Source organism: Dromiciops gliroides, chromosome 4, assembly GCF_019393635.1.
Source record: "Dromiciops gliroides isolate mDroGli1 chromosome 4, mDroGli1.pri, whole genome shotgun sequence".
Taxonomy (NCBI): Eukaryota; Metazoa; Chordata; class Mammalia; order Microbiotheria; family Microbiotheriidae; genus Dromiciops; species Dromiciops gliroides.
The window spans coordinates 8,373,186-9,526,618 of record NC_057864.1 but is presented as its reverse complement, the minus strand read 5'-3'; the positions used below and the strand labels follow the sequence as shown (position 1 = coordinate 9,526,618).

Here is a 1,153,433-nt window from a genome sequence, read left to right as displayed (position 1 = left end):
TCAAACGATAAAAAAGCTCAAACATTCTGCATCATTTCCAGATGTTATGAGGAGAGAGCTAAAGCTAAAAGCAGAGCCTTAGAGGTCATTTAGTCCAGAACCCTAATTGTGTACAGGGCAAGAAACTGAGGCTGGGAGATAATTGTTGTAGAGCTGAAAGGGAACGTTTTTACAAACATTTTCCTTTACAAATGGGGAAATTGAGGCTGAAGGAGCTCAGGGATTTCCTAGGGTCAGGGAACCAGTGAGTGTCTGAGGCAAGATTTGAATTCCAGTCTTTCTAACTTCAAGTGAGTAAAAAGTGTTTACTTTGTGCCAGTCATTGTACTACTAGATGTTGATGTAATTTGAGACAACTACAGGGCAGTCTCTGGCCTCAAGGAGGTCACATATAAATGGGGACAAGTAAAGAAAAAGAGCATGGGGCAGCTAGGTGGTGCAGTGGATAAAGCACTGGCCTTGGATTCAGGAGGACCTGAGTTCAAATCTAGCCTCAGATAATTGCTACTTACTAGCTATGTGACCTTGGGCAAGTCACTTAACCCTCATTTCCCCACAAAAATTTTAAAAAATCATTATAAATCTTGGGGCAGCTAGGTGATACAGTGGATAAAGCACGAGCCCTGGATTCAGGAAGACCTAAGTTCAAATCCGGCATCTGACACTTGACACTTACTAGCTGTGTGACCGTGGGCAAGTCACTTAACCCCAATTTCCTCACAAAAAAAAAGATTAAAAAGAAAAAGAGCTAAAGGGGGCTGCAAGGATGAAGGAAGGAATCCATGCGGGGACACAGTGAGAACATTTGGCGTCAAGGGCAGAGCCAAGGAGAAGTGAAGGCCTGAGTACAGCTGTCCTGAGCCTTCCTTATCCATGGGAGGCAGGGCTGATGAGAGGACCGACAATCTGAAAGGAGAGGGTCCCAAGACAGGGGCATTTTGGAGCATGGAGGGGAAGGCTGGAGATCCAGAAGCAGAGCTGGGACAGAAGAGAGGGAGGGTCCAGCAAAGAAGCAGTGACTAGCCCAAGGTCATCAGGTCATGGAGTCATAGCTTTCCATCTATAAAGGACCTCAGAAGCATCATGTCCAATTGTGCTTATTGAACAGAAGAGGAAACTGAGGCACAGGGGATTCTGTGACTTGCCCAAGGATATGCACATCAAAGATTGGGCTTGAAAGTAGGCATGTTAACTTTAGGAGCAGCCGGTTATAGATCACTGGGTCTGGAGTCAGGAAGACTTATCTTCCTGAGTTCAGATCTGGCCTTAGACATTTACTGGCTGTGTGATCCTAGTCAAGTCACTTCACCCTGTTTGCCTCAGTTTCCTCATCTATAAAATGAGCTGGGGAAGTAAATGACAAAATAATGCAAGATCTCTGCCAAGAAAACCCCAAGGGGCCTCACAAAAAGTCGGACACAACTGAACCACAATTCTGACTTTGTGGCCTTTGCCCTTGTTGCTGTACTATTCTCCCACCATCGAAATATCTCACCAAGATACTGGTGAATGGGAGCAGCTAGGTGGAACAGTGGATAGAGCACTGGCCCTGGATTCAGGAGTACCTGAGTCCAAATCCAGCCTCAGACACTTGACACTTAATAGTTGTGTGACCTTGGGCAAGTCACATGACCCTCGTTGCCCCACAAAAAAGAAAGAAAGAAAGAAAGAAAGAAAGAAAGAAAGAAAGAAAGAAAGAAAGAAAGAAAGAAAGAAAGAAAGAAAGAAAGAAAAGATATGGGTAAATGGCATGTGTCTGTGTTAAGGTAATTCATCTGCATTCCTCATGTTAGATGATAAAGAGCAAAGAGGAGACAGAAAAGAAGAAAGACAAGAGAGTATACAGAAAGTGAAAAGAGATGAAGAAAGAATAGAAAGAGGAAAGGGAGAGAGAAGAAAACAGAGATAGAGTGGGAGACATGAAGAAAGGGTAGAAGGGTGAGGAGAGAGAGAGAGACAGAGACAGAGAGAAACAGAGAGAGAGAAGAGAGGGAGGAGGAGAGAAGAGAGAGACAACAACAGAGACACAAAGAAAAATATAGAGACAGAGAGACAGAGGAGAGAGAGACAGACAGAGAGAGAAGAGAGGGAGGAGGAGAGAAGAGAGACGAGAAGACAGAGGCAGAGAGAGACAGAGACAGAGGAGAGAGAGAGACAGAGAGACAGAGAAAGAGAGACAGAGAGAGATGTTCATATGCTCTAATTTACCAATGTATACAACAATCTTCAAGGTACATTCAGCTTTTGAATCCAACCTTGAGCTAGCGGTCTTTCCCCTCTATAACCCTGCCACCCTAGAAGAGGGCTGGCAAGCAGGAGATGGATTGGTCTGGACACACTATTCATGCTGTTGACCATCAACTCATCATGGTGTAGGGGATGTGGCTTTGGGGACTGTAAGGGATGCCATCTACACAAGTGCAGAGAGAGAGAGTACCTCACTCTGTGATTTCATCACCTGCCCTTGAGGTTTTGATGCATTCAGGGTAGTACAAGGTCATTTAATTAAAGCCAATTGAATCAGATATAGAGAAAATGATATTCCGCTGTATCATTGATTAGCTTTCCAAATAACTCTTCTCTTGTTATAGTGGGAGATCATTTAGAAGGAGGCCCTTGTAGACAGAGTATCCCAGGGATTAAAGGACATTCTAAGAGGCCCTGACTAACTGTATGATCTCAGACATCCGTAACTAATTTTTGCATTGCCTCTACAATGCTCTCTACAAAAACAAAGCTTAATACTTTCCCATTTTTATCTTAGAAGAGCCTAATTAAGGTAAAAAATCATTTGCTCTTCCTCCCATACAAAGATGAGGCCCCAACAGCCATTAGTATCATGGGTCTGTCAGCTGTTTATCCATCAGAGGAAATGGCCCAGACCTGCTGTCCTGCCCAGTGTCCTTGGTGAGCCCTAGCAGCAGAAGCCCAGGAGCACAGAGGGGCAATATGGAGCAGAGTCAAGCTCTCTGATCCAGTGGAGGATTGTGTCCACGCCCTTGACCTCGAGGCCTCAGATCTAATAAATGCTGTTAATTTGAAAAAGCCAAGTGGAGCACATGCTCTCTTCTACTCATTATATTCCCTGCTGGACTGATAGGAAAAGCATGGAAACCAGGCTGGAGTTTCCATGATGGGGTAGCCAGATCTCAGATACTAGTAGCATGTTTGGGCTCTAAAGAAAAGTTGGCCTTGAAATAAGGAAATATAGAAAAAATGAAAGTACTGCCCCTGATCTTTTAAAAAGGAAGTGTCCCCCCCTCCAGTCCTAACCTCTTAGCAAGGTGAAGATGAGGAATTTGGGGAATTTTGACATGGATTAGGAAACAATAAACTTTTTTTTAAAAGAAATTATTTTGTTTGGGAGACCCTGATATCTCAATCACCCTTTTTGTAGGGAAAGAGACCCCAGAACAGGGAGGACTTCACCTGGAGGTGGGACAATCACAAATTTAGATCTGGAACAAAACTGAGAGGTCATCACATCCAACTACTCACTTTATAGATGAAGAACTGAAGAGATGAAATGACTTGCCTGAGGCTCCCCAGTTTATAACTGGCCAAACCTGTAATTCCACTTGGCTTCCCTGATTCCAAACCTAGCCCTCATTTCCCTGTTCTGTGCATCCTTGGCCTGGAGGACCTGTCCCCCAGGGCCCCTCCTAACCCCAGGGTCCATCCTCCATGCATAGGGTCATGCATTTAAACCCCTCATGTTCCTGGAGAGTAGGAACCTCCTCCATAAATGGAGGAACCTCCTCCATAAATTAATCAGTCAATGAGTGCTTACTATGTGCCAGACCCTTTTCTAGGCCCTGAGGATATAAGGACAAAAAATGAAACAGTCTCAGATTGCCAGAAACTTACATTGCACAGGGACATAAAGCAAGGGCCTATAAAATCAGAATAAATAGGAAGTAGTTAAACATAAGAGGGTCTGGGAGGGAAAGCAGGAGAGGCTTCATGTATAAGATAATGCATGATCTCTTCACATGGAAGGAAGAGGATTCAGTGAGGTGGAGGTAAGGAATGAGCTCATTCCAGGCATGAGGCACAGCCAATGCAAAGCCAGGAAGGCAGGAAATGAAACAAGGAGAGTGAAGGACAAAGAGGAGACTGGTTTGGTCTGGGTGTACTAAGCTAAGTAATGTCCAGTAAGGTTGGACACATTGACTGGGACATGGAGCACTGTCTGACCCTACATTCCCTCCTCACATTCCAGCTAAAAGCTCTCAGTGTCCTTAACTGTTCTGAGAATACTTTGTCTGGAGCTCTCTCTTGCCTTTAAAATGGCCTACCTAATATCCTACACATTGGGGACACGCTCTCTTTCTTCTTCTCAATGGTATTACAAATTCCTTGAGAGCAGGGACTGAGGTCCCAGACCTCAGTCCAGCACCTGATACATAGTATGTGCTTAATAAATAGGTATTAAATCAATTTGACTCATCTCTCAAAACTGATACTGAGGATAAAGTGCTGGATTTGAAGCAGGAAAATCTGCATTTGAAACCACCCTCCAGGACTTTTTAGCCATATGCCCATGAGCCATTTATTTGTATGAGCATTTCAACTTCCTTAGACTCAGTTTCTACATCAATAAAAAGTATATGATGGTATATTACTTATCTCAGGGCTTGTTGTGGGATTTAAATCTTTCAGCATTAATTTTGGACCACTTACTATGTGCCCTGTACTGAGCCAGGCAATGGAAATGCAAAGTCAGAAATGTAACAGTTCTTGGTCCTCAAGTAACTTCCATTTTATCAAGATAAACATTATGTAAAACAAAGTATATGTAATAGATAACAAGGTAAATATAATATAATTTGGGGGATGTACTCAGGGATTAGAATCTAATATTACATAAATATAACTCATATGTGTGGACATATATCCGCATCTATCTATCCATGCAACCATCTATCTATCTATCCATCTATCCATCATCTATCTATCTCAGTAACTCTCTATCTTACTATCATCTATTGTGGTAAAAAGTTTTTAACAGTCGGTTAGTGAATACGGAAAGACGCCAGTTTTTGAAGTACCACCCTTTTGGGGAGGAGACTGACGGCCGTGCATGGGCTACGCATGCCAGCCCGGCTGCCAAGCACTTCACTTCCGGGGTGTGAGCTTAAAGGCAAGGAGAGAACGGAAGTGAGCATTCTTTTCGGCTCTCCTGGTTTGCTGGCCGCGCGGCACAGACAGACGCTGACTGGAGTTCGACTCGGCCTGGCTCGCCGTAGCATGTGCCTGACTCGGCTCTACCCCCCAAAGGTGGCCTTGGGCTTTTGGTGAGTTTTATACGGAATATAGACTAAGCTTAGACTTAAGACTATTTGTTTTGTATTTCTACTTTCCTGTCCCTCTAATCAACATCACCTTGTAACTACCAAACAATAAAAGCTCTAACTAGAGACCAGAGGCTTCTTCCATTTACTAGTCTGGGAGATAAATTAAGGGAAAGGTTAAAGAGGGGAGATTAATGCTCTAGTATCCAATTTTAAATCTCACACTATCTACCTATCTATATTATCTATCTATCCACATCCACAAATCATATATATATATATATATATATATATATATATATATATACATATATATATATACATATGAGTCATTGTTTGTACACATGTGTATATATGTATCCACACATATGAGAACTTCTGCATATCCATGTATGTGTATATGTAAGTATCTACACATGAGTCATTGTAGAAGAGATATTTTGTTAAGATTCTGTGGGTGTATAGTGTTTCATTAACCAGAAAGCACTATCTAAATATCAGCAATGCCTTACTCCTCACCTTCCCTATAAGTCAATAATTCTAATATTGCTTTGCACATAATAGGCACTTAATTATCATTTGTTGATAGCTCAATTGATGTGACCTAGTAACATCTGTGCCTTGCTGGTTAATGTCAATATTATCCTGGCTATCTATGCAGATTCCCAAGAGGGCCCATACTGGTGGCTTGTATGGAGTCCAGCTCCACTTGGACCCAGCTGCACTCTGGGAGGCCTGGACAAGGCAGTTAATTTCTCCCTTCCACTACTGTCCATCTTGGCTCTCACGGTAGTATACATGATCTCAGAATAATAACAAAAACCTTCATCTCTTCCAGAAATTTTGCCACATCTGTCAGACAAGCATCATTGATGAAAAGATTCTATTGATTGAGTAGCTTATTAGCTAGGATTATATCAGCTTAGCAAGAAATCCCCACTGGGAGAATTAAAAGTTGCTCCATGATTTATTGCAATTCGTTATTCTATGAATATGAATATAATAATCCCTATTTACCCAGCATCCTAACAAGCTTTCAACATCTGTCAACAAAAAGTATTGACCTTATTGAATAATTGACAAAAGTGAATCCCAGGGAGATTCACCACTTACAATACCACAAATTAGGAGAAGAAATTAACTGGGGTATACACACTGTCAGCTCAGGACCTTGCCCAGCTTATGCTCCCTTACCATTAAAAAGTGTAATATAAGGAGAATGGCTCCTAGTTCTAGAGGTGGAAGAAATTTCTGAGTTTGTTTCATCTAACACCCTCATTCCAAGGTCGTGTACATTATCTGAGTTAGGGTTCAAACTTGGTACTATACTACCAAGCCCTTTGAACACATTGATCTTTGATTATTTGAAAGTTGTGTTTCTTTGCTTTTCCCCTTCACATCAAGTCAACATTTCATCTCTCTATGATGACCAATTCTATCTATCAAAGTTCTGAGCTACATAGTGAAACAGAGAAAATCTTATCATTCTTCAGAGGCAGCGAGATGATAATGCTTCAGATAGATTGCTGGATCTGGAGTCAGGAAAACCTGAGTTCAGATCCAGCCTTGGTGGTTGTGGGACCCCCAAATTTCAGACACCCCCCATATGGGGTTGTGACCCACAGCTTTGCTCTAGGCAATGACCCTGTAAGGAATAAGACAGCTATTATGTCCCATTTGACTTAGCCAGAGTAAACATTCCTGTTTCCTTCAATGGATTTCCATGTGACATGGAATTGAAGCCCTTCAACATAGCTTGAGAGGCAGCATGGCTTAGTAGAAAGGATCTGGAGTCAGTAGTCTCTGGTACTTACTACCTCTTTAACCTTGGGCAACTCCATGAACCTCAGTTTACTCAATTGTAAAATGAAAGGGCCTTGAAGGCCCCTTCCAGATCTAAATCTATGCAATAACAATGATGATGATGGCTAGCTTTCATATACATCTTCAAAGTTCACAAAATACGGATAATTCATTATCTGACCCTCAAAACAACCCTGGGCTGAGGTGTTCCAGAGCTGGTCACTACCCACTCTAGAATGCTGATTGTTAAATTGTAACGGGAACATTTACTCAGAAATCTATTCGTAGCAGTTTTAGCAATCCTACAAACCAGGGCTTGATTTATTGTTTTGTTGATGAAAATTAGGGAGAAAATTTTAATAATACTGTAGATTAAACTTTAAAATGTGTACTGTGTACATTTTTCCAGAGAGCTGATTGTTAAATATTTATCAGGGTGCCCCTAACTGAAAGGTAGGTAATATTATTTTTCTCTATTTTTTAGATAAGGAAACTAATGGTAAAGACTTGCTCCAGGGTTTTGCAGCTAGTAAGTTTCTGAGGCAGGGCTTGAGTTTGAGTCTTTCGGACTATAATTCCAGTACTCTAACTACTATATGGCCTACTGATTGATTACTTTCCTCTGCATGTTAGTGATCAATGTCTCTGCTAGGTTTTAGCCCAGAGAATTGTCATAGTCCTCACCCTTTGACCTGACCACAGAAGTGGGGATTGTCCAAATGTCTGCTTGGGAACAAAGGTGGGCCTGTGGGTTTATGCATTAGTTTTTCCATCATGCATTTCTTGGAACTCCCTCCTTCCTTCAAGTACATGCTTGTTAATAAAGAACTGTGATGTCCAAAACAATCTATGTGTAAGCAGGAAATCACTGATGTCTCCTTACCAACTGTCCCCACCAAAACCACCTCACACCCTTTCCACAATGATTCTGTCTCACTGAAAGAGAAGCATCCATAAGAGTCACATCTCAGACTTCTGGTTAAATTAGCAGTGAGGGGAAATTAGGGCCCAGTGAGTGACACCTGACATTGCATTCACATGCCTTGTCAGGTGTAGATGAAAAAAATGCATAACCAGGGTAATGACAATCATGTGAAGACTCACCATTTTTCATGCTCAAATGGGATAATTTCCATATAGCACAGCAGAATTCAAGGGTGACTTAGCCAGAAAGTTTCTGAGCCTAAAAACAAGAGAAGACTTAAGGTTGACATGAAAACCATATTTAAATAGAATGAAGGTATGTGCCTGGAGCCCTGGCCTTGAAGTCAGCAGGATCCACATTCAGGCTTCTCCAGAAGTACTTAGTGGGTGTGAGACCCTGGACAAATCACTTTAACCCTCTGAGTCTTAGCTTCCTTATCTGTAAAACAAGTGGATCAGAATCTATGCTATCTGAGGGCTTTCTGGTTCTGCATCCTATGAGTGAATGACTCCTTTGAGGAGACATGTCTAAGGGAAGAGATGGAATGGGAGCTCCTTCGGGGCAGGGATTATTTTAACTCTGTCTTTGTACCTTCAGCAGCTAGCACTCCATAAATGCTTTGGGATTGGTCAAGGTCAGTTAAAAAAATAGCAACATAAGGTCTTTAATTTGTTTTCTGTTTTTTGATGTCTAACAACTCGGTTTTGATTGGTACTGTCCAAGCAGTCCTCTGGGTCAGTTACTCAACAGCTGGAATGGATGGACTTCAGCAAGATGCTTGGAGAATTCTATTCTTCACATCTGCCCCAGGGCCTTTGAAATCGAAGAGAAGGACAAAGGCTGCCCTTCTGAGAAGCAAAGCCCCATCAATACCATCTACCCTGTGGTACTCTAGCTGCCTCAATGGGCCCTTAGGCTCCACAGCCCATCTGGCCTCTGAAGACCTTTGGGAAATCAGGGACAGGGACTGTGACTGTTTAACTCTGCTCACATTCTATCATATCTTGGTCTATTTCAGGGCATTAGCTCATGGAAGGAAGGGGCCAAAGATGGCTCTTCGAGAGTCAAACAGGGACCCTAACATAGGCTGCCATATTAGATGGGAAAGCCAGAGATGAGTGAATTAAATATCAATATCAATAAAGTAAATCATATGGGGGACATAATACGAATAAAGAAATGGGGGGTAAGTAGTTAAGTAAGAAGATACATCAGTAGAGAGCCAAAGTGGTGCATGGGATGGCATTCTGAACTCCAAGGGAAGAAAAGCTCCCTCTAACAAGTGCTCACTGTGTAACTTTGGACATGTCGCTTAACTTCTCTGAGTCCAAAGCCACTCTTCAGAACTACAGTTTGAAGACTAGAAGCTGATCTGCATGTGGGGTGGGGAGGGAAGGCCCCTCATTGGGAATCCTCTTCACCAATGCCATCCCAGTTTGGGTTTAAACACAATCCCAGAGGATTTGAAGGTTTGCCGCCTTTTTGCCGCCATCCTCTGAAAAAGGGCATTCACAAACTTTCTTTTTTTTTTTCCATTTTGCAGAATGGGGTCTGGACTATAATTTCCTTGATCTAGAGAGATCCCAGTGAGCAAACTTCTTTTACCAATATGAACCAACATGCCCAAGACTCCAGCTTCTCTTTCTCAAATTGAATCTTGTTAGATAGAGCTTCATGCTCCAGCAGCCAAGAACCTCCTAATGCTGTCACCCACTGCTTCTTCAGGTCGCGGGTTTAGAAAGCTACCTGGAGACCCAGAGAAGGGCAGACATTTGCACATGGTCACCCAGCTAGGAGGTGTCAAAAAGGAGGCAGAGGCAGGGGGCTTGACCTCTGAGACCAGCTCACTTGGAAGCTGCTACACTGCTCCTATTTCTAGATGAAGAAGAGGACATTGAGGGAAGGGGAATTGCTTCCCCGACATCCCCCAGTTCTGTGATTGTCACAGGACTTAGAGATCATCAAAATATACAGTAGAAAGGACAATGGGCTGGGTCAGCTTCAACTCCTCCATCTGTTAAATGAGGAAATTGGATAAGAGAGCTCCCCGCCCCCAAGGTGCTTCCAGATATACTTCTGTCATTTGATGACCCCAGGTCAACCTCATTATCTTACTCTTAAGGGAAAACTGAGACCCAAGATCAAGTAGGGGGTAACGGAAGGATTTGAATCAAGGTCCTCAGTAGCCAAAGGGATGCTTCTTTTCACCACAGTGGGCAGTTATCATGATGCCAACCCCCAACAATTTATAATGATTCAGAAAAGTCAGTTTCAGGCCAATGGAAGAGAAGTCTATTTGTTGACAATAAGAGGCGTCCAACTGTGGAAATGGGCTCATTTTTAAGGTAGTAAGATGCCTTCACTAAAGGTATTCAAGTGAATCAGTGATGATTGCTGGGCAAGGATGTTCTAGAAGGAAGGCTTGCTTCAGGTAGAGGTTGGAATAGATGGCAATTCACAAAGCAAACCTTTCATTCTCTCTAGCTTCCAAATATCTATTTCCCCAAATCCTGACAATTCAATTCAGCATCTAGGACTGCCAAATTTGTGTGTGTGTGTAAATATGCACACATACGCACACACATATATATATACATACATATGATATTTATTATCTAAATAGAATAGAGAGTATATGCAATATAGAAATATATATTATATAAATAGTATATGCATATTTGTGTATGTGTGTATTCATTTTCGCTGAAACTGGAGAAAAAATATTTTTCCTTTGTGGACATATACTGACCTCACCCTGTAGGGACTAACTTTTTTTTCTTCAAAGGGTTCCTATAAAATTGAGGTACAGAGACATCAGGAGACTTGCCTAAGGTTGCACTGATAGTAAGTGGGATCTGAACTCAGCTCTTCCTGACAGCAGGTTCAGTGGGAAGTTCAATCAAGCCAGTAAGCATTTATGAAGTGCAGGCACCATGGTGCTAAATGCAGGGGACAAAATGAAAGTCAAAACCAAACCCAACCAAATAAAAACAAGTAAAACGTTTTGTCCCCTTTGCCACTGCTTCACACAGTTGTACAGCATACACATTTGAAGTTGGGATTCTTTGCCCTTTGGAATAATGAGCCCATTTGGCCACAGTCTGCCTTCTCAGAACAGTGTTTTTAAATGCAGAAAACAAGCTGCATAAGATTACAAAGGATACCAAGATTACCAAAAAATTTAGATGTCTTTTATTTACTACCCAAGATCACAACTCCCTGAAATCTATCCATGAACCTCAGATTAATTCCCCCTTTATTTAGTGACACAAGGGACCTTTGAGAATATATTCAAAAACTCTATCATTTTACAGATGAGTAAAATGAGTCCAGAAATATAATTTCCGGAAAGTTTCCAGGTTAATGAGCTTGATTCAAACCTAGATCATAAAGCAGATAATCTCAGAGTTTGCCTTGTTCATCTTTTATATGAACAAACTTCCACTTTATATCTCCAACCACTGGTCATTCAGCCTCAACTTGAGGCTCACTACTTTGTAAAAATAAAGTAATTTATATTCCATTTTTGTCCGGAGTATCTAAGCTATCTAAGATCAGATATGGAAAGACTTGGGTTAAAGTCCTCCCTATGGCATCCAATGGCAATGGGACCCTGGGAAAATCTTTTCACTTCTCAGTACCCCGAAACAACTCTCTAAGATTATCAAACAGGACAGGTGCTATTTGGATTGGTAGATGGGGTGTCATCACTACTTGTTGTCTATACCAATGAAATTAAACAAAATGGTCCTAAATCCTGATGTTAAAGAATTACATGAAATGATTCTCTTCCAAGTCCATTCTTATGACTTTGATAGAAAAAGGAAGTAGGCTATTCAGTTGGGGAATCCAGGATTTGTGATCATTATTCAGTGGCCTGACACAGCATTGGAGCCACCTCTATATGTGAAGCACAGCAGAGGTCGAGTGACAGACAAAGTCATTACTAAGTCAAAGGAAGAGATTGGAATAGTCACCAGGGATCTTGGCTCTCAGCCCTATATACTTTTCTTGGTAACATGCTGAAGGGAGGGTAATTTAATGCCCTCCCAAAATGTCGGTGAAGTGATGGGAGAAAAAAGTTGATGTGAGGAAGAAAATGCTATTTTAAAAAATTCCTGGTCTTAGAATATTGCTTTGTCAAACTTAAAGGACAGTTGAATCAAATCAGCAAGTATTAATTAACCACCTCCTATGTGCCAGGAGAAGAAGAAAGCCAGGTAGAAAGACTGAGGACAATATTATTTTATTGTACATTGGTAGATATAGATAGATAGATAGATAGATAGATAGATAGATAGATAGATAGATAGATAGATAGATAGATAGATAGATAGATGGAGATACAGATTGATAGATGAAAAGCTAAATAGATAGATATTCAGATAGTTAGACGCTAGATAAACAGAACATTTTTAAAGCATTTATTATGTGCTGACTACTGTATGAAGCATTTGGAGACAGAAATACAAGAAAGCAAGAAAATTCCTGCCCTCAAGAAGCTTATATATTAACAATGGAGATATAATATAGTGGGGAGCAGGAAAGGAGTGTGAAAGGAAAAAAAAACTTGTTCAGAGCATGATATGGAGATAGCATATAATAAGAGTGGAGTTCAGGATCTCAGAGCATAGTGAAAGCTTTGTGATTGTTGGAAGTTTGGTACTGAGGGGCCCTCTTCCCTTTCATTAGATTTCCTCTCAACATGTTTCCCCATTTCTTCTTCTAAATGTTTGCCATTATTTTTCTAGCTCTAGAAATCATTTTTTTTGGCATTTTAATTAGTATGAAACTGAATAAGTAAATGAATTTAGGTCACCTGTCAGAGTTTAGAAACTGAGGGGCAGAGTCCAAGTTTCCAGATGAGGAAATTGGGTGTTTATTTATCTGTTTTAATGCAACTATATCTAACCATGCTTGTACCATATTGAATATCATTCCATTAAAATGTAAGGTCCTTTTGAACTGATCCAACCATTCTGGAGAGCAATTTGGAATTATGCCCAAAGGGCTATAAAGCTGTGAATACCCTTTGACCCAACAATACCACTTTTGGGTATTTTTCCCAAAGAAATCATAAAAAAGGGGAAAGGACCCACATGTACAAAAATATTTATAGCTGCTCTTTTTGTGGTGGCAAGGAATTGGAAATTGAGGGGATGTTCATCAATTGGGGTATGGCTGAACAAGTTGTGGTATATGAATGTAATGGAATTCTATTGTGCTGTAAGAAACAATGAGCTGGAGGAGTTCAGAGAAACCTGGAAGGACTTGCATGAACTGATGATGAGTGAGATGAGCAGAACCAGAAGAACATTATACACAGTGTCGTCAAAATTATGTGTTGATCAACTGTGATAGACTAGATTCTTCTCACCAAGCCAAGGGTACAAGAAAATTCCAAAGGACTCATGGTGGAAAAGGCTCTCCAAATCCAGAAAAAAAAGGAACTGTGGAATATGGATGCTGATTGGACCATACTATTTCTTTTGTTTTTGGTGCTGTTGGTTTTCTGTTTTGAGGTTTTTCCTTTTTGTTCTGATTCTTCTCTTAAAACATGACTAATGCAGAAATATGTTTAATGTTATTATGTATATATAACCTATATCAGATTACCTGCTGTCTAGGGGAGAGGGGAGGGAGGGGAGGGAGGGATAAAAATTTGAAATTGGAAATCTTATATAAACAAATATTGAAAACTATTTCTACATGTAACTGGAAAATAATAAAATACTTTTATTTTAAAAAAATGCAAGCTCCTTTGGGGCAGCTAGGTGGCACAGTGGATAAAGCATCAGCCCTGGATTCTGGAGGACATGAGTTTAAATCCAGCCTCAGATACTTGACATTTACTAGCTGTGTGACCCTAGGCAAGTCACTTTACCCTCATTTCCCCACGAAAAAGAAAAATAAAATGTAAGCTCCTTGGCGACATAGACTGTCATTCTTTTTGTTTATGTTTGTATCCCTAACATTTAGTGCAGTTCCTGACACATAAGAAGTATTTAATGAATAATTGTTCCCTCCCTCTCTCCCTATTTCCTTCATTTCTTCCTTCCTTCTTCCTTATGCATGTGAAGTTGTAAAAATTTACATTACCTCTATTAAATTCCATCTTAGTTTCAGTCCAAATTTCTGACCAGTCAAGATCTTTTTAAATCCTGACTCCATCATCTAACCCATTAGCTCTGACTCCCAGGTTTGTGTCACTTGCACATTTTATAAGCAGGCCATGTGTGTCTTTATTCTTTTGGGTCTTCGATAAAAAATGTTAAACAGTATAGGTCCCAGGTCAGAGTGTCCCTAGGATACTCAACTGGTAATCTCTCCCCAAGATGACATCAAACCATTAAATTCTCCACTTTAGTTCTGACTATTGAATCAGTTTCAAATCTACCTTAAATGAAAGATTATATATTGCTTTGTTAAGGCACAATTTAGGTGGCAGCTACTGATGTTTGTTATTATTGTTGTTATCTTCTTATGAACTTGAGAGTTATGAGCAGGGCAGTCCAAATTAATTACAAACCTGGAAGCCAATAAAGAGACTTGTATCATTCCCAGGCAGTAAGAAAGGAAAAAGATTATGTTTTTTTTTTTACTTCTAGAATCTTAAAAAATAACTTAAATAATAATTATTATCATTACAGCATCATTTTATACAAGTCATCCAACACCTCTCTAGTTTTTTATATTCATCACAGAAAATACTTTTATGAAAATAAATGCCATTTTGAGTCTTTTGTAGTGATTCCTAAGGTGGAAACTGTCATTCAGCTTTCACAGGGATAGGTTGTAGGACTTGGCTGACCATAACTCATATAAGAAAATTTGATACCTAATTATTTCCTCTTGCATCTCAATTTGAACTTTAAACTTGTCAGAGGAAAAGAGTTTTCTTTGGCACAGTTTGCCAGTTTACCAAAAAAAGCTCAGTTAAATGGGAATGTATGATACAGCTAATTACTGACACTTTGATTCCCATTAATAAACTCACTCTTTGTTAATTACCAAAATAAGTGATTAATTTAGAAGAAAGGAGAACTAATGACAGCCTTGAGACCTTTGTTTTGTTGTGTGTGTGTGTTTTTTTTCCTGATTGATTGCTGTGAGAGAGGATTGTCTTGAAAATAGAAATACAAATCTAATTGAGAAAAGGGTCTGGTACTTGACATCTGAAGCATCTTCTTACTTTATAAGGGCAGTACCTGGTTGTCTGCTGAGGGACACTGCTCTCAAGCTTGAGGTGCAGGCTCCAAACTCAGAATGTTTAGTGATAGAAATTGGGAGTGTTGAGGGTATCAGATGAGATGATGCACTTCTAGTTCTTCCTGCTGGTGTCATAATGCAAGGGGTTTAGCTCATCCTTGAGATCAGGGACTGCTTTTCCTTTTTGTCTTTTTTATCTCCTGACATGTGGCATTTGTTTAAAAATATTTGTTTACTTGTATTTCTATGTCTGCCATTGTCTGTTGCCTAATCCTCAACTTAACTCTCCGACCTCCAACTCCTAAGGATCTTGGAATCAGAAGGGCCATTTAGAGGTCAACCCATCTAATTCCCTTTTTCGGGATGATTTCCTTACAGCATTCCCAGTAAGTGCTCATGCAGTGCCTTCTTGGAAACCTCTGGTAACATGGAAAGAAATGCAGCACAGAGCAACCTCTCCTCTTTCCACCACAATCAGAGTTAGGATGGGGACTGAGGCCATTCAGCTTGCTTAAGAGAAGAGTAAAATGGAAGAATAGACTTAATCTTCTTGTGGGCAGGAATGCTTTTTCATTTGAGCTCGTATACCCCTGGGGGCACAGGACAGACCTCTGATTTCATTGGTAAATGGACAGATTGATGACAAAGCACACTTCTTCTAGCCACACCTATTCCACGGTGAAAGGCTACAAGAATCCCTAAGTCTTGGAGAGATCTAGCAGCTTGCCTAGTTACAGGCAGCATGTTCCAGAGTCAGGACTTCACTCCCTACGGACTACATCATCACACTGTGCATCCATTAGGAGCTTAACTCTTTCCTGTTCCACTGACGTTAGGAACAGATTCATTTAACCAGAGGTCAGCTAGTCTAAGTTTCTTATTTTGCAGATAAGGAAACTGAAGCAAAGGGAGTTTATTTGAAGCCAAAACTTGCTTGATGAGTAAGTATCATAGACAGGATTTGAACCATGGTCCACTGTGACCCTATAATTGTTTTCTTTAGATCTCCAGAGAACTGTCATATAGAAGATGGAGCATTTTTTCCTGTGAAGTTCCAAATATGAGACTTATACCCAATGAATCAGTCACCAGAAAGCAGGCATGGCATAAATAGAAGAAAATCATACGAGTGGATATTATAATCCCAAAATGCAATGAAATACTTTCTTCGCTAGTGAGTTCTCCATCAATGGAAGTGTCCAAGCAGAGACTGGAGGCCCACTTCTCAGGATGTTGAATAGGAACATAATTGTTTCAGGTGTGAGGTTGGAATAAGAGGCCTCTAAAATCTTTCAAATTATGCTCATTGAAGGCACTGAGGTGTGTTTCCTGTATTATTGTTTTACGTTTTTCCTCTAACATTTAGGTTTACTTTGAAGCAAGTGATGGCATCTTCATCTTAGTCAGATGCATTCAATCAATGATGACTGCACGTGTAAGAAGTATCCATTCTATGGAAAACTGGAGGTCAAACCAAAGGGGATAAAATTAGAACAGGCTCAAAAAAGAAACTTCACTGGTAGATATTGATCTGCTCATTAGTGGGCCCTCCATTTTCAGACATAATTAGAAGTGACTAAGCTGAGAAACCTCATTAGTGGAGGAAAGATATGTTGGAATGAGGAATATATGTGGTCAAAACCATATGTCAGCACTTTGCTGTCAAATTGGAAGTATCTTGTATCCTCTCAGAAAGGGCAGGTAAGTGACTGATCTCAGAGATACATGCCCACTTGAAGATCCTCCTCGGACTCTGTACAAATAACTCATCTAAATTCAGGTCCCAAGCAAAAGTCTTTGAAGAAGTTCTTGTCATCAGTCTGTAGAATCTAATTGTTATATTCTAGAGGCCAAGAACTATCTTCCCTTTATGCCTCTATGTCTCCCTTGCCTAATACAATACTTTGCCCCAGTAGATGTTTAGTAATTACTTTTTATTTGAATTGTATTGAGTATATCACATTAAGCATATGCTGACATAGTGAGGTTATAAGGCAAACACTTAGGAGGGAGAAGGGCAATTTTCACATTGATCAAAAGAGGAAGAGTTCATAGCTGCTCTTTTTGAAGTAGCAAAGAATTGGAAATTGAGGGGATATCCATCAATTGGGGAATGGCTAAACAAATTGTGGTATATGAATGTAATAGAATACTATTGTACTGTAAGAAATGAAAACCAGATAGGTTTCGGAAAAAACCTGGAAAGATTTACATGAATTGATGCTGAATGAATTAAGCAGAACCAAGAGAACATTGTACACAGTATCAACAACATTGTGTGATGATCATCTGTGATAGACTGAACTCTTCTTAATAATACAATGATCCAAGATAATACCAAAAAACTTATGGTGGAAAATGCTCTCCACATTCAGAAAAAGAACTATGGAGTCAGAATGCAGATGGAGGGGCAGCTAGGTGGCGCGGTGGATAGAGCACGGGCCCTGGAGTCAGGAGTACCTGAGTTCAAATCCGGCCTCAGACACTTAACACTAGCTGTGTGACCCCGGGCAAGTCACTTAACCCCAATTGCCTCACTAAAAAAAAACAAAAACAAAAACAAAAACAAACAAACAAACAAACAAACGGAATGCAGATGGAAACATACAATTTTCACTTTTGTTGTTGCTTTTTGGTTATTGTCCTTGTTTATACTTTCTTGCACTTTTCCCTTTGGTTCTGTTTAATGTGGAAGTATGTTTATTGTGGTAGTAATGTATAACCTATATCAAATTACTTGCTGGCCTCAAGAGAGGGGAGGGACAGGAGGGTGGGAGAAAAAATTGGAACTCAAAAATATATTTATATGTAACTAAGAAAAATTAAAAGTTAAAAAATAAAAAATAAAATAAAATAAAAAGAGGAAGAGTCTATATTGGAAAGGAAGGATGTATAAAATTAAAATGTAGTACAGTTTGGTACCAGGGGCCACCAAAATATAAACAACTGAAGTGAACCTTTTATCAGAATTAAGGGGATTATATGCTGTTCAGCCCTTTCAATTTGTCCATCATTCTACTACTGACTCATTGCCTAGAGGGGTTTTCATTATAAATGCTCCTCCATACTGGGGCATAGTAATAAATTAGCTTTGGTTTTATTTTGTTTTATTTTATTCAGCTTCTAGACCCCAGCCAGAGATAGTACATCTGGCAAAACACATGAGCTTCAGGTTTATCTATTTCTATTTTGTAAGGATGTGTATCACTCATCTCCCTTCTCTCAACTGTTTTTCCTGTGTATCAAGTGATGGTGATTAATGAACACCTTCTAAGCGCCAGCGTCCTCCATTTCCATGTTTGCCTCATCCCGTCAGGAGCTGGCTACTTCAAACCTGTTTCTTGTGTAACAGAGACTGGTGAACAGGTGTCAGAATTCTCAAATTAGGTTGTTGTTCATCCTCTGTTTTTCAAGAGGACCAGTGAAATCGCACATAATGCCTTGATTTATAGTGAATGGGATGTAAGTGAGGCAGAGTTGCACAAAATCAAAAAGCCTTCCTCTCTCTTCCAGACTCATCAAAATCAGGTGACAAAACAAAAGTCAAGATAATTGGCAATGTCGTGGGATTCAGTGGATTACCTTGGTGTCTTTGATGTCTCATGAAACTCTAGACACTCCACAGTGCTTGCTTCAGCCACTTTCAGGGCCATTGGAACAAATTGCTTTCATCTTCCCATTCTATCAGGGGAGGTATTCACATGCTTTAGGTAGGTATTCCGTTAACTCACCAATGAGTTTCAGGCCTGTTGGTTACTTTCAACCTGGTTTAGTCCAGATGTTCTTCACCAGTGTATGGCCACTGTGCATGCTACAGCTTCTTGGAGTCACAGGTGAGAATTTAATAATAGTTAGACATCAAAGGTGGATGAGTAGCCCTGAAAATGGCTTAGCAAATCTTCACACCAAAGGTGTTATTTCTCCCTGAACAGCACATATACCCTATCATATGGTGTTATACCACACATAAAAGAGTCTGGAGAACCTGCTACTAGAGAGTCGTGAGGACAGGTAGTTGAAAAACATGAGAGTGATTTAAAGCACATGCCAACATTTTATAACTTGCTCTTATTTGTTTCCCCATGATGAAGGGGGGGTCTCTTTGATTGTCATTACAGCCAAGACTGGGGGATGTTGTTTCTATCCTTTTTCATGTCCATTCTTTCCTGCTTCTAGAGGAAGAAGATTGGAGATGGCTATGAGCTTGTGAGATCTGAAGGGTGAGGAGAGAAAGCCACCAGAAGACTCAAGAGCAGAGTCCGTGCCATGTTTGGCAGCATCAGAGACTCAAGGAGTGACCCTGGGTATCTACTCATCCAGTGTCTATGAATCTTTTGCATGTAAACCTGGTGGGGCCAGTACCATGTAGAAATTCCACTAAGTCTGAGACCACTCTCCACAAATCTGTAATATATATATATATATTCTTCATTAAGAATAAAACTAGGAACCAGCTAGGTGGCACAGTGGATAAAGCACTGGCAGGGGACCTGAGTTCAAATCCGGCCTCAGACACTTGACACTTACCCTGAGCAAGTCACTTAACCCTCATTGCCCTGCAAAAAAAAAAAGAAGAAGAAACCAAAAGGGGAGAATCATAACTAATGAAGGGACCCAGGATTCTATTGATGTTTTCCAGAAGTAGAAACTAAAGCCCATGGAGGAGACACAATTTGTACAAGGTCACATGCTCATTCAGTGTAAGGGGGAAGTTTTGAATTCATATTGTCTGACTTGAGAGCCAGTGTTTTTCCCCTTGTTCTGAGCTGTTTCCTGAGAAACCTTGGAATCAAGCAACAACAGAACCTTCCACCTAATTAGATCCAGTAATTTGGACAATAATGTGCAAAGGTCATAGTAACTCACATTTCTGTTGTGCTCACTATGTTCCAGGCACTGTGCTGACAACTTTGCAAGCATTATCTCATTTGTTCCTCAAAACAACCCTGAGAGGTAGACGCTATCATTACCCTGATTTTATAGTTTAGGAAACTGAGGCAGATGGAGGTTAAGTGATGCTGTCCACAGTCCCATAGTAATAACAGCTAATTATTACTATCTAAGGCTGGATTTGAACTCACATTTTCCTGACTCCAAGACGAGAGCTCTATCTATTGTGCCATCTAGCTACTCCTTTGATGTTACAAAGCTGATAGTGAATAAAGGCACATTTCTCTCTGTTCAGCCCATCCTGATACCTGAAACACCACAACCAAGATGGCTTGACTGGATCAGAGAATCTCAGAGTCACCTCAAAGGTCACCTGTTCCAACCCATACTCAAATATCAATCTCTTCTATAATATCCTTGACAAGTCATCATCCAGTCTCTCCTTGAATACCTCCAAGGGTGAGGAACTCACTCTATTCAAGTTATTTAGAGGCAATTCTAATTGTTAGGACGATTTCTTTTTTTTTAAATTGAGCTGGAATTCACTTCTTTTTTGAATTCACTTCTTCCCTTTCCCCTTATTATACTCATCTCCCTTGGGGCCCAGCAGAAATAGTTGAATCCCTCTTGCATGTGACAATCTATCAAATACTTATAGACAGCTATTCTATGTCTTCTAAATCTGTTCATGGCTAGGCTAAACATAACATGTTTCTTTAAACAATGTGGGGATGACTCCTGTTTGTGACCATTTGGTCACTCAGAATCTCTAGGCCTCAATCTTCTCGTCGAAAAATGGCTTGATGAAGGGGCAGCTAGGTGGCACAGTGGATAAATCCAGTCCTGGATTCAGGAGGACCTGAGTTCAAATCTGACCTCAGACACTTGACACTTACTAGCTGTGTGACCCTGGGCAAGTCACTTAACCCCAATTGCCTTACCAAAAAAAAATGGCTTGATGGTTTCCATTACAGGTCAGAAGTATGTGAAACAAAAGCAGAACAGCTCGAGTCAACCCCTTCTCCCTCCCAGCCTCTTCTGTGTTGTTGTGAGCCAGGACACTGTTAGTGGTGGTACTGCTGGTACTCCTTCATTCTCAAAGAGGACCAATGACATCATGAGGGCAATGTTTTGACTTTCAAGAATACAGATCAGGGGAAGTTGGAGTTTGCTGATGAACCAGATGGATCAACGTGAAGCTGATGTGAATCCTTCTTGTTGTTCTATACCCTACTGCACAAAGTCATATTTCCTCTGGCCAGAGGAATCAATCATTTTTCACTTCTCTACACATTTACTATACATTTACCCTGGGGAGATTGTCAATCCACAACTGTACAGTTACCACCCTGCCCAGTTCATTGCTTCCCTGATTCCCAAGAATTCATTAAAGGAAAAAAATCGTATGTGTGTATGTATTTGTATGTGTACATATGTCTGTGTGCATAGGTATATACACGTATATGTGTGTTATATTGTTTTGTTTTTTCACTCTCTATTCTTTTATGTTAGTCTGTTTTCCAGTGTGTTCTCTTTACAGAACAGACCAGTTCCTTTGATATGACTTGTGTTTGAATACTTATTTATGTACTGATCTCTGTTGTTTTTACAGTACCCAGTTGATCAAAATGACCTAACTACTAGGTAGTGGTTTACAGCTAATATTTGAGATTTACAAAATAATGGTGACAACTGGATGACACAGTGGATAGAGTGCTGGGTCTGTTTGCCTTAGTTTCCTCATCAAAGAAAAAGCCAAAGAAAGAAATGACAAACTGCTTCAGGATCTTTGCCAAGAAAATGCCAAATAGGGTCATGAAGAGTAGGGCAGAACTGAAACGATTGAATAAGAACTAAAAAATAACAAGTATGAGCACTTTTTCTTGAGCACACATTAGTTAATCAATAATTTTTTCTTCTCCTTTGTTTTTAATCAGACTTAGACAGCTTGACTTATTTTGAGACCCTAAAGATCCATAGGATAAAGTTTTACTGCTGGCCTAGAAAACATGACCAATCAGCCTCAAGGGTTTAATCTCTTTGGGGAGCCCCCGGCATGTTCAGGGTTTAGCTAATCTTTTTTTTTATTTCTTTAGAACTCAACCTGACTGACCTGTGGAATGAGAGAGGAACTCTTTTTGAGTTGCCCTGCGTGTGGGTAAGAATCCATTTGAGAAATTTGGGGTAAGCCTTAGTATTCTCGGAACCTAGTGGAATTTTTCAGGATTAAACCAAGTCTACAAACATGGGTCCTGAGCAGGGGGTGAGTAGGCATTTAATGGAAGGAGAAGGCAGTGTCAAGGAATAGATGCCTCCTTAACAGCTTTAATGGGAAAAACCCCCATGTGAAATCTCCACTTGTGGTCAAATGTTACCTGACAACTCACAGCCCAGGAAGTCCTTTGTGCTGGACCCCCAAGGGCCCTTGATTCTAAGCCCAGCATTTCTGAGGGAGGGGAATGTGAGGGCTTCTCCCTAATGCCATCTCCCCTTCAGTCCTTGTTCATCTGGCAGATGATTCTCTGCTCCTTCTGCAGGTAGTGATGCTCCAAGGACTCCTTAGCCCTAATTCAGATTGGACCTCTGGTGGAATGTCTGAAGGAACTCACCAGATCTCTGAAGTCCACTCCTAAAATGAGGGAAGAAGAGTGCCAAGGAGGCAGGAGTGGTCTTGGGTGCCCCAGGCTGCCTTGGCTGGGGGCAGAGTCTGACACCCCTCCCCCACCAACCTCTCTACTGCTTTCCATAGTTCTGCCTCCTCAAAGCCATGAAGGAAGAATGAGGATGCAAGGGGGAGTTGCCCCCCTTTAGAACTCCTTGGGTCCAACTTAGGGCTTTTGGCCCCCACATCCAATTAAAAGACTTTGTTTTCACTCAGTACAAGCCTCTCAGCCATGCATGGAGGAAATTTAGGCTTCCCCTAATTTTCCATATGGTGGCTTGGACTGAAACCATCCAGGGAATATATGTACATTCTAAGTACTGCTCCCCTCCCCCATAAGTGAGTTTACCCATGTTCCTTGGGATTTGGCTTTCTCTCTTTAAATCCCCACTCCTACATTCTGCTCCCAGTCTCTTTCACTCATCTCAAAAACCTCAAGACACTGAGGAAATTCACTGCTGAGAGGGTTTATTTTTAGGATGTCACATTATGTAAGGTCGCATGATGGTGTCATACCTCTCAAAAACCTCTGTTTTCAGCAAGACTTGGGATTCCAAGTGACATTCAGTCGATTTAAGCCAGAGAGAGTCAAACCCAGCTCTGAGGACTCCTTAGAAAAACCCAACTGTGTCTCTCGAAGAATTCCTTTTATTTTTTTCCATTAACAAATAAAAAGTCTATGAGTCTCAGTTTATTTTCAAAGTTGATAGCTTGCACCTCTGTTTCTAGCATAGGGATATGTTAATTAACAATACTGAGGAAAGGGGAAGGGAAGAGAGAAATGTATGGGATGCAGTCACTTTGCGGAGACTTATTTTCATCGAGGATTTTCAACACAGAGATCTGGTAGCATCCCACTACCCTCTGTTAAATGCTTCTTCAGGTCCAAAGTGCCACTGACAACATGATCAATGTCAGACTCAAAAAAAGAAGGTGCTTCTGACTATGAATTTGCATAAAGCCAAAATGAGATCAACCTATCAGAGGGACATTTTTTTTAAATGTATTTATTTTGAGGGGTTTTTTCTGAATAAGTGGAGTTATTTTCACAAGGAGCTGACTTGAAAAAAAAGATTCCTTTTCAGCTGTCAATCACATCCCCACTGTATCTTCAGTAACACTGCTGCTTGGATATCAGACTGGATATGTAATAGGAGGGAGGGTGGGGCAGAGATCCTTGAGCACTACCAAAATACCCATGGAAAAGCTAAACTACTTATTAGCTTTATTGCCAGCCAAGGGACAATTCTTGTGTATAATTATATGTCTTACCAAGTTAGCAGTGGGAACTGGCAAAGACACTGAGGGACTGCTTTTCTGGTCCTCATGTCCTCAAGATCAGAAATGGCCTGTTCCTCCCCAAATAAATATGGAATTGGAGATGAAATGGGAGCATTTTCTTCCTTCTGTCTTACTCCCACAGGGCCCATTTAAACTGTCTTGCTTGATGGATTTAAAAAAAATCTGAAAAGACTTACATGAATTGATGCTGAGTGAAATGAGCAGAACCAAGAGAACAGTGTACCCAGTATCAACAATGTTGTATGATGATCAGCCGTGATAGACTTAACTCTTCTCAGCAATACAATGATCCAAGACAATGCCAAAAGACTTATGGTAGAAAAAGCTCTCCACATTCTGAAAAAGAATTATGGAGTCTGAAGGCAGATTGAAGCATACTCTTTTCACTTTTGTTGTTTTGTTGTTGTTGCTGTTGCTGTTACTGTTGTTGTTGTTTCTTCTTTCTTGTGTTTTTTTTTCCTTTTGTTCTGATTCTTCTCATATGATATGACTAATGTGGAAATATGTTTAACATGATTATAATGTATAACCTACATCAGATTGCTTGCTAACTTTGGGAGGGGGAAGGAAAGAAAGGTGGGAGAAAATGTGGAATTCAAAAATTATCTTTACATGTAATTGAAAAGAAAATTTAAAAATAAAATAAAATAAAATTTAAATAAATAAATATATAGATGATAGGTAGGTAGATAAACTGTTTTACTCATGTGTTCCTGCTACCTCCATCTTGCAGAATTGTGTGTGTACAGGGGGCACCTTTGGGGGACCCTATCTTGTGTCAGGAACTGCTTCCAACCCCCAATAGGATCTAACCAAGAGTGAAGGGAATGACAGTGGTCAGGTATGCACTAATTGATCATCAGTGACTCTTGTATTCTTCTCAGCTTATTTCTATCACTCAAAAATAAGTAGACCACCAGCAATTCCTTAGAGGTTCCTCATTCTCCTTCAATATGTGTATGATTGTAGGTTTAGAGCTAGAAAGGGGATGGAAGGTAATTAACCTTGATCATTCCATCTTACAAAGGAGCAAACTAAAGCTAAGGAGGTCAAATGATTTCTCCAAGATCATATAGGAGTAAGTGGGGGAACAAAAGTCTGGTCTTCTCATAAATATAGTGTTTCTCCCACTGTACTAATATCGCCCACCTACTGTGCTTTATATCCATGAATGGGCTGGAGCTGGCTAGAAGTGGCCAGTGAGAGCTTATTCTTAAATTTTCTGTATGATTATTTCTATCTCAAAAATGGAGAAACACTATAAATCAGGGCTTGATTCATTGTTTTGCTGATTGTTTAGCCTTAAGAAATTGATGGAGAAAATGTTAATGCTGTTTCAACTTAAAAAGTTAATCATGGGGACATTTTTAAGGGAGATAGTTGTTAAACCTTTACAAGCACATTCCTTTTATAGCTTGCCTCAGGTTAGCACATAGTCCACACATAATAATAGCCAGTAACTACAAAGTGCTTTATAAATATGATTGCTTTTGAGCCTCACAATAAGCCTAGCAGGAAGGTGCCATTAGTATTTCCATTTTACAGATAAGGAAACTTAAGCAAACAGAGGCTGAGTGACTTGCTGAGGGTCATTCAGCTAGTAAATATCTGAGTCCAGATCTGAATTTAAGCATACTTGTCTCCAGGCTCAGCACTTTATCCTTTATATTGTGCCACTGCTATATTTTGATATAAATGTGAGTGTGTACATATTTATATATGTGCATCCACATATATAGCACAAGTATAGCACATAGCATATACAATATACCTATATATTGTGTATATAGCATTTAGACATGCATATTTTATTACACGTATACTTAAATACATGTGTATGTATACATACACATGTTTATGCATTTTCTTTCTTTACCTTTTCAATAAAATGTAAGATTTTTGAGGATAAGGACTCTTTATTTATGTTTTTTGATACCTAGTGCCCAACAAAGTCCTTGGTATGTACTAGTAACTTAACAATTACTTGTTGATTGATTGATTCATTTAGGGTAGGGTCTGTTTTTTCATTCTGTCCTTGTAGCATTCGAACCTTGCAAATAATGTCCACTTAATAAATGCTGTGGGATTGATTGGGAAGAGGGGCAGAGGCTTGTTTTTCAGAGGGGATGGAAGTGAATAAATAGAGCCACTGATTATCCCCCAGCCCATAGCTTTGTGTGTCTCAGCTCATTCTTTATGCTCTAGAAGTGCTTGACTCCCATCTCCATTGACCATTCCTTCTTGGGAGCTTTGGTTTTTGATAAGCCTGGGTGTCTTTTATATGATCTCTCTGATGCCCTGAAAGCTGAATCAAAAGTCACATCTTCATTGTATCCCATCCCCTCAGAGCATTCCTGAAATCACAGATATGTTTGGGTAGTTAAGGTCTTCATCATCATTGATGTCTTTTAGCAAGTTTCAGTTTCTGTTGGTTGTAAAATGCCTTTTCCAGAAATTGTGGTGCCTTGATATTTTAACCAAAGTCAATAAAAGTTACTGGGGGTCCATTTTCTGGCAGTCTGGATATAGTATTCAGGTGAAATATAATTTGTGCATAGCTAAGGGAAATTCCAGATCAACAGGAGCAGATTCAAGGATGACACAAATCAAGTTTCCTAGATGTAGCCATGGGAAAAAAAAAAAAAAACAAAACAAAGCATTCATGATAATTAGGCTATTTGCAGTCCATTATCATTACTAGTGGTCTGTGATACATGAAATGTAGGTCAAAACATTCAGTCCAATGCAATATTTCTCTCTCAAAGGGGAATCATGATGGGGTTGTCCCTTCAATGGAAATAAGAACCAAAAATGCTTAAAACACCATTAGGGTGATTGAAAGCACAATGTGACTGACTCCTAGAGACCTGCAGCATATGTGTTGATGTCGCTTGGATTAGGGTTGTTTGGCTCTTCCCCCCAAAATGGGAGATTAAAGGAACAATACACAGAGCATCTATTCATCTTACGCCTCCTGGCCTCACTTCTTATCCACGCTTATTTTTTTAGAAGAATTATAAAAGATTCCATTTATACAGGGCCATATGGTATACAGAACAATTAACTCACAAGTATTGCATTTGGTAGGAAGTGCCAGCCCAGGTAACATTATCTACACCATGTAAATGGGGAAACTGAGGCTAAGAAAAGTCAACTTTTCCCAGGTCAAAGAGTTAATAAGTGATGGTGCTAAGATGCTAGACCAAATCCAGGTCTCTTTCTACAAGTCAAATTAATGAATTAATCAATAAGTATTTATTATTCACCCACTCTGTGTTAGGCACTGTTCTAGACCTTGTCTATTTGTTCTTAGGGACATCCAAAAATGTCACTACAGTCATCGGTACGGCGGTGGACTCTTCAAACATCAGTCTGCTGTGACCATCAACTCTAATAGATCTCAGGACCTCCCAAAAGCACCCAATTACCTGGGCATGCCAATCCTAGGATATCCATTTACCAACGATGAGGAAATAATAAATAAATAAATAAATAATAAATAAAAATAGGCAGCATGTGTTTGTTCATATATATATATATATATATATATAAATATGGGACAATGGGTTAAGTGACTTGCCCAGGGTCACACATCTAGTGTCAAGTATCTGACGCTGGATTGGAACTTAGGTCCTCTTGAATTGAGGGCCAGTGCTTTATCCACTGCACCCCAATAAATATCATTTTAATAAAAACTACTCCATGCCATCTGGTTGACAAATATCGGACAGCACCCTGGATGTGGTCACAGGAACTATAGTGTTAGAAAGCATAGCACTTCAGTGTTACCCCCAGAAACCTAAGGGAGAAGCAATGAGAGTGGGAATTGGTAGATTGAGTCCAGAGGGAGGTTTACATATTATCTCCCCAGATAGCATATACGCAGCTGGAAGGAGGGAGTATTCTTGTGATGTATTCAGCTTCTCAGTACCTAGCAGAGTTCCAGGGTCACACCATGGGTCAAAGACAGGAAAGTAGAGGATGGACAAGGAAATGAGGGCTTTGTATTTGTTTTTGTTTTTCAGGAACAAAGGAACAGAGGATCGGCGAAAAGCACAGTAACATTTACTGAAGATGAAACAAGCCAGGGGATTTGCAGGGAAAGGAAATCCAAGAGCTTGTGTTGGGCACACACTGATGGAGGGGAAAGAGACTGAATGTAGTTCTGGAATAAGTGAACAAGTTAAAAGAAGCCAGAAGAGAGAGAATTTGTTGAATCAAAAAGTTGATGAAGGGGGTTGTTCTAGTATATTCCATTTTAAATGTCATAGCACAAAGAAACATTTGGAATTAAGTTAAGGGTTTCAACTATAGAATTTAAGAGAAGCAGCAGGGAAACAATGACTGGAGGGATTAGTGACAAGCCAGAATGTAATTATAAGGGAAATACGGCAGCTTTAATGGCAAAGAGCTATGGTTAGGGATATGGAGAATCCTTTGAGCTAAAACAACTAAATTCACCTGGTTGGAAAGGAGGCAGCAGGAGCTTCAGGAAAAGGACAGGGTTTGGACCTAGAAGATGAAGCTAACGCATCCATGGGCTCTTGGCCAGGAAGGGTCTGTGCAGTGCATCACGTAGCAGATGTCTAAGGGAAGCAGTGACAAATGGTGCCTTCAGAAGGCTGAAGGCCCCCTCATCTATCTCTTGGCAAATAGCAGATGGATTAGAGATACTGAAAGAGACATGCATTCTTATACACGGGCAATATGTTGATTGGAATATATGCATGTATACACATATATATACATGTATATACATTCATATGTACACGTGCATACACATGTGTGTGCATAGGCCCGTATATGTGCACATACACATATGTCTTCAGTACACATCCACATACATATACATACATTTTTATTTTCAATCAACAGGGAAGAAAAGAATATAGAAAGGGATGCAAAAATACAGCAATTTTGTTACCACCAAAACCCTAAGAACCTCATCATACTGCAAGATCATATTGGTCTTGGTATTGGCATCTCCTAGTGCACTCTGACCTGGGACCTAGTGGTTGGAAAATGGAGTGGAGAGCTCCTCCCAAAACCTCCATTTAACGGGGGGGGGGGGGGAACCCTGCTTAAGCATCCCAATCACCATCTGGCTAAACTGCTTTGCTCTTCCCCATAATGCTCCCATGATGAATGCTTTCCTTATCTCCCCCTCCCCCCACCCCCGCCCCCACCGAGTTTAATTTTTTTTATGAGTTGTCTTTCCCCTTCAGACTGCGAGTGACTTGAGGGCCGGGCCTGTCTTTATTTTTCTTATATGTATCCTCAGCACTTAGCAAGGGGCCTGGGACATAATAAATATTAATCAGCATTCCTTTACTGATGGGCTGACTGAATTATAATACATATAACTTGTATGTAGGTACTAATATGCCTCTTTATATTACATAGAGAGATATTTATAAATATATAGATATACCTTCTTAAATTATATAAGCATTTAAAACTTTAAAGACTTTCATAGTCCTTAATGTAATTATTTTTATTGCTCATGTTTGTATATTACAATGTTTTAGTGCAGTCCCTGGAACATAGTTGGCAGTTTAATAAATATTTACTAAGGGACTATGTTAATAATAATTATTAAGTTCATTAAAATTGGTTTTTAGAAATTAAAGGAACTAACATTCAATCATTTGATGCCTTTGAGAATCCCTACCTACTCAATTCCTACCCTGTGCAGAGAACCTTGTGTTTCCAAACTTATCTAAATCTTGTATTTCAGGCTATTTGGGGGAAAAATCTGAGGAAGTAATGGGAAATTTTCATATATTTTTTTCCTATTAGAATCAGACACTTTCCAGGATGAATTGGTTGCTGCAAGAAAACATTAAACTATGGTGAAATGATGTGAATTGAGGGGCAATATACCACAAGGAAATGAGTGGCAGCCTGGAGTCAGTAGAGTCCTGGGTTCAAATCCTCCTGATGCTGAATAGTTGTGTGGCCATTGGCAAGTCCCTTAACTTCTCTGTTATTCAGTCTCTTCAGCCATAGATTAAAGACTGTAACAATAGTCTCTCACACAAGCCTGTAGTGAGGATTACAGGGAATAAACTGCTTTGCAAATCTTAGAATCCTAAGTAAAATATTATCATCGACTACTATTTAGAGTTGGAAAACCTAGGTCACCCACTTAACACTTGTGTAATATTAGGCAAATCATTTTATCTTTGATGGAGTCCTTTTCCTCATCTGTAGAATGAGATTATATTCCATGAACTCTGAGGTCTCTTCTAGGTTTAAAACCCAAGGATGCTTTTACTAGGTCCAGGAGGTCAGAATGTCTGATTTTAGCCATGTGGGAGTATTTCTGGTATGGAAATATCATCTACAGATGCACATAACCACTCATATGTAACTTAAAGTTTTAGAAAGTTTCCTGGACACAGTCAAACATTGTGACTTTCCCAGGGTCACAGAGTTGTGTGTATCCTGGGTGGGACTTGGACCAAGGTCTTCCTGACTCTAAAGTCCTTTACACTTGATACTATTCCACAACTTATGGGCTTACTATCTAATCTATCTATCTATCTATCTATCTATCTATCTATCTATCTATCTATCTATCTATCTATCTATCTATCATTATCCAAATATCTAAATCTATGTCAGCTAACCCCCCAATAAAGAAAAAAATGAAAGAAAAAGCAAAATATAAGATTCTGTCCATGCCCCCCATTAGTTAAGCTTCATAGTAGGTTTCATATAAGCAAAAACATATCTTCGAAACTGATTTTATTGAGTTCAAACTGTTGGGGTTGTTTTGTTTTGCTTTGTTTTGATTTTTGTTGAACTCAATGAAACTGGGTTTTCAAAGTACAGTATCTATATAAAGCCTTAAAAATCTGGGTAGTAGAATCGACAGTGGTCAAGCATGGGATTTTGGATACTCTTAAATCTCCAAAAGAACAATTTATTGGAAGGGGGTAGCCAAGTGGTAGAGTTATTATTACATTATATCTAAGCTTGTACCTTTCCTGTCTAAATTATTATCATCTCCGGAAGTAGAGCATTAGAGTAGGCAATTTCTTGAAATCCCATCAGGATATACAATCCTATTTTGGTATTACAACCTTAGTTAAAATCAAATTTTTATCTTTACAGAAAGTGCCTGGCATCATGGAAGAATGGGTGGAGGGTTTAATTTGGAGAAGGAAAGCCTGGATTCTAATCTTGCCTCTTATACTAAGTAGGTGTGTGAAAATGAGCAGGTTCCTTTACTTCTCTTGAGATATTCACTCTAAGCTTGACAGGTTGAAGTTGGGATCTGCACTGACAAAAGGACTTGTAGCAGCAAGAAAATTCAGTATTAGAGGATCATAAATTTAGAGGTAGAAAAGACCTGCCAGGTCCTTTAGCTGAATCTCCTTACCTAATGTTTGGAGAAATTAGGTTTATGCATGGGAAACATCTTTCCCAAGGTCATACAAATAGGAAGCATCAGAAATGGGATCACTGATGTTAAAAATGACAGCAGCAGCAACAACAACAATAAGAGCAACAGGGGCAAAAATCCCAACAAAGCTACAGCCTAAGATGGGGATGAAGATAGGCCTCCAAAAGGATTGGTACATTTTTAGCGGACTTATTCGAGCATAAGTTGATTTCCCTTCTGTGTGTGTGTGTGTATGTGTGTGTGTGTGTGTGTGTGTGTGTGTGTGTGTGTGTGTGTGGTATGTGTGTGTGTTTGTATACACACACACAACAACACCAAGCAGAGTACCTGGAACATAGTAAATGCTAAATAAATATTTGTTGGATTATATTGGTTAAAATATGAGAATCAAGCATCATCTTTAACTTTTCATTGCAGATAGAGACTAGCTTTTCAAAGGTGAAAACCAGATTGAAGTTTATGGATGGCATGGGCTTCTGTGATTTGGAATTCTATTTCTCCTTCAATTAACTTTCCCCAGATCCATATTATTATGCTTGGCTCTAGCCTTACACAATAATAAGATTGCTAATTAGCTTATATATGTATATGTGTATATGTGTGTATGTATGTATGTGTGTATATATATATATATATATATATATATATATATATATATATATATAATTGAGCAAAATGCTTCAGAGCAGAGTCCAGAGAAGATTCATGTTCTGAGATTTTCAGTAAAGCTGAGAAAAAGAGCTTTTTCTCTCTTCCTAGATATGTGTGTCTAAATACATGCCAATTTCGGTTCATGTTTAACATTTTATGTCAAGCAATGTTGGATAAGAGATTACTGAAATTCTAATCCTAGCTCTCCCTATTATCTGTGTAACCTTGAGCAAGTTACATAACCTTATCTGGTTCTCAGTTTCCTTATTTGTAAAATGTGATTATAAGTGATGATTGTAAATTCCAGCCTTAAAGTCAGGGGTGGGAGGGAGAGAAGAAAAAACAAAACAAAACAAAACAAAAATATCCTTCCATGGTTGCTATAAAAGATGGTCATAGCCTAACTTAAATTAATACAATGATTGTAATTTATTGGAGATGCTAAGAGGAAAAATGGAGAAAACAGTGAATTGTTTTGTGAGGTTCCAAGGCATTGATTCCTGTGGAAAATAATTAAATATCTTCATTAGATTGCTATAATATAATGGTAAATTACAATTAACCTGTGTGGCAACTTCATATTTGTTCCAGTAAATTTTAATTACCTAAATAAGCCCAAGTGGTTTACCTAAGCATCAAGAACCAGCCCTTTTCAGTTAAGAAAAGATATATTATAGATCTGTCCAATAGTCCAATCAATGGAGAATAGTAAAGAGGCAACACATACAGAAAAAAAAATCAATATTTATTGTCAAAGAGTTAAATTAAATGCATTTTAATACATATACATTACAGATTAAACCCAAATTCCACCTAATGTCCTCATTAGCCAGATATTCTTGACATTATTCTGAAAGGACTTTAACATTGTTATCACAATAAGAGACACTAAAGACCAATTAGCACTTCAATTGTGTGGATAGCACAATTGAAGACAAGACCAGTTAATGAGCAAATTCCAGATTCTTTATTATATTGCCATTTGGTAGACTTGTCTGGCTAATATTAACATTATCTAGCTAATATTCATATCATAGAATTATGGTCTAAATTTAGAGTTGGAAAGAACATTGGAAATGACTTATTCAGTCCACTTTTTTTTACAAATGAAGAAACTAAAGGCCAAAGATGTCATATGGCCAAGATCACTACAAATATAGTAGGTTACAGGTCTCTCCTTTTTCTACCTTTTCTATTGTTGTTGAGGGTACCACACTCCTTCCAGTCACCCAGGTTTGCAAGTATAGAATGCCCCTCAACTCTTCATTACCTTCACCTTCCCCTCTTGATTTTAAATCAGTTTTAAAGTCTTATCTTTTCTTTTTAACCTCTTCTCTCTACTCTTAAGGGTGCAACCTTAGTTAGTCTTACCTAGACTATTGCAGCAGGCTCCTCACTGGTCTCCTTGCCTCTAGTTTCTCCCCTGCCTCCCATCTATCCTCCATACAATAGCCAAAGTGACATTTCTACAGCACAAACCTGATCACATCATTCTCCTGCATGTCACACTGAAAAACATGGAAATCCATTTGCTTACCACGTAGAGGATATTATGTTCTGGCCGAAGCCCACATTTCCATATAACTCGCCTTCTCACTTTCTAGGTCTTATCTTAATTATCTTATTGACCACTCTCATTTAAGACATTCCAGGTTCCTTCTCAGTGACTTGGCACAAGCTCACCATGGTGCTTGCAATGCTTTTCCTCCTCACCTCCAACCTTCCTTCCGGACTTACTCCAGAGTGATTGCCGTCACAAGGTCTAACCTCCCCCAATTGCTAACACAAGCCCCACCTCCTGAAATGATTTTCTTCTTCAATATATGTGTGAAGACACGTACATCTCCGTGCATATTTGTTTTATGCATTTATTTATATAGTATCTAAAGATGCATAACATATATCTATCTAGATACATGTGCTTGTTACATTTATTTATGTCCATGTTGTTTCTTTGATGGAATGTAAGTTTTTAATGTAAGAAGGGCAAAGATTGTTTCTTTCCTTATTTGTATATACATATACACATATACATCTATACAAATATATACATACACATCAAATATACATATACATATAACACTAACCAGGCACAGTTCTTGCTTAATATGTTTGTTGGATGACTGTTGGAGCAGCTGGAGTGACTTCCACACCATGATAAGGCATTGTAGTAGGATTTCAGCAGAGGCAAAGAAAATCTCACTTGAGCAAACTCAAAAGATTATGCTCTCCAAGAGAACACTCTGTGAATTTGCTCATTGCTGGGTTGACTACAGAATTCACTTCATACATTGCCTTTAATGTCAACATACATAAACAAGTGCAACAAAAGGAGAAAAAAAGACAATCTGTTCTTGGAGTACCTAGCAACCAGAAGAACTGAAATTATATATATATATATATATATATATACACACATACATATGTATGTATGTATGTGTATATAAAATCAACCTCAACCCTAGCTTAGGCTTTCCTTATTAAAAGTAAATGCAGCTAGGTGGTAGAGTGGGTAAAGCACTGGCCCTGGATTCAGGAGGACCTGAGCTCAAATCCGGCCTCAGACACTTGACACTTACTAGCTGTGTGACCCTGGGCAGGTCACTTAACCCTCATTGCCCCCCCAAAAAAAACAAACAAACAAAAACAAAACTAAAGGCAAGGCTGAAGACCAATGTTTCCAGGAAGCTGGAGATTGAGGGGAATAGAGTACTAGTCCTGGAGGCAAAAAAAAAGACGGTTCCAATCCTGCCTCAGACTCTGCCTAGCTGCATGACCCTGGGCAAGTCACTAGATTCCTGGCAAATTTTGTTACTCAGTAGAATTGTCTTGTTGATGTTAAGAAAAAAACAAACTCATTGTCTTTCCCTCCAAACTTCCTTATTACTATTGAGCGTGCCCTTTATGATATGTATCACCCCCCTTCATTTTCTTTCTCATCCCACCATTTCCAATCTGCTGCCAAGCTTTGTCACATCCCACATCTATGCCCTGGTCTCTTTTCTGACACCTCCACCTCTCCGGTATAGACCCTCACCAACTTATGCCTCGACTACCCCAGTAGCTTGGTGGCGTGCCTCCCTATCACAAATCCTTCTCCCTTCTGGTTCATCCTCACCTCCACAATCCAAATTTTCTTCCTAAATTGCAAGCTTAGCCGTGTCATCTCCCTGCCCAATAAATTCCTGCGGCTCCAAAATCAAATATAAAATCCTCTATTTGGCACTTGAAACCTTCAGTAATTTAACCCCTTCTTACGTTCCCAGTTTTTTGACACCTCTCCACCACACACTCCTCAATGCAGTGACACTGGCCTCTTTGCTGTTCCTTGAATAAAACACTCCATCTCCAGCCTCCCGGTATTTTCTTTTATTTATTTTGTTTGTTTGTGTTTGTGTTTTGATTTGTTTTTACAGGGCAACTGGGGTTAAGTGACTTGTCTGGGGTCACACAGCTAGTAAGTGTCAAGTTTTTGAGGCCAAATTTGAACTCAGGTCATCCTGACCCCAGGGCTAGTGCTGTATCCACTGCACCACCTAGCGGCCCCTCCAGGTATTTTCACTGGCTATCCCTTATGCATGCCTGGAATGCTCTCCCTCCTCATATCCACCTCCTGGATTCCTTCGCATCTTAGCTACCATCCCATCTTCTACAAGCATCCCTCCTAATCCTATTGCTTTCTTTCCCTGGGTTGAGGGAAACAAGCATGTGGCTTGTTTGTACACAGTTTTTTCTTGTTATCTCTTCCATTAGTCCTTTAGCTACTTGAGGGAAGGGACTATCCTTTGCATTCTTTGTATCTTCAGCGCTTAGCACAATGCCTGGTACATAGAGGATGCATAATAACCCCATATTGACTGATGGACTTTATATACATTCTCTCCTTTGATAGTCCTTATGAATCTGTGAGGTAGGTATTACTATTGTCATTATGTTACAGATTAGGAAACTGAGGCTCAGAGAGTTTAAAGGAGTGACTTTCCCAGTATTGCACTGCTGGTCAGTGTCTGATCTCCCTGGACCTAAGCCCCAAATCATCCCCTGTGTCCCCATTCTCTTTTATGGTCTGCATGCACATGTCCTTTTGTCATTAAAACCGAATTAGTTTCCCTGGGGTCTTAAATTCAAACACTGTAGGAAGGAAACTTTTTTTTTTAATTGGCCAATGTTTGGAGCTATTTGGGGAAAATTCCAATGATGGTAGGAAGGTATTTCATTTAAGAAGACAAATTTCTATTTACTTGTATTGATTTTTGTTCAGTGATATAAGAAGAATGAAGCATTGGAAAGCAAGGTTGGGTGAGGATCTCTTCCCAGGACCGCTGTAATGACTAGAGCTTTGAGAGTCGTACCTCTCAGCCCCAATAAATCGTTAAAGCTGTTTAGGGGAGGCAGCTTTAGACACTTAGCTTAATGGGATGTTGGATACTCCGGAGACTTTATCTACTGGACTGCATCACTGTCAATTTTTGATCATGTCTATTTCTTTATTCATTGGATTACAAAGAAAACTTATTATCTCAGCCAGAATTAATACACCATTACCTTCCCCTCTCTTAAAATTTGTACAATTTAAAGAAAAAGATGTAATGGCATGGTCTGCATTGGTCCTATCCGAGAATGAGGAGGTCTACATGAACCAAGTGTGTGTCTCAAAACAGTAAGGGGGAAGATGAAGTTGATTGTGACAATATCATCTTAAATGTCCTGATTGATATACTCTAAATTCCATGAAGGCAGGTACTTGAAACATCGCACCTAGACATAGTATAGAGGTTATCTTGGTGTCTGACATCCACCGGCTGTGTGACTCTGGGCAAGTTACTTAGGTTTTCTGTATTCTAAGCAAATCTCTAATCCTCTAAGTAACAAGTAACTTAATGAATTTTAAACTGGTCACTGCCCTTACATAGCAACCTCTAGTCTTTAATGGCTATCTCACTACTATTGTAGCATCACCAGCAGGAGCTGAGTCAGAGCACTGTGTTCTGCACTTGGTGGGCACTTCATTAATGCTAAACTGAATTTTACATGGAGCATAGAAATCATAGTTTGAGAATAGCCAAGGAGCTTTCTTAGGCTTGTTGCTTCTAGACTGTTTTTGTGTCATTGCCCTTTGGGCAGTTAGTCTGCTGAAGATTAGTTCTATTTTTGGAATCACATATTTGAATGCAAAAAATAAAATACATAGAATTACGAATGAAACCAATTGTATATCATTGCCCACAGGTTATTCCAATGATGCAAGGTTCCTGGAATCACATTAAGCAGGTCCCTTTAACCAGTAATGAGAAATATGTCTGGGGCCAGGCAGCAGAGAATGAATCTCTCTTTGCTATGACAATTCTCCAAGTACTTGCAAACAGCTTTCATGTCCCCAGGAGTCTTCTTGTTGGGATGGAGTAGATGAGAGAAGCATGACCTGTTTCTTTAGTCAATCAGTGAGCACTTTTAAGCTTTCTTGGACTCATCTTCAGGTGGCATGAATTCAAAGCCCTTCACTGTCCTAGTTGCCCTCTCCAAACACTGTCCAGTGTGTTAACATCCTTCCTAAAATACAAATTCTGTATTTTTAGTGTTAACATCAAAGAGAAATGGCCTTTGTTATCATCCCAGGAAGTTAAACTGTAAGAATCTAAAAGTAAATACTGATCAAATTTGCAATAAGCTGTAATTATAATAGAAAACTAGAGCCCAACAATTAAATATCATTTAGGGAAGTGAATATATTTAACCATGGTATGTTTAATATAACGTTGCTATAATTAAATCTTACACTTACCATCAAAAATCAATATGGTTTAATTTATGTGTTTTTTAATTAGTACCTTTTTGCATTCTAATTGGCAGATTGTTTCTTTTCAAGTGCCAGAAAAATTCACTTGAACAATTTAGCCCCTATTAACTATTAATGTTTTTCATTTATGGTGTGATGATGTGACATATATTACCATGCTTTGACACAATGCCATGCTCAATGTCTCTATATTTTTACCGGGACTCATCTCAACTCCCATATCAAAATCTTTTTTTTTTTTATCAAAAAAGGAAAATAATATATTTTTATTTCATTTGACTTTCATTTGCTTTTTTAAATCATAATTATCTTTTTTTAAATGTTCCATTCCTATAGGGTATATACCTTTACCACAATGGACAATTCACATTATAATATATTAATTTTTAATTTATTTTAAATTAATAAGCTTTTATTATCTCCTCTCTTGATCCTCATTGCAAAAAAAGAAAAAAATATAAATTATGTGATGATAATATCTTAATAATGTGCATAGATAGTTATTACCTAAGTATGAAAGACAGCTTAGAGTAGCATATAGTATATAATATGGATAGTATAAATGTTAAATATTATATTTTATATAATATTATAACTATATTTTCATTTAATTACTAATTTTTATATAGCACTCACTCTATGCCAGGAACTGTGCTGGGTGCTTTACAAATATTATCTCTTTATCCTCCCAAGCCTGGGGAGGGGGTGATAGGTGATATTGTTATCCCCAATTTATAGTTGAGGAAACTGGGGCAGACAAAGGGTGAGACTTGCCTAGAGTCATATAACTATAGCTAGTGAGTGTTTGAAGTCAAATTTGAACTCAAGTTTTCCCGACTCCAGGCTCAGCTCTCTATCCATTGTACCACTATATAAATATAAAGCTAATATTGCAATGTTGGCTCTGGCACTTTAGTTGTGTAACCCTGGACAAGTTACTTAACCTCTCAGCCCTCTGGCTAACTCTCTATGACTGTAAGTGGTAGAGAAGTGATGGCTTACATCGGGAAAGAAAGATCCTCAATGGGAGCTCTCAATAACTCTGGTTTGCAATAAGAAGGAAGGAAAGAAAGAAAGAGAAAGCTTGTGAATATAAAATAAGCATAATCAATGAAACAAGATTTTGATAAGCACCTACCACGTGTCAGTTGCAATATAGGTAATGGACATACAGGCAAAAATGAAACAGTTCCTGCCTTAAGGCAATGATCATGGCATTGTTTTGCATCATCTTCCTTCTGGAGCCTCCTCACCAGCATGAAGTCTTTGATCCCCAAGGAAGGGAACAACACTTTAATGGTGTTCACACCTTCCTTACATTCCTCCTCCACTATGAGTTATCTAAGGTTAAATGAAAACTAAAGAATGAGTGACAGTTTGAACACATTTCTTGTATTCAAAAGGTTTCTTTCTTCTGTGAATCCTAGGTGTTAGGAAAGCCTGAGTTTCACTCACATACAAACAGATGTGATGTTCAGAACACAATACAAAGTCAACAATACAGGGGCATGATTTTCTGGTCATACTAATTTCTGACATCTTCCACAACAGTTCTTGTACACAATTTGAATCTTACTTTACTCATCTGTAAAATGGAGACAGTGGTGTCTCTTGACAAATCTACAGGGCTATTGTGCCAATAAGATAATAGAATGAATGAAGGTACTTTTTGAAATGTGCTATAGAAATATAAGCAATTAGTTTGTAGCTTCTATCAAAATCCTCCTTTGATCTTGACAGGGAGATCAGTTTGAAGTTTTGTAGGCTGTGAAAGTAGAGTATGAATTATGGACAGCTCTAACAAGCTGGAGAGTCTTTAGGTACAGGGCCCAGAATAAAGTGTGTGCTAGCTATCCAAGGAGCAGCCTAGCTAAATCCGGAGCGGCTCAGATCCAGCACTGAAGGAACAAATGCAATAAATAAAACAATCCCTACTGATGAGGAATCTGTAATTCTATGCCATTCTATATCTCTGACTATTCGGAGTAATAACAATATGTCCTGTTTCAGGGCTTGTGTTCACAGACAATGACTTTCTGTTGGATCCAACTCTTAGCAGAGGGCTACAGAGGAGACAATTGAACTTAGAGGTATGCTGGGAAATGTTTTGCAAAGGGTTCTCTGAAAAGACCATGTATATTTTTAAAATTCAATTTGTATCAGTAACATTTTCACCATCACTTTCTTAAATCTAGGCAATCGACAAAACACAATAAATTAAGCTAGGTGTGTAGAATTGCTAATTTCTGAGGTATAAATGCTCAAACTGAAAATTTAATAACCAGCTCTGGCATACTCTGGAAGCAAGCCAGGGTCTTTGATCTCAATGACCTTATCAGGAAAGTCCCTAAGAGACAATCAAGAAAACAACAACTGATTTCTAGAGAAGTTATCACCAAAGACTAGGGAAGTTAAGTTACGCAGTTATCCCTTCCACATTGTGACTTTCCCTATATTGGTTTTGATATAGATCTGGTCAGCATAAGATATCAAATGCAAATTTTGGGGGGAGTTTTATGGAAGGCCAGCAAATGACACAAAGCCTATGATCGAATACTTAATCCAAATTTACAATAAGGTACTGTAAACACCCCATGAAAGGAAAAGGAAAAATTCAGACTTCTCTGGTATGAGGGAAACATCAAATTTTTACTCGGATTTTCTAGATGACAGGGGCATTGTGCCCATAATCCCCATGATGTGGAAGTGATAAGTGTAGTGAAAAGAGAGCTGGATTTCAATTTGGACAGACCCAGGTTCAGATCCCACTTTTACTATTTACTACCTATGTGATTTTGGTAAGCTACTTAACATCACCAGGGCTCAGTTTCTTAATTTGTAAAATAAGTGGGTTGAAGTTCCTTTTCACCTCTAAATGTGTAATCCTTTTGGAGATGTTGTAGGAAATCACATAAAAGAGAAATATTATGGGATCTTTAGGAAAGGCCTTGGGAGAATGTCAGACTTGGGCTGAGCTTCAAGGGATGGTATATTTTAGATACGGGAATGGGGAATGACATTGGGAATCCTAGAGGGAGGTTGCAATAGAAGGGGAAAGAGAAAATGAGCACAGTCAAGAGGACTGTGCCACTGAGCAAGCATGAGCTTATGAGTAAGACACCCTGGGTTCAAATCCTGGCTCTATTAATTACTGTCTGGTGGACTTGACTTCTTGACCTTCTCTCAGGCTCAGTTTCATCATATAGAAAGTGAAAGGTTTGGATTAGATGCCATCTGAGGCCTCTTATGGCATTCTATCTCCGATCCTTTGATCAGGGGAGAATGATGAGCACTGGAGAATTAAAAGTCAAGTACAGCAAACTTTGACAATCAAATGGAGGAGTATGTAAAAGGTCATGCAATTTCCTTCACTTTACATGCATCAATCGAGCAATGCCAGCATGATGCCAGGTGGTGTGGTTAGTTATGGTTCTATAAAGCTCGAGACTAAAGCAGACCCTACCCTTAAGGAACTTATGTTCTGCTGTGAAAGAAAAACACTCAGATTGACTATTTGAGTTTAATGTATATGGATCAAATTGCAATTTCCTTTCAAGAGTAATTCCTAGGGGGCAGCTAGGTGGCACAGTGGATAAAGCACTGGCCCTGGATTCAGGAAGACCTAAGTTCAAATCTGGCCTCAGACACTTGACACTTACTAGCTGTGTGCCCCTGGTCAAGTCATAAACCCCCATTTCCCCAGAAAAAAGAGTAGATCATAAATCTGGTTTTAGAAAAGTAGAACATAATGTGTTGGAAAATCATCAAAGTGAAGAAGGCCTTTGTGTTCAGAATCACTCAACCTTTTGTTCCAATCCTCACCCCAAACCTAACTGGTCAGATGCATTGCCAGGGACATAGATTTTAATGACTTTGTGTCATGCAACCATCATGGAAGTTTCCTTGCTTTTTCCCATGCCTTAGACTTCATGACATTCCCATGCCCTAGACAGCATGACCTTCTGAGAGAGAGAGAGAGAGAGAGAGAGAGAGAGAGAGAGAGAGAGAGAGAGAGAGAGAGAGAGCACGCAGGGGAAACACATTCATAGACAAAAAGGGAAAGACACTGCAACACCTTTCTCTAATAACTTCATTGTTCTAACATAGTGGGCTCCTGTTTCATAGGCAATTTGATGAGGTATAGTCTCACAAATAGCAGCAATGGAGATACTGTTTGTGCCTGCTTTTCTGTATTGGATGAAAGTAATTCTGGTGAGGGAGAGAAGTTTGTGCCCTCCTCAGAGGCACTGACCATAGATACTACCCTCCTACCCGTAAAACTCAACAGAACTCTCTTCTTTGTTGAATTATCAATTATATATGTTGGATTGAATAATCAGAGAGAAATAGAGGGAGAGAGATAGAGAGACAGAGACAGAGACAGAGACCGAAGAGTTATAGTTATTACTTGGAAGTCAAATGCAGAACAGAGATAAGGGAAACTATTAGTAAGTGAGAATACATACAGAGAGGTTAGAAAGGATGAAGAGATGAAGATCAATGGACCATGCCACACACCTACACTTGGGTGCTCTGAAAGGGAAGAGGTATGGTAAAATATTGGAGTTTGGCAGACTGATTGGGATGGGCCACACCTGTCCTGTCCTGAGTGAAGTATGCTGCTGATGTCAGCAGGAGAAACCACTCTCCACAGGCAGTTTTAAGGACCTCCCCTTTGTGGGGAGGGAGAGTAAAAGCTCACTCAGGGGAGCTCAATCTCTTTCCAGAGTCACTTTCCTTCTGGTGGTGCGAGTTGCAGGAGCAGGCAGAAAGAAGTTTTTTACTGGCAGTTTATTCTGTGGGCCCTGACTGCAAAGCTGTTTCCCACTGAAGCTACGGACTCCAGGTGGTAAGTTAAAATATGAGTCCCACTCTTTTTAATTAGCTGAAATGAAAGTGAGTTTGGGGATTGTATAGACTTAGGTTGGAGTTAGGAGGATTATCTGTATTTATTTTTCCCTATTCCCTTGTCTTTGATTTTATTAATTTCACCTTTGCTGTTTATTTCATTCCCATTAATAAAACCTGATTCATTTGTGGAAAATAGGCTGTTAGGCTCCTTTCTTATTGGCCTGGGAGAAATATCTAAAAGGGCAGTTCAGGGGGGAGGGAGCTCTGGGCCTAGAGGTCCTTCATTATTTCCAGGACCCCAATATTATGGTGAGCCACTCAATTAACTCTCCGTATATCAAATCTGGCCCCAACAGAGAAGCCAGCAATGAAAGTAGAACAGAGAGCAGAAGAAAAGGGAGGACGGTTAATTAGAAGACTATTTTCATGAAAATCGACGGTAAGAAATTTTAGTAAGTACTGTGATTACTGGTGCTGAAGATGGGATTTGAGAGACTTGGTTAAAAAGCTGGGGTATAAAAAGGCCAAAAGTAAAATGGAGGGAAAAAGAAAAAGGTATTTTTAAATGAGTGTTGGCAGTAGGTGATAGATTTATTTTTTAAATCAGTGATGAAAGTTAATAAAGGAAAGAATGCAATGGAGCCTTATTGTTTTGTTTTTGTTTGGTTAGTTTCCTGAAGCTTTAGGAAGACTTCAAGAGTTAGACTGAGTAACCAAAAAGTTAGGGCATAGTAAGTTGTCACTCCTCCACCCTTCTCCCTCAACAAAGAAAAAGAAAAAGAAAAAACTATAAAAAGTTTATCACCTCTTCCCTTGTTTTGCCCTTTCTTATATTGACATTTTTCCTGATCTTGTGACAGAAAGGCAGGGATTGAGGGGTGGACTACAATAGAGAGGAAACAAGTTAGTGGCAGGTTATGTTCCATCTAATGTAAAGGACTGGATCCACCCTTCAACATCATTTCCTAAGTACCTAGCACATATAAAGCATTGACTTAAATACTAGGAATACAAAGACAAAACCCACTTTCCTTCCCTTCTGAGCTCAAATCTTGAGCCCTATTTCTTATGTAGTACAGTTGATGTTTGTAGTAGTTATAACTTGTATATATGTATATATACATATAGGCAAAAATATTTTATATTTTATTCATGTGTGTATATATACAAGCATATATATGTATGTGTGTGTATGTGTGTATATATATACGTATGTATGTGTGGTAAAAAAATATGAAAGTTTTTTAACAGTTGGTTAGGATAACTGAAAGACGCCAGTTTTTTTTTAAGGACCACCCTTTCGGGGAGGAGACCAATGGCATGAGCTATGCACGCCAGTGTGCCTGCTGCGCATGTCAGACTGCCTGCTATGCACTCGACTTCCGGGGTGCGAGCTGAAAAGGCAAGGAGAGAACGGAAGTGGCGCTTTTTCCTGCTCCGCTGGTCTCCTGGCTGCGCTGCACAGACAGACGCGGACTGGAGTTTGACTCGGCCTGGCTCTTGGTTAACAGCACGCGCTTGACTCGGTCTCTCTCCCCAAAAGTGGCCTTGGGTTTTGGTGAGTTTTATACAGAATATAGACTAAGCCTAGATTTAAGACGATTTGTATTGTATTTCTACTTTCCTATCCTTCTAATCAACATCACCTTGTGACTACCATACAATAAAGGCTCTATCTAGAAAGCCAGAAGCTTCTTCCATTTACTAGTCTGGGAGATAAATTAAGGGAAAGGTTAAGTAGGGGAGATTTATGATCTAATATCCAATTTTAATCTCACATATGTATGTATGTACATATATATATATATATATATATATGCATATATATATATATATATATATATAAACACACACCTATTTTATCTTTCCCTTTTGTTTGGGAATTCTTTTCTTCAGATCTCATTGACTGTAACCCTCTTCATCATTCCAAGATTAGAACAACTCCCATTTGCTACGGAAAACTTTTCCTGACTCCTCCCTCTGAATTCCTAGAGTTCTCAGAGTTTAGTGTAGTGAATAGAGTACCTTACCTGGGGACAAGAAAACCTGAGTTCCAATCCAGCCTCAGACATTTAGCCAAGTCACTTAACCCTTGTTTGCCTCTGTTTCCTTAAACATAAAATAAAGATAATAATAGCACCAATCTCTTAGGATTCTTATAAGGATCAAATGATATTTTTATAAAACAATTATCACAAGGCCTGGCACATAGTAGACACTTGATTAAAATGACAGTTATTAGTAGTATTAGTATTAGCATTACTATTAGTCTTACTGAATACAAAATAATTACAAGCAGGAGAAGGTGATTGCTGTTAGAAGATGAGGAAAGTCTTCCTCTAGGAAGATGAGCTTGACCTATACTTTGGAGCCCAAGGATTCTATTATGTGGGGTTGAGGGAAGTGTGGTTATGCTCTGTTCTTACTCTTCTCCTCTAACTCAGGATGCAGTGGGGATAGGAGGATTTTGTGCATAAATTCCCTACTATATATATATATATATATATATATATATATATATATATATATATATATATATATATATATACAGGAGCAAGCTTTATTCTGATGATTAGCGTTCCATGGTTACTTTAGTCTCCAATACATATTTATCACTTTGACAAGTCTGGTAATGACTTCAGTAAATAGTTCTCCCTCTGCCTTTCAACAAAATATGTGCTAGCTTCATGGGCTTGAGTTTTGGAGTTTTTAGAAATTTGCCAATTCTATGCCATGTCTCAGTTCCAAGTGACACATCTGTCATTGTTTTTACTGAATGTTTTCTTTAGTCTCATCAGGGATGAAATTAATTGAGACTCAGTGACCATAACATTCACGCTTACAATCCTCACATGAAGCAGTGTACATTTAACCTGGGGACTCAAGAGAGCACCTATGTTGTCCTTTGCTACACAGCCATCATGGGCTTTGACTTGGCTCATTGGTGCTTAGAGGGGTCATTGCCTTCCAATCTTAGCCTCCCATGGTAATTTCTTCCAAGTATTGTTGGCCTTGACCTTCTTTCACACTGATCTTGGAGCACTTAGCAAAACAAAGCGAGATTCGAAATCATTTCTTCAGAATTTTCAAGAATGTCTCGCCTCTGGAGGTGTCGCTCTCCTGTAAGTGAAAGGGGAAATAACTTCTGGCTATTAAAGGCTGATATAGACTAGGAGGTGCAGTGTGAAAAGAACTGGGGGAGGAGGAGAAGACTTGCTTCACTCTTATTTTTGATGTCTGTCTTCTCTTATGTTCATGGGATCAAGAGATCCTACATAGAGGGCTGGAAGAATTTGACGATCACCTATTTTACCCTCTTCATTTGGCCACTGAGAAAATCAAAAGCCAGAGGGATTAAATGATCCACCTTAGATGACAAAGTAGTATAACAAGGATTTAAACTCGGAACTTTTAGAATTCGAAATGGAAGGAATGCCCATCAATTGGGGAATGACTAAACAAACTGTGATATGTGATTGTAATGGAATATTGTACTATAAGAAAGGACAAGCAGGATGATTTCAGAAAAACCTAGAAAGACTCATATGAACTGATGTATAGTGAAGTGAGAATAACAAGAAAATTATGCACAGACAGCAGTATTGTTCTATCAGCAATTGTGAGTGACTCAACAACTCTCAGCAATACAATGATCCAAGACAATCCCAACAGACTATTGATGAAGCAGACTATCCACCTCCAGAGAAAGAACTGATATTGATTGAATACAGACTGAAGCATCTTTTTTTAACTTGAGTCTGTTTTACACGTAGAACCTATATCTGATTGCTTACAACCTCAGGGAGGAAGGAGGGAAGGGAGGGAGGGAATGAGAGAGAGATAGATTTTGGAACTCAAAACTGTAAATAAACTCAGAACTTTTGGATCAAAGAGGTATTTGAATGTGCTTAGTATAGTGACTGCCACATATTGTTGTGCAGTTGTGTTTGATTTCATAACCCTACTTTCTTGGCAAAGATACATGAGTGGTTGGTTTATCATTTCCTTCTCCAGATCTCTTTTTAGATAAGAAAACAAAAGCAAACAGGGTAAAGTGACTTGTCCAAGCTCACACAGCTTCTAGTAAGTGTCTGAGTCCAGATTTGAACTCAGGAAGTAAGTCTTCCTGACTCCAGGCATGGCACTCTATCCACTGCACCAGCTAGCTGCACCCGACATCTAGTACGCCTCAAAAAATGTCTATTCCTTTCATTCTTCCCTCCTTATTTCTGACACTAAATATTGAGCCTTAGTAGAGTTGACTTTTTCTAGCAGCTACTGCTTGTATATTTTAACTTTTCAATCTGTTTGAAAATTTCTTCTTCCAGAGTTCATCATTCTAATGCCTACTCATCATTCCAGGCCTAGAACAAGTTCCATTTTCTTTGGGAAGCCTTCCCTGGATGGGCCCTCACTGCTCTCTCTGCTCTAAATGCCTATATTCTAGTAGGCACAATACATATAGAGTGTCATCTGGAGTCAGGAAGATCTGAGTTCAAATTTGACTTCAGAAACTTCCTAGCTGTATGAACCTAATTAAGTCACTTTACTGCTGATTGCCTCAGTCATACCATCTGAACAGTGGGAATAATGCTAGCCCCCACATCTCAGGGTTGTGAAGATCTAATGAAGTGACTTTTTGTTTGCAGGGCAATGAAGGTTAAGTGACTTGCCTAGGGTCACACAGCTAGTAAGTGTCAAGTGTCTGAGGCTGGATTTGAACTCAGGTACTCCTGAATCCAGGGCTGGTGCTCTATCCACTGCACCACCTAACTGCCTCCATAAAGTGACCTTTTTAAAGTGGTTTGCTATATAAATGCTCTCTAGGGCCGAGTTTTACCCTGTATTATGTTTGTTTTGTTTCCCCACTGCCCCTGTAGACTCCTTGAGAATATGGTCTTATATCACAGAGTGGAAGCCACTTGACAGGTGCTCAATAAATAGTCTGTGTGCTTGACTTCACAATTTAACAGTGGAAATGAGGGCCACCAAAGATCTTTATGATAACAACAGACAATTGATAAACAAGAATTTATTAAGTGCTTGCTAGGTGCTAGGCACCGTGTCCTCCCAGGTCAGCTTCTGACTCTCCAGTCTTGGATGGCATGCCTCAGCTGCCTCTCCACCCTGGGCCTTCCCTGTCATCTACCTCTTTTTCATCCCAGAACATTCTTCCACTTCCTCCAGGGGTGAGGTCCTCCATTGGGAGGAAAGGCTCTGACCAGCTTTCCTTTCTGCCCTTCCCACCCTGATTTTCAGTACCATTTTTATGTATGATCTTCTCCCATGAGAACATTAGCCCCTTGAGGTCAGGGACAGTCTTTCTTTGGGTTTGTATTTGTTTCCCTGACAGCACAAAATCAAGCACATAGCTAGTACTTAACTCATTATAAGACTTTACCCTGCTTCATTCAGGGCTACACATTTTGTTTTGTAAATGGTTTATACTTGTGAATCTATATAATTATGTGTAAACTAATATATCTTACAAATGTATATGTATGTGTATAATATGTAAGTACAATAGAATATATATGCCATTATATGTATAATTGTAGACATACATATATATTCTAATGCAATTAATATATCATATAAAACACATATTATATTATACATTGTTATATGTAATATAATAAACATTATATGATGCATTATATAGAAAAAGGAAGAGAATATTATTTTATATAGAATATAAAATACTTTAGAACATTTGACTATGCATTATATATGAATATTCATGTTCTAATATATTTAAGCATATGTAAATACATTAGAATATATGTCCTAAGTAGAGATATACATATATGCACATACTCTAATGTCCTTTTATAAATATAAATATATTAGAATGTATATGTGTTGATGTATTTTCACATTAATATGTTAGAATGCATATATTGGAACACATATATGTGTATGCATGTATCTATAATTATCTTTTCCCAGAGCCCTCTATATTAAAAAGTATAGTTAGCAAAACAAAGCAGCATATTGCATTTCAAATTTTCTGCCAAGAGCTGGGAAGCAGGTTTAATAAGTCATTCTTCGGAAATCCAGATTGTCCATTGTTGAAAGGAGATCTGAGGTCTTTCTGTTATTTTTCTTTCCATCAATCACTGTGATCATTGTACAAATTGTTTTCCTGGTTCTTCTGACTATACTCTGTATTGGCTTGGATACAACTCTCCAAGTTTCTCTCCATCCTTCAGATTCATCATTTCTTTCAGTACTATAATATCCCATTATGTTCGTGAGCTAGTAGTAATCTTTTAAGAATACACTGCTCATGTCAGGGGAAATGAATCTTCTAGGGAACAGGAGTAAACAACTTCTTCTTGCTCTTAAATGGGATCTCACATGGAGAAGCATCTGTTTGATTGAGAAAACATTTTCTTCTTCTCCCACAGTAGAAGGTCAGCCCCTCGGGGCCATGGATTGTTTTGGTTTTGTCTTTGTCACCCTCTTGTGCTGGTATGATGTAGTGGAAGAGGTTCTGAGTTGACACAGAGGATGTGGTTCCCTTCCTGGCTCTGCTGCTTCCCACCTGTGTGACCTTGGGCAACTCATTCACCACAGGAGAAAGAGATTTGGGGATGAGATAGCCTCCCAAGGTTTTTGCAGCTTGAGATTGATGGCCCAATTTCATTTTCTAAATGTTTCCCATATTCAATTTACTTTCATTGCTTACCAATCCATCCCTGACAGATTACAGGAACCTCAGTGTCCAAGGCTGTATTTTGTGTACAAATTTTTTGAATGTACATCCTATCTATTTCTGAGTCACCATCAGCAGGTACACATGTACACAGAAAGAGACATCATTGATGGAAGACTGCTGTCAGCATTAGGAAGTTCAAGGTTCATGTCCTGCCTCAGATGCACATAGGCTGTGTGACCATGAACAAGTCACCTAACCTCTTAGTGTCTCCAGCAACTCTTTGAGATTCCAAGTGATAGATGTGTCACTGACCTGCACTGGAAGATGCTGTGTTCATACTGTAAAACATATTTAACTAACTGGTGGACCTAATCTGTGAACTCCTGTCTGGTTATCTAACTGCTTTTAGTTTAGTATGGGCCCTTTAAAATTTCTCCCACTGCTTTTCCCAAATTGATGAGCAAACAGCCTCTTCCAATTTAACAGCACAACAATTTATTTATATGAATAAATGTAAGAGATAAGGGTAAAGAAATGCAAAGTATATGACCTGAAACCCTGGCCAAGGAACTCTCTAACTTTCTCTTTTAACTTTCTCTCCTTCTGCCTGCTCTTCTCTCGCCTGAGGGTAAGCTGGCCCCTGCCACCTCTGCCTGTTTACAACCTCGAGCCACTTCTTCCCTGCTCTCGCTCTTTCACTGTCAGCCTCGCCTACAACTCTCTTAGGGTCCCCCTGTGTCTCCTTTCTCCATAGCATCTCTGTAGTTTACTCCTCCACCATCTTACTGCAAGCCCCCTATGTCCTGAAAAGCCCCCTTTCTTCTAGCGTCCTCCCTCAGTTCCTCCTCTCTCTCACTGTCCCCTGCTTCCTCTGACTGAAAGCCCCCTTCTTCTAACTCAAAGCCCCCCCTTCTTTTTGTACCCTCCCCCTCAATTCTCTCTCTCCCCAGACTATATAACACTTATCTCCCCATAACCCTCTGGCCACACAAGCCAAACTAATTGGTTGTCGCCACCAGGGCTGGGCCCAAGGCTGGCCATGGCACTAAGCGTTCTTGCAACATGTGCCCAGGAACCAGGGGCTGGGCAGAGCAAGCTCCAGCATGCCCAAGGCCTCTTGTAAAGTATCCCCCTGAGCCCGGGGCCAGGGTTTTCATCCACATTGTTTAGCCCAGCTCTGAAGCCCCTGCATATGAAACAGAGGAGGAGGGGTGGCTCCATCTCACGTGGAGAAAAAAACCTTGAGAGCCCAGAGCTATTTTTTTTCTGCCCACAATACTAAGAGTGCCCTAGATCCTGATCATTGATTTGTACAAAAAAAAAAAAGACTGGAAAAGAAAATGGACTAGTAATGTAGTAAAAGCAAGGTTTTATAGACACCAATCCCACCTTCCCTGGAGCCCATGGCCTGCCCTCCATCAAGAGGATCCAGTCAGAGAGGCTGAAGGTACAGATTAGATGTGAACACCAGGCAGATGCAATCTTGCAGCATAATGAGATTTCCCCAATCATGAATTTCCTGGGGAAGGAGTTATTTTTCCTTTATTAGTAGCTTTTGATTTGCTTAGGGTACATCATTTGCTCTCCCTTATATCCTCTTCCTCTAATCCCCTCTTTTATTTGACCTCCAATTCTGTAATTTAGCTCATTAAGAAAAAAATAGACTCATGTGTATGTAGGGTGCTCTGAAGTTTAGTTTAGGATATTTGAAGGCTGTGTCTCTGCCATCATTTTTATTTGATTTAAGAAGACATCTTAAGCTAAATATGTCCAAAAATCCAACATTATTGCTCCCCCAATGCTTACCACTTACTTCACATATCAACACTATCTTCCCAGTCACTGAGGTTCACAAACTAGGAGTTATCCTCAATTCCTTACTATCTCTCACTCTCCCATTTCCAATCTATTACCAAGGCCTGTTGATTTGACCTTCCCAACACCTCTTATGTATATAGTCCCTTCTCTCTGGCACTGACCCCACCCTGGTATAGGCCCTCACCACCTCATGTTTGACCATTGCAATAGTTTGATGGTGGGTCTGCCTAACTCTTGCCAAGACATACTACATTCAGTCATCAAAAGATTTTGCTACAGGGCAGGTCATGAGACACTCCCTACTCAATAAATTCCAGTGACTTCCTATCACCTCCATGGTCAAATACAAAATGCTCTTTCTGTCATTCAAAGCCCTTCATAACCTACCCCTCCTGTCTTCCCAGTCTGCTTACACCTTCCTCCCCATCATGTGCTACTTTGAGTCAGTGACACTGGCCTTGATCCAGTGACTCCCATCTCCATATTCATGGTGGTTTTTACTGGCTATCTCCCATACCTGAATCTTTTCCCTGCTTAACTCTTTTTGATGACTTCCCTAAATTTATTGAAGTCCCCAAATAAAATCCCACCTCTTGCAGGAAGACTTTCCCAACTTCTCTTAATTCTAGATCCCTTACTATCTTAATAAATTGTTTTGTATAAAGCTTGCTTTTGTACCTATTTGTTTGCATGCTGCTTCCTATTAGATTGTAAGCTTTTTGAAGGCAGGGACGGCCTTTTTTATCCCCAATGTTTAGTGTAGTGTCTGATACATAGTAGGTTCTTAATCAATGTTATTGATTGATTATATTTTCACCTTTTTCTCTATTTACCATATAGAAAGAAATATCTTAGTGATGTCTCTATACTTTTGTTGTTGTCTTTGGTTGATGCCTGACTTTACTTTTGTATTCATTTTTTCCATAGTAATTGAAAAGTAAATAATTTTTTCACATCTGGCTTTCTTTCTAATAACTTCGTGAACCCTTATTTTTGAGTGTCTATCTTTTTGCATTAATATTTGAGCTTAGATTTGCAAGGCAGGTCCTTTAATATTCAAAGTATACTATTCCATTACCTCATTTGCTATCTGTCGAGTCTAGAATAGTTCTGGGTCATTCGAATTTTCTTTCCTTTATATTTGAAGGTTTTTCTCCTTCTTGATTGTAGGATTTTTGTTTGTCAGTGGAATTATTAGAGTAAAACACTATTTCTTGGTGATTGTAACTTAAAATTGGTTTGGCTTGGTCTTCCAGAAACAATCAGTGGGTTCTTTCAATTGGTGTTTTTTCTATGTTCAGAAATTCTGGGCCATTTTCTTTTATTATTTCTTGCATTTTGGTCTTTAGGTTTTTTGATATGTCTAAGAAAAATATAATCCTTAAGTTTTCTCTATCTTCCATTGTGGAGATCCATGTTTTATTTGCATGGAGATCATGCTTTCATTTAATGCCATTGATTTTTGCCTCCTTTTCCTGCAGACGTCATTTACTTCTGTGTATTTATATTCCCAACTGGTCATTCTATGTTTTGTTTCTTTGGTGAGAATTACCATTATGGATTCAAGATTTTTTCCCATTCTGCCAATTATTTCTGCTATACAGGAGCAGCAAATTCTCTTTTCACATCTCTTTTAAAGTAGTCAGGAACATTCAGCTGGGGTTCCATGCTGTTTGGGGAATCTACAGGGTCTTTGAACTCAGCAGGTGTTCATTTTCCTTTGCCTTGAAATATGTATTCATAGATGTCTGAACTATTTTACCTGATCTGGAGATCATATTCCATTTGGCTATTAATATCTTCTGTGTTGGTTAAGCTACTTATGCTTAAGGTCTTTAATTGAATTTTCATTCTCTTGAGATTTTTGGTAATTTCTGTCTTTTCCCTTTACTTTATCTATTTGCTCACTTCCTTGCTCCCTCCCATTAGAAGGGGTGCTGGGATTGGAGTCAGTGAGACCAAAGTACAAATTCATTCTCAGACATTTACCAGGTCTATGACCTCTGAGCATGTCATTTTTCCTCAATTTCCTCATCTGTAAGATGGGTATTATAATGATAGACACCATCTCCCAAGGTTGTTATAAGGAATAATATTTATAAAGATCTTTGCCAATCTCAAAGTGTTATAGAAATGCTGGTGATTATTATGACATTTCACATGAACCTGGTGCTTCAGGGTTTGCCCAGTGTTTTAAGTACCCTATCTCTTTAGTTCTTACAACTTTCTTATGCTTTGAAGACTATTATGTATTGCAGATGTGTAAACTGAGGCTCATAGAGGTAAAGTGATTTTCCGCAGTGTCATACCATTGGTAAGTGATTGAAATTTGGACCCAGAACCTTTACTATAAGTCCAAACCCTCTATGCCACAATACCATGCTACTATGCTGCTATTCATATATTTGGGGGATGGAGAGAGAGAGAGAGAGAGAGAGAGAGAGAGAGAGAGAGAGAGAGAGAGAGAGAGAGAGCAAGAGCGCCCAAAAGAATGCTTTGAAGTACTGAAATAGTATTCCAGTCACTGTTTCGTTAAATTCTTGCCAAAGGAGCCCAATGATTTGATCCTCCTCTTCCTCAGATTTCTATTTCAGTGGCTGACCTGATCTGTACTTCCAGGTAATTTTATGTTAGTATGGAATGATATGGAAATGCCTTGAACATGGTTATGGTTCATTGCCAGTCAGTCAAGAAATATTATGAAGCCATTATAATGTGCCAGGCACTGCACTAATTTTTGAGGATACAAAGAAAGAAAAAAACAGTCCCTACCCTTCAAGGAGCTTCCAATCTATTGGGAGAGTCAACATAGAAATAATACTGTATACACAACAAATCCACTGTAAATGAGAGAGAATCTCAGGGGAAGAACACTAGCAACATGTTTCTTATGACTTTTTTTTTTACACAGAGAATTTGTAAGAAAGTAAACAGTGCAGAAGCTGCAAGTAGAGCTTCTTACTTTGTGGAAAGTGTTTTGGAAACCAAGTAAAGATTTGTTTTCCACCATTTAATGGGAATTATCTGAGAATAGAAGCGAATGGACTAACCACATGCTGAGGACCCAGGGGTTAGAAGGAGCAGATGGTAAGAGTGGCTCTCTCAACACATGAAATGCTTGTGTTCCCACTTCAGAGATGAAAGATGGTGGGAAAGATTCTATGCTCCTATTTTTAAAGAGTAGGGTAGCTCTCAACCCCTTAATGAATGACTTCTCTGGTGAGATGCAAACTAAACTTTCCAGATGCCCAAGAACATCATAAAAATGAAATTTCCAATAATTGTACACAGCAGGGCTTCAAGTTATTTAAATCTCAATATAGTTAAATCTAAACTCAGCAAAATATTAGCTAGTTAAGTCCCCATAATAATTATGACAAATGGATGTTTCTTTTTTTTTTTGGAGGAAAGAACATTAATTTCCCATTGGGAGTCCCCAAATTTAGTTTCTAAAATATTTATGATTTACTCTCTTTTGTTACACAGTGCCTTGTATATACCAGTTCATTAATTTTTTTTGTTTTTATTCATATTTATCCTGAAGTTATAAACATCAAATAAAATAAATGTTTTCTCTCTATATGGACTTTCCTTATGCATCTAATATATGTGTATTTATATATGTATATATTTATACATGATATGTACATAGATGTATATAATTGAAAAGAAAAGAGGGTTGTAGAGAAAAGTGCCAATTTTATGTATAACTTGTTGATGCTTTTAAATATGGAAGCTCAACCTTTTTCTTCCAAAGCTATCCTGCTTGTCTGGCCTTAGTTCTGGTCTTACTTCTTTTCATTAATAAAGGGTTTGTTAATTGAAAATGAACTGATGATATCCTATGTCAACCTACATAAGGCTGACAGATTCACTATGATGACTGAAGAAATGTGAAAATTCAATGAAACTGAGGCCTATGCTTAGTAAAACTAGGGTTTGTGGCAGGTTTGAGGTGTTTCAGTTTTTGTTTGTTTGTTTTTACTTTGTTTCCACAGAACTGGCCTAACCTAATCCTTCTAGAATCACCATCAAGAAACAAGTCATGACAAACTAAGCAATTTCTCTTTAAGAAGAATAATTTAACTTTAGGGATCAGACAAAAGCTTTAAAAAAAACTTGAAAAGTATTTTGGAAAGTTTCTATTGTGAAAAAAATGGAGAACTGTGGATGAGAAAATATAACATTTAGATGTATTCAGAACTGGATGAATATACGGATTCAAAGAGTAGTCTTCCATATGTCAAGTGATTTGGATAGGAAGTACCTAATATAATACTCCAGGCATCTATACTTGGCCTTGTGCAATTTGGCATGCTTATCAATGATTACATGAATCTATCTACATTTTATTTATCAAATGACAGATGATGTAAAGCAAGAGGGGTAGGTCATGTATTGGGTGACAGGGTCAGTAACCAAGTTTATTTCTTGATGTGCTGGACTATAGACTTGAATAGAATCAAATAACATTTATTCAAATATTGCATGGATTTGTATCTCCTTGATAGGGATGGTCCCTGCCATGAGGCAGAATGCAGCCCAGCCATGCTGACATATCTTGGGCAAATTTTGTCTTTAAAATCCACCTCTAGGGACCTACTCAACATGCTAGAGACCATCTGATTTTTTTCCAAGTTTCAAGATAGCAGTGACTTGCACAGTCCCTTAGTTGGTTATACATTCCTCTTTCCTCATGACCAACATAGCTTCTTTTTTTAGTATGCATTTCTTTGGTTATTTCCTTTATTCAAGTTTGTATTCACAGTTGCTCTATTATGTATTACTGCCTGCTCACTCCCATCATATGCCTCTCCATTGTTCCCATTTTTAATGCTTCAGTGTTCCATGACTATGAATCCAAAATAAAGAATTCAACAAACAAACAAATAAGGACAAATAAATTAAAAAGTCTTGTATATGAGTTGAAAAATTAACTTCTCAGGGGAAAGATAGAAGAACAATGGCTATATACCAATTCCTCTGAAAGTGATACGGGGTTCTTAGTGGACTTTAAGCTCAATAAAAACTATCTATATTAGGAAACAATGAGAGGAATGAAATCTCATATTAAGTCCAGGATGGTCATTCTATATTCTATCTTGATCACATTATATTTGGAGTTTTATGTCCAGTCCTGTTTGCCATATGTTAGGGAGTGAAAATAATTTGGAGAATATCATGGAATGGGAACTCAGGATCATGGAGATCATGGCAATCATGTCATATGTCACCATCTTAAGGAACTAGGGATGTTTAGAATTGGAAGGTATATGAAATTTGTCTTCTAATATTTCAGAACAGTCCAGTGGAAGAAAAATCAACGTTTTTCTGCCTGGCTCTAGAGGGAAGACCCATTCGGACAAATGGGTTTTCAGGATAAAAAGGCAAGTGAAGCTTGATGATAGGAAAGACTTTCTAAGAACTAGATGTGCCTAAGCTGGATAGGCTGCCTTGATGTAGTAGATTTCCTTTCAGTAGAGGTCTTTAAACAAAGATGGCACAGCCAGTTGGTAGCTTTGTGATAGAGGAAATTGCTCTTCAGATCTGAGTTGAATTAGATGGCCAATGAAATCCCTTTTAACTCTCGGATTGGGGATTGGGCCAGATAATTGATGCAGTGAATGGAGTGATAGGTCTGGAGTCAGGAAGACTGAGTTCAAATTTAGCTTCATACACTTATTAGCTGTGTGACCCTGGGAAGTCACTTAACTTCTCTTTGCCTCAGTTTCCTCATCTACAAAATGGAAATTATAATAGAACCTACCTCCCAAGGTTGTTGTGAGGATCAAATGAGATAATAATTTTAAAGTACTTCGCACAGTGCCTTTATCATTATGTAAGGTAATCATTTTGAAAATGCTAGTTATGGTTATCATTGTTGTTATTCTGCAATTCTATCGATGTAAATGTGAGTGAATTTCTGAAACTATCCAAGAAAACTATGTTTTGTAAATGCTTTCTCATCTCTAAGGAAATGCTGAAGGAAGTTGGGCATCTGCTGCTTTGTGACAAGAAAAATCCCTTGATTCCCAAACTGCTACTGTCTTAATTTCCTGTCCTCTTTTTTGTTATTGTTAGCTTATTTAACCTACAACTTTATAATTAAATGACAATGTTTGCAGCTCACTGAAAATAACCTTATCTAACCTCTTTCTCTTTGCATTAATTCTAAGCAATTTGTTGACATGGTAATATTTTAGGTGAATTTCTTCCTTTTTTAATACAAGCTCTTGCATTCTATAGTGACTTTTGAAACAGAATGTTCCATCCAACTTTCCATTAGTAACTACAGTGGATCTCCTTTATTATTCTTGTTGGGGAGGACAGATTCAACTGTTGTCTTCTGAGCCAACTAGGTCACATCAGGCTTTATGGGATGCAATTACTATGTTTCGGGGAACATGGTCCGACCCACCATATCTAAATGCGATAATGAATCATTATGTAAGGATTCCACTATAATTATACCAGACATTTCTGTTGACTTTTGAATTTGAGTCTCTTGATTTTACTGAAAAAAAAATGGAGAAAATGAGAAATGTTTAGAATTTTAGTGGAATGGGAAATAGACGAAACTTGGACTCAAGGACAGCCTATGTTTGGCAAGGGGCAGGTCACAGCATGGATTAGCCTCACTTTCCTTCTTTGTAAATTGAGAATGTTGGGTTAGATCACCTCTGAGGCCCCTAGAAGCTCTAATCCTATGCTTCTTTTGTCACTCTGAAGAGCTTAAAGAAGCTATGTCAGTCAGTTGTCTTTTTTGCCATTCTCCATCCAATGCTCTATCTTGCCACTAGAAAACCTTTGCAAAGGTTCTCCCTCATGGCTTGATTGCTCTTCCTCCTAATGCCTGCTTTGCAGAATATTGAGCCACCTTCATTACTTAGCTCAAATTCTCTTTCAGACTAAGACCTTGCTGATGTCATCAGGTATTCTCTCTAAGGTTCATACAGCTGGTAAGTGTCTGAACCAGATTTGAACTTAGGTCCGCCTGACTCTAGGGCTGGTGCTTTAGCCACTGCAGCACCTATCTGGCCTGGCCCAGCCTTAATATAACTGAATGTATCTACCTAACATTTGGTGGCATTTTAGTAACATGAACCTGGTGTATTAAAAAGAGAGTCAGAAGAGGTCTGTTATAATTTCACACTTGATATGTGTCAAGATAATGGAATGTGGTAGATAAGGGGATTTAGCAGATACTCAAAGGCCCACCTGGAGATTAATCTAAACTGATTTAAGTGAGAGTGACTGACTGCTGACTAGCTTACTTCCATTTAACTAGATTGTAAACACATCTGGCTGGCCCTTAAGAGGGTATTGTTCTCAGAAGCTAAACACTTTGAACTTAACTCTAGACCACCTTCAGGTCCAGTGAACCAATGAATTTGAATGATGCTAGTCAATCAGCTTGAAGAACCTCCCATTTCTGGGAGGAGAACACGAAGTAGGAAGCTAATGCTGTGGGAGGGTTGAGGCCCTCTTTTGGTGTGAGACATAGGCTTGGTGGCAGAGGACTTCAGAAGCAAGGGGTTTAAGAAGACTAGAATTAGGGCAGCTAGATGGCGCAGTGGATAAAGCACTGGCCAGGGATTCAGGAGTACCTGAGTTCAAAGCTGGCCTCAGACACTTGACACTTACTAGCTGTGTGACCCTGGGCCAGTCACTTAACCCCAATTGCCCAGCCCCCCCCCCAAAAAAAAAGACGACTAGAATTTCCACGCTATAAGAAATGTGTTCTCGATCTTTCTCTTTCTTTACTATCTTATATCTTTTAACAAACCCTTAAAAACCTAAACTTATTTATTAGCGATTTTAGCCAGTTTCCCACCAAAACAGGGGGGGACCGATTAGAACCCACATTTAGAATTTTAAAATACACAATATTTGTCAGCTGTATGGCCCAGACAGGTCACTTCACTTTGGTGAGTCTAAGGGCAAAGACTGAACGACCATTGGTTAATATGTTGTAGAACTTTCAGTCAGGTATAGCTGGGTTAAATGAGAGGGCGGCTGAGTTCTTTTCTGATTTTGAGCTTCTTTGGCTCTTGGAGTTTTAGCCATGATGATTCACTAAATATCACTTCCCATGTTGAGTCACAAATCTTTTTGCAGCTCAAAACGACGGCTGGATGATTTTGCAGAACTTTCTTATGGAACATCAATGCTATGAGCCATCCAAAGCTCATTTCTTTATTTCCAAGCTCAAAACACTGAATCCTGATGATGGCAAGCTCTGAGACACCCATCAGTCTAGGGAAGAGTGAGAAAAGTTTCAAAATGAGTGCACTGGGGAAGGGCTACTCCTTCTCACAGCTAAGATACAAGATGCCCATGGCCTATTAAATTAAAATACATTTTGGGTTATTCAGAAACTGTCAAAAATTAACAGTCTAGAAACTAATTACAATAACAATAGCTACAACAATAATAATCCTTCTTATTACATTTGGAAAAGCAAATATGTAACCCATCTGTAGACAACTATGAAAGAAAACTAGTATATAGTGATTTGTCCTGTAACCATTTCTACATTAATTTCATTGTAAAGTAAGGATAAAATGATGATGATGATGTTAATAACAAAAATATAAAGCAGTCCCTTTATCTACCTGCATAGATCCAACAAACATTAAATGTAAAAGCAGGATTAAACATGTGTAATCTACCATATTTACCTTAATTTCATTAGCATGATTAAAATGATAAAACAGCAGTGGCGATGGTAGTTAATAAGTATAATAGCAACAATGATGAAAATGATGCTGTAACAAAATGAGTTACATTCATGTAGTACTTCATAATTTCCAAGGTTGATGAAATCTGTTATCTCATTTGCTTTGGAAAACAAACCTGTGAGGTAGGGGCTCTTATTATTGGCATTTTACAGGTAAGGAAAGTCAGCCTGAAAGAGGTTAAACAGAGAGAGGTGGTGGGTAGCACAGTGTTTAGAGAATTGGGCCTAGAATCAGGATGAACTGAATTCAAATCAGACCTCAGACACTTATAAGATGTAACCATGGGCAAGTCACTTGACCTCTATTTGTCTCAATAAAATGGGGGCAATAAGAGCTCCTACCTCACAAGGGTGTTACAGGAATTAAATCAATCAATACATATTAATATATAAATCTTTATAAGCTTTATAATCCTATATAAATGCTAGTCTTTTTCAACAAATGGATAATCCCTCAGGATACTTGACAAAAGCTTTTATAGTATGGATTTGAAAGAAACAAATTATTACTTGCTTTCATAATACAAACACATTCACACATACACATATTTGACTAAGTATAATTTGACATTCTTTAAGCAAAACTAAGTAAAATAAAAGCCATGATTACTTTGGTATTATTATTAACAGTACAGTGTTATTATTAGTCATTGTAGTAAGAATTATTAGGCATCTATTTATATATGCCTATATATGTATTTATACATTGTATGTATTGTATATTATATATTATACATTAGGCATATATTTATATATAATGTCCCACATAATATGACCCAATATATATTCATATAAATACTGCATATGTCTTTTAAAACTTATTTTATTTTTAATTTATGGAATAAAACAAGCATTTCCATAATATGATATAATTAAAAAGATGATTGAGCATGAAAATGCCAATCTATTACATACAACTTCCTATTATTTTTTAAAAATTAATACGATATTCTATTTTCCTCCAATAATATGTTAAACATAATTGTTTAACATTTTGTTTGTTTGGTTTTTTATTGTTTGGTTTTTTTTTTAGTGAGGCAATTGGGGTTAATTGACTTGCCAAGGGTCACACAGCTAGTAAGTGTTAAGTGTCTGATTTGAACTCAGGTACTCCTGACTCCAGGGCCAGTGTTCTATCCACTGAGCCACCTAGCTGCCCCTGTTTAACATTTTTTTAAAGGATTGAATTCCAATTTTATCTGTCCCTCCTTCCCCTCACCCCTCTCCATGAGACAATAAGCAATCTGATATAGCTCATGCACGTGCAATCATGTAAAACATTTCCATATTAGTAATTTTGTACAAGAAGACTCAAATTAAAAAAAGAATGAAAGGAAGTAAAAATAGCATGCTTCAGTCAGTATTCAAATAATATCAGGTTTTTTTTTTCCTTCTGGAGGCAAATAGTATGCTTCATCATGATCCTTTTCATCACAGGTTTCTATCACAGTTTAATTATCATACTTCATATATTCAGCAAACATTTAATAACTAGGTAGTATGCACCAGGCACAGTGTTAAGCAATGAAGATACACAAATGAAACAGCTCTTGTCTTCAAAGAGTTTACATTCTAGAGGAGTTAGTTCTTTATGGAGGTGAGATTGATTGATACAAAGAATTTTAACTGAGGAAAGGAGTAAAACTGAAAACCAGGTACAGGGGATCAGGAAAGGCTATGCTGGAAGCCTCACTTTGAGCTAATCTTTGAGAGAAGCTATCAATTCCCAGAACTAGAGATTAAGGTGGGATCCCAAGCCAGGTATTGAGGACAGTCTGTCCAAAGACATGGAGGCTAGAGAAAGAATATCCTGGATGAGTAATGTCTAGTAGGAGAGCCATAGTACTTATGGTATGAAAAACACATTAGCCTGTATCATTTTATTTGATCCCCAATACAAATTTACTAGCTGGGCATGACAGTAATTATGAGCATTCTAATTTTATAGGTAAAGCTTAGAAACATTAAATGACCTGCCCAAGGTCAATCAACTAGTAAACTTTTGGGATGGGATTTGAACCCAAGTCTTTCCAGATTTCAAGCCCAGTACTGTTCCTTTAACCCACATTGACTCTCGTAAATAACTCTGCCCCAACTCTGTGGGTGAGATAGTTAGGCATCGTATTGATCATGAGTTGGTTCAATTCCTTGTTAAAACATTTATAAAAGGGTTTGATTATATAAATGGAATTCCTAGTTGTAAAATGTACCTCATTCTTTCCATTAAGCCTAGGAAGACAAATTGTACCCTGGGTTCATCCTGCCATCCGAAAATGGGAGAGGGAGGTGCATGCCTAAGCTAGGATGTAAGAATAGCTGATAACCACCAATGGTCAGAAGATTAGTAGATTTTATCTAGGTTGACATTTTTGTTCTTAAGCTAATGGTTTGTTTAACCAATGGCTACAGGTTTTCATTATGCTAGTTCACAAATCAGGGCTGTGTTTGTGAAGAATGTCCAAATAATAAGTTGTGTTTGTGTTTACCATTTTGAAGCCAAACTGATGGGGTTTTAAAACATTTTTTCCTGCATTTACATTCCCATGTTCTGAATTCCTTCCACTAAAGATACCTTTGAATTGCACACAGAATTTCAGAATGTCTGATCTACAAAGAAGCACAGAGACCACTTAGTCCAACCTATTTCTTGTACAGAATCCTCTCTCTGACATCCCCAGCTTTGGTTTGGAGACCTCTAAGGATGTTTCTACACCTCATTACATCATGGACGAGGATATGGGTTCTCAAGGGTAATCATGTCAGAGGAGGAAAAACTCTGACAGTTTCCTAATGAACCAGAAAGGCTTTGAGGATGAACCTGTCTGTCTGGTGCCCAAGGACCAAACTGGATCACTTGGAAGAAGCCAAAATTGGGACACAAATTCCTCACAGCCCAGTGCCTCTGTTTCTCATTGTACCTAAGAGACAAGATGGCATAGATCCACTGATTAAGTCATATGTTATGAATGTTAGAAAAAGTCTCAGTGGACAGAATAACTCAGTTAAATAAACCTTTGCATGGAGAACAGACATCTCAGTCATACAGTTCCAATCTGCTCATTACGTTCTTGTTGATGTATAACATTAATGGAATAATTAAAGTTATCTTCATGCCTAAGGACTTACTCTGCTTGGCTTCAGAGGACAGAACTAAGAACAATGGGTGGGAGTTTAAAGGGGAAAATTTTGACTTCTAAGGAAAAATGTTCTAAAAATTAGAGCTCTATGAAAAAAGGTACGGTCTGCCATGGGAGGGACTAAATTCCCCACTTGAAAGACCATCAAGTCTTCCAACGCGCTGAATGACAATGACTTTTTGTTCAAGTATGGGTTGGACTCAGTGGTTTAGGCATCTAGATGGAACAGTGGATAGAGGATTTGATTTGTATCAGAAAGATTAGGATTCAAATCCTACCTCAAAACCTTACTACAATCTGTGTGACCATGATAAAGTCACTTAACCTTGATCTCAGCTTTCTCATCTTTAAAATGGGGATGATGATAGTGCCAAATTTACAGGGTTGTTGTAAGGGCCAAACAAGACAACATATATAAAGATGCTTCACAAATCTTAAAACTGTTCTCATGAGTTCCTGCCAAGTGAAGCACTCTAGGATTCTTTCATTCTAAACCATAGTATGTATTTTTACAACTGACTGAGAGGGAAATCCCATTAAGATACTACTGTGTGTGTGTGTGTGTGTGTGTGTGTGTGTGTGTGTTAAATCAACAAGAAATAGACATGGCAGTATAGTATATAAATTTTTAGGATGGATTTCTTAGCAAAAATACTGGAATGGTTTGATACTTTCTTCTCCAGATCATTTTACAGATGAAGAAACTGAGGCAAAAAAGTGAAGTGACTTTTCCATGGATCACACAGCAAGTAATTTCTGAGGCCAGATTTGAACTTGGGAAGATGAATCTTACTGACTCCATACCTTGCACGCTATTCACTAAGCATCAAGACCCAAAAGAATAGAATAAATCCATAACAAGCAAGACATAGAAAAAATTCATTCTACTTACAGAAGACCTACAATAATACTTGGAAGAAATTAAAAAGATTTTTGAAAAGTAAATAAGAGCAAAAAAAGTAAATAAGAGTTCTTGAGGAGAAACAAATGGATGAAGAATAAATAACTTAGAATCAGATGATGGAAAACTTTCCCTAAGTAGCAGATGCCTTGAAATTTAGAACTAAGGCAATAGAACTTAATGATTCTTGGTGACAAGACATATTAGATTAAAATTAAAAGAGCGAAAAATAGAAAATGCAAACTATTATCAAGTATGCCCTGAAAAGATGTCAAAGAGTGAGAATTTAGGAATCATTGCATTTCCTGATGATCACAATCTTACATGCCATCTAAAAAAATACCTGAGTACCAAATTTTAAGAAATAGAAATGGACATTTCTCATCTACAGTACAGTGAAAAGGTGACGTAAAAATGTAAAGGATTCATGGGTTGACTCCTGAAAGACCAAAAATAAAACTTCCAAGAATGTCATATCCTGAATCCAGAGCTTGCAGTTCAAAGAAAAAATACATCAAGCATCCAGAAACAAAGTGATTAAGTAAATAGCAAAGTACCACAATCAAGTTCACACTGCGATGAGCATGCAGTAGTAAGCATTTGACACAAGACTTGATAACAGAATATAAAGGAAAGAAAAACCTTAGAACTTGATCTAGATGTGCCCCATTTTATTGCTTTCTACTCTGTTGTGCTTTGCATGTTTTCCAAATTGAAGGTTTGTGACAAGCCTTCATTTAGCAAATCTATAGATGCTATTTTTCCAACAGCATGTGCTCACATCATGTCTCTGTCACATTGTCACATTTTGGTAATCCTCAACCTATGTCAAAATTCTTGTTATTATTATGTCTATCATAATGATCTGTGATCAGCAATCTTTGATGTTACTGTTGTCATTGTTTTGGGGGTTCCACAAACTGAGCCTGTAAAAGATGGAAAACTTAACCCATAAAAGTTGTGTGTGTTCTGACCATTTTTCTTACCATCCATTACTAGTCTCTCTTCCTCTCCTGAAGCCTTTCTATTCTCTGAAACTGAACGATATTGAAATTAGGCCAATTGATAGCCTTACAATGGCCTCTAAGTGTTCAAGTGAAAGGAAGCTTCAATAGATGTAGCAAACTCCATTGCTGTCTTGTTTTAAGAAATTTTCACAGCCACCCCAACATTCAGTAACCATCAACCAACGTCCATCAACATCAAGGCAAGACCTTCCAACAGCAAAAAGAATGACTCACTGAAGGCTCAGATGATGGTTAGCATTTTTTAGCAATAAAGTATTTTAACTAAGGTGTATACCTTGGTTTTTAGACATAATAATATTGCACACTTAATAAGCTACAGTATAATGTAAACATAACTTTTAAACGCACTGGGAAGCCAAAAAATTTGTGTGATCCACTTTATTGCAGGTGTCTGGAACCAAATTTGCAATATCTCCAAAGTATGCCTGTTTTTAAAAATCAAAAGATAATGTCTTATAACTAAGAATAACCTACCCAGTAAGGCTTAGTATAATAATACAGAAACTTTTAATGGAATTAATTCCCAAGCATGTCTGATGAAAATAAAAAGGCTGAATAGAAAGTCATGTCAACTGTTAGGAGAACTGAGGAAAAACAGGCACATCAATTCACTGTTGATTGAGCTTGGAATTGGTCCAATCATTCTGGAAAGTAGTTTTGAACTATGCCTTCAAATTATGCATAACCTTTGACCCAGCAATATCATTACTAGACCAACATTCCTCAAAAGATTAAAGAATGAGGGACATGACCCATATTTACAGAAACATCTGTCAGCTTCTTTTAGTGGCAGAAAACTATAGGATACATGAATGTAATGGTGTGATATTCTGCCATAAGAAACAGTGAAAGAAGTGATTTAAGAGAAATCCATAAAATCTTGTCTGAACTGATTCAGAGCAAAGTGAGCAAAATCAGGAGAAAACTTTGCACAATCAAAACAAGAGTGCAAAAACAAATTTGAAAGGTATAAGATCTTTATGAGTGCAATGACCAATCATGGTACCAGAATACAGAGATAAAGAGGATTACTTCTCTCTTGAAAGAACATTGCAGGGGCAGCTAGGTTGCACAGTGGATAAAGCAGTGGCCCTGGATTCAGGAGGACCTAAATTCAAATCTGGCCTCAGACACTTGACACTTATGGGCGGTGTGACCCTAGGCAAGTCACTTAACTCCCATTGTCCGAGAAAAAATCAAGAAAGAACATTGTTATACTAAATATTCAGAATAAGACACATTTTTAAACAGATCCAATGTGGTGATGTCTTTTGCTTGAATTCGTATATTTATTCCAAGGATTTTATTTTTCTTTTCTTTTTTTTCAGTTGGAGGGCATATAGTAAGATGAAATAGATGTTTGTTAATTGAAAAAATTAAAGTAAATAAATAAAACAAAAAAGAAAACAGAAGGTCAGAAGAAGATATCAAAAAGCAGGATAGGTAATTTGAAACTATTATATTGAATATTTAATATGCATTTGAAAAAAGCTGAACCTAATAGAGATTCTGTTTCATATATAATCTTATTTTTCTTTTGTTTTATATATAGAAATGATCAAAATAACAAATAAAAGATCATTAAGAGAATATGAAAGATGATGCATCTTTCATTAAAAAGAGACAGAGACAGAGAAATAACAGGCAGATCATTCCAGTCCAATATTGTTATCTTGAAAATATTTCTAAGAGAGTGGAAGGTCTCTAGTTTATCCAGTTGATCCTCCATGGAGAACCCCTGAACATGTATCAAAAAGCTGGGGTCCTCAAATAAGTTGTGACCCACACCAACAGAGGGAACCCTTACTTATAAGATTTTGAATCTATCGGTTTCCAAAACATCCAGAGGGAGTGTATTTGAGAGATGCTGCAGAGGTCAAGATGACAGGACTTTACATCTGCTTGGATGGGGGGGAGGGGATGAGAGAGAGAACCCAGTACAACTCTGAAGGAGTGAGCCTGAGGGACTGGAAAGATGGCAGTGTCCTCAAGAATAATAGGGGAATAGTGGGAACAGGTTAGAAGGAGAGGCAGTGAACTCTGTTGTTGACTTGTGTTTCAGATGTCTGTTAGATACCACGTTCCCAATGCCTTCTCTATGGCATTTTGTTCAATTATCCCCATGTTTAATTGAATTTCTTCCTCACTTGTAGCTCCTTGTTCCCGTGACTTCCTTCAAGACCAACTCAAACACGATGTTGTAAAGAAAGCCTCTCTGAGTTCCCCCTTGTTATTGAAGCCAAATGCCTCCCGTGTACTTTGAATGTGTTTTGTATGAGTCTGGTTGTTTATATACCCCCCCCCATTCTAATATGAACTTCCTGTGGCCCAGACTATTTTTGACTTTCTTTGTATCCTCACATCTTAGCATAGTGCCTGGCACGTAGTAAGTGATTAATATATTATTGGTGACTGACTGCCTAAATATGCGATATTATGGGAGAGATCCAAAACATTTACAAAAAGTCCCAATACTTGGATTTCAATAAAACAAAAAGAAAAACTAAAAGAGAGATGAAAACATCTATTGAAATTCCTTGAACAAGAATGTTGGTCTTTGTTTGATGTCATTACCACCAACTTCTACCAACAGATAATTGTCTTGGCCATGCTGATCTCCCCAAGCAGAGCGATTTGTGCATTTCATTTTGGCATCCTCATATGTGGTCACACTTTTGATAATGAGAGAGTGAGTGGGGGGGGTGAGCTGTATTCACTATGAGCTGCACCTGTTTGGAACAGCCACACTAACTGGGCTGCAGAGATGGCTTCTGCCTTAGCCTCCTTAACATAGCGTTTCACTAGCTGAACACACTAGCCTCAGGAGACTGAGTCTTTTAGCACTTCTAAGCTAGAAATGCTCTTTAGCCAAATCAGGGTGAATTATTTAGGATTCTAAAAGGCATGGGCTCCATCAACCTCTGCCCACTGGCTGGGGAGCTCCACAGAGGAACGCAGGAGCGTTTCTGGAGTCTGTTCGTGTGTCATATGTGTGTTTAAGGCTCTATTCAGGCAGTTCTCTATTGCAGATCTCCAGACTCTTCATTCAGAGCCCTGATGCCATGGATAAAGCACTGGACTTGGAGTCATGAATACCTAAGTGCCTTGCCAGCCTTAAAGCTCTGTGTCAACATTGGCAATAATTGAGGTAGGTCCCTGAGTGACCAACCACAGATGTGCACAGTGTACTGGAAAACCTTTGGACTTGGAGTCAGAAGGAGCCTGGGCTTGACACACCTCTGCTGCTCATGAGCTAGGAAACCCTAGGGAAATCACTTTTTTCTGTGCCTCATTTTCCTTATTTGTAAAATACGGCAGAGAGGAGTGCCATAGTGCACAAAGTCAAGAAGACTCATCCTCCTGAGTTCAAATCTGGCCTCAGACACTTATTAGCTGAATGACCCTGGGCAAGTCATTTAAACCCTTGGGCCTTAGTTTCCTTATCTGTAAAATGATCTGGAGAAGGAAATGGCAAACCCCTCCAGCATCTCTGCCAAGAAAACCCCAAATGCGGTCAAGAAGTCTGAAACAACTGAACAAGAATATCAGCAACAACAACAAAGTGCAGCTCATGATACTTGTAGTGCCTACCTCCTAAGGCTGTCACGCAGCTAAAATGAGATAATATATGAAAATGTTTTGAAACTTTAAAGATACCATGTGTATATTAGCTATTTTTATTATGCAAATAACAGTCTTATCCAAATGGTCAGTCATGGTTTGTTCTTTCCCAAACCCTTCCCTCACTCAGGACACTAACCCAGCTGTCTAGCTCAGGGACCAGCCTGGTCTCCTGCCTCTTGAATACCTTTGCCTTTGCCCTCCCAAGAACCTTTCACATGCTTTCATAATTTTTTCCTGCCACAGCCTCTGAGCTCCAACTATCTTTTCATCTCTCTCCCAGTGAGCTCCCTGAGAGCAGGTGTTTATTTTATTTTTTATTTGTTTCCTTTTTAATTTCTTTGTATTCTCAGCACTTAACATAAATGCATTCCACATAGTAGGTACATTAAAAATAGTTGACTCAATTTTCTTTGTAGATCTGGATGCTAGCATATAGAGGATCCTTCTAACTCTGAGTCTATCATTTGGTGATTCCTACTTTGGTGCTTGGTTGTGATCTTGACACCAAGTGACTGTGGTTTTCGATGGCTCATAAATAGCTGTGTAGCACAAATTCTCACAGTCCATATGAAGCTAGTGACATTTTAGCATGGAATAGACTACATGTAGCCTAGATGTTACTTAAGAATTAGCCTTAATTAGTTCATAGAAGGAGGCTGGCTAATAGCAGATCATGTAGCCGTTGTGGCACAGAGCAGTTATATTCACTTATGAATAAGCATAAAAAGACCCAACTGCTCCCATTAACTATCTAGTAATATATTCATGTCATGATTTTGCTTTTCTGGTACTTTTTGTTCCACACAAATTAACTTCTGGTTTTGCTACCAGACGTAGGGTAGGTAAGTATAATTTCCTTTAATTCTTGGTTCCTGATATTTTCTTATTTCATAAATTGCAGAAACATTTTTTATTTAGTCAATTATATCTTTATATCAAAATGGGCATTTAGGTTGCTCAGTTGATAGACTGCCAGGCCTAAAATCAAGAAGATTCCTCTTCATGAGTTCAAATGTAGCTATGTGACCCTGGGCAAGTCAGTTAATTCTGATTGCCTCAGTTTCCTCACCTATAAAATAAACTAGAGAAGAAAATGGCAAACCATTCTAGTATCTTTGCCAAGAACACCTCAAATAAGGTTACAAAGACTTATACATGACTGAAAAATGACTGAACAACAATATATCAAAATATTAAATAAGAACCTTAAATAAATGTTTAAGTTATCTGGTTATTCCATGTATTAAAAATAACCTATATTAACACAAAGACCTAATTAATATTTGTTGTATTTAAATTACAAGGAAATCATCTTTTAACCCTCACTCCAACTTGTACTTCTTTGCACTTATAGAATACAGTCCTACCAGTTCAGAAATTGCAAGAAACTAAGTAAAATCTTTTTCTAAGGAATATCTTCATCTTCTTCATGAGTAAGGTTTTTATATATAATTACATTTTTCCAATTAACAAACATTTATTTCCTCTATGTCTTCTCTACTTGGAAAAAAAAAAACCTTATAGTAAATATGCACAGTATTGCCTTACAGTATTCCGGTTAAAGCCATTCTATAAAGAGAGAAGTCCTCTTCATTTTTTTCTCTACTCTTAACCTCATTCATTCTTTCTCTCTGGCCAGAGAGGCAAAAGGCTCTTTGCAGATGACATCTCACAGAATGGCAATTAAACTGTCACTTAAAGATTCCATATTCTATCTTAGAGATAAAATAACAATAACTATATTATCTGTGGGAGCGATTTTTGAAGTTGCTATTATACAGATAGATGGATGGATGTATGGATGGATAGATAGGTAGGTGGATGGATAGATTAGGTAGGTAGATGGATGGATACATGGATGCACGGATACATGGATGGATGGATGGATGGATGGATGCTTGGATGGCTTAATGGTTAGATGAATGGAGAGATGGACAGACATGATGGATGGACAGAAAGATGGACAGACAGAATTGATGGATAGATAGATAGATAAATAAATAGATGATAGGTAGATATGCCTTTTGTTTTCACATCACAGTAATTTGTAGATAGCCTTTTTCCCAACTTGACCTTGCCATATAACAAAAAAAAAGATTGAAGAAAAACCAAATGACTCAGTGACCCAGTCTGAAAGTGTCTTTGACGTTTCCTACTTGCCACCCTCACCTGAGTATATCAGACCCTACCATCAAAAAGAACTGATTTACAATCCCATTTTAAACTTTTATTGGACTTGAGTCCCTGGGAAAACACTTGCCATGTGGTGCACCTCATCTTTAAATGGAGATGTGGGATCAGTGGTTTTCTAAACATCCCTTACAATAATAATTCATATGATCTTATGACTTCTGGACCAAAAGGAGGAATGTCCTTCAGCATCTCATCTCTGGGCTGGCTGTTATCATGACTGGTCAGCCTTTGGCTCCATTTCAGAGTTAGGTTCTTTTACACTGTGGTAATCCTCCTCATTTTTCCCTAATTCCCCTTGTAAATCAGTGAGGGCAGATTTGATCTTGAAATCATGATAAGGCCCCAGGCATGATCTGAGATTCCACTGCCTTCCTCATTTGGGGAAAATAATCAGGTTCGTGAAAAAAGACAGGGATGTCAGGTACTTTTCCACCCAGCCCTGCATCTTGCCCTTTGACCTCAATGATATATTCTGAGAGAGTCATAAAGAACAAAGAGCTGCCCCTTCGCCAAGTATTTTCATAATAGTCTATTATGTGCAATTGGAAAATCCTGGGAACAAGCTAACTGTGCAGCCATAGGGGAATGGCTAAAGAAAGTTTAGTGCATGCATGGAATGGATGCCAATAAATGAGGTACATCCTATAGGTATAGATTTTCCCTATTTCACAAATGTGGAAATTCAGAGAGGATAAGTAGTTTGCCCAGGGTCACATAGTCGTATATATGTTAGAAGCAAGATTCAAACGCAAGTCTTCCTGTCTCTGGGTCTTTTACTCTATTTCTAATGATATGTCCACTCCAAGAAACGAGAGTAGGTAGGGTTCCTGGACCATTCAGAGGAGGCTGACTCCTTTGTCTAGCATGGCACCCCTTGGTATCTTCAAATCCCTAGCTTCCTCTTACTGAACTCCCTGCATCCCCATAACTTTGCATTTCCTGGACATTATTACACATCAACTCTTTAACAAATCTATGAGGTCACTGTTTTTGCTGTCCCCATTTGACAGATGAGGAAATAGACATAGAGGTGTTAAGTGACTTGTCAAGAGTTAAACAGCTATGTGTCTAAGGCAAGATTCAGACTTGTGTCTTTTTTACTCCTATTCTATTTCCCCTAGGGTAGTGACTGATGTGGCTTTCTTTGGTGGAGTTGGCATGGTTTGGTTTTGTATCTCCCATGACTAGTACAGTGCCAGGCACATAGGTAGTGGGTGCTGTACTGGTGCATTCCTACTCATTATGCCAAGGCCTTGGGCCCTCAGGGCTAACTAGGCCCCATCGTGCTAATGCTTTAGAGCACATGTGTAGCCTGTTGTCATGGAGATGCAGAGTGGGACTAGGTTAAATGGTATAAGGCCTGCTTTGTGCTGCATCCTACATAAACCAGTGACATTTTTCAGACCTGGCAGGTCATTGAGCCTCATTAGCACTGTTCTTGTGACTAAGCTGGAGGTGTCTTTGCTCACAGAAGGCCTGAAGTGCAGCCCCTGCCAGCATAGACAGCCTTGCAAGGGTTTGTATTTAGTAAAACAGTTACTTCTGCTCTGTTGTTATCGCTTTTAAATCTGCCTCATTGATTCGGTCTTCCCAATCTTCACCTTACACTCTGAACCCACATGCACTAGGACAAAACCATTGCTGACTAAATGCTTGGAGGTTGATTGATTAAGCAAGCAGAAGAGGCCCTGGGTCAGGAAGAGTTTCTGGATGCAGAGAAGTCCCTGGATGAAGGGGATGCATTCTAGACCAGGCTCTGCTCACTGTATGGAAAAATGAAAGTTGAGAAGGACCCTAGAGGCCTTCTCTTCCAACTACCACATTCTTAGATGGGGACACTGATGCCAGGAGGTGAAGCTGAGCCAGCTGAGTGGCTCAGTGGGTATAGTGCTAGAATTAGAATCAAAAAGATATGAGTTTGAATCCTGTCTGAGATGCTTTCTAACAAGATGATCCTTGGCAAATCAATTCATTTCCCTGAATTAGTTTTCTCATCATTAAAAAACGACCCTTTTTTCTAGATTTAATTTCCTCAACCCTAAAATTGTTGTTTGTCCTGCGTTTTCAAAGAGGATCAGTGATGTCATGGGTGATGTCTTGACTTATGCATGAATTGAATTGAAGTGAGGTAGAGATGCACTAACTCATCAACCTTGTTCTCTTTCCCAAAGTAATGGAAGTCCAATGGTGAGAAAAAGTCAGGAAAATTGGCAATGGCCTGGTATGCAATGGATGATCTTGACATCTTTGATGTCTGACCAAGTTCTAAACACTCCACATTCCCTGCTTCAGCAACCTCCACGGTCATTGAAATCAATGGTTCTCTTCTGCCCATTCCACTGGGAGAAGGCATCACATGTGTGGAGTAGACACTCCCCTAACTCACTGATGGGTTTGAATCCTGTCAGTTACCCTCAACTCTAAAATGCCCTTATTTTACATATGAGGAAACCGAGGTTGGGAAAGATCAATCGACTTGCCCAGGAGGTTGGATTGGGTGTTCTACCTTCCATCTCTAAAAAGATGATCCTATAAGTGAATGCCCAAGGTCACAAAGAAGTTATGGATCAGATATAAAATTTGAACACAGGTCCCTTGACTCTAGGGCCAGTGATCTTTTCACTGTGTCACATCATCTTCTACACAGGCAAAAGAACCTGTTAATTGTGAAGTGAGAATTAAGTCCAATAAGAAAGTGCAGCCATCCATATCCATAAACCCTTGAAACTGCCCTTCACCATGACCACAAATTTCCCAGTCCCTCTGCATCCCCCAGACCGCTTTTTGCCTCAAAGCATGAATGGGGCATGATAAACCTGCACATTCATATCCAAGTTGCATTGCTTTTCTCTTTTGTTGAATTGCTAGTTGAGGGGAGAGCGAATTGTTTCCCACTATCTTTCACTGCCACATGTGTAGTAATTCAGTTGTGTTAATGTGCCAATAGAGCTTTTAAGGGCTGCCCTGGGAACCTGCCCACAGTGTGCAACTTATTTATATGGGAAACTACATTTGAAATGACAAAGAATTGATGTGAAAATTAACTTTGGTAACATGAACTCTTTGCAAGTTAGGCACTGATTTGTCTTGTAGCTGTTTTCTTGCCAACTCTTTTTTCTTCATCCAATCTAATTGGAGTCAAATATTTCTAGATCTGGATTATGAAATTGGAAGGGTTGAAAGGGGCTTAAGAGATCGTGGAATCCAATGCCTTTATGTGACAGATAAGGAAGGAAAACAAGGTATAGAAGGGTACAATAATTTATCCAAGTGAGCATAGTCAGGATTTGAACCTGGGCCTTCTTCCTAACTCAAATCTAATAACCGTGACTGGAAGAATCCTAGAATTTTAGAGGTAATAAGACCATTAGTGGCCATCTAGTCCAACCTCTTTCTGAAGTCTCCATTCTTTTATTTTTTTAATAAAGTATTTTATTTTTTTTCTGTTACATGTAAAGATAGTTCTCAACTTTTATTTATACAAGCTTTCCAATTTCAGATTCTTCTCCCTCCCTCCCCTCCCTCCTCCCTCCCCTAGACAGCAGGTAATCTGATATAGGTTTATATATTTATAGATACATATATATATATACACATATATATGCATATATTACATAATAACATTAAACATATTCTACATTAGTCCATGTTTATAAGCGAAAAATCAGAGCAGATGATGAAAAACCTCAAAATAGAAAGAACAACAACACCAAAAAACAAAAAAAAATAGTATGGTTCATGCAGCATTCTATACTCCACAGGTTTTTTTTTCGTGATTTGGAGATCCTCTTCTATCATGAGTTCCCTGGAACTCTTCTGTAACCATTGCATTGGTGAAAGAATATAATCCATCACAGTAGATCAACACCCAATGTTGATGATACTGTGTACAATGTTCTTCTGGGTTCTGCTCTCTCACTCATCATCACCTATGCAGATACCCTCCAGTTTCTGCTGAACTTCTCCTGCTCATCATTTCTTAACGTACAATAGTATTCCATTATTCATATACCACAACTTGTGCAGGCCATTCCTCAATTGATGTGAACCCTCCATTCTTTCTGCAACATACCCTAGCAAGTAAACAGTTAGTCAACAAGCATTTGTTAAGGTGCCTACTGTGTGCAGGTACTTATGCTAAGTACTGGGAACACACAGAAAAAACAAAAACTTGGTCCTTGTCCTTCAAAAGGTTGATCATCTAATGAAAAGCATAAAACTCTTCTGAATCTTTATTAATAGGAAACCCATTACCCACCCAAAGTAGTATATCCCATTGCTAGCCAACCCTAATCACATTATCTTGTCACCATTCCGCATGGCCTTTCTGGGTAAATTCTAACTTTTTCTGTCCTGAAGTTCAAGTATATGATTTACTGAGTCATTCTTTACAGAATGACAAAAGTCTCCATGTTGGAAGGAAGATCTGAGATCCACTAGCCCGTCATAACCTGAAGTGTATTCTTCTCCTCTCTGCTCCTTTAAAGTATGAGCACAAAACAGTGCCATCGGTCATTTTACACATGAGGTAAAGGAGACTGAGCAATTGTTGACTCGCCAAAGGGCTCAGAAGAAATAGCTGATGTGGAACTTGAGGCTAAGGTCCCCTGACTCTTGGTCCAACGCTCATTCAACTATGCCCAGGTTGTCACGCAAGCATGAAACAGTCCCAATGGACTAAGCTTTAGGAAGATGAAGCTTCATGAGAATAAATGGAAAGGGCCTCGATTTAACTTTGGAAACTTGAGCCAGGTTAGGCCAACATAGCAAAATGGAGGACAAGGAAATGAACGTGATCTTCAACAGCATTAAGGAGAAGATAATGCCCAGAAAGAGGGAGGTGATAGGCTTTCTCTATTTTGCCCTAATCATATAACATTTGAGTCTTATATTTAGTTATAGTTATACTAGGTGGTTTAGGATGACACAATTCAGGAGTCTTAATAATATAAATAATAATAATAATAATATAATAATATAAGGGAGCCAGCTAGGTGGTGCAGTGGATTGAACACTGGTCCTGGATTCAGGAGGACCTGAGTTCAGAATGCAGGCCTCAGACACTTAACACTTACTACGCTTGTGGCCCTGGGAAAGTCACTTAACCCCAATTGCCTCACCAAAGATAACAATAATAATAATAATACCCAGTATTTATGAAAGTGCTTTTATGTTTGCAAGGCACTTTATATTTTTCAAACTCCTTTGATCCTGAAAATAATGTTGTAAGTTAGGTACTATTAGTATTGTTGTTCTGATTTTTCAGATGAGGAAACTGAGGCAGAAAAGATGTTAATGGATTTTCTCAGGGTCAGACAGATAATAAGTGTCTGATACCGATTTAAAAGGTTTGTCTTCTGACTCACAAGTCCTGTGTTTCCATTCCCTGTACCACCATGGATGCCTTTTGGATGACAGTGATATGTTTGGGAGAACAGCGATAAGTATGACCAGGGTATGAAGATGCTTAGATTATGACATGGAAGGTCCTGCTCAAGGAGATCCCTTTTTTGTATGAGACCCACAATTTCATCTTAGTAAAGAAATCACAGTGTGGAAATGCTCCCCACCTATGTGGGCCTGCAAGTTGCCTGGAATTTACAGGATCTGAACGTAGACTCACCAACGTTTCATAGGTACCAGATATCAAAAGCAAGACTTAATTTCAGTCTTTCTGATGCCAAGATCACCCCTTTGAAAACCTCATGCTTTTATTCCAGCCCTGATAATAGTATCTCAGTATATATACTCTGTTTTACCCCCTATACATTTCATCTTGGAGCACTTAGGGGGACCATAGTGAACAGAGTAATAGGCCTGGAGTTGGGAAGAATCATCTTGGGAGTTCATCATCTGGCCTCAGATAACAACTATCTGTGTTACCCTGGACAAGTCACTTAACCCTGTTATCTTTGTTTCCTCAGCTGTAGAAATGAGCTGGAGAAGCGAAATGTTAAACCCTTCCAATATCTCGCCAAGAAAACTCCAAATAGGGTCACAGAGAGTAGGATATAACTGAAATGGCTGAACCGCAATCCTCTCCACCTTTCCTTTTAATCTTAATTTTTCGGCATCAGCCTTTTCCCCGAGATGGCTTCATCAGACCACATCTGATCAGTGCTGGGTCCCTCAGTTTATGAACCAGAGATTGGCCAGGGGACATTGCCACGGGATGCTCCATTGAAGGAACCTCAGGATATTAAGTTTGAATAACATGCCTGACTCCCTTCAAGTTCTTAAAAGGTAGGCTTGTGGGAGAGGGATTAACATTTTGTGCTTGGCCCCAGAGGGCCGAATTAGAAGCAAGGGGGTGGGGAAATTGCAAAGAAGCAATTTAGGCAGAAGTCAGGAAACACTTTCTAATAATAGAACTATCTGAAATGGATGTGCATCCTAGGGTGGTAGCTACCTCACTGAAAACCTTCCAGCAGAGCCTGAAGAACACCTGCTGGTTGCCTTGTAGTGGAATGCTTTCTTGCTATGGCTTAGACTGGAGGGCCACTGGGGGTCCTTTCTGATACTGAAATCCACCTGCTTCTTTGAACATTTTCCCCATTTCTATCTCACGTGCTTCTGTCTTCGTTGCTCTCCTCAGATTCCTTCCCCTTCCAGGGAGCCTTCAGTGATTGCCTTCCCCCTGTTATCAATCCATTAGAATTAATCTTAAGTCATTTGGCAAGCAGTTATTCAGTACCCAAGACAGGGGCAAGCTAGGTGGCTTGTGGATAGAGCTACTGGAGTCAGAAGACCTGAGTTCAAATCTGGCTTCAGACACTCACTAGTTATATGACCTTAGAATAGTCACTTAACCTCTCTTCAACACTGAAAAAGGAAATGGGAAACCACTCCAGTATTTTTGCCAAGAAAACCCATTCAAGGTCACTAAGAATCAGACACAGTTGAACAACATAAAAAGAGGAACAAAGAGGGGACAAGGGAAAGAAGTTAAGAAAAACTTTATCTGTGTCATATGCATATTGAACCCATTGTGGTCTCATAGGACCATAAACACTGTAGTGTGGAGGAACATTGAGGCACATTGTCCAATCACATATAGTAGGTGTTTAATAAACACTATCTCTTTTAAATATTATCTTACGTATGAGGAAGCCACAGGTGACATAATCAAAGATGACTGGATTTGGATTCAATGACCTTAGTTTGACCCCCATCTCTGCCAATGGAATCTGGGACTAGGGATTTCTTCTGTCTGTGCCTCAGTATCCTCTTTTGTAATATGATGTGATAAAAATGAGAGACAGTTTTGGGGTCATTTAATCATTTTATTCAGGCAACCATCAGGTTATCAATAAAATGAGGTCTGTGGGCGTTTCTCTCAGACCAGATTCCCTTGGTGGTGGGGCACAGAGCTTATGTACCCTTGAAATAGTCCATGGGGCCTAGAACTGACCCAGCACAGAGGGATTATCTCCAGGCTTGGGCTATCAGTTCAAAGAAGGCCCTTCTTTTCAATGGAAGTCCCTGTGTGATCTGGCTCACCGCAGATTCCTTATGAGCTTGGGCTGGGCCTGACCAAGATGACAAGATTTGATAGAGGCTCTCAAGGAGAGCTTGCCTTTGAGTGGAGGGAAGGTAGAACAAGATGGAGCAAGATAACCAGGTCTAACCCAGTTGTCATCCTTTGAAAGCTCTGAGACAGCAAATGCAGCTACCAAGTAACCAAGCTGACATTCTTGAACCCAGGTCTCCTCGCTTTCCCTTCCTCCTGGCTGCCTCCTGAGGAGGAGGTGCCCAGTAAAATGACCAGTAGCCCCTAAGATCATATGAATGATGAATCTTAATGATAAGACAAAAGACAAATGTTCTCTTTGGGAATACATTTGATTCAAATGATGCATTTCATCTTATAGGTTTAATATTTAAAACCTTCATTTTGGGTGTGTGTTTGCAGGCCATTCCATTCTTGTACAGTTCATTTCAAATCCTCTAAGGCTAGATAAAGAAGGCTGTTGTCAGCTTTCATCTACAGAAACCATTTTCATGTTTGATAATTTAAAATCAGCAGAATTGCCAGGGTCATTATGGATTCCAGGGCAAAGATTTTTGTGACCATCATGTTAGCAAAATTGTGGCAGTGGCAAATGTTGGGGGTGTCATGGAAAACAAACAAGCAGATGGCCAAAACCTCAACTACATTTGCAATCAGAGCCTGGGTTCCAATCCTGTGTCTTTCCACTTCCTTTGTTTATGACCTTGAGCAAATCTCCTAATCTCCAGGGGTCTCAGTTTTCTGATCTGTGCAAAGTGGGAGGTGGTCTAGATAACTTCTAAGGTCCCTTCTAGATATAAATCTATGATACTATGATCTTGTTAGGAGAGACCTTGGTGAAGGTCCCATCTCTGTAATTTATCAGCAGTGTGATCATGGGCAAATCCCTTCAATTCTCAGCATCGCAGCTGCTCATCTAGAAATTGATGACAGTAATAACTGCAATGCCCAATTCGCCGGGCTATTTGAAGAGATCTAATGAGATAATGTACCTGAATATGCTCTTACAAACCTTATCTAAAGCACTCTCTTAATGCCAGCTGCTATTACCATTATGTTGGAGTGGGCAGATCAGTTGGGCTGGGACACGATCCTGGCTTTTAATCCCGACTTTGGCCCTAAATAGTTGCATGATGCTAGGCAAAATGATTTAATTTTTCTGAGCTTTAGTTTTCTCATATGTAAAATGATATTTGAACAAGAAAAATATATGATGGTGTGATACAGTGAAATGAGGCATTGGATTCTGGAGTTAAATATCCTGGGTCCCAACCTGCTTTATCAGGTAGTACCTACCTGGCATCTCTGGGCCTCAGTTTCCTCACCTATAAAATGTAGGGTTCAAGTAGGGAACCTTTCTAATTGATTCCCTATCTCATTCCGCTATAGAAAGCTCTCCCAATCTTGTCTTCTTGCCTCTAGCCTCCCACTCCTCTCAATACTGTCAGGCTAAAAAATCTCACTTTACTGAAAAAATGGGGTCATTCACTGTTTGCTCCCCTTCTTTTTCCATCTCAGAACCCCTTGACAGTGAACTTCCACATACTCTCCTTAATAATGAGTGACAGGAAAATGGTGGGAAATGTTTTGTTTTTTCTTGCAGGGAACTCCATTTAGATATGGGTTTCCTCTCTGGTCATCCTATAGACTATGTCTGCTAGACGCCCCCCCCACCCTAATACAATGAAAGGAAGGCTTACTTTTTATCCTGAATTATTCATAGGTCAGGTAAGATCTTGCTAGACAATTTCCATGTTAGTAAAAAAAAAAACACACTCATATTTCCAATATAAAATAGTATCCCACTTGATTTCTTTTCTTGGGTAGCAGGAAATATATCTGAATCTTGCTTCATTTCACTGAACAAGATGAAAGCCATTCACTGAGACTCCCTCTTCCTTCCATTCCATATCTCATATCACCCCAGATGACTTCTTTGCCCCTTCATTTCTATGCTAAGACACAACCCTTATCACACATGCTCCTATTTCTTTCCACCATCTTCCACAATGGGACTCATCAACTTTCTCAGTCTTTCAATAATATTTAATCTATCCCTATCTAGTGACTGCTTTCCTGATACCTTCAAGCATATGCATTTTTCTTTGTCCTCCAAAGACATAATAATATATCTCTGCTAGCTATTGTATTATATCTATTTTATTTTCTCCTCAATAATGAGGACTATCAGAGAATAATAGCTCCAAGATAATCTTCCTCATCCAGAAGGCTAGAGTTAGGGCATTTAGGTGGTACAGTGATAAAGCACTGGCCTGGATTCAGGAGGACCTGAGTTCAAATGCCAGCCTCATACACTTGAGCTGTGTGACCCAGGGCAAGTCACTTAACCCTTATACCCTGCCAAAAAAAAAAGAAGGCTAGAGTTAAAGGGGAGGTAAAAAGAAAAGAGAGAGGAAAAGAGGGGGAGGGAGGAGGGAGAGACTTTAGAATTTTAACGATGTGCCAGAGATTTGCTTCTAAGATCATTGGGAGACATGGCTGAACAAATTACAGTTTATGAATATAATAAAATTACACAATAGGAAATTATGAAAAAGATGATCTGAAAAAATTGAGCATTATGAACTGATAAAAGTGAAGGGAGCTGAACCAAGAGAATAGCTTTTTACAGGAACAAAAACATTGTAAAGAAAAACAATTTTGAAAGTTCTGAGAACTCAGGTCATTGCAATAACCAGCAATGTCTCTGGACCTGGGGTGAAGCATACTACCCACGTTCCTAATAGGCGTGATGGATACCAGATCCAGAACATGATATATCTTTTGACATGGCCTCTGGATGGATTACTTTTGTTTGACTATAATTATTTATTCCACTTTTTTTTCTTTCTCTAAGTTAATTGTGGGCAGAGTGGTGGTGGAAAGGGGGTGAGCAATTGCCCCAAAATAAAAAAAGGTCATTAAAAAATAATTTAATTGCATAGAAGGAAAAAAAGAAGTTCAAAATGATAAGGAACAGAGATTCTCAGTTTGATATAGAATCTCCTTTTTTGATGTTTTAGTTCAAAAACAAAAATTAAGAATGAATTAGAAAAAAGAATGAATTAGAAAGAAATGAGGAAGTGCTAATCCTTTTCTATTATTCTCTGATCAGAGACCCCAACTGAAGAATCTTGTTAGATTCTGGGGCCTACAAATTAGAAAGGCCTTCGTAAAGCCCGAAGTGTACAGAGAGAGTGACGAGAACATCTAAGGGCCTGCAGCTCTTGCCAGAAGAGAGAATAGACTGAAAAGAGCTGAGGATTTTGAGGCTTGGAAGGGAAAACTTTGGGGGAATTTATGCTTTTCTCCCAGTATTTGAAGGGCTTTTCATATGTAATTGGATAATCCACCTGTTAGTCTGACCCCTATCCACCTGTCCATTGCCAGCTTCCATTCAGCTGTTTTGTCTACTTGTATTATATCTAAATGGGACCCTCCAGGGGCAGGCTATTGGCACAGTGGATAAACCACCGGCCCTGGATTCAGGAGTACCTGGGTTCAAATCCGGCCTCAGGACACTTGACACTACTAGCTGGTGTGACCCTGGCAAGTCACTTACCCCCTATGGCCCTGCCAAAAAAAAAAAAAAAAGGGACACTCCATCTCCCAGCAGTCCCTTGCTTTGTGGAAATTTGTTTTCCATGCTTCTGCCTCTTAATCTCCTGGATTCCTTCAAGACTCAATTCCAAAGTCATATTTTTATATCCTCTCTCTGTTCTCCAATTCCTAATGCTTTTCCCTTTCAGATCATTTTCATCTGTGACATATCGATCTTAGATTTCCCTACTTATTTCGATATTGTCTCCCCCGTTAGGAGGTGAGCTCCTGGAGATTGAAGGATATTGCTGTGCATTTTTCCTTCCTTTGTGTCCTTAGTACTTATCGCAGCACCCAACACATTATAGATATTAAAAAAATTCTTGTGGACAACAATTGATGCAAACAAATGGCATCCCCAGTCAGATCTGAGAGTGAAATTGGCAAAAAGAAAACTTAGATTTGTTGTAAGGAATCGTTTCCTAGCAGTTGGGATTCCCACAAGTGAGATAGACAACCCAGGAGGAAAAGAGACTTCTTTTCACCAGAGATCTTCAAGCAAGGCTGGACATCTGCCTCATGGTGTCTGTTTGGAGCCAGAAGCCTTATTCTAGATCTTTCCACAAGTCACCAGCAAGATGGATGGCAGTCATCTGTCATTCTCACTCTTTGAGTCTCCTCTTATGAGTATGTTATGGAAAAGAGGATGGATGTATGCATTTAAACAGTACCTACTATGTGCCAGGCACCATGTTGAGTGCTTTAACAAATATTATATTATCTGAGCCCCAAAGAACCCTGGGAGGGAGATGCCTTTATTATCCCCATTTTATAGTTGAAGAAACTGAGGCAGGTAGAGGTTAAGGCTCATACAGTTTGTCTTTTGATTGAAGGCTAAATATTATTTTTGAATTCACACACACACAACACATACACACACACACACACACACACACCACACAAACACACATACACTGAGCACTTCTATAAAAAAAGATTTGAACTCGTCTCCCTTACTCCCAGTTCAGCGCTCTAGCCATTGGGCCACCTATCGGCCTCAATGATTCATGTGCAAAGCATGAATCACAAAAAATAGGTGTCAAATAAAAATACATGTTTATTCTGAGGTTTTATTTTGTTAATTCAAAGAAAAATCATTCCTTTTTTCAGTCATGGTTGCTTACAGTATTCACTTCTACAGTCGTTCACACTCTACCTTCTTTTCCCACTCAGATGCCAATTATCAGCCCCACTTGGGCTTTATACAAACCTTAGAGCAGAGAAAAATGTGGCCTATAATGAGACCAAGATGGGAACTCTCTGTCTTTAGTTTTTGTTTGGTTTGTTTTGTTTGTTTTATTCTTTTAAATATTGACCTCAAGAATGCTTTCAATGAACCAGTCTGGGCCAACTTCTGACCTGATCCCAATGTTTCCTTCTGGAGTTTGCTTTTCCAGGAACTCCACACAAACAAATTCAACTCACATAGGTCAATGCCCTTCCAAGGAGGAGAGCAGACAGCTGTGAGCACGGGGTAAGAGGCCAAATGTCAAAGATGGGGAGGGGAGTTATCCAGATAGATAAGATTGTGAATATTTAAAGAGACTAAATTTAAAATTGGCTGATGCCAAAGAACATCTTAAAACTTGAGTTAGCAACTTGGCTATTGGGATAAAGGGTGAATGAAGCATTTATAGAAAGTTTTGGACAGTAGTTGGGTTGGCCTCTGCCTGGCATTGAATGCCCTTCCCCTTCTGGCTGTAGGATCACTGTACTGTGTACAACAAATATCTGGTGTACTGGGTATTTACTGTCCAGGGTCAATCCACTGGATCTCCAGCTTTTGCATAGTTTGTATCCTACATCCCTGAAATGCATCCCTTCCTAGTCCCTACTGCTCAAAACCCCTTTGTTTTCTACCAAATGCAGCCCAAGTGCCCTTGCTACAATATGGCCACTAAGTGGCACTGGAGGTAGAACACGGACCTAGACTCAGGAAGGCATGAATTAATCACTGTCACAAACAACTAGCTCTTGTGACCTTCGGCAACTCCCTTAACCTCTCTGCCTCAGTTACCTCATTTGTAAAATGACAATAATAGTAACATCTACTTCCCAGTATTGTTGCAAGGATAAAATGGGAATATTTATAAGGCATTCCCCAAACCTTAAAGAACTAGATAAGTGTTAGCTATCATCATCAATATAATTATTATTATTATTTATTATATAAATGATTTCCTCTTCTCCTCAGCTTGCTCCTGTCCCCCCATTCCAAGGATACTTTTTGTATTTAATTTGTATATTGTTTTATATCTACTTTTATTTTGTACACATAATTCCTGCCTACTTCCTGCCACCGATAGACCAATAGCCCCTTTGTGGCCAGGGACTCTTGTTTTTTTCTTTCTTAGGTACAGGCTCACTGCTTGCACGTAATAGGTATTCTTTTGTTTTTCAGAGCAATTAGTGTTAAATGACTTGCCCAGGTTACACAGCTAGTAAGTGTCAAGTCTCTGAGGATGGATTTGAACTCAGGTCCTCCTAAATGCAGGGCTGTACTTTATCCACTGTGCCACCTAACTGCCCCCATAAGAGGTAATTAACAATTTGCTCATGATTGAAGGAATGAATAGGTCTAGGCAAAGCAGCTTCCTTGATGAGGGCATGCCACCTATACAGAAAGGGATGGAAACATTAGACATTGGCAAGAGATGAAAAATATTCATTTGAAAGTACACACAAGGAAATAAGGAAATGTTTGGCACAGCAGATCGCAGACTCTTATACTAAGAGTCGAAAGCTTTATATCCTTTTAATTTTTTTGTTATTTAATATGTATTATTTTATTTCAAATATAGTAATTTGGTAACCATTAGCAAAAACAAATAAGCAAATAAGCCTATACGTTATGGAATTGAGTCTTTCATAAACACCTAGCATTGAGCAAATTTGCTCTGACCTTCTCTGATACTTCTGTGAGGCATCTCATTTTGTCCTTCACTCATTTTCTTCCTATGCATTGTATCTGATAGCCAATAATATTCCTTTAAATTAAATTTATCAAATTATTTAGATGACCTGATAATGAATTTATGGTTTTGCTAATATGGATACAATAAGTAATTTTTATTCAAAACAGCACTGCCCTGACTCTCCCACCTTACAGTATTTTTAGGATAACAGTCCACCATGGGTCCAAGGGGTAGAAATCTTGAATGGCCCTTGCAATCTTCCATGACACAATGTTTCTCACCAGAGGCTATGTTTTAATAAGTAGCTATTTCTCTGGTGAGCAAGGAAAGGAAGGGAAAATGAACCCCAGTATTGCGTTTGCTATCTATGGTTGGCTGGTTATTGTTCTTCATTCTGGAAGAGGACTACAGTGACATCACTAGTGGTGGGGTCACGGTACAGTGTGCCCCACTATGGCTGAGACCAATATGAGCTTGGAAGGCTCTAACCCCAGGTCAGGCTCAAAGAGTTCATGTGACATTTGGAGAAAGATGTCTAATATTTGTGCAGCTCACATTTCTTTTGAGCTACTGTAATTCTGCTTTGCCCATAGAGCATAGCAGCTTCCTTGATGAGGGCATGCCAATCTGGGCAGTCCTGGACCATTTTCTCCCATTCTCACAATTGATCCAAAAGTCTCTTCAGAGAGACCTTGAAAGTTTCTGTCGGCCTTCTTCTGACCTCAGTGTGAGCACTTTTCTTGAGTGAGTTCTTCTTATAATAATCTTTTAGGGCAAACGCACTCTTGGCATCTGAACAAACATGGCTAATTGAGCTCTTTGTAGCAGAATTTGATGCTTGGCAGTTTAGCTCAAGAAAGGACCTCCTTGTCTGGTACCTTATTTTACCAGTGGTCTTCAGAATCTTCCTAAGAAAATTCAAATGGGAAATGATTTAGTTTATTATTAAGGATCATAATTGTAACAACAGGCACTCTTTATCCACTTGTTTTTTTCCTGTATGCATTTCTAAGCCTTACTGTTATAAGCTATCATAAATGAAGCTATGTGCATGACATTGAGCGATTCACTTAACTTCCCTAGCTTTAGTTCTCCATGTGTAAGGAGATCAAACTACATGCTTCTGAGGTCCCTTCTAGCTCTAGATATTGAAGTAATGAATGATCAGCAGGTTCTGGATATTCCGATGCTGATGCAACCAGATCAATGCATCTATAACTAGGACTTTCTAGGTATACTCCTTATCATATTTTCTTCCATTTGGACTCTGCACTGTACATGTTTAGTGAATACACTGCTCCCTGTTTTAAAATCTCAGGGATTCACCAAAAAACATCAAACATTTTAGAAGCTCTTCAGATTGTCAATAGTATATGACATGTGTAATATGCTGCTCTCAGCAAACACTTCTTGCTTCTTGGGATGATGGCCAATTGTGTTGACTTTGGGTGATATGCTGGCAGAGCAGAGTATGTCCAAAAGGCAGCCAAGATACAGATTAACAAGCAAGACCCGCAGAGCTCTGCTTTCTCCCTTGGTTTGACATCCAATTAGATCTTGGGGAATCCAGCCCTTGGAGTAATGGGGTTTATCCCTTTCCCAAAGTGGCCATTTACTAGAAAAGAGAACTATGTTATCTAGAGCTTCCTATGAATAGTAAAGATGATGAGAAACCATGGCCTCTGCCCCAACATCCAAGCATCACTTCAAACCTCCATAACCAGATTTGCTAATGAGGATCATGCATTTTCTCCGGGAAGAAGAGTGGTATAATCCTGTTAAACTTTATAACCAATTAATAGGGTTTGTTAGAAGCAACTTCCTCTGCAATTGAAAAGAAAAATAGCAAGCCCTTACCATGGTAACAAAACCAACATTTGCAAATTATCACAGGAAAAACCCCAGCATGCTCATTGCAAGTATTCCTTCATCAGGCATGTCTGTGCTTCAGGACTTCCATAAAGAAGTAAGTCTCGAAGGTTCCTCCACTAATGGCAAGCAATATGTTACCCAATTAAATGCTAGCAACCCAGCATTAGTCACAGCAATTTGTACATCACCACGTTGATTGATATTTTGCTTATTTATGTAAACCATGACATCTCACATCCATTTTCCAGAAAGCAGGGACCCACTCAACTCTGCCCTAAACATGTTAATCAGACAATAAAAACAGCTTCGAATTCCACTGATGACACTGATTTCCATTTGTGATGCGATATCTATCTTTAACAAAGAAAATAAGTGCAAATTGGTTACATATCTAGAAATTGCAGACTATAGCTATTAGTACACTTAATATTTACATTAGGCAGCGGCATGTGAGTTGATTTCTTTTTCCTTCCCTCTAAGAAATAGAGAAAGTACTGTTCACACCCAGTACGGAGAGTCTCTACACCTGTAATTTCTCTCTACTAACGAAGTCACAAGTCTAGTCATTACACCTAGTCTCAGTGTATCTGAATAATGTTCTAGAATAGAAAAAGCATGGGTTTGTGTATTCTTTACCAAAGAGAGAAACCAAGGCACAGATATGTAAAGTGATTTTATATAAGGTCACAGTGTAATCTCAGAAGAAATCCTGGACAGATACCATATCTCCTGAAATCTCTACCTCCCCTCTTTCCTCCAGAGCACTTTCCTGAATGCTTGGCTAAACAATATTCCTATGCACCAGAAACTCTTAGAGACATGACATTCTCTCCACTTTCATTCTGCTCAGTGTACATGTTCTGTTTGAAGCTTCTTATTCCCTTGTCTTCCTCTGCAGGTTTTCATTCCCTCTTTACCCATAGGTGATTAACATTTTCTTTTCCACATTCCCCCTTGTGACAGATTTGAACATTCATCTGCTATTCTTACAAGGTCCCATTACTAATTAATTCTGCAAACTATGTGCATGAGCCCTGTGTTACAACCTCAGAGAGATTGAAGGTAATTGCCGCATAACACCTGCCCTCATGGAGTTTATAATCAATGTGATATACTCTTTGCTATAATTCTACTCATTCAATCAATGAACAACTGACTACATAGTCAAAGCACCTTGATATTTGCTTATTTGTGTATTTCACCTTAAAAGGAAGCTGTGTTCCAGAAAAGAACAATTTTCTGGGTTAAAGGATAAACCAAGAAAATGTCTATGTCAACATAACTGATAGGATACTAGAAGTTGAAATGAATGGAGCACATAAGACATCAAATCCAAGCCTCCAACTTTATAGATAAGATGATGAAACCTGGGGAGGTTAACTTCATTTAACAAGGTCCCACTGACCATTAAGCCAGAGGGGAAGTTTCAATCCAAATCTTCTGACATTTGAGTCAGTGCTCATTCCTATGGATAATTTGCAAGCTTCTTATGGCCTGTGTGCCCTAAATAATGCAATGTTCTCCTGGCTTCCTGGAAGCAAGGGTCTCTCTGAGACCTGTTATGGACTGAGTAAGTAATGCATTCCTATAGTTTAGAAGTGTTACATAAAAATATAAATTAAACACATTTACTGGAAAAGGAATAAACTGTGTTTAGCAGGAATCTACTAAATTGTAGGTTCTAGTGAGAAAAATGATGGTCTGAGAGGAGAGATCTGGGATCATAATCCTAGTTCAGGACACTTACTATGTGACCCTGGACAAGCCACTGGACATCTCTGAGCTTCAGTTTTCTCATCAGTAAAGTGAAAATAGCCTTGTACTTCCTAGCTCATACAGTTGTGAGGAAGGTGCTAATTGAGGCTTTAAATGCTATAAGAATATGAGATCTCATTTTTCCAAGTCTAGTCAATGTCTTTAAAATTGATTTATATAAGACTATCTTCACCCATATAAATCAGTTTAAATATAAGACCATCCTCACCCATGGTGCAGCTAGATAGCAGAGTAGATAGAGTGCCTGGCCTGAAGGTCAAGAAGACTCCTCTTCCGGAGTTCAAATCGGGCCCCAATCATTTAATAGCTGTATAACCCTGGGCAAGTCACTTAACCTCTTTTGGCCTTAGTTTCCTTATCTGTAAAATGAGGTGGAGAAGGAAATCGAAAAGCACTCCAGTATCTTTGCCAAGAAAACTCCAAAGGTGGTCACAAATAGGTGAACATGACTGAATCCTTGCCCATGACATCCACTAAACCACCACCTGGATTTTGGACACATCATTCATCCACTCTAGGTCTAGATTTTCTCAATTTAAATAAAGTGTTTGGATTAGATGCCTGGTAAGGAACTTTTCTGAGGCTAAAGATTCTGAACACTGTGTGACTATCTGTGGTGAGGATTCCCAAGGCTCTCCCCTGATGATTGACCTGTAGAAAAGATACAAGATGCATGAGATGTAAGAAAAGGAAATCCTGACTGGCTCCACACAAGAGTCCCAGTAGTTAGGTATTCCCTGAATTAGAATCTCTATTTTACCTATAAAGAACCTGAGTGCCCAGAGTCCGTTAAGCGATGAACTGAGGTCACACGGTATCAGACTCAGGATTTGTACCCAGATTCTATGATTCCTAGATATGAATCCATTTCCTTCGAGTCAAAGGGAGAGAGTGAGACATAACAAGCAAAAGAAGAAAAAGCCTCTAAATTTAGATACCCCTTCCACAGTACAACCTTCATTGCAAGTTTTGATTCATCACTGGACAGCATAATAAATGAAATAGGGATTTGGGGGGGATTTTGCAGTAGTTGTAGATGACATGCAGAAGGAAACATGACACAGAAAAAGTTCATAAACTCAGAAATGCATAAAATATCTGCATTGTATTGTATAATATCAACATATTTAAAATTAATACCTTAATAATTCAGACTTCTCTGATATGAAGGGAGGGCCAAAAAACTTTCCATGGACTTTCCAGATCATGGGGGCACCATGCCCTAAACCCTGTGATGGAGAAGGAATAACTGTAGAGGATTGCCTACTTCATGAGAACATTTTCTATATACAAATTATGTTTTTTATTCCCTGAGTGGGTAGGTTTTAAAACATATACATATATGCATATACATATACATATGCATATGCTATATATATATATGTGGATATATACATGTTTGTGCCTGCACATATGCGTGTATAACAACTTAGCCATTCAGGAGGCTCCCAGCTAAGGACCCCCAGCTCTGGGCTGTGCAGCCTATACATAGTCCCTGGTGGACCCGGACCCTTTATCAAGGAGTCAGACTGTCCTTATACTCTCCTTGCAAAGGAGACAACCACTGAGGGACATATTCTGGGCAAAAGTATTAGGCAACTAGTATCAATAATGAATCAACTCAAGGAGGGGTATAAGAGATGTTAACAGTCGGGGTAGCTATAAAAGAACCAGGAAGCCAGGAAGCTCATGTAATAATTGTCAGAGACAACAGATGGACAACCCAAATGCTACATGGTTACCCAAGAAATGCGAAAGGTCGGCCTCCCTCTAGTCTGTGGGGTGGATGGATGGTTCCCCTATGGAATGTTTATCAGAAGACATGGTTGAGAATCAGGGGGAAACACAAGCCAATGAATCATGGCTCTCCGAAAGTATCAAAGTGTGTCCCTAATTACCAATGCTAGGGTTCAAATGACATTTCTGAAATGATCATGACAGCATGATATAGCTCTTGCCCCTTATAGAGCTTATTTATCTACAGGTAGACAAGATAAAATATGGACACATCAAACTCTAATAAAAGATAGAGCACCATCCTTCAATGTCTAAGCATTCATTGAAAACTATATGCAGGGGCCGCTAGATGGCACAGTGAATAGAGCACCAGCCCTGGAGTCAGGAGTACCTGAGTTCAATATCCGGCCTCAGACACTTAAACACTTACTAGCTGTGTGACCCTGGGCAAGTCACTTAACCCCAATTGCCTCACCAAAGAAAAAAAAAAAGAAACTATATGCAAAGCACTTCTGCCAGGCATTGGGAATCACCTAAGGCATCAACTCCAACCACCCCATTTTACTTGTGCCTAGAGATTAAGTGATTATTCCAAACTGTGAGATTTTGGACAAGTCACAACTCAGGTCTTCCTGACTGACAAGTCCAACACCATATCCATTACAGCTTACCATCTCATCTTTTTTATTTCAATTATGCAGGTGAGCCCAAAAATCATTGTAACTGAGTAAGTTCAAAGGACTTCCTTCAGTATGAAAATAGTTATTGATAGACTTGTTTTAAAATAAAACCATCACTGATGCCTCTCCTGGGCTTCCTAACTAGACTCAAAAGTCATCGTCATTGTTATCTTCATTATCTTCATTATCTTCATTCATCATCTCCTCCTTCTCCTCCTTCTCCTCCTCCTTCTTCTTCTCCTTCTCCTTCTCCTTCTCCTTCTCCTTCTCCTTCTCCTTCTCCTTCTCCTTCTCCTTCTCCTTCTCCTTCTCCTTCTCCTTCTCCTTCTCCTTCTCCTTCTCCTCCTCCTTCTCCTCCTCCTCCTTCTTCTTCTCCTTCTTCTCCTTCTTCTCTTGGTGTCTCTGTCTCTTCTTTCTCTCTGTCTCTGTCTCTGTATGTCTGTCTCCTCACCCCAACCCCCAGGAGTTAGAGTTATTATTTTCAAAGGCCAACTCCCTAATTTTCCAGAAGTGGATTTGCTGCCATCCTGGTTAAAGAAAATCATATTGTCACAATGGTATTATGGCCTTTCCAAGTTGTCAATCTCTTGTCATTTGATTCAGTCCAAAAGCAGCAAGGAATAGTGGCTAAGGTACTGGATTTGGAGTAAAAAAAACAGAGCTCAAATCTCACCTCATGTAAATGCTACCTTGGTGGCCCAGGTAACATCACTACATCTTTCTGAGAATTCGTTTTCTTACTTGTAGGAGGGGGTAAATAATAGCACCTCCCCGCATGAGGTTACTGAGTGGGTCAAAAGCTAAATGATTACAAATTGGTTTGCAAATCATAAAGCACTTTCCAAATGTCAGCCATTCTTTTTAGTGCCTAAAGTATGCAGACACAAATTCAGGAGAACTTGGGTTAAATTACTGAGGAATTAACTTACTTTGTAACCCTGGGCAAACCATTCACCTCTCTGTCACTTGCCCATCTGTGAAGTGGGAATAATAATTACACTTTCCTCCTAGGATGCTGTTTTTCTACCTCCAGACTGCTAAGCCTATACACTCCCAAGTTCATGCCTTCATTATCTCCTCTATAGACTATTGCAATAGTCTGTTAATTGCTCCTGCATTCCTCCACACACACAAATTCACATCATCCATTCTCCACAAAGCTGCCAAGGAAGTTTTCATGAACCTCTAGACTGACCATTCCAACCCCTGCTTGATTGACTTAGGTGATTCCCTGATGCCTCTGAAATGAGTTAAATGTAAACTCATCTCTTGGATCCGTAAATGTTTTTTCACCCCTCCTCTCTTGCCAGTCTTCTTTCCCATAACTCCCACTATGTGCCCTCTGCAAGGCAGCCAGACCCTGCTACACATGATGGCATGCCTCCCATCTCTCCACGCCTTACAGTGGCTGTGCCCTATACCTGGGATGCCCTGCCTCCTCAACTCTGCCTCCTGGAATCCCTGGTTGCCTTTAAGTCCACAAGTAGTGATTAAGTAGCTGCTTTGTGTCAATCACTGAGCTAAGAACTGCAGACACACACATTAAAAAGACAGTGCTTCCTCTCAAGGAATTCACAATTCAATAGGGGAAACCATGTACAAATGGTGATGTTCAAACGAGATATAGACAGGATAAAATGGACAGAATCAGAGCAGGAAAGCCCCGAATTAAGTGGGATCAGGAATGGTTTCATGCAGAAGATTGGATTAATCTTGGGATTTTAAGGAAGACAAGGAAGCCAGGAAGTGGAGATGACAGTTGAGAGAGTTCCAGGCATGGGAAGAGACACAGAAAATGCAAGGGGGCACAGCTAGGTGGCACAGTGGATAACGCACCAACCCTGGATTCAGGAGGACCTGAGTTCAAATTTGACCTCAAATACTTGACATTTACTAGCTGGGTAACCCTAGGAAAGTCACTTAACCCTCATTGCCCTGCGGGAAAAAAAAAAAGGAAAAGAAAAAGAAAGATAAAAAATGCAAGGGCTCAGGAGACTTAGTGTATTGTCTAAGGAACAAAAAGAAGACCAGGGTCACTTGAGATCCACATAAACCCTTTACACAAAACCTGTCCTTTTGCCCAAGTACAAATGAAGGCCCCAAACTATCATGTGTTCATTTTGTTACATGAGGGATATATGTGTGTTTATGAGCATATGCATGCATATGTGTATATGTCCATATAAACACATACACGCATATATGCAGTGCATATACACAATTGTAGTAGGCCTCCATCAGTCGTGGACAACCATGGATCAGCGCCTTGAAGAGCCACAGGCCACAGTGTGGCTGTGCAGTCCGATACCACAGCTCCTGAGTGATTTATAACCGGTAACTGCCGTATCCCGTGTTATATCTACCCCATGAGGAGTAGCTGGAGTGTCCTCTCCAGGGCGCTGGCCTGGGCAGATCAATATAGAAAACAATCTGTTGCCCATGCAACAGGTTTTCCCTCTCCGCGACATTGGTGGATCCAAAGGAGAGGCAGAGCCAATACAGTTTGGCACCAGTGCCGCCACAGGAGTTGCCAGAAGGATGTGATGTCCAACATCCAACTGCCTAAGGGACTCCGGCTCCTGATTTTTCCTCGGGGTTAACTCCGAAGCCTTTCTCATATATGGGTATAGCTGCAAGGCAGCATAGGTTTAAAATCAGGGTTTCCTTCCCCTAGGTGGGTTGCCTGCCAAGGCAAACGAGCCAGACCCACCTGCTGGAAGCAGGTATATTGTATATACAATTGTATAAATACACTTATATTCATATATATATATACATACATACGATATAGATATACATTATTTTGCTATGGGTATATCTATGTGGACATTTCTCTCTATTCACACATATGTGGTCTCCCCTCATCAGATGTAAGCCCTTTGAGGGCAAAGTGGTTTTACTTCTGTCTTTGTATCCCAGGGACCCAACAGAGTACCTGGCATACAGTTAGTGCTTAATAAATGCTGATTGCTTGATGCAAAGAGTTTTGAAAACCTTAAAATGCCATATAAATGATAGGTATTATTGCTATTAATAAATGTAGGTGATCTATCTTCATATGTATGCTATATATGTTTATTGTCACCCTAAGTACTTATTTCTTTTTTCTTTTTTTTTTTTTTTTGCGGGGCAATGTGGGATAAGTGACTTGCCTAGGGTCATACAGCTAGTAAGTGTCAAGTGTCTGAGGCCAGATTTGAACTCAGGTACTCCTGAATCCAGGGCTGGTGCTTTATCCACTGTGCCACCTAGCTGCCCCTTGAAGTACTTATTTCATCTGAGAGTTTGGCTATATATTTATGTGTTCCCCTCTAGGCACTTGAATTTGATATAAAATCAGTTTAAAATACTCCGCACCACCATTCAAACGACAGGCTGAGTGGTGAATAGTATTATCACTGTTAGGAAACGTGCTAGGCAGGTTTGGCCTTAGGTAAAATGACTTTCTCCTGGGCCTTTTCTGCTATCATACATCTCAACTTGTTATCTGGATGTCAAGTTTGGAAGACGGGCCACTTCCAAATTACTCTTTCTCCCACATTTAGTCAAATAGATTTACTTGCAAGCCAGGAAATATTGCCGCCATTTATATTCCCGCCCGACATGCTAGCCCAGTCTATCATTCACCAAACCCTGAAAGTAATAATAAAACTTTATAGTTTGGGGGCGCTTTCCAGTTTTCAAAGTACTGGCCCACACATTATTTCATTTGACTTGAGCCCTAGAGCAGCCCTCTGAGATCACCATGGCAGGCATTTTTTTATCTCTAGCTTACAGAGGAGTGGAAGAAAGTAAAGAAAACTCCCAAGATATAGATTAGTCCCACTGTGGCAGAACTATGGGAGGCTATGGACAGGATTTACACAAGATTGGCAGGAAGGAATGGGTTCCATCTGCTTCATTGGAGGGCAGACACCCACAATGATGACATCACATATCCATTGGAGGATGCATAGTTGATAAAGCTGTTGGGATGAAGACCCATAGCTTGGAAAAAGCTAACACACGACAAAACAAGTCAGAATTCTAAAGGATCTCAACAGGCCAAACCTTATAATATGAAATTTTATAGGGATGAATCTAAAGCTTTATAGTCAGGAAAAAAATTCAATTTGCCAGAACATAGACCAAAGGGCATTTAGCATGTTATCAAAGAAAGATTCGAACTGTGGGGGTGGTGTGGTTCAGGCAGAAAAAGCTGCAAGAAGAGACCTGGTATAACTTGGGGACAGAGGAAGCCAAGGTTCTCCCTGTCCACTGCCCCACTAAGACCAAGTGTTGAACACTGTGTCTGGTTCTAAAACACCCATCTTTGGAAAGACCATGAAAAGCTGGAGAAGGTTTGGAGGAGAGCAAGTAGGACTAGGGAAGGATGGAGTCCATGTAATATGAGAAGGCTAAGAAGAATCAGCAAAGCTATCTAGCACTCAATAAATAGTATTTAGAGAGCTATTTAAAGTTTGCAAAATGCTTTACCATCATTTTATTTCATCCTTACAATAACTCTCTGAGATAGATGCTTTTATTATGCCCATTTTCCATTTTTCTCATCTGTTAAAAGAGGATAATAGCTATCTACCTAGCAAGATTGTTTGAAGGATTAAATGAGATAATATTTGTAAAGTACACAGCACTGCATGGCATAAGGTAGACACCATATGAATGCTTATTCTCCTTTTACAGAAAAGAAAACTGAGGCAGGTGGAAGTTAATTGACTGATCAATGGTCAACAAAGCTGGTAAGGGGGTGAGACCAGATTTGAATTCAGGTCTTATTAACTCCAAGTCCAATGCTCTATCCACTGTGAAACCAGGTTTTCTAGAGAAATATTTATTGAATGACAGATTGGCTGATGGTTGTTGCCCTTTTACTCAAAAGACCAAAATGACACCATGCTGTTAGGGTCTGACTGCAACTGATCCAACCAATGTGAGCTCAGCAGGTTCTATCCCAGGTGGGGCACACATAATCCATATAACCATTTGAGAGGGGGATATCTCTAAATTTTTGCATCTCACATTCCTTTTGAGCTATTACAATCTGCTTTGGTCAGAGAACAGTGCCTTCTTTGATGTGGGCACACCATGCTGGGTGGTCCTGTGCCAGCAACTCCCATGTCTCATAATTGATTCCAATGTTCTTTAGAGAACTCTTGAGAGTGTCCTCATGTCAATTCTCATCTCGGTGTGAGTGCCTTCCTTGTGTGAGTTCTTCATAAAATAGTATTTTAGGCAAACATACATTTGGCATTTGAAAACATGGTCAGCACACTGGGGTAGCTTCCTCTGCATTAAGGTTGGAATGCTTGGCATTTCAGCTCAAGAAAGGACTTCCTTTTCTGGGATCAATCTGAAAAAGAGGAGATTCAAAATGAATGCAATAGCCATCTTCAAGCATATGAAAAGCAATAATATAAAGCTGTGTCTAATCTGAGCCTCACAACACCTGGTGAAGTAGAAAACCCAAGTATCGTTGTCCCATTTCATAGTTGAGGAAAGCAAGGCTCAGAGAGGATCATTGACTTGGCCGTAGAGCTTCAAATTTTCAGAAGCAGGATAGAGCCCCAGTTCTCTTTTTTTCTTCCAAATGCATGTAAAATTGTCAAATAAAAACCCAAATATGACACATTATTTAAATATGTAAAGTGTGTATTTGGGTAAATATATGAAATTGGGGCTTTGAAGGATGCCCAGATTGTCTAACATGGGGGCATCTTCTTCTGAGAAGAGACATCCTGCATTTTCCAACTGCGTAGGTGGGATTGGCTATAAGGCCAGTATGCAATATCTTTAAAACTACCAAAATGGGACAGTCTCCTCTCTTCCGTACTTGGAGCAGAGAGTGCAGAGATGAACTCTCAGCCTGGGCACTATGAACTGCACTGGCCAAGAAGGAAGGTCTCCCTGCACCTGCTTTTGGCCCTGGCACCTCTGCTCTGTTTCATTTTTCCTTCTCAATTTTGGATCGAGGTGATAATCCTTCCCAACACAGAGATAAACCAGAGTCACCTCAGAGCCAGCATTCCAGGAGACATTGGGCAGCCAGCCATTCTGTCAGGGAAGTACAGTGAGGCCAGCATGCCTCAGACTCCAGCTTAAGGGGAGCTTTGACCTTGGAGCTGGGACCATGCTGTTCTTGGAACTGGAACCTCCACTATTCTTTGAATCTACTTCTCTTCCCTTACCCATTAACTGTGCTAGAATGGAGAAAGGTTGGATGTTGGTACAGTTGTTATTAAACCTCTGAATTAAATAGTCCTTTGTAAAAGCTAATCTTTTAGTGACTAAAATTAAACTGAAATGCAGGGGGCCCCCTTATAATTAGGGAAAACCATTGGTGGAGACTGGAGCCAATGGCAGAGCCCAGATGCCCATAGTCCCTTTAACAGTGTCAGAGAACCCTAGAGGAGGTAAGAAATGGGACTGTCATGCCCAGCCTTTAGACAGTGGGGACAGGATGGTCAATGGTAAATAAATAAAGGCTTTCCTTGACTTTTCGCATTCTACAACTCAACTCCTAGATTTTTATTGAGAAAAATGTTTCCTTAAAGGTCAATGAAGAGGTTAAAGTATCATAAAGAAATATGTGTATAAAATTAAAGTTTAAGAAATCTCAAAGCACTCCAAGTATCTAACATGCAAAAAACTGAGGGGAAGAAGAGTCTACCTTTCCTTGTCATTCCTAAATTGTTGCTTGGGTTTAGTTTTTAAAAAAATGAAGAAGAGTCAAATGTTTAAGTTGTTATATGTGTGTGTGTGGATGTATGTGTGTGTGTGTGGATGTATGTGTGTGTATATGTATATATATATATGTACACACACATGAATACATTGTATGATTATATTATATTAGTATATAACATAGATAGTGTTGTATACACATATCATATATACACATATAGGTAATATATCAAATAGATCATATATTACAATTATATGTATATGTGTGTTGTACAAGAGTGAACATTGTAAGATTTGATGTAAGAATTTTTAAGCTTTAAGAAATTTCAACTAGAGCTAATTCATAATGATTGTAATTTATGCAGAATCCAAAGTCTACAACCCAAAGCTTTCTGCAAAGGACCATATGATCTTTTCATCTGATTTGCAGATGAAACCCTCTCTATATATTCTTTTTCTCATTAGAGTGTAGTTATTTGACAAGGGCAGGTAGGTGGTGCAGTGGATCTGACCCTGGAGTCAAGAGGACCTAAGTTCAATTCTTACCTCAGACACTTTCTAGCTGTGTGACCCTGGGCTAGTCACTTGAACCCCAATTACCTTAAATATCTGGGACCATCTCTAGTCATCCTGATATGTCTTGCCACTGGAACCAGATGGCTATGGAGGAGAGGGTGAGGTTGGTGACTGCATAGCCCTCCTACACTTAAATCCAATTCACAGAAAGTCATGATGTCACCCAGATTTCTTGGTCTTCTTATAGAATGAAGAACAAACAACACCAAATTCCTTGAGAATAGGAACTGTCTTACTTTTCTATTTGTATTCCCTGCCCTTAATATAGTGTTTTGCATCATCCATTATCTTATGAGGATAAAAGCAAAACTTGTTCCCATTTTCCAGATGGAGAAACTGAAGCCCAGAAAGGCCACCTGACTTAGGATAATAGAAACAAATGGCTAGAAATGAGAGAGATCTTAATGGCCATGGCCATGTAGCATAACCCTTTATAGATAAAGAATTGAAGCTTGTGGAAATTAAATGACTTGACTTAATTTTACCAATGGTTAAGTTACAGAACTAGAATTCAAGACCAGAACCACTGGCTCCAAATCGAGAGTATTACAATTAGTCAGTGTTTGAAACAGGATATGAACCCAGCTTTCTCCTGTCCATAAGTCCAGTGCTTATTGCACACTAGTAGGCTGCTACTTTGAAACATCTTTCCACAGAAACACTCAGTAGGCTCCAAAAAATGTTCCTCTCCACAAAAGTTACACCATCTGCAGCTCAAGCTCCTTAAAATCCAGGACTTATTTTTTTTTTCATCCTTGTAGTTGCCTGTGCAAAAAGAGAGGCTCAGTGTATGGAAGAGTTCAGTATTTCCATGTAATTGCCATTTGTAAGATTATAGATTCAGAAGCCTAGACCTCTCATTTTACAGTTGAGAAAACTGAGGCCCAAGATAGTTAAAGTCCAGGATCACACAGTTAGTAAATATGTGACACAGGATTTGAACCTAGATCTTCCTGACTTCAAGTCATATACTCTATCAACCATTCCTGTTCCCCTCTCACACAAACTAGAATTATTCTACCATGCCTTATTAGATATTCTATGCTGAAAAGAAATAAAATAAAAAATCACAATCCTATGGCAAACCTAGCGATGTGCTTTTGTGTCCTTAATTTGGTCTTTAGATGAAACCAATTGTCAGTAAATAGACCCATCCCGGAAGCCTTTCCAACTTGGAGTTTGGGTTCTACTCTCAAAGTAAGCTCCTTGAGGGCAGGGACTGTTTTTGTTTTTCTTTGATTATTGTTTAGTATGGCGTTTGGGCACATAGTTTAGAAATTAGCAAATGCTTATTTATTGATTAATTGATCCTGGCATAACTTTCATGAACCTGGGATAATCTCCAAACAAACAAGCATTTATTAAGCACCTATGATGTTCCAGGCCCCATAAATAAGAATTACAGAAATAAACACAAACAGAAAACAGAACTTGCCCTTGAGGCATGTATGTGAGCAGGTATGTGGAATTCCACATATGAACATATAAATATTTCTGTGAACACAAGAGGGAGGGTTAGAGTATTAACAATGGTCTGATCAGGGAAGGCTTCTGATTTTTTAAAACCTCAGAAACCCACTGAAGAAATCAAGGTTTTCTAAGAGGAAGAGATGGGGAGGATATGCATTCTTAGAATAGAGACACCTGTGCAAAAGTTTACAAAACAACTGGGGTTAGGAGATGTAATGCCCAGCTGAGGGAACAGCAGATAGGGCAGATTGGCCAGAAGTTAGAACATGTGAAAGGGAGTATTTACAAAAGTCCCAGAAAAATAGAATTGAGACACATTGTGAAGAACTTCAAATGTCATACTGAGAAAGAACTTGCATTTTCCTTGAAGGGAATAGGGAACCACTGAAGGTTTTTGAACAAGGGAATAACATGGTCTCATGTGCTTTTGACAGGTGGGTGGAGAATGAATTGGGGAGAGGAAAAAACATAAATGGAACCTTGATTGAGGAGTGGGTGGATGGATGAATTAGTGAACAAACACATGAATAAATTATATATTTTAATTCATTTTATGAGATTTTCTCCATGGAAATAATTCTCTGTTTTCATAGGAATAGCAATAGAAAAACAGGATTTGCTTTCCAGTCAAAGTGAACATAACACTTCTATTCTTTATGGGCCATCTGTGTTCCTTGGATTTAGTGTGTGCAGTAACAGGTACGATGCTCTCTCTGAGGCTGTCCTTGACAAAGAGAAAGAGGGTGATCCAAAACTACCTGCACAGTCCAAACATCTTGGGGATTCATAGTTTCTGGAAGGCTGCAATGATTACCTCTGAGCCAGGTTTTGTTTTGTTTTTCTCTGTGTGGTGCTTTCCTGGCCCTGGAGCTGAGTCACTGTGAAAACTCTTCCACTGGGCACTTTAACCAACAGATCATGAGTTTCTAGGTTCCAGAAGAGTGTATTTTCAAGGCTAGTTGGAAGGGAAAGAGGGGACTTACCAAGTACTAAGAGGGAGAAAGTTCTCATTTTATAAAAATGCAACAGATTGAGCCACCCCATGTTTCTATGGCTACCCAAGTTCCCCATCAAAACTGATAGCACACAAACAGATTGCTGAATAATACAATTGAGGATCAAAGTGGGATTATTTTATTCATCTGTTAACAGGTAGGTGACAAAGTGGGTGATAAAAATCACCCAGAAGATAAAGGGGGAGTGGCAAGCAGCCCAATGCTGAGTGTCTTGATAGAAGAATATGGATGTTGGAAAGGTTTACTTCCCTCCAGACAATGGCTCTCAAATAGGACCTAACATTTTTATAAAGTAGTTCACTTTGATAAAGAATTTTATAAGGTTTACAAAGCATTTTGTAAATATGATCTCATTTGCTCCTTACCACAACCCTGGGCAGGTTGGGGGATAGGAGTCATAATTATCTCCATTTTACATATTGAGGAACCTGAGGCAAACAGTAGTAAAGAGAGTTGGATCACACAACTAGTAAATGCCTTAGGTAGGATTCAAACTCTTTTTTTCAGCCTAAATCCAAACCCAGTTCTCAGTCCAATAAGCCACATAATAAAGGGGGCTTTCCAGATCATCATCCCAATCAGTCACCAAAAAGTAAGGCACCTGCAATCCAATGTCCCTTTGGAATTGTTTCCCCTCCTCCCACCAAAAAAAAAAATGAGTCAGTAGAGAAATCATAAAATTTCTGCCCTTAAAAAAAATCTTTAGCCTAATAGTGAAGGAATGACCACTGGGTGCTGGAAAAGAGGAAAAAGAATTTCCTTCTCGGGAGGTAACTAGATGGCGCAGTGGATAAAGCTCCAGTCCTGGATTCAGGAGGACCTGAGTTCAAATCCGGCATCAGACACTTGACACTCACTAGCTGTGTCACCCTGGGCAAGTCAGTTAACCCTCATTGCCCCACCAAAAAAAAAGAAAGAATGAAAGAAAAAGAAAATAACAGAAAGAAAAAAAAAAGAATTTCCTTCCCCTCCCCATCCACTGCCCCCCCTATTAAAAAAGAAAATACTCTGGCCCGGGCTTCAATGGGTTACTGGGGATGTATATGTAAACAGAACTAAAGCTAGGCTGACTAGGAATCTTAGAAACTTTTCAGTCAAAATTTATTCCTTTGTTTCTTTATTTAATGGTATATAGGCTTATGTTGAATTCTGTCAGAGCTGCACACTATAGGACAGAAAACATGCATTGAAGAGACAACTATAGAGACAATTTTGATGATAATACATAAATATCTTTCCCCATTTATCTCTCTCCATAATATACACACCCCTAATATCTGATACACAATATATTTATATGTATAAATAGATTTCTATAAATAGAAAGGAACAGAAAAATGTGTCTATGTTTATGAAAATAAATGTACATAAGTCTAAATGAAGTAAACACAAACCTATATAAATATAAAGAAATGGACGTACCTCTGGGGGTCAGGGACAGAGTTTAGTGGCACAGCAAATTTCTGGTGTGGAAGCTTCCCAAGGGCAACATGAATCTCCATCCTCTCTGCCTTTATAGTATTATTGAGTTATCTGGGGACATTCTCAATATTTGGGGTCAGTCAGTCAGTCAATAAGCATTGATTATGGGTCTACTGTAAGCCAGGCACTTTGCTAAGCCCTGGAGAGGTCACAGAGTGGTTGCCAAAGGCTAGGCTTAAAGCCAAGTAACCAGATGATGAGCTTCTTAGGCAAGTCCCACATTGGTACATCTGCTTGGAGTTTCCATGAATTATCTCACAAGAGCTTTACAACACTCCCAGAAGTAAGGAGGGGCTAGCCCTGCATTTTCCCCTAGTACTTATCTTGCATTTCCTTCTCCATGCACATGCTGTTTCTCTGAGGACAACATAAGCTATAAATGTTGACGGTAAACACAGTGCCTGATACATACTTTCACTTAATAAATGCTTGTTGAATGAATAAATTAATTCCCATTTTACAAATGAGGAAATGAGGCTCAGTGAAAGTATATGCCTTACCCAAGGCTACAGACCTAACAAGTATCCAAGGCAGGATTTGAACCCCAGGTCTTCCAGACAAGTCCAGCGCTCTCTTCAAGACAAACTATTCCAAGGCATTATTATGCTTTGCTTATTGATGAATGCAAAAAGAGAAACAGAATGGTCTCAAAAAGAGCAAAAGTTTCCTTGAGAAATGGATAAAGGCCAAGGTTTTATTGTTCCAGAGAGTATCTGTTCAGTGGCTTGAAGACTGATCAATCAATCAACAGGCATTCAAATTGCTCTTGTGAAAAAACAGAAAAATCAAAAGACATAATCTCTGCCGCCTTCTAGGAATTTACCAGTACTTGTTGGCACTTCCAATTCAAAATTCCCTTCTCCCTGTCTCCTCCTGCACAGCTTCCTGCTCATCTACCACTCTACTTTCAATAAAGACCAGGTCCAAGAGCAAAGGGGCCGCCTCTTCTAATTGGTGACTGACTCTCTCCAACACTGTTCCAGTAAAGTCCCAATCATGCTTCATTTTATTCCCTCCTCTCTTGCCAGATCTTTAACACCTCCCTTTCCACCAATGTGTCTTTTCCTCACCCTTTCTACTTCTGGAACCATGAACTTTATGAAATCAACTCTGCAATTGTTCCTGGATGGGATGTGTCAAAATTTCCCTATAGGCTCATCATCCCTATAACCTTCTGACCCAAGTGTCCCTGGACACTATTCCCTGATTTTTGTTAACTAAACAACTGATAGAGGGTATTACAAAGATGAAATATCTATTGTTTCAATTACATGAAATTAAAAAGCTTTTTTGCATGAATGAAATTAATGTAAGAAAGTTAAAAAGAGAAGGTATTGACAGGGAAAAAATCTTAGAGCTATGCTAAGAGTCTGATATCCAAGATATACAGACAGCTTCCTCACCATTTCCAAACTAAGCAACCTGCACTCTATCTATCTTCCTCATCCTCCTCACACTGGAACTCAGACTCTGCCCTTGGAAACATGTCCTCTCATAGGTGGGGAATAGAGTTGACAGAAAATCAATAATGCCAATAGAGGACTAGGGTTTTAGGGCCTGAAGATACCTTAGAGGTCATCCATCTGAAAGTTTCATTATATACCTGAGGCCATAAGGATTGTGTGGTCCACCTAAGGTTGCAAAAGTTGGTGGTAAGACTAAGCGCTAGGGGCAACTAGGTGACACAGTGGATAAAGCACCAGCCCTGGATTCAGGAGGGCCTGAGTCAAATCCGGCCTCAGACACTTGACACCTATTAGCTTTGTGACCCTGGACAAGTCACTTAACCCTCACTGCCCCACAAAAAAGACTAAGTGCCAATACCTAAATTCATATCCAGATCCTCTAATTTAAAACTGAACTCTTTTTACTCTACTACACTTCCTCCTTTGATGATTTGCTGATTTGAATATATTGCATTTATAAATGAATGAATGGATGAAAAGTCATTTACTAAACATGTACAATGTGTCAAAGATTGTTCTAAGAGCCAAAAATGCAATGACAAAAACAAAGACCATTAGTACCTTACAGGGAACTTCCATTTTAATGGAGGAAACAATGAAATATTGGCACTCCAGGGCAGAGATTGATGTGAGCAGTTATGGGTCTAGAATGAAATATAGAAGCAAGACCTGAAGGGTGACAAAGTCTCAAGGCATAGCAGGACAGTGAGTCAGAATCATGTATCATGAATCAGAATTAAGCACACCCATGAAGGCCAGAGTGAGAACAAGGAGCAGGTCAGAGACCCAGAGACATTCATGATACAGGGCAGATGAAAATAACTGCAGAAAGGACTGAGGTTCAGGCACAGATAAGCAAGAGGCAGGAGACCTGGAGAATCTGAAAGGGCAGAGAAAAGCTGGCTGGTGAATGCATACAAAAGCCCAGGAATGTAAAGGACCTGCTTTGGATTTACAAAGAAAAGACATATACCCTCTGATAAGGTGACAGCAAATAGCTCAATGTGCCTTCACCTAGTGTTTGTGTGACACTGGGCAAAGTCACTGAATTCCCATTTGCCTCAGTTCCTCATCTGTAAAGTTATTGTTTATCCTTTGTTCTCTAAGCAGTCCGTGACATCGGGAGGTAATGTCATGACTTGCTATGAATTTAATTTAAGTGAGGGTTTGCAAAGTCATCCACCTCATTCTCCCCTCCAGAGCCAACTGGATGCAGTGGCAAGATATAAATCAGGATGACTGGAGGTGGAACCAGATGTTTAAGGCAATTGGGGTTAAGTGACTTGTCCAAGGTCACACAACCAATAAGTGCCTGAGGTCAGATTTGAACTCAGGTCCCCCCAACTGCAGTGCCAGGCTCTATCCACTGTGCCACCAAGCTATTCTATCTACGGATACTGGAGAAGGGAATAGCAAACCACTTCACTATCTTGCCAGGAAAACCCCAAATGCAGTCATGAAGAGTCAGACATGACTGAAACAACTTTACAACATTGTTATGTTACATGATATTATATATTCTATTTACCTGTTAGATCTGAAGCTGAGTGTACTTAAAAGTGGAGCGGATTGCCTATAGCCTAAATTTGCTAAATGCCATGGGTGTTTAGGATCATCTTATCACTGGACAGAGGATAAATGGATAAGTAAATATATAAACACTTATTATGTGCTTACTGCATGCCAGACACCATTCTTTCTTCTAGGGATACAAACCCAAGCCAATAAAATGGTCCCTATCCACAAGGAGCTTACATTCTTTTTTTAATTAAAGTATTTTATTTTTTTCCTGTTACATGTAAAGATAGTTCTCAACTTTTCTTTATACAAGCTTTCAATTTCAATTTTTTCTCCCTTCCTCCCCTCCCTCCCACCTCCCCTAGACAGCAGGTAATCTGATAATAACATTACACATATTTCTGTAATAGTCATGTTATAAAAGAAAAATCAGATCAATGACAAAAAACCTCAAAATAGAAAAATAAAAGGACCCAAAAAAAAAAAGAAATAGTATGGGTCATTCAGAATCTATACTCCACAGTTTGTTTTTTCGTGGATTTGGAGATCCTCTTCTATCATGAATTCCCTGGAACTCTTCTGTACCATTGCATTGGTGAGAAGAATATAGTCCATCACAGTAGATCAACACCCAGTGTTGATGATACTGTGTACAATGTTCTTCTGGTTCTGCTCATCTCACTCATCATCAGCCCACGCGAGAACCTCCAGGTTTCTCTGAATTCCTCCTGCTCTTCGTTTCTTATAGCACAATAATATTCCATTACATTCATATACCACAACTTGTGCAGCCATTCCCCAATTGATGGGCACCCCCTCAACTTCCAATTCCTTGCCACCACATAAAGAGCAGCTATAAATATTTTGTTACATGTGGGTCACTTTCCCCTTTCCATGATTTCTTTGGGAAAAAGACCCAAAAGTGGTATTGCTGGGTCAAAGGGTATGGACAGCTTTATCGCCCTTTGGGCATAATTCCAAATTGCTCTCCAGAATGGTTGGATCAGTTCACAGCTCCACCAACAATGCATTAGTGTTCCAATTTTCCCACAGCTTCTCCAACATTTATTATCTTCCTTTTTTGTCATTTTAGCCAATCTGATAGGTGTCAGGTGGTACCTCCAAGTTGTTTTAATTTGCATCTCTCTAATCATTAGAGATTTAGAGCATTTTTTCAAATGGGAATAGATAGCTTTGGTTTCTTCATCAGAAAACTGCCTGTTCATATCCTTTGACCATTTCTCAATCAGGGAATGACTTGGATTCCTATAAATTTGATTTAGTTCCCTATATATTTTAGAAAGAAGGCCTTTATCAGAAGTACTGGCCATAAAAATTGTTTCCCAGCTTTCTGCCTCCCTTCTAATTTTGGATGCATTACTTCTGTTTGTACAAAAATTTTTTAATTTAATGTAATCAAAGCCATCCATTTTGCATTTTATAGTATTCTCTATATCTTGTTTGGTCATAAACTGTTTTTCTTTCCAAAGATCTGAAAGGTAGACTATTCCTTTCTCTCCTAATTTACCTATGGTATCACCTCTTATATCTAAATCATATATCCATTTTGACCTTATTTTAGTATAAGGTGTCAGATGTTGGTCTATGCCTAATTTCTGCTATACTATCTTCCAGTTTTCCCAGCAGTTTTTGTCAAATACTATGTTCCTATCCCAGAGGCTGGAGACTTTGGGTTTATGAAACACTACATTAGTAGTGCCATTTACTACTGTGTTTCCTGTGCCTAGCCTATTCCATTGATCCTCCACTCTATTTCTTAGCCAGTACCAGATAGTTTTGATGACTGCCACTTCATAGTAAAGCTCCGGGTTTGGTACCGCTAACCCACTTTCCTGTGAATTTTTTTTTCATTATTTCCCTGGATATTCTTGATTTTTTGTTTTTCCAGATGAATTTTGTTATTATTTTTTCTAGCTCTATAAAATAATTTTTATGTAGTCTGATTGTTATGGCACTGAATAAGTAAATTATTTTAGGTATTATTGTCATTTTTACTATATTAGCTCTGCCTATCCATGAGCAATTGATATATTTCCAATTATTTAGATCTGATTTGATTTGTGTGAAGAGTGTTTGTAGTTGTGTTAATAGAATTCCTGGGTTTGTCTTGGCAAGTTGACTCCCAGGTATTTTATATTATCTACTGTTATTTTAAGTGGAATTTCTCTTTCTATCTCTTGCTGCTGGACTTTGTTGGTCATGTATAGAAACGCTGATGATTTATGTGTATTTATTTTATATCCTGCTACTTTGCTAAAGTTGTTAATTGTTTCAAGTAATTTTTGAGTTGATTCTCTAGGATTCTTTAAGTATACCATCATATCATCTGCAAAGAGTGATAGTTTTGTTTCCTCCTTGCCTATTCTAATTCCTTCAATTCCTTTCTCTTCTCTGATTGCTAAAGCTAACATTTCTAGGACAATATTAAATAATAGGGGTGATAATGGACATCCCTGTTTCACCCCTGATCTTATTGGGAAGGCCTCTAATTTATCTCCATTGCATATAATACTTGCTGATGGTTTTAGGCAGATACTGTTTATTATTTTAAGTAAAGCTACACCTATTCCTAAACTCTCTAGTGTTTTTATTAGGAATGGGTGCTGTATTTTGTCAAAAGCTTTCTCTGCATCTATTGAGATAATCATATGATTTTGGTTGGTTTTCTTATTGATGTGCTTGATTATGTTAATAGTTTTCCTAATGTTGAAAAAGCCCTGTATTCCTGGTATAAATCCCATATGGTCATAGTGTATAATTCTGGTTATCACTTTCTGTAATCTCCTTGATAATATCTTATTTAAGATTTTAGCATCATTATTCATTAGGGAAATTGGTTTATAATTTTCTTTCTCTGTTTTTGCCTTGCCTGGTTTTGGTATCACCACCATATTTGTGTCATAAAACAAATTTGGTAGAACTCCTTCTTCACCTATTTTTCCAAATAATTTGTATAATATTGGAATTAATTGTTCTTTAAATGTTTGGTAAAATTCACCTGTAAACCCATCTGGCCCTGGGGATGTTTTCTTAGGGAGTTCATTAATGGCTTGTTCAATTTCTTTTTCTAATATGGGTTTATTTAAGGATTTTATTTCCTCTTCAGTTAACCTGGGCAGTTTGTATTTTTGTAAATATTCATCGATTTCATTTATATTGTCAAATTTATTGGCATACAGTTGGGCAAAATAATTCCTAATTAATAATTTAATTTCCACTTCATTGGTGGTAACACCATCCTTTTCATTTTTGATACTGGTAATTTGGTTTTCTTCTTCCTTTTTTAAATTAAATTAACCAATATTTTATCTATTTTATTGGTTTTTTCATAAAACCAGCTCTCAGTTTTATTGATTGATTCTATAGTTTTTTTTGCTTTCAATCTTATTAATTTCTCCTTTAATGTTCAGGATCTCTAGTTTAGTATCTAATTGGGGATTTCTAATTTGTTCTTTTTCTAGCTTTTTAAGTTGCATGCCCAATTCATTAATCTCCTCTTTCTCTTTTTTATTCATGTAAGCATTTAGAGCTATAAATTTTCCCCTAAGCACTGCTTTGGCTGCATCCCATAGATTTTGGTATGTTGTCTCATTATTGTCATTCACTTGGATATAGTTATTGATTGTTTCTATTATTTGTTATTTGGCCCATTCATTCTTTAGAATGAAATTATTTAGTTTCCAATTGATTTTCATTCTACTTTTCCCTGGCTCTTTCTTACATGTAATTTTTATTGCATCATGATATGTGAAGGATGCATTTACTATTTCTGCCTTTCTACATTTGACTATAATGTTTTTGTGACCTAATACATGGTCAATTTTTGAAAATGTGCCATGTACTGCTGAGGAAAAGGTATATTCCTTTCTATCCCCATTCAATTTTCTCCAGACATCTATCATGTCTAACTTTTCTAGTAATCTATTCACCTCTTTCACTTCTTTCTTATTTATTTTTTGGCTAGATTCATCTAATTCTGAGAGGGGGAGATTCAGATCACCCACTAGTATAGTATTACTGTCTAATTCCTCTTGTAACTCATTTAGCTTCTCCTCTAAGAATTTGGATGCTATACCACTTGGCACATACATATTTAATATTGATATTACTTCATTATCTATAGTACCTTTTAGCAAGATGTAGTTTCCTTCCTTATCTCTTTGAATGAGATCTATTTTTGCCTGCACTTTGTCTGAGATAGGGATTGCTACCGCTGCTTTTTTTTTTACATTAGCTGAAGTTTAATATATTCAGCTCCAGCATTTTACCTTTACTCTGTGTGTATCCCTCTGCTTCAGATGTGTTTCTTGGAAACAGCATATTGTAGGATTCTGGTTTTTAATCCACTCTGCAATTCACTTCTGTTTTATAGCAGAGTTCATTCCCTTCACATTCACAGTTATTATTACTAACTGTCTATTCCCCTCCATTCTATTTACCCTCTTTGTACTTTTTCCCCCTTCTTTCACCCTATTCTTCCTCACCGACGTTTCACTTCTTACCCCTGCCTCCACCAATCTACCCTCCCTTTTTATCACCCCCCCTCTCTTTTCTTTACCCTTTTCTTTCTTGCTTTTTTCCTCCCTTCTATCAGTCCTCCCCCTTTCCCTTCCCCTTTTGCTTCCCTAAAGAATGAGCTAAGTTTCTTTATCCCAGTGAACGTATATGTTATTCCCTCTTTGAATCAAATCTAATGAGAGTAGGGTTGAAACAATGTTCACCCCTCCTTTCTTTCTCTCTATTGTAATAGCTTCTTTCCACCTCTTCATATGATATAATTCACCCCATTCCACCTCCCCTTTCCTCTCCTTCCCATAGATTCCCTCTTTAATCCCTTAATTTTATTTGTATCATCGCATCAAACACAATTTACATTTATACCCTCTGTGTAAAGTCCTTCTCTCTGCCCAAATACATTTACAGTTCTTAAGAGTTATGAGTATTATCTTCCCATGTAGGGATATAAACAATTTAACTTAATTGAGTAACTTTTTTCCCTCTGTTTACCTTTTTAAACTTCTCTTGAGTCCTGTCTGTTAAGATCGAATTTTCTGTTCAATTCTGGTCTTTTCCTCAGGAAAAATTGAAAGTTCCCAATGTCAGTGAATGTCTACCTTTTCCCCTGAAAGAGAATGCACATTTTTGCTGGGTAATAGATTCTTGGTTGTAATCCAAGCTCCTTTGCCTTCAGAAATGTCATATTCTAAGCCTTGCGGTCCTTTAATGTTGAAGCTGCCAGGTCCTGAGCAATCCTGACTGTGACTCCATGATATTTAAATTGCTTCTTTCTGGCTGTTTGGAGTATTTTCTCCTTCACCTGTTAATTCTGGAATTTGGCTACAATATTCCTTGGAGTTTTCCTTTTGGAGTCTCTTTCAGGAGGTGATCTGTGGATTCTTTCAGTGATGATTTTATCCTCTGATTCTATGATATCAGGGCAGTTCACCTTAATAATTTCCTGGAATATGGTGTCTAGATTCTTTTTCTGGTCATGGCTTTCAGGCAGTCCAATGATTCTCAAATTGTCTCTCCTCAATCTGTTTTCCAGATCAGTTGGCTTTCCAATGAGGTATTTCACATTTTCTTCTATTTTTTCATTCTTTTGATTTTGCTTGACTGATTCCTATTGTCTCATGGATTCCTTATCTTCCAACTGTCCAATTTTAATTTTTAAGGCATTGTTTTCTTCAGTGAGATTATGCACCTTTTTTCCATCTTGCCAGATGAATTTTTTAAGGCAATATTTTCTTCAGCGAAATTGTGCACCTTTTTTTTTCCATTTGGCCAGATGAATTTTTTAAAGAATTGTTTTCTGCAGTCAATCTTTGTGCTTCCTTTTCCAAGCTGCTGATTCTTTTTTCATAGTTTTCTTGTTTTGCTTTCATTTCTCTCCCCATTTTTTCTTCTACCTCTCTCAATTGATTTTTAAAATCCTTTTTGAGCTCTTCCAGGAAGGCTTTTTGTTCTTGAGACCATTTCACCTTCCCTCCTGAGGCTTCACATGTATGCAATTTGAGGGTATTGTTCTCATCTGAGTTTGTGTTGGCTTCTTCCCTATTGATACAGAAGCTCTCAATGGAGAGGGCTCTTTTTTGCTTCTTACTCATTATTGCAGCTTATTTATTTATTTTTTAAGTTGAGGTCTGCTCTGGGGGCACTAGGGTCCCTGTTATGGTCTTCTTGTGCAGGGGTATAGGTGCTGTGTGACCGGCTTTTTACTCTGAGGCCGTTATAGTGTGTGCAGTTCGCCTCCCTGCACTTCCTGTCTGAGTGCACTATATCAGTTTGCCTAGTCTCGCCTGTCCTGTTCATGGCCCTACAGCTGGCAACTTTCCCTCTTGGCTGGTGCAGGTAGGTTTTTCCACTGCCCTACTAGGCCACCAGATTTTTGAGTCATGTTCCTGGGGCCTCAGTTGTTCAGCTGTGGCCCGTAACTTCCTACTCACTTGCCCCGACCCCCTCGGTGCTGGGCTGCTGCCCTGCATTGCACCTCCCTTTTGCCCGAGTCAGGCCAACCTTTTCCTGAGGTCTTCTAAATTATCTCTGGTTGGAAGACTGTGTCTCTCTGTCTCTTTGCAGGTTTTGTGGTTTCAGAATCTGTCCAGAGGCTTGATTTAATGTTCTTTTGGAGGGAACAGAAGCTTGCTGATTCCTCTCCACCATCTTGGCTCCCAGGAGCTTACGTTCTAAGGGAAGAAATGCTATATAAAACATACAAAGCTGAAAAATAGAGGTTATGGACAAGGAGAAGGAGAAGGTGAGGGAGAAAGAGAAGGAGGAGAAGGGGAAAGTCGAAGGGTTGATTTGGGAGTAAAGAAGAGCATGGCTGCTCCCCAATGCTGCCTGGCAAGGCAGGCACCAAGCCAAAGAGCTCAGCTTAGGGATGGAGTAGGCAGGGGAGTAGCAGAAGAAATCCAGAGAGTGGAGTCAGTAGTGGAGAGTGCCTGTGAACTGGAATTCTACCATATAAATACACAATTTTGCTGAGAAAGAAAATGATTTAATGGGAATGCTCAGTCCCATAGATTACAGAGGGAAATCGCATATTCTCATAACAAAATGAATATATAAAATTACCATCCACATAGGCTAACTGGCCTAGCCCAGGACAAATACACCACTCTATCAAAAATGCCTCCTACGTAATAAAATCAGAATGAACAACAATCCTAAAGTGCTAGACACTCAGCTATCCACAGAATGAAGTTTACCATGAAATTATGTCTACCATGGGCACAACAGCATGTGGTTAAACAGGAAGTCACATGGAATCCCCAGCTCCTAGGTTAAGACAAAGGAGAAAATGGAGGAAAAGGTGAGAGCAGCACCAAGACCACTCCCCATTAACCTGCAGGAGGAGGAAGAGAATTTCAGAGAGGAAAATAAGAGTCACTTTCTTGTAGATGATTGAAAAGCAAAGAGAAAGAAAGAGTGAGTAGAAATTCCAGGAGATACCTCAGGAAGGATATGATTCTGTTCTAGCAAGAGGTTTGCTCCCATTCATGGACAGGCAGTCCCCAGGACTCAGTGGGTGTCATGTATGTTGATGTGCTACTCTTTTTCTAATGGCAAATTTCTCCTTCACTTCTGTTACCCACTTGGGGACTCTACTTGTATTGCCTAACTACACCTAAGTAAGAAAGGATCACCTTACACCCACCCTATTCAAACAGCTGGCTGATCTTGCACATAGAGGGTTGGACTTGGAGTCAGATAGATCTGAATATGAATCTAAATACCTAATAGCTATATCATTTTGGGAAAGTTATTCAACCCTTCTCAGCCTCAGTTTTCTCATCTATAAAATAGGCATCATAATAATCGACCCTACTTCACATGGTTGTTATGAGGATCAAATGCAATAGTATAATGAAGTGCTTAGTAAACATAGTAATTACATTAGCAAAAATGTAATAAAATATGACAAGGTTTTAGGATAATAGATTTAGAGCAGAGAAGAACCTCAGATTTTGGAATCTAACTTCCTCCCCACCCCATTAATTTATAGGTTTCTCCCAACACCCTCATTTCACAGGAGCCTGTGGCACAGAGATTTTTAAGTGACCTCCCAATATTCACGTCACATAGTGAGAACAGCAGGATTCAATCTCAAGTCCTTAGATCCCAGAATCAGGGCACTTTTTAGTGTATCCCTTATGAACCCTGACATTGCCAGCGATGCCAGAAATACAGTAGGCTATATGACAAGTCTATTGGAAGGAGCAAAACATTATATAATTTTGAATTTCACAATGATTAGTGTTACCCAACAGAGTAAATTATTGATTGAATTATCAGAAGAGGAAGACAAGGCATCCTATGCCTAACAAGTGATATGGGATGAAACAAGGTAGAGTGGGAAGTGATGTACTTGAAGTCAGCAGACTTCAGTTCAAATCCTGGCTCTGGGAAATGTGGATATAATAAGTCTCAGGGCTTTCTTATCTCTAGAATTCGGAGGGCTTTAAAACTCTTCTCTTGGAGTAAATCTAAGATTCTGTGAGAGGACACCTCCAAAGTTCCTTTAAGTTCTAAATTTCTGCTGCTAATAATGGAACCTCTCCTGAAGGGGACACTTGTCTCTGTGGTTGCAAGGTTACCCTGAATTTGGGGGAGGGGAAGGGAAGATTTTCAGTTCAGATCAGCTTTCACAGGTGCCCAAAGGCTGAAACTAGCAATCCAAAATGGAGAAATTTGCTCTTCTCCTGCCTTCCTTGGCAGCAACTCCTCTGTGCTCCATAACCCTCAAATTGTGTCAAGTGTGGGTGTTCGATGTACCTTTCTCACTCTCACATGGATCCCTTGCATGGTGCATTCATTTCAGCTTTCTAATACCTAACCAAAATAAAACACTCAGAATCTGAGAGCACAGTGTGGGATGAGGGTTCTGCTTAAGGTATCTGTTATTGAGATCTGGAAGCAGATCTTAGCCTCCTTCAGGAATTGGGGATCGGAAGCTCAGTCATCTTATGAGGATTGGGGGGAAAGTCTGTTCCTAAGAGGAATGGGGGTGATTTGGGCTATAACTGAAATAAGGTGTATATATATATATATATATATATATATATATATATATATATATATATATATATATATATATATATATATACACACACATATATATACATATATACACACACATAGATAGATAGAGATAGAAATAGAGATAGAGATAGAGATTACTTCAGAACATCCTTCCCCCAACCAGCCTTAAGTCTGATCTTAACTGCTTCTATCAAATGGGAATGTTGTATTTGTTGTTCAGAGCCCTTTGAAACCCAGTCTCCTTCTACCTTTTCAGTCTTTTAACACCTTACTCCCCTCCATATACTCTGGGGACTCAGTGATACCGGCCACCTGGCTCTTCCACAAACAATGCCCTCCATCTCTCTGGCTCTGGACATGCTCCCTGCTGACCCCCTGCCTGGACTGCTCTCCCTCCTCTGCTCTGACCACTGACCTCCCTGGCTTCTTTTGAAGCCCCACTAAAATGTCATCTTCTATAGGAAGCTTTTCCCAACCCCTCTTCATTCCAGCACCTTCCTTCTGAGATTATCTCCAATCTGTCTTGTTTACATCTAGGTTGTACATACTTGTCTGCATGTTCCCTCCCCCTTTAGACTGAAAAGGGCATGGTCTATATTTTGTCTTTCTTTCTCCAGTGCTTAGCACTGTGTCTGGCACATAGTCATTCTTTAATAAATGCTTATTGATAAAGAGTACACAAAAGAAAACGAACAAGAAACAAAATGTAAAAAGATGGGCATATTTGAAAATAATGCACAGTGTTTACTTTATAGGTTTCATGAAATGGAAATTAATTGTGTTATACTGAATATTCTACTATGTTCTGCTGTGTACATGGTAACTTTTTTTATCTTTTTGCATTTTCTATTTAAGTCTAAAATGAATTTTTAAAATTACCCAAGAAAATGCTTATTGATTGACTAATTGTTCTAAAGCATTTATTAAGCAACACGAAGGAAATGGCAAGCCACTCCAGTAACTCTGCCAAGAAAACCCCAAATTGGGGTCACACGGAGTCAGATACAACTGAAATGATTTAACAACAGTTGTTCTAAAATGCTGAGCAAAGCCATAAGCAGGGTAGGGCAATTGATCTTTTAACCAGGGAACAAAAATTGAGAAGGGGTGGATGACACCTCAATTTCTTCACTTGTAGATAAACAAATTAGCTTAGCACATAGTTAACAACAACAACATAAAAAGGATTGTGAGGTTCTTTCGGATTGTGTGTGTGTGTGTGTGTGTGTGTGTGTGTGTGTGAGAGAGAGAGAGAGAGAGAGAGAGAGAGAGAGAGAGAGAGAGAGAGAGAGAGAGAGAGAGATTTTCTGAGAATAAAGTGTGAAGCTGGATCTGTGTCGGCACAACCATGGGGTTGAACTCCACTCCCAGGCCAGCACAGCAGCTCCCTCCCTCCAAACTTCTAAGCAGTCTTTGGCTGGAAAATAATCTCATCCCATCTTTTTTGTGGTTCTGTTGTTCCAGGAGTTGTCTTATGGCTATGTTTGGAGATTTTTGGAGTAATTGTGTCAGGAGCTCAGTTCAGTTAAATGACCATACATTAAACACTAACTATATGTATTGCACTGTTCTCAATGTTGGTAATACCAAGAAAAAAATGATAAGCAATGCCTGCCCTCAAGGTTCTTACATCTTAGAGAAGGATATAGCAGATATGTATAGAAGTACATCAGTATATATAAATTTTAAGATGGAGGGAACAACCTTCCATCCTTATCTTCACCCTACTTTCCCTGTGTCTGTATTCCAACTTGCTTCACTTCACCATTAAAATTGTTACTATAACATTAACTAGCCCACTTCTTCCTTCAATCCTCTTTCTTCTTCTTCTTGGAATTAACAGTACCTCAATTTTCCCATCATTATTTAATTTTCTAGCTAACATTTCTCACTAAATTAGAATGTAAGCTCATTTCATGTAAGAATTCATCTAGTGCCTGGAACACAGTTGGTACGTAAGAAATACTTGTTATTGATTGTTTGATAATGATGGCCAACCATTTTCTTATTTTCTTGTGTCACATGGCTGGAAGATAGCTTTTTCATTGATTCAAAGAACTATAAAAGATATCAGAAGCCATGCTGTTCAACCTGTTCATTTTATAGTTGAGGAAACAAAGGCCTAGGGAAGCTCAATGAGTTGCCCAAAGTCACACAACTAGTTAGCATCAGAGGAGGTTATGGAAGTTTCTTGTAGTTTTTGTTCAGTTGTTGAGTCATGAACAACTCTTTGTGACCTCATGAAGCACAGTACCCTAGTCCCTTCTATCATCCACTATCTCTCAAAGTCTGTCCAAATTCATGTTTATGTTTTTATATAGATAATATGATTCCGTCTATCTATCTCTTACTATGTTGTCCCTCATGCCTTTTGCCTTTGGTCTTCCCCAACATCAGGTCTTCTACAATGAGTCCTGTCTTCTCATGCACCCCAAGCTTCAACTTCAGTACTTTACCTTCCACTGAATTAATTTCTTTGGGTATTGGCTGATTTGATCTTCTTGCTGTCCAAGGAAATCTGCAAAGTCTTCTCCAGAACCACAATTAGCAAGAGTCAAATCTGGGGCTCTCAGTTTTCCTTATAAGTCTAGCTCTCAACAGGCATACATTGCTATTAGAAAAAAACATAGCTTTGACTATATGGACCTTTGTCAGCAAGGTGATGTCTCTTCTTTTTACCCTGCTGTCCAGACTAGCCATAGCTTTCCTTCCAAGCATCTTTTAATTTCATGGCTACAGTCGTGTCTGCAGTGGTCTTTGACACTGCTTCCCTTCCTTCTCCCTCTATTTACCAGGAATTAAAGGGACCAGTTTTCATAATCTTAGTTTTTTGATGTTAAGCTTCAAGCTATGGCTATGCCAAATGTCAGGCTGGATGGATTAAACCCTGAATTGAAGTTTCCAGGAGAAATATCAAGAATTTCAGATATGCAGATGATACTACTCTGATGCCAGAAAGTGAAGAGGAATTAAAAAGGGTGAAAGAGGAGAGTGTAAAAGGAAGGTTTTTGGGAAGGGGTCAGGCCTAAATTCGGTTTGAAGGTTGGGAGAAGAGAATGGTTATGGCAGAGGGAATGGTGTTATGCGCTCTAGCCTTTGGCGTTTTTCTTGGTGAAGAAACTAAAATTGTTGGCCATTTCCTTCTCCAGCTCATTTCACTGATAATGAAACTGAGTCATATAAAGTTAAGTGACTTGTCCTGGGACAAGTTAATGTGTCTGAGGCTAGCATTGAACTCAGGTACTCCTGACTTCAGGGCACTATGGTCCCACCAGGGTGCTCAATATATGCTACTTCTAACTATTTCCTTTAGGGATCTCATCAGCTTAAATTTAACATATCCAAAGCAGAACTCATTTTCTTTCCCCATAAACCCTCCTCCCTACACACACCTTCCCTGTTATTGTAGAGAGCTCCACCATTGTCCCAGGGGCTCAAATTCACAACCTAGGAGTCATTCTGGACTCCTCACTGTATCCCAAAACCTGCCCCCCACCATTTAATTTGTTGCCAAGGCTCTCCCCCTTCCTCCCTCTGATACTGGCCCCACTCTTGTGCAGGCTCTCATCGCCTCACAGCTGGATTATTGCCGTAATTGCTGGGGGAGGGGGGCTTCCTCAGTCTTTCCCCATTCTAGTCCATCCTCCATCCAGTCACCAATATGATTTTCCTAAAGTGCAGGTCCCATCCCATAATCCCCTACTCACTAAACTTTATTGGCTCCCTAGGCCTCCGGGATACAATATGAAATGCTCTGCTTGGCATTCAAAGCCCCTCCTCCATTTCCCGTTGTTGGATAGCTCACTTCTTGCTACATAGCCTTGGATCCAGTGACAACGGCCTCCTGGCTGTCGTTCCAGGAACAAATGACCCCATCTCTCCTTCCCAGGCTTTTTCTCGGGCTGTCTCCCATGACTGAAATTCTCTCCCTCCCCACCTCTGCTTGCAGGCTTCCCAGGGAAAAGCTTAAATCCCAGACAAAATCCCATCTGCCCCAGAAAGCCTTCCCCAATCTCTCTGAATCCCCATGTCTTCCCTCTGCTAATTACTTCCTATGTCTCCTGTATGTAACTTGTTTGTTGTATATCTGTCTGCATGTTGTGTCCCCCACTTGATTGTAAGCTCCTTGAGGGCAGGCACTGTCTTTTGCTTTTTTGTGTCCCCAGTGTTGAGAATAGTTCCTGGAACATAGTAGGCAGTAAATAAATATTTATGGATTGATTGCTAGAATGTGGACCCCTGTTTAGCTTGTAATCTACTATGACCTCAATCATTTTCAGCAGCTCCACCATATAGCCACAGTTATTTCCCACTTTATGCTAATTACTGGGCATAAACAGCATATTGACGATGGTACAAACACAGGAAAATGGGTGTATTTCTCTGCACAGTGATATGTATAAATCTATTTGCTCATAAAGTGTGGTTTCCTTTCAATTACAAATCTACTCTTCTGTTTGTTTATAATGCACACTCTTCATCATAGATTATTATAGAGAGGTGAGGTTGATGTTCTGCTTTCTATTCTCAGTACAGATTTCCTTGGTAGTAATAAAGCATTTTTAAAATAGCAAAGCTCTGAACATAATCCTCTTGGGAACCTTGGGACTACTATTATTGCGAACTCCAGTTTATATCTGGAAAGGTAGAAAAATTGATCCAGGCTGGAACAGGCACTCAGAAAAGGCCTTGGATTACAAGACAGAAACAAAGAACTGTTTCTATTACTCAAATCAATTTGCTTTTTCTATAATCTATTTTTGCTAGCTTTATTCATTATCATTTGGGGATTTTAAAAGGTATTGATCAAATGCCCTCCAGTGCTCAGAATTCCATTAGAAGTACCCTGGCATGATAGAAAGAACACTAGACCCAAGTCTAAGCTCACTTAAAAAATAGATAATTTTTTTTCTAAATTGTCTTTGTTTTAAAATCACCTTCATTTCCAAAACATTTTCCCTCCCCGCTTTCAGTAAACCATCCCTTAAAATAAAACAAAAACTTAGAAAAGGCAGAAGAGTCCATCAAGATGAACCCACACCTAAATCAAGTCCAATATGATATGCACTGTCCCCTCTCATATCCTGACATTTCTGCAAAGAAGAGATAGGATCACAATTTCATATTTCTTTTTGGAGATCTAAGCCATAGATTCAAAACTAACTTGTAACACTAGGTGTGTGACCACTAAGTCACTTCACCTTGTTCCTCAGTTTCCTCATCTGTAAAATGGGGATAATAATATCTGTAATACAGACCTAACAGGATGGTGTCAAGGTACAAATAAGATAAAATGTGTAAAGTATTTTGCAAACTGCAAGATGCCCTGTAAATGTCAGCTATTTGTAAATATATATTATTTATATTTGCTTTTACATCATAATCATTGCCAGATGCCCTCACCTTCTCTTCAGATTGAGCCTTCTCTTTTAACAAAGAAAAGCAGTCCAACCAAAACAACTAGCTCAAGGAGTAAATCTGACATTGTATACAATATTCTGTCTCTGTAGTCCCCTACCTTGCTTCTAAAAGACTACTCAAAAGGCATCAGTTCTTCCAGAGAGAGGCATTCATTTGTAACAAGAGGAATCTGTCCCCTATTTGCTGGACAAATAGATGCCTCCCTCAATCTAGTCCAGATGACTTGTGTTGAACTAGGTGACTTCTAAACAGTCATCTCTCTAATGCACTCCTCTCCCACCCTCACATCCATCCCCAGCCCCTCTGCTCTGATCTGTAAGAGAACCTATTCCTACTGGTGAAGCCAGGGAGATTGGAGGATTGCAGCATTGTATCCATGGAGTAGAAAGAGCTCTTTGAGATCCTGCAGTTCAGGGATTCTTAACCTTTGCAATGTTATGGATCCTTTGGCAATCTGTGAGAGCTTATGGACAGACTCCTTCACAGAATCAGTCTTTGGAAGTGTATAAAATAAAATACATGTGGGTAGAGAGGAAACCAACAATAATGAGATACATTTATAAAAATAATTTTTTTAAGGAAACAAATTCACAGATCCAAGATTAATGACCCCTGGTACTAGTCTGACCCCTCAATTTATAGATGAAGAAACTGAGATCCAGGCACTTTAAGCAACTTTCCCCAAGATCACTCAGTTTATTTGACCTCCAAAAATGCCTCCCCCACCCCCCAAAAAACTAAACTAAACTAAATAAAACAAACAAAAACTAAACTAAAAAGCTTGGAGTGCACAAGGAAGCTGACAATGATCATATTTCTTCATGGGAATAGTAATGGTAATAATAAATAGTATTTGCTGGATTTATAATTTCAGAGATACTATTCTGCTTTTGGATTGAGATATCAGTTGGTAAATGGAAGAGATGACATTTAATACTGATGATAGCTCACATTTATATAGCACATACAGTATGTCCGGCACTGCACTAATTGGTTTAAAAATATTATCTCTGGGGGCAGCTAGGTGGCACAGTGGATGGAGCACTGGCCCTGGATTCAGGAGGACCTGAGTTTCAAATCCAGCCTCAGACACTTGACACTTACTAGCTGTGTGACCCTGGGCAGGTCACTTAACACTCATTGACCCACCGAAAAAACAAGTCTTTCGCAGGCACACATTGCACCATGTCACTTCATGGCTTAATAAGAATGAGAAATAGAAGGAAGAGGAGGAAGAAGAGGAAGAGGAGGTGATGATGATGATGATGAACAAGAACAAGAATCATTTATATAGAGAACTTTGAGTTTGCAAAATACTTTTCATATATAAATCTCATCTGAGCCCCATTATAATCCTTGGAGATAGGTTCTATTCTATTCCTAGTTTTCGGTTGCTCAAATTGAAGTTAAGTGACTTGCCCCCAGGTTACATAATCAATAAGCCTATTAGGAAGGATTTGAACTCAGGTCTTCCTAATTCAAAGTCTGGTACTCTATGCATTGCACCACCAAGCTGCTTATTAAAAACAAAGACAAAAACAAAAACTAAACACAATCACAAAAATGACCCAAGCACTGTGGCCAGGAGGATAAAATACAAATTCCAGAGTATAAGGACCTTTACAATCTGGCTCCAACCTTCCTTTCTTTGATTGAAGGCCATGGTATATACAGTCACTTAATTCCTCTGAATCTTGATATGAAAAGTAGGATGTACATTATCATAAGTAGACTAGCCTCTGGAAGATGGATTTTTTGGAGTTAATAATAGAGGAAACTTTGACCTTCAGTTGTACATCACCCTCAAGTGCTTCTCAAGGCATTGTTGTAGAATGGCAATAACAGGGCAAAGAATCACTTTTAAGATCACCTATACACATAGAAATTGGTACCTTGAGATCCCTGTCCAATGACCAACGAATGACCATACCACTGGATTACCTGAATTTTATCAATATTGACATTCTCAGTACAATAAAAAACTGAAAACAGAAAGAAATAGAAGCCAAATACACTGATGTCTAGAAGGTTCACCTTGAATTGATCAATTAAAGGGTTGTAGGAGTCAAATTTATCCTGTTCTAAAAGGAAACAAGAAACAACATTTCATGGGGTTTGGGGTCATCTCCTGTTGAAGTGACCGTATTTTGGGGGAGGGTTAAAATAATCAATTTACTCATTAGAAGGAACTGTTCCATTTTTATTTATGTGTAAATGACTATAATAATCTAAGGTTTGATAAACCGAAAGACTCCAGCTTCTGAGATAAGAATGCACTATTGGGGGCAGCTAGGTGGCACAGTGGATAGAGCACCAGCCCTGGAGTCAGGAGTACCTGAGTTCAAATCCGGCCTCAGACAGTTAACACTTGCTAGCTATGTGACCCTGGGCAAGTCACCTAACCCCAATTGCCTCACTAAACAAAAAAGAATGCACTATTTTACAAAACTGCTGGGAAAACTAGAAGATAATGTGGCATAAACTAGGCATAGACCAATATCTTACACTGTATACCAAAATAAGGTCTAAATGGGTACATGATTTGGACCTGAAGGGCAATACTATAGGCAAATTAGGAGAGGAAGGAATAGTTTACCTCTCAGATCTATGGATAGGAAAAGAATTTATGAGCAAACAAGAGATAGAGAATATTATGAAAGTAAAATGGTTCATTTTGATTAAATTAAATTAAAAAGTTTTGTACAAACAGAAGCAATGCAGCCAAGATTGAAAGTGAAGCACAAAGCTAGGAAACAAGTTTTACAGCCAGTGTTTCTTAGAAAGTTCTCATTTATAAAATATATAGAGAAATGAATCAAAATTAAAAGAATACAAGTTATTCTCCTATTGAGAAATGGTCAAAGGATATGAACAGGCAGTTTTCAGATTAAGAAAGCAAACCTATTTATTGCCATATGAAAAAAAAATGTTCTAAATCAATATTTTTTTTTGGTGAGGCAATTGGGGTGAAGTGACTTTCCCAGGGTCATACAGCCAGTAAGTGTCAAGTGTCTGAGGCCAGATTTGAACTCAGGACCTCCTGAATCCAGGGCCAGTACTCTATCCACTGTGCCACCTAGGTGCCTCCTAAATCACTATTGATTAAAGAAATGCAAATTGAAACAACTCTGAGGTACCACCTCACACCAATCATATTTCTAATATGACAAAAAAGTAAAATAATAAATGTTGGAGAAGATGTGGAAAAATTGGAACACTAATGGATAGTTGGTGGACTTGTGAACTGATACAACCATTCTGGAAAGTAATTTGGAACTGTGCCCAAAGGGCTATAAAACTGTACATACCCTTTCACCTAGTAATACCACTACTAGGTCTGTATCTCAAAGAGATCATAAAAAATGAATCACATATACAAAAAGATTTATAGCAGCTCTCTTTGTGGTAGCAAAGAATTGGAAATTGAGGGGATGATCATTAATTGGGGAATGACTGAACAAGATGTGGTATAAAATTGTAATGGAATACTATTGTGCTATAAGAAACTATGAGCAGGCAGATTTCAGAAAAACCTGGAAAGCTTTAAATGGACTAATGCTCAGTGAAGTTAGCAGAACCAGGAGAAAATTGGACAAGATAACAGCAACCTTGTGTAATGATCAACTGTGATAGACTTAACTCTTCTCAGCAATACAATGATCCAAGACAATGCCAAAGGACTGCTGGTGGAAAATATTCGCCACATGCAGAGAAGGAATTGTGGAATCTGGATGCAGATTGAACCATACTAATTTTACTTTTTTTTTTCTTTCTTGAAGTTTTTACCTTTTGTTCTGATTCTTCTTTCATAGCATGACTACTGTGGACATATGTTTAATATGATTATACATATATAATCTATATCAGGTTGCTTGCCATCTTGTGGAGGGAGGGAAGGGAGAGAAGGAGAAAAATTTGAAACTCAAAATCTTATAAAATACAAATGTTGAAAACTACCTTTACGTGTAACTGGAAAAAACAAAATACTAAGAAAAAAGCCATTAATTGGAGCAAATATAATATTGACTTAAAATATAAGAAGAGACTGAGAAAGATTATGAAAGAAATCAAAAACATTTTCCAGATAAAATAACCATAAGTACAAAAGTGGGAATAGGTGAGGAGAGTGAATCATATAAGAGAAAATGTGCCTTGTAGAAGGAGATACAGCATAGACCTAGAAACCACACAGAAGCCTCATGTCAATGCAATATATCATCAGTACTGCTTTTGCAAAAGGAATAACAAGGACTGAGGCTGAGCAGAGAGCAGAGAATGGAATCCTAGACTTGGACTCCAAAAGACCTGGACCTGAATTCTGCCTCATATACTTGCTTTTTGTGTGACGCTGGGCAGATTCTATAAACTTGGAGAATCACAGGAGCACAGAATTTAAGTTTGGCAAAGGACCTTGGCAGCCATTTAGTCTGATCCATGTAAGAAAGACATGCCTATGTTAATATACATGACAAGTATGGGACATCTTCTTGAAGACATGGAGAAGGAACCTCACTAGTTCTCTAGGCAATCAAGTCTAACCTGAGGCAACTCTCATTGTTTAGAAGCTTCCCTGACATTGAACCTGAACTGGCATCTGTACAAATCCAACCCATTACTCCTGGTTCTCCTTCTGGGAGCAAAAAGAATAAATGGAATGCTCCTCCACAAAATGGCCCTTCAAAATAATTGAAGAGCCCTATCTTGCTGTCTTGAGCCTTCCCTTTCCTGAGCTAGATATGCTTAGTTCCTTCAAGCAATCCACTCTGAGCCGAATTTCCTCATCTCTAAAAATGGGATAATAATGGAACCTAATTCATAGGGTTGTTACAAGGACTGAGCAAGATGATCAATGGAAAACACTTTGCAAACTTTGACATACTCAGTGATTTCCAGTGGTTACTGTTATTTTTATTATTAACCTCTGCAAAATCAATATTTGGACAATTTTATTGAAGAATCTTTTAAGCCATTGTATCATCTTACTTTTAGTGGAAAGGCATTTTGAAGAAAAGAACACAAGCACAGGAGTGGGGTTGAAGGATGTGGGCAGCAGCTGTTTCCCAACAGAGCTCTGAACCCATTCAAATATTTATGCAAGTATAATGAACACTCATTCACCACTGCATGGGCAGACACCATTTGCTTGATCCCTCACTCTAGAAAGGTGATGCCCTCTTTCTTGCCGGGCTCAGTCTGCTGGTTTCCAAAAGAGAGATAAATGGGAAAACAAAAAGTCAATTCTCCCACCTCATCAAACCAGGTGTGCTAAGCCTGCCTGATCTTATTGAGTCTCTAAGGTTCCTAAAACAACATCTGTGGAGGATCCAGACTCCAACCAGAATGAAAATGTCAGTAGAGGGGTCCCTTAGGATCTCAGATTTAGAACTGGAAAGCACCCTAGAGACCATAAAGGCCAGCCCTCTCATTTTATAGAAGAGGAAACCAAGTCTTAGAGAAATGGCATGTAACTTGGCCAGTGTCACTCTGCCAATAAGTATCAGAGGTGTCTCCCCAACTCCAAGCCCAGCACCCAATCCACTCTGCTATGTCAATGCTCTCTGGGGCACCAGTCCCTGAAGGAATGGAAAAGGCATGGCTATTCCAAGCCCTACCTGTGGAATCATAGAGCTAGAAGGAACCTCAAAGGTTATCTTACATAATGCTCCCCTCCCTTCATTTTACAGATGATGAAACTGAGGCATACAAAGGCTAAGTGATTTATCAAATATCATAAAAATAATAAATGTCATAGGCTAGATTTGGACTCACGTCCTTTTGTTTCTATAACTGTGCCACACTGCCTCCCATTTCTCTAGGGCCCTTCCCCTCTATAGCTCAATATTCATAGCAACTAATTTGCTTTTCATTTCTTTGTAAGTCTCACAGTATAAGGTCTGGGGTAAGCTCTGAAAACTCACCTTTGAGATCTGAGGAGAAAGAAATGTAGACCCACGAGGTATTAACAATGCAGGAGCTTTAAATAGCTCATTATTTCTCTGATTGAGCTGGAGGACGCATTGAATGAGGTTGGCAAGATCATACAACTGGGTTGCACCCAATTAGTGAGAGCCTCCTTTGACAATGGCTATCTGCCCCAAAGCAGCCTCTCCCATTTGCATGTTGCTGTCCAGTAGACAAGATCTTTTCCCAATGATCTAGTTTCATTTGATTCATCTCTTAAATGTGGAATTATTAAAAATGGCATCTCGGGGCAGCTAGGTGGCGCAGTGGATGGAGCACCAGCCCTGGATTCAGGAGTACCTGAGTTCAGATCCGGCCTCAGACACTTAAACACTTACTAGCTGTGTGACCCTGGGCAAGTCACTTAGCCCCAATTGCCTCACTAAAAAAAAAAACAAACAAAAAAAAAAATGGCATCTCAAGTCAAGTCACTGGTCTGTTTGCCTTTGACATATTTTTATAGTAACCTGAGTTCTAAAATCTCACAATGAGAACGTATCTGTGAGTATTTGAAATTCAAAAAAAACTTCCCATTTGAACATTGCTGCCCATTGCACAACGAAGTTTCATATAAATTGGTTCTATTTGGCTATCACAATATACCTGGGATTGGACCAAAGTTCAGGAATTACTTTCACTTCCACTTTCCAGATAAGGAAACTTAGCCTCAGATAGAGTCCTGCATTCAAATCAATACTAATGACACATTTATCTAGTAATTCAGCCCTTGAAGTACTAAATAAAATAAAATACTAGTTGTTTAGCACTTAGGAAAGTTGCTGGCACATAGTAGATACTTATATAAATGCTTGTTTCCTTCCTTCCTTCCATTATTGTGAGGACAGACGTTAGAGAGCTCAGTGGATAGAGTAAGAAACCTGGAGTCAAAAAGACCTGAGTTTGAATCCTTCCTCAGGCATTTATTAACTATGTGAACAGATTGCTGTACCTCTCTCAAACTTAGTTTCCTTATTTGAAAAATGGAGGTACTAATAGGACTTACTTCATGTGGTTATTGCAAGGATCAAAGGAGATGACATGCAAAGAGTTTTGCAAACCTTAAGGTGATGTGTAAATGCTTTCTCTTCTCATCAAATCACCTACTATGGGCAGTGTTCTCTTCTGTGCACTTAGGGAGATAGGATGTTATGGTAAGACTTGGACCTTAGCATGGGTCTAAAATTTACTAGGAGTCAAAACCACAAACAAAAGCAGTAAAGGATTTGTCACGCACCACTGTGAGTATCTAGGGTTACATGTCCTGAATGTATGTGATTTTAGATAATCTTGGAAGTTAAGCAGGGTTGGGATAATTAGCCTTGGGTGGGATATTACCTGGAAATACCTGGTGCCATTTTTCAAAAGGATTAATTTTTCATGGCTATTTAGCTACTTGTTGGAAAAAAGGTTTTTTTTAAATTTAATGTATCATCTTTTAAGTAATTTCTTTGGTCTTAAGTAGAAAGGATCAAAAAAGGACTTTTCCAAGGTCGCATGAGGTAGATTAAAGAGTCAAAGTTGCTGATTTCCTGTGGATTAGATTAAACCCACAAGATGTTGGCTCCATCTCCCCAAATAATACAAGCAGCCAAAGCCAGGGCTTCTAAGTGGTGGCCCCTTAGAGAGGGAGGAAGATTTCACTTTATTGCAGCTAATAGTTGCAACTAGTCAAAAAATGCACAGTAAGGCAGACACTTTTAAAAATAAAAAATAAAATAAAACACCCAACCTTTCAAAATTGTGTTTTCCCTTTAAGACATCTGAACATGAAAGTGTATTGAGAGGATGCACAGAACTGGATAAAAATCAGTCGATAGAGGCCTAGTCTGCCACTCTCCTCCTGACAAGAAATCGAATTGTTGGATTCAGGACAATGAGAAAACAAGTCTTATTTGCCTGCTCTGGCCCTAGCCTGCCTCTCTCAACCCCCTAGGTGATCAGCCACCTGCTGTGACTGGGAGCTTTTGATTTCTTTTTGCTGAGATATTCTTTCCACTTTTGTCACTAAAAGGATTTTCAAAAAATACAGAGCAGCCCAGCCTATCTTCTAATTTCCTATCCTTTTGACTTCCCATTTCTACCATTAGTAAAACACATACACATTTCATTTTCTAAGTGGGAAAAAGCATTAAGCAAACATTGATTTTTTTTCCCCCTTTCCCATTCTCTGGGCACACTGAGTACTTTTGAGAATTCATTACATTTCCATGTAGGAAATCCAGGTTGAAGATACTTTCTTCAGTATAGTAGGAGCTAATATGTAATTGTGGCAATTGAAAAGATTCACAAGACATACTTGCTGGGTAACTTAATTATTTTATCACTATGGCCAGTTTGTTTTAATAAAAGGGTGGTCATTTGGCGGTGACCAAAGACAATCATGGCAGTGGCTCACAGTTTATATACCCTTCAAAGAATAGGGTAGCAATGAGCTCTGATTGGTTAACACAAAGGAAGGTGAGCTATATTAAACTGAAGGGCTGAGAGGGACATCATGTCAACCTACGAGAGAGAAACCATGTCTATCAAAGACCACCTCCGGCCTTAGGCTATCTAGATCAGGGCTCTTAAACTTTTTCTACTTGTGACCATTTTTGCCTGATAAATTTCTAAGTGACTCTGGGTATATAGGAATATAAAATAGATAAATATAACTTTTTATTGTTTCCAATTTTTTTCACAACACCCACATTCAGTTATGTGACCCACAGTTTAAGAAGCTAGGATCTAGACAAAAGGATTGTCCCCCTCCAAGCTTGATTGAATGGAATTCACCTAAGATTCGAGCTTCCATGTAGAGTTGGGTTGGGTCAGATAGAGGAGAAGTTTAACTTGGCCTTCAGAGACTAAGATCTTGAAAATCAAAAAGAAAGGGAGAACTCTGAATGTTCCTGAGTCATTGGTTAATAATCATTTCTCTCATCACAATGTTCCAGGAGGTACTTCCCAGTATATTATAAGGACTAAGCACAGCTGTAACTAGAGCAGAGTGATTGGGACTCTATCTCCAGGTACCAAAATTTAGAAAGTAAGAACACTGGTATTCCATCATCAAGTAAAATAACTGAGCCTAGTGCTGAATTAGTGAGAATAACTTGTTAAATCAGGAATCTTCCAGATGTAATACCTTCTTCTCCTTCGTATCTGAAGTTTGAGGATTTATCCTCTTCCCCTCCCTCTACTGAATATTTCTTGCTCCAGGTACATTTTGTATTATTTTACCCAAGTTCCAAAATTCCTACTTATGCCTCAGAAATAGGACCTGGAAGTTCTTCTCCTGAGCAAAGGTCAATTGAGAAATTTTAGAGGAAATTAGAACCAACCCTATTTTATCTATATGTTAAGGTATCATGACATGTAGATCAAAGGGAAAAAAACAAATATAATTAGAGTTATGTCTAGGGACTCTAAAGCAAAAAGATACATGAAGTTTAATAAAAGTCCCATACATACTTGTAGAGCCAAGTAATAAGGCCCGCATGCAGAGCAAGCTAATTTAATAGGATGAACTGCTGCTGATAAAAGTCATGTGCATTGGTTCAATGTCAAGAGCATTACTGTAATTGACTAATATTGAACAGAAAAATACCATAGTGGTGAAAAGACTGGGTTTGGCATCAGAGAACTTAGATCCAAAATTTAGCTCTATTACCAGGTATGTTAATTTCTCCAGTTAATGGTGAGGTGTAAAATGTGTCTTGTCATTTACAAAATGAGAGGATTGGCCAGATGACCTCTAAGGACTCCTTCTAACCCTAAATCCTTTTGCTCTACTAGGATTATGCCCCTGTCCAAATAAAACAAAAAGACAAGGGCATATGTACCAAAGATTATGATTTAGTTTACAACTCTCCAGGATAGCATTAGATTGGTTTCTTTTTTAAATGTTGATGTATCTTATTTTTATAACATATTAATATCAAATATATTCCTTCCATCCCCCCTTCTCAGGGACTCATCCTTTGCAAGAAAGACTAAAGTAGCAATTGATCAAAACTAATCAACACATCAATCTATTCCAATAGTTTATTCATTGATCCACACTCCCCTGCAAAGGAGGGAGGAAGGTGTATTTCCGCATCTCTTGTTCAGGATGGAATGTCATCATTATAATTACAAAAAAAATTCAGTTTCTTTTTTCCCTGCTTTCCATTTACATTGTTCTAAGCCCTATTTATATAATATCACTATTTATCTCATTCCACATTGGGCTGTAAAAGCCTTCCCATGCATCTCTGAAATCTGCATGTCCAATCTTGCTTAAGGAACAGTAATATTTCATTACAATCATATACCAGCACCTGGTCAGTGTTTGCTTAGTTAATGGGAATAACCCTTGTTTCTATTTTTTGTTGCTGGAACAAGAACTTCTCTGACTATTTGGATGTGTATGGGTCTCATCCCTTCTACCTTCTAGGGAGTCTAAAGGTTTCAGAGAGTAGAGATACCAGAAACACCTGGCCCCAAACTGACAAATCTTACATCAAATTCTCCTCCATGAAATTAATAGGACGGTTTTGTCTCCTGAATCAAGGCCTTCCTGAAAACTGACTCATACATTCAATAAATACTTCTGAATTCCATGAGGTACGTATACCTCTGTGCTGAGCTCTGGGTATACATGAATATAGAAGGTATATGCACTACTTTCAAGGCATTTATAACCTAATGGGGAAGGAATGGCATTTGCAGAATGAGCTACTATCCAAGGGAGAGTGAGCTAGAAGCAACAGAAGAAAGAGAGGCAAAATGTCAAGAAACTGGAGAATAGAAAGAACACTTTCCCATCAATGAATCAGGGTTAGTTTTGTGGAGGTCAAGGCTCTCGAATTTGAGCTTTGAAAGGGAGGAAATTCAAAGGAAAACTATGGGAGCAGAGGGTGTCCATTCTAGGTAAGAAGCATAGCATGGACAAAGACTAGGCAATAGGGGAAGACAGCATGACAATTGAGGCAATCTAACCATCTCATTACCCTACTCAGTGAACTGCAGTGGCTCCCTATAACCTCCAGATCAAAAAGAACCCCCTTCACTTTTCACTAGAAGCTCTTCAGGACCTGGTCCCTGCCTATTCCTCCTGACTAACTGCATGTGACTCCTTTCCGTGCCCACTGAGACCCAGCCCAAATGGCCTGATTTTTGTTCCCTATTTATAGCTCTTCATATTCTACCTCAATGTCTTCCCACTGGCTTTCTCCAAGGCCTGGAATCACCTCCTTTTTCAAGCATGGAGAAAGGCTATAGACACACTTGGACGTACTCAATCCATATAGTATGTACACAGTGTCAGAGGCCAGGCCGAGTGACAAAGGTAAACACGACATGACCTGTACTCAGGTGCTCAGAATAGAGGTGGGGAGGTAAGCTATGTAAACAAATGGAGTCTGAGTCCTTCCTTCAATCATTCCACACTTAAGGGTCCCTTCCTGTACAAGGCACTGGGGAAAAACAAGGTGAGACAGGGCTGACCCAGATCTTGAGGATCTTATAATCAAAGTATAGCCCTTGGTAAGTAAAACAGGTGCCATAGGAATAGATAAGTAAAATTCAGCCAGCAGAGTCCATGGAAGAGTGGTTTGGGGGTGGAAAGAATATGGCAGGAAGAGGGCCTAAAATATCAATAGGTGGAAATGGAAGACTGGAAAGAGTGAAGGCAGTCCAGGAATAGGGAAAGACATGGACAAATGAATAGTCAGAAAAGCACTAAGCATTTTTACATAATCATGAATTCATTTAAAAAAGAGAGAGTACATGAAGAGAAAGGGGAAAGTGAGATATGATTTGAAAGGTTGGCTATTGTTGGTATTTGTCCTTTTTTTCTGAAAGAGAACCATGACATCAGGGTGATGTCATGACTTGCAGTGAATTAGACTTAAATGAAGGAGGACTGAGGCTCACTCTCTCCTCCAGAGCCATCTGGTTCCAGTGACAAGATATACATCATGATGCCTGGAGATAGCCAAGGATGTTTGAGGCAATCAGGGTTAAATGACTTGACCAAGGTCACATGGCTGGTCATGTCAAATATCTGAGGCTTGATTTGAACTTGGGTCCTCCTGACTCCAGGGCCAGTGCTATATCCATTGGGCAACCTAGGTCCTCCTGCTTTATATATAGTACAGAGAAGAGTTATGTGATCTGATTCCAAATTCTGAGCTCTTTCCCCTAAGAAAGTCCAGCAGACGTCTTCGAGGCCTAGAATTCATTGCATATTCCTCTCTTCCCAAACTTATTTATTATTTCTCCCCAACTTGGAGTCTCCTCTCTAATCAGACAAATCTGCCTGCTTATCTGTTCCTATTCTCTTCACCTAGGTAATTCTAAACATCTGGTCCAGGGGTGCTTAATCTTCTATCTATGGATCCTCAGGTGGTCAGTGGATAGATTTCAGTGGGCCCTTGAACTTGGATGTGGGTAAAAATTACGTCTTATTTTCACTAAGCCCATTTTCTTCAGTTAATTAAATCATTATTCTAAGAAAGGGTCCATAGGCTTTACCAATGTGCCAAAAAAATCCATGATGCAAAGGTTAAGAACACCTATGCCAGAGTATCTATCCTCTTCCATTCCTGAATTCAAAATTCAGAAATATCTTTAGCTCATTTCCTGGGAAATGCCTGTGGATGCAATTCAAAATGGAGCCTGGAATGCTAGGAAAACCTTCCTGGATTACTGTCTTGTCATGGCAGGCAGGCTTGCAAAGCTCGATAAAATGATGTGCTATGCTGTGTAAGATTACTCAAGCTGGACAAGTCATAGTGGAGTCTTCTGACAACAGATGACCCCCTGGAGAAGGAAATGGCAAACAATTCCAGTAACTTTGCCAAGAAAACCCCATGGGCAGTATTAAAATGATAAAAGATATGACACCAGAAAATGAGCACCTCAGGTCAAAAGGTGTCCAACACATCATTGGGGAAGAGCAAAGGACAACTATAAGTAGCTTCAGAAAGAATGAAGTGGCTGGGCCAAAGCCAAAATGAAGCTCAATTGCCAATATGTGTCCAGTGACAAAAGGAACATCCAATGCTGTGAAGATCAATATTTCACAGGAGCCTGGAATTTAAGATTTGTGAACCAAGGTAAGCTGGGTGTAGTCAAAGAGAAGATGGAAAAATTAAACATCTATATCTTTTTTTTTAAATTTTGTTGAGGCAATTGGGGTTAAGTGACTTGCCCAGGGTCACACAGCTAGTAAGAATTAAGTGTCTGAGGCTGGATTTGAACTCAGGTTCTCCTGAATCCAAGGCCAGTACTCTATCCACTGCGCCACCTAGCTGCCCCAAACATCTATATCTTGAGTGTCAGTGAACTTAAATGGACAGGAATTTAATTCAGATAATCATTAAATATACTACAATGTGCAAGAATCCCTTAGAAGAAAAGCCCTAAAAAAGGGAAAAAAAAGAAAGAAGAGAAGCCCTCAAAGTTAATAAGAGGGTGAGAAAAGCAGTACTGGGGTATCATCTCAAAAACAATGATGATATTTGCTCGACTCCAAAGCAAAGCAGTCCAGATCACAATAATACAATCTATTCTCCATCCACTGTAGGTGAAGAGGCCAAAGTTGACCAGTTCTATGCAAACCTACAATATCTTTTAGAAATAACAAGAAAAATATGTTACATTCATCCTAAGGGATTGAAATGCTAAACTAGGAAATTAAAAAAATTGGAATTATTATTCCAATAAAAATAATTTAGGCAAGTTTGGCTTTGGTATACAAAATGAAACAGGGCAGAAACTAATAGACTTAAGTGGTTAACTCACTGGACATAGCAAACATTCTTTTTTAATAACCCAAAGGGTGATCCTACATATGGATATCACTATATGATCAATATTGAAGCCAGATTGATTGTATGCTTTGCAGCCAAATGTGTAAAAGTTATATACAGTCAGTTAAACAAGACCTGGAGGTGACTGTGGCTCATCACGAGCTTCTTATTGAAAAATTCAGACTTAAATTGAAGAAAGGGAAAACTACAGACCTTATAGGTATGACCTAAATAACATCCCTTATGAATATGAAGTGGAATTGAGGAGTAGGCTTAAGAGATTAGATCTGGTAGATAGAGTACCCGAAGAACTACGGAGAGAGGTTTGCTATATTGTAGATGAGGGAGCAACAAAAAAATCCCAAAGTAAAAAAAAAAAGAAAGCCAAATCATTATTTAATGAGGTTTTACCAATATCTGAGGGAAAAAAAAGAAAGAAAGGAAAAGATATACTTGACTGAACGCAAAATTCTAGAGAATAGCAAAGGGGCCGAAGAAGATTTTCTTAAATGGGCAATGGCAAGAAAAAGAAGAATACAATAGAATGGGAAAGACAAGAAATCTCTTCAGAAAAATGAAAGATATCAAGGAAATGTTTCATGTAAAAATGGGAATAATAAAAGACAAAAATAGCAGGGGCTTAAAAGAAGTAGAAGATATTAAGAAAAAATCTCAAGAATATATGAAGAAAATATATGAGAAAGATCCTAACATCATCAATAATTTTTATGAGTGGTTACTGATCTAGAGCCCTTAGAGAATGGAGTCAAGTGGACCTTAGGAAGCAAACAATAAGAGTAATAAAGATGCCAGGATTCCAAGTAAGCTATTTCAAATCCTAAAAAATGTGGCTGTTGAAATTTTGTATTCAATATGCCTGCAAATTTGGGAAACTCAACAGTGGCCCCTGGATTACATCCCAATCCTAAAGAAGGCCAATGCCCAAGAAGTTTCAAACGACCCTAAAAATTACATTCATCTCACATTCCAGCAACATTATGCTTAAGTTTCTACAAACTAGGCTTCTGCAATATGTGAACTGAGAATTCCCAGAAAAGCAGACTGGTTTTTGAAGTGGCAGAGGAACTAGAGACCAAATTACCAACATTAACTGGATTATGGAGAAAACAAAGGAATGTCAGAAAAAATATCTACTTCTGCTTCATAGACTACACTAAAGCTTTCGACTGTGTGGACCACAACAAAATGTGGCAAGACTTCAGAGATGGGAGGACTAGATCATCTTACTTGTCCCTTGAGGAACATATATGCAGGCCAATAACCAAGAGTTAGAATTGTACGTGGAACCAATGATTGGTTTAAGACTGGGAAAGGAGTATGAAAAAGCTATATATTGTCAACTTATTTATTTAGCTTATATGATGAGTATACGATGTGAAATGTGAGGCTGCATGAATCAAAAGGTTGCCTTGAGAAATAGCAACAATCTCAGACATGATGGTGGTAGAAAGTGGAGAGGAATTTAGAAGCCTCTTCATGAGGGTGAAAGAGAAGAGTCACTTGATATTAAACAAACAAAAACAACTGGGCCCATCACTTCCTGGCCAAAAAAAAAAAAAAAAAAGATGGAGAAGAAAGGGAAATAGTATCAGATTTTATATTATTGAGTTCAAACAGCACTGCAGATGGTTATGGTAGCCATGAAATTAAACGACGCTCATTAGAAAGAAAGCTATGACAAATCTGGACAGCAGACTAAAAAGAGACAGCACCTTGCCAACAAAGGTCTGTATCGTCAAAGCTATGCTTTTTCCAGTAGCAATATATGACATCTATATCTTGGACTATAAAAAAGCTGAGAGCTAGAAAATTGACACTCAAATTTTCATTGCTGGAAAATACTTTTAAAAGTCACTTGGGAGCAGCTAGATGGCGCAGTGGATAGAGCACCGGCCCTGGAGTCAGGAGTACCTGAGTTCAAATCCGGCCTCAGACACTTAACACTTATTGGCTGTGTGACCCTGGGCAAGTCACTTAACAAAAACAAAAGTCACTTGAACAGCAAAGAGATCAAATCAAACTTAGAGAAATTAGTTTAGACTACTCTTTGGAAGTTCAAATACTGAACCTGAAGCTTATATACTTTGGCCACATAGTGTGACAAAACAGGACTCACTGTAAAAGACCCTGATGTGGGGGAAAAAAAAGATTGATGGAAAAAGGAAAAGGGGGCAGCAGATGATGAGATGGATAGTGTCATAGAAGCAATAAACATGAACTTGGACAGATCTGGGGAAATAGTGAAGGATAGAAGAGACTGTAGTACTATGGGCCATGAGATGCTAGAGAGTCAGACATAGCTGAATGAATGAACAACAAAATAATAGGCAAGGTTTTAGTCAGAAGGAGTAGTTGATATAGTAATGTACTTAGAGTCAGGAGGAGCTAGGTTCAAGTTTCACACCCAAAACTTATTAGTTCTGTGATCCTGGTCAAGTCATTTAACCTCTCTGTGCTTCAAGTTTTCTCATCTGCAAAGTGAGGAAGTTGGATTCAATAGCCTCTAACGTCTCTTTCAATTCTCTCTGACTAAAGTTAAGTGACATAGTAGATAGATTATTGCTCTTGAGGTCAACAAGACTTGAGTTGAAATCCTATCTCAGAAACTTAATTGGGGGGGGGGCGCTAGATGGTGCAGTGGATAAAGCACTGGACCTGGATTCAGGAGAACCTGAGTTCAAATCTGGTCTCAGACACTTGACACTTAATAGCTGTGTGACCCTGGGCAAGTCATTTAACCCACATTGTCCCACCAAAAAAAAAAGGAAAAAGAAAAGAGAAACTTACTAGAAGTGTGACATTGGTATCAGTTTTCTCATGTGTAAGCTAATAAGATAATAATATCTCCTAACTCACAGATTTATTGTGATGCTTAAATAAGGTAACATGGAAAGGTTTTTACAAATCTTAAAGCTCCATATACATGCTAGCAATTAGAATTATTAAATCAATGACCTTATAACCCTTTGACATGAATCACAAGGTTTACATCTAGAAGGGACCTTGTTGCTCCAATTGGGTTATACAGTACACACCATGATGTACTCTACAATTCACACAAAATGGCCAGCTTAAGGTATATGACATGCCATTTCCCAGCACCCCTCACCAAATTCTAAACCTCTAAAAGCTTAGAGTTCTGGAGGTCACCCAGAATTGTCTGCATGCCTCAGCACATGCTGACCCCAAGCCTGGAATGCTCATTCTCCTCACCTCTGTCTGTCTCTGGCTCCTGTCATGCTTCAAGATTAAGCACATCCTTCAACATGACATCTTTCTTACTTCCCCCTCTTGACATACTCCTTCCACCATGGAATATTATTTTTATTCATTTTCTATACATTTTGCATATGTTTATTGGAGTAAATATTTCCTCCTTATTCAAATGTAAGCCTTTTGAGGGCACAGACTGTTTCTATACACGAAACTGCCTCTCTGAGAGGCACTCTGTGTCCTAAAACCCCCAGTTCAAACTTTCTTCTTCCTCTTCAAATTACCATAAGTATATGAAATGACTTAGATGTTATATCCCATTTGCTTGAATGGACAACTTCCTTGTGGGCAGTATTTTTATTATTTTGTCTTTGTATCCCAAGATCCTAGCATGAGTGCTGTGTCCGAGCATGTAATAGGAGCTTGATAATTGCTTACTGAATTGAACCGAATCCAGTCCAACCCCCCCATTTTAAAAATGAATCATAATAGTATTAGATAGCACTTCAAAGATTTCACAGAAGTTATGTCATTCAATCCTCACAACAACCCTCCAAAGTAAGGACTATTATTATCCCCATTTTACAGATGAGGAAACTGGGATAAAAGAAAGGTACCAACTTGCCCAGGATTATGCAGGTGGCAATTGTCTGAAATATGATTTGAACTCAAATCTTCCCAGCTCCAGTTCCAGTACTCTATGTACCGCATAGCTGCTTCATGAAGGAAATGAAGTAATCAAGGCTCATAGAGGGTAATTAATTGTCCAAAGTCTTTCAGCTACTAAATAGCATCTATATTATGAATGATCTCTTTTGTCTTTCCACCACCCCCACAAGGACACTCTTGAGGTCCCTCTGAAGAACGTTGAAATGAGTTGTGAGACATGGGAGACACTGGCAAAGAAATGTCCAGCATGACATGTCCACATCAAAGAAGACACCATGCTCTGTGAGCAAAACAGAACTGCAGTAGCTTAGAGACAGCTGCATACCAGATGTTCATGTGGACTATCTGTACCTAACCTGTGGTTAGAACCGTGCAAGCCCATATTGGTCTAATCAGCCACAATTGGACACACTGTACCTCCACTCCTACATAGTGATGTCATTTTGATCCTCTTCAAGAATGAAGGAAAATCTTCACCAGCATCTATAGCTGGGATTTGAACTCACATCTTCAGCCCCACTCTTCGAACCCAAGGGCAATGATCTTTTCATACTGTCTCATGGCCTTTTCATTTTTTGATAGCAAACCTTCTTAGCTGGTCAGTTTAGGGAAGTTATCTCAGAACTTCTGGCTTGGTGATTCACCTTGCTATTGGCAGCAAAAGTGAGACTCAAGTATGACATATTTTGATCCCAATCCAGGGACAAATGACTAGTTCAGTATCCCATGTGAGAGACTGACATGGCTCTGATTTTGACAGCACCATGGTTTCAGAGAGGTCTGGTCTGTCTAGAAAACTGAAGCTTATTTGAGCATAACTCCACCTAATAGTCATCCAAAGAATCTTCTGGCTCTGAGACTGTCATGTTCTCATTCTTGTTTATCAAGGCATTGTTTGGAGTTGATACACAGTGTCAACACTGTTAGGCTAAACTTAATCTAATTATTCATAGAGTCTGTGTCTTTGGGAAGAGAAAAGACTGCAGCATAGGCTGGGAGAAAGAGCCCTGGAGAAAGCTGTAACTTCTTGTTGTTCAGCCATTTCAGTCATGGCCAACTCTTTGTGACACCATTTGGGGTTTTCTTGGCAAAGATACTGGAGGAATCCGCCATTTCCTTTTCCAGCTCATTTTACAGATGAGGATGAGGCAATCAGTACTTTCCCCACAGGTATTGAAATTTCAAGGCTGATGCCTGGGCAGAGGATATTTTTCAGAAGGGTTTCAGAAGGGGTAAGGGAATGTGCATTTTACAATGCCTTCCAAGTGTCAGGTGCTGTGCTGAGATTTTTACAAATATCTTCTCACTGCTGTGGAAAAATTGGAACACAATGCATTAGTTGTGAACTGATCCAGCCATTGCGGAGAGCAATTTGGAACTATGCCCAAAAGGCTATGGGACTGTGCATATCCTTTGACCCAGTAATGCAACTACTAGGTCTGTATCCCAAAGAGATCATAGAAAAGGGAAAAAGACCCACATGTACAAAAATATTTATAGCAGCTCTCTTTGTGGTGGGAAAGAATTGGAAATCGAGGGAATGCCCATCAACTGGGGAATGACTTAACAAGTGGTTTATGAATGTAATGAAATACTATTGTGCTGTAAGAAATGATGAGCAAGAGGATTTCAGAGAAACCTGGAAGGACTTAGGTGGACTGATGCTGAGTGAAGGGAGAAGAACCAAGGGAACATTGTACACAGTAACAGCAGCATTATGTTATGGTCAACTGTGATAGACTTTTCTCAGCAGTTCAATGATCTAAGATATTATAATGAATTCATAATGGAAAGTGTTCTCTACATTCAGAAAAAAGAACTGTGAATTCTGAATGCAGATTGAACCCCACTGTTTCTACTTTTTGTTTTGTTATTTTCTTTTTTTAAGGTTTTTCCCTTGTGTTCTGATTCTACTTTCACAACATGACTAATGCAGAAATATGTTTAATGTGATGGTGTCTATATAACATATATTGAAGTGCTTTCTGTCTTGGGGAGGTGGGGAGGGAATGGGGGGAGGGAGAAAAATTTGGAACTAAAAATCTTATGAAAACAAATGTTTAAAACTATCTTTATATGTAACTGGAAACAATAAAATACTTTTATGATAAAAAAATCCAAAACCAAAACAAAGCAAATATCTTCTCACTGATCTTCATGCAAACTTATTAGATAGCTACTGTTATTATTCCTTTTACAATTTAGGAAACTGAAGCAGTAAGATGTTAAATGACTTGCCTAGGGGCATATAGCTAGTAAGTGTCTAAGTTGGATTTGAATTTTCCTGACTTCTGATCCAACATTCTATCCACTCCTTAAAATAAATACAAGGTGATTTTGAAGAGGAGGCAATGGTAGCTTGGCTATTAGAAAAGGGTTCATGTAGAAGGGGGAACTTGAGTTAGATTTGAAGGAAACTAGGAATTACTATCTATATTATCTTGAACAATTTATCTTCCCCTCAGTTTGCTCACCTATAAATTCAAGGAGCTCTATGAGGTTATTGCCACTGGTTCCTTACAGCTCTAAGCCTATAAACCCCTAGAATTTCGATTTCTGATACTTCCTTAGTTAGCAGTTTACTGCTGTGGTTCATCTCTTGGACAATTTCCAATGATGCTTCTTTCCTTTTGAAATTCTGCCTCTCCAGAACCCAGCTGTGCTTCCCTGAAGAAGCCCAATGGAATATTGATGAAGATGCTGCATTACCAGGGCTCTATCTATGCAACTGTCACACTTTTAAAAATTAAACATGGCACCACTGGCCAAAGGGAAAACTGTACAGAAGATTACTCCACATCAAAAGCCCAGCCCAAGGTTCTTCACTTTTGAAGTTGGATAAAGGGCAAGTATAGATGCCCTTAAAGTTCAAACAGCCCTACATTCAAAGAAATATCTTCTACTACATCTTCCGACTCAGTGATTTTTTTTATGCTCTTCCTGTCTATAGTCTGAATGTTTATTGTAGCATCCTCCTTTCCTCTCACTAGCTTTGATGCAAAGATTCTCTTCAGAAACACATGTGACTTTCTGAGGATCCCAACTAAAATCCCAGCTACCAGAGTGCTTGACATTTCTTCCTTCCTTCAACAACAAAGGCTGCTCCAAAGTTGATGAACTTGTAATAAGTAGGTTTTTTTATTTCTAAAAATCTGGGAAATTATTTCAGTTGAGTGAAAGTTTATCATTTCATGGAATAGTAAAATTTTAGAGATCAGTCAGATCACAGTTGGTATATAGTCCGGTGTATACCTAAATGGCATAGTTGAAAAAATAAGTGGCTTTGGGGTATGACCTGGATTCTCATCCTGTTTCTGATATAAACACTTCATCCTTTGGATCTGAACTTTCTTTCATGTACAGTGAAGGGGTGGGGCTAGATGGTTGTACAGCTGTGTTCCTTCCCTCCTTCACTCCCTCTGTGCACAGAAGGGTTTAGCTCCCAAGTGAATAAGGAATAGCTATAGGAGACAGACAGATTTTGCACCTTGCAACTTCTCTACTTGCTCAAAAGACACTGAGATGAAAAGTGTCAAGACATCACCTCCAGTTAACAACACAAAAGTGAAAATGAGATTTCTGGTAAAATCACAAAATGATTGAAGTTGTAAAAGTTAAACATGCAAATGTTAAAGATCAGCTGCACAAATAAAATATCTACAAAATCATCATAAGACCATTTTAAAGAAGCACTGGCAGTTGGAGGTACCAGAAAGGATTGATGTAAGAGGCAGGAATGCATGTTTCTATAGTTGAGCTCAGCTCAGGGATTCTATGATGTAGAAATGAAGGGGAAAGTTTATTACAGGCATGAGAGATAGCCCATACAAAGACACATGGAATACCCTATGTGGTCAATAACAGAAAGTTTGCTTTGAATGGAGTGTGAGAAGTCTTGATTTAATTTGTTGTCATTTCCACCAATTGTTCCTACTTCTGCCCTCTGGAGTAAACAAACAAACAAACAAAAAACTTAGGAAACTATCTTCTGTGTGATAGCTTTTAGAAAATCAATTGCATTTTATCTTCATGAAGAAACATATTAACTCACTCTATCCTATGAATCCACATCCCTATCCAGGCCAGAGGAACAAAACCCCTCTTACAAACATATAGTCAAGCAAAGGAAATCCCTGCATTGCGAAAGCAAATATTTCATTCTGCATTCTAAACCCATCACGTCACTATTAGAAATTCAATAGCCTGTTTCATTCAGAAAGCTCTGGAACTGTGGCTGGTCATTTGCTGACTAGAGTTCCTAAGTCTTTTAAAGTTATTTGTCAACTCTGACTTTAAGTATGAATAAACTATAGCTACAACTGTAACTACAACTAGTACTGTAGTTATTACATAAATTTGTCCTCTTGGTGCTGCTCATTTCACTGCATCAGCTCAAAGAAGTCATCTTCCCATAGTTGTCATTTTGTACAAGCAAACTTGATTTTTTTTTTAAATGAAAGATTAAAATAGCATGCTTCAGTCTGTTCCATCAATATCAGTTCTTTCTTTGGAGGCATATAGTATGTTTCATCAATAGTCCTTTGGGATTGTCTTAGATCATTGTATTGTTAAGAATCATACATGTATAACCCATATCTGGTTGTTTGCCACATCAGAGATGGGGGAGGGGAGGGAGGGAAAGAGGGATAAAAATTGGAACCCAAAACTATAAATAACAATGTTTATTATTTAAAAAATCAAAGAAGTCTTCCCAGGTTTCCCTGAAATCACCCCCATTCAAACTTTCTTACAGAAAAAATATTTTTTTCCTCATCTACTTCTCTTTGAATTTTAGTTTGATTTTTTATTCATACAAATTTATATTTTATAAAGTCAAAACTGTCCATTCTACCTTCTTCACCTATCTACTTCTTATTTAGTTAAAAAATTCTTCACCTAACCATAGATCTGACAGGAGATTCATTTCTTCTTCTTCTAATTTGTTTATGATGTCACCATTTATGATCTGGGCTTAAATCATGCATCCATTGGAGCTTTTCTTTTAATACAGTATAAGATGTTCACCTACATTTAGTTTCTGCCAAATTGCCTTCCATATTTCCCAATAGTTTTTCCCAAGTGTGGCTTTTCCCCCAATAGTTGAGATTATTGAGTTTATCACATACTATGATACTGTGCTCATTCACTTCTATATACTGTGTATATTAAGCTGTTCCAGTGATCAACTTTTCTATTTCTTAACTAGTAGCAAATTGTTTTGATGATTACTGCTTTGTAGCAAATTTGGAGATATAGAACTGCTAGATTCCCTTCCTTCTCACTTTTTTCTTTAATTCCTTTGATATTTTTGACCTTTTGTTCCTCATTTTCTCTGTCTCCATAAAATAATCCTTTGGTACTTTGATTAATATGACACTAAGTAAATTAACTTATTTGGTACTTAACATTTATATTATAATAGTTCATCCTATCTATAAACAATTAAGATTTCTACAGTTATATAGTTCTTTTAGTGCAGAGTGTTTTACAATTGTGTTTATATAGTTCCGGTGTACATTTTGACAAATAGACTCCCAAGTAGTTTATACTTTTTGTAATTATTTTAAGGGGAATTTCTCTTTCTCCTAGATTTTGTTGCATATATATAATCATACATAAATATTAAAATATGTATGTATGTATATTACGTACACACATAAATGCTGATAGCTTAATGTGATTTTATTTTGTATCCTGTAACTTTATTGAAGTTGATAAATGTTTGAATTAGTTTTTTTTTAATTGACATTCTAGATTTCTCCATATAAACAATCTTATTTGTGAAAAAGTGACTATTTTGTTTTGTCTTTCACGTGTTTATTCTTTTAATTTATTTTACTTGTCTTACTGTTTTAGCTAACATTTCAATCATAATATTAAATTGTAAGTGTTATAATCGACACTCATGCTTTATTCCTGATCTTATGGGGAAAGTCTCTAGTTCATATTTATTACAAACAATGATGGCTTTTGGTTTTAGAAATATTCTCACCATATTAAAGAAAGATCCAGGGACAGCTAGGAGGCTCAGTGGATAGAGCACCGGCCCTGGAGTCAGGAGGACCTGAGTTCAAATCTGGCCTCAGACACTTGACACTTACTGGCCATGTGACCCTGGGCAAGTCACTTAACCCCAATTGCCTCACAAAAAAAGATCCATTTATTCCTATTCTTTTTAGTGTTTTTTTTCAAAAGCAAGACTGGTTATTATAGCCCATCAAAATAGTTTTCCCATATCTATAGATATAATTACACTTTTGTTGTTCTTGACATAGTGTGCACTTAATCTATTCCATTAATTAACTATTCTATTTCTTATCCAGGATCAAAATGTTTTGATGATTACCAATTTGTGGTATGGTTTGAGATCTGGTACTCCAGGCCCCCTTAATTATTGTTGATTTCCTTGATATTGTTGACCTTTTGCTTCTCTATATGAATGTTATTATTTGTTCTAGCTTTATAAAAGAAATATTTAATAGTTTGATGATGTGGTACCAAATACATTAATTTAGATAGTGTTATTTTTATCATATTGCATTAGCCTCCACATGAACAATTAACTTTTCTCCAATTATTTAAATTTCTCTTTATGTATATGTGAAGATTGTTTTATATTTGTATTCACATAATTTCTGTGTGTGTCATGGCAGGTACACTAATTCTGCACTTCTGTTATAAATACTGCCAGTTCTTGGTATAGATAATCTTTTTAATGGCATAGTCTCCTTCCTAAAATTTAAGTGAAAATTGCTACACAATTTTTATTTCTCTACTTTGACTTTCCTTGGTTCAGGTATTTAAGTTGTTGATGATGATGGTGGTGGTGGTGGTGGTGGTGGTAATGTTGAGTTGTATCCAACTCTCTGTGACCTCATTTAGCCTTTTCTTGGTAAAGATACTGGAGCAATTTGCTGTTTCTTTCTCCATCTCATTTTCAGGTAAAAAACAAATTAAAAACAACTACAATAAAAAATGGAGACAAATAATGTCAAGTAACTTGTCTACAGTCACATAGCTAATAAGTGTCTGAGGCTGGCTTTGAACTCAGATCTTCCTGAATCCAGGCTTATCACTCTTTCCAGTGTACCACATAGCTGCCCCAGGCATAAAACTACATTTCTGTTAAAGAAGGGATTTAATAACAGCTCTTATTGTCCTAATTTTTGAAAGTGATTTTGCAGTATTATAATGTATTATTCTTTAAATGTCTAAAAGCTAGAGCTTACTTGTGAAGTCCATCTCATCCTGGGTTTTTATTTTCCCATTTGGCTTCGTTTGTGGTTTATTTACATTTTTTTCTTTTTTTCTCTATTTTTTTTAAGTGAGGCAATTGGGGTCACGTGACTTGCCCAGGGTCACACAGCTAGTGTCAAGCCTCTGAGGATGGATTTGAACTCAGTTCATCCTGAATCTAGTGCTGGTGCTCTATCCTCTGCACCACCTAGCTGCCCCTAAATTATTTTTCTAAGACAAGATTGTCTCTTATTCTTTGTTTTATTAATTTAAGTGTTTTCTATTTTCTTAAACTATCTATTCCATTTAGATTGCCAATTTTATTGGCATATAAATGGGCAAAATAGTTTCTGAAAATTTCTTTTTATTTCTTCTTCACTGGTTGTGAATTCTTATTTTTCATTTTTGATGCACATAACATTTTCCTTTTTTAACATCAGCTAATGACATCTTGTTTTAAAAATAGTCATTTTATTTCTAATTCAACTTTTTGATTTTTTGATTTTATTAAGTTCTTCTTTGATTTTTTAGTATTTATATTTTATTCTCCAGATATCTGTTATACTTAACTTTTCTAAAATTCTAATCTGCTCCTTCATTTCATTTTTATTTTAAGTAGATTTATCAAAGCCTCAAGAGTCATTGCATTATTTTTCCCAGTCACTCATTTACCTTTTGGTTTTTGTTTCTTAAGAATTTAGAACCATTCAGTCTATATATGTAAATAGTGGTATTAATTCATCATCTGTGTAAGATCAGTTGTAGCAAAGGTTTCCCTATTGATCTCTTTTAATTAAGTCTTTTGCTGTTGCTTTGTCTAAGATTATGATTGTTAACTATACTTTTTTTTACTTCAAATGAATTATAATATGTTTTGTTCTAGAAACTTATTTTAAATTGGTGTATCTTTCTCTTTCAAATGTATTTCTTAAATTTCTATTAATTGATTCCCCCCTTTTCCCTCCTGTTTCCTTGTTGAGGGAAATGTATCTATTATATATATGTATATATATATATATATATATATGTATAGAGAGAGATAGAAAGATACACACACATATATGTGTGTGTATTTTGCATATGTATAATCTCTATATATATGTGTGTGTGTATGTGTATATGTGGTCTTTATATATATGTGTGTGCATGTGTATGTATACATATAAACATTTGTATAAACACAGAGTAAATCTCAAGTATTGCCTTTCCCCATGTTGCTTTACTTCAAGTGAAATTCCTCCAAGATTTTTTATTTTTGTTGCAAGGGATGTTTCACTGGTAAGGGGTGGAGGGACGGGTGTGTGTGTGTGTGTGTGTGTGTGTGTGTGTGTGTGTGTGTGTTGTAAAAATAGAAGATGACAAAAATCAGATATTTAAAAAATCAAAGACAAGGAGAATGGGAATGGTAAAATGAAGTGAGCTTCAGGAGTTGAGGAGAAGGGATGGCATCAACATGAAAATTAAAGGGGTTAGGTTTTTTTTTTTAAGAAAAAGGAACATTCTTCAGCAAAGACTATAGCAAAGGAGGAAAGAATGGGATTCAAGAATCATGGTGTAGTGAATAGAGCACCTGCTTTGGCATCAACAGATCTGCATTCAAATCTCACTTGTCATTTTCCCTCACTTTGTGACTTTGCACAAATCATTTCATGTCTCTGGGCTTCAGTTTCTTTGTCTATAACAAGAAGACACTGGACTAGAGGAGGTCTGAACTTCCTTCTAGCTTTAGGTCTATGATCCCATGACCATTTAATAGAGAAATACAATGTTATACCTCCTCATCCTACAGAAATGATCATCTGATGGTACTCTGCCCTGATAGAACTGCACCTTGGATGTTGAGATTAGGTCTGCGGTTTCTTTTAGAAAATATGATGCTAAGCCAGAGCACATGGAGTAGGGAGCACTCAGGGAAATGGTGGCCCTGAAGATCATCAAATAGAAGCATCAGCTGAAAAAAAACAGAGATGTTTAACCTTATGAAAAGCAGGTTTAAGAGTCTGGGATAGAAGAAGTGCTAGCTGACTATAAAATAACTGAAAGGCTATTATAGGGAATAGGAATTAGCTTTTTATTTTTTCCCACTGGGCCCCAGAGGCTAAAATCATGAATGGATAGAAATTATACAGAAGTAGATTTCAGCTTGATGCAAAGAAAAATCTCCTGACAGTTTCACTATCCAAACAACTCCCCAAAGCTAAATAGACTCTGTTGGTTGACTGTTGTCCTTTTTTCTTGAAGAGAACCAAAATGACATCATTATGTTGAGGTCAAGATACAGTGTGTTAGATCAGACCACTAGAAGCTCATAAGGCTTTACCACAGGTTGGGCACAAATAGTCCCCATGAACATTTGAAGTGGAGATGGCTCTAAATTTGCACATCTCCTGTTTGTTTTTGCTCATAGAGTACAGTGTCTTCTTTGATGCAGGCATGTGATGCTGGGCAGTCCTGTGCTAGTGTCTCCCATGTCTTACAATACATTCCAAAGTTCTTCAGAGAAACCTTGAGAATGTCCTAGTATTGCTTCTTCTAACCTCCTTTTGAGCATTTGTCTTGGTGGAGTTTTTCATAAAATAATCTTTTGGGCAAACATACTTTTGGCATTCAAACAACATGACTAACCCAGCAGAGTTGCATTCTCTGTAGTATAGTTTGAATGCTTAACAGTTCATGGTGAGAATGGACCTCAGTGCCTAGTACCTTATCTTGCCAGAATCTTCCTAAATCAATTCAAATGTTTCTTGGCAAGGTGCTAATTTCACAGGCATACACAGTGAGGTCAGCACAACAGCCCTGAAGACCTTTGGTTTGGTAGAAAGTCTAATAACTTTTCTCTTCTACACTTTTCTTTGGAGCCTCCCAAACATTGAGCTCATCACCTGTGTGGACAACCCTAGAAAGTATACTGCCAAGGTAAGTGAACTTATCTACAGCATTCGAAGTTTCTCCATGTGCTCTAATGAATGGTCTTATGTATAGATGGTATGGTGCTGGCTTCTGGAGAACCTGTTTTCCTAGTATTAATTGTTAGAGCAAAATTAACATAAGCAACAGAGAATCAGTTCATATTTTGTTTCATCTCAGCTTTAGAGGCTGCAATGGGTGCACAGTCATCTGTAAACAAAAAGTCATGAATCAACTCTCCCTTCACTTTAGTCTTGGTTTGTATCCTTTTCAAGTTAAATGATTTACCATCCATGTGGCATCTGACCTTAATTCTGTTTTCATCCTCATTGAAGGCAACCAACAACATTGCAGAAAACATCCTGATAAAAATCATGGGTGCAAGCACACAGCCCTGCTTCATTGCAGTGATGATAGGTAAAGTACAAGAGCATCATGCATTATCTAGAACCCGTGCAAACATGCCATCATGAAACTTCTATACAATACTTATGAACTTCTCTGGGCAACCAAATTTTGACAGGATTTTCCATAAGTCCTCCTGTTGTTTGTCATTTGTCCTCAAAGAGGAAAGCAGAGAGGTGCTGTCATCATTTTCAACAAATTGGATTTAAGTGAGGAAGGGCTGTGCATATGCATCAGCCTCACTCTCTTGTCCAGAGGCATCTGGGTCCAATAGCAAGATATATATCAGAACAACTGTAGATGGCCCCGGATGCATTGGGAGACCTTGGCCTTTTAAGCTAAGGCTTTTCACAGGTCTCCATATGCCTGAGGCAATGCCCATTCCTTGATTAAGGCTAAGTAACAAAGGAGGCAAAAAAGACCTCTTTTACATAGTCAAAAGAAAATAAATGGAGAACTAAAATGGTGGCAAGCAGGAGGTGGGGACTGAGGGCAAGATCTTCAGGGTTTCTGTCCAAATAGATGCAATTGCTATTTAGGCCCACACTGAGACATCAAGAGGCCAAACAATGGTAACATGAGGCCTGGGCTTGGGATCTATTGTTAACCAATGGGGAAAAAAAGTCCCTCAGGACTGACAGTATCGAAGACCTTGGTCAGTGACAAATGTTGTGTATAGACCCATTTTGCTCCTTAAATTTCTCCTGAAGTTGTTAGGCAGCAAACACCATATTGACCCTTCCTTGTCCCTTTCCATAGTCACACTCTGAGGTATATGAGCATCTCCAGTAAAGGATCAGCCTATTAAAAAAGACTCTAGGGGCAGCTAGGTGGCGCAGTGGATAGAGCACCGGCCCTGGAGTCAGGAGTACCTGAGTTCAAATCCGACCTCAGGCATTTAACACTTACTAGCTATGTGACCCTGGGCAAGTCACTTAACCCCAATTGCCTCACTAAAAAAAAAAAAGACTCTAACAAGAATCTTTCAGACAATAACTAAGAGAGAGTGCTTTCTATAATTGTCATGGAATAACATATTTCCTTCTTCTTTATAGATATGTACAATGGAGGCATCCTTGAATTCTGGGGATAAGCTCCTCTTGCCTTATAACCTAAAGCTTCTTAAACAGTGGGTTTCAACACCATATGGGGTCACATAACTGAATGTGGGGTCATGAAAATTTTGGCAGCTGAGAAAGGTTATGCATACCTATTTTATATACCTATGCAGCTGGGGTTGCATAAAAATTTCTTGGGTGAAAAGAGGTTGCAAGTGGAAAAACTTTAACCTTTGGTATGAGCAATGAACTCCCTCCCTTGTAAATCTCAGCTGGAACAGAATAAGCACCAGGTGTTCTGCCATAGGAGAGGAGCCTAATGGCATTCAAAACCTCTTCTTCAGTTGGAAGTTCAGCTAGATGGGGATTGACTTCAACCTGAGGTAAATGGTCAATACCTTCAGCATTGATCGATGATGGTCTGTTGAGAACACTATGGAAGTGTTCAGCACATCTCTCCAGGATCATGCTCTTATCAGTAATCAATGTGACTCCATCAGCACTGAGCAGTTGAGATGTTGCAGAATTGTTATTATCAGTAAAACTGTATTTCTTCTGCCTTGTAACTGAGCCTAGAATCCTGCATCTCTCTAAGCTTCACTTGTACATTACTTTTGAGGGAGTTAAAAGCTGCCTTATAATACAAACTATTCTTCTGGTAAACCCTATGGAATTCTTGTTTTTCATTTAGCAACTTCTGAAATCCCCCATCATTTTCATCAAACCAGTATTGGCAAGTGTTCTGGCCTAAATGAGTAAATGTGGTAGTGTCCATAAAATCTCTGAAATCTGAACTTCTTTTCCGCTCCACTGTTGTCAACCATGTGTTGATTCAGTTTTCTCTCCAACTTAGCAAGAAACTTCCCACTCAGAGAAGCACTCTCATCTGTACACATTGAGTATTCTGGTAGTCATTTTGCCTTGGCACTGCTGTTTTTGTTGAATGCAAATATTTAGCTTAGAGAGAATAAGTCTTTGATCAGTCCAGCACTCTGCACCACACATTACCTTCCTCACTCTCACAACCTGTCTCTCTCTTCTACCTACAATGATATAGTATCTTGAATGCCAATATTTGTTGTAAGGGTCATCCATGAAGTTTCATTGCATTTAGATAAAAGGAAAAACCTGTTGGTGATGAGAAGATCATGAGATGCCCAAGTCTTCAGTAGTAAGTGACAATTACTGTTGCTATTTATAAATCCATTTCTCCCAAGGCCTTTCTGCCATTTCTGTAGTCTGTGACCACCCTTGCTTTAAAGTCATCCAGACTTACAAGCTTTTCCTCTTTCAATACATTGATGATGAACATCTCCAGATCTTCATAAAATTTTTCTTTGAATTCATTAGGATTCATCATGGTGTTAGCACTCACACTGATGTTGGCATGGAATTTTCCTGCAAGGGGAAATTGAATTGTCATGAGTCTGTCATTCATCCCTTTGGGGAGACATTAAAACTTATTAACTTGATTAGTTTTGATTGCAAAACTTGTGCCACCTTCATGGAATTCCTCTTCTCTAGAGCCACTTCAGAAACACATGTATCCAGTTTAATCTTCTGGTCTTCATTTGTTCAATTAGGATTATACATTGGATGCAATACATGCTGAGTTCTCTTACAACAAGAGCTATTTTATTTATCTTTCAGATCTACTGAATTTTACATTGTCCATAAGCATGTGCACATTTCATATACTGATGGTGAATGGAATTATCTTTACAAAATATTTTGTGCAATGTGTGTGTGTGTGTGTGTGTGTGTGTGTGTGTGTGTGTGCGCTTTGACTGCAGAATTGGATCTTCACCTACCATGGCAAGCAGGTTGGCTGGTTGGGTGAAGCAGACATTTTTAGGGCACCTTTTCTAGCCCCTTGCTAACACCAGGAGGTGAGCAGTGAGGTCCTACAAAAAGTCTGCTCAGATACATAGGGGGCTGCAATACAACTGCTGCTTCAGGCTAGTGAGAGGATGACCCTATGGCCTGGGCTGCCTGTGTACTGGGCTGGAACTACAGCTCCCAATGTGTCTGCACCTGTTGCTTTGTCACTTGCCTGTCACAACAGGCCTTTATCTAGATGAAATGGTAAGATAGTATGGCTGATGTATTTTGATCATAGATTTAAGTGAGGAAGAGTTGCCTGAAGATTTCAGCCTCACTCTCTTTTCTAGAGTCATAGGTGTTCTGAGATTTAAAATTGGATACTAGAGCATTAATTTCCCCTCTTTAACCTTTCCCTTAATTTATCTCCCAGACTAGTAAATGGAAGATGCTTCTGGTCTCTAGTTAGAGCTTTTATTGTGTGGTAGTTACAAGGTGATATTGATTAGAGGGATAGGGAAGTAGAAATACAAAACAAATAGTCTTAAGTCTAAGCTTAGTCTATATTCCGTATAAAACTCACCAAAAGCCCAAGGCCACCTTTGGGGAGGAAAGCCGCGTCAGGCACATGCTACTAACGGCGAGCTGGGCCGCATCCAACTCGTCAGTGTCTGTCTGTGTGTCTCGCCAGTCATCGGACCAGGAGAGCAGGCAAGAGAGCCCACTTCCAATCTCCCCTTGTCTTTTAAGCTCGCACCCTGGAAGTGGAGTGCTTAGCAGCCAGACTGACCTGCATAGCCCATGCACAGCCATTGGTCTCCTCCCTGAAAGGGTCGTCCTTTAAAAACTGGCGTCTTTTTACCACATTCACTAACCGACAGTTAAAAACTTTTTACCACAGTGTCCAGTAACAAGACAAGAGTAAAGACACTGGGTGATGGCCAGGATGCAGTGGCTGAGCCTGGCATCTTCAGTGTTTAACCAAGCCAGAGGAGCTCCACAGCACCTGCTTCAGCCAGCTTCATGGCCATGGGAAAAAATTGTTCCCATTTGCCTGGTTTACTAAGGGAAGTCTTCACATACTTGGGGTAGATACCCTCCTAAATTACCAACAGGCTTGGAACCCCTTGGTTACCCTCAAAAGAGGTTTAAGAGGTTGGGGTTGGAGAATATGTCTACAAGGTGATTGATAGGCAGTTATAAGGAAGTTATAAGGAAGAGGGGTTAGCTTGGAATTTTCCCCCACTGAGCCCCAGAGGCTAGGACCTTGAATGTGTGGAAATTACACAGAGGGAGATTTGCAAAGAAAAATCTTCTAACAGTTCCACTATACAGAAAACTCTTCAGAGTGAAATCAGCCCTCGGAGCAGGTGGTGGTGAGTAGCTGATTACTGGGCTTCTTGTGGTAGAGGTTGTATGACCACTTTTGGGGGTAATGTCATAAAGGGGAATCCTGTTCAATCATAGATTAAACCAGGTAGTCTTTGACATCCCTTCCAACTCTGTGATCCATGATTCTTTGGTGTCTACTTTACTGTTGACAGCAAAAATATCTCCCTCAGTGCCCAGCACAGTGTTCAACACCCTGTGGAAGCCTAAAGGATTGCGGTTTTTGAATTGAATAGTAATACATGCAGATAAGATGCTAACACAGAGATTAGTGCATTCCCTGGATTTCTATACTAAAGGTTCATCAGTTTCTTATAAATGAACCTTTCAACTGATAGGCACAGAGCTAACCATGTTTATCACCCCCACTCCATTCACCTGGAAAAGTAGCAGAGGAAAAAAATGACATTTCTATAATTCTTTAAAATTTACAGCATAACTTACAAACATTAACTCTTTTCAGTCAATCATCAAATATTTATTAGATACCTATTATATTTGAGGACCCTCACCACAATTCAGTGCCATAGTGGAGAGGGCATTAGACTTAAAGTCCAGAAAACCTGAGTTCAAATTTTGCTTCAGATACTTATTAGCTAGGTGATTCTGGACAAGTCACCTAATCTCCAAGCTCAATTTCCTCAACTGTAAAATGGGAGAAATAATAACCCCTACTCCCCCCAGGTTTGTTGTGAGGATCAAATGAGATAATATAAGTAATGTGCTCTGCAAAATGTAAAGCAATATGTAAATGATTGAATAATAATAATATTTATTATCATCTTATTATGCTCCAGATACTGTTAGGCACTGGGGTTACAAATTCCCTGAGACCTAACATTCTATTGAGGGAGGAAATCTTGTACCACCAACACCATACTTCATGACCATCATCATTTTCTTCATGATAGCTGACATTTACATGGTGTTTTAAGATTTTAAAGGTGATTTGAATATACAGGTTGTCCCAAAAGTCATTAATGTAAAAATAATCTTCAATCCTCACCACAACCCTATGAGGTAGATGGTATTTTTTCTCATGTTATAGATTAGGAAACATAAATACTCCAAATAAATACAAGATTGGATATTGGGGGCAGGGTTAGCAGCAGTTGGGGGGTGAAGGTGGATATCAAAAAAGACCTCATGCAGAAGCTGTCCCTTGATTCTTGGGAAATGTAGACAATCAACCTTCAAGAATATGCTAAAGAACCAATGCTGAGTGAAATGAACAGAACCAGGAGAACATTGTACACAGTAACAGCAACACTGTGTGATGATCAACTGTGATAGACTCGACTCTTTTCAGCAGTGCAATGATCCAAGGCAATTCCAAAGAACTCATGATGGAAAATGTTTTCCACATCCAAATAAAAGAACTGTGGAATCTGAATGCATATTGAACTCTAATGTTTCTACTTTATTGTGTTTTTTTCTTTTTTGTGGTTTTTACCTTTGTTCTGATTCTTCTTTCACAATATGACTAATGCAGAAATAAGTTTAATGTGATTGTATATATGTAACATACCAGATTGCTTTGTCTCTTGGGGAGGGGAGAGGGAAGGGAGGAAGGGAGAAAAATTTGGAAGTAAAAATATTATGAAAAAAATGTTGAAAACTATCTTTACATGTAACAGAAAAATAATAAAATACTTTTTATGGTGAAAAAATAATATGTCAAAGAATTGAAATGGAAATATGAAACAACATGGCAGCAAAAATGACAATTGCCAAATAAACCAGTGCAGCAAATACTTTACCAGTTCTCCCCTTGCTTCATGTTCCCTCTTTTCCCCCTTCCTTTTTTTCTATCTCTAGAGACTGGGCATGGTGAATAACACAAACTCCCTTAGGCTTTTCACTTCTCACCACTCTTTCCAACAAGCTCCCTGACACCCCCTGCTTAGCCTGATTGCTGTAATTTATGCAGATGTGAAAGGGAGATAGAACTGCTGGTGGGGAAAATTAGTTTGCAGCATTGGGATAAGAAGATGAAAGTCTCCCGTGAAAATATGAGAACAGAACAGAGGCACTTCAGGGGGACAAAGAAGCCAAGAAATTCATCTGATCTTGTGTCAGATGTCACAGAGCCCCCATTAACGTGTCAGATTACCACAAATGCCAGCTGTCTGTTTGAAGCCTGACTCTTGATGAGAAGGCAGGATGACAAATGTTGCAAATCCGAAAAAAGAAAAAAACATATTTGTGGGTTTATGCTGAATAGTAGAAATTGAAGGCTTTTTGTGTTAAAAATGGGATTACTTTGACACTGTGTTATGCACATTAAAGTCCCTTCATATTAATTCACCAGGGGGCGGAGCCAAGCACCATCACAATGACTCTTATTTCCATGTTCACCCCCTGCCCAGTAGAAGAGTGTCTAAAATATATTATCACAGCCTTTCTGTGAATTTTTATTCCTTTTTTATAGTTGAGAAACAGGCTCAGGGATGTTAAATAACCTCCATAGTGACATAGAGTCTAAAGGAGAAGTTAAGGCTAGAATTGGACTCCCCTGTTTCAGGACAATTTCCATTTTAATAAGCTGTTGCTCATCTGGTTATCCAGCTAAGGCTGTTCAATGGGACTTTAATATTCATGAAGCAGAGCTCAGGAGGGTTCATGTCCTGGGACAGAGGAAGGATCTGGAAGCCTCTCAGCTCAGATTCATTGGTGCCAGCGATGTCATTTCTGGGAACAGGGGAAAAGTGTAGCTTATGTATCTTAGAGGTATGATCTCAGAGCAGAATCAAGTGCCTTCTAGAGCTGTTGAGAGAACTTCTGAGAATGGGTCCATTCTCATTCACACCCCTGCTTCCTTTGTCATTGGTGTTCCTCTGTGGGTAGACAAGCACCATCATCAGGGTATCCTGCTGGCAAACCTGCTGGTGTAAAATGGGCAATGTGCACAATTGGAATGGCTCTGCCCAAAAGCTTAGGGGAGCATCCATCACATACCTCTAATGGAGGAAGCCAGTGAAGGAGGGACTAGAATGTGAATATCTGTACAGCATCCTCAAACCAACCTCCAACATTTGGTTGAACATGGCTAGTACAAGGAGGTCCACTACCTCATAAAACAGCCCATGATCCTTGGGGATAAGGTATATCATGATCACCTTCAGTCAATTAATTGAAAAACATTTCTCAAATGCTCACTATGTACTGTGCCTTGGGCTAAGCACTGGAGGTATCAAGAAAGGTAAAAATTGTCCGTACTGCCAATGAAGAAGGCTCTAATGGGGGAGACAACATTTAAATAACTAGTTACATGCAAGATATAAAAATAAAGAGATCAGTGGTCACTGATTTGGGGAAGAAACTCATATATATCTAGAAGGACCAGGAAAGGTCTTTTCCAGAAAGTTGAATTGGAGCAAAATTGAAAGGAATTCTGGGAAACTACAAAGTAGAAGTGGAGAGGGAGAGCATTCCAAGGCATTCCTTTCAGTAAATATTCATAGATGGGAGTTGGAACAGTGTATGTAAAGCAAAGCAGGTGTAGCTGGATTGTCAGATGCATGGAGGGGCATTATGTAAACATATTGTAAAGATATTAAGTGAAATAGATTGGGAAAAGTGGTTAATATTAAATAGACAATTAAATAGAAAAGTTCATATTGATCCTAAGAGTAATGGGAGCCACTGGAGTTTATTGAGTAGGAGCAAGGAATGACAAAGTCAGATCTCTACGCTAAGAAAATCGCTTTGCCCTATGAATTGAGAATAGATTGGAGACTTGAGTGCCCTCTTGTTATTCTCTAGGTTTGCCAACCAGTGTGCCACTCAGGGTGCAGGTGCTCTAATAAGAGACAAAAATAATGATTCTCTCTTGAAGGTCATTTTCCCATAATTCTAGTCCTAAAGTTCCCTACAGAGATTTCTAGGTGAGGTGCACTAAATTCCACAAGTACTGAGTCTCATTGGTCATTCATTCTTCTTGATTATCTGGATTAGGCTGATAAAAGTCTGCCATAGCATTAAAACTCTTTGGCATATATCCCTCTAGCTTTACCTCATGTGGGACTTACCCCACATCAGAGACTTTAGCTGCTTTTTCCCGATAAGATTGTCTAGTCTAACTTCCCTGGGATGCACCATTTCATTATAGAAACCAGTGATTCCATTTTACCAAAGAAAAGCACTCTGATGATATTTATTATTGATTGAGCCAAATCACACTCACCAGCATTCAGTGACAGAACTTGACCTACACACCACAGTTAGACTGAGTTAAAAAGAAGAGAAAATACCATTCCATGGGGCAGAGACTTCATCAGTATGGACATGCCATTCACTGATTCAGGTTATGACTTTAACGTGGGTCAATTAAGTCTAATGCAGTCTGAAATGAAATAATTCACATGTTCTTATTGACTTTTTGCTGTGGAATCCTGAGCTATAGTATCATTTTCTATGATATTATGGAGACGTTTTCATTCTAATCAATAACTCACTAAATCAATATAAATTGGGTAGTTACTGTATATATGACCCTGTGCTAGGGACAGGAAAGATACAAATGAGGCTAAGACAGAGTCTCTGGCCTTCACAAGATTGTAATAAAGTTTGGAAGACAAGACGCAAGCTATCAAGTATGATAGATAACATCAAGGAATTGAAACACATTTTCTTGGACAGCTCCAATGTCCAAATCCCCTCTGGTATTTCATTGTAGGGGGCAGTTTAGCCTGGGGTCTCAAAGAGCATGCCAGCTGAATAGCAACTCTAGTGAGTTATCTCAAAGACCATCTTCCCTGACTACAGAAAAGCTCATAATAAGAAGGTTGGTCACAAGATGATGATTGGTTTTTGTTCTATTCTAATGTGTTTTATTGTTTCCTTGACCTTTTTCTTGAGGTAATTTCGAACACCCCCTTCCAGAAATCTATACAATGTTCTGTCCTAGTCTCTCATCTTGTGATCTAAAGGAGAAAGGATATTTCATCATTTTTTTCCAGAAACTTCCATGTCTCCATTTCACTCAGAGATTAACTTACTCTTTGATTTGTATTTTTGGTTGCTGTTTCATCAGACCAACACATGAATCCATCGAGGCATTATGGTACAGCAGAAAGAATAGTGAATCTGGAGTTGAAAGATTGGGGCTCAAATTCCACTTTTGATACTTACAAAGTGTATGACCCTGGTAAGGCAGAGTGATGAGGTAGAGAGAATGCTGGACCTGGAGCCTCCAGCAGAGAATTCTGGACCTAGATGTTCCCTTCAATAATAACTATTTGTGTGACCCTGGAGAAATCATTTCATCTCTCTGGACCTCCATTTCCTTATCTCTGGAAGGGAACAGAATAAGCATTTATTAAACACCTACTAAATGCATTGCAATTATTTTTTGATGCTGCCAATTTAAGAATGAAGGTGTTTTCAACAAGATTGCCTCTGAGATAACAATATTAATGATAGCCAGCATTTACAAAGCACTTTACGGCTTCCAAAGCACTATGCAAGTATTCAGTCATTTGGCCCTCACAACAAGTCTGGAAGGCAGGTGCTATTATTATCCACAATTTACAAATGAGGAAACTAAGACTAACAGAGGTTAAGTGATTTGATCAGGGACACAGGATTAGGGTCTGAGATAGTATTTGAACTCAGATCTTCCTGACTGGGGTCCGGTGTTCTATCATCTGCAGCACCTAAATGCCTTCAAAGAGATTCCCTTCCTGCTCTAGCACTTTAAGCTAAGATCACCAAAAGCTTGGAAGGCCCCAGGCTGCATCACTGAATGGCATGTACCCTCAGGAAATCTCCAGCACATTGCCATTTTAGAGTCTTCTTTGACTAGAAACCAACCTGTAGAACACCGGAGTCTTCAGAATTTACAAATTGAGTACTTGATTGTGCTTCCTTTCTGGGACAATTACAGAAATCATTATTTTGGGCTCACAGAGTCTGATCTCATTCAGAAGATTTATAGATGTGATTAAAAACCCTTTGATATTCTCTGCCATACAGTGACTCCTTGGAAGTGATGTTTACTGTGGGTAATGCAAATGCTTCATCATCCTTTATCTGAGCTTTCATGGAGGTAGACAGCAAGGTACCTCCCACCCCAAGAGTCAACCTGAAAGTGGAAGTCAAACTGGAGAAACAACAACTGCAAATTGAATTTCAGAATTCTCCTACAGCAGCCAAGTGGAAGATGGGAACCAGTGGCAATATCATTGGGGTAGGGAGCACTTAAAAGGGGGCTGCAAGTATCAGGTGCTGTAAAATTGAACTGGAACAAAAACAAGAGGAACATGACTAAACCATTGTGGCTGGAATATAGAAGCACTAATTCGTGCTTTTAACAAGAGCTTCTTAATATTTGGCAAACACAGAATTATCCTCTATTTTCTCTCAGCTGTTACTTTGGAATCATTGTCATTTCAGTACAGATTTGTCAAATGCTTTCACAGCCTCTCCTGCAGATCCTCATCTCCCTCACCTCACATGGCCCCCAGCCTAGTTTAGGTCTTACTTGGACTACTGAACTATCCTGCTTTTGTGATCTCTCCTTCCAGTCATCCCCTTTTCTAAGGTATCCTTAACATAGCTGCCAAAGGATTATTCCTAAGGCACTGGTCTGACCATGTCACACTCCTGCTCTAAAATCTTCAGTAGCTCTCTATTGCTTCTAACATAAAATACAAACTCATCACCTTAATATTCAAAACCCTACACACTCTCACCTTAGTCTGCCTTTACATATTATCAATCCCTTATGGGAACTGGCCACTAGCTGATCAACAAACTCAAGGTTCAATTCAAAGCTTTGATGCCTTTGTCAATTCTGTCCTATGCTCAAAACACAGTCCCTCCTCATGTCTAAACCTGTCTTCAAGACTCAACTCACATGCTACCTACTTTGAGAAACTTTTCCTGATTCTGCTAGTTCTTAAAGCTCTCCTTCCCTTAATGACTTGGTGTTTATTTCTGTACATGTTATGCCTTAGCCTCTAGTAGAATGTTAGCTCTTTAAGAGGAGAGAATACTGGTGTTTGTTTTGTTTTACCCAGTAGTCCAACTACCTTGTACATACTCAGCACTTAGTAGATATCTGTGGAATTAAAAAATAATTGTGTTTGAGGATTTAGAGTTGGATGAGATAATCTTGTGTAATCCCTCTTTTTATAGGACAGGATACTGAAGCTCAGGGGAGGGAAATGACTTATCCAAAGTCACACAGACTATATTTGAATGGAAATTACATTTGACTCAGAATTTGAATCTTAGCACTGTATTTCAAAATCACTTCTTTGCAATTCAGACATCCCTTAAGAATGGTCTCTGAGGTGTTTTAGTCCAGTGATGTTGTAAGGGAAGGCAAGAGCTCCTGGCTTAAATCCCAGGGGACCATGACCTGAACCAAAAAGGGGTGTGGCCAATGAGAGAGTGAAAAGATGGGTCACAATCCTTAGGATAGCCAACCTTGAGGATTTCTTTATCCTCCCTTAACATTCCCCCACCTTATCTTCTCCCTCCACAACATAAACCTCAATCTACCTGCCACTGATCCAGGTGGTGGCTCCTCAGGACAACTGCAGCAACTGTAGCATAATTATTATCGAAGCAACCATGGCAACAGCTATGCAGGTGCCCTTAGAACAATCCTTCTTCCACCCAGCATTCTAATCCACTGTCCTGAGAAGGAGGAGGACAAAGAATAAGGGGAAGAGGAGGAGGAAGAGGAGATGGAGAAGGAAGAGCAGGAGGAGGAGGAGAGGGAGGAGAGGGAGAAGGAGGAAGAGAAGCAGGAAGAGGAAGAGGAGAGAGAGGAGGAGGAGGCAAAGGAGGAGAAGGAGGGGGAGGAGGAGGGGGAGAGGGAGGAGATGGAGAAGGAGGAAGAGAAGCAGGAAGAGGAGGAGGAGAGAGAGGAGGAGGAGGTAGAGGAGGAGAAGGAGGAAGGAGAGGAGGAGGAGGAGGAGGAGGAGAAGGAGGAGGAGGGGGAGGAGGAGGAGGAGGGGGAGGAGAACTAGTGTCCATAGAGTGCTTTAAGTTTTGCAAAATGCTCACATGTATTACATCACTCCATCCTCCTAAGAACCATGTGAGGTAGGTATCATTGTTATCCCTCCAGTTGTTTTCAGCCTACAGGTATCTGAGGGGGATTAGAAGTCAGCTCTTCCTGAGTCCAAGTCCAAGGCTTTTTCCATTATGCTAAGCCCTTTTCCTTATTCAGAGGACAGTACCTGGGGGCCAGAATTGGGAAGCTCCTTTAAGTTCTTTAGTTTTCATTCTAAGGTTCCTTTTCTTTAATGACTAGCAAATCATATGTTAAAAATGGAAAAGAAAATGACTATGGGTCATGATCTCAGTGGGAGTACCCAGGCTAAGTAAATCATAGAACTTAGAAAGCATTGTAGTATTATTTTCTTCTGAAAACTGTCAAACACCTAGTTTTCTACAGTATTTAAGTCCGGTTATTTAAGAACAATGTCAGGAACTTTAAAGCTGAGAACAATCTTGGGCTGGAAGTGGATACCAAGCAGAGAAATAAATATTTGAATGGGATTGGGTTTTGTTTGTTTCTTTCTTCAGCAGAATTGTTGACAAAAGAAAGATCCAATAAAGGCTGGAACCACCAAATGGGGAGATAGCAGAACTACCGAATTTTTACTTTGATTTCTCTGTCAATAAAGATGATCTTTTGATATGAATGAATAGTTAACAGTGCAGATAAAAGATAACTTGAGCAAAATCTATAGGAAGAGATTGTTTAGCTGCCCTCGATAAATTCAAGTCCCTAGTTCCGAGTGGACTATCATCCTGGGGAATGAAGAAATAATGGAGTCACTTTCAGTGATCTTGGAAACTCAAGGAAAATGGTACAATGTGCCCAGGACTGGAGATGGGCAAATGTTACACCCAACATTTTCTATTTATTACACCAAAACTGTGATGTTTAGCAATCCATATAATATTTACTTCTGCAAGCATCAGGCATGCCCCTATGAGTCAACAGAAGAGGAGAGTAATTGCTCTGCTTGATAGGCCTTAAACGGTTAATGTCATGCCCCCAAATACATGTGGTAGACCCCTTTGTTCTTGTTATGAGATCAATATAAAGCTGCTTCAGTGCCTTTCAGCAAGGAATTACCTAGCATTGACAGTGGTTAGAAGCACATACTTATGTTAGTAGTAGGGAGTGAAAATTCAGGATGAGAGGATGGAACGGCATTGTTTCAGGGGTACTGTATGACTACAAGCCAGAAAACTCCTTTCATTGAAGATTTCAAGTTGTAAGTGCCCAAAAGGGCAAGGGAGAGGTATGTGGCCAATCAATTAATGTAAAAAGCATCAATTCACTATGTTTTAGTTCCTGTGATAAGGGCTGAAAATGCAAAGGCAAAAGTAGTCCATGCCCTCAAGGAGTTGACATTAAACATGGTTTAAAGAATATCATCAAAAAAATTAAAATAAAATAAAGGTCACCATCAGGAAATGTATGATGTGAAAAGGTGGTCAAGTCATGGAGTGAGACAATCTGTAAGTTCTGTTGTTATCTATACAGTGCCAAGACACATAGAAAAGATGCCCTGAAATGTTGGGTGGGCCTTTGGTGGAGAATTGGAGAATTTATTTTGGGGGGAGGGTTTGGTGGAGAATGTAAAAGAAGCCATGGACAAGAGCTGCAGGAACATATGCATTGCTGGAAGAAGTAGCTATAGATATAAGACAACAGATCCATTGAAGTATCCAGAAAAAGCTGAGGTACACCAATCCAATTAGCTAATATAACAGAAAAAAGGATAATGATAAATGTTGGAGATGTAGGAAATTGTAACACTAATGCACTGTTAGTAGAGCTGTGAACTGATGCAACCATTCTGAAGAACAATTTGGAATGATGCCCAAAGGACTAAAAACTGTGCATACCATTTGACCCAGAAATATAACTACTAGGTCTGTATCCCAAAGAAGTCATGGAAAAGGGAAAAGGACCCACATGTACAAAAATATTTATAGCTGTTTCTGTGGTAGCAAAGAATTGGAAATTGAGGGGATGCCCATCAATTGGGGAATGGCTGAACAAGTCATGGTATGTGAATGTAGTGGAACACTATTTCACTATAAGAAATGATAAGCAGATGGATTTCAGAAACACCTGGAAATACCTACATGAATTGATGCTGAGTGAAATGAGCAAAAACAAGAGAACATTGTACACATTGTGTGATGCTCAACTGTGATGGACTTGGTTCTTCTTAACAATGCAATGATCCAAGACAATGCCAAAAGACTTAAGGTAGGAAATGCTCTCCACATTCAGGAAAAGAACTATGGAGTCTGAATTCAAAGAGAAGCAGAATATATTCATTTTTGTTGTGGCTTTTTTGTTATTATTCTTGTTTGTTTTTACTTGCATTTTTTTCTTTCTGTTACAATTGATGTGGAAATATGTTTAACATGATTTTAATGTTTAACCTATATCAAATTGTTTACTGGCTTTGAGGGGGAGGGAGAGGGAGAAATCTGGGACTCAAAAAATATATTTACATGTAATAGAGAAAAATTAAAATAAAAAATTTAAGTAAAAAATACTAAAAGAAGAAGAAGAAGAAAAGACGAAGTATCCAGAAAAAGGATTAGATTCAGTTTGAAGATGCATTGGTAAAAATTAATTTCCTTTTTAGTTGTTCCTCACAAAGATGAAATTACAAGCCCTAACTCCCCCCCAAAGTGCACTTGTTTAATATCTTAATATGTATGTATTTGTATCTGTGTATAGTTTATATATTGCATTTGGAACCAGTAGAAATATCTCAGAGGCAGATCTTGGCTTGAGACAGAGAGAGAGGAAGGGTCAGAGGTGTGATGTTTAAAATCTAGATTGTGTGATTGCCTTAAATTAGAAGCTTCAGCACCAGTCTTTGGGCATTAAACATTTATTAAAGTATACAGATATTCACAAGGAATTCAGAAAGTTAAGAAAAAAGAAATCCTACCTAGCCTAGAGTTCCAGCCTGGTTGGGTTCTTCCTCAAGTCCTCCTCCATGAGCCTGCTTTAATCAGGAACTCTCTAACAAGCTGATTGTGGAAGCTTTTTATAGGTCTGGAACAGAGGCAGTCCTTACACACTGCTTCAAGCTGATTGGTTGGTGTCATCCAAATCCATTGGCTTTGAAGGTGTTCTCAAGTTGAATTCACAGTCTAGCTTCTGAAAACAATACCTTCTTAAGGGCTAGCCAGGTGTGATTACAATCCAGTTAACTAATTATCAGTCAATCACTTTCACTTGATTCAATCAGTCTAGATTAATCTCCAGGTGGGACTTTGAGTATCTGCTAAGTCCCATTATTTCATCACATTACCCCCTTTGTTTCTTCTAGGAACAGGTGTTCCTTGATGAAACAGTAAAAAATAATTAAGTCTTTGGAAGTCTTTTCTCAGTTCTCTTGTCTTCTTGTAGTGGTAAGATGTCATCAGGAGGAAGCTGTATTCTGCTCTGGAAAGCTGGGCTCTGGATTCTAATCAATCATTCTCACTTGATTCAATCAGTCTAGATTAATCTCCAGGTGGGTCTTTGAGTATCTGCTAAGTCCCATTATTTCATCACAAAGGCAAAGAGAAAGAGAAAGGGAGACAGAGAAAGAGAGACCAACGGAGACAGAATCAGAGAAAGAAAGGGAGATACACACACACAGAGACAGAGAGAGACACAGAGACAGAGAAACAGAGCCAGAGAGATAGCAACAAAGAGACAGAACCAGATAAAGGACACACACACAGAGAAAGAGAGAGAGAGAGAGAGAGACCGAGAGACCGAGAGACCGAGAGACCAAGAGACAGAGGCAGAGAGACAGAGAAAGAGACAGAATCAGAGAGACACAGAGAGACAGAGAGACAGAGACAGAGAGACACAGAGAGACAGAAACAGAGAGAGGCAGAGAGACACCCCTCATCATATATATTACAGAGGTGATCTTGTTTAGCTCTAGGTTGGGGCAGATGGCCTCTGAGGTTTCTTCCAACTCTGAAGGGCTGTGATTCTGACATCCTTTATAATGGCCTTCACTTGTTTTTTGTGGAGCCATAAGCATCTTCCCTACTTTGAATTCAATTCATTTGTTATAGATTTAGGCCTGATGAGATTTCTTACATTGACTAGGAGTCGATCTAGGTGGAAAGAGCACAGCACGAAAATAAATTTCAGAAAGTCACCAAATCCTCGAGTATGAAGACAAGGACGTTTTTCAGCAGAGACAAGCTGACTACGCACTGGATTTTTTCTCCATATGATTCTTGCCCAGAAAGAGCAGTGTAAAGGAAGTCTGTAAAGGAATAGAAGACCAGAAAATCCAGACCAATCATATAGTGGGAGCAAAGCTATGCCCAATGGACATACTGCTACTAGTAAAAATGGGGGTTTTACTACATGACCAATGAGCTCCCTTCCAACTTGGTGATTCCTGATTATCTGTGACTTGAAATTTGTCATCAGACACAGAAGCTTCTTTATTTCCTCCTCCTACACAACAAAAAAGTATGTTTTCTCTGATGGGAAAGTGAATTCCTCTCACCAGTCCATGATCTAGTGTTAATGTAAGAATCATAACAGTGGACTGCCTAGTGGGCTTCCCTAGGAACCAGGAAAGCTTGGGTTAAAGGTCTGCCTCAGATATACCATCATTATATAACCCTAGAACAGGAGCAACTTCTCGATTCTCCCTCTAAAGGACTGACACTCTGAGTTTCAGACAAGGTGGCACCTGCAAGAGTAGAGAGAACTTCTTCTTGTGGAAGATCCTTATATCCAGGAAATCCCTGGTCTAGTCCTTATCCCTACCTCATCATGTTGTTGTAAATCTAGCAACTGACAAGCAATGAATATGTGCTGAACACAGTTCTGAGTGCTAGGGTTCCAAAAATAGAGATAAAGTATTTGCTCTGAGGGAGCATACATTCTATTGTGGATGAAGTAGCATGTAGACATATGGAATGATGCATGCAATATGTTTTCTAGGGCAATGATATAAGGCATTTTTACTCTACCCATCTCATCTATCCCTCACCCCCCCAATCTGGAAACTTGGACTCCACTCTAATACTAATAGCTAACATTTATGCAGTACTTACTATGTTTCAGGTACAGTTATAAGTGCCTTATGATTATCATATATGAGATTCACAACAACCCTGAAGGTAGGTTCTACTAATATCCCCATTTTAAAGATGAGGAAACTGAGGCAAACATGTTAAGTGACTTACCTGGGGATGGGGGGTGCCTAGCATGCCTAGGCATGTGGGATGCTAGGCTTGGGGAATGCAAATAGAATGAATTAAACAATCTCTCTTTGCCAAGAGCTTGTGACTAGGAACAAATATGTTGGAATGCATGGTCATCTTTGGACCAGAATGAGACATCAAGGAAGTAATTTAATGGGAATCCTTGGTCATAAAAATATCTACCCCCTGCCTGCCCAAAATTCAATGAAGAAAATAAATGAGATTGATGTATGCAGTACTTTGAGTCTTTTGCTATTTTTTTATCATTTTATTGGTAAGTATGTCATAAATTATTGGAGGTAGGAGGGAATGGTTTGCCCCAATTGATTTTTCTCTCATCAAAGGTCTTCAAGCAATAGAGCTGGATGACCATGGACTGAATTTGATATACAGAGAATTTTCAATGAGTTAGATGAAATGCATTTTACTTGTGAGATTTGGGAGTTAAGTAATTCCAGAATCTTAGAAGTTATCTTGTTTTATCCCCTGATTCTTATCAATAAGCATATTATGGCCATATTATTCACATGATTTGCCCAATGTCACACAGCTAATTAGGGGCAAAACTGGGATAAGAATGCAGACCTGTAGTCTTGTAGACTCTTTCCACTTCAAACCAGCAAAGGGCTTGCCTTCCACAGATGATGATGAGAAATGTTTGCAGGAATACTGGGCATAGATATCAATGTTGTATATGATTGCAGTGTTCCGGGTGTAACAATTATCATTTTCACAAACCTCTGTTTGTGATCTGCTTTGTCATTACTTTTGTTGACTTGTCTTTGATCAAACCAGAAAGGTAGGATCAAATTTGGAAAGACACAAGGCGGCATGCATCATTCTTGGGGAAAAATGCTCCCGTTATTAAGTGAATAGGCATGGCTTGAGATAGCTTTACTTACCCCCCCCCACCTCCCGGCCATTGGGAACTAAATATAGAACACGGATCTATTTTAAAATCAAGCCATTAGATTGAAAAGGAAACCACAGCTGCCAGGCTTTCGAAGGGGTTACATATTCTGGAGACCCTGTTAAGTCAGCAATACTTAAGTTGATGCTTGGCACTTAGCATGTAGGTACATGTCATTGCCACTTACTGTTTCTCAGCCACAGAGTTAAATCTTGTCATCTGATTTGGGTTTTATTTTTTTTTAATTGTATGTGAATCCTCCTAGGTAGCCAGATGACTATAGGCATAAGAGCAAAGTAGAGGGGAGAAAGTGATAGATAATGAAAGGGGCATTTTACCAACCAACCTCCAGAAGCTGTGGCTTGAAGGGAGAGTAAGTTAGATTCATGTCAGTCATGGCTAAATATAACAGAAATCAGTGTTCTGAAGGAGGGGGTTTAAAATAGAAAGGCTTGTATGGAATTGCTAGCAGGCAGCAGAGCCAGGCTTCCACTCAGGGCTGGTAAAGTGGGATTTGTTTTGCTGTATTTCAGCTCATGTCATGCCTTTTATCTCTCTAGCATTTTGTTTTTCTTTTAGAACATATTTTTTCTACCATTGCCTTTGTCGTTAGTGTTCCTCTCTCTCTCTCTCTCTCTCTCTCTCTCTCTCTCTCTCTCTCTCTCTCTCACACACACACACACACACACACACACACACACACACACACATGCACACATGACACTCCTTAGGTTTATGTGTTTGCTTTGCATCTATTTTGTATATATGCAAATATTGCCTTCCCAACTACCTGACTCCTAAACACAGACATTGAATGCAAGCAACTTGAGGAGAATGACTGTCTTCACATTTTTTTTTTGTCTCTGGTTTCTGGCAAAATGTCTGGCACATACAATGTACCACTTCAGAGCCCACAAGTCTCTTCCTATTTTTTCCTGTCAGCTTATGATGTGGTGATGAAGTCTTTTAATTTGCTGCTGGCCTTTCCTCCAGTGATCTAGCTCATGATACCATAGTCCCTTGCCAAATCATTCTCATGAATTGCCATGGCCCCAGACTCTCTCCACTAGTGGATAACAATAACAATAGTAGTTGAAATAATAATGATAATAATTACCACTTATATGACTCACTATATGCCAAGCATGATACTAAGCACTTTATAAATAAATATATATCACTTGATTCTCAGCCCAACCCTGGGAGGCAGGTGCCATTATCAGCAGAATGGCTATCAGCATTCTGAGGATAAGCTTCTTTGCAGAGCAGTAACTGGAAAATTTTTGTACTCCTAACAATCACAACAAACCATGCCTGAGGCAAGAAACTTGAAGCAGTAAATCCTTCAAGTTATCTGGATGCTGCCGAAGAGGAACTCACTCAAGGGTACCTTCTTATAGCGTCCTATTAAAACTAATTATTCTTAGTAAGTAGGTGCTAATCACTGTCATTTGTACAGAGCTGAATTATTCTCGATGCTGTCAAGATCTTTTCATTTTTGCATCATATAAATTAATCCTACTGGGGCAAAGTCCTGCTTTTTTCTCTCTAGTTGTAGCACTGCTTCTGAATGGTCCATAGGTAGTGTCTAGGCTGGTCCTCAGATGAGATTCATTCAATTCATCCATTACTGAATTCCACACACCTTTAATAAGCACCTGCTATATTCAGAACGGTCCATTACAAGGTCTTTACTCAACATCTTCTCTACTTCATACAATCTTTCAGAGCTTTTCCCTGGCATAAATCTTAGAAAACTCACCTCCGTTATCTACAATAAGGAATTAAGTAGTTGCTTTGATCATGTCAAGTGATATATATTTATTTATAAAGTGCTTAGCATTTTGTTTGGCATATAGTAAGAGTCATATAAATAGTAATTATTATCATTATTATTTCAACTGCTATTGTTATTGTTATCCAATAGGGGAGAGAGTAGTTCCTGCCTTTTGGAGAACCAACCTATAAGATCAAGCCCATGTCAGGGAAAGAGGACCAGAAGAAACATGACACATAACTACATAAGCTTCAGATTTGTGGTTAATTAATCAGATTCTAATCAAAAGCATTAAGTATGAGAGAATAAAGGTTCTAGACCTGAAGGATACTCCAGATGCCTGAAGAAAACAGTGAGAAATTGTAAAAATGTGAGATAAAATCAAAGATCTTGAGGGAGAATTTCCCCTCAACATTAAGAAAAGCCAGAAATGATGTAAAGGGCCCCAGTCTTTGGTTTCATTTTATTTCCCAGGGGGTCTTTTGAAGATTTGTTCTTGCTTCAAGGTAGATAAACTGCCTTCCTGAACTGGTGAAGTGTATGGGTTACATTTCATGGGCATCTAAGTCTCCCTGATGAATTTTCTTATTCTTAGAAAATCTTGATCAAAACTAGAAGCATGATTTCTTAAATTAATAAATCCCTCTGTAAAACATCATCATATTCAAAGTTTTTCCCCCCACCCTTTTACACTAAGTAACAGTTAATAATGATAATACTACTGCTATCACCACCACCATTCCTACTACTATTACATCAAGTAACAAATTTAGTGTTTTGACATATACTTTCCTCCCAACTTTCCTCAGGAGATGGTGACTCCCAGGGCCATTACCCCATTTTACACAAGGAGAAAATGAGACTCTAAAAGTTTAAGAGGTACACATTTTCTGGCAGTCTCTGGCACCTTCGTAAGACTTGACCATGTATTAAGCATAAAAACCTCACCACCTAATGCATAAAAGCAAAAATATTTAATGCATCATTTTCAAATCATAATGCAATAAAAGTTACATTCTAGTAAGAATGACTAAAAATTCATTGGAAATTAAATAATCTAATCCTAAAGAATAAGTGAGTCAAAGCACACTTCATAGAAACAATAAATTGTTGTAGTTTGTCCTTCATTCTCCAAGAGGATCATGACATTGGGGTACGGTCATGACTTGAAGGGAATTGGACTTAAATGAAGGAGGGCTGTGAAAGGTCACCAACCTCACCTTCTCCTCAAGAGCTATCTGGGTCAAGTGGCAAGATATATACCAGGACAAAACTAGTTGAAATAATTAACAACTTTAGGAAAGTTGCAGGATACAAAATAAATATAAATCATCAGCATGTCTATATATTACCAACAAAGTACAGCATCAAGAAATAGAAAGAGAAAATCTATTTAATATAACTGCAGATGAAATAAAACACTTGGTAGTCTACCCACCAAGATAAATCCAGAAACTATATGAACACAATGACAAAACATTTTTCACATGAAAACGTCAGATCTTAACAAGTGGAAAAATGTTAATTGCTCATAGGTAGGCAGATCCAATGTAATAAAAATGATAATACTACCTAAATTAATCTACATATTAAGTGTCATACCATTCAAACTACTAAAGCAATATTTTATAGAGCCAGAAACAATAATCAGAAAATTAATTTGAAAGAACTAAAGGTCAAGAAAATGGAATCAATTAAAGAAAAATGTTAAGTAAGGTAGCCTAGCTGTACCAGATCTCAAACTGTATTAAAGAGTGGTAGTAATCTGGTACTGGTTAAGAAATAGAGTGGTAGAACAGTAGAATAGATTAGGTACACAATACATTGTAGTAAATAGCCATAGTAATTTAGTATTTGATAAACCCAAAGATCCAAGCTTTTAGGACAAAAACTAATTATCTGACAAATAAAATGTTGTAAAACATCATGGCAGAAACTAGGTATAAACAAACATTTCACTCTACATACCAACATAAGGTCTAAATAGATACAAGATTTACAAATAAATAGCGATACCATAAGCAAATTAGGAGAATATGGAATAGTTCACCTATCATGAATATGGATAAGGGAAAGCATTAAGGCCAACCAAGATATAGATAGCATTACAAAATGTAAATGGATAATTTTAATTATGTAAAATTAAAAATATTTTGTACAAACAAAACCAATGCAATAAAAATTAGTAAAAGAAGACCAGAAAACTAAGAAACACATTTTTCTAATGTCTCATTTCTCAAATATATAGAGAACTGAGTTAAATTTATAAGAACAAAATTCATTCCACAATTGTTAAATTGTCAAAAGATATGAACTGGTAGTTTTCAGACAAAGAAATCAAAGCTATCTAGAGTTATGTAAAAATTCTCTACATCAGTACTTTTATTTTAACAAACATTTTTATTTAAAGTTTTGAGTTCCAAATTCTATCCCTCCTTCCTCATCTCCCTTCTTCCTGAAATGGTAAACAATCAGATATAGGCAATTATGTAAAACATTGCCATATTAGTCATTTTGTATAAGAAAGCTAAAATAAAAGGATAAAGTAAAAGAAATAAAATAAAAAATAAATCACCATCAATTAGAGAAATGCAAATTAAAACAATCCTAAGGTATATTTCATACATATCAGATTGGCTAATAGGACAGAAAAAGGAGAATGATAAACATTGGAGGGGATGTGGGAAACTGGTACACTAATGTACTACTGGCAGAGTTATGAAGTGATCCAACCATACTGGAGAACAATTTGAAATGATGCCCAAAAGACTAAAAACCTGTGCATATCATTTGATCTAGCAATACTACTACTAGGTCTGTATCCCAAAGAGATATTTGTAGCAGCTCTTTTTTGTTATTGTTGTGGTTAAAAAATGATGATCAGGGGCATGCCCATCAGTTGGGGAATGACTGAACAAGTTAGGGAGTATTATTGTGCTATAAGAGTTGACAAGCAGGATGATTTCAGAAAAACATGGAAAGACTTACATCATAAACTGATACAAAGTCAAATGAAAACAACCAGAAAAACATTGTACACAGTAACAGCAAGAGTGTAAGATGAAGTATGAATGATTTAGATATTCTCAGCAATACAATGATCCAAGACAATCCCAAAGGACTAATGATAAAAAATGTTATCTGCCTCCAGAGGAAGAACTGATGTTGTCTGAATATAGACTAAAGCATACTATTTTTTTCTTTCTTCCTTTCTGTATCCCTCTCTCACTTGCCCTCTACCTCTCTCCCTCCCTTCCTTCCTTTCTTCCTTCCTTCTTTCATTCCTTCCTTTTTTCTGAGTTTTTTCCCATAAAAGACTAATATGAAAATATTTTACATGATTACACATGTATAACATATATGATTATTTACTGTCTCAGGGAGTGGGGAGGGAAGGAGGGAGGGATAGAATTTAGAACTCAGAAAAAAAACAAGTGTTAATTTTTTTACAAGTAATTGGGGAAATAAAATATTATTTTAAAAACCAGCCATAATATAGATAATATTTTTACTCACAGTTTAAAAAAATTAATATCAAATTATAGAATCAAAACCATAACTGGAATTCATATTGCCTGAGTCTTACACCAATCTGAAAAGAATGACAATAATCACTATTAAAAAAATCAACTGTTTTGATGGGGAATCACCAATTACTTGATGATTAGAAGGCCTAATTGTTAATCCTATTGTCTTAAATTCTCAAACAATGGTAACTAGTCATCTTATTTTATCTATCTGTCTGTCTGTCTGTTTTTTTGTGGGGCAGTGAGGGTTAAGTGACTTGCCCAGGATCACAAAGCTAGTAAGTGTCAAGTGTCTGAGGTTGGATTTGAAATTAGGTACTCTTGAATCCAAGGCCAGTGTTTATCCACTGCATCACCTAGCTGCCCCATAGCTTATTTTAAACATTAAAACAGCTAGGCCTGTTGGAATTTGATCTGTTGCCATATTATAACCCAAAAATTGTATACCCCGTTTCCCAACCCAAGTCAGGTCAAAACAGAGCAACAAATCTACCTGAAACAAATCTGATTGTCTTAGCAATAAAAAATAAGCAGTCTAGTTCCAACTACTTGAGCTTTTAAGGTGATTAGGACAAATAGTTTGGGATCTGGCAAGGTTAGGGTTACCCTAATCCTTGCCAAATCATTTCTGGGTCAAAAACATGGCAAAACAGAATAGAGATTCAGGATAATTCCCATCTGTATAATCTGTATAAAATCTCTTTGAGAGCATTTTTTGTTCAATCATTCTTGTAGTCAGCAAAAACCCCAAATTTACAATTGTCCTTGACTCTTTTTGTCTCCCTCCCTTCCTATATACAATCAGTTGCCAAGCCTTGTTGATTCAACTTCCCCAAATCTCCAGCATTTATCATTTTCCATGTACTCATATGATCATTACTACAGGTGAGCTCACCATTACCTTTCACCTGGATGTTTGGAATAGACTCCTAACTGGTCTCCTTCCTTTGAGTGTCTCCTGGTTCCAATTCATCTTTTGCAAAGCTGCCACAATAATCCCCTAAATTCCAGGTCTGACCATGACCAAGACAAAAATACCTCAATGAAACCTAATAGTAAAATAAAATACTATCTAACCAGTCTCACAGTTTTTCATGATCAGATCCCAACCTACCTTTCCTGATAATTCAAACACTCTATACTGAGCCTAATTGTGTGATCACTCATTTCTTGAATTTAGTTCATCTCCTGTCTCCATGCCTTTGGAAGGAAATCTCCCTTGCTTTATGGAATGTGCCCTTTCCTCATCTCAATATCTCAGAATCTCTGGTTTTTGTGAAGACTCAGATACTACCCCTTACCCCAATATTTGCTTTATCTTCTTAGCTGTTAGTGCTTTCTCCCTACTCTATCTATTATTGTGTGTATATCCATGTAAATGGAATTCATTCCCTCAAGACAAGTGTAAGCTCCTGGAGGGAAGGGAAATTTTGGTATTTATGGGCTGTCTAACTCTAACATAGAGCACATTTTTGTTGCACATAGGAAGTGCTTAATACATATATTTTTTAATTAACTGGAATTTTGCAAATCTAATAAAAGGATTTAACTGAGTAGAAAACTGCCAATGTATAACAAACCAATTAAATACCATAAAAAATGGCTATGTTGCAAGAAGACTGAGGCAGCTAGATATTCAGTGGAAAGAGTATTAGATTTGGAGTCTAGAAGATCAGCATTTAAATCCTGCTTCAGATATGTATTAGCCCCATGATCCTGGACAAATCACTTAAACTGTGTCCATCTCAGTACATCTGTTTAATGAGGAGGTTGGACTCTATGGTCCTATGAATCAACTGCTATTCTGCTCAGTATACTGAGGGCAACATTCAGGAAAGAAGCAATTTTTTAAAATCCATGACCTTAGATGTTCACACACAAACTATGGTCACAACCAAAATGGATAAGAGTTGCTAAGTCAAGAAAGCCAAATTGACCTCAATATCAAGATTCAAAAAGATTTTGAAATACCAAAACACTGGTCCCAATTAAATGAAATCAAACACTATAAGGATAACTATGCCTTAAATTGCGATTTTAAAAATACAAGACGTAGCTTAGTAGTTCAATATAAGTGAACAATATAACGGTCAAGAAAGCTAACAAAAACTCAGGTTATATTAAGAGAAACAGTGACAGTAGTTACAAGAGGTGAATGGAATGGAATATTGCTATGCCATGAAAAAATTATAAAGATCATTACAGAGAAGCATGGAAGATTTCTATGAACTTCGGCAAACTGAAATGAACAAAACAAGGAAAACATCATTCGTTAGGCCTACTCTAATGTAAATTAAAGAAAAACAACAGCAAAGCAATTGAAACTGAATGTTATGATATTATAATGTCCAACCTTGACCCAAAGAAAATATCAGAGAAGGCACCTCTTTCTTAATTCTTTTCAGAGTTGGACTAGGTATGGAATAATTCAGCAAATGTCCGTTTTTGTTTTTTTGCATGTGTTGATTAGTTTTAATAAGTTTCTGTGGTTTTTCCCCTTTTATTTACTCCTTATTATAAAGGATAATTCCCCCTCCCACCAAGGGGAAGAGAAAAGTATACAAAAGGAATGGTGGATTAAATAAAAACAGACTCTATCAGTGTTTAAATAGTCCAAGAACCCAGGGTGATAGGGATGATCATAGTACTTTCTTCTTCCTTGGTCAGATGGTTTCCATAGTCTTGTGTTCACTACTGAGCTCTAGAATTTAGGAAAAAAACAGTCAACAAGGATTTACTAAGGACTAAGTGGTGGTGATTCAAAGAAAGAGAAAAATTAGTCCTTTCCCTCAAGGATTTTTGCAGGGGAGAGGGGAGACATGCTCTGTGTGTGTGTGTGTGTGTGTGTGTGTGTGCACAAGCACACATGCAAAAACAATCATTGCTCTCAAGGAACTCCCATTGTTCACATTCTAATGAGAGAGATCATATGTGAACACCTATGTACATACCAGATATAGGCTGGATAAATTGGATATCACCTCAAAAGAAAGGCACTAGCAGTGGGAGATAAAGGGGAAATTCTTAAGACCTCCTATAGGAGGTGAACTCTGAGCTGACTCCTGAAGAAAGCCAGAGCAGCCCAGTGGTGAAGATAAAGAAAGAATATCCAGAAAAGAGGCTCCAAAATAGTGATTTTAAGCTCATTCCATATAAGCCCTACGAGGCATAGTTCCCTTGGAAAAGATAAGATTTAACAGGGACCTGACCACCACAGTCACAGGGAAGAGGGAATGAATGCTCTATTTTACTCCCAGGATAGAACTGGGACCAATATATGGAAGGTGCCAAGAGGCAAATTCCAATTTGATACAGAAAAAATTGCCTAATGACTTGAACTTTCCTAAAGAGGGATCTGGTGCTTTGAAAGTAGCAGGTTTTCTGTTGCTGGAGAATTGAAAGCAAAGGCTAAATGTGTATTTGTCAGAAATATCAGATATATGAGCCATTTTTAGGTAAAGGGTGGACTAAGCCTTTGGAAGGTCTCTTCCAATGCTGAAATTCTGTTTTCAGTCCAATTATGATTTCACGATTGGGCAAAGGTAAATCATGTGTGTCTTTGGGTTGATGTGCATTGTAGAATTCACATTATTGAGCTGGATTGTAGAAATGTATTTCTAGGCTTTATAATTCTTTGATATTTCCAATGGACTCTTTAATGAAGATTGAAACCCATCAGTATCTTCTATATTGTATTATTTTTAATCAGATCCTCTTATAAATCCTTCTCAGAGTATTGGCTCAAGGATCCTAGCCTTTGAGCTGGACGGGGCATAGGCAGCTAGGTGGTGCAATGGCCAGTATTCTGGACTGGGAGGTGGGAAGACTTGAGGTCAAATTCAGGCTTACACTTATTAGCTGTGTGAACCTGGACAAGTCACTCAACCTATGTCTGCCTCTGTTTCCTCATCTGTAAAATGGAGATAATAATAGCACCAACCTCTTATGCTTGTTGTGAAGATAAAGAGGAGATATTTGAATGTGTTTTGCCACCTTCAACATATATAAATGCTAACTGTCATGTTGTTAATATTAAAGGCCACCAATTTAACCCCCTAACATTACAGATAAGGAAACCAAGGGAAAGAGAGATTCAATGATTTGTCGAGATATATATCTGAGGTGGAATTCTGACTCCAAAAAAGAACTAATCTCATTTTTCATTGCTTTGTGTTTTAAACATGCATGGTTACCAGTTTCATTTTCATTCTTGCTATTTATTCTCTCCTTCTTTGGCTTGACCAACCATCCCATTCCCTTTGCTGTCCCTGCTGACATCTCTTATATCATGTCTTTCATTCAAATAATCATTGGTCATATGCTGTAGCCTACATAAGGCACCTCATGTGGGTTATATTCCCTCAGAATATTCCTCTTTGCCTTCAAAATGAAATCCAAGCATCACCTTCTGCAGAAAGTCTTTCCTGACTCCCCGCTCAATAGGAAGTGTCTTTGGAATTATTTTGTACTTAATCTCTTTATAGTACAAATATGATATATATCATATATATGCATGTGTGTGGTCGTATATGCTGCCTTGCCTATTAAAATATAAGTTCAGCAAAAAAAGTGATTGTTTCATTACTTGTATGTGTATCCCTTGTACCTGACATGTCTAGTAAATAGTCAGCACTTTATAAATATTGAGGGATTGTTGGGGTTTTATAAGCATTTAAAAGCATCTTCTATATGCTGGGCATCATTCTTCTCTCTCCATTGGCCTTTGGGCCACCTGTAACCTTGGTTCTTCAAAGATAATGGTGTCCTTTGACTCATACCTATACACTCTTAAGAGAAAACCCTTTTTTCTTGGGGGGGGGGAGGAGTGCAGAAAATGTAGTTCTGACCTCATGATTTCATCAATGGTTTAAACTCCTATTATGGAAACTACCTCTACCCATGCCTGTTGTTAGGTTCTCTGTGACTTATTGCCTTAGAGCAAGGGTTCTTAACCTGAGATCCATCAACTGGCTTTTAAAAATACTTGGATAACTGCAATTCCATAGAATTGGTTTCCTATGCAATCTTAGGTATTTATGATATGCATTTTATGACCCAATCTCAATCAGGGGCTCTAGGCTTCAGCAGACTGCTAAAAGGGTCTGTGACACACCACGAAGATGAAGACCCACTTCCAAAGGTTGCTGTCCATTCCTTTCTTTGCCAATCTGAATCCAACTCATTGATGATCTGCAGGGCTCCCTGAAATAAGGGCCAACAGACCAGTTCTCTGGGCTGCCTATTTAACTGCATGTCAATGTATTCTAATTCTTCATTAAAAATCCACAAAGGTAATCTTATTTCTTTCTCTTGGCATAGAAAATAATCATCAAATCACATTCTGGCATCTTTTGAGGAAGGGGTGAGAAAGAGTAGCAGGCCTTTATTAGTTAGCTCATTGTCATCTGCCAATGAGGGGACTACAGAAGAAATTGGTCTTGAAACACGCACAGCATCTGAATTGACATTAACATGCAGAGAGGAGATGGAACAACATGAAGGACACAGATAATGCTCCAGGACTAAGGACTGAAATGAGAATATAACAATGCATAGCAGGCCCCAATGGAAATTGGTTCTTCCCTCTTATTTTCCCTACACAAAGGCTGATTTCAGTTTAACTCATCTTATTTAGAACAAGGTGTTAGGGAAGGATTATTTCAGGGTGTCATGAATAGGACAAGCAGTTTGGAAATGAACCCACATAAAGTACCAGTTCCTTGTGTAGGTACCAGCACGCACCTCCAAAATTATTGGCTTAAGCACTGTTGCAATTATGCGAATACTGAAGAAAATCAGCAGCAATTCCTTATTATTTCTACTTGCCTCAGATTGTCTGCCCAAAAGTACATTAAAAAGCAACCAATGATGTCATCCTGCAGCCCCCCCCATATATGCGCAATTAGTATTAAGACTAAAGTCAAAAACATAGGGTGAAACACATTGTTTTCTTTAAGCAGCTGACCTGGAGGTCTGTGGAACATAGCTTGTGGTTTACCTTACCTTCCTACTCAGGTAATAGGAGAAAGATACTTGGAAGTGTAAGAGATTTCAAAGGCAATACATGAAGAGCATGTTAAATCTGGATCTATCAGTGACCTTAGAGGTGACTGAATTCAGACCATTCATTTTACAATTGAGAGAGGCCTTGGGTAACTTGTTCAAGTTCAGCCAGATAGTGAGGGGCATATTAGGGCTAGGAACCTAATTCCTCTGATGTCAAAGGAAGTGTTGTTGTTTTTCTACTGCACTGATCATTTCATCAATGACCATTAATTAAATGCCAACAGTATTCCTGATGCGAAGGACTGGAGATACAAAGAAAAAGACAGATCCAACCCCACCTCTCAAGGAGCTGGTATTCTAAGGGAATACCAATTTCTTGCACAAGGGATTCCCCTTTTCATGGACTTTAAAGATGTCCAGGGAATGTAGAGGCAGGAACCAGGAGATGGGACCTAAAACAAGACGGGGAATCTTTTCTCAGAGTCATTGAGAAGTCATGCTGTTTATTTATTGTGCTCCTGGTGGGCTATGCCACAAACATTTAGCAACCTTCCTGCAGTGTGACATTGAAAGAAGGAAGTGTATTCTCCAACACTGCAGGCTTCCCAGATCTTGAAGAAATTAAAATCTCTATGAACATGGAGCTAGAGAAAGAAAGGACTTCAGAGGTTCTCAAAATGTAGTCCAGGCTCCCTGGCCTTTCCCTTTTAGGGAGTCTGTGACGTCAAAACTATTTTTTTAATAATACTGACATTTTTTTAAATTTGTGAGGACAGTAAATAGCAATAGCTATAGATAACAGAAATCAAAGCTCCTTGGGAGATCCTCAAAAAATTTTATAGTGTAAAGGGGTCTGGAGATTTTGGGAATCTGGACTAGTCCAGTTCCTGACTTTAAAGATAAAGAAGATAGAGCTACAAGAGGTCACACTGTAAATGACAGAACTGGGATCTGAATGCTTCTCCTTATTGCAGTCTTACCAATGCACCACATAACCTCCCCACTCCCCCACCTCCCAAGGAGAGTTCCTAATTTTCTCTTGTTTTAGAATTGAGATCTACTGCTGAGAAATGATCACTTGGAGATCTCCAAAGAGGGTAGGGACCTCACATGGACAATGGGTGATGTTTGACTTGACACAGAAAGCATTTTGAAACAAAAAAGAAAATAAAGTCACTAGACCTTTATTAAGCACCTACCAGGTATTATGTTAATATAGGCAAAGATATAAGGAAAGGAGTCTCTGCTCCCAAGGAGCGGACAATCTAATGGAACAGAGTGAATTCTCCTTTGAATGCATTAATTCCATTCAAGCTCAGTCAAGGGAGCATCTTTAAGAGCCTACAGTATACCACCCACTGTGCCAGGCACTGAGGATATTATCTCATCAGATCTTCACAACCACCCTGGGAGGCAGGTGCAATTATGAGCCCTATTTTACAGTTGAGGAAACTAAGGCAAACAGGTTAAGTGACTTACCCAAGGTCACACCATTCATAAATGTCTGAGGCCAGATTTAAACTCAGGTCTCCCTGATTCCAGGTGCAGATTCTACCCACTTCACCACTTAACTGCACATAACGAGATATTTTACATGTAAAGGGAAAGTATTGGCATAGGGAGAGGCCCCCTTATTTATTGAATTTTCTACTTTTATTAATGCAGCCCAAAATCACATGAGCTTTTCTGGCTGCCCTACACCCACACCTGACAAATATCGATCTGGTTGGCATTAAAATCTCTAGATGACAGATGTGACATTTCTCTTTCCCTCTTTGCATAAACCCTGTTGAATTTTGAGATAATGTACAAGATTTTCATTGGATTTGGAGATGCTTCTCATTTGATTGATTTTTTTCAAATCAATAGCAATTAAAATAAATATGAGATATGGGGAAGCCCAAAGAAGGTCTACAATACAATTGGATAACTTGACCTAATTATTATAACTTTTTTTTAAATTTCCCAGTCAGTTTTGAGACAGTCTTGCAGCAAAGTATTTAGGTTTTCTGTAGCATAGGGCATGAAACAATAGCATATCCATGTAAATTACTTCTGCCTGCATCCCCTTATTTCCTCCAAGAGTGAATTCATGCCAGGTACTTACCTATTATGAGAAGGGACAGATCCATAATTCATGTTGCCCATATAAATAGATTGGTAGTTCATTCAGACCTGGAGGAAATTGTTCAAGGAGCTATAAGTTGTTACTTGATAGGAGCACACACCTGATAACGAAAATCCTAGAAATATGAATACTATACTAACTGGCAAAGTATTGGAAGAAATTTAGCTCAACTCAGTTCTCATCAGAACCTACTGTCCTTTTTCGAGACAATGATATTGTGACCCACTTGTCACCAACAGAACATAGTTTTAAGTTTCGGGGTTTTTTTTGGTTTTTTTGTTTTTTATCATATTTGTATAGTGCAGGAGTTCTTAACCTGGGTTCCATGAATTGAGAGCTGTATTTCAATATATTTGATTCTTTCTAGCCCTATGTTGTTATTTTTTTTAATTTTGTGCATCGAAGTCCATCATTCTGAGCAGGGGTCCACAAATTTCAACAGACTACAAAAGGTGGCCATGAAAGGAAAGGGAATAAGCATGTTGTGCCTGCTATGTGCCAACTGTGGCACTAATATTCTCTCAAATGATCCACACAAGAACCCCCAAGAGGTAGGGACTATTATTATCCTCATTTTATAGATGAGGAAACTCAGGCAGACAAAGGTTAAAGATCTTGTCCGGGATCCAAAAGCTAGAGGCAGAAATCAAACTCAAGTCTGCTTACTCCAAATTTAACAACCTACCCTCTATACCACCTTACTCCCCTAAACAATGGACCTCTCTGGGAAGAAAACCTGTTTCAAGGCAGAGACTGTTAGGTTTTTGTCTCTGGGTTCTTGGTGCCAATCATAGAACACAGGTGACCTTTTAATAAGTGTCTCTTAATTGATTGAATATCTTTACTTGGGTTGTTGTGTGGAAAGAGCTGGCTAAGTCCTAAAAATGGCTTTCTAAATATGGACTTAATTAATCTCCTTCACTTTTACAAGGTAAAAAGAACTTTAGATCAGGACTAGGTTTTACTCAATCCAAGCCCTCTGTTTATTGTTCCTTCTACTATAATTTTCTACTAATGAATTTTGAAGAAGGGAGCATTCATTACTTGGCTCCCACAGGCATCATCCTAATGTAGACTCTCACCACATATCCCCTGGATTAACACAAATGCTTTCTAATTGGCCTCCTGGCCTCATCTTTCCTCACTCCAATTCTGAGGGTCTTCCCCAACCAGACGGATTATTTTGTGAAGGCAAACTAGGCCATGTTTGACCTCAATCCTTACCTAGCCTTAAACTACTGAATGGGCATTGCCTCAGACAAACTGAGACCTGGGAAATACCTTACCTTAAAAAGGCCAAGGTCTTTCGGTGCATTAGAGTCTTCTCCAGTTGTAGTGACTTATGTCTTGCCACTTGACTCAGATGACTCTGGAGAAGAGAACAAGACTGATGTAACGATTGGAATGATGCCACCTGCTGGAGACTTACTGTAGCAAAGCTCCGCCATGAATAAAAGGCATCTGAGGGCAAGCCAGGTGGTCAAGGTCCTTGGCATCAAGAAGTGATGTTTGCTTGTGGGTACTATCTATCAAGGCTACTAGCCAATCAACTTGAGAAGCCTCCCATTTCTGGGAGGAGGACACCAAGTAGGAAGTGGACGTGGGTGAAGGGGTTCTGTCTCTTTTTGGTTCCTGACCTCACCATGGTGGGTCGGATGATAGGGTCTCTTAGAAATAGTTAGATTTTTACCTTTCTCTCTGATCCTAATGCTTTATAATAAATAGTTAAAAACTTAAATACTCTTGCTAAAGCTTATAATTTATTGTCAACCACTCATTAGATTTTAGATAATATAGCTAGAATTTTAGCTCCTTACACTGATGATTCTGCACAGCTTTTGCTCATTTAAATCTAATTCACCTATAAGTCAAGATAGCACCCCCCTCCCCATGTCATTACTCCTCTTGGAGAACAAAGGACAAATAACAATATTCTCCAAATACTTCTCAAAGTGAAGTCATTGGCTTGACCGCACCTCTTTTCACTAAATAAATTATCAAATGTAAAGCCCTTTCTTTAGCATTATAACTCTTTTCAACCCCATTTTTGTCTTTCCATATTTCTCATTCCCTTCATGTGTTCTATAATCCAAACATATTGGCTGAAATACCGTTCCTCTCCTACAACCCTCCACCTCCCATCTCCATGCCTTTGTACTGCCAGTCCTTCAGACTACAAATGCTTTCCTTATTTCTGTCTACTTCTCAGAATGTCTGGGTTCTTTCAAGACTCAGTTCAAATGCTCCCTTCTGATGGAGCACTTACCATCTCTCTTCCATCATTTCCACCTGGTAAGACTTTTGTTTCAAGGCTACCTGCCACATCTTGTATGTAGCTATTTTTATGCATGTTGGCCCCTCCAATTGAAGTGTAAGGGTGGGGCATGGAGGCAGAGGCTGTTACAGCACAGCACCTGGCACATAGTAAGCACTTAATAAATTGTTCTAGATGGATCGATTCCTTGGGTGTGTTGTTTTTGTTTTTGTTTTTACAATTTATGAAGTGAAGGCAAAGAAAAATAGTTAATAGCTTAAGATTACTCAAGAAATCAACAGTTATAATAAAATAAGGAAAGTTATCATATATCCTGATTTTAGCAAATTCTACTACATCAGGCCAATAAAGAAATATGCATTCTTTTAAAAAAGAGATCATAGAGTCAAGGGAAAAAAACATCAATTCGTTGAGACTAATGTTTCTACAGGACACTTCTTATAATTAGTTCATTTTCTCATTTGTCCCAATCAGCAGTTCCTTCTTCTTTTGTTTCTCCATTTTTATTTATACCCATTCATTCAAGGAGCACATATTACACAACTTCTACTTGACAAACACTTGCGTGACCATTCAAAAGCTGATGCTTGATCAGGAAGCACTTACGTGACAACAAGAAAAGATGTTCTGGTCTTAAAGTTAAGATGCTAGGTTCAAAGGTCAACCCTACCTAATGACCTGTGTGCCCTAGAATAATGTTTCATTTCTCTATGTCTGTTTTCTAAGTTGTACTATAAGTGATTTTGGAGTCACAAATACCTAGTTTCAAATCTCCTCTCTGACATTTGCTGATTTTGTGACTATGGAAAAATCACTTAAGCTCTCTGGACCTCTGTTTTGCCATCAGTAAAAAAAGTTGGAAGTGATAACCTCTTAAGTTGCTTCTACTTCAAAATCTATGATCCAGTGACCAGATGATGTCAAAGGTCCTTTCTCACTCTAAGATGGACACTCTATAAAGATACTTTCTTCTGAAGCTGCAGGTGGATATAATGATACTCTATTGATTGGGTTCCTAATGTATTTTTGATCTCCAGACCTACGCTGATTCAAGATCACCTTTTGTTTCCCTATTACCCCTTATATGATAATTTACTCTCTATCAAATTTTTAACAGTGACTATTCCAACCTTCCTTTCTTTCTTTGAGCTTCTGACTCTATGCCCTTCTCACTAACTCTGAGCAGATCTTTATTTAGGATCACAGATTTAAAGATGCAAGGGATCTTGGATCTCATCATTTTATGAGGGCCCAGTTAAATGAAGGAGCCAAGGTCCCAGAATTAATAAACAGCGGAGCTGGGATTTAAACCCAGCTTCTTTGATTCTAAATGCCCTGTTCTTTCAACTGTCTCATTCTCTACTTTCCTCAGAAGTTTGAGGTTGACAGAGTTTAACTCTTTCAATTCCTCTTAACTGGCCCTCAAAATATCTCAGTGTATTCTCCACTGTCTCTCTCCTCTAGGGTGAAGCTGACCTCTTACTTGCTAAAACTAAGCTCTCTATCTGTGCCTCAAATCCTGTCTCCTTCATGACCTCATTCTATCAATCATGTCTGTCTTCTTGTGCTTCATCAATCCCTCACTTTTTATGGCTGCCTTCTCTTTCCTTATGGCTGCTTGAATCCTACAAGCTCTTTTTCCATCACAAGGAAAGTCTTCCCTTGACTTCACTACTCCCTCCAAATATTGCCCATTCTCTCTCCACCTCCACATGGTCAAAATTCTACCTAAAAAAAATGTACCTGCTTCCAGGGAACTCACGATAGAATACAATCTCCAAATCCAGGGGAAAAAAAGAACTGTGGAGTAGACGTTGAATGAACTATACTATTTCTTTTGTTTTTGGTGCTGATGTTTTTCTATTTTGAGGTTTTTCATCATTGCTCTGTTTTTTCTCTTATAACATGACTAATGCAGAAATATGTTTAATGTTATTACGTGTGTATATATATAAAACCTATATTACATTACCTATTGTCTAGGGGAGGGGGAGGGAGGGGAGAGAGGGAGAAAAATCTAAAATTGGAAAGCTTGTATAAACAAAAGTTGAGAACTATCTTTACATGTAATGGGAAAAAAATAAAATACTTTATTAATTTTAAAAAAATGTACCTGCATTGTTTCCCCTTCCTCACCACTCTACTAAAACAGCTCTCTCCATTTTTCCAGTTATTTTCTAATCAGGAAATATTATGATGGTGTTGTTGGTTTTTTCCTGTCCTAATGACCCCTTGATCTTTGTATAATCTTGTAGCATTGAATAGCTCAATACTTCTCAATACTTGTTCCACCCTTTTCTTCTTTAACACTGCACTTTTATAGTTGTCCTTTGTCTCCAAATGTCCCTTTGGGCTCCTTTGCTGTCTCCTTTGCTGACTCTTCTTTTGCTCACACCCTTTAAACCTCTTTATCTCCCAAAGCTCTTGCCTTAGACTCTATTTCTTCCTTATTTTTATTCTCTACCTTCAAGACCACATCCATTCCCTTTACTGCAGAGTCACCTCAAAAATAACTCCAAACCCTTCAGTTTCTACTTTCCAAATGTGTTTTTTTTAATCATTGGTGCTATTTGTTTTTTAATTATGGCTACTTATACATTAAAGATGTTATATAATAATGGCTATTATACCCATTTTGATAGTAATTATTTATTATTAATTAATATTGAATATCTGTAAAGAATTGAGGGGCAGCTAGATGGCACAGTGGATAGAGCACCAGCCCTGGATTCAGGAGGACCTGAGTTAAAATCTGGCCTCGGACACTTAACACTAGCTGTGTGACCCTGGGCAAATCACTTAACCCCAATTGTCTCACTAAAAAAAAAAAAAAGAAAGAAAAAAAAAGAATTGACCACATGGCATTTAATACAAGCAGAAGGAAAGACCAGCATCATGTTGTCTCTCAGAGAGAGCACATGGCCTCAAGGAGAATTCAGAAGTCCTACCATGGGGCAGCTAGGTGGATAAAGCACCAGCCCTGGATTCAGAAGGACCTGAGCTCAAATCCGGCTTCAGACACATGACACTTAATAGCTGTGTGACTCTGGGCAAATCACTTAACCCTCATTGCCTCCCTCCCCAACCCCCCCCAAAAAACAAACAACAATCAGAAGCCCTACCATACCTACACTGTCCTAAGAGGAGAGCACTCACCAGAGTTGAGTGGGAGCCAAGATGGTGCCAATCTCTCAACCCCCATGGGCCAAGGCATTTATCCCCTTTTATAGAGGCAGGTCACTATACAAGCATCAAAGCTAATTGGCTAGTATCATTCAATTCCATTGGTTGACATGCCTTGAGAGAGGGGTCCAAATTAAAATGAGCTATATGATAACATCAGGGGTAAGGGTGCAAAAAGACTCTTCCCCAAGTTGTTCAAGGCAAAGTCCATGATCTGGTGTTGTTTAATCCCATCAGTCCTTCAAGGAGCTAGACAAAAGGATCTATCTCCATTCCTATAGTACACCTGGGGCTGGTCCCAAACCAGCTAAAGTTCCTCAAGAAATGGACTATCTAAAGTGTGTGTGTGTGGGCGGGGGGTGCTAAAACTGATCTGGGTCCCCCAGAAAACTCATTATTCATCATTATTTTCTCACACAAATAACTCCAGTCACATCAGCCCCAAACCTCAGTCTTCTTTGACTCACCTTTCTTTCTCACACCAAACATCCCATAAGTTACAAGTCTTATTTTTTCCATCATGGCAATATCTCTTATATTATTATTTTTTTTTTGGTGAGACAAATGTGGTTAAGTGACTTGCCCAGGGTCACACAGCTAGTAGGTGTCAAGGGTCTGAGGCCAAATTTGAACTCAGGTCCTCCTGAAATCAGGGCTGGTGCCACTGTGCCACCTAGCTGCCCCCTAATATCTCTTATATTCTTAAGCTCTCTTTCCTTCTCCCTTTTGCTACTCTAATTTAGGCCTTCATTGCCTTTAACTCAGACTACTAGAATACCTTATAAAGCCTGTCCTGTTTCTTCTCTATGCCCTTTTCAATCCACATTTATTGCCATGGAAAATTCTAATTTCTCACATCATATCATTCCTCTAATCAAAATGTTTCTGACTCCCTATTACTTACTAAATTTTATATATGCATATTTATGCAACTATATTCTATATGTGTATATGAAATGTATGCATGTGTATATATAAACACATACATGTAGAATATATAATATTATATAATATATGCAATTTATATGTTATATTACATAGTATATATTACACATAACATAACCTGTAATATGAAGTGTATGTGTAATGTATAATATGCATAATATCATACAATAAGATATGCTATGATATGCTACACTATGATACAATATGATATGAAACGTTATGTTATGGTATGGTGTGATACATTGTGATGCGGTACATTATATGCAATATGTTACGATATGATGCAATATGATATGTTACAATGTGGTACATTATGATGCAATATGTTATGATGTCTTACATTATGATACAATGTGATGCAATGAGATATGGTATGGTACAATACAGTACGATATGGTATGTACGGTATAGTACAATACGATATAATACAATGCAATGCATTACAATATGATATAATATAATATATATGCATATGTATGTTGTTGTTGTTTGTCCTTTGTTTTCAAAGAGGTCCATGAAATTGGCAGATTATGTCTTGACTTTCAGTGAATTGGATTTTTAAGTGAGGGAGGGCTATACAAGGTCACCAACCTCATTCTCTTTTTCAGAGTCATCTGAGTCCAGTGGCAAGATAGATAGATGATAGATAGATAGATAGATAGATAGATAGATAGATAGATAGATAGATAGATAGATAGATAGATAGATAGATAGAGATAGAAACAAAGAAAGAAAAAGAAAGAATTAAATCAGGATGACTAGAGATGGCTCCAGGAATTATTTTTTTTTTAAGGCAAACAGGGTTAAGTGATTTGCCCAGGGTCACACAGCTAGTAAGTGTCTAAGGTAAGATTTGAACTCTGGTCCTCCTGACTCTTGGGCCAGTGCTCTATCCATTGCACCATCTAGCTGCACCATATACATATACATATGTACATACAAAGACATATATGTGTGTATTCCAGATTCTGGCCTTCAAAACTCTTCACATTGCTACAAACTGTCTCTAATCTATCTATTAAAAATTATCTTTTGCTAATTCTCCTCACAAATTCTTTGTTACAATCACAATTAACTACTTTATTTTCCATTTTTCATTCTGCCCTCTTCCATTTCCAAGTCTGGTCTTATTCCTTTCTCTAGGCCTGGAATAGATTTCGCTGACATCAAGTTTCTGTCTTCTGAAACCCTTCTCTTTTATAGATGCATATATGTGTGTGTGATCATATAAATCTTCCCATGCCTCTCTGTATTCATCATATGCAAGTTTTTAACATCAGAGTAATATTCTATTACACTCATGTCATAATAGCATTTCATTATCTTTTTTTATATGGTGAATATTTGTTTATACCTTGTCTCATAGCATAATTACAACTCTAGATTTTTTGGATTCACTCAGACCATAATTTCTAATTTGTCTATGTCTTTCCTTTTCATTTCTTTTTCTTGTAAATACTAGAGTCTAATTTTGTTTTCTTTTTTGTTTTTCTAAAATGTAACTTCATTTTATTGGATTATTCAACCCATTCACATTTAAAATTTTAAGATATGGTTTTGCATTTCCTCCCTTTATCTTTAATATTGTTTTGCCTTTCTCAATTAGAATTTTGTTGTTTCTTCTCTTCCTCTGTAAATACAGTACTTTGTTCATATGTTTGTTTTGCTTAATTTTAAGGCAAATCTATTCCCATACACTCTCTTCTCAAACCTTCAATACTCACTCCATTCTCATTTGTCAATCCTTTCCCTAATTTTGAATTTTTCATTATTTTTTTCTTCCTTTTATCTAGTTATTTGTTTTTTTCTCTCATTTTTCCAGTTAAGTAATTCAATAAAGTCTCTTTTTCTCTCCCTTAAATTTATTGTGTTAGATTTTTATGTTAATTTTTCCAAATTATTATTATTATTATTATTATTATTTTGCATGGGGCAGTGAGGGTTAAGTGACTAGGCTAGGGTCACACAGCTAGTAAGTGTCAAATGTCTGAAGCCAGATTTGAACTTAGGTCCTCCTGAATCCAGGACCAGTGCTTTACCCACTGAACCACCTGGCTGCCCCCCAAACTATTTTTAATAAAATGGATTTCCCCTCCATTTTACCAATTCTTTCCCCTTTCTGTCTTTTCTAGATTTATCTTTTAATTTATAATCCTTATATTTATTTCCTTTTTTTTCACTTCTTTCTCACAGAACTAAAGTTCATAAGGTATCTATTTTGAGTTCCCTTTTCTAAATAGTTTCTACTTTATTTCCTTGTAAATCTTGATTTCTTTTGATTTTTGTTTGTTTGTTTTGCCTTTCTCTTAAAAGTATTAGTGTTCACCCCTATAGAAAGAACTGATAAAAAGAACATTTGTGGATTGTACATATATAACCTGGTTGTGATCTTGTAGAGGGGGGAAGGAAAGGAAGTGAGGGAGGGAGAAAAATTTGGAACTCTATATCATATGAAAATGAATGTTGAAAACTACCCTTACATGTAACTGGAAAATAAAATAAATATTTGTTGCTAAAAAAAAAGAGAGAATTATTAGTGTCCTGGGTAAAGCCAGAGACGGTAGAAGTATTTGGCCATGGTACAAATTTTCCTGTGACCCGGATTCTGCAGTTCTTTACTACCACCTGCCCTCCCCATGATCATTTCCCCTAATTTTGAATAACATTTCCTCCCTGGATTCATGATCTCTGATACGTCTGAATATCTGTTGATCCCAGGAATCTTTATTCTCCTTTTCATAAAGGCACTCTCAGGAGGGAAGGTAGGTGACACAGTAGATAGAACAGAGAGCCTGGAGTCAGAAAAGTCTCATCTTTGTGAGTTCAAATCTGCCTTCAGATACTTGCTAGCAGTGTGACCCGAGGCAAGTCACTTAACCCTGTTTGTCTCATTTTCCTTATATGTAGAATGAGCTGGAGAAGGACATGGCAAACCAGTTTCTTTGCCAAGAAAACCCTAAATAATGTTACAAAAAGTTTGACATGAAATTACTGAACAACAATCTCTCTGAGGTAGTTTTCCCTCTGAGCAATAAATTCCACCTTACTGTACCCATTTAAGGTCACCATATTTCTCTCTCACCATGTGAGTGTTTTTAGTGGGATATTGTTCCACCACTCAATAAAGATTTCTCCTTTTCTTTTCTCCCCATTTAAATTAAACCTTTTGCTATTGCATCCCTTACAACTTCTCCTGAGAAATAACATGTTATCTTCTCTCATTGCTAACCATTTACTTAATATTATCATTATATTCTCTCTTCTTCCTCCCTTTCCACTTTCATGAACCTCCTATTCTGTAATATAATCCCATTCTTCCACCACAATAATAAAATATGCAGTATATGCATGATATAATAAGATACAATACGATACAATACGCTACCTGTTCTTCCACCATAATTTCTTTTCTTTAAGATAGACTTTTGCCCTTGACTGAGTACTTTTAGAAAGAAATCTCTTAATAGTCCCTCTTTTATTCTGTTATTGATGTTGTTGTTTTAACCCCAGAAGTGTCTATTTATTTTTTTTTCTCCTTTGTTAATTTATTTCATTCCTTGTGCCTTATATTTGTCTTATTTGCTTACTTGTTATTCTGTTGTCTGGGATGTTTAACAATTGAATAAACAGTTCATGGATTTTTGTGAGATACTAAGGATGCTTTAAATGTCTCTTATTGGGCATCTTTTTGTTGATGATCGTGATGATACTGATGATTTGGTTCCAGTTTGCAAGCTATAGTATTTTGGAATATATCCTGAGTAGCTAGGCTTTTTAGTTCACATTCTATGCCTTTCTGCAGTTTCTGTTGTATATGGAAAAGTTGTGAGTTAATTAAATTTGCTTTCCTTAATATTTGAATTTTTTCTTTTGGTTAGTTAAATTCTTTGTTTTCTGGCATTGCAATTGTTAAATTTCACCACTGTATGTGTTGGACTTAGCAGCAGAGGTTCCCCCCTCCCCCCCCTCCCCCCGCCCCTTTTGAGAGGAACCTGTGAATTCTTTTGATTAGCACTTCATTTTCTGTGCTCAGAGGTTCTGGGAAGATTTCTTGTTTTATTTCTTTCATTATCATGTTTAGGTTTTTTGACATTTCATGTTCTTCGGGGAAACTTGTTATTCTTCAGTTGTACCTACACATTCTTTCTTCAAGATTGGTATTTTTTGCTTGCATAGAGCACCTGTGTTCTTTTAACATTAATGTTTGTTTCTTTTTCTGTGCTTCTTCCAGACTGTCCTTCACTCATGTGTATTGGCATTCCAAAACACTTATTCTCTCCTCCATTTCTTTGGAGATATTTATCACCATAGCTTCAAGTATTTCTAACCTGACAATTATTCTGCTAGGCAAGCCATCAATGCTGCTTTCACATTTGCTTTCTTATTTCTCTCCGGATGTCTTTTGGGAATATCTTGTTTTGGCTCCATGATCTGGGAATCCACAGGGTCCTTTACCTCAACAAGCAGAGATTCATTTGCTTTTGTCTGCCAATGTTTATTCAGAGATGCTAAGATATTAATTTGAATGGCAGGTAGGTCATCTTCTTTTTATCCATAGCTTTCCTGTTGTTTTATCTGTTTGTGCTCAAAGATTTGAAGTGAGATCACTTTTTCCTCCTAGACCTTTGGTAAATACAGTCTTTTCCCCTCGATATTCTGCTATCCCTCACACTCTTGATCCTCCTCCTTTGATTGTGAATGCCTCAAGGGCTGAAGCTCAAAGATCTTACTCCCCCCTCCAGTGGGGAATTTTTTTTTTTTTTTTGCGGGGCAATGGGGGTTAAGTGACTTGCCCCGGGTCACACAGCTAGTAAGTGTCAAGTGTCTGAGGCTGCATTTGAACTCAGGAACTCCTGAATCCAGGGACGGTGCTTTATCCACTGTGCCACCTAGCCACCCCTGGGAATTTACTTTTAATAGCCTCAATACCTATCTAAAATGATTTCCAAGGAAGAATTGACCCCAGATAGATATCAGTCTCCTTTTCCCTTTTCTTTGGATCTATTGGAATGCTACCTAGACGTTCCATCTCTTTATGTTCTTTGGTCTGTGTATATCATATGTATGCATATGTGCATACACATATTTGCATGTGTGTGCATATATGCATATGTGAATATACACCTTTATATTCACATCCACCTGTTTGAATAATCAGATTCAAGAAACGTATTCAGTGTGAGTATTGAAACAAGTGGATCCAAGAAAATCTCATATAGTATATAGATCTGCTTATTTCACTTTCATCAGTTCAGATAAGTCTTTCCATACTTCTCTGTATTCACCCTTTTCATGCCATGCAGTGTTCTAAGCATTACTGATATAAATACAAAGACTGAAACAATTCTTATTCTCAAGGAGAGTTTTTTTTAGATGACAAATGCATAAATAACTAAATAAAAGATAAGCATAAAGGGGATAAGTATGAATGCAAGCAAGGTAATTTATTAGCAGTTGAAGGATCATTTGATCATTTATTCATTTAACAAATATCTCTTATCTTTACTTGGAGTTCTTCAAAGAAAAACAGAATTTTCAATTGTCCAACATGATATAGTGGGTGTTAACCTTTAGATAGATAGATAGAGAGAGAGATAGAGAGATAGATAGAGATAGAGATAGAGGTATAGGTATAGGTATAGATATAGATACAGATACAGATACAGATATAGATAAAGATATAGATATATAAATATATATATTAGATTAGATGGTCACTGAGGTGTCTTCCAAATCTCAAATTCTGTGATTCTGTGACCCTTACAGACAAATTCATCAAAAACAAAGTCTATAGGGGCAGCTAGGTGGTGTAGTAGATAAAGCACTGGCCCTGGATTCAGGAGGACCTGAGTTCAAATGTAGCCTCAGATGACCCTGGGCAAGTCACTTAACCCTCATTGCTGTAAAAAAAAAAAAAGTCTATGTAAGGTAATATGTGTATTGGAAAAAAATCATGACATGGTCATAATTCCACCAGTATTCATTGCTGATAATTAACTCCTTAGAAGTGTCATAGGTTCTTCAGCTGATAGAGTAAGTTCCCACTTAATTGTTATTTTTAGTTAGGATATGGAACAGGCTATTTTGGGTGCTCTAAACTACAGAATATAGCTTAAAACACTTCATTTTACATGAATATCCATAGGAATATTTAGAACAAAAATACTTTTCATATTTTTAATAAAATAGTACTGGAGACCAAATAGCAGTGAAATGAAAACCTAAGATTTTACACACTCTGTTTTGCTTCATTCTACATTCAGATTTCAAAATTGTATTCTCTAAAAGCAAAATAGAAACCTTGAATCCCAGAAAACATCCACTGCAGAAAGAAAGAAAAGGAAACACCAAGATGACCCTTGGACCAAATTACAAGATGGGAAAGGGAAAAGAAAATGGTGATTCATAATGGGGAAAAATTAGGAAAGGCAGTGAGACTTAGTGGATGGAGTGTTGCCCTTGAAATTAGGAAGCCCTCTGTATGAATCCCACCTCAGATTCTTACTAGCAATGGCCAAGTCATTCAATTTCTCTTGTACTTCAATTTTCTCATCTTTAAAATTAGGAAATTGGACTGGATTGTCTCTATGTTCTCTCGAGGGACTAAAAGTACAATGTTATGAAGTCAACCCATTTGTAAAGTTTCTTCTATTATGGGTCTCCTAAAATGACTCAGAAATGACTCTGGGGGGTTGATAATTTGCCAGTGGCCTGTGGTCCATGGCAAAAGTGCTTTGACTCTTGGCCTGGTAAGAGGACCAATGACATGATGGTACACTCTTGACTTGTATAAGAATTGGATTTATGGGAGACAAAGTTGTACAAAACCATCAGCCTCACTTTCTCTTCCAGGGTCATTGAAGTATAGTGGCAAGACAAAAGTCAGAATGATTGGCCATGGCCTGGGATACAGAGGATGACACTGGCATCTTCGATGTCTAACCAATGTCTAAGCACTCCACAACACCCGCCTAAGCCACCTTTGTGGACATTGGAACACATTGTTCTCATATACCCATTCTACCAGAGGAATTCTTCACATGCTCATGGTAGACATCCCCCCAACTCACGGATGGGGGTTAGCCACCATGTATGCTACACCTTCTTGGAGCCACAGGTGAGAGTTGGGTGAATCAGATGGATGCCAAAGGTAGATGAGCAGTCCTGAAAAGGGCTTGGCAAGCCCTCACACCAGCAGTACTAGTCTTTCCTGAACATTCCCCACGCCCCATGGTTATAGATTACAGTCCAAAGACCAAGTTCTCTGTGTTTGGAGATCATTATTCATACATAAGATACAAGGTGATAGATTTCATAGATTTTGGGGCCAACACACTTTATGAAATCATCAACAGAGATGTGGCCCGGATCACCACTGCATTGATGAAATGGCTATATCAGTAGAATCATAGCCCTTTGGGGGGCAACTAGGTGACAGAGTGCATAATCCACCTTCCCTGAATTCAGGAGGACCTGAGTTCAAATCTGGCCTCAGACACTTGACACTTACTAGCTGTGTGACCCTGGGCAAGTCACTTAACCCCCCCCCCAACAAAAAAAAAATCACATCCCTTTCAAAGCTGATCTGAACTTGAAGAGTGAGAAGGGTGATTCAAAGAAAATGGCCAAGTAAGCAAAGAGAGAGCATTTCACTTCTCTGACAGAAAAGAACCATGAGGAGATGAACACAAACCTCTGACTACCTTTCACATTTTTGACAAGAAAGGAGAGAATGAGGACCATGCAGGAGGAGTTTAGAGAATCAAATAACTACGCAGGCAAAGCAACATCAATCAATCTTTCTGACTCCCCTTCCTGATCACAGTTTTCCACATACCTTGCCAAAATTGCCTCCTCTGTGGGGGGGGGGGAATTATAGCATGAAACTATTCTAGGATTTTTTTTTTCACTAAGAGGGGCATAAGCCATCATTCTTTATCCTGTAAGCCTTTGTGTGATACTGAATAGGAAAAAAGTGAAAAAAGTGTTTTGAGAAATGGTGTCAGCAGAAAAGCCTTTAGACGAACAGCAGAAAACTAATAATGCCAAGAAATGAAACCATTTTAGTGAATGTTTTGTGCTTTAGATGTCTCCCCTTTCCCTGCCAAAGTTCTGTCATCTGAATGACTCTAAACCTCTAAAGAAAAGTATAATTGGAGCTTCACCAAGACATTTGGCATGATAAGAGTTTGTCACTTGCTGAAAAATAGAGTCTGGTCCTGATGGAAAGATTGTCTAAAGTCAAAAGGACTTGGGTTCAAATCCAACTTCTTATATTTATTACTTTTGGCAAGTCACTGTCCTCATCAAAAAACTGAGGTAAATAGATGGTATCTGAAGTCGCCTCCAACCCTAGATCAGTGAGCCAATGGATTGAAAAATTATGGAATCCTGGTTCTGCTTAACAAGCTGTGAGGTTCTTGAAGTGCTCACCACCCCCAAAAGGGCAAAGATTTAAAAATACAAACTGTCCACTGTTAATGGAAGCTGAGACCTACAGGCAGTGATACAATCCAGGTCTTGAATTCTACTCATGCTGATTCAATGTGATATGGAGAAAAGAGCACTGTTTTGAGAATTTGCTGGCCTGAGTTCAAATGCCAGATCTGTCACCTGTGTGACCATGGGTGAGCCATTTAACTTCAATGGAACTCAGCATTTTCAACTGTCCTTGTAAGTAGGAATTGATTCATTTATATTTGTATTCCCAACCCTTAGCAGAGTGACTAGCACATGGGAGGAGCTTCATAAAGACTGTGGATTTATTGATTGCACTAGGAGGTCTCTGGAGTCTCTGATGGACATTTTTCCCCCAAAGGCCTTTTGTCATTGACTCAAGTTCGTGCTTTAATGCATGCTGCCCCAATCTTTCTTCCAGATAAAGTAGCTAATGTGGATGGGGAGGGGTGGGCTGTTAAGGGAATCCTCTCACCTCCACATCCAAGATATTTACTTGGGCCTAATGGGTTATATCAATGCCCAACTGTTATATTCAACCCATTCCTCTTTGGGATCTCTCCCCCTCATGGTCAGACTGAAAAGATGTAAATTTGAAAAGCAAAGATGGAGTCATGGAAACAGCAAATCACAATTAATTCCTTACAGATGCAATATCTGAAAACAAGTAAGGGATTCTCAACCTTAAATGTGTGTATATCTATATGTATATATGTGTGTGTATATATTATATATTTTATTTATATATATACATATACATATATACATACATATGTGTGTGTGTGTGTATCATGGTCCCCTTTGGCCATCTGGTGAAGCTCTTCTCAGAATCATATTTTTAAATGCAAAACTGAAATACATAGGCTTTCAAAAAAAACCCAATTATATTAAATCAACACACAGAGTCACATGAGAAGCTGGGTGGCATGGTGGATAGTGTACCTGGCCTGGAGTCAAAAAGATTCATCTTCCTGAGTTCAACTCTGGCCTCAAATGTTTAATAACAGTATTATCCTGAGCAAATCCGTCAACCCTGTTTGCCTCAGTTTCTTCATCTGTAAGATGAGCTGGAGAAGGAAATGGCAAACTACTCTAGTGTCTTTGCCAAGAAAACCTGAAATGGGGTCATGAAGAGTAGGAATGACACAAAACAACACACATGATTTTTCTGGTCTGATTTATGGACTTATCATATAGTAAATGCTCAATAAGCATTTACTGAATGGAATGGAATTATACCCCAGACTTCTTACATTCAGTCAGCTTGTTGTTCTTCAATATCCTTTATTACTTACCCCCAGAGATTCTCTTTAAAGGCATTTGTAGAGATGGAGGAGTCTTATTGTCTTACACCCAAGTGCTGCTTCCTGCGGAGTGTAGATCACTTGCAATTGGGAGAGGCTTTCCCAAAGTGCAAAATCTTACCTGGAGAGGTAGTGGACTCCCCTCACTCCAGGTCCATAAGCAGAAGCCAGAGAACCACTTTCCAGACATGCCATAGAGAGTGTTACTTTGGGCATGGGTTGAACCTGATGGCTATGAAGCTTCCTTCTAACTCTCTAAGCCTGTGATTCTGCATTTCACTATCCAGTGCAATTAATGATGGATTAATTGGACCTGGGTTCAAATCCCCACCGTGCCACTTATTCAAGTCACTTAATCTCCCTAGACCTCAGTTTCCATAACTGCTAAATGAGAGAGTTAGATTCACTGGTTTCCAAAATTCCTTCCACTTCTAAATCTTATGAGTTGTCTGGTCCATGTGACAGCCACTGTTTTGTCTGTAGCAGAAAGCACTATGGAAAGAATGTTGCTTTTTTTGTTTTTTTTTTAGTGAGGCAATTGGGGTTAAGTGACTTACCCAGGGTCACACAGCTAGTAAGTGTTAAGTGTCTGAGGCTGGATTTGAACTCAGGTATTCCCGACTCCAAGGCCAGTGCTCTATCCACTGCACCACCTAGCTGCTCCGAATGTTGCATTATTTTTAAACTTTTCCCTAAAATAGCAAAGACCAACAAAAGATTAAAATCTCACCTTCTTTTGTTCAGCAAAAGCCAAACAAAAGGCTGAATGATAAAGCTTATCTTAAAAAATCATAACTTCTTATGAAAAGATGTTTCACATGTTGGATGAAGAGCTAGCCTTAGGAGCCGGAAGACCAGGCACTGAGTCTCACCTCTTACTCATCCTGCTGTGTGACCTTAGGCAAATTGCTTAATTCCCCAATGCCCCAAAGGAACTAAGACTCTTAAATTGGAGGGGAGGTGCAGTTCTACATTGAATAGGGAGTTCCTCATCTGAGAGTTCCCTATGTTATTAAAATCATTAGTCCAGTCAAAATTAAACATCATCATAATAGCTCACATTATCTAGAGATTTAGGATTTACACAGCCCTTTCCTCACAAAGAATGGCTAGACATAAGGAAAACCTGGCTAATGATTATAGTCGTCCAAAAGTGGAACAGTCTGTTCTAGGGGGCAGTGAGCCCCTCCTCATTTGAAGTCTTCAGGCTGCAGCTGGAGGACCCCTTTGCTCAGATACCCATTGGACTAGATGAATATCAGTTGTTGCTCAGTCATTTCAGTTATGCCCAACTCTTCATGACCTTATTTAGGGTTTTCTTGTCAGAGATACAGTAGTGATTTGCCATTTCCTTCTTCAGCTCATTTAACAGATGAGAAAACTGAGGCACACAGGATTAAGTGACTTGCCTAGTATCACACATCTTGTGAATGTCTGAGTCCAAAATTTAACTCAGGAAGATGAATCTCCCTGACTTCAGGCCTGGCACTCTATTCACTGTGCCATCGAGCTACCCCAGATGGCCATAAATGTCTATTCCAAATGGAAGTTGAAATATTAATGCCCCACTAAGGTATTTAAAGAAACACTTGTTTTTAATAGCAAAAAAAGGAAGTAAAGTGAGTCCTCATTCATTGGATAATGACAATCAATTCTAGTATACAGATGCAATGTTATGTTGTTGTGTCAGGAGGAATGAATAAGAGAAATTGGGAGAAACTTGGGAAGACTTTTCTGGACTGACAAAGAGCAAAGGAGGCAAAACATTCCTGCATAGGAGGCAGACCAGAAGCAAAAAATCTTGTGTACGGTTGATTTGGTTTAGTTTTCTTTGTTAGAAGGGAGGATTTGATGAAGGAAGAGATATTTTGATAAATGACAGTGATTAAAAAATCAAAAGAAGGGGAAGGAGGAGAGGAATTAGGCAGATACTGATTGGTACCAGAGTACTGAACTAGGATCAGTGGAGATCTAGGGTTTCAGCTGCAGAATCCAGTGAAGATTTTAAAAAGGGTAAGTTTGCTGAGAATCAGAGATCCCTAAAAGTGGGTCAAGTTCTGTAAGTAGTGAGTCCCACATTGCAGGAAGTCTTCCAACAAAAGAAGGATAATCATTTATCAGGAATGCTTAAATGAGTATTCTTCTTAGACTTTAGGTCAGCCTAGACAGCCCACACCAAAAGCTTTCACTCACAGTTCAGAACTTATGGGAAGCTCTGAATAGGTGAACTACCATCACTGATTGTTTCCCTTTATCATTAAGTATTAAGATGATTTCACTCAGGTGTGTGTGTGTGTGTGTGTGTGTGGTCTGTGTTTTCTTTTACAACATAACTGATGTGGAAATATGTTTTGCATGATTGCACATGTAAAACATATCAAATTGTTTACTGTTTCATGGGGGTTGAGAGAATTTGGAATTTCAAATTTTAAAAAAAGGAATGTTAATTTTTTACATATAATTGGGGAAAATAATAAAATAATATTACAAAAAGAAATCCTCACTCAGGTAGAAACAGCAAAATAACTGTTAATATCAGTGTTGTTTACCTTTTTATGCAAAAAAAAGCCTTTTAAATTCTTTTGAAAATGTGGGCAAATAACATTTTAGTCCTGCTGAGCTGAGTTCTACCTTTAGACAGTTCTTTTCAAACAAATTGTAAGGTCTTTCAAAAGCAAGTCATGTATTTAATTACTATCACAAGAGCACCTGTTCTGTCATGTGACTTCAGTAATAAATACTATCAACCCAACTGGATTCTTGGAGCATTTTCTTTTTCAGAATTGGCTGAGGTCATGCACAGGCTGCCTTGAATATTCTTCCAAGGGCATAAGTGCACAATACATGTAGTCCTGCTCTGAAGAATCCCTTCTGTGAATTGACCTTGAGTCCAGATTGAGGATGGAAAGATATGCAGCCTGGGACAATGGCTAGAGGTAGGAAGCAAGCGCCGGCATAGAGAAGACTGCCTTTCTTTCTCCTAACAAGGTGCAAGCTGCAGCAATTTTGGCTATGACCTGAATAATCAGGAAAACTTTGCATAAATTTTCACCTTGAATAAGTGTGCTGAACTTTGATTCATCAAAGAAATTGTGCAGAAAGTCTTCTCTTCATTAATGCTCAGTCAAGTAAATTACTTTGAAAATAGAACCAATTCTAAAATAATTTTTTCCACATTAAGATGGCCATGAGTCTCTACCATGAAGGTTACCTGGAAGAGGTAACCATTATAAAGAGAAGGAAATAAACCCAGGTTTCTCTTGGTATTGGTGACCCAGTGGAAGAAATAGACAGGATATTAGGTCCAGAGACAGAAGTGAAGATGGAGCCACAGGATGTTCTTAATTATTGACATTTTTGTCAAAAATCTCCTTTTTCATTCTTCCTCAGTGGGTAGAGAGACTGGGGGATTGTTCAATGCCAAACCATTTAGTAGATCAGTTTTCTCTAGGCATCTAGGTAGCACAATACATAGAAAGCTGAGAACTATTTATTTGCCTTACCACCCAAGCCCTATGTTTATAGAATGAATCAAGATGACCTGAGTTCAAATCCTATCTTAGATCTATATTAAGTGTATGACCCTAGGAAAGTTGTTTGACCTTTCTTAGCTTCAGTTTCTTCATCCTGCAATAATGATAATAGCATCTTTCTCACGGGGCTATTGTGGGGACCAAATGACATAATACACAGTGTTTGCAAAACTGGAAGCCCTCTAGAAATGCAAGCTGTTGTAATTATGAGGATAATAGCAGAAATCACATTATAGTAGAAAGCATGGAGCACAGAATTTGGATAAAAGAACAGGGGTTTAGATCCCAGCTCTCTTACTTCCATTCTGTGTATGACCTTGGGCAAATATTTTCACTCCTCTGGGCTGCAATTCCACCATGGGTAACATTGAACTAGGTTACTTACTGCTGAGGTCTTTGGGGCTGCCAATCAATGAATCTATGGTCAATTGTTTGCCTCTACTTTCTACCTCAGTGTGCCATAAGTGGGAGAGCCAAGGAGAGCTGTATTCTATGGATGCTTAAGTACTTGGGCACCATCCTTCCTAACTTTCCTGCCCATCATGGCCCTTTTTTGGACTTAGACATCTTTGCTTTTCACTTCCACCCACTACCTTAGCTGGCTACATGCATATGGAGTTGTTATAATGATAGTGATAATAGCTAGCATTTTATATAGCAATGACTGTATGGAAGGTACTCTGCCAAGCAATTCACAAACATTATCTCATTTGATCTTCACAATAGCCCTGGGAGGGAGGTGCTATTATTATCCATATTTTACAATTGAGGCAAATGAGACAGACATAAGTTAAGTGACTTTCTCAAGAACACACAGTTAGGAAGTAGCTAAGGCTAGATGTGAACCCAGGTAGGTCTTTCTGACTCCAGGTCCAGAGCTCAATGCACTTTGCCACCTAGATACCTCCCCATTGGACTACAGGGAGAAAAAATACTGAGAATGATTTGTTTCCCTTACTGTCTAAATCTTATGTTGACTGAAAATACTTTGAGCATTCTACTTCTAAGATCCTCTTCTAAAGCCTCCTCTTTGGTTTGGAAGTGACTTCAGAATCTCCAAGGCTCAGCCAGAAGAGAGCAAAGCTTGGAGGTTCTACCAAGTAAGAAAAAAAATGCCATTACAAGTGGGGCAATTGTCTCTAGGCAGGGCGATCTAGTGGTGAGGGCACAGTATCTGTCCTCAGAGGACCTTAGTTTAAGAGCCACCTCTTCCTCTTAGTAATCATACATCATTGCTCAAGTCACTCAGACTCCCTGGGCCTCAGTATCCTCTTCTATAAAAGGAGGAGATTGGCCCAGTTGCCTCAAATGTCCCTTCCATCTCAAAATATATGATCCTTTGTTCCCTGAGGAGAGGCCTGCTAAACTCAATGAGGCTCATCAAGCAATCAAGACTATTCATTAAGCACCAATCATCTGTCAAGTACTTTGCTGGGGATAAAAAGGCAAAAAAGAAACATTGCCCCTTCTTAAGGAGTTGGCATTGGGCAGTCAATTATTTGCAAAGGCCTTTCCAACCTAAAGACAATAAAGAAAAGGAAAGGAAAAAGTTTTCAACAGGGACAGGACACCTAAGGCTGATTGCAAGTCAACAACTACCCTTTGGATGAAAAACTCGATAGTCTTCATGAAAATGTGTGGTGGGTCCCTGCAGTATCTAAGAAGGAAAAAAGGCCAGAGCAGGACCCCACGCAGCCTCAGCCACAGGCAGCATCTGGTCAAGCAGAAAACAAGGTCATATAACAGCCACAAAACCTCAAGCTCAAGAAGCATTTATCCCCATGAATCAGGAGGAGGGAAGAAGAGTTTGATTATATCAAAAGCCCCCAGTTGAGGAACTGATCTGGAGGTAGGAGTCAGGAAAAGAAAATGCTGAATTCAAAGAAGAAACAGGTTGAACTGAAAGAAGCCAAAGGAGTAAACACATTATCAAAGGGCAATTCCAAAAGACCAAGGAACTCTCAGAGAAAAGAATGTTCTGGCCACAAGGACTACATGAGAACAACAACAACAACAACAACAACTTAAACAAAAAACACAAAATGAAGATCTGGGGACCAAAGAAGGGCAACCAGGTGTGCAGTGGATAGAGCACTGGGCTTAGAGTAAGGAAGTTTCCTCTTGAGTTCAAATCCAGCCTCAGACACTTACTAGATACATATCCCTAGGCAAGTCACTTAACCTTCTTTAGTTCAATTTCTTCATCTGCAAAATGAACTGGAGGAGGACATGACAAATTATTGCTGTATCTGTGCCAAGAAAACCCCAAATGAAGTCAAGAAGAGTCAGATACAATGGAAATAACTGAGCAACAGGGATCAAAGAATGACTAGGAAAATTAATACTTTAGTACAGATGGTAGGAAATCTTACCCAACAACTTAATTCACTGAAAATTAGAGTAGGTCACACAGAAAATAATTATTCCATGAGACAACACAAATATTAAAAACAAAATCAAAAGATTTTTGTTGTTGTTTTTTTTAAAAGAAGAAAATGTAAGGTTTATTTTTTTAAATTTACCTGGAGAACAGGTCAAAGAAGAATCATCTAAGAATTGGTATTGGTAAAGGAGTAGCAAGATGTTAACTCTTTTTGAGTTATCTGAGCTTAAACTCTATAGGAGTGAGGTGTTAATGAACTGTTCAAAAACTACCCTCCTGCATATATGTATGTGAATGTATATTATCCAATCCTTATTACAGACCTGGGATCTCAAGGATTTAATTATAACCACGTTAGAGACAAGTAAACCGAGGTGGGGAGATACAGAAGTGGTTTAGAATCATAATTAATCAGTTTTGAAGGGAGGACTTGAATCCATGTCTCTCCTTCCATCTAGTCTATTGTTTTTCCCCAGGATGCCACAAATCAGAGATTCCTGAAGCATAGAAATTTTAGGAGAATATTAATCTTATGGTTGCTATTCAGTTGTTTTACTCATGTCTGACTCTTCATGACCTCATTTGGGCTTTTCATGGCAAAAATACTGGAGTGGTTTGCCATTTCCTTCTTCAGCTCATTTGGCAGATGAGGAAACTGAGGTAAACAGGGTAAAATGACCTACCCACGATCACCCAGCTAGAATCTTTTTTTGCAGGGCAATGAGGCTTAAGTGACTTGCCCAGATTCACACAGCTAGTAAGTGCCAAGTGTCTGAGGCCAGATTTGAACTCAGGTACTCCTGAATCCAGGGCCAGTGCTTTAGCCACTGCACCACCTAGCTGCCCCACACAGCTAGAATCTTAACCTCTAAGTGGACTATTTCATCCATTTTTCTACTTTTTAAACGGGTATTTCCCATTAATTCTGGTCTTACCCTCTCCACTCTGCTTTTCTTTTTGCTCTTTGACTTGTTTTTCTTCATTGACAAGAATCTATAGAGGACAACAGTACGATAGAGTTTAATTCTTTTCCTATAATGTTTACCAATATTTTGGAAAGTTTTTTGTCCAAAAAAACAAACAAAAAATAACTTTCACCTTCATCTTCACTTATGAGGTTTCAGCCAATGTTGAGTGTAAGCAAGGTTATAGTTGAGATCTTGACTATTCAAAAGGAATAAAATAAAAATTAAAAAAAAATATGTAAGAGCCAGGAGCTAGTGACAGATACAGGTGGAAACCATAGACAGAAAATTGGTGTGGAAGTCACAATTGTATAGAGAGGGAGCCAGAATCCATGGCGGTGGGGGCGGGGAATGGAAAATTCATGACTGATTCATTAAGGTACCTTCAATTCAGCTTTTAAATTCTAGAAATGTATGTGTTTTCTACACATATTGTCTGACTATATAGTAACATTAGGTTCCAAGACAATTATTCTCCTAATGATCCATGTGCATCAGCATTCTAAAAATTCTAGGAAACAATTAAAATTCTATTTTGGTTTCTTGATTTCCCATTCTAGTAAAATAAAATGGTGACAGAGGTATATGGGAGATTGTGGCCAACTTATTCAGTCATTTATGACTTTTCATTACCCATGTGGGATTTTCTTGGCAAAGATATTGGAGTGTTTTGCCATTTCCTTCTCTAGCTCATTTTTCAGTTGAAGAAACTGAGGCAATCAAGGTTAAGTGACTTGCCCAGAATAACACAGCTAGTAGGTATCTGAAGTCATATTTGAATTCAGGTTTTTCTGACTCCAGGTCCCATGCTCTATCCATTGTGCCACCTTGCTTCCCATGGCTCTTAACCAGAGGTACTGGCTATTAAGGGGTGGGGGTTTGGAGGGTGACAAGATTGGAGTTGACATGGTTGTGGCTGCTAAAGGAAAGAAGCTACAATCTGGTAGCCTCCTCTTTTAACCAATTATTCTTACTAAGTGGATATGAAGTTCAGTTGTTTCCATGCTGATGAAGGACTGACAGTGTAATTAGTAGCCCCCTTTAACACTAAATCCCCAACAGCAAAGGCTCTGTCACTCCACCTTCATTATAACTCTCTGGGGGGAACTCTAAGGTGGACTGTACAAATTGATTTCCTTGGGTGTGGACTAGTGTTTCATTCAACCAAACAACTGGATTATTTACTTAATGTAAACAGTTTGAAGCTTGACATAATAAAATCTATTGCATGCATACAGTTAATAATGTTATACTTCTTCATACTCCAAGGATTTGGAATTTCAACAGGGTAGGTACTCTCACTGACAACTCCATCAACTTCAAAAGTTGCTATTGCCAAAGCTGATCACCCTGGAAACCAATGTGTTGTAGAGGCTTTCGAGCTATGCTAGTCTGACCTTCTGCACAGAACACTGTCATTAGGCCCACACATGAACTTTCCTCTTTGTTCAGAACTCTCAGCTCTTATGGCCCCATCAGTCTATTTTTTAGGACCCAGGAACAATATCACTATGTAAATATGACCTTTGAGTAGTCTTGAGTGAATATCCAAACCTTCAACATTGACCTAAGCAACCCCAAATAATTAAGTGATGTCATCTTTATTTCATTAGTCCGGTGTAGGTAGTTAGACCAGATTGGTAGTAGAATGTTATATTTGGAATCAGAGAGCTAGAATCTCAACTCCACCTCAGATACTCCTTAGATGTATAGACTTGGGCAAATCACTTCATCATTCTGGAGCTCAGTTTCCTGATTATTAAAATGAGGTCCCTTGGCTCAATGGCCTCTAAAGTGTTCAAACTCTAAATCTATGACCTGTAATTCAATTCAACAAGCCCTTATTAAGTGCTTATTATGTGTCAAACACCATGACCAGCTCTGGGAATAGAAGGATAAAAAATGAAAACAATCCCAACCCCCCAGGAGCCCATGTTCTCTTGAGAGGAAATGATACACACAATGTCTACAAAGTAATTTGGGTAGGACTTTGAGACTTTGCCTTCAAGCAGCAGAGGCAGTCCCACCCTGTAACATCCCTTTGCCCTCTCAGCCACTTTCTCCTATGGGCAAGATCCTCCAGGGGTTCCATTTTTTTGGAGCAATCTAGGTTAACCATATTTCATTTCCTTCTTACTCTGCTTCTTGCCTCATCAGACTTGGAGGCCATGCCCCACTAGGGTACCTTCCCCATCTCCCATCCTTTCTCAGCTCCCTTTTGTGTCTTGTCTTCCCCCACTACAATGTAAGCTCATTGAGGGCATAAACTACCTTATTGCTTGCATATGTAACCTGTAAGGGGCTAAAATTCTAGCTAGGCTGTCTAAAAATCTAATGAGTGGTGGCCAATAAATTAGAAGCTTTCGCAAGAGTTAGACTTTTAAGCCTTGATTAAGGAGCATAAGAATTTGGTGAAGAGAGAGAAAGAGGCCTAGATGCCTACATCTATCTATCTCAGGAACCAGCATTTCTAGCTCCACCCTCCATGAGGTCTGGACAAAAGAGAGAGAGCCTCACCCCCTTCTTCATCCCACAAGCCTCCTGTCTAAACTGGAAACATTAAATGTCACTTCCTGATGGCCAAGGAACTGATCTTCCAGCTACATGGCTTGACCTCAGATGACTTCTCCTCATGGTGGAGCTTTCCTACAGTATCTCTCCAGCAGGGGGCATCACTCCAATTGCCACAAACCCCAGCACTTAGGACAGTGCCTGGCATGGAGAAATGAGACTAATAATGTTTGTCATCTTGCCTTGATTTTACCTTAAGAAAGGATTCCTGTAATATATGGCTCTGGATGTGATCCTTGAATGGATTTAAGGATTCAACAGTCTGGAGGTAGGAATAATGATCATTACAGGTAGGCATGGAGTATTGATACAAAGGCATAAAGGTTGGAGATGAAAGGCATTATATTTGTAACAGCTAGCAGGACAAGCTACTATTTGGGCACAATACATGCACTATGTCCCAAGGCCAAGCTCATAATACTGAATACATTCTGTGACATGGGGCTACTTTAGTAAACCTGGGGTCCCATTCCAAGGGCTTCCCAAATACCAATCTCACATATAGTCCTATAGTAGCCAGTGGTAACCGGATCCATTCATTGGAGTTTTGGTGTATTGCCTCCTCTTTTAAATTCAGTTATTTCAATGCTGCTGAAAGTCTAGCAGTGCATTAATATCATCTCCAAAATTTAAGCACCTAGAAGCTAAGTTTCTTTTTATCCCACCCTACTTACAGCTCTCATGGGGGCATTCCAGGGCTTTTTTATTTCATAAATAGCTTCATAGCAGTAACATTATTCTAGCCTCAAAGCCCCATGGGTAGTGTTCTATAAGCACTGTTTTACTCATTAGACATTTCCTCTCTTGTATGTGCTTATTGATCAGCCTTCATCCAATGGAGCATGGCAACATCTGCAGCTGCTCCCACCAAAGCATTACCAGTAATGGGCCTATGCTAAATAAAGCAGATGCAGCAAAACTGGAGATGTGTAAATCAGGATGTTAATGAAGAACTGAAAGCTTTCCTCAAATGTGAGAGTTTGTGGGGACGTGCCTAATAGAGCCGAAATAGGGCAGTGCAACTTATAGTCAATTTTGTTGGAGAAATAAATCATAGAGCTTCTTAGCAAACCAAGAAATTTCTCACTGGGGTAACAGTTAAAATAGTATTCAAACAGATATAGAATGCAATAATTTAAACCAAGAAAACAAAACCCCTTCTAATGGCAAGGGATTCATGCAAGGTCAAAATGACATTGGCATCTCTTCTTTTTGTCAACACATGCTTACCACCTCCATTAAGACTCAGATTTTATTAAGAGCTAATATGACATTGTGACCCTTTATTTCTTGTTTATTTTATAGTTGGCCTTATTAATGTTTATCAACTTTATATATCCTCATTTTATGTTGTTTGTCCTTTGTTCTCTCTCTTTTTAAAATGTATTTAAAGTTTTGAGTTCCAAATCTATCCCTCTCTCATTCTCTCCCTCCCTACAACTCCCCCCTCCCTGAGGTGGTAAGCAATCAGATATAGGTTATACATGTGCAATTACGTAAAATATTATCATATATGTTATTTTGTATAAAAAGACTCAAGTTAAAAAAGAAAACACAAAATAGCATACTTCACTCTGTGTTCAATTAATACCAGTTATTTCTCTGGAGGAGGATAATATGCTTTATCATTAGTCCTTTGGGATTGTCTTGGATCATTGTATTCCTGAGAGTCATTAAGTCATTCACAATTGCTCATAGAATAATAATTCTGTCACTGTGCACAGTGTTCTCCTGGTTCTGTTCACTTCACTATACATCAGTTCATATAACTCTTTCCAGATTTTTCTGAAATCACCCTGCTTTTCATTTCTTATAGCACAATAATATTCCATTATAATCATATATCACAGCTTGTTTAGTCATTCCCCATTTGATGAGCATTCCTTTGACTTCCAATTCTTAGCCACCACAAAGAGTTGCTGTAAATATTATTTTTTTGTACAATTTTCCCCCTTTTCCCTTTTGCAGGATTACTATTGCTAATTGTTTCCCTCCATCCTATCCCTTCCTTCACCCTACCCCTCCTCAAAGTAGATTTGCTTCTGACTGCCCCCTCCCCCAATCTGCTCTCCCTTCTTTCACTCCTCCCTCCTTATCCCCTTCCCCTCCTACTTTACTGCAGGGTTAGATAGATTACTCCACCCAATTCAGTGTGAATGTTCATCACTCCTTGAGACAACTCAGATGAGATTAAAGTCTTTGAACCAATTCTGATGAATATAAGGTTCATTCACTACCCTGCTCCTCCCTGATCTTTCTCCCTACTCCATAAGTCATTTCCTGTTTCTTTCATGTGGGATTTCACTGCATTCGAACTCTCCCCTTCCCCCAACCCCAGTGTAATCCTCTCATCCCTCAATTTTACCCTAAAGATGTCATCATGGGGCAGCTAGGTGACACAGTGGACAAAGCACCCTCCCTGGACCCAAGAGGACTCAAGCTCAAATCTGGCCCCAATTACAAAACACTCACCCACTGTTCATCCCCAGGTACATCACCCAACTCCAACCACCCCACAAAGAAAAGATGAACAAAAAATAAATGTTTTGCAGATATCATCCCTTCACAATCAATTCCATCTGTGCCCTCTTTCTAACTTTATTTCTATCATCTGCCTTAATACTTAATAAGAAATTATTTATGAGTTAGACATATCTTCCCATGTAGGAATGTAAGCAGTTTTACCTTTTAACATCCCTCTTAATTTATTTGTTCCTGTTACCTTTTTATGTTTCTCTAAGGTCTTATATTTGAAAGTCAAATTTTCCACTCAGTTTAGGGCATTTTTCATCATGAATACCTGAAAGTCTGCTTTTTTATTGAAGTCCTATTTTTTCCCCCTGAAAGATTATACTCAGTTTTGCTTGGTAGGTGATTTTGGGTTGTAATCCCAATTCCTTTGCCCTCTGGAATATCATATTCTATGCCCTCCAATCCTGTAATATGGAAGCTGCTAGATCTTGTGCTATCCTGACTGTGGCTTGATAGTACTTGTTTTTCCCCTTTCTGGCTGCTCACAATTATTATCTCCTTGATCTGGGAGCTGTGGAATTTGGCTATGATATTCCTGGGAGTTTTCATTTTGGGATCTCTTTCAGGAGGTGATAGGTGAATCCTTTCAATTTCTATTTTACTTTCTGCTTCTAGAATATCAATTTTCCCTGATAATTTCCTGGAAGATGATGTCTAAGCTCTTTCCTTGATCATGGTTTTCAGGTAGTCCAATAATTTTCTAATTTTCTAATTATTTCTCCTGGATCTATTTCCAGGTCAGCTGTTTTTGCAAGGAGACATTTCACATTGCCCTCTATTTTTTTTAATTATTCATTTGGATTTGCTTGATCATCTCTTGATTTGTCATAAATTCATTTGCTTCTATTTGCTCAATCCTAATTTTTAAGCAATGATTTTCTTCAGAGAGCTTTTGTACCGCCTTTTCCATTTGGTCAATTTGGCTTTTCAAGCTATTGACCTTTTTTTCAGGACCCTCCTTCATCACTCTCATTTCTCTTTCCATTTTTTCATCTACCTCTCTTACTTTATCTCAAAAGTCCTTTTTGACTGCTTCTATGGTGTGAGAGCAATTCACATTTTTCTTGGAAGCTTTGGATGTAGAAGCCCTGACATTGACATTCTCTTCTGAGGGTGTACATCAATCTTCCTTGTCACTAAAGAAACTTTCTATAGTATTCATCTTTCTCTGTCTGTTCATCTTGCCTCTCTATTACTTGACTTTTTACTCCTTCTTAAAGTGAGGCACTACTTCCAGCATGTACTGTCCCAAGCTTCAGGGAGTCTAAGGTAATATTTAAGAAGGGACAGGTACTTCACTTGCCTGGCCTTTTCTCTGGTCTGTAGATAACTTGCTAATTGACCAAGCAGCAAAACTTTGTGTGCTGTGTTGTTAGCTCTGATGAGCCTGCTCCCTTCCCCCACCTGGGGCACCACCACTCAAGCCTACTTCCTGGTTCTCAGCAGGTGTGAAATACCCAAGTTCTGCCTCAGTGCCAGCAGAGACACCTGTAATCTCCCCCTGGCCAAGCATTCGGCCCTCTTACCAGACCATGAGCTTAGTTCCAGATGACACTGGCATTGCAGCTGATTCAGAGGCTCTGGGAGTCTCTTTCTCTGGCAAGGTCTGCCCAGGACTGGATCTGTGTTAGTGTGACCTCAGGATTGGGCTCCACTCCCACCCTGCCACAGCAACTCCCTCCTGCTGACTTTCTAAGCTGTCTTTGGCTAGTAATAATCTCAGCCTGTTCTTTTGTGGGTTCTGCTGGTCCAGGAATTGTCCTATGGCATTATTTGGAGGGTTTTTTTGTAGTGATTGTGTTGTGATTTCCGAGAGCTTACTGCCTTTCCTCCACCATCTTGGCCCTGCCCCAGAAATGTGAATCAGTTCCTTGTCCTTTGTTCTCAAAGAGAACCAATAACATCAGAAGGGTGATATCTTGACTCACAGGTGAATTGGATCTAAGTGAAGCAGAGCTATCCAAGGTATCAGTCTCAAACTCTCGTCCATAGTCATTGAAGTCCATTGTCAAAACATAAGTTGAGATGACTGGTGATGGCCCAGGATGTAGTGGGAAACCTTATCCTTTTTAAGCCAGGGTCATTCTCAGGCCTCTGAGGCAACACCTATTCATTGATTAAAGGAATTTCTTGTTCTAAAATATTTTCAAACATACCATATTATAAGTGGGGGAAATGACAAAAACGGGATTTAATTCAATGTTGGTGGTGCTGTGGGCAAACAGACACTCTCTTACATTGTTTGAGGGACTGAGGTCTAAGGAACAATCTGGAAAGTGTACTCAGAATCAGTCCATTGAGAAAATAACCATAACTTTTTTTTTTTTTTTTTGCGGGGCAATGCGGGTTAAGTGACTTGCTCAGGGTCACACAGCTAGTAAGTGTCAAGTGTCTGAGGCTGGATTTGAACTCAGGTACTCCTGAATCCAGGGCCGGTGCTTTATCCACTGTGCCACCTAGCTACCCCATGACCATAACTTTTAACCTCTTGCTGGGGTGGGGTGGGAGGAGAAAGAGGGATTCTACTCTACTTGTAAGAAATGTAAAAAGGTAACCTGGAAACAGCCTCCATTTCTAAGAATGGCTGAAAAGTGGCTGCATTGTTTTTTGTGGGGCAATGAGGGTTAAGTGACTTGCCCAGGGTCACACAGCTAGTAAGTGTCAAATGTCTGAGGCCAGATTTAAACTCACATCCTCCTGAATCCAGGGCCAGTGCTTTATCCACTGTGCCACCTAGCTGCCCTGGCAGTATTTTAATATTACAACATTCCAAAGAAGTTCATAGCTCAAGAATTTTCCTCTATGACTTTGTGGGTAATAATAACAGCTAATAAAAACTAAGATGTATATATTCCTTTAAGGTTTGTCAAGAGCTCTCAATCTCTGTCTCTGCCTGTCTCTGTCTCTCTGTCACTCTATGTCTTTCGCTCTGTATCTCTGTTTCTGTCTCTGTCTCTGTCTGTCTCTCTGTGTCTCTGTCTTTGTCTATTTCTCTATGTATCTCTGTCTCTCTGTTTCTCTTTCTTTGTCTCTATCTCTCTGTCTTTCTGTCTCTGTTTCTGTTTCTCTGTCTGTCTCTTTCTTTCCATCTATCTATCTATCTATCTATCTATCTATCTATCTATTTATCTATCTATACACTCCCACTTTCTCATTTATTATCTCTGTTTTACAGTGAGGAAACTGATACTGAGAGAGATTGAGTGATTTGCTCGGGGTTACACAGCTAGTAAATATTTCAAACAGAATTTGAACTTGGGTCTTCCTGGTATCAGGCCCAACATTCTAATGCAAGTTGCTTCAACCTCAGAGCAAACAGTACCAACTTCTAATGAGGGAGATTGCAGGCACACACAGGATCTTCCCACTTATCACAGGAACAAGATGCACTCTTAGCTCTGTTACTCTTTTAGAGATGCCTCCACAAATCTTTGACTGATCCTTCTCTGTAGACTTGATGCAAACGAATGGTTCTGATCCACCCTAACTCAAGTCAGACAAGTCTTCTCTCAATGAGATTATCAATGATAAGCCATGCCCTAAGCCCCTCCTCACATGGGAAAATGGAATTCCGGTGCCAAAAGAAAAGACTCACATCTATAACAGAAATCACACCCAATTGATCAGAGATCTCTCCTAATCAATCTCCTACAATAATAAGTCAAGATTCTGACTACACAGACAGTTGATGTAGTAATGACATTTACATCTATAATTAGTTGTTTCCTGTCTACTAAAACAAAATTAACTTCATTTTATATTATTTTTGCTCATCATACCTAGTACCTTTCCATTTCTTAAAGATGGAACTTAGCATGAACATTAAAATGGGAGATAACTAAATGCCTCATTCCATTCCTTGCACCTATATCCCCAGGGCCTAGCACAACATCTGACACATGGTAGGTGCTTAATAAATACCTCTAATTAATTAATGTAAGGATTCTTCAAGTTACTTTTTTTGTTTGTTTTGTTTTTGTTTTTGTGGGGCAATGGGGGTTAAGTAACTTGCCCAGGGTCACACAGCTAGTAAGTGTCAAGTGTCTGAGGCCAGATTTGAATTAAGGTCCTCCTGAATTCAGGGCCAGTGCTTTATCTATTACACCACCTAGCTACTACCCCCTCAAGTTACTTTTGTATGCACAATAGTATCAACTTCACAAGTTCCTTTTATTGTCTTTTCTAGGAGAACCTCTCAACTGACCTGCCACTTAGCTGAACCTTTCCTTCCGTCTTATAGGATCATATGTTTAATGTGCTACACTGTCTGTAAGGAATTTTGTGGACTATAGGTTGGGCTGGGTGGCTTGTGAGGTAGTTTCCAACTCCAAAATTCTCTGATTCTGTACTTAGAATCCATGCATAGCAGGATATAATCAATTGTATAATGTATGGTATGATGTATTCTCTTAATTAAATTCTGAGATCATTGATTCATCTATCTGTTTGGTTGGAGATTTACCCCATGTTACATTGATTGTTGATAAATGGTCTGCTTCCTTATCGTTATGTGTATCCTAGGGGGCCAATAAACTTAAGAAATTCTTCAAAACTAACCCTATCTCAATTAGGAGATTTCATTTTCCCCAAACCCACTCAGCAGTTACATATCTGCTTTCTCCTCTAATATTTTTCACTGTTTGTCCCATGATTTTGTACTCAGCTTAGTTTTCCTTCTGGTGTCAACTACAGTTGTCCACCAAAGGAAAGTAGCAGAATATGATGGTGAGGCTTGGCCTTAGAGTCAAGAAGCCATGAATTCCAAATCCCACCTTGGAAATGCAATGGCTGTGTAAGCCCGGGTAACAATGATGAGAAGGAGGAGAAGAGAAAGAGGAGAAGTGTGATAATCATGATCTAGTATGTCTAGAGATCTTTCTGGTCTGCATAGTGTTTGATATAACATATCTATCACCTCACCTTTCTGGACCATATTTTTCTCATCAATACTATGAAATGGATGGATTAGATAATCTCCAGAGTCCTGTCTAGCTCTAGGGTTCTAAAATATCATGAAGGATTACTCTTGTCATTGACCACCTAAGAGTCCCTGAGCAAGTCACTTCACTTCTAATTCTCAGTTTCCCCATTTGTAAAGTGAGAGACTTGGACTCAGTGACCTCTCAGGTCCCTTACAGGTTCAAACCTCTGATCTTGTTAGTCTAGGTTTGTACTCCCAAACCTCCTTTTCATATGAAAGTAACACTTCATCCTTGAAGTCCAGCCCAGCTAAGTTCAAATTCGAACAGGTTTCACTGATGAAGAAATGTTCTGAATTTGCTTCTGGAGATGTGCTGTGTCTCTATTACCTGGGGAGTAGCCTAGTTCAAAGAGTCTCAACATCAGATTGCTTTCAGTGACCATTTTTTTTCTATCACAGTAACTTAAAAGATATCTACCAGGGCAACTAAGTGGTACAGTGGGTAGAACACTAGCCATGAAGTCAGGAGGATCTGGGCTCAAATATAGACTCAGACACTCCTTAGCTGTGTGACATTGGGCAAGTCATTGTATCGATTGGAATGACGCCACCTGCTAGAAACTTACTGTAGAAAAGCTGCGTCCATGAGGTGAAGGTCTTTGAGACAAGACCATGTATCTTTTCTTTGGCGTCAGGAAGTGACATTTGCTTGTGATAGGAAGAAGGGGGGAACCTGGTGCTCTGACTCGGGGTCTTTCCTGTGGACTCTGGTGGAGAGGGGAGCTAGAAATGTGCTCTCCCTTTAATAGCTAGATGAATGTAGGCCTTTCTCTCTCTCTTTACCAAATTCTTATTCTCCTTAATAAATGCTTAAAAGCCTAACTCTTGCTAAAGCTTATAATCTATTGGTGACCACTCATTAGATATTTTGGACAGTTTAGCTAGAATTTTAGCCTTAACATCACTTAACTCTGATTGCCTCTGAAGAAAAACAAAAACAAATGTCATCCACCAAGTCTAGCAGAGTTTTGATTTTCTTTACAGTAATGAATGACAGTAGATAGTAGACAGGATAGATAGATAGATAGATAGATAGATAGATAGATAGATAGATAGATAGATAGATAGATAGATAGATAGATAGATAGATGATAGATAGAGCAAGTATTCTTTAAGTGTTTATGCTTACTATGAGAAGGGGATTGTGCTAAGTGATGGAAACTGTTATGAAGGCATGCAAGACTGTTTCTGATCTCAGTAAGCTCATATTTTCATGAATAAAGACAATCTATAAGATGGGTCTCAAAAAAAGGGATTGATGTGGCACACTCATGGCCATGTGTTATGAGGTTTTCATACCAATGACATTCATGGTCCTTGGATGCCTAAAGTATTCCTGAACAATATTTTCAGGCTTCAAAGGGAAAAGTCTGTCTCGTCTTTCCTTTGAAAGTTCTTTCTTCCTCCTCACCTACAGGTACCTAATACAGGCCTCCACTCCCAGGCAGCTCTCAAGAAATGATCATTTGCAGTCGCCTACTTACAGGTGGCTCTAGAACATCCTACACTCTCAGAGGAAAAGATAGTATCCACCCTCCCTTGCCTTGTGGCCTCTGTTATTTATCATATGGGATCAGTGAGTGGGCCAGACTTTTAATTAAATGGCAAAGAATCTCCATTCTCTGATGACTTTTGTTTAGGACACTAGGGTCCTTTCCCCCATCAACATGGTGATGGCCCTGATGTGACCATGGGGAAGAGCAATGACCAATATCTCCTTCTTGCACTGGGTAGAGCAGAGAATTTTACTGGGTCTCAAGTGACCACATAGTGAAGTCAGATAAAGAATGATCCTATCTCCTGTTCTAATCCTCTAGTCACAAGAACTGTATTTATTTTTTTTTTACAAGAACTGTATTTAAATAGGAGACATAAGCATTCTGTCTATAAGCCTAAATTTTATGTGCAAACCTTTTCTGGTTGGAGTTGGACACAGGGCTACCTCCCATTGACCACAGGATGGTAGGTATGTTCTACTCAAAATGACATACGACTCTAACACCCTCCTCCTCCTTTCCAATGTCATGCCTATCCCCTTAGCTCCCCTCCACCTCATTGCAGCTTTCTATACACTGCACTCCAACCTCCCTCCTTCCTTACCCCCTCACATCTGCCCCTTCCCACCTCCTTCATCAAACAACATACAACATGGTGTCCTGCTTCCTTCCTCCTCCTTCCTAATTTGTCCCTGTCTCCCCATGCTCCTCCTTTCCACCATCACACTCATTCTTTCCTTTCATAATTATTTTTTTTCTTTTCTTTTTGATTTCATCAGTCCCACAATTGGCATTCATGATGGAGTCTATTAAAGGGGGAGCAACTATGATAGTGAAGGAACTCAGTTTCATGCAATCAGAAGGAACCAGATATGTTTAGGCTATGGAAGAGAAGGTTGGGGGTGGTGCAGAGGGACATGAATGCTGTCTTCAAATATCTCAAGCATTGTCATGGAAAGAGGGCTTAGAGTTGCCTGTTTGCCCAGCAGGGCAGAACCAGGGACTATAGGTGAAAGTCACAAAGCAGTCAGTTTGGGCTTAAGTCAAACTTCCTAAGAATTCAAGCAGTCCCAAAGTGGTGGGGGTCATCTTAGAAGGGAATGAGTACCCCCTCACTAGAAATCTTCAAAGTTAAGTCTGGATAACCTATTGTTAGGTATATTGTAGTAAGGATGTCTGGGGGATAGAGATTAGACTGTGCCCTCAGGAATCCTTGCCAATTCTGAGATTTCATGTCTCTGTCTTGAGCAGATCCTTCTCATGGTAGCCAAGATACAAGCAGTATTTGTAAGTGGGTATTTCTAGAACTTGGCAGAAAGTTCTTAATTCACAGAGAACCACTTGTATTGATCCCAAGACATATGAGAGTAGTTTGGCATGCATACTTCCCAAAGGTATGTGTCAGAGTTAGTCATTTCCAAGGTCCACTAGGAAGGAAGAAGATTTTACTTTTTCTCCGTCTAAATGTTATTTCTTTTATTCTTGTTTGGGCCTCAGTTTAATGTGCAAAAATGGGACAGATCTGTGATTTTGTAAGTCCAGGAGATCTCTCCCAAGAAAGAATGCAATCCAACTATGACATAGTCTACAGCAGGATGTTAAATTGAAAGTTGGAAGGGCTTTGAGAGGCTATCTCCTCCATTTTTCAGAAGAAGAAAGTGATGCCCATCCAGGTAATCCAATCTACCTAAAGTCACACAGGGATTAAATGTCAGAACTGGAATTGGAATCTATGTCCTCTGACTCCAAATCATCACTGTACCATAAGATCAATTTAAGGATGTAATTTAAAGTACATGCAGGCTAAAACACTTGCCTTGGGTCATACAGCTAACAAATGTCAGAAATAAAATTTGAACTCGGGATTTCCTGATTCTAAACCATGCATCCTATTATACCACAATGATTCACTATTCCATGGTGTCTATAGAGAAAAACTATCTGTCCTTTCTCACATATGGGTAGCCTGGCTACTCTTAGAGGTAAGTCCTACAGGTACTATCCTTCTCATTGGACAAATGAGGAAAGTGAGGCTGAGAGGCTAAGTGGGGTACCAATGATCACATGGCTAGTGTCAGAGGAGAGGTTTGAACAGACTTCTCCTACCTCTAAAACCATCTCTCTCTCCACTACAGAAAGCTAACACATATAACAGTAATTAATGGAAAGTTGTTGTTTTCTATAACTAGAAATGTATTTTTTATTTCGTAATTTTGCCAATGTATAATGTACTATGTGTAATTTGAGAGAAGGTACTTTTATGCACATAACACATATACATTTCATGTCTCAGGCGAGGTAAGCGTAATATGACTCCAGTTTCCCTAAGTATCAATGAAAGAAACCAAAAATTTTAAGAAATGCTTTTAAAATCTGATCTATCTCACCACAATTATTCTCAAGTACTTTAGAAACTAGGGTCAGCCTCTTAAAATATGCCCCAGGGTAAAATATGATATTTAGAAACCATTCATCAAAGAAGAAAGGAGAACAGTTAAATGCTACATCTGTCTGAGCCCTCTATTGCTATACATAGCACTTCGTATGAAACAAATTTCCCTACCTCAATGAGAGCAGGCTCTCAACTCGTTGCTGGGATACTCAAAGGATTAAAGCTGGGTACGTTATACTGGGAACTGGGAGGCTTTCATCGATGTTTCAGCCAAGAAGGAGAAATATTTGGATTTTTTCTTGGATATGCGTCACAACCCTACAGAATTCATTAAGATTCAGGCCATGTCTGTGTGAGGCCAAGCAAGTCGATCAAGTGGAAACATTTGTTTAATTCCTATGACCTTAGGGCAGAGTAATGTCTACTTATCATCAGCTGTTCCATTCTAGATCTTTTTTTTTCTTTTTTTTTGCGGTCAATGGAATGTGCTTTTCAGTTGCACTAATTGCATCCTAGCCAATCAAGGTGGAAGCTGTTGATTTGCTCTTATTCTTTGTGTCAGAGGCCAAGACTTGTGTGGGTCAGTCATTCTTATCGCAAGTATTCTACCTGAGCCACCCTCACAGATCTCTGTGTCTGCACTTTGGAATAGACTGTTCCCTATAAGTGAAATGCTTCTTGTCCTCTCCATCTTCACCCCTTGGCATCCCACCCATCCTTCAAGGTTTTGGTCAATTGCTCCCCTCTTCCAGGATATTTCTATCTACCAAATTAGAAGTAACATCACTATTGTCTGAGCTCTGAGAATTTGGCTTATGATTCTTATTTCATTTCAACTAACATTTATTAATTGCCTATATTGGGCACTGGATGCTCAAAAAGTAGTGCTTGCCCTCAAGGAGATAAAGATAAATAAATATAGATGGCACTTACTTTCCTGGGCTATTGTGAAAAAATTCTTTGTCAGATATAAGGTACTATGTAGATGTTGGCTATAATTGCTGTTGCAATAATCAACCTCATGGGCATTTTGTAAAGAAATCTCCCTTTAAAGTACGAAATACATGTAGTCTACTATTAAAAGAAATAAGATGAGCAGAATGCTATCAGAAAAAACTTGGAAAGACTTATATGAGCTGAAGCAAAGTGAAATATACTGTATACAAAATAACAGCAATATTATAGGATGAGCTGTTGTGAATGACTTAGTTATTCTCAGCAGTGCCATGATCCAAGACAACTCTAAAGAACTTATGAAAATAAATGCAATTCATCTACAGAGAAAGAACTGATGGTATCTGAATACAGGTGGAAGTATATTTTGTTGTTGTTGTTAGTTCCTATTTCTAAAGTGGTTTTTGTGTGTATGTGAGTATGTGTGTGTGTGTGTGTGTGTGTGTGATGTTTTGCATGACTGCTAAAGTATAGATTATGTTAAGTTACTTGGGTTCTTAAGAGGGGTAGGGAGGAAGGAAGAGAATTTGGAACACAAAGTTATAAAAATTAATGTTACAATGTGTTTTTACATGTAAGGGGGGATTCTTCATTCATTCATTCATTCATTACAAAAAAAGGATAAGTAAATATGGAACATGTGAAAGAAATTCAAGGGTATTTTGGGCTGGGGAGAGCACAACCAAGAGAATTTCCTGACATACATCTCATCTGTCTTACTAAGTTCTGTGAGTGAGATTTTCCCCACCCCTTAAATATAAGTGATTTAATTGTGATAGAAATCAGTATAATAGACTACAAATGGTGATTTACTCAGGTTTAAGTGTTCTTTAGTTTCTTTTTTTTTTTCAGGGCAATAAGGGTTAAGTGACTTGCCCAGGGTCAGACAGCTAATAAGTATCAAGTGTCTGAGGCCGGATTTGAACTCAGGTACTCCTGAATCCAGAGCTGGTGCTTTATCCACTGCACCACCTAGCTGCCCTGTTCTTTAGTTTCTTAATAATACTATAGCACAGAGCAAATATATTATGTAATTATTCTTTATGAACGCTAATATATTCCTTATGTATCAATAAATTGTGAACTTGCTCTTGGTCTGGATAACTAAATCCCTTTTACTGTGTTCACTGTGTTACACTGTGCTAAAGCAAGGCCCTAAAGATAGTATCTTCTAAACTGAAGAAACCAATCAGCATTAGAGATCATAACCAACCAGGACACCTTGTCACATACATGGACACTTATTCTTTAAACTGATGTCCTAGATGGTCAACCAGTCAGCTTAAAGGGCAGGACCTTTGTATTTAGAGTCCATGTTCTCTCTGTCCTTTAACAGCTATAAGAATATCTGTAAGAGTTCCAGGACCATCTATTGATTCATGAGTTGAACCATTTGACTTTGTTATGTAGATGCAATGGGAGGAGGTATGTCTTAAAATAGTAAGATATAATAAGCATTTAAGCCTCATAGGGGTATAAAAGTCCAAGACCAGTACTGACTGGCTTTATTGTGAGACAGGTACCCTCTCTCAATAAACCCATTTTCTATGGCTTAGACACTTCACTGTTTCTTTTCTTCATGGGACTTAGAAATTTTTGTGACAGTTGGAAGCAACTTGATAGGAAGAATGACAGTTTGTTTTTTTAATTGTCCACTGCGTAGTGCAGGGGTAGGACCCATGATTTTATTCATGTAGAGAATACCAGGGTGAGGAAATTTTCCTTATCAACATAGACTACCCACTTCTTTGCAACTTATCATCTCTGAGAGTCATAAACACTGTAGGTGAAGTGCCAAGGATTATATAGTTAATCTATCTCAGAGACAACATTTGAACGTGGGTTTTCCTGCCTCAGAAGCCAGCAGTCCACTATAAGCTAACTTCTACAGAGTAACTAGGCAGCACAGTGCATAGATTTCCGTGTCTGGAGTGAGGAAGACTTGAGTTCAAATCTGGATCCAGACACGTACAAGCTGGGTAAAATCTAGGCAAGTTACTTAACCTCTTTCTGCTTTAATTTCCTCATTTACAAACCTCTCAGGGTTTTTGTGAGGATCCAATGAGACAATAATTGTAAAGTGCTTAGTACTGTGCCTGACAAAGAGCAGACATTTCATAAATGCTTGTTTCTCCCCAATTCTCCATTTTCTCTTTATGCTTAAATTCCAATAACATTCCTTAGCAGCAGAATTGCATTCACTCTTTCAGCAGGAGACACAAAGATAACATTTGGTTCAACTGGAATGCAGGGAGAATAAGAAATCATTAGTTCTAGCTATTCATATAAACATAAACACATAAATCTATGTGTATATCCAGCTCTCTCTCCACTGCCCCGAAGGTGTCACTCTGAGTAGAAGTTAGGGTAGAAACATGATGTTGGGAAAAGAACAGACTTTGCCATCAGGGGACTTGGGTTCAAATCTAGTTCTTGACATATAATCTGTATGACCTTAGATAAGTCCCTTAACCTGAGGGCCTTATGTTCTTCTGCTAGAAAATGAGGACATTGTGCTGGATGGCCTCTAAGGTCTATTCCAGCTCTCACATTACTGTCATGTCATTGAGTTCAGTCTGTCCTGACTCAGGACATGATCTGAAAGATATTTTCACAAAGTTTAGGTTATAACTTCCTCTCATATTTTGTCTCTGGAAAGTAACAAATGAAAGCCCAATTATATGATTATTCCAATTACCTCAGCATCCTAACTGTTCATTAGGTGGGTCCTGTTATAAAAACTTCTTCCAATTGGTTTTAGCCCCTCAGAAAGTAAACTAGCACCTATTAAGCCCTCACTATGTGCCAGCTATAACTAAGTGGTAAGTGCTGGGGCAAACAAAAAAGGGGAAAAAATAGTCCTTGCCCTCAAAGAGCTTACATTCTAATGGGGGAAGATAATCCCCAAAAAAGGGAGCAGAAGAGGAAGGAGGGGAATGTGGCAAAGTCCTGAGAGTCAGAAGCAGAGGAAGGAGAAAAATGAAGGATGGCTGGTCTGGGCCCTTCTCTAAATGGAGGTTTGAGGAAGAATTCACCAAAGGAACAAGGGAGTTTGGGAGATAAAGAAATGTTCCAGGATGAGAAGGCCACAGGGGTAGAGGCACTGTTTGCTTCACTCACAATACACCAAAGCAGATATTGCCAGCTCTGCATTGACTGGCAACAAAACTCTTCTTCTTTCAGTTGACCAGGCCCACCCAACCTGGATTTCCTTTGGATCCAGAATCATTGACTATTAGAGATGACTGAGTTAGAGGATTCTTCATGCAATATGACTCAGAACACCCTACACAGGGTGTTTGTTGTACATCCAGTAATTGGGATTTTTAAATAGTTCCTGGGGGTGTATGAAACTTGTGTTACTCATTATATTTAAAATGCATTAATGTGATGAGATTTGTGGAGGAACAATACAGCAGACGACAAATCCCTTCATATTCCCCAAGACCTAGACAACCCCTCCACTTTCTCTTGTCCAAATTACAAAATCACAAAATTTCAGGTGTTGATGGGAATGTAGAGGGCATATCTTTCCAGAGTGATATCTAAACAAGAGCATAAGACATGAAGACAGAAAGATTCAAGTATGCATCTTGCCTTTGACATTTATTAGCCATGTGAACTTGGGCAAAGTCATTTTAATCACCATCAGTCTCAGTTTCCTCATTTGTAAAATGGGGCAACAACAACAATAATAGTAATAATAGCCTACTGCACAGAGTTTTGAGAATCAGATGAGTTAACATCTGTAAAAAGCTTAATGAAGGGGGCAGCTAGATGGTGCAATGGATAAAGCACTGGCCCTGGATTCAGGAGGACCTGAGTTCAAATCCAGCCTCAGACACTTGACACTTACTAGCTGTGTGACCCTGGGCAAGTCACTTAACCCTCATTGCCCTGCCAAAACAAAACAAAAATAGCTTAGTGAAGCTTAAGGAACTTTATAAATGCTAGATATTGCCCTCAACACCACCACCATCATCAGACAATATCAATGACAAGTGTTTTCAGAGTCTTTATTCATGAACCTCCAGCAAAGATGAGCCTACTACCTTTGGAGGCTTCACCTTCCACTTTTGGACAGCTCTAATAATTGGGGAAAACTCATTTTTTCTAACTCTTTTATATTTTTCTCATTTCATTTTTCACTCTTGTTCCTACTTCTGCTTTCTTGGGCATAAGAGAACAGGCTTAATCTAGGCTCCACATGACAGTCCTTAAAACAACTTGAAAAAATCCGCCATATTATCCCCAATTCTTTTGTTTATTGTGGGGGGGGGTTGTTGGTTTTTTTTGGGGGGGGGGCAATGAGGGGTAAGTGACTTGCCCAGGGTCACAAGTGTCAAGTGTCTGAGGCCAGATTTGAACTCAGGTCCTCTTGAATCCAGAGCCAGTGCTTTATCCACTTCACCACCTAGCTCCCCACCCCAATTCTTTTAATATCCAAGACAAAATTCCTCAGTTCCTTCAACTGATCCTTCTATGACATAATCTCTAGGCCTTCCACCAGTTTATCCATGTGTTCTTCAAACAGTGGTACACAGAACCAAACGCAAAACTCCCAGTGTAATCAAATTAATGTAGAGTGCAACCAAATTATCTTTCCTCTTCCTGGATGCTCTGCCTCTCTTAACGATGCCCAAGATCTCATTCACATTTGTCCCAGTCATATCACACTGGAGTCAGGAGGACCTGAATTCAAATCTGGCCTCAGACACTTGACTCTTACTAGCTGTGTGACCCTGGGCAAGTCACTTAATCCCAATTACCTCACTAAAAAAAAAAAAAAAAAAAAAGTCCCAGAGTGGGAAATGACTGAAAAATTACTTAATTGAATGAGCCACTTCCCCATGTTTCTGCTCATAGCTGTTTCTACTAGTTTTTAATTAAAATATAAGAAAAATAAGATGTTTATGTTTTCTTCTATTTGACTTTTGTCCAGTTTCAATGCAAATGCTGTGCTTTGTGAATGGGGGCAATGAGGGTAATTACAGCTTGATAGTTCAGTCACTGGTGCTTTTCTATGGATATTTAGAAAAAAGCCACAGCTCATCATCATCATCTTTTTAATGAAAAAATAATTCTTCTGAATTAACAATGAAAGGAAAAATGGAAAAGGATAATGACTAGAACTCTGTGGCCCCAAATCAACTCTGGGGTTTCTTTCAATTCCACTGGGGAAGGTATCTCAATAGAAAACCCAGGCCATGCTGTGCAAAATGTATCTTTAGTGTCCTTAATTCAACATGAAATCAATTGCATTATCATTAATAGAGCATTGCTTTTGTACACATGCTAGATGCTGAGCAAGACACAATACTAAATAATGCATGTTCTCCTTCTTCATGGAGCTTGCAATCAAATGCTAACCTTCCATCTCCTCTTTCAATGACCTTGCTCATCTTGAGAGAAATGGAGGGTATAAGCATTTATATAGCACCTACTATGTGCCAGGCACACTACGCTAGGCACTTTAGGTAACAATTGGAATGAAGCCACCTGCAAGAGACTTACTGTAGGAAAGCTCCACCATGAGGAGAAGGCGCCTGAGGGCAAGACCATGTGTCTTTTCTTTGGTGTTAGGAAGTGACATTTGCTTGTGGGAGGAAGAGGGGGTGAGGCTGGTGCTCTCACTCTCTTTTGTGAGGACTCTGGTGGAGAGTGGAGCTAAAAATGCACTCTCCTTTTGATAGATACATGAATCTAGGCCTTTCTCTCTTCACCAAATTCTTATTCTCCTTAATAAATGCTTAAAAGTCTAACTTATTGCTAAAGCTTATGATTTATTGGCAACCACTCATTAGATATTTTAGGCAGACTAGCTAGAATTTTAGCCCCTTACATTTATAAATATGCTCTCACGTAACATCCTACCAACCCTATGATGTAAGTATTACTATTTTTTTTTGCAGGGCAATGAGGGCAAAGTGACTTGCCCAAGGTCACACAGCTAGTACATGTCAACTCAGTTCTTCCTGAATTCAGGGCTGGTGCTTTATCCACTGTACCACCTAGCTGCCCCTTGGTACTACAATTATCTCCACTTTAGAGTTGGGGAAACTGAGGCAAACAGAGGGTAAATTATTTTCCCAAAGTGATATCTAGTTAGGTTCTGAGATCAAATATGAACTAAGGTCTTCCTGACTCCAGACCTAGCATTCTATCCATTGGCCCACTAGCTGCCTCCATTTTCCTTCCTTCACCATTGTCCTATTGCTTCCCAGCAGTCTAGAAATATCCATTGTGACCTCCAAATTGGCAGTTCCCTGGATTGGGCTTCTTTTACACATGCTTCTCTTCTCTCATCATATTTTCTCTGTGATCTTATCGGCCCCCTGGTTTCAATGATCATTTCCATACTAATGATTCTCAGATCTCCTTGTATAGCCCTAACTTTCTCCTGATCTCCATTCTTGTATATTTGCTCAACATCTCAAGCAGATTCTCACAGATATTTTAAATTGAACATGTCCCAAACTGAACTCATTATTTCCCCCTAAATCATCCCTAAATTCTCTACTTTTGCTGAGGGGATCACAACCCTCCTACTCACCCAGGCTCACAACTTAGGTGTCATCAACTCTAAACTCTCTTTTCCCAGATATCTCATCTAATTGCCTAGTATAGTCACATTTGTTTTCCTACCATATCTCATATTATATGTATTTCTCTTCTCTAACTCTGCCACCACCCTGAAACAGGTACTTCTCACTTTATACCGGGTCTTTGAAAGAGTCTTCTAGTTGGTCTCATTGCCGGAAGTCTCTCCTCATTCCAATTTATCTTTTACTGAGTCATCAAATTGATCTTCCCCATGTCCCCTCCCCTACTCAGCTAATTTCAGTGGATCCTTATTGTGTCAAGGATCAAATATAAAGGCTTTCTTTGGCTTTTTTAGGGGGGCTAGACAATGAGGGTTAAGTGACTTGCCCAGGGTCACACAGCTATTAAGTGTCAAGCATCTCAGGCCAGATTTGAACTCAGTTCCTTTTGAATCCAGGGCCAGTGCTTTATCTACTGTGCCACCTAGCTGCCCCACCTCTGTTTGACTTTTAAAGCCCTCTGTACCATAACCCCTTTCTACATTTTCAGATTTCTCATATATAACATCATCTCTACAGTGTAGGCTGTGAACCAGCGACACTATACTCCTTCCTCTTCCTTGCACCAGATACTCTGTCACCTGATTCCTGGCATCTCTACTTGTCTCCCATGCTAAAAAGCTCTCCCTCCTCATTTCTGTTTCCTAGATTCACTGGCTTTGTTCAGGTCTCAAGAAAAGCATTATCTTCTACAAGGAGCCTTTCCCAACCCCCCTAAATGCTCACGTCTTCTCTCTATTGATTATTAATTCTTGATCCTGCATATAGCTTTGCTTGGGCATGATTGTCTGCATATTGTCTTCACAATTACACTGTGAACTTTTTAATAGCAGGAACAGCTTTTGTTTTTCTCTGAGTCCCCATAAATTAGGAGTGTGCCTGGAACATAATAGTTTCTTAAGAAATACTTCTTCTTATACAGCTAAGACAAACAATTTTGACAATATTCAATCCATTACGAAAGGGAGTGTCACACAGTGGACTTTAGATAGACATGTTAAGGGCTAAAATTCTAGCTAGTCTGTCTAAAATATTTAATGAGTGGTCGCCAATAAATTATAAGCTTTAGCAAGAGTTAGACTTTTAAGCATTTATTAAGGAGAATAAGAATTTGGTAAAGAGAGAGAGAAAGGTCTAGATTCCTATCTATTAAAGGGAGAGCGCATTTCTAGCTCCCTTCTCCGCCAGAGTCCAGAGGAAAAAAGCCTGAGACTGAGCGCCAGTCTCTTCCTTCCTCCTCCCACTAGTCCGCGTCACTTCCTGATACCAAAGACAAGACTCCTGGTCTTGCCCTCAAAGACCTTCGCTTCATGGGCAGAACTCTTCTACAGTTAGTATCCAGCAGGTGGCATTATTCCAATCGTTACAGTCCCCCCTGTTGTTCCTCAAGAAACAAAATGTTTCCTTGACGGAACAGTAAAAAGAATATAATAACTATTGATAACTAATAATATGTGAACAACAATATAGAAAAGGAAGAGAGGAAAGTTTTGTTCAGAGGGGCGATTTTTTTTTTTTGTCCTCATGTCCTAATTTAACTGAACTTATTTATCTTTTTATCTCAGTTGAATTCACCTGTGGCCTAGCACAATCACTGGCTGTCTCAGAACCATGAGATATGGTATGATAACCTTTCCATAACATTTTCAGGTGTCATGAACACATACTAAATTTGGCTTTGATCCAGACACATGGTGGTAAAAAGTGTTACACATTGCATAACTACCTCAACCCTCTATTACAAGTCTAACCATATAAAGGAGGGAATGTAATGGAATTTATTAATTTGATCATTGACAATGCTATGCTAAGGTTTTAAAAATACTGCAATTCAAACAGTTAAAGAAGATAATCCAGCTTTCCAGACCAGAGTCCAGAGTCCAGAATCCAGACCAGAATCCAGAATCCAGACCAGAGTCCAGAATCCAGTTTTCCAGACCAGAATCCAGTTTCCTCCTGATGACATCTTACCACTTCAAGAAGACAAGAGAACTCAGAGACTTTATATGAACTGTTTTGCTTTATTAGCTTTTACTATCTCCTTTCTGTTATATACTATCTGTAACATGTACTCTCTGCAGAGGCTCTCCCTTTGCAAGACTAATGTCAAAGCGTCGGTTCATGAGGAAAAAAAAAAAAAAATCGCCCCTCTGGACAAAAACTTTCCTCTCTTCCTTTTCTGTATTGTTGTTCGCATATTATTAGTCAGCAAAAGTTATGATGTTCTTTTTACTGTTCCATCAAGGAAACATTCCGTTTCTTGAGGAAGCAAAGGGGGGAAATGTGGTAAAATATGAAAGTTTTTAACAGTCGGTTAGGATAACTGAAAGACGCCAGTTTTTCAAGGACCACCCTTTTGGGGAGGAGATGAACAGTCTGCCTGCTGCGCATGTCAGACTGCCTGCCGGGTACAGTGCGCCTGCTGCGCATGTCAGACTGCCTGCGGGGTTTTTTGGGACTTCTGGGGTGGAGAGAAGCAGAGGAGCGCTTTTTGCCTGCTTGGCGGGACTCCTGACGGCGCGGCACAGACTCTCTCTCCAAAGGTGGCCTTGTCGGTTGGTGGCCTTGTCGGTTTGGTGAGTTGTTATAAGGAATATAGACTAAGCTTAGACTTAAGACGATTTGTATTGTGTTTCTACTTTCCTATCCTTCTAACCAACATCACCTTGTGACTATCATAACTATAAATAAAAAAGGTCTATCTAGAAAACCAAAAGCTGCTTCCATTTACTAGTTTGGGAGATAAATTAAGGGAAAGGTTAAGTAGGGGAGATTTATGATCTAATATCCAATTTTAAATCTCACAGACAGAAGGTACAGAAGTCTAGATGAAAAGTTAATTGGGAATTAATCTAATACTACAGAATAGGTGGATCATAGAACCAATCACAGAAACAATCCATAATGTCATAAAAAAAAAAAAACCAATGAGACAGCATGCTAAAATTTGTGGGATGCCACCAAAGCAGTACTTAGTGGAAAATTTGTATCTATAAATGTGTACACCAATAAAAGAGAGAAAGAACTGATCAATGAATTGGGCATGCAACTAAAAACAAATAGAAAAAGAAAAAAATTAAATCTCCAATTAACTGTGAAAATTTTAATCCTAAAAATGAAAGGAAAGATGAATCAGATTGAAAGTGTAAAAGAAATTGGACTAATAAATACACAGAAGAGAATAATTTAACCATTTGGTTCAATTTATTTTTTAAAGAAATAAACCAAATTTACCAATATCAAAAATGTAAAGGGTTAATGTACCACCAGTGAAGATGAAATTAAAATAATTATTAAGAGTTATTTTGCCCAATTATATGCCAATAAAACTGATGATCTAAGTGAAATAGTTGGATGTTTACAAAAACACAAATTTCATAGATTAACAGAAGAGGAAATAAAATACTCAAATAACTATTTTAGATTGAAAGAAATTGATGAAACTGTAAATGAGCTCCCTATGAAAAAATGCCTAGGACCAGATGGATTTAAAATTTAATTCTACCTAACTGGAAAAAAACACAATTAATCTCAATACTGCAGCATATATAATAAAATAAGCTATTTGAAAAAAATAGGTAAAGGAGTCATATCAAATTTCTTTTGTGACACAAATATAGTTTTCATACCCAAACCTGGGAGAGCAAAAACAGAAAAAGAAAACCATAGACCAATTTTCCTAAGTAATAATGATACAAAAATTTATATAAAATATCAGCAAGGAGATTAAAGCAATATATCACAGAAATCATCCACTATGACCGGGTGGAATTTATACCAGGAATACAGGGCTGGTTCAATATTAGGAAAATCATAAGCAAATCAATAATGAAAATAATGACCAAATCAATAATGAAAATAAGAAAAGTACACAATTATCTCAATAGATGCAGAAAAATCTTTGATAAAATACAACACCCATTCCTTTTAGAAAAACTAGAAAGCATAGAAATAAATGGAGCTTTTCTTAAAATAAGAAGTATTTATCTAAAACTAAGAACAAGCATCATCTGTAATGAGGATCAATAAGAAGCTTTCCCAGTAAGATTAAGGGTAATCAAGGAAGGCCACTATCACCATTATTATTCAATGTGGTATTAGAAATGCTAGCTGTGGGGCAGCTAGGTGGCGCAGTGGATAGAGCACCAGCACTAGATTCAGGATGAACTGAGTTCAAATCCATCCTCAGAGGCTTGACACTAGCTGTGTGACCCTGGGCAAGTCACTGGACCCCAATTGCCACACAAAAACAAACAAACAAAACAAAGAAATTCTAGCTGTAGGGGGCAGCTAGGTGGTGCAGTAGATAAAGCACAGGCCTTGGATTCAGGAGGACTTGAGTTCAAATCCGGCCTCAGACACTTGACACTTACTAGCTGTGTGACCCTGGGCAAGTCACTTAACCCTCATTGCAATAATAATAATAATACTAATAATAACTGTAGTAATAAGACAAGAAAAAGAAATTAAGTAACTAACAAAAGTCAAGGAGGTAACACAATTATCATTCTTTGAAGGTGATGTGATGGTATACTTAGCAGAGAATCAACTATAAAACTAGTAGAAACAATTAATGACTTTAGGAATGTGTCAAGATAATGTAATGTGATAGATGAGATTTAGCAGCTACTCAGGAGCCCACCTGGAGATTAATTTAAACTGATTGAATTGGATAAGGCGACTGACTGCTGACTGGATTACTGGCTGACTTGACTGGATTACTGCCTGACTAGATTCTAAGCACATCTGGTTGGTACTTAAGGGTACTTAATAAAGCATGGTTCTCAGAAGCTAACAGCTTTGAACTTTGACCACCTTCGGACCCAGTCAACCAATCAGCTTGAAGAACATCCCATTTCTGCGAGGAGAACAGGAAGGAGGAAGTGGAGGCTGAGCAGGGAGCTCAGTCTTTTGGGCTCTGAGGAGACTTCAGGAGGAGGAGATTAGGAAAGCTAGGACTGCCAGGTTATAGGAATTCTGTTCTCAATCTTTCTGTTTCTTTTACTATCTTTCAATAAACCCTTAAAAACCTAAACTCAGTTATCAGGTATTTTAGTCAGTTTTCCCCCAAAACTGGGGGGACAGATTAGAACCAACATTTAGAGATTTAAATTACACACCAAAGTTTTGTAATATAAAAGAAAATCATGTAAATCATCAGCAATTCATAAAGAAATGGAAAAAAAGAAATTCCATGTAAAATAACTACAGGCAATATAAAATACTTGGGATTCTACCTTCCAGGGCAAACCCAGGGTCTCCAGGACTACAATTACACAACACTTTTCACACAAAGAAAGACAAATTTTAACATTTGGAGAAACATAAATTGCTCATTGGTAGGCCAAGCCAATAACATAAAATGAAAATTCTACTTAACTCAATTTACTTACTTGGTTCCATACCAAAGTGCCAAAGAAGTATTTTATACAGCTAGAAAAAATGATAACAAAATTTATCTGGAAGGAAAAGGTCAAAAATATCACAGAAATCAATAAAAATGTGATGGAAGGCAATCTAACAATATCAAATTTTAAACTATATTACAAAATAATACAGTACTGTCCAAGAAATAGAGTGGTGGATCAGTAGAATGGATTAGGTACTTGATGCAAAGTAGTAAATGATGATATTAACCTAGTGTTTAATAAACCTGAATATCAAAGCTCGGAGGCAGAAGCTCACCATTTGACAACAATTGCTTGGAAAACTGGAAAGCAGTTTGGAAAAACTAATCATAGTCCAAGATCTGATACCATATACCAAAAAAGGCCAAAATAAATACATGATTGAGACATATAATATAATATGATAAGTAAAGTTAAGGGAGCATGAAAATAATGTGAGATCTATGGATAAGGGAAGATTTTATGACCAAATAAGAGATAGAAAAGTTCACAGGAAGTAAAATGGATCATACTGTTACATGAGGTTAAAAGTGTTTTGCACAAACAAAACTAACAGAGCCCAAATTGAATGCAAAGCAGGTGCAAAAAAAGCTAAGTCAAATTTCTCTGATAGGGGCAACTAGGTGGCTCAGTGGATAGAGCACCGGCCCTGGAGTCAGGAGGATCTGAGTTCAAATCCAGATTCAGACACTAGACACTTACTAGCTGTGTGACTCTGGGCAAGTCACTTAACCCCAACTGCCTCACTAAAAAAAAAAATTATCTGATAAAGGCAACATTTCTCAAATACATAAGGAACTGGGCCAAATTTATAAAAGTAAGAGCTCTTCTCCATTGTTAAATTGTCAAAGGCTATAAATAGGTAGTTTTCAGAAGAAGAAATCAAAGTTATCAATGGTCACATAAAAATGTTCTAAATCACTATTGATTAAAGAAATACTAACTAAACAACTCTGAGATATCACCTCACATCTATCAGATTGGTTAACATGACACAAAAGGAAAATCACAAATGCTGGAAAGGATGTGGAAAAATAAAGACAGTAATGCACCATTGGTGGATTTGTGAACTGATCAAACCACTATGCAGAACAATTTGGCCCTATGCCAAAAGGATGATCAAACTGTATATACCCTTTGCCCCATAGTACCATTACTAAGTCTGTACCCCCAAAGAGATTAAAGAAAAAGGGAAAAGGACCTATGTGTACAAAAATATTTATAGCAGCTCCTTCTGTGGTGGCAAAGAATTGGAATTTGAGGGGACGCCCATCAAATGGGGAATGGTTAAACAAGATGTTTTATATGATTTTGATGGAATACTATTATACATGAGCAGGATGGTTTCAGAGAAACCTAGGAAGACATATAAACTGATGCAAAGCGAAATGAGCAGAACTAGAAAAACAATGTACACAGTGACAGAAGCATAATTATGATCAACTATGAAATACTTATCTACTTTGATCAATACAGTGGCCCAAGAGAATTCCAAAAGACCCATGATGAAAAATGTTCTCCACATACAGAGAGAACTTTCGAATTTTGAGTGCATATTGAAATTTACTTTTTATCTCCTTAATGTTTTTTTCCTAATATGACTAATACAGAAATATGTATAAGTGACATTGCTTGTCTTTTCATTGGGTAGGTAAGGGCAGAAGGGAGAGAGAGAATTTGGAACTCAAACATTGTTTTAATTAACGTAAAAAAGAAAATAATTTGTTTGTCTAAAACAACGAGCCATTTTTTTCAATAGCATGTGAAACCAAATATCATCACCCAGGATCCTTCCCTCAAACTACTAGTCCTTAGGTCGAAGGTGAGAAAAATAGTTCCAAGTTTAAAAAAAAACAGAACCCTAAAGCTAACTAGGAAATTAGCCCTTCTGACTTCATTATTCTTTGATAAAGACAGAGTCATGATTACCCAGATCACCTTTACTCTTCTTGCTGCATCATTGTCATCATCTTCACCATCAGCAGCAGCACCATCATTGCTAATATTAATATAGGGCTCACTATGTGTCAGTCACTGTGCTAAATACTTTAAAATCATTATTTCATTTGATCCTCACAACAATCCTGAGAAATGGGTGCTATCTCAAGGACTTTAGAATCCAAGTACTAATCCTTTTAATTCATACACACAAACACACACATGTACTCATGCAGGCAAACACACAATTTACAAAAACCTTTGAGCCCACCACAAATTTTTCTTATTTTACTTTTCTATTTTTTTTTCCTATTCATTAGGCCCTGTGTCTCCATTCCACGCTCTAAAGAGAAAAAGATACCTTGTACCCTTCCAGGCATTAGCTTACGAGTATCCTTCTCCCAGTTGCAATTTAAACCAGGTACCCTTTTTCTAATTTGGCTTCTTGTATGATCCCATGATATAACTGAACATAAATTGTCACAATAGGCCAATCTCTGAAATATTCTGCTTTCCAGATGATCACAAATGTGCATGCAGACTCCCAATGCACTGGCCTGAGAATTGCATCTTCAACCTAGTATGTACTATTATGTTCTTGTAGCTAGTATAGTGAATTTTACATGCCAGGCCCAACAATAATATTATGGTATGTGACTCTCTGAAAATGTGGGAAGCAGTTAATTCTATAGTTTGAAGTAAAGTTTACTGGTGGAGGTCATTCAAGACATCTATCTCTAAATGTCCTTCAAAAGCCCAGGTGTTCGGAACCTTGTACATCATGGTGAATGCAATGTATCTCTTCTTTTTTTTAGAATTATACTTCAATCTGTATTGAAATACCATCAGTTCTTCCTCTGTTGATGGTCTGCATTTTTCATATGTCCTTCTGATAGCATCCTGCTCATCATTTCTTTCACAGGATGGACTGTCTCAAGCTACAGTGTGGCTCAGGGGGTGATTAGGCTTGTTCTCAGCTTGCCTGGCCTGTAAGTAAACACAGACCACATTCTCTTTGACTGGGAACCAGATGTCTGATTGAAATCTGATTATCTATGGTAAGAAACTTGGCATGCCTGTGCCCCTCCCGCACTGGGTGGCTGCCACTCTAGTTTGCTTTGCTGGTTCAGAACATGGGTGCCCCACCCCAGTTCCAGAAGAAACCACAGCTATTCCCCCCAACTGCTGGACCCCCTTACCAGTCTTCAAGCCAATCTTCAGGAGAAGCAGCTGAAGATTCCAAAGCTCTGGAGGCACAGCCTGCCCAAGGCTGGTCCTGCTCTGCTTACTGCACTCCTCTCCCAGCCTGAAGAGCAGGTGATCCCAGTCACCTAATTAAGCCATGTTTTGCTTTTGTTTTTGTATTTTTGGCGGGGCAATGAGGGTTAAGTGACTTGCCCAGGGTCATACAGCTAGTAAGTGTCAAGTGTCTGAGGACAGATTTGAACTCAGGTCCTCCTGAATCCAGGGCCAGTGCTTTATCCACTGTGATACCTAGCTGCCCCCTAATTAAGCCATTTTTGACTGGAAAATAGTCTTACTCTATTCTTTTGTGGGTTATGCTGCTCCAGGAGTTGTCTTATGGCATTATTTTTGGAGTGTGTGGACAGGTTTGTTGGGAGTGGGGAGAGTCACAGCCTTTCTTCCACCATGTTAGTAATGTATCCAATGTATCCCTTCTAAGAATAATGATTTTAAATTCCTAAAATAAAATACATGGTGTTACAAAGGATATGGACCGTGTTGAAATAAAGAAAGATATACTTCCCCATCCAAATTTACAGTCCCTCTAAAATCTATCCATGGTTCCCAGGTCAAGCCTAGCATGATAGGTAGGGTGCTCAGTATTGAGTCAAGCAGAATTTATTTTGCATCCCATTCTGACATTGATTAGCTGTATGACTTAGGGCACATTGCAATTCCTGGGTGCCTTGAGTATCTTACAAAGGGGAGGCAGTGTGGTGCAAAAGAAAGAGCTCTGAAGTCAAAGTACATGGGTTCAGATCCCACCTCTGACACTATCTCTGTTCCCTTGGGTAAATTACTTAATTAGCCCAGGTTCAGTTTCCTCCCCTGCTACATAAAGTGTTAGATTAAATGACATCTAAGGTTCCTTACAGTGTCAAATACATGATGCTAAGATAGACTGGATACAATCTGCTAGGCAGAGAGGGCTTCCTGTGCTCTATAGAAGACCATCCCTTGTTTCTCATTTTATCTTTATATCTTCAATTCAATTCCAGAAACATGTATTCAGTACTTATAGTGTGCAAGGGACTGTGCTAGGTGTTGGGCACACAAAAACCCCAAAGCAGCCCCTACTTTCAAGCAGTCTACATTTTATGGAGAAAGAAGGAGAGGTCAACAGATTCCCAGATAAATACGGACTATATGAGAGTCAAGTCAACAAGCATTTACTATTTGGCAGACACTGTGCTAAGTGCTGGGAGTGTGAAGAAAGGCAAAAAACATAGTCTCTGCCCTCAAGTAGATTGCATTTTGATTTGAGAACACAACTTGAAAAAGCAAGGATAGGCTGTAAGAGGGTTCCTAAGCAAGAACATGGTGGACAAATCATCAAGTCAGAACCAGAGCTGGAAGAGGATTGAAGGATGGATGGCCTGGGATCGTCCTCCACATGGAGTTTCTGGGAGAACCACATGAGAGAAGGGGATCACAGGTGTGGAGGGAATGTCCAGGGTGAGAAGGCTCTAGGCACTGAAGGAATTTACATAGTGACAGTTTCATCTTGGTAAAGTGTGACAGAGGAAAGGAGCTGGGCTGGAGGCAACTTCAAGATCTGTGACTAAGCAGTCTTCCTCTGGGCACTCGGAAGGAGACATGAGCAGCTGGTACAATCAGGCAGGATCTTAGGTAGGAGGTGATTCTTGATCTGAACCTTGAAGGAAGCTCAGAATCCTCAAAGGTAGAAGGGAAGGCAGAGTAAACATCAAGAGTGGCTATGGTTTGTGAAAATGTAAGACCGTGCCTTCCACATCATCACACGTACTTACTAAGTTCTTATATGATTGAATTAGGAAGAAAGAAAATAAATCATCTTCCACTAATATCTTTTGACATCTTTTCTCTCTAAGTACTGTGTCTTCTCTCATTTTCCAATCCCTCTCACATCCTAGGGAACTGGTATTTTCATGTTCTTCTGCCTTCTCCCTATTAAAACCAGCTCAGAGTAAATTATCTGATAAGCTGTTATGTACCAAGTGTGGAGAGATGAGGGAGTGGGGTAACATGACTATATTTGAAATATAAAATATTGTCCCTGTCAGGAATATTTGCATTATGAAAGAGAGCCAAGCCTTAAGGAATTGGTATCTAATTTCAGTGAGTTGTGAACCAGCACATGCAGATATTTCTGGGTAATGGAGACTTCCTATTGTCAGGGAATTACTCTTTCAACCAACACTTAAAACTGGCTCTATCCATATATATACTAGAATGATTATCCAGCACTTTGATGGAGCCATGATTAAATCTTTAGCTATATTCCCTTCATTCTTAGAGATCCTAAATCCCAATGTATAATTCGTGTTTTTGTATTTCTATAAATCTTCCATAGGCGTTCCTCCAATATTCTGGAGATCTTGTTCCTTTGTAGGGGGAGGAAGAATTGCTTTTTTAAACAATTAAAAATATTTAATGGAAAGCACTTAAGCACCCAAAATCCCCATCTATAAGCTCGCACTCTCATTTTAATACTGGCCCACCTCCATTGTGAGCCATATGGATTCTTAAACGTGTGCAAACCTACATTCTCTTTTTTTATAACTTTTTTTTTTTTTGGTGGGGCAATGAGGGTTAAGTGACTTGCCCAGGGTCACACAGCTAGTGTCGAGTGTCTGAGGCCAGATTTGAACTCAGGTCCTCCTGAGTGCTCTACCCACTGTGCCACCCAGCTGCCCCTACAAACCTACATCCTCATAAAGAGCATGCCTCAGCTTGATTAACGTTGTCATTCCTCTTTTCTCTCAGTTTTGATAGATGGCTTTTGATTGAGATTCTTCTAAAATTTGATTGTTCCATGATTCATAAACTTGTAGCATCACTTAGAGAATATATGTGTGGAAAAAAACCTGACATATCTTCACGAAAAGGGAGCCAGCCTTGAAGCCAGAAATACCTAGATTCAAGTCCCCACTTGGACACAAATTGGCTGTTTCACCCTGGACAAGTCATGTAACCCCTCAATATCCAGTCTAGGTGATTCTATAAATATAAATCAGAAGTTTCAACCTATATTAGCAAAAAAGAGGAGCCCATCCAGGAATTTCTTACACCACTAAAATCACAACTCTAATACTTATTTCTATTCCCATACACACCACACATAAACATATGTATTTAAACACTTATGTGTGGCTTATTTTTATATATTTGCATATGTGTATATTCACAGATAATATTAATGATATGATTTATGCATGTGATGTATGATATGTGTGTATATAGTGGTTTTATGGTTTTATATAATCTAGTGTACTTGTGCAAATATTGGGGAAAAACACACAACTTTACTAATCTACACTCCAGAGAGAATCAGTACTTAATATAAACAAGTGCTAAGTCATACACGTGGACTCCAAAAGTGAACTGTATGGGTAAAGGAACACATGGTATAGCTAGAGAAGAGTCTGTCCAAAGAACAACTTCAGATTTTGAATAAACCTCCAAATCAAGATGAGCTGACATTATAAAATAGCTTCCAAAACAAATTAACATCCTCAGGTAAAATGAAGAGAAGTACATTGACTAGAATGAGAAAGGTGATAATCCTGTTGTACTCTGTCCTGACCAGACCATATCCACAGTATTTTGTTCCATGCTGGGTGGGTGTCCCATTTTAGGAAGGACATTGACAAACTGGAAAAGCTTCAGAAAATGGCACCCAGGATGCTGGAAGGACTCAAGAAGAAGGCTGTACAAAAACTAGTTGAAGGAATTCAGAATATTTAGCAGGGAAAAGATACAGTTGATTAGGACATGACAGGTATCTTCAAGTATTTGAAGGGCAGTCATGTGAGAAAAGGATTTGATTTGTTCTTCTTGACCTCAGAATTATAGAGGCAGATTCCAGGCACATGAAAACTTATCTAACAATGAGAGCTGTCTAAAAGAGGGATGAGTTACCTTGGAGACAGGCTGCTTCATCAAGAAGAAGCTGGGGAAGTACTTGAAAACTATGTTATAGGGAGGATTCTCACTCAACTGCAGCTTGGGCTAGTTGGCCTTGAGGTCTCTTGTAAATCTGAGATTATGTGATTCTGTTCAACATCTTAGTTTATTCAACACATTTGATTCAACTATCCATCAGTGTCCGTATTTTTCTGTTGCATAGCCAGTCTTTTGGAATATACTTGGATATCTGACAATTCCTCTTCTCTGTAGGTTGGAAGGCTGCCTTGCCAAGGAAACAGTGGTAGCTGTCACCTGTGGCAGTGTCTCCCGGGTTCTATGACTGTATCTCAAGAAATAAATGGTGGGTTGCCTATCCTTGTTAGTTCATGTTCCAGCCAGTCTGGCCATGCCATTACCCTCTGATCCTGACCTGCTATCTCCCACTTCTCTGCCAAGACAGTCCTAATCACCTTTACTGAGAATCACAACCTTCCTTAAGGCTGAGTTCAAATATCACCTTCCTATGCTGTCTGTGACAGCACATTTATGAAAATTGGAATGATGCAGAAAATCTTAGTGTGGCTTCTGCAAAAAGAAGGACATGCCATTTGGGGAAGTATCCCATACTTTTTTGTTTCAGGAGATGGTTTTAGTAAGGAGAGAGAGATGGACCAATAGATGGAAAAATTTGGTGGATAGTAGTAGAGATGGTGATGTTGAAAAAAAGAAGAAAAAAGTGTCAGTGAAGCAGATGTTTAAAGAGACAGGAGATTTAGAAGGAAAGACAAGCAGAAATATTTTAGAATTAATATGTAGACTGTGTTATATACCTTATGTAATATACATTCTTAGTTACATATGCAATGTTTTCTCATTCTTTGTATATAAAAATTCTCATATTATTTTCTATGTATCAAGTTGATAATTATTTAAAAATAACATTCTGCCAAGTACCACAGAAGGCTCTTCCTGACACCTACCTCCAATTGTTATTGCTCTCTTCCCTCTTCAAATTATTTATATTTACTTATATATGTAAATGTGTATATCCCCAGGTTAATGTAAACTCCTTGAAGGCAGGGGTTGTTTTGAATTTTGTCTTTTGTGCCCTCAGAACATGGTTTTCAAAAAGTATTTTAATAATTATTTGTTGAATTGAATTAAAAGGCATCATGAGCAATAGACTTGGCAATGAAAGTCAGGATTGGGAGTTGAGTGCAAAACAGATAGCACATGCAGCAAAAGCATAGAACTATGTGCTGTCAGACCAGTTGAGTGCAACAGAATGGCTGGAATTTGAAACTGGGATTTACTGATATTTCTTATCTCAACCCAAGCCTGGCTTAGCAACTTACCATGCCCAGTTCTGACTGCAGGCTCCTGGAATGGTTCCAATCCCCTTCAGGGACTAACGAGGAAAGAAAGGTAAGGAAAGAAAATGGGGACTTTAGTAAGGGAATCAAATCAGAAAAACCAAAACCAGTTTATAAGAGAGAAAGGAAAGGAAAAAACCAAAGGTGAAAAGCATGAATGTGAATTAGACAATGTTGGCAAATCTCAGACTCTGCTTCTCTCTGTCCATTTGTTTTCTTTTCTTTGCCTCAAGAATCAGAGATTTCGATATGGAAGGGGCTTCAGAGATGGTTTACTATAACATGTTTATTTTGTAGGTAAAGGAGTTGAGGCCCAGAGAAACCAAGACCATATAAGAACCAGAAAGCAAAGTCAGGATTTGAACTTCAGTCTTCTTATGCTAAATTCAGTATACTTACCATTGTATCAGACTGCTTCCAGTGGTCAAAGTCTTCTCTTTAGATCATCCAGGATTTGTAGTAAGCTGGTCAAAAGTCTAATTGGAATGCTGATTGGCCATTTCTCCTGTAGACCCAGTCAAAGCCATTTTTACAGAAGAAATTTCATATACAAAGAGAGACACAGAGAGAGAGAGAGAGAGAGAGAGAGAGAGAGAGAGAGAGAGAGAGAGAGAGAGAGAGAGAGAGAGAGATTTTTCTCAGTTCCTTTTTACCCACTATACTTTGGAAATTGAAACATGCTTGTGTTATGATGATTTGGTATTACTAATTTGGTGCTTTGTGCATAGTCTCCCTGGCATTCACATTAGAACATTTTAGGATGATAGGAATATGATTTGGGAAAAAAGAAGAAAAATAAATTTGTTTAGAAGGACCAAATGGTATGATATTTTCTTCTTCTTCTATATTCACTACTCTCACTTATATATGAGGAAATTAGACACTTAAGGGATAAACGACTTGTCCCAGGGCATTTAAGTCATAAGCAGCAGAATCTAGATATGAAATATCTTTCTGACTCAAAACTGGGGACTCTTTCCATGGTACCCCATAGACTTAGTATCTACTATATTCAATATTCATATTTGTCTATCATTGTAACCTATAGACAATGCTATCAAAAAAGACTTAACTCACCCAAATAACATGATGGCAATTTTTGGACTAGATCTGGAATTTCATCACCATAAAGAAATTTCTTGTGAAGAAATTTTCTCAATCAAGATATATTTGCATCTGCTCTGCAGCATGTCATCTTCAATGATTGCCAGGGACCCTGAGATGTTAAGTAACTTGACAATGGTTGATAGTAGGACTTAAAGCCAAGTCTTCCTGAGTCCAAGGTTGCTCTTTTATTCCCTATACCTTACTTCTGCCTTCTTAAAACTACAGCCTTATAATTCATTACAGGAGGAAAAGAAAGGAAGAAAGAAAGAAAGAATAAAGGAAGGAAGCAAGGAAGGAAGGAAGCAAGGAAGGAAGGAAGGACAAAAGAATATATAAGAAATGCATGAATTCTATGTTTCTTTTATATCCCCAATTAGAATGTGAACTCCTTGATGGGAAATTTCATTTCTATCTTTCTTTACATTCCCAATGTCTAGCACAGTGCATGGCACATTCTAAGTATGAACTAAATGATTGTTGACTGACTGAATACTGGGGTTTCTATTATGGGTTCTGATCTTGGCCATAGAGTAGAATTAATGGTTTTATGTTAGATATCTATATGAAGGAACAATTCTTTGGGAAAATCATTCCAAATCAACAGAATTATATTAAAACAGTAAGCACAATTGGGGGCTGAGGGTAGAGATTTGACAGTTTGATGGCCTCGCAAATGGGACCTGGTGAATAAATGTTCATCCAGTAATATAATAACAATAGAAGACTTTTTATAAGCCCTTTTCAAAGTTTGCCTAATTGTTTACATAAATCAATGTATTTCACAAGAACTTTGTGATGGGGATACTACCTTCATAATTTAAAAATGAAGAAAGCAAAGCTCAGTAAAATGACTTGTGTACAGTCAATTAGCTAATAAGTGTCTGAGTGGGGAGTCAAAGTGAGACCAGTCTCCTTCTACAAAATAGAAGGAGGGACACAGAAGAGGCAGTGGTTTAATTAAGGTGACAGTTTGTACTGAAGCTAGGACCCAAACCAATGTCTTTTTTCTCTTAGGTTGGTATTCCTTTCACTCATTTTACAGACGAGCAAGTTAAGGTCCAGAGATATTCAAAATATCCATTCCTAATTTTAAGATGGGGAGATATGACCATATGCCAGTTCTTCCCGCAAAAAAAATATTTTAGTGTTTTAATGAAGTGCAAGCTAAATATAAGTCAATAGGAGATACAACTGTCCAGAAAAGTGAATGGGGCATATGGTTGGCTGAAGAGAACTAGAAAATCTAAAACTAGGGAAGACAAGGCCAGCAGACTTCATTTGAAGTACTGTCCTCAGTTTGGGACGTCACATTTGCAGAAAGGGGACAGATGTTGGTGGGAATGGTAATTAGAAAAGGTTGACCAGGATTGTGAGAGGATTGTAAACCACAAGGTACAATGATAAGTTCACAAAAGTAAGTGTGTTTAGCTTGGAGGAAGGATGACTTAAAAGGGACAGGGGAACACTTTCCAAGTATTTTGGGGATTCCCATGTAAAAGAGGAATTCAGCTTTGTCTACTTGGTCTATGAGCACAGAACTAGTAATAACCAGCAGAAATTACAGGAGCGAAGAGCTGACTTTTGTGGTAGAAGAAAATTCCCAAGGATTGGGGCTGCCCCAAAGTGGGAAGAGATGCCACAGGAGGTGGTGGGCTTCCCTGCTCCTAGAGGTCTTCAAGGCTAGATGACCAATTCTGGGCAAGTGCGGAGAAAGAATTCTTGCTCATGCGCAGACTGAAGCATATGACCTCGAAGCTCCTTCCTGAGATTCTGTCATTTGGAAACTGAGAACCAGGCCAAGTAGGCATCTCCCCACCCTGCCAAGGGTTCACTCTCTTCTCTTCTTTTCTCCTATTCTCTTTTCCTTTTCATTGCTTTCCTTTCCTTTCCCTTTTCTCCCCTCCTCTACTCTCCTTTCTTTTGCCCTCTTCTCTCCTCCTCTTTGGAATCAGGTATAAGTGAGCTAAAATCATAATTCTACTACCTACAGCTTTCATTATTTAGAGTTCCAGATCACTTACATAGAGTATTTTTCAGTATCCTAGGATATGATTACCAAATTGCTATCATTGATTAAGAATCATAGAAAATGATAGAGGAGCTATACAATTAGAGAAAGACATATGTTCCTATTTCCAACATAGATTAAGTAGATAGATTCTACAAGCTGTGGATTTTTGCTCTTGGCTCCCATTCTTAGGGGGGAAAAACATAATAGATTATCAATAGAATATGATTACTGAATGTTTTGAAAAGAAAGTGACAATCACCAAAAGTTATTTATAAGTTCACTAAAATGAATTCATTATAGATTAACATGATTTCCTTTTTATTTTCCAAATTGAAAATATTTATTTTATTTTATTTTTAAATGTAATAAATATTTTTATTTCTATTTTGTGGTTCCAATTTTTATTTCTCCTTCCCTCCCTCCCCTCCCCTCTCCCTGAGGCAACAAGTAATCAAACATGGGTTATACATATATGATTATGCAAAGTATTACTATATTTGTCATTTTGTACAAGAAAACTTGATCAAAAGAAAAAAATGAAAGAAAGTGAAAAATTGCTTGCTTCAGTCTGTTCCATCAATATCAGTTCTTTCTTTGGAGGTGGATAGTATGTTTCATCAAGAGTCCTTTGGGATTGTCTTGGATCATTTTAATAAGATTGCAAGATCAGGGGAAGGCTACAGATATAGTACATCTGATTTCGGCAAATATTTGACAAAATATCTTACAACATTTTTTTCTGGTCAAGATGATAAGAGTCGATGTGGGAAGTATTGGTATAGATTGCCGTTGAGATCCTACCAAACCCTAAAACCACGAGATTCAGTTATTGCGAACTAAGATTTGGATGATAATATATGTAAATTTCTTATATATTAAAGAATTACCCTATAGAAACAAAATTAGACATCTATATTCTGCTTCATCTCATAATACAAAAAAATGGGTGAAAACTACCCAGTGAGGCAGCTCTCATTTCAAATTTGGGGTGGGAGATAATTATTTTCATCTATAACCATAGATTTCATCCAGTATAGGGAACTCCATGGGATGGAATACCTTTTACTTTTGCAGATCAGCAACTTATCTGTAATTTTGCATCCTAGACAGTTTCCAGGGGTACTGAGAGATTCAAAGACTCCCCCAGGGCCACACAGTTGGTATGGTTCAGAGACAGGATTTTGAATAATTAATGACATTAGACCTCACTGTCTCTCCTAAGTTCCAAAGTAAAGCATTGCTTAACAATTTGAGCTACCCCCAAACCTGCAATAAGCTGTCTCCAGAGGTAATGGGTCTCCTATGCCAGGAACATTAAAGAAAGGCAGGATGGCCATTTGTTGGGGATATTATAGAAGATATTCCTCATAAATGTTGGGCAAGATGATATCTGAATGCCTTTCTATCTATAAAACTACAGGATTCTAGATGATTTCTGAGGTTCCTTTTTAGTTCTAAATTCTACAAAAAACAGATTCCTGTAGCAGTGCTTTCAGTAAAATCCCTGAACAAGAAATTTGCATACAGTAAAGTTCTATATCTAGGGTTTTTTTTTAAATAAAAGTCCAGAAGACTTTATTGAAATTGGAAACATAAAAATTCTACTTTTAGTAAAGAAGTTTTCCAATTTTCTGGGATTTAGTTGAAAAGATTTCAGTGATTTGCAAAAATATGTTAATATATTTAATAGCTGACAGTCTGTTCATCATATATACTCCTCTACCTCAGCCATTTTGAAAGGTGGCTCCAGGCTAAACTTTAGCAGGAAGAGAATTTGATGTAAATCTATTTTAAAGTGTAAGTAGAGGGTGTTTTTTCCCTCTTTTTAGTATAATGGAACAAATAGTTAAGGCAATTCTGTCGTTTAAAATAGAGAATGTGCACATGATATTTTGGAAAAAGCTCATGGTCCCAACTTCTCTCCCACTTTGTCAAGAAATTAAATCATATTTGTTGGGAAAAAGTAAAAATCCAGCTTTTTTTTTGTCCTTGACCTTAAAAATGCAAGGCATCACTTTTGTGCCAGACATCATTTTGACTCTTGCCTTTTATGTGCCTGTCACTGTGCTAGGTTCCGGGGGTTCAAAGAATTGCAAAAGACGTTCCTGGGTCTTAAGAAAATCACATTCTAATGGGAGACAACTGAAAACAGCTATGCACAAGCAAATGCATATGTATATATACATTACATGTATGTATACACATACATATACATGTCTATATACATTTACCTATAGGGGTGTGTGTGTATACATGCATGGTACATGTGTATATAATGACAAATTGGAGATAAGCAATAGAGGAAAAGCATTAGTTATGTTAAGAGGAATCAGAAAGACTTCTTTTAGGATGTGGGAATTTAGCTGGGATGTGAAGGAAGCCAGGAGGCAGACATGAAAAGGAAGAGTATTCCAAGCATGGAGGATGGCTAGGCAAATGCCTAGAGGCTAGAACTGAAGGTGATTGTGTGAGGAGCACCAGGCACATCAGAGTCAAAGGGTCACTAGATCATGCTCATTAATGATGAAGGGCTTTATATGGTTTGATATAGATACTGGAGATGATAGGGATCCACTGGAAGTTATTGAATGGGGGGTGGGGGAATGATATGGTTGAATCTGAAGCTTTAAGATGAATTTGACAGCTGAGTGAAGGATGCACCAGAGTAGGGAGACACCTGAGGTAGGAAGACTGACCAATAGGTTATTGCAATAATCTAGGCATTAAGTGATGAAGGCATGCACTAGGAGGATGGCTTCCTTATAGGGAAAAAATGAGAATATATGAGAGATATGGCAAAGGCAAAATCAAGGCCTTTATAAAGACTTTTGGAGCACCCTGTATATAACTGTATATCTATATACATAGATGAGAGATAGATGGAAATAGATGATAGATAATTGATAGGTGAACCATTATAGAAAGATAATTGATGGATGATAGATGGATAGATAGATGATAGGTAGATAGACAGATATATGATAGATAGATAACTATCAATAGGAGTATGTGTGATGTATGCATCTATATGTTTATACCTGACTTTCATGGCTGCTATGAGGATCAAATGTAAAGGACTTTGTACTAAATGTTACATCTAAAATATCAACTATTGTGAAACAATTGATAGCCTCATTTATAAAAGATATAGGGAACTAAATCAAATTTTTAAAAATTTATAAAAATGCAAGTTATTCCCTAATTGAGAAATGGTCAAAGAATATAAACAGGCAATTTTCAGATAAAGAAATCAAAGCTATTTATTGCCATATGAAAAAATGCTCTAAATCACTACTGATTAGAGAAATGCAAAACAAAACAACTCTGAGGTACCACCTCACACCAATCAGATTGACTAATATGACAAAAATGGAAAATAATAAATGTTGGAGAAGCTGTGGAACACTAATGCGTTGTTAGTGGAGTTGTGAACTGATCCAACCATTATGGAGAGCAATTTGGAACTATGAACACACGGCTATGGGGCTGTGAATACCCTTTGACCTAGAAATACCACTACTAGGTCAGTAAACCCAAAGAGATCATAAAAAAGGGAAAAAGGACACATGTGGTGGCAAGGAATTAGAAACTGAGGAATTACCCATCAACTGGGGAATGTTTGAACAAGTCGTAGTATATGAATGTAAAGGAATACTATTGTGCTATAAGAAATGATGAGCAGGCAGATTTCAGAAAAACCTGAAAAGACTTAAGTGGACTGATGCTGAGTGAAGTGAGCAGAACCAGGAGAACATTATATACAGTAACAACAACATTGTGCAATGATCAACTGTGGTAGACAGCTCTCTCAGCGATACAATGATCTAAGACAATTCCAAAAGACTCATGATGGAAAATGCGCTCCACATCCAAATAAAAAAAAAAAGAATTATGGAATCTGAATGCAGATTGATACATGCTGTTTCTACTTTTTTTGAGGTTTTTCACTTTTTCTCTTTTCACAACATGACTAATGTAAAAATATGTTTAATATTATTGAACATATATAGCCTATGTCAAATTGTTTTCTGCCTTGGGGAGGGGGGAGGGAAGAGAGAGAAAGAGAAAAATTTGGAACTTAAAATCTTATAAAAACAAATGTTAAAAAGTATATTTACATGTAACAGGAAAATCATAAAATATTCCTATGATTAAAAAAAGAAACATATATGAAAATGAAAACCCAACTTCACTATGTTAAAAAAAGAAATATCATCATAGTTACTGCTTCCTCTTTTAACATATCTCTTTAAATGAAAGATCAAATAAGACAAAGAAATGAGCAGGAAGTGTTTTGTTTAATCAATATTTTTTTGGTTTTTGTGTTTTTTAATGTATGACTAACCTGGGGTCATTTATATGTCAAATTTTAAGTATATTTTTTCTTCAAAAACATAGACTTTGGGTGGAAATAGTACACTTCCTAACCATTATAACTATCCAAAATAGAATGTCCTGCTTTGGTCATCAATGAGTCATCCATCATTGGAGGGCTTCTAGAAAGAGTTGAAATACTGCTTGTTAAACATGTTGTGTAGAGGCCTCTTGTATCAATACAGGCTGAACTAGATGGCTTCTGACATTCCTTCCAAGTTTGAGATTTGGAGATTCTTCAGTTCTCACCTTCAACCCCCCAATCCATTATTTCTATATGGTAGTCAAGAAAAAAAGAAAAAGAAAAAATACTAATATGATTTTGGGTTACATGGAAATGCATGATATCTAGGTAATAGGAGGTAATAATCCTACTGTTCTCTACCTTAGTCAGACCTCATCTATAGTATTGTGTTCAGTCCAGGGCACCACAACTTACAGACACCATTGATATCCTGGAGATCATCCAAATGAGACAACCAGGTTAGAGAAAACTCTAGAGATCATTCAATAGGAAGATAAGTTAAAAGATAGAGATAGATAGATAGATAGATAGATAGATAGATAGATAGATAGATAGATAGATAGATAGATAGCTGATAGATAGATAGCTGATAGATAGATAGCTAGATAGATAGATAGATAGCTAGATAGATAGATGATAGATAGATAGATAGATAGATAGATAGATAGATAGATAGATAGATAGATAGATAGCTGATAGATAGATAGATAGCTGATAGATAGATAGCTGATAGATAGATAGATAGATAGATTGATAGATAGATAGATAGCTGATAGATAGATAGATAGATAGATAGCTGATAGATAGATAGATAGATAGATAGATAGATAGATAGATAGATAGATAGATGATAGGTAGATGATAGATAGATAGATAGATAGATAGATAGATAGATAGATGATAGATAGATAGATAGATAGATAGATAGATAGATAGATAGAGGGGCAATGAAGGTTAAGTGACATGCCCAGGGTCACACTGCTAGTAAGTGTCAAGTGTCTGAGGCCAGATTTGAACTCAGGTCATCCTGAATCCAGGGCCAGTGCTTTATCCACTGTGCCACCTAGCTGCCCCCAAGAACTAGATATATTTAGATTAGAGATGACTAAATGGGAGTATCTTAGTTGTCTTCAATCAGCCAACCAATTAATCATCAAATATTTATTGTTTTTGTTTGAGTTATTTCATTAATGTCCAACTCTTTGTGAACCCTTATGGGATTTTCTTGGCAAAGATGCTGAAGCAGTTTGCCATTTCCTTGTCCAGTAAGCATTTATTAACCATCTAGTGTAAGACAGGTACTGCGACAGTTTTGGGGATCCAAACACAAAAATTAGAAGCCCTGCCTGCTTCTTGCCTTCCTTTTCTCCCTGCCCTTAAGAAGATTATTTGAAACACTGCCACATGGTTTTGTTTTCCCTTAGAGGTCAAAATCAGGAGTAATGGGTGGAAGCTGCCAAGGAGTAAATGTAACTTTCGTGTCAGAAAAGTCTTCTGAATGCTAAAAAGTACCATAAATAAAGCAGGCTGACTTGGCAGGGCATGGCTATTGGCACGTCTTGCAAAGTCTGGCTGACCACTTAGCAGGTAAAATGGAGCAGGGACTCGTTTTCTGGTAGGGGTTGGACCAGTTGGCACAGAGGACCCTTCTAACTCAAAACTGTCATTTGGTGGTTCATGATTTTTCCTCACTCCCCATATCCTTTTTTCTGGGAAAACAACCAATGTGTTAAAATGCTAGCCCCTTCAGTTAACCATGGTTTTAATGTACTATGGCTTCTTCAAGACCATTACCAGGCCCTTATTGAAAGAGACAGTTATTTTTAGTTGTATAGTTTCCAAAGATTGAGCAGAGTATTCCCTCTTGCCAATAAATATGCCTTTTAAAAATGCATTGTTTCTCATTACACATCCCTGTATCAACTTTGGGGAATTTATTATTCATTGTTTTCTAAAATATGGGAAAAACATTGAACATTTTAAAACTTTAATTATTCAAATGTATATTTTGTAACTCCATTGTTTATTTCTTTTGTGTGTCATGTCTCCATTCTTACCATGTATCTGCATCTTTGGTTATCACACTTCAAGTTGCAGAGAATAACTATAATAATTCAAATCTTCTTAGATCATTAAATTTTCATAGTGTACAATCTCAAAGTTAAAGGACTTTAAATATCAACCAGATATCAACCATGGTGTTCTTTCTAAAGGGGGTAAATCTGAATTGTGCAAAATTCATAGGGAATATAACATAAAAACAAAGTTGGTCTATATTATAGGACAAAGTAAATAACATAACTTTTAAATGCTTGACATCTTCAAGAGAAATATTTTAATTAATTTGAAATACAGCCTTTTAAAATATATTAATTCAAGTTTTGCAGTATCCTATAGTTTGGTCCCAACCTAGGAAGAGCAGAATCACAAGCATACCATGAATATGGCATTGGGCTGAGTGCAAGGTTGAGCTTACCAAATTGTGGGCCAGGATTCCTGGGAGTAGGATGTCCTGTCAGAGAGGTCATGAAGCAATGGCGAGAAGTGGATTCTCTCAGTTACCATTCCCATCATGTAAATAGATTCACTCTTTTTTCAAAGAAAAAATGCTCAAAGTCTACAAAGGTGAAACCAACAAAGAGAATTCGCTCCAATGCAAATGCAGTGTGGTGCTTATTTAACATGGTCTGTACAAATTAAGAGAAAATAGTCAAACACAACTGTGCAGTCTTGCCCTGAGCTCTAGCCACCATCATCACCACCAGTCACTAGTTCATGCTGTACATGATGGGTGTTCTTAAGCTAATTCTGATGTCAGAACAGTAAGTGTGAAAAACAGAAGTTAGTCTTCATGTATAAATGAAAAGAATCAAATAAAAAGATACATATGTGAAGGGAGGTTGTTGTAAAAATTGTAATAAATTATTTTACTTGAGTAAAAAAATGTTATGGAAATTTTTTTGCAGATTGTTGTGAGAAACGATTGAGGGCCCATTTTTTTTTAAAGTAAGCAGCATTTTCCTCTCTTTGCAGAGGTGGGGACCAAAGGTTTGGAATACAGAATGCAATGTCATACTTGTATGACTCATTGATTCATTTTGTTCAACTGATTTAATTTTCTTATATTTCTTCTTTGTTATAAAGGATGATATTCTGGCTTACAGAAGGAAAGGAAGCTCTTGTGAAAAGAAAGTGATATAAAAACAAAAATGTGGGGAGAGACAGAGAAAGGGAGTGATACAAGGACAGAGACAGAGAGATTGAGAAAGAGGAGAATGAGACACTATCCTTCCTATCTATCTATCTATCAATCATTCCATCTATCTATCTTTCATCTATCATCTATCTATTTTCTTTCTCATTTTCTTTCTTTCTGATTGTTCTCTCTTTTTCTTTTTGTCTATGTCTCTGTCTCTCTCAGATCTATCCATTTATTCAGTATCCACTATGGCAACACCTACATAGTAATGTAGGAAAGCAGTGGTACAAGGGAAATAGAATTGTATCCAGAGCAAGGTGACCTGGGAAGAAATCTTGCCTCTGCCATCCACTACCTTTGAGACCTTGGGCAAGTCTTTAAAATAAATATGTTGGTCTAGATGACCTGCAAGTCTTCATCTGCAAATATGTAATACACATTTATACACATTTGTGACCTTGGGCCAGTCACTCTCCTCTCCGGACTTCTGCTTCGTCTTCTGGTAAATGAAGGTCTAATTTGTCTAATTCCAAACACCTATAAAAGCATTATGCAAATATTGCTAGAAAACCACTTGGCCTGCCTTAAGACACTAAATAAATGTAAGTGATTATGCCTATAATTTTTCTTATGATGTCTTATCATGTTCAAAGGTAGAGAATTTTCCAAGTTATAAGTCTTTAATAGTATCCACCTCCCCATCTTGTCTTCAGGAAGATAGTGGGGAGAGTTCTTAATTCTGGGACTGGGGGCCAGAGTAAAGATGAGCACTGTGACTGCCTTCCCACAATGTAGCTTAAAATTCCTTTTTCCCATAGGAACGATGTGATAAATGTTAATTAGACACAGCCAAAATGCCGGAAAATGGTATATCTTGAAATACATCATTTATTTAATCTGTGTAACTATATTTAGGAACATCACAAAGTCAATTGGTGAGCCATCCTTACTGATCCATGGTGTTTTGAATGGCAAACTAGTAGGCAAGTGGCCTTTCGTAACACAACCTGTTCAGAATTTGTGGCTAACCCTAACTGCTTCTTTTTAAATTATTAATACATAATATTTGCATAGTTTATCACAGTTTACTCAGCACTATCCCATAATAATTCATTTTATTTGACAATGAAGATTAAATATCACTGGGATGACATCTGAGAAGGAATTGCTGTCCCCTTTTTTCAGATAAGGAAAGTAAGGACAAGAGATGACTAAGCTATCGTATTCAAGATCTATGTCTTAAAAGCTCTGCTAGATAGGTAGGAGACCCTTCGTCCTTCAAAGCAGACTCCCAGAGACCAGGTTCTGAAAGAGAACTATGAATCATGTGACCTGTCCAGATCCAATTGGCCCATTGGCTTTTCAGGGTCTCTGACTCATCCCCAACTTTTGTTCTTTCCCCTTGAAGAGGGTCCTCTCAAGGCAGCATCATAAGTTTTGAGGAATATTTTTAGGTACCTGGTGAGGTGAAGACACATCAGAGTGGATGCTTCCTTGATTACTTATTAGTCATGTGTTCTTTCCTCCAATAGTGGGGATGTTGACCTGCCTACATAATGACAAGAACTGAAAGATTGCTAGAAGTCCATCAGGAAGGGATGGGAATCACAGGAAATTGCCTAACTCTGCAGCAGCCTTTCCATCTTTCCTTACAAAGGTTGGGGCCAAGAGGGAATACCTACCCACATGACTATTACAATCTTAGCAGACTGTGTAATTTAAGATTCTAAATGTGGAATCTAATCTGTTCCCCCAGTTTTGGGGGGAAACTGACTAAAATCACTGATAAAACGAGTTTAGGTTTTTAAGGGTTTATTGGAAAATAGAAAGAAAAAGATTGAGAACAGAATTCCAACAGCCTGGCATTCCTATCTTTCCTCAAATTTCCTGTGAAGTCCTCTGTCGCCACCACCACCAAGTCAGGAACCCAAAAAAAAAAGCCCAAGAGCTCTCCGTGCAGGCTCCCTCTCCTCCTTCCTGTCTCCTCCCAAAAAATAGGAGGCTCCTCAAGTTGATTGGCTGGTAGCCTTGATAGACAACACCCATGAGCAAACATCATTTCCTGATGCCAAGGAAAAGCCACAATGCCTCTGAGGCATTTTCCTCATGGTGGAGCTTTCCCACAGCAAGTCTCCAGTAGGTGGCATCATTCCAATCATTACAAGACCATCTAGGGTGCCCTAAAACTTAGTTAAAACAGTAAGTTTAAGTCTGAATAAGACCTTCCAGTATATTAAAGGTATTTATCCTTTTTATGACTTGGAGTAAGCCCTTTGCATTTATGTTGAATGAACAAAAATCTGCAACATTAAAATATAACTTTTTGGATCCAAGTCAATGGTAGATGAGACAAGTACTCATATCAGTCATGCCACATCTGGGCATGAACTTGATGGGGAAAATGTTATTGTGGGTACTGGGCTATGTTTTGAGTATGCTGCCCTCAGATACTAAAGTGGAATAGAGAAGAGCCCTGCCCTTGAGTTTGTTGGGGAAAATATTATATCTCCAGTGATTTCTTTGTAAAATCTAATTGGTGTTAAGTGATTAAATACAATGGGGACCTATTCACTTGCACCTAATAATATGAGGAGGGAAAAATACAGCTGGTGGAGCTCTAAGAAATATTGGTAGAGAGAGAGAACTCCAAATCTCTCAAGGTAGTTTAGAATCCTGTAGAGCAAATGTAGCCTGGTTCTAAAAGAGTGAGTTGAAACATACTTGCTATCTTAACATTTATAACAAGTCTAAGACTGTCATCTTATAATGAACATTTTACATTCTACCCAGAAAAAAAACTATACAAAGGTCAATGTCTTCTGGCCAGCTAGGGTATGACATTGGTTCAACTTCCCATTAATAGTCATCTCCAGGAAGTGTATAGTTGAAGAAAACTTCTGACACCAGTCAGCTCTAAATGAGGAATCCAAGAGTTCCCAAACTCTCAAATTCACAATGTTGACTCCAAGGCTGGAAATGTATGTCTCAGGGTAACTGTTCAGTCACCTATGCTCAAGGAAAGAAATGCAAAGCAGAGCAGGCAGGCAGCATCCCAAGATCCAGGCTCAGAATGACCTGTGCAGCACAAGTGTTTCATGACATGGGAGCAGCTTCCAGATTTGCTGGGGCTGAGGGGAATCTCTTTCACCCATGCTAAGTCCCAGAGAGAAAAGTCCATGCCCCATGTGGAGGGAGGAAGAAGAGAATGAAAGTGGAAGTTGTCTCACTTTGAAATCAATTCTGTGAATTTCTCTTCTTGGCTTAGTGGCCAATCCTCTTTGAGGTCATCTCCTCCCCTTGCTGCATCATCCCAATGTCCTTCAGCCCTGAGCCAGCCAGGTAGCTGAGTGCATAGAGCACTAGACTTAGAATCAGGAAACCTGAGTTCACATCTTATCTCACAAACTTATTAGCCATGTGGGCAAGTCACTTAACCTCTGTCTGCCTCAGTTTTCTCATCTGTAAAATGGGGACAACAATAAGCAAAAAGATAATGTCTCCAAGTTTTTTACAAACCTTAAAGCACCACACCAATATTTCTCAGCATCATCATCTTGAACCTTGTGTTGGGAAGTCAGAAGAAGAAAGCTTACCTCAAGCCCATGGATGCTCCATGGGATGTGCTTTGCCATCACATTTTAATATTCTATGCAAATTTTCAAGTGCTGAGTAATATCTTCTTAACCACTCCTCAGTGAGCATAATCTGAGTCTGTGCTTTCTGCAACATTCCCATCTCAAGTCCAGGGATTCAAAACCTGTTAGCATGAAAGAAAGACTTTGCTCACAAAGAGAGCTATTTTCTGCCTCTTTAACTTGACCTTACCTAGCCTTTGGGGGACCCATATACCCTGGAGGATAGAAAGCAGACCCTGAATGATTTCACTAAGAAACCTCCTGACCCAAACTTCTTACACCATTTCTGAGGTTAATGCTAAGTGTCTGAAATACTCTGAGTATCCTTGCAGTCAATGGATGTTACTGCTAACCATTAGTGGGCTGCTCATCTTTCTTACTGATGACCCTCAAACTTCCTAATGCCCTCAGTGTCTGAGGACAAAGACATAAGTGCATCAGAGAAGGTCAAAACACAGTGCTGTGCAAGGTCTAGTGGAGATCCCAGGGGATAGAGCAGAGAAGGTTTCCTAGAGGAAGTGGTATGAAGGTGAGCATTGAAGGATGAGTAGAAATGAAAAATAAGAGCCAGCATTGCTATGACACTGAGGTTTGCAAAGCCCTTTATGTGTGTTTTCTTCTTTGATGTCCACAACCACACGATGAGGGAAGGGATATTATCATCCCCATTTGACAGATGAGAAATCTGCTAGCTTAAGTGATTTCTCCAGTCACACAGCTAGTAAGAACTTTGAGGTAGGATTTGAGCTCAAGGCTAACTGTCTCCAAACCTGGCTCCCTAGTAGTCTACAAAGATGAACAGGGAAAGTACATTTCAGGCATGAGATACAGTGAGAAAAAGATGTGGAGGCTGAAAATTACAGAGGGTAAGGGCAGGGAACAGATAATTAATTCTGATTTAAATGGAGAGTACTTTGCTGAAATAAGCATAAAGCAGGGTTGGAATGTCAAGGTGGTGGAATACAGAGAGCTCAAAACTGGCAGTTTTGTTTGTGGGGAGCAGGTAGTGAGTGGACAAAAAAGTGGCAGGGGGGATAAGAGAACAGAATTTCCACATTCTGAATTCTGGGGTAGGTGCCATACCAAGAGTACTAGAATGAACTAGGAACTTGTCATGGTGTGTAACTAATGGAGAATGGAAAAGACCAGAGAAGATGAGAAGACTGAGGAACCTGATCATTGGGATGATAAAAAGGGCACCAGCATAAATGCTATCATCCCTCAAGGTGGTGACCAAAGATGAGCTGGAGACAAAGGCCATGAGCCACATGCTGAAGTGATAAGAAACTTAGGAAGGTGACCTGTAAAGTGGATAATTCCAAGAACAATGGTGGCAAGTGTGGCCTTCATGGATTGCATGTATTTCAAAAAAGGAAAGAATGTAGAAGCAAAGGAATGGTATTAAATTGGCATTGGAGATTAATAATTATGATCATAAGTCCAGAATGAAAGGAGACCGCAGGGGCCACCTCATTTAATCCCCTTCTCATTTTACAGCTGAGGAAAATGATGTCTAGAAAGATTAAGTTACACAGTTAGTGAGCTTTCAAGGCTGAATTTGAACCCAGGCCTTTATCTTCCTGGGAAGTGCATTTTCAATTGTACCATAATGTTCTCTGTGACATCCTCTTCTCATAATCCTTCAAGCCAGGGTGGGGATGGGAGAAACATCCTGTACTGGAGAAGATAGGTGAGGTCCTCTGGGGACTGCCATGTTTTAATTAAAACAAAAATTTGGGAAAGAACTGGATGCAGAATTTGAGGATAATGGGGAAGGTTACGTCTCCTGAAATTTCAAAATGGATTCAATAAGGCCCAGTGGATTGAGCTAGAAGAGAAGTGAACCAGGTAGCAATCTGATTAGGGTTGATCAAAATAAGAATGAGATTTGAGAGGGAGGCGGTATATTGAAGTCAGTGAGACTGCATGACTGAGATTAGGAAACTATTACACTGGGAAGCTGATTAGAGTGGTGTATGTCAGTAAGGTAGAGGGATGATGAATGCTTATTGAATGTGGTTGAATGAAATGGGTGGGACTTATGGAGCAGGGTGGTAAATGGAGCAAGGAATGTTTGACACAGTTTAATAGGCTTTGTTTTGCAAGCTTAGCCCTATAGAGATTGATCCTTTCACCCTAGGCACTGTGCCTGCAATTCTTGTTGCTTTCTAAAGTGAGGGGAGGGGTGGTTAATGGGTGGACAATATGCCATGGAAAAGCTATGATAAATCAGAGACCATCATAAGGCTGTCGAGCTGGAAGGGCCTTAAGAGATCACAGAATCACCCAACCTCAGTGTCAGAAAGGAAGTCAAAGGCCAGCTTATCCATACCATACCTGAACAAGAGTTTCCTCTCTAACATACTTGACAAGTGGCTAGGAAGGCTATAGGAGAAGATTTTCAGAGGAGGAAAATGCCACCTCTGGAGCTGTGCATTCCATATTGGAGCAAGGAGAAGGGGTTTTCTCCATCTTCCTCTCTGCCTTCTAGAAGAATCCTTAGCTTCTCTCAAAGCAGAACTCAGGGTCATCTCCGATACAAGGCCCCAACACAGATGAAGCCTGTTTTCTGTGAGCCAGCCTTGCTTTTATAAGGAAGGCTCTATGCCAGTGTGTTGCCCACTTGGTAGAATTTCTTGGCTTTTCATAGTAAGTTACCTTTTGGTTCTCAGTCTTATCTCTGCAATGAGTATAGCAGAGGGGCAAAAAAGGGGGATCCAGTCTATTAAGCTTCTCAAGTTGTTAGACCATCTATGGATATTAACTGATCTATTGGTACTCTAAATGTGAATGGATGAATGAAACAAAATTTACTAAAGACTTATTCTTTCAAGCACTGTGCGAAGTATTTGGGATTCAAAGACAAAGCAAATAAATTCCCTGGCCTTAAGGAGCTTACATTCTAGTGAGCTAGCCCAAATATTTAGGGACATGTTGGTCAGGAAAGGGGCAGAAAAACATGGAAAGACCTATATGAACTGATTCACATTGAAGTGATAACTGGGAGATCGCTATGCATAGTAACAGCAATGTTCTAAAGATAATCAACTATGAAAGACTTGGCTATGTATGCTGATCAATACAATCATCCAAGACAATTCCAAAGTATTCCTGATGAAAAAGCACTGTCCACATCCAGAGAAAACTCAGCACAAATTGAAGTAAATTTTCTCACTTATTTTCCTTGCTTTAGAAAAAAATCATGGCTAATATGAAAATGGTTTGCATTATTTCACATGTATAATTGATGTCATATTGCTCTCCTCAATGGGTATGGGAAGTGGGGAGAAGGAGGGGGAGAATTTGGTACTCAAAATTTTAAAAGAAAATATGTTTAAAAAAAAATAAAAATTTAAATGTTTTTAAGAGTTAAAAATAGTATCTCATGTGGGAAAATCCTGAGAAAGAAATCACGTTTAAAAAAAGCATTGAAGACAATATTAATGGAGCCAGAAAGAAGGGTGAAATTGTCATCAGAGCATACTACAGACCACCTAACCAGAAAGAAAAAATAGACGGGTAATTTGGGGGAGAGATCAAAAGCCTAGAATCAAGGTATTAAATAACACTGAAGTATACAGCTCAATTATCCAATCATCTCTCCTCTCTCTCTCTCTCTCTCTCTCTCTCTCTCTCTCTCTCTCTCTCTCTCTCTCTCTCTCTCTCTCTCTCTCTCTCTTTCTCTCTCTCTCTCTCTCTCTCTTTCTCTTTCTCCTCCAGAAGAGGAACATCTAATGCTATTATTTTCCTGAATTTCATTCTTTAAAAAGAAAAGGAAAGAAGAGGAAATTCTCTTATGGATCTGATTCTACTACTATTGATTGGATACTGAGTAGAAATGATGGCAACTATCAGAGAAAATAACTATCCCTTCTTAGAATTTGTAGTAGAGAAAAATGTTGTGAACAATCTGACATTGGCATATACCCTGCATTTGGGGAAAACTGAATTCCAATTATTCAGAGAAAGAAGAGATAGGATCCCATGAACTAAAATTCTACAAAGGAAGTCAGTCTATGGGGTATAGGAATGTGGTAAAGATTAATATTCCCATTTTTAGCTAACTCATTTGGGAAGGGCCACACCTGGCCCACACTGAGGTTACAAAGGCAGCTTTTTGAGGGACCTCCCCTTTTGGGGGAGGGGAGATTGAACACTCTAGGAAGGGAGGCAGGCTGCTTCCGGAACGCTCGAGGGTTTTTCTGGAACTCGGCCTTTCTGTTTGGGCCCTTGTGGTGGTGGTGCCCGTCGTGTGTTCATGCTCTGTCTCAAGCGACTGCTCTCTCTGGTCAGCAACTGTAAATTTTCATGTTCAGTGAGTTACTTATGGAAAACCCTAAATTCCATTGAACTAACTAAATTTGAAAGGTTATGGGTTAAGCTTAGAGTTAAGAATATCTATCTGTATTTCTATTTTCCTATTCCCTTATCTTTAATTTTTATTAGTTTCACCTTTGTTGTTTAATTAATTCCCAAGTAATAAAATCTGATCCATTTGTGGACTAAAGCTTAGAGGCTCCTTTCTTATTAGCCTGAGAGAAATATCTAAAAAGGGCAGTTCAGAGGGGAGGGTTAAACCTCAAAGGTCCATCATATTTCCGGGACCCCAATATTAAGCCGAGTCACTTAAATAACGCTCCGTATATCAAATTTTGGCCCTCACAAGAAGCTCTCAAGAGAGAATTTCTGTAGGCATAAAGAGAAACAATTCTGATAAAGAGGCAAAGAAGGGGAGAGGGGAAGTGTCTTAAGAGATTGATAAGGATGCCCACATAACTTACCAAACAATTGAGGTTTTTAAAAGATATATTCAAAAGATAAAGCAAGTAGGGGCAGCTAGGAGGCACAGTGGATAGAGCACCAGCCCTGAATTCAGGAGGACCTGAGTTCAAATCCAGCCTCAGACACTTAACAATTACTAGCTATGTAACTCTAGGCAAGTCACTTAACCCCAATTGCCTCACAAAGAAAAAAAAAAAGATAAAGCAAGTAACTGAGAGCACATACAGAAGCATGGCTTGGCTCTAGAGAAATATTAGGAGTGCTCAAGTGCAGAATGAGAGTAGTAAGAGTAGTGAGGCAAGTGAAGGCCAACAGAAAGAATATATAATGTATATGTATATACTAGCAGTACTGAATGAAAGAGGAGGATCAAAAAAGAGACACAACTGTCAGGCTAGGGATGGGAGAAGAGGCAGAAGTCTTCCATTGTTATTCAGTTCCTTTTATCCTCTACTGAGAATGATCTTTTGTAGAGAATGGATAAAATATGGTTTCTAAGGAGTTGATATTCAAGATAAGTAAGAAGTAAATGAGAGTACCTGTAGGCCTTTGACGAGTTAAAGTCAACCACCCCATATGAAAAACATCCTAGGGTATCCAAAAGAACTAGAAAGTAAGAATTCTGAGCCTCTGGCAGTGATCTTTAGAAGTTTGTGGATGAAAGAAGAAGAATCATAGATTCACTCCTCATGAGAGGAGGGGACAGGAATCCTATTGGTATAGTAGATAGAGAAGTGGCTTTGGAGTCAGGAATACCTGAGTTCAAATCCTGCCTTGGACCTTTCCTTAGCTTTGTGATCAGTAAGTCACTAAAGACATCTCATCTTTAGACTCCTCATCTGTAAAATGGGAATACTAATAGTATCTACCTCACAGGATAGATGTGAAGATCAAATAACATCAAATATGCAAGTACTTTGCAGAATGTGATAGTGCTGTATAAAGGCTAGCCAATGTTGTTGTTGTTAAATGGCATAATTTTCAAAAAGCAGACTATAATGATCTGGAAAAATACTAGGATATAGTTTTAGAGGAATAGGCACCAAATTGCCAACATCCACTGGATTCTAGACAAAGCAAAGGAGTTCTCAAAAAATAATCTGCTTCTACTTTGTTGTCTACACTAAAGCCTTTCTCTGTGTGGATCACAATAAACTGGCAATTCACAAAAGAAATAATAATGCCAGGTAATCTTACTTGTATCCTGAGGAACCTGTATGTGGCTCAAGAAAGAACAGTTAGAACCAAACATGGAACAACTGATTGGTTTAAGATTTGAAAAGGATTATGTAAAGGCTCTATGTTGTCACCTTATTTATTTAACTTATATGAAGAGTACATCATTTGAAATGCCATTCTGGATGAATCAAAAGCTGAAATTGAGGTTACCAGGAGTAATATCAGCAATCTCAGGGGTACACATGATACCACTCCGATGACAGAAAGTCAAGAGGAATTAAGAAGCCTCTTGATGAGGGTGAAAGAAGAGTATAAAAGCTGTCTTGAAACTTCACACACACACACACACACACACACACACACACATACACACAAACCCTAAGATCTTGGCAACTGGCTCCATCACTCCCTGGCAAGGAGAGGGACAAAAAATGGAAATAGTGTCAGATTTTATATTTGTAGGCTCAAAGATCACTGTAGACAGCAACTACAGCCGTGCCATGAAAAGATGCTGGCTCTTTGGAAAAGAAGGTATGGCAAGTCTGGACAGCATGCTAAAGAACAGAAACATCACTTTGCCAACAAAGCTATGGTTTTTCCAGTAGCAATACATGGGCTGTGAGAATTGGCCATAAGGAAAGCTGAGCAGTGCAGAATCAATGCTTTCAAACTGTGGAGCTTGAGAAGACTTTTTTGTTTTGGTTTGGGTTTTTGTTGGGTTTTTGTTGTTGTTGTTGGTTTGGGGATTTTTGTTTGTTTGTTTTGTTTTATGTTTTTGTTTTCTTTTTTGCAAGGTATTGAGGATTAAATGACTTGCCCAGGATCACACAGCTAGTAAGCATCAAGTGTCTGAACCAGATTTGAACTCAGGTCCTCCTGAATCCAGGACTGGTGCTTTATCTACTGTGCTCCCTAACTGCCCCATGGAGAAGACTTTTGAAAGTTCCTTGTATACCAAGGAGGTCATAACAGTAGGTTCTTAAAGAAATTAATTCAGGTTATTCACTGGAAGGTCAAATACTGAAGCTGGAGCTTAAATACTTTGACCACATGATAAGAAGACAGGACTCATTGGTCAAAGTCCCTGATGTTGGGAAAGATTGAAGGCAAAAGGAAAAGGGAGTGGCAAAGAATGAGATGGATAGATATTGTCATGAAAACAATGAGCATACTTTGGACAGACTTTGAGAGATAGTGGAGGATAGAAGGGCCCAGTGTGCTATGGAGTCATGAAGAGTCAGACATGACTGGATGACTAAACAACAAAGAGCTCATATAGCAATAGTCATCAGAAAGACTCAGAAGGATTTCAATAAGAACATTTCACCTTGTAACAACCTCATTGATTTTGGAATCAGATTAGTAAAGATAAAAGATCAGGTAGATGTGTTCAACATAATCTACCTAGATTTTTAGCAAAGCATTTAATAAAACCGTTCACTTTTTGTGGGAAAGGTGAAGAAATAGAGGCTGAAGAATAGAATGATTGGATAGATTTGGAACTGCTGGGTTGTACTCAAGGAATAGTCATTCATTGCAACTTTGATCAATGTAATGGTAAACCAGAAATCCAGAGGACTGAAGATTAAGCATGTTGCCCATCTCCTGTCAGAGAAGCGATGTATTTCAAATGCTAAACGAAATTCCCGATTTTGATTGAGCCTGGATAACCAGGAGAAGACATAAAGGGATGTGATAATCTTCTTTAGGCACATGATGAGATGTCACCAGGAAGAGGCTCGTTTTGATGGACTCTAGAAGGCAGAATGAGGAGCAATGGGTAGAAGTCATAGGGAGGTACATATAGACTTGATATAAGTTAAAATTCTTCAAAATTTAGCAGTACATAATAATGGAATAGATTGCTTCAGGAGATAGTAGGATCCCTTTCACAAAAGACCTTCGAGCAAAGACTGCAGGATAGTCAGTTATGCATAGTGTAGAAAGCATTTCTATTCAGTTTTGGTCTGGACTTAATGCCCTTCAAGTCTGAAATTCTGTAACCTCCGATATAATGTTGTGTTTGTGGTTGGGGACCACTACCAACTTTATCTTTGTATCTCTAGCACCTCCTACAGTGCCTGGAGTGTAATGGGTCCTTAGTTGATGCTTGTTGGTGGATTGGATGAATAATTGACCTGGAAAACTATAAATCCATAAATGGTAAACTATAGTATTAATGTTCCCAGTATAATAATGTCAATACTTTTAAATCTGGTAGGAGAAATTAATTGAATAAATGTAATTTAAATCATAGATTTGGCATCAAATGACCTAGATCTGCTACTTATTACCTATGTTATCTCTTTACCTTCCCTGGATATCAGTTTTCTCACATTTAAAATAAGGGAGTAAAATTAAGTGATCTCTGAATTCTCTTCCTCCTGTAAATTACATGAAATTATAATTCAATAAACATTTATTAATAGCCAACATTTAAATAATGTTTTAAGATGTTAATGCTTGGATAAAGCACTGACCCTGGATTCAGGAGTACCTGAGTTCAAATCCGGCCTCAGACACTTAACACTTACTAGCTGTGTGACCCTGGGCAAGTCACTTAACCCCAATTGCCTCACTAAAAAAAAAAAAAAAAAAAAAAAAAAAAAAAGATGTTAATGCTTTACATATCTCCAACAGTCCTGTGAGATGTGAGAACCAGGGGCCCTGCCCCCTGCTGAGAAAGACATGAGGTGACCTTGCTGAGGTTTCTAAGGTCAGATTGGCATCCTGTAAGTTGCCTCTATTCATAGACTGCCTCTAAGTCACGTCAATCAATGGACTTGAATGCAACCAGTCAATTAGCTTGGAGCTGTGTGTGGGGACTGCCCCTCTTCTGATCCCACCTGAAACTTCCTTGCAAACTGACTCAGCCTCTCCCTCTTCAGAAGCATGAGTGGCTAGGTGAAGGAGCTCTCTCTCTCTCTCTCTCTCTCTCTCTCTCTCTCTCTCTCTCTCTCTCTCTCTCTCTCTCTCTCTCTCTCTCTCTCTCTCTCTCTCTCTCTCTCGTAGGTCTGAGCTAGTTTTTTTTTCCTATTCTTTCAGAGATATGTGCTCTATCTACATTAATTTCTAATATTCTTTAATAAAAGCTTAAAGCCTAAACTGTTGCTGAAACTCCTGAGTCTATAATTAAATCCTAACTAGTTTCCCCCCTACTGGGGAGGTGGGGCAGGTAAGGACAGACACACAGCAGATTTTAATCATCACAGAGATAAATGCCCCATTTGACATCTGAGGAAAGTGAGGGTGAGAGGAGTTACATCACTTGTCCAGGGTCACACAGATAGTGTCTATGGCAGGTTTTGAACTCACATCTTCCTCTTTCAAAGACTAGCATTCCATCTACTATGCCACCAAGTTTCCTCTCCCTTACTTCATTAAATGACTTCTACATACAAAGTCTGAACCTGTCCCCAAGGCATTGACAGTCTAGAAGCATTTTAAACATAATCTAGATGAAATTCCTTTGTTGTCTTATAAGAGGCAAGGCTAGGTTTGCCATAAATTCCAAGAATAACGCAAGTGTGGGGTTTTTTTCTATTTTTGACTCTATATTTAGAAGTTACGATGGCCTAGCCATTGTCTTTGGGACCATAGCTCAGGTGAACAATGATAAGTATCAGCATCACTTAGTGGAAAGACCTATAAAAATGTGCCTAGAGAATAATGAAGAACCAAAGATTTAATAAGAGACGTTTCATCTTTTCAATTAAAAGTTCTTTCAAGGCTGGTGTGTATATGTGTGTGAGTGACATCACAAACACTCAGTGGCTGCCAAGATTAATTATGGGTATGTGACTCAAGTGGGGACCTCTAGAGGATACCTGGTATTATAAGAGTCACTGTGCAACATTAATTATCAAAATAGAATCAGCCTGATTCTTTACCCCAAGGAGTGAAAAGTGAGCTGTCATCATGGAGGCAAAAAGCTTCTGTGGCACAAGGAGAGTGTAAATAATACCTTCATCTAATAATAATAATAATAATGCTTTAAGGTTTACACAGCATTTTCCTTATTTCTGAAATTTTTATGGACATCTTTGGTTTTTATAGAATCCATCATTTATAAATATATCCTACAAATTCTACTGCCAAAAAATAACATTAGGTGAGAGGGGAGAGGAAGGCAGGGAGGGGGGGGGGAGGGAGGGAGAGAGAGAGAGGAGAGGGAGAGGGGGGAGGGAGAGAGAGAAAGCAATTTAGCAAAGTAACCAACCCAAAAACTGAGTCTGACAGCATATTTGATGTTAAGTTCCAGGTTCACAATTTCCTACCTTTCCATTTAAGGGAGAAGGGTATATTTTCTCATCTCTTCTTCAGGGATAAGTTTGATCATTTTAATTACATAGCTCTCAATTTCATATTTGTTTTGGTGGTTATTGTTCCACAGGGAGGTGGTAGAGGTTATAAAAATGGGGGAGGACAAGAGGAAGGTTGTAGAATCTTAGAATTGGAAGATGTCAGAAATATTATCCCTTCAAGTCATACCAGCAAAATTTCAGACCTGTGGTCACTTGGTTTCCACATGAAGGTCTCTATTGGGGGAGCAGCATTTCTCCAAAGACCCCACAGCCACTGCCATCAAGTTGGCTATTCTACCCTCTGAAACATGAACCCTGACCATCTGGCCAAACACTACACAGTAACGACCACTGTGTCTTACCAGCTACCCTGCCACTGCAGCCTCCTATTGTGTTCAGGAAGATCTGAGTTAAAGGTTTCCTCTGACAAATATTGGCCACATGACTTTTTGTAACCCATTTAAGATCTTAGTATCTCTAAGCAACTCTCTAAGTTGAGAGAAGGTGCTACTCTAATTTGATTTTTTAAAAAAGGCAACTAGATGGCTCTGTGGATAGAATGCTAGGTCAAGCCTGGATCCAGAAGACTAGATTCAATTCCAGTTTGAAATCCTTCCTTGCTGTGCAACACTGGGGAAAGAACTTCCCCCCTGCTTCAGATTCCTCAATTGTAAGATGAAGATCATAATAGCACCTCCCTCCCAGGGGTGTTGTGAAGATCCAATGAGATAGTCTGGGGAAGTGCTTAGCACAGTGACTGGTACCTAAAGAAAGAAATGCTTGTTCCCCCTCTCCCTTTCTTCCTTTCAATCGTTGGGGGGGGGTTGTAGTTTATTTTTTATTTCATAATCATAAACTTGACTCTGTTGTCTAGCCAACATGTGGAAGGAAAAAAGGAAATGAAATTTAAAGAGAACTGCAGCAAGTGAGAGCACAAGGATTATAAGGTATAAGAGAAGATGGCGTTCAGGGGTGCTCTTTCCAGCCGCAGAGGAATGGTTCGATGGTTAAGACAAAAAATGGAACAAAAAAACTTATGAGGGTTGTCCACAGTCAGCAATGGTGATCTTGCTGGTCTTGCCATCCTGAGAACCCAATGCTCCATGACTTCCACAATACTCATGTCTTCTTTCATTTGGCCGAAGACAACATGCTTGCCATGCAACCAATCAGTCATAGCAGTACAGATAAAAAATTGAAGCCATTTGTTGGGTCCAGCATTTGCCATGGACAAGTTACCAGGACCAGTATGCTTCAGGATGAAGTTCTCATCAGCAAATTTCTCCTCACAGATGGAGCTGCCACCAGTGCCATTATGGCATGTGAAGTCACCACCCTTGCACATGAACCCAGGAATGATTCCATGAAAGCAGGATCCCTTGTAGCCAAATTCCCTCTCTCCAGTGCTCAGAGCTTGGAAGTTTTCTTCTTTCTTTGGAATCTTGTCTGCAAAGAACTCACAAGTAACCTGGCCCAGGGGCGTGTTATCAACGGTGATGTCAAAGTACATGCTGGGATTTGCCATGGCCATAGATGCCTGGGCTGGGGGCAATGGTAGAGGCAGAGGTGGTGTGGATCAGTGTCCAGCAGGTGGACAAAGACTCCCGGTGGCAGCTTCTGCAAAGCCTTCCTTTCATTAGTTTCAACCATCCTCCACGGGTCATGGCCACCAAAGAACACCCTTTCAAACCATATTTTTTTCCTTGCAATGCTATATAGCTGTAGATCATGAAGCACCACAGTATCAAAAAAAGATCCAAATTCCAAAGAACCTGGTGACTCCCAATGGAGAAATGCACTGTGTATGCATGGAAGATGCAGTATTTTAGCAACAAAGACTTGCACACAAGAAATATCTTCAAGCACATAATGGTGATAAATGGATCCTAGATTTAGATGTGCTAATAGAGGGCAACTGGGTGGCACAGTGGATAAAGTACTGGCCTTGGATTCAGAAGGACCTGAGTTCAAATCTGACCTCAGACACTTGACACTTAGTAGCTGTGTGACCCTGAGCAAGTCACTTAGCCCTCATTGCCCCGGGGTGAAAAAACAGGATAGATATGAAAATATAGTGTAGAGGCCATCAACACCAATGTCCTCACTTACAAATAAGAAAAGTGAGGCCCAGAAAAGTGAAGTGACTTGTAGACTCAGTAGCACAGCTACCCTGATGCACAATCCGAAGTTAGGCCTTCTTTACTCAAAGACCAGGACCTTGGCCAGTGTAATATGCTGTCTTTTGGTCACAAAGCAACAATGAAAGGAGGGGAGAGAGCGAGGAGAGAGAGAGAGAGAGAGAGAGAGAGAGAGAGAGAGAGAGAGAGAGAGAGAGAGAGAGAGAGAGAGAGAGAGAGAGAGAGAGAGAGAGAGAGAGAGGAACAAAAGGAGGGAGGAAGGGAGGGAGAGTCAGAGATTGGATCTTGGATCTCTTGGATCTGTGACTATCTTACAGGTGTGGTTTCAGTCTGGCTGGATCTCTCAGGCTCTCAGATGGATCATTGCTTTGCAAAGCTGTAGAGAAGCTAGTGGGTTTGAGAAGGGGATGATGTGGAGTGTTTTGGGGAGCATCTAGTATTGATTTTCTTGACCATTAGGATCTCATGGAGGTGGATCAGTGGAATAGGTTAGGCTCAGGAGACACAGTAGTAAATGACTATAATAATCTACTGTTTGATAAACCCAAAGACTTCAGATACTGGGATAAGAACTCACTATTTGACAAAAACTCCTTGGAAAACTGGAAAATAGTATGGCATAAACTAGGCATAGACCAACACCTTACAACATATACCAAAATAAGGTCAAAATGAGTATATGATTTAGACATAAAAGTTGATACCATAGGTATATTAGGAGAGGAATGAATAGTTTACCTGCCAGGTCTATGGAGAAGGGGAGAATTTATCACGAAACAAGAGTTAGAGAACATTATGAAATGCAAAATGGAGTAATTTGATTACATTAAATTAAAAAGATTTTGTGCAAATAAAACCAATGCAACCAAGATTATAAAGAAAGTAGAAAACTGGGGAACAATTGTTATAACCAATGTTTCTGATAAAGGCCTCATTTTTAAAATATAGAGAGAACTGAATCAAATTTATAAGAAAAGTCATTCCCCAATTGATAAATGGTCAAAGGCTATGAACAGTCCGTTTTCAGATGAAGAAATTAATCTATAGTCATATGAAAAAAATGCTCTAAATCTCTGCTCTAACCAATGTTAGAGAAATGCAAATTAAAACAATTTTGAGGTACCACCTCACACCTATCTGATTGGTTATGACAAAAATGGAAAATGATAAATGTCACAGAACATGTGGTGAAACTGGAATGTTATATATTGTTGGTGGAGTTGTGAACTGATCCAATAATTCTGGAGAACAAGTTGTAACTAAGCCCAAAGGACTATAAAGGTGTGCATACCCTTTGACTCAGCAATATCACTACTGGGTCTGTACCTCAAGAGATCATAAAAAAGGGAAAAGGACTCACACATACAAAAATATCTATATCAGTTCTTTTTGTGGTGGCAAAGAATTAGAAATTGAAGGGATGCCCATAAATTAGGGAATGGCTAAACAAGTTGTGGTATATGAATGTGATGGAATAATATTGTGCTATAAGAAATGATGAGCAAGCAGATTTCAGAAAAACCTGGAAAGACTTACATGAACTTATGCTGAATGAAGTGAGCAGAATCAGGAGAACATTGTACACAGTAACAGCAACATTTTGTGATGATCAGCTGTGAAAGACTTAGTTCTCAGCAATACAATGATCATAGGCAATTCCAAAAGACTTATGATGCAAAATGCTCTCCACATCCAGAAAAAAAAAAAACTTTCGAGTCTAAATGCAAATCAAAGCATACTATTTTTACATTATTTGTTGTTGGTATTTCTTTTTTCTTGTGATTTTCCCTTTTGTTCTTTTACAACATTACTAATATGGAAATATGTATAGCATGATTGTGTGTGTACGTGATTCCATGAACAAGATGTATGACCCTTAACATGTCACTTAACCGTTTTAATCAGATTTCCTCATCTGTAAAATGAGCTAGAGAAGGATATGGCAAACTACTCTAGTATCTTTGCCAAGAAAACCCCCAAATGGGATCATGAAGAGTTGGACATGGCTGAAAACCAACAGCTTAGATGTGTCCAATATGGGGTCACAGACCACTCAGGGATGTAAGCCTAATCAAATTAAAATGTATAGGGAAAATAATTAACAAAATAAAGTTAAAAATACAATAAAATTTATGACATCCCACTTAAAATTATTATTAACATTTACTTTTATTTTTTAAATTGAATTCCAGGGGCCAGCTAGGTGGCACAGTGGATAAAGCACTGGCCCTGGATTCAGAAGGACCTGAGTTCAAATTTGGCCTCAGACACTTGACACTTGCTAGCTGTGTAACCTTAGGCAAGTCACTTGACCCTCATTGTCCTGCAAAAAAAAAAAAAAATGAGTTCCAAATTTTCTCCCTCCCACCCATTGAGAAGGCAAGCACTAGGAGATACATTATACAATATATATATTTGATCACTTGCTGTCTTGGTGAGGGAGGGAGAAAAATTTGGAACTTAAAATCTTACAAAGATGTATGTTGAAAACAATCCTTACATGTAATTGGAAAATAAAATAATATACTACTGACAATATTTTTTTAAAAAAGATCTCTTGGCACTTTTCCCCCTACAAACACATAACTGATTCTCCCCATGGCTTAAGCCTTATTGTAAGGTCATAGGTTTAGGTTACAGAGGAAGTTTAGACATCATTGAATACAACCCTTCACTTTATAGATGAAGAAACTGAGTTTCAGAGAATGTAAGTGACCTGCCCAGGGTCATATAGAAATCACCAGAAGCAAGATTTGAATCCAGAGTTTCTTGCTTCCAAATTCAACACTCCATGTACTACTACACCCTGCTGCCTCTAGAAAACATCCTACCAACCATGAAATAGGGAGGTGAATTGGTGAGGTGGTGGGATCTGCCCAGGGACCAAACATGATGGAGTCAGAAAGCGTGTGCTAAAAAATGTGTCTAATCGATTAGGCAGCTCACATGTTCAGTGGCCCTAATAGGTTTCTTTCCCCTTGAACTGAATACTACATAGCTGTCATTCAATTGACTGGTTCAGCTAATGAAGGATGCTCTGGCCTTTTTATTCACCTGAAAAGTCTCTGTCAAAGGATTTCTGTGCATTAGTGATAGTATGTTTCACATCTTAGTGTAATCCAGTCAAACAATTGCAAAGGATGTATCAGGAGGCTTTGAAGGCCTAAGAGTCTGAGTTAAAGTCCCAGCTATGATACTTAGCTAATATGGGACTCACTTACCCTCCTTCAGTCTTGGTCTGCTCATCTTTAAAATGGGGATCGTATCAGACTTACATTATCTGCCTCAAAAACCATACATTGCTAGAGAAATATGTGTATCATCATAAGAACTCATGGCAAAGAGCTCATATTTCAACAACAGTGTAAAAAGTGCTAGTTTTGGAATTGAGATTTGAGTTCAAATCCCAACTCTGACAGTAACTGCCTGTGTGGATTTATGCAAGTCACCTAACTTCTCTGGTTCTCAGTATCCTCATCTGTAAAGTGAATGTAGAGGACTAAATAGCCTTGAGGGTCCCTCCTAGGTCTATTTCAAAGATCCTTTGATCATAGGGCATCTAAGACCCCTTCCACTTCCAATCTATGATCATCCGTATGGAAAATACCAAGTCAAGTGAAAAGTCAATGTTAGACAATGGATTTATCTTCTTCTCTCTCTCCCTGAAGACAACTCCCAACTCTCATCCTTCAGCCCTCAGCTCTCCCCTAAGCTCCATTACTGACTTTTCAAGTGCCCTAGTTATATCCATCTGAAAGTCCAGCCACATCCTAAACCCAGGTCATGATCAGCATGGCCTGGAAGAATGAGAAAACCTGATTTCAAATTCCACTTCTTCTGTATCTTTGCCATTGAGTCATTTTTCAGTCATGCCAGACTCTTTGCTACCACACTGGGGGGATTCTTGGCAGAGATACTAGAGAGGTTTGCCATTTCCTTCTCCAGTTCATTTGATAGACAAGGAAACTGAGGCAAGTGGAGTGAAGTGACTTGCCCCGGACCACACAGCTAGGAAGTATCTGAGGCCAGATTTGAAATCAGGAAGATGAGTCTTCCTGGCTTCATACCCAGCACTCTATCCACATGCCACCTAGCAGCTGTTAGACATACCTGTCTGTGTCTCATTGACTGTTGAAGCCTTGAACAAGCCTCTGGGGTTCAATTTTTCACTTGCAAAAAGATGTGGTTATGCTCCAATTTCCAATATCTTTAAATAAGACAATTTGTGATCTCCCCTCAACTATTTTTAATGTCTCATCATAATCCAAAAAATACTTGCTTTGGAATCAAGAGACCTGGGTTCATATTCCCCCTCTGACACTACCTGTGTGACCATTGGCACATCACTTCCCTTCACTCTGGTCCTCTTTTTCCTCATTTACATATAGAAACAAGGAGATAGGGTGAGATGATGTCAGATGTCCCTTTCATCTCTGTTTGGACAGAAAATAAGCTCCTTAGATAGAGTTTGAGCTCCTGTGCCAGGGCAGGCACAGTTGGGTGTGTGCCTGTCCCTGTAGCCAATACCAATGAAAGCTCTCTTGCATTTGTAACCAGGTTTTGGACAGGCCCATCTCACCTAAGGTGGAGGTACCCACATAGGAGATGCCAGAGACCTGCTTCTGGGTTGATACATTCTGCCATGCCCCACCAAGTGGGTGGGAGCACCCTTCACCCCTCCCCCCTTGGCTGGAAAGCCACAACAGGCTGTGTCTTTAAAAACTATGACCTTAAAAAACAAAACAAACAAAAAAAAAAACCTATGACCTTACAGATTCTCTCTCTCTCTCTCTCTCTCTCTCTCTCTCTCTCTCTCTCTCTCTCTCTCTCTCTCTCTTTCTCTCTCTCCTCTCTGTCTTTCTCTGTCTCTCTGTTTCTCTCTCGGTCTTTATCTCTCTCTGTCTCTCTTGCTCTGTCTCTGTCTCTATCCATCTCTGTGTCTCTCTGTCTCTCTCTCTGTCTCTGTCTCTGTCTCTCTGTCTCTGTCTCTCTCTCTCTCCCTCTCTCTCTTCCCTCTCTCTGTCTTTCTCTGTCTCTCTGTTTCTCTCTCGGTCTTTGTCTCTCTCTGTCTCTCTGTCTCTGTCTCTGTCTCTATCCATCTCTGTCTCTCTCGGTCTCTCTGTGTCTCTGTCTCTGTCTTTGTCTCTGTCTCTCGCTCTCTCTCTCCTCTCTCATTTTAGGTCCTGTGAGACTCTTGAGATTTGGACTTGGAGTTTTAGTCTATTTTATTTGTCCCTTATGCTTCTACACACAGGCAACATAGTCTCTGGCCCAAAGCTTAAGTCAGGCTATACTTGGAGACAGGATTCCAGGTGAGATATTTCTGCCAGCCCAAGGAGGTGGGGTGGAGGTGGCCTTGGAACTTGGACCATGCTACATAGAAACTAAGATAAATTATGAACCTAATCCTTCTCTTCTCTCCCAGAGACTGAGGTCATTTAAGGGAGAATCATACCTACCCCCCCCCTTTAGCTATTGGGGAAGGATGTTTGTAGGATTGTTCGTGCTATATCTTTGAAGTAAATATTTCTTTTTAAAAGTTAATCTGGGGAGTGGCTAGCTGGCGCAGTGGATAAAGCACCGGCCCTGGATTCAGGAGGACTTGAGTTCAAATCCAGCCTTACACACTTGACACTTACTAGCTGTGTGACCCTGGGCAAGCCAATTAACCCCCATTGCCCTGCAAAAAAAAAAGTTAATCTGACTGTTAAATGACTAAATGGAATTGGGGTGTGAGGAACCCTAAAATGAGGAAATACAATTGTTGGAGACTTGAGCAAATAGCAGAGGGACTATGCAATCCCCAAGCCCCCTTAAGGGTATTAGACAACCTGGGGTGGCATGGGGTGGGGGGTTGAACAGATCTGCCCTTTAAAAAGTCACTGTTACATGTATAGCCAACCCCTTCTGTTCCTACCATCTCTCCCTAGCTGAGGCCCTTAGTTCCCTCATTTGGACTATTGTCACGGCCTTTTAATGGGTCTGCCCATCTCCATTTTCTGCAGCTCCAATCCAGCTGCCAAGACAACCTTCCCTAATACACAGGCCAGACCATGTCACTCCCTCCCTCCAATATCTTAAATGACTACATCTCATCCCACTTGACAATGCCTGACAACCCAATTATGATGGCAGCTCCTTAGCTGGACAATCAAAACCTCCACAGGGTGATGCTACTTTGGCTGTCCAGTCTCATTACATATCGCTCTTCCTGGTGCACTCTACATACCAGTCAGACTGCCCCCCCATTCCTCAGCCATTGAAATTCTTTTTGTTCAACGTCCAGATCTCCTGGGGTCATGCAGCACATCATGAGAAAATGTAGCAAGGTTGGATTCACTCACTTGCCATGGAGCAGCCCATGAGAGAAGGATATAAGCTCAGGCTCCTTGATAAATGCATGTAGCTAGAAGGAATCCTTCCCTCATTCTGTTGGAACTCACATCTGTGCTTACCTTATATGAACTGGAATTATTGTTACTTATGAGCACATCTTGTCTCCCATTAGATTGCAATTTGGTCCAATAAACATTATTCTTAAATTTATTGTTCTTTTTATTTTATATCCCTTTATTAGCCAGTGTACCCCCATCTACCTTTTCCAGAAAGCCACCCTTTTATGATGAAAATAAAAAAGAGGAAAAATTATTTTCAAAGAATTTGACAAACAAAACTAATTACTTGTATTCCATTGAGACATAGGTGATGGCTAAATTTGACAATGGATATATATACCCAGGTCTCAAAACCCCTTAGATGTACAATTTGCTCAATAAGAAGCTCCCATGCCCAAGGAACCACCAATAGCCATGTAGTTTCTCTGGAAAGTTTTGCAGTCACATGGCAAAGGAAGGTAGGGTTATTTGTCATGAACCCTTTCAAATGGTGTCCAGAAAGTAAAGTGACTTCATCCCTCCTGGCAGTTCTCTTCAGTTAGAATTCATCAAAAATAACCTTCCTGGTAGGGGGTGGCATTTTAAATTTAGGCCACACTTCAGAAATAGGGTTGCCAACTTAGTGTAATACTGAAACAGAAGCAGCTGGGGTGGAAAGTATGTGGGGCCGTGCATGAGTAAGGAGCTGGTCAAAGTCAGAGAGGAAAGAGAAACTCAGGCAAACAGAAGTCTTCCCTTCCTTTGGCTGAAAAAAAAATTGAATCATATAGGGGAACTGGGCTTTTGAGCACACACGTATGTTTTAGAAAGAAAAGAGATGCCAAGAAATGAATGACTAAACAAAACCATCAGTGAACCATCAATGATCATTTATTTAGCAATTAAAATGTGCCAAGTGCTAGGGGTGCAAAAAAAGGCAAAAACATGGTTGTTGCCCTCAAGGAACTCATGTTTTAATGGGGATAGGGATGTAAAGAATGTTTTGGTATCTAGAAATGCTCACACATAGTGTGCGTGTGTGTGTATGTATGTATGTATGTAGAGACAGACAAAGATAGAGAAAAAGAGACAGAAAGATAGTTGGGAGATAATCTGAGAGGTAAGGATTTAGTGTCTTTGCCTAATAACTACAATTTAGACACAAGGAATTGAGCTAATAAAAATAATGATTCCCATCAAAACTGTCTGGTACTGGCTAAGAAATATAATGATAGAGGCAGCTAGGTGACCCAGTGGATAGAGCACTGGCCCTGGAGTCAGGAGTACCTGAGTTCAAATCTGGCCTCAGACACTTAACACTTACTAGCTGTGTGACCCTGGGCAAGTCACTTAACCCCAATTGCCTCACTAAAAAAAAAAAGAGAGAGAGAGAGAAATAGATTGGTAGATCAGTAGAATAGATTAGTTGCAAAAGACACAGCAGTCAATGACCACAGTAACCAAGTGACCCCAGCCTTTGGGATAAGAACTCTCTATTTGACAAAACTGCTGGGAAACTGGAAAAACAATAGGACACAAATTAGGTACAGACCAACATCTCATACCATATTTCAAGATATGGTCAAAATGGGTCCATGATTTAGACATAAAGGGTGAAACCAAAAGCAAATTAGAAGAGAAAGAAATAGTCTATCTGTTAGATACATGAGGAATAGAATAATACATGCCCAAACAAAAGATAGAGAGCATTAAGAACTGTAACATAGATAATTTTGATTGTACTCAAATAAAAAAATCTTTTGTACAAATAAAACCAATGCAAACAAAATTAGAAAGAAAACAGAAAGCTGGGAAACAATCTTTGTGGCAAGTATCTCGAATAAAGGCCTAATTTCTCAAATATATAGAGAACTGAGTCAAATGTATAATAATGCAAGCCATTCCCCAAATGATAAATGGTCAAAGGCTGTGAACAGTCAATTTTCAGATAAAGAAATCAAAGCTCTGTAGGCATACGAGGAAGTGCTCTAAATCACCTTTGATTAGAGAAATGCAAATTAAAACAACTCTGAGGTACCACCTCACACCTATCTGATTGTCTAATATGACAAAAAAGGAAACTGATAAATGTTGGATAATATGGGGGGAAATTAATGCACTGTTGGTGGAGTTATGAACTGATCCAATCATTCTGGAGAGAAATTTGGAACTATGCCCAATTGGCAACTAAACTGTGCATACACTTTGATCCAGCAAAAACACTACTAGTTCTGCATACCAAAGAGATCATGAAAAAGGGGAAAGGACCAGCATGTGCAAAACTATTTATAGCAGCTCTTTTCATGGTGGCAAAATATTGGAAATTGAGGAGTTGCCCATCAATAGGGGAATAGTTGAACACATATATTATATAAATATAATAGAACACAATTGTTCAATAAGAAATAATGAACTGGCAGATTTCAGTAAAAACCTGGAAAGACTTGTATGAACTGGTGCAAAATGAAATGAGAAGAAGCCATAAAACATTGTGCACTTTATCAGCAACACTGTCTGATGATCAACTATGAATGACAGCTCTTCTCAGCAACACAATGATCTGAAAAAAAGGGCTCAGGAAGGAAAATGGTAGCCACATCCAGATAAAGAACTGATAGAATCTTAAAGCAGATTGAAGCATGGTTTGTTTGGGTTTTTTTCACTTTTTTCTTTTTCAGGTTTTTTCCCCTTTTTTGATGTTTCTTCTTTCACAATGATGACTAATATGGAAACATATTTTACAAGATAGCACATATATAACCTATATCAAATTGCTTACCATTTTCAGAAGAGGAGAGGGGAGGAAGGGAGAAAAATTTGGAACTCAAAATCTTGTGAAAATGAATGCTAAAAATTGTCTTGACATGTAATGGGGGATAAATAGTATTTTTAAAAATAACAAATAATAAAAAAATATTCAGAGGAAACATGATCTACATAGTAAAGAGTGCTAAGGCTTTGAGTTCAAATTCTCTTTCAGAAATTTCCCATCTACATAATGTTGAAAGTCACTTTCCTAGGCCTCAGTTTTCTCATCAGTAAAATGAAGGGGTTAGCTGATAGCCCCTAAGTTCCCTTTTAGGTTTAGAATCTATGACCCTAGAAATCACAGGTTTGCAAGGGACCTCAGTGGCCATCTAGTCTTCATTGAAAAAAAAACCTCATGAGATTCTCACAGCTACAATAAGTAGGCACATAGGCATTGTTTAAAGAACCCCAGTTGGGAGAAACTCCTGTGCACCTTGAGCAGAACACTCATTTTTACAAATCGGCAGCTAGGTGGCGCCATAGTTCACAAAGCACCAGGAGTCAAGAAGACTCCTCTTCCTGAATTCAAATCCAGCCTCAGACACTTACTGTCCTTGTGACCCTGGGCAAGTCACTTAACATTTTTTGCCTCCTTTTCCTCATCTGTAAAATGAGCTGGAGAAGAAAATGGCAAAGCATTTTCTCTATCCAGTATTTCTGCCAAGAAAACCCCAAATGCAGTCACAAAGAATCAGACATGACTGAAACAACTGAACAACAACAAGAAAACTGCTTCTATATAAATTCACCCAATCTCAGAGTGGAAAGAAACATCAGAAGCCAACTGGTCCTGGACCTGATCAAGAATCTCTTCTATGACTGACCCAACAAGTGGTTATTCAGTGTTTGCTTAACCTTCATCAGGGGTAATCCCACTACTACATAAAGCAGCCCAACTGGGAGGGAAGGAGAAAGGGATGAAAAGAAGGTGGGAGAATTTTCTTGATATCAAGTCTAAATATGTCTCTCAGTTACTTCCATGTTCCTAGTACTACCCTATGAGACCAAACATGCCTCTGCCCTCCTCCATATGGCATTAATTCAGGGCAGCTAGGTGGCACAGTAGATAGAGCACCAGCCCTGGAGTCAGGAGTATCTGAGTTCAAATCTGACCTCAGACACTTAACACTTACTATTTACTAGCTGTGTGACCCTACAAGTAACTTAACCCCAATTGTCTCACTAAAAAACAAAACAAAACAAAACAAAAAACCAAAAACATATGACATTAATTCAAGTGCTTTAAGTCAGTTACTATGTCTCTCTGTCTTCTCCAGGCTGAGTACCCCCAGTTCTTTTCATTGCTCATTGTGTCCTATGGATGGTCCTCTACTTAGTGGCAGTCTAGGTTTTGTTCATTTTGTTTGTTTTGCAGGGCAATGAGTGACTTGCTCAGGGTCACAGCTAGTAAGTGGCAAGTATCTGAGGCCAGATTTGAACTCAGGTCCTCCTGAATTCAGGGCCAGTGTTTTATCCACTGTGCCACGTAGCTGCCCTTCCCCAGTTTTGTTTAAATCAATTTGTTGCTTTCTCCTTTTTGCTCTTTCCCAAGCTCTTCCATTGCTCTTCCAATACAAGTGCATATGCAATTTGGGCTGTTGATGTCAGTTTGTGGCAGTGTGGACAGAACCCTGGGCTTGGGACCAGGAAGCTCTGGATTCTAGTCCACATTAGATGTTCAATGGCTGTGTGAACAGGTGGTTTAGCTCTCTACACCTTGGTTTGCTCATCCATAAAACCAAGGAGGCTGTACTCAGTGCCTCCTACAATCCCTTAAACTTCTGATCCCAGGATCTGGTGACCTGGAGCTATTTATTATCCACCCACTTTCCTTCCACAATAGGTTCCTTATCATCCATTCAAATCTACTTCTGGAAATCAAGAACCTTTTCTAATCCCACTCTCCTCTTCCCTGATCATACTACATCTGGGGTATTGAGTTCATGTCCACACATGGCACATTAGGACAGTCACTGAAAACTAAAAAACTTTAAAGGGCGAGTCGCTAGGATTTTATCACATTCAGACTTGCAAAGAGAAAAACAGGAGGAGGGGGATCAGAATCATCAAGTATAATTGACAGGTAATTTTCATATGGACTAGACTTATTCTACATGGGTCAAGAGGGAAGATCTAGGAATTAGTAATTGAAGTTGCAATAAGGAAAATTTAAGTGTAATATTTGGAAATGTTTTCTAAGCACTGAAACTTCCCAAAAGTGGAGAGAAATCCAAAACTAAGGTTGGTGTAAAAACAAAAAGTATCAATAAAAGTAAGATTCAAATTGTAAAGTGAAAAATCAATGCTAGCTCTTCCATGGAGGCATTTCTGATTTCCCTAGTTACCTCTACCCCCAATGCCATAATCTGACATAGCATTTTCTTTTGGAATTCTCTGATGCTTTGGTTGTCTAAAAGTGTGCATTGAATCTGTCCTGTGTCTGTGCTTTATCATCTTTTTAGATTGTAAACTCCCTTAAGCAAGCCCTATTTTATCTATCTGTCTATCTGTTCATCCATCTCTCTCTCTCTCTCCCTCTGTGTATATATATATATATATATATATATATATATATATATATACACACACACACACACACATATATATACATCCATCTATCATCTATCTACCTATCATTTATCTATCATCTACCTACCTACCTACCTACCTACCTATCTATCTATCTATCCCCTTTGCCTAGCACAGTAGTATGCATACAGAATGAATGAAATCTAGAAGGCCTGACTTTAAATCCTGGTTCTGCAACTTACTAGTTCTATGACCTTAGGTAAGCCATTCTCTCTCTTATAGGATTGTAAACCATAAAGTGCTTACAACCCTGTTAGGGACAGTATGGCTTACCTAAGGTCACAGAGATAGTAAGTGTGTGTGTGTGTGTGTGTGTGTGTGTGTGTGTGAATACAAGTATCCATATATATGCATGTATATGTGTGCATGTGTGTATGTATATGCATGTATGCCATTACTGGCATTGGTTCTCTTTTCTTCAGGGTTCAGTACATGTTTTCTTCCCAGAATCTTATAAACACATTTTGCTTCCCAGAATCATAAAATCATAGATTTTGAGGTGAAGGGAACTCAAAGGTTATTCAGTCTGACCCCCTCATTTTACAGGCAAGGAAACCAAGAATCAAAAAAGTTGAATAATTCAACCAATGTCATACAAGCAGTCCTTGGTAGAGCAGTTTCCACTTTAACAGGGAACATTGAAAAAGACCCTCTGACCATGTGAATGAATTCCTAATCGTGGATTTTGAAGCATCCTGTCAGGTAGGTCAGGGATGTATTTTGGGAAAGGAGTGCCATTTCCAGTGTCACTTTATCACAGCTATAGTTTTGCCTATATTGGAAACAGATGTTGACAGCTTTAAAGGAACTGAGGAGTTTATCAGCCTGCTCTCCAGATTCTTGCCTTTCTGGATATATGCATGCTGTCATGCAACACTGTATCAAGCTGCCCTGGACTTGATCCAATGAGAGCTTGTTAAAACTTTCTTGGTCCCACTTCCTAAATTGTGGACCTTTTTTCTTGACTCTTAGGCTTTGCAGGAGCCTAAGGGCATTTCCACATTCATCTGTGGCTGACTTTAAGACAACCATGTGTCCTTTGGAAGAATCGGTGCCAGGGTAATCCTGAGTTAGATTAAAGACAGCATCCCCATTTGCATTTCAATAGTTCGATTCTAAGAGACCACTGGAATTGTTATAATATGAGACATTGTTCAAAAAGCAGAGGTAGCCACATTCCATAAGAGATTCATCAATCTTGTTCAAAATCGGGCTGGTTTGCTCAGGGCCTATCTTGAAAAAGAATGTTTTTCTTCTTTTGCCTTGTTTTATACTGAAATCACATCTGTCTAAATACCTAAGAGTTCACAGTATCCATGCATGCTTTCCAAAGCTCTCTCCACTTAGTTCTTTGCTGATTCACATGTCTGAGGTCCAAAGCTAGAATTAGAGAAAGGGAGGTGTAGGAATAATATCACCTCCCTTAGGGTTCAGGGAAAGATAAAGAGGGAATGGCTCCAAAAGGCATTGCAAATCCTATCTACTGCTCATATTTCCCAGGATCCTCCAGGCATTCAGTGTGGACATTTGTTCATTTTTAGGAGGAAACAATACAGAAAAATGTTGTTGATAGAAGGCAATCCTATCAGATTTGCTAAATGTATATTAAGCACCCCCCATCTTCTGTTTATTCATTCAGCAGTCATTTATTAACCTTTTATGCACCAGTCACTGTTCTAGACCCTGGGGGTAAAAAGACAAAACTTTAACAGTCCATAACCTGCAGGAGTTTAAATTTGTACTAGGGGAAAAACCACATGGTCTCACTGAGCCTAACACCACTGTGGTAGGTCCTACAGTTAGTAACTTCATCTTCATGAAGTGACTTGCTGATGCTCATACGCCCAGTAAATGTCTGAGACAGGATTCAAATCTAGGTGTTCCTGATGCTGAGGCTCATGGATACTGAGCTGGAAGGGATGCCAAAGGCCATCTCATCTAAACCTCCCATTTCAGAGATGAGGAAACAAAGGTGTCCAGAGACTAAGTGATTGGTCAGAGATCACCCCGTGGAACAAGCATAGGACACCAGCACTGGGGCTGGGACTCCCATCAGCGGCCTTCCCCCGTGAGGCATGCCTAGCCCAGGTCCACCAATCTATTGGCTGTGTCGTTCTGCTCCTCTCTTTGTTCACTGTTTCCTCATTTTAATCCCAAGACCGAAAGCTGCCCAAGTCGCCATTTTTTCCAATTTTCCCATAGTCTGTTCCCCGTGGTACTGCTAAGGAGCTAAGGAATCTTTGAGGAATAAGGCCAGAAGCACATTTTCCCAAGCATTGTGTAGAGGTGTTCCACACAATTCGGTGGCACTGTTACAGCTCCATACCCTTCTGTAGGCTATGGACAGGAACAAAAGTGAATCCATCCCTGTCCTCCAGAGAGTTAGTATACCGTGGGAAACACAAAATACATACAAAGTAATTCTTGGGGTGAGGGAGGAGCTCTAACAACAGGGTGAATAAGAAAAGGGCTCCTGTGGAAGGCAGCACCTGAAACAAACATTAAAGGAAGCCAAGAGTAGAGAGGAGTTGCCCATAGAAAACAATTCGATTCAATTTAATAAGCATTACTTCTGGGCAGCTAGATGGCGAAGTGGTTACAGCACCGGCCCTAGATTCGGGAGGACCTGAGTTCAAATCCGACCTCAGACACTTGACACTTGCTAGCTGTGTGACCCTGGACAAGTCACTTAACCCCCCCCCCATTGCCTGCAAAAAAAAAAAAAAAGCATTAATTAAGCCCACACTATAGCCTCCAAGCACCAAGCTAACCCCCAGGGGTGGGGGTGGGGATGAAAGGCATTCATTCCCGACATGCTGGACGGAAGCAAACAAGAAGGCAGATGGAATGCCTCTTTATGGGACCAAGGAGGAGGTCAATATGCCTGGGGGGGGAGGGGGGCGGGGACGGTGGTTGAAGGGCAGCCGGGTAAAGGCTGCAAATGCTAAGCTAAGGACTAGCAATATTGAGTAAATTTTCCAAAGTCGTTTTTAATTTGCTCTCTCTATTTCCCCGGTCCTCATTTGCACATCCCACTCTGGGTTATCCACTGGGGTCCTGCAGGTGTAGGGAAATGTGGCATGGCCCTACCAGGGAAAAAAGGAAGCCCGGCTCTACTTTGACCTTTGAAATAATTTCTTGCCTCCTCCTGACTGTTCAGTTCCTTTACAACCAACAGCCCTTTCCAGTACTTAAAAAGTCTACTTTGGTATTTCTTCAGATGATGAAGCTTTCCAGCTTCTCGCTCTTCTTCCCTTCCTCAGTAGAATGAAACAACAGTTTCTCTGTCATCAGCCAGCTGTTCCCTGCAAACTCCACCTTCCCTGCCTGGTTACCCTCCGATTAGTTACCCATGGCCCGAATTCCTTTCCAGGTAGTTCCTACCCAGAGAGAGAAGATGATGTTTGACCTTGAAGGGCTTATCCTCCCAGACCCACAATTGGGAGAACGTGCCTAGGGTTGGGATGTTGTGTGCACTGCACTGGGGGGTATGCACTGAACGCTTGAATCGACTCCCACACCACTCACTCCACTTGGAGGTAGTTCAAAAGATGAACGGTCTGCCTTTAGCTTGCTTAGCACGAAGGGAAAAGTAAAAGCTTAACCACTTCTCCCACGGACCGCTCAGCAATATTCCAAAAAGACAATTTCTAGGTATGTAAGCATGTATGTATATATGCATGTAGGTAGGTAGGTAGCTATTGTATGGAAACATTCCTATCTCACACCAGTCACTGAGAAGATAAAGAAAAATAAGAAATATATCAAACGGGGGAGTAACAAAAGATGTGTGCAGAATAAGATTAATTTCAAAATCCCACTTCCCATCACTTCTCCCCCCCTTCCTCCCCCGTAGTTGTTGTTGGGGAGGGCGACGGGCGGGGGGGGGGATTCTAGTGCTACGTGGCCCGCAGACACTTCCAAGAGTTTGACAACAAGTCAGTGGCCCACGAGACTGGAGAGGTGCCTTTGTGTGCTTTTGCGATAAGAGCGAACCGAGAAGGATGGGTAAATCCTTAATGCTGCAAGTCCTTTGTCGCTAGGAAGTGGCCACTCCCAAGGTGGGCTTGGAAGATGGGGCGCGTTACACCGACTGCATCGGGACAAGAGACGCATCCCCTTCCATCTCCCGGACAGCCTGGGAGGGCGGGTGCCCGGGGAGGCAGCAGCAGGGAAGAGGAGATGCGCTGCCCCCGCTGAAAGCCCTGCGGCCAGCGGCGGTAGTAAAAGCAGCGGCAGCAACAGCAGCCGCAGCCGCATCCCCAGCAGCAGCAGCCTCCGCAACATCCCCAGCAGCAGCAGCAGCAGCAGCAGCAGCAGCAGCAGCAGCAGCAGCAGCCTCCGCTGGAGCCCCGAGCCCAGAACTGAGCTCAGCGCTGCGCTGCTTGTCACCGAACCTGCGGGGGCGGCTCTCCTCGCACGCACGCGGAGGCAGGCTGGCAGCGCTTGGCGCGGGCACGGGCCACTCTGCGAGAAGGCGCAGGGCGGCGTGAGCCTGTGGCTGTGGCCCCGCCGCGGGGGGCCCCGCGCGCCCGTGCCGGGGTGGGAACCCCAGGCGGCGGCGGGCTGGGACTACGGCTCAGAAGGAGGCTCGGCTCGGCCCGGCCCACGGAGCAGCAGCCGGCGTCTGCCCCTTCCAGCGTCTACCCCTGTCCCTGCCACTGCTGCTGCCGCCGCCGCCGCGCGCCCGACTCGGCGAGCCCCAGCCGGCCAAGAGGCGGGTCACCCTCCTCCCCAGGAAGCCCCAGGCCTCGGCAGCAGCGGATGGCCTCTAGCCTGGGCATCCTCCGCTTTCCCCGCTGGGTTTTTAGCCGAGGAGGGGGCGGGGGCTAGCTCCGAGGGGAGGGGCGCGGGGCGCGTAAGGGCTCAGTCTCCACCCCTCTCTGGTTGGGGAGGGGGGAGAAAATCTCCTTGACATTTTTCACACTTTGAAGCCGTTGCTGCAGCCGGTGTAGTCCGTCCTACCAGGGGGGTGGGGAGCACGGGCCGGAGGAAGAAGAGGAGGAAGAGGAGGAGGAGGAGGAGGAGGAAGAAAGCCAAGAGGACAAGGGGGAGGGGGTCGAGTAAGCCAGCGAGCGAGCGGGGCAGCCAGCCACATGCCTCGCCTTGCAGCCTGCCCACCCCGGCACCTGTGAGCCGAGCCGCCGCACCGAGGAGAGGCGAGGTGGGCAAGGCGGGCGAGGCCCCTGTCCTCCCGGCCGGCTGCCCAGATCCCCCAGGCAACAGCTTCTAGCCACGCTCGGCTACTGCTACTGCCACCGGCTTTTAGCCCCGGGTTCGCCTCGGTGCTCTCTGCACACCCAGCGTTCGCTCCTCGGGGATCTTCCCCCCGCCCCAGCCCCGCCCCGCCTGGCACGGGCACGCCGAGGCTACGAGTCGGGGGGCACCGTTAGGCTTGCCTCCTCGTCTTTCCTTTTCCCACCAGGATTTATTGTCTGTGGAGCCTCCTGGGGGTGGGGAAGGAGGTGCCGCTACCACTGCTGCTGCCGCTGCTGGTGATTGGGTGGCCGGCCAGGCTTGGCACAGACTAGGAGAGTTACCGCTCTGCTCCCACCCCCAGCCTGCTGCTGGTCGTTGCCCGGGTTTCCCCTCTCCACTGCTTCCCATGGGAACACATCCAGCAGTCCACCTGAAGGGCATCAGCATCATGGTCTAGCCTTGGACCTTCCTGGAATCCCCTTTCTTGCTTATCCTTTCCTCTCTAAGAAAAGGATTAAAAAAAAAATTCTCCACTCCCACTCTACTGCGGACCCGGGAACACACACACTTTAAGGAATAACCATTTGCAGCTGAACGTCTGGAGCCCTTGGGAGACTCATGGATAGTTCCTCCAGGAGCCTGCAATGTGAGTACCCCACTTCTCTCCCTGACCCGTTCCCTTCCTTTGGAGAGGGGCTACTGCAGTGGCCAGCCTCAGCTCGATGCCTTCTTGCTCCAGGCGCAGGGAGAAGGCGTGAGAGCAGCCCGGCTTCCTCTTGGGCGGCGAGTCCCGGGGAGGAGAGGGTAGGCAGATCCATCCCTGGGCTTCCCACGATCGCCCGGTGCCAGCTGCTCTGGTGCTGGTGCACTGGCTGCTTCTCTCGGGGGCTGGCCCCTAGATCGGTAGCAGATTGCAGGGGGGAGGGGGCGGCGTTTAAAAGGTCTTGGCTTGCGGTGGTAGGGGTAAGTGGGTGGACTTCATGGCCAGAGTAAGTCTAGTAAAGGGTTACATACTGCGAAAAGGGTGTGGGGAGAGGTAACCAGAAGGAGACACTGCTGGAACAGTTAGCAGTAAGGAGGTCCAAGGTAGGGGTTCTTAACATCAGCTTGGAGATCGCACCGGCAGCTGTTTCAGGGATTTGCCCCAAAAGGCTGGAGTGGCTGTTGTGATAGCTGCGGGCACACACTCGCTCACTCGCGCTCACGCGCGCGCACACACACACACACACACACACACACACACTTGTAGCAAGGGAACATTAACCCTAGCTGCTCACCCCTCTGTTGGTCCCTGAGGTGCTGTTACTGATTTGGTGCTTGGGTTGTAAAGAAAATGTTTCAAAGCTCTTTGTTTGGCCTGGGAGCTGAAAGGGAAGGGGTTCGGGTGCAGGGGTGCAGAGGGGCGAGGGAGAAAAGATAGGGGGTAGTGGGGTGCAGGCATGCATTCAGAGGCAGAAGGATTTCCCCCTCCCCAACCCAGGGACCTTTCCAAACTCGAGCTTCGGTTCCCATTGGGCCTCGATCCTGAAGCTGAAGAGAGTGGGTAATCCTGGACTCTTTCGATTTCAGCGCTTTTGTGCCCTTTCAATATCTCTGCGTCCGTTCTCCCAGCTGGACTCCTCAGCAAGCCGGCTGTGTTTTATAGCCTCCACTGAAAGAGTGAGAAAAGGAATAACAATAGTATTAATAACTGCACCCTGAATGCCAGCCCATTGCATTCATTACTATCTATCTCTGGTCTTTCTGTGTCTGCACAGAGTCGGCAGTCTCGAGAGGGCTGCGTTATTATCTTTTTAAATAGCTTTAATATGTGTCTGTTTTTATTAGTTGGGGGATTGCTTTCCACATTACAGCACTCAACTGCAAAGGGGGGCGGGGGGAGGCTGAGAAAGAGCCCAGCCTCCACCCTCCCTCTCCTCCTGCTCTGTCTCCTCTCCATACAAAGCAATTGGGGGAGGCGGGGTGAAGTGCAGCTGAGGTGGGGGCTAAAGGAAGGTGGAGATGCGCTTGCCTAACTCATGGAAATAAACGTCAACCGAGCCTTCTCTTTAGAAAAAGGGATGATGGAAACTCTCCCAGGTCCCATCCTTCCAAGGAGAGAGGGAGGATTGCTAAGACATCTGCTTGTGTCTTCTGCTTACTTTAGCAAGATACCTTCAATTTGTTGAAATCACCTGAGGTGGTAACTGGGTTACTCTGCTTTCCTCTGTACTTCAACCCCCGGTTCAGCGTGCCGGGTGCAATTTGGACCTCTGGATGGGAGAGAAGTGGTATTGTAGACCAGAGCCTTCGAACCTGGGGAAAGTGTCTAGGCACAATAGAGATATCAGAGCGTGGGCGGGAGGAGTGGAAGCAGACCACGTGATCCCTCCGGTGGGCAAGATGCACTGCTGGGAACTTGATTTTCTTTGTTCCTGCCTGAGCCTGTGAAATGTCATGCGTCCAGGCGGCTTTATTCCGCCTACAGAGGAAGAATAAAGTTTACCGCCTGTAACAACGGAAAGATATAGATGCGCAAGGAGATGGTTATTTTGAGGTGGTGGCGGGGGAATCCATTCAGCACCTTTTGAATAAGGCTTGCCCTTCTGGAAAGGCAGTCGAGAAGTTCCACAGCTCCCCCCACACACGTGGGTATCTCCCGTGGTCCTGAACCTCCTACCTCCTTCTGTTAGATGTAGGCATCACGAGCTTCCCTAGACTGAAAGGCACATCCATTCCCAGAGCCAAAGGAAGGCTTCTGAACTCTTCCAGGTTACAAGGAGGGACCTGCCCTGCTGGGCAATGTCACTAGGCGGCAGATGCTGATGCTGCTAGGTTCTAGGGTACTCAAGATGCAAGAAGATGCAGACTTCAGCACTGGGTTTTGCTTTTGTTTCTAATGAGCTAGGACGGGAACGTGGTTGAGGATTGATCTTTAGGAATTCCTCTGTCTGGACAAGTGAAACAGCAGCTAGCATACTACCAGACCGTGCTGAGGTTGAATTTGGACGTTCTCCAAAATGGGGTTGTCCAAGGGGCCGCTCTCACTAATTGGGTATATATATATATATATATATATATATATATATATATATATATATATATATATACCCATACATATATTGCACAAGAAGTTTGAATGGCTGGGCGATGACTCCCATTTTTTATTTCATCATTTTATGAACAATCCTAGTGAATCGAAGTTTTATCATTATTAAAATAGGAGCCTTTGTGCTCTGAAGCAAATGTTGGTGTTTCCCAAGAAAAAGGCAGCCATCGCTGGCACATTCTGGGGGTGAGTTGTTCATGCACCTTTTTAGTCAGTTATTCGTGAAAAGACGTGAATTTACCATGGCAACCCCTACATTTTCCAGCACATGTGACTGCACACATGCAGTGTCAAAAATAGAAGCACCTCCTTAAAGGCACACAGACTCATTCATTAAAGTGAACAGCCCTGAGCACAAGTTGTCCAAAATTGCAGAGCTGTTTGTGACTTGTTCTATTTAATTAATCAAAATTCCAACGAATACCATGCTTTTATCTTTTATTTGGTTTTCTTCTACAAATGCAAAACTCAAAGCAATCGATTTTAGTTGATAGGCTGTTCTTCATTTTCTTTTAAAATGCCTTTTTCATCTAAGTGAATCAACACACTTAAGGATACAGGGATTAATCCCAATATACTAAGGACAGGGAAGAAGAAAAGTTGTCAGCCTTCAAAGAGCTCATAGTAAGAAAAGATGCTGATGGATAATTATAATGTACCTTTTTGGGGAGGAAAGGGAGCTTGGGATTTCCTTGGTGTAAAGCATTTCCCCCAACCAATGCACATCCCCACTTTCTTTCCCAATTTAGATTCTTAGCTCTGAGAGATTGAGGCTTTTAAGGGTCAGAGTATTTGTCAGAGTACTGACTGGAACTCAGGTCTTATTGATTCAAAGGCTGGCTCTCTATCCACCAAACAAAACTGTCTCTCCTAATATACAGCATTATATCATAATTAAAACTGGCATGTATAATATATATCCATGTGTATATGGGGGGGATAAGGTTTTAAATATATTATCTTTTGGGATCTTTACAAAAACCCTCTTGTTATGGATAAATAGCACAAGCATTTCTATCCTGATTTGACAAATGTGAAAACTGAGGGTGAAGGAGGTTGAGACACTTGCCCATGAGCACACAGTTAGTAAATATCAGAGACAGGATTTGAATCCTGCTCTCCCTGACTCTAGAATATCTTTGCACCACACTAGCCTTCTTCTCAAGTATATATATTTTAAAAGTATGATATATTACATTTGAGGGTAAAATTCATGTACAACCTTAAATGAACAAATGTGGGATCCTTGATTAGCAATATAAATTGAGGTGCCAACTCATTGAGCTGCATGTTTTTGTCTGCAGAGTCTTTTCCCACCTGGTGATTGCCACAGTGTCTTGCTTAGGGAACAGAACTTTGTCTCACTGGGTGCCACCCAAAGCATTGCTTTCAGAACTTTCCCTTGCTGTGATCTTCTAGCAGAGGCTGAATAACCTCCTGCTGAGGATGTGAGAGAGTCCAATTTTACTCTGGCTCTCTTCTGAAATGCTCGCCTCTGGGGATTCTTGTAGTTTTCAGGCTCTGTACTCCTGCTTCTCTCAAGTTTTTCCTACTTCCATCAACACACATTTGAACTTTGAGTATGCATCTGCATAATTTTGTGAGGTTAGGGGTCTTCTATTGGCAGCCTCCCCTCAATTTCTGCCAATCAGCAGCTGCTTCTGGGGCAGTGGGTGGCCACCCAATCCATATGGATCAAAGGCAGGATTTGACCTCAAGGCTTCTTGAATCCAAGACTGGCTTTCTAGCCACTATCCCCCAATGTCTCCCTAGGGCTTTCCAAAGAAAGCAAGAAAGCAAAATAATAGAAAAGCAAACAAACAAGAAATCCCCAAAAGGTCTCTCTTACACTCAACCATGTTCCATTTTGACAAGATTTAGGAAAAGATAAAGATGCTTTTTATTAAAAAAAAGAATTAAAAGAGTAATAACAGTTCATTTTTTGTTTTTCTTTAGCTATTCACTACTTTGACATGATAGGGTATCCCAAAAGCCTAAGGCATTTTCAAGTTCTTATTAACTTCATACTATACTAAGACTTTTTGCTTATCCTGTATATTCAGTTCATTTAAACACGTATCAAGGGACAGCTAGATGGCACAGTGGTTAAAGCACCAGGACTGGATTCAGGAGTACCTGAGTTCAAATCCAGCCTCAGACACTTGACACTAGCTGTGTGACACTGGGCAAGTCACTTAACCCTCATTGCCCCGCAAAAAAAAAAAAAAAAAACAAACCCAAAAAACACCTCCGAACATTTAAACACGTATCCAATTTCATCTGTGTTATGTACCAAATAATGTTATAGTGGGTTCAGCCAGTTCCAAAGGATTGTAAGATTTAGAACAGAAATGGACCTTAGGGATGAATTAATTAATTAATCAAAAGATACTTATTAGGGGCAGCTAGGTGGTGCAGTGGATAGAGCACCGGCCCTGGATTCAGGAGGACCTGAGTACAAATCCAGCCTCAGACACTTGACACTTACTAGCTGTGTGACCTTGGGCAAGTCACTTAATCCCCATTGCCCCACTCTCCAGAAAAGTTACTTATTAAATACTATGTGCAAAATATTATGTAAAGATATAAATAGAAAAATGGAGACAGTTCCTAAAGTCAACATGTGTCCCCCATGAGAATGGGTGGCACCATACTTCTAGAAGATCTCAACTGCAAGTCAGATGGAATGTTCCCATGTTCCTTAGGGTGAAATGGTAAAAACACATGATGATGCACGTTCTTTAATGTTATCTCCATTGTTAAAACTCTATCTGGGATCTCTGAGGATTCTAGCTAGCTCTGGGAGCCTCTGGTGGTAGAACTCAGTTCCTTCATTTTGCGGGTGAAGAAATTGACCTTCCTCATAAGATTGTCCTTTCTCTCCATTAAGAAAAATTGCTTGGCATGCAATGAATAACTACTTGGAGGGAGAACCCATATTCCTTAATGTCATTTAATTATAAGTAACCATATTGCCATTATACTTCTTGAAATACATTTTTGGGGAGAATTCTTTTTCTTTGGGGGGATGAGTAAGCTGGACTTATATGCAAAGGTACTACTACTAAAGGGACATTATGATAGTCATGCTCTGCTCTGGTGTTCTGGCTCTAACCTAGGATCTGGCCATGCAGATTTGGCTAGTAGGCATACATGTGTTCAGTGGCAAAGTGGATAATGTACTGGGCTTATAATCAACAAGATTCATCTTTTTGAGTCCAAATCTGGCCTCAGACACGTGCTTGCTGTGTGATGCTGGGCAAGCCACTGCCTGTTTGTCTCAGTTTCCTCATCTGTAAAATGATTTGGAGAAGGGGGCGGCTAGGTGGCGCAGTGGATAAAGCACCGGCCCTGGATTCAGGAGTACCTGAGTTCAAATCTGGCCTCAGACATTTGACACTTACTAGCTGTGTGACCCTGGGCAAGTCACTTAACCCCAATTGCCCTGCAAAAAAAAAAAAATGATTTGGAGGAGAAAATGTCAAACCACTCTAATATTTTGGCAAGAAACCCTAAGATGGGATTGTGATGAGTCACACATGACTGAAACAAAACCATATGATTTCAAACTGGCTTATCTGGAGTAGAAGCCCTTCCCTGTCTTATCATACATGCACACAAGCCATCTTCCTAGAGCCATAACATTCCCCCTATTCATCTATGCCTATTGAAATATGTGACTCTTCTTTGAAGGCTCAGTTTTGCTGCCACCTCTTTCATGAAGCTTCTCCTGATCGCCTGCCTGTTCTCGAACTAGCTCTTCAATTTTCTGAAAATACATTGTCTTGCTCTCTCTTTTGCCATGATCTCCTCTCTTTAATCAACTGAGAGGGCCCATTGATTGTATCTCTACAATTCTTACACATCTGCTCATTTCCTTCCACTCATGAAGACCTCACACTGTCACCTAGATTTGTAATATCCTCCTCATTGTTCTTCCTGAATGGCCTCTCCCCTTTCCAACCCATCCTACTCACAAGTGCCAAAGTCATCATAAGCCCACAGCACAGGTTGGAGCATGTCATTCCCCTGCTTACAAAGCTTCACTGGATTCCTCTTGCTTCTAGCACAAAAATAAAAAGAACCCTTTGGGCCATTTATAGCCCTTCATTATCAGACTCCAGCCCACCTTTCCAGATGTGTGTTACTATGTTCCCTGGACTCTCGGGTTTAATCAAGCTGGCCTACATGTTCCTCATACTTGATATCCCATTTACCATCTCTGTGTATTTGCACAGACTGTGACCCATGTCTGGAATTCTTCCTCTATCAAAGTCCTTTGAGAGCAAGGACTGTCTTTTTGCCTTTCTTTGCTATCCCAGCTCTTTGCACAGAGCCTGGGAAGGACTAAGTGCTTCATAAATTACTTGTTCACTTTTTCTCCTTGTCTCTGTCTTAGAATCAGCAGCTTCCTTTACATGACAAATAAACTACTACTGCCTATATGAGTCCTTTTCTCTTTCTTTTGGGCACTAATGCCCTGTGCACCCAGACATCCTTTTGCATTTATTTTGCATCTGTTTGGGATTAGAATATGTATATGTATGTTGTTTCTCCTGATAAGATGTAAGTTCCTTGAGGGGAGGTAGTTTTTTTTTTCTTTTTTTCTTTTTTGTCTTTGTGTAGCCAATGCCTCACATAAGTACATAACTAATATGGCTGGATGCTTGTTTTATTGATTATCACACACTACCTTGTTTCCTACTTGTTTATATGTCACATCTTTCCCTACCATTTTTTTTTAGATTGTAAGCTTCCTGAAGGCAGGGACTATGTTTCTTCATCTTTGCCTCCCTAGCAGCTAGCAAAATACATTTCACATGAGAAGCATTTTATGAAGTGTTATTGAATCACTGAATCTCTTTTGGGTTAACATATAGATAAAGTGAATTAAACTTACCTTCATAAACTCACTAGCATCATTCTGTTATATGAATTTAATAATTCATCAACTAATATTTATAATTGAGAATTATCACAATCAAGAGAAAGTACATTTTAATTGTACTTTTCTGCCTTTGAGAATTGATGAAAAAAAAAATCACCTAAATCCCATCTTTGGTGAAATGTTATCCTACATTATTCATTTTGTCTTTAGCTTTGTCTTTAGCAAGCATACGCATTGAAAAATATTTAACTGATATTTAGTTTGATCACCCATGATAGGCTTAATACACATATTTTCTTACATTTAGTATATGTAAAACCAAAAATGGTGCTAAAAATAAATCATGTTGAGAAGATGACACAAGTTCATTAATGCCCCAGAATGCCTTCCCCTTACACATGTTTTCAACCAAGATTTAAAATTTAGGCCTAAAACAGAAAATCTCTATTCTTACAGGGAACATCAGATGGAATTATTATAAAGTAGGGAAGAAAGAAGAATGAAACCCTTGGTTTCAGCACTAGACCTGTTACTTGTTATATGATGTTGATAAAATAATAATAATAATAATACCTAAATTTTATATAGCATTTTAAGGTTTGTGAAGCACTTTATAAATATTGATTTCATTAATCATTATAACAACCAGGAGAGGGAGGTTGTATTATTATCCCCATTTCCCAAATGAGGAAACTGAGTCAGAGAGAGATTAAGTGCCTTGCCAAATCAGGCAGATAGTAAGTGGTGTGAAGACTCAATTGAATACCTGTCCTCCTGACTCCAAGCTCTAGTGCTCTCCTCTCTGTGATCCCCAGCTGCCTAAAGGAAGAGAGCTTCTTTTTGCTATGTGTGCCTCATTAAGTATCTTGGAAGGGCTATTAGGTCACATTTGAAAAAAGTGTTTAAGGACAATGGCACTACTTTCCATAACAAACACACCAACACAAAATAGCATATATTGAAGCAGGAATAAAATGTGATTAAAGTAGACATAAAATAATATTATTAAAGTAGGTATATATTGCTATTCTGAAGCTAGGGTGTGCACTGATACTTTTACTATATTAGAAACCTCTTCAGTGATGCCAGAGCACTTTAACAGTCTTCAACCTTGATTCTTCTCTTGGGATTCTCTCATCTTGTCCAGAAATGGGCAGCTGTTTGGGATATTTCTTAATGGACACAAAAGGACTGATAATTCCAATAGCCCATCTCTATTCAAAGGAACATTTAGTGTTTTGTTTGACAATAATGCATCATATGAGTTCTATGACAGTTATTTAATATGGGTGCAGAAAAGACAGTGGCTTATCTTCATGGAATAATTAATCCATGACAGAAATCCCTAATATGCTATTAGAATCTGTCATGTAGAGGAATGTCAAGGTTATTTTAAATAAAGCCTATTTTTTTTAATTCAGAAGGCTCTTGTGACTTTTTTGAAATTCTGATGATTTTCTTTATAAAGAGACACCTGAGGAATTGTAAGAAAAGCACCTTGCAAGGGCTAACTGTAACAGAACCAGAACCAGAACAGAACCATTTTGGTGTCCCTTTAAAAACAGAGAGAATAAGTGCAAGCAATGATGCTGAGGATTCCAATCAAATCCCCTAGCTTGCTTACTGTGTCAAGCATGTACAGACAGACCTCAAAAGTCTCTATCATGCCATGGTTTTCATATAGAACTTCAATGTTGGCTACAATTGGGACAACCACATCCAATCCAGTGAGCATATAAGTGCCTACTATGGGCCAGACACAACTGGTGTTAGAGATGCAAAGACAAAATTTAAAAAAAAATCCTTGTCTTCAGAGAGTTTACATTTCACTTGATTACAATGTGTATGTGAGTTTAATTTTTTTTTTGCTCCTCAGGTGGACAAGGTGTTAAGAACATTTTAGAGAAGTAGTTCACTACAGTTATCTCCTGCACCATTAGTATCTGGTCTACAAGTGGCTCATAAACCTTACTTGTGCATAAAAGACTATTGAGCACAAAGAAAACTGTGGCATGCTTTAGGAGATACCTGTAGAAATAATCACAATAAGCATAATGGTGCTGGTTGAGGTCAAAGGCTGTATTGAGTAAATAAGGGACAATATTTTATAATTTAATTGGCAGGGATGCCTAGACATTTACTGGTGAAATAAATAGGAAGAGGAGATGAAAATGTGTGCTATGACAGAAGATGCTGGAGGAGGTAGGGAAATTGGTTGAAATTATCAAAGAAGATTATGGGTTAAATTTTTTTTTGCAGGGCAATGGGGGTTAAGTGACTTGCCTATGGTCACACAGCTAGTAAGTGTCAAGTGTCTGAGGCTGGATTTAAACTCAGGTACTCCTGAATCCAAGACCAGTGCTCTACCCACTGTGCTACCTAGCTGTCCCAATTATGGGTTAATTTTAATCACCCAGAAAAAGGTTTCCTGACCCTGACTCTTGACCAGAAATTTAATGAGTAAATGTGATTTGGTTTAATATTAGATTATGAAATTGATCTGTTTCCCAATTTTTGTATGATATTAGGAATGTGAGAAAAGGGCAGGGTAAGGTACTCTCTAGGTGTCAAGGAAGTTTGTGTATGTGTGTGTTTGTGTGTGTGTGTGTGTGCATTCATGCAAAATATATGAGTAATGAGTATGATGCTATAAAATTCCCAGGTAGAATTTTTAAAATTAAATAAACCACCACAGATGATGCAGTTAAAATACTTTAAAAGTGGAATTAAGTGGACTTCCTAACAACTATTGGGAGTAAGATTTCAGATTTTATGATATTTAATCACCATAGTTTGGAAACAGATAACTAGTTCTGAAGTCATCTGGCATGATTGGTGCATCTGGTTTTACATTAGTGGGGGAAAAAAAAGAGACAATTTGCCATGTTGAATCAGAGTCAAAGGGAATGGATAATATTTAGTGTAAAATCAAATCCATAGATGAAATCACCTCCCATGTCCTCCATGTGAACAGTTGGTTATTTTACCTTTCCCCAAATTACCATGTCTGTTTTGTTTAAAGCTAGCGTATACCTACACATACACATACACATACACATACACATACACATACACATACACATACACATACACATACACATACACATACACATACACATATACTGCCTACTTCCCCATCCTCTCACCCTTCTATGTACTGAATACAAGCTTCTTTGGTGCAGATATTTTTTCACTTTTGAATATATGGAAACTAGAATAGTTGCTGGCAGAGAATATGCATTTAATAAATGCTTGTTGATTGCCTAATTGCATCATAAAAGAGAAGGTGGTGAAACTGAACATATATTTTCATAATTGTTTCTTGATTTTTAGTTCTGTGTTTTTGGGTAGCATTATCTGTGCATAATCTAGATAATGTTAGACAATGGCCTACCAGTGTTATTTACAATGCTATGGTTTCAATATTTTAAAATCTAGTTTTACAAACATTAGAATTCAGGCTATACAGAACAAGCAGGGAGATGAGCAGTAATACAGTGAATTGGATCAATGTCAATAGCCAGCATTGATGATATTGCATTTTGTCATGTCTGATCTAAATTTGGGTTGGAATTTTCAGGTATTTTACCTTGTCTTTTTGCTTCCATTTGACTACCTCTGGGCATAGTGATGCCCTGACAGAAATTCCCTAATGCATCCAAATGAGGATACATGTATTTATGCAAGAAAATTGGCTTTAATTCTGGTACATATGATATCATTCTCAACCTGCATTATGTGATACCAACTTTTTAATAAACATGAGAATATTATTTTAATTTCTCCAGAATTTATTGAGTAATTATGGTGTTTAGAGAAACCTAATGTAAAATGAATGTTAATTGATAGAAAAATGTCACAACTCCTTAAACCTTTAAAGCTTGATATATCCCTTTCTTTATTTTGGGGGTCACCACTGTTATTTCAGTGGGGTCAGAATTTTCCTGAAGAGGAAACTCCTTCCAGCAATGAGCATCTTTAAATAGTCTGTAACTTATCATTTTACACAGTTGCCTGCAGCACCAAATGGTTAAGTAATTTACCCTGAGTCCTACAACCATGATGAGACAGGTATTCCTGCTTCCAAGGACCTTTCACTAATTGATCATTTTAACTTCCTCTTAAGTGAGATTATTCAAAATGTTGCCCTCCCCACCTTAAAAACATCAATTCAATTCAACAAGTATTTATCTAGAGAACATCTACTATTTATGGGAAAGGCACAGAGAGGGAGAGGTGATAGGGATGCTAAGACAATAATAAAACAGGGCCTGCCCTCAAGAAGCTTACATGCTGCTGAAGTGAAACATTATGTACACTAAGTAAAGATGAAGTAGATCTAAAGCAAAGGAAAATGGAGACTGAGGTGGAGAACACTAATAGTTGGGGAAATCCGCAAAGGTCCCAAGTAGGAGATAGCACTTGAGATGAGCCTTGAGGGGATCTAAGAATTCCAAGGAGAAAAACCATCCTTGATTGCCAGTGGCCTAATGATGGGACTGTAGAGTGTGACATTTGGGACAGATCTTAGAGTCTAGGTTTCTCAGTTTACAGAAGATATTCAAGTCTCCACATAATATTTGATATCAAATCTCATTCCAAAACCCTAACCCATGTATACTAGAACCCATTGACTCTTGATATGAATACTTATCCATATCTAATTCTATATCAAGTATTTATCAAGAAAAAGCATGTTGTTAAGAAAATGCAAATTGCCAAAATTAGAATTTAGAAAACACATACATTTGAGAGTGATTAGAGAAAGGAGGCTACTCCAGAAAGCTCTGCCTCTGGAGACAGAGTCTCCACTTACTTTTCATCTATTACACTTACTATTAGTGTGACCTTCTGTTAGTAACTTAACAACCCTCGGGCTCCCTTTCCTCATTTATAATATGAGAGTTGACACAAATGGCCTCAGAGCTTCCTAGTTCTATTATTATTTCTCTTTACATTAAAATGTAATTCAATGGAAAAAAAACCAAACATGGTTTATTCTCACTCAGGTGAGTTATATCCAGCTTTTCAGGAATACACATATTTCTTTAAATGAGGAGCACCTGAATTTGCCCCAGTGACCATTGTCTTAGGATAGTGAGGTCAATCCTAAGATGGCCAGAAGCAGCTAGGAAGAACCTCAGAATGTATCTAGTCTACTGGTACCTGAAAAAGAACATTCATTTGTATAGCAACAAATGCTTAAGACTTTTTTAAATGACCAAATGGCTATATTGTCTATTGGTACATTTGCTAAGCTTTTAATTTGAAGAATAATTTTCTTCATCCCAGCATTCAGCATACTGTTCCAGGACTGGTGGGTGGAAAGGAACAGAACATATTCCTGTATGAATGTGAACCCACTCACCATTTTTCAGGAAAGAATCTGAATGTCCTAGGAGGAGAGAGGATGGTATCTCTCCATACTGCTCTAGGCAGTGGGACCCACTATCACAACCTCCAAATGAGGGAGATCAAGACCCAAGCTTTCCTTCAACAGCAACTCATTCCATTTTGTCATATGCATTTTGGACAAGCAATAGGGTGAGGGTGCCTTACCTTCCCCTTTTTTCAAACAGACCAACTCTTAGGAATGGGATCTATGCCATGGATGCTGTCACAGGCATTCAGGAAGCTTGGCGCAACCCTGCTTGCCATAGAGTTAAACATTGATCTATCTTGAACCTCAGCCAGGGGCATTAGATACTTATGGATCAATAAAGCAACTGTAAGATACTCAAATCTGTAAGTCCCATGGGATGATCCTCAATGTATCAGAGCTTTGTCTTTCCATAACAAAAAAAGTGTTTATCATGTGTGATACAAAATCAATGTTCACACTATAACTCATTTATAAATGTAAGATCACATAATCAATAAATTAAAATGTATTAACTCCCTACTATGTGCCAGGCACTATGCCAATCATTGGGGTTATAAAAAGGAGGGCAAAAACAGTCCTTGCCCTCAGGGAACTCACAGTCTAATGGGGAAGACAACAAATACACATATACACACATATGTACATACATATATACATACATGCCTATATGTATGTGTGTGTATGAACATGCTGTATATGGGATAAGTAGGCTAAAATTAATGGTGGGGAGGCACTCAGATGAAGATGGGCTGGGAAAGGTTGCCTGTTGCCAACATAACTTGAGTTGCAGTTTAAAGAAAGCCAGGGAAGTGAATAGGTGGAGATGAGGCGGGAGAGCACCCCAGGAACAGCCAAAGGAAATGCCCAGAGCCAGCAATGGAGAGTCTTGCTTAGGAAACAGGCAGGAGGTCGATGTCACTGGATCAAAGAATGTGGGTCAGGGAGGGAGGAATAAGAATACTGGACAGGGAGGAGGAGGCATATTATGAAGGACTTGGAATGCCAAAGAGAGCATCTTGTGTTGGATCCTGGAGGTGATAGGGAACCACTGCAGTTTATTAGTAGCGGGCTGAACATGGTTAGCCCTGCAGCTTAGCAGAATCTTTGTGGAGGCTAAATGGAGAATGCATTGGACTCAGGGGAGATTTGAGGCAGTCTCTCCCAACAGTGGACTATCAATCAATCAATCAATCATTCAATCACTATAACACTTGTGCTAATAGCTTAGCACAGTGCTAAGCTATTACAGTAGTCAAGGCATGAGGCAATGGTGACTTGTACCAAATTGGTGTCAGTGTCTGAGAAGAGAAGAATGTGGATATAAGACATGTGGCAAAACTGAAGTTGACGGGTAATGGCATGTGGCAGGGAGAGATACGGAGGAATAAAGGATGACTCCTGGCTTGTGAGCCTACAGGTCTAGGAGGATGGTGTTCCTCTCTAAAGTAATAGAGAAGTTAAGGGGGTACTTTTGGGGGAAAGATAATGAGTTCTATTTTGGACATTTTGAGTTTGAGATCTTTACTGGACATCTAGTTCAAGATATCAGAAAGGCAGTTGAAGATGCAAGATTGGAGAGGAGTAGAGAGGTTAGGGCAGGATAGGTGGATATTTGAGAATCATCAGCATAGAGATGGTCATTAAGTCCACAGGAGCTATTGTTGTTGCTCATCTTTTGTTTTTGTTTGCTTGTTTCACCTTGTCCACATTCCTTTTTTATTTTTTTGGCGAGGCAATTGGGGTGAAGTGACTTGCCCAGGGTCACACAGCTAGTAAAGTGTCTGAGGTGGATTTGAACTCAGGTCCTCCTGACTCCAGGGCCAGTGCTCTATCCACTGTGCCACCTAGTTGCCCCTCATCTTTTGTTTTTGAAGAGAACCAATGACGACACATATGATGTCTTGACTTGCACATGAATTGGATTGAAGTGAGGCAGAGTTGCACAAAAGTCATTACCTTCACTCTGTCTTCATGAGTCATGGAAGTCCAGTGGCAGGACAAAAGTCAAGCCAGCTGGCCGTGGCCTCAGCTGTAGTGAATAACCTTTACTTTCAGATGAGGCCCATCAGTTGCCCTCAGCCTGGTTTGGCCTGTCTGCCAAGATAGTTTACTGGGGTGCAGTCACTGCACATGGGCTATGGGGGGAATGCTCCCCCAAAAGGAATTTATAAGAAAATGGCACAAGAGTAAAATCAAGTGTGTCTGGAGCCTGTCTAGACATAGCAGGGCACACTGGCCAAGCAGAACAATGGTCCCCTAATCAGGAGTTCCAGAACTGAAAGCATCAAGTCTTCCAGGGCATGGTGTCTGCCTTGGTGGTGAGGCAGCTGGCCAGTCATAAAAGAGATCAGGAAGGACAAAGTGGCTAAAGTCTTAGACCAGACTCTATTCCCTCCTCTCTAATCTACTAACCCTGTGGTGTAGGTGCTATTTTAGCCCCATTTGTACATGTAATTAATGAATGTAGCCCCGTTTATGGTTAAGGAAACTGAAGCAGACCAGGGTTAAGTGACTTATTCAGGATCACACAGCTATTAAATGTGTAAGACCAGATTTGAAGTTGGATCTTTCTGAGTCCAAGCAAAGTGCTTTATCTGCTGCTACCTATTCTTATACACTTTAAACTGCTAAATGTGTCCCTTACTGGTTGTATGTTCACCAAATCTATTCCTCTGATTGTTAGGAAGGTTTTGTTTCTTCACATCAATGTTCTATTTGCCTCTTTGTAACTCCACCCATGATGCCTCTAGTTCTTGGCTTTAGGGTCAAAGAAAACAAATCAAATCTTGCTTCTATGTAATCATGCTATAGATACTTAAGGGCAACTATGTTTTCTCTTCTCCAGCAAAACCAACCCCCATTCCTTCAACTAATACTATGTAATGTACTCCAGACCTTTCATCATCCTGGATTTGATAATAAAACTATAAAGAATTTGTACAAGAGAAGACTGTACCTTGGTATAGTGATCAACCTAGTCATTCAAAAATCCATGTGTACCCTACCTTAAAACCATCTATTTCAGCAGTGATTGGATTCATTCAACCAACAAGCATTTATTAAACACCTGCTATATGTCAAACATCATGGTTGTTCCTGGAGAGCAATGTAAATCAAAGGACTTACATCGTTGCAAGAGGAAACAAAATGTACACATAAATAAAGATGAAATGTATGCCCAGTAAATACACATGAAATTTTTTGTGGGGGGGTGGTGTGGAGTTGAGTACACTAGAAGCTGGAAGAAGCATCAGGAAAACCTTCATTTGGAGGAAATTCTTGAGCAGAGTTAAAGGGAGCTCAAGATTATAAGAGAAGAAGAGAATGAATGAGTGAGTGAAGGAATGAATGGATGGAAGGGAGGAACATTTAAATATTGCTTTGTGCAAAGTACTGGTCTAAACACTGTAAAATTAAAATTAAAAACATTTCCTACTCTCAAGGAGCTGACAAGAATACAGACTGTATAAAGACAAAGAGCGAGAAGATAAAATTCTGTGTATGAAGAATAGCAGCTTTACTCTTCAGAAAAATGATGATGATGATATAGCTAGCATGCTTATGGTGCCTTATAGTTTGCAAAGAATTTTACAAATGTTATTTCATATGCTACTCACAACAACCCTGGGAGAAGTTATTGTTCAGTCAAATTTGACACTTTCTGACACCATTTGGGGTTTTCTTGGAAGAAATACTGGAGTTTTTTTTTGCCATTTCCTTTTCCATCTTATTTTACAGATGAGGAAACTGAGGCAAATAGGGTTAGGTGACTTGCCCAGTGTCACATAGCTGGTAAGTGTCTGAGACCAGATTTGAACTCAAGATGATGAGTCTTCCTGAATCCAGACTTAGGACTCTATCCACTGTGCGATCTAGCCATTCCATGGGAGATGGGTGTTTTTATTATCCCGATCTTAGAGATGAGGAAATTGAGACACAGGTTAAGTGACTTGCCCAGAGTCACAAAGATAGTAAGCTTCTGAGAGTAGACTTGAACTCAGGTCTTCCTGCCTCAGCTTCCCACCCTCTGCCTTTGGATGAAAGGTAGAGTAAATACATAAATAGGAGTAATGTGTATTAAGTCTAAAGAGGCAGCTAATGCCCGAGTTGTAAATGGACTGTGTTTACCCAACAGAGGAATTTGTACTTGTTCCTAGGAGCACCAAGGAAGCCCTGGAACTTTCTGAGCAGAGGGAGTGATGTTACCAGACTTGTTCTTTAGAAAACTCCCTTTGGCAGACCTGTGCAGGATAGTTTGGACTTTAGATAAGAAAGTGGCCTGAGTCAGGGAGACCACTTAGCAGGTTATTACAGTATCCCAGGCAATAGGTGACATGTTGGATTAGACCTGATCTATGAATGGAGAAGGAATAGGAGCTCTCAAAGCAGAATGCACAAAATCTGCCAATTTACTGGACAGATTGGGGGAGGGAGATGGAAGGTGACTCCTGTGCTTATTAGTACAGGGTGTGTACTCATTTATTGCACACTTGTTGACCAGCTCTCAGACCACCAACCTAAGTGCCAACCAGGGGGATGGTAGACAGTGAGATCAGAAAGAAGCATGGGTTTATGGGGCAAAGAATAGTTCTACCTTGGACATATTTTGAAGCCTCTGAAAGCAGGCATCTTATTGACCATTGAGATGTGCTACCTGAGAGTAAACCTGCCAGCCTCCCTGAGGCAGAACACCTGGGGTAGAAACCAGGCTTGGGGTGAAGTATTCCCATTCACTTCAGCAAACAGAAGATGTGAATCTACTGTCCTGGACATTGTATACTTGGGATACTAAGCCAAAGAGGAAACTGTCAGCATACTTGACAGATTAATCAAGCTGCCTAGCAGGACAATTTGCAAAGCAAACACAAAATCCATACAAATAAATTATGTGGGGGAGAAACACCATTTATGTGGAGGAGGGGGATATCAGGAATAGCATCTGGGAGAAGGAGTTGATCACTGAGCCACGACTGGAAAGGTTCAGGGGTTTCCAAGAGACAGAGCTTTCAAGGGTACTGAATGTTTAATATCTTGTTCCCAATCCCGGCTCTTATATTGATGTTGGACTTGAGCTTCTCAAACACGAGCCAAAACAGTATCTTTTGGCTTTGAATCACATGATTCCTTGAAGTCAGTTGCCTCCCTGCCATAGGAGGTGACATTGCCACCATTCTCACTATTGCTTAATCTAGGAATTCCATTATTTGTTTAGACATAAATGACAAGAGCAAATATAATTGTTAGCTTATGGGGGGAACCTTCCTTTGGAGTATGCTGTGGACCTCTGACTATAAGTTCCAGTGGAATAGGACATTGGAGAATTCTCACTGTGATTGAGCTTGCTAACATGAGGAAAAGTCAGCAAAGAAGACCAGAAAATAATTTTGGGAATAACAGATCGATGAGAGATTAAAGAAATTGGTATGATCCAGGGGTGGGGGAGGCAGAAACTGAAAGAATAAAGGAAATCAGTCTTGATTCTGTTTTTTGTTTTTTTTGTTTTTGCAGGGCAATGAGGGTTAAGTGACTTGCCCAGGGTCACACAGCTAGCTAAGTGTCTGAATCTGGATTTGAACTCAGGTCCTCCTGAATCCAAGGCCAGTGCTTTATCCACTGCACCACCTAGCTGCCCCCAATCAGTCTTGATTCTGAAAAATATCTCCCAGGATTGTGAAACTGTGGGCTTTAAAGCATTACAGGCCCTATTTTTAGATAAATTTAAAATGTCTGAATGAGTTGGTTCAGGCCCAAGAAGAACTGGCAATTGTGTACGTATACAAATAGCCATAAACCCCAAACCTCACAGGCCTGGGAAAAAGGAGACAAACTAGAAAGGGAGGGAGGCAGAAAGAAAAGATCTGGGTTCAGATCTTTGCTTTGCCACTAAATGACTGTGACAAATCACTGGCCTCTTGGGGCTTTGAGCTCTTTTTCTGTAAAGAGGTGAGTGTGGGGGCAACTAGGTGGTGCGATGGATAAAGCACTGGCCCTGGATTCAGGAGGTCCTGAGTTCAAGTCCGACCACAGACACTTGACACTTACTAGCTGTGTGACCCTGGGCAAGTCACAAAACCCTCATTGCCCTGCAGAAAGAAAGAAAGAAAGAAAGAAAGAAAGAAAGAAAGGAAGGAAGGAAGGAAGGAAGGAAGGAAGGAAGGAAGGAAGGAAGGAAGGAAGGAAGGAAGGAAGGAAGGAAGAAAGAAGAGGTAAGTGTGAAGGGGATGATCTCCAAAGTCCCTTGACCCTCTTAATCTATACTCCTTGCTAAAGTGAGACTGTTTTGTGTAATAAAAGGAGTCCCAAGATTTTTTTCTGGGATGTAATGGGGGGGCAAATGCCAAACCTGAATGGATTTGACTTCAATTTTCTACTTACAGATGGTACTGGTAGTAGGACATCATTTTAGGAGAGGGCTAGAGAAGGCTCATACCCTTTTGTATTCATCCCCTTGTCTAAGCTGAGGAAGAAAAGCATTCCTTAGGCATGAGCATCTTTCACAGAAGCTACTAGTGAGATAGAGCTGCTACCTCATTAAAAAAACAATGACTTCAGGGGGCAGCTAGGTGGTGCAGTGGATAGATCACTGGCCTTGAAGTCAAGAGGACCTGAGTTCAAATCCAGACACTTAATACTTACTAGCTGTGTGACCCTGGGCAAGTCACTTAACCCCATTTGCCTCACCAAAAAAAAAAATTACTTCATTCACAACAATGTAGTCTTGGGGGTGGGAGGTATATATGCTTAATACAGACAAATTAGACAAGAACAGTGCCCCCAGATCTCCAGGGACTTAGATTCACTGGGGATTTAGGACACAATCTAGTCCCATTTCTTCATTTTTTATCATACAACCAAGGCTCAGCCAGAAAAGTAAAGGCAAAAACAATTGACAAGTATTTGTGAAGAGCCTACTATGTGCCAGGCACTGGGATTGCAAAGACAAAACTGAAATAGGATCTTATGTTGCTGCCTGAGCTCAGGTAGGGATGTTTGCATGGACATGAATCCACATAACCAAAGCCATTTACAGGCACAAGCATCAGGGTCACAGAGTAAATGATGGACCTGTGATTTAAATAAAGTTCTTCTCATTCCCAAACTTGTGTTCTCTCCAGTGCTGCCTCTCTCCAGGATGCAGCCCTGAATCCTAGATCAGGAAGGAGCCTCGGATGTCCTCCCATCCAACTTTTTACCCCAAGTCCCTCACTTCCACATCTTCATTAGCAGTTAACTCATCATTTGCCAGTGGAATTCATCCTATTTTCAGAAGCTGCCTCCTAGCACTTGCCCCTTGGGCTCATCTTTGTCCTTTGTAGCCAAGTAAAATCAACCTAAATCCCCCTTCCACAATACCACCCCACACATAACTAACTTCAGAAATGACCAAATCATATCAGAATCCAATAAGATAAAGTGAGTTAAAGCACTTTGCCAAGCTTAAAAGCCACCATAAAGCCAGCTGGCAAATACTCCAGCCAGACACATACTAATTTTCTTTTCTCCAGGTCAAATAGCAGTTCCTTCAACAGATCCTCCTTTAAGGTATGGGAATAGGACACACACCCCAACAACAATGAATGGAACTAACAATGCTTTACACTTGATTCTTTCATCAGGTGAGAATAGCTTTTCTATTGATTTACAGAATCAATACATCAAAGGCATAAACTAGGTGTGAACTGCCTGGTTCATCAAGTGAAAGTAAGATTCAAGTTCAAACCTAGAGGGAATAACATGGATGAAGTCCCAGAAAAGACAGAAGGGAAAGGGATCAAGGACATAAAGCAAAGACTTAGAGTTGGCCAAGGAAGGCATTGTAATTAGCAATCTCCTTTCTCTCAGCAATCTTGCAAGATATGCAGTACATATAGGGTCATTCCCATTTTGCTGATAAGGAAGTTAAAGCTTATAAAGATTATGTGACTTATCCAGGGTCACACTTCTAATAAATTTGAGAGCTGTAACTTAAACTCAAGTGTTTTGACTCTAAGCCCAATGTTCTTTTTAGGACATGACACCAGAGAAATGTATATTTATGTAATATACAAGTTATTTGTCATGTATAGTTTTGAGGATAGTTTGTAATACTTCCTAAGCCTTATAGTCATCTATAAACATATGATAACAATAATATTTAGCATTTACATAATAAGTGCTTTAAGGTTTCCAAGGTGTCTTACATATATTATGTCATGGCATCTTCATAACATTGCTATAAAGTAGTGCTTATTATTATTCCCATTTTTTTGGTAAGGCAATTGGGGTTAAGTGACTTGCCCAGGGTCACACAGCTAGTACATGTCAAGTGTCTGAGACTGGATTTGAACTCAGGTCCTCCTGAATCCAGGGCCAGTGCTGTATCCACTGTGCCACCTAGCTGCCCCTATTATTTCCATTTTAAAGTGACTTGCTTGGGGTCACATAGCTACTGAGTGCCTAAGGCTGGATTTGAACTTCAGTCTCCCTAACTCCAAATCTAGTGACTCTATCATTATGCCTTATTATTCATATGCTACTTGGTCATTACAACCAGACTGTGAGTATAATTCTTTCCATTGCAAAGAGTAGGAAACTAAGGGTCAAAAATCTTAAGAGACCTGTTCAGAGTCTGAAGGCATAAGCAGCAGAGTCTCCTGAGTGTAAGGCTTGGGCTTGTCCCACTTGTCCCATGGTAGCTTCCTCCATTTCATATCATTCTTCCCTCATTTAGACCAGAGACAAATGAGGGGTATCTAACCAGGTATAATAAGTAAAACTTCTTAAATGGACAGCTCCTTACTAAGTACTTATTCAAGGTATCCATTTGGAAAGGCCTTTTATATAAAGAAGGCTTTGTAGGGCCTCTTTTAAAAAGTGGCCTAGAAGCAGCTAGGTGACAGAGTGGATAGAGCACCGGCCCTGGATTCAGGAGGACTTGAGTTCAAATCTAGCCTCAGACACTTGACACTTACTAGCTGTGTGACCCAGGGCAAGTCACTTAACTCTAATCGCCTTACACACACACACAAAGAGGTCTCCAAGATATTAAGGATACTACCAGCAAAAATGATTGCTGGGATGGTCCTTTGGGGACCTCTGATTCCTGAGGCTTCTGACCTTGCCAGGTTGCTGGCCACCTGCTCCATGGATGTTGATGTCTTTCTCTAAGGAGTCACCAAACCCTGGGGAAATGGGAGTTTTAGTCAAAAGCTTCCTCCTTCTCTCCTCAATCAGCTGCATCAAAGGACACATTTGGGTGCTCATCTTACAAATGTGTTGTGTGGCAAGTTTTGTACTATGAGTGTTGGATCAATGATGTCATTTAAAAGGAAGTGAAGCTGTTTATTTGTTTTAATCACTTATGACTATGAAATGGGTACATTTTCCCACATCAGTACTGTGACTGTGGCCTGCAGACTAGCCTCTCTGGGATCTGAGGTATTGTCCCTCAGCAGGATAACTCCAGAAAAGCAGCACAGTCTGAGGGGGAAAGCTCTGGATTGGATTTGGTGGGTATGGGTTTGAAAAGCTGTCTCTGCCACTTCCTGGCTCTGAGGCCTTAGAAAAATCATTTCAGCTCTGTGACCTCCTTTCCTCCTCTCTTAAAAAAAGGCATTTTACTTTTTCATTAAAATATGTAGGGTTAGATTGGGTAAGTCTGTTTCTCTGCCTCTGTCACTGTTTCTCTCTGTGTCTATCTCCATCTCTGACTTTTTATGTATCTCTGTCTCTATCTCTCCCTCTCTCTCCTCTCTTTCTGTCTCTCTGTCTCTGTCTCTCTATTTCTCTCTGACTCTCTCTGTCTCTGTCTCTGTCTCTCTCTGCCTCTCTCTCTCTCTCTATATATATATATATATATGTATATATTATGTTAGATATTATTATTATCACACTTATAGAAGACTCTAAGGCAAGGAGGTATTTCCTCACAACTATACATAAGAAATCACTTTCTTACATAAATGTACATTTCTCTGCTGTGATATAGTGAAAAAGAACATTTGGCTTAGAGTCACAACACTTGAGTTTAAGTTACAGTACTCAAATTTATTTGCTGTGTGATCCTGGCTAAGTCACATACTTTTTATTTGCTTCAGTTTCTTCATCAGAAAAATAGGACTGATAATATAAATATACATACATATATATATACATATGTGTGCATGGAGGGAGAGAGAGAGAGAGAGAGAGAGAGAGAGAGAGAGAGAGAGAGAGAAACAGAGACAGAGAGTTGCAGTCCTGAATGGCTGGCATGTCCTCATTGGCTAGGTTGCTCAGTTGGTTTCTTTTCCATTGTACATGAGACGTGCAGTTTTCTGTGCTAGCATGTCAGGAGGATACAAACATGCTATCCTTTCTTTAGGAGGTCAGATGATTATCACTCAAGCATATCTTGGTGTTGGACACAAATCAATCCTAAGGGATGTGAAAAGCCTCCAAGTGCCTCATCCTCAGGAAGCATGAACGGACACATCAGTCTGTGCAACTCAGCTCTGATGTGCTATTACAACCTTAGGAAAATTATTGAATTCATGGTGGAACGTGCCAAGGGCTGTGCTGAAGGAGAAAAGTAGAAGAAGAAAAGCTCAGCAGAAATCAGCTGCTGCCTGGTGTGCTCTGAGCATTTGGGGTCTAATGGAAAAGCAGTTATGAAGTGCCGACTTTGTGCCAGGAGCCATCATAAGTGTTTTAAAATATTCATCCTCACAATAATCCTGGGAGGGAGTTGCTGTTGTTATCCCCATTTTATAGTTGAAGAAACTGAGCCAGAGATTGGCTTGTCCAGGTTTCCACAGCTAATAAGTGCCTCTGAGGCTCGGATTGAACTCAGGTCTTTCTGACTTTCTGCCTAAGAAAAGAGAACATATTGACTGAAAGGACCTAGGTTCAAATCTAGGCAATACCATTTATTACATCTGGGATCATAGTCAAAGTTTGTTATCCCAGTTTTCAGGTCTGTGAAGCCTGGTTGAGCACCTAGCTTGATGTACTAGGCCAGGTACATGGCTCTCTCAATTAGGAAAGCCACAAGGCAGGGGAGTTCTGGAGTTGAAAAGGGAGCTCTCCAGGTCCTGATCTCTGGTCTGTGTGGCAAAACAAGCAAACAGGTGAAAACACGAGAGGAAACTCTAGAGACTATCATACAGGAATCGAAGCATCACCAAAACAAATGTTATCATTGGAATGTCTTTTTAGGTTTGTTGAGTCTCATCCTTAACACAACCCTGTGAGGCCACTAGCATCCATGCGATTATCTCTATTTGGCAGAAAGAGAAACTGAAGCTCAGAGAGGCAAAGCGGGGCATGGTGAGGGCCATGAGTCCAGCTCAGTTAGTTTCCCTAAGGTCTTCTCTTCTGTGCTACGACCCACACGTGTGAGCATGAAGATGGGCTAGATGGGCTGTTGACAGTATGATGCTGGAAGTTTAGAAAGATTATATTTGTCCAGTAATCACTGAATTACAGAATCTCAGGGTTGAAAGAACTGTGGAAATCACCTCATCCAACACCATGACCAAGAATCCCCTGCACTAGCTCCCCAACTTTTGCTTGTCAGCATCCAATGGAGGACCAGGAAACCCAATCCACTCTTGGATAGGCCTGTTTTCTAGGAGGATTTACCTTGCCTTCAGTATAAATCTATAACCTCCACCCATTGCTTCTAGTTTTACCGTCTAGGGGAAAGTGAGGGAGTGAATACCTACTACAAGCCAGGCACTGCACTAAGAACTCTAAAATAGCTCTTTTGAGCCTCATGGCAACCTGGTACTGTTATTGTACAGTTGAGGAAACTAAGGTAGACAGTCACTTTCCCAGGATCACACAATTGCAAATAGTCTGAGGCTAGATTTGGACTCAAGTTTTCTGTCTACTAGCCACCTAACAACCTCTGGGGCTCCTCTAGGACCAAGCAAAACAAATCTAATCTGCATACTCCCCCCCACCCCAAAGAAAAGCCTTCTGTTCAGCCTAATCATCACCAGTTCCTTCAATAAACCCCATGAATAGTGTAATCTTGAAGCTATTCCTCTATTATTGCCAGTTTTGAGTTGTGCATGCATGCATTTATATGTATGTTTGTATTCACACATGTGTTTATACATATACACATAAAATATCCAATTGACCCTGACTCTTGCATATATATATATCCATATATATTGTATATATGTATATGTGTGTGTTTGGAGAGAGAGGGGGAGGGAGGGAGGGAGGGAGAGAGAGAGAGAAATAAAGAGAGAGAGAGAGAGAGAAAATCTATCCAATTGACTTTTGCACAGACTTCACCACTAGATTTTGCTTTTCCTTTGGGTGAAATTTGGTTTGAATTCCAATTTCCTTGACCTTTTCCATTCTGCCTTACTGTCTAGAAGAGCTCTTTCTGGTCCAGGTAACTTATTTTGGTGATACAGAGGAAAAATGAAGGCTTCAGACAAGTCCCAGGAAATTTCTATGATTTTATTTTTCTTCAGCCTCCCATACCCTTTTACCTAGTGACCCTCTGTTAGTCTCCTGTGACTACCTCTGGTCCCCTTGAGCTGTGGGACTATGGTGTGGCCTGATGTTCCCTAGATACTCAAGGGAAGCCCATTTGGAGGTACTTGAGAGGGAGATTTGCAAGATATCTATAGGATGGAAGCAAAGATATGGAAATAATAAAAAAATAAAAAGACAAGAAGGGATAGGAGTACTGCCTGGATAGGAGTAGAGAAGAGAGAGCAGTTTCTTTGGCCTGGAAGAGGCTATGAAAGAGTAGGATGAGAGGAATGAAAAAGAGAGACTGGCCTGGGAGGAGGCATGATGGAGATTGGTTTCATTTCCTGAAAGGGGAAAAAGATGCCGTTAAAGGACATTTGCAAAAAGAATAAGGCAGATTGAAGGGGCTATTTTGGTTTTCCTTGTTTTTTTTTTTTTATCACCCCTCCATTGTGTGGAATGGGTCTTAAAACTGTGATATAAAACTTAAAAAATAAACAGAGGCCACTAAACTATACATAAGGATCCCTGCCCTGCTTGTTGACTTAGAAAACCACATATTAGCATTATCTATATTTTATTGTGTTGCTTTTTTCCAATACTTCCCAATTACATTTTAATATGGTTTGTGCCCCACTGAATATTGTGGGCCAGTTGAGGCCCATGTAGAAAACCATTTAAGCTAGGGCTCTACAGCCTCTCACTTAATTTAAAGGTAATAGCAGTCCTTAGGGTGGCCAGCATGCAGGGTGGGAGGGAGAATGTTAAGCTAGAAATAGGCTATATTGGCCCTGAGAGAGGCAAATAGTCATATTAAAGGTAGAGAATAGGACCAAGGCTCACACCTTGAGACAGTGATGCCAATCACTCATCAATAAATATTCTCTCTTCATGAATGGATATTTCTAAGAGTGAAGCAAAGCAGGAAAAAGACACAGTCCTTCTCTTTCCCCCCCAAAAAACCCCTATAACTAAGACAAAACAAAAAACGTAAAAAGCATTTCATCTGGGCAATTAAGTGCCACAATGGATAGAATACCGGCCCTGGAGTCAGGAGGACCTGAGTTCAAATTTGGCCTCAGACACTTAACACTTACTAGCTGTGTGACCCTGGGCAAGTCATTTAACCCCAATTGCCTCACCAAAAAATAAAAACAAAAACAAAACAAACAAACAAACAAAAAACATTTAATCTAGATAATCAAAACTCTCTTAAGGGTCCTCTTTCAGCAAGGTGCCACCCATGAACATGTCAAAATTAAATGTCAACACCTTGACATAGATGACACTCATATTAACTTTGATGACCCTCTAATTATTAATGTAACAAGAGTAATAACACAGAATTATACATCATCCAAGGGTATTTGTCAGGGTCATGGAGGATACCCTGCACAGAATCCCAAAGAAGGGGAATTCCTCAGGTAAAAACCAGATATTTCTATTTGTGGAGGACATTTTACTGATTCCTTGAATAATGAGGTGCCTCCTCCTGCTCCCAAATGTTACATTATTCTTCAACACTCCCAGCATTCTCAGAATTCTCCATAACATCATCATTTTCTTGTCCTGTTTCCCATCTTCCTAGGGCTAGAATGTAAAGCAAATAATAGATGGTAGGTAGATAATTTGCCATGGTGTTCATAAAGGCTAATGCATGAATATGTCACCCTTTCCCAGCAATGTAAGGGCATTTTTAGCAGGGACCTTCTGGAAACTAAATGCCTTATGCCAAAGGAATGCTTGGAGCAATTCTGATCCCATAGCAGGCCAGTCCGATGGATTCAAAACCTTGCTAGCAATTTCAGCTCTCACTCACTCCACATACAATACTCAGTTACCAGCTCTTGTTTTTATCTCCCCAACCCTTTTACTATATGCCCCCTTTTCTCATCTTCCTGAGACAGCACCCAGGTGGGTTCATCATCACCTTTTGCTTAAGTTATTTTAAGTCTCCAAATGGTTCTCCAAGTTTGCCCTCTCCCACCACAATCCAAATGGCTCCCAAAGAGATTTTCCTGAAGTACATGTCTCAACATCTCCCTATTCAATGAAGTACAGTGACTGGCCATTACATAGAGAATAAAATTTCAACTCCTCTGTTTTACTTTTTTCAGTTTTACTTATTTTATTTTTAATTAGTGGAATAAAACAAGAATTTCCATAACATAGCATAATTTTAAAAATGCGATTGCACATGAAACTACAAATCTATCATGTACAACTTGCTTTTCTTTAAAATATATGATAAAATTATCATGTACATTTCTTTTTTTTCTTGTTTTCCCCTTCCCCTCCCATCCTAGAGATGGCTACCATTAGACACAAATATGTGTGTATATGTGTGTGCATGCACATGCATGTGTGTATGTTTGTAAAACCATTCCATACCTACTTCTATTTATCAGTTCTTTCTCTGAATGCATTGTCTTCCTTCATATGTCCTTTGTAGTTAATAAGGGTATTTATAATAGTCAAAATGATGTATTTGCTCAAAGTCATTCTTAAAACAATATTGCTGTTACCATATACAACATTTTCTTGGTTATCATTTTGTTCTTCATTATTTAATGCAAGGTGATCCACATTGTAATAAGATCATTGAGCACCTCATTTCTTATAGCACAGCAGTATTCCATCACAATCATATACCACAACTTATTCAGCCCTTCCCCAATTGATGAGCATCTCCAACATTTCCAATTCTTTGCTGCTTCAGAGAGAAGTGCTATAAATATTTTAGAATGTATAGGTTCTTTTCCTTGTTTCTATTTCATTTTAAAAGTTTTCACAACCTCCTAATATTTCCATGTTTCTTGTGTTATTCACTTTCACACACCATAGTACATAATAATGGCTAGCATATAGACACATACTTGGAACAAAGTATGTACCTAATAAATACTCATTAATTATTCAATTATCTCATCTACCTACTTACAGGAACTCCTCAGACTATAGTAACTGTCTCTATACTCCATAAATCATTAGTATGACAAATCCAAACTGACTTATACTGTTGGCCCAACCAAGATGGTCTACTAGCTATTCCTAGCATTTCATCTGTCATTATTGTGAATCAATTTCCCAAAATGCATTGGACTATGCTAACTCTTTATTTCAGCCTCAGACTCATAGGGAAAACTTTCAGCATTCTGTCCCTTCTCACATCACCTGGGACCCTTTCTTATCCATATATACTTTGTATCCCTTTTCATCCCCTTTGAGTGGAATATGAGCTCCAAGAGGGTAGGGATTCTTCTGTTTGTGAATGGGTATCCCTAGTGCCTGGCATAGTACCCAGCATATTGGGCCCTCAATAACTCTTTGTTGTACTGTATCAAATTTACCTGAGTGTTTCCCCCCAGAACCATCCTCTCTTCTCTCCCCAATTTCAAAAAGTAAATACAAGATGTTTTCCTCTACCTAACACCCCCCAGTGGGCAGCTGTTGGCAAAGGCAGCAGGAATGGAGTCATAATACCTTGCCTCTGATTATTTTTGTTTCTTTGAAGCTCAGATTAGCCCATCAGTCCAATTTGGTAGGGTTTTTGTGAAGGTGAATATGTGAATATGATTCGATTTTTCCTTTTCAAGGAACTTTAAAAAAAACACATTTTCAAACATCCTCCAGTTGGTTCTGATGTGATTTTTGACCATCTGAGGCAAAATACCCTAGCCAGGCTCCTGTTATTTCCCTAGGGCCCAGACACATCAGACAAAGTTATCACTGCTGTTTGAAGTACTAATTAGTTCAAAGAAAAGTCCCTGAATCCCTGACCATTTCACAAGAGCTCCAGGAACCAAAATGTCTGATTGTATTTTTAAACTTCAACATTTACCATCCCCCCCTTTAAATACCAGTTTATTTTCTCATGGATGCTTTTTTTTTTCAGGGCAATGAGGGTTAAGTGACTTGCCCAGAGTCACACAGCTAGTAAGTGTCAAGTGTCTAAAGCCAAATTTGAACTCAGGTCCTCCTGAATCCAAGGCCAGTGCTCTATCCACTGCACCACCTAGCTGCCCTCATGGATGCTTTAATGATGTATGAAATTAGCATCTGCTTCTAAAACTCAGTTCTTATCACTTAGGCTATTCTTCAAGTTGTGAAATGGAAGGAACTCTGCATTTCAGGCCTGTTTCTTTCTTCCTTGTGGGACCTTGGGAAGTTACTTCATCTCTCCTGGCCTCAGTTTCATCATCCATAAAAGAAAGGACCAGACAAAACGGTGTCCAAGGTCTCTTTCTCTATATGTCTCGATTCTGGAAAACCTGTCTCTCCGAAGTCCTTTATTTTTTATTTTTTGCCAACAACAAATCCTTACCCATTTTATGTTCTGAAGGCTGCATTTTGTATTAGGTTATTTTGTAAGCATGTATTTCATTCTTTTGAACGTTTTTCTCCCAAAATAAAATTTCAGTTGCGGTTGCTTCAACCCAGTAGGGCTAAAGAAGAAGGTGAAATTCAAATCAATGCATAAATAAAGGCTTAATGAGAAAATATTCACTTTGGGGAAAAATAGGATGTTATCCAAAATCTCTTGAACTTTTCCTGCCTTGTATTTAATTCAGCATTTTTATGTAAAATTTGACATTTAAGTGTTTTCTTTCATTATCTTATTTGACCTTCAGAGAAATCTTTGTACAGTAGAAAAGGTATTATTATCCTCATTTGGGGTTAAGAAATGGAATTACACTTGCCCAGGGTCACTAATCTATGTAAATGTCAGCACATAGCACAGTGCCTAGCACATAGTAGGTACTTAATAAAGGTTTATTGATTGAGGCCAGAACCAGGTCTTCATGACTCCAAGTGTAGCACTTTACCCCAGGTCAGTATCTGCAGGCTTGTCTTTTAGTCTCTGTGCTTGCTGGACACAGGAGACACAAGGGCAAAGAGCAAATCACACAATCCCAATAGAATCCCTTATGAAGGGTATCTTTTTCACTGGAGGAATGCATGCAGGTGCCCAGATAAGTCCAATCGAAGGTTAGAGGGGAAGGAGATGAAGAAGAGATCGGACAGCATGCTTGAGGAAGGTTTAAGGAGTATCACTGGTGTGGAGGGGATCCAGAAAAATCTGAAATGTTTGACAGAAGAAACCACACCTGAACTGAGCTGTGGAAGAGTTGAGGAATTTCCAAGGGGTAGAGGAGAAGATTATACATTCCATCATTGTTAAGTTGTTTTTCAGTCATAGTCAACTCTTCATGACCCCATTTTGATTTGCCATTTTCTCCTCCAGCTCATTTTACAGATGAGGAAACTGAAGCAAACAGGGTTAAATGACTTGCCCAGGGTCCCATAACTAGTAAGTATCTTAGGCCAGATTTGAATTTAGGAAGAAAAGTCTTCCTGATTCCAGGCCTGGCACTCTAGAGAGAATGACTATTGTTGGAGGAGAGACTTCATGGATTAGTTCAGAAAATGGCTAATTGGGTTGGAATGTAGAATATGAAGGGGAAGAGAAAAAGTTGGAGAGGGAGTTTGAAGCCAGATTGTATTTGGAAAGCTAAGACTTTGCCAGTTCTGTAACTGTCTCCAGAGGGCAGCCCTGAACCCAAAATAGAGAAACTAGGAGGCAGATTTTGTCTTAAGGTAGATAAGGAAGGGGACAGCTAGATGGCTCGGTGGATGGAGTGCCAAGCCTGGAGTCAGGAAGACTCATCTTCCTGTATTCAAATCTTCCTTCAGATACTTATTAACCATGTGGCCCTGGGTAAGTCCCTTAACCCTATTTGCCTCAGTTTCCTCATCTTTAAAATGAGCTAGAGATGGAAATGGAAAAGCACTCCAGTATCTTTTCCAAGAAAACTCCATATGGGGTCATAAAGAATCAGACACAAATGGAAAATAACTGAATAACAAAAAGATAAGGAAGAAATTTCTAACAATTACCTTCATGGAAGGTATATTCTAAATTGCGTTTACATTTTTACCACTAAATAAACAGTAAACACCTTTAACATTCTTAAGGGCATGAATAGTCCTACACCCAGTGGCTTTAGAATTCTCTCAGATGGTGATATTCCCCAGATAAAGGCTCCTAACATTGCTTACCAGAGTGTATATGGCCTTTCTGAGACTCGTTTTTGGGAATGAGAGTCTGGCTTCTCCCTTGCCTGGCTAAATAAGAGATATAGAAGTATAAACAAAGTGATCTGAAACTAATTTAAGGCAAATGAAGAACAGAAGCCATAAGAATGAATTCAGCCCCATCCCTAATTTGTTTAGTGTCCAGTATCTGATAGCACATTGTCCTGTGATGATGCTCTGGCCATCAGTTGAGAATGTTCATTACTTTACAAGGGAGTTTTGTTTGTTTGCATTTTTTTTTACCAAATTGCAAAAACATTAAAATAAATGAAATAACATTTTTCTCCAAATTTGCTTGTCTGACCAGAAGGATGGCATAGTCAATTCAATTCAACAAACATTCCCTAAGTGACAGTACAAAACTCTGTGCTAGACATTAGATGCAAAGATGAAAACAAATCATCCCTTCCCTCAAGGATCTTAAATTCTAATGGGAGATCCAATATGTACCTAGAGAATTAATTGTATAGAATAGACAAAACAATATAAAGTAACTGAAGAGCAGAGATAAAGAGAAAGTGTGCATGTGTGTGTGTGTATGTGTGAGTGTGTGTGTGTGTGTGAGAGAGAGAGAGAGAGGGAGAGAGGGAGAGAGGGAGAGGGAGAGAGGGAGAGAGGGAGAGAGGGAGAGAGGGAGAGAGGGAGAGAGGGAGAGAGAGAGAGAGAGAGAGAGAGAGAGAGAGAGAGAGAGAGAGAGAGAGAGAGAGAGAGAGAGAGAGAGAACAGCAACAAATTAACAGCTGGGGTGGGGTGTTTTCTAAAAAGCTAGACATTCTGTGAACAGAGGCAAAAAGGGAGTGCATTGGAGAGTTCTCAAGAAGTTTTAACTATTTGATATTGAGGTGCAGTAAATGAAGGAACAATATTTTCTCTTTAGAACACTTTGAATTTTAAGAGGAACATTGATTAGCTTGAGTTATTTGGGGGAAAGGTAACCAAGAGATTAAGGGAACTTGAAATCTTAATATATGATTGATTGGTAGGAATGAACATGTTTATCCTCTATACTCTGTGCATGCCTCAAGAGCAGTTTCACCCTGAAACCTCCCTTAGTCTTTAAGGCATTCTTACCCTGGAACATTCCTCTATAATGCTGCCTCCCTTCTCCCATTGGGGAGTCCCTTCTTGGGCCTCCATTTTGGGGAGTGCTGTGTTTCTGACTTTCTGGATTAAAGACCATATCTCTACTACAGGCACTTGGAAACTTCCTTAACACATGGAGCCTCTTCACCATGGAATATCCATCAATCCCTATGCCCTTTTCCTTCAGGTGCATCCTTCTGCTCTGCCAGCTCTATTGTCTTTTCTCCCATCAGTCAGTTCTTTCAAGGGCCCTCTATTTTGGGAAGGGACACAGACTGGCCAATCTTGATTCCCCTTCCAGCACTGCTTCTGACTTTTGTAACTTAGCATCATCTTCCCTCTCCAGGTACTTTCACCCCATCTCTGTTTTTTGGCTCTTTTGTGTCCTCCCCACCCCCTGCCCCCATAACTTTAAAATGTAAGCTCCTTGAGGACAAGGATTATCTTTTGCTTATATTTCTATTTCCAGAACTTAGTACAATTCCTAGCACACAGTGATCACTTACTAAAATTTGTTGCCTTGACTTCTTTCTATAAAGAAGTCACAGGAGGGGCAGCTAGGTGGCACAGTGGATAGAGCACCAGCCCTGGAGTCAGGAGTACCTGGGTTCAAATCTGGCCTCAGACACTTAACACTTACTAGCTTTGTGACCCTGGGCAAGTCACTTAACCCCAATTGCCTCACTAAAAAAAAGTCACAGGGAATATAAATTTCTTCACATATTTTCAGGGGTATCAGGTAGGAGAGAAATTATACTTAGTCTACATAATTCCAGCAGGAAATACTAGGACTGTTGGACCATTTGCATTACAGAAAGGCAAAGTTTAACTTAATATATTAATTTCCTATCAATTAGATATGTATACACATGGAATGGTTGCCTGCTGAAGAATTGAATTCCCTCTCATTTGATTCATTTATCCATTCATTGGTTCGTTCATACGTTCATCCATTCATTTATTTGTTTATTTATTTATTTTCAGGGCAATGAGGGTTAAGTGACTTGCCCAAGGTCACATAGCTACTAAGTATCAAGTGTCTGAGGCCACAATTGAACTCAGGGCCACCTGAATCCAGGACCAGTGCTTTATCCACTGTACCACCTAGCTGCCCCCAAGCCATTTGATTTATTAAGCAAGTTCAGTAACTGTTTGTCAGAGATGTCATAAGGATGTAGCAAAGAGCATCTGGAGTAAATCAACCAGGAGACTACACTAGACAAATAAGCTAAAATTCCTTTTATGTTGAAGATTTTAGAGTTCTATGGTCATAACTAGTGAAAAATATTTTAAAGTGTGATTTTTATAATAATTTCTTTTTAGGAATATAGATATTACCTTTAATACTGATACAATACTCAAAAGAATCAAAGTAAGGGATTAAATAAAGGGAAAAAAACAAATGAAAATTTCGGGAACATTAGATACCCAATTCAAGAACAGTTTTCTTAGAGGTGGAGTTTTTAGAGTAGTAATAATATTAATAATAGCTAACCTTACATCCATTGTCTCATTTGATCTTCACAGCACTACAGGGTAGCTATTCAAGTTATTACTAGTTCCATTTTACAGATAGGGAAACTGAGGCTCAGACAGGTTAAATGATTTGTGCAAGACCAGACAGAGAGAGAAGAGAGTGTCAGAGGCATGATTTTAACCTAAATCACCTAGATTTTAAATCCTCAAGAAATAGTAATGCTTTATGATTTGTCTTAAATGATAAAACATTTTTTAATGAATATCACTAGTCATAGTGTAAACCCTAGACATATGTTGCACAATTTTAATGCCAAAATCCCAATTCCCAACATAGAGGGGACACTCAACAGTTAAGTTATATACATGGGGTGGGCACACTATATAAATTCCATAAATGTGACTTCAACGTGCTGTTGATAATACTTTGAAATGACAAATAATTTCTGGACAGGAAAGAGTATTGACTTAAGATTGATACTGTATTTTACACATATGTTCCTTTTTTTTTCAACTAAGTTTTAAGCCTTTGGAAGCCCAAGACATCATTAAACACGTCTCTTTGTCGCATACCCTATATAAATTATGAGCTCAAAAAATGTTTCTGCTTTATAATGAGGGTGATGATGGAGGTGGGATGATGATGGCCTACTAACGTGTCTTTTTTTACTTTTTTTCCTTTGGGCTTCTTCTAAATAAAATGGAATTCAATGAAAAATCTTATGCTTAGGTTAAAAAAAATTAACTTCCCAAATATAAGGTGGAGGTAGAATAGAGAGCAATTTATGTGAAAAAAAAATATCTAGAAGTTTTAATGGTCTTTAAGTTCCACATGAGTCAGGAATGTGGTCCTTCCCCAAAAGTCAAGGTCATCTTGAAGCATGTTAAGAGAGATAAAGCTGGGGAAGCTAGGTGGTGCAGTGGGTAGAGCATTGACCCTAGAATCAGGAGGACCGGAGTTCAAATTCGACCTCAGACACTTGACACTTACTAGCTGTGTGACCCTGGGCAAGTCACTTAACCCCAATTGCCTCACCAAAATAGAAAAGAGAGAGAGAGAGAGAGAGAGAGAGAGAGAGAGAGAGAGAGAGAGAGAGAGAGAGAGAGAGAGAGAGGTATAGCTGTCAGGAATAAGGAGGGGATAGTCCTTCTGTATTCGGCCTTGTTCAGACCATATCTGGAGTATTGTGTACAGTTTAGGAAGACAGCTGGTAATCGGTAAGCTTTTCCAGAGGAAAACAATCAGGAAAAATGTTAACCCTGACTACACATCACAGTAATTGATTGAAGAAAATGCGAATGTTCAACCTGAAGAAGGGAAAATGACAGGGGTCCTGATAGCTCTGTTCAAGTATTTGAAAGAATATCTGGTAGAAGAGGAATTAAACATCTTTTGTTTGGACCCCAGAGGAGTGAACCCAGAATAGTGGGGGAACATTGCAAGAAGGCAGATTTAGGTTTGGTGTCAGGAAAAGACTTCCTGCCAGTGAGAGCTGCCCTAAAGTGGAAGGAGCTGCCTCATGAGGTAAGAGGTTCCCCCCTCATTGGAAGTCTTCATTCCAAGCCTGGATGACCACTTGGCAGATATGGAGCTGAGGATATTCTCGTTCAGGGGGCATGGGTTGGTCTAGATGACCTCTGAGGATCCTTCTAACTCTGAATTTTGCTGATTTGCCCTCATGTCTGCCTGAATAATCACCCTAATGCTGTATCCAGCTGGGGCCATGCCTCTTTTCAGAACATTTATGTGGTTCCAGATTACCTAAAAAGAAAGGCTAAATTCTCAGTCCTGATATTCAAATGGTAAAAAAAAAGATTGAATACTCTTCATTCCGTGTTTCATTGATATATTTTATTCAAACAGTTTTAAAGAATGAAAGAGATTACCAAAACATTAGCAGAAGCCAAAGCTTCCCATCTTTCATGTAGGTTTGAGAAGACAAGGAGACAAGAATATAGAAGGGTGATGATAGACATATGAGAGTTAGGTCAGCTGGTTACTGTGACCAAGTTGTGGGTAGAATCTTGTTGTCTGAGAACTAGAGACATGTTAATAGTGTATGATTACAGCACTTAGATCAGGTGTTCTTTATTGCTCTGCCTAGAGACAAGTGATGTTTCCCATTGGAAATATGATTTCCTACAGCTCTTTGCAGCAATTTCAGGCTCTAGACATATAATAGCAAGAGATTGGCCTAAAATCCTATTTGCACATAATGGTTTCCACCTTCCTGCTCCAGTATCCTCTTATCTCAAAGCCACCCCCCCTTAATTTACTTTTTTATTTCTGTGAAATCGAACAATTCTCTACAGTCCTTACCTATTGTCCTCCATTCCTCTCCTAAAGCAGGCCTTTGCTTGCCTTATCTACCATGCCTAGAATGGACTCTTCCCATCTCCATCCCTTTCTATTCAAGTTCCTTCCTTCCTCCTTCCTTCCTTCCTTCCTTCCTTCCTTCCTCCTTCCTTCCTTCCTTCCTTCCTTCCTTCCTTCCTTCCTTCCTTCCTTCCTTCCTTCCTTCCTTCTGCCAAAGTTCAACTCAAGTGCTACTTCCTCCATGAAGTCTTCCTGGCGCACTCCTTCGCTCCTCACCCCAAAGAAACACAGAAACTTCAGTGAAAGTGATCTCTCCCATCTCATGTTTCTCCATTCACTTTACCTCATCTTCTCCTTTACACTTATCTTCTCATTTATATCATTGTTATTTAGGAATTTGTCCTTCCCTCTCATTAGACAAAATTATTTGAGAAAAGGAGCTGTGTCCTATCTACTTTTGTATTCTTAGTGTCTTGCATCCATATTCACTTAACCAATGGTTGTTGAATTTTCTGTTGAAAATCAGAGAACAATAGGATGGCATAATTTGGAAAAAATGGATATCATGGTTTAAATCCTGGAAATAGCACTTCCCAGGAGAAATGTGATATTATAAGGATAACTAATTTAACTTTTAACACATTTCTTACTATGTGGCAGGCATTGTGCTGGGGCCTGGAGGAAGCAACCTTTGCCCCAAAAGAACTTATATCCTTTTGGAGAGAGTGAAGGAATGAATGAAAATATACTTACTATGTACTGTATGTATAAAAGCATGGGACTAAGTAAGAGAGATAGAAATAGAAAGACAAGACACTCCCTGCTCTTAAGAAGCTCCCAAAGCCCGAAAACTTGATTCAAGATATTTCCAGAGTAAATATGTAGTGATTTGGGGGAATAGTAGCAACTAAGGGAGTAGGGTAACATATTTATTTTTAAATAATTATATGTACATGGGATGATTTGTTTGTGGACTAGCACAGGGATAAAGCTTGTTCACAAAGAAATAGAAGTGTCCTTCTGCATGATAAATGTACAAATAAAGTGTTTAGATGGTCCCAAAGAGGAAAATATCACTTTCAAATGACCAGTGTTGAAACTCCAGCTAGACTGGAAATTATTTGAAGGGTCTCTATCTTCTGTTTATGTTTCTCTCCAACTCCAGCACAATTCTACTCAAGTTCTGCCTTCTATAGGAATTCCAACATGTTACATTCAATCTCACCCCCCAATTTAATTATATCTATTTTATGTAGTTTGTGTTTAGTTTTCTGTGTTTACATATTCTTTTCCCTAACCCCAATCTCACATACATATTCATACCAGTAAAATATAAGGTCCTCAACATCATAAATGATCATGTTTTGTCTTTGAATCTCCATCTCCAATATAATGCCTAGCATGTAGTAGGTTTTTTTAAATGTTTTGAATAAATGAGTTGGTACTCAAGAACTGTTAACTGTATCAACTTTGCAAAATTTAGAAAGCACGAAGAGTTAAATGTCAACTCACAGGTGATTGAAAGCATTGGTCTAAATATATCAAGAAAATCTTACTAGAAACAAAAAATATTGGTAGTAAAATGTGTCCCTAAACTTAGCAACTGTGACAATGAACATGCAATTAGAACAATCACATGAAGAGGGCTATGCCAATTTCTTTTTTAATTTTTACAAAGCTAACACTAATTAGGTACTTTGTTCCAGGTTTTATAAACTATTAATAGTGTTTTCCAGCCTCTCATGCAGATGGTAACTGGGACAATAGGATTCTAAATTCTGAGCTGAAAGGTAGATTATAACTCATAAGGTCAAGCCCATTCATTTTAAAGATCAGGAAATTGGTCCACATAGATGAGACAACTAACATAAGACTTGTAGGTATCGATGGGAGATCTGAGATTTGAGCCCAAGCACTCTGACTCCAAAGCCATCATTCCTCAGCAAATCCTGGGTTCCGCTTCCCAGGGCTGTTGTGAGGATAAGATGAGATAGTATTTGTAAAGTTCTTTGGGAGTTTTAAAGCACCATATAAATGTTAGTGGTGGTGGTGGTGATGTTGATAATGCTGCTGATGACAACAATGATGCTGCTGCTGCTGGACATGGATGATGTACTTGTCACAGACATCTCTTTGATTTCTGTGGTCAATTTCAGTAGTGATACCTATCAAGTAGACAACACACACACACACACACACAATTTAGGCACTGGTAATAAGAGCCTGCAAAAAATCATTTTACTCTGTATAAGAGAAGGATATATATAAGAAGATACCTAAGCATTTAGAATGGATAGTTTTCCCACAAAGCCAAAGAACATGTCTTTCTGTCTTGGATATAGTGTAAAGCCAACTAAAATGTCATCTAAAGGTTGACATTTACTCTGAATATAATTTTATTTCCTTATTTACATACATGATGTTCCTTCTGCTGGCTCCTTCCTTCTTCACAATAGAATGCAAATCCTTTGAGGACAAGATATTCCATTTCTCTATTCGTGTCCCTGGTATTTAGCTCAGAGCTGGGCACATTGTAGTTGCTTGGTAAGTACTTGTTGCTCACTGAATGGAAATTTAATCCATGTTATTTGAAGAAAGTAAGAAATGAGAATTGAAATTAAGAAGTACAGTCAGGATTAACTGAAGAAACACTGAAAGTTCTGTGTAAAGAAATGACATGGTTATTGATTTCTGGTTAGCAAACAGATGTTGCTTGAGTATTTTTTGTTGTTTTTTTTAGCAAAGGAAATCGCACTACCACCACCACCACCAAATTCTAGCCCTAAAATTAACATGAAGGCTAACAAAAGGACACACTTCTCATTTATCAATTGAGGGGTTTCAGGTTTCACATATGACTTACCCATGTAATTGTGAGCATGGGCAATCATTATGACATTTGATGCCACTGAGAATATGGTTGAATGTGTTGAGCAGAATGTTAGTAGACAGACAGACAGATGTGTATGCATATGTGTCATTCTATATTTGAAATTACATATAATTATATAGACAGGCAGAAGCAGAAAGAGATACTTTGGATGGAATATCTTAGAAAGGAGGATGAGCAATGAAGCATCCCAGCATTTGGAGTTAGAGGATTTAGATTGTCTAGGAACAGGGACTCACATTATGTCCTAAAGCAGGATACCAGACACAAGAATACGGATGCACATGGGGCTGATATTTGAAACAAACTGAAGGGTTAGGCTGGCACTCTCAGAACTAAGGTAATGCCACTAGGTTCCCAGCAAGCACTGGTTGATTTAGCCTTTAATTAATATCACAGATGAGGTAAGCAGCATGGGTCTAATGAAAAAAAAGGGCTTGAAATAGAGTCTCAAGACCTGTATTCTAATACATCTCTCTCATTTCTTCCCTTTATGACTCTGAACAAATTACTGTCCCTATAAAGCGCTTTAGCTACAGCTGAATCATTGCTTAGATCAGAGATTTTTAACCATTTTGTGTCATGGTTCCCTTCAGCTCGGGACTGGTGAAGCCTGTGGACTCCTCAGAATAATGTTTTAAATGCATAAAATGAAATGCATAAAGTCACTTAACCCAAACTGCCTCACCAAAAAAAAAACAACTCAAAAAATGTTAAAAAAAATGAAATGCATAGGATTACAAAGGTAATTGTATTGAATTGTACAATTGTACTGAAATGATGATATAAATATTTCCCCATTCAAATTCCCAGATTCCCCCCCCCTCCCTAACCCCCCCCCAGGGGCATCTGTGGAACTAGTTAAGAACGGTTGGCCTGGAGGGATCTAGCTCTAAGTATCCTTTCTCTGCTTTGGGACTTTGTAAAAGGAATCAATAACTCTCTTCTTTAGCTCTAAAGTCCCAGCTAGCAAGTCCCTGGCAAAACCAATGAAATAAGAACCCTAGAGCTCATTATAAACCACCCTCTCTCCTTCTAAGTGCTCCTCAATTGCCCCCTCCCCCCCATACTTCATTTGAGCAATGATATGTAATGGTTAACCACCTCCATTGCCTGCTTAGGGGACAAAGTAACAGAAAACGAAGATAACACTAAGAAATAGAGGTAAAGCTTCCCAGATCAGAGGAAGGCTATGCACGAGAAAAAGGAGCCCAATGGAAGACGCAGTCTTAGGGTCTGCTGAGATGGCAGATGGATGCTCAGTGACATAACATCCATCTCAATTTATGTTGTGCATGATCTGCCCACAGGGCCCTAGCCTTGGAATCCAGCACTGGGGGACACAAGGCTACTTGTTGTACATCGCTGCTTGCAGCTCCCATTTCTATGTGCTCACAGGACTTTTTGGCTTTGCAGATTCTGTCTCCTGCTGCTTGCTTCCTCCTGAAGCCTCTTCCTCCCTAATCCCATAGAATGGGAAGGACTAGTTTGGCAGTCAACATCTGGTCCTATCAGTCATTAGTGGCAGGGCTAGGACAAATTCCCTGGAGAATTGATGAGAGAGAAGACTCCAAATCATTGGGTGTTCATCTCTAATCTTGGCAACGCCAAGCAACACCCAATAAGAAAAGCACCCTCCCATTCCTTAAAGTACTATGCAGATATGAACTTTCTTTGTGTCTTTGTTTTTGCTGGATCTCTGTGTGATTTCTCAGTGTAGGGAGCTAATAGTGAGAAATGTCTTCCACCAGTGCAGAGATCTGCAATTCAGAGAGTTGCTTAGAGCTCTGAGAAACTAAGTGACTTGGACAGGATCACAAAGCCTGTCTGAGTCATAGACAGGACTTGAACACTGGTCTTCCTGATTTCAAGACTAGCTGTCAATCTACTCTCTCAAGAGTTATTAACAATTATAAATAATAAGATTTTACTACATAATTATTAAATGAACTTAATGGAATCAAGCCCAAATCGACATCTTTGTCATTTCCCCCCATAGCTCCTAGTTCAATTGTTTGGGGCCAAACAGAATAAATATAGCCCCTCTTAACTCATGGAAGTCCTTCAGGTACTCAGAGGCAACTGTAGCAACTATTCAGGTCTTCTTGCCTCTAAGCTAACCATTTCTTTTTTTGATGCTGTTGCCTCTGACATAGCATCCATATTTTATGCACATGGTTCTAGGGAATGTTTCTACACTATGTAAGTGTCATTGTTCCAGACAATAGTCTAGATGAAGAACTGATGAGGAACTAATCCATATTCTATTTTTCATCAAGTAATCTGCTTTGGCCATGAATCTGTCAGTTTCACCCTGCATCCCCGCCCACCCAAACCCCTTTAATTTCCTTATACTAGCTGGGTGGAGGGCATCACCCACCATTATATCACACCTCAGTTTCCACAGGTTTCCCAGCATATTTGATCTAGTGAAAAGAATTTAGCCCATTATTCAGGCTGACAAAGAACTCTGCCAGATGGCACCACAATAATATTGAATGCTGACTTAGGAAATCTTTGTGTATTACCTGCAATATGGCCCTTTTGAAAATTACTCCTTTACTGCAGCTTTTAGGGTCATACTGGGTTTCCCTCTAACTTACTCATGAAGTATATTTTTTAATGAAAACTATATTAATATATTAGCTAAGTAATTTTCTGTCCTTAGGATATTAAATTGTCTCCCACATGAGAGACAAATGTATGATTAGGTGGAAGCACTTTATGCCATTTTGCCCCAATCTTTATCATTTCTTCAATTATAAGAAGTCTTTGGCAAAGTATAGGCAGCAACATATCTAGCACATGATGACTCTCCTCCTTGCTGGGACTCCTATGTCAATAAATAGAACCAATCTCTGACTCTGACTCTGTCTCTCATCAAGTAAGCATAGAGAGCTGCTCTCGAATCATTCAAAGAGGTCAATACAAAAATGGACAACTTGCTAGCCCTCAGTAGGGCTTTGGGATTTTGAGGAAAGAACAGTGGACTTGGGATCTGAAAACCTGGGTCATTTTTCTGGTGGAGCAATGAGGGTTAAGTGACTTGTCCAAGGCTACACAGCTAGTAAGGGTCAAATGTCTGAAGCTGAATTTGAACTCAGGTCCTCCTGAATTTAGGGCCTGTGCTTTATCCACTGACCACCTAGCTGCCCCCAAACCTGAGTTCTAATACTCCTAACTGCCCACCCATGTCAACTTTGACAAACCACTGCAGTCAAGCCCCAGTTTCCATTTAAATAAGCTGAACTCTATGTACTCTTCCTATTCCAAAACTGAGTTGTCTTACATGTTTTGTGTTCCTAGGACTCAAGATCCCTGGGAACAGCAGTACCCTGTAGATCATCAAGCTCTGTTTTCAGTTCAGCTCTCCACCAGTAATCATGGAGGGAGCAACTCCAGTAGAGATGTTACCTGACCATAAGCCACACACACACACACACACACACACACACACACACACAGGCACAGGTCCCTAACACCCAAAACCAAAGTTCTTGGCACTTTCAAATGGCTCAATATCAGAAAGGGATGTGTTTTTTTTTCCACTGGACATGACACTCAAAACAATTCCTTCGGCAGCTAGATGGTGCAGTGGATAGAGCACCGGCCCTGGAGTCAGGAGGACCTGAGTTCAAATCTGGCCTCAGACACTTAACACTTACTAGCTGTGTGACCCTGAGCAAGTCACTTAACCCCAATTGCCTCACTAAAAACAACAACAACAAAAAAAACAACCAAAAAATTCCTTCATATTTGTTTTGCTGCTAAAGGTTAAGGATCAAATGTGCTGGCAAATATTTAGCCACTGACTCTGGGGAAAGTGTGTGCAGGACATACTTTGAGGTTTAACCTGTATTATTCATATTTTCCCATCACTTTCTTTAGTCTGGACAGTCAACAAAACAATCAATCCAGCCTTGGTTTGTAGCCTTTGGGGCTCTCTGAGGGGTAAATTCCCCAGATTGACAAAAGACCAATGAGGGGCCTGGCGGAGCTGGCACCTGTGTGCTCCTAATGTTCTCTGTGGGACAGCATAAGCTTCTAGTGAGCAGAATTCTCTTCCCTTTAAACCTGGATTGAGAGCTGAGCACAAGGCTCTGCACACAGTAAGTGCTTAGTGAATGCTTTGTTTGATTCTTTCATTAAAATATTTATCAAATTCCTGTAATACATAAGGTTCTGTGATATTAACTAGGGGGATAAAGACAAAAGGTCTCTTGCCCTCAAGGAATTTCCCTTCAATGACTTCCTTGAGCTCTCTGGAGTGGTGCCACTTTGGGCCACCTTTTCCTCCGGGACATTCTTTCCTTTCCAGACTTTCATGGAACTTTGCTCAGTCCTCCTCCTACTGATAGGAGTCTTTCTTCTCAATCTCTGTCATTGAATCATCATCAGCATCATGTTTCTAATCTGTTGGTGCATGCTTAGCCCCTGTCTTGGGCTCCCTTCTTTTTTCTCTGCACTCTCTTGGCAACCTCCTTAGCTCTCATGGCTTCCATTATCATCCCTATGCAGATGACTCCCAGTTCAATATATCTATCCCTAATATCTACCCTGAACTTTAGTTCAAAATCATCAACTGCCTAAAGGACATTAAAAACTAGATGTTTTGTTGACTGCTCCAGCACAAGCTGTTCCAACCTGAATTCCTTGTTTTCTTCTCCACCCTCACCCCCAACCTACCTTTCTTCTGGACTTCTCTATTTCCATCAAGGGTATGACCATTTTTCCAGTTACCCAGGTACACATCTTTGATGTCACCCTCAATTTATCACTCTTCCTAATGCTACATGTTCAAACAGGTGACATTTTTATATTCTCCCTCCTCAACATCTCTTACAAGTGTCACTTCTTTACAGTCACATAGACACCACTCTCATTCAGAACCACATCTTTTTGTTTTGTTTGGTTTGGTTTTGGGTGTTTTGTGGGTCACCAAGGTTTAAGTGACTTGCCCAGGGTCATACAAGTAGTAATTGTCAAGGGTCTTAAGCTGGATTTGAACTCATGTCCTCATGAATCCAGGGCCCGTGCTTTATCTACTGCACCACCTAGCTTCCCCACATCACTTTTTTTCTTCACTATTCTTATCTTTTCCCCTAATTGTACTCCATGCCTCAAGTCTTTCCAGACTCCAATCTCTCCTTCATAGAGCTGCCAAAGTAATTATTCTAAAGTACAGCTTGACAATGCTACATAGCCAACTCAATAAACTGTAGTGTTGCCTATTTTCTCTGGAATCAGATATAAATATTTTGTTTGGCATTTAAAAGACTTTACAACATGACTCTCAGCCTACCTTTCAATGCTTATTGCACATCTCTCTCTCATATACTTTTTTCAAAAGTTGTGGGCTCATTCTCTCAACCCCACTCATACTAGGAAGTTGGATCTCCAAGGTAAGCAGGATGAGTAGTTTGGGTCCCCAGAGCCCAGTTACATATTCTCTCTGAGTTTAAGGAGTAGCCTGGATAAATTGATAGGGCACCTAATTGGAAGGGGGCAGCTAGGTGGCACAGTGGATAGAGGGCTAAGCCTAGAGTGAGGGAGACTCCCTTTCCTGAGTTTAAATCTAGCCTCAGATTCTTAGCTGCGTGAACCTGGGAAAGTCACTTGGCACTGCTTGCCTCAGTTTCCTCATCTGTAAAATGAGCTGAATAAGGAAATGGCAAACCACTTCAGTATCCCCCAAAGGAGGTCACAAAGAGTTAGACATAACTTAAAATTGATTGAACAAGACTAATAACTAATGTTATTATTCAAAAGCCTCCATTCATATGTCATGTATTCATGTATACTGATTATAAATAAAATGTGTTTAAAGCATTTTGTAAATGAAAGTTCTTGGCATTATTAACAATATTTATAAACAAGTATAAAGTTACTGAATGTTTATATAATATGTCACAATATGTGATGAGTACTGTACTACCTATGAAAGTATTTATTTGAATTATGAACTGAAGCATTTGTCCTTTATCAGAGACTAACTCAATAAGCCTGGTAAGCTTTCTTTTGTCAGAGATATTGCTTGCCTATAGTGTTTGTATTCCTGTGCACACAAAGCCCTTTCTCATCTCCCTCCCACCAAAGTTCTTAATCACTTCATATTTTTTTGAAATTACTTTCTATAGGTGGTTCAATGGATAGAGTGCCAGCTCTGGAGTCAGGAGGACCAGAGTTCAAATGAGGGGTCAGACAGTTACTAGCTGTGTGACCCTAGGCAAGTCACTTCACTCTGTTTGTTTTACTTTCCTTATCTTTAAAAGGAGATGGAGAAGGAAATGTCAAACTATTCCAATATCTCTGCCAAGAAAACCCCAAATGGGACCGTGAAGAGTTGGATATAACTAAAATGATTCAACAAAAAAAAAATGGTGTATACTTTCTATGCATTTATCTTTCTAGTGTTTTATCTCCTCTTTGTAAGAAGAAAATGGTCTTTGCGGGAGAGCTTTTAATATTTTGTTTTGAGTGGGAGCTTTTGTATCATTAGTAGCTAACATAGTACCTTGGTCAGAATAGAGATGACTGTAAGATATGTTAGATGTTACCTAATCCAACCCCTTTATTTTAAGAGTGTGGATATTGAATGTCAGATAAATTCTTTCCCCCAAGGTCAAATGGATATTAAGTGGCAGAGCTGAGATTTGGAGCCACATCCTTTGACTCTTGAGTCCAAAGCCCATTGCACCACAGGACTTATTATATGCTTTGTTTCTTGAACTGAATATGTAGTATTCAAATTTTTCCAGTGTCAGGCTGGAAAGTTTTCTGTTCATGTGTTTAAAATATTCCTTTGTGTTGGCTATCTCTCATGCCTGGAATGAACTCTCTCCCTCCCTCTTCTTAGAATCATTCATTTCCTTCAAGAATCATTATCAATAGCTCAATTATCACCTTCTACATGAAATATTTCATGATCCTCCCAGTGGCTAAAGCCATCCTCACCAAATTACCTTGTATCTTTTTCAATTAACCCTACATACATGTATGTAAGGACATATTACACATATATGTATCCAATTATCTATTTGTACATGTATGTATAAAAGTACATATTCACACATAGCTATATAGAAGTTCATATTTAGACACGTATCTTTTCTCTCTATGAAGATATAGCTGGAGATAGATGCACATAGATATGCCCACATAAACATATCTCTTGTCTCCTCCAGGTAGACTGTAAACTCCTTGTGAGCCGGGATTGCTTCATTTGTCTTTGTATCCTGAGTGTCTATCACCCGGGCACTAGCATATAGTTGGTAATTTCTAAGTGTTTCTTAACTGATTACCAACTATACGCCAGTGCCTGTGTGATAGGATGGCAACTAATAAATGCTTCTTGGTTGGTTATTTATGCTTCAATTACTGTCTTATGTCATATAATGTTCAATGCTAAGTATTGGAAAATGCTGCCAATCATCCTTCTGGATTTGGGGGGATCCTGTCTTTGGAGAGAGCAGTAGAAAGCTTTAGAGCTCTTTGGATCACCTTCCTCTTTATTTGCAGTTAACATTTGTTTATTTGAAATACTTACTCAAACTCATTTTGGTGTATTGAAATGGAAGTTAAATGTCAATGGTGGAAATTTCATGAGATTCATCTTAAAATCCTTATCTTGATTCAATTATGGAAACTTCTTGGTGCCTGCCCGAGTGAGCTTCATTTGTAGAGTTCTGCTCCATTTTCACTCACTGCTCTGGTGCTGAAGCTGAACATTGCCTATGCATAGAATTATTTTGTGTATATTGATTCTGAACAGTTGGGTGCCAGTCTTTTAGTAACCTGGATGAGAATGAAAAGGAATGATTAGCCCCTAAAATTGATTTAAATTTTCACTGAATAATAAATTGGATAAAGAAAGCCAAGAAGAATCCATTTTCTGATACCCTTTTCTCTTTAATTAATGTAATACTTGACTGAACAGTCAAATTCAAGGCACAAGAAATAATAAAATGCTAAACAATTGTGATTTTATGCTTTCCCTTTTGGATCATGGTTTTTTCCTGAAATATTGTCATCATTTTGTAGCAATGTTAAAGCTGGAATGCATTCAGAACAAGACAACCAGCATCATAATGCACCTCAAATTTAGCCTAGAGAAGAGAAGGCTGTGGGGTAGTGGAGGGAGAAAGGAGACATGATAGCTGCCTCCAAGTGACTTGAAGGCTGTGATGTGAAAGAGTGAGTGGATATGTTCTCATTGGGCCCACCGAATTCCAAGGAAATAAGGAGTGGCTGGAAGTTTCCAAGAGGCCAGTTTGGGGATCGATGTCAAAAACAATTTAATAGCAATTGGAGCTACCAAAAGGTCATATTTGTGATATCAGGGACCTTAATGGACTTTGGGGACCATGGAGGCCAAGCCCTTTATTTTACAAACTATAAGACTAAGATCCTGATGCAATAAAGGCCTTGTCACCCAACCAATATACATCCGAGGTAGGAGTTGGACATCGGTCCTCTTTCTACAAAGACAGTACAGACATATTTCATTTTCTCATGTTTCGCTGGTTGTGCTTCACAGATATGGTATTTTTATGAATTGAAGGTTTGTGGCAACCCTGCTTGGGGCAAGTCCATCAGAGTAATTTTTTCAACAGCATGTGCTTACATGGTGTCTCTGTGTCATATTTTAATGATTATCATAACATTTCAAACTTTTTCATTATTATTATAGCTGTTATGGTGATCTGTGATCTTTGATGTTATTATTGTGATTTAAATGGGGCACCACAAACCATGCCCATGTAAGATAGTGAATGTAATTGATAAATGTTGTGTATGTCCTGACTCCTCCATCGACTGTTCACAGTCTCTCCCTGTCCTCAGTCCTCGCTATTCCCTGTGACACAACAATATTGAAATGAGGTCAATTAATAACTCTACAACAGCTTCTAAGTGTCCAAGTGAAGAGGAGAGGCAATTGATGCCACAAACCTCATCACTGTCTTATTTTAAGAAATTTCCACAGCCACCCCAACCTTCAGCATCTGCCACCTTGATCAGTCAGCATCCATCAACATCAAGGCAATACCCTACACCAGCAAAACAATTACAGCTCACCAAAGGCTCAGATGATGATTAGCATTCTTTGCAATAAAGTATTTTTAATTAAAGTGTAAACATTATTTTTAGATATAATATTATTGCACACTTAATAGACTACAGTTTAGTGTGAACATAACTTTTATATGCACTGTGAAACCACAAAATTCATGTGACTTGCTTTACTGAGATATTCACTTTATTGCAATGGTCTATAACTGAACCCTCAAAATCTCTGGGGTATGTCTATAATCTTTCCATTCAAGCATGCTGATCAGAAGGTTCAGGTTCTCCCACCAAAAAAACAAGGACTGGATGACAGACAACTTGTTGGGCATGTAGCAATGGAGATTCATGTAGGAACTGAGTTGGGCTCGATAGTAACTGAGGTCCCTGCTGTGATACTGAATTACCTAATCCATATCAGTCCCCTGCCTCATTTTCAGATTTTGAAATATTGCATATTAGTAGAAGTTCTTGTCTTCCAGAGTCCATTATCTCCTCATATGTTCTTTGTTCCCATTTCCTTAAAGGCAGAGAAGATGGAAATGAGATAGAGAAGGAAACTAAACAACAATTCATTTTTTGCTTTTTGTTTGTTTTTTGTTTTGTTTTTAAGTGAGGCAATTGGGGTTAAGTGACTTGCCCAGGGTCACACAGCTAGTAAGTGTTAAGTGTCTGAGGCCAGATTTGAACTCAGGTACTCCTGACTCCAGGGCCAGTGCTCTATCCACTGCACCACCTAGCTGCCCCCAATTCATTGTTTCTTAATTTTGCATAGATGTATACAGTGAACAAATCAAGAAAACAAAACAAAGTAGAAAGGTAAGTGTGCTGAACTTGAAAATAAAGAGCCAGTTCTTAAGAATGGAAAGCAGGAGTGGGGGCGGGGCGCAGCTAGGTGGCACAGTAGATAGAGCACTGTCCCTGGATTCAGGAGGTCCTGAGTTCAAATCAGGCCTCAGCCCCTTGACACTAGCTGTGTGACCCCGGGCAATTCACTTAACCCTCATTGCCCAGAAAAAAAAAAAAAGTGGAAAGCAGAAGGCCTTCCTCTGGCAGTATAGTTCCCAGCTAAGGTGAAAGAATTTGGGGCTTTCTCACTCAGCTATTTAAATTTGACTCTGGAAACTTACTAGTTCTGTGAACTTAGCCAAATCCTTAACCTTTCAGAGCCACAGGTGGCACACATAAAAGGGGGACGACGACGATGACGATGATGATTTGTTGTTCAGGTAGCTGTGTCCAAGTCTTTGTGACCCCATTGGGGTTTTCTTGGCAGAAATACTGGAGTGGTTTGCTATTTCCTTCCCTAGCTCATTTGACAGATGAGGAAACTGAGGCAACCAGGGTTAAGTGAGTCGCCCAGAGTCATACAGCTAGTAAGTGTCTGAGGACAGATTTGAACTCAGAAAGATGAGTCTTTTTGACATCAGGCCCAGTACTCTATCCACTGCATCACTTACCTATCCTATATGATTCTGTGTGTTATTATTCTTATTATTAAACAGCAATAATAAAGCCAACATTCATACAACACTTTTACCTTCCCAGAGTACTTAACATATATTACCTCATTTGATGTGAACATCAACCGCATGAGGTTGCTATTATTATTTTGAGGAAACTGAGACTGATTAGGGTTAAGTGACTTGCCTAGGACCTCACAACTCAATTCTTCCATACTCCACATTCAACTGCCTCTATTTACTAGAAGTTGTTGAGAGAAAAGCATTTAAAGCATCCTTCAAAGTGGATCCTCATAGCACTGTCACCATCCAGAATGCCAGAAAATAACCTAACTCTCTTCTAGGTTGCATGACATCTGCTCAGTTTGTCCCAACAAACATTCAGATAAATTTTGCTTGGCCAAAATGTGTGCCAAAGCATCTCATATCTATTTGTTGCTAGGGAAAAATAGAGATTTTTTTCAAGTAGCTTTTCATTACTTAATAACTCAGGGACCTATTATTATATTGGTATAGGTATCATTCAAATCAATGCACATTATATATATTTTTACTGATTTGTTGCAGTGAAAATCATTTAGTCAGTAATCTCCTAGAAAGAAGCTTTTCTTAATCTAATTGGGCTTCCTTTCCCTCTGATAACAGATACAGGGGCTGTCTCTGGGTCTCTCTTTGAGATCTTTGAACTTTGGAAGAGCTAACTAAACTGATGTTTAGCTGCCTAGGATGGCCTTTGAGGATCTAGGGTCATCACCACACAACAATGAAGACTTGAAGGATATTTGGGGAGAAGGCTTGTCATTGTATTTGGAGAGAAAAAATCTGTATTGGAAACTCTTACTTGTCTGAACAAAAAGCACATGGGATCATAGTATCAAGGATTTGAAGCTAAGTGATCATATAATCCAATGGCCTCATTTTACAGTTGAAGACACTGACTCTGGAAGAGATGCTATCAGTATATGGAGAGGAAGTAGAAGAGTTGGGATTTGAACCTATCTCCTGACTAAATTCAGATCTCTCCCTCTGCCACATCACAAGAGCTTTCAGGACTAGGAGAGTCTGTGAATACTGCTCCCCCCTCCCCTCATAAAGATGAAAAAGGAACAGGGGTTGGGGGAGCTATGGAGTGAGATCCAGGGGGATAGGGTATACTCTCTACTTTCTCTTCCTCATCCTTTCCCTCCCTTCTGTTACCCAATCAAACCTGAGGCTAATCTCAGCTAGGTGTTGATCTAATTAAAGCAATTAGCATGAAGTTGTGAATGATCATTAGACTGAAGGCTTAATCTCAGCTAGGTGTCGATTTAATTAAAGCAATTGAAACAAAGCTTCAGAGTGTCCGAGAGAATAACCTTCCCAGGATGCATTTGCAGCCTACAGGATACCATGTCAACCCAAAGGGAATCTCCAGCTGGTGGGGAAATCACTGGTAAAATGTTTAGGAACACTTGGCCTTCTCATGAGCCTTGCTTAGCACAGGTTTTGTTGTACCCTCACACTCACCAAGACACACTTATACATGACTAGTTCACTAGCAAAATAGGTGGAATTATGGTAGTCCTGTGTATTATTGAGCAGCTGTCTACCACTTCACTGCTTCCTCATGAGCAATTTTTAGGTAAGTAGGTTAAGACATAGATCTTAACCCCACCCAAAAAGCATTCCTGGCTGCCTCTTCTCTTTAGAATCAAACTCTTCGGTCTGTATTGGGTAGGTCTTCTCCATTTAGCACCTTCCTTCCTTCCAAGATGTTTTATATTATTTACCTATTCTTTTCATATTATTCCTTCCTTTTCAGTCACACTGGGCTATTGCTCAGATTCCAAATTCCACCTCTCCTCTTGATGCTTTACACAAGACCATAGTGCTAATGTTTCCCCCCTTCACCTCCAGTCCTAGAATCCTTTATTTTCACTCAAGGGCCAGTTCAAAATGGTACCACTTAAATGAGCCCTCTTCTGCACCACCACTTTCTCAAGCCATTGGTCTTTTCTCCTCCAATTAAATTCTATTGATTTATTTATCTATATGTAGCCTCCTCCAGTAAATTGTAAATTCCTTAAAGACAGGAGCTGTTTCATGTTTGTCTTTATATCCCAACTTAGCATGGTACTTTGCACATAGTAGGTGTTTGTTTCATGTTGGTTGAATTGGACTGAACTTTGAAAGTGGACTTGTGGGTCTCTGGGCTCATTAACAAGGTTCTCATAGTAGGAAGACAATGTGGGTTGTCAAGACAGAATATATTACTGGTATGAATAATCTTCAAATTCATGTAGAGGACCAAAACATTGAAACATTATATTATTTATAATTCATTTAAAGGCTAAAAATCTGTGTAGTGAATGGATAAACTGCATTGATAATTTGTTTCTCAAATTTCTAGTTTTTTTCCCATACTGATTGCTGCTGCTAGTGCATGAAGTATTTTTTTCCAGCTATTATTGCTCAAAGATTACGGCAAAAAATGCTATGATCTTTTTCTTAGGATTATAGGCTTAGAACTAAAATGACTTCCAGAATCATCTAGTCAGACTCATCCCTCTCATTTTTCTGGTTAGGGAACAGAAGCTGTAGAGATTCAGTGGGTTGCTGAAGATCACAGAGGTCAGAAATGGAAGATGGGGGAAATTAAAAGCTAGGTTCCCTGATACCAAATCCAGTGTATCCCCCAAAATTCTCTGCCCTATTACAGTGGAATTTCTAGTTGCCAGGCTATGTTTCCCTTAGAAAAGGGCATTTCAAACTCATATACACCTTTACTTATCTGGCCATTGATAGGAGTAAGAAGGGACAAGTGTTGAGCTGATAGTGTAGAAATTGATGCAATTCTAAAGGGCAAAATGAGAGGAGAACCTCAAGGTCATGGGAATTTGGGTTCTTTCATCCCATAGTAGGGATAAGTGGGCAGCTGGGTGATAGAGTGGGAGCTCTGGTCTTGGAATCAGCAAAACGCATCTTCATGAGTTCCAATATAACCTCAGACACTTACTTTGTGACCCTAAGCAAGTTATTTAACTCCTATTTGTCTGAGTTTCCTCATTTGTAAAATGAGCTGGAAAAGGAAATGGCAAATCACTCCAGATTCTTTGCCAAAAATACCTAAATGGGATCAAAATTACAACAAGAGGGATAAGTAGCTGTGAAGCCCAAACTAAGTCCTGAGGGCATTACTGTCTTGGAGCATAGAGTAGAAATTGGTGTCCTTCATAATGACCATTAATTGTTTGAAAAAAAATGGTCACAGAACCACAAAAACTCTTAAGAGTTGGAAGAGACTAGCTGGTCCAATCGGTGCATGTTGTAAGGATGTACAATAGATACTGTAAAAGCAATCTCCCTGATTTGGGCTTTTCCAGCCTGGGCTTGAAGACTTATTTGGGGTCACTGCATTCAACCTTGGAAAAACTCCAACTGTTAGACAACTTTCTCTTACATGGATACTATATTGGCTTTTGTTTCAAATTCTTCCCCTGTCCCTATTTCTCCTTGTTTCTGCTTCTGAAGCCAAGCCAAGAAAATCTAAGATCTCTTCTCCTTGAGTGGTCTTAATATACTTGGAAATATTTATCAAGTCCCACTTCTCCAACCCAATCCCCCATATCTCTTCTCAGCTAAACAGCCCCATTCTCTTCAACCTATTAATATTATCACCCTCATGTAGTTACTCCCCATTTTATCAAGGCCTTCCTTAAAACGTACCACCCCAAAAATGGAAACAGTGGTCCAGGTAGGATTGGACCAGGTCAGAAGGTAGGGCTGTCTCCTCCCCAGTGCTGCATGGATACTTTGTCTCTCTTATGACATCCTAACTTTGCACTGCAATTTTGGCTACCACACTACACTGTTTTATACCCTATTTTAAATGGAAAAAAACCCCCACTTCTAAATGATACCTTTTAACAATACTTTGGTACTTAAAAGTATAAGAGATTACAGTACCTAGAAAATTCACTAATGTGGGATATTTCATTGATTTATATAAATAGATAAAATATAAGTATACATAATATAAAAGTAATATAACTAGCATTTAAGGTTTACAAAGTCCTTTACAGATATTTCATTTTCACAACCCTGGGAGATAGGGGCTATTATCATCATTTCACAGATGAGGAAACTGAGGCAGTCTGGTTAAGTGACCTGCCATGATAGAAGCATACTCAAATGTAAGCATGTATAGAGATGAATATTTTTATATATGCATTGTACAAGTCTGGGGGGGGAGAGAGACAGAGACAGAGAGAGAGAGAGAGAGAGAGAGAGAGAGAGAGAGAGAGAGAGAGGTGGAGAATATGCTGGAAGGAACATTAGCTATCACATGAGTATGAATTCCCATCCTTATTGTATAGAAGGCAACTGAGGTCCAGACGCATTAAGTGACTAATTCAAGGTCACACAGATAAGTAGTATGGTTGGGATACAAATGCTAGGCCCAATTAAAAAAATAAATGCTAGGCCCTCTAATTTCAAATCAAATGCTCTTTAAAAAGATTTAAATTGGGGCGGCTAGGTGGCGCAGTAGATAAAGCACCTGCCCTGGATTCAGGAGTACCTGAGTTCAAATCCAGCCTCAGACACTTGACACTTACTAGCTGTGTGACCCTGGGCAAGTCACTTAACCCCCATTGCCCCACAAAAATAAACAAAAAACAAACAAAAAGATTTAAATTTATCTTATTTATAGTTTTCAGTTCCAATCTCCATCCCTCCTTTGCTTCTTCCCCTTGCCCCTCCCTATGGCAGAAAATAATCTGATATGGATTATACAAGTATGATCATGCAAAATATCACCATATTTGTCACTTTTACAAGCAAATTAAATAATAAAAAATATCATGCTTCAGTCTATTCCATCAATATCAGTTTTTTCTTTGGAAGGGGATAGTATGTTTCATCAATAATCCTTTAGGATTGCCTTGGATCATTGTATTGCTGCGAATAGTCAAGACATTCACGGTTCTTCATCAAACATTATTGCTGTCTCTGTGTGCAGTATTATTTTAGTTCTGCTCACTTCCCAATACATCGTTTCATACATGTCTTTCCAAGCTTTTCTAAATCATCCTGCTTGTCATTTCTTATAGCACAATAATATTCCATCACCATCATATACCACAATTTGTTTAGCCATTCCCCAATGGATGGGCATTCCTTTGATTTCCAATTCTCAGCCACCACAAAAAGAGCTGCCATAAATATTTTTGTACAAATAGGTCTTTTTCTCTCTATTGGGATGTCTTAGGGATATAAACCTAGTAGTGGTATTGATGGATCAAAGGGTATACACAATTCTATAGTCCTTTGGGCATAATTCCAAATTGCTCTCCAGAATGGTTGGCTCTTTTTCTGACAATGGATTAGCATCCCACCTTTCCCACATCCCCTTCAACAACAAATATTTTCCATTTTTGTTATATTTGCCACTCATAGGTATTAGGTGATACCTTAGAGTTGTTTTAATTTGAATTTCTCTGATCAATAATGATCTGGAGCTTTTTTCATATAATAAGGGATAGCTTTGATTTCTTCATCTGAATACTGCCTGTTCAAATCCTTTGACTATTTATCAATTGGGGAATGACTTGTATTTTTATAAATTTGATGCAGTTCTTTATATATTTGAGAAATGAGGCCTTTTTTTCAGAGATAATTGTTTCAAAAATTCTTTCCCATTTTTCTGTTTCCCTCGTAATCTTGGTTATAGTAGTTTTGTTTTTGCAAAAGCTTTTTAATTTTATATAATCAAACTGATCTATTTTACATTTAATTTTATTCTCTATATTTTCTTTGGTCTTAAATTCTTCCCCTGTTCATAAATCTGACAGATAAACAATTTGATACTCCCTTAATTTTCTTATGGTATCATCCTTTATGTATAAATTATATACCCATTTTGACCTTATTTTTGTATACAGTGTGAGATATTGGTCTATACCTAGTTTCTACCATACTGCTTTTCAGTTTTCCCAGCAGAGTTTGTTAAATAATGAGTTTTTGTTCCAAAAGCTTGGATCTTTGGGTTTATCATATACTAAATTACTATAGGCATTAACTATAGTGTAGTTTCTATCTATTCTATTCCACTGATCTTCCTATTTCTTAGCCAGTACCAGATTGTTTTGATAATTACCACTTTACAGTACTATTTGAAAGGCTCTTTTGACTACTATCTTTCTGAAAATGCCCTATAAAAACATTTTGCTAATCCTGGCAAAATTGAAAAAGAAAGAATCATCTAATACTATTCCTCTTAATTTTATATAATTACTCTTAGAAGGTTTCCAAAACTAGCAGCACTCGGTTGGGTGAGTTTTTTAATATCTCAAATCAATCCTTCAATAAGCATGTATTAAGTCCCAACTAGGTACTAAGTTCTAAGAATGCCTAATAAACAAACAGCAAACAAATAAATGAGTTCCTGCTCTCCAGGAGTTTACATTCTATCTGAGGGAAACAATATGTATGTATGTATGTACATACATATATATGTATGTGTATCTATGTCTGTAAAGGTAAGATAAGTAATGAAAAAAGTCAAAAGTGGTCTTAGGAGTTAGGGAGCTAAAGTATCTAGCGTGATAGTGATGGGGAGAGGGGAATCAAGAGTGACCTCAAGGAAGAGGCATTGCTTGAAGTGAGCTTTGGAAGAAGCTAGGGATTGCTGAAAATACTTTCTCTCCCAAGTTAACTCGAGATTGTGTCATTACCCATGTGTTTCCCTCCTGCCCCCACCTGATGCACTCCAATATTTGACTTTATTCTTTTTTTTGACAATGCTCTTTTCTAAAATTTCATTCTTAGCATCAAAGATTAGACTTTTAAAAAAGGCTTCCTTGGGTTTTTGCTTGTTTTTTCTGGGACTGACCCAGATCAGAGGAACCACTTTCTCCCCTATCTGCTTTGGCAAACCGTCACCCTGGGGTCTAGCTAAGACATCTGATGCTTGATCTAAATGGCAGATGAAAGGCTTTGTCCCTATTTAGAGCCATTACATAATTGAAACATGAAAATGCTCCTCTTGCACACCAGCTTAACCAATATTGGCTGATTCAGAGAATAAAGAGGTTGGGCATTTGCCCTACTTAGCCTAAGTTCTCAAAGGGAGATCTGGGTGGTTGTCCTTCCTACCCCCATAGGCCCATGGGGAGGGCCAGATGAGATGATGAGTATGGGTGCAAAGTGCTCTAGCAAACCTAATTCACCTCATCTCCCTTTGAAAGCCTTCCCTGAGTCCTCTAGTTGGTAATAACATTTCCCTTCAGACTCTACAGAATGCCTTGCATTGTAGCTCTACTTAGCACATCATCTTCTGCATTATAGAAACTATCTTTGGTGATGATTTGTCCCCCTGATAGACTCTAAGGAATTAGAAGGTAGGCTTTATATCTTCATGAGTATTTTGTACACATTGAGCAATTAGCTCAACATGTATCTGGTTTTGTACTGTTTACATATCCACAGTGGGGGCAGCAAGGTGGTGAAGTGAATAGAGCTCTGGACATGAATTTGAGAAGATATCTTCCTGAGTTCAAATGTGGCCTCAGACACTTACTAGCTGGGTGACACTGTGCAAGTCACTTAATACTGTTTGCCTCAGTTTCCTCATATGTCAAATGAACTGGAGAAGGAAATGGCAAACGACTCCAGTATCTTTGCCGAGAAAACACAAAATGGGGTTACAAAGAGTTGGATCAGATGGAAAAAACTGTATAACAGCAACACATATCCATAAATTTAACAAATGTAAGGTGATGATTACAAAGTAGATACATGGATAAAGAGAGAATTGATTAAATTCTTATTAAGTGTCAGGTACTGTACAAAGCACTGAAGGTATAAAAAGCAGTGAGCAAGGCAAACCCTGCCCTCAAGGAGCTTAAATTCTATTGGGAGAAAATAATGAGTCCACATATAAGTCAATGCAAAATAAATGGCTAGAGATTAGACATATCATTTAATTAGAACAGAGAACTCCCAGAAGAAAAAAGTACCTCTAAAGGTTGATAGCTTCTCCATAACTTAGAGTCTTAGAAATTTGTCCTAGATAATTGAACAGTTAAAGACATGCCCTGGGTCACACAGCCAGTATATGTTAGGGGCAGGACTTGAACCACGGCCAGTTGAACTTGAACTGAGGCTAATTCTCTCTCCACTTTTCCATCTAGCCTCTCTATATATGCAAAAATATGTATGTATAGAAATAGATATATAGACAAAAAAGAAGAGAAGGGGAGATAGATAGATAGATAGATAGATAGATAGATAGATAGATAGATAGATAGATAGATAGATAGATAGATAGATAGATGGCAGACAGACATAAATAGGACAAATCATAAGTCAAGGAGGTGCCAACAGCTGAAGGGATGAAGAAGGGTCTGGTTTAGGCTTTGAACTATATTGGGCATGAAGAAAGCTAAAAGATGCTCAGATTTGGAAGGAAAGAGGGAGAGCATTGCAAGTGCAGGAGACAGAAAACCTGTGCAAAGGCAGAGATGGGAGGTGGAATGTCATGTGTGAAGGACAACAAATAGGCCAGTTTGGAATGACAATTGAGTACATTAGTGGGAATCTAGTTGATAACGTCTACTGTTAATCTAAAAACACTATATAAATGTGAGCTATTCCACAATACTAACAACTGAGAATGGTTTGAGTTGTTCCCTATTGGATACAATAAGTAATACCATCATCCAGTGTATCATGCAAAGGGCCCATATAATCTAATGAAAAAGAAGAAAATCTAGTCAGCCTTTGAAACAGTTGAGAATTGTTTCCTGGCAGCTTTATGCTTCTCTAATATTTTGCAGCATGGGTAGAAGTGAGGACTCTTCTGTTGGCATTGCTGTTTGGAGGGTGGGACTATTGAAGATGGCACTGGTCAAGGGCTGACTTCCTATTTGCTATCTTGTTGGCTTCCATGCCAATGTTCAGTTGCCAGCCCAACTTCCTGTGGAATGTTGGGTGGGGGAGCCACCGTGCCATATGCAGATTGCATGCCTAATTCCTGAGCATGGAAATGAGCCCTAAAGTTTCAAAGGTCATTTACTTCTTGAATGGGTCCCACTTTTTGGCTTGGTTTTCTCTAATTCAGTTCATTCTTTGCTTGAGTTGTCTTTCTTGTTTAAATAAACTTTTGCACTGTGTTGCTTATCTTCATTTTACCTAAAAGGCTCATTAGTTTAATCTTCCACAGCAACTTTTTGAAATGTAGAATTGAGAGTTGGCAGTGACCTCAGATATGTTCTATTCTGGCCCTCTCATCTTTAGAGTAGGATACAGGCCCAGAGGAGTTGAGACTTGTCACATGGGTAGGATGGAACAGACCCAAAATTCAAATGTTGATCCTCAGAGTACAAATCTAATGCTTTTTCTATCACAGCACTTTAAATCATTAATCTGGAAAACTTTCCTTAAATAGACTTTGCCAGAAAACTTAATGGAACTTACATTTTCAAAGGACTTTTCACACATAGCAAAATAAGCATGGAGAGATGGAAAAATGGATGGAGTCTGGCTATGTGATTTTATCAGTTGTTTGGAAGCTCCCTCTATCAAGAAATTAACAGCTTATCCCTACTTTATGATCTTTGAGAGTTCTTTGGGGGAACTGAGAAGTCAAATCACTGGTTTCTGGTCATGCATTCAGGATGCTATGGGTCTTCTGACTTGTAAGCCAACACACTACCAATTAGGACAAGCTTCTCTACTCCCACAAATAATAAACATTTTCATATTTTAATGGGTTTTGTATTTTTGCTTTCTTTTAATGGGTAGGAGAAGATTTGGGATGATGGAGAGAATTTGCAACTGAAAATAAAATGAAGCATAATTTATAACAATAAACATTATCCTTCTTTAATATTGTGGTTTTTTGCAGTTCAAAAATTCTTTCATTACATTATCTCATTTGGAAGCTCCTAAATTAATGAAACAAGCTCAACATTTTGGGCAGTGATAAAAACAAACTTTACAAAAGAATATTTACATATTTTGTTTTTAATTTATTTAAATATTTATGCAAATATTTTTCAATAAAACTTTAATAGGCAATTTTCCATAAGCAGATCTACATAAGAAACTAAAATTGCCTAATATAACTCACTCTTTGTTTCTTTGTTTATTCTTAAATTGGAAGGGGAATGAACTTTCCTGACTTTTCAGTTCCCAAGTGATTATCAATTAGAATGAATTAGAATGGATTAATCAAAATGGGAGAAAATGGTCTTGTTCAACTTTTCTGGAGAAGTGCTCAAGCTGTTGGAAATCGCCCTATTGTTCATTCATCTTTGTTCATTTCAGAGACTTAAATGATCATTTCCAAGTTCACTGGTATGAAGTCTTTCATCAAGACTTATCAGCAAACATATTTTCCTTGTATGGTTAACACTTAGCTCCCAGTTGTCATATTTGTTATTCTGAAGAGTCAGTTTCTGTATGTTCATGGTCATAGTGAGTTCTGTCTTTTTTCATAGTAATTTTGTTGTTGTTGAGTCTTTTGTAGTCATGTCTCAGTCTCTTGATCCCATTTTTGGGCTTTTCTAGGAACAGATACTGGAGCAATTTGTCATTTCCTTCTCTAGCTCATTTTACAGATGAAGAATTGAGGCAAACAGGGTTAAGTGACTTTCCCAGGATCATATAAGCACTAAATATTTAAGGCCAAATTTGAACTCAGGAAAATGAGTCTTCCTGACTCCGGTCCAGCACTCTATCCACTGTACCACCTACCTGTCCCTAAGGAACTTAAGAGTTGGGTATTGAGATTGTTGGCAAGAAGAAGAAATGGTGATAGATAATGGCCTGTTAAAACCTTTTCATAAAACTTTTCTTTAATGATTATATGAATGTTATTGCCATAAAATACTAGATAATGAGAAGTTACAATCCCTATCCCAATTATTATATCTTTGAGTTTTTACATATCTTAAATGACTATTATTTATATCTATCTCTGCTTTGTATTTTATAGAATGAATTTTACTTTAACAAATCCAATTTATATCAAAAATCAAATTCATCTTATGAGCTTTTAATGATGGGTTTCCCTCTTCCACAGTTCTTTGATTTATTGTTCAGAAAGTGAAACAGACAGATAATAGTCTACAGATTGTATCACTTAGGAGATAGCCTGGCAATATCTGGTTGTTGATGAAAGTGGACCAGGTTAACTTAATAATGAGTCATTTACTAAGATGGGATAATGGAAGTATTTAAAAATCATTTTTGATACAATACTAGTTATTGTTTTTATTAACATATCATCAAAGGGAAGAGTCAGTCAACCAGTCAATAAACATTTGTTAAGTGCTTATTCTGTGAAAAGCATTGTACTAGGTCTTGGGAACACAAGAATTACCCTCAAGGAGGGTAATTCCAGTAGGGGTGATAACATTAAATAACCAGGAACATGGACAATTTATGCAGAGAATATCAAAATAATCTGAAAGAAAAAGACACTAGTAGGAGATATGATACTTTATGTAGTAAGGAATGTTGTACCTTTTTACATATGAAGAAACTGAGCATCACAAAGTAGAGCTGACTTATCCAAAATTGCACAGCAAGTAAGTTTAAGGACAGGGACTCTACAATATATAACAAACGAATAGAGTGTACTAATAATATTTTGTTAGTATAAGTCACTTAAGCGTAGGCATTTTCTATCATTTACCAAATTGGCTCAATTTCATTCTAAAGAGGCAAAAAGAGGTAGAAGTTTAAGAAAAAGGAAGTAGAAAGAAAAATTGTTTCATTTCATTGTTGCTGGGATCAAAATAGTGTGCTAAAGGGAATGATAAATGCAAGAAGACAAAGGCCATTTAGCCAATATCTTAAAATTGCTAGACTTTTAAAATGTTTTTTTTCTTTCCCTTATCCTCATTTGTACCTTTTTCCCTATTTTCTTTCCTTGATCTCTTAAGTTATCTGAGGGATTCCTTTTTTAAAGTACCTTTCTTTTGAGAGAGGGAACATCAGTTTGAGATACTTTTTCTGGTTCCCAATTGCCTGATGGAGTTCACTTTGAAAAATGTTGCTTGAATCCCTTTGTGGCCTGGAAGTGATCATGAACCACTGAAGGCTCTATCAGGATAGTGAATATAAGTTCTCTCAAGCTGGACAGGATTCAGATAGAAGTTCAATGATGAACTCAAGAACATGTATGGCTGTTTAAAAGTAGAATGAATGGCCTCAAAAGATGATGGGTAGCCCTTCTTGTAGGTCTTGCAGAGGAAGCTGGCTGAGCACTTGTCAAATATGTGATAGTAAGAGTTTTCTTCAGAAATGTATTATACTCAGTAGCTACTGAAATTCCTTGCAGAAAAATTCCAAGATTCTGCAACTCCATGCACATTATTTTCAAATAATTTCTCTACACAGACTGTGACTATACTATTACCTATAGTCAGTGGTCTGTTGTCTTGGTTGCAATCTTGATAAATTAAGGTTAGCTCACCAGCAGGTTGACCACACAGTGATAAAGGTTTCAGTTCTAATCCCTCTTATTAAAGAGGGCTTATAGTCTGCTTTAACCATGGAAGTATCCACATGGACAAAATCACAAGTCCTTCTCATGTGAAAGCATCACAGAGCATTGTTCCATTGTTCTTTTTTTGTTTGGGCAATGAGGGTTAAGTGACTTGCCCAAGGTCACACAGCTAGTAAGTGTCAAGTGTCTGAGGCCAGATTTGAACTCAGGTCCTCCTGACTCTAGACCGGTGCTCTATCCACTGCACCACCAGCTGCCCCGTTCCATTGTTCTTAATGTTGTTGTTGTTTGTCCTTTGTACTCAAAGAGGACCAATACCATCATGTTGGGGTCAAGGTACAGTGTGTTCAACTATGGTTGATCAGTCCAATAGGACCTTGGACAGCTCTATCACCACTTGGCCACAAATAGTTCATCTGAACATCTGGGATGGAGATGTCTCTAGATTTGTGCATCTCATGTTTTCTTTGTACTACTGAGATTCTGCTTTGCTCATTGAGTACTGCATCTTCTTTGATGCAGACTCACAATACTGGATTATATAGTTGTAGCATCTCCCACATCTCACAATCAATAGAAATCAACTGATGGGCTGGCCACATAGCCCAAATGCCAAATATACATTTACCTAAAAGACTATTTCATGAAGAACTTACCCAAGTCACATGTTCACACAGAGCTCAAAAGGAGTGATACAAGGACACTCATGGTCTCTGAAGAAACTTAGTTCCTAATATAAATGAAAGAAAGACCCTTTGGATTAACATGGACTCAGTCAACCCAAGCCAACAAGCATTTATTAAGCAGTTAATATCTTCCAGAAACTGTGCTGTTCTCCTAGTTAATCCCTAAATATGATGCTCAGAAATAAGTGATTCCCCCAAATCTGGAATATTCTCCCTCCTCACCTTCACCTCTTAGACTCAGCTCCTAGCTTTTTATAAAGTTCAGTTCAAGGGCTAATGCCTCGATGTGAGTCTTTTCCCAGTGTGCCTTCTTCCCAGTAATTAGTTCCAATTATCCATTATTACTAATAATACTTGATCATATGTCCCTATTTCCTTTGCATACTTTGTATTAACTTTTCTGCACTTCTATTGTGTCATCTCAATTGAATTTTATTTTTTCAAAGGCAGGGATTATTTCATTGTAATCTTTTCCTCTTCTGAAACTGGCATAGTGCCTTGTCCATAGTAGGCATTTAATACATATTCATTGACTTGAATTTAAGCCATTTTATTGAATTCCCAAAAAAAGTAATTTTAGAGTTTCATTAGAAATTATTTTGTTTACCCACCTCTCAACATTCATCTGCTGTAGTTGACACTTGATAAAAATTTTCAGGCCTTCTTTTTACTCTCAGGTGTTTTGTGAAAACACATAGACATTTGCCAAAGGCTAGAGGTATGCCATTTCTTCTGCTAGCTCAAACACACTGTTGACAAGCACCATTTACCTTCCTTAAGTTTTGGCATCCTTTCAGATCTCCTTTCTTTAGATTTGGGATGGTAGGGTTCACTTTAAATTTGTTCATATTCAGGCTAGGGACTTTTATACATGGCCTTGCATTCATGGATATACAATGTTGATATGAAATGTCAAAAAGAGAATGCTCCTAACTTGTAAAACTATAGAAATGATTCTTCATCCCACCTACCCACCATGGATTTTATATCATTCTTGGGAATCATTATAGATGAATACCCATATTACAAGGCTGAAAATATCCTAATTTATAAAGTAAAAACAAACCCTCAACTAGAAAAAAATATGGGCAATAATCCATTCTATGGACTGTATTTTCCTTTTGAAAAGATTTTTAATTATTGTGTCAAACCATTTTTGTATGAAATAAACTTCAAAATGTATAGGTGTCAAAATATTTTTTCTTCAAAAATCTTCATTGTTTTATTCCACAAACATTTGTTAATGTCTGACATGTTAGAATACTGGTAGATATAAAAATTTCAAAATTATATAGCCCCTGCCCTCATGGAGCTCTTAGTCCAATAAAGTGATAAGACACAAAGCAAGTATTTATTAAGTATCTACTATATATAAGGCACTATGTGGCATTTGGAGGACATAATGACAAGATTTAAAATAATAGAAATGTGCTGCTAAAAATTACCAAGCAAGTAAACATGGTATGCAATATTACCTTAGTACATGAGAAAATTGGAAAATATAGAGTCATATGAAGCTGAAGGGCAAAAGTTATTGCCTGGAGGAAAAGGTGAGGAAATGGGGACATCAAGGAATGCTTCCCTAAGGAGGTAACTTCCTCCTCCTCCTCCTCCTCCTCCTCCTCCTCCTCCTTCTTTATCATTGTTATTATCTATTCAGCTTTTTAAGGTTCACAAAGGACTTTGCATTACCCCTGGGATGTAGATGTTATTATTACCTTCATTTTATAGATGAGGAAACTGAAGCAGACAGAGGTTAAGTATCTTGTCAAAGATCATTCAGGTAGTGGATGTTTGAAGCAAGATTTGAGCTCAGCTCTTCCTGACTCCAAGCACAACACTCAGTCCACTTTGTCAACTAGCTGATCTGCATTCAAACTGGACTTTATAGGATGAATGGGCACAAATAAATAAGGAGGGTGTGAGTACCTATTTTGGGCATGAGGAATAGTGTGAAGAAAGTGATAGGGAAAGGAGAACAGTGCTTGTTCAATTGAATTGAGTGGAATTGAGTTGAACGTTGTGCTGCATATAGGGTAATACCAGGAAATAAAGTTCAAAAGACAGCTCGGGGCCTAGGGCCTGGAAGAGCACAGAGGACAGTGTAGACACTACTCAGGTTGATAGAGAAGCACTGAGTAATTTGAGGATCTTCAATTTGGACCAAGAAGGAGCTATGTATATCGTCTAGTCTTTAATTTGCAAACAGACAATAGAACTAGTATTTTATATGTAAGCCTTTTTGTATTTAAAAAAGATATATATGCACAAATCAGACATGGTACATATAAACTATATGTATATGTATATGTATATGTATATGTATATGTATATAGGGAATAGTGGCTGCCAGGCATTTGTGCAGCAATGATGGAGCAGAGTGGCCACTTCAGAATTTGTATGAACCAAATGCGGAGAAATAAAGTTAATTACAAACTGAGGACTTCCTGCTGTATAAAAAAGTTTATGTGTTATGTCAGTAACACTGAGTAATTAATAAATGTGATGAATATGAAATATCCAGGAAAGAAAACAATAAAATATCAAAAACATTGAGTCAACAAATATTCTTTAGTCACACACTGTGCAGGTGGCCATAGATAAGGCATCATGGGAGCCAGGGATATACTGGGCTAGGCTTCATGGGAGCCTAGGATACATTTGGGATACAGGGACTGGTTTTAAAACATTTCAGTGTAGAGGTGATATGATGTGCACAGAAGCCTGCACCACGTATGGGCAGCTCGCCATACATTCTTGAGTACATTATGCAACTGCATATAATTAAGAATGAAAGAAGGCAAAACCAAACCAGAAGGAGTAAGGTTATTAGGGCAGTTGTCCTGGAGTTAGGGAACTTCATGATTTCAAACTTGGGGGACACCTCAGCCGCCATTTATTCCAATTCTTCCCTGAACAAGATGCACTAATGTATCAGTAATGAGTGGCCAGCCATTAACCTAAGCTGGTACAAAGTGAAATCAGCAGAACCAGGAAAGCAACCTATACAAAGAAAATGGGCAACACAAAAAAGGAACAAAACACCTCCACCAGCAGCATCATCAGCATCAACAACAACAACAACAACAACAACAACAACAACAACAACAACAACAACAACAAGGCATGCACACTAAATACTGACCAAGCTTGACTCCTAAGAAAAGATTTGAGAAGGAACTTGCCCCTCCCCAACCCGATCTCCAGCTTCTTTGCAGAAGTAGGGGGAGGCCTCTGGATATACAAAGCAACATATAATATCAATGTTATTTTTGATAGGTTGGTTAGTTTTACTGAACTGTTTTCCCCCTTCTTTTAAAATTCTTTATGATAAGGGATGAATTGAGGGAGGAAGAGGAATGGAAATTGTAGATGATGTATAAAATAAAAGATTATAGAAAAGTTGATTTTAATTGTGTAAAGATGTCATCTGGCCTCTGTTGGAAGACTTGTAGTATAATTTAGTGAGACAAACAATCTCCTTTGATGGATAACTCTGATTGTTAAGAAGTTTTTCCTAAGTCCAGTTCCACTTTATCCCTTTGGCTATATGACCCTGGGCAAATCACTCAACTTCTCAATGCCCTCGTCATCTCTAAAAATACACGTTAAAGGGCAGTAGCTGATAATAACACCAGTCATCATCATCATCATACCATCATAATAATTATGATCACTATTATCATCATTGTCATCATCGCCATCATCAACATGGCAGCTAGAATTTCTCTAGTGCTTTTAGGTTTGCAAAACTCTTTCCAAATATCATCCCACGAGGGACAACAATCCTCTGTCTATCCCTCCACCTTGTCTACTATAGAACTATACTAGCTTTCTTGCTCTAGCTCTCAGCCCACACCCTATCTCCTGACTCCATGCCTTTGTTTTAGCTGTCCCCCCAGACCTAGAATACTCTTTTCCCTTATCCACCTCCTTCCTACCTTCCATGGCTTCCTTCAGATCCGAGCTGAAATCCTACCTTTGGTAAAAGGCCTTTGTGACTCCACTGTTGCCCAGAGTCTTATCTTCAGTACCAGTCATCATTATTTGCATGTCACCCCCCTTATTAGAATGTAAATTCCTTGAGGGCTAGGACCAGGGTTTTGCCTTTTGGTGTATCCCCAGTGGCGAGCACAGTTCTAGTCACATAGTAAATATCAAACAAATGCCCATTGACTGCCTGACCACCTTACAGATTTGTTCATTTGTCATCTGCCTGCTGTTTGCAGAGCCAAAGCTGTCACCATGTCCCTTTCACTCCATCCCATTGATCTTACTGACCAAACTGAGCAGGCTGCCTTCCTCTGAATGGAATGAAACAGAAACAATTTAAAACCTCCCTAGGCAACTTTCATTGTCTTTCTTCTTGGTAGTGATTTCTTATCTTGGCTCTTCTATTAACTTCTGGGTGACTGTAAGGATAAGAAAATTAGCAATTTGTCTGATCTATCTCATTTGTAAAATGCAGCTAACCTAGCCTACTGTGAGGCTTAGTTTGTGGAAAATGATCAGGATACATTAACTATAAATATTGAGCTAATAAAACATTGGCTCAAATTGGGTTTTGTGGGGGAGGGGGGAAGGGCAAGGTGGGGGTTGTTTGTCCCACAAAGTCTTTTTGTATTTGGTGCACAAATACTTCCCCAAACCATTGCCATGAGGTATAAGGACCTTCAGAGTCCAACCATGTCATGTCCCTGCTAAAGAAGAAGTGGAATTAAGTTTGGTGAGACCAGGAAGAGTTGCCATGTTGTGTCTTTGTATCTCAGTACCTAGCATGTACCTGTATAGGCCTGTAAAATGTTTTAAGGTGTGCGTACCCTTTGAGGATAGCTTGCCTCCTAGACATGTAGAAGGGAGGTCCTATAGATACCTCTAACACATGTCCAAAACAAAATTCATCGACTTTATTCCTCACTCCCCCTAACTCTCCCATCTTCCCATCTTCCCTATCATAGTCCCAGGCACCCAGGCTTACAACCAAGCAGTCATCTCAAATCCTTCCTTGCAACCAACCCCACAAATCCAATCTGTTGGCAAGTCCTGCAGTAGATAGAGGACTAGCCCTGGAGTCAGGAGGACCTGAGTTAAAATTCAGCCTCAGACACTTACTACATGTTTGATGATAGGCAAGTCACAACCCACTTTGCCTCATTTCTTCATCTATAAAATGAGCTGGAAAAGGAAATGGCAAATCTCTCCAGTATTTTTTCCAAGAAAACCCCAAATGGGATGATAGAGAGTCAGATGTGACTGAAATGACTCAACAACAAATACATTTCTCTTATTCACCCCTTTCTCTGCCAGCACCTTGAATTGAAAAGGCTGAAAGCCGTCATCTCCTCTGTTGAGATAGCCTGATGCTTAGTCTCTAGTGAGATGAACTGCAGTCTAGCCTCTATTCAAGTATCAAAGTAATCTTCTAAAGTATAGGTCTGGCCATGTCGCTCACACACACCCCTCCCAACTTAGTGGTTGACTACTATTGTGTCCTATTGGCTACTCTTACTGGTATTACCTCCAGCACCTTATATAAAATCTCCTGTTTGTCTTTTAGAGTCCTTTACAGCTTGGACGCTTGCTTCTTTTCCTGTATTCTTAAAATTCTCTCTCCTATACACTCTCCATTCCATTGACACCTTGCTTTTTCTTTCAGACAGCATTCTCCCAACTCTGTTCATTTTCACTGGCTCCCCTTGCTTAAAGTACTCTCATTTCACCTTCAGCTACTGGCTGCCTTCAAGATTCAAATCCCCCACCCTCTTTTGTAAGAATCCTTTCCCAGTCCTCTTCCCAATCCCATGCTAGTTTCTTCCTGAATGCATAAACTGAATATGTCATTTATACACATTTTGCATGTTGTTTTCTTATTAACTTATATGTTACTTGAGGGAATGCACCATGTTTTTATCTTGCTTTCTATCCCAAGCATTTAGCATATTGCTTAGTACACAGGAAATACTTAGTAAATGTCAGTTGACCAATTGACTTACTGACTAGACTTCCATGTGTGGAAATATTTTATTAACTAGGGCTAATTTTGGGGGGCTAAACTATGGAGGACTAATCTGGGGACTTTTGACTATTTGGCTATCTGACTTCGTTAATTTAATGTGGGCCGTTTATAAAGTTCCACCATACTGCTCCATTCCCAAGTTAATAAGCAAAATATTAAGTAGCCTCTTTACTAAATAATCAAAGCAGAGTTTATTTATGAGATACTATTTAAAATTAAGAATACAGGGAAATAAAATGTACAACCTGACTGCTTTCCTGTGGTCTCTTTCCACTGCATCTCTTTCCCACCTGCTGTACTTTGAACTTCTTGAATACAATAAGGGCCTTAGCCGAGTCTGGCCTCAGGGCACGTTACACTTTCCCTGGTTTGTATTAAGGCCTGTAACCTTGGCAGACCCATCTCTCCTTTTCTGAACTGAACTCTCCTCTGTCTTTTTCCGTGCTCCCCTCTAGTCAGCCTCTCTCCTTAATCTTGTCTCTCTATCTAGTCCATCCTCGTTCCTCCTTTATCTAGTCCGTCTTCCTCTTGTCAGCCCCCCCCCCCCCCCCCCCCCCCCCCCCCCCCCCCCCCCCCCCGCTTCTTTCTAGTCCGTCCTTGCTCCTTTTCTATCTAGTCCGTCCCCCTCCTGTCTCACTCCCAGGTCTATATATACCTTTTCTTCTCTCCACTCAAATCTCGGAGCTTCCTTCACCCCCACAGACCAAGCTAATCCACCAGCCAGGGCTGCGGCTGGTTGGGGGGGGGAAGCGCGCCAAGTTTCATGTGCCTCAGCACAGGCCATCCAGGATCCCCTCAGGTCAGAGGAAGCTGGGGGCTTTTTCCCCCCAGCCCTCCAGCTGTCTGACCTGGTGTCTTGTATAGCCCATGGGGCTTTTTCTCTCAGCCAAAGATGAGGAGGAGGGGGAGAGACCCTGAGGGCCTAAGGCTTTCTAATCTCAGCATAAAGGTAGGGTCCCCAAATCAAAATAAATTTCCACACATGACAAACTTAGGGACACAGAGGTAATATTTGTAACTTTGCTTTTTGCTTTGATCCACTAATTGCCATAACACCTGGGCTCAAGGTAAATATGTTGGCAAATGGACTAGAATAATTCAGAAATCTGTGATTTAGTTATTGCAGATTCTCTGTCCAAATGACAATTATCACAAACCCTCCACACTTTATTAGTGGGCTCTAAGGATTGCTGTAGCCAAAAAGTCCTTATTACCTTGTCGCCATTCTCTTGATGAGATACATGAATATCAGTCCAAGTGCCATCTCCTACACAAAGCCTTTCTGATTCTGTTGGTTGTTGGAATCAGGGGCAAGCTGCATTCAACTCTTTCCTTTGATACTAACCAGCTCACTGACTCTGGACAAGATACTGAACCTCTATGTGCCCTGGACAATTCCCCAGGACTTATCTACTAAGTGATAGATGGATTGTGTCCAATTATTATTCAGTATCTATAAAGTTTAGCTAACTTAACAAAATAAAATTTTAATATGGAGAAACATAAAATCTTACTTTAGGGATTAAAAATCATCTTTGGGGGCAGCTAGGTGGCACAGTGGATAAAGCACCAGCCCTGGAGTCAGGAGTACCTGAATTCAAATCCAGCCTCAGACACTTGACACTTACTAGCTGCCTGACCCTGGGCAAGTCACTTAATCCCAACTGCCTCACCAAAAAAAAAAAAAAAAGTAAAAGTAAAAGATGGAAGAGGCTTAAACAAACACTCTAAAAAAAAAAGAGCTGGGTAATAAGTAGAATGCAACATCAGAATAAGGCAACAGTGAGATAAAAGAATTGAAAAAGTAGTAATAAAATCTCCTACCATCAGGGACAACTACCTTGATTGGACAATGCCTCCCTAACCCCCTCTGTATCTGGGCTGGCTCTAGTCATGTTTCATTTTATGCCTTAGCCATGTGTCCGCCATCTTCCTTCACACCTATTATGTGCCCTTCTATTATGTCATCCACTTTCTTCTTTTGGAGCCATAATCAAATAAGTATCACTATTGCTATTAGAAAGAATGTGTCAAGCCACTTTCCTGTGGCTCTATACATTCTCTATTGGTGTTGTGCACCATATTAGACTGTAAGCCTATTGAAGGCAGGGCCTAGCTTAGCTTTTATATTTTTGCCTCCAAGGCTTGGCTTTCCATTGTTGTTCAGTTATTTTTCAGTCATGTCTGACTCTCTGTGACCCCTTTTAGAGGTTTTCTTGGCAAAGATCCTGGAGTGGTTTTCCATTTCCTTCATCAGCTCATTTTACAGATGAGGAAACTGAAGCAAACAGGGCTAAGTGGCTTGTCCAGGGTTTCACAGCTAGCAAGTATCTCAGGCTGGATTTGAACTCACAAAGATTAGTCTTCCTATCTCCAGGACTGGTGCTCTATCTGCTGTGCCACCTAGCTGCCCAGTCTTAGCCTAGGACTTGCAGAAATGGGAGACTTAGTTACAGTGTTAAGTTTTATAGTACTGCTGCATCCTTCCCTGCTCAGGATGCATGGAGAATAGTATGTTACAGTTCTAGGGAGAATCTTATTTAAAGCTTTAAAATGACCCATTGAAAATAACCAAGATGTAGCATTTTGAAATGCCCAGAAGGCTACAGACTCTTTGAGGGAAGAGGTTATTTCTGTTTACACTCCCCTAAATTCACTGTGCCTTGAAAGGTGATTGTTCTGCCACCCATTTTTTCATTGATTGTAGGAACTGTAAAAAATTCTGTTGAATGGCATGAATGACAAAGGCTAATTTTGTGACCATGTAAGGATATTCTCAAGGAGATAGAAAACATCTCAGAGGCCAGCAATTGCAACTCTGTCATTTTTATGGATGAAAAAACCAAAGCCCAGTTTATACAGGTAGCAGTAGTAGATGTGGCACTTAAACTCAGAGCTTCAATTTTAAAACCAATGCTCTAGTTTAGAGATAGAGCATCAAGAGGCTCAGGTTTGATCAGGATTTCAAAGAATGAGGAAGTCTAATTTTGATGGGCCTGGTCACATCCAAAACTTCTCTTTTCCTGGAAAAAAAGATGGCCAGAGGATCGATGAAATAGAGTTGGAGGGGTAAATCATGCCACCCTTCTCCACCCCTCTCACATCAAGTTTAGGATATACTCTTACTGGGTAGCTACGTGGTGCTGTTGTGGAAAGAGCACTGGGATGGCGATAGGAAGACTCCTCTTCCCAAATTCAAATCCAGCCTCAGACACTTATTAGCTCTATGACCCTGAGCAAGTCACATAATCCTGTTTGCCTCAGTTTTCTCATCTATAAAATGAGCTGGAGAAGGAAATGGAAAACCACTCCAGTATCTTTGCCAAGAAAACACCAAATGGGGTCATGAAGAGTCAGACACGACTGAAATGAATGAACAACTTAGTGAGCAGGGCAAAGGAGAACAAACCCATCTGAAGAATCTCTAAAGGGGAGAGTATGCGCAACTTTAATCAGATATTATTGCCATAGTCTATGTCAAGGTTATTTCACTGTCATATGAAGAAGCTAAATTAGATTTCCATACTGTATTTGCATTTTAATTTTACATCTAATTATTCTAATTTTCCTAGAAATGTAATTCAATTTCTTAATCAGTAACAGAATTGGTAAATTGATGATGTGCCATTTCTTTGTTAAATTCCCTTTTGAATTTATGTTCCAGCCAAATTGGCCTACTTTCAGTTTAACAAACTCAGAAGACCATCTTGGATCTCCATGCCTTTTCTGTTCCCCATGCCCTTCACGTTTACCTCTTAGAATGCTTAGCTTCCTTCATGGCTCAGTTCAAGTGCCACCTTGTAGGGGAAGTTTTTTTTAGTGCTCCCTCTCTCTGATTCAAGTCATTGTGCATATAGTTTTCTGTCTAGATGCTGAATCTTCCTAGTAGAATGCAAGTCCCTAGGAGACAGGTAGTGTTTTTCATTTTCTCTGTATCCCTAAAATATGCTAGAATAATTTGGTGCATTCAAAATGTTGATCCACAGTTTCATTGGAATAGTAAGCAAACAGATGATAAAATCTTCTACCAATGCACATGTGTACCTGTTTTACTCATAGCTTTATGGGATTGACTCAGCTGATGAAAGCAGGGTCTACTACCTATATTACTTCTACCTGTATGTGTGACACCAGTATATGTCAGAGGAAGGACTTTAACCCATGCCTTCCTACTCTGAGGCCCCTTCTTTATTTTTGAATCCATATTCCCTTTCTTCCTTGGACTGAGTAGGTACTTAATAATTGCTTGCTGAATTACATGTATTGCTTATTTCCATGTGGTTTTATGTTTGTTTAATTAATTATAATAAATACTAATGATAATAATGATAATAGTAGCAGCAGTAGTAGTAGCAACTGTTGTTGTTTATTCATTTCAGTCCTGTCTGACTCTTCATGATCCCATTTGGAGGTTTTCTTGGCAGAGATAGTTTTAGATCAGTTTGCCATTTCCTTCTCCCATTCATTTTATAGATGAGGAAACTGAGGCAAACAGGATGAAGTGACTTGCTCAGGGTCATCCAGCTAAGAAGTGTCTGAGGCTGGATTTGAATTTAGGAATTCCAAACCCAGGGCTCTATCTATTGTGCCACCTGGCGGCCTGAATAATAGTAAACTACATTATATTGTGCCTTTGGGTTTGCAAAGTATTTTTACAAATATCTCATTCAATCTCTTCTCATGTCATCCCTGGAGTCCTATGCCTAGGGCAGCTACTGGACAGTGTTGGCGAAGGTTGTCTAAAATGAGAAATTCAAACTAGACCCAAAAGGGGACAGGCAGGCACCATAAATCAGGAATGCCATTCATGAGAACCAGCAAAGAGGAAGAGCAGTCAAATAATATGAGCAGCTCATGTTTATATTGCTTCACAGTCTGTTGGGCACTGCCCTGGACTAGAGGTTAGGAGATCTGGCTTTGAGGACTGTGGCTGCCACTAACTGCCTTTGTTAATCTAGGCGAGTTACAGTCCTTCACTGGGCCCCAGTTACTTTACTATAAAATAAGATCTATGCCAGGAATTCTTAACCTAGGAACCATTAAAGGTTGTTGTTGTTGAATTAGGTATATTTGGTTTCTCTTCCCATCCTCTGTATTTTATTTACCCATTGAAAAAGATTTCTTTGGATACCACAGATTTCCCTAGGCTATCAAGAAGAGTCACACACAGATGCATATTCTCTCTCTCTCTCTCTCCTCTCTCTCTCTCTCTCTCTCTCTCCGCGTCGCGCGCTGCGTGCACACACATATACAAGTTAAGAACCTTTGATGAAATCTAAGTTTCTTTCCCTCTCTAATGGTTTATCATCCTGCAGTGAAAAGAGCCCAGAACACCTGAGTTAAACTCCTAGCTCTGTGACATGTTACTTGTATGGCCTTGGAGGAAGAAGTCCCTTAAACTTTCTGGCCTCAGTTTCCCAACTACAAAACAACTGATAGACTAGCTGGCTTCTAAGTCTCTTCCAACTCTAAAACTCCAGCCCCAAGATACTTTGAAGGGCAGAGGAATGTCATTGGTAGTTCAGAGATAACAGCCCTGGGCCTCTAAGAATCTCTTTTTAGGAGATGGGGCATACAATTTACAGCATCAATAGAAGGACCAGGTGCTAAAACCTCAGACACTGTCTTAGAAGAGCCAGGCTGCCCAGAACCAGAGGTAAAAATAGCAAAGAGCTTCAAGGGCTAGGTGCATTGATAGAAGGTTCCAGAATCATGTGACATAAAGAAAGCATGTCTGGCAGATAGACTGAGTATGGAGCCAGAAAACGTGATGGAGGTAAAGAGTACCAGAGGAAAAGGAGGCTGGCCAGTGATAAGGCTCTCACCAACTCTGGTAATCTTTTGAAAAGCAACCCAGCTTAGGCAGACTCTGGTTTGTGGGGGTTTCATGACCGTCCTTCTTAGGCCCAAATTCAGAGCCTAGCATGTTGCCCCTCTGGGAAGGACTTGGAAAGAGAAAAGATGGAACTAATCAGAAGGGGCAAGGACCTATAGGTTCAACTAGCCAAGAGAGGGGCTAACAGGCTCTATAAGGTGACTAAGCTGTAGGTCACATCCAGATAACAGTAATAGAGAGGAGCAAGAAGGTAGCACAGATCTCAGCAGAAGAAAAAAAGGATCTGAGCCTCAATGGGACAGCAGCATTAAACAATAAGTAGACCTGCTGCAGGTCAGAAACCAGAGAAGTGTTCAAAATAACAAAGATGGAACCTGTAACTAAGCCAAAGATTCTTTAAAATACAAAATGGCAGGGCTACAGTGGTTTCGGAGGTCATGCCAGTTAATTCATGACTCAATGAACTATACCAATATGTCTAGGCCAAATGAACATAATGACCCTCAATGGCTACTGAAATCCCTCCTACCTCTGAATTATGGTCTTCTTGGCCTTCTCTTCAAGATCTACAATAATGGGTAACTCATGACCTCCTGAAACATTCCATTCCACTTTGGAATGGCTCTAATTCTTGGAAAGTCCATTACTTACATCAGAACTTCAAAAAGTCCATCTCCCTCACTTCTCCTTCCCCTCATTTGCTCTCTGAGGCCAGGTAGAACAAAATTTATTCCTCTTCTACAAGACAAGCCCTTCAAATACCTGAAGGCATTTCTCACATCTCTCTAAATGTTTATCTTCTTCCTATCCAATTTATTATACAATGTCATGGTCTCCAACTCCTTTTCCCAACCCATTGACCCACCTCTCTTCTCTTTGATGCTCTCTAACATGTCTTTTTTTGGACAAGGCAATGAGGGTTAAGTGACTTGCCCAGGGTCACACAGCTAATGTCAAATTTTCAAATGTCTGAGGCTGGATTTGAACTCAGGTCCCTCTGAATCCAAGGCCAGTGTTTTATCCACTGTGCCACCTAGCTGCCCCCTGGCATGTCCTTTTTAACATGTGGTGCACCACAAAATTGAAGAGCTGACCACAATACTCCATATCTGGCCTTAACCAAGTCAGAATATAGTAAAACTGTCACATGCCTTCTTTGGAAAAGTCTGCCTATCAATGCAGGCAATGCATTTTATTCAATGGACATTTACAAGGGATTTGGCTAGTTGCCATAGTCTGTCTGTCTGTCTGTCTGTCTCTCTCTCTCCTATAGATTTTAAAGGACTTCTTATGTTTGAGATACAAGGTCCCCCCTAGTGATACAGATCACAGTCTACCCACCCCTGCCCAACTGGAACAACTCTGTCTTCCCAAATGTTTGCTACAAGGAGTCCACCCAATATGCTGGTGACCTTTCCACCTTTTTCTTGATATTTTTAGCATACCAGTGGGTGCTCTGGCTTTACACAGGCCATACAGGATATGAAAACAAAAATGAACACACCCTTTTATTAAGAGCTTTTCCATATACTGGGAGGAGAGAACATTATCTATTTTCAGATAAAAACATGCAATGTAATTTGAAAAGAGAAAGTACCATGAACTGTGTTGCAAGGAGGGATCAAGAAAGGTTTCATGTAGGTGGTCTGAGCTGATCCCTTGAAAAAAAAGCTAAGGATGCTAAGAGGTAGAGGTAAAGGTGGGTTACTTTCCAAAGACTGGGAACAGAAGTGAAGTGAAAGAAAGCCAGATTCTGGCAACAATTAGTAGTTCAGTTTGAGTGGACCATAGAGCACATAGAACAGAGTAATATTTATTAAATTTGGAAGGGTCAGTTTTAGACAGATTGGGAGGGGTTTTAAATGGTAAACTCAGGATTATCTCTTTTATTTTACAGGAAATAGTGAGCGTCTGAAGGTTTTTGAGCAAGCAAATGATGTTAACTTATTGTTCTGTTCTAATTACTTTTCGGCATTTAATTCCAGGCCCTTAAACAACATGAGTAGTCTAACGGCCTTCCTTCTTCCCCAAGGTTAGCACAGTTCTCAGGACATGAACCAGTCTGAGCCTGCTGGTAGGGGGAAATACAAATGTGTAGGCTGGAGTAGAAGAATGACGACCTAGAGAGCAAAGTAGTTTCTGATAGTGTCATTGGTAAAATGACTTTTTCTGTTGTTTTTAAGTTCAGTGTACTCTTTTATTTATTTTTTTTTTTGGTGGGGCATTGAGGGTTAAGTGACTTGCCCAATTTCACACAGCTAGTACATGTAAAGTGTCTGAGACCAGATTTGAACTCAGCTCCTCCTGAATCCAGGGCTGCACCACCTAGCTGCCCCTTGAGTTCAGTGTATGCTTAAGAAACCAAATGAAATTGGAAAACGTTGATTTTTAAAAGCTTTCAACTTAGTTCAACAAACATCTTTTAGGCACCTCATATGTTCAGAACACCATGCTAGGCACTCAAGAAGACAGAAAATTTAAATAAGGTTTAGAACTGCCCTCATGAAGCTTATACTCTGATTGGGAGGCTATGGCACATAGACAACTATAATGTAGAAAGTACATGACAAACGCATTTAAGCGGTCTGAAACAAAGTGCTGTGAGAGTTCTGAGATGGGAGATCATAGAAACCATTTGCAAAGGTTTTATAATGTAGGTGGCATTTGAACTTGACTTGATTAGGAATAGGGATTCAATGGGGGAAGATATGAGGGAGGGCATGCCAAACAAGCAACGCTCAAGTCAAAGGCATGGAGGTGGGAAATCACTGTGTAAGGGGGACAAAAAGAAACCACTTTAGCTAACCCATGAAGGGAAATAGTTTGGAAATAAAGTCTGGAAAGGTAAGGACAAATTTGTGGAATCCTTTAATGCTAAACAATTGTGTACTTGTACCTCTCGGTTTAGAGAGAATAACAACAACAACTACAACATCAAGAGAAAAAACATTGAACCCAAAATTGGAAGATCTCAGTCTGAATCCTGACTTTTAAGCTTACTGGGGATATTTGATTTTAGGTAAGGGAACTGAAGTGGCGCTAGGTGGTGCAGTGAGTATTGGGCCTAGAATCAGGAAGATCTGAGTTTGAATCTGGCCTCAGACACTTCCCAGGTTTGTGATCCTGGGCAAGTCACTTAACCCTGTTTGCCTCATATAAAACAAGCTAGAGAAGGAAATACAAACAACTCTAGAATCTTTGCCAAAAAATCCTATGAACCAAAAAACAAACAAACAAACAAAAACCATGGTGTCACTTATGATATGACTGAATGACTAAACAACAAGAAGTAACATGAACTCTCTAAGCCTCCATTTCACAATCTTTGAAATGGGGATAATAGCATATGTATATATGGTCCTATAAAGAAAGCACTTGGTAAACACTGAAGTGTTATAGAAACATGGGTTATTACTTAGTCAGTGATAGGGTGACACAGGTTTTCTGAATGGAACAAGGACCTAACAGTTCTGTGTATGTCAAACTATTTTATTTAAAGATGGAGCTGAGATAGGAGTAGGGGTGCTATGAACAGATAAGAGGGAATTCCCTGTAATGGGGGGATGGGAATGGGAAGTGAAAAAATGGGATGGATGAGAGAGACATTGCAGAGGACCAATCAACAAGACTTTGCTTCTCTGTGGAAAAGCACATTTCAGTGGATTATATTACCTTAGTAATCGTTACAACCTGAAACTCACCAGGTTGGAGCTGGCATGATCTCATTTACAGTGAGTGCAGCCGAGTAATCAAGCTTTGCAGCACTTAGCCGACAGGCAGCTCTCAGTGACTTCAGGTTTTCCTAGCATTTTGTTCGGCTGAAATATTTATGAACAGAAAAGTATTTTCTGTCAAAGAGATTTTTAAGAAATGTTTTTATGCAGCCTTTTTTTCTTTTAATTTTTAGAGGCAATGATGAAAATGAAGATGAAACATGAGACTTGTATAGATGCCAAACGAGACTAAAGATTTCATGTTTGCCCCAAGGAAGGAACTTACGAACACAAGAAGCTTAGAAGTATTCAACAATGTATGGGCTGAATTAAAAGCAGCCTTAATCTGCATTGTGGCCTTTACCAAAAGGCAGCAAGGTACAGGGTCAAGAGTGCTGGATTTGCAGTCAAGGAACCTGGGTTCGAGCCTCAACTTTGCTAGCCCTTTGTGCCCTTGGACTATGTGTATTGTAGCTTCCTCTTTTATAAAAGAGTGTCTTTGAGGCCTTGGCAGCTCTTCTACCTCTGTTTGTGAAAATTGTATATATATATATATATATATATATATATATATATGTGTGTGTGTGTGTGTGTGTGTGTGTGTGTGTGTATGTGTATGTGTATGTGCATCTGTATGTGTATGTGTTTTTGTATTGTATGTGTAGGTATAGATGTAGGTGTTGGTGTATATGTATGCACATACATATATATACATATACACATATATGATACTTATATATTATATAAATATATTGTATTTATACACATATAAATGTATATATGCACATATGTATGTATATATAGGCATATATACACACATATATATCTCTGTCTCCATGTGTGTGTCTGTCTGTCTGTCTGTCTGTCTGTCTGTCTCTCTCTCTCTCTCTCTCTCTCTATATATATATATATACACACACATCTACATCTACATATATAATTATTGTGGCTTTTTGGTTATTTCAGTTGTATCTGATTCTTTGTGACCCCATTTTGGGGTTTCCTTGGCAAAGATATTGGAGCAGCTTGTCATTTCTTTCTCTAGCTAATATTACAGATGAGGAAACTGACACACACAAGATAAAGTGACTAGGGTCACACAGCTAGTGTCTAAAGCCAGATTTTAACACACAAAGATGAGTCATCCTGATTCCAGGCCCAGTACTCTATCCATTGCACCACTTAGCTGTCCCTATATATAGATATAGATATGACATATAGTTATATACATATAAATATGACATAATCTCTCCATCTCTCTAAATAGATAGATATAAATATCTATCTATATAGAGAGAGATATATATGTATATATTGATATATCTGTATCTCTATATCCTTAAATAAAGGTGCATAACATGTCACATACATAAAAGTAGTTGTCATTAAACTGTTTCAATTTAGCAATACTGAACACATAGAATAAAATGTTGGTATAATTAGACATTTTAATATCAAATTTGTGAAAATCAGTACATTTAATTTCAGCCTTGCTATGTGAACCAAGAATGCATTAGGAAGGAAAGTTACTTTGTTGGCATCACCAACTCAAAGTCAGAAAGGACCTTAGAGATAATTTAGTCCAAGATTACACTTAGATCTATTGTGAAGATAAAGAAACTGAGTCCTAGAAAGAGAATATGACTTCTCCAAGATCACACAGGTAATAAGATAAAGAACTAGGATTGGAACCCAGGTTTTCTTAGCCCAAATGGCATGCTTTTCCCCACTGTACCAGGCTACCTTATTTTTCTGAAGGTTTTTAAAAATCTTCTGAAATGGTCTAATTGGAATCCTAGTCAAAAGTATGGGACTGAGAGAGGTGATGCATCAAGATCCCTTTCACTCTGACATGCACAAACCATATGACATGCATACATACATAAATACACACATCACAGGACAATTACTGTAAAGCAATAATTTAGTTATCAATCGATCATTAACCATTTCTTAAGTGCCTATTATGTGCCAGTTACTATTTTAAGTGCTGGGGATACAAAGACATTCAATCTTTATGTCCCTGACTTCAAGGAGTTTCTGGTCTAATAGGGGAGATGGCATGAACTTGTAACGGTATATAAAAGAAACAAGTAGAGGAAGTGGACTTGTGATTTCCTTGAGAGAGGGAATTCCTAGATGAAGAAACTCCCTGTACCAATGCAGCTTGGTGAATTTCTGTAACTTATCATCTTAGAGAATTACCTATAACCTTAAGAGGTCAAGTGATTTGCCCAGAGCCACACAGCCAGTATGTGTCATGGATGGGACCTGAATCCAGGTCTTCTTGGCTCTTAGGTCATCTCTCCATAAGATACACCAGCCTGCCCCTTCATAGAAAGCAGATATAAATCAAATGCAAGAGAACCTTGGAAAGGATGATAGTTATGTATTTAGGATAGCAATAGTGTTTCTGGAGTGTTTGTATTAATAAACATAATTAATAATAACAACAGTAATAATGAACAATAAGAGTAAGCTAGAATTTATATAGAACTTGAAGAATTTTATAAATATTATCTGACTTAATTCTCACAATAGTCCTATAAGGTAGTTACTATTATTATCACCGTTTACAGATGTGGAAGTTGTAGAGAGGCTAGGTACCTAATAGAATTATTTTGATGTGTTCCTAGCTCTGAACAATACGAAATGTATATGTGAAAAGATACCTCCCTTCAAGGGGCTTGAAATTTAATTAAAAGGCAAAACTTATATAAACCAAAGAAAATAAAATTAATTCTCTATTTAATCCTGATATTTGCTGGGCAACTCACAAGTATAAAAGGAAAAATATGAGTACCCTCAGTCCTACGAATCCCACATATATGCCTTTGGATAGCCCTCTCTTCTCTTAATGATAATTTGAACGTTTTTCTCTATGCAGTCTTGTTACATGTGTATGGAAATAAAAAGAACAAATTTTAAAAATGTCATGGAGGTAAATTTGGCAAATCTTGGAACCGAATTTTTATTGGTATGAGAGGCTTACTTGAATCAGCTGTCAGTTGGGCTGCTGCCTTAGAACAAATTACCAGAATGAATGTAAATCTAGAAGAAAAGAGTAAGAAAAGAAGAAAGATGCAACATGCAATTAAGTTAAAGTGACCTATTTTAACAAGTGATTGAAGTTGAAAAGTGGATGAAGCAAAGCGCATCTATTCCAATTATAACAATTTCATACTGATGTTTAACTGATGTCAATCAATTACAAGGAGATCATGAGAATATAAAAGCTGCTTTAGTTCATAGACATTTGAGCTTATTGTCAAGCAGGGAGAAAAGACAAAAGAGGGCAAGACCAGTTTGGAATAGAAACATATTTGTAAAATCTTATGGAGAAGGATGGTGGGAAATTATGACCAGAATCTCTTCACTGAACAGTAAAATGCAGCAGAAGGAAAAAAATCAATTTAAAGATATGTTGGTGAGAGACCTGACTAAGCAAAGTTCTGCAAAGATCATGTAAAAATGAAGCTGGGTTTGTCAAAGTATCATAAAACCAGATATTGTGAGCTGGGAAGTGCTGGAGATCAAATCTAGCCCATCATTTTGGACAAGTTACTTAGCATCAGTTTCCTCACCTGCAATGAGCTAATATAAATAAAGTACTTTGCAAACCTTAATATCCTATGCAAATGGCAGGTGTTGTAATTGTGATTATTACCTATAAAATGAAGGAATTTGATTAGATGACCCCTAAAATCCTTTCCAGAGATAGTGCTATGATCCTATGATAGCCAAGGAGATTACGGGGCTTTTTTTCTTCAGGTCACCTATGTATGAATTTGCAGAGCCCAGTATTCAAATTCAGATCAAGTAATTACAAGTTCCATATTTTTTCAGAGGAAAACAGACCAAAAAATGAAAAGAGATTGGCAAAGGTTTTATATAAAACTCTTTTCACCATCCAGTCAGTAAAATCATTGCAGTCCTGAACACTGGCTGTAATATAAACAAAAAGGAAATGAAACAAACTAAAAATGAAAAAATAAATCCCCAAATCCCCAAAGTGGGAAAAGCAGCTATAGCCCAGTAAACACAGAGAAGAGCTATGCTGGATCCATAGGAGATGGGAAGCATCAAAGGCTTGATTTTCTTAAGTATCCTGATGAAGGAAAGATACTATTGATGTAAGATGCATTTCAGCCTTTATTATGACAAGAACAGGCACCTTAGGAAACGTATCATAATCAACATATAGTCAACTGTTCTATCTCTAGAAAATGTTATAATCTACACAAATGCTGAGGATTTCTTTGATGAGAAAGCAAAAGGAAACAAGAAAGGGTTTAAAAAGGGTATTTTACATCAAGCCATATTAGAGCATGGGGTTGTGGATTTGAAGCTATACGCCATAGTAGAGACCATCCAGTCCCAGCCCCATTTTTTTTTCTTTTTGCGCGGGGCAATGGGGGTTAAGTGACTTGCCCAGGGTCACACAGCTAGTAAGTGTCAAGTGTCTGAGGTCAGATTTGAACTCAGGTACTCCTGAATCCAGGGCCGGTGCTTTATCCACTGCGCCACCTAGCCGCCCCCCCAGCCCCATTTTTTAAAGATGAGAAAATTGAGGCCCAGAGAAGTGAAGTGAATTGCCTTGACCAATTGTATTCAGATGGTATATGAACCCAGATTATCCTGATTCCACTGTGCTCATTCCTCTTACTGTGACTGAAAGAATACAAGATTCTACTTTTGTAAGTGATATTCCAGGGTAGAAAACACCATCACCATCATGTCATCAATTATGTGTGTTTGTTGACTGTTAAAAACAAAATATTTGACTTGGTACAGCAAAATACTAGCTTAAGAGTTCTCTTACAACAAAATGTCTCCCATTCATACATTGCAATTATTCAAGCTTCCTTGTGTGACAGCAGACATTGACATCTCTGTAACCATTATATCAAAAAGGGACTTGTTGGCCCAGAGCACTGACTACCATCACAGAGAAGATCTGTCCCAGAATTCAAGTTGAAATAAGATTGGTGAAGTCCTGCATGTGCTTTGTTGTTGTTGTTGTTTTGTTGTTGTTGTTGCTGCTGCTGCTGTTGTTGAGTTGTTTCAGTCATGTCCAATTCTTCTTGATCCCACTTGGGGTTTTATTGGCAGAGATCCTGGAGTCATTTTTCATTTTCTTCTCCAGCTCATTTTTGAAATGAGAAAACTGAGGTAAACAGCATTAAGTGAGTTGTCCAGGCTCATATAACTAGTACATGCCTAAGGCCAGATTTGAAGTCAGGAAGACTTTTCCTGATGCCAGGCTACTTTATCCACTGCACCACATAGCTGCCCAGATTGAGGGGCTTACATCAAATCTTTAATATCAAGCTTCCTGTCCTTAATTTTTTTCAACTCATTTTCTATTTACTATGACTAGGCAAGAGAAATATACAGATATATTCAAATATACACACATGTGGATTCATGCACATCCTGATGAGCGAGCTCTCTTGATTTTCTGGACTGAATACTCTAGTCTAGACAACATTCTTCATTTACTTTTATTTTCCTGCATAAATAGTTAGGGCAAAGTTGTATAAATGCTGGAAGCCCTATAGTAATCCAGGGCTTGATATAATCATTATGATGTCATCTGCAAACAGGAGATCTAGTTTAGAGTCAAAGAAAGATTGCCTGTAGATAGTGAGGTCCTTTCAATGTCAGTAATTATTCTGTCCAATATCCTGGTGATTTCCTTTACAATTACTGCCAGGACAAAATTAACCAGCATGCTCTGGATGCCTGGGGAGGCACTGAAATGTCACAACACCCAAGAAAGAAGGATCTTGGTTCAGACTTTAAAATGTGCCATGTAAGATATGAGGGCAAAACAATTACAAGGCAATTCAAGGCTATATATATGCATACAAAATTATATTGTAGTCATGAGAGTACCTCGGCGGGTCTGTGATTTTATCATCAAAATAGATCTTGACTTTTCCAAGCTTACCAGTTGAATGAATGTGTATCTGTGTGTATCTATAACATATAGGAGAACTGCATACATATGTGTGTGTGTATATATATTTATATATACACACATACACATGTATGTATATATACATGTATATATATACACACACACATACACATGTATGCATCCATTAACAAGAATTTATTAGGTGCTGACTATCTTCCAATTACTCTGCCAGACAGTGGGGATACATGTACAAAGAATAAAGCAATCCCTTCCTTCTAGGGGTTTAGATTCTAATAAAGAAAGCAAGAAGTACATATATAAGCACATACAGAAAAAATATAAAGAAGATAAATGGAAATAGATACCAAAGAGTTGGATATCAAATGATTAGAAAGGTAGCACTGGGTGTTAGGTGAACCAGGGATGGCTTCCTATAGAAGGTGGTGCTTGAGCTGCATCTTGGAGAAAGAAAAGGATTCTGTGGGGTAAAGATGAAGAAGGAATGCATTGCAGGAATTGGGGGACAGCCATATGTTGTCTGAATGTAAAACAGAATGATAACTACATCTGACCATGGGCTGGCTGACTATTGTCTGTCCATGGATGGATCTATCCAAAAATCTATCTATTTGTACATCAATTTATATATCTGCCTCTGTGTGTGTGTATATATGTATATATACACAGATACAAATATGTAGATATATGTAGAAATATACATGCATGCATGCATACCGTCAGCCAGTCAATAAACATTTACTAAGCACCAATTATGTGTCAGGTACAATGCCAAGTCCTGGGGATACAAAGAGAGTCCCTACTTTTGAGGAGTACACAACCCAATGAGGGAGATAACATGCAAAGAATTATGGATAAACAAGATATTTGCATGATAAAATTGGAAAAAATCAACAAAGAGAAGGGAATGGAATTAAGAGAAATCAGGAATTGGAAATTGAGGGGATGCCCATCAATTGGGGAATGGCTGAACAAGTTGTGGTGTCTGAATGTAATGGAATACTATTGTGCTGTAAGAAATGATGAGTGGGAGGGGTTCAGAGAAACCTGGAAAGACTTAGTGGACTGATGCTGACTGAGAAGAACAGAACCAGGAGAACATTGTATACAGTAACAGCGACACTGTGTGATAATCAACTGTGAAAGATTTTGCTCTTCTCAGCAATATGATCCAAGACAATTCCAAAGGACTCATGATGGAAAATATTTTCCACATCCAGAAAAAAGAACTGTGGATTCTTAATGTAGATTGATCCATACTACTACTTTTTTTTGAGGTTTTTCCATTTTGTTCTTATTCTTCTTTCACAACATGACTAATACAGAAATAAGTTTAATGTGATTGTACATATATAACCTATATTAGATTGCTTTCTGTCTTGGGGAAGGAAGGGAAGTGAGGAAAGGAGAAAAAATTTAAAAATCAAAATCTTATAAAAACAAATGTTGAAAACTATCTTTACTTGTAACTAGAAAATAATAAAATACTTTTAAGATTGAAATAAAAAAAAATAAATCAAGAAGGCTTCCTGTTGAAATGAGATTTTAGATAGGACTTGAATGAAAACAGGGCAGACAGGAGGTGAAGATGAGGACAGAGGGCATATATATGAATTTGCATTTTTTTTGAACTAATACTGGAAATGGACAATGAATTGGACCCACTCTTGAATATGAGGAGAAGATAAGACAGGATTGCCTTTGGGAAAATGCAAAGTTATTTTAATGATCACAACCTTCTGCATGAAACAAATGTCCATCTGTTTAATACCAATACTCTTCTGGTGTTGTTTGGATTTAAGACATGGAACACTGCTGTCTTTGAAAAATTGAAACTGAATATACAAGTGAGGACAACAGAAAGGTTTGTTGTGGGCAGGAGTAGGCTGCAACACATTACAAATAGGGAATTATGAAAAAGAAGGGGAGTAAAGGATGCCATCAAAAATATGAGATAAAAGAAGTTGGGTTGTTTTGTGTAGAGAGGGAGGAACAGTTCACTTAATCCATAGGTATCCTTACAATGTTAAGAAAATCAGGAGGATTTCAGCATTCAAGGTCGCCCTCCTGTGCAGAATATTACACAAGAAGAGCCCAGAATCGGCAGGCATGGATGGGTTATAATCTGTATCATTGATGGAATATTCTCATTAATAGAGTTAGAGCTATGGGATATTAACATCCTGCTGAATGCAATAAAATTGGGCAGAGGTCAATGCATGTTAGATCTTAAAATATCCTTAGTGTCTTAAACTCATGTCTTGAATGGCAAGGCTTAATGTCTGAACAAAGAACCTTTTCTCTTCTGTACTGTAACATTGTGATCACCTGAGATAGGGACAGTGCCTGACACATCGTATTAGTATGTAAATATTGGTAGTTATTATTGTTATTATTATTATTTATTATAGTAGTGATGGTGGTGGAGTTTCTACAGACATACAGAAAATGCTTGTTAACTTTGACCTGGCAGTAATTGCGCATTTTACTGGATCTCATGATCAGCCCATAAGGTAGATAATTGAAGTAATGTAATTCACATTTTATAAACGCAGAACCTGGGGCAGGTAGAGATAAAATGATAGGAAGTCTGAGAGCCAAACTTGACCTGTATATATGTAGTTTGTGATGTATAATCTAGTGGAACTGAACTGAACATATATCACCCATATAAATGTCTCTGATATTTCTCCTATGCCATGCTTATTCCTACTATACCAGCAACAAAGTCTTGGGTATGATATTCCAAAACTGCCACTGAGTGACACTTCTAAAGGCTGGAGAACACAGGGCTATACTTTCAGAATGGAAGGAACCCTGGTAATGAAGGACAATGGGAAGCTATAACCACAGAAGGGACTTAGCAGACATTTAAAGAATAACAGGAACAGATAATTGCTAAAGGGATGTGAAATCAATACATCAATCAATCCAAATGTATAGTAAGCACTTATTATGTACTAAGCATTATGTTAAACACTGGAATTACAAGGAAAGGGAAAAAGCAAATAATTTCTGCCTTTAAGAAGCTTCCATATGAATAAAAGAGATGACATGTAACTAACTAATTATGTACAGACAAGATATATACCAAGTAGAAGGAAAGTAACCTTCTAGAGGAAATCACCGAGGCATAGATTGGCTTTGAACTTGAAGGAAGCCAGGGATGTGAGGAGGGAGGGCATTCAAGACCTAGGAGACAATCAGTGCAAAAGGAGAGATTGGAAAGGGCAACAGCATAGGGATGGAAAATGGCTTAATGAGCATAAGGAATATATAGTACAAATGACTTTTGTAGAGAAAAGTCAGGTCTGAAAAGCCTGGAAAGGTGGGAAGGATGAAAAGCCTTGATGACAAACTTAAGGTTTTTTTTCTCTCCTAGAGGAGATGAAAGGGAACCACTAGAATTTATTGAGCTGAAGGTGTGGGGCAGATATCCTGGTTAGACCTGTACTTCAGAAAATGACAAGCTATCACTTAGAAAGTAGTTGCTTTGTGGAGCTTTGGTGAGGGTGCAGGAAAACTTGAAGCTAGGGGACCAGTTATAAGGCTATTGCAATAGTGTAGGTGAGATGGGATGAGGGGGCAAAAGTGGCAAAATAATTTAGACTCAACCAGTAAATCAATAAAAAAGAATAGTAAACAGTATTCTTAGGCACTGTTTTGAGCACTGGGGATACAAAGAAAGGCAAAAAATATAAAATAGAGCAATGGCTACATGACTGGAAAGGAGACATACATGAGAGATGAAGGTAGAAACAATATTTGGCAACCAATTAGATATGTACAGTAATTAGAAGTGAATAGACCCAGATAATGCCAAGATTGTGAACCTCAGTGACTAGGAGGGTGGTTGTGCTCTCAAAAGAAATAGATAATTTTGAGATAGTGAAGGGTTTTGAAAGAAAGTTCAATAGTGTTTTACACACTGTGTTCAGGATAGAAGTAAAGAGGATTGAGGCAGTTCAAAGAATCACAGACTATTACGGTTGGAAGTGACCTTCATGATCATAGAATCCCACCTGTACTTTTAATGGGATTCCTTTCTACATCCTGATTGAATGTTTATGTATGCATTTGTTTACACACATCCACGGAAGGGGAGTGGAGTCTCCTAGGTGGCCCATTGCCTATTTGGATAGCACAGAAGTTTTTCCTGACATTGTCTACCAATTTGCCTCTTTGAAACTTTCTACTATTGCTTCTAGCACTAGAATGAGTGGTCATTGGCAAATTCCTCAATTTGCAGTTTGAATTGGAGCTCTCATTCCAAGCTAGCTCTACTCTTTCAAGTCCTCAGAGACCAAATCTCAGGATCTCCTCAGGGAACAGAGCAAGAGTTGGAGGAATAGACCAGCAACCATCATGACAAATATTCCTTCTGTTTAGGGACACAGCATCTGCATGAGTAGGTCACTTACATTAAATAATACACAAAGGCTAAAGAACCTGATGAAATATTCACCCTAATGTATTCCTGGACATGGCACCTTCCAGATGATTTGCAGAAGCAATCCTATAAGATGAAATTCTATCATAAAGTTACAATAAAGATTGGGTTATACTGTATATTAGGTGGCATAGAATTGCATATTGAATGTTTCCTCATTATAGATGTGGAAAGTCTATACATTTATTATGGTATTATTAGTTCTATACCACTAGCAGTATGATGGCATTTTTAATATTTAATTATTTTATGTTTTCTGCCATTATAATGACATGGTAATCATGATTACAACAATAATAATCACTAAACTATAAAAATTATCTTAGAAATACAACCTGACATGATAAGGAGAAAGTCAGCTTTTATATGAAAGATCCAATCCAATCCATTAATTAATTTAAAAATTAATTAGTTCATGTATTTATTTATTTTATTCATGCATGCATGCATGCATTTATTTGTTGATTCATTCATTTATTCATCTATTTACTTATTTGTTTGTCTGCTTGCTCATTCCATTTATATCTTTATTTATATATCTATTTGTTTATCTATTTACTTCTTTGTTTGTTTGCTTGTTTGCTTTTGGTGGGGCAATTAGGATTAAGTGACTTGCCCAGGGTCTTACAGCTAGTAAGTATCAAGTGTCTGAGACAGAATTTGAACTCAGGTTCTCCTGAATCCAGGGCAGGTGTTTCATTCACTGCACCACCTAGTTGCCCCCCCACACACCAATTTATTTCAACAAGCATTTATTAAGTGCCTACTAAGTTCTTGGTACTGTGCTAGGAACAGGGGATTAAAAAGGAAAAGGAAAGGAAGAGACAAAAAGAAATTAAATGATCCTTTGTCCTTGAGGTTACAATATACTTGGAAGGAAAAAAAAAGATGTCTGCTAATAGTGAAACAGGACAATAGAATCATAACTTTAGAGCTAGAAAGGACCACAGAGATCATTTAACCACAAACTCTTACTTTACAAATGAGGAAACTGAGGTACAGAGATGTCAAAGCCACTGATCCAACAGCTCAAAGGGAGTAGGAAGATCCATCTGGAACTGCAAAATATGAAATGGATCCAAAATATATCTGAGGTAGTTGTGAAGGAACAGTCACTAGGAGGGAATTGGTGACAACTTTAGGAGGTAGCATTGAGCTGAGCACCTGGCCTGGAGACATGCTTCTAAAATGTCCTTGCTCCATCACCTTGAACATGTGACTTTGCACCCTAGCACCCCAAGCAATGCTTAAAGATTATTCATTACATATATAGTAGATTACATATTCTATACATATTTTATATAGGGATTAATCTTAACATCATTAGTGAAATGAGTTAACACAGTGATAGCTCTCTATGCTTAATGAAGATACCTATCTGAGTCACACACACATATACACATGCATATGCACATATTATTCATGTGTAGCAGTGCAATATTAAACATGTATATATGTAAATGCATACGCAACACAATCATATAGATATGTATGTATACATATATACATATAATAACATGCATAAATATGTAGGAGAGAAATAGCTTCAAGGTTCACAAAGACATTGTGTATTTATTATCTCATTTGATACAGCTAGAAATAAAAAAAACCTCATTATCCTTTTTGTACAGTTGAGAAAACTGGGCCTGAGAGGATTTAAGTGACTTGTCCAGTTTCCCAAAGCTAATAAGTGTCAGGGGTAGGATGCATGCCTATGTCTTACTGACTCTAGGTTCAGGGTAATGCCAATGCTTTCACAAACATTTCTGCATTTGATCTTCTCAAAAATTGTCCTGTACCCTCTAAGTCATACCTTCTCCCAAAGCACAAAATTATGTACTATTAAAATGAAGGAAGACATTCTCTGTGGCATCCCTTAATGTTTGGTGTCTCTTTCACATGCAAATTCATAGGCTAGGGCAAAATATTTGTCATGTATGCTTCAACTAGGATGTCAGAAAAACATAACAGTGTTCACACACAGCTGTTGTTTCCTTCCCAAATTGGACTATGTATTGTTATTTTTCAATTATTTATATAAATGCACCATATTATTTATGTTTGTACATATTATATAATGAGAGAGAGAGAGAAGATAAGAGTGACAGCAAAAAAGTTTCCCTAATGCAATAAGGCCCTCAGAAAACAGAATAACAAAGATTACTTATTCTCTCCTGCCTCCAACAGACTGGAAACTAAACCAAAGACGATAGGGTATTCTTAAAAATCTCATAGGAAGAAGATAGACTACCTTCCATTTTGATAACCTGCTCTAATATCTTAAAAACTCTCAAAAGGGTAGAAGGACAGAATATCCACTGAATCCCTCTTGATTGTAGTGGCAAAAGCTTTGCTTGTGAGCAATATGATGAAAGAGCACTCCATTTGGATTCAGAGACTGAGGGTTTGAATCCATTCTCACTCATCCATTCAACTCTATGGCATCTTGAGTATCCCACTTAACATCTTGAGGTTAACCTCTGCTCCTTTACCTGTAAAATGGAGGGTTCCCAAAGAAAAGCTCTGGATTCCTTCAAGTTTTCAAGCCTATTAGTTATACATGAAGCTTTTGGAACTTTCCTAAGAGCTTCACTGCGGTTGGCTGCCAAGCCACTGCCAGTTCTTCCTTATAGGGGATTAGCCTGCCATAGCAGGAGAGCTGAATACAAAGACAACATCTGCTTTATTGGCTCCTTTGCTGTGTTAGGACAGATGCCTTGCATGTCACCATGGATGTATCCACAGTGTAATTGATTTGTAAGGTGCTTTATATGGTGTTGGCTGTATTCTTCAAATACAAAATACCCTCTGTGCTTTTGTCAAACACTGAATCTTCTGGCATCATTTATAAAATTAGTGTCAGAAAACTCAACATTTTATGGGAAATGTACAATGAAGAGCTGGTCACACTGGCCCTGTGCTTCTCCATGGCCCTCATGGTACTCATTTCTATTACTTTCCTCTAATCAAGGATAGGATGGAGGAAGGACAGAATCAAAGCAGAAGATCTGTAAGGATGCTATTGTAGAAGGCCAAACAGGTAATATGGCAACCAATTAAAAGGAAAACTAGGAATGTTCATCTTGGAGAACAGATCTGAAAGGGAAATGGGATGGGGTTGGGTACTAAATTAATCATGATTGGCCCTGAGGGCAGATTTAGGAATATTGGATAAAAGTTGAAGCCTCAGTTTTAGGCATAAGGCAAAGAAAAGTTGCTAACAACCCAAATTTATCCCCCCAAATGGAATGGTTTGACTTCAAAGATAGTGGGTGCCCCTCAGTCAAGATCTTAAAGTAAAAAAATAATAGATGACAAAAGCTGAATTATTCAAATGAGAGAATATTTTAATAAGCAATTAGCACAGTTCCTGGCACAAAATAAGCCCTTAACAAATACTTATTCCTCTCCATTCCATCACCCGTTTGGGGAAAACTTCTAGAGGAGATTCATGTTTCTTTGGACTAGATTATTTTTGAGCTTCCTTCCATTTCTGGGTTTTTGTGACACTATTGTTTTGAAGTCTATACTGAGTGCTCACAGTGGAAAGAAAGATATAATAGATATGAAAAAGGTAAGATATAGACTATCTGGATATTGGTGAGATAGGAGAAATGAAGAAAAGGGAAAAGAGTCAAAGATAATGCTCAGGCTTCAAACTTGGGTCACTGGGAGAAAGATGGTACCACTAGACATACTCAGATACTTAAACACTCCAATGGATTTCACCCATTTGAGAGCACCCTAAAACAATGTAAATCACCATTCATCAATGCCTGCCATCTGGTGTGACTTTTTCCCATGTCCTCTCATAAATTCACCATAAGGGGTCCACCCAACCAACTAGATGCTTCCCCATGTTCTTCTGACAACATAAGGATGTCAGTAGAAGCACTCTGACTATCCATATTTTATCCTTTGTTCTTCCCACATGAGTAGCCCATCATCTATGTCCCCAAAGATAGTCCTTGCTCTTGTTCTTCATAATTCATTAGTGGTTACATGTCACCTCCTACTCATATTCAGCATGGGCCTCTCCATTGCCTTTATGTCCTTATTTTTAATTCTTGGAGACTCCCATACAAGAATAGTGGCAGAATGCATTTGGATGGGTAACCTATAGAGTTCATCCATTAGCACAAATATTTGTGACACAAATACTTTAATTGGTTATCATTGGTTTTCATCAGAAATTTCATAAATTGGATACATAATTACACAGGAAGACAAGAGTGGGTTTACCTTTAGGAAATACAAGATCTCATTACTGACCCAAAGTTTCCCAGGAAAACAAAAACCTACCTTTGTTTTAAAATTGAGGAAATATGGCAGAGTAGATAGAATTGGAATTAGGAAAAAGATTTTAATTCAAATTCTACTCCATATTCCTACTAACTATACTATCCTGGAAAAGTCATTTAACTTCTTTTAGGTTCAGTTTCTTCATCTGTGAAATGGGGATAAGAACATGTACTTCACAGGGTCATTATGAAAATCAAATGATATTATGTATGTAAAGCATCAAGCAAATTTTAGACCACTATATGTTAGCTAACATCCTACCTGTGTTTTCACTAGCCACAGATATATTATACCACAAAACACACACCACTTTCCACCTTTTTGCTAGCTATAACTCTGCCATATTACTATTTCTTTGAAGTGTAATTTTTAGTTATTCAGTTGCAATGCTTTCCACTCAATTGTTTTTTGTCTTTTCTCTGCTGAAAAGTCTTCATTGACTCTCTATTATGTAGCAAGACAAGTTGAAGCATCTTTGCCCAGTATTTACATGTTTCATAAGTTAATAATGCTCTACTTTCCATTATCTCCTATATATCCTCTCCTCTAACTCTGACCTCATACTTTTCTATCTGTGCACCTTTGTTCACTGTCTGGCATAAATATCTGCCTTCCTTTTCTCTGTTCTTAGATTGTATTCCTATCCATCCTTTAAAGTAGATGTTCCTAACCTTTTTTTCCATGGATACCTTGGGCATTCTGGTGAAGACCATGGACCCTTTCTCTAAATCATGTTTCTTTCTTTCACAATTGAAGGAAATGATAAGTTTCAGTTAAAAATTAGTGAAAGTAATGGTGTCTTTTTTTAATAGCCAAGTTAATGGGCCACCTGAAATCATCCCCAGGTTAGGAAATCCTGTTTTAAAGTCTTGCTCAAATGCAGCCTCCTCCAGGAAGTCTTCCTGGATTTCCCCATCCAACCCCCATTGCTAAAGACCTCCCCATTCAGGTTTTCTTTTGCAACTTGCTCCTTTCAGAATAGTCTTCTCATTTTTTGCTCCATGTACTTATATGCTCATATTCCTTACTCTTCTACTGGAGTGTACACTCCTATATCAGAAATCACGATGTCCAAAATGTATAATCTCTCCCAATACCTATTAAAGGGATTTGTGTGTATGGAGTTTTGTCTTAATAGTCACTCAACTGAATTCCACCCCAAGAAAGGTTTATTAAGGAGGTTGAGAAGAGGATCACAATCTAGTAGAAATTGTGTTGGGTTTGGAATGTAAAGGACTTGGATTCGTCTTGTCTTTGATATTTAAAAACTTTGTGACAGTGGGCAAGGCACATCATTCATCCAAGTATTAGTTGCATCCTCAGTAAAATGGAGGGAATAATAATTGTACTATTCAACTCATGAGGTTGTTATAGAAATAATATTTATTTGAGTACCTAGGTGGCTGAGTGGATAAAACACTGGCCCTGGATTCAGGAGGACATGAGTTCAAATCTGGCCTCAGACACTTGACACTTACTAACTGTGTGAACCTGGGCAAGTCACTTAACCCTTATTTCCCCCCCAAAAAAATTATGAACCATTATGTTCCATATAAATGTGAATTATTCTGAGCTGGTATACTGTATTTGCACAATGAGGGTGATGACAACAATAATAATATCTCAAATGTATATAGTGCTTTGAAATTGGAAAAATGCTTTGATCCTCATAACAATCCTCTGAGATCATGTTATTATTTCTCCATTTTACAGTTGAAGAAACTGGAGAACAGAGAGAGAAAGAGAGAGATTAAGTGACTTGCCCAGTGTTACACAGCTAGGAAGTATCTAAAGCATGATTGTATTTCAACTCTTCCTGACTCCAAGTTCCGCATTTCATTTACTATGGAATCAATATAAAACTTTCAGTTATCTTCATTCGAATAGAGAAAAATCAGGATAAATAATAACAAATCTAAGTGCTTTGAATATCACAGAAACTCAGACATGGAAGGGATTTCCATAGCCAGCTAGTGACATTCAGGACATGAAAGCAATTCCCATTCCAGCAGACATGAACATCTGCTCAACCCTTCTGTATTAAAAAAGCCCCAGGAAAAGGGAAGCCGTTCCCTTAAACTCCATAGTTGGAATCATACCTTTTATGAACATGTCAGTCCTGTAAAAGATGAATAGTTTTATTAACAAGGACACTTCCGGGGAAGCTAGGTGGCACAGTGGATAGAGCACCGGCCCTGGAGTCAGGAGTACCTGAGTTCAAATCCGGCCTCAGACACTTAACACACACTTACTAGCTGTGTGACCCTGGGCAAGTCACTTAACCCCAATTGCCTCGCTAAAAAAATATATAAAAAAAAAAACAAGGACACTTCCCACTCTTGGTATTTGGATCTTATGAATTGCTGCAGCCAATCAATTAAACACACACACACACACACACACACACACACACACACAACATTGTAGGTGGCCAACTTTCTGGTAATGATCAGCTCTCCTCTTGGCAAAGAATATCTCTGGGCTTGTACTCAGTGTCATTCTAGTTTTATCATACCTGCTAGAACTTGGGTTACACTGGAAGGATCAGGAAATGGATGAAGGTTTCAGTGATGAGCCTCATTTTAATTTATATCACAAATTAGTAAATCATCATGATAAATCAAATAAATGTGGTACCTAATGACTATAATCTATTCCAAGCTTATTTCCTCTTAGCTTGATGGGCAGCTTCTCAAGAGTAAAGATGGTCTTGTCTTTGTCTTTATATCTCCAGCACTTGACACAACATTTGGCACTTAATAGCTGGCACATAGTAGGCACTTAATAAATTTGTGAACAAATGAATAAAAGGAAAGAGAGTGTGAATCATTAGGACAGAAGAGTGGCGTCCTTGGTCAGCGTAAGTGAGGACAAGCAAACTTTCTGTATTGTCCATTTTTTTCACAGATTTAACATGTTTTTCTACAATGACTTGTCTTATTGAATAGTGCACATGCTACATTACCCTAGTATGCATTTAGGTAATAAACTAGGTCAGAAATTTCACAGACAAATTATTTTTAAAAGAAGACATTTGTGAAGGTGCCCAAGGTTTGAAAATGTTTTTGCTTATTCTGTTTCCCAAGGTTAGCTGTGTAGAAAAATAACCTTGGTGCTGTCTAATTGATTCAATTAACCTACAGTCTTTTAGAATAAGCTATAAATCCAATTTTGTCCCATGGGTTAAAATGAGGTTTCAGTTAGGGGTTCCTTGATGAATTACCGCAACATGGAATTATGGGATCTCAGAGTTGGAATAGTCCTTAGAGGCTATTTAGTTCAACTGATACCTGAATAAATATCTTCTCTAAAAGACACCTATCAAGGGGTCATGTAGCCAGATCAAAGATAACACTACCTTGCAAGGGAGCCAAGGGCATGTTTTTGGTTTTGAATTTATATCCCCCAGGACTTATCATTACACATTAAATATATGATTATTCATCCATCCATCCAAGTTCCCATTGTACTTTGGAATATCTATAATTTTGAATAACTTCTCCAATTCATCATATCTAAATTGGCTTTTTGAGGCTTCCACCTATTGCTTCTAGTTCTGCCTTCAAGGGTCAAGTAGAAGAGATCTTCCTTCTTCCTTCTTCCATATGAATGTAATTCAGATAATTGAAGACAGAGATCATGTACTCTTTAGATCTTCTCCAGGCTAAACATCATCTGGCCCTTCAATTGACCCTCATATAACCTGAACTTAAGACTCTTGACCCTCCTCTTGGTGCTCCTCCTCTGATTCTCTAAGCTTCTCAATCTCACTTCTAAAAAGCAGTGCCCAGAACTGAGCACAATAGTCCAGATGTGACTGAAGCCGAGCACAATACAATGGGACTATCACTTCTCTAATCTTGCTTCTCTTACTGGGTCCTAAAACCACCTTGCCTTTCTTGGCTTCCATGGCAGACTGCTTATTCCTATTGAACCTGCACTCATTAAAACCTCAAGGTCTTTTTAAAATGAATTACTATCTAGTGAAGCCTTCCTCCATCTTATTAATGTGGCACTTTATTTTGTACCCAAGTGTAAAACAATAATTTTCTCTATTGAATTCAATATTATTAGATTTTGCCCAGTATTTTAGTCCATCAAGATCTCTTTGGATCTTGACTTTGTCTTGAGTTATCACTGCCTGAATAACACTTATTGATAACAGCTAAAATATCTCTATTTGGGGATAATAAATAAAATTCGCAGGAGGTGTGTACCACTTGGGGGTTGTAATTTACAAATCTCACCTGTACACTTTGAAGAATGCCCTATACATAAAAAAGCCATTAGACCTGTTCATCAGGTGGACCTCATCATCGATCATTGTATTGATTCCCTCTAGAAATGAAATAGTAAAGTTGTCCCTTTAACTTGATGGGTGTGGTCTTATATTATGGCATCTTATGGAATGATTCTATAAATCAAGGAAAGGAAAATCAATTCCAATCAACAAGGCTTGAGTACCAATCTTACATTTTATTTTATGTAGTTCTTCTTGCTTGGGGAGACTTATATGTCAAAATCTAAGTGAGAAGGACTGGCATAAAATTAAACAAATCATGGATAGAGGAAGAATTTTATGAAGATGAAGTCTTATTGATTATAGCATATATGCTAGTGGAACAATGTTTATAGCAATCTATCAGCAGGACTTTATTGAGCACTTATTTTGCTGTTTTATTTTTGTATGGCCCCAGGAAAGGGTTCTTTTGTTGTTGTTGTAGCCATAGCACTTTGCATAGTGCCTTCCCCTTCTTATTAAATATTCAAATAGAACTGAGATTTCATTGATTAATTTGTTCCCTCCAAATATGTGCATCTCCTTCATACCATGCACATCCTATGTAATAGCTGTCTATGTCCTATAAGCTCCTGTCAGGGAGTTTTACTAATTTGTTGAGGTCTTTACTTAGTTTCTGTTGGCATTGAACAAATACTGCCTAATCTGGCCAGCAATTATCTCTAAAACTCATTGGAGATGCTTAATAAATGCTGATTGCATTATATTTTAAAAGGCTAATGTTGACACATGTTGGGAAAGAAAATTTAAGTTTACAATAAAAGTAAAGTTACAATTTGTTACATGCTTTAAAATGGTATTTTAGCAGAAGGAAAAAAGAGAAAGGAAAAGGAATGGCTATCTACTGTCTCAGTGAATTTTTTGGAAAGTCGTTGTTGCTATTGTTTGGTAATTTTTTCAGTAATGACCCCATTTGTGTTTTCTTGGCAGAGATACTAGAGTAGTTTGCCATTTCCTTCTTCAGCTCATTTTACCGATGAGGAAGGGAATCTAGATATCTCAGTGGATAGATTACTGACCTGAATTTGAGAGGAACTAAATTGAAATCTCACCTCAGACACTTACTAGCTGTGATACCCTGATCAAGTCACTTAATCCCAACTGATTTAAACATCCAGAGCCATCTCCAGTCATCCTGATACATATCTTGCCAATGGATCCAGATGGTTCTAGAAGAGAGAGCGAGGATGGTGACTTTGCATGGCCCTGCCTCACTTGAATCCAATTGACTTCAAGTAATGACATCACCCAAATGTCACAGTCCTCTTTGAGAACAAAGAACAAACAATAACAACAGATGAGGAAACCAGGGCAAACAGTGTGAAATGACTTGCCCAGGGTCATACAGTTAGTAAGTGACTAAGGGTGGGTTCAAACTCAGAAAGATGAGTCTTCCTGACTCCAGGCCCAGCATTCTATCTACTGGGCCACCCAGATGCCTTGAAAAGTGTTATTCTTCTCTATTACTGATAGATGACTACAGGATTTGAATGAATAGGTAAGTGCCTCTTAGGGATATACAATGTTTGTTAGCTAGTAGCAAGTTTCATTTTCTCTGATTTTTAAATTCTATGGGGATATTTGCACAGATGAGGAGCAATCTCTTCATGGGATTGAGGTTTTCATATTTGTTTATATTTTATGTGTTAAGTCATAGAGCTGGGAGAAACCTCAGGAGGTCATTCATTTGCTTACTCTGCCTTCAGGCAAACAGTATTCCGGAAATTTCCCAGAGTGATTCCTCCTTTGCTTTTCTGACAATGTTTAAAAAGACTACAGATCCCACTGCTAAAACACCACTGTGGTTGGGGCAGCTAGGTAGCGCAGTGGATAGAGCACTGGCCCTGGAGTCAGGAGTACCTGAATTCAAATCCAGCCTCAGACACTTAACACTTACTAGCTGTGTGACCCTGGGCAAATCACTTAATCCCAATTGCCTCACTAAAAAAACAAAAAACAAAAACAAAAAAACCCACCACTGTGGTGGACATCATGGACTCGACAACCCACTGACCTCTGAAAGTCAGTACTGAACTCATTGCCTTTCTCTTGAATTCCTCCCCTCTTCCAAACTTATATTACTGTTGAGGGCACTCAAGCTTAGAACCTAAATGTCCTGCCTGATTCCTAACTCTCTTTCATCCCTTATCCCCAGAACAATCTGGTGCTAAGACCTCTGGATTTTACCTTTGTAACATCTCTCATATATACCTTCTGCTCTCCTCTGACACTGATACTGCCCTGGTTCAGGTCCTCATAACCTAACATCTGAACTACTACAATGGCCTATTGCTTAGCCTCTCTGGCTCAAGTTTCTCCCTCAATCCAATCTATTTCTCCCAACTAGTGGTCAAAATATTCTTCCTAAACTACAGGTCTGTGCATGTTACCCCATATTCTATCAATTCTTATAGCCCCCTATTACTTTCATGATCAAATATAAAATCCTTTATTTAGCATTCAAAGTCCCTCAGAAGCTAGCCCAATAAACCCTTCCAGTTTTTTCGTACCTTACACACACTCCAGAGCCCTCAAGTCTCGCTTGCATACATCCCTGTAGTGAAGCTGAGGGCATCCAGCAGGTCTTTGGCCTGAGGCTAACTCACCATAGAGTAGGTCTTTAGGAATGCGCCGGTCTTGCTTGTGGTGCACATGACCAAGCCAGCACAGCCATCTGTTTCAGTAGCGTGTAGATGCTCATAAGTTGCGCGTGTTGGAGGACTTCTGTGTTGGTGATCCTATCTGACCAAGATATGCCAAGGATGCGCTGAAGGCAGCGCATGTGGAAGCTGTTAAGCTTCTTCTGGGAAGAGACACTGGCAGCTGGGAGGAGATGGCCAAGGACGGCTCCTGATGGAGTTCAGTAATCAGGAGCAGCTTGCGCGCAGCTGAGATAGGCCTCCAAGCTCTGGAGGAACCGATGGGCAACAGAGAGTGCAGTTTTCTGATGTCCTCGCTGTGGCAGGAGCTGCGGCTCTCATATCGGACTGCACAGCCACACTGTGGCCTGTGGCTCTTCAAGGCACTGATCCATGATCGTCTGCGACTGGTAGAAGCCTACTACCTACTACACACCCCATATACTCTGCAATTCAGTGACACTGGACCCCCTTCTTTTCCTTGAATATGAGACCCCATCTCTAGGTTCCAAGGATTTCCACTGGATGTCTCCTGTACTTGGAATTCTCTCTCTCCTTATCTCTACTTCCTGGGTTTCCTGGGTTCCTTTAAGTTCTAGCTCAAATCTCACCTTCTAAAGAAACCTATATGTATTTTCCATTGCTTTTCAGTCATTGCCAACTTTTAGTGACCCCTTTTGGGATATTCTTAGTCAAGATACTGAAGTATTTTGCCATTTTCATCTCATTTTACAATTGAGGAAACCAAGGCAAATAGGGTTAAGTGACTTGCCCAGGGTTCCACAGCTAGCAAGTATCTGAGGCCAGATTCTCTCTCTCTCTCTCTCTCTCTCTCTGTCTCTCTCTGTCTCTCTGTCTCTGTCTCTCTCTCTCTCTCTCTGTCTCTCTCTCTCTCTCTCTCTCTCTCTGTCTCTCTCTCTCTCTCTGTCTCTCTGTCTCTCTCTCTCTGTCTCTCTCTGTCTCTGTGTGTGTGTGTGTGTGTGTGTGTGAACTTTCTTCATCTCCTGAGGCTTCAGTATCCACTGCAATATGAGGAGGTTGGGTCTAGGGGATGCCTTATAGGAAGGGAAAAGGAATAAGAATGTATCAAACCCCTGCTATGTACCTGGCACTATGCTAAGCAATTGAAAAGTATTATCTCATTTGATTGGCTCTGGTTCACCATCCTTGAATATGGAGGGTTTCTCTCTCTCTCTCTCTCTCTCTCTCTCTCTCTCTCTCTCTCTCTCTCTCTCTCTCTCTCTCTCTCTGTATATATATATGTGTGTGTGTGTGTGTGTGTGTGTGTGTGTGTGTGTGTATGCCAAGTGAAGGAGAGTCAGGATTGCTGAATGATGTAGGATTTTCCTGAATGAAGAAGAATTTTTCTGAACAGGATATAAAAATTTCAAATACTAAAATGGATCTGTAATCTTATTGGTATGGATATTCACTGCACCAATGCATATTCATGCCCACTCATCCCATGGGACTAACCCATGAATCATTCCATAAGTTCACCATAATAGCATCTACCCAATTTGGTGGGCTCTTTTCTCATATTCTCTTGACATCTTAGTATACCTGCAAGTGGAGCAAACCAGCTGTCTACTGATTTTTTTTTTTGCTCACCCTTACCATATTATGAGTTCATCCTCTTTTTCTCTCACATATTTCTTTGATAAAATCTATTACTCTGGTTTGCTGTCATAATTCTTAGCTCTAAGAATGTTTCAATCTACTTGTGCCTACCAGGTACCTCTTTGTTGTGCTCTACATTGTACTTTCAGTTCTTTGGAGACCTTAGTATTTCAGAACTTGTAGCCTTAAAGCAATATTGGTGTTAATAAGAGGGGTCATTGTTCCTGGGAAAAAATGGATATTTATAAATGCTAAAACCCAGGGTTTCAATATACTTTTTACCATAAGGTAATCTAGCTCTCTCTGAAGCTGGATTTAGAAGAGAATAATGAAAAAAATAATGATTATGTTTTATATTAACTTCATGTGTTTTCTCCAAGAATTTCCAATTATAATTTTTCCTCTTGAGAGGAAAAAGTGGCTTAGATAATTAGATGATAGTGTGATCTCATTGATATGATTCTCCCTCCCAAGAAGAAATTTATAAACCATCCATACTTTCCTGCTTTATATGTATCTTGCATATGAACTTCCATAAATCCTTCACAGAAGTTCTTTCCAGTATACCACTGAAGGACTTCCCCTAAAGTATTTGTATGTGATATATGTGTGTGTATGCACACATACATATACATATGCTTACACATTTGTATAAATTATATATGTGAATATATTATACATGTATATAGATATATGGATTGTGTGATTTCATGTATAGCAATGCAGCATTTGGTCTATTCATGCGTTCTTCCATTATCCTTAATACTTAAGCAGTCCCCTTCTTTTTCTGGTCATATGTGTACTTGGTGTTGTCTTTTAGACTACTTTACTATCATTTATTAAGCATGTATTAAGTGCCAATTGGGGGCCAGGCAGAATATACTTCTCTCTAGGCCACTGTTAGTAATGCACTGCAGTCTGCTACCACTCACCACTCACCATTCTATTGTCTCCTGTGGCATCTACAATGTTAATTCTTCAGAGATAATTGTGAGAGAGGGAGGTAGTATTCTCACTAGTTTAACTTTGTCAGATTTCATCTAGATTATTGTGTAAGGTCATGGGAGCTATGTTTTAAAAAGAGAACTGAAAAGCTAGACCATATACAAAAAAGGGCAAATATGATGGCAAAGAGCCTTGAGTTAATCTTATACAAGAATTAGAGGAAGGAACAAGATTAGGGGAATGTGAAAGGTACTTCAAACATTTAAATAGCTTTCATTTGGAGGAGGGATTAGACTGGATATTGTTGTTGTCATTAGCACTGGCAGCATTGTGGTTGTTACTGCTGCTGCTATACCCAATGGCCAGAACCAGGAGCAAGAAGTTAGGTGGCACAGTGGCTTAGAGCGCTTGCTTTCTAAGCATGAGAGCTACTTATGAAATGAGTTCCCATTTTTCAAAAGGTTTTCAGCATAAGCTCAATGACTACTTATTTCATATGTTATAGTGGTGATTTTTTTTCATGTGTGGGTTAGAATAGAGGGACACCAGGGGGAACTAGGTGGTGCAGTGGATAAAGTACCAGCCCTGGATTCAGGAGGACCTGAGTTCAAATCCGGCCTCAGGCATTTGACACTTACTAGCTGTGTGACCCTGATCAAGTTACTTAACACTCATTGTCCTACAAAAAAATAGAATAGAGTGACATAAAAACCCCTTCCAATTTTCCAGTTATATTATTGTTATTATTATTTATTTATCATCATCAACAACAACAACGACAACAACATCTCATCCATGAAACAGCAGTAGATAAACATAGGCATGTAAAAGCATATATTTTTTGTGGTAAATAGAATTTTAATATTAGTGAATGCCTGGTCAAATTTCTCAAATCCCCAGAACTGATGAAAGTATTCATTGTCTGAGGGTCAACCTACCTAAAGATGAAGAAACATCTCACCAGCAGTTTGGCCACCAGATGACAAAAATCTTTGGCTATGTGATAACCCATTAAAAAGATAAGGATGGGGGCGGCTAGGTGGCGCAGTGGATAAAGCACCGGCCCTGGATTCAGGAGTTCCTGAGTTCAAATCCGGCCTCAGACACTTGACACTTACTAGCTGTGTGACCCTGGGCAAGTCACTTAACCCCATTGCCCCATTAAAAAAAAAAGATAAGGATGTATCAAATTGGCTAATATGACAAAAAAGAAAAATAATAAACGTTGGAGAAGCTGTGGAAAAAATGGAACACTAATACATTGTTGGTGGAGCTGTGAACTGATCCAACCATTCTGGAGAGCAATTTGGAAATTTGCCCAAAGGGCTATGGGACTGTTCATATATACCCCTTGATCCAGTGGTACCACTGTTAGGTTTGTATCCCAAAGAGACCATAGAAAAGGAGAAAGGATCCACATGTACAAAAATATTTATAGCAGCTCTCTTTGTGGTGGCAAAGAATTGGAAATCGAGAGAATGCTCATCAATAGAGGAATGGCTAAACAAGTTGTGGTATATAAATGTAATGGAATACTATTGTGCTATAAGAAACAATGAGCAGGAGGAGTTCAGAGAAAACTGGAAGGACTTACATGAACTGATGTTGACTGAGAGGATCAGAACCAGTAGAACATTGTACACAGTAACAGCAACATTGTGTGATGAACAATTGGGATAAACTTGGCTCTTCTCAGTAGTGCAACAATCCAAAACAGTTTCCAAGAACTCATGATAGAAAATGTTCTCAACATCCAGAAAAAAGAACTGTGAATTATGAATGCAGATCGAATAATACTGTTTCTACTTTTGGACTGTTTTTTTTTTTCCTTCTTGTCTGAGGTTTTTCCTTTGTGCTCTGGTTCTTCTTTCACAATATGACCAATGTAGAAATATGATTGATGTGATTGTACATATACAACCTATATCAGACTGCTTCCCATCTTGGGGTGGAGGGAGGGAAGGTAGGGGAAGAGAAAAGAAAAATTTGGAACTAAAAATCCAGTGAAAACAAATATTGAAAACTATCTTTATATGTAATTGGAATATAATTTTTAAAAACACATAAGGATGAAATAGAATGTTCTGGCCTGTCTTCTTCTGCTTCCAGTGATGGTAGTGGAGTGGTAGAAAAGAGAACAAGGAGTAGGAATTGCATGACTTCAGGCAAATGTTAATTTGTTCAGAGTATGAAATCTCTGCCCAACAACCAAAGTAATTCTGGAGGAAATGTTAGCAAAAACCACCACCATGAGGGACATTTAAGCATCTGTTATTAAGTATATTCCATAATCTTCCTCATAAACCAAATATCCCTCCCTTAACTAGTATAAGGTATAGATTTGGTAAAGAGATCCTCTTCATTTAATGTGTTTCTTTAAACTTGTTAATCGGTTCTCTTTTCTAATAAGACTCAGTAAAGTAGAATATCATACTTTTATAACATCTTTCATAGAATTTTTTTCTTTTAAATTACATACTTAGCATTTGGGGTTCCAAAATATCTACTACTGAACTTCTCAAATGGTGGGTAATCAATAAATATTTTAAATCTATTAGCTTAAAATGCAAAAGAACTCAGAATTTTTAGCAGAATTTCTTTATATAACAAAATTCATTAGTTGCATGCTGTCAGTCATGGACCCCTAATTTAGTGAATATATTTCAATATACTTTTGATGATTTCAGCCTACAATTAGAAGTTTGTCATTTTCACAGGAAAGTCATGGTGTTAATGACAGGACTACATCAATCTTAGTAACATTGACTAAGGCCTCTAGCTAAGTTTCCCTACCAGAAGACATCTGGGCACTTCAAGTTCATAAACATCAATAGATGAATTTCACTTCTCTAATTGGGTGAGAGGCCAAGAGCATCAGTGGAAGAAAGAGCATTTGGGGCATGAATTTAATGTGTTGCTTGTTGGTTGTTTTTGTAATATTTTATTCATGTCATTTGCTTATAATGTATAATGTGTGCATCTGCTTTTAAAGAAATCAAAAGACTTAATGAAGTCTTAGAGGCAAGTTTGACCTAGTTTATAAGTTTAGATCCAATCCTTATTTGGAAAAATCTACATTAAAATTCTAAAAGAAAGTAACTATAGGTCTTTTGAAATTAAAGTTGTTTTTTAAAAAAAGAAAGAAATTTAAACTGTTTGCCCTTCCCAAACATTATGACCACTAAAAACTCTCCAAAATAGATTTCCACTCACTTCAGAATTCTCCATAATGCTCATCCTACTGAATTCTGAAAATAGATTGTTGTTCGATATTGTTTAGCTGATTTAAAAGGAATGAAATCACTGTAGCAAACATTGGTTATCTGATAGTCAACCCATGTGTTCTGTAACTATACTTGTAATGTTAGGAGAGTGAAAAGGGGCCTCATGGAGAAGGCCGAATGCTGGATACAGCTCATTGGACAAGCTTAAGGGAGAGGATAGATTAAAGTACCAGAGGGTGGGCTGCTATGAATGGGTCAGCATTGGTCGTGAGTATCCACATTGATGAAATCTCTTATCTATCTGAGTATTTTTAAAGCACTAGAATGTTATTGGAAGTCATGTATTTTGACTTATAAAGCAGACAATACAGTATTAATTAAGCACCTATTCTGTGCCAAGAAAAAAGTCAAAATATGAAAATATAGGGAAGTGATGATGATATAAAAGTTTTTCATTTATTTAAGTTCACAAGTTTATTCTAATTTGTAAGCCTATGCTTTTATAATATAGCTTAGTGAAAGGATATATATATATATAAATTCAAATAAAATTCACATAGACTAAATAAAACAAGAAATGCCAACTTTTAATATCTTTTTTGTGGGGCAATGAGGGTTAAGTGACTTGCCCAGGGCCACACAGCTAGTAAGTGTTAAATGTCTGAGGCTGGATTTGAACTCAGGTCTTCCTGAATCCAGGGCAGGTGCTTTATCCATTGTGCTACCTAGCTGCCCCCAACCTTTAATATCTTGACTCTTTCTGGAAACAAATTATATTCTCAAGATTATAGAATAAACTCACAGACTATTAGGACTAAAAAAATTCTTAAAGATCCTGCTAGTCCAGGAGTTCCCAACCTAGGGAGGTATATGCTATGGGTAGTAAAAGAAGACTGACAATGGAGAAAGGGAGATTTGGCAAATAATCACAATATCCTATTGAAATTTTCCAGAAACTTTAAATGATTTTTCAATCAATAAAGGTATGCCTGTTAGTGTGACCTTGGAATAGAAAAATCAATTAAGCTCTTCATTTTCTGTCAGCCAGCAAGCCTTTATTAAGTGTGCCAGCCACTGTGTTAAGTGCTAGGGTTATAAATAGAAGCAGAAAGAAAAGCCTGCAAGGTGCTTATATTCTAATGGGGCAAAACAACATATAAAAGGATGCCGAAAAGTGGGGGAGTTTTTCTGAAATGGTAGAGAAAGGGCAAAGTGCATTCTGGAGAGGACTGCAAAATATCAGGCCTGGGCCCCCTCCTTGAAAAGAGGTTCTAAGAAAAAAACATTCAATCAGAGGAAGAGCTACAGCGGCAGAAGGCACTTCCCTTGTGTGAATAAAGTACTGCAGTGAGCATCCAGGATGAAGTAGTTTCTGGGACATGGCATAGAAAGGATATCCTGGAGTACATAATAATAGTATTTATCATATTGTTTTAGTCATTTTCAGTTGTTTCTGACTCTTTGTGACCTCTTTTAGGGTTTTCCTGGTAAAGATACTAGAGTTGTTTGCCATTTCCTTCTCCAGATCATTTTACAGATGAAGAAATTGAGGCAAACAGGGTGAATTGACTTGGTCTCAGAGCTCATAAGTACCTGAGGTTGAATTTGCATTCAAATCCTCCTGGCTTCAGGGCCAGCTGTTTATCCACTGCACCACTTAGATGTCCTATGTTCATGGTAAACTCTAATTTATTTACTTATTTTTTAAGGTACAGAAGTATTTGCCTACAGGCCAAGAAGTATGGGAGCCAAAAAGAGTTAGTCCAACCTATTTTATAGATCAGGAATCTGAGGCCTAGATAAGTTTAGCAGCATGGCCCAAAACACAAAGCTATTAAGCTCAGGCTCTGGATTTGAATCCAAGTCTTATCCCAAGCCTAAAGAGCAACAACATATCATGATTTGTTTTTTTAGTTTTCCCCTCAGGTGGATAACATCTTATAAAATAGGTGCTATGATCAGAGTTGAATTAATTATTGATCTTGATTCAGCGTCATATGATGGAAAGAGCGCAGCAAGTTTAGAATCAAGAGAAACTGGATTTTTATCTATAACTGAGAAGCTTCATGTACTGACACATCACTTAGCATGTTTGTATAGGCTCTATTTCTTTTTCTATAAAATGAGGGAATTGGACTCCATATTCTCCCAAATCCTTCCAAATCGAAATCTGTGCTTGCATGTGTGGTTGGCATAAGCCTAATGCCACACATATTCCATGACAACTTCTTGTGGGAAAGAAAAGAACTATATTATTTTATTAGAATACATTTTACCAAACATATGCATGAATATAATAAAAGTAAGTAGCTTCTATTTCCCCTATCCCTCTCCTCTTCTCTTTACCCAGGCCCTGATGATAAGTTCCTACTCTTTCCTTCTTTCCTTTTAAACCTAGCTCACACATCACCTTATGTGATTGGCATTTGTTTAACTTTTGAATAATCCTTCCATGAATCGGCCATCCTACTTATTTCTCCTTCTTTTGATCAATTCCCTCATATTTCCCTGTTAGGTTAAATGCAGTTCTATACTAAATTGGATGTATGAGTGTGTGACCAATACATATGAAGATGAGGTTCAAGTGATTCCTGTTATCTCTATTCCTCTTTGTATAGTCTCTTTCTTGGGTACACCAATTATATGAGATAGTTCCACTCTTCCTTTCTTTCTTCCCCAGTATATTTCCTTTTCTCCCCCTTTACTCCCTTCTTTTAGAATCACCAAAATAAAACAAAATTATTTAATTCTCTCTGTGAAACTTCATGACATTAGGATTCTGAAGGGATGCTTATTTCTCTCCCCAATAGGGGAATAAGCGCTCTATAATTATTATCTCATTTAATCCTCACAAAAATACTGGGAAGTAGGTGCTATCATTATATCCATTTTACAAATGAAGAAACTGAGGAAGACAGATGTTAAGTGACTTTCCCAAGGTCACACAACTAGTGAGTGTCTGAGGCTGGATTTGATCTCAAGTCTTTCTGACTTCATTCCCAGAGATCTATTTACTGTATCACCTAGCTGCCCTATCCAACTCTTTCCTTCCAAGATCTTTTTTTCCTCCAGAGTTCTCATTTCATTTATACTTTTTGAATCTCTTATTTAATTTCTTCTAGAAATTCTGGTTCTCTTTGTGCCCCAGCCGTGTTTGTACTTGAGGCTTTGCAGCTAGGTGATGTAGTAGATAGAACACTGGGTCTGGAGTCAGGAAGACCTGAATTCAAATCTGGTCTCAGATACTTAGTAGCTATGTGACCCTGGGTAATTTAACTTAACCCTGTTTGCATCATTTTCCTTATCTGTAAAATGATCTGGAGAAGCAAATGGCAAACCACTCCACCATCTTTTCCAAGAAAACCCCAAATGGTGTTATGAAGAATTGGATACAATTAAATCACTAAATAACAATAATTGCTTGGAGTTGTGGAGTTGTTTGGGTTTTTTTCTGGTTGCATATCTTTGGTATCACTGAATCCACATAATTCCTTTGTCATCTGTATATTTTATATTCGTTTTCCATTCTTATTTACTGAATTGGAATTTTGTGTCAGGGCCAGGATGAAATATCAAGAACTTTATTGGTGCTGCTTTGTATTTTCTGGGAAGATACTGCCTTTGCTTTACTGGTAAATGAGCATTGTATTGTTCATGTACTTCTAGGCCATCTCAGCTCAGCAAGTTGCAAATATTCGGTACTCTAAACCATATGACTGAGGGGAAAATCATATTACTACCCTCCTGGTCTTATGTTTCCAGCTTCCCAGCCTTACTTAAGGATCTAGGAAATATAGCTATGTGTATTTCCTTGATTGTAGCTGTAACAGACAACTGCTAGCCTCAGAGCTTTGAACATACACACCCCCTCATACAAAATAACAGAAGTATATCCCCTGCTGCATGCTTCCTGGCCTGAGGACACTGCTGCAGACCACGGTCCTGTTCCATGCACTCATTAGGTGATCCCATGGCCCCATCTGGGGCTGAAACAATACAGTTTCAGGCTTATCCCTAGTCCCACCTCATGACCTGGGTACACAGTTGCAGGTTCCAGCTGTGGTCTACATGCCAGCATATTTCTGCCCATACTTTGTTGATTAGATACTTTAGCCTCTATCCACTGGTCTCTAGATAGCTACTTATGTTCACCTTGGATGTAAATAGACAGACCCTGTAGTCTCCTTATGGATGTCTTAATCATCACCCAGAAAGCTGCTCTTCCTTGATCTTTGGTGGAGTATCATGTGAAAAATCTGTAACATACTGCCTCCTCTCACTTTTTTATCTTGTCTGGTCTCCACTTCACACCCAGTTTTCTAAAATAGCTGTTGACTCTGAGAAATGGGAAACTAAGGAAGAAAAAACATCAACTCCAAAATTACCATTTCTTAGGAAAGTTTAAAAAGTACAAAATAGTCACCCAAACAGTAAGAACAGAAGGGTTTAGAAACCACCTTAGTCAGCAAAGATCAACATCTTTACAAACCAAGAAACATGGGGAGAATACTGGCTGATTTTATAAAGGAATATTGCAGAGAAGAATGGGAGATTAACTCAAAACAGCAAAGCCAATAATAACTATAATAACCAAAACAACCACCACTAACATCACTACCATATTACCAACTCACCTACTTGTCCCAGCAAAACACAATTAAAGGAGATACAATGATTTCGGTTGGCATAAGTTTCATTTTAACTGCATCATCTTTAGAGCATTTGTTAAGGAAACTGGAAGAATGATGCATACTGAAAATGAAATTCTTTTTACATTGTAGACACAGGTACAACCTCCAAGTTTACTCTACTAAGTTTTATCCTAATTGACTACATAATATGGGGAAATGAGGTTACAAGGGTATCAGAAAGAACATCTGAACTTAATGAAAAACATACCTAAGAAATTCATAAAGTAGGCATTATTTTTAGTCTCTCTCAAAGAAATGTTGGTATTACTTAAGGAAAATATTCTTTTGAAATTAAAAAGATCGCTCACAGTACTTAAATCAACCCTTAAAATGGGGGAGAAACATTTTAAGGACATGATCTCATATGATCCACACATCATTCCTGTGAGATAAGTGCTAAGACTAGTGCTGCCCCATTTTATATGGTTGAGTTAGGTGAAATTACTTGCCCAGGGTCACCCAACTTATAAGTGGCATTGAAGGTATTCCAATTCCATTCTTCTCCAACTACAGCAATATTTCTACTAGGTCATACTGTCTCTCATATGCACAAATCCCAAAGCACATTCCAGCTTTGTGATGAATATCAATTGGTAGGTTGAATTTAGGGCACAAGACATCTGCACTAAACACATTCTATATACTGATCATTTTTGTGTTTGGGTAGTTATAAAATTTTACATAAAATAAAGTTTCTCTCCTAATATTTTTAGTTTCAAAAAGCCCTGTTGGCCCTCATTCTGGTCTTTGGTCATTTTATTTATTTGTTTGTTTATTTATTTGTTTGTTTGTTTAATTATTTATTTGTTTGATCATTTATTTATTTATATGTTTCCTTGTTTAGTGTTTTCCCCTAGTTACATGTTTAAAAAACAAATTTTTAAGTTATTTTTTTTAATTTTGTGTTCCAAATTTTCTTCCTCCAACCCTCCCTGTCCCTCTGTAATAAGAAATCAAGCAATTCAATATAAGTGATACATATGCAATCATGCAAAACATCTCCACATTAGTCAGGTTATGAAGGAAAACAGACAAAATAACTTTAGAAAGAGAAACTGATCAAAAAAATTATACTTCACTCTGTATTCAGATATCATCAGTTCTTTCTGTGTAGATGAATTGCATTTTTCATAAATTCTTCTGATAGCATTGTGCTTATCATTTCTTTCACAGTTACTATTACTAACTGTATTACCTTCCATCCTATTCCCTCCACTTGATGTTCACTGTTTTCTATCTTCTTTCACCCTATCCCTCCTCAAAAGTGTTTTGCTTCTTATTTCCCCCTACCCCAATCTTCCCTCCCTTCCTTCACCTCTCCCCACCTTATCCCCTTCCCCTCCCACTTTCCCACAGGGTTAGATATATTACTATACCCACTTGGCTGTGTATGTTACTCCCTCTTTGAGGTAATTCTGAGGAGAGTAAAGCTCACTCACTCCCCCATTCCTTCCCCCTCTTACCCTCCAATCCATAAGCTTTTTCTTCTTTCTTTTATGTGAACTACTTTACCCCAGTCCACCTCTCCCTTTTCCTTTCTTCCAGTGAATTCCTCTTACCCCTTAACTTTATTTTGAAGATGTCATCATGGGTCAGCTAGGTGATACAGTGGACAAAGCACCCTGGACCCAGGAGGCCCCATGCCTAAATCCAGCTCCAGACATAAGCCACTCCACCCTGCCTCCCCCACAAAAAAGAATAAAAAATATAAAATTCTTCACAGATATCATCCCTTCATATTCAATTCATACTTGTGCCCTCTGTCTAAGCATATTCCTTTCAGCTTCTCTGATACTGAGAGAGTTCTTCTAAGTTAGAAGTATTATCTTCCTATGTAATATGTAAACAGTTTAATCTTTTAATATCCCTCATGGTTTCTTTTTCCTGTTTACCTTTTTATGTTTCTCTGGGGTCTTATATTTGAAAGTCAAATTTTCTATTCAGTTCAGGTCTTTTCATCACAAATGCCTGAAAGTCCTCTTTTTCATTGAAGTCCCATTTCCCCCCTGGAAGATTATACTCAGTTTTGCTGGGTAGGTGATTCTTGGTTGTAATCCCAGTTCCTTTGCCCTCCAGAATATCATATTCCATGCCCTCTGGTAATTTAATGTAGAAGCTGCTAGATCTTGGATTATCCTGACTCTAGCTCCATATTACTTGAATTGTTTATTTTTAGCTGCTTGCAATATTTTCTCCTTTACCTGCAATCTTTGGAATTTGGCTATAATATTCCTGGAAGTTTTCCTCTTGGGATCTCTTTCAGGAGGTGATTGTTGGATTTTCAATTTATATTTTACATTCTTCTAGAATATCATGTCAATTTTCCCTGACAATTTCTTGCAATATTTTGTCTAACCTCTTATTTTGATCATGGTCTTCAGGTAGTCCAGTGATTTTCAAATTATCTCTCCTGGATCTGTTTTCCAGGTCAGCTGTTTTCCAAGGAGATATTTCATATTGCCATCTATTTTTATTCATTTGGATTTGCTTTATTGTGTCCTGATTTCTCACAAAGTGATTAGCTTCTATTTGCTCTATCCTAATTCTTAAGCAATGGTTTTCTTCAGAGAGCTTCTGTACCTCCTTTTCCATTTGGCAATTTGGCTTTTCAAGCTATTGGCTTTTTGTCATGACCCTCCTGAATCACTCTCATTTCTATTTCCATTTTTGATTCTACCTATCTTAATTTTCCCTCTACCTCTCTTACTTTATCTTCAAAGTCCTTTTTGAGAACTTCTATGGCCTGAGACCAATTCATATTCTTTCTTGGAAGCTTTGGATGTAGGAGTTCACTTTGTTATTTTCTTCTGAGGGTGTATTTTGATCTACCTTGTTTCCAAAGAAACTTTCAATGGTCTGCTGCTTTCTCTGCCTTCTCATCTTGCTGGCCTATTTTTTGACTTTTAACTTATTCTTACAGTGCATCCCTGCTTGCAGTATGCACTGTCCCAAGCTATAGGGGGTCCCAGGTGTTACAATTTAATTAGAGACTCATTCTCAGCCTGCCTGGCCTGTAAGTAACCATGGTTCTGCTTTCTCTTTAACCTGGAAGCAGAAATCTGATGGCAATCTGATTCTCTATGGTCAAAAGCCTGGCATGTCTGTGCCCCTACCCAACTGGGCCACTGCCACTCGAGTATGCTTACTGATTCAGAATATGGGTGTTCTGCCTTAGATCCAGTAGAGACTGCAGCTATTTCTCCCCAGCTAACCACTGGACCCCCTCACCAGTCTGTGAGCCAAGTTTCAGTAGTAGTGGCTGACACTGATGGTTCTGAGGCTCTGGAGGCAAGGCCTGCCTGTGGCTGGATCTGTGCCTCACTGTGCTCCTCTATCAACCTGTTTCCTCAGACCTTCCCTGTTGCCCTTTTGAAGAAGTCTTTGGCTGGAAAATTGTCTCCCTCTATTCTTTTGCGGTTTCTACTGCTCCAAGAATTGTCTTATGGCATTTTTGAAGGTATATTGACAGCTCATGTCAGGAGCTCTAAGAATCACAGCATTTCCTCTGCCATTTTGGCTCTGCCCCCTCTCTCCTAAAATATTAAATGATATAGAAGCATACACATATAGCTCGAATACAGACTATTATCTTATAAACATATGGAGAAATACAAAACAAACTGCTATGTGAATCTAAGGGAGTAGAGGTCATTGTCATCTTGAGTTTGGGATCACAGAAGACTTCAAATATTTTAGATGATATTAAACAGGGATTTACTGGGTAAGCAGAAATTCCATAGTTAAAGAAGTGAAGGCAGAATGTTTCACGTATAAGAAAAAGCATAAGCAGAGTCACAGAGGAATGAAAGTACAACAGCACATGGTTTCTTTGAGGGAAAATATGTATTTCAATTTCAATGGCATATGTGCAGAGGAGTAATATGACATTGGGCTCAAAAGGTATTATGAACCAGGTAGATCATAGATTTTTTAAATTCCCGAAAAGGGAGTAAGAACTTTCATTAGATAATAAGGAGCCACATATGGGCTTTTGAGTAGATGAATGAGCCAAATCTAAATGTAAAAGAAAAAAAATATTTAGTCTGTCAGTAGCATTATAGGTAGATGTATGGATCTGAGGTAGGAAGAACTATTAAGAGGAGGTGACAGCAGTCCAGAGGAGAGTTAAAAAGGACTTTCCTTAGCAGCAGAAGGAATATAAAGGAAATAGGAATATGAAAGATAGTGAAGAAATAAAATTAATAGTATTTGTCAACTAATTACATAGAAACAAGAGAACTGGGGTTTTAAATATTGGGGACTATCTCTATAAAATATTTATGGAAGTGTTTTACTCATTCATCAATGGTAACCTTGATGAGAACATGAAAACAGAGCAGGCAAACTTTTACAGATGACTTTATATAGCAGACCATATATTTACCAAAATACAACTCACAAAAATGTTGAGAATATAGGACCCTTCTCTGTTGATGATTTATTGATTTTTAAAATGCATCTGACTTGTTAGGGGATAAAAACAAAATACAGCCTTGACAGCTTTTCTAAAAACAGGTATCTCCTGTATATATCTTAAAATTACCCAGACACTATGACAGATTTTTTCAGGACCACGGACAGTAATCACAGTGCTGCTGATTGCTAGATTGTGTTAGGCACTAAGAGGGCAGGGCCAAGGCCCTGGCTGCCAAGTGGCATTTCATGACACTCTTATGAGCTTGTGTGGGGCAGAGTTATCAGAGACATTTAAGTAGACAGATGGACACTTATCTGGACCAGTATGTTTAGACATTCTATTGCCTTTTGGTGGTCTTTAAAATTCAAAGAGTGAGCCTGCTGAGTAAGGTGCTACTATTCCATATAGATTTCCCTAGTAGAAGCTTTCATGTTGTGACTGTACCTTTGTGTCTATTTCCAAATACATTAACTTTCAGGGAATCAGATGATATAGACTGTGTTTATATGACCATTTTCCAAGTATTTGTTTTTCTATGGTCCCTTGCATTTATTTCCTTCTCTACAAGGTGAGGATTTTTTATACCAAGAAGGGTGACAGTTGTGAGAAGACCTTTCAGGAACAGATTGAGGTACATTTCTTATATGCCATGGGTTCTAAAATTCTGTTCCATTACCCTAAAAGTGCTTTGAGAGCTTGTAACAAACAAGACTCCTAACATAACTTTCTTCAACAATTTTCTGAGTACTTACTCCCAGAAAGGTGTAAAATAGAATATACATGCTCACCTAAGGTATTCATAAATGTCAGAGAAAATAGTCAATACAGTTCAAAGACATTACACATTCCCAATTGGTGGAATGGTTCTCCCAATATTTTTCTTTACAGATAGTAGACTAATCTCCCTGCTTTTCTATATCTACTAGCTTCTCTGGCTTCCTTTAAATTCCAACTAAAATCCTATCTTATACAGAGTGTCTTTCCAAACCCCTCTTAATTCTAGTGCCTTCTCTATTTTATTTTTTCCTACTTATTCATCATATAGCTTTCTGTACATATTTGCTTGTTATCACTTCCCCCAATTATATTGTGAGTTCCTTGAAGGCAGGCATTCTTCTTTGTATCCTCAGTGCTTAGCACAGTGCCTGGCACATAGTAAGCCCCCAGTAAATGTTTATTCATTATTTAAATATAAGGTAAAATCAATTCTAGAACAATATAAAGCCTCCCCAGTCAATTACTTAACATTTCAAAAAGATAGCTTAACCACAAAGTGAATGAAAGTTTATTTCCTAGACTATTTCATACACCTTAAATAGAAAACCCATCAAGTTATTACTCATATATAGAATATATATGCATATGTATATATGTATAGTGGGACATGTGATTTTTATCCATATTGGAATTCCTGGTATAGGAACTCCCTCCACTGGGACAGATAACAACCTGTCTATAATATGTAGTCTTAAAAGGTTACCTGAGAATCAAAGGGGTTGTTATTTGCCCAATATTATTCAGCCAATAAGTGGTAAGTCATCCTGGATCTATGTACAGTATTCAATCTACTATAGCCCACTACTTCTCTTGTGCATTGGTATAAATGAAATACTAAAATATTCACAAGACCCTGAGAATATTTCATAAATTCTCAATATACAAGTTCTGAAGATATAAAGTCAGGATCTCACAAGAGTAGAAGTCATGGCAGAGCTATGGCTTGCAAGAGGGGCAAGTATAGCCATGTTACTGCAGTCATTTATACATTAAAGCATCACTGAAACAACATGTACATCTTAGCAGGTAATGCCTGAATTGTGCCCTGCACACAGTAACCATATAAAAAATAATTTTTGAACTGAAGTACTTGTAGCAAATTTCTGTCTCATGAATGAACCAGAATACTTCAACTGAGTTTTTGTGAAGTCATACTTCACTGCAGAGGTTTTCTTCTTTGTGTGGTCTTCTTATTCTCTTTCTCTTTGCTAATTGGCCATATAGCACCAGAGAGTAAACCAGGTTTTGGAAAGAAGTTAAGCACTTTAGGAGGGCTATTAACCTAAATTTCTTAAGTGTAATTTGATAAAGTACTACTCTATTCATAAAGATATAATGTGGCTAAGTAAAAGATTTAATAGACCTTCCAGATTCCTCCCTTAATCTTAAGAATCAACAAAATCGATAGCAGAATCTGATTCATTTATTAGCTAACAAAATTATCTTCCTTAAACTAAAACACTTGGATATGTACCTGTCTACAATAATTGAAAAACAGAAATATACTTTTCACCCCTCATCCTCCTTATTTCAAAAAAAATCACAGAAATCCAGAAATGGAAAGCACTATAGAAGCCATCTAGTTCACCCCAAACCCAGTAAAAATCTTTCTTCCAAAATCGCTGACAATTGGTTATCCAACTTCTATCTGAAATCCTTCATTATGGTATAGGCTACCACCTCTCAGGCAGCACAGTGTGGTTTGGCACAGCTCTAATCATTAATGTTTCCTGACCCCAAATCTTCCCACTCCCCAATTATTCTTTCAAGTTTTCTTTTTCTTTTTGGGGGGAGTGGGAGGAATGGGAAAATCTGATGTCAAACAAGTCTTGTTCTTTTGTAGGACATTCCTTCAGATACTTTGAATCATCTCTCATTTCTTTCTCCCTTCCTCTATTTCTTCTCTTTTCTGGGCTCAATATCCCCACTTCCTTCATTGCTTCTCATAAGTCATAGTCTCTAGTCCCTACACCATTATCCTTGTACCTCTTGCTCTAGTAGGTCAACATCCCTTCTAAAATGTAGTGTCCAGAACCACTGAGTATGATTACAGATCACACAGAGAATGCCCAGAAAGCATCACCATTCAGCATGACTTATTCATTGATAAAGAGCTACCCATAGAGTCAAAATGACCTAGGTTTATTTCTTACCTCTGAAATATATTTGTTGAATGATCATGGGCTAGTCACTCAATTACTCAGTAGTTCTCCATACAACTCTACCTAAAACTATCAATTATAATCAAGTGTTGCTCATTGATATCAGAAGATGGTGTTCTCATAGAAAGAGTAACTTACTGATAAAATCTCTGGACCAAACTTGGTCCCACATCCTCAAATGTGATTAGTTCTAATTATAGAAAGCAAATTGGCAGTTTATGTTTTAGATCTCTGTTTTATAAGCACTGTAAAAAATTAATTATTAATTATAACTAACCTAACCTGGAAAAATTTATATATAATTAGATTTATGAAAAATTATAACTATATGAAAAATGACAAGTTTAGAAAAATTATAATTGGTCCATAAGTCCTGCCACGGTCACCATTCAAATGTAGAAATATTTTATTAACTACGGCTAATTTGGGGGCTAATCTGACTGGGATACTAATCTGGGGACTTTTGACTATTTGGCTATCTGACTGCTATTAATTTAATGTGGGCCATCTATAAAGTTCCATCACACTGCTCCCAAATTGATAAACTAAAGATTAAGAAGGCTCTTGGACTAAATAATCAAAGCAGAGTTTATTTATGAGACACTATTGAAAATTAAGAATACAGGGAAATAAAATGTACAACCTGACTGCGTTGTGGCACTTCTCTTTCCACTGTCTCTTTGGCACTTCTTGAATACAATAAGAGCCTTAGCCGCCACTTGCCTTAGGGCACTCAGGTACTTTATTCTAACTCTGAGCCCCTTTCACTTTGTAAATCCCCCTGCTTCTAACTTTCCTCTCCTTACTGCCACCACTGAACCCCTGTGTTTCTCTCTCACCGACCTTCTGTCTTTCTGCTCCTTCAGTCTGCCATTTGGCCTCCCTTTTCTCTGCTCCTAGTCCTTCTCGTCTTCTCCTGCGTCCTTGTAGCCCCTTCTCTAGTCAGCCGTGCTCCAACCTTTCTAATCTCTTCAGCTGCCACTTGACCTCTTCTCCACCTTGTCTCCTCTGTCCGAACCTCTTCTCAGCCTCTCTTGTCCACCCTTGTCTGACCCCCTGAGTCTAACCCCCAGGCCTATATATACCTTTTCTTCTCTCCACTCAAATCTCGGGGCTTCTTGCACCCCCACAGACCAAGCTAATCTGCCAGGCAGGGCTGTGGCTGGTGGGCTGGGGCAGGGGAGGGGGGGGAGCGGTGCGCTTCAGCCTCACGAGGCTCAGTACAGGTTATCCGGGATCTTTAGGATAGCTCCGCTCAGGTCAGAGGGAGCTGGGAGCTTTTTTTCCCCCAGCTGTCTTACCTGGAGTCTTGTACAGCTCATGGGGCTTTTTGGCTCAGCTGAAGCAGAGGGGGAGGAGCACCAGCCCCTCCCACACAGAAGAGACCCTGAGGGCCTAAGGCTTTCCAATCTCAGCCCAAAGGTAGGGTCCCCAAATCAACATAAATTTCCACAGCACTATTTAATTTTCTTTATTAAATTATTACTTATGTTTTATATAATAATAAATTTAGTTGAAAATATACTTGGAATTCATTACCTCTTTTGATTTTGACAACTCTGTGAGGTAGACAATATTGTCACCCATATTTTACAGGTGAGGAAACAGACTTGTAAAAGCTAGCTGGCTTGAGGTAGCTAGGTGGCACAGTGGGTAGAGCACTGGCCCTGGAGTCAGGAGGACTTGAGTTCAAATCTGGCCTCAGACACTTGACACTTACTAGCTGTGTGACCCTGGGCAAGTCACTTAACCCAATTGCCTCACCAAAAAAAAATTAAAAGCTCACTAGCTTGCCCAAGTTCACACAGCCAGTAAAAATCAGAGGTAGAAACAACACAATGATCCAAGACAATCCCAAAGGACTATTGATTAAATATGCTATCCACCTCCAAAGAAAGAACTGATATTGAAGGAACAGAGAATGAGGCATGCTATTTTTCACTTTATTTCATTTTTATTCAAGTTTTCTTATGCAAAATGACTATTATGGTAATGTTTTACATAATCGTACATGTATAACCTACTTCTGATTGCTTACCATCTCAGGGAGGGGCAGGGGAGGAAGAGAAAGGGGGATAAAAAAATGCAACTCAAAACTAAAATAAACATTTTCATTACTAAAATACAAATAAATACATTTTTAAAAAAGGAATCAGATGTAGTATTTTAATTCAGGTTTTCCTAATTACAAGTCTAGCACCCTATCCGCTATGACATCATGCCTCCATGACACCATATTCATTAAAGAAATGATAGAAGAGCATGGGTAATTTTCTATTTTACATCAGATTTACAGAAAAATCAAACTTAGAATGAGACATCATGGACACTTCAAGGTAAAAAAAAATATAATAAAGGCCCTTCTTGGTTATAAATGAAATTTGAAGCAATCATCGTATGATAATCAACCCAATAAAAACCATCCAAATCCGTTGTCAAGTTCTGAATTTCAAAGTCATCTGTAATTCAAGGAACATTGAAATTGAGAGTTTTGAAGTTTGTAAACAGCTATTGAAACTGTCAGGCTGACTGATTGGTTTCAACAAGAATAATAACCCTGTGAGGGCTAGAATACATATGCAGGGCACACCAGTAAAATTAACCAGGTTTGATGAGTTGTCTTGCTAAAGGGATGTGTCATCTCAAACCCGGTCATCTGTTCCCAGTATCACAGCAGACTAATGATCCATGACCTCTGCAGTCATTGCTTTCAATCACCTATTTAACTTAGAAGTATTTCAAGTTGGCTGAATGTCATATTTTCATTTCTCTGAAATACTTGCAAGTTGAATATCCTGGAATCCTAATTCCAGCTGTTGACACACTAAAGAAAACAATTTTACTATCAGACAGTTTTGTCACGCTGAACATTATGGCTAATCCTGACAATTGATTGCCAGGATGACACATCTAGTGATGGAATGTAATTGTGAAGGCCATCTTGTCCAACTCCTTCATCTTATGAATGAAGAAACCGAGACTCAGATTGCTTCAGTGGTTTTCAAGGGTCATATGGCCAGCAAGTGTCTCAGGTGGAATTTGAACCCGAGTCTTCTGGATTCAAAATTAGTACCTTATTCACAGAACCATGCTGCCTCTTAATGAGTAATATAATGATTCTACTTGAATATGCAAATTATTGAGTATGCCATGGTTTGTTTTAGTGAATTTTGCAGACAAAGTAAACTTTCCAAATTACTGAAGCTTAGAGTCCAGAGCTTGGTATCAGGAGAGATTCAGTTAAGATATTATCCCCAACACTTAGCCTCAGTTTCCCAGATGTACCATAAAAATAACAACAATGAAACTACTTTGTAGGACTGCTATGAGAAAATCACCTTGAAAATGTTCATGCATGAATTGTCTGTGATTTTGTCAGCATTGATTACTCCTGATATGGGAAATCCCTACAACAAGAGAGATTTCACATCCTACAAAATCTTGGGCAAGTCACCTAACATCCTTTGGCATTCAATTCCTCAGCTCAAAACCTCATCCAAATGAGGGATTGGATTATATAAAATCTCTGGTCATTTTAATCTCTAGATATTTCAACAAACATTTAGTAAGGATTTCCTGTGTGCCATGTGGACACTGGGGACAGGAAGACCACAATGAAGTAGCCCTGGTCTTCAGGGAACATCCCTTCTATCATTGGATCCTATAATCCTCAGGCTTAAAGATCCCTAAAGTTCCTCCATTTTGAAAACCAATAATCCTGTGATACCCTTAGGGGCTATTGAAGATCCAGAAGGATGTGCCTATATTAACTGACCTTCTGCTTTTGAAGACTCATGTTGACTTTCTCTAGTTTCTTTGCCTCCTCCCATCCTATCAATTGCTTTGTGCTTCTGGCACTATGCTTGCCTTTAAAAGTACCATAGACTGAAGCTAATTCTCTGTGGACTGGGTAAGCAGAGAACCAAGTGCTTTAGAATTTTGCAGTAAATAAGCATAAGTAGAGCAAGGCAACCATCATGACTTATAAAAAAGAAATATATTAGGACATATTTATTCAAATTGCAAAGGAATTATTTATTTTTCTTTAGTTTCCTTAAAGTATGTGCTTAATAAAAAGTATATACTGAAATATTTATTTCAAGAATAAATGAAATAGAAATCTATCCAAGTACATGGAAAATCGGACTTGATTTGCAGAATTTCAGTCTACCCATAATCTTCAGGATCCATATTAGTGTATATTGTGTGTCTATCGTTTGCTATGCTCCGTTTGGCTTTACACATTGTCTCTGCATTTAGAATGCCTGGTCCTGGGCATAAGTCTGTATCTTAAATTTCTTGCAGATTCCCTATTAAGTGTTAAGTACATAGTAGGTGCTTAATAGATTAATGCAAGTTTTTCAATGGATTAAAATATTCTCTATTTTCTTTAAAATGGTATTATTTTCCTTATCAAAATCCAAAAACAGTTATTGAGGACAATTGAGAGAATTCCATGTGGCCTATCTTTTTTTTAATCAGTCTAGTTTTAAAGAAAAGAGAGAACAGTGTCACTCAAAATGGCTCTAGAGTCAGAAGACCTGAATTTGAATCCTGCCTCTGAGGCCAATGATCTGTGGGATTTGGGGGAAATCCCTTCATATCCCTGGTCTTTAGGTTTCATCCGAAAATGAGGTAGCTGACTTAGATGGTCTCTGAGTCACATTCCGGCTTTATATATATGATGCCATAAATATGTCACACAATCTGAGTAGAAAGGAACCTGCAGGGCCATCTAGATCAATGGCTACTTAAACAAGCATTTCTTTTAAATGAATAGTGAAATCACAAAGTTGTATAATGGCGATTGCTTAATGATATTTTCTTTCATTTTAGCACAAAATATCCCAACCCACTAACAGTAATATTTTGCTGAAATTGTACTGTCCCTTTACATTATTGTCAAAATTCCATTTCTTATTTGAAAGAGAACTATGAAATCTGCCTATTTGGATAATAAAATTGGTTTAGATTGCATTGCCTAAAGTTCATTTATCAAAGTAGTGGATATAGTTTGACCTATATTGAAAGGAGAAGAAAAAGTTTTTGAAAATTTTGGAGAGTTTGGTATGGATTGGAGACAGATATATCTAAAGGATTTTTGCCTGAGTCATAAATTTCTTTTGGTTCTTTGATATCCTTCCACTTTACCTAATAAAGTTCTTCTATGAAGGAAATGCTTAGTGCATGTTGAAAGATAGACTTTTGGACATAAGTATATTCAAATTTAGCTTGTTTCTGCAGTATCTGTAGCAAAAATGCATTGAGCTAATTGAGTAGTTGAGCAATCAGTTAACATTAATTTATTAAGTATCTACCATATACACAGGAACTGTCCAAAGAAAGGTTCAAACCACCCCTGCTCTCAAGGAGCTCACAGACCAATGAGGGAAGACAACATCCAAAGAACTATGTACAAAGAAGATATACACATGTATGAAAATGGTGATAATCACAATAAGGGGATTGGGAAGTGTTTCTTGGACAGTATGTGATTTTAGCTGAAAGCTCAGAGGGAGCCAAGGAAGCTGAAATTCTGAGATGAGGAGAGATAGAATTACAGGAATTGAAGAGTCAGAGAAAATGCCTCTAATCAAGAGATGGAGGATCTTGTATAAGGAACAACAAGAAAGCTGGTGTCACTCGATTATGAAGTACATAGTGGGGAGTAAGGCATGAAGCAGAAGGGAGCCAGATTATGAAGAGCTTTAAGCAACAAATTGAGAATTTGAGAGTTTATCTGAGAGGTAATAGGAAGCCACTGAAATGTATTGAATAAAGGCTGACATGTTTGTTGTTCAATCATTTTCAATAGTGGCTGACTCATTGTGGCCCCATTTGGGGTTTCCTTAGCAAAGGTACCGGAGTGGTTGGCCATTTCCTTCTCCAGTTAATTTTATAGATAAGGAAACTAATGCATATAGGGGTAAGTTACTTGCCCAGGGTCACACAGTCAGTAAGTGTCTGAGGCCAGATTTGAACTCAGGAAGATGATTCTTCCTGACTCCAGGCCTGGCACTCTATCCACCACTACACATGAAAGAGAGCTGAAAAAGGGAGGAGAGAATGTCTGGAAGGCTCAGTGTTGGGGACATGATTCTGAAGTTAAGAACATATGAAGCAGAGTCCTGCAGGAGAATGAATGTTGGCTATCCTGATTGACTCCAAATGGAAGTTCCAATAGGAACTTGGCAATGGGGGAAAGGGCTGGATGCTCCAGGGAGAGGAGGCCTTGCTGCTGAGGGAGGTTTCAAGGTGAGACTGTCAGAAGTCAGAAGCCCAGTCACAAGGGGAAAGGGATTGATTGACGAGCTCTAGTGGGGCACTGTCCCTTTGTACTGTTACCAAAGTCTGATTTAATAGATGGTTGGAAATGGTTTCTAATTATACTCTGAACAGAATAATTGAAGTTGTTTCCTTTGAAAATGAAGGTTTTGAAAAGTTCATGCTCAAAGCTCCTAAGGAGGTGAAACTTTGTTCTGTTTCTTCAGTCCTCTGCCCTGCTGTCTCCTTTATCAGAATCCAATCCAATCATGCTTCAAGTTGGAAGAGGCTCCCCTGTAATTTACCAGTTGAGTAGCCATCCGTCGTCTACTTGAAAACCTCCAAAGAGGGGCCACCCACTGCCTCTGGAGGCCTCTCTCCCCTCTTTGGGAAACTGCTCATTTTTAGGAAGTTACTTGTGACAACAATCTGAAAGTGACCTCCTGATTGCTTCTGCTCCTGGCTTCAGATTCTTGCCTTTGGGGCCAAGTTGAACAGGTGTAATTCCTCTTCCACATGACAGCCTTTTAAATACTTGATGACAGGTACCCCCTGAGGCTTCTTTTCCCTGAGCTAGCCATCCCCAAATTCACAAACTGATTAACATATGGCATACACTCAAGGCTCTTAAACATTCTGATTTCCCTCCTCTGGATGCCCTCCAGTTCTTTGGTTTGTTTGGCAGACCTTTCTTTACATATTGCCATGGTCCCCAGAACCAAGGTCCCTGACAAGGAGCAGAAGCATTTGAAGCCCCCTCAAGGTTTTTCTTCCCCTCTGCCCTGTCAATGGAAATGGACAGTTAAGGAGTCTAGTCAAAAATTCATAAGGAATCTCTTAAATATGGAGGGACTTACTTGGGTCACCAAGGACCAAACCAATAAGCTGAAGCTACCCACCTAAACCAGGATGTTTCTGATCATACTACTAGAACTCATATCTGCCTAATACTTTTTTTTACAAATCACTTCACATATATTAACCACTTTCATCATTATATACTTTGGAAGGAAATCACTGGATTCTAGATTTGAAGCTTGGAAAGACCTTTAGAGGCCCCAAGTCCAACTCTTCCTTTTACTGGTGGGGAAGCAGTAAAAGGGGTTGCCCTAGGGTCAAACAGGTAGTATTGAACTAAAGCAGGATTTGAATCTAGATATTCTTGAACCCAGGTCCAGTGACTTAACCATTATGCCATGTCAACTCCCAATGATAGTATGCAAAAAATTGATAGTACAAATTGTTCTTCACATTTTGTAGAGAAAGGAAATTAAGGCACAAAGAAGTAGAGTAACTCACCTGAACTAACAGCTGCAAATGGTGGACTGGGTTCCTCAAAACTTTGTCTTATTAATTCTTAGACTTCAGCCTTAGCTCCTGCTTTTGAAATTTTAGAAGTATGTTGCTATGGAAAGGCATGCTGCCCATTCATAAGAATTCAGGAAGAATGCTGCTCTTAAAGTGAGGAAGCAAATTGGTATTGGTTTTCTTTTGATACCTAGCATAATACATGTGACAAAATAGGCTAACATCAATACATCAAGAACATGTTTCATTGGCACAGGCATAACTTTCACCAACACAAGTTACAACCCCTTCATAACTGATGGAGGAAGTATGGAATAATGGAAAACCCATAGGTTCTGGAGGCAGAAGAACTGGGCTAAAGTCTTGCATCTGATCTTTATTACATCTGTGTGTAGTCACACACAGATGTAATAAATGAAGGTTGGGTGGTATAGAATGAACTATCCTTACCTCATTTGTCTCCAGCCAGTATAAGAAGAGTCCCTAGTGTGTCAGAAATTACTACCATGAATAGAATCCCCTTAATTCAAAACTGTTTTCCCCCATGAACAATGTAAACTGGATTAAAGAGGTAGCTTCATTAATGGAGTAAACCCTTGATTGTATTTCTATTGTACAGTCATTTTTCATAGATCTGTATGTTTGTACCGAGGTAGGGATTCTTGCAGATTCTCCATTTTAAAATAAAATTATTATGTATTTTAAACATTTTTTTAAAAATTTGAGTTCCAAATTCTTTCCCTTACTTTCAACTCTCTACACCACCCACTGAGAATGCAAGCAAAATGGTATCAATTATACATACATGTTAAGTAATGCAAAACATATTTCTATATTATCCATATCATCACAAAGCAGAGAGAGAAACAAAAAGGAATAAAGAAATTGCACTTCACTTTATACTCAGAGTTCATCAGTTCTCTCTCTCTCTCTCTCTCTCTCTCTCTCTCTCTCTCTCTCTCTCTCTCTCTGAAAGTGGATAACATGTTTTTTTCAGGGCAATAGGGGTTAAGTGACTTGCCCAGGGTCACACAGCTAGTATGTGTCAAGTGTCTGAGGGCAGATTTGAACTCAGGTACTCCTGAATGCAGGGCCGATGCTTTATCCACTGCACCACCTAGCTGCCCGAGTGGATAACATTTTTGAAATGATGACTACTTTGGAATTATCTTGGATCATTTTATTAATCAGAGTAACCAAGTCTTTCACAGTTGATCATCATTACAATATTGTTGTTACTGTGCACAGTGATCTGCTGCTTCTCTTCACTTCACTTTGCATTAGTTCATACAGGGTTTTTTATGTTGTTATTGCTTTTTCCTTCTCATGAAAAGCTTGAACCTTACTCTTTCTGAAACCACCCTTCTCATTTTTTCTTATAGCACAATAGCACTCCATCACAATCATATGCCACACATTTTTCATTCATTCTCCAATTGATGAGCATCGGCTCAATTCCCAATTCATTACTACCACAAAAAGAGGTGGTATAAACATTTTTGTACTTATAAGTGCTTTTCCTTTCCCTTTGATCTCTTTGGGATACAGACCTAGTAGTGGTATTCTAGGTTAAAGCGTATGCACAGTTTCATAGCCCTTTGGGCATGGTTCCAAATTGTTCTCCAGAATGATTGCACTAGTTCATAGCTCTACCAACAGTTTATTAAGGTACCTATTTTTCCTCAACTACTCCAACATTTGTCCTTTCTGATAGGTGTGAAGTGGTACCTCAGAGTTGTGTTAATTTGCATTTCTCTCATCATTAGTAACTTAGAGCATTTTAGATGAACCTAGATAGCTTTGATATCTTCTGACAACTGCCTGTTCATATGTTTGACCATTTATCAATTAAGGGATTGCTTTCATTTTTATACATTTGACTCAGTTCCCTATATATACAAGAAATGAAGCCTCTAACAAAGAAGCACTGTAAACACTTGTTATATTATTTGATTGTCTGTGGTACCTTTTATCAAAATGTAGTGTCTCTGATTATGTCTTTTAATGAGGTCTATTTTTGCTTTTGCTTTGTTTGGGATCATGATTACTACCACCGCCTTTTTTTTTTTTACTTCAGCTGAAGCATAATAGATTTGTTTCAGCCCTTTATTTTAACTCTGTATGGGTCTTTCTGTTTCAAGTGTGTCTCTTCTAAACAATATATTGTTGTATTCTGGTTACTAATTCATTCTGCTCCTTCTCTCCATTTTATGGGTGAACTTATCCCATTCACATTTACAGTTATGATTACTGTGTATTTTCCTCCATCCTATTTTCTTGCATTTATTTTTCTCTTTCTTTTTATCCTTTCCCTTCTCAAAAGCCTGTTTTGCTTCTGACCATTGCCTCCCTTAATCTACCCTTTTATCATCCTTCCATATCTCTTATGCCTTTCCCTTCTATATTCCTATTAAGTCAGATAGATTTTATACTAACTGAAGGTATGTATGTGTGTATGTATTCTTCCCTCTTTAAACCAAATCCAATGAAAATAAGGTACAAGTTTTGCCTGTCACTCCTTCCCCCATTTTCTTCTCCACTGTAAAAGTTCTTCCTTGCACGTCTCTTCCCCATTCTACCTCTCCCTTCCCCGCTTTCCCTCCTTTCATTTTGGGAGGGGAGATCATTCCAACATAATCTTCCCATATAATAATGTAGACAGTTTAAACATATTAAGTCCCTTATGATTTCTCTTTTGTCTTTACCTTTTTATGTTTCTCTTGTGTCTTTTGTTTGAATGTCATATTTTCTATTCAGCTCTGGTCTTTTCATCAGAAATGTTGGAAAGTCCTCTATTTCATTAAATAGCCATTCCCCTCCCCCAAGAATTTTACTCAGTTTTGCTGGGTAGGTTATTCTTTAGCCACAAGTGCTAGCACTCATTTGGCCCTGGAACTGTGGCCAGGGCCCCTGCTCCTCTGTAGGTAACCACATGTGTTCTTCTTCATCATGGAACTGTAACCCAGAACTGCTTAACAGCAATAGACTTGCCAACCAGCGCCAGCTTGTTTTCCAGGAAAATGTTGCTTGCAATCTCTTGTAAGCAGTTGTCCAATCCCATTACTACTTCTAGGCTGAGACCTTCTGAAGCTGTTACTGCTTCTGCTATCATGATCACCTCCAAGGGCCACTGCTGGTATTTCTGTCACACTCTATGTCATCCCTAATCCTGGTGTCACAGAACTCTCCTGCCAACCTCTTAAGTTGTCTTAGTCTGCAAAAATGCCTTACTGCAACTTTTTATTGACTTTGCCTCTCCAAAATTTGATCTGGGGCATTATTTTAAAGTTGTTTGGAAAGGAATGTTGGGAGTGTTCAACTGAGTTGCTGCCTATACATCTCCATCTTGATACCCCATGTTCTTGACAATTCATTATTAAGTTAATAATCTAGGAAGCTAGGAGGTGTAGTCAACCTTGAAAAATGGGCTTGGAATCAAGAAGACCTGACTTCAGATATGACCTCAAACACTTATTAACTCTGTGATCCTAGGCAAGTCACTTAACCTCTGTCTCAAGTTTGTGCTTTGTAAAATGAAGATAATACCTCCCAGGGTGGTTGTGAAGATCAAATGAAATGATAATTGTACAATGACTGGCATATAATAAGCACAATATAAATGTTAGATATTGTTATTAATCTTTCCTATAGACTGTTAGCTTCGTGACCCTGGTTAAATATTTCTGTCAATAAGATTGTGTCTTTATTTTCTGAGATTTAGTTTCCAAGTATTCTGGTAGTCAGAGCCTAGAACATCCTGGGTACTAGCCCCCAATAGATTTAGGGTACAAATAGGCTCAATAAAACTTTTTAAGGAGTACAGAAATATTTAAGAACTGTAAACTCTTTTGCATATAGCTCTTGGCTTTTTTTTAGCCTGCTGCGATAAATGAGATAAAAGTATGATTACCCTTGTATTGAAGCAATAATGGGGAGAACTACCACTGAGGTGCTGATGATGTTGGCAACTCACCCAATTGAACTTGAATGAGTGAAAATTACCCACAGTTCTCTCATCCCCTTTTATCACTCTCTCAGAGAGAACAGCACCTACAAGCAGTCTGTCTTTCCCTTCTGTATTATTGCAGAAATATAGATGGTCATTTTAATTTTGTGCATCTCTCAAATGCATCAAATCCTATAAATTGCAGCCCTTGGAGACAATGGCATTTCCTTTTTGTCCCTTGGGTGTGCTGGAGTTTGAGATGTAACTGACAGTGAAATTGTGTGTGTGTGTGTGTGTGTGTGTGTGTGTGTGTGTGTGTGTGTTTTATGAACAACTGAACAGGAAGGTTGGAAATCCTGGCCAGGTTATTAGATAGAATGTTTAACATTTTTTACTGTCCAGTTTGTAGCAGAATCTACTATATTTGCAGGATTGTGTATCTAGGCCTATAGGATTTCTGGCATTATTGAACAAGTGAAAGACACAATTTGCCATACACACTAGAGCTCATAGGAGACATTAGGAGGGACAGAGAGTTCCTGGCTGCTTGTCACTTCCAGATCCATGTGGGAATCAGCCTGGCCAACATTTTCAGAAATATGAAATTTCTTTACACACTATGATCTGTACCTCTGTATTGTTTCTAATTTTATTTCACAGAAAAGTACGTTCTTTTATTGTTTTTTTCTAGAAACTCACATCTTCCTTGCTTTCTCACATCATTTTTTGTATTAATACATATATATGAATCAGAGCTATGATTTTATCAGAGTTGGGAGCTCTCATGTAGGAATTCCTTCCAACAGTTGAGATGATAAGCTGAGGTTGATTTAGTAGATAAGTCCTGGAGAGTGGCCTATGGCACACAGAGGTTGTGTTTTGTCTCAGACCACAGAACTAGTAAGTATCCAAGCTCGGATTTGAACCCAGGTCTTACTGACCCCAAGGCCACATTATTACTTGGCCAAAGTCAGCTTTCTCTAGTGAAGCCTGCCCCTCTGTGCTTTTTAATGGATATTTTAATATAAAAAGTAGATTTTTTTCTTAAGCTACATTTTGTTGACATGACATACAACCTGGTGACTTGGATTTAAATCCTACTTTTCTCCCTACCTTTAAAATATTGGAAAAGTTACTTCTCTCTTAACCTCAATTTCCTCAAGTGAAATATGAGTATGTTGAGCTAGATGGTCTCTAAGTACTCTGCCAGCTCTAAAGCTATGGTCCTAAAAAAAAAAATTAAATAAATAAATAAAAAAAATAAAGCTCTGGTCCTTTGGCTCTTACACCTCCATATTATAAAATTCTAATGTTTGAGGAGTTAATGACTAAAAATATCTTGACTTTTATACTACAAATTATGGATATCCCAAAGTAATATATGTAATACACACACACACACACACACACACACATTCCTTAAACATTCCTTATGTAGATTGTTTAGAAAATCATTACACTATAAGTATTTGATCAGGGAAGAAGAATATAACCAGTGACATCACCTAAGCTCTGATAATTTGCTCCTCATGCTGTGTGTTTTCTGCTGGTTACTGACCTAAATTCATACTGACCTAATTTCTTACTAAATGCAACCATATTACTAGCTATGATGAATGTGCTAGAAATATTAGTACTCTACAATAAATCTGAAAAATAGAAATGTAATGACATTTTTGATGTAATAACATTTTAACAATGTAATCATCAGCAGAGCCCTTTTGTTGTCAGGACACAAGTCTATTAAAATCCAAGACTAATACTTTCTTAATTGATCATCACTGGTTTAGAATCCCTAGCTCAATGGCACACATGGCACGATTGTGCCCATTCAATGTGCTCCAGAGATGGCCAACAGAATAGGAGGTTGCCTACATGACATAAATTGCCAGAAAGAACCACAAGTGTCCCCCTAACTCCTGTCATCATGTCAGAAACCCAGCTATGTTGTATTCATCCCTTAGGGTAAGCAACCTAAAGATCTTTTACAATGGAAATACTATTAGAAGAAGTAACATTAGACTAATTCTCAGAAGTCTCCCTATTAGCTACCAGATACAACAATATGACAACAGAGAGAATAAGAAGGGCAAGGAGTCAGTATTTGTGTGACATGGAGGAAGGGATCAAAAAGGCAGAAGGAAGAACTGGGCATGAAGGTTTCAAGGATGAGAGAGCCAGAACCCAGGAAAGACAGAACACCGCTCTTTTGTGGCTTGCTCTCTGATCAGGCCTGTTGAGATTACTGATTTAATATTTATCTCTCTGTTTCCATGTTTATTATGGATTCTTGATCAGACATACGTTCTGATGTAGTGCTAGAGGGGAAGCCATCCCTTCGGGGCACTGGTATATTGAGTAGGTGAGAACATTTTTTGATGGAATCAAATAGGAAGAATTGAGTGTGAACAAGGCATGACTTGTTAATTGATGACTTTTTAAAATCCTGATATAGAGAGGTAGCCTAATGTGGAGGACAGAGAGCTGGCCTAGAAACCAGGAAGCCTTGAGTCCAGGTTATGCCTCCAGTATATGCAAACTCAGGCTTATAATGACCCTGGGCAAGTAAGTTAAAGTTTCAGTGCCCTATCCAGCTCTATGAAACCATAAGATGAGAACAAGAGGCCAGCCTGGAGTGGGAGAGTTGTCTACCAGAGTGTTCAGTATTCTAATGAATGTCAGGCCAGTTTCTGTCCTCTTCTGAAAAAAGAGTGAACAAGTCTTCCCTTCTGTTTTAGTGTAAAGTGTCAGGGTGAAATGAAGGGAGCAGTATTTTAAGGGAATGGTTAAATATTCATATCATAAACATCATCGTTTAGAAGGTTGGGATTGTGGCAGAGTGAAGAGAGAGCTGGCCTTAGAGACAGGAAAACCTGGGTTAAAGTTCTGGCTCAGACACATATGGACTGTGTGACCCTGGGCCAGTCACTTAACATCTCAGTATCCAAGAAAACTCTATAAAACTATTAGTAGCAGAACAGTGGTGATCTGCATTTGTAGAGAGAATTTTCTTGGCAAAGTTACCTACATCAGTGAAATCACAGTTCAGTCCAAACAGATAAAAAAGTTAAGGCCTGCAGGACTCATTTTTCATTTTTCATGTCTGACTCTTTGTGACTCCATTTGGAGTTTTCTTATCAGAGATACTGTAGTGGTTTGTTATTTCCTTCTCCAGCTCATTTTACAGATGAGGAAACTGGGGCAAATAGGGTTAGGTAACTTGCCCAGGATCACATAGCTAATAAGTGTCTGAGGCCAGATTTGAACTCAGGAAAATGCTTCTTCCTGACTCCAGGCCTAATACTATAGCCATGGTGCCACCTAGTATTTTTTTTTTTAGTGAGGCAATTGGGGTTAAGTGACTTGCCCAGGGTCACACAGCTAGTAAGTGTTAAGTGTCTGAGGCCAGATTTGAATTCAGGTCCTTCTGAATCCAGGGCCGGTGCTCTATCGACTGCACCACCTAGCTGCCCCTCACCTAGTATTTTTTTAAAGTATTAAAAGAACTTAATTGGATTTGGGAGATTTATTCTGAATCTTAGTGCTGACACTTTCCAGCTTTATGATCTTAGTCAATTTACTGAACCTTTCTGAACCTCAAATATTTTATTTGTGACATGGGGATAACGATGCTGCCTAATTCACAGGGTTGTTGTTACAAAAGCATACTATGGACTTTGGTGTACTCTATAAATGTTGTTTTCATGAATACTAAAAATGTCATATTTCATTAAATAAAACCATTTCCTTATGCCAGCCTCTCAGAGAAGGTTCAAAGGTCATAAACAAACCTTCTTGGAATTCCTTTGTGTCTTCAAATGGCCTTGTGCTGGGGCAGCTAGGTGGCACAGTGGATAGAGCACCGGCCCTGGAGTCAGGAGTACCTGAGTTCAAATCCGGCCTCAGACACTTAACACTTACTAGCTGTGTGACCCTGGGCAAGTCACTTAACCCCAATTGCCTCACTAAAAAAATGGCCTTGTGCCATGAAAATTGGGACTTGATATTTCCTAAATATTAGCAGCTTAGCTATTTCAATGTGCAACATTCCTGGAACTCCATATGCTCGCCAACACAAGGCTGGTATATTCCAATTAATTCCCAGTGGATAGAGTGCTGGGTTTTGGCATCAAAAGGACATGGGAGCAAATCTCCCCACTGTCATTGGCTTGTGTGACTCAGGGCAAGTCACTTAATTACTAAACTGTAGTAGACTAGTTGTGATCTGCTTTGCTGGATGGTATCTCCTACACTGATGAAATCAGGGTCCTTTGCATAGTACAAATCCCATCCCTTTTTATACCCACAATGCTTCAGCATGATGATATGCAGTACCCTCCCCTATATCTGCCTAGGATCTGTCAATCCCAAGCATTTACTAAGGGTCTTCTATGTTCAAGATACTGATGTAGGCAAAGGGGATACAGAGACAAAAACAAAATTGTTCCTGCTCTCAACTAACATATTCCATAGGGGGAAGGAATATGTGTGACATATATACAAGGAAGTATACACAAACACATCTGAAATAAATACAAGAGATTTTGGCAGGGGTTTTTTGGGAGGGAGTGGTTAACTGCTGGCATAATAGGGTATTGGTTACTCTACCATTCGTAATATGCCCTCCATGTTTGTAGTTAGAAGTCTCGAAAATGCCCATTGAATAACTGAGGGCCATTTGCTTGGATACTTTCCCCTTTTGCCTTGGGTTTCTTGATGTTTTTGTAATTTTTTGAATAATGCTTAATATCTAAATGAAAGTATTAATTATTTCTATCAGTGTATATTCATGGAAGGTGCTGCATATTAAAAAATTAGCTCTGTGAGCAGCTGTGTTGTTTATTATGCTTGATTAGCCATTTTTCACCTTCTTTGATCCAATAGACATAACCCTAAAATCAATTGCTTGCAAATAGAATGCAACTTAAGAGAAGCATCTGATGAAGTTTTTTCTAAATCACTTCTCAAAGATAATGAGCCATCATCAGTCAGGTTGGTTTAAAAGTAGTGTTTGTGGAATGAGCATTGTTTCTAGCATTCTTTTCTGTGTGTCAATTTTCCCTTTGTCTTTTCCTTGTATTTGCATTTCATGCTTTTCACTTGTTAGTTGGCATGCAGTGTAATGGGAAAAGACGTTTTTCACATCACTGCCATAGTTGGAATGCCCACATTCCAATGCAGATGTTTAATTCACAGAGAGAAATCCTAGTTATTTGGTGGCATGTGGCTTTGGAACATGAAGCATTGTAACTGGACTAGGGTATTTTACATCGAGGAGAGACCTCAGGACCCATTTAGTCCAACTCACAACTAAAAGACTCACTGACCAATGGCACTCCAGCCATTATTGAAACAGTCCCAATGAAAGGAAGTCCACTGCCCTCAATGGGGAGACAAATATGGCTTAATAGAGAGGCTCTTGGACTTAGTGTCAGGAAACCCTGCCTACAAAGCTGTCCCTGTTTCTCACTACCTCGGTGATCCTCATTTTATGTGACTTTTTATCTATTCCTGTCTTCAGTTGTAAAATGAAGGGTCTGGCCTTGACAGCCTCTAAATGTGTCTTGCAGCTCCAATTCCAAGTTCCTATGACCTTCCAAAGCAGCCACTTCCACTCATGGACCTCTCATTGTTGGGGAATGTTTCTTTATATCACACACAACCGTGTTTAACTACTTGTGTGTTCTAGATATTGGCCCCAATTCTGGTCTCTTGGGTCAATAGACTGAGGCTACTCTTTTCTATATCACAGCCCTTTAAATACTTGGTGACAGCTGGCATGTGCTCCACTCCACACCAAGCTAAATTGTGTTGGGCTGTTCCTTTCAAGGTGGTCGGTCACTCTAGCATTCTGAAATGATTTCCGACTGCCTGAAACCATTTTTGATTGCCATTTTTATATAGATGTCCAGTTTTTCATTTAATATAATATCTTAACTAAATAATTCTGGAGTTTAGCTTACTGATGACCATCAGAGTATTTTGTATTGATACAAAATGGCTCTCTTGGATGCTTGCTTACCCATCTTATGCTTTTAGATCAAATTAATTAATGACACCTGCTCAGCTTTTCTCAAAAGGAACTTTTCCCTCAACAAAAGTATGTTCGTGTTCTAATTCTTCCTTGATTTCACAGAATAGTGTTTCCTAATGAGTTTTGGAAGTAAATGGAGATGGATGTGCTTTCAAGTTATATGTCTAAATACAACTAACTAGAACAGGGGCTCTGAACATAGGCTTCACAAGGCTAGATTTCAGTTGTCAATGAACATGTAAGGGAAAATTTTTTAAGAGTTTTATATTTACCAACCTCTAAAAGAAATTGAATATCTCTATCAACTATAAATGTAGGCAAAAAGATAGTATTCTGAGAAGGGGTGCATAGGCTTCCCTAGACCACACACATACCACACACACAGCCACATACAGCGACACACACACACACACACACACACACTCACAGAGCTTAGGAAGCCCTGAGTCCCAGGATCTTAGTGGACAGCTCCTTTCATTATCATCCCTTCCTCAATGACCCAAAGAAACTGATGTTTATATCAGGACATTGTCTTCTCCTTTATCTTGTGTCTATCTTTGGGGAAAAGATATGATTTTTTAAATGACCACCTTTTTGTTTATTATTATTAACTATAATAATAAAAATAGCTGGCATGTATATAGTGCCTTAAAGTTTATGAAGCTTTTCACATGTTCTGTCATTTGAATCTTGCAATAGCTCTCTAAGGTTGGGCTTACTGACCTCCCCATGTTTCCCATATGAGGAAACAAAGGCAAAAGGGGTAAGGGGTTGAATGACTTGATACGTGCCACAAAGCTAATAAGTGTTTGAAGTAAGATTTAAACTCACATGTTTCTGTCTCCAGGTCCAGCATTTTACTAACTATGCCATCTAGTTATCCTGGTTTGGTTTTGATTGGAATGAGAATATTCATAACCATTTTCAAATCTACAGAATAATCAAGCAGTAGAATCAATAAGCATTTCTGAATGACCCACTATGTATGAGGTACTATGCTATGCTCTGGGCCTTGGAAATATGACAAAAATGAAGCATTATCTCCCTGCAAGGAGCTTATAGTCTAAGGGGGGAGACTAATTTCATGTATAGGCCTAAGACATGGACCTACATTGACAGAGGTAGTTCCTTCATGTGGAAGTCCTTTGCATTAATGATAAAAAAATCCACTTCCTATCTCTATAATGAATTAGGTAAGAAGCAAAGCTGTAAAGGAGAAACTAGTAGCTGAGGGAACACGAAAGGCCCTATGATGAATGGAAAGGACATAATTCATTCAAAAAGGAAGTCATTCATTCAGATAGGTAAGAAAGAAGAATAGAAATCTTTGTTTTAGTCCACAGAAATGCATTGGGAGGATATCAAGGTGGCCTGATAGGTTTTCTTTGGGGTGACTTTTGGCCTTAGAAGGAAAAAAAAATCATCTTTGATCTAGTCAAACTCCCACATGTTATATGTGTGGAAAAAAAGTTCTAGAGAAGAGTTGACTTGTGCAAGGTCACACAGAGCATTTGTCAAAGATTTGAGCTTAGAACCCTGAACTCTTGACTCCTACTCCTATACTTACTAAATAAAACCATTCCCACCTCCAAGAAGAAGAGGATCAGGTCATAGACTAACAGCTGGGAGGACCTTAGATGACATCTAGTCCAATCTCTTCATTTTAAAAATGAGGAAACTGAGTCTTAGAGAGTTGAAATGGCTTGGCCATTCTCACCTAGCTACTAAGCATCAAAAGTAGGATTTGAACCCAGGTCTTCCTGACACCAAGTCCAACATTTTAACCCCAACATCAGGTGGCTTTATCAGCAATAGGAAAACTTGACTTAGGCACATTAACCAAGTACCTGTTAAACAGACAACTCAGAATATCATTAATTACTGTGGCAAAATATTGCCAGAACTGATAGCTAGAATTACTATAGCACTTTAAGATTTGCAAAACACTCTACAAATATTATTGACTGATTAGTCCTCACAACAATGCTGGGAGGTAAGCACTATTATTATCCCTGTCTTACAGATGAAGAAACTGAGCTAAACAGATGTTACATGACTTACTAAGGGCTATTCAACTTGAAAGTGTCTAAGGTAAAATTTTACATCAGGTCTTCTGATTTCCAGGCTGAACATTCTATCCACCGTACCACACAGCTGCCTAAATAATAAAAGATTGAAATTGTATAGAAAAGGGGCACAGTGTGGGTCACAAAGGTGCTACAGAAGGCATCCTTGAGGAGCTAAGACTTAATGATGTGTAGGATTGAAATGAATGGAAACAAGTCTAAAGAACTTTCTTGGCATGGGCAAAGCTGGGAACAGCATGGCATCTTTAAGGAAGAAGAGGAAACTGACCTGAGTAGAGAGAGTTTTTATATTGTTGATACCTACAGGAAGGGAGAAGACTGTGTCTATCAATAGTTACCAACTTGACATATGGAAGATGCCCATTAGCTCCTGAAGAATGTAATACAATCAATATGAATGGAGATGACATTCAACAGGGGCTCCATTGTACAAATTTTAAGTCTTTTTACTCCCAAAAGCTAAAAAAGGCAGCAGCCCAACACTTTGAAAGAATTATTTGCTCAGTTTACTAGTCAAATTAAGTTGTAAATGAATCTTATACTTTACGAAAAATAGATTTTATATTTTAATTATTAAATCTAAGGGAAAGTAGATCTATCAATCAACTAATAAATATTTATTACATATTTATTATGTGCCAAATATCCTGTTCAGTGTTAGTGATATGAAAACACAAAAAATGCAACAGTTCCTGCCCTCAAAGAGCTGACAATCACCAAACTATTATTCACTATTTTGTCTCATGATTTCTTCCCTCCTATACCTTAAGTATTTGTCATTCCAACCTTTGTTATAAAACAATAAATTGATTTTGCTGTAACATAAAAAATACCCAATAATAATGTACAATGTAATAAAGTAGCTAATGAAGCATAATAACTAAACTAATAAAATCCTTTTCCTCATATGACCAAAGACAGAGTATAAGCCTGTATGAAAGTCACTCTTTCCAAAAGTTCCCTTTGTTCAAGATTGTTTAATTAAACATATTTAATTGTTATAGTATAATTAAAAGTTTTACTTTTTTAGAAACTAATAACCTGAGGGGTTTTTTTTACTTTATAACTCCTTTTAACTGAGGGAATATCCTTAGGGAAAGTAAAACTGGGTCTAGGGAACATATCAGGAATGAAGTTTGTAATTATCCACTAATTTTAGGTCATGTAAACTGCAAACCTTTGTGATTCCTACTTTAAAAAGGAAAGGTCTTGAATTAAATGGAGTAGTTGTCTATATTTAGCATATACTCAGCCTCCCCACTTCATTTTTAGGTAATTGAATGCAAATCAGGGCATGTCTGCATTACACCAAGACAGCTAATCAATTCATAGGTGGGGGAGGGAAGGGGCATAGAGGCAAAGGGGAATTAACCAAGATGGAGTCTGTGTTTTGATGCATACAGATTGCTTTGTTTTTTTCATAATCATTTTCAACTGATTGTTATGACATTTTGTACCTATGTACAACCTTGGAAAATATTGTTGACCCTTGGCTGTTTAAGATTTGTGTCAATAACTTAGATGAAAGCATATGTCGCATACTTAGCAAATTTGCAGAACACACAAACCTAGGAGGGATGACTAACCCAAACTGGAAGATAAAATTGCCCTGATTTGCCCTCCCCCAGTTAATGTCCACGTTGCCTCTTGCCTGGACTATCACAATCGACTTCTTTATTTTTGTTTTTTTGGGGGGGGTTTGTTTGGTTTTTTTAGTGAGGCAATTGGGGTTAAGTGACTTGCCCAGGGTCACACAGCTAGTAAGTGTTAAGTGTCTGAGGCCGGATTTGAACTCAGGCACTCCTGACTCCAGGGGCAATGCTCTATCCACTGTGCCACCTACCTGCCCCATGCCACCTAGCTGCCCCCACAATTGACTTCTAATAGATCTTACCTCAAGTCTCTCCTAGCTCCAATCCCTCCTTCTCATAGCTTCCAAAGTAATGTTCCTAAATCATGTGATCTTGTCATTCCTCAACTCAATAAATTCCAGTGTCTCCTTATGACCTCTAAGAGGTTACCATTTACAATCCTTCCTTAGATGGTCTCAACCCACCTTTGCAGGCTTATCTCACATCACTCCACCTCACACATGTGCCAATCCAGCCAAACTGTTCCTCTTGCCATTGTTGATACCAGAGGATCTATTCTCCTCCTCCAGTCCTTTGCAATGGCTACCTCACCTCCTTCTCTTAGGATCCCATGTTGCCTTCCAGGCTCAGTGCATGAGCCACCACCTAGATTAAACCTTTCTGTTCCCCACCAAGACTCAGAGCCCCCTTCCCCAAACAAAGCTAACACATGTTGATTTTGTATGCATCTGTACCCACGCATGTTGTCTCCTGTAACTAGGTTCCTAGCTTTCTTAAATGGCTGTTTTACTTTTGTTTCAATATTTCTGGTCCCTAGCACAGTGCCTGGCACATGTCTTTTATAAGCCCTTGTTGGTTGATGGGATAGGTAAAATATAATAAATGAATATAAATAGGGATAAATGTAAGGTTTTAATAGAGATTAACATATACTATAGGACCACAAGACAGGAGGAAATAGATGAGTAGCTTCAGAAACAAATCCCCTCCCCCCAACAAAAAAGAATTAAAAAGAAATATGTTAGGAGTTTTTTTGTCCTTCATTCTTGAAGAGGATCAATGATATGAGGGCAATGTCTTGATTTGCTTGTGAATTATATTTAAGTAAGGCAGAGCCTCATTCTCTTCCAAGTCATTGCAGTCCACTGGCAAGATAAAAGTCAATAGGTCTAGTGATGACCCAACGTGACCTTGTACTTTCTGAATTAAAGTCATTCCTAGTCTCAGTTTATCTGAGGCAACACCCTTTTAATGACTAAAACTATGTAAGGATTAAGACAATGGATGGCCTAATGTATCATCACAAAATAACAGTTTGAGAGAGGCAGGTCCTCAAAGTTTCTGGCTAGAACAGAGAATAATTGCTATTAACAGTAACCTTAAGCTATCAAAAAGCTGGGGAGCAATTTTTACCGATGTTTCTGATAAAGGCATCATTTCTAAAATAATATACAGAATTGAATCAAACTCATAAGAGTACAAGTCATTTCCCAACTGAGAAATGGTCAAAGGATATGGACAGTTTGGGGATGAATAAATTAAAGCTATCTATAGTCATATGGGAAAAATACTCTAAATCACTATTAATTAGAGAAATGAAAATTAAAACAACTCTGAGGTATCACCCCACACCTATCAGATTGGATAATATGACAAAAAAGGAAAATGATAAATGTTGAAAAAGATGTGGTAAAATTGTAACACTAACACATTGTTGGTGGCGTTGTGAACTGATACAGCCATTCTGGGGAGCAATTTGTAACAATGATCAAAGGGCTATAAAACTGTGCATACCCTTTGACACAGCAATACCACTACTAGGTCTGTATCACAAAGAGATCAAAGAAAAAGAAAAAGGACTAACATGTACAAAACTATTTATAGTAGCTTTTTTGGGGGGGCAAAGAATTGGAAATTGAGGGAATAGCTGAACAAGTTGTGGTATGTGAATTTGATGGAATATTATTATGCTATAAGAAATGAGGATCAGGAAGATTTCAGAAAAACTGGAAAGACTTTAAGTGGACTGATGTTGAGTGAAGTGAGCAGAACCAAGAGAACATTGTATACAGTAAAAACAACATTGCATGATAATCAACTGTGAAAGACTTGACTCTTCTCAGCAATACAATGATCCATGGAAACTCCAAAAGACTTATGATAAAAAATGCTACCACATCCAGAAAAATTACTGTGGTCTGAATGCAGATCAAAATATACTATTTTCACTTTATTTATTGTCATTATTTTTTTCTTTCTTGTGGTTTTTCCCTTTTGTTCTGATTCCTCTTTTACAACATGACTAATATGAAAATATGTATAACATAATTGTATATATAAAAAACATATATGTGATTGCTTGCTCTCCTGGGGAGGGGAGAGGTAAGGGTGGGAGGAAGAAAAAAAATGGAACTCAAAAGCTTACAAAAATGAATGTTGAAAACAATCTTGACATGTAATTGGAAAATAAAATAAAATACTACCAAGAAAAAAATCAATCCTAAATTATCAAAACCTAAACAATGAGCCACAGAGTCTTGGTCTAGGGGATTGTCTTGGCCATTCAGTGGTGGCCAGAGTGATTTGGGTTTAAAGGGTAGTCAAGGAGGACCATTTGAATCATAATAGGCCTTTTTAAAGCCTATTTTTTCAGAGCTATATTCCAAGAAATCAAAAATAAAAGCTGCACAGGACAAAAAGTAAATTGTCCCAATTTGGGGGGGAAATGTGAGATTAATTAATTAATTTAAATTAATTAAAAAGTAAAATTTTAAAAATTTAGCCTCCAACTGCCAAAATATCACACAAAATAAAATCAACCAAAAATTATATTCCTATGGACAGAACATCCACATGTGGCACCCAAAGAGGAAAGATGGACCACAGATGGCAAGGGGCGGGGGAAGAAGAAGAGGAGGGGAAGGAAGAGGCAGGGAAGAACAGGAAAAGGAAGAAGACAAAGAAAGAAGAAACAGATCAACTTACAGAATGAGATGAGCAGAATCAAGACAATGTTGTATACTGTAACACCAATATTATTCAAAGAACAACTTTGAATGACTAAGGTCTTCTGAGTATTAGAAATCAACTACAAAGGACCTGTGAAGGAAGGTGCTATCCATCTCCAGAGAAAGAACTGATAATTAGAAGAACATGTGTGTGTGTGTGTGTGTGTGTGTGTGTGTGTGTGTGTGTGTGTGTGAAATGGTGGCCTTCGCTAGTGTGGGGTAGAAAGAGAGGGAGGAAGGGAGACAGTTCAGAACCTAAAATGTAACAAAAATAAATATAATTTTTTAAAAAGAAACATCATAAGCTTGGCATCATTACATAATAATAAACAGGGAACTTCAATTATTCAGAAGTCAGATGAGTCTTTCTTCTCTTGACTCTCCCCTCCTCTCCTCTCCTTTTTCTTTCCTCTTGGCTTTCACTTTATTTTACTCTCTCTACTTTACTTCTCTTCTCTTGTATTGTTTTGTCTTTTCTCTCCCTCTTTATCTGTCTAGCTCTCCCCCACAAAAAATCAAAAGTTAACTATTTAATTTGCCTTAATGATAATCTCATTACTCCCATAGAGTAGAGAAAAAGAGAAGCAGAAAAATAGAATTCTTTCCTGCTCTAATTTTCACCAACAAGGAGTACCTGTATGGTGACCTGAAAATGGTGGCAACTTTGCTCCAAAACAGTTATTACTAATGTTGTAAAATTTTACTAGATTAAATAAAAGCAAGGAATAACCTGACATTTGCCATCATTTTGTATATAAAGATCCCAGAGTTCAGGGAAAGAACAGGTAACATCTTATTTTATAATTCTTTAAGAAAGTAAGCCAAGGAGAGATGAGAGACTCTCAGTGATAAAATTTGAAAGACACAAAGGGAAACAATTCCAATGAGGATGAAAAAAACAGGAAATTTATGAAGGAATATGGCTGAGTAAAGAATTTACCAAATTTATTCTAGATTAAAAATAAATAATACAGATGATAGTATCATTGGATGGTAACAGAGGATAAATTCAGTAAAATGACTGAAAGGTTTTAGAAGCTTCTATTACACATATGCTATTTCATTTGATCTCAAAAAAAAAAAAACACCAGAAAAGCATTATAGTGTCCAAAAGTATGATTGGCCTCATTTTACAAGTGAGGAAACTAAGACCCCATAGAGTGTCAGAAATCTCTGAGAAGGAGGCAGGATTTAAACTCAGGTCTCTCTTGATTTTGGGTCCAGTGTGCTTTCCATGAGACCATGCTGTCTCTAGACATGTCTTCTAAGATAGCAGGAAAAAAAGGATCAGTTGGTGAAGAGATAGAGGGAGACTGTAGGGCTAGAAAAAAAAAGAGCTCATGTCAGCTTGTCTTAATTTTCCCAGTTATCTTCAGGTAGTGAAAGAATCAGGAGATTCTGAGGCACAGAAGATGGTGGAATAGATTTGAAACAACTGCTGTGATGATGACAGAGAGTCAATTAGAAATGAACAAAAGGATTGTCAAGCACTGTTGAGAATCCAGATGAGGCATGAATTTAAAGCCAATCCAAATGGCCATGTTCCATAAATGTTTTCCAGTAATGTTTGGAAGCCCAGAACAGAGGAAAAGCAGACAGAGTATTTTACCTAAAATTGCATGTGTTAAATGTAAACACAACACTGGAAAATAAGTCAACATTGGCTTCTTGGGTGAGCAAGGGCTTAACTGAAATGACTGACCTGTCTAGTACATGTTAGGGTGATTAGCTAGTAGAAGCCAAAAAAAGGTTGATGGACTGAGAGAATAGGGAGGGATGAAGGGACTGACAGTGATAAAATCACAGATCTGAGAGCTGGAACAATGATGCTAAATCGGTCAGAATTGTTTGGCACTCTGAGCCAATGTTTGTTTGTCCTCACCTAGGTAGACCTCTAGTATTGATGGGGAAAGTCCTCCATAAACTCTTAGAAAATGTATGCTCACTTTCTTTAGTTATTTAATGATAGCCCAATTAAAACAGCTGACTTTACATATATTTAGCTATTTAGACTCTAATAGAATATAATCTCTTTCAGAGAAAAGACCATTTTTTATTTTGTCCTTCTGTTCTTCATACATAGGAGAATAAATTGCAAATAGTTTAAAAAATAAAACACTGGACATGGAGTCAGGAAGATCTGACTTCAAATATGACCTCAGACACTTTTAGCTATGTGACCCTGGACAAATCACTTAACACCCATTTGCCTCAGTTCCTTATCTGTAAAATAGTGACACACTAGAGAAGGAAATTGCAAAGCACTCCAGTATCATTCCTTGCAGAGAAAATATCCATACACAATGTCCATGGAGTCATGTAGCTTTAGGCAGGACTAGACAACAAAAAAAAGTACTTGATAAATGCTTGTAGAATTGAACAGCATTTGAATGTGCCGCTTGTCTTCCACCTAGTACCCAGATGCCTACATAAGTCTTCACTTTAGAGATGTCACTGCAAAGCTCTCCACGTTTTTGCCTTCTGGGCTGAACAGATAATTTGTTCATGAGTCATCCCATGTCTTCCTGATGCAGGCTGGGGTGAACTGATTGCCTCTATCATTCCCTGACAGTCAAACATCAGCATTCTGTTAGAGTTTGAAATCTTTTGGTGACCCTCTATAGCATTTTGGTTTTTTTCTCTTGGTTGATCAATAGGGCATTGGACTTGGAGTCAGAAGAATTTCTGTTCAAATCCTGTTTCAGACCCCAGTTAGTTTTGCCACCTTAGACAAGGGTCCAGGGTCCTAAGATATGTGCTTTACTTTCCTATTCTTTTTTTTTAGTAATAAACATTTTTATTTATAGTTTGAGGTTCCAAGTCTTATCCCTCCTTCCTTCCCTCCCTCCCCTTCCCCCTCCTTGAGGTGGTAAGGAAACAGATATGGGTTACACATGTATAATTATGTAAAACATTACCATATTAGTCATTTTGTGCCTCTTAGCTCCTTATCAGTTCTAAATCATGATTGTATGGTACACAATATCTTTGTGCTAGACTTCTTCACATCAACTTGTTGACCATTGTGAGGACAGTGACAGTTTTCTTATGCATTAACATCCATATCAAGAGGTAAAGAACTCAATGAAGAGTATGGCAAAATCATGCAAGGCAAGACAACATACACTTCAGTACTTGGAACCGTCATTGTGAGCCTGGATACAGACACAATCAATAAAAAATACATGGGAACCCATTCTGCATGATTATAAAATTGAAGATGCCAATGACTTCCAATAACTAGAACATATATAAATAGCAAATACCTTTTTTTAAAAAGAGAGTTGAAAGAGCTGAAATTGTTCAGATTACTATTATTTCTTGTTTTAACCAATACAAAATGGTCTTAACAAGGAGAAAGCTAAAAGATCCCCAAAACTGCCTCAGCTAACAAATGATTGAATACCTTATTAAACAAATATGCCAGCCAAGGGCATTAGTGATCTAGGGCTATGGGGAGTATCCAATTTCAATAGATATAGGGATACTAAGTCATACCTGAGGAGGGGCTTCAAATGTACCTAGAAAACCACATAATAACATTATCTATGTGCTATTGACATTTTATTTATTTTTATTTATTTCTCAATTATATTTTCATCTGGTTGGGGCCCCTGGGGAATGGATTCGTGATTGTTATGTATAATCTAGAGCTTCCTCCTCCTCCTCCTCCTCCTCCTTCTCCTCACAGTACTGATTCTCAAAAGATTTGGGTTGCAGCAGGCTTGGAAATAGATGAGGAAACTGAGTCTGAGGAATGCTAAATGTCTTGCCACAGGCCCAACAGTATGTAGCAAAGCCATGATTCAAACCTTTGTTTGATGGTTATCAATCCAATGCTCTGTTTATGTTGCCTTCCACACTGGTACTATTGTAAAGCAATAATTACCAGCTTGGCACATACATAGAAAAAAAGTGCAAAGCTTATATGCAAGACTTGAGGGAGTTAACAGAACACTGAGAAGAATAATAAAGCACTAGTACTTCCATGTGATCGATTTGTTTGAACTAAAATGCTGATGTAAAATACCCATACATTCCATGTCCAATAAATACAGCAAGTCTCTTATCTTGCCAAACAAACGTTCTGATTAGGAGAGCTGACAAATGTCCATATCATACATGGTTGGCCGATTTTCAAAGAAATGGAATGTAACAAAACTCCGAGTACAGTTAAGGTAATTTATTCTTTCCTTGATGACTCAGAAAGCATTTCTGCATTACATAGGAAGGGATAGTCATAAGTTGAACATGTTATTCTACTAGCAAAAAGTATAATAGGGAGTCTCTTGTGGGAATTTTAATGAATAAATATGTTTTACCAAAGTATATTTTGATATTTCCATGGATGCATAATGTTACCTGACCTCTCTCCACTGATGGGGGTCTTATTTAACCCCAGCATCCCTTATCACTTGGTGTGATTCTTGTCCATGTCTTTCTGCAGACACTCTGTAATGTATGTGCTGAATGCACTAGAGTCCTATGCCTGTGTCCTTTAATTGTTTCCAGATCATAGTGCTCCACTCAGTCTGTCCATCTGTTATTAACTACTCTCACTCACTACAGGAAGGACTTGCCCCCCTCTTTCAGACACAGACATCTTTACTAATGTCTTTTGTGCCACTTCTCATGTACCAGGCATCAATGACATTATGCCATAGTCTCTTTATACCTGCCATGCATATCCCCATTGCCCTCTGCTTGTAGGCATTTTAATAATTTGATGTTCATGTTCCATGATTTACAGCCACATAACACACAGGGAGAATATTTGTATTAAAGAGATGAAATTTTATAAGCCCATTATGCAAGCAGCTTGGGATCAGAGTGAGATATGGCAGCCAACAATGAAATGCAAACTTGGAATGCATTAAAAGAAGCTTAGCATTCCAAGGAAGGGAGAATATAGTCCCCTTGGCCTCAACCCTTGTCAGACAACACCTGGACCATTGCGTTTAGTTCCGGGCACCTAGTTTTAGGAAAAACATTGATCAGGTGGAGAATGTCCAAACTAGCACAGTGTCTGCCACATAGTAAGTACTATATAAATAATATATATGTAAATATATCTATGTGTATGTTATTATTTTATCCATAATGACAAAGGGCCAAGTCATGCTTGATGGCTAATATGTAGTTGAGAGACAGAAAGGTAAATCAATGGATAGAGAAAGGGAACTGGAGTCAGAAAGACCTGAGTTTGAATTCAGCTTCAGATACCTACTAGCTCTGTGATATTGGATAGGTCACTTAACCTCTGCTTGCTTCAGCTATCTCATCTGTTAAATGTGATAAATAATAGAACCTCCCTCCCAGGGTTGTTGTAAAGATCCAATGAGATAATATTTGTTAAGTTCTTTGTGTTAAAGCTCTACATGAATGCTATCAATAGTTATTGAAGGAGCTTTGGATATTTATCCTGAAGAAGAGAAAACTTACAGGGAACACGATCATTGTCTTCAATAATTTGAAAAGCATCACATGGATAAGCGATTGACTTGGACTCTTTGGTACTGAAGGGTAGAACTAGATGTGATGAGGGGAACTTTTAGGTAGACAAATTTAAGCATATAGGAAAAAAATCTCCTCTAGCAGTGAACACTGTCCCAGAATGGAAGAGTTTACCCTCTGAGTTAGTGGGTTACCTTCCATAGGGAGGTATTCAATCAAATTCTGGATAACCACTTCTCAGCTCCAGAGGGGATGCTATGCACCAACCAAAGAGTACCAACTGACATCATGTGTGGAAAGGGCTAAGGATCTGGAGCCAGAAAAAGGAGGCTCAAATCCCTGCTCTGCTGCTTACTCTCTGTGTTGAGCTTCAGGTTCCTAGGGGTAGGAAACATGACTCTTAGTCTCCATTACCTCAGTGGCTTCAGTCCACTTAGTGAGCTAGTCCAGTAGGGGTAGGTATTCAAATTGAAAGTAGTGAGGATCAAATTGTGGGTGATATCAGAGTGCAACCTTTGAGTCTACAAATATCTATTAAGCTCTACTATATGCCAGGAACTGTGTCATCTAATAGGAGAGACAACATATGAAACAGAGAAAAGATAATCTTGGGGTTTAAGGAAGGCAATAGTATCAACGGAGAAAGGAATGCTGAGTAACCTGAAAGATCTCAGCAGAAGGTGTGCTTGAGCAGTCAGAAAAGAAGACAAGGAGACAAGAGAAAATATATAAGAGAGAAAAGAAGAAAACAAGGAAAAATAGAAAGAATTAGTTTGCAGAGAGGGGGGAGTTAGCAAATCATCTGCTAGGAAAGAAAACAAAACATGACATGACATTTTTGGTCACATAGTCCTATTCTAGGTGAATTAATTACTTTGGGGGATACAAGGGCTTAATGTAATCTACTAATTAGTACAACCTGAAACAATAACTTCCACAATGATAATTTGATAGCCCCAAAGAGTTAGTCACCTTTCAAGCCTGCCTGCTTGCTCCCAGGACATTCTGTGCATAATTGGAGAATCTAACTTAAGAATTATCTACACCAGCCCATGTAGCAGAAAAAAAAATAGATAGACAATTTTCAATGGTGTTCATGCCATTTGTCATTCCTGTACCTTCTTCCCTTGGGTTTCTAAGAGCCAGCCCCATAGGTTCACTGTCGATCAGCCCATTAAAGAAAGAATTATCCTTTCTCCCTTATGGTTTGTCAGTGGCTTAATAAATACATCACTGGACATGAAGTACAGAAGATCTGAATCCCAGTCCTGCCTAAGGCACTTCTTAATAATAGCTAATAATGATAGCTAGCATTAATAGATGTATTTAAGGTTTCCAAAACACTTTACCAATATTATGTAATTTGATTTTCACAAAAACCCTGGGAGTAGATGCTACTATTACCACTATTTTATAAATGAGGAAACTGAGGCTGAGAGAGGTTAGGTGAGTTACCCAGGGTCACACAATTGAGAAGTATCTGAAGTCAGGTTTGAAATCAGGTCTTTCTGACTCTAGGTCCAGCTCCCTACCATTGTACCACCTGGCTCCATCAATACTGACTGTATGAGTATAAGAAAGCCACTCAAGCTCTTGGCTATGCCTTAGTCTCCTTCTTTATAAAATGAAAGTATTGAACTAAATGGCCTTTAAGGTACCTCTTATTTTCCCTCTCAATATCCCACAGTGGCTACATTTCCTCTCTTCCCCTCCATTAATCAATATGCCAACCACTGTGGTCAACCAGTCAATAAACATGTATAAAGTATGTCCTATGTGCCTGGTACTGTGCTAAGTGCTGGGAATACAAAAAGAGTCCAAAGCTGGTCTTTGCCCTCAGGCACTTACACTCTAATGGGGAAGACAACAAGCAAATATAGATGTACAAATACTCTATGTGAAGTCCAAATAGGAAGTGAAGAAAAGAGGGAAGGGCTACAATTGAGAGTATGGGAAAGGCTCCCTGTGGAAGATGACATTTGTGTGTGTGTGTGTGTGTGTGTGTGTGTGTGTGTGTGTGTGTTTAGTGAGGCAATTGGGGTTAAGTGACTTGCCCAGTGTCACACAACTAGTAAGTGTTAAGTGTCTGAGGCTGGATTTGAACTCAGGTACAGAAGATGACATTTTAGTTGAAAGAAAGGCAGAATGTCCAGGAAGAGCCAGCAAAGTGAAAGCCTCATTGCCTTTCTTTCTGACAATTGGAAGGAAGGAAGGAAGGAAGGAAGGAAGGAAGGAAGGAAGGAAGGAAGGAAGGAAGGAAGGAAGGAAGGAAGGAAGGAAGGAAGGAAGGAAGGAAGGAAAGAAGGAAGAAAGGAAGGAAAAAAGAGAGGAAGGAGGGAGGGAGGAAGGCAGGGAAGTACTAACTTGGACTATCTTTCACACTTACACTGACACCAGTGAAATGCACTTTAGTACTATAAAGTCGAAGCTATTTAAAAATATAAAATCCTTAACACATAGTGAATATGACTAAATGACACTGAACTAAAATATACTTTTTGCCTTGTAATTGATTTCTGTCTAATGACATGGGATTTTCACTAGAAAATGAAAATTCTGGAGGAAGATGAGGTCAGTTATCCCCTAGACACTTTGACCTTGTGTAATTGAATTCCAGAATTGAAGGGGATCTTGGAGGTCATTCAGTCCAACTAGTACATGATCGATTGCCCCCTTTTGGATAGATATATGGCCTTTGTCTGGAGACCTCCTGAGAGAGGGAACCTACTGCCTTTCTAGGAAGCTCATTCCACTTTTGAACAACTCTAATTATTGCCATGTTTTCCTGATGTGGAGCCTAAATCTCCCCCTCTACACCTTCCATACATTGCTCCTGGTTCTGCCCTCTGAGACCAAAAGAAACAGGCTTAATCCCTATTCCAACAAATTGACAAATATTTCTTAAGCACATAATGCATACACAGAACTATACTAGGCTCCGGGGTTTCAAATGCAATGAACGAAACATCTCCTCCAATCAGGAAGTTTCTAGTGTAATGTGAATATGTAAGTATATATTCCAAATGACTATTTTGAGAACACAAAGACATGGACCATTTTCACCCCTAAGACTCTCCTCCAAACCTTAAATTTCCCCAGTTACTTCAAGTTATCTTATGACATGGTCTCGATGCACAACCCCCACCCTGCCCCCAGTTGCATCCTCTGGATGCTCTCCTGCTTCTCTGTGTCAAAAAATGATTGTGTCCAGAACTGAACACAATAGTCCAAACGTGTTCTAAGGAAGGCAGATGACAATGGGACTTCCATAGTCCTGGATATTGTGGAAATTTATTTTGATTTGGGGACCCTACCTTTGGGCTGAGATTAGAAAGCCTTAGGCCCTCAGGGTTTTTTCTGTGTGAAGGGCTGGTGCCCCTCCCCCTCCACTTCAGCTGAGCCAAAAAGCCCCATGGGCTGAGAAGCCAGGTCAGACAGCTGGGGGAAAAAGCCCCAATTCTCTCCACCCTGAAAGAATCTACCCCAAAGATCCCGGGCTCATCCAGGATGGGCTCTGGCATAGCCTGTGCTGAGGTCCCAGGCGCGTAGCAGGGGGCATGGGCCCCAGGAACCCTGGGTATGGTATGCACAAGACACTGGAGCATCCCCCTCCCCAGGCCACAGCACTAGGGCAGCCAGCAGATTAGCTTGGTGTGTGTGGGGGGGGGGAGGTGCAGGAAGCCCTGAGATTTGAGTGGAGAGAAGGAAGATATATATACCTGGGAGTTAGACAGTGGGGGGGGGGGCTGACAAGATTAGAAGAACAGAGGACGCAGGAGATTAAGAGGATGGGGGAAGGAGAAAAAGCTAAGAGCAAGAAGGGATAGAGGCTGATATGGAGCAGGAGAGTTTTTCAGTGACGAGGGGGCTAAAAAAGTTCTAGGCCCAGCAGGTGGAAAGAGACGTGCCGGAATGCAGTCAGGTTGTACATTTTATTTCCCTGTATTCTTAATTTTAAATAGTATCTCATAAATAAACTCTGCTTTGATTATTTAGTTAAGAGGCTTCTTAATATTTTGCTTATAAATTTGGGGAGTGGAGCAATGTGGTGGAACTTTATAAATGGCCCATATTAAGTTAATAGCAGTCAGATAGCCAGTAAGTCAAAAATCCCAGATTAGATACCCCAGTCAGATTAGGCCCCCCAAATTAGCCCTAGTCAGTTCAAAATATTTCCACATTTGAATGGCAACCATGAAGGGATTTACGGCCCAATTATAATTTTTCTAAACTTATAATTTTTTGTATTATCAAAATTGTTCATGTAAGTCCAGTTATCTAATTTTCAGACTAATTTTTCTAGCTAATAATTCATTTTTTTACATTATTTAATGGCTAGCCATCTAGGAGTTACTAACCTACTAACCTGGTAAATCTTTAAAAAAATAAAAAAAATAAATTTTTAAAAAGGGTCACTAGGAAATTTTTTTTATAACATTCTGTTGCTCTTGCTACCACCTTTGGTTTAAGCAGATTATTTGGCGACCGTGCTGCCTCCTGTTGTCTTCTAAACCACCAAACCACCTTAAGCTTTACTGTGATCTGTCCATGCAACTCTCATACTCTACTTGGCAAGTTGGATTTTTTTATCCCAAGTAAACTCAAGCATTTACTAAGCACTTACTATAGGCTAGGCCCTCTGCTAAAAACCGAGGGTCCTAAGAAAGGCCAAAAAATGTTTACGAGAAATAAATATTTCTCTCCTGTATTTAACAACTAGTTATTGTATTAAGACCAAGGTTTTTGCCCTTTTCTACTTCATCATCCAGAAACCAACCAGTTTTGGAAGTCTCTCTTAAAGACTTACTAAGGCCAAGATTTAATCAGATAGTTAAAGAAATTCTAAGCTTGTCTAATGGGTGTGTTGGTGCTCATTATGTTTGCTCAGATAGGTCTGGGCAAGTGTTTATTCTCCCTTTTGTCAAGACAGGTAATATGGAAATTGATGTCTCTCTCTTTTTTATTTATATATTTATTTTTTTGGGACAGGGCAATGAGGGTTAAGTAACTTGCCCAGGGTCAGACAGCTAGTAAGTGTCAAGAGTCTGAGGCTGGATTTGAACTCAGGTCCTCCTGAATCCAGGGCGGGTGCTTTATCCACTGCACCATCTAGCTGCCCCCGAAATTGATGTCTCTGACCAAGATTTGGGTGACCCAAGTCATCTGTCTCAAGACCTTCATTTTAATATAGCTCACCTCCCATTGTGTTAACCAATAAGAGTTGATTGTCATCCTTAGGAACCCATATTCTTCAAAGGGCATATAAAACACCCACCATCATCAGGGCTCTTTGGTCTAATAGAGAAGGCCAAATGGCCATCCTTTTATTAATAAACATTCTGGCCTTATTAATAAAATAATTAAATTGCCCAGAAATTATATCCCTCAAATCTTTTAAGTCATCACAAGTCCCTTCGCTCATGGAGCTCACATTCAAGTATAGGGCTTCACATTTATAGCTATTACATTGAAAATTTATGGGGGCTTCTAACATGGTGGGTCAACCTTTTGTACATGTTATATAGAGGGCATATACAAGAGTCACACGTGGTGAGTTGTGTAAATGGTACATTTGCTATACTGTCCACATATATGAAACTAAAAATCTATTGAAATATCAAAGAGATGATGCCATATCATTTGCTCTGAATCATTGTCCTATTCTATTGAGCTCTTTCTTGACTCCTGACTGTCATCCAATGGATTATCTCTGCCACCTAGCCTTAGGTCAACTGAAACCCTGAAAAGCAAGCTGCCTTTGCATGAGTAGTCTTCCATTCCCTCTTTACTCTTAGTAATAGACTTCAAAAATAGTTTTCATAACTGACTGGCTGGGGAGGGAGGGATTCTTTTACTTCCTATTGGGTGAGCTAAATTTCGATAAATTATAAGTTGCTTTAGATTTTGGATGTCTGAATTATTGAGGTGATGGGGTAGGTAGGTATTGCAGTGGATAGGGCACTGACCCTAAAGTTGTGAGGACCTGAGTTCAAATCTGACCTCAGACACTTACTAGCTGTGTGACCCTGAGCAAGTCACAGCCCCAATTGACTTAAACATTTGGGACCATCTCCAGTTGTCTTGATAACATAACTCGGCACTGGATCTAGATGTCTCTGGAGGAGAAGGTGAAGCTGGTAACTTTGCACAGCCCTTCTTCACTTAAAATCCAATTCCTTGTAAATCATGACATCTGTTGTAAACCTCTTCCAGAATGAAGGAAAAACAACAACCATTGTGATGGTGCTAATTCTCTTCTCCAAAATTGTAATCACTCCATGAGATGGTGATAATAAAAATGGATTTTCTCTTTTTGTTGTTAGGATGGAGAGCCTACGGAGACACAGGAATCCCCCACAATTTCTGAGAAGTCCTGGCATTCAAGAAGTACGTGCTCCACTTAGGAAGAGACCTGAAGAGGAGTGTAAGTATGCTGGATTGAATGGAGAGTAGGGTCTAAGTGATTACTGCTTAACTGGCATACCAAAGCTGAAACCACTTAGTGTCTCATTATAATCTATTAACATGCATCATTTAAAGCAATGAGGTTTAGATGAATGAATCTAAGGTGGTAGGTAGGCTAGGATGATGATTAGCAAACAAGAATTAACCTTTGCCATTTTATTTCAATTGACTGTGGTTCTTTTACTAAAACCCCTATGTCCCACTGTAAGCTTTCATTATGACCTAGCCTTGCTATCAAATATAGCTAGAGGTACCATGTGTTGTAACATTGATGTTGTGGGGCAGGGTAGGGTAGTATAATGGAGAGGGATCTGGTCACAGTGTTAGGGACATCTGAGCTCAAGTCTTCCTGTTACATGTAGGGACTTTTTCAACTTGGCAAGTCAACCCCAACCCGATCTCTAAATGGAAAAACAATTACAGAATTGCCTTTGTAGAGGTGGGTTCCTCACTACTACAGTCCTACATCTAGGATATTGCCAGAGATTTATATTGGCATCTGTACCTATAGCTGTAGTCACTTCTATATTTACCTAAGCTAGAGATATCTAGATTTAGACAGAGACATATAGATTACTCATAAACATCTCTATAATATACAATCTATTGATCCTTCAAAAGATCATCATACTTAGAGTAAGACAGAGTCCTTTAGGTCAAATCCCCTCATTTTGTAGAATCCCTGAGGGAAGAAATGAGTCAATCAACAAGTATTTATTTAGTACCTACTATGTTCCAGGTACTCTGCTAAGCACTGAAGGTCACACAGGTATCACAGCACAATCAAGATTTGAACTCAAGTGTCCAAATCCAGCTCTTCCTACCATACCATGTTGCCTCCACTGAGGGGCTGGCATGCCCGGTGCCTACAGTAGCATTTGAAACTTTTCTTTTTATCATCCTAGATACTTCCTGAAAAAATCCTCCTTCAGTTGTTTGTAGGAATTAGAACCCCATGGAAAAATAAATGTCTGAATGACATGTTCACCAATTGGGTTGGACTCAAAAGGAAGTGTGACTGAGAGTGCCTCCCCAAAGTGGATTGTGTCTATTCTCTATGCCTTCTAAATGTACATATTGTCTCCCCCAGGAAACTAGTAAGATTCTGGAGGGTGGGGACTGTTGGAATTTTGTCTTGTATCTTCAGTGCCTAGCACAATGCCTGGCACATGATAGGTACTTATTGAATGTATACTGACAGAAAAACATGTCAATAAGACACAGTTCCTTAAAACAACTGATAGTCTCATGAAAGATAGGCTGTGTTGAAAATTAAATATAGTGTTTATCTGCTTTTCTCCTACAATAAAAAATTAATAATAAATAGATCAGAGAAACCAATTTTATGATATCTCCTACAATTTTTTTCCATACCTTTCCTCCTATGAATAAAACAGACCAGAGAACATAATGTCTCTCCTACAGGAAAAACCAAATCAGAGACAGACAGAAAACCATAATACCAATTTATTCTGTCCCAAGAAAAAAGGAATATGATCATGTGGAGACCCCCCTATTAAAGAAATTCTAAGCTATTTCTCCCTATTTCTGAGGGTATATAAGGGTTTTGTTTTGTTGTTGTTGTTGTTCAGTGGTCACTGGGTGTTGTCAGTTTCATTAGCATGATACAAATCAACCCAAAAGCAAATACTATAACAAGAATGGATGCAATGCAAAGTCATTTTAACAATTTCAGTTAAAACAAGTATGGAGGAAATATAGAAGCACCATGATAAGATGACAGCATTCCAAAAAAGGGTTTGGCAAGGATGAGGATGCCCAGATTTCCCCAGAAGATAGGGACTTAGTATCCTGAGGAAAGAAGTCACTAGGTAGGGACTTTTTTTCTGCTAGCTATCTGGGTTCAGTCCGGAGTTCAGTTAAAGGACATTTTGCTCCTATTAACCCAGGGTTTCATAAAAAATACTTTTGGATAACAAGGCACCTCCATCAAATCCACGTGATCCATACATTCATATTAAAAGATGATGTTTTACCCTCTATATTTTTATTCTTTATTGAGAATTATAATAAAAACATGAAATTTGATGAAGTATGTTAAATAGGTAATTGCTAACTCTGTCTTGGCCGGGTCAATTAATCAACAAACATTTATCAAGTACCTGCTAATTAATAATTAAAAGAATAACCATACCCTATATTTGCATAGAGCCTTATACTTTAAATATCTTGTCTCATTTGTGCTTCTCAAACACTTTATGTGATTGGTATCACTGGCATTGCTATCCCATTTTATAGATGAGTAACCTGAGGCTACAAGAGGCTGTTTGACACCTATCTATATACTGATCTATCTTGGGAAGCTCTTTCCCTCTCTGCTTCTGTTTAGAGATGCCAGATATAAATAAGACTAAGTTTTGTTCAAAGCAAGCAGATGCACATATTGGTTGACTTTTGTGATCAAAGTGTGAGCTGCTGTGATACCAAATGATTTGGAGTTATGCCTACAGGGAGGTTTTTCACTTTTACAAGGATGGGGCTGATGCCACAGGGTCACTTAACTCTATTGCCTACTTGTCCATCCAGATTTTCTAGACATTTCACATTTTTTAAAGTCATCCTGTCTTGAGTAAAACCAAACTGCATTAAAGCTATATCTACTCATCCCAAAGTGCAATAAATGGCATTTTGGGTGGACAGCACCATAACTCAGTGTATGCTGAGTCTCTTTTTGTAGTGTTAGATTCACAACCAGCAGCATTCTTGACAATGCAGTATCCTGGGCATCACCAGGGAGAAACTCTCAGAGATGCAGGCTATATATGTGAGCACTGCATTATTGCTGGGGGGCTCAGGAGGAGACTCCTCCTGGAGAAATTATGGATGCTTAGCCATTTGTCTGAGACTTAGGGACTAATTACACATCATGGTGTCACATGGAGGGCAGGCTCACTTGTGTTTTATAAACTGCTGATTTTACTTAAAAGGGAAAAAACACTTCGCAGTCCACACTGAATGCAATTCTGTATTTCAGAATGTGTGCAGTTTAAAGCTCAGAGTTTTGCTTGAGTGGGGCTGCCTAGGAATTTCTTTGATGTGAATATTGCTGATGTGTTCCCTATGCTGGGGGTTAGAGACTGAAGCTGATACAATTAATGTCTTCAGGACTCTTGTACCGGACAAGTCCCATCCCTACCATTGTCCCCCACACTTCATACTTCATTCAAAAGATTTATCCACTCCAACAGCCTAATTTTTAAAAGCATGTATTAAACCCCTTCAGTTTGCTATGTACTTTTTTTTTTCTTTTTGAGACAGTGGGGTTAAGTGACTTGCTGAGGGTCTTATAGCTACTTACAAAGTACTCCTTAAAGAAAAGGTTGATTTGCCCAAGGTCACACAAATACAAATGTCAGAGGTGGGATTTGAACTTCGAGGCCTCTGTCTTCAGACTCAAAATTCTTCCATTGGACCATGGTGTCTCACTTAGGCCATAGTCTACCCCAGACCCCCATATTCTCAATAAATACCCCAAAATGTTTCCAGTTCTGATTACCTCATGGATGTCAACACTAACTGTAGCTTTGGAGAGTATCTACTTCTCTTTTGTGGGGTGGGGTATTCTTGGGGCACAAGTAACTTAGCGTTTTCCATTCTTCCAATATAGTATGCAGCTGAAGGCCACATGTTTCCACTCTACTTTGTTTTCCTTTATCTGTGGAATAGAAACCTTCACAGAATTGCTAGAAGGTTCAGATGACCAAATATGTGGAGGCCTTGTGAACATGAAGGCCCTGAATTAATGAAGTCAGCTATTGCGATTAATGCTAGCATTCAGGTTCACATTAGTATGTTGGGGCCTCTCTTCTGGGGGCACAGAGCAGCACTCCTGTCTATAGGCCCCCAGCGACCAGAGTGGGAAGATGAGAGTTTCATCATGCAGCTACGGTATTTGTAATTATTTAATCTGACTCAGTCTTATGAGATAAGATGAACTTGAAGATATTTACATTCACTTAGTTATGTTGGGCAGGCAGGAAACTCAGAGGGAAACTCAGTTTGGGTCTGTTTTCCTTTGTAAATCAGCCACTTTGGATCAGGATTTCCCAATAATGATATCACTGGCATTAGAATTGTTTGGGGCACTGAGCGGGCTGCCCAGAGTCTCACAGCCTCTTTCGGGAGGTGGCAATTCTCTAAGATTCTCACTTGAAGATTATCAGGTGTCACCCAGCATTGCCAGTGGTAGAGGGAGCTGATCCACTGAGAATTCCTTCCATCAGTGGAAACTCATCCAGTCCCATTTCACCCCATCAATTACTTATGATTCCCCTATGAAAATAAAAAGGAAGTAATTATTCATTCAGTTTTAGATATATTGGTAACTATAGCTAGGAGTCTTCCTGGATTCATGTGGCTACTTTAAATGGAAACAAACATCAAATAGGAGAGACATTTCTTGCTCTGGCAGCACTGTGATATGGTAGATAGCATTCTAGACCTAGATTTCAGAAAGCCTGGGTTGATTCTTCCTGCTGATACTTGGTAGCTGTGGGACCCTAGGTGTATCACACAACTCTCTGAACCTCAGTTTCCTCTTCTTTAAAATGGGGTGCTTCATGGAGCTCTTAGAACACTCAGCAGAGATAATGCACACTCTGTAACACTGCTAAGCAAACTCTGAAGTCCCACATTAAGATGCGCATTATCATTGAACCAGTTCCCAAAGTTCCAACATAAATGTCAGCTTGCATCTTAAAACCAGGCCTGTCTCTAGGCTTAGTTTAATTCAAATCAGCCATTTCCTCAAGGAGATTCTCTCTGGGATGTCTTTCTGGAAGTTTGATGCATTTCTTTGATCTTCAAGCTCTACCTTTGGTTCTTTGATCTGCTCAGGGTTTGGTACCAAATGTTAAACTGTTTTGTTGATCCGAACTTCTATGTAGAATGTGATTTCTCTCTTAAATTTATTTTTATTAAATATGGAAATTGTTTTGTGAAGTATTACATCTTCCTTTGAATTCTCAGATGCAGTTTTACTGATTTTGAGTGCAGAAAATGAGAATACTGATCAATCATCTTGCCAAAAACCCTGTTGTTGAGGATTGCATGAGGACCAAAGATGGATTTTCCATAAGCATCAAACATGATGATTTATTGTATTAACTTTCTTGCTAAAAGCATATTTGAATATTGATGAGAAATAAAATGAGTCTTTGATCATCCTTTTGCTCTTTCAGCAACTATGATGCATGCAACTTGATAAAAAGTGTGTTATGAAAAGAAACTCACAGTACCATAAACTGTGAGTTGGAAGGGATCCTGGAGACTAATGAGTCGGATCTGTAACATGCCTCAGAAATGGTCAACCCACTGTGCTTGGGAATCAATCTCCTGAGTAAGAGAGCCCATCACAACTCCAATGGCGCCCATTCCACTTAAGGATTGAGCTGTTAGGAGGTTTCTCCTTGCCATAAGCTTCCATCTACCTCTTTGTACCTTCCACCCATTATTCCTCATTCTGAGCTCTTGGTCAAAAGCCAAAAAGTTAATTCTTTCTACAAATATTTGAAGAATGCTAAGATGTGCCTCCCTAAGTCTTTTGTTATCCAAGTTAAACATTTCTAGATCCAGCAACTGATTTCCATATAATATGACCTTTAGCATCCTTCATCCTTCATCACCCTTGTCCCCTTTCTCTTGACACTGATTTATCAATGGTCTTCCTAAAATGTGGTGCTGGGAAGCAAACCTGCTAGCTCAGATGTGTTCTGATTAAGGTAGAACACAATGGGCCCTCCCGAATCCTAGACAATAGCTCTCCTTTGGTACAGCCCCAAATATCATCCTTTCTTGGTGGATATGTCCTTAACCTCAGTGCCTTCCTTCTAATAGGATCTTAGCTTTACCTTGTATCTAGCTTGTTTGTACCAGGTTGCTTACATGATGTCTCCCAGATTAGTTTGTGAAATCTTTGAGGAGACCAGTTTGTCTTTTGCCTTTCTTTGTAGCCTAGCACTTAGCAGTCATTTAACTTGACACTATTGATACATATTGACTTTGTTAAAGTCATTGCCATTATCCCCAGCTTTCATTTGGTAAGATGGCATTACATGAACCCATCTCTTTCCCCCAACTTGATTTTTTTCATGTTAAGTTCCCCAAAGTATTATTTCCTTTCAGTCCACAGCCTTATAAATTTTGCCCTGAATGAGACCTGAGAGGTCATTAAGTCCAAAATCCTCATTTTACAAATGAGAAAATTGAAGGAAAGAAAGGTTAACGGTCACATGGCCAGCAAGTGTCTAAATTGGCATTTGAACCCAAACCCTCCTGACTCTTAGCCAGGATCCTAGACTCTAACGCCCTCAGATTCCCCCAAAACAAGAGCTCCATGGTCAGGCAGTTTTAGACTATCTCTACAGATGAGCCCACTACTGGCAAATACAAAACTAGGACATTGTCATTATGAACTGTAGTGAAGCCCAATATGTTCACTGCATCACATGGTGACTAGGGTACAAGTCAATAGCCAGGAAGAATTCTGCCTTGGGCCCATGCTTGTTAGGTGAACAGGGACAAGTCACTCAACATTTCTGATTCCAGGTTTCTCAGCTGTAAAATGTGGGTAATAGAAACTGGGGTAAGCTCACAGCTTTCTTCTTTTTCAAGTGATCCATGTAAACCACTGGACAAACCTTCAAGTGCTATGTAAATAGTGATGTCACCATCAATATAGGTGTATTTGGGAATGTGTTCTTTCACTGAGGCAGGCACAAAAACACTTTGAACCAATGGAGACAAACAACTGGCCTAGACCTTACCCTTTTAAAGAGTTTCCTTGAGTACTGAGAGGTTCCAAGTTATTTACCAGAATGTCACAGTTAGAGAGGAATCTGGAATCCCATTCTTTCTGACTCAAAGGCTACCCAATATTTGCTGTATCACTTATTTTTTTGGTGGGGTTGTGAGGGTTAACTGACTTTCCCAGAGTCACACAGCTAGTAAGTGTCAAGTGTCTGAGGCAAGATTGGAACTCAGGTCCTCCTGAATCTAAGGCCTGTGCTTTACCCACCTAGTATCCCTGTATCACATTTTCTATTACCACTATTACCACCACTACCATCACTACTACTACTACTAGATTTATTTCTGTCAAGCAAAATGTATGAAGTCTTGCTATAGAATCACTGCATTAAAAAATTCAATGGAAAAAAGTTTTTCTTGATATTTCTTTCCATATAAAATGTACTTTTATAATGATATATTCCAGTTTTTTTCCTCCTGGCAGTAACAGTTCATTTTGTCATCCTTAATATAGCTGATATTTCAAGAGCTGAGAAGTTCACCATTAAAGGATTTTCTAGATAACTGAAACACAACTTTTCAAATGCCAATTTAAATATAAATATACACACATATAAATATATAAACATATATGAACATTCACATGTGTGTATATGTATGTATGTGCATGTAAGTATGTATATGACCATTTTGACAGGAATCCTACTAAAGCATGTTGTACTCCCCAGACTTCTTAAACTGGAAACCAGCTAGAATATCAACCTTTCTTGATGGCTCAAGAGGCTCATTATGGTTGTCTATTATTTTACCATGATTGAGAAGGAAGGCACTGGAAGACAGAACATCTAAAGGAGAGGTAGCTGAGATATAGGATTTCTCTCCCCCAAACCCCATCCAGTCCCTTCTCCCAATGTCTAGCACCCAACATTGCATAGCGGTTTCATCAATATTTTTCTAATGAAAGAACAAGGAACCCTGGAAGACAAAAGTTACCTGTTTTCATGAGTACTAGGGCTGGCCCTTTGTTCATACAATTGAAAGAAAACTTGGGCTTCAGAATAGCCCATCTGTGGTATTTGTGCCTCTGGTGTATACCCTGTGACCATTAGTCATTTCTTCACTTCTCTGGGTTTCAGTGTCCCTATCTGTTGAAGGCCTGAACAAGGTAGCCCTGAGGTCTCTTCCAGCTCTATATTGATGATCCTATGATCTCTTGCTAATCTATCCTACCTATTGCTTCCACATACATCTCTTCAAAAGAATAGAGAATTTAGAGCTGGAAGGAAACTTGGAAATCATCTAATACAAATTTCTCATTGTACAGAAGAGAAAATTAAGGCAAAAGGGTGCAAAACAGAAGTTCTTATCTTTTTTTTTTTTTTTTTTTTGCATCATGGATCCCCTGGATAGCCTGGGGAAGACCAGAAACCCTGCTTTGACCAGTGTTTTGCTGACTCCATTCATAATAGAAGGGAATGCTAAATTTCTATTAGAAATGAGCGAATATAGTTTTCAATTCCAAGTTCAAGGGCTCCCTGAAATCAATCCTCAGGCACCTGGTAGAGATGGAAGGAGCACAGACTCAGAATCCTTGTGGAAAGGAAGTGTACCTGGTCCTTCAGAGAGGAGGAAGAAGCTGAACTGAGATTTAAGCCTATCTCTTGACTACAAATCCTGTGTCCTTTTTGTTATGCCTCACTGCCTCCACCTTCATCCATTATTCATTTCTTTATTCAGAAGTCCTCAACAGATCTTACTGGCTATGGAATACTGATAAGAACTCTCCCACCTCTTCTCTTCCTTCCTTCCCTCCTTTCTTCCCCAGCTTCTCTTTTTCTCTCTCCTCTCCCTTCTATGCCACTTTCAAACTCCACCTGGACAGTTCATTTTTTGGTCCCAAGGTTAAGAACATGCGTTTTTTTCTATTAAATTTCATCTTCTGAGATGAATTAGGTGACAAATTCATTATTTTTCAGTTATTGTCAACTAATTAGGGTTTGAACACATTAGCTTTGCATTCCAGGCACTTCACAGTTCTGACCCCACTATTCTTTTCATTATCTTTCACTGCTCCTCTTCTTGAAGTCCCTCATCAAATCACATGGAGATTGATTCATTGTCCCTCAGACCCAACAGACTCTGTTTTCTGTTTCCATGTTTCCTCCTTTCCAGAATATCTTTCCTCCCCTTTTCTATGTATCTGAATTCAATCCATTTTCAAGGTCTGGTTCATCTCTTAAGTTTTCCATGAAGGACCTCTGGCTTTCCCTACCCACAAGGATTGCTCCTTTTTATTTATTTTTTTGATTGTTCCTTTTTATAAATTATTATAGCTTACTTGAATTTACTGTTCAAATAATAAATTATTCATTACTGAGTTTTTCTTTTCCTTTTTGTCCCCAACACTTAGTAGAGTAACTGGCATGTAGTAAATACATAATAATAAATGCTTATTAACTGGCTGTTTGATTATCATTAATCAATACATCAGCCTCTGTGACTTGGACTTTCCATTATGGAAACCCTCTTCCCTGTTGCCTTAAGCAACCTTCCTCTAAATTGGTAGATAGCATGAGAGATTCCTAAGGCTCAAAGATGTTTAGAGTCTTGACCAGGCTTACCCAGTGAGAATTTGAACTCAAGGCTTCCTGACTCCATTTCTGTATTCTATCTGTACTGTATATTCTCTTTTATACTGGGAGCTATTTTTAGGTGTACACATAATCTTTCTAATTAAATTATCAGGTCATTCATGGCAGAAAGCCATCTTAAAGAACCCTATTGCATGTTTCTTTGTGTTCAGTAAGGTCTCACTAGATATTGATTTTTTTTTTAATTGACTTGGAAAGGCAGCTAGGTGGTGTAGTGGATAGAACATTGGCCCTGGATTCAGGAGGACCTGAATTCAAATCCGACCTCACACTTAACACTTACTAGCTCTGTGACCCTGGGCAAGTCACTTAACCCCAATTGCTTCACCAAAATAAATAAGTAAATAAATAAATAAATAGATAGATAGATAAATAAATAGATAGATAAATAAATAAATAAATCGAATGTGTTTTAAAAAAATACAAAGGATTAAAAATTAGACTTGGGTTCATTGGATTACCAAAGCAAATCGGAAGCTATTCTATAATTTATAGTCTTAGAAATTTGCAAGGGCCCCTGAGAGTTTAAATAACTTTTCCATGGTTTCAGAATCTTAAACCCAGGTCCTCTTGATCCTGAGATTGCCTCTCTAGCCACTCTTCCACTCTTTCTCCTGAGAAAGAGAAATGTTGATTAAAAATTCCTGAAATTCTGAAACATACTCTCTAGTGGAAGCAAAGAGATATTCAATTCACTTTAATTTAACATACATAATTAGGTGGCTCCTATGTGTCAGGCACTGGGCCAAGTGCTAGGAACAAAACAAAACTAAAAAAAGACTCGATCCCTACTTTGAAAAAGTTTGCATTCTATTGTCAGAGACATCCCATACACGTGCAAGTATATGAATAAACATGTGCAGATACTGGACTAGGGATTGGGGGTTCCTTCCCCCACTAAAAGACCTCAGCTCTGGGCTAAGATATAGACCTGGATTCATAAGTGGGAGAACCTAAACTCTAAAGAGGGGTCAAACTTTATTCTAATTTTCTCTGGATCCTTACTCTCACAACCTGGAGCCCTAGGGTAAATCCCTTCAAGTTTCAGGCTTGGTCTATGTCTAAGTTTTCTCCAAAGCATAATATCCCTCCCTGGGTCATTCCCCCAACCTGTGGTTGAACTTAGAGTTGGGACTCCAGAGTGTGGTTGGCTCCTACTACTCTCATGATGTTAGATAGAACCTCGAGGGGTTAGATTTCTTGTATTGTTATGATCCCCCACTGCTGTTCTTTCTGGTAATAATTAAATAGATTTTTAGCAACAGTATTGACTAAGATTGTATAACAAAAATAGTAATTATAAAATCATTCCCTCTAAATGTCTGGGGTACACTCTTCCACATATATAAACATGATTCATGAAGAGAATAGGCAAAAACTTAGTCAATGATCAATAAACATTTATAAAGCACCTACTATATGCCAAACACTGTGCTAAGCATAGGAGATATTTTTAAAAAGAAAGACAGTCCTTGCCCTCAAGGAGCTTACAATCTAATGGGGGAAGGCAATCCACAAAAGGAAGCTGAAAAGTGGTGGGTGGTTCCTCCAAAGGGTACTGGGTATAACATGTATGCTGTTCATGGAGGTGAAACCAAGTAGAGTTGCTTTTTCAATGGAAAGTTCTGAGCTTTCATAGAGGGAAGGCTTTAGGAGGAGTTTATTGATCTTTTCATAGGTGGTACTTGAGCTTAGTCTTAAAGGACTGGGGAATTCCATGAAGTAGAAGTGAAGAGAGAGGTGTGTTCCTAGCATGGGACATGGCCTGCTTGATCTCTGTTAAAACAGCTACTGAAGCTTTTGGAGCTTTATAAAAGGAAGGAGATAAGGAGAAATTACATGGTGGTGGGATGAAGCATAAAGGGAATTGATTTTACAATAACTGGGAGAGAGGGGTGCATTAAGCTCAAAACATTCAATCAACAAGCACTTACTTAGCTGCTAATAATGTGCCAAGTTTCAGAGGTACAAAGCCAAAACATAAAACAAGTTTTCCTCAAAGAACTAAGAGTCCATTAGGAGAGACAGCAGGACATATACACAGCATATACAAATTTGCAAAAGAAATCTTAATGGGATAAATACAAAAGAATACAAGACAGTTAGAGAAGCAGATGTCACCAGCAGTTGAGGGAATCAGGAAAAGTATCCTGCGAAGTATAAGCATTGAGCTACATGTTAAAGGAACTTGGAAATTCTGGGAGGAAGGAGGGAAGAAGAAATGCATGCCAATAAGTCAGTGGCCAGTGCAAAGCATGATAATAAGAGATAGTGTACTTGGTGTGGAACAAAGAGGAATCCAATTTGATAGGACCATTGAGTATAGGAATACATAACGAAGTTGATGGGATTTGACATTGTATCAAGCTGTTATGTTGTTGCTGTATAACTGTATTTCAGTCATTTCTGACACCTAACTGTACCAAAATAGAATAGGATGTTTTATGAGATAGGGAATGGTCATTGTTAGAAGTAGATTATCACTTGATGAGACTGGGTTTTGAAGTTGATAAACCCTAAAATCCCTTCCAACTGTTAGATTCTATGACTCTCTTTGTGCCCTCATGCACTCTGAAGGCAGAGACTCTCATTGGATTTAATTCATCAAAATATTTTTAGATACATCAAAAGTAGAGCAGGAGGTGGGAGCATTGGTGGTGATCACTGCTATCCATTCAATTCAACAAATTTCATTGATGGCTGACTTTGTGCTTAGTTGGGAGTAACTGAAGATGAAGAATCCCTGCCCTCTAGGAAAATGTATTCTTCTGCAGTGATGGAAGGAGACTACAATTACACAGATAAGTAAGTGCTAGATAATGGGAGGTAGAAGAAAGCAGGAACAATTTCTAATGGATGTCGCATCTGAATTGAGCTTTTAAGGAAGCCATTTATTTGGAATCAGAGATGAGAGGGAGTGCATTCCAGGAAGTAGAACAGTTGGGACAAAGGCATGGGGGGAGGTAGGAGGAGGAATATTGAGGTCAAGTAGGCCAAATTGGCTAGAACATAGAATGTATACCTCAATTGGTTTATTCGAAGACATAATTGACTAAAAGTAATTCAAAAAGAGTGTATTTATCCAACCTAGATGAACAGCTCATGCTTGGCTAATAGAATGTGTGGCACACACTGTGTCTGACTGCAGGCTCAAGACTCTCGTTAACATTTCTCTTCCTAACATGCACAAATTGAATGTCAGTGGCATGCTGAGTATGCATAAAACAGAGGGCAGCATGAGGCTCCCACCTGGTGAGCTAAGTCTAATAAGGTAGATGTGGTAGAGAACAACAAACCACAGAAAGTATACTTTTATGACACGGAATGATTCCTTATTGCTCCATTACAATATTCTTGTTACAAAAAATGTATTATACAAAATTTATAGATGACAAAACTGGAGACACAAAAGAGTCAAGGAAGTTGGGCAGACTTAGAATGAAATCACTTCAGAGGTAAGACTCAGAGGTCAGAGAATTATGACAGCCTTCCCCCACTTCCTTCCTGTTTTGTGTTTGACTGCCAGCAAGAAAAGAAGTGGGGGAAGAGGATTGCAGAGACAGAAACACACAGACAGATACAAATAAATACACAAGGAGACAGCAGAAGGTTTGTATCCCAAAAACATCCCCAAAAAGAGAAAAAGACCTATTTGTACAAAAAGATTTATAGCAGCTCTTTTTTGTAGTGGCTAAGAATTGGAAATCAAAAACATGTCCATCAATTGGGGAATGGCTAAACAAGCTGTGGTATATGATGGTGATGGAATATTATTGTGCTATAAGTGACAAGCAGAATGATTTCAGAAAGGGCTGGAAAGGCTTACATGAGTATAGTGAAGTGAGAAGAACCAGGAGAACATTGTACACAGTGACAATGAAGAATTGTGAATGACTTCGCTATTCTCAGTAATACAGTGATCCAAAACAATCCCAAAGGACTAATGATGAAGCATACTATCTACCTCCAAAGAAAGAACTGATATTGATTGAAAACCAGTTGATACCTTCTATTTTTCCCTTTCTTTTTTCATTTTTTCTTTTATTCAAGCTTTCTCATACAAAATGACTGACATGGTAATGGTTTACATAATTGTACATGTATAACCTCTATCTGATTACTCGGTGCCTCAGGGAGCGGGGAGAGAGAGAGGGAGGGAGGGAGGGATAGAATTTGGAACTCAAAACTTTAAATAAAAATGTTTATACACACACACACACACACACACACACACACACACACACACACACACAAAAGAGACAGCCAAAAGAAGAACAAAGATGGGTGAGGTGTAGCTAGGCAACTATTCTCTGAAAAATATCTGGAGTTAGTGTTAAAATGTAAGCTTCAAGAGAAGAGAGATTTCTTCATTCTCCGTACTGAAAGCCCTAGTGCCTAACGCAGTGCCTGAAACATAGTAAGTGCTGGATAATTGCTTGTGGATTGATTGATAAATAGAAAACAAGTTTAATGTAACTCAAAAGAATTCTATAGCAGCCAAACAAAAAGTTTGATAAATGGCTTTTGTTTCATTCTTTCTAAATGAACATATGTTAACATAATGTTAGAAGTCAGTGAGATAGAGAGGAAATCATTTAAAAAGAATCTGTATGTGTTGTTGCCAGTGCCTAAATGCTCTAATCTAAGCTCTAAGTAAAGAGGGATACCAGAAAATCCCGTGAATTTGAAGGAGTCAGCTTCCATTCCATCCCATTCAAACTCATTTAACAAGTATTTATTAAGAATTTATTAACATGGGGCAGTTAGGTGGCACAGTGGATAAAGCACCAGCCCTGGATTCAGGAGGACCTGAGTTCAAATATAGCCTCAGACATTTGACACCTTCTAGCTGTGTGACCCTGGAGAAGTCACTTAACCCTCGTTGCCCCACAAAAAAAAAAGAATTTATTAACACTCTATATAATCACCATCTTGTGTTGTACATCACTCTAGCCAATTTTCAAACTTTGTAAAATATTTCATCAACTATTGCTCAGTGACTGACAGGAGTTCATTTGTAATGGTAATCTTAAGATTATGTAGAGAACGAGGCTTTGATACATACATTAAAAGTTTTGACATGACCCCAGAAGAAAAAGTGAAATGTAGATAAATCGGGGGACTAAGGCCAATCCACACACCTGAGAAATGTTCACCCTGAAACTGTTGCATATGTAATAAATAATGACTGAGTGCTATATCTTGTTAAAATTGAAATTTTGTTATTCAAAATTCATAAAACCAAATAAGTATAAAAGAAAAATAAAGAATTAAGCTTTCACATGAGGTTTTTGTAAATTTATGATGTTGATACTTCTTTCTTATGGGAAAACTATTATTTATTTTTTTTTAGCTTTTTTTTTCTTTTAAAATTTTGAGTCCCAGATACTTTCCTTCCCTCCCACCCTTTCCCCGCTCACTGAGAAGGCAAATATTCTATCACTTATACAGGTGAAATCCTGGAAAACATATTTCCATATTAGCCATATCACAAAAAGTGAGAAAATGATGCTCCAGTTTGTACTCAAGAGGTCATCAGTTCTATTTCTGGAGGTGAACAGCATTTTTTCCCCATGAGTCCTTTGGAATTGTCTCAGATTACTGTATTAATAAGAGTGGCTAAGTCTTTTATAGTTGATCATCATTACAACATTGTTGTCACTGTGCACAATAATCTCCCAGTTCTTCTCAAATGACTTTGCATGAATTCTTATATGTTTCCATGTATCTTCCCATATATACATACGTGTGTGCGCGCACACACACACACACACACACACACATCTTTTCTTATAGCAGGGCTTCTTTTTTATTTTCATTTTATTTAGAATTTTCCCCAAGTTACAAGTAAAAAAAAATTAAAAACAATTTTTTCACATTGATTTTTTAAAATTTTGTGTTTGAATTTTTCTTCCTCCTCAACCCTCCCTATGAAATCAAGCAATTCAATATGTCATACATGTGCAGTTGTGCAAAACATCTTCACATTAGGTTGTGAAAGAAAATAGACAAAATAACTTTAAAAAGATGAGCTAACAAATAAAGCTATAATCTGTATTGAGATACCATCAGTTTTTCCTCTTGATGGATTGCACTTTTCATACGGCATTCTGATAGCATCCTGCTCATTATTTCTTTTACAGTTACTATTGATAACTGTATTACCCTCAATCTTTTTCTCTCCCCTTGATATTTACTCTATTTTCTATCTTCCTATATCCTATCCCTATTGAAAGTATTTTGCTTTTTACTCCCCCTCCACCAATCTGCCCTTCCTTCCTTTGCTTCTCCCCCCCTTCCTTATCTCCTTCCCCTCCCACTTTCCCTCAGGGCAAAGTATATTACTATACCACCTTCAGTGTGTATGTTATTCCTTCTTTGAGACAATTCTGATGAGAGTAAGGTTTACTCACTCCTGCACTACTTCCCTATATTCCCCTCTACTCCATAAGCTTTTTCTTATTTATTTTATGTGAACTTCTTTTCCCCAGTTCACCTCTCCCTTTCCCTTTCTTCCACTGAATTCCTCTTACCCCTTAACTGTATTTTAAAGATGTCATCATGAACCAACTAGGTGACACAGTGCACAAAGCTCCATCCCTGAACCCAGGAGGCCCTGAGCCCAAATTCAGCCCCAGGCATAAGCCACCCCACCCTGCCTGCCCCACAAAAAAGAAAGATAAACAAAAAATAAATGCTTTACAGATATCATCCCTTCCTATTCAATTCACACCTGTGCCCTCTGTCTAAGTATATTCCTTTCAGCTGCCCTAATACTGAGAAAGTTCTTATGAGTTTGAAGTATTATCTTCCCATGTAGGAATGTAAACAGTTTAATCTTTTAATATCCCTCACGATTTCTTTATTTTTTTCTTTTTCTTTATTTCTTTTTTTTTGCAGGGTAATGAGGGTTAAGTGACTTGCCCAGGGTCACACAGCTAGTAAGTGTCAAGTGTATGAGGCTGGATTTGAAATCAGGTCCTCCTGAATCCATGGCCAGTGTTTTATCCACTGCACCACCTGGCTGTGCCCCCCTCATGATTTCTTTTTCCTGTTTACCTTTTTATGCTTCTCTAGGGTCTTATATTTGAAAGTCAAATTTTCTATTCAGTTCAGGTCTTTTCATTACAAATGCCTGAAAGTCCTCCTTTTCATTGAAGTCCCATTTTTCCCCTGAAATATTATACACAGTTTTGCAGCGTAGGTGATTCTTGGTTGTAATCCCAATTCCTTTGCCCTCTGGAATATCATGTTCCATGCCCTCTGGTCCTTTGGTGTAGATGCTGCTAGATCTTGTGTTATCCTTACTGTAGCTCCACAGTATTTGAATTCCTTTTTTTCTAGCTGCTTGCAATATTTTCTTCTTGACCTGGGGTCTCTGGAATTTGGCTATAATATTCCTAGAAATTTTCCTTTTGGGATCTCTTTCAGGAAGTGATTGGTGAATTCTTTCAATTTCTATTTTATCTTCTGCTTCTAGAATATCAGGTAGTCCAATAATTTTCAGATTATCTCTCCCGGATCTATTTTCCAGGTCATCTGTTTTTCCAAGGAGATATTTCATATCACCCTCCATTTTTTATTCAGTTGGATATGCTTTACTGTGTCTTGGTTTATCATAAAGTCACCAGCTTCCATTTGTTCAATCCTAGTTCTTAGGCAATTATTTTCTTCAGAAAGCTTTTGTATCTCCTTTTCCATTTGGCTTTTTTCAAACTGTTGAATTTTTTCTCATGACTATCCTGCATTGTTCTAATTTCTCTTTCCATTCTTTCCTCCACTTCTCTAAATCTTCCCTCTAACTCTCCTACCTTCTCTTCAAAGTCCCTTTTGAGTGCCTCCATGGCCTGAGACCAATTCATATTTTTCTTGGAAGTTTTAGATTTTAGATCTTTGACTTTGTTATTATCTTCTTCTAAGGGTGTATTCTGGTCTACTTTCCCCCCTCCAAAAAAAGCTTTCTACAGTCTGCTGCTTTCTTTGCCTTCTCATTTCAACCTGGAAGCAGATCTCTGATTGAAATCTGATTCTCTGTGGTCCAAAGCTTGGTGTGCCTGTGCCCCTCCCCAACTGGGCCATCACTACTAGAGTCAGCCCATTGGGTCTGAACCTGGGTGCTTCACCCCAACTCCAGCAGAAGCCACAGACACTTCACCCTGGCCAACCACTGAACTCCATCAACGGTCCATGAGCTGAGCCTCAGAAGACTCCAAGGCCCTTAAAGTGCTGCCTGTGCCATACTTCTCTCTCCATCCATGGGCTAAGTTCCAGAAGCAGCTATTGCCACAGTTGAATCAGAGGCTCCCAAGGCCTGGTTCTCTGGGGCTGGGACTGGGTCCACTCAGCACGCTCCACTCTCACCTGGTACAACAAAACTTTTCTGCTGATCCTCTAAGCTGTCTTTGTCTGGAAAATTATTTCAGCCTGTCCTATTTTGAGTTCTGCTACTGCAACAATTGTCCTATGTCATTGTTTGAAGGTATTTGTAGGGGTTTTGGGGAGAGGTCAGGGAAGTCACTGCCTTTCCTCTGCCATTTATAGCAGGGCTTCTTAAACTTTTTCCATTCATGAATCCTTTTTACCCAAGAAATTTTTATGCTATCCCAGGTATATAGTTATATAAATAGGATTCATAACTTTTTACTGTCACCTAGTTTTATGTGATGCCCCCACATTTGGTTACTTGACCCTGTATGAGGTTGTGACTCACAGTTTAAGAAGCTATGTCTTATAGCACAATAGTATACCATCTCAATCATATGCCACAATTTATTAAGCTATTCTACAATTGATGAGCATACCCCCAATTTCTAATTCCTTGCCACCACAAAAAGAGTTGCTAAAATACTTTTGGATTTATAAGTGTTTAACCTCTTTGGGATACAGACCTAGTAGCAGTATTGCTAGATCAAAATGTATGCACAGTTTAATAGCACTTTAATACATGGTTACAGATTGTTCTCCAGAATGATTAGACCAGTTCAGTATTCCACCAAAAGTTCATTAATGTACGTATTTTCCCTCATCCCCTCCAACATTTGTCATTTCTGATAGGTATAAGGTGATATATTAGAGTTGTTTTAATTTGCCTTTCTCTAATCAATACTGATTTAGAGCATGTTTATGTGACTACAAACTTTGATTTTTTTTCCTGAAAACTGCTTATTTATATCCTTTGACCATCTATCAATTAGGGAATGGTTCTTATTTTTATACATTTGACTAAGTTCCCTATATGTGTGAGAAATGAGACCTGTATTGGAGAAATTTGCTGTAAAATGTTTATATATTAATGCATTGGCTGTGGTACCTTTTTAGAAAAATGTAGTTTCCCTGATTATCTCTTTCAATTAGGTCTAATTTGCTTTTTCTTTGGAAGAGATCATGATTGCCACCTCTGCCCTCTCTACTTAAGCTGAAGTGTAATAGACTCTCCTCCAGCTCTTCATTTCAACTCTGTGCATATCTTCCTGCCCCAAGTGTGTCTCATACACAAAATATTTTTGAATTCTAGTTTCTAATCCATTCTGCTATCTACTTCTGTTCTATGGGATAGCTCATACCATTGACATCCACATTCCATTTCCCCATTTCATTTTGCTCTACTTATACTCCTCTCCATTTTTCTCTAGATATCCTGCCCCCTTCTTAAAACCTGTCTAGCTTCTGACCACTGATTCCCCCAATCCACCTTCTCCCTTGTCATTTTTCTCCTATAACTCATATCCCCTTTCCCTCCAAGTTCTATTGGGTAAGATAAATTTCTATACCCAACTGATTGTGTATAAATATTCTTCCCTCTTTGAACCAGTTCCAATAAGAGTCAGGGTCAAGCATTGTCTGGCACCCCACAACCACCACCACACACACACACACACATTTTCCACTCCATTATAAAATTCCTTCTTTTTGTGCCTCCTTTATGTAATAAAATTGGCCCCATTTTACCTCTTCCTTCTCCCCTTCCCCAATGTATCCCTCTCTCTCACCTTTGCATTTTGTTTTGGAGGTGATCCCAACATAATCAATTCATAGCCATTCCTTCTCTCTATACAGATTCCTTCTAACTGCCCCAATAATGATGAAGTGCTTAGGACTTTCATGTATCATATTCCCAAATAGAAATGTAAATAGTTTAACTTTATTGACTACCTTATATATACTCTTTTCTGTTTACCTTTTTATATTTCTCTTGAGTCTTCTATCTGAATGTCAAAATTTTTATTCAGCTCTGGTCTTTTCTCAAGGAATACTTGAAACTCCTCTATTTCATTGAATATCCATTTTTCCCATTTTTTCCTCCAAAGAATTATACTCAGTGTTACTGGATAGGTGATTGTTGGTTGTAATTCTAACTCCTTTGCCCTCTGGAATATCATATTCTATGTCCTCCACTCCTTTAATGTGGAAGTTGCTAAATCTTGTGTGATCCTCACTGTGGCTCTAAAGTATTTGAATTGTTTCTTTCTGGCTGCTTGAAATATTTTCTCCTTGACCTGAGAGCTATGGGATTTGACTATAATATTCCTATGAGTTTTCATTTTGGGCAATTTTCTTTGATAATTTTTTTAATCGTGTCTTTCAAGTCTGATAATTCTTAAATTATCTCTCCTCAATCTATTTTCAAGGTCAGTTGTTTTTCCTATGAGATATTTCATATTGTCTTCTATTTTTCATTTATTTGACTTTGTTTTATTGTTTCTTGATTTCTCATAGGGTCCATAACTTCCATTTGCACAATTCTTATTTTAAGGAATTATCCTTCAGTGAATTTTTGCACCTCTTTTTCCAATTGGCCAATTCTGGTTTAAAGGAGTTATTTTCTTCAGTAAATTTTTGTGCCTCTTTTTACCATTAGGCCAATTATGTTTTTTAAGGTGATAACTTCCTTAGTATTTTTGTGCCTCTTTTAACAGGCAGTTAATTCTCTTTTCAAAATTTTCTCATACCACTTTCATTTCTTTTCTCAATTTTTCTTCTACTGTTCATCTATTTAGTTCTTCCAGGAATTTTTATTGGCTTTAAGTCCAACTAGATATTTTTTAAGATTTCCTTATGGCTGTTTTCATTTTGTTGTCTTAAGTCATAGTCTTCTATGGCACCATAGTAGCTTTTTTATGGTCAGGCTCTTTTTTTGTTGTTGTTTGCTCATTTTCTCAGTCTATTTCTTCACTTTGAACTTTATGTTGAAGTTGGGCTCTGCTTACTTGGGACTGGTGAGGCACTGTGCCAATCTTCAGGCTTTTGGTTACTACTGTTTTCAGAGCTAGTTTTGGAGTTCTGCAAGTTTTTGGTGCTTCCAAGGTAGTTTGATCTGGGAAAAGATGTCACTTCATGTTTCACCTGTTCTCTAGTCTTTATTCAGGAAGAGCCCCTGTTCCCTTGAAGACTCAAGTGATAGTGTTCCTTTTGGCCCTTGGATTGTGACTAGGACCCCAGTTCCTTTCTGTCCAAACTAAAATACTCCTCTCCATCCTGGAACTGAGACCCAGAACTGCTTATGGGCCATTGAGTTGCCCATCAGCACCAACTTCACCCAGTGTAAGCAAAATGTCCCCTGTAATCTTTTTCTGACTAGTTGTCTAACCCCTTCACTGTCTCTAGGGTGAGAGCTTCTGAAGCTGTTGTTAATGTCATAGCCGCTTTCAAGGACCAATGCTGATGCTCCTGTCATATTCCAGGCCCATACTCACCCTAGTATCACAGACCTGTCTTATGAACCTCTTAGTAGTCTTAGACTGGAAAAAATTCTCCCTCTGACCTTTTGTTGGATCTCCAAATCTTATTTGAGGCAATTTTTGAAAAGCTGGTTGGAGGGGAATATTGGAAGGATTCAGCTGTGTCCCAATCTGTACTCTGCCATCTTGACTCCCAACATTTATACTTCTGAAGCTATTAAAGCTTAAAAGCACATTGAAAATTTAGGGACAACCTATCAACTAACCATCCCTGTGACTCCTCAGATAGTCCATTCTCTAATTATTAACACCTTATTTATGTCCTGTTTCTCTATTAAAATGTAAGCTCTCTGAGATCAGGAACAATCCCCCTTTTTATATTTGTATCCTCAAAGCTTAGCAGAGTGTTGGGTTCATAATAAATAATAAATTATCACAAATTCATACTTTCTGTTCTTCCCATATTCAAAGGAGAGGAAAATGTAAGGGCTTGATAAAGCAGAAAGTACACTTGCAAATTGACCTCTATTTTTAGTTTTCCTAGATTTTACTGATGACCCCATTTACAAGCTAAATACATTCACCCACAAATAGACATTTGCATAAGGAAAGCACTCCAGTGAAACAGTAAGCAATGAAAGTATGAATGGATTTGGGTCACCGAAGAAGAATCACTCATTTCATTCAAGCAGAAAAAAATCTAGGACATTCAAATAGAGCTTATATTTAATTCCTTCATTTTTCACATTAACACATGAAGACTGTGTCTCTGTCATTCTAAAGCAATTATCAATCCAGTTACAATTGATGGAGAGGTGTGGCTAGACAAAACCATTTGAAAGATGTGGGGGTATCAGTAGACTGAAAGTTCATTGGGAATCAAAAGTATGGTATAGCAGCCCAAAATGCTAATGAATGAATTAGAATGCAATGCTTAAGTACTTCTTATGTGCCAAGTGCCCAGGAAACAAAAGACAAATCAAGTTCTTGTTTCCAAAAAGATCCTCTTCTAATTGGGGGAGATGATGCATAAAGGAGAGTTTCACTCCAAGATGGATAGAAAGGCCTGGTGGACCTTTGGATACATTACCAGTAGAAATAGCAAGTGCAGATAGATGGCAGGAATGAAATTTATAGAAAAAAGTTCTGTGTAGGATAAATCGATTTGGTAGCAAGGCCAGCAAATCACCAATAAATTGAGGTCATTGATCTCTTTTGGTGATCAAAGGTACTGAGTGAAAGTTACAGGGTCTTTAAAGGCAGGTATAGTACATCAGGGACCTCCCCTAACAAGCAAAAGACAACTCTGATTGGTGGACATTTAATGTGGAGGTGGGCTAAGTATTCTCAACTCCTCCCTATTACTTCCTGGGAGGGGCCTGTCAGCTGAGTAAAGTGGCCTGGTCAGGAAACTTAGTTGCTTCATTCAATCTGGGCAAGGAAAACCACCATGATCAGGTTATCCGCTGGCTTAGTTTCCCCTTCATATACCAAGTCATCTCCAACTATGATTAAAAAGCAAGGACATAAGGGTCACTTCTCATTAGTGTGGAGGAGCTCAGGTAGGCTTCTGCACTCAGGGAGTAAACAGAGAGACCAAGCCCAGGTCTTGGGAGGGGCTTGAATGTGATCACATTCCTTAGCCAAAATGGAAGAGATCTCTCTAAAAGTTAGAATGAAAGGTGGGAGGTTTAGGAAAGGGAATGATGCATCTTAATGTTAATAATCAAATGATACAGGATTAAAGTTAATTTTCCTCACAGAAATCCTTAGGAGTATCAGCAAGTCAGATGATAATGGGATGATAATGGCATGGTGGGTTGAAGTTGCAAAAGAGAAAATTTGTGACTGATACAGGAAAAAAAAAACTTCCCAAAATGAGAGCTGTCATCAAGAAAATGATCCAAGACAATTCCAAAGGACCCATGATGAAAAATGCAATTTACCTCCAGAGAGAAAGCTGCTATACTCTAAGTGCAGATTAAAGTACATTCCCTGATTTTCTTTATTTTTCTTGCTTTGTGTGTGTCTATATGTGTGTTTTCTTTTCAAACATGGCTAATAAGAAAATATGTTTTGTATGACCTCACCAGTATAATCAACATCATATTGTTTGCCTTCTCAAGGGGTAGAGAAGAAGTGGGAGGGAGAGAGAAATTGAAACTCAATTTTTTTAAATGAATGTTAAGAATTTTCTAAATGTAATTGGGAAATATTTAATAAAATAGAAAAATATATGTGTAAAAACAAAAACCAAAATGAGAGCTCTTCACTGTAGTCAACTGCCTTGGAAGGTATTGGTTTCTCCTTACTCAAGATCTTCCAACAAAGGCAGGATTTTGACTTCTCCAGAATTCTCTAGAAGAGATGATTGTTTTAGCTCTGACTGGGCTACAGGGATTCCAAGGTCCCATTAACTTCTGAAATTCTGTGATTCACAGACTATTTCCCCCTCTGGGGATGACTTTCATGACATAATATGGTATGCCAGGGCAGGGAAAAGTACTACATTTGAAGTCAGAAGACTTAGGTTCAAATTCAAGTTTTCTCTCAACCTAGCTGTGTGATATTAGGCAAGTCATTTTGTGACTCTGGGCCTGACAATCTTCATTTCTAAAATGAAAGGGCAAAAACAGATATCTCTCAGCTTTTTTAAAGCTCTAAACATTATAACTTTTTTATATACTTTTTTGGGGGTGAGGGCAATGAAGGTTAAGTGACTTGCCCAGGGTCACACAACTAGTAAATATCAAGTGTCTGAGGTCGGATTTGAACTCAGGTCCTCCTGAATTCAGGGCAGGTGCTCTATCCACTGCGCCACCTAGCTGCCCCCAACATTATGACTTTTTAATGTTCTATGTTTACACAGACTAAAATTGAAAAGATCTTCCCTATGTAGGTTACCAAATATATGTTAAAGCCCAATTATTTTTCCTTAAGATAGACATCTGCAATAAGATATTCAGTACCATAAAGTGTCATCCTGATTACCCATCTAATAATAGCCCACATTTTGATGTAGATGGCAAGTTTACAAAGCAGTTTATGTATGTAGGTCCTTATCAACTAAGGGTTGATAGGAAATTTAGTTTTCTTATTCTGGAAGGAGATATTAAAGGATCAAGAAAAACAGAAGCCTCCAGGAACTGGGGAAGACTAGAAATTTTTGTGGTGGAGAGAAAGGAAAGAGGAGTGAATGGCTACAATTCACCAGCAATGAGCCCATGCCAAGGAAGGATGCTTCTAATCTAAACTGAATCTAAATGTGAAACTGTCCACCCTGGCCTACACTGCCCAGAAAGCCAGCTTGGTTCGATTTTACTTTCCCCTAGGGCCCCGCAGTGCCTTTAAGGGCTTTGGGGTATCTAGGTGCTCTAGAAAAGTTTCCAGCCCTCACTGATGATGTCTTCCCTGCCCCCCATTTCCAATGAACCACTAACAGTTGGATTGACTTTTACAAAGATGTATTTTTTCCAAAGGCATAAAGCAAACAGTTTATCTTTGTTCCTATAGAGCACAATCCCAGTTCCAAATCTATATACACCCCAGGGACTCTAGCCTTTTAGGCCTTCCCTGCCAGAGTGGATGATTGCATCTGCCCTCCTGGAATCTTGACTCCCAGGTCACCACGGCTCCAACTCTTAGGTCCAGTGGTGACCAGTGTCTGCACCTGAAACCGAGAAGGACAAATGACATAGAACAAGACAAATACCCCCAGGCTCATTTCTCAAGACTAGGGTTAAAGAAAAGGAGAGAAGGGACAGGACAGCCTTTTTCCTCTAACTCATTTGATTCGTGGCATCTGGGCTTATGGGTGAACTGGAATCTTCACCATTGAAGCCCAGCAGGAAAGAAGGTGATCCAGAAAAAGGGAGATGGTCTCAATGTGGCCAGTTTTTTGAGACACAGCCTTTCCAGCTGCACAGTCAAGCAAAGGAAGCAGTGCCCACCCCTTGGTGGGGACACAGAGTGCCTCCATGTTGGGCAATCTGGGCACGATCCAAAAGACACATTACACCAATGAGAACAGTGAGAGCCTTGTCTGGCTCACTGACCCACTTCAGATGGAATCCACCTTCACAGAATTTGCTATTTCTCTGAATGTTCCTACTGGCCATATTGGGGGACAGGGTGAAGTTTGCCCCTCTCCACTCTCTCTCTCTCTCCTGCCTCATCAATGCCTGGACAGCTAGAAATGTGATGCTTTAGAGCAGGGCTTGACAAAATCTAATATTAGGGCAAGCTAAGAATGTCTTTGTTAATATTTTAAATATAACAGAATTTATTAAAGAATGCCAAAACCTTTCTTAGTTCAGGGGTTGGCCAAGCCCTGCTCTAGAGTGTTTCTACGTTCTTTAAACCTTCTTTCTTTACTTTCTCCATTATTATAAGGGGTTTTATCTGAAGATAAATGTAAGATAATTTTATTGCATTCTGAGCTGGTGTTTGGCATAAAGGAGCAGACTACAAGATAGGAAATGCCAAAAGTGAATCTGAGGGGCAGCTAGGTGGCACAGTGGATAGAGCACCAGCCCTGGAGTCAGGAGTACCTGGGTTCAAATCCGGCCTCAGACACTTAACACTTACTAGCTGTGTGACCCTGGGCAAGTCACTTAACCCTCATTGCCCTGCAAAAATCAATTAATTAATTAATTAATTAATTTAAAAGTGAACCTGAGGCCAATTGTGTAAGACTTAACTGAGAACTTGTCGTAAGTTACCTCATTAACTGTGTAATGAGTTAGTTCACATACATTATCTCCTTTGATTCTCCATAGTTGGAGGTTCTATCCCCCTCCCCCACTTTACAGGTGAACAAACTGAGACTCAGAGAAATTAGGTGACTTGCCAGTGTTCACACAGCTAGTTAAATACCCAAGTTTTTCCTGAATTCAAGTCTGTGCTCTCTCCATTATGGACATGAGTGTCTTTATTGAAAGGTGAAAAGAAGATAAAAACAAGGAGAGAAGGAGAGTAAATCAAAGAGTGGAAGGGTAGAGAGGAGAACAAAGGAGAGGGGAGGGGAAAGAAGAATATAAGAAGGGGAATGAAGGGAGAAAGAGGAAAGTAGAGGCAATGCATAAAGCAGAGTGCAATGCCAAGATGGATGAACCTTGGGGTACATCAGCAGAGGGAACACTGGCATACAGGTCAAATGGCAATACCCCGGGGGTCCAGGGGGTATTGGAGAGGAGGGGGAAAGAAGGAGATCGGAGATTAGAAATAGAAAAGAGAAGAAAGGATGAGAGAGAGATGAGAGAAGGAAGGAGGAAGCAGAGAGGGAAGGGAGGAGGGAAAGCTAAGAAGAGGAGAGAGATAGCTGCGTGACCGTGTTGGGGGAGTGAATGATGTGTTTGCTATCTGCTTTTTTGTTGTGACACGGAAGGTTTGACCAAGGTCAGGTTTCAACCTGGGGTGTTTGTGGTGCCCCAGCCAGAAAGCTGATGCCACATGCCTATCAGTTTTCTGTCAGACAAGAGAGAGCATATGATCACAGGCCCCACTGTTCTCTCTCCAATCCATGATCCACACTCTGGAGGACAATAAACATGACAGCTTGTGTGACAGACACAATTTTGGAGGATATGCTGTTATTAATAATACTCTATGCTAGACAGAATTATAAGATATTATCCACTGTGGGGTGATCTTGCCTGCCTCACTGTCCACAGAATTGTTTGTGATCCTTCCCTAGGGTCTTTTCTTGACTCTCCTCTCTTACTGGGCTCTTAACTAAAAAGGTAACAAAATTAATTATGAAGAAGAAAAAAAGCCATCAGGAAAAAAGTTTAAACCCACTGGTCTTTTAATTCTTGACTCAAAAGTGGCCATCTCTTGCTAAGAGCCTCATTGCCCACAGTGTGACAGGATTAAAAGAATAACTGTGTTAAATTAATATATAGACACAGAATTAGCTGACATTAAGGGCAGGAAGAGTAAGAAACTTTTTTTTTTAAGTTCTTTAAATTTAATAGACAATGACAGCATTTCAGAAAATGTACAACTTGAAACGAAGCCTTCTGATCAGGTGTGAAATATGGCCTAGGGAAGAGGCTTAGTGCAATACATACTCAACAGCTATAATTAGATTTTGTGTTTGGAGAAAATCGATGGCAATCAGAGTAGGGTGAGCAGTTTTATGATTAGCCATTATCCAAGCCCGTTAACTCATCTGAGGATCGATTATGCTGTTGATCACATAGGCATAATTTTTCTTCACTGCTGCTGCATCTCATCTATGCTGTCATTAGGCAGAATGCAGAGATGACCTCTTCCGCAGACGGCCAATCCATTTGTGGAGCCGTTCAGCTTCTTGGAGTCAATGGACTTGTGTAAAAGGCTGGGATGGATGGGTGAGGGGAAAGAAGATGGAAATGGACATTTCATAGCATCCTAGATCTAGGGTTGAAAGGAACATGAGAGACCAAACTCCTTCATTTGACAGATAAGAAAATTGAAGCCCGAGGACATCTGGTCAGTAAGTGACAGTGGTGAGATTTGGACAAGGATGCTCTGAAGGGCCAGTCCTCTTCCCAATTATGCTGTCTCCTTCCTGAACCTTTTCCCAAACCTGACCCACTGAGTTCTTAGTGCCCTTGCCCTCCTCAAATTATCTTGTAGATAGACTTACTTGTTCACATATTATATCCTCTCCAAATAGAATGTTCAACCCCTGAGGTATGGGACGGTTTTTCTTTTTCTTTTTTTCATTATAATCCCCAGAAGCAAATATGTGTGTGTGTGTGTATGTGTGCATATATATATATATATATATATATATATACATATATATATATGTATTTCATTTTTTCCCTTTGGAGAGGAGGGGAAGAGCTATACCTGTTGTTTCATTTGTATATGGAATTATCACTGGGGAAATGTCCCCTAAAAATGTAGCCTGACATCTTTTTGGTAACTGACAGTCATTTTTATAATAATAATAATAAACTTATTTATTTAGAATTTCCCTAAGCAACATGTAAACACAAATTTTCACATTGATTTTTTAAAACTTTATGTTCCAAATTATCTTCCTGCCTGTCTCCCCACCCCTCCCTAAGAAATCAACCAATAAGTTATCCATGTATAGTCATGCAAAACACCTCCACATTGGTAACTGACAGTCTTTACGAAGTTTCTGGGGAACAGAGAGGTTCTGTGACTTGTCCAGGGTCACACAGCCAACTTGCATCAGCAGTAGGACTTGAATACATGGCTTCTTCATACCATGTTCCCTCTTCTTTACAAGGAACTCCATCTCAAAGACAGGTCCTAACAAATGCCTTTTGGGGCCAGGCTGGACACAACCTACCTCACCTCATTGTTTCAGTTTAGGGTCATGCAGCATTTTAAAGTTTCTCTACCACTGATGTCATCTCTTACAGAATTTTGTGGTGAAGGAATAATTGTTTTAATGACCTATTTTTGAGGCAAATAGAGTCTAGTCTATTAATTAGCAAGAACTTGGATCTTCCAAGGCAAAGTGGTCATTGATAGTCCTTGATATTTTCTACTCATGGGAGGATTGAAAGTCTATTTTTGGACTTTGCATGTGAGTGGATTTGTTTGAATTCTTAATAGAAATTTTCAATAACTGTTTTTTACCATTAACTGAAAATGGACATGACTGTGGGGAAAGAAGTACAGGTTATCTGTGAGCTGAAAATATATCCATTAGATAATTTACCTGAAGGAAAAAAAAATAACATTCATTTTCAACATTATTGTTGTTGTTCGAGGCAGTTAGGTGTCATAGTGGATGGACTATGAAGGCATGAAATCTGAAAGACCCAAGTTCCAATTTTGCCTTGAACACTTAACACTTTTGTGACCCTGGGAAAATCACTTACCCTCTCTCAGCCTATGTCCTCATCTATAAGACAGGGTTAACATCAATCCCCATCTCACAGAGGTGGTTGTGAGAGTCAAATGAGATGCGTGTCATCTCTGTGCAAACCTCACCCTTAGCTATCACTATTGATGGCAATTATTTTCTTCTGAAACAGTGTCTCCCAATATATGTTCATTTTACATGACAATATATTTTAGAGGATTACTCTTTCTTACAGTATCACATGTACTGCATACATAAGGTATATCATTACTAGAGTAATATCACAAAGATTACTTAATACAAAGAGGGAGAATGCTATATTAAAGAGAGTGCTAGGTTTGAAGTCAAGGAGATCTGGGTTCAGTCTCACACTTACCAGCTATATGATCTCTGGCAAATTATTTAACTGGTCAATGCCTGAGGAAAGTCCTTACAATTTCTGTGTTTATCTTCTAAGTCAGGAATTTTCACACTTGGAGTTGCCAATACTGACTATTATGGATCCTTCCTATACCACTCTAAAGGTTACCTAGTAAAATTCCCATTGGTAGGATCTGTTTGTTTGTTTATTTTTGGTCTGGACCTGGAGTTCATCAATATGTAGAACTCCTGGTGTGCAAAGTCCTTTCCCCAATGCAGTTCAGCAATTCTCTTTTAACTCACTGTCCTAGAAAGTTCCTTCATGCTAATGAAAGCTTAAGTGACTTGCCCAAGGTGACACATTCAGTATTTGTGAGAGGTTAGCCTTGAACCCAGGTGTTCATGACACGAAGACTGATCCACTATCCTTTGTACCATCTTGCCTTTCATGGGTGTCTCCCCGTAGGGTACATTCTGGTGGCCATTCCAGAAATTACCACACTGCCATTGTTCCCTTCCTCGTCTGTCCTGTGCCGGGATAGTATACACATGGCCATATAGATGTGTCGATTCCCAGGCACATGACTTTGTATGGACAAGAAGGGATACTTCTGACCTTCTGTCATTGATCAGCTCAGGACCATTGAGTGCTAAGAGTATTTGGGGATGTTATGGTGGTATGTGCCATCCCATTTGCTCTCTGATCTCTGGGTCTATAGATAAGTCGCAAAACTCAGATGTTCCTGGAAGAAGGTTAAAGTGCATGCTCCTGGGACTCTCCACTGATCTATGATTATTCACGGAGATTATTTTGAGGACTCCTAAGGAACACTAAGGCCTACTTAGGGCCCTTCTGGAGAATTGCAAATGTCTTTAAAACTACTTGGGTTTAGTAATTCACATTCACTGCTCAGACCAGATCTTCATGACCTCCGGTTATTCCCGCACCCTCCTAGCTTCCCCACTCAGGAACTTCTAATTGCTCCTTTTGCCAGATGCATCAAAGCCAAACTCTTCTGCTTGACTTCAAGGCCTTTGGATCCACAAAATCTAAGAGCTGGATAGGACCTCAGTGATCATCTCATCCAACTTGGAGCTGAAAAAGAAACCTCTGAAAAATAGGCACCTCTGGTGAGGGGGGCCACGCCCCTGCCTCCCATGATAGCCACATCCACTTTGGCTTAACTCCAGCATTTACAAGGGTTTTCCTTATAGCTAGCACAGGTTGTGTCTTTAAAGATCCCCCCTCCCCCATTTCTACTCACTCTGATCTCTGAGGCCAAGCTGATTCAGCTAATTCATCTTCTCCAGGATGACCCTGCACACATCTGAAGGCAGCAATCACATCCATCTCTGACTCTACTCTCCAATTAATGTCCTCCAATCCTTCAACTGAGCCTCATATGGCATGAAGTCAAGGCCTTGAACCATTCTGATTGGCTTTGTATGGTTACTCTCCAGTTGAATAATAGCCTTTCTAAAATGTACTGACCCAGACAGAACACAATGTCATAACTGCAATCTAACCAGGGGAGGCAGGGAAGGGGCTAGAGGAGACAGAAGAAACAAAGAAAGAAGGGAAGGAAGGGAGGGAGGGAGGAAGGGAGGAAGGAAGGAAGGAAGGAAGGAAGGAAGGAAGGAAGGAAGGAAGGAAGGAAGGAAGGAAGGAAGGAAGGAAGGAAGGAAGGAAGGAAGGAAGAGAGGGAGGGAGGGAGGAAAGAAGGGAGGGAGGGAGGAAGGAAGGAAGGAAGGAAGGAAGGAAGGAAGGAAGGAAGGAAGGAAGGAAGGAAGGAAGGAAGGGAGGGAGGGAGGAAGGAAGGAAGGAAGAAAGGGAGGGAGGGAGGAAGGAAGGAAGGAAAGAAGGAAGGAAGGAAGGAAGGAAGGAAGGAAGGAAGGAAGGAAGGAAGGAAGGAAGGAAGGAAGGAAGGAAGGAAGGAAGGGAGGGAGGAAAGAAGGGAGGAGGAGGGAGGGAGGGAGAGACAGGCAGACAGATGGATGAATGGAAGGAAGGAAGGAAGGAAAGAAACAAAGAGAGAGAAGAAAGAAAATCAGGGGAAAAAAAGAAAGTTACATGATAACTTTATTATATATTTTTAAAGGATTAGCAAGTTGTATAATAATTTTGCAGTTTCATGGTCAATCATCTTTTTAATTATATTATGTTATTGCTAATGATTGTTTTAATCCATAAATTAAAAATAACAAAGAAAACTGAAAAGAAAAAAGATGTAGGGTGCAGAATGAGACAGACACACATCACTTCTCTGTCAGTGAGTAGGTAGATACTCCATTTCATCACTGGTCCTTTGGAATCACAAATGGTCAGTGTCTCCATAAGAGTTCCTATAGTTTCAAAGTGATTTGTCATTACAGTGTTGTTGTTATTGTAGACATTGTTCTGTCTCCATTCATTTCATTGTTCGTCAGTTAAAAAAAAGAAAATGTTTAAATTGTTCATGTTTCACAATATCAGTGTTATGAAGTGTCCATCGGTTTCTGCATCACTTGGTAGATGTCTGTCCACTTCTCTTTGAAATCATGTTTCCTCATTTTATAACATTTATCTTTACAGTTATATATGTGTTTTGCTTGATTATGCATATATGTTACAAGGAATTCCTTTTCTTTTCAGTGGCAGAGAGAAAAGAGGTTTCTATTTAAAACATTTAAAAACAGGGAACTTGGGGTGCTACAGACACAGAATGAGGCCACTGTATTGTGAGTTTTGCTTCATTGTCTTACTTTTTTTGCGGGGCAATGAGGGTTAAGTGACTTGCACAGGGTCACACAGCTAGTAAGTGTCAAGTGTCTGAGGCTGGATTTGAACTCAGGTCCTCTTGAATCCAGGGCCAGTGCTTTATCCACCATGCCACCTAGCTGCCCTCCATTGTCTTACATTTTAAAAAGAGACCTCTCAAGGAGTTGGAACAATCTCAAAATGTTTATGACGGAAAAACAAAGCATGTCAATGAAACTTTTTAAAATGGGAAGAAAAAGAATGCTAATGAGGAAATTAGGTGGTACAGTAGATTGAGAGTCAGGCCTGGAATCAGGGAAACCCCAATTCAATGTAGCCTCAGACACTTGCTAGCTGGGTCATCCTGGGCAAGTCAGTTTACTTCTATTTGCCTCAGTTTCCTCATCTGTAAAATGGGGATCAGAACAGCACCTCCATCCTGGGGTTGTTGGGAGGATCAGATGAAATACTCATTGCAAGCACTTAGCACATAGTAAGTGCTACATAAATGGGAGCTATGGTCGGTGTGATTATTCCATGAGTGTTCCTGGGATCCCTCATGAAATGGCCATCTGAGCTAGTGACTCACCCATCAGCAGAACTGGCTTAAGAGCAAAGGTTTCCTGGTAGTGGAAAGGCAGTTAGCAAAGAGGCAGAGCAGTCCAGAGACTGAGCCCAGCCAGGAGTGACATGAGCATGGCCAAGCCTGACACGGAACCTTCACCCACTTCCTCCCTGGAAGTTCAGCTTCTCTTCATGAAGCCTAAGATTGTGCTAGATTTCCTGTTGGTCATAGTGAGCTTACAGTCCAATGAAACCCCAAAATCTTTTTCACAAAAATTACTCTCTGGGAATTACTCTCTCTCCATATTGTATTTCTGAAGTTTGTTTGTTTTTTTAATCTAAGGAAAAGACTTAAAAGTTATTCCTATTAAGCTTCATCTTATTTGATTAACAATTTGATCCCCAAATCCTATTTTTCAGTGAGTTTATCAAAAGGCATTTCTTTGGCCCCTATGAAGTTTCATCAATTTCACACTGTAATTTACAAAACAAAAAATGATATTGGGTAGTGAGAACATGGGAGTAGGCATTAGTAGACCTGAGTTCTAGCCTTGGCTCATCACTGATTGGTGGGAAATTCTCTTGGCTCCTACTTCCTTATCTATAGAATGAAGAGCCTAAAAAATAACTCTCAGGGTACTTTTCAGCCTCCTAATTATATGAATCTTTAGAACCATATTGCTCCTCAGTGGTTTCCTGTATATTAGTCCTGCCTTCCTGAGTGGGTTAAAAGCTCTTTGAAAGGGACAAGAAAGTAGACTCCTCTTGCAGGCTCTGGATCATGGAGGACTTTGAGAGCCAGGAAAGAGTTTGGATATAATGAGTCATGGGAGATTCCTGAGTCAAGGAATATTGATGAAAAAATGGTAGCAGTAGAAGTGGTATTCAGTGATTTTGAGTCACGGGGCCTGAGTTTGACTCCTGTCTCTTCCATTTCCCACCTGCAGGATCTCAAGCAATTTGTTCAGTCTCTCTGTGTTTCAATTTTCTCATCTATGAAATGAGGCACCTCCCCTTTCACCAGAGAAATGGGGGAATACAAATATGGAATGTTTCTTATCCTGTGAACCAATTGGGCCAAACCATAAACAGGAAAATCTTGTCAAGTAAAACATCCCCACCAAGTAGTGATCCTGCCTTTGCTTAAAGACCTCAAGTAAAGAAAAATCTGTTAGTCCCCAAGGCCCCCCACTCTACTTTGGGGTAGTGCTAAATTTGGGAAAGTTGGTCTTTTCCCTCTAGTCCGGCCCCTGGAGCTATATAGAACAGTTGAATTTCATATAATCAGTTTCTTCATCTGTAAAATGGCAGGCATGATACTTTTGCTACCTACTGGATAGGAATGCTGACAGACATGAGTCCCATTGGTACTCACGGCAACGTCAAGACAGCTAAAAGGCCTTTACCATTGGTAGATCCCCAGCAGAAGATACTTGGGAGAACAAAGACCAGAGTTGTACAGAAGGACGAGGCAAGGATGGGTTCTGACAGAGAACTTTCATATTGACGCATCAGAAGAATGTGAGTGCTAAGCCCCAGGTAAATGTGAGCTCCTCAATAGCTGCTTCTTCTGTCTGCCTATTCACCACACCCAGCAGGCGGCCATATTCTTAGGAAGCACTTAATGAATTCAGAGGCCAATAGAGTCAGAGATGGGAAGCACTTCCAAGGTCATTTAGTCCGATATCCTTACTTTATGTTTGAAGAAACTAAAACTCAAGAACTGCAGTAACTTGGCCCAAATTAAGCAGTAAGTCTCCAAGATGGGACTTGAAATAGAAATAAGTTGTTTCCACTCCCCCCACAGGGTTGTTTTGAGGGAAATGTTTATAAAACTTAAATAGATTTTTAGAGCATAAGTCTCAAGCTTAGAAAGCATCTGCGACAGTCCCTTTGCACTGTATTATGGGAGCTCTGATTACCATTCTTCTCACTGTCCTCAGCTCTTATCCTAATTGAAAGCTAGATTCCCATACCTAAGAATGGGTTAGTTCCACACAAGTGTCAACATCACTACAATCATTATCATACACAAAGTTTAAAGAAGGATTTCTGATTTTGAGGAGAACAGGTGCCCATGGGAGGTAATGAAAGTAGATCCTGTCTCAAATGTTGTCAGTCAACAAACATTCCTTGAGTGCTTCCTGTGTCATAAAGGGATTCCTATTCTATTTAGACACCATAATCTCTGGGTCCCCTTACAGCTATGAAATTCAATAAAGCCTTTTTAAAGGACATACTTAGCCAAGGGAGATGATGAATTACAGTCGTGGGCTCACGATTTAGAGCTGGAAAGGACGTGGGAGGCCACCTACTCCAACTCCCTCATTTTACAAATAAGGAAACTGAGGCCTAAACAGGTTAACTGACTTGCTGAAAGTGAAAAGGGTAATAAGTGACTGATGGATAACTTAAACCTAAGTCTCCTTCCATTGTATATATAACACTGGAAATAGGGAGGGAGGGTGGCATGACAAAGTGATGAGAGCATCAGATATGGAGTCAGAAGATGTAGTCAACAATCTTCCCACTGTCCCTACCTGTGCAATATTGAGCAAGTCTTTGGGCCTCACTTGACTCATCTGTAAAATGGGGTTACTATGTATCAGATGGCATCAAAGGGGCCTGCTAGCTCAGGATCTATAATCTCATGAGTCTAAGGGGGATGAATAGATTGAGTGACCCCACAAAGTTCTTTCCAGTTGATGTTTCGATCCGATGGGAATCACTTTGTAAAATGGGGGTTTCTGAATTGTTTTTGGTCCAGAGAATACCTCACACATCATTGGCATTGAGCAGCCAATGAATACTGCATGACAATCACACCATAAAATCAGTCACGGGACATCTCTCAATCTACTGAACTGGGATGAAATTGAAGCTTTGAGCTTTTCAACTAATTCAGTGTTGATTTCTAAGTATTAAGGTAACCTTCCCCTCTTGACATTTCAAAGCCTTTGAACCCCAGCTTGCCTGGGCCTGTGTTTCCTTGTTAACTCTCATCTGCTAAGTAGCTTGAAATGGCGGTCTCCAGCTTTGATGTTGTCAAACTCTGGACCTCTGGGATTTGGAAGGTTAATTTTTATAAATATTTAAACTCTTCCACTAAGCTTTCTCATTTAACGTCAATTGCTGGGTAAGGCTAGGAGTGAGAGCTCTTGGCACTGAAATCTGGCCAGACAATTTATTATCTACAAATCCTCCTTCCAGTCATTTTGTGATTGTTTAATGTTTGTATGTATGGTCTGAATGCAACATGCACTCAATAGGATGCACACAAAAGATGGTGCCTGCCCCTGGGAGCCCATGTGACGGTCCATTGAAAAGTGTGGAAGCTTTCAGTTTTGCATCATAGTCCTTGAAAGAAATGTAGAACTGTGGAAAGATAGACCCTTGATGTGGGAATCCTATCACCTGGGTTCAAATCCCATCTCCTCTGCCTGCTACCTATATGACTTTGAGCAAGTAACTGAACCTTTGCACCAAATAGAACACACACACACACACACACACACACACACACACACACACACACACACACATTTACATGCACAGTGGTCCATGCCTTTTGAAAGTTTAGGTATTAGTCTATTCAAATGTTTGATAGATAACTTGTACACATCATCGCCTTTGAAGGTTATATAGTATTGTGGAAAGGCAGGCACTGTGTATGGGATCAAAGGACTTCCACAAATGGCTTTTCCAGTTGTTATCTGTGTGAGTTTAGGAAAGTAAGTTAACCTCTCTGGGTCTCAGTTCTGTCATGTAGAAGATGTGGGGTTGGGACTAGATGACCTTAAAGTCAAATCAAGTCAACAAGCATTTATTAAGCACTTGTTGTATATTATGGGTCAGGAGCTGTTCTAAGTGCTGGGGACACAAGAAAGCCCAAAGTCACCCCTCCTCTCCAGAAGCTCCTAGTTTAAAGGCAAGGAAAACATGAAAGCAACTATGTGTGAACCAGAGATAGACCAGGTGAATTGGGGAGACTCTCAGAGGGAAAAGACCAAGGTGAAAGAGCACTAGAAAGGGCTTCTCTTGAAGAAGGTGGGATTTGAGCTGAGACTTGAAGGAAGCCCAAGAAGCCAGGAGTTGGGGGTGAGGAAGGCCAGTGTTCCAGGAGTGGGGGATCATCACTGGAAATACCTGGAAGATGGATGTGGAGGGTGCTGTTGGAAGAAGAGCCAAGAGATCAATGCCATGTCTTGAAAAGTACAAGGAAGGAAGATGCAAGAAGACTGGAAAGTTAGCAATGGACCAGGTTTTGAAGGGCTGTAAAATCCCAACAGTGCATTGACATTTCCTCTTAAAGGTGAGAAGGAGCCACTAGAGGCAACTGAAGAAGGACGTGATGTGGTCCATCCTGTGTTTCAGGAAGATCGATTTGAAAGTTGAATGGAGGATAAACTAGAGGGGGGAGAGACTTGAGACAGGCAAAGCCATCAGCAGGCTATTGCACTAGTCCAGGCATGAGGAAATGAAGGCAGTTACCAGGGTATGAGCAGTGTTGGAAGGAAGAAGCAGGCATATATGGAAGAAGCATATTATCTCATTTGATCTTCAGAACAATCCTGTGAGGTAGGGCTATTATGATTCTCCTTTTACAGGTGAGGAAACTGAGGCAGATAGAAGCTAAGTGACTTGCCCAGGGTCACACAGCTAATAAGTATCTGAGGCCAGACTTGAACTCAGGTTTTCCTGACTTAAGGCCCAGTTCTCTCTCCATTATACACATAGCTGCCTCTGAAAAGAATGAAATGAGGTTGAAGACTGATGATGATGATGGCTAACATTTACATAGTTCCTTAAGGTTCAAAAATACTATTTGAGCCCCAGAACAACCCTGTGAGGTATGTACTTTGCTTTACTATTATTCCCATCTTACAGATGAGCAAATCGAGGTTGAGAAGGGCTTAGCCATTTACTCAAGGTCTCTCTGTTTATGAAATGTCAGAGTCAGGATTTGAACCCCAGTCTTCCCGGTCTAACATTTTACTTCTGCTTGACCAGCACTCAGGGAGGCATCCACTAGCAAGATTTCTATTGTGCCTGAAATCCCAGATGTTCAGGGGTCCTTGAAGGGGTTATTTACATACACTGAGAATATTGAGTTGGCAGAATATATTTTCAAGAATCACTGGTTAAATTATTTGAAACTATAAATACAAAAACCCAAATTCTTGCTTAAAGCAAGACTCTTTTTCAGAAAGCTTTCAAATAATACTTCTCTTTCTAAGCCCTTCTAAAAAAAATCTCTTTCAAATGAAGCTTTCCCTGGAGGCTTCAAGTAGCCAGCAATGTATTATCCCAAAGAGGGGAGGGCATCTGCTGAGCCCTTGGGTTTTGATCACTGTTCTCCCAAGCTCCTTGTTTTAAAGTCTTTGCAAAAAGGAAAAATCCCCCCTGGTCTGTCTTTTGTGGGAGGGTTGTGTGTTTTTATTACCCCACCACCACCTTGTTTTTTTTTCCTTGAATAGAGTCAAGAGCTGTGACTCAGCCACATGATGTCCCTTGTAACAGAAAAATTAAAGGTCCCTTTAAAAGATCCCATTGAATGCACATCAGATTGGTATAGCATGGCCTCTGCTTAGCCTTGACCCCTGCCCAGTTTCTTCTGCTAGGGCACTGCCAATTCTTGACTTTGAAATCTGTTCCATGCTCTCATATTAAGTAAGTGGATGTGAGTTTAGTGCTCAAAGGAACCTGAGAGGCTATACCACCTTCCATCTTACAGAAGAGTAAATTGAGGATAAAGAGATGACAAGACTTGCCCAAAGTCACATAGGTGGTGACAGATGTAGAATCTGATCCCAGGGCCTTTGCCTACAAACTTAGTGTCCTTTTTTCTGTAATAATGTCTGTGGACACATCATCTTCAATTCATAAGTGAGCTCTTTACTGGTAATAGGCAAGAAAGTCATAGTCACCTAATTGTACTTGGAATTTATAACCCTTAGTAATGACACCATTCTCCTAAAAGTATACTTAGACCCATATTTTTTTTATTTATTTTTAAATGTTCTTGTGAGGTGTGAAAGTGACTGATTCCCTCATTTCAGAGCTATTTAGTGACCGAGCCAAAACTGAGACACATATGCTAATCTTCAAACCAAGTTCACTAACCCCTGACCTAAGGTTTTCTCAATGATGGAAGAGTCAAATTCTGTAGAAAACGTTTGTTGATTTGTTATGACTACAGTGATTTGAAATATGTACTAATAGAGATGGATAGTCTAAAGCTTATCATTGAACCTTGGAATTTCAAGGGGCTTAGGCATCATCTGGCCATAACAGGACAGTGACACCCTGATAATAGTTTAGCCTTAGCCCAGTACTTCCCTCTCATTAGGCAACCCATTCCATTTTGGGGATGGCTCTTTTGTTTTGTTTTGTTTTTTGTGGGGCAATGGGGGTTAAGTGACTTGCCCAGGGTCACACAGCTAGTAAGTGTCAAGTGTCTGAGGCCAGATTTGAACTCAGGTCCTCCTGAATCCAGGTCCAGTGCTTTATCCACTGCACCACCTAGCTGCCCCATAAGGGATGGCTCTTAACAGTGAGTTCTTCCTTTTGTTGAACTCAAATCTCTCTCCAGGTAATATCTGAGACAGCTGGGCATCGCAGTGAATAGAGTGCCAAGCCTGGATTCAGGAAGACCTGAATTCAAATTTTACCTCAGATACTGACTAACTGATTGACCTTGGGCAAGTCACTTAACCTCTGTTTGCCTCTGTTTCCTCAACTATGAAATGAGGCTAATGATAGCCCCTACCTCCTAGGGTTGTTGTGAAGATCAAATAAGGTCATATTTGTAAAGTGCTTAGCACAGTGCCTGGCATATGCTAGGTCCCATATAAATGCTAGCTATTATTTATAGCTAACATGTATTGCTGTTGTTATTATCATTATTATTATCTAGGTTGGGTGACTTGTTCAAGGGCAACTATGTTTTCTATTACCATCACCTTACTTATCTGGGATATTAATTTCCCATTAATTATTTGGGTTCTGTCATGTCCAGTGCAAAGGGTTTAGATTGACTATGATTGGCCCTTTTCTACTGAATTATGTTCTTGTTCAGTATCTATCACATTCAACACACTGTACTAGATGCTGTACGGTGTCTTCTCTAACTTATGGCCACAAGCCAGTTACCCTAATGGAGGTCATTTCCTCATCTGTTAAATGGGGATGAAAATGCCTCCAGTACCTATTTCCCAATGCTATCATTGGTATTGTTAAGGGCTAAAATTCTAGCTAAACTGTCTAAAATATCTAATGAGTGGTCGCCAATAAATTATAAGCTTTAGCAAGAGTTAGACTTTTAAGCATTTATTAAGGAGAATAAGAATTTGGTAAAGAGAGAGAAAAAGGCCTAGATTCCTATCTATTAAAGGGAGAGCACATTTTTAGCTCCCTTCTCCGCCAGAGTCCAGAGGAAAGAGCGTGAGACCGAGCCCCAGTCTCTTCCTTCCTCCTCCCACTAGTCCGCGTCACTTCCTGAAGCCTGGTCTTGCCCTCAAAGACCTTTGCTTCATGGGCAGAACTCTTCTACAGTAAGTATCCAGCAGGTGGCGTCATTCCAATCGTTACAGTCCCCCCTGTTGTTCCTCAAGAAACAAAATGTTTCCTTGACGGAACAGTAAAAACAATATAATAACTATTGCTAACTAATAATATGTGAACAACAATATAGAAAAGGAAGAGAGGAAAGTTTTGTCCAGAGGGGCGATTTTTTTTTTTGTCCTCATGAACCGACGCTTTGACATTAGTCTTGCAAAGGGAGGGCCTCTGCAGAGAATACACGTTACAGATGGTGTATATTATAACAGAAAGAGAAAAGAGAAAAAAAAAACAACAACAAAACAAAACTGTTCATTTAAAGTCTCTGAAAGTCTTTTCTCAGATGTCCTCTAGGTGTAGTCGTAGAATGGAAGTCTTTTCAGGGGTTGATGTGTGGATGCTGGTAATCAGCCAGGAAATTTCCTACAAAATTGAGCTTAACACAACTTTAAAATAGCTTTGTCAATAATCAAATCAAACAATGAAAGTTCTCAAAAACATGTCTAAGGGAATACAGAATCTTAGTTGTTACACATGAAACATATAATAAAACAAAAATTGAAACATTCTTTAAAATTATAATATTACTATAGTCCCCCCCCTTATGGAGGGTAATTGAGAAGACAATTGCTGCAATATTAATTATTAAAAATAATTTTTATCTGTTTCATCACTTTTTGCATCATCTGCCTAATTATCCTCATGCCATTATGAGAAATTTTAAAATCTAATATAATTAGTAACAGATGTCAAGGCCAAATTCAACACTGTTATTTATCATGACACCTGAGATAATTATGGGGGTTACCATAAAAGAACAGAGAAATGATGGGATATGAGCATTCCCACACTTGAGCAATATGTACTGCCCATACAGTATGCCAGGCTTAAAATAGGTGGATGGAATATACGTCCATGCCACCGAACATATTGGAGGAAACTGAGTCAGACTTAATCAGATGCATGGGATTGAGATGGTCCATGGCATCAGGCATATAGGAGGGAGCATAGAAGCCAGGTGTAGAAGTGAGATGGGTGGGATCAATACTTCCAGCCATCTGTACGATATTGTGGGGAAAAATAAAATAAAATATTAAACCAAGAGAATCCAACCTCAACATTTGTCAAAAGCCGTTCCCTTGGCCATACCTTGACTTCATGCATGTCTCCCCTCATGTGACAGTTCAGTGTCTGCTCTTGCATGTATTCCTCTTGTGATTGGATGGCATCTTGGCCAACTGGCATCTGATAACTCAGAATAAAGGCAATTAATGTCTTAAATGATAAGTTCCCATAATCCAAGACTCATATGGATTTAAAAATTGAGGATAATAAATGATTGCAAAAAATGTGAATACATCTTGACTCAGAATATAATATATAATTATGCAACAATTTCAAATAATACCTTTTTTTTACTTAGCATACAATTACTTTCTTGAAAAATCTGAACATATTTAAATACAAGTTAAAGCACAACACAATCTCAAAGACAACTTTTACAAATGTTCCCCTCTTTTTTTTTTTTTTTTGGAATATGCTTATCAAAAATAATACTTCTAGAATCAATTTACACTTGCCATGGCAAACAATTTGCTAGGGAAATGCTTTAAAGAGTTTGATCAAATAATCAGTTGAGAAAAAATAACAAAAACAAACAACTCAGAATATGGGAGCACAATACTCCCAGAATTAACATTGTATAATAAAATCAAAACCATCTTGCAATGTTTCAAAATTAGATAGACAAATGAATAGAAGAAAATACACATGGAACAATAAAAGACAATGAAATTCAAACTAAGGAAGTCTAAATGAATATGAACTTAATATCAATAAGAGTATTATAAAATATAAACTTGATCACATGACTATAAAAAGCTTTTACAAATATTCTCCTTGTTTTAAAAACTAAGTATAAAACACAATCTCAAAAGCATGAAAATCTCTATGAAAATAAACCCATACCATTAATTTCAAAATGTAGATGTAATAGCATAGAAATCCTATGTAACCTCTGAACTGACATTAATAATCTGAGTGAATTCAGAACACTTTTGATTCCGATATCTAAAATCCCCAATACTCATATCAATACCTTGCTGCTTACTTCTACATTTCTGTAAAATATGTACCCTTCCATGGCAAAAGAAGCGGAGTCTTGAACTATGGTGATGATTGTCATTCTTATTCAGCTTAAGTTTTTCTTCTTTAACCCCTCTATATTGTCTGTCGGGCTTTTCACCATACAAACGCTTTATAAGATTACTAATTAAAGACAAAAGCAGGTTAGCAAAATTATGAACAAAACGAGCATATCTGGAATTTAAAGAGTTTTCTAAGATTGTCTCAAAAGCACAGCCAGGCTGGGGAAGGGCTGAGCCTGAAGCTGCAAATGTAGTTAGAGAAAGTTGCGCATGAGCATTAGATCTTTGGACTTCCCGGGCTGGGGAAGCAATGGGCTTGGCCATGGGAGGAGTAGAGGGTGGGGTCTGGAGAGGAGGGGAGGGACCAGCGCAATTTGAATCAGACTTGATTTTGAACTCAGGCCTGGATTCCTCTTCCCCCACTTTGCCTCCAGGTGCTAGGGGATTAAAAGCTTCTAGAGGGTGGGTCATTGCCTCCAGGCATGCAAAATTAGAGCAACAATTAGTGTTAGAACTGGGAAAAGCTGCAGGAATCTCTTCAGGTTTCTCTGAAAAAGCATGGTTGGGAGAGGGAGAGATATTTCCTTGTGTGAGTAAGTTGCTGGCTCTTTTAACAAAAATAAAAAGAAAAATAGAAAATCCACAAAAACAAAGCATTAACATGATCTTATCTCCCATTTGTCTGGTTAAACAGACTAAAATCAAAAATAGGGTAATTAGGGAGTTTAAAAGGTCCATTCGAAAAAATTTAAAGGAAAAACACAGCCAGTACACCAGTACTTAGCAGTTAAAGGGAGAGGGAGGGGAAATTTCTTACCCAACCAGAAGATCAGAAGAAGACTGAGGGTTAGCTTTCCTCTTCGTGGTCAGCCATCTGTTAAGGGCTAAAATTCTAGCTAAACTGTCTAAAATATCTAATGAGTGGTCGCCAATAAATTATAAGCTTTAGCAAGAGTTAGACTTTTAAGCATTTATTAAGGAGAATAAGAATTTGGTAAAGAGAGAGAAAAAGGCCTAGATTCCTATCTATTAAAGGGAGAGCACATTTTTAGCTCCCTTCTCCGCCAGAGTCCAGAGGAAAGAGCGTGAGACCGAGCCCCAGTCTCTTCCTTCCTCCTCCCACTAGTCCGCGTCACTTCCTGAAGCCTGGTCTTGCCCTCAAAGACCTTTGCTTCATGGGCAGAACTCTTCTACAGTAAGTATCCAGCAGGTGGCGTCATTCCAATCGTTACAGTATCAAATGAGATGAGATATTTCAAACACTTCAGAAACCTTAAAACTCTATGCAAATGGCATTTATTACTAGTATGAGAGCATTTCTTTAATATACAAACTGTGTGCTTGTTGTAAACCTGGTGTCATTTTTGCAACATGATCATAGATGATCATGTGTATTTCTTAATAGGAACAGATTGTTTTAACGAAACAAAATCTATGTTATCCTCTGGTACATTGGTTACTGATCAAAGAGGGGGGAAAGAGGAAAAAATAAAGGAAAGAAAGATCATCTCAATGTTCCTTCATTGGTAATTAAACAAAAACATTGGCATAGGACATAGCTGAAGGAAGTATTTTGCTTAAATCATGCTCAAAGGGGGAAAAAGTAAACAAACTTGGCCCTACTCTCTCTTCAAGTCATCATCCAATACCTTTCTCCTTTTTCTATAGCCAGACTCCTAGGTCTCTGTTCTCCATTTCTAGTTCATCTCCTCCCTCACATATCTTAAGTCCTTCCTTCCACCATGTCTTCTGACCTCATCACTCAACTGACTAATCTCTGTAAAATGACAAATGATCTCTTAACTGGTAAATCCCAAAGGCTTCTCTCAATCCTCCTTCTTCTTGACCCCTCTACAGTAATGGATAATGTTGACCGCCTTTTCCTCCTAAATGTCTTTTTAGTTTTATGTTCATTCTCAGCCCTTAGCACAGTGCCTGGCATAAGAAGTTCTTGAGGACTTACTTCTTGTTGCCTATGCAGCTTCCCCTCCCTAGGTTTTGGAGATGCTACATTCTCCTACATTTCTGACCATGTCTAGCTCTGCTGCTTTGCTGAATCGCCATCATTGCCCCACTCCCTATGCATAGATCTATTCCAGAGCTCTATCCTGGGCCCTCTTCTCTTCCTTCTCTGTACTCTCTTGCTTGATGGACCCATTAACTCCCATGGGCTCTTGAATTTGTTGCCTTCTTTGTATTCACACAGCTGCCACAATAGTTCCAACTTTTATTCTCTTTTTCCTAGATTATGGCCAGGGGCCGGGGGGGGGGGGGGGGGGGAGCCTTGCATTCTCTTCCTTGCTTATAGATTTTGCCTTTCTAAATCATTCCCTGCATAGTGTCAACTGATATTCCGCAATCTTACCATGTATTCATTCCCCTACTCAAGGAGTTTCAATGGTTCCCTGTTGCTCCTAGGATAAAATACAACCTTCTCAGATTTCCATGTCAAGCCCTTACAGATGTGGCTCCAGCCTATCTTGCCATAATTGTTTCACTAACATGGTCTGAGCTCTAGTCAAACTAGTCTATTTGCTATTCTCCAAATTTGGCATTCCATCTCCTGACTCTGTCCCTTTGCCCAGGCTTCTTTTCCTGCCATCTAGAATAGTCTCTCCTAATTCTACATTTAGAATCTCTAGCTTGTATAACTTAAATGCCACCTCACATAGGAAGCCAGTCTTAATGACCCCCTCCCCCCTTGTACCCTTCCCTCAATGAATTGTTTGTGTACATTTTGTATTTAATTGTCTATGTTGCTTTCCCTCAATAGAATATAAGCAGTTTGAGGGCAGGGACTGGTCTTTGGTTTTTCCTCTGTATCTCCAGCACTTAGCACAGTCCCTAGCACATAATGGACACATGTTAAATCTTAAGTGACCAACTACATGAAGCTAGAAAACCTTCTCCTTTAAAATCAGTTGATATCAACTACCACATTCCTACTTAAGCTCCCTAAGGACAGAGACTATTTTCCTTTATGTCTTTGTATCTTCAGGTCCTTAGCTAGTACCTTGACCCAAGGAGGTGTTTAATGCTTGTTGAATTGAATAAAACCTGTTTTGACTCACCCATAACATTGTTTTTTGAGTCCCTATGTCTTGTTACTTTGTTCCATATTGTTGTGTGTAAAACACTTCCCTTTGGAAAGCATCAGATTGGAATACTCCCCATTCCATTTGTGTTCAAAATGCTCATTCAGATGTCGTTACAGCTTGATGACACACGTACATGTATATGTGCAGTTAATCAAAATTCTTCTTCTTTTTTTTTTAAAGGAGCCCTCCGCTACCTGACAAAAAAATGCACGTCCAAGTGGTCCCATCCTAGAAGTCTGCAGAGACAGGAATAACTAGCAAGTAGATACTCAATTATTTCTCTACCCTTTAGTGTGTAGAATGCAGTCATGTTCTGGCAGTGGGAGCCTCTCAACAATCAATCAATCAATATTCATTTATTATAAGCACCTACTATGCGCCAGGCATTTTGCTAAGCTCTGTCATTTACCCACACTCAGCCCTGGAATCTTGAATTGGTTCTAGCCACTACTTATTGCAACATATGATAGCATTAAATCAATTAGGGAGAAAATGTCCAGGATGAATGTTAGGAAGCTCATCTCATGTCATTAATTATTTGGGTCTTTAAAGTGTGTTGCTATATGATACTTTTTTGGTCAGTTCTCTTATTCCTTGCACCCAATTCAAAATATGTATGTCTTACTGTATAAATGGATGTCCCTGAATTATATGATAACTTTAATTATAATATAAAGATATAGAATCAGCCCAGGATCCCTGAGTAGAAATGGTTTTATGAAAGTATTTTCTTTTTAAATCAAATCCAATCTCTCTGAAAGGTTACATTTTTAAAATTCCAAGAAGCTGCTGGCTCTGGGGGATTTTTCTTTTCAATGTATCAGGATGTCCTGACATTTTCAAGACACAGAATAGGAAACATGATTAAAAAATACACCATTTTAATGAATGAGGTGGGTGGGCAGGAAAAGACTTTTTAAATGAGAAGAGATAAGCAGACTCAAATGTGAGCAGTAAGGAGAAACTTCTAAGATCTCATTGTAACCTTACTATAGTGTTGGGGAGGATTTGTACTGAAATGTATCTGGAGGAATGTTACGAAATCAGTGAATGTTAGATGTGGGAGAAACATGCATTTATCTATCAATAAATAAATATTTATTAAAATCCACTATGTTCCAGGCACTGTGCTGAGCACTAGGGACACAAAAAGAGGCACAAGATAGCCCCTCCTCTCAAGTAGCTCACTCTAATGGGAGAGCTCACTTAACATTCAAACAAATAGATACAAACAAGCTACATATGGAATAGACAATCGTCTATTGAAACATATTTCTTTATTTGACAGATGATTAAATCAAGTCCCTTGGGTTGTGACTTCATATTCAATGCTAATTTTAACTAAGATTTTTATAAACATTTGCAATTTTGAGAGCACTCAGTGTCAAACTCCACACAAGATCATCTACTTAGGAGGGATTGAAGGGTTATCTTGTCCAATTCCTTCATTTTATAGATAAGAAAACCAGGAGATGAGATGTGAACCCAAATTCTCTGACTCTAACTTGGGAATTCTTTCCCCTTTGCCATAATGCTTCATTGAAAATGATGATGATGATACAGATGAGAAAATAGATGCATAATAAATAGCAATAGAATTTCATTATCTTTTCAAATTAAATAATTTTAAGTAGTACAGGCATCGTTAGCTATAGAGAAATACCTATTTCTTGGTAGTTTGACAAAACAATAGAACATCAGAATTAAAAAGGTCTTTGGAGGTAATCTATCCTAATATCCTCATTTCATAGATGAGGAAATAGAGGGACAGAAAATGAAAATTACTTTCCCAAAGTCACACAGTAATAGGTCTAGCTGGGATTCAAATATAGGCCTTGTGGCTTAAAGTCCAGTTTTCTTTCCCTTCACTTCAGATTTCTAAGGAGCTATAAATAAATGAGTCATTAAAATGCATTAAGCACCTACTATGTGCCAGGCATTGTCCAATATTCTGGGAAATGTAAAGAAAGACAAGAAATGGTTCTTCCTTTCAAAAGGCTCATAGTCTAATGGGTGAGACAACATGCAAATAACTACACAGAAACAGCATATAGAAAGGACAAATTGAAGATAATCAGTTGAGAGAAGATGGCAGCATTAAAGGGTATTGTAAAAGGCTTCCTGTAGAAAGTCAGATTAAAGAGTGGGACAGAAATATCTTCCTCATGTTCCTCTCTAGACTTACATGAGTGAAGGCAGACTACAGGTGACAAATGTCTTATGAAAAATTTTATTCAATATTTATGTGGCAGAACAACAAATTTTTTTGACCAACAGCAAGTTAAATTTCAGTTTTTCACTTCTTCCAAATGTCATCCATAGAGACCCTTGTGAGGATTATAGTTTTGACTGAATAAAATAAACACACAGCTAGATTCTTTCCACTGTCAAAGTCTAGGTTGTTATGGACTCTCAGATTGCCCATTCATAGAAAAGTTACTGTCTGATTGCCTGGCAACAGGTTCATTCACTCATCCATACACCCAATATTTATTGAGGACCTACAATGTGCTAGAAACTGCTGGAAACTCTGGTGAATAGGAAGACAAGGAAGACTGCCTTTTGACCTGAAGACAATAACATTCAGTAAGACTTTATCTAATCTAGTCTACCAAATTATTAATATTGATTATCTTCATATTTAAAATATATTGATTCAGAGCTATCTTTCAACCATCATTACTGTATAGTCATGGCAATGGAGATAGATGAGAGATGGGCGAGTGGATGGGTGGGTGGTTGGACAGATAGATAAATAGATAGACATACAGACATATCATGTATATGTGTATGTATATTGCATACACATTGCATATATGGACATTACCTATATTTTATGTGTGTTTGCATGTGTGTGTGTGTGTGTGTGTACATATACACACATATATACAGACTTATTTGGGCTGAGCTCCTGATTCCAAGGGTACAGGGAACTCTCAGTGAAGAAACACCTCTCTCTGAGTAGCTTGGCAGCTGTTCTGTGTCTTTGGGCCTCAGGGAGTTGCCCAGAGCACTGAGAGGCTCAGTCACTTGCCCAGGGTCCCACAGCCTTCATGTGGCTCTCTGACCATATTTATATCATGCTACTGCCCTCTAGCCTCTATCTCTGACCCAGCACCCAAGCTCCCTCCAGCTCCTGACTTGGACTCCTATGCTCCTGATTGCTGAGAACTCTCCATAATGAGCCCAACTCAGACCCACCACTCTCCTCCCTGGCCTTTTGTCCACAGTGATGCTGTGTCCCTGTCCTTCCTATCTCCCCTCAGCTTTCCAACTCTAGCTCTGCTCTAAGAATAGTAACTGAATCAATACTATATTCCTCGAAATACTGTGTCAGTAAAATATCCTTAGACTACACTAACTGTGCTGATGACTTCTGAGACCAAAACCTTTCCCTGAAAACTCCTATTAGATGTATAGAATATAAGCTCCATGGGGGCAAGGACTATCCTGTTCATGTGCCTGCATCCCCACTTCTTAAAAGTACCTGGCACATAGTAAGAACCTTATTAATGTTCTTCCTCCCTCCCTCTCTCCCTCCCTCCCTTCCTTCCTTCTTCCCTCCATCCCTTTCTTTCTTCCTTTCTTCATTCTTCTTTCCTTCGTTCCTCCCTTTGTCCCCTGGTGCCAATTGCCTGTCCAGTACACTATTGTAGTAGTTGAGCAGCTATATTAACTAGTGAATAGACTGATGGACTTAGAGCTTGGAAGACCTGAGTTTAACTCCCACTTCCCACAGTACTATGTGACTATGAGCAAGTGACTTACCTTCCTAAGCAGGTTTTCTCATTTATAAACTGGAGATAATACCATTTTCTTTGCCTACCTTGAGAGGTTGTTGTGAGAATGAACTTAGACAATATAGACAATGGATACTTGGGCCACTTTCAAATGTGATGTCAATGTCAACTACATATACTGGGCTTTTGGGGGGACCTTCCCTAGAAACAAGGCAAGCCAAGGTAATGATTTCATTCTCTGGGCTCTTCTTGCTAACTCTCTCCACCCCAGTGAAACCTGATGGAAATGGACCTTGGAAGGAAAATATAGATGATATCGTGAAAGTGTAGCATAGAACATTCAGGGTTGAGACAGCAGAGGGAAGGAGAGGCAAAGAGAAAAAGAGAGGAATTTGCATCCCCAATCACCGATGTGACTTTTGGGAAGAGAACATGCCTTATGGGATACTGGGATACTTTAAAGAGTCCTGGGTCTGGCATGGCAGGACCTGGTTCACAGCCCAGCTCCATCACTCATTATTGTGTGACTTATTTGTATAGGCTTCACCATTTCTCTGTGCCCCAGGTTCCTCATCTGCAGGAAGAGGGGGGTTGGACTAGGTTATCTCTCAAGTCTCTTCTGTTGCTATGTCCTGTGTGTTCCCAGGATGGTTCCATTTGTGTTGGGGCTTTGGAGATGTGTCCCTCCCCATGATCTCTGTATACATGGTGTGGAATGGACCAGGACAGATGTAAAAAAGGCAATCTAACTGCCAGCCATTTTAATGAGTGTGTCTCAGGTCAAATGTGGTCCATGGAATTTCCCTAATGGTCCAAAAGGCTGTGCCAGCCTGACACCAAAAGATTCCATTAATTCAATGAGGATCCCCCCCATGCCAATGATTTCATCCATCACTACCATGATGGGAGCAGCAGCTCTTGACTAGCTGACTGTGAACTTACTTTTTATCATATTTTTACAATTACATTTCAATGCAATTGGTTTCCTTTGCAATATTATTTTATTTTATGCATATAAAACATTATTCTGAGAAGTTTTCAAAAGATAGCTAAAGGAACCCATGACTCAAAAGCAGGTTAGAAGTCCCAAGATATAGAATCCCCAATGAGGAAACTTGCACCTGTCCTATCCCTTATACCCTTAGAGAAGTGCCCAGAGCAATGAAGAGTTACATGACTGGTTACAGGGTGGACTGGAACCCAGGCTTCCCTAACTTTGAAGCCAGATGTCTACCCACTATGTCACACTTCCTCTCCTACTAGGGAAATAATAGTAAAAACACAATTAGATGCTTGGCTAAAATAGTGGTTTCAAGCCCAATTTAAGATAGCCACTAAACTGTACATAAGGATCACCACAGGCCTCTATGTATTGGCTTGGAAAACCATACATTAACATTATCTATGTTCTATTGTATTTTATTTATTTTGATAAAGATTCCACAATTATATTTTAATCTCTTTCAGGCTTCCTGGGGGTGATAGGCTGTGTGTCTGACACCTCTGCTATAGGGCAGCTGAAATAATTAGTGAATTGCAGATTTTTTCCCATTCTTAACCCATTATAATGGTTTTAAGTTGTTATATCACTTTATACAAAAATACAATAGATTAATTCAATGCTTTTATACCCTAAAATTCCACTGTTATTAACATGATCTGTTTAAAATATTTCAGAAAATACAGGCACTAAAAATACTATGCTTACTATATAATATGTTTGGTCCAATTTTGCTCTATCTTCCCCTCTCCTCTTAATTCCCAAGAGCACTGAAGATTGTTCCGTGGGAAGGAGGCTGGAACAGGGAGTCATAAGATCCACACTCAGCTGCCAGCTCTGTCCCTCACTACCTGTGTGACCTTGACAAGCAATTTTAGCCCTCTGGGCCATACCTGTAAAAGGGAGGGTTGGAATAGACAACAGCTGAGCAGGCTATGACTGGGAATTTGGGAACCTTGGGAGGGGGAGGCAGCAAGAGGGTGTGAAATAATCAGTTTTAACCCTTCCAATTCATGGTGGAAACAGATTAGAGGCTGAAGTCATGGGAGAAAGGAAGTTCACACAAAGGTGCTTTGGAAACAGGTGGGAGCAAAGGAGGTGGGGGGGAGTTTATGGAAGGCTAGGGCTGAGGTTTTTATTATTGGAGGTGAGGGCATAGGAGCCAGTGAGACCAGAATGGGTTATAGGTGTAAGGGGATGTGGTCACATAGATATGTTAGAGAGCTGGAGATGAAGAAGGTGGTGATGGAAGTTGGGAGCCTTCTCTGGAAGGGGGAAAAAAAGCCCCAATATGTCAAGACCTGAGGCAATACCCAGAGAAGGTGCCAATAACAAAACCTCTGCCCTTTGGCAGGATAGAGGGGCAGTTCTATGTAGATGCATGAAGTTTAGCTAGCAAAGGGGATGAACTGCATATCTTTTCATAAGGAGGAAACACAACCTGAGGTAACAGGGCATGTTCAAACAGGGATGCTTTGCCAGGTGCAGGTTAAACTAGATGGTCTTGGATGTCCTTTACAATCCTGAGACTGTGAGCAAAGTGCAACCTTAACGTGTCATTCAGGGTATTCCAAAGTCTTAGTGGACTTTTAAGCTTTCATCATTTAAAACTGCAATAAGACTTTTGGGACACCTTACATAAATGAGAGACCATTCTTAATGAACAGCATGGAAAGTGCCTCATTAACCTGAAAGATATAGATAGATAGATAGATAGATAGATAGATAGATAGATAGATAGATAGATAGATAGATATAGATATAGATATAGATAGATATAGATATATAGATATCTGCTACCTATTGTTACTATTAATCATAGGATCAAGGATTTAGAACTAAAAGAAATCTTAGAGACCCTTGAAACTAATTTTAAAGATGAGGATACTAACCTCTAAGAAGTCACATAAGTCCCTCAGACTATCAGAGTTAGTCAATATATGAGCAAAGATTCAAACTCAGTTCTTCCAGACTCCAAGTCCCCTATCCACCTACTTGCCTGACTAGTAGTAGTAGTAGTAGTAGTAGTAGTAGTAGTAGTAGTAGTAGTAGTAGTAGTAGTAGTAGTAAAAGTTTTATACTGTTGATAATCAGTATTTGAGGTACCTTAGCAATAGGTTGAGTGAAGTATTGGAGATCATGATTATCCTTATTGCTCTTTGAATTGGATGCCTTATTTTAATGATGTTCATTCATTAGATATCCTAAGGTGATCACTTAATCTGCCTACATAATTTTAGGCTCATACTTAAATGCTAAGTGCGAGGAATCTTTGCTTATCAATGCCATATCACAAGAGATTGAGACTTGAGGAGTTGATAGCTGATAATAATAGCTAACATTGATATAGCACTTCCCACGTGCCACGCACTGTGCTATTCCCTTATGTGATCCTCACAACAATCCCAGGGGGGGATATGCCAACAACATTTATAGTTTACAGACAAGGAAACTGGGTTAGAAAAAGGTCTAGGGGCAGCTAGATGGTGCAGTGGTTAAAGCACCGGCTCTGGATTCAGGAGTACCTGAGTTCAAATCCGGCCTCAGACACTTGACACTTACTAGCTGTGTGACCCTGGGCATGTCACTTAACCCATATTGCCTGCAAAAAAAAAAAAAAAGAAAGAAAGAAAAGAAAAAGGTCTAATTTTTCCAAAGTCACTTAGGAAAGTCCATGAATAAGACTGTTTGCATGATATCGGAGTGGGGGGGGGGGGGTTGGTGGAAGGAATATAAAATTACCACAAACTGAGATAAATTTGAAGTTGAGGTCCATGTCAGAATTCCAGAACCACACAATCTCAAAGCTGAAAGGGATTTTAGAAGTCATTGAGTCCAATGTGCATTTAAACCAGAATCTCTCTATAACATATACAAACGATGGTCACCCAGTCTTTTCCGAACAATTTCTAGAGAAGAGAAAGCAACTTTCTCCTTTAAAAATCTCCTTCTTGGACAGCTCTAATTGTCAGGGAACTGTCCATGGTACCTCCTTCTCTGTAATTAACCAGATTACCTAGTTCTGCACTCTAAGGCTAATCATAATAATTCAAATCCATTTTCAATGTAACAGTCCTTCAAGGACTTGATAATTATTGTTGAGTACTCCATTATTTTTTTTTTCTTCCTGGGGGCAGTATGGTGGAATGGGAAAGTCACTGGTATTGGCCTCAGCAGAAAAGAGTTAAACTCTCAAATCTGCCACTTGTTAGCTATGTTTCCTTGGGCTAGTCTCTTTCCCTAAACTATACAATGAAGGATTTGGACTCATATCTCCAAGATTCCTTCCAGCTAAAAATCACTGAGATCTTCAGGTGAACAGGTTAGAACAAAGCAGCAAACAGAAAGGAAGGTGAAAATGAAGGTTCAGATATGGCGAAGAGAGAAGACACCAATGGCAGGTGATAATAGAAAGCTTAAAAGCCTTACTTCAGTTATAGACTCCCTCTTTCTGATTTTTAAAGGGTTTCATCTAGCCTAATTCTGACTGCTGTCTGGGGCTCTGACAATTAGGGAAGTTTAATGTTGCTTTCATTTTAAGACATGGACATTGCCTTAATTTATCACCACAATCAAAATCAAATACCATATTCATGATAAATGACTAATGAGGCTTAATTACAAAGAACATTGGGTTCATTTGGACTGCTCTACAAGGCTTTTTATATTTGGGCCCAACTCTGTTCAAAATTCATTTTTACATGTTTATCTAAGAAGTGGATAGAGGTTTTATAAAATAGCACTTCATATCAAGAATAGAAGCAGCATGGCATGGTGGGAAGATCTCTTGATGGGGAAGGAAGGGGTCTGGATTCTCTAGCACTGGCCAACAGTTTCTTCTAAGAGTCAACATCTCAGAATCACAAACTCAGATGAGTCCTCAGAGGCTGTTTTATCTGTGATTATCTGTCAGCAATTACTATGTTTATGCAGATTATTGTTTCTCTTCAGGCCAAGCATCATTGACTGAGGGATGTGATGTTCCTTGAATATTGCAAAAATTCTCCTGTCCTTAACAGTAAGCTGTATGAAGTCAAGGTTTGGAATGAATACTAAAATTTCAACTAAATTCATTTCAAGGGTGGGAGTTAATGCATTAGTTGAGTTTTTATATCTCTGGGAAAGCCATATGAAAAATTTGTTAGATAAATTCATAGTTTAACAAACCAATTCATTGCAAAAGCATTAATTAAGCACCTGCCATGTGCAAGGTGCTAGGCATACAAAAATGCAGTATCTTCCTTCAATGAGTTTACATTCTACAGGGAGAAGGAAAGAAAATGTCCCCAGATAAGTAAATATAGAATAGATACAAAATAAATGAAAATGATTCCTTCTAAAAAGTTTTAAATTTATCTTTGGCTTCTATTTTGAGTTCCAAATTCTCTCCCTCCTTCCAGCCCCTCACAAGCCATTATGAAGTAAAGAAATATGATACTCATCATACATGTGAAGTCATGAAAAACATTTCCACATTTGCCATACTGTTTGTACGTGTGATTGGGGAAAATAAAATGCTAAATAAAGTTACAAAATAAAAAAGAAGAGGAACAGAGGTTTAAAAAAGTTAGAGGGAGAGAAAACTAGCAACAGAGGGAAAGAAGCTCAACCGCTTTAATAATAAAAATAATAATAAATTTACATATCGCCTCAAAGAAAAGTCTGTTTTCATTGGTGCAGCTGCCCCCTCTGTAATACTCTCTAACTAAGTAGATTGTCTTGTAGTGTGACCAACCTGGTGATAAAATTCCTTAGGTTGGTCCTCCAGAGACAGTTGATCCTTCTCCAGACTATGCTTAACACTAGAGAGATTCTCCCAGAACTTAATAATTAATATGATGATGATGAGGATGAACTCTGATGACCTGGACTTCAGAAAAGGAATCATCTCCACACAGTGGTCTGCAGAAGGCTTTAGGGGATAACAGTTAAGTCTTCCAAATAATTGCACTTCTAAATTAGTTGTTTGACCATGAATTCTAAAGTAATCTAATGAGCAATGATTAAGTATATATACAATGCAATGCGTTAGGGACTAGGGAAACTCTAATATGCCGAAGGATTTGTGATCATCAGTGTGACTATTCCCTCCCCAAAGCTTTCTTTCTCATCCAAAATTTCCTTTTACTGCTTAAGGGACCACTGTACTTTAAGTCACATAGGCTCACAATCTCATCATTCTCCCCTCACTCTTACTCAAAATATCTAATCTTTTATGAAACCTTATATATATATATGTATATATATATATATATATATATAAAATCATCTACATGTCATTCATATATATTTCACCTTCTCTGTGTGCACACAGCTATCACGCTGGTTCAAACCCTCATCACCTCACACCTTGACTAGGAGCCTTTTGGTTCATCTCCTTACATCAAGTCTCTCCCCATTTCAGTCTATCCTCCACTTAGCTGCCAAATTGTAGTTCATACTCCTACTCAGTAAACTGCCATGGTTCCTTATTACTTCCAAGACAAATATAACATGTTCTGTTTGGCATTGCAAACCCTTCCTACTGTTCTAGTATTCTGACAGAGCACCCCCGCCCTTACATGCTGAACAGCGGCTGACTTTGCTAGTCCTCTCACCAGACACTCCATTTCTTAAGTGTGACTCTTGACTCTCATATCCCTCATGCCTGGAACTCTCTCCTTCCTTCATTCAGCCCCCTGGATTCTCTGATTTCCTTCAAGCCCCAGTTCCAATCTCATTTTCTTCAGGTCTTTCCCAAGCTCCTGACCTCCCTCCCCCACCCATCCTAGTGATTTCCCTCTACAGTTACCTGCTATTTACATCGTGCCAATCTTCCATATACACAATTCATTTTACATATGCTGTCACCATTATATCACAAGCTATTTGGGGGTCATCGCTGTGTGTTTACCTTTCTTTTTACCCTTAGAGAATAGTATTCTATCTGGCACACAGTATTGGTTAATAAGTGATTGTTGTTGGACTGGTATCAAAATAACTTTGAAAAATTATGTACTGATTAAAGGTCAACAGAATGAAATTAAGGCTATCTATTTGAGGGCAAGGGAAACGGTCTTCATGTTCTGAGCTATCACTAATGGGCATGAGCCAATCCTAAATCCCAAACCTGTGAGCACTCGGTTTTTCATTCATTGATCAAGATGGTACTGCACCCTATTGGCTGTTACATTGTGTATGCCGTGTTCATCCAACCTTGCTCATAATGACAACAATAACAACAGGATCTGTAGAGCATCTATTATGTAGAGCACCTACTATGTGACAGACTCTGGACTAAGCCCTTTCCAATTATGATCCCATTTGATCTTCACAGCATCCCTGGGAGGAAGGTGCTGTTATGATCCTCATTTTACAGATGAGGAAACTGAGGCAGGCAGTGGTTAAGCCTTTGTCTGGGATAAGAAAACGAGCAAAAATCTATGGGTAATGTTGCACTCTGGTCTTTCTGAGCCCAGGTCAGGACTCTATGTACTGCATCAACTAGACACCTCATTCCCTGTTTTCTCCAGTTCCATTTTGGGGGGCAAGAACTGTTTTTGTCTTTATTTGTATCCCCAGAACTTAGCATCTTAAGTGTTTAATAATAAATGATTTTTAATTTATAAACTATAAAACCAATCTGTACCTCAATGAAAGAATTTTAAAAGATGGGATCTTGAAGGAACCTTGGACATAAGATGTAAGCAAACCTCTTATGTCAAAGGGATTTAAAGTCAAAATATACATTTTTTGTTGAGAACTCTAAGTTTGAGAGGAAAAACAAGAGGAAACTTCAGACAACATCCAGTCCTACACCCCCAAACAGGGCACATTCCAAAACAGAAAGGAATCCCCATTCCAAAGCTTCTCCCCCTAAGGGTCATTCAGCTTCTGCTTGAAGATCTCAAATGAATGGAACCCACTCTCTCTTTAGGCAGCTCACTACACATAGACAAAGAACCAATGCTAAGGAAGACTACTAGAATAAAAGAAATAACTAAGAATGGATGTGACAACCAACTCTCCTGGTTTCCTGAAGGACCATAAGCCAAGGGCAAGTTAAGATGATTAAGTAATTATTAAGATTGGTCTAATGGTAGTATGTACTCTAGAAATCACCCGATTTTGTAGGTTCAAGTTTAGGGGTCAACTCACTTCAAGCCATCAAATATTTTAGACATCTCTATTATTTATGTGGTTCACAAATCTAAAATAATGGAAAACAATGTGACTAGGGAAAAGGAACTGGGTGAGTTTACCCAGAGAAGAAGCTCTATATCATGGGATGACAAATTGGCATTTTGCTATGAATGTCATACAGTAATAAACAATTTAGCCAGTTTGTTGGAATTTTATCAACTGTGTCACTTAAAATAGAGCTTCTGAGTTGGGGCTGGGGAGACTGGTCATCAGATGAGAGGGGAACCAAGAGAGATCAGGGGCAGGACAACCCCATGAAGGGAGTACTGAGGAGGACAGAGAAGCTCAAGCTTACCAATTTCTCCTTTAAAATACGTCACTGCAAAGTGAAAGTAATATTTCAGATGTGGTCTGATTAATGCAGAATACAACAGAATTGCGCATCCTTTGATCTGAACACTGTTCAGCCATTAACGTAGCCTTCAATGGAGTCAGTATTTTAGCAAATACATTCCACCATCAGTTCTTATTCTGCTTGTGGTCTTCAGAACGCTTAAATGGCATGAACTGCCCTCAATCCTCCATAATCTCAGTCATGCAGCACACTAATCTGGTCGTCTTCATATCTCCACCAAGACAGAGGAAGCTACAGGGAAGGAGATTCAGTTTAAGTGAGCTAAAAGAAAAGAGTTTTTGACAAGTCTATGGCATTTTTACCTGCAGAACTTTTTTTTTTAAATATAAAAATCCATCTGTCTTACAATGAACTAGGATACTCTACTTGAAAACAATGCATCTTTTCTCTGGAGGGAGCTGCTAGCCTTATAAATGATTTCTCCAAACAAGTAATAGGGATGACCTCTGTCTTTCACTTTTTCTTTTATTTTCTTTATTGTCTCATCTCCTTTCCTTCCTTTCACCTTTATTTTTACCCAGACTTTCTCAATTTTTCTTTTCTTAACCTGCCCTTATGATGTTTTCTTTAGTAACACTGCTACAAAGACTATTTTCCCTGCCCAGACATGATTCTGAATCTTTCAATGATACCTAGACTTGTCATTTATGTTAGTATTTTAGCATGGTAGACCTAACCTATACCTCTTGTTTGGTTTTCCCCAGTGCTGTGGCTTTTCTGAATGGACAGGTGAATGAATAAAATAAAATGAATTAATTAATCTATTGCTATGTGGAAGTATTGTGCTTAGAGCTAGAGAAAGACAGTGACAGAAAGGAAGAGAAAGAGGCAGGGACAGAGAGAGAGAGAGAGAGAGAGAGAGAGAGAGAGAGAGAGAGAGAGAGAGAGAGAGAGAGAGAGAAAGAGAAAGAGAAAGAAGAAAATTGAGAGGGGCAAGGGAAGGAGGGATAAAAACACCAGAGAGAGAAGGGGAGAGGGAGAGAAAGAGGAGAGAGAGAGAGAGAGAGAGAGAGAGAGAGAGAGAGAGAGAGAGAGAGAGAGAGAGAGAGAAACTAAGAAGAAAGAGAGGTTTTTTTTATGGAGAGATGAAAAGCTTGGGACAGTGGCAAGGGAGAGCAGCATATCAGGTAGATGATGTGATGGTCTAACTCAGTAGCCCAATAGCTAGATGAGAAGGGAAGCTGTGGCATGGACTGATGACTAGGGCCATTACACTGTAGTGGACAATAAATTTGTAGTGGACTAAAGTGAAGTCATTTGCACACAGTCACCAATCAACTGGGCAGGAGTTCCAGAGATGAATGGATGAACTTCCCCTAGGGAATGGACCCAGGAAGTCCCAGGTATTGAACTATAGTTCTCATATCTAGAGTCAAAGCTGCTGGTGCTGGTGCTGGTGCTGGTGCTGGTGCTGGTGCTGGTGCTGGTGCTGGTGCTGGTGTTGGTGCTGGTGAGGAGAGCTAGGACAGAGAGGCCAGTCTGATGATGAAGGGATAGGAGTGGCAGAGGTAGAGAAGCAGAAGCTGAATCACATGACTTGTGTGAAGCCTTCCTAAATTACTATAGGACACTACCCTCTGAGCTTAGAGCGCCCACTCTCTGTATCTGTCAGCCAACAAGAATATCCAAAATGCTGGGGGTTATAAGGTTACAATCCCATAGCTCCCTCAGGCTTCTCCTCCAGGGAACAAATTAGATATCTGCAACCCTAATGATTAGCCATAAAGATGGTGAGTTGTACCCACTGGTTTTCAACTCTCTGTCTAACCAAAGATCTCTCCTTACTTTACCAGTGTAATTGGCTATGGTCAGACTACATGTCATGCTATAGTTTAGCAGGGGACATTGATAAGCTGCCAAGCACTAGAGGAAGTCATTGTGGCCCTGGACCCCAAATACAGGAAGAGATGGCCAAACCTGAAGAAGGCTACTGGTCCCAATTGGTTGAGTAACTGCCATACATTACATAATAAATAGATATTCTCAGAATCTTGAACCTTTCTTTCCTCAGTCATTTCACACTATCAAGGATAGAGGAAGGCTTCAAGTCCATGACACATGAGGAATTGGTTGAAGGGAGTATAGATGTTTGGTCTAGAGAAGAAAAGACTCGGGGAAACCATGACAGAAATGTTCAGTTATTTAGGAAACAAACTCATTTGGTTTCACCTCCAAAGTCCTTGAGTAGCTTAGGACGGGACCCATCAAGTTCCATTGGGTCTTTAAAGATCTCTGACAGAAGTTTAATGCCAGTCAACATATCTGGTACTTCCAGACAAAGGACAGCAGGATGCAGATACAGAACAGACTACAAGTGGAACTATGCAAGTGGGATTCCAGCAATACTGACTGCCCAGCCCAATGGGAGAACCAACTAGGAAGCTTTGCACTAACATACACACAGACATGTTCCATCAATTTAGTTTAATGAAACAATCATTTAATGAGCACATGCAAGGCCCTGATTAAGATAGAGATAGCCATGGCTATAGCCCCTACCCTGAAGAAGCTAATATTGTCATGGGGCTAATACAACACCCTCTTCAGAAAGTTTCCAGTTGGTCCCTTCCACCTTGCACTAGCCCTTCCATTCTTCTGCCAACCCTGTCAATATATGAGTTACTTCTATATCCCACCACTCTCATCAGCTCCCTATTAATGACTCAGGGGAGAGTCAGGGGAGGGACAAGACTCCTCCCTACCCAAACCCTTTAGAGTAGGGCTCTTCACTCTTTTGCATATCTTAATCCCTTTGTCAATCTGGTGAATCCCAAGGCCCTTGTCTCAGAATAAGGTTTTTTCTAGTTCCAAAAATAAGATACCTAGGATTACAAAGAATATCAATTATATTGAAATAGAGTTATCAAAATATTGTAAAATACATTAATAGACCCCAGATTAAGAATTCTTGTTTTATATGATGCAAACATCTAAGACATTCATGATGTGGGGCAAGATGGCCCCTGATGGTCCTTTGAACATTGAAAGTCTGTGATTTTTGTGAACGCAAAATGCAACTTTGGAGATAGGTGTTCCCAGTTTTCTAAACTAGGTGATAACAACATTTAACATTTATATGGTGCTTTAGGTTTTACAAAATTCTTTCCAAATATCATCTCATTTGATCATCACGACTACCTTGATTCCAAGTTTCTCCTGTCCCCAGTTACTAAATAGACAGATAAAGAATTTGCTAAGTGCTTACAGTGGGTCAACCCCTGGAAATCTGAATATAGTCAAGTAAGATAGCCCTTGTCCTCAGGGATTTCATGGGTAGCTAGGTAGGGTTGAGCCTGGAGTCGGAAGCCTTGAATTCAAATCCAGTCATATACCTACTGGCTATGTGACCCTAGTCACATATGTATGCCTCAGTTTCCTCAGCTGTCAACGAGGGGTCATAACATCACCTCCCTCTGAGGGTTGTTGTAAGGCTCCAATGAGATCATATTTGTAAAGTGTCCCCATGACATGTTGTTGTTGTTCAGTTGTTGTTCAGCTGTTTCAGTCATGTGACCCCATCTGAGGTTTTCTTGGCAAAGAGAGTAGTTTACCATTTCCTTCTCCTGGCACATGAATGGGAAGGTAGGTACTATTAGTAGGTCCTATTATTATCCCCACTTTATAGATGTGGAAACTGAGACAATTTTCTTAGAGAAACAGATAGCTGAAGTGATTTGCCCGGGGTCACATAGAGTTTAAGAAAGACAGCTTGATGAAGTGGTATGGAGGTTTGGGGGTCTCAGCAAAACAAGCTAAGAGTCTACTTATCAAGGTGAGAGGACCCAGAACAGAGTCTGGGGTTATAGTGGGAAGAGATGGACATGATAGCTAGAGAGCAGGCATAAGAGGATGGTACAGGTGGTATCCCAGAGCAAAGATGTTGTCCTGGAAAAGGGAAGAGCACACTGCTCTGGCTCCTCTGATCCAGTGCCCCATTGTGCTCTTGGGCAAAGGTGAAGAGGTTCTTGACTCATGTTATAACATAAATTAAACATTACCCAGCTGAGTTCCCCAGAAATCACTTGAAGGTAGACCTTGAAGGTTGACATTAAGGCTATGTCACCATGTGCTTCTGAATAAAGTCAATTCAACCACTAGAAAGATGGAGTCCTCAGGCTTAGCATGTTGGAAGGCCTGTAGCAGGCTACAGCTATTGGGGAACGATCTGGCCACTCTTGCCATCAGACAAAACAGTAACATAAAGAGAGGGACATGGGGATGCTTCTGTCCAGCCTGTGATGCTGGTAAAGAGTTGATTGATTACATCACCTCTTCCACAGGGATCTAAAGTTGACCCTGTTTAGGAGAGTCAGAAAAAGAATATAGAATTGAAGTATCTTTGATCAAACTGGTCTACATGTAGTAAAGAACAGAAACTAGATAGGGAGAATGGTGAGGCTCAGCAAATGTGTAGAGAGGTGATCCTAGGGTTCACCTGAGAGCTGCTTGTCTGATTGCCCTAGATGATCTTGCTCTCTCCTCTCTGACTCAAAGGAAGGGATCCTAGTGGGTTCCAGGTTCTAACACTAGCAAGGTTCTTCCTAAACTATTTAGGCTCTTTCAGACTGATGGCTGAAGACCAGAAGTTCCTCCTATTAACATCAAATATAAATTCCTCTTAGTTTTTAAAAGTCCTTTACTACCTGTTCCCAACCTACTTTTCCAGCTTTATTACACATTACTATTTTTGGTACACCCTACAATCCAACCAGATTAGCTTCTTTACTGTTCTTCATTTATGGAAATCTATCTCCCATTTCCATGTTTTTGTATTGGCTGTGACCTCTACATGTCTCTCTCCTCCCTGGCATAGAGCAAGCATTTAATAATTCTTATTAATTGAATGACTTACCTGAATTGCTGTACAATTTCCAGGAAGGCTTCAAAGACAATGAGAAAGTCAGCTAGATTTGGAATCAAAGGAGAAAATTTCAAATCTTGTGTGACCTTGGGTAAGTCACCTATTCTTTCTGAGCTTCAGTTTACTCCTCTACAAAATAGTAGAACTAGAGTAGATAGCCTAAGAGTTCCCTTAGCTTCCCCAAATAGAGTACTAATATTAGTAGCTGATTAATTAAAAGTAGACATATTGATAGAGGTAAAATAAAGATAGACATTATCACTTGTAGCAATCTTTCATATATGAATAATTACTTAGATTTATATAACACTTTAAGTTTGTCCAAATGTTGTTTTTTCACAATAACCATGGGCAATAGATAATATGTGTAATTCTTGTAATTAACCCAATTTTTCAGGTGAAGAAACTGAGATTCAGAGAAGTGTTCTAGGTGACCCAGCTGATAAGTGACCGAGGTTAAATCTATGGTACTGTGAAGTGAGACTCGTACATAGATTTCCAGACTTCAAGTCAAGCATTCTCTCCCAGACAAAATGCTCTCAGACTGTCAATCTTTGATGGATTTCTGGATGAATTCATCATCTAAAGAACCCTCCTAAGAGATGTGACCATCTAATTGCCCAACAGTCACCTCATCCTATAGAGAAAGAAAGAAAGAGATGACAGTAAGAACTGAGAACCTTGGTATCTTGTTATATGCCTATGCACAACTTAGTCCATGGGTACCTAGAAAAAGGGCAGTGCTTTTCCACTCTGAGCAGCTCAGAGAGTCAACAATACAATATAGAATTCAAGAAGTCTTCTGAAGACTGAGGCAACATTAAGAGACACATTGTGTCCTGCATTTGTGAGATGATGGTCTTGCCAAACACTACCTCAGGCTCACCATTTCTAAAATATCATGTTCATTCCTCAATGCCACATTTTGATAACCTATATAGTGTCCAGATAAGAGAAACAAGGGTTGTGAAGATCTATATGATGATATATTGCTTAATGATTGATTGATTGATTGGTATGGTCAGCTTGTTGACTAAATGTTGTTTTTGTCTTTATAATGTCATTATTGTCTAAATTAGCCTCCCAGGACTGCTCCTTTCACTCAGCATCACTTTATATGAGTCTTCCTTTTGATGTTGTTGTCATTGTTGTTTAGTCATTTCAGCAATGTCTGACTCTTTTTGACTCCATTTAGGATCTTTTCCTGGAAAAGATACTAGAGTGGTTTGTCATTTCCTTCTCTAGCATGAGCCTTCCTAGGTTGCTCTAAAACAATCTATTCTGTCTTTTCTTACAGTATGATAAAATTGTATTTTGGTCATATGTCATAATTTGCTTAGCCATCCCCAAGTGATGGGGACTCTCAGTTTCCAGTTCTTTGCCACGACAAAAGTGATGCTATATGATGTATTTTTGTACATGGATCCTCTGCCTCTTTCTTTTATTTCTTTGGGGGTATGGAACTCATGAGGCTCTCTCTGGATCAAAGAGTTTTCACAGTTTAGTTTTTGAGCATAGTTCTAAATTGTTCTTCAGCATAGCTCTGCCAATTCACAGCTCTACTGGCAATGTACTGATGTGCCTAATTCCCATAATTCCTCCAGTATTTCTCATTTTTTTTCTTTTTTGTCATCTTTACCAATCTGATGGATGTGAGGTATAACCTTAGAGGTGTTTTATTTGCATTTCTCTAATCATTTGTTGTTTGGAGCGTTTTTCATAGGACTATTGAGGCTGTATTCCTTTGAGAACTGCCTGTTCCTGTCCTTTGGCCATTTTTGTTAATTGCCAAATGCAGAATCATCCCTTTTAACAAGAATAAAAATGAAAGTGAAAATTAAAAAAAAATTGGGGGGCGGCTAGGTGGTGCATTTTCTCAGCTTTTCTTTGGGAATAAGAATGGTCCCTATAGACATATCATTCTAATTCTTTTTTTTAATTTTCCATGATTCTAGTCATTATATATGGTGCTTTCCTGGTTCTGCTTTCATCACTAAGGATGTTTGCTTAAGTCTTCCATTTTCTGTATTTATGATATTCATTGAACCTTCATTTTGCTTAGCCAGTTCTCAACCTATGAGTTGCTACTTAGGTTCCAGGTTTTGGTTGCCACAACAAATGCTGTGAATATTTTGCTGTGTGTGGGACCTTTCTGTCTTTGTCCTCCTTGGGTTATATGCTTATCAGTGGAATCCCTGTGTTATGCTGATTGTTTTTAACTTCCTTATTTGATGTACCCTGGGGACTAAAGGAACTCATTTATGCAGTGGCTTACTATAGCCAGGGTGCTACAGAAAGAGAGGATGCTAACCTAGATCTTATGGGACCTCAGTCTCATTAGCTCTCTACTTTAAGTAACCATGGAAACAATTAAAATAACACGTGCTAAAACCCCTTTCCTCCAAGAAACCATGAAGGGGAGCCTGTGAAATGCATCAGAGAAACTCTGAAATATTTTTTCCATATGAAATAAATTATTTCTTCCCTTGGCACCAACTAATTTAATTCTCTTACAGAGGAGAATTCAAATCCTAGTTTAAAAAAAAGAATGTGTTATGAAGCATTCACAGGAGATAATCAGAGTGTTTGTAATAAGCTTCCTATGAAATCTTTGACTGTAGGTGTTAATCCAAGGACAATACTTAAAATGGCTTGACAAATAAATCTCTGGGTGGAACAATGGTACAAAGAATGCTCCCATTCTTCCAAGGAAAGAGGATAGCTCCTGCATTCTCTCTCTAGAAGACAAAGCTACCCAGTGGTGGTTTTTTCCCCCAGAAGAAATAGAATGGTGACTCAAAACTCTCCTAATATTAGGCCACAATGTGACCTGTTAGACTGCTCCACAACGTAACCAATCTTACTTTGAAATGGGTTTTTATTGAGCACACAGAACTCAAATACATGCTAAGTAACTTTAGCTGTGTTCTATAGTTTCCCTACTCCCACTATTTTATAGCCAGTAAAAGTCATTCATCTTTCAATTGAACTCAATTACATGTTTATATAGAAAATGCATAAGTGTGTATCGCCTTGCCCATTATAGGTACTTCATAGGGTGTGTGTGTGTGTGTGTGTGTGTGTGTGTGTGTGTGTGTGTGTGTGTGTGTGTGTGTGTGTGTAGGATTCTAGGATTCTAGCAATAAAAAAGAAAATGCAGTTCCTGCCTTCAAGGAGCTTACATTCCACAGAAGGGATTCACCATATATAGACATGTACAAATATAAGATAATTTGAAGTAGGCTAAAGCAAGACAAAGGTGATAATCTCACTCATGCACCACCACTCCTCGGGATCTCACTAAAATGCCTATGTCTCCTATTACCTTATGATGGCATCAGAATAACAGGGGGGGGGTGGAAATATCCCTCTGTTCTTTCTTTTCCTCACTTCCCTACCGTTTTCTGTGGACTCTCTGCTCTCTACTTCCTTTCATTCCAAATCTAGCCTTCAGACCGCCATTTTCCTATAAGGGTATATGGTGCCCCAAGAAAAAGGTCAAGCTGAGATCAGAAAATCTGCCCACATTCCCTCAGAAAATGTTTCTGCGATTCCTTCACACTGTGCTGGGCAACCATCAACCTGAGGCTTTTTACTGACTGATGCTGACCTTTAGAAGGCATCCCCTCAGCAGCTGAGATGCAGCCAGGTGTTAACAAGCTAGTTCATGACCACACTCAAAATCTGGCAGGCAAGCTGCCAAAAATAAAGAGGTGTCAGTTTTTAGTCAACCCACACAATTAGAGGCAGCTGGATGGCATAGTGCATACTGTGTTGGGCTTGGAATCAGGAAGATCTGAATCCAAGTCCTGTCTCGCACACCTCTTATTTATGAGCAAGCCCCTTACCATCTTTTAGTCTCAATTCCTTTATCTGTGAAATGGGGATAATAGTAGCAGCTCCCTCACAGGGCTTTTGAGAGGATGAAATGAGAAAACAGATGTAAAGTACTTTGTAAACTATAAAACACTACATAAGCATTCACTATTATTAGTACTTCATTACAATGCTAATGATGACCACGTACATCATTTATGGAGTTTTATAGAGTGCTTAACAGTTATCCTCTCACCCAATCTTCACAACTCTGGTAAATAGTCTCTATTTTCTCTATGTTACAGATGAGGCATATGGAGGTTAAGTGACTTGCCTAGGGTCACATAGCTAAGTAAGCATCCAAGACAAGATTTGAACTCAGGCTTTCCTGACTCTAAGTCCAGCCTCCCATTCACTGTGCCCGCTTTGCTGCTTTTATGATATGAAGTCACCATCACCAGAGGTTTTCAAGCAATAAAAAGGTGACCATTTGTTGGCTACATTGTAGTTCTAAAGGGGAGTCTCATTCAGATATAAGTTGGACTAGAGAGCCACTGACCTCCTTTCCAACTGAAAATTCAGATCCAATCCTGATACTTATCAAAGCAGCTGACAGCCTTGTTGGACAGCTCCAATTCTCACATAGGTTCTATTCACATAGATAAGATGTGTACACCTTAAGGGCATGGAACTCAATCTGGACATTACATCCCTTGTGCCAAGCATAGTGCCTGCTAGTTATGGTTTAAACCCAAATTTGCTTCTTTGCACCTTCCACACATTGCTCCTAACTCTGCTCTCTGGGGTCAAGTAAGACAGACCCAATCAGGGGTGTAATGGTAAATGTTTAACAACTGGCTTTTTTTTAGAGGGAGGAATGTATGCAGGACAAACTTGCAAGTTTAATCCACATTGTCAACATTTCCTCCATCACTTTCTTAAGTTTAGATCATAAACAAAACGGGGCAGCTAGTTGGCACAGTGGATAGAGCACCAGCCCTGGATTCAGGAGGACCTGAGTTCAAACCCAGCTTCAAACACTTGACACTTACTGGCTGTGTGACCCTGGGCAAGTCACTTAACCCCAATTGCTTCACCAAAAAAAGAAAAAAAGATAATAAACAAAACAACAAATCAATCCCAGATTTGTAGCATTTACTGAGTTCTGAGATGGAAGTGCTCATCCAGAAAAACTAATGACTGGCTCTTCAGAAATAGGCTGAGTGAGCTGGCCCACCCCTAGGGCCTATATTCATTCACATAACAGCCCTTTATATGTTTGAAGATGGCCACCATGTCTCCCCTCCATTTTCTCTCCACCATTTAAAACATCCTCAGTTTATTTGACTGTGACCCATGTGGCATAAATTCAAATCCTCATTGTCTTTCTCCAAATACTTTCCAGCCATCCAACCTAATCCTACCTAAAATGTGGTGCCCAGAGCCTAACTCAATGGCCCCGATGTGATCTTACCAACATTTAGGTGTAGTTCAATGGAAAGTTAAAGAGAAATGATATTGTAGAGGAGTAGTGTCAAACTCAAACAGACATGGAGCCCTGCTAAAGCATATAAACTTAGAAAACTGTAAATTCACATAATTTGTGTTGTATTGTATTTCTCCACTATTTTGTTAGACATTTCCCAATTACATTTTGGTTTGGGTGGTACTCTGGAGTTTTGTAGGCAGGCATAAGTTTGTTTCCTCCAGCACAGTGCTTGGCACATTGCAGGGACTAAATAAATGTTTATTGATTGATTGATATGGTATAGATTATGACCATGTAGAAAGAAAAAAATAATAAATGAATTTTGAAAATAGATAACAAGTCTGTCAGAGGGGTATGAAATAGAGGTAATGGGAAACTTCCAATAGCCAGATATCTGATGACATATTCTCACACTGCCCCACTTCTCTGTCTCATTCTCTCTGTCTCTCTCTGTGTGTGTCTCTCTCTGTCTCTCTCTCTCTTTCTCTGTCTCTCTGTCTCTCTCTTTCTCTGTCTCTCTCATCTGTCTCCTTCTCTCTCTCTCTCCCCCAATCCCATACAGAGTAGACTAGCCTTAATAATAATTTTCCTTCAAAATACAGAGTAACCAAGAATGGGAAATCCTATCCCAATTCTGATCCTCAAGTATTTGAGACTGGTTGGTAGAACAGAAATGATGTAAAAGATGGAACCTTGGTGGGAAATGGCCACCCCGTCTTAGAATTTAGGTTGGAGAAGGAAAATCAAGCCTGACAAAGTCCGGCATGCATGGAGAACTTTGGGGAAGCCAGTTTCCCATGGTTTGAAGAAAGGATAATTAGGATTCTGTAAACTAAGATTCAATTTGCCTTACAATCTTGGCATTGCCACCATCTTCCTGCTTCAAATTCCTCGTGTCTCTAGGTTCAAAACCAAACTCCTCCATTTGCCATTGAAAGCCTATAATTACCTGCCTCCAACTTTACTGTCCAGCCTCATTATATATTACTCTCCTTTACTCAGTCTATAAGACACTCTATGTTCTATCCCCATGTCTTTGAACAGGTTGCATCCCCAATGCTAGGAAAGCATTTTCTCCTTGCTTCTGTTTCTTCAGTTCTCTAGTTTCCTTCCAGACTTAGCTTAAGGAGAGGGCATCAGGTGGCACAGTGGATAAAGTGGATAGAGCACTGGTCCTGGAGTTAGGGGACCTGAGTTCAAATCCAGCCTCAGACACTTGACACTTGCTAGCTGTGTGACCCTGGGCAAATCACTTAACACTCATTGCCCCACCAAAAAAAGATATGACGGAACAAAAGTAAATGGATAGAGTTGGATAAGGTGATGGCTCACCTCTAAAACTGTATGTCTAATTCTATATTTTAATAACAGCCTAGAATGGTAGATAGTATATCTTATCTCTTTTACTTATTTTCATCTTAGTTGCTTTTTTTTGTCGTATAAGATGTCAGTCAAGACTCAATCAACAAGCATTTATTAAGCACCTACTATATTCCAAACACTGTCCTAGACACTCGGGGTGGGGTAAAAGAGAATTCTGCATGAGTAAGTGTCTGTGTGTGTGTGTGTGTGTGTGTGTGTGTGTGTTTACTGAAAAGAAACCTTCCCCATTTTATGTAGGGCATCCAGACTGCTTCATAAACATGTGTCTCTATCTAGAAAATGTTTCCGCTGAGATAAAAAATTTCCTCGCTAACCAAAATGTGGGAAGATCTCACCGGAGATTTGACAGGTGAAAGGAATAAAGGGACTTTGATTTCAGAGAATGAAAAATGAAGAGGGCTCGTTTTCACTTGGCAGATACTGCAGTCAGCATCAGTGGGGTTCAACACAGCAATCTCTTGGCGCCCACCATGAATCTCTCCATTGCTTTTTTGGTGAGCCAGGGCTTTGATTTTTTTTTTAGAGGCCACAGTAAACCTTGATTTGCTCAATATAGTATCAGTAGAAGAACATTGATGTTTAAATATTTCTCCCAGAGGAAAGTTTGAGGTGATTAAAAGCACTGCCTGATTTCCCAAATGCATTACAACCCCCACTCTTCCCCCTATTCAGTCCTGGGCCTAGAATCAAATTGGATTGACCTTCGTGTCGCATTATATAATTATAATCTTCTTATGTATCATGTATTCATTACTACCTTTGTGACAATGGAGGGCATGATGGAGGGAGTGCTGGCTCCCTCTTTTGAGGGGAGGTAATGGCAGCCCCTACCGCTCAGAGTTGTCCTCAGGATCAAATACATTAACTTATAAAATCAGTCAATCGCTAAATGGTGCCAATTGGGCACTTACTACTTGTCTGGAATTGTTTTTGACATTGGGGAAACAAATACAAAGAATGAAATGGTCTCTGCTCTCAAAGAGCTTCTAGTCTAATGGAGGAGACAAGGACATATAAAAATATGCACATCATAAATATAAAGTTCATGAATACAAAACTATTCAAAGCAGATTTTTTAAAAGCCCTTTGGGAGGGAGGAAGGACACTTGTCCTTGTGGAGATCCAAAAGTTGATTGCAGAAAGTGGTTGAGCTGAATTTTAAAGGAAGGGGGTGATTCTCTATGGTAGAGGTAAGGTGGGGGGTGCATTTCAGGCATAGACAGCCAGTGCAAAGGCAGACAGAAATGGGAGGTGGAGAGTGGTGTGTGAGGAACAGAGAGAGGGCCAGTTTGGCTGGGTCACAGAGTATAGGAGCCAATGAGACTGGAATGATGGGTCGGGGCCAGATTGTGTATGGCTTTCGAAGCTAAACGGAGGAATTTCTGTTTAATCCTAAAGGCAACAAGGAGTCACTGGAGTTGACTGAGTATGAGAATCGAATGGTCGGGTCCACATTTAAGGAAATTTATTTTGGCAGGAGTCTGCCAGATGGACTGGGCTGGGGAAAGACTTGCATCAGGGAGATCACTTAGGAAGCTGTTATAATAATAAGGTGATAAAAACCTGAATTCAAGTGATAGCTATATAATAAATGGGGAGAAGGTTGAAAGGACAAGATTTGGCAACTGATTGAATATGTGGGGTGAGGGAGAGGAAGAAGTTAAGGATAATTCTAAGGTTATTAAGCCTGGGAGGCTAGAAGGATGGTGGTGCCTTCAACAGAAATAAGGAGCTTTACAAGAGGGGATGGTTTGTGGAAAAGATAAGAAGTTCAGTTTTGGACCAATTGACTTTAAGTTATCTCTGGGATATCCAGATTGAAGTGTCCAGGAGGCCATTGATAATGCAAGACTGAAGCTTCAAGAAGAGCCTGAACCTAGATAGATAGACAGACAGATAGGTAGGTAAGAGATGAGAGAGATAATATAGATACAGATGTATAGATAGATATACATCTATACAAACACACACCTATATACTCACAGCTTATATATATGTACATATATGCACACACATATACATAGACATGTGTAGAAATCAATACCATATATATGAGTATATATGTATGTATTTGTATACCTAGAGATAATGACGGAGATAGACATAGATATGCATATAGACACAGAAATGAATGTAGATACATACGTATATGTGTATAAATATACATACATACACACACATATATATATATATATACACACATATGTGGATGGATAGATGGTAAGATGGATGGATGGATGAATCATCTGCTCTCAAAGAGCTTCTAGTCTAATGGAGGAGACAAGGAAAAGAAAAGAGGGGAAGAAATCTAAAGTAAGATAACTTACAAGCCAGAGCCCATGGGAATGTTAGGTATAACTATTTTTTATTCTCTGGACCTCAGTTTCCTCCTGGGTAAGATGGGGGCTAGGTTAGGTGATTTCTTAGGTCCCTGACTCCTAGAATTCTGATGATTCTTGTTTTCATTTGATCCCCATAATGACCCTTTAATGCAGAGGTCACCCTCTTGGCCACTCTGGTGAAGTCTATGGACACCTGCTTGGAATGATGCTTATAAATATGAAAAATACTTCAGATCGCAAAGGAAACCAGCTATGGTGAAATACAATTATCAAAATGCTTTATAAATTCATGACCCAGGCTTAAGAACTCATGCTTTGAGGAGAGAATTGAAAATGCCATTATCTTCATTTTATCAAAGAGGACACAAAGCCAGAGAGGTCAATCACTTGTCTACAGACCAAGCTAGGAAGCAGCCAAGAAGGAAGGGACTCACGGGGCTCTGAGCCCATTGTTCTTTCCATTCTATCTCTGGGGAGGGAAGGAACAGGCCCTTAGTGTTCAGGAGAAGTGGGCAGGGGTATAAACTAAGCCCAGAGAAGGGAAGTAGGAGATGGATTGCCTCCCACTGACCTCTGCTCTTGAGTACACCAGCAGAGAAGCCTGGGAGATTCAGGATTCCCAGTGAGTTATGGGCTATGTGGAAAGCCTGTCACCAGCTGCACAACCCTAGGCACCAATCCAGACCTGCCCTAACTATTGGGAGTTTTCTGTGGGCTTGCAGCCCAGTTTCTATGCCCACAGGCAACTCGATGCCAAATGAAAGATTGAACTGGTGTTCCTGCCACCCCCTGGATCTCTTTCTACTCCCAGGGCCAAGTTAGGAAGCCGAAGCTCCACCTGTTTTCCAGGGAGTCTTGCTGATGGTGCTCTGGATCCCAATTTTAAGTATCATTCTTTCTAGTCAGGACCAGAGATCAGGAAGGAAGGGAAGAATGGAGGAGAAAAAGGGGGAGAAAAAGGAAATAGTGTCCATGGAAAAATTATAAAGGCTAGCCATCCATTAATCAAGTAATCAATAGTCATTACATTCTTACTATGTGCTAAACATTGCAGATACAAATACAAAGAAGAGAGAAACCCCTGTCTTCAAGGGGCTTACAATCTAATAACCATGTTGGTGACTTAAAAGCACTCATACATTTTTATGATCCAAATAATAACCATGATGATGAAGGACATGGTAATCATAATCTTCCATTAACATCTTCACATAATAAAAGCAAATGTTAGGTTTGCTAATTTATTTAATTATTAGCCAATTAATTAATTAGGTTTGACTCTGAGGTCAGTAAAGTACAAATATCTTAACCTTCTCCAGCTCATTTTACAGATGAGGAAACTGAGACAAACAGGATGAAGTGACTTGCCCAGGGTCACACAGCTACTGTCACAAAAGGGTTTCAATATTTTAAAACACCTTTATTTTTGTTATTAATTTACAATACTACAACATCATATATAGTATATATAGGAAATGAATTTATATTACATGTGAAAAATCAAATCTCATAAATGGCAAAAATAAAGAAATATAATTCTCAAAAAGTTATTAAAATGACTTTTGGCCCACCCTGAATGTTTATCATCCATATTATTTAGTTTGTGGTTTGTTTTTTTGTGTGTGGGGGGGGGGGCAGTGGGGGTTAAGTGACTTGCCCAGGGTCACACAGCTAGTAAGTGTCAAGTGTCTGAGGCCGGATTTGAACTCAGGTACTCCTGAATCCAGGGCCAGTGCTTTATCCACTGCGCCACCTAGCCGCCCCCTATCTCTATTATTTAGAATAGAAAACAAATGGAATTGAATTCTCTCTTCCTCCTTAACATTGTGACACTGGCAACCAAATATCTCTGCTTTGTTTTATTCACTGATCAGAGAAATGTGTGACTGGGAAGAAAAATGAGCCCGTCTGGTATTTAGAACAAGGGATTATTGGGAGACAGTCTGTGATTTCTATCCAAGAGACATACAGCTAGCACCTCAGTATAACTGGATGCCCCCACTAGCAGATACACTGGACTTTGTAGACAAGATCTACAAGGATAGGCCAAGATTGATGGGTTGGGACCTGCATCATTGCAGGGATTTCAACTCTCTGATTAAAAATACACACAGCAGTTGATGTATTAGAGTTCATTATCCATATTTAGGGACAATGATACTGAAGGTTTTTTCTGGTAAATTCAACTTAACTTGTTTCATTTTGTTTTGTTTTGTTTTTCCCAATCAGATAATCTCACTGCCCTCAATTCCAGTTGTTTCTAGTAGTGCTTTTCTATTCAATTTCTAATTATCTCAGGAGATGATTTGTAATCAAAAGCTAATAAAACTATTACTTGGGGAAATCAAAAATAGATTGAGCGTCAGATAACACAAGGTGTGATAAATTACATTGTAAGACCGCCACCATATTTCTGGGTCTCCCTCACCCTTCAGTGAAAATTCAGGTGTATGTCTTTTTCTCTGTGGGTGTTTTTTCTCTCTTTTTGCTCCACATTGAGGGCCATTTTGAAGGTCACCCTCCTGAAGTAAGCTGTATTCTTGCATCTATTTGCTAGTCCTCTGCCCCTGGTTCATTCCAATCTGCCCTTTCTGCCTCATGCTTCCTGGCCCATCAAGTATCACATAACAGGTAAGGGAGATGAGGCTCTTAACCTTCAGGGACTGCACGGTGTTGTGGAGTCAGCAATCTCACCTCCTGCACTTGCTGTCGAGTCATGTTGGGCATGGGATTTTGCCTCTTCAGGGCACAATTTCTGCTACATATGTGAAGTGACGGGGCTGGATTAAGTGATCCCTAAGGTCCCTCCCAGTGCTAAACCCCACTACCTCAAGGAAATGCACACAAAACATTAACTGGAAATCAAAAGAAAAAAAAATGATGGGGAAATGCTCATCATTTTCATTTTCTTGTATTTCATCCAATAAAATAGCTCCCCTTCTGTTTCTATCCTGATTCTAAGTAGCAATCTTTGGGAACTAGTGTTTAGAAGGGATGAAGAAGGATTTGGAATCCTATCAACTCTCCTTATACCTCTATATTTACATTTGACCCAGTCACATTTCTTGGGTTGGTCTCCCTTAGAAAGAGACAGAATGGCAATCACTTACAACCAACTCTTTACAAAACCATCAAACTACAGTGAAAAATTCTCCGTAGAGGAATTTGTGAGCTACATAGTGACACACACCGTTTGCCAAGCACTTTGCATAACTTTTCTCATTTGATTCTCACAAGAGCCCTGTCAGGTAAAGGCCATTATTGTATCCACTTTACAGAGAAGGAAATTGAGCTTAAAAGATGTGAAGTGACAGGCCCAGGCTCATCCCAACTGAAGCAGCCTTCAGAATCAGATCTACTGGGGATGGCTGGGTGAAACAGTAGATAAAGCACCAGCCTTGGATTCAGGAGGACCTGAGTTCAAATCCGGCCTCAGACACTTGACACTTACTAGCTCTGTGACCCTGGACAAGTCACTTAACCCTCATCCCCACCTCTCCCCGAGAAAAGAATCATATCTACCTTTCCATCCACCACCTTCAACATTTTCATCCATGGCTCTTCTGTTCTGGGCAACGTTTTCATCAGTTATAAGAACAACAATCAATTATTTATAATAATAATAATAATAATAAATAATAATTCTAGTCAATGGTATTTTGAGGCTTCCAAAATGCTTTGCTTACATTATCTCATTTGACCATTACAACAGTCCTAGGTGGAAGGTACATATCACTAGGATTAGGATAAAGGCATACAAGGCATACTTAATCAAATACACAGATGCCTCAGAGCTGAGAGAGATGAATAATACAAACAAGGCAAGCAGATGGGCTATGACAGGTGGGTGGGCAGAGGCATACCATAATGTCTCCAAAAGTTGGCTTTTTGCATCTCATTTTGCAATTTTGTTTTTATGGTAAAGTTTAGTTGTTAAAATAAGCTTTTTTCAACTTCATGAATAAAATAATGCCTTTGTTAATTGAATATTCAATAAGTTTTCATTTTTAAAATAAGAGTAAAATAAAGTTCCCTGGGTACATACCCTAATTAATTGTGCTATGAATATATTGGGTGACAGAATCAGAACTCAAAAAGACCTCAACAACCTAGAATGACAGGTCAAAGGGAATGATGAGAGATTTATGAAGTCCTACACTTGGGTTAAAAAAAATCAACTACACAAATATCTGATAGGAGAAATGTGGTTTGAACCCACTTCATATGATCTAGCTTTATGGGTTGTATTGTCTCACAAGCACAATGTGAAACAATAATGTGACAAGGCTGGCAACAAAAAAATTCATATGATCTTAAGCAGCATTAATAAGCACGAGTGTCATCCAGAAAAAGGAATGATGATTCAGGACCCTGGACCAATGCAGGCAACTATTATACTAACCCAAATTCTTGCCTATGAATCACCAGTGCCTAGCACAGTTTAGGCATTTAATAAATACTTGGTGAATGAATTAAGTGACTTGCCTAAGATCGCAATGATAGTATATATGAAATAGGATTTAAATGCAGGTCTTGTTGACTCCAAAGTCAAACCTCTATGTACTAACTATACCACACTGCCCATCAGAGAAAATCATTCTGTCTTTCATGATTTTTGCCATGGGACTTGGAGTCATAGAGACCTGGGTTCAAATCAGGCCTAAAATACTTACTAGCCTTGTGACCCCCTAACCTGTCTAAGCCTCAGTTTCCTCATCTTTCCTCAATCAAAAATGGCATGATCATGAGGTATATGGCAACAATGAAATGAGATGAGGCATGTAACAGCTTTTGCAAATCTTGATGTTCTTTATAAAAGGGAGGTGTCAATAAGTATTCTGTGACAGGTTCTTTTTAAAAAGCGATGACATTCCATCTCATTAAATCCTCCCCTCACCCCACCAAAAACAACACCACCCAGCCATGTACAGCTTTATTGCACCCTAACTAGAAACTATTTGAAAAAGGCAGATTTGTACTAGCTTTGCTAACACCAAATAAACACCAGAAGATGCCAGGCCCATCTGTCAGATTGCCTGGAGAATGTGCTTAACAGGAAATGAAGCCCGTGTAAAGGCCATCAAATATTCAGTGAGGAAGGGATGCTGAAGCCCTCCCGCGGCTCATTGGCCTCACCTGCTGGGCCAGGGACTCCTTGCGAACAAGACAGATTGGATGGTTACTGCTTCAACAGAATACAGATGTGGCAGCGACGAAGCCAAGGACCCAGGAGAGAAACCTGAGTTCTTTGCCTCCTAGTCCCCTACTCAGTGCATCAGAGGGAGTGTGCAAGAAGAAGAGTGTCCTTCACTTGGGAAGAAAAACTCCTCTTTGTTTTTACTGGAGGGATTAGAGAACCCCCCTGCACACCCCCTGCTCCTCAAAATCCCTCAATCTTAGGGGACAAATCTGATCATTTCAATCTTGTTGGCTAAAAGGCTCTTCTCAGCTTCACACATTAAGCAATATAACTTCCACTTCGCAATTGATCTGATGAACTCTGCAGCCCCTCCCCCTACAAGCCTGTGTTTGCGGGCTGGCTCTGTGTGACATTAGCATGTTGGGGAGGGGGGAGTACACCCTTCTTTATTTGGAGTCTAGGGGATTGGGTAAAAAGTCTTTCATGGGGGTAGCTAGGTGGCGCAGTGGATAAAGCGCTGGCCCTGGAGTCAGGAGAATCTGAGTTCAAATGCAGCCTCAGGCACTTGACACTTGCTAGCTATGTGACCCTGGGCAAGTCACTTAACTCTCACTGCCCCATTAAAAAAAAAAAGTCTTTCATGGGGATGGACTTGAATTAGTGTACATGTAAATGAATGGATAAAAAATAAATAAAAAAGAATGAATAGATCAATGAATCAGAGAATAAAGAAGCATTTATTAAGCCCTTACTTCATACAAAATACTATAGCAAAAACAGTCTTTGCCCTTGATGAATGTAATTATGTTCTAATGAGAGAAACAATGCATACTACATGACAAAGAGGTCAAAGATGACAATGCACTTGTACTCAGGCTTCAAGTATTTGTGAAGGGTATTCTACATTCTGAGTATAATGTTAAGAAGAAAGCATACAAGGCCATACTTCAAATACTTCCTACTCTTGAGGAACTGGCATGCTAAAGAGGGAGATAAGACACATCTCCACATACATGCAGTGTGGTATGTGTGTGTGTGTGTGTGTGTGTGTGTGTGTGTGTGTAGACCTCCTAACCCCTCTGAGCCTCAGTTTTTTCATCTTTCCTCAACCAAAAAAGGCATGATCACAGGGCATATGGTGAGGATCAAATGAGCTTTAGCAAATCTTAATGTTCTTTTTTATCATAAAAGTATTTTATTATTTTCCAGTTACATGAAGAGATAGTTTTCAACATTTGTTTTTATGAGATTTCTATTTTTCGGGCCAGTGGGTGGCACAGTAATTAGAATACCAGCCCTGGATTCAAGAGGACATGAGTTCCATTCTGACCTAAGTCACTTGACACTTACTAGCTGTGTGAAACTGGGCAAGTCACTTAACCCCAATTGCCTCACCAAAAAAAAAAAAAAAAAGATTTCTAGTTTTAAATTTTTCTCCCTCCCCTTCTTCTTCCCTCCCCAAGACAGCCAGCAATCTCATATAGGTTATGTATGTAGAATCACATCAAACATATTTCTGCATTAGTCATGTTGTGAAAGAAGAATCAGAACAAAAAGGAAAAACCTCAAAAAATGTAGAAACAGTATGGTTCAATCTGCATTCAGAATCCACAGTTCTTTTTTCTGGATGTGGGGGACATTTTCCACAAATCTTGATGTTCTTTATAAAGGGGAGGTGTCAATAAGTATTCTGCTGCAGTTTCTTTTTAAAAAGTGGTGACATTCCACATGTATGTGCATGTCTGTCTATCTATCATCTATCTACCTACCTACCTATCTATTATCTAAATATATCTATTGATACATGCATACATATGTATACATATCTATCTATCTACATACATGCATACATATAGGAATAATATATACAAAGGCCCCTGTTAGCTCCCAAATGAAATTTATTATGAGGTGAGCTAAAGAAAATGTTATTCCTATAGGCTTAATTACCACCTCCACAAATGAAAAAGGGAGAGAGAGGGAGGGAAGGAAAGAAACAGTGGAAAAGAAAAGGGAGAAAGAGAGAGAGGCAAGGGAAGAGTTGGAGAAGAGGGAGAGAGAAATATGACGCCTTCAGAATCTAATTTTGAGTAAATTTCTTAGATTAAATTTTGGGCCTTACTGCTGACTTATCTGTCAAATAACAACTTGAAAATTATTTATCTATTTACACATAGATATAGACATGTATACATATTTGTATATAGGTTATAATTTTCAAGTTATTTGACAGATAATATATATGTATAATGTGTGATATATACATATATAAAAATATAAAATCTGCACTAGACATGTATGTTCTGGGACAACATGTTAATTGGCAAACTTGTTGAAAGCATTTTCCATCTGGAAGTGTTGGCAAATTGGAGCAAGCAGACTTTATTAGAACCTTTTCTAAAATAACTATCTAAGAAGTCAAGATCTCCTTGGAAAAAAAGGATAGTGCAGCTCTCAGTAGAGTCAGGTTACCAAAAAGCTGGTCCAGGTCTGAGGAAGCTCCTACTGACTAAGAAGAGATGATTTCCTAAAAGAAGAGCCCTGGGTTTCAAATAGCAGCATCCCAGTCCTGACCACTGAGTGCTGCCTTGATTGAAGAGTAAAACTGCAGAGTTTCAGCGCTAACCAAGGACTCAGGAGCCATCTCTTCTGCCTGAGACCTCACAAAGAATTCCCTCTCCAGCTGTCAGCCCTTTTTACACTCCCCCTTTTAGTCAGATTCAGCGTCTTCCTATTGCCTGTAGGATAAAATCCAACCTCCAACTGTTTGGTATTTAAAACTATAACCCAGCCCAGTCTAGCTCTGTGCACATGACTCCCCCACACTCATTGTCCATTCTAGCCCAACAGGCTTTTTGCTGTTTCTTGAAGGAAAAGTCCCTCGCCCACCTCCACATTGTTGCAACAACCCTTCTCCCATGCCTGGAAGACTCACTCTTTCTTTCACTCATTGGAGGCCCCCATCAGGTGACAGCACCTGTTGGAAGCCTTCATTTTGAGGGCTCTCCCACCATCCCCCACACCTGAGATCCTCTTTATTTATATCTACTTACCTGGGAACATATTGTTTCCCCATCACAATTTAAGGCATAGGGGTTGTTTTGTTGTTTTGTTCCTAGAACCTTGGGCACTGCCTAGCAGATGTCATTGCAGACTTCAATTAAATGATCATCGGCTTTAGTTTAGAAAGGCAGCATGATGTTGTAGATAAGAGAGCTGGCCTCAAAATCAGAGTGTCCTGGGTTCAAGTCCTCTGTCTGTTAGATCCTGGCAGTCTGACAGGACAGGTCGCTCTGGAGATTCTAAGTTGCAGAGGTGATGACCTGCATCAATAGAAGAGAGTTTGCTCACTTGACTTTGCTCACAGGTACAGTTTCCTTCCCCTACAGCTGATAAATAACTGGCCAACTTTTGCTCATACTGGGAGAATGGAACATGAGTGGCTTGGACTCAATAGAAATAGGGGCCATTAAACCACACACACAACCTATGGGCTACATGTTTGACACATCTGGGCTAAATGATCTCTTGGGTTCCGTCCAGGTCTTAATCTCTGCCATGTGACCTTGGCTGAGACCATCACTGCTACAGTCACTTCTAGTTCTAAAGCTTATCCTATGTACTCATAACAAGCTAATTATAAAATATTCCTTTCTAATTTCCCCAGCAAATTGTCACTCATTGAAAACTGGCTTTCATTCTTTAGCAGTTGCATTGGTGATCTAACCTATGTTGTTTGTGGGGAGCTGGACTCTCTACCTCCAGTGTCTTCAGTGTCTCAATGATGGGTACATCAACACTTTGCCTGGAAGCCAGTCATACTTCAGCACCTAAAGTATCAAATATGTGCTTAAACAGTGTCTTTAACAAGATGCCTCCCAGAACATTCCTTCAAACAAAGAATGAGGCTCAGGGATAAACCAAGAAAGGAGAAAAAGCCTTCTCTTCCTCCTAGGGGGAGAATAGACTAGAAAGGGTCAAAATCCTAACAAAGGAGTAGATGCTGTAGAGTAGAAAGATCCCACCCATGAACCAGGGCAGTCTTCAAGGACCTGGTTGAGGACCACAAATAAGAGATCAACGGGGTCTATGGGAATATCTGAAAGTAAGAGAGCAATACTCACAGGACCCTTCTTTGACCTCAGTGAGTTAATGTTATCAGGCCTGGCTGATTTACATCCCAAGGTACAAAAAGTGAAAACTGATGCTATTGCATGGCTATTGTCAATGATCTTTGAAGAACCTGGGGCAGAGGAGGTATGACAGAAATGGAGAAGGGCAAATGTTCTAGTTTTATCCAAAAAAAGAAAAAAGACATCAGGCATGCAGGGAGAGAAAATGGAGTCTGGAACTTATATGCCTATGAGCTTTAACTTTGATTCCTCGAAATATTCCCAGAATGTAATATCACAGCTAATGACGATCTGGAAAAAGAAGAGACAATGCAAGGAGGAATCCCAGCTTCATGAGCAAGTGACGCCATGTGAAGCTCACATCCCTTTTGCACAGTTAGTTACTCAATTAGGACATCTGGGAAATACTGGCAATAGAGTTTACTGAGAGTTCAGCAGGACGTTCAGCAGGGCCCTTCATGTTATTCTTTTGGATGGGATGGAGAGCTGTGGATGATTGGGTCCAAAGAGTACATGTTTACTCTTTATGCATCCTTTTTTATAAAAGGGTTCTAGGTTGGCTTCAATCAATCAATCCATAAGGACAAGGCATTGTGTTTGGGGTTGGATATTTGCTCGGTTTGGCCCCAGAAGTTACAATTGCAAGAAAGTGGCTTTTGGTTTTGTTTAATCAACAACTTCCTGACAACCAAAAGGATCTTTAATGAAAAGGGCCACCTCCAAACATCATATTATGTTCAAGAAAAGGGGATGTTGTAGAGGGAATGCTTGGTCAAGTACTGGTTGAACTCTATGGAAACCTCATAGATCTCTTAGTTCTGAGTAATTAATAATTTGATTTATAATGGTAGCATTTTACCAATAGAATGGCTCAGTGACACTCTCAAATGTCAAAGAAGAATCATGACCATGGACTCACAGTTTATTGAGGGTGTCAATGAACTCTGATTGGTTAACAATTAAGGAGCAAATGAATATTATAATGAGAGGTGGACCTGTTCTAATAAGGGACTAAGGGTAGAACTTTACTTCCAAATAACCCCCAGCCTCTGGGAAATCTAGACAAAGGAATTATATCCCCCACTGAAGCCTAAGTAGAACCTAATGGGTTAGTAGTTTCAACTCAGATTAAATTCTTTGCAGGGTTGGGTGGGGTAACAATACCTAGATTCAGGAAAATGTGTAATTCTATTATCATTAGTCCTGTCCTTCAGAGGCTGAGCCTTGAAATGAGAATTTTAGAAAAAGGGGGAGGTTTTTGGATCTCCCCAAATAATTGGTTATTAATAATCATTTCTCTCATTTCTCCATTTGATTCTATTGTGAGACAAAGTGTTAGCAAAGAATCACCAACTGATAGATCAAACACTTCATCTACAGTTTCTAACTATGGAACGTATATGGGGAAACAATGTGAGGGGGAAAGAGAAAAGATTGATTAGCATTTTGACAGAATCAAAGGGGCCAACTCTCTTTGATTGGTAGAACTTACAAGTGAATGGTTCAAACGGAAAAGTCAACAGTAAAAAGTAAAATTAAATAAAAATGTCCATTTCAAAGAAGACTCAACCAGACAGCCATCTGGTTCTCTAGAAATATCTGATGCAACCCTCTGGTTTGAGTGTGATCTCAGAGCAGCTTCCAGATGACTGGCTTCTCTGATTCAGGTTACTTGAAGAGATCTTCTCAGCTTAAAATCTCCTACAAAATTGGTCTTAAAAACAAGTTTAAATTTACTTTTCCAAAATCAGGTTAAGTACTGAAAGTTAGCACAAACCTCTATTAGTAGAAAATCAAATTTAGAACTTTTTAGACCAGAGAATTTACATTTTTCGGTTAGTCAATTGTGATATTGATAAATCTAAGAAACTCAGATACAAACTGAAAATCATAAGCCTATTTTTATACTTGGCTTTGTTCATTCCCCCCATTAGAAGAATGAGACTCCTTTAAGGAATTGATAACAGACATTTTATAAAACTATGGGCTCTAATAAATTCTCTTAAAACTTTCTACATTATCTGCAATTCTAGCAAAAGATGTTGGAATGAAACATATGAATATATAAATTAAGAATAGGTCTTATGAAATAAGTGGTTTATAATAAAATATTTCAACTTCTAGCCCCATTCAAATGAACTACCCTTAGTAAAAATGAATCTCTCCTTAGGTCATTTATAAGATAGCCCAAAAGCCATTCTTCTTTTGAGATAATTAATTATGTTGCTATTCTTTCATTAAAGCAGAACTGAGAAAGTCTTGATGTTATGATCACACTAAACAACACAATCATATCCTGGTTTCACAAATCTTCGCATCATTTGCCTAATTATCACCATATTATTGTGAGAAATCAAAGGACCTTAACTTCACAGGAATACATAAGTAGCAACGAGCAGATGACAAGGCTAAATGCCCATTTACTTAGTTGATTAGAATCTAGAAAGGACTAAAATTTGAGGCCAAATAGCTCAAATCTTATACTTGCATCTCACTATAGTAACTCAGATGTAGTTCAGCATTAACTCAAAAGATTTACTTTGTTGTGGTGATATCAAGCACCTAATACAATTATAGAAATTTGCCATGAAAGAAGAATTAGGGGCATAGTTACACAGTAAAGGAATAATGCTCCTCTAACTTTATGTCAATTCCAGGGAAAAGGTATACAGATAGCAAATTGCATTGAGCCAGGCTTAAAGTCAGCCATGTGGGATGTTTTCCATTTAAGGGGGAATGTCACACTAGGAAAATCAGAACCTGTAGAATTATGGGATTCTCTAATTCTCCAGAGGTGATGGAGACCCTCTGTGTCACAGGAATCCCACTAGGAAAATATTAAAGAACATATCTTAGGGCAGCTTCCCCTCAGCAAACTTCAAGATAATTGCACAAAATGCTAGGGGATTGAATATGATACATCATAGCATAAAAATACTTTAGAGATCATATAGTTCCACCCCAGAGCCTCATTTTTTTCCATTTCTGCCTGGAGTCAGCATGATGTAATAGAAAGAGTATTAAATTTGGGCATCAGAGGACCAGGCTTCAAATCATGCCTCGGCTATTTGTGAATCATTAAAATACTCTGGACCTCAGTTTCTTCTTCTATCATATGTGGGGATTGGACTATCATTTCCACAGTCCCTTTCAGCTTTAAATCTATGATCATTCATTCATGTGAAAATTATTTCAGTGTGTACTATGTACAAAGCATGAAGACAACTGTGAAACTTAGAAGATGTAAAGATATCTTTGATAAATACATATTAGAAAAACCTATTGCATATATTAAATAAGTATATTGGATATTTTAGACAAATGTATATTGGCTAATATATATTAGCTATTTTAGATAAAATCACACTAAATTAATATCTCATATAAAACATATAAATACATAATAGATAACATCTTAGAAAAATTTATTAGCTATATTGAATACAGATAAATATTGTATATAGTTAACAAATACATATTAGATGTATATATTAAGTGGGTATATTAGATAAGGTAAAGACATTAAGTAAATAGATGGAATATTGTTATATAAGAAATTATGTGTTAAATTAAAAACCGTTTAGATAAATACATAATATAAAAAGATTATAGTGGGGCAGCTAGGTGGCACAGTGGATAAAGCACTGTCCCTGGATTCAGGAGGACCTGAGTTCAAACCCTGACTCAGACACTTGACACTTACTAGCTGTGTGACCCTGGGCAAGTCACTTAACCCTCATTGCCCTGAAAAAAAAAAACAAACAAAAGATTATAGCATTATATCATTATATGTATATATATATATTATCCGTGTTAGCTAAAATAGATGATATATTCATCATAATCTAATGATAAGTACATTATATATTAGAAAAAGTATAGGAGGCAGCTAGGTAGCACAGTGGATAGAGCACAAGCCCTGGATTCAGGAGAACCTGAGTTCAAATCCAGCCTCAGACACTTATCACTTACTAGCTGTGTGACCCTGGGCAAGTCACTTAACCCCAACTTCCCTGCAAAAAAGAAAAGAAAAGAAAAAGAAAGAAAGAAAAAGTATATATTAGATTGCCACATATGTGATGTGACAAAAAGAACTGGGCTTTAGTGTCAGAGAACTTTTCTCAGTTGTATTTCATGCCTATTTAACCTTAAGTTGGACAATTCCTCTCCTTGGGCCTTGATTTTCCCATCTATAAAATGAAAAGTTTAAGCTAAATGGCCACTAAGTTTACTTCCAACTCTAAATTATTTACAAATTAATTAGAGGCAGCATGAGAAATAGCGCTGGTCTAAGTCAAGACCTCAGTTTAGAGGCCAGCTCTGCTGTATTCCTGTGAGACTTTGGACAAGCCACTGATCTGAGCCTTGGGACCTTGCTTCCACACCTATAAAATGGGGAAGTGGGCCTGGAAGGCTCTAAGCTCCCCTCTACCTCACAATCCTATGGGATGGCCCAAAGGTTCCCTAATAGCAAAGTTTTTCCAAGGTCGCTGCCCGCTGGCTGTAGTCATGCCAGCATCATTCTGAGAAGAGTTCACTCCATGGGATGCAGTCCACTTCCTGGAAAGCCATTCGAAGAAAAGAGCTCGACATCACTCGAGTCCAGAATACATTTTCATGATTATTATGGCAGGAGATCAGAACCTTTCAAAATATCCCATCTGCATAATAAGAGCTTTGACCCATCTTCTAAATATCTACTTTCATGATTTGGGAAAGCTTTTGAAGAAAGCTTCCATAACCTCCGAATAAAAAATGGTTTCATTTTGTCACTAAAATAATTAGCTGAAAATACATCATTGGAAATTAAGTATCTGAGGATATATTATGTATCTGGGATGGTACAAAATGGTCCATAATGCAGAATTCCTAATTTCTGTGCTCTCTTGCAAGGAACAAAACCATAAATTTGTTAATCAAGGAGATAGAGAATACACTTGGGATGTTACAGATGTCTCTCTGTACTATATATTCTTTGAGGCCAACCTAAGGCATTGGGAAGTTCAATGATTTGTCCAAGGTCACCCAGTAGTATCTATCAGAGTCAGGCCTGGAACCTGGGTCTTCCTTAAGTTTTATACCCACAATGCCATGCTGCTGGATTTTTATATTGATAAACAATGGTTTTATTCAATTAGATTCAAGAGGCATTTATTAAATCACACTATTTGCCAACTACTGTGCTTGACATTGGGAGACGCTAAGAAAACATTAAATTCCCTGCCCACAAAGAGTTCATTTGCTACCAGGAGAAAACATTGTGCACACAGATTAGTAAATACAAAGTAATTTCCAGGAGTTAATTAGCACTAAGAAATGTGGTAGATCCTAGGATGTGCTAGAGCCAGCTCAAGTCAGGTCACAAAACCGTATTGTTAAATTTCCAATGTGAGCATTTACATTTTAGAAATTGTCAATTGTTGCAAACCAGGGCTTGATTTATCCTTTTGTTGATAGTCTGGACTTAAGAAAGTGATGGAAAGAATATTAAAAATGCAGATTAGACTTTAAAGCATGTAGTCCATTTTAGAAGACCTGATTGTTCAACATTTATCAGTACACCACTGGATGGATCAGGAAAAATCTTCTATAGGAAGTACTTGGTCCCTTAGATGAGCTTTAAGTAGATCCATGGATTGCAAGTAGCAGAAAGTAAAGCAAGGGCCTAGAGGCAAGATATGGAAGGCCTGATGTGGGGAACATTTTTAAGCCAGGTTGGATGAAATGTAGAGTGAATTGGGGAAGAATAATGTGAAATCATTCTGGAAAGAGAGAAAAATTCAGATTGTGAAGGGCTTTCCATGCCAAATAGAAGAGCTTGTATATTATCCAAAGGCAATAGGGAGGCACTGATGCTTCTTAGCAGGAGAGTGGCAGGTTATCACTGTGCTTTAGAAATAGAAATTTGGTGGGTGTGTGCAGAATGGATTAGAAACATGAGAGCTAGGGAGATCAATCAGGTAATCTAGGACAATGAATTCCAGTAAAGGAGTGTCAGAAAATTGCATTCTAGAACTCTATACTAAAGGTCAAGGGAATTTCAGTTCACGTCAGATCACACTAACATGGAGATACAGATTGTGGTCCAGGGAAGTATTTTATTTTTTCTTTATTTTTTCATAAAAGAATAATTTGGATAATTTGACTCTGAAATATGCATTTAAAAAAGATAAAATCCACTAAATTTCAGATATGTTTAGAATCAATAGTTTAGGCCCAGCGTACACTCATTAAAATAATAGAAACAATGGAACCATTTGTTACTGAAACTATTTACTTTATTTTATTATTTTTATTTTAAATTTAAACTCTTTCAATGGTTAAATAGCTCAATTCAACAAATACTGGACAAAATTAGTATAGTCTTTGCACAAGACGTTAGGTATACAAAGTCAAAAAGGAAGAGTCTCAGTCTTTAAGCAGCTTATATTCAACTAGGAGAATATAACATACATATGCATAAGTAAATGTATCCCCCTGAGGGGTCACTTCTCCAACTGGGCAGTTGTATTCATAGGTTGGGAGCCCATAGGGTTTACAGATGCTATTTACTTTCAGGATCCTATTAGTTAACTCAAAAGGCTGGTGTTTCTAGTATTGCTACTCAAGGGCCCCCACTAGTATCTTCCCCATTATTAGTCAGAACTAATTTAATTACATTAGCATTTAGAAAAAGGATTTACTAAGAAGTTATTGCAAGAACACTAGCTATAAAACACACACACACACGCACATTTCCTCAATGCAGCTTTCATACTGTGCCCTTGAACACACTAAAACCTTAAGGAAAATTGGATTCCAACTTAAAATACAAAGTTTAAAGCTCCCATGTAGAGAATATATGCAACCAAGAGGTACCTTTCAAATCTTGGGCTAGACATCTTTCATTTTCCCTTCCTGGAACCATCATGAGGTTATGCTCAGATGTAGCTGTCTACTGGATTCTGAGGATTGGTGATTTCAATCTACAACTGATTTCTCTCCATCACAGGGATTTATGACCCCTGAAGCCACCCACCTGTTGATGGGTGACTGTCTTTTCAAATCCACATACAGGCATTCTGTCAGTGTTTACTGCTTCTCTTGAAGCAACTACCACCACCTTTAGTGATATCTTATACTAGTTCTGGTCATCAGTGGGGACCCTGATGGGACCTCTGGATCACAAGGTTTATACTTGGATATTTCTACCTTAGAGTCCTCATTCTCCTATTATTAATAAAGAATAAACACACAGAGAAGAAGATTGGCATGTGCTCACAGGCACATGGTAGTGAGGTGGAGAGAACATAGCTTTGTTGCCACTCCCCTACCCCACAGCTCACAGCAATCCTCACTTAAAAACACCAAGAAAACATCTCCGGTCATCAGCTGGTGGTATTTTGTTATGTACACCCAGATGTGGCCCAGCCACTCCTGAGTTACTGTTTTTTCCCAGCTCTGCAGGCAATTTATATCATCACATAGTACCAATGCCAATTTTTCCTAGCAGTGAACTGGCTCCCCCCATGAACTGCCAGCAGAAGGAAAATATCTCATGTGCTTTAAGGACTGGGCCATTACCAAGAACATAAATAGAAGGCAATTTGAAGAAGGAGAAAGTACTAGCAACTGGAGGGATAAGAAATGGATTCTCAGAGGAGGGAAGAATCAATAGACTGAGTTGAGCATTGAAGGAAGCAAAGGCTTCCAAAGTAGAGAGGCAAGGAGGGAGTGGATGCCCAACGAGCAAATGCCCTGGGAGAAAGAACTCCTTGTTTGGGGAATAGCTAGTGAACCAGACCGATTATAACGTCAAATGAATAAAGGGAAGTAATAAGAAGTACGTCCCATTAAGGTGTTATAAAGGACTTTAATGACAAGCTGAAGAATCTGTATTGTATCCTACAAGCATCAGAGAGCATTGACAATCCTTTGAGTGGGGATAAGAGGAGCAGAACTGGCTTTGGAGACCCTACAATCTCCCTACTGTTCTAGAGACACAGGACCTGGTGCTGCAGCTAAAATAGAGATGCTGGTAAAATTAACATAATATAATATAATATAACATCACAACACAACATAACATAATGTTTGTTTAGTTGCACTTCAATCGTGTCTGACTCTTTGTGACCCCTTTTGGAGTTTGCTTAGAAAAGATATTAGAAAAGGCCTGGAAATACTTATATGAACTGATGTATAGTGAAGTGAGCAGATCAGGAGAACATTGTGCACAGCGACAGAAATATTGTTCAGTGAAGAACTGTGAACAACTTAACTATTCTCAGCAATACAATAATCTAAGACAATCCCAAAGGACTAATGATGAAGCCTACTATCCACCTCCGAAGAAAGAACTTATATTGATTGAGCACAGACTGAAACATGCTATTTTTCACATTCATTTTTTTCTTTAATTCAAATTGTCTTATACAAAATTATTAATATGGTAATGTTTTACATAATTGCACATGTATAACCCATGTCTGATTCCTTACTATCTCAGGAAGGGTAAAAGGGAGGCAGAGAAAGAGAGACAGAATTTAGAACTCAAAACTTTAAATTAAAATGTTTCTTATTTTAAAAATAACTTTTAAAAAAGATACTTGAGTCATTCCCCATTTTCTTCTCTAGCTCATTTTACAAATAAGGAAGCTGAGACAGAGTTAAGTGATTTGCCCAGGGTCACACAGCTAGTAAGTATCTGAGGCAAGATTTGAAACTCAGGAAGATAAAATCTCCCTGACTTCAGTCTATCCACTATACCACCTAGATGAAAATAAAATACTAATATAATATAATACATAAGTGGTATGTAGGCAACATATAGGTTATAAATAATATGTACTATATGTATATAACATATGCATATGTTTATGCATGTGCATTTATTTATATGCACATATAAATGTATCCATGCATGTGCAGGAAGGGAGGGAGGAAAGACAGACAGACAGAGAATGAGAATGTATATAGCTGTTTGCTTGTTGTCTACCCATAAGACTGTGAACCTTTTGAGGGCAGGGTCCATGTTTTTGTCCTTCTTCCCATTCCCATTGCTTAAGTTACCACCTGTCATGTAATAAACATTTAATAAGTTCTTCTTAACAGGCTGACATACACTAAAGTGACTGTAGAACATCAGAGCTGAGAAAAACCTACAGTGACCTATTGGCCAAATCTCCTTGTTTTACATTTCAGGAAACTGAGACCCCCAAAGGTTTAGTGATGTGCCCTGAAGGCAAACAGCCAATCATTGGCTGAGGTGGGACTAGAAACCAGGTGTCCTCCCCCCTCCCCCAGCCAATGCTTTCTCTATACCAGGGTGGTCTTTAAAAAAAATAAATAAAAGATGTGCAATGCCCACAGGCTTACTGACTACCCTGGAAGTTTCCTATTAGACATGTAATCAAGCATGTAATTGGTCCCTGTTCCACTTCTCCGTGAACATGACTCTCCTCACATTCCATGAGACAACCCATTACTCTTCAGAGACTGAAGAGCACAGAGGGGGTGCTGCCTGAACAGGATCTTTCCTAATGGAGGAGTGGAGAGAATGACTCTGGCAGCTGCGTTCTTTCCCATTTTCAATGTTCGTTGTTCTTCTGTAGGTTTGGGATAGTCCTCAGCTCTTGTTCACACTCAGCTTTTCATCTGCTGGTGCCTAATTCAGATAAACTGAGTAGAATTTATTCCCTGTAACTTCAAGCCAGCTCCTTCTCTCTCCTCCAATCCCAATCCTCAGGAGAAGATCCAGGTTTTCATCTCTGCAGAATTAACATTAGGAGCTGTGTGACCATTGGCAAGTTAATCTCTCTGAGCCTCACTTCCTCATTTGTAAATTAAGAATAATATCTGGAGGGGCAGCTAGGTGGCGCAGTGGATAAAGCACCGGCCCTGGATTCAGGAGTACCTGAGTTCAAATCCGGCCTCAGAAACTTAACATTTACTAGCTGTGTGACCCTGGGCAAGTCACTTAACCCCAATTGCCTCACTAAAAAAAAAAAAATAATAATAATAATATCTGGAGTATTTACTGTAAAAGGCATAAATTAGGTCATGCAGGAATTAATGAAAGAGTCAGCAGTCAGAAAACCAACATGTATTAAAAGCTTACTACATGCCAAGCCATAGGCTACATGTTAGAGGATGCCAATAGAAAGGTCCATTACCTGTTCTCAGTGAGTTCTCACTCTTATTGTGTGAAACAATAGAGAAAAGAAAGCTCAGCTACAACAGGGCCAATAGAAAGGCCTTGGAAAATCTAAGGGTCCAGCAGTGGGATGCAGGCAAGGCCCAGTGTTCCTCAGTTACAAAGCAGGTGAGATGACTGGGCTGGGCATCAAGGCCAGACATCATCATTACTGCTTTTGCTTTGTGGGCGAGGAAGAAATCTTTTCATCTACATCCTTCCTTGGGTCATAGATGTGCCTGGCTCAGTGGATTGTGCCAGGACACTGAGAGGTGGAGATAAGACTTAAGGAATAGATCTGTGATTTCTTTGATATTGGCAATTTTCCCTATCAGTGCCGATTGGCACATTATTGGCAACTTCTAATCCTAAAGATGTTCCCAGAGCACCAAGGGATCACTTGGCTTGCCCATGGTCACAGAGGAAGGTCTTGAACCTCAATCTTCCTGGCTTTGAGGCCAGCTGTCTCCCCACTATGCCATGCCGACTCTGAGCAGATGAAATGGGCTCCATTGAAAAACAAGATTGATAAATTTCTGTTGCTAACATGATCTGGTTGTGATCAGTGTCCCCAAGTGGCATGCTCCATAAATGCAGGTTGTATTGATGCATGTGCTTTGAGATGTATAAACGTTTCACAAGCACAGAAATTCCAGATAACTCTACCATAGATGGGGAACTAGATTTTGTAATTCTATTGAAGAGGGAAGAACATAGTGAAAATAAACTAAATCTAATGATGACTATAACTCAATAGAAATATCTGGAATTATTGTTTTTCACATCACTTATAAATCTAGAATCAATTCCACTCAACAAACAGCACAGTAGGTAAGAGGATTGAACTTGGAGTCGGGAAGATCCTAGTTCAAATCCCATCTCAGATATACACTCAGTTGTGTGACCCTGGCCAAGTCATTGAACATCTTTCAGTCTGTTTTCTCATCAATAAAATGAGAACACCCCTGACCTCACAAGGTGCTTCTGAGGATCAAATGAAATATTTGTAAAGCACTTTGCAAACCTCAGAGTGCTATGTAAATGCCAACTGTTAGTACTGTTCTCCATGGACTATGAGGGTATGTGTAAGGAGCTCTGGTAGATGCTGGGGACACGATGACAGAAGGAGAAACAGCCCTGCCCTTTATGAGTTTCGGGTATGCAGATCAGTGCTGTTAGGGCCAAGTCTATACAAAGTTAAACAAAGTTGTTCCTAGAGAGTGAGAAAACTAATTACCAAGAAGCGTCCTGACTGTTCTAGTTCGGGGTTGCTAGTTCCATCAAGCCATAGAAAGGCTTGATGGTTTTTTAAACCACACTTTCTATTTCAAAGTCCTTCACTTTTACCTTAAGCCAAGAATGGTGGGTACGGGCTGTGGCCTGACATCTTTCACACTCACCTGTCACTGAAAGGGTTAACTCCTGGGGAAGAGGAAGGAGAGAGGAACTGTCTTCTTTTAACTCACCCTCATAATTCCTGTGAGACTTAATTATTTTCCAACTGGAGTTCTGAGAAATTACTATTACTCAGTTATTCATCAACTATAGGTAGTTTGGTTGCAAAATGAAAAAAATAATAAAACATAATTCGAATGAGTATCCTGAGAATATTGGTGTAAACTTTCTGCCTTCCTATTCTGCTTAGTCAGGCAAAAAGAACAAAATCCTTTTAGAATCATTATATGGATCATGATGTAAGCAGCTTGCAAACTGCCTCTGAGTGTGTCAGTACTTGCTTCCAGATGAGCAAAAATCTGGTTTGATCCATGTGAGTACAGGCTCTCTCACCCACTCGGTCCATAAGCATTTATTAAGTATCTACTGTCTGACAGATGCCTTCCTAGGTGCAGGAGATATGAAGACTAAAGCAAAGGGCAGGAGCCCACCCTCAGGGAGCAGACAGTCTAGCTGTGCATTTGGAAGATCCTTAATGCCTCTGGCAGGAAGGTTCCCTAGTGTCTGGCCTTCACGTGTCTAACTTCCCCAGGAGTAAAAAGGTACCTCAAATATGATGAATCCAGTCAGGGGAAATGATTCTCATTGTCTTTATCCTTAAGGATGAGGAGGAAACTCAAGAACTGCAAATAAAGAACTAAAACAAGGAGTTCAATGGGAAAGACAGTTGTCCAAGTTCATAAAATTGGTCAAGTGACAAATCCCAAAACATGGGCCTCTCTTCCCTCCTCAAATATCTTCACTGGCTCACTATTACCCCCAGATACAATGTCAGTGCTTCTGTTTGGCATTTAAGTCCCTCCTGGTCTGACCCCAGCCTCCCTCTCCAGCTTTATTTCATGTCGTTCCTCTTGACCCACTTTACATCCTGGCCCAGCTGGCCTGCTGACCTCTGCATAGACTCAAACTGTCATCTCCTGCCTCCATGGATTGGCACAATCCATCCCCCACACCTGCGGTGCCCCCCCTTTTCTAGAGCTCTTCCAGACTTCATTCAAGCTCACCTTTCCCACAGGATGCCTGAGCTCTCTCCTTCCTGAAATTATCTGTATTTACTTATCTGTTTCGAACATAGGCCCTCTGCTGCCCCCTGTTATCTCCTCCCTACCATTGCTACCATGTCTACCACCAGTAGATTATAAATCCTGTGATTGTGTTTGCAGGCACCTGTGTGTATGCACACACACACACACACACACACACACACACACAAACACACACACACACACCAACACCTTTGTTTTTCCTGGTTCTTATCTCAAGATCCAACCTCACTTTCCCTCATCACAGGGTGGTGTCAATTAGAGTTTAGCTCTAGAAGTGGAAGTGAATTCCCTTTACTTTTGACCTTATTTTTTGACCTTTGAAGGTTGGGAAACTAGGGCCCAGATGAGTGAGCTGACTTGCCCAAGGTCACGCAGCACCTGGCAAATCAGATTGCTTACTTTGGAGACTTAACACTTTATAAGGTTGCCTCCCTTAGAGGAAACCGTGATAAAATGCCCTGTAATTCCCCTGAGGACAGACCATCTCCCTTTAACTTTGTATCCCGGGTGCCTAATACAGTTTTGTTGATTGATTAGGAAATGCATTTACCCAGAACCCTCCCCTCTCCTCCCATCTGACATAACAGTGTGGCTATTGCTAAGCCGCCTACATTGCACTCCACTCTGGAGCTATTGAAAGCTCTCTTTTATCCAGTAAAACCAAGCTACTGGTCTGGAAGCATGACAAGAAGACGGCCTGCCCCTCTTCTCCTCCACATTTGTTCTGGTCCTGAGGCCCCAAGCCATTCCTGGAGGTGGTTAGCACCATTCCTGAACCAGTGGTTGGGCGCTGCTCTCTTCCTTCCATCCCCACCCCTTTGTGAACATTCTCCTCTTCACCACATCATTCAGAAATAGGGGAAAGAAAAGCCAGGATTTGCTCTGACAGCTCTTCACATATTAATCTAATTACCAAGGACAGATAGCGTTCTAACTAGATTCTGTGCAGGAAAGTTCATTGTTTTTTGTTTATATTTGCCTCAAAGAGACTAATTTCTCCTTAACATATCATGTCACCAAGAAAAGGAAATGTTCCTGATTTTGAGCTTACCACATATTGCCAGGATTGGCCCCTAACACTAAGGAACACGTTGATTTGAAAGGGGATTATTAATGACACTAGGAGCATAGACATTAGGAATACTCATTTTCCTGGCTTACTTTTACTTTTAGAATATTATTCTTAAATTGTTCTCTGGAAACTCAGGTGTATGATGTATGCCTTACTAATTTGTCTTATCATAACCTACAAAAATCCATATACCATCTAATTTACATTATTTAAGATGTATCCATTCTCCTAAAGATTCTAAAAAATGACATTCAAACTAAATCAAACCACTAAACCTTCTCTGATTATTTCTTAAAAGGAAAAAACCAATAGAGCTCTTTCTTCAAATCCACTGTCCACTAAAAAGCCTTAAAATAGTCAGATTTTTGTTTTTAATTCGTGTTTGATTCTTCCTAAGAGTAGGGAAGCTCCAGTTACAAATTCTGCCTTCTGCCTTTCTCAGTCTCCTCCTCTGCTAGTACCTTCCCTTTGAGATTCCCTTCCAACTAGTCTGGCTCATGTGTGTGTGTAAAATGTGTGTTGCTTTATATGTTGATTTCCCCATAAGCTCGAGGACCAGAACTGTTTCCTCTTGGGGTTTGCACCCCCACTATGTCAGACAGGGCCCTGTATCTCCACCCACTTATTAATGGTTGCTGTTCATTTTGATTCAGTTCTTTCCATGATCTTAGGATGATAGAGTATCTTCATAAGCATCTTTTCTCCTGTTAAGTATGTAAAGAGGGGGAATTTCTAAGGGAGAGAAAATGAGTAATTTGGCCAAAAATATGAAGATGCCTGTGGAGCAGCCATTGAATTTTATTTCAAATAAGCCCCTGGTTTTTCCATACTTGAAAACTCATTAGTAATTTATCACAAATACATGCTTTGATTTCTTACATGATTTTTTTATGATCAGAAATTAAGGCCAAGCCTTTGACTCAAAATGAAAGCAGTATTAGACGAGGTCCATGGACTTCTTAATTGTCAGGGCCCAGCGTGTGTCTTTCAGGCCCAATGTCGTCCCTTTCAGTGCCAGCAAGGGGCCCTCTGGGCTGCTCAGAACCTTCAATTGGATCACAAGCGCAGTGTGAATTGTGGCTGATTGCCTCTTTGCTCCCCCTACTCCTCCATCCCTCCCACCTCCTGTCAAGGTCTCTTCAATCCCGACTCTCATCCAGCTCAGTTTCTGTCAACACTGACTGTTTCAGCCACAGATTGGTGCCAGTCTCCTCTCTGTGTCTTCAGGATGTTGGCAAAGATGTTGAGCAACAGTGAGCCAAGGACAGGGGCCGTGTGCCAATTATGATGGAGAGCTGAGGATAAGAAGCAAGGAGTGTTTAGATTGGAGACAAAAAGACCAGCGTGGGGGTACACAATAACTCTCCCCAAGTACTTAAAAACTGTCATAAGCAAGAGGGCTTCTGCTTTTATCTGCTTGTCCTCAGAAGGCCCAATTATAGGCAGCTGATAGAAATTGCAAATAGTGCAACTCAGTTTTTGTGTGAGGAGAACTTTCCTAACACTTGGGCTTCTTGGCCCAGTAAGTTCCTTCTTACTAGAGGTCTTCCAACAAAGTTAGGATGAACAGGGGACTCTGTAACTGGGATTCCATTTTTAAGGGATGCACTGGACTGAATGATCACTCAGTTCTCTTCCACCTCTGAGGTCCTAGAATTCCTTAATGCTGTCAACTCCCCAGAGACCATTATTGAGATTGATAGAAATCTTTAAAGCAACATTCTTTGGGCGCTGTTGGTCAGCGAGACATCAGCAATTCACTGCATTACAAAAGAAATGAAACAAATCCCACAGAAAGATGACTGTGCTTTGGAGTCATCAAGCCTGAGTTCCAATACCAGCTCTTCCACTTAGACCTTGTATGACCTTGGGTAAATCACTCACTGAGCCTTGGTTTTCTCATATATAAAAAGGAAAGCAGAGGCAGCCCACTATAAAGGAAAGAAGGTTAAACCTGGAGTCACAGGTTTTGAGTTTGAATCCAAATTATGCCATTTACTATGTGGGTGACCTTGGGTGAGACCTATGTGGGGCTCAGGTCCTCATCTCTAAAAGGAAGGGGTTGGACCAGGTGACCCCCAAGGGCCCTTCCAGCCTATGGTCTAATGAGCTGAGAAGTTCCCATCCTGCCCTCAATCTGGGATCCCAGGACCCTGATACGATCTCCATTAGATCAGATGTGGGTTGGGTGACCCAACCCAATGGACTTGTTCAAGGTTTCACCACAGCCAAGTTTCATTGTCATTCTGACAATCCTTTCCAGAGTGTCACTGATCCAGGGATCCTATCAAAAAGGATATTTAATAATATGAAATTTAATAGAAAAAAATCTAAAGTCTTGGGCTTATAATCTGAAAATCATTTATCTCTGTTTGGGATAAAGGAGGCCTTATCTTGTAGCTGTGCCTTCAAAGCACTTTCCTTTAGGCCACGATGCTTTCCTGTATAATAAAATATTAAAGTATGTGGCAGACTCACACTTCTACTTGTCTTTCAATCCTTCTTTGCATTCCCTCTTTGGATTCATCTAGGCTTTTGTTGGCTCCCTCCCCCCAATCCTTTCTAATGCTGTCAGATTCTGAGACCACTAGCGTTCAATTTTTGTAGGTATCAACTTCAGAAATCTATTCAGTGCCTCCCATTTTTACATTATGACTGTAATCCACTATGCCCCTCTCCCCCATTGGACTTCCTTTGTATGAAAGAACAAGAGTTAAGCAAAAGTGGACAACAAAATGAGCAAGTCTTATAGCACATGCAGCATGACGTACCCATAGGCCCCCTCTCTCCTGAGGTATATGAGTGAAGGAAGCATTAATTAAGTACTTGCTGTATGCAAAGTGCTAGGCTAAGTGCTTGGGATAGAAAAGGCAGACCATCCCTGCTTTCAAGGGACTCACATTCTAATGGGGGAAAACAAGTCATGAGGGAGACTTCAGCTGCAAGTCTGACGGAAAGGCCCTATCACCCTTACGATGCACGCACCAAGCAGACTGTGAGGCTTCTCCTTTAATGTCATTTCTGCTGATAACACCATATCAGTTTCTGATCTGGGGCAGTTGTATGGGCTCAAGGATTTGGTAGCAAGAGCTTTCTTTTCTGGCTCTTCAGTAGCTGTGCATGAAGCACCTGTTGTCACAGTATGGCTTCCCAGGATGGGGACAGGGTATCGGCTGGAAGCAGAGCTCTTCCCAAGGGTTGGGGGTTCAAGCTCATGGACTGACTCCACTAGGTGTTGACAAGAGATAATGGTCGAGGTGGCTGCATTGTTCTGACTTGCCTGGCACCAGGTGCCTCTTGTCTCTCCCAAGGTTCTGCTCCAGCAAGGCTGGCTTGCCTGCCCCCTGAGCAGTTGGTTGGCAGTTATTGAGAATGGCTGTGAAGTCAGAGCTTGACTGAGGGGTGCTGCCACCCCAGGCTTCGCAGCTATCTCACTAATAGGGTGGTAGCTCGTCAGCAATTGTTGCTGATGGTGAAGACAAAGACAGGCCCCTTCCCTATAATGCAATATCATATCAACTCTGAAGGCTACTCCAAATGCACCCACACACAGTTAAATAAAAGGAAATTCTGTGGGGAGGAGAGCACTTCTTCAGGACCCACTGACCCACAGTGCCTCCTTACCTCTGATAGGAGAGGGCAAAAGTGGATGAGGACAGCTCCTCCCAGATTCTCCATTCGAGGGTGTGTCCAGCACAGCCGTCTATTCCTTTCTTGCCCAAATTCAGGACTTTATCACATCCCTGACCTTGATGATATTTCAAACTCTCCCCACCTAAAATTTTGAGCCTCCAATTGGAATCTGTGGGTGACAGTGATCATGACTATGGATGGTGTTTTAAGGAATTAAGGAATTGTAAGAGATTTCTCTATAAATGACAGGATTTTAGTTGGAACTTAAAGTAAACCAGGGAAGTCAGGAGACAAAGATGAGGGAGGAGAGAATTCCAGGCAGGAGGGACAGCAAAGAAAATGGCAGGAGGCAAGAGGTGAAATGTCATGGAGGAAGGAGCAGCCCAGAGGCCAGTGTCAGTGGATGGCAGAGTGGGGGAGGGAAGGAGAGGGGGTGAAAAATGCTGGACAGGTATGGGGGATGGGGTCTCCATTACAAAGAGATTTAAATGCCAAGCAGTGGATTTTGTATTTGATCCTAGAGATGATAGGAAGCCACTGGAGACAGCACACTGTCTGAATATATTGAACCTGGACTGAGGAAGGCCTGAGTTCCAGTGTGGCTTTGGATCCCTACTAGCCATATGAACTTGGACAAGTCATTTCTCTTTTGTCTGCCTTCCTTTTCACTTTTATAAAATGGGGATAATAACGGCACTTATTTCTCAGGGTTGTCAGCATGCTAAAATGAGATGATATTTGTAAAGTGCCTTGCCAACCTTAAAGCCTTCTATAAATGCTAGCTGTGTATTTGGGAGGAGGAGTGGAAAGGATCACTTTGGTGGGAGAGTGGAGCATGGGCTGGAGTGCCTTAGTCTCTTAAGGCAGCTATGGCAGTGGCCTAGGCACAAGGTAATGGGGGCCTGCACCAGGGCTGGGGCCGGGTCAGAGAAGAGAAGGGGTTGTATTGAAGAGATGGTAAAAAGGTAAAATCAATGGATCTTGGCAACAAGTTGGATATGAGGGTTGAGAGAGAAGGTGAGGAGGCAAGGATAACACTTGGATTTCAAGCTTGGGGGATGGAGAAGATGGTGGTGCCCTTGACAGTAACAGTCAATTAGGAATAGGGGAGGGTTGGAAGGGAAAGCTTTGGCCAAGTCAAGTTTGATATACCTTTGGAAAATCAGGCCAACATATTCAATAGGCAGTTGGAGATGTAGCGTTGGAGGTCAGCAGAAAAGTTGGGGCTAGATGTATAGTTTTAAGAGTCATTGGCATAGAGATGGTAACTGAATCCAGGAGACCTAATGAGATCACCAAAGACAGTAGTATAGAGGGAATGGAGAAGAGGAGATGACAGAGCCCTGGAGGACACCCATGGTTAGTGAGGAAAATCCAGCAGTGGTCAAATAGATAGGGGGAGAATTAAGAGAGAGCAGTGAAAACTTAAGAAGAGAATTTCAAGGACTTACACAGGTACACTTGTTGTTTCATATTTAGTCATTTTTCAGTCACGTTCAACTCTTCATGACTTCATATGGGGTTTTCTTGGCAAAAATACTACAGTAGTTTGCCTTTTCCTTCTCCAGCTCATTTTACAGAGGAGGAAATGGAGGCAAGTCAAGTGAAGTGACTTGTCCATGGTCACACAACTAGTAAATGTCTGAGACCAGATTTGAATTCATGAAGATGAGTCTTTCTGATTCCAAGCCCAGTGCTCTATCCAATGCACCACGTAGCTGCACCCCCATCACACAGCTAGTTACTATCTAAGGACTCACCCAGTCACACAGCTATTTAAGTCTAATTTGTTAAAACAGTTGAGTTATTAGTTAGGTTAGGATTTGGACTGAGGTTTTCCTTATTGCAAGCCCTGAGCTCTGTCCACTGCACTACTTGCCTCCCTGAAAATTCAGTCAACTATTGTGCATACCCCCAATTATTTAATGAAATGTAATTTCTCAGCTCATATGATGTAAAGTTTTAGGGGAGCTGTTCATTTCAATGTGAGACCAAGTTTCTCCTCTCTCCTAAGTGAACATGGGCAGCTTCTCTTCTAAAAAATGCTGAAGATGACAGAGTTAGGAGTAAATTCTCATACCTCTAACTGGCAATTTTGGGTAGAATTTCTAGATCTCATTTTTCTTTCCATTCCAGTGGATTTTCTCTTCCTCTATCCTACGGGTATAGGAAATAAGATTGTTTTGTACATTTTGAGCCTCCAAGAATCTTCCTGCTTCCAAGGCAACTTTCTGCCTCTTACACCTAAGGCAGCCATGGTGGAGGGAGGGAAGGAGGGACTGAGGGAGCCAATTGGGAAGCATTTATCTTTTGGGATCCTATTTATTGAGTTGATTTACACAGTTGAACCATTTGTTCTAAATAGCCCAAGGGTCCAAATACAAACATGGTTCACATTGATTAAAATATCAATAAAAATAGGGGGGAAAGCAGGAATTATCCTGAGTTATGATAGAAATATCAGCATAAAACAGCTTGAAATTCCATCAAAGCAGCTTGCTCCACGTTGCAAATGCCAGATTGAAAAGATGGCTCTTCTGCCATGCCTTGAAGCCCATGGAGTGGAGGCTCTATCAAATCTTGGAAGGAGCATGGGGCTCTTAAGATGAGAGACCAACAAAGGATGATGGACTTGGCACCAGATGCTTGTTGTAAGGTTTTGCTAAGAAATTTTATGGAAAGGGACAGAGATGGGATCAGCTCCATCTCACCACTCCCTCATTTCACAGATGAGGACACTGAGAGGTCAATTGACTGGTCCAAGCATACAGGTAACAAATAGCAAAGCCAAAATTTGAATCCAGGATTTCTAGTTCTTTCTATTGCAGCATTCTGCTATTTACTGGAAAATACCTTCTTTCTAAGTCTTCTGAGTTAATATTTACAAACTGTTAGTAGGAGTGAGGGGAATGTGATGTTATATTATACCTAAATGACTTATGAATGAAGTTATTCTCTTTACATACCCATTTTAATGAAAATATTTCAAAAGCATAGGTGGAGTAGTAAATAGACAGCTTGCCTCACGTCCTGCCTCTGACCCATTTTGGCTGCATGACCTTGGGCAAATCTCTTGACCTCTTGTTGCTACTCTAAGCATGGGGCATGAGAGCAAACATGTGGCCAGGAGATGCACATAACCCACCATACTCTTGAGTATGGCTGAACCAGATTGAGATGTAATTGGAGAATAATTAACAAAACAGATAAAAATACAGTAAAGCATAGATAATGTTGATTTGTGGTTTTCTAATTCAATCTGCAGCCATGGGGATCTTTAGTTTAGTAGCCCCTGCTTCTATTTGAGTTTGTCACCACTGCTCTAATCAAGGTTGTAAGTTTCCTGGAAGGTGCTAACTTGCATTTAAAGGGAGTTGATCACCATATTCATTATTGTCGCCCTCGTGATTAACAGCATCATGCCCAGGGGTCCTGAAACAGTGTATGAAGAAAGCTGGATTGGAACCCAGTCCATCTAAACTCCAATGCTGGCCCTCAGTCACACCATCCTTCTTCACCCCATGTTCTTATGGAGGGTAAATAGAAAACAATGTTCTTGCTTTCTCCCAGTCGGCGTCACAGAAATTGACTAAGTCCACTCCAAGTTCTGTTGAAGTAGGACCTGCTTAGGAAATGCCACCCATCTTCATCTGTCTCTTCACTTGATGCAAAATGATTATTTGTCTCTTTTTGGTGTTTTCAGTCTATTAAGAGCAACCCCTTTCTCATTTTCTACCTCTCATCTATTATAGGGAGAGAATCTAAATAAATGTGTTACCATTTGGTCTGAAAGAAGAGTAAATGGAATTTGAGTGAGGGTCTGAGATGCTAAGGAAGGACTTCATATAGAAAGTGGAACTGATATAAAGAAAGTATAGGAAGCCAGGAGTTGAAGATAAGGAGAAAGAGAATTCCAGATATGGGAAATAATCATTCATTCAATAACAATTTATTACTATGTGTCAGGCCTGGAATTAGGAAGACTCCCTCTTTCTGAGTTCAAATGTGGCCTCAGACTCTTACTAGCTGTGAGACCCTGGACAAGTCACTTAACCCTGTTTATTTCAGTTTCCTGAACTATAAAATGAAATGGCAAACAACTACAGTATCTTTGTCAAGAAAAACTCATATGGGGTCATGAAGAGTTGGACACAACTGAAAAACAACTACACACTCACACACAAAAAAAATAATGGGCCAGGCATCGTGCTAAATTATAGAAATACACATATGAGAAAAAGAAAAGCTAATCCTTGCCCTCACAAAGCGTTCAATCTAATAGAAGGTGGCACCATACAAAAAGATGCTAAAATGCTAGGGCAGAGGTGGAACACTGTTCTAAGCCATAAAAATACTAAAGGCAAAAATAGTAAAGGAATTGGAGCTATCCCAAAGTGAGATGTGTTGCTTCAGATGGTAGTGGGCTCTACCTCACTATAACTCTTCCAGAAAAACCTAGGGTCTCCTTATCCTGTATGTTGGAGAGGTCAAATTGTATAGTAAAGAATGTTTTGGACTTTGAATCAGGAAGATTCCAAGCTGGACAGCTACTTGCTACCTATATGACCTTAAGCCAGTTAACCTCTCTAATCCTCAATTAACTCTTCTATAAACTGGGGGAATAATAACACCTCTTCCACCCATCGAGTTGTTGTAGGGATTAAATGAGATACATAAATATGTAAAGTGCTGTACAAATCTTATACATATTTGCTATAATTACTTTTCAAATATATTTTATCATATTTTTGCTAAGTACATGTAAAAACAATTTTAGCATTCATTTAAAAAAATTCAAGTACCAAATTTTCTTCCTCTTCTTCACCTCCTCCCACCCTAAAATGGTAAGCAATTTGATATAGGTTATATATGTGTGATCATGTAAAGCATATTTCCATATTAGTTATGTTATAAAAGAAGAAACAAACCAAAAGAAAAATTAAAAAATAAAAATAAGAAAGAGTCGGCTTTGATGTGCATTCAGACTCCATCAGTTCTTTCTCTGGGTGTATATCATTGGTCTTAATTACTAGAGGGGTTCATTTAGAGTCATGGGTTAGGGTGGATGGTCCTTTTAACACTCAGATTCTTGGGTTCTGTGTCAGATGCCTTTTGAGAGCTCTTTTTTGAATGAACATTTTCATTCAAAGTTTTGAGTTCCAGATTCCATCCTTTCCTCCCCACACCCTCCCTGTTGAGAGCTCTTGATCTTTGGCCATGTAGTAGGAAAGCCTGGATCCTTACCATGGCACATTACAGAGGTGCCTACAGGCCTTGTAGTGTGGCAGGCTGGGAACCCTGGCTATACCCACCTCCCTTTACCTCCCCCCTTCCCAGCCTTGAAGGCTTCCCTTGACACTGAGCCTTTTCTAGCTCGCTTGAAGAGAGTTCTACTCCCCTCCAGTTTATTCTGACATTCTACCCACACCCTGTGCTATACATAAATCCCCATGTTTGAAGACTAACATTTCATGAAAATATTAATATCAAGTCATTTCTTTCAATAGTCATAAGGCAACACTTTGTCATCTACTGGAAAATTCAAGCAAAACACCTAGAACCAAGAACTTCAGGGCCGCCTCTACTTATGTAACCTTAAGCAGGTCAGATAAAGTCTCCACATCTCAGCCTATTCATCTGTAAAATGAATGTGAAATGGAGCTAAGCAAAGTGAATATCATAGAGGACTGTCCTGGGAGTCCAAAGGACCTGGTTTCAAATCCTACCTCTGACATGTAATGGCAAAGATTCTAGCAAGTCTCTTAACCTCTCTAAGACTCTATGGAATAGACTAATTAGGATTTGCTTTCGTAGATAATTTCCCACATGGAAGAAATGACAGGGATCAGGAGAATGAGCACTTGGTCTGGAGTCAGAAGACCTGGCTCCAGAATCTTGGTTCTGGGGCTTACTCCCTATGTGACTTTGGGCAAGTCTCTTCACATTATGGGACCTCACCTGCTTTTGTAAAGTGAGAAGTTTGAACTAGGTGGACTCAGAGGTTCCTTCCAAATTGATTATCTATGATCCTATGATAGGATAAGGACAGGGAACTCCCAGGTAAAGACAAGTCCCTCTACTAACATAGGCCAACACCTTTTTTGATATCTACCATCATAAAAGTTGTCTGGACACTGAAAAGGTAAGTGACTTGCCCAGGGTCACAAAGCTAATATAAACCAGAAGTAGGGCTTAAACCTGAGTCTTCCTAGCTTCAAGGTCAGCTCTCTATAGTCTTCAGCTCACTGCCTCCATAATCCCATGAAGCTATGGGATGGGCACACACACACACACACACACACACACACACACACACACAAGAGCTGCTGATATCTATCCTCTTTGATTTATAGGGTTATTGTACAGATTTGTCATGGTTTTTTTGTTTCATTTGGAGGTGTGTTTTCAATGGAATATTGAATCCCAAGTGAGGAAACCCCCTTTACCAATTCAGAGTAGAACCTACTTGGAATTTATATTCCTAGAGAGCTGTCTGGTTTTAGGACACTGGGATTTTATCAAAGTGATTTATCCAAGGTCATTTAGCCATGAGTCAGAGGCTGGCTTTGACCCCAGGGTTTCTGAACTCCAAAGTCAACACTCTAACTAAAATCATACATAATATAGGGCATTAGCACCTCTTCTCCCTCTGAGATATCCAAAACAAAGGTTCTGAACTTGGGGTCCACAGTGGACACTGCCTGGCACTGCTGCTTAACAAATGCTTTTAGGCTGCCGGAAAGTGGACAGAGTATCCAAGTTGTCTTTGGCGAAGAAATAGAAGTTAATTTTTATTAATGTCTGAATGAAATATACCATTCCCTTCCATTACAATATGGAAAATAGGGCTTCATTCCTAGAACGGATCCATGGATTTCAATCAGACTGCCAAAGGAGTACATGAATAAAGCAAGGTTTAAAACTCCCTAATATGGAAGATAGGCACCATAGCTTTATGGGAATCATAGAGTCAGCATTGGAAGATTGTGGAAAGCCCATTCTTAAACTCGACCCTCTTGGTTTTACAGATAAGGAAACTGAGATCACTTAAAGAGACTTCCTCAAAGTCACAGCTAGTCCAGAGCCATGACTAAAACCAGGATTTCTCATCTCCTGTGCTTTTTAAATATTTACCTTGTTACCTTAAACCTTAAACCCAGGATCATGTGCCTATAGGCAGTTAAGAAAGGTGACTTGATGATGAAGCTTCCCTAAATCCTTTTGTCAATTGCTAAAGTTGGTGGTGTTATTAAGTATGACATTATGTTCTAAATAAAAGAGACTTTAGACATGTTATAGTCAATTACCCATAAGTGTGACATTATTTGTGCAATGCAAAAATAGAGATAGATCATAAAAAGGTAGATGGAGTGATCAATAGATCAAAAGATAGACATACAGACAGACAATGATAGATATATACATACATGCACACATATGTACATACATACAACAATACAAAATTGTTTTTAAAAATTGTTGCAGTCAAATATATATTGCTAGCAAAGAAAAATGACCCATCACAATTAGCTTCATGGTACTAATTATGGTGCCAGAGATAAAATTATGTTGTTGAAAACAAATCACCACCACAGATCAGTACAGCATGGCCTTCTGCCAAGATCAATGATTTGTGCTTCCATCAAAATGTGTAGGATTCGGGCAGCTAGGTGGCGCAGTGGATAGAGCACCGACCCTGGAGTCAGGAGTACCTGAGTTCAAATCTGGCCTCAGACACTTGACGTTTACTAGCTGTGTGACCCTGGGCAAGTCACTTAATCCCAATTGCCTCACTAAAAAAAAAAAAAAAAGAGTTGGGGCAGCTAGGTGGCACAGTGGATAGAGCACCGGGCCTGGATTCAGGAGGACCTGAGTTCAAATCTGGCCTCAGACAATTAACACTTACTAGCTGTGTGACCCTGGGCAAGTCATTTAACCCCAATTGCCTCACTAAAAAAAAAAATGTGTAGGATTCGTGAAGACAATTCCTGATACAAAGAAGGACATCCCAGTTCTCTTGATTCATGGGGTCAGAAATCAGGATGGCATAAACCAGACAAAGAGGGAAACCTTTTGCCCAAAAAGAACTTCTCTATTCCCTTGAATAGAGAGGCAGGGGAATTAGAGGGGGTTTTGGTTTTGCTTGGGGGGAGAGGTTCCTCCTCCATGACACTGGGGGGCAAGGAGCTACTGTGCCTTAAAGAGCTGAGGATAGAGGTGGAAATGGTCCTGAATATGTACAAATGTCCTTTCTGCCAAGGGAAGAATATGTTCAATTTCTGTTCCAAGATGAAAAGTTATTATTCCTTGTTTTAACCAGCAGAATTGGGTCTTTTTTCAAAGACCAGAGAATAAAGCAACCCTTTTTCTCTTTCTCTAGTGCAGTGCCTGGAAATGACAACCAAACGGAAGATCATCGGCCGCCTGGTGCCGTGCCGATGTTTCCGAGGCGAAGAAGAAATCGTCGCAGTGTTGGATTACTCCCACTGTGGCCTTCAGCAGGTGCCAAAGGAGGTCTTTAACTTTGAACGGACCCTAGAGGAACTTTATCTAGATGCCAATCAAATTGAAGAGCTACCTAAGGTAAATATTTTAGGACCTAAAATATAAACTCCAAATAAGAGTTTGAGGATTTTAAAGGCTTAGCCAAGAGTTCTAAATTTTGTCTGTTCTCTGGAAGATACAGAGACAACAACAAATAAGTAGATTGGCCTCCAATAGTCTCTTTGCTAAATGCTATTGCTTCATGTTTCATTTCATAGAAAAAAGATTCTGAATGTGGATACCACATTGTTGTAGTCAATATCTGTTTGTTTTTATTGTTTTGGTTTTGTTTGGGGTTTTTTGTTTTTTGTTTTTTGCAGAGCATTGAGGGTTAAGTGACTTGCCCAGGGTCACACAGCTAGTAAGTGTCAAGTGTCTGAGATAGGATTTGAGCTCAGGTCCTCCTGAATCCAGGGCTGGTGCTTTATCCACTGCACCACCCAGCTGCCCCCTATTTGTTTTTTTAAAACAAGGACTTTATTCTCCAAGCAAACTCAGATTAAACAGTCTCAATGGTAATTAATTAATCAATCAACAGGCATTTATTAATGCTACTACCTACTATGTACTAGGCACTATGCTAAGCATTGAGAATACAAAGATAAAAGGAAAGCAGTCCCTGCCCTCAAGAAGCTTACATTCTAGTGGAGGAAACTACATGTGCAAAGAGAAAAATATTCAAGATGTAATAAAGCCAAACGCAGGATAATCTTGAAGGGGGAAGGACTAGAAGTCAGGTGATGAGTAGGTGGCACTTGAGCTGAGTCAAGGCGATGGAAGTAAAGAGAGAAAGAATTCCAGGCATGAGCCTGTGGAAGGGAGATGAGATGACAGATGGAGCTATGTGTGTGAGGAATAGCAAGGAGGCTCATAGGCCTGAGGCAAAAATAGTATGGACAGGATTTGTGTATAAGTAATTCACAAAAGTAGGAAGGGGCCAAGTTGTGAAGAATCTGAAATGCCAAAGAAGAATTTTCTACAAAGAGGTAATAGGGAGCCTTGAAATTTATTGAGTTGGGAAAGGGGAGAAAGAGAAATAATTTCAGTAGCTCTAGGAAGAGTAATTGCGATAAGGAGAGACTTGAATCATTTGGCCTGTGGCCGCCTCTACTAACCATCCTGTATCTCTCCACTCTTTCATGGCTAAAATCCTTGCAAAGGGTGACTCTAAACCAGGTGTCCACTTCCTTTCCTCTCAATTTTCTTCTTAACTCTCAAAAGTCTGGCTTATGATGTCATCAATCAGCCAAAACTGTTCACTCCAAAGTTACTAATGAGCTCTTAATTACCATTCCAATGACTTTTTCTCAATCCTCCTCATTTCTTGACCTTGACACTGTTGATCACCCCTTCTCCTTGATAATCTCTTCTTTCTAGGTTTTAGTGAGAATACTCTCTCCTGGTTCTTCCCTTACCTGTGTGGCCACTTTTCATTCTCCTTTGCTAGATTTCCATCCAGGTCATGCTTATGATTCATGAGTGTCCCCAGTGGGCTCTGTTCTGGGCCTGTTTCTCCTCTCCCTCTATACTATTTCACTTGGTGATCTCATCAGCTCCCATGGATTCAATTTTCTTCCTCATGCTGATGATTCCTAGATCTACTTATTCAGCCCTAGCTCCCTGATGATCTCCAATCTTGCATCTTTAACTATTAGAAATCTCAACCTGTATGTCCCATAAACACCTTAAACTCAGTGTGTCCAAAACTGAACTCATCATTTCCCCCTAAACTCTCCTCTCTTCCTAATTTCCCTATTACTGCGGAGGGCATCCCACTCACCTAGACTCACAACCTAGATGCCATTATGGACTCCCCACTCTCTCTCAGCCTCCATATCCAGTATGTTCCAAATCCTGTCATTTCTATCTTTGCAACATCTCTCAAATACACCCTTCCCTCCTTTGACATGGACACCATCCAGAAGCAAGCCCTCATCACCTTACCCCTGGACCATATTTATAGTCTTCTGGCTGGACTCTCATCCCCTCATCTGGAGAGATGTTGGACTAGAGAGAGAGACAGAGACAGAGACAGAGATACAGACAGATACAGACAGATAGACAGAGAGATATAGATAGAGACAGAGACAGAGAAACAAAGACAGAGATACAAACAGAGAGAGAGAGAGAGAGAGAGAGAGAGAGAGAGAGAGAGAGAGAGAGAGAGAGATCCATTCATCTGTCAAAGTACAATTCCTAAAATGTAGATAGGTTTTCTCATACCACACTACTCCACCACCACCACCACATTCGGTAACCTTCAGTGGCTATCTATGACCCGTAGGCTCAAACAAAAGATACTCTAGCTTTTAAAGCCCTTCCTAACCTGCCCCCCACACCCCTCCACAGTCTCCTTCCATGCCTTCATACACTGCAGGTCAGTGACAGGGCTTTCCTTGCTCTTCCTCCATCTCCCAACTTGGGACATTTTCACTGAATCTCCCCCATTCCTGGAAAGTCCAGTTTCTTCCTCTTTCCTTCCTGACTTCCCTCATGTCTCAGCTAAAATTCCATCTTCTGCAAGAGGCTTTTTCTGATCCCCCTTAATGCTTCTCCCCTGAGAGTGTCTCCTATTTAGTCTGTACTTATATCATTTGCACATAGTTGTTTGCACATTTTCTTCTCCCTCAGATTGGGAGCTCCTTGAAAGCAGGGACCATGTTTTTGCCTTTTCTTTATCTGCCCAGCACTTAACACAATGGTTGACTCATAGAAGGTGCTCAATGACTTACTACCTTGACTTGATTTGACCTCAAGGAACTTGCATTCTATCATGAAAATCATAAGCAGAGATAAGTAAATACAAAATGTTTGATCTTGTCCCTCTTCCACATGACAGCTCTCCAAGGGCTTGAAGTCTGCTGCCGTGACATTTTGCCATTTCTCTGAAGCCTCTCATCTTTTCAAACATCCTAATGTGATCAAACTCAAGCAGCACTGGAGCTTGTTTGTGAAAGATCTTAGACTCATAGAAATCTAGACCTAAAAGGGAACTCAGAAGATTATCCAACCCCCTCATTTTGCAGGTGAGGAAATGGAGGGCCAGAGATTTTCTGTCACTTATCCAAGATCACACACATAGCCCTCAGAGAGGACTATAACTTTGGATTAAATTGCAAACTCTTCCATGGAAGGAGTCTATTTGATAGGTATCTCAAATATCTTATGCTATACTTTCATGATGCTCACAAATAGCATTATGTTATTTGGTTGGGATACAGATTATTTGAAGAATTTTTAAATGAATAGAATACAAATGTAGAGCAAATTTAACAAATTAACCCAAATCTTAAAAGACCACACACCAAAATGATTTAATTAAGGTATTCGAATATTGGAATCAATCAAGAGGGATTTTTAACTACTTCTTAGATTCCAGCATTATGCTAGGCCCTGGGGATGAAAAGACTCACATGAAATCATCCTTCCCCTCAAGGTGCACTTATTCTTTCAAGAGAGAAAGACAACATGAATACATGTTTCTACAAAATATATTCAGACACCCAAGGCCCTGTACTTATCCAGGACTATGGACTAATCTGAACTAGTATTAATCTTGGGGGATGGGGTAAGGCAGTTATATCAAGGGATCACGTTCTCTCTTGGCTCATGCCCCACCTGGAATTTTCCAAAGAAATTTCTAAGCAAAGCCTCAGAATGACTCATGTCTGTGATTTCACTAAAAGTGGGTAATGAGCTCCCCAACTCCCACACAGATAGTCATTTATGATATGGGTATCAAGTAGGAACAGCCTTTATTTTCTCTACCACAAAAAATGCAAATGATGAGATCATTGAAAGGACTTTCAGGTGCTCATGATCAAATACAGAAAAATTTTTTAAAGACATTCAAGTAGTCCTTAGGCTCATTGGACTTCCCCTGGTAGATCAAGACTGCTGTCCCACTGCTGAACACCTATTATCTGCTCAACATTTGAAATCTACCCCCACGACCCCCACCTTTGATGCAGACTCACAACTCTTCTACAACTGTGACTTAGGGAACTGGTTGTGGTCTTTCTAACTCTAAAACCAGTTTTGGATCTAATCAGTTTCCTTGACTCTCAAAGTTAAATTTCACTGAAGCAAATTTATTATACTATGCTTAAATTCAACAATTCAACCCCAGAATGAAGGTCAGGAAGCAGAGCTATGTGGACAGATAACCACTTATGAAGAAAAGACCCAGGAGTATTGGAGGACTGTAAATTCAATATAAATCCTACTTCTGTTACTAGTCAAGCAACAAACATTTATTTATTAAATATATGTTATGTGCTAGGTACTATACAATATGGCAGAGTGGGCAGAGGGTTGGTCTTGGAGTCAAGAAGACCTGGGTTCAAATTCCTACTCTGACATATAACATGTGACTTTGAGCAAGTCTCTTAACTTCTCAGTACTCTAGGTTGCTCTCAAAGACTATAAGTTGCAGAAGTGCTAACCTGCATGGAAACAAGAAGTTTCCTCACCCAATAGTTCCCATAAACTACATATCCCTTAAACTGTACCCATGTGCCAGAAATTGTACTAAATGCTCATTATATATTATTAATTACAAATAGCAACAATAGGGAGAATTTATATAATGCTTAAGGTCCGCAAAACACTTTACATGTATTATCTCATCTCATGCTCATAAGGACTTCCATGTAGGTGCTATTATTATTTCCCTTTCATGGACAATAAAACTGAGTCTGAAAATGTCAAATTACTTGCCCAACTAGTAGATAAAAGAATACAGTGTACATAGGACAATATTTGTTGGATATAAGTTTTGAACCCTGGGCTTCCTGACTCTAGACCATGACAGTCCCTGCCCTCAAAGAGCTCACTTTTTAAGAGATGAGACAACATGAAAATGTATAAGATATACTCGAAGTGAATGGAAAATAATCTCAAAGGAGGAGGCTCCTACAGTCCAGGGTAATCACTTAACCTATCATTTACAACATCTGTAAAGTGGGGGAGAGGTGGACAAAATAATGTCTAAGTCCCAACTTTCAACCTTATGATCTACTGGGTGACATTCCAACCCAGAAAGACATCCATCTTTGTCCACACAAATAAAAACCTAACATCTAGAATGAAATGTTTCACTCCACTCTCCTGGGACCTAATCAGACCACCTCTGGAGAATTGGTTTAGATGTGGAATTGAGCCTTAGAGGGGAATGAGCTAGAGTGTGTCCAGAGGAAAATAAAAAAGATAAGGGAGAGAATCAAAGCCATTCCATGAGAGGATGGGTCAAGGAACTTTGATCTGGTGAAGAAGACTTAGAGAATGTTGAAGGATTTGAAGGGTTGCCTCAAAGAAAGATTAGCCTTGTTCTACTTAAACCCAAGGACCAGAACTAGGAGATGCATGTGGCTATTTCCAAGAAGTAGATTTAGGTTTGAACTCAGGAATAGACTTCCTGAGAATTTGAGCTGGCCCAAAGTAGAATGGACTTTCTAGGGAGGAAGTAATTTCTGTATCACTAGAGGTGATACAGAAGCAGAAACTTCATTGGCCAGTTGAAGTCTGAGGAGCTGTCCAGCTCTTAGATGAGTTGGGTATAAGAGACAAAAATGAAGAACATCAAAAACCCATGGCATGAAGGAGGAATATCACTCTTTACTATGGATGATAATGATGATGAGACCGAGAAAGAGAAAGAATGAGAGACATAGAGAGAGATTCCTTTCTTATATTCCATCGAAGAGACAACAGGGAAAAGTGAGTAGAGAGCCCATAACAATTCAACCCCTGACACAAATATCCTTCGTGAATGTGGATAAACCATTTAAGTTCATGGTGCACTGTGAACCTCTCTGAGACCATAAAGATTCCAAGAAGGTGCTGACTTGCAAGTGGTAATGCAGTTTTGTCATCTGGGAGTTCCCAGGAACAAGGAAAATACAGTTCTAGTTCATAGCCCAATCTCTCCTAATTCCTATAGAAAAATGGAAGTCGTGTATTTCGATAGTAGCTCTGTTGGGTGAAGCATGGTGTATATCCACAAACCTTTGGGGAACAATCATAGAATCAGAGATATAGAGCTGGAAAAGACATTAGAGGTAATTTTTCCCACCCCCTCATTTTACATATGAAGAAACTGAGGCCCAAACAAGTAAAGTATTTGTCCAAGGGCACATGGCTAATGTGTTACTAATAGGGTCACAGATTTAGAGCCAGGAGGTATCTTAATGGTTATCTAATTGAAAACTCTCATTGGAGGAAATTGAAGTGGGTAAAGTGACTTGTCCAAAGTCACAGAGAAATAGGAATCAGAGCAAGGTTTTGAACACAGGTCCCTTGAATTTAAATCCATTGCTCTTGAATAAAGAGCCTTGGAAGTTGTGTGAGGAAAACACCAATACATTTTGGTCAACCATTTTGGTTACTGTTGGATTATCCTTAGTGTGTTTCCCACCCTAATCTGAGATGGACTGACTGTAATGTCCACTAAAACTCATGCCACGTAGGAAAGAGTTGCTTTTTGGACATCAAACCTTTCACTCATTTCACCTTGGTACTTCTCTCTCTAATCTTGTAGGCATGGGCAACTCAGAGACATAGAGTTGGAAAATAAAAAAAATTAATGCTGCTACAAAATGCATGACAAAGAATGTCAGAAAACATGTAAAAATAGACCTCAAAGAGAGGAAGAATTTCGTTTACAGAAAGTTCACTTGGTGTTGCATAATTTTCTATATTCGAAAGTAAGACCATGAAATGACATTTCTTTTCTTGAGAACACCCTCCATCCTCCCCCAGCCCTTCCCCACCCCACACATTCAGCCTTAGCATATAGCACAATTCTGATTCCATTGTTCCTGAGTCAGGAGCTCAGGGTTATAGTCACAGTAATAGACCATAATGGTTGGGAATCATGAGTGAAATTCTGTGGGTAGCCAAATGTGAAGAAGTAATAAGAAGAAAACTTCAACAGGAAATTCTTAAAAGCACACAGACAGCTGAAAGATCCGATGAGTTGGGGAAGAACCCATGTGTAGCAGAGGCTAACAGGCTGCAGAGTGGGTGTGCAGTCTTTTAGAAGAGGATGTGATTCCAGCCTTGTGTAAAAGAGAAACATGAGAAAGTCAGAATTTCTAAGTTTCTAAGGCTAAAAGTTTCCTTCTCTGAGAGTTCCCTGTGCTATTGAAGTCACAGGTCCAGCCTCCATTCCTGTTCTCTGCCTTGACCTTCCTCCACCTTAATCCTAGATTTCTAGTCCTACCGATGCAGCTGGGTGGTTCAGTGGATAGAGTAGTGAGCCTAGAGGCAGGAAGACCTGAGTTCAAAGATGACCTCAGATACTTACTAGTTCTGTAATCCTGAGCAAATCACTTCACCTCTGTCTGCCTCAGTTTCCTCATCTGTAAAATAAGAACTCATGACAGCACTTACCTCCCACAGTTGTTGTGAGTATCAAATGAGTTATTTGTACAATGCTTAGGCTAGTACCTGGCACACGGTAGGCACTATATGAATTTTAGCTATCATCCTTATTATCATTATTCTGAATAGCTCCACCAGGATGTCTAACATGTAGCTCAAATTCAGTATTTGTAAAATCAAGCTTTTCATCTTCTCCTCAAAGCCTGCCCCTGCTCCTAACTTCCCAATCACAGTTACTGGCGCCACCTTGACACAACCAAGCCTGAACCCCCAAATTCTCTCCCACCTACTATATTATTAACAGGTGCCAAATCTGGGTGGCTTCACTTCCACCAGTCCTCTTGCATCTGTCCTCTCCTTTGCACTCATGTTGCCACAATCCTGGTTCAGGTCCTGGCCATCCCTGTCCTGCATTTTTGTAATTCCCTCCTAACTCAGAGCTTCCTGCCCCCTGTTTCTTTTCTCTCCAGTCCAATCTTTCTTCCCAAACTAACAGAGTAAGTATCCCAACATGCTACTCCCATCATCTTGTTCTTTTACTTAAAAACCTTCAGTGAATAAAGTTTAGCCAAATCACCCTGGCATTTAAGGCCTTCCACAACCTTTCTCCTACCGACCACATACAGGCAACTATCCCATCACTTCCCATTCTCAGGCTCCATCTTTGTTCTCTGGCTTTTTGCTCAGTGCTCTCCATACCTGAAATAGATTCCTTACTCATCTCATTGGGTTAAAAATCCCTCTTCCCTTCTTTCTAGACCCTACCAGGAGGCAGTATCTTCCATGAAGCTTTCTCTAATCTCCCCAGCTAAAAAGGATCTTTCCATGTCTTAGAACACTTTGGATCATAGACAAGTCTCTTCATCTGTCTAGTTTTCTCACCTACAAAATAAGATGGTCAGACTACATCACATATGTCAAGACTTTTCCACTCTAAATCTATGATCCTATGATACAGCCTCTTTGGTAATTTTCATATTTTACTTGTATTAGACACATTTATGGACATGCCTTATTCTTCTATTGGACTGTAATGAGAGAATCAGAAGATTTAACAGAAATAATGATAATAGTATATATATATATATATATATATATATATATATATATATATATATATATATATATAATATTGTTTTAAAGCTTGCTATGAGCTTTACATATGTTTGACCCTCAGCACCTCTATAATGTAGGCATGATTATTACCTCCATTTTACCGATGAGGAAAATAAATCTGAGTTCCTTGCCCAGAGTTAGTAAATGTCTGAGACAAGATTCAAACTCAGCTCTTCCTGACTCCTGGTCCAACACTCCATCCACTGCACTACCCAGCTGACATGATTTAGAGCCATAAAAGATGTGAAAGGGCACCTGGTCCAACCCCTGAATTTTACAGATGAAGACAATGAGGCCCAGAGGTTAAACAGTTGCCCAAGGTCAATGAGCCCCAAAGTGGCAGAGCCAGCCAAGTGATGAAGCTGTGCCCTGGGGCTCCAAGTCCACTCTTCCCTGGATGAATCTTTCCCCTGACTCATGTTCTCTCAGGGAAGGAGCTTGGAGTTTCATCTTGTTTTCCCATCCTGGTGGCTCCCATGGAGAATCCACATAAATAATGGACAACAACCATAGTGATGAATGAATAATAAAGTTCATTCACTTAATACTTCTACTGCTTTGCTTCCATTCATGATACTCTATCTTCAGTCTCCATGCCTCAAATCAATTCTTTCCTCTTGGAGTCCCCAAGTCTAGCTCCCCTCAAAGCTCAACTGAAGTATTACCTCTGCCATGATGCCTTTGGTGATCCCTCCAGCTGCTAGTGCCTCCCTCTGCACATGCACACACACACACACACACACACACACACACATGCATATATGCACCACCTTATTTTGAACATACTTACATGTGTACAGATAAGCTCAGCACAAATACATATTTCCTTGGGGCAAGGACTTTTTCTTGTCTTTGTATTCTAGAACCTAGCGCAGTGCTTGGCATGTAGTAGGCACTTAATAAATGCTTTTTTTTTTTTTTGGTGAGGCAATTGGGGTAGTGACTTGCCCAGGGTCACATAGCTAGTAAGTGTGTAAAGTGTCTGAGGCCGGATTTGAATTCATGTCCTCCTGAATCCAGGGCCAGTGCTCTATCCACTGTGCCACCTAGCTGCCCCTAATGCTTATTGATTGACTGATTAATGAAAACTACACCAATTAATATAAAATATGATCTGCCACTTTCATGACACTTTTGACAAGTAAGGAAACTGAGATCTATGGTCAGTCAACAGTCACCAAGCATTTATTAAGTACCTTCTATGTGCCAGGTGCTCAGCTGTAATGAAGTGACTTGGCCAAGGTCACACAATGAAGTGCTAACCTTAGCATCCTGCTTTCTGAACACACAAGTAGCGGAGAGAAAGACGTGCATCTTTTAGGTTTTATGCTTTTCTCCACAGATGTTCTGCCAACAACCAATCAAGCTAGAACTATTTATTAAGTGCCTACTGTGTACCAGGTACATTTTTGTTGTCACTATCTGGTGTCAATCCCAGTGTGGCTCATTGAATACCATATATATTAGATTCAAGTCTTTATTTAAAAACCCCATGGCTTTAATACCAATTTAAGTCATGTCTAAACAAATTGGTCCTTTCACCCAGAGAAGAAAACATTTTTCTATAAAAAAATATTTCAGAACTCAAAACACTTTTATTAGCTGCCCAGTTCTTCAAATGTGAAAAACTATTAACTGATGAAAGTTGCAATAACTATAACCATTAATGACCCTCCTCTAATTGACTATTAATTATGTTTGCTTTTTCTACCATCCTGGAATAATTATAGCCAGCTCAGAAATGATTCTCACTTCTTTATTCAAAGCATGAATCTTGACAGACTCATTAAAAAATACTTTCTTAATTGTTCACCAGCCTGTGGACATCCATGGCTCAAACTCAGAAGTTTTGCTTTTTACTTATGGAATTTCTATTCACCCGAAATGTTTACTAGTCTCAGATTCCTGGTACAGTGACAGCTGGTGAATGTACCCTTTTTCTTTTAAGATCTTAATCTGTGATTTTCTTGGAATGGACACCTTTCTCCACTGATCAATAACCTATTAATCAATCCTGAGTAGTCTTAAAGCATTACCTGGTGGCACTAAAGAGTCTATAATTTGTCCAGGGTCACACAGCCAATATGGGTCAGGGAGGGCACTAAGCCAAAATCTTTCCTAAGGCTGGCTTTTTATCCACTGGACCCTGTTGCATTGATATACAGAATGTTTTGTTTTGTTTTATTTTTAACAAATTATAATTTCTAGGAGATTGAGGCATGCAGCTTGGCTTGATTAGCCATTGTGAATAATCACTTGGCAATAGTTGTTTGAGCTCCCGTTGTGTGTGGAATTCATGCATGTAATGGGTGCTTCATGGTTTAGCCTCCAGTTCAGAAGACGAAAGAGATATAAATGGAAATGCCTTAAGAATGTGCATAAAGAAGTGGGAGACGATTTGTCACAAGTTCTCCTAGCTCATACCCATGGGGAGGCCACGCCTGTGCCTCAGTGTCTGAGAGGTGGGGGAAGTCAACTTGGCTTCCAGTCCTGATTTCTTCCATCGCTGCAGTTATCCTACAATCTTACATGCAGCCATTCGTGCCCCACAGAGGTACTGACTCAAAAGCCATGAGGACATCCAGAGATAGAGAGTTAGCTTGAACTAGGATGGATGGAAGCAAGCCAGGGAAAACCTGAGTTTGAATTCTGCCTCTGATGCATACTATAACCACCACCATCACTGTCCACTTACAAAGTGAGCACTTTAAGATTTGCAAAATGCTTCATATAGGTTACCTCATCGGAGCCTATGTGAGTAGGAGGTGCTAGTCTCTCCTAGTAGTCATTCATATAGGGCTTTAAAGGCTGGCAAAGAGTTTTCCATATGCTACATCTCATTTGCATAGCATGAATCTCCCCATGACCATGTGAGAGGTAAGAAGTGCTATTATATGATTATCACTATTCACACTTTACAAAGAGGACACTGAGGGTCTTTGAGATTAAGTGACTCCGGTATGAGTCAGCCAGCTAGTCAACATCAGAGACAAGGTTCAACTTCAGACACTGACTCCAGGTGCACCATTCCTTCTGCCACGTCCTGCTGCACTATTACTGGCCTTGACTCATTAGAAGGATCCAATGAGGTTATGTCAGTTTTTGTAATTCCTTGGGTAATTGAATGTGACCAAGAGGACACCGAATTTGGAATCAGGGGACCAAGAGTCAAATCTCAGCCCTGCCTAATACTACATGAGTGACCTTGAATAGCTACTTACCTTCTTCTGCCTCAGTTTCTTCATCTGTCAAATAAGGAGGTTGGGCTAGATGATCTTTAATTTCCTTCCAGCTTTCTGTCTGTGGTTGCTCGCAGGAGGCATTGATGAACAGCTCAGAGATCCTACTTTATTTATAGCCTTTGCTTCCTTCATGATCCCTTGGCTGACACGAGCTTTGCTCCTGAGGTATTCCTTAAGCCTGCTCATCTTGAGCTTTCTCTACTGACCCTTCCCATGACATTTCTAATGAGAACATTTGTCTGGGATTCTGACTTAATCCCCGGACTATGCTTACTCACTAATGCCAATGGCTCTGACCATTAAAGAGACCACAAGGGATCCATAAGAGAAATAGGACATATTGGTAGCCTGTTCTTCTCTATTTAACATTTGGGTAGGATGTGGTCACCTAACTTGGGATTCTACAGAATCTTCTATTTGTACCAATCACATTGTGATGACAAGGAAATTCATCGAAGTCTTCCAAAACATCATAGATGAATGTGACCCTCCATCTCAGCTTCAGGCACCCTCCCAGGCTGTCCCCCACACCCAGAATGCTCTCCCCCTTCTGCTTCCTTTAAGTCCAGCTGTCATCCCACCAGCTACAGAAAGCTTTCCCCAACCCTCTTAATTCCAGGGCCTCCCGTCGGTTACTTATTTCCCATCTATCCTCTACCAGCTGGCTTTCTATTTATTTGTTAAGATGCTGTCTACACTATTAGATTGAGAGCTCCTTGAGGGCAGGGACTGTATTTTGTCTCTTTTTGTACCTCTTGGTACAGTACCTGGAGTCAGAAAGACCTGAGTTCCAGTCCTGCTTCAAGCACTTACTATAGTGCTGGGTGAACCTGGACAAGTCAATTAATCTCACTAAGCCTCAGTTTCCTCATCTGTAAAATAGGAATAATAATAATAGGCCCTACTTCCCAAGGTTATTGGGAGGATAAAATGAGATACATGTAAAGTATTTTAAAAACCTTAAAGCACTGGGGCAGCCAGCTGGCGCAGTGGATAGAGCACTGGCCCTGGATTCAGGAGGACCTGAGTTCAAATTTGACTTCAGACACTTGACACTTACTCGATGTGTGACCCTGGGCAAGTCACTTAACCCTCATTGCCCCGAAAAAAAAAAAAGAATGAAATTGTGAGAGTCCTGCCTGTGCACTTGGCAGTTTTGAGAGGTGGGATGGGGGGATGAATTACTTGGTCTGGATTTTTCACTTCCTCATAGTTGGCTGACATTATATAAGGCAATAGGGAAGTAGTTCAGGTATCACTGTCCCCATTTCACAGCTGAGGACATTGATGTTCAGAGACTGATTTGTCCACGATCACACAGCTGGGAAGTGTCTGAGCAGGGATTTGAACAGAGGGCTTTCCTGAGCCCAAGACCTGTTTCCTAACTGCTATGCCATATTCTTCTCCAATGTCTTTAATGACAGCAAAATAAATATTTCTCTTTTGATTTTCAATTAGATGCATATGGGTATGTTATCCGTGTGATCTTTGTAAGTCTGTCAATTTATAATAATATTATTTTTGTCTTTTACCAATGCAGTTTTTACTAAGCCCATCATCTATTCTAAGAATACAAAGATATCATAAGGATAATACAATGTTGGTTATGATAAATCTTTTTTTTTTGGTGAGGCAATTGGGGTTAAGTGACTTGCCCAGGGTCACACAGCTAGTAAGTGTTAAGTGTCTGAGACCAGATTTGAACTCAGGTCCTCCTGAATCCAGGGCTGGTGCTCTATCCACTGCACCAACTAGCTGCCCCAATTATGATAAATCTTAAATCAAAATATAAATTAAATGTTGAAAACTTTTTGATAAAATACCAGAACAGTAAAATGTTTCCCTTTGAAAAATGTTGTCCTCTTTCATTTTTCCCTAGTAGGACACCATAGCTTAAGAAAAACCAAAACATTACAAGCTATAAGAAAGCTTTCTTAAAGACCTGATGTCTAGGGGTATCACAGATGAGACTCTGGATAATCACTCTCCTAAGATGTGATGGGCATCATTTTTGTAAGTGCTCAGATGGAGAATTTCAGAATTCAATGATACACTCAATCATACCTAAGGCTTTATTTTGTGATGGTTCAAGCTGCATTGTGGAAGAAAAGGATGAAGCCCTTTGATAGGCATTTTTAGATTTTGTTCTAACCATGTGATTCTGTGTGAATTGCTCCCTCCTCTGAAACAAGTCAGAAATGTATCTATAATATGTAGTCTTAAAGTTTTCTGGGGCACTGAGAGGTTATTTACTTGCCCAGGATCACACAGCCAGCAGGCATCAGAGATGAGATGAAGTAAAGTCTTCCTGACTCCAATCCAAGACCTATTAGATCTGCTATGGCAGTATAGGATCAATAATTTTATTAACATGGCCATTACCTCCACCAACATAGATCTCCACCCTTTTATGACAGTAGATAGAGGCTCAATTTGGCATCAGGAGGACATGTGTACTGCCTCAGACATTCCATGACTGTGTCACCTTGGTTAGGTCACTTAATTTTTCTGCTCCTCAATCCTTCATTTGTACAAAGAAGTATCTATATTTAATGATCCCTAACGTCCCTTCCAGTTCTGTATCTATTATTATATGATTCCACATGGTCTTTATGAGCTTCCATGACCAGAAAAAAAAATGTGTCACCACCCAGCCATATTGGAAATGAATCTCTCAACTCTTAGCTAAGCTGGTATGAGGATAATAGGCAAACAAACCAACATGGGAATCATAATTTTCATACTTCCTTCCTTTTTTCTAATTATCAGTCATTTATTTTCTCTCCTTCCAATTTCCCCTTCAAAATATCAACAAGAAAAAAGGAGGATTTCATAACAAATATATGCAGTCAAATTAAACACATCCCCACATAGGTCATACCCCTAGATGCCTTTGTCATCTGCATTTTAAATCCGTCCCCTCCCTGTCAGGGGATGGGCAGCATGCTTCGTCTCTGGTCCACTGCAGTGATGGTTTGTCCTGCCTTGGCCAGCTTTCAAGTCTTTCAAAGTTCTTTTTCTTAACAATCACATTTTGTTGCAGAAATTGTCCTCCTGATTCTGCCTACTTTATTCTGCACCAGTTTTTTTCAGGTCTTTCCAGTTTCCTCTGAGAATGACAAGTCCTCACCCCATTCCATTCCATTGATGTACCAATATGTGTTGGGTCATTTCCCATAGGCAGGCACCTTTCTTCTTTGGTTTTCAGGTCTTTGCTGACACACCCAAAAGAGCTGTTGTAGATACTCTGAAGAATGTGGGTCTTTTCCCTCTTTTTTATCTCTTTGGGGAATATCAAGGAGAGCATCCTTAAAGTCATTCTTGGTGAAAATGCAAGCTTTCTGTAATTGGGGGTTGCTGTATTCAAAGAACATGTGTCCCCAGTGCCTGGCACAAAAGATACATGAAATAAATGGTTGACCATTCATTTGCTTGTTCTTATCTTGGTGTAAGTGCTTGATACATAGCACGCACATAATAAAGCCTTATTATTGATGAACAAGAGAGAAGAATTAGACTGGTCCCTTGACTCCATTGGTATAATGAACCTCCCAATTAGGAAGCACTCATACTAAGGAGGAAGGTCAGCACCTTCTTTGAATGTCATGATCATAGAGAGGTATGTTGGGATTCTGGGAGGGGAACAGCCAATATGTGTCTGAGGTAGACCCTGAGCCCTGGTCTTCCTCTTTGGCTGGTTCTATCTCCCATACTATTTGGGCTCTTTCTGAATGGCAAGAAGCAGTCAAAACAGGAGTTCCTTTCCTCTGGCATTTTTGTCTTTCAATTTAATTCAACCAGCCATTATTAAGCACCCATTAGGTACATGGTCCTCATTATTCTGATTTCTCTGAGTTCAGCACTGCATCTCTCACTTGTTCCAACCATATTCCCTCCTCATCTCTGTCTCTAGGAATTCCTAATTTGCTTTAAAAGTCAACTCATGTGCCATGTCCAACAGGAAGCTTTACCTGTTGTCTGTGCTATCACATCCTCAAATTATCTTATACTTGTTTGGATCAATGTTGTATCTCTTCACCTTCTCCCTCCCAACCACCCTGCACCCAAGAAGAACATAAAGTCTTTGAAGCCAGCATTTCTGTTCATTCTATCCCCAGCACCTAACATCTTGCCTTGTACAGAGTATGTGCTTGATAATGCATATTAGATTGGGAAATAAAGAGAAGAGTGAGGCCAAAGATGGCACATGATACAAGGAGGTTGGATCCACCATCTCAATTCTCTTCTGACTTGAGAACCCATGGTTCTATGATCCAGAACACTGCAGCTTTTGGATGGGGGTGAGTGTGAGAATGGAACTACGTTTGACAGAAATGGGAATTTAGAAAAGGGGGAGTCATTCAGGACAGGAATTGATCCATTTGATTTTGAATACCCAAGTGGTGATATGCTAAAAGAAACTTGCAATATGGGATTAAAGATAAAATGACATTGATTTATCTTTTTATGCTAATACATACATATATAATATATGGAGATTATACATTGAATTTTCTTATCATTAAATTTGCTTGCAAATCAAATGTAATCCAATTGTAATCTAATTCATCATTATTTTCCATTTCAGCAATTGTTCAACTGTCAAGCTCTCCGAAAACTGAGTATCCCAGATAATGATCTTTCGAATCTGCCAACCACTATTGCTAGTTTAGTTAATCTCAAAGAACTTGACATCAGTAAAAATGGTAAGCGTCTTATTTCTAAATGATTTAATGTTTTTGATTAAATGTTTTATTTTCTTTTTTCCTAAGAATTGCCTTACAAGGATCCTCCCAAGCTGACCAGTGCTTTTCTTTGTACTTGTATCCCAAGCACCTGATGGTGCCCAGCACAAAGCAAATACTTCATAAATGCTTGTTGATTATTTGATAGATTGATTGATTGGTAATGGATTCTATTTTTAGATCCAATATTTTCATGCAGCATTAAAAAACTAAAATGATTATCACTAAAGAAAGACATGCATAATGTTTAAGTTTTACTTCTTTAAAGACATGTCCTAGGGCTTTGAATGGGGGCTGCCAGGAGTGAGCCTCTCATTATTACCTCCTCCAGCAACTTTTCCCTCTATTTGCAGAATCATAGATATAGAGCTGCAAGGTGCCTGAGAGCAAATGTAAGCCAACTTCCTTATTTTACAAATGAAGAAACTGAGGGACAGAGGGTGGAAAAATTTGCCCAAAGTCACAAAAGTAGCTAGATGGTGTGATGAATAAAGCACCAATATGGGATCAGGAAGATACATTTTCTTGAGTTCAAACCTGGCCTCAGTCCCTTTCTAGCTGTGTGACCCTGGGAAAGTAATTTAACCTTGTTTGCCTCAGTTTCCTCATCTGTAAAATTAGCTGAAAAAGGAAATCGTAACAAATACTCCAGTACCTCTGCCAAGAAAACCTCAAATAGAATCATGAAGAGTCAGATGTGACGGAAACATAGCCCAACAACAACAACAACAACAACAAAAATAGAAGCCGCAAAGGTGGATTTTCAATCCAAGTCCTGTGACTCCATAGGCAGAACTCTGGAGAAGCACTTGGGAGGTTTTTATACCTGACTCCTTATAGTACCAAGAGATTGGAGCCCATGTCTCTATGTAGCTTTCTCCTATTGCTCCTTGTTTTTCCTTAGTGGACACACAGATGGTGAGCTCCTTGAGAGCACAGACTGTTTTACGGTTTCTACTTGTATCTTGGAACCTTCATGGGCTTCCTGTGGTTTACTGTATCAAATCCAGGGATCTTGATCCCTAATCTGGCTTCCAAGTGCCCCTTTTGCCTCCCTGTTGGGCTCTAACCTCTTTCCAGGTTTAAAATACTGGTTCTCCTCTTTATGTAGAGAAACATCTACTGAAGTGGGGGGGGGGGGGCGCTAGACTCAAGAAAAACTAGGTTCTAGCCCTTCCTCTGAGCCTTAATGCTCTGTGACTCTGGGCAAGTCCCTGGACCTTATGAAGTCTTAGCTTCATTATCTGTAAAATTGGGATACTAACAGACCCTGTTTCATAGGACTTTTCTGAGGATCCTATAAGATAGTATATGGAGAAAGTCTTGTAAACCTCCAAGTGCAATATAAAGGGTATTGCTTATCATTATCATCATTATCATTTTTTATCTGCTACCTAATTAACAATCTAGCTTCTATCTCCTACGAGAAAGTCATTTCCTTTCTCAAACTTCTGTCATTTTATTTAAGACCATTGTCACTATCAGATGAACATGCTTTCTTGGCTCCAGGTCTTGTGGACAGGACTGTAATTTTTCCCCTTTTAGCTCCAGTGCCTTGATCAGAGTAGGCACTTGATGTGTGTTGAAGTGAACTGAATGACAATGATGGAGAATAGTAACAGAGACTCATATTTGCATAGTGTACTTTGAGGCTGACACATATGAGGAAACTGAGGCATATGGCAGTTTAAATGGCCTGTCCAGGGCTGCACAACTTGTAAGTGTCTCAGACCATAGTTACAATGTGTCTTATCACCAGGGTTCATTCAAAATGCAAAGGAATTAATTTTCTAGGCCTTGAAATCCCATGAGCATCATCCAACGTCCTTGATGTTGTTGATTAGAAATTCATCTGGGCTTATGCTTGAATTCTGAAAGTACATGAGAAAGAAGACATCCAAGATACAAGCAGAAACCTTGAAACAGTCCTTTTTCCTCAAGGAGTTCACAGTCTGGTTGTCCTTCATACCCTGTTTGCAAATGTAGAACAAACAGGATCAATGTACAGTTTGTCCAGCTGTGGCTGATCAGACCCATTTAATTTTCCTATTGTGTAGTCAAAGAAGGCAGGGTGCTCTATGAACAAAGCAGAATTGCAGTAGCTCAAACAAACACATGATGTGCAGATTTGGAGACATCTCCATCCCGCTGGGGCCAAATTTCATATAGGGAGAGTTAATTGAGTGGTTCGCCATAATATTGGGGTCCCAGAAATAATGAGTGACTTCTAGGCCCAAAGCTCCCTCCCCTCCAGACTGCCTTTTTAGATATTTCTCCCAGGCCAGTAAGAAAGGAGCCTAACAGCCACTTTCCCACAAAGAAATCAGTTTTTATTAACAGGAATAAAATAAATAGCAAAGGTGAAATTAATAAAATTAAAGACAAGGGAATAGGGAAAAAGAAAAATGGATAATCCCCCTAACTCTAAGCTAAGTCTATACATTCTCCAAACTCGATTCCAGTTCAGCTAATTCAAAAGAGCAGGGCTCATATGTTAACTCACCACCTGGGGTCCATAGCTTCAATGGGAAACAGCTTTGCAATCAGGCCCCATAGGACAAACTGTCAGGAAAAAACCTCTTTCTTCCCAGTCCTGCAGCTCGTACAGTAAAGAAAGTGACTCTGGAAAGAGACTGAGCTCCCCTCAGCGAGCATTTACTCTCCCTCCCCCAAATGGGGAGGTCCTTCAAACTGCCTGTGGAGAGTGGTTTCACCTAATGACATCAGCAGCACATATCACTCAGGACAGGCCAGGTGTGGCCCATCCCAATAAGTCTGCCAAATTCCATTATTTACCACAATCCCAAATGGTTACACCTTCTATTTGTGCCCAACCTGTGGTGGAGCTAACTTATCACATCCGCTCCAGCCCATTAGTACTGGAAGTTAGCTGTATTGAGGTGAATTTATCTATCTGAGAACATATAGATTTTCTACTATGGCACCAACAATTTAGATGATGAAGACAGAAAGGGCATGTAGGGAAAACTGGCATTTTATCAAGCAAAAGCCATTTTTATAAATGAAAAATTAGCTAAATATATTTAACTGGTAATATTAGCATCATATATTTAAATTTGGAGTTGGAAGAGACTATAACATCATTTAGTTTGACTCTCTCATTTTACAGATGGCAAAACTGAGGCCCAGAAATGTAAAAATGATGTGTCCAAAGTCATCCAGGCAGTCACTAGAAGGGATGGGGGGAGTGTCTTCCTCCCTAGAAATTTACAATTTTTATCATTTCAATATTTACAAATAAGTTTATATTTCAAATAAAAACAAAAATCTCTCCATTTTCTAGCCAGAATTTCATTCAGTGTTCTCAATCTTCTTCCTATGAATACATTTCCCAGAGTTCTAAGAGCTGAAGGTTTAGTCAAAGGTTCTGAGTTTAGATGCCAGATCTACCATTGCTACCTATGTGACCTTAGGCTTTACCAGCCCTGGACCTCACTTTTTAAAAAATCTATAAAATGAGAAGGTTGGACTACATAACTCTAAGCTTCTTTCCATGTCTAGAGCTATGATTCTGTGATGCCGTCCAGGAAGATGCATCTATTCCTCAACACTTTTGTGTTGTCCAGATAAATCTGATATTCTCATTTGTAAAGTTGTGTGGTAAAATAATGGAATTTGGTAGACACCGAGGGGTCTGACTTGATTGACTTAGTAGTGTTTGAATTGGGTGTGAATGAGAAACCACTAAGTACCCACTTAAGGTGATTAGATCTTGAGCCACACCTGGCCAGCCCTGTCAGACCTTAGTCTAAATTTAGCCAACCTTGAGAAGGAGTGTCCTCAGAGGCTGTGAACTGCATCATCAACAGGCAACCAATCTCAGCTACACTACTTGAAGGACCTCCCCTTTGGGGGAGGAGAAAAAGGAAGAAAAGAGGACCCTAGCAGGAAGTAACACATTCTCACAGAGATACTCTCTCACACACTGGTACACTTTATCTCTGGCTTCAGAGCTGACTGGCTGCTGACTCCCATAGAAACTCTGGATCCCTGGTGGTGAGTTAAACCCAGCCCCATGAATTAGCTGAGCTAGAAGTGAGGTTGGGTATTGTATAGATTTTTGTTAGAGCCAGGGAAATTATCTATTTTCCTCTTTCCCGGTTCCCTTGTCCTTGACTTTATTAATTTCACCTTTGCTGTGTATTTTATTCCCATTAATAAAACCTGATTTGGTTGTGGAAAAGAGGCTGTTAAGCTCCTTTCTTATTGGCCTGGGAGAAATAACTAAAAAGGCAGTTCAGAGAAGAGGTAGTTTTGGACCTAGAGGTCCCTCATTATTTTCTGAACCCCAATATTACGGCGAGCCACCCAATTAACTCTCTACATATTAAATTTGGCCCCTACAGTTGACAGAAGGTTTCATCAAAGTATACTGATTTAAGTACAAGAAAGCAAAATAACAAATGGTAATTTTTAATTAGGCAATGACTCAATTTCAAGTCTGGTTGTGGATGTGTCATAGAGAGCATGACAACACAGTCTATTGACATTAATGACAATTAATTAATTTGGAAGACCTTCATAAAAAAATTTTAAGCCCATCATAATTTTGCCAAAATTAAGTGGTTTTCTCTCTTCTTTCAAAACTTATTTTTCTATGAGATGGCTTCTTATAGCATCACAGGCTAAATCATCATTTTAACTTAATGAAAAGTAATCAGAACTGGGGCCATCACTAAATATTTTACTAACATCAATCCCACCCTTTCCCAAAATGGGAGCTTGCTGACTAAAACAATAGATAATTTCCCCAGTCTAGGGGTAAAGAGAGAAGATTCTTCTACTTAGTCACATTAGATTCAAACAGGAGGAAATGAGTAACCATTCAATCTATTAACATAATATAAAAGTGAGTATATTAAAAAGAAAGAAGAAAGATTCTAGATCAGTATATTCATTAATTTTTTTTAAAGACAAACAATTTAGGAAAGTCATTTGTAGAATCAGGGAGAAAAGACTGCAACTCAATTACTTTCTATTATCATCATGGTATAGCAAAAAGAATTCATTCCAAGGTTCTGTGCCCAAATTCTGACTCTGTCACTTACCAACTGTTTGACCTTGGCAAGTCACTTAACCTCTTGGTACCTCAATTTCCTCATCTGCAAAATGAGAATTTGGGATTATATCAGTCCTGTGGTTCCTTTTATCTCTGTAACCAGGATCCTATAACACCATGAACAAGAAATGCTCTGCCATGGTTCTAGACAGACCACTGAAGCCACTTGTTAAAAGGAAAGTGTGTTGTTGACTAGAAAGCCAGGGAAGGCAGGAATTTCAGGATGATGCCATCTACTTTGTAATTTCATCAGTGCAAATACTACCCCCACAACTACGAGTTCATAAAGCCAATGAAGAATTGGAGTATTTGGTTCTACTTCCATCTATGCAGATACCAAGTCTTTCCATCCCTTGTTATTATTGTTTGAAAATTTTCAGTTGTGTTTGACTCTATGTGGCTCCATTTGGGTTTGTTTATCTTGGCAAAGATACTAAAGTGGAGAGGTTTGCCATTTTCTTGTCCAACTCACTTGACAGGTGAGGTAACTGAGGTAAACAGGGTGAAGTGGCTTGCCCAGGGTCACATAGCTAATAATCTAAGACTAGATTTGAACTCAGATCTTCCTAACTCTAGGCCTGGTGCTCTACCCACTGCTCTACCTAGCCGCCCAACCTTAGTTGATGGTTTGTTCTTAGTTGATGGTTTGTTTAAAAAGATAACATTTTATTTCTTTGTCTAAACCAGTGATTGTATGGGTATAGGGAACTTCCCATAATAAAACTCACTCAACCAATACAAATCAGCCTCTGTCTTCATACACTGATTCCTCATCTTTAAAAAGGGGAGGAAAGAGAAGAGAGAAGAGAAAGGCAGTCAGGAAGGAAGCTATAAAATAAGGAAGAAAAGAAAGAAAGAAAAAATAAAGAGGAAAGGAGGAAGGAAGAGGATGGATAAGTGGATAGGTAGAGAAATATACATGTGTGTATATTTACATACATACGTCTATTCGTGTGTATACAAACTCATATATCGGAGCCCATACATAAAATGAGGTTGTACGAGATCCTAGCTTCTTACACTGTGAGTCATGACTCCATATGGGGTCATGTAACTGAATGTATGGGGTCACAAAAAAGTCGGCAACAGTAAAAAGTTATGTATACCCATATACCTAGGGTTGCATAAAAATGTCTCAGGCAAAAAGGGTTCATGAGTGGAAAAAGTTTAAGAAGTCCTGCTCTGAGTGATCTCTAAGGCTTCTTCCAGTTGTAAACCTGTGATCCTATTAATTTAATTTTGATTTTGATTGAACACCTTATGGCATTCCATTCCTAGTCTGACACCCTATTCTATTTTTATCTTTACTAGGGTTGAGAACTGCTATTATTAATAGGTTTGTCAAGCTCTAGTCCACTCTTGAAGGTTTGTCTTAATAAGGGTCAGAGTAGCGCAAATAAATATAGTTCTCAGGGAGTAATAAGGCTTCACTTGCCCTATTAGTTCCAATGTTCTGCCCACAAACAAGAACTGAGCTGATGGATCAGAGTTTCCTCTCTTTTCCCTTACTTTTCACACCCTCTGGTGGAAGAGTTAATGAGGAGTGAAATGGTTATATGGAAGGCAGGCGAAGGGAGAACAAGTAAGAGAATGGATAATCCACATACCGCCTAATTGGTCCCTGAATAATTGAGAGTTTACTGTCTTTCAAAATTTTCCCTCAGATTTAGAAAAGAAAAAAATGAAACAAATCCTTTCCTAATTAAAATGAACCTAAATGGTCAATTTATCTTCTGCCTGTGAACACATGAATGTATTCTTAATGGATGTTTTTTATCAATTCCTTTCTATCTAAAACCCTGGTTATTGGACCCATTTAGTTCAGTGAGCAAAATTATGGTATTTCTCATTTGTTAAGTATGTATAGAGCAGAATTTCTACAGGGAGTATTTCCAGAGGAATATTCTAATTATATTTAGAGATGTGATTATTGAAATCAATGGTAGGGACATTTCTTGATTCTATTTTGATATTTTTGCAGCATTTACTGTTTGTCAATACTTCAAATATCAGTATTTAAAGCAAAGAGAATATTACTGCCTATAAAACAGGTGCTTTCATACGCACTTTTGCTGTATTTGATGGATCTCCTTAGGTTGATATGTTTCCTAGAGAGAATGATACCAATTAATAGAAACCAAGAACCTGTTTTCTCGGAATTTGATGAGATCCCTGTGGTCAATGGGTCTGCAAACTAAGAGAGATCACCAAATACCTGAAGAAAACTAGCCTGGTCCCCCACCATCTACCCAAGTTTTCTCTTCCTCAGTCTCAACATCACTATTTCCTGCCACCTCACAAACTCAAGGTCCTTCAAGCATCCTGGTTGCCCTAGGCTATAGCTCTCCAAAACACCAATGTCCATATCAATTTCTTTCCCTCTATAAGTAATCTCAGGCCCGCTGAGGGGCCTGTATGTCTATGCTTGAACTGGAGTTAAAACCTGTGAAATCTAGGCATAAAAACCCAGGTAAAGAATGACTGCTTTGAAACACTGTTTCCCGTTCCTCCATTTTGTGGACCACAGAAACTTGGGAGTTATTACAAGGGATCTGTGAATCCACATGCACACTAACCATTGTCCTTTTGATCTGTTTAGTACCAACAAGGACAATCATGTGGAAATCCACAAAATGTTTTATGTTCAAAAGGTTTCCCCATACTAAAAATGCTAGGATACACTCAAGTCTAATAATGCCCAATTTCCACGGTTCATGAAGATCAAAATTGGTCAAAGTGTGTAAGTTGTTATTAAAGTGAAGGTTTCATAATTTCTGGATTAAATTGAAATGTTAAATACATTTCTATTAAAAGAATATTAAGAGAGAGGCATTAGACCTAGACCGGCACTGGTGGTTTAGGGAACCCCCTCTACCAATGCAGGGCAACTCCTCTGTGCCTTCATTTCTGAGATGCCTAGAGCACTGAGAGATTGTCATTTACCAGGATGGCAAAGTCATAAGTAGGATTTGAACCCAGGTCCTCTTGTCTTCTAAAGTTGGTTCTTTCATGACTAGGCAATGCTTGTTTTCTCTCTGTCTCTCTCTCTCTCTCTCTCTCTATATATATATATATATATATATCTCATATATGTATATATACATACATGAATATATGTATGTATACATATATATTGTGTGTATGTGTATGAACACTACATATATGTGTGTATATGTGTATATACATAGATAACATTTCATTCTTACAAATGGCATGCTGCTCAATGCAAAGATATACTCAAATACTCAAATGCTTATATATACCATAACTCTATACTGTATTATATCACATCACACCATACTGTATTGGGCTTGTTTTTTTGTTTTGTGTTATAAACTCATATCCATCACACTCAAACCTTGTTTGCCGGCCCACCATTGAAACGAATAACACCAATTAAGCCTTAATATCCGTTTATATAAGAAATATGGGGTAGTAAATAGAGAGCAGGTCTTGGGTTTGAGTCCTCCCTCTTATTTCCTATTGTTTGAGTGGCCCTGGGTAAAGAGAGTACCCTTCCCTTCTATCTCTTGATGCTAGAAAGATACCAGTGGAGCCCATAAACCATCTGTTGGTTATTTCTTGTTTTGTGTTCCATTATGAGTCATCTAATGAAATAGCCTTTATCCCACTTCTCCTGGGCTCATCTTCCTCTACACTGCTGATGACTATTGAAGCCTGCTCAGGGAAACAGAGCATCTCCCTGGGGTCCTTGTTGTTAACCTGAGATTTGGCTCTTCAGGAACAATAGTTGGCCATAGCCCACAACTATACAGCACCACCAGAGGAAAATTAGTGTTAAAAAAGATAGGATTTTATTTTTAGAAGCTTACAGGGGTTAAAAGAACAATGGTTCTAAAGGCAGCATAAAATTTCCCTATGATGTATTGAATTTGCTGACATAGAGAATTCAGGAAACTTTTATTAAGTGCCTAGTATGTAGAAGTATAAAATAAAAGTTGTTTCAATTAGGTTTTCAGCTACAAGTCAGTTTGTTGAATGAATAACTACAAGTAGGATCATAAGATCATAGACATAGAGGGGACTTCAGAAACCATGTAATCTTATTTTACAGATGAGGAAACTGAGGCACATGGCGGTGAAATGACTTGCCCAAGGTCACACAGGCAGTGGGAATTGGTGGCAGGATTTGAAGCCAGGTCCCCTGACTCAAGCACTGAATATAGAGTCCTGGAACATATTAAGTACTTAAATGTTAGCTGACTTGACTCCAGAGTCTGCAATCACTTCACTGTACCCTTAATACCGGCTCAATTTTACATTGTTTTCTACCTGTACACAGTAGGTCTTTCTAAATGTTTGTTGAATTCTCTGGGTTAGTAGCTCTAGTATGGAATATACTATCACTATACACATGCACACTTATTATTAGCTATCTATTTCATGGAGATTTTATACTGCACAAATACATTTTGTGAAGTTCTCTCATTACTGATTGCTCACATTAATCAATCAGTAAGCATTTATTAAGCACCTACTATGTGTCAGGAACTGTTCAAGGCCTTGGGAATTCACAGAAAAATTGAATAATCCCTGCCAAGAGGGGGGAAAGAGGAGGAGGAGGAGGAGGAGGAAGAAGAAGAAGAAGAAGAAGAGGAAGAGGAAGAAGGAAGAAGGAAGAAGGAAGAAGGAAGGAGAAGAGGAAGAGGAAGAAGGAAGAAGAGGAAGAGGAAGAAGGAAGGAGAAGAGGAAGAGGAAGAAGGAAGGAGAAGAGGAAGAGGAAGAAGGAAGGAGAAGAGGAAGAGGAAGAAGGAAGGAGAAGAGGAAGAGGAAGAAAGAAGGAGAAGAGGAAGAGGAAGAAGGAAGGAGAAGAAGAGGAAGAGGAAGAAGGAAGGAGAAGAAGAAGAGGAGGAAGAAGGAAGGAGAAGAAGAAGAAGAGGAAGAAGGAAGGAGAAGAAGAAGAGGAAGAAGGAAGGAAAAGAAATATAGAGTTGTTTGAATTTTGTAGCTGAAATATGATTTCATCCATGTGTCTGTATAGATATATACATATCTATACATAAACATATGCATATACATGCATATATATTATATAGTACACAAAAGTTAATTTGTTTAAGATGTGCTGTTAGCAATTGAATATCCTTTTAAGTAAAAAATTACTTTAATCGATAATTACATTGCATATATATGAAATTGAGGGTAGAGATATAAATATATGCATGTAATATTTATGTTACACATGTAAATATAGTGCACAAGTTTTGCCATTATTGTTTTGAATTGAAGAATAGCTATGAAATAAGAGGATGTTTTCCCTTGGAATATTCTCATATTTGGTTTTATGTTTTTACATTTTAGGTGTACAAGAATTTCCAGAAAACATTAAGTGCTGTAAGTGTTTAACAATTATTGAAGCCAGTGTCAATCCCATTTCCAAGTGAGTATTGATCTTTCTATTTCTATTTCTATTCATATTTTCACTCTCAGGAAAAATATACAGACAGAAAGAAAATTCACCTTTGGAGTGATTTGAATTGAAATTTTTTTTTTCATTCAGTGTCAAATGTCTGAAAGGCAGGAAGGGAGAAATCAAATGGGCAAGGGTGTATTGACCACCTGCCCAAGGTTGGAGCTGGAGGAGAAAAGGAAGTATCATTACAACAGCTTCTGGTTTTCCTGTAGCATTTAAGTCCATCTATGGGTTTTCTTCTTGTGAAGAAAACCCTATATGGTACAGAAAACAAGTATTTTCATCTCCGCTTTGATGGAACTGATTCACTCAGGGTCATCCAGCTGGTAAGTGTCTGAACTGAGATTAAGCTCAGATCTCTTGACTTCAAGTTCAATGCCCTTCCTCTGCCTCTGAACCACCCTCAGTGCTCCCTAGGGCCTCTCTGGCTACCTTCCCTCCTTCTTGTAGGCATAGCCACTGGCCAAGAGACTGGTGGTCCAATCGTACACATGAGATGCAAATACACTCTTCAAAAAAAAGTTGTTTGGATTTATTTCAACTGATCCCCACAGAGAATGAACTAGATGCCCTCTACCATCTGGCGACCCTTCTCTGGACACTATCCCTTTTCTAGAATACGGTGCTGAGGAGCACACACAAAACTCCCATTGTGGCATGAATTTGAAAATTAAAATGGGTTAAATAAGAATTTAAGTTACTTTTTTAAATTGGGTTTTATTTTTCAACTTAACTTTTAAATAAAAGGCCAAGTACAGAGAGGCTATTACCCCTTTCACATAGCATGCTAATACAATGCTTTCCAGAATCCCTAGAACATAAGCACTTAGTGCACTATTCAAATTCTAGAAGTTGAGTTGGAAGGGCCTTCAGCAGCCTCTGATCCACTGATCCCCAATAGGAATCCCCACTATAACATACCTGTCATCAGCCTGAAGACCTCCAAGAAGGAAGGACCCACCTCTCAAGGCAGCTCATTCCACTTAGAGGTAGCTCTCTTAGGCATCAAGCCTAAGTTGGCATCTCTGCCACTTTCATCCTTGACTGCCTGGTTCTGCCCTTTGCTCTGGTCTCTTCTAGGGAAAATCCTTCACATACTTGAACACAGTTCTCAACAGTCCCCCCATCCACCCAAAGCCTTGTGGTCCTCAGGCTAAGTGTCCCCATGTCCTTCTAGCTGTCCTCATATTTCATGAACCCAAGGCCTTTCTCCATTCTGGTAGCCTTACTCTGAACATGCTCCGGCCGATCCCTGGCCTTATTGAACCACGTTGTCCAGAAATCAGCATTATAAATGCGGTGTTCACTTTTTTCAGCTAAAGACATCACACGAAGACATTTGAGACTTTATTGAGGAAAAAGGGGTTCAAAAAGAAAGCCACTTTTTTACTTTTTTGTATTTGCTTTAGAAAATTTCCCCATAGGGGAGGGACAACATTGTAGATCTCTCAATCCATCTCTTACCCCTGAGACTTCCTCAGATGTGGATTGAGTAAGCTTCTCCAGCAAGTCACTGATAATTTTTAGCCACATAGAAATTTTTTTTTTCTGAAAAGACCGGCTGGATGAGGAACTTTGAAGATTCCTCATATTGAATTAAAGCTTTAAGATGCATTCCCTATTAGAGAGGGTTTTGCTTCAGCTTGATAATCAGGCCTTTGAAAGCTCATGCTGAAAACAGTTTTATCTGATGTATTTAGGATCAAATGAGATCTGACTGTCACATCTTTCATCTTTAGCTTGAAAATATAGGAGTGTGAATTCAAAAGGTAGAACTTTGTAAGAGCAGTGAAAATGGCCGGTCTTTCCTTCATCTCTCCCAGCCATCAGCACCCGTGGTTTCAGCTGCTGGATTTTTAAATAGCCTCCCAGCCGGTATTGAGAGATAGCCCCACATTGTCATCATTAGCGATCTGGCTCTTCCTCAGCAAAGTGAGAGGAACCGCAGATTTTATCCAGTCCAAACCACTTAGTGGGGGTGACTTTGAGAAAGTCACTTAATCAGTAAGTAGTCTCACTTTTCCTCATCTGTAAAATGGGAATGTTGATAACTTCACTCTTGGGCTTGTCATAAAGACCAAATGAAGTAAATAGAGTTTGGGCCCTTTGTCAACCTTAAATCACAGTGTCAGTACCAATTATTACCAAAGAGAAACCTCTCCACTGTACACTGAGAACCAACAACAGAAGGACATTCCATTTGGTTGCTACTCTAAGTTAACAGTGTGATAAGGTAGGAGAACTGACATGGAGTCAAAAGACCCGAGTTCAAACCCTGTCTCAGATATTTATCACCTGTGTGACCTTGACTGAGTAACTTAACTTCCCTGGGTCTCTTTTTTTCTCATCTACAAAATGAGATGTTTCTATTAGATGGTCTCTGAGATTCAGGTCAGGATCTAAGATCCTATTTTACATTTTAAATGCATTGAATTAAAGAGAATAACTCTACCTTTGGAAAGAAAGTGATATTTGGCAGCTATATAAAACCTGCCAATTAGCATGCTTGAAATTTTTTTTAAAAAGTCAGTCAAATATAAAAAGCCACCTGGTATGTCTTTAAGTCATATAATTATTGGGTTATTTAAAGCTCCCATGCTTAGTCGAGTTTGTTATGCAATGCCTATTGTATTATGTAAAAATTTTAACGCATTTTTTTCCTTTTTTATGAGCAACAATTCTTTTGTAAGTGTCAAATGTATTTCTTTTTAAAACACAAAGGTTGGAGGTTCTTTTTTAAAAACTATGATGAATGAATATTAGTTAACTTGAAGATAGAAGAAAGCATTCACAAGCATAAAGTTAGAGAGACTTGTTTCTCTTCTACAGTTGATTGTGCTTCCTACTCCAAGGAGGATCTCTGTGTTAGGTAATAAGGGACACAGGGATAGTCTGGAAGGAAGGATGACCTGGGTTCAAGCATCATCACTAACATGCTGGCTGTGTGATGTTGGGACATGCCCTTAACCTCTCTGTGATTAGCCAAATCCCTGGAACCTCTCTCTCACTAGTCATAGACCATGAAGGAAGCACCCACTCCAAGGGTCTGCCATGGTGATGAAATAAATGGTCTGTCCTGTATAGCAGGCAGGTCCTTCTCAGCCAAGAGGAGTTTGAAAATCTTGGGACAGGAAATATGAGCTTTAGGCAGGTCAGAGTTCTTTAAACCATGAAATAAAAGCCATTTTTAAAACTGCCACATGAGCTCTGATTTTATCATCTGCTTCTGCAGCACAAAAGAGTCCCTTCTGGAGCAAGGCAATGTTTTGTTGTTATATACAAGGTAATAGTAATGGCAGCCTGGGATAATGGATAGAGGGTTGGTTTGGGACTCAGGATGACACTGAGTTCAAATCCTTTCTGATGCTTATTTGCTATATGACCCTGCGCAAGTTGTTTTGCCTCTCGGAGACACCGTCTTCTCATCTGTAAAATGGGGCTGCTAATTCCTGCACCTCATGGAGCTGTTGTGAGATTCAAAGGAAATAATACCTATCAAACACTTAGAAAATTTCAAAGTCAGCCCCCCAAACTAGCAACCCTTTTGTGTCTTGATTGACTACTCACTTGAGTTTCTCTAGTCAACATATTTATAGACTTATAGAGATTGAGTGTGGACCAGTGGATGGAGTGCTGAACTTAGAATCAGGAAGGCTGGGCTATTGTTCCCACCTTAGATATCTGTTAGCTGTGTGCCCCAGACCAAGTCAATCTTTCTGGGCCTCAGTTTCTTCCTCTGTGAAAGGGGCAAGTTGGAGTCAATGGCTTCTAAGGCCTCTTCTAACCTTACATCCATGATCCTGGATTCATCACCTTCCCATTGGTAGCTCTCTCTGAGCTTGGCTAAACTGCTCCTCAGACAGAAAACAATACAGCATCCAACCTGGCCTAAAGTGTTTCATCATTTATTAAGAATAAATATGGGGGCACAGCTAGATGGCGCAGTGGATAGAGCACTGGCCCTGGAGTCAGGAGGACCTGTGTTCAAAGCCAGCCTCAGACACTTAACACTTACTAGCTGTGTGACCTTGGGCAAGTCACTTAACCCCAATTGCCTCACAAAAAAAAAAAAAAGAATAAATATGTTATTTAAAATTATACACTAGGTGTTTTGGGTTGAGGCAGGGCAGGTTTTAATTGCACCTGGCCTATTCTAGGAGAAATAGAAAGAAGATGTAGAGAAAAGGAGGAAAGAATGGAAAGGGAAATGAGAGCGATGCAGGAGAGTCATGAGAAAAAAGTCAACAGTTTGAAAAGCCAAATGGAACAGGAGATTAAAAATTATACACTAAAGCAAAATAGAAGTATGGCTCTATAGGTAGACATATTTATATGTATCTGTTTATTATACACATATAATAAGGCAAATAAAGAGTTAGGTGGTGAGCCTAGAGTCATAAAGTCCTGAGTTCAAGTCTGGCCTCAGAAAAATGCCATGTGACTCTGAGAAAGTCACTTACCCTATCTGCCTCAGTTTCCTCAACTGCAAAAAGAGGAGAACAATGACACCTACTCCAAAATCTGGCCTCAGACACTTCCTGGCTGTGTGACCCTGGGCTTTTCCTTACTCCAAATCTGGCTCTTCATCCACTGCACCACACTATCTCTGATTATTATTAATTTAGAAATTAATATTCTAAATTAACATCCATAACAGATATTAATATGGTTCAGCAAAACTCCTATTCTGCCACCAAAGCTGGTGTGTAGATAGTCCTGCATATTAAAATGGATGGCCTGTGTCCATCACAAGCTCTGGCAGGTTCTCCCAGAGTGTGTCAGCCTTAAATATGGTCCCAGTGACAAACTTGCCTACTATCCAAAGACCATTCTCACTATATGTGAGTATAATGACAAGGCGTTGCAGACTGTCCCAGCTGGAAGGGACTTCCATGAATGTTCCAAACAAGAATCTTTTCACAGTGTCCCCCCAAAAATGACCCTCTGGCATCTTCATGAGAAAAGCCCATCCATCACCTCCTAAGGCAGCCCATTCTGGTTTGGAACAGTCGTAATTGTTAGAAAGCTCTTCCTAGCTTCAAGTTTACATCTGTATCTATCTCTCTGACTGACTCCCTCTCTCACTCCCTCCTTTCCTCGTTTCCTCCCTCTACCTGTCTATTTATCTTTCTCCCTCTCTCCCACTTGTTTCTTCTAGGTCTACTTTCTGAATCCAAACAGACCAAATATAATCCCTCTCTCCCTCTTCCAAATGATGGCCTCTCAAATGCTGAGGGACAACTATCACTCTCCCCACCCCAAGCTTTTTGTTCCCTGGGACAAATAATATTCAAATAGCATGATTTTTAAATATGTTGCCATCCTAGATGCCCTCCAGTAGGGAGTATCTGGCTTGGTGGAATCTTTTTCCAGAGTTGAAACCAAGTTCCTCCCCTCTATAAAGGAAGGCATTGGGAGGAGTTTGGTATTTCTTCATCCAGCCCTCCATTAGAGGGGAGAACAGGCTGAAGAAGGTCATGTCAGTCAAGGCTTCAATTAGCAACTCAATGATGAAAGTAGAAGGGAAGAGTTTACCCTGGAAAGGGCATCTCATTCAGTGGAGCTGAACCCAGGCAGAGCAGCAGATTCAAAGTGGAGTGAACTTAGGTCTCTGACTCCCAATGCTCTATCTAACCCAATCCAATAAACATTTATTTGAGGATATACCCAGCATTCTATCTATTGCACAACCTAGTTGCCTTTTTAAAAGAGTAAAAAAAAACCTTCAATGTTGCTTAAGACTCATGGCTACATGTCTTGAAAACTTCCTTTAGAAAGAGAGGTGGAAGACTATGGACATAGCACTGAATAATTTTTTATTCAAATCAAACCAAACATATCTTAGGAAACAGTGGGTTACTGACATATGCTTCACTTTCCAATCTTTATAAACTATTTATGAGAATGCTATATGTATGTATTGAGGGCATCCTTGATGAAAACCAGAGAAGAAAATAAACTAGCTTGCACAAATGGTTTTGTTCCAGTGGACAGTATCTTTATAGTCATACAGGTGACTAAATAAGAAATGCAAAGAATGTAAGTTCCTGCTGTGTATGCACTTTATTGATTCTTTAAAAACTGATTCAGAGAAAAAATTTGGCCGTGAAAACTTTCCTAAATAAAAATGTCTACATGTATACATTAAAATTAAACAAGACTCTATTACAACTGTGTATTTGAAGATAACTTTTGTTTAAGGGCCAGCTGAGTATTTATACCACATGTTTTATAAATCTTGAAACTTTCAAATAAAATGTAGGACAGAAGAATAAATGCTACATTGAGGTGTTCACCATGTCAGCATTGTTCCTGAAACATAACAAGTTCTCAAAAATGTTTATTTTTATTTTTTCCTTCATTTTATTCACTAGTGTCATGAAAAGTGTCTTGCACATATTCAAATAAAAGATTCCCCATGAATGTCAGAGTTCTCTGTATGTTCCTGTTTATACAGATAACCTAGTAATTCTATCAAGCCCCAAAACACTAAAAATCCTCTTTAGTGATATCCACAGGAGTATGAAAGAGATTCTTATAACCATTCACATTATAAAAGCAAAGTGGCTATATAACCAAAAATGGTTACTATGTAAATGAATAAGCTAGCTAGTCATCAAAGTAGGCCATAGGTTTGTGTTCAGATGGGAGTAGGGGAGTTGAAAGAACTTGATGCATATGGACAATAAGGTGAGTCCAGAATTGAGTCTCTAGAGAATAAAGTGTTTTCAATTATCACTTCTACTAAAGGGCATCTACCTGTGGTGTTATATGACTTAGAATCTCAGAAAAAAACCTAGTACAACTAACTAAAGACAATGGAATAAATGATGGTGAGCATATGCAGTCTGCAACATTACCAGCATGGCATAAAATATATCAATGGAAGACCTGGATCAAAAATGGAGAGCCAGTCATAAGAGACAGCAAATAAACATGTTGAATGCTACATGGTACCCTTAAGGTACCATGGGGCAGCTAGGTGGTGCAGTGGATAGAGTACTGGCTCTGGAGTCAGGAGGACCCGAGTTCAAATTCGGCCTCAGACACGTAACACTTACTAGCTGTGTGACCCTGGGCAAGTCACTTAACCCCAATTGCCTCACTAAAAAAAAAAAAAAAACATATTAAAGCTTTAAGAAAGCTGTCATTGCCTTAGGTCTATCTTCCATAAAGGATTTGTGGGAAGATATAGGTGAGATTTTTGGAAAGACATGAATGGAAATTAAATAGAAGAAGATGTAGAGGAATGCTTAAGCCAATAAACCATAAATCCATTACATTGTCAAAGTAGAATTTCCATTATCTTCTCACTACCACTCCATTCGTCCTTCTTCTACCGTTCTATTGGAATATTGCTCTTCAGCCAAATATATCACAAATATATCTCAAAATGTCATATATATTACTAACTTCTTACCTTTCAACACAGCTGTCTTCATGACTAGAATCACCCCCAAGCAGCCTTTTGATGTGTATTACAGACTCCATCCTATCGGTCACTTCTCAAAACAATGTTTGTTACCTACATTCATAAGTAAATACTACATTTCGGTTAGACTTTAGTGAAATGAAATGTAATTTTTCCCCATCCAAGTTCATAGACCCCTCTGAAATCTTTCCACAGATACCCAATGGATCTGTCAACCCTAAGTTAAGAACCCCTGTTCTAATTCCTATAGTTACTTCAAAGCCCACCTTTAAATATATGTTTGATCTCTCCAAGTTGACAATATACACCTTAAGGTAGTGACCTTGTATTATGTCCCTTTATATTCCTAGTATTTAGTATACAAATAGAATAAAGTAGGTGTTAAATGAATACTTGTGATTATTTTTATTATTGCTAATAATATTTGTCAGTTATGATAAGTAATCATTTAATGAGCACTTTAGTTTATATAGGATTACAAAGTGCTATGAGGATTACTCATGGTGACTCAATAGGTATGGTGAATTTCAGCGTATCTTTAAAATTCTTCATTGAGAAAGATGAATCAGTCAACAAATAAACTTTTATTAAGAATCTATAATGTGCCCGGGCATTGTGCTAGGAATACACATAAAATTGTCTCTGTCTTCAAGGAAAATCCATTCATTTGGGGAAACCAATGTGTACAAATATGTGTGTAAGAAATATTAACAAAATAAATGCAAGACAATTCCCAAAGATAGGAGCTGATAGCTGATAAATCAGCAAAGGCTTCATGATGGATGACATAAACTTTGATCTGACCTTTGAAGAAAGCTTGTAACTCTAAAAGATGGAGGGAAGGTGAGAGAGCATTCCAGGTATGAGGGATAGCCAGTTCAAAGGCATAGAAAAAAAGAGGTCCATTCATGGGTGAAGTATGGCAAGAAAGCCCATTTGGCTAGGTTGCAGAATGCATTATGGGAGTAATAGATAATAAGCCTGGAAAAATCGGTTGGAGCCAGGTTGTGAATGGCTTTAAATGCCAGAGAGAGGGGTTTGACTTTCATGCCAGAGGTCGTAGTGAGTCGTCGGACTTTACTAAATGTGTGTAATGGGGAGGGTAAGATGGTCAGATGTGTACTTCAGAAAAATCATTTTGACAGCTCTGTAGCTATGTAGAAAATAGATTAAAGTATGGAGAGAGAATGCAGCTAGATCTTTTAGATGACTATTTGCAGTAGTCTGGGGGCAGAGATGATCACACCTAAAAAAGGGTGATAACTGTGTAACTGGAGAGAAGGTGGCATATATGAGATAAAGATAATATTTGGTAACTGAAGAGATAGGTGGAGTGAGTGACAGTAAGGAAAGCCTCTGTGTCTAAAGGTGCTTCAGCAGGAGAGCAACGCCCTAAAAGACTAAAGTGAAATGGACAGACTTCGAGAAATTGATTCAGGTTCCTCACTGCAAAGTCATGCACTGACGCAGAAGCTTCGATCCTTTGGCCACATAAGATGAAGTCAGGAATCATGGGAAAAGGCCCGGAGGTGGGGAAAGATTGAAGGCAAAGGGAAAATGGGACAGCAGAGGATAAGATGGCTAAGTAATATTAGGGAAACAGTGAACAGGAAATTGGACAGACTTTGAGAGATAGTGGAGGATGGAAAGTCCTGGAGTGCTGTGGTCCATGGGGTCACAAAGAGTCAGGTACGCCTGAACAACAACAAAGTGCTAAGCTTAAAAAAAAAACACCTACATTGTAAGGGGAAAAAAATCTCAGTGTGAAAAAGAAAAAGCTTCCACTCAGCCTGATAGCTTATTTAAAAAGAAATGTGAAAGAAAAAGGCTTGACCCTCTCTCCTTCTCTCAAAGAAAAAGCCTCAACTCAGTCTCTCCCCCAAGGCAAGGATATCATCAGATTTCACTGAATAATAGAGAAAAGGCTTCTCCTTCCTTTTCTCCTTATCCAAAGGAAAGGGCTTCAACTGAGGTTGGTTGGAGAAGAGGAGAACTTTGGTGTTACGGAAAGATCACTGGATTTAAAGGAAACTCTTCAACTTGATTTGATTCCCAGAATAGGACAGGCCTACATACAACTCAACTCCTGAGGCCTCAGCAACAACAAAAGAGGAATAAATTTTAAATAGAGATAGATAGACAGACAGATAGATGATAGGTGCATATTACAGAGAGAGAGAGAGAGAAAACTTTTATGATGCTAGGAATACCTAAGGCACCAACACAGAAGAGGAAAATAACTCAATAATATCTATATAATCAAAATCTTTAAAAGAAGATTGCTCTGAAAAACAATTATAATTTTTTTAAGAAATGATACAAGTTATAAAAGATATTGTAGAAAAAAATAAGAGCTATGGAAAAAATAACTGGAAAACTAATAATGGTTTAACAGAAGATGTTACCTTCCCCTGGCAGAAAAAAATCTCCAAAAATTAGAATGGACCAAATAGAATTTAATGATTCTAGAGGACAATAAGAATTCTTAAAATAAATTCAAAAGAATGAGAAAATATAAAAATGTATAAGAAATTGTATATCAAAAACAAAAGACCTGCAAAACAGATCAAGAAAAGATAACTTAATTCTAAGATTACCTGAAACCCATAATCAAAAAAATCTAGTTATATTTTTTCAAGAAGTAATTGAAGAAAATGCCCTAGCCATATTAGAATAAGAAGGAATATGAAAATAGAATCTACTATCACCTTCTGAAAGAAACCCCGAAATGAAAACTTGGAAGAATGTCAGTGCTGACATCTAGAGCTTCCATACAAGAGAAAAATACTACAAGAAACAAGAAAGAAATAACTCCAATATCCAAGCAGCACAATCAGGTCGCACAAGATTTAGTACTGATGACTTTAAACTAGCAGAGGACATGGAATGAGATATTCCAGAAGGCAAAAGACAAAGGTCAACAACCAGCGCTCTATCCACTGTACCACTGAGCTGCCCTCAAAACTGACTTATTTTAAAGAGAAAGAGGGAAACAAAATTTTTCTGGAAGGTAACACTATTTATTTCTATTCCTAACATATATCCACCCAATGTTGGCTTCTAACTAAACACTTATAAGAAAAGTTAAGCGAATTACCAGGAGAAATCAAATCATAGCATTTAAGGGCTAGTCAAAGCATGAGTTTATAAAGGATTATTATCATGAAGTTTGCTGTGGCTCTGTCCTAGTGGTTCTCAAAATGTGAATCACTGACCCTAAGTGTCCCTGATACCTTCTAATGAGGTCTGTGAGGTCAAAACAATTTTTACAATACTGCTAAAATATTATCTGCCCATGAAAGTAAAGCTTCTTTTTAGAACAAGGTGTCTGTCTGTGGGGGCAGCTAGGTGGCGCAATGGATAAAGCACCGGCCCTGGATTCAGGAGGACCTGAGTTCAAATCCGGCCCCAAACACTTGACACTTACTAGCTGTGTGACCCTGGGCAAGTCACTTAAGCCCCATTGCCCCACCAAAAAAAAAAAAAAAAAGACGTCTGTCTGTATGAGGGCAGATTTTTTTCAATTAAATCAACATAGCTCAACATATTAAAGGCAGAAGCAGATATTAGAATCCAACTGTTTTCTATTAAGCCAGACATAAAAGAGATTGGCAAAAATATGTGAAACAATGCCGCTCTTCTTGTTAATTTTTTGTTTTGGAAAAAAAGTTATTTTGAGGGACAGCTAGGTAGCGAAGTGGATAAAGCACTGGCCCTGAATTCAGGAAGACCTGAGTTCAAATGCGACCTCAGACACTTGACACTTACTAGCTGTGTGGCCCTGGGCAAGTCACTTAACCTTCATTGCCCCCTCCCCCCCCAAAAAGAAAAAAGTTATTTTGCATGAAAATTTGTTATTGCTATTAACTGTAGTGAACTTATTATTACTTAATTATTTGATAAATATTGTTAAAATTCATCATTTTTCATTTCTAATATGGTAAATAGCAATAGAAATACCCCACAAAGACAGAAAGTCTTTGGGATCCTTGACAACTTCTTAATAGTGCAAAGGAGTATAAAACCAAAAAGCTTAAGAAACTTTGCATTCTCCCCTTACTGGAACTCAAAATTTGCCTAAACATGTGCATTCAAATATAAAGGTATCTGTTTCAAATAGACACAATGTGGACTACTCCCATTACTCTAGAAATAATTAGCTTTCTCACTGACATTTCTTGGCAAATGAATTTATACCTCTGTGCTCCAGATTCGTCACCTACAAAACAAACACAATTTAGTCTGCCTCACATTTCTAAAGCAATGAACAAAAACCATTGTGTTGCATAAAGATACAAGTTATGTTGATTAATTTTATGAATTTGTTATTATTTTAACATCATGTACACAATAAATTGGCTTTAGGTATCCTTTATCTTTAGGGCAATATGCTGTTAGAATAATAGTAGAAGATGAAATTAGTAAACTTTGCAAATCCAATTGGCTTCTCAAAACAGCATAAAAGAAACAAAGCCATACACAGTAGACAAATTGAATTGCTACTCCATTCATTCTTGCTGACTTCCTGATTGACATTTCCTGCCTTAGTCGAATTTCTTTTGAATCAAAACTGCTAATGGATGCATCAGGATATGCCATAGACTAGTAGGAACTCATCTAGAAAGTCATCAATCTGTAGATGAAGTTAAAATATATTTCATTAGCAGTTGATCCCTGAAGTCACCATACTTTTGTGCATGGATTCAGAGTAAGAGTTGGTCCTAAAGAAGGAACTGCTTTCCTATGATTCAAAGAGAAATAGTTTTAAATTAAGTTTAAAAAGATATTGGCAGGACGATCACAATCATTTATTAAGAGAAAGCTCCAGGTGCATATTAGAGCAAAAGAGGGCAGGTTCCAACTCTCTGAACGAAGCATTAAAAAACAAAGAGTGTTGTGATATTGTCTGCCCCGGCTGTTAAAGAAAAACAGTGAAGAGTTTATAATTGTTCCCCAATATTAATGTTCAGTTTTTTGTTATAGAGCCACTATAGACTTAATTATAATAATCTATTATAAGTTAATAGTGTGACTAAAAGTATATATGTGTGTGTGTGTGTGTGTGTGTGTGTGTGTGTACATATATGTGGGCATTAACGGGGCATTTCAAAAGTCTTAGTGAAATTTTAAGCTATTTAGATTAAACTTGCTCAAAGATTCTTAGGACAAAATCGATAATACTTCAGATGAAGGGGAGAAGTAGGGCACCAATCGTGATCTCAAATAAAGCAAAAATAAAAATAGTTTGTTAAAATAGTGAAACAAGGAAACTACATTTTGCTGAAAGGTACCATAGAAAATAAATTAATATAAATACTAAACATATATTCACCAATTTAACAGCATCTAAACACCTGTAAGAAAAATGAATTGGGGGAAAATGTACAATAAAACCAAAATGGGAAACCTCAATTTGTCCTTCTCAGATCTAGGATCTAGATAAATCTAACTTCAACAAAAATAAGCCCCCAAAATTAAGAAACTTAATTTTATGAAAATTTGGTATGATAGTCTTCTAGGGATTATTAAATGGGAAAAATAAGTGGGAAAAAAAGGAATTTAAATGTATCTCTGCTGTTAATGTTACCTTCACATAAATTGACAAGGTATTGGGACATAAAAACCTCACAAACAAATGCAAAAAAAGCAAAAATTAAAATATATCTTTTATAGGCCACAGGGCAATAAAAATTGTATTTTTAAAAGGCCCCTGAAGAAATTAATTAAAATTTGTTCTAGGGGCAGCTAGGTGATGCAGTAGATAAAGCACCAGCCCTGGAGTTAGGAGGACCTGATTTCAAATCCAGCATCAGACACTTGACACTTGCTAGCTATGTGACCCTAGGCAAATCATTTAACCCCAACTGCCTCACCCCCCCCAAAAAATTAAAAATTAAAATTTATTGAAAACTAAATAACTTAATCCTAAAGAATTGGTGAGTCAAAGAACAAATAATAAAAATAATCATTTCATTAAATATAGTGAGAAATAAACAATGTAAAAAATTGAGGGTTGCAGCTAAAGCATTACCTAGAAAAAAAATATATGTCTCTAAACACTTTGATTAATAAAAGAGTGAAAGTGAAGAACAAATTAAATATAATTAAATTAAAGATTTAAAAATCAAAAACCATCAATTAAATATCAAAATAGAAATACTGACAATCTGCCTGAAAAAATAATTAAAAATAAAATTAGAAGCTGCTTTTTGAAAAAAAAAATAAAATATGTGAACCAATAACTTGATTTTTACAAAAGAAAGAAAACCAAATTACCAGTATCAAAAATAAAAAGATGAATTTAAAATCAACAAAGCAGAAATAGAATAAAGATTAGCAACTATTTTATTCAATGTTATGCCAATAAAACTGACAGTCTAAGTGAAATGGATGAATATTTATAAAAAAACAAAATGCCAAGGATAACAGAACTAAAAAAGAATAAATAATGCATTTTTTAAAAAAGAATTTGAGCAAGTCATAAATGAACTACAAAAGGAGGGGAAAAAACCTCAGGATCAGATAGATTTACTAGTTACTATCTATCACATGTTTAAAAAAACAATTAATTCCATTATTATATAAACTAATGGGGAGAAGGGAAAATGTATCTCAACAAATTCCTTCTATGATAACATCATAGTCTTGATGCATAAGCCAGGGAAAACCAATAGAGAAAGAAAACTATAGTCCCTTAGACCTAATGAATATTGATGTAGAAATCTTTTTTTTTTTTTCTGCAGGGCAATGAGGGTTTAAGTGACTTGCCCAGGGTCACACAGCTAGTAAGTGTCATGTGTCTGAGGCCGCATTTGAACTCAGGTCCTCCTGAATCCAGGGCCGGTGCTCTATCCACTGCGCCACCTAGCTGCCCTTGATGTAGAAATCTTAAACAAGATATTAGCAAGCAAACTATAGCAACATTTCAGAAAGTTTGTATACTATAAGTTTTATTTATGCCAGTAAAACAGGACTGGTTCAATAACAGGAAAAATTTTAAATATCAATATAATTAACCATACTAGTAACAAGAACAACAAAAGTCATAGGATTTTATCAATATATGAAAAAAAGTCTTTTGAAAAGATACAGTACCAATTCCTGTTAGTAAAAATGCTAAAAGACATAAATGAGTATCTTTCCTTTATATAAGTAATATCTATCAAGAGCCAGCATTATCCCTAATGGAGATAAGCTAGACGCCTTGTCAATAAGATCAGAAGTAAAGCAAGGTTGTCCATTATCACCATTATTGGTCAATATAGTTCTCAAAAAAGCTAGCTATAGAAATATAACTATAAAACAAGAAAAAGACATTAAGAGAACAAACCTAGTAATGAAAAAATATCACTTTTTGCAGAAAGTATTATGGTTTACTTAGAGAATCCTACAGTCAACAAAACCCCTACATGAAATAATTAAAAACATTAGGAAAGATGTACAGTATGAAATAAACTTACACAAATTATCAGCATATCTGTATATTACTAACATTTATTAAGAAGAGATAGAGGGGCAGCTAGGTGGCAGAGTGGATAGAGCACTGGCCCTGGAGTCAGGAGTACCTGAGTTCAAATCCGACCTCAGACACTTAACACTTACTAGCTGTGTGACCCTGGGCAAGCCACTTAACCCCAATTGCCTCACTTAAGAAGAAAAAAAAGAAGAGATAGAAAGAGAAATTGCATTTAAAATGAATGAATAAAATATAAAGTGCTTGGTAATCTACCTTCCAAGACACACACAGAACCTAAATACAACTACAGAATACAAATAAAAGCACATCTAAACAATTAGAAAAATGTGCATACATCTTGGGTAAGCAAAATCAATATAACAAAAATGATACCACTATATTAATTTATTTTTCATTCCCATGCCAATCAAATCCAAAGTATTACATTATGTAGAGATAGAAAAATAATTTTTAAAATTCATCTGCAGGAACAAAAGGTCAAGAATTCAAAGGAGTTTTTAAAAAATAAATGGGAAGATGGCCTAGTACTACCAGATGTCAGATTTTACTGCAAGGCAACAGTCATCCAAACAATATGGTAGTAGTTAAGAGAGAGGTTGGTAAATGGATTGGAGATGCGGTAGATAAAAACAAATGATAGTAATAGTGCAGTTTGATAAACTCAAAGATTCCAGGTATTGGAACAAAGATGTGATTCAACAAAAAACTATTGAAAAAAATGGGGACGGGAGAGAGTCTGTCAGAAGCTAATTTAGAGACCAATATCCGCTTCTCAATGTTATATATGAGTGTTTAGTTAATAACCTCTCCAAAAAATAAATGCAATGACCAAACCTTTAACTTCTTTGTAGGCTCCCTACTGGCAAAAAAAAACCCAATAAAATAAAATAAACCTAATTTTTTATTGGCAAAGACAAAATCTCAAATTTAGAGTCCTGTAAACATACTATTTTCAACCTTTTCACCTCATTACATGCAGTATCATGTAATCTTCACAAAAACTCTACTCAGTCAACATTGCCCCCATTTTTTATCAATAAGGAAACTGAACTTCATAGAAGAGGTGACATAAATGACTAAGCTGGCAAGTGACAGTGGCAGCAATTGGAAATCCGATTTCCCTGACTCCAGTTCTTTTGAACATCTTCCATTAATCTCCCCCAAGTGACTAAGACCTACTCAACAGCACTTGGACAGACCATTTAACATTTCTGATTTCCCATCTTAATTTTTTTTTTGCCTTACAAATTGGGCAACATTAACTCAAAGAAGTGAGTAGGATCTGTGGAAATTTAATGTATAGGGTTACTTTAGCCTAAATAATAATTATTCTTTAAAAAAAGAGAAAGGGCCTCTAGCCATCCATATTCTGTAATTTATTGGTTTCTCCAGAGCGTTTTTCTCCTCTCCTTTTTTGTTAAAGAAAGATATATCTGTTGGAGTCTTAATGCTGCATATTCAATAGGACATTAACCATTCTTGCCTATTTTTCAAAATTTGACCAAAGGCTATTCTCATCCTACCTGTTAAATAAAAAGATCCTTTTAAATATAAAAAACTTGGAAAGAATAGAGGATTCATTTCATTTTATTTATTTCACTTTCAGAATTTGCAACTTTAGTGATGATTTTAGGTGTTGTTATGAGAAGTGTTCTATCAGCTTTCCAGCAAATACATCTATTCTCTCCCTCCCCCTTCTCCCAGTAGAATGTAAACAAGTGGAACTTCATTTTTGTCTCAGCACCTAGCACAATGCCCACCATGTTAGAAATGTTTTAAATGTGAATTGGATTGAATTCAACTGAAATTGAGTGAATTGAATTGGATTGAACTGAACTGAATTGGAAATAGCACTTTCAAAGTCACGGGAAGTGGCACAGACTCATCACTTTCATGAATAGTCTGTCAGCCAAGGTTCTCAAAGTAGGACACAAGAAAGGGATGATGCACCCTTCATTTGGCAGGTATATAAATCTCACCCTGTGGTAGCAGTATGGACAGGATGCTTGTCATTTGTTTTAATAACAGACAAAAATTGTAGGCTATAACAAGATGCTCAATAAATTCTACTGTCTCAGTGTGACCAAAGGAGAGTTGGGAAATTTATCACATTTCTTCTTGTTCTCCTTAGAGATATACATATCAGTCCTGTTTCTATGGCGATGTTGATGCAATGACCAAACCTTTAACTTCTTTGTAGGCTCCCTGATGGCTTCACACAGCTCATCAACCTGACCCAGCTGTACCTGAATGATGCCTTTCTGGAGTTTCTTCCAGCCAACTTTGGAAGGTAAGAACACATGACTTGAACATATTTAATTGTATTTCACCTTGGGCAAATACTTCTCCGGGAGGAGCCGGTCCCTCTTGAAAGGTGTGAGTCAGGATAAACCATGAAAAAGCTCATTCCAATAGAGGGAGAATTGCTAACCCATCTTCCCAAGGCAGGAGTTTGGGACAGTGTCACCTTAATTTTCCCAAGTGACTCCTTCCTTCATCAGGACTCAGCTCAAATGCCACCTTCCACATGAAACCTCTCCTGGTCCCCACAGTTTTTACTGTATCTGCACCACATTTACTTGTATTTATACTGTGTATTCCATCATATGATAATAATAGCTAGTATTTATGTCATACTTTAAGGTTGCAAAGTGCTTTACAAATATCCCATTTGATCCTCATAACAACCCTGTAGGTAGATGCTATTATAAATTAGGAAACTGAGGACATTCAAAGGTTAGGTGATTTGTCCAAGATCACAAAACTAGCCAGTACCTGAGGCTGGATTTGAACTCAGGTCTTCCTGACTTCATTCCAGTGCTCTGCCTACTACAATACCAAGGTGATTTTAAGATCCTTGAGGGCAGGGACTTTTCCACTATCCAGCCTTTCTAGAGCTATATGGAGTCTGACATACCACCCAACTACTGAGTCAACCTTGGTGGCTCCCAATTACCTCTAGGATCAAATAGAAAATACTCTGTTTGCTATATACATCACACCAAACCCTGGACCCCACCCCACACACACACACCTGTCCAGTCTTCTTACATTTTACTCCTGTGCACGTTCTCTAAGATCCAGACCTGTCAGACCTGGAATGCCGTGTCCTCTTACCCCCTTGCCTGTGTGTCCTGGATTCCTGGACTTCCTTTAATACTCAATCAAATCCCATCTTCTAAAGGAGTCCTCTCCCCACCCTTTCTCCACATAGCTAGTGTCTTCACTCCAGGCTTGCCTTCCATTTGCACTGAATAGATCTTGTACATATGTCACAAGGGTGTTATGAGGATCAAAGAGATGATATTTGTAAAGCACTTGAGTGGGAGAGCGCCCGGCAGACAATAGGGAGGCAACAAGTCCTCATTCCCCTCCCCTTCTCTCATAGGTACACAGTTAATCTATTGCTGCACTCCCATTAGAGGGTGAGCGCCTTGAGGAAAGGATCCATTTATTTGTACCCACAGGACCTAGCATCGTGCCCAGCACATAGTAGGAATTTCATAAGGACTTGCTGGTTGATTGGATGAAATAACAAAACTGTAGTACCCTGATGCCCATGGCCAGAGAGGAAAGCAAATCATACTGGAAAGAATTTTACAGGAAAATTAGCTAATTTGATGAGTAACTTAGCCTTCGGGCATGTTCTCAGTGTCGGTAAACAAAGTGAACAATTGGCAAAAGCCTAGATTTGGTGTCGCAAGGGCCCTGGCCTAGAATCTTGCCTCTGATGCTCGATGTATGACCCTACCCAAGTCACTTCAAGTCACTGAGCCTCAGTTTCCTCATTTGTGACCCAAGGATGAAACCTCTGCTCTGCGGATTGTGCAGAATGAGGCAAGGGGGCAAAGAGAAGGGGATGAGCATAGATTTGGTACCTGATATGTATCAGGCTAAGTCAGTTACAAAAAATTATCTCATTTGGTCTATACAAACATCCTGAGAGGTGGCTTCTAGAATTATCCCCATTTAATAGCTGAGGAAACTGAGGCAGAAAGAGGTTGGATGACTTGCCCAAAGTCACACGGCTAGTAAATGTTGGTGTTCTGATTTGAACTAAAGTCTTTCTGAATCCAGTCCCACCAAGCCTGCTGCTTAGCAGTGACTAACAAGTGAGAACTCTCTGCCCTCTAATGTTTTTCAAACCAAAAGGTGCTACATAAATGTCAGCTATTTTTATCGCTCTCCTTTTCTCTAATATCCTGAGTTTATAAAATGATATTGAGTAACCTGTCAACAAAGGATAATGTGTGGCTTTTTACTCCCAAATACCACCTGTCTTATAAGTGGATGGGCACTGCAACATTAAGTAACAGCCTAAGGTCTGCACCCGTGATTTCACTGGCCAGGGGAAGTCCTGAGTGAGGAAGCTCCCTCTGCCAATGGAGACTAACACCTTCCCTGCAATGTCTTCTCTTAGGGATTGTCTACAGCAAAAGGGTGTCAGACTCAAATAGCCACCAAATCATACAAAAGGCTCCCTGGGAGGTTGCATGCTCACTTAGAAAATGCTAGATAGGTAGATAGAAAGAAGGAGAGAAGGGAGGGAAGGGAGGAAGGGACAGGGGAAGGCAGGAAGGGAGGAAGGAAGGAAGGATGGAAGGAAGGAAGGAAGGAAAGGAGAGAGGGAGGAAGGGAGGGAGGAAGGAAGGAAGGAGACACTCAAATAGATGATAGACAATGATAGATATGATATATAGATAGATGGATGGGTGGGTGGATAGATGGAGGGAGGGATACAAATAGATGATAGATAGACATTAGATAAACAGAGAGAGACAGACAGATGGACAGACACAAATATATAGATGATAGATAAAGGTAGATATTTGTTTCAAAAATAAAAAAGATCACAGAACTTTACATTCAAATCAGGAAAAATTAATTAAGCACCAATGTGTCAGACTGTGTTGGACACTTGGAAAAAAGAGGCAAGGATAAAGGAGTCCCTGAACGCAGGAGGCTTTTATTCCACAGGGGGATGTAGAATTTACAAACACTCCTCAATCCCAAATATCTGCAGAGTCAATTGAAAGTCATTTAGCAGAGTCTGACAGTGAGATAGGCCCCCCATAGGAAGAAGTGCTTGGGCCTCTGGGTGAGTGGCTCTAAAGGGAGGCAGAGAGCAGGGGGTTATATCATGAGCACAAGACAGTTGGTACAAGGAGCAGGCAGGGGGAACCGCAGGTGCAAGCCTGGATGGAATCCTGGAGAAGGTGGCACCTGAGATAAACCTTGAGGGAAGATTCAAAGGCAAAAAGGGAAAGGCCCAAGGAGCTCCTGGACAAAGGCACAGGAACGGAACCCTGAGTGCCATCCCTAAGATAGAATAGGCTTTACTGGGGGTTTGGTTTTCTTTTCTCAACGATCGGCCAGGCCAGGAACAGGGAACTTGGGTGAAAGAAGTAAAATGGTGTCAGTAGGAAAATGTTGAGTGCCCACACCCTGAATAATTAGAAATAGCTAATCTTTCACACATGTAGACATCAAAAAACATGTGTGTGTGTGCATGTGTAGGAATAGAAATGATAATACTACTTCCACCCCCCAATCTATACACACATGGAAATAGGCATGCGTGGTATATAAACACTGAATCTATTACTTCACTCTTCCAAATCCCTTTCACACACATTGCTTCCTTTGAATTCATTTGAGGAGCATAATAACAATTATCTTTGCTGGAGAACGTGCATGTTCTCTCAGGACATGAGCAGGTGGGCAGCACCCATAGGATCTTTATCTTAATATAGGGAGACCATTGCCCAGAGCTCATTGATGAAGGACCAGGGGAGCCTAGAGCGAGGGTCTGAGGCTAGTTTCCACCCAATCAAACTCAGCTCCCTTGTTTCACAGACTAGGAAACTAGGACCCAGAAAGGTAAAGTGATTTACCCATGGCAGGAGCTGAGGCAGGATTTAAACCTACACCTTCTGGTTCCCAATCTAGTAACCTCTCCACTGTTCCAAGCAGCAGACCTTGTTCTAAAATCTAGGCTTTCCGGCCCCAATTGTAGCATGATATCTACTCATCGCAGGTCTGGGAGGTGTCTCCTCACCTGTCACAGCAGACCAAACATCCTCCTTTTTATTACGAACTGGGTACATGAGCTAAACATTTAGAGACAAAACCTTTCTCTCAAAGGAGTTTTTCCATTAAACTCAAAGTATTTCTGAAATACCGTCACACTTCTCCAGTGAAGTTCAGACAGACCTCTCGGTCCTCGACAACTCTGCTGGAAGGTTACAGACCCTACCAAAAGGGAAAGGCTTTGGGCACTGGCCTTTGGGCCTTTTGCCCAAATTCAGAGCGTCTGTCCCCAGGTGAGCTACTTACAGTGAATGTTCCAACCCTAGCAAATATCAAATCCCATCGGCTAAATCAGAAGAGCTGCAATCTGAGTTGGTGCAGAGCGAGTCCCAGCACCGACCGAAATAACAGGTCCTCAAAGTCACACAGATCCACTTTTCTATTAAATATTCTCAAAATGTGGAAAGTATATGAGGCTTATAAATGCTTAGAGAATGTCTTTTCCTAGTAGGGTGTCTAGTCCACGAGGTATGAAAAGATTTTACCGAATATAGGATTCAAAAATGATTGTATAAAAAATGGAAGGGGATGCTAGGAAGAAAGGGGTCCAGAAAGAAAAGGAACTGGGACAGACAGGTTGATCGTAATAGAAATAAATGCAGGGGAAACAGATGAAAGTGGCCAAAGACAAAAAAGAGGCCAAAGGAAGAAGAGTTTGGAGAGTGGGGTCAGCCACTGTGCCAAGCAGATGGCCGGCTGGCCCTGACTGTGAAGTGGTTAATAGAGAGATTTGTCAGGCCTGGACAACCCAGGTGAACCCCCACATGTAATCTGAACAAAGAGGCTGAAAGCCTCTTTAACCCTAAACACAAGTCGCAGAATGAATTCTTCATCAGAGCTGTCGCAGAAGAAACAGTGGTTATCCATTCTTCCCCACCCCAGTCCAGCCTCTAATTATTTAAAATGGACAAAGGGGAAATCAGTTCTGCCTACCCAGGTCAGCTGAATTCAGTTACTTGGTGCTGTGTAGACACTTTTTTAATTTTTTCACATTCTAATAATTATCCATCAACAGGCACTTATTAAGTACCCGCTAGGTACCAGGCTTCGTGCTTAGTCCAGGCTGATAAAAATCAAAAGAATGAAACAATACCAACTCTATACCTGGCTCAGTGTATAGAGTGCTAGGCCTGGAATAAGGAAGATCTGAGTTCAAATCCAGCCTCAGACCTTACTAGCTGTGTGACTCTAGCCAAGTCACTTAACCTCTGTCTGCCTCAGTTTCCTCATCTGTAAAATGGAAATAACAACCCCTGCCTCCCCGGGGTTGCGGTGAGGATCAAAGAATATAATACTTGTAAAGTGCTTAGCACAGTGACTGGCACATAGTAGGTCCCCTATAAATGCTACTATCATTATGACCTCTTTATGTCACCTTTACTGAGATCTCAAATCTGTTTTACAATCATCTGTCTAAATCTTTCTTTTCCTCCTAGATGGTAAGCTACCAAAGGGCACCTGCTATCTTATTTTTCATTACCTCCCTATAGCACCTAGTCCAGAGATGCTTAAGTCATTAAATAAATGAATAGAATTCTCATCCGGAGCACAGAAATCATGGACTGTGCTTTCTAATACTTTGTGGGGAGGGAGAGGACAGACCTGTGACTTCATTAGCCTAAGGAACTCCCAGTGAGGAAGCTCCCTGCGCCAAGCTGCCTAGAGCACTGTGAGATAGAAGTGACTTACCCAGCAGCAGTATTACACAGCCAGTATATAAAGGGGTGAGGCTTGAACCCATATACTCTTGAATCTGAAATCAGCTCTCTATTCCTTGGGCCACTTATCTCATAATATATCTGATATCCAAGTCCATTTAATAAAAATTTAATAAAAGTTTCATTTGGCCATTCTAAATAAAATTTAGCCATTCTAAATTAACTTAGGAGTTCGACTCTGACAAAGCAGTATGTATTTGTAGACATGAAAGTGTGTGTGTGTGTGTGTGTGTGGCGGGGGGGAATATGGCTCATAAAATGTGTGAAATTTCAAAGGTTCATAGATTAAGAGGTTTGGGGTACCTTAGAGGTGCTTAGTTCAACCCATTCATGTTATGGTTGAAGAAACTGAGGCTGAGAGCACTGACCTGAGGCACAGTGTCAGAGTGGGATCTAGACCTGGGTCCTCTGGCTCCGAACCCAGATGAGCATAAAAATAAGCCAGATTTGGAATCTGAGCTCTGGGTTTGGATTCCCTGCCCTGCGATTTGCTGCTTATGTGTCTTGGACTAGTCGGTCAAACCCTGGGGGCCTCAGTTGCCTTTCCAAAGGAAGTTAATATTATTCTAGGCCCTACTATGTCAATGAGCCTCGTTGATGAGCCGTGATAAACAGTACCTTTCCATGCCCTATGTCAACCTGGAACCACTTTTCTTGGACATTTCTTTCATTCCAGGCAATAACCGCTTTGTCCTATGATTATGTTAAGAAACAACTTTGATTCTCTTTCTGTAGACTTGTCAAATTGCGGATCTTGGAATTAAGAGAAAATCACTTGAAAACTCTACCAAAGTAAGTGAGCCCCTATTTATGTTAAAATCTGACCTGCAATTTTCAAATTTTTGTTTTCAGCTGATGAAAGAAAAGGCAATCTCTATATCTTGAGATTGTGGGATTCATTTTCTCTGTGTCTTTTTATTTGGGGCATATGTGCTTCTGAAGAGAGGACTGGACTAGTATTCCTAAAAGTTGTCTACCTAGTCACTCATGAAATTCAGTAGAATGAATAGATGAAAAATAAGAATTTGCTTCACCTTTCCAGCCAGAAGAAAGGAAAAGTACAGGGGTCAATTTTAGCAGCAGGCTACTATAAATATTTCAGTCCCAATGCCTTATGTCATCCTTGGATTATAAAATGTCTGAATTTTTTAAAGTAATAATAAAAATTAAAATTATAAGTTTTTCATAAAATGCATCCAAATCCATTGCTATTTAAGCCCATATTGAAATGGGATCCCAAGGACATTTAGCATAAGCTCTGTATTTGCAAATATTTTCAAAATGTCCTGTTACATTATTTGTTGAATGGAACCAAAACAGTGTTTTGTTTTTTAAGAAATAGATACGTTGGGATCCTAGGTGATCTATCTTTTATTAAAAGCTGAAATTTGCCCTAAAACTTACCTTCCACATATGTAAAAGTAGAATCTTCTGCAATGGTCTGTAATGCATAAGTGAAAAACATGCATTAATTCCCTACTATGGTCAAAGCACCAGATACAAATAGAAAAATAGGACAATCTCTGCTCTCGAGGTGCTTCCATTTTAATACAGGAGACAAGACATACAGAAGGTTTCAGGTGCAAGTCAGACTGAAAAGGTTCCATGATCCTTAGGATACAAAAGCAAAGCAGATGGTAATATCTTTTCTTAAAGATCATTCCCGCTTATAAGATCATATCGGCTTTTGATGTGGAACCATTGGATTGGACCAAAGACTTTGGTAGCAAGAACTTTTCTCTCTGGATCACCTGCAGGAGAAGTTACCAGCTCCACAGTGTCTGCTTCCTAAGGTGATGGATGTAAGCACTAGGCTGCAAGCATTGCTATTTCCAAGGTTTTGTGAGTCCGAATCCTGGGCTGTCTCCACTGGAGTCTGAGGGGAAATAGTGATATAGATGGTGGTAATGGTATGGACCACGATGCTTTCTATGTCTCCTCAGGACAGCTAGGCTGACTTGTCTGCTACGGGTGGCATTTGGTTACCAGTTGCTGGAAATGGTTGGCCCCTTATGAACAGGGGCTGCACCCCCAGATGCAGGCTGTGAAGGCTAGGCTGGAAGAAATTCCAGTTATCTAGGGCACACTGCCACTCCTTGGCCTATCTAGCTGTTGGTGTCATTTGGGCAGAAGTGGTCATCAGTGGGGATGAGGAAGATGTCCCCATTTTCCACAATTATAAGAAGGGAGAACAATCCAGTCAAAAAGAGCAAAAATAAGTCACTAATTTCTGAAATTTGAAAATAATTTGTTATGGAGAAGTGCTCATTGGGGGGGGGATGAGATGAAAATCCATGCATTTCATCAAGTTAATTACTTACTTGTGATTCAAAATGTTTGTTAGATACCATAAGGTAGCACAGTGAGGGACAAGTGCTTGAAGTCTTTCCTCTTACCTCACCTGGGCAGTCATTTTACTTTTGTTTTCTTCTTTAAACAAAATAGCTCCAAAATTATTATTTTCTCGCCCATGTGACAATAAAATATTTTGAGATATGTTTAGTGTGTGATTTTCTGTCAATACTTATATCTGAAAATATAAAACCAATGGTCTTATACAGCAGTTGGGGGAAAGACAGAAGTAGATACTGGTCACACTCAAGTACCGACCTCCTATGAAGGTAGTTACTGCCAGTGTTTCCATCTCATACTCTTTTCTGTGCATCTTTCAAATAAGAAAAAATGCCAGAGAAATAATGCTAACAATGGGAGAAATAATGCTGGCAGTGGTAAAACACATCTCTCCTTAACCTAATCAGGAAATTGAGGATATGAAGAAAATAAAGTGGTAAAGAGCCCCCTCTCTGCCATTTTCCATTAATGTATACTCTAGCGCAGAGGATAAAATGGAGCATGAGTATATTGGAAATCTTGGCTAGTCTTACTCTGCTTAGACACCTTGTGTTTAGTGCATGATTGACACAACACCATTCCTAAGCTATATTATATTTTCTGAAGAATGTGAACAGGGTTCCATAATGAATTGAACTTTGGTAAATACTGTGGGTAAAGCTCTGTCTGGATTTAGAATTTTGTAACAATATTACTAAAGGAAGTTGTCTACTTCTGAACACACTTGTAGAAAATTAACCGGGTATCTACCTTCCTCGAGTTATTTTCTATTTTTAAGGCATGTTTTCAGAGTAAACATGTTTTGTGTTGCTGGTGTTATATAAGTTAGGGTTAAAAAAAACTGGAGATAAGAGGGAAGTTAAATATCAAAAGTAATACACTTAGTTTTGGTGCCTGTAGAATGAGAACCATCAAAAAGGACTTGGTTTTTGAATGACTCGGGAGGATGTTTTCAGAGCTCTTTTCATTACATAGAGTTACTTCAGGTCCCATTCCTAGAACAGTATTTTTACATAACAGGTACTTAATAAATGCTTGTTGGATTAATCCCCACTTAAAGTGTCATTGGCTTAGCTGCATTTTCTAGCAATTTTCTTTCCTCTTTTATATTCTATGGTTTTCAAGGAAAATCACAGGAGAAATATAGTTTGGGAAAAGCATGATTTGTGCATAATGATGGTGTTAGAGATGAGCAACATGGGCTAGTGAATGGAGAGCCAGTCTTCAAACAGGAAGAGCTAGATTTGAGTCCTGCCTCAGACACACCCTGACCATAACCCTAACTCTGACCATAACCCTGGGCACATCACAACCACTTTCAGGTATTTCTCTAAGAGTTGTCTGTCTCCTCTATTGGGTGAAAAAACTTCCATGCTAGAAATTCCATACACTAATAACAGTGCAGGTCCAGACCAATAAAACCGCAAACCTACTATTCTATTCAACAGTTCAAAAAGAAATTATTAATAGACCCTATATGCAGTGAATGGTGCCAAGCACCACTCTTTACTTTTAGCAAATAGGACCTCCATTGCAAGTGTAAAATTATGGTGACCCTTTAAGGCCCTTTTCCTCTGGAGTTTAGAAATGAAAGGGAGGGCAGCGAGGTTGCACAGTGGATAAAGCACTGGCCCCAGATTCAGGAGGACCTGAGTTCAAATGCAGTCTCAGACACTTGACACTAGCTGTGTGACCCTGGGCAAGTCACTTAACTCTCATTGCCCTGCAAAAAAAAGGAAAGAAAAAGAAGGGGGAAAAAAGAAATGAAAGGGGCATGAAAGTTATTTTTGTGTAAATAAAAAGATTCACATTAACTGTCAATGAAGATAAGATACTGCCATTGTTATCAATTAACATTTAAATACCAAAAGGGAGTAAGAAAGCAACGTCACTGTCAGGAGGCTCTCATTTAAACCAGTCAGTTAGGCAGAAAGCTAAGGAAAAGATGCTAAAAAGATGCTCTGCTGGAACTGTGGCAGATAGGATTTGCACTAATTGATTCCTGATTGGTGGAACAGAGAAATGACTTCATTGATCAAGAGGGACAGATGTTGCCCCTCAGCACCACCTTGAGCTGGAGAGAGGTGAAACCTCTCACAAGGACCTGTTGCTCTCTGCTGCCTCCTCTGGCAAAATATGGAAAAGCAGAAAGGGCTTTGTGGGTGCTTTGGTATCCAGGTGATTTGACTTAAGGTCAACCTTAGTTGTGCCATGAGTTCCATTCTGATTAGACAATGAAGTTTCCAGGTGAGTGAATAACCTGCTTGTCTGATAGATATAGCCCAGACATAATCAGTTTGATGAATTTTGTAGCTCTCAGTCTTAAAATAACAGAGCTAATTAGAAAATGAAAAACAGTTTCTGAATGCTATGTTCCGATTAGAGGAGAAAAGAGAATTTCCCAAATTGAAGAGTAGTGAGAATAAATAGTCAAGTGGTAAGCAAAGACTCAGTTTCCTGCAATGTATGTATTCCCTAGTGGACCAATATTATCAAAGCCTGAAGTCCAGATTTGGTAATGTTTTAACTAATTTCCCATGTATAACCTATATCTGATTGCATACTGCCTCAGGGAGAGGGGAGGGAAGAAGGGATGGAATTTGTAACTCAAAACTGTCAATAAAAATGTTTATTATTATGAAAAAAACTAAATTGCAGAGCAATTGCTGATCTGCTTTAGAAGAGATAAGTCCTCTATCTCAATGATATGACAGGATTGTGGGTTTTTTGTTTGTTTGTTTTTCTGATGCAGTGGCATCTGCATGGCAGAAGGGTTAGAGCTAGTCCTGGATTTGCCTTGGACACTAGCTGTGATCCTAGGCAAGTCACCCACACATTTCTGCACCTCAAGCCTTTCCCACAAGTTCCCACAAGTTGCCTCCTAAATCATGCCCCATCTTCACTGACAGAGGGGTCCCACACCAGGAATTCTCCATTTTGACAAAACTATAGCTCCTTTCCATTGTCATATATTGTAGATATATTAATGTGTGTAGGCTTGTTTGAATTAAAGTTATTGAAATTATTAACTTGTGATGAGTCATCCTAAGGACTTTCCCAACCCAAATTAATGTAATCATAGAAGCTCTAAACAAATATTTTCAATCAATTCAATCAAAATATAAATTAGGGTGTGAACAATGCCTTATTCAAATTGTGAATAATAAAGTACTTTGATCTTTAGATAAAGTCAGATGAGGCCAGATAGGAACTGTAATGGACTGGCTGAAAGAATCAGATGCATATCTGTGCCCATGTATATTACAGCCAAACAGTTCAAAAAACTGGACATTTCTGGCAAAAAGATTCTGGCAATGAGATGATCCAGGGATGGTGGTTAAGGAAATTGCCTTGGGAATGCTGGGGTTGGGGGACCAATTGAGTTCTCTCTCTAGCCCCACAATTGGCAACAGGATAGGGAGTTGTGAACTTTGAAAGAGCAAGAATATTTAGACTTCCTATTGAGATCAGTAGCAGTGTCTCAGGAGCAGCAGTATCCCATAGCAGGGTCTGCCAGGGTGGGGTGAGAGACACAGGGCTCATGAGCAAACAGTACAAGAAATCCCCAAAGCCTCAAGGTTACTGCTAGTACCCTGAGGAGAAATGTCATCAGCAGCCCTCTGGAAACCCAACCTGACAATGTGAGTGGGAGTTGGGGAGAGTGAGCCCAGAAGCGGTGCTACATAACGAATCATTTCAAATGGTGGGTCAGCAAAAAAGCACATCTCCCATATTGAAATCCAGCCTTCGGCTGCTCATTCTTAGTAATGTATTACTTCTCTGAATGTGAAATAGAGATCACATACACCTATCCTGCCTCACCTGATGACCAGAAATGAGGGGTGGCAGGGGAGGAGGCTGCTCAAATGATGTTCTTGCTGGATGGGAAGTCAGCAAAGAATTTTACTTAATGTAGGAGATGCTTTATACCCAGATAATTAAGGACTTATAAGTAGATATTGAAGATGTAGAAATCATAGGGCTTGTGGGATAGGCTTCTGGACTTAGTGCTTGTCAAAGCCTAGACTGGAGTCAGGAAGACCTAGGCTGAAGACCCCTTTCCCCCTTATAGTTATTGGCTGTGCAATCTTAGGCACTGTCATTTGACCTTGATGTACCTGAAGCAAGTGCCTAGAATTTTCACACAGTCACAGAACCATTGAAATCTGGGATCTATGGAGGGGCTTCTCCACTACAGTGAAATCCCAGCTCTTTAACATAGTGTACAAAAATCAAGACAAGACAAGGGAGGAGGATATGAATTTTTTAAATGGACATTTAAAAGTTATCTCTTCCCAAAAAGCCAAAGCAGATGACAGTTCATTGCTTTAGTGTTTATATAATAGGAAAAATTTTATCTGGAGCCAGAAATCAACATTCAGTTACTCCTGTGTATCTGGAACTGTGCTAAGCACTGAGGAAAACAAACAAACCAGCAAGGCAAGGAACAGTTCCTTCCTCCTTTTACCTCTAAATCCTTATGCCAAGGCAGAAATGGGAAAGGGGCAGTGTGATCATTACTTTGTCCAGTTTTCTACAAAAGCCCTTGGTAGTGGATAGCTATGACAGGGATCACAATTCAGAGCCCCCCCAACCCCACCCCAGGCAATCATTTCACTGGATTCCCATGTTTGCAGTGAAAGAACAAGGCTGTCCCGACCAGGTGCATGAAAGCTTTTTTTTTTTTTTAACTTTCTAAAGTTAATCTTTCGCCTTGTGCATAAATAATGAATACTATACTAATGCTAGGAGAACATTTGCCTCCTGTTTCTCTATCCTGTCATGTCAGTGATAAAGGTTCTCTTTTACATGATGAATCCATGAAAGCTGACTGTATAGAGATGAAGTCTTTTGGAGAAGAAAACTGAAGGTTAAATTAATGTTACCAATGGCACTGATTTTAAAGAGTTTTTTCTTAGTCAAAGACTAGTTAGAGGAAAATGCCCACTGTTTGTGCTTTAAGAGAAGATGGTTGAACTCCACCTGGATGCTCTGGATTTGGGATATGACCTTCTAGGTAGTTTTCATTTGGAAATTTCTCTGGGATTATCTCTTTTTTTCTGAGATATCCCCCCCTGATTTGGGTCTGAGTGACACGATGGTAGACTTGCCACTAGTTGGACGTCCCATAGCCTGATGTGGGCCCCAGCCAATGTAGAATATCTGCTCTGGTCGCAGGTCTCAGACTGAGTGGGAGAGTGAATCTAATACCCCACGTAGTTCTAGCTCCTTGCCCAGCTCACAGCCTTAGGCCAATGGCCTCTCTTTGACCTAGTCATTAGGGCATAGCTATCTCCAAGCCGCCTAAGTTCTGTTCCCCTCCTCAGTCCACACTGGATCTCTAACCTACCTCTGGGATACTGGCAACAAGACTAGCTTGGGTTCTATCCCTGCTCCCTGAAGCCCTATCGGACAGTTTCTCCCCCAGCACCGAGCCCTAGACCACAATTCAGTAACTGTGCTGGAAGACTCCTAGAGCCATCATCTTCCTATCTAGAACTGCTTCCAATGCCCACAGACCTATGTCTGTCCCCATGCTGAAAAGATTATTTGCTGTGGTTTTTTCTTTTCTTCTTGTATTTCCTGATTGTTTCTTGGTCTAGAACTATTTTTAGGCCTTTCTTGGAGAAATCATAGGAGAAGAACTGATCTAGTCTCTACTGCTTCCTGAGATTCCACTATATTTTCTTGCTCCTCCACAAGACTGAGAAATTATCTGTCATGATTTCCTGAAATAAGATATTCAGAAGTAACATCTTTTTTGGTCATGGTCTTCAGATGAGTTAAATTCTCTCCCCTCGATCTATTTTCCAAATCAGTTGTTGGTGATACAATATGCCTCACATTCTCTTCTAATTTTTGCTTTAATATTTCTTGTTCTTTCATGGTGTTCATCCTAAATTTCAAGCAATTTGTTACTTGGGTAAGATTTTGTATCTTTGGGGCTAAGATTTAGTTTCTTCTTTTTCCAAGTCCATTCTGCCATTTCTCTTTCAATTCTTTCCTCTACTGGTCTCTTTTTCATTACAATAGCATTTTTAACTCTTAATGAAGTTCTTCTAGGAATTTCCATTGGCCTTGTGCCCAGTCTGTGCTTCTCTTTGTGGCTTTGCTTGTATGTAATTTGGAATCACTCTCTTTTTCTGGGTTCATGTCTTGGACATTGATCTCACTATAATAGTTTGTCATGGCAAGAGCTTTTTAGTTTATCCATTTTTACAAAATGAATTAGGACTTTGTGTTAGATCCAGCCCCTGAGCACTTATGGAAGGATCGTAGAAGCTTTGTGTACTCCTGGTCTGTCCGGGTTTTACCTCCTAATTCAGCATTCTTCAACTCTCTACACACCATGCATGTTCCCACAACATCCCACAAAATAAATGCAGAAGAAAAAAGACAGGATTTGAAGTCAACAATTCTTTTTTCCTTTAGGTACTTTGAAAATTTCAAATGATTAAAAAAGTGGGAGGGGGTAGTTTGTTAGTATTTGGAGACGCTTTCTTATGTCAGTTGACTCCCTATTCATTACTGCCTAAGGATCATAAACATAATAATCTTTGCATGGCATTGTCAGATTTGGAAAGCACTTTACAAAGAGGGTTTTATCCTCAATACAACCCTAGCAGGTAGGTGTTGTTGTTCCCATTTTACAGATGAGAAAACCAAGGCAGAGGGAGGTTAAGTAAAGTGCCCAGGGCCACACAATTAGTAAGTCTCTAGAGCTGAATTTGAACTCAGGTCTTCCTGTCTCCAGGGTCAATGCTCTATTCATTGTGCTCTCTGAGTCAGCCTTCACTCCCCACCCTCTTTAGTCTTTATAATCACCATATGCTCAGGAATGTTCTACCTTGTGATTGGATCTAAACATATAACATATATCATGTTGTACCTTATTGGGTATAGCCTCAACAACCAAGAACTTTAAGTACTCCTTGGCATTCATACTGGCTTATATGTATACCATAGATTCTTTGAATTACAGATTGTTTTGCCCATGACTCAGAATTTCTTTGTCTCTTTTCCCTTTCCCATAAGTGGAGCTAATGATTCATAGATCATTTTAATATTTCAGGCCCTATTGGGATGTGTTTTCCTTTTAACATTCTCACCATCCCAACCTGTGTACCTCCACACACCACCCTCCTCCTCTTTTGCCTCTCTTGGGGCTCGTTATATTGACCCAGAGACTGAACTAAATCAACAATTTGCAAGACACCTATACTCACTAAACCCACAGGATAGTCCTATATCAGACAAGGCTGGTCTAACTCCTAGTTGGCATTGTGCTAATTGTACCAAGTACCAACTTACTACAATGCTTCCTCAACCATCTACATCAGAAAAATAAAGCAGAGGGGAGGAAATGCACATTGTCTGAATTGCAGCATATCATTAGAGGGATGGTCCCTTGAATTACTTTATAAATATGCATTTCTTAGACATGCACAACATGAAACAATAAGATGCGATAAAATAGTGTGAGGTGGTAATAATATTCTCTGTCATAATCTATGACTGAATCATGCAATACCATAACTATGGAGAAATCAGACTTGCTGCTGGCCCACAGAGGGATAGAAAGATGCATGATACTTAAAAGTAGATTGATTCTTGCTATCAGCAATGGCTTGCATGTAAAAAATTAATTATATCATTAGGGACATCTATGAATGAGAAAGGAGAGAAGTTGGTCATAGAGCAAGAATAGAAACAATTATTGTTCCTTACTCATCAAACCTGAGGGCTGAACTATTTTTTCTGAATCTGTGATTTATTTTACTAGTGTAAAGAACTCCAAGGTGAGGACACTCCTCCTACCACTGTGGGTCTTTACCTTCTCTGCAGTTTATACCCTTAGAGAACTGTCTAGGACCCTGAGAGGTTCAATGACTTTCCTAGGGTTACTCTGCCTGTATGTGTCAGATACATAAATTGATCCCAGAGCACCCTGAGCCAAAGACCAGCTATCTTTCCTGTATACCACATGGTATCAGTACAACATAATATTAAAAGAACCAAATCTGATGTAGAATCTGATGTAGGATGATGGATTTTGAGTCAGGAAAACCTGAGTTCAAATCTCCCTTCAGATTGTTAACTATGAGGCTACACATAAGTCTATTCACCTCTCTGAGTATCCATTTCTTCATTTGTAAAATAATGATAAGAATCCTTTTAATTAGTACATTTATCACTTGGTTATTATGAGAATTAAATGAGATATTTATAAAGCATTCCATGAACCTCCCAACTCAAAAAAATGTTTCCTACCATGACTCTGAAGCACATGAAGAAAGGTGCATACCCAAAGCCTATATTATAGGCAAATTTTAATCTGATGATCACATATTTAGAGGTAGAAGAAACCTTAAAGGTCATCTGGCCAACACTCCAACTTTACAGATGGAGAAACTGAGTCCCAGAGCAGTGAAATGAATTTTCTAAGATCACACATCCAGGAAGTGTCTAAGGTAGATACAATCCCAAATTTTCCTGACCCCCAATATTTTAAGTACACTGCCTCATGTGAAAGAGCCATTCTTGGAACCTATAAAGTAACTACCCAGTCATGAGATTACATATCTACTGAATAAGATATTAGTTGTTTTGGCTATATCCGTTTTTTGTTGGGGTTTTTTTTGTTTGGTTTGGTTTGGTTTTGAGGAGGTAGGGCAATGAGGGTTAAGTGACTTGCCCAAGGTCACACAGCTAGTAAGTGTCAAGTGTCTGAGGCTGGATTTGAACTCAGGTCCTCCTGAATCCAGAGCTGGTGCTTTATCCACTGCGCCACCTAGCTGCCCCCTATCCATTTTTTTTTTTAAAAAGAAGATTCCTGAGGAGAAAAATCAGAGTATTTCAAACAAAAGGGAAGCTTGGTTATGACCTAATTCCATCCTCTCACTTTCAGATGAGGAAGCTAAGGGTCAGTGAGCATAAGTAGATTGTCCAAAGACACAAAACATTCTGTCATAGCTATGGAAAGTGGAAAGGATCCAAATAATAAACAATAGCTTCTCCTCTCACTGAATATCTTCTATAACCACTTGTCAGGTCTGATGGAGAGGGGGTGATTGTTCAGGAATGGGATGAACCAGACCTCCTCTAAAGTCCCTTTAAATTCTGAGATTCAATGATTCTGTAGACCCAGAGCCTCCAATTCCCAGTCCAGTACTCCCTCAGGTACACCATACTGCCTTGTCAAAAGAATACCTCCTTATTGTTTCTGGTTATTTCAACAAGATAGGCTAAATAAAAGCAACTTTCTGGGATTTTATTTTGGCTGGCAATTATATTTCTGCTGTCTTCATGTCTATGAGCTGAGACATATACACATATATGTATATATACATTGTGAGAATTAGAACGCTACCAGTATATATATACATTTGTGTACATATATATGTGTGTATATATGTGTGTATGCATACATATAAATACATGTATGTACATATACATATATATAATCTCCTCAGGGTGACATTCCATCAGTAGAGTTTGTAATGTATGCCATCATGCTGGCCAACATGGCTACAGATATAGTGATGGAACCCATAAAGTGCGGCTTGCCCAGGACCATACAAAAAGTATCTCTGAGAAGATTTGAACTCCCATCTTTCCAAAGGCTCTATTCACTGCTCTACTATGCTGATCACTTGTTTATGACTTGGTACCATAAAGGGTCTAAGTTTTAAACTGATCACCTTTTTTAATTTCTAGTCATGATTCCTTGATTTTCCACTACATGCTGATATTTTTAAAGAATTTATACATCTGATTTCATATTTACAACCCCCAAATCATGATTTAACAGTTCTTTCTAGTTATAAAATGAGCTTCATAACTAATGTTCTCTGAAGTGAAATTGATGACTGACTTGGGCTGCTGTGCCCATTAAGAAATATTTGATAATTAGAGTTGTATTGTGTTCAAAAATGCTATCCAGAAGCATTTTTATCAATCAAATGTAGTTAGAAAAGTTAGACATATATTTTCTGTATATTCAGACAATTTATAATGCAACTTTAGATGAATTTATTCTTTTCAGGATTTTAATTAAATTAAAACTTATATTAGGCCCGTCAGACCATTTATCAATATAAAGAATAATTTCTAAATTAAATAGCATTAAAAAGATTTAACTTTGTCTTTCATTGGGTTTGTATAATTTTTAAATGTTGATGATGATTTTCATAAAGAAAAAGGCAAGTGAGTTATTAAGTGAACAGAATGTGGAAGGACATGTCATTGTGGCATCCATCTACAGGGATAAAATGTTTACCAATAATATTTATACAATTCTTGTATATTTGGAGGAGTATCTTCTAACCAAATTCTGCATTTAAGTAAGAATTCATCAATGCAACTAGACCAGTGTGGCCAATATGTCATGAAAAATGGGTTTTGTACCCAACCCAGAACTGGGCATTTCCTTTTGCCAAGTGAATACAGCTGTTTCCCATATGAAAACCCAACAGTGAAAGGAACTGTAAACAGTTGAATGATATTCAAAAGATTAATGGAAGAAAGGATTGGGGGAGATTAGCCTCAAATATTAGGGGTCAAAATTATTTTACCCCAGGTACTTCATGGGTCAATATAAAATAGAAAATGTACCTTTTGTATGACTTCACACATTTGGCCACCTGAGCTCTTGGACTCTGGCCTGATTTTAAACCAAGCTTACCCTTTGGACCCTTCAGCTGGTAAAGATCTTAGACACATTACCTGTCTCTTGGCCCTTCACAAATTCAGGAATAAAGAAGTGGTAGCCCAACTGTATTCTGTCCTTTAAGCCACAACTACAGTATTGCATTCAGGGTGAGGTGACACATTATAGAAAGGACACTGACAATCTGGAGAGCAATCTTAGAGAAGCAACCACAATGGTAAAGGGTCCTGAGTCTATGCCAGAGGAGGATGTGGAGAAGAAAAGACTCAGGGAGGGACATTTTGTTTGTGGCCAAGTTCTTTTTTTTTAGTGAGGCAATTGGGGTTAAGTGACTTGCCCAGGGTCACACAGCTAGTAAGTGTCAAGTGTCTGAGGCCAGATTTGAACTCAGGCACTCCTGACTCTTGGGCCGGTGCTCTATCCACTGTGCCATCTAGCTGCCCTGTGGCCAAGTTCTTAAAGAACTGTCACATAGAATGATTATTAGGCTTCTGCATGACCCCAGAGGTCAGAACTAGGAGCAATGGATGGAAGGTTCAAAGAGACCCATCAGGTTTGATTTCAGAAAAACACTTCCTAAGGTTTAGAGCTATTGGAGAATTAAATGCACAATTTCATTAATTGGTGGACTTTGCCTCCCTAGAGGCCTTCAAGAAGGCCCTGGATGACTACTTGTCAGGTATGGTAGAGTGAAGACTAGATGACCACTAAGGTCTCCAACTCTCAAATTTTGTGATTCCTTAATTCTGCCAAGTGAATATGAAGTTATCCTAGAAATGTTATTTCAATATCAATGTCTAAATCTCATCCACTGTAGTTGACACTAAAAGACCAATTATTTGGAGGATGATTATTTGAGAACCAGGCCCATTGTTTCTTTTTCTTCTCATTTTGAGAGACTTTTCTTCTGTTCCCCTATTAATAAGCCTAAATGCAACTCATGATGACAGTAAAGAAAAGTGGTGGAGGAGTCAAGGGAGGCAGTGGTATGCAGTGGGAAAGCACTGGCTGCTCACCTGTTGGTGGGTCTGGGTTCAAATTCTGCTCCTGGTGCTTCATGGCCTTGGGCCCTTATTGCTTCATCTATGAAATACAGTGCTTTGAAAACTGGTCTCTGATATCCATTTTAGCTCTAACCCTATAACCCCATGGCCCCATTGCATGGGATAAATTCCCTTTATCTGTGTTATATCTGTCCTTTATTGACAAAAGAATTGAGAAGTGACAATCTGTTATAAATGTTGGATAGAATTAAATTATCACTTTCCACAACTGATTTGTAGAGAAATTTAGATGCAGATTTATTGTCTTAAGGATGTTTTTGAAGAGGTGCAGTAAACGAGACCAGTACTGAAGAAATCTCTTATTCTTAGGAGTTTTCTTTTCTTTACCTTGACCCAAAGTCAATTTCTCGCATTTGCAATTTCTACCAATTCCTCCAAATTCTGTCCTCTGGGGGCAAAGTAGGACAAATTTAATCCCTCCTACACAGGAGGAGGCTTGAAATACTTATTGCTATCATGCTCTTCCTAATAGAATTTATTCCCAAAAAACACCAAGGTATTTATTTCTTGTGAATTGTGAAATGTTATGGCTTCATTAATGTTGCCAAAGGTGACTCTAGCATGAGCAAAACTTTGTAAAATTGTCTCTAGAGGAGCAAGCCTAGTGCAGCTGGGGCTAAGTTGCTGGTCACTGTCCACTGGCCACTCTAAGTTTGATAAAGCTGGTCCTCAATTGGTAGTGAATTGCTTATCCAATACTAAAAATCTTTCTGGATTCCTAGGGTGGGACACACTTTGCCCTTTGCTGGCCTAGCCATGAAAAACCGAGAATCACCTCCATATTCCTGGCGCTGTTGAAGGCACCATCCTCATCTGAATCTTCCAAGCCTATATGGTCAGTGTTATACTCAACTCCTCTCTCACATTCACCCCACATATTCAATCTATCCCTAACTCTTCACAACATCTCTCACTTATGTCTCCTTCTTTCCTCTGATACTACTATCATGTTGGGGCAGACCTTCATCACCTCACATCTGGATTGTTACAATAACTTTCTTATCTCTCCCCTCTCAATCTTTCCTCCACTCCACTGCTAAAGTGATGTCACTCCCCTACTCTACAAACTTCAATGGCTTTCTGCTTCCTCTAGGATCAAATGCAAAATCCTCTATGTAGTATTCAAACCTTTCATTTATCTTCCTCTTCCTACCTGCCCACTCTTCTTACACTGTACTTTAGAACTCACTCACCATACACCATACATGAGTTGTCTCTCACCTCTCATCTCTGAGCCTTGGTTGTCCCTCATACATAAAATGGTCAGTCCCCTAACCTTTACCTCCTGCCTTTCTTTCCATGCTTCCTTTAAGACTCAACTCATGTCTAGCATTTTAAATGAGGCCTCTCTGGGTCCCCTTTGAATCTGGTCCTTTGCCTTTCAAATGATCACCTACTTAAACTATACGTATCTTATATGTACATTGTTATCCAAAGGTTGTCCCTGGCCCCATCAGAATTTGAGCACCTTGTTTTCCTCTGTATCCTCAGTGCTTATCACAGTACCTGGTACATAGTAAGCACTTCATATTTACTTGTTTACTGCCTGCCTGACTGATAAGACTTCAGGAGGAAGACCTGACCATAAGGGAAACAAAGCCCAAAGGCAACTGAAGTATATTCCTGCTTTAATGCTCACATCAGGGAATTGCTTGAACAGGCAAGTGATTTTAGCCTGATTGGCTTCTATCAGACACTCCCTGTATACAGTTATTGTGCATCAGGAGACATTTTAAATCATGAATATATCAGAAACTTGAGTGTGATGAGCACCATTATAATGGAGTTCTATTCTACTCAAGATGCCATCAGGAAATTAATGCAAAATATTTTTCTTCTAAAGATCTTGGCTACTAAAATAAATTTTGCACTTGATATAAGTAGGTAGACCAGTAAGAGAAGAAACTTTGTGAGATACCCTAATCCAGAGCAAAGGCAAGAGGGAAATGAGAAAGAGAGCAGGCATGCTGCAGAGGAAAGAATGTGGAATTTTAAGTCAGAGCTTACAACCTGTATGATCTTAAGCAAATAATTTTTTTTTGCGGGGCAATGGGGGTTAAGCGACTTGCCCAGGGTCACACAGCTAGTAAGTGTCAAGTGTCTGAGGCCAGATTTGAACTCATGTACTCCTGAATCCAGGGCCAGTGCTTTATCCACTGCGCCACCTAGCCACCCCCTTAAGCAAATAATTTAACTTGTCTGAACCATAGTTTCTTCATCTGCAAAATATGGGGATTAAAGGAGATAACCCCTAACAGTTCATCTAGCTTGAGTTCTATGATCATATAAAATCTTGGCCAAAAAGGAGGTGAGAGAAGGACATTAATTTGCACTGGAATGAATGAATCAACAAGCCTCAATTAAGCATCTTCTGTGTGCCAGGCAGACTTGTACTGTGTGTCAAGGAGATGAAGGCAAGATGGATCCCTCAAGGAACTTACACTCTAATGGGAGAAACATACACACACACACATATTGTATACACACTCATGTATATACACAGAGACATGTGTATACAAAATATATTTATTCATCAGTTGTTGTTCAGTCATTGTCCGACTCTTCATGACCCCATTTGGGGTTTTCTTGGCAAAGGTACTAGAGTGGTTTGCCATTTCATTCTCCATTTATTCATCATTACAGACCTAGAATTCATGCTTCAGTGGAAATTCAATAAATCACTGACATGACTAAAAGAAAAAGAAATGTGTGCTCATTATTGAATATCATGATTAATGATTCAAAATTAGTTTGTGAATGAGATTTACTACTGCAATATCTGGATGAGTTTGTGTTTAATGTTCAAGTGTCTTTTCTCAGTGTTTTTCATTATATTTTAATCATAATGGACATTTACAGAAAGCTTTACAGTTGTTGAGGTTTTTTAGTATTGAATATACACAAACTTATTTGTTCCTTCTTAATAATCTTTGAAATTTATATCAAAGGTATTACTATTCACATTTTACAGATGAGGAAATCAAGGCTCAGAAAGGCTAAGGAAATCACAAGTTAAGGGACACACCCAGTAAGAGTCAAGATAAAGTCTCAAACCCAGGGTTTCTGAATGCTAAGGTAAACATTCCTAATGCTTCACCAGAATACCTCTGATTGTTGATTATTTTTTCCCAAGAAGGAACAACCTGATGCATTTCTCTTTTTAAAAATGCTTTGCTCGAATTTTTATTTGAATAATACTTTGTTTCCTCCAATTATATATAAAAACAATTTTTAGCATTCATTTTTTTTTTATTTTGAGTTCCAAATTTTCTCCCTCTCTCCCTCCCTCTCCTCCTCACTCCCTGACATGGTAAGCAAATTGATATAGGTTAAACATGTGCAAACATGCAAAACATATTTTCATATTAGTCATATTGTGAAAGAAGAAACAGACCAAAAAACTCACCATAAAAAAAATAAAGGGGAAAATGGAATGCTTTGATCTGCATTTAGACTCCATCAGTTCTTTCCCTGAAGGTGGGAAGCATTTTTTATCATGAGTCCTTTGGAATTGTCTTGGATCATTGTATTGTTGAGAATAGCTAAATCATTCAAAGTTGTTCATTTCAATTACTGTGTATCATGTTATCCTGGTTCTGCTCTCTTTACTCTGTATCAGTTTATGTAAGTCTTCCCAGGTTTTTTCTAAAATCAACTTGTCCATCATTTTTATGGCACAATAATATTGCATTATAATCATATACCACAATTTGTTTAGTCATTCTCCAATTAAAAGCATCCCCTAAATTTCTAATTCTTTGCCACCACAAAAAAGAGTTGTTATAAATATTTTCATACAAATAAGTTCCTTTCTCTTTTTTGTCTTTGGGATACAGACCTAGTAGTGGTATTGTTGGATCAAAGGGTACGTAGTTTTATAGTCCTTTGGGCATAGTTCCAATAGAGAGAATTATAAGATGTAAAATAGCTTATTTTGATTATATTAAATTAAAAAGGGTTTTCACAAACAAAACCAACACAACCAAGATTCGAAGGAAAGCAGAAAGCTGGGAGAAAAAAAATTACAGCAGATGTGTCTTTTTAAGGCCTCATTTCTCAGATATATAGAGAATTGAGTCAAATTTTTAAGAATATGTCATTCCTCAATTGATAAATTGTCAAAAGATGAACAAACAATTTTCAGATGAAAGCACACACAACAGAGAAATATTACTAATGGTAAAAACAAAAATAAAAAGTGATTTCAGGATAAATGTCCTGGGATTTAAAGAGTTGTCCGATCACTGAGAGGTTAAGTCTTTTTCCAGGGGCAATTAGCCATTGTTATCCCCATGAGATACCCTCCAAATAGACATTGGGATCTTCTATTGGATTAAGACATGGATTTGGTGTCAGGAAAGTCTAGATTCCTATCCTGGCTCTGAAATTTACCAGCTATGAGACCTTGGGAAAGTTATAGTAGCATAGACACCACTTAGTCTGATTCTTTCATTATATTCATAAGGAAACTGAGGCCCAAAGAGGTTGTGTGACTTTCACTAGAATGTAGCCCCAGGCCCTGCAACTCTCATTCTGGTGATGCCTTCTCCATAAGAACATGCTTAACTTCTATGTAGCTGTGTGACCCTGGGCAAGTCACTTACCACTGTTTGCCTCAGTTTTCTGCTATAGAAAATGAGCTGGAGAAAGAAATGTCAAACCACTCCAGTAGCTTTGCCAAGAAAAACCCCAAATAGGGTCACAAAGAGTTGTACACAACTGAAAAACAACTGAAAAACAACAACACATCTTCTCAAAGAGTCAGACATGACTGAAATGACTGAACAATAACAACAAGGTCAAGGAACTGCCTGGAGTTTATCCATTCAGACAGCAGTGTCAAACTCAAACAGAAACGAGGCCACCAAATCATACCTAAGGGTCCCTGTGAGTGCAGTTCAACTTATTAATGCTATTAACACATATTAACATTATCTATATTCATATTTTGCATGACTTTACATGTATAACTGAGATCACATAACTTGCCTTCTCAATGGGGAGGGGAGGAACAGGAGAAAGGGAGAGAATTTGCAGCTCAAAAGGGGAAAAATTAAAACCTTCTCTTTGTCCCATTGTATTTTAATTTATTTTGTTAAACATATCTCAATAACATTTTAATCTGGCTCTTGTCCACATCTCTGCATTAAGACATAGATGGGTTATGATCAACTGGGGTGGAGGGAATTCCCCGACCTGCATTTCCCCTTAATGGAGAAGTTACGGATCTTTCCTATATTCTTCAAAGCAACTGGTCTTAGGAAAATTCATTTAGGAGAATTACATAAAAGTTGATGTTTTAACCTAGTGCCAAAGGCAACTAGTCAAAAACTGTCAACATAACAATATTTAACACATTATTTCATCCAAGGACAAAACATCAAGACTGAGGGATTTTTCTCACTGAACAAATCAGGGGTCTAGATGTGATATAAGCAAAGCCAGAATTTAGAGTTTTGGAAGCATGAATGTAATGTGATTTCATGAATATAAGAAATATGATCCTGGAATCATGCAGATAAAAAGGTTTGTTAAGAAAGTGGTGAAGTCCTCATTCACTTCCCAGGCAGAAGCATTATTTAATCCATCATCCTCAGGCAGAATCATCTTAAGAAAGCATCCATCTTAGGGTTTTTTTAGTTCCAAAAGGTAGCTCCACTATCTCTTTTTATTAGCCATCAAGAAATTCATTCAACTTCCAGAAAAAGGTGACTTTACACTTTATAGAGAAGGAACTGTTCTCTCCAAAGTGGAAACAAGTTTTTCATCCTTGGCATTGAAAGGTTTTTCTCCTCTGCTAAGGGATGCTCACAAAAGTAACCATTGTGAATTCAAGTTTATGAGCTATTGAGAGTCAGCATGATGGAGTGTATGGGGTTCTGGATTTGCTCTTTGTGACTTTGGGCAAGCCACTGAATTTCTCTGGGTCTCAGTTTCTTCATCTATAAAATGAGTTTGCTATATAGCCTCTAAGGTCTCATTCAAATTTAAATCCTTCATCCTGTGATAGCTGACCCTGGAGTCAGGAAAACTTGCGTTTGACTTTTTTCTCTGACTCATTTGCTATGGAACTCAGGACAAATCCTTTAATATCTCAGTCCCCCCAGATGACTCTCAAAGACTAGACATGGAACAGCAGTGGCACAGGGAATGTCCTTACTGAGAGTTCTCTAGTCCAATGAAATCATAGGTCCAGTGTTGTATCTGTCTCTCTCTGTCTGTCTCTCTCTCTCTCTTGCTCTCTCTCTCTCTCGCTCTCTCTCCATGTACGTATGCATATGTGTAAAGAGATGTATATATGCATATATTCATATCTACATTGACAGTATAGAAGCTAATTCATGTTCATCCTCACATTTTATAATGTATATCATAAATATACCTACTTAATGCCTACTTAAAATTTTGAAGCCTTTCCAAAAGGAATATGGTAGGCAATCTTTTTTATTACTGTTTTCACTATCATTAAACAAAATGCTTACTCAAGAATTCCTACCTTCATTATTACATATGTTGGTTTTGGCAAGTTATCTGTAAGAATTATATCATTCTTTCTTGAAGGGTAAATTGGATCAAGTTTTAGACTCAGGGAAGTCGTTTAGTTCCATTAAATGCATCTTCCTTGGAGTCTTGCCAAATGAACTCTGTTCACCCAACAGTGAAAAATCCTCCCATTTGCTTGAAAATATTTGATTGGTTTCCATTTTACAGTTGTACTTTTAAGAAATCTTGAATTTCCCTTTTGCTTTCTAAACATCATTACTCTAATGAATATTTTTGGTTGTAAATTTAAAATATTGTCAGGTAAACACACATTCACCTTACCAGATTGTATTTGAATAAGCATGCAGTGAATTGTACTGTGTTTATGCATGAGTAACACCTTTGGGTGGTGTGCCTGGGGAGGACAACTAAGATGGCAAAGGGACTTAAATAATATCATCTAAGAAGTAGGTGAAAAAACTAGAGGTGTCTATTTAGGGAAGACCAAGGGAGGACACAAGAAGTAGCTAGGTGGTACAGTGAATAGAACATTAGACTTGGCGTTAGAAAGACCTGAGTTCAAATCCTACCTCAGACGTTTACTAGTTGCGTGACCCTGGACAAGTCACCTAACCTCCATTGGCCTCAGTTTCCTCCTCTTCAAAATGAGAATAATAATAGCATTATAGTGAGTGTCAAATAATATTACATTTGAAAAGAACTTTGTACACTATAAATGCTCCCTGTTATTTCTTTTTATTGTGTATCTCATTTCCTTTTGTATCTAATACAAATACATCGGATAGCAGCCCTTCTTGCACATAGTAGATTTCATTCCCTTTCCATATACTCTTTGGTCCAGGTAAGCCAGCCTTCTTTCCATTCTTCACACATGGTCTGCCACCTCCCTTATCCATGTGTTTTCACAGGCCCTTCTTCATTTCTGCCCTTTAGAATCTCTTCTCCAAATCTCAACTGCAGTATCATCTCCTACATGAAGCCTTTCCTGATCCCCCCATTGCTAGTAAATCCCCATCACATAGTATATTCTATAGATTAAATATATTAGGCACATAGGGATATGGGTGCATGTTGTCTCCCCCAATAAAACGTAAACTTGAAAAAAGAGACAGTTTCACATTTGTCTTTGTTTCTCCAACCAGGAGGGTTCATGGCATGTAAGGAATAGGTTTTTTTAATGTTTATTGACTGCATTATTGATCTTTAAGTATTTTCAGGATTACCAAACTGAAGAGGGATTGACTTGTTCTGATGGCTCCCTGAAGCCAGAATGAAGAGCCATTGGTGATGCTGAGATTTCTGTTTCTTTTAAAGAATACCTTCCTCGCAGATTAGAGCTATTCCAGAATAGCCTGACCTATGTTGGGAAGCAATGGTTCCTCCTCATTGGCAAGGGACCTCCACCATTACATCTAAAGAATTATTCCTCAAGGAGGTCTTATGCTAAATGGCCACTCTAGCTGCGTCCTTCCTTCTCCAAAATTCTAGTATCTTATCAACAAATTCTTAGCTGGACTCATTTTTTTCCATTTTTTCTCCAGAATCCTTTGCAAACATTGAATATCAGAAAGAAGAATCCCATCTTTTCCTCCAGAAATGTTGATAAAGTGTTAGTGTTATCCAGTGCAAAGGGACTTATTCAGTTGGCCTCTCTGTTTCATCAGTTTTTCAGTCCCAGCTAAAATACGTCACTGACTTTCATTACTCTCAGATTTAACACCTTTGGATCTGACAAAGAATCTTCATTGGAGCTTTCTAGCCAAGGAAATGATCCTACTTCTATCTCTTCCCCTAAGAAAATGAAATATCCTCTCTTTCATATTCTTTCTTCATCTAAAGTAGTTTTATTAAATCAAACGTGAAAGGTGGCATGATATATGAGCAGGAGAGCTGCCCTCAGAGTCAGGTAAATGTGAGTTCAAGCCATACCCCTGACATAGGCTGGCTCTGCAATCTTGGATAAGTCACAGCCTTTCAAGGCAATGATGCAGACTGTTAAAAGCTTTAAGCTTCAAAACAGGTGCCAATCTGTATAGGTAGAGGGAGTTTATTCACTGGCACTTCTCTACATCAATGCAACCGTAGGTCTGGTCCGACAAAAATGTATTAAAATGCATTCTTTCGGGGCAGCTAGGTGGCACAGTGGATAGAGCACCAGCCCTGGATTCAGGAGTACACACTTACTAGCTGTGTGACCCTGGGCAAGTCACTTAACCCCAATTGCCTTACTAAAAAAAGAAAAAACAAACAAAAACAAAATGCATTCTTTCCATTGGATCTACTTCTCTTCTTTCTGAAGATTATTTTAAACAATGAAATAAGATATATATATGCATAAACGATATCATATTTCTCCTTCCAGATTAGAAAAACTGACAAATTGGGTATAATAAGAATGGGTAGAGAAAAGCAAGTTTCAATCTAAAATGTTTTCCAAATGTTCTTGCTCATACCTTATTTATTCAGAGCACAAAACTCAAGAAATATGTTACTGCTTTGTAGGCGTATTTGGAAGATTGTTCGGCCTTGCCTCAGTGAGCAGAAACTAGGAAGTGTTAAGAAGATAGATTTTTACTAAATCTAAGGAAATGCTTTTAACAGTCATAGCCAATCCAAACTGGAATGTGTGACTTTGGAGAGAGCAGGCTCATGCTCACTAAGGCTATTCAGAAAAGAACCTGATGCTCACTTCTTTGGGATTTTGTAGAGAAAATTTCTGTACAGAGAAAGGTTGGACTAGGTCCCATTAAGGCCTCAGAGTTCACAGTAGCTCAAATATTTGGAAATGGCAATCCTGTGACCTGTTGGTGAAATTCATTCTCTTCACTTATCCAGACTTGCTTAGAGCAGCATTGTAGCAATTCACTTCGACAGCCATTATTAAGCTCCTGTTCTGTGCAAGGCACTGAGTGAATGCCACCATGAGAAAAAAAAGATGGCCTCTACAATGAGAGCATTTAAGATATTGAGACATTGTGGTGTCAATGATAATTTGAGCATATTCTCAACCTTAAATCACAAGAGTTGAGCCATACTATCAGAAACCAAATGACAGCTTGATGATATATGCTTGAAGATAGAAAGAAGTACGTAGCATCCTTAACGATGAAATCCCTGTTTTCCAACAGAAGGTATCCATCACCAAACTTACAAGCAAGCACCTTGGAGATAAAGCAAATGAGTAACATCAGCTGCAAAAATCACTTGAAGGTCCTTAAATTTCATCTCAGAAATCAACATGTTTCTACATTAGGTTGGCTTGGCAGAGAAGTAAATACAGCATAAGTCTTGAGTAATGCTATTAGAGAACAGCCCTCCTGTAATAGACTAACGAGTGGGAAATATGATTACACTGCCTTCAAATATTTGAAAGGTTGTCATGGTGAAGACAGATTGGACTTTTTCTGCTTGTGTCTGCAGGATAGAACTAGAAACAATGGGTGGAAATTTGAGAGACAAATTTCAGTTCCATTTAGATTTTTTTAAAAGAACTTGTTAACAATCAAAGCTGCCCAAAGGTGAGATGGGCTGCCCTGGGTCTTAGTGAGTAGGAGACAAAAGGGTGCTGCATGTAGAGACAGGAAGAACTGAGTTCAAATCCTGGCTCACAACTTGTTAGCTGTGTTAACTAGCTTTTCTGTGCCTCTTTTGCCTCACCTATATGATGAAGAGGTTGCATTTGATAACCTCAAAGTTCCTTCCTAGCTCTCAATCTCTGATGCCATGGAATCATCAGGCAAAGACTGAATGGCCAACACTCAGAAATGTTATAGAAAGATCCTTTTCCAATTTTAGATGGGGCTCACTGGCCTCTGATATGCCTTCTCACTCCTCTGAGATTCAAGTAATGAAATTAATAGCAGATACTCACTATTGTATCCATAATGCTAACCTATTCCAGTCATGGACTCTTATTCAATTCATTTTAAATTTATAAGAAAAATTGTTAGAAAGTTTCCAAAATTAGTATAATATCTGATGTAGCAGATAAATAAATTTGCCCAATCAGAATCTCAGAAACTGAGCTGAAAGGCACCCAAGAAGCCAACAAGCCCAAGCTGTAGCCTTAAAAGCATACCTTCTATAGCTGTGAGGACATTCACATATCCTTGTCATGCATAAAAAGAGGTTTTTTACATGTAAGCATTACAAACTATTTACTTAACCAGAAGTCTGCCACTTTCATGATTTAAAAGAACCTGGTACTTTCTATATTTTAGCCAATGAAAAAAACATAGAATTTTGAGATTGAAAATACATCAGAAAAAAATAAAATACATCAGAATTGATGGAATCCAACAATCACTGAAAAATGAATTTCCTCAATGCTGACCTGAATAAATGTGCATCCACCAGCTACTTCAACCCTTGCCGCTACAGAACCTTACTACCTGATCAGTGCCTGGCCCATAGTCCAGCAGTGGTTAATCAATGCTTATTGGTCCATTCATTGATTATCACACTATTATATCCTATTCCACTTTGGGATAACTCTAATTGTCAAGAAACTAACTTTAGTGTTCTAAGAATAATAAATCATTTTCCTTAGACTTTTTCCCCATAAAATAGAATTGGTTCTGTCTTTAGTCAATGTCATAGAAGACCTGAGTGGCATCTGGCTCAGTTTGGCTAGAAGCTGGCAAGGCCTAGAACTGTGGCCAGACTACTGAAATCTAGTGGGTACCATGAGGCTAACTGGCAAAGAGTCAAGTTCCAGACGAGCATGTTAACAGATTAGGAAGATGCTCTAAATTGACCCGAGCATGAGATGAAATTCAGGCAAGTCAACTAAGGCACAAATAATTGAATAAGTAGCAAGCTGGATCTAGAACCTTAACTAGAAAGTTAGCAAAAGTAGTACTAGAGAAGAGGAATCCTAACAAATGTTGACCTTAGTAACAATAGGTGGCATTGGTCCAGTGCTTTAACATTTTCAGGATACTTTATCTATATTATGCTACTTGGGCCCCAAAATGACCCACAGAGTTAATTACTATAGGCATAAACATTCCCATTTTGCCAAAAAAAGTAAACTGAGGTTAAGGATGTTGATGAAACTGCCCATAGTATTTTTTCATTTGTTTTGACATTTACATAGAGATCCAGTAATTCATTTCTTTCATTTTACAAACAGAGAAACTAGGAAGCAGAGACTTTAAGTGACTTGTCCAAGGTCATAAGCATCAGAGATGGGATTTGAACACAAGTCCTCAACCCCAACATCTTTCCTTTACTGATGTTCTTGTGATATAAATGGCTTGATTACCCTTCACTTTCCTGGTGCTCCTCTACCATATACTCTTCAGCTCACCCTTGTCCCTTCTAAAGTGTAACACCCACTCGAGGTTTAGTATGGACCTTAAGAGTCTTTTTGATGCCACACCAAAATCTACTTCTCTGCAGCTTCTACCCATCTCTCCTAGCTTTCTCCTCTTGGACAAATCTGATGACTGGGGGGATCCCAGTGGGAAGCCATCCATCAATAAACCTCTCCTAAGCTAGCTGGACTGGCCTTTGGATAAGAGACTGGCAGTCTGTCACTAAGGCCCCCATTTAAAATCTTTCCGACTTGGTAAGATCTATGAGAGTTTGAATATTCTGGACATCACATTGAACAAGTAAAACAGTGACCTTTTGCATCACAACATGGTGTCCAAAGGAGACTGTGGTGGCATAATGCTGTGAGACAATCATATTTCCTGGGGAGTGACTCACTCATCAATTTACCATCCAGAAAATGGTCACAGATGAGTTATAACAGTTAATAAAGGGTTTATTAATCACACTTCTTACCTCTAAACCCTGACCCAAATAATCGCTTTTAATAGTACTGGATATATTGATAGATAGCTATAAGTATACATATAGATTTATATATAGATTGTGTGTGTGGTATCTGTATTTGGATGTGTACATGTCTATAATCATACTGACGTGGAGGGGCAACAGACAGAAAACATTATCTTTGCTTTGACCAGCGGCTCATGATCTTAAAGGGAGGTAACGCTGGTCCAGGATTAACCTATTACCTTTCTAGGTCATTCATTTGTATACCAGGAGAAAAGGATGACTCCAAGAGTGATTACAGGCATTTCTATTGGTAGCACACTGATACTACTACCAGAAGCCAGTGGTTGATATGAACAAGGTCCAGAGGTTAGCAATATAAGTGAGTGGTAAGACCTGTAAAAGAGAAGAGGGAAGGTAAGAAGGGGAAATAAATAAATGCCTAAGGGGGTCCCACTCAGGGAATTAAGTAATACTTGTAGGACAGAAGAACTCAGCACCATCTGAGGATGTGGGATAACCATGTACTCAAGAGACTAGCAGTACCTTCTCTACTGACTGGAGATTTAAGAGGGGTTTTCATGGACTTCACAGGTGTACCCTCTGACCATCTAGACATATGAGGAATGTTTCCCCTTAATCTCTAAGTAAGGATAGAACATTGTTCCACAACATCTAAGAAGTGATGTCATCCCTAAATGCAGGCAGATGGAGGACTGCCTGCTGTTCTAACTTCAGGTCATCTGAACAGTGATGGATTTATGCCAAAGAACAGGGTAAGAAATGGTGGCTTCTCAGAATACAGTTATCGAGACTGAGGCATGGGGGATTCAGTAAGTCAACTGGTGAATTTCCACTGCAAATTAAAGCTAGATTACAATTCAGTTACAAGATGGGCCCCAAGTGACAGAACAGAGTTTAAGAAACATCAAATACTCACATGGCAAAATATATGTGAATGATGGAACTTGAACCCAATGCTGATTTCAAGTCCAGAATGTTATTTAGTGGCTGTTTAATTTTGCAATATAGTCTTCTTTCTTCCCCAGTCTCTTATTAATAAGGCAAAGCTTAAGGAGTTGACATTGGATGGAAGCCATTAGTGAAGATTCTCCCAAACGGGGAGCCTTATTTCATTCTTGGTCTGTGGGATCTGTGTTCAAGCATACCAGTTGTTCAGGATCCCCTTACGCATCACTTTCCAAAATAAGTGCTGATTTCTATTTTGAGAAATCCTAAAATGAATGCAAACTTCATTTCTTCTTTTCAGTCTTTGCATGTCCTCTCCTATACTCTCCCTTCTGTTTCTCAGTTTACATCATAGATCAGTGTGATGGGCATTTCTTTACCTTCAGGTTTGACATATCCTATTCTATTATACTTATAAATGAAACATTGAGTTTCCTTTGGTATATTTCATCTCTTGAGCTGTATCCATAAGTATAAATTTCATTCCTTTCATTCAACTCATTTCCTTTCTTACAAGGTAGTCATGATGTGAAACTTTAAGTTAGGTACTGATTGAAAATTCCTCCTCGTTGCTTTCCTTTCAGGCTTCATGTTCTCTGGAGCAAGATTTGCATTTTATTAGGTATCATCAGGGAAACAAATGTGTTTTCTATTTGTTAGGTTATAGTTCCATTCCTAAAACAAGGTGAAGGCATAACTGCACTCAAGGCATACATTTCCCCTGTGCTGAATTGGACTGTATGCTATGTTTTAATGTGATGTTGAATTATTTCTTTGGAAATTAAACTTACCTTACATAAAAAGGAAATTATGATAAAATAAGGAATATTTCTATGGACTTTTTGGTATGTGATGGCAATAAGACTGATATATTTTTAACTGATCATGCCAGCATAAACAATAGGAATTCCTTGCTACTGGCTGGAAGTTTGTAATAAATATCTACATGACCTTGATTATATGTCAGTAAATTCAAATTCCGTAGCTAACACATTTCTAAAATGAGGAAGCTTAATGTTCCTACATCTCACATGAGCATTTTCCAACTTCTGATATTTAAAGAGGCTCTGGGTCTAACTTTGTGTATAGGCAGAATAGACAGCAGCCTACCGAAGTGGATTTGAGGGCCTTTTCTTGAGCACTCATCTACATACTCCACCACCTTTCAGGGAGCCTAGAATGCTGCAATTAGAGAACCACAATGTTGGGCACATAGTAAGAACTTAATAAGTGCTTACAGACTGAATTTGACTATTTTTTGTCTCAGAGACAATTGGTTCTATGTTGTTAAAATTCAATTCAGAGGGGCAGCTAGATGGCACAGTGGATAAAGCACTGGCCCTGGATTCGGGAGTACCCAAGTTCAAATCCAACATCAGACACTTGACACTTACTAGCTGTGTGACTCTGGGCAAGTCACTTAACCCTCATTGCCCCACAAAAACAATTCGATTCAACAAGCATTTATTAAATGCCTATTATGTGCCCAAAACTTTGCCAGGGACTGGGGATACAAAGACAAAATGAAAAGTCTTTCCCTTCATGGAGCTTATATTTTGTACTGGCAAGGAAGGAAAAGGCTATTCAATGAACTATTCCATTAAATGCCTTCTGTATGCCAGGCACTGTACTAGGCACTGGAGATACAGAGACAAAAAAGGAAGTTGTCCTTGCCCTCAGGGAGCTTACATTTTTCTAGTCCGGCATCTTCCAAAATGTTTAACTTTGGGCAAGTTATTCTACTTCTCTGGGTCTCTGGTTTCTCATCTGTAGAATGCATTTATTCAAAAACAATTTATTAAGCCCATGAATGCATAGAGGACTGAAACTGGAACAAGGTTGTTGCTCATGTCCCTTGTTGTGAGTCTGAGATACGGCGCTGTCACAGGAAGGAGAGCATTTTGAGTTCCCTCCAAGTCCCAATGAGGCATCACCTCATCCATGAAGCATGTTCAGTCCCCCAAATGAAGATGCCTTCTTAGCATCCTTGGCACTCTGCAAGATCACTCTGCCCCCAAGGTTTTTTACTCTGATTGGTCAATTCCTCCAGGAATTTCCACCTTATGAAAAGTGCCCCGGCCAGCAAGAGTCACTATTTAGTTCCTTTCCAGACCTCTTTCCCCATCATGCTCCCCGTGCCTATAGTTTCCTTTGATCTGTTTGCTTCTTCCTTGAAATCAAGGCCTGTCTTTTAATTGCTTTTCTTTGTGCCTCTGGCATTTAGCCCAGTGCCTGGCACCTGGGAAATGCTTAATGATTATTGATTTGACCTTCTCTGCTCATATTTCCCAAAAGCACTGTGTCTTTGTTTCTCCTTTACCCCCATCACTACCTAGAGGTAAAGTGCTTTGCAAACCTTAAAACTCTAAGTAAATGCTGGCTATATTTTTACCTTATTTGGAAGAGGTGGCTCTCCACTGCAGTTTTGTTGGGGAATGTACTAGAAGCTGAAGGATAAGGGTCAAAAAGGCTTCATAGAAAAGGCAAAGACACTGAACTTGGAGTCAGGAAGACCTGAGTTCAAATCATCACTCTGGACCTTACTAGTTCTGGTCATATAGCCATGGAGAAGTCACTTAGAATCACTGAGGATCCATTTCTTCAGCTGCAAAATGGGGAAGTTCAAAATGTAATACAATTATGCCTCCCACATCAAGGGAATGAGAGATGTGGTGCCCCCACAATCTGAAAAATCCATGTAAAATTGTTGGCCCTCCTTTTTTAATAAAAGTATTTTATTATTTTCCAGTTACATGTAAGGATAGTTTTCAACATTTGTTTTTATAAGATTTCTAGTTCCAAATTTTTCTCCCACCCTCCCTTCCCTCCTTCCTCCCCAAGGCAAAAAGCAGTCTAATATAGGTTGTTTATGTATAATCTTATTAAACATATTTTTGCATTAGTCATATTGTGAAAGAAGAATCAGAGCACAAGGGAAAATCTCAAAAAAGAAGAAAAAAACAGCCCAGAAGTAGAAACAGTATGGTTCAATCTGCATTCAGTATCCACAGATCTTTTTTCTGGATGTTGAGAACATTTTCTAACATGAGTTCTCTGAAACTGTTTTGTATCATTGCACTGCTGAGAAGAGCCAAGTCTATCACAGTTGATCATCACACAATGTTGCTGTTACTATGTACAATGTTCTCCTGGTTCTGCTCCTCTCAGTCAATTTCATTTCATGTAAGTCCTTCCACATTTCTCTGAACTCCTCCTGCTCATCCTTTCTTACAGCACAATAGTATTCCATTACATTTATATACCACTACTTGTCCAGCCATTCCCCAATTGATGGGCATTCCCTTGATTTCCAATTCTTTGCCACCACAAAGAGAGCTGCTATAAATATTTTTGTACATGTGGGTCCTTTTCCTTCTTCTATGATCTCTTTGGGATACAGACCTAGAAGTGGTACCACTGCATCAAAGGGTATGAACAGTCCCATAGCCCTTTGTTGGCCCTTCTTTTGTACAAGAGAAGAAGTCTAATTTTTTTCTTTTTCTTTTATGGGGTGTTTATTGTTAAATTTGGGTTGATGTAAATACATATATTTTATGCATTTCTGAGTTTCTAAACTTTTTCTGTGTCATCTGCTAGCCCTGCATGTATTGGCTTCCACAAAACTCCCAAAAAATTCCCATTTAATTTCTTATGCCTAGCCAAAATACAGTGTACCTCAGTACTCATCATTAATTGGTCCCAGAAGGCACAAGTGGCAAAAACAAGTCCTGAATGAATGTTTCCCATAAGGAGTAATATAAATTGAAATCATCTGTTTCTGAGCCCCAGAAATTTCACATTTTACTTGGCAATTTATAAATTGATGGGGTTGTTTTTTGATTGAGAACCTTAAAACTAGACAAATATAAGTAAAAAAAAAACAATAGACAAAATAAAATAAAATGTAACTTCACTTTACCAGTCTCATCAAAATTGAAGATTTATTAAGTAATAAAACCCTCAGCCTCCACATAGTCCTCAAACTCACTAACAAAAGTTTTGGTGACTTCTTTGTTGGCACTTTGTTGCCTCTCCATGTCTCCCCACACTATGAAGAGACTATAGTTCTCTTCTTAAATTTATCAAACCTTCTATGACTGGCTTTAAATATTTCACTACTCTCACCACTTGTTCCAGGCTTGTCTTTTTTTTTTAATTTGCTATTTATTTATTTGTTTGTTTGTGTGTTTATTCATTTGTGGGGCAATAAGGGTTAAGTGACTTGCCCAGGGTCATACAGCTCATAAGTGTCAAGTGTCTGAGGCCACATTTGAACTCAGGTCCTCCTGAATCCAGGGCTGGTACTTTATCCACTGTGCCACCTAGCTGCCCCCAGGCTTGTCTTTTAACATATCAACATGCAATTGTTTTGCTTTCTCGAAAATTATTACCTCTGAAATACTATCACCCTCTAACTGTTTTTCATGAAGCCAAATGTACAACAATTTCTCCATATCTTCCAGTGTCTGTGACCTTTGCTTACTCATAGCCTCCACACCTCTAGCAACACTGATTCCTTTAATAGCTTCCTTATTTCTCACTGTCTTAGAGATCTTTGTTCCAGGCATTTTGTACTCAGCAACAAGACCAAACAAACAGCTACCACACTCATACTTAGCTATTATCTTTTTTCTGTTCTATCATGGTTCTTACTAATTTTCTTTTCTTCTGAGTGGTATAACTGACCTTCTTTGAACTCATGATGACTGGTAAGAACAAAAAAAAAGCTTGAAATGAAAAAAAATCACAAGAAAGTACATGGAGAAATATGTGGGGTTCTGGACTGAGAGTGCCACTGCATCGGTCTTTGTTCTGTCCAGAGAGACAGGATGAGGGGCAGCATCTTGACTCATAGGGGTTGTAGCAAGTGTCGAGTGCTGAAGCATTTTTTTTTCTCATTGAAATGTGTCAATTACCAAATTTGGTGAGTTTCAAAGTTGACAAGTGCCAAGATATGAATGTATATCAAAACCTCAATGGGGAAAGTTGAGATATGTGAAGGATAATGGTACTTATCTTACAGTGGTTTGTAAGGCTCAAATAACATCATCTGTATGAGGTGCCATATAAATATCAGTCATTGTTTGTCTCCTTTATGCACATCATGTCCTCTACCCACCACCCACCAGCTAAGAAAATGCAAGTTCTAGAATTACTGATTTTGTTCTGTTTTGTCTTTATATCCTTAGTGAATTATGGGCTTCCTGGAAGCCATTTCTAAATAAATGCCCAATAACAATAGCAAACAAAACATGTCCAAAGTAGAATTCATTCTCTTTCCCCAAAACCGACTTTTCTTTAACACTTCTGTATTCTTGTTGAAGGTGTGATAAATATTCCAGTTCCCAAAGTTCATAACCTTGGTGTCGTTATTGATTCCACACTCTTCCTCACCTTATATTTCTAATCTGTAGCTAAGTATTAATAAATGCTTCTTGGCCAGTTAGTACCTTGTGAAGTGCTTTGCACACAATAGGCAATAAACAGTTGAAGGTCCTTAGAACTAGGCTAGTTAATGATTCCATGACAGACATAATACACCATGGATGTAGGAAGAAGAAATGAGAAGTGCAGACAGAGATAGTTGAATAAAACATCAAGAACAGATCTTCCTAATCACTGTATTATAATAATCCACAATTGTTTTTCAATCTGTTTGAAGTGTTGTTAATAGGTACAAGCCATGCAAAATTAACAACAGCTGCCTTGGAAACAGGAAGAGTGGGGTTCATGTCATGTTTCTGACAGACATTGGCTGTGTGACCCTGGGCAAGTCCTTTAACCCCTCAGTGCCCCAGGCAGCCTACTAAGACTAAAAAGTTGCAAAGCAGGTTCAGATCTCCATTGGGGAAATTTCCTTACAAGGAATTCATGAAATCACAGGTATAGTCTCAAAAGAAGAAAAAGGAAGGACATTGTTTGAAAATTAATTTGAATAAAATGTCATACATTAAAAACTATGCACAAAGCATGAAAAAGTCATTAATTTAAAAAAGTGATTTGTGACTTTCACATGAAATAGAGCACCACCTAATTAAAGCAGAAAGATCCCATGATTAATTGACTCCAGACACTCCTTGTTGAAAAATTATACTCAGTACAATTTGGGCATTGTAGTTTGTGATCCTGTGTCACTTTCCAGGATTTCAAATTCAATAGATGCAGGTACCCAGACTGTAAAGTTTACCCTTGAAAATACTTTGAATTCTTTTATTTTAAAAATGTGATAGTTAAATCCAAATAACTTTGCTACACTCATTCAAGTGAATGATATATTTTCAGGGGGAACAAATACGAATTTAAACCATTTTTCTCCAATATATGCCTTCAAATTGAAACCTTTATTTTTAAACTAACACTTTTCTAAGATGCTGACCACAGACATGCATTTTTCAAACTTGGATTCCCTAAGCAAATTTCTTCTTTAAACATCTAATGGAGAAAAATGGAGAGAAGAATTATGTACTGCAAAAGGAATTGTCTTTCTTCTGAATCTTTGCCGATAGCCTGCGCTTCTATCACGTGTTCACCAGCAACAATCTCTCTTCAAAGCGCATCAAAGTCTCAGTAGTATCACTGCATTTCTCTCCCAGAACTGACCTTTTCAAGTGCCACATAATCCAGATTGAAACTTATGGGCATATCCTCTTTTGGATAGAGACATATCTATGCAGGAAAGAAATTAGGAGTGTGGAGGTGGCTCCAAAAATGCAAACATAGATGGCAAGAAAAGAAAAAGGAGGTAGAAATGTCTTCGTGTTCATCCTGCTTCTATCTGAAATATTTGAATATGTATTAGGTGTAATTAAATATGAATTGAAAGTCACCATGACCCAGAGTCTCAGTCCTAAATTAAGAAGATATGGGTTGGGGGCAGCTAGGTGGCACAGTGGATAAAGCACCAGACATTTCTACCTCCTTTTTCTTTTCTTGCCATCTATGTTTGCATTTTTGGAGCCACCTCCACACTCCTAATTTCTTTCCTGCATAGATATGTCTCTATCCAAAAGAGGATATGCCCATAAGTTTCAATCTGGATTATGTGGCACTTGAAAAGGTCAGTTCTGGGAGAGAAATGCAGTGATACTACTGAGACTTTGATGCGCTTTGAAGAGAGATTGTTGCTGGTGAACACGTGATAGAAGCGCAGGCTATCGGCAAAGATTCAGAAGAAAGACAATTCCTTTTGCAGTACATAATTCTTCTCTCCATTTTTCTCCATTAGATGTTTAAAGAAGAAATTTGCTTAGGGAATCCAAGTTTGAAAAATGCATGTCTGTGGTCAGCATCTTAGAAAAGTGTTAGTTTAAAAATAAAGGTTTCAATTTGAAGGCATATATTGGAGAAAAATGGTTTAAATTCGTATTTGTTCCCCCTGAAAATATATCATTCACTTGAATGAGTGTAGCAAAGTTATTTGGATTTAACTATCACATTTTTAAAATAAAAGAATTCAAAGTATTTTCAAGGGTAAACTTTACAGTCTGGGTACCTGCATCTATTGAATTTGAAATCCTGGAAAGTGACACAGGATCACAAACTACAATGCCCAAATTGTACTGAGTATAATTTTTCAACAAGGAGTGTCTGGAGTCAATTAATCATGGGATCTTTCTGCTTTAATTAGGTGGTGCTCTATTTCATGTGAAAGTCACAAATCACTTTTTTAAATTAATGACTTTTTCATGCTTTGTGCATAGTTTTTAATGTATGACATTTTATTCAAATTAATTTTCAAACAATGTCCTTCCTTTTTCTTCTTTTGAGACTATACCTGTGATTTCATGAATTCCTTGTAAGGAAATTTCCCCAATGGAGATCTGAACCTGCTTTGCAACTTTTTAGTCTTAGTAGGCTGCCTGGGGCACTGAGGGGTTAAAGGACTTGCCCAGGGTCACACAGCCAATGTCTGTCAGAAACATGACATGAACCCCACTCTTCCTGTTTCCAAGGCAGCTGTTGTTAATTTTGCATGGCTTGTACCTATTAACAACACTTCAAACAGATTGAAAAACACGGACCCTCCTCCTGAACTACCCAGGGCCCTGCAAACCACTAACTAGGAACCAATACTCTAAAGCAGTAAAGGCAGTTTCTGAGATGAAAAAAATAGATCAATGAAAGAAGAAAGAAGGGCTAAACCTATATTTACTAGAAGTGATCCATAAGCAAACTGAGCATTAGAACATGCACAAATGACTGAAAATATTTGGGGAAGATTTTTTCATCGGAATGAAAGATTTCCTTTATGAATCATCCTAATGTACAAGAAGAGGCTAGTGTGTCATGTGGGGGTGTATGGGAGGGAACTCTGGGTTCCAGCCTTGCCTCTGATACCTATTGGCTGGGGGACCCCAGGTAAGGCAATGAATGTCTCAGTGCCCCTATGCTGCCCTCTAAGACTATAAATGCTATGGAATGTGCCAACATGCTTTGGTAGACTTTCCTCATCTGGGAATTCCCTGTGCTAATGAAATCACAGATTCAGTCCCTATCTCTATAATATACATTAGAAAATGTTCTCCCTTCTGGAGGGAAGAGTGATTTTTTTATAACTGCTCCATGTTTATTTTAAATTTCCCTTCTCTCCTTAGGGTGAGTCTGAAAGACTTCCTCAGAAAACTTTTGATTAAATATATTTTGATGTTAGTTGTTTAAACAAATCTTCCCACTTGCCCATGCCAGATACAGAGTTTTTTGGGTTTGGGTTTATTTTTTAGTCACATCAAGAGTTCCATTTCTAGGACGTTGAAATTGACTTTTCTCATCTTAGCCTTGGCAGACCCCAAGGGTCCCCCGTGGCCCACACAGCAGGAGAAATGGAGGCAGCAGCTTTACAAGCACCAGCAATAACAGGACCAGGAGCAGCCATGACAATAGACTTGGCAGAGGTAGTTCTCCCAAACTCTGCCCCAGAACCAAACCTTTTTGGAACGCTACATGCTGGTGGGGGCTGCCTTTTCTTTCTATGCTAAGGGCCATGCAGAGTGTTGAATTTTTTAATTAAAGCTTAGCAATGACTTTCATGTTAATAATAAGTAAGTCTTATGTGCTCAGATAGATTCAGTCTAAGGCAAGGTTTTTTTTTTCATCTAAACCTATGATTTCATCAGTGTGGGGAACTTCTTATGTGGAAATTTCCTTCTCTGCTAAAGATTGGCACTCATCTGAATTTATAATCTCAAAGATCTGCCTAAAGCACTAATGGGTTAAAGGACATCCCTGGCCTCATCACTAGTGCCTATCAGAGTCAGGACTTGAATGCAGATCTTCCTCCTGAGATTCTCCCCAATTCACCCTTTATGAACCTACATAGATGTACCTACATAGATGTTGGCATATTGTTTCCCCATCAGACTGTGAGCTCCTTGAGTGCAAGAGCTAGTTTGCCTTTCTTTGTATAGTTCTTTTTTATTTATTATCTCACTAGAGGTTTGTATCAACCCCATAAAGTAGGTTCACCAAGCATTCATATCCCCATTTTACAGATGAAGAACCTGAGGCCCAGAAAGGTTGAGTTGCTTCACCAAGGTCACACAGCTAGTCAGTGTCAGTAGAAGATGAATCCAGGGGCAGCTAGGTGGCACAGTGGATAGAGCACCAGCTAAGTGACCCTGGGCAAGTCACTTAACCCCAATTGCCTCACCAAAAAAAAAAAATATGATGAATCCAATTCTTTATGAATGCTGGTCCTAGAATTCTATCTGGTCTTCTGATACTTTCCAACGATCTTCTCCTGGAAATACATATTGCATAAGTCAAACTCATACTCAATCAGCAGAATCACAAAATTTGAAAGTTGGAAGAAGCCTCCCTAGACAAATAGTGCCACTCAGTGGTGAAAGGAATCCTCTCTATCATTTCTCCCAATAATCAGTCCCTCCTTTTTGGTGAGAATCAGATTCAGAAGAGAATTTCCCCTTGTCGGTTCCTCTACCTTTTGAAGGATGAACTTATCACTAAGGCGAGGCAATAATGTATTACAAATTCTACTTTTGGCAGAGTGAGAGCACCATCAGATATCTGTATAATGGAAGCCCCTCTCACTATTGCTCCATTATGCTTTGCAACATGATTATCATTAGTTTCTCAACTCCTCATCTATTTCCTCTTTCTGTCCAGGTGGTCTTTAGTAGATTCAAATCACAAAGTCACTTTTATTTCACCATCCTTTCACTTTCATCCAAATACCATCCATCATGTTACCACACACACACACAGAGTTCTGAGGTTTCCTCACATAAGGAAATATTTTTACTACACAATGCTCCCCTGGCCATTTCACTTCTTCTATTCCCTTTTAATAGAGTATCCCAAAACAGAGCCCCAGTCAGTTCATGAATTTTATCCCATCCAAGTTGTAGTGAAAAACCTATGAGGTTAAATCTTCCTCCTGATCTCTAGTTCCTCTCAATCATTGACCAAACTTTGGGGCAAAATTAAAATGGGTATGATACCAATGTCTGATTAGTATCACGTTTTCTTTTCGCCATATGTAATTTAATACATAATAGTGATTTTGTAGCACTAAAACGTGTTAATTACCAATGTTGCTTTCATTTGTGCAGTGCAGTGGTTTATATAGCATTTCAATTTGCACGTTGAATTGTTTTCTGTAATGGCTTTATGCAAAATAAATAAAATCAGCATCAGGGGGTACATTTACATGGAACATTTAAACATGCAATTTAGTGCTGCTATTGTGTTTCTGTATTAAAAATTGTCTTGTGCCTCAGAACTAAAATATATAGGTAATCCTTTTGGTAATCTCAATGGCAACTTTAGTTAACTTTATTTAACTGTGGGCAATATAGGATTTAATGGCATTCCTCCTTTCATGCCTCATCAGGGACTGGAGGGACTGTAGATTCTCAGAGAATAAACTAATTGATTGAAAACTCTAAGGTGATATTCTTTTTCAATTACAAAAATTTGTCTTCTCTCCTTTCTAGTCTCCCCAATTTGAAAGCAAAAACCAAAAGTCTTATTTTTGTTGTTGTTTGTTTGTTTGGGGGGGGGGGTTCCGGGGCAATGAGGGTTATGTGACTTGCCCAGGGTCACACAGCTAGTTAAGTGTCAAGTGTCTAAGGCTGGATTTGAACTCAGGTCCTCCTGAATCCAGGGCCAGTGTTTTATCCACTGTGCCACCTAGCTGCCCCAAAACAAAAGTCTTATAACAAATGTGTTTGAAAAATCTCTGCATCATCCAAAAATGGATTCTGCATCTTGAATCCAAGGTAGACAGAAGCATTTTGAATCCAAGCCAGATGACAGATTGCAAAAATGCAAGGCTGTCATCTGATGACCAACTTGGTTTCAGCTCAGTTGGAAGCGCTCTTTTCCCAGTCTACCAAGAGCTGGTGACAAGCCAACCACCACAGCAGCTCTTTCAAACAATGTACTAAGCCATTGAAAACATGTCATTTGCATTGGTTGAGGGGTGATGTATGTGAGAAAATCACAGACTCTTGAAGAGTCCAAGTCACTTAATCCTTAAGTAAGCAATTGTCAAGCTCCTCCTATGGGCTGGACACCTTGCTAGGTACCGAGGAATTATAGGCTTATAGTTCTGGAGTATGAAGGGACCTCAGAACCAATCCAGTCCAACTTCCCCATTTTACAGGGAAGAAAAATGAAGCCCAGAAAGGTTATGCACCAAAGATAGCATTTGAATCGATGTCTTCCGACTCCACAGTCAGGGCTTAGCACAGTGCCTGGCACGTGGACAGTGCTATATAAATGTTAGCTATTATTATTTTTAAATTTATTTATATAAACAGAAAAGAGTGTTATGGTCTAATGCAAATGGGTTCCTTAAGATTTCATAGATTATGAACACCTAAAACATTGCTCTCAATGTTGTTAATAAAATATGCTGAGATTCTTTTCAACATTGGCAAGTATAAACAGAATTGGAATTTACTTAAAATTAAAGCAAATGAAAGAGTGGTTCTAGAACTTTAATTCATTTCATTTATATCTAGGAAATCATGAATTATGCCATTCCATGAATGATTCTGAAGATATATCAAGATCCTGAAATCCATGTATTTTTTACTATATGAATTTTTTTTAAAAAAGGTACAACTTATTTGTACAACTTTGTGGCATATGCATTATCTAGGTGGTACATGCCATCAAAATTATATTATTCATGATTTCAATGGGCCTTTCCTAATAAACTTAATTATTAGTACTCTCCTAGCCCCAGAAATTATTTGTGTGCATATGTATGCCTATGTGTGTACATATATACATTTGTATGTATAAATATATATTGCATTGTATACATGTATATCACAATTGTGTATGTGTATGTGTGTTGTTACATTTATCCAACTGTGTACAAAGAGTATAAGCTCTTTGAGGGCAGGATGGTTTTCTTTTTTGTCTTTATGTCTTCAGTGCTTGGCATATAATAAGTGATCAAAAAATATGTATTGAATTGCAATGAATTTTTGCATGAATTATTTATGGATTTGTTCTTAGGAAATCATAAATATAGTTAGTTGTATATGTTCAATAAATCTATTTTTTATCCATGTCTCCCACCTGCTTTATTTCATTGCTTGTATCATCTGTCAAGGCTAAAATGGATACTTGATAAGTCTATGTCATAAATAATAATAATATGTTTGGTTTATATAATGTTTTAATTATATGATTTTTCTCTGGTCTTTGCAACAAGCTCATAAATTAGGGAGAATAAGAATTGGTAAATGTATTTTAAGGATGAAGAGACTAAGGTTCATAACTGCTAGGTGCCCCAGTCACAGTTATACAAGTTAATAAATTATATATTTGGGACTCAAACCCAGGACTGACAACTCCATATCAATCATTCCTCACCCTCTTCCATATCTAAGTCTATTGGATAATTCATACCAAATGAAGAGCAAACTTTAAAAGCACTATGTTAATATATATTGTTAGTGTATGGGCCAAATTCAGTATGGGGAGAGTTAATTGGGTGGCTCGCCATAATATTGGGGATCAGAAAATAATGGGAGACCGCCAGGCCCAGAGTTTCCTCTCTTCCAAACTGCATTTTGTTTAGATATTTCTCTCAGACTGATAAGAAAGCAGATTAACAGTCTCTTTTCCACAAACAAATCAGGTTTTATTAATGGGAACAAAATTTATAACACAAGTGAAGTTAATAGAGCCATGGACAATAAGAAAGGGGATAGAGAAAGGGAAAAATATGAGCCACTTTCCAGATGGTTAGAATCTAGATATCTAGGGTAAAAAATCCCCCAGGTACCTCGAAAAAGCTCAGCTACTCAGAACAGCTTGGCTCGAACAAAAACTGACTCAAACCCTAAACTTGCTTCCAGCTCAGCTGGCCTAAAGAGCCAGCCTCACTTCAACCACACAAACTTACCACCACCTGGAATTTGTAGTTCTAAGGAGAATCAGCTGTGTACCACCAGCTCCCCTCTCTCTCTCTCTCTCTCTCTCTCTCTCTCTCTCTCTTTCTCTCTCTCTCTCTGCCTTTCTTTCCCCTCCCTCTTGGAGTTCTCTCCTCCCCTTCCTGCCTCTCCCACAAGAAGGGAGGTTCTTAGCCATGCTGAGTCTCCAATCGGTTCAACATACTCTCTGCGCTGTCCCCATTATAATTTGGCCAGGCCCATGTGGGCATAGGGGAATTCCTAGGTGGGCCTTAGGTACTTTATTGGATACTTTAACTCAATAAATATTCTTTGTGTTATTCAGTCCCATCTAATATACATGACAAATCTGATCAGAGTTCCTTTTGTTTGTTCTACAATATCTTCAAGTACACACCCATCTTCTCTTGGGCTTTTCAAGATTACATCTTTTCAGTCTGACCTTAATGAAGCAAAGATGGGGTCATGGAAATGCCAAATCACAATTAATTCCTTACATTAGCATCATTGTATAGAAACTTTATTTTCTGCCTTCTGAAAATGTTGATATTTTTTAGAGTTTAAGGTGAAGAGAAAAGCAAACCTGTGACCTTTGGAGATTTTCACCTACAAGTTCAATATGGATTGAAAAGTGTAATAAGTCAGGGAAAAGATAATACAATCTTAGGGTGCATTCAGATGCATAGCTTCCAAGAATAAGGAAGGGATAGTCCTACTGGATTCTGTCCTGGTCAAAACACATCTAGAATATTCTGTCTAGTGCTTGGGGCCATATTTCAGGAAGGACATTGATAAACTAGGAAGTATCCAGAGGAGGGCAACCAGGAAAATGAGGGGCCTCAAATCCATGCTGTAGGACAACAAGTGGAAGGAACTGAAGATGTTCAGCCTGGGGAACAGACTTAAGAAGGGTGTGATAACCATCTTTGAGTAGTGCAGAGGCCATCACCGGGAAGAAATTACAAATGTTCTTCTTGACCCTAGAGCAGAGGTTCTTATCCTGGTGTTAAGGGCTAAAATTATAAGCTTTAGCAAGAGTTAGACTTTTAAGCATTTATTAAGGAGAATAAGAATTTGATAAAGAGAGAAAGAGAGGCCTAGATTTCTATCTATTAAAGGGAGAGCGCATTTCTAGCTCCACTCTCCACCAGAGTCTCAGGAAAGAGCCTGAGAGCGAGCGCCAGTCCCTTCCTTCCTCCTCCCACTAGCCCGCGTCACTTCCTGACGCCAAAGAAAAGACTCCTGGTCTTGCCCTCAAAGACCTTCGCTTCATGGGCAGAACTCTTCTACAGTAAGTCTCCAGCAGGTGGTGTTATTCCAATCGTTACACTGGGTTCCATGAATTTTAAAAATATAATCATCATCTTTTCCCTTGTAACTCTATGTATCTTACTTTATGCATTCCAAGACTTATTCTGAGAAGGGACCCAGCAGCTTCCCCAGACTACCAGGGTGGGGCCCATGACATAAAAAAGGTTAGGAACTCTTGCCCTAGAGGATATAACTAGAAATAATGAATGGAAGTCATAAAGAAGTCATTTTAGGCTCACCATATGTCAAGACTCAGTAACTATTAGAGCTTCCCCGAAGTGAACTTAGCTGACTGAAAAGATGATGAGTCTCTCCTCACTGGAGACACTCGCCAAAGTTGGGATGACCACCTGTTGACTAGATTGTAGAGGGAACTCCTGCTCAGCTACTAATTGGACTCCAGAGTCACTGAGGTCTCTTCCAACTCCAGGTTTCTGGGATGTTGTGACATCACAATGAAATAAATTAGATATTATTTGTACAGAGTATGTCTGTGCATCATCTGCTAATTAAATCTTTCCTTCTCCTCCAAACCCTCCCAATTAGCTTACTTACTAAAATACATTTTAAAGATGACTTAGAAGCACCCAGATAAGACCAGCTTAAATTAAAACCATACTGTTAGTGTAGCACCAAAGTATTCCAAATGAGAAATCTGATTTTCTCCAATAAAACTTAAAAGTCTTATTCCATTAGTGCTAGTATTTTAAAAAATAAGCACCATGGCCTCATGGGAATTAGACTTCAAAGAGACCTCAGAGAACATTGAGTCCAACCCCTTCATTTTGCAGTTGAAAACATCATAGCCCAGAGAGAAGTGATTTCCTCAAGATTATACAGGTAGCAAAAATAGCTTGTAGCCCTACCCCAAGCCTAACTCCAAATTTCCATTAGCATATGCCTTGCCCCAAGGATGATTTTCTTCTTCTGATCTACTTCACAAACACTTGCTTAATATGTGTATACATTGTCCTGAGGTTCTCAGGGACAACAAAGATAAGTCTTTCTTCAAGACATAGCAGTGCCTGGCACACAGTAGGTGCATACTAAATGATTATTATTAACATCTCTCAAGCACCACCTTCAAAGACACAAAGCCTTTTATTCCAGTGTCCTCCCTCCCTAACCACCATCTATATATTCTGTTTATATTTAGACTGCCTCCCCTGGTTGAATTTAAGCTCCTATTGAGTGAGGATATTTGTATCTTCAGCACCACGGACAGTTTGGGGAACATAGGTGCTTCATAAAGCTTGCTCAGTGAAGATGCCGCTCCTGTTCCAGGGATGCATATGGTCTAATAAGGTGCATGTGATAGAAGCAAACAACAGTAATAATAGGTAGTTTGCAGTAATAATAGGTAAGTGATACAGTGGATAGAAACCTGGACCTGGGGTCCAAAAGGCCTGTGTTCAAATCCCATTTTAGACACACACTGTGTAACCCTGGATAAGTCACTTAACCTCTGTTTGCCAAAGTTTCCTCATCTGTAAAATAGAGATGATAACAGTACTTACATTCTACAATTGTTGTGAGATTCAAATAACATAATATTTGTAAAGTGCTTAGCTTAGTACTTGGAGCAGAGGAGGCAATAGATAAATGTTCACTAGCAGCAGCAGTTGTGGTGGCAGTGGTAGTTATTGTAGTAGTGGTAGTAGGAGCAGTAATTGTTGTTGTATAATTAGTAGTGGTGGTGGTAATAGTAGTTGTAGTAGTGGTGGTAGTTATGGTAGTAGTGGTGGAGGTAGCAGCAGCAGCAGTGGTGGTGGTGGTAGTAGTAGTAGTAGTAGTAGTAGTAGTAGTAGTAGTAGTAGTAGTAGTAGTAGTAGTAGTAGTAGTAGTAGTAGTAATAGTAGTAGATGACATTTATGTAGCTCTTTAATGTCCACAAAATGTTCTCCATACATTACCTTATTTGAGCTCCACTGAAACATGTCAGAGTAGAAACTACCAGTATCATTGGGACTCCCTATCCCTCCTCCCATTTTACAGAAGAGAAAAATGAGACTTGGAGAAGCTGAAGTCATTTCCCCATGATGACACAGCTAGAAAAAGTCAGAGGTGAGATTTGAACCTAGGTGTACCTGAGTCCAAGACAGTCCTGAATCCTATCTTCTACTTGATCTAGACTACAAAAGAGACATAAGGAAAGTTTAAGGTAGGGGTGAGATGCTACAGGAGTTGTGAAGGGAGAGAGGGAACTCCCTGAGGATCAAGGAATGCTTCCTCTTTTGAAGTTAGGATTGAATCTCAAGAGGGAAAAAAGAGTCAACTCAATGACAAGAAGAATAAGTTTAGCAACTGAAGAAGCTATTAAAAATAAATAAATAGGGGCAGCTAGGTGGTGCAGTGGATAGAGCACCGGCCCTGGAGTCAGGAGTACCTGAGTTCAAATCCGGCCTCAGACACCTAACACTTACTAGCTGTGTGACCCTGGGCAAGTCACTTAACCCCAATTGCCTCACCAAAAAAAATTTAAAAAGAAATAAATAAAAACCCTGTGAATTGTTTTTAAAATGTTGCATCCATAAAAATAATTTTATAAGAAAACAGTTTAATTTGTTAGCGCCAAATTCTAAGACTTCAATCAGTATGTCTGTATTGTGAATATGAAATACAAATATAATGAAATACTCACTTGTAATAGCACAATCACAATTTCAAAGATAAGCATTTCAGAATAGATTCACAATTTTCATTATAATCTTTCACTATGAGAGGAGACTTACATATGTGATATAAACATATTATATATGTGCATATGCACATATAGATGAGTATGTGTGTATAGTGTCCCCAAAAGTCTTAGTGCAATTTTAAGTTATTAAAAATCTTGTATTTTAAGGGAATTTTAATTAAGGTCCATCTCGTTTACACATTTTACCAGTGTACAGGAAGTCCTGATGCATAAACTGACATTACAGATGCATATCAACAACTTATCTGTCACTTAGAATCTTAGTGGGTTGCCCAGGGCTCCGAGAGGTGAGATAATTTGCCCAGGGTCACACAACCAGCATGTGTCAGAGGACATAACCCCAAGTTTTCCTGACTCTTAAGTGGACCCTCCATCTGCTGTAACATGATAAATCTGAAATGTATATATTGAAGAATGGTCCACCTTCTGAGAAAGAATGAGAAAAGGTGTGCTTTCTGGAGGTCCATTCATGAAATTTCTGCTCTTCAGGCTCTTTAAGGGCCCCAAATAAGCCCTTAGTTAAACACCTTCAAAACACTGGTTTGATTCTCATTTAAAAATTGACATCCTGTTATCCTGGCTTTAAGACCTATATGTGATTTCCAAGGGAAGTGTGTCTGAGAATAAGACCTGACTGCATAAATTCATTGGCTAAAGAATGGTAAAGGGGAAAGGGTGGTGTGTTTGTTGGGAAGGAGGAAGGAATCCTCCCTCCTGTCACTTCCAGTTCCAAGAAGGGAAAGGGGATAGTAGGACAAGAGGTGAGGAAAACATCATATTCTCTGCTAACATTTCACTGATACTTCCTTAGAATGCTGCACCATGACACCAAATGACTTGTGAGAGGAAAGTGTGAAAATATGAATCATTCTCTTGTTGTTAATATCACACTGAAGCTGTCTATCTTCAGGCCACACTGCTGTTTTAAAGACAAGACAAAACCAAAATAAAAAAATTATCACCAAGCACCAGCATGAGAAAGCACTGAGCTGAGCACTACTAGCTTTAGCATAAGTGAACTTCCAAACTGGAGAAAACTCTTCAAGAAAATCTGCCCAGCACTTTAGAGAGGAAGGTTCTAAGGTATACTCTGAAGCTAAAGATAAGGCTTTCCAGGGACAGTAGGATTTCTCCCTCCTTACATGTCCATTTTAACTCTGCATTTCAGATACCTTAGAAATAATTTGCAGCTACCACAACTTCTGCCAATTGTTTTAGACAAGAGAAAAAGTGTTATGTTTAAGAGAATACTGCTTAAAAAGTCTTTTATCCTTCAAAAAGACATCTTTTTAAACATTAAAAAAGTAAAAGGTGAGTGTTTAGCTTGAGTTCTCATTTAATATAATTTAAATCCAGAATCTTTATGAAGTGCGGCTTTCTGGTTCGTTGACAATTAGCTTTATTCCTATCCTGTTCTGCTAAATACAATAGCACTTCATTTATCCAACACCTCCAGGGAATAAGATGTTCTTCATAAATGAACCTTCTAGACTACTTGAAGTGCTGAGACTTTTTTTAAAGTGAGAAATAGATTTAAAACCCTAGGAATCTGCAAAGATGTGCTGGAGCAAGCCAGTATCTTAGTTACAAGTAAACAGACAGCATCTGTTTCTAAGGGATCATTCTAGGCTTGCTGGGTAATTTAGCTCTGAATAGACCAACAAGGTCTAAAGGCATAGGAGAGTCACACATAGGAGAGTAACTGTTATCTGTGGCAGCTCCTTTTCTTAATATTCAGGAGATTAATAGTTTGAATATTTCATTTAAGCTAAAAGTCACATCCAGAATATTTAATTGGCCAACTGTCAATGTACACAAAAGTGGGGGTGTCAGTGAACTTGAATTTCTTGACCTTTCAAAGCAACATTATATCCATGGTTGAATTTCAAACCTAGTCATCCTAGTGCAGAAAGCCTACAAACCTTGCACCAGAAAGTCCACTTCCCAATACAGTAGAGGGGATGAAGTTGGGAAGACAAGTTGCTCTGGAAATCCATGATGGGATGTTGATTTCCAGAATATCAGTCACAGCAAATATATGCAAAAACACAGCCCCTAGTTAAATGGATGGAGACAATGCTCTCTTTTGAATCATTATCACTTCTTATCCCTTTAATTTTGTGTGATTTAGATTTGATATTTTGAATATAGGAATACAATTAGAGATTTGAACCATCCAAGCTATCTAAAAGTTATATAAGTCACTTCTGGAGGTGGTGGGCTGCTGGTTCTTGAAGGTCTCCAAGGAAAGCCTGGGTGACCTTTTATAATAGAAAGGGGACAGGAATGGGGACTGGATATGGAGGGAATCCCCATGTGAGAAAACTTTCTCTGCGTAGGTTAGGACATTCTCTGTAACTTATATAGTTTTGTGTGCGGCACTAGAAAGTGAAATGGCTTGGCCAGGGTTATATTAGCAGTTAATGTCAGAGGTCATTCCATCAGTAAACATTTATTAAGCACCCTCTGTGTTCCAGACACTATGCTAAGCACTGGGGATACAAAAAGAGGCAACCTCCAGAGTTCACAACCTAAGGGGAGATATAACATGAAAACAAATATATAGGAGCAGTTAGGTGGCACAGTGGATAGAGCACCAGCCCTGGAGTCAGGAGTACCTGAGTTCAAATCCAGCCTCAGACACTTGATACTTACTAGCTGTGTGACCCTGGACAAGTCACTTAACCCTAATATTGCTTCATCAAATATATATATATATATATATATATATATAATAGAGAAAGAGAGATATACACAACAGTCTATATACAAAACTAATATGGCACAATTAATAGCAGAAGGGCCCTAAAATTAAAAGGGGAGAGAGCATTCCAGGCATGGGAGACAGTCAGAGAAAATGCCCAAGAGATGGACTGTCTTGTTTCTGGAACAGCCAGGGGTCCAGGGTCACAGGATTGAAGAGCACATGTTGGAGAGTAAGGTATAAAAAGACTACAAAGAAAGAAGGGGAGGTTATGAAGGACCTTGAATGCTAAACAGAGCATTTTGCTTTTGATCCTAGAGGAAAAAGGGAGCCACTAGAGTTTATTGAGTAAGGGAGTAATGTGGTCAGATCTGTGCTTTAAGAAAATCCCTTCAGTGGCTGAATGGAGAATGGACTGGAGTAGGGAGAAACTGGAGGCAGTCAGACTCATCAGCAGCTATGGTCACAGTCCATGCGTGAGATGATTAGCACCTGCACCAGGGTGGGGGCTGTGTCAGAGGAAAGAGACGAAACATCCATCCAGACCTCCCTTCTTCTAAGGCCAACTCTCTATCTGCTTCTTATGTCTTGGGGGGGATTTTTTCTCAGGGATAGATTGTACTAGACAGTGACTGAAGTCCTTTCCAAAACTGAAGTTCTATGATTCTAAAACATTATGCTTTATTAAAAAACAAATATATTGAAATTCTCTCTGGCTATTTCTACAACAAAACAGTTCCAAGAACTAATCAAACCAAAGCAAAGACATCAATAATCATCGAATAATCAGTTATAATGATTAACCAGCCACAATAAAAATAATTATAATCAACGACATTAGTACCCTCTGTCTTCATGACAAGCACATGGGAAAAGATTGGTCCATCCAATTGTCTATAGCTTATGCAACCATAATGAGTTCTTGAACGTTTTCTAGCATATGTTGGATGACCTTTTGACAAAATTAGTGTGGTGTGGCAAGAATTCCCTTAGTGTGAGGGATTGCATTACAGAGAAAAGTACTCATTTTGATAGGGTTGGATTGAGCGATGGCCCTGGGCATTCAGTAGTACTTCTACTAACAGTAGTTGACTCAGAATAGGTGACCTTGACTGAATGCCACCAGATCAGACTGGTTTCTCCATGTTATTTTGTGGGGCAATGAGGGTTAAATGACTTGCCCAGGGTCACACAACTAGTAAGTGTCCAGTGTTTGAGGCTGGATTTGAACTCAGGTGCTCCTGAATCCAGGGCTGGTGCTTTATCCACTGCATCACCTAGCTGCCCCCTGGTTTCCCTACTTTTAATAAGTTATCTGTCAGTTAGGTATTAGAGTTATTACTATATAGATGTATTCATTGTTCTTTTTTATTCTTGGGTTTTAAATTGTGTGGGTTTTTTTAATTTTTAAAAATTTTTTTTTCTTTTGGAGGCAATTGGGGTTAAGTGACTTGCCCAGGGTCACACAGCTAGTAAGTGTCAAGTGTCTGAGGCCGGATTTGAATTCAGGTACTCCTGACTCCAGGGCCCATGCTCTATCCACTGCGCCACCTAGCTGCCCCGATTGTGTGGGTTTTCAAATGGATATTACTCAAGGAAAATGTAAAACTTGTAGCTCTCAGTGAGGGACTATTAGAACTACTGCTGCAACTGTTGGTATGGGGAAATCCAACATTTCAAGGAAACTTCAACTCCATAATAAAACAAAACAAATCATATCAAAGTATAAAGAAAAGTAGGGTTGAAGATGAAAATCCTTGAAAGTCCTTGAAACCACAGTGCAGCAAAGCTAGATCCCACTCTTCCAAATACTGTGGCCTAGCTCCACACTGAGGTAAGACCGCAGGTATGGAAGAACAGTATAAAGGCCTTTCTCAGTGAGTTTACATAACCCTCCAAAGACACTGAGTAGGATGCTTCCACTGAGACCAAAGGGAAATGTGAGCCTTGATGGTAGCCCAAGACTTCCTCCTCCACTCCAAGAATATTGCACTGCCAACAGGCTCTGACAAGGAGGTAACCTGAGAGGTAGCCAGTTGCTCTAATGATATACATGAGGAAAGGGAGAAAACACCCTCCCAATAGCTACCCCCCTTGCTGGTTCAGACATGCAGGGGTTTCCTTCCATAGTTACCTCCAACTACCTAATTGGAATTCAGACTGCTGAAATTCATCTGGCTATTTACAGTCCCCAGAGCTGTGGCCAGCTTGTTTGTTAAGCCAGACCAGTTCCTTTCTTGAGCAATCAAAGAGAATCATGCCTCAGGAATGGCTAACAGAGCAAAGATGCATCTTGCTCACGCACTATGACTTTATTATATGTGACTACTCTGTGATTCTAACAGCTGAGTTGGGGTCAGGAATAATATCCCCTCTTCTTACCTTTAGAACATAATACCATTTTGTTTAGGTGTTGGGTCTCTCGTGCCTTACAGTTCCTGGTTCATAGTATGTTCTTAATAAATTAAAAAATGAATCACATAACCTCAAGACATGGGAAGGACCTCAAGGGTTCATCTCATCCATCCTATACCTCAACAAAAATGCCTCTTCTAGAGGAATTCTTAACTTGTGATCTGTGAACTTGTACATGCTTACTATTTAAAGTTAGTCAGGCGATATTTATAAGTGCCTATTATATGCTAGGCACTATGCTAAATGCTATAAATATATTTTGATGATTGTATTTGGTGTAATTGATTTCCTTTGTAATCCTCTATTTTTTGTATTTTCAAAGATTATTCTAAGAAAGGTTCCATGGGTTTTGCCAGACTGCTAAAGGGGGTCCCTGACCCCCAAAATGTTAAACATTCATATCTATAATCTCTTCAACAAGTATATAGCCTCCATTCAAAAACCCCAAATGAAGGATAATTCACTACTTCCCAAGGCACCTCTTCTACTTGGAACAGCTCTGATTAGTGGGAAGTTTTTCCTTATCCTGGGCTGAAATCTGCCTCTTGGCATCTTCCACTCAGCTCCTACTTCTAAGCCTTCTGAGGCTGAACAAAGCAAATCTCCTAATCCCTCCTCCCCAGGACAGACCTTTCCATCACTGAAGACAGCCTTCATGCCTCCACTCCTTCATTTAGAGTCCACGTACATTTCCCTAAGAGCATTCGGTGGGATTTCCACTGTATCTCTTTATCAGCCAGGCCAGCACATTTTAGGCACGTGTTAATTTCTAAGGTTGAATGGAGTATCCCTCACATGATTTATGCCGATGCTGTTACTCATCTGATTTACCTCCAAGGCATTTGACTAAAAATCTGGTGATGGAAGTCTTCTCCATGATAATATACATCTAATTGTTATAAATGACAAAGGTTTTTTTACTGTCTCCAGGCACAAATTATCAAGTTGTCATCTGGCCTCTGTATTTATGACTGAAACATATGATTCATATATTGAAAGCTTGAGGATTTGCTGATCCATAGCTTACAATTTTCAAATCAACCCTGCCCCAGTTGTCTGTTATATTGTAAGTTTCTTGAGGTCAGAGCCTGTATCATTTCCATTTTGGTCTCCACACAGTGTCATGTAGACAACAGGAGCTTAATAATGTTTGTTGAATGTCAAATTGAATTGAGGCAGTGAAGCCATATATGGGACAATAAGGCCAGGTTTATAATTTCAGTAATAGGTTTTATTGATATGGCCAAGATTTCCCTTGAATCACTCCCTCTCACACCTCTTAGAGAGAGTGATACCTTATAACAATGTTGTTGTTGTTTTAAAATTCAGCAACACAAATCAGTGCATCAGAAGAGGAAAAAAGAAACAAACAAACTTGGTGTTGCATTCAGTGTTACATGCCATGAACCCTCACCTCTCCGACAGAGCCAGAGGAGATGTTTAACTCTTCTCTGGGACCAAGGTTGAGCTCTGGAATGTTGCAATATTCATTTCCTGTTGCTTTATGAGGCTTGTTTTTTTCCATTTACATTTCTGAAGTTGTGTATCTTGTTGTCCTGGCTTTGCTTACTCCACTTTTCATTAGTTCAGAAAGGACTTTTTGTTTCCTGTGATTCATTTTTATCACTTCTCACAGCATTCAGTCAGTCATTTTTTTCAGTCATATCCAATTCTTCATGACACCATTTGGGGATTTCTTGGTAAAGATACTGAAATGGTTTGGCATTTCCTTCTCCAATACATTTGACAGGTGAGGAAACTAAGGCAAATGGGGTTAATTGACTTGCCCAGAATCACAGAACCAGTAAGTGTCTGAGGTCAGATTTGAACTCAGGTCTTTTTGACTCCAGGCCCAGCACTCTATCCACTGCGCTGCCTCACTGCCCTAACACAGCATAGTAATATCCCATAACATTCATGTACCCTAATTTCTTTATCCATTCCCTAATCAACAGGCATCTGCTATGTTTCTATATCTTTGCTTCTAGGGAGGAAAATGCTCCTATAAATACTTTGGTGTAAATGTAGCCTTTCTTTCTGTCAATGCTTTCCTTAGGGTTTCCACTTAGCAGTAGGATCTCTGGGGGTTTGGGAAGATTGGTTTGATCATGGAATAGAATAGGGATCAAAGAAGGGAGAGGGAAAACAGAAATGCTCATTAGGAGATTATCAGATTACCCTGTTAAGAAGTTAGCCCAAACTGGGTCAATGGATGCAAGAGAGTAAAGGATGGGATAGATGGAAGAGATTCTGGAAAGATGGATTTGACAAGACTTGGCAACTGATTAGAGATGAGGGTAAAGGGAGAGTGAAGAGTTCAGTATGATGCTGAGCTAACAAACCTGGGTCTGTCCATCAATAAGCATTTAGTGAGCCTCTAGTTTATGCCACCCACTGTGATGTGCCTGGGAATATCGAAGCAAAAGCCTGCCCTGACCTCAATGAGCTCTGAGTCTAATGAGGAGACAACATGTCAACTGTTAAGTATGAATAAGATATAGACAAAAGAAATTGGAGATAATAAACTGCAAGAACTAAGTTAAGGAGGATCAGGAAAAGTTTCTTGTAGAAGGATAGATTTCAGCTAGCATTCGGAGGGTGCCAGGAGACAGAGATGAGGAGGGAGAGCACTCCAGGCATGGGAGACAGCCAGAGTCAGGAAAGATGGTGTCTTGTGAATGGCCAGTGTCACCAGATCTCAGAGTGGGTGTGGTAAGAAGGTATGAGAAGACTAAAAAGATAGGAGGAGGAGGCAACATTGTAAAGGACTTTCATGCCAAATGGAGGATTTTATATGTGATCAGGGAGGTAACAGGGAGCCACTGGAGTTAATAGAGGAGGGGGAGGGTGACATGGTCAGACCTGTGTGTTGGAAAAATCACTTTGATGGCTGAATGGAGGTTGGAATGGAGTTTGGAGAGACTCGAGACAGGCAGACCCAAGGTAGGAGGCTGGAATCCAGACTGCAAAGAGTTAACAAGAAAGTGAGAGGAGAAGAAACAGATGGACCAGGTGAAGGTTTGTTTGTGGATGGGGGGAGACATGGGCATGTTTGGAGGCAGTCAGTAGATGAGAAGTTGAAGGTAAATGAGAGGTAGGGGGTGACAGAGGGGCCAGTATGAAGGAGAAAAGGGGATGGAATGGGATCACTTGTGCATGGAGAGAGGTTTGTCTTGGTAATAGGAAGGGTCATCTCTTCATATGAGACAGGGATGCAGGAAGATTGTGACAAATGGCATCAGATCCATGTAAGATGAAGAAGCTGAGGAGAGAAGAGGGAGCTCTCAGCAAATGACCTCAATGTTTTTCAGTAAAATATGAGGCAAAATCCTCAGAAGACACAGTAGGGAGTGGAAAATCATGGAAAATTTGAGAAGGGATGAAAAAGTTTGGAAAAGGCCCTGTGGTGAGTGAGATATTTCAGAAGATAATAAAGGATTGCCTTGCCATGGTGAGGGCCCAGTTGGGGTTATGTGGCATAAATGTGTAGTGGACATGGTGAATCCAGTTTCATATTTTCTCCATCTTCATTCAGCCGCAGGTGTGTAGGAACAAAGAAAGTGTATGATAGAAGTGATCCAAGAAAATATGGTGGTGCCCTCAACAGAAATAGAGAAGTCTATATAAAGTTTACATGGGATTGTATTTTGTAGCTGTTATTGTTTGGAGGGTTGGGGGCAGGGGGAGGATAGACATAATGAGCTCATTTAGACATGTTGAGTTGGACATGATTTGGACATGATGTGTTGATACAACACATCTCCCAGAGATCTCCACCAGCAGTTAGGGGTTTAAGACCAGAGCTCAAGGACTGGATGGATATAGGCTATGTCTTTCAAATAAGATTTTCAAAGAAGCTTAGAAAAACATTACAAAAAATTAAAAGAAAGAGAAAGGAATAATATTCATCAGCTTATTTCCAACAGATAGGATAGGATTACATCCACACTTAAAATTTGGAATGGAGATTCAGAAAAAAATGGACATCAAAATCCTGAGATTGGACATGGAATCACAGGATTATACCTTTAGAGTTGAAAGGGGTTGCAACCCCTCATTTTATAGATGAGGAAACTGAGACTCAGGAAAATTAAGTGACTTTACCAAGATGATGCAGACAATAAACAAGCATTTAATAATATAGCATGAAGCAACCTTTAGGAATCACGGAGAGTACCTCTTTCATTTTCCAAAGAAGAAAGCTGAAGTCCATTTTAATGTGCATATCATCTTTTTAGTCTTAGGTTCAGAATTAAGCATACTGACAAAAATAAACAGAGTGAGTTAATATTCTTCTAGGAGAAAATAAATTTTCATCCAAGAAATGAGACTTCAATTCCTCTAATTCTTTTCATTGTAAGGGATAAAATGAAACTGTATTTTAAAAGCAATATTCTGTTGGCCTCTGCTAGAGAGTAGAAAAGAGAACTTCAGCATATCATCATAAAACATTCTGATCACAAGCACAGTGACAACTTCTCATTTGAAAAGATTTGCAAATTATAACATTCTGTCCCCACTATATAAAAATCATAAGCGTTTTTCCCTCTGCAGTAATGATGAAAATAGTCTAATCCAAATGGGAAATGTTTCCTATTGAAGCACCTGTGTTTGTTTGCTGGTAAATGAAATGGACGTCCGCCAAAATAGCCCCTTTACAACAGCATTCAGCGTTCGCTCAGCCTGATTTACTTGAAATGGTGATTGGTGTTGAATGAGAAAAGAAGGCCAGAAAGATAAGCCCCCCCCCCCCCCCGGAGAACTTGGCATGAGGCCCTCTTCAATCAGGTCCAGGTCTATTCACCATCACGCCCACACACATGTCTGATGTCCATATCTCCTCACTCCCAACCCTGTTGTTGGCTTCCAGCCCTCCAAACCACATAGCCTCCTTCTGGGACGTCCCTTAGCACCTGGGGCCTCCTCATCTTGGAATGTCCAACTACCCCTGTAGCCTTTGAAATCCCTTCTCCCATTGGTGACTTTCTCCTGAAGGCTCCATTTTGGGGAGAGGCCCAGGCCAGTTTCTATTCCCCTCCAAGCCTTGTTCATACCTCCTGAGCTTACCTTTGTCCCTCCATCTCCCCCTCTTTTCAAGCTCCCTTTTCCCACCAGGAAGAGAAGAGAAAGGAAAGGCAAGAGGAGACTCAAAGGTCCACCCACTATTTCATTTTAGTCAGATCGTATTTCTTAACCATTCTAGAGAAGTCATATAGGCCAAAGCCTGCATTTTTCATGTTTCTTCTCGTCAAAGGTAGCCTGGCATGTCAGAGTGCTTAGTGTAGCATCTGGCATACAGTAAGTGCTTAATAGGTGTCTGTGGATTGACTAATAAATGTTTGTTGACTTAACTTGTTGACATGACATATTAAATCACTGCACTTAGCAGGACCCAATTTTAAATCACTACTCAAATACTTACGAGCTCTTCATCCATAAGTAAATCACTTAATTTCTATCAGTCTCAGTTGTTTCATCAGCAATATGGGAATAAAAATATGTGGAACTGAAGACTTGACCTTACAGGTTGTGGTGATCATCAAATGAAAAGACATGTAAAACTCTTGGCAGATAAATACCAGGGGTGGGTGGGTATGCCCATGTAAACTGTGTACCACCACATAGGTTACCGAAACAGTTCCATAAATACCAGGTATGCTTGGTGCTGTAACTATTTTGTTATTGTTATCTCTTCATCCTTTTCACCTTTATGTTCAATGGAGCTCAGACAGACACAGGCCTAGGACAAGTCCCTACCCAACTACTGTTCTTTTTGGTTAATATTCAGTGAGTCATTGCGCAGGTAGATAAAAATCATTGATATTGTCATTGAGTGAAAGTGCTGAGTTCCAAACTCATCTTCTATAGACTCGATAAAAATACCTTTAGATCAACTCTAATAGTAGACAGGATGTCATCATCCTGATAAACATGCTTCTTATCTCCATCTGGTGGTGTTGTCTTCCACTAGGTCTCTGTATTGTGAGAGCTTTCCAGGTCTACCCTGAGTATTGAAAGCGACCAGAAGTTTGCCTGCCCAACCCCGAGAGATGGGGGAGGGTGCGTTCCCTTTTTAAGGATTGAGTCAGTTTGTAATCAAGGGAATCAATCCTTCTCTGTTAACAAGGGAAAGTCACCTCCTCGATCCAGTCACTTGCCTCACTCCTGCCCATTATTACTGTTCTGGCTGGCAATAGCTAAGGGGAATCATAAGTTATTGCCCCCCCCCATATTTGCAAAAGAGCTAGAAGGTAACTCCTCTTGTATTCTTAAGAATGGCAAGGCAGGGACAGCTAGGTGGTGCAGTGGATAAAGCACCGACCCTGGATTCAGGAGGACCTGAGTTCAAATCCGACCTCAGACACTTAACAATTACTAGCTGTGTGACCCTGGGCAAGTCACTTAACCCCAATTGCCTCACCAAAAATAAATAAATAAATTTTTAAAAAAAAGAATGGCAAGACAGACATCCAACACACAAGTCACTTGAAGTCAAAATCATTTTCTGTAAATGTGGAACCAGGTTTTTTAAATGTAATTATAATTCAGAGCTTTTTTGTTTGTATTTATTATTTCAACTGAGACAAGTTTTCATTTAGGGCCCTTTTTTCATGCCTTCCTCTTCTAAGCATTTTTCATTGTTGCTATTTTTTATTGTGTTTCCCAGTATGAGTGTCTAATAGCTCATCTGACTCCGGTTTTTGAGACCTTCTTTACTTCTGAGTGAAAATTGCCATGCCTTTATTTTCGCAGACTCATTTGTGGGCCTAAATTATATATGTTAAAAAAGAAAAAAAAAAGGCGAACTGGCTAATGACTATCCAGAATTTCTCTTCTAAGTGACATTCTATTAAAGGACAGTTGAAAATGAATCCATCTGACTTAATGTACACCTAATTTTGATTACAGAATGGAATCCAATTTTACTTTTATGTAGGAATAATGACTATTAACACATTGCCAGGAAAAGCCATTCCTGCCATCCATCAGTTGGGGAGGGTATCAAGTCACATCTTCACACAGAATAAGATCACAGAATCCTGGTTGTCTTGGAAAGTGCTACCAGCCTTTTGCAGATGAACAAAGAGACTAAAGTTAGGAGAAAGAAAAAAATCTAGAAAGAAAATGACTTTGAAGGCAAAACACACAGAAATGAGGACAGAGAAATAGATGGGAGAAAAATGTGTTTAGCAACTTTCCACTTCTTTCTGAGAGAAAAAGCACAAAACAGCTCAAACTGAAATGGTCATGATTTCCAAATCAAGTCGGCAATGGAAGCAGCTTGGACATGGAGATCAGAAAAGTCGTTATTCAGAGAAACAAAGTGACAAGGGAACATGGATTGTTAAAGGGACTCGAAATGAGAATGTTTTAAAAAGCTAGCAACTCTAAGTTATTTCTGGGAATGTTTTCTTCTCTCAAGCCTAGCAATTAAAGCAATTCCTCCATTCATCTAATGCCTTCCAATTCAGCAGAGCTTCCGTGTAAACTCCTGACTGCTGCCCAAAATCTCAGAGGAACTTGCTGGTCCACGATTTGTATCTTCCACACTCTCTTTTCTCTTTTTGAAAAATCAAGACAGGCCTGGCCCATCCTTCAGGCCTGCAGCACCTCCTGTTCTCATGACCTTTAAAGGGTCCCTGATAGGGGCTCAGACACAGCCTAATGAATGAATTCACAGTTCATTCAGTATCTTGCTTGTCATCATCTGGCCCAGAGTTGTTTGCTCAAGGGTCCCGTGGGAGTCTGAGAGGGATCAGTTCTCTCTTTGTATTTCTAACATGAAGGCCCAAGAGGCTGGAGCATTATGCCCACTCACTCCTTCTAAGAGGCTCCTCTGCTCTGGACTCATGCACATGACCCATATTGGATTCAAACCTGGCTTCTAAGTAGGGCATGGGGGTGTGGGAAGGTTAGGTTCTTTTTGAGGCACCTAGACTGAGCTCAGAATCAGGAAGACTTGGATTCAAATCCAACATCAGAAACATATGTAGCTGTGTGATCTTAAGCAAGTCACTTAAAAAAAAAATCTCTGCCTCAGTTTCCCCTACTGAAAAATTGGGATTCTAATAGCACCTACCTCCCAAGGCTGTAGTGAGAATCTACTGGGGTAGTGTTTATAAAATCCTTAGCACCACATAAATGTTAACTATTATTATTTTTATCCTTTGTCATGCTCTCTCTCTCTCTCTCTCTCTCTCTCTCTCTCTCTCTCTCTCTCTCTCTCTCTCTCACACGCAGCTATCTCCAAAGTTACTAAGGATCTCTTAACTGACAGACTGAATGTCCTCTGTAGACCCCCACCCCTCTTGCCCTATCTGCAGCATCTGACAGGGTCTGGAATCCTTTTCTCCTTGACATTCTCTTCTCCCTAGGTTTCCAGGACATTACGCTTTCCTGGTTCTCCTTCTGCCCCTCTGACCCCTCCTTCACATCCTCCATTGCTGGATCTTCATTCTAGTCATACCTGCTGAATTGAAAGGTGACACAAAAAATTAGCAATGGCTATTAAAAAGAATTCCAGGGGCAGATAGGTGGCGCAGTGTATAGAGCACCGGCCCTGGAGTCAGGAGTACCTGAGTTCAAATCCGGCCTCAGACACTTAACACTTACTAGCTGTGTGACCCTGGGCAAGTCGCTTAACCCCAATTGCCTCACAAAAAAAAAAAAAAAGAATTCCAAATTCTAAGAATTGAAATTAAAGAAATGATTGAGTTGAGGGGGTGGGGAGAAATGTTCAGAGAGAGAACTTAAATTGACTTCAAAAAATAGTTCTGAAAAGGACGATTCCACCCCTGGGAAGGAAACTAGGAGTTTAGAAATTCTGAATGATTCTTGCAGGAAATAATGTACAAAGCACAGCTTTCCCCCGGCTTGGCCCATGTTGATGTTTGACATTGCAATGAATTTTCCATGGAGTGCCTCACTTATGTGCCACCACACCTGTGTGCACTAAAGTGGGTGCTACCCAGAACCTACAGATGAGGATACTGAGGCTCTGGGCATGGAAAGGACTCTTCCCAGGTGAGTCCCCAGTCCTTTTTACAAAAGAGGGAGAATTTTCTCATTTAAATCTGATTCCTAGGGACTTGTACACAGAAAGATTGAGAAGCCCACCATATGTCTATTTTTAGTAATATATCTATATGGATACATGTGAATAAATCAAAATGCAATCTATAAATATAGCACATATTGATATATTAGATCAAATATAGATACATTATATATGTTAGGTCATAAATATATAGATTTATATGATAGATATATCTAAAGGTAGAGATATGTATATAATATCTTGCTCTTTCCTCTGGATGATCAAGGCTATACTAGGTCTGGAGATTCAAACTCATCATGAAAATGCATCAGCCCTTCAGTGTAATCTGAAATTTCCTTTCTATAGCAGACCTCTCACCAGCAACTGTTCCTCCTGGTGACATTTAAATAAAGCACCACTAGCATTGCCAGCTTCTCATTTTCTTTCATGTGTTTGTGTAATCATTTTCATTCTTGACGGTCACACATCTCCTCTGCTTTTACAAACTGATAAACAGGAAGGCGGGATAGCACTGGAAAAGATCTGCTTTCATAGCACAACAGCATCCAGGTCAAGGAAACGGAAAGCCTTCTTGTGCTTCGTACTGATCAGGCCAATTCAGAACTGCCTCGCCTAATTCTGAATAGAATTATTGGAAGGACAATGGCAAACTAGAAAGCAGCCAGGATTGGGAGAGGTTTAGAAATAAATAACTAAAAGTTTAAGTAACAAGGTGTGTTTAGCCTGGGAAAAATGGAAGGAAGGAGGAAGGGAGGGAGGGAAAGAGGAAGGAAGGAAGGAGAAAAAGAAAGAAAGAAAGAAAGAAAGAAAGAAAGAAAGAAAGAAAGAAAGAAAGAAAGAAAGAAAGAAAGAAAGAGAGAGAGAGAAGGATGGAAGGAAAGAAAGAAACAAAGGGAAAGGAAAGGACAGGACAGGACAGGACAGGACAGGACAGGAAAGGAAAGGAAAGGAAAGGAAAGGAAAGGAAAGGAAAGGAAAGGAAAGGAAAGGAAAGGAAAGGAAAGGAAAGGAAAGGAAAGGAAAGGAAAGGAAAGGAAAGGAAAGGAAAGGAAAGGAAAGGAAAGGGAAAGGGAAAAAGAAAAGGAAAAGGAAAAGGAAAGGAATGAGTTAAAGGTCCAAATGACATATTTTCACTCAATGCAAGGAATTCCTAACATTTGGAGCTGTCCAAAAATGGAGCTCGGGAATGCTTTGGATGCCCACCCCTGGAGGCACACATTCCAGCCAGATGTGCTCTGTCCTGGACACTGTCAAAGGGACTTCTGGTCCAGTATTTACTATGGGAGAGGTCAGACTGTCCAGACTGTTAAGGCCCATGGCGATCCTAAAGTCAGCAGGAGTACAAACCCCTGTGTACATTACTTTTTCTTATTACACATGATGGATTTCTGGCATCCAGTGTGTGAGGAGATGCCCCAGTAGCTACACTATAATGCCTGAAGTCCCTTTCCTTATCTGTAGAAATAAGCAGTTAGACCACAGGACTCCTAAAGTCCTTTCTGGGTCTCAGGTATATGAGATGTAATGCTATTTTTCCCTAGCAGCACAGCTAGAGGGTGGCCATTACAGAAAGGAAGACCTTTTTTGCCTAGACCTCAAGCTGAAGGAACCTCAGAGGGCATTTAGCAGTCACTCAGCAAGCATTTATTAAGCACCTACTAGGTGCTGGGGATTCAATGGCGAAAGAGGAAACGATTCGTCCCCTGCAGGGATCTGTATTCCTTTGGAGAGACAGCTGGTGCCTGTGCTACAATTAGACATCATGTCTAACGTTTATGTGACACTTGGATAAAGTATCTCATTTGATCCTTACAACATTGTATTTGCTATTATTTCCCCCACTGTACAGAGGAAGAAAGGTGACTCCACCTGGGTCACACAGTCAGTAAGAGGTCAGGCAGGACTCCGGCATGGGCCTTCCTGATTTCAAATGCAGTACATTAACTAGTACCTTACAGACCAGGGCAAGGCCATGTGAGTGAAGAACCTGCCCCTCCTGAAATCGTACCACCTAAGACCCCCCCCCCCCCGAAGCTTGGGACAGTGAAGCCTGGACGCAGTGCCCCACTTTAAGAAGGAGTTAAAAGTCAAGTAAAAGGCAGGCAAGATGAGCAGAGAAGATGTGGAACATAGAAAGTTTCTTTAGTGACAAGGAAGATCGAGGTACACCCTCAGAAGAGGATAGCCACATCAGGGCTCCTACATCCAAAGCTGCCAAGAAAAATATGAATTAGTCTCAGGCCATAGAGGCACTCAAAAAGGACTCTGAAAAAAACTAGTACATTAACAAAGCCTAGCTGCCATCGGTGTGTGTGTGAGAGAGACAGAGACAGAGACAGACAGAGAAAAAGAGAGAGACAGGGAGAGGCAGAGAGAGACAGAGAGACAGAGAAAATACAAATATACACATGTGATAGGAGCTATGTAACCCTGGACAAATTACCTCTGTTTGCCTCAGTTTCCTGCTTTATAAAATGGGAACAATAATAATACACCTCCCAGGGTCATTATTAGGATCAAATGAGATCATATTTGTAAGGTGCTTTGTAAATGCCTGTTTCCTTACTCCCTCCCTCCCTGCTGGGTGGCCCTTCCCACAAGCTTCTTTCACTGGAAAGGTCAGCTGAGTGCCCTGGGCCTCAGTGTCCTTCTCCAGCCTTCAAGACTCAGCTCAAGCCTCAGAGGGCAAATCAATTAGGAACACACAGGTGGGACCCCAGAGGCTGTGGCCACTCACACCTCTGACGGGGTAGAACCGCTGATTTCCTCTGGGGACGGCATTGGGCTGATCTAATCTGAGCACTCAGTCTTGGCTGGTTATCATTGCTTTGCCATCCATCAATCTGTCACTGCTGGGCAAGGATGCCCTGGTTCCAGGGTTCTCCAGCTATGTTCTGCTACCACCTGCTGGGCTTCAGCTCACTAGCAAACAGCTGCTCCCTGTTACCATCTGCAGCGACTGGAAAGTAGGGAGGGCTACAGCTCTCTTCATTCTCATCTGAGGGCTGCCAGCCAGGAAGAGACCAACAATACCTCCAGAATAGCCCAAGCTAAAACTGTTCCTTATTTTAGCTGCCTATGGCCAGTGCTGATGTGACTGACGCCCATGGCCCCAAAGAGGTATCTGACTTAAATTGCAAAATTCTGATACCCCTGATTGAGAGCCTGCATCCCTAAATCTATCTGGGGGACTAGGCTCAAGAAAATCTATATGGACATGGGGGTCAACTTCAATCCCTAAATCCTGATGACTCCCACCCCCAAACAACAATCCCAGATTAGCATGCAAATGAAGTTGTGCCCAGACAAAAGTCCTGGGAACCAAGGCGTCCCCTGGCAGAACCTACCCCCATCCCTGCCTTTATTATGTATATCTGTGAGCCACAGACCACCCCCCTTTGTTTATCTCCACCCATCACAGATGTCCAGCCTCTCACCACCAACAATCCTAGTTTTTAATTCCTACATTGAGATGTCGTTGTTAGGTAGTGTTCATCTGGACTTGTGATTTCAACTGTAAAGGGAACTTGTGATAAGGAGACTCTTCTTACATGAAATAAATGTGCTTTTTTTTTTTTAAGTCAACAAAGAGAAACCTTTTTCAGCATTAGATCCAGGAGAAAAGGGCCATGTGGGTTAATAGCCAGGTAGCTATTCCAGTGGGAATTGGTGCTCCAGCTATCCATGCTCTGTCCTAAGTACTGAAGAGTCTCTCTCCCTCTCCCTCTCTCTTTCTCTCCATATCTCTCTCTCTCTCTCTCTCTCTCTCTCTCTCTCTCTCTCTCTCTCTCTCTCTCTCTCTCTCTCTCTCTCTCTCTCTCTCTCTCTCTCTCTCCACACATAAACACATACAGATGTCCTTATCTAAGTGAAGTGTGTTGTGGGAATTCAGAGCCTGAATCTTCCTGGCCAGTTCCAAGCCTCTCTTCAGTCCTCCCCTTTATGGTTAACATACTCCCCAGAGAAGAAAGATGCCAGCTTTCAGTGAGCATTTGTCAGTTACCATGGACTACAGCCATTCTCTAGTAATTAATCAACATTCACTGAGCTCCTGTTATCAAGCAAACCAGGAATAAGTAAACATTTATTAAGTACCTACTATGAGCCAGGCATTGAGTTAAGCCCTGAGGATAGAATAAGAAGCAAAAGAGTCTGCCCTGGAAGAATTTATAATCTAATAGGGGAAACCACAAACAAATATACAACACAGCAAGCTATAAACAAGATGGATAAGAAATAATTAACAGAGTGGGAGCCTCAGACACTTCCTAGCTGTGTGACCCTGGGCAAGTCACTTCACCCTGTTTGCCTCAGTTTCATTATCTGTCACATGAGCTGGAGAAGGGAATGGCAAACCACTCCACCATCTTTGCCAAGAAAACCCCCAATGGGGTCATGAGGAGCCAGACAGGACTGAAACCACTTGACAAAAATAACAACAAACATTAACTGAGGGAAGGTACTAGAATTAATAGGGGTTGGGGAAGGCTTCCCATAGAAGATAAGATTTTAGTTGGACTTAAAGGAAGTCTGGGAAAGGTGTAATGCTAGAAACAGCTGGGAAATACAAAGAATAAGAATGAGGGTCCCTCCCCTCAATTAAGTTTCCAATTTATTTAGCAAGATAAAACATATTCAAATGAAAAGATAAAGACATCTGGGTGGTGCAGTGACTAGAACATTTGATCTGAAATCAGTCAGACTGTTCTAATCCCACCTCAATCAGTTTTCACCACTGTAAAATGGGAATAATAGTGCCCACCTACCAGAGTTGTGGGAAAATAAAACAAGATAATATCTGTAAGGCACTTTACAAGATCTTAAAGCACCATATTAGCACTGGTTCTTATTATTAAAAGTCCATAAGTGAGAAGTATCAAAGGGAGGAACAAAAAAGGTTGTAGAATTTCAGAAAAATGTGTTTCACTGAGAAGGTATAATTTGAATTGGATCTTAAAAATGGCCGTGAAGTAAAAAGGACCTAGTATGTGGACTGGGGACTTCCCTTTATTCTGACTCTGGGCTTATCATCTGGGTGAAATTGGGAAAGTCTCTTTTAACCTCCTTGTGAGCCTCAGTTTCCTCATCTGTAAAATAAAATGTTTAAGGCTCTTTCCAGTCCTCAATTTATGATGCTATGAAAAAGACCCTTTGGTGTAGTGGATAAAGGCCTAGCCTTGGAATCAGGAAAGCCTAGATTCTAATACTATCTAAGGAAGGAAGGAAGGAAACAAGCACTTATTAAGTGCCTACTATGAGCCAGGCATTGTGCCAAGCACTCTATACCCAGTGAGCTTTTACAGCTGAGGAAACTGAGGGCAAGGTTGAGTGACTTGCCCAGGGTCTCTCAGCCAGCATCTTGGGTGCTATTTGAATGGGAGGTCCAGGGCTTTGTGCACTATGGCGCTGCCTCCTGTATCAGAGGTGGCTCTTGAGCCCAAGTCGGCTTTGAGGGCAGGCCAACCTCTCTAATGCTACAGAATAACTCGTGTATTTTTACCGCCTCTTTTGCTGTGACTTCAGCATCGGAACAAAACCACCTAAAAGCCTTCTTTCAAAACCCCGTTTTCTTGCTATGTCTCACAGTGGGTTTTCTCTTCTTCTTCGCCTACTCTAGGTCAATGCACAAACTGGCCCAGCTGGAGAGACTTGACCTAGGCAATAATGAGTTCAGCGAGCTGGTAAGAAAGCACATTTCCTTAATGTGATAAATAAGACTGCCTCCTTTGTTCTGCCTATGTCACAGCTGGGTTTTAAGTGCATTGTGTGATGGGAGGCTCTGCTGAAAGCATTTCAGTAAACAGGCAAATGACAAGGAGAAGAAGGTTGGTCGCTGTGGGTGGGTGCAGGGGAGGGAATTTAACAGGATTCTGCAGGGTGTGGATTTTAGTCCTTAGCATTCATTCCTTGCAGTGGCTCTAAAGCCTGCCGGGCTCCAAATAGCAAATGTTTAGTCAATGTGTGGTCCTGATGGTCTCCAAGATGAAAGACAGGAGGCTTGGGTTCAAATCCCAGATTCAATGTGGGGTCACTGACAAGTCACCTCAGTTTGCTGATCTGTGAGATGGGCATAATGATCCTGTCCTACTTCCCTCCAGGTTTGTAACGAGGATCCCATGAGACAATCAGTCACCAAGCACTGCAAAGTACCTTAAAGTCCTCAAGAGATGAGAGTAGGGAGTTGTGGGAGTCAGCCCACATTTATTATTAAGTACCTACTATGTGCCAGGCAGTGTGGTTTCTTGGGGAAAACACTGGACTGGAAATCTAGAAGGTCTGGCCCTTTGGGGATATCAGTGTCTATCTGTTAAACAAAGGGGCAAGATCACATGGGACAGTGCATTGAGCATCAATTTTGTGGTTGAAGGACATGGGTTCGAATCTCTGTGATTAACTTGGACAAATCGGTTAGCCAGTTTCCTCATCTGTAGAATGGGAATAATTATGCCTTTAATAATGCCAGCCTACTTCATGGTGTGATTGTGTGGCATAAAATAGAAAGCAGACATGAAGGGATTTGCAACTTTGAAAGCACTCTATGTTCATTGGGGTTAGTGTTGGTATTGTGAGTCAGAGGGAGGGAACCTCAGTGGTGAGAGTGAGAGCTGTTTGCAGTCAGGAAGGCCTGACTCTGTGACTCTGGACCAGTCACTTGACCTCTCAGGCAACTCTCGATGATTCTAAGACAGTCAGTCAGTCAGTCAGTCAGTCAGTGGGGATGCAAAGAAAGCCAAAAACAGTCCCTGACCTCAGGGAGCTCCTATTAAGTGAGGGAAGGAGCCCCAAAGAGCCGGTACATACAAGCGGCAGAACCACAGAGCAGAGGGGCTACATGTGGGGCAGGGGCCTAGAGGGTCCCCCCACAGAAAGAAGCCTGGGAAGCCAAGGGCCCTTGGGAGGAGGAGGAGCAGCACCTCGAGCAGAGATCGGGGCAGTCTTATGTCTGACGAACAAGTGGGCAGATGGAATGTGTGTGTGAAGAGGGAACAGGGGCAAGAAGAGAGCAGTGCCTCCCACACAGTAGATGCTTAATCACTGTTTATGAAATGACTGACTAGGAAGGGACTAGATACTGAAGAGCATTAGATGTCAAGGAGAGAACTTTGTATTTGATGCTAGAGGCATTCAGGGCCATTGAAGTTTACTGAGTATCTGAGTCACATGATCAGACCCTGAGCTTTAAAGAAATTAGGGCAAGGGAGTGATGGGGAGAAGGGGTCTACAAGGTGATGAGGGCCTGAACCAGAGCAGTAGCTCTATAAGTGGAGAAACGCACACATATAAGGACATGTCAAGGTAGAAACAGTAAGACAAGACAGCAGCAGGATTGCTTATGGAGGGTCAGGGAGACCAAGGGACAGAAGATGACAACACCATGACTCTGAGCCCAAGTGACTGGGAAGATGGTGATGCCCCTAATGCAGCAGGGAAATTCAGAAGAGGGGAGGATTTGACTAGGATCTGAGACCAATCTTGAATCAACAATTGTAAACCTGAATTTACAAAATTTGAATTTGTTACAAAGAGACTATCTTGGACTGGATACAATGAAAAACGTCCTAAAAGTTAGAACTATCTCAAAGTAGAATAGGCTGTCTCAGGAAAGAGTGAGTTCGCCATCATTTGAGGACTTCAGTGTTGCAGAGGGGATACATTATCAGATACATTATCATCGGAGAGTCAATAAGCATTAATTATGCACCTACTAAGTGACAGACACTGTGCTAAGTGCTGGGGATACAAAGAAAGGCAAGAGATAGTCTCTGCCTTCAAGGAGCTTACAACCCAACAAGAGAGACAACATTCAAACGAATACATACAGACAAGATATATACAGGACAAAAAGGAAATAATCAACTTTGGGGACTCTAGTAGTGAATGGATGAGAACTGTAACCCGATAGTTACCACCTGTCTCGACCACAGCCCCTTGCTACTGCCTGTCCTCAGAGACGACCTTCCATTAACACTGTCTGGATCTCCTGTGTACACTCATGTTTCCATCTTATCTCCACCATTAGAATGGGAGCTCCTCAAGAGCAGGGACCAGGTGTTGTTGTCATTGTCTTTCTTTGCCTTTCCCTTACCGAAGTGCCTGGCACATAGTAGGTGCTTAATAAATGCTTGTTGATTGACTATCAAATCTCATATTGTTAGAAAAGAATATTAGGAGTCATCTAGTCTGATGACTCATTTTACTGAAAAGAAAACTGAGGCAGAGCAGAAGTAAAATCCTCAGGTATTTAGTGGCAGAGAAACCTTGGTTTGAAGCTCAGCCCTGACTTTGGGCAGGTCTGTGAACCTTCCTGACCCTCAGTTTCCTCATGTATAAAATGAGAGGGTTGGTCTCTGAGAACATTTCCACTTCTAATTAACCAACATATCCTATTAAAATGAGGTTTGGAAATATTTTCAGTCTGATTTATTATGCCAAAAGGCATGTGGAAATTATCTGAGTACAAGGGCACCTTTCAGCTGTCTGAATTCAGTGTGCTTACTCTTCACCACCAATGAAACTCTCGTGTTCCCAGCATTGCTGCAAGACCCTTTTATCAGAAATGTCACCACTGTGTTGGGATTGGGGGAAGAAGAGCATTCTGTGGCATTGTGTTTCTAGAAGGACTCATCTTAATGCAGTGGCTTGTTGGCATTAGTCATGTGGCAGCCATGGCAGCTTTCCAGTGGCAGTAATATCTTTTAATGGGAAAATAGGGTAATTGGGCCCAATCAGTGATCTCTAGAAACAGCACCATGTGGTGACTCCAATTCCATTATATAACTAAGTTATGACAGATGAGAGGTTCCCTCTAGATACTTGGCCAAATCCTGTTCTTTGTTTTTTTGTTATCACATAAAGACAAAAGGGTTGACATTTACCGAGTTTAAAAAGTCAACAAACTTTAAAATGACCAAATGTGTCCCATGGGCATGGGAAAAAGCCTCACTTCACACAGAAACATTGAGGTGACACCAAGGCTCAAGGGCTGGATGGCGGCATTGGCAGGAAGATCTGAGCTCAAAGCCTTGATTGTTACTAGTTGTATGCCCCCCGGCAAATCCCTTCTCCTTTCTCAGGTGATTTCCTCATCTGCAAAATGGGAATAATAATAACACTTACCTTCTGTGAAGATCAAATGAGATAATTTGTAAACCTTAAAGTGCTTTATACATGTTTCCTTTCCTTATCATCATCAGCAGCAGCAGCAGCATCGAATGTTAGGGCTGAAAGAGATGTTAGCAGTCATCTAAATGTCCACCCTCATATTAAATATGGGAGAACCAAAGCTCAGAGTCATAAAACCCTAGGAATCTAGCTCCACACAAACTTTCTAGCATGTTCCTTTTACTCCTATTGCCCTCCCCCAACCCCAACCCTTAAATACCCTTTGATGACACCATAATGGATACCACAAAGCCCAAGTGTCCCATCACTGCACATTCCACCTAGTGACATGATGTCATGGGGCTTGGACTAAATGGGCTCAAAGATTCTTTTGCCCCTTCATACAATGATGCTGTAATTCTCCCCAAGAGCTTCATTAACCCTCAATTCTGTAGCTTACTTTGCTCAGTTGACTAGCTCCAATTTATCCTATTTAGAGTTTATTTGTATTTAGTTGTATGCATGTCATGTCCTACATTAGATCATAAGTTCCTTGAAGGCAGGGACTGTCTTTTGCCTCTTTTTATATCCCTAGCACTTATTACAGTGCCCAGCACAGACTGACTGACTGACTCCAGACTAGTGCATATGGGCAGAAGTTCAAGGGAGTCAGCCCTTAGACCATCTCTAAGGAACAAACAGAAGCAGTTGAGTAGAATGGCCTGACTGGAAGGTAGTGGGGCTCCTCCATCCCAGAGGCTTTTACTCAGAAGGTGGACACCCACCTGCTGGCATTGTTGTGAAGGATTCTTGCTAAAATACAGGCTACACAAGCTGCCTTTGAGGCCCCGCACAGCTGTGAGATTCTGTGATTCTCTGGATTGTCCATCTTCCTGAGCAGATGTAGAATGTGGGATGGAGGACCCAAGTTGTTCCGCTTTTGATTGTCTCTCATGCACATGGTGAGCACAGTGCTTTCTTTGTATACAGTGGCAGAAACTAGGTATAGACCAAAATCTCACACCTTCCACCAAGATGATGTCAAAATAGGTATATGATTTAGACATAAAAGATGATATGGACAAATTAGGGGAGCATGGAATAGTCTACCTGACATATCTATAAATAAGGGATAATTTATGACCAACCAAGAGATAGACAACATCATAAGATATAAAATGGATAATTTTGATTGTATTAAGTTTAAAAAATGTTTTGCATAAACAAAATCAATGCAACAAAGATTAGAAAGAAAGGAGAAAGCCAGGGTGCAGGCAGAATTTTATATATATAAAGGCTTCATTTCTCAAAAATAAAGATCTGAATAAAATTTAAAAGAATATGTCATTCCTGAATTGATGAATGGTCAAAAGATAGGAACAGGCAGTTTTCAGGCAAAGCAAAGATATCTATAGTTATATTTAAAAAATGCTCTAACGCACTATTGATTAGAGAAATGCAAATTAAAACAACTCTGAGGTACCACCTCACACTTAATAGATTGACTAATATGACAAAAAGGAAAATGATAAATGTTGGAGGGGATGTGGGAAAATTGGGACACTAATGCTTTGTTGTTGGACTTGTAAACTGATCCAACCATTCTGGAGAGCAATCTGGAACTATGTCCAACGGGCTATAAAATTGTGCATACCCTTTGACCCAGCAATACTACTACTAGGTTTGTATACCAAAGAGATAAAAAAGGAGGGAAGTACTTATATGTACAAAAATTTTTAAAGCAGCTCTTTTTGTGGATGGCAAAGAACTGGAAATTGAGGGAATGCCCATCAATTTGGGAATGGCTGAATAAGTTGTGGTATATAATTGAAATGGAGTACTATTATGCTATAAAAAATTATGAAAAGGATGCTTTCAGAAAAACCTGGAGTGGTATTGCTGGGTTAAAGGGTATGCACAATTTTCTAGCCCTTTGGACATGAACTGTTGCAAAGTTAAGTGAGCAGAACCAGGAGAACGTTGTACACAATAACAACAATATTGTAAGATGAACTATGAATGACTCAGCTATTTTCAGCAATACAATGATCCAAGACAATCCCAAAAGACTCACAGTGAAAAATGCTATCCAGGACATTCCATTAGGGAACAGGCCCATTCTCTTGAGAATGTAAATAAAGACCTTTAAAAAAAAGAAAGAAAAATACTATCTACCCCGAAACAGAACTGATAGAGTCTGAATGCAAATCAAAGCATACTATTTTTTACTTTCTTTATTTTTTCATGGTTTTTGGAGGGGTCTGTGTTTTCTTTCACAATACGATTTTGTTTTGCTTTGGTTTTGGTGAGGCGATTGGGGTTAAGTGACTTACCCAGGATCACATAGCTAGTAAGTGTCAAGTGTCTGAGTTTGGATTTGAACTCAGGTCCTCCTGACTCCAGGGCCAGTGCCCCATCCATTGTGCCACCGAGCTTCCCCCACAATATGATTAATATAGAAATATGTTTTCCATGATTGCACATGTATAACATCAAATTGCTCAACATCACAGGAAGGGAAGAGAGGAAGGAGAGAATTTGAAACTCAAAATGTTTTAAGAAAAAGAATATTAAAAATTGTTTTTACATGCCATTAGGAAAAAATAAATGTTATTTTTTAAAATGTAAGTTGCTTGTGGACAGGGTCTGTCCTTCTTTTTTGCTTATGTTTGTGTTCCCAATGCTTAACACAGGGCTGAGTACATAGGAAGTGCTGAATACGAGCTTGTTTCCTTCCTTCTTCCCTCCCTTTCTCCTTCCTTCCTTCCTTCCTTCCTTCCTTCCTTCCTTCCTTCCTTCCTTCCTTCCTTCCTTCCTTCCTTCCCTCCTGCCTTCCTTTGACCCTCAATATAGGATCATGCTATGCCAATCTACAAAAGGCAGCAGAACCTATTAGACAGAGGATTGGCCTTGGACCAGGGTTCAGATCCTACCTCTAACACAGAGTGACTGTGAGCAAAGTCACTGGGCCTCTCCCTAGTGTTTATATGGAGGGTCGCCATTGTTCCAAGACCAATGGTCGATTTTTACAAATATGACTCCTCAGGTACCAGACCAGCCCACCCAATCTCCATCAAGCTGAATTATAAAGATGGCATTGTCTGTGGTTTTAAGAAAATGGCCGGAGAGACAAGGCCCAGCCCAGGAGAGTGCAGTAGGGAGAGGTTGGGTGGGCATCTGGAGAAGCCAGCAGGGGCCCATTACCTAACAAGGCTGGAGCTCTGTTTCCTCTTGGGTGGAGTGGCTTAATAATCCCTAGGCTCAAGGATGCCTGGGAGCTGTCTGGTTCAAGCATCCTTGTTTTCAAAGACAGGAGCACCCAGACTTGCCATCTGCCATTAGGTGCACGCGTGCGCACACACACACACACACACACACACACACACACACACACACATGCTGACTTTTTTAATGTGCCCATATTAATGGTTAAAGCTTCAAATTTGCTTGTTCAAGGTAAATGAACTCCATGGGAGAGCACTGGGAATGCATTCTCTGTAGTCAAACCCTTTCTGAGTTGCTTTTATGCACCTTGGTCCTGTATCCAGACAGAGGTCCCCCTGGCTCTTCACGAATATAGGCCTTACTTAGTGTATGTATTATTTATGTCTCCTGTGTGCTCCTCCTGCTTCTCTGACATTCAGCAGACATTTATGGAGCCCCTACTGTATACAGAGCACCATGTTCTCTCTCTACTAGGGGATGCAGGTGGCTGGGAAGAAGGTTAGATACACAGCACAAGGTGGGTTTCTGAAGTTGCAGGTTTTATGTTTAGCACCATGAGGCTCAGGGAGCCTTTCAGATGCCTCCTCCTGGGTCCTCCCAGGCCGTGTCAGCAGGGTCCAAACCCAGGCAAATCTTACCAAAGGGAGATGACAGCCAGCCCCTGGGGATCTCTAAGTCTGTGGTCTATGGGCTCACCTCCTGAGTTTAGAGAGACCCATATTGGAGAGCAGGCCTTGCTCATGCTCAGGTGCGAGTATCATAAGGCGATTGTTTTCCCTAAGTCATCAGGCCTGCCCTTGTTCGCTTTAGCACTAAATGAGGATTCTGAAGCTGAGTGAGGTCTAGGCAATCATGCTGTTGTTTTTCATATCCTGGTAACGGTATCTCAATATAATTGGTTTCACCAGACGCCAAAGGGGTCAATAACACACAAAAAGTTAAGAACTCCTGCATGATGAGACACTCGGCAGATTTAAATCCCTCGTGGTGAGTCACACCAGAAAGGGCAGAAGTATTGATTAAGCACTTCCTATGTGCCAGGGACTGTGCTAACTGCTTTTTACAAGTATCTCTTTTAATCTTCACAGCAACCCTTTTATGATCCCCATTTGGCAGAAACTGACACAGACAGAGGTTCAGTGACTGGTTCAGGATCACCCAGGGAGTGACTGAGCCTGGATCTGGACCCAAGTCTTCCTGATTCCAGACCCACTGCTCTGTGTACCAGGCCACCCCCTGGGCTGCCTTAGAAGTATTAAGTGCCCACCATGTGGGCTATGAACCATGCTAGGCACTGGAGACACAAAAGTTTAATAGCCCCTGACTCAATGAACTGGCATCCTATCAGGGGAAGTCTGATTCCTCTACAGACACTTATTAGCTGTTGATGCTAAGCAAGCCTCTTAGCCACTCTGTGCCTCAGTTTCCTCATTTGTAAAATGAGGCAGTAACACACAAATTCTAAATTTATTATCCTATGAACTAGACCTAATCATTTGGACAAGAAGATGCCAGAAACAGTTTATATTTGTGTCAATAAATTACAATTAAACTATAATCACAACTACATAGAGCTATAACTAGATAGATTATAAATAGATTAGATTGATGGATGATGATGATAGATAGATAGATAGATGAATGGATGGGTGATGGATGGAAGGATAGATAATATATAGATAGATGATAGATAGATAGATAGATACATGATAGATAGATAGATAGATAGATAGATAGATAGATACGTGATAGATAGATAGATACATGATCGATAGATAGATAGATAGATAGATAGATAGATAGATAGATAGATAGATAGATAGATAGATAGATAGATAGATAGATACATGATAGATACATGATAGATAGATAGATAGATAGATAGATAGATAGATAGATAGATAGATAGATAGATAGATAGATACATGATAGATAGATCAATCGATCATGGATAGATGTGTGGATGGATGTTTTGGCTATAACCACTTAAAACACTCCCTATGAAACTATGGGAGAGTCTCATTCCAGACGTCCCGCTTACACTTAGGCCCTTTAAAAAGAAGATCAGTTTGGATTTTTCATATTCTGTGGTTATTTGTAGCACAGGATAAAGCAGGTCCCATGACGTTAAAAAACTGAAAACTGGCCGGGGGTGTAGGCACAGCAAACCCAGGCAGTCCTCATTGCCAGCAGGCATGTTAATAGGGATTCTGAGCCTTGGCAGGTGGTTGTTGTTCTGTCCTGTCCAACTGTTCTGGGTGTGGTTTTAGCCTTGTTAAACTGGGGCTCCATCCACCCTTCAGTGTTTATGCAGAACTAGCAGAGTGGGGAAACTTAGGGAGCCTCAAAAGTCTGCATTTCTATTTGGACTCTTTCTCCCTCCTACTATGTTGGGCTGGGGCCCAACAGCCCGCCTGTGTGCCTTCAGTGTTTTGGGAGCCAGTTTTACTGCTTAGAAGTGTTTTAAAATTCAGACTCCCAGGGTACCAGGGGATATCAGAGTCAGCCTGGTTCAGCCCATGCCTGGCCTAGACCCCTCTAGCACATCACTGGCAAATCCTCCTCCAGCCTCTGCTTAAACACCTCCAGAGAAGGGACCCCTCCTGAGGAGGTCTCCTCATTCTTGGGAATTATCTCTCCCAGGTCAAGACCAGTTCTCACTCTCCATCTTTTCCACCCTTTTTTCCTGTTTCTGCCCTCCCTTTGCCAGCCAGAACCAAGCTGATCCTTCTTCCAAATACTTGGAGGAAGCCATCACCCCACCCCACCCCGTGAGGGTTCTCCATCCTTGTCTCCTTAGCCTGGTCCTCCCACAGCACGAATACCAGGCCCTTCCCCACCCTCTCTTCCCTGCTGTGGATGCTCTCCGGGGGCTCCCTAATTCTCTGGGCCCAGAACTGAGCCCAAAACTTCAGAGGCAGCAAATGAAGAAAGAAGACAGAGGGCCTCTGTGTGTGAACATTGTGCATCTCAGAGCAGGCAAGAGTGGCTTCAGTTGGGTTGGACTAGGGCCTCACCTTGAGCTTAAAATCCACCTAAACGCCTTTGCTAACTCATGTGAACTGTTCTCTAAGCCACTTCTGGCTTATGATGTGAAAAATTTCACATTTATCCTTTAAATCAAAGAACCACAGAATTTGAGAGTTTGAAGAAACCTCAGTAAGCAATTGGGCAAAGCCAATCATGAAACCTGCCCAATAATTAGCTTTCTCGCCTATGACTGGAGGCCACTGAGAAGGGAGAACCTACCAACCTCAAGGTAATTCACTCCACTTTGGGAAGCCCTAATTGTCAACAATTTTTCCTGACATTAATCCTAAATTGGCTTCACTTGTTGCTCCTTATATCTTGTTACACAAGTGTAAGACTTTACCTTTATTCCTATTGAATTTCATCTTCTTAGAGTCATGCTAATGCTCTAACCTGTCGAGATTCTTCTGGACCCTGACTTTGTCATTCAGTGTAAGAGTTTTATGTCATCTGCAAATTTAGTGGTCACGTCATCTATGCCTTTATCCAAGTCAATGATGCCAATGTTAAATGGCATGTTGATTTCGCCTGACTAAATTTGGCCTGGCCTTCTCAGAAAAACATCACATCAGATTCATTCTGGCCTTACAGTTCACAGTCTTCCATGTTTGCCCATGAACAGCTTTCTAGCTGCAGTCTCCATCTGCCACCATCAGGTGATCCCCTCCTCTCCTGGGGCTAGGAAGCTCCCTGATGTACGTGGCTCCCTAGAGGGGCATGGGGTTCCGGGAGGGTTCTATGCAAGTTTCTCTCCAGGGCCTCCAAATATATACGTACGGAACACACCTGTCGCTATTGCTCTGAGCTCTGGCTCTGACTTCCTCTCTGCCCACCTGGCTCCTTTTATACCTTTTCTTTTCAAGGTCAAGTACAAGGGCATAGCTCGGATGTATGATTAGCCATGACTCAATTAATCTTACTTAATGTGATGTTTAGGAAACAATCAGGGCAAGACAAGTTCACAACTATACAAGAAGACATTCAAAGACAGAACAGTCTGCCTCCTTAAACAAGATATTATCTCTATAAAGGAGAATGTCACACTAGGACTTTCTTATACTTCTGTAGTTATTTTTCTAACCCAAATACAGAACCTACATTCATCTTTATAATATTTTAAACTATTGCCTTGAGCCCACCATTCCTACCTATTGAGACATTTTTGAGAACACAAATTTTCATCTAACTTATCAGCTACCTCACTCAGGTTTGTGTAAATTAAAATTGCCGTAAACATACTGTCCATGCTGAATCTGCAAGAGTTCTTAACCTGGGGTCACTGAACTTGGTGTTTTTTTTTAATATTTCGATAAAGATATTTTAATGTAATTGGTTTTCTTTGTAATTCTTTGTATTTTATGTTATTCATTTAAAATAGATTCTGAGAAAACGTGCCGAGGTTTCATTAGACTGCCCAAGGGGGCCATGGCACAAAAAAGTTAAGAACCCGATCAAGCTTTATTAAAAATGTTGAATGGCCGAATCCCAAGCTGTGACCTCACTGGACACCTTCTTTCCTCTTTCTGGGGACACTGGTCCATTCATGAGCCCTCTTTGAATCCAGCCAGTCTCCCAGCTCCAAATCCCCCTGTGTTATCACCTACTCCCTCTCTTTCGAACTTGTCCACCAGACTTTCTCAAAGCATCATAAAACTAAAGTTGGTAGAACTTTAGAGGCCAAAGGTGACTTGATCCGTTATTTGAAACATCCACATTCATACCCTTTCTTTAGAAAAAATTAAGGTCAAGTTTACAAGCATCCCGTTGCATGCACCTGCCATTCTGATGCTGTGATTCCACAGAGGTCACTCACTGACAGTGGGCAATGATCCACTCTCACTGCTGCTCTGATGATCTTCCTCTACCTGACAAGCCCAGCTATTTACCAAATAAATGCCCATTAGGGGCTATTACAGATTCTGCAACATTTCAAAATGGAGGGGAAATGGACGAGTCATTGGATATATCTGTCCTCTACCTTTGACATTATTGACTATTTAATTAACTCCTAATTTGTTTCTCTGTTCTCTGCCAAGGAGATGTGGTTCCCATCTGTGCCACGGTTCTAGAAAGATGCCGTTCTCATCTGTGCTGATCACAGGAAAGGTTCTAGAAAGGCTCTGGACAAGAAGAACTAGATCGCAGCTCTAAGACTGTGTCAGGGAAATTTGTCCAGAGAACAGACAGAGCCAGACACCAGGGGCTACGTGAAGCCACATAGTGTTTTTGTATTTGTTTTATAAGGGATGCAGAGGGTAGACAAGAAGAGCCCCTGAGAGACTGAAGGATTCCACTTGACAGGATCACAGGCAGGCCCATCTGAGGTCACCCCCTCCAGGACATGGCCATGCCTCCTGTCTCCTTGCCAATGAGACCCAGGGAACCCAAGATGACTGGCCGAGGGTTCTCTTCAGAGGAGCTGCCCCCTTCTCCACAGTATATCAAATCGGCTCGTGATGCCAGCTTGGTTTTTCTTGAGCATTTGGTCCAAATTTTGTCTCTATGATTTTGTATCCCCTGAAAATAAGTGACCTAGAGAGGCAATCGGAGAAAGGGCTAAACGTGCTAGCAGGAAAGTCCAGGCGTGTTCTAGGCTGGTGTCTGACACCTGCCAACTGACTACCAGTCAGCCGCTCAAACCTCTCTGTGCCTCAGTTTCCTCAATTGCAAAGCACAACTGTTTGGGACATATTTATGACTACCAAATAACCAAGTCTTCCCTCCTCCCCCTCCTTGTCAAACAGAGTTGAGCCTAAAATAGATTTTCAATAGATGTTTATGAATTGAATTGATTTGATTTGTTGACATGGGGCTGACATGTAGCCAGCCTTCTGAGGTCACTGGAATATGCTGCAAAGTCTGGAGCTAGACTCACAGACAGCCAGGGAAGTCGAGGGCCAAGTCTTTGATCTCACTGACTACCAACACTTACACAAGAAGCATTTAAGATTTGTTTAACTGAATTGAATGAAGAAAAGAAAAAGAATCCATTTACAAGGAGTGAGGGAGTTATTCCATTTTTCCTTTCAGGATCATACCTGATTAAATTAGTTTTCCTTGGGGTGGGGTGGGGGGAGGGGATATGCAGAACTTCCTGTGTGGAAACTGCCTTCACCAATGCAAATCCTAAGTAACTGGTCTATAACTAAGAATCTTACAAAAGAACATGGACCACAAAGAGCTTAAGCAAATGACTGAGGACGGCCTATCTCCTTAGTGTCTGAGGCAGAATTTGAAACCTGCTCTTCCTGACCGCAAGGCGGTGATCCTCTGGCCTTGAGGCAACACTAGCTCCCAAGTTGGATTGTAGCTGTATACACACCTACAGATGAGGCTCCAAGGCAGGACAGATAAAGCTATAGATGTAGATAATAATCTAGAGATAGACACAAGTACAGATCTATAGATATGTGTGTATGCATGCACGAATATCATATATTGTATTTTAATATATTATTAATCAAATATATATTATTAATCAAGTTACCATTCTGGGAGTTATGTATTCATACATAATATGTATATGGGTAATTAAGTTACTATTCTGGGAATACACACACATATGTATATATGTATGTATGTGAGTGTGTGTGTGTATGTGTATATATATATATATATATATATATTAACCAAGTTACCATCCTGGGACATATATATATATATATATATGTCCCAGGATGGTAACTTGGTTAATAATATATGTTTAATATTAATTAATAACATTATTGATTAATAATGTATGTTTGTGTATATAACATATAGAGACCTCCCAGAGTAGTAACTCCTTACACCAGTGACAGTCCCAAGCAGGCAATGACTCGATAGATAAACTCGGTGGAGTTGTCCGAAGCCCATCTGGGGTAAATGACTAGGCTGTGGTCACATAGCGAGCACATGTAAGGCAGGGATTGAATCCATCTTTCTGCTTTCCATGTCTGTCTGTATCCCCAAGGCTGTGCTACCCTTGAGTTGAATTAAGTGAATCAGTGTGCGAGTGTGATGGAATGGGGGGGGGGGGTATGTGATAACCCATGGACATGATTAGATGTCATAATGTAAACATTCATTGTATGTGCCTACTTGAGTTTTGTGAACGGGGACTGTGCCTTCTTGTATCTGGACGTAGCTATTCCTCATTCCACGTTCTTTCCTGGTGTATCAGCCACACTTCACTCTGAACTCTACCGTTAAGTTTTCCCCCATTACTGAAGCCCACAACTGAATGCCCCCTCAGAAGATCCTGGCAGGTCAGGGAGGCTGAAAGCCATTTCTCTAACTTAAAGTAACAATGGAGGTGTTTCTTTCAGGGTGGCCTACTCTAGGTAAATGGGGGAGCTCTTGAAATGCCAGTAGGCTCTGGCTTTTAATCTGCCTTCCCTGGGACTCTTGTCTTCAGAGCACTTGATCAATAATTACAACTTAGATTTATATAGCACTTTTACATAGGTTTTCTGGTCTGGGCCTCAGAACGACCCTGTGAGGTAGATGCTATTATTATCTTCATTTTACTAAGAACATAGGTTAATTAGTTTGCTGAGGGCACCACACCTACTAAGTGTCTGATGTAAGATTCAAACCCAAATCTTCCTGATTCCAAGACTCCTGATTCTATCACTATGTGATGCTGCCTGTTTAGTTTTCACAGAAACCAAGAGATAGGTGGGATCTCAGAGAAAATCTGGTCCAATTCATAATGGAACAGGAATCACCAAAAGGTTTTATATGAAGTCCTCAAGTAAAAGAGAGGGCAGCGGGGCAGCTAGGTGGCGCAGTGAATAAAGCACTGGCCCTGGGTTCAGGAGTACCTGAGTTCAAATCCGGCCTCAGACCCTTCACACTTACTAGCTGTGTGACTCTGGGCAAGTCCCTTAACCCCAATTGCCTCACAAAAAAAAAAAAAAAGAGAGAGAGGGCAGCTAGATAACTCGGTGGTTAAAACACTGGGCTTGGAATCAGGAAGACCTGCGTTTAAATCTGGCCTCAGACACTTACTAACTGTGTGACCCTGGGCAAGTCACTTAACCCTGTTTGCCTCAGTTTCTTTATCTGTAAAATCATCTGTAAATGGAAATAGCAAACCACTTCAGGATCTTTGCCAAGAAAACCTCAACTGGGTCATGAAGAGTCAGACATGACTAAACAACAACAACAAACATGAAAGAGGAGAAGCAGCATGGTATGTTGGACAGAGTGTTAGACTTGCAGCTAAGAGAACCTCAGTTCAAATCCTGACTCAGATACAAGTTGTGTTACAATGGGGAAGTCACTTTCTCAGCCTGTTTCCTCATATACAAAATGGAGGTGGGAGAGTTGAAATTGATGGCCTCTAAGGTCCCTTCTCCCTCTCAATCTCTGATCTATGTTCTTCTATACCTTTCCTCAAGTAGCCCACTTCACTTTATCACAGAAATTCAGCATGACCGTTCAGATGCAATAGTGAACAAAGCAAAGCTATTACGATCAGTGCTTTCATCCACAGATAGGACCACCAGCCCTCCCTTCCTTTCTTCATGAGTTGTTTTGGCCAAAAATCATCACCTGATGGTCAACATCTGCTTTGGGCTACAGAAACACAGGTTTATCACCAAACTTGTTTTTTGTTTGTTTGTTTGTTTCTATCCACTTTGAACTTAAATACAAAATGACCAAGAAAAGCATTTCCGTGTACACAGCACAACACAAAAAGCAGATTCAATGTGAAACTATAACTCTCCATTTGTTACAAATACTAAACAATCCTTTCAAAGCTACCCTGCTAGGGGGCAGCTAGGTGGTGCACTGGATAAAGCACCAGCTCTGGATTCAGGAGGATCTTAGTTCAAATCCAGCCTCAGATACTTGACACTTACTAACTGTGTGACCCTGGGCAAGTCACTTAACATTCACTGCCCCGTAAAAAAAAAAACTAATTAATTAATTAATTTAAAAAATCAAAGATACCCTGCTTTTCTGTGCTTCCTTCTGTTTTGTTTTATTCTCTGATGTGCACTTTTTATTTTTTCTCTCCCTCATATTCTATTCCACCCTAAAGAAGGCTACCATTAAACACAAATATGTGTGTATACACACATATATACTTATATACAAATACATGTAAAATCATACTACATATATGTATATGCATATATACACACATATATACATATACATAGTTCTTTCTCTGGAGGTGGATAGCATCTTCCTTCACAGGTCCTTTGTAGTTGATTTGAGTATTTATAATACTCAAAATAACTTAGTTGTTCAAAGTTGTTCTTAGAACAATATTGCAAAGGCAGCTAGATGGTGCAGAATTCTCTAAGCAATAATGATTCAGAGAATTTTTTTATATGACTATATATAGTTTTGATTTCTTCATTAAAAAAATGCCTGTTCATGTCCTTTGACCATTTATCAATTGGGGAATGACTCATACATCACCAAACTTGTACTTGAAGCTTTTCCAGAATGGATTCTGCTGGCCTGCTCTTGGAGAACTCTGAGTTTCCACAAAGAGGCATGAAAGTAAGATTTTACTGGAATAACACAGATATATAGATATAGATATTTCTCTATAATGTCTATGAAAGTAATATACCCCACCTTGCACAAATAAACTCAATTCCTTTCTCTCTGAAGAACTCTCTTGATGAGCAACCAAAGAAATATTTTCTTTCTTCCCTCCCCCCCTTTTTTTTTTTGTTTTTTTCCATTTCCATAGGAAGCAATCTTTTCTATCATCATCTTTCTCTTGTCTACAATGTGGTGGCTGGACCCTGTGAATAAAATCAATCAGGCCTGGTTGTTCAATGGATTTTTCTGAGCTCTGTAGGCTTGTCAATGCAGCTGGCATTTTGGCAACCTTCAGTCAACAGCCCCACCAGATGCATTAAAGGGGAAATGCTCTGTGATTAAGCCAAGGGAAACTGTTTTGAATGAGGCTCCATGTTTGCATCTGAGGCTTCACAAAGGAAATATGAGCATTTGGTGCTCATGAGGGAAATGGAATTATATAACCTTGAATATTCAGTAGGGGATTGTGAATCACCATTGACACAAATGCAAATGATTCTCTATGGTTTAGTCAAACCTCAAGCTAAAATCCTGCTCTTTGTGGGGCTGAGCTCTTAAAGTCTGCCTGGCTGGTAAGTATAAGCACAAACAAAAATCATAGAAGAAACAATTGGATTTCAAGATCTGATAGGATGAATAGTGAGCCAAGTGCTGGATACCACGTTTAGTCTTAGCAGAATATAGATCACAGTCTAGGGCAAAAGAATCAAAAACACAGGCTATAGGCAAGCAGAATTCTCCCTCCGGGTTCAAATGTAATTGGGAAATATTTAACAAAATAAATAAAAATACAGTAGGACATAGATGCTGTCGATATGTGGTTTTCTAAGTCAATCCACATCACCAAGGATCCTTAGGTACCATGTAATGGTGCTCATTTCTATTGGAGTTAGACACCATTACTCTAGGAAATTCCCAGTTTTGAAGTCTGCAAGTGTCCAGAGTTCTCTGCCTACTGTTAATTTCTCTCAGTGTAAATAAATTCTGGCCTCAAAGTCCTAGTTTTAGCTTGTATTTATATAGTGCTTTCCTGTTTTCAAAATGCTTTATGAGTTCATTTTTCTTATTTGGTCCTCTTAACAATCATGTAAAAAGAAGTCTAATATGCCCCTTTCACAGAGGAAAAAACTGGGATTCACAGAGTGACCTCCCCAAGGGCCAGTAAGTGCTGCCAGCAAGCCTTGAACTCAGGTGTTCCTGACTGAAAACCTGCTACTCTCTTCATCACAAGGCTTCTTGCATTTCTCTCAAGAACATCTTGTCTTAGAGAAATCTATTTCAATACACGGAACTGGAATAAGATTTTTTTCAGTGCTAAGAAGTGAAACAAATCACTACTTTTTGTTCATTTGGTTAATTGTTGGATCATCAAACAAGCTAAAAGAAACCACAAGAGGTCACTTAATCCCACAGCGGCAGTAATGAGCCAGCATCTGCATCCATTTCCATCACTGGTAAAATTCACAAATCTGCATTTATAAAGCACCAGTTCTGTGGCCAAAAAGGGCTTCTCTGCTATGTGGCAGTCATATTCCCTGGTCATGGGAATGAGGATCTCCAAAAAACGAACTCCTCTATCCTTTGAGCAATCAGTTAATCAATAACAAGCATTTACTGACCACCTGTAATGTGCTGGAAGCATAAATTAAAATGAGACAATCCCTCCCCTCAAGGAGCTACTACTCTGATTGGGAAGATGACAGAATAAAAACAAAGAAGAGGTCATGAGGGAGGGCTGGCCCTTGAGCATCAAGAAAGGCTTTGTGCTTGAGCTGTACCTCAAAGGAGTAGGCAGGTTCTATGAGGTGGCAACAATGGAAGGGAGTAGGAAACCTTGCATCCTCTGTGAGAAGAAAAGAGACCAGGTTTGCCTGGTCACACCATGTCTAGTGAGATAGAAGGAAGGAAAGACAGAGGGAGGGAAGGAGGGAGGGAGAGATGAAGGAAGGAAGGAAGGAAGGAAGGGAGGAAGGAAGGAAGGAAGGAAGGAAGGAAGGAAGGAAGGAAGGAAGGAAGGAAGGAAGGAAGGAAGGGAGGAAGGGAGGGAGGAAGGGAGGAAGGAAGGAAGGGAGGGAGGAAGAAAGGGAGGAAGGAAGGAAGGAAGGAAGGAAGGAAGGAAGGAAGGAAGGAAGGAAGGAAGGAAGGAAGGAAGGAAGGAAGGAAGGAAGGAAGGGTAGGAGGGAGGAAGGGAGGGAGGAAGGAGGGAAGGAAGGAAGGAAGATTGAGCATTTACCATGTGCAAAGCACTGTGTTGAGCACCAATAACCCAAGCAGAAAGACAAGACTGTTTCTTTACTCAAGCAGCTCATATTATACTGGAAAACCCATCCAAGGCTTCAGCTTTGAGTCAGATGGGGATGTCCAGTAGAAAAGCAGATGGTGATACCTCTTCCTGATATCATTTCCATTGACAAAACCATATAGATTTCTGATGTTGAGCCTTCTGACAGGGCCGAGGACTTGGGGTGGCACCTTTCCTTTCTGGGCCATGATCACTGGCTGCTGAGGAGGTAGGGGCTGCTGACATCTCCAAAAGGACTGTTTCCCTGGACAATGACTGTGGGCTCTGGACCGGTGGCAGGGTTAGTGGTTTGGGGAACAAGCCTCTTGAGCTCAGCGTCCATTACTGGCAGTTGGCTTTGGTGGTAGCATCATTATAACCACTTACCTAATGATGGCCGTGGGAGCCAGGCTAGAAGCAGAATTAGTGGTCATGGGGGAATCTGGGGTTTGGGTTCAGGACTGTCACCACCAGCGTCCAAATAGGGGTAGATTTCAAGGTGATGGAAGTGGTTTACCCTGTCCACCACGTGCTTCCCTTTGTCTCTCCCTCCACTAGAATCAATTTCCTGCCCTATTGATGGTGATGGGTTGGCAGGAAAGGGAGGTGGTGGGTCCTTCTCCATAGGGTTTACTCCTCTTGGATGAGAGCTATGGGGAACTAGTTAGAAATGCAGCTGAAACACCGCTATTCCTGACAGGTCATGACTATTATCTCTCCCAAGGTCATGAAAAGAGTGATTCAGGTATTATAATATTCTAGTCAGGTAATGACATTAGATATCACAGTTCTTGGCATATAGTCACAGCCAATGCTTACTGACAGGGTGTCATAAAAGTCTTATTGCATTTGAAGCTTCGATAGCTTAAAATAGCTTGAATAACTTCCAGCCGCACGAGACCCTTGGGATACTCAATGTAAGAGAGCAGTGTGCAGGCACAGGCTCTAATTGTTTACATACCGTAGCACTCAATAGAATATGTTAAGGGTAGGGATAATGGGGGGTTGTCTTTGTATCCCTAGTATCCTACTAATCATTGATTGGTTTTTTTGGAGAGTGAGTCTCCCTTTCTCGCTCAGGTTGGAAATGTAGTGACCATTCCTGGACCCAATCCCAATAAAGACCAGTACAAAAGCCTTGATTGGCTCTATTTCCAGGGGCATTGAGAGGGCACAATTGGTGCACAGAGCACTGGACCTGGAGTCAAGACCTGAGTTCAAATCCAACCTCGGACACTTCCTTGCTGTTGGACCCTGGGCAAGTCACTTTACCCTGTTTCCTCATCTGTAAAATGAGCTAAAGAAGGATATTAATAGCAAAACCACTCTACTATCTATGCCAAGAAAACCCCAAATGGAGTCACAAAGAGTTGGACATAACTGATTGACTGAACAAGAAGCTCCATTTCCAACCTGAGACTAGTTCTCCTGGCTTTAGGCAGTCTGGTGGTCCCCCGCTCCCAGGGACTCCCTCTAGTGTTCCCAGACTTAGCCCATTGCCCCTCAGAACTCCCAAGCTCAAGAGATCCACCTGCTTTGGCTTCCCAAGGACTGGCAGGGACTAGAGGCCCGTCTGGCTGCAGCTAGATGGTACAGTGAATAGAGCACTGGCCCTGGATTCAGGAGGACCTGAATTTAAATCCGGCCTCAGACATTTGACACTTATGAGCTGTGTGACCCTGGGCAATCACTTAACCCTCTGACCCACAAAAACCAAAAAGCAGGTGCATCGTCCATAGCAGAGTGTTCATGGCAGGGCAGAAGCAACAGATGTTGAGGCCACTCCTCCACATGCAAAGCAAACATTTATTGCTGGAAGCCTAATTTTACTTTAATTTAATAAAAGTGAAAATAAGTGGTTGTGATGTGATTAATGACAGGCAAAGTTGCTGAGATGTGGTCTTGGCAGACGGCCGCCTTCAGGATGCGTGTAGGAGTGCGAGATAGAGCACAGAATGAACCTGCCCAAGCAGCTGTTTGCCATTTGGCTGGAGAAGAGGGAAAAGGAAACATGTAAAAAGCCAGTCAGGGCAGGAACTTTCCCTTGATCGACCCATGAATGCTGAGGACTGGATAGTTAACAGAATCCACCCTCCAGGGCAGCCTTCTTAACCTAGGACCCACGACCATGTTAAAAAGCATTTTGATCATTGTATTTTTGTTGTTGTTGTTGTTGTTTTGTTTTGTTTTTAGCGAGGGAATTGGGGTTAAGTGACTTGCCCAGGGTCACACAGCTAGTAAGTGTTAAGTGTCTGAGGCCGGATTTGAACTCAGGTAGTCCTGACTCCAGAGCCGGTGCTCTATCCAACTGCACCACCTAGCTGCCCCGATCACTGTATTTCAACATTACTGCTTCCTATGTAACCCTCTGGATTTTATTTTATGCATTCAATAACGAAGTTCTGAGAAGGGGCCCATAGGTATTACCTATCTACCACTGGGGTCCGGGTGACAGAAGTGATGAGGTCTCCTGCTCTGAGGTTAGTATTAGATTTTCCTTGAATAACAATGGCTCCTATTCAAATAGTCAGGGTTTGAAAAGTACTTGACACACCTGATTTCAGAAATTCTATTGGTGCATCTGAATTCCTGACCCAGAGCTAGAGGAATCAAGTCCACCTCCCCCTGGACAGTGAGGAGAATCTCCTTCTCAGGTGACCCTTTCCACTTCAGGAGAATCCTGGCTATTAGGATGTTTGGCTCACATCAGCCCAAATCCATGCCCTCTAAGTTCTTCTACCCATTGCTACAAGAACTGCCTTCTGGGAGCAAGCAATTCCAGTCCTTCTTGAAGACACCTATCATGCCTCGCCCAAGTCTTTTCTAAAAATCCTCCCTCAGTTCTTTCATGGCAGGAATTCAAAGCCAAGATGGGCTGCCCCCATCAACACACTCTCCAATCAACACTGTGTTTATTAAATATAGCATGCTAAGCACTGGAGACACAAAGGAAAAGCCAAAGCGGACCCTCATAACCATCCTTGCTAAAATGTACCTGGCCAGGGCAGGGCACAGGAGGATGAGCACCTACTTGTTGCCCTATGCCGTGGCTATGAGTCCCACTTACACTGGACAACTTCTTTGGACCATCCCATCACTGTCAGTGATGTTGAGCTCACAATCCTCTCCGGGGTGAGAAGTGTCATGAGACAAGCCAGTTTCTCTATTATTATTATTGCTGTATAGTTTAGTGCATTTGCTACAACCAACCCTGTGCTGACTCTTCGGCTTTGGAGCAACTCCTCTGAGCACTTTCCCCCAGGGGGGCAGCGAGGGGGCTCTGCAGTCCATAGAGTGCTGAGCCTGGAGTCAGGAAGATCCAAGGTCAAACACAGCCTCACTCTTATTAGCTGTATGACCCTCGGCAAGTCACTAAACCTCTATTTGCCTCAGTTTCCTCAACTATAAGATAAGGATGGTCATAACACCTGCCTCCCAGGGTTGTTGTGAAGAGCAGCTGAAATAAAATTTGTGCAGTGCTTTACATATATAACTACTTACTCCCTTCCCCTTCCTCCAATGCTCACAGCCACACTAGTCTCTGCCTAAGCTTACTGCAAGCACTTCAAGGTGTGAGAACTGAGAGCAGATGAAAGATGTCAGCTATTTTTAGGTGCGCAATGAATGCAACTAATTGGCTGAGCTCATCCTTCACCTCCCCACAGGTGAGACAGCTCCTTGGAGCCACCTTTCCATTCAACAACAACTTCTGTGTGTCTTCTAATTCCGTTCACAGAGAGCCCAGCAAGAAGGATGCCAGTGATGTTGCTCCACTCCAGCAGGACAGTCTCAAGCCTGACTCTGGGGAAGGTTTATACATTAAAAAGCGACTCTGTTATTCATTCATATACAACTCTTTGTGATCCCATGGACCAGAGTGAGGCAGCCCCTCTATGCTCCACTATCTCTAAGTCTGTCTAAGTTCATGGTCTGTTGTTTCCATGACACTATCTATCCATCTCATCCTCTGCCATCCCCTTTTCCTTTTGCCTTCAATCTTCCCCAGCATCATTTTTTCATTACGTGTCCACGGGATATAAGCTTCAGTTTCAGTATTTCACTTTCCAGAGAATAGCCTGAAATAATTTAAGGGTTGACCGATTTGACCTCTTTGCTGCCCAAGGGACTCTCAAATGTCTTCTCCAGCACCACAATTCAAAAGCATCAGTTCTGTGGTGCTCAGCTCTCTTATATTCACAGCCACACATTGGAAAAACCATAGCTTTGACTATACAGACCTTTGTCAGCAAGGTGATGTCTCTGCTTTTCAGTATGCTGTACAGATTCCCAATACATTTCCTTCCATGGAGCAAGTGTCTCTTAATTTCATGGCTGCAGTTGCCATCTGCAGTGATCTTTGACCCCAAGAATGTTAAATCTCATACTGCTTCCATTTCTTCTCCCTTTATTTGCTAGGAAGTGATGGGACCAGTTGCGAAGATCTTAGTTTTTTTATGTTTTTACACTCTCTTCTCTTCTACCCTCGTCAAGAGGCTTCTGAATTCCTCTTCACTTTCTGCCATCAGAGTGGGATCATCTGTACCCCCGAGATTGCTGACATTTCTCCTGGAAGACCTAATTCTGGCTCTTGATTCATCCAGCCTGGCATTTTGCATGATATACTCTGCATATTAGTTAAATAAAAAAGGTGACAATATACAACCTTGTTGTACTCCTTTCCCAATCTTAAACCAATTAATTGTTCCATGTTCAGTTCTAACCATTGGTTATTGGCCCACACAAGTTCCTTAGGAGACAAACAGGATGATCTGGTACTTCCACTTCTATGAGGACTTGCCACACTTTGTTGTGATCCACACAGTCAAAGGCTTCAGTGTAGTCAATGAAGCAAATGTAGATGTTTTCCTGGAACTCCCTTGCTTTCTCCGTAATCTAGCAAAGGTTGGCCATTTGGTCTCTAGTTTCTCTCCCTCTTCAAAAACCAGCCTGCTCTTCTAATAATTCTTAGTTCACATATTGCTGAAGCCTAGCTTTCAGAATCTTAAAAATAAGCTTGCTGATGTGGGAGATGAGAGCAATCATTTAGTAATTTAAATATTCTTTGGCATCGCCCTTCTTGAGGATTGATACATCAACTGATCTTTTCCAATCCAGTGGCCTCGGCTGAATGTTCAAATTACCAAATAATTGTGCTCATTCCACACATCAGCAAGGTTGTGCTTAAGAGTCTACAAGCTAGCCGTCAGCAATATGATTATCATGGTTATCACTGATATTAAGTTCTTTCTTGTATAGTTCTTTTGTGTATTCTTGCCACCTCTTCTTAATCTTTTCTGCTTCTGTTAAGTTCCTACCATTTTTGTCATTTATCATGCCCATTTCTGCATGAAATTTTCCCTTTATATTTCTTGAAGAGATCTCATCTTTCTCATTTGGTTGCTTTCTTCTATTTTTTGCATCATTTAAGAAAACCTTCTTATCTCTCCTTGATATTCTCTGGAATTCTGAATTCAGGAGGATGCCCCTTTCCCTTTCTCCATTCTTTTTTGTTTTCCTTCTGTGCTCAGCTCTTTGTAAAAACCTTATCAAAGACTTTTGAGGAGCAACAGCTAAAATAATCATTGTAGGCAGCCTACTCGTAGGAGCACTGTACAATTAACCCTAAGAATCTACTTTGTAGAATCACTCTTTCTTTGGTACCTCTGAAGATACCCCTAGATTCTGCCATGCAACAAGGTCATCACTATGGATATCAATGATCATTGTATTTATAAGCATGGAAATAGTCATTCTAGATGCACTGAAATCAGTAAATGAATGGGGAACATTTATCAAACCCTCACCATGTGCCAAGCACTGTGATAAGTGCCAAAGACAGGGATTCAAAAGGTAAAGTCTGTGCTCTAAAGCAGCTTAAATTTCAAGATGAAAAGACAAATACAGGGGAGCACTTGCCAGGGAAGAGTATGAAGGTCACAGGGATGGCCCATGGAACCAGGTGATATGCCCTGAATCAGAACTAAAGGTTGTATGTATCCAATGATTTTTTCAGAGCAAAAAGTGGAGAGGGGTGTGTGTGTGTGTGTGTGTGTGTGTGTGGTTGGAGAGTGTAGAAGATGAGGGTATGTTTGTGACAGGCAAGAAAATGCCCAAGGTGGGCAACTGGATAGGTTATATAGTATGGTCTGGAGAATCTGATTTGTGACCAGCTAGATATAGTGAGCTACTGGAATCCATGCTCTCTCATTACCCAGAACATCTGCAGGTTAAGAGGTCCAAATCTAAATGGACTAGTCCCCTGGGGGCGGATCTCGAGAAATCTGGTGATCAGAAGGGTGAAGTATCGGGGAAGATGGCAACATCTGGGGGAGGTGAGCATTTGGCTAGCCAAATAAACCACATTTCACAGCATTAGAGAAAATTACACTCATCAGCACTGTGGAAAAGCAGTAGAACAAAGATTTTCATATCCTCAATAGAAAAATGGAACCTTTATCATTATGTATCTCTTCCTAAGCATGCCTTTGAAGACTCCTTCAAAGTACTTCTCAGAGCTCTTATGAACCAAGAGTCCACGTTACAGGTTGACCTACATTCACAAACAAGAAAATAATGATGCATCTCGGGTCCATTTTTCTTCAGTGAAGTATCTAAACTGCAGAAAGAGTCTAACCGATACAGGAGAAATACAATAGTATTAGCAATTGTTCACAGTGCCTCATGTAAATATATAATTATAGGCTTCTGCTCACATAAAAGTGTTTATACAATTTTCAACATATTAAACATTATTAAGAGACAGAGAAAATTAAACTTAATCTAGAAATTATATCATTTACCATAATTACAATTTTCACTGATGAGCCATGTATAGATCATTCAAGGATGCAACATGGAAATTTGCATCTTCCAGCAGCAGCTCTCCTCTCTGACTTGCAAACATCTGTAATCATCCGACTTTGGAAGGGAAGAATCACAGAATGGAAAGAATCAGATTTCACGTGGTCTGAATCCTTCATTTCACAGGTGATGAAACAGACCCAGGAAGCTGAGAAGGCTGAGGTGCCATCAGATAGTGAGCAAGCAGCACCAGAACCAGCCCCTGGGGCTCCAGGCCCCTCCTCTGCTGCTCTTTCCCAGATCTCCCCATCGCCCACAAAATGAAGTCATGTTAATGTCGATTTTCATGTTTCCATGACGGTCACTCTTATTGCTGCTTTGTTACAACATTGGACATTTATTTCTTTTCAGCTGAACCAGCTAAGCCTGGTACAGTGTAAAGAGTATCTCCTGCAGCGTCGGGAAACCTGGGTTCAAACTCTACCTCAAGTGATCACTATCTATATGACCTTAGCCCAGTCACTTTCCATCCTTGAACCTCTGTTTTGTCAGCCGTAAAATGGGGGGCAAGACCTTCGGGGTCCTTTCTAGCTCTAGATATGTGAGCCTGTGAATCTATGCCTCTGTGACAACCGAACGTCTGAGCTTTCCCAGCCCCAAAATGAAGAATGTGGCTTGTTTATAAAAAGATTGAACTTAGGTGGAGCAGTAGATAGAGTCTTGGAGTCAGTAAGCCCTGTGTTCAAATCTTGCTTCAGATATTTACTTAGCTGTGTGATTCTAAACAAGTCATTTAACTTTTCTGTGTCTCAATTTCCTCATCTGTAAAATGGAGGTGATAAGAGTACCTGTATCACAGAGTTGTTGTGAAGCTCAAATGAATCAACATGTACAAAGATATTTGCAAACCTTAAAGTACTCTATGAAAGCTATTAATATCATCATAGTTATCATTATTATAACAATTTTTGTTATTGTTATTATTATGATCATCACTTTTTGTGGCTCTCAATCTGATATTTAGAATCTGGGTGTTTCCACCCCCAACACACACACACATATACATGTATACTCACACTCACACGCACATACATACACCCATGCCCCCCCGAGGAGCCTCATCCCCCTGATCTGGCTTCCTAATAGAGCTGGTTGTGGTCAGCTCAAAGTTTGCTGATTCTATTTTCTCCATTGTTTTGTTTGCAGAAACATAACTGACAATTCTGCCTGGCAGCTGGAGGAAGGTTTGGTAATTAGACTCCGAGAGAGACTTCCTTCAGAGGAAGGCCCCACAACAACCCAAGGACTTTGTCAGAAAGGGGTGCTGGTGGAGGGTGGGGGTAACACAATGATCATGCCAAGGAAGCAAGGAGTCTTGGCATAGGGCCAAGGGAGAAATCAGACCCCCAGATATCAGGCACAATGGGGGCAGTGGATCAGAACTCTGGACCTGGAATCGGAAAACCAGAATCCAGCATTCTCCACTTACTGGCTGTGACCCTGAACAAGTCACTTAACCTCCATCTGCCTTGATTTCCTCAACTACAAAATAGGAATACCAATAGTACCTACCGACCTCTCAGGGCTGTTATGAGATAATATTTGTAGATGCTTAGCATGGCGTCTGGAACAAAGTAGGCATGTCATAAATGGTTCTTTCTTTTCTTCCTTCCTTTCCTTCCTCCTTTCTTTCATCCTTCCATTCCTTCCTTCTTTCCCTCCCTCCCTTCCTTGCTGTTTCTCTCCCTTCCTCCTTTCCATCCATCCCTCCTTCCTTCCTTCCTTCCTTGTCACCACACCATTTTTATAGTTCTGCTTTAATCTCATAACTCCAGGGCTAAACTCTTTGTACTTTGTAAGGTGACAATTTATTCTAAGAAAAACAACCTGAGCTCCCACTCATTTCTCACACCCAACTCCTATTTAAATAATGGCCCTCCTACAAAAACAATAATAACAAAACCCCGGGACCTTACAGGCTCCCCTAAATGAAAGAAAACACAATGGTGAGAAATTCAATTAACAGAACAGCAGAGAAGGAATATTAATTAAAAGATCATCTAATCCAACCCCCTTATTTCATTAGATGGCATTGAGGCCCAAGAAGGACAATAGAGCCCAGTGGAAAGATAGCCAAGTTTATGGTCAGAAAACCCCCATTCAGATCCCATCTCTGCCACCTAGAACCTCGGGCAGGCACCTTAACCTGTCTCGTCATCTCTCAAATAAAAGCATAGGACTAGATGATCTCTAGCTAAGCTCTAAATCTGTGATGATCCTACAAAACCTGTGTTGGGCCTAGGAAGGGACTTGGCCAAAGCCACACAGGTCCTGAGCTTCAGAGACAAAAGACTACTCCTCCTTCTTCTTTCCACCAACATCACTGTCCAAGCCTTAGGTCATTCAGCCAGGAACAATTGTAGTTCTTTACTATTGATGGCTGGTCTGTGGCTAGTAAACAATTAGAGAGACTGGAATGACAGAGAACACTGAAATATAGCTACTCTTCTTCATCTTGAAATGATTGAACATAAGTATCCATGTTCTCAGCATCAGTCTGAGGGGAAAAGCATCTGTTAGGTGCGATAAGAACAAATGAACAACCAATTATCAGGAACTTCTAATTATCTCACTTATTTTACAATCGATAAGCATTTAGGAAGTACTTATTAGGTGATGATGTGTGATGCAGGGTGAAGGTTCCCTCAGATTCTAGGAGGGATCCTGTGAGAATCCTTTGAGAAGGAAGGACAAAGAACAGCAGCAACAACAGCAACTTAAGCTCCTCATACTGCAAGACTGGAAGCCCCTTCTTTGTAGTCCTAGCAAAATCCCCTATTCAAAGTGATGTCTACCAGGCTGGTGCTCAGTTGGTCTCACTCTTCACAGGTCAGAGGGTTTCTCCTGGGGGGGCTTCATCAATCCTAGCCTAGGTTTTCTCCTCAAGGAACCCTCTCAAACTCCCCAGGGACTGACGACAAAAGGAATCAACCCATGAGCTTGATGAGGCTGTTTGTGAGCCAGCCTCTAGTCTTCCCTGCTTATTTTAATCATCCAGGGCATAGCCTTATTTCCACAGTGAGGTCAACATCTCATCAATATATTGTGATTATTTTCTGAGCTCTTGAATCTGTCACAGAGCAGATCTCCTACAGATATATAACATAAAACTGCTTGGAGCTCTTCGCAGATGAGTCCAACCTAAGGCTGCTGCTGCTATTAACTACAAGTAAATAACATTTCCATAGCATTCTATGGCATGACTTCAATACTTCTATGATGCTGTAATCTTGCTGCTGTGTATCAGCCTCCCCCAGCAAGACCAATAATAATAACCCATCTATGGCTGCTGTGCTGGTCAGCTCTTGTCCATGTCTTACATGGGAAGCCGACCCAATGTGTTAGGAGGTTTGCAATATATTTTTTGACATTTTGGAGATTTCACAACCATTGTCAATAACCATAATAATGATAATAGCTTACATTACTATAACACTCTAAGAAGTGAAAGGTATCTTACATATGCCTTACTAGCTATTCACAATAACTTTAAGAGTAGCACAATTATAACACGTGTTTTACATATTTGAGGCCATTAAAATGCAGTCAATTAATCAATAAGCATTTAAGTTCCTCTTTTGTGCCAAGCACAGTGCTAAGCACTGTGAGGATACAAAATAGGGCAAAAGTCAGTCCCTGACCTCAGGGAACTCACAATCTAATGGGGGAGACAAAAAACAACCAAACATGTACAAACAGGCTAGATATAGCATAGAGAGGTAAATAATCGACAAAGGAAATGCAGTAGAATTAAGAAAGGTTGGGAAAGGCTTCCTGTAGAAAGTGGAATTTTAGCTAGGACTTGAAGGAAGTCAGAGAAAACCAGGAGACAGAGATTTGGCAGGAGTCATCCAAGGCACAGAGACAGCCAGGGAACACGGCCAGAGCCAAGAGATGGAGTGTCCTGTTCGTGAAAGGGCAAAGTGGTCAGTGTCTCTAGACTGATGAGTACATGAAGGAGAGGGACCTGGGGGGGGGCGGAGGGAAGTCTAGGAGGAGAGTGTTGCTCTCTGTAGTAACAGGGAAATTCGGAGGCAGGGACGGTTTGGGAGAAAAGGGAATGAGTTCTGCTTTGGACAGGTTGAGTGTAAGATGTCTACTGGATACCCAGTTTAAGATGTCTGAGAGGCAGCTGGAGATGTGAGACTGGAGGTCGCAGAGGTTAGGCCGAGCGAGTTAGATGTGAGAACCACCATCATCATAAAGATAATAAAACCATGGGAGCTGATGAGACTGCCACATTGAGAAGTATGGAGAGAGAAGAGAAGAGGGTGCAGGACAGAACCCTAAGAGGGCTTGATGTGAGGGAAGCTCCAGCAGAGGAGCCAGAAGGAGGAAGGCAGGTAGAGAGGAGGAGAATCCAGAGAGAGGGCATCCTGAAAACAGAATCAAGGAGGAGAGAGTGATCAGCGGAGTCAGAGGCTTCAGATAAGTCCAGAAGAATGACAGTTAGAACGTGGCCTTGGATTTGGCAAGAGATCATCAGTAACTTTGGAAAGAGCCAATTCAGTGGAATGAGGGGGCCAGAAACTGAACTGCAGGGAGATAAGGGGGAGGAAAGCTGAGGGGCCTGTTGGGCATGGCCTCCTTGAGGAGTTTAGCACAGGGGCAAAGAGAGTTAGGACCACAGTTAATGGGGAGAGAAAGATCATGTGAGGATTTTTTGAGCAAGGGGAGACTCAAGCATGTTTCTGGGCAGTTGAAATGAGCCAAGAGACTGGAGAAGGTAAGTGACTTCCCCAGGATCATCCATCCAGTAAATAAAGGGCCCAGATGGTATTTAAACCCAAGCCTGTAGGACGCTAAGTCCAGCACTCTAGCCCCTGTGCTGGGGGAAATGAGGGAGAAATCAGAGCAATTACTACATGAATTAAAACTCAGGAAAATAAATCCCCTGCAAAATGAAAACTGACTCACTCCTTCAGGGCCTAACCTTTGCAGCTCTAACAAAATTAACTCGGGAAAAAAGACCGGGTTTATAGACACATTTAACAGAAGGGTTCCAAGAAAACAAGCAGATTTCCAGTAATGGAGGAGTAATTCTCCAGTTCTGCCCCTCACAAAGAGTTTTTAACTGGTCCTGCAGAAAAATGTGAATAAAATTTTTGCCGGTTGTTATAACCAAGAGGCTGCTGGTGCTCAGATTGTTGTGTGCAATAAGAACTCTGATGTGGTGGGATGTGAGAAGGTGATACTGATTTCCTTTTGGCAGAGGTGAGTCTGAACTTCCCCATTACTGTATAGGACACCTCACCATGCTCACAACCTAGAAGTGATCCTAGATTCTTCACTATCTCCCCACCCCCCACCTCCCCATACCCAGCTGTTGCTAAAGGCCAGTCCATTTCACCTTTGCAGTATCCCTGGTCTATTTCACCTTTGCCTCATCCCTTGTCCATTTCACTTTTGCAGCATCCCTGGTCCATTTCACCTTTGCAGAATCCCTGGTTCATTTCACTTTTGATGCAGTCCTCTCTCCTCTGACCCTGCCCCCAGGGTGGGGGCAGGCCCTTACCACCTCGCCCCTGGACTACTGCCATAGCTGCTGGTGGATGCCCCTGCCTCAGTCTCTCCCCGCTCCCATCCACCCTTCATTCAGCCACTAAGCGAATTTCCTAAAATGCAGGTCTGATCAAGTCACCCCGCCCCACAACCCTCTCCTGCAACCCCACTCAATAAAGTCCAGCGGCTCCCTATGGCCTCCAGGAGCAAATATAGGCATCCGAAGATGTTGAATGAGCTCTGCCTTCACCAAGCCTTTTCCATAACTTTGGCTCACTGGGGAAGGGGTGATCCCAGTTTAGGTGTCTTCGCTCCACTGTTTGGGGGCTGATGGGGCTCAGGGAGCCGCCTCCGGAGTTAGGAGGGAGGCTGGAGCAGGAACCACGTGGAGGCAGGTGCTCGCGCAGCCCCAAAAGGCTCCTTGGGATTTGGGGCGTGGCCACAGACTGGGAGGGTCTGGGACAGGACCCAGTTGACAAAGGCCCCCGTGGGGTGAGGGAGCAGGGAAGCTGAGGGGTCTAGGGGGATGGGAACGTCACAGGGTCAGATTTAGAAGAGGAAAGGACCTCAAAGGATGTTGAGGCCAACCTTTGGCTTTTACAAACGAGGAAACCGAGGCAGAGACCGCTTCCATGACTTCAGGGTCACCGTCCAGGCGGGGCCTCGTAAGCTCCGGAAGCAGAGTCCAAACTGAGGCCTCCCTGATGCGGATCCAGCTCCTACCGGGTGCCCTGAAGGAGGTGCTGAGTCAGCGTGAGGGAGGGGAGAGGGGATGGCGCCCTGGGGAGGGAATGGAGCGTTTGGTGGGACCAAGTGATTGGAGTGACGTCATAAAAAATTACTCAGCTTGACCAGTATTCCCCTGATCTGCGCAAACGCGCTTTAAGCACAAACACTTGTAAACAGACAGGATCCCCTTACTTTGAAACTGGAATCTGAGTCGCTACCTCAGTGTTCTTTACCTCGTGGATTAAAAAGTGCAGGGCTCGGTCATAGCGGAGTGCTTGGAGGTCGCCCTAAATTCCGGTCTTGTGGTTTGTGCTGGTCAGGGAGGGATTTGTGGGGGTGCTTGAACAGGGGCAGAAGAGCTGAACAGAAGCCTAAGTCCTTCACAGCCCGAAATTCTGTGAAACCTCCTTATGTATACTCCAGGGCTCATTGTTGATATTAATCATATATGTGAAATATACACACACACATAGTATGCGCGTGCATTGTGTATTTTATTTTGTGTGTATATTTATATAGTTATACACACTTGCACAAAAGTGAGACACCACTTGCCACTCAAACAGAAGAGAATATTAGCACCATGATACAAAACAGCTGATCCTAAAATCACTTCTAGCCTGAGGGGGTGTTATGGGTGGAAGGGGAGAGAGAAGCAGAGGGAAGGAGGAGGATGGGACTATCTTCAGCCATCTAAAGGGTTTTCATTTGGAAGGCCGGTTCAACCTATTCTGCTTGGTCCCAGAGGGCAGAACCGGACGTATAAATGGAAATTAAAGGGAGGACAGAGTTGGGCCAATAGAACCAAAAGCTTCCTTACAATTCTATAAAAGGAAGCCGTTGTGCCACCGCACTGAAGTTCTTCAAGTAGAATCAGGATAATTGACCATTTGTCTGAGACAGTGCAGAACGCTTTTGTTCTTGAGGTTAGGGTTGGACAAAATTAGCTCTGTGTGATTGTTGGATTATATGATTTTATTTTGATATCCATTAAAGATACACATTTGCAGTTAAGAAAAATTTACCCTTATAAGTAATTTTTCTTGTGTCAATATAAAAACTAATTTCCATCTCCTGGGCGCCTAAGAAATGTCAGTAATGAGGCGTGCTGGGTGGCTCGAGGAAGTCAGTTTCTTTAAAACTTCAGTGGTAATCCATCCAATTACTCAGGTAAGGAGCTATTTGGAACCTGTGTAGGTGGAAGGTTACCAAAAGTGGCAAAACTAAGGATCCTTTGAAGTATTAAAATAATGGTGTTAGGATTATTAATGTCAGTCTATCAGGGGCCTGTGATTTCATCTAACAGAGATCATGATCCATCTGTAACTTAGTAACCATCTGTGATTTATCGTTTTAGCTACTTTGCAGAGGCTGAGAGACTTACCTATGAACATACAGCTGGGAAAGTGTCAGATGTAGAATGTGACCCAGAACCAAAATGAGATGCTATACCAGGCTTCCTCTTCCTCTTAGTATTTTATTTATATATGTGGGTATATGTATATGTATATACACACATATTTAATGCTGTATGCTATATATACTGTATAATATACTGTATAATACTGTGTATAATGCATAATGTACTATATATACTATAATACTAATAATACTATAATATAATATACTACATATAATAATAGTATGATAATTGTTATCCAGTCAGTTAACATTTATTAATCATTGCAGGGTCAGGCTCTATGCCAGGCACCGCCCCCCAGTCTTGTGGTAAAATATGAAAGTTTTTAACAGTCGGTTAGGATAAGTGAAAGACGCCAGTTTTTCAAGGACCACCCTTTTGGGGAGGAGATGTACAGTCCGCCTGCTGCGCATGTCAGACTGCCTGCCAGGTACAGTGCGCCTGCTGCGCATGTCAGACTGCCTGCCGGGTTTTTTTGACTTCCGGGGTGGAGAGAACGGGAGTAGCCTTTTTTGCCGGCTTGGCGGGACTCCGGGCGGCGCGGCGCAGACGGTCTGACTCACTCCAAAGGTGGCCTAAATCGGTTTGGTGAGTTTTTATAAGGAATATAGACAGCCTAGATTTAAGACGATTTGTACTGTATTTCTGTTTTCCTATCCTTCTAATCAACAACACCTTATATACAATAAAGGCTCTATCTAGAAAACCAGAAGCTTCTTCCATTTACTAGTCTGGGAGATGAATTAAGGGAAGGGTTAAGTAGGGGAGATTTATGATCTAATATCCAATTTTAAATCTCACAGTTTGGCGACCCCGAAGGGACCTTAAGGACCCTCCCACCCTCCCTAGTTTGGCCATAAGCCGGCTAATTCGGTGGATTTTCCAAATACCCCCCCCCCCCCCCCCCCCCCCCCCCCCCGCGGACTTTCCCTTTGTCTAATCTCCCTTAAAGACTTTAAGCCTCTAAAAGTCTTGCTTTAAACAGAAAAGCCAGCCCAGTTTAAAGGGCAAGATGCTCGAATATTCTACCATCCCTTTGATTTTTCTCATCGGAATGTATTGGGACAGCATAACATCCCGACTTAGAGGAATAGTTTATTCAATGGTCCTTCATAACATTATTGGTTTTTTCCTCATTCAGGCAGCAAAAAGTTTTTTGTATAATAGTATACGTGAGAATCTTTGGGAAAATACGTTTAATATAAGTAGAAATTTTATGCCTGCAATTGAAATACCTTTTAATACCACATCCATAGTTCATACGACTAAGGATTTTATTTTTTTTTGTTGTTTTTTTTTTGTTTTTGTTATTATCATTGTTTTTGTTATTATCATTGTTATGATGTGGGGGAAACTCTCACATATGGAGAGAGACCTCAAAATGGCTGTTTCTACTAGAGATGATCCAAGTTCAGAATCAGATCAGCAGAAACTACTCCCTCTGCAGGAAGCTATAGAACATAGTAAGAAGGGAGTGCCAATTCAAGTCAGAAAATATAGCCCCTTTAGACCAAGTGACTTGAGCGCATGGAAATCAATCATCCCTAGTTTTGAGAAAAATCCAAACACTGTAATTTCACAGTTAAGGACTATATTTAATGCATATCAACCCAGTTGGGCTGATGTTACTTGCCTTTTGGAAACTTTACTGTCCCCAACTGAGATTACAGATATTATCTCAGCAGGAAATGCCCTTGTTGCGAAAGGTAAGGCCGATGTGGAATGGCCTCTAAAGGATCCAGAGTGGAATTATAATGATGATAGGGATTTCCAAAGATTAAAAGATGCTAGAGAAACACTTCTGAAGGGAATGGAATCTTGCTCTAGAAAACCGGAAAACTGGCAGAAATTTTTAAGCCTACCTCAGGAGGCTAATGAAAGACCAAACAGATTTTATGATAGACTTTGTGAGGCCGCTAGACAGTACACCAGATTGGATCCAGTAGATTTAAGAGATTCCTGTATCATTCTCAACACATTTGTTTATAATTCACTGCCAGAAATACGCAGATACTTTCTGAAACAATGTCCAGACTGGAGAAATCTCTCAGTAGATAGAATTAAGGAACTTGCAAATTATGTCTTTGACTCACGTGAGGAAGATCCAGATCACCCTAAACAGAGCATTCTGGCACCAGCGATTCCTAGTCAGCCATGTGGACACCGGAACAAGGACACTAAGGTGTGTTGTTACTGTCGTAAGGAGGGGCATGAATTGAGAGAATGTAGGACTTGGAGAAGAAATTCTAATTCTAATTACAGGCGAAATCAAAATAGAAATAGATCTTTTTGGAGGAATACAGAAAGGCAGTACCAGAATAATGGTAACCAAGACCCCCCTCAGAAGAGGACACAGGAATGATGGTGTCTTGGGGAGGAATGGAACATAGATAATGAAAGCCATATATTCCCAGATCCAGATTTTTTGAATGCACTTGTGCCAGTCCATTCACCTCCCCAGAGTAATGAACCACATGTCACCTTAAAAGTGGGGGAGACTTATTATGATTGTCTGCTAGACACAGGAGCCTCTAAATCAGTATTAGTAAGCAAACCAGATGCTGGGTGTAGACCTGTAGGATTTTTGAATGTAGTGGGAGTCTCAGGAAAGAGCCAGAGAGTGGCAAAATTGAATCCTCGCATGGTATCTATGGGGCCCTTAACAGTGGAACATTCATTTTTACTCATGCCTGATGCCCCTGTAAATTTATTAGGTCGTGATCTCCTTTGCAAGCTTAGAGCAACCATATCTTGTGCTCCAGATGGGGCTGTCTCCTTACAATTGCCAGAGGATACTGTTCATTTATTACCAATTTTACTTACAGAAGCTCAAGGAACAGCAGGGGAGGTATCCAAAATCCCCTCTGACATTCCTGAGTCTTTATGGGCCTCATCCCCTAATGAGGTGGGGCTCCTTAAGTCTGCCATGCCTGTTACCTTTAAAGTTAAGGGGGGACCACCCCCCTCCATTCCACAGTATCCATTGTCTAGGGAAGCAATAGAAGGGATCACCCCTATAATTGAGGCTTTGAAAAGCCAGGGTATTATTATTCCATGTCATCACTCTCCATGCAATACTCCCATTTTGCCAGTTAAAAAACCCAAGCCTGGGCCAGATGGTAAACCTGTTTATCGCTTTGTGCAAGATCTTAGAGCGATTAATAATTATGTTATTCCTAGACATTCTATAGTCGCAAATCCGGCTATGATAATTTCCTCAATTCCCTATGAATCTACATGTTTCACAGTGGTAGACCTTTGCTCTGCCTTTTTCTCCATACCAGTACATGAGGACTTCCAATATTTATTTGCTTTTACCTGGAAAAATAGACAGTGGACCTGGACTAGACTCCCACAGGGATTTGTAGACAGTCCCACATTATTTTCCCAAATTTTACAGCAGGATCTGGCCTCTATTACCTTTAAGGGCTCCACACTAGTACAATATGTAGATGACTTACTTTTGGCCTCTCCTAATGCTGAAATTTGTCAGGAAGATAGCCGTCACTTACTGCTGGAGCTGCACAAGAGAGGACACAAGGTTTCCAAGACAAAGGTACAATGGTGTTTGCCCCAGGTAGAATATTTAGGATTTATTTTGGCTGCTGGAACTCGCTCTGTCTCTTCTAAGAGAGTCCAGGCCATTCAACAACTCTCTGCCCCCACTACTAAGAGGCAGTTGAGAGCCATTCTGGGAGCAGCTGGGTACTGTAGACAATGGATACCCTCTTTTGGTGAAATTACTAAACCTCTCATAGCTCTTACAAAAAGTTCTGTTCCAGACAGTTTACAGTTGGATCCCCAGCATCTCTCAGCCATAAAAGAATTAAAACGGGCCTTGTTATCAGCACCTGCCCTAGGACTGCCAGATTATAGTAAGCCTTTCACTCTCTTTGTGCATGAACAAAGGGGGGTGGCTTCTGGAGTCCTGACTCAGTCACTGGGGCCTAACCAACGTCCTATAGCCTACTATTCAATTCAGCTGGACCCTGTAGCGGCTGGAGCGCCACCTTGCCTTAGAGCAGTGGCGGCCACAGCGCTTTTGGTAGAAAAAGCCTCTGATTTGGTCCTAGGTAACCCTCTAACTGTGCAATGCCCTCACGAAGTGGAGGCTCTCTTACTACGTCACAGGACACAAGCCTTTTCAGATCAAAGGCTGGCTAAGTATGAAATAACCCTGTTAGGTAATGAGAATATCACTTTAAAACGCTGCACAGTTCTTAATCCAGCAACACTACTCCCTAACTTACCATTCTCAGGGGAACCGTTGCATGACTGTGCTTCTTTAGTTGATATGGCTGAAAAACCCCGTGATGATCTTTTTGATACACCTTTAGAAAATCCTGATCTTGTCCTCTATACAGATGGTTCCTCATTTATGAGAGAGGGAACCCGTTTTACTGGAGCTGCTGTAGTTTCTGATTATGACACCCTCTGGGCAGCTTCTCTGCCTTCCCATTTTAGTGCACAGGCTGCTGAACTTGTGGCTCTTACACAGGCCTGTAATATAGCTAAAGATAAGAGTGCCACCATTTTTACTGACTCGAAATATGGCTTTGGCATATGCCACTTTATTGGTATGATTTGGCGTCAACGAGGCTTTCTAACATCCTCGGGCAAGGCTATTGCCAATGGGGACCTTATCAAGGACCTCTTAGATGCCCTAAAACTGCCTTCTTCCCTAGCCGTTGTACATTGCCCTGCCCACACAGGGAATAGTGATCCTGTTTCAAAGGGAAATGCACGAGCCGATTCTGCAGCCAAGCTTGCTGCATTAGAAGCTCCTGAACATGTATTTAACCTTTCACCTTCTGAGGATATTCCTTCCAACCTAACCTATGACGATTCTGAAGTAGAAAAGTGGAAAAAGAAATTTAAGGCGAAACAGATCAATGGCATCTGGGTGTCTCCGGAAGGTAAGCCATTTCTTCCCCGGAAATTCTACCACCAGGTATGCCTCTCTGTTCACAGAAAAGGCCATTTTGGTACACAAGGCATTGTAGACTCTATTAAGAGAACCTGGATAGCACCAGGTGTGACTAATACAGCATCTCGAATCTGCTCGGGCTGCTCCACATGTCAGTCTTATAATCAGTATGCTTTTAAGGTCAAAGCTTATGGAGGGCGTCCTCTAGCATATACACCTTTTGAGCACTTACAAATTGATTATATTACTATGCCAAAAGCAGGACATTATAAATTTTGCCTTGTTATAGTTGATCAGCTCACTCGGTGGGTGGAGGCCTTTCCCAGCCCCCGAGCCACAGCTGCCTTTGTTGCCAAAATTCTTCTTAAAGAGATAGTACCTCGTTTTGGCCCACCAGCCCGCATCGATTCTGACAAAGGCACACATTTCACTGATTCGATTTTATCCCAAATCTACTCTTTCTTGGGAGTGACTCCAAAATTCCACACGCCCTACCATCCACAAAGTTCAGGCCAAGTCGAACGTATGAATAAAGAGCTTAAGAGTATGATTGGCAAATTATGTACTGAAACCCATTTGAAATGGCCTGATGTTCTACCATTGGCATTATTCTATCTACGAAGTAGACCAAGAGGAGAACTTCATATATCTCCTTATGAAATGCTTTTTGGTCACCCTCCTATCCAAGCTAAAACTTTTTCCCCAGTTTATACATCACTGGTGGGAGGTGATACTTCTGTTGCTTCCTATATACAGGAATTACAGACCAGGCTACGTGAACTCCATGAGGCAGGAGCTGTGGTCCAGGCAGGACCATTAGACTTTTCATTGCATAACTTCAACCCAGGAGATAAAATATATGTAAAGAATTTTCAGAGAACCAGTGGAACTCAACCTGCCTGGGAAGGACCTTTTCAGGTATTATTGACAACTCCTACCGCCATTAAAATTGGTGAAAAAGACTCATGGATTCATTGCTCTCATATAAAGCCTGCACCATTCTTAGGTGAAGAGATTTCAGATAGACCTGAGGTAGACGCTAAAGAGGTAAAAACCCTAACGATAGCAACTGTTAAAGAGCAAAGAAAGTTCAGAGGAAACAGGAAGTTCCCATTTAAGAATCCCACTGATCAGTTAAATGCTTTGGGACTCAGTCTTCGTAAAGTATCAGGAGACGGAAATTGCCTTTTTAGGGCTTTAGCAGACCAGCTAGAAGGTCACTGTAGAAATCATCTCAGACACAGACAAGAAGCTGCTTCTTATATGATTAACCATAGACAAGAGTTTGAGTCTTTTATAGTAAATGACTCCCCTTTTGAAGAATATGTTGATGAATTAAAGAAATTTGGAAAGTGGGGAGGAAATGATACAATTGTAGCATTTGCTAAGCAGCATCAGCTGAATGTTGTGGTTCATCAATTAAATCAGCCTTTATTGAAAATCAGTGGCACAGACAAAACTGATGCTACAGAACTCCACATTTTCTACCATAAAGAACATTATGACAGCATTAGAAAGATCAATGACAATTCAGAAACCCCTGCCACTTTGGCATGCAGAGAATTGGGGAACCAGTTAAAACAATGTGGCATACCCCAAACTCTAGCAGCTTAAATACCTTATAATTTAACAAGCATTTCCTTCTACAGGCAAAAGCACTGAAGTACATGGCCTAGTTTTCTGGCCTACCTCAACTATTTTTTTTTTTTTATTAATTTTTGGGTTTTTTTTGTTTTTGTTTTGACTTTTGAAAGGCACTGAAAAGACCTGGAATTGACTGCACCTTTAAGTTCTTTAAGAGCACAAAAGGGTGCTTAGCGAATCTTTTGCTTTTTATTTTTTATTTTTGGTTTTGCTTTGGTTTTTTTTTACTTTTGTTTCTTTTGCTTTTCTTTAAAACTAAATTTTGTAAACTAAGTGATTATTCAAAGACATTTTAAGTATATGCTGTGGGTGAGGCTATCGGGCCTCAGAAGCTACCAGAATTCTTCTTTTTTTTTATTTACTCTTTCTTTTTGAGAGAACCATGAGTTCTAATGAGTTTTGTTTTATTTATTTATTTTTCTCCTTTCTCTTGTATGTTGTTCTGTTTAACTAAAAAGTACCAGAAATTGCCTGATACCTCACTGAAAACATTGAATATTGAATCTTGCTAATTGAAGTCTTATTTCTTTTTGATGAATTAATCACCACTTTAAGTATCTGCTACTGTTATACCAGAGAATTCATGTATAAGATGATGTGGTCTACTTGCTAAAAGAAGATTATGTAATAATGTCTAAAAGAAGATTATGTAACAATGTCTAATATAATCAGCTATTTACATTCGTTTATTATTTATATGTCATTATACTCTGGGTATGGTTTGGAATTATTGTATATATCACTAATATATTCTCAGTTATGCAGCATAGCACACATTTTTACCATCATATTGTCTTTGGTGAAATTAATGAGATTTCAGAAATATGGAAACTTATCATTTCAGAGACTAACTTGCTGTGAACTCTGACGCAGGCCCTGGAGAGAATATATGTGCAACAAAAGGAGAGACAGGTATACGTAAGTCCATGGTTTGCTTATGATGGTGACTATGTAGAGCACAATTACTAGGCACAGTCCAGTATTCATCCTCTCTCCCTCCTAATTTAACCTAATTTAACTGAACTTATTTATCTTTTTATCTCACTCAGTTGAATTCACCTGTGGCCTAGCACAATCACTGGCTGTCTCAGAACCATGAGATATGGTATGATAACCTTTCCATAACATTTTCAGGTGTCATGAACACATACTAAATTTGGCTTTGATCCAGACACATGGTGGTAAAAAGTGTTACACATTGCATAACTACCTCAACCCTCTATTACAAGTCTAACCATATAAAGGAGGGAATGTAATGGAATTTATTAATTTGATCATTGACAATGCTATGCTAAGGTTTTAAAAATACAGCAATTCAAACAGTTAAAGAAGATAATCCAGCTTTCCAGACCAGAGTCCAGAATCCAGTTTTCCAGACCAGAATCCAGTTTCCTCCTGATGACATCTTACCACTTCAAGAAGACAAGAGAACTCAGAGACTTTATATGAACTGTTTTGCTTTATTAGCTTTTACTATCTCCTTTCTGTTATATACTATCTGTAACATGTACTCTCTGCAGAGGCTCTCCCTTTGCAAGACTAATGTCAAAGCGTCGGTTCATGAGGAAAAAAAAAAAAAAATCGCCCCTCTGGACAAAACTTTCCTCTCTTCCTTTTCTGTATTGTTGTTCGCATATTATTAGTCAGCAAAAGTTATTATATTCTTTTTACTGTTCCATCAAGGAAACATTCCGTTTCTTGAGGAAGCAAAGGGGGGAAATGTGGTAAAATATGAAAGTTTTTAACAGTCGGTTAGGATAAGTGAAAGACGCCAGTTTTTCAAGGACCACCCTTTTGGGGAGGAGATGTACAGTCCGCCTGCTGCGCATGTCAGACTGCCTGCCAGGTACAGTGCGCCTGCTGCGCATGTCAGACTGCCTGCCGGGTTTTTTTGACTTCCGGGGTGGAGAGAACGGGAGTAGCCTTTTTTGCCGGCTTGGCGGGACTCCGGGCGGCGCGGCGCAGACGGTCTGACTCACTCCAAAGGTGGCCTAAATCGGTTTGGTGAGTTTTTATAAGGAATATAGACAGCCTAGATTTAAGACGATTTGTACTGTATTTCTGTTTTCCTATCCTTCTAATCAACAACACCTTATATACAATAAAGGCTCTATCTAGAAAACCAGAAGCTTCTTCCATTTACTAGTCTGGGAGATGAATTAAGGGAAGGGTTAAGTAGGGGAGATTTATGATCTAATATCCAATTTTAAATCTCACAGTCTCTTGGAAGGCCTGTAATGGAGCTCCCCAGTTTTCTTTTAATGGCCCTGTACCATTCAAGGTTTTATCAGTGACATGGGCAAAAGTATAGGTAGCATACTTGTCAAATATGCAGATGGCCCAAATGTGGAACAAATAGCCAACACAACACAGTAGAATATGATCAAGACCCAAGAAGATTTTAACCAGCTAAAATATTGGGTCAAATCCAATTAAATGAAATTTAAGAAAGGTGAAATCTTACCCTCATGTCTAAAAAATCAAGTTCATAAGTATAGGATGAAGGAGGAGTGATTAGATAAGAGTTTATCCAAATAAATATCTGATGCTATGGGTATCCTGCAAGCTCTATATGCATCGATAGAATAAAGTGGCAGTCAAGAATGCACATGCAGTCTTGGACTTAACTAAGAAAGAAAGTGCTTACAGGACAAAGGAGGGGGTGGTCTCACTGTACTCTGTCTGATCAGAGCACATCTGGTGCATTGTGCTCATTTCTCGATTCCATTTGTCAAAGGGAACATCTAAAGCTTTGGAATGCTTCCAAAGCAAAGTAAACAGGATGATGAACATGACACAGTGTGAAAAGAGGGACAATTTGGAGTTAGTGGATCTGTGAGATCTTAGGAGTCTTTTCATCTCTCTGGGACTCATTTTTGTCATCCAAAAGCATCCATTTTATGTTATCATAAAGGTTGTTCAGGGTGACCTCTAGGGTCCTTTGCAGTTCCAAGTCTGTGTTCCTATGACCCTCAGCCAGATCCCATGACAAATGAGTACCCCTTGAGGAAAACCAGGAGTGAGGGGCTGGAGATGGATAGGGTTTGATGGAAAGGCAGGGCCCTACTATATTCAAACACCTGAATGACTGTTACTGGGAAGAGAAATTAGACTTGTTCTGTTTGAACTATGAAGGCAGAAACAGGAATTGTGGGTGAGAAAGGTAAAGAGGCAAGTTTAAGCTTAATAGAAGGGAAAAATTCCTAACAAATGGAGCTATTGAAGTTAAACGGGCTGCCTCAAGAGGTAGTAGGTTCCCCCTCACTGAAAGTCCTTAAGCAAAGGTTGAATGGCCATTTGTCAAGTATATTGTTGGAAGGAATCTTGTTCCACTATGGGTTGGACTAAATTGTTAGAGGTTCTTTCTCTCTTTGAAATTCTGTGATTCTGAACCTAAATACCTTGATATGCTTAAAGTGGTAAAGAAATGTTATGAATCTCCATGTGAAAAGACCTCTAATTCACCAAGAGAAAGGCACATATATCACCTCATCCCCATCAAATTAAGAAAGCTGATAAAAGACAGAATGAATGATGTTGGAGGAGTGGTGCACTAATACACTATCGGTAGGAGTTTAACCATTCTATGACACAACTTGGAAAGATGACCCCAGAACTTCTAAACTCTGTTTATGTAGGTCAAACTACACAAACAAGGTACTTAAGTCAAAGAGTTTAGGAACAAAAAGAAAGGTCCCACGTGTCCCAAAATATCCAAAGCAGCACTTTTTGTGATACTGTAGCAGCCATAAACAAAAGAAAGACATAAAAAGCGGGGACATAAAGTATCCACTCAGCATCTGAGAAATGGCTAAGCAATCTATGGAATATGACTGAGATGGGATGTCACTGGGAAAACAAGTGCGAGCAATCCCATGTTAATGTGGAAGGCTTGTATGAAATTTGATTTAGAGCAAAGGACACAGAGTTAGGGAAACAACATAAACAGTGATTCAGATCACGTAAATGAAGACAACACTAGAAGCCTACAAAAATCATGTCAGTTGCAATAATCCTTGTTGGTTCCAGATCAAGGTTGGAACCCAGCTCTTCTCATTAGAAAGGTCGAAGTCTGGTGCCAGCAGAATTTGACTGCCCTATCTCTGATGCTCCATCACATGCTTTGATTTCACTTTTTTTTGGTAGTAGAAAGTCCTATGGGGAGAGGGTATTGAGAAGTACTCATGATATAAAAAAATACATCAATAAAATTAAATAGACACAGTAACATTAAACTTTGGGGAGAAAAGTGATATTTGTTCCACCCCTCTCACTGAGTAATATTGTGAAGCTCAAATAAAATATATGAAACTCACCTTGTTATTGTTAAGTGCTGTATTAAAAGAAAAGTATTGTTACAATTATTAGCAGACTTTTGTTCCAGGGTGGTTTTTTTTCAGTTTTTAGTTTGGAGAAGGGCAGGGTTGTTTGTTTTTAGGTACCTAGGCATAGTGGAAATTCAGATCTGGGTTCAAATCCTGAGTCTGACACTTAGTGGCTATATGGCCATGGACACCTCAGTTTCCTCATCAAAAAGGAGTTACTGTGAGAAAAGTATTTGGCAAACATTTAGCTACTACAAATGTTACGATTATGAAGCCCACTAAGCTCCTCACAGGATACACACCCAATATTTGGAGAATGAAGGAAGAAAAGAATGAGTCATCGTTTAGATTCCTATCCTGACAGTGAATAATCAATAGGGCTTGGTTTTCTTTTCTTTCTTTTTTTTCTTTTCTTTTCTTGCATGTGTCCAGGGGAAGGAGCAGCTTAAAAAGCTCTAGGTTGACTATAAAGGTTTAGGGACTTTGGGGTATTACTTAGAGCCTCTTAAATAGGAAGTTCCCTTGAAGACTCAAATGCATAATCTAACACAAATTACTGGCTTCCTTTAGAAGCACTCAGATAAACTAAACTGAATCCAAATGCACCTCACAGCCAACCTTGTTTGTCTTCATGCTCTTCAACCATATCTGCTACCCAGCCAGTTCTTTTCTCAGTTAAGTTCTATTGGATCTTGTCTTAACTGGGTGTCTCTCTTTTCCCCCAGCCTGAGGTTCTGGAACAAATACAAAACCTAAGGGAACTATGGATGGATAATAATGCACTTCAAACACTTCCTGGGGTATGTAAGTTTATATTATGTAATGCCTTTTATATGGGTTTTGAGAGAAATATCATTTATACAATATATTATCATTTAACCATAATAGAGCTTTTAAACCATTTTAATAAGACATATTATAGCTTTGTTTAACTGCAACACGTATTCTACTAATTTAATTTTAGCTCTTTAATTATTCTGTGTATGTGCTTAAAAATGTATGAACGGTCCACCTTATTAGTTCTCTTTGGGGAATCTCACTTATCTGTGCCATTTAATTGATATTACCCTTATTTTTGAAAGTTGGAAAATGTATTATTACCAGATGAAAAATAGTCTATATACTCATGGATGAGTATGTAATCTAATTGAGGCAATTGTATTTAATGAATAGGCCTTGGAAATGTCATGGGTTTCCTCAGTTCACGAAATTCCTTAAATTCTGTAGAATTAACCATTATCTTTAAAGCTGATCAGAAACTCCCTTGATGTTTTTACAGTCCCATCTTAAGAGCAAAATCATTCTTTGGGTCCCATCTATGTCCTTTAGGCTTGAGTTAAAATTTTGAGTACAGTATGAGCCAAAACTTATTCAAGGTGGACAAAAAGTCAAAGAATCAGATTCTTCATTAACTGAAAGGGCAACTTTCAATAAAGTACTTTCTCCTAAGTGGAAGCTATCACAATTAACTCATTGAATGTGAGTCTTATAGCTCTTCGAATGGTTGGGAGAGTATTAGCCCATTGAGCACACTACCACTATGCCCCTAAGTACAGTCTCAGTATTTAAACATGAGAATGTTTAAAGGGAAAAGTAATTCCTCTGTTAGCACAATCACCCTTTCTGCCTTTTCCAGAGATGGATCCTCTACTTTATGGAATAATGTAAGAAAATTGGTAGGAAATGTAGATATCACCAGCAACAAATTTATTCTCCTTCTCTACAATCACAAACCTAATTAAAAAGATGACTCTTGGAATGGGACAGAGAACTTACTTTTCTAACCTGAAAATTGCATTGCTACGAATTTTCCCAGTCATTGTGGGGAAATGGGTATATTTTTCCATACCTAGATTGAATTAGATAGATGTATGAATGCAGATAGATAGATGGCTAAATCCTAGCTTTATATTCATCACCCTGTGAGTATGTGTAGCATTTACTAGAGTGCTCTGCCCATAGTAGGCACTCAATAAATGTCATTTGGATAGTCCATATGTCTAGTTCAAGGATTCCTCCACCCTATGTGTCCCCTGGGGTCATCAGAATAGTTTGTAACTAGAACTCCACAGGTTTGAGTAGGAATGTCCCTCAGTTCCCATTTAAACTACTCAATTTTTACATAAAATTCTGAACAGTCCTTATTTTGCCCTGTTGAAAGAATTTATAAAAAATACAGAGAACTAAGAGCAGTTTATAAACAGTCCAAGCAATTCTCCTCCTCCTCTAGTATTCCTAGCTCCCCTCATATCACCATCATGTGGCTCAAAATTCCCTGGAAGGGAAGTTCACTTGAGGCAGAGCTAAATGACGCTTCATGTTCCTGTGAGCCCTCTCTCCCAGAAATACTGACACAGTTCTCTGGACTTAGAAGAACACACTATGATCCAGTCTCTCTTGAAAGGGATGTCAACATGCTTGGTGTTGTTAGGAAGCCATCCTCTCCTCGCCATTAGATAACTAAGTAGCAAGGAAGACAAAGATCCAGGTTTCTCCCCATAGTCCTTTCTGCTTCTCTACCTATGGGCCACAATTCTCATCTCCCATGGTGGCTTGGTTTTGTGATGGAGAAGCATTCCTCCTTTTCTCCTCAAAAGGCTGTGTCTGGGCAAACAAGGTGGACTTCTCCTGAGGACACAGGGTCCAGAAACGCAGGACACATTGAAGAAATCCACCTCCTTAGCCCAGAACTGGCCCAGAAGTCTTCTGTGAATCACAGCTATCGTCTTTGGGGATAAGCATTTTCCCCAAGGGGAGAACTAATTAGATTGGCAGGCTTCCTGGTCCCAGGGACCCACACCTGTCTTCTGGTCCTATCCATGCTCTGTTCTTTTGACTGCCATATTATTCTGAACCCTTTCAGAGGCCCCCATCCATGAGTGTAACTCAGCTCTGAATAGCCATGACTCAACAGTCATCCTCAATGATGTACCTAGGCCAAGGACACGACTTCAATACTGCTGTCCTTCAAGGAGATGTTATGATTCAAATCAGTACCGTATCAATGGGCAGATCCACCCTTTCCATAGGAAATATGTCTTCAAGGGCAGAAAAAGGCTGTATCCTTTACTTTGTCCTGTTTATCATGTCCCTGTTTACAATCTATTAAAGAAATTTCAAAACTCATTTCATGGAGTAAGTCCACACTTTGGATCCAGAGCTGTCTCTAGAGCCAAAACAGATGTCTCATCCCCTAGCCTCATTGGGGTGATCAGGCTACTTATGGTCAACATTCCCTCCACTGCCATACTTAAATGTATCTGGGGTCTCACAGACATGTGCATTTTGTTCAAAGATGCAGATCACAACCCATCTATGTTTTCTCAGCCTGTGTGACTTTTGTCCATACCTTCCATCAGTCTTCTACAAGGAGTACACCAAGTGTGCTAAGGAAAGGACTTCTAACTCTTGATGCTGCATGGATACAAGTGAACTTTCTCTCCCTCTTGCTATAGGAATGGGCCACCTTCTCTCTGACTGTATCCTTGATGTCACAATTTCTGCTTGTCTTAGTGTACTACAACCTATACATATTCACCATGTATCTCTCCATAAAGTATAGTGACCCTCAACTTTAATTCTTGGAAACTGGTTCTCCATGACTTATAGTCATATAAAATCACCAAAGGAATACTGAAATGGACCTCACTCAATATTAATAATCAGAGGATCAGAAAACAGACTTATGTCATTATTACTTTTTTCTTTTTTTTTCTTTTTTTTTTTTTTTAGTGAGGCAATTGGGGTTAAGTGACTTGCCTGGGGTCACACAGCTAGTAAGTGTTAAGTGTCTAAGGCCGAATTTGAACTCAGGTACTCCTGACTCCAGGGCCAGTGCTCTATCCACTGGGCCACCTAGCTGCCCCCATTATTACTTTTTTCAAGGAAAATCTTGTATACTTTCAATATATTCAGAGGGGACACCTTATTGGAAGAGAGCCTTTAATGTGGTATTCTCTTTTACCAAATCAAATGTATTTTCAGACCTTTTTTTTAACTACAAATTTTTTTGGAATTTTTTTTTGGTGGGGCAATGAGGTTTAAGTGACTTCCCCAGGGTCACACAGCTAATAAGTGTCAAATATCTGAGGCCACATTCGAATTCAGGTCCTCCTGAATCCAGGGCCAGTGCTTTATCCACCACACCACCTAGCTGCTCCCATCAAATGTATTTTCATAGCCACCAAACAATAAGCATAATGGAATATCATATTTTCTAAACCTTTTAGCCAATTATTTAACTCTTAAAGATATCTTTCTGATGCAGAATATAATTTGCAAACACTTGCATTTTCCCTTCTAAGGTTTTTATTATCCAGCATATTGTAGATATGTGTGTAGATTATTCTCTTAGATTTCATATAAATGAAAAAATAAGGATATAGGGGAGTAACTATTGATAGTTTTTCAATTGCTCTTTGAGAAAGGTGAAATGAGAAGATTCATGATTATTTCTAAGCATTGGTTATTGACTCTTCTATCAGATATTTTGAGTATCAGTCCCTCAATATCCTAAAAATTGTGTCGCTTCCACCATGGGCACTGTTGGTGTATCATTGGCCTGGTCTAGCTGCCATTCTCATCTTTATTTCTTTTAGCACCACTTCTACTTCCCATGAGGGGCAAGTTTAGATTACAAATGTGACAACTCCATTCTTGGTTCCAGAAATCTGGACAAGCCTTTTCCATTTTCCATCTCTTTGTACTAAGATCATGCATCCATGCTCTCATGGATGATCCAACTTCATTTAGGCCTTCATCAGGCTTTCTTTAAACTTTGTCCCTCCACTGTCTCTTGACGTTTTCTGAGAGGATTACTATTCTTAATATTCCAGCATCTTCCTCTGTAATATTTTAGAAGTGAACTTATGTTTTAAATCAGTGTGGCTTGTGGCTGAAACATTTCTTCTTCTGGCAGATAGATCAAGTCTTTGCTGAGTAAGGCTTTTTGGGTCTGCTCATTATGCCAGTTAATTTCCATTGATTAAGCTTTCTTGAAAAATGGTGATAACCTGGGTTGATACTTTACCTTTCATCCATTTCTTGTTTTGTTTTGCATAAACAGAATATTTAAGTAGGTTCCAGGTGGAATTGCCTCACGTGGCATATCATTTTTGTTCTTTATTTTAACTTGATATACATTTTTAACATGAATCTAACAAGTCAGTGTTCTTATTATATAGACATAAGTGATTCATAATTGACTCTTGCATCGGTATCAGTTGTTTTGTCACAATATTGTGGTATGGTGGATAAAGCACTGGCCCTGGATTCAGGAGGACCTGAGTTCAAATCCAACCTCAGATATTGAACACCTCTGAGCCCTCTGAAATAATAATCAAGTGCTCATGAGACAAAGAAATTAGTCTCAGCATAATTCATAAGACTTTTGGATTTCTTGTTTCTTACTCTGGAGAAATGTTTTCCAGCATGTTTTTACTGTCCTCCTCCTGCCCTCTGTTGTCTTCTAGTCACCAAACATTAAATTATATATTGAGTTAATTTGAAATCTTGCTAAGTTCTTCAAAGAACTCCTTGGGCTCTAGCACAGATGTTGGCACACAAACTGCAGTTACCTTTGTGATTGTTTTTCCAATTTCCACAGTGAGTGTGACACTCTACAGCTGAATGTCCAATGAAATGATTACCCTTTTTCCCTTGAATGTGTGGCAAGAGCATCCTCACTTCATCTTCCTGCCGAAGGAGAGCCTGTGAGCCATCTTTCCATTTACCTGGACTTTCCTTTGTCTTACAGTTTCACTGATAGGGAGAGTTCAGCTCCTCTGGCTGTATGGCTGCTCACAGCTCACTTTATAAGGATTTCACATTTGGATCCCCACTAGGAAGGATGAGTTTGTCATCAGAGGTAGAGACTGAACCTGTGTTTTACTGGCCAAGGGACCCCCAGGTGAGGATGCTCCCTCTCCAAGTACCTGTTCAGCACCTTCTCTGCACCTCACTGTCTTACAGAGCTGCCTGGAGCAGGGGGGGCCAAGCTCAATTAGAAACAGGGCCACAGAACAAAACAGAAGGCTCCCAGCAGCAGCCATTAACTTAGGAATTCACATACTAACATTACCTATGTCCCATTGTAGTTTGATTTATCTTGTTAAATATTCCCCAGTTACATTTTAATCTGGTCCCAAGGCCAAGTGTTTGAGGCCTCTGACCCAGAGCACTGAGAGCTTCAGTGACTTGGCCAAGATCCCCCAGCTCAGTATGTGTCAGAGGCAGGGCTTGGACCAAGCCTGACCAACCTCAAGGCTGGGTCTACCTAGCCATTCTACCCCTAACAGTGTTTGTAGATGAACTACAAATTACTGTGTGATGTTTAAATCCCTTGAAGACTCTGTCCCTGTTCACCACCACCTGACACTCTCAGACACTGTGCAGAAGTGCAGGGGGTGGAGCTGGGGAGTCTCTACAGAGCTAAAGGCCAGTCTGTATTTTTTTTAATTTTATGGATCACCACGGCCAATAAAGGCATCAGTAAGTGACCAGCCTACCATGATCTCTTCCATACTTAACTACCTGGAAAGAATAAATCACTGTTAGGACCATAATCACAGCATCTCTTTGTTTTTCTTTTTTTTTTAATTGCAGCATTTCTAGCAGAATAGAACTTTCTAGAGCCAGTGTTCTTCCAGAGCAGCCTCGAGGAAACCTAGAACCCATCTGTGCCACCACAAGGTTGTAGAATCAGACCTTGTGAAGGCAACTCACATCCACTCATTGATTTGATCATTGTTTCACACATACATAGTCTGCTTAAACATATGCAGAATTCTGGTCAACAGATGGATTTAGACCATCACCTTTCACTGGCGTCACTCTGTGATGAACTGTGCCTTGGACTTAGGAAGGCTTATCAGTGAATGCACATTCAAAGAAGTTGGTGGTTATCTGTTTCATTAAATTATTAACCTTATTAATTTAGGGTCATGGGACAGTTAAAAAAATTAAGTCCCACACGAGACTCAAATTTATTTGCATATTTATTTGGCATTTTATCTATTAATATTATTGTTCTTTTTCTTTTTTAGCATATGTTTAATAGATTAGATTCATTTGTTTTTTAACACTCCTAAAAACCTTAGCTGAAGTTCCTTTATTTTTTAAAACCTTAAACACCAAATCAAATAGATAATGCCCCATTTAATTAGCTTCCTGATATATCTGGCCTCACCTTGTAGACTACATCATGCTGTGTTCTAAAGATTTATCAGCCGAGATGTGGCCAGATGTGCATTACATTTTTAATTCTCTTTCTCCCCCCTCCCCCAATTCTCTAGAGTTGTTGGTCTCTAAGGCAATAAACCGCCGAGAAAAGGAGGAGCTGTCTGGGCGCAGGAGGTTTCCTCATCAGACGTCCCCTCTATGTAGGAAGGTACAAGGCGGGCCTCAAAACACAAATAAAACTGGGTTTGAAGGTCTTGTCCCTCTTCCATTTGGGGGCTTTTCCTTTATATCCAGAGAGAGAGAGAGAGCAATAGATAGACACACACATTCTCTTTCCTCATTTCACTTATCTTGTTACCTTTTAATTTTCACCTCATGGGGCTTCCTCCTCTTGCCCTTTATATCTAACCCAGGGCTTCCCTACCAACCAGTTCATCCAAAAAGCATTTATTAAGTGCCTACTGTGTGCCAGACATTAGGGTACAAAACAACTGTCCCTGCCTTCAAGGCCAGTTGTGTAGTTCTGCTGTAGCCACTTTACCCATCTTTGAGAAGGGTATCTGCACCTAGGACAGGACTAGTGTATCCTCAAAACCCCTCTCACCTGGACCTCTGGCTCTTTTAGGAATATGCAGGTAAGAATTTGGAGGAATCAAACCTAAATATGTGGACACACTTTGGTCAAGAGGAAAGCTACTGCTGACAAAATGTTTGCAAATGATAAAGACCAAAAGTAGCTCATCTTAGGAACAGACGAGATTGTAGCTTGAAAGCTGGAGAAAAAAAATGACTCCCCAGCACCTTGGACTTGAGGGAAAATTGTTTATGAGCTGGGCAGAACACAAAATGATAATATGTCCTCAATCTTGCCTTTGTCTGCACCAAGAATGTTGACGGGGATGTCACACCCCTTTCCTGGCCTCTAGACAGTCAGCAGGTGCCCCAATGAGAGCCGGAGGAAAGAGCTCACTCAGTCAATGGCTTGCCTGGCTCAGGGGCTGGAAGCAAAGGAAGTGACAGTCACCAGACACAGGGAGGCCAACAGACCCTGGAGGAGAAAGGTATTCATTGACTTTGAGGCAGAACAAGACAAAAGAGGGAAACAATAGTCAAAGGAAGTCCCTGTTTTTGTTCTGTTTTGTAGAAGACAGTCCAATTGCAGACACCTGAAATAACAATAGAATTTCTGACTGAGGAAATGACATGCATTTTTAATTGGTAATCTTCATTTTCCCCAAAAGAGCCTTTTGAAATATGTTTGATTTTTTTAAACAAATAAAATCTTTTTATTGTAGTATGCATTTATTCCTTGTAAACTTCTTGAAAAACTTCTCAACTAACCCTGAGTTTATGCAATGTCATCAAGTCTATAGGGAAATTAAAGATGTTGGTGTACCTGGATATGTCAAAAAACAGAATAGAAACTGTTGACCTGGAAATTTCTGGATGTGAAGCACTTGAAGACCTCTTGTTATCATCTAATATGTTGCAACAATTGCCTGACTCGATAGGTGAGGAAAGAGCATCTTTATCGATGAAATGTTGTATTCAATTTGCTGGCATCTCTTTATCTTTCCTGGGAGAGTAGGGGATGCACCACTGGCAAAGAGCACCAAATTAATTCTGAATTGAGTAGCCAGTATAAAATCTGAGAACTGTTGGAGGGGCAGAGGGGCCACATGGACAGAGCAGCAGCCTGGGAAACCCTGGGCTTAGGAGGCTGGTCCTGCAGCTGATGGACACTCGGTAGGTGACCTGGGAGAAATCCCTCTGCCTCTCTAGGCCCCAGTTCCTCATCAGTGAAGTGAAAGAGACTAATTAAGGTGACACCTGAGCTCTCTTAAGCCCATACATTTTTATGTTAATATTTAAAGGGTTTTTTTTTTCTTTTTAAAAAGTTGTTCTTTAATTTCTAATTCTAGAAATTTACCCTGTTATGATGAACCTTGGAAGCCTGCATATTGAAAATGATCCAATTGTTTCACAGTGTTACTAATGTATTTCTCATATTTTGAACAATTTGATATGTGCCTATTTTTCTTAGTACAGAATACATAGTAGTTGTTCTTAGAATGCTGCTGGAGTCCATGTTTTTAATATAATATACACTAAAATATGTATTTTGAATTATGATTCTTTTTGCAAAATGTTAGTCCTATTCTACATAACAAGTACTGTCCTGAGTTGAACAATTACACTGAAAACTGAATCCGATGTGCTACAGTCGTAAAGTCGGGCTGGAAACCCTTTTAAAACTATATTTTGATTATTACTCATAATGACAGGCAATCTTGTGGATAATCCAAAAGTCATTTACTTTGGGCTGTGGAACATAAATGTGTTTGATGTTGGGAACTGCACCATATGTAAAATAAACAGACACACTGTGAAGCTGCCTCCTTTCTCCCCAAGCCATCCTTTCCTATTCTCTAGTAGTAACGCTAAACGCTTTTGTCACACTCTATGCTGGGCCATCTCAGCTCATTGCCAGCCAGTGTTGGTTTGAGCAAAGAGCAGGCAAAGACAGTCCGGAAGGCAGACTACACACAGGTCAGTATGGACAGGTGGTGCAGGTACCTGACAGTCAGGGTCTGGAGGTAACAATCCACAGCACAGAGGAGCGGGAGGTCAGTTACAGAGAGCGGGCTTCAGCCAGAGGAGGTCGGGTATCCAGGACAGGGTTGCTCTAAAGCATCTTTAGAGCAGGATTCTTTTTGTCCCATGGTGACTTCATTCAATCTAAGCTTCATTGTAAGGACAACAAAAAGGATTTTAGGTTAGGGTCAAGAGGGGGAGGAAAGAACTGAGGATACTCATTTGATATTGCCATTTATCTAGAACTTAAAAAACAAATTGTCAGCCCTTTTATGCCTGAATTAACCCCCCACAGAAGCCAGGGAATGCTCCCCACCACCCTTGGGCATCAGCCCTTCAAGTCGAGGGTCATTATTGTTCATTGGTTCATTTGTTTGTTTGTTTTCCTGAGCCCCTGGAGGTTCTATGGGAGGAACTGTCTTCTCAAAAGCCAATCAGGCCCCTCATCTTCCTGTTATTACAGTCTATTCTGTGGGAATCTCACTCTGCCATTAAGGACAATTTGTCTTCTAGCAGAGCCTTGAAATTTCCTTTTCTGTTTCTGTTACAAAGATTGTGAATGTTGGGAAAGATAAGAAAGAGTGAAAAGTGGAAACAAAATGATTAAGGGGAAGAAATATAAAACTATAAAGAAAATATGTGTTACAGACCTGTGATCCCACGGGTGCCGATCGACAGGTGTCTTACTTAACTCGGGTGTCATTTAGCATCTTAGACAGTCACCCAGGGCCCCTAGAGACTGGATGACTTGCCCAGGATCATCCGACTAGTGTCTGTCAGAGCCAGGTCTTTCGGACTCCAAGCCCAGCACTCTTTCAATGCCATCAGGCTGCCTCTCTCAGAGATGTTGGGGGCAGGAATCGCAAGATTCGAGCACCTGAAGCCATTAGTCAACAGAACACATAACGGCCTTCCCAGATTACACACTCCCTCCCCTTATATTCTAGTCCTTTGCCTCTGATGCCCTGTATCCCATTCCACCTGTGGCTGGCCGGTACTTCCTTCACAGTCACCTCTGCCTCACTGCCCATCTCCTCTGGGGCTCCAGACTCAGTCTGCAACTTAGGAATCACCCGCAACTTCTCCCTCTCCCTCATCCACCAGATCCAATAATTTGCCAAATTTTGTCAGTTCTGACTCCTTAACCTTTTTTGCATGTCTCCATCTCTTCTCATATTATAAACCTCACTAATCTAAGGCTCAGGAGCCACTCCTGCTGATCGCACTCTCCTCCTCATTAGCATTCCTGCCTCAAGCCTCTTCCCTCTCCAATTCATCTTCTGCAAAGCTGCGAGGTTGCATCTTTCTTATTGTTGTGGTGGTTTTGTCTGAGACTCTGGCTCCCTCTCTCACCCACACTGGAAGTGCAGCGACCACTCACAGACCCACAGCACTGTTGACTGGCATGGGAACTTCGACGTGCCCCTCCTTCAGCCCCCAACTCCACGCCCCAGGGCTCCCTGTAATAGTGCAGACACCTACTCATTTAGCCCACTGCAGCTCAGAACCCCTCAACGGAAGCCACAAGCCTCGGCTTCCCCAGCCACAAGGCTCAGTGGTGTGTGGGAGGCCCCATGCCTGACCATGTTGATCCTCTGTTCCAGAAGCTTTTATGTCACCCAGTGTCCTGAGGATCAAGTAGAAACTCCTTGGCATCTAAAACCCTTCACATTCTGACCCCCACCTTTTCCAGCCTTTGCGCACCCATCCCCATTCATGCCCAAACCTGCCCATTTCCCAGCTGGAGGCCTTCGTATTAGCTCCCTCCTCACCTCGGCACCTGCTGGCAGGGTCCTTGCCTTTTCCCGCCCTTCACAACATGTTAAGTTTGCCTGTACTCATGTGTGACCGTGTTCTATGGGACTGTCTCGCTCTCCTGTGTGGCCTCAGCGCCCAGCACACAGTTTGGCACAGAGTGGTTGTTGGTGACTTGATCCATTAAAGCCCATTCTGAGGATCCAGGACTCTGAGAGCTGGGAGGGGTGGGCAGAAGCCACGTGGCCCAAGCAGTCCCTGAACAACAAACCTCTCTCCAGCACCAGTGACCAGCTGTCCTCCCGCCCCAGCATGAAAAAGGCCAGCCCGGGAAGCCTCCCCAGGCAGATGGAACCATTCATTAGGATGTTCTTGGTTGGGGTTTGGGGTTTACTGACTTGTGATGTCCAGCTTTGCCTCATAGTCCTGCCTTTCGGAGCTAAGCAAAGCAAGATCCTTCTTCAATTCAACAGGATAGCTCTTCAAATGCTGAAATGCTGTCAGTCCCCTCTAAGTCTTCTCTGCTCTGGGGTAAGAGTCAGTGAATTAACAGGCATTTATTAGGCATTCCCTGTGTGTACAGCACTCTGCTGGAGAGACCAAGAATGTCAAAAATGGGTCCCTGCTCTCAAGGACCTCATGGTCTTATGGGAGAAGCTCCCAAAGATCCTTCAACTGGTTCTCATGTAGAATGATCTCTTATCCTCTCACCATGCTTGTCACTGCTCTTCCTAAAATGTCACAGCTGGAGCTGCAGATGTGGTTTGACCAAGGTATGTGGTATTATGATCTCTCTTTTCTAGTTATTGTACTTCAATGTAACCTAGGACAGCATTAGTTTGTTTGCTAATTTAGGATTTCCATCACTCTGTTGACCTACATTAAGCTTTTTAGTCCACCAAGACCCCAAAATCATTTTTTTGGCAGGGCAATGAGGCTTAAGTGACTTTCTCAGGGTCACACAGCTAGTAATTGTCAAGTGTCTGAGGTCAGATTTTAACTCAGGCCCTCCTGAACCCAGGGCCGGTGCTTTATCCACTGTACCACCTAGCTGCCCCCTCCAAGATCATTTTGTTAAGGGCTAAAATTCTAGCTAAACTGTCTAAACTATTTAATGAGTGGTCGCCAATAAATTATAAGCTTTAGCAAGAGTTAGGCTTTTAAGCATTTATTAAGGAGAATAAGAATTTGGTAAAGAGAAAGAAAGGCCTAGATTCCTATCTATTAAAGGGAGAGCACATTTCTCGCTCCGCTCTCCGCCAGAGTCCAAAAGGAAGAGCGCCTCCGTCTCCTCCTTCCGCCTCCCACTAGTCCGCCTCACTTCCTGATACCAAAGACTCCTGGTCTTGCCCTCAAAGACCTTCGCTTCATGGGCAGAACTCTTCTACAGTTAGTATCCAGCAGGTGGCGTTATTCCAATCGTTACAGTCCCCCCTGTTGTTCCTCAAGAAACAAAATGTTTCCTTGACGGAACAGTAAAAAGAATATAATAACTATTGCTAACTAATAATATGTGAACAACAATATAGAAAAGGAAGAGAGGAAAGTTTTGTCCAGAGGGGCGATTTTTTTTTTTGTCCTCATGAACCGACGCTTTGACATTGGTCTTGCAAAGGGAGGGCCTCTGCAGAGAGTACATATTACAGATGGTGTATATTATAACCGAAAAAGAAAAGAGAAAAAAACAAAACAAAACTGTTCATTTAAAGTCTCTGAAAGTCTTTTCTCAGATGTCCTCTAGGTGTAGTCGTGGAATGGAAGTCTTTTCAGGGGTTGATGTGTGGATACTGGTAATCAGCCAGGAAATTTCCTACAAAATTGAGCTTAACACAACTTTAAAATAGCTTTGTCAATAATCAAATCAAAGAATGAAAGTTCTCAAAAACATGTCTAAGGGAATTCAGAATCTTAGTTGTTACACATGAAACATATAATAAAACAAAAATTGAAACATTCTTTAAAATTATAATATTACTATTATATATTATATAATATTGCTATAGTCCCCCCCTTATGGAGGGTAATTGAGAAGACAATTGCTGTGATATTAATTTTTCAAAATAATTTTTATCTTTGTTTCATCACTTTTTGCATCATCTGCCTAATCATCCTCATGCCATTATGAGAAATTTAAAAAATCTAATATAATTGGTAACAGGTGTCAAGGCCAAATTCAACACTGTATTTATCATGACACCTGAGATAATTATGGGGGTTACCATAAAAGAACAGAGAAATGATGGGATATGAGCATTCCCACACTTGAGCAATATGTACTGCCCATACAGTATGCCAGGCTTAAAATAGGTGGATGGAATATATGTCCATGCCACCGAACATATTGGAGGAAACTGAGTCAGACTTAATCAGATGCATGGGATTGAGATGTCCATGGCATCAGGCATATAGGAGGGAGCATAGAAGCCAGGCGTAGAATAAGATGGGTGGGATGAATACTTCCAGCCATCTGTACAATATTGTGGGGAAAAATAAAATAAAATATTAAACCAAGAGACTCCAACCTCAACATTAGTCAAAAGCCGTTCCCTCGGCCATACCTTGACTTCATGCATGTCTCCCCTCATGTGACAATTCAGTGTCTGCTCTTGCATGTATTCCTCTTGTGATTGGATGGCATCTTGGCCAACTGGCATCTGATAACTCAGAATAAAGGCAATTAATGTCTTAAATGATAAGTTCCCATAATCCAAGTCTCATATGGATTTAAAAATTGAGGATAATAAATGATTGCAAAAAATGTGAATACATCTTGACTCAGAACACAATATATAATTATGCAACAATTTCAAATAATACCCCTTTTTTTTACTTAGTATACAATTACTTTTTTGAAAAATCTGAACATATTTAAATAAAAGTTAAAGCACAACACAATCTCAAAGACAACTTTTACAAATGTTCCCCTCTTTTTTTTTTTTTGGAATATGCTTATCAAAAATAATACTTCTAGAATCAATTTACACTTGCCATGGCAAACAATTTGCCAGGGAAATGCTTTAAAGAGTTTGATCAAATAATCAGTTGAGAAAAAAAATAACAAAAACAAACAACTCAGAATATGGGAGCACAATACTCCTAGAATTAACATTGTATTATGAAATCAAAACCATGTTTCAAAATTAGATAGATGAATGAATAGAAGAAAATACACGTGGAATAATAAAAGACAATGAAATTCAAACTAGGGAAATCTAAATGAATATGAACTTAATATTAATAAGAGTATTACAAAATATAAACTTGATCGCATGACTATAAAAAGCTTTTACAAATATTCTCCTTGTTTTAGAAACTAAGTATAAGACACAATCTCAAAAGCATTAAAATCTCTATGAAAATAAGCCTATACCATTAATTCCAAAATGTATATGTAATAGCATAGAAATCCTATGTAACCTCTGAACTGACATTAATAATCTGAGTGAATTCAGAACACTCTTGATTCCGATATCTAAAATCCCCAATACTCATATCAGTACCTTGCTGCTTACTTCTACATTTCTGTACAATATATACCCTTCCATGGCAAAAGAAGCGGAGTCTTGAACTATGGTGATGATTGTCATTCTTATTCAGCTTAAGTTTTTCTTCTTTAACCCCTCTATATTGTCTGTCAGTCTTTTCACCATACAAATGCTTTATAAGATTACTAATTAAAGACAAAAGCAGGTTAGCAAAATTATGAACAAAACGAGTATATCTGGAATTTAAAGGGTTTTCTAAGGTTGTCTCAGAAGCACCGCCAGGCTGGGGAAGGGCTGAGCCTGAAGCTGCAAATGTAGTTAGAGAAAGTTGAGCATGCGCATCAAATCTCTGGACTTCCCAGGCCGGGGAAGCAATGGGCTTGGCCATGGGAGGAGTAGAGGGTGGGGTTTGGAGAGGAGGGGAGGGACCAGGGCAATTTGAATCAGACTTGATTTTGAACTCAGGCCTGGATTCCTCTTCCCCCACTTTGCCTCCAGGCACTACGGGATTAAAAGCTTCTAGAGGGTGGGTCATTGCCTCCAGGAATGCAAAATTAGAGCAACAATTAGTGTTAGAACTGGGAAAAACTGCAGGAATCTCTTCAGGTTTCTCTGAAAAAGCATGGTTGGGAGAGGGAGAGATATTTCCTTATGTGAGTAAGTTGCTGGCTCTTTTAACAAAAATAAAAAGAAAAATAGAAAATCCACAAAAACAAAGCATTAACATGATCTTATCTCCCATTTGTCTGGTTAAACAGACTAAACTCAAAAATAGGGTAATTAGGGAGTTTGAAAGGTCCATTTGAAAAAATTTAAAGGGAAAACACCAGGCAATTCAGCAGTACTCAAGATTTAAAGGGTTAGGGTAGGGGAAATTTCTTACCCAACCGAAAGATCAGAAGTGAGGTTCAGCTTTCCTCTTCGTGGTCAGCCATCTGTTAAGGGCTAAAATTCTAGCTAAACTGTCTAAACTATTTAATGAGTGGTCGCCAATAAATTATAAGCTTTAGCAAGAGTTAGGCTTTTAAGCATTTATTAAGGAGAATAAGAATTTGGTAAAGAGAAAGAAAGGCCTAGATTCCTATCTATTAAAGGGAGAGCACATTTCTCGCTCTGCTCTCTGCCAGAGTCCAAAAGGAAGAGCGCCTCCGTCTCCTCCTTCCGCCTCCCACTAGTCCGCCTCACTTCCTGATACCAAAGACTCCTGGTCTTGCCCTCAAAGACCTTCGCTTCATGGGCAGAACTCTTCTACAGTTAGTATCCAGCAGGTGGCGTTATTCCAATCGTTACAGTTTTCAATAGAACTTCTGTCTAGCTAAATATCATCCATCCTGTAATTTTGAAGTGATTTTTTAAACTAAATTGTGCAACTTTTTACTTATCCCTATTATATTTCATTTTATTCTATTGGCTCATTTTTCTTGCCTATTAAGATCTTTTTGGATATTTCTTCACCCAATGTTATTCCTAATTAATGATTTTATTTCATTTTTAACAAATTAGTTTTTCACCATCTACAATTTTGACTATTATGTCTTCTATGACTTTATTCATATTTCTGAAAAAAATGTCTAATAACACATAGGTAAGCACAGATTCCAGAGGCACTTCACTGAAGACCTCTTCTATTTATATCAGCCCCAATGTTCATTCTTTGGCCATTCTTCCTGCTCCAAATCCCTAGAGCTCTACTACCATCCTGACCATGTACCAAGGTGGTATGAGAGAGCTTTTCAATTTTTTTCCTAAATCTCAATATTCTTTAGACACAAAATTTCCCTAATCTCACATTATACTAAACTTGTCCCAAAATGAAGTTCACCTGGCAGGACCTATTCTTGATAATCAAAGCCATGCTGGGTTTTAGTCATCGCTGCTTCCTTTTCTAAATGGCCACAGAGCAGCTCTTCAATGTGGCATCATAGAATTCTATCAGGAAACAGAAGCAAGCTCTTGGCCTAGACTTTATAGATTCTGTCCTCTTCAATATTAAAAAAAAAAAAAAACAAAAACAGGATATTTTCACTTTTCCAGTTCTGATGCATTTGTCCTGTTCTCCATACATTTTCAAAGATCATTAACCATTGATAATCAAATACAACAATTCTTTCAGATAGCATTTGAATAGGCCTAGTGATTTAAACCTATTCAGGAAAATTAAATAATGTTATAGTGACTCTTAAATATTTTCATTGTCTCCTTCCCAGTACAAAGATAAAACAGAAGCAAAATCAAACTTTTTCATCCATTTATCATCATCCCCTCTCCCTTCTTTTATCTTATAATGATCTTCAACCTAGCTTAAAAATTTTTTTTGTGTTATTTAGCATTGATTTTAGATTCAAGGAAGAGTCAGTCAATAAACACACATTTTAAGCATCTGTTATCTTCCAAGCATTGTGCTACGTGCTACATATTTTTATTTGTATTTAGATACTAATATGAAAAAATAAATATAATCCTTGCCATTGAGTAGTTTGCAAAAGAATGAGGAAAGACAACACAAAAAAGGAAGCTGAAAAATAGAGGAAAAGGGACAGAGTGAAGAGAAGGTTATCTAGGCATGAAGACATGATGGAGTACAGTTCGAGGGAGTGGAAGCTGCCAGTCAATGAAGATATGATTGACCTGGGAGACATCTTTAATTGGAGGTTTGGGGAGTCCTTACTCTGCTGGTAAGTCCTCCAGTCAATGGGCAAAGGGCATGAAAGATACTAATAAGATGCCAGGACCCAAACTGATGTAGCCTCTCAGTATCAGGACTTCTGATGGAGTCCAAGCCAAGTAGTGCAAGCTGGCCAGACATGGACCAACATGTTATTCTGCATCCATAATGCAGATTCTTGGAGAACCTAAATCTGGGTGGATGAAAAGCAAATGGCAAAGCTGGTTTCAGAGAAGAAATTCTAGACCACATCAGAACTAGGTCATAGACCATGTGGTCCAGTGGAAGCAATGCTGCACTTGGAGTCCAGAGACCTGTATTTAAATTCGACCTTCAGCACCTTCCAATGGTATCACCACCAGCAGGTGCCCACATTTCCTCATTTGTAAAATGAGAGTACTCAAATAATAGTTTACATTGAAAGAGCTCAGAATTTTGCTAACTGCATTAAATGCAGCATTCCATGTGATCTTCACAGGAGCCCAGGGAGGTATTATTCTAATTTTTCAGATGAGGAAACTGAGTCCCAGAAAAGTTAGCTCAGCTCTTCCTGACTCTAAGCTTCGGACCTTATCTCCCACTTTCCTCCCTCCTTGGTGGTTGTGAGGAAAGGGCTTTGCAGACCTTCAGGTACTCTGGGTGTGAGTTTGTGTTACTCTCCAGGTCCAGCAGAGGGCTGATCATCTTACTCAACTCATTACCCCTAAAATTTAGCCTTTCATGATAGAGATGTGGGCATTCTTCACCACTAAACTTTGGCTGCTGGGGTGGCAAAGGTCACATACCATGTCTCCCCTACCTCTTTCTCCTTCAGATTCAGCAGAAAGGGTGTCATCTGGGACATGGGTGCAAAAAAACTGGTCCTTGATAAGTAGTAAGTGAAATAATAATGCATTTATTTATATTATGTGATTAATGATCAGAGACCTATAGAAGGATAGCAGGAACAATTGAAAGAGATTTTACAAACTTGTTTCTTGGAATACCTGATACCAAAGTGGAAAAATAGAACTATAAAATATTATAGTAATATTTGTATCACTGTTTTCTACATTTTAAAATTCCTTACAGTTTTAGTCTACAACTATCTAGTCACTCATTTTTGAAGCCTTGTGATTCTGCTGTTACTCTCAGTGGACTAAGGTAACAGTTGATAGATTTTTACATTCAGTTTAGTTAAATCCATGCAGTGCCTACTATATACCAAGCACTGGGCTAAGTTAGTAATACAGAGAAGAGGTGGAAAGTACAGCAGGGGTACCTGACTGGAGAGCTTCTTGTCCCTGGAGTTCAAACCAAGCAGAATCGCAAATGAAAAGGATGGAGCTGGGAAGTCTAGTCCCTGACCTCTCTAAAGGAGGACGTTGAGAGGTGTTGAGTGCTCCACCCTCTGGCTGTCGAGTCAAGGTGGAGATGAGGCTGAGGGGCTTGGAACAAGATAGAGAGTGCAAAACTAAGTTTTACATTATGATGCCAATACAACCCCCAATCTTATAATGCAGGTGCATTCTTACCATGTTGTACCACATCATAGGAGTGCACTATTCTCTTTGTTAAATGATCACACCATTAGTGCCCCTGTCTCAGTCAGGGGCAGAATCCTTCTTGTAGGCTTTCTGAGCTGCTGGGGATGGTCCAAGAGCTGTTTCTAGGAGGACTCATGACCAGCCAGCAGTAGCCAAGGCTGTCCTAGGTGGGGTCCGAGTTCAGCCACCTTGCCGAATTTCTGCCTCCCTGCCAAGTTTGGATCAAAATCAGCTTGCCATATCTCTCTTCATGCCTCAGTCAGGAGTGGAATTCATTTCCTGACTCAATGTTCTTCTTTGCCGTACACATGACATCTGTCAAACGGTAGTGGTATTGATGTCCCAACACATCACTGGGTCTCACTTTATGCTTCTGGAAATTGACCTAGGTCTTCTTTCTATCATACAGTCTTAAAACACAAGTGATTAATCCTGTACTGTTTCCTTCAATTGCTGGTTCTTCTCACCTAGACCTACTGGACCTAGAAGAGTGCCTGGCATACCAGAGGATATAATCATGACCTGTAGCCCATCTACCTCTCAGGAGTCTCCCAGGCCACCACCCCTACCCTGCCTTCACTTTCCTTCTGGCCCCATCTTGACCCTCTGATTAAGCAGTTCAGGATGGTTGTTGTTGTCATTGTTATTTAGTCATTTCAGTTGTGTCCAACACTTCATGACCCTATTTGGGGACTTCTTGGCAAAGACACTGGAATGGTTTTCCAGTTTCTTCTCTAGCTCATTTTACATATGAGGAAACTGAGGCTAACAAGGTTAAGTGACTTTCCCAGAGTCACACAGCAAATAAGTGTCTGAGGTGTGTTGTTTAAAATCTAAATGTGGGTTCCAATCTGCCCCCCCCAGGTTTTTTTTGGGGGGGGGAAGCTGGCTAAAATCACTGATAAATTCAGCAAGAGTTTAGGTTTTTAAGGATTTATTAACATATATTAGAAGTTAGTGAAGAGAGAGAGAGACTGAGAACAGATTCCCTATAGCATGAAAAATTCTATCTTAGATCTATTCTGTATAGCCAGAGAGAAAAAAAAAACTTTCCTAGCTGCCCACATGAAGTTCTGCCACCAAGCCAATGTCTGAACGAAAAGAGGGACCCTCCTTTTTTTTGTCTCCATCTGCTGCCACACGCCGTTCCTCAATGAAAAGAGAGAGCATTTCAGGGAGTGAGCCTCCATTTCCTAGTTCCTGTCTCCCTTCCCAAAAGGGGAGGTCCTTCAAGCTAATTGGTTGAGAGTGGTCTCCAAGAACAACATGTCACTCAGGATCAGCCAGGTGTGGTCTCCATCCAATCACCCTTAAGTAGATACTCAGTCAGTTTCTCAGTCTTACCCAATTCAAACAATTCTAAATCAATCTTCAGGTGAGGCCCCCCGGGCATCTGCCAAATTCCATTATTTTATCACAGAGGTCAGATTTGAAATTACAAGTCCTCTATTATTGAATCCCTGGACCCCTTGTCCTGTCACTCCTCATGCTTCACCAAACCCCAATCCTGCAATACTACCATCATCTGTCTCCTCTGCCCCTCTTCATATGCTGTTGAATGGTGCTAGAAGGAGTAACAATCATGTTGATTGTGTTCACTCCATATATGTTGTCTTTTCTCACCTGGACCCTCACTGCTACAAGGTAATTAATCCTTCGCCTCTTCCTTATTTGACTTTCCAATGCGTTCTTCACTGAAGCCTTTCCAAGCCTCTTCTCTCCCCAAGTCTCCCACACCTTCCCGACCACTCCCACCTTAAAAGTTCCTCTTTATACTTGAATTAGAAAATGGAGGCAATTTGCCCTGAGTCTCTCCTTCCCCATCTCAAAAGCCCTTGACTGACCTCATCCCACATTTTCTCCTCTTTCTCTCCAGTCTCTGATAAAGCAGGCTCTCCTCTTTACCAAAGCCAGTCCTTTTACTTATACCTTTGATCCCATCTCCCCTAGTCTTCCTTATTAAATTGTCTAGGTGTGTGTATGTCTCTTTCCTCTTCTCTATTTATGTCTTTCTCTCATTTTCAATCACTTCCTACTTCATTTCCTGCTGCTTACAGAAATGCCCATGTCTCTTCCAATCTTGACCCCACCATTTCCTCAAGCTATAAAACTATATGTCTCTTCCCTTTCAAAGCCAAGAAAAACGTTACCAATACACAGTTCCTCTACCTCTTCTCCTCTCACTTCTGCACCCCTGACAGACTGAATTCTAACCTCATCTTTCGATTGAAACAGTGGCTTCCAAAGTTATCACTGATCTCTTCATTCCCAAGTCAGAGAGTCTTTCCTACCTCCTGATCCGTGTGCAAACATGATCATCCACACATTGTCCCTGTTATCCTGGCTGCTGCTGGAATTGCACCAGGAATTCCTCCATCCTAATAGTTTTTATTCAAATAAAAAATGGCTACCTTGTGCAGTAGTCTTAAAATCAGCAGAGTTACTTGTCCTAGGACCACTTCTCTCTGGGTCTCATTGAAAAAGAAGAGAAGAATGAATGAACAACACTGTTGACATATTTATTATTCTGAATCAGTTTCTTGGAATTCAGTATTAAATAGTTGTTTTTCGCTCCCTGTAGTAATGATGGGTAAATCAATCCATCCTTAACCTTTCCCTGGTTATTCTGCTCCTTCCACCAATCTTGCCTGTAAATAGTAGCAGCAATTTGTGAGATGGCTGGTTGGGTTAAGAATGAAATCTTATAGACATGGGAATAGTGAAATGAAATTACCTATTCATTTTGCCTAATGAAAATCATACTACAAATAACAGTTGGTTAATTGTAGAGTTTTCTTTTTTCACTTTCTCAGTGAAATGGAAAAGGGTTGAAGACCCCTTTTACTCTGAGCTAAAATTTGAAATGCAATAACTTCTTGTAATTTGGAAAGAATGGCTTGTAGAATAGCTTATATTTGGTTTCAGAATCAAACGAAAAAAATAAACTACAAAAGAGGAGTTTTTTTTCAAAAGCCAACTTTTTCCTAAACATACATATCAGCTCTCTCACAGTAGAGGTGAGAATGCTATGCAGGCCATGTCACTGAAGAATTACAGTCATTTACAAATCACACTCATTAATCATCACAATCCTGGAATGAGAAGAGTAGAGGAACTTACCTTGTAACACTTGGTCATGAGAGGACAGTCAGTTGTGACTTCCCTCTCAGCCAGTTACTAAAATTTGAAGACAATGAAGATTTAAGGCAAGGTCTGTTACATTACCTGTTTCTGTTAGACACATCAGTAACAGGCTGTGAGTTGACACACTAATTGTCCTCCAGCCTGGTACTGTGATTACTATAAATCAGTCAACTAACTAATCAAAAGAAATTTATTGAATGTCGATTATGTGCCAGGTAGGTGCTGAAGGGACAGAGACAGGTCAAAAAGTCCTTGTTCCAAAGACCTGACTCTTTGGGGGAAACAAAATGTATACATGTAAGTAAGGGAAGGAAGGAATAAGCATTTATTAAGTGCCTACTATGTGTCCAGCACTATGCTAAGTGCTTTACAAATATTTTCTCATTTATATAAAATACATTTAAGGAATTGAGATGAGGCAATACTAATAACTATAGCAAACTTCTAAACTTATATAGGAGATTATTAAAGTAAGCATTAAAGAAGTGAGTCATTCTAAGATTCAGAAGGATGCGATGTATTCCAGGAATGAAACAAAGGTTCTTCACCTTTTTGTGCATCACTCATACCTTTGGCTGTCAGTCTGGGGAAGCCTCTGAACTCTTCAGTCTGATGTTTTTAAATGCTTTAAATAAGAGCCATAGGATTACAAAGCAAAGAAATAATATTGAAATACAGTTATCACAATACACATGCACACACTCTCTGTCTGTCTGTCTGTCTGTCTGTCTGTCTGTCTCTCTCTCTCTCTCTCTCTCTCTATATATATATATATATATATATACACACACATATATATATACATATATACATACATATACAGAATGAGACAGAGAGAGAGGTGAGAGACATTATGGGGCTGTATTTGACAAGACTTGGCAACTGATCATGTACGGAGGTGGAGGGTGAGTGATGAGGGAGTCAGAAATAACTCCAAGCATGTGAACTTGAGTAACTGAAAGGATAGCAGAATCCTCTAAAGAAAGAAGGAAATTAGAAAACAAAAAGGAGGGCTCTAGCTGTAAAAGAATGGATTCTGTTTTGGACATATTGAATTTGAGCTGCCTGTGGGTCATCCCTGTGGAAATAGATATCTTAGTAGTCATTCTTCATTAATTGAAAAAATATTTGAATCCCTATTATAGCAAGGGTAACACTCAGTCTCTGGGATCAAGGACTGTTGAAAACTAACAGTCTAGCATAGGAGAGGCCTAAACTCAGATTTGCTTTTCTTTTTTGTCACAGCAGAGATTGTCAACTCAAATTCTTACAGAGCTCTAGTTTCATACATTTTACCCAGGACTCCCATTAAATTGAATGGTTTTCTAAACCTAGGAAGTCCTCCATGGCTCTTATGCCCTCTCTCTTCACCTCTGCCTCCCAGAATCCTTAGTTTCTGTCAAGGCTCATCTTGGGAACCACCTCAGATGAGAAATCTTCCCTGACCCATTTAGTTCTTAGTTCTCTCTCCCTCCTCAAATTATACTGTAGTCATTAATCTGTGGAAATATATCCCTGGTAGACTGGATGCTTGTTGAGAGCTTGTTTTGGTATTCTTAGCACCTAGCATGGTGCCTTGTATATAACAGGAACTCAATACTTCCTAAATTAATTTAATTTTGTTGTTGTTCAGTCATTTCAGTCATGTCCAACTCTACATGACACTATTTGGGGTTTTCTTAGCAAAAATACTGGAGTCGTTTGCCATTTCTTTCTCCAGCTCATTTTGCAGATGAGGAACTGAGGCAAACAGGGGGAAGTGACTGGCCCAGGGTTACCCAGCTAATAAGTGTTGGAGGCCAGATTTGAACTCATAAAGATGAACCTTCCTGACTTCAGGCCCAAAGCTTGATGCATTATGGGCCACCTAGAAATCTCTGTGTATGTTCATTTAAGTAGCACGTGGCCAGTGGTGTGTGATATGTATTCATGACAAGTGATTCCTTTTGTTTTTAAAACAAAGTTTAATGTTATAAATCTGCTCTTATATATTAACAACCTCCTTCTCTTTTTTAGGACTGTTGAAAAAACTAACCACTCTAAAAGTAGACGACAATCAACTAACTGTGTTACCCAATGCAATTGGAAAGTAAGTACAGATATCTCTGACTGATATCCCTAAAGCTAGAAATGAAAATATCTTTCAACAAAAACCTTTGCTGAAATGTTCAACAAAAGATGTTGACATTTTAAATTGTCTTAAATTTAATTCTACATCAATACATTCTTTTAATCCCTCTTTACAAGAAATATGGATGCTTGATAAACAATTTATATTTATTCTTGCCTACTCTACCCAAGGAGCATTTAAAAATTAAATGCTAATTTATGCTGGTATGCCTTGTTTTAATAAATCTTTGTAGCCTACGTATGAATATTTGCTGATAAACTTGGTATTATACTTTAGGGAAAAAATGTGGGTTTTACTGCAATTTAATTTGATTCTTTAATAAGAATTAAGAATAAAGTAATTTGTTTCAGCTAAGTTTTCTAATTCGTTGGTAAAAATAATTTAATATGGACCTACAGAATTATATGAAAGAAATAAAGATTTATTTGAAAACTATACCTGAGTAGGGAAAGACAGAGTCCTATTCTCATGACTTGTTCAGGGAGAACATAAGCAATGGGAAGAAGGTAGAAATTCTCAGCTATTATTTGCCTTTGTTTTCTCTGCATTGGAAAATGTTCGGCACAACTCTGACTGGTGAGAAATTGATGCCCCAAATAAATCCAGAGATAGTAAAAGAGGATTGAGCTGCCCCCGCCATGTATTTAGGGTGTCTGGGCCAGATGATCTCCATCCACAGGAACTGAAAATACAAGTGGCTGGGAATGGATGCTGAGTGTTCTTGGAGACAAATAGAAACAGGAACATGAGGATCTCTGGGAGTGCAGACTGACTTAGAAGCCCACTTGTTAACATTATCTATGTTCTGTTATATTTGCATTTCTTTTGGTAAATATTTCTCAATGATGTTTCAGTCTGGCTCAAGAGTCATGTTTGACACCTCTGATGTGATGGAATATGGATAATGGAAAGGGATCGCAAATGGAGAGGGGAAACTGTGTGTCTTTTCAGAAAAGAGTACAGCTTAGACAGGTCAGCTTCAATTTCTGGCAAATGTTCTAGGCTTCATTATTAAGTGGGTCATTATGGAAAGGGAAAGGATCATGCCAAGGAGCCAGGATTGTCTCCTCTCAAACAGGTCTCGCCATATTTACTTTGTTTCCTTCTTTGGCAGAATTCCTAAACCGGCAACTGAGGGGGTGCTATCACTATAACTGACCCAAGTTGTGTTTTTGCTATTATTTCTGCGGATGAAATACAAAGTGGGTACTTACCTAGTTAGATGGCATCACACCTGGGGTCAGAGCCAAAGGGCCATCCTTTGATGACAGCTTGCAAGGAGATTCTTAGGGTCATGTTCCAAGAGATGTGCTTGGCCCTTTTCTGTTTGGTGTTTTTATTAATGCCTTGGATACATAAGAGGAATAACAAATTCATCACTTAACAGAATCAAGATTCAATGAGATTTTGACAGGCTAAAATCAGGGCCAAATCTATAAAGATTAAACTGAATAGAAATGAATATATATTCTTGGGTTCGCAAGTATCATATCAGAGAGATAAAATTAGACAGAAGTATATCAGAAAATTCCCATGGTAGGGGTTGTGGAGGAGCAAAGGACAGTCTGAATCACCACTAGTACCTGTTCACTGGTCACCTCGTAATCTATCCAAAGCATGTCTGCAAGGACCATGACAAGGCTGGTGGGTTGGCTTCCTTATGGGGATCAGTAGATGGAAATGTCAGGGTACTAAATATGGAAAAGAGAAGACTGATAAACATGATGGGCAACTAGGTGGTGCAGTGGAGTCAGGAAGATCTGAGTCCAAATTTGGCCTCAGACATTTACTAGCTATGTAACCCTGGGTCTGCCTCAATTTCCACAACTGTAAAATGAATTTTTAAAAAATGTATAAAAGAACTACTTTCCAAGGTTGCTGTGAGGATCAAATGGGGTGATATACATAAAGAATTTGGCTCTATATGTCTGGCTCATAGGAGGCACTTAATAAATGCTTATTCCCTTCTCCCTTTCCCCCTTCTCTTTTTAAGAATTTGAACAGCAGTCTCTACTGTGAGACTAGACTTGTTTATTTAGCTTATGAGGACAGAGCTAGAAGCAATGAGGACAGTTGCAAGAGATAAATTTTGAGTCAATGTAAGGCAAAGTTTTCTAATAATTAGAGGTAGTCCAAAGTAGAGACGGCTGCCTTGGGAGGGAGGGAAGGGCTTCTCTTACTGAAGGTCATGAGGAAAGACTGATAGATTGTAAAGGAATTATTTTTTAGATATAGCTTAGAGAAGGCAGCTAAGGTCCCCCCAGATTTGTAATTCAGTGATTCGGCCAATGAATCTTTAGGGTTTTACTGAAACAGATTTGCATAGAAATTGTGCAATCTAAGTTTTAAAAAAACCACTAGAAATAAAGCATGTAAGGCAAGGCTATCCTGAATCTCTGTTCTCCATATGAATGAAAAAGATCCTTAAAAACAAACATCACTTTTTAAAAAATTTTTGCAAAATTAGAAGGCAAAAGTAATTTGTAAACAGTAAATTTCTTGAACCATCAGATCCTGTCTCTGAGCTTTATATCTGATAGCTATTTAGCACAATCATGGAACTAAAGAATTAGGATTAACTTCATACCCATTTATTCCAGACCATACACCAAAGGAATACATGCTATCACATATAATTAATAATAACAAGAGCTAGCAATTATATAGCGCCTACTAAGGGCCAGACACTTTGCTAAATGCTTTACAATGATCTCATTTGTTCCTCACAACAACCCTGGCAGGTAGGTGCTATTATTATGCCCACTTTACAGATCCGGAAACTAAGACAAAGGGTAAGTGACTTGCCCAGGGCCACACAGTTAATACAAGTCTGAGTCTGTGTTTGAACGCAGGTACTGTGTGCATTCTGCTGCCTCATAGTCATCCTATCTCTACAGGAAGACATCCCAAAGCAGCCCATTCCACTTTAGGATGATTCTAATTGTTAGGAATGTTCTTTCCAGATCTTAATCCTAGATTTGCCTCTTTGCAATGTCACTTCTGATTTGGCATGATTCCAGAAGGGGGATCTCAATCCAGTAGAATGAAGTTACAAGACTGAATGTTTGACTCAGTAGAACTTCCCTATCTCATGATGAAGTGAGCTCCCCATCAAAGTCAGTCTCCAAACAGAGATCAGACGCCATGTTGTTATGTGCAGACATGTATTGGATTGCAGGGTGGAACTGGTTGATTTTTACAGTCTTTTCCATGATATGCTTCACACTTGGGAGAGGCAGCAATGTCCTTCCCTCTCTTTGCTTTCATGATGTTGTTGCCTTTAACTCTACAGTTGCCTAAGTCATCTTCAGTGTTTCCATGAGGCTCTCCCTTGTAGGGCTGGCATGGCGGAATCTGCTTCCACTTGAGATAAACTCAAAACAAAATCATTTCATCAATCGATGGCATTTTTCTCTTTGTTGTTCTTGTAAAAATACTTAAATACCTTTATAATTCTTTTCACTAATCCCCTTTTTATACATCAGTTCAGCCCCCAAAGTGATTTTCCTAGAGCACAGGTCTGACAATGTCACCCTCCCTACTCAGTAGGCTCTGGTGGCTCCCTATGGCCTCCAGGAGCAAATACAAATTGCTCTGTTTGGCATTCAGAGTCCTCCCTAACCTGGGCCCCTCCTACCTTTCTGGTCTTCTCACACCTTACTCCCTACCACATACTCTTCAATCCAATGATCCTGACACCCTGGATATTCCACTAATGAGACACTCCTTCTTGACTCTGGGCATTCTCTCTAGCTGCCCTGCATTCCTCCTTAACTCTACCTCCTGGTTTCACCGACTTCCTCTAAGTCCAAACTAAAACATCATCTTTTTATTATTATTTTTGGTGGGTCAATGAGGATTAAGTAACTTGCCCAGGGTCACACAGATAGCAAGTGTTTGAAGCTGTGTTTGAACTTAAGTCCTCCTGAATCCAGGGCTGGTGCTTTATCCACTGTGCCACCTAGCTGCCCCTAAAATCTCATCTTTTACAGGAAGCCTTTCTTGACCCTTCTTAATTCCACTGCCTTCCCTCTGTGAATTATTTCCCATTTATCCCAAATATAGCTTGCTTTATATATAGTTGCTTGCTTGTTGTCTCCCCGTTAGATTGTAAGCTTCTCGAGGGCAGGCACTGTCTTTTATCCATTTTTATATCCCTAGTGCTTAACAGAGAGTGTGGGACATAGGAAGCACTCTGAAATGTTGCCTGATTGATTTAGTAAAGTATTTGATACTTTTCCTATTTATAGTTCCATCTGAAATATAAACTAATTATCTCAGTTTTCAAAAAACAAGTCAGAGAAAACTGGTGGCTTAAAAATAGAAAAGGTCAAGTGATTTTCACAGAAGAATTAAAATAGTGAGTGATGAGAGCAGTACGTTAATACTTACGATGATTACCCCCTATTAGTAAAACATTTTCAAGCCTATACCCCCAGTACAAAGACACACACACATCACCAACATCATCACCACCACCACCATCACTGTATAATTTATATATACATACTATTGAACTCATAATTATCTCTATTTTCAATGCACACAGAAATAGAAATTGCATCCTAGAGTCAGTAGGGAGGCATTTTTTGACCTGGTCCTGCACTTTATGAAAATCCCTTTGGCAACAGTGAAGAATGGGTGGGAGCAGAGTGACATTGGAGGTGAGAAGCCCAGTCCCAAGGCTGTTGGCATAATTCAGGTGACAAAATCAGAGCAGTGACTTCAAAGCTAGTCCCTCTTCTCTGCAGCCACCAAAGCAATTTTTCCTCTGATCCTGTCACCTCCCCTAAAACCCCCTCACTCCAATGGCTCCTGTCACCCCTAGGATCAAATGGAAAATCATCTGGCTTATGTTCAAAGTCCTTCATAACCCAGCCCCTCCCCTTTCCAGCATCCTTGTATCTACACGCTCTGACCTCCTCACTGTTCCACAAAGAACACTATATCTCTTGGCTCCAGACATTTTTTCTGCCTGTCCCCCATGACTAGAATGCAATCCCTCCCCATCCCCTCTTCTTGGATTCCCTGGCTTCCTTTAAGTGAAGGTAAAACCCTACTTCCTGTAGGAAGATTTTCCCAATCCCTCTCAATTCTAATGTCTTCCAAGTCTATATCGATATCTCTTTCCTGAATGACACCCCAAGTTTGCCCACTGCTTGTGAGATGCCTGCAAAATAAGCAGGCATCTCAAACTCACCATGCCCCTAACCAAACTCGTCATTTCTGTCAAAGTCACCGTCTCCCTTCCAGTGACACCCAATCCAGTCAATTACCAAGTCTTGTCCATTGTAACTCCATGATATCTCTCCATTAAGCCCCTTCCTCTCCACTCATGGAGGCTCAAATCTAGTTCAGAGCCTTATCACGTCTCTCCTATATTACTACTACATGCTCCTAGTTGCTCTGCCTCCCTCCCCTTCCCTAATCCATTTTCCATAAAGTAGGTTTTCCTACAACACAGATCGGACCACATCTCCCCAGTACTTACACGCTTTCAAAGGCTTCCTTTTGCCTTTAGGATAAAAATAAACAATCTTCAGCCTGCCCTCAAAAGCCTTTCATCATCTGGGGCTCATCTACCTTTGCAGTCTATTAACTAATAGCTTAGTTCTAGGGCTGGAGATTAAATTGAATTCCCATTTTGTTAAATGACACATAAGCTCATGTGAGAAAAGTGTTTTTTAAATGATGAATGTTACTGTATATTAAATTAAAGCATTGCTTTCCAGAACTAAGTCCACCAAAACTCCACAAAACTCTAGAAAATCTAAAAATAGTCTTTTCCATTTTTTACTCAGATTGTTTCAATATCTGACAATTGTCTTTGGTGACTTATTTTTTTTCAATTGCTGATGATTTACTCTGTTCCCTACAACTGGAAGGGATTCCCCAGGTTTTATATTAAATAACTTGTTCCATTGGTTATTGCCTGTCACTGAATCTTAATTAGTTCCCAAGAGACATGTAGCTGCTCTGAAAATGGAAAGTATGCTACATTGGAGCAGTCAACTCATATGTTTGCAGGATGTTTTTGAATGATTAATGGTGATGGCTAAGTTGATAGCACCAGCAGCTCTTGAGGCAAAGTATTTTTAGTAGGAAAAATATATAATCTGCTGTGTAAATATAGCGAGAGTAGCTAAGCAAGAGCTCTTCCCTTTCTTGTATCAAGCTCAGTATTTAACTGGACCCAAGTTCTATCAAAACATCCCCATGAAAAGGGAAAAGTTCATTCAATTATACTGATGTTTGAACTACTTGGAGGCAATCACATAAATATTTTACTTGGGAATGTGAAATTCATGTTGTTAGTCTTGGGACAGAGTTTTAATTATGAGAAATGTTCATATGAAGAACAATTTCATTGCCTATATTTACATCCTCGGCACTATGTAGACAAGACGTATTTCTGAGTGATAGATTTTTTTTAGTTTTCAATTAGTTGTTCTGGCATAATCATATAGACCCAACTGTGCATAATTTTTTTCTTAAAAAGCCATCCCCCAATGCCTGAGATAACATAAGCTTCATGACTGGACTTTAATATTTTCCTTAAATAGTTCAATGAAGCCTTGTAGAAAAAATAGAAGGCACAAAGTATCTAATTTTTTGAATTAGTATTAAAAAGATCCTGATTTAAATTTTACCTATATTAATGATTTCTGAAAATTACTATCATTTAAATCCCCAAATGACAGACTCTTAGTAAGGTAGCCCAGAAGTCATTGAGCCCAACCTGTACTATAATCTCTTCAGTAAACCCAAAAGTAGTCATCTCATTTTATAAGAAGGCTTCAATTGTGGTGGAAACAAGAACCCTCCAAAGAAGCCCCTACTACCCAGGAGTAGTTCTAAGTGTTAGGAAATTGTTCCTTTAATGAAGTCAAAATCTGCCATTTTGCCACTTTCACCCATTACCTCAAATAATTGAAGACAGCCCTTCTGGCCCCTTGGAGGTTTCTCTTCACTGGGCTACACCTTTACAACTGAACCTCTCAGAGCCTGATCTTGATGGCTTTAATCTTTCTAATCAAGCTCTGCATGGGCTCTGTGATAACAGTGTTCTTCCTGAGACGTGGTGCCCACATTAAACATGCAGGCACGGTGTGACCTGGACCATGGGACAGCTGTCACCTCCCTAGACCTGAAGAGGAACATCTCTCTCCAATACAGTACACAGTTGGCTACTCCCATCATACCAGAGGTGTGAGCTTGCCACTCACTAAAACTCCCAGGCCTTTTTCCATTGAACTGATAGATCTCAACAGTCTTACACTTGTGTAAGTGATTTTTGAACCCAAGTTTAGGCTTTTTTTTTTTCTCTTTGCACCTTATTAGATTCAGCCCAACATACCAGCCTGCTGAGATCCTTTGGAACCCGACTGCCATTCACCACGTGGGCTCTCCTTTCCCTCCCTCTTTGTGACTCCTGTAGATTTGTGTGATAGAGCAGAAAGATCCCTGGCTTTGAATCATGCCTCCGTCACATAGTAGCCACATGTGCCCTTAGGACAATCTCTTCCTCTCTTTAGGCCTCACTGTAAAGTGAGGAGGTTGGACGAGTGGGTCTCTGCAGTCCCTTCCAGCTTCCAGTCTGTTGTCTCTCTCCTGCTGTCCACTCACACGACTGCTACCCTGGTTCAGGCCCTCGTTGTTTCTCACCTGGACTGTTAAAATAGCCAACCTGTGTATGGTCTACACAGCTGCAAAGGGGACTGTCTAGAGCACAGGTTCTAACCATGGAATTCCCTCTGGATTCCCTCCACTGCAAAGGGTTCTGCAGTCTTGTTTCCCATTCAGAGCACTTCACGACAGGGCCCCACCTCGGCCGCCTCTCCAGGCGTATTGCGTATTACTCTCTTTCGCACACTCTAGGCCAATCAGCAAGCACTTACGAAGGTCCAACCATGTGCCAGTCACCATGCTAAGTGTAAGTGGGTCTTCTTGCTGTTCCTTATCTATGACACTCCTTCTGGTGCTCTTTGACATCGCACAGGTTTTCTCCCATCCGTGAAGGACCTTTTTTCCTCCCTCTTTGTTGTCATTGTTGTTGCTTAGTTGTTTCAGTTGGATCTGACTCTTCATGACCCCCATTTGGGGTTTTCTTGGCAAAGACCTTGGGACTGGTTGCCTTGTCCAGCTTATTTGACAGAGGCAAACAGGGTTTGGTGATTTGCCAGGATCACACAGCTAGTGTTCTGAGGTCGTATTTGAATTCATGAAGATAAGTCTTCCTGTCGCCAGATACGCTGCTCTATCCACTGGGCCATCCAGCTGCCCTGTTTTATCCCTCCAGCTGCCTTCCAAATTCCACTCAAATGCCAGCCTTTCCTGAATACTCCAGTAGTCAGTGCCTCCCCGCCACTCAGGTCACTTTGTATTGACTGTGTGTATTGTATTGATTTATCTGATTTGTGATTATTTTCCCACAGTAGAATGTAACTTCTTCAAGGTCAAGAACAGTTTTATTTTGTCCTTGTAGCTCTGGTATGTGGTATTTAGAAGGTCCTTAGGAAATCCCGTGTGCCTGCTTGTCATTTGGTTCTCGTACCCCTCATCCGTTCACTCATTCTCCCCAAGGGGTCTTTAGAATAGTGACTGAAAAGGGAAGACGTTGCCCTTGACTGCAGGCTATGCCCTTCCCAGTCTGTCCTCCACACAAATGCCAAGATCATGTTATTCCCAAGCTCAACAATGGCTAGGGCCTTCTTCTTGCTTCTGGGATAAAAGACGAGCTGGTCTCTTTGGGTTTCCAAGCCCTTCGGAATGTGTCTCCAGCTCACCTTTCCAGCCACCGTGCACATTCTCCTCCTTCCTCCTCCGGAAGACCCACAGGCAGAAGTGCCGGCTCTTCCTCATACAAGATCATCCTTCCTTTTCCCAGGCTGCCTGGCCCTATCTTGGAGGTTTTCCCTTCTCATCTCTTTCTCATAGAATCTTTTGGCCTTCTCGAAGCTCAGATTCAGGGCCACTTGCTAGAAGAAACCTGTCATCATCTCCCCAGAAGGCCCTTTGCATCTTACATTTATTTTTCTTTGTATTTGATGTTTCCAGCAGCAGACTAAAGGCTCCTTGGGGGTAGAGTATTTGGGGATTCTGGACCTCCAGTCCCTAGCACAAGACTAAGGCAGCCATGATGGGTTCTATGGAATAAGGGAGAGGGAGGGTAATGCTAAGATTGCAAACTTGGGTAACAAGAAGGATGGTGGTATCCTTGCCTAAAACAGAAAGCAAGGGAGGGAGGTGAGATTGAAAGGAAAGATAATGGGTTCCATTTGTAGTGATTTTAGTTTTTGAGAAGCCTGTGGAAAATTCAGTTTGAAATAACCAATAGGCAATTGGAGATGTGAGACTGGAGCTGAGAAGAGACAATGCAAATTTGTGAGTAATCTCCATTGAGATAATAACTTAGCCCATGGGAGGTGATGAGGTCACCAAGTGAGAAAATGGAGAGAGAGACAGAGACACAGAGACAGAATAAAAAAGGAATCAGGAGGGAGCCTGACAGCCTACACCAAGAAGCTTTAGTTCCTTATCTGTCCCTTTACCAAACCAATAATGCCATCTAAATTCTGGCAGGTAACTTTTCCCAACATGTAGTCATCAGGTTGGGGATTTTGTCATAAATCATGTATTTTAAATATATTTGTAAAAATTACATACTACCAATCAGTCAATTAACATTTATTAAGTACCAGCTATGTGCTAGGTACTGGGCTAAGCATTGTTGAATACAAAGGACAAAAGACAGTTCCTTCTCTGACTAACAATAACCAATGGAACAAGTTATTTGATATATTTAGATATAAATCACAAAATATAATGGCTTTATTAACTTTATTATGTAACAGCAACCTCACAGAAATCATTGAGTTTAATTATTGTAGAAAGTTTAGAACTCTAAGTTGGTGATTTCAGCTGAGGTATACAATAATCTTTAGGATTAACTAAACCCTGGGACATATTGTCAAAATATGTATAGATAATGATCAAATTATATTTAATATATTTTTGTGGACCTGAATTTCCCCCCATATTTCAGTTTGTGACTACTGCAGTAGATGGTTAAATATTATCTTTAACAATTCCAGTGGTAGTTGTGGAAGATATTTTTAGAGACTCATAGACTCATAGAGTTTGAAAGCCTTCACAGGTAGTTTAGAGCAACTGCTTGGGTCCACAGTCTCCTTCTCTCATCTTCACATGGAGCTTAGCCTGAGTGATTGGAGACTATACCAGAAGACCACAGATTCTGTCAGGTTCAGTATCCAGGCAACAGAATGTCGAGGGCATAAGATATGTGAAAAGAAGAGGATACCAAATTCTTTGAAAAAATCCCACACTTGTTATTACTCAACAAATGCAATGAAGAACATTTCAACCACTCAGCCTTTAGTCCCTTTCTTTTCTCTTGCAACCTCTGAGATAATCTACAGCAGTGTCCAGAGAAGGGAACGAGCAGGTGTCTACATATAATATTCTCTAGCAGTCCCTCATCTTTATAGTCACACATTTGAAAGGTGATGAAACCATCACACCCCTTCTTTTTGTCGTTTGCTAAAGTATAAGACAGTGTTTGACTGAGTAGAGTGAACTTCCTATTATTGACTTCTTAACAAGATGTTGCTATGGATTATTAAAATTTTGCAAGATTCCTTGAAAGATGCAATAGCTGAGAGAGCTGTTGAAGCAATACTTTAACTACCTCAAGTGAGATGAAATGAGAAGATGAATGTTTGCCATTGCCATGGAGCTTATCCAGCCCAGAGTACAATCAGGAGATAAATTCCATATAGATGTTGAGGTCCTCCAGATGGTCCTTAAGGTAGATGACATTGCGTTCATTGCATCAGAGCCTGGAACATTGTAAAACCTTCTAAATGATTTCCACAGTCATTAAAAAGCCGATAAAAATCCCTGTTGTAACCGACTATGATATCAAGCTGGATAGACAAGTTATAGTTCAGATATCTTGAACAGACCTACTTTGAATTCTGATTTATTTCATGGAGACATCTGGATTTTGTTGCTTCATTTCTGAAGATTTTCCCTAGCTCCATAAACAAGTTGCTTTGGGTCACAAAGTGTTTACCTGCAAACCTTAATTGTCTCAATTCAATTAATTTCATTCTATTCAGTGATAAAATGTCTGAGGCGCACAAGGCATTTTACAATTGAAGAAAGAAGAAAATATGACACTTGTACAGGTACATATAGGACAAGGTAGAATGCTGAAGAAGAGCCGAACACAGTGCTATGAAAAATGTGAGGATGAAGAGATGACTTTCCCCTTGGGTTAGGGAAGGCTTCACAGAGCAGGCATCTGAGTTAGGTCTTAAGGAAATTGAGGCTACTAAGTGGGGCCTTGTTCCAAGCAAGCACGGACACAGCTTGGAGTTCATGGAGAGTGGAGGAAGGAGAACAGGCCATCAGTTCCAAAGGAAAGAAGCAGGAGCCAAGACTAGATATGTAGATGACAGAAAGAATCTCTCGTGGGGGAGGTTCAGGTGTTTAACTTCTATTCATTCAGCCATGGAGAACCCCTGAGTATGCAATCATAGTAGTGCAGTAGGAAGGTCATTTGAGCAGCCATGTGGAGGACAGAATGGAGCAGAAATCCCATTTCGGAAGTTATTACCCTTAACTGACTCCACTTCTACTCAATGGTGGTTTAAACAAATTATCAAATAATTAAATAGACTTGAATTGAAAAAAAAAGTGATCATTTGCCCCATTATAGATGAGGAAAGAAAGGCAACACAATTTAGTGGATAGAGTACAGACTTCCATGCCTAAAAGATCTGGTTTCAAATTCTGACACTGGCACAAACTGACTGTGAGACCCACTTAATCTCTCAGTGCCTCTAGGCAATTCACTAAAACTAAATTATATGGGGGTCAGCTAGGTGGCACAGTGGATTAAGCACCAGCCTTGGATTCAGGAGTTGACCCAGGGCAATGGGGAACCCCATGGTCCCCACAAAAAAAGATTAAATTATAAGGAGACTTTTCTCAATGGATATTCCCTACCAAAAAAAAAAGAAGATTATTTTAGATGAAATCTTAAGCTGATTACAAGAGCCGAATATCTTTTTCAGTTATAAAACTGGGTTGAATTCTTGGATTAGTTTTATATTTGATATCAAGCCAAATAACAATTTATTATGTATTTTAGTATGTGTCCGCACAAGGTAAGGACATTTAGTCAATATTTTTTATGTCATTCAGTTCAATTCAAAAAGTATTATTGAGCACTTATTCTCTGCAAGAATTATGATGTGTGAAGGTCCCTGCCTCAAAAAGTTTCATTCCATTATGAGGATGACTTACAAATACAAATACAATAAGGTAAAACCTAAGTCAGATTAATGAAATCCCTAGTCATTTTGGGGGGGTAAGGCAGTTGCAGTTAAGTGACTTGCCCAGAGTTTACACAGCTAGTGTCTGAGATCAGATTTGAACTCAGGTCCTTCTGAATCCAAGGCCAGTGCTTTACCCACTGCACACCTGGCTGCCCCCACTAGTCATTTCTAATCATGAAGCCTGAATCTTAGGCATCCCTCTCATCTTCCTTACTCCCCCCCCCCACCCCCACTAGAACCTGGACCCTGTCCCGGAATCATGGGCTCTGATCCGTGAGCTTTTACCCTCCTCTTGCCCAGAATCTGGCCTCCATATCAGCTACCTGGAATTTTCAAACCATGACACTTCACTAAGTGCTGTGTTCCCTCCTTTCTAGCCCCATTTTCTGTATTGTCTTCTTCCATTAGAACCTATTCTTATCTGTTGCACTTAACACAGTACTCTGCATATACAAAGCTCTTAATTAAATATTTGTAGAGGGATGGATTGATTGCTCTGAGATAAAAAGAATCATAGATTCCTTTCATAAAATCATAAAATCATCCATCATAGATGATGACATCATTGTTAACATTATTCTTTGTAAAATTAAGGCCACTTATTGCAGTTGATTGGAATGAGGGATCCCAGAGTTAAAGGAATTTTAAAATGATAAGAAACTAATCCATTTCCCTTCCCCATTTCTGTTACATCATGGTCTGCAAAAGCCTCTCTAAATGAGTGATTGAGTGGTAACCCCAGCAACTTACTAGTGATGAGGGAAAAGAAACCCAAACACAAGGTTTACAAAAGAGGTTTCTCCTACACAGGAGAAGGCTTTGTGGGTGATACAGAGACTGGAGGGTGAGTTTGCATGCTGACTATGGTGAGGAGCTCAGGAGGATATGACGTGATAGAGCTCAAAGCAATTGAAAGGGATAAATGAAAATTTGTACCTGGATTAAAAACCTCAATTTCTTAACTCCGCAGTTGGAGAAATGAGACCAAATAGGAAGGTCACTTGAAAATGATTTGAGATTTAATAGGCTGCAAGCTCAGTGTGTATCAGTGATGTGAAATTAGCCAGAAAACAGAAGTTACTTAGTCCACATTCAGAGAGGCCTAGCTTCCAGAACAAGGCTGTGGCCAACCCACTCTGGTCTACTCAGTCAACATCTGCAATGAGTAAGGATACTGATGGCCCAGAGAGGTGGATAAGGGGAAGGGGAAGGACCTTCAGAACGTGTCACATGAACGGAAAGAACTGGGGAACAAACTAGTGGTTTTTTAAATATTTGGTGGTTTGCTGTTGCTGCTGCTCCTGCTGAATCAGAAGGCAGAACTGAGAACAAGAGGTGGATGTGTCAGAGGCAGATTTAGGCCTGATGTAAGAGAGGAGGAGAGTTATCAGTGTTGTGCGTGTGCATGCACATCTACACCTCTACTTGTATGTGACTTGTGCTTACTTTCTATATGTGCTATTAAAACATATCTCATATGTGTGTGAAGGTCTCTCTCCCAACGGACTATTAGCTCTTCTAAACAAAGGCTCTTCAATTTTGCCTTTATATCCCTAGCACTTAGCACAGATTCCAGAACTTTCCAGAACACACTTAATAATTCTTGTTGGATGGAAGTACAAAGAACTTACCCAGGTCTCCTTGAGGCTTACCTAGCTACCTCCACGATGTTCTTTGCAAAAATTTGACTGTCGTTTCACCAAGGACACTCAATAAATGGGCAGATTCCACTCATAAAGATTGTATAAGCAAGAGAAAGACATGTATCATATGAGTTTATAGTTCTTGTCTTCTATTTAGTTACCTCTGAGGTGAACAATGTCAAATGACACCTTTTAGGAATAGTTTTTCCCTCCAGTTATTTGACATTTTCTCTTCCTTCAGATGGCTTGAAAATTGTTCTGTCAGTGCTTCTAGAATGGTGTTGCCTCCTGTAGGGTTGTAGTCCTCGTGTAGTTAGATTTCTCCAGTTACTCTTCTTGACTTTATTTCTTAATCTCATTTCCTTTTCCTTAATATAGCACATCAAAGACAAAGGTGTTGAAATACAAATGGGGTTGTTCCCCAGTCACTAATTATTAAACTAGTTCATCATGGAAACATTGAGAGATGTGTTCTTTTTGAAGGAGGGAAGGGTACTTTCTTTTGTTTTCCTAGTTTTATTTCTAAATGCTCTTGGAATGAGCTGGCTTCGCTGGGTGCTGTGTGCAGCTTTCTTTACACATACTTTCCTCTACCTCTTCACAATTTTGCAATGTTATCTTGCTTATAATCTTCTACCATCATCCTCTGAAGGTTTTTATATATGTTTACATTCTAAACTGGGTTTACCTTTCATTTTTAGGTATCTACATGGCAAAGAGTTCAAGTGTTTCCTCCTTAAAATAGTTTGGGGGCTCTTTGGACTCCTCATTGTGGCCATTGCTTTAAAGCAAGTAAACTGAAGGGCATGGTAATAATTAGAGTCAGTGACTTTTCATGGATCCATTTCAAGTTTTTTTCAATGGCTTAATTTTTGTCAATAGTTCAATTTAGTAGGTAAGCTTGAAACTGTTGTAATTGTATGAAGTTTCCATAAGATGAATGAAATAACTGCTATGCAGAACTGAGAGCTCACTTACAGTTGAGTAGTAGAAAGAGAAAGCAGATAGCTAGTGTTGCCCAGTTTTAGGAAAGGGGTAAAGAGACTAAAGGACAATAACCATTATTGTAGAAGTTAGTTCAATTCATGAGAAACCACTTTTTTATGGAAATGTCTAACCTGTTGAAGATCCTATGTCAATGATTTAAAATTTAATGGAGAAAAAACACATTATTGATATTACTAATATACGTATTCTATTATAAACAGTTGTAGTTGGCATATAGATCAGACTTCTATCAATCCTATAAATTGCATTTATAACATGAAGCACCTGTTTTCATGAAGCAAAAGCATAAATAACTTTGAAAAGTATATAAACCTAAAAAACTGGTCCTATCCAATGTCTTTGATATCCCTCCCAGCTTTGTGTCATCTCTACATCTAATGTGTCTTCTTTTCCTTCATCCAAATCTTGGGTAAAAGATTGTTAAGTAACACATGGCAAAGCTGAGACCCCTGGAGCCCTCTCCTAGAGCCCTTCTTTCAAGGTGTGATCATGAATGTGTGTGTTACTGTATCTTATGATATTGTAAATGGTAACACTATCCCATGATTCCTTTCATATGTCCCAGGATTTTGCCTGGAACTGAAGTTAAATCCTCCAGTCTTTAGCAGATGCCATCTCTTCCCATGTTTAAAAAGTGAGATGTTCACCCTTCTCTGATCCTGCCAGCTGTTCTTCTGTTCTCCAGAACATGTCACAGATCATGGATAGTAACTCAGCGATCACATCATCTGGTTTTTGATCTAGGCATGATACCTATACTTAGTACATATCTATATAGACCTCTAAGGCAATGTTTTATGGCTGGCACCTCTCTTGACTTTGGTATTTGGGGAATTTCTGGAATGGCCAACCACCACTATTCTTCCTCCCTCATCATAGACACTGTTTAGGTAGCGTATCTAACTTGGTTGACATCGGCAGGCAGTTTTCTACCTCCTTCATCCTTTTCAATTTAAAATCTTATTATAGGCTTGCAAGACACCACGGAAAAATATTTTCACCATCCCATATTAGGCGTGCTCCATACTTGGTCAGTAGCCCATCATTTACATTTTCAAACCCTGGTCCAGAAGTCCAAATCCCCTTCTCAGCTGCCATCTTCTTAACCAGATGTTCCCTTCCTACATCTCCCTTTCCCTTCTAAAGCCTTTGTATTCAATCATCAAGAGTGATGAAATCATTGCCTTTGCCCAACAGTCTTCCTTTTCTTATCCAACACTTTGTGTTCTTCAGCAGGATTTCCAGATTCTTTCTGGTGGTTTCATGTATGTCCAAATGACATCAAATTGGGTAGTTGTCCTCTGTTTGACACCATCATGTCCTGGATACAGCCCCCTCAGAAGACAATGGGCCTCTTTATGGTTGTTTTCAGGCTAATAAACAGCCGAGTCAATGCTCCTCAAAAGAGAGTCACCAACAAGTAGTACTCGTCTGCCTCCCCTGACCTTTACTGGCTGGTCCCTCACTCATCCGCTACCAGGTGCCACATGACAATGCTTTAAAAAACCAGCAGCTGCTTCTTCCCCAGAAAATCTATCACCCTCCCCTTTAGAAAGAGCCTCAGATTTGTTTCTTGTCTCCATGTTTTAGTGATCCCTCTTCCATTTTCACTAATATCCTTTCACTCTCCCCCTGACAATTCAGGAGTGCCCTTTGCCTTCACATCCATCTTCCTCGTTTTCCCATTGGAGTCCTTCTGATTGTGTTTTGTTTTCTTTTTAAGGAATGTTTTGTCTCCTCGGTGACCACTGTGAGTCTTTACTTTCTCTGCTAGAGGAATCACAAGCCTACACTTTGAAAACATAATGAGCAGGGTCATTTTGAAGCATCCCGTGCAGATAGTACAATGTGAATTTCCTCCATGGTGGGAGAACCATGAGCAAATGTTTATTCTGCCACACACCCACAACAGACTAAAATTTAGCTCCAATCCGATTTGAATGTGTTGATGTATTAATAAAAAAATTAAACATATAACGGTGTGGTTTTCTAAGTCAATATTTATGTCCTGCAGGGTTCTATCTCTAAGTGAGTTTGACACACTCACTGTTCTGCAAAATAGCTCAAACACATCCATGTTTGAGAAATCCACTTTGGTCACCCGTAATTCATAGCCAGCCTCTGCACAGAAGTGCAAAGTGATAAATGGGACAAACAAGAGTAACTCAAGGTAGAAGTCATACTTTTCTTTAGAAACTAAACTGACCTATGAAAGAAATTGGTCCAGGTGATTTAGATAACTTTTTATGGGACTGCTAGGTGATTGATCTCAGTTTGTTTGGAGAATTGGGGGGGATATGACTTTATAAATCTTATTTCATCACCTAAAATTTTTGAAATGCTTTAAACTGTGTTTGAAATTTCAGCTTATCTTTATTAGAAGAATTTGACTGCAGCTGTAATGAACTGGAGAGCTTACCTTCCACTATTGGCTATCTGCATAGTCTTAGAACATTAGCTGTTGATGAGAATTTTCTCCCAGAACTACCTAGAGAAGTAAGAAATTAATTTCTATACATTAATTATTGTGTCTGTTATTTGATTAAATATGAAAATCTGCAGTGTAGATTCATGAGAAATGTAATATAAGTAGAAATTAGCTAAAATTTATGTAATTCTGTTTATTTCAGGAAACAAGTGACATAAAATGGATAATTATAATACATGGTTTAATATTATAAAAATTAAAATTTATAAAGCATATTTTCTATATCTACTTATGTCACTATTCATTTTAAATATTCCATTAGAATAATTACATATATGCATGTATGTTTTCTAGGTAAGACCTCGTTATACCACCATATACAACATAGTGTTCGATTATTCAAAAAAACAGAATGTATATTCAGAAGGTCAAAAAGCTTTTCCCAAGTCAATTAAAATATTACTAATTGGAATTCAAATTGATAATAAAAATATTTTCATTGAAGACATACTTATATTTCTTAGAATAGGATTCAAAAGTAATTCATGTATTTTATTTTTCTCAAAAAATTAAGAAGTTCCTTTTGTGGGTAATGTGTGTATTTCAGATAAATATTTCTTATTTTGAATGCTTCCTGTTTTTAAAGCCATGAAATTTATTTTCCAATTAAGGACCTTTTTAAAGAAAACACACTTTCCATATCCTAATGGAAAATTGAGTTTCAGTGCACATTTAAATTCAACCTCTTTCATCACTTCCTTAATAAAGGACAATAATTAAAACATGTTCATTATTTCTAGAGCATAGAGTGTTAGATTAGAAAGGCTCATTTGTAGGCAAAAATCTGATTAATTTTTCTAGGAAAATATATCTGTACAGATGAGCTTATGCCATTGCTAACTTTGGCAGGTAATGGCGATGTTAAGAAGATCTCATTTTAAATAAACATTTTATTAAAGCTGAGATTTGCCCTAGATTTAAATCAAAAGACCTGAATCCAATTCTCCATTCCACTGTTTGTTATCTGTGTGACTTTGGGTAAGTTTCCCCTGTAAAATGGAGATACTTATTGCCACAATCTTATTACAAGGAAAATGTTCTGTGAAATCCTAAAGCACTGTGCCAATGTGAGATGGCATGATGATGATGGGGGGGAATGATGATGATGATGCCACCAGTGACAATGCTGATAAACCCAATTTATAAATAGTTAGGAAAGTGTCGATGTGTCTTAAAGAAAGTGCTCTTACACAGGAGGGACATTAGTCATGTTGGAGAAGTTTCTTGAATCGCATGTATAACCTCAGGTCTTTAGTTTGGTTTTTGGTTTTATTTTTATCTTTTGCCTTTTATTTGTATGCTCAGGGCTTATTCCAGGGCCTTGTACTTAGTAAGGAATCAAAAAATGTTTGACAATTGATTAGCTTGAAAACAGGCATCATTATATAGCATGAGACAAGCCTTTGCAATTAATAGGGGATAAAATCATTTTATCAAAGAAATATATTGAAACCTATCATTGTCTTTAATATTCATATGAAATGTAAATAAACAATGATCTATGACTCTATCAACATGGAGAACCCCACATGTAGGAATGCCCTCCAGCAACACAGATACAGGCCATTTGCTTCTTGGTAGATCAGGCAGCCAGGTAGCTGAGTGGATAGACTTCTGGGCCTGGAGTTAGGAAACGAACTCAAATCTGGCCTCAGACACTTAGGATTTGTGTGATCCCAGAGCACACAGTTTAACCTCCACGTGCCTTAATCCACTGGAGAAGGAAATGGCAAACCACTTCAGTATCTTTGCCAAGAAAACCTCATGAACAGTATTGTCATGATGTGGTTCAAGGGGTCATGAGGAGCCTGACATGACTGCTGAACAACAACAATGATCAATTTTAGGAAATGGCTTGGAACACACAGAAGTTAAGGAACTTAACTAGGGTCAAGCAGCAAATAAAAATCGGAGATGGGCTTGGTGCCCAGGTCTTCCCAACCCTGTATCCAGTGCTCTCCCCTCTGCTGCACTGCCTGCATTCAGATGAAAAGCATAATTACACTCGCAAGTCAAAGCAATTCATGTAACAATCATGACAAGGTGAAACTTCTTTTACTTTTTTCTCTTTTTTGTCCACAGATTGGGAGCTGTAAAAAACGTTACAGTCATGTCATTGCGCTCTAATAAACTAGAATTTCTTCCTGAAGAGATTGGACAGATGCAGAAATTAAGAGTCTTGAATTTGAGTGATAACAGGTATTTCTGCAATATCGTACATGCCATATAAATCTACCTTTACTGAAGAAAAGTCATGGTTTTTTAATAGGTTTGGATCAGTCATTTGCTTTTTCATGCTGTGAATGAAGACGTTAGAAAAACACTTCACCACCATTTCTAGTTAGTAAATAAAACCTCAAAGAGGCATAGAGAACTTATATCAGCCTGACTTTATTAAAATTCTACTCAAATATAGAAATGTCTACACATAAATGACACTAGTCAGAAGCATCCTACAATTTAGGAAGGGTGACAGTTCTCTCCATTATACTATGATAATAAAGTCCATATGGTCTAACAATAAATAGGAAGTTTGCATATGCCTCTAACTCTGCCTAGCAAATTACTTGGCAGTGTAAATATTGGGAATCCCATTAGAGTGATAATGATATCATTAAGATGTCTAATTGCCAGTCCTTGTTATTCAGAAATTATTCAGTACAGGTGATAAGAAAATGCTAAAAATGCTAAGAAAAATCTCCACAAAATTCAATGGTGTGGCATCATTATCTTAATTATATTACAAATTTTTGTTCTGAGTCTGCAGATCAACCAAACTTTCCTAAAACATATTTCTATTAATAAATAATATATATATAATATGCAAAGAGAGTCTTCAAAAATATGAGGCTAACTTTCATTAGAAAATACCAACTCCATTCCTTTTAAAAAGTTTAAGTCGAGGTGATTCCTTTAAAACTTGAATTCAATTTGTAAAAGACAGAAGTATTATAATAAGACACACTACGAACTATTTATTATTAATGTTGACTTCTGCAGTGTGGAAGATGGCAACCAGGAAAGTCAAATTAACACACGTTTATTAAGCATTTACTTTGTGCCACACACTATACTAAGCCCTGAAAATACAAATACAAGCAAAAAGAAATATATCCCTGTCCTCCAGGGACATTCTAACTAGAGAAGTCAACTCATAAAGGAAACTGAAGTGGGAAAGGAAGGTGAAGCAGAGAAGGTTCCTGCTTGGGATCATGATGGAGGTAGAAGAATGGAGACCAGAGACAGAAAGCAATGAAGGAGGGAATGTGCATGGCCTGGGTTCTTCCTTAAAATGGAGATTCTGTGAGGAATTGACCAATCAGAGGAGTGCAAGGACAGAGGGAGCAAGTGCCAGACTCAATGTCAATGTCAAATCCTGGCCTGACACTGACAACCCCTTCCATGACCTTGGACCATTCATATCATCCATCTGAGCTCGTTTTCTCTCTGCAAAATGATGGGCTTGGACTAGAGCAGGACTTCTTAAACTTTTTCCACTTACTACCCCTTTTTGTCCAAGACATTTTTACAGGACCCCAGGTATATAGGTGTATAAAAAGGCATACATAACCTTTTTTGTTGCCAAATTTTTCATGACCCCCACATTCAATTCCCCAGCCCCATACAAGGCTGTAGCCCCAGGTTAAGAAGTTAGAGGCTAGAGGACCTCTAAGGGAGTCATCTCTTTGATAGTCTAAATCTGAATTATCCAATGAATGTGTCCTGTGTAAAGGGCAAGGTCCTTGTTAATTAATAAGATTTGGATTGTATCATGTATTGGCTTTGCACAAAATCCTTGTGTCATTTTAGAGCTTTTAATTTTTAATCATTTAATTTATAATGATGACAAAATAATTTCTAGTAACTACCAGAATGTAATTAATTATGGATTTTGTCCATTGGATATGGAATTCAATCCCACTAACAATGAGGAATGGTGTTCACGCACTTACTCATCCATTCGGGAAATGTCTATTGACTGAGTGCGAGGCTTAGCAAAGGCAATGTGGCAGCTGCAAAGTAAGATGGCAGCCCTGACCTCAGAGAGTCTATCCCTCATAGGCAAGATGAGATCTGCACAAATAACTGCACTGTGCAGCACAATGGGATGGGTCCAGATCAAATGTTTAAGAAGCCCCAGGGGCTCTGGCAGCTCCAGGAGCATCCTCTGTCCTGCCTTTGAAGCCCTTCCCAGACTTCCCACTGACACCCTGGCCTTTCCAGGCCTCTCCCATCTCCATCAGTCCAGTGATGCTCCCCTGCTCTGTCTCCCATCTCTGGGCACTGTCTCTGGTTTTCCCTCACAAGTGGAAGGCTCTCCCTCCCTGTCTCTCCTCCTGGTTTCCCTGGTTTCCTTCAAGTCCCAGCTAAAACCCCACCTTCTACAAGAAGCCTTTCCTGAGCTCTCTCCATTCTAATGTCTTCCCTTCTCTAATGACTGCCTAGTTATCCTGTATGTTGCTGATTCGCATATGTTCATTTGCATGTCATGTCCCCCATTCGATCATACGCTCCTCAAGGACAAATTCAAACTGACAAAAGAAAATTAATGGATGTTTAGAGAACAAGGAGTCTGTTTTACCTGGGCCCTGGGCTACACGAAAAGTAGTCATTTAAAATAAGGCTAGAAAATTAGGTTGAGGACAAATTGTAGAGAGCCTTGAAGACCAGGCTAATCCATTTTATTCAAGAGGGACTGAAGAACCATTGAAGGAATTTGAGTAGAGGAATTATATCATGGGAGCCACACTTTGGAAAAATTAATTTGACAGGGAAATATAGGGTGGGTTGGAGGTAGGAGAAACTGAAGGAGGAGACCAGTCCGGAAGCTGCATATCATTCAGTCATAACAAGAACATGAGTGGGGGTGGTGAGGGCCAATGAAAGGACTGATGAAATAATAATTTCAGAAGCAAGATCAATTAGAGTGAGCAACTAATTTTAAATGAAAGATGAAGGAAAGGGAAAAATCTGATGTCCTGAGATTTGGATCCAGAGTGACTGGGACTGAGATCCTGCCAGTAACATAAATGGGAAAATTAGGAGAAGAATGTTTCATAGGCAAGATGGAAGATCTGGGAGATGTTGGGTTGGCAGAATTAAGCAGACATTTGGCCACATGTGTCCAAAAGAAGCAGACTGGGGGGGAAAGTGTTGCATTTGGGGGCAGGGGACTTGGGCTTGAGTCTCACCTCTGCCACATGTGACCAGAGGGACCTTGGACAGAACAGTTAATCTCTGTGGGTCTTGGTTTCCTAACCTGCAAAATGAGCAGGTTGGACTGAATGACTTATTAGGTGCTTTCTAGCTGCTATGATAGAGGTGATAATGGGAGCTGTGGGAGTGGAGGAGAGTGCTTGTAATATGCTATAGAAAGAAAGGGAAGACAGTAGTTCTTTGGAGAAAGTTTCTATCAAGCAGACAGATGAAAAGACCAAAAAGAAGTCAGAGGTGGGAGGATGAAATTTTTCCATTGGCCCAGAGGCTGAGGAAGAAATGACAAAACCTCTAACATGACAATCTTCTCTTTGCTCCTCTACTTTAAGCTACATGAGCCCTCTCCTTCACCTCAGTGGTGGCTGCTCAGTAAGTCAGACTCAAAGTTGTTGTCATCGGGAATCCTATCTACAGCATCCCCAGTAAACTGTCAGTGCAGCCTTTTCTTGAAACCCTCTCGGGGTAGCCTACATCAGGTTTTTAGAGCTCTAATTGCTCAGAAGTTGTTGTTTGGGTTTTCGTGACACAAAGCCTAAATTTGTCTCATTGAAACTGTTCCTCGTTGCTCCTGGCTCTGACCTCTAGGACAAACCAACCAGCTGTTCCGTTTTCCCATAACAGCAGTTCAAGTCCTTGAACAGACAGCCATTGTGTCTCTCCTGTACCTTCTCTTTTAATAGGATAATAGATTCAGAACTGGAAGAGATCTCAGAGGCTAACGGGCCACTGTATTTCAGGCCTGACATTCCCAATTCCTTCACCTAATCTTCATGGGATTTGGAACCAAAGCCCTTTATCAGCGTCATCCTGATTGGCCTCCCCTGGGCACTCTCCAGCTAATCAGTGTCTTTAAACTGTGGCACCCAGGATTGAACAAATTCCTCTGGATGTGGTCTGACTAGGGCAGACTGCAGAAGCATCATTGCTTCCTTGTTCCTGGAAGCTAAGGCTCTCTTAATATAATCCCAAAATGCATTATCCGTTCCTTTTTGGCTGCCTGGTAGATTGTGCTGAGCTTGCACTCCACCACTGTGTCTGGAGAAACATGTTCCCACTGTGCCCTGTCCTAGTCAGGCTCCATCTGGAGTGCTGGGTTGAGTTCTGGGTACCACATTTTAGGAAGGAGAGCTGGGAGCTTGAGAGGATCCAGGGAAAGGCAGGCTGGCTGGTGAAAAGCCTTGGGAGCATGCCGTATGAAGAGTGGGGGCCTGGGGACGTGGAGCCTGAAGAAGAAAAAGGGCAGGGTGGGTATTTGAAGGGCTGTCATGTAGAGGAGAAGGACTGAATTTGTCTGACTTGGCTGTGGAGGTTTAGAACAGCAATGAAAACTGAACAAGACAGTGACTCAATGAGGCTCAATGTGGGGCCATGCAGTTAGACAGCATGAATGTGTAACTGACCCATAGTTCTGGGAGTGGAAATGGGGGGGATGTGGCTGACTGACGGAAATGGCCCCAGGTTAGGGACTGACCGTGTGGCTTTGGCATCAGATTAAAGGGATCTGCTCAGCCTCTGGAGCACACCAGAGCATGGGGTGTGGCTACAATGACAAATTCAGTGGAGAGAGGCCTAAAAAGAGACAGAGAATACAGCGAGTGACAGAAGAAGAACATCATGAGACCAAAACCATTTCATTCTCTCTGACACAAGCTTGGAACTTGCTCTCCTCAGCAATTCACTCATTCAGCTAGTGCTTATGACATGTTTTGCATAAATGCCAGTGCCATGATGGTCCCAAACCATAAGAGATATTAAGAGAACACTAAGTAGAGGTAAAATAGCCCAAAGGACATCAGAATCCAGATTGGGAACGATAATCTAAGTCTATGGAAAGCCACTGTCCCCAAGTCAGAGAGGGAGCTGACACAGAATAAATAATACCATGGACACTTAGATGCAAAGGGTGGCTCATTAGGGAATTCTGAACATTTGGTTACTTTTATTTAAAGATAACTCTACAAATCACAGGAATTCCTAAAAATAAGCCCCTGTTGCTTACCATGTGGGTATTTTCTCCCTCTTGACAAACATTAATTAACTCAAAAAAGTGAAATTAAAGAACTTGCTAAACTCAAATTACTTAATTTTAGTTGAACACAATGTGAAATCCATCCTAGTCTCACTGAAATTCCTGCTGTCCTAAAGAGAAAGGACCAGAAAATAAGCAAACGCATGTTTTCTGTAAGACAAATGAGTAGCAAGGGAACTGAAATATATTTAAGCATATAGATTATTTCCAAATTTGAAAGATTAGTCATCAGACAAAGGTTTATGACTTTAATTCCATGAAGTGTGTACAAGGATTTCCACCAAGTTTTCAGTATATGGAAGTTTCCTGACATTCAGAATAAGAGTGAATTGGGGGGCAGCTAGGTGGAGTAGTGGATAGAGCACCAGCCCTGGACTCAGGAGGACCCGAGTTCAAATCTGGCCTCAGACACTTGACACTTACTAGCTGTGTGACCCTGGGCAAGTCACTTAACCCCAATTGCCTCACCAAAACAAACAAAAAAGAGTGAATTGAAGTTTGCTTAGTGTTTGCCTTCATTTCACTGTAGTGATTACTATACTATCAGAGACTTTTTTTAATTAATATTTTCTTTTTAAATTTGAGAACTAAATTCTTTAAACACATCCATTTTGCTTTTCTTTTTATAATCATATGATATAATATAATATGATTAATATAATATACATAATTGTGACAAAAATATGAGAGACAGTTTCTAGGTAATTTAATAATTTTATTCATAGGCAGGTTAGGATGATCAGTGACCATCTCTCTCAGACCAAAGACCAAAATGGTGGTGAACTCACAGTTTATATACCTTTCTAACTGTCAGAAGTTCATTTTATGGCAATCAAATCTAATTGGTTGACATGATTGGAAGTGGGTTATATTAAAATCTTGGGTTAGGTGACTTAGGTCACTCAAATCTTTGTCAAAAAGACATCAGAGGAAGAATGTAGACCCCACCCAAGTACAATATTTCCCATCTATGTGTGGTTTGGTGCATGCTAAATCTCATCAGTAAAGTCCTTCAGAAACCCTGAAGAAAGAGAAAGGGGGTAGTACTTAATATCCCCAAGATATTAATTATTAATCATTATTTCTCAAATAATATATAATATGATAATAAAGGCAAACTAAGGTTATGAAAAAAATTTCTTGTTCAATCATTTTCAATTGTGCTCAACTCTTTGTGACCCTATTTGGGAGTATCTTGGCAAAGATACTGGAATGCATTTCCATTTCCTTCTCCAGCTCATTTTACAGATGAGGAAACTGAGGCAAACAAGAGTAAGTGATTTTCCCAGGGTCACATAGCTAGTAAGCATCTGAGGTCAGATTCGAACTCAGGAAAATTAATCTTCCTGACTCTGGGCCCAGTACTTTATCTACTTTGCGATTTAGCTGCCCCCTAGGAAAAATGGCACTAAATTGTTGTTGGTTTTTTTCACCCCAGAGACAAGTAGTAACTGAAGTTATACATCTGGGGTTAGATTTCCATGAAAACTGAATAAATATGATCTTGAGATAGTTTTCTCCTCTCGTGAGGACTAATTATGGAATTTTTATTCATAATTCATTTTTCAAATTAACATTCAAATAACTGGACATATCTCTCAAGGATAATTTATTCACATTTAGCGTAAAAACTCAATGAATTCAAAGGGAAGATACCTATATTATTAACAAAAGAGTGTAGCATCTAAAGCTTATTAACCAACACAAAGAAGAAATAAAATAATGTCTTTACCAAATAAGCATCTTGGAGGCACAGTGAAATCTGGGGCCAAGAAGATGTGAGTTCAAAATTAGCCCTGGACACTTACTACTTGTATGACCCTAGGCAAGTCACTTAACCTTTGTTTGCCTCATTTTTTTTCATCTGTGAAATAGGAATAATAAGAACACCCTCCTCCTATGAATTTTGTGAGGATAAAATGAAATAACATCTGTAAAATGTTTTGCAACCATTAAAGTTCTATATAAATGTTAATGATTATTACTACCAAATATCAATTTTACTGCACACATGAAAATGTTGGCACTTGAATGTTTTTCTCAATGATTCCTTCTTAAGTTTCAATTCTCAACTCCACTCCCATTACTTAAGACATGGAAAAGAGATTTATATTTAATAGCAAAGGAAATATAAAAGTTAATGAGAAAACAAAGCACAGCTTCTCAAGAACAAGCTGTCCAGCTTGAGATGACTAAGAATCTCCGTAGAATTCTATTTTATATCAATTACTCTTCAAGAATTTATAGCATTCTCTATCAAATTGTTATTGTTATTGTTCAGTTTTCAGTCATTTCTGGCTCTTCATGATCCCATCTGGAGTTTTCTTGGCAAAGATACTGGAGTGGTTTACTATTTCCTTCTCCAGTTCATTTTACAGATGAGAAAACTGAGACAAACAGGGTTAAGTGACTTACCCAGGGTCACACAACTAGTAAGTATTTGAGGTCTTATTTTGGAGGAAGAGGAGTCTTCCTGGCTTGAGATCTAACACTGTCCACTGTACCACCTAGCTACCCATGTCCATAACCTGACACTTTTCACTGTATGACTGTAGTCAAGTCACTTCACTTCCTGGGTCATGTTTCTTCATCTTTAAAATTATGAGATCGGACTAGATGGTCTCTAACAAGCCCTGTGGCCCTCCATGCATACCCATAGTATTTGATAAGTTCCCAAAGCTAGTTGATAATAGAGCTAAGACCAAGGCTCAGGTTTCCTGGCTCCCAGGCCAGTACCTTTAACAGCCAGGATGTCTTGGTTAAATGATGTGTTCTGCTAGAATTTCAACTTTGGGGTAGTCATAATAGACTATTGCTACTTAAAATATGCTCTCATAAGAGAAAAGGCGACCATATCCATAATTCATCCATAATGTTCAAATATCATTTTGTTTGCAGGCTGAAGAATTTACCGTTCTCATTTACCAAACTGAAAGAGCTTGCTGCATTGTGGCTTTCAGACAATCAAGTAAGGACTTCTAAGAATTATCTCCTTATCATACAGAGATTAACATGTCATCAAAGCATGAGTGACCTGGGATATCTTTGTGTACGTTGTGATTTATGTTTGAGAGGAAAGGGAAATCACAAGTGGTATTTAAAAGGTGGATGACATAAGTAGATCAGGTTCTAGTTGGTGAGCTCCAGAGAGCCCTGCTTCAGCACATCATCATGACACATCAGAAGACCCAGTTATGCCACGGCTGAACAAGCAGAGCTCCAGAAATGCAAAAAAGACTTCAGTACTATCCCTGTGACTGATCCTGTCTGCTTCCCAAGGACTAGCTTGTCTAGAGACAGAGAGGCTTGTCACCAGGAGCTTGACCACTTGTCATTAGTTCTTGGACCAGGGCCACCCATCAAACAAACAAAAACACAACAAACATCAACTTAGTCATTGGTACTTCAGAATGATAACTTTGTCCTAGAGGATATACAACTAACTAGAAGTGAATCCTATCAATTCTGACATTCTCACTATAAATAAAACCAGAAAAATTCAGGGAAATTTCAAGTAAGTAGAAAGAGGGCTCATTGATTCTCCTTCGAAAGGCAAAAAAGGAAGTGAGAAATGTGTCAAAAGGGAATAAAAGGTATAATTTTATGGGATATCTTGTCATATTATGTGACACTATTCACAAAAAAGCATTTTCAAATAGACCACCATAAAAATAAATAATCATAGCTTCTCCATGACATCCACTGAAGAAGGTGAAGTAGGGAAATTTTATGAGAGCCTTCAAATTAGATGAATACATACTATTTGTGTGTATTACATATTTAATTCTTGGTGACATAAATGCAAAGCTTGGTGTAGGAGAGTACAATGAAAAAGATGGTAGAAAATAGGGTTTAGGAATAAGAAATGAGAGGTCAAAAACTTGTCAACTCTAAGGAAAAAATCATGCAAATCTATTATGAAAACTTTCATCAAGGAGTTAGGAGCAACTGGATGTAATAAGCACCAAATAGCATCACACTCATTAGATTGATTAAATTTCAATGTATAAGAAACAACTGATTGCTCCTATGGGAGCTATTTATAAATCAACTGTCTGTGTACAGTCAAACCAACAACCTATTAAAGCAAAGAACAAAATCAATAAATTGAAAAAATGCACATCTTATTATTACTGAAAAATTTGTTCAAAAAAATATTACTATCAGCCAACTCATCTCTGAAAATCTTTATGAGAATAATCTACACATACATTAAAGACATCCTTGATGAACGTTTGCAATGGGAATGGCCAGGCATTTCTCAACAGTGATCTAAAGCTTACCATATTTTTTATAATCATAAAGTTATCCAAAACATGGAGAATATCTAATTTCACTCTACTTTAGTTGTTGTCTCTACAAAAAAATTTTTAAACCATTTAATCAATAGAGCGAAAGGTCACTGTAAAGGTTTTCTCCTCCCTTTCTCAAACTTCTAGGAAAAAAAAAACTATCTGCTCTTATTGCCTCTACTTCTTCCCCCCTACCCCCATCATTCAACTGAAATTGCTCTCTCCACAGTTTCCAATGACCTCTTTATCCTTCTTGGCCCATCTTCTGCATTTGACATTGTTGTCCCCCTCTGCTCCTAGATACTTTCTGCTTTGGGGTTTATGATCCATACCACACTTCCTACCCATGAGTGTTCCCCTAGGTCCCTCTCTGTACTCTTTCACTTGATGGCATCATTAACATCCATTGGTTTAATTATCACCTCTATTCATATGACACTAAGTCTATAAATTCAGCCCTAATCACTTCCCTGACCTTCAGTCCTCCATATTAGCATTACAGACAGAGCTAGAAAGAGCCATAAAGACCATTTAAACCTTCTCCTTCCTTTTCTAGATGAAGAACTGAGTGCTAGAATGGCTAAGTTACCTGCCCAAGGTTATGTCCCCAATTGCTTGCTCGTCTATTTCCATTCCCCTCAACATCATGCCCCACTCAGAAGCCACCCAGCCCTTCCACTGTGCAGTCTGGAATGCCTGTTCCATAACTTACTTTCATCCTGATTCTTTTTCTTTCTCTCTGGCATCTTCGGGCTTTCACTGAAAGCTGTCTGCCTCCCAATGACACAACCTCCCGGCTGTCCTTCCCAGCAGTGAATCCACTTTACAGATCGCACCCAACTCACTGGACGAGGTGGGGTGGCTGGAACACTCCTTACTCCCCTCTTCTACTTCCAGTCTCTCTCTACCACCATTACTCATGCAATGTTCTTGTGTGGTTATTTTTGCCCAACCTGTGGTAGAGCCTTCCAAGCTCATATTAATCTGATCAGCCAGTCAGACACACTGTACCTTGACTCCATAATGATGTCATTTGGGTCCTCTTTGAGAACAAAGAACAACAGCCAACCAACCACCATCAGTGAGTAACTTCTCATCTTTTCAGATACCAGTCAAAATTCTGGTACCTATAATCTACCTACCCCCAGGACACTTCATTCCTCAAAAAGTTCAGTGCCTGGCTCATAGTCTTTCTCTCATCCCCAACTCCTAATCAACATACACATAGCCATTCTCTCAAACATACAACCCCCTAGTTCCTCAACTGGCTCACTTCCCATGACCTACTCCTCTACCCCACATCAGGTACACACAGAGGTCGTCTCATTTTGATTTTGCCATCATCCATCCATACACTACTTCTACATTCAAATTGGATTTAAATGAGGCAGGGCTATGCAAAGTCACTAGCCTCATTTTCTCCCTTGGAGCCATCCAGGTCCGGTGGCAAGATGTATTATCAGGATGCCTGGAAATGGCCCCATATGTTTTTAAGGCAATTGGGGGTGTGACTTGCCCAGGGTCACACAGCCAGCAAGTGTCTGAGGTCAGATTTGAACTCAGTAGATAGAGCGCTGACCTTGACATTGAAAGAACCTGAGTACAAATCTCACTTAACCCCAATTGCTTTAAACATCTGGCCATGTCCAGTCGTCCTGATATGTATAATCTTGCCACGGGACACAGATGGTTCTGGAGGAGAGAGTGAGGCTGGTGATTTTGCATAGCCCTCCCTCACTTAAATTCAATTCACTGCTAGTCATGACATCACCCGGATGGCAGGGTCTTCTTCAAGAATGAAGGAGAAAACAACAACAACTTCTAGATTCAAGAAAGCTGCAATTCCCTCTCCGTCCACAGCCTGTTGTTATTCTATCTCTCCCTCTGCTTTGCAACTCCCAACTCAATTCTTTGTCCTCCCTGTTACATCCTGTTCCTCTACTAAGTTTTTTTCTAGGCCATCACTTTTTACTGACTATACCCTCCTCCCTTCTCTGTCTTGACTCATTGGTTCCCTCCTCTATGTTCCCTGGCGCCCTTAGCCTATCACAATTCATTGCCTTCACTCCTACTCAAATATTTCTGAATAAAGCTGGAGAAAATTATAAACTGGGTTCACTACAAATTTATGTTACATAATCTCAACTGGGCCTTCACTAAGAAAAGCCAATGATTTCACTCCCCTATAATTGATTCTCTTTCCTATAGGCTTCTCTAAATCTATGCATCCCTCCTCCACCACCCCCCCCATGGCTCCTCCCTCTTAGCTGAGAACCTGGCTTCATATTTCACTGAAAGAATTGAGGTCATTCACTGACTTCTCCTAACCTGTTCCTCATCTCACATCAAGTTCCTGCTGCTACTATCTCCTCCTTGACCCCTGCTTCACATGAAGAGGTGGTCAGTCTCATTGCCAAGGCAAACTTCTCTATATGCAAAATGATCCCATTCTGTCCCATCTTCTCCCAGAGAGTGTCCCCTCTATCATCCCAACCTTCTCACTAATCTTCAATCTCCCTGTTTGCCAGCTGCTTTCCTCCTGCCTACACACATATTCATATAGTCTCATCCTCAAAAACCCTCATTGGTCAATCTATCCCCACTAGTCCTATTCTTCTCTTCCTTTTTGTAGCTAAACTTAAGAAGGCAGTTTGAAATAAATGAGACCAACTTCTTTTCTCCCACACTCTTCTACAATCTCTACACTTTGACTACCTGCCTCTTCATTCAGCTGAAACTACTCTCTCCAGAGTTATCTGTGATTTCTTGGTTAAAAAAATTAATGGCCTGTTTTTTCAAGCCTCATCCTTCTTGACTTCTATACATATCGTGTTCCCTGATAGAATGGAAGAACCTTCAGAGTGGGACTTAGTTTATATTTCGCAATTGCTCCAGCACCCAGGCCAGCGATTGACACCTACTAGGTTCTTAAGAAATGATTTTTGATTGATTAATTGATTAAAAGGTATTTAATCAAACAGCATAGCAAGTTAAGTGATAGATCTGCCCAAGCATGAGGGGCACCTAGGTAATATGAATTGAATAGTTGCTATAGTAATTTAAAGTTAATAAAAGTTAATTATAGGATAGATTTTTGCCTAGGAAATATTCATGGAAAAATAGGTCTTGTAATAATGAGTCTTTATTCCCCCTTCCTCCCATCTCTCCCTTATGTTCTTTATCCATTTCTGGACTTTCCTTTACATCACCTAGGTGGCGCAGTAGATACAGCACTAACTCTGAAGTTGGGAGGACCTGAGTTCAAATCTCACATTAGACACTTACTAGCTGTGTGATCCTGGGCAAGTCACTTAACCCCAATTTCCTTAAACATCAGGGATGATCTCCAGTCATCCTGATAAGTATCTTGCCACTGGATCCAGATGGCTCTGGAGGATCGAGTGAAGCTGATGACCTTGCATAGCCCTGCCTCACTTCAATCCAATTCAGTGCAATCGAAGGCATCACCTACAGTGTCATGATCCTCTTCCAGAACAAAAGACAAACAACAACTATGGGCTTTCCTTTATCTGTTTTTTATAATGTTATTTTTGATTCAACATACATTTATTCATTTCCATTGTATGAACTGTTCTCAGTTCTAGGACAGGTTCTAGAACAAGTTCTAAGACGGGTGCATCATGTTGATACGACAGAATCACTTCCCTCTTGGAACCATGTGTGTATGTATGTAGGTGGGTGGTGGGGAGGTGGGGAGGGAGGCATGTCTGGAGATAGATGGAGGGACAGATATATTTATGTGGCAATGTACTATGTGAGTACATTGGACTGTTAGAAAAAAGAAAACACATTCAATCGGTGACCTGGACCCACCATCTCAAACAATGTCAAGCCAACAAGCATTTCTTATGTACCTGACTGTGTGCCAGGTATTATACTAAGGGCTGGAGACACAAAAGAAGGAAAAAGCCATCCGTGCTGCCAGGGAATTTAGACAACTTGCCAATCACTATGTACAAAGAAGACATTGACAGGATCACTTGGAGATTGGCATTGGAGGGAAGGCATTAAAATGAAAAGGAACTGGGACAGCTTCCTTGTATACGCTGGCACTGAAGCTGAGAGTGGAAGGAAGTCAGGATACAGAGTCGAGAAGGGGGAACATTCCAGGCGTGGGAGCAGCCAGTGAAAATGCATGGAATCGGGAGATGGAATATCTTGTGAGAAGAGCAACGAGGCCAGTGTCACTGGATTGTAGAATACTGGCCCAGGAATACGGTACAAGATGACAAGGTAGAACAGGGCCAGGTGAGGGAAGGGTTTTCTATTTGATTCTGGAGGCAATAGGGAGGCACTAGGCTATTGAGCAGAGCAGGGGAGGGAGCAGAAGGGAAGACATTGTGAGACTGATGGTTTAGGAAGCTGAGCAGACAAGGGACTGCAGCACATCAGGGACACCACGCAGAAGGTTCTGTCCGTAGCCCAGGACTGAGATGACGAGAGTGTGCACCAGGCTAGTGACCATGTCAGAAGATGTGAAAGTTGTTAAGATGAGGAGTGGGAGAGTGTGATGAGGCAAGAATGACACTGAGCTTGTGGCCATGTGTGGCCTCAGTAAGATGGGTTACATCGTCCCATTAGTGATGTAAGACTAGATGTCAAGAGAGAAATGAAATAGAACTAAGAATTGTCTGCACGGAGATCCTAATCGAATGCATGAGAGCTTGTAAGTTCAGCGAGCAAAAGAGTGGGGAGGAAGAAAGAAGAGAAAATGGCTGACTTCAAGTATGGAAATAATTCTGCATTGAAAATATTTGTCTTTTTCATACATTTAAGTTTGTGAGTCTCTCAAGACTTAACATTTCTACTGCATAGCTGGTTACTTTTTTTTTTTGGTGAGGCAATTGGAGTTAAGTGACTTTCCTAGGGTGTCACAGCTACTAAGTGTTAAGTGTCTGAGGTCGGATTTGAACCCAGGTCCTCCTGACTCCAGGGCCGGTGCTCTATCCACTGCACCACCTAGCTGTCCCTAGTTGGTTACTTTTTAACAACAAACCACGGAAGTTTTCTTGTTCCTATCTTGCATCTTTCAGCTCACAGCAATCTGCATCTAACTTTTCAGTTCATAGTCAAAGAACGCAAATATGACCAATGAACTTAGAGATTATAACTTAATTTTATCTCTAAAGGGAAGATGTAAAAAATCATTGACATGGGGCAGCTAGGTGGCGCAGTGGATAGAGCACTGGCCCTGGATTCAGAAGGACCTGGGTTCAAATCCAGCCTCAGACACTTAACACTTACTAGCTATGTGATACTGGGCAAGTCACAACCCCAATTGCCTCACCAAAAAAGAAAAAATTCATTGACACAATCGTCAGAAGTAGACTTCATATTCCTTTTTGCCAGCTTTTAATTATATTGGAGAAGGAAATAGCAAAGCACTCCAATACCTTTGCTAAGAAAACCCCAAATGGGGTCAAGAAGAGTCAGTCACAACTGAACAAGACAAGAATTATATTCAATTTCTAATTCACAATGTTTTATATAGAGATATAGATAGATATAGGTATATACATATATATCTAGATACACACACATATATATACACATATACACACACACGTATTTTCCTATAAAACTACTCCTGGAATTCTGTGCTCTACTGGTTCTGTATTTTCATCCATATCTACAGTATAAATGTCAAAAGTGAGGATTAGTCACAAATTCTATCATCTAAGACTAACATGGAATCATTCACACAACTGCTATTTTTTTAGTTCTGGTTATTATCTCATATCCATCCCCTCTTTTCTAACCTCACTGCCAACACACTCTTGGACAAGTTCCCCTGTACTCCTCCTTACTCAGTCAAATGAGATATTATTTATAAAGCACTCAGCATGCCTGGCACATAGTAGGCATTTATTAGATACATGATCCTTCCCTTCCCCAATCCATCCTTCATATCACTGAATTACCACTGACATCCTCCTCCCTAACAGGGCTCTGTCTTGTGCTTTCTCTCTCTCCACCTTCTCTGACCTCATCAGCTCCCATAGTCTAGAGTATCACCTTTGATGTAGATGATTCTCAGATCCATATACCCAAGTTTCTCTCCAGAGTTTCAGTTCTACATCCCCAGCTGCCTCTTAGATAGCATTTCCATCTGGATACCTTGGAGACATTTCAAACCCAACATCTCCAAGACAGAACTTGATTATCTCTTCTCAAGCCCCACCCTTTTTCCAAACATGCCTGTTTCTCTAAAAGGCATGCCATTCCTCCGGGCTCCCAACTCTATCCCCAACTTCTCTTTCTTCCTAAAACCACAGCAACCAAGTACAAAATCTTGCTGGTTCTACCTCTCAAACATCTCTACTCCAGCACCACCATCTTAGTTTAGCACTCATATTTCTTGTCTAGACTATTGCAATGGGATCGTGATCATTGGTGGCCCTGCCTCAAGTCTCTCCATACTTCAGTCCATCCATCTATCTACCACAGTGACTTTCCTTGAGTGTGCATACAATCAGGTCACTCACCATGCACTCAGGTCCAGTGGTTTCTTTGTATATTCCTGTTTGACTTTGAAAGCCCTCTGCAACTGGACCTTGCCCTGCCTCTCTGAATTTCTTATAGACTACTCTGCCTCTGTCCTCTGCAGCCTAACCAAACTGACCTTCTCTCTGTCCTTCATACATAGTATTTCATTTCCATTCTTTATATCTTTCACCTGGCCATCTCCCCTAACTGGAATTCATTTCTTCCTCACTGCACCTCTGAAAATCCATTTCTTTAAGACATAGTTCAAGGGGGCAGCTAGGTGACACAATGGATAAAGCACTGGCCCTGAATTCGGGAGGACCTGAGTTCAAATCCAGCCTCAGACACCTGACACTTGACACTTACTAGCTATGTGACCCTGGGCAAGTCACTTAACCCTCCAATATTGCCCCGCAAAAAAGACGTAGTTCAAGTGCCACCTTCCACCCAAAGCCTTCCTTGATCCCATCAACTTCCAATGTCCTCCCTCCCTAATAACCTATTACTTAACTACCTTCTATTGATTCACTACTTATGTCTATGTGTACCTGTTGTACCCAACCCTCAATGGAATGTAAGCTACTTTAGAGTAGAAATTGTTTCCTTTTTCTGTTTTTATATTCCTAGTTCATAGCACATTACCCTTGCACACAATAGGTACTAATTTTTCTTGTGTATAGACATACTCATGTCATTCCTTTGCTCAAAACTCTTCTTTGGTTATCCATCATCTAACAGACTCCTCTGCTTGCCCTCTACAATGGGGTGCACTGCCCCACCTTCTCAGCTGGATGACATATTGCTTTCCTCCATGATTTTGGTACTCAAACCCACCTGGACAATTTACAATCAGAATCATAGACTTGTGGTTGCAATGGTAATAATTATGGATGTGGAATTAGAAGAGCACTGGGTTCAAATTATGCCCTTGGAACTTACTGGGGGTGTGCTTCTAGGGGAGGTTATGTTACCCCCTGAGTCCCTTCTGTAAAGTGGAAACTATCAGCCCTAGAGAGCTGCCTCATGGCATAGTCAGAAGGATTGTCTGGAAAGTGCTTTGCCAGCCTTAATTGGTGAATAAATGACTATATTTGTACTGTTATTATTATTGCCAACTCACATACCCTCTGCCTCATTGCTTAAAGTTCTTCAAGCAACTTCTAAGATTTTCCAAACAACGAGGAAAATCCCAAAATGGGAAGTTCTTCCTTGGGTGGCCCTTCCTGCTTCTGCATTACCCTAATTCTTTGGAAGTTTTTCCTTTCACCGATACTAATTCAGACTCTCTGCCACTGCCACCCACTTCTTCCCTTGATCAGCCAAGCAGATCAAGCCTAATCCCTTTTCCACACAAAGGACCATCAATGACTTGTGTAGTGAAAGCCTGCATTCATTCTCCTAACATAGAAGCACAGTGGCAGGTCCAGAGCCAGAACTGGGCTGGCAAAATCTGTCCCTAAGGGGCAGCTAGGTGGCGCAGTGGATAGAGCACTGGCCCTGGAGTCAGGAGGACCTGAGTTCAAATCCAGCCTCAGACACTTAACACTTACTAGCTGTGTGACCCTGGGCAAGTCACTTAACCCCAATTGCCTCACCAAAAAATATATATATATATCCCTAAGAGTTCTAAGGGTATCCTGGAAGAGGTGGGGTGATTTTCCTCTAATGCTGTCAGCTCAAGCCCCACCACAATGTGTGCTCAAAACCACCACCACCAAAACCTTGACCACCATCTTCCCTCAGATCCCAGTGGGGACAGCACAGGACCCTGACCCCAAGCCCCTTCAGGATAGCCAGCCTTCTGGCCACCGTCTTGAGAGGCAGCGCCTATAGAGATATAGCCCAGACCTTCTGCAGGTGCTCCAGCCACAGTGAATAACGACCCAGAAAGGACAGTCCCTGGCCATCAAGTGGCTCATCAGGAATTGACACAACGTGGAAATGGCGTTGAAGAAGAGACACAATCATCTGGGACCTTCCCACATAACTCGCCGCTGAGACCTTTCATGGCTCTGTCTCCCCCATTAGAATGGAGCTCCAGGCCAGCAGGGCCTGTCTCAGTTTTCTGTTTGTATTCCCAGTGCTTTGTACAAAGTAAGAACTTAATCGATGCTTGATTCATCCATTCATTGTTAACTGGTTATGACTAGTGCATCTGTCTCTTTTACCCAGCTTACATTGATTAGCTTTTTCAGAGGGATATTTTGTATATAGGATGGTCTTACTTATACAAGACTAGAGTTACAAATTATTCCCCCTACACACTGTTACCTCCTCAGTTCCTGCAGGGAATAGGCTCAAACATAAGGTAGTTTCTACAAAGCATTTGTTCCCATAAAATTCGCTTCTGAATTTATCATAAGCCATGTATAAATCTCTGTAGTTCCCTCTTGACAGGGTTTCATCCATGTTGAGTCACATAGGTCACTTGGGACTTCTCTCCTCACAATCTAGCTTCCCACAAATCTCTCGCCCCTATACCTTTGATGGCTTGCCATTCTGACCTTTCAAAGCTAATCAAGCAGTAGCTGTCATAACCCACCTTCACACAAAGGTAGGAAGAATAGACACAACAGAGAAAGAAGCAACAACAGGGCCACACTCTGATGAACCCAGTCTACCTCCTCGGTGAGAAGTAATAGGCCCGAGTCTTGCTACCCACCTAGGCCTTCATCCTGATCTCTCCATGTGAACACAACCAAGAAGGAATGAGGACATCTCATTTTGTCAACTTAGTGGTTTTTGCATGCCCCCCACTTCTGGCTAGGCTGCCCATCAATTGTCCTCTTTACCATATGGCTAGCAGATCACACCAGCCACTCCAAATTGGGGTGCAGGGCCCTTCCATTATACATCATCATGGCTTTCTGGAAGCAGGCTCCCCAACCTCTTCCAAATAGGGTATTGTATCAGCTGAGCAAGTCGTGAATGCTCACTAGTCCCCTGTTATACCAAACAATTGTGTCATGCCGTATACTAAGACTTTTCTTCTCTAGAAAAGATGCTCATACAACGTGCTCTTGTGGTCCTGTGCCATCCTGGACACCCTTATCTAGACACTCTCCTAAAAAATGATGGTGCTGAAACTGCTGACATTTCCATATGGAATCCAATATACAGACAAATGCCATCCAGTGAATAGGTTTTCAAAATATTTAATCCAAATATTTCAGACATATATTTGTAGCATTATATAAATTTGCTTAAATTATATCCAACAGAAGTTTTTTGAAAGAATTTAATAAATCAACTTTAAAAATTTGTGGAGGTGGGGGCAGCTAGGTGGTACAGTGAATAAAACACCAGCCCTGGAGTCAAGAGTGCCTGAGTTCAAATCCGGCCTCAGACACTTAACACTTACTAGCTGTGTGACCCTGGCCAAGTCACTTAACCCCAATTGACTCACTAAAAAAAAATTAATGGAGGTGTTGAATTTGGGCTAAAACATGATATAATCAGACTTGATATTTTCAATCCATTTCAATTAAGAAAACATTTCTTAAGCAACACTGTGCCAAGTGCAGATATATGTGTAAGACTTCATACTACTTGGTCAATAAATGTATCTTTTATTTGTATTATAAAGCAACAGTTCAAAGTAACTACTCTTGATGGCATTTTAAATCACTTAAAATCTTTGAACTTCTCTGCATTTCACGGATTTGGTAATAGCTTTATTATGTTGTTTGATCACAGATGAGATAATATATGTAAATATGCTGGAAATTTTAAAGCTCTTGATATGTTAGCTAGCATCTGTATCACTAGGAAACATCATTGACAATTAATGGGCACTCAGGTATATACATTATAGCTAAAGTTTATTTTTCCTTAATAAAAGAAACAAATAATTAAGTTTGGAGATTCCCCAACACAACACAGCTTTAGTGATACTCATCAACAAAACTGAACTTTGTTCTGTCTTCAGTACTTTAAGGTTCTGTGATTTTGTCTATGTATATATCACTTCTGCCTTCTCCAATATTTATGATCTCCTGAGGGTTGCCATGAACAAAAAATTATCATCCTGAAGACATCTTATGATGAACATCTCTGAGCTTAGCCAAGTTGCTCATCAGAGGATAGAATCTAGTTCATCGTCAGAACTCTCCACCTTGGTAGGGCCTGCCATTGACCTAGCCTTTAGGAGGCCAGAGTTTTCTCCAAACATTGATGAGGTACCAAACAAGAGCAATTTTGGACTAAAGAATGTTTTTCTAATTTGAATAATAACCTTCACTGTCATTCAATTTGGAATCCTAAGATCTTGGAAATATATCTCAGCAACGGTCTTCATCTGCATCACATAAACTCTCGTATATGACTTCCCGCTCCCCCCCACTTGACCAATACTTATGTTCAGTTGTTCATTCAGGACCTTGAAAGAGGAGGAATGCAAGGCTTTTATTTGGTATCTTTTTTTTTTTAGTGAGGCAGTTGGGGTTAAGTGACTTGCTCAGGGTCATACAGCTAGTAAGTGTTAAGTGTCTGAGGCCGGATTTGAACTCAGGTACTCCTGACTCCAGGGCTGGTGCTCTGTCCACTGCGCCATCTAGCTGCTCCTGGTATCATTTTTTTTAAATATATTTATTCAGTTATACACATATACATTTTTGTCTTTCTAATGCTGTTTCATTTTTCCTTTATTTTCAGTCAAAGGCCCTTATCCCTTTACAAACCGAAGCTCACCCAGAAACAAAACAAAGAGTTTTGACTAACTACATGTTTCCTCAGCAACCTCGCGGTGATGAAGGTAAATCACCATCAGAAATATCTTCTAAAAACCCAAATCAAAAAAAAATGTAATAATTTTTTTTATTATATAAAAGGATTGTTTTAGCTTTGAACGCTGGACAGTGACATCTGTGGATAGGTAAGGTTATGGATATGTTGATAATATAAAAGTCATAAACTTCAAAAAATTGAATAGATGTATATAAAAACAATTTGGGGGTTTTGGGGGGGACTACCTTTGTTTTTTCTCCAACCTAATCATTATGCCCAAAGGAAACTCTTCAGAAGCATTCTAAAAAAACCACTTCCCTTCCTTGTTAAATAGAAATGACCGATTGAATTTAAGGAACTTCCTGACTGAAGAAATAGTATATCCAGGAGGTGGTCAATTAAGGAAAGTTCTAGCATTTGTTTCCCAGGGTATTTTAACAGGTACCCAGTTAAGTAAATGATACAAGGTCAGTGTTTGGAGAGCAGAATGAACTCAAGTTCTCAAAGAGCTGTTACCAACCTTGGGTTGCCTAGTTCGACAAGCACAAACAACATGTCTCATGAACTCATGACATCAGGTGCCCTTAGATATTAACCCCCAAAAGACATTTGACAAAAAAGTTATTCCAATCTTGTCTTTCCCAAGGTAAAGCATTTGATCTAGGAAATGTTGCTAAGCATTTTTGGATATTTAGGTTAAGAATCAATGGGATTAAAGGGCAAGTGTAAGTGCTGGAAAAGGAGTTCCTTAATCCTATTGATTCTTCACGTTTTCAAAGAAATGGATCACTTCTTTAGGGGGTGCTGATATGGGCAGCTGTGTCCCAAGTGCTGATTAGTGGGAATGTGAAAAGAAATGAAAGTGAAGTTCTTCCCAACCAAGAGAGAGAGAGAGAAAGAGAGAGGGAGGGAGGGAGGGAGAGACAAGGAGAGGGAGAGGGAGAAAGAGAGAGAGACAGACAGAGAGACAGAGAGAAAGAGAGGGAGAGAAAAAAAGGAAGGAAGGAGAGAAGAGGAAGAGATGGAAAATGGAAAATGAGGCAGAGAGACAGACAGAAAGGTGAAGGGAAAAGAGAGAAAGGGAGGGAGGGAGAGATAGGAGAGGAAGGGAGAGACAGAAAGAAACAGGAAGAGGAGAGGGAGAGAGAAGAGAGAGTGAGAAAGGGAGACATACAGAGTGCTGCTTCAAAAAGTAACCCTCTTTAAATCCAATTTTACTTGAATTAGGACAACTTGTAAATGGATCCTTCTGTAACAGGTATGCCCATCTTCCTAGTTTTAAGATTAAATTATAATAAAAAATTCATTTGTAATTCACAAATATAAATGAATCCTTCAGTTTCTTATATGGTTTTATAAGCATTTTTAGCTTTTAGGAAACATATCAATTTGAAAAATATATCTCCATATTTAGTGTATTTGAAATCTTGAGCTTCTGAAAGAAAAACAACCGTGTTTATTTATATAGCTATTTGAAGATTAAGGTCTAAATGCTTTCTTATGGAGTAGGAGTAGTAGTACTAGAGCTAGTCTTCTTTTCATTTCCATGTTCAAGGAACCTTCAGGAAATTCTGTGAAAGGATTTCTCTTTGAAGCTTGCAAGAAAAAATTGAAAAGACAGTCACAAAATCTTTCTTGGAACCAGATATTTAAATTAAACATCTCCTTCCCTCCTTGATTTGATATAGACCTATTGATGTGAGATGAGGCATTAAGAGAATAACAATGTTTTGTCATATGGGAAGGAAAAAAATATTTAAGCCAGGGGAGATAAGGGTAATTAGCATATAATTAAAGATCTTGAACTCCAGTCACCTTGGGCTTTCTGGGTCACAAGTAGAATAGATATATAGACAGATACACACCCTTTCCAAATTTCTTATAAGACAAAAAAGGAGTTTGACCAAGGTCATAATTTGGAGTTTCAACATTTCAACATTAGCATCATTGCTCAGCCTTTTACTGACAATATAATACTTAGAAGTCATTTAACATTGTTTTTTTTAATTTCAGGCTTGAGTAGAATAATTGGAACCCCTGTATGAAAGTGCAAATGACTCTTGCCATTCCTTCTCCCAGATAGAGAAAAAAAAAAATCCCTGCTGGGCTGCCTCTACAGAAACAGTAGCTAAAATGCTAGGAGACTTCTTCTAAAAGAAACCATATGTTTACAGTGTTTTTTAATGTAAAAGATTCCATATCCCACCCTCTGCATAGCCAGCTCTCCATACTAGGAGGCTTAGAAGCAAGGCCAGTTTGGAATGAATGGAAATTGATGATAATTGATTTTAAGCTAAATACAAAGCCATCTGGCAGCTGGAATGTTGATGATGCCCCTTTTTCTTTTTCAGTTTTTTTTAGTACCTTTCAACAGTTTTTGCTTGATGCATTAATTAAGGATTATTAATAATCCTCTATTAGAAAACTACTTTTACTCTGATAATACTTTGGAATATAACTGTAGATTTCCAGTCAGACAGCGACAGTTTTAACCCTACTCTGTGGGAGGAGCAGCGACAACAACGAATGACTGTTGCCTTTGAATTTGAAGACAAAAAGGAAGAAGAGGACAGTGCTGGAAAAGTTAAGGTGAACCTTCTATGTCTTGTTTCACAGCCTCCTTTCCCCAACCCTCTAGGGGACTTCCAGTTTTCCATTGATTTTATATACGCAGTCAAGGGTTAGCACACATTTAATAACAAAAGCGGTCCTCACGTTTCCCCATTCACTGTTTTTAAAGATAGCAACATGGTCTCGTTTCATAAAGATTAAGAACCTTGCCAGTTCTTAATCTGCCCATCCGGTTGAGATTGCTACTCATACTGCCCCAGCTCTGACTGAGGGATCCTTGAGGTACCAGTGTTGTCATAGCCTGAGAGAGAGAGAGAGAGAGAGAGAGAGAGAGAGAGAGAGAGAGAGAGAGAGAGAGAGAGAGAGAGAGAGAGATTGTCAAACTGGTAGCCAGCAAGAGATCATTCCAAGTAGAGATTATCGTTAAGTGAAATAATCAGCATGATGAAAAAAATTAGATAAACTCTCAACAGGTTTATTTTAGTCTTTTTTCCACAGCCTTGGTTTTCTGTTACCTACTAAGCAATGTGTCATACAAACTGAACTGAGGCTAAATATAATCAATGTTAAACTTTAGTATTAAAATGTCAAGGATTCAAGTGTCACTGGGATAGGTGAGGACACCAGGAATACATTTAAATCTGACGATACAAAATAATTAAGGACAAGAGTAGCTAAAGCTGGTAACTGATGTTCTTGTTGTTTGAAATATCCTCAAAATGTCAACCTTACAGGATATTTAAATAAATATCCTTGAGTAAGTTCCAATTCATTTAACTTAGATGAATTCAAAAATGTAAATACATTTCCACTTTTTGTCAATGTCAAGTTTCAGTGTCTTCTATCATCATGGCAACATCTTGGATCTCCCATTAAATTTTGTTCTTATTATTTATGTACTTTTTCCATCATAGATACTAACAATTCTCACTCTAGTTGACTAATTATGCAGGTAACTTAATATGCATCTCACCTACAAATTTTGTGGTCACCCTTGGCTTTACACCTTTCCTTCGACCCCACTCATTTCCTGACCTTTCTTTTGAACATCAAGGTGCTCTCTGCATACAGGGCAGCAAGGTAGTTGAGCATTCATTGATGTAGCATGTGGGGTTTTTTTCTAGCAACAGGAAAAAAACCTTAATTGTTATGGGAATTTTGCACAAATATCTTGGTGTCTTGGTGATTACAGGCTCAAAATAACTTGGAAGGATTTTTATTTGTTTCCAGAAAAAAAAAACAGCCTTGAGTTGAATATTTATGCTTTTAAGATTATCATTAGTAAGAGCCCCCAAAATAAAGAAGGTGCTGATCTCCCAGAATTTTCCATTTTAGACCCAATGGTAATGTGCTCTGCCCTGGACTTCTGAAGCATTTTCCTGCTTTATTGAATTTCCAGAACTCTGGGCACTTCTCACTGACAACCTTAGGGTATCTGAGAGGGCATGAAAAGTGTACAGAACCTGATCTGGTGCATGTGCATCACAGCAAAAGCTGAGTCGCTTCAATGCCCAAAGACTGTCCATTCAAACCATCATTTAGCAGTCTGGTTTGTGGGGTTTATCAGTCAATCCACAGGCATTTGTTATACACTCTCTATGCACCAGGCACTGTACTAAGTGTTGGGGAGAAGAGAGGGACCAAAACAGGGTCCCTGTCCGAAGGCAGTGGGTTATTATGGGGGGAGACGGAGGATTGGGGAGAGAGTTTGGGGTTTATTCTTTGGGTTTAGGTTGCTTTCTTTTCTTTGCTTCCACATTAGCTTTTCTTTTTACTTTGGAGTTTATTTCGTGGTTTTTATTGTTGTTATGGTTTGGTTTGGTTTGGTTTGGTTTGGTTTGGTTTGGTTTCTTTTTTAATTTCCATCTACGTAGTCGTGGCTGATTTAAATATTTCCAACGCCAGTGTCTTTGGGATGAATTAGAATACAAACATTCTTCTAAATAAGTCATCATGGAGGCATGATGAATGGGTTACACTGAAATCTTAAACAAGGTTAATCTCAATTTTCTGGTTCATTACATGGGCATTAAATTCAGGACCCATTTTATCTCTTGATTTATGCCAATTCAGAAAATGGAAAATCATCCACTATTGACCTATGCCATCAACTTCCATATGAATTAATGTGTACTTCCCTAACTTTGTGTATAGCATAACATGATTGCTGCATTTTCTGACAAGTTTATGACCCATTAGCATCCTGCTGTAGTATTGGTGTTGGATAAAATCGAGAGAAAGCTAGTTTGCTCACAGTGTTTCAATGCATTACCAAAAAAAGCACTCAGACAAGAGTAGAGAAATGATAACCAACTGCAAGTGTTGCTACAGTGCTCCTCTTTCTCCCAGAAAATGGAGATTCCTTCTCCCACAGGATCACCCTTGCCATGCCCCCTGGGAAAGGGGCCAGCGTGGGATTACCCTCCACCCTGCCAGACTGTCTGGCGACTGCTGCACACCGTGGGCCAGGTGTGATCAGCAGATCCAAGACCCTGACCCACAGCTGGCATGGGGGTGTCTAAGTGGCCTCCAGCAGGACAGGAGCGTGTGCACTCCATTGCCAGTGGCAGCCAATTCCACCACTCTTCCCTCTCTAAGTGGCAGACAGGTAGGCCTAGGTGTGCGGGGCAGGAGTTTCCCCCCTCCCCATAGAGGCTGCCTTGGAGCCAGTGGGCTATGGGGTATGTTCTGCATGGTTTTTGTAAGGAATGGTGATTGCCTACCTGTTTTCTAATTGCCAGTATTTGATCCAGATTGAATTGTGTTGTGGATACTTGGCAATTATCAGCATTTGTGGTGGGGTGGGGGAAAGGGGAATCTTAAAGGGGAGGGTAAAACAATTTGGGGCACCTCAAGGGGGGATCCCTGGGTGGCTTTTGACTTGGGCAGACCACTTTTGGCTGTAGCTTTTGTTGTTAATGATGGACTTTCCCATCCCAAGCATGAAAATATTGGTAGAATATTAGCAACTGGACAGATGTGACAGTTAGATAACTGGTCAATTTAAAGTTCATGGAAATGAACATTTGGGAACTGCTAAAGTATCTAAATCTTTCATTTTTAAAATGACATTGCATTTGGATAAAAATTCACAGGAAAGGGACATTGGCGCTAAGATGGAATTTTGTTCAAAGACATTGATTTACTTTGGAGTTGCAATAAATAGTACCATTTTAATGAAATAATAAGCCTGCCATCATGGCCTCAGACTTTTAAAATTGCCTTTATTATCACTTAAAGTACTAACTAATTGTATTAATGTCACATAATGAACTGAGTTGTGAGGAAGCATGGCTCGGTGGCAAGAAGGATCAGGTTCAAATCTGCCTCAGACTTTTTTCAACTGTGTGACCTTGGACAAATCATTGAATCTTTCTTAGCCACAGTTTCTTCACATGTAAAATGGGAGTGGCTTAGAAGTTCATCTGGCCCAAATCTATGGTCCTATGAGTCCATGTGCTAGACAAAAACACTTCTGCAAAGTCAGGCAGAGTGAGTCTCTCTTCCTCTAAAGTGTTCAGAGAGTTCCTTTAATTCTTTTTTAAAAGTCCATCTCAGAATAAGAGATTTCAAAATGAAATGATCAGCACAGTAACTGTCATTTTTCTCCTGAAATTTGACTTTCTGTTGTCTTTACTGTTAAATAAAATTAGAATCATCATTTTAAAAAAAACAATGATGGGTCTATATTTTAAACCTGGAGATTTGTCCATTTCTAAATTCTAGACTTGTTAATATCCATAAAATGCCTTTGCATTAAGAAATTACAACTTCAAAACTAATATTTTGATATTTCCAAACCAAAGATTTACTATTTCAATCCATAATTCCTAAACAAAATAATTTTTCCAAATGATTTAAAAATGAAAGAGAAAGAGTATAAAACATTTCCTTATTTTGTATAAACTGACTATTTCAGTAGGTTTTTCTATTCAATAAAATGTATTTTACATGAACAAATACTATAGGGTAAGTGATTAATACATTTCAATAATCAAGTAATTGTCAGTAGATATGTCACCTAAATTTAAACAAATTTAATTTTCTGTATTATGTACCAGAATAAGAGACACATTGTCCTAAACATTTTAAAATAAAAAGAAACATCATATATTTTAGATTGTTATTATATTAACATAATGGTTTCTGATCATAAACTTATCATCACTGGAGCATTTGGAATACATATTGAAAACCAGTAAAAGAAAAAAAAATAAAAATTTTTTAAAAAGAAAATCAGTAAAAGAATCATTAAGCTATTATCAAACATTTGTTTACAGAATTTTTAAAAGTTGGTATTATACCACCTTGTGACACACACTTTTGACATTCAGAAAAAAATAACAAATCCCAATTTATTTTAAACTAAAAAAAATAGATTCTAAACTGCCGATTTGTCTTCTATGCTACTATGTGTATTTGTATTTGTGTGTATGTGTGTGTTATACCTATACTGGTGATTTGCTCATATCACCAAAATATATTTGACTAGTCTATCCCTGCCACTGAAGTAGATTTCCTTTCAAGTAGCTCTAAATAAGATTAGAAAAAAAGCCAAGGTCATATGGCAAAGCATATTAATTTGGATCTTGCTTTGCCAAAGGAATCCATTATTTTTTTGTGTGGAGCAGTGAGGGTTAAGTGACTTGCCCAAGGTCACAAAGCTAGTAAGGAGATCCATTTTTAATTTAAAACCAATGTTAATATCAACTTACTTTATTTTATTATTTAAAATCAATTTACTTTACTTTAACCAACTTTTCAATGACTGGCTCATCTATTGTTTCATTTTGTACCTTTTACAACAACCCTGTGAGATAGATTAAACTGGTATTATGATCCCTATTTACATTAAAGAAATTGAATCACAAAGACTTTTTGACCTACCTAAAGGGACACTTCTTGTTAAGAGGAGAACTAGACCCAATAATCAGGTCTCCTGACCCCTATGCCCGCAGCACTTTCCTGTAAGAACATCATGCCTCCTCTAATAAACTTAAAGCAAGGAGATTCTTTTCCATGTTAAATATCTGCACCCAAATTTGTCTTATATAAATGTATATTCACTTGAATATTGGGTATGTCACCAAAATATATTCACTTGACAAAATGTTCAGGAAGTATTATGAATGCAGTTAGAAACACACTGTCATGTAGCCCTATCAACAGCAAACAGGTTTGACGAAGAATAACAAATTGTATTTCGACTAGATCTTGAAAAAGCAAAATGTCTTCTTTTCTTGGCTTCCTCGATGTACCATAGAAACTGAGAATGTTAAAATTACTTTACAGATAAAGAAATGGTGACATGTATAATTTTATATCATGTTTCAATATAACTTGCCATATCAACACTATGTTAAGAAAAATAATATATTGACAGGAATCATAGTTCCTGGATTAAAATGTTTGCCCTTTTAGAAATGATTAGTTTTTTTACTTGAAACTTCTGATGTCAAACAAGACTATAGTTCAATAAAATAATTTAAAATAAAACAAAAATGGTATATTAATATTTCCAATAGCAGTTTATATAGTAGTATGTGTATCACAGGATTTTTCTAGCAAAAATACTCATTTTTATTTAAGATTCACTGTATGGAATTAATCTTTAAAAAAACACCTTTATTATAGTATTTAAAACAGTTCAGAAAGCTTATTTTCTTTGAAGCCTAGACTTCAACAACCCTTGTGATTTAGTATATTTCTCAATTGTTTCTCATGTTATGAATTCTACTCTAATCTATTCATGTGATAGAAAAAAATTGTTGTCTCCCTGTCTTCCAAAATATATCGCACATCTCTAAACAACTTTCTAAACAATTGGTTACTTTCCTTTACCCCTATTAGAAATATAATCTGGACAGAGCAATAAAAAGGGGTTTTGTTTTGTTTTTTGTTTTGTTTTGTTTGCTTTTGTTGTCGTTTTAGGGAAATTGGAAATGTTCAGTTCCTTTTGGATGGCAAAATGATTTATATCATATACATTAGCATCATCACCATCAAGTAGAATTTCCTGCTTCTTAAGAACTTTATTGACTTACACACACTCACTGACTCAAACACACACACACACACACACACACACACACTCACAATTTCTGCATCTGGCTGAAAACTCAAAGCTGTCATGTTCAGATATTACTCTTTTTGTTAGATAGCTTGCTTTTTTTTAACAGGATAAGACAGACTTACACAATTCAATTTGCATCTTCATTATTTTTAAATCAGTTCTGATGACTATGTGTGTGTTTCAGTCTAACTACATTGTGACAGGTAACCTAACGGCAAGCTATTCTATAAGGGATTTCTCATTGTTCCATAAATTAGCTGTTCAGAATAGTCGCCCACATAGAGTTCATTCCATTAGATCAGCAGAGGGAAGCAGAGCTGGAGGTGGTGGTAAGGCCAGTCTTTTTGGTCAGAGGACCATTTAATGCCATTGAGCTGAAGCCCAAATGTAATGGAGCCAAAGCATTCTGGCTAGATGATGGCTTCGCTTCTCCATTTTTCTTGACTGGTTCAGCTCTGATCTAACAAGCACATTAAAATGTTGTACTTGACTTGGGTGAAACTAAATGTAAGTGACCCTTACAATGCTTCTCTCTCCTCCTACTTTGGAAATGATGTACATTTCAAAGTAATGTGGTCATTAACATCTCTCTGATGCATATTAGGACGCCAGATGTTCTCTACTTTTCATTTTTTTTTCTTTTACACATAACAATACTGCATGAAATTCATTGAAGGGGTGGATGTCTCCCCTCTTTTCCTGCATGTGTACCATTAACATCAGTATTTCTGCCCATAAGTAATGAATGGATGGAAGAAAAAAGCTCCCAAAGTACAAAATATTAAGTGATTAATAGCAAAATGATTCAATAGTTTAGCTGCTCTGTCAATATTTCAAGTGTTTAATTGCTGTGATTCTCAGACATCTGCTAGGTAGGTCTGAGAAGAGACTAGGCTCTAAAAACCACATGAATGAAAGAACTGGGGAGTATGATAAGCACTCTTCCATAGAAAACAGTTTTTCCAATATCTATAATGCTTGTGACTTCATGTGCACTTTTACTAGCTATTATGGAAGTTTTGTGCAAATGCATACCAACAATATCTTGTATTAAATTTCTTATTATAAATTTGCAGGTTGAGATAAACCTAAAACGATATCCTACCCCCTACCCAGAAGATTTGAAAAATATGGTAAAATCTGTTCAAAATCTGGTGGGAAAGACAAGCCATGGAGTGCGTGTTGAGAATTCAAATCCAACGGCCAACACGGACCAACCTGTGAAAGAGAAGTATGAACACAAGTGGCCAGTCGCCCCAAAGGAAATTGCAGTTGAGGTATTTCCAAGTTATTAGCAATTTTTAGTATGATATAAGTTATGAGAATGCTAAGCAATGTGACAGCTACTCCTGGGCAAGTAAATTCCTTCAAGGACATTAGCTGAATTTTTAACAATTCATCCAACCATGAGTCTTATATTTAATAAAAGAGTGGTACTTTTTCACAGAATGGCCCCCTTTCAATCCAGTAGTTAATAGAAAACCCAAATTTTCCAAACTTTTCTCAAGGAATAGTTTACTTACCCAGAAAGATCTAGCCAACACTAATTATCTTATTGTAATGATATGGTTTTAGTTAACACAAAATATTCATTATATTAATCATTAGAAGGAAAACCATTCTATTGTAACCAACTAAATTAATGATTCTTGACTGTTGCTATTATACATGTTTCAGACTTCAGCATTTGGATTAGAGCAGATGGCATATTACTTTTTTATTTGGGTCAAGTCTTTCATGTAAAACTTCATTAACAACAGAATACTGAAAGAGAAGTAATTGCTCCCTTTGCCCCTTTGAAGGCAGGATTTGAGCTCAAGTCTTCTTGATTCCATAGTCAACACTCTCTCCACTGCGCAAACCTACCTGTCCCATGTTATCAGCCTGTCATAAGCCCCAGACCCATTGGAAATACAGATATGTATCTTAGAGAAGCAGGGTGATGTGGTAGCTGGAGTCAGGAAGACCGAGGCTCACATCCTGACTCAGATGTTTCCTGTTTGAGAAGACATGGGCTAGCCATTGAATGAATGGGAGCCTCAATTTTCTTGACTGTAAAGTGGGAGAGGCAGCCCTGGAGTCAGGAAGATATGGGTTCAAGGCCTGTGTGTGACCAGTCTCAGTGCCCCAGGCTCTCTGTAATGCTGTAAATTATCAAGAAGTTGATCTGCATTGATCTGGTGACCCTCCATACAACACCACCACCTCTAGGACCCAGCATCCCAGGGTTGGCATGGGGTTCCAGTGCCTAATGGATGTAAAATGCTTTCTAGGTTTTACAACACCCTCTAAATGCCTCTAAATGGTATGTCACATGTACTTTTTGATGGTTATGCTGGAGGTCTTGTGCAGAGAACATTAGAGGGCATGCCTTCTCATTCTCTATAGCCTCTCCAGTGTCCTGCCAAGTGCTCTGCACATGGTCATCACTCATAAAGACCACTGGACCAATGAATGTGGGCTTGCCCATCTAATGTAGACAACTTCTAGTACTTACTGAAATCGAGGGTTATGGGGAGGTCTATTTCCCTCCTCTCCCAGGGTCCCTTGAGCTGTGTCATCCTATCTGCTTCCAAGGCAGCCATTGGGTCACTGTCTATTCATAGGTTTTCTCTTATTTTCCCATCCCTCAGGATTCCTTTGTTCATCCAGCCAGTGAAATGAGGATTGGGGAACTTCACCCTTCACTGGCCGAGGCTCCGCTATACCCTCCCAAACTTGTTCTTCTAGCAAAAGACAAAAAGGGTAATACTTAAAAACCTGGCATCTAAACAACTCTCAGGATATTTGTACAGGTTTCCCTGTACAAATGCCATGTTTCTCATGGTACTTCATGTACATCTCTCTCACATTTTGTTTTCTGAGAGTAGAATGCGGTGTTTGTTTTCAGATCATGATGTTCTGGGAAGCATTAAATTGTAAACAGCCACAACTCTGATACTTTTCCACCTTGAATTTCAGAATCAACAGATGAGTCTGAGGTCGATAAAACTCAGTGTCTGAATAACAGTGTTTCCTCGGGTACTTACTCAGACTACTCACCTTCTCAGGCTTCCTCAGGATCATCGAGCGCCCGCGGTAAAGCAGCGTCTTTGCAGACAACAGCTAAAGATGCAGGAAATCATTCTCTGTGGGGCAACAGGTGGGTTCACACTCCCCTCTTTGGAATTCCCAAATGACTATTTTTTGTCATTTAAATAAAAGTAGGTGGGGGCAGCTAGGAGGCGCAGTGGATAGAGCGCCGGCCCTGGATTCAGGAGGACCTGAGTTCTAATCCAACCTCAGACACTTGACACTAGCTGTGTGACCCTGGGCAAGTCACTTAATCCCATTGCCTTGCAAAAAAAAGTAGGTGCCTTAGGAATTAGTTTTAGCAAATGAGTGGACATAGCAGACAGAACATCCTGGATTGAGTAGGCCAAATCACTGGAGAACCCAACAGGTGAAGGCACTCTGAAGATGATGGAAATAGGGTGCAGAAGGACCTTGTTTGCCTTCCACATTCGTGAACCATGTTGAAAACTATCACTTTGTAGCACTGACTGGCACCAGAGTTAAGCTAAAGCTTATCCCCAGTGAATCTGGCCCACCTCTCTCAATCACAAATGAATAAGTAAAGACACAAGAAGAAGCAGCTATTCAGGGCAGAAGGGGCAGGGTCCAGCAGAGGAGCACAGTGCTGCCCCAGAGTCTCTCTGGATGTGGCCCCTTTTGTTAGTATTTTTTCCTTTTGTGAACAATGGACAAATTATTGTCAGCAGGGTTAATGCAGCCCATATTAAATTTTTGCACAGATGTTATAATATTCCCATGGTTGACATTGTCTTCATCAACAGTTAAGGAACTGCTTTGAATGTTTAAAAGTGAAACGGATGCAATATAATGGGAAAAATTCTGCGTTTGGAAATATGACCCGAGTTCTATGTCTAGCTCTGCCACTTGCTAACTGTGTGCTATTAGGCAAACCATTTAAACTCTCTGTGCCTCAGTTTCTTTGCCTGTAAAATTGTGTATGTGAACCAAATTACCTCGAAGGTCTCTTCTGACTCTCCAACTTTATATACATATGTGTGTGAATATATGTATATGTATATATTATTGTGGTTCAGGACTACATGGGATATAATATCCCAGGCCCTTCTATCCCCCACTATCTCCTGAAGTCCATCCAACCTTATGTTCATTGCTTCCATGACACTCTCTATTCATCTCATCTTCTACCATTCCCTTCTCTTTCTGCCTTCAATCTCTCCCAGCATCAGAGTGTTTTTCAATGAGAACTGTCTCCTTATTATGTGGCCAAAGTAGTTAAACTTCAGCTTCAGTATTTGGCCTGCCAATGAATAGTCTGTATTCATTTCTTTAAGTATTGACTGATTTGAATTCCTTGCTGTTCAAGGGACTCTCAAAAGTCCTCTCCAGCACCACAGTTTGAAAGTGTTGATTTTGTGACACTCAGGTTTCCTTATATTCCAACTCTCAGTCATACATTACTACTGGAAGAACTATAGCTTTGACTATACAGACTTTTATCAACAAGGTGATGTCTCTGTTTTTCAAGATGCTGTCCAGACTTGCCATAGCTTTCCTTCCAATGAACAAGTGTCTTTTAATTTCATAGCTGCATGGGGCAGCTAGGTGGCACAGTGGATAAAGCACTGACCCTGGATTCAGGAGGATCTGAGTTCAAATTTTACCTCAGACACTTGACATTATCTGTGTGACACTAGGCAGGTCACTTAACCCCCAGTGCCCCACAAAAACAAAAATAAAACAATTTCATGGCTGCAGCACCAATTTCAGTGTTCTTGAGCCAAGAATATAAAATCTGACACTGCTTTCATTTATTCTTTTTTTTTTTGGTGAGGCAATTTGGGTTAAGTGACTTGCGCAGGGTCACACAGCTAGTAAGTAAGTGTTAAGTGTCTGAGGCCAGATTTGAACTCAGGTCCTTCTGACTCCAGGGCCAGTGCTCTATCCACTGCACCACCTAGCTGCCCCAGCTTTCATCTATTCTACTGCTATTTGCCAGGCATTGATGGGAACAATTGCCAAGATCTTAGGTTTGGGGATTTTTTAATGTTAACCTTTAAGCCAGCTTTTGCACTTTCCTCCTTTACCCTCATCAAAAGACTTCTTAATTCATCTTCACTTTCTGCCAAGAGAGGAGCATTGTCTCCATATCTGAGATCGTTGATATTTCTTCCATCAACATTAATTCTGGCTTTTGATTCATCCAGCCTGGCATTTCCCATGATGTGCTCTACATATCAGTTAAATAAACAAGGTGACGACATATAGCCTTGTTGTACTCCTTCCCAATCTCAAAGCGAACAGTTGTTCCATGATCAGTTCTAACCGTTGCTCCTTGACCTCTGTAGAGTCTCCTCAGAAAACAAGTGAGATGATCCCCCTCTCTTGGAGGACTTGCCACATTTTGTTGTGACCCCACAGGCAAAGGCTCCAGTGTAGTCAGTGGTGCAGAGGTAGATGTTTGCTGGACTCCTTTGCTTTCTTCAAAATCCAGCAAGTGTTGGCCACTTGGTCTCTGGTTCCTTACCAGCCTCTTCTCATGATAATTCTCAGTTGGCACATTGCTGGAGCTGAGCTTAGAGAACCTTAAGCATAACCTTGCCGGCGTGTGAAATGAATGCAATTGTTTGGCAATTTGAACATTCTTTGGCATTGCCCTTCCTTAGGGTTGATACATCAACTGATCTTTCCATTCATTCCTATGAATTTTCCAAACTTGCCAGCATACTGAGTCCAGCACTTTAACATCTTCACCTTTTAGGGTTTTAAATAGCTCAGCTGGAATTCTGTCACCTCCACTAACCTTATGCTAGCAATAGTTCCTAAGGCCCACTTTACTTCATTTTACAGAATGTCTGAGTCTAGAATGGTAACCCATATCATCGTGGTTATTGATAATGTTAAGATTTCTCTTTTTTTCTCTTTATCTTCAGAATGGTTTTTGTTGCTGCCTCCTGTGCAATAACTCGAACCTCTCTCTGTAGTTGTTCAGGCACTCTATCTAACAGATCTAATTCCTTAAATGTATTCATTACTCCTATTCATTGTTGTTTTGCTTCAGTCATTTCAGTCACGTCTTTGCAAAGATACTGAAGTGGTTTGCCATTTCCTTCTCCAGTGGATCCATCTTGTTAGGCGATCAGAGCTTAAGTGACTTGCCCAGAGTTACACAGCTAGGAAGTATCTGAGGCTGGATTTGAATTCAGGGCTTCTTGACCACAAGCCCAGTGTTGTATCCACTGGCCAACCAACTGCCTCATCTTCACAAAGGATATTATTTAGTTCATAACTATACAATCTGGTGGCTTTTCTTGCTTTCTTCAATTTAAGTCTGGATTTTGCATTAAGAAGCTCATGATCCTCTGAGCCATAGTCATCTCCAGGTCTTGTTTGAACTGATTATATAGAGCTTCTGCACCTTTGTCTGCAAAGTCGAGAACCAATCTGATTTCAGTGTTGGCCATCGGCTGATGTCCATGTGCAGAATTGCCTTTTGTGTTGTTGAAAAAGAGTGTTTGCCATGAGCAATGAGTTATCTTGGCAAAACTCTCTTAGTCTCCGCCCTTTATATCCCAAGGCCAAACTTGCCTGTTATGCCCATTATCTTTTCATTTCCTGCTTTAGCATTCTCGTCCCCATGATGACTATAGCATCTCATTGGGGGAGTTATTACTAGAAGATGTTGTAGATCTTCATAGAACTAATCTGGCCTCTTCCACATCAGGAGCTGAAACATGGACTTGTATATGGTGATGTTGGATGGTTTGTCTTGGATTAAAAAAGATCTCATTCTGTCATTCTTGAGAGTGTACACGGATATCACTTTTCTCACCCTTTTATTGACTATGAAGGCTGCTTGATTCCTCCTAAGGGATTCTTACCCATAGTAGTAGATATAATGATCACCTGGATTCAATTCACCCATTCCCATCCATGCAAGTTCATGGACACCCAGGATGTCCGTGTTTGATCTTTCCATCTCTTGTTGGACCACATCCAGCTCACATGGATTAAAGAGCTTCCATTCCAGGTTCCTGTGCAATATTGATCTTTGTAGCATCACCTCATATGTCTGCAGCTGAGCTTTTTTTCAACTTTGGCCCAGCCACTTCATTGGCACTGGAGCCACTTGTAATTATCTTCCACTCTTCCTCAGTAGCCTACTGGACACCTTCCAACCATCTTCTTTTTTATTTTTTTTTAGTGAGGCAATTGGGGTTAAGTGACTTGCCCAGGGTCACACAGCTAGTAAGTGTTAAGTGTCTGAGGCTGGATTTGAACTCAGGTACTCCTGACTCCAGGGCCAGTGCTCTATCCACTGTTCCACCTAGCTGCCCCCCAACCATCTTCTGATGTCATCTCTTTTATCATTTTATTGGCGACCACTCATTAGATTTTAGATAGCATAGCTAGAATTTTAGCCCCTTACATAGGTTTGCCATTTCCTTCTGCAGTGGATCCATCTTGTTAGGCAATCAGAGCTTAAGTGACTTGTCCATGGGGTTTTCTTAGCAAAGATAGTGGAGCAGCTAGCCATTTGCTTCTATAGTAGATCACCTTTTGTCAGAACCTTCCACTATGACCTGTTCATCTTGGACAACTATGCGCAGCTTAGCTCATAGTTTCATTTCTTTGCCACGACAAGGCAGTGATCCAGGAAGAAGGGATATGTGTCTGTATATACACACATATGTGTATATGTACATATACACTTATGTATATACACATATATGTATACATTACACAGCTCACAAAATGCTTAGAAATACATACCTTATTCTATAATACACACATCATGTATATATATGCATATGTATGTGTGGGGGTGGGGGTATATACTTTGCTGAGAGTAAATTAGGTCCCTTCAGATAATGTTTTGGTAATTTGGGATCACTGGGATGACCTGTATTATTGGAAGCATTTTATTAACCCAAAAGGAACATTGCAGATTATTTTCCAGGATATGATTTTCATCCTTGGAAAATATGGCCAAATATGTGCCTATTATGTCCGGCCAGAGTGTTTAGCACATGTGTTTGCTCAGAGCTCTGAGTACCTTGGTTCTGCATAGAGGTTACCCAGAGTTTATACCAATTCATTAGATGAATCAAGATCATTTGAGAGAAGTTCTTTCGACTTTCATAGTTGATCAGTACTATCTCTACACCTGTCCTGGGTGAATGGCCAACTAACTATATACAGTATAATGGCATTTTCTACTGCTTGTGTATTCACTGGCAAAGACCAATTATAAGACTTCTTTTTGTCTCTCTTACAGGATTACGCAGTCTTTTCCACAGCCTATTGACTCAAAGCCATTACTCAGCAGCGTGAGCCTGTGCCACCAGGGAATTTGCCCCCACGTCCTGAAAGGCGTCCGATGAGTGAAACGTTTGCCGATCACTGGATGATGGCTCCCATTATGATAACACGGGATTTGTTGCTGAGGAGAACGCAGCAGAGAATGCCAACAGTAACCCTCTGTTAAGTTCTAAATCTAGAAGCACATCTGCTCATGGGCGTCGGCCTTTGATTAGACAAGACAGGATAGTTGGCATTCCCTGGAACTTGAGCAGTCTACCCATAGACACACACCTGAATCAGAAGTGCCTCCTTCCAATCCTTGGCAGAATTGGACCCGAACCCCCAGTCCTTTTGAAGACAGGACAGCTTTTCCTTCTAAATTGGAGACCACCCCCACTACAAGCCCTTTGCCAGAAAGGAAAGACCATATAAAAGAACCAGCAGAAATAGCGAGTCCTTTCTCTTCCGGAGTCCCCTGGGAGTACCAGGATTCCAATGCAAACAGGAGTCTCAGTAATGTCTTTTCTCATATTCACTGCCTCCCAGAGCCTTCCAAAGGGGTGATTGCAATTAGCAAGAGCACAGAGAGGCTTTCCCCACTGATGAAAGATATCAAGTCCAATAAATTTAAAAAGTCACAAAGTATTGAGGAGATAGACATCGGTACGTACAAAGTTTATAACATACCATTAGAAAACTATGCATCTGGTAACGATCACTTAGGAAGCCACGAAAGGCCAGATAAGATCATGGTGCCCGAGCACGGCATGTCCAGCATGTCTCGGAGTCAGTCGGTGCCCATGCTGGATGACGAGATGTTGACTTACGGCAGCAGTAAGGGGCAGCTGCCGCAGAAGCCCTCTGTGACCAAGAAAGTCTATCAGTTTGACCAAAGCTTCAACCCGCAAGGAGCAGTCGAGGTGAAAGCAGAAAGAGGATGCCGCCCCTTTCCAGCAGAACCCTGAGTATCTGGCACAGCCTGGTCAAACTCTCGCCAAGGATCTGGTCAGTCCGAGAGCCTACAGAGGCTACCCCCCCTGTGGAGCACATGTTTCTCCTTCTCTCAGCCCTCCGTCAATGAGGAGGCCATCGTTAATGCCAGTTGGCCAGCCAGGGTTCCAGGGCTGGATTCCTCAGAAGAGCCGACTCTCTGGCGAGCTCCGCAGAAATGGCCATGTTCAGAAGGGGTCAGTGAGCCGCACGAAGTGCCCCCAGTGATAGGTATGGCAGGCCTCCGTATAGAGGAGCCTGGACCGCCAAGCAGCGCCTCAGTATCTGATCCCAGTTCCCCTCAAAAGGAATGGCAGGTATGAAGACGAACATCCTTCATATCAGACGTGAAAGCCCAGGCGGGAAGTTTTCCAGTTAAAAACCTTACCCAAAGGCGGCCATTGTCTGCAAGAAGCTACAGTACAGAGAGTTATGGGCCTCCCAAACCAGACCAGTTTCAGCTAGGCCTACAATGGCAGCTCTTTTGGAAAAGATACCGTCTGACTATAACTTGGGTAACTATGGTGACAAGCCGTCAGATAACAGTGATTTAAAGACAAGGCCCACTCCTGGGAAGGAGAGGAGAGCTGTGGGAAAATGCCTGCAGATTGGGAGGAACAACAGCTGCTTAGACATATAGAAGCTAGAAGGTTAGACAGGGTATGTTGGCATTTCTCTGTAAGAATATCATCAATGCCTTAGTTTACATTTTCATATTTTTTCAGTACTTGCAGTAAAGCATGAACTACACGACTGAATAGTGGTGATTGAAATCTGCTTTGTGTTTGCATTAATCGGAAGATGACTGCAAAAGGTTACCAATGGCATTTTTTAAATAACCTGTTAGAGTCAGTCCTATGGGGTAGTGATTTCTAAATTTGGCCTTAGGCCTGTTGTTTGGGGGGGGAGGGGAGAAGTCAATGATTCTGGCATTCTATTTTGAAGCGTTGTGGATTTTAGGCCACTGGAGTAAAATGCCTGTTCCAGGCTCAAAAAAGGGTGCCCTAATAGGCCCAAAGCGTGTCATTACACCTATGAATAGGAATGACTTCATTCACCCTTTTCTCAATAAGACCAATTATGTATAAATGCCAGGCCATCTTGTGTAGACAAATTTGTGCTTAGTTAAAGCTATGGGACTACTTAAGTTATTGTTTATAATGAACAATTAGCATCCCAGAAGGAACCAGGAGAAGTCAGGATTCAACGCCCTACACGTTTCTTTTCTTTTTTTTTAATTGTGTTGTTTATTTTATATAGTAGGAAATATTTAGATCCAGGTTTTTTAAGTCAACAAAAATAATGATTCTTTGAGAAGATTAGAAATAAGTGAGAAAAGTCATCCAGATTCAGTCGAGTATGAAGCCACAACAAAAGGTACCTCATAGAGTGGTTGAAGAGATTCAGCTTTATTTTGGAACTGCTGAGAATCTCTTTGTCTTAGAAATTAAAATCTATCCAGAAGAAATATTTTTCCTTCTCTAGAAATTAATGAAGTGAGTGAGTCATGCAATATACTCCATGGGCTTGTGGCTGTTTATTTTCAGCATAGGTTCCTTGAGTTGTTTTCTACTTAAAGATACATAAAGGATTTGTTTGTTTGCTTTTTTCATTTTTTTTTTAAAAAAAGGATCTCTTGTTTTCCTTAAACCTAGAAAACGGTGGGTATTTCACTTATTCTATTTTAGATTGTAGGCTAGAAGAGTAAGTTTTTACAATGGAGTCCCTTAATTTGGGATTTCATGTTTTCAGAGTGAATTCTTTCAAAGTCATTATTTATATTATTTGTAACATTTGTGTCATAGTTACATGACAAATGAAGTGTAAGGCAGGAAGAGGAGATAAGCATTTGGGAATTCGTTTTCTTTCAATTTGGGAATCAGCTTTGCCTTATTAAATATTTCATCAAAATATCTGATCCAAATAGGAATGCTCATTCATGTTAAAGGGAGGTCTTCAGGCTAAATCTGTCAGTAGGATACGTTCTGATGCTGCCTCTTTTGGCTCCGTGTAGACATAACATGGAGAGGGAAAATGTTTGGGGCCAAAGAATGCAGTATTACTGGGGTGTTATTTGGATTTGCAGATACAAGCATACTCTAACAAAGTAACAGAGAAAGGTCATAAGAAACTTTTCAGTGTTATTTTTGAATGAATATGGTAGCATAGCGTTATGTAGGGGTGATAGAGAGGAGAATGAAAACAAATAACTATTTGATCCAAAACATTTTTGCCCCAATTTAACAGATAGATAGAACTTCCAATGAAGAATAAGTGATATTCTCTAGAATCAGCAGGGACCTGATGAGTGCAACTGGGGATGGGGATGGGAATGGGAAAGAGATGAAGAAGTGGGCAATCTGCCCATTCAGTGAAGAACTGACTAAATAGGCACCGTCCATTTATCTGATACAACCCTTTTTTTGTTAGTGAGCGTGAATTTCACACAAACTCTCTGTATTATCTTCCATAAGCCTGGTTTTCTTCAAAAAATAGTATAGAAACAGTTTTCAACAGCTTCTCCTTTAGTTCTAAAGGTAATGTGAAGGGAACTCAAATCCTGGAAGCTGGTAACAGTTATCTTGTCCCTCCTACTCCTCCATCTAAGCAGGCCACACCACTAGCCATTGAACTGCCACGCTACCCAGTCTAACTGTACCTACCTTGTTCCTAAAGATATTCAATTAATCCCAAGCAACAAAGTTCAATCTTTTGTGTGAAGTCCATTCTGAGGAATCTATAATCTGGAATCCCCTCTATGGCCAGGTCACGCAGAGTGTAGTGTGCTTCCCCTGAAACTCACTCAGGTCTCTAGAGTGAGCCCTGATGACCATGTTCCAGAGTTCCTTGTCCATTTTGCAAGAAAGAGAACTTCTGGAGGTCTGGTCCTCCAGGGAGCTGAACAGCATCCCTCGTGGTAAAGAATAAATATTTTCCTTTGAAGGAGAGCTGCAGAATAAACTCCAACCCCAACACTACTTTCCCTCCTGTTTAGCCATAGAATGGAGAGTCCACAGCTTTTGAAATTTGTTCCTTCAAATCCCCTGTCCTGGGGCAGCTAGATGGTGCAGTGGATAAAGCACTGGCCCTGGATTCTGAAGGATCTGAGTTCAAATCCAGCCTCAGACACTTGACACTTACTAGCTGTGTGACCCTGGGCAAGCCACTTAACCCTCATGCCCAACACAACAAAAAATCCTCTGTCTTCCCTCCACCCCTGGCCATATGGACAATTATTAAGTACAGAAGTTCAAACACTTTTTATAAATGCTCCTTCTTTAGGTAACTAAAGGAATCATTCATGCTCAGATAAGTTGTTTCACATCCTGTTAATACCCTGTCTATTAATTTCAATTCTGAAGTGATGACATTAAAAATGACTGCATAGAAGGACTTATCTGAGATCGAATATTTATACAAGGTACCCCCAAAATCTTAGTGCAACCTAAACTTCAGTCACTTTTGAGACTTCTCCTATATTAGCAAGTTATAACTAGATGACATTTCATTATAGTTTCAATGAAACTTCAGTGTTAAAGATTATTACATCAAAAAGTAACACTTTTCAGAATTTTACCATCAGAATTAGTATTTCAAATTCCAAATCATATGTATATAATTCTGAACACTTATAAAGGAAAATAGATGGAAAGACTGAACAGAATTGATTTCTTGTGACTCTAAATAATAAAATTAGTTTAAAGTGACCATCCTTATAATGAGTGATAAGTTCCCTGAGGTTCAAGAAAAAGAGTTTAGATTTGACATCAAGGGATGGAATTCCAAACCCAGGTTTACTGCTCAGTTCCTTGGTGGCCTCAGACAGGCCATTGGTCATCTCTGAGGCTTCAGCTCTTGGGGGTGCAGGACCCTTCCAACATTCATCTTTGATCCCCTGTGCTTTCAAAGTGCACCCTGAGTAAACATGCTTGGTGCTTTTTCCTGAGGGAATACTTAAAATGTTGGCATTTTTAAGGAATATTCCAGGACCTGAAATAATTTTCGATTTATCCTTGAGAGTCATCACTTCCCAAGCACAATTTCTGATTTCCAGAATATGTGCATAAGTATTGTCCTGTAGCATATTAATTTACAGCTAAAATAACTTTTATAGCTCAATAAGAGAGTCTCCTGCCCCAATTGAGAAATAGAGTTAGTTCAGTTCCTCTACTCCTGTGTAAGTTCATATATATTTATGGAATGAAAAATTAGAAAAAATGTGCAGCAATGGAAAGAGAAACTGCTCTGGGATCAGGTGCCACAACCTGACACTGACTTGATCAGTTGCTTAGTCCTTGTGTGTCTCAGTTTCCTCAGACATCAGATTAGGGTATTGAGCTGAGCAACGTCCAAGCACCAAAATGATACAGGTTTCTGTGAAAGTTCCTCCTTGGCTCCATCTAGTCCATTCCAAAAGAAGATGGAAAGGACAAAGAAAGCTCTCTGCCCAACCAATTTGACTATTTTAAATTAATCAAAAATTCTGCCAGGCAGGTGGCCACTCCTGTCACCGTAACTGATTAAATGTGTATCTATATACACCAATTATTTGGGTGAACGGCCGTCATTGGTTCTTCACCTTTCTCTGTATCCCCCTTGTTGGCACTGTGCCTGTCCTGTGGGAAGTGTGTGATCCATGCTTGTTGACTGACTAACTGACTTGTGGGGTCTCTAGACACTAGGATGACTATGACAGTTGATTTTAGCCTGTCATATTTTCTTAGTTTAAATTATTATGATAAATTGGGGTTTAAAAAATATTTGTATGCTAGTTTCATTACTAAGGAATCTCTAGTGTGATTTGTAAGTGATAAGATGGAAATTTCACTGTGGTTTGAATAAGTTAAATTAATGTGTTGTGCCACAGATGAACAACAGTGGGTCAGAATGGCCCCTGCCACAATTTTCAAAAGATAATTTTATGCCATTGACAGTGATCCGCCAGTTTACAAGAGAATGGGTCTTGTGTGCTTTCTGTCTTTCTGTAGTTTTAGATGGATTTCATTCTGTGTATAACTAACAGTGTTACTTGTCAGCTTCTGTCTAATTCAGTGCATGTTTTAAGAAACGACTTCCTGGTGGCCAGCCGAAAACTCACACTTTAAGAGTTTAGACATGTTGGTGTAATAATGTGTTTGCTGAGCATGTGTCCACTCCCTGTCACGTGATTATTTCCTCTACTTCAGAATGCCGCTTACAAACACGCCACAGTTAACCTTGGCATGCTGCACTCTGGAGGGTTTTCGGCCGTGCATGCAGGGAGAAGCATGACTTTAAACTTGCAGACTAAGTCTCAGTATGAGAACCAAACCACACCAACAACTACCTCTCCAGCATGTAAGTATGGACTGGACCTCCATGGCCAGTGTCTCCAAAGCTAGTTCATGGTGTTTGTTCCTTCATGTTCTCTACTCGTAACGACATCTGTGCTTCCTGGCGCTCCTCCCACCGTCCAAAAAGCAATAGGGGTCGACATAGCCAAATGGGGCAGGCCCTGCTGCTGGACCCACTGGCTGTCAGCTCCTGGCTGACAACCTTGCTTTTTGGGTTGACCGGCTCATGTGGCTGCGTGTGTTGCTTTGAGGTATCTTTGTTTTATTTTTGAGATAGAGTTCTAGCTTTTGTTGATGATGCATTCTGAGAACAGCTAGATTCAGTTAGTTATTTTAAGACAGGGAAGGTACAACAACCTTAGAGATGATGGGCCCAGTGTGACATGGTCAGAAAACCTAGTTTCAAATTTCAGCATCTCCGCTTACCAGCAATGTAACCCTGGTCACATCAGCAAATCTCTCAGAGCCTCAGTTTCCTCATCTGTAAAGTAAGGTATTGGACTACATGACCTCTAAGATCCCTTCCGGCTGTCTCGGGGGTAGGACTCATAAGTTGCAGAGAAATATATACGGCCCAATGTTAGGAAAAACTCCGTGATAATTAGGGCTTCCCAAATGTAGAAGAAGTTATCCTTGAATGTTGGGTTCCTCCTAAACTGAGGTCTTCGGGTGGGAGCTTAAAGCTCAGTTATCAAGAACGTTTTGGAGGAAATGCCTCTTTATGCTGAGGGTAGACTCAGTGACCAACCAGAGCCTTTCCACAGGGAGATCTTGGGGATCTTTGAAAACTCTCTAATTTTCTACGCCTCAGAGGTGTCCATAGCACATTCTCTCTGCCAGAGAAAGGTAAAGAATAGAATTATCATAAGACATGCTGGGCCACGGCCCATCAGTGTCTGCTATTTCTGGCTTTTTATTAGGTGCTCCACATAGCAATTTCAACTGTACTGATGTCTTGCAGGGGACCATAAAGAATTAACTCGACATGAATCATTGTACACCTTAAAGATGTTCTGTATCTGAAGTGAGGTATGTCTAGGATATTTCAGGGCCTATTCAGGTACCTAGTAACATACATTGTGGCCCCCAAGAGGTATCTTCAAAGTTGCAATAATTTAATACCCAGAGGATCATTTAAATATTAATAGATTGGTCAGACTGTCACAGAGTCAACCCTCAGCATCTACATTATTAGAAGTAGGTGTTATATGTTGAAGGAAGGAATAGGAGGCTAAGAATGGGGAAATATATATGGAGAGAGAAGTAGAGGTACACCATCTAGCTTTGATGATCCTCCAAAAAGCCACTATTGGGAATACAACCTATGACTATTCCACAAGTTATACCTTCCTAATTAGTCTACTTCGGAGCATTAGCCTCACTGTGCATTCGCTGAATGCCCATGAGCTAAGTGCCCTGAGCAGAGCCTAGAAACCCTCTCAGGACAAGGTCATGGGAGAGTGGAAGCCAGCTTCCTATGGATAAAGCACAAAGGATTCGAAAATTCAGTCCACACTTGTGATAATCAGAGACTTTGTACTGTTTTGCAGAATGTCACCTTTTCTGAATCAAATGCTATCAATCTCTCCTTCACTGAGTTGCAAACGATATGTTCGCTAGAGTTCATGGAGCTTCCCAATATAACTTAATCTCAAATGCAAATAGTTTAACTACTGGGAAAATATTCCTAAACAAAACTAGCACAAAACTCTCAAAGAAGATCTTAAATCTTATTTGACATGTTTTCCCAAGTTCCTTCAAAAGAAGATTTAAAGTTAAGTGAGTCAATTACCTTGTGAAAAGCTATTTATGAATAAAATCAGTCGATGTTGTCCACTTGCTACTTTATTAAGACAGCACATGCATGGAATGCAAGTGAAACACTCACTCAGAATTGTGTTTCAAAAATTCCTCACTGACCTATATCAGAGAACAATGGTTTCAACTTCTGCAGAAGGAAGCTACCTTGCAGCACTGAGAGTGAAATTAATTGATAAATGTGGTTAAAATCTAACTGGATCTACACAAACACTACTTGCTAAACAATCTTTCAGCAATGCTCACATTAGTAGCAGGTTTAGTCCACGTCATAATACTGTGGGTTCCAAATGTTTCAGGGAAAATTCATAGCTATACTCTGTATAGATGTTGATCCATTTATTGTGGATTACTTGTCTTTTATGAAGAATGATTAAAAATGGCATTTAGAATAATCATCTGATTACATCTTCATGAAGGTTGTTGCCAGTGCGGGAGACCATAGAGGGAACTTTTCTCATCACTGGTGAAATGATAGCTCTGACCAAATTAGGGAATAGTTTAAAAGCTCAAATTTGAGATTTGTGATGATTTAGAGAGGAGCTAGACACAAAGCTGCCTCTGATTTGGCCATGAAAAAATTACTAAGTCAAAGAACAGTCGAACATTTCAGAGTTGGATATTTAATGTGATTCAAAGTCAGCTATCTTCATACCTTCCAGTACTTTGGTCAGCATCTGCTAGTATTCAGCGTGCTCATCCCAAATTGCATTCCAGTATTCATTGAAGTAGGTCCTATAAACCCTGTACTCCAAAATAATGCATTCTTAGCAAATTGTCCATAATTCAGAATATTCCTCCAAATCAAACTAGCCTTCTCTAAATTATTTTGAAATGAGGGGTTTTTCCCCATACCTAGAATTCAAGACTTGGGTTTTGATACATTTGACCATGCCTTCTTTCATATTTCATTTGTTTTATTCAGTTGAGAAAATAAAACTCATTTCATTTTAGACATATAGACAAAATGGTGGTATAGAGTGTTACATATAATTGCACGTGCCATCTCTTGCTGGCCCTAGGAATCTCCGCCCCCAGGTAACAATGCACAAAGGCAGCGCAGGCTTCTTAACCCGTTGGGTCTATTGGGCTGTTGTACCATTTGAAGTGCTCTTTCTCTTGCCTTTTGTATCCAGCCTTAACAGGCGGGCTCCTACATTTCAATCTAATTCTACAAGCCTGGGTCAAATGTTTGCTTTCAAAAAGTGGCCAGTCCCATTTTAGCAAATAAGCCTTGAGTAGTTAGTTCTCCCTCCTTTCATCCAGGAGCAACAACATTTTCTCTTTTGTTGGGGTTTGGTTTGGCTTTTCTTGAAAATCTACAATGAATGTGCCTCTCTTACAAAAATGAATCCACCTTTCTTGGTATTGATCAAAGATCTTTCCTTCAGAGAAATCCTTTAATTTTGGTATCCAGCAAAAGTGTCTTTAAAATATGTCCTGACTACTTTTCCTCACTGTGTGTCCTAGAAACAGAGAAGAATGTGCATCAGTCTGTTATTCTAACTGAAAAAAGGACCTGAGCAATTTATGAATCAGCAAAAGTCCTGGGTTATCTATGGGTTTGAAAATGTTCCCTCATTAATCCTTTTTCACTTGTAAGGGGGTTTTTGCATTATGTGATAATTGTCTCACCCACCTATAGGAAGCAATGTCAAGTGCAACTAAACAAAGGCAAAGTAGGAGCACAAACTAAACCCCATTAATTATAGGGAGAGAGGAAATGCCCCCCCCACAACCGTGAAGTGGAAGGATCAGAAAGGAGGGGCATTTTATTGCCGTTTATCCAGGCAATCTCCCCGCCTAGCACAAGAGAGTGTGCATTAGCCATGGTTTTACAGATGGAGACCAGAACAAAAGAATATGCCAGAAAGTCAAAGAGTGAAGTCATTACATCATCCATTGTGAGTAAGTGCTAAGAGCCTTTGTGCTATTGTAAGCTCTGCACCAAGGCATCTGGTACATGCTCTGTTTTAACTGCTTGGTTCTAATAGTCTTCTGAGTAGCTACATAGGGTATACCTAGGTGCTATTTTGTAGGCATATACACTTGCATATATGAAAGGCACTCAGTCCAGACTAAGTGAAGACTAGAAACATAAGTGGGAAGGAGTACTGATGATATCATTCTTGAATATTGGATATTATTCTAGAAGCAAAAATGTAATTGAGAAAACTCAAGCATAAATATTGGCTCTTATTCTTTCTTTCATTTCCTTTCTTTTATTAAATGTAGTTGTGGATTAAAAAATAACTTTTAGATGAGCTTATTAAAGGAGTCTATGCTTAAGATATACATATATGAAATATAGGGTAAGCATGAGTGGAGAATCTAGAATCTTTTTCATTCACCATTAAGACCCTAACTACACTGCTTCGTTAGTGTTTATAAGTGTTCATTTCACTAATGGAATAAATGTGTAAAATATATTTGAGGCAATGTGAACAGAATGTTACTTATCTGTGTATTAGAAATTATTCAGAAAGAGAACAAAAAAGAGAACCATTCATTTTTCAAATGTAAAATTATCAAATAGTCGATTATAATCCCTTTAGAAGTACATGAGGCTAGGGCAGCTAGGTGGTCCAGTGGATAGAGCACTGGTCCTGGATTCAAGAGAACCTGAGTTCAAATCCAGCCTCAGACACTTGACACTCACTGTGTGACCCTGGGCAAGTCACTTAACCCCAATTGCCTCACACACACACAAAAAAAGAAGTACGTGAGGCCAAGTAGTGGTGTAGTAGAGAGAAAGTTGCCCTTGGCAGCTCTGGAAGTCCTAGGCGCAAGAGCTGTCTAGAACATACACTAGCTATTTAGCTTCTTGGTGACCCAGACAACTCTTTAAGATTATAAATTGCACAAATGTTACTGATCTACATTGCTAGAGGGAGTTTACTAACTGGGAGTTCCCTACACAAGTTTGGGGGCTAAAGAGAAAAATAGAGAGAAAATGAGTCCAATTTTCTCTTTTCTAGGATTAAAGATAATTCAGTATATCTAAGTTGCAAGAGAGAAGGGAGACAGGGAGGAGGGATTCTCTTTCCAAGACTCTCTTCTGTGAACATCTCTCAGATTCGAGCACAGACTCTAGAATTAGTCTTGTGCATAGATGCCAGTTCTATTACTTCTGGACGTGGCTTTTAGAAATACAAACAGAACTGACTGAGAGGAAAATGGAGTGGTAGGGGTGAGATCATTATTATATTCACTGAAGAATCACCAGGTATCAACAATAATAATAAGGGCTCAGACTAGAACAAAATAATTACAAAGGACTTTAACAAAAAGAAATATTATTTATACTAACCAATTAAATAATTGGTTGTTCAATCAGTTTTATGACCTGTTTTGCCTGTTTTCAATCACATAACATTTTTATTACATTCTTGAAAACCATTTTAATCTCCTATTTGGTACTCCAATACTCCAATTTGGGACAATGTCCCAAGTTGCTACAGATTGATCAGTGTTAGTATGAACACTATCTCAATATGGTATAGGAACCTAGTGTCCTGTAGCCTGAGTTCTGGCACAATCTTACATCGTTTGTCATAGGTTAGCTGCTTAGAGTTCATGGATTCTGGTAAGAGATTTGATATATAACATAAAAGCTTTGCTTTTTACTGTTAGTAGTAAGATAATGCTTAAAAAACTAAGTTTTAAATTTGTTTTCTAAAGTATTATAGCTTTTGGTTAGTTTTGCTATGATTTTTTTTATTTTATCCACTATGAATTATCTTGAATAATTTTTCCAAAAATGTTTAGGAAACAACCCAAATTGGTGGTTTTAATTGAAATGTGTGTTCAGCACTGCCCCCAAAAGGCAGTCCTTATGCAGTCCTTAGCCAATAAATAGAATATATTAATATTTCAAATTCAGGTTAAATATTGTTCTGCAATTAAACAAAAATTGATTTTGCCATAATGATTAGGCACTCATTTCAAAAAAAAAGTATTTAAACTTCTGTTACATCAATTAAGACTGCATACCATTTTTACAATAGACCCCGTCCCAGCAAAGCAACATTCTAGACAATGGACAAGAAGATGTATCTCCCAGTGGCCAGTGGGAACCCCTATCCACTTGGGAGGCGGGATGTACCTCCGGACACAATTACTAAAAAGGTAATCTATTCAAATTGATAACAGAGACCCTGGACCCTTGTTCAATTCATTGATATGTCTGGTCTGTACTTTGTGGCTTGATAGCACTTCTGCCTTTATAATAAATATTTGCTAAATGTTACCAACCAAAGGAAGCACAATGTAGTGGAATCCTTTTAAAAAAACATATCAAAAGCCATTAATACCAAATTTTCTGTATGAATAATGAATTTTATTTATAAAGCCTCACGTCTTCACTGTGGGCAACTCAACTTGTAAATATGGCCCCATAAACCACCAAGCCCAGGTGTACACCTAGAGGTTAAAAGTAGACATGCAATCAGCCACTAGCTGTGTCGGGCTCAATTGGGTCAGTTTGTCTGAAGTGCCCACTCCAAAAGGGATGTCAGCACTGATTAGAACCAAGCATTGGCACTGGCAGAGCTCCATAGTTGTGAGTGTACACTAAGGATGTGTTGGTAGAACTTGGGTGGGTTTTTGCGTGAGAAAGGATTGATTCACACTGAAGACCATCCCCATGGAAGTGCCAGCAGACAGGTAGATTTTACAGACTTCCCACTCACTTGCCAGGAGACTGTGGAAAAGTCATATGAATAAGCGGCCAGATTCACCATAGCCAGTTTAAATTCATTATTTTATGCACTAACATCTGTTGATTGTGTTGTACGGTTGAATTGTGAGTACTGTGCCTCCAGTCAGGAGACCTCCAACCCTCTCTGTTCTTTAGCTGATCATCTGTAAGACAGGTTTCAGTATACTGTTGTCACCTGCTTACTAAGGCTAGAGTGAGGACAATTCTTTGTAAGCATTGATCATTGTCATCACAGTAGTCGTATTTAAGTTGATCCAGTTTTCTTAATATAAAAGGTAAAAATACTAGGCTTGATAGAGCTATGGTAACACTTGCAAGGAAAATAAAAAGTAGGCTTCCTTGGGCATTTCACTGGACCCATCACTTGAAATTTGCAAAATACCCATGGACCCAAGCTACTCTATCATCCAATTCTTCAAAAAGATAATGGTAAGACTGTGCCCTGCTTGGGCCAGTTATGATCAGTTTCTTTAAATATGATCATGAAAAATATTTGTCACAAATAGAGTATAAATATTATCATATTTTAAGCATTATTATAAAAGCGATTATATTATAAGATATGTATTAAATTAAATATATAATATAATAAAAGAGAAAAACAAACTATTCCACCTGGTTGACTCTGGTAGATCCAGTGGTTTTACCCTTGGAAAACCTGCCTGCCTCCCTTAATCTTTTAAAGAATTCATGTCTTAAAAGAATATGAGGTCTATTTGTATTCATACTTTCTATCTGTAAAATGTACGCTTTTTCCCAAAGCAGGAGAGAGAGGCTTCAAAAAGTGTTTGATCTATTCAGAATGAAAACACCACAGAAAGACAATGTCTACTCTTTTATCTTTTATCATTTAAATTATAATTTTCAAATGTGTTCAGTCTTCCATTGGCCATTTTCTAAGTTTGCTATCAAATATAAATAGTAATGCAGAAGACGTAACTATGGAGGGATGAGAATTCTTTCCAAACCCAATGTCACCTCACAGTATGTTTTATGGCTTTTAAAAAGTTCACCCTAAAAATCAGATTCTCAGCTTAAAATCTATTAATATCTTGTGTTTAATATATTTATATTTAATTCATTTTTATTATTGCTTTATTAAAAATCTATAACCTAAATTTGGTTTGTAATTTAGTTGGTTGTTCTTAGAAATGGTAAAACTGAGGCCCAGATTGTTTGTCCCAAAGTCATCATTAAAGATGGAACCAAGATTAGATCCCTTTCAAATTGATCTGGAGCCACTCTTTCCTTTCTAATAAGGTTTTTTTTCTAAATAACTGAGAGTAGTGATACCGAGAGGTTTAAAATGCTATGGAATCAGGGCAGCTAGATGGCGCAGTGATAAAGCACCGGCCCTGGATTCAGGAGGAACTGACTTCAAATCCGGTCTCAGACACTTTAACACTTACTAGCTGTGTGACCCTGGGCAAGTCACTTAACCTCATTGCCCCAGCAAAAAAAAAAACAAAAAAGCTATGGAATATTAGAGAAGTCTCTTCTTTGAGCCTCCTTTTACTTCTCTGTAAAAGGAGAGGTTGAACTAGATGTCCTTAGGGAGCTGCCATTCACTTTAAAATCCATAATCTTGTTGAATCATCCACCGCCCCATGTCCATGCATGGTATACCCTAAAGCTCTGTCTTTTGGTCCTCTTCTTTCTCTGTATGCTTATTAATCATCATCCCTTATAGGAGCTAGTAGTGCCACGGTGCCCAGAGTCCCGAGCCTAGTGTCAGGAAGACATGAGTTCAAACCCAACCTCAGACCACTTGCTAGCTGTATGACCCTAGGCAAGTCATTTGACCTCTGTCTACCTCAGTTTCCTCATTCTGTAAAATGGAGGTTATAATAACACCTCTCTTGCAGGGTTGTTAAAGGATCAATATTTGTAGTCTGCTTGGCACAGAGCCTGGCACATAAGTGCAATTTGCTTATTTACTTTCCTTCACATCTCTGGGCAGATGACCCCCAGATCTAAGTCCTCATCTCTTTCCTAAGGCTACCTTGCCTCCTATGACCCAATCACCTGATGGACAGCTTTACCGGATTCCCATAGGATTCTCAAACTCACCACTTACAAAACAGAAAGCATTATCTTCACCTCTCAATCAAACCTCTTTCTAATATCCTGGTTTCTCTTAAGGATACAATTATCCTTCCAGTCAGCAGGCTAACAGCATTAGAGTCATCCTAACTCTTCTCTCACTTCAACTCCTATTAATCATTCGCCAAGCCTTATTGATTCTACCAACACAGCACCTCTTGCACCCATCCCCTTTGGCCCCATTGCTGTTGCTACCAGCCTACTGTATTTACGGACCCTTTGTCACCTTTTGCCTTGACAACATTAGGCAATTAGGCAAGAGCTTGATGGTTTTCTTGCTTTAACATCTCTCTCTGCAATCTATCTTCTGCATAGCTGCCAAAGTACATTTCTGATATTTTAAAAATAATGATACTCCCCTTCTAGAGATGTTTCAGTGACTCCCTATTTGTATTTTATCTCAAGGATAAAATAAAAAATCCTTTTCTGATCACTTAAACCCTTCACTGTCTGCCTCCAACTTCTCTTTCCAGACAATTTCCCATTATTTCTTCTCATATCCTCTACATTCCCACCAAAGTGATCTACTTGCTGTTCTACTTACAAGACATTTCAGCTCCAGCCTCATATATTCTCTCTCTTGGCCTTTGCCTTTTGGAATACCTAGTTCCTTTTAATACCTAGTTCATGTCACTTCCTACATGAAGCCTTCCCTGAACTACCAAGCATTAGATAAAATGACTTTATATTCATTCCTTATGTGATTTTTATTTGCTTACCTGTGTACATGCTGTCTTCTACCCACCCAGTAGAATGGAAGTTCTTTGGAGAGAGGAATCATTTCCTATTTGTCTTTGTATCTCCATGACCTAGCTCAGTGCTTGACACATAATAGGGCCCACATGAATACTTGTCCAGTGGAAGGAATGTTGTGAGTCTGAAGAGTCTATAACGCCTGCTTTCTTACTAAAAAAAAGTGAGTAAGTTATTGGTGGATTGCTTTGGGCCTGCATAATGGCATCATTATAAACTTAGAATCCAGTTCCTTTCCCTACTGCATGTCAATCCAACAAATCCATTGCAAGTCACATCCTTAGCAGCAACTTCTAGGTGTGACTTTGCCCTGGGTTTGTCTGTCAGATTGTTGAAGCACGGGCCCGGGGGTCATTGATTCAGCCGCGCATTTATTCAGTGATGTAGCAGAATCAGTAACTCCAACCCTGTCATGGAGTTGTTGTCTTTTTAAAGCTCTGTCGTATGCCCATAATCCATAGGGACCATGATGGACACCTTTTAAAATAGCTATCAGCCATAGTTTTCTAATATGTACAAAGACCATGCTTTGAAAATACCCCATTGATACAACATCACATTAAGTGCAGGATGCACATAGATGTTTTTAAGTTGGTGCAATTTATTTATTGAACATTTATCAATAATCTTATATATGTATGGCCCTGTGGAAGGTGCTAGAACTACCAAAAAGAAAACAGCTCCTGTCTTCAAGGACTTCACAATCTACAAATACTTAAGGGAAGATTAAAATGAGCGATGTCAGAGAGACTTGAAGATTCTTAAAATATCTAATCTATTCATTTTATTGAATGGAGCTTAGTGGAAATTAACAAATGTTTCCATTGTTCAGTGTAAACTCAACCAGCACATGATACATGTCACTGCCATTCAAGCTCTACTCCGTGCCATCTGACCAGTTTCACGTTATATGCAGCAATCTCACCATCTGCCAAGACCCACCCCACAGTTCTCTGCTTATTGACTGTTCTAGAAATAACCACCAAGGCAATTCTGCCATTGTTCCTGCAAAGGGTCTGCCAATGGGGCCTTGTGAATCAGCTGGCCACCACTGTGACTCCCCAGAAATCCCTTCCCTAGACACCATTCATGTACATGTGTTGTTTGTCCATTTTAGAATATAAGCTCCCTGAGGACAGGGAGCATGGCATTTTTGTGCCCTGTCACATACATCATGACTGCCTAATACTTTTTATCACTTAAAAAATAAAATAATATTCCATTATTATTTATTCAAGGCTATAAGAATATTTTAATAATATCAATGGTTTTTAAACATTAGAAAATATAACTCGAGATCCATTTTTTAAAGTATAACAAAGACTTATAGACTATATAACTATGGCACTCACAACTACAGGTCATGGATACTATCTTCAAGAATAGAGTTGGTGCTGAGCAGGACACTAAGTAACATCATAAATAATGAAATTTACTGTGTCTTCAGAGATAAGAAATTATTAATTAGCTATATGGTAGTTTTATTCCAAAACAATTGTCTGAAGTCTGAACCTTGAACTTGTCTGAGCAAGTTACAGCAAAAATATTAACACCGAAATTAGAAGGATGAGAAAAGAAATGGAATGCAATTAAAACTACTCTAACTTGGCCTATTTAACACACTTATTGCTCCTCCTCTCTCCCTCCTCCCCCCCAAAAAAGAAAACAGATAAAGGAATGGATAATGATGCGGCCATCATTTCCTAAGAAGTTTAACCAATGTAAAGTCATCACCATAAGGAGACCAGAAAATCAGGAGCCTGCCTCAGCCAGCAGACACTTGTTTCTTGCCAAGAGAGGGGGACTCCATTTGCACAATCTGATTAATCTGATGGTCATTGGCCCTTCATGAATAGCACCTGGTATAAGGGAAAATGAGTTTGGATAAAGTCTTTTTTAAGTGAGATCTTCCTAAGGACGACTAAGGGAAAAGACAACCAAGAGACTCAAATTTTCTTGTTGTCTAGTCTTTTCGGTTGTATCTACTCTTTGTGATCCATTTGGGGAATTCTTGGCAGAGATCCTGGGTAGTGGTTGGCCATTTCCTTCTCCAGTCTCATTTTTACAGATGATGAACTGAGGGAAACCGAGTGAAGTGACTTGCCCAGGCTCACACAGTTAGTCAGTGTCTGAGGCTGGATTTTGAACTCATGAAGTCTTCTTGACCCTCTTCATTGCAGCAGCACCCAGCTGCCCCAGACTCAGAATGAGAAAGACCTTTCAAACCTTTCCATAACAAGCTATTGTTTTCACTAGTGACAGCTGAGATGTCGTGTCATATGTGGACATCCCAGGTCCCAAGGTGATGCCTAAAGAATTGACACTTAAGGAAAACAGAGATGGGAAGAGTAGCTGGTCTAGCCCAAATATTGCTAGAACATTTATGTACAAAAAATAGGAGATCATTCTTGTTGAAAAAAATACCAATGATTAATTCCAGATGAGACATAAAACAGGGAGTAGGTTTCCCACCAAAGATGTTTGGACACAGTCATGAATAGTGCCAGTGCAGAGTCCAAACTGGAGTGTGATTTCCTGTGGACAGTGAGGCCCTCAAGATAATAATAACCCTAAATAATAGCAGCTCACATCCATATGATACTTCAAGATTTGCAAACACTTTACCTATGTCATCTAATTTGAGCCTTTCAACAACAACCCTTGAGACAGGCATGGCAGGTATTATTATCTTTCTTTTACAGCTGAGGAAACAGCCACAGAGAAATTAAGTGACCTTGTTTGTAACCCACACAGGGATTAGATTTGAAGATAGGTCTTCCTTGCTTAAAATATAGTGTCTATACACTTTGACCATCTCCTCTTGAAATGATATCATGACATCATACTGATGACATCAAGCTCTCAATAAACTGGTGGCTGGTAGTTGCCTTTTATTGTCAAAGAGGACCAAAATGACATCACTATGTTGGAGTCAGGGTACAATGTCCACATCTGACTTTGAAATATCAGACCAATACAAGCCCTGAAGGCTCTACCACAGGTTGGGCACAAATTGTCCGTGCGAACATTGACAGTGGAGATGTCTCTAAATTTGGGCATCTCCTGTTTCTTTTTGAACTTTGCTTGTAGAGCCCAGTGCCTTCTTTGATACAGGACTGCCATGATGGCTAGTCCTTTGCCAGTGTCTCCCATGTCACTCCCTTAAGTCCAGAATTCTTCAGAGACCTTGTGTCACTTCTTCTGTCCTCCATGTGAGCACTTGCCTTGTGTCAGTTCTCCATAAAAGAGTCTTTTAGGCAAATGTATGTTTGTCAAACAACATGACCAGCCCATCAGAGTTTCACTCTGCAGTAGAGTTTGAATACTTGGCAGTTTAGCTTGAGAAAGAAACTCAGCGTTCAGTACCTTATCTCGCCAGGTGATCTTCATAATCTTCCTAAGGCAATTCAAATGGAAGTGATTCACTTTCCCGGCATGGCACTGACATACAGTCCAGGTTTCACAAGCATACAACAAGATCAGCACAAGATCTTTATAGACTTCCAGTTGGGTAAGCAGTCTAATAGCTCTTCTCTCCCATACTTAGCTTCAGAGTTTCCTAAACACTAAACTAGCTTTGGCAATATGTGAGTCAACCTCATCATGTGTGTGTACTTCCCTGGAAAGTATACTTCTAAGGTAAATGAACTTAAGCACAGCATTCAATATTTATACATTTGCTGTAACTGATAGTTCCAAGTATGGATGGTTCCAGGTCCTGGATGGTGGAAAGCCTATGTTTTCTTGGTGGTGTTAGGCCAAAATGAACACAGGTTGCAGAGGATCAATACATATTCTGTTGCATCTCAGCCTTAGTGGCTGCATTGAGTGCACAATCACCTACAAACAGAAAGTCACACACCAACTCTCCCTCCACTTTAGGCTTTGTCTGTAGCCTTTTCAAGTTAAATAATTGACCATCAGTGTGGTAGCTGGCCCAGATGCTATTTTCATCCTTGTTGAAGGCATCTGACAACATTTGCTGAAGAACAACATCCTGAATGACACTTTTTAAAAGAGTTCAACCTAATAATTCACATAGGAAACCAAATGAATGAAGAATACCTGCTGTGCAGATTATTGAGCTGGTCCATCAGCAGGTGTGCCCTGGACAGCCTCAGAACTGGACAGGAATGAGAGAGGGACTGAACTGCATTTCTGAAATTGCATTGTGTTTTCAATGACCCCAAGCTTCTCTCTGACATGAAAGTTCACCTCTTTAAAATTAGCATCCTTCTGGTAATGCTACATGGCTGCAAACCTTGGGATATCACAACATCCCAAGAATCAAATTCTCAAGCCACCCAAAAAGCCTAAATATGCTGCCTCATGGACAAGGAAGCACATGAAAACTGACATCAAAGTGCTGAATCCCTGGAAAAAGCAGTGGATCCCAAAGCCATAGAGACAGAGCATTTTCCATCCTTTCAACCCGGTAATGCTGAGAGCCCTGAAGAAGACTGCTTTCCCCACCCCACACCCTTTCACAGCCCTGGTGCAGAACTGATGGGGGAGCACAAACAAGAGTCACGCCTGGCGGTGCTGGGATCCAGGTCATTGGGCACAGCACCTCAGCTGATGATGAGATCTCAGAGCCAGTGAAGTCCTGGAGGAGATGGAAGACAATTAACACAACATCAGCTTCCCCTTCTAGTTGCTTTGGAGAGGAAGCCAGGCACACTGGATACACAGGTGGCCTTGGCCCCAGGAAGATCTGGGTTCAAGTTCTACCTTTGACCCATATTGGCTGTGTGATATGGGGCAGGTCACATAACCTCTTAGTCTTCTAGGTAACCTTAAGGAAGAACTTAGAAGTTGCAAAGAACATGCTGACCTCCATAGAGGGAGTTTCTTCACTTGGAAGTTCCCTATGCTAATGAAATAACAGTCCCGTCCCTGTCCCTGTCCAGATCTGATTGCTTTAAAGGCTTCATGTGAGTTATATGTGTCTGCATAAGGCCCTTGGGCTTAGTAGCTTTGAAAGCTCCCATCTTTTCAACCCACATTAAATTCCTCCATTTCCTGACCCCATGACCTGATTTGATTCCTAAACCCTTTGTTGGGTTAACATTTCTTCAGTCTGAAGGGAAACTCTTCCTAATGTCTCACTGGACCGGAAACTTCTAATTATTTCAGACCACAATGCTTCTACTTGTGCCTAACTACCACTGGATTTTGAGCTTTTAAGTAGAGATGGGTATCTACTTACGCAATATCTCTAAGTGTGGAATAAATTTGAAAGTAAACATTAAAACTTTAAATTTTATTTTGATAAGTAACTTGAAACCTTAATCTTACTGAAAAGCAAACTAAGAAAATGATGTTAGTTTGACTTAGTGTAAGCTTTTATAATTTTATTATCTTTTATATGATTTCCAGTGATTTGCCTTTTTGACAATATGAAATCTGTTTGCTGTCTACATGCAGTCAGACTATTGCCATCTTACAGCAAAGAATGGATTTTGTGAAAAAAGACCAAGAAGAAACATCACCATCATATACCACAGCTTCTTTAGCCATTCCCTAATTGATGGGCATTCCTTTGATTTCCAATTCTTAGCCACCACAAAAAGAGATGCTATAAGTGTGTTTGTACAAATAGGTCTTTTTTCTCTTTTTGGGGATGTCTTCAGGATCTAAGCCTAGCAGTGGTATTACTAGATCAGAGGGTATGCACAGTTCTATAGCCTTTGAGCATAGTTCCAGATTGATTAGATCTTTTCACAACCCCACCAACAGTGGATTCGCATTTTTTTCCCCATATCTCCTCCAACATTCAATATTTTCCTTTTTTGTTATATTTGCCACTCTGATAGGTATGAAGTGATACCTCAGAGTTGTTTTAATTTGCATTTCTCTGATCAATAGTGATCTAGAGCATTTTTCATATGATTGTAGATATATTAAGTGATGATTAAAATGGCCTTTCCACAATTCTCATCCTTCTTTACCTCTCTGCAGTATTATTCTCAGATTTATTTGTCCAGCCCTAACCTCTCTGTTGACCTCCACTGTTGCATTTTACAAATCCCTATTAGACATCTCAAACTTGATGTCCCATAAACATCTTAAACTCTACTGAATCACAACTGAACTCAATATATTCTACCTTGAACCCTTACCTCTTTCTATTACTGTAAAATGTATCTTTCCATCCTTCCAGTTACCCAAACTGGCAACCTAGGTGTCCTCTTCCTACCCCTCCCCTGCATCTAATCAGTTGTCAAGTCCCCATAATTCCTACCTTTGTAACATCTCTGTTCTGTTCTCTGACATTGTCACCATCTTGGTGCAGGTCATCATCACCTCATGCCTGAACTATTGCAATAGCCTCCTGGTTGATCTCTCTGCCTCAGGTCTTTCCCCACTCAGTTGTTGAACAGACCTCCCTTAAACACAGATCTGACCATTCACTCTGCTATTCAATAAACTCCAGTAACTTCCTATTACCTCCAAGATCAAACATAAAAACTTTGTTTGGCTTTTAAATCCTTCATAACATGGCCCCTTTCCAGCCTTCTTAAACCTTATTCCCTTCCCTGTGCTCTATAATCCAATGGCATTGGCCTCTTTGCTGTTTTCATACAAGTTCCTCCATCTCCCAGCTCCAGGCATCTTCTTGGGCTCTCTCTCATTCCTGGAACTTCCTCCCTCCTCATCTCCACCTCCTGGTTTCTCCATCTTCCTTCAAGTCTCAAGTCTCACCTTAAGTCCTACCTTCTGGAAAAACAACAGCAGCAGCAGCCACCTTTCCATTTCTCTTTAATCTTATGTCTTCCTTCCTTCCTTTGTACATGGTTTTTTTTTCATGCATCTCCCCCATTAGACTGTAAGTTCCTTGACAGCAGGGGTTTTAGGGATTTTGTTGTTGTTGTTTGTGTTTTGTTTTGCCTTTCCTGGCACATAACAGATATTTCATAAGCACTTGTTGACTAACGGTTGGCTTACTGACTATAATAATTTGCTCTGGAAGTTTAACCACGTTAATTGACACAGAAAGAACATCAAAGAAGCCTGTAAAGTACCTTCAATCAATATATCAATATACTTACCATTATTCATCATTTCTTCAATGGGAATAAGACTTCCAGACCCACTAGAAGTAAAAAAAATCCCTAAGACAATTTGGGAGGTGTCTGTATAGAGTCAAACTAACAACAATTTTGGTACAGCCTTGAATGAAAAAAGTTCCATCAGTAAAAACTACTTTTCTCTCATCATGAGAACTCCAGTTTTTGTATTACATCTTCTCAATGTTCTTTCAACTTGAAGAAGCCTAAAGTGAATTGTAAAAGAGTCAGAGACAACTCCTCTACCTGCCAAATCCCTCTGAAGGCCTTTAGTTGATTTTTATTCTCCTCCTCCTCCTCTTCATCCGGCTGTTTTACTATAAAATTGTCATTTCAAAGAACAACCCCTGCCCTCAAGGAATTTACAGTCTAAAGGGGGAGACAATACACAAAAGGAGGCTGAAAAGGGAGAGGAGAGAAAAGAAAGGTTCCCAATGGAGACAAGAGAGTCCAGTCCAAAAGGGAGCAACTGGGGAAAATCAAGAGAAGGCAAAGGGTCCTGAGGGCACCAAAAATGTTCTCCTCGAACAACAAGGGAAAGTGACAGAAGATCAAAAGGCTGTTTAGCTTTAGTGTCACTTTTGACTTGCATTTTCTTACTTAAATCACAAACACGCCCATCTCTGCATCTCCAGTTACCAGACTAGGGATTTTTTTCAACAACAATGCATCTGTCTCCAGCATCAAAAAATGTCACTGTCACAAGATCAAGGGATTGGCCATTTCTATACTGATTATAAAGGATTTTATTTAACAAATACACAAGTCTAAAGAGTGTCTGTCCAATAGATATTCAGTAAGAAGAAGGAAAAGTGTTTGCAGACCACTTAAGTGGTAGAAATCGGGGCAAATTATGACTGTGGAACTATTCCAACAATACTTGAAATGCTTGTTCTGAAACAGATGACTGCTGCCACCTTGAAAAATGAGCATATCCATTGACATTCATGCTTTATGCCTTTTGGAAGGCTCCTGAAAAGAAAAAAGAAAAATCCTTACAGATAAATACTTAATCTAGAGAGTCAAAGAGTCTGTGTTCAAACAGAATTATTTGCTCTCTGGCTATCCTAAAAGATAGTGGCTTATGGCATTTCATAATGAAGAGATTTTGTTCCTTGAAGCATACTTGTTTTCAGTCGAACTCTTTATAATATACCCAAATACTTAGCCAGGTAAAGAGTAAAGGGAATGAGTGTCAAGCCTATGCATTTTTTTGTGTCTGCCAGTATGAATTAAAAGTTTAAGTGTCTACGCCAAGTGCTAATTTTAGCTTTCATCCATTAACCATTCTCTCTAAATGGTCTTTTCATCACTGTTGATAACTTTCTATTTCATGTACTGTCTCTCTTAGTTTTGTAGGCCAGCATTTTCTACATTGATTAAAAATAGAATTACAGGCCAACTTGTTATAGGTAACAAGTGCTATAGAGGACCAAAGAAAAAGAAGAGCACTAGAAATGGAGACTTTGGGAAGAGTTAAGATGAGCTGGGGAGCCTTGGAGAAGAGGAGTGAAAGGCAGGGATCCTAGGCTGGGAGAGAAGGAACAGCAAAGTCTTTAGATTTCCTTTTATGCCAAGGATGCACAAACAAAGAACACATTCCCAACTGTGACAGCCTGTATCACCAACATGCCATGTCACAATTCACTGTAATATGTCTCACATTGGTTGTGGAATAGTAATAGCTTCTTTATATCCTGATAGGGATTTTTAAATGTTTTAATTAAAAATGTTTACCTTTAGGGTATTATATGTGAATAATAAGAGATGAATGACCTTCTAAGTTTCTTGCATTTAATTTATGTCAAAGCAACAGAAGGTACTAAAAACTTTAATGAAGATGATTTTTAAAATGAACATACCCAGAACTTGTGTATCCAGGTGAGCATTTTCACCTTCAAAGCCATCAGTCACCTTGCAAGGTTATCTATCCAGTGATGCTGAGATTGCTTAAAACTTTTTAGATCTCTTATACCTTACATCACATCTTTTGAAGAGGCTTAATGGTGAAAGCAATGAATCTAACCATTTCACCACAACTATGGGTAACTCGCCCATAGTCTCTTGACCCTTCAAAGCTTCTACATAATAAGCTTGATAGATGTCTTGACTTTATGAAATAAATTCTGCATGAACAATGATATTGATTTCAAAGAAATATATGAATAGTCTTCACTCACAAATCTGATAAGCTCATTTTCTTGGATCCCAAGAACACTGAAGCTTTCAGCTGTAGACTGATACTTTGTTTGCAGGCAACTGAAAACCAGAACATCATACTTTGTTATTGATTAATGTTTTCTTCAAAAAAAATTATTCTATCCAATTTTCTTGAAAGATCAGAACAAATGTGCCTTCATTATCCAAATTATATAACAAAACTGTAGTGAGATTTTTTCATGTTCCTTTTCCTCCAAAATATGTCTTTTTACTTAAGTTTAATTCTGCAGCCATTATTCTGAGAGTCATCAATTAGAGCAAATCAGATCTCTCCTGTGTGCCTTGCCTCACAGAAAGGCATTTCCCACATTGTTACCTGGATCAGTCAAGAAATCTCGCTCTTGGCATTACTTTTTCCCCATAAGCTTTTTAAATGCATCCCAAGGAGGTCATGTCAGCCTTCTGAATGCTGTATTCCTCTTCTGTAAAATGGGGTGAAGAGTCCTTTAGTAGCTTTCTCACAGAGTTGTTGCCAGCCTCACTTGGAATACTGAGTATAAAGTGCTTAGCACACTTTAAAGTCCCAGGCAAATGTCAGGGAGAGGGGTGGTTATTGTTGTTATTTTAGGTTTACCTTCGCAAGAAATTTGATAGAGTTTTTCTGTGTGAAAGGGTCACCAGTGTTCACTCTGATACTACAGTGACACGCATGCCTATTCACTTCGCTGCAGGAGTGAACAATATTGGCCTACTCTGAAGCCCAACTGCTGCATATAGAAATGGGTCCTTGCTGGAGACCAGCCTTCCCCCACGCAGATAGGTTATTCCTTTATGATCACAGACAATGTTCAGGACACAGCCAGACTTCTCCATCAGACAGTGCCTTCTCATTGGCTTAAAGATAAGTGCTCATTTTCATACCCGAGATGGAAGAAATAGAAATCTTAATGCTTTAGCAACAAAGCAATAGTGTGGTAGAAAATTGGGCAGTGGTCAAAAAGAAATGGGATAGGCCCTCCTGGGTCTTCTGTTTGTTTTTCGTGTTTCGTTTGCTCAAACTGTTGCATCAACAGTGAAAGCAATAAAATAAAGCCTTAATAACTCAGGAGGCTGATAGAGTTCTTTCACAATACAGAACTGATATTTAAATAAACATCTATTAAATATGTACTACATATACACACAACTATGTATATCTGCATACACACAATTGGAAGCATGAGAGAAGATACAAATTTTAGGTACAAATACAGTCAGAAACAAATAAGACTTTGCCTCTATTTTCAAGGACCCTCATGGATTAGTCGTCAAGATATGACATTTCTATGACTTTCTTTCCAGGCAATTGAATAATTGTCTAACAGGGGTTATTTACTCACATTGGAGCAATAGTCTTGACTCCTAGGAATGTAGTCATTTTCAGTCAAATAGAAACAAACCCCATAAAGCAGGTGATCTCATGAGGTTGTTCCCAGTCCTATTATTGTACAATTGTATGAATCTGTGATCCTTAACATGAATTAAATTGACTTTTTTAAACCTAAATAGAAAATTGACACTTGTTTGGACATTATGCTATTCAGTCTATGATTTTTTTATATATTTTCACCTTTCTCCCCATTCCTGAAGCTATTGTACTTGCTTTGGAATAAAAATTAAGGAAGGTCCACATGATGTATACAATGAGATAAACAGGAAAACATCAATCAAACATATTTGCTTTTGTTCTACATAATATTTAACTGAACCAAGTTGTGTTGGTGTTGTTCAGACACAAACTATAAATCTGTCATCTTAATTATTCTGGGTCATGTTTAAATGAATTCTTTGTTGTTACAACATGACAATATTTTCAGTCGATTCTTCAAATACCATTATTCTCTATGACTACACTTGCCTTTAAAAGATGTAACCAGATTCTTCACATTTTTATTTAGCATGTGCTATTTGCACAATCCCGTTCTAGGGGTTGGAGGTACAGAGACCAAATCTAAATCACCCTTTGCCCTGAAGGAGCTTAATTTTCCAAAGAGGAAATGCAAAATGCATGCAACTAAATGAATTTCAGAAGAAAGGGAAGATGGGAGGTTGAACATGAGCTCCTTGAGGGCAGGGATGGGTTGTGCCTTTTTTTTTGTAACCCCAGCATTTAGCACAGAGCCTGTAATTGATGCAGTAAGGATTTAATAAATGCTTAGTGACTGGCTGGTGTCATGGAGGAGGAGATACTACCTTAGTTCCCATCCTTGACACAAGATAATGATTCTAAGAGGCAGGGGAAGAGGAAGAAGAGTTGGTAGTGTCACCTCCTCATTCTATAAGATCTTTTACATATACAGCTGTCCCTTGAAAGACCTTTATGTATAAAACCCCACAGACTGTATATACACATATGCATATCTGTGTGTAGAGAGGGAGAGAAGAATGAAAAGAGGGAGAGGGGGGGAAGAGGAGGAAAAGGAGGAGAGAGGAGGATAGGGAGACAGACAGACAGAGACGGAGAACAAGATGGGTACAATTAGCTACATCCAATTTGAACACTTGGAGGATATGACTTTGTCAATGTGGGGATGCTGGATCATAACCCTTCTCAATTAAATAAATGATAGAAAGTTGCTATGACCTAAAATTTCATTACCTTGTAGCCAACCTGGTGATGAATCTCTGTTAACTGAGCACGTTTCCAAATAGGAAAAACACTTGAATAAGATGACATAGAAATATTTCCTCCTTAAGATAATACAATAATTAAGAATCATATTTACCCAAACAAGACTATAATTTTCCTGTGATGTGTTAGAAAAGTGGATAAAGTTTTATCCAAGACTTTTGCTTCAGTAAAGGGGAATTAAAGTTATGATTTATTATATCTTTTATTAATACCAATATTTCATTTAGATTTCATTTCTTTGATGACCCTGTCTGTGGTATCTGGGTTGTAGGTCCTGTTCCCAGTGGTAAAAATCCCATCCGATCCATAGCTTCACAATCTGTCCATGCTTTCTCATCTTTGGGGATTCTTATCCATTTGTGGACAAGTCTATGATTCCACCTGTAGAGTGAACTCCCAGGGAAGAAGCTATATACCCAAAGTAATAACTATAGTTATAGTTATCACTATAATTAACACTTCTATCATGCTTACTATGTACCAGACACAATGCTAAGTGCCTTACAACTATCTCATTTCATTCTCACAACAACCCTGGGAGGGAGGTGCTGTTATGAGGCCCATTATACAGATGAGGAAACTGAGGTACACAGAGGTTAAGTGACTTGCTTAGGGTCACACAGCCAGTAAGTATCTGAGGCTGGATTTGAATTCAGGTCTGACCTAGGAGTTAAGTGACTTACCCAGGGGCATACAGCCAGTATTTGTCAGAAATGGAACTTGATTTGAACCTATGTTCTTGACCCCAAGGTCACATCTCTAGCCAATATACCTTGCCACGTTTCCAATATTCTCTTGATCCTATCCTCCTATAAAGCCTTCAACCAAGGTGCTAAAGAGGCTCTAAGTCTTCTAACAATTTCAATTGTAAAATTCCAAATCTATTGGGAAAAAATGCTGGACTTAGACTCAGGCAACCTGAATTCAAATTCCACTTTTTATGAGCTATGGGTCATGACTATGGGCTAATCAGTTAGAGTCTTAGTTTCCTGATCTGTTTTTTTTTTTTTTAATGAGAATGATGCATTTGCTACCTGCCTCAGAAATTGTGAGAAAAAACTTCCAAACTGAAGTATTATAGAAACATGAGGACTTTGGGTCATTTTAAAATGTACTTTGTAATTTGATTGGTATGGGGTAGTAGGAGTCTTTGTACTTTTATTTTCAGTTGTGCACTCTTATGAGCAAAAAGCTTTTGAGAATATCACTTCCCCAAAGTATAAATTACATGAATGTACTACTGAAAATAGAAGTTTTAAAAAGATGAAATCATAGGTGATCCTAGAGTCACTAGGAAGCCACTGGAGTTTGTTGGATATAGGTCTGACATGATCAAATCTCAGTCTTGGGAAAATCATTTCGGCCACTATATAGAGAATGGGTTGAAGAAAGGACAAACTTCAGACGGGAAGATAAATTAGAAAGCTATTGCAATAATAAACTGAACAGTAATTATGGTCTGAACTAGGGTAATCAGTGTGAGTAGAGACCTGGAAGAGAGATGTAGGGGCAGAAATGGCAAGATTTGGCAACTGATTGGTCCTATGGAGTGATGGAGAGGAAGGAACCCCTCATGATACTGAGATGATTGTGAATCTAGGGAATAGTGGTTCCCTCAGCATTCACAGGGAATTTGGGAAGAGAAGAAAGAGGATGGAATGAATTTGCCATTTGTCCAAACCAATCCACACATGCTCATCTTCTGCTAATCCCTCAGTACCACCCAAAATGAAAAGGAGGCTGCAGAGAACTCTTACAAGCTCCTGCCCTCCTAGGACTGCCTGCTACAAGCAAAAGGGAGTTGAGGGTGAAAAGCATCAGCATACCTGTGGGCTAGTGGGAGAATCTCTCCAATGGCAGCTGCTACTGTGCTAGTAATGAGGCTATAACTGCCCTGAGATGGCCAGGCTTGGCTAGAGGGGAGGTTGGGAGCTTACATTGCAGAGGGTAGAAGAACAGAGGGGGAGAATTGGGGGATAAGACAATGTCATGGTGGAGAGAAGCTCCACAGTTGGCTATAGCAGGAAGAGTCCAATGTGACCTTTCTCATCCCCCGGTTGATTGATTACTGCCCTTTGGACTCAAACCCCAGCCTTTCCCAGGCTCCCCCAGACCAACACACCCATCCACACTCACCCACAATGAAGGGAACTCCTAGTGTGGAAATTCTCTCCACTGATGCAGATCTCCAAATAAATGTAACTTAGGCTCTAAAAGTTACCCAGGTCACTAAGAAGTTAAGGGACTGCCCAATGGGAGTCTGTAGGTGTCAGAGGCAGAATTGGAATCCAAGTTTTCCTAACTCCAAGGCCATCCCTCTATTACCCCTCTCCCCACCCATCCTGTGTGTCTCTAGAATATGAATTACCCTTAATTACTGAACAGTTGCTGTTCATTTTAGGTTGCAGGAGTCAGGCCCTGAGAGGGCAGTAAGAAGAGGCTTTGGCATCCTGAGACTTCAGGATGAGTCTCATTCATGTGGGCCATCAGATAGCTACGGGTATGTGGGACCTCGTTTTCCTCCAGGACTCGATTTTCCATCAGCCCGTGTAAGGCAGAGCCTCGCTCTTGGGGCATTCCCTTTCCTGGTTCTGGCCCAAAGCACCATGTTGATCGAATGCTTTCGCTTCCGGTCTTCTTCCTCTGGCTGTGACTGACTGCAGTCACCTGTTCGAGGTGCCTGGTGCCCAGACTGACAGCTGCTTCTCCCCACAGGCAGGCAGCCACATCCAGACACTGATGGGCTCTCAGAGCCTCCAGCATCGGAGTCGGGAGCAGCAGCAGTACGAGGGCAATGTCAACAAGGTGACCATCCAGCAGTTTCAGTCGCCATTGCCCATTCAGATCCCCTCCTCCCAAGCCTCCCGAGGGCCTCAGCCTGGACGGTGCTTAATTCAAACTAAAGGGCAACGGAGTATGGATGGATACCCAGAGCAGGTGAGCCGCCCTTGTCCCGACACCCTTGAGAACCGCCCCCACACCCAGGGTTTTCCTTCTCCTTCCTGACCCCCAGGTGAAAGCTGGTAAAAGTTAGGTCCATGGTGTCACTTTGGGGCTGATGATGGCTGCTGTGAGGTAGCACATTACCCTGGGAGGAGAGTTTGGCTTAGCACTTGGTTGGGAATCCCAGCTCTAATTCTCCCTGGTTGGGTTACCACGGCAAGTCGCCTCAACTCCCCAAGCAAGGCTTCATAGCCCACTACACAGAGGGAGAAACTGAGGACATGGGGAGGTAGCACAGCCTAGAGGGCAGGGGTCTGTTATGTTCATTAGCATGTTGTGTGTGTCTAATACACACCAAGAGAGGCAGCGTGGCCTAACAGAGCCCTGCATTTGGAGGACGGAAGGCCTGAGAGCCCTGGGTTCAAATCCCACCTCAAATGTTGACTCGTTATAGGGCCCTGGGGAGGTGACTGACCTTAAGATTCATTCAGCAGCTGCAGAGGGCTCCCCTCTGAGTCCTCAGGGATTGCAGGCTGCATTGGGGAAGATGAAAGCCCATGAATCCATGTATGTGTATCTGTACATTCTCACTTGCTTCAATGCCAATGCTTGAGAACTGGGAATGCCGACAGTGTTGGCACTCCTGAGGTGAAGATTGCAGCCCGTCCACACCTTCTGTCTGGGGTGATTTGTACCCTTATGTTCTCATCCAAATCCCATAGAGGCTCTACCTGCCCATGATGACAAAGGCCTCAAGTCCTCCAATCTCCCATGGGTACTGGGGTAGTGCTTCTCCCTGCCCCCTTACTTTAAATGAGCAATCCGCCTTCTCTTCAGATTGGACACAAGTGTACAGACGTGTATATCACACTAATGTGCAATACAGTGCATGCATTAGCATGCACATGTGCCTGTATACACACGTGTGTGCACGTGTGTTGCTATGCTACATGCATTTATGCATGTGTGTACAAATCTAGACACCCCCCCCTTTCCCAGCACTTGCTTTGTCAATTGCAACCCTCCCCTCTCCCAAGGTTAGGCACTATTTACCAGAGCACCTGGAGATTCCAATAGCTGGAAATGTAAAACAAATAATGTTTCCTTATTTTAGCTGGTAAAAATGGGGGGGGGGGATGATCACTATGGGCTATGAATATTCAGAAACCCCACAGAATAATTAAAAGGATAAGTTCTCTTTAACTCTGCCCCTTCCATTACTCAAAATACAGTAAGACAAAATGGACCAAAACAATCTTTCTTGTTTTAGGACCAGAACCCTGAACAGGATTATCTTCATTTCTGGATGAAAAATCAAGGAATCAAAATGTATTATTCTAATAAAAATTAATATGTCCCACTTCATAATTTAGTCTTATTCCTATTAACATTAGTCAAGTTTTCATGGACTTTATTAACCATGATATTTCTTTGACATCAAAGTTTTTCTGCTTCATTGTTACTTGACCAGAATTTCACTTATCTTCCCACCACATTTTTTAAGCATGTCAGACACAATTATGAAGCACACTGACATATCAAAATATTTGTTATTTGGTTCCTATCTATTTTAAACATCATGCTGGATGACCTCATAGAAACAATGACTTTTGTCTTCTGGACCTTTAGAATATAAGAGGCCAGTAATCCCGTTTTTTTCCTTAGGGAATCTGTACAGATATTCAACTTTGTGCCCGTGCATCACCGATGTGCACAGCTTTAGAATGCCTCCATAGTCCTCCCAGCCATCCAGGTTCAGAGCGTCAGAATCATCATGGAGTCTTCACTCTACATATCAGATAAATTGCCAAGTGTTGTCCATTCTACGTCACATCTGTCCCCTTCCTTCCACCCACGTGGCCAGCACCCTGGGTCAAGCCCTCATGGCCTCTTCCCTAGAGAAGGACAGTAGCCTCCTCACTGGTCTTCCTGCCTCTGGTCACTGCCCTTTCCAATGGATCTCCTATCATATTGCCAAGATTGAGAAAGATCAGGTCTGTCCCCCCTGCTCGAGACTAGGAGCGCCTTCCTTATTCCTTGAGGATCAAGTACTAGCATCTTTGTTCAGCATTTAAAGCCCTTTACAACCAACTACAACCCACCTTCCCATGCTTATGATACATTAGTCCCCTTCACAGTGAGGTCTAGCTGGCCTAGTTGGTGTTCCTTGTACTTGACCCTCCATTTCTGATCCCAAGCCCCAGGGCTGGAGCTGGTGTCCTCTTCACCTCCCCCTTCAAATCCCACTTTCCTTCGAAGCTCAGCCTAAAAGCCACCTTTTGCTCCTGGATATTTACTTTGTATTTCTGCTATATTTACTCCTCAAGGAAATTCAAGTGCTCTTGACTTATCTCCTTCCCTTTGTATTCAGCCTTTTGACATTCTCCGGGAGGCAGAGGAAGCTGAACTAAAAGTGGTTCCTTCGCCTCTCTTTTGTCCCTTATCGCTGGTCCTGTTACCCGCCCCCCCCATCAGCTTTCTCATCCCTTCCTCCATCCTCATCTTTTCTTCAATTTAGCTCCTCTTTAAAGTCTTTTTGTCATTCTCAGCCTCCTTTGCAGGTCTGTGTGATGCATTTATAATGATAACCCATGACCTGCCCCGGATTCTGTCTCGTACACCTGTCTTGTTAAAGTTTACATCCCTTGGTGTGCTTCACGTACAACCTGCCGGTTTTTCCTTTTCTCTCCCCAAATCACTTGTTTCTCCTTCCCTTTCCTTTGGAGACAGGTCACCCCTTTGGAGGCATCCCAGGAAATTCACTCCCCAGGATCAAATAAAGAGACATGAGAACTGAAAGACAAGGACGGCAAACAGAAGAAAGTAGGAAGAGAGAGAAGTTATAGTGAAATTTCCCCAAACAATTAATTCCTAGTCTCTTACTGCTGTGAGTCAGTTGAAAGCTGGTTACTACTTTAAGGCCAATGGCATAATGGTTCACCTGAAAAACATTCCCATCATTCTGGTTCTTATTTTACATAATTTATAATGCCTTTGAAAAGTCTCTCCTCACTAAGATTCAATCTGTTTGAACTGTCCTAGTGGATAGAGTGCCATACTCACAGAAGTCAAGATTCGGGTTCAAATCCCGTTTCCTACCATGAGTCAGTAGTCTAACGTTAGCTTCAGTTTCTTTAACTTTAAAATGAGAATAATCATAGTTAATCGCACTTTCACCAGAAAGTCCTTAGCATCCAATGAGATAATTTGAAAACCTTAAAGTACTATATAAATATTAGATATTGTTAGCTAGGCCTTTGAAAAAATTCCCTGTACTTTGTAAATGCAGTTTTGAATATTTCTAAATGCTTTCCACTGAAAACTCAGATCCCTAGAAATGGCATGGGAAACAAAGAAGAATTTATAAGAAGACATAGAGAAGGTATTAACAAGAAGAAACATATTTTTAGGAGTTTTTAAGCATTTAAAGGAAGAAAATAGTTAGTATGTTCAGCTTTTACCCAGAAATTAGGTATAGTAACTTTTAAGTGTGCAAGGGCCAAATTTAATACGGGGGAATTAATTTGGGCAGCTTGCCGTAATATTGGGCTATGAAAGGAGATTAACAGCCTCTTTCAGAAAAACAAAACAGGGTTTATTGATGGGAACAAATTTAAAACACAAGTAAGATTAATAAAATAGGGACCAAGAAAAAAAGAATAGAAGGAAAGTTATATGACCTGCAATCACACCACCGCCCAGACTCAGCAGTTCCCAAAAAAGCAAACACCTGTGTCCTGTCTCTCTCCCTCACCCCAGAATGAATGAATCTTCCCTTCCTAGTTCCTCTCTCCCTCCCACAAAGGAGAGGTCCTTCAAGCTGATTGGTTGAGAATGGTCTCTTTCTGATGTCAGTAGTATACCAACAGTCACTCAGGGCCGGTCAAGTGTGGCCTCCATCCAATCATCCTTAAGTGGATACTTAGTCAGTTTCTCATTCTCACCCAATTCAAACAATATTAAATCAATCAGTTGGGGCTGCTGAGTGTCTGCCAAATTCCATTATTTTATCACAAGTCAAAGTCCAATAAAATATTTGAAATATTTTATGTGAGTTTCAAGCATCTAAAAGTCAGCACTCCATCTTCCCAAGGCCCATTAAAAGGAAATGGATGAGCCTCAAGACCATGATAAAGGGTAAGATGTTCAGTTCATAAAAGAATATTGTCAGGGGCAGCTAGGTGGCACAGTGGATAAAGCACCAGCCCTGGATTCAGGAGGACCTGAGTTCAAATCTGACCTCAGACACTTGACACTTACTAGCTGTATGACCCTGGGCAAGTCACTTAACCCTCATTGCCCTGAAAAAAACAAAAACAAAGCAAAAAGAATATTGTCACAAAATACTGCTAAGTTGTAAGGAACAATATGCCAAAAACACAAGATAGCCAAATGATTTGCAAAAAGCCAAGAGACACCATCAAGCTAGAACACTGGAAAAAATAACAGATTTTTAAAAATTTATTTTAAAATAAACATGTGAAATTGCTTTTTAAAAGCTTGAAAATATTATTATAGTGCAATTAAAATATAATTTTAAATAACAGAGCAATACACTGAATGAAAAAAACAGGAAACCTGTCTCTGAGTTCCAGCTTCATCACTGTGTAACCTTGGGAAAGTTACTTAACCTCAAAGGACAAGGTTTCCCTACCTGTCAAATGAGTCTCAAAATGCCTACTTTGCACATCCAGGAAGTTGTTGTAAGAATCAAATTAGCTAAATGAGCTAAGATTTATTTGAAAAACATAATACGTAGCCTTGTCCCAGGGTTATTAACCTTTTCTTTTCTTTTTTCTTTTCTTTTTCTTTTGTTTTTTGGTCATTTATCCCTCTAGCAGTTTGGTGAAGCCTATGAAACCTATCTCACACTTGATGTAGGTCACTGTATAATACCTCCCCCATTCTCCATAATGGTTGGGATTCCCAGTTTTGTTCCTTGAAACAATTTATGGGTGTTTTTTAAATATTAAAATATAGTTTTCATACCCATCATCCTACAAGATAATAAACAGGTCAGAGACATCAGTAATATCTCCTACAATTTGTTCACCCAGATCAGAGAGGGCTATATCTGCCTCTCCTACCAGAAGTAGGTACCTCACAGAAACTAGATCAGAGAATGGATAGGAAAAACACAATAAATTTATTTTGTCCCAAGAAGAAAGAACCATGATCATTTTGGAGACCTCACCTCCTTAGAAGGGAGCTCAGAAACCCTCTCCTTCTATGGGTTTTTTAAGGTTTCTTTGCCCTTGGGTTACTGGGCATTGTCAATTTCAATAGTATGATACAGAAGCAAAGGCAATTTAACAATTTCAGTTATAACAAGTATGGAGGAAATACTGAAGCATCATGAGAAGATTACAGGATTCCAAAAAAAGGGTTTGACAAGGATGAGGATGCCCAGATGTTATCATAAGATAAGGACTTACAATCCTGAGGGAAAAGAAGTCACTAGGTAAGCTCTTTTATCGGCTAGCTATCTAGGTTCAGTTTGGAGTTCAGCTGAAGGACATTTTGGTTCCTATTAATCCAGGGTTTCATAAAAAATACTTTTGGATAAGAAGGCACCTCCATCAAATCCAGGTGATCCATATATTCATATTAACAGTGTTTACTCCTAAACCCTAAGCACTTGGCTACAGGTTTTATAGCCCACCATCACCTCTGAATAACTTTACAATTCCATTTTCTTTTCTTAGTCTCAACAACTTTTCAACCACACCCACCTCCCCTTCATCCTTGTACCTCCTCCAATCTGTTTCACAAATTTGCTTCACCTGTCATTCCACTTTATCAATTTGATTAACTGTCTACTTGTTCAACTTATCATTTCTTAGTAGTCTTGTCTTGCCCATTACTTTCACCTTCTAGAGTCTACCTCTTCCAGTTCTATTCCCTATCTTTCTTAATCCTCCTTAGTTGTTTTATACACTTATTAGTTGTCCTTGATCCTGCTCTTATTTTTAATCTAGAAGTCAAATCTGGCTTGCTACCTTGGACTAGAGAATGGTCTTCAAATTTTCCTAAATTTCTCCAAAATTTTGCCAAATTTTTCCTACACAAAGTCAACCCATCACCCAGTTCACTAGTTTAAAACCATCCACGTGTCACCTACATGAGTTCCTTCTCCTTTTTACTTGGCTTCCATTCTTCTTGCTTCTCCCACAGAAACCAGAAATAGAACTTCCAGAACATTTCCCAAAACTTGTCCAAGCTTATTACCACCCCCATGTTCTAGTGGCTCCATGAGCCTAGATGGTAAAACCAGACAAGCCTGGAAAATGTTGTTCAAGATTATGAAGTCTTGGGCAAGAGCCCACGAGTGTCCACCTCATTCTCAATGCTGCTCAATGCTCAGGACACAGAGGAGAATGACAGGTTAGGGAAATGTACTGCTGGCTAAGAAGACAATGTCTGCGAACAGGGTTTGCTTTGAGACCCACTGGAAATGTAAGACTTTCAGGCTCTGGGCCCAGGGAAGAACAGTCTTAAGGTTGCCAAAAATATACATTTGCCCAGAATCTTGCAAATCTAATCAAATGAGCTTTAAATTTTTTTAAAAAATAAGGGTAAGAGAAAAATACTCCCTATGTGTCTCCAACAATTCAATTCAAAAAATACTCAATAAGGGCCAGAAATCAGGCTAGGTAATAGGGAATGAAAGCAAGAAACAAGCATTTATGAAGCACTCACAGGGGCCAAGTGCTTTACAAACAGCACTTCACTCTATTCTCACAACATCCCTCTGATATAGTATCTCTATTCTTATCCCCACTTTGAAGCTGGGGAACTTGAGGCAGATAGGTTAAATAACTTGGCCAGAGTCATAGAGCTAGCAAATTTCTGAGGTCAGTTCTGAACTTGGGTCTTCCTGGCACAGCGGATACATTGTGTCATCTCCCTGCCTCGATAGGTATACAAAGTTAAGGATTCTTTGACAAGGCTGAGCTGAGGAGGAAGAGAATTTCAGGCCTAGGGAAACAGCTTCTTCAAAGGCATGGAAAGGAAAAGATGAAATGTTGTCCATGGAGAAGCCATGGCCGGATCGGTTTGATGGGCTGTGTTCAATGCCTGGCTGTGTGATCCTGAAGCTCTCAATGGCCTTCGTTAGCTTATGACACTTAACATCTCTGTGCCCCCAGACAATTTTCACAAATTCTAAGTTACACGTCTATACGAAGAGAAGTTGTTTTCCTATCAGTAGCTCCCTATGCCAATAAAATCACAGGTCCAGACAATAAGAACCACATGAGAGATTTCTTGGGCGTGATATTTGGAATAAATGAAGTTCTAGTTTTACTTAGAATGTAAATGCTCTCTAAACCTTGAAAGAAGAATGAAAGGAGATCTAAGGGAATACGTTCCAGATGCTTATCCTATAAATAAACTGTATTACCTACCTCTGTGATTCAGTAGACTATTTCTTTTTGGGACCACAATCCAAAAGAGCCCACAAACTTTTCCCATGTTCCAACATGTAATATAAGATTTTCAAATAGTGAATAATTAACCCAAATTTTAGGTAATTGGACATGATTGCACATAGAGAGGAGATTAAAGTTAAATGTGCTAAGCATACCTGTATTTTTTAATTTTCTACTCATTAAAAAAGTCACAGCTAAACTATGACAAAGAGCTAAAAAAATCCTTCCATTTACTTCTGACTAATACATCAATCTTCTGTAGCAAGACAAAGAAAAAATACATATTTGTCATAATCAGCAGTTTTAAAACCCCTCCGATAAGTCATTTCGAAAAGCCACACTCCGTTAGTTAGAAATGCTCATTAAAAACATCAGAAAAGTAAAAGAATGGTGAAGTGCTCAGGGGAGGTGGTTGCTCCTCCAAAGCCTGAAATCGATACTCAGAAATCATTCACTAACGACTGTGCTATAAAGACTATGACAGACAGTGGGCAATTCTTCACCTCTGAGCTTTAAGAAAACTATTTCTGGAGCAAATAGGATACTTACCATGAATGAAAATGGAAGTACGGTTATGCCTTTGGCATCCTAAGACCTTGTTGACTTCCATTGCATGAAGCATATTCTTAGGTTCAGAGTCAAAGGCAGAACTACTTGTCGCTGGAATAGACTGAGACCTTGACCGCTTCCCCATGCCAATTGGCCATTGTACCAGGCCATTAGCAGAGGCCACGGCAATACCCCAGTAAAGTTTCAATCTCATTGATTTGATGTCACCTCCAGCCATTCAGATTGCCACCTATGCTATGGGACTCTTGTCCATGGCCTCCTACAAGTTCACCACAGCAAGTCTCCCAAACATGTGGCAGGGCTTCCTTGCTTTCATGTGACATTAAGAGGATACCCAGGGAGGATTCTGGCTGCCTACTAGTCATCCCCAGTCCCTCTTCTCTTCCTAGTTCACTTTTCCTTGATGACATCTTTCACCCAGGTTGCTCTTCAAGATTCCTCATTTGTTTTATGCTTCAACCTGTTGATGTTGCCTTCTGTATAAAATCCATGTTTAATTCTTCAAAGACTAGTATATCCCATGCTTTGCTGCCTATAGCCTCATCCATAGACTGTTGATATTAAAAATATGGGCTTTCAAGCTTGGGGGGGGGGGGGGTGTTAAAGAGCTTGGCAATCTTCCAAAGGCAATGAAGCCCACTTTCTTCCCCTTCTTCAGCACTGGGCCCAATTCATTACCCATCTCTATCCTCTGTCTCAGACTCATATACTGAGTACTATGGGCTGTTCATGCAAACATTTTGAAATCTAGGCAATAGACATTCTTCATCCATTTCATCTCTTCTGTGTCAATAACTGCATTTTAATTTTAACTAACTGGCTGGTGACAGGCAGTGTCTCCCAACTGACTCAATGTATAGATCCGTTCAACTTAATTTAAACCCAAACTGAAGTAGAAAACCCTAATATTCTATAAATGTTCCTACTCTATATCTATTGGGAATTAATTCAATGTTATGTGAAGAATTTTTAATATTTAAAAAGAATATGAACTTATGTAAAAGGGGAGGGCAGTGATTTGAAAAGACTATGTTTTAGATATTTTATTACCTTCTCATATCTTTTAACTTAGTTTTGTGTGAGAATAGAAAAGAATCCTGGCCTTGGATTTAGTATCAGTGGTGGAATTAGTGGACAAGGAAATCCATTCAAACCTTCTGACAAGGTAAGAAATCATTTTTTTTCATTGACCCTTAATGACAAAAACCTTACCTCTTATGAAAGTTGATTGGAACTTCTTTTAAAAGGCATTTTATCCTTTTTAATAAAGTATGCAGCTTTGAAACAAGTTATGCATTTATTCATCAGGAGGATAAAATTGCATTATGTTGCTTTAAGATATGCTGACATGAATGTAACAAAAACAGATTTGAACAGTACAACTGTAGGGAATAGATCTCACAAGAACCATATCCCTGCTAGATAACTCGATTGTTGTGGGGCTTTGTTCTGTTTTGGTTTTTGGAGAAAACTTCACAGACAGTTTGTGTTACAGAAGCTAGTAAGTCACTTGTTTGGAATTTGAAATACATTTTCCCATAGAAACAATGTTATACAATGAGGTTCAGTTCCAGTAATACTCATAATGTACCAGAAGTATAAGGACAGAATTATAGTTATCTACAACCTAACCATCATAGAGAGCAAGGTTCTGAGGGGAAGATGTGTTTAAATGTCCACCTTGGGGTGCCAGGAACACATTTCTCCCCTAGTGTAACCCCAGGAACTAGCTCTCCTCTTCCTCTCCCCTCACATGCCCACTGAGCACTAGGCACAGGGATCCTACCAACTTTGAGCCAATAGTAATAAACTCCTGCAGCCCATCAGTGTAGGGAATGAATGAGGGGGAAAGTGAGATAGAGGATGGGGAGGAATTTAGTGGGCACTCTAGGGTAAAAAGCAGGATGAAATGGAGATGAAAAGAACAGATATGGGGGCAAAAATGGGCAGGGATGACAACGGTTTAAGTGAAAGGAATAGTATTTAGTAATTCCTTTTCACTCTTTCCCTCTCTTTTACGGGCATCAGCATAAGGAAAAGGGGTGAGGGGAGAGAGACAGAAAGGTAAGATTTATCATCCCTCCCCTTCAACCTCAAACTTGTAAGGGAAACATATAAGTAGAACAATAACTAAGGAGGGACAACTTGAGCTTTGTCTCAGGGTGCTGAAATTTAGGGAGTGTTGCTAGCACTTCAGCCCCAGCATTTAGAAACAGGTGAGTTTAGCAAATAGCAAGAATAATAACATAAAATTAGAAGCTACCAGATCATTTTCCCTACATCCACACATAAAATAATTTTTAAACAAGTGATCTGTCCCTGTACTACCCTGCTCCCTTCCCAATCTTCAGCAGCCTCCTCACCGGAAGTCTTATATAATAATGTTTCTTCTCTCCATGGGGCCTTGTATTCCAGGGTCTCTTCTCTCCTGCCTACTGAATTTGTCAGAGAGAATTGATTTGAGGTTGTTCCCAGGCACGTTTTGTTTGAGGTTGTCCCCAGACCAGGTTGTCCTTGGCCCAAGTGGAAAAATAGCACTGTTTCATGTGTTAATCCAAGCAATAGTTATAGACTATTTGCGAATATATACCAGATGCAAAAGTTGCTTTTCGCTCCATTTAAATATGATTTTGAAGATGTCATTTTATTTATTTATTTATTGGGGGGGGGGGTTGGGTTTTTGCAGGCAATGGGGGTTAAATGACTTGCCCAGGGTCACACAGCTAGTAAGTCTCAAGTGTCTGAGGCCGGATTTGAACTCAAGTCCTCCTGAATTCAGGGCCGGTGCTTTAACCACTGCGCCATCTAGCTGCCCCAAAGATGTCATGTTATTTAAGGAGCATTTTAAGTGTTCTACTCTCTGGTGGTGATTCTAGGAAGACAGAAGTCATCATTGTATTTTTAGCAAATTGGTATCAATCTAGAGTTTTTAAGATTCAGAGTTGTCTGGAACAACAACGAAAAAAGTATTGTGGGTTTTCTTTAATTGTTTTGGCCACAGTGACATGCACCTCACCTCACCTTGCATCTTCCCTTCTACCATAGCTGACACCACTTATTATCTCTCGGCTAAAGTTTCTACCTTAGTCCCAGTTGTGGTGAAAAACTGGTCATTATGGAAATATGGATGAAATCCGAGGAAATGTTATTGGTTACTTACCCTTTCTGAGCAGCACAGACATCCTGTCACTTTCTTTTTCTTCTCTCCTCTTTATTTTTTTAAAAGGGAGAGATGAAAGAGTGCTTAATGTTCTCAGTTTGATTGAGAAAATTTCCTATTCAGAGTAAACAAATTGCCTGATGGAAAAGATGTCTGTGAATGTTAGTGTGGTTCCACTTCATTATTATTTTCAACTACAAGGTTCAATATATCTGAGGGCTTCTAATATTACAAACAAACAAACAAACAAACAAAAATACCTATTACTCTATACTTCTTCCTCAGTGATAAATATGAGCATTTTATGAATGTTGCCTAATTACATATTTCCAAATTCTCTAAATGTCTAATGAGATAAATTATTTCTTATCATTTATTTTGGTTAAATGTCATGACATAGCATTGCATTTGTATATGACCATAGGAAAAAAACACTCCCTAAGAAACAACAGAGCTCATTGCAAATTTAGGTGAATATTTCTAGTATTGTCAAAATGGAGTAAAAGTCCCCAATTTACAGAAAATAATTAGGAATTCTCCCGTTAGCCTCTTTTGAACTGGATGTAAGCATCTCATCACTGTGCCACTGGTGATGGCAATGAAATAATGAAAGAGGTCAAATGGCACCATTTCAGTGATGGGCATCCTTGGAAGAAGGGCTTCATCCCAGGAGAAGTCAGCTGGAGGCATGTGGCCTGACCTCTACTTTTCTGCAAGTTTAGATTGGGTCCTAGCACTATGCTTCCTGAGCCAGAGGAGCAAGTAGAAAAGTGGGAAAGTAGTCAATTACTTCTTTTATCTACACAAGGCTGAAAAAAACTATCTGAATTTGGGGGCAGATGAGGAAAAGATGAAAAGAATGATAGGGTTAAGTTCATCACATAAAATTCATGTTGACCCAAAGTATGAAACTTTAATCTGGTCTAAGCCTTTTTTCTCTTTAGGGAATGAATTAATTTGGAACATTCTTAGAAACTTGCCATATTCAGTTTGTTTACTGAAAACAGATCATGTCTTTTGTTACTAAAGAACTTTATAAAATTACTTTTAAAAATACAAGTAGCCAGAGATGTTTGATCATCTGAGATATATGATGGTACTCGTTAGAGGATTTTTCATCCTAGAATGATCGCTTAACCTCCATGTGTGTAAGTTTTATTTATATGAACAAACAGCATCCTCATAAAGAGAAGATAAAGAGCACACCAAACCCTAGTTATAAAAAATGTGAAATTTTGATAAGAGAAAAAGTCTAAAATGTTTATAAAAGTTGTGGGGAATATATTTAGTCTGGCTTCTTTGAGAGGTCTATAACTTTTTCAGTCCTGGGGAGCTTCAGATGTTGAGCAGTCCTACCGTAGACCCTAATTTCAACTCATTTTCTAGACTGTGGATGAACCAATTTCTACTTGAAAGCAGACCACTAAGAGTTTATTATAACTGTTGGCTGGTCTAATCTAATAAGATTTAAGGAACAGAACCCCATTCCCCTTGAGGTTTATCCAAAAGTATTTACTTCATTTTTAGATTATGTATCAGATGTATTGGGTTTGGTAGCAATTGGGTGCTGAATCAGATCACAACACCCTTCCATGCATGGCTTAGTGCAGGACCATTAAATAGCTGACCGTGGTCTATACAGAGCAGCCCACAGCCTTCCCAAGTGAAGCCAGAACTGACCCCGTAGGCCTAGTAGATGGTCTGTGACAACTACTGTGACCAAACACTGTCATCACTGGCAAACCTGGCCATGGGCCCCTCCCAAGCTCCTAGTCTGGTCTGTAGATGGTGAGCAGAGGCTTCCTGGCTGGGCTCCTACTACTCAAAGCCTTTCTAGTCTAAGAGGCTCTACAAGAGCTTGTGAACAATGAGCACAGTCTGCATGACCCCAGATTAGACTCCAAGCCACCATGAGTCCTCACAGATGGACATTAGTGGTTATGTATGTACACAAATCTGTAGACATTTGTACTAACACTGCAATTAGAGGTCTTAGGAAAACCAAGTTAATCCACAATTCTGCAGAGAAGTGAGCTGAATATCACTGTCCCACACTCTGCATGACCTTCTAAGTAGTCCTGGGTTAAATCCCCTGTTTAGAAGATACTCAAAATTAGCATTTGCTCACCACGAAACTGAGATAATTAGACATACATTGGAGAAGGTGAATTGCCTAGCAGTATGCAGCTTGAGAATTAAGATGTCATTCTTACAGTGATTCTCCGAGGGCAGCAAAGCATCATTTTATTTGCTTATCTTTACATATTCATGTGACAATGCTTTAAAGTTGAGGTCTGCAAAATTTGCCATTATGCAACATCCATTGGTTACTATTCAAAATCAAGAGAATTGATGATTGATGCATCCTTTACTGATGGAAAAATGTCTAATGATGGATACTGAAAATTCCTCACTCCAGGAGTAAACTCCCTCCTTGCTCCATTTTAGGAAGAAAGACTGAGTCACAAAGTTCTAGGGAGGAAAGGGGACAAAGAAGGTTTCTGGACCTCATGCTCTCTAATCCTACTCGGGAAGAATCTGCTTTCACAGCCACAGTAAAGCAAGCATCACTCCCACCCAAATGACAGAGCTGCTAATTCCAAGAGGATCTTTTCAGCAGCAGGGTTAACTGCTTGGTGCTGGATGTTGGAGAGAAACATTTGTGTGGTTTTTTTCCATAAAGTTTAAACAGGCAAACTCTATGTTTGGCAATCATACAAAAAACTGGACAGTCATCAATAATGGCAATCTGAGTGTTTGAATTATTATTGTTGTTGTTGTTGTTGTTGTTTGTCCTTCATTCTCAAAGAGGACCATGACAGATATCATGATTTCCAATGAATTGGATTCAAGTGAGGAAGGGCTGTGCAAATTACCAGCCTCACTCTCTCCTCCAGAGCCATCTGGGTCCAATGGCAGGCTATATATCAGGACAACTGGAGATAGCCCTGGATGTTTTAAGGCAATTGGGGTTAAGTGACTTGCCCAGGGTCACACAGCTAATAAGTGTCTGAGAGGAGATTTGAACTCTGGTCCTCCCAACTTCAGGGCTAGTGCTCTATCCACTGTGCTACCTAGTTGCCCCACATATAGAGACTAAAGAAATACACTCGTACTTCCCCAGAGATACCTTAACTATTAGAAGCCTGGCACAGAGACAGTTACCAGCAACAGAAAGGAAATCTCAGACATGATGATTATGAACATTGATTCTCAATCCATCCTAAGCAATTGTTCCAGTTTCTCCAATTCAAATTTTCCTCTCAAATAGAGATTCGTTGGGATATCAGAAAGATAGGAAAAAAAGATTTCTTGAGAAAGTTTGAACACATTTAATTTCAGTAAAGATTGTTCCAAATGAAAGTGTAGGGGGTGAGTTTGTAAACACAGCGTCAAAGTGGTCCCATGGTACCATGGATTGCAAATACTTCAGAGGGTATTTTTTCAGTCTCACCAAGCACTGTGACATTAGTCAATTTAAAAAGAGGATCATTTGAAAAGAACATGTGTTTTCTTCATTAAAAATTAATATTCTGTCATTTATCCTCTATGGTCATGACAATCATGTCACAGAAGAGAATAAGAGTTAACAAGGAGCCATTATCCAGACCTGAGTACAGCATGAATTATAGTGAAATTTTCTATCTACCTACTAGACCACCTAAAACACAGACATTTCCCTTATTTTGTACATCCTGACAAATATGGATTTTTAAATGTTTCTCAACTAATACATGTCTGATAAGTTAAAGATTGACCCAATCCCAGTTCTATACATGATTATTAAACAAAAAAAAATGGTTGGGGTGGTGAGTTCTATAACTTTCTGCTAGCAGCAATTGAGAATAAGGGTGGCATAAATGGAGAGTATGTATTCTACAAATGACATTTGGTATAGATTCTTTCCTTGGTTGTCTCCCTTTTAGTGAAGAACTTCTACAAACTTGAATTGTCCCTTAAGTGACTGACCAGTTGCTAATCCTGGATAATGAACTTAAGAAGACACTCTACAACTTGGGTTTAAACAGTATGGCCAAAGTAGCCTGTCTGATTCATTAAGGTGACACCAATTCACCAGAAGGAACTTCAAAGGTCATCAAATTTCCCTCCCCCATTTTGCCAATGAGAAAATGAGTCACAGATGTCACACAATAAGTAGCAGGACCTGAATTCAAATTAAACCCTCTTATTCCAAATCCATCACCATTGGACTTTGCCATAGACTGATATGTGTTCAATGATGTTAAGGAATTCCTCTTCAAGGGAATATTAATAGGAAGAGGCAAACTCACCTGAAAAAACCACAACTCTAGGCTATATATGACCATAATGTTTATTATTGCTTACTCCTCCAATTATGATGTACACTCTGCATAGGTCTTGGAGCAATGGAAGTCACAATTACACATCATTAAATACCTCTGAACACCTCCTTTTACCACAGTGCTTACCAGTAGGAACAAGTTCTAAGTCCCCAACATATTGATGCATAGCTACCCCATACTGCAAGCCTCAGGCTACCCTGCGCTTATTCTGCTCATTTTCAATGTAGACTTTCCTCACCAATAAGCCATCTTGGCCAAAGCTGCAGCAGCCCAGTAAATACCCTTACAGGATTGCTGCTCCAGTATGCCACCCTGTAGTCCAGGGAGTATCCAAGACTAGTCTCTTACATATTATTCAGGGTCCTGCCTAGACTTTCTTCATTCTCTTTCACTCAATACTCTCTCCCCTTCCCAACCTTCCTAGCACTGTTGAGGGCACCTCCATCTTCCTAGTTATTCAGGTTCACAACTGTAGTATCATCCTCAAGAAATCCTTCATACAGCAGCCAGGTGGCTCAGTGGATAAAGCACTGACCCTGGATTCAGGAGGACCTGAGTTAAAATCCAGCCTCAGACATTTGACACATACTAGCTCTGTGATCCTAGGTAACTCACTTAACCCTCATTGCTCCACAATAGATAGATAGATAGATAGATAGATAGATAGATAGATAGATAGATAGATAAAAATTTGGGTGCAGCCAGGTGGCTCAGGGGATAAAGCACTGACCCAGGATTCAGGAGGACCTGAGTTCAAATCCGATCTCAGACACTTGACACTTACTAGCTGTGTGACCCTGGGCAAGTCACTTAACCCTCATTGTCTCACAAAACAAAACAATAAAATGAAATGTAAGAGGAATAAATTACAAGCCTTACACTTGGGTTCAAAAGATTAACTGCAAAGTACAAGAATCTGAGAAAGGTCCTGAGGTTTTAGTAGACACAAGATTTCTATGAATCAACAGTGTAACAGTACAGCAGTAGAAAACAAATGTTCCCTCCTCCCAGCTTCCTTCAAGATTCACCTCTGACCCTGCCTTTTGTGGAAAACTATTCCCAGTCCTCCCAGTTCTTAGCACCTTCCCTTCCCATATTGTATTCCATCTACTCCTTAGAGTTTCATTTGGCCTTTGTTCTCAGTCAACCTTACACAATATAGTCGGTGGCCCACTAGCATCTGCTAGTTTGAAAGATCTACCAGTGGCGATGATTTAGCATTATTAGTAACTAAAGTACTTATCAGCTAAGGTATGGTTCATCTCTGGCTCTTTGTCATTGGCTCTGTTTTTCATTCCTCACACAAGTATCTATTGCTTTATACTAACAAAATTCCTGAATTCTTAGTACTTTTTAGAAACAGAATTACCATTTTGATGAAAGCAATGACAAATTTAAATATGTATTGGAAATGCAGAATGGTGCTTAGTGTGGCTAAAATATAGGGTTAGAAAATCTGCAGTCCATGATCAAGATCAAAGTCCCAGAATTTCAAAAGTGGAAGGAACCTCAGTCTATCGGGCAACAATCAGGCAGTCAAAAAGCACTTAAGCACTGACTATGTGCCAGGCATTGTGCTGAGTGCTGAGTATAGAAAGGCAAAGAGAGCAGTGGACCTGGTTGTTTGGTGCCTCTGAGTGTTCCCGTTTTAGATCCTTGTTGTTGTGTCCCAAGACACTGACCTCCTTGGGAAGGTGATTAAAGGTAAGTGTGGTATGTTCCCTAGGTGTCTCTGTGGGCTTAAAGTCCTGGACTCCTACTCATCCAAAGCCCAGACAAAGGACATGCCAGGAAGAGAAGTATAGTGAGAATGACCCATGTCACAGAGCCGGCCAAAGAGCAGCTAGCTTCTGAGTCTGTGACTCTGTTGCCCAGGTCCAGGAGTGAGTTACTTTCCAGAATAATCCTTTGAGCATTTGCCCACCATTACATGACTCCTTGGGTGATGTCATTTATGATGGATTATTTAATATGTTATGGATTAGAGTGATTTAATCATTATTAGTCATTTTGCATGAGCCGTGGTCTCCCCAGAAACCATTTTCTCAGAGATATAGATGAGTGGCCTAAAATTTTTAAGTGTTACATTCCAGAAATGGAAACTGCAGTTCACATTTCCCTAAGACAGGATCAATTTTACTGCCTGCAATTGCAATGGCCAAGGCTGTCAGAACTTTTCACTTTCATCATTAAATAGCCACAGAGAGCTAGTTTCTCCTCCAAAGTTATAGTTTCAGATACCTGTCTTGTTGCCAGCAAGGCTCATCCTCCTAAATCGTATGTCCAGTAGTCTCCATACCAGATATGCTGGGCAGTCACATCTTGTCACTTGTAGAATACTCCTCCAAACTCATTCCTTCCAAGAGGACCACTAAAAAGCAGAAATGCTCATGGGAAGGGGAGGCTGTCTAGAACTTTGGAAAATCAACTATGACTGACTCGAAGAAGGGTCTGGAATTGTGAATAAAAGTGCAGGAAATGGCATTGTGCTCAATGCCAAAGTGGACTTGTGCATGCCCACTGAGTGCATGCTGAGCTTGAAGCCTGTGGCACTTCCAGACTCTGCTGGAGTCACACTGTGCGCCTGCTGGGTTCAAAAGCAGTGCCTGCATGGCCGTGTTAGGAGGCAAATCCCTTCTATAGGAAGCCCTACACCAGGCCAAACATTGTGCAAAGTGCCAGGGACTTGAAGACAAAAGAAACATATCCCCTGCCCTGCTCATGGGAAGTCAACAGGTGCCTATAAATAGATGCCAATAGGGACTGGACTTGTGATTGTGAGGCAGTCCCTCAACCCGTGCAAGTGCACACCTTCTCTGAATCCAAATCTAAGCAGTGCCTGGGGCCTGAGAGCTTCAGGGACTTATCCAGAGTCACATAGCCAGTATGTGTCAGAGATAGGACTTGAACCCAGATCCTCCTGATTTCAAGGTATTGTGCTGGCTGTTTCTAAGTATTTGTAGGAGCTATGCAAAATCTCAACCAGGTAGTTTTGCCAAATAAGACACTTTTCAAATGTATTTTATTCTTCCCATGGGACTGCTAGGAAATTGTTGCTTTAGGGCACTATGAGTATTTTCTTCATCTTAATGTATCATATTAAACTGGTGAGTTAATCATGAAGTCATTTTGTCACACATGAAGATTGCATCATTGGAACACAATGGAGTGGGTGAAGATTTTTTTCCAGACCTTACTGCCCCGCCCCTGACACAAGCACACACAAGAATCTCAACAACCTTTAAATCCTGCTGGAAAGAGTTGGAAAATGAATGAGACAACTCCATCCACATCTCTGGCACATCTGTGGTCCCTTCGTGTTGTTCAATAGGTGGCAGGTGGTATTGTAGGGACACAATGATGTCCAAGTTCTTGCTAAAGGGATGAGAGCTGCATAGAATAGTTCTTAATGTTTGTGTGGTTGGCTGATTTTCTTCTGCATTTGAGCATTGCAGTCAATTTATATTTTCAGTCACCACCCAATGCTGCAATGAGATTATCCAGTTTTCAATTTTCTATTTCCTCACTGATGTTCACCTAAGTCTAGACAGCAAGGTGTGGTAGAGAGAAGGCCAACCTTGGAGCCAAGGCAATCTGGGTTCAAGACCTGCCCCGACACGTAATAGCTGTGTGACCTTAGACAAGTCATTTTATTGCTCAATGTTTCAATGAAGTTATGGAGGAGCTGTTGATCTATGATAGTGAAGGAAGTTTCCAATCCAGGATACCCCCCATACCTTGGTTTCGTCCTCCTTATTTTATCTACCCTGTGCCATTTTAAAGACAACCCAAACAACAACAACAACAACGGCAATGGCAACGACAACATCTGGTCAGTATGACTATTTTAAATCTAAGTCTGGAGTCCTCTGGGAAACACTGGCAACTTGAAAGGCTGAGAATACCCATAATCTTCATCAGATGCTAGACTGAAGACAGTTAGCTCCTGCTAACTCAGCAGTGCCACAAACCCCAAGCCTTAACAAGGAGGCCAGCAAATCCTTTGGGAAACTGCAGTCACCTGGGGAGGAAGCTTCAGAGCCCACCTCAGGAAGGGTGGCTGGGCCTTTGAATGGACCTGCCACTGACAAGGACCACATGTTGAGATGCTTAGAAGGTTCCCCTGTTGTTGTCCATATTTCCATTTTGGGCACCAGCTCAACAACAACAAAGCCCTAGCAAGGAGGGAGGCCAGAGCGGTGCAGTTACACTGAGGACAATCCTCTTCCTTTGGACCTGCCGTACACAAAGGTCTGTGACAGAAGAATTTCCCCAGCTTCCCCTGTCCAATGTGCTGAAACAAGGGAGCCGCTGAAATCCCCTGAAAGCAAATTGCAAGCCGTGAGTCACAGGTAGTGTTCACACAGCCTGACCTGCTGCTGCAATCCAAGATGTGGGGGCATGTGATCTCCATCATCTTCTGCAGCAGAGAGGCAGAACGACCAAGAGCAAAGGGCCCTGAAAGCATTGCCTACCCTGGGGACTGACTGCACAGGATACCCTCTAGTCTTAGGTCCATGTCAAGAGGAACACAGTCTGTTTACCGTGGTTTGATCTCTTGGCCATTCTGAGTAAACTAACTCTTCATTTCAGGCAAAGGATTTGTTTGATTAGTTGGCTACCTAGTTGTTAGAACATGATATAGTCTTAGCCACTCCTGGTGACATGGCCTTTAGCAAGAAAGATAACAATAGGAATCCAAAGGGGAGCTACTATGCCGAACACCCAATATAATTTTAAATAAGAACTCAAAAGTTGGAGGATGAAAATAGCCTAAACGCAGGCATGGGAATTCAGAATAGCTTTTTACTCATTTGTTAATACATTAAACCTTAGAATTAAAATATACTAAGTCTTCAGAACAGCAAACAATAAATGTGCAAATGATAAAATATTACAATTATATTGATGTTGAAAAACACTCTGTATTTTAAGACTGTTTACACATAATGCTTCATCATCCAGTTGGAAGGAAAAAATTCCATCAGTAAAAATCTTGTTTTGTCTACACAATGCTGGCTAATCCATTTGTCTAATATAGGGACTGAACTGATGAGACTTCATCACAGAGAGATACCACCTATGTGAAGTACATTTCAGTTGACATGCTTTCAATTTTTGTGTAAATAGAAAATGATTCAGATGAAATCTCGACAAAATAGAAGATAATCACTGAAATAAATCAGCATATACAGCCTCTACTCAAGCTTTTAAAACATTGCACTGAATTAATAATCTACAGTCTCTTGAAGGAGCTACCACCCAGGTCGATGGGATGATTGGAAACAGGACTAGAGTGTGAACACATGCAATATAATTAATTTTGTAATGAAGACAATAGAGTTTTCTGTGACTTAACAAGAAAATGTTGTCAGATGAACTCATAATCCCACTGTGCACTCAGAAAGCTTGAGTAGTCTCTCCCATATATGTTTAGTCTTTTATTTTAGTGAAGGGCACCCATAATCACATTGTTGAAGTTAACATGAGAGGAATGCTTTGCAATTTTTTGTTATTGTTAAAAAGTAATCATTTAAGTTTTTGGTGTGAATTAATAGCAAACAAGTCTAAAGCCTAGTTCTTGGTAATAGAATCCTAACCTCTGTTACTTCTGACTTATAGGGTATCTTTGTTACTAGGGTTCAGCCTGATGGGCCAGCATCCAGCTTGCTGCAGCCTGGTGATAAGATCCTTCAGGTAAGAGTGATGCTTTTTATTTATAGACAATGGGGGGGAAGTTATATTTTTATACCAAAAGCATATTGTGACCAATAAGAAAATGTGTTTTCTGACAATAATGTGCATCTCACATGTTTTTATTTTCATTATTGTTGCTTGATACTGTAAACAGTAATCAAAAAGACTGCTTTTTCTCAACTTTAACTAATTTGAAGAAGGCCCCATAATTTGGTGGCTTTATATTGGAGATGGAGAACTGGTTTGTGATTTTATTTTCTTGATAGTGGCCCTTAAATATGTTGCATTAGCACCATGGAATACCTATATCTATATTGTTGTTTTCACAAAAGAAGCAAAATGTAACTGTCCAAGAGGTAAGTTTTCTGTAAGTCTTGCTGTCTTCCAAAAGGCTTTATCTAATTTAACAGTCTACACAGCAGGTAAAACTCATTCCCACAGCTGTCAAATGCTCTGTGAAGCCTTAGACACCTTGCTCTCTCTGTACCCATATAATCATCTTTGAGCTCTGTTCCTATCCAAGATGGGCACAAATGCTGCACAAGCAATTCCTGCATTGCATGATGGGAAACTCTCCAGGGAAGATGTCTTTATTTTGCAATAGAAAAGGGGCCCTTTTTGAAATGTTTGCCTGGGGAGGCAGACTTTTTTACTTATAGGTTCCAGATTCTAAATTGATGCCACTGTGAAGGCAGAGAACCTGGAGGCAGATATTCATAATTCAGGAGAAATTGGAGAATTGGCCACACACAAAAATCAGATCTGACATAGCATGATGATTCCAAGTTTCTAGGGGTCCCTTTAAATTTACCTTTGCTGGTCTACCTTCCTATCAGCTCGATATCTTTCAATCAGAAGCACTCAGAACATAATGAATATTGAATGTTTATCTTCATACCCTGATATATTTATCCTGACATAGAAGTGCACATATATTTATATATTTATTCCTGGGATTACTTCTAGGTTAACTAGTAAGGCCCAAACAACAACAACAACAACAACAAAGATGTTGTAAAAAGGTCTATCAGCCTGATAAAATAATGAGGTTCTAAGCTTCTGTTTCCACGATGTTAAGAAGAAAGGAGGAAAGGAAGGAAGGAAAGAAACAAAGGGAAATAGAAAAAGAGAGGGAGGGAGGGATGGAAGGACAGAAGGAAGGGAGGGAAATAGGGAAGGAAAGAAAGAGGGAGAGAAGGAAAAAAGGAAGGAAGAGAGGGAAGAAGGAAAGGAGGAAGGAAGGAAGGAAGGAAGGAAGGAAGGAAGGCAGGAAGGAAGGAAGGAAGGAAGGAAGGAAGGAAGGAAGGAAGGAAGGAAGGAAGGAAGGAAGGAAGGAAGGAAGGAAGGAAGGAAGGAAGGAAGGAAGGAAGGAAGGAAGGAAGGAAGGAAGGAAGGAAAGAGTTGTCTCAGTTAATTTAATTTTTAAGAATCTATTGAATGAGAAGACAAAGACCTCAGCTGGAGGAGAGGAGCCCTCTGGCGGTCTGAACTGAGCTGGGCGGATGGACTCCTGTGACAGAGCCGGCAAAAGCAGAGTTTCTCCCCTGCCCAGTCTTAGACAGAGGAAGAGTAGCAGTGGAGAGGGTGGGCATGTGTGCTGCTGGTGCCAGATGCTTCTCAGCTGTGGCCCATTGATGTGACCCCACGGGGCTTGTGGGTCCAGCAAGCTGCACTGCAGTATGAACTGACCACGTGGAGGACCAGAGCCAGTAAGACCTCTTCAGGCATCACTTCTGTTGGGGGGAGGGGGTTCTCATCACCTCAGGCCTGGATTATTGGACCGGCCAAGCTCCTCATCAGCTTCGCTGCCTCCAGTCCTCTCCACTGCCAAGAGCATCTTCCTAACAGGCTGCTCTACCCAGGTTTACCCCGCACTCTGGGGACTTCCCATTACAACCAGGATCAGAACCAAAATCCTCCGTTTGGCTTCTAAACCCTTCACCACCAGCCCCCTCCTACCTTTCTGGTCTTCTCACCCTCGGCTTCCCTCTCCAACCCAGCAACACCGACCCCTTGTCTTCCTCTGTAACAACATCTAATGTCCCCCTGCCCCTGGGGGTCCCCAGCTGCTTCTGTCCTCGGCTGCTTTAGGGTTCGCTTACTATATGAGGCATCAGGAAGCTAATCACAACCTGTCCGAGCCTCCAGTTGGGACAAGCTCTAACACCTCGGCCAAAGTTGGGGTTTGACCTTGATGTACGTTTATATTTATTTCTGGCTAGCCCCTAGAGTCGTTGTGATTGAGGCAGTATCTGGGTAACAGGAAGTGTTTAGATACAGAAGCAAGCCCAGTATCTTGTGGTGTTGATCGAGAGGAAGTTGAGGAAAGAGCTGACCCTTTCTTGGAACATTTCTCAGCCTTGAGGGGGAGGCAGGCACACGTGCTCAGGTGACTGGGCTTCTGCCCCAAGGTGCCTGCCGGGCCAACCCTCCCTCCAGCCACAGCTCTGTCCTGCTTCCTTTTGCCCCTGGCTGGTTGCCTGGGGCCCCTGCTTCTTTCTAGCTCAGTGGCCCCAGTCTTTCCTTCCTCTCAGCTGCCAGATCTCTACCCTGGGAACAGAGATTCTCTGGCACCTGAAGGACTGTGAGGTGTCAGGACCTCTTCACAGGCTGTGTTCATGCAGCATTGTGATTGATTCAATCAAGTAGTATTCTTACCTAATCAAGGTGATTATTTTGGGGGGCAGGGGGGGAGTGTGAGGAGCGAAATCCACCCTTGAGCCTTACCCATATTACTCCAGGCTGCCCCATGAGATGGTGAGATACCCACCATGCTCTCCCTCCTCACCTCCCTCTCCTAAGTTCCCAGGCTTCCTTCAAGCCTTAGCTCACGGCTACCTTGGGTAGGGGGCCTTCCCTGACCCACCTACCCCCCCACAATGCTGGGGCCTTCCCCTCCAGTCTGTATCTTTTGTACCTAATTTTCGGCATGTTGTCTCAACCCCACCGCCATTAGAAGTGATCTCCTTGAGTGCAGGCCACACTTTGGCTTTGTGTCTCTAGTAGGTGCTTCACAAATTCCTGCCCTTTCCTCAGATAGTAAGAAACCTAATGGAAGCCAGAGAAAGGAAACAGTCCTGACCTGGCCCAGCTCTGACCTCAAGGGGCAGTGGGAGCAGCCACTCCTGCCTCTCGTTTCAGTTCTGTGCCATTGATCATGGCTGTAGGAAGCATTTGAACCAAACACATCAGAGGAACCCGGCCACACTGACCACCATGTTCACAACAAGGCAGCATTATCTAGGAGGGCATGGGTGGCCAGTTTCACTTCCAGAAACTAACCAGGAGAGCAGGCATGTTTGTCACCATCATGTGTGCCCAGGGAGGGTGACAATCCCCACCTCTGCTCCAGGCGCTGCATTGGTCATTTTCTGTGAGGTTGTCCATACCTGCACTTTTATTCTCCAGGCCCTTAATTAGGAAATACGGCTTAGAAAAGCACATATCAATTAGCCTGTTCTCTCAGGGATCACAGCCCCAGACATCCACAGCAGCTACTGAATGGGGATTGATTTCTTCTGTATCTAAGCATCTCATCTCCAAAGGGATGGGAAGGAGCCAGCCCTCTTCTAGTTTCCTGGCCTTTCCAAGATCTCCAATTAAGGCAGAATGTTAGGGATCCTTAATTGATCTCAACTTCTTCCATAGCATTCTCCTCATAGAATTCTGCAAGAGCCGAGAAGCAGGTCATAAATAGATAGTGTGATGATTAGAAATCAGCAGCAGCTCCTAGACTGGATTTCTATCACTCTACCGGTAGCTCATTCTTTCAGAATAAATTGCCACAGGTTAAAAAACAATACAAGTGGGAGCAGCTAGGTGGCGCAGTGGATAGAGCACCGGCCCTGGATTCAGGAGTACCTGAGTTCAAATCCGACCTCAGACACTTGACACTTACTAGTTGTGTGACCCTGGGCAAGTCACTTAACCCCCATTGCCCCGCAAAAAACAAAAACAAAACAATACAAGTAAAACTATGGTGCTTAACTCATCTAATAAATAATACTTCCCAAATTTCAGTCCTCATTTAAATACAATCCATTAATGGTGGCCAGCTATTTTGTTGCCAAGAAGAAAAATAAGCCAAAAGAAAATGCTTCTTATATTTGGTAGGTGATAGTGCTGAACAAGATGATTCAGAAAACCTGCCCAGCTCCCCAAAGCTTCCTGTGCCAGCATGCAGCATTCTATTCTAACACAATCACCTAAACAATAGAAAAAATCATTTGGGAATATCAAGTTATTCATACAACATTCTACAGTTCATTAAAAGAAAATGTACTGGGGCATCTAGGTGGCTCAATGGATAGAGCACCAGCCCTGGAGTCAGGAGGACCTGAGTTCAAATCTGACCTCAGACATTTAACACTTACTAGCTGTGTGACCCTGGGCAAGTCACTTAACCCCAATTGCCTCACTAAAAAAACAAAAACAAAAACAAAAATGTACTAGGAAGCTAGGTGGCTCAGTGAATAAAGTACCAGCCTTGGATTCAGGAGGACCTGAGTTCAAATCCAGTCTCAGGCACTTGACACCTACTAGCTGTGTGACCCTAGGCAAGTCACTTAACCCTCATGGCCCAGCAAAAAAAAAAAAAGAAAAAAGAAAGAAAGAAAGAAAATGTAAAAGCATAACAAATTTCATTCATTCACTTGGTACTGAATTTAAAATAATTTTGGTCATGTCTTCCATTCAATTCAACATTACATTAAATTTAATTTACCATTTCAGTCCCTACTCTATGCAATAGGTGCCTAAAAATGATCAATGTTAATAAATATGTATTATGCACCTATAGTGTATATTGTTGTCAGTATTGGGGAAGGTACAAAATTTAGACAAAGTAACCACTGCCATCATGGAGTTTCCAGTTCACTGATTTATGAATTTTGTGAATGATTGGCAAAATAAGTTTTAAGCATAATTTATGAACTTGGAAAAACTGAGATCAAAAATAGAACTATATGCCAGAACAACTGATTGAAAAGTGAATAATTCAGGCAAATCCATTGTTTTCTCATAAAGGCTGGCATGTTATAGTGGAAAGACTATTCATTGGTTGTGTATACAGAAGACCTGAGTCCAAGGGTTGGCCCTGTCACTTGTTCATTGTTTGACCTTGGCCAAACAGCTTGACTTTTGTATTTTCTTTCTCGTAAAATGGAGATGGGGTGACATTTTAATTCCCTCCCAGTGCCAAGGTTAGTTTTGAAGAAAGCATTAAAGAAAGATGAACTCCCTGAAAACCCCCACCCCACAAAGAAAGCCTTATAGAACTTGGACTTTTATGTCTAAAATAGCCCCTCGAAATCTTTCACTGAACAAATCAATCAGTACGTGCTTGGAAAACTGTCCAGAATGGTGAATATTCTGATTGCTTGCAGTTATTATTCCTCCTCTTTTTTAGTTCCTTTAGAGTACTTTGGAGCCAAGGCCAAGACGTCTTCCATTTCCATGAGCCATTAGGGATGCTGATCTGTCAGTAGCTGTACCCATTTGCAGTGATGGGACAGCCCATTTCAGAGCCTTCTCCTCACTTCCCATCCCTTCTGTTTCCTTGATCACCAGGGAACCTGACCAACTTTAATCTCCAGCATGTTGGATACTATGTATGCTAAGCTCTAGAGATGCAAATGTAAACAGCCCCATCTGTTAGGTCACCTTACATAACCTGTGCGCATGTATGTAAAAATGAAATCCTAGCTTGAGGGGATACTAGAGGCACTGGGAGAAGACCTGGGCATGTTTGTAAGCAACAGGGAAGGAGCTGGCAAGTAGAAAGGGCATTGAGAAGGACCTCAGAGGGGAATGGGATCGAGGTAGATGTGGAGATTGGCATTGGCAAGGAGAAGGACCAGCCTTTCTAGAGTAATGAAGGAAGGAGGGAGAGATGAAGTATAGAGTAGAGGAGGAAGGAGCTCACGGTCAATTATCTCTGTTTTCTCAGTCAAGGGTGAATTGATGTCCTTCCCTAAGAGCGTAGGGTGAGAGACTTAAGAAGAGAGATGGCCGCAGGTGGTTGTGATGACGGGTCTTTGCAGGCGATTCATTATTGTCTGGTGCTGTTGGCAGGGCTGAGAGATTGCCTAATCTTTCAACTATGGGGGTGATTCTCCATCACCCTTTTATCTAGTGTTTTACCTGGACACCAAGATTCCTCATCAGGATTCTGTCACCTGGGTGGAATTCCTGATAATGTATTACAGAGGGGCCCCCTCCTGAGTTCTTCCGAGTTTAGGACATGACTGGGTGTCAGGCCTTCTTCCCCGAATCTCTCAGCCAGGAGCCATACAGGTTGTAAGTGTCCGCATCATCACTCCAAAGTACAAACTAATAGGCGAATATAACTCTGCCAAACATTGAACATCATCAAGGATGGTGTGAAGCCTGCATCATAACCATTAGCCTCTTATACAGACACCAGAAGTGGGCTGATACCACCTGTGCCACATGAAGCTCCCTCCCTCCTTCCCTCTCCTCTCCTCAGGTGCTCTTCCAATTTACTAGCCTTCTCTCGAGCTCCATCTTTCTTTTGGATTCGCCACCTCCAGTTGTGTGTGCCCAAAACCACCGGCTCACACACAGCCTTCTGGTGGATGCAGTTCTCAAAGAGAACGCTCACTTTCTGGTGATCAGCACCCATTACTAGTGTTTCCTCTACACTGGGAAAGTAGCAAAGCAGAGAAGGTGATGACCAGCCAGTAGCTGTCATGGACAACAGTGGAAGTCCCTTTGTTAGTGGCATTCACCTGTCATCTTTCTCAAGCATAATTCAGTAGTTTCCATAAAGAAATATTACTAATTCAACATTTTGTTCTCGTAATTCAGTCATTTTTCAATTGTGTCTGACTCTCTGTGACCTCATTTGGGGTTTTCTTGGCAAAGATTAATGGCATAGTTTGTCATTTCCTTCTCCAGTTCATTTTTACAGATGAGGAAACTGAGGCAAACAAGGTTAAGTGGCACCTAGTGTCTAAGGCTACATTTGAACTCAGAATGATGTCTTCATGACTCCCAGGCTCAGTGCCACCTAGCTGACCTACCAACTTAACATAAGTAAACACAAGTTTTAGCCACAATTTTATTATCAATTTCTACTGATGATCATCCTCATTTACAACTTCCACTTCTAGAGTGCCTAGAAGTGTGCAAAGCACTTTGCACAAATAATAGATCAAGGGTGAAACTGAGCTCCCTCACTGCCCCTTATTATTGGAGAGCTTGTCAAGATCTGGGCCCCACAGACTTGGGAAAACCAAGAAACAGTTCCTGAAAATCTTTCCTTCTGAAAGCTATTGTTTCCCAGAGCAATCAACAAGAACACTAAGATGATGTTCTGATTGAGACTTCCCAGTCTCTTAAAATACATGTAGCTTTAGGGTCATGAATGTTGGGGTACAAATTTCCAGAGAACATGTGATCTCTATTTCTGATGTCTCATTAGAGGGGGAAAGTGACTTACCTTAGAACCAATACAGTATTGATGAGCATAGTCTAGTTGGCCCTAAATACTCACAGGACTTAATTATAGGAGCCTGTCCCACTCATTGCCTGAAAAGTGAATTCACTTCACAAAGTTCATGTGGAAAACTGTCATTATCTCAAGTTTTCAGGGCTTCCTCTCTTGCCTGGATGGCAATTGGGTTTAGGAACCATGGTTACCAAAAGTCAGAGCCCAGAACTCACACACTCCCCTTGGTGTTTTGGCTGACCTGCTGGAAGAGACAAACCTTTGGGCATTTGAGATGCAGAATGTTAAAGAATGAATAAAAAACAAGCGTGTGTGCCCGGAGGATTTATCATTAAGTCAATCATGCTCATACAAGCCCATCTCCTAGTGTGGATGGCCACAGAAATAATGAGAGCCAAAACATCTGTAAACATCTAAAAGCAGAAACATCTGTAACTGTCTGGGAAGTTCAAACTGGGGGCCTTCTCAGCTACCAACTGCTAAGCCTACAGGTAATTTTTCCAGAGGTCAGACAATGCTTCTGTGGGGCCTTTGTAACCTAACTAAATTCCCAAGAGGATTCAAGTGAACTCTGGAAATATTCCAAAACTCTTTATGAAAAGGAAGTAAGTAAATGGTGCCTTAGTGGATTTGAAATAATATGTCTTCTACCAGAAAGCAAGAGAGAGCAAGACAGCAAGGATTGTTTTTCCTGCAATTTGAGGATCATGGTCATCAAGTTTGCAAATATGATCTCATTAACTGTCAGTCTCTTAATTCTAAATTAGGAAAGGCCACAAAGGAGCATATTTGTAGAGAAGGAAACATCAGATGGAACTTAATTCAACATTTCAAGGATCTGAGATTCCACTGGCATGGGCATGCCTTTCCCTGATGCAGGTTTCAGCCACAGATGCCTTAAGAGAAGGTCTTCATGAGTTTTTGTAACTGAAAAAACAATGACTCCCAGGTGCCTACCCTGCTCAGAACAGCACCCCTACACTCAGAGTCTGCCCCTCAGACAAGAAGCAGAGGCAGTTAATAGCCAATAGCAAAGGACTTTCTAGTTTGGTGGGACCTGCCTGATGGGGACCACCAACAGAGCCTGCAGGAGCCAGTCCCCAGGGAACTCATAGAGTAGAACATCTATAATCACTCTCTGTCCACAAACATTAAGTGTCTGCAAGGAAATAACATCTGGAAAGGGATTTGAAATCTCTTCAGAATTTTACATCTCAACTAAAATGAGAAACATATTAATTGCATACTGTTGAAGCATAAAATTTTTAGCAGCTCTGCCCCCTTCCCCAATAACTTTAATTTTAATTTAATTTTATGAGATTAATTTGTTTCTCATTTTTAATGTGTCAAACATTTATACTCAATTTACCTCAAAATTACATGAATTTTATTTAACCTAAATAGCTCAATTTTAACTCATTCTGCCTATGTGAAGTAGGAACAAATAGTTGCTTGTTGGGTTTGTTTTTGTGGGTTTGTTTGTTTGGGGGCAGTGGGAACCTGGGATTTCTCTACCTCTCCACAGTGGCAATGCTTCTGCACCGTACAACACTGGAGTGAGTCATCCAGAGTCCCAGGGCCAAGGTTATCTCTCTCTGTCCACTGTACTTCACTGTCTCTCTTGTCCTATGAAACAAAAATGTTTCTAAATTAGTATTCACTCTTTACTTCATGATAAATAACAGCATTTTTTTTAAGAACCTACTATGTGCCAGGCACTATGCTAAGCACTTTACGGACATGATCTCATTTGATCCTCAGCCTCAGAGGGAGGTGCTATTATCATCCCAGTTTTGCAGCTGAGGAAACTGAGGCAAACAGAGATCAAGTGACTTGTCCTAGATCCCACCGCTATAAGTGTCTGAGGCAGGATTTGAAAGCAGTGTCCTTGCCTCCAGGCCCAGCACTCTAGCCACAGCTCCACCTGGCGGCCAATAGTAAAAAGAAAAAAAAAAGATTCCTCCTTTGTCCTTTCAACTCCTACTCACTTCATTCACTAATTAAATTAGTTCCCCCCCCCAAAAAAAAAAAAAGTAGTTCCCTTAAAAGCCTGTGCACAGTTCCCCTTGATGTTGCTAGATTACCCGGCTTGTGCGTCAATCGGCCAGCCCCATATTTATCAACACAACTTAACAGAGAAGCAGGAGGCCTGGGGAAGGGCCCAGAGCCAAATATTGGCTCTGCTGCTGCCCACCTGGGTGACCGTGAGGAAGTAGCTCAGCCTTTCTGAGACTCAGGTTACTAATCCAGCCCAGGAGATCTCTACGATTGTGCCCAGTTTTCAACGGGCCTCATTTTTGTGAGTTCAAATCTGGCCTCAGGCACTTACTAGCTGTGTGACCCAGGCCAAGTCACGTAACCCTGTTTGCCTCAGTTTCTTCTTCTGTAAAATGAGCTGGAGAAGGAAATGGAAAACCACTGAAGGATCTGTCAGGAAAACCCCCAATTGGTCACAAGTTGAACACAACTCAGCAACAACAACAAAAATCTTAGAGGGGAAGTCAGAGCTGCTGAGAAGCCAAGAAAGGCCTCTTGAACCCTGTGGGATTCAGGCTGAGTATTACAGGAAGCCAGCGAAACTACAGGCAGAGGTGAAGTGGGGAGTGTTCCAGGGATGGAAGGTAGCCTGTCCTTAGGCATGTGAATGGGAGATGGACTACTACGTGTGAGAAATAACAAGGAAGCCAGTGTGGCTGCATGCTAAAGGTCCGCGTTCCTCAAAAGTGAGAACCCTGGGAATGAAGGAAAGCTCAGTTTGTATAGAGCTCTGAATGTTCTAGAGATAAGCAGGTGCCCAGAATTCCCCTAGGGCTGCTCTCAAGCAGCATGGGAGAATTATGAGGCAGTGGTCCCCCTGCACTGGGGGCTCCCCTCCAAGGCTGGCTGGACATGTTAACAGGTGTACTAACTGACCTCCAGGTCCCCAAAGAGATCTAAAACATTTGACAGGGTCCAAGCAGTAGCTCCAGGATAACAAGAGATCCCAACCATAACTGCCCAACTAGTCAGGAAAAAAAGGGAAGCACCAGATGTATCTTCTGTCGATCCCTGATTGGCAAAAGCTACACCTCTTCTGGAGACCTGAGTGCCAAACTCTCATCCTCCATGTTCACAGGTTGTCATTGTGAGTTCCGCTATGACAGAGCTTTTGCAAATCAGAAGAAGAGCTGACATTTACACCCGCTTGAAGTTTACATGCACTTCACATAGGTCATGTCACCTGATCACCACAGCCCTGGGAGGCAGGTGCTATTATCATTCTCATTTGACAGACAGGAAAAGTGAGGCAAATCGATGGGTTAAGTGATTGGCACAGGGTCACACATACTGTCTCTGGGGCAGGATTTACATTCAGGTCTTTCTGACTCTGAGTGCTGCACTCACCCACAATGTACCCCTGTCAGATATTCAGATGTTGTGAATCTTTCATGAAGCACCTTCCACCATGAGGTACTTTAATGAAGAAGTTTTTCTATTCACATTCAAATGGAAGGTTTAGGTTCCCACACACACCAAAAACCATCAATACTTCTCCTAGATGGTATCCATCCATCATGGTGCTCATCACTGATGATAAAAAAGAGAAAAGAGGGCAGGAAGGTCTAAAGAGAAGCCCAACTTCCCTTCTGTTCTCTAGGTCCCCAGGGGCTCAGCAAGCATGGCTTCACCCACTTGCTATGGCTGGTGCTCCACTGTGTTGGCACACGTCTCTCATCCTTTTCTGATGTCAGCTGGGATTTCCAAGTGAGGATTCTAGAGGGCATTAGAGTTCTGCTTTGAACTCCAATGGTTGGTGGCCAAAGATTGTAGTCAGGTTTCTCAATTTTTATTAGTGTTAATGACATTCTATAAACCTGTTTGGTTTTTTTTGAGGGGAGAGTGGTCCCATCAGAACAGTCAAATGTCCTCTCTGAATTACATGCATTGTTGACTGGTTGGTTTCTATTTAGGACCTTCTGACTTGGAAGGGAAAAGCCCCCCCAATCTGGCCATCTAAAAGCTGCTGAATCTGGAGTCCAAATGTGGTTCTTAGAGTTTAGTCTGAGTCTGAACAGTTGTGAGATGCTTCTAAATGTTAAAGCCAGAAGTGAAAGTCATTTCAATTGGACAAACAATTATTCATGGCAGACTGTCTAAAAGACAATGTACAAAGACAAGGATAATTCGGATCCCTTTTCTCATAGAAGTGACAAGTTACCAGAGAATCCCTCAGTCACCAGACATTTTGAAAGGAGCTCCTATGTGCCAGGCACTGTGCTAAGTACTGGGCATAGAAAAAGGCAAAAGAGGCCATCTCTGCCCTCAAGGAGCTTATATTCTAAAGGGGATGACAACATACATATGGACACACACAGATGTATGGACATGCTTGCAAGTGAAGAGAATCAGGGCAAGAGCCTTCTATAAATACAGAGAGGAGGGAAAAGCGCATAGTCCAATTGGACAGTAATAGAAAGGATGTTAAGGAAAACTGTGAGATAAAGCAGAAAGGTTGGAGCTAGATCCTGGAGGGCCTTGAGTGTCAGCCTAAGGAAGCTGTTGATAATGGGGAACCATTAAGGGGAACATGGACTATCATATGATAACATGTTTGTGTCTTATTATGGGGGACTCTGTATTAAGCAGAGTGGTTCTGCTAGTGATTATAGGTTAATGGGCATAAAGAAAGACTGAAGGGGAGGAGACCAGGGAAGCTCCCAGCACAGTAGTAACAAGGTCTGAACCAGGGCAGTGGAAGTAAGAATAGAAGGGAGATAAATATTGAATTTGGAAATCGGTTAGATGTTGGGTAGGAGAGAGAAGAAATAAAAGATGACTCAAGTTTTCGGTTGGTGACAGGGGAGAGCATTGCTTCTGGATCCACTCTGACTCAACACTAAATTCTCTACCTTCTCATCTCTTTTCTCCCTGAATGTAGCGACTATTGGAAATGTAGAATCGTGACGTTTAGATCCATAATCCATGGGGCTCTCTTTGCATTGCTCCCCAAATAGTGATATTGATGCATGGGAGACACTGAAGCCCAGAGCTGCCGCCCCCAGGGCTTAGAACCTCAGTAAAGCATGCCTGTCTCCGGCTAGCCTCAGTACTTCCCACCATACTTCCACAAAGCAAAGGTCACTCCCAATCCAACTTATTGGACACCCAGACCATCCAGTGCCAAACCCAGCGACATCCTCACTCTCCTTAGGTCACAGTCACCAACAGGGCTCCCCGCTCATATGTACTTCCCTGCTCCCTGATGCTCTCTCCCTCTGACTCAAACTCCTCATTCAGAGCATCAGTTGAGTCACTCCAAGTGCGACACTACTTCTATCCATGTTCTGTTCGCATACTCAAAACTCCTCCTTTTTCACCTGGCTCCTTGCTCTGGGACTTCTCAGGCTGACTTTCCCCCATGTCCTCGGAAGTGCATTCTTGGGATATGCTCATCATCCAATCAGTCTTGGGACTTCACCTCATCACACTCTGTCCCATGAACTCCCAAAGCTCAGACATTTCACTTAGGACTTCCCTGTCTGGCTTCTCCATGCAAGCCTGACTTCTTGGGACCTCCCTCTCTTTCCCTTCTTCAGCTTCCTTTTGTGTTGTCTTCCCCCTTCAAATTGTGAGCTCTTTGGATGCAGACACTGTCTTTCTTTTCTTTTCTTTTCTTTTGTAATCGTATCCCCACTGTCTGGCACCTAGTAAACACTTAATAAATGCTTATTGACTATTTACCATGAAGGGATCTGATCTCCTATGTCTTTGTTGAACAGATATCTCCAGCATCAAAAGAACATCTTGACATTCTTCTATAATCCAGATAATTACCAGCTAACAGCAGGGGCAGATCCTTTTTACATCATAGGTGACCACAGAATCTAACAGGGTTGCCACTGATAGAAAGATAATGATGTGGGCTTTGGGGGAAATTGAGTGGATTCCCTTTTGGCCCTATTAATCTCAAAGTGCTGGGGGGTGGGATGTCCTGGGGCAATGTCTAGCAAGCAGTTTTCATTCAAGGACTGGAGTTTAGGAACATAAATATGAGATCAGATGCTGTATTCTCAGAAGTTAAAAGCTGGGGCTATGAATGGGATCACCGGGGGGAGCCAGGCAGTCTGATTTAGAGAGGAAAACAAGCCCCGAGATCCTTCTTCAATAGAGAGGGAGAGAGAGAGAGAGAGAGAGAGAGAGAGAGAGAGAGAGAGAGAGAGAGAGAGAGGGAGGGAGCCCTGAAAACTCTAATTAGTGCAGTGACAGATCTGGATTTCAGAGGAATGAGCGAGGTGTGCCTTGGTCCTCTCAGCAGAAGTAGAGGAGCAGTCAGTGCAGATTTGGACAAGAGCTACACAATCCGCAATGTGTTTTGATTTCCTTTGTTTGATTGCATTTCTTGGCCATAGGGGATGTTTTATCCCTTTATTAGAGAGAGATTGAAGTTACTGAGAAAAGCATCAATAAGCCATTTAAAGGAAAGCAAGTTGTCACTATGTCTACTATGTCTATCTATAGATATAGATGTAGATGTAGATGTAGGTGTAGACATAGACATAGACATAGACATAGACATAGACATAGACATAGACATAGACATAGACATAGACATAGACATAGACATAGACATAGACATAGACTTGGACATGGACATGGACATGGACATGGACATGGACATGGACATGGACATGGACATGGACATGGACTTGGACATGGACATGGACATGGACATGGACATGGACATGGACATGGACATGGACATGGACATAGACATAGACATAGACATAGACATAGACATAGACATAGACATAGACATAGACATAGACATAGACATAGACATAGACATAGACATAGACTTAGACATAGACATAGACATAGACATAGACTTAGACATAGACTAGACATAGACATAGACATAGACATAGACATAGACATAGACATAGACATAGACATAGACATAGACATAGACATAGACATAGACATAGACATAGACATAGATATAGATATGCAAGACACTGCTAAGTGCTGGGGACCCAAAAAAGACCTAGGTTCAAGTCCTGACTGCCTTTTAGTGAGTCACAGCATTTCAGAGTTAGAAAGGCCCATGGGTCCTGTAGCCCAACCCCTACCTGAAAAGAAATCCCCACCCTACCATGCCTGACAAGAGGTCTCTTTGGCTTTGGGGCAGCACTAATTCTCAGGAAGCTTTACATAACATGAAAACGAAGCCTGTTTCTTTTCAGCTTCTCATCCTTGCTTCTGGTTCTGAGCAAAGCTAATTCCTTTTAGCTATAAATACAGGCACAGATATAGATATAGATGGCCTTTTAGATATTTGAAAATATTTGAGTCTTCTCTTCTTCAGGCTAAACTTCACCAGTTCCTTCAGCCTACCCTTATGTGACATGTGCTTGAGGTCCTTTGCCATCCCCGTCGCCCATGTCTGGAAATCATAGCTTATCCATTTCCTTCTTGTGATACCTAGACCTGAATGCAGTGTTCAAGCTCTATTCTGACCAGGGCATAGCACATTTGGGTTTTCGCTTCTATGTTTCTGGAAGCTAGGTCTCTCTTCTCGCCAGCCAAGATTGCATTCACCTTTGGGGTTTGCTTAGATTGGACTTGCATTCCATGAAATCCTCCAATTCTTTATCAGACAAACTTCTGTCTCACCGTGGCTTCCCTTTTTATTGCATTTCTGAAGTTGATTTTTGTACTCAATTGTAATTCTTTACATTTATCTCTTTGGGATTTCATCTTATTAGATTATACCCGATAATCTAGCCTGTCAATAAATAAAGTGGAATAAAGTGTAAGGAGACCAGAAAGTTAGGAAGGGCTTTATAAAGTCAAACAGAGTTTGACTTTATAAAGGAAGAATACTTTGGCAGCTGAGTGGATGACGGCCGGGAGTGGGGAGAGATTTGAAGCAAGGAGCCCAACGAGCAGCCTATCACAGTAATCCAGGCATGAGGTGCTAAAGACCTTGACCAATCAATTAATTAAAGTCTATGAAACACCTACTATGAGTCAGGCACTGAACTAAGTGCTGAGGATAGAAAGAAAGGCAGGATGTCATGATCCAATAGGGGAGAGAACATGTCAACATATACAAACAACCTATAGAAATGATAAATAGGAAATAAGCAACTGAGGGAAAAAAACTAGAATGAAGAAGAATTGGGAAAGGCTTCCTAGAAACGATGGGGTTGTAGTTGGGACTTGAAACCAGAGAAGCCAGCAGGTAGAGATGATGAGATCCAGGAGCATTATGTATGCCTTAAGACGGAGATGAGGTGGGAAAGAGCCAGTGTGGAGATAGAGACAGAGAAGAGAGAGGGAAAAGAAAGGCCAGTTGATAAAGGAAGGAGACAGGTCCAGGACACAGGTGGAAAAGTTGGGCAGGGCCAGACTGTGGCAAGACCACAAGACTATCTCCTTGTAAATTCGTTACCAGAAAGCACATAAGCCTTGATCGCAAATTAGCAAGAAATATGCACAAATTGATAATAATGAATTTGTTGTTTTCTAGACACACACACAAGCAAAATCTGCCATTGTCATGTAGCAGAGCAAAGAGAAAATTATAAATTGGATCAAGTTGCCCAAAATTTCTAAACTGTAAAATTAACAGTTGAGATCTGAATAGGATCTAGGAAGAAATGAATAATAACTAACATTTCTGTCACACTTCACGGTATATGAAGCACTTTGTTTTATCACCTCAACTTTGGAGTGCAAGTTTGAAGTATTTAAGGGGGCCTAGAATAGACAAGAAAGAGCTAAAAGCCAAAGTGACCACAATCAGTGATTTTCTCCACACAGGTAAATGAGAACCTTATTAAATGTGTGCAACTGGAATTTGGAACAAAATTTACCCTATGTGATTAAATATTGTTAAAATAAATTTTCAGCCTAAAATTGCTATCTCGTTTCCTGTCTAAATTTAGTTTGTGTTTCTGCAAGGTCTTCCCACATATAGGACAATAATAAGAACAAAGAGAAATCCCAAATCTTCAAAATCATCTTAACTATCTATGCCCCCGAGAAATGCTTTGTATGACTATTTTAGGTACAATACTTTCTACATTTTTCTATGTTAGGATGTAGGATAATCATAAGCTCACAAAAAAATTCAGAGACCTTGGACAACAGGTGAGGGGGAAGCCTTTATGTATCACTGACTATGCACTGAGCACTGTGCTAAGCATTTTACAAGTATTATCTCATTTGATCCCCCACCCACAACAACTCTGGGAGGTGGGTGTTATCTTCCTCATTTTACCATTGAGAAAACTGAGGCAAACAGGTTAGATGACTTACCCAGGATCACAAAGCTAGTAAGTGTCTGAAGCCAGATTTGAACTCAAGTCTTCCTGAGTCCAAGCTCAGCACTCTGTACACTATGTCACTTAGCTGCCCCATCAGAAAGCTGCCCATTGAAGGTGACAAAGGGAACTCATCATTTTTCTGCTGCAGAGAATACTGGTTTCTATCACTTCACTTTTCTGCTTTGGGAGAGAAAACAAACACACATTCATAAGTTGAAAACACCCCAAACAAGCCAGGAGTGGGAGCTATAATAAGAATGAAAAACCTCAGCATTTTTGCAAATTCTCCTTTAAGAATAAACAACCATTTGCACCAGTATTTTTGGAATGACCCAAATTAAACCCGATGGCAGTTAGAATTCGAATCACAACCTTGACAACACCGTGCTCTGTAGAGACTACTTGAAGAGAGCAAAGTCATGGGACTTTATAATGGTAAACACAGGCTCATTGCAACTCCCAAGGAAACAAAATGCAGCAAGGCTCGGTAGCCACAGAATTACCCAGGCAGCCATGGAGAGCCTTCACCCAGTGAAGGAACCAGAGACGTTAGCCTTTAGGAGGGCGAATCAGATCATACCAAGAGACATACACAGGGACATGGCAAACTTTAAGCCAGCCCTAGTTAATTGCAGTCCTCCCAAGTCAGGGCCCAAAAGAGCCACAGCAGAACCTAGGACTTCTCCCCGCCATGCCTGGTAGAGGATGACATGCCAGGGGCAGACCCAGGGACTTGTGCTGCCAGATGAGAGATTCACCTGGCTCTCTTCTGCTGTGGGCTGTGGAGAAATCATTTGTAAACAAGGAATCATCATGGAATAACACATTCCAGCCACAGGCAAATGTCTTTGAAAGGGGGGAGGGGAGTATGTCACTATAGAAGATCTGGGGTTCCTTGGGAGCTACTTGTTGCTTACCAGGGATCTCAGCCACTCTGTTGTGGGTAGATGTGGGATTAGGGGTCCACTGAATTCTCCCATTCCTAATTTATTTTGAGTCTGACAAGCTCTATGCTTCCTGCACCACTGCCTTAAGGTATTCAAGATAAAATCTTGATGAAGCCCTGAAATTTCTCAGAGTAGCCTTCAACTTTACCCCAGCCTTCTCCAGCAGATTACACCCTCCATTGTCCCTACGCTGTCTCACTTTCGTTTTTGTTTTGTTTTTGAGAGGCAATGGGGGTTAAGTGACTTGCCCAGGGTCACACAGCTAGTCCGTGTTAAGTGTCTGAGGCTGGCTTTGAACTCAGATCCTCCTGAATCCAGGGCCAGTGCTTTATCCACTGCACCACCTAGCTGCCCCTCTGTCTCACTTTCAATCTCTCTCTACTTCCCTACTGCCTATAGTGTCCGTGTCTCCATCATCCTCAAAAAGCCCTCATTTGATCTGTTAACTCTTGTCCCATTTCTCTTCCTTTTTGTAGTTAAACTCCTTGAGAAGGCCATCTACAATGGATGTCTCCACTTCTCCCCTTACTCTCATCTTAATTCTCTGCAGTCTGGCTTCTAACTCCACCATTCAACTAAAACTGCTCTCTCCAAAGTTCTCCTAAGGATCTCTTCATGGCCTTTTATTAATCCTCATCCTTGATCTTCAGCAGTCTTTGACACTGTTGATCACTTTCTCCTGGATACAGTCCTCTCTCTAGCTCTTCACGACGCTGCTCTCTCCTCATTGTCCTCCCTCCCTCCCTATACAATCAGTTGCCTAGTCCTGTTGATTCTACCTTTGCAGCATCGCTTCCATACTCCTGCACTGCCACCACCCTGTTCTAGGCCCTCATCATTTCACACCTATATTCTTGCAATATCCTGCCGGTGGGTCTCCTGATCTCAAGTCTTTTCCCTACTCTAGGCAATGCTCAACTCAACTGTCTAATTGATCTTCTTCAAGTGTAGATCTGACCATTTCCCCTATATTCCTATTCAACAAATTAGAGTGGCTCTCCTATTGACTCCAGTATCAAATTTAAAATTCTCCTTTTGGCATTTAAAGCCCTTCCTCATCCAGCCCCTTCCTCCTCTTATGCATCAACCTTCCCCCAGTCCCCCTTCCCATACTTTTGATCCAGTGACACCAGCCTCCTGGGTGTTCTTCACATAAGACACTCCAGTTTTTGACTCCACATGTGACTGTCCTCGGTGCCTGGAATTGTCTTTCTTATTATCTCCAATGCCTGGCTTCTTTGAAATACCAGCTAAAATCCCATCATTTTTCTTGATTCCCCCCTCCTTTTTTTGGTGGGGCAATGAGGGTTAAGTCACTTGCCCAGAGTCACACAGCTAGTAAGTGTTGTGCCTGAGGCCACATTTGAACTCAGGTCCTCCTGAATCCAGGGCCAGTGCTTTATCCACTTCACCACCTAGCTGCCCTCTTGATCCCCCTTTATATTAGTACCTTCCACCATTGACTATCTTCCATTTTTCTTGTATCTATCTTGTTTGTACATAGATGTGGGCACATTTTCTCCCTCATTAGACCATGAGTCTCTTCAGAGCAGGGACTGGGATTTTGGGGTTTATTTTTGACCTTTCTTTGTATCCCTAGTGCTTAGCATTGTGTCTGGCACTTAGCAGACACCTAACAAATGTTTGTTGTCTAACAGAAATGGAATATGGAATAGAGGCCTTCTTGATATCCCCTATTAGATAATAAGCCCCATGAAGGCCCAACGTGGAGTTTATTGACATTTTACTCTCCACGGAGAAGGCACTTGTAAAAATGCTTTTAAAATGGACTTGTGTCTCATCTGAGTCATTAGTGATAAATGAGATTTACTGAAGACTTTACCCTTTCAATATGCCCCGAATGTGGGAGGTTTCAGGATTATTCACTGAATCTGACATTCAGAAGCTCCAATTTATTCAGTTTTGTTTCTGTAGAGCAAATGGACAGAGTCACAGCAGTGTTCTCTCAAAACTGTGACTAAAAAGATTATTTTCACCAGCTTTGCATTTTTCTGAAGCAAAAAGAAGAAATGGGCCCTTTACACGATGTCTCTACAAGGGTAAAAGTAGAGATCTTGGTAAACCACCCCCTTCAGGTCAGAGTAAATCCCATCTCTCAGGTCCAAGCAAACCCCTGTGCCCAGGGCAGGTCACAGTAAGCCAGTTTGTTCAGTTCCCCAAACCCTCCCTCCATCTGACTTGAAAGAAAGATGAATGAGCCCAATTGTCTGCTTCTTCATACAGCTTAGGGCAAGAAGTTTGAGCACAGGAGCCCAATGGCCAAAGGCCCACTCCATTATTTGCTTTCTGCAGCTGCCTCAGCTACTGTCAGGCCAACTTTGTTTGTCTCTTACATTAAATAAAGGTCTTTGTGGGAAGTGCACTTGGCAGCTTCTTTCATTCTAAGCCATCATTTCCTTGTTTCTAAGTTTTCTTCTTCTGCATTTGCTTCTCAGTATTACATTATGGGTGGAGGGATTTGACGTTCCCAAGTAGTGCCTCTATCATGTTCTTGACCACCAAGTTTTAATGAATCTGATATATGGACCTCATTAACTTTTAAGAGTTATCCAGTACTACTGGTAATATGTTGTTGTTTAGTTATGAGAATGCCCAAGGCAATCTCACATTTTAAAAGAGTTGTAATGAGAAATATTAATCATGTTTTAATGAATCACAAAAGAAGGTAAGAATACAATCATGAAAGCTGTGTCAACACAAAGACCCAAAAGTGAGAAATGCCAGCAATCACCTTGTTCTTTAAGGTTGTACAAGGCCAAGTACTGTGTGGCCGCTTTATTTAATCAAAACAAGCATTTGTTTAAGCTAAATTGATCGAGGCAATGTCTACAAACACAATGACAACTTTAACTTTCATTCAGTGATTTTTTTTCCAACCGTAGTTAAATAATATTGTGTTTTCTCTGTAATTTTCATGTCATTGAGATCCCCTGTGACCAATGCTCGTGGGACCTACCCTAATGTAGACAAAAGCTGTCCTGTGTAAAACATATGATAGGAATCAGTTCTGTTCCTTCACACTATGGCCTGAAGTAATAACAATGATGTTTAATGTCATGTGGATACAGCCATGACTCGAAGCAAACCTCAGTAAAACCAGCCATTGCCCCATAAATCTGAAAGTCCGAATGTGAACTCTGTTCTCGTCTGTCCTGGGTAAAAATAACAGTGTATTCAGTCAAGATAAGCAGCCTCTAAGCATGTGCCCAGATGGAAGATTTGGTCCCCATGATGAGTCATGTCTAATCAGTAGCACACTCCTCCAGCTGCCAGACAGGTCACCATCTCTTGTCTAAATCCCCCATGTGTATTTGGATACCTCAGCCAATTACTGATTTTTAAACTTGGGCTGTTGTAAAGAAGGTATTAATGATGCTGATCCTCCTTCAGTGAAACAAAGATCATTTTCATATCTTCATATGTGAGCTAATATCTCAGGGTAGACTTAAAAACAAGCCTTTTCCATGACAAAATATTTTGTTGAATTCTGTTTGATTTTTGTCATTTTTAGAAACAATGGAGAGCAACAACTTTCTGCCCGGTGCTGATCATGCTGTTTGATTTGTGTGTTTGCAGGCAAATGGACACAGTTTCGTGCATATGGAACACGAGAAAGCGGTCTTACTCCTGAAGAGTTTCCAGAACACAGTAGACCTAGTTATTCAGCGTGAGCTTACTGTCTAAATATTTTTTATACATAGTGAAGATTCGTCTAATCAGACCTAATGTTCAAAGATAAATTTATACATAGGAAAACATTTTTGCCAATTGCTGGACCAATGGCAAACACTAGTGCCAAATGTATAATACTGTATGTCAGTACTGACCCTCCTTAAAAATGTTCACTCTATAAATAGGACGTTCATGTGGTGATGTATTAGTTCTCATTGTCAGCCTCTGGCTGGGCATTGGTGCGGGGCTTTTCTTTTCTTTCATTTTGTGTTTTTTTTTAATCAAATGAGTTTCTTTTCAAAGTGGATTTCCTATCATTTCAGAGCACCGAAGCACACACAAGCTCTTTAAGAATTCCGCTCTCCATCAGAAACACTGCCTCAAAATTGTATATGCCTTTCTATAGAAAATACAGATATAAAGAATTGTAATTCCCATAAAATATTTCTAGCACAAGTTATATGTTGGCATATATTCAAAAAGAATATAGAGAAAATGATATTTTCATAAACTAAACACCTCGGATTGAGAAAGAAAATATATCTTAAAATAAGACTTTACTATGTTGAATCTTTTTCAATAAAATACATGATAATGCCTTATGAAAGTAACTGTACATATGGTATACAGTGTTTATATTTGGTTCCATATTCATTGCTAAATTCTCACCATACAGAGTGAAATGTTTCATAAATTAGCCTTTCATCTCTGGGACCTGAATATAGTCAGTCCAAAATTAACTCAACGTGTTCAACGCCTTCCGCTGATTACAAAATGTGCAAAGTTGGGAAATGAACAAAAGGCCTTTAGCGGGAACCATGATTCTCCACAAATATAAGCAGTGAGTGATGGGTGGCAGGAAAGTCGCTTTGGTTTGTTCAGGGTTCTCGAATTATAAACATAACCTCTGTGATTCATGTTGCTGTTGGTGCGGAATTTCCTCGCGTGTTGCCTCGGCGGATTTGCTGCTTTTCAGTCATTTCGATGAGCTTTGGGGATTGATAAGCGTCAGCCTGAGAAGGACTGTTAGCAGAGAGCCCTTGGTGGAAGCTGCATTTGAACGCGAACATTCAATATAAGCTTCGAGTGTGTTACCCCAGAGCTGTGGTCCGCTGTAAGATTCATCTCAGAGCTTGCCTGGGCTAGAGACAATCCCAAATTCCTCTCCCCTGCCCCTGGTCCCGGTGTTTAAGCTTCTTTGGTATTTCCTCCAGAAGTAATGGTCCAACACTGGCTTTCCTTTACCGCTGGACAGAGACCGGCAGGCCGAGCGGGGAGTTTGGGGATTTTAAAATTAGAGACATTTTGTAGTACAAGTGGCGGGAAAACGATCCATTTCCTAATCCTTTTAATGTTCCTTTGCGCTTTTACTCATCCACTTATTTGCGATGCCCCATTGGAAATGCCAGGACAAGTCTGCGAGCTTGGTCATGCTCCTTCCTGTGACAGAGGGCCTCCGTAGGGGCAACCCGAGACCCCGGTGACTTTCCAAGCTGCTCTTTCACGCAGAGCGCGCCTTCCCACAAGCGCGTCGCATCCCGGGTCACCACAGCTCTGAGGACGCTCTTTGTAAATGAACTGTTTTCCTACGTCCGATGAGAATATGTATTTTTGTAGGGTCTATTAAAATAAGTTACTCTCCCCAGAGCTGAAATGGTATTTCTTGGCAAGAGAAACTATCACCTGGTGTAACCGTAAGGCGCCCGGTGTAGAACAGTCCACCTGCAGCGGGAAGTGGGCGCCGCTCTCTGGCGGAAATCCCCGTGCGGGCCGACTCTGCGTCATGGGGGCGTAGCATACAGTTCCTAGGCTTAGAGAGGACCAGAGAATTAGATGGAGGGGTTTCCATAGGGAACTGGCCACATCTGCATCGCGATCAGCTGGCAGTTTCTGGTGTGATAAGCCCTCCAGAGCTTAATTGTCTTTGCTACGGCTCACGCCCCTCCACCCAGAGCCAAATAAAGTGAGCCATCACTATTTTGTGGAATCTCTGCAATTATGTTCTGGGTGGGTGACCCTTGTTGATCTCATATAATCCTTTCTGCCAAAAAGAAAAAAGTGGACTCACAAATATGGCCTCATTAGTAGGCAAAATGAGACCGAGAAAGGAAGAGCAGAGGAAAGGGTGGGAAAGGGGCCCTAGCACAGGCAGATACCACCACTGCTGGAGGGTTTGTTGAGAACCTAACTCTGAGGGCCCCAAAGGACTCCCCCCTGGTCCTCACCAGCACTGTGTCACTCCAGTAAACACCTCTACTGTTGCTAGTATACCAACATTCAAGCCTTTGGCCAGTGCCTTGAGTTAATCCTCTGTGTTTGAGGTAGGGAGAGGAAGAAAAATGGAAGCATTAACCCAATGGAAAATAATGTGCCAAGCTCTCACACACCTCATTAAGCAGCTTCTTGGTGGATGTTGCATGTGAGGAAGGGCAGCCAAGGAGAAGGAAAGAGTAACAAGGTGGTTCAATTGGGTTTGGTAAAGGCAACTCATGAGTTTAGAAAAACTGAATCAACTGCATAGGTGAACACTACCTGGGGAAGGGTGGAGGCCAGTAAGACAGGGGCCTGTCCATTTTTCAGTGAGTACCTGATTGCACTACCTGGTAAACAGCTGTAAAAGCAAGCTCTGGAATTTTCCAAGATCGAAAAATATCAGGGAGGGCCTAGTTTAAAAAAGGCCATGGGAATCCTGAAGAAGCAAGTAGATTCTACCTCTTTGGAGTTGGTTTGAATTCCAATCCAGGTCTCTGAGGGGGCTCTGATAGGATCCGTGGCAGATAGAGTCTTCATTTTGTTAGACTAGCAAATTCAGGAAGAATGGAGTGAGGATGGGGGGAGGGAGAACAGAAACCCTGGTGCTTAGGGGTGAGGCTTGTGTAGATTTGGGGACATCAGCCAAAAAGTTTCTGGAACTGGACACAAGGCTTATAAAGCAATTTTAATTTTTAAAGAAATCACAGTACAGTCCCTCTTTTTACATGCTGGTCACTAAACACTTGGACATCCCAGTCACCTGGTACTAAGATGACTTTGAGACATATCTAGATCTCAATCCACACCTACCTACATATATGCATACACCTAGAGCTGAGAGAGCTGATCATAGACTCTTCTTCACTCCATTGTACATCACTCTCCTGTGCATCTCATTATGATTTTAGAAAAGATTAAATTCATGATTGCCCTGACAAGTCATGTCAGAGGATATAGTTAAAGATGCACATAATCGAGCAACACAATGACCTCTGTGCCCCAGATGAAGCCCCAGTCTTCCAGAAAGAACAGCCCCTCAAGAGGAGACAGACAGAATGGTCAAAGCAGAGCACAGCCACTGCCCTCAATGGATAGAATAGAGAAAATTCTCATCAGGAGATCAGGAAGAGAGAGCAATCCCACGCCCAAAGCACTTCAGGTTGTGACTCTTTAATGTACTTATCATGTAGCAGTTGGCTCAGCTAGGGGGGCCATAGGGCATAGAGCATCTGGCCTGGAGTCAAGGAAACTTTAACTCCCTGAGTTCAAATCTGGCCTCAGGCACTTACTAGCCCTGTGACTCTGGGCAAGTCACTTCACCCTGTTTGCCTCGGTTTCCTCATCTGTAAAATGAACTGGAGAAGAAAATGACCAAGCCCTCCAATATCTTTGCCAAGAAAACCCCAAATGGGGTCACAGAGTCAGACACAACTGAAAACAACTGAACAACCACAGTTGATTGCATTTGTGTCTTGGTCCCTTTCCAGACTGTGAGATCCCTAAAGTGAGGAGCCTGTTTCATTTCCATTCTGTGTCACCTCCAGCAGTGCTATCGTGCTCTCTGCACACCATGAGGATGTAGTCAGCAAGCATCTCTTAGGGATTTCCTATGGGGCCAGACACCGTTCTGAGCTCTGGGATCCTATGGAACTCACATTCTAATGGAAAGTCAATGTGGGGACAGCTGTGTGCACAGGAGATATAGACAGAGGATCTGGAAAAGACACCAGAGGAAAGCCACTGGTGCAGAGCCAGGAGGGGTTGGGTAAAGGCTTCTTGCAGAAGCCAGGGAGGCCAGAAATGGGAGACAGCCAGGGAAAATGAAGTGTTGGGAAATGGAGTGTCTTGTGAGGGGTGAGCCAGGAGGCCAGTGTCCCTGGGTCCCAGACAATGTAGGGAGAAGGGGCAAGATCATGGAAGTAACTGAGTGTGTGTGTGTGTGTGTGTTTCTGTAAGGGGGAGGGAGAGAGGGATCATTAAATGAGCGATATAAAGATTGTATTTGACAACTACCCTAGAGGTTCTCCTTACTGACTTAAAATTTTGCAAAGAATTTACCTCCCAAGGCTCCACCCTGCTAAAGACCCCCAGAAGTTTTCTTCTCCATCGCTAACCAAATTTCCCAGTTATATATTAAGAAGCAACCATGCTTTGCATACATTTACTGAAGTTTGTGGGCAGAATTTTTTGGTGTAGACCTGGGCTTTTGTCTAGGAAGCTACTTGTATAGAATTGATGCTTAGCTCAGGAATCAGTGCTGTCCAAAGCAGTAAATCTCTCTCTCTCTCTCTCTCTCTCTCTCTCTCTCTCTCTCTCTCTCTCTCTCTCTCTCTCTCTCTCTCTCTCTCTCTCTCTCTTTCTCTCTCTCTCTCTCTCTCTCTTTCTCTCTCTCTCTCTCTCTCTCTCTCTCTCTCTCTCTCTCTCTCTCTCTCTCTCTCTCTCTCTCTCTCTCTCTCTCTCTCTCTCTCCTGTGGGAAAGAAGTAGGATTCCCCTCTTAACCACATACACATTTTGTTGAACTTGTTCTAGTGCTCTCAAAGTAAGCCCCAACTTTCAGTTGGAGAACAGTTTTCTGGGGGAAATAAGAAAGCTAGAATTACATGTTCTACCCATAGCCCCATATGGGCTTCACCCAACTGTGCCTCTAATGAGTGTATCATATTATGGTGGTAGATAATAATTCCGAAGTGAGAAACACATTTCCCTCTAGGTCCACTTCTGTTTAAGCAAGCTTATTCCTGTCCCATTGGTGGGACTTTCTAAAGATTCCCAGTTGACTTGTACCAGACCACAATTCATTTTACTAGCATTTCCTATAACCACTTATAGTACCCAATAGTATTTTTGGAAACATTAGGACTATAGATCTTGAAGGTGGAAAGAACCTTAGGAAGACTCAACCTGACTATGCAATGTGTACAAGGTTCATTTGCAAATGTTCCCACAGATTTTAGGAAAGGAATAAATTTCAGGGAAATGATAAATTTGGAACTTTGAGCAACTTCTGGTAAAAGTCCGTGCAAATATCCGAGTGTTTCGTGGACCTTATCTTGAATCCAATTCCCAAAGTTACCACTGGGAGCAATTTTGCTGGAAGGACATGAGCAAAGCTCAGGAGAGACATTGGCTGGGACCAACTTTGGGGTTTCTTTTTTATATTTCAGAAGTACAGCCTAAGGAAGGGGACCTTTAGATCCCACACTTCGTGGTAACTCCTAGAGAGTTGAGCTGGGTCCTAGGCACTTGCAATGATGAGTTTTGTCTCTGAAGCCATGCATGTCTGTCTTTACAAGCCCCAACCTGTCATGTGCTATAGATCATTTTTTGAGCTTGTTGCTTTATTCTCATAGTGGCAGTAACTTAATACTTATAGATTATGAAATCAGCAGCAGTGAGGTGGACAGCACTGGCTTTGTGGGTCATTTTTTTCATCAGCTAGAAGTTGTGGGTTGCATAAGCCTGAACCAGGGGGAAAAAGTCATGCCCCCTTCCCTGCATATAACAGAATTGCACAGACTACATTAGAAAAAATTAGTACTGTTTTCGACAGAGACAGCATAGTGGGATGGATAGAATGCTGTGCTGCAAGTCAGGAAGTCCTGAATTCAAATGCTGCCTCCTATATTTGGAAACAAGCCACTGAAACTCTCAGGGCCTCAAGCAATTCCTCAGGTTCATCTCTGAGGTCACAGACTAGTTGTTTTGTGGAAGGAACTGCCCAGGCTGCTTCTCAGTGGACAAACTGAGTCAGTGGTCTGGAAGTATCTCCCCCCTATAAAATGCTTGTCTTGCAAGTGTATTTGCAGGGAAAAGATCATAAATATTTGTACCATAGTAAAAATAATAATAACAACTGATATTTATAAAGTGCTTTAAGGTTTGCAAGGAACTTTACAAATATTATCAGAGTTTATCCTCAAAACCACCCTAGGAGATAAGTGTGATTAGTATACCCATCTTACAAGAGACTGAACCAAACCAATGTTAAATGACTAGCCCTGGGTCACCTAGCTGCTAAATATTTAAGGCCAGATTTGAACTCAAGTCTACCTGACTCCAGGTATCACACTTTGCCTCACCTAACACACACACACACACATTAATAGTTTAACAAAGAACATAGTATTCATATACATATACCAAGTATCTACTAATACTTAACTGAAACTTGCCCCAGCCATAATCTCTTTTCAGGTAAACAATTGTCAACTCCAATTCAATATCATTTTTCCTTCTTTCCTTCCTTCCTACCTCCCTTTTCCCATCCCTTTCTTCCTTCTCTCCTTTCCTTCCTTTGCTCCATACCTCTCTCCCTTCTACCTTCCCCCCCTTCTTCTTTCCTTCCTCCCTCCCTCTTTGCTTTGTCCTTCCTTTACAAATATTTGTGTGCCTATTATGCTAGGTGTTGTGAGGGACATAAAAATAAATGAGACAATCCCTGACTTTATAATCTACTAGCTTCATATCAAATAGGGGAGATAAGACATATGCATAATTCTAATACAGGGGAATATATAAACCCCATTTTCTTGACCAAAGTCCACACCATTCTGCCAGAAGCAGCATTTCTGAGGTGATTTTTTTTCTGGTCAGATCTCATTGAGTTTGAACATGGGTGACCCTAGAAATCCCTAAGTCTCAATGTCCTCTTGCAAACCAAACTAATTCTAGACATACCTGGAGAGTTGGGCCATGATTTAGTGATGGGGAGGGATCTCTAATGACCTTAGTCCTAATGAAAATAAATCCAAATTCCCTGACACTATGTCCTGGAATTCCTGAAGTATGGGCGAGAATCTGTCCAGTTCACTCATTTCAAAGTGAAACGAGAAGGTGCAACAATGAAGGGATACATCTTACCACAGCACGAGCTGGCTGCCCCTTACCTGGTTTAAGAACAAAGACAGATCCCAGCACCATGCAAGTGCATGGAGAGTTTGAATGGAGATAGTTCCTACAGTTAAGTTGAGTGTCCCAGAGAAGCTCCCCAGGATTACTGACTCCTAGAGAAGAAAGACCCTGGTGTTGTCCAGTCCCACTCATCCTTTTATTCATCCTTCCTTCTCTATCTGCACCCCACTCAGGGATGTCATGAGCTGAACAGTCTTTCCAAGGGCTGCCTTTGGCAGGTTGGGAGGCTCCCCCTTTGTGCTCCCTCTTGCTCACTTATTCTCATCATATGTTGTGTTGGTATCTTTCTTCTTCCCATGCTATCTGCACCCCATGTGAATGGCATCATTGTCTAAATGAAATATAACTGTGAGGTTCCTCTAAGGCCTCACATGTACTGACCTAGCCACAAGAACCCAAATTACATCTAATTCCAAAAAATCAACCTTCACTCTTTATAATCCCACACTGTAGACCACAGACCTTTTCAGACTTCATGCCCTATCTCAAAATAGGGACCTTCCTGCTGAGATATCATCTAAGTATTCACTGATCCCAAAAGCAAACCCATTCTCTCCTGTAAGTTTGCCTCCTTCTCTATTCTGGATTTCTCCAGAGAACCCTAATTTCTCTGAACTGGAATTAGAGCAGATAATATAATTTGTATTTACTATAGCACAAACATCTGGATAAATAAAAGTATTGGCTGTTTCTCATTGGGGAACAAAAGAATGGGTTCTTAAAAATGAATTTAATTTAGTCCGTCCATTGTGGTTAATGACCTGTTCCTAAGTTTGGGTGGGGTGGTGTTTGTATTTTTAAAAAAAAAAAAAAGCTCCTCCATCAAACCATAGGGAAGGTGAGCCCTTAAAATCCCTGCTTTACTTTAATTGCATCCATTTGTTGGGTCCATTTAGATTTCACCTCATATCTATAAAATAGCTGATTCTCAGTTAATTAAAACAAACATTTATTAACACCATTCTAAATACAAAGCACCATAGATTTCAATTCAATTCAATGAGTATTAGATGTCTACTACAAGCCAACTACTAGGGTTGAGCTGTACTAGATACCTTTCAACAAGTAAATCACACCCCATGAAACCCCCCTTTTGAAGACCTAGAAGGGCCAGGGGCTTTTACAAATATCTTTCCCTCAAGATCATTTCAACACAAGAAAGCCAGCAAATCCCACCCTGTGTGTTCCTTTAGTCAAGAGAATCAATATGATGGCCAGACCCTTAAAGGGCACAGAACCTCATGGGAAACAGAAAGTTAGAATTGACTGGTTTAGATCTTTCCCCCATACTCCCTCTGAGTATGACTTTGAATCAGAATATAATCAGTTCATTTGCAATGAGAAAGGGAATGTATTATCTGCTAAGGAGTCTGATTTTCACTTAAACACACACAGAGAAAAGTCCATCACCCGTACCTTTCCCCATGGCAGGAGAGCTGCAGGATTCAGCACCCTGGACAGTGCAGTGCAGGGCATCGGCTGCCTCAGGAACATCCTTCTAGGGAGAATTCTTGACCTCAGGTCTAAGGGTTGGCATATGGGCCACAATCACCTTACCATACTTTCCTTCTTCTATCTCAGTAAGAGCTCCCCTGTTTTTCTAATTGGGTTTCCAAGCAAACTGTCCCCAGAATTGACTAAGATGTTCCCATAAATCAAATTGATTTGTTTTCCCTGAAGTCAATTATCCTGTTCTGGTTCTACCATTTCTTACCCGGTCATGGAGGAGAATTTGATCATTTCCATCCTTATGGACTGATTGTTGGTGCTTTTTTCTGAAAGCTATTGTTGAATTAGAAGCAATGAGAGTTCTTCCTATATTAAATGAAAAATTTTTATGTGACTTTCTCTCCCTCTTCACTGGTGAAATGATAGGGTTAAGACCAAAGATATGAGGTGAGACTGAAGGTGAAGGTAAAGGGTAGGGTCAGATGCAGAGTATAAGGAAAGAGAAAAGTGAGATGAAAGAAAGAAAAAAAGAAGAGAAGGGAAAGGGTGGAAGAGATTCTCCCTCAACCAATTTAGCTGGGTCCTGGAAACCAGAATGATCCTTTGATCTCCTGGCCCAATCTAGGAGTAGGTTGGTAAATATTTAACAATCAGCTCTCCAAAAATAAATATGCAACATTTAAGTTTAATGTACATTGTTAACATTTTCTCTATCTCTATCTTAAGTTCAGACAAGCAATAAAACAACAAATCCAGCCCTGATTTGTAGTTTGCTGACTTCCACTGAGGCATCAATGCTCACACTGAAAATTTAACAATAGCCTCTTGAGAACCACACCCTTGTGAATGGACCCTCATGAGACATCCCCAAATGCTCCTCCTTTGGCTCTTCCTTCAGCCAGACCAACGCTGTCTGCACCCTAGCCTGATGAGCTCCTTTGATTCTACCATCTTCTCCCTCCAGGGTCCTAGGGACCTCTGGCTTCCTTCCTGCTCTTCTGAAGGGAAACCAAATTTCCCATCCATAGTCAAATAGCTTCTTTCAGGAGTTGGGATTTAATATAGGCCCAAGGTCCAGGGAGATGGCTGCTGACATTAACCTGGACAATTCTAATTCCAAATGACTAAGTAATTTAGGGGGGTCAGCCAGGGTTGCCTCCATCTCCTGAAACAAACTGTTGGATTCAAGAACAAATCAACTAAGTAAAATACACATGGACAGAGCCCGGTATAAATAGACCACACAGTGGCTGATTGGCATAGTCCTTTCTTTTTTTAATTGCTTTTGCTCGGGATAAAACTAATAGAATTAGATCACAGCCTTTGGTGGTCGCTCTTATCCCTATATTTGTGTCAGTCCATAAATGCCCTACATCCAGTTCCTCAAGATAGCAAATTGAGGCCAGAATTTGTGTCTCACTACTTTGGAATCCCGCCCCCACTTATGTGGTGACAATCACACGTTAATGCTTCAGGGACTTGCAATTCCACTGGGAATGAAGGCAATCTCAAAAATCACAAACCAGGGGCAATCTGGTGGAGATCTGCCCTGACTGAAAAGGAATCCACCTGCCTCTCAAATGATCAGGAGTCTCTACCTCCATTCTCAGGTGGGCACCTGCCTGTAACTTTCATCAGCACAGAGGGGACAGAGCTACCTCCTCAGTCCTTTAGTCTGGGAGAGTTCCTTGGGCCCCTGAGAAGTTAAGGTGATGTACTCAGAGCCACTCAGCCAGGAAGGGTCAGAGATGCCCTGACTCCACAGCTCCCTTAGCCCCAGGCCAACTCTTTGGCTACTAAGTCACTTAAGACATCAGCATGTGCAGCATGTTTCTTAAGGTGTGCAGCTAAGGAATTTATTTCTTTTTTAAGTTTTTGACTCAGTCACAAAGGACACTTTTATTCATCAAACAAAAGGAACTAAAACTTAACTAACCGTAATTGTTTCCAAATAAATTTATTTTCCAAGTATTTGTGACCTGCCCCTCCCATTGCTCCCCCAATTTAGGGGAAAAAAGAAGCAATCATCACAAACCTGAACAGTCCAAAAAATGTTTGGCTCTTTGCAATTTAAGTTCACTCCCTCTCTACCAGGAACTAAGTAGCATGTTTTATCTTCAATCATCTGTATTTGTGATCATCTTAATATAAAAGAAACAATCATTTTTTGCTTTTAAAATGCAAACTTTAAAAAAGCAAAAGCAAAATGTCAATTATTTTTGGAGACATGAAGGTGTACCCAGCACACCATGTAAGCACATTTAGGACTAAAGAGAGAAAAGAATTCAAATGGAAACAAGACACATGTGTGTCAGGAAGATGCTAAAAGTCAGCTTTAGTTTTATTGTGATTTCTTTGTAGAAATAAAAATCGCTAGCACATAGTTTAAGAATATAGATACAAAAAAAGAATATAGATATAATGTTTAAGAATATAGATATAGGGGCAGCTAGGTGGCACAGTGGTTAAAGCACTGGCTGTGGATTCAGGAGGACCTGAGTTCAAATCCGACCTCAGGCACTTGACACTTACTAGCTGTGTGACCCTTGGCAAGTCACTTAACCCTCATTGCCCCACACACAAAAAAAGAATATAGATATAATTCTTCCATTTAAGATATGAGATGTCTTATAATATCAGACCAAACAGTGACACCTTTATGAACTTCAAAGCGAGCACCATGAATTAGGGTTAGTTAAAGATAAAAATTGTATTTTCAAGGAGGAAATTCATTTCTGCCTGCCATGGGATACTGGGGGCTGGGAGGGGCCTTCCGAAGTCATGGAGTCTATCTGCCCACTTGCATTCTGGACCCTCCCGAGAAGGAGATGCTGCCTCTTCCTTCAGTGAAGGAAGAGCATTCTGAAATGCTGGCAGATTTATTCCGACACCCACATGCAAACCTTCAGCTTCAAATGCAGACTGGGTCCTTTCTTCTTACTCTCCTGTCAATGCAGACGTTCAGCTGACCAGGCACCTTGTGTGAAGTTGGTCAGAGTGTGTATCAGGAGCTGTCCCTGCATCTCAGAGTTGCTCTGGTTTCGGAGACTCCCCTAAGAGTTTCTCCAGAGCTCTGGCACCTGTGTTTGGGAGGCAGCATCACCAGCACCACAGGAGACCTCTCTCCAGCAGCGAGGTGTATTGTGAACCCCCCTGTGATTTCTGTAGAAAATCAGCTCTGTCAGCTCCACTGAATTCCATAACTTTAGGATGGGAGGAGGTAGATTTGGTCATCTCTGAAAACCCTTCTCCCTCTCAAATTCTAAGATTCTATCAAACATTAACTATGAAAAAGAAGCCACGGTAGAAAAGAGCACAAAACAAAGGCTGCTGGTGCCCCGGGCACTGTCCTCGCCTGGCTCTGCACAGGCCTGGAGTCACTGGTGTGTCCCAGGGCTTCTGAGCCCGCTGCATTTCTGAAGAGTTGTTTCTGTTCCTGCCAACGTCTCTATGAGGCGGGTCTTTAATGAGGTGCTTACCCTGAGGCCCCGGGTAGGTTTTATCTGGCCTAGTCTTCCGTTGATCAGGCCCGCAGGGCCAACACCAGGCCCTCTGCAGTCTTGGAATCACAGACTCCAAGTTGGGAAGGATGTCTGAGGCGATCTGGTCCGCCCTAGCATGGGGACAGAGAAGCCCCGTAACAGCCCATTGACAAGTGGGCACCCTGCCTCTGCTTGAAAACCTCCTAAGGCAGCCAGCTGCCCCTGGGACTATTTCTGAACACTAGGGAGCTGTTCTTTGTGACTTCCACCCTTGGCTCCTGGTTCATTTCTCTGCCAGGTAGCTCAACCACACGTGGCCTCCCCAGCCCCTGACCTTTCCTTTTTCCAGGTCAGTGGGGGTGGGGATGGGGGTCAAAGGTGGAAGCATCAACCTGGCCAGTCTCTTCCATAGCTTGGGGAACCCAATGGCCTTTTCCTCCCACTCCAAATCACAGTCGATCTTTATTACCATAGCCATCTCTCTCTCTCTCTCTCTCTCTCTCTCTCTCTCTCTCTCTCTCTCTCTCTCTCTCTCTCTCTCTCTCTCTCTCTCTCTCTCTCTCCCCCCCCCCTTCCTCCTCTGTCCAGGAAAGCCATTCACTCCCCCTCTTGCACCTCGGGTCTGTCCAAGCCTGGGGACCAGCACCTGGCAGAGCAGCAAATGTCACGGCTAGATCTGGAGGGCTGGGTCTAGGGTCAAAGCCCGATTCTGTCTCCTACTGTCTTCATGACCTTGCACGAGCAGGGCTCAGTTTCTTCATCTGTAAAATCCCATCCAGCTCTAAATCTATGAGCCCACTTCTTTTCTGTTGTTAAAGGAGCTAAAATTCTTTTAGACAGTTTAAAATTTAGCCTTTGTATAATCTCACAGAACAAGTTTTAAAATGGAAGAGTTCAGTTTTCTCCACAGTGACAGGGACTGTCACAGGGTTTTATTGGGAGGGAGGCAGGGTTTAGAGCCTTAGTCACCTAGATAACCCTAAGCCTGGAGAGAGAGCGCAGCACCTGAGAGTAATTAATTGATGCAAACTTACTCAGAAAGTATAGGGGTTTACTTGCTTATTTCATTACATATTTTGTCTAGATCTGTGAATTCATCAATGTAGGAAATTTCTGGTGACATAACCACCTCCACTAAGGCAGATTATCAGCTGAGTTGCAACTCAGAGTCTTACAGTTGCCTAGGAGTGGGAGTGGGCTGGGGCTGAGGACTTACCCAGAATCACTCAGCTGGTCTGTCAGAGGCAGGACTAGAACCCATCTCCTTGGTCCCATGGGCAGGTCTCTCTCAGATTACTCTGCCTCTCAATTTTCCTCGAAAGACGACTATTGATTCCTTCTCTCAGGTCAGCTGAATGAGAAGCCAGTAGAAGCAGACGGGGTCCCCTGGGGACTCCAGGAAAGTACAAAAATGCAATGTTCATTCTTCCCAAAGAGAACTGGAGGTCGTGAAGAGCAAAAAGCCCCAGGGGGGCTTCAGCCTCCCTAAAGAAAGGCTTCCCCCAGTCAGGGCATGTTGGGAACTTTAAATGAGTTTCCTTTTTTACCCCCACAAGTACTAGGAATTAGTCCAAAATGACAGCATTGCTGTCCATACATGACTTTGCCTCAGATGCCTGTACCCTAGCCAATCAGTATTATTATATGGGGAATGATTTATGAGGAAGATCTGAGGCCATCTTGTTCTGATGGTGTAAATACTGGTTTGGCTTTCTCTTGACTCCTAAGCTTCTCTAGGTATCTTAGCATTGCCTGCAGGCTCCCTTACCCCATTATAGCTACATGCCCAGTCTGCCTCTTCTTCTGGGCAAACATCTGTCTTTTTTGTGAAGTCAGAGGCAGGAAGCCTGATTTCCTATGATAAGTAGCCAATCAGGGGAAACCTTGGTAAAGAAAGGGGCACCGATGATGCCAGCAGTTAGCAATGACAGATACAAACAAGGCAGGGTGGCATGATTTCATTCCTTGGCTGTTGTGCAAGCTGTAAGTCCTCTCTAGGGAAGGTCCCTATGTGTTGTGCTGTAAGTCCTCTCTAGGGAGCTCACCAAACATGCTCTGGGCCTCTCTTTAGATCTTCTGACTTTGTATGGGTGCCAATGGAGCACCCATTATCCTCATAACCAGACTCTCCCTTTTTACAGTCACACATCACCTTGATGAACTCCTTTTCGTAAATTCTGAAGTATCTGATTCTTTATTGGTAATAAGCCAGTTCACGCCCAACCCTTGTCTCACCATTGCCTTTTAGGCCACTTTTGTTCTTCAGAAATTGTGGTATCCCATGATTCATGGCTACATGGCATCCTTAGAATAATATTGGTATGAACAAGATCGACCTTTGTTTGAAGGAGAAATTTGGGGTCATTCAAAGCACTCCACTGTTTCTCAAATGCGAGTCAGTGCACTATTATTTTTTCTTTTTTTCAGTTCTGGTCTTAGCTCATTGTCCATGTGATATCCTTACCCAAGACTGATGGAGCAGCTCTATGGGCCATCCACCCAACCATATGTCATATTTGAGAAGGGCAGTAAAAACAGAGGAAGTAACTGGAGTTATCTTTAATAGTAAGTGGCCAATTGAAGGCAATGTAATTTAGATGAACTTCCAGAGAAGAGAAATAGTGGGGTGGAGCTCAGTGATTCTTATGGGGCTATGTTAATAGGATTCTCATTTTCTCCAAGGAATATTTTTTTCCTTGGCACTGATTAGTCCATAAATAATGTACCAGCACATAGTCTCCAATGGATCTCTAATGTTATCAATGTGGATAATGCAGATGGAAATTCATCCATGCCTTCCTATCCTGTGAAATAAATGCCTCCCATTCAAGTCTTTGCATAAATTCTCTTGGAGGGTCCCTCCAATGAGCTGGTGTCCTTTCTCAAGTTCTCTTAACATTTCATAGATACCAGTTGAGAGTGCAGGCTGATGTATGTGGATACCAATGGAATAGGAGGCTGACCTTCCCTTGGTTGATAAATCTTTTTCCAGTCACACACTTACTTAAATGCTATCAAACCATCTGTCCCTCCATCCATCCATGGATAGATACAGATCATTTATTTTTAGTAATATTTTGTTTTCACCCAATTACATGTAAAAACAATTTTAAACATTTTTTCTTTAATTCTGAGTTTCAAATTCTATCCATCCCTCCTTCCCCACCCCCTTTCCTGAGACAGTAAGCAATTTGATATAGGTTACACATATGCAATCACATAAAACATATTTCCATATTAGTCATTTTGTAGAAGACAATTTAAAAGAAAAGAGAGAGGTAGGAGACAGAGAGAGAGAAAAAAAGAAAAGAAAGCAAAAAATAGTATGCTTTGGTCTGTATTCAGACATAAGTTCTTTCTCTGGAAGCAGATAGCATTTTTCATAAATCCTTTGTGATTGTCTTAGATAATGGTATTGCTGAGAATAGCTTGTTCATTGTACAATATTACTATCACTGTGTACAATGTTCTCCTGATTCATCTTACTTCACTTTGCATCAATTTATGTAAGTCGGTCCAAGTTTTTCTGAAATTGTCCTACTCATCGTTTCTTATAGCACAATAGTATTCCATTACAATCATATACCACAACTTGTTCAGCTATTCCTCAAGTGATGAGCATCCCCTCAATTTCCAATTCTTATCCACCACAAAAAGAGCTGCTATAAATACCCTTGGACAAATAGGTCTTTCCCCCTTTTTTAATCACTTTGGGATACAGACCTAGTAGTGGTATTGTTGGATCAAAAGGTATGTGCAGTTTTCTAGTTCTTTGGGCATAGTTCCACATTGTTCTCCAGAGTGCTTAGATCTCCACCAACAATGCATTAGTGTCCCAATTTTCCCACATCTTATCCAACATTATAGATAGTTTAAGTGCTGTCTAGGTGCCAGGCATTCTGCTAAGCACTAGGGATACAAATACAAGAAAGACAATCCATCTCTTCCCTCAAGAAGCTTACATTCTGGAGGGAGAAGATAACACAAAGGGGAGCCAGAAGAAGATGAGGTCAGAGGAGGGTACCCAAGCAGGGACATGGGCAGCTGGTAAGAAGTCTGGAGAGTGAACTGAGGCAAGAGTGAGATGAAGCATGGCTGAAATCCTGGAGAGGTAGTCACCAATCAGGAAAATGGGGCCTCAGAGCCAAAGTTCTCCCCTAGACCCCCAACATACACACACCAAGAACCAAGCCCCCCACCCTCGTACACACACAAACCACTTTTTCCACAGCTCTGCTCAATAAATATTGACTATCAGCTGAGAGAAGACAGTATACTAGGTCTACCTTCCTTGTGCTTGTAGGATCATCTACCATAGGGCAGTAGAGAAGTAGAAAGAACTCAGGGTTTGGAGGAAGAAGACTTGGCTCCAAATCCTGGCTGCACCATTGATTAGCTGTGTGATCTTCCACTTAACCCCTCCTGGCTTCAGGATCTTGTCATTTGTAAGATGGGCTGCTAGGTGGACTAGGTGGCCTCCAAGAGCCCTTCAAACTCTCAGCCCATCTGTCTGTCTGTCTGTCTGCATATATATATATATTTATTTATATGTGTGTGTCTGTGTGTATGTGTGTGTGTGTCTGTGTGTATGGGGAAAGAGGAGAGAAGAGGTAAAGAGAAAGGGGAGGAGAGGAAAGGAGAGGAGTGGAGAGGGGAGGAGAGGAGAGGAGAGGAGAGGAGAGGAGAGGAGAGGAGAGGAGAGGAGAGGAGAGGAGAGGAGAGGAGAGGAGAGGAGAGGAGAGGAGAGGAGAGGAGAGGAGAGGAGAGGAGAGGAGAGGAGAGGAGAGGAGAGGAGAGGAGAGGAGAGGAGAGGAGAGGAGAGGAGAGGAGAGGAGAGGAAGGGGAGGTAAGCATGAATTGCCCAGGATGGCACAGCTATTATGTGTCAGAGGTAGGACATGAACCTAGGCCTTTCTCCCTGTAAGGCCAGCCCTCCATCCCTGTGCTTAAGTCATTGGTACCCAAGAGGGCTGTTGCTCTTTATGACTTCCAGGTACATCTTAATAAAATAGCAGAACATGAAAGGTACCCTGTTTTCATCTAAAAACAGGTTAAGAAGTGGGGGCAGTGGGGCCACTAGGTAGCGCAGTGGATAGAGCACTGGCCCTGGATTCAGGAGGACCTGAGTTTAAGTCTGGCCTCAGACACTTGACACTTACTAGCTGTGTGACCCTGGGCAAGTCACTTAAACCTCACTGCCCTGCAAAACAAACAAAAAAAAAAGAAAAGAAAAGAAAAAAAGCCCATCATGCCAAAGTAGCTATTCCAGCTCATTCCTTCATGAGGCAGTATTTCCAGTTTTCTCCAAACCCTGGTAACAGCGTCGGTGTTCTGAGATACCCTTGTGACTGTGGGATAAAATAAGAAAGGCCTCCAGCACTCTGGGCAGGCCCCCTGGGGCTGAACTGTTGGAAGGCCACCTACAATTGTCCCTCCGGGTAGAAGCCAGCCTGCACAAGGAGAGGGATCTTTAGGCGGGAGCGTTGCTGGCAGCTGCAATCAGCTGGTTACTCCCACCTGGTGGTGCGCTGGGAGATGCCACATACCAGAGACCCCCACTCATGACATCTGTGCAGGCACCGCAGCAGAAAGGCCCTCAGGTTTGGGAGAGCAAGGGAGAGAGACTAGGAGTCAGAGCTGGAGGGTGTTGGTGTGCATGACTCTCTAGCCTTCAACAGTCTCATCTGTCAAATGGAGGACAAGATGTTCTCTCAGGTCCCATTCAGTACTAAGTCTCTGGTGCTGTGGCCTTGTGGGGATTGGAAGGTGAATGAAATTTAATTAAAAATTAAAGCTCTTTAAGGAGCCGATGAACATCAATTCTCGATGTTCTGAAGGGATTAGGAGGAAACCGAGGCTGCTGAAACATCTGGTCCCAGGAGTTATGTAACATCACAGTCAGTCAGTCAGCATTTATTAAACGACTACTATGTGCCAGGAACTGTGCTAAACACTAGGGATTTTCTGCTCTCCAGGAGCTCACAGTGGAGACTACAAGCAAAAGTGTACAAACAGTTATGCACAAAATACCTAGGAAATAATTCATGCTGGGAGGGCACAAGGTTGAAGAGGGTCAGAGAAAGGCTTCTTGCAGAAGGGAGGGTTTCAGCGGTGACTGGAAGGAAGCAGCCAGGAGATGGAGGTGAGGAGGGGCCATCCAGCTCGCCAGAGTGGTCCTCTGTGTGCAGCCCTTGATGAGTCAGCCATACTCTAGCTGAGCCTTCATCTGTCAGTGCCTTGCTCATGAGTTTTAAAAGGCTCTTGTAAAAAAGAAAAAAGAAGCCCATCCACTGCCTGATCTTTTGTGCAATTACAGTAGGTATATTTTACCTGCCTATCTCAAAGCAGGGATCAGCTCAGGTGCTGTAGGGTGCTCCTAATTATTCTCCTGCTCCTGTTCCTTCTGAATTAGGAGAAAATCCCAACTTCTGAGAAAGACCGAAGCATGTTCTTGCAGCCTCTGCATTAAGTCCCAGTCCAATAGTCCCTTTCCAGAGACAAAAGTTGGCCACATCTTCCCAGCTTCGGGTCACGTCATCATCCTTTACACTAGCTCTTCTCTTCCGCTCCATCTGAGCTCTGCCTCTATTCCCGTGGGTGGACTAGTTGATTCCTGAGCTGGTGAACTTCATAGCTATTAAAAAGAGCTTGTGCTAACGTGTGAGCGGGAAAAGAAATCAGGATTTCTAGCAGAATTTCTGTTTTGTGTGGGTGAAAACCTTCTGTTATTAGAGAATTTTGAACCTAGGGCTGGCTCTAGGCAGAACTATGACATGGTGGGGAAATTTAGCACCTCCAATTTCTGTTTACGTTCCCTCTTTACAATCCCAATCAAAATTCGTTCTCAGGAAACCTCGAGTGATAAAGTCATTCACATTAAAGTGCAAATCGCCCGCGTGGCTAGATGTGGGTAAATCTATATTTTAATAAAGTCTTAAGTCAAAAGAATGAAGCTCTAATTGTGACATTTTAGGCATCAGCCCTCTCAGATATAGAAGGCATGTGCGATAACTTCCTAGTGCCCCTAAAAATCATTTGCTGTAGGTAGCTATCTACTATGTAGACACATAAGTCAGCTCTCCCTGAGACCATGTGATCAAAGACAGAACAAGACACATGGAAATCTGGTTTCTCCTGACTTAAGTGAACAAGGAGGCAGGTTGGGAGTGTTTGCGACGGTATAATGAAGGCATTCTTTCTTGCTGAGTAACTTGCCCAATTAAATTGCAGATTACTTGCAAATGCTGCAGAGGATATGGAAGATGTATATAAGCAATAATATGTGCCTAGGTGTGCAATAATTGGGCCAGCAGTGACTGTGGGCTTGTAGTAGAGGGGAGAGGACAGGTCTGGCAGGCAGCCTGCTCCCAGATCAGGAGCACTTCCTTGATGGGCATTTTGGCCTGTGGAGCTGATCCCATGGTTGAGTTAAGAGTTCCCTTCGCCAGGAGATGGTCTGAATTGTTCAGAGCTCCATCTCTGTCTGGCATCTACTCTTCTCCCTACACAGCCCAGGCCACAGACTCCATGACTAGGGATGCTGGCATGTCCCTCTGTCCACTCATTGAGTAGGGGCCATAACTAGAGAATCCTAACTTCTCAAACCTTGGAATGCCCAAACTACAGGGTAGAGAGCTGCCCTCTCATCTCCCCTCATACTGAATCTCCAGTTTTCTGACATAAATTTTAGTATCTGTGACAGTTCCCATGGCAACATGTCTGTTGGCAGAGAAAGTCTCTCTCTTTTAGTTTTCCGCACAATGAAGACCCTTCATGATCCAAAGGCAAAAGCTGCAGGAAAAGCAAGGAGAGACTGACGTTTCCTTGGCTCAATGCCATCTCCCTCATACCAGCTATTTCTGTTCTTCCAATCCTGCTAACAAATGACCAGTTCAGAACATCCATGCCTTTCCTGGTCCGACTGCAGATGCCAAGTCATGCCACCACTCCTAGATAGCTTCCTCTTTTCCTGAACCCTGGGCCGATGGCAGTCACTCTAGCTATGGAACCTGTCTTGGGACAGCCCTAAGGCTCAGTCTTCCTCCTACAAGCAAACTCCAGACTTGACCTGGGGAAACATCTAGGAGTCACACCCAGTGCTTGACTGTGCCCTGGACCACTCATATGGGTTGTCGTCTCAGATGACTCTGCTATAATTCATTTCAGCAGACACATGGGGATCACTTACCACATACACTGGGCTGGGTTATGGGGGTGTGAGATCGAAATGAAAAATTGTCCCTGCCTTCACGAAGCTTACAATCTACTAGCAGATGCAACATGTGAGGAGGTAAGTAAATGCCAGACAGCGGGAGGACGGAAAGAATGCTCCTATCAGCTGGAAAGGAATGGTCAGTGGAGGATTTGTGGCACAGGCTGGAATATCAGAGTAGATGTCTTAATGTATAACTAAACAGCACGGAGGCAGGGGAGGGGTCAGGGGAGAGGGAGGGGGCGGGGAAACAGCTACATTCCACCACAGGAGGAGACAGAGAAGAAGCTTTGAAGAAGGTGGGGATCTGGAGAATGCTGGGTTTCAGAAGTGGCAGGCAGGCCCAGGCATGGAAGAAAGATTGCTCCAGTTTGAGGGCGAGGGGGTCCTTCCTGTGAGTTGGGAGAAAAAAAAAGACCAGGAAAATGACCTGAGAGCTAAGGAAATGAGGATTCAGGGTAAGGGGGGTGGGGGCAAGACTTGAAGGAAATGAAGGGAAGCTTAGGAATGTGTCACTTCCCCCGCCTTTTACCTTATGTATCACACCAGGCTTGATCCTCTTCCACAAGACTTATTTTTGGAAGAGTCTATGAATTCCCTTCCAAAGTTTTCCCCTTGTGATTTGGCAGCTGGAAATCCCCTTTACAACCTGACCTTGCAATTTGATCTCATCCGATTATTAAGGAAAACACTGGGAATGCCCACCAGTAATAATGTAGAAATCCCATACTTGAATACGTTTTCTAAAACCTTCATGAATTCAGGGGAATGAAAAACAGGATCGGCACTAGCAACGAAACCCGATTGTCCTGACTATAGCTAGGAAAGTTAACATATGCAGACGCTCATTGTTTTGCTGGTTCTTTATAGAATGTATAAGCATATGAATATTCTTGTCTGAAGTTTAAATGTTAGCTGCTTATATTGCACAAAGGTATTTTTGGCCCTTTAAAGCTTATTTTCATATATTAAATAAATTTTATTATGACTCAGGTTTGTATATATGTGTATATACACACACATATATGGGTATTTTCTTTTATGTTGCTGCATTTATCTTGCGCAGTTAAGATCACAGGGATTAGCAATGGCCCTTGGTTAACAGCCAGATAGGAATGAATGAATTTATGACAAAGGGACATGGAAATTTTACTTCCCATCCTGCCCAGCAAGCTCCGGGCTTCATTATTTCCCCCTTCCCAGTAGCCATGCTACTTAGGCAGGAAAGCTGGAGTGGTTTTTGTTGTCCTTATTTGATGGAAAGCCCTTAGGCTGACCAGGAAAACCCATCTGTTGAAGACTGTTGAAACTTTCCCATAGTGGGAACACAAGTCCATTTGTCATCATGTTTACTAGTGATGAATTTTATTTTCAACACTTGAACAATTTTGCCCTGCAGGCCATGGGCAAGCATCCCCAAGTAGTAAGATTGGGGAGAAATTCGTCGTGCCCTAAGTGAGCCCTTAGAAGCAAGTTTGGGCCCCGCCAGCCGACTCCTCTTCCCGTGTCTACTTCACAAACTCATAGGCATCTCCTCCTCTTCCTAAGCCCCATTTTCCCCTCTAGGAAGCCTCGCCTTGCTATTTAGGTTTCAGAAAAGAGAGCTGAAAATCCACCTAGAAAACCACATTGTAGGTGTTAGACAAAACCAAGCTTTTCCAACGATCCTTCTTGGACTTGAGCTGGGGGGCCAAAGACAACGTAAAATTCATCTTGTTTTGTGTTCTGGGTTTAGTTTTTTTCTTTTTTTAGTGTGAAGGGAAACTTTTTTCCTAGTAGAAAATTGTATTGTGAATCTTTTGAGATTCTGTATTTGGATCATAACAAATAAACTACAAGAGGGAAGCTTCGAAGTGATTTCTTTTCTACCCCCTCTCATCTCCCAAGGGCAAACACCCTGTATTAATAAACCAGGGTTGGGTCTGGAGAACTCCTCCCAGCCGGACCAGAACCACAAACCCAGAAGCAACTTTTGGCCCAATGATGACAGGCAGGAGGATGCTGTTTCCCACTCTTTAGCACAGGGGTGATTTTCCAAATTCAATGTTGGAAGCAGGCTTATGGAGAGCACCCCTCTTAATCCTGCTTTATGCCCCATGACTGTGGTTGGCCTCCCCCTCATCCTATGGCAAACACTTCACGTGTCACCTCGGCTTTTCCATGGCCAGAGATGGAATTCTGTGAATCGGGGTTGAAGCGCATGATTGCGTGAAATACTTTGCTGCATTCAGGAGTGATGCTAGGCTAGCTTCAGACAGGGGTTTCTAGCTGGCCTTCTGGGGTCTGGCATGGGGCTCAGGGCCACGTGTGCAGCACGACAGCGACCCTTTGTGGCCTCAAAGCAGCCCAGACCCTGACAAGAGGAGCCCAGCTGCTGCTGTTGGAATGTCAGGGGAGTGTGGGAACAAGGGTGTTCAAGACCGGATTTTGTGATTGCTTCCTTATTTAAGGCTTCTTTTTGTCATCTGTGAGCATTTCTATGTGCACGGTAGTCTCCATTGACTTATTCTGACATCTTGTATATTAGTGCATGTCATTTCACTGTAGACTCCAGACGGACACTCCCCTTGGAGCTTTTATTGACCAGTTCCCCCAAAGCCCAGGAGACCGGATCTTTATAAATCGGGGCCTTTTCGGTCCTCTTGGCTTTACATGGGTGGCTTTACCTAACAATTCTGCAAGAAAAACAAAACTCAACAGTTTTCTACTTGGGAGTAAGTACTGTAGCCAATTCAAAAGAAATAGCTTACTTTAATAAAAATTTTACCATTTTATAAAAAAAGTTATTTGAGGACATGTTTAATTATGATGGAAATGGCTGTATTGTAACTAATATTTTGAGATAATTGTGATTTTGAGCTTAAATTATATATAAATACTTGTCATTTTTGTATGTGTTCCAGATTGCTATATTAAAACTAACTGTACTTTTCAGTTGAAATCCATCTTGTAAATAATGCTGGATGAGGAACTATTTACTACTTTATTAACATAGATTGTGAATGTATTTAATGGGGTTTTTTTTTTGCAGTTATGACATACTGAACTTGAGAACTGCTTCATTTTATGTGCAAAAAGATCCTTTAAAACTCAATTTTAAATTGACCGACTTGGTGATCTTATTGATCTTGTTAATTTGCACACATGAATTGTATACTTCCAGTTTGAATTTCTGTATTGACACTAATTGGTGAGGGTATACATTGTGACTATAATGCATTTTGAAGATGCTTTCTGTACATATACAAAATACAGGGACTCAGACAATGCTGTGCAGTGTACAGCAGAGCCTTTTTTTGGCTTTGGTGTACTCAACTTTTTCAGTATTTAAAAAAAAAGTGTTTTGAATAACATAAAGTCTCTTTATTGTACAAATAATAAAATTTCACCTTATTGTAGAGTGTCTTTTGTTTAATATAACAACAGAGTTATGTGTTGACAAGAGAAGTGGTATGAACAGTCATGTTTCCCCTTAGCAAGATCAAAACTGTAACCTGTATTTGAAAACTGCATTATCTATAAATAAGAAGTATTCTCATCTTCATTAAAAAAGGTGCTGAAAAATCTACCCAAATAAGACCCTATTTTGAATGTCAAGACCTTAAGAGACCACAAATCTTTTTAAATTAAGCTTCCTTAAATCAAGCTCTTGCAAGGAGATATATTGTATCAACCCAATTTGGGTCTTAATTCTATCAAAAATTTGGATATCATAATGATGTCATTGAGATATGTAAGGCTGCATGTCAGTGGCCAAACATTTTCTTGGCCAGTTTCTCAGGGTGATGTCCATGATGTGAGACACTCTGGGTGCTGCCTTTTAGTATCACATCTAGAAGTGACCAAATGGGAAGGCTGGTACCGAGGAAGGTGCCAATCAGATCGGAGAACACAGTAAGCTGCTGCGGAGATGCAACCAAAACATTTTAATTTGGAGGGGGCCATGATACAGTGACTTTGGGAGTAAGAGGGCCCAAGGAAATAACATAAGAGCCAGGCTGGGCTCACTAATAGCCCTTTCCTAATGAGCTATACCATATGTTTCTTCTTTGGCAAATGCGTTAATTAAAATGAGTTCCACCCAACAGGGAAAGATGGATTCTCAGCATCTGAAAATATAGGCTGCAAATAGAATTATTTTTTAAAACCGCACACTGTAGGGGGCAGCTAGGTGGTGCAGTGGATAAAGCACCAGCCCTAGATTCAGGAGGACCTGAGTTCAAATCTGGCTTCAGACACTTGACACTTACTAGCTGTGTGAACCTGGGCAAGTCACCCCCATTGCCCTGCAAAAAACAAAAAAAAATCAAAAAACAAAACAAAACACCACACACTGTACATCCAACTGAATCTTCTCTTGAAGGTTTGTTGTTATTCTAGGGATCCCGTCCACCAGTTCAGTGGTGATGGGTTACCCATTTGGAGCCCCCAGTCTTCAGAGCTGCCTGGGGCACGGAAGTTAATTGATTAGCCCAGCATCAACACCAGAACCAGGGTAGTACATGTCCTTGAAATGTCCTTACATCACTAACATAAAAAGGTGTACACACATAACACACACAAACGCATACACAATGTTAAAAAAAACACCACTCATCTTTTACAAAAATGCTGTCATTATTAAAAAAAAAATCAACTTTAAACAGGAATGACATTTGAGTTATAGAAACCACTACTGCCTTTTTAAAATTACAAAACTTTTGAGAATGAATGTATAAACAAACAAGCAGGTCATAATAAGCATTATCAAGTTGTTTTACATCATTTTCAATGGGAAAATGTCAGCAGTAATAAGATTGTAAGACCACTTGTTTCATGCCCCAAATACATCACAGCAATAATAACTGATAGACTGTTTGGAGAAACCATCACACGAAGGACAGCAAATCAGCTCCCAGACAAGACAGCTCTCTGAAGCATGCGGAGCCATCAGCTGGTCAAGGATTACAAAACTCCCATTAAGTAGGAATCCGGTCTCTTAAATACTCCAGGACGGCATCTGTTCCTTTGGCTAAAATGGCTGCTCGAGGAATGCGGAATGGATTCCCCTCCAACAGAAGGGTCCTGGAGGAAGGAGAGAAAGCAGGGACTGCTGACATGTAATGAGACCGATGTCCCTCTCCAAAACATTTCAAAAAGAATGCTCTTCTCTCCCCCTGAGCCCGGTCCATGTTACAGGGCTCTACTGATGGGCAAGAATCTAAGCCGAGGATCAGTCTGCCCAAGGGCTAGAAAGAGTGAGGGCCCATTTCCTTCTAGTCACTTGTATTTGATATGGGGGGGGGGGAGGCAAGGGCAATGGGGGTTAAGTGACTTGCCCAGGGTCACACAGCTAGTAATTGTTAAGTATCCGAGGCCAGATTTGAACTCAGGTCCTCCTGAATCCAGGGCCAGTGCTCTATCCACTGCGCCACCTAGCTGCCCCACATTTGTATTTAGTATTAAACTATCCCTGAGACATTGTCCTCCCCCTCCACCCTTCACTGTCCACAAGAATCCCCATCATTGCACATATGTGCTGCGGCTGCCTCGTCATTATATTGTTGGAGAGGTGTTGTACCTAATTAGAGGAGAAGGGAAACTTTTCTATAGTTTTTATCGATTCATTGATTCTCAGTTTTCACAGGTCACTGATTTAGGACTGACAGAGTGTTCAGAGGCCATCACCAGTGCTACTATCTTCAGAGTTAGGGGCTCATGTCATGTCTGCTGGTATTCCCCAGAATGACTGGATTTGCATCCCGGCTCTGACACATGCGCGGGCTTTGTGGAATACTATATTCCCAGCCCAGAAGCAGCAGAGGAGCCAGCAGAGGATGGACGATGCCCTGAACCATCTATAGTCCTCGGGGGTGTCCTCTAGACACAAACCAATCAGACTGAGCACAAACACAGGGCCATTCAGGCTGCCATAGTGCAGCCCTGCAGGAGCCTGGGGACCTGGCATCCTCCAAATGTGGGTTCTTCATGTAGAATGCCGAGACTCCCTGTTCTCTCAGGGTACAATGGATACAGAGCTGGGTTTGGAGTCAGAGCAGCTGGATTCTAATTCTCACTCTGACACTTGCTACCTATGAGACCACTTTCAGCCTCACTTTCCTCAAGTGTGAAAGGAGGAGTCTGGCCCAAATAACCTCCCGAAGTCCCTTCCAGCTGTAAAACTATAATCTCTTGATACATGTGTTAGGTTGCAAACACACGACAATGAAGAGGCAGTGAGAAACAAAGTCTAAGCTTGTGCGTGCAGGTGAATGCTGTTGTCAAGTACAGTTTAAAACAAAGTTACAGGGGCGGCTAGGTGGCACAGTAGATAAAGCACCGGCCCTGGATTCAGGAGGACCTGAGTTCAAATCCGGCCTCAGACACTTAACACTTACTAGCTGTGTGACCCTGGGCAAGTCCCTGGGCAAGTCCCTTAACCCTCACTGCCCCACCCCCCACCAAAAAAAAAAGTTACTCTGGCACACAGTGAGAGGCATAACAAGAGCTGGCAAACCCCCCATCTGTGCAATTTTAAAACGCTGCTTAGACACTTGAGCCGCTCAGGTGACGGGACTCGGGGCCACAGGTGCTCTTGTGCTGCCCCCTCGGCTGCCCTGCAGAGCAGACTGGCCTGGCACCTCCCTTCCCCCCCTGCCAAAAGTCCTCCCCTGCCAAAGACTCCACCCAAGACTGGGAAAGACAAGGAAACCTGGAAGAAGGCAGGGCCCTGACATGACCCCCACCTACCCTGGGGGGCACAGGGCTCCAGAGTAAGAATTGTTGCCAGAGCCCATGATGGTTCTGGGAAAAGGAAGAGCAGGTCTGCGGGGGGGGGGGGGGGGGGGGTGATATGGGAGAGCAGCCAGGAGGCAGTGGGTCCCTTTGGCCTAGCAGGAAGGCCAAGGACAGAGGCTCCTTGGCACATAGTTGGTGTTATTATTTTCCCATGAGACTGTAAGCTCCCTGAAGGCAGGGACCCACTTTTGCCTCCTTTGGTATCCTCAGAGCTTAGCACAGCATCTGATACAAAGTATGGGCCAAAGCCTCGTCATTGTTCTGAGGGCCATCGTCCCTGTCATCATCCTCCCTTCCTCCCCTGTCCAGTAATGCAGAAGGTGGCTCCGATGCCCGTCCTGAGGGTGAAGGAGCTGCATGTTTGCTTTTCACATCTACATTGGGTGAATAACTGTGTTCTGGAGTGTTATTTTAAATAATGTGCCGTAATAAAGAACAAAGAGGCATCAGCGAGGAATTACACACGTATAAATTAAGTTGTAAAAATGGTCAACAGCAATTCAGAAGAGTTGGAACAATTCATCAAGGAAAGCATTTGGTTATAGACCTCTCTTTTAATTAGGTCAATAGGAAACAGGAACCCTCTAGAAGAACTTTCCAAAAGCAAACAGTAATTCCAACACATTCCATTCTAAAAAGCCCTCTGAACAGGTTTGTATGTTTCCTGAATTTTAATTTAAATGGGCAGCTTTGATTTCTTTACTGCTGCCTTCATACAAGAAGGGCCCCACCTCCAAGATGGCTGTGAGCGTGAGGAGTCAGTCAAACTTCTTTTATATTAATTCTCAGCAGGTCATACTGATAGTTTTTAACACAACAATCGGAAACAGTCTGAACCACAGCTGGTACATTCAAGGAAGCCCGTAACGTTCAGCAATGCGTCTTTGGCCCAACATTTTGGGAACAGGAACAAAGGGGGAGCCTGGAGTCCCAGGATATGGGCATGGTCCCAGAAAACCCTTTGAAATGACCCCCCCTCTACTCTGCTCCCTCCATGTTGACAGATGGGAGATGGGAGCCATCCTACACAGGACACACCAATGGCTCAGAGTGAGGATGACATAAAGCTCTCAATCCCCCGATGGAATCTGTCCCAGAGCACACCCGACCCATCTCCTTTCCTTAGCCGGATGAAAAGAAATACACCTGGTGTGGTGGGGGGAGGCGGGGAGGGGAAAGACTGCCCTGACTTTAAATTCAACCTCGTTACTCCCGTCTCCTGAGCCGGAGCCGTCCCGGGCCTAACTCAAACAGGACGCGGCCGTGGGGGCTGGCTGAGTGAGAACACTCCAAATTGGAAGAGAGTAACAACAGGGACACCTACTGGGCGCTCCGTGCGCCAGCACCGTGGGCTCAACGGGGCCTCACAACCACCCGGGGAGGGAGGCGCTGCTTTACCCCCACTTAACAGATGAGGAGATTGAGGCAAACAGGGGAAGCGACTTGTCCAGGCTTCTGCTGCCACCTGGTGTCTGAAGCTGGACTTGACTCCAGTGCCTCCTGATTTGGGCCAGAAAAAGGCTGGGTGAGCTTTACTTGGAAACTTCTGGAGTAGGAAACAAGAGAGCAAGCAGGAGCCTACTGAATGCCGCTCCGATGAGGCACTACTGCTATTCTGGGTCAGATGTCTTCTTTCACAAGGACTAGTGAAATTAGAAGTTCCATTTTGGACTCTGGCTTTTGAAACCTTAGTTAATCCTTGAGAATTGGTTTTGTGTTTCATTTAAAAAGAAGGGAAAAGGCCATGGTTAGCCCCTAGGCCAAAACCTCTGACCAAATCTGCCCCCCAGGGTGCCCTCCCCCCCCCTCCCCTCCCCTCCCCTCTGGCCAGAAACCAGCTCAAAAGGAAGCCTGCTCTCATCTCTCTGGGCCAGTAAGCCCCAGACCGCCCATGAAGGCGGGGCTCTTACCTCAGGCTCACACAGTTGCCTAGCTCGGGCGGGATATGGAGGAGATCGTTGTTCTGAAGGTCCAAAGTGGCCAGCCTGTCCATCTGCTTTAGCTGCACAGGGTCCACAGATCCAACCTGATTGTTACTGAGGAGGATGGTTTCGAGAGTCCGGAGCCGATACAGAACACTGGGGAACGTTTTAAACCTGTGAAGAAACAATTTTAGGAGTCCCGGAGGCCAGAATAAATTCCTAAGATTGACAAATGAAAGGTTAAGACATCCTCTTTAAACTTAAAAACCCTTTCTTTCAAAAGCGCTTTTATTTGTGTTTAATGAAACACACCTTCATTTTTCAGTATTTATTATGTGTTAGGAACAGTGCTAAGATCTGGGCATACAAAGACAAAGCAAAAAGAACGCCGCCCCTGTGGGTGCCTGTGCTACAGGAAGAGGTCTACAGGCTCAGAAGGAGCCACTAGCAGCGGGGGCTGCTGAGGGGGTGGGGGCCGCAGAAGCTGATGAGATCAACAGGGGACAGAGGAGATGACAGAGATTCTTAATCTTTTCTGTGTTGTGGGCCCAGAGGATTACAAAAGAAACCAATCTTAGTGAAACACAGCTGTCAAATCCATAACCGGCCCAAGCCCCCCACCCCCAGGCACAGCCAGTATGAGGTGCCAGTCACCGAAGGGCAGCATGTTGTGGCAGTAGCTGGAAGCGATCTTAGGGCTCATCCAGCCCGATCCACCCATTTGGGAGATGAAGAAACTGAACCCCCAGGGGAAAGCCTTGCACACGGTCACGTGCTTTTGGTCCCTTCCGCAGCTCTGTGCTGCCTCTCTTTACTGATACAGAAAAGGAGAAGTAACAATGTAAAACAGAGTGTATCAAGTCAGTCACAGACACACAAAGGTCTGGCAAGGTCTGGAGAAAGTTCACAAAGGGAGGGGAGGGCAAGGGAGGGCAGGGGAACTCTGTGGCTGTGATCCTTCCATCCCTGCCCCCCCTCCTCTGGCTCCTGGCTGCACTTCAGGGCCCAGATCTGGTCCTTCCTTCCTAGACCCCAGAAAATCCTCCCTCCACTGAAAGGCAGACCTCTCATTGCCTGTATGATTAGCTGGGAATGGATGGATAAGGCACAGAATAGAGACTGGTATCTGTCTAAAGCAGAGGATTCACTAAAGAGAGTGGGAGGAAGGTCAGAAAAGCAAGTTGGGCCTTCAATGCCAGGCTAAATAGCTTGGCATGTGGACAGAACTGGCCAGTCACAAAAGACCTGGACACCCAACTCTGGGAAATTGTCTACGCTCGCAGGACTTGAGGTGACTAAGACGATCACTTGGCTGCCTCGCTGCCATCTGCCCTGGTACAGTTCCCACTGACACTCACAAAACCACAGGTCTCAAAAACACAAAAGACATTGTAAGAGGAGGAGATTGGCAACAAGGAGGGACTGGCTAGTCCATGCCCCAGACGATAATTACTAGGAATTAAAAGTTACAGATAGATGTCAATTATGTAATGAAAGGAGAACTGAGAAAATCTATTTTTAGATCGTATATCAGGACCCAGAAAGAGGGAAAAATAAGAGACAACTAAAAAAGATTCTGGACCCAGGTGACTGGGAACAGGCAGTTCTGCTGCAAGAGGTGGAGCTGGTTTGGGAAAATAAATTACTCACCACAATATTGAAAATATGCAATAGCTCTGGATTGTGGAGAGGTTAAAGAGAAGAAGGACGGGATCAAGATGGGAAGAAGAGAGAGGGAAACATCTCAGGACAAAGGAAGAGAGAGAATGAGAAAGGGAGACAAGCAGGCAGAGTCGGGTCAAGGCCAACACAGGCCAACCCCGTCAGTGCTCTTCCCAGTGACTTACACTGAGGACTGGTGCCCTTGGTGAAGTCTCAGCGGGCAGCTGCCCGGCCCCTAGTCCTCTGCCTGCTCTTCATCCCTTAGCCTTCAGAAAGGGGCAGTGCCAGTAAAGGGCCACCCCGACATCCCAAAGGACCCTAACCCTAACCCGAACAGAAGAAGAAAAGGAAGACAAAGCGTGTGCCTTTTAATGAGTCCAAAGAAATGCAACTGGGCCACTTTACTGCTTTCCAGTGCAACAGAAAAAGCAGCATTATTTTTAACTAGTGTGAAAAGCACTTAAAACCCCGCCAAACAGCAGCTATGAATATGGTATCATAGTATAAGAAGGCAGCATTTATAACACCACTACTACGTGCAAGTACTTTACAGATGTGACCTCATGTCCTCACAACAACCCTGCCAGGGAGGGGCTGTCAGAACCCCCTACTTTACAGCTAAGGAAACTGAGGCAGACAGATTAAGTGACTTGCCCAAAGTCCCACAGCTAGTCCATGTCTGAAGCTGGACTTGAAGTCAGGGTCTCCTAACTCCAGACCAAGTGCTCTGTGCACTGTGGTGCCCCCTGGCTACCTCTATAGAGAGGGAAGAGAACTGGACCCGGAACCAGCAAGACCTGGGTTCAAGTGGTGATCCTGGTATTTTCTGGCTGTGTCTGTTTCTCTGTTCTGCCCTCTGCAAAATGAGCAACAGCATGCCCTACACACCCCACGTGTGGCTGTGAGGAACAGAGAGGTCTAAAGGGGCAACTTGTTGGCTCCCCCAAATCTTTCTGAGCTGCTCATGGGCTGAGGGGGAGCTGACGGGAGTCTGTGGAAGGGGAGGGGAGACGGCACCCTCTTCTACCAGCTGGCCTGGAGCTTATCGGGGCCATCTGCCAGGATACTCACCTATTGAAGGAAAGGTTTATGGTCTGCAGTTTTGTCAAGGCTTCCATCTCTTCAGGCAAAGAGGCCAAGAGGTTATTTCTGTGGGGAGAAATATGGGGGAGGGGAGGGGGAAAGGGAAGGATGAGGGGGAGAAAGAAAGTAGCAGGGGGAGGAAAGAGAGGGGAGGGAGAGGGAGGAAAAGGGGAAAGGGGAAGGGGAGGGGGAGGGAGAGAGATTTACTTAATTTTTAAGCTTAAAGGGTTTCAGCAGAGAAACAAAGGGGAGGGCCCAGGGTGGCACCCGCACACTCGGAGTCCGCCCCTTCCTTCCCAGGCCCCTCTGAGCTTCCCCTTTCAGAGGTAATACGTTCACTCACTTTCCTAGCAGATTTTCCAGGCTCCTCAGTCCACCTGTTCAGGACTTTAGGGAAAGAGGACGGCCTGGTCAGTCAGGGAAGGTGCTGCAGGAACAGAGTGAGGGCTCTGGAAAAACGTCCCAGGGACACAGTGGGAAGTGCTGATGGGAGGGAAGGCGACATGACGGGAAACCTTCCTGGACACACAGTGTCCCATTCACGTAGGAGTAATTCTGAGGAACCTACTGGTGTGGGGCCAGAGTCCAGCCCTATGGCTACTAGTGGAGAGTGGGGGGCAGGAACTGCTTTCTGTTTGGCCACCCCTTGTGATCAAGCCTTTTGTTTTTGAAAACAGGCCCAGATGCCAATCTCTAGCCCCTCAGGAGACATGCCTTACATCTTTTCATCTTGGCTGGGGTCAGTAGTAACAGTGGCCCACTAAGGAAGGAAGGAAGGAAGGATGGAAGGAAGGATGGAAGGAAGGATGGAAGGAAGGATGGAAGGAAGGATGGAAGGAAGGATGGAAGGAAGGATGGAAGGAAGGAAGGAAGGAAGGAAGGATGGAAGGAAGGAAGGAAGGAAGGAAGGATGGAAGGATGGATGGAAGGATGGATGGAAGGATGGATGGATGGATGGATGGATGGATGGATGGATGGATGGATGGATGGATGGATGGATGGATGGATGGATGGATGGATGGATGGATGGATGGATACCCTGCTGTTGCTTCAGAGGCCCCTCCCAGTCTCCTCAAGTCTCTTCAATGTCTTTAAAGTGGCTTGCTAATGTAGCAACAAGCCAGAGCAAGCTGTTCCACCGGCCCGGAGCATGGAGCCACCCCAAAGGGAAGGGAGCCGCTATTTGCTCTGTGCCAAGCCACTGGCTCCTAAACCTCCTGGAACACAAATTGGGCCTGATATTGGGAGCTTCTGCTGTCAGGTGAAGAACCTTTTCACCCTCCTAGGTGTATACGGCCACAGGCAGGTTTTCTCTAAGAGACACACCTGTATCTTGTGCCGAAAGGTTACAAGCTCAGCTCTACCCCTGTCAGCTGCAACAAGGCAGTCACAGTTAGTCAATGTTTAATTAACAAAGCCCCCCAACAGGAGACTTTAAGATCTACTGAAAAGTCCACTAGCCACAATTCAAGGATCAGTTTCAATATTTGGGAAATGTCCAACAAAAGGCAAAGCCTCCCAGGGCGAGCACACCTGATGTCCAGATGGGCCAATTTTTGGAGCACACACAATTCTGCAGAGACACAGGAAAGCTTATTAAAGCTCAAATTGATCTCACAGACGGCGGCCTTCAGTTCCACGATCCTGAAACAGAAGTCCACATACCATCATGCCATCTCACAACTTGAATACTGCTGGAATCTCAGCTAAGTGACTTTTAATAAGTAAAGCATTTCTATACTTCCCCCCAAACATTTAAACGATCCATATTTTAAACTTTATTTTTCAAAAACACAAAATATCATCCTGGCCTGAAAAGTGCTCGGTCATCATGGAAAGAGAATAGGGCTTTTACGGTTATTGAACTGAACAACAACGAAACAAATATAGATACAAACAAGCTATGTGCAGGATAAATGGGCAATACTGAACAGAGGGAAGACACTGGAGTTAAGAGGCATGGAGAAGGCTTCCAGTAAAAGATGGCATTTTAGTTGGGACTTAAAAGAAGTCAAGAAGGTCAGCATCCGGAGGGAGAGTGTTACAATCACGGGGGGGGGGGGGGGGGGGGGGGCAGCCAGAGAAGAGGCCCAGAGCAGAGATGGAGGGTCTTGTTCATGGAAAGCCAGGAGTTGGGGGCACCAGAGAGAGGATGTGTTGGGGAGTGAGGCGTAAGAAGACTGAGAAGGTAGCAGGGACCAAGGCTATGAAGGGCTTTGAATGCTAAACAGCATTTTGGATTTGATCTTGGAGATGACAGGGAGCCTCAGGAGCTTATGGAGCAGGGGGTGACATGAACTGCATTTAAGGAAGACACTTCAATGACTTCATGGAGGATGGAGCCCAGTGGGGCTCTGCAGCAGAAAATGTCTCACTGGGGACAGCGTCTCAGGTTCCCAAGCCCGGAGTCATCCTGGTCTCTTCACCACCTCTCCCTTTCCATATCCAATACGGTGCCAAAGCCCATCGATGTCACCCCTCTCCTCTCCTCCAACACTGTCACCAGCCCGGCAGTGCTGGCTGGAGCCTATGACCCCACAGGCAGCATAAACTACTGTGAAGGGAGGTAAAGAGCAAAAGAAGCTGAACCATCCCATGGGGAAACCTGCCCACGATCTGGGCTGTCCCTGGCACCATGCCTTTTTTGTTCTCCGAGGGTGGGGTGGGGAGGGATCCACTCTTCAGTCCTCATGCTGTCAAGGACCAGTCTCATGAGTAAATGCCCCCAATTAACCCAATAAACCCCCACAAATCTTTACTCAGGTGCCCCAGCTGGCAAGGGCCCCTTTTTCTTTGGTGCCTCAGCCTTCTCTCCGACTGGCCTATGATGGGCATATCAGCACAGTAGAGATCTCGCTCCCTTTTCTTTGGTGTCGTTGGCAGGAGAACCTGGCCCCCTATACAAATCTTGCACACAGATCCTGGGGGGGTGAGGGTGGCGGTGGGGTCCTGCCCATCGCCAGGCCATCCTCCATTCTGCTGCCAAAAAGGATTTTCCTCAAGCACGGGTGCTGTCCTGTCCTTCCCCTGCTCAGCCATCTCCAGGGGCTCCCTATCGCTCCGGGAGCCAATACAGCACGCTCTGGCATTCAGAGCCCACCACAAGCCTGCGCCCCCTGGCCTTTGTAGTATTGTCACACCATACTGTCAGTGACAACAGTATCCTGGCCACTCGATGAACAAGACACTCCATCTCTATGCTCTCGGCCTCTGCTCCAACAGCACTGAGCTCCCCAGCTTCTCTAAGTCCCAACTACAACCCCGCCTTCTATAGAAAACCTTTCCAATTCTGTAAACAGCTTGCTTTGCACAGATGTGTTTGCATTTTTCTTCTCCGCTGGATTGTAAGCTCCCTGAGAGTAGGGACCCGCTCTTGCCTCCTTGTGTATCCCCAGAGCTTAGCTCGGTGCCTGGACACACAGCATGCACTTAATAACTGTTTACTGACCAACCGACTGATTGATAGTCAGGTCAATGTCCAGAACCCAGCAGGGAATCAGCCCAAATGTCCTCTGAAAATAGAAAAGGAGGCAAATGAAGATCCTCTTCAATTCTTCTCAGGGTCAGACCTCTACACTGAAGGAGTTTGGCGGGCCTTTGGAATCAGACATCCTACCGTGGGAAATCTGGAAATGACGATGAATTTTCTAGGGCTAAAAACAGTGACAAGGATCTATCTATTCCATACTGTTGGTGGCTCTCTCAGGGTGGCAGTTATCTGAAATTTTATAGAACCAATAGGAACATTACTACTGTCCCTGCTTAGCAGGGACTGGCCAGTGGCTAACTCCTTGGACCTTTCCTCTAACATTGTATCATGCTGAAAAAAGGAGGGAAAACATTTGGTTAATAATTTTAATATCATCAAGTCTCTTGAAAAGTTCCTGTGACATTTCTCTGGTTGATACTTAATACCAGCAAGTCAAATTCCACTTATAAAAGAGGAAAGCAGGCATTAAAAAGTCAGTCACTCAACAAGCTACTCTGGGCCAGGTTTGGGCTAAGCTCTGTGAGGACGTGAGTTCAGTGCAGCAGATGAGGAGAAAGGATCCTTCTGGCCACCAAGTCCAGAAAGTGTTCCCACGGCTCTGGCCTTCAGGAGCCCTGTCCCTACCTTTTGGGTATTTCGTTGAGATGATTCTTACTGAAGTTTATGGAAGTGATCGCGTTGCTTCCTACAGCATCAAATACTTCCTCAGGAATCAGAGCTGTCTGTTTCTCACTAGAAAAGCAAAAGCAAGATCTCTTTAGTAAAGGAGCCTTTGTCAGCTCCAAGCCTCTTTGCCACCACTGCTCCATCAGGGCCTAGTCCCTGCAGGGAGCTAAAGTCCTGAAGCTTACCAAGGAGAGGGGGGATGGCAAACACCCACAGACAACGAATACAGGCCCAGTGAAGGGGAGCAGACAAACAAATGCTACGCAAGGTGACTCGACTTCCCAGAGGGGGAGAAGTCCAACAGTGGGTAAAAGGATGGGACAAGAAGAGGGACCCTTGGCTCACGTTTCCCCTTCCCCCCACCAGGCCGACAATGAAGCTCCTCTTCATCCTGATGCAGAACCCCCAACCCCGCCTCCCTCCAAAGCACAGCCCCCTCCCTGCCCCTCCCCTGAGAGGGGTCCCTCCCTCTCACAATTCCTGTTACTCTGTATATGGTCCTTTTGCTTGCCTCCCTCCCCTTCACCCTGCCCCCAACATCAAGACTGTTCATGGATGTCTCTATGCCCAAGGCCTGGCACAGGGTCTTTAACAAAGAAGGGGCTTCTCCCAAGTTTGTTGTAGTAAGAATCACACATTTATCCAGGGTCTACTGTGTACAAAGAATGCTGTTCTAGAAGAGATCAACAGCACCTGCCCTAGCCGGGAGAATGGGACATATACACAAGAATTCAGGAAAAGGGCAAAAAAGGTAAAAACAATGTGTGAAGTCCCAGGGAGCAGGTCCTAACGGGGGAGGGTAGAGAAGGGAAGCACTATGGAAAGAGAAACCACAGGGAACTGGGCTCTCGAAGGTTTTACCAGGTCCTCCCAAGCTGGAGGGGTTAAGGCTCACTGGCAGACTTTGTCTGCTGTCCAGGCTAAGTCTGGAGACACTCGTCACCAGCTTGGCTGCGGGCGGACTTCCTGGCCACAACAACTCCCAAAATCCAATGGAGGGAGCTCAAGGCGGCTGTGACCTGTGGGTCAGAGACAAAGCACAAATGCACATCCTGGTTCAGCCCTCCTTCCAGACATCTCTGTCACAATCAAAGCACTTTGGATACTTGAGAGAACTGTGCAGACACTCTGAGGGAGCCTTTCACTGCTTGAGCTCCCCATGCTGGTTTTTGAGAGTTATTGTGGACAAGATGGAAGGCATATTGCTGAAAAAGCTGTGCATTAGAGGAAGTTCTTGAGAAATACGGAGGGGGAGGACACCACTAGGTATTGCAGTGGATAAAGCACCAGCCCTGGATTCAGGAGGACCTGAGTTCAAATCCAGCCTCTGACACTTGACACTTACTAGCTTGTGACCCTGGGCAAGTCACTTAACCCTCAATGCCCCACAAAAAAAAAAAAAAGAAAGAAAGAAATTAAAACTTCTCTTTGATTCCTGACTCTCCTGTCTCCAGTCTGCTCTGTTTGGCTCTGGCCACCTGCAGGTTAAGAGGCCGGGTCAGTGCAGCTGACAGCACAGAATCAGAAAGAAAGGAAATGGCTCTTCTCCAGAGGCCTTGCCAATGAGCCAGGGTAGCACCAGATAATAGAGAGCTAGAAGACACCTCTCAGGGCATCTCGTGGTGCCCCCTTATTTTAAAGATGACAAGACCGAGGCCCAGGGAGGTTAGGTGGATTGTCAAGGTTATACGGCTACAAAGTGTCAGGGGGAATTTGAACCCAAGTCCTCTGGTTCTAAAGACTGATTTCTCCACTGAACCGCTCTGTATGGATCGCTCTTTTCCAATAGCCACATCCAAAGTACTGGCTATAGTTGTTTGGAGGAAAATGGTCACAGTGGCAAAGGAACTCGAGATCCTGTCATACGAGAAATGGCTGAAGAACGTTTGGCCCCAAAGGAACCAAACTTCAAGAAAGGCCATGAGGCCCGCGTGTCAAATTCCTGAGTGATGAGAACCATCCATAAGGGAAGCTGGCTGCCGGGATGGCCGGGTCCCCTCACTGAAGACCTTCAGGTAGAAGCTGGACAAACACCCGTCTGCTATTCCTGGGCAAGTCTCAGTCAGACCTGCTCCAACCAGGATGCTGGGATCTATCAAGAAGCAATTTCTAAATCAAGAGAGACCCTCAGTGTCTTTGTAATTACACGTCAGGTCAGTGGCTTCACGGTGACATCCACAAAAGAAAGCCCCTTAATATCACATACATATTTCTTCAAGTCATACTCTAGGGTGGGTTATTCCTGCAAAGAGTTCTTGTAAATAGTCAATTTTGTTCAAAAATACAGATTCACAAGATCTGACATTTAGATGTGGAAGAAATGTCCAAACTCATGGCTTCTACATTTACAAAGGAGATTGCACACTTGTTAGAGGGGGATTTGAACCCAGCTCATCGGGCTCAGAATCTAGGGCGTTTGTCACTGAGCCACACTGGATCTTAACAGATTTTTTTCTCTATCATCCAAAAAATTAAGAGAAAATAAATTTGGGAATGGTTCACAGAACACATCTCTTCTCTGACCTGAGTGTTCTGAAACAATCTTTGCCGCAATGATCTCTTCGAATCTATCCTAGGAGGCCGATAAATTCTGTCCTTCCCTCCATGTATCTATCTTGGAAGATTCCTTTCAATCTTTAAAAGCAACCCTAACAAAGACGTCGCTGCTACACACCTGTAGTCTAAGAGCTTCAGAGTCATCATGGCATGCGTGTTGACTCGGGACTGACTCGGCAGAGTCATGGCTGTCTCAGTGGGCGTGTCATTTTGGTTTGCTGTGTCAGCTGGGAAGGAAGGTTAGAGAGGTGAAAAAACAAAAGGGCTTGAAAACATGACTACTCAGATTTAAAACTAGGGCACCTTGTAGCTCCACCCAGGGAATACCCTTTTATTTATATGCTTTATCGGTAATGCCTTAGAAACATCTGAGAACAGAACCCTATGTGCTGTTGCCAACAGCAGGTGATTGAGCAGCCGTGAGTAGCGCAGCTCCAAAATCTTACCAGAGATCTACAAGAAAACTCTATGAGGAATAATCCATTTCCTAGGAGAAATAATGGTCACCATCCCTCCCTCCTAAAATATTTGGGTACATTTTAAAGAAACTGCTGGTCAAATATACGACATTATTCCCCAAAGATGCCTGTCAAACAAGTGTTAATCGACTACAATGAATTTGCTTTACTGCCACCACCATTTAATGTCTGACAGATCTTTGCATAACTGCATCCTGAGAGTTTTGTACATGACATGTGGGGGTTATAGTTATAATGGTTCCCCCTCCCCCCAGTCACACACACACTCAAGCACAGTATGAGAGCCCTGCCACTGACCCCTAAAGAGGCTACTAAACATTGGCACCCTCTGGTACAAGGAATCACACAAGGTAAAGAGCATGGAGAAGTGGCACGTTTTTCCTCAAAGGCTATGAACCTATGTAAATCAAGACATACTTGGCCTTCTGGCTTCTATAAAAAACAGAAAGAAGTGTTTCCAACAGTCACTCCTAAGAGTAGAAGGTAATGAAAGCTCTCAACTCTCATGAGAATACAAGTCCTACATGAAGGCCTCTGGCTGGCGACATGAAGGTAAACCAAGGTCCTTGCAGACCAAGCCCACTTCACAACACATTGGCTTGGCCCCTGGGTGAGGAATCTCTTTAACTATGGCAAATACAAAGCACTGATCAGTCTGCTTATATAGTCAAGGTGGCACAGGTTGCTGATAACTTAGGCTATCTATAAAAATGAGCTTAGCTGTTGGCACTGACTGTCCTTGGATATCTTCTTTGTCCCGTGACCAACAAAGAGACATACTGGGGGAGGGAGCCATCTGAATCTCAAAATTATCACTATGGGAGCCAAAAGTTGGAGCTCAATTGCAGGGTAGCTGCAAGGCTCTCCTTGGAGAGAGAAGTAAGAGAGTTGGCAGAGCTGATTATATGCTGTGTACAAAGGCAACTGAAAGCATTCCTTGGGACAGTAAGCTGGGATGGCAGCGTTGGAAACAAGTCCTTCCAAAAGTGCCATCCCAAGGATCTGTGGTAGAGAAGAAAGAGTTTGGAATGTCTTTTAGGAGGCTAAGAAACTTCCAAAAATTAACTGAACATATGCTGGGATATGAGGTGACTTCAGGGCAAACGTGGTCATGAGAGAAGGCAATAAAAAGGATGGTGGAAGGCGTGATTCAGTCACAAGGAAGGAGGGAGGCCAAAGGCCTGGAATACCCAGAAACTGTCCATCTACAGATCACACATGCTTCCTTTGAGAAGACTGGAAATCCCACCCTCAGATGTTCTTAACTAAACCTGTTACTAAAGGAGAACTTCTTCTCTCAATGCAGCTCAACCCCTTCTCCCCAAGTGACAGGCTATTTGCTATGCCACAGTTGGGTATAATAGGAAGGAGAGGCATGACCATTACCATTAGCAGCTGTTTGGTCAGACCAAAATCAGTGCCAAATTAGTAGAATAAGATTGAAGCAAATGTACCTTGATATATTTTCAAAAGCTCCTGGCTTAGGGGTGGCTAGTTGGTGCAGTGGATAAAGCACTGATCCTGGATTCAGGAGGACCTGAGTTCAAATCTGGCCTCAGACACTTGACATTTACTAGCTGTGTGACCCAGGGCAAGTCACTTAAGCCCCATTGCCCCACAAACAAAACAAAACAAAAAGCTCCTGGCTGATATCAAAAAATGGAAAATAAATAAAAGAACAGATATTAATAGACTATCACTATTTCCTAATCGAATTTAACTCCTATAAATCAGCTGTCACAATAAGGAAACCAAAAGAGCCTACAACTACCAGCAAATACTTCTCTTTGCCAGAGAGATATGCTGGCCCAGAGCCACACTGGTTTTGAATAGAAATGTGTTGACAGAACTCTTGGAAGAAGTTGTGGGAGATCATTAACAGTTACATCCCCTGATCAATCAGTCAACAAACATTTACTAAGAGCCTACTATGTGTTAGGTATTGGGCTAAGCATAGAAGATACAAGCAAAGACAAAACCAAACTCTCAAGGTGCTCCCAGACAACATTCAAACAACCACACACATGGCAGGAAGGCTGAGAGAAAGAGATGAGTGAGAGTATTTCAGGCATGGAGGCCATCTGGTGAGAATGTCCATGTCTCATGCAAGGAATAGCACGCAGGTCAGTGACACTGTGTGTGACACTGTGTGTGTGAGGTGCTGGGGTGGGGGGATGGGGCAGGGTAAGAAGGTCTAAGAAGACTGGAGAGGTAGGAGGGGTGAACAGGTTACGAAGGGCTTAAAATGACAGGTAATTTGGGGGCAGCGAGGTGGCACAGTAAATAAAGCACTGGCCCTGGATTCAGAAGGACCTGAGTTCAAATTCGGCCTCAGATACTTGACACTTACTAGCTGTGTGACTCTGGGCAAGTCACTTAACCCTCATTGCTCTGCAAAAAAAAAAAAAAAAAAAAGGTAATTTTATATTTGATACTGGAGTTAAGAGGTAGTCCCTCAAGTCTAGAGAAATGGGGGGTGACATGGTTAGATATGTGCTTTTAGGAAGATCAATGTGGCAGGTGAGTGGAGGATGGAATGGAGTGGAGAGAGACCAATAAGAAGGCTGCTCCACTAGCCCACATGGGAGGTCACGAGGGCCTAGCTCAGAGGAAAGATGAGAACATCTATGAGAGATATGACAAGAGCAGGATAGACTGGACTTGTCAACGGACTGGATACGGTGGATGAGAGCGGGAGGACTTGAAGACAATGCAGACTGCCACAAGAGGGGAGGATTTGAAGAGAATGATGAGCTTAGCTTTGGACAAAGTGAATTTAAGATGTCTCCAGGACATCTAGATCAAGATGCTGAACAGGCATTTGGAGACTCGAGACTGGAGAGAGCTTAGGGGGCTGGATAAGATCTGGGAGGCATGAACACAGTGAGCATAACTGAATTATCCTCTCCATCACCTTTGGGTCTCAAATCACTGGTGGGCTAGACCAAATATACCCAGAGATCTGTGCTGGAGGGACAGCTTTCAGGGGGCTGAGGTATTAAATCTTCAAATGTGAGTCTTGAGAGGCTATCAAATGCACCGACACCCCAAAAGGGGCAATCAAGAAAACATCTCCCATCTCCACAACATTTTTGTGAGGATACTTTATACAAGCACTGGGAGAATTTCTGATGAAGGCAGCAGAAGAGAACAGGAAGGTTTTCTCAAATGACCCTCTAAAGTAGGGTTTCTTAAACTTTTTCTACTCACGATCCGTTTTTGTCCAAGACATTTTTACATGACCCCAGTTATATAGTTATATAAAACAAGCATACAAATCAAACATTATTACTGCCAAATTTTTCAAGACCCCCCCCCCCGCTTCAGTTATGTGACCCCATATGGTATCTTGTACCACAGTTCAAGAAGCTTTGCCCTAAAGCACACCACGTTTCTATAGGCACACAAGGAACTGAAAGGTGATGTAAAGTGGTGGGTTATCTTTGGAAAACTGATTTCATTCAAACCTCTGCACGCGCTTCTCTGAAGCATCATTTTGACCCCTTGAAGCAATTCTCTCCTTCCAGGGCTCCTCTATGGCGAGGTCATGGAACACCCCAGGGAAAGCAGAGAGGGAAGGGGGTAGGCTGGGACACACTATCAATAGCAAACTATGCAGGGATATCATCAAAGGGATGAACAACTGGAAAAGGAGGTGACTCAGTCATGAAGAGCCCATGAGAGCTCAAGAAATCCAGAGGAAAGACTCCAGCCAAGAGCCACAGACACAAGACAAGCTGTCCTCTGTTAAGTCTCTGCAGCGCATTTGGTATCTGCTCAGTAACTGACCACTACATCCCCATGCCCAATTTTCTTGAGCTGTTGTTTTGAACTAATCCCGTTCTTGCCTCAGCTTGGCTCCCACCCCATCGTTTCCCTTCATCCGAATGCCACTGACTTCTCTCACCCCTTTGTAAGAAATGCTGTTTTTACCCAAGTCCCTCCTAAGAGCATCCCTGCTTGAGGATCAGCCAGCTCAGAATGGGACCCCCACTCATGAGCTCTGCACGTAAAGAACCTTCTTCGAGACCTTGAGGACATCTAGGGGACCAGGCTTCTGCTTTTGCTTCCAACCCGCCCACCAGTGAATGGGCTTAACCACCACCTCTTTGCTCCTTCCAACATCTCTTTCTCTTTCCTTGTTGAAGGTTCTGAGTGACCAGATGCGTAGGACTATTCATTTTGGAAGAAAACAGTGGGCCACAGGCAGGGTCAGGTGGGCTCTCTCCTGCCCCAGACCTGTCTCCCCTCACCTGCTTCCATTTTGATGACAGAACACTAAATCCCTGGGCTTATGTGCCCCATTTCACAGTCATGACCCCTCTACCAAGGCCCAACCAACTCCTGCTCCGAGATGTTCTGAAGCCTCTGAAATCACACGATACATATTCATACATTCTGCAAGAAATAAGGGATACAAAAATAAATAACTAAGGGATACAAAGAGCTTGGGATTTGGAGATCAGCGTCTCAAAGAGCGATCCTCCCACTCAGGGCAATCAAAGGTTCTATCACACAGTTTGGACGGGATAGGGAAGGGTTTATTTGCTCAACAAGATGGACAGAAAGCAGCGACAGCAGAAGGGAGGTAGAGACAGACAGGCAGACAGACAGGAAAGCTTAGTTTAGCAGAGAGAGAAGCATGTAAGGGGGGCAGGTGTTAAGCAAAACTGTGGAAAAGCAACAAATGGTTTAAATTCCCTTCCATACACAGTTCTATCCCTGTGTCTGGTGTACTAAGAGGCACTGCAAAAAACACATCCTTTTGCCATCTCTCTAAACCATTTATCTTGACTGGTTTTCTCTTTACATACAGCCTAGATTTAAGTATCAAACTTAGGTACATATCAGTGGGGTTGAGAAAAGTACAAATATGGGATATGAGTGGCATTTGAATACACATAATTTAATTGACTAGGGTTATCTTTATATCTGGCTTAGAAACCAAAGGTCACTGGGGGCCTAGGGCTTTTATGAATTTTCTTAATAACCTGTTAATTGGGGGCAGCTAGGTGGTGCAGTGAATAAAGCACTGGCCCTGGATTCAGGAGGACCTGAGTTCAAATCCAGTCTCAGACACTTGACACTTACTAGCTGTGCGACCCTGGGCAAGTCACTTAACCCCAACTGCCTCACCAAAAAAAAAAAAAAAAAAAAAAGAATTTAGGGCGACCCAGCTCATGAAGAGAGGCGTGGATGGAGATGGAGTCCCCTGTCCAGACTGTTTATCAAGGCATGTTCTCAGCAGGAGAGCCGGAGACTCCCTTGTCCACTTCCTCATTAAATGTCCATCAATCACAACTGAGTTTCAATTCTCAAGGGCATTCTCTTTTACAAAGGTATTTAAAGCATTCAGCATCTCCATTGGGGGCGCTTTGAGTTTTCCGAGAGAAACCACTGACCATCAATTTATTATTAGCTAGCCTCATTAAGAATTGGTTATTAATTACTAAGAACTTCTGTCTCTTGGGTTTCTTAGTCATCATAGCAGGAGCCTTAACTCTGATAAGGCAAGCTTCCTTCACGTATTACTGTTGGTGAGCTGAATTTTTCCTAATGGAATGAGTTGCTTTTAATTGTTATGTAATCTGATTTCAACAGGAAAGTTACAGGTACATTAAATTAAGAAGCCAAAAATCACCTAGCAAGTCACAGTTGGGCATAATCATTCAAAAGGATCACTTTAGCCAAGTGTCTTGCTTCTGTCAGCCTAAAGATGAGGATCAAAAGTCAATATAACAAGCTTAAATTATATAAATCGATCATGAAATTTAAATTATATCATTGAAACTAAATATGCTTCAAAATGTTAGGCAAAAAAAATTAGTAATATCTTATCATCTCTAATCTTTCTTTTGTTTACTAATGTTTATTTCTATAATATAAATATATCTCTATAAAACAAATATGTCCAAATACAAATATAATACAAATAATATAATGAACTAAAGAAGATTTTTCTGAATACAAAATATGTTTGTAGAATGAGAAGACTAGTGTGGATAAAGCTGACAAACAGCAGAAGCACAAAATCAAATATTTTTAGAATTAGAATGAGCCAGAAGTCATAGGATCATAAGTTCAACCTTCATTATATGGGTAGTAAAAATTTACCTGTTAACAGGAAAAAAAGTAAAATCAGTGAAATAAATTAAAATTTGAAATGCTCTACCTAACTAGGAAAAATATGTTCATCTTCACAGATTTTTAGAAATAATTGGGAGGGCAGCTAGGTGGAGCAGTGGATAGAGCACCGGCCCTGGAGTCAGAAGGACCTGAGTTCAAATTCGGCCTCAGACACTTAACACTAGCCATGTGACCCTGGGCAAATCACTTAACCCCAACTGCCCCGCAAAAAAAGAGTGAGCCGTGGACAATATCTGTTGCTTTTCCCTTAGAAATGCTAAGAGTCACAGACTCTCTAGCCTATACTCCCCACCCCCCCACCCCCCCCCCCCACCCCCCCCACCCCCCCCCACCCCCCCCCACCCCCCCCCACCCCGAAGTATGAACCCTCCCAATGATCTCTAATGTCTCTTCCACATCTACATCCAAAGAACCGATGACCCTTCAGTATCCCCGACAAATGACCAGCGGCAGACCTGGGACACTCCCCATCCCACTCTTGCTTAGGTTTCATCAGGGAGAAGTATAAAATGTAACTCCCTGTAACTTCAGCTCGTTTGTTCTAGCTCTGCCTTCTAAAGTCACATAAAACAAAACTAATCCCTTTTCTACATTACTCTTCAAACTTTTGAAAATGGCAAAAGGTGCCTCTCCTAACTCTTTTCTTCTGCGCAACACATCCAATAACTTCACATGGCATGACGTTCCAAGTCCTTTAACTACCCTGGCTGCCTTTTTCTTAAAGCATTCCAGTTTGTCAACGTTTTCTCCAAAATGGACTTGAAAAACTGGACAGTGTTTTCCAGAAGTGTCTGGTCTCGGCAAAGTGAAGGGGAAATACTCCCCAACTTCTTGTGAACATTATTATACCTGTGTTTGTGAGTACTCATTTTTGATCGCCTCATGACACCATTTACTCATGGTGAGCTTGCAGGCTACCAAGTCCTTGGGATTTCTCCATATCCAATTGCTGTCTCACTACATTCCCCAAATCTTATGCCTGGGAACAACCGGTCTGTTGAACCCTGGTTCAAGACTTAACATTTGTCTCTATTAAAATCTGCCTTAGTAATTAATTTCTACTTGTCATTCCAGACTGCTGAGATGTTACTAGGTCATGACTCAGTAATCCAATGTTTAGTTATTTCTAGCAGGTGACCATGTCAGCAATATTTTCACTGAGGTGGCTGACAAAAATATTGACCAGAAGAGGCCCACAGATAGCTGGGAAGTGAGAAAAAGCAAGACAGCCTCTATGGCTAAATTACAGAGTGCACAAAGGGGAGTGAAGGTATAATAAAGTGACAATGTGGGTTGGGAACCATGTTTTATGATGGGCTTTACAAGTTAAACAGGAGTTTATATTGGATTGTAGAGGCTAAGAAGGGAACAATGTGGCTTAGTGAGCCATCAGGCCTGTGGCAGCTTTGGAGAAAAGAGATTGGGGTCAGTTAAATCTGAAGGAGAGAGACCAATAAAGAGGCTATGTAGTTACAGCCTGAAGAGCAATGAGGGCTTGAAAGAGTCCACACAGGTAAGCCTACAAACTGAAGTGATGCTGGGAAGATAGAAATGACAAAGCTTGACAAGTGACCGGCTATGTGGGGGCAGAGCTGGAAATGACAATGAGATTATGAGCCCTGGTGACAGGAAGGACGGTGCTCCCCCGCAACAGAAATATGGAAATTCAGAAGGGGACGATGAGTTGTTGTGGACACGTTGAGACTGAAATGGAACATCAAAACAGCCGACTGGAAATTTGTGATAAAGGCCATGAGCCTCCAAGTAGCTGCAGATGCAGACGTGGGAGTTGTCTGCACAGAGATAAACATTCCATTCAAGGGAGTTGATGCAACCACAAAAAGAGAATGGAGACAAGAGAGGGGCTAGGACAGAGATTTGGGGTTCGATACGGATGATGCCCCAACGAAGAGCAGACTGACAGCTAGGGAGAGAACCAAGAAAAAAAAGATAATCCCCAAAACCCAGAGAGGAGGAAGCATCCAGAAAGAGAATAGACCAAGAGGGCCAAAAGCCGCAGGGAGGCCAAGAAGGACGCGGGCTGAGAGGTGCCCCTGGGCCGGGCATTGAGGAGAAAACTGGCAGAGGAGTTAGGTGGTAAGACTGGCAGGCAGGCTGCTGGGGTGGAAAATGAGAGGAGGACTGGGGCAGAAAGGTCAACATGTTTCAGAGCTTGGCTGTGAAAGCGGCAAGAATCACACCCCTGATTTCCCAGAGGTGGCAGAACGAGTCACTCCCATTTGAGAGACAGGAAATCAGGAGCTGGAGAAGTAAAGATCTTGGTCAGCGGCATCGTCAAGGCCAGGCCTCCTCCTGACCCATTCCCATTCAAGCGCACATGCCGCTGTCCCCCGGGCTAGGGCCCGACATAAAATCACTGGCATGTTGTCACTTGTGTTATTTAAACAAAGCAAAGGATGCTTGTATAGGAAGCACTGGGAATGAACTTCCGATGTAAATCTTTGTAGGAGAAAACGGAAAATAACCAGTCATTTTCAGAACTAAATTTCACCCCATAATTGTAACAACAACAAAGAAACTGTAATGAAAAATACTGAATATGATCCAAAGGTCTTTCTTTCTGGAAAATGAGTCGGGGAAAAATGTACCAAGGAGGACGGAGAAATGTGCCTCTTTCTTATAAAAATACTACAGACTCTTGTGACAAGAAAAAGATGCCAGTCTGAAAGAACAGCAAATTGAAAAAAGGCCCATTTAAAAATGTGAGCCACCTAAAAGGGAGGTTACTGACTCATGACACCATAAGTAACAACAGTGGCATGCAGAACTCAACACAATGTCATGTACTCTTTATTTTTTAAAAGGTTTCCTCCAGACATTCTGAATGGCTTCAAAGCAAAAAGTTGAGGAACAGTCTCCGCTAAAAGCAACATATTGATTGCTTATTATATTATAAATAGCCTGGCAGATGAATCTAACTTCAAAAGGGCAAAAATAAAGGAAGTTTGCACATTCCTGGGAGGAACAGAACAATTCAGCCTTGAATTACTTCACAGTTTCTACAACGTCACATTTTCTTTCCTCCACCTGCACAGAAAGGATAACTAGAGATGGGTATTGATAAATATGCTGTTCAAATCTAAAATTATTCTCGACGCAGTTAAACAGCTTACAGTTTGAGTATAATATCCCAGCTCCGTAGCCGGCCAGATCATGCTTAAGGAAAACAGCCAGCTGAATTCTAAGCTTCACTTGATAATTCATCGAATTTGAGAGCTAGAAGGGACCTCAGAAATCTCTTTGGCTGGCATCTTCCCATCTGATGCCATAGAGAAGGAGCCGAGGCCAGAGTCGGGAACAGAGCTGCTGAAGCTCCCAAAGAGCAATGAGAGCCCCTGAGATCCAAGCGCAGAGACCCAGGCTTGGAGCCAAGGGCTGGTCACCCCTCCATGCTGTGCTGCGTCATGCATGCTATGCAATCTCACCCTTTCTCTCTACTTCACAGGATGGAAAATTGCTTAAAAATACAATAATTTGGTCAAATCCAAGGGTTTTAATAAAATATTTTTGAAATAATTATGCTTGGACATAAGCACAGAGGATAGGAATGTCCATTTCAGACCATGTTTCACGTTATCTCATTTCTCAGTATTACAATATCCCTTCCCAGTTTAGACAGGATCTTTCTTGTCTTATTGTTATTTATAGAACTAGGTGGAGGTATGGCTAAAGCACTGGGCCTGCAGTCAGGAGGACCCGAATTCAAATCTGGCATCAGACACTTCCTAGCTGTGTGAACCTGGGCAAGTCACTTCACCCTAATTGCCTCAGTTTTCTCATCTGTAAAATGAGCTAGAGAAGGAAATGGCAAACCACTCCAGTATCTCTGCCAAGAAAATCCCAAATAGGGTGGCCAAGAGAGGGACGTGACTGAAACAACTCATCACCAACAATAACGGAAGCAGCAGCAGCAGCACTGGTGAGAGTCAGAGAACTAAGAAAGTCTGTGGTTTAGTGCAGAACCTGAGTCAAGGTGCGCCACCCACCATGACATCCTAAATGGCTTAGTCTTGACAAAAATGATTTTGAACTCAAACTTAACTTGGGCAGTATCAGTACAATATCAAAACAACTAGTCAATTCAAACAAAGGAACAAGTAAAAAAAAACTAGAGATGATTATTCCAAGGAGCCCCATGTAGAGATAAGATCTGAAAGGAAACTATGTCACATCTGCGCCTTACTAGGACACCACAGCATAAAGGGGACTTCTTCTCTTTTGGGGGTGCTTGGCCCTTACTGAGCACAATCTCCTTCACGGAACATGGCTCGGTAAGCATTTCTTGACTTCCACATTTTTTATATACTATGGAATGAAGCATAAATCAAACAAGATAATAAATGTAAATTCTTAGTGAGTCCAAACATGGTCTGCAACACAGCTTTACCTTTCTTGTATCATGGACACCAGGGACAAGACGATAAAGCTTAAGAACCTGTTCTCAAAATGTTTTTAAATGTATATCACAAAATACTTAAGATTGAAAAGGATACTGATTACATTAAAATGCAGTTATGAAAGTTATTTTTTTTTAAATCACCAACCCCAGGTTAAGGAGCTCTGTTCTAAGATAACAGCATACTTCTTCTAATGATTCAGAAATCAATTCTGGTTTTCCAGAGGTTTAATTCCAATAAAATGTGATTAAAAGTAGTACAATTAGCTGTGTGACCCTGGGCAAGTCACTTAACCCTCACTGCCCTACCCAAAAAAAAAAAAAATACACTTATAGGGGGCAGCTAGGTGGCGCAGTGGATAAAGCACCAGCCCTGGAGTCAGGAGTACCTGAGTTCAAATCCGGCCTCAGACACTTAACACTTACTAGCTGTGTGACCCTGGGCAAGTCACTTAACCCCCATTGCCTCTCAAAAAAAAAAAAAAAAAGTAGTACAATTAAATTAATTTAATCTTAAAGCTTTGACTACTAATTTCCTTGAATGAAAATACAGAAGGAAAGAAGAAGATACCTTTAATTTTGCTTCTCAGATACTTTAGGACTTCTTGGGTCCCTTTCTAAATGGAGGAGAAAACAAAGCAATCAGAGAGAGAGATTACCGCAGTTTCATAGAAGCTCTACATGAATGTCTGAATGCGAAATAAATATGCACTTGAATTCAACACACACTTACATTTAGGAGCTCCCGCCGAATAGTTCTCAAAGGGTTTCCTTCTAATGCCAAAAACTGCAAACGAGGAAGGTTTCCTAATGTATGGGGCAGACTATCAAAACCAAAGCAAAACAAAACAGAACTTCTTAAATATAACTCAATGTGTATATGTATAGATATAGATATAGGTATTATTCACCTAGATAGATGACTGCAACACTCATAGTGGAGAGTATCTTAGAGCTAACAGGCCCAAAGCAGGAGAAAGTCTGGCCTATATTTCCTCTTCAAATAAAAGCTTAACTTAAAAAAAAGGAGAAATTTGCTTAAGTCTTGAGTGTAGTAAAAAGAATGAGCTGTGAAAAATTTTAATGCTATTATTTAATACTTATTGAATTGTAAAAGTACAATAAATATTTGTTTGGAAAGCCAGTTGTGAATGATTCATTACTCCTAAATGTTTACATCTCAGATTTATATTGAGGACACCAAAAAAGGCACCACAGTCCCTCTTAATCAAAAAGCATTTATATCGGGGGCAGCTAGGTGGTGGAGTGGATAAAGCACCAGCCCTGGATTCAGGAGGACCTGAGTTCAAATCCGACCTCCGACACTTGACACTCACTAGCTGTGTGACCCTGGGCAAGTCACTTAAGCCCCACCAAAAAAAAAAAAATTATAAACAAACAAAAAAAAGCATTTCTAGTAGAAGCCATATTACAAATTAAATACAGAGAGTTTCTCTGAGACCCCCAACTCAGATGCATTCATTTATTTATATAAAAGGATTCCTTTCCAAAACTTACAGAGATAACCTGAAACTCTACTGAGTAGCTCCAGTGGGCTGGTGACCGTGTAGACTTTCCATATGCTCTGGCCTTTGATCTCTAGGAATAAAGGGCTGGAGAAGAGCCACAACACCTAAACATGTGCCCATTAACTCGCATAGTGGGACTGAGCTTGCTCTATTGTTTAATATTTTTGTTTTTATTCAATAATTCTGATGTGTCTAGGGAAAGGGTGGGAAGAGGGTCAGAGAGAGAGAGAGACGATACACAGGAAACTTTGGAGGAGGCAGGAAAACTATAAAACGCACTTTCAAGAGCAAATGACCAGTCTGTTTTCAAGATGGTTTTGTATAAGAGGTGGGAAAACAAGTGTGATGCTGTCAGACAAAGGCACATGCATATAACAAGAATATAACATAGAACATGTTCTTTTTGTATGAATGAAGTCGATTGCGTTGAGCTTGGTAGAAGGTAGAATATATGTTGGTAGGTTCCACAGAACAAGCGTCTGATGCCCATTTTTTCTCCTCCTCTAATGGACCGATAGGCATTGAGCCCATCTCCCTGGGGGACTCCCTAGGGAGGCCATTCCCCCGCCACTGGTGAGCACCATCTCTCAGTGCAGTGTTTGGAGAGTGCCTGCCAAGGCTCCCAGTGTCAGAGTGTGTCGGAGGCCAAGCCAGAACCCAGATTTGCTGGAGTTTGAGCCTGGCTCTTCGGCCTCTGTCCATGTGCCTTTCTTATAAGGGTTTAATTACAAATCTATTTTAAAAGACTATCTAGTTCTCACATCCCTCCAAAATGCAAATAAACAGAAGAAGTTGCATTAAAAATCATTTCAGAGGCCTCAAAATGATTTTAGATTTAAATATAATATTCTATACAATTTAAATCACTGAGAGAAATATTTTTTGCGGACTTCAAATTATTTTGGTTATAATTCTTTGATTAATATAGACACTATTTCCTATGCTTAATCACCTATATTACTCATGGTTTGTTTGGGGTTAAGCTTACCTACTGAAGGCAGCTAGGTGGCACAGTACATAAAGCACTGGCCTTGGATTTGGGAGGACCTGAGTTCAAATATGCCCTCAGACATTTGACACTAGCTGTGTGACAAGTCACTTAACCCTCATTGCCGTGGGGGAAAAAAAAAAAAGAAGCTTACCTACTTATATCATTGTTAGTTAGATCAAGTCTTTCCAAGGCCTGGAGCAAGGTAATTTCATCAGGAATAGATTTTAACTTGTTATCTCTTAGGTCTAGGACATGGATAGATTGAAGATGTTGAAGATGTTCTGCCCCTAACATTTCAATCTGATTCTCACCAACATGCAATTCCTACAAGAAGCAAAGATCAAAGTTATTCACACTTCTGTTATTCTGAGGAAATGTAATTTATTCATCACCTACAGGATGAAATACAGATTAGAGGAAAACAAATTCAAATCACTCAAAGAATAAGATTCACGTTACTGATAAGAAACCCAGCTTTTCTGTTGTTAATGTGCTTGAATTTTCAGTAAAATGAAAACAAGTTTTTTTCACAGCTGAACAAAAATACCCAGAGGTCAACTTTTCAGAGATATTTTATCATTTAAAATGATTACAAAGCTTTGGTAAAGAATGATTTCATGCTTGGAGAAATAAAGTGAAAAAAGAAATAATTTAGCCAAGATATATAAAGGGGAGGTGGAAGAGCAACAATTAAGTCAATAAACTAGATTCACGGATATGGAGTGTTTGTTAGAAAGGGCCTGAGCCAAGAAAGGTTAGTTAAGGCTTTGCACGAGACTGACATACACACCAAAAACCCCAACCAAGCAAACACCTCGTGGCAGAGCCTGGACTAGAATCAGTGCCTACCAGCTTAGCTGGTACTTGATAATGTAGTCACTGAATGAATGACTTCCAATTTCTTGAATTCTAATCCAAGTGTCTGTCACCAAAATGCTTTGTAATGAGTCCTCAAAGAGCTATGTAAGCTCAGTTTGGATATTCCCTCTAAGGTGGGAGGGATGAGCTCCTAAGCCAATCATGCCTGTCCATTCTGGGTGACTCCTGTCCGTTATCTTCCCTAAACTGGCCACTGTGGTTCCACCCAACACACCTGGGACCTTCTCCTCACTTTCACCTGGCATCTTTAAGATATCAGCAGCCCATAATGAAAAGTATCAAGTGTAAATTAAGCTGTGAAAGCCGTAAGAAAATGTGTTCTTCAATGAAGGAAGTATTTCATGGTAGGATATCGAAACACGAAATGATTTTTTGGTGACTAGGAGTTGGGATTTTTAGTGTCCCATTAAGTTCGTTATAATTTAAATGATACTGTCAGTGATTCTTGTTAGTTATTTAAGAAAATTACAACCCATTTAATGAAATCAGAGATAACTTGGTTTTAGAGCACAGAGCTAGAAGCCAAAGAGAAATGGACTTAAGATCCCAAATGGAAAGTAGTGAGTTCCTCGCTCTAAACAGCTTCAAAAAAACCCTAGATTTCCATTTCTCTACACTGTTGTAGAAGGGGTACCCACTCAGTTCTAGGTTGGACTCAATCTCTGAAAGTCCTTCCAACTCTAAGCTTCTATAATTGGATGTGATTACTTTAATGTAACTGTATAAACAGAAAGCAAAATATCACAAGTTATACAATGATTTTAACACTAATTTCAACAAGAAAAATATTACAATCTTTCTTTTGTTTGTTTGTTTTTGCAGGGCAATGAGGGTTAAGTGACTTGCCCAAGGTCACACAGCTAGGAAGTGTCAAGTGTCTGAGGCCGAATTTGAACTCAGGTCCTCCTGAATCCAGGGCCAGTGCTTTATCCACTTCGCCACCTAGCTGCCCCCTACAATATTTGTTAAGATTCCTACTTATTGAAGGATGACTATGAAGAATGATTGGATCGAACAAGATAGATCATTACTTTAAAAATTAAGTTATTTTCTTCTACTTAAAAAGTATTTATCAACACTAATATTTGTGACACTAATTTTACTACAAATCTTGAGAAAATCCCCTTTTAAAGGTGACTGTATAGCAGTACATATTCTATTATTTAAATAGTATTTCTTAAAGTAATATGTTTTATATTAAATAGCAGATGGTACCTTTAATAATATACATGAAGGAAATTCTGGTAGAAAACGCAGTTTATTCCTCCGTAAATAAAGCAGTTCTAGTGACTCCATGCAAGCTAATTCAGAAGGTATAGTTTCCAAGTAGTTTGAAGTACAATCCAAATGCTTTAATTCTATAAAAATTATTTGGTGAAAAATATTTTTTAAAAAAAATCAAAACTTGCCAATTCATACACTTTTGTTAACAATGAATAACAAACGAAGATTTGTGAAACTTTATCAAAATATATTCTTATAATTAATTACCAACACCGCTCTCCCCAAAAGTCCCAATGGACTTAAATAAATTTAGATTGATTATCAAAATAGTTTTAATACATTATCTACTAAAGTTTTAGAATTAACATGTGTTACACAGAAAGAGTGTATGTGAAAATACCAAGAATAAAATAGTATGTATATATAAGGTATTATTTTTACTCACTACCATTTATCCTTTCTTAAGTTAGGACATACTTAAGGAAATAAACACATGAATGGGGGGAAAGCCTTTCAGCACCCCCACCCCACCCCCCCTTGACAAGACTGGTTAAGTAAAAGAAGACATTAGCAGCACAGTGACCTATTTTTATGGTTCACATGGCTCTAAACTCTTCATCTGGGAATTCTGTGCAGCTTTTAGAACTATTAGTGTGGGTGAAGAACAATTCTATGGGAGTGACAGCATCTCCTCATTATATAGAATGACGGCTCAGCCTGTGCTGAAGATAACTCAACAACTTCAGCATCATTACCAGGCTCTTATCGACCAAGACTGCTATTATTTTAAAAGTCAGGGAAAAGAGCCCAGAAAATTATTCCTTTTCCTGAGGTTCTGGATTGCCCCGAATCTCTTATTATTTAAGGGCTGATTACCCAGCTTTTCTTCCACTCATTAGCATTCAAAGATTTTTGTGGAGCATCGAGTTGAAACTACAATCAGCCTTTCAAGAAAATAGCTTTGGAAATAAATGTGTCTAAGACCCAGCTCACGGCCAAGTTGTACCCAAGTAAACTGCTGCATATCATTTATTTAATACAAGTTCAGAGCTGGAGAGCAAATGGGAAAGGAAACAATGAAGAGGTGAACTAGCAGAGAAGCCTGGAATTAGAGCTAATGGGCATGGGGTGAGGTGAAAATGTAAACTATCAAAATAATTTAAACAACTTCAGTCTTCTCTTCTGCTGCTTCCTTCTCTAAGTGAGGAGTTCAAACTACTTAAGTAAGCAAGGAAAAGAATAGCCTGTGGCTGACACAGAAGAGTCAGTGGCCAAGAGATAAATGGGCCACTGTCATTTTAGGGTCAAGCCAAGTGTAAAGTTAAGAACCAACCACTAGAAAGGCTTTTTATTCTAATTGTTTAAAATGATACAATATTTAGATTAGAGAGAAAAGTATCAAATGATACTTTTTTGTCTTTAAAAACTGACTCTAAAATATAGTTTTAAAAATACTTACTTCAAAGATCTGTGCTTTAGCTGATATAGGAACTCTCCACCAACATAGACTCGGCTGCAACCCCTCTGTCTTAGAGTTGCTGTAGCTAAAACAGCTCATCCCCCGGTGGCCTTACTTAAAGTGATGAGCCTGCCGGGCTGTGTCCCCGGTCATGAACTTAAAGCCTTTCCCGGTTGAAGGACCTGTGCGAAGCGCTCTGCTGCAGAGCTTTCACCACCACCAGCAGCAGACCATCTCCACGCTTAACAGCTTTGTTAAAAAGCTGTATTGTTTTTCTTTTAAGTGTAAAAATAATATGTTTATTTTTAGTGTAAACATTTCAAAGCGTAAAACATCTGGGCTCAAGTGGAAGGTGCTTCCTGGGATCCAGACAAAAGTTACTTATTGAGCCTTCTGTGGGGGAGGCCCGGAAGCTACAGTTGATTGCCTACCTCTCGCCTCATGAAGGTTAAGACACAGAGTAACGTCAAACAAACCGAATGAGCGGCACAGTTCTACAGCTGTACTAAGCCCGGACCTTTTTTGTTTTGCAGAGCTTCTTGACAACTTTATGTTTTCTACCTCAAGCTGCCGAATACTGAAGGGCATCATTACCTAGGAAAAGAGGGCTCCTGTGCCAAGACTCGCACTGTGCACAAGCACCGCTTAGCACCTCCAAACCCATTCTTACACTTGTCCATCTCCAACTACAAGAAAGTGTTTTCAGATACATGAAATTCTACATTAATTCTGAAATATTTTAACATCGAGTAAGTTTAAATTTACTTTTTATCCTGGTGATTTCCGCCGGCAAGTTCTTCATTTGATTACTGGCAAGGTTGAGTCGCATCAGGTTAGAGAGAGAAGAAAAGCTAGCTGGAACAGCTGTAAGACGGTTGTTGGAAAGATCCTTTTGAAAAAGGAAAAACAAAATTAAGAAATGGCCCTTCCTAAGGTACATTAACATATACAGGTTTGGGATCCTTGTGGGCAGTGCAAAGTCTATTCTGGGAAAGAATGATTCCATGATTCCATTCTTAGCTGGGATTATTTTTAAAAAATCATGATTCTGAATTTTCACCAGGTAGGTATTTATAGAAAACCAATGTTAACACAATTTTGCCTCTTGAGATCATCAAGGCTTTCAGTGTAGTAGGAAATGGACTGAAAACAAAACCTGTCCCATCACTTTACCCTGAGTCTGGAGATTTATTTTTTGGAAATGTTAAAAGCCTCTATTGTGCTCTAAGTGCTTAAATCTGAGTGTATCCTAAAGGACTCTTTACCGCTTTACTGGGAGATAACCGTGAATCTATCTAGTGTCTGGCTTTAGACTTTGACAACCGAAAGTGGAAGGTGAAAGAATGGCCCACGATACGTGTGAAGAAAAGTGTTTTTCCTTCTCCCTCTTTGTACAAGGCCAGCCAAACCTTGGTAAATTCGCTAGGGTCAAATTTACCAACACAGTCAGTTCTTGCCTTCCATGGAGCCAAAGCTGCTTTCCTTGACAGCTACATCATTACAGGGTGATTGGGTTGTTAGGTGGCTATCTTAACAATTTTGAGAGCAATGTTTTAAAGCTCCTTTTTTAGTGCTGTGGTAAAAAAAAAAGTTTTTTAACAGTCGGTTAGGATAACTGAAAGACACCAGTTTTTGAAGGACCACCCTTTCAGGGAAGACACCAACAGCATGAGCTGCACACGCCAGTCCGCTTGCTACGCACGCCAGATTGCCTGCTAGCACTCAACTTCCAGGGTGCGAGCTTAAAAGGCAAGGAGAGAACGGAAGTGGGAAGCTTTTTCCGGCTCTGCTGGTCTCCTGACTGCGCTGCACAGACAGACGCTGACTGGAGTTTGACTCGGCCCAGCTTGCGGTTAGCAGCAGCACGCGCTTGACTCGGTCTCTCTCTCTCTCTCCCCAAAGGTGGCCTTGGGATTTTGGTGAGTTTTATACAGAATATAGACCAAGCTTAGACTTAAGACGATTTGTATTGTATTTCTACTTTCCTATCCCTCTAATCAACATCACCTTGTAACTACCATAAAATAAAAGCTCTAACTAGAAAACCAGAAGCTTCTTCCATTTACTAGTCTGGGAGATAAATTAAGGGAAAGGTTAAAGAGGGGAGATTTATGATCTAATATCCAATTTTAGATCTCACAGTGCCCATATGCTGGCCACTATTTTTACTGTTTTTTTCAACTCAGTGCTATGGTAGTAACTACACATCAAGTGTCTGGTGGCACTGAAGGATGAGAGCAAGCAGATTAAGGGGCACTTTTCTCACAGGTTCTCCTTATTTTCCTAATTCAAATCCCCTCCTGGAGGAAGTAGAAGAGGTTGCCAGTGACAGATACTGGATAAGTGTTGTCATTTTAAAAAACAGCTTGCAACAAGAGGAATGCCACAATCATCATTAATGTGCCAAAACTATTCCATAAGCACACATTCTAACACTTGGAGCTCAGCTTGAAGGTCTGTGGAATAGTCTGAGTTTTTCCCACCATTCCTCAGTCATTCCAACATAATAGTGCATTGTGTCCTCAATGCTGGTTAACTCAAAGTCTGAGATTTTTACCAATTGCCTCACTTAGCTCAAACTTTCAGTGTGATGGTGTTGTGTGAGATTTAAAATTGGATATTAGATCATAAATCTCCCCTACTTAACCTTTCCCTTAATTTATCTCCCAAACTAGTAAATGGAAGCAGCTTTTGGTTTTCTAGATAGACCTTTTTATTTATAGTTATGATAGTCACAAGGTGATGTTGATTAGAAGGATAGGAAAGTAGAAACACAATACAAATCGTCTTAAGTCTAAGCTTAGTCTATATTCCTTATAACAACTCACCAAACCGACAAGGCCACCTTTGGAGAGAGAATCTGTTCCGCGCCGTCAGGAGTCCCGCCAAGCAGGCCCAAAAAAAAAAGGGCTCCTCCCCTTCTCTCCACCCCGGAAGTCCAAAAAACCCCGCAGGCAGTCTCACATGCGCAGCAGGCGCACTGTACCTCGCAGGCAGTCTGACATGTGCAGCAGGCAGACTGTACCCGGCAGGCAGTCTGACATGCGCAGCAGGCAGACTGTTCATCTCCTCCCCAAAAGGGTGGTCCTTGAAAAACTGGCGTCTTTCAGTGGGAGGAGGAAGGAAGAGACTGGCGCTGAGTCTCGCTCTCTTTCCTCTGGACTCTGGCGGAGAAGGGAGCTAGAAATGTGCTCTCCCTTTAATAGATAGGAATCTAGGCCTTTTTCTCTCTCTTTACCAAATTCTTATTCTCCTTAATAAATGCTTAAAAGTCTAACTCTTGCTAAAGCTTATAATTTATTGGCGACCACTCATTAGATATTTTAGACAGTTTAGCTAGAATTTTAGCCCTTAACAGTTGTCATTTTCATGTGGAGCAAAAATATGTGCCACCATGAGGCAGCTAGGTGGCGCAGTGGATAGAGCACCAGCCCTGGAGTCAGGAGTACCTGAGTTCAAATCCGGCCTCAGGCGCTTGACACTTACTAGCTGTGTGACCCTGGGCAAGTCACTTAACCCCTATTGCCCCCGCAAAAACAAAACAAAAAAAACACACACAAAAAAAACCCCAAAAAGATATGCCACCACAATGGGTCCACTGATCAGCCAACTAACAGGATCAGAGTATATCTGCATAAGAAATAACTATCTTGGGGGGGCAGGGTGTTCCGAGTTCTCCCCTTCTTTCTTAGTCCTTTCCCTCCCCCCACCCCAAGGTCCAGTTCTCTTGGAAAGTAAGAGTCATCTTGGTCAGGCCCACCCAAATCACACCCAGGTGAGAGCTATTATGCTCCCATCAGCTTGGGTGGGACCCTACATTTTTTCTCAGATGTCTTTTTAGAAACATTTTGTTGTGGTTTTTTTTTTTTAACGAGGCAATTGGGGTTAAGTGACTTGCCCAGGGTCACACAGCCAATAAGTGTTAAGTGTCTGAGGCTGGATTTGAACTCAGGTACTCCTGAATCCAGGGCCAGTGCTTTATCCACTTCGCCACCTAGCTGCCCCTCAGATGTCTTTTTGATCAAGATTTGAATGACCTAAGTCAAGACACCATTTTAATATAACACACCTCCAATCATGTCATTCAATTGGACTGGATTGCTATTGATCAACTGAATTTGACTGCTATGTGATGAACCACAGAATATAAGCTGTGACCCCACAACCATTAGGAGTCTTTGGTCTGAGAGAGATACCCATTGACCACCCTTTTATTAATAACCTGCCAGCCTATTAATAAAGTGATTAAATTATCCATAAACTATGTCTCATATTTTTAATCATCACATTTTTATTTATTTCAAGTTAGTATAATGTTTTATAATTTGTGTATCTTTTCTTTACATATTGTTGGTCATTTCTAATTTTTTTTTCTAATTTTCATTTCTAATTTCTAATTTTTTGCTGAGTAAGATGCCCCAATAATTAAACATTGTTCTATTAGAAATGATGGGTCCACTTGGTGGTGGTCCCCTTAGTGGCACGATTTCCAAAGACGCACTGCAGTGTAAATGCTAAGTACACCTATAAACCTAGGATCATGGGTTTGAAGCTAGAAGGGATCTTTTGGGGCAGAAGGTCAGAGTCTAACCCCTTCATTTGACAGAGGAGTAATGTCATCTCACATGGAAAGTAAGCATCGGAGATGGGATCTGAACGTGGGTCTAGCCTTTGTTCTCTTGCTCTCTTTGTGCCTCAGATGCCAAAAGGAAACTTCGAGTGGGTTTTCTGAGTTTGCTGGTTTTCTTCTCTCCCAGTCATTCCTCCTATGTCTCATCTAGCATTCAGAGGGCCCTTAACCCTGGTTGAAAAAGACAGTGAAGGAAGTCAAGGGCTTTGGTTGGAACCAAGGATCAAAGACGACTCCTCTGCAGGACACTAGAGGGCTCGCCAACCCTTTTTCAAGTACAAAGCTCATCAGGGTTAGAAAAGAACAACTTACTAAATCCTCTAATCTGTGCAATTGTCCAAATCCTTCAGGGATGCAAGTCAGCTCGTTGTACTGCAGAAACAGGCCCTTCAGGTTTCGTAGTTTTGTAAGCTCTTCAGGTAGTATGTTCAGTTTGTTATGACTATTGACAGATAAAAAGAAATGCTCAACAATCCAAAGGGAAAAAAAACATTTAAAAACACAGTAAAGTTTCATAGCCATTTTTGTTAGCAAACTACATGGTTTTATTAAAACGATTAGTTATTATCTTAAATGTGATTCTATTTTATTTCACAAAACCAGGTACTTCAAAAAACAAAATAAGTGGCTTTTTAGACATTTCAAAGGAGAAAAGGAAATTCTTTCACAGAAGTGATTTGTGAACTATCTTTTAAGATCCTTTGTCCTCAATTCTTAATCATATGAACTAGAGAAAAGGAGTATTTTTCTAAATACAAATAATCTAAAACATATGGCTATGTGGCTTATAGAATTCTGGCAAACCCTCCGTTTCTCTCTGCCTCCTCAGCCTCCTGTGGCAGACCCAGAGCCAAGTGACTGTTTAAGGGGAGAAGCCATAAGATTGATGGGATCTGATCATACCTGCATACTGGACTTGGCCTCTGCCCTTCAGCCAGGGTCTTCTGCATACTCTTCCCTGATCTCATCTGCAGAGTTCATTTTAATGTACAGCACCCTTGAGTCACTCAATCAATGGAATTGAGTGATGCTAACCAATTAGCTTTGATCAATGTAAAATGACCCGCCTGTATCAAAAGAAGATAAAACCTTGGCCACACCAAGGCCTCCCTCTCTTGGTGTGAGCTCTTCCTCTTAGGACAGCGTAAATTTTGTAGTCTTCTGAACTCTCCTTGAGACCACATGCTGTTTCTCTGAGACACAAAATGGCTCTGGGGCTTTCTCCTGCTTGTGCTAACTGCCATGTGGTCAATCTTTGCTGGTATATATAATAATAATAAAAAATAATATGCTTACTGCCCAAACTGGTGCAAAAGCCATTTAATTCATAAAACTGAAGCAAAAGTAATCAATTAGTATATAAAGCACAGTAATAGCAAAAATTATGAAATACAATTTTAGCCAAATAATTTTTAAAACACCTAACAAAGACATGAAGGTAATAGGACAAGAGGTCAGAGAAAAGGACAAAGAGTCTAATTTCCTAAACACAGAATGCATGAAGGGAAATAGCATGCAATACATTTGGAAAGTTAAATGGGAACAACAATTTGGAGGGCTGATAATCTTCGATTAAGGAGTCTTTTATTTGGTGAACGATGGGGAGCCCTTGGAAATCTGGGGGCCAGCTGCTTGGGGATGGGCTGTCTGCATGAGGGAACCTCTTCTGTGAAGGACAGAGGAGCGAAAAGAAGGCAAGAGGCGGGCAGACCAGTCAGAACCTGAAACTGGGTCTCCTTCAGCCTTGGCAATCTCTGCTAGGGGCTCTACCACTCACCCTGTCTTTCCAACAGTCAGCTTCCTTTTGACTCCTCTCTCCCTCACCAATCATATTCAGTGAATGACCAAGTCCTGGCAACTCCCCCTGCTTAACATCTCATAGCCAATTCCTCTTCTGTACTATTGCCAGTGAGGGAAGTTTAGGGAGAGGCAGATGACCTGAGTTCAAATCTTGCCGAACTCTGACTAGGACCCTGCACAAGTGACCTCAGTGAGCCTCAATTTCCTCATCTATAAAATGGGAATAAGAATACCTTCCTCCCAGAGTAGTTGGTAAGGACCAAATGAGATGAGACACATAAAGTGCTTTGCAAAACTTGAAGAGATGTAGAAAACTAGCTGCTGTTATTATCGCAGCTGTCTCCTCATGAGCCATCCTGTGTCCCCACCCCATCTAGCCTTCAAACGTATCAGAATAACCTTTCTTAAGCCCTCTCTCCTATGTTCAAGAGTCCTCAGTCGCTCCCTATTCCTTACTGCAAAGTTCAAGCACTGCTGTGTCTCACATTTAAGGTCTTTCACATTTGGGGACCTGCCTATTTTTCCTGCTTTAATCCCCAATGCTCCTTTCCATGCAGGGTATGCCCAAGAAAGCCTCTGCTCATGCAGCGCCCTATGGGTGGATGCTGACTGTCCCTGCCCCTCCTGATCAGCTGAACCCTCACCTGCCTTGTAAAGGCCAACTCAAGAACCCCATAGCCCTTCAGTGGCTAAGCATGCCTTCCTCCCCAGGATCTCCCACAGTATTTGGCATCCATCCTTTAAGATTCAAGTTATCCCCATTGTTCTCCTAGTCACAGGCTGCTTAACAGAGCTAGAGCAGACTCACAAAGCACATCTGACCACTGGCCCTCGATGTGGTGAGGCAAGCCTTATTACATCCTTCATCTGATGCCCCACTCACCACAGCAGCTCTTCCAAACACGTCTTCCTTCAAGTCTCTCACCGTGACCCCTGCCTGCCCCCTGAGCTCAGGCCCTCACCTCATTCTTCACTGAAAGCTTCCCTCTGTTGCCCCTTCTCCTTTCCAACACAAGCTCCCAAGGCACCCCGGATCCCACGCCATCATGTCTTCACTCTCTACCCACATGTGCTAACTCCTTAGCCTCTCCAGCTGCAATGATTTTTCTATAGTACAGGTCAGATGATGCCACAGAGATGCATCTGATCAATTCTAGTCTAGGTTTATCACTTGCTGTTTGGTGTCCCAAGCCCTGCCCAGCCTGGCCCCCTCCTATCCGTCCTGTCTTCTTCCTCTTTACTCCTCTCTGTGTTTTTGACCACCCAGGCACACTTGCCTATGGGCCCTTCCTCCCACAGGACACTAACTCTCCCAACATTGTGCCTTAGCCTCAGCCATGTCCTCTGCTTCCTGCCTTCCCTGGACTTTCTTTCACCACCTTCTACGGGAAACCTTTCCCACTTCTTCTGAGATGACCTTCCACTCTATGTATCTTGTACACACAGTTATTTCGTATAGTGTCTCTACAATTAGAATGGGAAATCCTTGAGGGCAGGGATCATGTTTTGGCTTTTCTTAGTATTCCAAGCACTTAGCCAGGTGCCAATCACATAGTAAACACTTAATAAAGGGTTATAATTTTGTCTTCCAAGGAGACTATGTATTCCACAAGGGCAGGAATCTTATCTAAATTTTCTATCTCTTTGAATTCCCAGCAAAAGAGACAAATGACTGATGTTTCTTGGATGAATGTCCTAGAGAAGAGTTACTAAAGACTGGAATAGAGAAAAAAAGGATAGGGGCTAGAAAGGAGGTTACAGTGGGAATCAGAATAGAAAGGATAGATGTAAAGGATATTGTGAAAGCAGGACTTGAAAAGGAATTTAGATGTCTGAATGAAATCAAATCAAGCCAGACCAGAAGAGATTGACTAAATTAAGTTCAGTGAATTTAGTCATTTAACACCAAACAAAAAACAGTATCTAAATAAGATAAAAGCTTAGCAACAATAAAATCATCTTCATGATGGGGTTAAATTTATGATTAGCCAAGAAAGAATCTAGGTAATTTGAACAGTGGGAAAAAATTATTCTTTGATTTTCAAAACTGAAATGGTTATATCTCCACATAATTGTCACGCTATTATCATTATTGCTTTCAGAGCCTCTAACAAAGAGTAGGCAGTGCTTAATAAACATAAGTTTGTTGTTAATCAATAAATTATTAATTGAATGACATGACTTCATAGGATCAAAACATTTAAACCTGGAAAGGGGCTCAGAGGTCAACTAGTTCAATACCTTAAACTTACAGGTAAGGAAACTGAAGTGGAAAAAAGCTGTATTAGTTGCCCCAAATAACAGAGATAATAGCAGAAGATGACCCTGAATCCAGGCTCCCTCTGTCTGTCTGTCTTTCTACATTACTTATATGTATATGTATTTTTCCTCCAGGATGGACCTATGATTTCACACAGAAGGGGAACATGAACGTGTAAATTCTGTACTGATGGTCAATGTATCTACAGAGTTAACCAAAAAATGAAGGGTTAAGTACCTTCCTCGTGATCAGACTGGGTGGCTAGGGTGGGACTCGAACCTCAGCTCTTCCTCAGGTTAACACCCCCCTGTTTCCACTACAATGCCCACTCTCTCAATCTCTTTTTTTATTACTCAGAAAATTAATAAAAAAGTGATTTCAAATTCTTCCCGATACCATCAAAATTTAAAACAATGGCATTCTGACTTTACCTGACATTAAGCTTCTGCAGATTTTCCAGCTCGCCTATGGCACAAGGAAGGGATGTCAGCAGATTATCGTGCATCTAGAACAAGTCCACAGACTCAGTCACAAACAAACAACGTTTGTCCCTTCTCCCAGCTCCCACAATGCTCTCCCCCAACTTCCCTTCTTTCTCATCTTAGTATCAGTAAATGAGGCTATTGGTCAGAATCCTACATGGAGGCTAAAGGCTTCTTGAAGCTGACCAAACCTCAGCTCACTGACCAGATGGGACAAGGCCTGCTTCCAGCCTGAGTCCAGCTTCCACACAGAAGGGGAGCGCTTCAACTCTACCATCTCCAAAGCAAAACAGGGGATGAGAATAGCGGACTTGAAATCTACAAACTTACTCTCCAGGCTGAAGCAATGAGCTGATCAGCTTCAAACAGGGCAGAAAAGGAGAGGAGATTCCTCTCAACTTCTCTTCTGGTAACCACAGGGCCACATACAAACAGAGAGACTCTCGTGCAAATCGCTGCTGTTTGTTCCTGATTATTTCTTAGGAGAATTTACAGCGTTGTAGTGCAAATATGCAAGGAGAAGAATGGGCTCTTACTGATTTAATGAGCTCAAAAATACAGCATCTCAAAATTTAAAACCTGGTCTCAAAGAGGACAGTGCAATTTAGTTAACTTTAAGGTCCAATCTTTTCATTTAAGACCAGAGTGAAAGTAAAAATATTCTGTCATATTGCAAAACTGATCAATTCTAAATTTCAAATGGATGTTTAGATGCCTGAAAAAAAACATGCTGCATGAAAATAAATCCAGAACATAACATCTAGTAATAGTAAAAACCATTACCTCTGAGGTTACTATAGAATTAAAATCTCTAAAAGCAAGTCTCTATCATGATGGGTGGATACTCTACAGAGGAAGGCCAAGGGAAAGCATAACAAGTATGAGAATGTGGGGATTGCTAAGGGAGTAAGCACCCCTGTCCCTGAAGTCACAGTGAGCTGTGAACTTCCAGTCTGTTTAAAATACAGGACTTTAGTTTAACCTCAAATTCACTCCTTGCATTCTGCTGACAGGAAACAGAAATCTTTTCCTTTCCTACTTCACTTTCAGGATCTAAGTGGAGCTGTGTTTTCACAGTAGCAGATTCTATTTCAATACAGTATAGTCAATTAACTTACATCAAGTATAGTCAGTGCAGGCAGAAGTCTGAGGTCATCTGAAAGTGACTGAAGTTTATTGTTGGATATGATTAGCTTAGTCAAATCTGTCTGCTCCCACCATCGTTCAGAAGCATTAAAGGAATGATTCTGGTTTGCTTCCTCAGGGAGATCCAAATTTATTCGCCAGACCATCTGAGGGACTATTTTTCCCCAAAATGAGAAGAAAAAAATGTAGTTAAATTCATATATTCCACTAATATTAATGTTTATGAAAATGAAAATCACAGATTAATATACAGTGTCAACAAAAAATTATTTCAGACCAATTTCTATAACTAACTTTAAAAAAAAAGAATTAGGAAGGAGTAAACAGGCAGTGGGGAAAAAATAATGGATCTGAAGCCACAGGAGCCGAGCACAGAGACTGGGTATTGTGTGACCATGAGCTGTCATTCCCCCTTTCAGACAAACACTGATTTCCTACTACTCATCTATTCAATGAGCAAGGCTGGCCTCAGGGTTCTCTGCACATCTTCAAACATCCCTTCTGGCTCTCTACATCATTCTATGCCTCTAAGAAAGAATCCGGCAAAAAAAAAAAATTGTTTCTCTTCTAGCAAAAGTCAGTTTTATTTTAAAAAGTCTCGGGGCAGCTAGGTGGCGCAGTGGATAGAGCACCGGCCCTAGAGTCAGGAGGACCTGAGTTCAAATCCGGCCTCAGACACTTGACAATTTACTAGCTGTGTGACCCTGGGCAAGTCATTTAACCCCAATTGCCTCACCAAACAAACAAAAAGTCTCACTGAACTCTATTACACATTCAAAGAATAAATTTCAATACTAAACAAATTGTTTGCAATAAAATGGGAAGACACCCATCCAATCTCTTTCTACAATATGAATATGGTCTTGTAACCTAAGCCTGGAAGAGACAAAATAGAGAAACAAATGAACGTAGATGTGAACATTTTAAACTACGATATAAATAGGCTACAGTACATATTAGAAATATTATACACTATGACGAGGTTGGGTTTATATTGGAAATGTAGAACTGGTTCAGCAAGGAAGACTGTAGTATATAATAAGTCCTGCTAATAATGTAAATAATCAGTCATTTAATTATGTCAGTAGATGCTGAAAAAGCTTTTGACAAAATACAACACTCATTTCTACTTTAAACACTCTAGAAATCATAAGAAAGGGTCCATTCCTTAAAAAATAGTATTTCTCTAAATCCAAGAGCAAATATTATGTGTGATGGAAAAGAGTTAAAGGCTTTTCCAATAAGAATAAGCATAAAGAAAGGATTCATTTATCACCACCTTTATTTAACACAGTGCTCAAAATTTTTTTTTTTTTTATGTTGGTTTTTGTCCTTCATGTTTGCAGAAGACCAAAATGACAGCACCATGAAAGGTCAAGGTTGAGCGTGTCTGACTGTGGCTGATCAGACCAATACAAGTTCGGAATGCCCTGCCACAGGCTGGGCACAAATAGTCCACATGAACATCTGGGATGGAGATGTCTAAATGTTCGTGCCGTAAGTTTCTTTTGAAATACTGCAATTCTGCTTTGCTCACAGAGCACAGTGCCTTCTTTGATGAGGGCATGCCATGTCGAGTGGTCCTGCACTAGTGTCTCCCATGTCACACAATCAATTCCAAAGTTCTTCAGAGACCTTCGGATTGACATTATATTGCTTCTTCTGACCTCCACGTGAGCACTTGCTTCATGAGTTCTCTGTTAAGAGTCTTTTAGGCAAATGTACTTTGGCATTCGAACAAGGTGGCCAGTCCATTGGAGTTGCATTCTCTGGAGCAGAGTTTCAAAGCTTGTTCAAGAAAGGACCTCAGGGGCAGCTAGGTGGCGCAGTAGATAGAGGATGGGCCGTGGATTCAGGAGGACCTGAGTTCAAATTTGGCCTCAGACACTTGACACTTCCTAGCTGTGTGACCCTGGGCAAGTCACTTAACCCCAATTGCCTCAACCCCCCCCCCCCAAATAAAATAAAATAAAATAAAGGGTATTAAAAAAAAGAAAGAAAATTTAAAAAAAAAAAGAGGACCTCAGTGTCTGGTAACTTACCCTGCTAGGTGATCTTCAGAAACTTCCTAAGACAATTCAAATGGAAATGCTGACAGACTGTCCAGGTTTCACAGGCATACAATAATGAGGTCAGCACAACAGTTTTGTAGACCTTCAGTTTGATAGGCAGTCTAATACTCTCTCCCACACTTTCCTTCAGAGCCTCCCGAATACTGAGCTAGCCCTGGCCTGTCTATGTAGACATCACTAGAAAGTATACTCCCAAAGTGAACTTATCCACATTATTCAAAACTTCTCCATTTGCTGTAACTGATGGATGTAAATCTGTATGGATGGTGTGGTGCTAGCAGATGGAGCACCTATGATTTCTTGATGTTAATTGTCAGGTGCAAATTAGCACAAGAAGCAGAGAACTGATCCATATTTTGTTGGATCTCAGCCTCAGGGGTTGCACTGAGTGCACAATCATCTGCAAACAAAAAATCATGCACATATTCTCCTTCTACTTTAGTCCTGGCTTGAGAAAACTAGTACTTTGAAAATCTTAAAGTGTTATACAAATTCTAGCTATTATTATTAGTATTATGTTAGATAACATTATTAATATTATCTACTATGTAATCTAAGATATAGACAATTTGTATGTTGTTTTTATTAAAATTATCATTATGGAACCACAAATGACATGAGGCATCTTGCCCCCAGGATCTTACCTGGGATTAGGGATCCTGAAACCTGCCCTATCTAAGAGGCAAGTGACTGCTCCGGGTACAGCATATCATTGGACTATGCACCATCCCCTACCATCCTGAGTAACACAAAGGAATTGATGCTGAATACAAGTTCAGTTAGTCACAGGTTAATTACTAATCCAGAAACTTTGGCTCAATCTCTTCTTTGTCCCTTTTATTGGAGAAAAAATAAACTAGCCCTGGGGCAGCTAGGTGACACAGTGAACAGAGCACCGGCCCTAAAGTCAGGAGGACCTGAGTTCAAATCTGACCTCAGACACTTGACACTTACTTGCTGTGTGACCCTGGGCAAGTCACTTAACCCCAATTGCCTCACCAAAAAACAAAAACTGGCCCTGCCTTCTGATGTTACCCTGTGAGGAGGGGAGCTGTGGTACTTCTCCACCCACTGGCTAACAAATCCCCACCTCCAATTTTCCCAATCCTTATGAGCCAGAATTTCTGAAAACTGTCTTCTGATGCCAACATTCTCAGATCTCTCATCAACATCTACCCCAGCTCTATAACTCCCAGCATCCTAGCCCTGCCACCCTACTGGCTGAAGTCTTAAACAAACAAGTTTCCCTTCATGGACTCCTCATTCGCTCATACACCTAATATGTTGCCAACTATTGTCATTTCTATCCTAATATCTCACATAGTCTTCTATTTGCTTCAGGTCCTCAACGCCCTTACTGAAATCAATCAATAAATATCAAAAGAATTATTAAGTCATTACCATGTGCCAGGCATGTAAGTGTAAAGAATTGTGACTTGGAGTTTTTATAACCCCATCTTTGCTTCATCGTGGTCAAACAGAAAAGATGCAAGCTTTAAAAGCCTAAGAGAAGATGAGTGTGTACTTTAAGAGATTATGGAACAAACAACACAAAGAACATTTATTGAATCAAAGTATCAAACTAAGTACCTAACCCCCACTTAGGAGTTCCCCCACACCCACATGGGCCTGGCCAAATTATAATGGGGACAGCTCAGGGGGTATGTTAAACCAACTGGAGAGAGAGAGAGAGAGGCAGGAAGTGGGGGAGAGATTCAGAGAGAGACAAAGGAGGAAGGTTGAGAGAGAGAGAGAGAGGAGGAGAGAGGAGATGGTGTGTGTTTGATCTTCAGACCTAACCAGGAGAGACTGCAAAGCTGATTCTCTTTAGAACTGCTGACTCCAGGAGGTAGTGAGTTTGTGTTCCTTCCAGTGAGGCTGGCTCATTAAGCCACCTAAGCTGGAAACAAGTTTAGTGTTTGAGTTAGTTTTTGCCAGACCCAAGGTGTTCTGAGTAGCTGAGGAAGTAGAGCTTATTCGAGGTACCTGGGGCCTTTTTACCCCAGAGAGTTAAATTCTAACTTTATTTTTCTCATTGTACCTGGCTTTATTAACTCCACTTCTGTTGTAAATTTTGTTACCATTAATAAAACCTGATTTGTTTGTGGAAAAGAAGCTGTTAATCTCCTTTCTTATTAGTCTGGGAGACATAACTGGAAAAGAGGCAGTTTGGAGAAGGGGAAACTCTGGACCTAGAGGTCCCCCATTATTTTCTGAACCCCAATATGATGGTGAGCCGCCCAATTAACTCCCTGTACTAAATTTGGCCCTGACATAAGGATGCAAAAAGAAGCAAAAGACTGTCCCTCCCCTCGAGGAGCTCATTATCTAACTGGGGAGACAAGAGGCAAACAATGCATATGAAGCAAGCTAAGTATAAAGTAAGTAAGAAATAAGTCCAAGAGTTTGGCAAACACTAGAACGAGGGGTTTAGGGAAGGCTTTCTGTAGAAGCCAAGGAGGCCAAGAGTCAAAGAGGAGGGAGAGCACTTCAGGCATGGGGGACAGCCGGAGAGAAGGTCCAGGGCCAAGAAATGGGATTGTCTCTTCATGGAACAGCAGGAGACCAGCGCAACTGGACTGACGAGCACATGGAGAGAAGAAGGATGCAAGAGGGCAGGCCACAGAGGGCACTTTGTATCTGGCCCTTAGAGGGTGAGAAGGGAGAATGTTACTGGTCAATCTCTGTCATGTGTGGCGGAGAATGGACTAGAGCGGGGAGAGACCGAGGCAGGCAGAACTCACCCCCACCCCCAGCAGCTATTTCAATAGTACAAGAGGGAGGTGATGAAGGCCTGCCCTGGCCAGGGGCAGTGTCAGAGGAGAAGGGGGCTTTGAGGATGTGCTTCGAAGGCCAAATGGGCAGGTCCTGACAACAGCTTGGACACGGGGATAAGAAACCATCAAGAATCCAGGATGAGTCCTGGGTTGCAAGCTTGAGGGTCTGGGAGGATCGTGTTGCTCTGAACAGTAACAGGGAAGTCAAGAATGGAGCAGTTTGGGGGCAAGATAATGAGTTGTCTTGGACATGCTGACTATGTCTACTCCACACCCGGTTCGAGGAGTCTGAAAGGCAGTTGGAGATGCAAGACGAGGTCAGCAGAGAGGCTGGCAGTTGGAGATGCAAGACGAGGTCAGCAGAGAGGCTGGGGCAGGACAGGTAGATTACAGAATCATCAGCATAGAGATGGTCATTAAATCCCTAGCAGCTAAGGAGATCACCAAGTGAAGTAGTATAAAGGGAGGAGAGAAAAGGTCCCAGGACAGCCCTGAGGGCACCAGCCGGAGGAGGGCCAATTAAAGGAAAGAACAGCAAGAGAAGGACCAGTCAGATCCGTTGGCAGAGAGAAAACCAAGAAAGGCCAGTGATCAAATTCAGGAGAATGAGGACTGAGAAAAGACCAGTGGATCTGGCAACCAAGAGAGCATTAGTAACTCTGCAGAAAGCAGCTTTGGTGGAATGAGAAGGGACTGAGAGAAAATGAGAAGAAAGAAAGTGGAGGCACCGACTACAGTCAGCCTTTTCAAGGTAAGCTCCAGAAGAGATATGGGATGATAATTAGCAAGGACAGAAGGGTGGAAGTGAGGGTTATTTCAGGATAGGGACTATATGGGCGTATTTGTAGGCAGTACAAAATAAGCCAGTAGAGAGGGAGAGACTGAATAGTGAAAGAGTAGGGGTGACAGGGAGAGGGGGCAGTCCATTGGAAAAGATGGGATGGAATGGGATCACTGGTGCAAAAAGAGGGGGGTTAGCCTTGGGAAGGAGGAAGCCTGCCTCATATGTGAGACAGGTGGAGAAGACAGTGACAGAAGGAATGTGAGAGAGGAGATGAGGTAGAGGGAGGTCACAGCCAACTTTCTCAGCTGAGACAGTGGGAGGTTTGAGGAGGGATTAGGATTGTGTTCAACTTGCATCTTATTCTGGGCTCCCTGACCACCTCTATCATCTATCTATCTATCTATCTATCTATCTATCTATCAATCTATCTACCTACCTATCTATCTATCATCTACCTATCTATCTATCATCTATCTATCATGTATCTATCTATCTATCATCTATCTATCATGTATCTATCTATCTATCAATCTATCTATCAATCTATCTATCATCTATCTATCATCTATCTATCTATCATCTATCTATCATCTATCTATCTATCATCTATCTATCTACCTATCATCTATCTATCTATCATCTGTCTATCATCTATCTGTCTATCATCTATCTATCTATCTATCATCTATCTATCTATCATCTATCTATCTATCTATCATGTATCTATCATGTATCTATCTATCTATCATGTATCTATCTATCTATCATCTATCTATCTATCTATCATCTATCTATCTACAGTAGGATTGCCTTGTTGAGATTATGTAACATAAATCTGTAGCAACCCCAATCAGAATGGTTGTGGGACTTTCTCTACCTTTGGTCAGCAGCATGTGTGTAGGTGCGAAGGTGACAGATGCTGCAAGTCATCCAAGGCTGAGGCTTGCCTGGCCATAACTAGAGATGTGATGGAGCGGGACAGGGATTCAAGAGAGGAGGACAGGATAGAGTTGAATTGACTCACCAAGAGGTCAAGATGGGGAGGAGAATGGCTACCACTGGGGAGATAGCCTGGGAAAGAATTGAGCAGTCAAGGGATTAGAAGTCACAGAGCTGATTAAGAGCAGGGTTATGTAAGGAACGGCAGAAAGAGTAAGAAACCCCAGCAGCGGATGGTCAGTGAAGGGGATTTCAGAATTCTTGACACATATGTGGGGGATGGTAAGGTGCAGGGTATGACCATCTGTGTGTGGGGCTGGTGGGGTAGGGGTGGAGGAGTTCTGGAGGTTGAAGAAATTAACCATTAAAGTATCTGAGGAAGGACCAATATGTATGTCGTTGTCACCTAGTAGGAGGGCAGGAGATGGGATAGGAGAGAACATTTTAAGCCACATATCAAACTCACTGAACAAAGGAGAGTGGACGGACTCCCATTTGACATTTAAATCTCTTCATAACCTGCCCCCTTGCTACCTTCCAAGACTTCCTAAACATGACTGCTTCCCGCTCCCTAGGCTGCATGCAGGCTGCAGCTACTCTGTGGCAGGAACTGTGCTAGACGCCGAGGATGCAGAAACACAGGCAGGTCCTCAGGTTGCTCACTGGGCAGACCACCACATAGGAAGCTGAGCCCTGGGGAGAGAAGGGAAGGCTCTCAGGTGTGGGGCCCAGTGAAGAGGCCAGCATCGTCCTGCAACAGTGTGTCAAGGTGGGGAATGAGGAGCTGTCCCTGCTGAGCTCCAACCTCCTCTAAATGCAGGCTAGGCCCTCCAGTGAGGGATAGAGGGGAGTGAGGAGAGGCAGCAGGGAACCATGAGGGGTAGCACTCAATCCCTTCAACAATTTTCCAACTAGTGACTATCGGGGTTCCCCCTGAAACCCACCCCCCCCCCCACACACACACACATACACATGCTGACACAGAGGCAGATAACTCCAAACCTCAAAGGGCAGCCCATCCTTTGGACAGCTCCAATCTGTAGAAAGTTCTTCCTTACACTGATTTAACATTTGTCCCACAGCAATTTTAACTGAAATTTAATTTAAGCACAAGTCTTTAGGAAGACATCTCAAAAACCAAAATGTACCTGAAATGAGCATATACTGCAATAGATGTGCTCATAACAAAGATTTTCTGCAAATATTAGGGCTATGCCATTGATGCCGAGCTGAGTGAACACTTAGATGGGTGACTTGGGTATGAAGTAGTTAAGTTATGGAATGCATAAAGATCGTTTAAAATTTTTAAAGAATTTATCTCTTTTTCTCTTAACATCCCCTCCAAGTCATGTAAAGAAGTATTTAATTAGCATTTACTATGTGCTAAGCATTGATGATTTAAAGGCAAAAATATTTATGGTCCTGAAGCTTTCCAGATGCTCACACTCTAAGGCCTGGGGACAAACAAGAAAAGCACCTAGAGAAGGTAGGAAAGTGAGCTGAGTCCTGAAGGAATACAGGAAACTGGGGAATTGGAGACAAGGAGAACATTCCAGACAAGCAAGCCCAGAGCTGGGAATGAGGAAGAGCAGGTTATACTTTGAAGCTGGATTTTAGAGTAATGAGTAGAAACACTGAAAAGGTAGAAAGGGGACAGGTTGTAAAAGACTTTAAGTACTCAAGACAGGATTTTTATATTTGATCCTGGAGGTAATAGAGAGTCACTGCAGCTTTTGAGCAGAGAGTGACAGTCAAACCAGTGTTTTAGGAAAAGCACTTTGGCAACTGGCCCTACTCAGTGAGCCATATCATGTAACACATTTTTTAAAGAGGGGGAAAAAGTTTAGCAAAACTAACAGATTCATCAAGCAAGTCTGACAGTATGTGCAGTATTTCATACCTACCCGGCACACAGCAGGTGCTTAATAAATATTTACTGACTACTGACCATAGTCTCCCACCTATGAAAAGAGGCTAAGAAGATGTCTGTTCTCTCTCGTCACAATCCTCACTCAGTACCGTGTTTCTGTGGCTTTTCTTTCCATTTACTTGAATCTAGTCACTGTATATGGTTTTTTCTCGCTCTGCTTACTTCATTTTGCATCTGTTCAAACATGCCTTGCTCTGCTTTTAAAATCCTTCAAGCTGATCGTTTCTCATGTTTCTGCCATGGTCTATATTGTATTCACGCACCACGAGCTGTTGAGTCATGCCTCATTCCACAAGTATCTCCTTTGTTTCCAGGTCTTTGCTACCAATCAATGGGCTGTCACAAATATTTTGGTCTATAGAGGATCTTTCTTTCTGTCTTTGGTCTCTTAGGAGTCTATGCCCAAGAGTATGACTTGTGGGTCACGAGGCACGGACATCGGAGCTCTTTTTTCCAAGTAGCTTTCCAGACTTGTCGGAGCACTGCAGAGCTCTGCCCATGTCTCACTAAGCCTGTATTTCTGCACTAACAATTCAGAACAACTTCTACATGGACACACATGAAGACTGGGAGCTCCTCAAAGGCAGGGGCTGTCTTTTGCCTCTGTAGCCCCAGTGCTTAGCACAGCGGCTGACACATACTAGGTGCTTCATAAATGTAGTGACTGACATACAAGGCTTCAAGGGAGAAAGGGAAAAATGTTAAGGGCATGGGAAAAACTGGGGGGCCTCATAAATATGTGGTAAAGCAGCTTTTGAAGGACCGCCCCTTTTGGGGAGGAAACCGTGAGGAACAACTGGGCACCTGCTGCTGCCCGGGAAAGCGTGGCCAAGCACGCCGTACTTCCCGGACGCCAACTTAAAACTGAGTAGTAGAACAGAAACTCTCGCTCAGTCTCACACTCTCTGGCTTGACGGTATTCTGGTGATCAGCTCTGGTTCTCAGCCTGGCAGGCAGTTTGGTGATTCGGTGAGTTTTATAAAAGAATATAGACTAAGCTTAGATCTAAGACTATACATTTGTATTTCTACTTTTCTATTTCCCTAATTGGTATCACCTGTTTGTTGTCTAAACAATAAAGGCTAATCTCTCAGTGATTAAAGCTCAGAGGCTTCTTTTCTTACTGGTCTGGGAGATGTATAAGGGAAAAGTTAAAGGGGGAGTTTAATGCTCTTATATCCAATTTGAAATCTCACAAATACAATTAAAGATGATCAAGAGAATCATTTTTTAAGAGAATCTTAATAATTAGTATATTCCTATTCTTCTACTTACACAAAATCTTCAGAGGTCTTTAGGAGTGTTATTAATAAGCAAGTTTTCTCAAGTGATACTCAACAACAGACCACATATTTACCTTCTCACAACTGACTGAAAGATATAGAAAATATATGCTTGTTTATTGATAACAAAAAAGAAATTGAGGCTGTAAAACAAAACATTGCGTTACAAGATTTTTTACATCAAGATATCTCCCATCCATACATCAAGATCATTGAAGATTTCCTAGAAAATGAAACATAATTGTTCAATGATCCCCTGATAATAATTAGGCGAAGAAAAAAACCAAACCCACCAAGAGTTAAGCTTGCCCCCAAGTATCTGCCCCTCTGAAGCAGCAGGCCTAATGCAGAGCCCAGGTCCACAGGGGATTCCTTGGGGGTAGTAAGGTTCTCTTCTTTGAGAATGATGGGCTAATTGCATTAAGAGCCAGGATACCACAAAGCCTCCTGGAAGAAATCATTAATCGCCTAAAGGAGTTGGTTCAACCATTGGGAGAAGACCAAATGAATGAAGAATGTTGATTGCCAAGATTTTAACATGAATTTGGATAAAGACCCTACAAAGTTTGTCCAGCAGTGTGTTGACCTGGAATAGTCAGTGCAAATGGACAAGGAGTAGGGACAAGAATTGAAAAGAAGAGGATAGCAGGCTGGGTACCTGTCAGGAAACTGCATTATCAAAACTTCGAGTTTCTCTTTGCCAATGAACCTCATCATTAATTAATCGATCCATCATTAATATAATCATGGTACAGTATAAAGATGACTAGCTCTGGAATCAGAGGACTTGAGTTCAAATCCTGTTTCCAATATAAAGTGCCTAGGGTCTCCCAAAGCACAGCGTTTAACCTCCCTGGGCCTGATTATCCCAAATGCCAAACGAAGCATTGGACTCTCCAGTCTCCAAGGTGCCTTCAGAATCTAGATATATGATGCCATAAACAATTTGGTCACTTTATTGACTAGCAAAAGGGAAAGCTAATGAACCTGAGCTCATCCTGGCATAGTGGGAGAACAAATGACAATCAAATAGTCAGGCCAACCTCAACAGGGCAAAACACTGGTGAAATGGAAAAGCTGAGCTGCCATTCAAGACCAGCTGCAGCCCATTTTGCAGGCAAGTTACATTGGAAGATTGCGCAGGAGTAAATACCCCTACAAAGACGAGCTCCTCAATGTGGCAGCCAGAGAATGCTTGTGACCCTAAAACCTGGATTGTTTACCTACTGAAAGGCCAGGGACACTTTTTTTTTTTTGTAAGGCAGAGCAATGAGGGTTAAGTGACTTGCCCAGAGTCACACGGCTAGTAAGTGTCAAGTGTCTGAGGTTGGATTTGAACTCAGGTCCTCCTGAATCCAGGGCCAGGGCTCTATTCACTGAGCCACCTAGCTGCCCCCAGGGACACTCTTAATCCCAGGAATAGGCACCAGAAGTTCCCTCTTACTCAATGGATAACAAAGCTGCTGTGGCAACTCATTACACAAGGACATTAAACTGTCCAGTTACACAGTGTCCTATCTCTGTACTTCTTCAGGACCTGCAGTATCTTTTTGTTCAGAACTCCTTCTCTTCTCTATTCTTGAATCAGTCTCCATATCTATTTCTGGGTCACTTCCCTGTTTTCATTCCCCATCTGGAAAATGCCAATAAATGTCTCTAATTGATCTGCATCTGGAATCCCACTCAAGTACTCAGTTAGAAGGGACCCTGAGCTGTCCCAGCTGATCCAACCTTGGGAGTTCTGGTCTTGGATTCCGAAAACGTGAATAGAGTTCCAAGTATAAGGCATGAGTTATGTAACCTCTGGACAAGTCACTTCCTTCCCTGAGCCTCAGTCTCCTTGTGTGTCAAATGGGGACAAGAATTCTTGCACAGCTAATTTCTAACAAGAGAGTTGTGAGGGAGTATTTTGTAAACCTTAAAATTTCAGTTATTGTTGTAACATCTAATAACCACATCATTAAATTCAACAGACACTTGTTAAGCATAGCCTAATATGTGCCAGGCCCTGGGGAGAAGGCACAAAATTTAGATAGACCCCCTCCTCTAGACTCACAGAATTGACAACTTTAAAAGAAGAGAAAATATACAAATAGCTATGACATCCAACGGCATGTGAAAGGCATAGCAGGAAGGAGACGTGGTCTATAACCAAGGTGGCAGCTTCCTGTGGGCCACAAGCCATGCCCAACCCTCCCCAGTGTGGCCCCCAAGCAAATGCTAATGTTATTGGGAGAAAAATACGAAACAGCACAGATAACGTGAATTTGTATTTTCTCAGCCAATGTGTATTTCAGTTTGACATCTCTGATCTCTACTTTAACAAGGGGATAAGGGAAAATTCATGGAAGAGCCATTTAAGTTGAGATCCAAAGGATTATTAGGAATTCAATGGACAATGGAGAGAAAGAAAAGTATAGGACTCTCAAGAATTGGAAACAAGTTTAAAAGCCACTGAATAGAACTCAGTGACTGAATGAAAATTCCTTCTACAACATATCTGGTCCAGTGTGGCCTAAAATAAGGAAACGGTATTAGATAAAACCTGGAAAGTATGGGTGCAAGATTGTGGGGGTCCTTAAATGCAAGGTATGGAGTTATAATTTTACTCCGTAAGCTGGAGGGAGTCACTGAAAATTTTTAAGTAGAGAAGGAACATGAAAAAAATTTTATTTATAATTCATGGAAGCCGAACGAAGAGGATTGGATGGGACAAGAATAGGGGTTGCCTGACTTGTTACGAGATGTGCCAGGGCACTGATAGTGACAAAGAGAAGGGGGAAACACCCAAAGGAGGCAGAATTGACATAGCTTGTGTATGAGAGGTATAGGGAAAAGGCTGAAGAATATTAAAGCTTTTAACATGGAACAATGAGTAAACTGTGATAGAAATGGTAAAGTGAGGAAAACAGGGAAAAAGATGTATTTAGATGCAGGTCTAGAGGTGGAGAGTTCAGAACCAGTTATGGATAAAGATGTTAACTAGAGTTGTGGGACGCAATCAGACTGCTGAGTGAGGAATGATAAAGAAAGAAACAAAAACAGCCAAGGACTTAACTTTGGAGAGGACACCTTAAGGGGCTGAGAAGAGGCAGTGCCAAAAGGTGCTGTTAGAGGAAAGATTTTCTGTCCAAAATGAGGTCAATCTCTCCAAACTGCCACATAGAGGAATTGAAAAGGTCAAGAATCTCATGGGAAATAATGAAAAAAAAAGGGTAAAGAAAGGGGACCTAGCAGGACAGATCTCAGGAAACTACTAAGCAGCAGTCACCAGATAGCAGTTCAGAAACACAGCTTCACTGGTGAAACAGTGTAGCACACAGCACTGTCAGAATCAGGTGCTGACAAAATGAAATGCTCATTTCCTTCTTTGTTGTAGTGGTGGATAACTGGAAATTAAAGGAATACACGCTGACTGGGAAATAAGTGAACACAGCATGAATGTCACAAAATACTATTGAAACAAATGAAGGGGCAATTACAATGAAATCTATCTCCCGTGAAAAGATGGCCCTTCTTGCAAAGGAGATCCCTGGCTTCTGTCAAGTCCTACCCTCTACAAGAAGCCTTCCCTCTGAGATTACCTTCAGCACCATTAGACCGGGAGGTCCTTGAGAGGAGGGACTGTTTTTTGCCTTTCTTTGTATTCCCAGCCCTCAGTAAAGGTGCCTAGTAAATGTCTGCTGACCTGGGAGTCAGTAAGATCTTGCTGGGCTAGAGCATGGGGTCGAATCTTATATTAAGCACTTAACAAATGCTTGCTGAATGGCTGACTAACCTGAGAAGACTTGGATGAATTGATGCAGAGTGAAGTGAGCAAAGCAAGAACAATTTATGCAATAACACTATAAAAACAACTTTCCAAGACTTAAGAACTCTGATCAATAACCAAAGTACTGATGAAGCATGAGCGAGAAGTGGTACAGAATGGAACATATGTGTGTGTGTGTGTATTTGGATATAGCTAATGCAGAAATTTATTCTATTTGACTATACAGATTTGTTAAAAGGGTTATGTTTTGGGTCCCACCACTCCCACCCTGCCATGAGAGTAGAAAGAAGAGAAAATTGATTTTTAATGGGGGGAAGATCAAAACAAACAAAAAAAAGCCTTGAGTCTGAAGTACATTTTTTTCATCAATACATACATTGCTCTCTCCAAAGCGAATGATTTCTTTGTTGCCAAATCCAATGGCCTTTTCTCAGTCTTCACTGCCCTTCACCTCCCTTCATCCTTTGTAATCGATCACCCTCTTCTCTTGGTTCTCTTCCTACCTATCTGACTCCTCCTTCTCAGACATCTTTGCTTCATCCTCCTCCTGGTCACACCCTCTACCCACGAGAGTCCTACACGATTCTGTTGTGGAGCCTCTTTCCTCCCAGTGCAGGATTTCATCGGGTAATCTCATCAGCTATCATGGGTTTCATGACCACTTCTATGCTGATGACTCTCAAATCTTTACCCAGCCTGCACTAACGTCTTTGCTAACTTCTAATCGTAAACCTTCACCAGCCTTTTAGCTAGAACTGGATGTCCAGCAGACAAGACATCTTACATCTTACACTCAACACGTCCAGAACAGAACTCATTACCTTTCCTGTAAACCTCCTGCCCCCACCTTCTCTATTACAGTCGAGGGAATTACCTTCCACCCAGTCCCCCAGGCTTGGAAGCTAGGAGTCATGATGGATTCTTCACCATGTCTTACCTCAACAACCACCAATTTCACCTTTGCAACATGTGTCCCTTTCTTCTGACTCTACTACTCTGCAGTAAGTGGGTCTGCCTGCCTCAAGTCTCTCCCCACTCCAATCGGCCCTCCATGTAGACACCAAAGCCATTTTTTTAAAGTGCTGGTCCAATTATGTTGTTTTTCAGTCATGCCGGTCTCTTCCTAATCCCTTTGGGGGAAGGAGGAACAAGTGAAACTAGTGAGCAACTACCACCTCCCTCAGCAGATGACCTCACCTTCTACTTTACTCAAAGCGTCTTTGTTCATTCATCCTCTCTCCTTAGTGGGTGTCTGAACAGCCTGAACTCAGGCGGTGACTTCCTCAACCCTCTGCCCCCCACTTCCCGGCGCTCTGGGGTGCCTCCTCACTGGTCACTGGACCACAAAGTTCTGATCCTTCTGGGGTGGCCTCGGAGCCCTGGACTCTGGGCTCCTCCGGAGGAAAACCTTCCAGCCCGAGCTTCTCGGCGCTGCGCAGGAGGACACAGGCCCGGGACCTCCACGGGGATCCTGCCTCCAAATCCGGGGGTCCCTCCACCCCGGCCTCCTGCCATTTCCTTAACTAGCGTCTCCCAAACCCCTGCCCAGCCGCTGGGAGGGCAAGTCGTTCGCGGTCCTGGCCGCCGCGGCCATTCAAGCGGGGACCTGAATGAAGCCCAGACGGGGCTGAGCGCGAACGTTTGAGCTTTCTGGGACCCCCGACCCGACCCTGCTGAGATGCCCCTGCTCCCACGCAGCTGCTTTTCCTGCACGAGCCATAATTAAGCACCTACGACCAATCGGTAAGCACCGATTAGCCGCCCTCGGCCACGTATAGATGGGAACGGAACAGAAGGGGCTTTCGAAAGGAGTGAAGGGGGCCGGGAGATCAGGTTACGGAACCAGAACCGGGCCAGGCCTCGGGGCACCGTGACCAGCCGCGAGGGGCCACCCACTGCGCTGTGGTGAGAGGGGGGCGCACCCTGTGCCCCTTTTCCACGGGCCGTCGGGGCGCGCCTAGCCTGCCCCGTCCGACCGCGGGGGGGAAGGGGGTGGGGACGGCCCCCCCCGCGCGGCAGGGTGCCGGGCACACAGTGGGCGCTTTAACAGCGCAGGTCGCGGTGGGTCGCGAGGCTCGGCACAGACCGGACGCGGATCGTGCTTCCTAAGGACGGGCCCACGCCGCGGAGCCGCCCACGGGGCGGGACGAGCCCAGAGGCTTCTGAGCAGCGGAGCCCGGGGCCGGGGAGTTGGGCGGGTCCTTCTCGCGCGGCCGCGCCAGGCCCAGGCGCCGCTCTCACCTTCGCTCAGCTCCCGGCCCGACAGGTTGAGCTGGCCGCTCTTCCGCGCCGCCTTCAGCAGCCCCTGAGGGACGACGGCGCCGCCGTCGCCCCTGTCGTGACGGAAGCCCGCCCGCAGGTCCCGGCCCGGGGCCGCCACCGCTCGACCGTGCCGCGACATGTCAGCGTTCCCGCCTAGGTCCCCCGCCGCCCCGCCCACTCTGTGACGTAAAAACGGCGCGCCGCACCGCCCGCTCGCCTCGGCCCAAACCCGTTGCCTCGTCCGTCTCGTGACGTACAAACGCCGCGCCCCGCTCCGCGAGTCGCGCGCCCTTAGGCGAAAGGCGCGAGCTCCGCCCACCCGGTGGCGTACAAGAGGCGCGCCCCGCCCCGGCCGGCCGCGCGCGAAGGGAGGGGGGACGTGAGCGCCGAGCCCGGACGCGGTGTGCGCGGTGACGTGGCGGCCGGCGCGCCTGTGACGTCGCCAGCGGCGTCTGGGGCCCGGAGGGAGGGAGGCAGGAAGGAGGATCCTGGAGAGGCGCCGGGACTGACTGCGTGTTCCTCAGAGCCAGCGTCCTCCTCAGGTAAGCGGGCGTCGAGGCCCCGTCCAGGCCCTGTTAGGACCTGCCGCGGGCCGGGGGCGGGCGGGTAGGCCAGGGGCCCGGCGGGTAGGCCTGGGGCGGGGCGGGGAGCGGGGACGGCCCGTCGGCCGCGAAGGCCTCGCCGAGTGCGCGGGCCGCAGGCCGCGCCGAAGGACGGCCTAGGCCTGCGCCCCGGGCCGTGTGGAACCCATCCGGCCGCCCCGAGAGCCGCGGGGGCTCAGGCCTAACGGGCTTAGGGCCTCCCCGGGCCGGCTCGAGAGCCGTCCGGAGCCGAGCTCGGGCCTGGGGCGGGAGCGAACGCGAGGCCGCTGAGGGCCACGCTCCCCTTCCAGACCGAGGAGGCCGGGGGCCGGAGAGCCCGGGGGCCGAGCGGGGCTTTCAGGGGCGGGAGGCGCGGGCCTCTCGGGCTGCCGAGGGTCTCTGAGCCCCGGGCGCGGGGGGCGGAGGAGGGGCCAGGGCCGAGGCCCGGCGGGGGCCCCTCCCCGGCGCCCCCGCGGCCGACGGGCCCGCCCTCGAGGGGCGTAGAGGCGGGCGCTCGCGGGCGGGGGCCGCGGGGGAGGAGGAGGAGGAGGAGGAGGGGCGGGGGCCGGTCCGAGCTTCCTTTCCCGCACCCCCGGGGGCACCGTCAGTCGTGGGGCGGGGAGATGGTTCCGCTTCGGACGGACAGCGAGCGATAGTCTGAGCCCGTGGGGGTCGGCTCCAAAACTCCTTTAGAAAGGAGCCCCGACGCTGCAGTCGGAGGACCTGGGTTCAAATCCTCTCTCTGACTTCGAACCCGTCCCTTCGCTTCCCCGAGCCCCCATTTCCCCATCTCTAAAAGCCGCCCAGGACGGTGCCTGAGGCCCCTTCCAGAGCTGTGTCTTCGATCCGGCCTCTGACACGTCCTGGCTGTGTGACCCTGCACGAGTCCCTTAACGTTCGGTCCCCGGGGAGCCCCCTTAGACTGAGAGTTGCAGGGGGTGTCAGCCTACGGGGTTCGAGAAAGGTTTTCCACACCGGGGATTCTTGGGGTCATGAACCTCCTTCGGTGCCTCGCACACACAATAGACATTTATTAAGGGCTTGCCCATTGATTGGGGGCAGAAAATGGGAGGCGTGGATTGAGGTTTCTAGAAATTTGACCAGTTTTACTTTGAGAAGTAAAGCTTTACCGGGTTGTGGGTTTGGAACCGGGGACACAGAAGTAGCTAAATTAATAATAGCAAAACTACCACAATGTTTGTAATGCGTTGATGGAAATTTTAACAGCCAGTGAGCTTGAAGCTCTCTCTAGTGAAACAAGTACACTTAGAGCAGTTAGCTCAATGTCAGTGCTATTCGGAGTCTTTTTGAATTCCAGATTTTGTTTAAAGTCCTTAAAACACTTCTGTATTTTCATCACTACATTCTTTTTGTCTTAACAGTTGCTCAGCAAAAAAAGAATGATAATATCTCTATATAGGCTCTCTGAACTTAGAACAAATAACTATCTGCTCTTACATGAAACTTTTCCACCTTGGCATATGATCTTGTCCATTGTTGTCAAAACCCCACAACATTTCAATGTGTTAAAATTTGTGGGGGGTGGGGACTTCACCAATTTCCGACTGATCCCATTCAAACATTTTGATTTCTGTACTTTTGTTTTATCTCTAAATGAAAAAAAATTACTTTTCTCTCACCATAGAAAAGAATGTCAAAAGCCTTCATGAGACAGCTCTCAACTGAAATACATTTAAATGTAACTATTTGTCAGTAACCATATTTGAAGGCATTTGTTAAATAATACTGTTAACATTGTTAATATTTTAAAGAAAAAAAACCACTTTAAATCCTCCTTGAACTAATTTTCCACCCAAGTATATGGCATTGTTTCCAAAGTCTGGAGGGCAAAGGATCCAACTTGGGAGAAGAGACAACAAACAGCAAAATGTTATGGCTTAGAACATGAAGTGTTTATTTAACTTTCTCAATTAACTTTTTTTTAATCATAACAGTATTTTATTATTTTCCAGTTAAATGTAAAGATAGTTTTCAACATTCGTTTTCATAAGCTTTTTAGTTCCAAATTTTTTCTTCCTTCCCTCCCCAAGAAAGAAAGCAGTCTAATATAGGTTATATTTATAAGTACTATCACATTAAACATATTTCTGCATTAGTCATGTTGTGAAAGAAAAAAATCAGAACACCAGGAAAAAAACTCAAAAAAGAAAAGAATGGGAACAGTATGGTTCAATCTGCATTCAGAATCCACAGTTATGTTTTCTGAGTGTGGAGAACATTTTCCATCATGAATTCTTTGGCTCAATTAACTTTGGGGGTGTGGGCTCCGCAATGAGAGTTAAGTAACTTGCCCAGGTCACAGCTAGTAAGTGTCAAGTGTTTGAGGCTGAATTTGAACTCAGGTCCTCCTGAATCCACTGAGCAACCTAGTTGCCCCAGATCAATTAACTTTTAAAAGGTGAATCATGTGGTAAATTTTAACATTTCTAACATTTTGTAATAATGATAAGGTACAATCCCTATTTTGAGGGTCCTTAATTTTTGTTTAATGATGTACAATTATATATGTACTCACAATTAAATGTTTCGTTTTGCATTCATGTACACTTTTTAGACTAAGGACTGAATCTGTCATTTCATTGGTTTAGGAAGCTTGCAAATAAGGGGAGCCCCTCTAGCAAAGCAGATCCTCTCTTTCATTTTTCCAACATAACCAGAGTCTGGGAGAACTCTCTAGAGGTCAGAGGTTAAATGACTTGTCCAGGGTAACTTAGCTAGTTTGTGTTTAGGGGTGATACTTGAACCCAGCCCTTTTCTAGCTCCTAGACTTTCTCTCTAACCTCTATGCCTTCCTGCCTCATAAAATAGTTTTTCTTTGCATAAAATGTTGTTCAAATGTCCTGCCCCATTCCTGTCTTGTGTGACAGAAAAACTAATTGCATAATAATGAAATATTTCAATTTTTAACATTATCTATAAATATTGTGGATAACTAGCCCACCTAAACACTTCAGTTATTTTTAAGATCACAAGGAGGCCTATGCTATGAAAATGTTTGAGAATCTTTATTTTAAATGAACCCAAGCTGAAAACATTTTTTTGGTGCTCTCTCAAAAGTTATATTCGTAGGCTAGGTTGCCTATCAATCATTTTCCAAGAAAGTTCCTGCTTTTTTCTGTCCAGATAAATAATCTGATTTTCTCTCTCTCTCTCTCTCTCTCTCTCTCTCTCTCTCTCTCTCTCTCTCTCTCTCTCTCTCTCTCTCTCTCACACACACACACACACACACACACACACACACACACACACACACACATATCTAATAATTCCCAAGGTGCCTTATTTCTGTTATAACAAATGTTGATACATTTTTACTTGTAGCCTCAATGGGGGGAGAGACACGACACTAGAGCTGCTACTTTTTCTAGTTTTTCCCTTGATATACACCCTTGTCAACAAAGTACAATATTGTTGTGTGTTCATAAGAGAATATCATCGGCTTGTGGGATTTACACTTTTTCAGTTAACACATCAGCTGCTCTGCAAAGACTACTTTTGTTTCAGAAATTTCAAACGCAGTAGACCGCTCTTCTAGGTCTGCTTAGAGTCTCCGAAGCACTAGAATCTTTTCCGCTGTAAAGGGCGCAGGGCCCAGCGTCTTTAAAACTACAAAACTTGGTTTTTACTTTACATGTTGCCAACTAGTCCTTTTCCACTTGATTGAACATGAAAAGTAGAACTTACTAGAAGGTTATTTGAGGTGAAAACAAACTTGGTTAAGGAATCACAAGTTTGTGGGGTTTTAGTCCTTTTGAAAAAGAGTTTCTTGGGGTTGCAGAGAAGTCTAGTCTGCATTTATCAAACACTCCATTCCATCCAAGCAGGCACTGTGCCCATGCAAAGACAAACTTACCTTCTATTGAACACACAGAGGGGAGTGAGGGAGTTCAAAGTGCAGACGGGATCTGAATGCTTGACAGTCTGTTGAAGGCCTGCAGTTTTCAGGGACGGCCTCCTGGAGGAGATGGTGCTTGGAGAGCAGCCAGAAATCCCAACAATTAAGAGCAAAGCAGATGCACTGAGGTGGGAGGTGGGATGTCCTGCCTTGGAAAGAGGAAGTAGGCCAGTTTGGCCACCCTGGGCAGCCCTGAAGGCGAAGGGTGTTTGTGTAATAAAGGGAAGTTGGAGTCGCTTAGTGAAGAAAATTAAATCTTTTATCTTTGAGGAGATGGAGGCCCACCCAAAACTCTTTTACATCCCTGCACGCCCCCAGCAGGATCCTCAGGCCTGTGCTCTTTAGGAATAGCAGTTTGGCGACTGTGTGGAGAGGGGAAAGACTAGAAGCAGGGAGTTGGCGATTTGTGCCAACCCTGGCAATTAGCCTCTTGCCACATTGTCTGGACATGAGGGTAAAGAAGGATGTGAAAGATTGTGAAGCCAAAATGGTGAGACTTGGACTTTGATCGGATATAAGAAGTGAAGGAATCCAGGAGGGTGTGCGCCAGGTGCCTAGAAGGAAGGATGGTGTTTAAAACATGCATAGGTTGGGGGAGGGGGGTTAATCATGAGTTCTCTTTAGGGCATGTTAAGTCGCAGGCTTCAGTAATTTGGGGGTCTTCCTTATCACCCCCAAAAGATTTTGTAATTAAACTGTTCACATAACTCTGCTTTTCCATGTTTGGTACTGGGCTCAAGAAAACAAAAGGGTTGGTTTTGGGGGTTTGGGTTTTTAAAACTATGGTCATTGTATGTAACTGAAAATGTTCTCCCCCCCCAATACTGTCCTACAGCTAATATTCATGTTTATATAGCGTTTTGTGGTTGTAATTGGGGGGGGGGGTTAAGGCTAAGAATTTGTTTGAAAAGAGGTCTCAAACAAATTTTTAAAGAAATTTTAAATTAGATCATAAAACGGGTTTGGGAGTGGTCAGAATACAGTCCTGCTGTCTTTTTAGCCTAAAATTGATAGCACTAAGCCTCCAAAGCATAACATTTCCCCTTTGGATTAAAAAGTTGTAACATTAAACTGTTTGATCATTATATTAGCATTATTAGAATGTCATTCTCTAATCTTACTTAGAAATTAATCTCAAGCTGTGGTATCAGACTCAAATAGAAATGGATCCCTTCAGGCTGCATATCAACTCAGAAAACCTCAAATTAGCATTACCTGTGCTGTATTGTAGTTTTATTTTGTTAGACATATCCCAGTTACATTTATTTGGTTTGGGCTGCATTCAGGATTTTGGCAGGCATGAATTTGACATCTGTGCTATAAAGGACTGCTAGACTGGGGTGGGGACCCTTACCAGCTTTTTCTTTTGTCCTGCAAGTGATTAATATAATTTTTTTTTAATTAAGCATATTTATTATGGGCCCTGGAGGAATTGCACGTAAACTAATTGATATCTAAATAAATTTGGGAGTTCAAATCAGGTTGATAATCTCAGGCCTAAAAGAAATATATATAGTTGGCTTATTTCCTTAGCTGCCAAGGGCCTTTCTATTTTCCTTTTTATTATCCTCATTTTCTCTTCTTTCCTCTTGCCCTCTCCCCTTGCCACCCCCTCTTCCCTAGTTAGGAGTTGGATAGACTAAACCTCTAATCAGGGTTAATTATTACTTGAAGCTAACTGTAATCCATGCTTTAGAGGGACTAGAGGAGGTGGAAGCCCAGAGAAAACAAAGTGTTCTTAGAGTTTCAAAATTCTGAGGTGAGGTTTGCCTTGTTGGATAAAATTGTTAAGTAACCTTTGGTGCTTTGGTGCTTTGGGCTTTTGGAGAAATGCCCTTCTATTGTGGCCAAAAGAACCAGCATTTATTTAGCACTTATTAGGTACCAGATAATCCCTAGTATTTTAACAATTTGTTTGAATCAAGACCCTGACCAGTATCACCCCACCCCAAGCTGAATCGAATTAATATAAATTAATCTAAAATGTCAAATGCACAGTAGCATTCAGTAGGTTTTGTGTTCATTAAATATGAAAATGTGCATGTTGGTAACAGAAGCCATTAAAGTTCAAAATGATGGCTAGTAAAAGCATTTCATACTTTTAACTTGATTGTATTAGAGCAGGAGTTCTTAGCCTCGGGTCCATGAATTCGTTTTAAAAATACTATTGGAACTGTAGTTTAATATAATTTGTTTTCCTTTTCATTATTTTTATTTAGATGCATTTAACTAACCTGGATTTTTCGAAGGGGCATGAATAGCATCAAGGCTGCGTAAAAGACCCATAACACAGAAAGGTTAAGAATCCTTCTATTAGCGCTTTACTCAGAATACTATTCCATTTTCCATCAGTGAACATTAATAAAATTATAAACCCCTCTTGTTAATTAGAGAAAATTGGCAGTATCTTAAAAGGTTCTTTTTAATTTGAAATGATTGGTTTTTGTAGTGGCATTTAAAATAGTTTGTGAGTGTTTAACTTAATTTTAAAACAAATTTAAGAAATTGTCTTAGTTCACTTTATTCACTTTAGTTTTGCAGTTCAGATAGTTTGGTATTGTCCTTTGGGGTGCTCATTTGTATGACTAAAGTGATAACTTTTTTTTTAAGTGTTCTTTGTGAGTCAACCCTTTGAGTCTACCCTCTTAATATTCTGTGTGTTGTTTTGTTTTTTTTTTTTTAAGTTTTTTAAAGATAGGTTTAGACTAGAGTGCCAGATATTAAATAAGTAATATTCAGGACATCATTTTTGAAAGAAGCAAAAATGAAAAGTACATCCTGTTTTTCTGCTTAGGATTTCCATATTTGTTTAGATAGCTAATTAACCGTATTTTTTCCAAAAACAAATAAATGTAAATGTAGTCTCATAGAAATCCATTGTCTGAGACAAACTTCATTTTGATTTTATTAATAAGCATCAATAGAGAAGAGGTTTTGTCTTACCTTTGCTTCTCTATAAGGATAATTGTTGCACATATATAGTAGATGCTTAATAAGTAATGATTAAATGATTTTGACTCTGCTACTCCCTAAATCATGCATAAGGAAACAAAAAGCTAGCCCTGCTTCAGGACACTTGCCATCTCAGTGTTATATATTAAAACACATACACACACACACACAGAGTGTCGTTTTCACCCTCCTAAAACACCCTCCTATTTTTAAAGAAAAAAATAGAATGAAGTTAAATTTTAAATGAGTTAACATTATGCTTATGCATATAAGGGTAGTATTAAAATTAGTCAAACTATTTTCATGATGTTCTGAGATCTGTTACATTTGTTATGCTGTTTGGGTTTGGGTTTTTTGTTTTGTTTTTAAACAGTTACACAAAGATTTTCAGAGGGCCCCTTTTCAACTTAGATTGAATCAAAGAAACATTTTAACTAGGGATATACATTTTTTTTAAAGGTCACAGTGTTACTAAGGACTTGGGTCAAGGCCTCCTCTACTAACTTATTGTTAACCTTGCTAACAACAAGACCCTGTGTAACACATAGCCACAAATTTAAAGCAAAAACCAAACGGTTACATTTTAAATTAACTTATTAACATCTAGAACATTTTGGCTTTAAAATATTTTGACAGTGGGGCAGCTAGGTGGCACAGTGGATAGAGCTCCAGCCCTGGATTCAGGAGGACCTGAGTTCAAATCCGGCCTCAGACACTTAACACTAGCTGTGTGACCCTGGGCAAGTCACCTAACCCCAATTGCCTCACCAAAACAAAACAAATATATATATATATATATATATATATATATATATATATATATTGACAGTGAATAAACCCTTATGGGGTGTGGGCAGAAGTATCTTAATGCCCAAACCAGTGCCATATTTTTTTCTTTCCATTTTAAGTTCAAAATAAACATCTTGTGTATAATTACCTTTTGCACCTTACATAGACAAATGAGGTGGAAGGGAGTAGGAAACAAATGTTCAGATCCATGCTGTATTTGAACATAGACAAGTGACCCTTGGTTTTTTTTTTGTTTGTTTTTTTAGTGAGGCAATTGGGGTTAAGTGACTTGCTCAGGGTCACACAGCTAGTAAGTGTTAAGTGTCTGAGGTCGGATTTGAACTCAGGTACTCCTGACCCCAGGGCCGGTGCTCTATCCACTGCTCCGCCTAGCTGCCCCGACCCTTGTTTTTTAGAGGCCTCCCATGGCCCTCAGCCCTGAGTTCTACAGGTTCTGGCTGGGTGCCTCATTTAAAATATGAGGGGGGTGGGGGGCCTTAGCAGACTTCAAAATATTATTTATATCTAAGGAATCAAGATGAATTTTTCAATGGGTTTGAAAAGAATTGTTAGGTCCTTTTCTCCTTGCTTCTATGATCTCATTTTACTGCACAGGACACTCCATCTACTTCTGTACATCTGCCCTGGTTGTTCCTTAGGCCTGGAATGCCCTTTGAAGTTCCTTACCTCCAGTTCTACTTTTTGCAAGCCCTTTCCCAGTTCATTCTGCTTGATTTCAGATTACCTTCTATTTACACTGTATGTGTTGTCTATGTGTGTTATTGTTTGCCTGTTCTTTTTGGGTTTTTCCCTCCCTTTATAACCAGCACTTAGCAGATGTCTGAGTTTTCCTTATTACAGTGTCTGATATAGCCATACTAAGTGCTTAATAAATGCTTGTTGACTATTGAAATAAAAATGGAGTCTAACAAAAATAACAGGTTTTAATCACTTAAACACTTAATATTATTTAAGGCTTATTGCCATAAAAATTATGCTTTCTCTCTGTGGATATGTTCGTGCATAGACACACTAGCATCTATGCCAGTGACTCCCAGAACTCTATCCAGCACTTGAGCTCTACATAACCAATTGCTAATTGGGTGTTCCAGATGCAGTGTCCTGGAGTCAGTCATCTTAAACTCCAATATCCAAAATTTGAAGTCATTCAAAGTCATCCTGTTCCTCCCCAACAAAAACTCTTTTCCAAACTTCCTTATTTCTGTTGAGGACACCACCGGCCCTCTAGCCTCCCAGTTTCATAAGCTCACTCTCCCTCACCCACAGATCCAGTCTGTTGTCAGATCTTGCCGATTCCTCCACATCTCTTATATCCAATTCCCCTCTCCTACAGTCCTGTGGTTAACACCTTAGTTCAGGTCTTAATCACCTCTCAGCATCAAGGCTCTTACCACCGATTCATCCTAAACACTGCTACCAAAATACTTTTTCCTTAAACATAGATCTGACTGGGGCAGCTGGGTGGCGCAGTGGATGAAACACCAGCCCTCGATTCAGGAGGACCTTAGTTCAATTCCGGCCTCAGACACTTGACACTAGCTGTGTGACCCCGGGCAAGTCACTTAATCCTCAGTACCCTGCCAAACAAACAAAAAATCGTAGATCTGACCCTGTGACTCCCCTACTCACTCAGCCTCAGTGGCTTCCTGTAGCCTCTGGAATAAAAGGTGTCCAACTTGGCCCTAATCTCATTTCTCTGGTCTTTGGGGGGTATTGCTTCTGCCTCCCACACTCCCAAATAGAGCCAGACCGGTCTTCTGTTTCTCCCCCAGGATTCCAGGTTGCCCTTTTTGTGCCTTTGCACCGACCCTCATGTCAGATTCCTCCTCCAGCGCTCTCCCTCCCAAACTACCTTGTATTTAACTCCTTGGTGTAGACTGGTCTTTATTCACGTGATCTTTATGCTGTCTGCTTGTATGTTGTGATGTTTGTTGTCTGTTTCCTTCTTTGTACTTGTCCCAGGGCTTCCTTAGCACAGAGCAGGCCCTTCAGAAATGTGTACGCTAGACTCATAACTAATCGAAGCCGCAGGTACAGCGCGTACACTTGCTTTGAATGCCTTGGGACGACGGCCTTCAATGTGGGTAAGCTGAAATCCGTGACGGTCCTTTCTGTGCCTGAATAGTTTGTATCTTTCATTTGTAGAGCTCCCATTTAAGGGCACAGGAGTCTTCCAAAACCCTGTATCTGATACTGCCTATTAATTTCATTGGATGAAAACTGTGTATTAGCAGGTGAGTTTGGCCTTTTTGTTCTCCTAACGTCCAAACGCCGGCATTTATCAGACATTTATCAGCCCACATCCTGCCAGCTTGCTCTTCCCTTGGCCGGGCACCTGGCCGCATCGCGCTAGATTCTGGGGGGCTTGACGCGGACCGCTCCGGGAATCCCCGCGGGTGTGGGTAGGGCCCTGGCAGGGCCAGGTCTAGATCTTCAGGTCCTTCCCCACCGCTGCTGGGCCATTTGACAACAAACCATTGAAAGGTCCGAAAGAGGGGGTGATGAGGACGACTCAGCGAGTTGCATGTGAATGTGGAGGTCACTTAGGGAGTGGGGGGGAGGCCTGGTCTCCCCAAGCGGCCCAAAGTGTATTAGAAGGAAACTGGGAAACGTTTGCCCAGAGAAGCAAAAGCCGCAGCCAAGCGTGATGGTGACCGGCGGGGGGGGGGGGGGGGTGTCCCACGCCCACCCCCACTGATTGCTTGGTGCCCTCAGTGTTGCCACTGCTAAGCACCGGGGACCACCGCCTCCGGAAAGGTCCGGGAACCTGACGCCACCCCGGGGGTGCTCCGTCTCGGTGCGGGGCGCGGGGAGGTGAAAGGAGCGGCGGGCCCCGCCCTGCGGGAGCTTCCAGCCCGCTGGGGAGGGGGGTCAGGCTTGTGCCGAGGGAGCGGGCGCGTCATTCGGCCGGGCCGGGGCGTGTGCTGGATGCTGGGAGTGATGCGGGGGCGGGCACCGCTCTTCGGTCCGCAAAGCGGGGGGGGGGGGGGGGGGCCGTCGGGCGGGAGAAGCGCGGCCGCGCGCCCCGAGCGCTGTCCCGAGTGACGTTGCGGGAGTGACGCGGCGCGCAGGCCGGGCGCGCATGCGCTGGCGCCGGGCATTGTGGGACGCCGCGGCCCAGCCCGAGCGAGGGGGGTGGCCGTTTGTTCTTTGCGTGCCCGGGCCTGCGCGCGGTCCTCGGCCGGCCCCGCTCCCTGCCTTCGCTCGCTCTCCTCCGCCTCGTCCTCCTCCTCCCCCCTCCCTCCTCCTCCTGCCCCGGGCGCGGCGGCCCCGACTCCCCTCCCCCTCCCCGCCTCTCACTGTTTGTTGTGTGTTTGATGTGTTCAAGCAGGAGCGAGCGAGGCCCGAGAGCGCCATGAGCACGCCCACCGTCGTCCCCAGCGCCCCGGGCCCGGGCCCGGGCCCCAGCGGCGGCGGCCCGGGCGGCGGCGGCGGCGTGCCCGGGGGCGGCAGCGGCGGCGGCACCGAGGTCATCCAGGTGACGAACGTGTCCCCGAGCGCCAGCTCGGAGCAGATGCGGACCCTCTTCGGCTTCCTGGGCAAGATCGACGAGCTGCGCCTCTTCCCGCCCGAGTGAGTGCGGGGCGGGCCGGGGGGGGGGGGCGGGGGCGGGCCGGGGGGGGGGGCTTGTGTCCCGTCCCAATCCCGCCGAGGAGACAACGGGCTCCTGGGCCGGCCCGGTGCGGACTGAACGCGGGGTCGGCGCTTTGAAGGAGGCACGTGTGTCCTCCGGCCGTTCGGTCTCCGGGGGCGTCCCGGCTGGCACACCAGTAGCACCTGTCGAGTCACTTGCAGTTTTTTGATCCCCAGTTTTCCATTCGGAAGTGAGACAGGACTTAGAGTTACCTTGGTGTAATTTTATTGTCTTTAATGGTGTTTAGTGGTGAGAAGTTTGGGGGGGAGGCAGAGAGAAAAACCATAGGGCAGAAAGTCAGAAATCGTGGCTCTTATATTCAATTTTCTTTCAGCCTCTCAGTTTCTCAAGAGTTAGACAGGTCCTGTTATAGGGAATAATTAGACTTTCTGTTTCTCAGATGCAGAATATAGTGGGGGGCGGGATCCAAGCTGGGAGCTGAAAGAGACCCTGGTTCTGGTCATACTTTGCCTCTGCTTTGTTGCTTAACCTTGAGAGCAAGTCTGTAAGCCTACTTCCTTCTGGTGGCTCTAAATGGGAGGTTCTCAAGCCTCGGCATCCCCTGTCCCACCCCCACACTTTGTTTTTCTGTCAGGACTCTTACATTTTTTTAAAAAATTATTGAGGACCACAAAGAACTTTTACTTAAGTAATAATCACCAATATTTACTGAATTAGAAATTGAAACTGGCAAATTTTAAAATATGTATTAGTTTACTTAGAATGATAAACCCAGCACATGTTAACATAAATAACATTTTTATGAAAAATACAATTTCCAGACCAAAAAATGAGTGAGAATTCTATTTTGTGTAGTTTACAGGTCTTTTTAATGTCTGGCTTAACAGAAGAGAGTCTGGAGTCTCTCCTGTTTGTTTTTTGTTTTGGGGGTGGGGGGGAGTTTGAGGCAATTGGGGTTAAGTGACTTGCCCAGGGTCGCACAGCTAGTAAGTGTCAAGTGTCTGAGGCCTGAATTGAACTCAGGTACTCCTGACTCCAGGGCCAGTGCTCTATCCACTGCGCCACCTAGCGGTCCCTCTCCTATTTGTTTTTACATTCAATCATTTGCAACATGTTTTTTTGGTTAAAGTCTATAAAGTAATCCAGCCTCATACAGATAATGTAGTAGGAATAGGAACATTTTAATAACGTTTTCAGGGAATTGTGGATATTGTTCTTTTGATTCTACACTAAATTCATAGTTTCTTAAGGTTTACCTGCCATTTGGGATCTAAAACCATATCATGAATTTTTTTTAAATCTATTAGCATATCTTGTCCTTTGAATGGATCTTTTACCCATGAATGATTTTGTAATGTTTCATACATCAATCATTTGGAAAATAGTGGTACATGCAGATCTTCCATGTTGACATATTTGTCAACATCATTTTATGATAGTAGAAATTTACATTCATTCATATCACCACCATTTTTACCAGAAAAACCTTTAAGTACTGGGAAGCTGTCAAACTCATGGTGGATACAAATTTTCCAAAATTGTGGTTTTCTCTTGAAAGTTTCGGTTTTATCATTGGCATCAAAAAAGTGTCATTTCTCTCTCCTCTTCCCCCCACCCCCAGGGAGGATGGGGGTGGGAGGGAGGCACTGTGAGGGTTAAGTGACTTGCCCAGGATCACACAGCTAGTAAGTGTCAAGTGTCTCAGGCTGGATTTGAACTCATGTCCTCCTGAATCCAGGGCAGGTGCTTTATCTACTGTGCTACTTAGCTTCCCCCTCACTTCTCTTTTCTTAAAGTGACACATTTCATTTTTGAGAATGTCTGCCAGGCATACTACATATTGCCCAAGTCAGGATAACCATCTTTTCGTTTCTAAACTCAAAGTGCTTTTTTTCCAGATGCCTCTCATACTTGTGTATACAGCCCTGTGTTTTATGAGTGCTTTCCATTTTGTCATGCTGAGTGTTAAGATGTGAAGAGGGGGTGGATATAGGGATGACAAGATAAAATAAACTTGTTTGTTTCATCAAGGACTTAAATGAAATTGATGGGTTGTTTTTGCTGGGAGCGTGTGTCTGTGAAGAATGCAATGGCTACTGGTATAGTTTGGTGCCCCTGCCTTGAGTCCATCTAAGGCATCAGCAGTTTTACCCACTATTGCTTTGAACACTATTAGTACAAATAGCAACATAGCCGTCCCAGGATTAACCATGAGATTCAAAAAAGTTATTCAAAACTTTTAATAGTTCAGCACTATAAGATATCCTGAAATGATTAGTTGCTGCTGATACTAGACAAATAGAAGCAAATCAGAAAGTCTAGTCACATCTGTCCATTTTGTTTGTAAGGCAAAAGTACAATTCTCTAGACAGGATATCAACCCTGTCTGCATGTTGCAACTAAACCTTTCATTCACAACTCCTCCCACTTCTGGGACACTCCACTGTGCACTGGTGAGATGACAGAAGTGGAGAGGACAAATAATATCTTAGTATCATTATACATATAATGGAGACCCCCCGGGGCATTTGAGACCTGACCCCAGCCTCTTGATGAACCTGTAGTCTTGGTGACTTTACAAAAACAAGCCACTTTCAGGATTGATCTTTGCTTTATTTGATGAGATAATTACTGATATCAATGGTGAAAAATATTTAGGTTTATTGCTTCTGATAGACTTTGTTTAGAAAAATGATCATTCTGCTTGTAGTCAGTCAATAACATTGATCCTGGCCCTTAAAAATGACATTCTTGAAAGGTTTAGTCTACTTTCTGGAAATAATTAAAATGTTAGGGGACACAGTGGATAAAGCACTGGCCTTGGATTCAGGAGGACCTGAGTTCAAATCCAGCCTCAGACACTTGACACTTACTAGCTGTGTGGCCTTGGGCAAGTCACTTAACCCTCATTGCCCTATTTTAAAAAATAATAATTAAAATGTTATATGCTTGGTGTGATTGACAGTGAAACAAAAGCACGAGTCATACCCAGAATGAAAACACTCATCTCTGGAAAAGGCAAAAAGAGAATAGCTTGTCTTTCCATTTAAGTCTTGTGTGCTTTGTCCCTGGTAAACACTAAGGAAATGTCTGTTGAATCAATTCTTTTTTTTTTTTTTTTACTCTAAAAGCAAATTCTGATTTCTCTTGACTACCAGATAATTTTCAGTTCTTTCTTTTCCCCTTCCACCAGTTATTTTCCCCATTTGCTTTTTATTTGTCATTAGGCGATGGTGGCTCAGTTGAGGTTCTGAGAAAGTTCTCCATAATTTACCAAAAAAAGAAGTATTGCCATAGCCATATCAAGCTGTATGATTTGATTCTACATTTAATTTTTTTTTAACCTGAAACCTTAAGTTATCTTTATTCTTTGTGCCACTGCGAATGATACTGTGTATCTTGAATTCTAGATGGAGGACTAAGATGAATGAGTGGAAATCTTTCTTAAAACAGTATAAATTGATGTATAGTCCTTTTAAATATTGCAGAGCTCTTTACAGATAATTGACTTGGGCCGGAGGCCCAGAGCTCAAGTGTATCCCTGGTCACAACCATAGTTAAAAGGACCAGATGTGGAATTTTTGTTGTTGTTTTTGTTGTTTGTTTTGGTTTTGGGTGTTTTTTGTTGTTGTTGTATGGTGGGTTTGTTTTGTTTTGTTTGACAGGGCAATGAGGGTTAAGTGACTTGCCCCGGGTTCACACAGTAAGTGTCAAGTGTCTGAGGCTGGATTTGAACTCAGGTCCTCCTGAATCCAGGGCCAGTGCTCTATCCACTGTGCCACCTAGCTGCCCCTGATAATATTTTCTAAAATCAGAAATTGAAGCATGTCTGACAAGCGACATACTACTTTTATGAAAACAAATGCATTCTTGAAATTAGGAGGATCCTGTTGTATTTCTAATACATGTGGATTAGTCCTGTCAAACTGTAATAGAATCAGGACCCCTAATTCATACATAAGGATCCCTGCCAGCCATATATTGCCTCAGTTTAAAATATAACTTCATCTGTTTGGTTGTGTGGGTATGTTGTTTTTTTTTTTTTTTACTAAATAGTTCCTAATTACATTTTAATATGGTTCAGGCTGCCTGTTGTCACTTTCATCTGCAGCACATTTTCAAATCATCTCTTAGATTACATTTTTTTAAATAAAGTTATTTTATTATTTTCCAGTTACATGTAGAGATAGTTTTCAACATTTGTTTTTATAAGATTTCAAATTGCAAATTTTTCTCCCTCCCCTTAGATTACATTTACAGTAATTGTAAATTACTGGTGTCATTTTGTATTGATTGAGAGTTTTAATACAAATAAATTCTTTTCACCTTGTCCCTAAATATGCTGTTTGGGGCTTGTTTGTTTGTTATCATTAGCTACAGGTGGAGGATTTGGAAAAGGTAATGGTACTTTTTTATCTTGAAGATCATTTCTTAAAATAGCTTATGATTTAGAATATTCATTTTACAATTTGGGGTGGGGAATTGTAACACTATGATATGGTGGAAAAGGCACTAGATTTAAACTCTAAAAACCTTGGCTCACATGCCAGCTCTGACAGTCGAGGACCTGAGTAACTTGGGCAAATTCCTAAGATCCCTTGGAGGTGCAGATCTGTTATCTTCAGAGGCTCAGAAAGAAGGTGTGACTTCCTCACTCCCATGGGTAATTTGAATCCAGGATTCAGACCTCCTCATCCAGTGCTTCTGGATCCATCTACCTACTAAGATTACATGCCTTTTCAGAAACTCTGGACCGGAACAGGGAATCCTAAGTGTCTTCTTTTTTTTTTTTCTTTTTTTTTTTTCTTTTATTTTGCAGGGCAATGCGGGTTAAGTGACTTGCCCAGGGTCACACAGCTAGTAAGTGTCAAGTGTCTGAGGCCGGATTTGAACTCAGGAACTCCTGAATCCAGGGCCGGTGCTCTATCCACTGCGCCACCTAGCTGCCCCCCTAAGTGTCTTCTAAGATGAAAACTTTTCATTCAGAATTATTTTAGTGGCTGTGAGTCCCTAACTTCATTTAAACATGATTGAAAATAATTCATAAGGCTTACCCTACTGAAGAAGTAGAGAGCTAGTCTCAAAAACAGGAAAATCTGGGTTCAAGTGCTACCACTAATGTTGGGTACTATGTAACCCTGGGCAAGTAACCTCCTACTGCCCCCAGGTAGCTCTCCAGACTTGTCTCCAAGGGTACCGATGACTGACTTTTATAAGAGGCATTTTCCTTCCTTCCCTGGGAGTTCTCTAGACCAGTGCAGTCCCAAGTGCTGTCCCTTCTCCTCCTACCCAAGTTTTTTGACCATTTATAACCTTCAGAGAGATTTACCAACCACTGATTGGCATCTTTCCTTTCTTACAAGGATATTAAGGCTCATTGCATTTAGATACACTTAGAATTGAAAGAGAACAGCCTCATGGCAACATTTGCACAGTATTTGATGCCAACTGAATTCTTTGCGAGTACAGTATAAAATTGAATAATTCAGATATTTTGGTTTATGACTTCACACTGTGGAACATCTGCTGGTTGGGGGATCTTGTTTTCCCAATAATTCTAAGGTTGACTATATTTTCTTCCTTAAGGGGGAATGGAAAGAGCCGGCACCTCGAGCTCTTAGAGTCATACATAACAGTGAACCACACAATCCAGTTTGAACATGGAGCACTCCCTTCACTTTAAGCTTACTAAAATGATAAAACCTCAAAGTTCTTGAGAGTATAAAATGTGATTGAGTCTTATCCATTGAGGCTTCTGTGCTCCCTTGGCTTTGAAAGTCAGTGGTAAAGCTGGTGAATATCCTCTCTTAATTTGAAATCACTTACTAAAGGAAAAGAGGCCCCCTTTCCGAAGTTTACCAAGATCAGATTAACAAGCAAAGCTTTTCACTTTTTTTCCATCTACACCTTTGCTTTTGTCGTCATTGTTATGGTCAAGAGATCATATGGAGGAAAGGGGTATGGCAAGCCTAAAGGATGCAGGCCAAGGAAATGCATTCCCTGACTATCAGGCGTACCATTTTCTTGGAAATGTTGACTTACTACCTGGAGCAAAACTATGCCAATGATTTGGAACACGATTTGCTACATTGAAAAGTGGGCGTTTATGTTCTTTTATATTGGTTATTAATACATATTGGACAACTAAGATGTCAACAGATACATAGTAGATTTTGGAAGACTTAATGACTTTTGGTTTGTTAAATTGTCAAGTTTGTTCTGGAAATATTATGAACAGTATTTGGAAACCTTTTACTGCTTCTGGCCCCCAAAGGAGATTTTTAGTTTTTGTAATAATGTAGTACTGTGGTGGCTAATCTCTTTTCTCTCGTCTCGCTCTCTTTTAGTGACTCGCCTTTGCCCGTCTCCTCACGTGTCTGTTTTGTAAAGTTCCATGATCCAGACTCAGCAGTTGTGGCGCAGCATCTGACAAACACTGTATTCGTTGACAGAGCTTTGATAGTCGTACCCTATGCAGAAGGTTTGTGCTTTGTTTCACTGCCTATGTGGCCATCCTCTTGATGACCGTCTACCTCAGTCTAGTTTTGTAGAGTGAGTAATAGTAGCATGTTAAAAATCTAAGCAATTAACATTTTGAGACCCTTGGTATACTGTGGTCCGTAGTTTTTATTTACATTATGGCCAATTTTTAGTCACTCTTAATTCTGAAAATGAGAATCAGTTTCAACTTTTCTAGTTTAGCTCTTTTTAATAACTTGTCCTTCATTCCAATTCCTAAAAGACACTTAGTAAGCGATTATCTTAATTGGTGTTGAGTTCAACCCCGCCTCTCCCTCCCTTTAAAAAACCCTTAAAAATCAATAGTCTGATAGACGCACCTTCATGTAGATGCCTTTAAATAAATGCATGACTTGGAATTCCACTTTAATAACAAATGAGAACAGTAGTCCTTATTTCCTTTCACTGATATTTCCAATTAAATTTGCCAAATTGTAGATTCCAGTATACCAAGGGTTGAATGATTGTGGTTTGTGTGAAAAGCCAAAAATTCCTTTAGGTTAGGTGCCAGAGGGGCACTGGGCATTTTATTTTATTCCAAGTTTTCTTGTTCAGCCTTGCTATACTTTATAGAATTTCACTAAATAATAAACTCTTCTCTCTGTTATTTGTGTGTGTGATTTTTGTAGTGGAGAAGGCAAATGCAAAGCCCTTCCAGATGACTGAAAAACAGTGGGTCCTCTGCTGCTACAGGGGATTCTAGACAATAACTAAAGGCCAGCAAGCCCCGCTCAAGCCCCCCAGGTGTTTTCCTGGTGTCACCAAATGTTAACCACATTTTCTCTCTTTTTACATTTTAGGCTGTTAAAGTAATTGGACAGACAAAAGCAGGGTGGGGTGGATCTTAACAGTGGGACGAGACAGCACTTTTACGGCCACTTTATGAAACTTTGAAAAGGCATATTTTAGTCCAAATGTTACCTTTACTTGGTTTATTTCTCTATAAACGTAGCACGTGGTTAAGAAAAATCAGTGAAATATAGAATTACAGGAATTAGCTAAATATGTATAATCGCTGCTTTTATTGACCACGCATTTTAAATTCTGCCATTTTTTTTTTCTTTCATGAACTGGTCAGGGCAACTATCTTTTCGATAACTGTCATATTTGTAAAAGGAAGATACCTTATATCTCTCAGTATCGACCTGAAAATTTGTACCATGCCTGCTAATTGGGTATCAAGGTATCTAGTCCAGGAAACTTGAAAAGATCGATTTTGTTTTCCTAAAGAAATCACCTTCATTTTCCACCCCTGGCAAAGGCATGCTATGATGGTATATCTGTCTCAGTACTAAAGAGTAAGAGCCTGGCTGTGAACAATCTTCCCTGGGGTAGCGTGTGTTGGTTAAGCCATTTCCTTTTTGTCATTGTGCTTGTTTAGAGAAGAAGCCTGGCACCCAAAGAAATCCAGGACGTGAGCCTGATTGATGGGTCTTGGTGCGGGTCTCTTTGGGGCAAATGCCCATAAAATAATTTGTAAGGACATTTTAGTGAGGCTTTTCTAGAAAAAAGAATCTTTTGTTGGCTAAGCCTTCTATCAAAGTTTTTCTAAACTTTGATAAATAAAATAGAGCGTACTGTAAGAGAGCAGCTTTTCATGTACAATTTAAAAGGGAACATTGTCACTTTTTTAGATGAGTTTTTGAAAGTGAATTTTTCAGTCTATTGGATTATGGATGTTTTTCATTTCAAAAACCTATTCTTGGTGTATTTCTCTTTATGACGTGCGGTATTAATGTTGCCTGGCCCCAGGTGTCTCACTGCACAAATACTCATTCCCTCTCTCACAGTTCCACTCCATTTTTAGCTCTTACCCTTTGGTGTTGGCTCTTGCTCAGTAGTGTTAGAATTGTACACAGAGTCTGTGGGAAAGCCTAGCCTTAATTTGATAACATTGTGATAGAGTCAGATTTGGAAGGAACTCTTTAATATTAATGGATTTGGGGATTATTTAGGTTCCTTGGTTAATGTTTGTTTCTTTTGTCTGTTTCTTTTTCTTTCATTTCTACACATTCATGCAGTATTTCATGGTTCTATCAAAGCAGCAGTTAAAAAAAAACTCTTGACGCATGAAAATTAACTGGTGAGGGGCCTCATTGCTATTTTCAAATTGTAGTTTTATTTTTAAATAGTTTTTTTTTTAAATCAGAGGATCGGATGCATGATTTTTTTAATGGATGCAGATCTTCTATTAGGTGTCTCACAATAAGTTAAAGAGGATTTATATTTAGATTGCCAGAAATGTTGCAATTGCACTAATTTGAGATAGAGATGTTGATATTTTATATATCCTCTTTCTGAGACATAATTTTGCATGCAAAATTATCCCTTAATCTCTGTAGGTATGTTAATATATTGATGCATTAATTAGTGCCCAATATCCAAATGATCTTCTCCCCCCTTTCCCTCCATAACTCTTGGTATCTAAATTGATGACAGCTCTGACACAAGCCAGATAACAGTGCTGTGTATTATACATTTGTTTATATTATCGGCACTCTCAGTATAGGTGGAAGGAACCATTACCTTTATTTAACAGTGGTTTTTCTTTTTTGTTGTTGTGTTTTACAGTTCTTTTCCCTGGTTCAGCCTGAACTATATACCAGGCCCTGCTGAAAATACCACCCAACAGTTTTCTTCTGCAGCTTATCCAGTTTCTCTTAAGTGCCCTGTACATATTGTATGTTTTATGATGAGATGCAGTTTCTTAATATGTATTACAGAAATACTACTGGTATTTGCAAATATGTAGTTAAATTGTATTATTGAACTCTCATTTTGGGGGCTTGGGCACATTAACAGATTAATCCATCTATCTGTATAGGGCTTTTGCTGTTGGATAGGATTAAAATTGTCTACATGAGTATGTGTCTTATCATAGGACCCTTATTAATATTTATGCTGAATACATAGACTAGGCATTTAAAATGGACAATACTTGTCTTTTGTGGCTTCAAGAGTTTGGGCCAAAGTTTGCTTTTTAACTGGCAAGATGTAGCCGCATTTTTTGGTACAGTTAGCATGGCACGTAGTGGAACAGAAAGCATTTTACTACGCAGGTAAGGAATGTGCCAAAATATGTACCCTTCACGCACCCAGGGAATATTCCGTGATCTTCAGAGACATTCTTAATCACTTTGAGTCAGCAAAAGCCCTACGCTTGATTCAACAGAAAATTTCCTTACATACCTTTCTTCTCTTTAATTTTGACAAAATTTGTATGGTAGGTGTAAAAAAATCATAGTGAACTGTACCATATTATTAACCCCTAAATCAAACTTTTTTTGTCTTGTGTATCTTGATTTTTCTGTGTGCTTTATAGTGAAGCAGCCGACACGAGTCGTTGTTCATAAAACAGCTTTTGAAAGTTGAGAGCACACCCCTGGAGAACCGACTGTGCTTGCTTACGTTTGGTTCATGACTTAAAAATCGAGTACAGGTGATGAAATCTTGGCAGTGTTAACAAAAAAGTAGTGTGTATTGTGCTATTTTTTTTTACTCTAGAAACTTAACCATTTGTAGAGAAAAAGGAAGTCAATTTTTCACACATTGAAGTTTCATTCTGACATAAAATTAGTGATAAATATTAATAGAATTCAAGCTTTATATTTTAGCCAACATAAGTACTTTCAACAAACTCAGGTGGTGTATCAGGGAGACATTTTCTGGGTGTTTTTGTGTGTTTTCTGTCTTGAAAAAGAATGTATTCTAATGCATGGCTATCTCTCTGCAGGAGTTATTCCTGATGAGACTAAGGCTCTGTCTCTGTTGGCACCAGCTAATGCAGTGGCAGGTCTTCTGCCTGGTGGTGGGCTTCTGCCTACTCCAAACCCCCTTACCCAGGTACTGTTCCTTGTGAATTCTGAGAAAGAATGCAGACATGTGAATGGAGCTGTTTAAGTGTTTTCAAGACATTGGTCTCCTTGTGGCACAAGTAGCGAGAATTAGGAGTCATTCAGTCACTTCAACAGCTGAACTAAGAGTACAATGCTTTCTGTATGGTGCATACGTAATTGTGTGCTGTCTAGAAATGTTACCACAAATATAATTACATTGCATAAAACTTGGAAAAACAAGTTCCAGGTGTCTAACACGATGATGATGATTTTTTCAGCCTCACACCCCAGAAAAACAAGACGCTCACTGTAATTAGCGAGCACATAAATTACGGCACTAGGAAGTAACCCTCTGACTGTGCTTATCGCTACAGAAGTGGATGCTGCCTGGTCTCATGCTTTGGCCAATTAATGTTATAATTGTTCCTGGTAATAATTGGATTGAACCAAAATAAGGAATTGTGATCCTATGGCCCATAAATCATAAGTCTAAGGTTTGGGGGTTCTCAGGCCAGGCCCCTCTAACTATTCTTTTTTTTGTTTTGTTTTTTTTTGGGTTTGTTTTGGGTTTTTTTTGGTGAGGCAATTGGGGTTAAGTGACTTGACTTGCCCAGGGTCATACAGCTAGTAAGTGTTAAGTGTCTGAGGCTGGAATTGAATTCAGGTCCTCCTGACTTCAGGGCCAGTGCTCTATCCACTGCACCACCTAGCGCTCTCCCACGCCCCCCCCCCCCAAACTATTCTTAACTGTGTTACACAGCATAATAGTGTCTCCCTGTGCTGCACAGACTTAAAAGAAAATCTGTATGCCAGTGTAAAAAGTGATTTTCCTCTTTTATTTCAAATCACTATTTATGACATAATTCAAGTGACACCAAAGAACAAACAGGTGCATTGTGTGAGTTGTAAGAAATCACAATTATCCATTTACAGATGACCCCAGAGAATCAGTGAATAAAACTAAACTGAGTTTGAAAATTAGGGTAAGGTTAGCAGAATATAAAATCAGTCCAGGAAAATCACTAGCATTTCTATGTGTAGAATTAATGAAAATTAAGAAACAATAAGAAATTGCATTCTAGATAATTACAGAATGCTTGAACTATCAGGAAATTTATCTGCCAGGACATATGTGTGGTTTATATAAATACAACTCTAAAACACTATACAGAAGAAAAAAAGACACTGATAACTGGAAAGATTCATTGCTTATTGTTGGTCTGGGCAGCATTCACAAAACTACTTAACTTTGTTTATTGATTTAGGGTTTTATGGTGGTTCTCAGAGAAGAAGTTCTTTAGAAATAGGCAGAATCCATTGGACAATGGAAGGTCTAGAATCTCAAGGGAAAAGGGGTAGGCACTGAAAAAAATTGGGAAAACAGTTGGAAAGGGTGTGGCATTGCCGTACTTCACACCAGATTTTAAAACAGCAGGTGTTAGAACTGTTTGATCCTGGTTTTTAAAAAGTGTAGTGACAGCACACAGAGTGTGGGTGAGCAAGAAACCGTTTTGTAGGCACCCTGGTGTTTGCTTAGTCTAAGAATTGAAGGAAATCCTCTTCAAGGGAAGAGTGGAGACAAAAACTGCTGGGAAAGCAGGTGGCAGGAATTTGGTTTCAAGCACCTCCTTAATTCTTATGACAATATAGGTTCCCAGTTGGGATGTGATGTTAATTTACAGTCACATAGAAAACTGAGGTACCTTTCATAGAACTGTGTGTTGACTAGTCTTAGAATTCTTAACCAATGAGATCAAAGTTGCTCATATAAGACAATTTTTACTATCTAAAATTAGAGTTTTTCTATATCTAAGATCAAAGACAGAACATATCCATCCACTTCCAGAATTAGAGAGTGGACCTTAAAGTCACGAAGACTTGGTTACCTTGGTTACCTCCTCTGATGCAAACCGGCCTGAGCCAGTTACTACCCAGGCAGCTCTACCTGAGCCCTTTACATTTCATTGAATGTGCTGACTCGATAGAAGTTTTTTCACCAGGAAGTTCCCTAAACCAGTAAAATTACAGTTCAGTTCCCTCTGTGAATATAAGAATAACCAACACACATACCACAGAATAATCACTATTCTTTAAAGAAAAATTCAGACTCTCAGCATCCATATGAGAAAATTCTACCAATCAGCAAGAGAGAAATGCTTACCAAAATAACAAAGGTTTTGCTGTCACACCCCATTCGGGTTTTCAGAAGTGACAAAAAAGTATTAGAGCCCGGGGTACTTGGAATCAAGAAGTGGTTCAACACTTGAGTGTTTCTGGTTGACAAAGTGATCCCACAATACAGCCCAAAGAAGTCGGGGGGAAATGAATTCTGTACCTTTTATGGTTATTAAATTGAAGCAAAGTGAATTTCTATTGAATGGGGGTATGGATGAACAAAATGGAAAGAAAGGTAATGTATGTGGTTGGGCAGAAAGAAATCACAAAAAGGAATTCAGGGGAAAAAATCTCATGGTTTATATGGACTGATATAGTGAAATAAACAAGATCCAACTGTAGATGAAGAAGTGATATGAACTTGCTGTAAGATTGATACACATGACGACCAATGTGAGAATTTGTTTATTCGTATTTGTTATCATTTTTTTCTTTTTCAGTTGAGGGTAGGGGAATGATAGAGGAAGGCAAATTTAGGTTGATAGAAAAAGTAAAATTGAATTTTAATTGATTTTTTAAAAAAAAGAAATAACACAGAAGTTAATTATAACTATAGACAGGGGGGACTATTAGGGTTAAAGTATTAGATGCATTTTGAGATGAGGTCATGTGGCTTTATTGACCTTTTTTGGTGAGGCAATTGGGGTTAAGTGACTTCCCCAGGGTCACAACAGCTAGTAGCTATGTCATAGCTAGTCAAGTGTCTGAGGCTGGATTTGAACTCGGGTTCCTCCTGACTCCAGGGCCAGTGCTCTTATCGACTGCACCCCCTAGCTGCCCCTTGATTGACTTTTGATGAATAAAATTTAACTGATAATGAAGATAAAGGTCATTATAGTAACAGAAAGTCCCAGAAAACATTTAATAAAATACTTGGCAGGGGGACTGAAGGTTGTGAGTAGTTATTTATTATGACTGGACTTGTGATTGCACCAGTGTATGGAATTCAAGGTGAGAAAATGGCCTCTACCAGGGCCAGTGCCCCTGCTGCAGTGCCCTGCCACCTGCCAGCCCTTGGCCTTGTGCCAACCTTGGGGTTGCTGCCTTCAGTGGCCATCGCACCATGTGTCCTTTTGTGGGGGTGGTGCTTCTGCACTCGGCCTCTTGGCAAATGTTAACCCAGTGGTTCCTTTGCAGAAGGTGTCACTGGCTACCATAGTGAGGCTGTGCTCGCTCAATGAAGCAAGTTTACTGGCTTATGTCTGTGGCCCCAGTTTTTTGTGTCAGAAGCAAGGCTTTAACCCAAGTCTTTGAGCCTCAAGGCCAGCTCTCTCTAATACCATGTTGTCTCTCAGATATTTTCACTCATTTGATTTTTCTTTTTTCAAGGGAGGGTGGGATTGAATGAATGACATAAGGCATCAAATTTTTATATTTATTTTTTTTTTGGTTATGCTGTAAAATCCTCAGAAAACAACTATGCTGTTGATGTATCTCTATTTTTAAAAGTGTATTTCGTGGGCAACTAGGTGGCGCAGTTGATAGAGGCACTGGTCCTGGATTCAGGAGGACCTGAGTTCAAATATGGCCTCAGACACTTGACTAGCTATGACATAGTTATTAGCTATGTGACCCTGGGCAGGTCACTTAACCCTTGTTGCCCTGCCCCCCCCCCAAAAAAAAAATTTTTTTTTTTAAATAAAACAAAAAAAGTGTATTTCAAGCATAAAGCAATCATGAGAAATTTCCGTTAAATGTTGTTTGCTCATACTTTTTGCTGGAAATCATGTATCCAGCCTGTGGGACCCAGATAAGAAACAATGCTGTTATAGCTGCTCTTTTACAAATTAAGCAAATAAAAGAAAGTTATATTTACTTTGGTTTTGGCCAGAATCCAGGACACACTAATCTTTTCTTGGTCCAAGCATTTTGACCTGTTGGTGTAGGTCCTGGGATTTGGGGTTTTGGTTTTTGTGCCCGTACCCCCGGGATGTGTGCTTGTTATAGTAAGGATTCTTGATGTAGGGTTCTCTGAGTTGAGAGAAGATCCGAGTAAATAAATATGCAATAAAAGTGACAAAACACTTGATTTGCAAAAATGATGACATTTTAAGATTGACTAGGGTCCTGGGAAGTAGCTAGTCCACTCAGAAAAAGTGAGGTCAAGAGAATTTAAGCAGCTTGTGGAAAAATCAGCTTGAGTGTGAACCTCTTGATAAGCAGATATAAACCGTGTGTATTTGGAGGAATGAAGTGATTTCTTGATTAGGATTTATTCTCATTTTCTGCTGCATAATCTCAGTATTATTTTTTTTTTTTATTTTAACACTGGGTGCAGCTGTCCTCCAGTAATGGATATTTATACCTGATTGTTCACCTGACTCGCTAACACACTTGTGCCGAAAGTTGTCTGTGTTCGGGTTTGCTTGTGTGCCTTTAGGTCTCTGGACACTTCCCTTTTCTCCTTCACAGATTGGTGCTGTTCCTCTGGCTGCTTTGGGGGCCCCTGCTCTGGACCCTGCCCTTGCTGCTCTCGGGCTTCCTGGAGCAAACTTGAACTCTCAGGTAGAGTTTCCTTTTTCTGTCATGAAGGCTCCATTCTTTGCCTGTGATAATTGATGTTTAAAGCGTTATAATCATGTCTTGTTCTCTTGGTGTCGTGAGAATTATTTTCTTCCTGTAAAACTGGTTTTATGAGGCCCAGTTGGCATTGGAGGGGGTGGGTTACTGGTGTTTTCCACCCAGTCTTGCCATGTGTAGTTGCTGATTATGTTGGCAGTTTGGGCTGGTCACAGAACTCAGCAGTACAGTCCTTTATGTTTTGGAGGTTGGCTTATGCATGTAAATCACTTTGGGGACATTGCTTCCTCTGTCACACATTATTCTCTAAGACCGTTTGGGATATGGGGATGCAGCTAATCCCAGCATCCGTTATTTTATTAGGACCGTTACTGTGGTGGAATTAGTGCTTCGTGTAACATTCTCCAATGAATATTGCAATTTTGTGAAATGTATACAACCATCTCCTTTTGTCCTGTCCTCACCACCCCCTAAAGGACACACCCAAGAACCAGTGCCTAACAGTGGGGGAGGTGGCATGGTGGCCCTTTCTCATCAGCTGACTCCCATTGGGATTGGGAAGTGGGTGGTGCTATCAAGGGCTGAATCTACAGTTTTTGGTCGGATGGTGTCTCCTTTTTTAAATGTCCTTTTATCTTTTTACAGTCTCTTGCAGCAGATCAATTATTGAAGCTGATGAGTACTGTGGATCCTAAGTAAGTTGGCTTTAATACAAATCAACCTGTTACAGATGAGGAATGCAAATGTTTAGGACACAGCTCTTTGGCGGGTAATTTATGCAGCAAGCCAACTTGTAACATTTCCAGTGAGATTTCCTGATTTCACCTTTGCGAATTCTCACTTGTTACCTATCCTTGCCTCATGGTTCCCTAGGTTTCGCCCAGTTACCTGGTAATCCAATTATCTTTGCACAGTATACATTTATTTATTTATTTATTTATTTGCCGCCCTTGTGGACTGAAAGCTTTCTGGGGGAGGGCTGTCGTTAGCTGGGCGGCGTGGCCTGCAGGAACCGGGTAAGGTGGAGAGTTTGCTGAGGCAATTAGGTCTGAATTCCTGCCAGGAAATCTTCCATAAGGCTTCATGCCATGGTAGTTCAGTAGAATCACTGAGATTGCTTTGGTTCTTTGATTTATATACGTCATTTTACATAATTGTTCTATGGTCTGTTTATGAAATGGTTGCTGAGAGCATCATTCCAAAGAGTTTTTTAAGCTCCAGAAAAATCTACTTACTATCTAATGCCATGAAGTGTAAATTAACTGAGGAGTAGTGTGACCTTAGGAAGAGGACTGGAGCCAGAAAGTTTATGTGCAAAACATAAGAACTTACATCTCTGTATTGGCGTGGGAATTTGTGCAGAGGGAGCACTCATCGAGGGGCCACAAGGGCAGGGGGTGTGTCGGGCTTTCCAGACACCTTGTGTTTGTGGGGCAGGTGTCAGTGTCACTCTTGAGGCTCCTCTTCAAGCTCTTGGATGCCTTGGTTCCCTCTCACTTTTCCACGGACCTTCAAATGTGTTTACACAGTCAGTGGTCAGTAAACATTTAGTATAAATGCCTGCCTTGTGCCAGAGAAAAAGATGCATACAGTCCCTGCCCTCAGGGAGCTTGCGGTCTAGCGGGGAAGATAACACATAAGAGGCAGCTTGAAGGTAGGTGATGGACAGGTCAGTCAGTGAAGTCCCCAGGTGAGAAAGGAAATGTCTGAGCTGGGGACCACGTCCAGCTGATGATCTCAGGGTCTGTCCCCTGATCCCACCAGTGCTGTCTGCCTGTGCTGGGTGCAAAGGGAGAAGATGCTGCCCGGGTCTGTGGGATTACCCCAAAGGCATCATTGTCACCTTGTGTGCTCCAGTTCTGTTCTTGGTTAGATTTCGTATCATCTAAGAGGATGGTTCTGAATTTTTAACTAAAATCTGGTCTGAAATTTTATTTTTAAAAATGCATGCGAAGACTTAGCTCTTTGATTTTTGATTGCAGGTTGAACCATGTAGCTGCAGGCCTCGTTTCACCAAGTCTAAAATCGGATACCTCTAGTAAAGAAATAGAGGAGGCAATGAAAAGAGTCAGAGAAGCACAGTCACTGATTTCTGCTGCAATAGAGCCAGGTGAATCATGGGTGTCTGTGGGTGTGCAAATGTCAGATGCATCTCCCTTTGGTAATCGTGTTATCAGTCGGGGCAGCTAGGTGGTGCAGTCAGGCAGACTCCTCTTTGTGAGTTCAAATCCAGCTTCAGACACAGGACTTGCTGTGGGACTCTGGGCAAGTCAAAGTGTCCTTCAGAGAATGTTCTGATTCTGCAAATTTGCAAATATTTTAATGTGTGAGGAAATTAATAGTAGCAATTAGGTGTTTGGGTCTGTCCTTTCATAGCTCATAGCTATGGATTGGGTTGAATTAAAATTCTGCTCCTGTAGATGCTAAAAAGAGGGAGCCCAGGGAATCCTTTTGGGATTAGAGATGGCAAGGAGATGGGGGGGGCTTCTTGGGGCATGGAAAGTCTTTCTCAACCCCTTTGAGGGAGCCCTTGGTTCTGAGGTGATGAACTTTGTAAAAGAGGAGAAAGACCTCAGAATCATTGAGCTTGGTGGCTCTTGAGTAGCCAGCCTCGTAAAACAGTCCTTGCCCTGAGCTCAGTATTTATTACTAGAATTCTTTTTTTCATGAATAGAAGAAATATAAGAGACTTAAGTGCCAATGAGAAGAGAGATAGAGAGCTTAACAGAAGAAAATGGTGATTGTAAAAGATACTGTCTCCAGAGAGTTCCTAAAACGGGCCGTGCTGCTGTCCAACATCCTTGTAAATCCAGGAATCTTTTTTCTCTATTTCCAGATAAGAAAGAAGAAAAACGGAGGCATTCAAGATCAAGGTCACGTTCGAGGAGGAGAAGGACTCCTTCATCTTCCAGGCATAGGTGAGAGCACTGTTTCCCAGCCTTTGTCACAGTGTTCTGTCGTGTGTCTTGCCCTTTTCAGCTACTTGCTGGGCATGGGCGTTTTTTTAGATTTTGACCAGAAAAGTAATGGAGGCAGGTAGACCCTAGAAGATAGCCTGTTTCTTAAGTGCATGAAAGCAGTAGAAATCTGGCCCTTGGCTCTCAAACTGCCCGAAGTATCTTTAAACAGTGTGTTGGAGAATGAACTCGTTTTGCTCTAGTCCTTCCCCCATCGTCATCAGAGACACCATTGTCTCTCTCTAGTCACCCAGGTTGGCAGCTCTGATATCATCCTTAGGCCATCACTGCTGGGTGCCCCCTACCCCGCCCAGCCATTTCATGGCCAGATTTGTCTGTCCCCTTCTCTTGATATCAACTTCATTATTGTTCAGTCGTGGCAGACTCTTTGTGACTCCACGAACCATACTGTCCATGGAGTTTTCTTGGCAAAGATATGGGAACGTTTGCTCTTTCCTTCTACAGTGGATTAAGGCCAATGGGTTACTGAACAGTCAATGACCACTTTGGTTTCAGGTCTGTTTAGGATTCAACAATCTATAGGAGTCCCTTCATCTCCTATTTTAGTAAGCAGATCATTAAACAAAGATTAGTTTGCCATGACCTTTTATTGATTAAGTGCTAGTGTGATTAACCTGCTTTTTCAGTTATTTGTAAACTGTCTAATAATAGCAGAAATCTTGCCACGCTAAATCTCACTAGATTATTCCTGTTTTTCAAACATGACAGTACATAGATATAAACATTGAGTGGGAATGGCAGGGTTAGACAACAGCGGAGGTAAAACCTGAAATCTCTTTTACTGACCCCCAATCCTGATCTGAAGCCACTTTGTCCCAGTCGGAGAGGTCTTTGGCTTCACTCCTCATAAGTGGCCCTGTGGGCATCATGAAGCAGTGGTCAGCTTGATCAGGTCATAACCTAGAATATTGAGCTCCATTCTGGCGCCACATTTTGGAGGGACATGGACAGATTTTTGCTTCCATGGGAAGCTCTCTTTAGACAGACTAGTTGCTTTTAGGCCTTGCTGTATGCTACCTGAGAGGGCAGGACTCGGAGCTCTGGGGTCCAGAGAAGCAGGGTTCCAGGGGGTTACCAGGGAAGAGTTGTTTAACAGTGGATCACCTGTCCACAAGCTTGAGTATAGTGCTTGAGGGGTGGGAGCTTCCTGTTCTCCTATGGATGGAACTAAAATGACCCCCAATCTTGCTGTAAAGTTACATTAGACTGATCTCCACATTCGGTACCGAGGCAGGCTTTGTGCCACTATTAGAGCTATCAGTGACTTAATGGGGCACTATACCTGTATTTGAATACTTAGCTGAGCTGGCTGGAGCTGTCCTCATTGAAGAGAAGGTAAAATTCCCTGACCTAACAGCTCCCATTTCACTATCATAGCATACTTTATAGAGTTTGTTCTCCATCTTTATATTGGCACTTTAATAATTGTGCCTTTTAAATTCTGAGTGTAATTTCTCAGACTCTAATAGTGACCCTGTAGCTTGTTCCCCATCAGACGATCAAGAAGCAGATCCAGAAGGAGATCCCATTCTAAGTCAAGAAGTAGGCGGCGCTCCAAAAGTCCCAGGCGGAGAAGATCACATTCTAGAGAGCGGGGCCGAAGATCAAGGAGCACCTCCAAAACCCGGTACGGCCCTAGTGCCCTGCTCTGTGTTGGTCCATGCGAATCCCCCTGTCCCATGTCTAGACTGAGTGGTGGGTGTGAGGCACAGTTGGCAGAGGGACAGACAGCGTCTTGTGTCAAAAGGGGAAGGCCCTATCCAGCCTTCCACCCTTTTGGGGTTGACAGGGCGCTTTGGTGAAGAATGAGGGTGGGTGCAAAGACTAAGCAGGTGTCTCATACAGATCCACCCACTTCTGCCTGAGCCATCCTTGGGTCTTCTGAAAGGAACCTGGATGGTCATTCATTGCTTTGAGATTTGATTTATAAATTTTATGTAAACTGGTAAAGAGCTAACTTACAGCATCAGAACATCTCTGCCTCCGCCCCCACGGGGCTCTGTACCTCTGTACCTTCATCCAACTTTGAATGACTACTCCAGAGCTTGGGATTTTAAGGCTTACCCTGAGAGACAGAGAAGCAAACAGTGGCCGACTCTGTGGATAAGCTGAGACTTCCCTAATTTCAGCGTTTAGATAGATCATCTTTTTGGTGGGGGTGGATTTTGCTGTGAAAACAAACATTTCTACCGTTTGGATAAGAACGTTTTAAAAGAAAAGGTGGCTATTGTCTCTTCACATGTAAAGAGAATGTTAGGAATTTTTGTTTGTCTCTGACACATTAAGAGGCATGTGCACATTATAGTAAAATCCATTTTATTCACATTTAGAGACAAAAAGAAAGAAGAAAAAGAAAAGAAGCGTTCTAAAACGCCACCCAAAAGCTACAGCACCGCTCGGCGGTCACGGAGCACCAGCCGGTGAGTTGAATGATGTTAATCTCTGTCTGCATTGCTTCTCACCATTCGGGAGGGGATCAGTGCCATGGAAGCAGGGGCTCAGGTAAAGAGTACAGGGGACAGTCTGATCATTTTTAGTGTCTTGTCTTGCCTTCCTGTCTCATTGGTCCAGTACAGTGACCTTGTCTCTGTCCTCGGGCTCCTTGGCCCCCTTCACAGTTATGGTCACGAATGACTGGCGTTGGGTCCTTGGCTCCTGGATTTCTCTCCCCCTGCCTGGGACACTCCATGTTGAAGTGCTCATTCTCCTCTGCTTCCGTGGCAGAGTGTGTCCCTGTTGTTACTGGAGGGGGGAACCTGGTTGGGGAAACCTCCCCCAAGGAGCATGAGCCCTGGCCCAAGGATCAGGCAGCTGAATCGCCTTGGGCAGGGCTCTCTCGGCCTGAGGTTTTTCATCTGTAAAATGGCAGCATTGCAAGTTCTACATGTCTGAAACAGAACTCATCCATCCTCTGCTGCACCTGGTATTTGTTTCAAGGGTGCATCGTTCTTGTCCCTCAGGTTCAGCAAACCTTGGACAGCTTGGCTATCCCTTGGCCCCATCCCACCCTGTCCATTTTGGCTAGTGCAATGGCCTCGCCCAGGCCTGATGTGGTGCCTGCTGCCATGAGTCGGCAGACTGCATACCTGTTCAGCATCCTTCACCATCACCTCACAAGCCCCTCAGCAGTGGCTGGGTGTGGGCTGGGGCTGCTTCCTCCCATTCGTGGCCGGAAGCTCCTTACGACCCAGCACCTGCCAAGAGCCTGTGACTCAGTAGTTGCATCAGCATCAGGGAGGGTCACCGCACCACCTCCTGGCCGGTCCTGTGCTCATGGGCTTCTTTGGCTGTTCTGTTCATCTAACAACTAGCCTTCCACAAAGTTCAGTTTTCTGAAAATGAGGCATATTCACGTGTGGCCAGAACACTGTTTTCTGTGTGACCTGGACAACTCACTGAACCTCTCTGGGCCTCCATTTCTTGCTCTCTTAAAATAGGATAATGCATGTAGTATCTTAACTTTGGGGAGAATCAAGTGAAAGGATAGGTGCTTCTCAAAGCATCGTATGTGGTGTGTGTGTATTTTTTATAGTAAGGTCACTTGATCTTGTGTGTATGGGGTTAGTATTTTAAATGGTGAACTATTAAACTGGCTTATAGAGGTCCACAGAAGTGCCACCAGGCAGACACTGTGGTCACTGCTTGGGCACTTGTGCATGCTAACCACAGAGACAATAGCCCAGAGGAGGACTTGAAGGTGGGTGGGTGGCAGGGCCAAGCAGAGATGATGGTGCATCTTTGGTTGGGGGCGCAGGGCGGGGCTTTGCCGGCCCTCCATACTGGAGCAGGAAAAGGACAGCTGGGGAGCAGTCGGGGAAGCCATTGGTCAGAATTTGGGCGTAGGAATGCATATCGAAGAAAGTGCTCTTTGTTGACGTTTTTGGGTGTAGCCGTGACAGAGTGGTTCTGCATGAGGTGGTAACATAACTAGTGAAGAACGAACCTAGGACGGCACAACCTAGGCACAAGCTGATTGATTGTGTGCTATGAGGTAGTGACGGTTCAGTCTCAACAGGATGATGTGGGGCCAGAGCAGAGACTGACATGCTTTGGTCATCAGACATTTGGATGGGGACCAAAAGGTCTGGTCCTAGGCTAGGGCTGGGGGGAAGCACTCCTATCAGTTCTGTGGTAGTCAGGGCTTGGGGGATGATGGAGAGAAAACTCGCCGTGGTCCTAGAAGAAATTGTGCCACTCCTACCTCTGGTCCTCAGGGATGTGTCCTGGTGCAAACATGGCTTCAGGCTTGGGGGAGAGGACGTCATCTTGGGATGAAAGCAGCAGGGCTGTGTTAGTCAGAAATGGACACCAGACTTTCCTGGACTGGGACTCTGTTGTCTCAAAGTCTTCCTTCCAGGTAACCGGATAAATGAATTCTGCCACAACCTATCCCCACTGTCCGATTTTTATTAAGAGCACATTGTGCTTAAGGAATTGCAGTCTTCCCTACTCAGTCCAGTCCATGCTTCATATTGGGCACTGAAGATGGAGAGGAAGAGTATTAACAGATGGGAGAGTCCAGAAGGGGCTCCCATAAGGAGCCTGCAGGGCAGCTGAGCCTTGAAGGAATCAGGGGGTTCTGAGAGGTCAGGTGCTTGAAGGTGAGAGGTGAAGCACATTGTCTGGAGACCATGAGAGTTGGTATGTGAGCCCCCCCTAGAGCTTCTGAAGCAGAGAAGTGTCACAGCCTGATGATAGGTTTGAAAGGTGAACCACTGTAAAAAAAGAGAGTCCAAGACTTAAGTTCAAGGAAGGGGCGATGCTACCTGAACTGGCAGAGTCTGGGTGTGCCTGGAGAGACGTGGTGGAGGGCAGGGGGAAGGGGCAAGTCTGGAGGAAAAGACTACAAGTGCTACACTGGACGTGTGGATTGAAGAAGATGCCCAAAGGATGCTCGTGACGTCCAGCAGGAAGTGTGGGCCAAGAGCTCCAGAGAGCTGCAGATGGGATATGTGGATTTAGGAGGGCCCAGGACCCACCCATGCTTGGATTGGCCCGTGGATGACCAGATCTCACTCAAAGAAAAGAAGAAAGCCTTTAGTCAGGAAGACCCGCAGGGAGGTCAAGAAAAGAATGAGGGGGCAGCTAGGTGGCACAGTGGATTAAAGCACTGGCCCTGGAGTCAAGAAGACCCGAGTTCAGATCTGGCTGTGTGACCCTGGGCAAGTCATGACCCCAATTGCCTCACCAAAAGAAAAGAATGTGGAAGACTTCTGTGGCAAAGAAGCTTTGGTCTCCTCCCCTTCCACATGCTGGCCTGTGGGAAGACAACTATTGTGGATGCCAATATTCCAGTTTCTTGGGAGCCTTGTTCTGTGCGTGCTCCTGATGGTCAATGTCTTCTCCAGTTGCACTTTGCCCTCCTTTGGCACACCATCCCAGTATCACACTAGAGATGCCAATGCTTGTGCCAATCCCCATTTTATTTTGTTAAATAAGGGGTCTTGCAGACCACTAGGACACCAACCACCACCAACCCCCCTCCCCTGGCTTAGGAAATCCAATGCTTCTAAAAAACAAGTAAAAGAATTTACACTTATTCCTATTAATTTTATCACCTGAAAATTAAATACTGATGACATTTCACATTGGGGAAAAAAGACTCATTTGAGAAATAATTTGTTCAAATACAGGTAAGTAGAATGGTTGTGTAAGTTAATCAAAGGGTCCTAGAAGTAGGACATAAAGGGTCAAATCCAGCATTCCCAGATGACACAATAGGAAGTCCCAGAGAGTCTGTGACTTCATGCAAGATCACATAAGTAGTAAATGACTGAGTTTGGAGTCAAGCCCAGGTTTTCTCTGTTTGACCTTTACCCCAGCTTCCTAAAGAGGTGTGATAATTCACCAAAAACAGAAGCCAAAAAGAAAAGTAGCAGTAATACATAATTTAGTTCAGTCCTCTTGAGGCCCATTGTGAGAACTAAAGGAGGACCTTAGAAAAAAGCTGCCCATGCTGGCGCCCAAGAGAAGGTCCCAGGACCAGCTAGGGCTGGCAAAGGAGAGAAAGGGGGGAGAGCTTGCCCATCACAGAGCTATCAGCACACAGGGAGGCCAGCTGGCCATCCGTCCCAGGATCCACCCATCTCTTACATACTCTGTGTTTCACACTGCCATCTGACCTCCAATCATCGCATCAAGTGAAGAAATCGGAAATAAGTCAGGGCATTAGGGGGGAGGCATTGACTGGAAAATTGACTCAATTCTTCCTGTTCTTTCGGAGCCTTTTTTCTCTTATCCTAAAATTGATAGGTTTGGACAATAAGAGCCACGTCACAGCTGCTTCACACAATGACCTTCAAATGTTGAAGCTCCTTTAAATAAATTACTTACTTTAGCCTCATTGGCTTAAAATTCAAGTATATTTTTAGGTAAGCAAAATTTGTGAATTCAGCCAGATGGCACAGTGGCTGGAGGGTGGCCAGGCCTGGAGTCAGGACAACTAGAGTTCAAAACTGGCCTCAAATTCTGACACTTAAATAGCTGATTGATCATGGGTAAGTCACTTAGCTTCTCTTTGTAAAGTGAGGCTAGAAAGAGCCCCTCCCTACCTGTGTAGTTGTGAAGGTCAAAGGAGATGGGTATTGGAAGGTGATTGAGCTCAGAGCCTACAGGCCTGAGCTCCCTTTCTTTAGACAGTGTGAGTGGCGGTGAGAGTCTGCTTTGATTTTCTTTATTTTTTTATTCATTTCTGAAATAAATGATAATTAAGGGTGTGTGTGGGCTCAGGGAGGAGGAGAGAGGTGATGGGGGGGGGAGGAGGAAGAAGAAGAAACACTTCCACAGCACTTCAGCTGTTCCAGGCACCCAGAAATCTTTGGATTCAAATGATTTCAGTTCATCTGATAGTTTGGTTCAACTGCTTTAACTGAGCTTCTTTTCAAAACATTCTGGGACAGCGTCATAGAAATTGCCTGTGGTTAGGCACGTGTGTTCTGGCACCCATTGTTGCTGCTGCTGCTTCATGAGGCAGTGAGGGTTAAGTGACTTGCCCAGGGTCACACAGCTAGTGTCAAGTGTCTGAGGTCGGATTTGAACTCAGGTCCTCCTGAATCCAGGTCCGGTGCTTTATCTACTGCGCCACCTAGCTGCCCTGCCCATTGCTTCTTAAAGGCCACCTGCTCTTTTGTCCTTGCAGGGAGAGGCGGCGCAGAAGGAGCCGGAGTGGAACAAGGTCACCTAAAAAGCCCCGCTCTCCCAAGAGGAAACTTTCTCGGTCTCCCTCACCTAGGAGGTGAGTCACTCTTGGAGAAAGAGGTGGGGAGGTTGGGTACGCTGCCTGGCGGGTGTCAGCTTTGTTGGCATCTCATTGTTCCCTCACTGTCATCTTAGACATAAAAAAGAGAAGAAGAAAGATAAGGACAAAGAGAGGCGAGATGAACGAGAGCGGTCGACCAGCAAGAAGAAGAAAAGCAAAGAGAAGGAAAAAGAACGGGAAAGAAAATCGGAGAGCGATAAAGACGTCAAAGTATGTCGAGGGCATGGTTGGCCCGTGGGGGGTTGGGGGGGGGGTCAGTACTTGTACTGTGGCCGTTGTCTTCCTTAGAGAGAGTTTGACTTTGCTTGTCCTTCTCGGCAAAGCAGGTGACAAGAGACTACGATGAAGAAGAACAAGGCTACGACAGCGAGAAAGAGAAGAAGGAAGAGAAGAAAGCCCCGGAAGTGGGCTCCCCCAAGGTGAAGGAGGCATCTGTGGAGAAGGGCAGCGGGGATTCCCTGAGAGAGTCCAAAGTGAATGGGGACGACCACCACGAGGAGGACATGGACATGAGTGACTGAGGGGGCCGCGCCCTGCGGCTCAGCCGGCTGTGCACATGCCTCAGTGGCATTCCTTGTCCTGTTTGTTACCCCAAACCTAGATGTATCTAGCTCTGAGCTGTAAATGGTTGTCCATGGGACTGCGTAGCCAAGCAGCCCCACTGTGCTGAGGCTGCTGGTGGGCACAAGAGTGACCAGCTGCATGCATCTCCAGCAGGCATGGATTGTGGATGTTGTATGATCTCCTCCTTTATTAAAATAAGCTCACGTAGACGATTTCTAGAGTTTGATTCCTTCAGTACTAGAGCCGTATAGGGAATGCACTGATTGCATGTTAATTGTGGCAGGAGTACCCTCAATGTTTCTTCAAGTCTACATCATAGAATGGAGTCTGCTTAGGGCCTTCAGTGGGTCAACATGACAAAATTAACATTCATCGTTAACATCGAATTTCCTCAGAGCCTCATGGCCGATTTTTTTTCTGTGCGTTTGGTTTGGCTTTCAAAGGTTAAAAATGCACTAGACTTTTTTTTTTTTTTAAGTTTCTCTCCCCCCCCCCCCCCGGGGGAAAAAAAATCTTGGGTGGCAAATAGCATATTTTGAAATTGAGTTTTACATTTTTCCATAACATCTACATTGGGAGTTGAAATTTCTTGTAATAATTTATCAGTGCCCATCTTTGAAACTTAACTTGTATTGATTTTCATTCATACTGTTGTACAGTTTTTGTTTTTCTTTTGGTTCTTAACTGTTTTGAACTCAATGTTGGGGGGTGGGGAGGTAGTGCATTTTTAATTGAAATTTGTATGCTTTTAAAACAAGTCTCCTTGATAATGTCCTTTTTATTTGATCTCTCGAGTTGTATAAACTAATAAATTTGTGTTAACTGTCCCTGCAGTAGTCATCTCACGCACACAGCGACTCCAGGTTATATGCATAGTCAGGCAAGCTGTTTTCTTAGTTACCCAGTTCGAGCTTTTGCTTTTGTGCAGATAAACAGTCTGTGCCATGTTGATGTACAGTTTCTGAAATTGTTTTACAGACTTTGATAATAAAACCCTGAAACTGAAGCTCGTGTTCCTGTAAAACTGTACTTGTATTTAGTGAAACTTTTGAATGTATGGAATTTACCTCAGTCATCTAAGGAATTTGATTCTTTCTTCCATGTATTTAAGGAAGGTACCAGATCACCATGTTCATCCCTGTCATGCATCGGGAAATTCAGATAATTTTACATGAGAATTTTCTTTCTTTTGGCTCATTTTTTTTCCTTTTGGGAGGTGGGAAGGTGTTGAGCTTGAATGAACTGTAGTATTTTTCTCCATTTAGGATAAATCCCATCTGTGTCAAGTACATTTTCTATTTTCAATGGAATCTAAACACTTGCCTTTTCCAGAATGGTATTAAATGATCAGTGTCAAGGGTTTATGCCACTGAAGAATTGTACTCTAAATATATTTATTATTGAGTGGTTCCATGCATTTTGTTAAGGTGGGTGGCAGGGAAATAAGACTTGGTTCTTTTAGATTTTAACCAAGTCTCAATCTAAAATTGTTTTTAACTGCCTTTTTGTCACAGGCATTTTACAGTTTGCCATATACGAAAGCAGCATCATTTTTAAGAGTTTATAGAATGTAACTTTTATAAAAAAAAAAAAAGGAATTTTGCCTATATAGTATATATTAAGTTAGTAAGTTGGTAAATTAAGGGTCCTGAGTAATCACTGCTTTTGAAAATAGATCAAACTGTTTGGGAGATATTTATTTGGCTTTCTAAGGTGAAGACTTTCAGTCTTATTCTTGGGGGGGGGGGGGAGAAGGTCCATCCAGAAACACTTACCACATCCAGTGAAAGAAAGAAAAATGGAGCCATCAGCTCCTTGGCTTCAAACCCTGGCCTATGGTTTTGCCGTGTGCAGCAGCAACAAAGAGGGATCTCTCTAGTGAGCTGGTTATCAGGACACAGTGGGGGCTGCAATGGGACTCAAACTTGCTGGCATTGTAAATACTGGTTCAGATAGCCAGGTGAAATCAAGTTAAAATGCCTCCACACTGAGTTCTGTATTTGGTAGTGAAAAGAAAACAGATTTAAATAATAAACTGGCTTTATTAGAAAAATGCTTGTGTTATTTATTGGTTTAGATATTTATCCGAAAAGCATGAGAGCAGTTTTACCACATTTCAGAACTCACTCCTGAATGTTCTCAGACACTAGCTGGAGTCAGGAAGACCTGAATTCAAATTCAGCCTCAGATATTTAATAGCTATGTAACTCTGGACAAGTCACGGAACCTGCCTGTTTCCTCTATACAATGGGTTAAGTACTTATTTTCCACAATTATGAGGATCAAATGAGAAGTACGATGCCTGGCATAGAGTAAGTATTTACTAAGTGCTTGTTTTCTTACTATTCAATAAAGTTCAATGGCTTTAATAACCAATTTGATGAATTTGGAGTAAGATACCTCCATCTGCTTCCTCCCTGATGGTTATTCTGGGCAAGTCTCTTAACTGAACCTCGAATCTACTTCAGTATATGTTTGGGTTAGGGTTAGGTTAGGTTTCAATTACAGCATGAACGGGACTGAGTTACTCCTCAGGTTTTGCCTTTGCAGTTTTTTTGTTTTGCTTTTTAATGCCAGTCATGACATTCTAGTGGGTCCCATCAAACTGGAAAGCTTCAAGTTTACTGCCCTTTTGTAGTGTGAACCAAGCTAACCTGATTCAGTTCTGTCTGCCATATGGCCAAGTCTTATTTTGGCTACCAAAATTCAAGACAGATTTCTGTGCATTAGTAGAAGGGCTGTGATTGGAGAGGCATGTTGGTGACAAAAAACACCTGAAAGAAGTTATGACCAAGTATGAAGTCTCATTCCATCCATATTCCCAGGCGAGACAAAATCGTGCTTCAGAAATTGATAAAATATCCCAAATTAAAGAGATTCTGATTCAGCGATGAAAAATGTGGAGTGCACTAAGGTTTAGATCTCTTAACTTCAAGATGGGCATCTCTAGAGGCTAGTTATGAGGTTCAGGCCATACACCTACTCCATAGTGGTGCATAACACTTTTTTCTTTTGTGTTTACTTTCAATGCATTAACAATTTAACTATCCCTAGGTCTCTGATGCTCTCTCTTTAGAATAGCTCGTTTCCTTCCTTTGCATCTACAATGTACCCGTGGCTAGCACAGGCCTACCGGATTAACGTTTTTCTGTTTATTCATCTGATGAGAATAAAACGGAGACTATGAAAGAGCAAAATTTTAAGGATTCACAAGGGGAAAGGAACTGAAATCATTGGAAAATTTAGGATTTTATTTGTAATAACGAAAAAAAAGTCCTTGTAGAAATGTTGCAGAGGGAGCTATGACATAAAGTCCTTTCTATAACATTCTTTCACTTTAAAAAAAGAAAAAAAAGCGGCTGGGTCCCCCAGTGCACATTTTCCAAAATTACAGAATATTTGCATTTACAGATAAACTTTTGAAAATGACGCCTTATTAGCAGAACTAAATAGCTGCATTTCTTCATTCTACCAATACAACCTAAGATGCTGGCAAGTTAAAAGTTAGGGCTAGCATGTGAATAACAAATGGTAAAATGTCTAAGAATTGCTAAGGATCTGGGGGTCACCGGATATTGGAAGCACAGGAAGAAGATAAACTCTAGCATTAAAGCAAACTTAACAAAATTTGGGAACAAAGTAACAAGCTTTCTACATGGAGAGTGTAAACTTAGTGAAAACAGTAGTGTTTGAACGTACCCGTGAGCCGCCGCCAACTTCAAAGCACTTTTTCTAGCGCAATAAAAACCAAGGCAAAATGACAACTATGAGGCTGAGTAGGAGCATTTCCTATTCTGTAGCTCCAATTAGTACCTAAAGGATTGTTTCCCCACAGTTGATCATTATGACGAATATGGAGGTACAATGGTGTATCCAAAACCCCAAATGGAAATTTCTGCTCCATCGTTTGCTAGTTGTGCAACATCAGACAAGTTCCTAAGTATTGTGGCCTTTCCTATGTAAATGAAGTTCCACCTCAAACTATCGATGTTTTCTAAAGGAATTTTTTTAAAAGTTCAGTAACGACTTAGTCTTAAAAATTGTACTTTACAAAAAGACTAAAAGAAAATCGTGTCATTTGTAGACTAGACTTGGCAGATTACTTGGTAGTTAAGCAGTTCTTAGGCAAAACTGTTTTATTGGGTTTTAATTATTGCCATGAAATTGTTGTTCCAGAAGCCCAAGCCTCCCTGCCTTTTGCAAAGCTTGTGATCGTCTTTACAGCAGCTTTAAAGGGCAAGGGAACTGGGGGCGGGGAGGGAGGGCAGAGAGACACTGAACAGCTAAAGACAATCTGATGAATGGACACAGGGATCCCTGCGGTCTCTCTTATGTGGACAGATGAGGAGTGTTACTTGAAGTTCCATTTCTCTTCGGTTTATACCAGACCATAGCTACTCCCAAGTGCAAACTGAACCGCTGGTTCGTTGCTTCTCTTACTTAAAGAATATCATTATTCTGATCTGAAATTTCCATTTTAAATAAATGTTAATGTTCCAGAAGTCATCTCCCGACAACTCTGTAATTTGGGCAGCTATCGATTTCCAGTCCATTTTTTCTTATACTAGCAACATTGTCTAAGGCAGGCAGCACTACCCGGTGGAGACAGTAAATTGCAGAAGGGGCCCCTCAGGAGAGGGAGTTTATCACACCAAGCAATGAATTCAAAGGTCCAAACAATCCTAGAAAATTCTAACACGGCTGTACTCAAAGCTTTCTCTTCATCTTCCCCACTTCTTCCACCAGACAGAACTTCTATACCATCTATATAGCTCAGAGGAAGAAAAAAAAATGAACTGGTATTTCTTTTTCTTAATAAATGGTGGAATTCTACCCAATAACCTTCTCATATGGAAAATCATAGCTAAACTCTCTGCTTTTTAGAAGCATTTCATTTTGACACCAGAAATGCTCTCTTCTACCAGTCCTGATCTGAGCCTATGCATGAAGGTAATTCTCCCAGGTGTAGGCTCTTCATTAATAGTATATTTGTATTTGTGTTACTAAGACTTCCACCCTCCTGGTTAATGTGGGTGGAAATGCACTAGATGTATATTGTCAGCTGGAAGCACACCTTCAGTACAGAAGAGGATGATGGAAGATGGATGGACTACCCCTGGTTATTTCTCTAGGGGCTTGTTAATGCTCCCTTCCAACATTATTCAGTAGCACTTAAAAACAAACTGTCCTCAGGCAGCTAGGGGGCGCAGTGGATAGAGCACCAGCCCTGGAGTCAGGAGGACCTGAGTTCAAATCCAGCCTCAGACCTTAACACTTACTAGCTGTGTGACCCCGGGCGAGTCACTTAACCCCAATTGCCTCAAACTGTCTTCATGAGCACTGCCAAAGGAACATGGTGTTTTGGTGATTTCACCTGAAACAGAACTTATCGGATAGTTTAAAAATCACATTTCTGAAAATCTGTGAAATACTGTGAAAAGTTGATTTGCATCAGAGTTGATTCCTAATAGTTGCCATTGGAAGAGGTATGGGGGCATTTGTTCGTCCTTTGTGACAGGGAAGATGGCAACACAGTGGAATGGAGAACTTGCATTTCTTAAAAAGTACAAATGTGTGCAAAAAAATTCAAAGTGCAAAAGTATTCAGTAGTTTTTCTACCTCCAGTGCACCCCAGTAAAATACTCACAGCTTTCAGGAAGAGACTGACCAAGCCCACACTGTGATTAAATGAGATGTGATCCCTCCCCCCCCCCCAATAAATTTTACGGCTTATTTGAGAGTCTACACACTAACCAAGGGAAACTAAAGTCACCCACTCGCCTGCTCCCCCCTCCCCCTCCCCGGTGGTGGACCTCGAAGAGAGAGGACGATTTCTAGCCCAAGCCAACAAAAGCTGAAAGGGAGACAGGCTAAGAAATCAGTTTTTCTTCCTTAAATAAAGCAGGACGACAATTGAGACCCATTCCCCAAGGTCTAAAAAGCCACATACAACAATAATTATAATTTTAAAAATTTAACCATGAATACTTTTTCTGCACTATAAAAATTATTTCCTTTCTTAATATTAAAACATGAACATATATGCAAAGTCATACACATTGATATGGAGAAAGCAGCCTTAGAGATCCTTTTACAAAATTCCCTCTGAAGAGTGTTGCTTGTGACTTTCTAAATGCATCTTCTGTTCAGTGTCATGACCCTGCTCTGTAAACATCAGCTTCCTGGTAGATCCCTGTGGAAATGCAATAGACCATCATTCAGCATCCCAGTCTTCTTTGACCCTTCCCCCACTGGCCCATCAGGACACAGGCTCGCAGAAGCTGTGGCAGCTGTTTTGGTCCAGTGTTTGGAGAGCGCTTCTTGGAATAAAAGCCTACGAACCTCAGGACATTCTGAAATGAGCACGTCTGCCTTTGTAACAACCAGGTGACTTGTTTTGGAAATCCCGACAAACTTATTTCATGATCCAAACAGTGGGCAGAGATGAACACCTTGGTAAAGGAACACATTCCAAAGAATTCCAATTGATGTGGGCCTCCTGAAAGAGGCTAAAATGCAAGTCATAGGAAAGAATTGACAGGTGCAATCTTAAGTACATAGTCACCAGACACACATTTATATAAATCACATTACTTGGAGCTAAATCTTCTAATATATACTTCACACTGTGTGACTGTCAGACATAATTTTTACTAATTTATTTTCAACTTTGGACCTTCAAACCAACTTGGAATAATAAATAGGTAGGATTTAAAATGCAAAATTGAGAATCCATGATTTGAACATCTGGAGACAAAATAAAATCAATATATTTTCCTTTATGTGGCTTAAAAAAAAAACCACGAAGTAGGAATTGTCATTAAATTTAAGTGTACATTTCTGGAATTTAACAAATGAATTTTCTATATTATATGAAACACTTAAACCCTATATTCAAAGTGTTCAATGTAAATATGGAGATATATTTTCAGAATCTTAGGTTTGTGGTTTTTTTAAAAACTTTGACACTTCTCAGTTCATCCTTAACCCATCAGAGCTAAAAACAAGCCCACCACACAATGGGCACTAGATAGGAAGCCAATTTCAGAACTTGTGAATTCCTTTTTTTGGGAAAGTGCTATAATTTGTCAGATGAACATTTTTAAGCATGCTAACCAATACTTTATAATGAACATAGATCAGAAAAGAATAATTAGAGACTCTATGGCAGAAAGATTAGTAAGAAACATTTTCCACTTGAGAATTCAGATAAAAACATGAATAGCACCAGACAGGAGTTGCACTAAGGTGCTAAAAAAGGAGGTACCGTATTCCCTGCAGAGTGAATGCTAGTTCTGAAATGTATTGCAATGTGAAAATGCAACTGTTTAATGGTCACCATTTGGTTTGTTCATCTACAGAAAACTGCATTCCTTCCAGTTCATTATGTTCAACAACATTCAAATGACTGAACTATACATAATGTGACATACTTTACAATTGATGAAAACCAAGCTTGAAGGATATCTGCCACCTTGAATATAAGATGACAAGTTTAAAAGAATTTCAATCTCTATTAAGACATCTCATTTTGTAAAATATTAATGGTCCAGTAGTGTTTTCTTTATATGCTAAATCCATGTATCACCAAGAAGTGTAAAAAGGTGTAAAAACAAACCACAGCCCCCACAGCTGTCTGTCATCCAAACTCCTTAGAATCACTGAGGTGTCAAACTACCAAGCTTACAATATGTATATTTTAAAAAAGGCGAACAATGGCACACATCAGAAGACCTGCTCAGTCCAAACAAGATCACCGATAACCGACTGATGTGCTGATTCAATGGATTTCCCTTTTTTCTTCTGAAGGATTATGTCCTTTTGTTTGGACCAACTTCTGGGGATCCTTTCATCCACTCGATTTCACTGGTAAGCTGGTATGGTTATTTTTCCAGGCAACTTAAAGATCAGGAAACCGGCTTGGATCCTCCTTGTAGTCATCGGGAATCGTGAAGATGCATTCATCAAATTCATCATATCTAAACTCCTGGAAAGTCACAGTGGCTGTGATGGTGGGAAACACAGGTATATCTACAGAGGAGAGGAAATAAACAATGGCCAACAACATGAACAGCTCGGAAAAAGCCCCCACAGCCCCGACAGGAGTCTCTGCTAAGCAAGCACACATCCTGGTGTCAGGCAAACATTTGCAGCCAAACAAAGCCCAACTATCCACTGTGACTTCCGTATTAGGAAATGTTTATGCTTTAAACCCAGATTCCTAAAACTAGTCTGGAAGAGAGCTACCACCCCAGGCAGGAACTCTTCCTGGAGGACCCCAGAACTAGAAAAGGCACCCCAATAAGATAGCCTGGCTTTGCAGAGGGTCATTCATGCCGATTCGCCAGCCTCCCTATCTGTGCTGGTCTCTTCTACAAGAATGGAGCACTTGGGCCAGGTTTCTATTCACTCGTTTTATAGATGAAAGAGCCCTAAGGAGTTATCTTTGCTGTGTTGATGAGGGGTGTGGTGAGCATTGTCCCAGGGTAGGAGTGGTAGCAGGGGACAGTTTCCCACTACCAAGGACTTCCAATGGAAGCCCCCTCTGTTACCCGGCAGCTCCCATTGTTGGGAAGGCCTTCCTCTCCTTGAACCCGAATCATCATTCTAAGCCCCACTGCCCAGGATCAAGCAAAGTAAGCCACCTCCTTCCAGGATGGCTCCCAAAGACAACTGAAAAGTCCTCCCTATTGTTCTCTTCTCCAGGGTAACTGAAGACCCTCTCACTGCCCTCAGGGTCGGGCTTGACCCTGTCATTTGTAAAAGGATGAACCAGACCCCAAAAGGCCAAGTGACTTAAGCCACAGACAGCTGTCCTCCCAAGCTCCTGGGGATCTTCTCCATGACTTCTCTCCCCACCCGGGCCCTGGGCTCTCTCCCTCCCCCTCCTAAGCCTCCCTAGGACTCAGTAAATCCTCTTCTGTTCCACTCCGTGACCCCATCCAACTCCTCGTCACTGGCATCTGCCCAATGTTCCCGCTCATTCCCCCTTTAGTTCAGAACGTTCTGTGTCAGCCCCGTGGGTATTCCGCTCCACCCTCCAGCCCCCCACCCCCAGCTCTGGTACTTGGGACTCCATCCATCAGTATCCATTTGGACACCCCGGCCAAAGGATAAATACACTTTCAGCTGATCATCGCCATGACTATCCCATCACCATAATCCATAACTCAAACTTCTCTCCAAACAATGCCTCTGCTCCTTCCAACTTTCTGCCTCCCCCAGGACCGAGTTCCTCCCAACACTTCGGGTCCACCAGCCCTGCATTGGGCCACACGGAGCCTTTCTTCCCCGTCCTGGAGAGTTCTAACAAACACTGGCCGTTAACCCTTGAAGCTCACAGACCTCGCCTATTCTGCCTCGTCAAACCAAACCCCGAGTCTTCTGCCTTGGAAATGGACTTCACTACAAACTGATGGTTTCATCTCAGCTGGTCAGCACCTTGATTCTGACCCGCCCCTTGACCACGTTCTTCTCCAAAGCTGTTCCCTCTTTCTAGACCTCCTCTCCAACCTCCCTCTTACTTCATGAGAGGGGAGGCCTCCCCCTCTTCATCCTCTACTCTCTCTGCCTTGGTCTTGGAGGGTGGGGAGACCTTCTGGCCAAGGCTTCTGATTGTTCTACTCTTCTTTTCTCTGGTAGAGCTTCCCCCTTTAACAGTGTTTTCGATCCCATTACCCTCCTCCTTTGCTGCCTCAAAATACACCAAGGTCTCCCACGTGCAACCCCCCCCTTGACCTGACAGCCATTCCCTTAAGGGACAGACCTGCGTCTTCTTTCTGTCACAGTCAAAGCCCTTCTCCTCCTGCTGGCTCCACTCCCTCCCTTCCTAGTCCCCTGCAATCTGACGTCCTCTAGCTCTCCACAAGGTCTGTTAGACCCCAATTCTCCACTCGGTCAGTGTCCTTTTCTCAGTTTTCATCCTTCTTCAGCCCCTGCCCTCTCCCATCCTTTCTTTTGTGTCAGTCTCCCCAAGGGGATGTATCAGCTTCTCTCCTGCCTGTCCTCTGCCCCGGCAGCCTGGCCAGTGTTAGCACAATGCCTGGCACCAAGTGTAACACACTTGTTGACGTGGCCGCTCTCTCAATTCCTCTATAGGGTCTTTGTCCAGGTTGGATCCACTCCCTGGGGGTGTCCTTTGAAGTTCAGCTCTTCTCCCTCTATTTATTTCATTGTCTTCTCTCACTCGGGAAACCACCCGGACTTATTTCCACACACATTCACTGTACCTCACATCACTCCCTCCCCCGAAACAATGGCTAGAAGGTCTCTGAGGGCATCCAGCACCTCTGGATTCTCCTGAACAAGGAGAGCTTAACAAAAATGACCAAACTGAGCAAAATGAAATTGGAGGTGACTCGCTGCGAGGAGTCTTTCAGGGAGGCTGTACTGACTGGTCCTCAGCTCCCAGTGTCAAGAAGTCAAAGTCTGCTTGACAGAGCGCAGAAAGACACTTTAGAATTTGGGGATGTGGTCACTGCAGAAATGTTTTGCTTGACCATCTATACATGTCTGAAACAGTTACTGTACTGTTTCCCTCTATTTCAACTGAGGAGGTCGTGGGTGGAGAGAGAAGATGGATTTTTTGCTGACCTAAAATAACACATACACATTTTTTGTTAGCAAAAAATCCATCTTCTCTATCCATATCTATCTGTCTATGATTTTAAAACATCTACTTGCTATAATTTCTACCCTTGGATCCTAACTCCTATTCTCTGGTTTAACAGAGAGTAAATTTAACATTGAATCCACATAGCATCCTTCCAAATCTTTTGATCTCATCATCTCCCATGTATTCAAAACTTCTCTTTCTGCTGACCTGTCTCCAACCTGACCTCCACTCGGCCAGCAGACCTGTCCCAAACTGATCCCATCTTCTTTCCAAACCCTCCACGCCCTCTTCCAAGCTTCCCTATCCCTACAGAGGGCATCAGCACCCTTCCCAGTCACCCAGGCCCTGAGTATCATCCTCAACTCCTCACTCCCTCTCACTCCTAATGTTCCATCTCTCCTCTCGGCTCCTTATTTACCACTAATACTATCCCCATGCTGGCGCAGGCCCTCACTACGTTGGCCAGAACTACTTTGACAATAGCTGCTCGTCAGGCTCCCTGCCTTCAGAGTCTCTTGTCCATTGTGCCATCAGGCCCAACTATGCTGCCCACCCCTACGCTATAAACTGCAGTGGCTCCCTATTGTATCCAGGAACAAGCCCTTCCTAACTGTTCTGCCTCCTCAGGAAGGTTACACTTCAGTGCTAACTCCTTTCCTCACTGTTCCTCACACCTGGGACACTCTCCTCTTCCTCCTCCAAGTCCTCAAGGTCGGTGCTATCCATCCTGTACGGACGCTGCCTGAGTGCAGCTGTCTGCTGACCGTGAGGCCTTGAAGGCAGGGGCCGCTTTTGTCCTCTTCTGTGGGGGGAAGGGTGATGTGGCATGCACAGCTCAGGCAAAGAGTTAAGCCTTTAAACAGGAGCAGCTAGGGGGCGCAGTGGATAGAGCGCCAGCCCTGGAGTCAGGAGGACCTGAGTTCAAATCCGGTCTCAGACCCTTGACACTTACTAGCTGTGTGACCCTGGGCAAGTCACTTAACCCCAATTGCCCCCCCCCCCCCAAAGTAAGCCTTTAAGTAAGTTAATTAATAAGTGCTTGTTGACTTAAGGAAGGACTCTCTATTTCTCTGTGATTTCACAGCTCGCATGGGCTCAATGACCACCTCTTTGCAGCCTCCAGGCCTAATCTTTCCCACATTATCAACTTCTTCGAGACTTCACCACCTGCATGTCTAATGTGGCTCCAGTCATTCTACTCAACAAGCACTTATTTAGTGCTTACTGTGTGCAAAGCACTGTGCTAAGGGCTGGGTCTTCTCCCTCCTCAAAGCGCTCGTGTCCAATGGAGAAGAAACCCTCCCTGCTGGTGGATCTACACAAGTCACTGGGTCCATGACCCAGGAACCCTTCCCAATTCTTCTGTCTTTCTGCAGCCAAGTGCTGTCCATCCCAACCTCCACAACCTCTCATCCTAACACTGTCCCCTGTGCCCTAATCACTCACTACCAACTTTCAGCTTCTCCTGCCGCTCTGCCCAGACCGTGACAATGGCCAGCCATCAAGTGGACGGTCTCAAATGCAGAGGAACATGCTGCTAATGGCCCCACTGCCTTTAGGACAAAATCCCAGCTGCTGGGCCTGGCATCATGTGGCTCCAGAACTTTCCCAGAACAATATCAGAGTCCCCCAGTACGACACCCATGCCAGGGTCTTCACACACCATCCCCCGACCTGTGGCACGTGCTTCCGCCTCACCTTTGCCCCTTCGCAGGACAGCTCAGGGGATGCCTCCCCCACGAGGGCTTCTCTGGCTCCCCAAGGGGCCCGTTCTCTCCCTCAAGAAGGTCATTAGGACTGACTGACATGAGCTCCTTGAGGTCGAACCTCTGTCTTTGTATTGCCCCAAACTAGTGGCTCCTGAAGTGAAGCAGGGAACTTGAAGGTCACCCACCACGTCATCCCATCTCTGTGTGAAGACTTCCAGCAAGGAGGTAGGTGACACGCAAGGCACAGAACTGACTGATAGCTGGCTCTTAAGTGAGACGGCTCTTCCATGAATGAAATCAAACCGACTGCTAGAATGCAGACTGACACTTTCACTCTGGGACAAGGCCAATGCAAACGTGTTCGGCTGCAGTATATACGTCTACAACATGGCTGGTGTGGGGGTTTTTTTCTCAAGGGGGGTAGAGGAGGGGAGGTTTTCTTGCTTATGTGTGTGTGTGTGTGTGTGTGTGTGTGTGTGTGTGTGTGTGTGTGTGTGTTTAAAAATGTATGGCTTGGGGGCAGCTAGGTGGCGCAGTGGATAGAGCACTGGCCCTGGAGTCAGGAGGACCTGAGTTCAGATCCGGCCTCAGACACTTAACACTTACTAGCTGTGTGACCTTGGGCAAGTCACTTAATCCCCACTGTCTCACTAAAAAAAGAAAAACATAGATGGGCGTGTTTAACCTTTAATGAGGAAAACCTCTCCTTGACGCTACAAAATAAGTCAATGACACCGAAATACAAGAGTGATTTCTATTTTTTATGCCACATCTGACTTCTACTTGTCAGGAACTGATCTGACGTCCTGCCTCTCACAAATATATATTTATTTCCTGAAGCCAATAAGGTTGTTGTGGCCTGAACACCTCTTACCGAGCTTTACAGGAAAGCCTGGAGGAAGCTTCATCTGAACAAATTCTCTAAGCTTGTTAAAGTGCTTGAAGGGCGCAATTACTTCTAAAACATTCAATAATCTGTAAGAGAAGGGGAGAAAAAAACAACACCTTTAGCAGCTACGCAGAACGACAGATTCCCTGCTAAAAGTCAAAATAACAAGCATCTTCTTTTTTTGTCAACTGCTCTGGAATTCCAGCCACTGTTCAAGGCCCAACATCCACTTTTAATGGCCTGATCTTATTTTATATTTACTAAGACCTAATTTTAAAGGCATAAAAAAGCCAAAACTAAAAATTCATCTTGGACACAATCTCCATTAACTCTTTTTTTTTTTTTTAAGTGAGGCAATTGGGGTTAAGTGACTTGCCCAGGGTCACACAGCTAGTAAGTGTTAAGTGTCTGAGGCCAGATTTGAACTCAGGTACTCCAGACTCCAGGGTCTGTGCTCTATCCACTGTGCCACCTAGCTGCCCCCCTCCATTAACTCTTAATAAATATATACAGTTAGGAATTTCAACTTACAATTCAATTCCTAAAGGAAATTCCTGGCTCATGGCTATTGTGGCTTTAAATGTTTTCTTACTTTCTTTGCAAACAAGTTCTCTACCCAGATGAGGAGCTCTACAATGAAAAGGAAAAAAACAGAATTGTGTCAACAGATTAGTTTCACCCTGCTGAGAAATTCCTATATTTTACTTTGTTCGCTGTGCTAATAATACAGTTTAGAAATTTTTAAATCAAGTTTTGAAATGTGCTGAAACACAAAACTGACAAAAATAAAAATCAATTATCTAGAAAGTCCCAGTTCTATATATTCCACTGAGGTTTCATAGTTCTTAATCATCCTACATTTCTCAATACATGAAGTATCTATCTGAAGAGGCTCAAACTGCCTTCTGTATAGAACAGAAAGTACATCACTCTGCCATATATGTAGAATTCCCAGCATTAATTTTTCTATGGATATGATTAATGCATGAACTTTTTGGAGGATGATGGTGGATTGAGTCAGTGAATTCTGGAGCTTTCACTGCTCATTTGGTATAGTGATTAGATTGTCTGAAGTATAAAAGATGATACAATTAACCAACATTAATTTTTTGACTTGTCAAACTCAGAAAGGACAGTTTTGATGGCCTACGTATTTTAACTTGTCAGGTTAACACCGGTTTTCTTTTGCCAGGCAAAAATGTGGGTGTTCTGAAGTACTCTTTTCCAGTTTCATGACAGTTTGCCTCTTCTATGATTGTATTATGAGTGATACAATACCGTCACAACCTAAACAGCACATACACCAGACTGGAACGGCGACCTGACTCGCGTGCAGCCTAGTGAATGGAGGCATTTAAAAAGTTCCTCCTGCATGCCAGGCACTGCACCTAAAAGGCAACAGTGTCTCCCCTCAAGGTTCTCACCTTCTATTGGGGGTAGCAAAGAATCCTTTTGGATTCCAGCTCTCCTATCTAAACTAACAACTATTCTCAGCTTCAGGAGCTTGTGCACAGCAACAAGTGGCAAAACAGATAGAGCCGGCCTGAAGTCAGAAAGAGTGGAGCAGCTGTTTCATTCATTCGTCCTCGATTCCAGAGTGAAGTCTGTAGAATACTCACTTTCCATTCTCGGCAGATATATACTCTTCCCAGGTTATCGTGTTAGGTGGGGGTGGAGTCAGAGACTGTCTTCGGACAGGCTGCAACAGAAAATGGGGGAAGGGCAGTGGTGAGAAGCTGCCACTCGAGCCCTCAACTGCAAGTCAGAAAGGAGGATGCAGAGGAAAGCCTTTGGCTTGTCTCTCTGACAAAGAGACCTCCTGCTGACACCACAGGAGGGGAGAACACAGTCAAGTTTCTTGGAAGTCCCACCAGTAACATGACGTCCCCAAGGCCCTGCCTCCGAGGGGAAGAGAAGGCCAGCTGTAGACAAGGGCTGATGGAGAAGGGTTAGGCTCCCTTTCCTCAGGGCCTTCCACGTCAAGGGAAGGACCAAGAGGCCTCCTGAAGTGGTGAGTCCCTTGAGATACAGACGGAACCATGTGGCTCGGAAGGTCCCGTCCACTCATCTGTTTCTGTGATGTCAATAGTTAAACTCCCCTTTGTAAAAGAAAGAAGGTTCAAAGCATGGCTCACAGGTACTGCTTGGAGAAGCAAAGCAAAATTTGGCCTGCTCAGTTCTGTTGTACATCTGTGGACAAAAGCTGTGTTTGCAACAAACAACTGCAGCTGAAGCATGAACACCAGTGCAGAGAAGAAAGAGATGCAGAAATACTAGAAAGAATTCAGTAAAACTCTCCAATTAAATCAACATATTTTCTGATACACAGTACCTTAGCACCAAGGTGGAAAACGTATGGAAAAGTGTGGTTCAAGCACAAGTCCACAAAACCCTCAATGCCTTTATGTCTTAAACACGCTGGAAAGAAAACTAGGAGGCACCAAATAACATTACCAAAATAGATACATACACGTACATACACGTGTGTGTATATGTATGTATGCATATGTATATATATGCATACATATACATATATATATATGATATTATTGGAAGAACAGGAAAATACTTATTATTCATGTAAAAGTTATCCTATAATCAACCTTCTGTGTACAGACAATCAACCATTCAGAGCAATGAACAATAGAGGAAAAGATGTAACAAACACAACTAAATAAGTGAGAATGATTAAAATAGGAAGTGGTCAACAAAAATGATACCTCTATTGATTATAATAATTTTACACAGAAACTAAATCAATGTAGATCTACTGACCCATCAAAATCAAAAAAGCTCCCCAAAATGTGTCAGCAAACAACTAACTTGCCAAGAGGTAATGGTGGTCAAAAGTAACACCAGTGTAGTCTGTGAAGAAAGATAATGATTAATTGTGACCAATATCATCTCAGAAACCATAGGCAGTGGAAGGTTAAACCACCTTCAAGAAACCAGACACTAGCTGTGTGGGAACAAGAGTCCCAACTAACCAGCCATGTATGTCAAGGACATTTAAGGACAAGAACGGAAGAACAAACAGAAGACAACAGAGCCATTATGCTAGGGATTGATGGCATCTGAGTCTTAGATTTCTCTGTGGGATGGTAAAAATGCCATCGAAGAGAGCCAAGGCGTTGGCCTGGAACAAGTGACTCTAAAGGAGTCACCGTGCAGAGGGGTTGCACGACCCCCTCAACACCCACTTTCCTATCTCTCTACACCTTTAGGAGCCCACCCCAGGTAATAGGATGAGCACAGAAGGGAATAGGTGGGCTCTGGCAAGCAGTGGTCAACAATGGATCACATCTTTCACGTTTCACATCTAAGTGAAAAAGTCAGAGAACAAATGATCTCCACCATGTTTATTGTCTGAGTATGTAAAGCAGCATTTGAACTGGTAGAGCAAACACCACCTTGAAGGCTGTCTTCCGAGCAGGTGTCTCCCTCCCATCCATACATTAAAACCAGTCAAGATTCCCTGAAGGTGAAACAGAAATAACACTGTCCCTAACACTGTTCAGCAGCAGCTCCACTTCACCAACACCAGATGAGGCACAAAACAGGCTGAAGAGGGATTGAGGACTCCCTTCCTCCAGACGCTGACTTTAGTAGTCCTGAAACCTTGCAAAGCCTCCCTAAGAGATCAGTCATCACTTCCAGGAGTTTGGCCTGACCACCCATACAAGAACGAACACATGGGATCAGACACAAACACGAAGCTGTGGATGGAGTTCATCCTCGTGGGGCTGGACTGACCGAGAGAAACTGTAAACAAAGGCTGGTCCTCTTTGCACCACCAATATTCTACTGGGGTTCCTGTACAAGATGTGGAATACAACCCAAAAAAAAGAAAGAAAAGAAACATGGCCCAGAGAGTAACGAAATGCAAGCAGACTGCAACTTAAGAAGAAAACCAAAGAATGACAGGAAAGAGATGAGAAGGGCCACCTGAGACTTCCAGAGAAGGCCAGGAAGCCCTCTTGAACAGAGGGAAGATCCCCTGTGGCAAACTTAGGGATGTCCTCTGACGACAAAGAAAGGAGCAGAATAAAATCTGCATGCTCTGAGGGACTTCCCAAATCACTAAGACCAGAGAGCCATTTGAGTTTACTGCCAATAGTCAATGGGCGTCTGGTCAGTGTGGGAAGAAGAATGATGACGGAGAGAGGGCCACACTCACCATTCCAAAATGGAAGTGAACTGTTCCCTTAAGCTGCCCAAACACTGCCAGCTGCTAGAGAGACCCACAACATCGATGTCCCAGAGACCTCCAGAAACTCTAGTGCACTCAGTTGCTTGTGTCCACAGCCAAGCTAAAGGTCAAGTTATTCAGACCTGACCCTTCAGGGAAACCACCGTCCTCATGAAAGAAAGAGGAAACAAAGATGCCACTAAACTGTGAAACTGCACTTTTGTTCATTAATTATTTCAGAAAAAGAGACTAGCTCCTCCCTCTCTTGCTCAGGGGCTACTCACAGGCCAGCAATGCCACTCTTACCAGAACAAGAACCTTGACCCACTCCATCCTTGGGCTGGGCAGTCCCCGATCAAGCGGCTCAGTACACTAATGCTGAACACAGAATGGGTTAAGCCAAGCTGGAGAGACCCACCAGCCTCAGAAGCAGGGACTCCAGGGATACAACACCAAGCCCAGACATTTTATTTAAAAGCAAGGCTAATTCACCTTCTCTAAAAACTACTCCACAAAAGCTCAGGTATCTGGGGGTCTGGGTGGGGGTGGCGGTCTTCCTGGCATAGGAAACTTTAAATTAGCTTAAAGTACAGTCTAGACTCTCCATTCTTGAAATAATACAGAAATATGGAATGTCTTCCCTATAAACATTTAATCAACATGCATATATTGCGCTCTATGTGCTAGGTACTAGGGATACAAATTTTATGGACAGAGCTCCATGGCAGCAGAACTAGGAAGAGTACTTCATGAGAGTGTGACCAAGGCAAGAAAGAATTGAACCACACTGCACGCTCCGTCTGTGACAAGTGGCAAGACAATTTTTTGATAAAAGCTTGGTCAATAAGTAAAAATTAACTCAAAAGAAAATCTCAGGACTAAATTCTTGATATATCAAGCCTATTTCCCCTTTATAAACGTCAACTACAAAAAAGGCTGATGTTAACAAAGAAAACAAACAATATGTGAAAAGCAAAGTGTTGGGGCAGCTAGGTGGCGCAGTGGATAGAGCACTGGCCCTGGAGTCAGGAGGACCTGAGTTCAAATCCGGCCTCAGACCCTTAACCCTTACTAGCTGTGTGACCTTGGGCAAGTCACTTCACCCCAATTGCCTCACCAAAAAAAAAAATTCCACTGTTATCAAAAGTTTACAATCTTATAAAACAAAACTATTTTTGCTTACTATACCTCAAAATTCTGTTCCATCAAGTTTCCACCTTTACTTAAACTCTCCATGATGGCCTTATTTCGAAGAATATCCTCTTCACTAAGGTGTTCTCTCCTTTTTCTGGATTCTAAAACAAGTCCATTGACCAGGTAAAAGTAGGCCAAAAAGTTTCCCACTCTTTCCTAAAAGGAAAAAAAAAACACATCTTTTAAAAAGTTAATAGGGAAGTCACTTAACCCCAATTGCCTCACCAAACAAAATAAAACAAAACAAAACAAAACAAAACAAAAGTTAAGAAAATCTACAATAAAAGGAATCTTCAAATTGGAGGTCCACTTATATCATTAATTGAAAATTATACAAAACTGAGGTGAAATTGATATTCCTTAATCAACCACAGAACAAGCTCTATCCTTTGAATCCTAATAAATAAAATGTACTGGATTTATCAAGCTCAAATTTTATAAACTAAAATTTCTAGACAAGTCACAACCTTTTATGGTAACCTTAAGTTTGACAGCTACTTGGGACATTAATAATATTATTTTAAAAGCACCAACAGGGGGCAGCTAGGTGGCACAGTGGACAAAGCGCCAGCCTTGGATTCAGGAGGAGCTGAGTTCAAATCTGACCTCAGACACTTGACACTTACTTACTGGCTGTGTGACACTGAGCAAGTCACTCAACCCTCATTGCCGCACCACCCCCCCACCCCCGACCAAAAAGAAGAAGCACCAACCAATTAAAAAAAAAAAATGAAAATAGCATGTGCTACCTCTTGACTCCTTGTCAGTCTCTTGGCTGTTCATCATCTGAATCAGTCTGTCACTTGGGGATCTCACCAGCCCCTTACGGATCTCATTCCCTGTGGATGACTCCCACAGCTCTCTATTCCACCCTCCCAGCCCTCCTAACTCATCTGAGCTCAGCTGCCCAAAGACTATTTCAAACTTGGAGAGCTTGTAGATATCTCAAACTCAACAGGTCCCAAAATGAACTCCAGACCCATCTCCAAACTTCCCTATTGCTTCTGAAGTACCACCATGCTTCCAGCCATAGTCATCCTGGTCTCCTCTCTCTCCCTTATCACCATATCCAATCAAGTGCCAATTCTTTTCTCTCCCTCCACATCTCTCCAAACCACAGATACCAAGTTAGTGGGCAGCAGGAGAATCCAAGAGATAAAATGCTACTGAACAATTAACTAGGGAAACAAGTGTTCTTGGTTGGCTGGTTGGCTTGTGGGGGGGGGGGGAGAACAAGACTTATCTTTTTAACTTCCAATCATACTACCCAAAACTGAATTAAAAGCATTATCCCTTGTGGTTTCCAAAAGCACTTGGAAGGACACAACTTTGAAAGATCCAAATCAGGTGAGGACAACCATCCCCTCATTATATCACAGAACACATAGATCCTTAAGCATGCGACCCCATATAACTAACCACCATCACTCCATCCTGGTAGCAAAACCACAGAGCAAAATATGGGCAAATTTCTTAAAGTTGGTTCTCTCAGCGATTTCTGGCCTCATGGCTGACAAGGGCTTGGGCAGGCTAAGTGGCTTTATGGAAGGCGTGAGATGCCTGATTCCCACACACCGTTTTGTCTTCCCGGAAAAGCCACCCCGTCTGGGCACGTGTGAAAGTGATGGATTTGGTCGATAAAGTTGCGGAATAAATATCGCTGCTCATCAAAATGTCAACTTCTTCCTCTGTTTCCATCTCCGATTCCTTGAGGAGAAGAAGAAGTTTTGTTCATTGGGTTTAATAATGTGTTGGCACTGAAAAATCATTACATATTATCACTAAAAATATTTTTAAAGTTTTCTGTTTGTTTTTCTATGAAATAAAAGGCAAGAGAAGAAAGCAAATTCCATGGGGAAATTTCCTTTTAAAAAATATTGTTTTGGGGGCGGCTGGGTGGCACAGTGGATAGAGCACCGGCCCTGGAGTCAGGAGGACCCGAGTTCAAATCTGGCCTCAGACACTTGACACTTACTAGCTGTGTGACCCTGGGCAAGTCACTTAACCCCCATTGCCCCATGCAAAAAAAAAAATAATTAATTATTTTAAATTACATGGAAGACCATTTTTTAACATTCAATTTTTAAAACTGAGTTCCAAATGCTCTCCCTTCCTCCCTCCTACCCCAACCCACTCCCTAAGATGACAATTAATTAAACATAGGTTATACATGTGCAGTCATACAAAACATACTTCCAAATCAATCATGTTATAAAAGAAAGCAGAAAATAAATTAATTTTTTAAAAAAGAAAGCATACCCCCCACTAAAAAAAACCATAAAAATAAAGTACAAAATAGTATGCTTTGATCTGCCTTCAGACTGTATCAGTTCTTTCTCTGAAGATGGATAACATTTTTCATCAAAAGTCCTTCAGAACTATCTTGGATCATTGTATTGCCAAGAAAGGCAAGGTCATTAACACTTTTTCATCATACGATGTTACTGTTACTGTGTACAATATTCTCTTGGTTCTACTCACTTCATTTTGCATCAGTTCATCTAAGTCTTTCTGGATTTTTCTGGAAATAACCTCTCATCATTTTTAAAAATCATAAATGTATTTATTATTTTCTAGTTACATGTAGAGATAGTTTTCAACATTTGTTTTTATAAGATTTCTAGTTTCAAATTTAAATTCAAATTTTGCTTAATTAGCTTATGCATATTAACTGCCAACACCCCAAAGGTGGAGACTGGCGCCATTTTCAAACATGCAATGTATATAACGGGAGGGAGGACACGTTAAGGGGAAATTATGTGGAGGTGTTCTGGGAAGATTGTACACCTCTTAGTCCTCAACCAATGAGTGAAGAGGGGAGGACCTTTGCAGTAGGATCAGGGATTCAAAAGAGGAGTTTGCTGTGGCAAAGTGTGCCACTCCTCTTTAGGGTGTGTGCCCATTCTTGCAAGAATGTAATAAAGCCTTCATAGAGTCACCAAAAAGGAAAGTCCAGTATTATTTCTGACAGGTCAGAAGGAAGAAATGAACCCGGGCCTTTCAGATTCCAAGTCTAGCCCTCTCTTCTACCCGATCTTCCACACCACCATTCCTCATATATTTGTCACTGGGACTTCAAGTGAGGAACTGTCTATCACCTGTCGCTGCAGACTAACCACTCCCCAATGGTCGAAGACTTGCCCAGGGTCACACATCTGGTATATGTCAGAGGTGAGAGGTCAAAGCTAGGCCTTCCTGACTGGTAGAGTTGATTCTCTACCAACTACTCTGACAGAAGACATATCCAAGGACATATATTAGCACACTCCATCCTCAGAAATGTGGAGAGCAGCAGTATCAGGGCACGCTAAATTTCAGGTGGTGGGAGACACCACGAGATTGTTTTAAAGCCTTAAGTAAAAAGTTTAAGCACAAGAAGAATAACCACAAAAAGCAGAGAAAGTGTTCAAAAAGCAAGAACCAAAAAATCACATGATGCAAACCTTTGAGGAATAATAGTTAATCAAAAAAAAAATAACCCTTCAAAGTTATTATGTAAAGATGAAAATTAAGAAAAGAACACTGTGTTCGACCAGGAAAAGAACAGGTGACCTTGGAGTATATGGATTCAATGGAGAAGGGAAGCCAGAAACCATAGGTATGGAGGAGCAAACCACTGTTCCCCTCTATTCTCAGACACCGAGGTAACGGCCTGCAGACAAAGCCCCCCAAACTACCCCATTGCCCCCAGACCCTGCCCACAAGCTGCTCTCACCTCATGGTGGATTCGCTGGTAAACTCTCTGCTCGTTATCTAACACCACAAACGACTCAGAGGGCGCTGCATCACCACTGAAAATGAAGCTCAAGTCTCCTCGTTGGCACTTCATGTCAGTAAAGTCTATGAGAGTTGTGTCAAGCCTGTGGAAAATGGATGGATGAACTCGACCCTGGGAGACACTGTATGCACATAATTCCTGATGAAGCAGTTGTGTTAACATCTAAAATGACCACATTTCATGATCAAATTTAGTTGTTTTGCACATGGACTAGGACAGTGCTTGGCAACAGTGACCATTACTGACTGGTGGCTCTGTGGGCTTCCATCTCCTCACCTAGAAAAGGAAGCAGAGCTAAGATCCCTTAATGTTTGCTGTCTCAAGATCAGTAACCTTGCTATCAATTGTATTCATTCACTAAACAAACATTTTCCCAAAAGGTTGTCATAGGTAAAGCACTATGCTAATGCTTATGGGGATGTAGAGATAAGTAAGATTCAGATTCTGTCCTCAGGAAATCTTTACTACTCCTTTATTTGATCAACACTGACAAATAAAACATGAACTGTGTTAGAGTTAATTTAATAACTTCCCTTCTTATGCCTTTCCTAGTTATATAATATCTTCCTGGTTCCAAAATATATTTCACTTTTATTTGACACCAAAATAAATTTTTAAATTCTCTCATACGGGGCAGCTAGGTGGCACAGTGGATAGAGCACCGGCCCTGGATTCAGGAGGACCTGAGTTCAAATTTGACCTCAGACACTTAACACTTACTAGCTGTGTGACCCAGGTCAAGTCAATTAACCCCAATTGCCTCACCCAAAAAAAAAAACAAAACCCCAACCCCCCCAAAAAATTTCTCTCATGAAGTCATTTTATCAACAATTGAACTATAAAGATTTGTCTTTAAATAAAACAAACAAACAAACAAAAAAAAAAACCAGCTCAAATTCTTCCCAAAGCCCATCTCTCATCATACCTTATCATTGTGTGGTATATTTATTTGGGTACATAGTCCATAGCCCCACTTCCTGCCCCAGGGGTTTGCAATAATGTTATCTTTTTTGTTTGTTTGTTTTTTTGGCGGGGCAATGGGGGTTAAGTGACTTGCCCAGGGTCACACAGCTAATAAGTGTCAAGTGTCAGAGGCAGGATTTGAACTCAGGTACTCCTGAATCCAGAGCAGGTACTTTATCCACTGAGCCACCTAGCTGCCCCAATGGGACCTTTTTGAAACTCTGAATCCCAGCACTGAATCCAGTGCTTTGAAAAGACAATTCTCGCTTTACATAAATTTGCAAATTTGACTTTACATACAGAATTCTGAAAAGCAAGGGAAGATATAAAAGAAACATGTATGAAGAGAACTTGGAAAAAATATGCCCAAAGTTCATTCCCAACTTTCATGGATTTGAGACAAAGATGAAATGTTTTGAAGAAATGAGTAACAAGACTATAAAATTAGCTCAGGAACTGGAGATATAAATGATGTGGAGAAGCTGACTGAGTTTGATGGAAAAGAAATGAGGATCTAATTAAACTGTTAGCTGCAAAGATTGCTGAAGAAAGGGAAGCTTTGGAAACTGAGGTCAAACCAAAAAAATTTACAAGAAAACAGCTGGCAGAAGCATTTCATCATCTGAGTGAATGGTTTTTCGCGTTGAAAAACTGGATCCAAATATTTCAAGAATTTCAAAAGTTCAAAGACTAGTTGAGGATAATATTGCTTGCTATCTCATCAGATATAAAAGGGAAGAAAGAGAGCCACTTCCCAAATATCTCTCAATAGTGGCATAAAAAAGTTTCATGGTCAACCCCAGTAATAAAGAATAGGTGCAGTGGGTGGGTAAGGGACAATAGCAAGACTGCACACTAATGTTAACTTGACTATGATACTGTGCAATACTTTATCATTAACTTGACCTTTCGTTTTATAATTCTGCTTATTATCATGGTAGAGTAATTAATATGGGCACATTTTATGACTTGCATAACAAGATATTGTTTTGTTATGTAAGCTAAGTGAAGTAGATGGGTAGGGGTAAATTTGCATTAGATAAAAATCACTTTACATGGAGATCTGAGGAACAGGCTATTTAGGTAAAGCAAGAACTGTCTGATGACCCAGTGTTACTTTTTGGGGGGGCCTGGGGGGGGGGGTGGGGGGTGAGGGGCGGGGGGGTGGCAGGGCAATGAGGGTTAAGTGACTTGCCCAGGGTCACACAGTGTCATGTGTCTGAGGCTGGATTTGAACTCGGGTCCTCCTGAATCCAGGGCCAGTGCTCTATCCACTGCGCCACCTAGCTGCCCCCCTAAAGGTTTTATAAATTTCTTTTAAGTATAGCATACTGGTGTTTTTTGTTTTGTTTTGTTTTGTGGGGCATGAGGGTTAAGTGACTTGCCCAGGGTCACACAGCTAGTAAGTGTCAAGTATCTGAGGTTGGATTTGAACTCAGGTCCTCCTGAATCTAAGGTCAGTGCTTTATCCACTGTGCCACCTAGCTGCCTCAACCCAGTGTTTCTTGAATGAATATTGCTCCATGATAGTGAATAGCTGGCATTTACAAAGCACCTAAAGGTTCACAAAGAGTTTATAAATTACATCTCATTTGATCTCCACAACACCCACATGAGGTAAAGTGATATTTTTTTATCCTCATTTTATAGATGAAGAAATGGAGGCAGAGAATAGGTAAGTGACTTGCCCAGAGCCCTACAGTTAGTTTGTATCTGAGCCAAAAATGCCAACTCCAGTCTTCCAGATGCCAAGTCCAACACTTGACTGTGCCACTCCATTCCATGAGGCCTGAGACTAATGTTCTGTTCAGTGTTATTCAAAATAGCAAAGGGTTTTTAAAAGAAGATTCCCAGGGCAGCTAGGTGACGCAGTGGATAAAGCACCGACCCTGGATTCAGGAGGACCTGAGTTCAAATCTGGCCTCAGACACTTGACACTTACTTACTAGCTGTGTGACCCTGCGCAAGTCACTTAACCCCCCATTGCCCTGCAAAAAACAAACAAAAGATTCCCTTCCTTAAGCTGTCAGAAGTTGAAACTGGTCATAATTACTTTTAACCATACTCAGGGACAAAATCATTCAAAAGTTACAAGGAATTAATCATCTATTACCTTTAAAAGGCATCTACACATACTATCTATATGACCATGGGCAGGTCACTTACTTGAAAAAAAAAAAAAACGCATCTACAGGCAAAAACATTTCAAGAAGATTCTTTTTTTTTTTTTTAAAGTGAGGCAATTGGGGTTAAGTGACTTGCCCAGGGTCACACAGCTAGTAAGTGTTAAGTGTCTGAGGCCGGATTTGAACTCAGGTACACCTGAATCCAGTGCCGGTGCTTTATCCACTGCGCCACCAAGCCGCCCCAAGAAGATTCTTAAACCACAATATATTTCTTTTCTTTTTGGGGGGGTTAAGTGACTTGCCCAGGGTCACACAGCTAGTAAGTGTGTAAAGTGTCTGAGGCCACATTTGAACTCAGGTCCTCCTGAATCCAGGGCCAGTGCTCTATCCACTGCGCCACCTAGCTGCCCCTCACAATATAATTCTAATTTATAAACTTCACGAAATGAATGATTTTGATTATTCGACATGGAGGTAATTTTTTTAAGCTTTCATACAATTTATATAGCACAATTTAAGGCCCTACTCCTGTAATTTTGAGACAAGAAAACAATCATTTAACCAATTCAATTTAAACTATACTATAATAAATATTCTAAATGTTAAAACCTAAAACTTTTTTCGGTAAAATGATAACTATACTAGATTCTATCTATACCTCAGTCCTGGAAGTTACCTACAACACCCAACCAAACTGTTTTAAAACGAAATCTTTACCAGAAAGGACATTAAAAGTAAACTTTGTATTTTGTGTGTGTGTGTGTGTGTATATATATATATATATAACCTGTATCAGATTGCCTGCTGTCTAGGGGAGGGGGGAGGGAGAAAAAAATCTGAAATTGGAGAGCTTATATAAACAAAAGTTGAGAACTATCTTTACATGTAACGGGAAAAAAAATAAAATACTTTATTAATTTAAAAAAAAAAAAAGGTAAACTTTGATCAAGTAAAGCATTCAGAAACACAGCAGAGTTTTTTCCACACCTCAGTAACAAAGCAAATCGTCTTACCTGATATTGATACCTTGTTTGTATATTTTACATGCATCAGAAGGCAGAATTCGGGAAAGTAAAGGCACTATATTTGTAACAGAAAAGATTAAATAATTAATGCATTGAGAAACCTAATGAACATTTATGCAAGTATAAATAGAGCAATGCTAAAAAGTTCAGTAATTCTATGAAAGTGTCATAATTACTTTTATGAAAGTTATAATCACTTTTTTTTTTTTGGCGGGGCAATTGGAGTTAAGTGACTTGCCCAGGGTCACACAGCTAGTAAGTATCAGGTGTCTGAGGCCAGATTTGAACTCAGGTACTCCTGAATCCAGAGCCGGTGCTTAATCCACTGAGCCACCTAGCCGCCCCAATAATCACTTATTAAAGAGATAATGTTTAAGGCTAATTTTTTTTCTAATTTGTTTTAAGGTTAAAAACACGACCCAACAAAGCAACATTCTCAACCAATTTTAGAAAGCTACTATTTAATCTAGAACCAGAGGTAATATGTAGTCTAAGTAACTCATGGGATGACCTTTATAGAAAATGAGCTCTGACCTCCAACTTGAGACCACCATGACCAAGCCTCCAGTTTAAGACAGATTTATAAGGGATATGAGAGGGGGCAGCTAGGTGGCGCAGTGGATACAGCACCGGCCCTGGATTCAGGAGTACCTGAGTTCAAATCCGGCCTCAGGTGCTTGACACTTACTAGCTGTGTGAACCTGGGCAAGTCACTTAACCCCCATTGCCCCACCAAAAAAAACAAAAAACAAAACAAAAAAAAAAAATAAATAAGGGATATGAGAAGTGGAAAGGGGGAAAAGGAAGCTTCCCCAAAAATGGAAGAAGGAACAGGAAGGGGTTCCTGCAGCCAACAAAAAATTTCTGAATGTCTGTTAATGTACAAAACAGGAGCTGTCTGTAATGTTACTGATGGGTCTAGGGTCTAAGACCCAGGTGATGACACAGCTCCTCTACCTCTTTTTGTAGAGATGTGAAAAGAGGCTTTCTATACCACATTACCAAAGACAGCAGGTTCTTGGGGTGCACCTATTACATCCAGGCCCAAGAGTCATACCTACGTCACAAGCCTGGGGATTGTAACCTTAATGTGTCATGGAACAATTTTGGAAATTGGATTAAGCCTACGGATCACTTCTCATAAGTGGTGCTGCCTACGTTCATAACAGAAGGAAAAAGTAATTTTCAATTAAAGGTTGGTGAAAATAAAGTCATAATTCTTCCCCCCTTATCAACATTCAGAGAATCCCCCTAATATGTATCCCCAGACTTCCTTAGACACTTAAGAATTAAGAACCGGGACAGCTAGGTGGCGCAGTGGATAGAGCACTGGCCCTGGAGTCAGGAGTACCTGAGTTCAAATCCAGCCTCAGACACTTAACACTTACTAGCTGTGTGACCTTGGGCAAGTCACTTAACCCCAATTGCCTCACTAAAAAAAAAAAAAAAAAGAAAGAATTAAGAACCCCCTTTTATAAGCTAAAGTTATGTTTTGGGGAATAAGATTTTAATTGTGGTATATCTAAACTCAGATAAAGAGTTATTTATAATACAATTCTACACAAAGAAATGGGAACAAAGAAAATGCTTAAGGTTGTGATGAAATTTTTCCATTATATATATACACGGCACTTTTTACAGATGTTTCACAAAGGTTTAATATGTGAAATTTAGTTAGAAATTACAAACCATCCAAATGTTTAACTGGAAAAAATAATGCTGGTTACCCCTACATGGAGATTTTTATTAATAAACATTTCTAAACATTTTGTAGTTCTTGGCCATTGGGGTCAACACTAACTGGATCATTCTAGGAATTTCAAAGTGAAACATTACAAACATAAAAACAATTTGCTGTCCTGATCCATGTAGTTACATTCCTCTTTTCCTAGAAAGCAAGGGCTCAGAAAGGTCCTAACTATATGTCTCTATCTATAGCAGGAGGTAGCTGCTCTTCCTTTCTCCCTTCAAGTTTTTCTTTCTCTGTGTAACTGATATGACTTGAGGCAAGGGAGAACTCAAAAAGAGGTCACCTTTAAATTCCTCGATGGGGGCAGCTAGGTGGCGCAGTGGATAGAGCACCAGCCCTGGAGTCAGGAGGACCTGAATTCAAATCCGGCCTCAGACCCTTGACACTTACTAGCTGTGTGACCCTGGGCAAGTCACTTTAACCCCAATTGCCTCACCAAAACAGAAAAAAGAAAAAAAAATTCCATTGTGATTCAAATATATTAAATTACTGACGTAACTAGAAAAACAATGCTGCAAAACAAATTCTAACATCTCCCATCTGAAGCCTCTCTGGCAGAGCTTCAGTCCTCAACAGAAACTCAATAATAGAAGACTTTCACGTAAAAAATAAACTTTGTATTGAAGCTTAAGATTAAAGATCTGAATAAGTATCAGTTTAATTTTCACCAAGAATTTAATAGTTTATGGAAAAATACTGTATTTTTCCAACAGTGCATCTAAAGAATCTGTGGGCTTGTTTAAGTATACACTTGTTACAATCTGCCTAAAGCACCTAGCACAACTCCAGCTACACGGGCAGTAATAATAATAAATTTGTCTTATAAAAATCATCACAAATAAAGTGATTTTTCAAAAATTCCTTGGTTTATGAGGCTCAACTTGATATTAACTTTAGGCACCACAGCCCAAGCAGAAAGAACAATGGCCTCGAATCAGAACCACAGGGCTCGATCATGGTCCACCATTTATTAAGCAGGGTACCTTGGGTAAATCTCTTGACTATCTCAGCCTGTTTGCTCATCTACAAAATGGGAACAGTCACCTCTCAGGACTATCCAGATGTGATGGAAGCTGAGATGTGCAATATAAATGAAAGCATAAATGAAATAAATTGCAGGAAGAAATAGGGCAACATGGTGAAGTAAAAGTAATTCAAGATTCCAGAACATAGAGTTAATCAGGATTAAAATCTGATGCTCTCAAAGAACTACACATATAGTACTGCTTTTTGGTTGAAAAAGGAATCTGAGTTAGAGCTCAGAGGGAAAGAAGGGTGAGGGAGAAGACTCAAAGGAAAGGTAAAAACAAGAATCTGGTAGTGGGTCATCTTTTTAAATATTCAGTAAACACCAAAGCCCGATACTCTGCAATCTTCCATGACAGGGAGATGCTGCCATAGAACTTTAGAGTACTGACAATTTGGCAAAGAGATCCTTACGCTACAGAGAACTCAAATCTTCTAAGGTTTTTTGTTCTCCTTTACAATACAGTCCTAAGTGCAGCCCCTTATAGGAGCAGATACCTGGTAAGTCAGAAGGAAGATGAAGGAGGAAGGACCATCCTGAGGGATATATATAAACAAATGTTCCCACCAAGGGCCAGAAAATAATCTAAACAGAGAACTTAATTAGAGCAAGTAGAGAAGCTCTCAGAAGTATCACTGATAGCTGTAGGGATTAAGCAATGATTGCTGCCATCAGGAAAAACTGTATCTTATTCAAAACAAAGAGATTATGAATGAATTCATCCATTAGGCTCCTACTGTGTGCCAAGGATAGTACAAAGAGAAAATTAAAACCATCCTTGCCCTCAGGGAAGCCCCATATCTAAGGGGGAGACAACAGAGATGGCAGGTTTCAGTTGCAGGTCGGGTGGTAAGGAAAGGAAGAAATAAGCATTTGTTTTCTACTACACTTTGCCAAGCACAGCTTGAGCACTTTACAATTATCATCACATTGGATCCTCTACAACCCTTGGGGGAGGTGCTGCTATCCCCATTTTTTTAAGAGAAAAGAAAACTGAGGCAATCAAAAGTGAAGTGACCTGCCCAGGCTCACACAGCTAGGAAGAACCTGAGGCCAGATCTGAACTCAGATCTTGTCTCCAGGACTAACCCTAGGTGTCCCCTCTAGGCCTGGTGGATGGAAAGGTCCCATGGTCTTTAGAGTGCAATAGTAAAGCAGATGGCTGTGCCCCTGATAACACCCTATCATTTTCTGATAACGGCCCACTGCAAGCAACAAGGACTTTCCCTTTCAAGCTTTGGTTGCTGTGTCCATGACCCCTGCAGGGGCTCTTTCCAGGGACAGCAGCTGAGGGTGCTGGGCTGGAAGCTGGGCCAAGGCCTCGGCTCTCGGATTCAGGGCCCTCCCTGGCCCAGTTCCATGGGGATGGGGGGGGGACACAGTGCTCCTGCCGGCGGCGTTATGCCTGCCTCCTGTCTCTCCCTCAGGGTCAAAGCATCATTTTTTGGTCATTTCCCAGCATTCACCAAGTACAACAACTGTGCCTCCAAAGAAGCATGAGAAGACTCCCCCTCCTCTGCAGAGGCAGGGAGGTCCATGAAGGCGAATTCTGCCCAAGTCAGATTTTTTTCAATGTCTAATTCGTTTTGCTGAATTTTTTCTCCTCTTAAAAAACCTGTATTGACCATGGTCATGAGGCAAACCCAGGTGATGCAGTAATGAAAGGTCTCAATAAAAACCTGTTCTAATGTTTGAAAAGAGGTTTAGGTAAAAGTGATCACATGCAAAAGCCCTCGAGGTCAGCAAGCCTCCTCATTTTCAAAATGAAGAAACTGTGGTCCGGGGAGGTGACCCCTTCTCTCATTACTCCTCGATGCCATTCAGGCCAGGTTGGAGGCGGGCTGCCACCAAAACAAACAAACAAACGAAGGAGAACCCACCAGTTCTAGCTGGGCCTTGTAACAAGGACTAACTTAAACAATGGCTAAAGAGAGGGGAATTGATAGTTTTCTGGCAACTTATTTTTCCCCCATTCTTACTTCTAAATAAGGAGATTCAAAGAAGAGAAAAGGTCAGAGGGGAATATGAAGGAGGCCTGGATTAAGTACAGGTTTAGAATTTTTGAGTTGTATACTGAGAGCAATAATTTATTGGACCGCTATTTTATTCCCATCAGTATTAATCCATTCAGTGTGATTCCATAGGGGTAATGATTGTTAGCAATTATAAGTGATATACTCATCTAGTAATATAGATTTAGTCAGTCATTAACTAATATAAGAATTAATTACATATATTAATACATATTTTACACACATTATATATAGGGATAATTAGATGAGATAGATTCTTTCTCATAATAGGCCTCAAACTTTAAACTACAAGCTGCAAGTTCACTGTTCAATGTTTACTAACTTGTTATAAAGTTCACTAACCTAACCATAGAATGCTGACTAAGGGATCCCCACCCTTCTGAGTAAGGAGTATGTATCTTGATGGGATACAGAAAGTCCCCCAACTTATTTTTGTATCTCTGGACCACCCTCTTGTCTAACAGGCGTTCCACTTAGCCTCGTTCATCCTGTGACCGTCCATACTGACACAGCATTTCTGGCCCTGCTGGAGGGTCATGAGCAAGGTGTATCAACCAAGAAGACTTTGTTTTACTTTGCTTCTTCCAAGTGTCTGGAGATCAAGCCCTATACCAGCAACACCCTGAAGAATGGGGGCTTCTCTGATCATGAGGAAAATCAGAAGTCCAATTCACTAAAGGGGTTGGATCCCTTTAATAAGTGGTTATTGGCTTGGAGCTCTACCTAGTGGTGATTCTTGCAGACCGGACAATTCTGCACCCCACCATATGTTTTTATTCACTATGAAATTCTTGGTCCTTCATCTCTTGGGTTAAGATGGAGAAATGCAGATCAGGTATTAATAAGGCATAACCAAAACTAGCTAAAAAAGGTTTCTAATGCTGCAAGGCTCTTAGCTTGGGCCTTTCCTTTTTAAAAAAGTAATAACTGATTAATAAATCAGTTTTATTAAACAAAAAGTAATAACTGAGATAAAGGAACATCAACTGCCTTATTTTATACATGAGAAAACTGAGGCCTCTAGGGAAGCAGCTTGCCCAAGATCAACCAGGAAGTTAACAGGAGAGGCAAGGTTTGAAACTCAAGTCTTATCTTCAGATTGAAATTAAATTTAAAAAAAAATCACCTACACAAAAGGGGAAGAGGAAACGGGGCTAAAATATTCATTCAAATGAAATGGATTCATGGATTTAGGTGAACAGCAACGTCATGATGTTTCTTTTTATTTTCGTCATTATGTTTCAAAAGGATAACCTGGCAACCGAAAGAGCTCATGTGAATTAAAGATTCATTGAGAGAAATCTCATGTTGGAAGAAGGAAGTTTACAGCTCTACTACACTGTCCCCAGTAGGCCATGAAGAGGATTCAGTTCAAGGTATAATATCTTAGAAAGTACATTGATTGTACACAGTATCATCAACATTGAGTGTTGACCTACTGTGATGGACTATATTCTTCTCACCAATGCAATGGTACAGAAGAGTTCCAGGGAACTCATGATGGAAGAGGATCTCCAAATCCAAGAAAAAAAAAAGAAAGAAAGAACTGTGGAGTATAGATGCTGATTGAACCATATTATTTCTTTTGTTTTGGGTGCTGTTGTTTTTTTTTTTCTATTTTGAGGTTTTGCATCACTGCTCTGATTCTTTCTCTTGTAACAGGATTAATGCAGAAATAGGATTAATGTTATTATGTGTATATATATATGTGTGTGTATATATATATATATATCTATATGTATATGTATAGAGATATATAGATATAACCTATATCAGATTACCTGCTGTCTAGGGGAGGGGGGAGGGAGGGGAGGGAGGGAGAAAAATCTGAAATTGTAAAGCTCGTATAAACAAAAGTTGAGAACTATCTTTACATGTAACGGAAAAAATAAAATACCTTATACATGTAAAAAAAAAAAAAAAAAGAAAGTACATTGATAAGGAAGAGCCTGCTCAGGAGGATAAAGCAACAAAGCAAAGCTATTCAGGGACTGGCTAAAGGGCCTAAGGATGACTGAAGGAAAGAAGACTCGGGGGAACACATGACAGCTGTCTTCAAATATCTGACAGGCTGGCACGTGAAAGGATTAAACTTATATTTTACAAACACCTATGGGACTGAAACCTATGAGCAAGATACATACTATTAATCAGAGTCTGGGGTTATGGAATATCCCAGAGATAGAGGGGAGGAAAGTTTGGAGCAAAAGGGAATAATTAGGCCTATTTCCATACCCCATGTTGATGTAAAAATCAGTATTTTGATACATACATGATTTCACATTTAAGGAATCACTCACCACATCATTTGAGGGATGATGCCCTATCATAATCCCCAGAGAATCTCTTGGAGGCCAGCGGTGAGATGACCAAGCTGGAGCCCCGTCGGTGATGACTGATGGTCTCGACAGAGCTCTACATGGGCATTTCCCCTCCAGATCTCAATGACCACACCTTCAGAGAGCACCAGCCCAACTCCTGTTTATACAAAATTGATTTTTCCCCAAAATCTGTCTTTAACCTATAACTGCATTTTCAGTAAGACCTGGCTGGCACAAAGCTCATTGTGTTTAGAACAAGAGATTTTTGCTGAGAAGGAAACTCCCTGTTCAAGCGATCAGAAAACTTACTCAACTTGCCTGGATAAGCACAGTCCCATAGGATCACCTGTGACTGTGAGGTTCGAAGTTATTGCTTCTCCCCACAAAGGAAGAGAGGCCTAAGAGAAGGGAAGTAACGAGCTCCAAGGGCCTAGGGAGACCAAAAGGACTGGCTGACCCAGATAAAGGCAACTGACAGTGGTGAGAATGAGCCCTGTTTTATTTGAGTTATTAACCATCTAACGTTACATCTTGTAAATAGTTGACATTTTAGGGTTCTATTGGGCAACAACCTCTATGTGGTTCATATCATTTCTGAAGGCAAATTAGTCTGAAGTACGTCCTGGTCTCGTGCCCGGGGAAGGACCTGACTCCAAGGAGAGTTAGAAAAGGGTCTTCTAGTGAAGGGTGAGGCTAAATTGGCAGGGACAGCAACTCGAAATTGGGGACAAAGTATCAAACTGTTATTCAAGCTTTTTATGTTAACACTATGTATCTTTATTAAACATGGCAACTAATCACAATTAACCCCTTTAATAAAGTTATGTCTCAATCAAGGAGAAAAGGGACTACAGAAAAAGTGTCTCTCTCTCTCTCTCTCTCTCTCTCTCTCTCTCTCTCTCTATCTCTCTCTCTCTCTCTCTCTCTCTCCCCCCCCACACACTAAAGTTTAAAGCCTTGTACTTCTAACTATGCAACCTCAAAACTGAGTCCACAAACTTAAATATATAAAGCTACAATCACAAAACCTTACAGTATCACAAGTTTTTCCAAAAATGTTTTTAGTTAACAGATAGTTTCCTTTGGTTCTGAATAACCCTTAAGATTTTACATATCTGGGCATGACCATATTAAAAGATTAGCATGCCCATCTGCAAAGAGACCAGATTCAACATAAAGAAGACAGATGCTAAGTCTCATATATTTCTGTATACCACTATCAACTATATTTACCTTTGTAATTATTTTGTGGTCAACAGCAAAATGTTTTCACATCTTAAAATTCACATGATAAAATACTCATTATTGTCCATTCAAGAATGCTTCTGACAACACATTAAAGCCCATCATGTAATTTAGGACTTCATAGGTTAGGAAAAGAAAATTAAAACTCAGGAACACAATTTTTTTTCAAGTTAACTAGATCATTTATTAAGACAGGATAATGAGTTTTATTATTCTATGCCCACATATTATATGTGAAAATGTTTCATGATTAAAAACAAAGTGGAGTACATCTTATATGTGCCCTCTTAATTGACTAAATTTGTTACAGAATTACCAGAAAAAAATATTCATTCCACTTATGCTTTAGAATTATGAACCACAGTGGTGAAAAACTATGCCAGACAGTAATTTTTATCAATGAGATCAGACTACTTTGATATAAAGGTTTAGTCTGAATTTGTTTCCTCATCTTTAAAATGAGAAGTGACTACTCTTGCTGCAGCAAAATGACAAGTAGAGAAAACCTTATGAACACCATAGAACTCAGACAGCCTATTCATAAGCTCGATGTGAGACAGAAGGAAATCAGTGATAAAGGAAGCAAGACATGAATGGTCAAAGGATGAAAAAATGTAGATAACTTGTCAAATAATGTTAACCAAGTTCTTTTTCACATTCCAACAACTCAAATATACTTCAAACTCTTATAAATAATATAATCCAAGAATAAATCCTTTGTTATCTCTTCCACCAGTTTAAAAACTGCCTTACACTGGTAAAATTATTGGAATCTCTCTTTTCAGTTTTTGTCAAAGTCATTTGTAATACAGTAAAGGGCAACTCAACTTTTACAAGAATAACAGAACTGACTATTCAAGATGGATAATTAAGTACACCTGTAAGACTTTAAAACTATTCACATGCAAAATTTACGATGATAGAAATTATTCAATAGAACTTCATGCAAGTGTAATATTTGTTATGCTAATAAATTCTTAGAAAATCACTTTTGCACTTGCAAGTCTGCATCTGTAATCACTTTAAAAGCAAAATATATCGTACTTCTTACCCCAGCTTTGAAAATCCCAGTGAAGCTCTAGATAAAAGTCACCTAGCTGGGAAATGAAATATTAATAGTTACTAAAGGTACATCATTTAACAGCTCTTAAATTTGCTTAATATTATCCTTTTAAAAAACTAAATTTTTCAATTGGAGAGGAACAGGTAGTAAAATCAGAATTAATCTCAAATATTTAGCTTTAGAAGTTACAAGGCAATAAAACATTTTCTTTCATGTATTCATACTAAAAGATATTACAGAAACATTTTAACCAAATATGAAAAAGAACTGACATAGAAAAATGGAACTTTTCTTATTGGTGTCATTTTTCATCAGTATTACCAGTTTACAACAATGATGCAAACCAAAAACAAAAAACTCTTAAATTTTCACAAGTCTGTGAATGATCATTAAAGGAAATGAAAATATTCAACGTTAATAAAAAGGAGGAAAACCAAAATGTTAAATTCTGACTCATAAATTACACTTTGGAAAGGATACTGACAATCTGAAGAGAGTCTCCAGGAAGTGATCAGAAAGATAGTGAGGGACCCTGAGATGCCATGTGACTGACGGTGTTTAACCTGGTTGGAGCAGGTGAGGGGACACTGTGTGAAAGAGGGTCCTCCTTAGAGAAGAACCTGGTACAGTGGAAGCTGAACAGAGGCAGACACAACTGGAGCTAGTCCTTAAGACGCTGGCTGCCTCCTTGGGCCTGCGGCCAGAGTTATTCCAATGACTGGAGACATGTCTTATTTGGGGATATGGGGGATGAGATGGGCTCTGAGGCCCCTCCAGAGTGTGTGCCTGTGAGTTTAACTCAAATTAAAGTCTGATGTTTAAATCCTCTTCCGCGTTCACAAAGAAGTGCTATTAACAACCTGCTAAAATGTTCACTGAAAGAGCTTTCATGAGTGGCAGGACAGGACTCCCCCAAAGTATGCCTACTCATGATCTAATGTCTATGGCCCACATCAAATGACCATCCCCACAAACGGGACCCTTTGAAGCACGCACAATAAAGGCCACTAACTGAAAGAGACAGACTGTGCTGTGAGGAAAACCTTGGGTTCGATTCCTGTTCCAACACTTGCAGATCGGGAACCAAAGGCAGGTTTCTGACCTCTTCAGGTTGTAATGGGGGACTGACACTTGGGAGGGCAGATCAGAGACACCAATAGCCCTTAATCTGCAGCCAGAACACCCCTGGGGGCAATCCCACTACACGTGTGACTTCAGCATCTGAAAAACGACGGGGTTGAATGAACTGAGTGATCGTCAAGGCACCGTCTACGTCTAAATCCAACTAGAAAACAAAAGGGGCAGTGACGGCTCACTAAGATATCTATATTCATAAGACAGCTGTGTCATCTAAACTATCTTAAAATAGAATTTCTCTCAGAATTTTGCCAAACATAATGTTACGGCACACAGTAAAATAAAGCATGGTATTCAGGAAAGAATGAAAATAAAAAATACCACTCGTTTGGCATTCAATTAGCGTTTATTAAGCATTTCCTATGTGACAGGTACTATGAACCAACATGGGATGGGAAGGAAGAGACAGAGGAGGACTCACTTGCCCAGCAATCAATAATTCTGTTAGCAGTTTAAGCTTAGGTGATGGGAACACAATCCTGCACCTTCTTAATAGAGGGCACATCATGTCTATTTGGGGAGGTGAGGGTCACCTGGGAAACTCCTCAAAATGGCCTGCCACTGAGCAATTTCTTGAGCTAACATTAGCTAATTTATATAAACTTTGGAGTTCTTATGCTTTTCTACAAACAAAATGTGTCTAATACTTTGTATCTGTATTGAGGGGCAGCTAAGTGGTGTAGTGGATAAAGCATTGGGCTTGAAATCAGCAAGACTTATCTTCCTGAGTTCAAATCCAGTCTCAAACATGTAGCAGCTTGTGTGACCCTGGTCAAGTCACTTATCACTGTTTGCTTCACTTCCCTCATTTGTAAAATGAGTTAGAAAAGGAAATGGCCAACCATCCAGTGTCTTTGCCAGAAAACCCCAAACAGGGACAGGAGTCAGACACAACAGAAATTACTGAGCCACAACACAAATTTGAATGGATCACCTTCACCATTCCTCCAATAAGTGGTCTTGTGATGGCAAGAAAACCCACAGATGACATGAGGTTGCCCTTTTTTCCACAACAGAAGGAAACCGGAAGGTTCACAGGGAAGGGAAATGACCAACTTTGCAGAAACGCCTTAGGCAACCCTACTCCTTCCTGAGAACCAATAGGTAAACTTCATGCTCCTGAAGAACACCGGGAGGAGAGCCTAGATTGTACAACTGCAAAGAAGTCTTCCTGTAGCTTAGGACAAACCTTCCCACCACCAATTCTTTACAACTTGACACCAGGAGCACTTAGAATTTCCTATTTTTCCACTGCTGATAGTGACAGGTCCTTCCCACAGTAGCCTTAGACTGAACCCTCTCCCCAAAGCGGCACTGAATGACTAGCATCCAAGTTCTTTGATCAGACTTCCTTATTCCTATTTTTACTGCTGTAAAGAATTAATTGTTATTTGAGGTTTTTATGCCTCAGCCCGCACTGGCCAGGGGCTCTGCAAACCGCACAGTGCTCCACCCACTGGTTGTAGCCGTTGCCATGGCGCTGGCACCTCACCACCTGCAAACGCCTACATGGGCCTGGCAAAATTAGAATGTTTGGAAGCCTAGCGAGGGCAGTCATGTGACTATCAGAGCAGCCATCCCATTAGCTGGGGCTGTGTGAGGTTTTTCTGGGACTGGGGGAGGAGAATTGGGCATTCTAGCTGGACATTGGAACGACAGGCATTCTGCTGTGTATTCTCAGCTGATTCCTGGGCGGTGGTATCTTTTGAGGTTGTATAATTTCCTTTTCCCCATTTTATTTCCTTTCCCTTGCTCCTACTGATCCTGTTTGTGGTTTTTTTTTTTAAGTCCATTCTTGTTAAAATAAATCCTGTTCTGTTTTGAGGGAGGCTGCCAGTCTCCTTCCTTGCCCCAATATTGCGGCAAGTCGCTTAGCTAACACTCCCCAATTAAAAATTGGTCCCCACAGGGGGCAGCTAGATGGCGCAGTGGATAGAGCACCAGCCCTGGAGTCAGGAGTACCTGAGTTCAAACCCGGCCTCAGACACTTAACACTTACTAGCTGTGTGACCCTGGGCAAGTCACTTAGCCCCAATTGCCTCACTAAAAAAAAAAAAAAATCGGTCCCCACAATGCCTACAGTTTTTAACTCTTTGCCACTGTAATGATAAATATGATTCCCTCCATCATCCCCACTCCTAACCACTCTCCTTTGATCTACACATAAACTCACACTTCCAGCTGCTTGATGAATTGTTCACACTGGCCATCCCGAAGCACGGCAAACTGAACTCCACTTCTTTCCATAATACCACCATTTCCCTTGGTGCTTAAGCTTGGTCACCCTTGATTCCCTTTCTCCTCGTCGCTGGCTCACACAGTCAGTCCCCAAGTCCTGATGTTCCAATGTCACAGCTTTGCTAAGACCTAAACTCTTTCTTTCCGTTGCCATCCCCTTACTTCAAGCTTTTCCCTCAAGCTTGGAGTACTACAATAACCTCCTAGCTGACTTCCCCAGATCTAGGCCCCATCCTAAAGCCACCCTGGCACACTATCAACCAAATTAATGTTGTCAGATCCCTAACCAAAGCATCAGAGAAGGTTCCAAACCCTTCATAAGGAAGTCCAAAATGAGCCTTCCTGGCCTATTTCAATCTACTCCTCTTTATGAAATCTCCACTCTAGCTAAACAGGTCTGCCTCTGGCTTTCCCATGACTTCCCACCTTCACTCACGTTGTTCCCTCTTCTTGGAATGCACCTTCCTTCCCAAAATGGACAACTCTCCAAACCCTCAGGCCTGGTTGCCTCGTCTGTAACACTCACCCAGCGTGGTCTTTTCTATCTCTGATCTCAAATGGCACTTTCTTTGTACTGGTGTAATAACATTTAACTAACAGAGGGAACAGTATATGCCTAAGTATATCTGCCTTGCAAAACCAAAAGCTCACTTGAGGGTAGGGTCAGCCAACACCCTTGTAAACAGGAACTGGTGAGTGCTACACACAAGGAGATGGTAAATGTGCTGCCTGGAAAAGTGATCCTGCTCTGGGCACCACAAAGAGCCAATGAGATGCAGCCCATTCTCACTGATGGGGTCAGAAAGACCAAGATTCTAAAGAGATTTTGTGATAGAAAAGGAAAGGAAAGGGGGGTGGGGGGGCAGAGAGCGGGGCACGGTACAGTCTGAAAAAGTAAATGTCAAAGAGTTCAGAGAAAGACAGGATCCCACCGACTAAGCACAGGAGGGTAAGAGATACTCAAGAAGAAAGCTCTGAAGATAAAAAGGGAAATAAATCCAGTGAAGAAGAAATACTGAATTTTTCTGAAGAGACTAATAGAGATGCACAGGGCACTTATCAACCTACTTAGATTTTTAAAGAAATATACATAAAACGGAAGCAAAGTCAAGTAAGGCATGATGACTACAAAGAATGTGATCTGTCCTTTTGTCAAAATGGTGTCAGGAATGCTAAAGCTCAGAATGAAATGAGGCAGGGGAGGGAAGCTAAGGACAACAGAAAGGGGGTTGGTTGTGTTTTGTTGTTTTTTTGTTTGTTTGTTTGTTTGTTTTTTGGGGCAGGCAATGGGGGTTAAGTGACTTGCCCAGGGTCACACAGCTAGTAACTGTCAAGTGTCTGAGGCCGGATTTGAATTCAGGTCCTCCTGAATCCAGGACCAGTGCTTAACCACTGTGCCACCTAGCTGCCCCCTGGTTGTGTTTTTAAAGACACGATGGGAGAAAAAGGAAGCACTCAGCCCTTGGATTGGGATGGGGAGATGGAGATTTACATCCTTAGATCCTCAAAGAACTGGCAGAGAATCGCTAAGGCACTGTCAGAGGTACCTGAAAGGCCCCTATTTAAAAACAAATAAGAGAACAGAATGCAAAACACAGGCTGGGGATATTGGCTTCAAGTCCTAGAAAAACCTAGAGCAAATAATTAAAGAGATGTCTGGATAACGCCTAGAAAGGAAGTCATTAGACAGGTCTTTCTAGAACAGATCACGCTAGTCTAACCTCATTTCCAGAAGCAGGAAATGCTGCAGAGAAAAGGAAGCGTCCGATCAGATGGATGGGTAGATTCAAAGAATAGTTGGTACTGGTTCAAGATCAAGGTTGTAGGAGGATTTCAATGGAATACCAGGATCTGTTCTTGGACCAGTGCTGTTTAATATTTTTATCAATGACTTAGATAAAGGCACAGAAGGTACAACTCATAAAATCTGCAGATGACATTAAGCTGGAAATACACTGGATGACAGAATTAGCATCCAGAACCATGTCAAAACGCTAACACACTGGACTTAATCCAGTAATATAAAATTCAAGAGAAATAAATATCGTATTATAGTTGGGTACAAAAAATCAACTTCAGAAGTATACAATTCAGGGAAGTACGGTCAGGCAACAATGATTCTGAAAAAAGGATCTGAGCCTTTCAGTGGCCTATCAATGAGTTCCCAGGTGGGAGTCAACATTGTGATAATGCAGCCCCCCCAGGCCCCCAATAAATGCACTTGGAGGGTCAAGGAAAGGAAGATGAGCTGTGCACAGGATGGTCGGGAGCAGGGAGGCCTGAATTCAGCTCTAGGGTTCAAGGTTTAAGGAAGACCCTGGTAAGCAGGAGTATTCAGGGAATCATCAAAATGGTGACGGGCCTTGGGGTCCACAGCATAAGAGGAAGATGTCTGGCCAAGAGAAGAGAAGAGATGTCACTGAGTATCTGAATAAGGACAACACTTGTTGTCTGGCCCCAGTTAACATGAGGAGGAGCAACAGGCACAAGTTACAAAGAGGAGAATTTAGAACTTCAGAAATGAGCTGTTCGAAGAGGGTTTGAGACACCAGTGAGGCTGGCCCAGCACTGCTCAGGTTCACAAGGGAGGCGGGGCACAGGCCCATCTCACTCGAGCATCTGTGATTCTCTGAAGATCCCTTGTTTAACAGGATCCGGCATTCCCTTTCACAAAGTGAAGAAACACAGATCCTTTCCATGCAAAGCAAGGAAAGCAGGTGGCAAGACGACAAAATTCAAGAAATTACAATTTTATATGTTGTTAAAGTTTTTCAAATGCATGTGAAAAACTTCTAGGTAAAATCTATACAAATAAATATAAGAGCATGTAAAGGATATGAGAAATAGCTGGGCCACTATTGGGAACCTTGGGCTGGAAACTGGCTCCACCAATGCCAGCATTCCACTTATACATGCCTATTCAGTAAGTGCTGGAGAGTTGGGAGAGCCAGCCAGATTAGCCTGTCTGCCTGGGGTCTCAGAGTTATTCATATCAGACACTGATTTGAGCCTATGCCTTCCCAGACTCCAAGCCTTGCTGCCCTTATATACAAATCATTACCTTTAAAAATGCAAACAGCACAAAGAGCTGATGGGGGGGGGGGGTGTCACACCCTTTTCCAATTCATACAGTTAGTAGCTCCACACATCAGAAATGCCCATTTTAATCTACTGCTAAAATCGTAGCAAAGAGCAGTTGCTCTAGAGCACAGCTAGCTGGCAGACACACACTGCCCAGCAGCAGAGAACAAGCTACAGTGAAAATGTAATTGGAATGGCTATTAAAATAAAGAAAAACACAATAGGACAGAGACCATAACATTAATATGTGGTTTTCTAAGTCGATAGATGGCCACAGGGATCCTCATATACAATTTAGTGGCTCATAAGTTTCAACAACACACTGCTCTAGAATGGCAAGCCCAAAGGGGTCTCTTTTAGCCCAAAGTGGTTAATATAGTATTGGGGATAATTTTTTCCTATGATTTCACATAATACAATCAACAAGAAAAAGTAGAATAACTGATATGAAAAGGTAATACTGATCAAAGAACTGAGAAAACAAAATGTATGAATTTAATTTTTTAAATGTCCAATGGCAATATTTGGAAAAACTGTTTATGAAACTTACATGATGATTATATTAAAAGCAAAATACGCTACATAAAGAATAACCTAATTCTTTCGATTTGAGTACATGATACCCTAAGGAAAATAGCAGTCAAAGCACACCTTAGATGAATCATCATCACTGTATCTTATAGATCTTACTAACTTAAGTAAACAGAATTGTTTTCAAATGTTCTTAATATCTGAGACTTAACTATTTTACATAGCAGGTTATTATGAAGCTCACTGTCATTGCTTACATATTCATTCTTTATAACTCAATACTGATTTTTAAAACTGCTCTTCTATCCCCCACATTTCAGAAAAGAAAAACAAAATCTATAGATCATAAGAAGTCGACTACATCTGAAGCATCATCATAGCACACCTAAGAAAAAGTAACCTAAAAATTAAATAAATTAACCATATAACTAATCAAGGAACCATCTGGATAAGCCTAAGTTCTAAATAAAGTATGATAAATATAATAAAATATCAGTAATTCAATCCTCATTCTTTGAGTAAACCTATAAGCATTAAACCCTACAAACACATCAGGCACTGAAGTCACAACCCAATGCCTTGTCGTGCATGAAGACAACCTTTGACTCTAGGGGAATGTGAATTCTAGAAGGCCTTATCGCCTGAGTCTTCCTGTGACAGTGTGCCTGCTGCCAGGTTAGTCCCACCAACTCTGGAGAGGCCCACAACCAGACCAGCAGTGTGGCAATGGACGTTTTAACTGCAGGAACTCTCCAAATTCTGGAGATCTTCAATTTGCGATGGCAAGGATCTACTTTCAGGAACAAAAGCAGACTAGACAGGTTTTCCTCAGCAGAACAGTTTCCTTGTCATCTGGTCCCCCAGATCTCCAACACTATTTCTCAGAGATGAGAAAAGAACTCAGACAAACCTCTTTGCTGTGACCAGTTGGTCTCCCTGCCTTCCTCCCTCTGCCCTGCCTCCTCTCAGAGACAGAAAAGCCACATGAGCAGAAGGAGAGCTGGAAGCACTTGCTACACTTCCCTTCCAAAGCAACCCACCCAGCTTCTCAGCTGTAGTTGTTTAAAAAAAAAAGTAGGGGGATAATAGCAACAGCTATTATCTGTATGGTGGACACCCCACCACCAACCACCGCCAAGTGGCCTCCAATAGCACTGGCAGAGGACGAGCTCTTTTCACCTCTTCAAGACTACTAACAAGAACATTTCTGAGTGACAACACATTAGTTTATAATTCTGACTCTACATTAATTGACAGGACCATACACCACTTGATAATCAATTACTGATACATTAACTGTAAAAAGACAACTTTAATTCAACACTGATGCAGTTAATATTTGGGAAGGAAAACAGAACTAAACAATGGCTCACCTCTTTCAGGGCTTTTAATAATCGAGGTCGCTTTTCTTCAACACTTTCCCTGGACTGCTGCTTAAGCTTCCTTAAAAGTGCTGTAACTAAATTTGAGGGAGAAAAAAAGTTAATTAGAAAGGTCTCATCTATTTTCACTAGGCTAAAAAAAAAAAAAGCTTCCAACAGGAAATGCTGCCCGTGTGGCATCACTAACATAAACATGTATATGATTTCACTAAGTCTGAAACACAAAGAAAGAATGTGCCAGAACTCGTGAATCCCACCCCAAGTCACTAAGCATCTCTTTCCATGCCTCCATCTAACCCAACCATCTAGTGGCTAATTTGTGACAGCTGGGGAGCACCAAAATCCTGCTGGGATCAATTTGCTTAGTCAACCCTAAGCTAAAGGAGAGCTCTGGGTTTTCATTCTATTACAGAATGTTAATGTCCAATAACATAAAAATAAAGAGGAAAGCAATGGCCAATCCGACCAAAAAGAAGCCATGTCAATTACAGCTATAAAGAAAAAAGGGAATCTTCAAAGTTCACAAGATCTGGACAATCTCACCAGAAGCGTTGTGTCCTCTTCTCCAAATGTCACTAACTTCCCCAGGTCTAAAACCTTTCATAGCAAGCATGTGCTCAAGGAGAGACCTAGATCACATCTACACTGTTAGGCAATCCTTGAAGTGAATTTGTCCTCCTCTGCCACCACTGCTGAGGTTCATAGCCACAAAGTCCTATCTTAGCTGTGGGCCAAAGGCTGCCCCGAGGTACTGAAAAGCATGCCAGGGAAGGGGTGATGGGGAGAAGCCTGAAGGAGATAACTGGAACAAGATAGTGTGAGGGGAGAAGATGCTGAGTTCTGTCTTACACACACTGAGCTTGAGCTGCCTGAAGGATGTCCAAATGGAGAAGTCCATCAGGCTGCAGAAAATAAAGAGAAGAGCTAGAGATGCAGGCCTGGGCACTAAGATCACCAACAAGATCCTAAAGCCGTGAGGGGTCGGAGCTGGCGGCACATTCAGGATCAGGGGCCACAGCATTCACATCAATGCAGACAGGTAGAGAAGAAACCTGGAGAGGGCAGGCTCACAGAAAACCCAAAGGAAGGTGTAGTAAGAGTGTCAAAAACTGCCCAGGGTTAAAGGCTAAACGGACTTTCTCTAGCATGACCTTGGTAAGGCATGACCAGCAAGAGAACAAAAGGCCAAGGGAGGTTCAAGGCCAGGGGAAGTGTCTGGCTCCCCTGGTTAACCACAGGGTCTGGACAGCGAGAAGAGGGCAGAGGTGGTGGCCTGCAAACAGAAAGGAACAGAAGACAAGGACAGGATGTCACAGCAAAGACGAAGACGAGGTTTAGCGTGTTAACTTGAGAACGGCTGAAGAAACTCAACACATGGGGAGGACGGATTCAGAGAAACACAGAAATACTAGTAGGAAATGACACAGAGCATAATGAGGAGGATCTGAAGAAGAGTTTACATGATGACCAGAATAACATGAAGGGCAGCCACTTTGAAGGCCGCAGCCCTCGCATCAAAGGATTGACCACTCGCAACTTCCAAAGCACAATGAGACAGACCTCACCCCAGCTCTGGGCTGAGAAGTGATGCACTAGCAAGAGGGACACTGGGAGAGCCGGGGGGGGGGGGGGGGGGGGGGGGGGGAATCGAGAGGACAGGCAGGCCAAAAGGAAAGAAACAAGCACTCCTAAAGAAGTTCCTGCTATGTGCCAAGTCCTGTGCTAAGCACTTGGCAAATCTGGCCTCATACGATCCTCACAACCCTGGGAGGTATTTTTATCCTCATTTTACATATGAGGAAACTGAGGCAGAGAGCAGCGAAGTGACTCACCCAGGGTCACTGAGCTATTAAGTGTCTGAGGCCAGATTTGAAGACAGGTCTTCCTGACTCCTGACCAGATGCTCTGGGCTCTCCACGGCCCAGATGCCTCTGAGAAGAAGAAATGAATTTCCAGGTCTGGTCAATGGGAAGAGCTGTCATATCTATTACAGAGTAAGGCTTCTATCTGAGACAGAGAGCTGGGTTAGTATGTGAAAAAAAGATCATCAATAAAACATTTTTTTAAGTGCCAAAGACGAAACAAAGCGATTTTGTTACTACCAGTTTTATTTCTTGTTTAAAAAATTTATGTGCGGGAAGTTCAATTCGTCATACAATACTCTCTGTGTCCTGAGATGTCTGCATTTGCTGGTGATTCCAAGTTCACAAAATAAAAAAGAAACGTGTATTAAAAAAAAGCGGCTCCACTGAGGAGAGCGAGGGCAAGGCTCGACACTAGAAAGCATCTGGGGGGGTAGGGCCTTCGCATGCCCAGAAAGCCACATGTAGGGTCAAGTTCCCAGAGATGAGAGCAGGAGTCAAAGCAGAGAGAAAGCCAGGCCTCCAAACCTGAGCTCTCTGAACAAGTGAAGAGATGAGCTGATGCCCGGCAGGGAGTCAGAACCAGTGACAAAGATGGAGGGAGGATGGAGGCAAAGAGACGGTGGAAGCGGGAGGAGAGGAGCAGCCAGCCCTGGCACTGCTGACGATGGAGTGCCAATCACACACAGTGGCACGAGCTCTCCCACCCTGGAAGAATGGCCAGATAAGGGGCAGCCCCAGCTTCTTACCCATCTGTCTGTCTCCATAGCTGATGGCTTCTGCCAGAGGGCTCCATCCCTGAGCGTTTTTCACCTTTACTGGAGCATTGTGGGCCAAAAGCAAATGGGCACATTCTGCAAAAGAAAAGGCATTTTAAGCAGACTGTTCCCACTTATTTTCACCTCTCTAAAAAGGAAAATCATTCAAGAAATCAAGTCGCCATAATCCCATGACTGCTGAAGCTCGTTAATAAATGACATGCTGTTTAATCTGAAAAAGAGTGAATTCTGAATCCTCTGAAGCTTGTCACGAACTCCCATCAAGCCACATTATACGAATACCATCAGTTCCCGGTTTCCTTTGCTACCTCCCCAGGCCTAGGCTTCATCAGCCAGGGAGCTCTCAGTCTCCCCCTCCTAAGTCCAAATCATCTAGAGGTTTCCATCTTGGTAACGCTTCTCCATGCAGCACACCACGATTCCTCCAGAGAGGAGCGGCCCACACGGGCAGAAGGCTCTCTGCGCCTTCTTCTGCATGTAGCCTATTGTCCATGTTGACTCTACTGGATTGGCATCACCTCCCTGAGCCCCTTCTTTCCATCCCAGCTACCACTGACACTGATCACTGACTGGCTGAGACTAAAAGGCAGATAGTCCAAAGGGCTTTTGGCTCTTCTGCCCATCATGGAGGAGAGCGGCCCAGGAACACAAGGAGCTCTCCGTTCATTCCTGCCCATGCTGACCCCAATCACCACCCCAAGACCCCAGAATGAGCAGGTGTGCCCAGGGACAGCAGGACCCCACCAAGACCACACACTCTAGGAGCCAACAGCTCCTCTTTAGCAACCACAACAACTAAAGACCCAGAAAAGAAAGGTATGACCAACAAAGACTCTGGCACTAACAGAGGGTCTGACATCAGGAACTGAAATGATTCACTGAGGGCAATGACACTGAAGAAGAGGCGTGCCCCACTTACTCCACTGCTGCCCCCCAAGGACCACAGGGCCCTTCCTTCCCCTAGAGTGGGGGCTCTAGGGCAGCAGGGACTTTTCTGATTTTCTTTACATCCCTAGCACTGGGCACAGTACACAGTACACAGGTGCACAGGTGCATACAGAAAGCACTTAATAGTGGCTTTATTCATTCACACAGATTCCAGGAGGTCTTATCTGATTTCTAGCCTGGGAGTGTGAGTATGTAACGACTGGAATGGCGCCACCTGCTGGAGACTTACTGTAGAAAAGCTCCGCCATGAGGTGAATGGCTCTTAGGGCAAGACCATGTGTCTTTTCTGTGGCGTCAGGAAGTGAAGTTTGCTTGTAGGAGGAAGAAAGGGGAGCCTGGCGCTCTGACTCTGGCTCTTTCCTGAGGATACAAAGTTAATTCTTCCCAACAACCCAAGAAGGGAGGCAGTACAGGTATTATCCATTGACCATTACCCATTAAGAAAACTGAGGTCAATACAAGAGCAGAAAAAGCCAAAAAAAAGAGAAAGACCAGAGGCAGACACTAAGTCAGCAGAGAAGCATCCAGACAAGAAGCAAAGATCCAAGACTGAGAGAAAGAAAGGTGGAACTGCAGGATGGGAAATGGAGATCACTTGTGTCTCCCCAGCCCGTAAGGCCCCAGGGCACATCTGTTGGCCCACTTCGTCCTTCAATAATATGACCCTGGAGGGTGAGCCATCATATAACAAAACAGTGTGTCCAATAAAGATTACAAACTTCCTCTAAGGGAGGACAAAGGGCAGCAGGAGAAATGTTCTCAATAGAATAATGGATTCTCAAGCTTCAGACAGAAGCTGGATCATATCAGTCAACCAACAAGCAGTAATGACTCTCCAAGCTCTATTCCAGCCACTGGGCTACCACGGAGACAAAGGCAAAAAAGAACAGTCCCTGCCCTCAAGGAGCTTATACTCAATAAGGATCCCGAGACACCAAATGGAGACCAAGGAGGGAAGACACCAGCAAGCTGGCGGAGGGCGTCAGAAGGCCTTCATCCAGAGGGTGATTCTTTAGTGCTGTCTTGAAGGAAATGAGGGATTCTGTGGGATGGGAGGCAGCCAGTGAAAAGTTTTGGACACAGGAAGGTAGTGCCTTGTGTGAGTGTGGGAGTTCAAGTAATATATAATAATGATGGGGCAGCTAGGTGATGTAGTGGATAGAGCACCGGTCCTGGAGTCAGGAGGACCTGAGTTCAAATCCGGCCTCAGACACCTAACACTCACTAGCTGTGTGACCCTGGGCAAGTCACTTAACCCCCATTGCCCTGCAAAAACAAACATATATATATAATGATGCTGATGACAGCCGGCATTGACATAGTGCCTTGAAATTTGCAAAGCACTTCATAAATATCTCATTTTAATCATCACAGCCCTTTAAGGAAAGTGTGATTATTATCCCCATTTTATAGATGAGGAACCTGAGCCACAGAGAGGCTAAGTGACTTACCCAGGGCCACACAGCTACAAAGAGTCAGTTCAGTTGAGTGAAGAGATTAGAAGACACACTGCAAAGGGATGGAAAGCGAATGACAGCCATAAGGAAAGTAACTTTTTACAAGGGTTGAGAGGCAAAAACAAAAAATTACACCTCATTAGGAGCAAGATCAGAGAAGGCTTTGTGGAAGAAATGATGTCAGATTCCCACAACCCCTCACTGAGAGGCACAAACAAAAGGGAAGGCCCCTGGAGGTTAAGAGAAGGGGCAGCAGGGAAAGGGGATGAAGGGGTAGGGGGGGAAGAAAAGGAAGGAGAAAAGAGGAGGAGGAGGAAAGGAGTGCAGGCAGCCTTGTCTAGGAGTCTGGTTAAGAAAGGAAGGAAGGAGCAAGACAGAAGGAGAGCTTAAGGAGGCAGCAGAGTTGAGATCAAATATTTTTTTTTTCTATCAAGGATGGAGAGACTTGGGCATGCTGGAAGGCAAACAAAATGGGGGAGCTGAAGATCAGAGAGAAAAGGGATGACAGAGAGGTTCAAAGGCTATAAGAAGTGATGGGCGAATGGATGGATCCTCAAAGGTTTTGGGTTCGAAGACAACTCTGTATCCTCAAAAAAAGGTGAAATTATTTCTATTATAATCAGTTTAAGGGGGGGAAAGGAAAGTGTTGCCTTTCTTTGACTGCACTGTAAAGAAACAATGAATGATCAATTTGAGGAAATATGAGAAGACTATTTGCATAAACTAACATATAATGAAATAATTAGGTCCAGAATAATATAAACAGCAATTACAATCATGTAAAGAAAGAACCCCCTAAAATGAAGCTGGCCCCTGAGTAGTTCTCAAGAGGACTTATGGCCCAGGCTGAAGGATGAGGACACGAGCCTTCTTCTCTTAAGATCCACAGGACTTTAGGGAGGGAATGTTGCACACACCATCAGACAATGGCACTGGGTTGGCTGGTTTTGCTCTGACAGGGTTTACTGGAAGAATAAGAAAGTGTAAATGGGGAAGTGACTAAGAGAAAATAAAAAAGCAACACTTTTTAAGGCAGGGAAGTATAGAATATATTTCAGAAAAACTTTTTAACGACTGGAATGACGCCCCCTGCTGGAGACTTATTGTAGAAAAGCTCCGCCATGAAAGGAAGATCTTTGAGGGCAAGACCAGGAGTCTTTTCTTTGGCGTCAGGAAGTGACACTTGCTGGTGGGAGGAGGAAGGGGGAGCCTGGCGCTCTGTCTTTCTCTTTCCTGAGGATGCTGGTGGAGAAGGGAGCTAGAAATGTGCTCTCCCTTTAATAGATAGATGAATGTAAGCCTCTCTCTCTTTACCAAATTCATATTCTCCTTAATAAATGCTTAAAAGTCTAACTCTTGCTAAAGCTTATAATTTATTGGTGACCACTCATTAGATTTTTTTTTTTTTTTTTAGTGAGGCAATTGGGGTTAAGTGAATTGCCCAGGGTCACACAGCTAGTAAGTGTTAAGTGTCTGAGGCTGGATTTGAACTCAGGTCCTCCTGACTCCAGGGCTGGTGCTCTATCCACTGTGCCACCTAACTGCCCCTTTTTAAAAAAAATTTTTTTAGTGGGTTTTTTAAAATAAAGACAAGGAATTTAGGTTTTTATAATTACCTGGGATACAAAGAGTTCAAGAAATAAATTATACAGAATACTATTTATTTTATGTTCAAGTGTAGGAACTCTACCAAAGTGCTTTTCCTATTGATAATAACTGAATAATTAATCAAGTCCTTTTATTAAAAACTTTGCCACAGCCAATCTGTTGCCAAGTCTTGTTAATTCTACCTTCATCACATCTCTCATATCTGCCCCTTACAGCCCACCTCTCTAACACAGCCGCTGCCCTGGCATAGGCCTTCAGCACCTCAGAGACCATTACAAATGTACCCACTAGTCTCCCTGCCCCAAAGCCACTCCCTGCTACAGTCCATCTTGCAACTTGGAGGTCAAACTGATCTTCCTAAAGTGGGGGTGGCTCCCAGATCAAATACGAAACCCTCTATCTGGCACTGAAAGCCCCCCTCCCACCAACCTTCCTGGTTTTCTCACACCTCACCCTCTGGATCACCCCCCTCAGTCCAGCAGCGGCGCTGGCCTCTTTGCTGGTCCCCACACAGGGGCCTATCTCCTCAGTGGGCATTTCCCCAGCCTTCCATCATGCCCGGAAGCCTCTCCCTCCTCATTTCTTCTCTGCTTCCTTCAAGTCCCAGCTAGATCGTTACCTTCTACAGGAAGTCTTCCAACGGGCCCCTTAATTCTAGTGCTTTCCCGCAGCTGATGTTCTCAAACATATCCTGTCTTTACCTTGTGTGCAGTTGTTTGCCTATTGTCTCCCCGATTAAATCATGAGCTCCCTGACAGAAAGGACTGTCTTCTGCCTTTCTTGGGATCTCTAGCATTCAGCTCCATGCAAGGCATGCAAGAGGTGCTTCATAAATGCTTCCTGCCTGATTTGGAGACATTTTGGAGTTCCTGAAGGCTCCTCCAGAAAACTGGATGCTGTGGCAGGTTGTACCAACTTACAAAGACTGACGAGTACACAGGCCTGGAGACAGACTTGACCATCTGTCAACTAAGAGGAACATTGAGAAGGGCTGGCCCTCCACTTCTCTGCATGGGGATTTCTCAAATACCCACTTCCTAATTCTGTGACGAGGCACTATCTTTGCCAGTAAGGGGCACCCACACCAATGAAATCACAGGTCACTGAACGCTGAAGCAATTCCAGCCTCCTGGAATGTGAAGAGTAGAGCCGAGACCTAGCTATGTCATCATATTAAGTTGTGCCAATCTATCTTGGACAAACACATACCACACCTACTGTGCATTCAAATTTCCAAAAAGGAAATATTAAAGTCTTTTGCAAAGAGTAAGCCATAATACAATTAAACTGGTATTCAAAGTGACTTAATTCTTAAACACAGAAAAAAAAATGTTTCCTATAAGAAAATTATCAATAAAAACACTTTCGAAAGGTATTAGGAACTTCATATGTTTTATTCTATTCTGTGGCAAGGATATGGTGGCTAAAGAAAAGTATCTTTCCACATTTAAGACACTACTATTTCAAAGAGCAATGCCTCATGTATATTCTACACTTGATACAACTTGCCAAATGAACAGGAGGAAATGCTCCAAGTTTAGTACATAATAAAAACTGGTGACAATGTAAAAGACTTTAGTTTTATCCTACATGTTTTAAAAGACCAAATTTACGTTAAAATTTTAAGATTTTCTATGAACACAATGTTTTAAAAGGAAAAAAAATGATATTTACTAACCTTTATTTCCTAACATCACAGCAAGATGTAAAGGAGTGTTTCCTAAAACAAAATTAAAAAAAAAAATTAGATGGAATAAAAGAACACAAGACAATTCATTCAAATGGGGTTCCTTATTCTGATAAATCTGACATGAAATTAAGTTGTGCAATCCAAGTCAAATCAATGTGATCCTGAAAAATTGGAATAGGGTGATTTTGACCTGATACAAGAACAGTCTCACACCTCAATATGTTATAAGCAAGTTGATCAACTCTGCATGAAAACCTTTACTACCTGGGTAAGATGGAGCTAAAGCTCTATGTGAATCCATCTCTTTTTACCATACATGTAAAAAAATGAATTTAAGATATCCTTTAATTTGTCTCAGAAAAACAAAGAGCACACCTCCTTTCTATTCAAGTTCCAAACTATTTTTCTGATGATAAAAAGCATCTACTTGAGAAACACATTCTTTAAGAATCAAGAAACAAGAACAGGCAGAAAGCAAAATAAAAAACAGGCAACCGTTATCTGCCCAATCAAAGAAAAACCAGGACAGATAAGCCCAAACCAGACAATCGAAGTCATTTCTTACTTTGCTTTAGGCCAGATTTTATGTTCACTTTCTAATGCAGCTGTGGCTACTGCAAATTAACTTCCAACACAGAAGCTGAACTCACTTTCACCGGCTGGCCTCCTTCCAACTCCTCCTACCATAGGTTTATTCATTCATTCATTCAAATAAACACGTAAGAGCTCCAGGGGTTCTGAGCACTTAAAAAAATGATGCTAAACGACAGATCCTAAACCCACAGAGCTAAATGTAGTCTAGCTAAGGGATAAGCCAAATATAAGTCATTACCCAAAGTCTTGCAAAGAAACTGTATTATCAAATTAATAAGCAAATTCAATGAGGTCAGAAGGGAAAAGTTGTTACTAACTGTGGGATAAGGAGGTTAAGGATATCTGGAAACAGAACGTAAGTTAGAGGCGAATTATTTCCTAAAGGTGAGGGGAAAATGTTATCTATGAATGTGTGGGTGTGCAGCTAGGTGGTGCAGTGGATAAAGCACCAGCCCTGGATTCAGGAGGACCTGAGTTCAAATCCGACCACAGACAATTGACACGTACTAGCTGTGAGACCCTGAGCAAGTCACCTAACCCTCACTGCCCTGCCCCCCCCAAACCCCCAAAAAACAAAAAAGAAATAAACACTGGCTTCTTTGTGGACTCCCTCTGTGGTCCTCTAGGCCATTTCTTTAATCCTTGTCTTTCGCCCAGTAGCTTGAACCATAACAAACTTTTCCCCAAACCTTACACAGCAGCTGAATTCAGAGCTTTCTAAAGCAGTTCCTGCACATAATGCTACATAATGCAATTATCTCTATTTGTACTCTTGCCAGACACCAAGCTCCTTGAGGGCAGGGATGAACCTGATCTAATCTTTCAATCTCTTCCAGTTCTTTGCCCAATATCCTGGATATAGTAGCTACTTATAAAATGTGTTAGCCATTTAAGAAAAAAAAAAAAGCTACCAACCTCCAAGTGGTAAACTGAAGCAGACTGAAGCAGACTTTCTTTTGCAATATGGGTAATATAGAAATATGTCTTACGTGACTTCACATATTTAATCAATATACTGCTTGCCTTTTCGAGGGGTAGGGGAGGGGTGAGAAGGAAGGAGAACATTTGAAAAAATCAAATTTTAAAAACTGAATGTTTCGGGCAGCTAGGTGGCACAGTCGATAGAGTACCAGCCCTGGATTCAGGAGGACCTGAGTTCAAATCTGGCCTCAGACACTTGACACTTGATACTTACTAGCTGTGTGACCCTGGACAAGTCACTTTAACCACAATTGCCTCACCAAGAAACTTAATTTAATTTTAAAAAATTAAAATAAGAAGTACAAAAGTGATCAAAAGTTTCATCCCAATGATACTACACCCAGAATTGAATCCTAAGGATATTACAGAAGCAGGTAGAAAGGGGTAGGAAATGGGGAGAGAAGACTCATTTCTACAAAGACAGTCATTAGCAGCATTATTCTTATAGGAAATTTTTCTATTATTGCATATAACACTTTGGAAATTGACTCAATAAATTCTCTTACATAAATGGAATGGCATAAGAAATGACAAATATGAGGAATTAGGAGGAAGAGGGAAGATACAGGAAGTGCTACATACTATTGAAAAAAGCAGAGTCAGAAAACACAATTACAACTATGAAGACTCCTTCCAAATCCAGAAAAAATACCCAGAATTACAAATTCACATGGGCAATCAGAAACAAAAAGAATACTGGTTATTGTTTTAAGTGTTTCATTTTTGTTCATTTCAGTTGTGTTCAATTCTTGTGACCCCATTTGAGGTTTTCTCACCAAAAAATACTGCAGTGCTTTGCCAATTCTTTCTCCAACTCCTTTTACAGATGAGGAAACTAAGGCAAACAAGGTGAAGTGACTTGCCCAGGGTCACACAGCTAGTAAGTGTCAGGGTCTAGATTTGCACTCAGCTCTTCCTGACTCTAGGCCCTGTGTTCTGCCCACTGTGCCACCTAGCTAAATAACATAAACAATTTGTAGGCTTCGTTTTTATTCTTGTTTGTGTCTGAAAATAACTAACTTTAGAATTTTTTAAAAATTAAATGTTGACTGTTCCTATGTACCATGGGAAGGACTTTGCCAGCATGTCAAATGTTCCTCTTAAATTCCAATAACGTGCACTTTCCTTATAGGAATGAGGGTGCAGAGAGACAATAGAGCATCATGACTAGAGAAATGAATCAGCAGACATGGGTTTGTAAAAACTGATTTGGTGGCAGGGCAGGTAGGTGGCGCAGTGGATAGAGCACCAGCACTGGATTCAGGAGGGCCTGAGTTCAAATGCAGCCTCAGACACTTAACACTTACTAGCTGTGTGACCCTGGGCAAGTCACTTAACCCCAATAGACGGAAGGAAGGAAGGGAGGGAGGGAGGGAGGGAGGGAGGGAGGGAGGGAGGGAGGGAGGGAGGAAGGAAGGAAGGAAGGAAGGAAGGAAGGAAGGAAGGAAGGAAGGAAGGAAGGAAGGAAGGAAGGAAGGAAGGAAGGAAGGAAGGAAGGAAGGAAGGAAGGAAGGAAAAAAAAGAATTGATTTGGGGACCCCTGTCTTTGGCTGAAGTTCGAAAGCCTCCGGCGCTCACCCCAAATGGCTCCCTGGCCATGCTCAGCAGGGATATTCACGGCTTCCTCCACCCAGCCGGGAATATGCATGGAAAACTCAGGCCCCTGCAGGAAGTCTCCTTGCCCCTGCTGGCCTTGGCCGTGGCCGGCCCGTGGTTCCAGTGAGTGAGAGAGAAGGGTTTTTTAAAAGAGGACAGAGTAGTGAGAAGGGGATGTAGTGAAGACCAAGTGAAGGAGGACATAGTGAAGAAGAATGGGGGTCGGTAGAAAGAGACGTGGAGCAGAGGGGAGCAACAGAACAACCGGAGACAGTCAAAGTGAAGGGGGTGAGACCGATAGGAGACGCAAGGGGAGACGCTACAGAGAAAGGAGGCGAGACAAGGGAGGAGATTTCATACCCACAGGCAGAGATGCAGGGGGATAGAGAAAGTTAAAGGCTAAGCAGCCTCCTTGGCTGAGGTTTCAGGTTATATATCTTACTTTCCTGTATTCTTATTTCTAAATTGGTTCTCATAAATAAACCCTGTTTTTGTTGTTTAAATTGAAAGAGGCCTTTTCTTATCAGTCTGGGAGAAGCAGTTGGGGAGGCAGCAGGCCCCTACAGATTGGGTCCCCATACGGGGCTTAACGAACTTGGGGGGTCTTTAGAAGCCCCCCTCACAGACTGGCTTAGGCAGCTAATAACCTCCAAATAGGCAGACAGCTAGTAGCAGTCAGATGCCAAGCTAGCTATAAAAAGTTACAGAAAGACAGCCAGCCAGGAGTTTTCAGCAATAAAGTTTTACAGGTTCAAATGTCCCAGCAGACACAACAGCAACGTAACTGTGGTAAACCGCCTGAGCTTGAGTCAGGGAGGTGGCAAAATGAGAGAACACCGGACCTGGAGTTAGGAAGATAGTATCACCAGCTCTGTGGCTCTGGACAAGGCACTGAGCATCCCTTTGCCAGCATTTCCTCAAGTGTCAGATGGATAACAGCACTTGCCTCATCAGGTCATCATGAGGATCCAATGGAATAGTGCATGTGTAGCACTTAGCACTGTGCTTAGGACATGGCAGGCACTCTATAAATGCCAGCAACCATCATTATCTTGTATTATCCATTATTATTATTACTACTACTACTACTTCTTACCTCCCCAATTTCCTCAGCTATAAAATAGAGATAAGAGCACTGGTTCTGCATATAGATGACAGAATTGTGAGAAATGTGTTTGGAAAACTTGTAACTTCCTGAAAAGTGAGACTTTTAAAAGGGAAAACAAAAGATCTTCCAGAGATAATACAGCCTATGAGATAGTTGATTATATGTTACAAAGACAAAGGACTTATATACAGTAGAGAAAAAAACGAATAGAGAATTAAGAAGCATCAAGGAAAAAGAGATGATATGGAGCAGTTAGGTGGCACAGTGGATAGAGCACTCCCCTCAGGAGGACCTGAGTTCAAATCCAGCCTCAGACACTTAACACTTACTAGCTGTGTGACCCTGGGCAAGTCACTTAACCCCAATTGCCTCACCCCCCCCCCCAAAAAAAGAGAGATAATCAACAAATGCTATAAAGAGGTCAAAGAAAACTATAATTGGAAAGAGGCCCTTGGATATGGCAATAAAGGACTTTGGAAAAGGCAATTTCCTTGGAATTGTGATGACAATGTTAGATTGTAGGGGGCTGAGGACAGACAAGTAGTGCATAGGATATTCCTATTATATAGATGAAGAATCTGGGAAAGATGTGCAATGACTAAGTCAAGCTGGCTCATTAGAGGATCTAGCAACTGGCCAGAAAGAGATTACAGGGGACTCCTCTGCTAACACTGGGTGCAGGACTCAGTATTGCTTAGAAACCCCATTGCCTGTACCTTTTTCCTGTTCATTATTCAAGGGTGGTAAGAATCACTTGCCAAGTTAGTCCCAAAGGAGCAAGCATCCTGAGAAGCAACAATGCTTGCAGCTGCAAGGGATCAGGCACCTTATCTGGCTAAAAACCAGAGCAGAGACCATGAGAGCAGTGACCACACCTCTCCCCAGACCACACCACACTGGAAGCATGAAGACCCCCAGAACCAGTTCTAAAAACAGCAGGGCAGAAACCTTGAAGCTTGGGATTAGTGCCCCCACCACCGCCAACCCTCGTAACAGAGCTCGGCTGTAACAAAGTTCAAGGTCAAGAAATAGCCCAGGAAAAGAAGCAAACAACAACAAAAGAACCTGACCATAAAAAGTGACTATGGGGGCAGCTAGGTGGCACAGTGGATAAAGCACTGGCCCTGGATTCAGGAGGACCTGAGTTCAAATCTGACCTCAGACACTTGACACTTACTAGCTGTGGGACCCTGGGCAAGTCACTTAACCCCCATTGCCCTACCAAAAAAAAAATGACTACGGTGATAGGAAAGATTTACAAACTCAGAAAAAGACAATGAAGTCAAGACAGCTACAACCAAAGCCTCAGAGGGGGAAAAAAAGTAAATTGGGCACAAGCCCAACAAAAATTCAGGGAAGAGCTGAAGAAACAAATGTGGTAGAGGAAAAATTGGGGGAAGCTGCTCTAATTAAGAGCAATGCAAGAAAATTATGAAAAAAGAATTAACAGGGACAACTAGGTGGTACAGTGGATAAAGCACCGGCCCTGGGTTCAGGAGTACCTGAGTTCAAATCCGGCCTCAGACACTTGACACTTACTAGCTGTGTGACCCTGGGCAAGTCACTTAACCCCCATTGCCCCACAAAAACAAAACAAAACAAAACAAAACAAAACAAAGAATTAACAGCTTGGTAAAAGAAGAATAAAAGAAGAAAAAGATACTGAAGGAAAAAAACGCCTTAAAAGCCAGAAGTGGCCAAATAGAAAAAGAGGTACGAAAGCTCACTGAAGAAAATAATTCCTTAAAAATAAGAATTGAGCAAGTGGAAGCTAATAACTCCATGAGACATCAAGAAACAATAAAACAGTCAAAAAATGGAGGGCAGGGGGAATGTGAAATATCTCATCAGGGGAAAAAAAGCTTACCCAGAAATTAGAACTAATTCAACAATTACTGGACTACCCAAAAGCCACCTGCAAAAAAGAGCCTAGACATCATATTTCGAGAAGTTAACAAGAAAAATTGTCCTAATACATTAGATCCAGACAGTATCACAGAATTTCAAAGATCCACTCATAACCTCCTGAAAGAGATCCTAAAATAAAAACTCCCAGGAATATTATAGCCAAATTCCAGCACTTCCTGAGCAAAGAGAAAATATCTTTTAAAAATAATCAAGTATTATGGAACCACAATTAGGATCACACATGATTTAACAAGCTTCCAAATTAAAGGAGTGGAGGGCTTAGAATATGATATTCTTAAAGGCAAAAGAATTATGATTACAATGAAGGAATCACCAACCTAACAAAACTGATTATAATCCTCCAGGGGGAAAATGGATATGTAATAGTGGACTTTCAAGCATTCCTGATGAAAAGACCACAGCTGAATAGAAAATCTGACTTTCAAAAACAAGACTCAAGAGAAGCATAAGAAGGTAAACATGAAGGAGAAATCATAAGGGATTCAATATAAAATGTTTACTTTTCTATATGGGAAGACACATGTAATTCCTAAAACCTGTATCATTATTAGTGCAGTTGGAAGGAATCTACACAAACAGAAGGACACATATGGAAAAAAAAAAAGAATGGAAGGCTATGAAAGATAAATAATAGGGGAAAATTATCTCACATAAAAGAGGCACACAAGGAAGAGCTTTTACAGGAGAAAAGAAAATTTGGGGGAGGGGGAAGGAACACCAACCTAAATTCTAACCTAGTCTATTCCATCTGAATTGGTTTAAAGAGGGAAGGAAAAAAATATATGTTTGTGTATGTGTGTGTGTGTGTGTGTGTGTGTGTGTGTGTGTGTGTGTGTAGTCAACTGGATATAGAAATCTATCTTACCTAATAGAGAAGTAGGAGGGGAAGGAGATAAAAGAAAAGTGAGGAAGGACTTACCAAAGGGGAGGGGGGAATGAAGGAAGGCAGTGGTCAGAAGCAAAACAGGCTTTAGAGGAGGGACAGGATAAAAACAGAGAAGAATAAACAGAAGAAAACAGGATAGAGAGAAATACACAGATATTAAGCATAACTATGAATGGGAATAGGATGAATTCACTCATAAAAAACAAATGGATAGCAGAATAGATTAAAAACTAGATTCTAAAACTATGTCGTTTACAAGAAGCACACTTGAAACAGAGCTAAAATAGAAGGCTAGAGCAGAATCTATTATGCTCCAGTAAAAAAAAAAAAAGAAAAAAGGCACAGGTAGCAATCAATCTCAGACAAAGCAAAAGCAAAAAAAGACCTAATTAAAAGACATAAGCAGAGAAATTACATCTTACTAAAAGGTACCATATCAATACTAAAGACACACACCTTGTAACCCTGGACAAGTCACTTAACCCTCATTTGCCCTGCCAAGGGGGAAAAAAAAAAAAAAAAGACATACATTAAACAGAATAGCATCCAAATTCTTAAGGGAAAAGTTAAGAGAATTACAGGAGGAAATAGTAAAACTATACTAATGTGGGACTCTAATTTACCCCTCTCAATGTTAGACAAATCTAATCATAAAATAACTTTTAAAATAAATTAAAGAGATGAATAGAATTTTAGAAAAGTTAGATATAATACATTTCTGGTAAAAAATGAATAGGAATAGAAAGGAATATACCTTTTTCTCAGTTGTAAATCGTAGCTTCACAAAAACTGACCATGTATTAGGGCATAAAAACCTCACAAATGAAGAAAAGCAGAAATATTAAATGCACCCCTTTCAGACCATAATGTAACCAAAAATTACATTCAACAAAGGACCACAGAAGCAAAGAGTAAAATTGGGCATTGTAAATACGATAATGTAATTTGCATGACTTTACATATCTAATCAATATATTGCTTACCTTCTCAAAGGGTGAGGGAGGGAGAGGAGGAGAAAATTTTAAAATATTTTTTGTTAAATCAATGTTAATTTTTAATCTAATTGGGAAATATTTAAGGAAAAAATAAAAATGTTTTAAAAATTAATAGGAAACTAATCTAATCCTAAAGAACGAGTGGGTTAAGAACACATCATAGAACAATCCATAATTTCATTAAACAAAGTGACAACAATAAGACAATAGACCAAAATTTGTGAGATGCAGCCAAAACAGAATTTAGGGGGATATTTCTATCTGTAAATGCATACATTAATGAAAAAGTAAATAAATAAATTGGACTGGATATACAACTAAAAAAAATAGAAAAAGGACAAATTTTAATTCTCCAATTAAACATCAAGATGGAAATCCTGAAATGAAAGGTGAGATTAATAAAACTGAAAGTTTTTTGAAAAAAAAAAAACTATTGAACTAATAAATAAATCTAGAATCTGGTTTTATTTTTTTAAAAGACAAATACAATAGATAAGCCATTGGTTAATTTGGTTTAAAAAAGAAAAAAGAAAACCAAAGTACCATTATCAAAAATAAAAAAGGTACAGGGCAGCTAGGTGGCACAGTGGATAAAGCATTGGCCCTGGATGCAAGAGGACCTGAGTTCAAATCCAGCCTCAGACACTTAACACTTATTAACTGTGTGACCCTGGGCAAGTCACTTAACCCCCATTGCCTCACTAAAAATAAATAAAGAAAAAAGGGTAAATGTGCCCCCAATAAAGATGAAATTGAAACAATTATCAGGAATTATTTTACCTAATTATATGCCAGTAAAACTGAAAAATCTAAGCAAAACTCATGAATATTTACAAAAAATATAAATTGCCCAGATTAATTTAAGAGGGAATTGATTACTTAACTAACCCTATCTTAGAAAAAGAAACTGAACAACCCACAAATGAGCTCCCTAAGAAAAAAAACCCTTAGTACCAGATGAATTCACAAGTGAATTCAACAAAACGTTAAATGAACAATTAATCTCAAGGCTATATAAACTATTTTCAAAAATACGTAAAGGAGTTGTACCCAATTTCTTCTATGGTACAAATATGGTTTTAATACCTAAACCAAGGAGAGCAAAAACAAAACAAAACACCTACGGGCCAATTTCAATAATGAAACCAATGCAAAAATTTTAAATAAAATATTAGCAAGGAGATTACAGCAATATGTTACAAAGATAATATACTATGACCAGATGGGATTTATACCAGGAATGCAAGGCTGGTTCAATTTTAGGAAAACTATCAGCATAACTATATCAATAATAAAAACAAAAATCATATGGTTATATCAATAGATGCAGAAAAAAAGCTTTTCACAAAGTACAACATTCACTCCTATTAAAAATACAAAAAAGCACTGGAATAAATAGAACCTTTCCTAAAATGTTGAGTAGTTTCTATCTAAAATCAAGAACAAGCATTATCTGTAATGTGGATAAACTAGAAGACTCTCCAATAAGATCAGAGTTGTAAAAGCAAGGTTATCCACTATCACCACTATCATTCAGTATTGTACTAGAAATACTAGCTATAACATGGCAAGAAAAAGTAATTGAAAGAATTAGAACAGGCAAGAAACAAAACTATCACTCTTTGAACATGATATGATGGTATACTTAAAGAAGCCCAAAGAATCAAAAAACAAAACAAAAACAAAAACAAAAAACCTAGTTGAAACAATTAGCAACTTGAACAGTATTGTAGGAGACAAAATAAACCACAAAAATCACCAGCATTTCTATTACCAACAAAACCCAGCAAGAAGAGAGAGAGAGGGGCAGCTAGGTGGCACAGTGGATAGAGCACTGGCCCTGGATTGAGGAGGACCTGAGTTCAAATCCGGCCTCAGACACTACACTTACTAGCTGTGTGACCCTAGGCAAGTCACTTAACCCCAACTGCCTCACCAAAAAAAAAAAAAAAAAAGAAAAGAAAAGAAAAGAAGAGAGAGAGAAATTCCATTTAAGATAACTGCAGATATTATAAAAATACTTATGAATATACTTGCCAACACAAACGCAGGGATTATATGAACAAAATTACAAAACACTTTTCCCACAAATAAAGAGAAATCCAAGTAATTCGAGTTATTAACTATTCACATGTAAACCAAGTCAATATAATAAAAATGTCAATTCTACCTAAATTAAGTTACTTATTCAGTATCATAACAAACTACCATAGAATTATTTTACAGAGCTAGAAAAAATAATAACAAAACTCATTTAGAAGAACAAAAGGTTAATGTCAAGGGAATCAATGAAAAATTATTTGAAGGAAAAAACTATGAAAACTTTCATGAACTGATGCTAAGTGAGCAAAAGCAGAAGAACCTTGTATTCAGTAATAGCAATGTTACTTAAAACTGTGTAACTGTGCTATCTACTGACAGAGAGAGAACTGATAGAGCCTCAGTACCAATTGAAACATACATGTCCCACCTGAAGTTTCTTGTTTTTCTTCTATTTATTGGTGGTAGCTTTTTGGTTTGGTTTGTTTTCTATAACATGCTAATATGGAAATAGGTTTTCCATGACTTCACATATTGCTTGCCTTCTAAAAAGATTGGGGAGATTAGGCAGGAAGAAGGGAGAGAATCTCAAACTCACAATTTTTAAAAATTAATATTAAAAATAAATTTAAAATAATTAAAATTTTAAAATGTATTAAAAATACTTTATAACACCCCCCCAAAAAAAAACACAGTGGCTCCCAAAACACCACATAACATGAGGTCAAATTAGTGCAGACTACAATTACATTGCCCACTCCCTATTCCCAGGGACTATGGCACACTTAATGTAGCCAAATATTATTACATTAGCTTTTTTTGGCTGCTGCCTGACAATTCTAGCTCATTAAATCCCCAAATCTTTTTCAAAACTGCTATCTAACCACTTCCCTGGGGCCTCCCAATGAAGACCTGTTTCAGGTATAATAAAGAATCATTAATGACTGAACTAGTCTTGGAATCTGCCCATCTAAATCACAAAGAATCTATCAGTATCATCTAATCCAGGGTTTCTTAAACTTTTTACAATGGCAACCCCTTTTTGCTGAGAAATTGTTACTGAACCCTGGGTATGTAGGTATACATAACCTTTTACTGTTGCCACATTTTTTGCAACCCCCCCCCACTCACTTATGCCCTCTTCAGATTCCCATATGGAGTGTCCACGCACAGACTAGGAAGCTAGGGTCTAATCAATATTTCTCCACCTTCTTTTTCAACCAGAATAGGATGAGATACTTTATCAAAAGCTTTGACAAAATCTGGGCAACTACAGCATTCCCTTTTGCTAATTTGCTAATTTAGTGATTCAGAAGAAAAAGGAAACGAAGTTATAGAAAGGCATGACCTCTACTTGATAATCATTGCTTCTTTTTCTAGATGTTAGCCAAACTTCTCTTAATGCTTCCTTCTAGAATTGTTCTAGCAAGTCAAGGTTACTAGCCTAGGGGCAGCTAGGGGCAGCGGATAAAAGCACTGGCCCTGGATTCGGGAGGACCTGACTTCAAATCCAACCTCAGACACCCTGGGTAAGTCACTTAAGCCTCATTGCCGTGGGGAAAAGAAAAAAAAATGTTACTAGTTTAATCTGCTGCTGTTCTGACATCAACCCTTATCTAATCTTCCTTGATTCCACAAATAACCCTGTGAGAGAAGCACTACAAGTATTACAATTTTCCAGATGAGGAGAAAGGTTAACCCAAATTTAATCCAGGAGACATTCATCCAAATGCCTCACAGTTGGCAAAGATTAGAGCCAGTATTTGAACACAGGTAGTCTGGCCGACAAACCTATCACTTTATTCACTCTGCCACACTAATATGATATGTAAGAGATTAATGGAACCAAAGTTACAACAGGCTATTAATACACACTGTTGCTCATATAGGACCTCAATTGGTTTGGGACTTTTTTCCTTTACCAAGTAAAAAGTCAGTCTTAGATGGAGATGTTCAATGACCCTTTAAGATTATCAAAGGCTCTAATAACAAAATTTGCTATAAATAACTATTTATATCCCCAACTCTAAAGAACCTTTCATCATGGCTTTAAAAAGGTTAACTTTCATAAATTCCACTGAGCCACTCAAAAGTTAATTTCAAAGAATCTAATGAGGGGGCAGCTAGTTGGCGCAGTGGATAGAGCACCAGCCCTGGAGTCAGGAGTACCTGAGTTCAAATCCGACCTCAGACACTTAACACTTACTAGCTGTGTGACCCTGGGCAGGTCACTTAACCTCAATTGCCTCACTAAAAAAAAAAAAAAGAATCTAATGTACTATGGCTGGTTCTTAAGTACGGTGTGATGATAGTATAGCAGATAGAATACTAGGCCCAGAGTCAGCAAGACTGATCTTCCTGAATTCAAATCCAGCCTTGAAAGGTCAAGGAGGCCAGTTTCACTGGATGCCAGAATATGTGGTCAAACAGGTAGGGTATGAAATGTTAAGCTTCCAAAGATTATACTAGTAAGTATCATATAAACACAGGGCAACTAGGTGGAACAGAAGATAGAGTGCCAGGCCTAGAGCTAGGAGGACTTGAGTTCAAATTTCGTCTCAGACACCTACTAGCTGTGTGACCCTAGGCAAGTCACTTAATTCTGTTTACCTCAGTTCCTCATCTCTAAAATGAGCCAGAGAAAGAAATGGCAAGCCACTTCGATATCTTTGACAAGAAAATCCCAAACAGGGTCATGAACAGTGAGAAAACGTGACAACAATGAAAATATCACTAGATTTGGAGTCAAGAGTTCTGAGTTCAAACCCCATCTCTGACAGTTACTAGCTATGAAAACCAATACACAGGTTGGTAAAAAAATAACTACTTGTACCATCTAATTCACAATTATTGTGAAGGAAATCTTTATTGGATTTAAAGTACCATATAAATGAGTTACCATTAGCTTATCTGTGTATCATGTGTACATTTCTTCTAATAATTATATTGCTAACAGCTCAAGTAGCTTGGACAGAGAGCTTAGAATCCAAAGGCCCTAGGTTTAAATTCTCCCCCGATATTGACCAACTATCTAACCAAGTAGTGTCCCTAACACAACTCCCTAGGTTTTAATAAAGTTGCATTCCCTACACTGATGAAGGCATAAATCCTTCATGTATTTACATAAAGCAAATTAAATAACTATAAAATACCGATTCCCAAATTAAATTTTTCTAGCAATCCTACCTTGATATTTATCTGGCAGAACAAATAAAAAGTTTCACCCCCAAAAATACACAATTCTGATCATTCGATCATTTGAGCAGAGACAAAATCTTCTAAGAAGAAGAAAGAATTAAATCAAAATTTTTTAAAGTTTTAGAAAATTGTCCTAATACTTGAACTCAAATATTTCAATCATAAATAATGACAAATCAAAAACACTTCTTTAAGTATGAAATGTGTGAGGAATTTAAGATGAGCATATTCTGAAACTAGAATTAATCACTGAGCACAGTCTACAGCAATCAATGCCACACTTATCAAGCACCTACCAAGTAATCTTTGCATTCAAGGATGTGACCATTTTGCAAGGAGAGGCAGAAGAGTCAAAGAATAAAGGAATAAAGGAGGCGGGGAATATACTAGCCAGGTGGGATCAGGAATGGCTTTACAAAGAAAGAAGCAAGAATTTGAGCTGATGGGAGTGAACAGGCTGATTAGTTCAATACATATTCAAAGATGTAAATATGGATTCAATGAACCCCCAACCATGATTCCCAAAGACAAGTGCAGGATTTTGGGACATGGTCACCTCAGGACTTTTTCTTTGCCTGACTATGTATATTTGCCATAAGGGTTTTGTGTTCCTCTTCTTAACAGTGGAGGGGGAAGCAAAAAGAAAGAAATGCTTTATTGATTAAAAAAATTAATTTAAAAAACCACAACTATATACCTATTACCACCCAAAAAAAGGTTGCTCATTCTACACAAAGCCCTTTCAGAAGTAACGTGCATGCATAGCATTGCTTGTAGAGAACAAATGTTCAAACTATAATGATTGGAATGATGCCACCTACTGGAGACTTGCTGTGGGAAAGCTCCACCATGAGGAAAATGCCTCAGAGGCATTGTGGCTTTTCCTTGGCGTCAGGAAATGACATTTGCTCATGGGGGCTGTCTATCAAGGCTACCAGCCAATCAACTTGAGGAGCCTCCTATGGTCTGGGAGGAGACAGGAAGGAGGAAAGGGAGCCTGCGCAGAGAGCGCTGGGTCTTTTGGCTCCCGGACTTGATGGTGGTGGCGGCAGAGGACTTCACAGGAAATTTGAGGAAAGATAGGAATGCCAGGCTGTTAGAATTCTGTTCTCAATCTTTTTCTTTCTATTTTCCAATAAACCCTTAAAAACCTAAACTCATTTTATCAGTGATTTTTAGTCAGTTTCCCCCAAACTGGGGGAACAGATTAGAATCCACATTTAGAATCTTAAATTACACAAAACTAAACACCAAATTAGAATAAAAGATAAAAATGGGGAGGGGGGAGTTAATTGTAATAGCTCCAACATGAACTACTTAAACTGGTGACCTTCCCTTTCAACTTCCTGAAAAATCAGAAATGGACAAAAATGACAATAACCAGCACTATTTTTGAAGAAATTTAATCTATGAAAAACTGTCACCTTAACACACAAACATTAAGAGCTCCAAACATTTTTCAGCCAACTTACACAATCTCCCTTCAAGGGAAGAAATGTTTTAGCCAAAAGAAACCCTTGGACAGCTGCAAAATATCCTAAGGGATGATGGAAAAATAAATAGCAAGAAGCAGTTAACAGAGAAAAAGAAGCTCAAGAGAAATGGACATAATCCTGAGGTCCTCTTTAGAAGAAAAACTTGGTGCAAGAAGTGGATACACCAGGCAGCTCCCCACTGCCGCTTCTACCAAAGTCCTCCACCTCTACCCTTTAATAAGTTTTTTCTGAAACCTATGTAATGTTGGTATGTCAACAGGAAACCTCACCCTCACAAAACTTCTGTGAAGACAAGGTTTATTACAAGAGGAATGAACATCCATGTAGAAATCAAAGCTGGAGCAGAGCTCACAGCACTTCCAGAAGTTTGCATATTTATGACAGCAGGACAAAGTGAGGAGGGAATAACAGGAAGGGGCATGACATGGGAGGGGGGAAGGTGCAGTAAAGGTAGGAAAAGGATAAAACCTTTCCCAACATCCTTGTCAGAGCACGGTGATGGCAAAACCTGAATTCTTCTCCCTTGAGAACTGTTAGCCTATGAGGAGGTGTATCCCAGCCTGGCACAGACTGGCTGGTGCCTGTCTCACCTGCCAAGAACACAGAGGATATCTAGCCTGGGGGCAACAGCTCCTTCCATTAGCTCACAGGGGCTTCATCCAAGGCTCATCCAGAGCCTCCTGCATACTCTGGAAAATCCAGCAACTCAAGGCAGCAAGTTAACTTAGACTCAGGGCAGCAGGTATCACAGTTTCCCAATCTCTGCTGCCTCCATCTAACTCAACAAGCCACTTTCCCAACTTTCTCAGTGACTCCTGCAGTTCCTACTGCCTCCTTCTTTGCCCCAGCCCTGCTACAAGCTTCAAAACTTTGACATTCTTGGCAAACATAAAGCCCACAAGGAAGGGAGTTATTTCTTTATTGAATTTGTATTCCAAGAACCTAAGAGTGCTTTACATCTAGTAGTCACTTAATAAAGATGTTCTTCTATTAACGAGTGAGTGACCAGCCATCTCAACTTTGCTCAACTCCACCTTCTTCTTGATCAACATAAGACCCTTTCCCACCACAGGTGTCCCCTACACTTCCTCTATCCCAAATGACCAAACTTTAAGATCCCAATTTCTAACTGCATTCCCATCTCCTTCTCATTCTACAGTATACTCTCACTCTCTCTCTCACATTTCTCTTCATTCCCATCTTGACCTCTCTTGTCCAGTGATCCTCTTCTTCCTACTCTCCAAAACTCTCTCACCTACTTTGGTCTCATTTGTCTCTATGCTAGCCTTGAAATCATGGCTTGCCACTTTAATCTATCACTGTCCATGACCCTAGAATTCCTTGGAGAATCAAAAAGAAATTCAGAGAAGTGGCATTTGAGCTAGGCTTCAAAGAAATGCTAGGAATTCTGCCAGTGAGGACATAAAGAGAAGGCATTTCAGAAATAAGGGACAGCAGAAATGATGCAATAAAGCATGCCCCTTACTAACCTGGGGGAACAGCAAATAGTTACTTTTGCTGGATGCAGTCAGATGGCTCCGTGGGGAGGGAGCAGGTCCGAGAGCAAACTGAAGATTTTTAAGCAGAAGAATGCTATGATCAGAGCCATGTACCAGTAGGAAGAGTCTCGAAGCTGCACTAAAAGAGTGACTTGAAAGGAGGAGGGCAGTGGCTAGAACACCTGTGGGGAGGCCTGCACCTACCTATGGCAGCAGGGGTAAAAGAGAGGATGGAATAAATGTAAAATGATGCCAGATGTTAAGGGCTAAAATTCTAGCTAAACTGTCTAAAATATCTAATGAGTGGTCGCCAATAAATTATAAGCTTTAGCAAGAGTTAGGCTTTAAAGCATTTATTAAGGAGAATAAGAATTTGGTAAAGAGAGAGAGAAAGGCCTAGATTTCTATCTATTAAAGGGAGAGCACATTTCTAGCTCCGCTCTCCACCAGAGTCCAGAGGAAAGAGAGCGAGACCGAGCGCTTGTCTCTTCCTTCCTCCTCCCACTCGCCCGAGTCACTTCCTGACGCCAAAGAAAAGACTCCTGCTCTTGCCCTCAAAGACCTTCGCTTCATGGGCGGAACTCTTCTACAGTAAGTCTCCAGCAGGTGGCGTCATTCCAATCGTTACAGTGATGAGAGATGTTGCTGGAAGTCAACGAGAGGCACTGACGTCAGGACAGGAGGAAAAAAGAAGTTCCAATGCAAGGAAGACTCCTGCACATGCAACATGACAAGCATCTGTGACTGGGGAAGAGAGTTTTCCAGCGCAGTCAGTGAGCTGCTAAAGTTTAAGATATGCACACTCTGACACACGGCTGAGGAGGGGGAAGCATCTGGAAACAAAGAGGGTGAAAGGGGTTATGGGCAAACTCATTACAACTCTACTCCCAGAGGTTCCCTCACACACCAGGCTGCCAAATCTAACTTTCCAGCTAAAATCCCTCCCCTGAACTCCAGCTCCCCATTTCTAACAAGTCTGCTGAACAAAAAACATAAATTTGGGAGTCAGAAGACCTAGGTTCAAATTCTCTCTCTGCCATGGGTAGGACCTTCAAGGCCACTCATCTCTCATGTGGGTTTCCATTTCTTTTTCTGTAAAATGAGGAAGAGTGACAAGATGATTTCAAGGTGCCTTTCAACTCTTCTGAGTTCTACCAGAATATCCCACCCACATATGCTCTAACCGCAACATGTCCAAAATTAAAATCATCTTCCCACAAAACCTGCTCTTTCTCCAAACTTCCATACCACCAGTTCCCAAAACACTAAAGTTTATCCATATATAAAACAATCTGCATGCACCTAAGCAGAAACAGCCCCACGTCCACGCCCACGCTCACCCACCCCCTTAGAATCCTCTGATGCTGGTGGTGGAAGGGACTCTCCTTTTACAGTCTAGTCAAATTTCCAGTTTGTGTAATTTCAAAGTGCATGATCTGATGGTGATCATAATAAATGGTTTTCCTCCTCAAACAAAACATAGTGGGGGAGCTCATTGTGGTTCAGTGGTGTCTGACTCTTCCTGACCCCACTTGGGGTTTTCTTAGCAAAGATACTAACGTGGTTCACCATTTCCTTCTCCAGCTCATTGTACAGATGAGGGAACTGAGGCGAACATGGTTAAGGGACCTGCCCAGGGTCACATAGGTAGGTCAATTTGTGTCAGAGGCCATATTTGAACTCAGGTCTTCCTGACTACAGACCTGGTGCTCCATCCACTGAGCCACACAGCCGCTGGGAGCTCATTAGCAGCACAATACAGATTTTGCATTAACCATAATCTATTCAATGCTTTTTTTTTTTTTTTAGTGGGGCAATGAGGGTTAAGTGACTTGCCCAGGGTCACACAGCTAGTAAGTGTCGAGTGTCTGAGGCCGGATTTGAACTCAGGTCCTCCTGACTCCAGGGCCGGTGCTTTATCCACTGTGCCACCTAGCCGCCCCTATTCAATGCTTTTTACAATTGAAAATGTATCATTTTATGACAAAGAACTGGGTATTGAGGTTTTCTGGAGAAGGGAAAGACATGGTTATGTTTTATGCCGCAGGAGAGACTGAAGATAAGTGAGGATGAAAGACAGGGCAACATACTGGAGAAGACAGGATGGACTGGGATCACTTATGTATGTATGGGGCTTAGCCTTGGCAGAAAGGGCCATGTCATCACCTGAGTCAGAGTGAAGAAGGAGATGGTGACAGACAACATCAGGGTGATGTGAACTAAGTAGAGGAGAGAGGGAGTTATCAGAGAGTGACCTCAATTTTTCCAGTAAAATATTAGGCAAGGTTCACAGCTGAGAGCATGAGGGTATGGAATGTTTGAGGAGAGAGGAGCAGGTCTGAAAGACCTGCTATGGAGAGTGGGAGAGTGAGTCATTTAGGGAGGGGTAAAAGAATTGCCTGGCAGAGGTGAGGGCCCAGCTGAGGTCAGGTAACAGAAATTGACGAGGCCCAGTCAGGGTGGGTAGTGGGATTTCTTCCACCTTTGTTCAGTAGCATAAGGTGTAGGAGCAAAGGCAGTGAGCTGTGGAAGTGATTCAAAGCTCAAGTATGGCAAGGCTGGGTGGTGCCATAGATGGAACACCGGCCCTGAATTCGGGAGGACTTGAGTTCAAATCTGACCTCAGACATTTGACACTTACTAGCTGTGTGACCCTGGCCAAGTCACTTAACCCCAATTGCCTCACCCAAAAAAAAAAAAAAGGGGGAGCATAAGACTCAAGAGGACTGCATAAAGCTGAACTGGTTCACTGAGGGGTGGAAATGAAGAAAGGAGCAGAGTGTAGCTAGTACAGGGGTAATAAGCAGAGAGAACTGAAGGGTGGAGGTTCCAGAGATCAGTCAGAACAAAGAGCAGTGTTCCTAGTATTGAAAGGCATAGGGATAGGTGGAATACCAATAGACAAAGATTACATGAGGGAATGTCAGCCTCCATGAACATGGAAGTGATACATCTGTGGTTCAGATGAAATGATGGGTGATGGAATGATCATTGGCCATGTCTGTGTGCCTGAGGTAGAGCAAAGGTGGTCATGGGAAATGAGTAGGAGAAATAGGTGGATTAGTATTTGAGAAAACAAATCTCTCTACTATGAGAGCAGACGTTGGAGGAAAAAAGATTGTGATCCAGGTAATGCAATTACTGAGGAAAGAAGGGCAGTGTCCCCGGGAGGCTAGCAGGATTGTGATTGGGTGAACTGCACTTGAATCAAAGGAGGAAAGGTAACTAAGCATCAGCTAGTGGTAGGGTGAACCTGGAAGTGGTAAGGAGGAACAAAGAGTATTCTAACTACCCCTACATGACCAATGAGTTAAAGGGAATGGGTCAAAATGTAGCCAGTGTTGGGAAGGCCAGGGAGGCTATCTCATCAGAAGTGAGCTCTCAGTGAAAGCCAGAAGAAAGGAAAAGATTTAGGATGAAAGCAGATTTATTGTCTATGCAGACAGTCTACTGTCTACTCCATAGGGTACAGTGGGAGGGGGAGGGGAGGAGGATTTGAAGAGATTGGGAATAAGAACTCTGGCAATGGAGGACAGGATATGGGTTTTGAATAATGATCTCCACACAATTCAGAAGGACTGGGATGTGGAAGGTTTGATGAGGGGAGTTTGTTAGTCATTAAATGAAAATTTTAAATGTGCCAAAAACTTAAAAGGGACCAATGTAAAGTCTTAAGTACAATTACATAAAAACACAAGAGACCTGATTTGAAAGTTCATGTAAAAAATAAAAATAAGGAAACTTAACCCAAACCCTAAATTCACAGTAGCATTATTTGTAATTGCAATATTTAAGGAAGTATTATATATCCAATGATTGGGGGAAAGCTAAACATAGGACTATAATGGAAAATTCTTGCACTGTAGAGAATAACAAATATGAAGAATTCTATGAGACATGGGAAGACATGCAAAGCGATACAGAGAAAAGAGAATCCAAAGATCAATAAACACAATGACTTACAAGAATGAAAGTGAAGACAACACTAAAAAGTGACAAAACTCAAGAGTACCATGGATAGTACTGGTCCTAAATTACTAAACAAAGCATGGATACTTTGTTATCAAAATGATCTGGTACAAAAACAGAGTTACACATCACAATCCCATATTGGGCAATTCTGCTTAACTTTTTAGAATTCTGGGAAGAGGAGGACTAAGTAGCCATACTGATGTGTCACCAAAAAAACCCCTAAACTTTAATTCAAAATGAAATTTTTCAGATTATGTAAGGGTTTGGTTTGGTTTTATTTTTAACTTAAAAAAAGGAATACAGTCAGAATGCATGAAGATAAATGTAGTATTCAGAACAAGATCCAAAGCACAATGTACCTTCATGCTGCCTCCAGGCACACCAAGAGGTTCAATAACAAACGAGATGGTATGGGGAGTCAACACCATATCATAAGCAGCAGCTGGAAGGACTGGGGATATCCAGTTTGTGAAAGATTTAAGGAAGCCCATGATATGTGAGAAGAAATACACTCTCTGTATAGGGCAGAATTAGGAAGAATGGGGAGGGAAGCAAACTTTAGTTCCCTATTATATATGCAAGAATATTTTAAACTTGGGGCAGCTAGGTGGTACAGTAGATAGAGGACCGGTCCTGGATTCAGGAGTACCTGAATTCAAATCTGGCCTCAGATACTTAACACTTACTAGCTGTGTGACCCTGGGCAAGTCACTTAACTCCAATTGCCTCACCAAAAGGAAAAAAAAAAGGAACAAGTATATTTTAAACCGTCCAACCATTACAGAGCCTGCTTTAAAAAACAGTGAGCTCGGGGCAGCTAGCTGGCACAGTGGATAGAGCACTGGCCCTGGAGTCAGGAGTGCCTGAGTTCAAATCGGGCCTCAGACACTTAATACTTACTAGCTGTGTGACCCTGGGCAAGTCACTTTAACCCCAATTGCCTCACTAAAAAAAACAAAAACAAAAACAAAAACCACACACACAGTGAGCTCCCTTTTTCAACTTCTGACACAAGATGATCAAGAAGGGCCGTGGCCACATGCAGCCCATCTGCTGCACCAACTGCACCCGCTGCATGCTCAAAGACAAGGCCGTCAAAAGTTCTTCATCTGCAACATCGTGGAAGCCTCAGCCGTGGGACATCTCTGAGGCCAGTGTTTTCAACTCTTATGTGCTCCCCAAACTGTGTGTGAAACTGCATTACTTGTGAGCTGTGCAATCCACAGCAAGGAATCAGTCTCGCGAGGCACAAAAGGATCGGGCACCCCCACCCCGCTTCAGACCTGCTGGTGCTGCCCCCAGACCCCTCCAAAGCCAATGGAAAGAGCTATCTGCCTATCAAAGTTCCTGAACTAATTAGAGGAAAATAAAATGGTTGGCTTACCTTAAAAAAAAAAAAAACCACAAACAGTGAACTCCGAAGTCAGGCAACTCACATTGACTAAATGTCTGCTATGTGCTAGACTCCAGGAATAAAGAGTGGCTGCCTGTCAAAAACATCACAGAAGGGATTCCTACACTGAATGAGGCTGGATTAGATAGTCCAAGAGCCCTTGGAACTGAGACTTTTAGAGAGCTGGCAAAACTAACTAAATACTATGAATCTTGTTTGCATATGACATTTAAGCCCCCAAACATTGCAGAACCTCCAGGAAGCTTGATGGGAAAGAAAAGAGTTGGGCTTACTGGCACAGCAAGGACCAAGTTGGTGAAGAAATGCCCAGATTTCAACATGGATGAATGTCCTCCAGGGCCTCGCAAGTCAGGACAGACAGCTGAGATGCACACTGAGCTGGGCCCTGAGTTGACCAGGAAGAAGAGAGTGAGCCAGAGTGCTTTGAGGAAACTGCCAAGTTCTTCTTACTGGCCCTAAACATCCCATGAAAGCAAACACCTCCATCTCTTTTCAATACTAAGGCCTTACTGGTTTTGCTATGTGATATAAAAATGTTGCTGAAGAACTGAAAAGAAGTGTCACACAGAGATCAATAGAGGGGCACATGGCGGGAGTGCACAAGCTACAAAACAATAACAAGAAATTCCCCAAAAAGAACAACAAAGGGGATGATCATGGAACCTTAGGACAGGAAAAGACTAATCAAAAGACAAAGTGGGACGAGTGGTGGCCCTCCTGTGTGGTGGGGGAAAGCAAGGAAGGCCTTCAGTACACCAGGTGAATCCCAGGTGACAAAACATCTAGGAGAAAACGAACAAGAGTAAAAGAGCAGGGGCAGGCACAGAGGGTTTCGGATCTGCATTTTGGGGGACCACAGACTATCAAGTACTGAGTAATGCTCACAGATTATTAATTACTAGGGTTGCCTAGTTAAATACTTAAGGGCAAAAAGAAGGTATTTCTCTTTCTATCACTCTTACAACTTAGAACAATGCCTTGTATTTTTTAAACACTGATCTGCATCCTTAAAAGGATAATATCCTCAAAATTTAAGTAAATTATCCAGTCCAGCAATAAAAGTGTCTTCTCTGTATACCTTCTGCACACGAGAAGCAAGTGATTCACACACCAGTGAATTAGTTATCCTTCCCTACAAGGTAGTACGTGAGCTATCTGGGAAGAGAAAGAAGCAAACATTTAAATGTGTAAGCAACTTCCAAGGCATTACATTAATACTGAAATAGAAACAAGAGGCAAAGACACTTTAGACACGACGGAAAAGAGGACCAGAGATTTAACAATTTCTACTGAAACAAAACTAGATAAATACTGGATTAGATGCTGTCAAAGAAAAGTTTAATCCTTAAATCCTAGTGATTCTGGGGATCATAAAACAAAATCAGTTCCAATGACATTAGTCTGTAAGTCATATTCATACCTAATCCTCTCTAATCAGATCATGCATCAGGCATTCTGGCTAGCCAAATCTTGTCTAAATTACTCTATCTCTGAACTTTGGAAGTTATGGCTAAGTATTATACCAGGAAGGTTCATGACGACTACTACTATGGGAACAGAATAATTTCAACAAAAATGTTTAGACATCTACTCCATGCAAAGCCTACAGCTTAAGTCCCCCAGTGCCTGCCTCATTGTACCCTGGGGTTGACTGAGTCCTGAAGACCTGGGGGAAGGGTACCAAATGAGGCAGGTTATAGCAAACTAGAAAGATTGAGCATGGACCCCTTCTCTCTTTCTGTGCTCCACCCTCATTGTCCTTCATCTGAGGATCATTCTAACTCAATTTGTAAAGACCTGTCACCAAGCTGGTCAAAAGGCAGCAAACGTGGGGCAGCTAGGTGGCACAGTGGATAGAGCACCGGCCCTGGAGTCTGGAGGACCTGAGTTCAAATTCGGCTTCAGACGTTTGGCATTTACTAGCTGTGTGACCCTGGGCAAGTCACTTAACCCCAAATGCCTCACCAAAAAAAAAAAAAAAAAAAGGTGACAAACGTTTGGGGCATAGCAGCTCTTGAAAAACAACTTCCAGGTGCCAGAGGTGCTAGGAATCTGCATTATCCGGAGCGTCCACCCTGATGAAAGCCTGGCTCCTTGACTTAAGCGGACCCAGAGTACTCAAAAAGAAAGATTAACTATAAATAGGCTGAAAAACAAATCTTCATTACAGGCTAATAACCGAGGGATGCAATCCACTTCCCCTAACACTGATCTCCTACAGGGCTAGCAGGCGATTATCGAACCACCACCACCAGCAGTACGTCGTTAGAATAATCAAAATGAAGAAACGAGGCACAATTCAGAATCCATGAGAAGTGTCGGGCAAGGCTGAAGGACGATGAAACGCTTAAGGTTAGAAATGCAGCCCGACAAGTGCAGGGGACGGCGTGGCCGCCGTGCCGGACAACGTGGACGACCCCGCTCGGCCGCCCCGGTTTCTGGGCGATGACAAGAGTCCCCAGGAAGCGGGGACCTGAGGCGGGGGGCGATCCTGCCGCCCCGGGCACACGAGGGGAGGATTCTCGGCAGGCGGCCGGCGATGGGGAAGGCGCCCCTGCCTCGGCATCGGAAAAGCCGCGGCCGGAGCAGAGCCCTGCGGTCACCCCGGGGCCCGAGCCGCACGGGCCCCTTCCCAGCGGGGGTCCTCCTCGGGCCCGGCCAGGGCAGGGCCCCCGCCTCGGCTCGGAGCAAAGGGGGGCACATCCGGGGGTCGGGGGGCGCGGAGGGAAGGGTGACGAGAGCAGCGAGGAAGGCTGCTGGGGGGCGCGGGGGGGGGCGCGGGGGCAGGTCCCGAAGCGCTGGGGGCCCCTCCCCCCGCTCACCGTGAAGGTCCTTCTGGCCGATGTGGTGCGTCCGGATCAAGGAGGAGAGCCTCCTCACGTCGCCCTTGAACACGCACTCGTGCACGGGGTAGAGCCCGTGGCCCCGGCCCGGGTCCGAGGCGGCGGCGCCCGCGAGGGAGGAGGACGAGCCGCAGCCGGGGCCGGCCGGGGCCTGCGGCGGCTTCAGCGGCAGCCGCGGCTGCGGGACGGCGGGCGGCGGGGGGTGGCCGCCGCGGGGCCCCGGCCGGCCGCCCTTGCCGCCGCCGCCGGGCCCGGCCCCGCGCGCCGCCGTGAAGGGCCCGGGGGCGGCGGCCGCCTCGTCGTCGCCCGGCTCCAGCAGGTCGCCCTCCTCCTTGCCGCAGGGCTTGGGGTCCCTCCGCAGGGAGCGGATCTTCTCGCCGGTCATCGCCGCCGCCTCCGCCGCCGCCGCCTCGGCCTCGGGGGACTCCGGGGGGCGCTCAGAGCAGCCGGGGCGGCCGCGGCGCGCAGCATCCACTCCCGCCGCGGCCCCGGACCCGGGCCGCACGCATGTCCCGCCGCCGCAGCCCGTCCTGGGCTCGCTGGGGGGAGCTCGAGCCTCGCCTCCCGCCGCTCGGCTCACAGGCCGCGGCGGCCCACGGCCATCTTGCCCTGCCCCGCCGCTCTCGCGAGAGCTGCGCGGAGGCGGGGAGGGGCGCGGGACCAGCCCGGCCCGGTCAGGAAACACCGCGAGAGGAGCGCGGCCCCGCGCCCGCTCGGCCTCGCCCCATGCCGGCTCGGCGGCCCTCGCCCGAGCGCCCTCGGCTCCCGGGGGCCCGGGGCACGTGCCCAACTCGCCCCGCCCCCGCGGGCCCGCCCGAAGGGTCTCTAGCGCGCCGGCCGGAGCGGAGCACAGAGAGCCCGTCGGGACCGCCGCGGACACCCCGCCCCCACCCCCTCCGCCGAGGGGCCCCCCCCACGAGCCTGTGTTACCTCCCCGCCGCCCCTCGGCTCGGAATGTGACGTCATCGCCCGGAAGTGATGTCACGCGGCGGCTCCGCGCGCCCGTCCGGCCGGGCGAACATGACGTCAAGCCTCGGAGGCTCGAAACGCGGCCCGCCGGGAAGCCCGACTGGCCGACCGAGGCGACCTTCGTCGGAGGGGGGAGGGGGGCAGAGGGCCGTGGCCTCTACCCACGTCGAGCACCAGTCAACCGGCAGGGGGGTCTTCCATCTTCGAGCACGCCACGTGCCGGGCCTCCTCAGCCGAGGCAGGGACAGGCCTCGCCATGGGGGGGGGGGAGGGCATTGCGGGGGGGGGGGGGGGGGGGGGCTCACTGTCTTGTAGGAGCCAAAGCTGCATTAAAGGGGGCTGTTACCCGTGGTAGGAATAAGGGCCCGGCCTGGGAGGGGGATTCCAGAAAAGGGCCACAGCCCAACGGGCATCGCCAAAGAACGAGGAGGCAGAAATAGCGGAGGATGCCGACCCACCTGGGGCGGGGGTCGGCAAGATACCGGGTCAAGCCCTGGGCAGATTGGGGCACGGGGCACAGGGCAGGGGTGAGCACTCCAACCAGGAGGAGGCCAGCCGTGCTCCGGAGCCGTCAGCGGGGCTAGGCCCACAGAATGAGTCCAGTATAACCTGGCCACGGGACGGGATGGCATCGCTTTCAGTTGGACGCCCCTGCTTCGGAAGACTTAACGGGTCCTTCCCAGAACTTCTGCCCTCGAGGGTTTTCGGGTGACTCAGCCATCCCCCACCCCCTGGCTGGCTTCACACTCAGGCCCCCAGCTCCTCCACTTTCTAGTTCCAGACCTGTCAATCAAATGGTCATTGCCCCCCCCCCAACACTCTCCTTTTATCTTTCAGAATGTAAATTTGTTTCTTCCTCATTTTCAAAGAGACCGATGACATCATAGGGCCATATCATGACTCATTCCCGAATCGGATTTAAGAGAGGCAGAGTTGCACGAAGTCATCAGCCTCACTCTCTTCCAGAGTCATCAAAGTCCACTGGCCAGACAAAAGTCAGGGTGACTGGCTGAGGCCCAGGTTGCAGCACATGACCTCGGCATCTTTGGTGTCTGACAAAGCTCCAGTGGCTCCACAGACCGCTTGTCTTCATCTGCCCATTATGCCAAGGGAAGAGATCATGGGCTTGGGGTAGATACCTCCCCAGCTCATTGCTGGCTTTGAGGCCTGTGAATTGGTTTAGCCCATCTGGGGTGTAGCTGCACAAGCTACTACTTCCTGGAACCACAGGTGAGAATCGAATACCAAGTGAACAGCAAAGGTGAATGAGCAATCCTGAAAAGTCCCCCTTGACCGACAGCCCCCAACCTGTGTTATCTGTACCTGTCCTGGACTGTAAGCTCTTCCTGTTTCCTTTGTGTCCCCAGAGCTTAGCACAGTGTTCGGCTGCTCTGGCCTGAGCTCCTAAAGCTGTTTCATTCATTCATCTATCACTTGAAGTAAGGCTGGGGGAAAGTTGGGCTGGTGCCAGGTTGTGGAGGACCTGGAAGGTTGACCTGTGGTACCCCATCTCCCATCTCTTTGGTTCTAGTGCTGGAGCTAGCTCATACCAAAGGGAATGCTCAGTTGTCAGTGTGAGCATTTGTACCTTAGAAAGCTACATCCTGGGAGCAGCTAGGTGGTGCAGTGGATAAAGCACTGGCCCTGGATTCCAGGCTCAGACACTTGACACTTACTAGCTGTGTGACCCTGGGCAAGTCACTTAACCCCCATTGCCTTGCAAAAAAAAAAAAGAAAGAAAGCTACATCCTGCAATTCCAGGCTCAGTTTGTCCTTGTGAATTTATAAAGGTGTCCTCTCGGGGCAGCTAGGTGGCACAGCGGATAGAGCACTGGCCCTGGAGTCAGGAGTACCTGAGTTCAAATCCGGCTTCAGACATTTGGCACTTACTAGCTGTGTGACCCTGGGCAAGTCACTTAACCCCCATTGCCTCACCAAAAAAAAGGCGTCCTCTCTGCATTTCCCCCTTCCCCAGAGGCTTGGGAAGCAGCAGCACCTCTCAGGGAAGACCTAAGCACTTTTTTGAGCAGGTGGAAAGTAGGAAACTGAAGACATGTGAGAGAGATGGGAAAAGGGAGAGTTGTTAATAACATCTTGACTTCACTTAATAATAACTTCACCCAGCAAAAGGTACAAGAACTAACAAGGAAAATCTAGTCCCAGTCTGCTTCACACTAACAGGGAGGAAGGAATCTTTAGAAGAAGGGACCACTCCCTCACAGAGGAGGAGAGCGAAGACGACTAGTTCGATGTGTAGCCTAGATTGAAAGCTGTGTCTTCTTGGCTATAAAAGGTCCAGTTAGATTCAAAAGATATAAAGAAGGTCAGGTTGACTGACACGGTAACCATTTGAATGCGAAAGCAGTTTGAGGAAAGACTCAGCTCACTGAAGGCTGCTCCCCTAACCTTAGCATTCTGCCATGAAGGGCTAGCAGATTTAAGTAAGGACTTAAGAATTTAAATATGGTGTTTTACAGGATACAGTTTTCATGTTTGGGCCTGCCTTGCCCACGCTAACAAGGCTACACAGCCACGTACCATGGGCTGAGCCACAGAAAACAAAATGACCCTAAGGATCAAGGGGAAAACATCCAGTTGTTCTGTGCTGACACTTGGCTAGCTGGAGACCTGGACCGAAGAGGGGTGCCACTGGAGTGGGCAGAGCAGTGCCACAGAGGGAGTTAGGGAGGGGACTGTGGAGAGGGGCCTCACACTGTAGACCACTCAGGCCATGCACTAGAGCCCTGGGAAGCAGGACTAGGAGTTCCCTGCTTTCTCCACCTCTGGTATATTCTAGATCAATCCCAGCAGCCCCCACAGGATACGTCTGACACACCCTATCAGGCTTTCTGGAGTCTGAGCTTCATTCTAGAAGGGGTTAGTACATTTAACTGTTGGCATCCTTGTATCTCTGAAAAAGCATACAGCATCACCCTCTGAGGAGCAGGTTCCTTTCATCATGACCAGTGAGGATTTTGTTGACTATTTGCTATTTTGTTTTCATTTTTACAAAATATTGTTGCTAAGTAATAATGTGAGTAAGTAGACTGAACATGGACATGGAAGTCAATAGCTCTGAATTCCAAATGAAACTCCTGTGTACTTAAGATGGGATCTTGTATCTCTCTGTTTCGCCTGATGAAAGAATGAATAGTGCCTGAGTGGTGTGTAAAATGAAATAACAGCAGAGACTGATAAAGCAGCTCCTCCCATTTAATATTATATAGAGGGGCAGCTAAATGGCGCAGTGGATAGAGCACCGGCCCTGGAGTCAGGAGTACCTGAGTTCAAATCCGGCCTCAGACACTTAACACTTACTAGCTGTGTGACCCTGGGCAAGTCACTTAACCCCAATTGCCTCACTAAAAAAAAAAATATATATATATATATATATATTATATAGAGATTAATTGGTGGATGTGAACAGGCTTCAATTCATTCCAAATGAGGAGCTGTGCAAATGTGACCTCTTGAGGTGAACTGATATGGGGAAGGAGCAGATCAAGCACTACAAAGGTGGATGAAATCATAGATCTATCCATGTAGGAAATAAGTAGATACAATTAATAGTGGAATTTATTAATCACACCCCACCATTAGGTTCAATGTATAAGGTAAACAGGTATGACTTGAAGGATTGTTCCCCCTCCTTAAATATTTTCATTCTTTTTTTGTCTAAAAAATAACACAAGATGGCATTTTTCTAGATCCCATATTAAGACAGCAGGGCTTAGGAGAATCCCATTTGGCTAGGCAATATAACCCTATGGCAAATCAAGTTAAACTATCTCAAGCAAGCCTGGAAGCAGATGTCAACAATCCAGTTTCAAATACAAAGAACACCCCCTTCCCTGCAGAGGAGGCATCTAAATCTCTTGCCAGGCTTCAATCATTAGCTCCCATAGCCAGTCCTGACAATTTGCTTCTATTATAGGCCATCCTGGGAACTTCCCTTTGACCCAACTAATTTTGCTCAGCAGATCTAGCCAGGTCCACCTTAACCAATCAGAACAGGCCTTCATTGGCCAGAAGAAAAGGTTGCCTGGGAGACAAGAGGCTTCCAAAGCTCTTGGTGGAAGAGATCCCTCTGTTTAAGCCAAAGCTTAAACACATTGTCTTTGTCTTTCTCTCTCTGTCTCTTTCTCCACTTCCCTATCTTTGTTTTCCCTCAAGAAAAGAAAAGGGCAGAAGAGGGAAGAGCCCCAAAATGAGAAAGGAGGAAAGATGATCCTATAAAAAACGTTTCCAGATTGGTAAGTGAGATGTCGTGGTTGTTAGGATGGTAGAGGATGACTGAAAGGGAGCAAGGCAGTGTGATGTGTATTGGAGGGAGGGTGGGAAGGGGGTTTCCTTGAGGATACATTAAAGATTATAGGAGAAATAGATATTAAAAACAAAAAAGTAGAAATAACAAAACTACAAACTGGTTCTTTGAAAAGACAAATAAAAATGATAAAACCAATTCAGTCAAAAAAACAGCAAAGGAGCATGGCGAATTTACAACAAAACCAGGAGAAATAAGGAAAATCGAACATATTATGCACAGTTATATGCTAACAAAACTGGGAACACAAAAGAAATCAAAGAATGCCGTTAAAAATATAAAATTCCCAAACTGTGAGAAGACCAGGTAGATAAATAACCCAATTTCAGAAGAGGAAATGAGGAACCACCAGGGGGAGGGTGGGGCAGAACCCCACCCACTCCTGATGTATTCATGAGAGAATTTTATCCAACTTTTTTTTTAATGCTGCAAATTTTAAATGGGCAGTTAGGTGACATAGTGGTTGGAATGCCAGTCTTGGAATCAGAAAGGTTCATCTTCCTGAGTTCAAATCTGGCCTCATACACTTATTAGCTGTGTGACCTTCATCTGTGAAATGAGCTGGAGAAAAGTAGCAAACCACTCCAGTGTCTTTACCAAGAAAATATTAAATGAGGTCACAAAGAGCCAGACACAAATGAAAAATGAAAAATGAACAGAAACAACCAATTTTAAATAGATTTTATTCCTCATGATGAAAAGTACATTTCCACTTGTTTACAGTACTGATAAAATGCTATGTTGTTCACTTCTCTCCTTTTGTACACATTCAAATATTCAGAATGGCCAGATTTACACAGTAGCTTAAATGTCACTTTTTAAAACTGCACATTGCCTTGGCTACAAATTTGAATCCATCAAGTTTTGGAAAGCTGTGTGGAATGTTCTTTTTTCTGGGGTTTTTAGCTTACCTTTTAATTGGTTTGTCCAGTAGAAGCACCTCTGGATTGAACTGCTCCAACCCCTGGGAATTGACCGGGCATGCCTCCGGGCATGCTCCCTGCTACACCTTAGTAACGACCAGGTTGCAGACCCCCCAATTGTTTTTTTTTTCTGATTCTCATATTCTCCTCAGCAGTCTGATTCTTATCCATGCAGTTAATTATTTCATTATGTTTGTCAGGGATCTTCTCTTTGTCTTCATTACCAATTTTATCATGGATTTTCTCATCCTCTGGTGTAGCCTTCATGTTGAAAGCATAAGATTCAAGTGCATTCTTCTAACTTGTCTGCTTTTTAATGGCAACTGGAGGTCCAGACATTCCTATTTCTTTTTTTCTTTCTTTTTTGTGGGGCAACGAGGGTTAAGTGACTTGCCCAGTGTCACACAGCTAGTGTCAAGTGTCTGAAGCTGGATTTGAACTCAGGTCCTCCTGAATCCAGGACTGGTGCTTTTTCTACTGTGCCACCCAGCTGCCCTTCAAATGCATTCTTGGAAGGCACCTTGTTACTCCACTTTTCATCTTCAGTCTTGCATATTTCTCAGCCTCCTGGACCATGTGCTCAAGGTCTTCTTTGCTCAGATGACCTTTGTTATTGGCAATGGTGATTTTGTTCTCCTCATCAGACACATTGAAGTTGCCATTGGCACCAATGTCAACTGTTCCTTCAATCTAAGGAATGACTGCCCCTGGGTAATTCCTGTGAGTTTAAGCTTGCCGGCCAGGCTGTTATCCTTTGTCATTGCTCTCTCACCCTCCAGGCTGGTTGTCCCAATGGGCAGTAAAGGTCTATGTCTGCTTGGTGGCATTGTTGGATGAGAGCTATCATAACTCCACCAGCAGTTTCAGTTTCAAGGGAAAGAAGAGTGATGTCCAACAGCAGCACATGCTGCACGTTCTCAGTTTTATCTCCAGACAATAGAGCAGCCTGAGCAGCTGCACCATAGGCAGCAACTTCACCAGGATTGATGCTCTTGTTGACTTCTTTGTCATGGAAAGAGTCCTGCAAAAGCTTCTGGGTTTGTGGGGTCCAAGTGGAACCACCCATCAAGATGATATCATGAATCTGTGATTTATCTAGTTTAACATCTCTTAGGGCCTTTTCTACAGGGGCCAGTGTGCCTCAGTAAAGGTCAGTGTTCACCTCTTCAAAATGAGCATAGTGGGGCAGCTAGGTGGCGAAGTAGATAGAGCACTGGCCCTGGAGTCAGGAGGACCTGAGTTCAAATGCAGCCTCAGACACTTGACACTTACTAGCTGTGTGACCCTGGGCAAGTCACTTAACCCCAATTGTCTCACCAAAAAAAAAAATGATCATAGTAATAGAGGTATGCAAGTCAATACCTTTATAGAGGGGAATCAATTTCAAAACTGGTTTGGAAGAGGATGTTTATCACATTTACAAGTGGTACATAGTTGGTAGTCAGCCCTCTTGTTCTCACTGCTATCCTTATGCTTTCGCTTGAACTCAGCAATGAAATGACTGACCACACAGTTGTCAAAGTTCTCCCTAACCTAGTGAGTACCCCCAGCTCTGGACTTGATTTCAAAGATGCCATCTTCAGTAGGAAGAATGGAGCCACTGAAAATGCCTCCTCCAAGGTCAAAAATCAATACGTTTTTCTTGGTACCAATCTTTTTCTTTTTTCCAAGCCATGAGTGCAAGCAGCAACAGCAGTTGGTTTATTGATGATTCAGAGCAGTGATTGAGGTAATTGAGCCTACTGATGGCTCCAGCGTCTTGATGGTCTGATATTGGGAATCATCGATGTTGACTGGTTCTGGGACAACATCTGTAACAGTCTTCCCAGGGTAAGCTCCAGCAACTGCTTTCACTTTGATCAAAACCATGGAAGACACTCCTTCTAGGTAGAAACCTTTGGTCTCCCTTTTGTACTTCATTTGGATGTTAGGCCTGCCTGTATCATTCACTACCAGGAAAGGCCAATGCTTCACATCTGACTGTAAAATGACATTATCAGATTTGGTGCCAATCCTCATTTGGTATCAAAGATTGTATTGGTGGGGTTCATTACAACTAGATTTGTGGCAGCATCACTCATTAAATGTTCTCTGTTGATAAAGGAAATAGAGCTTGGGGTAGTCCGATTTCCTTGATCACTAGCAATGATTTCCACTTTCCCATGTTAGAAGACTCCCACACAGGAATAAGTGGTGCCAAAATTAGTACCATCTGCAGGCCCTTTTGACGTGGTTGTGGGGGTGTCAGGGTCATAGTCGACTGATGTGGAATAAGAATGATTGCTGTTGTGCTGAGTAACTCTGCCAAATGTTTAAAGAACAGCTAGTGCCCATACTTCATAAATTATTCTCCAAAATTGAGAAAACACCCTACCAGCATTGGTTTATGAGACAAATATTGTCTTAATACCCAACTAAACCAGGGAAAGATAATACACGCAAAGGAAACTTCAGGCCTGTATCATTCATGAATGGGAGGAGAGGGCAGCAAAAGGGAGGGAAGAGTTCAGAATAAGCATTTATATAAAACCTATTGTGAGGGGCAGTTAGGTAGCGCAGTAGATAAAGCACTGGCCTTGGATTCAGGAGGGCCTGAGTTCAAATCCAGCTTCAGACACTTGACACTAGCTGTGCGACCTTGGGCAAGTCAACCCTCATTGCCCCACAAAAAAACAACCTATTGTGTGCCAGGCTTTTTACAAGTATTATCTAATTTGATCCTCACAACAACCTTGCGAGGCAGGTGCTATCATTTTACAGTTGAGGAAACTGAGGCTAACAGAAGTTAAATAATGGCCACTGTCACATGGCTATTAAGTGTCTGAGCCCAGATTTGAATTCAAGTCTTCTTGACTCCAGGCCCAGTGCTCTGTGCCCTTTGCCACCTAGCTGTCTCTTAGCATTAAATATACTTTACAATTCTTTGCTATCACAAAAAATACTGCTAAAAATATTTCTTGTTATCAGTGGTTTCCTTGTAGGATAAGTCCAGTAATGGAGTCTCTGGTTCAAAGGGAATGGACATCTCAGTCACTTGGTTTATATAATTCCAAATTGTTTTCCAAAATAATTGTACCAGGGGCAGATAGGTGGCACAGTGGATAAAACACCGGCCTTGGATTCAGGAAGACATGAGTTCAAATTTGGCCTCAGACATTTGACACTTACTAGCTTTGTGACCCTGGGCAAGTCACTTAATTCCCATTGCCCTGCAAAAAAAATAATAATAATTGTACCATTTCACAGCTCCACCAACAATGTACATGAATGTAATGGAATATTATTGTGTCTCTAAGAAATAGTGAATGTTGATGAATAAGCATTCAAAGATCTACTTTCTGGTATTGGTGAATAACTAAAGAGATCAGTGAAACAGACTAGACAGGGGAGAATCAGAAACAGTGGAACTTGATAACCTAGTGTTTGATAAAGTAGAAAACAAATTACCTAGGAAAAAACTTCTTATAAAAACTGCTAGAAAAAGTGGAAAAGTCTGGCAAAAAATTAGGTTTAAACCAACACCTTAGACCCTATTCTACAATATATTCTATATGGATATCTGACCTTAATATTAAGGATCATACTATAAAAATGTAACATTTAAAGATCAAGCATGACTCATATGAATAGATATGAAAGGATACCACCAAACCACCCATTTGTGGAGGTAGAGGGTCAGCAGATATTATATATTGCATGTTTCAGATGTTTTCAATGTATTAATCAGTTGTGCTATTTTTTCCCCTTCAAATAATACCATTTGTTATATGTTATATGGCTCTCTGGAAGAGAGAAAGGGAGGGAAATAAGAAACAGGAGACATCAACAAAAACTTGTTTTAAAAAAAGAAGTTATCGTGTCACCAGTTGGGGAGGGTGCAAACTCAGACACCACATGCAGGCAGATAATATACGTGGGTGGACACGAATAGAAGGAATACATAGAGCAAGAGAACAAAGAGGCTCCGGTGCAAGGAACATGTGTCCTCAGCATATGCATAGAGGGCACACATATGCAAACATGTGACCAAGAAACACAAACAGCCAGGGGAGTAAATCACAACTCCAGTGTTAAAAAGCCACTGGCCTCCATTGGTCATGTCAGATTGATGCTTTTTTCTGGGCATCAGCAAGTCAACCAGCAGCGTGCTAAGCACTACGGGTACAAATGAAAGCAAAAGCATAGGCCCTGCCCTCAAGGAGCTCACAGTCCAATGAGGAGAAAACATGCCAATGGCTGTATCCAAACGATCTGTCATACCTGGAATTAGAACATGGAGGATCATGTGTGAGGAACAGCAAGGACATGGAAAGGAGTATGGTGTAAGAAAATGACTAAAACATGCAAAGATTGTTCAGGTAATAAAGGACTTTAAAAGCCATAGGATTTCATATTTGATGCTGAAGGTAATAAGAAGCCACTGGAGTTTATTTAATGGGGGAAGGTGGAGGGGGTAGAGAGGGAGGCGGGCAGAGGAGGATAAAGTAGAAAAGATAAGACATGACAACTGAGTAGATGTTGGGGTGGGAGAGAGTGAGGCTTAGAAGATGACACCTACACTGTCAGCCTGTGCTACTAGGAGGATTATGGCACCTTTGACAATAATAGGGAAATTAGGAATCAGGGAGAGTTTGGGGTGGGGGGTAAAATAATGAGTTCAGTTTTAGACCTGTTGAGTTCTAATAGGCATTGGGAATGTGAGACTAGAGGTCAGTAGAGAGATGAAAATTATGTAAATAGATTGAGAATAACCAGAAGAGAGATGATAATTGAATCCATGAAAGCTGATAAGTTTACCAAATGAAATAGTATGGAAGGAAAACAGAAGAGGACTCAGGACATAGACTTGGGGGATTGCCAGTGTTAGTGGTTATGACATAGATGAAAATGTATCAGATAAGACAGAGGAGTACAGATAGGACAGGAGATACCAGTGTAACAAAAACCATGGGGCAGCTAGGTGGCACAGTGGATAGAGCACCGGCCCTGGAGTCAGGAGTACCTGAGTTCAAATCTTGCCTTGGACACTTGACACTTACTAGCTGTGTGACCCTGGGCAAGTCACTTAACCCCAATTGCCTCACTTAAAAAAATATATAGCTGGAAGGGTGGGGTAAAGAAATGCACTGGAAGAGAAGGGAAAGGAGAAGAAAACTGGGGAAAATTATCTCACAAAAATGGGATGTACAAGGAAGGAGCCATATGGGGCAGGAGTGGGAAACATTTGAACCCAGAAAAATAGGAGAGAAAGGGATTAAGGGAAAGGATGGGAAGGGATGTAGAATAAAAAAAGGTAAAGTAGATTAACAAAGGCAACAGTCTGAAGCAAAACAAATTCTTGAAGATGGGGGTGGGGCAAGGAAGTATGTTAAAGAATGGGATAAAGGGAAATAATACAGCAATTGTAACTGAATGGGAATAGGATGAATTCTCCCATTAAACAGAAGAGGATAACAGTGCATTAGAAGCCGGAATCCTAGAATATGTTGCTTACGAGGAACAGACTTGAAACAAAGGTATACACCGAGTTTAAATAAGGGATCAGAGTAAAATGTGTTATGCTTTAGATGAAATAACAAAAGGCAAAGATAGCAATCATGATCTCAGACAAAACAAGAGCAAAAATAGACCCAATTAAAAGAGAGAAACTGAAAAAATACATTTTGCTAAAAAGGACTCTAGGCCATGAATTAATAGAAATGCTAAACATGAATGTACCAAATAGCATAACAGCAAAAGTCTTAAAGGAGGACTCTGTTCCTGCCCCCAGTTTGGAATTGGCCAGTCTTGCTCCCACCTAGGCGAGGGGAAGTGAGCCCGAACTGTAGCTGTGGGGGCGCCCCTCTAACATCCTCTGGACAGGTTAATCTTGGCTAGAGTCCCCCCAACTTTAAAACCATGGCCTTTTCCTCTATCCTGGTACTGGGCTGAGGGGCGGTACTGAAGCCCATACAACTAAAACCATGGGGGCTTCAAGAATTTGCTTCAAGAGTTTTTCTCTCTACAAAATCAGGAGGCAATAAAAAGGAAAAATAAAAGAAGTCTAAAATACAACAGCCACCACAAAAGACTGAAAATGCTGAGCTATTTGATAATACTACATATAAGAACCTTCAACACCATAACTACAACACTTACACCTTCTTAGATTTTAACCTGGATCTTTTGAAATTTAGGTTGCCTCAGCCATCCTCAGGACAAGAGTCACCTAGACACTGAGTGTAAAGTTAAAAGAAAACTTTCTAAGTTTCTCTGTGATTCAACTTGTTGCTGCATTTTCTCCTCTATAAATAAAACCAATTCAACAGAAAAAAAAAGGAAGTATTAAATCAGTTAATATTGAATAAGAACCTAAAAGAATATTTCTCAGCTGTGCATGGCACCATAACAAAAATTGACTATGTATTAGCACATAAAAAACCTCATAAACAAATGTAAAAAAAGCAGAAATATTACACATTTTTCTGACCATAATGCATTAAAAATGACATTCCATAAAGATCTTTGATATAAAGATTAAAAAATAACAATTCCAAAGAATGAGTGAGTCAAAGAATAAATCATAGAAACATTAATATCATTAAAGAGAATGACAATAATGAGAAAACATACTAAAATTCGTGAGATTCAGCCAAAGCAGTGCTTAGGGGGAATTTTCTATTTCTAAATGCTCACATCAATAAAAGAAAGAAGGAACAAATCAACAAATTAAGCAACTAAAAAAAAAAACCAACCTAGAAAAGCAAGAGATTAAAATTTTCTAATTAAACACCAAAGTAGAAATTCTGAAAAATCAAAGGAGAAATTAATAAATTGAAAGTTTTTTTTAAATTGGACATTTAAATAAAACTAGGTTTTTTTAAGGGAAAAAAGCAATAAAATAGATAAGCCATTATCTACTTTGATTTTTAAAGAAGGAAAAGAGAAATATCAAAAATGAAAAAGGTAAATGTGAGGGGGAGATCCATCCTCTTCTCAATAATTCTCAGGAACTCAGCAGCGAGGTGACAAAGGCTTTATTTTCTCCTCATGAGAAGGAGGCACCCTAGTGTGCAGCTAGTGGGTGCTCAGAAAGGGGGCTCGAAGGCCCCGTTTTATACCCTAGTCCCTAACGCAAATTGACCTTCCCCTTTTTCATCACTGGTTACAATCTACGAGGAAAAACTAGCTAATCGGAACGCAGTATTCCCACCCCTCTTCCTTGTATGGGCATAACTCAGGAGTGGACCTTATACTTCCTTATATGGACAGAACTCTGGAGAGGACCTAAGTGAGACCAGGGCTCCTTGAACCATGTGACCTTGCTAACCTGAGGGGGAGGAGGGGATCTGAGACCTTTGTCCCACAAACAGGTCAGGAGGAGCATGACTGACTTGTCATATCCACATTGAGAGGAGACAACTACCCATTTCTCACAGTAAATTTGTAACCAGTGAAGAAGAAATAAAAGCAATTATTAAGAGCAATTCTACCCAATTGCCAACGAAATAGACAATCTAAATAGAATGAATGAATACTTTTTTTCTTTTCAGGGCAATGAGGGTTAAGCGAATTGCCCAGGGTCACACAGCTAGTGTCAAGTGTCTGAAGCCAGATTTGAACTCAGGTCCCCCTGAATCCAGGGCCTGTGCCTTATCCACTGTGCCACCTAGCTGTCCGGAATGAATGTTTACAGAAATATAAATTCCTGACATCAGAGCAGGAAAGAGAATACTTAAATAAGCATGTCTTAGAAAAAGAAATTAAACAAGCCATAAATGAACTCCCAAATCAAAAACTCCAGTATTAGCTGGAATTTCAAGGGAATTCTACCAAATATTTAAAGAATAATCAATTCTAATTCTATGTAAACTATTGGGGGGGAGTGACAATGAAGGGGTCCTATCCAAATTCCTTTTATGACATAAATATGGTTTTAATATCTAACCCTGGAAAGTAAAAAAAAAAAAAAAACCCTAGACCAATTTCCCTAATGAATATTGCTGCAAATTTTTAAAATAAAATACTAGCAATGACTGACCACAATTTCAAGACCCATAATGAATCAGAAGTTCCAAACAGACTATTCATATTGAGGAGAAGCAGCTTAAGGATCCTACAAGGACATCAACCTTCAGAGCACAACAGAGAGCTGCCCACTCTGAAAGGGAGCTTCATCAGGACAGCAGGGAGGGAAAAATGGCTTCCATTGATCAAGGAACTGTGAGGTACTCCTTTGTCACATATGTTCTCTAAGCTTGAGTACACTTTCCCATGTACTCCATATGCATAAAGAGTATATCCCAGATTTTAGGGGAGATATTTCTGGACCATCTCTGCTCACTATACTACCTAAACACACTTGATCATGAATGACAAGTATTTGAGTGACTTATGTAAGGCTTCTAAAACATGCAGATATGCAAAATGACACAGACCCACACCTATGGGGACTGGGATTTTCTAATCACATTTTCTGACCCCAGTTTCAACAGGAATCAAGTTATGAGTAGGGTATTGAAAGCACTAATAGAAGGGTTGTCAAAACAGGAAGCTCTTCTCTCACCACTCTGGAAATCTGATGGATAGCCTGCTTCTCTTTCCAGAAGCAATTTGAAGAGAAAAGGCAAGGAACAAAATTAAGTGAACTTGGGCATGCTTTTTTCCTAAAGTTAGATTATATCTCCCACATTTGGAAAACCAAAGTTTTTGTAGGGAGCAGCCCAGTTATACTGCAGCCCACTTTGGCATTTTACTTCTCTCACCTCCCCTCTTCTCAAAATTATTGGGACACTCTCATCCTATCAAGGTAGTAAAGGACTTTGGGTGTCCTTAGGAATGTGGAATATATTAGCTAGTAAGGAACTGATGACAGTCTATCAAGAAAAACACTCTTATGTAACGAGTACCTGTATTACCATACTATCAGGTTAATGGAAAGGGTTCTAGATTCAGTCAGAAGATCTGAGTTCAATTCCCAGACCTATCATTTACAACCAGTATGACCTTAGGTAAGTCACCTACCCACACTGGGCCTCAGTTTCTTTATCTGTAAAATGAAAGTATAGCATTTGATGCCCCTTCTAGCCCTAAATTTATGATTCTTCATTAGTAACTAGTTTACAGAAGTTGCAATTCCAGTTTTTAGACTTATACACATATTTTTCTAGTTGGTTATAAATATGGTTTTCTTTTTAATAAACATTTTGATTTAAAATTTTGAGTTCTGGGGGCAGTTAGGTGGCACAGTAGATAAAGCACCAGCCCTGAATTCAGGAGTACATGAGTTCAAATCCGGCCTCAGACACTTGACACTTACTAGCTGTGTGACCCTGGGCAAGTCACTTAACCCCCATTGCCCCGCCCAAAAAAAAAGAAAAAACCACCAACAAAATTTTGAGTTCTGTCTTCCCTCTTCCGGTGATGGACTTGACAGAAATTTAAAATGGTTCGGCATCTGACATATTGCCATAGGTTGTCTTACAACACAGCTTCCAACAAAACTCGGCTGTCACCAACCCCAGGTAACAGAATTGTTTACCTCTATACTAAGAAAGTTGGAAAAGCACCAAAATCAGCCTGTGGTTTGTGCCCAGGAAGACTTCGAGGTGTTCATGCAGTGAGACCTAAAGTTCTTATGAGGCTATCAAAGACCAAAAAGCATGTCAGCAGGGCTTATGGTGGCTCCATTTGTGCTAAATGTGTCTGTGACAGGATCAAGTGTGCTTTCCTGATTGAGGAACAGAAAATTGTTGTGAAGGTGTTGAAGGCGCAGGCACAGAGTCAAAAAAGCAAATAAAAAGGATATGTTTTTTTGAATAATAAAGAAAAACGAAATGTGAAAAAAAAAATTTTGAGTTCTAAATTCTATCCCTCCCTCCCTCCCTGCCCTCCCCACTTCCTGAGGCAGTAAGCAATCAGATATAGGGTATACATGTGCAATTATGTAAAACATTGCCACATTAGTCATTTTGTATAAGAAAAAAAGAAGAAAAGAATGAAAGTGTCTGTGTTCAATATCAGTTCTTTCTTTGAAGGTGGATAGTATGCTTTATCATTACCCTTTGGGCATTAGAATGTAAGCTCCTTGGAGGGGTGGAGCCAAAATGGTGGAGGAGAGGCTGTGACTCCCACAAGCTCCCAGTAAACCAATCCACTCACTCCCAAATAATGCCATTTAAAAAAGCACCCTAAGTCACATAAGAACAGAGTGAAACTATTTTCCAGCCAAAGGTGGAAACTGGGATCACCTGCTGATAGGGCTGAGAGGGAAGCTCAGTGCACATGGTCCAGACCCAGCCAGGAACAGACCGCACCTCCAGAGTGTCTGAGTTTTGGGCGCCACCAGCTTCTTCTGAGGCTCGACTCATAGACCGGTGAAGGGGTTTGCTAGTTGGCCAGGGTGAAGTGGCTGTAGTCTCTGCTGGAGTTGGGGTGAAGTGCCTTGGTTCTGAACCAGTGGGCCAAATCAAGTGGTGGTGACCCAGTGGGGGAGGGGTATAGGCACACCAAGCTTCTGACCTTAGAGATTCAGATTTCAATCAGACATCTGCTTCCAGATTTAGATGAGTTGGCAAAGAAAGCAGCAGACTATAGAAAGCTTTTTTATGGGTAAAGTAGACCAGAATACACCCTCAGAAGGAGAAAATAACAAAGTCAAAGGTCTAACATCCAAAGCTTCCAGGAAAAATATGAATCGGTCTCAGGCCATTGAAGCACTCAAAAGGGACTTTGAAGAGAAAGTAGGATAGATAGAAGGAAGATTTAGAGAGATGGAGGAAAGAATGGAAACAGAAATGACAGCCATGCAGGAGAGTCATGAGAAAAAAGTCAACAGCTTGAAAAGCCAAATGGAAAAGGAGATACAAAAGCTCTCTGAAGAAAATAATTGCCTAAGAATTAGGATTGAACAAATGGAAGCTAGTGACTTTATAAGAAACCAAGACACAATAAAGAAAATCCAAATGAATAAGAAAATAGAGGGCAATATGAACTATCTCCTTGGAAAAACAGCTGACCTGGAAAATAGATCCAGGAGAGATAATTTGAAAATCATTGGACTACCTGAAAACCATGATCAAGGAAAGAGCTTAGACATCTTCCAAGAAATTATCAGGGAAAATTGCCCTGATATTCTAGAAACAGAAGGTAAAATAGACATTGAAAAAATCCAGGAATATTATAGCCAAATTCCAGAGATCTCAGGTCAAGGAGAAAATATTGCAAGCAGCTAGAAAAAGGAGTTCGAATACTGTGGAGCTACAGTAAGGATAACACAAGATCTAGCACCATTTACATCAAAGGACTGGAGGGCATAGAATATGATATTCTGGAGGGCAAAGGAATTGGGACTACAGCCAAAATGCACATACCCAGCAAAACTGTGTATAATCTTTCAGGAGGAAAAATGGGACTTCAATGAAAAAGAGGACTCTCAGACATTTGTGATGAAAAGATCTGAACTGAATAGAAAATTTGATTTTCAAATACAAGACCCTAGAGAAGCATAAAAAGGTAGATGGCTGGGGCGGGGGGGGGGGGCAGCTAGATGGCTCAGAGGATAAAGCACCTGCTCTGGATTCAGGAGGACCTGAGTTCATATATGGCCTGAGACACTTGAAACTTACTAGCTGTGTGACCCTGGGCAAGTCACTTAACCCTCATTGCCCTACAAAAAAAAAAAAAAAAAAGGTAAACAGGAAAAAGAAATCATGAGGCAGTAGGAAATAAAAATGGCCGCAGAGGGGACCAGGTCTGTGCTGTTCGTGTGTCTGGGTAATATTTGTCACTCACCTATAGCAGAAGCAGTTTTTAGGAAACTTGTAGCTGATCAAAATATTTCAGATAAGTCGAGGACAGACAGTGCAGCCACATCTACATGTGAAATAGGAAACCCCCCCTGATTATCGAGGGCAGACTTGCATGAAGAAGCATGGCATTACCATGAATCATATTGCCAGGCAGATTACCAAAGAAGATTTCCTGACTTTTGATTATATACTCTGTATGGATGAAAGCAATCTGAGAGATTTCAATAGAAAAGTTAATCAAGTTAAAAAGTGCAAAGCTAAAATTGAACTTCTTGGAAGCTACGATCCACAGAAACAACTTATTATTGAAGATCCATATTATGGAAATGACTCTGACTTTGAGACAGTATATGAGCAATGTTTGAGGTGCTGCAAAGCATTTTTGGAAAAATCTCATTAAGGCTCACACTCATTTGTTGCTAAAGGACAACAGTGATTGACATCGACTTTAAAATGATGTATGTATATCAGTTGTTGTGTTATTAAAGAGTAATAATGTAATGCATTTGGAGACCATCATTGTTTGTTCTAATTTTAAAAGGTAATTGAAAAACAGTCATTATTTTTGAAGCAAGAACATTAAATCAATTATAATTGTCAAACTAGCTAGAACTCCCAATCTGTGCCTCAGATTTTAAAAATGAATTAATTATATAGTGAAACAGACTAAAATTTGCATGAGAAAACTAGGAAACCTCAACAACACAGTCATTTATTGACTATTTGATAGATTTTTACATTGGAATAGCTTTGGTTATGTCTAACTGTGGTCTTTAACAAGTAATGAAAGCATTTACCTTTATGTCCTAGACAATAGAAGATAGCTGAAGTCATTGTGAAAGGTTCAAGAAAAATATATTTTGGTGTGTCAGCAGTCATTTGATGGCAATAACTTAATGAAGAACAAATATTCTTTCTGTTCATCTTTATCATCTTTTAATATTTTGTCTGTCTATTAAAATAAATATAACCTCTGCCATATGAGTTGAGTTATAAATACAATTACATTTTAAGGTGAGGGAATAAGAAGGAAAATTATTTATGTAATTAATCTTTAGGACCTGATTAATCTCTTGATCTTTATAGGATGTCCTAAAAGTGTTAATACAATTTTAAATCATTAAAACTCTGGGGACACCCTGTATATAAGAACTTTCAAAGAAAAGTCAGTTGACTTCCATTGTCTCCCTCAAATTTTAGATTTATCACAAATGGAAGAACATTTTGCTATTTTAGATCACTTGGACTCTGTTATATTATCAATTTGAGATAAGTTATTTTGCTTTCAACATCACCTGACAATCACCTGAAAATTCAACTATACACAGGTATAGATATTGAAATAAAATGAGCATTTGGGATCAAAAGAAGCAAAAAGTACAATATGACAAAATATTATTAAAATGCAGTACCTAGAGAAATTTGGAGTGTGTTAATAGCTTTGTTTTCATCCATGTTGAACAAATTTGTAGGATATGTGTAATATCAAATTGAAGGGATTAAATTTTAATGCATTTGGATGCTTCACACAATTTAATTGTTTTAAAAATAAATAGAGATACAGGTCTGGTTCCTAACTTTTTTTTTTTATGTTGTCAAAGAAATAAAAAAAAAAATAAGAGTGAAAAAAAATCATGAGGGATATTAAAAGATTAAACTGTTTATATCCTTACATGGGAAGATAATATTTCTAACTCATAAGATCTTTCTCAGTATTAGGGCAGCTGAAAACCATATACTTAGAGGGCACAGGTGTGAATTGAATATGAAGGGATGATATCTTTAAAGTATTTATTTTTTTTTATCCTAGTTTTTTGTGGAGCAGGAAGGGTGGGGTGGTTCGTGTCTGGGGTCATATTTGGGCTCAGGGCCTCCTGGGTCCAGGTCTGGTGCTTTGTCCACTGTATCACCTATCTGACCCATGATGACATCTTTAAAATAAAGTTAAGGAGGGGCAGCTAGGTGGCACGGTGGATAAAGCACCGGCCCTGGATTCAGGACTCCCTGAGTTCAAATCCGGCTTCAGACACTTGACACTTAACTAGCTGTGTGACCCTGGGCAAGTCACTTAACCCTCATTGCCCTGCAAAAAATAAAATAAATAAAGTTAAGGGGTAAGAGGAATGCACTGGAAAAAATTGAAAGGGAGAGGTGGACTGGGGGAAAGTAGTTCACATAAAAGAAACAAGAAAAAGCTTATGGAATGGAGGGGAAGATGGGGAAGGAGCAGGGGAGTGAGTGAACCTTAATCTCAGAATTGGTTCAAAGAGGGAATAACATACACACTCAAGTGGGTATAGTAATATATTGTGCCCTGAGTAAAAGTGGGAACAGAAAGAGATTGGAAGGGAAAAAGGCAAAGGAAGGAAGGGTAGGTTGGGGGAGGGGGGCAGTAAAAAGCAAAACACTTTTGAGGAGGGAAGATAGAAAATAGAGTAAATATCAAGGGGAGAGAATAAGGTGGAGGGTAATACAGTTAGTAATAATAACTGTGAAAGAAATGAGCAGGATGATATCAGAAGGACATATGAAAAATGCAAGCCATCAACAGAGGAAGAACTGATGGTGTCTGAATACAGATTGAAGTATAATTTTATTTGTTAGCTCATCTTTCTAAAGTTATTTTTCTATTTTCTTTTATGACCCGACTAATAAAAAGATGTGTTGTATAACTGCACATGTATGACAAAATGCATTGCTGGATTTCATAGGGAAGGTCAAGGAGGGAGGGAAGAAGAAAATTTAGAATACAAAGTTTAAAAAAATGGATGTGAAAAGTAATGATGAGCAGAAAGAGTTCAGAGAAACCTGGAAGGACTTAAATGAACTGATGCTGACTGAGAGGAGCAGAACCAGGAGAACATTATACACAGTAAAAACAATGTTGTGTGATCAACAATGGTGATAGACTTGGCTCTTTTTAGCAATGCAATTGTCCAAAACAATTTCAAAGAACTTCATGCTAGAAAATGTTCTCAACATGCAGAAAAAAAAAAAGATCTGTGGTTTATAAACACAGATTGAACCATACTGTTTCTACTTTTGGTCTATTTTTTCCCTTCTTTTTTGAGTTTTTTCCCTTGTGCTCTGATTCTTCTTTCACAATATGACTAATGCAGAAATATGTTTAATGTGATTGTACATATATAACCTATATCAGATTGCTTTCTGTCTTTGGGAAGAGAGAGGGAAGGGAGGGTGGGAGAAAAATGTGGAACTAAAAATCCTATGAAAACAAATGTTGAAAACTATCCTTATATGTAATTGGAAAATAATAAAATACTTTGAAAATAAAATATATATATATATCATTACCCTTTGGGATTATTGTGGATCATTGTATTGCTGAGAATAGTTAAGTCTTTCCCAGTTTCTTCATCAAACAGTATTGCTATCTCTGCACAATGTTCCTTTGGTTCTGCTTACTTCACTATATATCAGTTCATGTCTTTCCAGGCCTTTCTGAAATCATCCTTCTTATTTCCATTCCATTTCCATTCCAATAATATTCCATTCCAATCATATGCCACAATTTGCTTAAGTATTCCCCAAATGATGTGCATTCCTTTGATTTTCAATTCTTAGCCACCACAAAAAAAGAGTTATTATAAATATTTTGGTACAAATAGGTCTTTTTCTTTTTGGGGGGATGTCTTTGGCATCTAAACTTAGCTGCTGTATTGCTGGATCAAAGGTTTGCTCAATTCATTGTATGCCCTTTGGACATAGTTGCAATTGCTCTCCAAAATGGTTGGATCAGTTCACAATTCCACCAACAGAGAATTAGCATCCAGGTTTTCCTATATCCCCTCTAACATCCAACATTTTCCTTTTTTGTTATATTTGCCACTCTGATAGGTATGAGGTGATACCTCAGAGTTGTTTTAATTACACTTCTCTGATAAATAGTGATTTAGAGCATTTTTCATATGAGTATAGATAGCTTGTATTCTTATAGAATGACTTGTATTCTTATAGGTTTGACTCAGTTTTTTAAATATTTGAGAAATGAAGCCTTTATATTTGTTGCAACTCATTTTGGTTGCAAATATCTCTCATAAAGACCTCATTTCTCGAATATATAGAGAACTGAGTCAAATTTCCAATTGATAAACGGTCAAAGGAAATGAACAGGAAGTTTTCAGACAAAGAAATCAAAGCTATAATCATATAAAAAAATGCTCTAGATTGGGGCAGCTAGGTGGTACAATGGATAAAGCACTGACCCTGGATTCAGGAGGACCTGAGTTCAAATCTGGCTTCAGACACTTGACACTTACTAACTGTGTGACCCTGGGCAAGTAAGTCACTTGACCCTCATTGTCCCACAAAAAAAAGAAAGAAAGAAAGAAAGAAAGAAAGAAAGAAAAAAAAAAGAGAAGAAAAGAAATGACAATCAGGCATGGAAATACTTGTATGAACTGATGTACAGTGAAGACAGCAGTACCAAGAGAATATTGTGCACAGAGACAGCAATATTGTTTGATGAAGAAATATGAAAGACAACTATTCTCAACAATACAATGATCCAAGACAGTTTCAAAGGACTATTGATGAAACATCCTATCCGCCTCCAAAGAAAGAATTGATATTGTTTGAACACAGACTGAAGCCTGCTATTTTTCACTTTCTTTTATTCAAGCTTTCTTATACAAAATGACTAATATGGTAATGTTTTACATAATCATACATGTATAACATATCTGCTTGCTTACTTTCTCAAGGGGAGGACAGGGAGGGAGGGAAGGAGGGATAAAAATTAGAATCTAAAACTATAAAATAAAAATGTTTATTACTTTAAAAATAATTTTGGTTGCATTGGTTTTGTTTGTGCAAAAGCTTTTTAATTTTATATGATCAAAATTATCTATTTTACATTTTATAATGCTCTCTATATCTCCTTTGCTCTTAAATTCTTCCACTGTCCATAAATCTGACAGATAAACTATTCCATGTTCTCAATTTGCTTATGGTATCACCCTTTATGTGTAAATCATATACATAATTTGACCTTATTTTAGCATAGGGTGTAACATTTTGGTCTATACCTAGTTTCTGCCATACTGTTTTCCAGTTTTCCCAGCAGCTTTTGATAGGTAATGAGTTTTTGTTCCAAAACTATGGGTTTATCATATACTAGATGATCATAATCATTTACTGTAATGTAATTCATACCTATTCTATTCCACTGATCCACCTCTCTATTTCTTAGTCGGTACCATATTGTTTTTTATTTTTTGTTTCTTTGTTTGTTTTTGGTAAGGCAATTGGGGTTAAGTGACTTGCTGAGGGTCACACAGCTAGTAAGTGTTAAGTGTCTGAGGCTGGATTTGAACTCAAGTACTCCTGAATCCAGGGCTGGTGCTTTATCCACTGTGCCACCTAGCTGCCCCAGTACCATATTGTTTTAAGAAATATCGCTTTATAATATAGTTTGAGATCTGGTACTGCTAGACCACTTTCTTTTGCATTTTTCATTGATTCCCTTGATGTCCTTGAGTATTTATTCTTCCCAATGAATTTCATTATTTTTTTTTTGCTTTATAAGATAATTTTTGATAGTTTCACTGATGTGGCACTAAATAAATAGGTTAATTTAGGTAGAATTGTCATTTTTTATTACTTTGGCTTTGCCTGCCCATGAGTAATTAAGATTTCTCCAATTGGTTAGATCTGACTTTATTTGTGTGAGAAGTGTTTTATAGTTCTAGTCATATAGTTCCTGGGTTTGTCTCACCAGGTAGACTCCCAAGTATTTATATTGTCCACAGTTATTTTAAATGGAATTTCTTTCTATTTGTTGCTGCTAGACTTTGTGGGTGGCATTTAGGAATGCTGATGATTTATGTGGGGATTTTTTGTTTCCTACAATTTTGCTAAAGTTGGTATCATTTCAAGTTGTTATTTAGTTGATTCTCTAGGATGTTCTAAGTATAAAACATCATGTCATCTGCAGAGAGTGATTGTTTTGTTTCCTCATTGCTGTAAATACGGTTTTCTCAGGCTGGTGTGGTATAATCAATAATTGGGAAAGTCCAGAGTATGACACTTGTGCCAAGAAAGACAATTCCAAAGCCTAAGGTCTTAAACTTACTACAGCTTCTCTGCAAGGACTCTGGAGAAAGGGACTTGCTTTCTGCGGCACTGAATGTATGCTTGGTGGAATGTAAGCTCATTGAGTGCCAGAAGGATTTTGTTTTTGTTGTATGCTTGGTGGCTAGGACACTGCCCAACACAGTAGTATTTAATATATACTTGTGGATTGTTGATTGCTGGATGGCTTCATCATTGAGATATGTTGCAGAGGGCTTGATGACATGGTAACATCCTGACTCAGAAAGCCTTCCTTACTATGGTTCATGTCAATGCTAAGGTCCTCTTCAGATTATTATCTACAGCTTTCCTCTGAAGCATCTTTCCTCAGGGGTTGGGGTCTGGGGATCGGTTTCAAAGGGTAACCTTGCATGGGAATAAATTCTTATCTTTATTTTCACTCATATTTGGTTTCCTTTGTAATCCTATGTATTTTACTTTATGCGTTTAAAAACATTATTCTGAGAAGTGGTCCCCAAACTGCCAAAGGAGTCTGTGATATATACTAAATGAAGAACCCTTGATCTAGTGAGAATCCAATGGCTATGAATGTTAATAATCTTCTCTATTTTATATGGCTGCAGTATAGTAATGTCGAATCCTTTGGACTAGGACCTAACCCTCAAGTAGACTTTTAGGGAACCTCCGTAGCATGCTCATAAACAACCAGAAAGAACTGCATTTTAAACCTACCTCACACACTCTTTAACCACGTGATCCCAGGGTTAATTATTTAGCCTGTGTCATCTTTAATCTCCTCATCTGAAAAAGTGGGGATAAGAAGAGCGCCGTTATTAGATGGATTAAGTGAAATAACATGTCCAACACTGCCGATCTTAAACCCCGTGTAATTCCAGCGCTTCATAGTTAATCTCACTGCTGACCAAGTTGCAATAATTGATATTTCCATCGTCATAACAAGATCACAGAGAAAGAGCTGGGAGGGACCCAGTCCTGTAGATGCCAATAGAGGAAGAAGCTGAGACTCAGAAAGGTTCAGGGACTTGCCCGTGGTGGATTTGTACATGAGTCAGGGGCCTGGCCACTAAGCCATGCTTCCTCTCCTCAGCAGTAAACTTTGATCCAGTGCCCGATGTGTTCCAGGCCATGAGCAAGGGGCTAGGAGGAAAGAGGCACCGGTGCTGTCTCAGGGAAGTCTAGTGCAGCCTCGGAGGCATCCTATGATACTTGCCAAACATGGGGCTTAGGTGCTAAACAGAGGGAGGTCCCTTAAGACCCACTTGGTGAATGAGAATGGACATTTCCCCCTTAGATGCTGGACACACATCGCACCAGTCAGTGACTTGCCCTCATATTTTATGACAAGTCTCCACACCGAAAATTAGGTAAACTCAGATCAGTGGCGAGTGTCATACTCTTAAGCCTTCAGCCTTAGAATGAAGGGACACTTTACTTTGAAGAGCAGAGGTCCAAAGCAGGAAGTCTGGACTTTAGAAGCCCTCTAGGTTCACCCCACCATTTTCCAGAGGAGGAAACCAAGGTCCACAATTTTTAATAACACCCACGACACAGAAGTTCTTAACCGGGGGGGGGGGGGGGGGGGGGGGGGCGGTCACAGACCATGAAGGGCTCCATAGATAGATTTCAGAGAGTCTGTGAACTTGGATGGGAAAAACGCCTATCTTTATATTCCTTTACCACTAACTGAGATTTAGCATGGCCTTCATTCAGAAATTTAAACAACTACAACATTATTCTGAGGTGTGCATGGATTTCACCAGAATGCCAAAGGGCTCTACAACATGGAAAAGATTAAGAACACCTGTCATCAAGCAAACTTGTCCAGAGGGAAAATGGAGATTGTTTCTGCCAATGCCTTTTCAAATGGATGTGTATGTAAACAAATCATGCCTCTGCATATGATAGTAGTTATACTATTAGGATCTGTTGATTCAGAAAATATTACAATAAGCTATTCAATAATTCTCTTAAGCAGCATATATTTTGTTAGCCACAACAGCATCCATATCTTTAAAGACGTGATCATCCCTGCCTCTGACTCCTGGAATGCCCTCTTTCCTTCAAAACTCTGCTCAAGCACTAACTCCTTGACCCTGCTTTCATATGATTTCTGTGACTGTGCTTATAGGTCTTGGGGCTCCCCACACATGCACTGGGCTGAAAGATTGGTAATGCAGTGACTTCATCTGAAAGTAGATGCAGTTCATCCGTAGTCCTCTCTACCTCTCCATTTTTTAAATGTATTTTCTCCCCCTCCCACTCCTACCCCATTGAAAAAGAAAAAAAAAATTGGTAACAAAATCACCTGGTCAAGCAAAACAAATTCTTTCAATGACTGTAGAAGAATATTTATACAGGGGGAAGCTAAATGGCATTAGTGGATAAAGCACTGGCCCTGGATTCAGGAGGACCTGAGTTCAAATCCAGCCTCAGACACTTGACACTGGCTTTGCGACCCCGGACAACTCATTTAACCCTCCATTGCCCTGCAAAAAAAAATAATAATAAATATATAAAAATCCCTTCCAGTTATCCCTTCCACATTGAGGGGGATAAGGACAGGGTGCCCCATGATCTGGAGAATTTGGGGGCCCTCCTGTACCAGAGAAAAAGTCTGAATTATTATAGTATTAAAAGATAAAATATGTTGATGTCATACAATACTATACATCTATTGTATGCACTTCTGAGTTTTGAAACATTTCCTCTATCACCTGCTGGCCTTTGCATGTCACCTGTGGCTTCCACAAAATTCCCCCAAATCCCTAATCAAGTTTTTATGTTGACTTGTGTAACAATTGGAATGCCACCACCTGCTGGAGACTTACTGTAGGAAAGCTCCACCATGAGGAGAAGGCCTCTGAGGGCAAGGCCATGCGGCTTTTCTTTGGCGTCAGGAAGTGACGTTTGCTTGTGGGAGGAAGAGGGGGCGAGGCTGGCTCTCTCGTTCTCTCTTCCTCAGGACTGGGGTGGAAAAGGGAGAAATGTGCTCTCCCTCTAATAGATAGGAGAATCTAGGCCTTTCTCTCTCTCTTTACCAAATTCTTATTCTCCTTAATAAATGCTTAAAAGTCTAACTCTTGCTAAAGCTTATAATTTATTGGTGACCACTCATTAGATATTTTAGAAATATGAGCTAGAATTTTAGCCCTTAACACTTGTGATATATCAAGACCATGATGGGGAAAGTCATAGTTCTTACAACTTTCAAAAGGGTTTGCTTTTACAGTGTTATTGTTTTGGCATAAATTAATCTCCTGAGTCCCCTTATGTTATTATTCATCAGTTTGTAAAAGTCCTCAAAATTATTTATTTTTATAATATTGATGTTACATACAAGTCTTGCCATATCTTTTTGAAATGATCACCTTCCTTATTTTTTATATCACAGCCCCCTACATTTATATACCACTACTTACTCAATTATTCCTCAATCGATGGATATCTTGTTAGTTTGCAGATGTTTTTAACCACCACAAAAAGCTTCTATAAATTTTTTTTGTACATAAAGGGCTTTTCCCTCTTTCTTTGACCTCTTCTGGATATAGGCTTAGCACTGGCCTCACTGGGTCAAAAAGCACACACTATTTAATAACTTTTTGTGTGTCATTCCAGATTGCTTTTTTCAGAATGGTTGTGCCCATAGACCTATGTATGGGTCCATCAACAGGGCATCAATATGACTATTTTCCCAAAGCTTCCCATATCCAAGATAATTTTTCTTCTTTTGTCATCTTTGTCACTCTGATGGGTGTGAGTAGACACTCAGAATCGCTTTAATTTACATTTCTTTAACTAGCAGTGATTTGGAACATTTTTTTCTCATGTTGTTATATATAGCTTGAGTATCTTCCCTTGAGAAGTCTATTCATATCCTTCAATGGGGGAATGTCTTCTTGTCTTATAAATTTTAATCAGTTCTTTATATATCCTGGAACTAAGACTTTTATCAGAGAAACACTGCAAAGGTTTGTCCCCAGGTAATTGTTTCCCTTTTAATCTTAGCTTCATTAGATTTGTTGTGCAAAACCTTTTAAATTTTATATAATCAAAATTGTCTATTTTATATTGTGTGATCCTCCCTATTCCTTGTTTGGGCAAAAATTTTTTCTTTTCCATAGATCCAACAGAACAACTGATTGTTGTTCCTTGATATTTAAGTTGTTTCTTTCTGGCTGCTTGTAGTATTTTCTTCTTCTCCTGATAATTCTGGAATTTGGCTACAATATTTTTGGAGTTTTTCTTTTGGGGTCTCTTTCAGGAGGTGATTGGTGGATTTTTTCTATGACATTGGGGCAGCTCTTCTTGATCATGTCATGAAATATCCTGTCCAGGCTCTTTTTTTTTTTTTTATCATGGTGTTCAGGTAGTCCAATAATTCTTAAATTGTCCCTCCTAGATCTATTTTCTATGTCTGTTATTTTTTGAATAGGTATTTAATATTTTCTTCTACTTTTACCTTCTTTTGATTCTGCTTTACTGCTTCCTGATGTCTCATTGAACCATTAGTTTCTATCTGCCCAGTTTTGATTCTTAAGGAATTATTTTCCCCAGTCACCTTTTGTAGTGGATAGAGCACTAGCCTTGGAGTCAGGAGGATGTTAGTTCAAATCCCACCCCAAACACTCTCAGCGTGACCCTGGGTGAATCACTTAATTCTAATTGCCTCATATATCCAGGGCCATCTCCAGTTATCCTGATGTATATCTTGCCACTGGACCCAGATGGCTCTGGAGGAAAGAGTGAGGCTGGTGACCTTGCACAGCCCTGCCTCACTTGAATCCAATTCACTGCAAGTCATAACATCACCCCAATGTCACCATCCTCTTCCAGAATCAAGGACAAACAACAACAACAACAACAACAACAACAACAACAACAACAACAATTTTTTTTTAGTGAGGCAATTGGGGCCAAGTGACTTGCCCAGGGTCACACAGCTAGTAAATGCTAAATGTCTGAGGCTGGACCTGAACTCAGGTACTCCTGACTCCAGGGCCGGTGCTCTATCCACTGCGCCACCTAGCTACCCCAACAATTGTATTTTTTAATGAGTTATTTCTTTTCCCAAGTTATCAACTCTCTGGCATAACTCTCATTTCTTTTCATAATTTTTCTTCTACTGCTCTCATTTGATTTGTAAAATAATTTTTGAGCTCTTCCAAGAGGGCTTTTTGGCCTTGAAACCAATTCTTCTTCCCCTTTCAGGCTTCACATGTAGGCATTTTGACATTGTTGTTTGTGTTTTGGTCTTCCCTGTCACCTAGTAGTTTTCTATGCTGAGAGTTCTTTTCTATTTCTTATTCATATTTTAGCCTAGTTTATGCTTCTTCAAGTTGAGCTCTGTTCCTGGAGTACAGGGTGCACTTTCCCAAGCTTTGTTTGCTGGGGGCCAGTGGCCTGATCACTGGCTTTCTGCTCTAAGGTCTGAGCAGCTTGCAGCTTGCTCACTGCACTGGGGTGACCCAGCCTAGTAGTGTGTGTTGTGTACTGGATACCCCAGCTGGCAGATTGCCTTCTGCATTGAGGCTGGGAACCTCACAACCAACCTGCTGGGCCATGAGCTTGCTGAGCCAGAACCAAGGGTTCTTAGCTGCTGATTTGTACCATGCCCAAACACCCTCTGTGCTGAGCTGTGCTCTGCTTTTTACCCAGACAGACCTTTCCTGAAGTCCTTCTAGGTTGTCTTAAGCTGAAAGATTGTTTCACTCCATCTTTTTTGTAGGTTCTGTAGCTCCAGAATCCATTTAGAGGCTTAATTCAATGTTGTTTCTAAGGAAAATTTGGGAGAACTCCAGCATCTTCCTGGCTTCTCTCCTCCATCTTGGCTCCCAGTATTGTCTTATGGTTGTCATGATCCTTAGTGAACTTATTTATCATTGCTCTTATTTGTTCTTTTACCAAACAATTATTTAGGATTTAATTGGTTTCTAGTTGATTTTTAAGATTTTGAGTAGGTTTTTATTTAATATAATTTTATTGTATGTTGATAAATAAAAGATATGTATAGTATTTCTACTTTTCTGTATTTGTTTGTGAAATTTTTAATTTCCTAAAACATGGTCAGTTTGTAAAGGTGCCATACATAGCTGAGAAGCATGGATACTACTTTCTATTTCCATTAAATAATCACCAGCGGTGTTTCATTTAATTTTTCTAAAATTCTATTCAGGTCCATCTTTCTTGTTTCTTTGTTAGATTTATCTAGGACCCATGGGAAAAATTGAGGTTCCTGTTATATTTTTTAAAAACCTATTTTTCCCTGTAATTAGTTTTCCTTTCAGCATTTAGAAGCTATGCCATGGTTATATGTGTTAAATATTGAAATCAATTAATTGCTTTTATTGGTTTTCAGCAAAATGTAGTTTTCTTTATCTTTTTTTTTTTTTTTTAGTGAGGCAATGGGGGTTAAGTGACTTGCCCAGGGTCACACAGCTAGTAAGTGTCAAGTGTCTGAGGCTGGATCTGAACTCAGGTACTCCTGACTCCAGGGCCGGTGCTCCATCCACTGTGCCACCTAGCTGCCCCTCTTTATCTCTTTTAAGTCTGTTTTTGCTATTGTAAGGGCCTAAAGTTCTAGCTATGGTGTCTAAAATCTAATGAGCGGTCGGTTTAAATTAGAAAACACAAAGCACCAATCTTCAGGCATTAACACATGAATAAAGTATCCCTATTCTGCCTGTTCCTGCTGCCTCTGCTTCGAAGCCCAAGTCAGAAACCAAAAAAAAAAAAAAGCCTCGCTCTTCCTTCCTTCTCCCAGAAGCCTCCTGTGAAACAGGAAACAGGGCCCTCCACACACACAGCTCCAAGCTAATTGGTTGGTAACACTGATTGACACAACTAACAGGTGGTAACTTCTGTACACTAAAGTCACATGTTTTCTTTTCAGGCCAGAGCTCACAAGGTCCCTCCCAGCAGGGGGTGTCATTCCAATTCTCACACTCTAGTTTTGTCTGACTTCATGATTGATACCCCTGATCTTTTCCATTGAAGCACAAGAGATTTTGATCTAACCTTTATTTTACCTCTGAGTTATTCTTTTGGGGGGGGCAGGGCAATGGGAGTTAAGTGACTTTCCCAGGGTCACACAGCTAGTAAGTGTCAAGTTATCTGAGTCCAGATTTTAATTCAAGTCCTCCTGAATCCGGGGCTGGTGCTTTATCCACTGCACCACCTAGCTGCCCCACTTCTGTGTTATTCTTAATCTTTCAAGTGTGTTTATTCTCCTATCTTGTCCATGGGAAGCTGAATTTTGAACCCAAGTGTGAGACTTTACATTTGTTCCTTATTTCATTTCATCTTCCTCTCTTCAGCCCTCTGTGGTCAGCTACCTTGGTTTGTATGGATCCTTTGTTGACTCTGTTGTTCAGTGTGTTTGCTATCACTCCCCGCTCAATGGCACCTGCAAGTTGGATGAGCATTGCATTGATACCTTTCACCAAATCATTGATAAAAAATGTTAAAGCTCACAGGACCCAGGAGAGATCCCTGGAGCACTGGTATCTGATCCTATCCCAGGCAGCTAGGTTATATAGCTTGGTAATAAGGTAAGAGGAAGAAGGGAATAAGCATATCTATAGGTCCTTTACAAATACTACCCCATTTAAGACTCACAACAGCCCCCAGAGGTGGGTGCTAGTATTATTCCCATTTTTTCAGTTAAGGAAATTGAGACAAACAGAGGCTAAATGACTTGCCCAGAGGTCAGACTTGAACTCAGGTCTTCATGACTCCAAGCCCAGAACTCTATCCACTGTTCCACCTTGCTGCCTCTTAGTAATAAATCTGAAGGCATCCCTTTGCCTCTTTTCTCCTGAGCCTAAGCCAGGAATCCACAATTTAAGAGTAGCATATTCTAGGGGGCAGCTAGGTGGTGCAGTGGATAAAGCACTGGCCCAGGATTCAGGAAGACCTGAGTTCAAGTCTGGCCTCAGACACTTGACACTTACTAGCTGTGTGACCCTGGGCAAGTCACTTAACCCTCATTGCCCCCCCCCAAAAAAAAAGAAAGAAAAAACTATATGGAGTAGTATATTCTGACCCTTTCCACTACTGTTATCTCCAGAGAAGGAAGGGAAACTTAAGTTTGCCTGTTGGTTTCTTTTAGTCTTTGCCATCACCTATCAGAGGCAGAGTAACTCATGTAAACATTTGTTACAATACTATTTCACCATTGTGTTGTTCACTAAGATCCTGAGAGGGTGTTTTGAGAATACACTCTGAGTTTAGCATAACTCTGTTGAAGGGATTCATAAAATATTTAAAAGTTTAGCCCTACGGTTCACACAGAAACAAAACAAAACAAAGTGGATATTCACCTTTGTCCTTCTAGCACACAACATTTCCTGTCTAGATTATATTACGCAGTTGAATGTGTAAATCATGGACCCGTTTTGACCTTATTTTAGCATACTGTGTAAGATGTTGGTTGTTTTCCAGTTTTCTCAGTTTTTGTCAAATAATGAGTTTTTGTTCCAAAAGCTTGAATGTTTGTGATTATCATATACTAGATTACTACAGCCATTTACTATAGTATAATTTATACCTATTGTATCCCACTGATCAACCTCTATTTCTTAGCCAGTACCAGATTGTTTTGATCATTACTGCTTTATAATACAGTTTGAGGTCTGGTACTGCTAGACCACCTTCTTTCCTAATTTTTTCATTGATTCCCATTACATCCTTGAGCTTTTCTTTTTCCAGATGAATTTTATTATTTTTTCTGGATCTAGAAAATATTTTTTGATAGTTTGATTGGCATAGCACTAAATAAATAAATTAACTTAGGTAAGGTTGTCATTTCTTTTTTTTTTTTTAGTGAGGCAATTGGGGTTAAGTGACTTGCCCAGGGTCACACAGCTAGTAAGTGTTAAGTGTCTGAGGTCGGATTTGAACTCAGGTCCTTCTGACTCCAGGGCTGGTGTTCTATCCACTGCGCCACCTAGCTGCCCCCAAGATTGTCATTTCTATTATATTGGGTCAGCCTACCCATGAGTAATTAAGATTTTTCCAATTGTTTATTTCTGTGAAAAGTGTTTTATAGTTCTGGTCATATCGTTCCTGGGTTTGTCTTGGCAGAGAGACTCCCAAGTATTTTATATTGTCCATAGTTATTTTACTTTGATATAGGAACCCTATGAACTCTTTTTTTTTTTGCAGGGCAATGAGGGTTAAATGACTTGCCCAGGATCACACAGATAGTGTCAAGTGTCTGAGGATGAATTTGAATTTAGGTCCTCCTGAATCCAGGGCAGGTGCTTTATCCACTGTACCACCCAGCTGCTCCCCTGCCCCCCCCACACACACACACTTATTTTAAATGGAATGTCTCTTTCTATCTGTTGTTGCTGGACTTTGTTAGTAATTCATAGAAATGCTGATTATATATGTAGGTTTATTTTGTATCCTGCAACTTTGCTAAAGTTGTTATAATTTCAAGTAGCTTTTTAGTTGATTCTCTAGGATTTTCTAAATATAACATCATATCATCTGCAAAGAGTGATAGTTTTGTTTCCTCATTACCTATTCTAATTCCTTTAATTTCTTTTTCTTCCCTTATTACTATAGCTAACATTTCTAGTATGATATTAAATAGTAGAGGTGATAATGGGCATCCTTGCTTCACCCCTTGTTGTACTGGTAAGGCTTCTAGCTTATCCCCATTACAGATAATGCTTGCTGATGATTTTAGATAAATATTATTTATCATTTTAACTTGGGGCAACTAGGTGGCACAGTGGATAAAGCACTGGCCTTGGATTCAGGAGGACCTGAGTTCAAATCCAGCCTCAGACACTTGACACTTAGTAGCTGTGTGACCCTGGGCAAGTCACTTAACCCTCATTGCCCTGCAAAAAACAAACAAAAAAATCATTTTAATGTAAGTTTCCCCCCCCCATGGTCTCTAGTGTTTTTTTTTCCCATTTCATTTCATTTTATTTTAAAATAAAAGTATTTTATTATTTTCCAGTTACATGTAAATATAGCTTTCAGCATTTGTTTACATAAAATTTCCAATTTCAAATTTTTGTCCCTTCCCCCCTCCCCCAGACAGCAGGCAATTCAATATAGGTTTTATATATACATATACATATATATATATACACACACATATATATATATACACACACACATATATACATATATACATACACACATACATATATACATATATACATATACACACATACATAACACTATCTAGTGTTTTTAATAAGAATGGGTGCTGTATTTTGTCAAAGACCTTTTCTGCATCTATTGAGATAGTCGTATGATTTCTGTTGGTTTTGTTATTGATATGTTTGATTATGCTGATGGTTTTCCTAATATTGAACCAGCCCTGCATAATTAATTCTCTATACTTATGAAAGTGGTGGAGATTTTTTTTTTCCAGAGCAATGAGGGTTAAGTGACTTGCCCAGGGTCACACAGTAAGTGTCAAGTGTCTTGAGGCCAGATTTGACCTCAGGTCCTCCTGAATTGAAGGCTGGTGCTTCATCCATTTCTCCACCTAGTTGCCCGCAGAAATTATATTTAAAGCCGTGTTGTGGGTACTACTTTTTTTTTCTAAAGCCCCAGCTGTTAAACGTTTCCCAGCACCCTCTGAGATGAGAGGCACCCAAGTCATAGCCTGGGGAGCCCTGAGGAGAGCCCTCCTCACACTCCCCTCCTGGGCACATAATGGTCACAGCTCCTCCAATAGCAGAGCGGATTTTTCATCTTCTAGAGTTGACCACACTTAGATAAAGTCTCTCTTGTGCCACCTTGGTTATAATTGGATCAACTCCAGTTGTCGTAATCCTATGGACTCAGACATTTAATGTGAAGGCCATTAAGGACCTAGTAATCCCCAACAGTATCTGCCTTCTGTGTACATCATTGTGCTCTCCTGTTCTAGTACAATGAGCTAAGATGCTACATTTGATAATGATTATTTCCCATGTGAACCAAAGGAGTTTTTAGTCACACATAAGTAGTTAGGAAGGGGCAGTCTGGTCCCATATTTCTGCCAAAACTGCTTGAAGGTTAGGGGACAGGTGACATGTGACTTGGCATGTCCTAGGAGGGACTCTTCTATCAACCTTGGTCTCTCTCTGACATTTGTGTGGGTCTGTGAATACTAATTTTAGGGAAAAGAAACTACATGAGAAACTTCATCTTCATGCCTTCCCTCAGAATGAGCTATTTGCAGGAACCAATGGTGAATAATTGAGAAGGAGCTGCCCTTGTAAACATGACAAGGGCTTTGAGATAACTATCAGAAGGACAAGCAGTAATCTCAGCTCTCTTTTCTGTCAGACTGTGCCTGAGGGCCCTTCCTTCTCTGTTCTACCTCTTAGAATCTTGAAATAAGCCACAGAGGAATGATGAGTAGAAGACCAGTCTTTTTTTTTTTTTTTTAAATAATACCCTTCCCCCCCCCCGCCAATTACATGTAAAAACAATTTTAATAGTCATTTTTTTAATCAAGTTTCAAATTCTCCCCCTCCCCCTCCTCCCTGAGACAATAAGCAATTTGATATATGTTGTACATGTGCAATCATGAAAAACATTCCCACATTAGTCATTTTGTGAAAGAAAAAACACACAAAAAAAGAAAAAAATATGCTTTGTTTTGCATTCAGACTCCACCTGTTCTTTCTCTGGAGGTGGATAGCATTTTCATCATGAGTCCTTTGGAATTGTCTTGGATCGTCGTTGTGCTAAGAAGAGTTAAGTTATTCATACTTTGTCATACAATATTGCTGTTATTGTGTATAATGTTCTCCTGGTTCTACTTACTTCACTTTGCATCAATTCATGTAAGTCTTTCCAGGTTGTTGGGTTTTTTTTGCCACAAATGCTTGTCATTTCTTATACAAAAATATTATTCCATTACAATTACATACTATGAGGGAAAACAATCCTCTTCTCAGTAATTCTCAGGAACTCAGCAGCTATGTGACAAAGGGGCACCCTAGTGTGCAGCTAATGGGTGTGAAGAAAGAGGGCTCACAGGCCCTGTTTTAAACCATGGTCACTAACGCAAATGGACCCTCCCCTTTTTCATCATTGGTCTGATTACTCAAGGGTTACAATCTACACACAAAAACTAGCTAATTGGAACGCAGTATTCCCATTCCTCTTCCTTTTATGGGCATAACTCAGGAGTGGACCTTATTGAGACCAGTGCTCCTTGAACCATGTGATTTTGCTAACCTGAGGGGGAGGAGGGGATCTGAGACCTTTGTCATACAAACAGGTCAGGAGGAGTATGACTGACTTGTTATATCCACATTGAGAGGAGACAACTACCCATTTTCTCACAATAATGGATTTTGGGAGGGGGGATGCAGAGATCACTTTCTTAGTCCTTCTGATGTGAGCTAGAATTAGGGGTCAAATTGATTGTGAGTTGCCCCAAAAGAATTACAAGACTCAGTGACTCAGTTTCCCAAGTTTTATTGCAATACTGTGGGTGACCACAGGGAGAGAACCAGAATATTGGAAAGGTATCTCTCAAATAAGGAAAGGAAAGATAGTATGTATTATAAAGTAAAGTAGTATGGATAAATTGATTATCAGTCTCATTATAATAATCTCCACCTTGGGGAGGTACAGGGGAGGGCCTGTCCTACTCATTATACTATTCTCCACTTAGGGGTGTTACAAGGGAGGGCTTATCCTAATTTGGAGATCCAGGGGGTCCTAAGCCAACCCCTGAGGTGGGTACCTTTTTTAGTAGAGGTGTATTTGGGGGGGTTTACCCATCATAAGGTGAATCTGGGGACAAATTTGGCCTTTTCTGCACATGTCTCTTTCTGATTCCCATGGCTAGTTTCAAAATAGAATCATTTTTCATCAGAATTTCTATAGGGTGTCTTTTTCCTTTATTGTTATTTTGACCTGACCCATTCTGGTCCATTATGGAAGTTGATCACTATGGGTATGAGAACCTAACATAAGTTACCCATTAACTGGGATCTGACTCCCTTTTAGAGCTAATATCTGTACTAGAGCTTGGGTCTTAGATTTTTCTATTAACCCCTTTTTGCCTCCTACATCACTTCCCTCCCCCCCCCCCCAACTCCAGAATTCTTGAGAAACTAGATCAAATCTCATCTGAGACAAACCCAGGGGAAGAGAAGGAATGGCGATGGAGATGGTGGAATTAAATCAGGCCTAGATAATGGACTTTGCCTTAAGTCGCTTGAGGTAGGGTCTTTTGCATTCTCTTCTCTCTCTAGTTCATTTTCCCTCTAGAGTTCATGCCACTTCAACCAATGGAATTGAATGATGCTAACCAATTAACTTTGATCAATATATAATGACCTGCCTCTATCAAAAAGGGATAAAAAAAGCCCTTGGGGCTCCAGAACTGTGCGCCCCCTTGGATCCAGCAATATCACTGCCAGGTTTATCTCCCAAAGATATCCATCCCCCAAAAGAGAAAAAGACCTATTTGTTGTTGGTGTTGTTTTGCGGGGCAATGAGGGTTAAGTGACTTGCCCAGGGTCACACAGCCAGTAAGTGTCAAGTGTGTGGGGCCAGATTTGAACTCAGGAACTCCTGAATCCAGGGCCGGTGCTTTATCCACTGCGCCACCTAGTCGCCTGAAAAAGACCTATTTGTACAAAAATATTTCTAGCAGCTCTTTTTGTGGTGGCTAAGAATTGGAAATCAAAGGAATGCCCATCCATTGGGGAATAGCTAAACAAGCTGTGGTATATGATGGTGATGGAATATTATTATGTTTGTCGACCTGAAAATTGATGTAACAATCAATATAGGATAAATAAGGTCTTTTAATCAGGACAGAGGAGCTATAACTTGGAGTATTGCAAAGCAGGTTGCTAGGAATACCCAAAGGTGGGGACTGAAGATAGGGTTTTTATGGGGTAACACAACAGAGGGAGCTATGAAACTTCCCATGGGAAAAGCAAGTTTCTCACAGATAGAAACTATTGAATGTAAATGAACCTTTTTGTATAATAACCTAAAGTCCAGGAACTAAATCTTGGGAATCTTTGGGAGAGAATACTTTGTTTGGGGGAGATCCATAAAAACAGAGTCTGGAAAGGGACAAAGATTGGTCATCCCCAGGCGATTCTTTGACCTGGGAATGGGGAATAAGTGAGGATCACTTTGTTCTCAGTGAATTGTGGTTATCATGCTCTAAGAAATGACAAAAAGGAAGATTTCAGAAAGGCTTGGAAAGCCTTATATGAACTGATGCATAGTGAAGTGAACAGAACCAAGAACACATTGTGCATAGAGACAGCGATATTGTTTGATGAAGAACTGTGAATGATGAGTGGGATATGATTAGTGGACTTGAGTTAGTTCAGACTCCGAAGCTGGGGTCTGGAAAGTCCCCAGCCCCTAGTCCCTGTTATTGCTAGACCACTCTGTCCATATTCCATCCTGTTGCTAAAACACACCCCTTGTTCTTTTGGCCAAACAGGGTGTTGCCTAAAGAATAATTATGGAAATTAGGGTTAAGAATTATGTTTGGGTTAGCTAGCAGTGTTAACCAGTAAATTAATGAAACAATCAATATAGGAGAAGTAAGGTCTTTAATCGGGGCAGAGGAACTGTAGCTTTTGGTATCCAAAGCAAGATGCTAGGAATACCCAAAGATAGGAACTGAGGACAGGGTTTATATGGGGTAACAGAAACAAAGAAAACTTAGAACTGTTTTTGAGTCAATTATAGAAACAACTTAACTACTTAATGTAAATGAACCTTTAATAAAAGGGAACTATAAGACTCCCTTAGAGTTAAATATAGAAGCTACTTAACTCTAAATAGAAACTACTTAATGTAGGTGGACCCTTTTACTTAATAATCTAAAATCTAGGGACTAAAGTGGGTAATCTTTGGGAGGGGGATAATTTGGGTGAGATCCATAAATCAATCAAGAGTCTGGAATTGACTAAGATTGGTCAGCCCCAGGCAATTCATTGACCTGGGAAGGGAGAGTAGGTGGGGATCAGTCTGTTCTTAGTAAATTGGTGGTTATCAGCAGGTAGCTCCTTAAGTAATCAAACCAGGGATGAACAAGGGGAGGGTCCATTTCGAGTTAGGGACCAGGGATTAAAAAGGGGTCTGTGAGCCCTCACTTGGGACACTTGATAGCTTTAGCACTTAGGAGCAAGTGTCCATTCTCACAAGGATGAAAATAAATGAGCCTTTGACACATCTCCCCTAAGTTTCAGAGAATTATTGAGCAGGGGTCGTTTTCCTCTCAGTATATAAGATTTCTTTGTTCACTGGTTAGAGGATGTTATCGGTTTCCTTAGCAAGATACAAATGGAAATCAGTTTAACCATTTCAGTTATAACTAGGATGTAGGAAATACCAATCAGTTTGAGAGTCCCATTTAACAGAACCACTATGTTAAGATTATATAGGATTCCAACAAAAAGGTGTCTGGCAATGTCGAATATTAAAATATAGCTTTTGTATCTGCCTGTCTCCTACAAACAGATCAGAGAAATAATGTTTAATCTCTCCTACAAATTAATAAACACATCAGAGAAATGATAATATTATATACTATAATATTAATACTAAGTAGAAAGAGAACATATAATAACTTCCTGTCTCCTACAATGAACCAGATCAGAGAAATAATGTTTAATTTCTCCTACAAATCAGAGACAGACAGAAAAAACATAATATCAATTTAATATTTTATTGTCCCAAGAAGAAAGTTAACAAACCACATGACATGGCACATGATCATGTGGAGACTTCCCTCCTAAGAGAGAAGCTCAGAGGACTCCCCATTTCTGAGGGTATGTATGGTTTTAGTGCACTGATTAGAGGGTGTTGTCAGTTTCAATAATATGATACAGAAATCAACCCAGAAGCAAAAAGCAGTTTAACAATTTCAGATATAACAAGTACGGAGAAAACTCAGAAGCATCAATATAAGACTACAGGATTCCGAAAAAGGGTTTGGCTAGGATGAGGAAGCTCAGATGTTATCATAAGAGAGGGATTTACTATCCTGAGGGAAAAGAAGTTACTAGGTGGGGTCTTTTATCTGCTAGCTATCTGGGTTAAATTCGGAGTTCAGTTGAAGGACATTTTAATCCTATTAATCCAGGGTTTCATAAAACTCCCCTTGGATAATAAGGTACCTCCATCAAATCCAGGTGATCCCTGTATTTATATTAACAGCAAGGAGGAGGATGCCCAGATATTTTTTTACAAGATCGGGACTTAATATCCTGGGGAAGGAAATTAGCAGATATAGCCATATGGGTTCAGTTTGGAGTTTAGTCAAAGGGCATTTTGCTCCTATTAATCCAAGGTTTCATAAAATCCATTTGGGTAATAGGGGAGCTCCATCAACTCCAGGTGCTCCATACATTCATCATAGTACAACTATTCTCAACAATACAAGGATCCAAGACAATCCCAAAGGACTATTGATGAAGCATACTATCCACCTCCAAAGAAAGAATTGATATTGATTGAACACAGACCGAAGCATGCTATTTTTCACCTTTCATTTTTCAAGTTTTCTTATACAGAATTACTAATATGGTAATGTTTTGCATAATCGTATATATATAACCCATATCTGATTGCTTATTGCTTCAGGGAGGGAGGAGGGGAGGGAAGGAAGGAGGGATAAAAATTGGAATTCAAAATCATAAATAAAAATGTTTATTACTTAAAAAAAAAAAAGCCCTTGGAAGATGCCATGAAAGGTGTTCTAGGTCTTCTGAGCTCTCTGGGGTCTCCTTGAGAGCACATGTGATTTCATGGGATTTTGGGGGCCTTTCTCCAGCTCCCACTAACTGACATACTACACCTCTCTCCCTACTTTCTCTACCATGCAGCCTGAGACCATGAGAAGTTAGGGAGGCACGTGGTCAATCCTTTACTGGTATATTAATACATTAATAATAAATGCTTACCCAAAACTTGTGTATGTAGCAATAATAATTAATTTTAAAAACACCCGTTTTTCTTTCTTTCTTTCCCTTCTTTCTTTTTTCCTTCCTTTCCTCCCTCCCTCCTTCCCTCCCTTTCTTCCCTCCTTCCCTCTCTTCCTTCCTTCCTTTCTCTTCCCCACTCTGGGCTCACTTGACAAACTTCTATATTTGGTCCCCCCATATTTGGTGACTACTTCAGGGTTTAAGGATAATCCGGTGGTGGTGGGGGGCTTTCCTCCAAAATCTAGCTCAAGAGCCTCCTTGAAAATCAGCCGGCTGAGACTTCTTAAGGGAAGGCGTCTACTCAAGAAGCATAGGAAGCAGAGTCAGCCGGTCAATAAGCATTTATTAAGTACCTACTATGTGCCAGGGCACTGTGTTAAGCTTTGGGAATACAAAGAAAGCCCTCAAGGAGCTCAGAGATGTAGGAGGCAAAGAAAGGGTTAACAGGAAACCCTAAAACCTGAGCTCTAATTTGAGGGGTTCAGACCCCACTTAAAGACTTGAGTCTTCATTAATACAAACCAGGGCCTGGGTTCTCCTTACCCGCATTGATCAGCACCCATAATAAGAACATAAAGAGGCAGGTCATGGAAACCTTAACTATAACAATGATACACAGACAGGGGAATGAAAAGATGACATGAGCAGAAAAGGCCAAAATTCTCCCCAGATTCACCTTATAACATGTAAACCCCAAAACCATGCCTCCATGGAAAAATGTACCTGCCTCATGGGTTGGCTCCAGCCCCCAGGAACTCCAAATTAAGATAAACCCTCTCTTGGGGGCAGCTAGATGCCACAGTAGATAGTGTGATGGCCCTGGAGTCAGGAGGACCTGAGTTCAAATTTGGTCTCAGATACTTGACACTAGCTGTATGACTCTGGGCAAGTCACTTAACCCTCATTGCCACCAAAAAAAAAGGATAAGCTCTCTCCTGTGCCTCCCTGAGGTGGAGATTATTATAATGAGACTGATAATCAATTTATCAGTACTATAATAATACTATACTATAAGTCTTTCCTTATTTGAGAGATACCTTTCCACTTTTCTGGTTCTCTCCCTGTGTTCACTCACAGTATTGCAATCAAATTTGGTAAACTGAGTCACTGAGTCTTGTCATTCTTTTGGGACGACTCACCATCAATTTGACCCTAAATCCATCCCACATCATCAGTGTAATGAGGGAGACAACTTGGGAGTTGGGGTCAGATACAGAGCTAGGTCCATAAATGGAATAAGGGTACTAAGTGGAATTCAATTTAGAAGCAGGGTTTAAACAGTAGTCATGAAGGATCTCCTCGAATGCCAGAGAGTGTGGGGGTGGGTAGAGTGGCTGTGATCTCAAGGCATGATGTTCATTAGGTTCAGGCATGTCACTGTGGGGTGTCAGGGTTTTCTGCAGGGGATGCTGCCCAGTGAGGCTGATTGCTCCTAGGGCATGCCATCTTCATGGCATGGGCAGCTCAGCCAGGCTCAGGCCCATAGGATGATGCATCTTGGCTGTATGGGCCAACCATCTGGGACAGGTCAAGCCAGTGACTCAGCAGCTGTATTGGCTTCTACTCGCTGGGTTAGGCTGTGGAGGCCGCTCTGCCCCTGGGCTGCTCTTTTCCCTTAGTGCCAGGCAGTACTCTCGTGCTGGACAGTGGCTGCTAGACAATGTCCCTGGACGCCTCTTCCCAGATGGTTACGGGCAGGCCACTCTGCCTGCTGCAGCCAGGCGGATGGGCTCCATTCTACCTCCCTTACTCCTTCAGGGTTCTTATGCAGATAAGGAGCCAGATCAAAAGGTATGGATGCCGTGGTTCACCTTCTGAGGCAGCTGGATGGTATAGGGAATAGAACATGACCTGTGGTCAGGGGGCCATCGCCAGGGGCCTGACCTATGCTGTGTCTCAACACTAGACTCATGACTGGAGGAAAGAGTGAGCCTAATGACTTTGCCCAGTCCTGCCCCGCTTCAGTCTGATTTACCTGCAAGTCAAGACATCACCCTCCTGGTATTGAGAAGGAAGGAAGAACACCACCACCACCAGCAAGCAGTCAGGAAAACCTGTGGTTTTTACTAGCTGTGTCACCTTAGACAAGTCACTTCACTTCCTTCTTCAGTTTCCTCATCTACAAAATGGGGCTAATACTAGGGTTGAATAAAAGATTCAGTGAGGGGGCAGCTAGATGGTGCAGTGGATAGAGCACCAGCCCTGGAGTCAGGAGTACCTGAGTTCAAAGCTGACCTCAGACACTTAAAACTTACTAGCTGTGTGACCCTGGGCAAGTCACTTAACCCCAATTGCCCAGCAAAAAAAAAAAAAAAGATTCAATGAGATAATATTTGTCAATCACTTTGTATTTGATACCTTTTTTTTCTTGTGGGACAATGAGGGTTAAGTGACTTGCCCAGGGTCACACAGCTAGTAAGTGTCAAGTGTCTGAGGCTGGATTTGAACTTAGGTCCTCCTGAATCCAGGGCCGGTGCTTTATCCACTGCACCACCTAGCTGCCCCCATTGTCACTCACTTTGGAAGCCATAAGCCTCTCTAAATGCTCCCTGTTATTGTTGGTGCTGTTCCAGCCACAGAGTCTGAGGAATATCTGTTGTGAATCTCGAGGCTTTCCATCTTACATTTCAATGGCTCTCTCTTTTGGCCCCTCTAGGTCTATTGCAGAAATCTCACTTAGGCAGCCCCTCTTATAGTGAAATGTTTTTGTGTCCCTAGAGCCTACCATAGGAAGTGACACATAATAAGGTAGTAATAAATGCTTGTTGACAGACTTCCTATTTTCCTCAGAACACCTTTGTGATTCAGGGTAGCAGGAGGATTGTTTGAGCCTCAGAGAAGTTTAGTGTTTTGCCTGTGGTCAGTCAGATGAGGAAGTGTGTGGGGCCAGTATTCAAATTCAGTTTTCTCAATCCCAAACAACAGGGTATTCTAAGAATTGATATTTGCCAGGAAAGAAGTTTTTTTGTTGTTGTTGTTTTTTTTTTTTGGTGAGGCAATTGGGGTTAAGTGACTTGCCCAGGGTCACACAGCTAAGTAAGTGTTAAGTGTTTGAGGCTGAATTTGAACTCAGGTCCTCCTGACTCCAGGGCTGGAGTTGAGTCCAAATTCAGCACTAAAGGATTTTACCCATCATGTCAGTGCTTTCCTTAAGCACCTGCTAGATACCTGGCTTCGGCAGAAGATGCACAGACACTGCAAAGGGAGCTGGTTAAGATACAGTCCAAAGTGTCCGACATGATTTACATATTTCTTCTCTGGGCGGCTCCTTTGGAGATCACTATTAAAATCCCCCAATTCACTTCCATAACTTTTCTTTCCTCTTTACTTCCTTAGAGCCCGGCTTCTTAAACTGCAGATTGTCCAGATCCTTTTCTTCCTCCTTAGTTTCTTCCTCCACTAGTTATTTGACTGTCATGTAACTTCAGACAACATTTCTCCTCAAACCTCCTTTCTGAGAGTATCAGCTACGGTGGTAAGTAAGTAGGTCAAGTCTGGGCTGTCTGCTCTGGGGAACGAATCTCCTTTCTTCTCCTTTTGTCTTTTCCTAGTCTCCCTCTTCAGAGAAGCAGGAGTGTGCATTGTTCTTGTGTGGGCTGGATGCAGTCTTCTTTTTCTCTGAAACATTGCACTTGTGTCAGCATTGGATTCTTTTTTTTCTGATAAAAGTCTTTTATTTTTTTCCAGTTACATGTAAAGATAGTTCTCAACATTTGTTTATACAAGCTTTCCAATTTCAGATTTTTCTCCCTCTCTCCCCTCCCTCACCCCTCCCCTAGACAGCAGGTAATCTGATATAGGGTTTATATATATATATATATATATATATATATATATATATATATATATATATATATATATACATACATACATAATAACCTTAAACATATTTGTGTATTAGTCATATTATAAAAGAAGAATCAGAGCAATGAGGAAAAACCTCAAAGTAGAAAAACAACAGCACCAAAAACAAAAGAAATAGTATGGTTCAATCAGCATCTACTCCACAGTTTTGTTTTTTTTCTTGGATTTGGAGATCCTCTTCCATCATGAGTCCCCTGGAGCTCTCCTGTACCATTGCATTGGTGAGAAGAATCTGGTCCATCACAGTAGATCAACACACAATGTTGATCATACTGTGTATCATGTTCTTCTGGTTCTGCTCATCTCACTCATCATCAGCTCATGCAAGTCCTTCCAGGTTTCTTTGAACTCCACCAGCATTGGATGCTTTAAGAAACTCAAATCTTTTTTCTCTTGCTGGCCGGGTTTCCCAACCCCCTTTCCCTTCCCAGCCTACAAAAAAGATGATGGACTTTTTTTTTTCAAGTTCAGACCCCAGGTGCCAGAATCATAGAATCTAGACCTAGAGCTGGAAGGAACCTTTGGGGTTATTAAGCCCAAACCCCTCCCCATTTCATAGGTGAGGAAACTGAGGCTCAGAGAGATTAAGTGACTTGCCCAAGGTCACATAGGTAGTAAATATAAGAGTCCGAATTTGAACCCAGCTCTTCGGATTCCAAAGGCAACATGTTTTCTGCAGGCTTCTAGCAGGAATGACAGGATTTCAACAGGGAAAGATGAGGAGACATGAAGTAGGGCCTGTGGGAAGGTATGGTGGGGGATAGCAGGCTTAGGTCAAGAACTGGCAAGTCCTGTATTCCAGGCTCTACCTAGACTCAGTTTGACCAGACCATAGTTGGGGTGGGTGGGTGGTAGAAAGCTGGAAAAGCAGATGGGAGTCAGATTGGGATAGGCCTTAAATGCCAGGCTAAGGAGTTCTATGAGTTAGTGCACTATAGACAATAGGGAATCAGTGGTGGTTTTTGAGCATGGGTATATGATATGATCAGACATATATTAGGAGGATTATTTTGGGAAACAGGTAAAGAAAGAGAGGCCGGGGGAGGAAAGGGCCTGGATTAGAGGAAGTCAGTTAGAGACTGTTACAGCAATTCAAGGGAGAAGTGATGAAGGCCTGACCTGGTTGTGTGATGATGGACTTGGAAACTTGTAGAGCAGGTGGGATGTAGGACAAGGAAGAGTCCACCAAGGGCTAGCATAGGAGCCTGGGAGGCTGAGAGGATGGTAGAACAGAGACAAAGGTAGGAGGAAGGGAGCAGAGAGCTGAGCTTCTAGGACCTGATTAGGATTGGTCCCCCAAGTTTGGGAGTCACCTCTCCAGGCAGTGAGGTCCAAACAAAAAGGAATGAGAGCTCTTCCATTTACTAGCTGTGTGATCTTGGACAAATCCCTTCACTTCTCTGGGCTTCAGGCCCTCATCTTCAAAGTAACTGGTGGAGTGTGTGTGTGTGTGGGGGGGCGGGGTGGGGGTGGGGGGGGATCAGATTTGGCCTCCAGGGCCAATCAAAGCATATGAGATCAAGGGAGAAAACACCGTGAGAAAAGCTTTGGGAGAGACCAAGCCTTGGGAAACAAAGACACTTGAAACAGAAGGAAGGGAATGAGAAAGTGCTAATAAGGGCAAGGAGGGCTGTGAGATGGGAAGCAGCAGAGAGGGACGGCACAGAAGCCAGTGAGCCGAGCCACCAGCACAGCAGCTTCCTATGTGCTAAATGCTGGGGCAGAAAGAAAAAAGGGAAACTATGCCTACCCTTGAGGAGCTTCCATTCTGGTCAGAAGACAGCATGGGAATAATGAGGTGCACAAGAGATCTCGCATAAGATCTAAGATCACCCTCCAGGGAAGGTTCCAGTCCTTTGGCGGACCAGGAGAAGGTGGCTGGCTGCCTTGGAGCTGAGTCTTGAACAGAGCCACGGATTCTAAGAGGGAGGAGGGAAGAAGGGAAACCCTTCTAGCCCTGGCCGGCACAGAGGCACAAGGAACAGGCTAGATTTTAGGAGAGTAGTGAGAAATCAAGCAAACCAAGACTAGGAAACAGGGAGGGGCCAGCTTGTCAAGAGCTCTGCACGTCAAACAGAGAAGCTTATGTCTGCTCTTGAAAACCACGGGAGCCCCAGCAGTTTATTGAGTAAGGGAGTGACAAGGTAAATCCTCTACCATGGATGGATTGTGTGGGTGTAAGTAGCAGAGACCACTTGCTAGAGCCTCAGAGGGGTGACAGAGGCGTGCTTGTGTGAAGGCAGGGAAGGGAATTTATATTAGAGAAGGCTGGGAAGGGGGAAATAGCGTTGGATGTGAGGGCTGGGAGACTGCGCAGCCAAGCGAGGCACTCCACAAGCGAGGCTGGGAGGAGGGTGCCGTCAGCAGCAACAGCAAAGTTGAGAGGAGGAGAGAGTTTTTGAGGAGGGGGGCGAGGGCGTCGGGGAGATGAGTCCTGCTGGCGACGTGGAATTCGAGGGGTCTACAGGACAAACAGTTCACAATGTCCAGTAGACAGCTGCTGAATGAGCTCGACATAGATGCAGATTGAACGAAGGGGTCAGAAAGGTCAGAGTAGAAAGCAGCACAGAACGTCATTATGAAAATCCAAAGCAGAGAAAGTCTAAAGAGAAGGGGGTGCTCCACAACCCAAGTGCTCAGAGCGGGGTGGGCAGCGTGTGTCGACGCAGAACAAGATCAATTAATGAGAACTTCAAGCCGCCAGCCTGGGAGTTGAGGTCACTGTTTTCGTAAGTATCCCGGCCCCCTGGACCGGGGTGACAGGTCAATCGCATTCTTTCAGCAAGACCAGCACATAGTTGGGGGCAAAGGGTAGGTGGGCGTTAGGCCAGGGACGGGGTGGGGCAGGTGCGTCGGTGACCTTGACCTCGGCTCCCTGGAAGTTCATTTCCCCCGGCTTGCCAGACAGGCGCTCGGTTCCAAAAGCTCCCCCGACCCCTTCCCATCCCCGAAGTGAACCTCCCCAGGAATGCCGGCCTCGGGCGGTGGGACTAGTCCAGCCACTTTCAGGGTGGGCTCCGCACTCCGGACCCCAGCATCTGAGACTGGGTGGCGGGCCTGACCCCAGGTTGGAGGCTGCTGCCGACGTCAAGGCAACGCCTCCAGTGCAGCTCCAATGAGCTGCGGGGGCTCGCTGGGGACGTCTCCTCATTGGACAGCGCAATCTCCGCCCCGCTGGTGACCGGGACTGGCCCATAAAGTAGTAATTCGCGGCGCGGGCCGCCCATCTGAGCCTGTAGGTCTGTGTGGGTCCGAGAGCTCGCAGGGCTTCGTCCTCTGGCCCCTCCTGCTCCTGCTCCTGTTCCTGCTGCGGCGCCCCAGCTCACTCCCTCCGCCGTCCTCCCTTCTCCTCCTCCTCCTCCTCCTCCTCCTCCTCTCCCGCCGGGACCCGAGCGCCCTGCCCTCCCCAGCACAGAATGCAGAAGAAAGAAGCCCCCGAGAAAGGCTTCCGGGCCCCCTTCCCGCACTTCGCCACCAACGCCATCCACGCGGGCCAGGAGCCGGAGCAGTGGTCCTCCCACGCCGTGGTGCCGCCCATCTCGCTGTCCACCACCTTCAAGCAGAAGGCGCCCGGCAACCACTCGGTGAGCGCGCCCATCCTCCCCCGACACCCCAGGCGGGGGCTTCCGGGAAAGGGGGGGCCGGGCCGGGAGAAGGGAGGGGTGGGGAGCCGGAGGGACGCCTTTCAAAGCCCGAGCCTCCGGAGGCTCGCAGGAGGGCATTTCCCACGTGGTGGGAGAGCTGGGAGGGATGGCTGGGCAAGACTCGGCGCCCATTGCATCAGGGCAGGTCGCCGTCTGAGCCCGAATTCCGATCCCAGAAGTCACCTGGTCCAAACTTAATCATTTTTACCGACTGTGAAACTGGCCCAGAAAGGCACTCGTCCGGTTAGTCAATAAGCACGTATTATTAAGCGCTGACCACGTGCTAGACAGTGATGAAATCTGGGCATACAAAGAGAGGCAAAAGCTTCTTTGAAGCGGCTCAAGTTCTGAACGGGAGAAATTGATCAACTGCAGGATTTGAACCCATAGCCTGACTTCAAACCCGGCGCTTTCATCTAGTCCTTAACTGACAATGGAGGAAACTGACTGAGAAGGAGAGGGGTTAGGGGAAGAGGAGGTAAGGGGTTGGGGGAGAGAGATAAAGGGATTAAGGAGGAGAGGTTAGAGGGGGGAGGGGGACAGAGATAAAAGTAAATGGATTTCCCAAAGCCACTCGGAGAATTCTTGGGAGAGCTGGAATTAGAACTGAGACCTCTGGACTCATAGTTACAATGCTTTGCCACAGTAACCCTAATGCCGGCTGCTTCAGAGGTGACCAGTGTATGTTTCAGTATCTGCTACCCTTAGACTAAAATCCATGTTTTGTTAAAATTTCAATGCAAAACCAAGTCAAGGCATCCTTGAATGAGCTCATTGAAGCAGTAATGAGTCAAATGCACAGTACACATGTAATGGAAGTCAAAAATAGCTGACCAGAGAACAGAAGGTGGTGGTGATGATAATGCTAGTAAAACAGCTAGTGAATTCGGACTTCCTGCTGGTTAAGTAGCTTCTTTCCCTCTGACCTGGCTTTCCCTGGAGCTCTGTGGACATCGAAGTAGGGTGTGTGGGGGAGGGGGAGATGGGGGAGGGGGTGGTGGTGGTGGTGAGTGTGTGCTGTGAATATGTGTGAGTGCTCGGGCTCCCACAAGCTGTAAAGTTCATGTGAAACAGGTAAGATTTCTGGAGCCTGTAAGAACAAGCCCAGGAAGCCTCTGGTTTTGGTGGGAAGCCATGGGGGGGGGGGGGGGCTCCTAGATTGACTTCCTCCTTTTTAAAATTAAAAAAAAATTTTTGGTGGGGCAATGAGGATTAAGTGACTTGCCCAGGGTCACACAGCTAGTGAGTGTCAAGTGTCTGAGGCTGAATTCAGGTCCTCCTGAATCCATGGTCAGTGCTTTATCCACTGTGCCACCTAGCAGCCCCGGACTTCCTCCTGTTTTGAAGGGCCCTCCCTTATGCCCCTGTGGAGCTGTGTCTGAATAAGTTGTTGCTTTCTTTTGTTCTGGAAATATTGACACTGCTTTTTCTAGCCTGTTCACTGACACCCTGCAAGGCAAGAGATGGGGCCACATTCCCAAGAACCAAGTGCCAAAGGCCACACGTTAGGTGGGATGTTCTTCATTACATATTGACAGAAAGTCAAGTGTTGTAAATGGTTACTGGCTTGGGGAAGCAGCTTTTCTCCTGTGTCTTCTTTGGGGCTAAGCTTGGCTATGATAGTTTCACATCCCTGGGTTTTCTTTTCATTTTCAGTCCTGTCTTGTTTGTATCTTTGTCTTGGTTCTGCATATTTTACTCCATTTCAGTTTATCCTGCTCTTCCTATACTTCTCTCTTCAGCCTCTTCATCGCTTCTCTCAGCAGAGTTATCTTCCCTGATATTCATGAGCCAGTCCCATGGATGGGCAGCTTTGTTTCCACCTCTTTGCTTCCATGAAAAGTGCTACTATGAATTTATTGGTATACATGGGGAATTTTGATCGGGGGCTCCTTGGGGTATATGACTCTACTACCCTTTTCACTTTTGCAAGAAGCACGTTTTATTCAGGAGACAAGGGAACAGAGAATTTTTTACCACTAGGCTCTTAAACTTTGCCCTCTCCTGCACAGAGCTAAATAAATGAATTCTTAAAGAAACTTGGAAACAATTTGTCAAGAGACCTGTGGTTTTGCAGGACAGGTTTTTGCCAGGTGGGTGTTGTTAAGGGCTAAAATTCTAGCTAGTCTGTCTAAAATATCTAATGAGTGGTCGCCAATAAATTATAAGCTTTAGCAAGAGTTAGGCTTTTAAGCATTTATTAAGGAGAATAAGAATTTGGTAAAGAGAGAGAAAGGCCTAGATTTCTATCTATTAAAGGGAGAGCACATTTCTAGCTCCACTCTCCACCAGAGTCCCCAGGAAAAGAGCCTGAGACTGAGCGCCAGTCTCTTCCTTCCTCCTCCCACTAGCCCGCGTCACTTCCTGACGCCAAAGAAAAGACTCCTGGTCTTGCCCTCAAAGACCTTCGCTTCATGGGCGGAACTCTTCTACAGTAAGTCTCCAGCAGGTGGCGTCATTCCAATCATTACAGTGTTAAGCCATGGATGCTGTGGGGAACTGAGTTCTTCCATATCACATGTGGTTCCTGAAGCCTTCCAGGTCAAAGCCTGGGCAGTGGGGTGGGATGAAGTCTCTGCATATCTAGTTAGCCCCTGGAAACCAACTTAGGAAGAGGAGGAAATAAACATTTGTGTATCACCTGCTGTGTACCAGGCCTGCACTAGGCTGAGTGCTTTACAAACAGTATTTTGTGACTGGTCCTCACAGCCCTGCGGTCTAGGTGTTCTTATTGTTCCCACCTTACAGCTGAAGAGACTGAAGCTGAGAGGTGAAGTGAATCACCCAGGATCACCTGGTGGATGCTAAGAAAGGTCTGAGGACAAATTTGAACTCAGGTCTTCCTGACTCCAGGCTCCATACTCTATCCACTTTGCCACTGAGCTACCTAAAGCATGAGAGGCTGAACAAAGTGAGGGGGAATTGAGCAGGGTAGGAAGGCATGGAAAACATCAATGTTTTCTTTGTTTAAAAAAATTGAATTTTATTGATATTGTGGGTTTTTTTTTTACAATCCCCTAGATCTCTGCCTTTATTTCTCCCTCCTCCTCTCCAGAAAGCTTTCACTTTTAATGTTTTTTAAGAAAAAGAGGAAAAGGGAAAAAAATCCAGCAAACCCATCAATACATCAAAAAATCTGACACTGTGTGTGGTGTTGCCCAGCCCCACCTCCACCTGTTTGCTAATAGCTACAAGGATACTTCCTGCTGTAAGTCATTGCAGGACATGCCTCATAGCTTCCTGCTGCATCCTAAACAAAACTCCTTGAGTCACAGCGGGTCCCGCAGCTCAGGGACTGTGACACAGGCTGAAATTAGGGTTGGACTTTATGTCTTGTGGGTGCAGGCTTTTGCATAAGTAGGGTGGCGGAGCAGAGCTTGTAAGAAGATCATGTGAATTTGGGTGGGAGCTAAGAATTCACATGGGAACAGGATGCAACTGCTTCTTTCCCCTTACCCTTTTTGCTTCCAGTGTTCCTTAACTCATCCATGACAACCTGTGTTCAGACCTTCCCTCTCTCACTTGAGCTATTGGGATAGCTTGGTTGTTATTTTGAGCCAGTCACTTGTTTGTGTAGCCCTTCCCTCCCAGCCCCAGGGTATGAGGTAGAGAGCTTTCTAGCTACCTGGGCCCTTGTTTCTTATCACCTCTCTTCCCCCCACCCCCAAACCATCCTATGTGGTGTAGACAGATTAATTTTAATGTTAAATTAAAATGTCATTCCCTAGTCCAAAAACGGTCAGTGGTTTTCCATGTCTTATGGAATCAAGATAGAGCTCTTGGCCTGGATTCAAGGCCGGTAACAAACACAGGTCAAAGCTTGATAACATTTGTGTATCAAAGCACCAAGGTTTCCAAAGGACTTTTCTTACCTTATTTCCCAAGTTCTTCACAGTGACCTTGACCTCTGAGATTAGCTCCAATTTAACTGGAATTCATTTTGTGCTGACATAGTTGTTTTCCTGTGAATTCCTTAAGAGCAAGGACTGTGGTTCTTCCCCCCCCCCCCCTTTTTTTTTTGTATTCCTGGCAATTAGTACAGTGTGCCTGGCACATAGTAAAGTGCTTTGTATCACACTCCCTTCTTAGTAGGTGCATCTCCTATGGTGAAGGGGATAGAGGACTGGGCCTGGAGCCTGGAACACTTGAGTTTGAATTCAGCCTTAGATATTTAGCCGTTGTGCCCCAGGGGCAAGTCACTTAACCTCTGTTTCCCTCAGTTTCCTCATCTGTAAAAAGGAATAATGACAGCACCGACAGCACAGGATTGTTATGAGTATCAGACGAGGGAATATTTGTAAAGTGCTTTACAAACTTAAAGCACCATGTAAGTGCTATGGAGGATGACGACGACAATGGTGACGATGACGGCTCTCTCCTAACCCTTAAACCTTGAGCAGTTTACTTCCCAGAGCTGAGTCTGTTTCCTTATTTGGCAAAGCGAAGGAGGTTGCATTGGATCAAGGGTTCTTAATGTGGGGTCTGGAAACTTGTTTTTGAGAAATATTTTAATAACGATTTCAATATAATTGGTTTCCTTTGTTATCTTATGTATTTTATTTTATACCTTTAAGAACATGATTCTAAGGTGTCCGTGGACTGTCCAAGAGGACCATAGCACACAAGAGCTGGCGCTTCCTTTGGGGGGAATGCCCTTTCCTTGTTCTAGTCTGCAAATTCCTGTCCCTTCAAGTGTTGCCTTCACAACCCAGCTCACAAATCTACTTCATCTGTATCTCTGAGAAGAATGTAGTAGGGCATTTATGAAGCACCTACCTGTGCGAGGCACCGAGCCTTGGTTTCCTCATTTACAGAATGGGGATGATAATCATGGTAACTGCCACAGAGTGGTTGTGAAGGTGTAAGGATGTGTTTAAAGTGCTTTGTAAATCTTGAAGTGCTGTGTTAGCTATTATTATTGTTTTGGTCATCATCATCACCCCCCTCCCTAGAGAGAGGTGGCCCCTCCCTTCTTGTATCTCCAGAACTTTGTACCTCTCATACACTTATTATATTCCAATTTGTATTATATAAGTGTCCTATGGACCATGCTTATCTCTCTTACCAGATTATAAACTTCAAAGGCACAGGATACATTTTTATTTATCTTTCCTAGCTCCATACTTGGTGCATTTGGGGGTGGGGGAGGCAGGGAAGGGGAGGTTAAGACCTGTGATTTCATTGGTTTAGGGAACTCCCAATATGAAAAGTATCTTTAACCAATACAGATCTGCAACTTGGAAAGCTGCCTGAAACATCGAAAGGTTAAGTGACTTGTGCAGGGTCACTCAGCAGTGTATGTCTAAAGCAGGCGTTCAGCTCAGGTCTTCCTGGCCACTAGGTCAGCTCTTTTCACTGGACCAGCTGCCTCTCCCTCTGCATATAGCTGGCACTTGATAACAGGTGTGGAATCTGACTTTCCAACATGACTGTCCATTTGCAAGACCACAAGTAGGTTAAGAGCCGAAATCGTTTGGCTTTACTTGAGAAGATGGACAACTGATTGTTAGAAATGTCTTTGTTATTGAATGGTATCTGACAGTTCATAAGTGTTTCCCTAATTGAATGACGTTGAGACTGCCTTTTTTCTTTCTTTCTTTTAATACTTTGAATTTTCCTAGTGTTGGAACAGGTGTTCTCTTTGTTTAAATAGCAAAAAATGTCTACACCCCCTACCCCATGAGGAAGGCACTTCTTAAGCCTTCAGATCCTGGAGAAATGTGCCTTACTAGCATTAGATGCCTTTTCCTTCTGAGGATCAGATGAGATGACACATATGTAAACTACTTTGCAAAACTCGGAGCACCCAATTAATACACACTAGCTATTATCATGAAGGGCATGAGTGTTATTCCTAGCCCTTGCAATAGGAATTAGCATTAGAAAGAGACCAGTCAGTCTTCATGGATATAGGGTCACAGATGTGGAAGTGGAAGGAACTGAGACATGATCTAGTCCCTTTTGTGGGGGTTTTTTTGGTTGGGCAGTGAGGGTTATGTGACTTGCCTAAGGTCACACAGCTAGTAAGTGTCAAGGGTCTGAGGCTGGATTTGAACTCAGGTCCTCCTGAATCCAGGACAGGTGCTTTATGTACTGCGCCACCTAGCTGCCCCCCCCCATCTAGTCCCTTTTACCAATTTACAGATGAAGAAACTGAGGCTTGGGGAGTTGAACTGATATTCTCAAGTCACAAAAGGAATAGACATTGGAGGTGGGATTTAAAGCCAGTTCCTCTAACTCCAAAGCCAGAGATCTTTCTCATGTACCATGAAATTGCTATGATTGGGAAGGAATCATCACTGTCACTGGGGGACAAACCTTTGTTGACAGTCCTTTCTGGGTTCTCAAGGCTGCTGCTGCCCAGGCACCAGATAGTCCACACGTAGTGCAGTACACATACATGTGTCCTATGTGCAAGATGTTACACTAGGAAATGAGAACACAAACCCCCAAATGAAACCGCGTCTGCCTGCAGTGGGCTTACATTCTGCATCAGAGGCTGCCCTGGAACCCAGGTCATCCTGACTCCAAAGTTAGTTCCCATTCAACCCCTCTTCCTGTCCCTCTTCAACTACTTACAGAAAATACAGATTTGAAAGTGTGTATTCCCTTCTGATAGAATGATAATGACTGGAGAAAAAAGTGAACTCTGGCTCTTGATAAATGCATGTCTAAGTATTTGCTACATGGTATCATTATTGTGTAGCATATCCTCACTTCCGCTTCTTTGGAGAAAGATGTCTGGGAAGACCAAAAGCCTGGCCTTTCTCCTTTCCCCTCTTTGACAACACGCACTGGTTTCATTAGATCTGGCCAAAGTGACTGCAGAGGCATCTTCTCATCCTCACCTTTATCATCGCCTTGGCTCTGACCTTTGCTCTGACTCCTCAAGAGTGCACAGGAAAGTGCTTCTTGTGTGGCTCCTGTGTCAGAAGCTGTTTGCTTTGGGCTAGAAAGTGGCCAATTTCTTTTGTTTTTGTTTTTGTTTTTGCTGGACAATGGGGGTTAAGTAACTTGTCCAGGGTCACACAGCTAGTAAGTGTCAAGTGTCTGAGGCTAGATTTGAACTCAGGTCCTCCTGAATCCAGGGCTGGTGCTCTGTCTACTACTGAGCCACCTAGCTGCCCCGGAAAGTGGCCAATTTCAAAGGGCTTAAGGGAAAGTGAGAGAAAGCTCAACCATCACTTCCCCAGGCATCCTAAGGGTGCCTCCTTGCCCTGATGAGAAGTGGAATAAAAACACTTCCTACTCAGCAAGAGTTCTGATACTGCTAATCTCTTCCAGGATCTCACACACACACACACACACACACAAACACACACACAAAAGCTTGTGTACGTCTTTATACACACACACACATTTGTATCTCTCTGTATGTGTGTGTCTTCCCCTTCCTTTCACCACTTCAGAAGTGATTGAGGTTCAAGTGTCACCCACTGCCCCCCACTTCCTCTGTTGATACAGTCTTTTACTTGCTCACCCAAATTATGTGTCAGTTTCCCCCTTTCTATACTTTTAAGCTCATTAAGATCAAAGACTCCCAGGATTTCAGTCAAGTTAGATTCCCTCTGTGCACCCAGGTGATGATAGGGTTATTCTTGTTTAGTCCCTTAGGGTTGTTCACTCATGCTTACCTGTTAGTATTTATCTTAACTCTTGGGTTCAAACTTCAAAGTTTCTATGCAGCTCTGGTCTTCTCATCAGGAATGTTTGGGAGCCTTCTTTCATTAAAGCTACATTGTTTCTCCTTAGAATTATACTCTGTTTTGCTGGGCAAATTATTCTTGGTTGTAAGCCTAGATCCTTTTCCTTCTGTGCTAGCATATTTCAAGCTCTCTGCTCCTTTATGGTGATGACTGCTGAATCCTGTGTGATCCTGCCTAGTTTAGAATCAGCACTGCAATTAGAAACATGTCTGGGTTCCTATCCCATCTCAGGGACTCCCTAGTCATGTGACCTGAGGACAGTGGCTTACTCTCTCTGGGTCTCAGTGTCCTTATTTCTAAAGAGATGGGGGTTGGAATTGACGACCTCCAAGGCCTCTTCCCGGTCTAGCTGATGATTCCATAAGTGCTTTGCAAACCTCAAAATGTACAACTCAACTCCTCACTTCTCTTAGAAGCTTCCCCCAAATGCCACCTTTGACACGAGGCCTTTCCTCATTCCCTCCACTTGCTACCATCTCCCCCCTGAATATTTTATAAAATGCATGTATCTCTCCCCCTCCGAAGGAAGATGTGGCTCACTTTTGTCTCTGTATCCAGCACAGCACCTGCAACATAAAAAATACTTAATAAGTGCATGTTGATTGATTGGTTGAGCTGTTGCTCTTTGATTCTACATGCAGACCTCCATTATTTCATGCTGCCATCTTATGGAGGTTGTGGTATTAGACAGAAATGATCTGGAATGGGGCAGCTAGGTGGCGTAGTGGGTAGAGCACCGGCCCTGGAGTCAGGAGTATCTGAGTTCAAATCCGGCCTGAGACACTTAACACTTACTAGCTGTGTGACCCTGGGCAAGTCACTTAACCCCAATTGCCTCACTTAAAAGAAAAAGAAATGATCTGGAAGGATGGTTAGGAGATGAGGTAGGTGTGTTTATCTTGGGCCCAGAGTACTAGTCCCAATGTAGAGGACTGGGTGAGACTTGGGGCAATTGGCTATTGGCTAACTGGCCTCCACTTATCTCCTGCTTGCTCAGCCTGTGAGCTGCAGCCCACTCGATCAGGCTGCCTTCAGATTAAAAACAAAATTGCATGATGAGTGAATGCAAAAGTATGAAGTGAACTTGTGCCAAGGACTGTGCTGCACATGGTGGGGGGGGAGTTATGGATATAAAAGGAGAGACAGTTCCTTCCTTTAGAAAACTTCCATATTAATGGGGGACATAGCACATATATGAGAGACATAGTTTCTGGGCAATTTAATCATTTTATTAATAGGCTGGCAGGTGATTAATAAATGATGGTCAGTGGCCATCTCTCAGACCAAAGACCCCCTAATGGTGGTGCCCTTTGAACAGTGGTATTAATGATTTGATTAATCAATGAATTGAAGGGATTTTCTGTAAGGAAGAGCCCAAAGAGTCAAGTGACGCATGTCTGAGACCATGTAGATAGAGTGGGCCGGGGAGGAGGGTTGAGGGAGAGTGATGGGAACTGCAGAGGTACAAGAGATCTTTTCCAGGGCATGGCCACTGGTGTACAGGGGTGCACACAGTGATAGTTGTGGTGGCTGGGGAGAGGATGCCTGTTGTTTGTAGGTTGATCTATCCTAGAAGAGACTTGGCTCCTGGGGTCTTGGAGACTCTTGGAGACTTGATTTATTGCCTGAGAAAACAGCGTAGAAGCATCAGTCACATAAGCTCCTTTCCAATAGCATCCCTTAAAGACCCAGACACCCACAAAGCTCAATGAGATGGCATGCAGGAGGGCATTTTGGCTGTCTCTGACTGTCTATGGAAGACTCCAGTTCTAATGAATCACTCTCATTAAAAAAATAAAACAAAAGTTAAACCTCAACTCTCTTGATTGTTCTTTAGGGTTTTGAATACAGTCGCTCTGGAAATCCCACCCGGAATTGCTTGGAGAAGGTGGTGGCCTCTCTGGATGGCGCTAAATACTGTAAGCAGTTGATGTTTTTGGAATGTTCTCCAACAATATGTGAGGCCCAAGGTGGTCGAGGTTGACGTGTAAATGTGAATAGAACTTCAGAGCATTTGAAATGGAGAAGGGCCTTAGTGGTTGTCTGGGCCAGGGGTTCTTAATCTGGGTCTTTGGACTGTCTTTCCATGTTGATCAGTATGTTTCAATAAAATTCAAATTTTATTTTATGCCTTTAAAAAACAGGATCTCTCCATAGACTTCCCCAGATTGCCTTAGTGGTCTATGACTCATCAAATTGGTTAAGAGCTCCTGGGCTAGTCCCACCCCTCCTTTTAAAGAGGAGACTGTGGGCTCTGAGGGGATATAACAGGTCTGTGGGCAGACCAGCCATGAGTCTATTTGACATTGCAATTGGTTTCACAACATTTGACTGGTCTTTGGAAAAGTGAAAAAGAAAGGCAGTAAAATCCATGCCAATTTGCCCTGTTTTTGAAATTGTCAATGGATGGAGAGGCCTTATTGGAGAGTACAAAGAATGTTGGACTTGGGCAAGGAAGTCAGCAGGACTGGAGTTCAAATCCTACTTCTGCTTCTTCCTTTTTGTTTGATAATGAGATCTCACCTGACTCCTATGAGCCTCCATTTCCCCATCCACTAAAAGCCTCCATTTATTCATTCATCATCATATAACCTGTAACACTGCCCTCACAAAGTTGTTCCCAAAATCAAATGCAATCATGTGTGTGAAGTATTCTGCAAATATTAGTTTCTTCCATTCAATTTAGGAAGCATTTTTTTTTTTTTGCAGGGCAATGAGGGTTAAATGACTTGCCCGGGGTCACATAGCTAGTAAGTGTCAAGTGTCTGAGGCTAGATTTGAACTCAGGTCCTCCTGAATCCAGGGCTGGTGCTTTATCCACTGTGTCACCTAGCTGCCCTGATGCATTGCTTTTAAAAATTTAACATGGTGGTGCCAACATTGCCTTGCTTTCAACAAGTATTTATTTATTTATTTATTTTTTATGAGATATTTTATTTTTTCCGTTACATGTAAAGATAGTTCTCAACTTTTGTTTATACATGCTTTACAATTTCAGATTTTTCTCCCTCCCTCCCCTCCCTCCCCCCTCCCCTAGACAGCAGGTAATCTGATATAGGTTATATCTATATTTCTCTATACATATACATATAGATATATATATACACACACATATATATATACACATAATAACATTAATCCTATTTCTGCATTAATCCTGTTACAAGAGAAAGAATCAGAGCAGTGATGCAAAACCTCAAAATAGAAAAAAAAAACCAACAGCACCCAAAACAAAAGAAATAATATGGTTCAATCAGCATCTATACTCCACAGTTCTTTCTTTCTTTTTTTTTCTTGGATTTGGAGATCCTCTTCTATCATGAGTTCCCTGGAACTCTTCTGTACCATTGCATTGGTGAGAAGAATATAGTCCATCACAGTAGGTCAACACTCAATGTTGATGATACTGTGTACAATGTTCTTCTGGTTCTGCTCATCTCACTCATCATCAGCTCACGTAATCAACAAGCATTTATTAAGCACCTTCTGTGTGCTAGGTGCTATACTAGGTGCTCTAGCCCTTAGCACAGTGCCTGGCACATAGTAGGCACCTAACAAGTGTTTATTGGCTATTGATCGCCTCCATTCTACTAGGAGCAAACACATGCTCAATGACAGAAACACAAAAGAGTGTATCAGCCACTAATGACTGGAGGGAGGGGGATCAGAAGAGACCTTTATCTTGGCCGCTCTTACCGTTTCTTGCAGTCAGTTTCCCAAATCTCATGAAACTATTAAAACCAATCATGGGATCTTAGGTCCAACCCCTATGACTCCTCTCACCCCATATTCTCCTTCCAACAGGGGCATAAAGGTGTGCTACAAGAAGGTCCTAAAGTAAACCTCAAAGGTTAGGGATCATCACCTTAAGCATCAACTAGGAAGCAGATCAGTTGTTTTCTATTATTTTGTCATTTTTGAAAAATGAAGATGGTAAATTAAGGTGGAAAAGTGACTAAAATCTGAGATTGTTCTATCTCCCTCATTCATTAAATTTCTCAGTCATCTCCTTTGTCACAGTGGATAGAGTGCTGGACTTTAAGTCAAGGAAGACCTGAGTTCAAATCTTCCCTCAGATTCCCTCTAGCTGTGTGACTTTGGCCAAGTCACTTAATGTCACTGATTCTCAGTTTGTTTATCTGTCACGTGGGCCTAATAATAGCATTTAATCTGGAGATGGAGCATTAGAGATGAATTTGGCTGTGGTCTGATTCTGGCAGGCCAGGATGGATTCCTGGCTCGAAGATGCAGCATGTTATGCCGGGGAAAGGTTTGGATCCTGTCTTTGCTCCTTGTTAGCTGTGTGACCTTGGCCAAGTCATATAAACATCTTTTGTAAAATGAGGGATGTGGACTAGTTTGGTGCTTGGCTTCCTTCTAGTTCTCCATGTGTAACTCAGGCTCCAGGGCCAATGAAGTAGATGTTTTTGTATCCCGGACTGGCTGTCTCTGCTCTGACTTGTGTTCCATTTCAGGTTTGGCTTTTGCTTCAGGCTTAGCAGCCACATTGAACATCACACATCTCCTAAAGTCTGGGGACCATATCATTTGTATGGATGATGTGTATGGAGGTAAGACACATGCCCTTGACTTTTGGAATCGCTGTTTGTGCTTTGGTTCTCTTTGCTGTATCCTAAGACATTCAGAGATCTATTAGTGTCCAGAAGGTTGTTGTCCAGTGGAATATCGGCCATCTGTGGATCTGTGCCTCCCCTGCCCCTTAGGCACAGCAGTAGTACTGGTATGTTGTACCCTTCTTCTAATGCCGGGAAGGGGGTGGTGTCCCTCTGTCATTAATTAATCCCAGCTCCCATCATCTCATTTTGACTCCTTCATAAAAATGAGGGCTTTTCCCTGTGAATGTGGGGAAATCTCTCCACATTCATCCCTTTCTCTATATCAAAGAACTCTCAACCAGAGAGAAACCTTATTTATAAAGTGTGTGTGGGGAAAACTTTACTGGCACCATCAAAGATGGTGTGCCAGAGAAAAACCTGAGAATATAATGATCTTGGGCAAAACTTCAGTCAGACTTGTCAGTTTGTGAAATCCAAAGAGTCAGAAGAGGGATAATAAAAAACCCCAAAACGATTTAAAATGGATTTTATCCTAAATCTCATCTATTTCCCCTTCTGGACAATTTCCATTTTCTCTTCTTTGCTGCCAAACTTTTGGGGTCTGTCGTCTATGTGGAATATATGAAGCCGATCTCAGATATTTCAGTAAAAAAGTGACTCTTAGGATACCCTGCCTCCTATCTGCTTAAGTCTGGCAACACACAACATATCGTATACAGTGATACTTGAGTTGGGGTTGTCCAGGAAGATTGAGGAGTTAAAAGTTGAAAGGGAATCCATCTCCTCGATATTCTCCCAAAAATGTCAATAGAGATACCGACAATGGATGCAGAAGTCTAGAAATCCTGGAAAGAACATTTGGTGGTATTTTTTTTAAGACACTAAAATTAAAGTTCCAACAAATTGAATAAAAGTTATGGATTCAGAGGAGATGAAGCTGTCAAAAATTAAATGTAGTTTTTGTATCTATCTTCCTACAAATAAACAAAACAAGAAACTCACATAGACAGATCAGAGAAGGCCATCCCCACCTCTCCTACGGGAAGTAAGCACCTCAAAGAAAACCAGATTAGAGAATTGGTAGGAAAACTAAGCACAAATTTATTTCATCCCACTAACAAGCAAGCATAACATGCAGAGAACCTTTCAAAGGAAAAGTTCTCAAAGGTTTCCCTTTTTGTGACAGTATTTAAACCTCTTTTTTCTTTCACTGGTTACAGGGTAATATCCATTTTGTTAATATGCTACAAATCAACCTAAAGCAAAGGCTGTAAATGTCAATCAGTTAAACAATACAAATTGGTTTAACAGTTCAACTTAAAGCTGATGCTGTGATTGGATCTTGTGGAAACAGGAAGGGTTTTGTCCAAGACAAGGAGGCCTCCATAGTTGATAAGGAGAACAAGAAGATCTATTTACTCTTTTGGGGAAAGAAGATGGTGAATGGGGACGTTTCACTTGTAGTTTATTCAAAAGGACATTTTGATTTGTTTACTCCCAGGGAAAGAAGTTAATAAATAGGGACTATCTGGGTTCAGTTTGAAGTTTTAGTCAAAGGGCATTTTGCTCCTATTAATCCAAGGTTTCATAAAACCATTTGGATCCATCAAATCCAGGTGATTTAAATACTCATTAACCACCTCACTTGTATCTAGAGTATTTGTTTCGTTTTTTTTGTTTTTTTTTTTGTGGGGCTATGAGGGTTAAGTAACTTGCCCAGGGTCACATAGCTAGTAAGTGTCAAGTGTCTGAGGTTGGATTTGAATTCATGTCCTCCTGAATCCAGGACCCATGCTTTATCCACTTCACCACCTAGCTGTCCCTTTTATCTAGATTATTAAATGTGGCATAACAAAGCCAAAATGAAAAAAGAAAATGATATCATGCTGTCTGAAGTCTCTGAAGCAAAGCTGAAATTACTGCAAGATGGCTCAAAATGGGGGCAGCTAGGTGGCACAGTGGATAGAGCACTGGCCCTGGATTCAGAAGGACCTGAGTTCAAATCCAGCCTCAGACACGTAACACTTACTAGCTGTGTGACCCTGGGCAAGTCACTTAACCACAATTACCTCACCAAAAAAAAAAAAAGATGGCTCAAAATGAAATTGGAACAAAAGAAGAAACAAAAATGCTGACTAGCTTGTTAATGTGAATGGGATATCAATAGGAAATATCAACATAAATAGAACAATGGAGTCCCTCACCAAAAGGATGCCTGTACTCTGGGAAAGAATAGCTGAAACAACACTCAAACAAACAAACAACAGCAAAAAAAAATACACCCCACAATTATTAAAATCTCTGGAAGCTTTGCCAGCAAAGGTGAATCGTCAAGACAACAGATCATGGAAACAAAGGGAAAATTACTGAGTTTCTGAAAATCCTATGAAAATAGATGGATTGTGAGCCTGATCACTGTATTTCAGGAAAGCCTACACATATCTTCTGAAATACTGAAAATAAGGGTCAGATTGCTGCTCAAAAGAAGTGAGAACAGAAGGTGACAGGTTCACTTCATGGAAAAGGCCAAACCTAGAGTGCATCCTTCTTCTCAATAGAATATGGGCACGTTCCTCTTCAGTGTTTGACACAGTGCCTGCCAGGAGGTGGGCTCTTAATGAATTCTAATTGACTGGCCAGAGTAAAGAAAGAGCGTCTTTAAGGAGAGGGATGGAAGGCTGACCACCTAGAATGAACTCTGCCCTGTAGAGGACAGTGTTTGTACATTACTTTGCTGCCTTGTAGTTATGTAGATGTGGGTTGGCATTGTTAGGGTGGTGGTGGTGGTGAGGATGTTCTGGACTCTTGGTTTTCACCTGTCACAAAGTCAGTTATGAGGCTTCAGGTTTTTTTTTCAGGTTTTCAGTTTGTGGAAGTGTTGGGGAGGGAGGAAGATTTCACCAAAATCTTTCAGTGGCAATGTGCTGAATATCTCTCCTCCCTTCAATGACTAGTTGTATGACTTTAAGAATAGTAGCATTGTGGGGCAGCTAGGTGGTGCAGTGGATAGAGCACTGGCCCTGGATTCAGGAGGACTTGAGTTCAAATCCAGCCTCAGACACTTGACACTTAACTAGCTGTGTGACCTTGGGCAAGTCACTTAACCCCAACTTCCTCATCCAAAAAAAAAAGAGAGAATATATCAAAGAATAGTAGCATTGTTATCTCATTTGCCTTGGGCAAGTTGCCCTGTGCCTCAGTTTCTTCACCTATAAAAAAGGAATGGGGTTGGACTAAAAGGTCCAACTAGAAGGAAGCATGAAAATGTCATCTTTGAAAAAGAACAAAAACCAAAAAAACAAGAAAATGTCACCTTTGGCCAGAAGGATTTGAAGCAGCATAATGAATTATGAATTCTTGGTGATGATTTTTCTAAATTTCTCATGTTCTATAGTAGAGTGAGATTTATATAATGAAAGACACTGAAATTTTTGACTCCAGGGCAGGTCCTCTATCTACTGCGCTGCCTAGCTGCCCCCCTAATAAAGCCTGCCATCTTTGTATTTTGGGGCACAAGTTTAGACTTGCCTGTACTTGTTTATTTTTTTTTGGTGGGGCAATGAGGATTAAGTGACTTGCCCAGGGTCACATAGCTAGTAAGTGTCAAGTGTCTGAGGCTCGATATTAACTCAGGTCCTCCTGACTCCAGGGCCAGTGCTCTATCCACTGTACCACCTAGCTCTGCCCCCTGCTAGGTGTTTAGAATGCAGTCTTGCCCTTGTTCAGTTGGATCTTTTTTCTGCTTCAGGGACAAATAGGTACTTCCGTAGGGTTGCCTCAGAGCTGGGCTTGAAGATTTCTTTTGTCGACTGCTCCAAACTCCAGGTGCTGGATGCTGCAATCAAGCCAGAAACCAAGGTACTGACTGGGAGTCTGCCCTCTCTCCCCTGCCCTGCCCCTTCTGCTCACCTCCGCTTTCCTGCCCTCCCCTCTTCATTATCATTATTAATCATTCTAGATACTTGGATTTCAATTAAGAGAACAACTGCCAATGATAATTGTGATTTTTTTTTTTAATGGGAGGAAAGTATCTCTTCCTAGAGAAGAACATTTGTCCTTTTTAAATCTGACTGCCCTAGCTGCTAGCTTAGGCAACTTACCAGGCTCCCCGAGCCACTTTTTTAAGATGTAAAGAATGTCCCAAGTAAGTGCTGAGCTTCCAGAGGGTCTAGGCAGAGCCAGAACTAGCCATGGGCCAGGGGGGTTTTGCCTCAAAACAGGATTCGGGCTCAAGGACAAGGCATTCTGTGTAGTTTGCTGTGAAGCTCCTCCTGGGACGCAGGGTTCATCTGCCCTGTGTGACTCTGGAACAGGTTACCAAGCTGCCAATGAAGGTGCCCCCTTCCAAGAAGAAAGGAAATCTCTGTAACAAATACAAAGTACCCAACAAAACCTACTCTCATTTGGTCCATGTCTGCCTTCTGTCAGGAAGTGTGGAGCAGGTGGCAGCATCAGGCCTCTGGAATCCTGGTTGGTCACTTTGTTGATCCCAAAGCTTCAGTCACTAAGTGTAGATCTTTATTTAGAATTTAGAATTTTATGTTTCCCAAATTACATGTAAAAACAAATTTTAACATCGATTTGTAAAACTCTGTGTTCCAAATTCTCTTCTCCTCTGTGCTCCCCCCCTTAAGAAATCAAGCAATTCAATATAAGTTGTACATGTGTAGTCATGCAAAACTAGAGTGGATCTATATAAAGTCTCGTTATAGTATAGACTGTTCTCCTGGTTCTGCTTCCTCATTCTGTAACAGTTCAGACAAATCTTCCAAATTTCTCTTCTTTCTTTTCCTTTTCTTCCTTCCCTTTCCCTTCTCTCTTTTCTTCCTCCTCTTTCTAGCATTGATTGAGGGCCTCTTGCCTTCCAGATACAAGGCTAGACACTGAGGATACAAAGACATAACTGAAGCTAATCTTGTCCTTAAGCAGACAGCAACAAGAATGTATCTAATCATATGTAAAATATACAAACAAAATATACATGCCTTTTAAAGAATGGTTACTATTTCTATGCTGTCACTCCTCTCCCTTTTCACACTACAGCAGTGCATCCCACACTCCATTGCCCAGGGCTGGGCCATTCCCAACAAGTAGTTTGGAGAGTGGAGACTGGGGCCATGTTAAGAGTCATTGACTCCATTCATTCAATTATCTTGCAGCTTGTTTGGATTGAAACTCCCACAAACCCCAAATTGAAGGTCATTGACATTGAAGGCTGTGCCCAGGTGGTCCATAAGTACGACAACATTATTTTAGCTGTAGATAACACTTTCATGTCAGCTTATTTCCAGGTAAGCAAATCTCATGCATTTATACAGTTCACACTTTACACAAATTATGTGTGTGTGTGTGTGTGTGTACATGTATATATGCACATCAACTTTAAAGCACAACATAAATGCTAGCTATGGTTATTATAATACTCATGAAATCAACTCATTTATAATATTTTGAAATACTATTACATGTGAGTTATTATGAGGGTTAACATCTAAAGTATGATGTCTTTTCTTCACCAAAGGGGCAATTTTTAATTTTTAGAACATTTTTAACCTTATGCCTAAAACTTGGACAAATCTTTTGGGATGTAAATATGGTTTGTTGAATAACTTTTCTGGTGCCTCTCACCAAAGAAAGGAACATTGGCCATTTCCCCAGTTTAGGAGGTGAACCCAAAATACTGATAGGGGAGTTGTTGGTCATGCTAGACCTTGGACTTTGAATTAGGAAGACCTGACTTCAGATCCAATCCCAGATTCTTTGGCTCAGCTACATTAACTCCATGTACCTCAGGCTCCCCATATGTAAATGAGGAGGTTATACCCCATGGCCTCCAAGGTCTAAATCTAGGATCCTTTGAAATACGTGGAATGGGCTCTACTGACTTGGAAGACTTGAAACTCCAACATCCTTGGACCCCTTAGTCTCTACTTAGTATTAGAATGAAGCTCAGTATTTGAGCATTTAGTGACTGCTTTCTTCATCAGAAGCCATTTTCCAAATCAATTAGGAAGTAGTGTATGTAGATGTAAATTTTAGAGACAGTTGGAAAGTTTTCTACAATTGAAAGCAAAACCAGAGTGTAAATCTTGTGTGCTTTTCTATGACAGGTCTTCCTGAAACATTAACATGCAGGGAAACCCATATATTCTTTCCCTGGTCCTGGTTTTACCTCCTTTGATATTCTGAGCTAAGTAGGCCACCAAAAGCAGCGTTGCGTATTAGTCGTGAACACTGGATTTGGAGTAGCAATAAGCCTGGGTTTGATTTCTAGGGCTGCCACGTGACCTTAGGCAATCACATCATCCTTTTGAGACTCCGTGTTCACATCTGGACAGTGGAAATGACCACACTTGTACACACACATGTCTTTCAGGATAGTTGTGACGAAAGTGCTCAGTAAACTAACCTGCAGACCCTTCAGGAATGAGAGCAATTGTGTAGACATTTATTTCAGTGAGAAAGTGGGGCATAGTGGAGGAAAGACTGGCCAATGTGGTCAAAAAACTGACCTGGATTGGGGTCTTGCCTTTGCCAGATTCTGGCTGTGTGCCTCTGGCTATGCCCTTCACCCTCCGAGTGCCCTGCCAGTCGGCATCAGTGGAGGGAGAGTTTCCCAAATGGCTGAGATCTCAAATCTGGTCTCCCACCAAACCAGACCCCAAACCCTCCAAATCCCTTTTGCCTGTTTTAAGTGAACCAATTTCCATCCCACATGAACAGAGAAAGACTGGCTGTCTCCTGAATTACCGTGGTGCTCAGCCTGAGCACCTTTGCTTGGGCCTTGGCCACATTTGTAGAGTCTGTGTCACCTCTATGTGCTTTTTTTTTTTTAATTTTAAAATTTAAATTTTTTTATTTTTGTGGGGCAGTAAGGGTTAAGTGACTTGCCCAGGGTCACACAGATAGTACGTGTCAAATGTCTGACACTGGATTTGAACTCAGGTCCTCCTGACTCCAGGACCAGTGCTCTATCCACTGTGCCACTGAGCTGCCCCCCACCTCTATGTGCTTTAATGGTTCACTTCAGAGAAGGCACAGCCTGGGGGTAATGAATCACTAACTCTGAGTCAGTTTTGTTGTCAAGGACTTCAACAATGGAAGTCCATTCATTCCAGCACAGGAGCACTCCAGTAGCTGTAGAAGACTTTTTCAGTGATCCTGCCAACATTGGCTGCAGGGCTGAATTCTCAGGGTCATATAGGCTCTTGTGAGAGTCCTGCACTGGACCAGGGAATACAGTCCAGATTCCTTCAGTAACACACCCCAGGCACTGAACCTCGCCTTGGAGAGCTAGCATGGAACAAGTGCAGAGAGGGTCATTCTCAAGGTCAAGAAGACCTAGGTTTAAGTTGGCTGTGCCCCAGTGGGCAAGTCAATCTGTCAAGACTCCCAGGCAGCTCTCTCCAAGAGCACCTGCAAGCCAGGTGCAGAGAGCACTGGGAGAAGGACTTTCCTTCCCAGGAGCTCCCTTTGCCAATAAGATTTCAGAGCCTGTTCAGGAAACTCCAAAAAACAAAATCTCCTTTCCTGTACAGGGGAAGCCCAAGATGTCTGATGGTTATATTGTAAAATGCGCCCTTTCTTTGCTTACTCTGTACAAAGTCATTGGAAGACCAGAAGGTTAATAAACAGAAAAGATCATATGGTGGGAGAAGGAATGGTCTAGTTCTTTTTTCCTGGGGCAATGGGTGCTTTATCCACTGTGCCATCTAGCTGCCCCGGTCTATTTCTTAATAAACATCTTTAGAGAAAGCCAGCTGATGGAGTTTGGACTGGATTGGATTAGTATAGTGAAAGAGAATAATTAAACAAGCCTGATACCAAAGTATGAATAATCTTGGACAATAATGCCTCTTTAGCACCTTGGTCTTTACCTTGGCTTTGAGACTCTCTGAGAGTTAGTGCCAGCTGGGTGGTGCTTTTATTTAAAAAAAAAAAAAAGAATGGCCTTGGGTCAGTAACACCGTCTCAGATGGGATTGTTAATGAAGACATAAGTGGGATCCAGAGATTTATATACATGGGGCTTTATTTTTTATTTTATTTTTTTTAGTGAGGCAATTGGGGTTAAGTGACTTGCCCCAGGGTCACACAGCTAGTAAGTGTTAAGTGTCTGAGGCCGGATTTGAACCCAGGTACTCCTGACTCCAGGGCCGGTGCTCTATCTACTGCTCCACCTAGCTGTCCCTTACATGGGGCTTTAGATGTCCTTTCAGAACCAATCATGCAGAAATTCTTGTCTTCCTTGGTGGCTCTCTTTATACCTACACTCTTCCAAAATTGAAACAGTAACCTTCTGTCCCATTTCAGCGTCCTTTGGATCTGGGAGCTGACATTTGTATGTATTCAGCCACTAAGTATATGAATGGTAAGTCTGAGTATGCCCTCTACTTGGTTCTTTTTCATTGATAGCTAAAGTAGCCCAGAGTTTGACATTTCAATTCCCACTTTTTCCCTCAGTAATTTCAGTCAGTTTTCCCCTCTGACTCATCTGGAACAAAAACAATGTACTCCTTTGGTCTGAATATGGGATAACTGTTCTCCTCTCTGGAAGAGGGATGGGAATTATTTTATCAGGTGAAGAACACTGGATACTTGAAGTGTTGCAGTAATATGGGTCAAATGAGGTAATATTTGTAAAAGAAAAGCAAGTGTTTAGCACAGGGCCTAGCTTGGAAATTGGTAAGTAGAGAATTTTAGAGTTGAAGGGCCTGAAACATAGTCTAGTCATTGAATCACAGGGTTTTAGAATGGAAAGTGACTTCAGTGGGCTAGTCCAATCCATGCCTCTACACTATGCCCCCAGAGTGGTCAAACTGTGAGATTTAAAACTGACTATAAGCATTAAACTCCCCCTTTAGCTTTTCCCTTCAGAAGTGTCTCCCTAGCGTCTTTTAATTCTTGGAATTGCCCGTCGTTATTATAATTCCACTCCGGATCCTTTAGAGGCCACGCTATAACGGCCTGACCCTTCACAACAAGGGCATTTCCTGCTGAGATAATATCTGTAATCCCAGTTGGGGATAGTAAAGTTTCCATAAGTCAAGTAACATCAGCCCAAGTGGGTTGATATGTATTAAATATAGTCCTTAACTATGAAATTACAGTGTTTGGATGTTTCTCAAAACTAGGGAAGATTGTTTTCCATGTGCTCAAGTCAGCTGGTTTAAAGGGGCTATAATTTCTAACTTGAATTGGCACTCCTTTTTTACTATGTCCTATAGCTTCCTGCAGGGGGAGCAGTTTCTGCTGATCTGATTCTAAAGACTGGTCTGAAGCTGGGTTATCTCCAGCAGAGGGAGCTATCTTAGGGTCTCTCTCACCATGTGGCATCCCTCTAATCTCTTTCCATATTTATAGTTATTTGAACTATCATGAGTATGGTATTAGAATTTATTTCAACTGCAGGCATAAAATTTCTACTAATATTAAATAATACTCAGCCTCTTCTTCTAGAGGGAGAGCCCCTACTTCCCAAAGCAGCCCAAGCTACTTTTGAATGATTCTCATAGTTGGGGAGTTTTTCCTGACATCAAGTGTCAACTTGCCTCCATGAGACATCTGCTCCCGCTGTTGGCTTTTCCCTCTGCATCCAAATAGAACAAATCTAATATATCTTCTAGGTAACAGCCCTTCACATACTTGAAGAGAGCCAGCCTATTGCCCTGTCCCCCAAAAGTCAACCTTTCAAATTCTTTCTGATTATTCTTACATATCCTGGGCCCAAGGCCCTTGGCCATCTCTCTTGCTCTCATCTGGATACTCTCTACTTTTTTTTTTTTTTTTTGGTGAGGCATTTGGGGTTAAGTGACTTGCCCAGGGTCACATAGCTAGTAAGTGTTAAGTGTCTGAGGCTGGATTTGAACTCAGGTCCTCTTGACTCCAGGGCCTGTGTTCTATCCACTGCACCACCCAGCTGCCCCTACTCTCCACTTCTTAATGTCCTTCCTAAAATGAAGCACCCAGAACTGAATACAGTGTACTCCAGATGTAGGCTGACCAAGGGCAATGACCTCATTTTACACAAGAGGCTACTCAGTGAGCTCTAGATCATTCACTGAGCCCAGGCTAGCATCCAGGGTCTCTCGAGTCCTGCCTTGTGTGAGTTCCACCCCCCTGGACTGCCCTTCCCCCAGCTGCTCCTTATCTCTAGGAAGGATGATTTGTTATTTTTATAGCTCATGGGAAGAGAGATTGTTAGCATGGAGCTCAATGGATTTGATTCACCCCTGCTCATTGATGCTGGCCTTGTATCTGTACAATTACCTGGAAACAGAGAGCTTTCGTTTTTGGTATTTAGGTAGGAAACAACATTCCCAAGATTCATGAGGGAAGGATTTTTCAAAAAGGCTGTTAAAAAACAAAGAAAAAACAAAGTTGATCTAGATTAAATTACCCACCCTCTCAAAAATGAGTTTTTCCCTAGCCATCTTTTATTTTCACATGACTTCGCTGCTCTTCAGTCATCTGCAATTGCTTTGTTTGCTGTTGCAGTTGCTTTATTGAGATGTTATCCTCAGTTGAACACCACGCTTAACAAACATACTTAAAGTAAAGGAGACTTGACAGCCATTTGTGCCATTTTTTTTCTTTCCCATCAGGCCACAGTGATGTTGTCATGGGTTTGGTATCAGTGAATTCTGAAGACCTATATAAAAGGCTCAGCTTCCTCCAAAATTGTAAGTATCCCATTGTGAAATTGGGGGACCAGAGTCCCCTGTGCCAAGCCTCATGTGAACTCTCAAAAGCAACATTTCTATCCAGTGTTATGAGAGAGGATGCCTCATCTGTTTCTCTTCCTGTCTGTAATAGGTTTGGACCTGTCTTTGCATTCTTCTATAGGAAAATAAAGCTAAACAAAAGCAAAACAACCACTAGATTGTGTTGCTAAATTTTCAGCCACATCTCACTGGGAATCTCTTATGCTGATGACATTCTAGATTCTTTATTTTTTCCTTTTTAAAGGGAGCATAAGAGCTGTTCCAGGGAGTGTGTGCATATATGGGGGGGTGAGAGGATGGGGAAGGCAGCCCTGTGGATCGAAAGTCCACTGATGACTTGTCTAGGGCCTCATGGACAGCCAAAAGACCTGGGTTCATATTCTGCCTCTGACCTATACTGGCTTTGTGACCCTGGGCAAGGCTGCTTTACCTCCTAGGACTCTAGGCCAGCAGTATCAAAATCCAGTAGAAATAATGTGCTGTCTATCCAGCACACCACCTAACTGCCCAACATTTTTTGATTTTTGGTTTTTTTAGTGAGGCAATTGGGGTTAAGTGACTTGCCCAGGGTCACACAGCTAGTAAGTGTCAAGTGTCTGAGGCCAGATTTGAACTCAGGTCCTTCTGAATCCAGAGCTGGTGCTCTATCCACTAAGCCACCTAGCTGCCCCTTCCACCCATTTTTAAAAATGAACAGAAACCTATTTTTTTTCCCTCTCATGCTCCCATTTCATTAAAAAAGGAAGGAAAAACACATTTCTTTTAATATATAGTCAAACAAAGATTCCCTCGATGACTGTATCCAAAGGTGTCTCAGCCTGTAACAAATGATGCATATCATTACTGAGCCTTTGGAATTACAGATGCTCAACATATTGATTCTGTTTCTTATGGCTTTCTAAGGTTTTCCCCCCAGAAACACTGTTATCTTATGAATTATTCTCTGAGTTTTTCTCATTTCATTGTCTCCCATTTTCAATTCTGAAATTTCTTTTTCTTCCTCTTCATTGAGTTGGAGTGAGTAAAGAGCCAGCGTTGGGGTCAATAAGAACTGAGGGCTGGTGCTGCTGTGTAATGATGGGCCACTTTAACCTCTCTGTGCCCTGGACAGTTGAGCTGGTCTTCATTGTTAGATGGAGTTTTTTCCCTATGAGTTACCTATACTTATGAACCCCCCAACAAAAACACCAAACTACCAAATCTATCAATTTATACCTTTTGATAAAAGAGGAGGTTCTGTTTTATTAGTCTTCCATGTTTTATGGTGAACCCTAAATCAAAGCCCAAGTTCAAACAAGTTTGTGTGAAGGTCACATTCATAGTACACTTGAATTTCTTCAGTTTAGTCTGATTCCATGATCTGGAACCCAGGTTGCTTTGTGTCTATGGGATCTTGTTTGGTTTTTTTTGTTTGTTTTTTGTTTTTTGTTTAAGTGACTTGTCCACAGTCACATAGCTAGCAACTGTCAAGTGTCTGAGGTTGGGTTTGAACTCAGGTCCTCCTGAATCCAGGGCCAGGGCTTTATCCACTGTGCCACCTAGCTGCCTCCTGTCTACAGGATCTTGGAAAGAAGGTGCCTGTGTCAAAGTCGTCTCTTCTTTAGGTGCTAATCCTGGATCTCTCTGTCTTGCAGCTCTCGGGGCTGTTCCATCTCCTTTTGATTGTTACCTCTGCCTTCGTGGTCTGAAAACTTTGCAAATCCGAATGCAGAAACACTTTGAAAATGGACTGGCGGTGGCCAAGTTCCTGGAGGCGAATCCCCTAGTAGAAAAGGTCATTTACCCTGGTGAGTTGTTTAGAGCTCTGAGCCAATGCAGCTTGGAGCAGGGGTTTCACATTAAGACTCCCATCCATCCATCCATCCATCCATCCATCCATCCATCCATCCATCCAGTCATCCTGGGGATGCTTATCTGGCTTTCCCTTCTTTCTGGACCTGACATTTCCCTTTCCTTTTATGTGCAGATAAAAATACTTTGCCTTTGTCTGTTTTCTTCCTTTAGGCTTTATGAAAGTTTGCATTCATTTCCCATGACCTTTGGCTTTGAACTCTGAAGTTAAAGGAATGACTGAATGAATGGATGCAAAATAATTTTTTTTGGGGGGGTGAGGCAATCAGGGTTAAGTGACTTGCCCAGGGTCACACAGCTAGTAAGTGTTAAGTGTCTGAGGTCGGATTTGAACTCAGGTCCTCCTGACTTCAGGGCCAGTGCTCTATCTACTTCGCCACCTAGCTGCCCCTATGCAAAATAATTTAAAAGTGCTTACTCTGTGCCAGGCGGTGAATGTTGTTTCTCACTTTTGTCTTTATGCCCCTAGAACTTATCTGGGGACATACCAAGACAAAAGTGAGAAAGTATCTGTCCTCATTCAGCTTTTAGTCTAATAGGAGGAGATGCTACTTATAGGCTATTGTTGGCAAAAAAAATTTTAAAAAGACATGTAGGGGTAGTGAGTGGATGCAAATGACCTAGCCTTTTCTAAAGGCTGTAATTATGTTGATTTGACTGTTGTCCCATGAGAAGCTTGTTGTGGGGAGGAGGGGAGGGTAAGTGGACAGTGACAGCAAAGATGGGAAGATGCTGGGAGATGAAGCATGGCCTAGACTAGGGCTGGGGACGTTCGGTGGGCTAGGGGTGTTTGCCCGCATAGGGAATGCTGGTGCCAGTTGCAGGGCAGGCACGATGCTTCAGGGGGCTGGCTAGGCTGGGGCCTGTTAGCTAAAGAGGGCTGGGTTCACCTGCCTGAGCTGAGACAGCTTGGTCCCAGATTGTGAGAAAATAGCTACTGAGCTTTCTCATGGCCAGTAGATCTGGTCACAGGTGCGGGGAGGGGCTCTCCCTCACGGTTCTGTGACCTGATTTGACCCCCACAATAGTCCTGTGCAGGAAGCCTCCCATTTTTCAGATGAGGACAGTATTGCTCAGAGGGTAAGTGACTTGTTCCTTTCCCAAGCAGCATGACTCTGTCTCCCAGGTGATACCTAAGGCCTGGGCCACTTCAGACCGACTCACTGATGCTCCCTCATCCTTGCTTGCTTGCAGCTGTCTGTTTTATCTGGGGGGGGGGCCCTCCCCCTTGGCTCACTCTGACAGGGCCCTTCAAGGAAGCAGTCAGAGGCAGAAAGATGTTAATTAGCCTCTGTGAACTTCTGCTCCCTCACCAGGAAGATGGTGTCCAGTCTCCTCACAGGGTTCTGGAGGGCTCAAAGAGGGTCAGACACACAACACACTTTGCAAACCCTGAAGCCCCAAATGAGTGGCACGTACCATTCGTTTTGATCCTGAGTCAGGGCTTTAATGCTTCCCAGTAACACATTTGAATTGGATAATTGCAGGCTTGCCCTCTCACCCTCAGTATGAACTGGTTCAGCGTCAGTGCACAGGCTGCCCAGGAATGATCACCTTTTATATCAAGGGAGAGCTTGCCCATGCAGAAGCCTTCCTGAAGAACCTCAAGGTAAGGGTGCATTGGTCTACACCAACACTGGTGGGGTTTGTTGCACAGCCTCACTAGGGACAGTGTGGTGTAGTGAGGAGAGCCAGCCAGCCTGGATATCCGAAAAGTCTGGGGTCAAATCCTCCCTTTGACACTTTGTGGCTTTGTGACCAAGGGGGAGTAATGTAACTATCTGCTTAGCATAGTTGTTGTCTCCAATGAGATGATGTATATAAATGCTTTGCAATTAAAAGCACTATGTAAATAATTTTATATATAATATATAAACATATATAAATAAACTACATATAAGCAAAACAAAATATAAATAATGTATAAGTACATTAAATATATAAATCTGCAAGCATCAAAAATAATATATAAAACATGACTATATTAATAACACAAATAGAAATTATATGTATAATATACACAAGAAATAAGCAAATGTATTATATAGAAACAAATTATATATGTAAATATATCAATATATGACTAAATACTATAGATTATGTATACTATGTGCACATCTAAATATATAAATAAATAAAAGAAGCAGTTAAGAGTCCATCTTTCTCATAGATAAGGAAACTGATGGAAGTTACTATGACTTGCCCAAGTCATTGAAGAAAATCATCAGAGGTAGAAGGTATTATACCCTTTTTAAAGGTAAAAAAATGAGGTTTGGAGAAGTCGGTCAAGTTGGCAAAGTTCATACAAGACGCAAAAATGAGACTTGATCTGGGGGTTCCTGACTCCCAGACCCTGATCTTAGAATGTAAAGGAGTTGTAAGATTTTTTTTTTTTAAACTATTCCTGTAGCAAAACAGAAAGAAGCCCAGAATTCAGCACTCTGGCCATTAGAGGCCATAGACAGACAGACAGTTATAATAAAATAACAAAGAACAGGAAGTTCTCCTGGCATTTAACTTCCTTTCTAAGAGTATGTTTATCCATGAAACATTTCTCCATTGTGTAAAACAAGCCTTTAGCTGTTGTGTAATTTGGCGTTCTGTGTTTTATCATTCTTGTATCTTTTCTTTCCCTGAACATGTTTTGAGACAGTGGCAGTAGTCACTGTTAACATATTTTGAAGTGTGTATAATCACAGGGCGTGGAAATTTCACATGTATATTGAGTTCTTCCTTTTTCTTTTCCTGGACTGATTGTGATTCTCTCAGCCCTAGACCACTGTAATAAAAAGATTTCTTATTTTTGCCTTGTAGAAGTTCTCAGTAGTTCTGGTTTCCTGGATTTCACTTCTGGTATGCTTTGCTACAGGTTTTCACGTTGGCCGAGAGCCTGGGAGGATACGAAAGTCTTGCCGAGCTTCCGTAAGTTGCTTTCAATTCTTACTGTTGAAATAATTCTCCTCTTCCCTCTTTTGCATCCTCAGCACCTTGGACAGTGCATGGGGCAAAGTTGGTGCTTCATAAAGCATAGAGTTGGTGGAGTGATTGCTATTAGCAAATAATGTATAACTTGGATTTATAGTAGATTCATTATAGAGGGCAGATATTTAGGGAATAGAGAATGGCTTACAAAGCACTCTTCTCCCCAAATCCCTTTAATGTAGGGACCATGGAGATTATTAACTCCATTTTATAGATGTAGAAAGAGGTAAATGAGTGGTCCAGGCACACAAACTTGGGCAAGATTTGAATTCTGGTCTTTCATCATTTCATAGGATCATAGATTTAGAGTTGGAAGGGACTTGAAAAGTCATTTAGCCCAACTCAGAATTTTACAATTGAGTAAACTGAGGCCCACAGGGGTAAAGCTATTTGCCCAAGTTCCCTAGCTCCAAAGTCAAGCCTCTTTCTCTGTGCCATGCTACCTCTCATTTCCCTCAAAGTTGTAATGCCTATTCCTTTATTTTATTTTCCATATTACAACCATTTTCTGGCTATAGACATTCCCACCCTCCCCCCCACCCATCTTTAACCCTCCTTTAGAAGAAAGGAAAAAAGTAAAGTTAAATGAAGAAGCTTGGCAGTGTACACCCCTTTCTGCTAATGGAGATCTCCCCACTTGCATTATTTGTTCTGCGATCACAATTGGCTTTTAGTGATCTTGTCGTTAACAGTATTGTCATCACCGTGGGTCTTGTTCTTTTACTTCCATTTGAACTTCATTCTGTATTAGTTCACACAGATCTTCAGGTTTGTCTTAATGCTTCATATTTGCCATTTTTTCCTCTACCGTATCTTGTGTATGTTCAGAGGATTAATGATAGTTTAACGACTTCTTTAGAGATGTGCAAGTCCCCTGAAGACATCCCATAGGCAGGAATCTGCATATGTGGTGTTAATCTATGAGTAAGTGGGCAGCTAGGTGGCACAGTGAATAGAGTATTGGGCCTAGAGTCAGGAAGATCTGAATTCAAATCCAGCCTCAAACACTTACTAGCTGTGTGGTCCTGGGCAAGTCACTTAACCCTGTTTGCCTTAGTTTCCTCACCTGCAAAATGATCTAGAGGAGGAAGTTCCAAACCATTCCAGTATTTTTGTCAAGAAAATCCCAAATGGAGTCATGAAGGATTGGGCATGAATGAAGCGACTGAACAACAGCAAAGTGGGTTTATGTCCAGTTCAATATTGAGGAGGAAATTATAACCCTGAGGAGGCCCTGCGCCTTGCTTAGGATTAGATTAGGGAAATAGATATTTTAGTATTTCAAGGGTCTGTGGTTTTTATGATGTATAGGACACTCCCAAGGAAGAAACCCAGATGCTAGAAGGAGTGATTTGTACATAAGAGTCTTAGAGAACTGCCTTGGGGTACTGACACTGAGCAGAAATGACTTGCCCAGAGTCACACTGTCATGGGTTTCAGAGATGGGACTTGAGTCTGTGGCTTTCTGACCTGGTGGTCAGAGGGAGAGAGAGACAGAGAAAAGAGGAGGAAGAAAAAATTCAGCAAAACTACTCAACACCTTGGAGAAATCTGATGTCAAATGCAGTGTCCCCATCCTGTGGATGCCAATAGCCCACCTCTGCATAGAAGTAGGGCTGGGCCTGGTCTCCGTCATTTCACAACATCGAATTTCACCCACATGGTAGTCATTGTATATATATATTTCCCTGGCTTTGCTTATGTCACTCTGTATCAGTTCATATAACCCTTTGCACATGTCTTTGTATTTATCCTGTTTATAGTTTCTTACAGCTCAGTGATAACCCATTACATTCATGTACCACCAGTCATTTAGCCACTCTCCATCAATGTTGTCCATAGCATGTCAAGAGCTGGAGAAAACCATAGAGATGATCCAGTCTGACCCCTTCCCTTGATAGATGAGGCCACCCGTCACATGTCAAGTTGGTGACAGAGCCCAGATCTTCCCCGTCTCTTCACACCCTGCTCATCCTGCCTATGGTCTCAGAGCAGCGTTACAATTTTTCTGGATACCCATGCACTTTTGAGAATGTTATAGGCAGGAGAATGTCACTGAAGAATAAGGCCATGCTCTCCTCAGGGTCACTGAGACATTGGCGGCTTAGAAAGAGGGAGGCCCTCGCCTGCAGGAAGAACGGGCCAGTCATTTCATTGCAAAGCTTTCCGGCCTGGATGACTTCAGGCTTGTAATATGTCCAGGTGATCATGATGCCTGTGGGAAGAAATGAATGCTATTGTCTAGTATTTGTGAATAAGTTACCTGTTCTTCAATGTGAAACTGCTTAATACCCACCATGTCCAAGGGATGCCTGCTAGGCAGGCTGCCTCCACGAGAGGGCGCCCTCAGCAAGTAAAATCATTGTGTCTTTGATCTTCTATAATGTGGTTGGAGGGAGGCCCCACCCATGCTTCTTTTGGGAAGATTACAGACTCCCTGTGTGTAGACAGACGTAGGGGTAGGTGAGGAGCCCTGTGGTGTAGGGAATTGAGGGCTGGCTTTAGAGGCAGGAACACCTGGCTCTAAGGCCTGTCTTAAGACACATGAGACTGTGTGTGTGACCCGCTGAATCGCTCAGCACCCTGGGCCCTTGGGGGCTCCAGGCTATAAAGAAGCTGCCCATCTGTCTCAGCAGAGGGAGTTTCTTGACCAGTAATTCTTTGTAAAATGTGCTAATAGGAGCGCCTCCCTCCTAGGTGTAATGAGGGTCTGATGCTGTGTGCGTGTGTGTGTGTGTGTGTGTGTGTGTGTGTGTGTGAAGGTGCTGCTTATGCTTAGCTATGATTATTACACGGACGTCACAGCTCTGCCTTACCCTGTGTCTCTGCCACTGTCATGCCCATGCATCTCTCTACATTTCTGTACCTATGTGGTGGGGCCGGCCCAGACTGGCTACCTCCCAAGAGTCACTTGGTAAATTTCCATTGTAAGAACGTACAGCTTAGGATAAAGCACCAGCCCTGGATTCAGGAGGACTTGAGTTCAAATCCCGACTCAGGCATTTGACACTTACTAGCTGTGTGACCCTGGGCAAGTCATTTAACCCTCATTGCCCTGCAAAAACAAACAAACAAAGAATATACAACTTGGCACTAGATCAGGGCTTGACTTCATTGTGCCATTGTTTGTGTAGACATAAGAAAGTGATGGAGAAAATTTCATCAATGCAGATTAAACTCTTGTGCATATATTTTATTTTCCAGAGAGCAAGTTCAGTATTTCCCAGCATGCCCAATATGTATACATGTAGCCCCACATTCGTGCGAGCGTGCATGCGCACGCGCGCGCGCACACACACACATATAATAGTGTATTCTGCACATGTGTTTGGAGTTATATAGATGGTCATAGGCTGCTGCACAACGTGTTGGAGCCTAGAAATCCCATGTTGAAATTCTGCTGCTGACCCTGGCCATGTGATCGTGAAGACAAGGGGACTGCACCTCGGTATCCTCGGACTTAGAATGGAGATGTAATCCCCACCATAGTTATCCATTTTCTGTTTTGAGCCTCAAAAGAAATATGTAAAAGACCATGCCAATTTTGAACCATTTTTATCAATAGTGCCTGGCATTGTGGATACAGCTGACCTTGGAGTCAGGAACACCTGGGTAGAGGAATAAGCCTATAGCTCTTCAATAACACCTACTGCGTGTCAGGCACTGGGCTAAATAACTTTTAAACTGTTTTTTTGTTTGTTTGTTTTTAGGCAATGGGGGTTAAGTGACTTGCCCAAGGTCACACAGCTAGTAAGTCTCAAGTGTCTGAGGCTGGATTTGAACTCAGGTACTCCTGAATCCAGGGCCGGTGCTTTAACCACTGCGCCATCTAGCTGCCCCCTGGGCTAAATGACTTTTACAAATATTTCATTAGATGTTCACAACAGCCCTCTGATGTTGGTGCTATTGCTGAGGCAGATGGCTAAGTGACTTGTAAATATTTGTATCTGAATTCGAACTCTGGGTAGTAGGAGAGAGTCCATTCTGTCTTCAGGACACACACATTCCCTTCCATCCCAGCCCAGAAGTGAACAAGCATTTATTAAGCACCTGCTCTGTGCCAAGCACTGTGGGAAGTGCCGGGGATGCCTAGAAAAAAGCAATCATTCTGTCCACCTTTGGGAAATCTTGAAAGTCTGAGAAGGTGATAAATTGAAAAACACAAAGACGCCAGAATCATTAAAGAAAATGAAGAGCTAGTTCTTCAGAAAGATGAAGCCAAGCACCTGGAGCCTTCCTGATGTATTTATTTATTTATTTATTTTTGGGTGAGGCAATTGGGGTTAAGTGACTTGCCCAGGGTCACACAGCTAGTAAGTGTTAAGTGTCTGAGACCGGATTTGAACTCAGGTCCTCCTGACTCCAGGGCCGGTGCTCTATCCACTGCACCACCTAGCTGCCCCTAGAGCTTTCCTGATTTAACAAGAAGGGGCACATTTACATTGGGTGTGCAGCACACTGAGGTCCCCTCCTCCCTGCCTACTCTTGCCTTCCTCAGCCTGTACTGGAAGGATTGATGAAGACAGGAAGTGTTTGTCGAAGGTGATGACAGCTCACAGTGATACAGTCCTTGATGACCCAGAATCATGGAGGTCTGGAGCCAGAAAGGGTTTTGGAGATGATCCGGCCCTGCCCTCTCTTTTTACAGATAGAAAAACTGAGGCCCAGGGGGGTTAGAATGGAGGACTCAGCTTTGCTTTTATTCAGATCAAATATCTTTTAATTGACTTTGGGGACAGGCGGGGAATAGGTTGAAGGGATGGATGGTTCGACTATGGGGCAGGGTGAGGGAATCCTGCCACATTAACTGCTCCTTCCCTTGCCAGGGCTATCATGACCCATGCCTCGGTGCCCAAAGAGGAGAGGCAGAAGTTGGGAATAAGTGACACTCTGATCCGGCTCTCCGTTGGCTTGGAGGACACAGATGATCTCTTGAAGGACATCAGTCAGGCTTTGAAGGCCGCTGTAAGTTCTTCCATGCTGGCCTTTTCTTGGGTGCAGCTGATCCTTTGATCTTGGCAGAAAGGCCTTTGAGAAGAGAGATGTGTAGGATCCCAGCTCCAGAGCGGGAAGGGGCCTCAGAGGCCACCTAGTCCAGCTCCCTTGTTTTACAAGGAAGGAAACTGAGGCCTGGGGAAAGTAAGTGGCTATCCTGAGGAAGTAAGCGTGAAACCCGACATTTGAACCCAGGGCCGATGACTCTGGAGTCAATACTCAGAATGGATGAGAATTGGTCTACATGAGGTATCAGCTCTTTCAATAAACTAACTTAAAGATAACTTAGTGATAGTTTTCAAATTTTTCTCCCACCCTCCCCAGGACAGAAAGCAATCTAATATAGGTTATATATGTGCAATCACGTGAAACATTTATGCATAAGATAACATTGATAAGAAGCAATAGAGTATAACAGACATAGTATTGGCTTTGAAGCCAGGTTCCTCTGCCTCTTTGGAGGCCCAAGGTAAGTCCTGTCATCTCCGTGTGTCTCAGGCAGCTTCCCAGGATTTATTTGCTGTGTCATAGATGGGGGAAGAAAGGAAGCAAGCAAGCATTCGTGAAGTGCCTACTATGTGCAGGATGCTTTACCAATATTATCTCCTGGGAACAATAACCCTGGGAGGCAGGGGCTGTCACAACCTCCATTTTACAGATGAGGAAGGTTCGTGACTTGCCTATGGCTGCACACAGCTTACTGATGCCCGAGGGAGGGTTTGAGCCCTTTCTTTGAGCCCATGGGGACACCCAGCCCTGACAAGTGATCAGCTGGCCTCTGCTTGAACTCTGGGTTGGGGGTGGGTGGAAAGGTGATCAAGAACCTCATCTCCTTTGAGGGTAGCTTATTCCCTTTTGGAATACCTCTAGGCAATCAATTGGTGCTTGATGAAGCCACAGTCTGTCTCCCTGTAGTTTTCCTCTCTTAGTCCTAGTCTGTCCTCTGGAGCCCAGTAGAATGAATCTCATGCTTCTTCACATCCTTGGCACGCTGGTATAATGTGTGTTGTTTTTTATTCTTCATTAACACAGCACCCTTAATCTATGAGCCGTAACTAGAATGTAACCAGGATGTGCTACTGAGGGCTGCGATTCCTGGAATGATCAAGCACTCAGAAGATCGCTAATTGCAGACTGCTAATGAGCCTCCTGTGATTGCCATTAGAAGATCTTCAGTGTCTCCCACATTAGGCACCTCACTACCTTTTATACTTTAAACCACCAGTGACTGGACATCAACGGCTCAAGATGCTATTCTCTTGTCTCTCTCTGGTTGTGAAATTCAAGCTCAGTTTCTGGTGATGGTCCCTTTATCGTTTCTACTTGTGCTTCTTATCAAAGGAGGCTCAGTTGTGTGCTGCCAGTTTGCATCTTCCTTCCAAGGCATAAAACGTCTTTTGATTATGTTTACACTTTGATGTTAATTCATTGTCTGATGGCCTTCAGAATAATTCACACTACTGAATGAACTCTCAGCACTGAGAGCAGCTCAGTGGTTTACGGAGTATGGATGTAATGCCAAAATCAGATACTTGAAACCATAATGTGAAATTCCACTGATTTTAAATTGGATCTTGAAAATCTCGTTTTTCACTTTAGTAAATATTCATAGCCAATGTGCCTTGCTTTGTATTTTATGTTCCGATGTTTGGTGCAACTAATAATAATTTTCCCTCAGTAGATGTTAATTCTTTTTGTTCCCATCATCAATTTGCATAGGCTTTCCATTGTCAGAGACTTAGATTTTCATAAAATCCATCAGAATGACCATCTGACCCACATTCCTGTCTTTCAAGTTAAGGAGTGCTCAGTGTCATAGATGCTCAGATCTTCCCCCCCACCCCGCAGAATGGATTTTTACCTCTCCCCTTTTACTTGAAGATGTGATACACTTCTAGAAGAAATAAGCCTTTTGGAGATCAAATAGTGCCCTCACTTATGTAGCACTGGTAAACTAGAGCAAGCCACAAGCTCCTTCCAACTGGCTCTCTCATTGTGTTTGAAACATCCTTACAGAAGGAAGTCTTGGTTTTGTATTTTCCTCATGTCTGAGATTCCTTCCAGCCAGCAGTTCAAGCTCACCTACTCCTCTTGGGCCTCTTGTCCAGGTCTCCTGTTAGACCTCCAACGAACTATAAAGGAGCCCCCCCCCCCAGCCCCCGCCCAAGTCCCTTCCTCCCTCCCCTCCTTTCTCTACCTCCCTCCTTCCCTCCCTCCCTCCCTTCCTTCCTATTTGAGTCTGAAACAAACCCCCAGGATTAGGGGTGGTTGGGAGGCAGGAACAAGAGCCTTTGGAGAGAAGCCAAGAGTTTCTTTTTCCAGCACGAGATAGATTTTATTGATTTGCCAGCTTGTTGCTGTCTCTGATCTCTTCCTTTGGATCGTACCTTGATGACTTCTCAGTGTTTCCTCTAGATAACTGGCCTGTGCCTCATGTATCTGAGACTCTTCCCCGCCTTCAGCAGTCACCTCCATTCGAGTGTTCAGTGTAGTTATTAAGAGTTCACACTTAAAAAAAGAAACGAGTCACGATCAGTGAGCTAGATTTCATTGAGCAGACTGCAGCCCAGCCTGGCTGTCCAACCAACTCTCGCCATGCTCGTGAGGGCCTGATTCACTGGCAAAAGACAATCCCTTTCCTGATACACACGAGTCCTTTCTCTAAAACTTAACATCTTGGAGAGTCTCCTTGAGTACTGAGGGGCTAAGGGACTTGCCTGGGGTCCCATAGCCAGGAGACGTCAGAGGCAAGACTGGAACCTCAGGCTTCTTGGAGCCAACACTGGCACACTACTCACTGTACCACCCTGCCTCTTGAGCGCTGACAATGCTGTCCTTTCAGTTGTGTCTTGGCAAAGATACTGGAGCGTTTGCCATTTCTTTCTCCGGCTCATTTTACCAGGAGGAAACTGAGGCAAAGAGGGTGAGGTGACTTGCCCAGGGTCACCCTGCTAGTAAGACTCAGAGGCCAGATTTAAACTCAGGAAAATGAGTCTTTTTGACTCCACACCCAGCTCTCTGTGCACTATGGCGCCCCCTAGCTGATACAGGGCTGATCAACATTAAAGCGTTTCCAGGCAGGCAGCCACATAGAAGTCTCAACATATATGTAGAATTCTTCCCATAGTTGCCCAGCTGGGAAGGTAGCATTCCAACACAGGTCTTTTCGGATGTGTGCCCAGCACTGTTTCTACCATACCACCCTGACTCTGGGTTACACTTGAGAGAAAGCAGATAGAACAGTGTCCCAGAAAAGTGATGCCCTTTCCTTTTAAGAACAGAAAATGACCCTTCATTTTACAGAATAGGAAACTGAGTGAGGGAAGTAACACGACGTTGCCCATGGTCTCACAGCTAGCAAGTGTACAAGGTGGGTATTAGAACCCAAGGCTTCCTACCGCCAGGTCTGTTGGTCCTTTCCAACAAACTCTGCTACATTTGGCACCTAGCATATTGTTTTGTGAAAAGCATAGATAGCCCCAGAACTCGTGTTTGGCACGCAGTAGGTACTTGATAAATGATTATTGAGTTTATTGAATAAAATGAGGCAAATCCTTCTTGAACTGGCATGCTTTGCTCAATGTATGAACTCCTGGCTCTGAAGAAATGGAAATGTAGTTAGGGGCCCAATGTATCTGGAGTCAGGAGGCTTGGGTTGGAATTTGATTGTTCCCTCCTAGCCATGTGGACTTGGATAAGTCAAGTTAATTAACTGCTGATTCTACTTATCTAGAATAAGGGCAATAATACCAACCTATCTCACAAAGTGGTTGTGAAACAAAGCATGAGGTGAAAGGCTAGAGAAAGGAGTGATTATTATTATCATCCCAGCATTGAAGAGGTGGGGTGGACCCGAGTGGCCGTCCAATCCAACCCATTCCACAAAGGAGCCTAGCTTATAGTATATCTAGGAAGTTGTCTTGGAGCCTGCAGACCTTCAGGGGCATCATTACTAATGGACAACGCTTAGGTAACCATAGTCATCTGGTTTTTTTGGTTTGTTTTTTGTGAGGCAATGGGGGTTAAGTGACTTGCCTGAGGTCACACAGCTAGTGAGTGTCAAGTGTCTGAGGCCAAATTTGAACTCGGGTCCTCCTGAATCCAGGGCCAGTGCTTTATCCACTGCACCACCTAGCTGCCCCATAGTCATCATTCTTGAAACCAGCAGGAGAAAAGATATCCATCCCCCTTGAATTTTCAAAGGGAAGTCCTGACTTTTACAGATCACAAAAGCGTAAGTGGAAGCTGCTTGTCTCTGTCACTCGATCCTGCTCCTGTTTGTAGATGCCAGAAATCCCAACTTCTCTCCCTGGCTCTGTCTGAGTCATGTCTCAGCAGTTAGTCATTTGACCTTTCCAAGTTTCTATTTCCTCCTCTGTGAAAGGGGCAGCAGGGATCTACTCTCTCCTTGTTGTGGAGAAAGCACTTAATTTGTTTTCATTTAACAAAATCTGTGTTCTCTTCCTCCCACATCTCAACCCCAAAGCCTTTATAACAAATATGTATAGACAAGAAAAACAGATTCTCATGTTGGTGTGTGGGAAAAAACGTGTCTCCTGTATCTTGTATTTATCGCTCCTTCCTCTCAAGAGTGGGTCTCTTGCTTCATCATCCATCTTCTGGTACCATGGAAACATATCACATTGAACAGAATCCTTAAGTCTTTCACTTTTTTGGGGTCTTTATAGTGTAGAATTTAGTGTATAAATGGTTTCCTTCATTCTCCCCACTTTACTTTCAATCAGTTCTTACAAACCTGTCTGGTTTTCTCTGAAATCATTCAAAATTTTGTCATGCCTTATAGCACAATAATATCCCATCGCATTCATATACCGTAGAAGAAATTATTAACTATATCTAATCTAATCTGAAAAAATTTATATCTGTAATTATATGAAAAATTATAATTGGGTTGTAAGTCCTGCCGAGGTCACCATTCAAATGTAAGAAATATTTTTAACTAGCTTGCCTAATTTGGGGGGACTAAACTAACTGCAGGGCCTAATCTGACTGGAGGACTAATCTGGGGACTTTTGACTAGCTGCCTATCTGACTGCTATTAATTTAATGTGGGCCATTCACAAAATTTCTCCACACCGCTCCCAAATTGATAAACAAACAATTAAGAAGCCTCTTAATTAAATAATCAAAGCAGAATTTATTTATAAAAATCAATGTAAACGATAAGGGTTAAGAAATGAGAATTATACAACCTGTCTGCTTTGAATATAATAAGCGCCCTTACTGCCTCTTGCCTTAGGGTACGCTCCAGCTTTCCCTAACTTTCACTCCTTCACTCCAGTTTCCCTGTGCTTTCACTGCTTACGTCCTCTAAGGCTTGGCTAACTGTACTTAGGGATCTCTGTTTCAGCAGTGTTGGGTAGCTCCCAGTGTAGGAATTCCTTCTATCAATATAGCCCCCTCAACCCTGTTCTCGCCCCATCTTCCCATATAGGTAGTAGGTACTTTGGGGATTTGAACCCAGGTCTTCTTGAGGGAGGGTAACCAGGTGGTGAAGTGGATAGAGCAGTGGAAGTCGGGAGGACCTGAATTCAAATCTGGCATCTGACATGAGCTGTGTGACAAGTTTGCTTCAGTTTTCTCACCTATAAAATGAGCTGGGCAAAGAAATGGCCAAGTGCTCCAGGAGCTCTGCCAAGGAGCCCCCAATAGGGTCACAAAGAGACTGAAATGACTGAGCAACAAACTTCTTGAGGGAACTAATGAATTCTTGTTGTTATTCCCATTTTGAAAATGGGGAGACAAGCACAGAGAGATTCAGCTTCTCACCCAGGGTCACACAGCTAGGTCTCTGGGTCAGTACAAGGGGTCATGCCATAACTCTAGAGTTGACCTCAGAAAGTCATCTAGGATAACCCCCCTCTTTCTACAGATGGGGAAACTGAGGCCCCAGGAGATTAATGTCACAGAGGTCACGTCAGAGGTAGGATTTGAACTCAGATCCTCTGACCACAGAGGCACTGTATCCCTCTGCTTCCTCGTCACTCAAACCAAAGAAATCAGAGATTCTTGAAGTTCTGATGGACGAGTCTGTGAGGTTAGAACCTATGACACAACCTAGCCCTCCACCCTCATGCCAGGCAGCAGAGGGAGGTGGGAGGGGGGGCATTATTAGATGTAGAAAAAACTTAAAAGGCATCTTGGAACCAAAAATAAATAAGCCTTGGGCATTACTAAAAACCTACTTTTAGAAGGACTGACTCAGGTAGCACCTCCCCATGTGCCACATCACACAACCAGAAAGCCATCTTTTAAAACAATGACTAAGAAAATGCTGTGATTATGTTGGGGACTCTCAGTTTCGGTCAGAGCACCTGATTCTGCGTGGATGATTTGTTCACCCAGTCGATTTCAGTTTCTTCCTTTGAGGAGTGTCTCCCCTTGGAGCCTGCACTTCTCAACAACAGCCCACCGGGTTCAGTGGAAGGGTCAGAGCTGGGGCGTCGGATTTGGGTCTGGGAGGGGCCTTAGAGGTCACCCTGTCCAACAGCAGGAACCAGAGAGAGGCTGCATGGCTCCTTAGTGCTGGAGCCAGAGTTCGAATGGGAGTCTTTTGACTTTGCCGAATCCCAGAATTTGAGAGTTGGAAGGCACCGAAGTGGGGCCTCGTCCAAGCCGGGCACCAAAGCAATCTTCATTCTAACACACCCATCAAGGGGCTGCCCGGCCTCCGCTTGAAGACCTCCAAGTGACCTCACCATCTTTTGAAGCAGCGTGTTCCATTGGGGGTGACTACGATTAGCAGTTGTTCCTGCCATCAAGCCTAAATCGGCTCCATTTTTGCTCCTGGCTCTGCCCCCCAGGGCCAACAGACCAAGTGAAACTGGTCCTCCCTGTGGTGGCCAGCCATCATGCCCCCTCCCCCGCCTTCTCCAGGCCAAGCGTCCTGGTTCCTTCAGCTGACTACTTTGTCCCAGAATCCAAATCCAGCCTTCTTCCCTTGAACCAGAGTCAGACTGTGGTGAAGTCCGAGCCCATCCTCACCACTCATTTGACCTTACAGTCCCTTAGTTTCCTCTTTAAGAAGAACTGAGGGGCGGCTAGGTGGCGCAGTGGATAAGGCACCGGCCCTGGAGTCAGGAGTACCTGAGTTCAAATCCGGCCTCAGACACTTGACACTTACTAGCTGTGTGACCCTGGGCAAGTCACTTAGCCCCCATTGCCCCGCAAAAAAAAAAAAAAAAAAAAGAAGAAGAACTGAGAGGCAGTGTGGCCTAATGGCTAGGGAGGTAGCCTTGGCCTTGTACAGTCCAGGGTCAAGTCCAACTTCTGACCCCAGTTGGCTGCCAGTGCGCCCAGGCAACTCTATAACTAGTTCAGGCCATCTTGAGCGTCCATGGGCAGGGAGGTTCTCCACACCAATGGAAATCAGGGGTCTGGGGTCTGTCTCCAGCCCCCATGCCCAAATCAAGTACCCATGCTTGTGCTGCTCTAAGCATGCTCAAATGCATCACTGCATTTGAGCCTCATAACAGTGCTTTGAAGGACTTACTAAGAGGATATCGTCACCCATTTACAGATGACAAAACCAAGGCTCCCACTGGCTAAGCAACTTACCCAAGTCACATGGCTGGGAAGGGCCAGAGAGAATTTGAACCCAGACTTTCCTGACTTCAGATCCAGGGTACTTTCCACTCTGCTGCCCTGCCAATACTTCTTTCTGCCTCCTGTACTCACTGGTTTAATAAATCCCCTGCAGATGAATGAATATATGTCATAATGTGTAGTGAGTACCGACTTGGAGTCAGTAAAGCCCAAGGTTCAAGTTTCCCCTGAGATATTTCAGCAGCTGTGGGACACTGGGCAGGTCGCTTAAATCCTTCCAGCCTCAGTTTATACCTCTAAAATGGGGGGTGATAGTAGCCTCTACCTTACAAGGCTGTTGTGAGGCTCAAACGAGATCATCTTTGGGGAGTACTTGGCAAGCCTTGAAGGGCCGGACAAATGACGATCAATAGGACTTCAATAGGTCATTGCAATAGGAGGAATGCACACATCATTGCAAGGTCTGCAAGCAACTGAGCCTCCTTCGGGCCCTGCGGGGTTGGTGCTTCAGCTGTCAGCCCATTCTACAGATGAGCAAATCAAGGCTCCCAGGGGCTGAGCCCCCGGGTGGTGGCATTGCTGGATGTGCAGTCAGTGGGATAATTGGGAAAGTCTCTTCACCCCTGGGGCGGAGGGGGGGGAGGGTAGATGGCCCCAGAGGTGTGTCCTCCCATGATCTTATTCTTAGGACTGCCCATGGTCACACAGAAGGGTATAAGGGGCAGGGTTTCAATCCTAAGTCTCGTGCTCTCTCTACTGCACCATGAAGGGGTGTTTGTAGGGCTATCATTGCCTCATACAAAAGAGATTCAATGCAGTGAATATTTATGAAGCCTCCATCAGGGGCCTGGCACATCTGGAGATGCCTCTGGATGTTTGCAGTCATTACGTGTGCCGGGATCTGGTTTCAGGGCAGTTGTAACAGGCAGGGGATGGAGGCTGAGCCAGTGGATTCACTTTATGAGATTTTGAACTTCCATCATGTCTTTTCCCAGTTTCCCTCCTTCCTCACCCTCCTCTGATCCCAGTTGGTGGTGGTGCTGCTAGGGCTGGTGGGGCCATGGCTCTGATGTAATGGTAAAAGTTCACCTCACATGGGGGGACATGCGACAGACTGTACAAATAAAGGTGGTCTGTCCTTCTGCGGGAAGGTGGTAAGGGCTTCTCTTCCCATCAATTTCTTTCTCCTTGCTTGAGTGACCTATGGCTAAAGGTTTTGTGTTTGATTCTGTGGCAGGAGGAAAGGAAGAAGAACATCGCGGGAGGTTTCTTCTTATTTTTTTCCCTACCAATCAAAAGTGCTGCTCCAGGGTCTTCTGATGTTTGACCATGGTGACTCCCTTGACCTTTGAAGGTGCTTAGAATCTCTTGCTTATCAGTAATTCCTTAAATAATTGTTGATCATGAAAAAGGTAGGGCTGATGAAACATCTTTACTCTGACACAGGCCCTTGTTTCCTCGACTAGTCCAGCCTCCTGGGCCTCCCTGCCTCCAGTCTCTCCCCACTCCTGTCCTTCCTCTGCTCAGAGCTATGAGAGTGTCTCTTCCTGTACAATAAACTGCTGTGGCTCCCTACTACCTCCAGAACCAACTATGAGACCCTCTGGTTTTTCCAGTCCTTCAGAATATATCACATCTTCTGAGGACCCAGTAGATTATTCTGTGAAAATATTAAAAAGAAAGAACAGAGGCAGCTAGGTGGTGTAGTGGATAAAGCACTGACCCTGGATTCAGGAGGACCTGATTTCAAATCCTACCTCACACACCTGACACTAGCTGTGTGACCCTGGGCAAGTCACTTAACCCTCATTGCCCTACCCCCCCCCCCAATTTAAAAAGACACAAAAAATCAGTTCACCAAAACCAGCCCACTAGTAGACACTGACCAGTCTGACAGTATACGCAGCATTACACACCCCTAACCACCCCCCCCCCCGCCCCGGAACGAAGGGAGGTGCGTTTCCTCATCTCTGGCCGCACACCTGCCCAGGTCATTCCCCAGCTGGGCTGCGGAGCATCATGGTGCCTGAACAGGAGTCTGGTCCCCCCTCCCTTTTTGTATTGTCTCCCCCACTGGACTGGGAACTCCTTGAGAGCAGGGACTGTCTGGTGCCTTTCTCTGTATATCCCTAGTGCTTAGCACGGGGCCTGCCATACAGTCGGTGCCTAATGAGTGTTTACAGACTCTCTCGCTGAACACAAGGGGTGGCGGTGCATCCCTCCAGTCATGTGTAGTAGCCCAGCCCAGCCCTCACATCACTGCGAGAGAGCCATCTCTCTCTAATCGGGGCATCGTTACGAGCCCTGCATGGGTGGCATGGTTATGCTTCCAGAGGAAGAATGACGGTACCCTGGGCATTGGGCTGGCACAACGCGGACAGGCTGGAAAGGCAAGGAAGATGCTAAATAATAAGGGCACGTTAGACGGCAGATGGCGCTCGCGAGCCGCTCAGCCCCCGAACCGTTACAGAGACCCGTGAGAGGCGGCTCACCAGGGCATTACGTGGTCCAAACGATTTCTACTTCATTTCCCCAGCAGCGCCCTTAAAGAGGGTCTGTTTTAGGGAGCATGAGCCTCCCATGTCTTAGCAGGTGAAGCAGCAGTTTTTAGGAAACGAGTAGAGTCGTGGAAAGATTATTGTCATAGCATTGGAGCCATTCCCTCCTCGGGCCACTTCTGACATGAAGACCTCTGACCTCCCTGGCAGCCTTCTGTTCTCTGGACCCTGGGTCTGAGCCCCAGGCAGCTAGGTTGGAGTGAGGGACCTGAGTTTGAATGACCCTAGGCAAGGCATTGACCCATCTGACTCAGTTTTCATCTCTGTAAATTGGAGATGTGAATAGCACCAACCTCATAGGGTAGTTGCAAGAATCAAATGAGGTAATCTGTGTAAAGTGTTTCACAAACCTTAAAGTACTACGTGAATGCTATCATTATGATTATTTAATCATTTGCTCTACCTGGATCACTGGGTCATTCTGAGACTCTAAGGAAATAATTGTTATGGTGATTATTGTTATTTATTGGAATGTTTTACTTCCTATTGTGTGACCATCAGCTATTCAATCAACAAACGTTTGTGCTGGGGGTGCAAAGGCATGATGAAATAGTCTCTGCCCTCCGATTTCCCCTGGCAACACAGCTGCTAAGCAGCAGAGCTTTGAACTCAAGTCTAGAGACTCGATTCTAGTGCCCGGCCTGTTCCCTACACGGCCTCTTTTGTTTGTTTGATTTTTTGTTCGTTTGTGTGTGTGTGTGTGTGTGTGTGTGTGTGTGTGTGTGTGTGTGTGGCAACTGGGGTTAAGTGACTTGCCCAGGGTCACACAGCTAGTAAGTGTTAAGTATCTGAGGCTGGATTTGAACTCAGGTCCCCCTGAATCCAGGGCCGGTGCTCTATCCACTGTGCCACCTAGCTGCCCCATACATGGCCTCTTTTGAAGAGAAGTAGTATGAGAAAAATAGGCAAAGGCAGGGTCAAGCCAGATTACTTAGGATCTTGAATGTTATTCAGGGCACTCACCGGTTCTCTCCTTCAGAGGGCAAGCGCTATCTCCTATGGTCCAAGGTTCCAATGCTGTGGTGCATGAACTCCCACTGGTGAGCTTCCCCTTAAGGGTCAGCCGGTGGACAAATGTAGGACCAAACAAAGGCATTTACTGAGATGACACAGGATAAATAGTTGTAAAACCTTCCTCCTCAAAAACCTGGTGTGTGCCCCTCCCATAAATGCATAAACTGCTTGTGGGGAGAGGAAGCAAAAACTTGGAGTACAAAGGTAATGAAACAATCATGTTGGGAACACGCGTGGCCACGACAAATCATGACTGATATTTTCAAGACTGTTTTGGTCATTTAAAATATCAATTGGAATTTCTCTCAATTTTTATTTGCTCTCAGGAAAAATCTTTCATTTATTCAATTCATCTCACAAGCACTTATTTGCTTTCTAAAATTTTGGTAGATGTGTGGAAGAGCACAGACCTACATAATATGTGGATATGTATTATATCTAAGGGGCATCTTCTGATACTGAAAGCATCTCAGGATCATAGATCCAGAGGCAGAATGTCCTTTGGAGGCCAGTTAGTCCAACACCCTCCGTTATATACAAGGAAATCGAGGCCCAAGGATATTAGTGACCTATCTGATGCCCCATTGGAAGAACGCGTCAAAACGAGGACATGAACCTGAGTTTTCTGATTCCGCGGCATAACAATACGGTCCTCAAGGCCACTGGTATTGTGCAGCTCTCGCCCGGACTGTTCCCTGTTTTGTCTGTTGTCATTCATTGGGCTGTTCTCACTGCTGCCTCTTCCTCTTAGGAAGAGGGGGCTCTGCCATCTCTCTCTCACCCGAGAGCCCCGAGTCTAAGCCTCAGCTCATTTAGGGAGAAAAGCAGCCCCTGCCAAGTCATCAGACTTGGTGGAGGAGGAGGGGGCGATGTGCCCAGTTAGCCCGCTCTAGCCTCCAGGTAGTTAATCTCCCTCTGCCCCCCCTCCGCAAGCACTGACTGAGCAGCTACTCCATGCGAGGCTGGGGGCTGAGGCACAAAGATAAGGACAAATGCGGCGTTCGTGTCCTATTTCTCTCTCCCCCATACTTCTTCCTCCACCATATTTCACCAAGCCTGTCTCCTTGCTTCCCTTCCTTTTTCCTGAGTTGCCTCTGGTCTACTCCCTGCTCTGCTAGGAGCCCCCTTGACAATCTTGTGACCTCTTTGTCCTTGGTAGCTCAGAAACAAAACAAAAGCAGGACTAATTTCACCTTCTGGACGACCCTCAGGTATTTCCCCAGATTGCTTAGATTAATTACTCCCACTAAGTCTCTGGAACAAGTATTGGCAAGGAAGGCTGTTGGAAATATGTTGTGCAAAATAAAGAGGGCTTATTAAAAAACAGCAGCTAATTTTGTGAGCTAGTGATTTGTTGGCATCTAGTCCTCCTTTGATTGGATGGATGTCTTTGCTGCCTCAGAGTACACCGTCTCCTGAAGTTGATGAAGTCCCCCTCAGGGAGTTATAATCTAGTGTTTATAACATTAACTTCTGAGGCATGTGATACAGTGAGTAGAGCCCAGAATCGGAATCTGAAGACCTGGGTTCGAATCCCATGTCAGACCTTGGGCAAATCACTTAACCTCTGTTTGTCTTAGTCCACTGGGGAAGGAAATGGAAAAGTACTCTGGTATCTTTGCCAAGAAAACTTCATGGTCAGTACAGTCCACAGGGTCATGAACATGCCTGTGTAGCCCATATAAACTCTGAGGTTCCTCATCCAAAGCCTCACAGATAAATATTGGGTTCTGGAGCTAGGCTACATCTCCCTGAGGGGTGGGGGTGATTCTGTAACGCCATCTGCCCAAGTCCCTACCAATGTGCTCCCTCCCCCTCCCCCGATTATTAACTGAGAGTCAGTTTAGTCAGCCTTAAGTACCTTTGAGAAAGGGGAATTTACTAATTATGTGGCATAGTAAGAACAGCTGGTACAAGACAGCCCCCCCAAGTCTGTGACCCACTGTCCCACCAGCACAGCCAGCTTTTGGGGAAAGTAGCCAAAGCTTAGAGAACTCATCTGCCGGTTCCTGGAAGTCCTTTTCTCCCATTGCTGGGCTGCTCAGGAATAGGAAGTTGGGAATTCCAATATCTTCTGAGCCCCTTGGAATTTCCAATGTTCTCCTCCACCAAGGTGGAGTGGGGAGGGAGACCTAGGCTATGCAAGGAGTCAAGGTCTCTTTTTCCTCTTTCCCCAGTCCCACCAAGTGGTTTCTTCTCAGGGGGGTTACCTAGAACACTCCCTCAGAAGTTTCTGGAATGACTTGGGTTCTAAACTAACCTGATAATTTATAGAGTATTCTTGGGACAAATTTCCTTGGCCTATGGGAACAACATGAAGGACTTCAGTACATAGTCTAACTGAAGTTGATTGATTGTCTCATCCTTTACTTTACTTTACTTATTTATTTATTTATTTTTTTGGTGAGGCAGTTGGGTGACTTGCCCAGGGTCACACAGCTAGTAAGTGTTAAGTGTCTGAGGTCAGATTTGAACTCAGGTCCTCCTGAATCCAGAGCCAGTGCTCTATCCACAGCGCCACCTAGCTGTCCCTCATCCTTTACTTTAAATAGGGTGGGGCTGATGGATGGATTTACTTTTCTGTAAATTGTCCCTTTGTAAGGGAAGAAAGGGAAGGAATAAGCATTTTTCTAGTGCCTACTATGTGCCAGGGACTGTGCCAGGCACTTTTTACAAATATCTCATTTGATCTTTACAACAACCATTTAAGGTAGGTTCTATTATTATCCCCATTTTACAGTTGGGGAAACTGAGGCAAGCAGGTTTTTTGTTTTTAACTTGTTCAGTGTTAAACTAGTCAGTATCTGAGGCTAGACTTGAACTTAGGTCTTCCTGACTCTAGGCCCAGAGTCAGTCTATCCACTGCACCAGCAGTTGCCTCCAACCCTAACCTTTTGGAGATTAGACTTAGAACAATGTTCAATACAAATAAATCTCCACCTATACTGAAGAATGGTGTTAAACTTTTATTCTTTTCTTCTATTTATATGATTCTATTGGGTGTGTTGCATGTTGAACCCAAGCAACCATTTGCTGATTCCTCTCTCATTGCACTAACAAGCTAAATGCTCTTTTTTTTTTTTTTTTTTTGGTGAGACAATTGGGGTTAAGTGACTTGCCCAGGGTCACACAGTTAGTAAGTGTCAAGGGTCTGAGGCCAGATTTGAACTCAGGTCCTCCTGACTCCAGGGATGGTGCTCTATCCACTGCGCCCCCTAGCTGCCCCCCTCAAGATTGCTTTTTAAAGGGATAGAAACCCTTTTTCTGAACATCCCAGGGCTAACTGCAGCCTGGTTAGTGGCGTCTTTGCCTCAGGTACAGGCAAAAGGAAGATGCTCATGCACTCTTTTAGGAACATCCTGAGATAACCCTTGTCAGCATTTCCGTATATTTATTTTTTCTGTTTGCTTCTACAAGGTGGAGATGAAGGTGTAGGTTCTTTGTGAGTCGGGATTCTTTCATCCTTGGAGCTGGTCTCCCGGCATTCGGCACAGGGCCAGGCACTGCAGGAGCGTGAGAACTGCTTGTCGAAGCTGTGTCTTTAAAACTGGCCCAACTGAGAAGGTCGCTCGCTCTCCTGCTGTTCCAGAGGGTGAAGACCCGTCCATGCACAGTATGGGGGTCATGAACTGAACCTGCGGGGGGGGGGGGATTGCTTCCTCCCCCTACTTCCTGTCTTTGACCCCGTTCCCAGGGGTGGCTGGGAATGTTTTGTTTCTGTTCCATGTCCTTGGTCCTCAGTTTCAGGTTTGGAATGTAAGCCATAGTGACCCTGGGTCAGGACTCCACACTTGATGGGTCCACCAGCCAACCCGGTAGGGCAGACCAGAGAGGCCTGGGTGCCTGGAGCTTGAGTCTGAAGAGGGCTTTGGGCTTGGAAGCAGGCCTGGAGGCGCTAGTCCAGGCACCGAAGCCCTTCCCAGCCCCAGACACCAAGCTGTTACAGGGAGAGGGTGGAAGAGATTGTGCCCTTCCCATGTTGGGGAGTATTTGTGTAATTGTCTTAATAGCTTGGAAGCAAATGTTTCTCTGTAAAAGTTTTTTCAAAACCTTGATTGCTTGTGGAGAGAGGGCATTCCAGGCATCAGTCAGTCAGTCAACAAGCATTGATTAAGTGCCTCCTCCATGCCACCTCCTGGGCAAAGGTCAATAGAGCTGAAATTGTGATGGAGAATAGCATTGTCTTTGAACTTCAGTTCCCTTTTCCTATGAGGAGGAGGAAGGGAAAGGGAGGAGTCTTTAACCCATGCCATTGGATGTGCTGAGCACTGTGCTAAGGGCTCTACAGAGAGTGTCTCATTTGCTGGAATAAATGACCTCTCAGGGAACAACAAAGGGGAGATTCAGTTCTGGATCCAGCTCTCACTAAAAGGGAGAGAGAGTGTGATTTCTAGGCTGGGAAAGATGGGTCTACTGGGGATAAGCGACCACTTTCTGCTAGAGTTAGTGATAGAGGAGGACAGGAAATGCACCCATAGCCTGGCATGCAGCCGAGGTTTGGGGAAAACAGATTTCAAGAGGTTCAGGGGAAAGATAAATGCCATAGACTAAAGTACTACAGCCCCAGGGGGAGGGGGTTGGGCAAGAATGAAACTCCAAAGACACACAAGAAATGAGGAGGAAAAATTTGTCCAAAGAGATGACTCTGGATCCATAGGGAACTTAGGAGTCAGCTCAAGGGAGCTGATCTTGGTGAGGATGGCAAAGAGGGATTTAAAAAGCCATATTGGGAGGAAGAGGGGCACAGAAGGATCCGGTCCTTTCCTTGGGGGATGTGGAGCAATGATGATCAGCAATAGAACTGTGATACCCTGGGCAAGTCACTTAACCCTCATTGACCCACAAAAAAAAGAAAGAAAAAGAAAGGAAAGCTGCCCACTCCTTGTGCTTCTGTTTTCTCTGCCAGGAGAGTGACCTTGGCAACGGCAATGACAAAACAAAGATGACTTAACAGATAAGGATAATGGAATACAGTAAGAAAGCACCGAGTTGTGTTTAATTTAAGTCCCCTGGCCCAGAGGAATATCTGAGCATCTGAAAGAGCTGGACAATGTCAATGTGGTCCTGGCTGTTGGAGATATGAACAACCATCTTGGAAAATGAGAGGGAGATCCCAGAAGATTGGGAAGAGAATGGTTGGAAACCTCTGGGCCATTGGATGTGACCTTGATTACTGGGGAGATTCCAGAATGGATCGTTAAGGAAAGGAAGACCATCAACTGCCATTCAATGGCATCCTCAGGGGGAGCAGGGTGGCACGTGCCAGGTGAGCCCAAACGCCTCCATGACCTCACTCAGACTCTGGTTGGGACAGCTTGGCCCGCTCTGCTTCCAACTCAACCCTCCAGCCATGACAGAGGAGAGCAGTCCTGGGGGGAGGGGCCCCCTACCCTCTGATCATTCTAGCTGTGTCCTCCCCTCTGTTAGCCATCAGTGACCATTCAGTGCCCCCACCAAGTCCCTCTTACAAAGGGATCTGACTTCGGAGACAGAACAAGAACAGAAGCATAAACATTTTCCTCCAACACCTGTCTGGGGGGACTGTCCCTGACACCACCTTGGTCTCTGGGGACAGTGGGCTCAGACACAGCAGCTTCTACAAATGCAGCATCACTGCTAAATGAGTGCTGGACTCAGCTAATCCTGCCATAAGTTCTGAAGAATCATGGCAGACTCTTCAGGTCCTCACATCTGGGCTGGCTGCAAAACCCAGTACGGACTCGGCTCCTGTACCTGGGAATGCTCACTCTTCTGACCTCTTAAGAGCTTTAAAGCTCACAAGGCTGAAGTTATTTTCAAACTCCTTCACCTAAAATGAAAAGAATATTGAGGCAAAGAAATGAGCCTCCTAGTCACAAGACCAATCACCAACATTAAGTGCTGGGGATACAGTCAGTCTCATATGGGGAGGGCCCAAGGCCTGACCACTCCCGGCACTGTCTGTGACGTCAGCAGAAGGAAAGAAGTCGATCCAAGAGGGAAGAACAAAGTCCTTCAGTCCCCACCACACCCCATTAAAAATTATTTCCCTCCAATTGTATGTAAAACCATTTTAATATTTGTGGGGTTTTTTGTTGTTTTGAGTTCCAAATTTTATCCCTCCCTCTCTCCCCTCCTTCTTCTCTGAGATGGTAAGCCAATCTGATATAGTTTAAACATGTACAATCATGTAAAACATTTCCACAGCAGTCATTTTGTGGAAGAAAACAAGAAAGAAAGAAAGAAAGAAAGAAAGAAAGAAAGAAAGAAAGAAAGAAAGAAAGAAAGAAAGAAAGAAAGAAAAAAGAAAGAAAGAAAGAAGGAAGGAAAGAAAGAAAGAAAGAAAGAAAAGGAAGGAAGGAAGGAAGATGAACAGAGGGAGGAAGGGTGGAAGGGAGGGAGGAAAAAAGGAAGGAAAATGGAAGGAAGGAAGGAGAAAGAACAGAAGAAAAAACAAAGAGGAAGGAAGAAAGGACAATAATATGCTTCAGTCTGTAACCAGACACCATTGGGTATCTGGAGGCATGTAGTATTTTTCATCATGAGTCCTTTGGGATTGCTTTGGATCAGTGCACTTTCGCAATTGATTATCACACGGTGTTGCTGTTACTGTGCACAGTGTTCTCCTGGTTCTGCTCACTCCACTCTGTGTCAGTTCATGGAAGTCTTTCCACCCCCCCCCCCCATTTTGCTACACAAAGAGACTCCTATTAACTCTCTCTTAAAAAAAAAAATTAAGGCAATTGGGGTTAAGTGACTTGCCCAGGGTCACACAGCCAGTAAGTGTTAAGTGTCTGAGGCCGGATTTGAACTCAGGTCCTCCTGACTCCAGGGCTGGTGCTCTATCCACTGCGCCCCCTAGCTGCCCCAAGAGTCAGACTCTTGTGTGACTTGTTTCTCAGCCGGAGTGGGGGGGGGGTCTACAAAAGTTGTAACCTCTAGGTTGGTGCCAATGTCCCAGCATCCCGAGCTCAGGTTGTCTAGAAATGATTTCTTTGAGTAGATTGGGGAGATTTCTAGGATCAGAGATAGAATTGGAATGAACCTTAAGAAACCTTCTAGCCCTCCCCCTCCTCCTTTTTAAGTTTGAGGTGACAGAGATCCAGAGAAATGTCCCTGTCTCATAGACACGTATAGACTTTAGAAACCCTCAGAAATTTATTTAGGAATACCTAAGAAGTCCTCTAGGCCAGCCTTCTCACTTTGTGGGTGAAGTCCAGAGGCATCCGATAGAAAAGCTATAGAACTGGAAGGAACCAGAGAATTCCACTGGTCCAATCCCCTTTTATTTAAGAAAACGCCAAGACCCAGAGAAGTGGCATATTGTGGTGGAGCTAGAACTGAAAGAGACCTAAAACTTCATTTAGTCCGTACCCTGCATTTGGCTTAGCAAAGTGTCACTGGAGGTGACAGAGAAGACCATTTAGTCCACAGCTTTCTTACAGATGGGGAAACTGAGGTCCTACACCCACATAGGTACATATGTGTGTATGTATCTATCCATAACTATGTATACATAAATATGGTTCAAGAGCTGGTTAACTGTTCCCACACATACACACATACACACATTTGAATGAAGTATCTGGTGAGATGATGGCTGACAGGCATCTCTAAGCACTGTGGAAATTGGGGAAGGGCCTCTTGAAAGAAGTGGCCTTGAAGGGTGTGAGGGGTGCTGAGAGGAGAAGGTGAGGAAGGAGAGCCCAGAGGGCAGTGCTTGCAAAGGTCGGGGGCGGGGGGTGGGAATGGTTTGGCAGCACCGTTGGTTGGTTGGACCGGGGAGCATCACCACTACGCCACATGAGTTCCCAAGGAAGATTCCTCCAGAAGGGAGTCCATCTCCATGAACTTAGCACACCTGGGGTCTAGCTTCTTTCTATTTTGCTGACTTGGCTCTGGAGGCACAGTGACTAACCCCTCCTTCTAATAGTCTAAGGAAACAGGATCCTTCCCCTCGATAGGGTCTCTTCTACTTTGACTCAAGTCCTGTTTC

At 40.5% G+C, this 1,153,433-nt stretch overlaps 6 protein-coding genes and 3 pseudogenes across 15 annotated transcripts; 5 read left to right on the top strand and 4 right to left on the bottom strand.

Moving 5' to 3' along the window:
• Positions 1 to 263,797: 263,797 nt before the first annotated feature.
• LOC122725462 lies at positions 263,798 to 264,297 on the bottom strand (annotated as a pseudogene).
• Positions 264,298 to 282,394: 18,097 nt separating this feature from the next.
• LRRC7 (leucine rich repeat containing 7) lies at positions 282,395 to 856,951 on the top strand. The gene is given in 38 exon segments (XM_044002921.1): positions 282,395 to 282,517; positions 436,306 to 436,406; positions 543,040 to 543,242; positions 559,533 to 559,650; positions 570,092 to 570,170; positions 587,313 to 587,402; positions 593,656 to 593,712; positions 657,463 to 657,526; positions 702,166 to 702,240; positions 709,986 to 710,130; positions 725,806 to 725,878; positions 743,303 to 743,432; positions 745,507 to 745,518; positions 745,520 to 745,623; positions 753,569 to 753,638; positions 766,123 to 766,222; positions 768,659 to 768,783; positions 771,140 to 771,373; positions 775,915 to 776,115; positions 777,472 to 777,583; positions 777,800 to 777,980; positions 783,150 to 783,193; positions 783,196 to 783,276; positions 783,279 to 783,431; positions 783,434 to 784,112; positions 784,114 to 784,213; positions 784,216 to 784,270; positions 784,273 to 784,419; positions 784,422 to 784,508; positions 784,511 to 784,600; positions 784,603 to 784,734; positions 784,737 to 784,825; positions 795,324 to 795,389; positions 795,391 to 795,444; positions 813,509 to 813,730; positions 822,809 to 822,901; positions 834,844 to 834,918; positions 856,245 to 856,951. Coding segments are annotated over 38 exon segments (4,551 nt in total). The 5' UTR covers positions 282,395 to 282,515; the 3' UTR covers positions 856,353 to 856,951.
• A 16,290-nt stretch (positions 856,952 to 873,241) lies between these two features.
• LRRC40 (leucine rich repeat containing 40) lies at positions 873,242 to 938,260 on the bottom strand. 2 transcript variants are annotated; one of them, XM_044001626.1, is made up of 15 exons: positions 938,046 to 938,255; positions 922,220 to 922,401; positions 921,051 to 921,124; positions 916,872 to 917,001; positions 912,695 to 912,818; positions 910,462 to 910,604; positions 908,519 to 908,691; positions 906,581 to 906,671; positions 906,419 to 906,464; positions 894,923 to 895,031; positions 892,207 to 892,314; positions 889,626 to 889,736; positions 888,081 to 888,158; positions 885,336 to 885,521; positions 873,242 to 881,712 (listed from the first exon to the last, which is right to left on the bottom strand). In XM_044001626.1, the coding sequence occupies exons 1-15, from the start codon at positions 938,203 to 938,205 to the stop codon at positions 881,607 to 881,609; spliced, it is 1,821 nt and encodes a 606-aa protein (XP_043857561.1). In that variant the 5' UTR covers positions 938,206 to 938,255; the 3' UTR covers positions 873,242 to 881,606. The 2 variants fall into 2 exon arrangements, with proteins under 2 accessions (XP_043857561.1, XP_043857563.1); XM_044001628.1 differs by lacking the exon at positions 889,626 to 889,736 and having other exon boundaries at positions 938,046 to 938,260.
• Positions 938,261 to 938,511: 251 nt separating this feature from the next.
• On the top strand, positions 938,512 to 977,823 carry SRSF11 (serine and arginine rich splicing factor 11). Of its 7 annotated transcripts, none has more exons than XM_044001053.1 (14): positions 938,512 to 938,608; positions 948,471 to 948,559; positions 949,657 to 949,898; positions 956,268 to 956,401; positions 960,173 to 960,282; positions 964,863 to 964,955; positions 965,616 to 965,665; positions 966,953 to 967,080; positions 967,807 to 967,888; positions 969,444 to 969,575; positions 970,279 to 970,368; positions 975,087 to 975,182; positions 975,281 to 975,416; positions 975,533 to 977,823. In XM_044001053.1, exons 3-14 carry the CDS (start codon positions 949,681 to 949,683, stop codon positions 975,725 to 975,727), a joined length of 1,464 nt encoding a protein of 487 aa, XP_043856988.1. In that variant the 5' UTR covers positions 938,512 to 938,608; positions 948,471 to 948,559; positions 949,657 to 949,680; the 3' UTR covers positions 975,728 to 977,823. The 7 variants fall into 7 exon arrangements, with proteins under 7 accessions (XP_043856988.1, XP_043856984.1, XP_043856986.1 ...); XM_044001049.1 differs by having other exon boundaries at positions 975,530 to 977,823; XM_044001051.1 differs by having other exon boundaries at positions 949,654 to 949,898; positions 975,530 to 977,823.
• Positions 977,824 to 979,000: 1,177 nt separating this feature from the next.
• On the bottom strand, positions 979,001 to 1,053,498 carry ANKRD13C (ankyrin repeat domain 13C). The gene is made up of 13 exons (XM_044001048.1): positions 1,052,941 to 1,053,498; positions 1,028,399 to 1,028,440; positions 1,022,678 to 1,022,782; positions 1,020,058 to 1,020,143; positions 1,011,686 to 1,011,731; positions 1,002,247 to 1,002,313; positions 998,082 to 998,226; positions 995,942 to 996,073; positions 994,361 to 994,522; positions 990,603 to 990,682; positions 989,515 to 989,613; positions 988,969 to 989,069; positions 979,001 to 983,801 (listed from the first exon to the last, which is right to left on the bottom strand). Exons 1-13 carry the CDS (start codon positions 1,053,344 to 1,053,346, stop codon positions 983,671 to 983,673), a joined length of 1,602 nt encoding a protein of 533 aa, XP_043856983.1. The 5' UTR covers positions 1,053,347 to 1,053,498; the 3' UTR covers positions 979,001 to 983,670.
• Positions 1,053,499 to 1,059,257: 5,759 nt separating this feature from the next.
• Positions 1,059,258 to 1,063,276, bottom strand: LOC122753655 (annotated as a pseudogene).
• Positions 1,063,277 to 1,068,601: 5,325 nt separating this feature from the next.
• On the top strand, positions 1,068,602 to 1,068,955 carry LOC122726107 (60S ribosomal protein L34-like). Its single transcript, XM_043963623.1, has one exon. The coding sequence runs from the start codon at positions 1,068,602 to 1,068,604 to the stop codon at positions 1,068,953 to 1,068,955; it is 354 nt and encodes a 117-aa protein (XP_043819558.1).
• Positions 1,068,956 to 1,070,888: 1,933 nt separating this feature from the next.
• LOC122755595 lies at positions 1,070,889 to 1,071,471 on the top strand (annotated as a pseudogene).
• A 29,560-nt stretch (positions 1,071,472 to 1,101,031) lies between these two features.
• CTH (cystathionine gamma-lyase) lies at positions 1,101,032 to 1,135,936 on the top strand. Of its 3 annotated transcripts, none has more exons than XR_006356302.1 (12): positions 1,101,032 to 1,101,426; positions 1,111,030 to 1,111,111; positions 1,113,668 to 1,113,763; positions 1,117,518 to 1,117,627; positions 1,118,929 to 1,119,060; positions 1,122,082 to 1,122,139; positions 1,124,373 to 1,124,450; positions 1,126,127 to 1,126,279; positions 1,127,831 to 1,127,952; positions 1,129,213 to 1,129,265; positions 1,131,168 to 1,131,527; positions 1,134,152 to 1,134,281. XR_006356302.1 is itself a non-coding variant. In XM_044001334.1 (12 exons), the coding sequence occupies exons 1-12, from the start codon at positions 1,101,259 to 1,101,261 to the stop codon at positions 1,135,359 to 1,135,361; spliced, it is 1,200 nt and encodes a 399-aa protein (XP_043857269.1). In that variant the 5' UTR covers positions 1,101,047 to 1,101,258; the 3' UTR covers positions 1,135,362 to 1,135,936. The 3 variants fall into 3 exon arrangements, 2 of the variants coding, with proteins under 2 accessions (XP_043857270.1, XP_043857269.1); XM_044001334.1 differs by lacking the exon at positions 1,131,168 to 1,131,527 and adding an exon at positions 1,135,353 to 1,135,936 and having other exon boundaries at positions 1,101,047 to 1,101,426; positions 1,134,152 to 1,134,290; XM_044001335.1 differs by lacking the exons at positions 1,118,929 to 1,119,060; positions 1,131,168 to 1,131,527 and adding an exon at positions 1,135,353 to 1,135,936 and having other exon boundaries at positions 1,101,045 to 1,101,426; positions 1,134,152 to 1,134,290.
• Positions 1,135,937 to 1,153,433: the final 17,497 nt, after the last annotated feature.

Bases quoted from the DNA above. Each gene is read 5' to 3' on its own strand.
- LRRC40 (XM_044001626.1), bottom strand. From the start codon at position 938,205: ATGTCGCGGCACGGTCGAGCGGTGGCGGCCCCGGGCCGGGACCTGCGG. The intron at 906,672-908,518 runs GTAAGCTTCTTT...TGGTTTTGATAG, and splicing joins ACTAACAATGATATAAGTAG to TCTGCCCCATACATTAGGAA. The intron at 889,737-892,206 runs GTAGGGACAGGG...CTTCTGTTTCAG, and splicing joins CTCAACGAAATACCCAAAAG to GATCGTGGAACTGAAGGCCG.
- CTH (XM_044001334.1), top strand. From the start codon at position 1,101,259: ATGCAGAAGAAAGAAGCCCCCGAGAAAGGCTTCCGGGCCCCCTTCCCG. The intron at 1,119,061-1,122,081 runs GTAAGCAAATCT...GTCCCATTTCAG, and splicing joins TCATGTCAGCTTATTTCCAG to CGTCCTTTGGATCTGGGAGC. The intron at 1,127,953-1,129,212 runs GTAAGGGTGCAT...GCTTTGCTACAG, and splicing joins CCTTCCTGAAGAACCTCAAG to GTTTTCACGTTGGCCGAGAG.
- LOC122726107 (XM_043963623.1), top strand. From the start codon at position 1,068,602: ATGGTTCGGCATCTGACATATTGCCATAGGTTGTCTTACAACACAGCT.
- SRSF11 (XM_044001049.1), top strand. From the start codon at position 949,681: ATGAGCACGCCCACCGTCGTCCCCAGCGCCCCGGGCCCGGGCCCGGGC. The intron at 960,283-964,862 runs GTACTGTTCCTT...TCTCCTTCACAG, and splicing joins CTCCAAACCCCCTTACCCAG to ATTGGTGCTGTTCCTCTGGC. The intron at 964,956-965,615 runs GTAGAGTTTCCT...ATCTTTTTACAG, and splicing joins GAGCAAACTTGAACTCTCAG to TCTCTTGCAGCAGATCAATT.
- ANKRD13C (XM_044001048.1), bottom strand. From the start codon at position 1,053,346: ATGACCGGCGAGAAGATCCGCTCCCTGCGGAGGGACCCCAAGCCCTGC. The intron at 1,002,314-1,011,685 runs GTAAGAAGTACG...TTACAAATATAG, and splicing joins CTGGGATTTTCAAAGCTGGG to TGCCTTTACTTTCCCGAATT. The intron at 990,683-994,360 runs GTATAGTAAGCA...TTTCTGTTGCAG, and splicing joins TGATGGAACAGAATTTTGAG to CCTGTCCGAAGACAGTCTCT.